The sequence below is a fragment of the Amphiura filiformis genome, chromosome 4, assembly GCF_039555335.1.
Source record: "Amphiura filiformis chromosome 4, Afil_fr2py, whole genome shotgun sequence".
In the NCBI taxonomy this organism is placed as follows: Eukaryota; Metazoa; Echinodermata; class Ophiuroidea; order Amphilepidida; family Amphiuridae; genus Amphiura; species Amphiura filiformis.
The window spans coordinates 10438407-11561542 of record NC_092631.1 but is presented as its reverse complement, the minus strand read 5'-3'; the positions used below and the strand labels follow the sequence as shown (position 1 = coordinate 11561542).

Here is a 1123136-nt window from a genome sequence, read left to right as displayed (position 1 = left end):
AATTGTTTCTTGCCAGTGTCTTCCACAAATCGTGTTCAAATTGCATTTTCCGTGATATCGCCATTTTGAGATCAATAATTGCCGAAATTTCAATATTTTTTTCTTGCCAGTGTCTTCCACGTGATCAGTTGACTGGGCAGACACAAAAGCCTCACTTTGTTTGCCCATTTTGGCGCAAAATTCAAGCATATCCTATTTCGCCTAAATCGTGTTGAAATTGCATTTTCCGTGATATCGCCATTTTGAGATCAATAATTGCCGAAATTTCAATCTTTTTTCTTGCCAGTGTCTTCCACATGATCAGTTGGACTGGGCAGACACAAAAAAGTCTCACTTTGTTTGCACATTTTGGCGCAAAATTTAAGCATATCGTATTTGGCCTAAATCGTGTTCAAATTGCATTTTCCGCGATATCGCCATTTTGAGATCAAGGATTGCCGAAATTTCGCATTTTTTTCTTGCCAGTGTCTTTCACGTGATCAGTTGACTGGGAAGACACAAAAGTCTCACTTTGTTTGCCCATTTTGGCGCAAAATTCAAGCATATCGTATTTGGCCTAAATCGTGTTCAAATTGCATTTTCCGTGATATCGCCATTTTGAGATCAAGGATTGCCGAAATTTCAATTTTTTTCTTGCCAATGTCTTCCACATGATCAGTTTGACTGGGCAGACACAAAAAGTCTGACTTTGTTTGCACATTTTGGCGCAAAATTCAAGCATATCCTATTTGGCCTAAATCGTGTTCAAATTGAATTTCCGTTTTATCGCCTATTTTGAGATCGAGTATTGCCGAAATTTCAATTTTTTTCTTGCCAGTGTCTTCCACGTGATCAGTTGGACTGGGCGGACACAAAAAAGTCTGACTTTGTTTGCACATTTTGGCGCAAAATTCAAGCATATCGTATTTGGCCTAAATCGTGTTCAAATTGCATTTTCCGTGATATCGCCATTTTGAGATCAAGGATTGCCGAAATTTCAAAATTGTTTCTTGCCAGTGTCTTCCACGTGATCAGTTGGACTGGGCAGACACAAAAAGTCTCACTTTGTTTGCCCATTTTGGCGCAAAATTTAAGCATATCGTATTTGGCCTAAATCGTGTTCAAATTGCATTTTCCGTGATATCGCCATTTTGAGATCAAGGATTGCCGAAATTTCAATTTTTTTTCTTGCCAGTGTCTTCCACATGATCAGTTGGACTGGGCAGACACAAAAAAGTCTGACTTTGTTTGCACATTTTGGCGCAAAATTTAAGCATATCGTATTTGGCCTAAATCGTGTTCAAATTGCATTTTCCGTGATAACGCCATTTTGAGATCAATAATTGCCGAAATTTCAAATTTTTTTGCCAGTGTCTTCCACGTGATCAGTTGGACTGGCAGACAGAAATAAAGTCTCACTTTGTTTGCCTATTTTGGCGCAAAATTTAAGCATATCGTATTTGGCCTAAATCGTGTTCAAATTGCATTTTCCGCAATATCGCCATTTTAAGATCAAGGATTGCCGAAGTTTCAAATTTTTTTTCATGCCAGTGTCTTCCACGTGATCAGTTGGACTGGGTAGACACAAAAAAGTCTCACTTTGTTTGCCCATTTTGGCGCAAAATTCAAGCATATCGTATTTGGCCTAAATCGTGTTCAAATAGCATTTTCCGCGATATCGTCATTTTGAGTTCAAGGATTGCCGAAATTTCATTTTTTTTGCCAGTGACTTCCACATGATCAGTTTGACTGGGCAGACAAAAAAAGTCTCACTTTGTTTGCCCATTTTGGCGCAAAATTCAAGCATATCGTATTTGGCCTAAACCGTGTTCAAATTGCATTTTCTGTGATATCGCCATTTTGAGATCAAGGATTGCCGAAATTTCCAAAAAAAAATTGCCAGTTTCTTCCACGTGATCAGTTGGACTGGGCAGACAGAAATAAAGTCTCACTTTGTTTGCCTATTTTGGCGTAAAATTTAAGCATATCGTATTTGGCCTAAATCGTGTTCAAATTGCATTTTCCGCAATATCGCCATTTTGAAGATCAAGGATTGCCGAAATTTCATTTTTTTCATGCCAGTGTCTTTCACGTGATCAGTTGGACTGGGAAGACACAAAAAGTCTCACTTTGTTTGCCCATTTTGGCGCAAAATTCAAGCATATCGTATTTGGCCTAAATCGTGTTCAAATTGCATTTTCCGTGATATCGCCATTTTGAGAAATAAAGTCTCACTTTGTTTGCCTATTTTGGCGTAAAATTTAAGCATATCGTATTTGGCCTAAATCGCGTTCAAATTGCATTTTCTGCAATATCGCCATTTTAAGATCAAGGATTGCCGAAGTTTCGCATTTTTTTCATGCCAGTGTCTTTCACGTGATCAGTTGGACTGGGAAGACACAAAAAGTCTCACTTTGTTTGCCCATTTTGGCGCAAAATTTAAGCATATCGTATTTGGCCTAAATCGTGTTCAAATTGCATTTTCCGTGATATCGCCATTTTGAGATCAAGGATTGCCGAAATTTCAAAAACATTTGCCAGTGTCTTCCACGTGATCAGTTGGACTGGGCAGACAGAAATAAAGTCTCACTTTGTTTGCCCATTTTGGCGTAAAATTTAAGCATATCGTATTTGGCCTAAATCGTGTTCAAATTGCATTTTCCGCAATATCGCCATTTTGAGATCAAGGATTGCCGAAATTTCAAAAAAAAATTTCCAGTGTCTTCCACGTGATCAGTTGAACTGGGTAGACACAAAAAAGTCTCACTTTGTTTGCCCATTTTGGCGCAAAATTCAAGCATATCGTATTTGGCCTAAATCGTGTTCAAATTGCATTTTCCGTGATATCGCCATTTTGAGATCAAGGATTGCCGAAATTTCAAATTTTTTTCATGCCAGTGTCTTCCACATGATCAGTTGACTGGGCAGACAAAAAGTCTCACTTTGTTTGCCCATTTTGGCGCAAAATTCAAGCATATCGTATTTGGCCTAAATCGTGTTCAAATTGCATTTTCCGTGATATCGCCATTTTAAGATCAAGGACTGCCGAAGTTTCGCATTTTTTTCATGCCAGTGTCTTCCACATGATCAGTTGGACTGGGCAGACACAAAAAGTCTCACTTTGTTTGCCCATTTTGGCGCAAAATTCAAGCATATCGTATTTGGCCTAAATCGTGTTCAAATTGCATTTTCCGTGATATCGCCATTTTGAGATAAAGTCACTTTGTTTGCCTATTTTGGCGTAAAATTGCATATCGTATTTGGCTTAAATCGCGTTCAAATTGCATTTTCTGCAATATCACCATTTTAAGATCAAGGATTGCCGAAGTTTCGCATTTTTTCATGCCAGTGTCTTCACGTGATCAGTTGGACTGGGAAGACACAAAAAGTCTCACTTTGTTTGCCCATTTTGGCGCAAAATTTAAGCATATCGTATTTGGCCTAAATCGTGTTCAAATTGCATTTTCCGTGATATCGCCATTTTGAGATCAAGGATTGCCGAAATTTCAAAAACATTTGCCAGTGTCTTCCACGTGATCAGTTGGACTGGGCAGACACAAAAAAGTCTCACTTTGTTTGCCTATTTTGGCGTAAAATTTAAGCATATCGTATTTGGCCTAAATCGTGTTCAAATTGCATTTTCCGTGATATCGCCATTTTGAGATCAAGGATTGCCGAAATTTCAAAATTGTTTCATGCCAGTGTCTTTCACGTGATCAGTTGGACTGGGAAGACACAAAAAGTCTCACTTTGTTTGCCCATTTTGGCGCAAAATTCAAGCATATCGTATTTGGCCTAAATCGTGTTCAAATTGCATTTTCCGTGATATCGCCATTTTGAGATCAAGGATTGCCGAAATTTCGCATTTTTTCATGCCAGTGTCTTTCACGTGATCAGTTTGACTGGGCAGACACAAAAAGTCTCACTTTGTTTGCCCATTTTGGCGCAAAATTCAAGCATATCGTATTTGGCCTAAATCGTGTTCAAATTGCATTTTCCGTGATATCGCCATTTTGAGAAATAAAGTCTCACTTTGTTTGCCTATTTTGGCGTAAAATTCAAGCATATCGTATTTGGCCTAAATCGTGTTCAAATTGCATTTTCCGTGATATCGCCATTTTGAGATCAAGGATTGCCGAAATTTCAAATTTTTTTGCCAGTGTCTTCCACGTGATCAGTTGGACTGGGCAGACAGAAATAAAGTCTCACTTTGTTTGCCTATTTTGGCGTAAAATTTAAGCATATCGTATTTGGCCTAAATCGTGTTCAAATTGCATTTTCCGCAATATCGCCATTTTAAGATCAAGGATTGCCGAAGTTTCGCATTTTTTTTCATGTCAGTGTCTTTCACGTTATCAGTTGGACTGGGAAGACACAAAAAAGTCTCACTTTGTTTGCCCATTTTGGCGCAAAATTCAAGCATATCGTATTTGGCCTAAATCGTGTTCAAATAGCATTTTCCGCGATATCGCCATTTTGAGTTCAAGGATTGCCGAAATTTCATTTTTTTTTCTTGCCAGTGTCTTCCACGTAATCAGATAGACTGGGCAGACACAAAAAAAGTCTCACTTTGTTTGCCCATTTTGGCGCAAAATTCAAGCATATCGTATTTGGCCTAAACCGTGTTCAACTTACATTTTCCGTGATATCGCCATTTTGAGATCAAGGATTGCCGAAATTTCAATTTTTTTCTTGCCAATGACTTCCACATGATCAGTTTGACTAGGCAGACACAAAAAGTCTCACTTTGTTTGCCCATTTTGGCGCAAAATTCAAGCATATCGTATTTGGCCTATATCGTGTTCAAATAGCATTTTCCGCGATATCGCCATTTTGAGTTCAAGGATTACCGAAGTTTCGCATTTTTTTCTTGCCAGTGTCTTTCACGTGATCAGTTGGACTGGGTAGACACAAAAAAGTCTCACTTTGTTTGCCCATTTTGGCGCAAAATTCAAGCATATCGTATTTGGCCTATATCGTGATCAAATAGCATTTTCCGCGATATCGCCATTTTGAGTTCAAGGATTACCGAAGTTTCGCACTTTTTTTCTTGCCAGTGTCTTTCACGTGATCAGATAGACTGGGCAGACACAAAAAAGTCTCACTTTGTTTGCCCATTTTGGCGCAAAATTCAAGCATATCGTATTTGGCCTAAATCGTGTTCAAATTGCATTTTCCGTGATATCGCCATTTTGAGATCAAGGATTGCCGAAATTTCAAAATTGTTTCTTGCCAGTGTCTTCCACGTGATCAGTTGGACTGGGCAGACACAAAAAAGTCTCACTTTGTTTGCCCATTTTGGCGCAAAATTTAAGCATATCGTATTTGGCCTAAATCGTGTTCAAATTGCATTTTCCGTGATATCGCCATTTTGAGATCAAGGATTGCCGAAATTTCAATTTTTTTTCTTGCCAGTGTCTTCCACGTGATCAGTTGGACTGGGCAGACACAAAAGTCACTTTGTTTGCCCATTTTGGCTCAAAATTTAAGCATATCGTATTTGGCCTAAATCGTGTTCAAATTGCATTTTCCGTGATATCGCCATTTTGAGATCAAGGATTGCCGAAATTTCAAATTTTTTTGCCAGTGTCTTCCACGTGATCAGTTGGACTGGGCAGACAGAAAAAAGTCTCACTTTGTTTGCACATTTTGGCGTAAAATTTAAGCATATCCTATTTCGCCTAAATCGTGTTGAAATTGCATTTTCCGTGATATCGCCATTTTAAGATCAAGGATTGCCGAAGTTTCAATTTTTTTTTTTCATGCCAGTGTCTTCCGTTATCAGTTGGACTGGGAAGACACAAAAAGTCTCACTTTGTTTGCCCATTTTGGCGCAAAATTCAAGCATATCGTATTTGGCCTAAATCGTGTTCAAATTGCATTTTCCGTGATATCGCCATTTTGAGATCAAGGATTGCCGAAATTTCAATTTTTTTCTTGCCAGTGTCTTTCACGTGATCAGTTGGACTGGGCAGACACAAAAAAGTCTCACTTTGTTTGCCCATTTTGGCGCAAAATTTCAAGCATATCGTATTTGGCCTAAATCGTGATCAAAATGCATTTTCCGTGATATCGCCATTTTGAGATCAATAATTGCCGAAATTTCAATATTTTTTCTTGCCAGTGTCTTTCACGTGATCAGTTGGACTGGGTAGACACAAAAAAGTCTCACTTTGTTTGCCCATTTTGGCGCAAAATTCAAGCATATCGTATTTGGCCTAAATCGTGTTCAAATTGCATTTTCCGTGATATCGCCATTTTGAGATCAAGGATTGCCGAAATTTCAAAATTGTTTCTTGCCAGTGTCTTCCACGTGATCAGTTGGACTGGGCAGACACAAAAAGTCTCACTTTGTTTGCCCATTTTGGCGCAAAATTTAAGCATATCGTATTTGGCCTAAATCGTGTTCAAATTGCATTTTCCGTGATATCGCCATTTTGAGATCAAGGATTGCCGAAATTTCAATTTTTTTTCTTGCCAGTGTCTTCCACGTGATCAGTTGGACTGGGCAGACACAAAAAGTCACTTTGTTTGCCCATTTTGGCTCAAAATTTAAGCATATCGTATTTGGCCTAAATCGTGTTCAAATTGCATTTTCCGTGATATCGCCATTTTGAGATCAAGGATTGCCGAAATTTCAAATTTTTTTGCCAGTGTCTTCCACGTGATCAGTTGGACTGGGCAGACAGAAAAAGTCTCACTTTGTTTGCCAATTTTGGCGCAAAATTTAAGCATATCGTATTTGGCCTAAATCGTGTTCAAATTGCATTTTCCGCAATATCGCCATTTTAAGATCAAGGATTGCCGAAGTTTCGCTTTTTTTTCATGCCAGTGTCTTCACGTTATCAGTTGGACTGGGAAGACACAAAAAGTCTCACTTTGTTTGCCCATTTTGGCGCAAAATTCAAGCATATCGTATTTGGCCTAAATCGTGTTCAAATAGCATTTTCCGCGATATCGTCATTTTGAGTTCAAGGATTGCCGAAATTTCATTTTTTTTTGCCAGTGACTTCCACATGATCAGTTTGACTGGGCAGACAAAAAAGTCTCACTTTGTTTGCCCATTTTGGCGCAAAATTCAAGCATATCGTATTTGGCCTTAACCGTGTTCAAATTGCATTTTCTGTGATATCGCCATTTTGAGATCAAGGATTGCCGAAATTTCAAAAAAAAAATTGCCAGTTTCTTCCACGTGATCAGTTGGACTGGGCAGACAGAAATAAAGTCTCACTTTGTTTGTCTATTTTGGCGTAAAATTTAAGCATATCGTATTTGGCCTATATCGTGTTCAAATTGCATTTTCCGCAATATCGCCATTTTAAGATCAAGGATTGCCGAAATTTCAATTTTTTTTCTTGCCATGCCAATGTCTTTCACGTGATCAGTTGGACTGGGAAGACACAAAAAAGTCTCACTTTGTTTGCCCATTTTGGCGCAAAATTCAAGCATATCGTATTTGGCCTAAATCGTGTTCAAATTGCATTTTCCACGATATCGCCATTTTGAGAAATAAAGTCTCACTTTGTTTGCCTATTTTGGCGTAAAATTTAAGCATATCGTATTTGGCTTAAATCGCGTTCAAATTGCATTTTCTGCAATATCACCATTTTAAGATCAAGGATTGCCGAAGTTTCGCATTTTTTTTCATGCCAGTGTCTTTCACGTGATCAGTTGGACTGGGAAGACACAAAAAAGTCTCACTTTGTTTGCCCATTTTGGCGCAAAATTTAAGCATATCGTATTTGGCCTAAATCGTGTTCAAATTGCATTTTCCGTGATATCGCCATTTTGAGATTAAGGATTGCCGAAATTTCAAAAACATTTGCCAGTGTCTTCCACGTGATCAGTTGGACTGGGCAGACAGAAATAAAGTCTCACTTTGTTTGCCTATTTTGGCGCAAAATTCAAGCATATCGTATTTGCCCTAAATCGTGTTCAAATTGCATTTTCCGTGATATCGCCATTTTGAGATCAAGGATTGCCGAAATTTCAAAATTGTTTCATGCCAGTGTCTTCAACGTGATCAGTTGGACTGGGCAGACACAAAAAGTCTCACTTTGTTTGCCCATTTTGGCGCAAAATTCAAGCATATCGTATTTGGCCTAAATCGTGTTCAAATTGCATTTTCCGTGATATCGCCATTTTGAGATCAAGGATTGCCGAAGTTTCGCATTTTTTTTCATGCCAGTGTCTTTCACGTGATCAGTTGGACTGGGCAGACACAAAAAAGTCTCACTTTGTTTGCCCATTTTGGCACAAAATTCAAGCATATCGTATTTGGCCTAAATCGTGTTCAAATTGCATTTTCCGTGATATCGCCATTTTGAGATCAATAATTGCCGAAATTTCAATATTTTTTCTTGCCAGTGTCTTCCACGTGATCAGTTGGACTGGGCAGACACAAAAAAGTCTCACTTTGTTTGCCCATTTTGGCGCAAAATTCAAGCATATCGTATTTGGCCTAAATCGTGTTCAAATTGCATTTTCCGTGATATCGCCATTTTGAGAAATAAAGTCTCACTTTGTTTGCCTATTTTGGCGTAAAATTCAAGCATATCGTATTTGGCCTAAATCGTGTTCAAATTGCATTTTCCGTGATATCGCCATTTTGAGATCAAGGATTGCCGAAATTTCAAATTTTTTTTGCCAGTGTCTTCCACGTGATCAGTTGGACTGGGCAGACACAAAAAAGTCTGACTTTGTTTGCACATTTTGGCGCAAAATTCAAGCATATCCTATTTGGCCTAAATCGTGTTGAAATTGCATTTTCCGTGATATCGCCATTTTAAGATCAATAATTGCCGAAATTTCAATCTTTTTTCTTGCCAGTGTCTTCCACATGATCAGTTGGACTGGGCGGACACAACAAAGTCTGACTTTGTTTGCAAATTTTGGCGCAAAATTCAAGCATATCCTATTTCGCCTAAATCGTGTTGAAATTGCATTTTCCGTGATATCGCCATTTTGAGATCAATAATTGCCGAAATTTCAATATTTTTTCTTGCCAGTGTCTTCCACGTGATCAGTTGGACTGGGCGGACACAAAAAAGTCTGACTTTGTTTGCCCATTTTGGCGCAAAATTCAAGCATATCGTATTTGGCCTAAATCGTGTTCAAATTGCATTTTCCGTGATATCGCCATTTTGAGATCAATAATTGCCGAAATTTCAATTTTTTTTCTTGCCAGTGTCTTCCACATGATCAGTTTGACTGGGCAGACACAAAAAGTCTCACTTTGTTTGCCCATTTTGGCGCAAAATTCAAGCATATCGTATTTGGCCTATATCGTGATCAAATTGCATTTTCCGTGATATCGCCATTTTGAGATCAAGGATTGCCGAAATTTCATTTTTTTTCTTGCCAGTGTCTTTCACGTGATCAGTTGGACTGGGTAGACACAAAAAAGTCTCACTTTGTTTGCCCATTTTGGCGCAAAATTCAAGCATATCGTATTTGGCCTATATCGTGATCAAATAGCATTTTCCGCGATATCGCCATTTTGAGATCAAGGATTGCCGAAATTTCAATTTTTTTTCTTGCCAGTGTCTTTCACGTGATCAGTTAGACTGGGCAGACACAAAAAAGTCTCACTTTGTTTGCCCATTTTGGCGCAAAATTCAAGCATATCGTATTTGCCCTAAATCGTGTTCAAATTGCATTTTCCGTGATATCGCCATTTTGAGATCAAGGATAAATGCAAATTTCAATTGTTTTTCTTGCCAGTGTCTTCCACGTGATCAGTTGGACTGGGCAGACACAAAAAGTCTCACTTTGTTTGCCCATTTTGGCGCAAAATTTAAGCATATCGTATTTGGCCTAAATCGTGTTCAAATTACATTTTCCGTGATATCACCATTTTGAGATCAATAATTGCCGAAATTTCAATCTTTTTTCTTGCCAGTGTCTTCCACGTGATCAGTTGGACTGGGCAGACACAAAAAAGTCTGACTTTGTTTGCACATTTTGGCGCAAAATTCAAGCATATCGTATTTCGCCTAAATCGTGTTCAAATTACATTTTCCGTGATATCGCCATTTTGAGATCAAGGATTGCCGAAATTTCAAATTTTTTTTGCCAGTGACTTCCACATGATCAGTGGGACTGTGCGGACACAAAAAAGTCTCACTTTGTTTGCTCATTTTGGCGCAAAATTCAAGCATATCGTATTTCGTCTAAATCGTGTTCAAATTGCATTTTCCGTGAAATCGCCATTTTGAGATCAAGGATTGCCGAAATTTCAAATTTTTTCTTACCAGTGTCTTCCACGTGATCAGTTGGACTGGGCGGACACAAAAAAGTCTGACTTTGTTTGCCTATTTTGGCGCAAAATTTAAGCATATCGTATTTGGCCTAAATCGTGTTCAAATTGCATTTTCCGTGATATCGCCATTTTGAGATCAAGGATTGCCGAAATTTCAAAATTTTTTCTTGCCAGTGTCTTCCACGTGATCAGTTGGACTGGGCAGACAGAAATAAAGTCTCACTTTGTTTGCCTATTTTGGCGTAAAATTTAAGCATATCGTATTTGGCCTAAATCGTGTTCAAATAGCATTTTCCGCGATATCGCCATTTTGAGTTCAAGGATTGCCGAAATTTCATTTTTTTTCTTGCCAGTGTCTTCCACGTAATCAGTTAGACTGGGCAGACACAAAAAAGTCTCACTTTGTTTGCCCATTTTGGCGCAAAATTCAAGCATATCGTATTTGGCCTAAATCGTGTTCAAATTGCATTTTCCGTGATATCGCCATTTTGAGATCAAGGATTGCCGAAATTTCAAAATTGTTTCTTGCCAGTGCCTTCCACGTGATCAGATGGACTGGGCAGACACAAAAAAGTCTCACTTTGTTTGCCCATTTTGGCGCAAAATTCAAGCATATCGTATTTGGCCTAAACCGTGTTCAAATTGCATTTTCCGTGATATCGCCATTTTGAGATCAAGGATTGCCGAAATTTCAATTTTTTTCTTGCCAGTGACTTCCACATGATCAGTTTGACTGGGCAGACAAAAAAAGTCTCACTTTGTTTGCCCATTTTGGCGCAAAATTCAAGCATATCGTATTTGGCCTAAATCGTGTTCAAATTGCATTTTCCGTGATATCGCCATTTTGAGATCAATAATTGCCGAAATTTCACTTTTTTTCTTGTTTGCCTGGATTTTGGCGTAAAATTTAAGCATATCGTATTTGACTAAATCGCGTTCAAATTGCATTTTCCGCAATATCGCCATTTTGAGATCAAGGATTGCCGAAATTTCAATTTTTTTTCTTGCCAGTGTCTTCCACGTGATCAGTTGGACTGGGCAGACACAAAAAAGTCTCACTTTGTTTGCCCATTTTGGCGCAAAATTCAAGCATATCGTATTTGGCCTAAATCGTGTTCAAATTGCATTTTCCGTGATATCGCCATTTTGAGATCAAGGATTGCCGAAATTTCAAATTTTTTTTGCCAGTGTCTTCCACGTGATCAGTTGGACTGGGCAGACAGAAATAAAGTCTCACTTTGTTTGCCTATTTTGGCGCAAAATTTAAGCATATCCTATTTGCCTAAATCGTGTTGAAATTGCATTTTCCGTGATATCGCCATTTTAAGATCAAGGATTGCCGAAGTTTCGCATTTTTTTTCATGTCAGTGTCTTTCACGTGATCAGTTGGACTGGGCGGACACAAAAAGTCTCACTTTGTTTGCCCATTTTGGCGCAAAATTCAAGCATATCGTATTTGGCCTAAATCGTGTTCAAATTGCATTTTCCGTGATATCGCCATTTTGAGTTCAAGGATTGCCGAAATTTCATTTTTTTCTTGCCAGTGTCTTCCACGTAATCAGATAGACTGGGCAGACACAAAAAAGTCTCACTTTGTTTGCCCATTTTGGCGCAAAATTCAAGCATATCCTAGTTTGGCCTAAACCGTGTTCAAATTACATTTTCCGTGATATCGCCATTTTGAGATCAAGGATTGCCGAAATTTCAATTTTTTTTTTTCTTGCCAATGACTTCCACATGATCAGTTTGACTGGGCAGACACAAAAAGTCTCACTTTGTTTGCCCATTTTGGCGCAAAATTCAAGCATATCGTATTTGGCCTAAATCGTGTTCAAATAGCATTTTCCGCGATATCGCCATTTTGAGTTCAAGGATTACCGAAGTTTCGCATTTTTTTCTTGCCAGTGTCTTTCACGTGATCAGTTGGACTGGGCGACACAAAAAGTCTCACTTTGTTTGCCCATTTTGGCGCAAAATTCAAGCATATCGTATTTGGCCTAAATCGTGTTCAAATTGCATTTTCCGTGATATCGCCATTTTGAGATCAAGGATTGCCGAAATTTCAAAATTGTTTCTTGCCAGTGTCTTCCACGTGATCAGTTGGACTGGGCAGACACAAAAGTCTCACTTTGTTTGCCCATTTTGGCGCAAAATTTAAGCATATCGTATTTGGCCTAAATCGTGTTCAAATTGCATTTTCCGTGATATCGCCATTTTGAGATCAAGGATTGCCGAAATTTCAATTTTTTTCTTGCCAGTGTCTTCCACGTGATCAGTTGGACTGGGCAGACACAAAAAAGTCACTTTGTTTGCCCATTTTGGCTCAAAATTTAAGCATATCGTATTTGGCCTAAATCGTGTTCAAATTGCATTTTCCGTGATATCGCCATTTTGAGATCAAGGATTGCCGAAATTTCAAATTTTTTTTGCCAGTGTCTTCCACGTGATCAGTTGGACTGGGCAGACAGAAAAAAGTCTCACTTTGTTTGCCTATTTTGGCGTAAAATTTAAGCATATCGTATTTGGCCTAAATCGTGTTCAAATTGCATTTTCCGCAATATCGCCATTTTAAGATCAAGGATTGCCGAAGTTTCGCTTTTTTTTTCATGCCAGTGTCTTCCACATGATCAGTTGGACTGGGCGGACACAAAAAAAGTCTGACTTTGTTTGCCCATTTTGGCGCAAAATTCAAGCATATCGTATTTGGCCTAAATCGTGTTCAAATAGCATTTTCCGCGATATCGCCATTTTGAGTTCAAGGATTGCCGAAATTTCATTTTTTTTTGCCAGTGACTTCCACATGATCAGTTTGACTGGGCAGACAAAAAAAGTCTCACTTTGTTTGCCCATTTTGGCGCAAAATTCAAGCATATCGTATTTGGCCTTAACCGTGTTCAAATTGCATTTTCCGTGATATCGCCATTTTGAGATCAATAATTGCCGAAATTTCAATCTTTTTTCTTGCCAGTGTCTTCCACATGATCAGTTGGACTGGGCAGACAGAAAAAAGTCTCACTTTGTTTGCACTATTTTGGCGTAAAATTTAAGCATATCGTATTTGGCCTAAATCGTGTTCAAATTGCATTTTCCGCAATATCGCCATTTTAAGATCAAGGATTGCCGAAGTTTCGCATTTTTTCATGCCAATGTCTTTCACGTGATCAGTTGGACTGGGAAGACACAAAAAGTCTCACTTTGTTTGCCCATTTTGGCGCAAAATTCAAGCATATCGTATTTGGCCTAAATCGTGTTCAAATTGCATTTTCCGTGATATCGCCATTTTGAGAAATAAAGTCTCACTTTGTTTGCCTATTTTGGCGTAAAATTTAAGCATATCGTATTTGGCCTAAATCGCGTTCAAATTGCATTTTCTGCAATATCACCATTTTAAGATCAAGGATTGCCGAAGTTTCGCATTTTTTTCATGCCAGTGTCTTTCACGTGATCAGTTGGACTGGGAAGACACAAAAAGTCTCACTTTGTTTGCCCATTTTGGCGCAAAATTTAAGCATATCGTATTTGGCCTAAATCGTGTTCAAATTGCATTTTCCGTGATATCGCCATTTTGAGATCAAGGATTGCCGAAATTTCAAAAATTTTTCTTGCCAGTGTCTTCCACGTGATCAGTTGGACTGGGCAGACAGAAATAAAGTCTCACTTTGTTTGCCTATTTTGGCGTAAAATTTAAGCATATCGTATTTGGCCTAAATCGTGTTCAAATTGCATTTTCCGTGATATCGCCATTTTGAGATCAAGGATTGCCGAAATTTCGCAATTTTTTTCATGCCAGTGTCTTTCACGATCAGTTGGACTGGGAAGACACAAAAAAGTCTCACTTTGTTTGCCCATTTTGGCGCAAAATTCAAGCATATCGTATTTGGCCTAAATCGTGTTCAAATTGCATTTTCCGTGATATCGCCATTTTGAGATCAAGGATTGCCGAAATTTCAATTTTTTTCTTGCCAGTGTCTTCCACGTGATCAGTTGAACTGGGTAGACACAAAAAGTCTCACTTTGTTTGCCCATTTTGGCGCAAAATTCAAGCATATCGTATTTGGCCTAAATCGTGTTCAAATTGCATTTTCCGTGATATCGCCATTTTGAGATCAAGGATTGCCGAAATTTCAATTTTTTTTCTTGCCAGTGTCTTCCACATGATCAGTTTTACTGGGCTGACACAAAAAGTCTCACTTTGTTTGCCCATTTTGGCGCAAAATTCAAGCATATCGTATTTGGCCTAAATCGTGTTCAAATTGCATTTTCCGTTATATCGCCATTTGGAGATCAAGGATTGCCGAAGTTTCATTTTTTTCTTGCCAGTGTCTTCACGTGATCAGTTGGACTGGGTAGACACAAAAAGTCTCACTTTGTTTGCCCATTTTGGCGCAAAATTCAAGCATATCGTATTTGGCCTAAATCGTGTTCAAATTGCATTTTCCGTGATATCGCCATTTTGAGATCAAGGATTGCCGAAATTTCAAAATTTTTTCTTGCCAGTGTCTTCCACGTGATCAGTTGGACTGGGCAGACACAAAAAAGTCTCACTTTGTTTGCCCATTTTGGCGCAAAATTTAAGCATATCGTATTTGGCCTAAATCGTGTTCAAATTGCATTTTCCGTGATATCGCCATTTTGAGATCAAGGATTGCCGAAATTTCAATTTTTTTCTTGCCAGTGTCTTCCACGTGATCAGTTGGACTGGGCAGACACAAAAAAGTCACTTTGTTTGCCCATTTTGGCTCAAAATTTAAGCATATCGTATTTGGCCTAAATCGTGTTCAAATTGCATTTTCCGTGATATCGCCATTTTGAGATCAAGGATTGCCGAAATTTCAAATTTTTTTCTTGCCAGTGTCTTCCACGTGATCAGTTGGACTGGGCAGACAGAAATAAAGTCTCACTTTGTTTGCCTATTTTGGCGTAAAATTTAAGCATATCGTATTTGGCCTAAATCGTGTTCAAATTGCATTTTCCGCAATATCGCCATTTTGAGATCAAGGATTGCCGAAATTTCGCTTTTTTTTCATGCCAGTGTCTTTCACGTTATCAGTTGGACTGGGAAGACACAAAAAAGTCTCACTTTGTTTGCCCATTTTGGCGCAAAATTCAAGCATATCGTATTTGGCCTAAATCGTGTTCAAATTGCATTTTCCGCGATATCGTCATTTTGAGTTCAAGGATTGCCGAAATTTCATTTTTTTTTTGCCAGTGTCTTCCACATGATCAGTTTGACTGGGCAGACACAAAAAAGTCTCACTTTGTTTGCCCATTTTGGCGCAAAATTCAAGCATATCGTATTTGGCCTTAATCGTGTTCAAATTGCATTTTCTGTGATATCGCCATTTTGAGATCAAGGATTGCCGAAATTTCCAAAAAAAAATTGCCAGTTTCTTCCACGTGATCAGTTGGACTGGGCAGACAGAAATAAAGTCTCACTTTGTTTGTCTATTTTGGCGCAAAATTTAAGCATATCGTATTTGGCCTAAATCGTATTCAAATTGCATTTTCTGTGATATCGCCTTTTTGAGATCAAGGATTGCCGAAATGTCTTTCACGTGATCAGTTGGACTGGGAAGACACAAAAAAGTCTCACTTTGTTTGCCCATTTTGGCGCAAAATTCAAGCATATCGTATTTGGCCTAAATCGTGTTCAAATTGCATTTTCCGTGATATCGCCATTTTGAGAAATAAAGTCTCACTTTGTTTGCCTATTTTGGCGTAAAATTTAAGCATATCGTATTTGGCCTAAATCGCGTTCAAATTGCATTTTCTGCAATATCACCATTTTAAGATCAAGGATTGCCGAAGTTTCGCATTTTTTTCATGCCAGTGTCTTTCACGTGATCAGTTGGACTGGGAAGACACAAAAAAGTCTCACTTTGTTTGCCCATTTTGGCGCAAAATTTAAGCATATCGTATTTGGCCTAAATCGTGTTCAAATTGCATTTTCCGTGATATCGCCATTTTGAGATTAAGGATTGCCGAAATTTCAAAAAACATTTGCCAGTGTCTTCCACGTGATCAGTTGGACTGGGCAGACAGAAATAAAGTCTCACTTTGTTTGCCTATTTTGGCGTAAAATTTAAGCATATCGTATTTGGCCTAAATCGTGTTCAAATTGCATTTTCCGCAATATCGCCATTTTAAGATCAAGGATTGCCGAAGTTTCGCATTTTTTTTTTCATGCCAGTGTCTTTCACGTGATCAGTTGGACTGGGAAGACACAAAAAGTCTCACTTTGTTTGCCCATTTTGGCGCAAAATTCAAGCATATCGTATTTGGCCTAAATCGTGTTCAAATTGCATTTTCCGTGATATCGCCATTTTGAGATCAAGGATTGCCGAAATTTCAAAATTGTTTCATGCCAGTGTCTTTCCACGTGATCAGTTGGACTGGGAAGACACAAAAAGTCTCACTTTGTTTGCCCATTTTGGCGCAAAATTCAAGCATATCGTATTTGGCCTAAATCGTGTTCAAATTGCATTTTCCGTGATATCGCCATTTTGAGATCAAGGATTGCCGAAGTTTCGCATTTTTTTCATGCCAGTGTCTTTCACGTGATCAGTTGGACTGGGAAGACACAAAAAAGTCTCACTTTGTTTGCCCATTTTGGCACAAAATTCAAGCATATCGTATTTGGCCTAAATCGTGTTCAAATTGCATTTTCCGTGATATCGCCATTTTGAGATCAAGGATTGCCGAAATTTAAATCTTTTTTCATGCCAGTGTCTTTCACGTGATCAGTTGGACTGGGAAGACACAAAAAGTCTCACTTTGTTTGCCCATTTTGGCGCAAAATTCAAGCATATCGTATTTGGCCTAAATCGTGTTCAAATTGCATTTTCCGTGATATCGCCATTTTGAGATCAAGGATTGCCGAAATTTCAAATTTTTTTGCCAGTGTCTTCCACGTGATCAGTTGGACTGGGCAGACAGAAATAAAGTCTCACTTTGTTTGCCTATTTTGGCGTAAAATTTAAGCATATCGTATTTGGCCTAAATCGTGTTCAAATTGCATTTTCCGCAATATCGCCATTTTAAGATCAAGGATTGCCGAAGTTTCGCATTTTTTTCATGCCAGTGTCTTTCACGTGATCAGTTGGACTGGGAGACACAAAAAAGTCTCACTTTGTTTGCCCATTTTGGCGCAAAATTCAAGCATATCGTATTTGGCCTAAATCGTGTTCAAATTGCATTTTCCGTGATATCGCCATTTTGAGATCAAGGATTGCCGAAATTTCAATTTTTTTTCTTGCCAGTGTCTTCCACGTGATCAGTTGAACTGGGTAGACACAAAAAAGTCTCACTTTGTTTGCCCATTTTGGCGCAAAATTCAAGCATATCGTATTTGGCCTAAATCGTGTTCAAATTGCATTTTCCGTGATATCGCCATTTTGAGATCAAGGATTGCCGAAATTTCAATTTTTTTTGCCAGTGTCTTCCACGTGATCAGTTGGACTGGGCAGACAGAAATAAAGTCTCACTTTGTTTGCCTATTTTGGCGTAAAATTTAAGCATATCGTATTTGGCCTAAATCGTGTTCAAATTGCATTTTCCGTGATATCGCCATTTTAGATCAAGGATTGCCGAAATTTCAACTTTTTTTTTTGCCAGTGTCTTCCACGTTATCAGTTGGACTGGGAAGACACAAAAAAGTCTCACTTTGTTTGCCCATTTTGGCGCAAAATTCAAGCATATCGTATTTGGCCTAAATCGTGTTCAAATAGCATTTTCCGCGATATCGTCATTTTGAGTTCAAGGATTGCCGAAATTTCATTTTTTTCTTGCCAGTGTCTTCCACGTGATCAGTTGGACTGGGCAGACAGAAATAAAGTCTCACTTTGTTTGCCTATTTTGGCGCAAAATTCAAGCATATCGTATTTGGCCTAAATCGTGTTCAAATTGCATTTTCCGCAATATCGCCATCGGAAGATCAAGGATTGCCGAAGTTCCGCATTTTTTTCATGCCAGTGTCTTTCACGTGATCAGTTGGACTGGGAAGACACAAAAAAGTCTCACTTTGTTTGCCCATTTTGGCGCAAAATTCAAGCATATCGTATTTGGCCTAAATCGTGTTCAAATTGCATTTTCCGTGATATCGCCATTTTGAGATCAAGGATTGCCGAAGTTTCATTTTTTCTTGCCAGTGTCTTTCACGTGATCAGTTGGACTGGGAGACACAAAAAGTCTCACTTTGTTTGCCCATTTTGGCGCAAAATTCAAGCATATCGTATTTGGCCTAAATCGTGTTCAAATTGCATTTTCCGTGATATCGCCATTTTGAGATCAAGGATTGCCGAAATTTCAAATTTTTTTTGCCAGTGTCTTCCACGTGATCAGTTGGACTGGGCAGACAGAAATAAAGTCTCACTTTGTTTGCCTATTTTGGCGTAAAATTTAAGCATATCGTATTTGGCCTAAATCGTGTTCAAATTGCATTTTCCGCAATATCGCCATTTTAAGATCAAGGATTGCCGAAGTTTCGCATTTTTTTTCATGTCAGTGTCTTTCACGTTATCAGTTGGACTGGGAAGACACAAAAAGTCTCACTTTGTTTGCCCATTTTGGCGCAAAATTCAAGCATATCGTATTTGGCCTAAATCGTGTTCAACTTACATTTTCCGTGATATCGCCATTTTGAGATCAAGGATTGCCGAAATTTCAATTTTTTTTCTTGCCAATGACTTCCACATGATCAGTTTGACTGGGCAGACACAAAAAGTCTCACTTTGTTTGCCCATTTTGGCGCAAAATTCAAGCATATCGTATTTGGCCTATATCGTGATCAAAAGATTTTCCGCGATATCGCCATTTTGAGATCAAGGATTGCCGAAATTTCAATTTTTTTTTGCCAGTGTCTTCCACGTGATCAGTTGGACTGGGCAGACAGAAATAAAGTCTCACTTTGTTTGCCTATTTTGGCGTAAAATTTAAGCATATCGTATTTGGCCTAAATCGTGTTCAAATTGCATTTTCCGCAATATCGCCATTTTAAGCTCAAGGATTGCCGAAGTTTCGCTTTTTTTTTTTCATGCCAGTGTCTTTCACGTTATCAGTTGGACTGGGAAGACACAAAAAGTCTCACTTTGTTTGCCCATTTTGGCGCAAAATTCAAGCATATCGTATTTGGCCTAAATCGTGTTCAAATAGCATTTTCCGCGATATCGTCATTTTGAGTTCAAGGATTGCCGAAATTTCATTTTTTTTTCTTGCCAGTGACTTCCACATGATTAGTTTGACTGGGCAGACAAAAAAAGTCTCACTTTGTTTGCCCATTTTGGCGCAAAATTCAAGCATATCGTATTTGGCCTTAACCGTGTTCAAATTGCATTTTCTGTGATATCGCCATTTTGAGATCAAGGATTGCCGAAATTTCCAAAAAAAAATTGCCAGTTTCTTCCACGTGATCAGTTGGACTGGGCAGACAGAAATAAAGTCTCACTTTGTTTGCCTATTTTGGCGTAAAATTTAAGCATATCGTATTTGGCCTAAATCGTGTTCAAATTGCATTTTCCGCAATATCGCCATTTTAGATCAAGGATTGCCGAAGTTTCAATTTTTTTCATGCCAATGTCTTTCACCATAACAATTTGACTTGGACAAAACAAAAAAGTCTCACTTTGTTTGCCCATTTTGGCGCAAAATTCAAGCATATCGTATTTGGCCTAAATCGTGTTCAAATTGCATTTTCCGTGATATCGCCATTTTGAGATCAAGGATTGCCGAAATTTCAATTTTTTTTTCTTGCCAGTGACTTCCACATGATCAGTTTGACTGGGCAGACACAAAAAGTCTCACTTTGTTTGCCCATTTTGGCGCAAAATTCAAGCATATCGTATTTGGCCTAAATCGTGTTCAAATTGCATTTTCCGCGATATCGCCATTTTGAGATCAAGGATTGCCGAAATTTCAAATTTTTTTTGCCAGTGTCTTCCACGTGATCAGTTGGACTGGGCAGACAGAAATAAAGTCTCACTTTGTTTGCCTATTTTGGCGTAAAATTTAAGCATATCGTATTTGGCCTAAATCGTGTTCAAATTGCATTTTCCGCAATATCGCCATTTTAAGATCAAGGATTGCCGAAGTTTCGCTTTTTTTTTCATGCCAGTGTCTTTCACGTGATCAGTTGGACTGGGAAGACACAAAAAGTCTCACTTTGTTTGCCCATTTTGGCGCAAAATTCAAGCATATCGTATTTGGCCTAAATCGTGTTCAAATTGCATTTTCCGCGATATCGTCATTTTGAGTTCAAGGATTGCCGAAATTTCAAAATTGTTTCTTGCCAGTGTCTTCCACGTGATCAGTTGGACTGGGCAGACAGAAATAAAGTCTCACTTTGTTTGCCTATTTTGGCGTAAAATTTAAGCATATCGTATTTGGCCTAAATCGTGTTCAAATTGCATTTTCCGCAATATCGCCATTTTAGATCAAGGATTGCCGAAGTTTCGCATTTTTTTTCATGCCAGTGTCTTTCACGTGATCAGTTGGACTGGGAAGACACAAAAAAGTCTCACTTTGTTTGCCCATTTTGGCGCAAAATTCAAGCATATCGTATTTGGCCTAAATCGTGTTCAAATTGCATTTTCCGTGATATCGCCATTTTGAGATCAAGGATTGCCGAAGTTTCGCATTTTTTTCATGCCAGTGTCTTTCACGTGATCAGTTGGACTGGGAAGACACAAAAAGTCTCACTTTGTTTGCCCATTTTGGCGCAAAATTCAAGCATATCGTATTTGGCCTAAATCGTGTTCAAATTGCATTTTCCGTGATATCGCCATTTTGAGATCAAGGATTGCCGAAATTTCAAATTTTTTGCCAGTGTCTTCCACGTGATCAGTTGGACTGGGCAGACAGAAATAAAGTCTCACTTTGTTTGCCTATTTTGGCGTAAAATTTAAGCATATCGTATTTGGCCTAAATCGTGTTCAAATTGCATTTTCCGTGATATCGCCATTTTGAGATCAAGGATTGCCGAAATTTCGCATTTTTTTCATGCCAGTGTCTTCCACATGATCAGTTGGACTGGGCAGACACAAAAAAGTCTCACTTTGTTTGCCCATTTTGGCGCAAAATTCAAGCATATCGTATTTGGCCTAAATCGTGTTCAAATTGCATTTTCCGTGATATCGCCATTTTGAGATCAAGGATTGCCGAAATTTCAAATTTTTTTCTTGCCAGTGACTTCCACGTGATCAGTTTGACTGGGCAGACACAAAAAAGTCTCACTTTGTTTGCCCATTTTGGCGCAAAATTCAAGCATATCGTATTTGGCCTAAATCGTGTTCAAATTGCATTTTCCGTGATATCGCCATTTTGAGATCAAGGATTGCCGAAATTTCAAATTTTTTTTGCCAGTGTCTTCCACGTGATCAGTTGGACTGGGCAGACAGAAATAAAGTCTCACTTTGTTTGCCTATTTTGGCGTAAAATTTAAGCATATCGTATTTGGCCTAAATCGTGTTCAAATTGCATTTTCCGCAATATCGCCATTTTAAGATCAAGGATTGCCGAAGTTTCGCTTTTTTTTTCATGCCAGTGTCTTTCACGTTATCAGTTGGACTGGGAAGACACAAAAAAGTCTCACTTTGTTTGCCCATTTTGGCGCAAAATTCAAGCATATCGTATTTGGCCTAAATCGTGTTCAAATAGCATTTTCCGCGATATCGTCATTTTGAGTTCAAGGATTGCCGAAATTTCATTTTTTTTTGCCAGTGACTTCCACATGATCAGTTTGACTGGGCAGACAAAAAAGTCTCACTTTGTTTGCCCATTTTGGCGCAAAATTCAAGCATATCGTATTTGGCCTTAACCGTGTTCAAATTGCATTTTCTGTGATATCGCCATTTTGAGATCAAGGATTGCCGAAATTTCCAAAAAAATTGCCAGTTTCTTCCACGTGATCAGTTGGACTGGGCAGACAGAAATAAAGTCTCACTTTGTTTGCCTATTTTGGCGTAAAATTTAAGCATATCGTATTTGGCCTAAATCGTGTTCAAATTGCATTTTCCGCAATATCGCCATTTTAAGATCAAGGATTGCCGAAGTTTCGCATTTTTTTCATGCCAATGTCTTTCACGTGATCAGTTGGACTGGGAAGACACAAAAAAGTCTCACTTTGTTTGCCCATTTTGGCGCAAAATTCAAGCATATCGTATTTGGCCTAAATCGTGTTCAAATTGCATTTTCCGTGATATCGCCATTTTGATAAATAAAGTCTCACTTTGTTTGCCTATTTTGGCGTAAAATTTAAGCATATCGTATTTGGCCTAAATCGCGTTCAAATTGCATTTTCTGCAATATCAATTTTTAAGATCAAGGATTGCCGAAGTTTCGCATTTTTTTCATGCCAGTGTCTTTCACGTGATCAGTTGGACTGGGAAGACACAAAAAGTCTCACTTTGTTTGCCCATTTTGGCGCAAAATTTAAGCATATCGTATTTGGCCTAAATCGTGTTCAAATTGCATTTTCCGTGATATCGCCATTTTGAGATTAAGGATTGCCGAAATTACAGGAAACATTTGCCAGTGTCTTCCACGTGATCAGTTGGACTGGGCAGACAGAAATAAAGTCTCACTTTGTTTGCCTATTTTGGCGTAAAATTTAAGCATATCGTATTTGGCCTAAATCGTGTTCAAATTGCATTTTCCGCAATATCGCCATTTTAAGATCAAGGATTGCCGAAGTTTCGCATTTTTTTCATGCCAGTGTCTTTCACGTGATCAGTTGGACTGGGAAGACACAAAAAGTCTCACTTTGTTTGCCCATTTTGGCGCAAAATTCAAGCATATCGTATTTGGCCTAAATCGTGTTCAAATTGCATTTTCCGTGATATCGCCATTTTGAGATCAAGGATTGCCGAAATTTCAAAATTGTTTCATGCCAGTGTCTTTCACGTGATCAGTTGGACTGGGAAGACACAAAAAAGTCTCACTTTGTTTGCCCATTTTGGCGCAAAATTCAAGCATATCGTATTTGGCCTAAATCGTGTTCAAATTGCATTTTCCGTGATATCGCCATTTTGAGATCAAGGATTGCCGAAATTTCAATTTTTTTCATGCCAGTGTCTTTCACGTGATCAGTTGGACTGGGAAGACACAAAAAAGTCTCACTTTGTTTGCCCATTTTGGCGCAAAATTCAAGCATATCGTATTTGGCCTAAATCGTGTTCAAATTGCATTTTCCGTGATATCGCCATTTTGAGATCAAGGATTGCCGAAATTTCAAAAAATTTTTGCCAGTGTCTTCCACGTGATCAGTTGGACTGGGCAGACACAAATAAAGTCTCACTTTGTTTGCCTATTTTGGCGTAAAATTTAAGCATATCGTATTTGGCCTAAATCGTGTTCAAATTGCATTTTCCGCAATATCGCCATTTTAAGATCAAGGATTGCCGAAGTTTCGCATTTTTTTCATGCCAGTGTCTTTCACGTGATCAGTTGGACTGGGAAGACACAAAAGAGTCTCACTTTGTTTGCCCATTTTGGCGCAAAATTCAAGCATATCGTATTTGGCCTAAATCGTGTTCAAATTGCATTTTCCGTGATATCGCCATTTTGAGATCAAGGATTGCCGAAATTTCAAAATTGTTTCTTGCCAGTGTCTTTCACGTGATCAGTTGGACTGGGCAGACACAAAAAGTCTCACTTTGTTTGCCCATTTTGGCGCAAAATTCAAGCATATCGTATTTGGCCTAAATCGTGTTCAAATTGCATTTTCCGTGATATCGCCATTTTGAGATCAAGGATTGCCGAAATTTCAATTTTTTTCTTGCCAGTGTCTTCCACGTGATCAGTTGGACTGGGCAGACAGAAATAAAGTCTCACTTTGTTTGCCTATTTTGGCGTAAAATTTAAGCATATCGTATTTGGCCTAAATCGTGTTCAAATTGCATTTTCCGCAATATCGCCATTTTAAGATCAAGGATTGCCGAAGTTTCGCATTTTTTTTCATGTCAGTGTCTTTCACGTTATCAGTTGGACTGGGAAGACACAAAAAAAGTCTCACTTTGTTTGCCCATTTTGGCGCAAAATTCAAGCATATCGTATTTGGCCTAAATCGTGTTCAAATAGCATTTTCCGCGATATCGTCATTTTGAGTTCAAGGATTGCCGAAATTTCAAAATTTTTCTTGCCAGTGTCTTCCACGTGATCAGTTGGACTGGGCAGACAGAAATAAAGTCTCACTTTGTTTGCCTATTTTGGCGTAAAATTTAAGCATATCGTATTTGGCCTAAATCGTGTTCAAATTGCATTTTCCGCAATATCGCCATTTTAAGATCAAGGATTGCCGAAGTTTCGCATTTTTTTCATGCCAGTGTCTTTCACGTGATCAGTTGGACTGGGAAGACACAAAAAGTCTCACTTTGTTTGCCCATTTTGGCGCAAAATTCAAGCATATCGTATTTGGCCTAAATCGTGTTCAAATTGCATTTTCCGTGATATCGCCATTTTGAGATCAAGGATTGCCGAAATTTCAAAATTGTTTCATGCCAGTGTCTTTCACGTGATCAGTTGGACTGGGAAGACACAAAAAGTCTCACTTTGTTTGCCCATTTTGGCGCAAAATTCAAGCATATCGTATTTGGCCTAAATCGTGTTCAAATTGCATTTTCCGTGATATCGCCATTTTGAGATCAAGGATTGCCGAAATTTCAATTTTTTTTTTTGCCAGTGTCTTCCACGTGATCAGTTGGACTGGGCAGACAGAAATAAAGTCTCACTTTGTTTGCCTATTTTGGCGTAAAATTTAAGCATATCGTATTTGGCCTAAATCGTGTTCAACTTGCATTTTCCGCGATATCGTCATTTTGAGTTCAAGGATTGCCGAAATTTCATTCTTTTTTCTTGCCAGTGTCTTCCACGTAATCAGATAGACTGGGCAGACACAAAAAAGTCTCACTTTGTTTGCCCATTTTGGTGCAAAATTCAAGCATATCGTATTTGGCCTAAACCGTGTTCAACTTACATTTTCCGTGATATCGCCATTTTGAGATCAAGGATTGCCGAAATTTCAATTTTTTTTCATGCCAATGACTTCCACATGATCAGTTTGACTGGGCAGACACAAAAAGTCTCACTTTGTTTGCCCATTTTGGCGCAAAATTCAAGCATATCGTATTTGGCCTAATCGTGATCAAAAAAGCATTTTCCGCGATATCGCCATTTTGGGTTCAAGGATTACCGAAGTTTCGCATTTTTTTCTTGCCAGTGTCTTTCACGTGATCAGTTGGACTGGGTAGACACAAAAAAGTCTGACTTTGTTTGCCCATTTTGGCGCAAAATTCAAGCATATCGTATTTGGCCTAAATCGTGTTCAAATTGCATTTTCCGTGATATCGCCATTTGAGATCAATAATTGCCGAAATTTCAAAATTTTTCTTGCCAGTGTCTTCCACGTGATCAGTTGGACTGGGCAGACACAAAAAAGTCTCACTTTGTTTGCCCATTTTGGCGCAAAATTTAAGCATATCGTATTTGGCCTAAATCGTGTTCAAATTGCATTTTCCGCAATATCGCCATTTTAAGATCAAGGATTGCCGAAGTTTCGCATTTTTTTCTGCCAGTGTCTTTCACGTGATCAGTTGGACTGGGAAGACACAAAAGAGTCTCACTTTGTTTGCCCATTTTGGCGCAAAATTCAAGCATATCGTATTTGGCCTAAATCGTGTTCAAATTGCATTTTCCGTGATATCGCCATTTTGAGATCAAGGATTGCCGAAATTTCAAATTTTTTTTGCCAGTGTCTTCCACGTGATCAGTTGGACTGGGCAGACAGAAATAAAGTCTCACTTTGTTTGCCTATTTTGGCGTAAAATTTAAGCATATCGTATTTGGCCTAAATCGTGTTCAAATTGCATTTTCCGCAATATCGCGATTTTAAGATCAACGATTGCCGAAGTTTCGCTTTTTTTTTCATGCCAGTGTCTTTCACGTTATCAGTTGGACTGGGAAGACACAAAAAGTCTCACTTTGTTTGCCCATTTTGGCGCAAAATTCAAGCATATCGTATTTGGCCTAAATCGTGTTCAAATAGCATTTTCCGTGATATCGTCATTTTGAGTTCAAGGATTGCCGAAATTTCATTTTTTTTTGCCAGTGACTTCCACATGATCAGTTTGACTGGGCAGACACAAAAAAGTCTCACTTTGTTTGCCCATTTTGGCGCAAAATTCAAGCATATCGTATTTGGCCTTAATCGTGTTCAAATTGCATTTTCTGTGATATCGCCATTTTGAGATCAAGGATTGCCGAAATCTTCAATTTTTTTTCTGGCCAGCCAGTGTCTTCCACGTGATCAGTTGGACTGGGCAGACAGAAATAAAGTCTCACTTTGTTTGCCTATTTTGGCGTAAAATTTAAGCATATCGTATTTGGCCTAAATCGTGTTCAAATTGCATTTTCCGCAATATCGCCATTTTGAGATCAAGGATTGCCGAAGTTTCGCATTTTTTTCATGCCAATGTCTTTTCACGTGATCAGTTGGACTGGGAAGACACAAAAAAAAGTCTCACTTTGCTTGCCCCTTTTGGCGCAAAATTCAAGCATATCGTATTTGGCCTAAATCGTGTTCAAATTGCATTTTCCGATATCGCATTTTGAGAAATAAAGTCTCACTTTGTTTGCCTATTTTGGCGCAAAATTTAAGCATATCGTATTTGGCCTAAATCGTGTTCAAATTGCATTTTCCGTGATATCACCATTTTGAGATCAAGGATTGCCGAAGTTTCGCATTTTTTTTCTTGCCAGTGTCTTCCACATGATCAGTTGGACTGGGCGGACACAAAAAAAGTCTCACTTTGTTTGCCCATTTTGGCGCAAAATTCAAGCATATCGTATTTGGCCTAAATCGTGTTCAAATTGCATTTTCCGTGATATCGCCATTTTGAGATTAAGGATTGCCGAGATCTCAAAATTGTTTCTTGCCAGTGTCTTCCACGTGATCAGTTGGACTGGGCAGACAGAAATAAAGTCTCACTTTGTTTGCCTATTTTGGCGTAAAATTTAAGCATATCGTATTTGGCCTAAATCGTGTTCAAATTGCATTTTCCGCAATATCGCCATTTTAAGATCAAGGATTGCCGAAGTTTCGCATTTTTTTCATGCCAGTGTCTTTCACGTGATCAGTTGGACTGGGAAGACACAAAAAGTCTCACTTTGTTTGCCCATTTTGGCGCAAAATTCAAGCATATCGTATTTGGCCTAAATCGTGTTCAAATTGCATTTTCCGTGATATCGCCATTTTGAGATCAAGGATTGCCGAAATTTCAAAATTGTTTCTTGCCAGTGTCTTCACGTGATCAGTTGGACTGGGCAGACACAAAAAAGTCTGACTTTGTTTGCCCATTTTGGCGCAAAATTCAAGCATAATATCGTATTTGGCCTAAATCGTGTTCAAATTGCATTTTCTGCGATATCGCCATTTTGAGATCAAGGATTGCCGAAATTTCGCTTTTTTTTTTCATGCCAGTGTCTTTCACGTGATCAGTTGGACTGGGAAGACACAAAAAGTCTTACTTTGTTTGCCCATTTTGGCGCAAAATTCAAGCATATCGTATTTGGCCTAAATCGTGTTCAAATTGCATTTTCCGTGATATCGCCATTTTGAGATCAAGGATTGCCGAAATTTCAAATTTGTTTCTTGCCAGTGTCTTCCACGTGATCAGTTGGACTGGGCAGACACAAAAAGTCTCACTTTGTTTGCCCATTTTGGCGCAAAATTTAAGCATATCGTATTTGGCCTAAATCGTGTTCAAATTGCATTTTCCGTGATATCGCCATTTTGAGATCAAGGATTGCCGAAATTTCAATTTTTTTTCTTGCCAGTGTCTTCCACGTGATCAGTTGGACTGGGCAGACACAAAAAAGTCACTTTGTTTGCCCATTTTGGCTCAAAATTTAAGCATATCGTATTTGGCCTAAATCGTGTTCAAATTGCATTTTCCGTGATATCGCCATTTTGAGATCAAGGATTGCCGAAATTTCAAATTTTTTTTGCCAGTGTCTTCCACGTGATCAGTTGGACTGGGCAGACAGAAATAAAGTCTCACTTTGTTTGCCTATTTTGGCGTAAAATTTAAGCATATCGTATTTGGCCTAAATCGTGTTCAAATTGCATTTTCCGCAATATCGCCATTTTAAGATCAAGGATTGCCGAAGTTTCAAAATTTTTTTTCATGCCAGTGTCTTTCACGTTATCAGTTGGACTGGGAAGACACAAAAAGTCTCACTTTGTTTGCCCATTTTGGCGCAAAATTCAAGCATATCGTATTTGGCCTAAATCGTGTTCAAATTGCATTTTCCGCGATATCGTCATTTTGAGATCAAGGATTGCCGAAATTTCATTTTTTTTTGCCAGTGACTTCCACATGATCAGTTTGATTGGCCAAAAACAAAAAGTCTCACTTTGTTTGCCCATTTTGGCGCAAAATTCAAGCATATCGTATTTGGCCTAAACCGTGTTCAAATTGCATTTTCCGTGATATCGCCATTTTGAGATCAAGGATTGCCGAAATTTCAAAAAAAAATTGCCAGTTTCTTCCACGTGATCAGTTGGACTGGGCAGACAGAAATAAAGTCTCACTTTGTTTGTCTATTTTGGCGTAAAATTTAAGCATATCGTATTTGGCCTATATCGTGTTCAAATTGCATTTTCCGCAATATCGCCATTTTAAGATCAAGGATTGCCGAAGTTTCGCATTTTTTTTTCATGCCAATGTCTTTCACGTGATCAGTTGACTGGGAAGACACAAAAAGTCTCACTTTGTTTGCCCATTTTGGCGCAAAATTCAAGCATATCGTATTTGGCCTAAATCGTGTTCAAATTGCATTTTCCACGATATCGCCATTTTGAGAAATAAAGTCTCACTTTGTTTGCCTATTTTTTGGCGTAAAATTTAAGCATATCGTATTTGGCTTAAATCGCGTTCAAATTGCATTTTCTGCAATATCACCATTTTAAGATCAAGGATTGCCGAAGTTTCGCATTTTTTTTCATGCCAGTGTCTTTCACGTGATCAGTTGGACTGGGAAGACACAAAAAGTCTCACTTTGTTTGCCCATTTTGGCGCAAAATTTAAGCATATCGTATTTGGCCTAAATCGTGTTCAAATTGCATTTTCCGTGATATCGCCATTTTGAGATCAAGGATTGCCGAAATTTCAAAAAACATTTGCCAGTGTCTTCCACGTGATCAGTTGGACTGGGCAGACAGAAATAAAGTCTCACTTTGTTTGCCTATTTTGGCGTAAAATTTAAGCATATCGTATTTGGCCTAAATCGTGTTCAAATTGCATTTTCCGCAATATCGCCATTTTAAGATCAAGGATTGCCGAAGTTTCGCATTTTTTTTCATGCCAGTGTCTTTCACGTGATCAGTTGGACTGGGAAGACACAAAAAGTCTCACTTTGTTTGCCCATTTTGGCGCAAAATTCAAGCATATCGTATTTGGCCTAAATCGTGTTCAAATTGCATTTTCCGTGATATCGCCATTTTGAGATCAAGGATTGCCGAAATTTCAAAATTATTTCTTGCCAGTGTCTTCCACGTGATCAGTTGGACTGGGCAGACACAAAAAGTCTCACTTTGTTTGCCCATTTTGGCGCAAAATTCAAGCATATCGTATTTGGCCTAAATCGTGTTCAAATTGCATTTTCCGTGATATCGCCATTTTGAGATCAAGGATTGCCGAAATTTCGCTTTTTTTTTTTCTTGCCAGTGTCTTTCACGTGATCAGTTGGACTGGGCAGACACAAAAAAGTCTCACTTTGTTTGCCCATTTTGGCGCAAAATTCAAGCATATCGTATTTGGCCTAAATCGTGTTCAAATTGCATTTTCCGTGATATCGCCATTTTGAGATCAAGGATTGCCGAAATTTCAAAATTGTTTCTTGCCAGTGTCTTCCACGTGATCAGTTGGACTGGGCAGACACAAAAAGTCTCACTTTGTTTGCCCATTTTGGCGCAAAATTTAAGCATATCGTATTTGGCCTAAATCGTGTTCAAATTGCATTTTCCGTGATATCGCCATTTTGAGATCAAGGATTGCCGAAATTTCAATTTTTTTCTTGCCAGTGTCTTCCACGTGATCAGTTGGACTGGGCAGACACAAAAAAGTCACTTTGTTTGCCCATTTTGGCTCAAAATTTAAGCATATCGTATTTGGCCTAAATCGTGTTCAAATTGCATTTTCCGTGATATCGCCATTTTGAGATCAAGGATTGCCGAAATTTCAAATTTTTTTTGCCAGTGTCTTCCACGTGATCAGTTGGACTGGGCAGACAGAAATAAAGTCTCACTTTGTTTGCCTATTTTGGCGTAAAATTTAAGCATATCGTATTTGGCCTAAATCGTGTTCAAATTGCATTTTCCGCAATATCGCCATTTTAAGATCAAGGATTGCCGAAGTTTCGCTTTTTTTTCATGCCAGTGTCTTTCACGTTATCAGTTGGACTGGGAAGACACAAAAAGTCTCACTTTGTTTGCCCATTTTGGCGCAAAATTCAAGCATATCGTATTTGGCCTAAATCGTGTTCAAATAGCATTTTCCGCGATATCGTCATTTTGAGTTCAAGGATTGCCGAAATTTCATTTTTTTTTGCCAGTGACTTCCACATGATCAGTTTGACTGGGCAGACAAAAAGTCTCACTTTGTTTGCCCATTTTGGCGCAAAATTCAAGCATATCGTATTTGGCCTTAACCGTGTTCAAATTGCATTTTCTGTGATATCGCCATTTTGAGATCAAGGATTGCCGAAATTTCCAAAAAAAAATTGCCAGTTTCTTCCACGTGATCAGTTGGACTGGGCAGACAGAAATAAAGTCTCACTTTGTTTGTCTATTTTGGCGTAAAATTTAAGCATATCGTATTTGGCCTATATCGTGTTCAAATTGCATTTTCCGCAATATCGCCATTTTAAGATCAAGGATTGCCGAAGTTTCGCATTTTTTTCATGCCAATGTCTTTCACGTGATCAGTTGGACTGGGAAGACACAAAAAAGTCTCACTTTGTTTGCCCATTTTGGCGCAAAATTCAAGCATATCGTATTTGGCCTAAATCGTGTTCAAATTGCATTTTCCACGATATCGCCATTTTGAGAAATAAAGTCTCACTTTGTTTGCCTATTTTGGCGTAAAATTTAAGCATATCGTATTTGGCTTAAATCGCGTTCAAATTGCATTTTCTGCAATATCACCATTTTAAGATCAAGGATTGCCGAAGTTTCGCATTTTTTTCATGCCAGTGTCTTTCACGTGATCAGTTGGACTGGGAAGACACAAAAAGTCTCACTTTGTTTGCCCATTTTGGCGCAAAATTTAAGCATATCGTATTTGGCCTAAATCGTGTTCAAATTGCATTTTCCGTGATATCGCCATTTTGAGATTAAGGATTGCCGAAATTTCAAAAACATTTGCCAGTGTCTTCCACGTGATCAGTTGGACTGGGCAGACAGAAATAAAGTCTCACTTTGTTTGCCTATTTTGGCGTAAAATTTAAGCATATCGTATTTGGCCTAAATCGTGTTCAAATTGCATTTTCCGCAATATCGCCATTTTAAGATCAAGGATTGCCGAAGTTTCGCATTTTTTTCATGCCAGTGTCTTTCACGTGATCAGTTGGACTGGGAAGACACAAAAAAAGTCTCACTTTGTTTGCCCATTTTGGCGCAAAATTCAAGCATATCGTATTTGGCCTAAATCGTGTTCAAATTGCATTTTCCGTGATATCGCCATTTTGAGATCAAGGATTGCCGAAATTTCAAAATTGTTTCATGCCAGTGTCTTTCACGTGATCAGTTGGACTGGGAAGACACAAAAAAGTCTCACTTTGTTTGCCCATTTTGGCGCAAAATTCAAGCATATCGTATTTGCCCTAAATCGTGTTCAAATTGCATTTTCCGTGATATCGCCATTTTGAGATCAAGGATAAATGTCAAAATTGTTTCTTGCCAGTGTCTTCCACGTGATCAGTTGGACTGGGCAGACACAAAAAGTCTCACTTTGTTTGCCCATTTTGGCGCAAAATTTAAGCATATCGTATTTGGCCTAAACCGTGTTCAACTTACATTTTCCGTGATATCACCATTGTGAGATCAAGGACTGCCGAAATTTTAAAATTGTTTCTTGCCAGTGCATTCCACGTGATCAGATGGACTGGGCAGACACACAAAAAGTCACACATTGTTTGCCCATTTTGGCGCAAAATTCAAGCATATCGTATTTGGCCTAAATCGTGTTCAACTTACATTTTCCGTGATATCGCCATTTTGAGATCAAGGATTGCCGAAATTTCAATTTTTTTCTTGCCAATGACTTCCACATGATCAGTTTGACTGGGCAGACACAAAAAGTCTCACTTTGTTTGCCCATTTTGGCGCAAAATTCAAGCATATCGTATTTGGCCTATATCGTGATCAAAAAGCATTTTCCGCGATATCGCCATTTTGGGTTCAAGGATTACCGAAGTTTCGCATTTTTTTTTCTTGCCAGTGTCTTCCACGTGATCAGTTGGACTGGGTAGACACAAAAAGTCTCACTTTGTTTGCCCATTTTGGCGCAAAATTCAAGCATATCGTATTTGGCCTATATCGTGATCAAATAGCATTTTCCGCGATATCGCCATTTTGAGTTCAAGGATTACCGAAGTTTCGCATTTTTTTCTTGCCAGTGTCTTTCACGTGATCAGTTGGACTGGGGAGACACAAAAAGTCTCACTTTGTTTGCCCATTTTGGCGCAAAATTCAAGCATATCGTATTTGCCCTAAATCGTGTTCAAATTGCATTTTCCGTGATATCGCCATTTTGAGATCAAGGATAAATGTCAAAATTGTTTCTTGCCAGTGTCTTCCACGTGATCAGTTGGACTGGGCAGACACAAAAAAGTCTCACTTTGTTTGCCCATTTTGGCGCAAAATTCAAGCATATCGTATTTGGCCTAAACCGTGTTCAACTTACATTTTCCGTGATATCACCATTGTGAGATCAAGGACTGCCGAAATTTCAAAATTGTTTCTTGCCAGTGCATTCCACGTGATCAGATGGACTGGGCAGACACACAAAAAAAGTCACACATTGTTTGCCCATTTTGGCGCAAAATTCAAGCATATCGTATTTGGCCTAAATCGTGTTCAAATTACATTTTCCGTGATATCGCCATTTTGAGATCAAGGATTGCCGAAATTTCAAATTTTTTTCTTGCCAGTGACTTCCACATGATCAGTTTGACTGGGCAGACAAAAAAAGTCTCACTTTGTTTGCTCATTTTGGCGCAAAATTCAAGCATATCGTATTTGGTCTAAATCGTGTTCAACTTACATTTTCCGTGAAATCGCCATTTTGAGATCAAGGATTGCCGAAATTTCAAATTTTGTTCTTACCAGTGTCTTCCACGTGATCAGTTGGACTGGGTAGACACAAAAAAGAATAACATTGTTTGACCATATTGGCGTAAAATTTAAGCATATCGTATTTGGCCTAAATCGTGTTCAAATTGCATTTTCCGTGATATCGCCATTTTGAGATCAAGGATTGCCGAAATTTCAAAATTGTTTCTTGCCAGTGTCTTCCACGTGATCAGTTGGACTGGGCAGACAGAAATAAAGTCTCACTTTTTTGTATGCCTATTTTGGCGTAAAATTTAAGCATATCGTATTTGGCCTAAATCGTGTTCAAATAGCATTTTCCGCGATATCGTCATTTTGAGTTCAAGGATTGCCGAAATTTCATTTTTTTTTCTTGCCAGTGTCTTCCACGTAATCAGATAGACTGGGCAGACACAAAAAGTCTCACTTTGTTTGCCCATTTTGGTGCAAAATTCAAGCATATCGTATTTGGCCTAAACCGTGTTCAACTTACATTTTCCGTGATATCACCATTGTGAGATCAAGGACTGCCAAAATTTCACAATTGTTTCTTGCCAGTGCCTTCCACGTGATCAGATGGACTGGGCAGACACACAAAAAGTCTCATATTGTTTGCCCATTTTGGCGCAAAATTCAAGCATATCGTATTTGGCCTAAACCGTGTTCAAATTGCATTTTCCGTGATATCGCCATTTTGAGATCAAGGATTGCCGAAATTTCAAATTTTTTTCTTGCCAGTGACTTCCACATGATCAGTTTGACTGGGCAGACACAAAAAGTCTCACTTTGTTTGCCCATTTTGGCGCAAAATTCAAGCATATCGTATTTGGCCTAAATCGTGTTCAAATTGCATTTTCCGTGATATCGCCATTTTGAGAAATAAAGTCTCACTTTGTTTGCCTATTTTGGCGTAAAATTTAAGCATATCGTATTTGACCTAAATCGCGTTCAAATTGCATTTTCCGCAATATCGCCATTTTAAGATCAAGGATTGCCGAAGTTTCGCATTTTTTCATGCCAGTGTCTTTCACGTGATCAGTTGGACTGGGAAGACACAAAAAGTCTCACTTTGTTTGCCCATTTTGGCGCAAAATTCAAGCATATCGTATTTGGCCTAAATCGTGTTCAAATTGCATTTTCCGTGATATCGCCATTTTGAGATCAAGGATTGCCGAAATTTCAAATTTTGTTTGCCAGTGTCTTCCACGTGATCAGTTGACTGGGCAGACAGAAATAAAGTCTCACTTTGTTTGCCTATTTTGGCGTAAAATTTAAGCATATCGTATTTGGCCTAAATCGTGTTCAAATTGCATTTTCCGCAATATCGCCATTTTAAGATCAAGGATTGCCGAAGTTTCGCATTTTTTTTCATGTCAGTGTCTTTCACGTTATCAGTTGGACTGGGAAGACACAAAAAGTCTCACTTTGTTTGCCCATTTTGGCGCAAAATTCAAGCATATCGTATTTGGCCTAAATCGTGTTCAAATAGCATTTTCCGCGATATCGTCATTTTGAGTTCAAGGATTGCCGAAATTTCATTTTTTTTCTTGCCAGTGTCTTCCACGTAATCAGATAGACTGGGCAGACACAAAAAAGTCTCACTTTGTTTGCCCATTTTGGTGCAAAATTCAAGCATATCGTATTTGGCCTAAACCGTGTTCAACTTACATTTTCCGTGATATCGCCATTTTGAGATCAAGGATTGCCGAAATTTCAATTTTTTTTCTTGCCAATGACTTCCACATGATCAGTTTGACTGGGCAGACACAAAAAGTCTCACTTTGTTTGCCCATTTTGGCGCAAAATTCAAGCATATCGTATTTGGCCTATATCGTGATCAAAAGCATTTTCCGCGATATCGCCATTTTGGGTTCAAGGATTACCGAAGTTTCGCATTTTTTTCTTGCCAGTGTCTTTCACGTGATCAGTTGGACTGGGTAGACACAAAAAAGTCTCACTTTGTTTGCCCATTTTGGCGCAAAATTCAAGCATATCGTATTTGGCCTAAATCGTGTTCAAATTGCATTTTCCGTGATATCGCCATTTTGAGATCAAGGATTGCCGAAATTTCAAAATTGTTTCTTGCCAGTGTCTTCCACGTGATCAGTTGGACTGGGCAGACACAAAAAGTCTCACTTTGTTTGCCCATTTTGGCGCAAAATTTAAGCATATCGTATTTGGCCTAAATCGTGTTCAAATTGCATTTTCCGTGATATCGCCATTTTGAGATCAAGGATTGCCGAAATTTCAATTTTTTTTTCTTGCCAGTGTCTTCCACGTGATCAGTTGGACTGGGCAGACACAAAAAGTCACTTTGTTTGCCCATTTTGGCTCAAAATTTAAGCATATCGTATTTGGCCTAAATCGTGTTCAAATTGCATTTTCCGTGATATCGCCATTTTGAGATCAAGGATTGCCGAAATTTCAAATTTTTTTGCCAGTGTCTTCCACGTGATCAGTTGGACTGGGCAGACAGAAATAAAGTCTCACTTTGTTTGCCTATTTTGGCGTAAAATTTAAGCATATCGTATTTGGCCTAAATCGTGTTCAAATTGCATTTTCCGCAATATCGCCATTTTAAGATCAAGGATTGCCGAAGTTTCGCTTTTTTTTTCATGCCAGTGTCTTTCACGTTATCAGTTGGACTGGGAAGACACAAAAAAGTCTCACTTTGTTTGCCCATTTTGGCGCAAAATTCAAGCATATCGTATTTGGCCTAAATCGTGTTCAAATAGCATTTTCCGCGATATCGTCATTTTGAGTTCAAGGATTGCCGAAATTTCATTTTTTTTTGCCAGTGACTTCCACATGATCAGTTTGACTGGGCAGACAAAAAAAGTCTCACTTTGTTTGCCCATTTTGGCGCAAAATTCAAGCATATCGTATTTGGCCTTAACCGTGTTCAAATTGCATTTTCTGTGATATCGCCATTTTGAGATCAAGGATTGCCGAAATTTCCAAAAAAAAATTGCCAGTTTCTTCCACGTGATCAGTTGGACTGGGCAGACAGAAATAAAGTCTCACTTTGTTTGTCTATTTTGGCGTAAAATTTAAGCATATCGTATTTGGCCTATATCGTGTTCAAATTGCATTTTCCGCAATATCGCCATTTTAAGATCAAGGATTGCCGAAGTTTCGCATTTTTTTCATGCCAATGTCTTTCACGTGATCAGTTGGACTGGGAAGACACAAAAAAGTCTCACTTTGTTTGCCCATTTTGGCGCAAAATTCAAGCATATCGTATTTGGCCTAAATCGTGTTCAAATTGCATTTTCCGTGATATCGCCATTTTGAGAAATAAAGTCTCACTTTGTTTGCCAATTTTGGCGTAAAATTTAAGCATATCGTATTTGGCCTAAATCGCGTTCAAATTGCATTTTCTGCAATATCACCATTTTAAGATCAAGGATTGCCAAGTTTCGCATTTTTTTCATGCCAGTGTCTTTCACGTGATCAGTTGGACTGGGAAGACACAAAAAAGTCTCACTTTGTTTGCCCATTTTGGCGCAAAATTTAAGCATATCGTATTTGGCCTAAATCGTGTTCAAATTGCATTTTCCGTGATATCGCCATTTTGAGATTAAGGATTGCCGAAATTTCAAAAAACATTTGCCAGTGTCTTCCACGTGATCAGTTGGACTGGGCAGACAGAAATAAAGTCTCACTTTGTTTGCCTATTTTGGCGTAAAATTTAAGCATATCGTATTTGGCCTAAATCGTGTTCAAATTGCATTTTCCGCAATATCGCCATTTTAAGATCAAGGATTGCCGAAGTTTCGCATTTTTTTCATGCCAGTGTCTTTCACGTGATCAGTTGGACTGGGAAGACACAAAAAGTCTCACTTTGTTTGCCCATTTTGGCGCAAAATTCAAGCATATCGTATTTGGCCTAAATCGTGTTCAAATTGCATTTTCCGTGATACCGCAATTTTGAGATCAAGGATTGCGGAAATTTCAAATTTCAAAATTGTTTCATGCCAGTGTCTTTCACGTGATCAGTTGGACTGGGAAGACACAAAAAGTCTCACTTTGTTTGCCCATTTTGGCGCAAAATTCAAGCATATCGTATTTGGCCTAAATCGTTCAAATTGCATTTTCCGTGATATCGCCATTTTGAGATCAAGGATTGCCGAAGTTTCGCATTTTTTTCATGCCAGTGTCTTTCACGTGATCAGTTGGACTGGGAAGACACAAAAAAGTCTCACTTTGTTTGCCCATTTTGGCACAAAATTCAAGCATATCGTATTTGGCCTAAATCGTGTTCAAATTGCATTTTCCGTGATATCGCCATTTTGAGATCAAGGATTGCCGAAGTTTCGCATTTTTTTCATGCCAGTGTCTTTCACGTGATCAGTTGGACTGGGAAGACACAAAAAGTCTCACTTTGTTTGCCCATTTTGGCGCAAAATTCAAGCATATCGTATTTGGCCTAAATCGTGTTCAAATTGCATTTTCCGTGATATCGCCATTTTGAGATCAAGGATTGCCGAAATTTCAAATTTTTTTGCCAGTGTCTTCCACGTTATCAGTTGGACTGGGCAGACAGAAATAAAGTCTCACTTTGTTTGCCTATTTTGGCGTAAAATTTAAGCATATCGTATTTGGCCTAAATCGTGTTCAAATTGCATTTTCCGCAATATCGCCATTTTAAGATCAAGGATTGCCGAAGTTTCGCATTTTTTTCATGTCAGTGTCTTTCACGTTATCAGTTGGACTGGGAAGACACAAAAAGTCTCACTTTGTTTGCCCATTTTGGTGCAAAATTCAAGCATATCGTATTTGGCCTAAACCGTGTTCAACTTACATTTTCCGTGATATCGCCATTTTGAGATCAAGGATTGCCGAAATTTCAATTTTTTTTCTTGCCAATGACTTCCACATGATCAGTTTGACTGGGCAGACACAAAAGTCTCACTTTGTTTGCCCATTTTGGCGCAAAATTCAAGCATATCGTATTTGGCCTATATCGTGATCAAAAAGCATTTTCCGCGATATCGCCATTTTGAGATCAAGGATTGCCGAAATTTCAATTTTTTTTGCCAGTGTCTTCCACGTGATCAGTTGGACTGGGCAGACAGAAATAAAGTCTCACTTTGTTTGCCTATTTTGGCGTAAAATTTAAGCATATCGTATTTGGCCTAAATCGTGTTCAAATTGCATTTTCCGCAATATCGCCATTTTAAGATCAAGGATTGCCGAAGTTTCGCTTTTTTTTTTCATGCCAGTGTCTTTCACGTTATCAGTTGGACTGGGAAGACACAAAAAGTCTCACTTTGTTTGCCCATTTTGGCGCAAAATTCAAGCATATCGTATTTGGCCTAAATCGTGTTCAAATAGCATTTTCCGCGATATCGTCATTTTGAGTTCAAGGATTGCCGAAATTTCATTTTTTTTTGCCAGTGACTTCCACATGATCAGTTTGACTGGGCAGACAAAAAAGTCTCACTTTGTTTGCCCATTTTGGCGCGAAATTCAAGCATATCGTATTTGGCCTTAACCGTGTTCAAATTGCATTTTCTGTGATATCGCCATTTTGAGATCAAGGATTGCCGAAATTTCCAAAAAAAAATTGCCAGTTTCTTCCACGTGATCAGTTGGACTGGGCAGACAGAAATAAAGTCTCACTTTGTTTGCCTATTTTGGCGTAAAATTTAAGCATATCGTATTTGGCCTAAATCGTGTTCAAATTGCATTTTCTGCAATATCAATATTTTAAGATCAAGGATTGCCGAAGTTTCGCATTTTTTTTCATGCCAGTGTCTTTCACGTGATCAGTTGGACTGGGAAGACACAAAAAGTCTCACTTTGTTTGCCCATTTTGGCGCAAAATTTAAGCATATCGTATTTGGCCTAAATCGTGTTCAAATTGCATTTTCCGTGATATCGCCATTTTGAGATTAAGGATTGCCGAAATTTCGAAAATCATTTGCCAGTGTCTTCCACGTGATCAGTTGGACTGGGCAGACAGAAATAAAGTCTCACTTTGTTTGCCTATTTTGGCGTAAAATTTAAGCATATCGTATTTGGCCTAAATCGTGTTCAAATTGCATTTTCCGCAATATCGCCATTTTAAGATCAAGGATTGCCGAATTTCGCATTTTTTCATGCCAGTGTCTTTCACGTGATCAGTTGGACTGGGAAGACACAAAAAAGTCTCACTTTGTTTGCCCATTTTGGCGCAAAATTCAAGCATATCGTATTTGGCCTAAATCGTGTTCAAATTGCATTTTCCGTGATATCGCCATTTTGAGATCAAGGATTGCCGAAATTTCAAAATTGTTTCATGCCAGTGTCTTTCACGTGATCAGTTGGACTGGGCAGACACAAAAAAGTCTCACTTTGTTTGCCCATTTTGGCGCAAAATTCAAGCATATCGTATTTGGCCTAAATCGTGTTCAAATTGCATTTTCCGTGATATCGCCATTTTGAGATCAAGGATTGCCGAAGTTTCGCAATTTTTTCATGCCAGTGTCTTTCACGTGATCAGTTGGACTGGGAAGACACAAAAAGTCTCACTTTGTTTGCCCATTTTGGCGCAAAATTCAAGCATATCGTATTTGGCCTAAATCGTGTTCAAATTGCATTTTCCGTGATATCGCCATTTTGAGATCAAGGATTGCCGAAATTTCAAAAAATTTTTTTTTTGCCAGTGTCTTCCACGTGATCAGTTGGACTGGGCAGACAGAAATAAAGTCTCACTTTGTTTGCCTATTTTGGCGTAAAATTTAAGCATATCGTATTTGGCCTAAATCGTGTTCAAATTGCATTTTCCGCAATATCGCCATTTTAAGATCAAGGATTGCCGAAATTTCGCAAATATTTCATGCCAATGTCTTTCACGTGATCAGTTGGACTGGGAAGACACAAAAAGTCTCACTTTGTTTGCCCATTTTGGCGCAAAATTCAAGCATATCGTATTTGGCCTAAATCGTGTTCAAATTGCATTTTCCGTGATATCGCCATTTTGAGATCAAGGATTGCCGAAATTTCAAAATTGTTTCATGCCAGTGTCTTTCACGTGATCAGTTGGACTGGGAAGACACAAAAAAGTCTCACTTTGTTTGCCCATTTTGGCGCAAAATTCAAGCATATCGTATTTGGCCTAAATCGTGTTCAAATTGCATTTTCCGTGATATCGCCATTTTGAGATCAAGGATTGCCGAAATTTCAAAATTTTTTTTTGCCAGTGTCTTCCACGTGATCAGTTGGACTGGGCAGACAGAAATAAAGTCTCACTTTGTTTGCCTATTTTGGCGTAAAATTTAAGCATATCGTATTTGGCCTAAATCGTGTTCAAATTGCATTTTCCGCAATATCGCCATTTTAAGATCAAGGATTGCCGAAGTTTCGCTTTTTTTTTCATGTCAGTGTCTTTCACGTTATCAGTTGGACTGGGAAGACACAAAAAAAGTCTCACTTTGTTTGCCCATTTTGGCGCAAAATTCAAGCATATCGTATTTGGCCTAAATCGTGTTCAAATAGCATTTTCCGCGATATCGTCATTTTGAGTTCAAGGATTGCCGAAATTTCATTCTTTTTTCTTGCCAGTGTCTTCCACGTGATCAGTTGGACTGGGCAGATACAAAAGTCTCACTTTGTTTGCCTATTTTGGCGTAAAATTTAAGCATATCGTATTTGGCCTAAATCGTGTTCAAATTGCATTTTCCGCAATATCGCCATTTTGATCAAGGATTGCCGAAGTTCCGCATTTTTTTCATGCCAGTGTCTTTCACGTGATCAGTTGGACTGGGAAGACACAAAAAGTCTCACTTTGTTTGCCCATTTTGGCGCAAAATTCAAGCATATCGTATTTGGCCTAAATCGTGTTCAAATTGCATTTTCCGTGATATCGCCATTTTGAGATCAAGGATTGCCGAAGTTTCGCATTTTTTTCATGCCAGTGTCTTTCACGTGATCAGTTGGACTGGGAAGACACAAAAAGTCTCACTTTGTTTGCCCATTTTGGCGCAAAATTCAAGCATATCGTATTTGGCCTAAATCGTGTTCAAATTGCATTTTCCGTGATATCGCCATTTTGAGATCAAGGATTGCCGAAATTTCAAATTTTTTTCTTGCCAGTGTCTTCCACGTGATCAGTTGGACTCGGCAGACGGAAATAAAGTCTCACTTTGTTTGCCTATTTTGGCGTAAAATTTAAGCATATCGTATTTGGCCTAAATCGTGTTCAAATTGCATTTTCCGCAATATCGCCATTTTAAGATCAAGGATTGCCGAAGTTTCGCATTTTTTTTCAAGTTAGTTTCTTTCACGTTATCAGTTGGACTGGGAAGACACAAAAAAGTCTCACTTTGTTTGCCCATTTTGGCGCAAAATTCAAGCATATCGTATTTGGCCTAAACCGTGTTCAACTTACATTTTCCGTGATATCGCCATTTTGAGATCAAGGATTGCCGAAATTTCAATTTTTTTCTTGCCAATGACTTCCACATGATCAGTTTGACTGGGCAGACACAAAAAGTCTCACTTTGTTTGCCCATTTTGGCGCAAAATTCAAGCATATCGTATTTGGCCTATATCGTGTTCATTTTGCATTTTCCGTGATATCGCCATTTTGAGATCAAGGATTGCCGAAATTTCAATTTTTTTTTTGCCAGTGTCTTCCACGTGATCAGTTGGACTGGGCAGACAGAAATAAAGTCTCACTTTGTTTGCCTATTATGGCGTAAAATTTAAGCATATCGTATTTGGCCTAAATCGTGTTCAAATTGCATTTTCCGCAATATCGCCATTTTAAGATCAAGGATTGCCGAAGTTTCGCTTTTTTTTTCATGCCAGTGTCTTTCACGTTATCAGTTGGACTGGGAAGACACAAAAAGTCTCACTTTGTTTGCCCATTTTGGCGCAAAATTCAAGCATATCGTATTTGGCCTAAATCGTGTTCAAATAGCATTTTCCGCGATATCGTCATTTTGAGTTCAAGGATTGCCGAAATTTCATTTTTTTTTGCCAGTGACTTCCACATGATCAGTTTGACTGGGCAGACAAAAAGTCTCACTTTGTTTGCCCATTTTGGCGCAAAATTCAAGCATATCGTATTTGGCCTTAACCGTGTTCAAATTGCATTTTCTGTGATATCGCCATTTTGAGATCAAGGATTGCCGAAATTTCCAAAAAAAATTGCCAGTTTCTTCCACGTGATCAGTTGGACTGGGCAGACAGAAATAAAGTCTCACTTTGTTTGCCTATTTTGGCGTAAAATTTAAGCATATCGTATTTGGCCTAAATCGTGTTCAAATTGCATTTTCCGCAATATCGCCATTTTAAGATCAAGGATTGCCGAAGTTTCGCATTTTTTCATGCCAATGTCTTTCACGTGATCAGTTGGACTGGGAAGACACAAAAAGTCTCACTTTGTTTGCCCATTTTGGCGCAAAATTCAAGCATATCGTATTTGGCCTAAATCGTGTTCAAATTGCATTTTCCGTGATATCGCCATTTTGATAAATATCTCACTTTGTTTGCCTATTTTGAAAATTTAAGCATATCGTATTTGGCCTAAATCGCGTTCAAATTTTTTCTGCAATATCAATATTTTAAGATCAAGGATTGCCGAAGTTTCGCATTTTTTTCATGCCAGTGTCTTTCACGTGATCAGTTGGACTGGGAAGACACAAAAAATTGTCACTTTGTTTGCCCATTTTGGCGCAAAATTCAAGCATATCGTATTTGGCCTAAATCGTGTTCAAATTGCATTTTCCGTGATATCGCCATTTTGAGATCAAGGATTGCCGAAATTTCAATTTTTTTTCTTGCCAGTGTCTTCCACGTGATCAGTTGGACTGGGCAGACAGAAATAAAGTCTCACTTTGTTTGCCTATTTTGGCGTAAAATTTAAGCATATCGTATTTGGCCTAAATCGTGTTCAAATTGCATTTTCCGCAATATCGCCATTTTAAGATCAAGGATTGCCGAAGTTTCGCATTTTTTTTTATGTCAGTGTCTTTCACGTTATCAGTTGGACTGGGAAGACACAAAAAGTCTCACTTTGTTTGCCCATTTTGGCGCAAAATTCAAGCATATCGTATTTGGCCTAAATCGTGTTCAAATTGCATTTTCCGTGATATCGCCATTTTGAGAAATAAAGTCTCACTTTGTTTGCCTATTTTGGCGTAAAATTTAAGCATATCGTATTTGGCCTAAATCGTGTTCAAATTGCATTTTCCGCAATATCGCCATTTTAAGATCAAGGATTGCCGAAGTTTCGCATTTTTTTCATGCCAGTGTCTTTCACGTGATCAGTTGGACTGGGAAGACACAAAAAAGTCTCACTTTGTTTGCCCATTTTGGCGCAAAATTCAAGCATATCGTATTTGGCCTAAATCGTGTTCAAATAGCATTTTCCGCGATATCGTCATTTTGAGTTCAAGGATTGCCGAAATTTCATTTTTTTTGCCAGTGACTTCCACATGATCAGTTTGACTGGGCAGACAAAAAAAGTCTCACTTTGTTTGCCCATTTTGGCGCAAAATTCAAGCATATCGTATTTGGCCTTAACCGTGTTCAAATTGCATTTTCCGTGATATCGCCATTTTGAGATCAAGGATTGCCGAAATTTCCACAAAAAAATGCCAGTTTCTTCCACGTGATCAGTTTGACTGGGCAGACAGAAATAAAGTCTCACTTTGTTTGCCTATTTTGGCGTAAAATTTAAGCATATCGTATTTGGCCTAAATCGTGTTCAAATTGCATTTTCCGCAATATCGCCATTTTAAGATCAAGGATTGCCGAAGTTTCGCATTTTTTTTCATGCCAGTGTCTTTCACGTGATCAGTTGGACTGGGAAGACACAAAAAAGTCTCACTTTGTTTGCCCATTTTGGCGCAAAATTCAAGCATATCGTATTTGGCCTAAATCGTGTTCAAATTGCATTTTCCGTGATATCGCCATTTTGAGAAATAAAGTCTCACTTTGTTTGCCTATTTTGGCGTAAAATTTAAGCATATCGTATTTGGCCTAAAGCGTGGTCAAATTGCATTTTCCGCAATATCGCCATTTTAAGATCAAGGATTGCCGAAGTTTCGCTTTTTTTTCATGCCAGTGTCTTTCACGTTATCAGTTGGACTGGGAAGACACAAAAAGTCTCACTTTGTTTGCCCATTTTGGCGCAAAATTCAAGCATATCGTATTTGGCCTAAATCGTGTTCAAATAGCATTTTCCGCGATATCGTCATTTTGAGTTCAAGGATTGCCGAAATTTCATTTTTTTTTGCCAGTGACTTCCACATGATCAGTTTGACTGGGCAGACAAAAAAGTCTCACTTTGTTTGCCCATTTTGGCGCAAAATTCAAGCATATCGTATTTGGCCTAAACCGTGTTCAAATTGCATTTTCCGTGATATCGCCATTTTGAGATCAAGGATTGCCGAAATTTCAAAAAAATTTCTTGCCAGTTTCTTCCACGTGATCAGTTGGACTGGGCAGACAGAAATAAAGTCTCACTTTGTTTGCCTATTTTGGCGTAAAATTTAAGCATATCGTATTTGGCCTAAATCGTGTTCAAATTGCATTTTCCACGATATCGCCATTTTGAGAAATAAAGTCTCACTTTGTTTGCCTATTTTGGCGTAAAATTTAAGCATATCGTATTTGGCTTAAATCGCGTTCAAATTGCATTTTCTGCAATATCACCATTTTAAGATCAAGGATTGCCGAAGTTTCGCATTTTTTCATGCCAGTGTCTTTCACGTGATCAGTTGGACTGGGAAGACACAAAAAGTCTCACTTTGTTTGCCCATTTTGGCGCAAAATTTAAGCATATCGTATTTGGCCTAAATCGTGTTCAAATTGCATTTTCCGTGATATCGCCATTTTGAGATTAAGGATTGCCGAAATTTCAAAAAACATTTGCCAGTGTCTTCCACGTGATCAGTTGGACTGGGCAGACAGAAAAAAGTCTCACTTTGTTTGCCCATTTTGGCGTAAAATTTAAGCATATCGTATTTGGCCTAAATCGTGTTCAAATTGCATTTTCCGTGATATCGCCATTTTGAGATCAAGGATTGCCGAAATTTCAAAATTGTTTCATGCCAGTGTCTTTCACGTGATCAGTTGGACTGGGCAGACACAAAAAAGTCTCACTTTGTTTGCCCATTTTGGCAAAATTCAAGCATATCGTATTTGGCCTAAATCGTGTTCAAATTGCATTTTCCGTGATATCGCCATTTTGAGATCAAGGATTGCCGAAGTTTCAATTTTTTTCATGCCAGTGTCTTTCACGTGATCAGTTTGACTGGGCAGACACAAAAAGTCTCACTTTGTTTGCCCATTTTGGCGCAAAATTCAAGCATATCGTATTTGGCCTAAATCGTGTTCAAATTGCATTTTCCGTGATATCGCCATTTTGAGAAATCAAGTCTCACTTTGTTTGCCTATTTTCAAAATTCAAGCATTTATTTGGCCAAATCGTCTTGCATTTTCCGTGATATCGCCATTTTGAGATCAAGGATTGCCGAAATTTCAAATTTTTTTGCCAGTGTCTTCCACGTGATCAGTTGGACTGGGCAGACAGAAATAAAGTCTCACTTTGTTTGCCTATTTTGGCGTAAAATTTAAGCATATCGTATTTGGCCTAAATCGTGTTCAAATTGCATTTTCCGCAATATCGCCATTTTAAGATCAAGGATTGCCGAAGTTTCGCATTTTTTTTCATGTCAGTGTCTTTCACGTTATCAGTTGGACTGGGAAGACACAAAAAGTCTCACTTTGTTTGCCCATTTTGGCGCAAAATTCAAGCATATCGTATTTGGCCTAAATCGTGTTCAAATAGCATTTTCCGCGATATCGTCATTTTGAGTTCAAGGATTGCCGAAATTTCATTTTTTTCTTCCAGTGTCTTCCACGTAATCAGATAGACTGGGCAGACACAAAAAAGTCTCACTTTGTTTGCCCATTTTGGTGCAAAATTCAAGCATATCGTATTTGGCCTAAACCGTGTTCAACTTACATTTTCCGTGATATCGCCATTTTGAGATCAAGGATTGCCGAAATTTCAATTTTTTTTCTTTCCAATGACTTCCACATGATCAGTTTGACTGGGCAGACACAAAAAGTCTCACTTTGTTTGCCCATTTTGGCGCAAAATTCAAGCATATCGTTTTTGGCCTGATATCGTGATCAAATGGCATTTTCACGATATCGCCATTTTGGGTTCAAGGATTACCGAAGTTTCGCATTTTTTTTTGCCAGTGTCTTTCACGTGATCAGTTGGACTGGGTAGACACAAAAAGTCTCACTTTGTTTGCCCATTTTGGCGCAAAATTCAAGCATATCGTATTTGGCCTATATCGTGATCAAATAGCATTTTCCGCGATATCGCCATTTTGAGTTCAAGGATTACCGAAGTTTCGCATTTTTTTCTTGCCAGTGTCTTTCACGTGATCAGATGGACTGGGCAGACACAAAAAAGTCTCACTTTGTTTGCCCATTTTGGCGCAAAATTCAAGCATATCGTATTTGGCCTAAATCGTGTTCAAATTGCATTTTCCGTGATATCGCCATTTTGAGATCAAGGATTGCCGAAATTTCAAAATTGTTTCTTGCCAGTGTCTTCCACGTGATCAGTTGGACTGGGCAGACACAAAAAGTCTCACTTTGTTTGCCCATTTTGGCGCAAAATTTAAGCATATCGTATTTGGCCTAAATCGTGTTCAAATTGCATTTTCCGTGATATCGCCATTTTGAGATCAAGGATTGCCGAAATTTCAATTTTTTTTCTTGCCAGTGTCTTCCACGTGATCAGTTGGACTGGGCAGACACAAAAAGTCACTTTGTTTGCCCATTTTGGCTCAAAATTTAAGCATATCGTATTTGGCCTAAATCGTGTTCAAATTGCATTTTCCGTGATATCGCCATTTTGAGATCAAGGATTGCCGAAATTTCAAATTTTTTTTGCCAGTGTCTTCCACGTGATCAGTTGGACTGGGCAGACAGAAATAAAGTCTCACTTTGTTTGCCTATTTTGGCGTAAAATTTAAGCATATCGTATTTGGCCTAAATCGTGTTCAAATTGCATTTTCCGCAATATCGCCATTTTAAGATCAAGGATTGCCGAAGTTTCGCTTTTTTTTCATGCCAGTGTCTTTCACGTAATCAGTTGGACTGGGAAGACACAAAAAGTCTCACTTTGTTTGCCCATTTTGGCGCAAAATTCAAGCATATCGTATTTGGCCTAAACCGTGTTCAACTTACATTTTCCGTGATATCGCCATTTTGAGATCAAGGATTGCCGAAATTTCAATTTTTTTTCTTGCCAATGACTTCCACATGATCAGTTTGACTGGGCAGACACAAAAGTCTCACTTTGTTTGCCCATTTTGGCGCAAAATTCAAGCATATCGTATTTGGCCTATATCGTGATCAAATAGCATTTTCCGCGATATCGCCATTTTGGGTTCAAGGATTACCGAAGTTTCGCATTTTTTTCTTGCCAGTGTCTTTCACGTGATCAGTTGGACTGGGTAGACACAAAAAGTCTCACTTTGTTTGCCCATTTTGGCGCAAAATTCAAGCATATCGTATTTGGCCTAAATCGTGTTCAAATTGCATTTTCCGTGATATCGCCATTTTGAGATCAAGGATTGCCGAAATTTCAAAATTGTTTCTTGCCAGTGTCTTCCACGTGATCAGTTGGACTGGGCAGACACAAAAAGTCTCACTTTGTTTGCCCATTTTGGCGCAAAATTTAAGCATATCGTATTTGGCCTAAATCGTGTTCAAATTGCATTTTCCGTGATATCGCCATTTTGAGATCAAGGATTGCCGAAATTTCAATTTTTTTTCTTGCCAGTGTCTTCCACGTGATCAGTTGGACTGGGCAGACACAAAAAGTCACTTTGTTTGCCCATTTTGGCTCAAAATTTAAGCATATCGTATTTGGCCTAAATCGTGTTCAAATTGCATTTTCCGTGATATCGCCATTTTGAGATCAAGGATTGCCGAAATTTCAAATTTTTTTTGCCAGTGTCTTCCACGTGATCAGTTGGACTGGGCAGACAGAAATAAAGTCTCACTTTGTTTGCCTATTTTGGCGTAAAATTTAAGCATATCGTATTTGGCCTAAATCGTGTTCAAATTGCATTTTCCGCAATATCGCCATTTTAAGATCAAGGATTGCCGAAGTTTCGCTTTTTTTTTCATGCCAGTGTCTTTCACGTTATCAGTTGGACTGGGAAGACACAAAAAAGTCTCACTTTGTTTGCCCATTTTGGCGCAAAATTCAAGCATATCGTATTTGGCCTAAATCGTGTTCAAATAGCATTTTCCGCGATATCGTCATTTTGAGTTCAAGGATTGCCGAAATTTCATTTTTTTTTTTGCCAGTGACTTCCACATGATCAGTTTGACTGGGCAGACAAAAAAAGTCTCACTTTGTTTGCCCATTTTGGCGCAAAATTCAAGCATATCGTATTTGGCCTTAACCGTGTTCAAATTGCATTTTCTGTGATATCGCCATTTTGAGATCAAGGATTGCCGAAATTTCCAAAAAAAAATTGCCAGTTTCTTCCACGTGATCAGTTGGACTGGGCAGACAGAAATAAAGTCTCACTTTGTTTGTCTATTTTGGCGTAAAATTTAAGCATATCGTATTTGGCCTATATCGTGTTCAAATTGCATTTTCCGCAATATCGCCATTTTAAGATCAAGGATTGCCGAAGTTTCGCATTTTTTTCATGCCAATGTCTTTCACGTGATCAGTTGGACTGGGAAGACACAAAAAGTCTCACTTTGTTTGCCCATTTTGGCGCAAAATTCAAGCATATCGTATTTGGCCTAAATCGTGTTCAAATTGCATTTTCCACGATATCGCCATTTTGAGAAATAAAGTCTCACTTTGTTTGCCTATTTTGGCGTAAAATTTAAGCATATCGTATTTGGCTTAAATCGCGTTCAAATTGCATTTTCTGCAATATCACCATTTTAAGATCAAGGATTGCCGAAGTTTCGCATTTTTTTCATGCCAGTGTCTTTCACGTGATCAGTTGGACTGGGAAGACACAAAAAGTCTCACTTTGTTTGCCCATTTTGGCGCAAAATTTAAGCATATCGTATTTGGCCTAAATCGTGTTCAAATTGCATTTTCCGTGATATCGCCATTTTGAGATTAAGGATTGCCGAAATTTCAAAAAACATTTGCCAGTGTCTTCCACGTGATCAGTTGGACTGGGCAGACAGAAATAAAGTCTCACTTTGTTTGCCTATTTTGGCGTAAAATTTAAGCATATCGTATTTGGCCTAAATCGTGTTCAAATTGCATTTTCCGTGATATCGCCATTTTGAGATCAAGGATTGCCGAAATTTCAAAATTTGTTTCATGCCAGTGTCTTTCACGTGATCAGTTGGACTGGGAAGACACAAAAAAGTCTCACTTTGTTTGCCCATTTTGGCGCAAAATTCAAGCATATCGTATTTGGCCTAAATCGTGTTCAAATTGCATTTTCCGTGATATCGCCATTTTGAGATCAAGGATTGCCGAAGTTTCGCATTTTTTTCATGCCAGTGTCTTTCACGTGATCAGTTGGACTGGGAAGACACAAAAAAGTCTCACTTTGTTTGCCCATTTTGGCACAAAATTCAAGCATATCGTATTTGGCCTAAATCGTGTTCAAATTGCATTTCCGTGATATCGCCATTTTGAGATCAAGGATTGCCGAAGTTTCGCATTTTTTTCATGCCAGTGTCTTTCACGTGATCAGTTTGACTGGGCAGACACAAAAAGTCTCACTTTGTTTGCCCATTTTGGCGCAAAATTCAAGCATATCGTATTTGGCCTAAATCGTGTTCAAATTGCATTTTCCGTGATATCGCCATTTTGAAATAAAGTCTCACTTTGTTTGCCTATTTTGGCGTAAAATTCAAGCATATCGTATTTGGCCTAAATCGTGTTCAAATTGCATTTTCCGTGATATCGCCATTTTGAGATCAAGGATTGCCGAAATTTCAAATTTTTTTTGCCAGTGTCTTCCACGTGATCAGTTGGACTGGGCAGACACAAAAAAGTCTCACTTTGTTTGCCCATTTTGGCGCAAAATTTAAGCATATCGTATTTGGCCTAAATCGTGTTCAAATTGCATTTTCCGCAATATCGCCATTTTAAGATCAAGGATTGCCGAAGTTTCGCTTTTTTTTTCATGTCAGTGTCTTTCACGTTATCAGTTGGACTGGGAAGACACAAAAAAGTCTCACTTTGTTTGCCCATTTTGGCGCAAAATTCAAGCATATCGTATTTGGCCTAAATCGTGTTCAAATAGCATTTTCCGCGATATCGTCATTTTGAGTTCAAGGATTGCCGAAATTTCATTTTTTTTCTTGCCAGTGTCTTCCACGTAATCAGATAGACTGGGCAGACACAAAAAAGTCTCACTTTGTTTGCCCATTTTGGCGCAAAATTCAAGCATATCGTATTTGGCCTAAATCGTGTTCAACTTACATTTTCCGTGATATCGCCATTTTGAGATCAAGGATTGCCGAAATTTCAATTTTTTTTCTTGCCAATGACTTCCACATGATCAGTTTGACTGGTCGACGCTTAAAGTCTCACTTTGTTTGCCCATTTTGGCGCAAAATTCAAGCATATCGTATTTGGCCTATATCGTGATCAAAAAGCATTTTCCGCGATATCGCCATTTTGGGTTCAAGGATTACCGAAGTTTCGCATTTTTTTCTTGCCAGTGTCTTTCACGTGATCAGTTGGACTGGGTAGACACAAAAAAGTCTCACTTTGTTTGCCCATTTTGGCGCAAAATTCAAGCATATCGTATTTGGCCTATATCGTGATCAAATAGCATTTTCCGCGATATCGCCATTTTGAGTTCAAGGATTACCGAAGTATCGCATTTTTTTCTTGCCAGTGTCTTTCACGTGATCAGTTGGACTGGGGAGACACAAAAAAGGCTCACTTTGTTGGCCCATTTTGGCGCAAAATTCAAGCATATCGTATTTGCCCTAAATCGTGTTCAAATTGCATTTTCCGTGATATCGCCATTTTGAGATCAAGGATAAATGTCAAAATTGTTTCTTGCCAGTGTCTTCCACGTGATCAGTTGGACTGGGCAGACACAAAAAGTCTCACTTTGTTTGCCCATTTTGGCGCAAAATTTAAGCATATCGTATTTGGCCTAAACCGTGTTCAACTTACATTTTCCGTGATATCACCATTGTGAGATCAAGGACTGCCGAAATTTCAAAATTGTTTCTTGCCAGTGCATTCCACGTGATCAGATGGACTGGGCAGACACACAAAAAGTCACACATTGTTTGCCCATTTTGGCGCAAAATTCAAGCATATCGTATTTGGCCTAAATCGTGTTCAAATTACATTTTCCGTGATATCGCCATTTTGAGATCAAGGATTGCCGAAATTTCAAATTTTTTTCTTGCCAGTGACTTCCACATGATCAGTTTGACTGGGCAGACAAAAAAAGTCTCACTTTGTTTGCTCATTTTGGCGCAAAATTCAAGCATATCGTATTTGGTCTAAATCGTGTTCAAATTACATTTTCCGTGAAATCGCCATTTTGAGATCAAGGATTGCCGAAATTTCAAATTTTGTTCTTACCAGTGTCTTCCACGTGATCAGTTGGACTGGGTAGACACAAAAAAGTCTCATTTTGGCGCAAAATTCAAGCATATCGTATTTGGCCTAAATCGTGTTCAAATTGCATTTTCCGTGATATCGCCATTTTGAGATCAAGGATTGCCGAAATTTCAAAATTGTTTCTTGCCAGTGTCTTCCACGTGATCAGTTGGACTGGGCAGACAGAAATAAAGTCTCACTTTGTATGCCTATTTTGGCGTAAAATTTAAGCATATCGTATTTGGCCTAAATCGTGTTCAAATAGCATTTTCCGCGATATCGTCATTTTGAGTTCAAGGATTGCCGAAATTTCATTTTTTTTCTTGCCAGTGTCTTCCACGTAATCAGATAGACTGGGCAGACACAAAAAAGTCTCACTTTGTTTGCCCATTTTGGTGCAAAATTCAAGCATATCGTATTTGGCCTAAACCGTGTTCAACTTACATTTTCCGTGATATCACCATTGTGAGATCAAGGACTGCCAAAATTTCACAATTGTTTCTTGCCAGTGCCTTCCACGTGATCAGATGGACTGGGCAAACACAAAAAAGTCTCATATTGTTTGCCCATTTTGGCGCAAAATTCAAGCATATCGTATTTGGCCTAAACCGTGTTCAAATTGCATTTTCCGTGATATCGCCATTTTGAGATCAAGGATTGCCGAAATTTCAATTTTTTTTTCTTGCCAGTGACTTCCACATGATCAGTTTGACTGGGCGGACACAAAAAAGTCTCACTTTGTTTGCCCATTTTGGCGCAAAATTCAAGCATATCGTATTTGGCCTAAATCGTGTTCAAATTGCATTTTCCGTGATATCGCCATTTTGAGAAATAAAGTCTCACTTTGTTTGCCTATTTTGGCGTAAAATTTAAGCATATCGTATTTGACCTAAATCGCGTTCAAATTGCATTTTCCGCAATATCGCCATTTTAAGATCAAGGATTGCCGAAATTTCAATTTTTTTTCTTGCCAGTGTCTTTCACGTGATCAGTTGGACTGGGAAGACACAAAAAAGTCTCACTTTGTTTGCCCATTTTGGCGCAAAATTCAAGCATATCGTATTTGGCCTAAATCGTGTTCAAATTGCATTTTCCGTGATATCGCCATTTTGAGATCAAGGATTGCCGAAATTTCAAATTTTTTTTGCCAGTGTCTTCCACGTGATCAGTTGGACTGGGCAGACAGAAATAAAGTCTCACTTTGTTTGCCTATTTTGGCGTAAAATTTAAGCATATCGTATTTGGCCTAAATCGTGTTCAAATTGCATTTTCCGCAATATCGCCATTTTAAGATCAAGGATTGCCGAAGTTTCGCATTTTTTTTCATGTCAGTGTCTTTCACGTTATCAGTTGGACTGGGAAGACACAAAAAGTCTCACTTTGTTTGCCCATTTTGGCGCAAAATTCAAGCATATCGTATTTGGCCTAAATCGTGTTCAAATAGCATTTTCCGCGATATCGTCATTTTGAGTTCAAGGATTGCCGAAATTTCATTTTTTTTCTTGCCAGTGTCTTCCACGTAATCAGATAGACTGGGCAGACACAAAAAAGTCTCACTTTGTTTGCCCATTTTGGTGCAAAATTCAAGCATATCCTATTTGGCCTAAACCGTGTTCAACTTACATTTTCCGTGATATCGCCATTTTGAGATCAAGGATTGCCGAAATTTCAATTTTTTTTTTCTTGCCAATGACTTCCACATGATCAGTTTGACTGGGCAGACACAAAAAGTCTCACTTTGTTTGCCCATTTTGGCGCAAAATTCAAGCATATCGTATTTGGCCTATATCGTGATCAAAAAGCATTTTCCGCGATATCGCCATTTTGGGTTCAAGGATTACCGAAGTTTCGCATTTTTTTCTTGCCAGTGTCTTTCACGTGATCAGTTGGACTGGGTAGACACAAAAAAGTCTCACTTTGTTTGCCCATTTTGGCGCAAAATTCAAGCATATCGTATTTGGCCTAAATCGTGTTCAAATTGCATTTTCCGTGATATCGCCATTTTGAGATCAAGGATTGCCGAAATTTCAATATTGTTTCTTGCCAGTGTCTTCCACGTGATCAGTTGGACTGGGCAGACACAAAAGTCTCACTTTGTTTGCCCATTTTGGCGCAAAATTTAAGCATATCGTATTTGGCCTAAATCGTGTTCAAATTGCATTTTCCGTGATATCGCCATTTTGAGATCAAGGATTGCCGAAATTTCAATTTTTTTTCTTGCCAGTGTCTTCCACGTGATCAGTTGGACTGGGCAGACACAAAAAAGTCACTTTGTTTGCCCATTTTGGCTCAAAATTTAAGCATATCGTATTTGGCCTAAATCGTGTTCAAATTGCATTTTCCGTGATATCGCCATTTTGAGATCAAGGATTGCCGAAATTTCAAATTTTTTTTGCCAGTGTCTTCCACGTGATCAGTTGGACTGGGCAGACAGAAATAAAGTCTCACTTTGTTTGCCTATTTTGGCGTAAAATTTAAGCATATCGTATTTGGCCTAAATCGTGTTCAAATTGCATTTTCCGCAATATCGCCATTTTAAGATCAAGGATTGCCGAAGTTTCGCTTTTTTTTTTTTCATGCCAGTGTCTTTCACGTAATCAGTTGGACTGGGAAGACACAAAAAGTCTCACTTTGTTTGCCCATTTTGGCGCAAAATTCAAGCATATCGTATTTGGCCTAAATCGTGTTCAAATAGCATTTTCCGCGATATCGTCATTTTGAGTTCAAGGATTGCCGAAATTTCATTTTTTTTTGCCAGTGACTTCCACATGATCAGTTTGACTGGGCAGACAAAAAAGTCTCACTTTGTTTGCCCATTTTGGCGCAAAATTCAAGCATATCGTATTTGGCCTTAACCGTGTTCAAATTGCATTTTCTGTGATATCGCCATTTTGAGATCAAGGATTGCCGAAATTTCCAAAAAAAAATTGCCAGTTTCTTCCACGTGATCAGTTGGACTGGGCAGACAGAAATAAAGTCTCACTTTGTTTGTCTATTTTGGCGTAAAATTTAAGCATATCGTATTTGGCCTATATCGTGTTCAAATTGCATTTTCCGCAATATCGCCATTTTAAGATCAAGGATTGCCGAAGTTTCGCATTTTTTTCATGCCAATGTCTTTCACGTGATCAGTTGGACTGGGAAGACACAAAAAAGTCTCACTTTGTTTGCCCATTTTGGCGCAAAATTCAAGCATATCGTATTTGGCCTAAATCGTGTTCAAATTGCATTTTCCGTGATATCGCCATTTTGAGAAATAAAGTCTCACTTTGTTTGCCTATTTTGGCGTAAAATTTAAGCATATCGTATTTGGCCTAAATCGCGTTCAAATTGCATTTTCTGCAATATCACCATTTTAAGATCAAGGATTGCCGAAGTTTCGCATTTTTTTCATGCCAGTGTCTTTCACGTGATCAGTTGGACTGGGAAGACAAAAAAAAGTCTCACTTTGTTTGCCCATTTTGGCGCAAAATTTAAGCATATCGTATTTGGCCTAAATCGTGTTCAAATTGCATTTTCCGTGATATCGCCATTTTGAGATTAAGGATTGCCGAAATTTCAAAAAACATTTGCCAGTGTCTTCCACGTGATCAGTTGGACTGGGCAGACAGAAATAAAGTCTCACTTTGTTTGCCTATTTTGGCGTAAAATTTAAGCATATCGTATTTGGCCTAAATCGTGTTCAAATTGCATTTTCCGCAATATCGCCATTTTAAGATCAAGGATTGCCGAAGTTTCGCATTTTTTTTCATGTCAGTGTCTTTCACGTTATCAGTTGGACTGGGAAGACACAAAAAGTCTCACTTTGTTTGCCCATTTTGGCGCAAAATTCAAGCATATCGTATTTGGCCTAAATCGTGTTCAAATAGCATTTTCCGCGATATCGTCATTTTGAGTTCAAGGATTGCCGAAATTTCATTTTTTTTTGCCAGTGTCTTCCACGTAATCAGATAGACTGGGCAGACACAAAAAAGTCTCACTTTGTTTGCCCATTTTGGCGCAAAATTCAAGCATATCCTATTTGGCCTAAACCGTGTTCAACTTACATTTTCCGTGATATCGCCATTTTGAGATCAAGGATTGCCGAAATTTCAATTTTTTTTCTTGCCAATGACTTCCACATGATCAGTTTGACTGGGCAGACACAAAAAGTCTCACTTTGTTTGCCCATTTTGGCGCAAAATTCAAGCATATCGTATTTGGCCTATATCGTGATCAAAAGCATTTTCCGCGATATCGTCATTTTGGGTTCAAGGATTACCGAAGTTTCGCATTTTTTTCTTGCCAGTGTCTTTCACGTGATCAGTTGGACTGGGTAGACACAAAAAGTCTCACTTTGTTTGCCCATTTTGGCGCAAAATTCAAGCATATCGTATTTGGCCTAAATCGTGTTCAAATTGCATTTTCCGTGATATCGCCATTTTGAGATCAAGGATTGCCGAAATTTCAAAATTGTTTCTTGCCAGTGTCTTCCACGTGATCAGTTGGACTGGGCAGACACAAAAAAGTCTCACTTTGTTTGCCCATTTTGGCGCAAAATTTAAGCATATCGTATTTGGCCTAAATCGTGTTCAAATTGCATTTTCCGTGATATCGCCATTTTGAGATCAAGGATTGCCGAAATTTCAATTTTTTTTTTCTTGCCAGTGTCTTCCACGTGATCAGTTGGACTGGGCAGACACAAAAAAGTCACTTTGTTTGCCCATTTTGGCTCAAAATTTAAGCATATCGTATTTGGCCTAAATCGTGTTCAAATTGCATTTTCCGTGATATCGCCATTTTGAGATCAAGGATTGCCGAAATTTCAAATTTTTTTTGCCAGTGTCTTCCACGTGATCAGTTGGACTGGGCAGACAGAAATAAAGTCTCACTTTGTTTGCCTATTTTGGCGTAAAATTTAAGCATATCGTATTTGGCCTAAATCGTGTTCAAATTGCATTTTCCGCAATATCGCCATTTTAAGATCAAGGATTGCCGAAGTTTCGCTTTTTTTTTTCATGCCAGTGTCTTTCACGTTATCAGTTGGACTGGGAAGACACAAAAAAGTCTCACTTTGTTTGCCCATTTTGGCGCAAAATTCAAGCATATCGTATTTGGCCTAAATCGTGTTCAAATAGCATTTTCCGCGATATCGTCATTTTGAGTTCAAGGATTGCCGAAATTTCATTTTTTTTTGCCAGTGACTTCCACATGATCAGTTTGACTGGGCAGACAAAAAAAGTCTCACTTTGTTTGCCCATTTTGGCGCAAAATTCAAGCATATCGTATTTGGCCTTAACCGTGTTCAAATTGCATTTTCTGTGATATCGCCATTTTGAGATCAAGGATTGCCGAAATTTCCAAAAAAAAATTGCCAGTTTCTTCCACGTGATCAGTTGGACTGGGCAGACAGAAATAAAGTCTCACTTTGTTTGTCTATTTTGGCGTAAAATTTAAGCATATCGTATTTGGCCTATATCGTGTTCAAATTGCATTTTCCGCAATATCGCCATTTTAAGATCAAGGATTGCCGAAGTTTCGCATTTTTTTCATGCCAATGTCTTTCACGTGATCAGTTGGACTGGGAAGACACAAAAAAAAGCTCACTTTGTTTGCCCATTTTGGCGCAAAATTCAAGCATATCGTATTTGGCCTAAATCGTGTTCAAATTGCATTTTCCGTGATATCGCCATTTTGAGAAATAAAGTCTCACTTTGTTTGCCTATTTTGGCGTAAAATTTAAGCATATCGTATTTGGCCTAAATCGCGTTCAAATTGCATTTTCTGCAATATCACCATTTTAAGATCAAGGATTGCCGAAGTTTCGCATTTTTTCATGCCAGTGTCTTTCACGTGATCAGTTGGACTGGGAAGACACAAAAAGTCTCACTTTGTTTGCCCATTTTGGCGCAAAATTTAAGCATATCGTATTTGGCCTAAATCGTGTTCAAATTGCATTTTCCGTGATATCGCCATTTTGAGATTAAGGATTGCCGAAATTTCAAAAAACATTTGCCAGTGTCTTCCACGTGATCAGTTGGACTGGGCAGACAGAAATAAAGTCTCACTTTGTTTGCCTATTTTGGCGTAAAATTTAAGCATATATCGTATTTGGCCTAAATCGTGTTCAAATTGCATTTTCCGCAATATCGCCATTTTAAGATCAAGGATTGCCGAAGTTTCGCATTTTTTTCATGCCAGTGTCTTTCACGTGATCAGTTGGACTGGGAAGACACAAAAAGTCTCACTTTGTTTGCCCATTTTGGCGCAAAATTCAAGCATATCGTATTTGGTCTAAATCGTGTTCAAATTGCATTTTCCGTGATATCGCCATTTTGAGATCAAGGATTGCCGAAATTTCAAAATAGTTTCATGCAAGTGTCTTTCACGTGATCAGTTGGACTGGGAAAAAAAAAAAAGTCTCACTTTGTTTGCCCATTTTGGCGCAAAATTCAAGCATATCGTATTTGGCCTAAATCGTGTTCAAATTGCATTTTCCGTGATATCGCCATTTTGAGATCAAGGATTGCCGAAGTTTCGCATTTTTTTCATGCCAGTGTCTTTCACGTGATCAGTTGGACTGGGAAGACACAAAAAAGTCTCACTTTGTTTGCCCATTTTGGCACAAAATTCAAGCATATCGTATTTGGCCTAAATCGTGTTCAAATTGCATTTTCCGTGATATCGCCATTTTGAGATCAAGGATTGCCGAAGTTTCGCATTTTTTTCATGCCAGTGTCTTTCACGTGATCAGTTGGACTGGGAAGACACAAAAAAGTCTCACTTTGTTTGCCCATTTTGGCGCAAAATTCAAGCATATCGTATTTGGCCTAAATCGTGTTCAAATTGCATTTTCCGTGATATCGCCATTTTGAGATCAAGGAGTGCCGAAATTTCAAATTTTTTTGCCAGTGTCTTCCACGTGATCAGTTGGACTGGGCAGACAGAAATAAAGTCTCACTTTGTTTGCCTATTTTGGCGTAAAATTTAAGCATATCGTATTTGGCCTAAATCGTGTTCAAATTGCATTTTCCGCAATATCGCCATTTTAAGATCAAGGATTGCCGAAGTTTCGCATTTTTTTTCATGTCAGTGTCTTTCACGTTATCAGTTGGACTGGGAAGACACAAAAAAGTCTCACTTTGTTTGCCCATTTTGGTGCAAAATTCAAGCATATCGTATTTGGCCTAAACCGTGTTCAACTTACATTTTCCGTGATATCGCCATTTTGAGATCAAGGATTGCCGAAATTTCAATTTTTTTTCTTGCCAATGACTTCCACATGATCAGTTTGACTGGGCAGACACAAAAGTCTCACTTTGTTTGCCCATTTTGGCGCAAAATTCAAGCATATCGTATTTGGCCTATATCGTGATCAAAAAGCATTTTCCGCGATATCGCCATTTTGAGATCAAGGATTGCCGAAATTTCAATTTTTTTTGCCAGTGTCTTCCACGTGTTCAGTTGGACTGGGCAGACAGAAATAAAGTCTCACTTTGTTTGCCTATTTTGGCGTAAAATTTAAGCATATCGTATTTGGCCTAAATCGTGTTCAAATTGCATTTTCCGCAATATCGCCATTTTAAGATCAAGGATTGCCGAAGTTTCGCTTTTTTTCATGCCAGTGTCTTTCACGTTATCAGTTGGACTGGGAAGACACAAAAAGTCTCACTTTGTTTGCCCATTTTGGCGCAAAATTCAAGCATATCGTATTTGGCCTAAATCGTGTTCAAATAGCATTTTCCGCGATATCGTCATTTTGAGTTCAAGGATTGCCGAAATTTCATTCTTTTTCTTGCCAGTGTCTTCCACGTGATCAGTTGGACTGGGCAGACAGAAATAAAGTCTCACTTTGTTTGCCTATTTTGGCGTAAAATTTAAGCATATCGTATTTGGCCTAAATCGTGTTCAAATTGCATTTTCCGCAATATCGCCATTTTAAGATCAAGGATTGCCGAAGTTCCGCATTTTTTTCATGCCAGTGTCTTTCACGTGATCAGTTGGACTGGGAAGACACAAAAAAAAATCTCACTTTGTTTGCCCATTTTGGCGCAAAATTCAAGCATATCGTATTTGGCCTAAATCGTGTTCAAATTGCATTTTCCGTGATATCGCCATTTTGAGATCAAGGATTGCCGAAGTTTCGCATTTTTTTCATGCCAGTGTCTTTCACGTGATCAGTTGGACTGGGAAGACAAAAAAAAGTCTCTCTTTGTTTGCCCATTTTGGCGCAAAATTCAAGCATATCGTATTTGGCCTAAATCGTGTTCAAATTGCATTTTCCGTGATATCGCCATTTTGAGATCAAGGATTGCCGAAATTTCATTTTTTTTTTTGCCAGTGTCTTCCACGTGATCAGTTGGACTGGGCAGACAGAAATAAAGTCTCACTTTGTTTGCCTATTTTGGCGTAAAATTTAAGCATATCGTATTTGGCCTAAATCGTGTTCAAATTGCATTTTCCGCAATATCGCCATTTTAAGATCAAGGATTGCCGAAGTTTCGCATTTTTTTTCATGTCAGTGTCTTTCACGTTATCAGTTGGACTGGGAAGACACAAAAAGTCTCACTTTGTTTGCCCATTTTGGTGCAAAATTCAAGCATATCGTATTTGGCCTAAACCGTGTTCAACTTACATTTTCCGTGATATCGCCATTTTGAGATCAAGGATTGCCGAAATTTCAATTTTTTTTCTTGCCAATGACTTCCACATGATCAGTTTGACTGGGCAGACACAAAAAGTCTCACTTTGTTTGCCCATTTTGGCGCAAAATTCAAGCATATCGTATTTGGCCTATATCGTGATCAAAAAGCATTTTCCGCGATATCGCCATTTTGAGATCAAGGATTGCCGAAATTTCAATTTTTTTTTGCCAGTGTCTTCCACGTGTTCAGTTGGACTGGGCAGACAGAAATAAAGTCTCACTTTGTTTGCCTATTTTGGCGTAAAATTTAAGCATATCGTATTTGGCCTAAATCGTGTTCAAATTGCATTTTCCGCAATATCGCCATTTTAAGATCAAGGATTGCCGAAGTTTCGCTTTTTTTTTTTTTTCATGCCAGTGTCTTTCACGTTATCAGTTGGACTGGGAAGACACAAAAAGTCTCACTTTGTTTGCCCATTTTGGCGCAAAATTCAAGCATATCGTATTTGGCCTAAATCGTGTTCAAATAGCATTTTCCGCGATATCGTCATTTTGAGTTCAAGGATTGCCGAAATTTCATTTTTTTTTGCCAGTGACTTCCACATGATCAGTTTGACTGGGCAGACAAAAAAGTCTCACTTTGTTTGCCCATTTTGGCGCAAAATTCAAGCATATCGTATTTGGCCTTAACCGTGTTCAAATTGCATTTTCTGTGATATCGCCATTTTGAGATCAAGGATTGCCGAAATTTCCAAAAAAAATTGCCAGTTTCTTCCACGTGATCAGTTGGACTGGGCAGACAGAAATAAAGTCTCACTTTGTTTGCCTATTTTGGCGTAAAATTTAAGCATATCGTATTTGGCCTAAATCGTGTTCAAATTGCATTTTCCGCAATATCGCCATTTTAAGATCAAGGATTGCCGAAGTTTCGCATTTTTTTCATGCCAATGTCTTTCACGTGATCAGTTGGACTGGGAAGACACAAAAAAGTCTCACTTTGTTTGCCCATTTTGGCGCAAAATTCAAGCATATCGTATTTGGCCTAAATCGTGTTCAAATTGCATTTTCCGTGATATCGCCATTTTGAGATCAAGGATTGCCGAAATTTCAATTTTTTTTCTTGCCAATGACTTCCACATGATCAGTTTGACTGGGCAGACACAAAAAGTCTCACTTTGTTTGCCCATTTTGGCGCAAAATTCAAGCATATCGTATTTGGCCTATATCGTGATCAAAAAGCATTTTCCGCGATATCGCCATTTTGAGATCAAGGATTGCCGAAATTTCAATTTTTTTTTGCCAGTGTCTTCCACGTGTTCAGTTGGACTGGGCAGACAGAAATAAAGTCTTACTTTGTTTGCCTATTTTGGCGTAAAATTTAAGCATATCGTATTTGGCCTAAATCGTGTTCAAATTGCATTTTCCGCAATATCGCCATTTTAAGATCAAGGATTGCCGAAGTTTCGCTTTTTTTTTTTCATGCCAGTGTCTTTCACGTTATCAGTTGGACTGGGAAGACACAAAAAAGTCTCACTTTGTTTGCCCATTTTGGCGCAAAATTCAAGCATATCGTATTTGGCCTAAATCGTGTTCAAATAGCATTTTCCGCGATATCGTCATTTTGAGTTCAAGGATTGCCGAAATTTCATTCTTTTTTTCTTGCCAGTGTCTTCCACGTGATCAGTTGGACTGGGCAGACAGAAATAAAGTCTCACTTTGTTTGCCTATTTTGGCGTAAAATTTAAGCATATCGTATTTGGCCTAAATCGTGTTCAAATTGCATTTTCCGCAATATCGCCATTTTAAGATCAAGGATTGCCGAAGTTCCGCATTTTTTTCATGCCAGTGTCTTTCACGTGATCAGTTGGACTGGGAAGACACAAAAAAGTCTCACTTTGTTTGCCCATTTTGGCGCAAAATTCAAGCATATCGTATTTGGCCTAAATCGTGTTCAAATTGCATTTTCCGTGATATCGCCATTTTGAGATCAAGGATTGCCGAAGTTTCGCATTTTTTTCATGCCAGTGTCTTTCACGTGATCAGTTGGACTGGGAAGACACAAAAAGTCTCACTTTGTTTGCCCATTTTGGCGCAAAATTCAAGCATATCGTATTTGGCCTAAATCGTGTTCAAATTGCATTTTCCGTGATATCGCCATTTTGAGATCAAGGATTGCCGAAATTTCAAATTTTTTTGCCAGTGTCTTCCACGTGATCAGTTGGACTGGGCAGACAGAAATAAAGTCTCACTTTGTTTGCCTATTTTGGCGTAAAATTTAAGCATATCGTATTTGGCCTAAATCGTGTTCAAATTGCATTTTCCGCAATATCGCCATTTTAAGATCAAGGATTGCCGAAGTTTCGCATTTTTTTCATGTCAGTGTCTTTCACGTTATCAGTTGGACTGGGAAGACACAAAAAGTCTCACTTTGTTTGCCCATTTTGGTGCAAAATTCAAGCATATCGTATTTGGCCTAAACCGTGTTCAACTTACATTTTCCGTGATATCGCCATTTTGAGATCAAGGATTGCCGAAATTTCAATTTTTTTCTTGCCAATGACTTCCACTTGATCAGTTTGACTGGGCAGACACAAAAAGTCTCACTTTGTTTGCCCATTTTGGCGCAAAATTCAAGCATATCGTATTTGGCCTATATCGTGTTCAAATTAGCATTTTCCGCGATATCGCCATTTTGAGATCAAGGATTGCCGAAATTTCAATTTTTTTTTGCCAGTGTCTTCCACGTGTTCAGTTGGACTGGGCAGACAGAAATAAAGTCTCACTTTGTTTGCCTATTTTGGCGTAAAATTTAAGCATATCGTATTTGGCCTAAATCGTGTTCAAATTGCATTTTCCGCAATATCGCCATTTTAAGATCAAGGATTGCCGAAGTTTCGCTTTTTTTTTCATGCCAGTGTCTTTCACGTTATCAGTTGGACTGGGAAGACACAAAAAGTCTCACTTTGTTTGCCCATTTTGGCGTAAAATTCAAGCATATCGTATTTGGCCTAAATCGTGTTCAAATAGCATTTTCCGCGATATCGTCATTTTGAGTTCAAGGATTGCCGAAATTTCATTTTTTTTTGCCAGTGACTTCCACATGATCAGTTTGACTGGGCAGACAAAAAAGTCTCACTTTGTTTGCCCATTTTGGCGCAAAATTCAAGCATATCGTATTTGGCCTTAACCGTGTTCAAATTGCATTTTCTGTGATATCGCCATTTTGAGATCAAGGATTGCCGAAATTTCCAAAAAAATTGCCAGTTTCTTCCACGTGATCAGTTGGACTGGGCAGACAGAAATAAAGTCTCACTTTGTTTGCCTATTTTGGCGTAAAATTTAAGCATATCGTATTTGGCCTAAATCGTGTTCAAATTGCATTTTCCGCAATATCGCCATTTTAAGATCAAGGATTGCCGAAGTTTCGCATTTTTTTCATGCCAATGTCTTTCACGTGATCAGTTGGACTGGGAAGACACAAAAAGTCTCACTTTGTTTGCCCATTTTGGCGCAAAATTCAAGCATATCGTATTTGGCCTAAATCGTGTTCAAATTGCATTTTCCGTGATATCGCCATTTTGATAAATAAAGTCTCACTTTGTTTGCCTATTTTGGCGTAAAATTTAAGCATATCGTATTTGGCCTAAATCGCGTTCAAATTGCATTTTCTGCAATATCAATATTTTAAGATCAAGGATTGCCGAAGTTTCGCATTTTTTCATGCCAGTGTCTTTCACGTGATCAGTTGGACTGGGAAGACACAAAAAGTCTCACTTTGTTTGCCCATTTTGGCGCAAAATTTAAGCATATCGTATTTGGCCTAAATAGTGTTCAAATTGCATTTTCCGTGATATCGCCATTTTGAGATTAAGGATTGCCGAAATTTCAAAAAACATTTGCCAGTGTCTTCCACGTGATCAGTTGGACTGGGCAGACAGAAATAAAGTCTCACTTTGTTTGCCTATTTTGGCGTAAAATTTAAGCATATCGTATTTGGCCTAAATCGTGTTCAAATTGCATTTTCCGCAATATCGCCATTTTAAGATCAAGGATTGCCGAAGTTTCGCATTTTTTTCATGCCAGTGTCTTTCACGTGATCAGTTGGACTGGGAAGACACAAAAGAGTCTCACTTTGTTTGCCCATTTTGGCGCAAAATTCAAGCATATCGTATTTGGCCTAAATCGTGTTCAAATTGCATTTTCCGTGATATCGCCATTTTGAGATCAAGGATTGCCGAAATTTCAATTTTTGTTTTGCCAGTGTCTTTCACGTGATCAGTTGGACTGGGAAGACACAAAAAAGTCTCACTTTGTTTGCCCATTTTGGCGCAAAATTCAAGCATATCGTATTTGGCCTAAATCGTGTTCAAATTGCATTTTCCGTGATATCGCCATTTTGAGATCAAGGATTGCCGAAGTTTCGCATTTTTTTCATGGCCAGTGTCTTTCACGTGATCAGTTGGACTGGGAAGACACAAAAAGTCTCACTTTGTTTGCCCATTTTGGCCAAGCATATCGTATTTGGCCTAAATCGAGTTCAAATTGCATTTTCCGTGATATCGCCATTTTGAGATCAAGGATTGCCGAAATTTCAAAAAATTTTTGCCAGTGTCTTCCACGTGATCAGTTGGACTGGGCAGACAGAAATAAAGTCTCACTTTGTTTGCCTATTTTGGCGTAAAATTTAAGCATATCGTATTTGGCCTAAATCGTGTTCAAATTGCATTTTCCGCAATATCGCCATTTTAAGATCAAGGATTGCCGAAGTTTCGCATTTTTTTTCATGCCAGTGTCTTTCACGTGATCAGTTGGACTGGGAAGACACAAAAAGTCTCACTTTGTTTGCCCATTTTGGCGCAAAATTCAAGCATATCGTATTTGGCCTAAATCGTGTTCAAATTGCATTTTCCGTGATATCGCCATTTTGAGATCAAGGATTGCCGAAATTTCAAAATTGTTTCATGCCAGTGTCTTTCACGTGATCAGTTGGACTGGGAAGACACAAAAAAGTCTCACTTTGTTTGCCCATTTTGGCGCAAAATTCAAGCATATCGTATTTGGCCTAAATCGTGTTCAAATTGCATTTTCCGTGATATCGCCATTTTGAGATCAAGGATTGCCGAAATTTCAATTTTTTTTGGCCAGTGTCTTCCACGTGATCAGTTGGACTGGGCAGACAGAAATAAAGTCTCACTTTGTTTGCCTATTTTGGCGTAAAATTTAAGCATATCGTATTTGGCCTAAATCGTGTTCAAATTGCATTTTCCGCAATATCGCCATTTTAAGATCAAGGATTGCCGAAGTTTCGCATTTTTTTCATGTCAGTGTCTTTCACGTTATCAGTTGGACTGGGAAGACACAAAAAAAGTCTCACTTTGTTTGCCCATTTTGGCGCAAAATTCAAGCATATCGTATTTGGCCTAAATCGTGTTCAAATAGCATTTTCCGCGATATCGTCATTTTGAGTTCAAGGATTGCCGAAATTTCATTCTTTTTTCTTGCCAGTGTCTTCCACGTGATCAGTTGGACTGGGCAGACAGAAATAAAGTCTCACTTTGTTTGCCTATTTTGGCGTAAAATTTAAGCATATCGTATTTGGCCTAAATCGTGTTCAAATTGCATTTTCCGCAATATCGCCATTTTAAGATCAAGGATTGCCGAAGTTCCGCATTTTTTTCATGCCAGTGTCTTTCACGTGATCAGTTGGACTGGGAAGACACAAAAAGTCTCACTTTGTTTGCCCATTTTGGCGCAAAATTCAAGCATATCGTATTTGGCCTAAATCGTGTTCAAATTGCATTTTCCGTGATATCGCCATTTTGAGATCAAGGATTGCCGAAATTTCAAAATTGTTTCATGCCAGTGTCTTTCACGTGATCAGTTGGACTGGGAAGACACAAAAAATTGTCACTTTGTTTGCCAATTTTGGCGCAAAATTCAAGCATATCGTATTTGGCCTAAATCGTTTTCAGATTGAATTTCCGTGATATCGCCATTTTGAGATCAAGGATTGCCGAAATTTCAATTTTTTTTGCCAGTGTCTTCCACGTGATCAGTTGGACTGGGCAGACAGAAATAAAGTCTCACTTTGTTTGCCTATTTTGGCGTAAAATTTAAGCATATCGTATTTGGCCTAAATCGTGTTCAACTTGCATTTTCCGCGATATCGTCATTTTGAGTTCAAGGATTGCCGAAATTTCATTCTTTTTTTTCTTGCCAGTGTCTTCCACGTAATCAGATAGACTGGGCAGACACAAAAAAGTCTCACTTTGTTTGCCCATTTTGGTGCAAAATTCAAGCATATCGTATTTGGCCTAAACCGTGTTCAACTTACATTTTCCGTGATATCGCCATTTTGAGATCAAGGATTGCCGAAATTTCAATTTTTTTTTCATGCCAATGACTTCCACATGATCAGTTTGACTGGGCAGACACAAAAAGTCTCACTTTGTTTGCCCATTTTGGCGCAAAATTCAAGCATATCGTATTTGGCCTATATCGTGATCAAAAAGCATTTTCCGCGATATCGCCATTTTGGGTTCAAGGATTACCGAAGTTTCGCATTTTTTTCTTGCCAGTGTCTTTCACGTGATCAGTTGGACTGGGTAGACACAAAAAAGTCTCACTTTGTTTGCCCATTTTGGCGCAAAATTCAAGCATATCGTATTTGGCCTAAATCGTGTTCAAATTGCATTTTCCGTGATATCGCCATTTTGAGATCAAGGATTGCCGAAATTTCAAAATTGTTTCTTGCCAGTGTCTTCCACGTGATCAGTTGGACTGGGCAGACACAAAAGTCTCACTTTGTTTGCCCATTTTGGCGCAAAATTTAAGCATATCGTATTTGGCCTAAATCGTGTTCAAATTGCATTTTCCGCAATATCGCCATTTTAAGATCAAGGATTGCCGAAGTTTCGCATTTTTTTCATGCCAGTGTCTTTCACGTGATCAGTTGGACTGGGAAGACACAAAAAAGTCTCACTTTGTTTGCCCATTTTGGCGCAAAATTCAAGCATATCGTATTTGGCCTAAATCGTGTTCAAATTGCATTTTCCGTGATATCGCCATTTTGAGATCAAGGATTGCCGAAATTTCAAATTTTTTTTTTGCCAGTGTCTTCCACGTGATCAGTTGGACTGGGCAGACAGAAATAAAGTCTCACTTTGTTTGCCTATTTTGGCGTAAAATTTAAGCATATCGTATTTGGCCTAAATCGTGTTCAAATTGCATTTTCCGCAATATCGCCATTTTAAGATCAACGATTGCCGAAGTTTCGCTTTTTTTTTCATGCCAGTGTCTTTCACGTTATCAGTTGGCCTGGGAAGACACAAAAAAGTCTCACTTTGTTTGCCCATTTTGGCGCAAAATTCAAGCATATCGTATTTGGCCTAAATCGTGTTCAAATAGCATTTTCCGCGATATCGTCATTTTGAGTTCAAGGATTGCCGAAATTTCATTATAAATTGCCAATGACTTCCACATGATCAGTTTGACTGGGCAGACAAAAAAGTCTCACTTGTTTGCCCATTTTGGCGCAAAATTCAAGCGTATCGTATTTGGCCTTAACCGTGTTCAAATTGCATTTTCTGTGATATCGCCATTTTGAGATCAAGGATTGCCGAAATTTCCAAAAAAAAATTGCCAGTTTCTTCCACGTGATCAGTTGGACTGGGCAGACAGAAATAAAGTCTCACTTTGTTTGCCTATTTTGGCGTAAAATTTAAGCATATCGTATTTGACCTAAATCGTGTTCAAATTGCATTTTCCGCAATATCGCCATTTTAAGATCAAGGATTGCCGAAGTTTCGCATTTTTTTCATGCCAATGTCTTTCACGTGATCAGTTGGACTGGGAAGACACAAAAAAGTCTCACTTTGTTTGCCCATTTTGGCGCAAAATTCAAGCATATCGTATTTGGCCTAAATCGTGTTCAAATTGCATTTTCCGTGATATCGCCATTTTGAGAAATAAAGTCTCACTTTGTTTGCCTATTTTGGCGTAAAATTTAAGCATATCGTATTTGGCCTAAATCGCGTTCAAATTGCATTTTCTGCAATATCACCATTTTAAGATCAAGGATTGCCGAAGTTTCGCATTTTTTTGCCAGTGTCTTTCACGTGATCAGTTGGACTGGGAAGACACAAAAAGTCTCACTTTGTTTGCCCATTTTGGCGCAAAATTTAAGCATATCGTATTTGGCCTAAATCGTGTTCAAATTGCATTTTCCGTGATATCGCCATTTTGAGATTAAGGATTGCCGAAATTTCAAAAACATTTGCCAGTGTCTTCCACGTGATCAGTTGGACTGGGCAGACAGAAATAAAGTCTCACTTTGTTTGCCTATTTTGGCGTAAAATTTAAGCATATCGTATTTGGCCTAAGTCGTGTTCAAATTGCATTTTCCGCAATATCGCCATTTTAAGATCAAGGATTGCCGAAGTTTCGCATTTTTTTCATGCCAGTGTCTTTCACGTGATCAGTTGGACTGGGAAGACACAAAAAAGTCTCACTTTGTTTGCCCATTTTGGCGCAAAATTTAAGCATATCGTATTTGGCCTAAATCGTGTTCAAATTGCATTTTCCGTGATATCGCCATTTTGAGATCAAGGATTGCCGAAATTTCAAAATTGTTTCATGCCAGTGTCTTTCACGTGATCAGTTGGACTGGGAAGACACAAAAAAGTCTCACTTTGTTTGCCCATTTTGGCGCAAAATTCAAGCATATCGTATTTGGCCTAAATCGTGTTCAAATTGCATTTTCCGTGATATCGCCATTTTGAGATCAAGGATTGCCGAAATTTCGCTTTTTTTTTTTTTTCATGCCAGTGTCTTTCACGTTATCAGTTGGACTGGGAAGACACAAAAAAGTCTTACTTTGTTTGCCCATTTTGGCGCAAAATTCAAGCATATCGTATTTGGCCTAAATCGTGTTCAAATTGCATTTTCCGTGATATCGCCATTTTGAGATCAAGGATTGCCGAAATTTCAAAATTGTTTCTTGCCAGTGTCTTCCACGTGATCAGTTGGACTGGGCAGACACAAAAGTCTCACTTTGTTTGCCCATTTTGGCGCAAAATTTAAGCATATCGTATTTGGCCTAAATCGTGTTCAAATTGCATTTTCCGTGATATCGCCATTTTGAGATCAAGGATTGCCGAAATTTCAATTTTTTTTCTTGCCAGTGTCTTCCACGTGATCAGTTGGACTGGGCAGACACAAAAAAGTCACTTTGTTTGCCCATTTTGGCTCAAAATTTAAGCATATCGTATTTGGCCTAAATCGTGTTCAAATTGCATTTTCCGTGATATCGCCATTTTGAGATCAAGGATTGCCGAAATTTCAAATTTTTTTTTTGCCAGTGTCTTCCACGTGATCAGTTGGACTGGGCAGACAGAAATAAAGTCTCACTTTGTTTGCCTATTTTGGCGTAAAATTTAAGCATATCGTATTTGGCCTAAATCGTGTTCAAATTGCATTTTCCGCAATATCGCCATTTTAAGATCAACGATTGCCGAAGTTTCGCTTTTTTTTTCATGCCAGTGTCTTTCACGTTATCAGTTGGCCTGGGAAGACACAAAAAAGTCTCACTTTGTTTGCCCATTTTGGCGCAAAATTCAAGCATATCGTATTTGGCCTAAATCGTGTTCAAATAGCATTTTCCGCGATATCGTCATTTTGAGTTCAAGGATTGCCGAAATTTCATTTTTTTTTGCCAGTGACTTCCACATGATCAGTTTGACTGGGCAGACAAAAAAGTCTCACTTTGTTTGCCCATTTTGGCGCAAAATTCAAGCATATCGTATTTGGCCTTAACCGTGTTCAAATTGCATTTTCTGTGATATCGCCATTTTGAGATCAAGGATTGCCGAAATTTCCAAAAAAAAAAATTGCCAGTTTCTTCCACGTGATCAGTTGGACTGGGCAGACAGAAATAAAGTCTCACTTTGTTTGTCTATTTTGGCGTAAAATTTAAGCATATCGTATTTGGCCTATATCGTGTTCAAATTGCATTTTCCGCAATATCGCCATTTTAAGATCAAGGATTGCCGAAGTTTCGCATTTTTTTCATGCCAATGTCTTTCACGTGATCAGTTGGACTGGGAAGACACAAAAAGTCTCACTTTGTTTGCCCATTTTGGCGCAAAATTCAAGCATATCGTATTTGGCCTAAATCGTGTTCAAATTGCATTTTCCACGATATCGCCATTTTGAGAAATAAAGTCTCACTTTGTTTGCCTATTTTGGCGTAAAATTTAAGCATATCGTATTTGGCTTAAATCGCGTTCAAATTGCATTTTCTGCAATATCACCATTTTAAGATCAAGGATTGCCGAAGTTTCGCATTTTTTTCATGCCAGTGTCTTTCACGTGATCAGTTGGACTGGGAAGACACAAAAAGTCTCACTTTGTTTGCCCATTTTGGCGCAAAATTTAAGCATATCGTATTTGGCCTAAATCGTGTTCAAATTGCATTTTCCGTGATATCGCCATTTTGAGATTAAGGATTGCCGAAATTTCAAAAACATTTGCCAGTGTCTTCCACGTGATCAGTTGGACTGGGCAGACAGAAATAAAGTCTCACTTTGTTTGCCTATTTTGGCGTAAAATTTAAGCATATCGTATTTGGCCTAAATCGTGTTCAAATTGCATTTTCCGCAATATCGCCATTTTAAGATCAAGGATTGCCGAAGTTTCGCATTTTTTTCATGCCAGTGTCTTTCACGTGATCAGTTGGACTGGGAAGACCCAAAAAGTCTCACTTTGTTTGCCCATTTTGGCGCAAAATTCAAGCATATCGTATTTGGCCTAAATCGTGTTCAAATTGCATTTTCCGTGATATCGCCATTTTGAGATCAAGGATTGCCGAAATTTCAAAATTGTTTCATGCCAGTGTCTTTCACGTGATCAGTTGGACTGGGAAGACACAAAAAAGTCTCACTTTGTTTGCCCATTTTGGCGCAAAATTCAAGCATATCGTATTTGGCCTAAATCGTGTTCAAATTGCATTTTCCGTGATATCGCCATTTTGAGATCAAGGATTGCCGAAATTTCGCTTTTTTTTTTTCATGCCAGTGTCTTTCACGTTATCAGTTGGACTGGGAAGACACAAAAAAGTCTTACTTTGTTTGCCCATTTTGGCGCAAAATTCAAGCATATCGTATTTGGCCTAAATCGTGTTCAAATTGCATTTTCCGTGATATCGCCATTTTGAGATCAAGGATTGCCGAAATTTCAAAATTGTTTCTTGCCAGTGTCTTCCACGTGATCAGTTGGACTGGGCAGACACAAAAAGTCTCACTTTGTTTGCCCATTTTGGCGCAAAATTTAAGCATATCGTATTTGGCCTAAATCGTGTTCAAATTGCATTTTCCGTGATATCGCCATTTTGAGATCAAGGATTGCCGAAATTTCAATTTTTTTCTTGCCAGTGTCTTCCACGTGATCAGTTGGACTGGGCAGACACAAAAAAGTCTGACTTTGTTTTCACATTTTGGCGCAAAATTCAAGCATATCCTATTTCGCCTAAATCGTGTTGAAATTGCTTTTTCCGTGATATCGCCATTTTGAGATCAAGGATTGCCGAAATTTCAAATTTTTTTTGCCAGTGTCTTCCACGTGATCAGTTGGACTGGGCAGACAGAAATAAAGTCTCACTTTGTTTGCCTATTTTGGCGTAAAATTTAAGCATATCGTATTTGGCCTAAATCGTGTTCAAATTGCATTTTCCGCAATATCGCCATTTTAAGATCAAGGATTGCCGAAGTTTCGCTTTTTTTTTTCATGCCAGTGTCTTTCACGTTATCAGTTGGACTGGGAAGACACAAAAAGTCTCACTTTGTTTGCCCATTTTGGCGCAAAATTCAAGCATATCGTATTTGGCCTAAATCGTGTTCAAATAGCATTTTCCGCGATATCGTCATTTTGAGTTCAAGGATTGCCGAAATTTCATTTTTTTTTGCCAGTGACTTCCACATGATCAGTTTGACTGGGCAGACAAAAAAAGTCTCACTTTGTTTGCCCATTTTGGCGCAAAATTCAAGCATATCGTATTTGGCCTTAACCGTGTTCAAATTGCATTTTCTGTGATATCGCCATTTTGAGATCAAGGATTGCCGAAATTTCCAAAAAAAAATTGCCAGTTTCTTCCACGTGATCAGTTGGACTGGGCAGACAGAAATAAAGTCTCACTTTGTTTGTCTATTTTGGCGTAAAATTTAAGCATATCGTATTTGGCCTATATCGTGTTCAAATTGCATTTTCCGCAATATCGCCATTTTAAGATCAAGGATTGCCGAAGTTTCGCATTTTTTTCATGCCAATGTCTTTCACGTGATCAGTTGGACTGGGAAGACACAAAAAAGTCTCACTTTGTTTGCCCATTTTGGCGCAAAATTCAAGCATATCGTATTTGGCCTAAATCGTGTTCAAATTGCATTTTCCACGATATCGCCATTTTGAGAAATAAAGTCTCACTTTGTTTGCCTATTTTGGCGTAAAATTTAAGCATATCGTATTTGGCTTAAATCGCGTTCAAATTGCATTTTCTGCAATATCACCATTTTAAGATCAAGGATTGCCGAAGTTTCGCATTTTTTTCATGCCAGTGTCTTTCACGTGATCAGTTGGACTGGGAAGACACAAAAAAGTCTCACTTTGTTTGCCCATTTTGGCGCAAAATTTAAGCATATCGTATTTGGCCTAAATCGTGTTCAAATTGCATTTTCCGTGATATCGCCATTTTGAGATTAAGGATTGCCGAAATTTCAAAAAACATTTGCCAGTGTCTTCCACGTGATCAGTTGGACTGGGCAGACAGAAATAAAGTCTCACTTTGTTTGCCTATTTTGGCGTAAAATTTAAGCATATCGTATTTGGCCTAAATCGTGTTCAAATTGCATTTTCCGCAATATCGCCATTTTAAGATCAAGGATTGCCGAAGTTTCGCATTTTTTTCATGCCAGTGTCTTTCACGTGATCAGTTGGACTGGGAAGACACAAAAAGTCTCACTTTGTTTGCCCATTTTGGCGCAAAATTCAAGCATATCGTATTTGGCCTAAATGTGTTCAAATTGCATTTTCCGTGATATCGCCATTTTGAGATCAAGGATTGCCGAAATTTCAAAATTGTTTCATGCCAGTGTCTTTCACGTGATCAGTTGGACTGGGAAGACACAAAAAAGGCTCACTTTGTTTGCCCATTTTGGCGCAAAATTCAAGCATATCGTATTTGCCCTAAATCGTGTTCAAATTGCATTTTCCGTGATATCGCCATTTTGAGATCAAGGATAAATGTCAAAATTGTTTCTTGCCAGTGTCTTCCACGTGATCAGTTGGACTGGGCAGACACAAAAAGTCTCACTTTGTTTGCCCATTTTGGCGCAAAATTTAAGCATATCGTATTTGGCCTAAACCGTGTTCAACTTACATTTTCCGTGATATCACCATTGTGAGATCAAGGACTGCCGAAATTTCAAAATTGTTTCTTGCCAGTGCATTCCACGTGATCAGATGGACTGGGCAGACACACAAAAAGTCACACATTGTTTGCCCATTTTGGCGCAAAATTCAAGCATATCGTATTTGGCCTAAATCGTGTTCAACTTACATTTTCCGTGATATCGCCATTTTGAGATCAAGGATTGCCGAAATTTCAATTTTTGTTCTTGCCAATGACTTCCACATGATCAGTTTGACTGGGCAGACACAAAAAGTCTCACTTTGTTTGCCCATTTTGGCGCAAAATTCAAGCATATCGTATTTGGCCTATATCGTGATCAAAAGGCATTTTCCGCGATATCGCCATTTTGGGTTCAAGGATTACCGAAGTTTCGCATTTTTTTCTTGCCAGTGTCTTTCACATGATCAGTTGGACTGGGTAGACACAAAAGTCTCACTTTGTTTGCCCATTTTGGCGCAAAATTCAAGCATATCGTATTTGGCCTATATCGTGATCAAATAGCATTTTCCGCGATATCGCCATTTTGAGTTCAAGGATTACCGAAGTTTCGCACTTTTTTCTTGCCAGTGTCTTTCACGTGATCAGATAGACTGGGCAGACACAAAAAAGTCTCACTTTGTTTGCCCATTTTGGCGCAAAATTCAAGCATATCGTATTTGCCCTAAATCGTGTTCAAATTGCATTTTCCGTGATATCGCCATTTTGAGATCAAGGATAAATGTCAAAATTGTTTCTTGCCAGTGTCTTCCACGTGATCAGTTGGACTGGGCAGACACAAAAAGTCTCACTTTGTTTGCCCATTTTGGCGCAAAATTTAAGCATATCGTATTTGGCCTAAACCGTGTTCAACTTACATTTTCCGTGATATCACCATTGTGAGATCAAGGACTGCCGAAATTTCAAAATTGTTTCTTGCCAGTGCATTCCACGTGATCAGATGGACTGGGCAGACACACAAAAAGTCACACATTGTTTGCCCATTTTGGCGCAAAATTCAAGCATATCGTATTTGGCCTAAATCGTGTTCAAATTACATTTTCCGTGATATCGCCATTTTGAGATCAAGGATTGCCGAAATTTCAAATTTTTTTCTTGCCAGTGACTTCCACATGATCAGTTTGACTGGGCAGACAAAAAAAGTCTCACTTTGTTTGCTCATTTTGGCGCAAAATTCAAGCATATCGTATTTGGTCTAAATCGTGTTCAACTTACATTTTCCGTGAAATCGCCATTTTGAGATCAAGGATTGCCGAAATTTCAAATTTTGTTCTTACCAGTGTCTTCCACGTGATCAGTTGGACTGGGTAGACACAAAAAAAGTCTCAATTTGTTTGCCTATTTTGGCGTAAAATTTAAGCATATCGTATTTGGCCTAAATCGTGTTCAAATTGCATTTTCCGTGATATCGCCATTTTGAGATCAAGGATTGCCGAAATTTCAAAATTGTTTCTTGCCAGTGTCTTCCACGTGATCAGTTGGACTGGGCAGACAGAAATAAAGTCTCACTTTGTATGCCTATTTTGGCGTAAAATTTAAGCATATCGTATTTGGCCTAAATCGTGTTCAAATAGCATTTTCCGCGATATCGTCATTTTGAGTTCAAGGATTGCCGAAATTTCATTTTTTTTTCTTGCCAGTGTCTTCCACGTAATCAGATAGACTGGGCAGACACAAAAAAGTCTCACTTTGTTTGCCCATTTTGGTGCAAAATTCAAGCATATCGTATTTGGCCTAAACCGTGTTCAACTTACATTTTCCGTGATATCACCATTGTGAGATCAAGGACTGCCAAAATTTCACAATTGTTTCTTGCCAGTGCCTTCCACGTGATCAGATGGACTGGGCAGACACACAAAAAGTCTCATATTGTTTGCCCATTTTGGCGCAAAATTCAAGCATATCGTATTTGGCCTAAACCGTGTTCAAATTGCATTTTCCGTGATATCGCCATTTTGAGATCAAGGACTGCCAAAATTTCACAATTGTTTCTTGCCAGTGCCTTCCACATGATCAGTTTGACTGGGCAGACACAAAAAGTCTCACTTTGTTTGCCCATTTTGGCGCAAAATTCAAGCATATCGTATTTGGCCTAAATCGTGTTCAAATTGCATTTTCCGTGATATCGCCATTTTGAGAAATAAAGTCTCACTTTGTTTGCCTATTTTGGCGTAAAATTTAAGCATATCGTATTTGACCTAAATCGCGTTCAAATTGCATTTTCCGCAATATCGCCATTTTAAGATCAAGGATTGCCGAAGTTTCGCATTTTTTTCATGCCAGTGTCTTTCACGTGATCAGTTGGACTGGGAAGACACAAAAAAGTCTCACTTTGTTTGCCCATTTTGGCGCAAAATTCAAGCATTTCGTATTTGGCCTAAATCGTGTTCAAATTGCATTTTCCGTGATATCGCCATTTTGAGATCAAGGATTGCCGAAATTTCAAATTTTTTTTGCCAGTGTCTTCCACGTGATCAGTTGGACTGGGCAGACAGAAATAAAGTCTCACTTTGTTTGCCTATTTTGGCGTAAAATTTAAGCATATCGTATTTGGCCTAAATCGTGTTCAAATTGCATTTTCCGCAATATCGCCATTTTAAGATCAAGGATTGCCGAAGTTTCGCATTTTTTTTCATGTCAGTGTCTTTCACGTTATCAGTTGGACTGGGAAGACACAAAAAGTCTCACTTTGTTTGCCCATTTTGGCGCAAAATTCAAGCATATCGTATTTGGCCTAAATCGTGTTCAAATAGCATTTTCCGCGATATCGTCATTTTGAGTTCAAGGATTGCCGAAATTTCATTTTTTTTCTTGCCAGTGTCTTCCACGTAATCAGATAGACTGGGCAGACACAAAAAAGTCTCACTTTGTTTGCCCATTTTGGTGCAAAATTCAAGCATATCGTATTTGGCCTAAACCGTGTTCAACTTACATTTTCCGTGATATCGCCATTTTGAGATCAAGGATTGCCGAAATTTCAATTTTTTTTCTTGCCAATGACTTCCACATGATCAGTTTGACTGGGCAGACACAAAAAGTCTCACTTTGTTTGCCCATTTTGGCGCAAAATTCAAGCATATCGTATTTGGCCTATATCGTGATCAAAAAGCATTTTCCGCGATATCGCCATTTTGGGTTCAAGGATTACCGAAGTTTCGCATTTTTTTCTTGCCAGTGTCTTTCACGTGATCAGTTGGACTGGGTAGACACAAAAAAGTCTCACTTTGTTTGCCCATTTTGGCGCAAAATTCAAGCATATCGTATTTGGCCTAAATCGTGTTCAAATTGCATTTTCCGTGATATCGCCATTTTGAGATCAAGGATTGCCGAAATTTCAAAATTGTTTCTTGCCAGTGTCTTCCACGTGATCAGTTGGACTGGGCAGACACAAAAGTCTCACTTTGTTTGCCCATTTTGGCGCAAAATTTAAGCATATCGTATTTGGCCTAAATCGTGTTCAAATTGCATTTTCCGTGATATCGCCATTTTGAGATCAAGGATTGCCGAAATTTCAATTTTTTTTCTTGCCAGTGTCTTCCACATGATCAGTTGGACTGGGCAGACACAAAAAGTCACTTTGTTTGCCCATTTTGGCTCAAAATTTAAGCATATCGTATTTGGCCTAAATCGTGTTCAAATTGCATTTTCCGTGATATCGCCATTTTGAGATCAAGGATTGCCGAAATTTCAAATTTTTTTTGCCAGTGTCTTCCACGTGATCAGTTGGACTGGGCAGACAGAAATAAAGTCTCACTTTGTTTGCCTATTTTGGCGTAAAATTTAAGCATATCGTATTTGGCCTAAATCGTGTTCAAATTGCATTTTCCGCAATATCGCCATTTTAAGATCAAGGATTGCCGAAGTTTCGCTTTTTTTTTCATGCCAGTGTCTTTCACGTTATCAGTTGGACTGGGAAGACACAAAAAAGTCTCACTTTGTTTGCCCATTTTGGCGCAAAATTCAAGCATATCGTATTTGGCCTAAATCGTGTTCAAATAGCATTTTCCGCGATATCGTCATTTTGAGTTCAAGGATTGCCGAAATTTCATTTTTTTTGCCAGTGACTTCCACATGATCAGTTTGACTGGGCAGACAAAAAAAGTCTCACTTTGTTTGCCCATTTTGGCGCAAAATTCAAGCATATCGTATTTGGCCTTAACCGTGTTCAAATTGCATTTTCTGTGATATCGCCATTTTGAGATCAAGGATTGCCGAAATTTCCAAAAAAAAAAATTGCCAGTTTCTTCCACGTGATCAGTTGGACTGGGCAGACAGAAATAAAGTCTCACTTTGTTTGTCTATTTTGGCGTAAAATTTAAGCATATCGTATTTGGCCTATATCGTGTTCAAATTGCATTTTCCGCAATATCGCCATTTTAAGATCAAGGATTGCCGAAGTTTCGCATTTTTTTCATGCCAATGTCTTTCACGTGATCAGTTGGACTGGGAAGACACAAAAAAGTCTCACTTTGTTTGCCCATTTTGGCGCAAAATTCAAGCATATCGTATTTGGCCTAAATCGTGTTCAAATTGCATTTTCCGTGATATCGCCATTTTGAGAAATAAAGTCTCACTTTGTTTGCCAATTTTGGCGTAAAATTTAAGCATATCGTATTTGGCCTAAATCGCGTTCAAATTGCATTTTCTGCAATATCACCATTTTAAGATCAAGGATTGCCGAAGTTTCGCATTTTTTTCATGCCAGTGTCTTTCACGTGATCAGTTGGACTGGGAAGACACAAAAAGTCTCACTTTGTTTGCCCATTTTGGCGCAAAATTTAAGCATATCGTATTTGGCCTAAATCGTGTTCAAATTGCATTTTCCGTGATATCGCCATTTTGAGATTAAGGATTGCCGAAATTTCAAAAACATTTGCCAGTGTCTTCCACGTGATCAGTTGGACTGGGCAGACAGAAATAAAGTCTCACTTTGTTTGCCTATTTTGGCGTAAAATTTAAGCATATCGTATTTGGCCTAAATCGTGTTCAAATTGCATTTTCCGCAATATCGCCATTTTAAGATCAAGGATTGCCGAAGTTTCGCATTTTTTTCATGCCAGTGTCTTTCACGTGATCAGTTGGACTGGGAAGACAAAAAAGAGTCTAACTTTGTTTGCTCATTTTGGCGCAAAATTCAAGCATATCGTATTTGGCCTAAATCGTGTTCAAATTGCATTTTCCGTGATATCGCCATTTTGAGATCAAGGATTGCGGAAATTTCAAAATTGTTTCATGCCAGTGTCTTTCACGTGATCAGTTGGACTGGGAAGACACAAAAAAGTCTCACTTTGTTTGCCCATTTTGGCACAAAATTCAAGCATATCGTATTTGGCCTAAATCGTGTTCAAATTGCATTTTCCGTGATATCGCCATTTTGAGATCAAGGATTGCCGAAGTTTCGCATTTTTTTCATGCCAGTGTCTTTCACGTGATCAGTTGGACTGGGAAGACACAAAAAAGTCTCACTTTGTTTGCCCATTTTGGCACAAAATTCAAGCATATCGTATTTGGCCTAAATCGTGTTCAAATTGCATTTTCCGTGATATCGCCATTTTGAGATCAAGGATTGCCGAAGTTTCGCATTTTTTTCATGCCAGTGTCTTTCACGTGATCAGTTGGACTGGGAAGACACAAAAAGTCTCACTTTGTTTGCCCATTTTGGCGCAAAATTTAAGCATATCGTATTTGGCCTAAATCGTGTTCAAATTGCATTTTCCGTGATATCGCCATTTTGAGATCAAGGATTGCCGAAATTTCAAATTTTTTTGCCAGTGTCTTCCACGTTATCAGTTGGACTGGGCAGACAGAAATAAAGTCTCACTTTGTTTGCCTATTTTGGCGTAAAATTTAAGCATATCGTATTTGGCCTAAATCGTGTTCAAATTGCATTTTCCGCAATATCGCCATTTTAAGATCAAGGATTGCCGAAGTTTCGCATTTTTTTCATGTCAGTGTCTTTCACGTTATCAGTTGGACTGGGAAGACACAAAAAGTCTCACTTTGTTTGCCCATTTTGGTGCAAAATTCAAGCATATCGTATTTGGCCTAAACCGTGTTCAACTTACATTTTCCGTGATATCGCCATTTTGAGATCAAGGATTGCCGAAATTTCAATTTTTTTCTTGCCAATGACTTCCACATGATCAGTTTGACTGGGCAGACACAAAAAGTCTCACTTTGTTTGCCCATTTTGGCGCAAAATTCAAGCATATCGTATTTGGCCTATATCGTGATCAAAAAGCATTTTCCGCGATATCGCCATTTTGAGATCAAGGATTGCCGAAATTTCAATTTTTTTTGCCAGTGTCTTCCACGTGTTCAGTTGGACTGGGCAGACAGAAATAAAGTCTCACTTTGTTTGCCTATTTTGGCGTAAAATTTAAGCATATCGTATTTGGCCTAAATCGTGTTCAAATTGCATTTTCCGCAATATCGCCATTTTAAGATCAAGGATTGCCGAAGTTTCGCTTTTTTTTTCATGCCAGTGTCTTTCACGTTATCAGTTGGACTGGGAAGACACAAAAAGTCTCACTTTGTTTGCCCATTTTGGCGCAAAATTCAAGCATATCGTATTTGGCCTAAATCGTGTTCAAATAGCATTTTCCGCGATATCGTCATTTTGAGTTCAAGGATTGCCGAAATTTCCTTTTTTTTTGCGAGTGACTTCCACATGATCAGTTTGACTGGGCAGACAAAAAAGTCTCACTTTGTTTGCCCATTTTGGCGCAAAATTCAAGCATATCGTATTTGGCCTTAACCGTGTTCAAATTGCATTTTCTGTGATATCGCCATTTTGAGATCAAGGATTGCCGAAATTTCCAAAAAAAATTGCCAGTTTCTTCCACGTGATCAGTTGGACTGGGCAGACAGAAATAAAGTCTCACTTTGTTTGCCTATTTTGGCGTAAAATTTAAGCATATCGTATTTGGCCTAAATCGCGTTCAAATTGCATTTTCTGCAATATCAATATTTTAAGATCAAGGATTGCCGAAGTTTCGCATTTTTTTCATGCCAGTGTCTTTCACGTGATCAGTTGGACTGGGAAGACACAAAAAAGTCTCACTTTGTTTGCCCATTTTGGCGCAAAATTTAAGCATATCGTATTTGGCCTAAATAGTGTTCAAATTGCATTTTCCGTGATATCGCCATTTTGAGATTAAGGATTGCCGAAATTTCAAAAAACATTTGCCAGTGTCTTCCACGTGATCAGTTGGACTGGGCAGACAGAAATAAAGTCTCACTTTGTTTGCCTATTTTGGCGTAAAATTTAAGCATATCGTATTTGGCCTAAATCGTGTTCAAATTGCATTTTCCGCAATATCGCCATTTTAAGATCAAGGATTGCCGAAGTTTCGCATTTTTTTGCCAGTGTCTTTCACGTGATCAGTTGGACTGGGAAGACACAAAAAGTCTCACTTTGTTTGCCCATTTTGGCGCAAAATTCAAGCATATCGTATTTGGCCTAAATCGTGTTCAAATTGCATTTTCCGTGATATCGCCATTTTGAGATCAAGGATTGCCGAAATTTCAAAATTGTTTCATGCCAGTGTCTTTCACGTGATCAGTTGGACTGGGAAGACACAAAAAGTCTCACTTTGTTTGCCCATTTTGGCGCAAAATTCAAGCATATCGTATTTGGCCTAAATCGTGTTCAAATTGCATTTTCCGTGATATCGCCATTTTGAGATCAAGGATTGCCGAAGTTTCGCATTTTTTTCATGCCAGTGTCTTTCACGTGATCAGTTGGACTGGGAAGACACAAAAAGTCTCACTTTGTTTGCCCATTTTGGCGCAAAATTCAAGCATATCGTATTTGGCCTAAATCGTGTTCAAATTGCATTTTCCGTGATATCGCCATTTTGAGATCAAGGATTGCCGAAATTTCAAAAATTTTTGCCAGTGTCTTCCACGTGATCAGTTGGACTGGGCAGACAGAAATAAAGTCTCACTTTGTTTGCCTATTTTGGCGTAAAATTTAAGCATATCGTATTTGGCCTAAATCGTGTTCAAATTGCATTTTCCGCAATATCGCCATTTTAAGATAAAGGATTGCCGAAGTTTCGCATTTTTTTCATGCCAGTGTCTTTCACGTGATCAGTTGGACTGGGAAGACACAAAAAAGTCTCACTTTGTTTGCCCATTTTGGCGCAAAATTCAAGCATATCGTATTTGGCCTAAATCGTGTTCAAATTGCATTTTCCGTGATATCGCCATTTTGAGATCAAGGATTGCCGAAATTTCAAAATTGTTTCATGCCAGTGTCTTTCACGTGATCAGTTGGACTGGGAAGACACAAAAAAGTCTCACTTTGTTTGCCCATTTTGGCGCAAAATTCAAGCATATCGTATTTGGCCTAAATCGTGTTCAAATTGCATTTTCCGTGATATCGCCATTTTGAGATCAAGGATTGCCGAAATTTCAATTTTTTTTGGCCAGTGTCTTCCACGTGATCAGTTGGACTGGGCAGACAGAAATAAAGTCTCACTTTGTTTGCCTATTTTGGCGTAAAATTTAAGCATATCGTATTTGGCCTAAATCGTGTTCAAATTGCATTTTCCGCAATATCGCCATTTTAAGATCAAGGATTGCCGAAGTTTCGCATTTTTTTTCATGTCAGTGTCTTTCACGTTATCAGTTGGACTGGGAAGACACAAAAAAGTCTCACTTTGTTTGCCCATTTTGGCGCAAAATTCAAGCATATCGTATTTGGCCTAAATCGTGTTCAAATAGCATTTTCCGCGATATCGTCATTTTGAGTTCAAGGATTGCTTTCATTCAGTGTCTTCCACGTGATCAGTTGGACTGGGCAGACAGAAATAAAGTCTCACTTTGTTTGCCTATTTTGGCGTAAAATTTAAGCATATCGTATTTGGCCTAAATCGTGTTCAAATTGCATTTTCCGCAATATCGCCATTTTAAGATCAAGGATTGCCGAAGTTCCGCATTTTTTTTCATGCCAGTGTCTTTCACGTGATCAGTTGGACTGGGAAGACACAAAAAGTCTCACTTTGTTTGCCCATTTTGGCGCAAAATTCAAGCATATCGTATTTGGCCTAAATCGTGTTCAAATTGCATTTTCCGTGATATCGCCATTTTGAGATCAAGGATTGCCGAAGTTTCGCATTTTTTTTGGCCAGGGTCTTGCACGTGATCAGTTGGACTGGGAAGACACAAAAAGTCTCACTTTGTTTGCCCATTTTGGCGCAAAATTCAAGCATATCGTATTTGGCCTAAATCGTGTTCAAATTGCATTTTCCGTGATATCGCCATTTTGAGATCAAGGATTGCCGAAATTTCAAATTTTTTTGCCAGTGTCTTCCACGTGATCAGTTGGACTGGGCAGACAGAAATAAAGTCTCACTTTGTTTGCCTATTTTGGCGTAAAATTTAAGCATATCGTATTTGGCCTAAATCGTGTTCAAATTGCATTTTCCGCAATATCGCCATTTTAAGATCAAGGATTGCCGAAGTTTCGCATTTTTTTTCATGTCAGTGTCTTTCACGTTATCAGTTGGACTGGGAAGACACAAAAAGTCTCACTTTGTTTGCCCATTTTGGTGCAAAATTCAAGCATATCGTATTTGGCCTAAACCGTGTTCAACTTACATTTTCCGTGATATCGCCATTTTGAGATCAAGGATTGCCGAAATTTCAATTTTTTTCTTGCCAATGACTTCCACATGATCAGTTTGACTGGGCAGACACAAAAGTCTCACTTTGTTTGCCCATTTTGGCGCAAAATTCAAGCATATCGTATTTGGCCTATATCGTGATATTTTCCGCGATATCGCCATTTTGAGATCAAGGATTGCCGAAATTTCAATTTTTTTTTGCCAGTGTCTTCCACGTGTTCAGTTGGACTGGGCAGACAGAAATAAAGTCTCACTTTGTTTGCCTATTTTGGCGTAAAATTTAAGCATATCGTATTTGGCCTAAATCGTGTTCAAATTGCATTTTCCGCAATATCGCCATTTTAAGATCAAGGATTGCCGAAGTTTCGCTTTTTTTTTCATGCCAGTGTCTTTCACGTTATCAGTTGGACTGGGAAGACACAAAAGTCTCACTTTGTTTGCCCATTTTGGCGCAAAATTCAAGCATATCGTATTTGGCCTAAATCGTGTTCAAATAGCATTTTCCGCGATATCGTCATTTTGAGTTCAAGGATTGCCGAAATTTCATTTTTTTTGCCAGTGACTTCCACATGATCAGTTTGACTGGGCAGACAAAAAAGTCTCACTTTGTTTGCCCATTTTGGCGCAAAATTCAAGCATATCGTATTGGCCTTAACCGTGTTCAAATTGCATTTTCTGTGATATCGCCATTTTGAGATCAAGGATTGCCGAAATTTCCCAAAAAAAATTGCCAGTTTCTTCCACGTGATCAGTTGGACTGGGCAGACAGAAATAAAGTCTCACTTTGTTTGCCTATTTTGGCGTAAAATTTAAGCATATCGTATTTGGCCTAAATCGTGTTCAAATTGCATTTTCCGCAATATCGCCATTTTAAGATCAAGGATTGCCGAAGTTTCGCATTTTTTTTCATGCCAATGTCTTTCACGTGATCAGTTGGACTGGGAAGACACAAAAAAAGTCTCACTTTGTTTGCCCATTTTGGCGCAAAATTCAAGCATATCGTATTTGGCCTAAATCGTGTTCAAATTGCATTTTCCGTGATATCGCCATTTTGATAAATAAAGTCTCACTTTGTTTGCCTATTTTGGCGTAAAATTTAAGCATATCGTATTTGGCCTAAATCGCGTTCAAATTGCATTTTCTGCAATATCAATATTTTAAGATCAAGGATTGCCGAAGTTTCGCATTTTTTTCATGCCAGTGTCTTTCACGTGATCAGTTGGACTGGGAAGACACAAAAAAGTCTCACTTTGTTTGCCCATTTTGGCGCAAAATTCAAGCATATCGTATTTGGCCTAAATCGTGTTCAAATTGCATTTTCCGTGATATCGCCATTTTGAGATCAAGGATTGCCGAAATTTCAATTTTTTTTTGCCAGTGTCTTCCACGTGATCAGTTGGACTGGGCAGACAGAAATAAAGTCTCACTTTGTTTGCCTATTTTGGCGTAAAATTTAAGCATATCGTATTTGGCCTAAATCGTGTTCAAATTGCATTTTCCGCAATATCGCCATTTTAAGATCAAGGATTGCCGAAGTTTCGCATTTTTTTTCATGTCAGTGTCTTTCACGTTATCAGTTGGACTGGGAAGACACAAAAAAGTCTCACTTTGTTTGCCCATTTTGGCGCAAAATTCAAGCATATCGTATTTGGCCTAAATCGTGTTCAAATTGCATTTTCCGTGATATCGCCATTTTGAGAAATAAAGTCTCACTTTGTTTGCCTATTTTGGCGTAAAATTTAAGCATATCGTATTTGGCCTAAGTCGTGTTCAAATTGCATTTTCCGCAATATCGCCATTTTAAGATCAAGGATTGCCGAAGTTTCGCATTTTTTTCATGCCAGTGTCTTTCACGTGATCAGTTGGACTGGGAAGACACAAAAAGTCTCACTTTGTTTGCCCATTTTGGCGCAAAATTCAAGCATATCGTATTTGGCCTAAATCGTGATCAAAAAGCATTTTCCGCGATATCGTCATTTTGAGTTCAAGGATTGCCGAAATTTCATTTTTTTTGCCAGTGACTTCCACATGATCAGTTTGACTGGGCAGACAAAAAAGTCTCACTTTGTTTGCCCATTTTGGCGCAAAATTCAAGCATATCGTATTTGGCCTTAACCGTGTTCAAATTGCATTTTCTGTGATATCGCCATTTTGAGATCAAGGATTGCCGAAATTTCCACAAAAAAAATGCCAGTTTCTTCCACGTGATCAGTTGGACTGGGCAGACAGAAATAAAGTCTCACTTTGTTTGCCTATTTTGGCGTAAAATTTAAGCATATCGTATTTGGCCTAAATCGTGTTCAAATTGCATTTTCCGCAATATCGCCATTTTAAGATCAAGGATTGCCGAAGTTTCGCATTATTTCAAGCCAATGTCTTTCACGTGATCAGTTGGACTGGGAAGACACAAAAAGTCTCACTTTGTTTGCCCATTTTGGCGCAAAATTCAAGCATATCGTATTTGGCCTAAATCGTGTTCAAATTGCATTTTCCGTGATATCGCCATTTTGAGAAATAAAGTCTCACTTTGTTTGCCTATTTTGGCGTAAAATTTAAGCATATCGTATTTGGCCTAAATCGTGTTCAAATTGCATTTTCCGCAATATCGCCATTTTAAGATCAAGGATTGCCGAAGTTTCGCTTTTTTTTTCATGCCAGGGTCTTTCACGTTATCAGTTGGACTGGGAAGACACAAAAAAGTCTCACTTTGTTTGCCCATTTTGGCGCAAAATTCAAGCATATCGTATTTGGCCTAAATCGTGTTCAAATAGCATTTTCCGCGATATCGTCATTTTGAGTTCAAGGATTGCCGAAATTTCATTTTTTTTTGCCAGTGACTTCCACATGATCAGTTTGACTGGGCAGACAAAAAAGTCTCACTTTGTTTGCCCATTTTGGCGCAAAATTCAAGCATATCGTATTTGGCCTTAACCGTGTTCAAATTGCATTTTCTGTGATATCGCCATTTTGAGATCAAGGATTGCCGAAATTTCCAAAAAAAATTGCCAGTTTCTTCCACGTGATCAGTTGGACTGGGCAGACAGAAATAAAGTCTCACTTTGTTTGCCTATTTTGGCGTAAAATTTAAGCATATCGTATTTGGCCTAAATCGTGTTCAAATTGCATTTTCCGCAATATCGCCATTTTAAGATCAAGGATTGCCGAAGTTTCGCATTTTTTTTTTTTTTGTGTTTTTCACGTGATCAGTTGGACTGGGAAGACACAAAAAGTCTCACTTTGTTTGCCCATTTTGGCGCAAAATTCAAGCATATCGTATTTGGCCTAAATCGTGTTCAAATTGCATTTTCCGTGATATCGCCATTTTGATAAATAAAGTCTCACTTTGTTTGCCTATTTTGGCGTAAAATTTAAGCATATCGTATTTGGCCTAAATCGCGTTCAAATTGCATTTTCTGCAATATCAATATTTTAAGATCAAGGATTGCCGAAGTTTCGCATTTTTTCATGCCAGTGTCTTTCACGTGATCAGTTGGACTGGGAAGACACAAAAAGTCTCACTTTGTTTGCCCATTTTGGCGCAAAATTCAAGCATATCGTATTTGGCCTAAATCGTGTTCAAATTGCATTTTCCGTGATATCGCCATTTTGAGATCAAGGATTGCCGAAATTTCAATTTTTTTTGGCCAGTGTCTTCCACGTGATCAGTTGGACTGGGCAGACAGAAATAAAGTCTCACTTTGTTTGCCTATTTTGGCGTAAAATTTAAGCATATCGTATTTGGCCTAAATCGTGTTCAAATTGCATTTTCCGCAATATCGCCATTTTAAGATCAAGGATTGCCGAAGTTTCGCATTTTTTTTCATGTCAGTGTCTTTCACGTTATCAGTTGGACTGGGAAGACACAAAAAAGTCTCACTTTGTTTGCCCATTTTGGCGCAAAATTCAAGCATATCGTATTTGGCCTAAATCGTGTTCAAATTGCATTTTCCGTGATATCGCCATTTTGAGAAATAAAGTCTCACTTTGTTTGCCTATTTTGGCGTAAAATTTAAGCATATCGTATTTGGCCTAAATCGCGTTCAAATTGCATTTTCTGCAATATCACCATTTTAAGATCAAGGATTGCCGAAGTTTCGCATTTTTTCATGCCAGTGTCTTTCACGTGATCAGTTGGACTGGGAAGACACAAAAAGTCTCACTTTGTTTGCCCATTTTGGCGCAAAATTTAAGCATATCGTATTTGGCCTAAATCGTGTTCAAATTGCATTTTCCGTGATATCGCCATTTTGAGATTAAGGATTGCCGAAATTTCAAAAAACATTTGCCAGTGTCTTCCACGTGATCAGTTGGACTGGGCAGACAGAAATAAAGTCTCACTTTGTTTGCCTATTTTGGCGTAAAATTTAAGCATATCGTATTTGGCCTAAGTCGTGTTCAAATTGCATTTTCCGCAATATCGCCATTTTAAGATCAAGGATTGCCGAAGTTTCGCATTTTTGTTTTGCCAGTGTCTTTCACGTGATCAGTTGGACTGGGAAGACACAAAAAGTCTCACTTTGTTTGCCCATTTTGGCGCAAAATTCAAGCATATCGTATTTGGCCTAAATCGTGTTCAAATAGCATTTTCCGCGATATCGTCATTTTGAGTTCAAGGATTGCCGAAATTTCATTTTTTTTTGCCAGTGACTTCCACATGATCAGTTTGACTGGGCAGACAAAAAAGTCTCACTTTGTTTGCCCATTTTGGCGCAAAATTCAAGCATATCGTATTTGGCCTTAACCGTGTTCAAATTGCATTTTCTGTGATATCGCCATTTTGAGATCAAGGATTGCCGAAATTTCCACAAAAAAAATGCCAGTTTCTTCCACGTGATCAGTTGGACTGGGCAGACAGAAATAAAGTCTCACTTTGTTTGCCTATTTTGGCGTAAAATTTAAGCATATCGTATTTGGCCTAAATCGTGTTCAAATTGCATTTTCCGCAATATCGCCATTTTAAGATCAAGGATTGCCGAAGTTTCGCATTTTTTTCAAGCCAATGTCTTTCACGTGATCAGTTGGACTGGGAAGACACAAAAAAGTCTCACTTTGTTTGCCCATTTTGGCGCAAAATTCAAGCATATCGTATTTGGCCTAAATCGTGTTCAAATTGCATTTTCCGTGATATCGCCATTTTGAGAAATAAAGTCTCACTTTGTTTGCCTATTTTGGCGTAAAATTTAAGCATATCGTATTTGGCCTAAATCGCGTTCAAATTGCATTTTCTGCAATATCACCATTTTAAGATCAAGGATTGCCGAAGTTTCGCATTTTTTTCATGCCAGTGTCTTTCACGTGATCAGTTGGACTGGGAAGACACAAAAAAGTCTCACTTTGTTTGCCCATTTTGGCGCAAAATTCAAGCATATCGTATTTGGCCTAAATCGTGTTCAAATTGCATTTTCCGTGATATCGCCATTTTGAGATCAAGGATTGCCGAAATTTCAATTTTTTTCCAGTCTCTTCCACGTGATCAGTTGGACTGGGCAGACAGAAATAAAGTCTCACTTTGTTTGCCTATTTTGGCGTAAAATTTAAGCATATCGTATTTGGCCTAAATCGTGTTCAAATTGCATTTTCCGCAATATCGCCATTTTAAGATCAAGGATTGCCGAAGTTTCGCATTTTTTTCATGCCAGTGTCTTTCACGTGATCAGTTGGACTGGGAAGACACAAAAAGTCTCACTTTGTTTGCCCATTTTGGCGCAAAATTCAAGCATATCGTATTTGGCCTAAATCGTGTTCAAATTGCATTTTCCGTGATATCGCCATTTTGAGATCAAGGATTGCCGAAATTTCAAAATTGTTTCATGCCAGTGTCTTTCACGTGATCAGTTGGACTGGGAAGACACAAAAAAGTCTCACTTTGTTTGCCCATTTTGGCGCAAAATTCAAGCATATCGTATTTGGCCTAAATCGTGTTCAAATTGCATTTTCCGTGATATCGCCATTTTGAGATCAAGGATTGCCGAAATTTCGCTTTTTTTTTTCATGCCAGTGTCTTTCACGTTATCAGTTGGACTGGGAAGACACAAAAAGTCTCACTTTGTTTGCCCATTTTGGCGCAAAATTCAAGCATATCGTATTTGGCCTAAATCGTGTTCAAATAGCATTTTCCGCGATATCGTCATTTTGAGTTCAAGGATTGCCGAAATTTCATTTTTTTTTGCCAGTGACTTCCACATGATCAGTTTGACTGGGCAGACAAAAAAAGTCTCACTTTGTTTGCCCATTTTGGCGCAAAATTCAAGCATATCGTATTTGGCCTTAACCGTGTTGAAATTGCATTTTCTGTGATATCGCCATTTTGAGATCAAGGATTGCCGAAATTTCCACAAAAAAAATGCCAGTTTCTTCCACGTGATCAGTTGGACTGGGCAGACAGAAATAAAGTCTCACTTTGTTTGCCTATTTTGGCGTAAAATTTAAGCATATCGTATTTGGCCTAAATCGTGTTCAAATTGCATTTTCCGCAATATCGCCATTTTAAGATCAAGGATTGCCGAAGTTTCGCATTTTTTTCAAGCCAATGTCTTTCACGTGATCAGTTGGACTGGGAAGACACAAAAAAGTCTCACTTTGTTTGCCCATTTTGGCGCAAAATTCAAGCATATCGTATTTGGCCTAAATCGTGTTCAAATTGCATTTTCCGTGATATCGCCATTTTGAGAAATAAAGTCTCACTTTGTTTGCCTATTTTGGCGTAAAATTTAAGCATATCGTATTTGGCCTAAATCGCGTTCAAATTGCATTTTCTGCAATATCACCATTTTAAGATCAAGGATTGCCGAAGTTTCGCATTTTTTCATGCCAGTGTCTTTCACGTGATCAGTTGGACTGGGAAGACACAAAAAGTCTCACTTTGTTTGCCCATTTTGGCGCAAAATTCAAGCATATCGTATTTGGCCTAAATCGTGTTCAAATTGCATTTTCCGTGATATCGCCATTTTGAGATCAAGGATTGCCGAAATTTCAATTTTTTTTGCCAGTGTCTTCCACGTGATCAGTTGGACTGGGCAGACAGAAATAAAGTCTCACTTTGTTTGCCTATTTTGGCGTAAAATTTAAGCATATCGTATTTGGCCTAAATCGTGTTCAAATTGCATTTTCCGCAATATCGCAATTTTAAGATCAAGGATTGCCGAAGTTTCGCATTTTTTTCATGCCAGTGTCTTTCACGTGATCAGTTGGACTGGGAAGACACAAAAAGTCTCACTTTGTTTGCCCATTTTGGCGCAAAATTCAAGCATATCGTATTTGGCCTAAATCGTGTTCAAATTGCATTTTCCGTGATATCGCCATTTTGAGATCAAGGATTGCCGAAATTTCAAAATTGTTTCATGCCAGTGTCTTTCACGTGATCAGTTGGACTGGGAAGACACAAAAAAGTCTTACTTTGTTTGCCCATTTTGGCGCAAAATTCAAGCATATCGTATTTGGCCTAAATCGTGTTCAAATTGCATTTTCCATGATATCGCCATTTTGAGATCAAGGATTGCCGAAATTTCACATTTTTTTCTTGCCAGTGACTTCCACATGATTAGTTTGACTGGGCAGACAAAAAAAGTCTCACTTTGTTTGCCCATTTTGGAGCAAAATTCAAGCATATCGTATTTGGCCTTAACCGTGTTCAAAATGCATTTTCCGTGATATCGCCATTTTGAGATCAAGGATTGCCGAAATTTCCAAAAAAAATTGCCAGTTTCTTCCACGTGATCAGTTGGACTGGGCAGACAGAAATAAAGTCTCACTTTGTTTGCCTATTTTGGCGTAAAATTTAAGCATATCGTATTTGGCCTAAATCGTGTTCAAATTGCATTTTCCGCAATATCGCCATTTTAAGATCAAGGATTGCCGAAGTTTCGCATTTTTTTCATGCCAATGTCTTTCACGTGATCAGTTGGACTGGGAAGACACAAAAAAGTCTCACTTTTTTTGCCCATTTTGGTGCAAAATTCAAGCATATCGTATTTGGCCTAAATCGTGTTCAAATTGCATTTTCCGTGATATCGCCATTTTGAGAAATAAAGTCTCACTTTGTTTGCCTATTTTGGCGTAAAATTTAAGCATATCGTATTTGGCCTAAATCGCGTTCAAATTGCATTTTCCGCAATATCACCATTTTAAGATCAAGGATTACCGAAGTTTCGCATTTTTTTCATGCCAGTGTCTTTCACGTGATCAGTTGGACTGGGAAGACACAAAAAAGTCTCACTTTGTTTGCCCATTTTGGCGCAAAATTTAAGCATATCGTATTTGGCCTAAATCGTGTTCAAATTGCATTTTCCGTGATATCGCCATTTTGAGATTAAGGATTGCCGAAATTTCAAAACAAATTTGCCAGTGTCTTCCACGTGATCAGTTGGACTGGGCAGACAGAAATAAAGTCTCACTTTGTTTGCCTATTTTGGCGTAAAATTTAAGCATATCGTATTTGGCCTAAATCGTGTTCAAATTGCATTTTCCGCAATATCGCCATTTTAAGATCAAGGATTGCTGAAGTTTCGCATTTTTTTCATGCCAGTGTCTTTCACGTGATCAGTTGGACTGGGAAGACACAAAAAAGTCTCACTTTGTTTGCCCATTTTGGCGCAAAATTCAAGCATATCGTATTTGGCCTAAATCGTGTTCAAATTGCATTTTCCGTGATATCACCATTGTGATATCAAGGACTGCCGAAATTTCACAATTGTTTCTTGCCAGTGCCTTCCACGTGATCAGATGGACTGGGCAGACACACAAAAAGTCTCACATTGTTTGCCCATTTTGGCGCAAAATTCAAGCATATCGTATTTGGCCTAAATCGTGTTCAAATTGCATTTTCCGTGATATCGCCATTTTGAGATCAAGGATTGCCGAAATTTCAAATTTTTTTCTTGCCAGAGACTTCCACATGATCAGTTTGACTGGGCAGACAAAAAAGTCTCACTTTGTTTGCCCATTTTGGCGCAAAATTCAAGCATATCGTATTTGGCCTATATCGTGATCAAAAGCATTTTCCGCGATATCGCCATTTTGAGTTCAAGGATTACCGAAGTTTCGCATTTTTTCTTGCCAGTGTCTTCCACATGATCAGTTGGACTGGGCAGGCACAAAAAAGTCTCACTTTGTTTGCCCATTTTGGCGCAAAATTCAAGCATATCGTATTTGGCCTAAATCGTGTTCAAATTGCATTTTCCGTGATATCGCCATTTTGAGATCAAGGATTGCCGAAATTTCAAAATTGTTTCTTGCCAATGTCTTCCACGTGATCAGTTGGACTGGGCAGACACAAAAAAGTCTCACTTTGTTTGCCCATTTTGGCGCAAAATTTAAGCATATCGTATTTGGCCTAAATCGTGTTCAAATTGCATTTTCCGTGATATCGCCATTTTGAGATCAAAGATTGCCGAAATTTCAAAATTGTTTCTTGCCAGTGTCTTCCACGTGATCAGTTGGACTGGGTAGACACAAAAAGTCTCACTTTGTTTGCCCATTTTGGCGCAAAATTCAAGCATATCGTATTTGGCCTAAATCGTGTTCAAATTGCATTTTCCGTGATATCGCCATTTTGAGATCAAGGATTGCCGAAATTTCAAAATTGTTTCTTGCCAATGTCTTCCACGTGATCAGTTGGACTGGGTAGACACAAAAAGTCTCACTTTGTTTGCCCATTTTGGCGCAAAATTTAAGCATATCGTATTTGGCCTAAATCGTGTTCAAATTGCATTTTCCGTGATATCGCCATTTTGAGATCAAAGATTGCCGAAATTTCAAAATTGTTTCTTGCCAGTGTCTTCCACGTGATCAGTTGGACTGGGTAGAAACAAAAAGTCTCACTTTGTTTGCCCATTTTGGCGCAAAATTCAAGCATATCGTATTTGGCCTAAATCGTGTTCAAATTGCATTTTCCGTGATATCGCCATTTTGAGATCAAGGATTGCCGAAATTTCAAAATTGTTTCTTGCCAGTGTCTTCCACGTGATCAGTTGGACTGGGTAGACACAAAAAAGTCTCACTTTGTTTGCCCATTTTGGCGCAAAATTCAAGCATATCGTATTTGGCCTAAATCGTGTTCAAATTGCATTTTCCGTGATATCGCCATTTTGAGATCAAGGATTGCCGAAATTTCAAAATTATTTCTTGCCAATGTCTTCCACGTGATCAGTTGGACTGGGCAGACACAAAAAAGTCTGACTTTGTTTGCCCATTTTGGCGCAAAATTCAAGCATATCCTATTTCGCCTAAATCGTGTTGAAATTGCATTTTCCGTGGTATCGCCATTTTGAGATCAAGGATTGCCGAAATTTCAAAATTGTTTCTTGCCAGTGTCTTCCACGTGATCAGTTGGACTGGGTAGACACAAAAAAGTCTCACTTTGTTTGCCCATTTTGGCGCAAAATTCAAGCATATCGTATTTGGCCTAAATCGTGTTCAAATTGCATTTTCCGTGATATCGCCATTTTGAGATCAAGGATTGCCAAAATTTCAAAATTGTTTCTTGCCAGTGTCTTCCACGTGATCAGTTGGACTGGGTAGACACAAAAAGTCTCACTTTGTTTGCCCATTTTGGCGCAAAATTCAAGCATATCGTATTTGGCCTAAATCGTGTTCAAATTGCATTTTCCGTGATATCGCCATTTTGAGATCAAGGATTGCCGAAATTTCAAAATTGTTTCTTGCCAGTGTCTTCCACGTGATCAGTTGGACTGGGCAGACACAAAAGTCTCACTTTGTTTGCCCATTTTGGCGCAAAATTCAAGCATATCGTATTTGGCCTAAATCGTGTTCAAATTGCATTTTCCGTGATATCACCATTGTGATATCAAGGACTGCCGAAATTTCACAATTGTTTCTTGCCAGTGCCTTCCACGTGATCAGATGGACTGGGCAGACACACAAAAAGTCTCACATTGTTTGCCCATTTTGGCGCAAAATTCAAGCATATCGTATTTGGCCTAAATCGTGTTCAAATTGCATTTTCCGTGGTATCGCCATTTTGAGATCAAGGATTGCCGAAATTTCAAAATTGTTTCTTTCCAGTGTCTTCCACGTGATCAGTTGGACTGGGTAGACACAAAAAAGTCTCACTTTGTTTGCCCATTTTGGCGCAAAATTCAAGCATATCGTATTTGGCCTAAATCGTGTTCAAATTGCATTTTCCGTGATATCGCCATTTTGAGATCAAGGATTGCCAAAATTTCAAAATTGTTTCTTGCCAGTGTCTTCCACGTGATCAGTTGGACTGGGTAGACACAAAAAAAGTCTCACTTTGTTTGCCCATTTTGGCGCAAAATTCAAGCATATCGTATTTGGCCTAAATCGTGTTCAAATTGCATTTTCCGTGATATCGCCATTTTGAGATCAAGGATTGCCGAAATTTCAAAATTGTTTCTTGCCAGTGTCTTCCACGTGATCAGTTGGACTGGGCAGACACAAAAAAGTCTCACTTTGTTTGCCCATTTTGGCGCAAAATTCAAGCATATCGTATTTGGCCTAAATCGTGTTCAAATTGCATTTTCCGTGATATCACCATTGTGATATCAAGGACTGCCGAAATTTCACAATTGTTTCTTGCCAGTGCCTTCCACGTGATCAGATGGACTGGGCAGACACACAAAAAGTCTCACATTGTTTGCCCATTTTGGCGCAAAATTCAAGCATATCGTATTTGGCCTAAACCGTGTTCAAATTGCATTTTCCGTGATATCGCCATTTTGAGATCAAGGATTGCCGAAATTTCAAATTTTTTTCTTGCCAGAGACTTCCACATGATCAGTTTGACTGGGCAGACAAAAAAAGTCTCACTTTGTTTGCCCATTTTGGCGCAAAATTCAAGCATATCGTATTTGGCCTATATCGTGATCAAATAGCATTTTCCGCGATATCGCCATTTTGAGTTCAAGGATTACCGAAGTTTCGCATTTTTTTCTTGCCAGTGTCTTTCACGTGATCAGTTGGACTGGGTAGGCACAAAAAAGTCTCACTTTGTTTGCCCATTTTGGCGCAAAATTCAAGCATATCGTATTTGGCCTAAATCGTGTTCAAATTGCATTTTCCGTGATATCGCCATTTTGAGATCAAGGATTGCCGAAATTTCAAAATTGTTTCTTGCCAATGTCTTCCACGTGATCAGTTGGACTGGGCAGACACAAAAAGTCTCACTTTGTTTGCCCATTTTGGCGCAATATTTAAGCATATCGTATTTGGCCTAAATCGTGTTCAAATTGCATTTTCCGTGATATCGCCATTTTGAGATCAAAGATTGCCGAAATTTCACAATTGTTTCTTGCCAGTGTCTTCCACGTGATCAGTTGGACTGGGTAGACACAAAAAAGTCTCACTTTGTTTGCCCATTTTGGCGCAAAATTCAAGCATATCGTATTTGGCCTAAATCGTGTTCAAATTGCATTTTCCGTGATATCGCCATTTTGAGATAAAGGATTGCCGAAATTTCAAAATTGTTTCTTGCCAGTGTCTTCCACGTGATCAGTTGGACTGGGTAGACACAAAAACGTCTCACTTTGTTTGCCCATTTTGGCGCAAAATTCAAGCATATCGTATTTGGCCTAAATCGTGTTCAAATTGCATTTTCCGTGATATCGCCATTTTGAGATCAAAGATTGCCGAAATTTCAAAATTGTTTCTTGCCAGTGTCTTCCACGTGATCAGTTGGACTGGGCAGACTCAAAAAAGTCTCACTTTGTTTGCCCATTTTGGCGCAAAATTCAAGCATATCGTATTTGGCCTAAATCGTGTTCAAATTGCATTTTCCGTGATATCACCATTGTGATATCAAGGACTGCCGAAATTTCACAATTACTTCTTGCCAGTGCCTTCCACGTGATCAGATGGACTGGGCAGACACACAAACAGTCTCACATTGTTTGCCCATTTTGGCGCAAAATTCAAGCATATCGTATTTGGCCTAAACCGTGTTCAAATTGCATTTTCCGTGATATCGCCATTTTGAGATCAAGGATTGCCGAAATTTCAAATTTTTTTCTTGCCAGTGACTTCCACATGATCAGTTTGACTGGGCAGACAAAAAAAGTCTCACTTTGTTTGCCCATTTTGGCGTAAAATTTAAGCATATCGTATTTGGCCTATATCGTGATCAAAAGCATTTTCCGCGATATCGCCATTTTGAGTTCAAGGATTACCGAAGTTTCGCATTTTTTTTTCTTGCCAGTGTCTTTCACGTGATCAGTTGGACTGGGTAGACACAAAAAAGTCTCACTTTGTTTGCCCATTTTGGCGCAAAATTCAAGCATATCGTATTTGGCCTAAATCGTGTTCAAATTGCATTTTCCGTGATATCGCCATTTTGAGATCAAGGATTGCCGAAATTTCAAAATTGTTTCTTGCCAATGTCTTCCACGTGATCAGTTGGACTGGGCAGACACAAAAAAGTCTCACTTTGTTTGCCCATTTTGGCGCAAAATTTAAGCATATCGTATTTGGCTTAAATCGTGTTCAAATTGCATTTTCCGTGATATCGCCATTTTGAGATCAAAGATTGCCGAAATTTCAAAATTGTTTCTTGCCAGTGTCTTCCACGTGATCAGTTGGACTGGGTAGACACAAAAAAGTCTCACTTTGTTTGCCCATTTTGGCGCAAAATTCAAGCATATCGTATTTGGCCTAAATCGTGTTCAAATTGCATTTTCCGTGATATCGCCATTTTGAGATCAAGGATTGCCGAAATTTCAAAATTGTTTCTTGCCAGTGTCTTCCACGTGATCAGTTGGACTGGGTAGACACAAAAAAGTCTCACTTTGTTTGCCTATTTTGGCGCAAAATTCAAGCATATCGTATTTGGCCTAAATCGTGTTCAAATTGCATTTTCCGTGATATCGCCATTTTGAGATCAAGGATTGCCGAAATTTCAAAATTGTTTCTTGCCAGTGTCTTCCACGTGATCAGTTGGACTGGGCAGACACAAAAAGTCTCACTTTGTTTGCCCATTTTGGCGCAAAATTCAAGCATATCGTATTTGGCCTAAATCGTGTTCAAATTGCATTTTCCGTGATATCACCATTGTGATATCAAGGACTGCCGAAATTTCACAATTGTTTCTTGCCAGTGCCTTCCACGTGATCAGATGGACTGGGCAGACACACAAAAAGTCTCACATTGTTTGCCCATTTTGGCGCAAAATTCAAGCATATCGTATTTGGCCTAAATCGTGTTCAAATTGCATTTTCCGTGGTATCGCCATTTTGAGATCAAGGATTGCCGAAATTTCAAAATTGTTTCTTGCCAGTGTCTTCCACGTGATCAGTTGGACTGGGTAGACACAAAAAGTCTCACTTTGTTTGCCCATTTTGGCGCAAAATTCAAGCATATCGTATTTGGCCTAAATCGTGTTCAAATTGCATTTTCCGTGATATCGCCATTTTGAGATCAAGGATTGCCAAAATTTCAAAATTGTTTCTTGCCAGTGTCTTCCACGTGATCAGTTGGACTGGGTAGACACAAAAAAGTCTCACTTTGTTTGCCCATTTTGGCGCAAAATTCAAGCATATCGTATTTGGCCTAAATCGTGTTCAAATTGCATTTTCCGTGATATCGCCATTTTGAGATCAAGGATTGCCGAAATTTCAAAATTGTTTCTTGCCAGTGTCTTCCACGTGATCAGTTGGACTGGGCAGACACAAAAAGTCTCACTTTGTTTGCCCATTTTGGCGCAAAATTCAAGCATATCGTATTTGGCCTAAATCGTGTTCAAATTGCATTTTCCGTGATATCACCATTGTGATATCAAGGACTGCCGAAATTTCACAATTGTTTCTTGCCAGTGCCTTCCACGTGATCAGATGGACTGGGCAGACACACAAAAAGTCTCACATTGTTTGCCCATTTTGGCGCAAAATTCAAGCATATCGTATTTGGCCTAAACCGTGTTCAAATTGCATTTTCCGTGATATCGCCATTTTGAGATCAAGGATTGCCGAAATTTCAAATTTTTTTCGTTTCTTGCCAGAGACTTCCACATGATCAGTTGGACTGGGCAGACACAAAAAGTCTCACTTTGTTTGCCCATTTTGGCGCAAAATTCAAGCATATCGTATTTGGCCTAAATCGTGTTCAAATTGCATTTTCCGTGATATCACCATTGTGATATCAAGGACTGCCGAAATTTCACAATTGTTTCTTGCCAGTGCCTTCCACGTGATCAGATGGACTGGGCAGACACACAAAAAGTCTCATATTGTTTGCCCATTTTGGCGCAAAATTCAAGCATATCGTATTTGGCCTAAACCGTGTTCAAATTGCATTTTCCGTGATATCGCCATTTTGAGATCAAGGATTGCCGAAATTTCAAATTTTTTTCTTGCCAGTGACTTCCACATGATCAGTTTGACTGGGCAGACAAAAAAAGTCTCACTTTGTTTGCCCATTTTGGCGCAAAATTCAAGCATATCGTATTTGGCCTATATCGTGTTCAAATAGCATTTTCCGCGATATCGCCATTTTGAGTTCAAGGATTACCGAAGTTTCGCATTTTTTTCTTGCCAGTGTCTTTCACGTGATCAGTTGGACTGGGTAGGCACAAAAAAGTCTCACTTTGTTTGCCCATTTTGGCGCAAAATTCAAGCATATCGTATTTGGCCTAAATCGTGTTCAAATTGCATTTTCCGTGATATCGCCATTTTGAGATCAAGGATTGCCGAAATTTCAAAATTGTTTCTTGCCAATGTCTTCCACGTGATCAGTTGGACTGGGCAGACACAAAAGTCTCACTTTGTTTGCCCATTTTGGCGCAATATTTAAGCATATCGTATTTGGCCTAAATCGTGTTCAAATTGCATTTTCCGTGATATCGCCATTTTGAGATCAAAGATTGCCGAAATTTCAAAATTGTTTCTTGCCAGTGTCTTCCACGTGATCAGTTGGACTGGGTAGACACAAAAAGTCTCACTTTGTTTGCCCATTTTGGCGCAAAATTCAAGCATATCGTATTTGGCCTAAATCGTGTTCAAATTGCATTTTCCGTGATATCGCCATTTTGAGATAAAGGATTGCCGAAATTTCAAAATTGTTTCTTGCCAGTGTCTTCCACGTGATCAGTTGGACTGGGTAGACACAAAAAAGTCTCACTTTGTTTGCCCATTTTGGCGCAAAATTCAAGCATATCGTATTTGGCCTAAATCGTGTTCAAATTGCATTTTCCGTGATATCGCCATTTTGAGATCAAGGATTGCCGAAATTTCAAAATTGTTTCTTGCCAATGTCTTCCACGTGATCAGTTGGACTGGGTAGACACAAAAGTCTCACTTTGTTTGCCCATTTTGGCGCAAAATTTAAGCATATCGTATTTGGCCTAAATCGTGTTCAAATTGCATTTTCCGTGATATCGCCATTTTGAGATCAAAGATTGCCGAAATTTCAAAATTGTTTCTTGCCAGTGTCTTCCACGTGATCAGTTGGACTGGGCAGACTCAAAAAAGTCTCACTTTGTTTGCCCATTTTGGCGCAAAATTCAAGCATATCGTATTTGGCCTAAATCGTGTTCAAATTGCATTTTCCGTGATATCACCATTGTGATATCAAGGACTGCCGAAATTTCACAATTACTTCTTGCCAGTGCCTTCCACGTGATCAGATGGACTGGGCAGACACACAAAAAGTCTCATATTGTTTGCCCATTTTGGCGCAAAATTCAAGCATATCGTATTTGGCCTAAACCGTGTTCAAATTGCATTTTCCGTGATATCGCCATTTTGAGATCAAGGATTGCCGAAATTTCAAATTTTTTTCTTGCCAGAGACTTCCACATGATCAGTTTGACTGGGCAGACAAAAAAAGTCTCACTTTGTTTGCCCATTTTGGCGCAAAATTCAAGCATATCGTATTTGGCCTATATCGTGATCAAATAGCATTTTCCGCGATATCGCCATTTTGAGTTCAAGGATTACCGAAGTTTCGCATTTTTTTCTTGCCAGTGTCTTTCACGTGATCAGTTGGACTGGGTAGGCACAAAAAAGTCTCACTTTGTTTGCCCATTTTGGCGCAAAATTCAAGCATATCGTATTTGGCCTAAATCGTGTTCAAATTGCATTTTCCGTGATATCGCCATTTTGAGATCAAGGATTGCCGAAATTTCAAAATTGTTTCTTGCCAATGTCTTCCATGTGATCAGTTGGACTGGGCAGACACAAAAAGTCTCACTTTGTTTGCCCATTTGGGCGCAAAATTTAAGCATATCGTATTTGGCCTAAATCGTGTTCAAATTGCATTTTCCGTGATATCGCCATTTTGAGATCAAAGATTGCCGAAATTTCAAAATTGTTTCTTGCCAGTGTCTTCCACGTGATCAGTTGGACTGGGTAGACACAAAAAGGTCTCACTTTGTTTGCCCATTTTGGCGCAAAATTCAAGCATATCGTATTTGGCCTAAATCGTGTTCAAATTGCATTTTCCGTGATATCGCCATTTTGAGATCAAGGATTGCCGAAATTTCAAAATTGTTTCTTGCCAGTGTCTTCCACGTGATCAGTTGGACTGGGTAGACACAAAAAGTCTCACTTTGTTTGCCTATTTTGGCGCAAAATTCAAGCATATCGTATTTGGCCTAAATCGTGTTCAAATTGCATTTTCCGTGATATCGCCATTTTGAGATCAAGGATTGCCGAAATTTCAAAATTGTTTCTTGCCAGTGTCTTCCACGTGATCAGTTGGACTGGGCAGACACAAAAAGTCTCACTTTGTTTGCCCATTTTGGCGCAAAATTCAAGCATATCGTATTTGGCCTAAATCGTGTTCAAATTGCATTTTCCGTGATATCACCATTGTGATATCAAGGACTGCCGAAATTTCACAATTGTTTCTTGCCAGTGCCTTCCACGTGATCAGATGGACTGGGCAGACACACAAAAGTCTCACATTGTTTGCCCATTTTGGCGCAAAATTCAAGCATATCGTATTTGGCCTAAATCGTGTTCAAATTGCATTTTCCGTGGTATCGCCATTTTGAGATCAAGGATTGCCGAAATTTCAAAATTGTTTCTTGCCAGTGTCTTCCACGTGATCAGTTGGACTGGGTAGACACAAAAAAGTCTGACTTTGTTTGCACATTTTGGCGCAAAATTCAAGCATATCGTATTTGGCCTAAATCGTGTTCAAATTGCATTTTCCGTGATATCGCCATTTTGAGATCAAGGATTGCCAAAATTTCAAAATTGTTTCTTGCCAGTGTCTTCCACGTGATCAGTTGGACTGGGTAGACACAAAAAGGTCTCACTTTGTTTGCCCATTTTGGCGCAAAATTCAAGCATATCGTATTTGGCCTAAATCGTGTTCAAATTGCATTTTCCGTGATATCGCCATTTTGAGATCAAGGATTGCCGAAATTTCAAAATTGTTTCTTGCCAGTGTCTTCCACGTGATCAGTTGGACTGGGCAGACACAAAAAGTCTCACTTTGTTTGCCCATTTTGGCGCAAAATTCAAGCATATCGTATTTGGCCTAAATCGTGTTCAAATTGCATTTTCCGTGATATCACCATTGTGATATCAAGGACTGCTGAAATTTCACAATTGTTTCTTGCCAGTGCCTTCCACGTGATCAGATGGACTGGGCAGACACACAAAAAGTCTCACATTGTTTGCCCATTTTGGCGCAAAATTCAAGCATATCGTATTTGGCCTAAACCGTGTTCAAATTGCATTTTCCGTGATATCGCCATTTTGAGATCAAGGATTGCCGAAATTTCAAATTTTTTTCTTGCCAGAGACTTCCACATGATCAGTTGGACTGGGCAGACACAAAAAAGTCTCACTTTGTTTGCCCATTTTGGCGCAAAATTCAAGCATATCGTATTTGGCCTAAATCGTGTTCAAATTGCATTTTCCGTGATATCACCATTGTGATATCAAGGACTGCCGAAATTTCACAATTGTTTCTTGCCAGTGCCTTCCACGTGATCAGATGGACTGGGCAGACACACAAAAAGTCTCACATTGTTTGCCCATTTTGGCGCAAAATTCAAGCATATCGTATTTGGCCTAAACCGTGTTCAAATTGCATTTTCCGTGATATCGCCATTTTGAGATCAAGGATTGCCGAAATTTCAAATTTTTTTCTTGCCAGAGACTTCCACATGATCAGTTTGACTGGGCAGACAAAAAAAGTCTCACTTTGTTTGCCCATTTTGGCGCAAAATTCAAGCATATCGTATTTGGCCTATATCGTGATCAAAAGCATTTTCCGCGATATCGCCATTTTGAGTTCAAGGATTACCGAAGTTTCGCATTTTTTTCTTGCCAGTGTCTTTCACGTGATCAGTTGGACTGGGTAGGCACAAAAAAGTCTCACTTTGTTTGCCCATTTTGGCGCAAAATTCAAGCATATCGTATTTGGCCTAAATCGTGTTCAAATTGCATTTTCCGTGATATCGCCATTTTGAGATCAAGGATTGCCGAAATTTCAAAATTGTTTTTTGCCAATGTCTTCCACGTGATCAGTTGGACTGGGCAGACACAAAAGTCTCACTTTGTTTGCCCATTTTGGCGCAATATTTAAGCATATCGTATTTGGCCTAAATCGTGTTCAAATTGCATTTTCCGTGATATCGCCATTTTGAGATCAAAGATTGCCGAAATTTCAAAATTGTTTCTTGCCAGTGTCTTCCACGTGATCAGTTGGACTGGGTAGACACAAAAAGTCTCACTTTGTTTGCCCATTTTGGCGCAAAATTCAAGCATATCGTATTTGGCCTAAATCGTGTTCAAATTGCATTTTCCGTGATATCGCCATTTTGAGATCAAGGATTGCCGAAATTTCAAAATTGTTTCTTGCCAGTGTCTTCCACGTGATCAGTTGGACTGGGTAGACACAAAAAGTCTCACTTTGTTTGCCCATTTTGGCGCAAAATTCAAGCATATCGTATTTGGCCTAAATCGTGTTCAAATTGCATTTTCCGTGATATCGCCATTTTGAGATCAAGGATTGCCGAAATTTCAAAATTGTTTCTTGCCAATGTCTTCCACGTGATCAGTTGGACTGGGTAGACACAAAAGTCTCACTTTGTTTGCCCATTTTGGCGCAAAATTTAAGCATATCGTATTTGGCCTAAATCGTGTTCAAATTGCATTTTCCGTGATATCGCCATTTTGAGATCAAAGATTGCCGAAATTTCAAAATTGTTTCTTGCCAGTGTCTTCCACGTGATCAGTTGGACTGGGCAGACTCAAAAAAGTCTCACTTTGTTTGCCCATTTTGGCGCAAAATTCAAGCATATCGTATTTGGCCTAAATCGTGTTCAAATTGCATTTTCCGTGATATCACCATTGTGATATCAAGGACTGCCGAAATTTCACAATTACTTCTTGCCAGTGCCTTCCACGTGATCAGATGGACTGGGCAGACACACAAAAAGTCTCACATTGTTTGCCCATTTTGGCGCAAAATTCAAGCATATCGTATTTGGCCTAAACCGTGTTCAAATTGCATTTTCCGTGATATCGCCATTTTGAGATCAAGGATTGCCGAAATTTCAAATTTTTTTCTTGCCAGAGACTTCCACATGATCAGTTTGACTGGGCAGACAAAAAAAGTCTCACTATGTTTGCCCATTTTGGCGCAAAATTCAAGCATATCGTATTTGGCCTATATCGTGATCAAAAAGCATTTTCCGCGATATCGCCATTTTGAGTTCAAGGATTACCGAAGTTTCGCATTTTTTTCTTGCCAGTGTCTTTCACGTGATCAGTTGGACTGGGTAGGCACAAAAAAGTCTCACTTTGTTTGCCCATTTTGGCGCAAAATTCAAGCATATCGTATTTGGCCTAAATCGTGTTCAAATTGCATTTTCCGTGATATCGCCATTTTGAGATCAAGGATTGCCGAAATTTCAAAATTGTTTCTTGCCAATGTCTTCCACGTGATCAGTTGGACTGGGCAGACACAAAAAGTCTCACTTTGTTTGCCCATTTTGGCGCAAAATTTAAGCATATCGTATTTGGCCTAAATCGTGTTCAAATTGCATTTTCCGTGATATCGCCATTTTGAGATCAAAGATTGCCGAAATTTCAAAATTGTTTCTTGCCAGTGTCTTCCACGTGATCAGTTGGACTGGGTAGACACAAAAAAAGTCTCACTTTGTTTGCCCATTTTGGCGCAAAATTCAAGCATATCGTATTTGGCCTAAATCGTGTTCAAATTGCATTTTCCGTGATATCGCCATTTTGAGATCAAGGATTGCCGAAATTTCAAAATTGTTTCTTGCCAGTGTCTTCCACGTGATCAGTTGGACTGGGTAGACACAAAAAAGTCTCACTTTGTTTGCCTATTTTGGCGCAAAATTCAAGCATATCGTATTTGGCCTAAATCGTGTTCAAATTGCATTTTCCGTGATATCGCCATTTTGAGATCAAGGATTGCCGAAATTTCAAAATTGTTTCTTGCCAATGTCTTCCACGTGATCAGTTGGACTGGGTAGACACAAAAGTCTCACTTTGTTTGCCCATTTTGGCGCAAAATTTAAGCATATCGTATTTGGCCTAAATCGTGTTCAAATTGCATTTTCCGTGATATCGCCATTTTGAGATCAAAGATTGCCGAAATTTCAAAATTGTTTCTTGCCAGTGTCTTCCACGTGATCAGTTGGACTGGGTAGACACAAAAAGTCTCACTTTGTTTGCCCATTTTGGCGCAAAATTCAAGCATATCGTATTTGGCCTAAATCGTGTTCAAATTGCATTTTCCGTGATATCGCCATTTTGAGATCAAGGATTGCCGAAATTTCAAAATTGTTTCTTGCCAGTGTCTTCCACGTGATCAGTTGGACTGGGTAGACACAAAAAGTCTCACTTTGTTTGCCCATTTTGGCGCAAAATTCAAGCATATCGTATTTGGCCTAAATCGTGTTCAAATTGCATTTTCCGTGATATCGCCATTTTGAGATGAAGGATTGCCGAAATTTCAAAATTGTTTCTTGCCAGTGTCTTCCACGTCATCAGTTGGACTGGGCAGACACAAAAGTCTCACTTTGTTTGCCCATTTTGGCGCAAAATTTAAGCATATCGTATTTGGCCTAAATCGTGTTCAAATTGCATTTTCCGTGATATCGCCATTTTGAGATCAAGGATTGCCGAAATTTCAAAATTGTTTCTTGCCAGTGTCTTCCACGTGATCAGTTGGACTGGGTAGACACAAAAAGTCTCACTTTGTTTGCCCATTTTGGCGCAAAATTCAAGCATATCGTATTTGGCCTAAATCGTGTTCAAATTGCATTTTCCGTGATATCGCCATTTTGAGATCAAGGATTGCCAAAATTTCAAAATTGTTTCTTGCCAGTGTCTTCCACGTGATCAGTTGGACTGGGTAGACACAAAAAGTCTCACTTTGTTTGCCCATTTTGGCGCAAAATTCAAGCATATCGTATTTGGCCTAAATCGTGTTCAAATTGCATTTTCCGTGATATCGCCATTTTGAGATCAAGGATTGCCGAAATTTCAAAATTGTTTCTTGCCAGTGTCTTCCACGTGATCAGTTGGACTGGGCAGACACAAAAAGTCTCACTTTGTTTGCCCATTTTGGCGCAAAATTTAAGCATATCGTATTTGGCCTAAATCGTGTTCAAATTGCATTTTCCGTGATAATCGCCATTTTGAGATCAAGGATTGCCGAAATTTCAATTTTTTTTTTCTTGCCAGTGTCTTCCACGTGATCAGATAGACTGGGCAGACACAAAAGTCTCACTTTGTTTGCCCAATTTGGCGCCAAATTGTGTCATCCACATGATTAGTTGGACTGGACGGACACAAAAAAGTCTGACTTTGTTTGCACATTTTGGCGCAAAATTCAAGCATATCGTATTTGGCCTTGCTTTTCTGTACAAATTCTTTTAATAAAAGGGTTGATTAGCTAAATCTCTACAATACATGAGTAATGAACAACTTAAACATGTCAATCAATACAAATACCTGGGAGTCATCCTCGACCAAAATCTAAAATGGGAAGCGCAAATTAACCAAACTTATTTATTTATTTATTTATTAAAACTTCTTTTGCCGGTGTTACAAAACACTGTTTTTCAGTTTTTCAGTTTGGCCCAGGGGTCAAACTTAAAACATCAAAAAATAAGCAATACATATTAAAATACATTACATTAAGTATGTAACTTGTTTAACATTTTCTAAATACATTGGCATGTTATACAGAATCAGGGAACAATTTACAAAGCTCTTATTCTTCCAAGATTGACTTATTGTGATACCGATACTGTATGGGGAAATTGTAATAACACACTTCTGAATAGGATTGAGCGTCTCCCGAACAGGGCTGGGAGGGGGCCATTGTTAAAGTTCCAGTCAGGACACCGTCTTCTTTAATCAGGGAAAAACCTTAGACAAGATCATCTGTCTTTAAATTCTAAATGTATTGCTGGGTTTGTTCCAAAGTATATGCAAACAATTTTTACTTCTGTAAAAACCAGTCGTCATCATAATACTGCATTGGATTTCAAACCCAGAACTGAAGCTGGTCGCTACTACATGCCCATTCTTATTCAGAAGGGCCATGTCCTGGAATTCAATTGATCTTAAACTGAAATCACCTCTTCCAAAACTCTTAATTTTTATGATATTTAAAAAGTGTAAGTTTTTAATTTGTCTTGACTTCATTAATTTATTTTTTTGTACAACAAGATCATTTTTTCTGTGCTATCATGCTTTATCATGGTACATGTATCATGCTTTATACTTTTTGTGCAATCAGTTTGACATTGAATTTATATATTTTTGATATTAAATTAATTTTTAATTTTGATATATTGATGTAATCACATTTTTTTAAATATTGATTATTAGGCTATGTGGGTATTTTTCAGTGTTTTATCTTTTTAAAAATGCTTTTGGGGGGCTCCCACATTTATTATTTATTCTTTATGTTTTATGAAGGCCTATGTAATATCAATAGTATTTATACATGCTGTTATAAAGTTATATTGTAATTTGAATTATTTTGTGTGTAAATTTGCGATTTTAATAAATAGTGTGTATTTGAATGTATGTAAAATTTAAAAAAAATTGTATTGATCCATGTGCCTCAATGATTAATTGTGTTTTAAATTGCGTTTACATTGCATTTACAAAAATATAACATGAGCAAAATATGTAAGCAATAACAACCAGAAAGTCAGAACAAGTGTGTTCTTAAGAGTTTCTTGAAAGTGATTGTAGATGAGGCTCCCCTGATGTGTTGTGGTAGACCAGTCCATGCTTTGGCAGCAACAACAGGAAACCTGTGTTCTCCAGCAACAGAGTTGAATCTGTCAATTGCAAGACGTAAAAGATCATTTGAAGATCTGAGCTGGCGAGCAGTTACATAAATAAGAGAACATTTGAGCAATATTAACAGGTGATTGATCATTAAGTGCCTTGTACACAAGAAGCAAGATCTTAAAAGTTACTCTATGTGCCACAGGGAGCCAGTGCAGTTTTGATATTAATGGCGCAGCTTCAGTTCGACGACCAACAGCATATGTGATGCGATCAAGCAAAATCAGTCGGAACTCGTAAATATTAAATTTTCAGTTTCTTATAGGATAGTAAAAGCATTTACAAATCTGGATTTTGCAGAAAATCCCGTTTAAATTGAACAACCAGTTCCAAAGATATGAGCAATTAATGAGTTTCAAAAACAACGGGAAACAAAAGGAAATATGTCCTTTGTTTGGCTATATCTCAAAATCAATATTTCCGAGTTCCGACTGATTTTGCTTGATCGCATCACATATATAACACAAGCTGCACTGTTCTGTAGGCGTTGCTAATGTTATAAAAGTAGAAGAATTTATATAATTGAATGAGCCTCATACTCAGGGTTTACGCGTTCAGGCACTTTGCGGACCCCTTCAAATCCAAAGTCCAACGCGTACGAAATCTTGAAAACGTACGCGTTCAAATATTGCAAGATTTGAATAGAGAAACACCCGATATTGTGCAATTATTCTCAGCTTTTGGCATTTAGGACCTACTCGATCCCCATATGCAGGGCTCATCACATTTTGTCAACATTGATCCATGCATGTTTTAATGATTGGAAGTCTGAAGACTCGTACAGTGTCAGTTTAAAATTTTGCACATTGAGTTTGGGTCCTTTTTTCTGTTTAAATTATTGACCAAATGGCTTCAATTGGACTTAACTTTGTAAAATTGTCCATTTCAGACAACCCCATGCGTAGTGGATGACCATTGTCGCTTCTGCTATCGACATTTGCCAATTTAGGCCCTATGTTTAACACAATTTATATGCCTACAATAACAGGGAAAACGTGACAACTAAAGGCTTCATCATGTTCATGTACCATCATTTTACAAATTTTCGGCTTTTTCAACTGTTCAAACTTAAATTTTACACAGTAATAGTGCCAAAATGGTCCACCAAATCGCTTCAATTAGGTCTTCATTTGCAAAATTTTCAAAGTTCTGAGGGGGGAACATCCCCCTGCGCCGTCCACGAAAGGCTCCATGGACTGCTCATTTCACAAATGTTCGGCTTTCAAATAATATTAAAAAATACCTCTGGGACAATGTTTTGGACCCCTTCAGAGGAATAAATCACAATTAAAAGGGTCCAAAAAAATTGAAAATACCCCTTCAGCAAAATGCTTAAAGAAAACCTTGCTCATACTACACTGCTTTCAACAGTTCCAAGGCTGAAACTTGTATGTTTTTGAAAAATGCAACACTTGAATTGTGATGAATTTAAAATGTTCTACAAGTGGGGTAAACCATTATATTTATTTTCAATGCTGATCAAATGTTTGTGGGTATCCATGGTGATCTACATGTATCATGTTTCTGGGAATAAGCCTGGAAACCAATACTGTCTTTCTTGTCTATCTTGATCATCAATCCAAACAAGACCTTCTTGGACAAGGCGATCCTGAAAAATACAAACAGAATTAAAAAGATTGACATGTATTTCGGGAACTGCAATTACCGTACAGTAATGTTGGCAATTTACATTTTCTGAAGCATTTTTACAAAAAGTTTAATTTTGATGACCCACTTGGCAACATATTTTGAGTTAGTGGGGACCTACAAATGTACCTTCAGATTTGATTTTACTTCAGTTGGTCCAACTTAAGCTCAATTAAGTGAAAACTGAAGAAGAACACACTGTTATATTCTTACCATGACTAGATTTGCTCTATCATCTTCCCATCCGAGATGATGCTTTAACTTGGAAATTGAAACCTGTCCTGTTCCCTATGAATTAAAAAAAGACATGTGCCAATTTAGAGAAGACCAGTTAACCCTTTCAATTTTCATGCATGAATTAAGTTTTAAATTCCCCCCAAATTTAAATTGTTGCACAGCCGTGACAAATGTCAGGGCTGTGCTTTATATCGTACAGGTTCTTTCTTTCTTACACAGCTGTGACAGTAGAGGAGCAAAACAACAATGGAAGTACAATCACAAATTAAATTATTAATAAAACACGAATTGTAACCATACAGAGACTGCCACTTTATACTGAAAGTCACTCTAAACAAATGGTCAAACGGTCTTTACACAGAAACAAATGTATGTGTTAACTCAACAAGCTCCAATTCATAAATGAAATTGCGCGGCGATTGACTGGCCCATGCTCCTCTCACATGCCAGTCGACCCAGAAACAAACCTACCAATCAGGGGTTGGCGACGTAAACGTGTGAGCTGCAACGTAAAATTGAGTTGTCATATGTCGCCGCATCTCTCCGTCCCTATTGCCAGAAATGCATCTACCTTCCACTGAATTATGCATACCACAAATGCAGACACATCCACAATAACGAGGTAGAGAAGTGATGGGACAATTATCATGCAATTAATTATCAAAAGGATAAATCTGGGTTTCATTATGGTGACCCTTTTAAATAAAATGTTGTTGCAGTGTTTTTTCATATAAAACAGTTTAGAAACATTTTCATGATTTTTATATAACCCGACATTAAAAGAATATTGAAACGTTTTGACTAAAACTGAAACACATTCATCATGTTTTAAAGACAATACACATGACAGAAGCATGACACATGTTTTGATGTCCTCATTTGTGATGTCCCATGTCAAAACCAGACACTTTTGGGCAGAAGAAATAGCCAAAAATCTGCCTGGGGGTGATTTTTTCACGGTTTGGGTTTGTTGCGAATTTGTGATGTTATTAATGTTTAAAATATAGTTTCAGATCGGAATATAACTAGCATCTTGTATTTTTTGAGACCTTTTTCAAGGAAATTCTTACTCTCAACATTGTCAATAATATTTTTAAAAGGCCGATATCTCAATTTCCAATTTTATAATACCATAGCATTCAATATCTTCGCTTAGTAATGTCCGATTTCATTGGGGAGCAAAATATCTCTATATTTAAGACATGGGCAGTTCTGGCGTTGCGGACGTACATTTCACAGACTTTGAGGACCCAGATCTTCTAACTTATGGAGGCATATGGATTTTGACCACTATCAGAAGTAACTTTGATAAAAGTATAAAACCTGACAATTTGATTCTAAGCCTATTCCGCAACGAGTTCCGGATGTTATTTCTAAATATTAGACATAGATCCATACAAGGAAACATTTCAAAACAAAGTATTTATACTAAATTTTGAAAATGTGCCAAATTAATTTGTTTCAAACAACAAAAAGAAATGGTACAGGGTGGTTGAAAGTGGCATTTTTGGTAATGTATGTCCGCAACATGCCATTTTTCATATTTGCCCATACCTTGAAAAAAAGGTAAAGTACATTCTATATCCTTCGATATGAGACATAAATCAAGTTATTTGGACGATTTTTGAAAAGTGTGACGTAATGGCGGAATTGCCTTTATGTAAAAACCTCAAAATTGATAAGCTGCCCAAAAGTGTCTGGTTTTGACATGGGATGTCACATTTACATGCAAAACCATGATGTGGTTACTCACCTCTGCTACACTGATTACATTTGTGTGATCCATGTTGAGTTCTGCTGGGACTGATTGAACAATAAATCGACCATCTTTTAGTCTATGCAATGCAAAACCATTTCCTAGTATCTTTAATTTCTTTATTGCACGCATCATATCATCTCTATGGAAGAAAAGAAAGACATAAATATTTGAATATTTGGACATTTGATATTCTGCATGATCATTTGACTGCTTCAAAAGAGCTAATGTTTACTTAAAGATACAACACAAGATTTAACGACAAGTGATTCATTTCGGAGTTTCCAAGGGCTTCGATGGGACTCAAACCAACGATTCCAGACTTGTTTGTTTACGAGTCCAGGTCTCTACCGCTCGGCCACAGAAGCAGTTGAACAGAGGAGTGTAATAATAAAACATAAATCTCATAATGCTATCTTTAGCCTTTTGTTTACATAAAAATGACGCATTTTGTACAGATAGATTGGCCGTTTTATAGATAGATAGATACTAGATAGATAGAAATCTTTCTTTATTGAGGGTAAAACAGCTTCAGTGACAAGCACTGCTTTCCAAGCAGGCCCTCATACAAAGTACATTATAATATATACAAACATCATAATTAAAATTTACACAAGATGTACACATTAAAAAACAAAATGGGATCAAGTAACTAGAAATACATGTACAGCAAAAAGTTATGCGATAATTAATGAAATTGAATGAAAATTACAATGTACACAAGGATAAACTTTTCAAACAGGAACTTGGTAAACTTTTGATTTGAATTGGCCTGTTGAAATATTCTCCAACTCTGCTCTAACTACCGGTGATAAATTATTCCATATAGGCTGCTCTCACATGAAATGTACATAGCCCTGAATTTGATTTAAATTTAAGTTCCTTAAGCATTTAAATATGAGCAGTAATAATATCCATATCATAAATGATGAAATTGAATACCTGAGTGGAAAAAAGGCCCAACTCCAATTTTTTACAAAAATGAGTTAGACCCAGCATTTTATTGCCAGCAGATTGTTCTTCCTTGTGTGTGAAAGATGAGCCAAAATCCACTCTCTAAATAGTCTTCCACGTACACTCAATCATGGTTTTCATGGAAGAAAGGCCCAACTCCATGGAGTTGGGCCCTTCTTCCACAAATATTAGGTTAAAGAGGAATTCTGCTCATCCATGAAATCTGCTTGTCACTACAATAAACATTCTTGCTAACATATTACACGCTTCTATTTGTGTAATTAACGGATAATTACCAAATTTCTGTTGCTATTTATGACACATCTGCTTACGGAACTGGTACTTGCAGTATATTAGTGGAAGAAGGGCCCAACTCCAGCTCGTATTAAGACCTGTACCGTTGCCATGGAAACATCATACATAATTTCGAATGTATGTAATATTGTATGTTCATGTATTAAAGGTCCCTTAAAGATGAAAACACTCTTGCCTATAAAACGTTTCCAAATATGAAGTTTTTTCTTAATATTTCGAAAACAGTTTTGATGGAGTTGGGCCCTTCTTCCACTCAGGTATTCAATTGTAAAAAAGTCGGGAAATATCTGCCTCGCAATATTTGGTGACATTATCATTCGAAATCAACAAAAGATATTGCAACAGTATATGTCCTCATTCTTTAGAGTTTTTTGAACATGTATGTGAAACAGCTTCAACTAGACTTAGCTGTGGTCTAAGACCACGAACACAGCCGTGTTGTGACCCCTTAATGACCTTTGACCCCAAAATATATGAAAAGACCATAGACATTGGCTAATGTCAATGCACATGTGCACGTGGCATCACTACACCATTATTTGTGGCAGAAGGCCCATTTTGAAGGTTTTTCGTCTCAGACCGAAAGTAACCCCTTAATGACCTTTGACCCGAAATTGAAAAATACCACATACACATCGGGTAAACACAATTCATATGTGAACATACCATCACTCTCCTATGTTTTTCTTAGCTAATATTTTTTTGAAGATATTTCGATTTATACCGGAAGTGACCCCTTAATGACCTTTGACCCCAAATCTGTGTACACCACCTTGACACTGGGTAATAACAATGCATATGTGCAAGTGGCGTCACTGTCCTACGTAATTTGTGGGAGTAGATGCATTTTAAAGGTATTTCGTTTTATACCGGAAGTGACCCCTTAATGACCTTTGACCCCAAATGAAAAAATACCACATATACACTGGGTAACTGTAACCCATGTGTGAACATACCGTTACTGTCCTATGTTTTGTTTAGCTAATAAAAAATTTGAAGGTATTTCGTTTTATACCGGAAGTGACCCCTTAATGACCTTTGACCCCAAATCTGTGTACACCACATAGACACTGGGTAATAACAATTCGTGTGTGCAAGTGACGTCACTGTCATACGTAAGTTGTGGGAGAAGATGCATTTTTAGTTGAAATCACGTTTTTGACCCCTATGACCCCTGCGTGACCTTTGACCCCACGAGTTTCATGTGACATGTAGGGGCACGCCGGCACGGTCAATGATCATTGTGACCAAGTTAGGTCAAAATCGATGTAAGCATGTGAGTGCTAGAGCAAATGTAATGGGTGACAGAAGAAAGAATAAAGAACGAGATCTGATTGCGTTCGCCTGCGACCGCGAGCATGCACAGCCAGCAGTGACAAATGAGTTATGACCCCGAATCTGTGAGAACCGGAAGTGATCCCTTAATTACCTTTAACCCCGCAAAAATATTACCTAGTGCTTAGGATGTCATAAGGTATATTCCTGGTGAATTTCAGCTTAATCGAACTTATACATGGATTTTGATTTTTTAAATTTATGATTGACCTTTTGACCCCTTAATGACCTTTGACCTCAATGAAAAAAAAAAACACATGTACACTGACAAAATGCATTGTTTTAATTTTAATTAAAAAATTCTACTTTGTTTATTTGTCGAGATAAAAATTCTTAAAGTTATTTAGCTAAAAACAGGAAGTGACCCCTTAATGACCTTTGACCCCCAAAATAAAAATACCATGCATACATCAGCAAACACTGATTCATGTATGATGATTATATTACTCTGGTCTGTTTACATTTTGAGATAAAAAACTTTTTTGATAATTTTGGTTTTTGACCGGAAGTAACCCCTTAATGACCTTTGACCCCAAAACTGTAGGCATCCTAAAGACCCTAACTAGTAGCGATGCATGTGTGCTAATGGCGGCTCTCTGCTATGTAATTTGTAAAGACAGTGATTTTTTGAATGTTTTTTACAAATTTTTCAGACTTTTACCGGAAGTGACCCTTTAATGACCTTTGATCCCAATTCTGTTAACAACTTTTAGACACTGGATATAGATGATGCATGTGTGTAAGTGACGTCACGATGCTATGTAATATGTGGGAGGAGCAGCATTTTTAGTGAAAATCCAAGTTTTGGCCATTGACCGGAAGTGGATGACATTTGACCGGAAGTTGATCATGTGACATCTGTGGCACCACCAAACGGTTCTACTGACCAAGTATGGTCAACATGCCTGAAAGCATGTGGCTACGATGGCTGATTATATATATTATGATGTTGAGAAGAAGGAAGAAAGAAAGCGGTAAAAACAATGCACAGCGCCAATGGCGGCTGTGCAAGAAAGAACCTGTAAGAAAAAAGACACAGCCGTGACGTTAGTCACGGCTGTGTAACTATGGCTCATTGCATAATGAAAAAGACAGCCTTGACCTGAAAAAGGGGCAAGAGGTGCCATTTACGGATTCAGGCTAAAATCAAAGTTGGTATAAAACGTTTGTTTTTTGATCGATTACAAAAATTAATTTTTGTCGTTAAAAGAAATTGTGTCTGACGTGAATTACACTACAATTTTTATTCCTAGGGCTCCCACTCTGTGAGGTTTTTTTGGGTGTAGAATTCATTTCTGAGGTCAAAGTCATTCTAAATCTTAACCAAACACCAGATTTTAATGAAAATTGATTAATTATGAGTTATGACCATATATGTGAAACCTGAAACTTGCAAAACTAGTGAAGTTACGGGATTTGAACCTTGTCGATGAGAAGACGGGATAGGTCATACAACAAAGCCAGATCATCCAAAAAACAGAGTGACTGGGTGAAGTACAAGGCTCAGCGAAATAAAGTTCAAAAACTCGTGGCAGAAGCGCATACAGACTACATCAATAACACTGTAGGGGACAGTTTAGCTTCTGATGGCAAAAAATTCTGGTCTTACATCAAGTCAAAAAGAAAGGAAACTTTGGATATTCCTATATTAAGAACCAGTAATGGAGTGCACTTTACCGGGAAATCCAAAGCTACCACACTTAATGAATGCTCAGTTTGCGTCAGTATTTAACAACTCTGATGATCTTCCTTTGCCTGATAAGGGACCTTCACCATACCCTCATATAAATGATCTTATCATTGAAGAAGAAGGAGTAGCTAAGCAACTTCACCAACTTAGCTCAAATAAAGCTAGTGGGCCGGATGACATTCCAGCCAGACTGTTACCCCGGGACTGTTACATGAGTATACTGATGATCTTGCACCAATGCTAACATCATCATGCAACAATCCTACAGATTTGGTAAACTTCCATCAGTCTGGACCAAAGCAAGAGTTACTGGGATATTTAAGAAAGGTGATAAAACCAACCCAGAAAACTATCGCCCAGTGAGTCTTACCTGCATTTGCTGCAAAGTGCAAGAGCATTGTGGTTAGTCATCTTGCCAAACATTTGAGCAAAAACAATATCATCATAAATAATCAACATGGGTTTAGAGAAAAACTCTCTTGTGATACCCAATTACTGCAAGCTGTAAATGATTGGTCTACCACACTCAACCAACGTGGGCAGTCAGATGTCTTGTTTTTAGATTTCAGCAAGGCATTCAACAAAGTGCCTCATCAACACTTGCTCCATAAGTTATCCTTTTATGGAATCAATGGTCCAACACAACAATGAATAGGAGCCTTTTTATCTGGTCGCACACAATGTGTAGCTGTTGATGGTGAAGAGTCGGAGTGGTGTCCTGTCACCTCTGGAGTGCCGCAGGGCTCAGTTATGGGTCCAGTATTATCTTCATCTTCATCTTCATCAACGATATCACAGATGGTATTACATCGAGTATGCGCCTTTTTGCGGATGATAGTGTAATCTACAGGAATATAACATCTCATGAGGACCAGAGGGCACTACATCAAGACCTGATTAAAGTGTTTGAGTGGGCTGAGAGATGGGGAATGCAATTTAATGTGCAAAAGTTTGTCCATGTAACGATCACCAAGAAGAAGCCACTTGATTACCAATACTCAGTAGGCACAGACACAATACCCAAGGAACTGTCTACCAAATACTTAGGTGTCACCATATCATCTGATTTAACTTGGAGTAAACACATAGCAAACATCAGAGCCAAGGCATCAAGAACACTGGGATTAACTGTCAAGGAGAAGGCCTACCAGTACCTACTTAGACCCCAAGTACAGTGATAAAAGCAAAATGTAGATTTTTCTTCTAGAAACAATTTTTATGTTGATAACAAATGCAAGATGTGATGTCCTATTAGACTATGCCATAGTCGAATTTTGATAAAAAATATATTATTATTATTTAATCATGATGAACGCACTCGGTTGAACTCAAAATTATACTGATGTTTATTAAACATGTTAAAATTAAAGTGTTCAATAGTAAAATGGTCATAAAGGGTTTATATAATTAGATGATTAGTGACAATAAAAGTTATTGAATGCAAAATATCTTGCATAATTATAATGGCTCACTTCAATACTAAACGATTTTGATATTGGAATCTACCAGTGTATTGATTGCGAAAGTCCAAGTAAAAAATTTGACTATGTACTTTGACTTCTAAGCAGAACTTTATCCCGGGACTTTGGTCAATCATACTTGTTTATCAATCCAATAAACCGCAAGTTCTAAGCATGGTAGTGTATGACGTGCTAAAATGTACGTCCATGCATTAATGAGAGTTCGCGCCCACCACAAATGGTGCTGCAACTTCCATAGATTGTTGTGTACGATGTAGTTAATGGTAATGACACGTGCACGGAGGATTTAAACAATAGCGTGATCTGGGCGACCAATCACAAGCCAGATCCATTTAAAGATGCATTACATCATGGACAATTTTAGTTAGGCCAGAAATTGGCCTAACTCTCCATAGAGTCCCATGTTAAGAATGTTAACCGCAAGTCAAAGTAGTCCACTTGGGAAGCTAACAAACAGAGGGAGTATGGTGACTGAAAATATCAGATGTGAAAATCTATCAATTGCACACAAATTAATACAAATCAGCATTTTATGCTTAAAGGAGTGTTTCGTGATCCTAGCATCCTCTTTTTATGACATTTTTCAGTACATATCCACGAAAAAAGCCTATTCCCAAAATTTCAGTTGATTCCGATTTTGTGTTTGCGAGTTATGCATGATTATGTGTATTACACTGCTCCATAGACAATGCGTTGTAATTTCGTTCTGGTACACCAGAACGAAATTCAAATTTCACGATATCTTTGCAAAACGAATTAATCTGCAAGAAATATTTTGTACATAAACATTATGTAGCCAGAGTTTTCCAGTGATATAAAAATCTCAACTTTTTTTTAGTAAAGTGGGGGGATGAGGCTGTGGATCACGAAATGCCCTTTAAATGTAATAGCCAGAGTATGCAAAATGGAGTGGACTACGGAGAAGTCTAATGTCCTACATAGGCTGAAAATGGAGTTGAAAACGTTTTTTTAAAACTAGAATTACGCGGTTCGTAACTAAGGTGGTAGTGTCGGTATCAACAAGGCTTTGTCGACAAAATTGTTGACAAAAGCACTTTTACCGATTGTCAACAAGAGCTTTGCATATCAACAAAAAGTAAACAAAAACTTCAGCTAAGAAAGCTTGAAAAGTTTAACATCCTAACAAAAATTTACCAAGGTATTTTTGGGATCTCTTATTCTTTACATCTTTGTTGATTTCCCAGACGTTCTCGTTGTGTTTTCTTTTTAAGCGTTTTCATTGTGACTTTTTCGATCTATCGCCCATGCTGGTAGTATCCAATTCGGCAGTCGCCATTTTCGCTGTCTCGCAACATTGGCAAAAAGGGAAAGTCCCTGATGATCAACTGATGACATCATTATATTTATTGAAACAAGCACACTGATTGGGTATTTAAGCGAAATGGGTAAAATATGAGCCAATCACAGACGCTGTTTATTTGCGATTTGACCTTTCACACCATTTTGTTTCATATCTGTATCTGATTCTGTACCCCCCAAAAAAAATGTTACACCAGATTCACATTGATCTTAGGGGGTAATATTTTAGGAAAAATCTCATACCTGTTCATTGCCAATACAGGCTGAGTCAAAAGAAGTAAACTCATGTTTGAGGGGCTGTAACTCAAGATCTGTATGGAATCTGATAAAAATAAAAATACCACTGGAAAGAGCAAATTCTACACGTCTAAATCAAAAAAAAAAATTGTTGCATTGCTCACAGCACACTCAAGTTATACTCATTTGAATACAACCACCCATTTTTGTAGCTGCACATGGTTTCACTTCCCAAGTAGGGATTATATTTGATTGGTAAGACGCGATATTCAAATGCAAATAAAGTTCTGTGGCAGGTGTGGTTTCGATCAATAATTTTTTTCAATATGAATTTTACCTCATTGCACTACATTATAATACAACGGGCCAAATGACAACATGGCACCACAATTTACCGCATGGGAGCGCAAGTTTCTGTCGACGAAGTATCATGGAAATAAGAGTTCCACTGAAGTACAGCGGGTTTTTTTTCGTCTCCAATTTCCTACAGCAAACATGTATAAACATTATGTAGCCAGAGGTTTCCAGTGATATAAAAATCTCAACTTTTTTTGAGAAAAGTGGGGGGATGAGGCTGTGGATCACGAAATGCCCCTTTAAATGTAATAGCCAGAGTATGCAAAATGGAGTGGACTACGGAGAAGTCTAATGTCCTACATAGGCTGAAAATGGAGTTGAAAACGTTTTTTTTAAACTAGAATTACGCGGTTCGTAACTAAGGTGGTAGTGTCGGTATCAACAAGGCTTTGTCGACAAAATTGTTGACAAAAGCACTTTTACCGATTGTCGACAAGAGCTTTGCATATCAACAAAAAGTAAACAAAAACTTCAGCTAAGAAAGCTTGAAAAGTTTAACATCCTAACAAAAATTTACCAAGGTATTTTTGGGATCTCTTATTCTTTACATCTTTGTTGATTTCCCAGACGTTCTCGTTGTGTTTCTTTAGCGTTTTCATTGTGACTTTTTCGATCTATCGCCCATGCTGGTAGTATCCAATTCGGCAGTCGCCATTTTCGCTGTCTCGCAACATTGGCAAAAAGGAAAGTCCCTGATGATCAACTGATGACATCATTATATTTATTGAAACAAGCACACTGATTGGGTATTTAAGCGAAATGGGTAAAATATGAGCCAATCACAGACGCTGTTTATTTGCGATGGGACCTTTCACACCATTTTGTTTCATATCTGTATCTGATTCTGTACCCCCAAAAAAAATGTTACACCAGATTCACATTGATCTTAGGGGGTAATATTTTAGGAAAAATCTCATACCTGTTCATTGCCAATACAGGCTGAGTCAAAAAGAAGTAAACTCATGTTTGAGGGGCTGTAACTCAAGATCTGTATGGAATCTGATAAAAATAAAAATACCACTGGAAAGAGCAAATTCTACACGTCTAAATCAAAAAAAAATTTGTTGCATTGCTCACAGCACACTCAAGTTATACTCATTTGAATACAACCACCCATTTTTGTAGCTGCACATGGTTTCACTTCCCAAGTAGGGATTATATTTGATTGGTAAGACGCGATATTCAAATGCAAATAAAGTTCTGTGGCAGGTGTGGTTTCGATCAATAATTTTTTTCAATATGAATTTTACCTCATTGCACTACATTATAATACAACGGGCCAAATGACAACATGGCACCACAATTTACCGCATGGGAGCGCAAGTTTCTGTCGACGAAGTATCATGAAAATAAGAGTTCCACTGAAGTACAGCGGGTTTTTTTTCGTCTCCAATTTCCTACAGCAAACATGTAAGGGAGCAGTATATAAGAATGTGAACAAGCTCAATGTGCACGGGACACTAAGGAACAGACAGCCGAAAGCTTCAGGCAGACCACGAACTGCTAGATCACAAGTGAACATTGCTAGAGTTAGACATGCGTTACAGCAAGACCAAAGATCAGCTCAATCCTATACCCAACATTCCCCAATCAAGCTTCTGCCGGATCGTTCGTAAAGACTTGAATTGGTATCCCTACAAACTATAGTACCGTCATGCACTTTGTTGAATATTAATTAAAAGCAAAAGTTGTCTTTTCAACAATAAATCCTGTTAGTACTTTGCTGATTCGTCAAAATTGAAATGGATGAAAATCAATCAACCGTGTGCAGCTACAAAAATGGGTGGTTGTATTCAAATGAGTATAACTTAAGTTTGCTGTGAGCAATTGCAACAATTCTTTTTTTTTATTTAGACGTGTAGAATATGCTCTTTCCAGTGGTATTTTTATTTTTAGCAGAGTCCTTGCAGATCTCGAGTTACAGCCCCTCAAACATGAGTTTACTTCTTTTTGACTCAGCCTGTATGTATCCCTTTCATGGTATTTCCGCAGCGTGTTGTGCCGTCATGTAGGTTGCCGAATTTTGCACCCGGATCGTCGCAAAATTTGCCAGGTTTGTGGGACGATTTTGGGGGTTATTAATTAGGCCCGATTGTCGACAGTTGTCGACGTCAGCTTTTTAATTTTGTCGATAACGAAAATGCTTGCCGATACCAGCACTACAAGGTGGCCCCACAAAAAGGTGTGTAAATAACAAAATAAATTGTTAATAAAAAGAATATGCCATGTGCAAATAAGCTCATTAATATTCATAAATATGCAAATAACATGCCACAAAACTAGACACAGCACATTAGGCCATTATACCAAAGAGCTTTTAATAGAAATAGAGTCGCAATAGATTATATAATGCTTTGTTCGTTTGATGCCGATTAGAAGTTGCGACAGGATATTCATAAAAGTGGTACCATTGTTTCGAACAAAGGGGTTCCGCCATTAAATTGGTCACTGATTCGGCATAATATTAACGCTCTACACAACAGGTGAGTATCAATAACTGACCACAATACAGTCATGTGTAAGGGCAGTCATGTGTAAAGTGGTACCATTGTTCCCACGTATCCCAAATGTGTGCTTGTGTGGGTCTTAAGTCTATAAAGGAGGCTTTAGCTGTCAATGCAATCATCTTTACCACCCACCTGACTTTAGGCGCTTCATTTAAATAAATTGAATGCTCTTGCTGATCGATTACGCATTAGAAGGTATGAAGGCTGCCATTTCCACATATCTATATTACACTATAATGGTAATCGCTATACGTATACATGTAAGCATAAGTATAGGCCTATAAAGGTTGTTTTTAAGAAATTTCCATTTAATTTTATTTTAAGAAGGAGATTGGTATAGAAATAGTGGCGTACCCAATGAGGGGAGGGGTTGGGAAGGGGCAGATTCACCCCTGTGAGAAGTTTTGGGAGGGGAGGAGGGAGGAAGAGGGGAGGAGGGGATATGGAGAATGAGAGAGGGCTGGAGAAAGGGAAAAATGAAAAGATATAAGAAAGACAAGTAGATAAATAGAAATATAAGGAAAATGAGGGGAATGAGAGAGAGACGGTAAAAGGGAACAAGGAGAGCGAGGGAGTGATAAAGTGTAGGTCTAGGAAAGAATAAGTACAGAGAAGGGAAAAGAAAGGAATGATGAATACATTTAATAATAATTATTAGGCCTATATATAATAACTAAACACATAACAGCACTGGGCAGCCATTCGATGATGTCAATGCCTTTATTCGTTACATAATTAAAACGCCCAGTCAGATGTATTTCACACCTGCCAAACACAAGTCACCCAATTTCGAAAACTGGACGTTGAATGTACTGTACACTCTCATGAATATTGATTGGCAACATTTTCCAATATGTCAGCGCTCTAATCGGAAACAATAAAACAATAGACCCTGCAGAGCGTTGATATATACTACCATAATACCAAGTTAGAAGTTGATCGGTTATTGCGTTTAAGCTGCAGAGTGGACTAATGAAAATGTAGGCAATGTATGGAAATAAGCTCATTAATACAAGCTCATTAATATTCATAAATATGCAAATAACATGACACAAAACTATACAGCACACCAGGCCACCATATCCATTATCCAATCACCAAACCAAGGTTGAAGTTGACTGATTATTACGTTTAAGCTGAGTGGATAAATGAAATGATTAGGCAAAATATACAAATAAGCTCATTAATATTCATAAATATGCAAATAACATGACACAAAACTATACTATACAGCACACCAGGCCACCATATCCAATCACCAAACCAAATTTGATATAATATTGGATGGCTGAGCATGATACCATAACATATCGGATGAGTCATAAAAATATCGGACGAGCCAATGGCGAGTTTGATATTTGTATGACGAATCCAATATGTTATGGTATCATGCGAAATAAGCCATCCAATATTATCATTATTAGGTTTTCTTAACTCCTAATAACCCTGAAAACATAATAATGAAGTTGATCGGTTATTGTGTTTAAGCTGCAGAGTGGATTAATGAAATTAAGGCAAAATATGAAAATAAGCTCATTAATATTCATAAATATGCAAATAACATGACACAAAACTATACAGCACATCAGGCTACCACATCCTATTGCCATACCGAGTTTGATATAATATTGGATGGCTGAGCATGATACCATAACATATCGGATGAGTCGTAAAAATATCGGACGAGCCAGCGGCGAGTTCGATATTTGTATGACTTAATCCGATATGTTATGGTATCATGCGAAATAAGCCATCCAATATTATCATTATTAGGCTTTCTTAACTCCTAATAACCCTGAAAACATAATAATGAAGTTGATCGGTTACAGCATTGGAGCTGCAGAGTGGATTAATGCATTTGCTTCCGCTCGGACAGCCAGCCAAACAGGCAGCCAAACAAAGAAACAAACAGGCAACCTTGATGATAACATAAGCCCCATATATCAGGCATGAGACTGCACTTTCCTAAAAAAAACTGAAAAAACTGAAAATGCGCGTGAAATTGGGCAAAAAGTACCAAAAACAGGCTGAAATTAAATAAAGTTGCGGAAATTTTGACTATAAAAAAAACTGAATTCAGTTTTAAACTGAAAATTCTCATGCCTGATATATGTGTGGGGGCCAAAAATAACATAACAAAGTGCATAACAGTGGTGTAGCATCATAGAGGCACTGGGGGGCATGTGCCCCCCTATCGAATGCAAAATTTAGAAAATCCCATACGAAAATTGCCAAAAAAACGGTGTGTGCTCCCCCCCAATCATGGTCGGTGCCCCCCAATATGCACTGGTATTCATGCAGTGTCCTGCAAGAAGGTAGTGTCCTGCTGCTGGTACTGCATGTGACCCCCCCCCCCCAAAAAAAAATTTTTTTATCAAATTATTTCTGCTTCAAATAGATAGAAACCTTCCTGACAATCATTATAACTGAAATCATTTTATCATTTTGTCAAAGAATAACAAGAAAGACAGAAATCATATGGCTATTAATATAAGCACAACAAGTGTGGTTTTTATTCAGTAACAGCTACTGCTATGAACCTACTTACAAACTAACATCCTGTGCTTGTCTACTTCTTCCTCTTGTTGTCCGTACTTTATTGAGTAATTCTTCTAAACTCAGCAACCCTCCATTTCTGTGCTGCGCTGCCAGACACACTTCAATAATCTGCACCCCAAGCTCATAGTAAAAGTCCCCTACGCCAAGCATCTCTGACCAAAAGCCCTTTCCAGCTGAAATCAAATATCAAATTTCAGCAATTGTATGACAAACATAATGTAACAAGCATATTAGGTACAATTACAGAAATCGCCGTCGTAGTCCTACGTCACTTCCTGCAGAGGTCACAACTACTTCCGTAGTGATGGATCAAGCGGTTGCATAACAACGCTATCTAAGCTGTACAGTGTACATGTCGATGCTCTGCTGTTTGAAAATCAAGTTTTAGCCATTTCTTATGGATTTCACTGCCTAGTATAAGCTTTTGCAAGATGTTTTCCTTCTGAAATCATGAGGTTTCAGGTCTTAAATATGACTGGTAATTTAAAGATTTGATAAATAAATTCCATACATTGATATCGCCATTGCGGTTGTCATGAAAGTGTGATCCAGTCGCTATGGTAACGCCCCCGGGTCACCAATATGACGTCATGTCTACGATAGCGAATAGGGTGCAACTTGCTAGACTTGAGTCCAGTCCTCGTTTACGGAGTTTAGGGTTAGGGTTTAGGGTTGGGGTAGGGCAGTCTTGTAATAAGACTAGTAGAGTTGCACCCTATTCGGCAATCGCTGCGCATATTATGACAATGATATGATGCTAGGGACTGTGGAAACAAGTTGATAAGTAAATTACATGGGGGCGTAAAATATGTCACTCCCTGCCGAATGACAAGATCAGACAAGTTATGAACAATGAACATTGTAAAATGACCTCAAATCATCCCTAAACAACATTTGACCTGACATCACATATGCCATTGTACCCATGGGTTGCTGTGTCCAAGACTTGGAGTCCTTCGTGTAAAATTACATGAAGGAATAACCGGAGTCCTATTCTAAATGTCAGAAATAAAATCCTGTCAATCTCCAGGGCTGTCAACTCTCATGCATTTGGTGTGAGTCTCACACATTTGGGCAGGCGCTCTCATGCCATGGTAGTCAAATCTCATATATTGTGAAATACAGTTTGAGATCATTTTTTTTTATTTACCACTACCTGGCAACAATTTAGTAGGCAAACAATATGTCTGTCCAAATACGCCCCTGTTCGATAATATATCACGCCAAGCAATTCCGAAAAGTTGATGACCTGTGATTGGTTAGTAGCACAATGTAAGTACATGTTGCTACCCTGCCAAAAGAAAGAGTCAATTTATAAATAAATTTATTTGGATGCCTGGATGGGCGACGAATGGTGTATCCACATTTTAAAGTTTTCCCTTCTGAACTTAAAACAAACAAAAATCACTTGTTTAAATTCAACAATCCTCTTTTAAATGGGTTTTTTAATCCGTTTTACTTACAAGCTAAAGGGTCTACTCAATAGTAGCACACATTTCTTGAAATTGTGCACGGAATTCCGGATTCTTTCGAATGTCTGTTTTGTGGTTGGTGGCAAATTCTTCCAGGTTGTTCCTGAAGACTTCAAGCTGCTTGGTCATCTGGTTGAATTGATCTTCTGCAATCTCAGAGCCTTTATCCTTGTATTTAGCCTGTAAAAATAACATTAAACTAGCATTTAACTTTGCATTTTGAAGCAATACAGAACACAAATAATTTTCATTAGTGCTGCATACCTGCCAACTACTCCCGATTTTTGTGGAGTCACTCCGATTTTCCGAGTTTTAAACCCCCGAAACTCGGAGTACTCCGATTTTCTGAAGAAAAAAAATTAATTAATTAATTAATTTATTTTTTTGGAATTTGATTTTCGGCAACTTTGGAGAACCACTGGACCTATTCTGAAGTGCTAGGATCATTCACAGCATGGAAATGTTCACAGTTAATTTGAAAAAAAAATGGTAAAAAATGGTAAAAAAATTACAGTTTGTTATCCTTAATATGCAAACCACACTAACTAAATGTTTACCTCTTCATCTAGCACATATTATAAATGCATGGAAAACCAATGCATTTATAATATGTGACAGATGAAGAGGTAAATTTTCTCCAAATTCCAAGATATATTAGATTATTAGGTGAGTAAACTTTTTGTATACTATCTATATAATAATACTGGTAGTCTGTCTGTGACTCTGTCTGTCTGTGACTCTGTCTGTCTGTGACTCTGGAGAAAATTTACAGTAAAATCACTCTTTTATACAAATAACCTGTAGATTTCACTTTAGCTAGCTGTGGACGAAAAATTATGGGTAGTTGAAAGCATAAACTTGGCTTTACCAGAGGGGGACTTCCTGTCAGCTGATTGGCCAAGTTATAGATATATTGATTGATATTTAAGGGTGCATATTGGGACTTAGTAATTATGCATATTGTACGCATTATCTTTAATGCAAGACATAAGCTTTAAATACAAGCTAGTGAAGCTACTTTACTAAATTTAAGACATCATGAATATTTTTAAGATTTTTACCTTTAGTCATTTTTTTCCACTATTACTAGAGATGACCAGCACAACAGCCCACTCATTTGGACATCTTTTATGTTTTCCATGCAGCACTGAACACACACACAATCTGAATGGGGTTGTCCATGCAGAGTCTATCTCACTGGACTGACCAATGGATCTAGGTTGAGTGCATACACAGTGAATCCAGTATTATTATTATCAGGCTGTTTGTCAGATAGGCAAAAACATGTTTTGAAAAAGTCCCAATATGCACCCTTAAATATCAATCAATATCTTACTATAATTCACCAGAATCTGTACATCTGTCCATCTGTTTGTCTGTCTATGGCTTCTTACGGGTAACTACTTCTTACAGATAAATTTCATCTTTTCAAGTTCAGAATGAAACTTGAAAAACAAAACAAAAACAAACAAAAAATTCACTATTATGTTCATATAAAAAAACCTATAATTTATACCACTATATCAGCACTTTTTTGGCGAAATTTAACGAGTAGGCCTACTGATTCTGGGACGGGGCCGGTGGTGGTCTGTCGGCCCACAGTTTCGCAATGCAATGGTGCAAGCTTTACCTACCTTGGAAGAGATCAGTACGATAAAATACGGCAGTGATCGCGATTGGCGACTCCAGCGCCTCAATCAGTAATCACCTCGCCCATCCAGTTTACCATGTGTGTGTGTCTTTGCTATAGCTGTATGCCGCAGTATGCGCGTTCACGAGAACGCCTTGATCTATTGCGGAAAACAATAATTTATTTGCTTTTGCATTTTGACGAATTTTTAATGAAAAAGGGTCTTTATTTAAAATAGCTTTTCTTATGGTTCAAATTTTAAGATTTCTTTAAAATCTATTAATGACAAGATAAAATACGGTTTGAAGATGACATTATGAAAACTCAATTTTGGCTATGTAACACTTCAGTGATCCTGTGTGCATCCTTAAAGGGACCATTGAAAGAAAAACGTATTTGGTATCAAAATAAAGCTAATAACATATAGAATCCATTTCTAAAATGATAAACGCACTTTTCCTTTATTTTACCCCCAAATCAGCAAATAAAGACAAAGCGCCCAATGTCGCGTGGCTCCGCCCAATTCATATGTGCAGAGACACGTGGCAACCCCTGTGACGTCAAAGTGGTTATCCCATCCTTTCCGCTGCATGGCAACACTGCATAGTCCAGACTTGGTCCTAAACCAACGCATGAACGTGTTTACAGCAATGAACTTTTCTGTGCCTTTTAGGCCTAACAAGTATATTAAAAAGGATATTCTAGTATAAATTACAAAGCTACAATGACTATGATAGGCCTATATATAAATTCTAGCTAGGTCTACAAAATTGGCCAACAACGGGGAAACATAAGTTAGGCCTAGGCCTTCATATTGACAAAGTCACAGCTGTCAGTGCTAGCTGCTCGGCTTTTGCAAGAGACTCAGAGTATCATTTGTTTTTACTCAGACGATGGTGGACTACATTATTCAATGTGGCAACAGCCAAAAGCGTAAACAAAACAGACAATATGACGGCAACACTGCCTGCACGATGGACGCAATTATTTTTTCCCGGAGCCAAAATCCGTTTTGAGCTCTATTGGCCGGGTGGCCCCATTACAGAAAAAAAATGCACAAAATATATTTCCCAGTGCAATGTATACATTTTCACATGAAAATAAATAATTTTAAATTCAAAGAAAAAAGAAGAAGAAAATTTTTTAATCATCTCCGGGGATGGGAATCGATCTCGGGACCCTTTGAGTGGGGGGCGAGATCAGTAACCACTACACCACGTAAACTCACTGATACACATAGTGGAAATTTTCAGTATATATCGTAACATATCGTACGTTATTCATAAAAAAAAATAAAAAAAACAGTACTTACAATGAGGTTCACTGGCGAACCTCAACGGATTTAGACTGATAAAATAGTGCTTAATAACATACGTACAGTTTTGGAATAATTTGAGACATTTTTGTGTTTACGTGTAAAACCAATGACGACGTCAAAATTCAGCCAATCTTGGCCGGCCCCCCCCTGTTTTTACTGAGGCAACTCTTTACTTATTTCCTCTGAAATATCTGGTGAGGATAGGAAAGAGAAAGCAATGATGTTTCGGGTTAATGACATGCGACTAATTTCTTCAGGCCTAAATTAGCCTACCTCCCGGGCGTGCGGCCTAGAACCGCCGGGCCTAAAACGCAAGCCGATCCTGACTCCAAAGTTTGGAAGCTGAATTGCGAGTGATTAAAGTGTGTTTGTTTGTTTCTAAACGGTCGCTCCGTGTTGAGACACACTTATGGGACGGGACCAGGTTCAAAAACTTCCTTCACCCAATGAAATTTGGGGAGCTGAAAAGATAATTGGTGGATGTTACAATCCAAGTGCGGCTAGATTTGCGACAGGTTCGGTAGCATCCAGCCTAGATGATGCGATCTGATTGTGGCAGTACCATCATGACCATGGCAGCGAAATTACAGCGCTTTGAACCCTCCGAGATCTGGAAAAAGGCGCTATTATTTAAAAGCCAAAATTTATTTTTATTTATTTCTAAAGGCCTATGAAAAGCGAGTAACAAATTCAAGATAAAGAACCACGAGAGGAACATATAAAGGCCACTCCAAACAATCATATGAACAATATTAACTGTCAGCCTGAGCCTTTAGTTTATGCTTTTTTGAAATGCTTATAGGCCTAATCCAATCTCAACTCCCACTGAAACTTGAAAGTGCAAAGTGTCCGAGCGTTTTATCAAAGGTAGGCCTACAGTTACAAAGTTTATGTTGACTGGGTAAATCTTGTAAAATACAGCGCGCCTGGCTGGATATTTCGTTTTTAGAAATGACTGACATCAATTTCAAGCATAGCCTAGGCCTACCCGGGCCTAACCATCCATGGATTAAAATAAGTGTAGGCCTATAATAATTTATTTCAAGAACAGCTTGCATGTCATGTTCTTCATCTGCCGTTCAGCTTCTGCCCCATTGCCAACGGCTCAAATAATATTGGCAAGTGTCCCGTATAACACATGGCATCTAGGGGAATAAATTTGCAAAATAAAAGGGCCTAGGCCTACTTGTGGCATGTTTGGGGTATGAAAATAAGCACTTTTGAAAGTTAGCTTATGGAAGAAAAGGCTTTTTTAACCAATTGTCATCTCTTGAATATTTTAAGGTAGGCCCTACGGAAAAAATACATAGGCCTATAATAATAATACTCATGGGAGGTGTTCGGGCCGGCACATCATCTGCAATTTATGTGTTGCGGCAAATCTTGGCGATATTCCCTTCGTCATCGTCACTATTATATCATAGGCCTAGGCCTACTCATAATTAGTTCTATGGTTTTATACATGCCATGTAGGGCCTACATAAAGTCATCGGAATCATATCTTGGTCATGTTGACCGATGGTTGAATTTATGAATAAGTAAAATAGGAAGCTGCATGCTTGATGATGATGAAAAAAAATGACAATTGATCGTCCCCGCCAGGCCCGCTTCCTTTCGCATGGCATTGCCATTGAGGGAGTCCGAAATGTTTAATGCTATTTTCTTTATTATAAGGGAAAACGTTTTTTTCAATGTTTCAAAAGTTAATAATATTGTCAATTATTTAGATTTGCTTCTGTCCAATAAGCATTTCAATTTAGAGGCTCTGTTTTAATCATCCTCTCAGAGAACCATCAAATATTAGGAGCCTCGATCCTATCATGCTCCTCTACAAGTTACACAACTAATAATGTCCGGGAATATTTGCATTGTAAAAAAATAATAAATGATAAATAAAAAGGCCCTCCACTTCCTCGTTTTGATAACATGTGGACAATCAACTGGTATTTTGTTTTTACTTGACCTTTAAAGGCCCTTTCAGTGATTTCACAGGAACATTAAAAAAAAATGGAAATTTGTCAGAGTTGCTTAGAAATAAAGAATAAGTCTACAGAATTTCATTAAGAATTACTACACCCCTGCCCAATTTTGTTTATTGCATTTTCTCAAAAATTATAGCGCATTAGGGACAAGTAAGATATGTATATTATAGGGGCAAGGACTACAACTACTGCACTGGAAATTTTATTTCAGCACAGACAACAGTTGTGGAGTTACAGTCAAAAATGAGGGAAACCCAATATTTGATCAATAAATCAATAACTACTTGCTTCAAGTTGCTGAATTTTCAGTGCAGTAGTTGTAGTCCTTGCCCCTATAATATACATATCTTACTTGTCAACAATGTGCTATAATTTTTGAGAAAATTGCAAAAATAGGCACAAAATTGGCCAGGGGTGTAGTACCCCCTTAAACCACTTTTCCCCTGAATGCATCGACAAATTAATCAAAAAACAGAAGCTTTAGAAAGGTTTTCTACTTCAACTCAGATCGACTCGAGAAAATCGAGATTTTTAGTACAGTCGCCACCAATCGACTGGAAAAACTTCCTAGTCCAGTGTTTCTAACACGGGGAAGTAGAGTCTAAATTGATTTAAAACAGGCGCTTAATTTTTGTAGTAGAAAACAAAATAAGCAATTAAAGGTCACCGAGGCAAACTAACGGTCAATTCAAATATGAAAAACAGTTAAAATTGTGTATTTTGTTTAAAATAGTAGCTACTGATGTAATAAGTAGTAGAAACAATACATAGCGCGCGTAGTGCGGTGGAGAGTGAGCTTCTTTTCGATCTCGAGTCGGACTTTTGTACTGTCAGTATCAAAAGTCCAGAATCAAGCAAATGCTTTATTTTGTCTAAAATACACGGCTTTCGACCGAACCACTAGCAGGCTATGTTAGCACATCTATGCCAATTACAAAGGTACCAAAATCTGAATTTTGATGATTTTTACGATCGTCCGGATGAGCAAATCACTGAATGGGCCTTTAAATAATCATATAAGTGGTTGTATTATCTTGATTATTGCATCTGATATTTAGATCGCGATCGCTGTTGTCAAATTATCCCGGCAAAAATGACAACGCAACTCGAAACGCGTAACCACAATGACGTCATCCGAAGCGCCCAATTTTCTACTTTTGATAAATGACGCGATGTAGCGTCGGAAGGGGGTAAATCGAGTACGTTGTTTTTATTGTATTTTTATTTCTAAAATAGTTAGTTCTTCAATTGTTTTAGATATTGATTCTATATTTTATGGGCTTTATTTTGATACCAAATAATATTTTCTTTCAATGGTCCCTTTAAAGGCTTTAAATTTAATTCATGTTTTGTAATTCGGGCAATTTTATATCATAATACTAATCATAGAGAGTTTGTCTGTCTGTCCGCACGCTACCGTTGGCACCCTTTCCTGCAATTTGTCTGTCGCTTCCGAAAATTATTTGGAGTTCTGGGCACGTCACACCGGAAGTGTGACGTGACCTCGCTGGGCATAATGTAGCAGGACACTCAGGGCTTGGAAGAGGCGAACGATGGGTTCCAGATTATGGATACTGAAGTAAGCGTCACAGCTACAAAACAGAGTTGTGTCAAGTTGGGTCTTGATCACTAAGAAACGCAGGCCTATATCGTAGTATACAGTTTAAAAGGCCAGGGCGGGTATATGGGTATTTATATGGTGTTTGGTAATTAGGTAATAATAGGTATTAGGCTAATGAAAGTCAATTCCCAGTTCCCGTTACATTATTTTTCATGACTGTGTAGGTGACCATTTCATTATTCATTATTCATTATTTTATACCATTTCATTATTGCATCTGTTACAAGTGTAAACCAATAACTACCCATGTATACATGTGATAAATCACAGTTTGTAGTTTACAGATGTAGTTTACAACCACATGTCAAAGGTGATTGTACAACTATTATCAAAAGTTTCACAATATTTTTTACGGGATGAGATCAGAGCAGATCAAAAAGTGCGGGACAGAGAATTGAGTAGGTATTCATTAATAATCCATTATTAACCATATATACCATGCTCCTACTGCAAAGAAAATCCCTGAAAATCAACAGAAAGAGATTTATGATATATTTAAAACCACAATTATTTATTTGTATGTTAAAGTTTGTTAGAAATCAACATTTTATTCAAAATAATGAAATATTTGGCCAGCAAATTGTTTTGAGCGGAGTAGGGTAACGGGAAACTGGGAATCAACTTTCATTAGCCTAAGGTTCGTTCATACTACCACCGCATTTGAGATACGTTGCTTTGCGATGCCGATATATCGATTACTTTCTTCTTCTTCTTCTTCCTTCTTCTTCCTTATAAGTGCCTCCCTCATATGTATGAGTATTATCGCACTGCGTACAGACAAGCTGTACTTATTTTTACTCTGGAACCTAGAGTAGATGAGTGTATTTTGAAGTACAGTCAACAGTACCGGGATGATCCCTGCTCTTTTCGAATAGCCTGTGACGTTCTTTAACGTGCACACTACATTAATGTGAGAAAATATGCATGTACACGGGACCGACAGCTTAAAGTGCCCTCCGAAGCACTAAGCAAGTAGAGTGAAGTGCCTTGCTCAAGGACACAAAGAGCCGGACCTGGGATTCGAACCCTTGACCCTTGGATTCACAGTCCTATGCCTTAACCGCTATGCCTTAACCGCTAGGCCACGCTCGTTTGTAGAACTTTTTACCGCAACTCAACGCAACTCGCATTTCCAAGTTAAAATGTATTTAACTTCATTGCGATATCGCAATGCAGTAGTTTGCAGTACAATGCAGTGCGTCAACGCACCGCATTGCAAAGCAACGCATCGCAAATGCGGTGGTAGTATGAACGAACCTTTGTCATTAGAACCACCTAGTACAAGGAACTTATACGATGTCCTTATTCACAAACTGATACTATCTGTCCATCGTATAAGCCTCTTACCGTACGAAAATGTGGTGAAGGAATATTACACAGTCAAGAATAGGCTCCATCATTTTTGGTTCTGATCCTCTCAGTCTCCCAAAACATCAAAACATCAAAATCATTGTACATTTACTTACTTAAGACTGTCCTTTTTCATATAGCGCAGACAAAGTAGGGCCAAGCTAAATGGAAAGGGTCAAATTTTGGCAAAATATCTCTCTGTGTAATCCTATGTAAATCCCATATCACATCGTTATCGGCGATCGAGGTTTTTTTTTTTTTTTTGAAGTTTGGTTGGTACCCACCAGCGTCATGCATGTGACGTGACACAGCGAAAATAAGCGACCGGGAATCAGGGATCGTGAAAACGTCAACAAATTTCAAAACACAGAAACCAGTAAACTTATTGGCGAGCAGTCCGAATTTTGAGCCATAAGTTTACGTGGTGAACTAAGAACCACCCAACCCGAGAACCACGAAATCTAGTTTTTCATAACTTTGTCTGTGTATTTTAATATGTAAAGAGGGCCCCAGTGGAAAGCAGTGCTTTGTTCACCGATCTGGGCTACCCTCTATAAAGATGCCGTTAATAAAATAATAAAAATTAAATATACAACTATCATGCATGCATGACTGCCGAATTTGACGCCCTGGCTCTGCTGAACATGATTCATGACATTAGAAGCTTAAACATCGCAGGCGAACCTGAACATCGATTCGTACGTGTATTGCATCTTATCGCATATTTAATTTCGTAATTATATAATACCTGAGCTAGCTTCTGTTTATTTATTTTCCCCAGTCCTGCTCGCCTCATTTTTGTTTAGTTTGTAGAACTAAAAGTAAACCGACGTAAAAATACTACTGACCCAGTCGGCAATGTCAAGGGGGCGCAACACTAAATAAGCGTCCCATAGGATAACGTGTGATTTTGGCCTACTTCGAGCGCCATTCCTGGCGTCCCTGCAATACTTGACAAAATAAATTTGGTATCAAATTAAAGCTCTGTTTCTGTAGATTCCAAAACTTTTGTCGGCATATATCGATGACCGTTGACTTTTCCGCTATTTCGCGGTGCAAAAAATATGGCCTAAAAATATACTAAATTCACCACTCACATTTCAAAATCGGAAGTTGTCTTCATCCGCCACAGAGAAATGCTTTTGAGATAAAATGTCCGGTTTTTTCTGCATCATTGAAGACACTTGTCGAATTCATATGAGCTGATATTGAGTGATTTAAAGTGAACATGTCGGTAGATATGATCGCTACAATCTCATACTCACTATGGACTATATTAGCCGAATTTCGTTCTTACATAAAATGCGTAGTGATTTAGTGTTGCGCCCCTTATAAGGATTTAAAAGTTGTCAAAATCCACATTTGTCACTTATTAATTAAATTAGAGACGATTTGTAGCTCAACACCGAAAATTTCATGTCTCTGCGACATTTCGTTCAAGAGAAATGTTGTTTTAAAGATCAGTGCCGAAACGCGGAAAATCGCATATTTCGACTTTTCCTCCAATATGCGAGAGTTTGCACAAAACTCACTAAAACTAGTGCCCGAACTAGTGACAGACAATTTAAGCACGTCTTTGAACCAAGTTTAATTTCTTTTCTAGATTATCTGTCTTGCCATTTTGTTTTGGAAAGCACTTGTTAATGAGTGTGAAGTACAAACACCCCCCGTTTCAGTAGTAACAATTATGGTCTTTTTGCATAGGCCTACTGAATATGCAGCAAAACGGCTTCATAATGCAGATTAACAATGTCTATTAACTTTAAAACCCATTTTTGAGCCTTTTTGAAGATTTTTGGATACAATTTCTAGACTTTGCAGGCGCATGCTCGGCCAATAAAGCATTTTTCCCAATAATAATTCATCAGGGTGACTTTTCGTAATCCTTGTTTATCATCATGATTGAAATAGAACACATGTCATGACGCGCATTTCTTATTTTACGCGAAGAATGTAAAAAGAACGCGTTCATATACCTGTATTTGTATTTCTACATCTTTGAGTAGTAGATAGAACATGTGTAATTCATCATCATCAAGTACTTCCTTTAAATCTTCCATGAGTAAGTCTCTTTTGATAGTGTCAAAGGCTTTACTCATATCGAGTAAAAGAATAGTTATTTCATAGTTTGATGATGTTATTGCTTTTTCAGCAAGAGTTTTGATGGTAAATAGGCCTACATGTTCTGTTGTACATAATACCTCTACCTGATCTGTATGCTGCTTGAGTTATAGGTATGCGGCTATTTAACTTTTCTGCCGTTCTTGTGATCATGATTATGGCAAGAATTTTTCTAATTAAAGACCGAATTAAAATAAAAATTCCTTTAAAAAAGGAACGTGGCGCCCAATGTGAACTTGGACGTGATATGGTGAATTCCATGGTGTGTAGATTTGGTATTATAATGATTTTTCTAGGGAAGAGTAGAAGATGATCAAATGCAAGAGAAATGTGTTTGATTGGGGAAGGTGTTCTGACAATCCAAATATAAAGTTAGTCCACCTCAAATGACCTGTAACAATTTGTGATTGACATTACTTAATTCACCTCGGATGACTTTGATCTGACATTCAACATTTTCGCGCTTACACCAATCATATCCATAACAATTTAACTCTTACAACTTCCTGTCAACTCTCTAATTTAAAACTCTAAATTTCTGTTTGTTTGCCTTTTCTGTCTTATTTAGTACACTACAGTTTGATAAGCAAACATTGCTGGGTAGATAACAGGATTTAGTTATTTACTTAATCCAATCATGGAGGTAGTAGCTAGATTCTATGGTAATTAGCAAACAAAAGCCATCAGTTTAAGATCTTATCACTATGGACCACAAGAGTCTCATCCCAATGGCATAGTCCAATAACCTCAATTACATAATCATAGTGCAAAATTTGACCTCAAGTTGCAGAGTATGAGTTTGTGGAGAAAGGATGAATGTACAAATGTATTAGGGTTTAAGAACTGTTCCCATGATAGATGAGCATGTTGTGGATCCTAGTGTATGGTCAAATGTCACCGTCTATCGGGTTCTAAGGCACACGGTAAACTGGTTGAACGCATACAAAGGTCAGGATTTATTTGGTGTTTTTATAAATCCTAATTTTGTATTTTAAACAAAGTATATACGCTCACCATTTTATCCCGTGTATATCAGAAAACAATAATAAAATAAAATCCAAGCAAATTGTGGTTTTATTTCTGAGCTGGGCATAATTTTAGCAAAACAATTGCGAAGTCAATCTAGCAAGAGTGAAATTAGAAGCTTTTCACAAAGTAATGCCTATATTGTGGCGCGCCTCCGTAGAGGGCGCCACAAAAAGACTAATGGCGCGCCGTGATTGGTTGCTGACCTGCGCAGTATGGCATTTTTGGTCTGGTTGACAGGACGGCATACGCAAGCTAGTCTTTTTAATTCGGTCTTCAATTATACAACATATCAGCATTAAAATTAATCTTATTCTACAGGGATTCTAGAAACACCTAGCACGTGGCGCCAATCCCAGACAAACAAGGTGGTATGTCTATGGCGCCAATGGCGTGGGTCTATCAAGTTCATGAATTATGCATTAGAATATTTTCAAGCTGATATGAGCTAATGCTAATTTATTGCACATGCTGAGGAAGCGTGATTACCTTTTTGAACATTTGGAAATGGCGATAGGCGAATTTATGTATGGCGCAGAGAGGTGGGATATATATTGGGCTCTCAATATTGGGCGGAAATTAGAGTACTTGTCAGAATATAAATTTGTACAATCGGCCTACATGCCGCGCAATGTGCGGCATTTTAGGTGTCAATTTCAAAGCAAACTACCTCCTGCGGAGGCAGAAAAAATTGCAACGAGTGTCAACTTGTAATGTAATAATTATTCTCTTCGAATGGAGTTACTAAAGTACACTTGTTTTTGCAATATAGGGGGCATGATACCACCCATATCAGTAGTAGGTTACCGAAGTCGTGGATTATCGGAATACACGCCAAATGCTGCCCTGTTCATGGACAATGTGCAGTCAGCAGCTTACAACAACCATGTGCAGTACCGCTATAAATTTATTTCTTTGTTCCTTTTATTGATGATTGATGAGTTTCGAGTACGAGTTCGAGTTTCGAGTCCCGTCATGAAAATAAGAAATAAAAATGATAATTATATCATGTTAATGTTTGATAGTACGTTAATGATTTTATTTTAAAAAATATGTCTTTTAAGGCTGTTTTAACCCACCTGATCTTCAGAATAAAGGTTGGATAAATCATTCTCAGTTTGGTCCAAGCAGCATCAGATATGATGAACCATCTTTCATGAAAGTGCTAATTCTCGGATCAACATCACAGTGTTTCTAGATGAAAATTGGTAATTTGGACAATTTGAACATCACTAGCAACAAAGCGATAACATCCGCTGATGACGCCGGTTGACCCGGTGAAAGCGCTCCACCTGCCCAGGCTCCGGTGAGAGTACCTAATTTGAGTAGCGTAGAGGTTTAAGGGTACAGATCACAAAAAAGGCTTCCATAGCATAGAGGTTCATAGATTTTACGTAGGGGTCGCGTTTTCGGCCATCAGTCGAGTTACCTTTATATCAAATATATATTTGATAGGCCTATCATCTTAATCAGAACAGAAATCTGCATGACATATCTGAAAATAAAATGACTCCATATTTTCCGTCTACTATATTTGTGAAAATTAACGCTATATAAAAAGACAAAATTTTCCCTTGTTTACATCCGACTGCTAACCGCGTTTTAACCTCGTGTGTTAAAGGCCGTCGCCGTGGGGGTGGGGGTGCGACACCCCCATGGCGATCCCTAAAGCAATTTTAAAAAGGGAGAAGAAAGAGAGAGAGAAAAAGGAAGAGAGAAGGGGAAGAGTGGGAGAGAGGGAGGGAGGGGATGGGGGAGAGGTTGAAGAGGGGTTAGACTAGAGTATGAGATGTGTCTCTCACATCACTTGAGAGAGAGGGGATAAAAACTACATTAAGTTCGTTATATAGGGCCTATTGGGCCGATATACTGTGGGCCTACAATGATGTTGGCCACGTGCGTTGAGGTGATGTGGACAAAGTAAAAATGATTTTGCAAAATCGACAAAATATATCCGCACCCTTCATCAGCACCTATGGAAATTAGCCAAGATGGGCCCAGATGGGCCCAGGGCCCCCAAAACTTGGGGCCCCCAAATTGCTCTGTGTTCCTTTTTAGCCCCTCCCCTGCTCATTCGACAGAAATGTTTTGACAATTACAAATTTTACGATTTACCCAAAATTAACCCAATTTTGTCCCATTTAGTGCCAAATTGCCGCGCGCATCACGCGCATTTATCTCAGTAAAGCAATTATTGTGTAAGTAGATATGCGAGGGGTCCCCTTGGAATTTTTTTTTTCATTTCGAACTTGAAAACGAATTTCAAAAATGAGAGTTATAATTCCATTCTTTCTATATAGGGCAGCTCCAGGGGCGTAGCCAGCTTTCTTGGTCATGGGGGGGCAAAATAAAATTTTTGGGGCACAGACGAAAAAAAATTGCAGTTGCATCATACAATACATAGAGACTGTATGTCTTCGAGCTTCCCGTAAAGGGCCTTATTGAGATGATATGCGCGCGTAGCGCGAAAAAAATTGTATTTTACACTATTTTCGCCCATTATCCGGCTACAAAGGGCTTTATTGTTACAATGTGCGCGCGTAGCGCGAAAAAATTGTATTTTACACTATTTTGGCCCTGAATTTTGCTAGAAAAGGGCTCCTTTGCCCTCCTGATTTTCTCTTTCATTTTTTGACAGAGGGCACTTTTTCTTTCATTTTTTTTGTCAGGGGGCACTCTGCCCCCTGCCCCCCCCCCCACCCCGCAGCTCCTCTGATTCATTGAAAAGGCTTAAAACTCGGCCTATACATCTTACTTTGGCACGATTTTACTTTTAGGATAGGCCCTACATTGTCCTCAATTTTGTCATTTTAGCATTGAAATTGCAATTTCTTCGCGCGCTTCGCTCACATTTGTCTCGGTAATGTGGGATGATTTGGAAATTGTGCCCACTGGCTCGGTGACTTCGGTACATTCCATTTTGAATTTTAGCATTGAAATGGCAAATTTTCTCGCGCCACTCGCGCACTTTACCGTGCGTTTCCCCGCGCTTTTCATGGTAAAGGAATTATGGGGACACCTTAAAAAAATTGGGTTACAGTTTTGGGGGAGCGGTGTCTTCTCTCCGATGAGCCAGGGGTGGCAATCATATTGCCGTGCTCAGGGGCCAGCTAAAGGTAAATCAGGCCATATAAACAGAATTTATTTCTCGACCCCCCCGAAAATGGTCTAGCGACGGCCCTGCGTGTGTTCGTGCGCACAAAATCGTAAATATCACTCAATTTTCCCCGTTTATTTTTCAAATTTGTACAGATCACATTCACAAGTTCTAGTAAAACACCATTTTCAAAACTAAAATTATTGTTAATATTGTACCAATATTGAATATGCAAAGTTGGGACAATTTATAGGTGTGATAAACTTTTCTCGGAAACCCTTGAAGAGGCAGTAACATTGTTTATGGGTCTTTAAAGGATTTGTTAATTTTTTTCACTAAAGTTTGAATCAATTTAAAGAAGTTTTGACTTATTTTCTTTTATACTTTAGACACGCTGGTGATTTCAAACACACGCATGATAGCCGACAATTGCCATTTTTCGTCATTTCGACGCACATTACGCGTGATATACGCATTAGGCCTATAGTTGCTATTTCAGATTTGCAATTTTCATGAATATATTAATTGATGTTAAGAACATTTGAACATCTTTTATGACTACATAACTTTAAACATTCTTAGTACGTGCAGAATATTTAACAAGACAAAAAATGACAAACAAATATGTCAAATAGTCCTACACTGTTAAAAATATTTCCGTAAATTTACGGAATTTTCTGGCAGCAAAATTTCCAGAATATTTCATTTGTTTCCGTTAAATAACATATTATTTCCATAATTATAAGATTTTTCTGTAATGTAACAGACACTTTGCGTATATTTTACGAAAATTCGTTTTGAATTACAGAAAATGTATGTATTTCTACGGAAAAAAATAAATACAGGGGAAAACGGAACTTCTGGAAATATTGCTGCCAGAAAATTTTAAAAATTCCCGTAAAATAAGGGAAATATTTCCGTCAAGAAAAGTCATTGAAGCACATGTATTTAACAAAATGTTTAACACTGTATGAAATGTATGTTGGAAAAGAAGAATATTTTAATCATAATCTGAGACGCGCGAATAACGATTCTGCAAAAAGATTTTTTTATCATTTCATACACCCGCCAGTCTTTCAAATACTACTTTGCTCAAGTCCAAGTCCTACACAATAAAACCTCAACCAATTATAGATCATAACTAAAGACGATGTAAAAATGTAAATCGAGCGAGCCGCTTTCCGGCAAAAATAATAACCATGGACTTCCAGTCAAATGTACGTAGGGCCTATTCAATTTTTTTTTCATAAATATTAATTTAAAACCCCGTCATCAGACGATTTTGTTTCATTTTTAGCCATTTTAACGACAAATTTCCGGGGGATACGCCAATGGGCTCGTGGAAAAACTTGCGAATGCTTAAGGACTCTTTTCTTTCTTCTTTTATTGTACCCAATATGACCCCCCGTCCATCTAAAGTAGATTACAACCCCGTATTTTGTACGTGTATTTGTATTTTTGTTTAAAACTCGAACTCGAAACTCGAACTCGAAACTCAAACTCGAAACTCGAACTCGAAACTCGAACTCGAAACTCGAACTCGAAACTCGAACTCGAAACTCGAAACTCGAACACTGCTCCATAGACAATGTGTTGTAATTTCGTTCTGGTGCACCAGAACGAAATTTAACGATATTTTTGCTAAACGAATTAATCTGCAAGAAATATTTGGTACATAAACATTATGTAGCCAGAGGTATCCAGTGGTGTAAAAATCTCAACTTTTTTTGGGAAAAGTGGGGGGATGAGGCTGTGGATCACGAAATGCCCCTTTAATTAAGAAATTTAAATTACATTTAAAATCATTAAGTGGCTTTTAAAGTTTTAATTCAGATCACAAAATCGGAATTTTACACATATCCGTCCTGTTTTTGACGTGATTTCTGCAAAAAGCCTACTTCGGGCCAATTAAGCATATATTATGCCTTATAAGGGCGCACACCGCTAATAGCGCGTCCCATTGAAATGTTTGAGTATGTTTGAACTTTATAAATACGTATAATAATAACAATTTAATAATAATAATAATAATTAATAAACAGTATGTTTGAACTATATAAATAGTCGTGCGTTTTAACGGTACGGGCAATTTTAAATCGAGTTGCGAAAAGTTTTTTGATACGTTCATTGATCTCAAAAAGTAAAAATCGCAGTTTAACAAATAACGGTTCAAATGAAAGCCAATATTGGGGGCTAATTGTTGTATCACTATGAAAGGCCTGACACCAATATAAACATTTATTTCGGTGACCCAAGTTCATGGTCATTTCAGCCCACGCACTTTTTTACAGATGGCCTGGAATTTCATATTTCGGTATCAGCGATTGCCCGAAAAAAGGTGGTATGTTTTTGAAAAGCGTTTCCGCTTGGAATGTAGATAGTTATTGTTACTATTACTCTTCGCGATTTTAATTTATGCACTCTTTAACCGGCAATTTTCAATGCATTTTACATATTAGAAATGTCGCTTGCATAGCCTAAATACCGATATTTTTAACAGTATCGTTTTTGTTAACCAATACCATCCACATTAGTTCCCAAGACTTTGATGAAACCATAGATACCAAATCGGACTGCAGTTGATGAACAGATTTTAAACTAGAATTAAACGAACCAGCGTAGGCCCCATGCGCGTATTTTGGGGGGGGCTTTGGGGCGCCAGCCCCGGGGTGAAAGTAGGGTCGGCAAAAAACGAAGGGGCGGCGGAAGAAGAAGGGGCGACAAAAACGAAAGGGGCGGCAAAACGAATTAGCAAAGAAAAAAGGGCGCCAAAAATTGAAAAAGCATATAATTGTGAAAAAAGGTTGCTTTTGGGACGCTAGCGCCTAAAATCCCTTTTTTTTTTTTTTTTTTTTTTTGCTCTTCACTTTTCAAACGACCGTGAAAAAATTGGGTCAACCTTTTCGGGCTGTTAAGGAAGGGGTTGGGGCGGCCACGGTACGCCACTGGGCCCTCTCAAAATGTACTTTTTTAATATATCGCGTTGTGATAAAAATGACTGTTTTTTCCTTGTTTTTTATAACAAGGAAAAGCTTTACTTACCTCAAACTTCACACGTAGTGTTGTCTGAATGTCCGTTGCTGGTTGGTATTATTCCGATTATGCGATTCTCATGATTTAGGGCTATTTAGCCTACATTTGACCAAATATTTGCCCACACAATGATCGAATATATTCCAAAAATGGCGCTGCATTCGGTGTCACATTAACGACAAGGTTATATGCTAAGATGTGTGAGACTTTTTGACACCATATTCACGTTTTTTCTACTAGCTATTCAAACCTATGACAAATTTGGCTGGTTTGCGATTTTCAATATTATTTGCACCCTGATGTGACAGTGACGTCACATCAGTACTGTACGAATTTTATTAGGTGCAGCCTCACTCGCTCGAGTTCGATCAAAGCGCTGGTGTACATACGCACGCGCTTAAGACGCCGCATAGATGCGCGAGCGAAACAGTCGTTTCAACGCGTTGACGTCACTGCCATATCGGGGTGAAAAATGGTATAGGTAATAGATGACTATAAAACCTCAAACTCCAAACTCGCCCCTCGATAAAGGTTGGCAATTGAAGCAGACCTCCGTTTAGCGAACTTTGCCTGTTTAATGCGATGCAAGTGCAAGCGTCGCCCGGACTGTGAAGGTTTCTGCATACCGAATATGGGTTTAAGTTAGGCCAATATCATGGCCTCTAGGCCCTATGATTTATTTTTCGAAAAGAAAGCCTAATCCCGGAGCCTAATCAATTGAGAAGGGACTGGATTTTGTCATAATAATATAAAAATTAATACTTGTCGTCCATAACAAGAAGGAATGCCTCGCGATTTTTTTGATATCCAGTCATAGTATTTTAATTGATTACACTGAACATGAAGCTATATCTCGTCTACATGTAGTGAGTACCACATTAGATTGTGTTTACAAGAAATAATAAGCGCTGCCTCCTCGAAATATGCCAGCAGCTTTGATGATCAAATATTATCTACAACCAGGCACCTGTGTTCAAGGCCTTTCTTTATTCTATTGACCTCAAAAGAAAGGATTAGGGATGCACCATTAGATACTCAGGGGGGTAGGAAGTTGGGGTCGGTGGAAGAAATTTTTTTTCGCCGGCGAAGTTTTTTTTTTTTTTAAATTTCATGCATTTATACACAGTTAGGTGGGGGAAGGTTTTTTTTTTTAGTGTTGGTGGGGAAAGTTTGTTTTTTTTGCTCATGTAGTGGGGGAAGTTTTTTTTTTTTTTAAACTTCCTACTCCCCCCTGAGTATCAAATGGTGCGTCCCTTAGAATGATCAGAATGCCGTCCTTGACCTGTTTCCACACATTATTAATGAGTCGATAAGGGACAGTGCTACCGTTTTACTTCAGCGAATACGTATGGCCACTAGGCCTACACAGTTCAATGGCCTTATTATATTGTGATCTGGCGGGCGTTTTAAAAGCACGGTCCCTGAACATAACATGACTGCGTGGGCATATTTCCGGGCAAGGAACAATAGAGACAAATTGCCTGGCAATGACAGAACATAGGCTGGTGGTCATTTATAGTACGATCAGTACAAAAAGTCCAATGCGATTTTTAATGTATTTTCTAAAATTAAAAGAACCACTTTTTAGCGGGATTTTTTGTAAGTTACACAGCTGAAGTTGTGAAAGGGTTGAAAGACTACAATATTACGGCGTAAGGCCAGAGTAATGGAAGACACATTCGTCCAGTCGTCCACGCCCGAATTTGAGATTTCTTGATATTCAAAAGTTACCTTCGAATAAACCAATTTGGACACAAATTACTCAGAAACCAGAAGGTCGTTAAATGTTTAAAATGAAACACACATGACAGCTGACAAATCCAAGTATTTATCCCTTCTAATCTTCTTGAATCTGATTTTTCTTTCAAATGAGCAGACCGTCGTCTATTTCAGTACATATTTTTCAACAATTAAGCCGTATTCAGTTTTGCATGGTGGGCATGTGTATGAATTCGCAACTTTCATGATTTGATAGCAAACATACAGGCCTTCGTTATGTACCAATATGGGCATTGGCATGAATGGCGGTGTTTCACAATACTGTCATGATGTCAAATTGTATTTGTAGGTAACATTCGGTTACCGAAATTTACCTATGAATACTTAGAGAATAAAACATAGATTTTGTCTTTTGCCTATCAATATCGTGTCATAATGGATGGGCTGGCCAATATTTTGAGTAGTGGATGCCGGCGCAACTACGATAAAAATATTGGCCAGCCCATCCATTATGACACGATATTGGATAGGCAAAAGATAAAATCCTATCTTTTATTCCGATTCTTAATCAGTTTTAATGTAATTTTTGTGAGCAAAAGTGCCTTTTTTCAGAAAAAATTAAATTACGTGAATTCTTTACAAGACGCACCCATTGAATAAGAATTGCTTTTATTGTTGACATCTCAGAAATATTTAAACGCAGGCTATTGAAACTTGGTAGAAATAAAGAGTATATTATCCTGCACTTATTGCTTAACTATTGTTTACTATTCTCTCAGTTTGTGGAAATGACACAGCTTTTATCATGTATTCGGAGGTAATGCATATTTTTTACCAAACCTACCTTTGTGCCATTTAGAATTTCTGGCAGCTAAACACAATAATAAAGATGTGCGAATGCAATGCATTTCAGTATTGGACGATTTATTAGTGATTTCCATTTTTAAAGATACATCTAGTGCTATGAAAAATTGTATTCAGTAGGTAATATAAAAAAATACCACTCAAAAAATTATCACAAAAAATTCATAATTATGTACAAATATGTGAAAAATTGAACAGGCAATCTTTGAATACACACCTTTTAGGAAATCAATTTAGATTCAATCCAATGACTTCTTTTCATAACTGATTTAGATGCTTTTAAAAATACTTTGAAAAAATGGGTAAAAAAAAACATGTTTTGGGGTCTCTGTGTCTAAGTTTTTCACAGAAGGGGTCTTATTATATATGCCGTGTACACTTTTCGTTGGATTCGACCATAATTATAGAGAGTGGATTTTGGCTCATCTTTCACACACAAGGAACAACAATCTGCTGGCAATAAAATGCTGGGTCTAACTCATTTTTGTAAAAAATTGGAGTTGGGCCCTTCTTCCACTCAGGTATTCAATTTTAGGACTACTTTTCACAATTGGCCAGATCTTTGCTTTTTAAAGTTATGTATATTATAGGGGTAAGGAATCCAGTTACTGCACTGGAATTTCAGTGACTCAAGACAAGCGGTATGTTATTTATAATAAGAAAAGAGGTACGCTATAATGTACTTCATTTCTTAAAGGGGCATTTCGTGATCCACAGCCTCATCCCCCCACTTTTCTCAAAAAAGTTGAGATTTTCATATCACTGGAAACCTCTGTCTACATAATGTTTATGTACAAAATATTTCTTGCATATTAATTCGTTTAGCAAAGATATCGTGAAATTTGAATTTCGTTCTGGTGCACCAGAACGAAATTACAATGTATTGTCTATGGAGCAGTGTAATACACATAATCATGCATAACTCGCAAACGCAAAATCGGAATCAACTGAAATTTTGGGAATATGCTTTTTTCGTAGATATGTACTAAAACATGTCATAAAAAGAGGCTGCTAGGATCACGAAATACTCCTTTAACATATATAATGAACCACTTGTCTTGAATCACTGAAATTTCAGTGAAGTAATTGGATTCCTTGCCCCTATAATATACATAACTTTTGTTACCAGTGTGTAGTTATTTTTGGAGAAAAATGTAAAATTAGTCATAAAATTTATCAGGGGTGTAGTACCAGCTTAAAGAAACTAAGCTTATGCGGTAGCTTAAGAAATTACTGTGATGACCAAGTAAACCTCTGTTGCAAAATTGAGAAATGATGACCCACACTACACCACTGACCTCAATACAATCAATTAGTGAGTAACATGTTTACCAACTACTATTTTCTTAATTGTTAATTTTTTGTTGCAACTTGTAAAAAAGTTTTTTGCATTTTTGGGGTATTCAGAATGTCAAAAAACTTTTCAAAAGGGGTGATGTTCTTCATGTCTTACAGGGGTGAGGACGAAATGGGAGTAAAAGTTGCCCCCTTACCAGTAGGCCTTCATTCGGTGCTGCCACCTACCTGCCATGGATGATTAGTACATTAGTACGAGTATAGTGTTTGCATTTCAGCCCATCTTCTTTTTCCACAAGAATAGTTTTAAAAGAAACACAACTGACACTGTATTAATTTTTATAAAAATCCATTTATTATCTCTTTTGAATTGTGTTAACAAATAACTAGTGTATAGCCCTAGACAAAATTGCCTCTGGTGCAACGATGTGTATTTGAGATACCATGGTTGCTAAATCATTTTCCACCCTGATGTGGCAATAACGTCAGTGCGCATTTCATTGGGCGCACAGCTACAAATCACTAGTGTTCGCTCAAAGTGCTGGCGTACACACACACGATGCAGCATAGATGCACGCGCGAAACAGCTGCCTCAACGCTTTGATGTCACTGCCACATCAGGGTGGAAAAAGCTCTAGATCTGTGTAAGTTAATTTACAAACATGATTTGTATTTTTATATATGAATTCAGATATTAGAAGATTCCATCACACAAAGAGAATGAAATGTGTGAACATTGAGGTTACTTTGTTTAAAAAGATATGATTTTTACATTTTTAATTTTCTTGCAACACCACACCTTGCATATCCCATATAGTGAATTTTGTGAAAGCCTTTATACAATAAAAATACATTGAAAGATTTAAATGTATAAATGAAATGATAGAGAACCAGTGTCAGAAATTCGCAACCCAAGTGCGAGAATCCTTTTGGATTCTCCTAGTGGAATTTTGCAAGAATCCATGGATTCTTTGTATGATAAACTGAAATATTTACAAGAATCCATTTAGATTCTTGCAATTTTGTTGACAAGAATCTTTGCGAGAATGGATTCTGAGATTCTTGCCAAATTTTCAACACTGGAGAACAGAGGGGGAGTTGTGAAAACTGGACTGCAATCTTGAAACATTGAAAGCTTCCATAATAATGAAAATACACTATGGACCACAAAGGCCTCATCCCAATGGCATCATCCAATAACCTTAATTAAACAATCATAGTGCAAAATTTGACCTCAAGTTGCAGAGTATAAGTTTTTGTACCCAAATTTTTATAGGTCATTCGGTGAATGTACAAATGTATTGTGGTTAATGAATTGTGTCATAAAAGATGATCATGTTGTGGATCCTAGTGATATTGGTTGTTTGTTTAAATTGTGTATGTTGGATTTTATGAGGATACAAATATTATGGACCTATACAGGGTTACTATAGGTACAATTGTTAATTAACCTGAAATTAACACAGGATGCATGCCCCCAGATCTTTTTTTTTCAAATTTTTTCAAAAATAATTTGTGGACAGTCATAAATCTTGTCTTGCATTCATTTTATTTATTAAAGGAATTGACATGAACATGGAGCTGCATTTCTGTATAGACCGATATTCAACTTCTAGTAACTAAAATTAATTAGTGGTAGGCCTTATTTGTCCAAAATTTTGTATACTCCGCACGCAATTGTTTCAAGAATTGGGGGGGGGGGGGCATTATGTATCCTTGGCCCTGGGCGCCACAACCCACTGCCCGCGTCTACGATATTCTTGGGTGGGGGTAGGGGCGCCAATTTTGTTTCTTGCCCCGGGCGCTACCCACCCTAGTTACGCCATTGCATCTGCAAGCGCAGGATATCCCACATGATACGGTTGTGTCATCATGCGAAGTGTTATTGAATGACCCTCTTTTATATGTCCAACATAATGCAAAAGTTTCCGGATTAATTTTTTCCCTTTAAATTGTAGCCTGCTCAATTTGGAAACTCAAAATCCACACATGCAGTCTACCCTCACACACACACACCCCACCCTCCCCCCACATACACCGTGCACACCACTCCCACCTACATGATTTCTCCTACAATTACAGTGCCTCTCACAAACCACATCATGAAGTCCAAGGCCTGGCACAAACTGTTGCAGACTGAAACTAAATACTGGCTGCTCAACACTGAGATGTTTCATTTGCCAAGAAGACACATTTTATGACCAGGAACAAATGATTTGCACGCAAAAAATAGCAAATAGTGCGGAGATTGTACTGAACTTTTACACATAAAACACAGGAAGAAAAAAAAACATTAAACGCCATGCCATGTGTATAGGATATTTTTTTAGCATTATGATATCTAAATCACACAATTTGTGGCAGGTTTTTGACAATTTTTAAGCATTTTGGCAGCCATTTTGAAAAGTGCCCTCAATTTTTAAGCATTTTGGCAGCCATTTTGAAAAGTGCCCTCTATCTGGAGTGTCCCAAGAAGGTTGCATACTTTTTAAATGATTCCCCATGCTTCAAAGTGTAAGATACCACTTTCAAATCTTATTCCCTGTGATTTGGTCACGGAATCACTATTTTTACCCCTACTATTCCAAACTAGTGAAATGCACCTGTGTGCTTTTTCAACATAAATATTACGCCTCTTCACACGTGTAAAGACAACATTTAGTATGATGATAAATATGCAAAACTAAGCAACACTGGTACAAGACAGATTAGCAAACGATCGACATGACTGTGATACTTCAAAAGGGCTGACATTTTAACAAAATTACTGTTTTGGTTTACATTTCAAATTTTGCGGAGCAAATGAAATTGCATGGGGAAAGGAAAATTTTGCTGGATTTTGCACCACAAAAATCGTTGGACCCTGGTTATGACATTTCCTAATACAAATCTGCTATTTCACTGCAAAATAAGGAACATTATAATGGACAAAATTAGGTCAGCTTGAATTTGGGTTAATGTTTATGGTTTCTATACAGACACACCTCAACCAGCCATGCATACAATACATGGACATACCCACCCCTATACCAGCATCCACATTACACTTGCACTCCTATATCGCTCATTCTACAAAATCCGGAGCCCATTCTTTGGTCCACAATACAAACACTTTGTCGAGCATTTAGGGCATCGAACATGTTGATTTTTCTAGTCAAACTCAACGACATCTACATGAAGATATATAGTTTTCCATACTTTGAATGCTTTCTTAACCCTAACCGCCTAAGGGCTTTTTGGCGACGGGAAGGGAAAGAAGGAAGGAATAAAGAGAGAAAAGAAGGAAAGAAGTTGTTTGCTCTGGGTGGGATTCAACCCGAGACCCTCGCATGCCAGGCACTGGGTCGGCGACACTTTGCCACGGGTCTTGGGCTTCGCTGGCCAGCGAAACCGTGCCTATATATCACTTAGGGCGATTGCGTCATCACACCACGTGGGATGCATGCACTGAACAGCGCATATATCAAGTAGTATTTTGTAGTATACCGTCCTGTTAGGGTTAAGGAAGCCTATATGAGTTTTGATAGTGGTAACCTAACCCTAACCGCCTAAGGGCTTTTTGGCGATGGGAAGGGAAAGAAGGAAGGAATAAAGAGAGAAAAGAAGGAAAGAAGTTGTTTGCTCTGGGTGGGATTCGAACCCGAGACCCCTCGCATGCCAGGCACTGGGTCGGCGACACTTTGCCACAGGTCTTGGGCTTCGCTGGCCAACGAAACCGTGCCTATATATCACTTAGGGCGATTATTGCGTCATCACACCACGTGGGATGCATGCACGAACAGCGCATATATCAAGTAGTATTTTGTAGTATACCGTCCTGTTAGGGTTAAGGAAGCCTATATTGAGTTTCGATAGTGGTAACCTAACCCTAACCGCCTAAGGGCTTTTTGGCGACGGGAAGGGAAAGAAGGAAGGAATAAAGAGAGAAAAGAAGGAAAGAAGTTGTTTGCTTTGGGTGGGATTCGAACCCGAGACCCCTCACATGCCAGGCACTGGGTCGGCGACACTTTGCCACGGGTCTTGGGCTTCGCTGGCCAGCGAAACCGTGCCTATATATCACTTAGGGCGATTGCGTCATCACACTACGTGGGATGCATGCACGAACAGCGCATATATCAAGTAGTATTTTGTAGTATACCGTCCTGTTAGGGTTAAGCCTGATTTAACCCTTGAAAAGGCTCAAAAATCGCTAAAAATGCGTTTCCACTGCTCTAGTGTCAAATCTGACCCTTAATATTTTCTTCACATAAATGAGATTTCTTTACATATTTGATGATTTTTAATTAGATAATTCACCATCATATTGTTTCTCAACATTATTTTTAGTGATTAAAATGTCTTTATGTAATTCTAAAAATAAATTGCACTTTCCACTAAAACGCTGTGAGCTACGTACCCCTTTTTAATACATGTTATTTGAAAGAAGTAAAACAGAAGTATCAATGTAGTTTGTGGTTTTTGAAAGGAAACACTCATAGGTTTTTTTAAATCACAGTAAATATCTTGATGTTGGCTGAATCTTGATTTTTGACATAGAAAATATTTTGAACATTCATTGATATTTTGACCGACCATGTTAAGACTGGTGAGCTACATTACCATAGTATGCACATGTGCTCCCTAATAATATGTGATAGGTACCAGTGATCGAACCCCATTTATATTGGAATTAATAGACATAATGTTCTAACATTTGCAAACACATCAGAACATTCAAAAATGTGAACTATGTTACCATGAACTATGTTACCGTGAGCTACTTTACGCACAAATTTACAAATTTTTAAAAACTTCTTTTAAAAAACAGGTGAAATCGGTTTTCGTTTGCTTTTTATGACCTTGCATGGACTTTTGACATGTATGGATTTAGTACAAACAGCCCATTTTGTATAAAGTATAGCCGGTAATGTAGCTCACATTAAATTGATTTTTAGTGTTAAAACATCATGACTTCCTGAAAGAAAATATGAAAGTGGTGTCATCCGAAAGTAGTAATATATTTACTCTTAAAAACACAAAAAGCAGGTCTTTTTGAACAACTTTTATTTTGTCAGTTTGAACATTGATTGGCACCAGATTTTGTAGAATGAGCGACATTTTAAAATCTGCAAACCTTTCCCTCCCTCTCATCACATTTCTCTCTCCTTCTCATCACATTTCTCTCTCCTTCTCATCACATTTCTCTCTCCTTCTCATCACATTTCTCTCTCCTCATTACACTCCCTCACTCATCACATTTTTTATCTTTCTTCACAGAAATATTTCTCACATCAAAATTCCCTCTCGCTCTTATCACATTCTCTTTCCTTCTCATCACATTTTCCTCTTCCTCTCATCACATTTCTCTCTCTGTCATCACATTTCTCTCTCCCTCTCATCACATTTATCTTTCCTTCTCATCACATTTCTCTCCCCTCTCACCATATTTCTCTTTCCCTCTCATCACATTTCTCCTCATCACATTTCTCTCTCCCTCTCATCATATTTCTCTTTCCCTCTCATTACATTTCTCCTTCTTCATCACATTTCTCTCTCCCTCTCATCACATTTCTCTTGCCTTCTCATCACATTTCTCTCTTCCTTTCATCACACTTCTCTCCCATCTCACCACATTTCTCTCCTTTTCAACACATTCTCTCTCCCTCCTCACATTTCTTTTTCCTTCTCATCACATTTCTCTTTCCCTCTCATCACATTTATCTTTCTTTCTCATCACATTTCTCTCCCCCTCATCACATGTCTTCTACTTTCTCTCATCACATTTCTTTTTCCTTCTCATCACATTTCTCTCCCTCTCATCACATCCCCATCATATTTCTCTCTCCCTCTCATCACGTTTCTCTCCCCTCATCACATTTCTTTTTCTTTCTCTCATCACATTTCTCTATCCTTCTCATCACATTTCTTTCTTTCTCTCATAACATTTCTCTTTCCTTTTCATCACATTTCACTCCCCCTCTCATCACATTTCTCTTTCTTTCCCTCATCACCTTTCTTTCCTTCTCATCATGTCTCTCCCTCTCTCATCACATTTCCTCTTTCATCATAACTTTCTCTTTCTCATCACATTTCTCTTCACATTGTACCCCCTCTCTGTATACTCAATTGTTCATTGTTATTGGCTTCCATTTAGAGGCTTGTTATATTTATCAGCATGTCTATCTTCATTTCATATCAGAAGGAAGGAGTCTGTTTCAATTAGTGGGTTTTAGCGGGTTTGCTGTCAGACAAGTTTAGAACTGTCAAGCTTTCGTCAGGAGTATAACTCTGACATCTTCAGGACAAAATACCTAAGAGTGAGACATGTAGGCCATCCCTTGCCTACTGATATGGCTCTAAAAAGAGCCATTCACTTTTAAAAGACTTAAAAGACTGTCCCTTGTCAACAGAGAACAAGCAGATTTCACCTATCTGCTAATTTTAAAGGTTTTTGAAAAGAGCCACCATCAAAAATGCAAAGTTTTGCATACATTTTTGTGCAATAAAATTAGTGGGTTAGCAGGAAAATTTGGAAATGTTGCCCCCCCCCCCGGCTCAGTGGCCCTGATACCTGAAATGAACTGAATACATAAGGTATTTTCATCTCATCCAATACGCTCCTGGTCTAGCTTTTGCTTGGGGGGGATACACCACTCCCACACCCATGCCACCAACATGGCATTAATGGCTGCATATCAGGTACTATCATTGATTGCATTGGTTACAGCCAATACCACAACCTCTCCTTGAGAAAACCTTAGATCCACCATTGCATCAAACACACTTCCTCTCATTACTCAATGTTGTGTGATGTGCAGTTTCAGCCAGTGCCTAATAACAAAATATATGCATAGGATATTTACATAACTACACTACTGTTTTTCAAGTTGGAAGGCAAATTTGGCACAAAATTAAATTACTGGCTTGTTTTTGAGTCGCAAGAAAGAGAAAAATTTATTATCAACTATTTGCCTGGTCCCTTTATCTAACAATTTCTTTATGAACATTCCCTTGAAAAGAAACCTAAAATAAATATCTCTTTAAAAAAGATTGTTAACATCAGCCATGTGCAAGAGTTGTTAAGAAATAATTGGTTTATCGGTCAAGTACAACAGAATGATGATTATGCAAATTATCTCATCTAACGCACACACACACCCCCCACAAGTTTCTGTGGCATGACATACTACACACAGCACATACACTCCAAACCTTCACTAGAACTCCTCAGTTTGTATACAGCCTATACTACTGCATGTAATGCCAAGGAGTAAATTCACCAACTTGCATTTATAGCATATCAGATCTTTCGTTTTTTATATGGATTTAAAAAGGCATCTTAAGATCAACTGTGTATCCTGCATACTCAAACATTGTCAATCACAGGGTTTAATAGTGTTATATGCATAGGATGTGGGTTCGATTCCCAATTGAACTTTTTGGATTTTTGTAAATAATAATTATATAAATATGACAATTAAAATGAAGTACTTTTCCTCATATCACCATTTGTGTTTGAACAATCTTATAAGTAACATAATGGAGGTCCTTTCACAAGTAATTGCTCTGTTGAACAGGCACAAATATTTTGACAAATATGAATTGTTTCAAGATTGTAGGTAGGTTGATATCACAGTTCACTATGGACTACAATAGCCTCATTCCAGTGGCAAACTTCAATAACCTCAATAAACAATCATAGTGCAAAATTTGACCTCAAGTTGCAGAGTATGAGTTTTTGTACCCAAATTATCAAAGGTCATTCAATGAATGTGCAAATGTATTTGGGTTAAAGAACTGTGCCCTGATGGATGGGCATGTTGTGGTCCATAGTGGTTTCATATCCCATTTGTCTTATTTTAACCCTGGCTTCTTTCTGACTGGCCTAAGTTACTTGTACTGTGTTGCATTCAAGTACAGTACAAAGTGTGAATTACCATGGCAATAAATAATACATGTATAGCAAATTAGTTATATACATATGAAACAGTACATGGAAAATGTCAATTGACCAATTTAAAACTAATATACAGTGCACAAAACAATATAATTTGTTATTACTTAATAAAGTTAAACCTTATATATATTAAAGTACATCTTTAAAAACCTTGAAAGAATGGTAGCTGACAACTTGTATACTAATGTCATCAAATTCTAACAACTCTACACTCACACTACATCTGTAAAATACCAACGCCTTTGGCAAGATCGCTAACCCTCTATTATCATCATTCTATTCAAAACAAAAAACTCAACATATTTTACAATTTATTATGGAATGAAGCTGCAAAATCCATGGTAAACTTACCTTGAACAAACAAAATTGCACGGTGCTTTTAAAACCAAATACACAAATAACATTTACAGCAATCAACTTGTTGAATTATTGCATTTTGTGTCACACATTTATAAAATGCTTTCAGCTCATGGCTGAAGTTTAAACTATTTATTTAAAAATAATACACTGTATGAAAGCTTACTGTAAATACAACACACCTCAAATACTAGCATGAAAGTTCATCTGTGTTGGTAGACTTCATAATTGGAAATTTAAACTTATGATCTCAACACAAAATTAAGACGTACCTCAAATTTTCGGTCACAACTTTGACCTTCATCTGGAGACTGGCTACCCAAGTTTGGGATCAGTGACCTTTTGGACACTTGACCCCAAAACCCGGTCGTACACTCTGGGTAACTTGTATCGGCCCCCGTCGCGGTTGAGAGATGGTTGGTTGACTCTGATGTAAATTGACTCCTTCACACCCCTTTCAAAGTATCTAGCGTCCGGTCGAGGATTTTGACCTCATCCAAATCAACTCATCCACTCAAACTCTGAGGCAGCTACTTGTCTCACCTAAAGACAAAACTGAGAAGAAAGACATTACCGGACCAATTTATTACATCCCCTGCCAGTGTTCAGAATCATACATTGGTGAGACTGAAAGATCTTTGAAAAACAGATTCTCAGAACACCGTCGTTCGAGTACTACCTCGTCGGAAATCTCCCAGCACATCCACATTGAATCCCCCGGCCACCAAGTAGATTTGGATGAGGTCAAAATCCTCGACCGGGACGCTAGATACTTTGAAAGGGATGTGAAGGAGTCAATTTATATCAGAGTCAACCAACCATCTCTCAACCGCGACGGGCCGATACAAGTTACCCAGAGTGTACGACCGGGTTTTGGGGTCAAGTGTCCAAAAGGTCACTGATTGCCAGTCTCCAGATGAAGGTCAAAGTTGTGACCAAAAATTTGAGGTACGTCTTAATTTTGTGTTGAGATCATAAGTTTAAATTTCCAATTATAAAAACACCTCAAATACTTGGTATTTTAAAACAATCACACCCATAATACACCCCCCCCCATTCACACCCACATCCACACAAACTTGCACCTTCACTACCTCAAACTTCACACAAAAGGTCACAAACTAGTGTGATACATCTGCTCCACATATAAATGCTGGTTGATATGGCACATACTATACTACTATATTGTAATGTACATTGTTGGTCTTAAACACATACATTATGTAGTGTAGACCTACATATTATGAATACCCATTCCATTATATTTACTGGTCAATGTAATACATGTAATTTTATCTTTTACAAATTTTTAAGAACAGCTTTATAAAGTTCAATGTTTTGTAAAAATTCTCCCCTTGCTTAAAAACTTTTGAATTTGATAACACATTTTCTATAAGATACATTCCTTCCAGTTGTTGCCTCTGTCATTTATTACAAGAGGTAGAAAGTTTTGTTTGGTGAGACATGTTTAACTAATCTGTACTAAATTTGAGATTAATGACTCAATCCATCACATTCATACAGCCTATGGTCTATGTCAGAGATGCCAAACTGGCAGAAATATACTGGCTTGAATATTTAAACATTAGGTTTCACTACCGGAAGAGAATTGATCAAAAATTGAATTCCCTCCTGAGGTTGGTATCTGTCAATGAGTTGACAAGATCACTAGACTGTATATAACACAAATGGGTCAATGAGTTACATAAAATGACCTTGTGTGGTATCAGTTCCCAGGAAGTGAGTTTTGCCTGAGGCAATTTGTGGTCAATTGTTGATCACTCACTATAAGAGTTATTACCGTCAATTTGGTTGAAAAAGGAGATGAGACATGATCAATTCTGTTCAGGCAGTGAAACCTAATGAATATTTGAAGATGATAAATGGTGAATCTCCAATTGTTTGTTGAATGGAGAAGACACTTGTTGTAAGAAATACTCCATATGGTTGCACAGTTCATATCACACTACTCCACATTCCAGAAAATACACCACTATTTTGTTTTGGATAAAAATATACTATCCTGTTTTGCCAAAATAAAATGAAACATACGCTGGCGAAGTGATGTCATAATCGGATTAACTACCATAGCAAAAGATGAATAGATGAATACAATTTTTGAATAGATCGCTCTGCACTACAGCAGGTTGCACTCATCACCTGTCTTCAATCATATAATAGATTGAATACAATACCTCTCTTTTCAAAGAGACTAATGTTACAGGACGTGCAAGTGATTAGCATTTCTTTGACATCTATGGTTCAATGCATTGGTACCGCATGAACGTTGTAGTGTGGGCCGATATAGTCAAAATTGTATCCATCTATTGCTATGGTAGTTAATCTGATTAACTACGTCACTTCGCCAGCATATAGCTAAATCCCAATCTTTTAATAAAAGTCAAATTTTAATATTCTTGGAATTTGTGGGGAAATGGACCAAAACATGTTCCCTGCAATTAAAGTCATAAAATTCAAAGACTTGGAATAAGTCTAAGCACTCCAAATTTTGAGTATAGGCTGAGAGTTTGCTCATAATTTTAAAAGCTTATGTTAATTTTGATAATTGATCATCAAAGAGATATGAAAATGTGTTTTCCCAGAATACATAACCTGAAAGACAGAGATAAAAAAGACTAGATCGCATCTGATGTCAGGGCAAAGGCGCGCTGTGACTGGTTGGCGCCCTGCGCAGTTTCAATACAGTCTTGGGCTTGGCTGTTACAGTATACAAATACACACTAAAAATGCTTGTTTTGGACCCTTATTTCCAAAAAATTGTTGACTTTCAGTTAGAACTAACGATAGGGTTATGATTTAGCTGTGTTTCATTTGTCAAAACGGGATAATAATTTTTAATTAGTGCTGCATTTTTATGGAATAGGGAGTAGTTTTTGATAATTGTCGTTGTAAACTTCTTTTGTTAGGCTCCACACTTGCTAGGCAGGGCCCATCCAAGTGATTGGATGTGTGCAACTTCTCAATTGTGAAAACCAGAACACACCCAGGTTTTTGTATAATCCTTTTGTTAAATTATTAATTTGATTGACGGCTCTCTTTTGTGGACTTGGCTTTGCTTGATAACACAGATTAAATTAGGGAACACTTTTATTTATTGAGGCAAAAAGACTTGTACCAAGGCACTGTATCAATGTAACTGTTCCAATTATTCTTGCGAGGATTTGAAGGTAGACATGCTTAGTTTTCCTTTACATGTTGAATATAAAGGGTAAATAGATTGAATTTGTTCAAATCAGGACGGTATGGCAGTATTATGCAAATGATTTTGAACTAAGGAATACGAATTGAAGCGTACAATACATGAACAGTGCAAAACTGTGCATCAACTCAAAATATTCAGCAAATGGCCAAAGTGTCATTTATAATATCATTTGATGGTTGCATAGGTGTACCAGGTGGGGGCCAATGATCAAGTGTGCATTGATCTTAATCTACAATCTGGAAAAAAGTCTTGGAATGCTTTCATGTCAAGAATGGAACTGACACCCCCTCTACTGTGTGCAATGTTGGGAAATGCCAATGTCTTTAGCAGTTTCCCAATGTGTTCCAACATTGATTGATGGGCAGAGGGGAATCATTGTTGAAGATGTCATATTTGTTCATAAACAAAATACACATTATTTCCATGATCACAGCAAATTCTGCACAGAATTTCCACAAAGTGTACCAAGTATTTTTCCCAAAATTGTAGGATAGTTAAATACTCACATGCATAGGAACCAAATTAATGTCACATACAAATGGTCAAGTCATTTTGAGAGAGTATATCAGCAAAATGCTTTGCAATTTTGCCTCTTCTCAAAAAAAATGTATGAAAATCTAAGGGCATCGCTGTCACCCAAAAGACCCATATTTTTACATGTTCTGTCATCAAAAGACCCCAAATTTTTCCATTTGATCCGTCACCCAAAGGTCCTTGTTCAATTTGAACAGCAACTTCTGTTTAACAAAGTATAATAACTTTAACAGCAACTATTGTTTCCTAAATTTAAGCCCAAAAAGTCCATCTCTCCCCCAATGACCGTACATTTTATTCTCACTGAATGCCCTTTACTGTGAAAGTGTCAGCCCTACACCTATATCCACTTCCTATTGAAGTACTCACTGCCCCACCAAGCATTTATATTTCCCTAGCTCACTAGGAGCCAAAATGCTGGATTAATCCAAGATGACATTGCTTAGTTCACCCACTTATTTGCGCATGATAATGAGATGTGTCACATATTGCTCCCGATATTGCGTCATTTGTTAGCAATATTGTTATATTGTGTTTTATTGTACCTGAATAACTATAATTATATGAGGCAGTCAATGGATATATGGCATTTTGCCTCTGAAGTCTCCGCGTCATAATTGTATGAAACTGACAAACAGTAGACAACCTTGGTTCACTTGTCTCGCCAACTATACACATGCACAAATGTCAGGTCAAACTCTACAATATATAATAATGCATAATATATTTTAGATAATACTGAAATTATTTGCTTTGCAAGTCTTGATGTCTGGGCCAACTCTTAGTTGGTGGGGTAGAGAAGCACTTCTAAGCAAATTAAAAGAAATAATGAGCTTATATAACTTCTGCCTGTCTGCTATATTGGATTGCCACACTTCTAGCATTTGTGGCTAATGTTGAAATTTCACACACCTGAATTGCAGTTAGATACTAACAGCTCTTACAGCTGGCCCATTTATTCTCTGACAGCAGGCAATCACTATGGACCATAATAGCATCATCCCAATGGCATAGTTCAACAACCTCAATTGAATAACCATTGTGCAAAATTTGACCTCAAGTTGCAGAGTATGAGTTTTTGTACCTAGAATTTCAAAGGTCATTCAATGAATGTGCATTGTATTGAGGTTAAAGGACTGCACCCTGATAGATGAGCATGTTGTGGCTCCTAGTGAATGTATGCATTCAATAATATACCCCAACCTGTCTGTAAGACTGTTCAGTTGGCCTTGTGAGCCAAGTAGACCATTTTTGTTTTACCAATAATAGAACTGTGTTTACACAAACTTTCAATAACTTACAAGCCTTATAGGCAAAAAACCTCTTATTTACTACATGATTTATATTGAAGTATATTGCAAAGGTGCAGTTACATTGAAAGAAAGGAACAAATTACAGTCATGTCAAAGACATCTCTTTTACTGGCAATAGCTAATATTACATAACAAATGACCATAATAGTGCCTCACTATAATTTGGATTTACAACATTATATTTTGCATGTCCTTCTAAAATGGTCCATCTGAATTTTCTATCTGTCTCTGAGGTGGGAGGGGCTTAATAGGGGAGAGGCAATTAGGTAGAATATGGTATACAATATTGAGTCTGGCACTATGGACCACAATGGCCTCATCTCAATGCCATAGTTCAATAACCTCAATCAAACAATCATAGTACAAAATTTGATCTCAAGTTGCACATTATGAGTTTTTGTACCCAAATTTTCAAAGGTCATGGCAATGAATGTATAAATGTATTGGAGTTGAAGAACTGTGACCTGATAGATGGGCATGTCGTGGATCCCAGTGATACAATTTTAGAAAGACTTAGCAAAAACTACCTCGATTCACCAGTTTATCACAAAGCCAAGGGCAGTATATAACCCAGGTGGGTAATGAGGTATGACCTTGGTTACCAGAAATTGACCTTACACTAGGGGCAATGTTTGTTTGTTGGAATGATTTATCATTATTTTGGTTTGAGTGGAAAAGGCAGCAAGAAATGATACATTTATATTGGTTGCAACTTGTTCCTTTCTTATATTGGTAGTACAATGGTGCATTGGATAACTATGGAATGTTAAGTTGTAATACAACGATAAGCATAATATTCTACTTGTTATTATTATTAAAAATCACAAAGTGAATATTCAAACAGATATAGACAGATCGACACAAACCTCTCAAAATACTTGTATGCAAACTGTAATATATCGTGTGCTGCCTTGTGGATTGTTTCATCAATATTCATAGTGTTATTTTAAAAGTACATGTTTCTTTTTCTGAATGGACATCCACTTCTTAATTAGTGCCCTCCCTAATTGTGAACGAAGGTTTCTCATTACAGATAATAATATTAATATGAAAATACACCAGGCAGCGAGGATATGTACATCACATATTGCATCACTTCACTTCTAACCATGGACATATCCACATTGTGAAGGTTTAAAAGATGTGTATAATAGAAGCAGCTATATATCAGCCTCATACCAATATGTTCAAAACTGTAACAGTTGACATCTGATGTTGCTCTGGTACAAAGTGGACACTCTCTGAGTTGCCTATCAGATCACCCTGTAGCCTATGTTGTCTTGTTTAGGGACCGTTCACAAACACTTGTTAGGAGGGGCCTGATGCAAAAACATTTCATCACAGAAATATTTCGGCCCTCCCCCTTTTTCAGATCTCGAAAATTTCAGGGCACTCCTTTTTGACATGAAAATTATGGGTCAACCCAAAAGCATATAAACTCAATTTATCTGGGAAAATTTGAGGTCAATTTTTTCAGGCCCCCCCCTAGGAGGGTCAAAACTTTTAAGGCCCCCCCCCCCCCCATTTTGCATCAGGCCCTGCTAAAAAGTGTTTGTGAATGCCGAATGGTCCCTTACACCTTTGGTAGATCAGAAATCAATGTGAGCATGATTGCTCAGTGACACACCTTATTCAGCTCTGCTTGAAGGGAATTCCCTGGTTATACTATAAAATGGGATAAGTGTTTACATGCATATATATATTTGGTACAGTTTGGTGAGTGCCAAGAAATTTGCTTTGTATGTGAATATCTTGATTATCTTGATTATTTTGTGTTAAACATGAGTCCATATGTGACATGATATGGTCCATGGAGGCCAAAGGCGACAAATTTGAAATTGAGACAAAGGCAAAAATATGGAGTGAAAAAACAACAAAATACATAAGAAAAACGACATCACAATACTTTATAAGTATGCTAGACCTTTGGTGTTTTCAGTATATGATAGCTTAATGTTTGTATAAGGTAATAATTATAGTAACTCACTTTTCAAAAATGCCTTCTTCCGCCCCCATGGACCAAATCGTGTCACATATTGTGAAAATATTATGCCATGAAAAACTTTTCTACAGTAATCCTTGCCTACTCTGACATTGCAATAGAATCCTGTGTCTGGTACTGTATACGCCAATATTTTCGCGTACAGATGTTCTGTAGGATTCGATGAGCGTCGTGTATGTAAAGAGGGTTGAACTTGGCGGTTGCCGTCAACTTATATAATAAAATACATAAGAAATGTCTTCATTTCAACATATTCGCGGGTTATTATTTTCGCGGGCATATATTAATCCGCAAAATTCGCGAAAATAAAACAACCGAAAATTTCAGCGTATACAGTAGTAGCGCCCCAATCACCATACCCAGAAGCAACTACTCAAATTCAATGTATACAGTATTTGGATATTTTCACCATAGATGTATTAGGGAGCCACATCATGAGTATTCCATGTCATGTGCTTCAGGTATAGCTATATCATATGACTTTGTTTTTTCAATTTGAAATTTGTTATTTCAATTGGTACCTCCCCTTAAAAGATACCAGCTGATATACCATAAGTCCTGGTTCCCAAAATGCATGCAAGTCTTAAAATCACTCTTGTAAAAGTGATAGTGTAAACTATACCAGTGGCATACCTGTGATACTTGTTGGGTAGGGTGTGGGATAAGTCCATGTTGGGGAGTGGGACAGGGCAAATTTAGTTCCCAAATCCGACAAGCAAAAAAAAAAAAGTTTACACATAGGTTTTGGATGCTAAAGTCACAGAAAACCAGCTCTACAAATGCAATGAGGGGCGGGGCTCAAATGCCAAATTCTCATCGGGGGATGTATGTGCCACTGGGATGTATGTAAACAAAAAGGATCATTTAATACTTCTTGACCAAAGGATTGTGATATAATTGTGTCTTGCAGCCATTCTCATATGAAGTATAGGACTAGTTAAATAAAGTAAATTTTAACTTCTTTATATATTTTCAACTATAGGCTGTTCTCAAACCTGCTTAGCGACCGCCTGCTTTCACAATTACTTTTGATAACAGAAGTAAAAAAATTAGAGATGGTGGTCTCAAATAGGTCTGAAGACAAGGAAAGTGAACAATACGCATAGTAAATATTCATTAGAAAAATTATTTTTCATTTTCAGCCTACATTACAAGTTGACCTCAAATGACCTTAGACTTTTGGTAACAGAAGTAAAAAACTGGGGATAGTGGTCCCAAATGCTAGGTCCAAAGACATGGAAGTGAACAATACGCATAGTTAATATTCATTAGACAATTTGTTCTTTCATTTTCAGCATTACAAGTTGGCCTTATATGAACTTTTGACCTTAGTGTGTGAACACACAATTATTGTTTGTAATAAACGCCCGGGGGCGTTGCATTTTTCCAAAAGGGCGTTTATTAGAAGTAAATTGTCTGTGAGAAAAACTTCAAAATCTGGTTTAAATTCCTGATGGTGCTCCCATAAGAAAGGAATTTTACCATAATTAGGCAATGAACTGGATGGAAGTTTGAGTCATAATAGGTTTTGTCCATGCAATTTAGTGATGACTGATGCATGTTTTAAGCTTACTCGCATGATATTGCATGGAAATTTTTGCATTTTTGTCCATTTTTCATTGAAAAAATGGGGAGGGGCGTTTATTAGAGAGGGTGCGTTTAATACAAACAATACGTACTGTACATACAGTCATCCAACCATACATGCTAAAAAAGTCCTTTCAGGTGAAAAAAAAATAGTCAAGTTGAAATGATTCAGATTGCGTATATTATCATTTCTGAATGTTTTATCAATCTAATTAAAACATTCCCATCCTTTGACAGTGTTGGCTGAAAAGAATGAAACATACCAAATTCAATGGGATTTTCAGTCCATTGTTTATGGTATATCTTATTCTCCTACAATCTATATGTTACTTGCATATATCTCTTTCCTCCATGCATAAACTAAATAGATACAGACCAATCACCCACAGGGACTTTCCCAAGCATCAGGCATTAATGAGAGCTAATCGTTATATAGAGTGCAATATTTTTATGGTCTTTTGTTTAATGTGAAGATACCAGGCCCATAACCAGAAGGCTGAGGGCAGACACCCCCAATCCCAAGTCCCCTTTTTTGACCGAAAAAGTGCCATTTGCGAGCATAGCGAGCAAAAAATCTGGGGTTTTGTTAATGCCTTTTTGGTCAAAAAAGGTCCAAATTTTGGAAAAAAATCCACTTTTTCATAATCCACCCCCAGTCCAAAAAGGTCCAATTTTTGAAAAAAAAGTCAACTTTTTCAAAATCAGCCCTCCAAAATAAATCCTGGTTATATGGGCCTGGAAGATATGTAATGTTATATTGCATAACGCGAAGGCATGTATACGCTGGCATGATCTGTTAGACATGCATGATCAAACGATCGGCTCACGTGACTTTGCAAGAATTTTCAGGCATAAAAAGCATCATTCCCTGTTGGTGAGTGGTCTATATTCTGTAAACAATATTTTCGTCTATGGCTACTTGTCAATGACATAACCCTACATTCTCACAGCTTCAGTTTAAAACATAATTATGTGGAATATTCTTATGCATGCAGCATTTTAGATTAGCTAAGTATATCATCCTCATAGCAGAAGACCAGTGGCATAACTATATAGACTTTCACAACCAAGCCCAAACTCATTTGGGAGGAGAGGGAAAGGGTTATATTCTCCTGCTGGTTATGCCACTACAGAAGACACAATACAGTATAGGTACATACTACTTAGTCTACATCCTGCAAATCTGTATACACACAACTCTGCCTTAATTTCATAAAGTCAAATTTTCAGCTTACACCATGAAATATTCACATTATTTCCAATTTGAGGCAATATTCTCACAACAAGTATAAATAACATGAGCATCCTGATTTCTGCATAAAAAGCCAATAATTAGAATTGTGCATCTGGGGAAATTCTTCTAACAGTTCAACTCCTCTGCATTGGGCATCGTTCACTGCCTGGATTTAGTTGTAAATGGGCTATTCCATTTAAAATCCACACTACCCCTGTGGAAGATTCTGGAAATATCTTTCACAGGGGGAGTATGTTTTTTTTATTATAATTGGTCAGGGTTAATCATTTTGAAACCATTACAAATATCTTCCACAACTGGAGTGAGTATTTGGAAGTTACCCAATTGTTTATTGTCTTCAAAACTCATACTCCCTCTGTGGAAGACTTTGGTGAAATCTTCCACAGGGGTAGTGTGGATTTTAACTGGAATAGCCTATTTACAACTAAATCCAGGTGGTGAATGGCATGATAAACACAGATGGCCGGCACAATTGCTTAGTTGCATGGCAAGTATTTTGCACAATAAGGCTAATGAAAGTTGATGTTAAGTTTCCAGTCACACATTTTTTTTGCTGAATGATGAGATGACTCTTTCATTATTATGGCATAGACCTATATTTTTAGAAAACTTTAACAAATTTGGCACATACACACCCTACACAAAGAAATATTGACTGCGCAGTCTCTTTCTGAACAAAGTTCAGGCCAGCCTGGTTTGTCAATCAAGGAACCAGGTTTTCTATCAACAAACCAGGTTTCTTGCTCGAAAAACCAGGCTTTTCAAAATATTGCCTTTCTCTCTTTTATGGTGCATAATACTTCCTGAAACACTTGGAACACGGAAGGGAATTTCACAGCTACTGTCATCACTGGTGATAACAAATATGCGCTGTTCAATTTGCACACTGAGTGATCTGAGCATAACCAACACAACGCATATAAAACCATTATGGCAACACTCGACCAGCAATAACTAAGTTACAACTGTATTGAATTAAAGGTAAGTTAGTGAGGTTCACTGTGGAACCTCAACGGTGTTAGATTAATTTTAAAGCAAGTTAGTGAGGTTCACTGTTGAACCTCAACAATTTTAGATTAACATACTTTACATTTTCTGATGTTCTGTCAAAGCGATAATCTTCTCATGTAAAGTTTTTACTTTGTTTTTGATAAATACCAGATATTTTTTGTGTTGTTTTTTGGTGGTAGCTGTTTTGAGTGTGGAAATTAATTTCCCACAAAAAATGTGTATCTTTACCGTACATAGAAAAGAAATGCATGAGCAAACTTCATATTTGGCTGTATGCAGAAACCGTGATGACATAGAGTAAGTAAATAGGAAAGGACATTGGAATAAACAAGCTACAACCTTTATAAACTGTGCATATTTTGGGAAAATACATAAAATTGAAATTGTTATTGATCATTTTAAGAAAATTTATGTTAGAAAACACCTTGTTTGATTGATTCTCCATCTCAGCACACAGTATGAGTATTTTCCCTGACAACTATCGGTGTTATTGACTATACAATTTTCTTTATTACTGATTGCACACAATATCCATTGCATATTTCTTATACTTGCCAAGGTACACAGCCAGATTCTATCACATGTACACAGTCAATCTCCTCTACCTGTAAGCACCTGGTACACCTTAGTGACCACTGGTAGGCCTAGCTAGCATCTATCCCATAAGCACTCCCTGTACGCACATATAATATTTTATGGAGCCACAGGTTCCCCGATTTTGTATGTTTTGTTTTCTGTGGTTTCAGACTAATATTTCTCTGTTCTAAAAAACCCTACATTTGCATATTCAAGAGAATTTTTCTCTTTTGTTATTTTCTTGAATATCCTCAAAATCTGATTTGCCATACCACAGAAAGACTTTTTTCAATGCCATGAATATCACACAATATAATCAAGTAATAACCGTAATTAAGACCCATTTATCCACCCTGAAGTTTGGGGCTTGAAGTTTTCTTAAATAAATATCTTCATTTTCTAATGCCCCCTCCCATTTTCAGTAACACAAAGACATTGACACTGTATAGTACATGGAAATAGTTCAGATTGAGCTACTCTCTGTCTTGTTGTTTTCTCCAAGTGCACTGATTTAGTGCACTACGCCTAGATGTTGATCCACAAGCCTCAGCACACTTTACAGCCTCTCCAACACATTGGTGCTAAGGCTTCCTGCCAGCATACATACTTGCTTCACATGTGAGTGTAAGATGGGCTATTCAGTTAAAATCCATAAACCCCCTATGGAAGACATGACCTTATACAAATATTAACTGTCTATGAGTGTGATGGTCGAAATATAATCACGAGGTGAAAGATGGATTGTTACATACGGCGAGTGGAATGGAACAATACATCTTTCACCGAGTGATTATATTTCGACCATTACACAAATTTAAGACAGTTAATATTTGTTTTATATCACTTATACATAAATTCTATTACTAAAATACTATTTAAGGTAGGAAATACATTTTTTCATCAACATAACACCATGTTTTGCCGTGATATACTTCACATTTTGGGATCCACCCCATAACTAAATCGGCGAGTCTAAGAGTAGGCGCACGGCTTGGCGCAGGCGCACTACGGCAGGCACTGTGATGGTAAAGACTATCACACGGAGAGGGTGATAGTAAAAATGATAAATGGTAATCAACCAATGAACTGTCTAGAATTTATGTATGAGTGATATAATACTCTCTAATACATACGGTGTAGATTTCAAATGAAGTCACCCATTAAGGTAACCACATTTGAAATTCACACTCCATGTGTGGGAGATTAAGGTCATGTCTTCCAAAGGCGATGTCATGCAGTAGTGTGGATCCAGGTACCCTTATTCCTATGAGAACCATCTGCCGATTGGCCAAAAAGAAGTTTACATTATCAATTGGACCAATCAGCAACATTGTTAGAATAATTTCACCACACACAAAAATTGGGGTGAATTATTTGCAAAGCTCCATTCTGATTGGTGATTAAAATGAAGATATCATGTAATTGACCAATTAGAGGCAATGTTAGATTGGCAGGTAGTGCTCAGAGGGTTAAGGAAATATTTTGGTAGGCCTAACAAAAATCACTCAGCCTCCTTAAGGGTGCTCCCTCATAGCATGGATCTGTCATTCATTGCTGGTATTACATTGCATGTACATGCAGCAGTGAAGGAAGAGACTGACTTTGTAAACTTGAGGCTATTATTGTCATATTTGTGCTTGAAAGCCATATGTATCTCATAGCTGCTTTTGTTTGATGTATGTCTGTCAAATGGACTATTCCAGTTAAAACCCACACTATCCCTGTGGAAGATTTAGGAAATATCTTCCACAGAGGGAGTATGTTTTTCAAATGTAATTGGTCAGAGTTAATAATTTTGAAACCCATACTCCCCCTGTATTATGGCTTTACCTGTATCTTCCACAACTGGAGTGAGTATTTTCAAATGGAAGTTACCCAATTGTCTATTCTATTCAAAATTGATACTCCCTCTGTGGCAGTCTTTAGCTTAATCTTCCACAGGGGTAGTGTGGATTTTAAATGGAATAGCCCAATACATGGGCTACAGGAATCTCATGATATTTACATCACCTTACAAGTAATCTCAAAGGCCACTTGACTCAGGGGTAAAATATCTCACAAAAGTTGTACATATACCCATGTCTTGTGCAATTTTAAAAAGCATGCATTGCTCATATGAATTTCTCGTCCTTACATGACAATTGTTACATCTCCAGAGTTTGGCCATTTGGTTGTCTACACTAATATCATGTAGATGGTTCATATTTTTGTGTTTGTGTGCCCCCCACAATTAGGACTAAAAAAGATAGCTCTTTATAGCATTATCCTCCACAAATATTTGACTAATACCTGTTTTTATAAAGGTAATGCTTTTTGATATTCTAAAGCATGTCACAAATCTTGTCCAATATACCGGGTACAACTATAGTCACATACGTAATATAATGTAGCAAACCCAGGCTCCATTTGACTATTCTAGTTGAAATCCATACACTCCCTGGAAGATCATGGCCATAATCTTCCACACAGCCATAATCTTCCACACAGGGAGTGTGTTCAAATGGGTTTAAATGAGTGACTGCATTTGAAGTCTACACCCTCTGTGCAGGAGATTAAGGTTGTGTCTTCAGTATCGGGTATGTGGATTTCAACTGGAATAACCCATTTCATTACTTAACTGGCTGCCCTTGGCAGTTACCATACATAATTGATTCATTTGTCTGTCTGTCTGTCTGCTGAGATGGCTGTCCTACTATTATTTTGCACATTTATATACCTATGTAATCAACTACATATTGATCCCATTTCACATGGCAATACCACTTTACACATCTGTGTTGCGTACTGTGCTAACAGGCAAGTCAGAGGCAGGAGATGAGTGTACTGCGGGAAATTCAGTTGTCTGTGCACCTGATGATTGCCATTGTGACTCCACCGGTGATGGAGATGGTTTGGGACTGGAAGTGCCCTTCTGAAGAAAGCGGAGGTGTCTCAGGATCATCAATATGAATGCTAGTCTGGCTATCAATTGACACATCGGACATGGAAGAAAGAAGAAGAGTTTCAGGATGGCTGTGTCTCCGTAACGGGGATGACCCTACATCCGTATGTCCGTCAACATCTGACGGGCTAGAAATGTCCTGCAGCATGGCTGCACTTCGCCTACTACTATTTACACCTACATCAACACTACTAAGGGACTCTGACCCAGTTCCAGAAGTAGTCCTTGTTAAAGGTGCTGGGTCATGTGACTCCTCCCTCTGTTGTTGTTGCTGAAAGTCCGGTGGCGAGGTTGGACTAGGTCCAGGCGCTGACCACATGCGCTGCATGTGAGGGCGTGGTTGGCGCATACGGTTTGCCAGCAGAGGAGGAGGGGGCGGGGCTGCATAGGGTATATACGGCTGCTTGCGCAGTAGCTCTAAAATGGTAGCCATATCTGCGCCCACTTTGACCTCGAGTTTATTCATTTGACGTTGAAGTTCATCGAGCCTCCTTGCTATATCGGGGCTACTTGGTTTAGCATGATGGTGATGATGTTGATGATGGAGTCCTAAGTCTTCCACTACAATTTGTGGTTGATGGGACTGTTCATGTTGCATATTGTTCGGCGGGATTACAGCTGTTGTGACTTTAGTGGTCGGTCTCATGGAATAATGCTGGGCCTTGCGCTTGAGAAGCGGGGCGACTCCGGCAGTATTGCGCTGTACCAGTCACAGCATGCACAATGCTATTGACTCCTGACAAGGCACCTGAAAAGTACAAAAGAGGTTAAAGGTTAACAGATTTAGTTACTTGTTTGTGGCAGTAAAAACAATTTAAAAACAGTTTTCTGAAACTCATATTTATTGACTAACAATGGGCCAAAAAAGGAATTTGTTTCTAGTAGCCTGTGCGCATTGCTTTCTGGAGGCCTTTTTTTTTGCACATTGTTTTTTTTACATCTGTGCTCAAAATCATTAAAATCAGAAAAAAAAGAAAAGAAACCAGGTTGAAAAAGGGCTAGAAATAATTACACATTCAGTGGAAGCAACCAGGCAGCAATGAACATGTTTATAATCAAGGGGTTAACTTACAAACATGGCAGCGATAAACCATTTGTAAAGTGGTTTCCGTTGCGCATTACAGTTTTTTGTATTTAAAATTTAAATTTAAAAACTGCATTGCTCTTTTTAAACCTGCTACTAAAAACAAACATTGGTTTTTTTGGCCTTATGTCACTTTCATCAACACCTTTCATAGTTTTCCAGTTTTAAGTTACAAACATGCTGTCACAAAAAGACCAGTATTTCTATACTATACAAATGTTGACTATATTGGTACTTGCTTTTCCTTCCACCAAGACAGACCTGTATAAGGTACTTTTTCAAATGAAAATTTATACAGGTGACTCTTTTTGTACAACTTAATTGAATAGACCAAATTTGCGCCCAAAAGAATTTTCAGCAAGGGAAATATTTTAAGTTGTGTTAAAACACATGTAGATACAATATTGTAAAAATGAAGTATACTGCATGTTTTATACTGACTAATTGTTTAATCAATATTGATGATATTTGCTTTTGTGGTGTATTTGAAAGTTGAGTTAAGGTTGGTCTTAACCTTGGAATTATTGAAACTTTTGGGCCTCATAACTGCTAAATTGTTGTTCTAAAGTATTTAAAAATAAGTTTTGGAGAAAATCCCCCTCCCCCTAAAAAACTTGTTTTTTACCCAAATGCTTTTGGGCTACATAATAATATTTACCAAAGCTTGAAATTTTGGTGAAATTTTTTTTTTTCAAAATTGAGCATTTTCATATCATTAGTGAGTCAATTTAGTGAATTACCTACGTTTTTGTTGTGCGAATATGTTAACCGATATCTGTATACAAGTTGAAGGTAAAATGAAGTAGTCTCATAATATTCTAAGTCTGTAGTTTTTAGGGATTTTATTGGATTTGGGCCGCCATCTTGGATTTAAGGAAAATTGCTCAAGGTGGTCGGTCCCTGGGTTTATTTTACTTCTTTCATCCAAAGTAGTATATATGCCGTAGAAAAAAGCAATAGTTTTTTCCTGGGATGAACTTGCCTAAATATTTTCATATTGGATTAATACAGTATTTTATATCCAATTTAAGCTTTTAGGAATTTCTCTTCTAGGATTCCAGGAAGCAATCTCCTTGGAAACTGTATCCATGCACAGTTATTGTTTCAGCCCAATATCCACTAATATATTTATTTGTTTGCTTATGACATGATCAGCTACCAGGTAGGTTGTTCACTGGGGAGGTACTATCCACTATAAAAATTATTTTGATTAGTTTTTAATTGTTATGATATTATCAGTGCCCAGTTAGGTGGTTCACTGGGGAGGCAACTTAAGTAGGTTTATCTAGGATCCGATTCATTGTCATTACATAAACTCCCTTAGGTAGTGTCCTGGAGAGGAGATGACTCAGGTAGGTTGTTCCCGGGGTTGTTCATCTGGGTTAAAATTCACTGGGGAGGTGACTTAGGTAGGTTCATCTGGGTCCTCTTTTAATACAAACTATATTTCTAAAGTACTGTGGAAGCTGTTTGCATGTGCATGCTATTTGATTGTAACACATTTGAAACAAATAAAATATGAATGTCTGTTTGAATGCCTGACAGACACGCAATTGGTGTTTAGGCGACAAAAAAATAAAAACCCTGTTCTACGGGCGGACAGACTTTTCAAATAGGGTCGGTCGGTCGGCATTTTTTTTTGGAAATGACCAAAAAAAATCACCAAAATCTGTAAATAATTTGCAATTTGAGAAAATACAAAAAAAAATTTTGTTCCTGAAATTTCCGAAATTTGGGTCAGCATTCATTTGTACAGGAAATTTTTTTTCCCAATTTGTTCAAAATCTGGGTCGGTCGGGCCCGTAGAACAGGGTTTTCTTTTTTTGTTGCCTTAAATTATTTCATCTGGGGTTAATAGGGAGTAGCTACATAATCTCCCACTATTGACAGAGCTACACAGGTAACTCATTCCAACTATGACCACATAATAATTGTTCAGAAATCTGATTAAATTCTGTTTATTATCAAAATAACAATTTGTTGCTTACACTGAACACTTTCTGACGTACCCAATTTCAACAAATATTGTGTCATTCCTTGAATACATTATTTGATTGAAAAATAGGTTATATCGTTTAGTCTACAGCTAAAAATAGTTTCATAACCTTCTCATTTTTATCTGTTAGGTAAAACTCTTTGTTGTCCTTAACTAACTGACACAATTTTTAACACTCAAATGAAACTGTTTTATGGTAGCATGATACTTACCCATTTTGTGGCAATTTGAGTTTTTATGTGTCAAATAATCTTTCAAAACACTTAATTCACACTAATTCGTTTTTATTAAATTTATTGCGAAAGAACAGTGTTTTTTTGCAATTCACTAATTACAATTGCAGATTAAAAAAAAGATGCAAAATCTTTTCAATAAATAGGTTTAAACTGATCAACAATATATAAACATAATAAATAGTACAAAATGATATACATATTGACAGATAGGATTTAGTTTACTTGTCAAAGATCAAAATTTAATGAACAGTATAGAGAAACATACAAATCAAGAGAGTGTAGCATTATGATAAAAAAATGTCAAAGGTCACATAATCAACCAGTTAATTTTGAGAGAAAACTGGTCCATGCAGCTGATGGCAATGGGCTAATCCATTTAAAATCCACACTCACCATGTGGAAGAATTTGGAAATATCTGTGAGAGGGAGTATGAATTTCAAATGGAATGAACACATTGGCAGCTCCATTTGAAACTCACCCTCCCTCTGTGGAAGATTCAGGTTGAATCTTTTTCAGAGGGGGTATGAAATACAAATAGAGCTGCCTAATGTGCTCATTCCATTTGAAATTCATACTCCCCCTGTGGAAGATATTTCCAAAATCTTCCACAGGGGTGTGGATTTTCAATGGAATAGCCCAATTAAGTGTCTTTAGTGCAATCACTATCATCTTTTGACAATTGTGTTAATGACATCATCAATGATGCATGTGACAGTCCCCAGGATGGGGTGGGTCAAATTATGAAACAATCCCTGGGGTAGGTAGGAAACACATTTTCAAAACAGTGTGACAATCCTGAAAACAGAAGTTAATTTTGGTTTGTCAAGTTCCAAAGACCTGCCAATTAAGGCATAGTAAAATCATTTAGAAACTACAAACAGATGGTCAAAGTAAAAATGTTCTTAAAAGTGTCAGTATGTATTCAATAAGATTAAATTCCTTGCTTTCAAAATTTATTACTTAATTATTGGGACACTATTTCACTTTCCAAATCTTTTCAAAAAGGGAGCCTACCCACTCAAATGTTAATCAATATAATTATGAGTGTTCTATTCTAGGTACACAATGTCAGCCATTGTCATATCATTTTCATAAGCAGTTCAAAATATGACAGTAATTACACAAAAGGTCACATAATTCCTTTCTTTTTTCCTTTACTTAAAAATTTAGAGTGCTATAAAGTAAAAAAAAACCAGTATGTATGATGAGTAGAATGGTATATGAGTGCATGCAAGTATGAAATGATGATTACACAATTATGTGGTCTGCACTAGTTGTGATTTGTGTGGTAAATTAAGTGCACTGTGGCAGTTGCGATGACTCATGCAATTTTAGTACGAAAGTTAATTTTCAAAGTTTTACAAAATGTAAACTTTTAAATAAATCAAAATTGGGTCTTAAGTTAGATGGGTTATTCCAGTTGAAATCCATACACCCACTATGGAAGATATTACCTGAACCTTAACCCAACCAGAGTTCAATAAAGCTCACTATTAAAACCATTGCTCGTGCATGCATTCTATGTAATGCGATAACGCAATCAGCCTAAGTCATACCCAAGGAATCGCTGGCTGGGCTTAACCCCCATGGCTAGAGGCCGGTGATCTTCTGTGTGGCATGCAAGGGGTTCAAGGTTCGAATCCCGGAGGTAGGCCTACCACCCGGGGGCACTCCCATGTATTGACATACGTCATGTGCCCATGAAAAGACCCCGTTATTCTTGGCAAATCCTACACCTAATGACCCGTTTTTTTTTCAGTAGCCTACACTGAATGACCCCCTTTTTGAACAATTAGTCCTCAAAAATAAAAAAAAAAGAGTTTTGTCTATTTTGTACTGTAAAATTGGGTACAAAGCTATTTTTGATTGTTAATGATGTGAAATTTTGGGCGCTCCCAATATATTCACTTTCATATTCGAAAGTGCCCTTCACCCCCGGGCCTACCAAGTGACTTCTTTGTTCATCTTCTCTCCTTTTTCATTTCTTCTTTCCCTTCTGATAGCAAAACACCATGGGGCACAGGTAGGGTTAATCTGTTTGTGTAGATTAAACCCTAAATCACTTATGGTTAATCTGTCTCACAGGAGCTGCAGATTTCAAATGGAGTCATCCATTTGAAAAACACCATCTGTGTGTGGTATTAAGGTCATGTCTTCCATACTGGATGTATGGATTTTAACTGGAATAGCCCAAAAGAGTCGGGTTAGTTTTGGTGGTTGGCGTTAGGGTTAGTTTAAGGACTCCCATCAGAGTTATAGTTCAAACTTCACATATATTTTCTTCATTGCTTTCATAAATTTACTCTTAGAAAAAAGAGTTTTATAAGGATTCTTTATTTTATCCTCTCAGGCCTGAACCATAAAAGGATCTTTGGTCACTCTGAGGAACATTGGTTGCTCTCTAAAGAGTTTGCAGAACCTGTAATGCTTCTCTCAAGGTTCTTGAATTTTAGGAACCATTTTGAAGGTTCTCTCAAGAGAACACCTAAGAACCTTTTGTCTAAGAGTGAATGGAAGACAAGATAAATAATCTGTTCATGCTTTGTTGAAATATTGTTTTACTTTTCATATTAAAAACAAAGCTTTAATCATCTTGATTTGCATGACAATGAAAATGGATAAGCAATGGAATCAGAACTGTTGTCATCAATGTCAAAGGTCATTATAGTGAGGAACATTGACATATTTTGCTTGATTTGGACTGGTCCCATCAGGACAAGTATATTTAACTTGGAAGGGCCAGTTCAACAAACAAACAAACATGCATATCTTCATAATTGCATATTCAAACACAACATCAATTATGCATATGAAACAGAGCAACAAACATGAATTTATAAATGGCTATTTGCAAAGTAAATTTAGCAGTACAAAGTGTTGTCTGGATTTGATTGCAATCTATACACAGATAAGTAGAAGATATATCCACAAAGCACACAATTACAAAAGTTATAACAGAACAATAAAATAATATATAATGAAGAAATGCAAATTGGTTTACAAATAGGTTTTAACAATTAAAAAATACCTAACGAAAATAAAAGTAATGAAATTGAAACCAATTTGACAGATATGAAAATGAATATTATAATATGTGTTGGTGAAGGTTTTATGCAAGCAATTACCTGTGTTGGTCTTGCCACTTGTGACGGCCCCATGGATTTTTATTCGAGGGGAGGGAATTTCAGGGGGGGCAAAATCAACCAATTTTGCCCAAAATTGCTGCAAAAAGTGGAAATTTTAGCAATTTTGGGTTTTTACTGGGGGGGAGCCAACAGGGGGGCAGAGTTCTGACTGGGGGCATTGACTGGGTACATACCTCTTAAGTCAGGTTTACAATGTACTACTAAAGCCTGCAAAAGACACTAAGGAATACCTAAAACCACTCAAATTTGTTGCGGGTAAAGTGGATGAGATGACCATATCAGTCATACCTGATGAAGTCCTCCGATGTGAAGGATGAAATATTGTAGTGAGTAAAAATTCACTTGGTTTTGTCACACACAAAAAAATCCAAAATGTTTATTTAATAAGTAGTCAAGATTTCAGCCTGCAAATGACAAAGAACTATGTAACATTATCGTAATTGCATGTACCAACTAGGAAATGTTACATTATATGAAGCAAAACAGTGTGGGTGATGCAGGCACCTGGACTGGGCTAGGCAGCAACATGACTTAATAGACCAACCCAGGCAAACAAAAATAAGACCAGCTAGTGAATGGCAATGCTGATGACATCACACATACCTGTTGTTATGGAAACACATACACTTCACAAGTCTTTTATTAAAGGAACATTGCAAGGAAGCTTATCTCAACAAAATGCTCTTCATTTTTCTCAAAATTTCTGATAATATATCCAGGGATATTATAATGTTATTATTATTGTCTGTATGCTAGCCATAGGCTTCAACATAAAAAGTCCCAAGTTTTCAGGTATTTTCTCTAAATATCAAAAGCTATCTTAAGAACCACTGAACCAATGCTAGGCTTGTATGTACTCATTTTAATGCATTTTTCATGCTGATTCCAAATATGGTCATGAAAATTGACAAATCTGAAATTTCTGAAAAAGTTAAACAAATTTGCAATTTGTCGTCTGCAGCCGACATCCGCGCGGAGAGAATTAATATGGTTGTTGTTGTTGTCATTATCATCTATTTTATTTTACAGCATGCAGCAGGTACATAGGTTTGGAGCACAGGGTTTTGTTAACCCCATGAGAACTACCTGCCGATTGGCCAAAAAGAAGTTTTCATAATCAATTGGCCCAATCAGCAACGTTGTTAGAATAATTTCACCACACAAAAAATTGGGGTGAATTATTTGCAAAGTTCCATTCTGATTGGTGATTAAAATGAAGATATCATGTAATTGACCAATCAGAGGCAATGTTAGATCGGCAGGTAGTACTCAGGGGGTTAACAAAACCCTGTGCTCCAAACCTATGTACCTGCTGCATGCTGTAAAATAAAATAGATGATAATGACAACAACAACAACCATATTAATTCTCTCCGCTGATGTCGGTGCAGACGCACAAATTGCAAATTTGTTTAACTTTTTCAGAAATTTCAGATTTGTCAATTTTCATGACCATATTTGGAATCAGCATGAAAATGCATTAAATGAGTACATACAAGCCTAGCATTGGTTCAGTGGTTCTTAAGATAGCTTTTGATATTTAGAGAAAATACCTGAAAACTTGGGACTTTTTATGTTGAAGCCTATGGCTAGCATACAGACAATAATAATAACATTATAATATCCCTGATATATTATCAGAAATTTTGAGAAAAATGAAGAGCATTTTGTTGAGATAAGCTTCCTTGCAATGTTCCTTTAATAAAAGACTTGTGAAGTGTATGTGTTTCCATAACAACAGGTATGTGTGATGTCAGGGGGTTAACATATACATAACAAAGAGCCATCTCAATTAAATACATTCACTGGAATATAACAGAGGCAAAACAATCTAAGGGGCTATTCCAGTTGAAATCCACACTACCCCTGTGGAAGATTTTGGAAATATCTTCCACAGGGGGAGTATGTTTTTCAAATGCAATTGGTCAGGATTTATCACTTTGATACCCATACTCCCTCTGTATTATGACTTTCTACCTATCTTCCACAACTGGAGTGAGTATTTAAATTTACCCAATTGTCTATTCTATTCAAAACTCATACTCCCTCTGTGGAAGACTAAGTCTTCCACAGGGGTAGTGTGAATTTTAAATGGAATAGCCCAATATGGGCACAATATAACAAGGTGTGAAACAGTCAATCAGCTAGTCACTACAGATCGTTACCAAAAATATTTGCAAGGTACATGAAAATTATCTTGCATTAGTTTCCATTGAAAGTTTCAAACTAATTTTGTTGACAACATAACTATGTGGGGTAAAAGAAAAGTGATGAAAGGTTCAAGTGAAAATGGATGAAGTATGGTAATTGGACCTTTTGGCAAATTAACCAATCAAATGTGGTCAGTGGACAAATGGGACTAAATAGAATATTAGACATATCTGTGGTCTAAGACCCATGAACACAGCCATGGTGTGACCCCTTAATGACCTTTAACCCCAAAATCTCTGAACACCCCATAGACATTGCATTGGCTAATGTCAATGCATGTGTGCACACAACATATCACTCTGCTATGCTATTTGTGCCAGACGAGGCATTTTGAAGGAATTTTGTTTCAGACTGGAAGTGACCCCTTAATGACATTTGACCCCAAATAAAATTACCACATATTCACTGAGTAACAACAATTCATGTGTGAATATACCGTCATTCTGCTATGATTTTCCTGGCAAAAAATTGTTGACGGTATTTGATTTTACACTGGAAGTGAACCCTTAATGACCTTTGATCTCAAAAAATGATTTATAGACACTGACTAATAGCAATGCATGTGTGCAAGTGGCATCGCTATCCTAATTTGTCCTACGCTTTTTTGCAAGACACAACATATTCAAAATGTCATAGTTAAATAAGCTCTATTGTGTCCTGCAGAACAAATTTTTCTAAATGAAATATTTATTGGCAGTGGGGAGTAACATAATTTGAAATACATCTTCCTTGCAATTTTTTCAATATTTCTATATGGAATTGTAGAATTTATATCAAATTAAGAATCGTTCTAACATAATATTGTTAATATTAAGGGGTCACCATGTAAAATGATTGGGTCTTTACAGTGACAGCAATGCATATCTTTGAAAACAAAATAGTGTTTAATGTTCTGTTTGTTTGGTTTTCTTTCCAAATTTAAATCCATACAACTCCTATTAAACTCCCAAATGGGGAAGGGGTAGATTGCAAATGTAGCCACCCATTCAGGTAATTCCATTTGGAATTCACACTCCCTGTGTCAGATTAAGGGTATGTCTCCCATCCATACAGGGTGTATGGATCTCAACTGGAATAGCCCATTAGATGTCATCTTCCCATGACCTCCATGCAGCACCAAACCCAACCCAGATACAAATTCCAGCTACATTCTTGGTATAGCTGTCTAATTGTCAGATTATAGCTACATTCTTGGTGTAGCTGTCTAATTGTCAGATTCTAGCTACATTCTTGGTGTGGCTGTCTAATTGTCAGATTCTAGCTACATTCTTGGTGTAGCTGTCTACTTGTCAGATTCTAGCTACATTCTTGGTATAGCTGTCTAATTGTCAGATTATAGCTACATTCTTGGTGTGACTGCCTAATTGTCAGATTTTAGCTACATTCTTGGTGTAGCTGTCTAATTGTCAGATTCTAGCTACATTCTTGGTGTAGCTGCCTAATTGTCAGATTCTAGCTACATTCTTTGGTACCTGTCTAATTGTCAGATTCTAGCTACATTCTTGGTCTAGCTGTCTAATTGTCAGATTCTAGCTACATTCTTGGTGTGGCTGCCTAATTGTCAGATTCTAGCTACATTCTTGGTGTGGCTGTCTAATTGTCAGATTCTAGCTACATTCTTGGTGTAGCTGCCTAATTGTCAGATTCTAGCTACATTCTTTGGTACCTGTCTAATTGTCAGATTCTAGCTACATTCTTGGTCTAGCTGTCTAATTGTCAGATTCTAGCTACATTCTTGGTGTAGCTGCCTAATTGTCAGATTCTAGCTACATTCTTGGTGTAGCTGCCTAATTGTCAGATTCTAGCTACATTCTTGGTGTAGCTGTCTAATTGTCAGATTCTAGCTACATTCTTGGTGTAGCTGTCTAATTGTCAGATTCTAGCTACATTCTTGGTGTGGCTGCCTAATTGTCAGATTCTAGCTACATTCTTGGTGTGGCTGTCTAATTGTCAGATTCTAGCTACATTCTTGGTGTAGCTGTCTAATTGTCAGATTATAGCTACATTCTTGGTGTAGCTGTCTACTTGTCAGATTATAGCTACATTCTTGGTGTGACTGCCTAATTGTCAGATTTTAGCTGCATTCTTGGTGTAGCTGTCTAATTGTCAGATTATAGCTACATTCTTGGTGTAGCTGTCTAATTGTCAGATTCTAGCTACATTCTTGGTGTAGCTGTCTAATTGTCAGATTCTAGCTACATTCTTGGTCTAGCTGTCTAATTGTCAGATTCTAGCTACATTCTTGGTGTAGCTGTCTAATTGTCAGATTCTAGCTACATTCTTGGTGTAGCTGCCTAATTGTCAGATTCTAGCTACATTCTTTGGTACCTGTCTAATTGTCAGATTCTAGCTACATTCTTGGTCTAGATGTCTAATTGTCAGATTCTAGCTACATTCTTGGTCTAGCTGTCTAATTGTCCGATTCTAGCTTCATTCTTGGTGTGGCTGCCTAATTGTCAGATTCTAGCTACATTCTTGGTGTAGCTGTCTAATTGTCAGATTCTAGCTACATTCTTGGTGTGGCTGTCTAATTGTCAGATTCTAGCTACATTCTTGGTGTAGCTGCCTAATTGTCAGATTCTAGCTACATTCTTGGTGTAGCTGTCTAATTGTCAGATTCTAGCTACATTCTTGGTGTAGCTGCCTAATTGTCAGATTCTAGCTACATTCTTGGTGTAGCTGCCTAATTGTCAGATTCTAGCTACATTCTTGGTGTAGCTGCCTAATTGTCAGATTCTAGCTACATTCTTGGTCTAGCTGTCTAATTGTCAGATTCTAGCTACATTCTTGGTGTAGCTGTCTAATTGTCAGATTCTAGCTACATTCTTTGGTACCTGTCTAATTGTCAGATTCTAGCTACATTCTTGGTGTAGCGGTCTAATTGTCAGATTATAGCTACATTCTTGGTGTAGCTGCCTAATTGTCAGATTCTAGCTACATTCTTGGTGTAGCTGTCTAATTGTCAGATTCTAGCTACATTCTTGGTGTAGCTGTCTAATTGTCAGATTCTAGCTACATTCTTGGTGTAGCTGTCTAATTGTCAGATTCTAGCTACATTCTTGGTGTAGCTGTCTAATTGTCAGATTCTAGCTACATTCTTGGTCTAGCTGTCTAATTGTCAGATTCTAGCTACATTCTTGGTGTAGCTGTCTAATTGTCAGATTCTAGCTACATTCTTGGTGTAGCTGCCTAATTGTCAGATTCTAGCTACATTCTTTGGTACCTGTCTAATTGTCAGATTCTAGCTACATTCTTGGTCTAGATGTCTAATTGTCAGATTCTAGCTACATTCTTGGTGTGACTGTCTAATTGTCAGATTCTAGCTACATTCTTGGTCTAGCTGTCTAATTGTCAGATTCTAGCTACATTCTTGGTGTAGCTGTCTAATTGTCAGATTCTAGCTACATTCTTGGTGTAGCTGCCTAATTGTCAGATTCTAGCTACATTCTTTGGTACCTGTCTAATTGTCAGATTCTAGCTACATTCTTGGTCTAGCTGTCTAATTGTCAGATTCTAGCTACATTCTTGGTGTGGCTGCCTAATTGTCAGATTCTAGCTACATTCTTGGTGTAGCTGTCTAATTGTCAGATTCTAGCTACATTCTTGGTGTAGCTGCCTAATTGTCAGATTCTAGCTACATTCTTTGGTACCTGTCTAATTGTCAGATTCTAGCTACATTCTTGGTGTAGCGGTCTAATTGTCAGATTATAGCTACATTCTTGGTGTAGCTGCCTAATTGTCAGATTCTAGCTACATTCTTGGTGTAGCTGTCTAATTGTCAGATTCTAGCTACATTCTTGGTGTAGCTGTCTAATTGTCAGATTCTAGCTACATTCTTGGTGTAGCGGTCTAATTGTCAGATTCTAGCTACATTCTTGGTGTAGCGGTCTAATTGTCAGATTCTAGCTACATTCTTGGTGCAGCTGTCTAATTGTCAGATTATAGCTACATTCTTGGTGTAGCTGTCTAATTGTCAGATTCTAGCTACATTCTTGGTCTAGCTGTCTAATTGTCAGATTCTAGCTACATTCTTGGTCTAGCTGTCTAATTGTCAGATTCTAGCTACATTCTTGGTCTAGCTGTCTAATTGTCAGATTCTAGCTACATTCTTGGTGTGGCTGTCTAATTGTCAGATTCTAGCTACATTCTTGGTGTAGCTGTCTAATTGTCAGACTCTAGCTACATTCTTGGTGTGGCTGTCTAATTGTCAGATTCTAGCTACATTCTTGGTGTAGCTGCCTAATTGTCAGATTCTAGCTACATTCTTGGTGTAGCTGCCTAATTGTCAGATTCTAGCTACATTCTTGGTGTAGCTGCCTAATTGTCAGATTATAGCTACATTCTTGGTGTAGCTGTCTAATTGTCAGATTCTAGCTACATTCTTGGTCTAGCTGTCTAATTGTCAGATTCTAGCTACATTCTTGGTCTAGCTGTCTAATTGACAGATTCTAGCTACATTCTTGGTGTAGCTGTCTAATTGTCAGATTCTAGCTACATTCTTGGTCTAGCTGTCTAATTGTCAGATTCTAGCTACATTCTTGGTGTGACTGTCTAATTGTCAGATTCTAGCTACATTCTTGGTGTAGCTGCCTAATTGTCAGATTCTAGCTACATTCTTGGTCTAGCTGTCTAATTGTCAGATTCTAGCTACATTCTTGGTCTAGCTGTCTAATTATCAGATTCTACTCCCCATTATAGACAAATACAGCACTATTTTTTTTTATTAAACAAATATTATCATATTGTTTTGCCACATGAAACATAGCTAAATCCTAATCCTTTAGTTAGTCCTAACTGGCAATGAAAGTAAAATTTTAATATTTGGTCAATCTTTGGAAACAAAGGCCAAAAACATGCATTTTAAGGCGTTTTCAACCGTTTTTTTTATTCTGTGACAATCAAGTTATGCATTCTAAATAGTTAAATATATGAAGGAATCTAGGTAATAAGTTGTTTGTCTTACAGTACCAATTATATTGGGGTCTAATGGTTAGGGTATTTGCCTTTAGTGCATGAGGTCCCGGGTTCAATTCCCGGCGGTGGAGATTTGCTGGGATATTGACTTGGAAAAAAAATGTCTGAAATTAATTGGCAACATCTGTAGATTAAATTCAGACATCCGCTCTCCCCGTGATTCATTTAGAATTGGGTAAATGAACCTTGAGAGTACTCCATCCTTCGGAGGGGACATTAAGCCGTCGGTCCTCATTAGTTCATTAGCTCATTAGTTCAAATAGCAACTTAATTGCAGCAAAAATAAAATAGGAGAAGTAGAAAAAGTCTTGATCCATTTTATTAATTTATGTTGAAGAAGTGATATGATTTGCAAATGGAGTAGCGTCTATCCACAAACAGACACAATTAATACAAAAATGCATGATTTTATGACACATACCATATTAGAGTGTGTCTTGTTCTGAATCTGCCACTGGAAAATCCAACATGGCGTTACTCGAGACACACTATAGTAATAGCATTGGTTACTTTCTGTCTCTTTCAGTCAAGCAATGAAACAACAAAACAGTGACACAATCTGATCCCACCAGACCAAAAGAAGAAATTTTGAAAATCAAGTTTTTATCATCATCATTATACCAAGCATACTATCACCATTCAATCTCTAGCATACTTGGTTGTTTCATAAAGTCAGTTCATTTTGGTGTCTAATGCATCCTCTATTTCAGTCAAATAATTGCTTCATTTTACTAGGTTGAATCAGATCATGTCACAACCCCCTGAGCACTACCTGCTGATCTAACATTGGCTCTGACTGATCAATTACATGATATCTTCACTTTAGTCACCAATCAGAATGGAGCTTTGCAAATAATTCACCCCAATTCTTTTGTGTGGTGAAATTATTCTAACAATGTTGCTGATTGGTCCAATTGATAATGAAAACTTCTTTTTCCAATCGGCAGGTAGTTCTCATGGGGTTAAGTGCGACGGTACAAAAGTGTATGATGAAATTTGACATGCAGACCACTTTATTTACATTGACTAATATGATTAAATGAATGTGATAATATAGTATGGGTTGAACCAACATACTTCCATCTTTCTTAACCCTTTCATTGTAAGGCAGTATGTTTCAAATCCTACCAAATTTTCCAAAAATTCCAGGTTTATTTTGCAACGTTGTCACTAGCCAAGACTGAATGTGGGTAGCAATTAAAAAAACACTACCAATGTTCGCATGATTACTAGCAATTATTAAATCACATGCTGCGACTGCTGGTATATGATATGGGCATTAGGGGCTTAGAATTGATAAGAAAAATGACACTTCTCACATGAACCAGAAATCAAGGGTGTAAATGTTGCCATTTTCTCCAAGTCCAAATTTGCTGTAAAAATGTAAAATTTACTCACCCTAATTGAAAATGGTACCAACATATTGTTCACCTACCCTTATCCCTAGAAATCTGCTGATGTTTTATGAGAATCTTTGTGAGAATCGATTCAAGTTGGAGTTCTAGGCCTACATGCATTTGGTACTCATAACAATGCAAGCCTGTTAATTATTGATTAACTCCATCCAAAAGGTTTGTCTTTTCTTGTATATCAAAGTCAGCAAAGCAGACATTCTATACAGAAATATGTTAGGGTTGTCTAAAAAATTGGTACATTTAGTGAGCTTAACCTACTTGCAATAAATGTTAAAACAATTGAAATGAATGCACTTTTGCGCAGTAATTATCCATCATAAACTTTTCGAGTGCATCAGATATAATAAAATTGTAATTGATATTAAATGTTAAAACAATTGAAACATGTTGTCTGCAGTGGACTTCTGTGTGGAGCATAATAATTTATTAGTCAAAATTAGCTTTCTATTTTAATTAATCTTACAACAAATAAAAACTGCATGGGGCAGAAAGATAAAAGTATGAGAAATAAACAACAAACAAACGTGCCATGATTTTATGTGCAAAAAAGTTATTGTCCGAAATGTACGTGATGTAGATATTGTGCAGGAGCCATCAACAGAAATGCCATAAATTTGCATCTTTTAATTTCCAAAAAAAACAACAACTGTATTTTAGGTTTCCAACTTCTCAATAAAAACAACCAAAATTTCATAATTATGTTGCTGAGGCTCTATTGTATTGGCTGCATGGTAACCTTGGTGACCATTTTCTTACCGTGCATGCTACCTTCACTCTCTGTAGAACTACCTGCAATAGCACTAAATGTGCCAACTCCTCCGGGTACAGCACCACCATGACCACTGCGCTGATTTTCTTCCCGTTGCCGGAGAATCTCGGGTGCGGGAGTCACGTCGCGCCCTGCGTTCTCTGGCGAGAATTCCAAAATGCCAATGCCGCACTCGTCTTCTTCTTCGCTAGAATCTAGCGTCGCAATGCTGCGACTTGCTGTGCTGTTACTACGGTGACGAGAGAATTTCTGTCGTCTTGTTGTAGGTGGTTCTTTATCTTTATTGTCACCTGATAGGGAAAAGAAAACATTACATTACGTGGACATGCTCTCAAAAACTTTTACCCCCGAATAGCCAGTATCAGGGGTAATAAATTTTCTTTTTTCGATCCCTGATCTTATTTTCAAATACCACTGTCAGAAGGGAAGAAGGGCAAGGGTTATTACACATGTCTTGGTTGGAGCTCTCCCCTGCCCTGCAGACCGTGTTATATGAAAATAAGAACATGGAAAGAAAATTTATTACCACAATTCTGGCTATTCTGTAATGGACGTTGAGTACATTACAACCATTGAAACCTTCCCCTGATAAATGTGGCAGTTGGGGTGTAATAACCATAAGGCCAAAAAAAAAATTGTTTGTTTGTCCACGTCCGACCGACCATGTACCCTGGTCCCGACTGTTTTTTTTTTTTTTTTTTTTTGGAAATATATTTTTGGGGGGGGGGAATTATTTTTTATTTTTTATTTTTTTATTTTTTGGCATCGATGGGACACCGTATAAAACAGTGGTTAGTATAAATTTAAAGAAAGAAAATGTAAAGAAAATGAACAGTATAACATGCAGAACCATCTCAAGAGTTAAACCAGTAAAGTGCTGTGTGTTTTGACTTATTTACCAGTCTTCAAATTGTCAGTTTCAAGTGCAATATCTGTCAAAAAAACAACCCAACTGTTTCATAAGCCTCTATGGACAAACAAACAATTTTTTTTTTTTTTTTTGGCCTAAGCTCCAGTCCGGTTTGAAATGGGGGGAGCAATCAAATTAAATTGTCAAAAAGTGGCTGAAAAGAACAAAAAATGCATAATTTTGCCGAAAGGTGGGGGATGCATCCTCCCTGGGATTGACACCCATGGTAATGACACATTATCAAAACACTATCCCAATATTAGCACTGTGTAACTTTTGCGGCACCGCACCGCAACGCAAAGCATTTGCATCATAGTATGAACGGACCTTAAGAAGGGTAGTTTGAAAATATAATGCACTGGAGGAGAATACATAATGGTGAATAGAAATGGGCACTATAAGTTTATTGTGAGTTGACGTGCTCACGGATTGCACACTACGCAATTGATTCTGTTACCTATTTCGGACAATAGTCTGGGTCCAATGCCCATTAACCTTTTGCCACCACGCCAATATATTATGGCATCTAGTATAGGTTTACAGGCTCCCATATAATGATGCATGGGGTGCACTATAGGGTTCTAATCCCAGGGTTCTAGTCATTCTTAAAAGTTGTCATGCAGAATTATTAGCATATGTCTGTTTTTAACCTACAAAGGAAATGGCAAAAAAACTCCAAAATTTTTTTTTCTGGCCTTTGGAATTGCATTGAGCTTCTAAGGGCAATAGTTCGTTTCCATGCCCAAGGCAGAGTTAATTTTCATGAAATTCTTTAAAATACAAGGCATAGTTAAAACAAATAAAGCACCCTGCACTTTTAACCAATCAAAAAATCTATACGAGATACATATGCTATGTACTGCTAAAGGAATTGCTTGCTGTTCAACTACTTGATTCACTAAGACACAAAGAACACCCACAATATATTTCTCACTTCACTTTCCATATAGGCTAGCATGCTTATATAGGCTTTTTAGCCTGGCTTGAGCATTTTGTTTGAGCCTGGTCCCACCAGGACCCAAGCATGTCTCAATACGGAAGCGACCGTTTAAACAAACAATTATTAACAAATAGAATCAACAACAATGATGACATCAAAGGGTTCCTCTGAAATATATGCAATGTGAGTGTTGAAAACTTACACATGTGACTTAGGAAATAAGTGCCTTCCTCTCTATTCATGGTCTTTTCCCTCCTCTTTCTGATCTCCATTGTTTCCCGTACTTCTCTGGACCTTCTGACATGTTCTTTGCCGAGTATCTTGGAGTCCTCCCAATTGACAACATGATTTGCTCTTGCAACATGATCAAATATGGCTGACTTTGTTTGTTCTTGCTCTGATGCCCTACGTTCTGACTGAGTAAACTTTTTCTTGTTTGCTTTCTTCACCTCCACTTGATCTTCCGCAAGGAGGACAAAGACCATGAATAGTGAGAAGGCACTTATTTCCTAAGTCACGTATATGACCCACTTTTGAAGACTGGAAATGAGACAAATCTCATTTTGTAGCAGACGCAGGAAAAGATCGTATTAGTTTCCTTATTTATTCACAGATTATTCACAGCTTACCTTTCTTTTGATATCTGCCTTTTTTATTGTGATCTGACCTGTCTAGAACTTCACTATCTGAACTGCTTTCTTTATTTTCAACAGTTTCCTACAGAGTAAAATAAATCCAATGTTAAATGATTTGTCAATATGAGTGGATATTTTCATGCCTTAGTCTTTGTAGTGTGTAGCTGTGTGCATTGGTATTGGCCTACAACTATGGACTTTGGCTAGGATACAATTCACATAAAGGTGGACACGATCCAACCAAAAGGCATATAAGCATGATGTAAAAAGCCATTTAAGACCATGACCCCATTTGTCAGTAGGGGGTACAGTCCTCACTTGGATAGTAAAAAATCTGCGATGTCCACAGTTATGTGGGAAATTTCAGTCTTTGTTTGATGTGTGTATCACATATATCCTTGTTTGCTGGTGAATACAAGTAGGGGTGGGTGTGTGTCTTTTGATGTGCTTTTCTAAACTTTATAAAATCAACAAAACAATTTTTCAGTTTTTATTGAACACCACTGGTATTGGGCTATTCCAGTTGAAATCCACACTACCCCTGTGGAAGATTTTGGAAATATCTTTCACAGGGGGAGTATGTTTTTCAAATGTAATTGGTCAGGGTTAATCATTTTGAAACCCATACTCCCCTGCATTGTGGCTTTACCTATATCTTCCACAACTGGAGTGGTGAGTATTTCAAGTGGAAGTTACCCAACTGTCTATTATATTTGAAACTCATACTCCCTCTGTGGAAGACTTCAGCTAAATCTTCCCCAGGGGTAATGTGGATTTCAACTGGAATAGCCCATTGAACACCACTATTACTCAACTATTTGGAAACATGTAGCTTTATTTTGATCAAACATACCTAAACCAAACCATAGCAATATGGATACTTACATCTCGGAGGTCAAAGGTTATTTCTAAATTTCTAGAAAACTGATCATAAAATTCTGGATACATGTCGAGGACTTCCAACAGATCTTCTCGCAGGATCTTATGTAAGTCGCAATATGTTAGTGCCCTCACATTGCTTTTGGACTTGCCCACAGTGTCGTGCTGACAAAAATTTTCCCCAAAAACATCATCTTTACCTATAAATGAAAAGGATATGAATTATAAGTTTGAATATAAATTCCTCAACAAAAATATGGAAAGTTTTTTCAAGCATCTTTATCTCAGAGTATTTGTGACATGTTCATATCGTGTAGCATATCAACGGATAGCTACTTCATTACCCTTTACAATGACACCACATTTGAAACAATCATCTTTTTCACGCCCGAGTACACATCTTGTGAATATAGTGGGGTCTCAAACATAATGTGCCAAATTGACCATTATTCTGTGCAGCAAGCTGCAATCCCATATCTTCACAATCCGGGACCTAATGCAATCCTACAAGATGACAAGGCTTTCACCCACAGAGCCAGGGTAATCAACGACTACGTACAGAATATGGGAGTAGAGGGAATGTAATGGCCTCCCATCAGCCCAGACCTCAACCCAATTGAACACTTGTGGGACAAGCTTGGTCATGCTGTGCGTGCCAGAGTAGCCATATGCAACTACATTGAATGACAGGCTGCGACATATCCTGGTTGAAGAATGCAATACCATCCCACAGCTGTCTGCAGTGTGACCAGGCTGGTGAGCAGCATGAGGAGGAGGTGCCCCCCGGGAAGGTGCCTGGCTGTTGTGGCTGCGTATGGTTTTTCCACCCGCTATTGAGGTTAGTGACTAGTGTTGTTGCACAGAACAATGGTCAATTTGGCACATTCTGTTTGAGACTTTACTACATTCACAAGACATGTACTCAGCCATAAAAAAGGTGATTGTTTCAAATGTGGTGTCACTGTAAAGGGGAATAAAGCTAATCCATTGATATACAACACTATATATCGTCGGATGCATTACATAGTGACGGATGTTGGACTCCACCAGAAAAAAAGTTTTTGAGTTAGACGCAAACAAAGAGTATGCCAATTTGTGATCAACCATAGCAGACCACTAACAAGTAAAATCCTCCAAAAGTTGCTGTATTGTGAAAAACTATAGTATCTAAAGTATCTTGAAACATCTATATCACATGAAGAATTATTTGCTATTAAATGAGTAAAATGATTGTAAAGTTATACGTCAGTATGTAAAAACGTTGCTCCCTAACATCCGTCACACATTCGTCACTATGTCGTGCACCGATATTGTGCATGTCAATCTGGTTTCTCGTGTTGATCTATGGGGATCTGTCACACATCCGTCAGTATGTCTTGCGCATGAAAATTTGATCAAGGAAGGACTTCAAAGCATCTGTTGGTTCTTTACGTTTACTCTAAAACGCTTTTATCATGATAAAACTGACTCGCCACGAGTGCCCACGACATATTGTATTTGATTATTTACTCCTGATCTTGCTAGTTCATTAATTGTATTCAGTTTTTACCAATTTACACTGTAAACCTACTCATTCATTTTTTATTACTTTACCATCCCTTTTATATTGGAAAGTTTTGAATTTCTGTCTCCAAGTAATTGTCAAAGCAACTCAAATCATTCAAAATTTATTACAATGATATTTTACTAAAATAATGATCCATTGAAATATCTCCTCTAAGTAAATGTTTTTGGTTTATACCCAGTTATCAACATCAGTCAAGAAATCCTGTAGGTTTCAATGAACAATATTGACTTTCGTACGTTCAGATTAAAAAATCATGTTTTTACATAGTGAGGGATGCTGGGGATACGCCAAACAATTTAGTTCTTTATCCGAGTAAACGACGTTTTACATAGTGACAGATCTTAGATACGTCACTTTGTAAAACGTCGGGTAATGTCATCAACATCCGTCAATTGCATATTTACTTAACTAATTAATTATGCAAACTTGACCTTCAAATCTTGGTAATATCAGACTACTCACTATTTAAAAAATGACAAAAATCAACATCCATCACTATGTAATGCACCCGACGATATGAACATTCCACAAATAATCTGAGGTATAGATGCATGAAAAAAACTTTCCAAACTTTTGTTTATTTATAACTTCATGATTTAACAAAAGTCAATCCAAGAAGATATTGAAAGTGGAATGTGGAAGAGATGGTGGACCCAGGCCCGTAACCAGGATTTATTTTTGGGGTGGCTGATTTTGAAAAAGTGGACCTTTTTTTTTTTTTTTTTTTTAAATTTGGACCTTTTTAGACCGGGGAGGTGGATTTGGACCTATTTTGACCAAAAAGGCATAAAAAACCTCTTTTTTTCCGCTTGCTACGCTCGCAAATGGGACTTATTGAGTTTTTAAAAAGCGGACTTTTTGGGACTTTGGCATGGGGCGGGCGCTACGGCTCTGGGTGGACCCCATATATAGTGGGTTTATGTTGTCAGCTTATAGGTATGCCTGTTTTGATCCTTGGTGAAATAATGAAAGCACCAATCCAGTATCATTATTTCAGAAATACAGGATAAATTGATTTCTTGGGAGCGGCCTTTCTTCATTCTGTTTCTTGCTAGTTTTCTCTTCATACTGGCCAGCATACTTATATATAAGCTTTTAAGCTTGGCTTGAGCTTTTTGCTTGAGCTTGGTCCCATCAGGACCCAAGGTGTCTCCATAGGACTGACTGGTTTAAATGGCAGTGAAAATGTAAGTAATGGATGAGGTGCAGCTACACACTATTTAAATGTTTTTACTGCCAAGGACACATTATTTGGGTGTAAAGGACAAAGCATTGACCTTTATTTCTATTCTTTTACCCCACAATAGTGCGATTTAAAGAGAAAATATCACTTTTTGGTCACAAATATTTGAAGTTGTTTGTGTACGAGTATCCACAGGACATGTATGAAATTGTCAGTGTAGCCTCGCGTAATGCTCTGTGTAGATCACTTTACCTGAGCACATTATTTTGACAAATCATGGTGGATGATTTTCAATAATGGGTCGTGAGGGTAATAGAATTTGATATAAGTGCCATACAATCCTGTTAATTAGGAAATAAATTGGATATGATAAGGGGGTCATTAGGTGACAATCAGGTTGACATAATGAGAAAGAAAAAGTGGGGTCTTTTGGTGAAATATGGAGTTGAATCCTTATGTTGATATCATCCAAAATATGGGAGTGCCCGCCCTTCTGACCCTAGAATGTTCTGTAAATTCTTACCTAAAATAGCTAGTACAACATCATCTTTTAGAATCTCTATAGAACCTCTAGAAATGAAATATATAGCTGTAAGTACATCCCCTCGATGAATTAATGTGTCACCCGGGGGCGCATGGGTGGTTTTAAATTTCATTGAAAGCGCCCTCAGACATCCTGGGGATGCACATTTGAAAGCAGGACAGTTATTAAGAAGATTGCGATTAAGATGAAGGCATATATCAGCCTGCAGGCACTCTGGGAAGCTCTTCAAGACCTGCATGCAAAAGAAAAGACATAAATATAGAATTAATACATATAGGCTTTTATAATATATAGTTAATCAAAACAGCTGAAGGCTTTTATATATACACAGTACAGTTACATGAAGATCACATACAGCAGTCAGCTGATGGAAGCAAAGTTTTGTTTGTGTTCAATGAGACAATCTGTGCTGATTAATACCCATCTATGGTGGCTTATTACTGCAGTTTCCCATCGGTTAAATGGGGGGAAAAGTCATGAATGATCCCAAAGTTTATATTATTTTCCAATTGGTTAACATTATAGGTCAAAGGGGTTGGCCTTCTACCAGAAGTAGAATGGACTGAGCACTGAGTAAAACTGATTGGTTGTTATGTGCTGGCCTTGTTATTAGAGAGTTTGCGAAATGAAGTTTGAAATTTTACTTTAACTTTAACGGCAACTGTACATATAACAATTGGATTTCTTGCTCAGTTTTACTTCAAACGAACGTCTGATTGTTACTGCACCAAAAGCATTTTGTCGCTTAAACTCGGAACATATGTATCAATGGGCGATCAAAAGAAGGGCATGTGTAAGCGACTGCTCCCTTTTGTTTGGTCAATTGGGTTATTGGTCACACTTCAAGACTAAAGATTCTACCTTAGGCGCTTCGTTTGAATAAACATGAATGGACTTGTAACAGGGATTATGTCAGGAGTTAATCTCTATATCATAACATTTTTAAACTTGATATTAAGTTTCAATTAAATATTCTTATGATAGTAGGCTTATATTATTTAATAAAGGCTCAATTATTAAAGTTAACATTAGCTTTGTCAATTTCATATTTAATACAAAGCGTAATGAAACACCAATTATTTTGTTCTTTCCCTTCCTTCTCTAACTCTCTCTCCCCTCCCATCTCCATATAATTCTCCCTCCTACCTCTCCCCTCCATTTATCCTTGCTCTCTCACTTTACCCCCTTCTATAATACTACAGTCCCACTCCTGGGCACTCCCATTTCCCCATCCCTAGTGGTATTGTCAGGGTTATCTTTTAGCAGGGCATTGGGGAGGCGAATTTCAATGGAAAACATTGTTGACAAAAATGGGCAAAAAAGGCTTAAAAACGTATTGTATTAAAATATCACTGTGGCCAGTATCCCACAGAGGAAGGGTCAAGCAGGAGGACAAGATGTCCCATATGGCAGCTGTCCCTCCCCCTTAGCTACCGCCACTGCAGCCTCCCTGTCCACTTCCAATGCCCTCCCTCTCCTCCTCTTTACCCCCTTTCTTAGGAGATGCAACATATGACAAGTTGTATTTAAAATTATATGCACCTGCTATACTCTCCCGGCCCAGAAGTATTCTACACAGCTCTACACTGCTACAACCTTGGCGGAAAATGTTGCCACACCTGAGCATTAATTGGCCAACATCCTTCCCCGCTCCCCTATTGCAATGTTGATTTGAACAAAATCGTCATCATTTCTACATTACAGTCTCCCAACATTGCAAAATGGGGGGTGGGGTGGGGAAGGGGCGAGTGTAATCTGAATGTGCATTTGCAACTATTATACAAAATAATACGGAACTATCACATATTTAGCTTCGATTGCGTGCTTTTAACACCAGAACGTGCTGGTGTGGCAACGAATTTCCGCCAAGGTTGTCTGAGTGACATGTAAAAAAATCATCTGAAGTTACGTTTTCGTTCATATCTTTAGAACGGAATATCGGATTCACATGCAATTTTCACAAAGTCTTAGCCAGTTTATGTACTCTATACTAAATATAATTATTTTCATGTAATTTTTATATGGCTTGGTCTATGTGTCCTATTATTTATAAAGATGCCAAAATAATGCAAAATATGTGAAAAAAATATCAATCGCCATTACATGCTGTCTACTGAAGATAGTAAATATTTTAAAACTATTTTAATGATGACGAAATAGCGTGAAGTTTAAGTATTAGCCCTAATAATAATAGCAAGGATCAGAAGAGGAAAATTATAATCATATCAAAGTCATCAGACGGATTCGAACCCCTGATTTCACTGATCTATAGATTATAAGGCGGCGACTTAACCGCTGAGCCACGAAGAAGTCGATGAACATGTGAGCATTTCTAATGTATTAATGTTAATTTAAAATTATGCAATGCTTATATGTACACTAAAACAGGTGATTTAATTCTCATTCACCTACAATTTCAATTGTTATGCCGTTCCGGTTGGTTTAACCTAATATGAGATGTTATAACCTCATAGTAGAATTAACATGTCATACAAATGCATTTAAGATCAGTAACCCATTGCACATATGGAGATGAGGTTGATGGTTTAACGGTGGACGGTCGACACAAACAAGTTAAAAGAAATTTAGATTATTTTCTTTATTTAAAATATGTCCAACGTGGGGAAAGTGTGTGAATCAAAATTCCAAGTTTATTTTTATAACCCTAAATACATTGCCAACATATATAATCATTGTAAATCGATGAAATTATGTGTATTTGACACATTTCAGGTCAATTTTCTACCATATGCATTGCATAATTTTAAACTAACATTAATATATTAGACATGGCTACGAACTCATTCACTTCTATGTGGCTCAGCGGTAAAGGCGCCGATTTGTAACCTATAGGCCACAGGTTTGAATCCCTTTGTTAGTTTTGTTAAAATTAATATTAAAATTAATTTGTATAGTTCATCTGTTGCTTGTAGCCTAAAATTGTTCACTACTCTTATTCACCCCATTTTGAATTATTGTTCTGAGGTTTGGATGCCCTATTTGCTTAAGAATTTAAATGATTCTAATATTACATCTATTTGTGATAAATTGCCTGGTGAATCTTTACATGTGTAGGTTGGTAAATTAATTCTTGGTGTTAATAAAAGAACCACTAACAATGCAGTAAGAAGTGAATTAGGTTGCTTTCCAATGTTACTTTTTATGATGAATTTATCTGTTAAATATTGGTGGTCTTTAAATAATCATTGTTTACATGGGAATAATTCCCTAGCCATTGATGCTCTTTTGGACAATAGAAAATTATGTGATACTGGTTTATTCTCATGGTCTTCTGGTATTAAGAAAATTCTTGCTAGTATAGATAGATTAGATATTTGGGATAAACCAAACATATTAACTAAGCACAATTTTCATGTTAATATTCTTTCCAATCTTCAATCCAATTATGAAGTTCAATGTTTAGATTTTATGTGTCAACATCAGCCTAAACTTCGTTCTTATTGTTTGTTCAAAACAAATTTTCATTGTGAGAATTATGTTCTTATGTTTCATCGCGCATTTAGATCAAATTTCAGTAGATTAAGACTCAGTGCTCACTCTTTGATGATTGAAAAGGGCGCCATTTAATACCTAAACTAGATCCTCATAAGAGAATTTGTCATCTATGTACTTTAAATATGATTGAGGATGAATTTCATGTTATTATTAAATGACAATTTTATGATACTTTTCGTAAAGATATGTTGAAAATTTTAACTGATATATATGATAACTTTGATAATCTGTCTGACGATGTTAAATTTATAAAAATAATGAGTGTCACAGATTTTGATAGTATAAAACCTGTTCTTACTTTTGTAAACTCTGCTTTTGAAGCACGTAGTAACCTAGATGTTTAATAGTTTAGTTTTATAATTTTACATATTCTCTTTTATATTTTCTATATGTGTATCTTTTGTATAACTTGACTGTACCTATTTGTTTGGTGATGTCAATAAAATAACTTGAACTTGAACTTGAACTATTTTCCTCTCTTAATCCTTCGTATTATTGTTGGCCTTAATAGTTAAACGTCACGCTATTTTGTCATCATTCAAAAATGATGAAATTTTCGGTGTACTATCTTCAGTAGACAGCATGTAATGGCGATTGAGAAGTTTTTTGACACATTTTGCATTATTTTGGCATCTTAATAATTAATAATATAAATAGGCCGATCCGTGTGAAAATGATATGAAAAAAGTTACCTACGCTTAATTGTAACATGGGAAAAACGGACAGTATCCACTAAAAACCTGTGTGTAGCAGCAACTTGATACGATTTCCCGTTACTGATACTTAACAGAAAATCATACAGTTTAGAGCCCTAATTACAAAATGTGTGTAATTTAGCATAAAAAAAAATAAATTTTTAAGCGCAGTGATTTATAGTGCGCTACGCACAGGCACAACGCCTAGACGTTGATCCACAAGCCTCAGCACACTTTACAGGTTGTCGCTGACCACTACGGCCCCACATCATTCCATAAACCATTTAACAACAAATCAGGGACTTTGCTGCTGCAAGAGCGCACACCCTAGACATTCCACAAATAACCATCGCAACCAGGATCAGCTCCCGAGTTTCGTCACGGGTTACAACGAGACAATTAGCAGTAAGTTCCTTGTCCAGGGAATTTCAAGCTAACTCAATTTTCCACGAGAGCATATTATAGGCACCGTCAGGGTTCGAACCCGCAACCTCTCGCACCATAGTCGAACGCTTTAACGATTGAGCTAACTTGACTGCTTGGGTGATTTCAGTGACCACTCCCTAAAAAAACCAAGTTCTTTGTCAATTTTTTTATTATGATTCAAAAGAATATTATCTACTCCCAAATCGTATGCAATATGAAGCTCATACGACATTCCGTTTTTGATTTATGAGAAAAAAACTAAATTTAGATGAAATAATTTGCATTCGGCTCAGACAACCTTGGCGGAAAATGTTGCCACACCTGAGCGTTAATTGGCCAACATCCTTCCCCGCTCCCCTATTGCAATGTTGATTTGGACAAAATCGTCATCATTTCTACATTACAGTCTCCAGTCCCAACATTGCAAAATGGGGGGTGGGGAAGGGGCGAGTGTAATCTGAATGTGCATTTGCAACTATTATACAAAATAATATGGAACTATCACATATTTAGCTTCGATTGCGTGCTTTTAACACCAGAACATGCTGGTGTGGCAACGAATTTCCGCCAAGGTTGTAGCTCCAGTAAAAACAAGCCATTTTACATGAACTACATGAACTTAATCCCCTTGCTGTTTAAGTTTTTATAAAGCACAACAACGCAAAGAATAGACTCCGCATTGCCCCCACGATCATGAGGACCATTTAATACACATAAGCTTATTTATAATAATTTCACAACCTCATAGAAATTAAGACTATATTGAGATCATAACAGATTTCATATCAATTAAACATATTATCAATAGCCCAATAAACCCATTCAATACCATAAAACGCAGTAGAAAGTGGAGACAATCTACTGACGAGATTCTTCAGGTTTTGAAGAAACTCCATACAAAGCAATCAATAGCCCAATAAAACCAACCAATACCATAAAACGCAGTAGAAAGTGGAGACAATCTATACTGACATGATTCTTCAGGTTTTGAAGAAACTCCATTCAAAGCAATCAATAGCCCAATAAAACCAACCAATACCATAAAACGCAGTGGAAAGTGGAGACAATCTACTGACGAGATTCTTCAGGATTTGAAGAAACTCCATACAAAGCATTCAATAGCCCAATAAAACCAATCAATACCATAAAACGCAGTAGAAAGTGGAGACAATCTACTAACGAGATTCTTCAGGTTTTGAAGAAACTCCACCACCCTCTATAAAAACGCAGTAGAAAGTGGAGACAATCTACTGACGAGATTCTTCAGGTTTTGAAGAAACTCCACCACCCTCTATAAAAACGCAGTAGAAAGTGGAGACAATCTACTGACGAGATTCTTCAGGTTTTGAAGAAACTCCACCACCCTCTATAAAAACGCAATAGAAAGTGGAGACAATCTACTGACGAGATTCTTCAGGTTTCGAAGAAACTCCACCACCCTCTATAAAAACACAGTAGAAAGTGGAGACAATCTACTGACGAGATTCTTCAGGTTTTGAAGAAACTCCACCACCCTCTATAAAACGCAGTAGAAAGTGGAGACAATCTACTGACGAGATTCTTCAGGTTTTGAAGAAACTCCATACAAAGCATTCTTTCCCCTTCTATAAAACGCAGTAGAAAGTGGAGACAATCTACTAATGATATTCTTCAAGATTTGAAGAAATTCCATACAAAGCCTCTATTTTTAAGCATAAAGCAGCATAATTGGACATACCGTTTTATTGGAGTAGGCCCTATCTTTAACCATATTTAGTTAACTGATTCACCCTTCCAGCTTTTGGGAGGGTGGGTGGGATTTTTGGTCCATCAAGATCGAAGGAACAATTGCAAGTGCATCACTAGGAGAACTATGGACATAACAAAGGAATGAAAAAATAAGGCGGAAACCTGAATGGCTGCACACCACTAAAGTGACAGCTGACTGGACAGAAAAACTGAGCTTGTTGCTATAACAACATAACAAGAACCCTAAATTAAAACTGAATTGACCAGGAGACCAAAAAACTTTAAGTGTACTTGAGAATGCTCAAGTGGGAATAAGAGGATAAGCCTCTACACCTAGATGCACATGACAGCCTAATGTCCCCTGCTGCTGAGACAATCTAGTTTTTAAAAGATTTGCAACTTTAAAAAACGGAATTACTCAACTATGGAATAAGTTATGGTCACAAATTTGGTGTCATTTTTGACTGACAGGAAAGAACATTGGGCTATTCCATTTAAAATCCACACTACCCCTGTGGAAGATTTAGCTAAAGTCTTCCACAGAGGGTGTATGAGTTTCAAATAGAATAGACAATTGGGTAACTTCCATTTGAAATACTCACTCCAGTTGTGGAAGATATAGGTAAAGCCATAATGCAGGGGGAGTATGGGTTTCAAAATGATTAACTCTGATGAATTACATTTGAAAAACCTACTCCCACTGTGGAAGATATTTCCAAAATCTTCCACAGGGCCAGTGTGGATTTCAACTGGAATAGCCCAATGTTTGTATTGATAGGAAACAATATGGAAATAGATTTCAAATATTTCTGATATATAGCCGTTTGGAAAGTTTCCAAACTTTTTTGAAGAGTTTATGTTATGCGCGCAGCGAGCAGGAAAATTATATTAAAGCATTTTATCAAAGCGTTTCTGTACTGTTTTCCTAAGCCTTTTTAGAGCATTTTTTAAAAGGCGTCCCATGCATGTGTGCCAAAAATCACTTGCCCCCTCAAATCAAGCTATGCATTCCAAGAGATAGAGTATCCAGAAGTACGTACATACTGACAAACAATGCAAAAACATGTGATGAAGCCTTGTGATGAAGATATAAGGGGGTCATTGGGTATAAACTTTTGAAAAAAAAGGTCACTTGGTATTCAACTTTGAAAAATGTGGTCATTGGGTAGCTGAACCTTAAAAATGGTGTTATCGGATATAAAAGAGAGTCATTGGGAATGTATATATATGTCTAGCCATCTTTGTTCCATTATCTATTGTATTTCTTTTGTTCAAAGTCCCAGAGGGTTCACTTGGGATATTATTTGGTATGCATGCTCGTCACAAAAAGCATCAAAAAGGGTCACTTATTTGCAGAGATGGTTCTGTAGATGGTTAGCCTACTCAGGTACACAAGTAATTCACCAAAACAAAGAAAATGTACCACTTTAATATGTGAGTGAACCCCCCGGGTGCAAAATCTGTTCAACTCAAAATGTTGATTATATCAAGTAACATGGACAGGGCAAGATAATCGGCATCAGGTCAAGATAATTCTGGACATGTCAAGATAATCTTAGACAATTTTGAACAAGAGATATACATGTTCGTAATTAAAAATACATTTTTTCCTACAGAAAGTGCTCAACAGCTTTTTTTTCAGAGCCACCATTGATCTTATGCCATGCACTTACTTACCATGTTCATATCTATACCATTGGTGTAGGACCAGGCATGCTGGAAGTACTCCTCCAGGCGTTGACGTAGAGGATTGGGAATCTGATGGAAGCGAATGAATTCCTTGACCCGTAACATCTGGGTGTGGTACCTAGCCGTGCCCGAGTATAATCTCTGAATGATGGCAGATACATTACCAAAGATGCTAGCATACATCAGGGCTGCAGATCAAAGTGGATTCATTGGTTAACACATAGCTTTCATTATCATCATTATATGTTTGGAGAAGAGCAGGTAGCACTACTTGATTATAAAGTCATTTCTACATGTTCATGCTACATATTCGGGAAATGTCAGAAAAATAGCATCAGTAATTTATTCTTAAATTGCATTTTTGTAACTAAAATGGAGGTTATAGCATCTTCATAAAACTACATGTAAAAACCAGTTATAGAAAAACCGGGAGAAAAACAACCCTAAAATAAAAATGCCTGATTCTTTCCCCAAAAAATTTTTACATAATATTATGTTGTAGATTTAGCATCTGGAATGTTATGTAAGTGGCAGTGGTGTAGCGTCATATAGAGGCATGGGGGATGTCCCCCCTAAATTCGATTTTAAAATCCCATAGGAAAATTGCCATTAAAATGGCTTGTGCGCCCCCAGACCTGCCCCCCACATAGGATGACTCACGCTACACCACTGCAGTAAAGTGGTGTCATTACTGCTCTTCTCAATTCATTAATAAAATGCCTGCCCCAGACCCAAAGGTGATAGTGGTCAGTTATTTTTTACTTATCATTTCACCACCAAGTTGGTCTTTGGGGCCTCATAACTGCTAAATTGTTGGTCTGAAGTATATAAAAGTATACATATTTAGAATGGCGAAGACTTGATAAATTTGTCTGTGAAGCCACAATCAAAAAAAAAAATCCCACTTCTTTTTCATTTAACGTAACAAAAAATTTCTTGAAATTGAAATCTCCAAATTTTTTAAATTAATTTTTAAAAACTAGATCAAAATATCTAGGAGCCGTTTCTTTGTTTTTTTTTAATTTTGAACAACATCACCAAAAATATTTGAAATTTGGGTGAGAATTGGGCTTCTTCATGATTTGTTTTTTAAATGCAGACCTGAAACTGACCATTTTGTGAAAACAGAGGAAAATGCTTTGAAAAAAGAGGAAAATAGCGCAAAATCATGCTAAAAAAGCTCATATTGGGCTGAAGATAACAAATAATGCATTAATTTCAGGAATAAAAAAAGAGGAAATCAGCATAAAAGAGGAAAAGTTTCAGGTCTGCAAATGTGTGCCCCTCCCCCTAAAAAACAATGCCAACTGATTGCTTTCTCCTTTTTTGCATTGTGCTACAAACGGATCAAAGAAATAATGTTGCCATTTATCAGAACCAAATGCAGTACCAATTAAATTTTAGAAGCCCATTTTTGGGGGAACATTTTGGAGAATCGTGCATGACAAAAAAATGTTTTGTTATATTATCGATATCTTGATTGTGGAATGTTAATTTAGACATCCAACTGCCTATATTATTGATATCATTCTTAATTGGCAGTGAGAATTATTTGCTGATCTTCAAAAGTGGATTACCATTGATACATAACACTGGATTTCATTTGCTTGTTATATATTTTATTCAAGACTTGCTGTCTGTGTTGAGTTAATATACTCAATGCAAGTCAGATGGAATACTCACAGCCAATCAGCATTATACATATTGCGAATATCTTTTCGGAGTTTGTATTTGGCGACACATTCCCAAAGCCCACGCTAGTCAAACTGCTAAATGTGAAGTAGAGTGCTGTTATATACTTAGATTTTAATGTTGGTCCACCTGACAATTTTTCATTGTTCGCCTCACAAACGGAGCATTTGTATCGCCAGCCAAGTCCCAAAGCCAGCCTATTCTTCTGGTTGTGGGATTTCTATACTCCGCATTTCCGATAGCGTACCAGATGCATGCCATCCAATGAGCTATGAGCGCAAATGTTGCCATTAGAAGTAATAACACGGCAGCACCGTATTCTGAATAACGGTCCAGTTTGCGGGCTACCCTGACCAATCGTAGTAGACGGGCTGTCTTGAGCAGACCAATCAGTGTTGTTGACTGCAATTGGTGATTAAAAGAGTTCAAAGATTATGCAGTTATATAATTACAGGTAACAAAGGTTAGTGCCTGTTATATGACACAAAAGGTTTTTGTTGCCAACAAATATGAAAATCAGATATATACTTTCTGTGCTATGAACAGCTCCAAGTGTGGCTATACATTCATCATCAATTTTCATCATTCTTTTATAGTAACATCATAGCAGGATAACATCTCAAGGCTCCAGTGTTAGGGTAGGTTCCCAGGGGTAAATTTATGATAAGGACTAGTGGTAGGCACTACTAGGCACTAGGCAGTGGTGACACAAGACTTGTTCCAGGGGGAAATGGGGAGGGGTGAATTTGGGATAGAGTGAACATTTTTGGTGGTAAAAAAATTGCCTTTTTTTGCCTCCAATTTCTTGTTTTGATCAGGGCAAAGTCCACCACAAGGGAGAATTCCCACATCCTGTGTTGTAACTTTCATCTAAATTGAATCAGCCAAATTTGTTTTGTTTTTAGAGCAATTTTGAAATAAGGTCTGAATATGACATAAAGTCCCCCATAAACCTCCATGTTTAACGGCCAAAATAGCCAGTGGTATTTCTTTCAATTTACCTTATTATTTGTAATATCACTGGCCATGATTGTAAAACCAAATTAAAATGGATGATGACTTCACATATTAAAATACACATATTAAAATGTACATATTAAAATAGGTACATTTGATATAGAATTCGGTTGCTTTAATAAAATGGCAAGGTCTATCTGGTTGTTATTTTATCTCACTCTAGATCCAACCAAACTGTTAACAGGTGTCAACCTGTTATCTGGTACACTACACACAAGTTTTACTGGCATAGCTGGCATAGGAGTGAGATGCTATATAGATGAGTTGACTTCTGACATCATTGCCAATTCCTTTGTAGATAAACATTGAGGTCAACTCATCTATAGCATTCCTGCCTGCACCAAATCACAAAACTCAGTCACTGCATAGCAGGTTAATGCTGTTCATAAGGTGGTTTGATAATCAGAGAAGAAAGAATCAAAGACAGTATATAATAGGAATAGAATATGAATAAAATTTAAAGTATGTGCCCCTATAGACGAATCCAACGAGCCAATTTGGTCGGCCATCTTTGGTTACCCGCTAGCACCAACCTGGTGTTTTGAGCGCCCAATTGTGCAAATGAAAGCTACCTAACACCTAGGATGCAAGGACGAGGAGGGTTAATAGAATAATACAATAGAGATAATTCCACAGGTAATCCCGTCGCATCTATTCATACATAGTCCTTTTTGTTCACAAGTACATCCATTTGCAGCGTTTGATATGGTGTATATAGTTAATCCGATTATTATGTCACCTCAACAGCGAATAGACCATGTAGAAGCTGTGTGTTTTGCCGAAGGGAACTGTAGGGCCTATTGTGTTGTAAACTTTAATCATTCTTTTGTCTACCTGTGTTTTCTTGGAAGGTGTAAAACGGGTGATGGAATGCAGTTCAAAATTTCTGCCAAGGCCGAATCATTTCACATTTTGGGTGCATTGTAGCCAACAGGTACCCAACTAAAGGCTGCTAGTCAGGTGTAGGAATGTGTGGATTTGGATTCGTCTATATTGCAACACGAGGGAAGTTACTTCTTGGCACTCCTCATGTAAAATAGATCACACTTTTGACTTATCTGATAGGGGTAGGATTTGACACCACTGGCAATTGGTACAATGTTAAAACCTGAGTGGGTATTTTGACCCAGTGTTGGACCAACTATGAACAATTTAAATCTTGGGTGAAAACATTCCATTGAAATTAATGAATAATCTTACCCAGCAGTTGTTTTGTTCATAATTGTCCCTTCAACGTTGGGTAAATATGACCCAACATTTTAACAGTGTATTAAACAATTGCGTCGGGTTAAAGGTCAGAAAAGTGACAAAGCAAGTGTAGCATTCAATGTGTGATATGTGCATTACTAAAAAATAACAGAAAAAACATAATTAAACATAAATACAATATCCATTATTGTGAAGAAAAAAAGTAAATTTGCAAATGACAATTTTGATAAAGTTTGAAAATTAAATGTACAATTTAAATACACAATGGTGGTTTGATATCATACTTTTAAAATACACCATGCAATTCAGGATTTTATCAATCTTCTCTAAATTAATTAAACCTGGTCATATTTTTACAGAACCAAGATTACCAAAATTAGTGTCCAAAATTAATAAATATTATTATTAATTAATATTTCCCAAAATTGATTGCTGAATGTGCATTTCAAATCAAAACCATTTCTTCCACTAAACCCCATTTTCAAACTTTCACACAAATGTAATCACAAATTTAACATTTTTATCCTGAAAATAATGAATAAAATTGAGCAAAATACACAAGAAAAGTGGGCCTTTTTGTGATGAACAAATCATGCATTTTTCTTCTCAAAGCTCCCCATTCTACCATTGTCACTGCATTCAGTCCTATAATACTCATACCAGCTACTATTGATACATTGCATAAGAATTGTGTTTGCTGGTAAGTCCTTATTATATCAGCCATTTTGATATTATTTTAATTCACTTCTAATGATTTATTATAATAATGAGAATAAAATTACAAATAATAATAATAATAATAATAATAATAATAATAATAATAATAATAATAATAATAATTGACATCCTCTTACAAAGTACATAATGAAAACTCAATTTCTGTATGTATTTTTTAATTATAAACATACATACATGTATGAGGAAAATACATAATTAAACATGCTGTGTTATAATTCATTGAATAATGTGTAGGCATTAAACATGATGTGTTATAATTTGCTGAATAGCGTGTAGGCATTAAACATGCTGTGTTATAATTTGCTGAATAGTGTGTAGGCATTAAACATGCTGTGTTATAATTCATTGAATAATGTGTAGGCATTAAACATGCTGTGTTATAATTCATTGAATAGCGTGTAGGCATTAAACATGATGTGTTATAATTTGCTGAATAGTGTGTAGCATTAAACATGCTGTGTTATAATTCATTGAATAATGTGTAGGCATTAAACATGATGTGTTATAATTTGCTGAATAGCGTGTAGGCATTGAACATGATGTGTTATAATTTGCTGAATAGCGTGTAGGCATTGAACATGATGTGTTATAATTTGCTGAATAGCGTGTAGGCATTAAACATGCTGTGTTATAATTTGCTGAATAGTGTGTAGGCATTAAACATGCTGTGTTATAATTTGCTGAATAGTGTGTAGGCATTAAACATGTTGTGTTATAATTTGCAGAATAGTGTGTAGGCATTAAACATGCTGTGTTATAATTTGCTGAATAGTGTGTAGGCATTAAACATGCTGTGTTATAATTCATTGAATGTGTAGGCATTAAACATGATGTGTTATAATTTGCTGAATAGCGTGTAGGCATTAAACATGTTGTGTTATAATTTGCTGAATAGCGTGTAGGCATTAAACATGCTGTGTTATAATTTGCTGAATAGTGTGTAGGCATTAAACATGATGTGTTATAATTTGCTGAATAGTGTGTAGGCATTAAACATGCTGTGTTATAATTTGCTGAATAGCGTGTAGGCATTAAACATGTGTTATAATTTGCTGAATAGCGTGTAGGCATTAAACATGCTGTGTTATAATTTGCTGAATAGTGTGTAGGCATTAAACATGTTGTGTTATAATTTGCTGAATAGTGTGTAGGCATTAAACATGTTGTGTTATAATTTGCTGAATAGCGTGTAGGCCTTAAACATGCTGTGTTATAATTTGCTGAATAGCGTGTAGGCATTAAACATGCTGTGTTATAATTTGCTGAATAGTGTGTAGGCATTAAACATGTGTCATAATTTGCTGAATAGTGTGTAGGCATTAAACATGTTGTGTTATAATTTGCTGAATAGTGTGTAGGCATTAAACATGTTGTGTTATAATTTGCTGAATAGTGTGTAGGCATTAAACATGCTGTGTTATAATTTGCTGAATAGTGTGTAAGCATTAAACATGCTGTGTTATAATTTGCTGAATAGTGTGTAGGTATTAAACATGCTGTGTTATAATTTGCTGAATAGTGTGTAGGCATTAAACATGTTGTGTTATAATTTGCTGAATAGTGTGTAGGCATTAAACATGCTGTGTTATAATTTGCTGAATAGTGTGTAGGCATTAAACATGCTGTGTTATAATTTGCTGAATAGTGTGTAGGTATTAAACATGCTGTGTTATAATTTGCTGAATAGTGTGTAGGCATTAAACATGTTGTGTTATAATTTGCTGAATAGTGTGTAGGCATTAAACATGTGTTATAATTTGCTGAATAGTGTGTAGGCATTAAACATGTTGTGTTATAATTTGCTGAATAGCGTGTAGGCCTTAAACATGCTGTGTTATAATTTGCTGAATAGTGTGTAGGCATTAAACATGCTGTGTTATAATTTGCTGAATAGTGTGTAGGTATTAAACATGCTGTGTTATAATTTGCTGAATAGTGTGTAGGCATTAAACATGTTGTGTTATAATTTGCTGAATAGTGTGTAGGCATTAAAGGAGTATTTCGTGATCCTAGCATCCTCTTTTTATGACATTTTTCAGTACATATCCACGAAAAAAGCATATTCCCAAAATTTCAGTTGATTCCGATTTTGCGTTTGCGAGTTATGCATGATTATGTGTATTACACTGCTCCATAGACAATACGTTGTAATTTCGTTCTGGTGCACCAGAACGAAATTCAAATTTCGCGATATCTTTGCTAAACGAATTAATCTGCAAGAAATATTTTGTACATAAACATTATGTAGCCAGAGTATTCCAGTGATATAAAAATCTCAACTTTTTTTGAGAAAAGTGGGGGATGAGGCTGTGGATCACGAAATGCCCCTTTAAACATGCTGTGTTATAATTTGCTGAATAGTGTGTAGGCATTAAACATGCTGTGTTATAATTTGCTGAATAGTGTGTAGGTATTAAACATGCTGTGTTATAATTTGCTGAATAGTGTGTAGGCATTAAACATGTTGTGTTATAATTTGCTGAATAGTGTGTAGGCATTAAACATGCTGTGTTATAATTTGCTGAATAGTGTGTAGGCATTAAACATGCTGTGTTATAATTTGCTGAATAGTGTGTAGGTATTAAACATGCTGTGTTATAATTTGCTGAATAGTGTGTAGGCATTAAACATGTTGTGTTATAATTTGCTGAATAGTGTGTAGGCATTAAACATGTTGTGTTATAATTTGCTGAATAGTGTGTAGGCATTAAACATGTTGTGTTATAATTTGCTGAATAGCGTGTAGGCCTTAAACATGCTGTGTTATAATTTGCTGAATAGTGTGTAGGCATTAAACATGCTGTGTTATAATTTGCTGAATAGTGTGTAGGTATTAAACATGCTGTGTTATAATTTGCTGAATAGTGTGTAGGCATTAAACATGTTGTGTTATAATTTGCTGAATAGTGTGTAGGCATTAAAGGAGTATTTCGTGATCCTAGCATCCTCTTTTTATGACATTTTCAGTACATATCCACGAAAAAAGCATATTCCCAAAATTCAGTTGATTCCGATATAGCGTATGCGAGTTATGCATGATTATGTGTATTACACTGCTCCATAGACAATACGTTGTAATTTCGTTCTGGTGCACCAGAACGAAATTCAAATTTCGCGATATCTTTGCTAAAACGCAATTAATCTGCAAGAAATATTTTGTACATAAACATTATGTAGCCAGAGTATTCCAGTGATATAAAAATCTCAACTTTTTTTGAGAAAAGTGGGGGATGAGGCTGTGGATCACGAAATGCCCCTTTAAACATGCTGTGTTATAATTTGCTGAATAGTGTGTAGGCATTAAACATGCTGTGTTATAATTTGCTGAATAGTGTGTAGGTATTAAACATGCTGTGTTATAATTTGCTGAATAGTGTGTAGGCATTAAACATGTTGTGTTATAATTTGCTGAATAGTGTGTAGGCATTAAACATGCTGTGTTATAATTTGCTGAATAGTGTGAAGGCATTAAACATGATGTGTTATAATTTGCTGAATAGCGTGTAGGCCTTAAACATGCTGTGTTATAATTTGCTGAATAGCGTGTAGGCATTAAACATGATGTGTTATAATTTGATTAATAGTGTGCAGGCATTAAAATAATACGATGTGTTATAATTTGGTGCTGCATGCTGAAAGAACTGGTTGTCAAAATGTAACTTTTAGGGAGTTTTTATGGTGTAGATCATTAGAGAACAATATATAGGCCTGCTTTGACATGTCCTGCCAGGTGGATGCCATGTTGGCAATCAGTATTTGGTGAGTGACATTGTAATAACATGTATTATACATATACATTGGTCTGTACTGTTAAGCCCAGACCTGCATACTACCATGCAAGGTTAAGGAGTCAGCTTGTCTTGTGTTGCAGTTGGTGATGTTGATTGTAGGGATTTGTGTGTTGATGTCCAGGATTGATTAATTATTGGGGATTAAAATTAAGTAAAGGAGGCTGATCCTAAAGAGTGTTTGTGTTGCGCATCTATCTGTTGTAGGGTTAATATCATTGTATGATTGCTTTCTCTCTATGTCATGTAATTGGACTACTTGAAGAGATTGCTTGCCATGCATGGCTAAGAAAACCACCTTGCTTAAAATGTGTCTCACTTTTGCATTTTGTCAAGGCTTGTTTGTATTTACCTATAATTGTGCTCTATTTGATCTACCTCCATGTTTTACAAAACATCAATGCTCCGGCCATCATTATCACAGCTCTGCCAGGCACATGCAAAGTTTCATGTACAACACACCATCAACGCAGTAATTATCATGATTCAAGATAAGAAAACATTGCTATGTACTGAAGATAAAACTTCCGCTGGACTAACCATAGTCTGAAATACATTGCTATGTACTGAAGATAAAACTTCCGCTGGACTAACCATAGTCTGAAATACATTGCTATGTACTGAAGATAAAACTTCCTCTGGACTAACTGTAGTCTGAAATACATTGCTATGTACTGAAGATAAAACTTCCTCTGGACTAACTGTAGTCTGAAATACATTGCTATGTACTGAAGATAAAACTTCCCCTGGACTAACTGTAGTCTGAAATACATTGCTATGTACTGAAGATAAAACTTCCTCTGGACTAACTGTAGTCTGAAATACATTGCTATGTACTGAAGATAAAACTTCCCCTGGACTAACCATAGTCTGAAATACATTGCTATGTACTGAAGATAAAACTTCCTCTGGACTAACTGTAGTCTGAAATACATTGCTATGTACTGAAGATAAAACTTCCTCTGGACTAACCATAGTCTGAAATACATTGCTATGTACTGAAGATAAAACTTCCTCTGGACTAACCATAGTCTGAAATACATTGCTATGTACTGAGGATAAGAATTCCTCTGGACTAACCATAGTCTGAAATACATTGCTATGTACTGAAGATAAAACTTCCCCTGGACTAACCATAGTCTGAAATACATTGCTATGTACTGAAGATAAAACTTCCTCTGGACTAACTGTAGTCTGAAATACATTGCTATGTACTGAAGATAAAACTTTCTCTGGACTAACTGTAGTCTGAAATACATTGCTATGTACTGAAGATAAAACTTCCTCTGGACTAACCATAGTCTGAAATACATTGCTATGTACTGAAGATAAAACTTCCCTGGACTAACCATAGTCTGAAATACATTGCTATGTACTGAAGATAAAACTTCCTCTGGACTAACTGTAGTCTGAAATACATTGCTATGTACTGAAGATAAAACTTCCCCTGGACTAACTGTAGTCTGAAATACATTGCTATGTACTGAAGATAAAACTTCCTCTGGACTAACCATAGTCTGAAATACATTGCTATGTACTGAAGATAAAACTTCCCCTGGACTAACCATAGTCTGAAATACATTGCTATGTACTGAAGATAAAACTTCCCTGGACTAACCATAGTCTGAAATACATTGCTATGTACTGAGGATAAGAATTCCTCTGGATTAACTATAGTCTGAAATACATTGCTATGTACTGAAGATAAAACTTCCCTGGACTAACCATAGTCTGAAATACATTGCTATGTACTGAAGATAAAACTTCCCTGGACTAACTGTAGTCTGAAATACATTGCTATGTACTGAAGATAATACTTCCCCTGGACTAACTGTAGTCTGAAATACATTGCTATGTACTGAAGATAAAACTTCCTCTGGACTAACCATAGTCTGAAATACATTGCTATGTACTGAAGATAAAACTTCCCCTGGACTAACCATAGTCTGAAATACATTGCTATGTACTGAAGATAAAACTTCCCCTGGACTAACCATAGTCTGAAATACATTGCTATGTACTGAGGATAAGAATTCCTCTGGATTAACTATAGTCTGAAATACATTGCTATGTACTGAAGATAAAACTTCCCCTGGACTAACCATAGTCTGAAATACATTGCTATGTACTGAAGATAAAACTTCCTCTGGACTAACCATAGTCTGAAATACATTGCTATGTACTGAAGATAAAACTTCCTCTGGACTAACTGTAGTCTGAAATACATTGCTATGTACTGAAGATAAAACTTCCCCTGGACTAACCATAGTCTGAAATACATTGCTATGTACTGAAGATAAAACTTCCCCTGGACTAACCATAGTCTGAAATACATTGCTATGTACTGAGGATAAGAATTCCTCTGGATTAACTATAGTCTGAAAGCATCACTATCATCTGATGATAGATTACATCATGTAGTCTTAAAACATTGCTATCTCCTGATGATAAGAATTCCTCTGGACTAACTGTAGTCTGAAAACATCGCTATCTCCTGATGACAATAATTCCTCTGGACTAACTGTAGTCTGAAAACATCGCTATCTCCTGATAATAAGAATTCCTCTGGACTAAGGCCAAAATAAAAGTGTTTGTTTGTCCTCGACCGCCCGCTCGTCTGATTACGCCCGCACCAATTTTTTTTTTATTCATATTTAAAAAAAAATTATTTCAACTTTTTCATACCAAATTCGCTCTCGATTGTGAATATTATGCTACCGGTTTCAAAGTAACACCATTCCTCAGTTCGCACGTCCATAGTATACAGCTTAGAGTGTGAGTATTTTGCACCCGTCGTACTATTTAAAAGTCTGTATTTCAATTTAACGTATAGTTTATGTATGTATTAAAAAAAAACGCGACGAAAAAAATTATAATCGTTAAATATTCGTTCTTTTTTTCAATAAAAATATATAATATTATTTTTAATAGTATTTACGAACTTCTTACTGCGATATTTACGTGAAAAGGGAATTTTTTTAATTTTAATATTTTCAGCGGCGAGATCTAAAATATTATGTACACGAAATCGCTGTTTTTTCCGCTTCATGACAACAATCAACAACATGGCGACGTACTCGGTGTCTGTGCACTGTCATCTCGGTACAAAGATTGTGTTTGATCGAGTCAGCAGTGTGGCGTTAGATTCCCAAATCCTGGATATTTTTAAACAAAATACTACAGAAGACTTCCACCTCAAGGATGTAAGCATGGGGGAATCGAAAAGTTCTCAGCATATAAGAAGTACAAATTGTAATATCGGAATTCGGATCAGTTATATACCATGCACGATACCTCGGTTTCTTTAAGATTAGATCCTGTTTTAAAGTCTTGTTTAAAAGGTGCTTATTTTTAACCAAAGAATCATCTGAAGGTTTGTAAAAAATGTAGTATTTGTGTTACATCTATTTTGAATATTAAACTAAGTATTTATAACATTTATGTATCTCCATGACTCTTTGTATGATTTTAATTTGTAGTCGGCTGAACTTCACTGGTTAAATGGATTTAAAAACAAAACAAAACATTGCTATCTCCTGATAATAAGAATTCCTGTGGACTAACTGTAGTCTGAAAACATTGCTATCTCCTGATGATAAAATAAATAGGCCCTAGTAGTCTGAAAACATTGTTATATACTTCATTAATATATTCTTGTTCATTGATTGGTTAAAAGTGGATCACATGACCAAAAATAGTTTTACCAACAGTACTCCTGTCTGTAAATAGTACCTCTAAGCCGTAAATAGTATTTACAATGTCCCGGATGAGCCATAAATAGTACCTCCAAGCCGTAAATAGTACTTTTGACCATGCCTTCCGCGTGCGCGCATTGGATGTGATGGAACAGTTCATGCACGCGAAACTGCCATAGCATGATTTCGCGCTGCTGTAATTGGTTAGCCCGATTTTAGCCTATTCGATTTTTTGCTGTTCACCCCGGATAGAAGCTGGAGAGTCAAAGCGTCAAATAATTTTCTTTTAACCAATCAATGAACAAAGAACATATTAATGAAGTATATAAAACAAATATATACTGCCTTTATTCGAAGTTCTGGTTAAAACTGTGGTCCTCGTTGAGATCAATTAATACTACTGATCTGACCTCAGGCCCATAGTTTTAACCAGAACCTCTCATGGCAGTATATATTTGTATACTATCTCCTGATAATAAGAATTCCTGTGGACTAACTGTAGTATGAAAACATTGCTATCTCCTGATGATAAAATAAATATATGTAGTCTGAAAACATCCTGATAATAAGAATTCCTCTGACTAACTGTAGTCTGAAAACATCTCTATCTCCTGATAATAAGAATTCCTCTGACTAACTGTAGTCTGAAAACATCTCTATCTCCTGATAATAAGAATTCCTCTGGACTAACTGTAGTCTGAAAACATTGCTATCTCCTGATAATAAGAATTCCTCTGACTAACTGTAGTCTGAAAACATCGCTATCACCTGATAATAAGAATTCCTCTGGACTAACTGTAGTCTGAAAACATTGCTATCTCCTGATAATAAGAATTCCTCTGACTAACTGTAGTCTGAAAACATCGCTATCACCTGATAATAAGAATTCCTCTGACTAACTGTAGTCTGAAAACATTGCTATCTCCTGATAATAAGAATTCCTCTGGGCTAGCTGTAGTCTGAAAACATTGTTATGTATACTCAAGATAACAACAGAAGGCTTTAAACTTTGAGTATGCCTTTCATATTGTGCTTTTCTTTAGAGAATAAAAGACAGCATTTTGTCTTTTGCCTTTTCAATATCGTGTCATAATGGATGGGCTTATATTCTCATTCTTATTCAGTTTAAGTATAATATTTGTAAGAAAAACTGCTTTTTTCCAGAAAAAAATAAAGTTACACTTGTTGGGACATCCCTGTTGTTTTAAATGAACGAACCCCTTACAAACATTTAAGCTGCATGGCGAACCGCGTTCTTAGTTCTTGCACATGTATTATGCGAAAGCATTATAGCACGATCATTGAGGGTCGACAAGCGTGCCGCTGTCCTATACGACTATCCGCTATTGTGGGATATTATATACATCCTGAAAACCAATCAAATTATGTGAATTCTTTACAAGCTACACCCACTGAATAAGAATCGTACATAAATCAACACACCTTGCTTTTTGTGACCATTAACCAATAGTTCATTTTTCTTGCAGAAAGAAACTATATTACAAATTGTATTGTTGTCAGAAATCTTATTATCTTGTATGCATTGCATATCTACATCTTTCTATGTCATAATGAAAATACCAGTGTGTATGTAGGGGTGTGTTTGTTGTAAATATCTACATATAAATAAAATAAAGGAGGTGATAAAGATCTATTTATACCATAGACTCACTGTGCCATAGACTGGAGGAAAATTGGTAATTACTCTGGTGTCTTTACTAATTTGGACCTGCTGAATCCAAAAAGGGGGTCATCAAGTGTTGTTTTGAGTATATGACCCTCAATATGACCCCATAGGGTTATATAGAGGTCAAAAATTATAGCATTCAAAATACATTCAAAAGCATACCAAATTATTTGTCTGATCATAAGGATAACAAAAATATAAATTTTGTTCATGTACGACCTGTGATTGCAAAGATATGTGCCAAAAAAGCTTGAAGGTCAATTTTCAAGTTGTATTGGGGTCAAAAATTAAAGGTGTTATGATTTTCAAATAAAGTGAGAAACAGATAGGTTTCCACTATCTGTAATGTGTAGTTACTAAGGTAGCACTGATAAACCAATTTTTAGCAGGACAATTTGACATGCTTTGAGTGAAATCAGAACATGTTTAATTTTTGACCCTTGTATAGGGTCATTTTATTGGTCATTTTTAGGGTCATAGATGAAAAATAATGATTGATAAACCCCTTTGTTTGATTTAGTTTGTCCAAATAAGTTAAAATACCTAGTTTACCAATGTTTACTAACAAATGTCTTAAGAAAACTGATTTATTGAAATCTTGTGCACACTGCATATTTAATTTAAAATGGCTGATAATAATGTACTGTAATAGCTAACACAATTCTTAAGCAAACCCTTCACAATTAATAGCTGGTAGATTATTAAATAAAATGAACAAAAATTATACAAAAAAAAATCATCAATTTCAAACAAATTATTTGTTCACTCTGATTGAATCTGAACATGCGTTTTCAAGTCAACACAGGCAATTGTAAAAGAAAAAGTTGAATTTGGTGTGATATTAGTTTATATGGTTTCATTCACTTAAACTGCGGTGCTGTGCAGAGCTTTCTTGCAAGCAGCACAGATATATATTATATATAAATATACAGCATATCAGCAAACACACAGTAATCTAGCCACAAGCAAACACATACAGATTTATATCATCATATTATACATATCAAACCATGATTCACTTAAATAACTTGGTATAAATAGGCAAAAGGATTCATTTATTACATTTTTAACAAAGGGTTTTAGCTACAGATTTGGAGGTGTTTTCCAAACCATTTTTTATGCATTTTGGCATCATTACAGGAATTTAAAGAGCAATATCGACTGATTTCATATCAAATGTTAACAAATTGTTATGAAAACTGTTCATTTTTTTTCATGAATACTTTTAATTTGTTTCTGTATTTCTGAAATTAAAAACTCCTAGCATAAGTCATAATTATCATAATATGCACTTTAAATACTACACAGTGATGTTGAATAAAATGTACATTAGGACAAAATCCTATCCTATCCTATCACTATGAACCACAATGGCCTCATCCCAATGGCATAGTTCAATAACCTTAATTAAATTTAATTGTTCAATGAATGTACAGATGTATTGGGGTTAAAGAATTGTGCCCTGATAGATGAGCATGTTGTGGATCCTGGTGTATTGTAATAATGGGACAGGCAAGGTTGACCTGACAAGTATATATAACTAAGGTAGGACCTCTATTGATAGCATCATCATCATGGCACGACATCACCGATAACATGCCCAGTCAAGCTATGCAATCAGTGTTCAGTGGCACAATTATGACCCATAGCTTCTTCAGTTATGATAAAAATCTCATATATTTGGGTCCCCTTTTCATATGTTTACTACAGCATTTTCATATCATGGTAAAACCTAGACTTGATGCGACACACTAGCCAGCTTAAGTCATTGTACCAGTTCTGCTACTGTATGGTGAATTATTGGGACAAAAGGCCCAAAAGGCCACTTGAATCTCTGAATATGGTCCCCAATATTTATATTATTTACCTGGTTTGATCTTGGTAGCACTGCAATAAAAACTTGATTTTTGCAGAAATACAGACATATTGTTGTTTAAAAATTATACCTTATATGCTTGAATCTAAAATAATTTGATACTTAAAAAAACACAATTTTTATGCAATGCTCGTTTAAGTCTAAGAATAAAAATTAAGCTGCAAAATGTCAGAATTGAAGCAACTTATTTTGATTTTGTAAAACCAAAAAACAGTGATACAGTAGGAAATGAAATTGAAAGCAGCAAATGCTATTAATTGTAAAGAAAATATAATAATTGATAAAAGCTAATATGACTCTTTGATAAAAAAGTAATTATGTTTTAATAGATTTTGTCGATCCTGATCTTCAAGTCTAGCTGTTGAATTTACATCATACTATGACCATGATTACAGAATTCAATTCAAAACTCACTGAAATATATTGCATCAATGCAATACCTTTATTACAATGGGGCTTGCTTTATCTACAGTGCAAATTACTCTGGACTCAATTAGGTAAGACTGCGTGACCTTATTTCTTGACATGGAATAATTCAGGATACATACTGTTGAAAACTGGACCTAACTTTACAATTCTACCTGGATATATATATATATATATATATATAAAGTTTAGACTGCGTCGGCAATTAAAATTACAATAAGTTAATTACAGTTTACAGGTGACAGAATTGCTGTAAATATATTTCAATTACACGACCGGTATTGGGTCTAGCCCTTCTTCAGGTGAAAAAAAGCAATGCAGGTTGGTTGGGTAAATATATATATATATATACTGGGCCAAAAATGTATCCTTACACTTGGAAGAAAAATCCTAATTTTAAAACCAAACCATATTTGGGTAAATTTATTTGTTTCATGGATGCACTCATCCGGCACATTATGACACCCCAATGAATCAAATGTGACTTCAAGAAGCAAAGTTACAAGCATTTGATTAGTTGATGGTCCCACGGACTAGACACCTGGTTTGAGAGTGGTGAATGGCTTATCTGTGGGTGCCTTTAATTTAAAACAAAAGGAACAAAAGAAAACTGAAATAAAATAGCTGACAAATAAAATGAAAGTTATGAAAAGTACAGACAAGTAAAAACTGAAATAAAAACTGCTTTAACATGGCTGTGTACTCTAGACATTGTTTCTTTCATGAAATTGAGCTTTTTTTAAATGTATTTACTTAGTTATGTTTTTTATAATACTTTATAATATACAAGGAAAGAAAATCCAGATTTGTTAACTCCAACTGCTCTATTTTATGGATTTTATTTCACTATTTCACTTCGTTCCGCAATTTAAAAGGAAAGAATCTTTGTTGTACCATCGGGGTACACGCGCGCAACAACGCATCGTGTTTTGTAGTCGCGCAATTTGTTAACGCACAGATATGCTACGCATACGCAACGCTTATCTGCATGCGCGGCACATCTTATGGAAGCACCACGGAAGCACTGATTTCATAAAAACCTAGCGGTCAAATGGCTCCGTTTTAGCCGATAAAATGTGAATTTTTTCAAGTTCTTTCCCCGATTTAAACATTAAGATATGAATAGATTTCGCCCAAACTTCTCAAGGGGCTGTAGATTTACCCGGTGTTCACGTAATGTAAGGTAGAGAAACAAGAACTGCCACATTCTCCTGTGAGCTTTGATCAAAGTGCAAAATGTGAACACTTTAAACTTCAACAGCCTTTATTTCAATGTTCATTTTCTCTGTAAATTAATGACGATTTTAGGTACACAATAACTCAATAAATACAGCATCTATAGGTAAGCAATTATGCTCATCATGAAAAGCATGATCGACTTAAGAAACAGTTTTCTCATTTTTTTATATTTTGGTCTATTTCCGATTTTAGGCATCATTTTGTGCAAATAGGCGTTTGTGAATTTTAAAAGTTCATTTTGATGCCTTATATGGTCAATATCTCAAAATTAAAGCCAATATCAAAAAACTAAAAAAAATATTTTTGGAATGGTGCCTCAAGATTAAGAAAAAAACAAAACAAAATTTTTGGAAATTGATTTTTTTTGTTATGATGTACCGAACAAAAATTGCCAAAAATTCACTTTTTTGTGATTTTCTTCATAATTGTTGTTTTTTTCACCAAATCTGTATTTATATTGAGATTCATTGATGTCTTGCCTTTATAAAAATGTGTACTTTTATATACCTTGCATGAATAATTACAAAGTTATGGCACTTTTACTACATGCATGTCTGAGAGTACACAGCTGCCTTAAATAAAGCTTCATTGAAGAAACTGTGTTGTCTCTTTGTTGCGCTTGTTGGAATCCTTTTGCACCTTGTATAGGCCAGATTGTCACTTTTAAAACTGGACCTTCATCTATTCAATTGCTTGTAACTTTACTTCTCAAGGTCGCATTGGATTCAATGTGATGTCATAATGTGCAGGATTAGATAGTGCATCTATTAAAAATAACAAATGTATTCCAATATGGTTCAGTTTTGGAATTGTAATTATTTTTCCAAGTGTAAGGATACTTTTTTGGCACAGTATATATCCACTCATATCACATAAATATTCTACATATCTGTACTAATATAACGCTAACCAGTTCTTGTTGCAGTGCTATATAATATGATGATGAAAATATGTAATGTTATGGCAACTTATGTGTTTGCTGATAGCATAAGATTATCAAAAATTCATGCTAATTAAAATGGAAAAACAGAATAGGACTTTGAGATATAAAAACACACAAATATTTGTTCATTAATGTGATCGACCTGGTTACTGGTACTGTGAAACAGGTATAAATTTACAGGCATAAATAGTTTTTGCACTGAATGTAATTGTGACCTATTGGATACACTTCCTTCCTTGATGGGGTATCCAATTGTGACCTATTGGATACACTTGATGAGGTATCCAATTGTGACAGCAGTTCGAAACTAGGAGCCTTTCAATGAAAGCCTAGACACCAAAAAAGGGTCTTTCAGTGAGAAGGCCCAAAAAGGGTTTTTTTTCTGTGAGACTGGGGAAAATCCTACCAAAAGAGGGGTTTGGGTCAAAATATGAAAATTGATATAAAATTTTCAAAAAGTCATCAAAATATTTTGACCAATTTGAATAAAAATAATGAAAAAAACCGGGTTATTCCATGAGAGATTATCAGAAATTTGTCAAAAATTCTTGGGAGGCATTGGGTGAGAGGGAATACACCAAAAGAAAAAGAGAGGTCATTGTATGAGATGGAGTTGAAAAATGGGGGTCAATGTGGCCGCACATCCCCATCATCCATTTGTAGTGAGTGCCAACCCCCAACCCCCCTGGTACCACAATGGAAAATGCCTTGATCAAAGTATGACAATATGTCATAGTCTTACTTCATTCAATGTCTATTTAATTTTCTTCTTTCAAACCTGTTTTATACCTGCTTTTGTAGCACCGATGAACAATTCAGCACTACTTTATATGCATGTCATGACAACATAAAATCAATTACGTATGAACACACAATTGATGTCATTCAAAATCAGGTTTAAATCAAAATTATAAACACCACCCCAATTTGATTTTTAACTTGTATGCATGCATCTACAATAGTGATGAATTCTGTCCTGATCCAAGTCACTCATTTTAACAAAAAGGCCTCACCTGGTTTTCATGCTCCCCTTCAGTATTTACCTGGTCACTCTCTGCCCCGAAAAGCAACAGGTCAAAAGGTATTGCTGCGACAACGTCAATTAAAAACCAGCCTTTGAAATAATGCACTGCGATTTTCCCAGGATGGGAAACAACCTCATCGTTCTTATTTACATAGGTTGTCCGGAAGTTTATAAGAATATCAATAATAAACATAACATCTACAATGAGGTCTATGATAGTTAGAGGTTCCTGGTAGCGTTCTCGGTTGGTTTGTGGCGCACTGTCGGCATCCTCATGAGTTTCTGCATCCAGCAAGAATGCTGCATTATATGGAGTAACTATAGCAGTGTACATCACCAATAAGAGAATTATCCAGTCCCATACGGCTTTGAAAGGAGAATAATGCAGTATAGTCCAGTTGTGTATCCGTGGTGACTGTAGCTTATATTCTGGAAGCACATCAGGTCCAAGTGATAGAACCTACATAAAAACAAAACCAAAGGCAGACAAAAACAGAATATCAGATCAAGGTACTTGCATAATCAGCATACATCTATGCAACTAAGAAAGATTTTTAAGATTAAAAAGCTTAAAATATGCGCCAATTTAACAAGTATCACATTCACAACACAAAATAAATTGTGTTTCAATTTGTTTCATCTATAAAATACAATAAATAACTAGAGCGGTTCTCGACTTGCGCGGTTCTCGACGCAAAGCGTCGGCCACGATGCCTCCACCTTGACGCGTATCATTTTAACCGGCCCATACGACAGTTTTTAATAATCTGACCTCAGATGACCCCTGTGTGAACCCGGATGACCCCAAAATGACCTTCCAAAAAATTTAACTTTATATGTTGACTGTACCAACCAAGTTTCATGCCCATATGACAGTTTTAAGTTATTTGACCTCAGATGACCCCAAAATGACCATCCAAAAATTTGACTCTAAATGTTGACTATACCACCCAGTTTCATGCCCATATGATAGCTTTAAGTTATTTGACCTCAGATGACCCCTGGGTGACCCCTGATGACCCAAAAAAGACCGCCAAAAATGTTGACTCTAAATGTTGACTGTACCCACCAAGTTTTATGCCCATACGACAGTTTTAAGTTATTTGACCTCAGATGACCCCTGGGTGACCCCGGATGACCCCAAAATGACCCTCAAAAATTTGGTTCTAAATGTTTACAGTACCCACCCAGTTTCATGCCCATATGATAGCTTTAAGTTATTTGACCTCAGATGACCCCTGGGTGACCCCTGATGACCCAAAAAAGACCGTCAAAAATTTTGACTCTAAATGTTGACTGTACCCACCAAGTTTCATGCCCATACGACAGTTTTAAGTTATTTGACCTCAGATGACCCCTGGGTGACCCAGGATGACCCCAAAATGACCCTCAACAAATTTGGTTCTAAATGTTTACAGTACCCACCAAGGTTCATGCCCATACGACATTTTTTGCTAATTTGACCTCAGATGACCCCTAGATGACCTTGGGTGACCTTGACCCACTAACCAAACCTACTGGAATTTGAAGACCGCCAATGACCATCCCCCAAATTGCATCACTGTACATCTTACCAGTTCCGAGATATTGCACCCGCAAGCTCGGACGGATGGATGGACAACCAGGAAACATAATACCTCCGGTGGAGGCATAAATATGTGCGACACATAGAAAGGCTTTGTAAGCTTCATTTCTGGTAAATATACTTTGTTTCCCAGCTTAAGATTTAATTTCATAATCCAGTTTTTCATTAAGTTTTTGTGTATGTGAGCAATCAAACCTACGATACTATTGGAATTTTACCACAGGTAACAGGTAAGTAACATTTGGGTTTTAGAAAATACTGACACTCAACATTCTGAAGACCAATAGATGGATTGTTCACCGTCTTTGGACCCAGAATCTGGAACAATCTTCCTTCATCCATTAGGTCATCTGCCACAGTTGTAAAATAGCTTGAAGACCCATCTTCTTAACCATTGTTGGTGGTGTTTTTTTTTGTTTTCTTGTAGTTTATAGTAGTAGCGTAAGTTTTTTGTTGTAAAGTGCAATGATCAGTATTGAAATTGTGCTATATAAAAGCTGTTATATGTACGTATGTATTATTTGAAATAATCATTTCATTTTACAGCTTGTGAATAATGTTATCCATGTTTCTCAGTAACTACATATTCTACCAACTACTTGCAATAATATGTCATATGTATTTGCATCCTTTCGTCATGGTAAATCCAGAATGGAAGCCTTGTTAGTATACTCAAAATTTAATGAGCAACATTATTGTGAGGTACATAATCTGGATACCGTATTTCGTCAAATAAACGCCCCTGGGGCGTTACATTTTCCCAAGGGGGCATTTATTCAAGGTCAATTTTAGAACAATAATTCCCATTAAAATCATTACGTAAACTTAAAACTCACGCTAAAACGAACTACGAACTAGAAACACTCACTTCCGGGTTTCCAATCCAGATTTTCGCCAATTATTAACGCTATTATCGACCATGTGGGCAACTTGGTAAGCTTACTACACAAGATAGCATGGAAATATCGGCATTTTGAAACATCTTGGTTGAAAAAAGTGGTGGGGCGTTTATTTGAGGGGGGGGCGACTATTTGATCGAAATACGGTACATGGTATTCACTTACATGTCAACCAATTCATCACACTTAATGTTGTTTAAAGTGTGCATATGACATACCAAGGATATTACACATTTCACTTTAAATCTCTCTCGTCTTGCCATATTTAATTACTTCTTTGGATAACATTGTTCACAAATGTCCATGTACATCAAAATCCTATTACATTTTATGTATTTTCCATGTAACATGATTTCTCATTTCCTTGAATATTCATAACGTACATTACCCATTAGGAATGGCTGGCCCCATTTGGCTGGCACACAAATTTAAATGTTGCGTTTTGAAGAGACATTTTATCCAATTAGTTTTTTCCAATTAGACCGGCTTTTTTTTTAATTACCCATGCTGAATAGATTAAAAGGAAGGAAGGAAACAACAATGGAATTATGATAAGAGTAAAGAAAAGAAGATGGGCTATTCCAGATGAAATCCATACATCACCTATGGAAGATATAATCTTAATCTTCCACAGGCGGAGTGAGAATTACACCCCAGTGTGAGAGATTAAGGTCATTGTCTTCCATCGGGAGTTTATGGATTTCAACTGGAATAGCACATGCACACCCAACCAATCAAGTGTGCAATTTTATTCTCAGCCTTTGGGTCCAGATGAGCAAAACTACATTCAATCTTTTATTTCCACTAGTACAATAATTACTGACTTGAATTACAACAAGACCCTGTTATTAATTTAGACAATTGCTATTAGGTTTTAGTTGGTCAAATTATACCACCACTATTATGATAGAAAGTCTTGCTCCCACACAAAATGTCCTTTATTCTTTTACTGAATTATACCCACTCATCTTGCTAGCTGAAAATAGCTTCATATAGCTTTTAATTAACTATTGAGCATTGTTGGTCACACAGTACAAGGATGTTTCCTATACATTTGTACAAAGATAATGGAATGCATGATATCAAACCTCCCAACTGCACTCAAAACAAGCTTTTAATATCACATTATCCACAAGTCATATGTGTTTGCAAAATAAAGAAACCTTTTCCCCATGCAACTAGCTTGGCAGAAGTAGAGTCTTGCCTACAGTTATAGCTGCATCAACCTGCATCCCTACCTCTCCCATAAGAAAGATATTAAAATTTTCTTCTTGTAATTTAATGACAAAAAAGTATGATACGTTTTGAGCGCAGTCGGCAACACTTGAGGTGGCATTCAGGTTGTGAATAGGGTCAACTTGCTGATCCAATCATAAAAATCAGATCCAGAAATCCAAGGTTGCTATGGCAACACTCATGTAATTTTTGAGTAGTAATTGCATTCCTCTGGGTTGCATATCACACAGTCAGTGGAAGGTGAATGGGGACAAAATGTCACCAGGGACAGCTAGGTATAAAAAGGTTCTTGCACTTATTGACTATTTAGACAATCTTCATATTGTAAAATAACACTTTCACAAATAAGTCTCCATGCACGGCACTGCTAAACAAGATTTACAGACTGTTTGTAATTAAGTTGACAGCGCTGACTCAAAATGATCAACTCGGTAAATATAGTTGTTGATTGAAAACTTGGGGTGCTATTAAAGATTGTTGACTACTTCACATAAGCTTACATTGAGCAATTATTAAGAAGCCTTTCAAAATGGTCCCCAGTGTAGAGGACTGTGGTCATATCCAAGCCCATCAATTTACAGAGAGTTGCTCAGGCGTACATGATGCCCAGTGACGCATCAGTCGCCATGCCCAGGTACATTTTGACGTCACCAAGCTCCGGTAATGAAAAATCTATTTATAGCACAAGTGTGTATTGCAAGTAACCCGACTCGTTGCATATCCGTGCCTGCTTAAAACATTTCCAACAGACACTGGGTGAAACAGTTAAAAGATAACGTGTCCGCCGCTCTTTTGAAGATTACTCTCTCAATAATGCTTCAAAGGTAATTCATGAAATCGGAACATACACAGCTATACAATTCTGACACCAAATACAGTAACTGTATCATCAACATTTACCTCCAACAAATCATAGCTATCCTATTCCAATTTCCTCAGTCACATTATTTATTTCAAAGAGCTGCAAAGCATAAAGTACTTATAGATTCCATGTGTGTATTCTGGGAAGTACCCCATGTCAGAATGGGTAGTATGGGTGCCTGCCATTCTATACTGGTCAATCATTAGGGACTGTTCACAAACACTTGTTAGGGGGGCCTGATGCAAAAAGGGGACCCTTAAAAGTTTTGACCCTCCTAGGGCGGGACTGAAAAAAATGACCACAAATTTTCCTGGGGAAACTGAGTTTATATGTTTTTCTATCAGGTTGACCCTTAAAATTTCATGTCAAAAAGGGGAACTGGAACTTCTGAGATCTGAAAATGGGGGGGGGCCCAAAATTTTTTGTGATGAAATATTTTGCATCAGCCCCCCAACAAGTGTTTGTGAATGGTCCCTTATACACTACACTCCATTAGTGCATCACATCTGTATTATTCTGATGGAGAACTGTATTACCATTGGACATTATACGCTGGTGAAGTTACGTAACATAGCTGGTGAAAAATGATGTCTATTCTGAGGAGATATCTTGCATTTCCTACAATGCATTTCTTCTCTGTATACTGATTTGCTATTCAGTACAACATCCATCCAGAGTGACAACCTCAATTAACACAACTCATCCAGATCTTGCAATTGAGCTATTTTTTCTCACTATCGACCCATATTGCACTGAAATACATCAGTCTAGGGAAGAAATGCATTATGGGAACTTGTAAGATGTTTTCTCTAGCACATAGCCTTTCCCCACCCATGAGTAAAAAAGTATAAAAATTACATGTAGCGTTTTAGCCAAACGATGAACTTTGCTAAATATGACCAATTCTCAATTTATGGGAAGTATTCCCTTAAGGGTAGACCTAAAAATCGATTTTCATTATCTAGATTAATATATTATTGAAAATTAACACCTTGATGTTTTGCAAAAGTTTATTCTACACATCGTATAATTTGCAAACTTGCTTAATTTATTGTTGTTAATGAGTTATGTACGTTTTACAATTTAAGTGTTGTTGTTTCAGCCCTCTTTACAACGTAACTCAAGAACCGCAGCACCTATAAAAGTATATCTGTGATATTTTAATTCTTCTACACACTCGCTATGAATTGAGCAATGCAGTTTTTGCCAAAGCTCACTACCATTCGTAAGATGCTGTGAACTACCAAATCACAACAGTTTAAAATAATTTATAACCTTAATATTGAAAAACATTTATTACTAAAATTGAGTTTCCTCGTGGCATGTCTCATTTCATTGGAATATGCTAGGTCATAGATCGAAGGAGTAGTTTTATATGTAACAATTTCTCTGTTTGCTTGTTTTTTTGTTAATAAAGCAAATTGATACGTTTCAACAATTTATGCATGTGTAGCGCCAATATCTGCACCAGAATATCAAATATAATAAGCAATGCAAATCTTTTTTTAATTTCAGTAGTGTTTGAGCTCTGCTTTCATTGAAGAGAAACTTGAGTTACAAATTATTTCACTTGAATTTCAAACTCCCACCACTTCGAGCTTCATCAACTTAAAAAGAAAAACTTGTGAAATCTGAATTGACTTATGAAAAATGATCACACATTTGCAGCAGTATAACATTTAGCAAGGTTTTCAATATGATTACTTCTATAGGGCAAATCCATTTAAAATCCACACTCCCCCTGTGGAAGATTTTGGAAACATCTTCCAAATGGAATAAGCACTATAAGCTCCATTTGAAACTCACCCTCCCTTTGTGGAAGATTCAGAGGGGGTATAAAATTTTAAAAAAGGAACTGCCTAATGGGCTAATTCCATTTGAAATTCATACTCCCCCTGTGGAAGATATTTCCAAAATCTTGCACAGGGGGAGAGTGGATTTCAAATGGAATAGCTGATTGATAACAAGTAGGTCATACAGTGTGACCAAGCCCTTTGCATCAAAATTTAGAATTAAGAGATAGCGATCTAGAAACGCTAGTTGGCAAGATTTGTGAGTTGAGGATAGTAATACTGTTACAAGGCTTGTGGCTAGATAAAGAGATAACCCTATTCCTATTTATGTTTTGATTTACTTTGATCACCTTCCAGCGCAAACCAGTGCCAAACTCATTATGTGAAACTGCTGCAGTGAGCATGGTCAGGGTCAACCAAAAGTATCAAGATTTTATTATTCATCAACTGAATTCAAACAATGTTATTTATAAAGTCACTGTCTAGTGTACAATTTCTTATGCTTTGAGTATTTGTTTGCATTTTGTGTTGAAATTAAGATTAAGTGATTTGTATTTGGGTATTTTTATATTCATATTTCATTTTATTTGTTTCTGTTGAAAACATTACAGAACTTGGGTTGATTACTATAGGTCTTGTGGCACATTTTGGTTCAATAGCAATACTTGAGAGGGAGAGAAAGTGAGTCGATGAATATTAAATAAAAAAAAGCACAGGAACAATGCCTAGACGTAGATCCACAAGGCTAAGCCTCAGCACACTTTACAGGTTGTCGCTGACCACTATGGCCCCACATCATTCCATAAACCATTTAACAACAATTCAGAGACTTTAATGCTTCAAGAGCGCACACCCTAGACATTCCACAATTAAACTTCGCAAACAGGATCAGCTCCCCGAGTTTCATATGGGTTGCAACGAGACAATTAGCAGTAAGTTCCTTGTCCAGGGGAATTTCAAGCTAACTCAATTTTTCCATGAGAGCGTATTAGGCACCGCCAGGGTTCGAACTCGCAATCTCTCGCACCATAGTCGAACGCCTTATCGATTGAGCTAACTTGACTGCTAACACTGATTTTAGAAATAGAAAGAAGAGAAGGAGTTTGTGTGACACAACAGAGAGGGAGAGGGGACAAATGGGAGTGAGAGAGTGGAATACCATTTATGTATGATCTTTAACATCATGATTTGACCTCTTTTACATGCACCTGTTTTTACATTAACAGGTCAGTATAAACCTTTGCACCAAATGAAAAAGTAACACTCATTGTTAAAAAATACCGCATAGACCTACATTTAATATACATAATGCTCCTGAGTCACTTTATTAAACTTTGATCTCAATATGTGCCATAATTAATGCATTTAATCATAAACATAAAAAAGCTATAAAAATCAGGACATGTGTACACTATATTGCAACAAAAACACATCCCATATTTACACAGAAACCTTTAGCATCTGCATGCATCTACTATACATGTGTATGTATCCCCGATCTCCCAAGTACAACAAAATGACCATCATTCCTGTATAAAGCATGTAAATTGAGCATTAGGCGGAGGCCCGGTGTTTAATGTTAGCTTTGGCCAATGCTCTCTTGAGACACTTTGATGCATGCCTGTAATTGACTGCTGACAGGCAAAGCATGTAGAGTATGAACAATTAATTCTAGACCCTGGACCCTGCCCAGGTTCCTGCACCTTGACATGAAACACGTGGCACACAGATTAAGTTTCAAAATGTGGTGTCACCGATCCCCACCGATCAAACTGCAGTGTGCAACAACACTGTGTGTATGTGCAATATGATATCTGTGATCAAACCAGGCAAGCTAGCTCCAAGGTTTTGCGCATGCACAACAGATGACCCCCAAATTTCCTCCGATGGAATATTCCTATAACGCATGATTTGTTTACCCACAGAGATGTACATGTACCTATACACGTGATACATCTACTGTGAATAAAATTCTGTGAACTTGAAAGAAACTTGAAACTTCATTATTCTATAATTTATAGGCCCTGCAGTAGGCCTATATCAAATGCGATATAAGCCTTAATAATAGTGTATTTTTTTGTTTTCTGTTTTTTTTAAAGGCACGAGGTAGCTTTAAATAATTATTAATTACTTTTTTTTTACTTTTAAGCGTATCAAATGTATTATTATATTGCAATTATGGTTGATTTCATACATTGATAATAATGCAGAGGGATTCTTTGTTTGTTCAGCATCATAGTTAATTTAGGATGATTTATATGAGTAGCAAATTAATGTAATTAAAATGTCATTTAATAGAGAAATGTCAAATAAATATCAAATAGGCCTAATTAAATATTTTGCAATTCTCAATTTTGGATGCGGCAGTAAACTCAAAACCAATATTGTGAAGGGCCTTAAGATTTTGTTCTAAAATCCGAGACCACGCCCTTTCATTTGCTCCAGGCCTATGAAACCATTGCAACTTTGCCGGTGCTAAGTGTCGTGTTCATGTCCCTTCATGGTAATAGAAAGGGAAGCAAGAAAGGGATGCGGACTTAACCGATAGTTATACCTGTACAGCAAAGGGACCAACTTGATGAATTGAACAATATGTCACCATATTATAAAGGGGAGCGGGTTTGTGCTAGACCTATTATAGCTTAACTATGAACTAGATTTTCCATTTTAAAATTTAACCGTGTCAGTTTAATTTGATGCAGGCCTATGTGCCTTACATTTCCCTGTATGTTAATACCATAATAAATTTGGACTTAACATACAAAGGGGAGCGAGATCGAGAAAGGAATGAGACTTTAAATTTGTGTCTTTGTATAGGTGTAGTGAAAATTAAGGTACAAACTGCAGTTAACAGAAAGTGGTGCGAGAAAGGGTGCGAGCTGTCGTATTTATATACATCATCATGATCATGACCAAACTAGAATTCCGGACTTCCGCGGTAAAATCCGCGACCACACCCGTTCATTTGCTCCATTTGCCGGTGCTAAGTGTCGTATTCATGTCCCTTCATATCATGGTAATAGAAAGGAGGGCGACAAAGGGATGCGGACTTACCCGATAGCTGTAGTTGTACAGAAAAGGGACCAATGAATTTAAGAGAAAGGGGTCTTCGTATTTATGAACATCATGACCGAACTAGAATTCCGCGGTAAAATCCGAGACCACACCCTTTCATTTGCTCCAGGCCTATGCAACCATTGCAACTTTTCCGGTGCTATGTGTCGTATTCATGTCCCTTCATGGAAATATATAGAAAGGGGAGCGAGAAAGGGATGCGGACTTACCCGATAGTTGTAGCTGTACAGAAAAGGGACTCCTTGATGAATTGAACAAGATGTCACCAGAACCATATTAGAAAGGGGAGCGGGTTTGTGCTAGACCTACCATAGCTTAACTATGAACTAGATTTTCCATGTTAAAATTTAACCGTGTCAGTTTTATTTGATGCAGGCCTATTTGCCTTACATTTCCCTGCAGCATATTAATACCATATTAGAAAGGATATGGACTTAATAATAATACAAAGCGGAGCGAGAAATGGATGCGACTTTAAATTTGTGTCTTTGTAGCTGTTGTGAAAATTAATGTACAGAAGAAACTGCAGTTCACAGAAAGTGGTGCGAGAAAGGGGTGCGAGCTATCGTATTTATGAACATCATAACCGAACTAGAATTCCGCGGTAAAATCCGAGACCACATCCTTTCATTTGCTCCAGGCCTATGCAGCCATTGCAACTTTTCCGGTGCTAAGTTGCGTATTCATGTCCCTTCATGGTAATAGAAAGGGGAGCGAGAAAGGGATGCGATAGTTGTAGCTGTACAGAAAAGGAACTCCTTAATGAATTGAACAAGATGTCACCAGAACCATTTAAGAAAGGGGAGCGGGTTCGCGCTAGCCCTATCATAGCTTAACTATGAACTAGATTTTCCATGTTAAAATTTAACCGTGTCAGTTTAATTTGATGTAGGCCTATAATGCCTTTCATTTCCATGTATGTTAATATCATAATAGAAAAGATATGGACTTAATATACAAAGGGGAGCGAGAAAGGATGCGACTTTAAATTTGTGTCTTTGTAGCTGTAGTGAAAATTAATGTACAGAAGAAACTGCAGTTAACAGAAAGTGGTGCGAGAAAGGGTGCGAGCTATCGTATTTATAAACATCATGACCGAACTAGAATTCTGCGGTAAAATCCGAGACCACGCCCTTTCATTTGCTCCAGGCCTATGCAACCATTGCCGGTGCTAAGTGTTGTATTCATGTCCAATAGAAAGGGGAGCGAGAAAGGGATGCGATAGTTGTAGCTGTACAGAAAAGGGAATCCTAAATGAATTGAACATGATGTCACCAGAACCATTTAAGAAAGGGGAGCGGGTTCGCGCTAGCCCTATCATAGCTTAACTATGAACTAGATTTTCCATGTTAAAATTTAACCGTGTCAGTTTAATTTGATGTAGGCCTATAATGCCTTTCATTTCCATGTATGTTAATATCATAATAGAAAGGATATGGACTTAATAGGGCCTATACAAAGGGGAGCGAAAAGGGGATGCGATTTTAAATTTGTTTCTTTGTAGCTGTAAAGAAAAGTCACCCATAATTTGTACTGAAAAACTGCAGCTTAGTAACAGAAAGTGGTGCGAGAAAGGGGTGCGAGCTATAACATAACATCTATCATGTCTATGAACATCATGACCGATCTAAAAAATTCGGCATAAAAATCCGAGACCGCACCCTTTTATTGTTGCAGGCATATAGGCAACTTATCCGCTGCTAAGTGTCGTATTCATGGTAATAGAAAGGGGAGCGAGAAAGGGATGCGGGCTTTATTTAAGCCGATACTTGTAGCTGTACAGAATGGGCACCAATGAATTGAACAAGTTATTATTACAACAATACCAGAAAGGGGAGCGGGATCGTGCTAGTCCTATCATAGTTAGAGCATCTAACTATGAACAAGAATTTCTATCTTAAAGGATTTGTCTTAATAAATATATACAAATGGATGGAAGCGAGAAAGGGATGCGACTTTAAATTTGTGTCTTTGTAGCTGTAGTGAAAATTGATGTACAGAAGAAACTGCAGTTAACAGAAAGTGGTGCGAGAAAGGGGTGCGAGCTATCGTATTTATAAACATCATGACCGAACTAGAAGTCCGCGGCAAAATCCGAGACCACATCCTTTCATTTGCTCCAGGCCTATGCAGCCATTGCAACTTTTCCGGTGCTAAGTTGCGTATTCATGTCCCTTCATGGTAATAGAAAGGGGAGCGAGAAAGGGATGCGATAGTTGTAGCTGTACAGAAAAGGGACTCCTTAATGAATTGAACAAGATGTCACCAGAACCATTTAAGAAAGGGGAGCGGTTCGCGCTAGCCCTATCATAGCTTAACTATGAACTAGATTTTCCATGTTAAAATTTAACCGTGTCAGTTTAATTTGATGTAGGCCTATAATGCCTTTCATTTCCATGTATGTTAATATCATAATAGAAAAGATATGGACTTAATATACAAAGGGGAGCGAGAAATGGATGCGACTTTAAATTTATGTCTTTGTAGCTGTAGTGAAAATTAATCAATGTACAGAAGAAACTGCAGTTCACAGAAAGTGGTGCGAGAAAGGGGTGCGAGCTATCGTATTTATGAACATCATAACCGAACTAGAATTCCGCGGTAAAATTCGAGACCACACCCGCTCATTTGCTCCGGCCTATGCAACCATGGCAACTTTTCCGGTGCCTTCATTGTAAAAGGTGAGCGAGAAAGGGATGCGATAGAACAAGACGAGAAAGGGGAGCGGGATCGTATAGCCCTATCATAGCTAAAGCATTTAACTACTGAACTAAGTTTATATGTTAAAATTTTAACCTTGTCAGTTTAATTTGATGTAGGCCTTAAAGTCTTTCATTTTCCTGTATGTTAATATCATAATAGAAATGATGCGAACTTAATATATATACAAAGGGGAGCGAGAAAGGGGTGCGACTTTAAATTTGTGTCTTTGTAGCTGTAGTGAACATTAATGTACAGAAGAAACTGCAGTTTACAGAAAGTGTTTCGAGAAAGGGTGCGAGCTATCGTATTTATAAACATCATGACCGAACTAGAATTCCGCGGTAAAATCCGAGACCACACCCTTTCATTTGCTCCAGTCCTATGCAAACATTGCAACTTTTCCGGTGCTAAGTGTCATATTCATGTTCCTTCATGGTAATAGAAAGGGGAGAGAGAAAGGGATGAGATAGTTGTAGCTGTACAGAAATGGGACTCCTTAATGAATTGAACAAGATGTCACCAGAACCATTTAAGAAAGGGGAGCGGGTTCAGACTAGCCCTATCATAGCTTAACTATGAACTAGATTTTCCATGTTAAAATTTAACCGTGTCAGTTTAATTTGATGTAGGCCTATAATGCCTTACATTTCCATGTATGTTAATATCATAATAGAAAAGATATGGACTTAATATACAAAGGGGAGCGAGAAATGGATGCGACTTTAAATTTATGTCTTTGTAGCTGTAGTGAAAATTAATTAATGTACAGAAGAAACTGCAGTTCACAGAAAGTGGTGCGAGAAAGGGGTGCGAGCTATCGTATTTATGAACATCATAACCGAACTAGAATTCCGCGGTAAAATTCGAGACCACACCCGTTCATTTGCTCCCGGCCTATGCAACCATGGCAACTTTTCCGGTGCCTACATTGTAAAAGGTGAGCGAGAAAGGGATGCGATAGAACAAGACGAGAAAGGGGGCGGGATCGTATAGCCCTATCATAGCTAAAGCATCTAACTACGAACTATAATTTATATGTTAAAATTTTAACCTTGTCAGTTTAATTTGATGTAGGCCTTAAAGTCTTTCAAGGGTGCGAGCTATCGTATTTATGAACATCATAACCGAACTAGAATTCCCGGTAAAATTCGAGACCACACCCGTTCATTTGCTCCCGGCCTATGCAACCATGGCAACTTTTCCGGTGCCTACATTGTAAAAGGTGAGCGAGAAAAGGATGCGATAGAACAAGACGAGAAAGGGGAGCGGGATCGTGCTAGCCCTATCATAGCTAAAGCATCGAACTACGAACTAAGTTTATATGTTAAAATGTTAACATTGTCAGTGTAATTTGATGTAGGCCTTAAAGTCTTTCATGTTCCTGTATGTTAATATCATAATAGAAATGATGCTAACTTAATATATATACAAAGGGGAGCGAGAAAGGGTGCGACTTTAAATTTGTGTCTTTGTAGCTGTAGTGAACATTAATGTACAGAAGAAACTGCAGTTTACAGAAAGTGTTTCGAGAAAGGGGTGCGAGCTATCGTATTTATAAACATCATGACCGAACTAGAATTTCGCGGTAAAATCCGAGACCACACCCTTTCATTTGCTCCAGTCCTATGCAAACATTGCAACTTTTCCGGTGCTAAGTGTCATATTCATGTTCCTTCATGGTAATAGAAAGGGAGCGAGAAAGGGATGAGATAGTTGTAGCTGTACAGAAATGGGACTCCTTAATGAATTGAACAAGATGTCACCAGAACCATTTAAGAAAGGGGAGCGGGTTCAAGACTAGCCCTATCATAGCTTAACTATGAACTAGATTTTCCATGTTAAAATTTAACCGTGTCAGTTTAATTTGATGTAGGCCTATAATGCCTTACATTTCCATGTATGTTAATATCATAATAGAAAAGATATGGACTTAATATACAAAGGGGCGAGAAATGGATGCGACTTTAAATTTATGTCTTTGTAGCTGTAGTGAAAATTAATTAATGTACAGAAGAAACTGCAGTTCACAGAAAGTGGTGCGAGAAAGGGTGCGAGCTATCGTATTTATGAACATCATAACCGAACTAGAATTCATGGTAAAATTCGAGACCACACCCGTTCATTTGCTCCCGGCCTATGCAACCATGGCAACTTTTCCGGTGCCTACATTGTAAAAGGTGAGCGAGAAAGGGATGCGATAGAACAAGACGAGAAAGGGGAGCGGGATCGTGCTAGCCCTATCATAGCTAAAGCATCTAACTACGAACTATAATTTATATGTTAAAATTTTAACCTTGTCAGTTTAATTTGATGTAGGCCTTAAAGTCTTTCAAGGGGTGCGAGCTATCGTATTTATGAACATCATAACCGAACTAGAATTCCGCGGTAAAATTCGAGACCACACCCGTTCATTTGCTCCCGGCCTATGCAACCATGGCAACTTTTCCGGTGCCTTCATTGTAAAAGGTGAGCGAGAAAAGGATGCGATAGAACAAGACGAGAAAGGGGAGCGGGATCGTGCTAGCCCTATCATAGCTAAAGCATCTAACTACGAACTAAGTTTATATGTTAAAATTTTAACCTTGTCAGTTTAATTTGATGTAGGCCTTAAAGTCTTTCATTTTCCTGTATGTTAATATCATAATAGAAATGATGCGAACTTAATATATATACAAAGGGGAGCGAGAAAGGGTGCGACTTTAAATTTGTGTCTTTGTAGCTGTAGTGAACATTAATGTACAGAAGAAACTGCAGTTTACAGAAAGTGTTTCGAGAAAGCGGTGCGAGCTATCGTATTTATAAACATCATGACCGAACTAGAATTTCGCTGTAAAATCCGAGACCACACCCTTTCATTTGCTCCAGTCCTATGCAAACATTGCAACTTTTCCGGTGCTAAGTGTCATATTCATGTTCCTTCATGGTAATAGAAAGGGGAGCGAGAAAGGGATGAGATAGTTGTAGCTGTACAGAAAAGGGACTCCTTAATGAATTGAACAAGATGTCACCAGAACCATTTAAGAAAGGGGAGCGGGTTCAAGCACTAGCCCTATCATAGCTTAACTATGAACTAGATTTTCCATGTTAAAATTTAACCGTGTCATTTAATTTGATGTAGGCCTATAATGCCTTTCATTTCCATGTATGTTAATATCATAATAGAAAGGATATGGACTTAATATACAAAGGGGGGCGAAAAGGGGATGCGACTTTAAATGTGTGTCTTTGTAGCTGTTAAGAAAAGTCACCCATAATTTGTACTGTACTGAAAAACAGAAAGTGGTGCGAGAAAGGGGTGCGAGCTATAGTATCGTATCTATGAACATCACGACCGATCTAGAAATTCCGCATTAAAACCCGCGACCGCACCCTTTTATTTGTTGCAGGCCTATATACATGATATACAACTTATCCGTGTCGTATTCATGGTATAGAAAGTGGAGAGAGAAACGGGTGCAGACTTAGCCGATAGTTGAAGCTGTAACAATGAATTGAACATCAGTTATTACAACAATACGATAAAGGGGAGCGGGATCGTGCTAGCCAGAGCATCTATGAACTATAATTTCCATGTTAAAATTTAACCGTGTCAGTTCAGTTAATTTGATGTAGGCCTAAGCCTTTCATTTTCCTGTATGTTAATACCATAATAGAAAGGATGTGGACTTAATATACAAAGGGGAGCGAGAAAGGGATGCGACTTTAAATTTGTGTCTTTGTAGCTGTAGTGAAAATTAATGTACAGAAGGAACTGTTAACATAACAGAAAGTGGATATGATGACGCATCGAAAATTTGAATTACCGTGCGTTTTAATGCAAATTTTATAAGAACCCCGAAAATATCCACTTCAAACACTAATGTTATATACTTTCCAAATTCGTGGAGGTTCGAACTTCTACCAGGGTTTTTTTTGTTGAAATATTGAACTTACCTTTCTACAAGAGTCTGCGTATAGAACCGGGAAGTTTAAAATGCAGAGCAGGGTTTTTGGAAACTTAGGCCTAAACATGACGAAAAGTGAAATCGCCTTGACAGAGATTTTCATTTCTTATTAATTTATCATGATAAAGTGAGCATGGTGAGATCAGTTTAAAATCCAAACCCAGCTACACGTTAGTACAATAATTTGTGAAGTAGGCCAACTCGATCAAAATCGATAAAATAAGCAAACGATTTTGCCTAGCAAATTTCAATGAAAACTCAGCCCGGAGAAAAAGGCCGTCATACTTTTGGCCCGAAATATTTCCATAAAAACTCCTTCATTGCAGCTTGAAGTTCTGCAATTTTTTGGAGCTCCGTTTTTGAATGAGAAATTATTCAAACATAGGCCTATTATAGGACATTGTAAATAAAGGTAATTTAATGTAAAAAACAAAAATATCTAGCACGGGTCACAATTTCACAAATTTCAAAATCATTGCTTACCATTTAAATTAAATAACCCGACTTCATAAGCACCATTGCCACTTGTATTTGTTCTCTAATTTCTTATTTAAATAAGTTTAATCTAGTCTCACTTTATAAATTCAGAAAAATTATAATTATGTTAAGGCATTTTCACTAGTTACGCAGGTTTGAAGAAATGATTAGCTGCATGTGTGATAAGATGTGTATTCTTCCTGGATAAAGTCATAATCGTATAATACTGAGGAATTTGAGAAGATTTATGAAGTTTCAAGTTGAATTTCATTCGACTATGGATAAGTTGTAACCCTGTATCACGTGTATAGCCATATCTTTGTGGGTAAACCAAGCATGCCTTGTAGGAATATTCCATCGTAGCGGTCATCTGTTGTGCAAGCGCAAAACCTTGGCCCTTTCATGTGTGGTTTGATCACCGTATCACATTGCATAGTGCGCAAATATATCCTTGGGCCTTGCTTGTGTGCTTTGATCACAGATATCATATTGCACAGCACCATGCATGGCATGCATGGTTGTGCACACTGCAGTTTGATGAGTGAAACCATATGGTGAAACTTAATCTGTGTGCCACAGGTTTCATGTCACGGATACTGACAGAACAGGGTCAGACTCATTAAAGGCCATTAATTCCTACCCGGGAAAGCCGGGTAGGCCAAAGCTAACATTAAACACGGCGCCTCCGCCTAATGGCTTTGATTTTTTTTTCAAAATTGCTGAAATCTTGTTAAAAAAGGTATTCCTAAGATTCAGAAAAAGTATAGGCCTAGTTTGACCTATGTGATGTTTGGTCTTGACATCCAGACACACCATCAAACCCATCACCCAGTTAATCAAAACAAACAAACTTATTTTTAGAACCACTAAACAAGAGGACACGTGGTACACAATGCAAATCTCTGATATGAAATCAAAACATTAGGCCTACATTGTCATGCATACCCTATAGATCTAGGTTGATTAGACATAAATAAGCGGGATTTTTTTTCTAAGCGTTTCAAAGAAGTTGAAACCTGACATTGTCTAACTTATCCCTAGTAGCTTGATTCATCATCAAGAAAAGAGTGTATTTATAAGCTTTATATGTGAAATGTTAATCATGCTTTTGATTGTTGTCCCTGAATATGCAAATTTGTCGTTATATTGGTTGGAATATACATTATTATGTATATATAGTAAGATGTTACATGTCTGCCACCTGGATATATGGGTCATACCTACTTCACTGTCACTTAGATTATTATGGAGAGACAGTGTGCACACACAGTATAAGTGTGTCAATCAATTTTGAGGTTAGTAGGAAAAAGAATGCTACAATTTTAGTGGGAGGCCTTCTCACCTGCTGAGGATGGTAGGAATCAATAGAGCCAAGCAGTGATATGGAGAGGCCTAGTAATGATGAGGATGGGGTACATGCAAGGGGGTAATGTTACCCTGTCACCAGGGCCATAAACAGGGTTTAACAAATTTATGAGGTAGTAAGATGTTTTTTCCTTGCTTTTATTTCTCTATTTACTCTTCAAGGGGGGGTCACTGACCATGATCGGGGGCACCGGGACTGATTGGAGGGGGCACAAGCCATTTTTGGCAACTTTCCTATGGGATTTTCTAAATTTTGCAACTGATTGGGGGGGCACATACCGAGAAATTAAAGTGTTATACAGTAATCATCTTTCATTGTATTTTCTGCATTCTATCTTTTTCTACATTTCCTTTTTTTCTAGTTTTTCCATATTTCTTGCTTCTCTTTTTTCCCTATTACATATAGATTTCCTCTCTCATGCCAAATTACAGAATTCCTCACCAATCCTTACAATACAAACTATTGGTCCACTTTTCCTATACCACTGCGTATTAAACCAGATGACCTCTACAAACCCCTGCGTGCTACGCTTTAGGACCAGCAACAGCCGTCGGCGGTTTAGTGCTAAAATCGGGAAAATTGTAATAGTCACAATTTATGCTAAGGTGTATAAGGATTTCATATACATTTGTACACTTTGTGTATTTTTTTTCGTGAATTTTGATGGCTGTTATACACACCGCCCGATTTTTTTGGTATAAAAATTCGACAAAATCACCCATACCACAAAACAGGCGACCTTGCATAGGACTGAGCTAGTCTCGCAATGCACAAGCAACTCTCTGCAGAAAAACTGCCCTGGAAAAGGACTGTGGCGTCGCAGCAAATATGCTAAGGTTTCTGAACCTAGTTAACGGTTTATATTAACTAAATTTACCCTTTTTTACTTCATCAAGTAAACTATAAGCTCCGACCATCACTTTCAAATTGATAAACGGTAAGATATTTCAGTAAGTTTTCAGGTCAAAATTTCTGTGCTTGTCAGGTCACGTTCACTCAAGGTTATTGAACGTTGCTCTGCACAGAGAATATTTTGGTTGGTTTCAGTTTTCAGCGGGTATGATTTTGTAAATTTTTTATCTAAGTGGCACGATTTTATATGCTGCTTTTTTGTTTACTTTAATAAATAATGATTACTCTTACTTATATTTGTCTTTGGATGAACTACAGAAAACATATCAGTTACTACACTTTACATTTCAGCGAATAAAAGCTATATATTTTTCTACTCTTTGTAATACCAACCACCTACTCGTGTGAATAATGGTACGGTCTGAACAGAGGTGGTAAATGGTAGCAAGGTCGTCCTTCGGTTAAGTTGCTGTTGAACCTGGTACATCATGGAAGGTCGCGGTTAACCCAAATTAATAGACGTTGGTGGGACAAAGGTCACGCCTATGCGCCGCACAGTAGAAAGATTGAATTGAATTTTTTTTTGGGTGTAAATTAGCTGCTTCCATGATTTGGAATGTTCTTTTTCCCAACACTACCAAAACAGAACATAAGGTAACAATAACCATGCTAATTGGGCTATTCCACTTGAAATCCACACTCCCCCTGTGCAAGATTTTGAAAATATCTTCCACAGGGGGAGTATGTTTTTCAAATGCAATTGGTCAGGATTAAGGGTAGACGAGGTATTGTTTTTTTAATTATTTTAGACGAGGTATTGTTGGTCGAAGCAACCTAAAAATCTATTTTCATTATCTAGATCAATATATTTTTAAAAATTAACACCTTGATGTTTTGCAAAAGTTAATTCTACAAATCGTATACTTTGCAAACTTGCTTAATTTATTGTTGTTAATGAGTTAGGTACGTTTTACAAAAGTGTTGTTGCTTCAGCCCTCTTTACAACGTAACTCAATAACCGCAGCACCTATATTAAAAGTATATCTGTGATATTTTAATTCTTCCACACGCTCGCTATGAATTGAGCAATGCAGTTTTTGCCAAAGCTCACTACCATTAGTAAGATGCTGTGAACTACCAAATCACAAACAGTTTAAAATAATTAATAACCTTAATCATTTTGATACCCATACTCCCTCTGTATTATGACTTTACACCTATCTTCCACAACAAGAGTGAGTGTTTCAAATGAAAGTTACCCAATTGTTTATTCTATTGAAAACTCATACTCCCTCTGTGGAAGACTTTGTCTAAATCTTAAATCTTAAATGAAATAGCCCATTGCTACTTCAAGTTGACCTTTGTTTTCTTATTTCTACATATTCCGCAACACAAAGTTAACATAGTGTTCTTTTGGTTTCCTATGCAAACATATGTTCTATCATAACCATGCCCTCAAGAACATGTTCACCTTTTTGTGCCTGAAATAGCGGCGTCGCTAGACCAATATGATTCAGGGATGTACAGCATGTTTTGCAGACTTGGAAATATTTTGTGATTTGTAGACCCAAATTTTTTTTAGCCAGGATGATGCTCAAAAATCTAAAGAGTGGGTGGGGGTAGCGGTCACATTTTTTTCAAAAAAAAAAAAAAAAAAAGGAACTACTATAACATTAAAAATATGCCTATTACGTAACAACAGCACAATTTCATGACACATTAATCTTTTACATGACTTTGCCGACAATCACATAGCTTTCACTACATTTGCGACAATCACATGGTTTTGACAACAACAGTCAATTTTTGCCGACAAAAATTGTGTATTGGGGGGTGTCACACCCCCATACCCCCCTCTAGCAATGGCCCTGGCCTGAAAAATACCCTGGAAAGGTTGAAAAGGTCTATCATTTGCAGTACTATATAGTTGCTGGCTACTTGTTTTTACCTAGTAAAAGGGATGTTTATATGGTCATGAAACGTTGGTTGTCTTTATGTTGTTGTACAGATTAAAAAGTTTTTAACAAGTATTCTTTAGCATTTTATACTAATATAGTTCCGTGCACCAAGGATGCATGTAACAAAAAGAGCTGTTAATATTAATAATTTTGCCAATGGAGATGCCAAAGCTGTAAATAGTGCAACTCAACTACACATAATATACGCTAAATTTTGTACCACTTTATAAATGACATTTGGGTCAAACAGCAGACAAAATGAACTAATATGTTCACTGCACTCTGCCATTTTGAGGTTAACTTGCAAACTTTGGAAATGCCAAACACACACATACATACACACACAAAAAATCCTGCAAACAACCAACCAAACAAAAAAAGTAATTCTAATTGCATGGATACAAAAAAATTACCCAATTTCCATGTCATTTAAGCAAGATGCATTAGCCTAGAAATATTTTCAACATGGGGGGCTGAAAATTGAAAAAAAAAAAATTGGTGGTGTAACCTGGGAGTGGCCGAGGGGGGAGGTTTCCCCTGCAGAGTCAGAAAATTTTACAAAAATATAGGTCACAAACACCCATTTTCCCTCTATTTTATCACAATTTCTTAACTTCACCTAGGATAATTGGGGGGGGGGGGGCTGAAAGGTATTCCAGCCCCTGCACCAAAATTATTGAGGGGCTGAGTCCCCCCAAGCCCCCCAGTTCCTAAGCGTATGAGATGTTGTACAGATGAAATGTAACTTGTACTGACCACTTAAACCCATAGGACATCCAAGAACCATTAGCACAGTCACTCTGTAAGAAGATTCCAATTATTGAAAAACAGATGAAGGCTAATGCAACCCAAGTATTATTTGGTTCAATACTAAGCATAGTATCAACAGCAATTATGTAAGTGATAGTACTGATGGCATCAACCATACTGTGGCTGGCTACACACAGGCCCGTAACCAGGATAATTTATTTTGGGGGCTGATTTTCAAAAAGTGGCCTTTTTTTCAAATTTTGGACCTTTTTGGACTATAGGGCAAATTTTGAAAAAGTGGACATTTTCCAAAATTTGGACCTTTTTTGACCAAAAAGGTGTAAAAAAACTCCTATTTTTTTGCTTGCTACGTTGCAAATGGGACTTTTTGGGTCAAAAAGTTGGACTTTTTGGTAGGGGGGGTTGCGGGCCTGGCTACACATTGAAATAGGGCATTATACAGTTAAAGACATTTCATAGTTTCACATCCATTTTACTATTTGAACAAACACAACACTAGCAATTTTGTAATGCCAAAATGAGCTTACTTCTGCAACCACTGGCTTAATTAAGATTACTTTGGCAATAGTGGCGGTGCTACGGGGAGGATACTTTTCTTGCCCCCCCGCGTAAAATTTCCACTTTTTATGCAATTTTGTGCAAAATTTGTCGATTTTGCCCCTCTGAAATTTCTGGTGCCGCCACTGTTTGGCAAGAAACTACTACTGGGCGAATTGGCGATTTTTGCACGGCATAGAGTGGTGTGGCCTCAACACAATATTTGGTTGCATAAATACTATACACAATGACATCTGTGTTTATACAAAAGACGATCAACTCCAAGCGAACCCCTGCTCATGTTCGCACGATGCAATTGACTATGACCATGCATTTACCAATGAAATGCATCGTTTTGTTGCTTTTATTGTTGCTTTTGAAAATGATTAGTCAAATATTTGTAGCTAGTCACTTATTTAGCGACTACAAAACCCAGCATTTAACCTGAATTCAGCAGGAAAAAAACACGCCCAAATTTATATCTTTACATAGTCAATGCATTGATGAGTTGCAAACAACTTACTTACTAAGTTTATTGTGTGACCTGGACGATAGTGCATTTGTCGCATTTGGGTGATTTTGTTTCCGATGATTTCTCTTTTTTGTAATTCAAAAAAGTAAACTGGCCGTTCTTTAGCATTCATACTCTATACCCTGACCGCACTCAAAGTGCCCTAGTAAAAGCTAAAGCGTGCGAACAACAAATAGGAATTCACCCTAACAGAAATTCTATACAGCAAGAAGTGTATTAAAAGTGTATCAAAGTATATTAAAACTATATCAAATAGCAATTTGATACAGTTTTGATATACGAAGGGTGTATTGAAAATGTATCAACTGAAAATATAGGGTATCAAAACTGTATCAAATACCACCTAACTGTATCAAAAATATATCAAAAGTGTATCAAATTTGAACTTAATTTTGGCACTGCTTGTGGTGTATCAAAAGTGTATCAAATTGGACTTTGCCACTTTTTTAGTGTATGTAAAGTGTATCAAATTGAACTTTGTTCATTTTTGGTTGCTAGTTGTATATCAAAAATGTATCAAATTGGACTTGGTCAAATTCTGGCTGCCTACAGTGTATCAAAAGTGTATTAAATTGGACTTAGTTCATTTTGGGTGGCTAGAGGTATATCAAAAGTGTATCAAATTGGACTTGCATAAACTGACTTTTTGTAGTGTATCAAAACTGTATCAATAACTGATCACATGATCATGACTCATCATGTTCAAATTTGCCCATGTGGCATGCATGCAGTTAACACCAGGATTTGCATTTGGAAATGTACTGTATTTTAGAGCAAATTATGGTGTTTTATTTATCAAGATGAAGATACATACATTGCTTGTATACTGCGCATTAGGTTACAATGTAGTTGTAATCAGGGACTGTGATTAAAGAGGATATTTTATTGACTTTGTTCTGATAAGGAAAGCTTACTATACATTATATATAGGGCCTCCATGTACACTAAGCCAAAAAAGAAACTTATAATTTTTCACAAGGTCATATCTTAAAATCCTCTCCATAAAAATGAACAAAAATTGCACACAGGATTACTTTAATACTCTACTCTAAACACTGGGCATTAACCAAACAGTTGCCCAACTGACACAACAGCAAAATGCACTGACATGCAACACCTTCCTGGACCACATTCACAGCGCAACAGATTTCTTTGGCTGGGTTCCAATTATTCGCCTGTACATGAACAAAAATTACACACAGGATTACTTCAATACTCTACTCTAAACACATGTCAGTAACTAAGCAGTTGTCCAACTGACACAACAGTAAAATGCACCGACACAGAACAGCTTCCGGGATCACATTCACAGGCGAATAATTGGAACCCAGCCAAAGAAATCTGTTGCGCTGTGAATGTGGTCCAGGAAGGTGTTGCATGTCAGTGCATTTTGCTGTTGTGTCAGTTGGACAACTGCATAGTTAGTGACATGTGTTTAGAGTAGAGTATTGAGGCAATCCTGTGTGTAATTTTGGTTATTTGGCTTTGTGGCCGCTAACATTACTTTTGAGCTTGATGCTACGTGGTGTTATATGCTCATGTAAACAACGTAAATTGAATCTCAAATGGTTGCGGTAATTTGCGATCTTTCTAGCCGCCTTCTCATAAGTTCTTACTTCTTGTAGGCAATCCTGCCCGAAATTATTCTTGACAAAATAGTGAATATTCTCAGTCATCCAGTCGTTAAAATCACAAAGTTTTGAATTAAATCAAATACTGGAACTTACATTTTTTTGCAACTTGCTACGTTGCGTCTGAAACCATCAGACTTCATCAGGCAACTGACCCGCTGGGCTGGTCATGTGACACTTTGAGACGGCTGCTCTACTCTCTCCCAGATGGCTTCCTTGATGCCGTCACTTAACAAGAAAGGGGGACTGAGACACAACTTATCTCACGCATGGGACCGGGCCATCAAGACGATCCCTAGCCGCCTCAAAGTGTCACATGACCAGCCCAACGGGTCAGTTGCCTGATGAAGTCTGATGGTTTCAGACGCAACGTAGCAAGTTGCAAAAAAAAATGTAAGTTCCAGTATTTGATTTAATTCAAAACTTTGTGATTTTAACGACTGGATGACTGAGAATATTCACTATTTTGTATGCAATGTTAATTTGATACAGTTTTGATACATAAAAGTGTATGAAATGAGGGTTCCAATTAAAATACTTTTTATTTCATACATTTTTCATACGTATCAAAAGTGGTGTATCAAAAGTGTATCAAATTTCAGCCAGGGCAGTTCCATAGTGTCTGGTCACTATCGTGCATACAGATGATACACAAAGATCAAACTACAACTTCTTATGAAGCAAACTATCCTTAAAAATCAATACAATTTTTAAAAAAACCCTTAGTTTTCCCTTTATCTTTTGTTTTTGCTTTATTCCTCTTTCTCTTTTTATGAATGACAATAAATCTCATCTCTGTATTTTAATGATTTTATTATTGTTTACCAAAAAGATGTGAGCTAATCAACTTTAATGTGTATATCAATCGTATCAGTTTGTGCCTATATAGAAGCTCCTAGCAACACACAATGGATAGTGCCTCAAATACTTCATAAATGTTTAATTCAATTGCATTTTACAATATTTACCGCGAAAAAAGATGCATAAATAGGCCTACACTTTTTTTGACAAGTAAATTACCTTGAAATTCTAGTTTTGGCCAGTCTCGAACATCATCTGCCCAAGCATCCATGACTATATGAAGCTTAAAAAAATGTGGATTTGATGATGGTGACAGTGAAGTGAACTTAGTGAAGCATATCAAAGGTAAACCCGTAAAATGTAAATATTATTGTTGTTGTTTGTTTTATATATCGCGCGCTGCTATGCTGCACAAATGGCCCCCCTTAATGGCTGGGATGTAAGAGGGCGTCCTTTCAAGAGTGCGCGGTCGGATTCGTGTATACGTAGGCTTACTGAATGCTACATATTATAATGGCACTTCAATACTGAACAGTTCTAATTTTAGAATCTATCAGTTTAATAATCGCGAAAAGCCCTAGTTAAAAACTGACTATGTACATTGAATCTTTAACAGGACTTTGACTGGGGACTTCGTCCCTAACACATCCAATTTAACTGAAAACGCAAAGCCTGTACGTACAAGATGCGCTCATGCTCCTAGTACACAAAGCGCTGCATAGTTGTGTACAGTGTAGTTATCAATGGTACGGCACATGCCCGGAGGATTTAAACCATAACAAGATCTGGGCGACCAATCACAAGCCAGATCCAATTTTAGTAAGCCAGAAATCCGACAATCTTATCCATAGACAACCGTGTTAAACTTGTTAACCGCAATCGAAAGTAAGTAGTCCACTTGGGAAGCCAACAAACAGAGGGAGTACGGTGACTAAAAAGATCAGATGTGAAAATCTATCAATTTTGCACAAATTAATTAAATCAGAGTTTTAAAAGTATGCACAATGGGCAAGTGGACTACGGAGAAGTCTAGCAGATAGTAGAAAATTGAAAACCTGGGGTTGAAAACTTGATGGGAAACTAAAATGAAAGTGTACTCATGGAGCTGGACATATAATATGTGAACCAGATTTTCCAGTGGAACAACAAAACTAGGATTTTCTGCTCTTTGCTTGGTTCAATTTTTACGGGTCATGCGGACCCGTACCGTAGTAATTTTGCGGGTCCCCGCTAACTTTCACGGGTATTTGACGCAAGGATGCGCCTTATTTCGAACGCTAATCATTATCCAGTGGTCAGACTCATTAGAATAATATGACAGAAATACCCTTTTAAAACATGGCTGTGCTCATGTATTGAAAATGTCACAATGTTATATGAACAAATAAAAGGAAGTGGACAGCATTATAAATACATACATCAACCAAGAAATTCAAAAGAACATTATTGTGGGTCTCAGCTTTCTTGCTTTGTAATTATTGTGACAATAAATTCATGGCACAATGTACAGATGGCTGCTTCAATAATTTAGCAAGCAATTAATGCTATTTAAAGGGACATTTTCTGTGCATTCTTTTGAAATTCAATACTAATATAATAACTAAACTAAATAAAATAAACTGAACTAAAATAAAATATGTAAGATAAATACATTTGTGAAACCTCTCCATAGAGCTTACCTATATCTCTCTTTGTTGCACTATTCAATGCATTGCTATCTTCAGTAGATAGCAGATGTATTCCAATATATATAAATCTTTTGCTTACAACATGCATGTGGTTCTTGGTTATTTTAGAGCATTCAACCCCCTTTTATAACACTCTCAATATGTATGTCTAGCTTAGTACCAAGAAATGCCTTGGGGTAAAAAGGAATAAAGAAGATAACGCTGATTGCTACAAGAAGACCTATAAAATGTACTGGCTGGCTGGGGAAACAGTTTGTAGTATAACAATATGTCCTCTAATGTTACCAACCTGACTCATGTTACATGCACAGTGCTACTGTTGCCTATATACAGGCAATGGAATTAGTATATTTTGATGTTCAATGATGAAGGGATTTGCTATAAATCCTGTAAGCTTCTTTAAGGGGTAGCATTCCCCCAAAGTCTTGGTGATCATCATTTACGTCATCTGACCCTGCCTGCATGGATAATGATTACTGTTGTTCAAAATGTCTGTTTGTACAGGGCGTCTCTGAAAAAATGTACTGTCAGGAAATTGATTTTTTTAGTATTTTAATTCCATAATGAAAGAAAATGGAATAGTGTATGTTATTTCATGATAAAAGTAACTTCCTCATATTTTAAGAATTTTAAAAATTGGAATTACATTAGGCCTGCTACTTGAAAATCACACCTCAGTCCCCGAATCATAAATAGGCCTAATGTGCTTTGAATCATTCATGCCTAATACCACTAAATGTACCCTTTGTCAGTTTTAAATGTTTACAAGAAAGGTTTTGAATTTATAGACACAGTTTTTGCAACACATTTCAATTTTTTGACAAATATCTACAATGACATCTTTTAAATAAAGTAAAATAAACCCAAGCAAGTGACTAGTAAAGAAAATGTAAAGGCCAGTCCCTGCCTGGTTAGACCATTCTGTAAAAAATTAATAGCACTCCTAGTACAGGGCTTGCCGAAGGCAAGCTACACTAACACTAGGCAAGCTACATAAAGTCACCAACCAGCACTTCCCTGGGACCACTATGCAGTATTACTGATACCCCACCCACCAACCGCTCAAGTCCACTAACCGACGCCCCAGCGGAGCTACAGCTGGTCTTTTACTATAGTGTCAGAGGGCATATGGCATGGTTTTTCATTTTTTTTCTTTCCATTGGATGGAAAATAGGTCGGCTTTGGAGCAAAGCTAGATATGACCCTGGTGTGGTTAAAGGGGGTGCAGCTTTTGCAGTAAAATACAGGTGGTGAATGCCACAAATTCTCTAAATTCAGTACATTTCTGTTGGCAACCAAGTAATTGAATGGGATTATTTTGAAATTTTAAAATGACTAAAATATCAAGTAGGCCAATGTTAATAAATAATATTAATACAAGCTAAAACCGTTGGGGTTCGATATTGAACCCCACAAAACTAACCGAGTGTATGGAAAATGCCATACGACTGAGCAATTTTGCCATCTCTCTCCGCCCATCATGCCGCTCGCCGCCTGGTAAAATATAGAAGTTCATTTAAATGCTGTCACTTTGGGTCAAATACACTCCGAGATACTTTCCCCCAGAAATTGTGTTGCCTCACAGACTGACAGAGGTATAGAAGCTTATATAGAATTCCAACAAGAATCAGTGAATCAAATTGTAAATTGTCCACATATTTACATATAGTAGATAATTTACAAGAATCGACTGATTCCTCTAAAATACTGTTGCAAGAAGCAACTTCAGAAGGCTATTAATAACATTATATAAAAACGTACGGTAGAACAGAGTTTCTTTTTATGCCTTCTATCACAAATAAAGTGTTAAGCATATGTTACCATTTGTATGGTATACCAGACTGTATAATTAATTTGCGGTACTTTTAAAATAAGATGGGAATACACAGATATCATTTGTAAGAATGAACCAATACAAACTATCGGTCCACTTTTCATATTCTACTCCGTATTAAACCAGATGACCTCTACAAACCCCTGCGTGCGCTAGGACCAGCAACAGCCGTCGGTGGTTTAGTGTTAAAATCGGGAAAATTGTAATAGTCACAATTTATGCTAAGGTGTATATGGATTTCATATACATTTGTACACTTCGTGTATTTTTTTCGTGAATTTTGATGGCTGTTATACACACCGCCCGATTTTTTTTGTATAAAAAATACGACAAAATCACCCATACCACAAAACATGCGACCTTGCATAGGACTGAGCTAGTCTCGCAATGCACCAGCAGGTCTCTGCAGAAAAACTGCCCTGGAAAAGTACTGCAGCGTCGCAGCAAATATGCTAAGGTGTCTGAACCTATAGTTAACGGTTTATATTAACTAAATTTACCCTAGTTTACTTCAACAAGTAAACTATAAGTTCCGACCATCAGTTTCAAATTGATAACGGTCAGATATTTCAGTAAGTTTTCGGGTCAAAATTTCTGTGCTTGTCAGGTCACGTTCACTCAAGGTTATTGAACGCTGTTCTCCACATAGGATATTTTGGTTGGTTGCAGTTTTCAGCGGTATGATTTTATATTTTTTTACTACGTGGCATGATTTTATATGCTGCTTTTTTTGTTTACTTTAATAAATAATGATTACTCTTACTTATATTTGTCTTTGGATGAACTACAGAAAACATATCAGTTACTACACTTTACATTTCAGCGCATAAAAACTATATACCGTATTTCGTCAAATAAACGCCCCCGGGGGAGTTACATTTTCCCAAGGGGGGTGTTTATTCAAGGTCAATTTTAGAACGATAATTCCCGTTAAAATCATTAGGTAAGCTAAAAACACACGCTAAAATGACGAACTATGAACTAGAAACACCGACTTCTGGCTCACTTTTTATTGACGCTATTATGGACCATGTGCGCATAAAGCTTACTACACAAGATAGCATGGAAATATCGGCATTTTTGAAACATCTTGGTTGAAAAAAGTGGTGGGGGCGTTTTTTTTTAGGGGGGGGCGACTATTTGACGAAATACGGTATCTGTCTACTCTTTGTAATACCAACCACCTACTCGTGTTAATAATGGTACAGTCTGAATGGATGGTAAATGGTAGCAAGGTCGTCCTTTGGTTAAGTTGCTGTTGAACCTGGTATATCATGGAAGGTCGCGATTAACCCAAATTAATAGACGTTCGTGGGACAAGGGTCGCGCCTATGCGCCGCACAGTAGAAAGATTGAATTGACTGATTCCTGCAAAATTCTGTTTGCAAGAATGTCTGTATAGAACAGGGTTGTGTTTGCAAGAACCAACAAATCTGGGTTGGTACAATTTGTGACCCTACTTCTCATACCCGACTTTTCATACCCCACTTGACCCAACTTTTTATCGTTATGATAAATCATTTTAGATATTTCAATGAATACTAAATAAAGTGTAAATGAAGTCTACCGAATTGAAAAGGCTAAATCAGTGTAATTGGTGAAAAATTATGATTTAGAAATTATTATTTATAAACATCGCCCTTCCTCGTACGCAGCCATAATCTCCAAACCAGCCGTTCATAAGTTACCTTTTCATGAGGAAGTATATCTGTCTGTCACATTAAGATCTACGCATGGTGACATTATAAACGTCAATATTGTCATTGCATGTTATTCAGCCCTTTCACTGCTACCAACATTTGAGATTGAGTATTGACTTCAGTGTACCGCTCAGTTGCTCCAAGCAAGTTCAATCAAGTTAGCATATCAAGGCTTAATTGGTCAATGTATCGTGATATAAGCAAACACTTATTGATTGGCTTGAGCAAACTTTATAACCAGGTTTAGGGAGTATTCAGAACATGGGGGGGCTGGGCACTTGGAAATTGGAGTCAAAAAGTTTTGACCCCCCCCTTTTCCTTCCTTCCATATACGTGCTTACCTCAACAGTTTGAGTATCAACGCACAGGCTTTACGTGACGTGCACAGTTTTCCAGAGAACCTGAAACTTTTTTGCCCCCCCCATCTTAGGACATACAAAACCTTTTAGATCAACCCTTTCCAAGAAAAAAAAAAACAACTTATGATTTGTGCAGTAACGAACTCAATCCCAATTTACATTATAACAAGTATGCACTAAGTTTTAATGGTTATACATTAATTTATAGGCCTTTAAGCCTATTTCCTACACTGAAACATGCAAGTTTTATAGGGTGACTTGTATGAAGTTTAATTTCATTGTATGCATTCTAATTTTTTCATGTTTCATTCTTAGAACCAATAATTAAATAAAAATAACAAATTGAGAGAAACATCTGGGCACATACTCAAGATTTTTAGTGCTTTAGACTTGTTTATCTGGGGCGTAATTTTTCTTGGTCAGTGGAAAAATATAAATTTCGGGGCAAAGACGAAAAAAATGTCGGTTGTATCATTTTGACCCGGTATTATCAGTGGAATATATACATATACTCTTTTCTTATAGAGACTGGATAAATGTAAAGTCTTCGAGCTTCCAAAAAGAAATGTTGTATATTCTTGTTCTTTTGGTATTTTCTTGTTAAAACTTTTTGACCCCCGCCTCTATCAGGAGCAAAAACTTTTTGACTCCCCTTTTGAAGACATAAAACTTTTTGACTCCCCTTTTAGAGACTAAAACTTTTTGACCCCTCCATTTTGCCCCCCCCCCCAAGTATTTCTGAACAATCCCTTAGTCCAGGCGATTAGAATTGCACAGGGCTCAAAACTCATGAATACTAATCACAATTTTGTATCTAAATATGGCTGAACAAGGCTTTGAAATTTGAGATGAGAAAATGCTTGAAAACGCTGTTCTTTATCAATAATATTAAGGAAATGTGTATGGTATTTGCTTAATATTTGATTACCAACGGAATAAACTGCGAATATCTAACAAAACTTTAAAAATAAGTCGGGTCAGGTGGGGTATGAAAAGTTGGGTATGAAAAGTAGGGTCACAAATTGTACCAACCCAACAAATCTGCCCATAGAACAGGGTTTCTTTAAAATTACATAGCCATATATCACAAACATAATATTATTAAAGCATAATGTTAAAATTGTATGGAATATACAGCACACTGTATTCAGTTGTAGTACTTTAAAATAAGATAATTGGAATATAAGCCAACTATTTATGGCCCCAGGATGATGAAGACAACTGAACCTGAGGCTGCATACAATCATTGCACAACTAGTTTCCTCGATTTTCTATATTATTATAAATTTTCAAGTCTAGGTGTTTTATTTCAGCGCACTGTCAAAGCTATTTTTGTTGTCCTGATTGCTCTGCAAAAAATTGATTGCTACATGTAGCTATGTTTTTTTACAATTTTATCCAGGTGGTGGTCGCATTGCATTCTCTAAATTCAGTAAATTTTCATCGTCAACCGTGTAATTGAATGGGATTATTTTGAAATTTTAAAATGCTTGAAATATCACAAACAAATAGGCCTATGTTAATAAATAATATAAATACAAGCTAAAACCGTTGGGGTTCGATAATGAACCCCACAAAACTCAATTCAATTTGGCCATTTAAAGGATGCTATATGAAACAGACAGATTAAGGATAGTGGACTGGCAGCAGTGGTGTAGCCAGGGGGCAGCTTCCCCCTTGTGAGAAGTCTTGCCCCCCCTTTGTGGGAGCCCTTTTGATAATTTCTAGCCCATTTTGTCAAAGTTTGGCCCCTGAAATTTGCCTTGCCCCCCCCCCTCATGTGAAAAAGTATATGGAAAATGCCATACAGCCGGGCGGTTTCACAAGTTGCTGGCTCGATCATGCCATTCGCCGCCTGATTTTATCTAAATAAAATACTGTACAAATGTCATTTTATAAATGGGGTGATTGGGAATGTTTTAGTAAGCAATGCAGCAAATATCAAAATGGTTGAATTTTTATCATAATTTTATAATATAATCAGACGTATAGTTTAAAATATTGTTTTGGTTTTAAAGCCTAAAGGTATGATTTCCATCAAATTTTTGTGTTGATATAATCTACAAAAAATAATGCAGGGTTGACACTTTTTGACCTTTACTCTTACAGTGATCTAATTTTGGTTACAATCAGTGGGGTTAGGGGATAATAGAATTGTTTGCTTGCCTCAAATGAATTTTAAAAATTGGGTCGGTTGGGATTTCTTTTTTTTAATTACTAGCAAACTCTACTGTTTGTATTAATTTTAAGGCTCAAAATAAGAAAAATCAGACAATTTTGGTGTCAAAATGAATCAACAAACATTACACATGTTGAACACAAGCTCTAGAAAAATTTTTTTTACATCTTCAGAATGCAAAAATTTGAAAAGAAAAAAAAACTTTTTCAGGAATTTCCAAAAATAGGGTCAGTATTCTTTTGTACAGTAATAGAAAAAAACAACTTTTTTCTGATTTCCAAAATTAGGGTCGATCAGTTGAGGGCAAGCAAACATCTTTTTTTTTTTTAACCTAAAGCAATAGCTACATAATAGAGGGTTGACATTATTGTCACACATGTACACGTTCACCCAGAGAGAGGGTGTTCAATTCATAGTCCTGTCTCCATCTTGTTCGCTGAGGACAATAATAGGCCTACATGTAACGTGGCTTGGTAATCACTTTCTCAAAAATTTAATTATTTGTATTGGGTTATATCAAAACAAATTTGTGCAAATTGATGAAAGTCAATGAATGTGAAATTATCTTCACATATTCCAATATCAAACTAAAACAGGTCATGACCAACTTCATATATTTTTCTCTTTCAATTCAACATCCAATTTTTCTAAAAACCGACATGTTTGAGAGCAATGCATAATTACATACACAGGATTAGGATGTGAAATGGTTAATGCAATGTCTGCACATACATACTAGCTCACTCTGCATGTATGTATAGGCAAATCACCTGGGGGTAAATGACCAATTTTTTTTTTTATTGCCTATCCACCTACTACTGATACATTGACAACGAGGCGTGTAATGTTGCTTGTAGTTTACATGCTTTATACATGTAGACTGGCATGCAGGGCTTCTTTTTATGATAGCTCAATTGAGATGAGTTCTATTTACGTGATGCAAAAGCAATGAATACAAATAGGTGATTACCTGAAGAAACTACACTACATAGAAACTATTATGATGGTTTCATGTTGAGAACTGCAAGAGGTCTTGGTTTGAACACACTGTGCATTTTGTGTGGTTTACTTCAGCTCTGTGGCAAAGGGCTTTGATATGATGTGCTTCTATTCTATACTGCACCAAAAAGTATCCTTACAGGAAAAATCCTAATTTTAAAACTAAACCATATTTGGGTAAAATTATTTGTTTAATAGATGAACTATCTCATCCGGCACATTATGCATAAAATAGCCATTCACCACTGTCAAACCAGATGTCTAGTCCTTTTATAACTTTCATTTTGGTTTTCAGTTCTTTTGTTTCAGTTGTCTTTTGTTCCTTTTGTTTTAAATTAGAGGTACACATAAATTAGCCATTCACCACTTTTAAACCAGATGTCTAGTCTGTGGAGTTTTGAATAGGCCAGTTTGTCACTTTTAAAACGGGACCTTTGTCTAGTCAAATGCTTGTAACTTTGCTTCTTGAAGTCGCGTTGGATTAAATGGGGTGTCATAATATGCCGGATAAGGTAGTGCATCTATTAAACAAATAAATTTACCCAAATATGGTTTAGTTTTAAAATTAGGATTTTTCTTCCAAGTGTAAGGATACTTTTTTGGCGCAGTATAGCATAAAACACTGTGTGTTAAAAACAGAGGTCGCTGTTATAACATGTATAAATCAATGTTTTAATATTAACAAGTACACTGTAGTTTTCTAGTTCAATTGCTAACACTGGACAAATATAGCTCCTGCCATCCAGTGGCGTAGCCACGACTTTTTCACATGGGGGGGGGCAAGGCAAATTTCAGGGGCCAAACTTTGATGAAAATGGTCAAAAATGGGCTAGAAATTATCAAAAAGGGCTCCAAGACTTCTCACAAGGGGGAAGCTGCCCCCTTGCTCCCCTGGCTACACCACTGCTGCCAGTCCACTATCCTTAATCTGTCTGTTTCATATAGCATCCTTTAAATGGCCAAATTGAAGCAATAGCTCTTTGAAAAAGGTTTGGGCTGAGAACTTGCCCCAAACAATGCACACAATTCCTGTCACAACCCATTTCACTTCATGGAGCCAACAAGTACATATCAGTGATGGTAACTAAATGGGTGACACAATGGTCAAGTCCAATATTGATGCATTTACCACAATATTGCATTGTAACATGCATACTTATTTGTATGCACTTTTGTCCCTGAAAGTCAACAAAAAAAAGACACAACAGAACTACAAGAATTAACATGTACTCATTTACTCATATAACGTAAAGATCTGGACATACACACTTTATCGGTAAGATATAGCAGCATAATAATACATTCTTTCTTTCAGTCAGTGTTCCAAGTAATGTATTCTTGACAAATTTGATTGGAATAAATTGGCCTTTTTCCTGTTCAACAATTCAATGCTCTTTGTGAATATAGCTCTGGGCTAAAATTTACCATCACTATTGTCCATAAAAGGAACATGATGTGCTAGTGCCCATTTGCATACCGTTGAATTTGCAACAATTTTTTGCAGCGCCAAAATTTTACGTGGAATGAACTTGAACCATAGCTGGGTTATAGGTATCAGCTGATATTTTGGTTCACACATTTGCTGCCATAGAAACATGATAGATGTGTTGTTTTAAGATTGAAAACCGACAGTGTGAGAAAGGGTGAAAGTTACCCGACAACGAATAAAGTGGTGTATACAAAGGATATCCTGATCTCGTGTGGATCTCTATTGTACCCCGTCGCAAACCAACCGCGACAGACATACTGTTACCCATTGGAAATAAGATCCAGTACCCGCGAGTATTTGTCTATATGTGCTTAGCTCGGTTTACAGAAAGCTAATATTCACTTGCCTCCAACCTGCCTTGGTGCACTACAGCACAAGCAGATAAATTTCAAGTCACTTTTTTTCCTTTCCGTTTCTTCCTTATTTTCCTGGGATCATCCCTGCCTTTGTTCCCTATGAGCTTATTCACCTATAATGAATCTGAATAGAAGGCGGCATGGCAACTGCCATTTATATGCATAGGTATTAGCTGGTACAGACTACTCTTGTGCACCTACTCTCACATTTTGCACAGGGTAAAGATTACTGCCACATTCGATGCAGGGCCAAAGCCATTTATGATTACTATTTTCAACCTTATTGGAAATATGTCAGTCGGGATGTCAGTTGAAATCCATACACCCCTATGGAAGACATGACCTTAATCTTCCACACAGGGAGTGTGAATTTCAAATGGGGCTACCTGAATGGATGACTCCTTTAATTGAAACCTACAGCCCCTGTGTGGGAGATTAAGGTCATGTCTTCCATAGAGGGTGTATGGATTTCAACTGACATAGCCCAATAAGGTTGAAAACAGTAATCATAAATGGCATAAATGGCAACTGGAATAGCCCATTATCAGCCCTCCTCCTGCATCTATCAAATATCTTATCCAGAATAGATTCCAATAAAAAAATAATTACAGGTCTATAGGAAAATGATGCCCTACTAGGGTGGTTCAGCTCAATTCCCAACAACTGGTCCAGCAACAGCATGCAAATGGGCACTAGCACAGCATGTTCATTTTATGGACAATAGTGATGGTAAATGTTAGCCCAGAGCTATATTCACAGTCAAGTAAGCAGTCAAGTTAGCTCAATCGATAAGGCGTTCAACTATGGTGCGAGAGGTTGCGTTTTTTAACCCTGCCGGTGGTTTAGTACACTCTTGTGGAAATATTGAGTTAGCTTGAAATGCCCCCAGACAAGGAACTTACTGCTAATTGTCTTGTTGGAACCCGCACAAAACTCAGGGAGTTGATCCTGGCTGCGGAGGTCAATTGTGGAATGTCTAGGGTGTGCACTTCTAAGCAGTCATTAATCTCTGAGTTGCTGTTAAATGGTTTATGGAATCAAGTGGACTGTAGTGGTCAGCTACAACCTTTTTTTTTTGCATGTGCTCAATTAAGATATGTCTCCTGGCAAGCTATGTCTAACCAGAGGACACAAAATAAAGGTGTGTCTCAAAACCAGTTTGAATTGACATGTCTTATATTTTAGATGTGTCTTGCATGGAGACATTGCTTTGCATCTTAAATTTGTAGATGTCTTGCATAGAGATGTAATGTTGTCTTATTGGGGAAACATCTCAAACCTGACTCCAAAGGAAATGTCTTACATTATATTTTTAGGCAAGATACATGATTAAATTGTTAAGTTTTCTATTTGAAAATAATGTTTTGAACCCCTCGGCTAAAGAACAGGTTTTAACCCCTGTGGAAATAATGGTTTGGTCCTGTTAGTTTATTGATATAAGATCAATATGGGTTGCTACGTGCGTTTTGTCTGTTTGTTTACCATGGGCACCATCACACCATCAGCGACTGTAGAGCCAATCAGCAATTGCATTTGGCAAGGCTTGATCCTGTTTGTGCATGTGTACCACCATTATTCTGTCAACAATCATGCAGACAAGTCATATAAAGAATTTTTCTCCCACCCACCACTCCCAAGTGCAAGGTGTGCATTTAAATCCATTAAGAAAGGTGTGGGAAATCACTTTTATATTAAAAGTTGATAGATTACGGTTAATTAAAAAATGTCTATGTATAAGAAAGATTAATTGTGTATAATTTATGACAAATTATTAAAACATAACATTATCTGCATAAGTTTAGTACCAGTAGCAATTATAGCAAAGATGTGTTAATAACAATAGAGTTAGGGGTGTGCAATTTGACATATTCAACAGTGTTTGGGGCTCTTTTATAACTTATGATTTGGATATCAGTAAAGTTCATTGTGGTAAATGCCAAAAGACACACCCTGTGCTTGTCTATCTATCAAATAGTGGGTTTTTTTCAGGTACTTCACCTTGTAGTAAAAGTATTTTGACAGAAACTCTTCTCTGAGCTAGTTAAATGAAATATTCTATTTGTGTGTGACTTAAATGTCGCTATATTGAGGATTACTCAATGTTAAAAAAGTCAAGGCATAATTTTCTAACGTGTATTAAAATATGTACATGATATTATATTTTCATATTGGATTAATATACTATTTTATATCCAACTTAACCTTTCAAGAATCTCTCTCTTAGGATTCCAGGAAGCAATCTCTTGGAAAAACAGTATGCATGCACAGTTATTGTAAAGGTTTCAGCCCACTATCTACTAATTATATATTCATTTGTTTTGATATGACATACTGGCCACACATACTGGCATTGAATCATATATCAGAACTACAGCTACCAGACCTAAGCCACACATACTGGCATTGAATCATATATCAGAACAACAGTTACCAGACTCAGCCACACATACTGGCATTGAATCATATATCAGAACTACAGTTACCAGACTCAGCCACACATACTGGCATTGAATCATATATCAGAACTACAGTTACCAGACTCAACCACACATACTAGCATTGAATCATATATCAGAACTACAGTTACCAGACTCAGCCACACATACTGGCATTGAATCATATATCAGAACAACAGTTACCAGACTCAGCCACATACTGGTATTGAATCATATATCAGAATACAGCTACCTGGCCTCAGCCTCACATACTGGCATTGAATCATATATCAGAACAACAGTTACCAGACTCAACCACACATACTGGCATTGAATCATATATCAGAACAACAGTTACCAGACTCAACCACACATACTAGCATTGAATCATATATCAGAACTACAGTTACCAGACTCAGCCACACATACTGGCATTGAATCATATATCAGAACTACAGTTACCAGACTCAGCCACACATACTGGCATTGAATCATATATCAGAACTACAGCTACCAGACTCAGCCACACATACTAGCATTGAATCATATATCAGAACTACAGTTACCAGACTCAGCCACACACACTGGCATTGAATCATATATCAGAACTACAGTTACCAGACTCAACCACACATACTGGCATTGAATCATATATCAGAACTACAGCTACCAGACCTAAGCCTCACACATACTGGCATTGAATCATATATCAGAACTACAGTTACCAGACTCAGCCACACATACTGGCATTTAATCATATATCAGAACTACAGTTACCAGACTCAGCCACACATACTGGCATTGAATCATATATCAGAACTACAGTTACCAGACTCAACCACACATACTGGAATTGAATCATATATCAGAACAACAGTTACCAGACTCAGCCACACATACTGGCATTGAATCATATTTCAACAACTCTTCCTATACCTTTGTACAGGAACCAACCGTTGTTAAACCGTGATGAACCCACACTTTTACTGTAGCGTATACGCGAACGTGAGCGAGACTACACGTTACGCGAGTGCGCGTAAAATTCGTCATGCCTGGAACCTTTGTGCATATGCCAGCTTACAAGTTGAATTCAGTATTTTTCAGGTAGCGGCTAAACATTGCCGTTTTATTCTGTAGTTTTATTGCTGATATCAAAAGAGAAATCATCGAAGTTTTGTAAGGCTGAGTGGCAATGATTAACTGACATTCCTCGTAAAATAATCGTGAATTATACGATATTTAGCTTCTTTTGTTGTTGAAAGGATTCAATCATGTTTCACCGTTGTTCATCACCGTTTAACAGCGATGCGGCGCGTCGTCTGCGTGGTTTACTTGCAGCGAGGGCAGCTTTAGCTGCCCGAGCGGCAAACCACGCAGACGACGCGTCGCATCGCTGTTAAACGGTGATGAACAACGGTGAAACATGATTGAATCCTAAATCAGAACTACTGGCCTCAGCCTCACATACTGGCATTGAATCCTATATCACTAGCAATGTTTTCAAATTAATTCATTCTTTTATTTCCATATAAAAATACACAACATCAAAAAATATATCAATTACAATAAAGTACAAAAGAAACGCAAACAAAAATATATATGGTGGAAAAGGCAGGATGGCCAATAAGGCCTGAGAATTGCCTTTCCTGGATGAAAAAACAAAACAAAGATTATGAAACCAACAAACATAAATAAAAAAGACATGACAAATTATGGTGCTCGATAATGACCCAATTGTACTTAGAGATAAGATTTTGTTTAAGCTGTTTGCGGAAAATGTTTTATGGACTTTGAGTTATTAATTTTTTTATCTTGAGAGTTCCAAAGAATGTGTCCGCTCGTTCTAATTGAATGGTCGGAAAAATTAACTGGCGATCATTATTTTGTCTTGTCTGGTAGTCATGGATGTCAGAACGTTTTATAAAATACTCATTAAATGAATTAGGTAGCTCATGTATGGAAAAAATTCTATTCCAATTGTTGTCAAAATATCATATGTATACAATGGATGTATTTGCAAATTACATTATAGAAAAAGAAATGTTATAAATAAACAAGAAAAGAATGTTATAAATATATCCAAAAGTGTGTCACGGCAGGTGTGATTGGGGGAAAATAAATTATGATGTGAACAGTGCGTAGCAATAACAGCCACTCATTTAATAATGTATGAAAGCCACAAAGGTAGCTTGTAGCTTTCACATCATTTGGCTCTATGCAAACTAGGACGTCACAATTGTCAGGTCATATTTTCTATCTTTTGCTCTATATACATAATATATTCCCAAAGGGCAAAACAGGGCAAAATACTATATTTCTACATCTCTTTACAGTATTTTGTTGTTACGGTATTAATTTAAATTTAGATTGTTATTTCAGACAAAGTTGATGCAATTTTGATCTAGAGTTACAAAAAACGATCGCATTTGGGTCAGACAAAATGTCATCACTACCGAGATACTATACACTGGCACTATAGATTATGATACATAGGATTTGACATGATAATTGAATATTGCATTCAAACACAATAAATATTCTTCACACAATATGGAATTGGATCAGGCAAAATGAGTCCATGTCAAGGATATTCAATTTTGTTCTTTCTACATTATTACTTGACATATTTTAAGCACTATGCTTTTTGTCTGTATGATCAAGTAGCTTAAGCCTAACTAGTGACAATTTAAATAACTTATTGACTTAAAAATAACTTATTAATCTAAAAATATAATGAAATGTATGTAATGTTATGCATGTATTATTTTGGCATGGAAATAAAATATCTATCTATCTATCTATATATCCATCCAAGCTTAGTAAAGTATGCTGTTATCTACTGAAGATACAATTTTGTCAAGTAGCTTAAAGGAGTATTTCTTGATCCTAGCATCCTCTTTTTATGACATTTGTCAGTAGATATCCACGAAAAAAGCTTATTCCCAAAATTTCAGTTGATTCTGATTTTGAGTTTGCAAGTGATGCATGATTATGTGTATTACACTGCTACATTACAATGTATTGTAATTTCGTTCTGGTGTACCAGAACGTAATTTAAATTTCACAATATTTTTGCTATACAAATTAATCTACAGAAACTTTGTGTACATTAAGATTATTTAGCCAGAGCTTTCCAGTGATATAAAAATCTCCACTTTAAAAAAAAAAAAGAAAAGTAGGGGTGGGGGTGATGCTGTGGATCACAAAATACCCATTTAAAGTGTAATATTTCTCTACTAAAGATAGCATTTCTATCAGGCAGCCATAAGTATAATATTTCTGCTATCTATTATCATAGCATTTGTGTCTGTGTGGTCAGGTAGATTAAAGTATAATATTTCTGCTATCTACTGAAGATAGCATTTGTGTCTGTGTGGCCAGGGAGCTGGAAGTATAATATTTCTGCTATCTACTGAAGATAGCATTTGTGTCTGTGTGGCCAGGGAGCTGGAAGTATAATATTTCTGCTATCTACTGAAGATAGCATTTGTGTCTGTGTGGTCAGGGAGCTGGAAGTATAATATTTCTGCTATCTACTGAAGATAGCATTTGTGTCTGTGTGGTCAGGGAGCTGGAAGTATAATATTTCTGCTATCTACTGAAGATAGCATTTGTGTCTGTGTGGTCAGGGAGCTGGAAGTATAATATTTCTGCTATCTACTGAAGATAGCATTTGTGTCTGTGTGGCCAGGGAGCTGGAAGTATAATATTTCTGCTATCTACTGAAGATAGCATTTGTGTCTGTGTGGCCAGGGAGCTGGAAGTATAATATTTCTGCTATCTACTGAAGATAGCATTTGTGTCTGTGTGGCCAGGAGCTGGAAGTATAATATTTCTGCTATCTACTGAAGATAGCATTTGTGTCTCTTGTGGTCAGGGAGCTGGAGTATAATATTTCTGCTATCTACTGAAGATAGCATTTGTGTCTGTGTGGTCAGGGGCTGGAAGTATAATATTTCTGCTATCTACTGAAGATAGCATTTGTGTCTGTGTGGCCAGGGAGCTGGAAGTATAATATTTCTGCTATCTACTGAAGATAGCATTTGTGTCAAGGTGGCCAGGGAGCTGGAAGTATAATATTTCTGCTATCTACTGAAGATAGCATTTGTGTCTGTGTGGTCAGGGAGCTGGAAGTATAATATTTCTGCTATCTACTGAAGATAGCATTTGTGTCTGTGTGGCCAGGGAGCTGGAAGTATAATATTTCTGCTATCTACTGAAGATAGCATTTGCGTCTGTGTGGTCAGGGAGCTGGAAGTATAATATTTCTGCTATCTACTGAAGATAGCATTTGTGTCTGTGTGGTCAGGGAGCTGGAAGTATAATATTTCTGCTATCTACTGAAGATAGCATTTGTGTCTGTGTGGCCAGGGGCTGGAAGTATAATATTTCTGCTATCTACTGAAGATAGCATTTGTGTCAAGGTGGCCAGGGGCTGGAAGTATAATATTTCTGCTATCTACTGAAGATAGCATTTGTGTCTGTGTGGTCAGGGAGCTGGAAGTATAATATTTCTGCTATCTACTGAAGATAGCATTTGTGTCTGTGTGGCCAGGGAGCTGTAAGTATAATATTTCTGCTATCTTCTGAAGATAGCATTTCTATCAGGCAGCCATAAGTATAATATTTCTGCTCTCTATTATCATAGCATTTGTGACTGTGTGGCCAGGGAGCTGTAAGAGTGTAAGTATAATATTTCTATCTGTGTGGTCAGGAAGCCATGAGTATAATATTTCTGCTATCTACTGAAGATAGCATTTCAGTTTGTGACCAAGTAAAATATTTGAGGGTAACTAATACTCTGTGTGCAATTATGCTGATAAGAAGTGTTATTTTCTAATGATTACATTATTTGCATGTTGCTCATGATTCAGAATATCGTAATGATTTGCTTGATTGTGTGTGTGTGTGTCACTGGAATGGACAAAGTATCTTCACTTTATCCGTTCCAATGACACAATCAAGCATAATGACTCATGTGTCAATCCAACTGATTGCAATGTTTTCAAGTAGCATCTTTGATAGGTTATGATAATGAACTTGCATCAACTGTGGAACTAGTGTCCCAAGATATCGCTATTTTGACTTTGCTGAAAACAACAAAACAAAAAAGACTGTGACTTCTTCTATGGTTTTTTGTTAACTCATTTGCTTGATCATGTTGGGTACATACATACTGTTGTCTGGCTGCTAGAAAATTAATATGAATTATTTACTCAATATAAAAACGTGTTTGTGTATATCTGCACTTTAGGATGTCTCTTGGCATTACTGCATAGCACTGGCAATTTGTGTACTTACTATATGAAATGCTAAACATATCATACAAAATGTTATTAGGTGTACTTCAGAAGAGGTTACTGAACCAGGGAAAGGTTAGTGAACCGAGGCCTACAAGAATAAGAGGTTTTCTACCATGGCCCCTATAATAGAACTCATTGCCTGAATTCATGAAGAAGGGAAGTTCTACGATACAGCCAATTTAAGAAATTCTGGCAAAATCATGATCAAAATACTTGATGTTTTTACCTTGGCAGCCCTATTTGTCATTTTTAGCCATGTATATTGTGCATGTGGTTTGAGTTTACATTTTGTATTTTTGTGGTAAGGATTGAATATGTTTTAGTTGCAGCGCAATTTGTGAAGTATACATTCATAACCTCCGCGTGTGCGTCCCAATCAAATTGCTCGCTAGATGATATACGCACACCGGCGCGGAGGTTAATGATATCCATCAATGACCTCCGTGTGTGCGTATGCGGTACAATGACTTTTGCGTGGGCGCATCTGTTGCGCCGGAACACTTCATGCGCACGCAACTACCATATTTGCACATGGCGTGTAATTGGTAAGTCCGTTTAGCCTGTTCGACTTTTTGAAGGGCAAAATATAAGTTGTTATAAAAATTGTTTATTTCAACAAATTTATGAGAATAAAATCTGGAGATTTATTTGAGTGATGAGTTAAAATGAAGGTTATGAATTGGTTAATAACTTTGCATCAGTTATATATCGGGCATTGTGAAAAATCTAAACATTTTGCTTTTGGACCTAGGAATATCCCTCGGTCAGGATATTCCTTGTTTAAATTTTTCACAATGACCTCCAAATAACTAATGCGTAGTTATTAACCTATAATTAAAATTCTTCATCTTCTTTGGTTCCACCTTGTTGCTGAATGTTCAGCTGCCTCAAAGTGTTCTTCAAGTTACTGTAAAAGGGAACACTTTTGTGGAACTTAATTTTTGTACTCAATACAGTTACCGCGAAAATACAAACATGCAAAAATGTTCTTTAATGACTACTCCTCATTCCAGAAAAATACAGAACTAATTTTTTTGGATTAAAAAATATTATCCTGTTTTGCCAAATGAAACATTGCATGTTTTTGGACCATTTCCCTCATATTGCAAAAATATTAGAATTTTACTTTCATTGCCAGTTAGGACTAACTAAAGGATTAGGATTTAGCTATGTTTCATTTGGCAAAACAGGATAATATTTTTTAATCTAAAAAACAGTGCTGTAATATGGGGAGTAGGTCTACGTCTACCTAACAAAACTTAAAATCATGATTTAAGTAATCCAAAATTGGCAAAGTACACAAATTTACACACATGGAAAGTTTTACTTTACAGTAGTTGGCCTGCCTGTCATTGGTTACTTGGTGGAGTTTTGCTGCTCTAAGTTTCAGTTGTGGGCCCAGATTCTTGAGATAGTATATCGTGGAGATGCAAGTAGTTGCTGTCATTTCTGGGTTCTTAGTGATTCAGATATGCCTTAATATGCTGCAGTATCTCCATGGAATATTCTTGGTGGCTTATTTCTAGTCCAGTATGCTGTGATTTCAAACAGTTTCAGATTGGTGATTGTGTATGGCAATTTTATGTTGATAATTATTCCTGACTGGGCAACTTTCTCTGCCAGGTGTTTGGTGAGCAAACTGTGTTTATTTATCAAACTAAACAGTTTATTTTTTAAAGGATTAGTTGGTACACAAAGATTATTAAACTACTAAACAACAAAATCTTAGTGTATATTTACATTAATTTTTTTAAAATAATGTTTGAGTTTTCCTTTTTCAATTCATATCTGTATGTTTTTTGAAGGAAGACAGGAATTGATAATGCACTTATCAAGTCTTTCCCCGGCCCTGGGGGACCCGGGACATAGCGGGGAACATGCCGGGACGTAGCCGGGGATGTACACAAAATCATTGCCCCACAGGCGGGAAGTTAGCCGGACTTGGCGGGGATGTACAGTAGATCGTCCCGCTATGCCGGGCTAATCATTCATGTTAGCGGGGGCTTTTGCAGGGGTGTACAATTTTTTTTCCCGCACTGCCGAGACATAGCTGGGACTTTCACGAAGAAGTCACACCATTAAAAAACATCAGTATACCAAGAACGGCCGATTTTGCATACTCATCTGTAATGCGCTATTTTCACGATTGTGGCGCTACAAAGCAAACTGAGGAGTGGGGTAATTACTTGTTTTAAGTACCGTAACCAATATTAAAACCAATTTCGTGCATCTATAAATGAAAGTCTACTTTTTTTAAACACTTTATTTTGTTTAAATCCTTATGCGTCTGCATGTAAATTAAGGCTCAAACATGTTGATGTCTTTAAAATTATCGGCATGCACTATTAAATCGGCCGTGTCGTGTACAATCACTGCTATCCAAATAATCCAATCGATCTTTTTTTTATTAGGCCTATATTATGTCGTTTGTTCAATAATCGACACAGGTATACCGCGCTGCAAACTTTAGCATGTGCTATTAAATCCGTTGACCCCTCTCCCACTACTGACGAAATGCAATATTATTGCCCTAAAAAGTTGAATTAACTTTGAACTTTTCTTCTTCTTCTTTTTATCTATGCCCGTATACCATATATTAAACTCTGCAAGATAGGCCAGGGCATAGCCGGGATTGTAAATTGTTTTAACGCAAGCCCGCCCATGGGGTCGGGATTGTGCCGGATTGTCACACTGTAGCCCGGCTAGCGGGGGCTGAGTCATAGCGGGGGATGTACAGAAAATTTATGCCCCGTAGGCTGGGACTTTAACGGGGTCAGTGCCGGGGATGTCACGCTGGCAAAATGTACTTCCCCTGCTAAGTCCCCGCTAGTCCCGGGTCCCCCAGGGCCGGGGAAAGACTTGATAAGTGCATAAATTCACTGCACTACTTAGACACGCAGCCTAATTATACGCTCATGTTTTGCCAAATTATCAGGAATAACATTTACCCCGCTTACAGCAAAGACGGTAACTCATTTCGTGTCATATTACCTGTGCTGAGGATTAAGCTATGATAAACAATCTGTGATCATCTCTGCTGATCTGATTATCACTTAAATGTCAATAAAACTGTAGCAGGCAAAGCTAGGTGTGCAGGTTTGCACAAAATTAACAGCATTGGATTAGGAGCATCTGTCTCGTTTAAGTTATGTAAGAAGATGAAATATATGTGTTCATGGTTATTATGATAACAGCATTAACATTATTACCAAAAATAAAACCCACCGCACTTGATAACATAAGAGTATGTGCGATTGAAATCCTTAAAATAACCTTGCTCTAGAGATGTATGGTGTGATGATGAAACTTGGATTTATCAGTGGGAAGCTTGTTAGGTTTGCAGAGAGCTCTGCTATATCGCATGAGGGGTTACAATCCTACCAGCTATGTTGAGCACTTATAATAAATTTCAAAGTACATTAACAAATTTAGTGACAGAATTTTTCTGTCTCTTTATTGTTGTACGTCATATACTACACTTTCATTCTAAACATTTTATTTCAGATTTATATTTGCTGGAGTATAAATAAGTAACTACTCCAATAAAAATCATATGGCCATGATTTAAAATGCTCATGGCTCAATCTATTATTTACACTACACAAATTGTATCTATAGGTTAGTGTCTAATCTATTATTACACACATTTTTGTCAATAGAAAACATAAACATATAACCATGCCGGGGGGGCACTCAACTTTGGAAGTGACGGTATGTGCCTGTCAATAGGCCCCCTCTTTTAAAGTCGACTATACCCGATGACCCCTTTTTTTAAAGTCATACCTGATGACCCCCTTTTTTTTAGTTGCGGCTACCCAATGACCTCCTTTTTTTGGTTCCGGCTACCCAATGACCCCCTTTTTTAGATTTTCTAGAAGAGCATCATCAAAATGCAACAAAATAATGCCGAAACTTTCAAATTTTGCTCCATTTTTCAAAATTATGCCGAAACTTTCAAAATTTTGATCCATTTTTTCAAAATGACCTCAAATGATGTAATACATGAAGGATCCCATAGTGCAGCTATGACCCAAGTTTTTTTTTTACTTAGGGATTCAATCATGTTTCACCGTTGTTCATCACCAATTAACAATGATGCGTCCATGTCGTCTGCATGGTTTACTTCGCTCGGGCAGCTACACGCAGATGCGCCGGACGCGAGTTGCATAAATCGGTGATGAACAACGGTGAAACATGATTGAATCCCTTTCAACAACGAAAACAAGCTAAAGATCGTCTAATTCACATGATTCTTTCATTTGGAATATCCGTTTGTCATTGCCACTCAACCTTACAAGAAGATCGATGATTTCTCTGTTGATATCAGCAATAAAACTAAAGAATACAGCGGCAATGTTTAGCTGTTACTTTAAGAACATAATTAAGAAAGTGTTTATGCATAAGTTCCAGGCATGACGAATTTTACGCGCACACGCTACTGGAAAAGTGTGGATTCATCACAGATTAACAACACTTGGCTCCTGTACAAAGGTATAGGAGGAGTTGTTGAAAATAGGATTTAACCTGTTCATATGAGACCAAATATTAACCAAAATCCTGACATAATTGCTGATGATGACCCCACCCCCACCTGGTGGACAGATGGACTTGTGATGCCATAAAGTATTTTCCTTTGGATGACCTAAAAACCAGGAAAGTCAGACAGTGCAGAATTACAACCACAACTAACAAGTTCAAAACAGCTTCACAGTGCCCCGGGGGGGGGGGGTACTCAAGTTTGGTTTTGGTAGGGACGTGCCGCTGAGATTTTGGAAGTGTACCCATAAATATACCAATTTGTCAAGAAATTTGGACCCATTGATATACCAAAAATCAAAATTTTTGGCCGAATTTAACCAAAATTGTATATTTTTTAAAAATTTTCTCAAAATTTTGGGAAAATTTTGAAAATTTTGGCTATATTAAGGAAAAATTGGGCTGTTTTCCGAAAAAATTGAGAAAATTTTGAAAAAAGGACCCATTAATATACCAAAATAGGCTTTGAAAAAGGGGTCATTGATATACCAGAAGGCTGAAAATGCTACCCATGTTTGGGGCACATCCCCGTATGGTCATTTGTACTGAGTACCCCCTCCCCCTGCCGCTTTTTTGTCAGTTTGATCTCCTTTCATTTTGTTGGTTGAAAAAATAAACTTTAAAACCTTTTTTTTTAAATTTCTTAATAACCAAATCAAAATCAAAATGAATGCTTGCTCATGTTGAACAAAGAACAGAAATCCATAAAAACTGGAATGTTACATCCCTGATATGTCAAATGTATATTGCATCTGATTAGTACATGTCTTGCACTGAGATTTGTTTTAGCATCCTCAGTCATCTCTTTGCTTCAGTTAGGTACATGACTTGAATGAAGAACTGGTTCATAACAGGACAGTGTCTTAGACTAATGAAAGTTGATTCCAAGTTTCCTGTCACCCGCCCGCATCACCTTTTCAATTTGACCAAAACTTTCATTATTTTCATTTAAAAAGTCAATTATCTGAAAATTGAGATGGAAATAATCAAAATTGAAACTCTCAAAATGTCTGACATCCCCTGCTGATACTTGTATACTTGTTGAGATGATGTTGCAACATTTTAGCTATACTGTAGTTTTGATTTGGACCCGATATGGAAGTAATATTATTCCTGTCTGTCTTCTTTTCACCATTTTACAAATTTCCCATTTCATAGTTGGTTATAGGTACTAAATATTTCACTGAAGATAAAATTACGCTATAAGGCTGTAATTTGATTTTGTTGGGAGTAGATAAAATTGAAAATGGTACCAACTCATCAATATCTATATTTACAGGTGTTGTGAATGGCAAGATATTATTTGGCTCTTATGCAAGTTTAACACACATATTCATTCCTAACATTACTCAAGTAAGATGTTGAGCACTTTCAATGTTGTTCAATTCCTTTGTGTTTTACTGTCTATACCATGTATTCATATCAGAAACAGTGAGCCTAATTCAATGGGATTTGAAGCATACAAAGCCTCTTGAATGGGCACAAATGTAAAGTTAACAAAAATTAATTGTGTGCCACAAACGACTCAACATGCTTGATTCAATATGTCACATTATAACATAATGGCACTGACATCATAAAAATATGCAGGGTTTGATTATAATGCGTACAGCAGAAAAAAATGCAAATTGTGCCAATTGCTTGGAATTAACTGATCAATAGCAAACTTTATAGAATTCAAATGTAAGATAGAAACTGTATGCATTGTGCAAAAGCCTGAAGAAAATTTCATGGAAGCTACATACTGCACAAGAAAATTAGAGTCAAGCGGTAGCATGACCAGCAAGTTTTAAAAAAAACCGACTGATATAGAAGAATAAACAGATGCACCGCGGACTATATTTACACGAAACAAAACGCTATTGTTCTGTGATATTTTTCGCTGGGTACAAAATATATCTAAAACCATGCTAAATCTTATTTACTGTCCAAAGTGTAATATTTTAATAACTCATTAATTCAAAAAGTTACACCAAACTTACAGTCAATCCGATTGTTTGATAATAAACAAACATTCTTGTATTATTTCACGCGTATTTCATAGCCAAAATTAGTGTAAAATCATAGCTAATCATACTGATATCCAGAATCTTTAAGTCACTGCTACAGCCATACATGGCTGTCACTGTCGCACTACTTTTTGAGACTCACTTTCAAAATATACCCTAGCATTTTCCTGGATACCCTACATACAAATTCTGGATTCCATTCGCCAAAAAAATCAAGTTTTTCACAATTCTTTTATTCTTTCCGGACCACAGCATACATTCATATTAATAAATACTCCACTTTCACACGTCGTTATATCGGGACGTCACCGTGGCGAAGTGGTTAAGGCCATGGACTTCTAATCCACTTATGAAGTTTTGCCCAAGTTCGAAACTTCCCACCACCTTTTTTTTAATGTTTTATTAACCAATTTATTGTCATAAATCAAGAATAACACCATTTCGAACATCCATTGCTATTGTGATATTATATTTTTTTCATCAAACAAACATGTTTGATTTTTTATTCACATTTAATAGGCCTAGGCCTAGGGCCTACTTTCACCATCCAGATGCTTTCACCATGCCTGACTATCATGATATCTTCGTCATTTAAAACACATTTATCAGTGGCTCTGTTCACAGCTCAGACTGAAATTATATTTGGAATAAATATTATAAATTGTCACAAATTAAAATCACAAACAGCGAAAGATCGCCAACAACTGCCGCTGAATATTGTTATCCAACTAGATTTCCCCACAGGGCTATAGCCTAAAGAACCACAAACCGCGAAATTTGGATATCCAACAAGCTTAAACTATAAATTAGCTCCCGATAGAGGGCAGGGCTTGATAAGGGAAATTAAAATCACAAACCGCGAAAGATCGCTGACAACCGCCGATTAATACGGATATCCAACTAGATTGCCCCGCAGGGCTACAAAGAATCACAAACCGCACAATTTGGATATCCAACCAGATTTCCCACAGGCCTATCGATTATAAAGAACCACAAACCGCGAAATATGGATATCCAACAAATTAAGACCACAAACCGCGAAAGATCAAACTGCCGCTCAATATTGATATCCAACTAGATTGCCCGCAGGGCTATAAAGAACCACAAACCGCGGAATTTCGATATGCAACTAGATTGCCCCACAGGGCTTCAAAGAACCACAAGCCACGAAATATGGATATCCAACAAGCCAGATTATAAAGAACCACAAACCGCGAAATATGGATATCCAACAAATTAAGACCACAAACCGCGAAAGATCAACAACAACTGCAGCTCAATATTGATATGCAACTAGATTGCCCAGCAGGGCTATAAAGAACCACAAACAGCGAAATTTGGATATGCAACTAGATTGCCCCACATGGCTACAAAGAACCAGAAACCACGAAATATGGATATCCAACAAGCTTAAACTATAAAATAGCTTCCGATAGAGGGCAGGGCTTGATGAAAACCACAAACCACGAAAGATCGCCGACAACCGCCGCTTAATAGGAATATCGAACTAGGTTGCCCGCAGGGCTACAAAGAACCACAAACATTAAAACACGATTATATTGCCTACTCGGGGCATTTAGACGCTTCCGTAGTATAGGCTTAAATATAAGGCGCATTTACCAGTTCCGACTTGAAGTAAGCCTAAATCGGACTTACTCTCTGTGTCTCTCTGGCATTGTCAACATTGGGTGTGTGTTGTTCATATTTACATTTTCTTTACATATTTACGTTGCCTTGAATAATTAAAATATATTAAAATGTATATTGATCATTTTGTACGCCTCTTAACATTACAGTCACGCAGACAAGCAAGTTTTAAAATAAACGACTGATAAAATTTGGTTTAATTATTTATTGTCATGAATCCAGAATTGCAACTTCAAACATCTATTTTTCGTTTTATTTGTTTTATGGAGCACATCCTAACCTGATGACTTTCCAAGCTTGGAGCTGCTTGGCTACATTCATAAAAAGAAAAGAAATCTACCAAAAAAACGTTGACAACGTAAAGAAATCAGCAAGTTTTAAAAAACCCACCTCGGCTCACTTTTTGAAACTTGGTCCCATTTTAAACACCAACAGCAACTCAGTGTTTTTATTTTATTTCAACAGAACACAGCGTTTCCAACAAGATTACAAGCCTACGTGTTATTTGTTTAATTCAATCATTAATCATGATTATTATAAAACAAAACACAATAGGATATTGGCTTACCGTGCAAGAACAAGATAATAACCTTTCAGGTCGTTCCAGAAAGCTTACAAATTAATATCGCATCTGCACATTAAAGATACATAACACTTGGGAAATGTTTTAAATTTATATAAATATGATAAAGTTTAAATCAGTACCTTTTACAAATGGGACCAAGTTTCAAAAAGTGAGCCGAGGTGGGTTTTTTAAACTTGCTGATTTCTTTACGTTGTCAACGCTTTTTGGTAGATAACATATTTACATGACCAAAGATATCAAAATATTTGTGGGATTACATGAAACTTAATATTTGAGCCATGACATTTTAAAATTCATGATGGTGAACAGTCATATAGGGGAGGCCAATTGAAAATGTATTATGGGGATGTAAAGACACATTGACCCCTAGCTCTGTCACCCCATGACCCATTTTTAAACATTCACAGTGACCCCATCTTCCATCTCATTTCCCTAGTTTTGAATTGCTTGCTGCATATCCCAAAGTTCAGTGACCTTTGTGGGTCTGTCATAAAAGGTAGCACACATGTGGGGGTGAGCTTACCAAATCAATGCTAATTATTTCATATAAATTATGATGGGAGAAGAACATTATAAAATGAACAGAAAACCCATGTTGCCGACATGAACAGTATGAATTATGCAGAAAATTATTGATGAGTGCATGCACACAGAAGGGCAAATTTGACAGTGGCTCACTGAATTTCGCATCATGAAAATTATTGGGCCCTGAAAAAGAATCCGGTTTCTCGGTCCCTTGAAGATGTTGTATTAACCCATTTTCCAATCACATGAACAGGGCTGTCAACTCACCCAGAAAAATATGGTACTTGGGTAAAAATATAGGACATACATTGATTAGAATTAACATGAAGAAATGCTTTGATGCAATAGTGCTGGGACTCTTTTGTCATCAATTGATTAACTAGAACATTTATGTAAAACAATGTCCTTCCATTTGCCACAGCAGTTTGATGTAATTCTTGTAATTACATTTGCGACAAAAATGTTTTAAAAATCTTTTAGAAATTAGAGTCAGTGGCGGCACCAGGAAATTTTTTCGACAAGTCCCGAAAACCAGTAAGGTTTGCGTATTGTAGTTTAGAGCAATAATTAAGAACATGATGAATATATGCAATTATTGCATAACTATTTTTTACAATTTTGCAAATGTGTTTTGAAAAATTACTTTTGAAAAACACCAACCCAACCACACCCGCACTCACAATCGCTCACTCACAGCACAGACGAGAACCAAAGACTTCAATTTTATATTCACACTGCTGTCACTCCAATGTTTCTCACTACATCTGTTTTTGAATTCCTCATAAAGCCGGCCTCCATACCTGAGAGAAACCTTACACCACACAAACATCTCATTCATGTCAGCATACATTTCACACTGCCTCATTCCATGATGATTTAGAAGGTGCCAACATTTGCCTAACACATTCACAGCTATAGCTTGGCTCACAACACCTCAACATTCAGTGACAACTGCCTCTATAATATAATGCATTCAACATTTTGTAACATTGTTAAACTAAAACATGTAATTTTGTAAGTGTACACACAACTTGTATTATATGTGATCAGGCAAGTCACATGCGTGTTTGGCAAAGTCAATTTGTACTTTTTCATATGAAACTATAGACAATTTGTTGGTTACAATCCCCACAAATCATAAATATTACACTGTTTATATTGTGTCTTAGCAATAGTGTCTTCAACAATAGAGAAATATAATCATGTGTCTATACAATCTACAATCTACAATGCATCATGTGATGGGTGAATTAGGTTTGAGATGCTTTCACAGTAACACAATCCTAAACACAAGACACATAGTAATGACCTGCTGTAAAAATATATAACCCTGCCAACAAACAATAGGCCTACAAATTTAGGCAATATTTATTTGTATTTGATGCACATACATGATTAGAGGTGCTATCTTCAGCAGATAGCAGAATCCTATGCTTTATGTCTGCATACTGACTTAGGAGCTCATACCAGATCCAAGTTCCTTGGCTGGACATTTATCAGGTTTGGAGTCCTGTGCAGACCAAATAGTGACCTTCAACCTTTCTGCTTATAATTTTTCCAGATCCTTTATATGACAGTAGGAATAATTTGGTGAACTTTTTAACACCATTCAAGCAATGTTGACCTCTGTATGAATTTTGATACTCCATATCTCAAAAGGCTCAATGCTGACAGAGGGCCAGTAAAATTATTCTTCAAATTGGTGTTATTCAGAAGCAAAATCTATCAAATACAAACTATAGAAACCTGTAGATCCTTATTTTAAGTGATCTGAAGTAATTGTGGTTTGACCATATTGAATCCCGATTCACCTTTTAACATCTTCCACCACCAAAGGGACATTGCTTCCTAAATGCCATTTCAATAAACATAGATCCAGCAAGGGCTTGTAATTTGTCAAATGTTTCTACGTTTGACTTATTTTTATCTGTAATGATTTTGGAGAAATGCACACCATACTGCATTTACAAATACTTTCCAGTCTAATTAATAATTGTTTAAAGTAATTGATAAACTTGTTGCAGACAAAATGTATATCTACAGATATCATCATGTATCACTGTTTGCTCTGCCCAATTCACTGACTTATGAAACAATTATATAGAATGCTTTATATTTACATGAATGCATTCATGAATATTCCTAAAATATGGTGATGAAATTTCAATGATGTATTCAAACTGTGCCCAAGGATTACACTTGCTGTGTGCATTCTAATTGATATGTCATACCATTGTATTGTAATAATGGTAGAGAGAACACTGTAAACTAGGAGGTTAATTCACAGTGTGCATCAAATGAATTGCTGCTAGTTAAAGGCATGATGTACAATCTCAACTGAGTTAGTCAATTTCTGCTAGTTAAAGGCATCATGTACAATCTTTTCAACTGAGTTAGTCAATTTTGGCATATTAATATTATGAATGTTTACACATGTCCCAGCATCCACCTATTGTCTGTCCAAATAACTTAGACACCCGGTTTTTATGATTTATTTCGAAAAGTTTTCACTTTGGCAAAAAGTCATGAAAGAAAAGTTACTAAATACTGTCAGACCTAACAGAATTTTTTCAGAAAAGCGATGAAAAAATATTTTTCCATGTCTACTTTTATTCAATTTTGACCGATTTACAGCAAGATATCTGGGTCCAGGCGAATATTCCTAATGACTTGAAACTTTTGATGGGATAATCTATTTAAAGTAAGGGGTGTTTGAACATTGTAATCATGCATATAGAGGTTGTGCATGAAATTATTGATTGGCTCCAAACAAAGGATTTGAACCGGTGTCCTTCACCGTAATCATGGCGCAGTGTAGTCCATTCAATCAAATGTTGTTTTCAACCTATTTGATCATAGTGCATTTGTTATAGGAACTGTCACGATATATTGCAATCATGCTTTTGTTGAATGCATTTTTTCTTGGTTCCTTATCATCGATGCAATATAAATAATAGATGCTTTTATTAATTCACAATAACTCAAAAGATGTCACAGTTGGTGCATTATAACAAATAATAGGACAAGTTGGGGTGCGTCTGGAGTGTATTGTGGATTATATTCCTCACCAATAACATCAGAGCATTCATAGGGCATAAAATTTGTATTTATTTTAGAATTGTGTCAAGCCACAAGCATGCACAGAAGAAGATTCAAATACCACGCTTGAATTGTTGTAATTGGCTGAGGGACAGCTGGGATCACTGATTTAGTACACTAAGAATAATATGCCAATAAGAAACGTCTGCAGTTTATGAACTGAATTATATTGAACAAATATTTTTGGTGAGGAGTATAATTAATGTACTATTCATTCATTCATTCACTATATGCAAAATCACCATACCTACAAATCCATATAATGAGACCTTCCAAAATAATGGTACCCAACTTCTACCGGATTATTTTTAAAGTGTTGAGAAAAACCTTCTAATTTCAATAGAATTTCAGGTAAACTGTCACTCAATGCTTTGGAAACAAAAAAATCCCGTTAGGTCTCAGCAAATGTTAACACATTTCTTTCATGACTTTCTTTGAAAGTGGATATTTTTTCCAATAAGTAATAAAAACTGGGTGTCTAAGTTAATTGGACAGACAATAATTCATTGTGTTTTTAGGACAACAGAACATGTTGTTATCACGCTGTTATTTTATTAGGAGTGTTGTATTATGGCACTCTAAGGCAGTTGATCCTACCTCCACTGCCCACCACTGTTATTTTATGAGGAGTATTGTGCTATTCACCCATTGCACGGTTCCGCCATATGCGAGGAGAGCCTCGATCTGGCAGCATGCATGAATGGGAATTGAACCCTTGATTGAACCAGTCATATAACATTGCGTAAAGTTACGCAATACTTCCTTTCATGTCTATTGCCAGTTCGAGGCTCTCCTCGCATATGGCGGAACCGTGCAATAGGCGAATGGCACTCTAAGGCAGCTATCTCCACTGCCCTCCACTGTTATTTTATTAGGAGTGTTGTACTATGGCACTCTAAAGCAGTTGATCCTTTCTCAAACTGCCCTCCGCTGTTATTTTATGAGAAGCGCAGTGATTTATAGTGTTTATAGATTTATATATTTAATTTACTATAGCACTCTAAGGCAGTTGATCCTACCTCACTGCCCTCCACTGTTATTTTATTTACTATAGCACTCTAAGGCAGTTGATCCTGCCTCCACTGCCCTCCACTGTTATTTTATGAGAAGTGTTGTACTATGGCACTCTAAGGCAGACGATGGTGGACTACATTATTCACTGTGGCAACAGCCAATATCGTAAACAAAACAGACAATATGACGGCAACATTGCCTGGACATTGGACGCCCCGTGCTGAGTTGTGTTTTTAGCTCTATTGGCCCGTTACAGAAAAAAAATGCACAAAATATATTTCTCAGTGAATGTATAAATTTTCACATAAAAATAAATATTTTTGGATTCAAAATAAATGTGAAGAAAAAAAAAAAAAATTATAGCCGGGAGTGAGCGGGACTCGATCTCGGGACCCTATGCACCGCAGGCGAGACCCGTTACCATTAGACCAAGCGAACCGTGATACACAATGGGGGAAATTTTAAGTATATATCATAAACATACCGTGCGTTATTCATACAAAACATTCAAAAAACAGTACTTACAATGAGGTTCACTGGCGAACCTCAACAGATTTAGACTGATAAAATAGTGCTTAATAACATACGTACAGTTTTGGAATAATTTGAGACATTTTTGTGTTTACGTGTAAAACCAATGACAACGTCAAAATTCAGCCAATCTTGGCCGGCCCCCCCTGCTCTAAGGCAGTTGATCCTACCTCCACTGCCCTCCTTTGTTATTTTATGAGGAGTATTGTGCTATGGCACTCTAAGGCAGTTGATCCTATCTCCACTGCCCTCCACTGTTATTTTATTAGGAGTGTTGTACTATGGCACTCTAAAGCAGTTGATCCTTTCTCCACTGCCCTCCGCTGTTATTTTATAAGAAGCACAGTGATTTATAGTGCGCTACATACGCACAGGTACAACGCCTAGACGTTGATCCACAAGCCTCAGCACACTTTACAGGTTGTCGCTGACCACTACGGCCCCACATCATTCCACAAACCATTAAACAACAAATCAGGGACTTTGCTGCTTCAAGAGCGCACACCCTTGACATTCCACAAATAACCTTCGCAACGAGATCATACTAGGCACCGCCAGGGTTCGAACCCGCAACCTCTTGCACCATAGTCGAACGCCTTATCGATTGAGCTAACATGACTGCTAAGGAGTGTTGAGGAGTGTTATACTATGCCATTCTAAGGCAGCTGGTCCTACCTCCACTGCCCTCCACTGTTATTTTATGAGGAGTGTTGTACTATGGCACTCTAAGGCAGTTGGTCCTACCTCCACTGCCCTCCACTGTTATTTTATGAGGAGTGTTGTACTATGGCACTCTAAGGCAGCTGGTCCTACCTCCACTGCCCTCCACTGTTATTTTATGAGGAGTGTTGTACTATGGCACTCTAATTTGGTCCTACCTCCACTGCCCACCACTGTTATTTTATTAGGAGTGTTGTACTATGGCACTCTAAGGCAGTTGGTCCTATCTCCACTGCCCTCCACTGTTATTTTATGAGGAGTGTTGTACTATGGCACTCTAAGGCAGTTGATCCTACCTCCACTGCCCACCACTGTTATTTTATTAGGAGTGTTGTACTATGGCACTCTAAGGCAGTTGGTCCTATCTCCACTGCCCTCCACTGTTATTTTATGAGGAGTGTTGTACTATGGCACTCTAAGGCAGTTGATCATACCTCCACTGCCCACCACTGTTATTTTATTAGGAGTGTTGTACTATGGCACTCTAAGGCAGTTGATCATACCTCCACTGCCCACCACTGTTATTTTATTAGGAGTGTTGTACTATGGCACTCTAAGGCAGTTGGTCCTATCTCCACTGCCCTCCACTGTTATTTTATGAGGAGTGTTGTACTATGGCACTCTAAGGCAGTTGGTCCTACCTCCACTGCCTTCCACTGTTATTTTATTAGGAGTGTTGTACTATGGCACTCTAAGGCAGTTGATCCTAGCTCCACTGCCCTCCACTGTTATTTTATTAGGAGTGTTGTACTATGGCACTCTAAGGCAGTTGATCCTACCTCCACTGCCCTCCACTGTTATTTTATGAGGAGTGTTGTACTATGGCACTCTAAGGCAGTTGATCCTACCTCCACTGCCCACCACTGTTATTTTATTAGGAGTGTTGTACTATGGCATTCTAAGGCAGTTGATCCTACCTCCACTGCCCTCCGCTGTTATTTTATGAGGAGTGTTGTACTATGGCACTCTAAGGCAGTTGGTCCTATCTCCACTGCCCTCCACTGTTATTTTATGAGGAGTGTTGTACTATGGCACTCTAAGGCAGTTGGTCCTATCTCCACTGCCCTACACTGTTATTTTATGAGGAGTGTTGTACTATGGCACTTTAAGGCAGTTGGTCCTACCTCCACTGCCTTCCACTGTTATTTTATTAGGAGTGTTGTACTATGGCACTCTAAGGCAGTTGACCCTATCTCCACTGCCCTCCACTGTTATTTTATTAGGAGTGTTGTACTATGGCACTCTAAGGCAGTTGATCCTACCTCCACTGCCCTCCACTGTTATTTTATGAGGAGTGTTGTACTATGGCACTCTAAGGCAGTTGATCCTATCTCCACTGCCCTCCACTGTTATTTTATGAGGAGTGTTGTACTATGGCACTCTAAGGCAGTTGATCCTACCTCCACTGCCCACCACTGTTATTTTATTAGGAGTGTTGTACTATGGCACTCTAAGGTAGTTGATCCTACCTCCACTGCCCTCCGCTGTTATTTTATGAGGAGTGTTGTACTATGGCACTCTAAGGCAGTTGATCCTATCTCCACTTCCTTCCACTGTTATTTTATTAGGAGTGTTGTACTATGGCACTCTAAGGCAGTTGATCCTACCTCCACTGCCTTCCACTGTTATTTTATTAGGAGTGTTGTACTATGGCACTCTAAGGCAGTTGATCCTACCTCCACTGCCCTCCACTGTTATTTTATTAGGAGTGTTGTACTATGGCACTCTAAGGCAGTTGATCCTACCTCCACTGCCCACCACTGTTATTTTATTAGGAGTGTTGTACTATGGCACTCTAAGGCAGTTGGTCCTACCTCCACTGCCCTCCACTGTTATTTTATGAGGAGTATTGTGCTATGGCACTCTAAGGCAATTGATCCTATCTCCACTGCCTTCCACTGTTATTTTATTAGGAGTGTTGTACTATGGCACTCTAAGGCAGTTGATCCTACCTCCACTGCCCTCCACTATTATTTTATTAGGAGTGTTGTACTATGGCACTCTAAGGCAGTTGATCCTACCTCCACTGCCCTCCACTGTTATTTTATGAGGAGTGTTGTACTATGGCACTCTAAGGCAGTTGGTCCTGTCTCCACTGCCCTCCGCTGTTATTTTATTAGGAGTGTTGTACTATGGCACTCTAAGGCAGTTGACCCTATCTCCACTGCCCTCCACTGTTATTTTATTAGGAGTGTTGTACTATGGCACTCTAAGGCAGTTGATCCTACCTCCACTGCCCTCCGCTGTTATTTTATGAGGAGTGTTGTACTATGGCACTCTAAGGTCTGGGTGCTTAATCTCGCCGATAAAGTGTGCGGCGTGCCCGCAACCCAAGACGCAAACCCAAGCCGATGCGCCTATGCTGAGAAATAAAATACTGTTGCGATATGCACTAACAAAATGTGTGCCTGCTCGATGAAAAGCCATGTTCAGTCACCCGTTCATCGGCTTGATCGGCCCAACTCCTACATTTCTCGCAACCGGCTTATAACACTTGACAACAATACCCTTACAAATTAGTGTCCTTGAGTGCGTTGATTCTTTGCCGGATTATATCGACTGATCCGCAAATTGCTCACGGTGAGTAAACTCAAGTACGTACTACAATAAACATTAATATAAAGGTTTTGAGTAATGAATGGCAAACCGCAGAGCAAGAAGATGGCAAGATGTTGCGAACTCGATGCCCATAACTGCTCGCGAATTCGCAACCAGGTATATGGCTACACTATATTAATTCATCGGCGTGCTGCGGCTTGAAACTGCAAGACGCAGTAGAGCCATCGAAATGCTGCGAGACGACGCAGAGGTAATCGGCGAGATTAAGCACCGGGTCCTAAGGCAGTTGATCCTATCTCCACTGCCCTCCACTGTTATTTTATGAGGAGTGTTGTACTATGGCACTCTAAGGCAGTTGATCCTACCTCCACTGCCCACCACTGTTATTTTATTAGGAGTGTTGTACTATGGCATTCTAAGGCAGTTGATCCTACCTCCACTGCCCTCCGCTGTTATTTTATTAGGAGTGTTGTACTATGGCACTCTAAGGCAGTTGATCCTATCTCCACTGCCCTCCACTGTTATTTTATGAGGAGTGTTGTACTATGGCACTCTAAGGCAGTTGATCCTACCTCCACTGCCCACCACTGTTATTTTATTAGGAGTGTTGTACTATGGCACTCTAAGGTAGTTGATCCTACCTCCACTGCCCTCCGCTGTTATTTTATGAGGAGTGTTGTACTATGGCACTCTAAGGCAGTTGATCCTATCTCCACTTCCTTCCACTGTTATTTTATTAGGAGTGTTGTACTATGGCACTCTAAGGCAGGTGATCCTACCTCCACTGCCTTCCACTGTTATTTTATTAGGAGTGTTGTACTATGGCACTCTAAGGCAGTTGATCCTACCTCCACTGCCCTCCACTGTTATTTTATTAGGAGTGTTGTACTATGGCACTCTAAGGCAGTTGATCCTACCTCCACTGCCCACCACTGTTATTTTATTAGGAGTGTTGTACTATGGCACTCTAAGGCAGTTGGTCCTACCTCCACTGCCCTCCACTGTTATTTTATGAGGAGTATTGTGCTATGGCACTCTAAGGCAATTGATCCTATCTCCACTGCCTTCCACTGTTATTTTATTAGGAGTGTTGTACTATGGCACTCTAAGGCAGTTGATCCTACCTCCACTGCCCTCCACTATTATTTTATTAGGAGTGTTGTACTATGGCACTCTAAGGCAGTTGATCCTACCTCCACTGCCCTCCACTGTTATTTTATGAGGAGTGTTGTACTATGGCACTCTAAGGCAGTTGGTCCTGTCTCCACTGCCCTCCGCTGTTATTTTATTAGGAGTGTTGTACTATGGCACTCTAAGGCAGTTGACCCTATCTCCACTGCCCTCCACTGTTATTTTATTAGGAGTGTTGTACTATGGCACTCTAAGGCAGTTGATCCTACCTCCACTGCCCTCCACTGTTATTTTATGAGGAGTGTTGTACTATGGCACTCTAAGGTCTGGGTGCTTAATCTCGCCGATAAAGTGTGCGGCGTGCCCGCAACCCAAGACGCAAACCCAAGCCGATGCGCCTATGCTGAGAAATAAAATACTGTTGCGATATGCACTAACAAAATGTGTGCCTGCTCGATGAAAAGCCATGTTCAGTCACCCGTTCATCGGCTTGATCGGCCCAACTCCTACATTTCTCGCAGAACCGCTTATAACACTTGACAACAATACCCTTACAAATTAGTGTCCTTGAGTGCGTTGATTCTTTGCGGATTATATCGACTGATCCGCAAATTGCTCACGGTGAGTAAACTCAAGTACGTACTACAATAAACATTAATATAAAGGTTTTGAGTAATGAATGGCAAACCGCAGAGCAAGAAGATGGCAAGATGTTGCGAACTCGATGCCCATAACTGCTCGCGAATTCGCAACCAGGTATATGGCTACACTATATTAATTCATCGGCGTGCGCGCTTGAAACTGCAAGACGCGTAGAGCCATCGAAATGCTGCGAGACGACGCAGAGGTAATCGGCGAGATTAAGCACCGGGTCCTAAGGCAGTTGATCCTATCTCCACTGCCCTCCACTGTTATTTTATGAGGAGTGTTGTACTATGGCACTCTAAGGCAGTTGATCCTACCTCCACTGCCCACCACTGTTATTTTATTAGGAGTGTTGTACTATGGCATTCTAAGGCAGTTGATCCTACCTCCACTGCCCTCCGCTGTTATTTTATGAGGAGTGTTGTACTATGGCACTCTAAGGCAGTTGGTCCTATCTCCACTGCCCTCCACTGTTATTTTATGAGGAGTGTTGTACTATGGCACTCTAAGGCAGTTGGTCCTATCTCCACTGCCCACCACTGTTATTTTATTAGGAGTGTTGTACTATGGCACTCTAAGGCAGTTGGTCCTATCTCCACTGCCCTACACTGTTATTTTATGAGGAGTGTTGTACTATGGCACTTTAAGGCAGTTGGTCCTACCTCCACTGCCTTCCACTGTTATTTTATTAGGAGTGTTGTACTATGGCACTCTAAGGCAGTTGACCCTATCTCCACTGCCCTCCACTGTTATTTTATTAGGAGTGTTGTACTATGGCACTCTAAGGCAGTTGATCCTACCTCCACTGCCCTCCACTGTTATTTTATGAGGAGTGTTGTACTATGGCACTCTAAGGCAGTTGATCCTATCTCCACTGCCCTCCACTGTTATTTTATGAGGAGTGTTGTACTATGGCATTCTAAGGCAGTTGATCCTACCTCCACTGCCCACCACTGTTATTTTATTAGGAGTGTTGTACTATGGCACTCTAAGGTAGTTGATCCTACCTCCACTGCCCTCCGCTGTTATTTTATGAGGAGTGTTGTACTATGGCACTCTAAGGCAGTTGATCCTATCTCCACTTCCTTCCACTGTTATTTTATTAGGAGTGTTGTACTATGGCACTCTAAGGCAGTTGATCCTACCTCCACTGCCCACCACTGTTATTTTATTAGGAGTGTTGTACTATGGCACTCTAAGGTAGTTGATCCTACCTCCACTGCCCTCCGCTGTTATTTTATGAGGAGTGTTGTACTATGGCACTCTAAGGCAGTTGATCCTATCTCCACTTCCTTCCACTGTTATTTTATTAGGAGTGTTGTACTATGGCACTCTAAGGCAGTTGATCCTACCTCCACTGCCTTCCACTGTTATTTTATTAGGAGTGTTGTACTATGGCACTCTAAGTCAGTTGATCCTACCTCCACTGCCCTCCACTGTTATTTTATTAGGAGTGTTGTACTATGGCACTCTAAGGCAGTTGATCCTACCTCCACTGCCCACCACTGTTATTTTATTAGGAGTGTTGTACTATGGCACTCTAAGGCAGTTGGTCCTACCTCCACTGCCCTCCACTGTTATTTTATGAGGAGTATTGTGCTATGGCACTCTAAGGCAATTGATCCTATCTCCACTGCCTTCCACTGTTATTTTATTAGGAGTGTTGTACTATGGCACTCTAAGGCAGTTGATCCTACCTCCACTGCCCTCCACTATTATTTTATTAGGAGTGTTGTACTATGGCACTCTAAGGCAGTTGATCCTACCTCCACTGCCCTCCACTGTTATTTTATGAGGAGTGTTGTACTATGGCACTCTAAGGCAGTTGGTCCTGTCTCCACTGCCCTCCGCTGTTATTTTATTAGGAGTGTTGTACTATGGCACTCTAAGGCAGTTGACCCTATCTCCACTGCCCTCCACTGTTATTTTATTAGGAGTGTTGTACTATGGCACTCTAAGGCAGTTGATCCTACCTCCACTGCCCTCCACTGTTATTTTATGAGGAGTGTTGTACTATGGCACTCTAAGGCAGTTGATCCTATCTCCACTGCCCTCCACTGTTATTTTATGAGGAGTGTTGTACTATGGCACTCTAAGGCAGTTGATCCTACCTCCACTGCCCACCACTGTTATTTTATTAGGAGTGTTGTACTATGGCATTCTAAGGCAGTTGATCCTACCTCCACTGCCCTCCGCTGTTATTTTATGAGGAGTGTTGTACTATGGCACTCTAAGGCAGTTGGTCCCATCTCCACTGCCCTCCACTGTTATTTTATGAGGAGTGTTGTACTATGGCACTCTAAGGCAGTTGGTCCTATCTCCACTGCCCACCACTGTTATTTTATTAGGAGTGTTGTACTATGGCACTCTAAGGCAGTTGGTCCTACCTCCACTGCCCTCCACTGTTATTTTATGAGGAGTGTTGTACTATGGCACTTTAAGGCAGTTGGTCCTACCTCCACTGCCTTCCACTGTTATTTTATTAGGAGTGTTGTACTATGGCACTCTAAGGCAGTTGACCCTATCTCCACTGCCCTCCACTGTTATTTTATTAGGAGTGTTGTACTATGGCACTCTAAGGCAGTTGATCCTACCTCCACTGCCCTCCACTGTTATTTTATGAGGAGTGTTGTACTATGGCACTCTAAGGCAGTTGATCCTATCTCCACTGCCCTCCACTGTTATTTTATGAGGAGTGTTGTACTATGGCATTCTAAGGCAGTTGATCCTACCTCCACTGCCTACCACTGTTATTTTATTAGGAGTGTTGTACTATGGCACTCTAAGGTAGTTGATCCTACCTCCACTGCCCTCCGCTGTTATTTTATGAGGAGTGTTGTACTATGGCACTCTAAGGCAGTTGATCCTATCTCCACTTCCTTCCACTGTTATTTTATTAGGAGTGTTGTACCATGGAGGTATATAAATAAATGGAGAATGATCGCCAGAATTCTAATCTCTTAAGTGGAGATTATCCCGTTACCTCTATTCAATGAGTCACCAAACTTGAATTGACCAGCCACTTCAGCCAAGCTATTGATATCCACGATGGTTATGAGCCTCTACCATGGTTCATTGATTGTCACTCCCAAAATTTCCTCATAGGAATTGACCCTACATTGACCCGTGCGGAAGCCTTGTAAAAGAGACTGTATAATGACGTCAGCTAGTCAATCAGCTAGTTCAAAGTCACCAGTTTTGATAGCTTATTGTTTCATGTATGATCGTGCGAAAACCGAAGAAATTCGGATGTTCTGTTCTCAAGTTATGAAACTGTTTTCTACACTAGTTGTGCTGTAACTTGACAAATATACTTAATTTTCATGTTCATATATCAAGCTTTTAAGGGGTCTGAGGGAGTTCAAATATAGTGCAAATGAAAGCAAAACGTTTTTACCTTCCGATTGTGAAACAATTATGTTGGGCCAATTTGGGCCATTTGAGTTCTGAAAGCGAGCAAAATTTACCGGAAGTACTTCGAATTCAAGCAAAAGTGATGATCAGACAATCTTTTTAGAGAGAAATTGATATATGGAATGTATAGGCCCTATATACTTTGTTTAAACAGTTTCTCATAGTTTAGTGTATGATAACCGTGATTTTGGTTGAAGCTTCGGGTCAAATTGATTGAGTGCCATGACGGATAAGTCATGTTATTGTTTTTAAACTTTTAATTCTGTATTGTCATGAAATCGTATAGGCCGCCTAAATCATCATCATTAAACTTCTCATTGTATAATAAATAATTATCAGTATTTAGGCCTAAATGATTATTAATATTATTAGGAGGCTATCATTTTCTTTGGAGGGAGGGGTTCCAAATATACAGGGGGGGGGGGTCATAACTTTTTTGGGAAAAAAAGTCATAATTCAATTTTTCATGACCAAAATGTAGGGAGTCACAAGATGACAACAGATAAGGTGTTTCTTTTTTCAAAAAGACTGATTTCTTGATGCAATTTAAGCACTCAATTTTTGGCTAAAATGAGATTTTGATATAAAAATTTTATGAAACATGAGCACTTAATTTCCAATAAGTATAAACTTCATTTTACCCCATTGAAAGCAATGGCCAGTGAAACAGACTTCACAATGTAATCAGCTTAGCATAATCAATATAAACCTGAAATTGCCTATTCAACAATAATTGGTCATAACCAACGTAGTACAAAAGAGGCTTGGCTGGATCATTCTCCATTTATTTATATACCTCCATGGTTGTACTATGGCACTCTAAGGCAGTTGATCCTACCTCCACTGCCTTCCACTGTTATTTTATTAGGAGTGTTGTACTATGGCACTCTAAGGCAGTTGATCCTACCTCCACTGCCCTCCACTGTTATTTTATTAGGAGTGTTGTACTATGGCACTCTAAGGCAGTTGATCCTACCTCCACTGCCCACCACTGTTATTTTATTAGGAGTGTTGTACTATGGCACTCTAAGGCAGTTGGTCCTACCTCCACTGCCCTCCACTGTTATTTTATGAGGAGTATTGTGCTATGGCACTCTAAGGCAATTGATCCTATCTCCACTGCCTTCCACTGTTATTTTATTAGGAGTGTTGTACTATGGCACTCTAAGGCAGTTGATCCTACCTCCACTGCCCTCCACTGTTATTTTATTAGGAGTGTTGTACTATGGCACTCTAAGGCAGTTGATCCTACCTCCACTGCCCTCCACTGTTATTTTATGAGGAGTGTTGTACTATGGCACTCTAAGGCAGTTGGTCCTGTCTCCACTGCCCTCCGCTGTTATTTTATTAGGAGTGTTGTACTATGGCACTCTAAGGCAGTTGATCCTACCTCCACTGCCCTCCACTGTTATTTTATGAGGAGTGTTGTACTATGGCACTCTAAGGCAGTTGATCCTATCTCCACTGCCCTCCACTGTTATTTTATGAGGAGTGTTGTACTATGGCACTCTAAGGCAGTTGATCCTACCTCCACTGCCCTCCGCTGTTATTTTATTAGGAGTGTTGTACTATGGCACTCTAAGGCAGTTGGTCCTATCTCCACTGCCCTCCACTGTTATTTTATGAGGAGTGTTGTACTATGGCACTCTTAGGCAGTTGATCCTACCTCCACTGCCCTCCGCTGTTATTTTATTAGGAGTGTTGTACTATGGCACTCTAAGGCAGTTGATCCTACCTCCACTGCCCTCCGCTGTTATTTTATTAGGAGTGTTGTACTATGGCACTCTAAGGCAGTTGATCCTATCTCCACTGCCCTCCACTGTTATTTTATGAGGAGTGTTGTACTATGGCACTCTAAGGCAGTTGATCCTACCTCCACTGCCCTCCGCTGTTATTTTATTAGGAGTGTTGTACTATGGCACTCTAAGGCAGTTGGTCCTATCTCCACTGCCCTCCACTGTTATTTTATGAGGAGTGTTGTACTATGGCACTCTAAGGCAGTTGATCCTACCTCCACTGCCCTCCGCTGTTATTTTATTAGGAGTGTTGTACTATGGCACTCTAAGGCAACTGATCCTATCTCCACTGCCCTACACTGTTATTTTATTAGGAGTGTTGTACTATGACACTCTAAGGCAGTTGGTCCTATCTTCACTACCTTCCATTGTTATTGTATGAGGAGTGTTGTACTATGGCACTCTAAGGCAGTTGATCCTACCTCCACTGCCCTCCACTGTTATTTTATGAGGAGTGTTGTACTATGGCACTCTAAGGCAGTTGATCCTACCTCCACTGCCCTCCGCTGTTATTTTATGAGGAGTGTTGTACTATGGCACTCTAAGGCAGTTGATCCTACCTCCACTGCCCTCCGCTGTTATTGTATGAGGAGTGTTGTACTATGGCACTCTAAGGCAGTTGGTCCTACCTCCACTGCCCTCCGCTGTTATTTTATTAGGAGTGTTGTACTATGGCACTCTAAGGCAACTGATCCTATCTCCACTGCCCTCCACTGTTATTTTATAATGATGAGTGTTGTACTATGACACTCTAAGGCAGTTGGTCCTATCTTCACTACCTTCCATTGTTATTGTATAATGAGGAGTGTGATATCGTCGGACGCATCACATACCATCGTCTATCTAGAAAAACACGCATTTTGAGAAAATCGCAATTGAAAATCTTCGTATTAAGTTTACCTTTCTATAATTTAATTAGACTATGGATTAAAAGTGGTTTTAAATTAAAGCATATACTTACAAGATTTATTTAAATGGAATCTTGAATTATATTTATGTATGCAATATTGCTTTAAACTACACTAAAGTTGTAGTTCTGAATGTGAATTTTCAATTGCGATTTTCTATAAATGTGTGTTTTTTCGAGATAGATCAGTATGTGAAATAAGTATTTTGTAAAAATCATAGATAGTTCAAATTTAATATTTTATAACTAATTATTAAGAAAAAATTGAAGTCTGTAATTTGTTGAATTAGAAGAGCTCCGTAAAAAAGAACTATATACCAATTTTCTCAGAAAAGTAAAAAATTCAAGATAGACCAGTATGTGATGCACCCGACGATATGTAATCTAAGGCAGTTTTTAAAAAATAAAATGCTACAGTTTTTTGGTTGCAGATTCCTGAGAAGCTTCCTAACATCTTTGACCTTGATGGCTATCTTTTCCATTGAGCATGTTGCTGAATGCTGAACTTCAGGAGCAGTGTAGGTCATGCTGTCCACTGTTATTTTATGAGGAGTGTTGTACTCTGGCACTCTAAGGCAGTTAGTCCTACATCCACTGCCCTCCACTGTTATTTTATGAGGAATGTTGCACTATGGAACTTTAAGGCAGTTGATCCTATCTCCACTGCCCTCCACTGTTATCAGTGGCTCCGGAACCAGGAGGCCTGGGGGGCCCTCAATAATTTTGGTGAGGGGGCCCAAGTACCCTAGAGCCCCCCCCCCCCAATAATCTGAGGTAAAATTCATAAATTTTAGGGTAAAATTCATAAATTTTAGGGTAAAATTCATAAATTTTAGGGTAAAATTCATAATTTTAGGGTAAAATTCATAATTTTAGGGTAAAATTCATAATGTTAGGGTCAGATTCATAATTTTAAGGTAAAATTCATAATTTTAGGGTATAATTCAAAGTGTAAGGTACAATTCATGTAAAAATGTATGCATTTCAAAAGCTTCAAGCTTGAGCAGGAGGGGATACCCACCCCTTCAGCGTTTAGCGCCTCGGAGGAGGCCAAAATTCTGGGCCCCCCATATTCAAAATCTTCCGGAGCCTCTGGTTATTTTATGAGGAGTGTTGTACTATGGCACTTTAAGGCAGTTGGTCCTATCTCTGCCATATATATTGTCTTGGTTTAGATTAGGGTTCTTTGTGTCAATCAGCATTCTGCATGGAACATGGCATATCTAGTCTACCCAATTTGCCAGATTCCCCCACATTTCCTCTCTTGTCAAAAAGTGTGAAATTTTGGTAAACAATTGACTAAATTTGGTCAAGTGTTGGAATCAGCCAGGGAGCCCCAATAAATTGTTGTGTTAGTTAACATATAATAGGTCTCTGGGCATTTGAAGTAGTTTGTGTACTGGCCATGAAGGTAACCTTTTGGAGCCTCTAACAGCTCTGACACGGCCTCTATTTCTTCAATATCATGATTTGTAATGTCCACTCTATACAAATACGCATTGATAGGTAAACTCTCCAGCATATCAATTGAGATGTGTCGTCAGCAATGCAAGCAATATAGCCAACCACTCTGTATAACAACCAACCAGTCAATATTTGTAGATGTGTGTGCTAGGAAAACAAACTTGCACTAATATCAAATTGAATTTTCAACACCATGTAAAATTAATGTTTTAATTTTCTTACATCATTTTCTAATAGACGGATAGAAAATAAATAATATGAATGTGAAAAAATTATGCTAAATCTTCATTAGAATTAATTAATATGTTCACCTTTAAAACAAAAATTCCTGTTAAAAAGGCATTGTTAGTACTTCATTAGAGATAAGGGTATTGTTTTTATTTTATTTTATTTTAAGTAAAACAACGAGGCAATGCTGAGTTGTTTCACCCCAAAAATAATGATATCACCCATGTCATTTGAGACAATAGATGCATGAAAGCGGCTAAAAACTACCTTTATTCTCATTCTTAAACACTTTCAAATAAATTTTAATCAAAGTACATCCTACATTTTACAAGGAATTACTTAGCGCTTAGAATCGATCAGTCCCGTTGTTGTGCAACTCCGATTGGTTCAAATAACGTGTACGAGTATCACATCAACTCAAATGCGCTGAACCATGTTATATTGTGTCATATCACTCGGTTAAGAACCAATGAGATGATCATTGCAGGAACTTTCACATATGTTTAAGAATAATAATTATGGTTGTTCATGGTCACGGTTGATTAATGGCATGTAAAACTGTAGTCATTTTTACTAATTTGACCTGAAGTAAAGTTGAACAATGTAAAGTTGAACAATGATGGGGCTATTTATCTTATATCTTGTTTGCATCTTTACAAGTGGTAGAAAAAAGACAAGTAGCATGGAAATTTTCAAAAAAACTTTTTATCATGAAATGTAAGAAATGACTCATATTATTTGGCTAATTTAGTTATCAAACAACTGTGGGTAATATGGAATTAAGTTCATTTTCACTAAAGTATGAATACATACACATTGAACATATGAATAATTAATAATAGTATGAGGCATCTCAGGTTGCTCAAGTACCTATACATTAGCCTAACCATTCAGCAGCAGTATGTCATCACTGTAGTCCCGTCTTTCACTGCTAAAACATCCAACATGTAATGATGCCAGATTTACCCCAAAGCCAATAGTAGTTATAAAAAATTGCTTGACAGCACAAAAAGTGCCAACAATTGAATTCATGCATAAATGGCAATGTGGTTAAACATCTAGACTATATAATATGTATTGGGTCATATTATACACACTGAATCTGGTTGTACATTTATGGAGAAAGGAAAGGCCAACTCAAGAGCAATTTTATTAATGAAGTTACAAATACTGCTGGGTAATTAGGAACATGAAAATATCACATACATTGCTAAGCTAGTGTTTGCATCCATGAATTTCAAATTATAGTGTTAATGTACATCCCTTGTCACCATATGTTCATCTGTAAATGTGTAATGGATATTCTGTGATTACATAATACTAGAGGCATAAACCACATATAGCATGTATTCGGCAACAAATGAAAAGCATTCCAAGGTCAATAAACTAAGATGACTTTTATGACCTCTGACCTCAAGTCCGGCGAATACTACATGGACATTGACTATATAACTTCTGTTAAATTACATACAAATCACTTTATGCGCTGTATGTATGAAGTTTGAGTAGTTATAATGAAATAGTTTGTTGATCAGAATTGACCCCCATGACCTCTGACCCTAAAAGTGTCTATAGACACTGAATGAATATAACATTTTCGAGACAAATTTGTCTCTGTGCTATGTAATTTGTAGCAGAAACAGATTTGGAAGGTTAATTCCCTATTGATATAAATCCAGTGTGTTATATAGAGGTTAATAACTGCGCATCGGTTATTTGGAGGGCATTGTGAAAAATCTAAACATTTTGCTTTTGGAACCAATGACCAATAACAAAAGTGCAAATATGGTAGCGCGCAATCCAAATACGGCAGCCAGCGCCCGCGCAGTTTGTTGGACACACAATAAAGCACATGTGGAGGCCAATTGTGTGCGACATTGGAACAATTACGCATTTTGCGGTCAATTGTGAGATATTAATGACCTCGATTTGCGTTCGCGTTTTCACAAATGATAAAATATGATTGGATCGCATGCATTAATGGGGTTATGAATTCATAATAGCAGTTTTAGGTTTTGCATATTGTGTATCTAATAAATATATTGTGACAGGTCACGATCCATACATATAGGCAGTGTCTATATTATGTATAGTATATGTAACACCTAATATTTTATTCTAGGTGTAAATAAACCCACATGAGTAAACAATTTGAACTTCGCAAGAAAAAATGGTGGATATGAAAGGTGTCTTGTTGTGAACAAAATGTGATAGGTTTCCTTCAGGCGCTCTAATAACTCGAAGAAAAGAATCTTTATTGATATTCCGAGACAAATTTTGGTGAAGCTTTTCTGCTCAATTGCATATTCAATACCATAATACTGCCTGTGGCTATCTCAAACTTCAGGTGCAAACTAGCAAGATATTTGGTTGTTCCAGTTGAAATCCATACACCCGCTATGGAAGACATGGCCTTAATCTTCTACACAGGGAATGTGAGTTTCAAATGGGGTTACCTGAATGGGTGACTCCATTTGAAATCTACACACCCTTGTGTGGGAGATTAAGGTCATGTCTACCATAGGAGGCTCATAGGGGGTATGGATTGCAACTGGAATAGCCCATTGAAGCTGTTGTAACCCCATGCATGCATTCCATATTGTCAGTTTGATTTATTATGGTAAGGTAACATATCAGGCAATGATGATAAGATAATGATAGATGAACATAATGATGAAGATGATGCCCGGGGGTACTCAGTACAAATGACCATACGGGACGTGCATAAACATGGGTAGCCTTTTTCGGCCTTCTGGTATATCAATGACCCCTTTTTCAAAGCCTATTTTGGTATATGAATGGGTCCTTTTTCAAAATTTTCTCAATTTTTTCAAAAACAGACCATTTTTCCTTAATCTTGCAAAAATTTTCAAAATTTTCCCAACATTTTGGGAAAATTTGTAAAAACTAAGACAATTTTGGTTAAATTCGGCCGAAAATTTTGACTTTTGGTATATCAATGGGTCCAAATTTCTTGAAAAATTGGTATATTTATGGGTCCACTTCCAAAATCTCAGCGGCACGTCCCTACCAAAACCAAACTTGAGTACCCCGGGAGATGATGCTCCTGCTGTGGATGATGATGATGATGGATGATGTGAATAGCCACATCAATGACATTGACATTACTTGATGATAGAAATAATTCTGCTGCCCTGCAAGTTCTGAAGGTTATATAATTTTATTCCTGAATACTACAAAATTCTGCAATTGAACTCATTTAGTTAAACAACTAACCTGCTTTCAACTGAAGGTAAAGGTTGTGAAGGCCGATGAGATGAACCTGTGTTCACTGTGAGGCCTGAGTACCCATTAATCTTTCAAAGCAATTGGGCTACACTCCTCCATGAAATGTTGCTGCAGGGAGGTCACTACACCTCCTCCACAGAGTCTGAATTGAATTGAATAAAACTGGTACCCATATGTACACATTGGGTTGGGAGAGGCAATAGGGGTGAAGAGCCTTGCCTAGTTAGCTGAAAAGAGACTCTAACCCACAATCTCGAGCTACCCTGTCATTATAAGTTGAAGTCTTACACTGCTCTACAGTGCCCCAACTGAAGATGTAGCACTTAAAATATCTACTCCTGATTATAACATGAATGATTATGTTTATGTAAGATGAAAATCCAATGCAAATTATCATTATTGACTAGGTATCAACAAGTTGGATCCTTATAAAGAGTACACCATTATAGATGGTATCAACAAGTTGGATTCTAGTTATAACAAAGAGTACATTTTGCGACATTTGCTTCATGTGCATAGATTTACTGCTTCATCTGTAAGTAATACATGCTTTACAACTATGCAATCAAGGTTTCACATCCTCATGTGACAAAACAACTTTATTTAATGCCAAATTATTTTCAAAATTTCTATCTAGTTGAAACAGTTATCAGATTTTGTATGTAATTATTGGTCACTAACATTGTATAATTTTACAAACCATTATTACGGTTCAAACAATTACATACTTTCATTTAGGTACAAGTTTTGTCAAATTTGAAACTAATTCAATTTAGAAATCCAATGAATTCAATTGTTATGGCAGAAACACACCGGTGTGGCATTTATTGCCTCTGCAGCCTAGCTTTGCAGCTTCATTTGTATTCATAACAGTTCATTCCATGTTAAGCTTATAGGTTTCACATATTTTCTACTTGATGCCCTTTTTTCTTTTATATATACAGCAAGCAATCTTTTCATAGGTCAATTATATTATTCATGCGGAGTGAATTTTTTCACTCTTTCTTGAGAGTGAGCTTCACTCTAAAAGAGTTGTCACTCAGATGGCTCTTTGAAAGAGTGAGATTTCACTCTTTTTGAGTGATTTTTCACTCTTTCACATTTAGAGAGTAGTATTATTTGAGCAGTAATTTTACATATAGTTGTACAACAATCAACATTGAATAATAGTTAGTGATCTTCAGAAAAAGTGTATAACAAACCATTTGGGCTGGTAAATTGGGAGGGAGCTAGCAGACCATGCATGAATGTGTCTATAATAATTGTTTCCATAAGTAATTTTGTCCAGTATCAGTTTAACAAAGGCTAATACTCTATTCATACATAAATCTCCAATACTAGAAGTTTTGCTGAATTTAGACGTTCTGGGTTTGCAGTGATAGCAGCTCCATAGACATTTGGGTAATTTCTGCATTCTATATTGTACACAGTTTACACCTGGCAGCTATTGCAGATAGGGTTTTCTTGCCCTAAACCCCTAATGTGTACTTTATCTCTTATATACAAAATTGTAAAAACACATCTAGGTAGGGTTTATGCATAGCTGTCAAGTGCTTTATTTTTAAGATTATGTATAGAGTAGCTATTGCAGATACGACCTTCTCGATATAATTACTTTCACAACATGTTTGCCTGATCTAATTAAGTGTATTTAATTAGCTCTCAGTTTATTTGCTCAGTATTTTATGACTGCTAAGCCTTTATAGTTGTTTACTGGTCCCCCAAAAACCTCCCAATTGGAAAAATTACACATTATTAGCACATAGTAGCACCATTGAGTTATTAGTTAGCCTTGGTGCAATATCTATGGACTTGCCGATTGTATGGCAAGCAACACTGAAAAGCAAACATTGAAGCTGCACTGAAGCAGTAAAGTTCAACATCTCTTTTACAAAATCGCCAGATCAAGGAGTTTGTACAGTGTTTGTAATATGAAAAGCACCACAAACAGTCTGCATAGGAGACTATTCCATGAAATTTGGTAAAAATGTTCGTAAAAAAATGCGACAAAATGACACTTTCCGTCCAAATTTTCCTAGCTAAATAAGTAACAATCATGAACGATCATGCAAAGATCGCCGCCTCAAATTACCAGATCCATTGCTCAAACGATGTAGCAAGAGAAAGAAAAAAACATACAGAAATCTGGACTATGCCTATAGTTCATTGCGTTACGCAATGAGCTAATAAAATCAGAAATTTCTCCCAATAGGACAATTAGAGTGTAACAGACCATGAGAGTGCACAGTCATTTGGAGAGATGTTAAAGCCATCTTATAGACAAATGGGAAATAAACAGTCTACATATATAATTGAATGACACTTAGGTAGAATTCTTAGTTATATTATATAGGAAGATGTGTAAATCTAGTTGCTGATCATAAGTTGACAAAGTCTGTTGGATGATTGGCAATGATGCACAATTAAGATTATGCATTCGCATTTCTATTAATCAAGAACAAACTACTACAAATGATTTTTTTGGAGCAAACAATGCAATTTTTAATTTTTTCTGAATAATTCTACATCAACAAGTATATGCAATTGCTGAAGTGTTTTTGAAAAATAATGAACAGAACAACAACATATGTGACCATCCACCACAACTGAGCCCGGATGTCGCCAGTGCCACTATTGAGATATGCTCCATTGAACTTAACAATATACAATAGGAAACAACGGATTTATAAAGGATTTATTGACTGTTTTATTGATTTTTCACTACTTAAATGTCAAGTACTATAGACATGATATACATCATTTTAAAGCTAATTTCAAGCAGAATATTTTGGTTGAATATCTCAAAAATGATGATTGGCGACTTCAGGGCTCAGTTATGCTGGATGGTCACATATTTCAACATTGCATTAGCAATGTGCAACAGGATAAACACCTTCCCCAATTTGCCAGTATCAGCATTTTTGAGTCATTCATACTGAAAAACTCTTTTTATTCTGCTCTTAAGATATCATATACCTAGCCTGGAAAACCGATACTGTGGCTTTGCAACATTCACATCCCTAAGGAAAGATTCAACTCTTATACCTTCCACTTTCCACTCAATATTTTGTAACTTAATTGTTCCAAAAAACCTGTTCTCCAGAGAGGGAGGGGGTTTCGTTAAAATAGCAGCATATTGCTATTAATAGTCGTGTGTGATTCCCTGTTGTTCACTGAGCACCTGCTTAAGATAGGGACATTGAACTATTGCATGTAACAATGTAAACATGTACAAGACAGGTGGCCTTATATGACTCAGGATATTGATAAAAGTAGTAGAATGAATGTAGAAATATATCCTAGATGTGTATGTCAGCTGAGATAAAAGCCAAGATTTAAAAGAAACTCAATTTGATTCAGTTCATGCCATGATGGAGCAGACCAATCATCATAATGGTCTTTTACAACTATATGGTTGCTAAACAAGATTTCTTTAGGTATCTTGAAGTGCATAGATGTTTCAAGAAGTACATCTTATATGTACAGGGTGAGTCAGAATGATGTGATACAACAGCATATTTCAGCTGTGAAAATTAATCAAAAGTTTATTTATTGCCGTATATCTTCAAATTGAACTTGTTTGCAATATACAGCTATTGATCACCTCTTGATATTACTTTTAAAAAGGGGGCTGTGTACTCTCAGACATGCATGCAGTAAAAGTACCATAACTTTGTAATTATTCATGCAAGACATATAAAAGTATACATTTTATAAAGGCAAGAAATCAATGAATCTCAATATACATACAGATTTGGTGTAAAAACAAGAATTATGAAGAAAATTACAAAAAAGTGAATTTTTGGCAATTTTTGTTCGGTACATCATAACAAAAAAACACTCTTTCCAAAAATGTTTGTTTTGTTTTTTTCTTAGTCTTGAGGCACCATTCCAAAAACGATTTTTTAAAGTTTTTTGATATTGGCCTTATTTTTTGAGATATTGACCATATAAGGCATCAAAATGAACTTTTTAAAATTCACAAACGCGCCTATTTGCACAAAATGATGCCTAAAATCGGTAATAAACCAATACATAAAAAAAATGAGAAACCGTTTCTTAAGTCGATCATGCTTTTTATGATGAGCATAATTGCTTACCTAATAGATGCTGTATTTATTGAGTTATCGTGTACCTAAATCGTCATTTTACCAAGAAAATGAACATTGAAATAAAGGCTGTTGAAGTTTAAAGTGGTCACATTTTGCACTTTGATCGAAGCTCACAGGAGAATGCGGCATTTCTCGTTTTTCTACCTTACATTACGTGAACTTCGGTAAATCCACAGCCCCTTGAGAAGTTTGGGCAAAATCTATTCATATCTTGATGTTTAAATCGGGGGAAAGAACTTGAAAACATTCACATTTTATCAGCTAAAACAGAGCCATTTGACCGCTAGGTTTTTGTGAAATCAGTGCTTCCGTGCTGCTTCCGGCGCGCGCATGCAGATAAGCGTTGCGTATCGTATCTGTGCGTTAACAAATTGCGCGACTACAAAACGCGATGCGCTGTTGCGCGCGTGTACCCGATGGTACAACAAAGATTTTCTTTCCTTTTGAATTGCGGAAACGAGTGAAATAGTGAAATAAAATCCATAAAATAGAGCAGTTGGAGTTAACAAATCTGGATTTTATTTCCTTGTATTTATAAAAAACATAACAAAGTAAATACATTTCAAAAAAGCTCAATTTCGCGAAAGAAGCAATGTCTAGAGTACACAGCCACATTAATGTACTGACATTACAATGATGTCATAATAAAAAATAAACCTCTACTTTATATATTTCTGTGATTATGTCATCACTGTCATATCACATAAACGGTTCTTCTAGTTATACACCACTGGGTGGTGCATGGGATCAGATTAAGGACTCTCTTGCAAGCCATGTCAAAATGGTGCTTTAAAATCACTGAAAAATACAAGCTAGATGGTAAAAACTGTGTAACTTTCAGATTAACATGCTGAAATGATGTCATTATTTCAGTTTTGATGAAATGTTCCCCAAAATTCATGTGATTGACATCAATTTTCCATGCACTCCTACTGGTCTGCAGCTCATGCGGTATCATGGGTGCACTGTCATTTTTGATATTCATGTTTGATGCTTAAAAACAAAGAAAAGGCTCGGATCATCAATATGTTCAGAATTTGGAAATTCAATCTTGTACTTCTTTCTAACTGGAATGATGTCTTTTCCTTCTGTGAGTTTTGAATACAAAAAAAATCCAGCTTAAAATGATCCATTTTGCAGTACAAATTGTGCAATAAGGAATTGGTGGTATTTAACCTATTTTATGTTCTAGCAATAGATTGATCGAGGCAGACATGAACAATAAATTGATATAATCAAAATATACCTTCATTGAATAATATATTAGATTAGCTAAAAATTTTAAATCATTGAAATCAGTTTAAGTCAGTAGTAAAAATCCAGGTTTTAAATATTTAGGGATGAGTGTCTTCAATTTAGTCTTAAAAAATCCCACAAATATTAGAGAGATGGACTAAGCAATATAATTATCTGACATCTAAGAAATGTTTTTTAATCTCTTAAAGGAGGATTTCGTGATCCTAGCATCCTGTTTTTATGACATTTTTCAGTAGATATCCACGCAAAAATCTTATTCCCATAATTTGAGTTGATTCCGATTTTGCGTTCATGAGTTATGTGTATTACACTGCTCCATAGGCCACTGTTGTAATTTCATTCTGGTATACCAGAACAAAATTCCAATTTGACGATATTTTTGCTAAACAAATTAATCTGTAAGAACATTTTGGTACATAAACATTATGTAGCCAGAGGTTTCCAGTGGTATAAAAATCTCAACTTTTTTGGAAAAAAGTGGGGGGATGAGGCTGTGGATCACGAAATACCTTTTTAAAATATATCAATATATTTTGCAAACTGGGTGCCAATTTTTGCAGTTCGCCCGATCACCCTGTATGATGCTAGCAAACACATTTTATCCCCAAGTAGACTAGCTCTCATAATTTCATTGGATTAACCTACATCAGTGAGTAAACCTATTTCCTTGTTACTATTATCTGTTCATTATCAGCCAATAACTTCATGCAGTTTTCACGTAAAAGTCAATGTAAAAAAAAACACTCGCACATACACACCCCCTATGTTTCTAAATATGTTCAAACGAGGACCTCGACTTAACAGGGATCAAACCGAGGACTCACACACCCGTTTTTAATTGACACACTGTGGACCTCACACAGACACACCAGACAACTTACTATCCAACTCTGACCCGTCCTATACCTCCTATGGGGGACCTATCTTATATGCTATCTTATATGCATATTTGCATCATTTACGTCATCCTGGTCATAGTTTCAAACTGAGGACGTCCTCGTTTGGAGGTGTGTCCTCGTTTGGAGGTGTGCATCCATATGTAGGTCCTCGTTCGGAGGCATTTACAAACGCCAATACACCCCCACCCATGTGTGTGTTTACTGCCATCCGAGGACAGTGTGTATTGCTATCTAATCACAGACGTGTGTATCGCCTAAACCGTGGACTAAAATGGCAGATTTTTTGTGTGTATAATACGAAACAGAACTTTATCCATCAACTGCTGACTGTAGTTTTTTTTGTCCAAGGTTTCGACCAAATATCACTATAATGCATTTAGCATGCATTTGAAGTCTTTTGCAGCAGTTTGAGACTGAGGACTGTCCTCGGTTGGAAGCAAGTCCGCAGTTTAGGGTGAAAAATCTTGTGTGTGTTCTTGATTGCCGGCAAACATGTACGCATCATGTCGGTGCAGACAAAGTTGGCAATTGACAGGTTTGTTCTTTGGGCGTGGACACAAGATTATATAAATGTTGTGTGGACGCAGTGTTGCCGGGGTAGTTGTCCCTGTTGGCGTTGAAGGAGTAAAAAACTGTTTTGTGTGTGATAGTGTTTATTTTGCTACACTATGTTCTTGGTGTGCCAACATGACTAAATAAGGCAATATTTGTCAGCAGGAATATGAATCACAGTATTTTTACATGGAGCAAGTAACATGCTGATACCAAACACAATGGACCACAATGGCCTCATCCCAATGCCATAGTTCAATAACCTCAATTATACAATCATAGAGCAAAATTTGACCTCAAGTTGCAGAGTATGCGTTTGTGTACCCAAATTTTCAAAGGTCATTCAATGAATGTGCAACTGTATTGGGGTTAAAGAAATGTGCCCTGATAGATGAGCATGTTGTGCATATTTAAGCGTTTCCGTATGGTTTTCCTAAGCCTTTTTAGAGCGTTTTATTTAAAAGGCACCCCAAGAATGTGTGCCAAAAATCCCTCCCCCCCTCTTGGCTTGCCAAAAATTGCTCCCCCCCCCCCCACTTTCAGCTCGCCAAAAATTTCTTGCCCTCCAGGCTCATAATTATTGCACAGCCCCTTACAGTTTTAAATTGACCAATTGTGGTAGATTTGTTTCCATAAATGACAATTGATATCCACACCCCATGCATGTAGCCAGCCTGATTTACTTGTGTGCCATCACATAGAGTGTGTTTTTCAAAGTGGAAGCCCCTATTAGTTGTGTGCTAAGTATAGAGTTAACCTGATCCTTGCCTTGCTGTAAACCATGCAGACTTGTCTCTACTAGATGGATGGACACTGGCTGCATGGCCAGACCAACACAATTGGATGCGTTGAATTGAGATTGGACAAAAAAAAATAACAGTGGACCCTTTGGGTTGATATGTGATATCCATACATCCTGCATTGTAATTGGAGGTAGGTATGGTAAGAACAGTGGAATAAAATCAGTCATGGCATTCTCGAACTATTTTCAAGCTATGGCTTTGCATTGCAATGGGTCATGGTTACACTTCGCAAGCCTGTCTGTAGCGGTTGGGGTCGCGAATTGTCGTTGCTGTGCTATGTCCGCGAGTCATGCGAGAGATTTTAATAAAATCCTGCAGGCGTGTTGCGCATACAGCGCGTATTATGCTCTGCCCCTGTGTTGTCCCAGGTTCACAGAGGAAGCCAGGCAAAAGCAAATCCTATGCGGTGTGTTGTCGGCTGGATTACATATGTATTTCACCATCAACCGACTTGTAATCACAACAAACAGTGCTCCTCTGCATACCGTTATTGTTGCCCCGAATAACCAACTTGTAATAATATAGTCTAAATGCAGCACATGCACACAACTTGGCTGCATGACGAATACGCACTTCGGTTGGATAGATGATTTATATAGCTGCATTGATCTTAATATAATAAGGATTTATAAAAAGACTATTAGAACCATTTAACAGGTCATTTAGACAGTGTGGTGTGACATATATGTATTTACATCTATTTCCACTATACATGTACAATATAGAGTTAAAAATACTTGGTTGAATGTAACATTGTAGCTATTGTTTGTTTCAGTTTAGTCCTGAAAGTTTTTTTTTTTTTTTTTCATTCAAACCTTTGAAGTACAATCAAAACAATGCTATTAATAAAATTTCAAAAAGAAAGATGTTACACACTGTCAAGTGTTTGCATTCCCATCTATGTAGTGAAATGATCGCATGTTACAGTGCCATTTTGAAAGTTAATGCACGCATGCCTACCAATGTACAGCCTTTGTGCACGCATGTCAAAGCTAATCCTGGCATAAGCAGCAGATATTAATAATGACAGATGACATCAAGATATAGCAATGGGCTATTCCAGTTGAAATCCATATACCCCTATGGAAGACCATGACCTAATCTTCCACACAGATGGGGAATACCTGTATGGGTGGCTCCATTTGAAGTATACACTCCCTGTGTTGAAGATTAAGATCGTGTCTTCCATAGAGGGTGTATGGATTTCAAATGGAATAGCCCAATTAACCACCACATGAAGTTATGAGAATCCTGAAATATCTTGTGAACTACATGTGCTGATAGGACCAGGTTGGGTCTTGCAATACTTGGTGTTTTTATGTGAGTCAATGTGTGCACATGCTGCCTAATCTGGAAAACATGCAGATATTTGAAAATTACAAGAAAAAAAAAAAGGTTTAGCAAACTACCCGTGTTCTTATCCAGGCAACATGTCAATAGACACATATGCCTAAGTACAATGGTAGCACATTATATAGTATCCTGCATTCAATCTCATCTCAAGTCCCTGTGTGGATTAACATATTTACTACAAAACAGATAACCAATGCAATGAGGAGCTTTCTCTTTTGAAAAACAAATCACCAATGATATGTACCTATCTCAATGTAGCTAAGACCCGGTCCACACCGACATCGCCCGGTTAATAATTACATTATACAACCAGAGACACTGAAATGAATACACAGGATCGATACACGTAAATGTGCTATGCACGATTGATATTCAGACGATAAATCTTTGGATACCGGGGTGGAAAATGATGAATATCTCCCGTAAATGATTTCGTATAAAGAAACCAGATGTGGTTCCTTGCACTTGAATATATATTTTGAACAGATATGATAGTCGTTAGTTTGCGCTTTGAGAGAGTAGCTTGCGTCTTGAGCTGAAAAAGTGACCAAAATTCAAGATTTTAAATAGCGCAGCGTAGACCCTCGTGGAGGTAGTCTTGGGCCAGACTGTATGTGGCTATCACGAATATACAGGATCGACGAGTGTCAGACCGACTGACACAAACTGGCTGTGTAGGAGACTATCGGAAGCAGATGACAATGGCAAATGTATGCTCGCTGACCGTACAGAGGTCAGTCGGATGTCCTTCAGCCCACTATGCATTTAAAAACTATTAAACAGGTGGGAATACAATGGCCATGCGTGGCTGTGGATTCAACCTACCATGGCATTTTCTGCCATGAAGATATTGGGGCGATGACACTGTGCGGTCCACACGAGTGGTTTTTTTCCCCGGCGATTACAATCGTGTCATAATTGTATCATGATATTACTACCTTGTGTCCGCTTAATGTCGTCGGCATACTACAATCGTGTCATCATTCATGAATGATGAAAATTTCCATCATTAATTGGGCCGGTTTCTAGCATGGTTGTGTCGTAATTGCTGATGACAATTACCCTTATGTATGCATTTTGTTGGTGTATTTATGTTTACTCAATGGGCTTCGTAATTACCGTAGCGTGAATTTATTACGACACGATGATGACGTGCTGACCGTGTGGACGCTCTCATCATTCATTTATCATAATAATCAGGTAATTATGACACGATGACAAAAATATACTAGTGTGGACTGGGTCTCTAAACAAGTGAATTTCATGAGCCATACAGTGGATCATTCCATCAGCATGGATGATTCTACTGCAATAATGAGATGAGATGTTTACAAAATAGCCATCTCTAAGCTAGCCACACAGGTAAAAGCTACTTTTTGTATATATTATCCTCTTTCTGCTGATAATCAGGCAAATGAAAAAATTGTACAATGCATTCAACATTTCAAACTGTTAACAAAACTGTTACAACAACATTATGATGAAAGAAGCAAAAACATGACTGGTCATTAGTTAAGTGGAATTGAATTAACCTAATGTAATTATGCAAAGAGGATTCTTCTTTTAACTATGATACCCATGCATCCCGTTAGGTAAAATCCAGTCAACCCAAATAGGATGTGATAATAACTTGTTTGTCAAAATAAGTATCCTGCACGATAAAATAATTTATATCTCGGGAATTTTTATTCAAATTTGGATCAAAGTGTCAACATATAGTAAGACTATTAATGGAAAAAAATAAATAAAACTTGGTTTAGCACGACAAACAACTGGTTTCACTTGATTGGCGCATGTAGGTTTGCAATTGCCATCTGCCACAGCACCTGTCATTCTAATCTCTTCCACCTTGTCACACACAATGAATACCACACTACCTATAGGTACCTCACTACCTACCTAAAATACTATTTGACTTTATCAACCATGCATGCATGGGTGCATCCTGCGTGTGTGGGTGGGAGTCACACACACATGCATTGATGATATCAAGCATACCTGTTTAATTGCTAAATTGTTCAATAAGCTATGTACTGTATATTTTTAATTACGATAAAGTAAATTGAAGTACATCAAGGATGTCTTCAAATTTGAAGCCAACTTCGACTGAAGAAAGAGTAAAGAGATGCATCATTGAAGATTTTTAAAACATATAATTCATAAATCCACACACTTACTGGCAGATGAGTTGCCAGATTTGTTTTATTGCACATATTCACACAAATCTCCTGAACTAACGACATGAGCCAAAATCAGCTTGGACCCAGTGCCTGCCAACATGGTTAAGTAAGTCTCATGTTGAAACTTTTCTACATGTTATAATATATCGTAAAACCTAATTTAAAAAAAAATTAAAAACAAGCATAAATATGCCAATACAATAGACTGGTCTTAAACTAATACTTGTTTGTATATGCTTGGATCCGTAATTTATTTGCTCAAACTCCATAATGGCACCTGGATTTATGTAACTTTCATCAGAAGCACTCTATATGCTTGTAGACGAGGTTTTACAGGATATTGCTTACGCATCACTACCAACTGTTTCTTTTCGCAAATAAAATATGCCATCATCACACTTATTCTGAAAAAAGCTTTCTTGGACGGTGATAATCTTAAGAACCATCATCCAGTGTTAAATTTAGCTTTTCTCTACAAAATTGAAGAAAAAATTGACTCATCTCTGTGATCAGAGGGTGTGTTTGTGTTGTTAGTTTTGCAATGTTGGATCATCAGTTCATCACACTCTGCTCCTGAGACCATATAATTGTATTGATTCAGATACTACCTAAGGAGCAGTCCTGTATTTATTGACAGATAACTTTGAGAGCTTAAACATTTTTGTGTACCTCAATGCCCTGTTATTGGACCTCAAATGTTTCTTCTGATAAATTGTTTCCAGTTACATCTGGCTATGTGAAGCCACACAAGTCTTTAAGAAATACCTTAAGACACATTTATTTCCCAATTAATGTACTTTTTGAAGTATTGTTTTAATTCTTATGTTACTTATGTTGTTATTTTTGCTACCAGTGCAGTGATACAATAGTGCTTTATAAAATCTCTTTTGTATGTACATATGTATTACTGACAGTACATTAATTAGCTACATGTATTTGAATGGGGCTTCAAGTTCGTCAATACTACAGTTTTCTTCGTTTTTTGTTTGTTTGTTTTTTGCCAATTTTTTTCCCTCAAAAATATCAATGATAATTTGAATGACTTATCCTTAACTTTTCAGCAATTTATAAACAATTTTAATTTTTTTACACTTTTTGGATCTACTAAGATTTCATAAAAGACAGGAATGCTACTGTGCTACCTACTGAAGATAACAGATGTTGTATTATCATGGTATGGCATGTAAAATGCCCTCTGCCAATATTTTGCTAAAAATCCATGCATAAATGTTCAGGGTACTTTTATTTTGCATACTTTTGCCTTGAAACTTGGTCTATGTTCTAATATATTATATAGTCTAGTTACCCTCTAATTTGCATATTTGCATAATTAATGAGAATTTGTGCAACTTAGCTCATTCATTATGAAGTTATGCAAATTAGAGGGCGGATAGACCATATAATACATATTATAAACACTTTGACCAAATTTCAAGTCAAAAGTATGCTAAATAAAATGCATGTTTAGCCAAATATTGGCAAAAATTACACAGTAATGAGCCTTTTTAGTCATTCTATCTCATTAACTACATTGATTAACAATATAAACAAATAAAATAGTTAGATGTAGTATATTAGTGTTGGTAGTGTTAGTGATAGGGTGTGGAATGTATTTTGGGGTTATTTTCAATGTATATAAATTGCTATCTACTGATGCATAAATTCTGTTGCTATAATGCTGACTCTAAAATGTTGGATTTTGAGGCTTATTTAAATTAGATAATCTCCCCCTTGCACCATGCAATATATTTGACTAAACATAGAGCACTATGAACTGAAATAAACTAAACATTTTACAAGGTAAATGCACTTACTAGATACAAGTACCTAAATGTCACATTTCAACATATGTACATGGTGTGCTGAATGCCAATGTTAAATCATGCTTGCTGCTAGCATTGCATATTCAATTCCATTCATTTTGATTCCGTTCACCAAATGACATTTGCTTAGCTAGTTCTTGATTTACAAAACAAAAACACCTCAGTCAAGGCCACATATAAACAGTAAGAAATTTACCATTATTTTATTCCAACTATATGCAATATTTGTGTTAGTTAGTGGTTGCAATGTTTGAACCCATTAGCCAGTTAGCAGGCAGGGTGATAATAATGCACTTTGATGCATTTATGAGGATTCCATGCCGCGCAATATAAATTTCTATGTCCTTGAATCATTAAGGCTAGACGATGTATTGTTGGTCAAAGCAGCCTAAAAATTGATTTTCATTATAAATCAATATATTATTGAACAATAACACTTTGATGTTTTGCAAAAGTTCATTCTACAAATCATATACTTTGAAAACTTGCTTGATTTTTTGCTGTTAATGAGTTATGTACGTTTTACAAAAGTGTTGTTGTTTCAGCCCTCTTTACAACATAACTCAAGAACCACAGGATTTGCACACAAATATCTGTGATATTTGAATTTTTTTGCACACTCCCTATGAAATGATCAATGCAATTTTTGCCAAACCTCACTCCCATTCACAAGATGCTGTGAACTACCAAATCGCAACAGTTTAAAATAGTTGCTAACATTATGCATTCAGCATAATAATGCACAAGAATTGCAGTTTGTTTGATATTAGCTGATATTGATGGATTACATGACATCCTGTGTTAGACCCATGGAGCTAGTGAGGTGTGGCTAAAGTCATTACTCACAAGTTGTGTTCACATTGTCGGACGCACGCCCGGCGGAACTTGGTCGGTGCAAGTTGCTAGAAGTAGTGGTAGGTGCTGCCAGGAGTAGTGGCAGTGTGAACAATGGGCAGCGTAAGTTCCGCCAGGTGTACTTCCGGTGACTTTCCTCACTCCTGAAAAAACCTCTGTCAGGCGTAAGTTGAACGCTGCTACTCGTGGCACCCGGTGTAAGACATTATACATATCGTGTGGTTGAAAAAGGTCACGGAAACCACCGCCAAACAGAAGTGTAATGCTTGGTGGAACTGATCGGCGTAGTTCTAGGAGTAGGTTAGGTGTGGACATGCGGTAGGAGTAGCGAAAATATTTGTTGAATTTTTATCAATGTTAGCGTAAGTTTACGCTGGGTGTAATTCAAAATGTGAACACGACCAGTCGCCATGGTTTACTGGGTTGATTAAGATGTATGAAGGTGTAACACAATCTGCTAATAAGATATTGGAGCTGAGATAGGTAACAGCAACTGTTTCAGTAAACTAGGTATGACCGTATATGTTTCTATATCTACATTGTATTAAGTGATCAAATTGGTAAAATGTATGAAAACTTTGACCGGCAACTAATTTGAAGGGTCTTGTGGTTCTTTTAACCCACCTGCCGATTGGCCAAAAAGAAGTTTTCATTATCAATTGCACCAATTGGCAACATTGTTAGAATAATTTCACCACACACAAAAAAAAAAAAAAATTGGGGTGAATTATTTGCAAAGCTCCATTCTTATTGGTGATTAAAGTGAAGATATCATGTAATTGACCAATCAGAGGTAATGATAGATCGGCAGGTAGTGCTCAGGGGGTTAAGAATTAGGTTGATCTTTATCTCAAATCATTCATGGTTATTATACATAATAAACAGCTCTTTTCAGAAGATCTACATGGACTAAAATCTACAAATTTATTAGGCAGGCAAACCCATCGCAAGCCTCCAATGGATTATCAATACCAATCACAAACATGCATCCAGCAAATTAAATTTTTATACTACAATTTTTTCTCAAAACCAGTACAATATTTTCAGTGAATTGTTGCACCTTACTTTTCCTCTCAAACAAATAGAAAATCTCAAATCAAAAATATCCATATTGACCCAAATGTTACCTTTTAAATAAATTGAACACATTATCCCTGCACAGATATATATCAACTTGAGTTACATTAACATCTTCATAATGTCACATATACAATAACATTATAGCTTACAGCTTTTATTGCGCAAAATAAACACTGAAAGAAAATAATTTAGTTCTGTCAACGAATCGATGTATTAGCCTGCGATATTGTTGTCACTTAGAATGGTAGATTTATTAGGTAGTGCACACCGTTGTATGCAAATGTTCTTAACGCCTAGCGCGATCACTCTGCACCATTTCTCTATTGTACCCTGCAGACAAACTCACTGCACTAATTTATCACAATTTATATATAAACCTCCTTTTTTGGTTAGGAGCTAAGTCTGATTTTTTTCCCAGGATGATAATAAATGAAACTATATTGTTAGCAATTGGTTGTATACATATTTCAGTTTGAACAGTAACATTGCAACAACAAAAAAAGTATTATTGTGACAAGATTGAGTGAGCAAAATAGGTCATTTGTGATTTCAATGGATTTTGAGTTAGGGTGCAGAAAAGTGCTGAAATTTGTTTTGTAACCTATTGCTTTTAAGAACATGAAAGTAATAATATCTTGGGAGCTGCACGTCCTAATTTGATGCGATTTTCAGCGAGTTGTGGTGGATGAAATGGGCTAGAATATACAATGAAAACATTGCACATTGCTTTGATTAACACATCACTCATTAGGCTTGATTACATCACATTTGTTCCCTCTCCCTGGGCTTTTTTGTACAACATGCAATAATGGCAGTGCATCTGCCATACCTATGCATATTCACGCAATCATTGAAGTGGTATGCATGAATGTGAGTGAGCTATAGGTATATCTTACAGGTGCATGCAAACCTTGCCATATTTAGCATTCAGGTAGAGTAAGTGCTTTAGGTAGGGGTCAGAGTTTATTCCATTCAAATTGGTATGAAAGGTTGCAGATGGAGAACAATTCAGAACAAACTTGTAAAACAATAGTTTTGTCTTCATGCTTCTATCCTTTTGAAAGTATAGGAACAGTTATGAATGGTAGTATTGTAGGCAGTGGTGGTGTTTGGGGGGTAGTCCCATGGCTCTTTACTACCAGCTCCATCTGCCAGGTAGAAATTGCAGTAAACACCTTGATTTGGGACTAAAATTGTGCAAAATTGCAATTTGGCCTGGTAAATACCAAATTTCGCCTTCATTTCTGGTCTAAAATAATGTAAAATCAAACATTTTCATAAGATTTGGATGTCCCAGTAAAACCAGGCCAAAATGATGCTCACCGGGAATTGTCTTTATTTGTCCTCTCTGACAACGGACTTTTGATATACCACTGATGCATGGTCTCACATTTAGTGCACCAAATTAAGTTTATTTTTGCAGCATGTACCATTATGTCATTGAAATTAGCAATTTCTTTGCATCTCATTTTCAATGTGCAAAATCATGATGAAAGACCTTATGAGTGAACACCAACCATACCAAACATAATTAGTAAATTTGTGCTGTTTTCTAATTGCATTTGTACTAAGGTGAGTGAACATAGAGTTGTTTGTTAGACAAGACAGACTCCGATGTAATTAACCAAATGTAGAATTGAATTGACTGTTTTCCTATTATCTTTCTTGCAATACTCTGCAATACTAATAACGAAAACAACATTCATTTGGATAGAATTTAAATTGTATACCTTTTAAAGTGATCAAGCTAATGAACATAAATTGAGTAATAATTAGATTTAGTGGTATGGGCTTCATTTCCATTGATTGCATTACAAATAAATGTTTAATTGCTAGACTGAATTATTATGGGTTCAATTCACTTAGCCAGCCCCACGCAAAGCTATAATTGCTAATTGAGAATGTCAACAGCCACAATATCAGCTCATAGACAGTAGACTCTACTGTCTATGATCAGCTATAGTAAGACACTGAATTTAAAATAGGTACATCCACCCATCATCAGTGTGTTCATGATCTCTACACAGGTACTGGGCAATTTCACCTGGAAGACATGGCTCTAATATTTCACACAGGGAGTGTGAATTTTAAATGGGTCACCTGAATGGGTGACTAGATTTGAAATCTACACTCCCTGTGTGGGGGTAATTTGTCTTCCATATAGGAGGTGTATGAATTTTCAACTGGAAACATTTTTATCTAAACCAAAACCCTAAATATAACCTGTTTAAAATGTTTTAAAAACGTTTTTGTGTTTCCTGGGCAGAAACATGATGCAAACAGTCTGCAGGGGGTTTAGGCATATTCTTGATCCACGGAACCAGGCGGCGGATGACATGATCGAGCCAGGAACTTGTGAAACCGCCCGGCCATATGGCATTTTCCAATATAGTCGGTTAGTTTTGTGGGGTTCATTATCGAACCCCAATGGTTTTAGCTTGTATTTATATTATTTATCAACATAGGCCTATTTGTTTGTGATATTTCAAGCGTTTTAAAATTTCAAAATAATCCCATTCAATTACACGGTTGACAATGAAAATTTACTGAATTTAGAGGATGCAATGCGGCCACCACCTGCACGGAACATACCAATCTAGTAGATCTAAATACGTTATAATTGATGAGTGGGCTTGATGGAAGGAAGGGTAAATGGAAATTACATCATATTTCTTACACTTGAAGTAAACAACCACTACGAGTATTAGAAATAGGACTTAAATACAGTCCCCATCCTCAAAAATGCAAAAACAGGGACAGTCCCTATTAAATAGAAACACTATTCTGTCAGGTGCAATGACATCCTTAGCTTAGCTGTCAATTACTGATGACTTTTAACTAGAATCACATGATTTAAGTAGAGGCATGTCAGTTATGTAGGCTATACTACATAGATAGTTAAGCAGGTCAGACAGCTGTGAGTCATTCCATAAAGGAGATAGATCTACAAGGCTTCCTGTACATCAATCTTTTTCTTATGTATATTCATACACCTATATAAGCTCATACATTAAGTCCGATTCTGACTCCACATCGCAGCGTGATGCGATGCATTTAAATCATTGTAGTATCGCGCGATGAAATTAAAATGTACATTTCAATTTCATTGCGCGATGCTGCAATGTTTTAAAAGCATGTGAGGTCTGCATCTTCTTTTATGGTCATCCTGCCGACCTTGATTTTCCAGCAGTCATCACAAGCCTGCACAGCTGTGATATCGCAGCAGGATGCTATGAAGTTTAACAAAATTTAACTCCATCGCGAACCAAAATTTCCACCGCACAATGAGAATTTGCACCGCCGAGCTTGTAAAAACCTGGCTCAGATTTCAGTTTTTATAGCATCGCATCACGCTGCAATGTGGTTGAGTCAGAATCAGACTTTAGGCTATCAAAACCTATGATTATTCCAACTCTAGCTGGCCGGCTGCATGGCCAGACAATCCAACAGACATGAATATTTGAGTGTAGTACCAGCAGACAGCCAGGAAATGCACAATAGATCAGGTGTATTTTAGTGGATTGAATGAGAACATATCAATCAAACTGCATGCATACCTTGATCAGAGCTAGCTCCCTGAATAACCAGCCAACATATCAATCAAACTGCATGTATACCTTGATCAGAGCTAGCTCCCTGAATAACCAGCCAACTTAACCATCAAACTGCATGCATACCTTGATCAGAGCTAGCTCCCTGAATAACCAGCCAACTTAACCATCAAACTGCATGCATACCTTGATCAGAGCTAGCTCCCTGAATAACCAGCCAACTTAACCATCAAACTGCATGCATACCTTGATCAGAGCTAGCTCCCTGAATAACCAGCCAACTTAACCATCAAACTGCATGCATACCTTGATCAGAGCTAGCTCCCTGAATAACCAGCCAACTTAACCATCAAACTGCATGTATACCTTGATCAGAGCTAGCTCCCTGAATAACCAGCCAACTTAACCATCAAACTGCATGCATACCTTGATCAGAGCTAGCTCCCTGAATAACCAGCCAACATATCAATCAAACTGCATGTATACCTTGATCAGAGCTAGCTCCCTGAATAACCAGCCAACTTAACCATCAAACTGCATGCATACCTTGATCAGAGCTAGCTCCCTGAATAACCAGCCAACTTAACCATCAAACTGCATGCATACCTTGATCAGAGCTAACTCCCTGAATAACCAGCCAACTTAACCATCAAACTGCATGCATACCTTGATCAGAGCTAGCTCCCTGAATAACCAGCCAACTTAACCATCAAACTGCATGCATACCTTGATCAGAGCTAGCTCCCTGAATAACCAGCCAACTTAACCATCAAACTGCATGCATACCTTGATCAGAGCTAGCTCCCTGAATAACCAGCCAACTTAACCATCAAACTGCATGCATACCTTGATCAGAGCTAGCTCCCTGAATAACCAGCCAACTTAACCATCAAACTGCATGCATACCTTGATCAGAGCTAGCTCCCTGAATAACCAGCCAACTTAACCATCAAACTGCATGCATACCTTGATCAGAGCTGTCTCTCCCTCAATAACCAGCCAACTTAACCATCAAACTGCATGTATACCTTGATCAGAGCTAGCTCCCTGAATAACCAGCCAACATATCAATCAAACTGCATGCATACCTTGATCAGAGCTAGCTCCCTGAATAACCAGCCAACATATCAATCAAACTGCATGCATACCTTGATCAGAGCTAGCTCCCTGAATAACCAGCCAACTTAACCATCAAACTGCATGCATACCTTGATCAGAGCTAGCTCCCTGAATAACCAGCCAACTTAACCATCAAACTGCATGCATACCTTGATCAGAGCTAACTCCCTGAATAACCAGCCAACATATCAATCAAACTGCATGCATACCTTGATCAGAGCTAGCTCCCTGAATAACCAGCCAACATATCAATCAAACTGCATGTATACCTTGATCAGAGCTAGCTCCCTGAATAACCAGCCAACTTAACCATCAAACTGCATGCATACCTTGATCAGAGCTAGCTCCCTGAATAACCAGCCAACTTAACCATCAAACTGCATGCATACCTTGATCAGAGCTAACTCCCTGAATAACCAGCCAACTTAACCATCAAACTGCATGCATACCTTGATCAGAGCTAGCTCCTGAATAACCAGCCAACTTAACCATCAAACTGCATGTATACCTTGATCAGAGCTAGCTCCCTGAATAACCAGCCAACTTAACCATCAAACTGCATGCATACCTTGATCAGAGCTAGCTCCCTGAATAACCAGCCAACTTAACCATCAAACTGCATGCATACCTTGATCAGAGCTAGCTCCCTGAATAACCAGCCAACTTAACCATCAAACTGCATGCATACCTTGATCAGAGCTAGCTCCCTGAATAACCAGCCAACTTAACCATCAAACTGCATGCATACCTTGATCAGAGCTAGCTCCCTGAATAACCAGCCAACTTAACCATCAAACTGCATGCATACCTTGATCAGAGCTAGCTCCCTGAATAACCAGCCAACTTAACCATCAAACTGCATGCATACCTTGATCAGAGCTAGCTCCCTGAATAACCAGCCAACTTAACCATCAAACTGCATGTATACCTTGATCAGAGCTAGCTCCCTGAATAACCAGCCAACATATCAATCAAACTGCATGCATACCTTGATCAGAGCTAGCTCCCTGAATAACCAGCCAACTTAACCATCAAACTGCATGCATACCTTGATCAGAGCTAGCTCCCTGAATAACCAGCCAACATATCAATCAAACTGCATGCATACCTTGATCAGAGCTAGCTCCCTGAATAACCAGCCAACTTAACCATCAAACTGCATGCATACCTTGATCAGAGCTAGCTCCCTGAATAACCAGCCAACTTAACCATCAAACTGCATGCATACCTTGATCAGAGCTAGCTCCCTGAATAACCAGCCAACATATCAATCAAACTGCATGCATACCTTGATCAGAGCTAGCTCCCTGAATAACCAGCCAACTTAACCATCAAACTGCATGTATACCTTAATCAGAGCTAACTCCCTGAATAACCAGCCAACTTAACCATCAAACTGCATGCATACCTTGATCAGAGCTAGCTCCCTGAATAACCAGCCAACATATCAATCAAACTGCATGCATACCTTGATCAGAGCTAGCTCCCTGAATAACCAGCCAACATATCAATCAAACTGCATGCATACCTTGATCAGAGCTAGCTCCCTGAATAACCAGCCAACATATCAATCAAACTGCATGCATACCTTGATCAGAGCTGCAATAACCAGCCAACTTAACCATCAAACTGCATGCATACCTTGATCAGAGCTAGCTCCCTGAATAACCAGCCAACTTAACCATCAAACTGCATGCATACCTTGATCAGAGCTAACTCCCTGAATAACCAGCCAACTTAACCATCAAACTGCATGTATACCTTGATCAGAGCTAACTCCCTGAATAACCAGCCAACTTAACCATCATTCGTTTTTGTCCCTAAATCATTTTACCTCGGCCCAAAACTGAAATCATTTTACCTCGACCCAAAACTGAAATATATGTGGAGCACAAATGTCAGCCAACACCTGCTATATGATAAATATTCAGTTAATGAAACAAATGCCGTAAAAGTGTGATTTGTTTGACTGTTTATCGTCCGTAGAGCGTATATTTATATACATGCATCTTGAATAGCATTATATTACAGTTTAAGCCTGTTAAAGTAATACAGCTCTGTGGTGCAATGGATACGGCATCTGCCACAGGCACAGTGGACACGGGTTCGAGCCCCTGAATTTATTTATATATCTTTTTCTTTTCTTTTTTGTAATTATTTTACAATATCCTTCATCATATCATATTCGTCGTTCTATTAATTTTTTGCCAATGTCCGTCCTTCTTTTTTTCTGTATTTTGTTGCTTCATTTGTGGTAGACTGCGGTAAATTGGGAAAACAAGTGTGCATGGGTTCGATTCCTTTATTTGTTTTTTGATCACGAGATGTTGTGATAACTTTTATTTTCTTCTATAGCTGTAATGTAACATTTTAATTGGTGGAAACAATAATTTTCCATTTTAAAACCCAAGTTTTTGACAGTTAAAGTGACGAATAGTGAACTTAGACAGGGCCAAAATATCGCTTTAAGACATTTTAAGTGACCAGTCCCTAAATTTCAAATGTAGCCATCCAAAATTTTATAAAAAATTCAAAATGATAAGATCTCTAACTGCTCCAAATTTGGTGTCAATATCATATTTACTTTTTGAGTTATAAGCAAAAAACTGAAATTAGATGATTTTTTTCAACTTTTCAAATACAACCATGGCCAAAATGTGTTGGGACACTTATGGAAAACGTACACTATATTATGACCTTATTTCCGTTATTATTAACGTGATAAAGTGGAGGTTTCTTTGGTGTCAAGCCTAAACACTTTCCTAACACCCCAACCCGCCCCCTTCCCCACCAATCAATGTTGGGTGCCACAAGGCTCGTGTGACCAAAAAAGTCGAATTCAACATTGATCGGGGGAGTGGGGGGCTTATTTACATTACCCTATCAAACCGTCCCAACACTTATGGCCAGCATTGTAGCTCCCTGAATAACCAGCCAACATATCAATCAAACTGCATGCATACCTTGATCAGAGCTAGCTCCCTGAATAACCAGCCAACATATCAATCAAACTGCATGCATACCTTGATCAGAGCTAGCTCCATGAATAACCAGCCAACTTAACCAGCCATTTTGGCATGATATTCATAAAGTAGCATAGTGGGTAATATTCAGGATTGTTAGATCAGGGATGCAAGTGGGTAATTGCTCTATTTCCTGAAAACTGAACTAGCCCTTAGCCAGATATCAGTGCTTGTGTGTGGCATCAAACCTTTACGGGAGCTTGTTCAGGTAATAGGCTATGGGGTATCACCCTTCCCTAAACAAAACGTTTTTGCTCTTTTTATAACGCAAAATCACTATCCAATTCCAAATGTAACAAAATAAATAAAAATATAAAAAATAAAAATTACCAGTAAACTTGCATTCCTATTAGATATAGGCCAAAGCAGCATGGGCCAGTGGTTCTATTCTTGGAGGCAAAGTCAATAACTTAATTATTTATTATCCACTCTCTGTCCATTGCTATATTTGCATTGTGGCCCAGATGCAGTGCATCACAAAGACCTCACCGCCAGTTCCAATCAGGGCAATGCCCGGCTGTCTGTACACACTAGCCTGGGCATAATGGGGAAATAGTGTCTGACATTCACCCAGGTTAAAATAAGAATTAAAAAACCAATCATGTCTGGACTATTTGCCCAGTGTGATACAGAAGATTTGGGCAGTATTGTGAGAGGGGCCAATCTGACAGGTTATCAATTTCATGACATTGATATAAGTCCTATCTGTAACACTTACTGTAACACAATTTTAATCTTTACAATTAATGAGTTAGAGTGATGTGGAAAAGAAAGGTATTATAGCATCAGAAGGGGAATTGTATACATGATCTTGTCAAGAATTTACTTCAAATAATAAAAACCATCTCTTTCCAATTTATACAATGCTTAACCCTAACTGAACCAAACATCAAAAAATCTCAATTGTTGATGCGATTGCATCATCATGTGAACAGCCATATGGGCATGAAAAGTTTGGCCCGCCAAGGTAGACCCCTGTGGCAAGGTATGGCTGTGTCTTCTTCCTTCCTTCCCTTCCTCTTGCCAAAATATGCCTGGGGCATTAGGGTTAAAGATATCCCTTTTTAATTGAATACGCACTCTATCACCCACATGTATCAAGAATGTTGAACAACATTGCCTAGTATTAAATACCAATAATGTATTTTCTGTCAGATTTTATTTCTAACATTACCATATTCTCTCTAATAAACACTCCCGGGGCATGACATTTTCAAATGGTGGATTTTGGACAAATAAATAGTGTTATGTATAAAAATTCAAAATCGATGCAATATAGGTCACTTCCTGTTATTTTTTTTCTATTTAGATTTTAAGCCTACCTACATGCTATGGCATGGCAATTACTGCATTTTGCTCACTTTTACTTAATATTAGAGAGAATATGGGATTTAGAATGAATCCATCATCATGGACAAGAGAGATACAAGTGATGTTAATGCAATAGATGGATAAAGTCCAAAATGAACACATCTTAGATTTACCAAGGATTCAACAAGAGACCCTACCTTCATTAACTACTCTCTACCATCAACAATGATAGAGTGACAAACTGACAGACACATAATATTACAATATTCTAATTTACTCCTCAATATTTAAGTTGAATTGACTTACCTGTATTGGGAGTCCAGTCCAAAAAGACATGAAAGAAACAAGAAAGAAAACATGAATTAGTTAAACAATTGGTGACAAAAGTGGGGCGCCAAAAGTTACGATCCCGGAAAGTGGAGTGAGTGAAGCTGCAAAAAAGTGGGGCTCCCGCTTGCGACACATGGTAGACAGTGAGTGATGGGTAGACTGCTGAGACTATATCATGAGATGATTTCTCTGTTAGCCTTGAATGCAGTCAACAATTGAATGCAGTCAAAATAGATGCCTATATTATATGCTCCTAACCATCTATATGAACCTAGACTTAGCCAATGAAACTTCACAACATTACAGCACATATCTTGGAATAGATTCATCAGGATTGTATAAAGTCATTAAAGTGCCACTGTAGGTTCAACTTTCAACACAATACTAATTATCTATTACATGGGTTTCAATGGGAAAATTGTTACTTTCAGGTGTAATTTTCTCATATTCAGAACTCTCACAGTTAAATGCCACTAATATCAGGTGAAAATATATGATTTAGATGCCAAATGATCAAAAACTCAACATAGGTTGACCTGAGACTTTTCTTGTTTTAACACACTGAACCGTAAACACCTTAAAATGGCAGTTCGTCCTCGAAGCTGAAAGTTACAATGTGGTAGGGCAAATATTTACTAAAAACCGATGCTGTGCGTATGAATTTTGGTAATATTACAACAAAAATGTCATACAATGAAAGAAAATATACCATTTTGAAGCATCAAACCCTAAAATGTACATTTTTGACTATATAACTTGGTCAATTTCAGCGATTTTAATGCAGTCTTTTCAGATGCCATGCAAACAAATAGTTACTCATCGTATTTCCATGCATCGCCCAAGCCTATTAGTGGTGTAAAACCTGTACAGGACGACTTTGTCAATTTTCAATGGAAGCAAGGACAAAGATCTAGAGACAACATAGGGTACCTATACTTGGTTACTTGATCCATACAGTCGAACCCATAATAGAATGGATAGTTGCAAGCAGGTGCATATATTTTATTGTTGTTGTTGTTTTTTATTCTGTTTTTTATACATTTCTTTACAATATTCATTGAATTGAGGGATGATTAATAAGTTCACCTTGAACATTTGCAGTTTGTTGGTGGCAATGAAATGCTCTTTGCTTTTCAACAAAATATTTTTCACAGGGCCTTTGCATTAGATTTACATGCCACTGGTAAAATATTTCAAAATTATTTGAATTAACTTGTTTCTTAACCAGATTTCAGACAAAGGCATGAAAAATGTGTGAAAAAATACATTAAACACACTCACTCAACATGCAAATCTTTGTAGGTATCAGATGAGATATGCCTCTAGATGTTACATTTGTAATTTTTACTACACTCAGAATTTTACAATTGGGATTTTGTCAAACTTTTAATTTCATTTTATTATACAAATTGTAAGAAATATGTTGCACTCATATCAATATAATGTTACCAATGCCATTTAAAATCTCTCAAATTTATGTTGGTTTTGAGTAGCGGTAACCTTATTCCCACAACCTGTCATTTAGTACATTCTATTGGTAAATCAAACAAACTCTCTCCGCCATCATGCAACCAAAACCAAGTAAACATAACAGGACTCCGATCATGATCACCCATACAAAATGGCTGGCCGCATCCACGGCAACATCACCACAAGTGCTAACAGCCGGCTGTAGGTAACATTATCTTTTGTTGGTGTGCATATAGCTTTTGCCATCAAGCAAAATGAGACAAAAGTCGGTAATATTGGTTTTCAGATAACCAACAGAAGCATTCAAATCCTTTTAGTGTTTTTACAATCAAAAAGACACCGTATCTCAAGAACTTGTTGTCCCATTTCAACATGGCATGCTAATCACACACAAATATTACATTACCAAAATCAATTTTGCCCACCCACCCAACTTGAGTCTCCTTTTGCTTGTTCTCATGACATGTGACTGTGTAATCCCTGGCTACTGGTGACAGGTTTTTTCCTTCAAGGGCAGACATGTTATTTTCTTTCTACTTTTGCTCCGATTTCCTGCACACCTTTTGCAGTAGACATGTCCAGTGTTCTCTTAGCTTAGATAGTATTACTAAGTATACACAATGACAGAAAAAGACAATCCTTGTAAAGCAAATCATTTACCTTATTTATTGCACTGCATCTGTAGGATTTTGTTACAAAAATGTCACTTTCCATGAACGACTAATAACTCTAACATTTCTTGGCAGTACATTTGAATTACTGGTTAGTGACTTCTGAAAATATTGGTTGCAATTATTAAATGTAAATACAGATTTTATTATACACAATGTTTCATGCAATGGCGATCTTCAGGTGAATGAATGAAAACATGATGAGAAACTTTCTAAATCAAAAACCATGTAACTAAAATACAATACGCACATGCAACGCACACCAGCGGTGCACATCGCGCAAAACACCCCCAGCGCAAGTTTTACACACAACGACTGGGGGTAAAATAGGATATGAATATATCAATATATATCAATATATTTTACAAAAATCATTAATATGTGATGTACGAAAAAATATCATGCCCCTGATGCCACAAAAGATAGCTATGCCCCTGGGCTTTGCTCCAAGATAATCGTCATATTGTGCGATTTGCGTACAGTGAATTTATGTTTAGGTCAGTCTAGAGAATGCATCATCTGGCCCCCACCCATTAAATCCTGTGTATGCCACTGTATATCATGCAACATCCAAGGAGAAACAGTTTTGTAGCATTTCTTTGGTAAAAGCAAACACTATAAAGCTAGAGCAGCTATAAGCTCAAGGCATATGGCCATATGAGTAGCACACACTTAACGTGGAATTGTTAAGTGCCATAAATATGCACATACATGTATACATAAATAAACGATTCCACAGAATTGCTAATTTACCTGGAGATGACAGGGGATAACAGCAGTCACTCACTTATTTTGTAATAGACTGCATGCAAGACATTTTTTACGTGCCATCTTCATTTTACAGATATATGAAATGTTGATTTCTTTACTATATAGTCACATCATTTTGTGTGTGCTTTTGTTACTTTGTGCGCCAGATAGCATTTGTCCTTTTTATACACATATTGTTTTCACTTAGTGTTATATGCTTAGGGTTAGGAACAGGGCTATGGATAAGAGGCAGTGTTTAGACTCAGGCTTCAAGATTAGCTCTATAAGATTAATGATAGGGATAGGGTCAGCCAGGGGTTACCTTAACACCTAAATAACACATATTTACGCGTTCACGCACTTTGCGTACCCCTTAAAATGCAAAATGCAAAGCCTAATAAGTATGTAATACCCATAAAAATGTTGTGTTACATAAATTAATGTTCTCTGTAAATTGTAAAATATTATTATGCAAGAGAAAACAGGCTTCAACAAAGTTCATCACACTAAGCGTTCATGGCCTCTGCTAATAGAATGGCAATTTGAATATCAAGCTCAAAAACATCTGCTTTCTTGATAATTTAGAATAATCCTCTCCTGAGTCAAAGCTATATTTAAATATGGTGATTTCACTAATGACTTATGGTACAGTACTATCTTCATATTAAAAAAGTACATCTATTATTCACTTTACAAAATAGTCAGTTATAAGCATGTATAAATCATGTGAATAAAAAACTGCTTTGCAGTGGCAGCACCAGCAATTTTTTCAGGGGGCATGGGGGGAAGTGAATTTCAGGGGGCAAATTTTGTGCAAAATTGCCGCAAAAAGTGAAAACTTAGGGGGACACTGGGGGCCAAGAAAAATATTGGGAAGGGGGATGCAAATGCCCCCCCCCCTCCTCCGGTAGTGCCGCCACTGCTGCTTTGTAACATTTGACTTTAATTAATGATATAAATTGATAAAATTAAGAACTGTTAATATCAGAAAGGCAAAAAATAAAAAATAAAATGTTTGTTTGCCCTCAAGAGACAAAAAATTGGAGGTTCGGTAGGTCCATCTCTTTATTATTTTTTATGTGCTCTTCCTCCATTTTGACACATGGAAAGTGAAACAACATTTTACAGTGTAACTTAAGCTATTGAACACCTCACTGCAAAAAAAAGTGTTCAACATTAGAACACCACCTGTGCAAAATTTGACATACTGTATTCAATTTCATAATGCTTGGTGTTCATAACCATAATGCTTAGTGTTATAACATAATGTCAGAGGAAACGTTTAACACATAGTGTTTGAAATGTTCAGCATTAGAACACCACCTGTTCAAATTCGACATATAGGCCTATTTGACATACTGCATTCAATTTTGTAATGCTTAGTGTTAGTAACATAACGTCAGAGGAAACTTTTAAACACATAGTGTTTGATCATTCACTAAATGTTCATAAAATGAACACTGTATGTTTAATCTACAATTTTCACAACACTATTATAGGCATATAGCATAAAATGCTCGCCTGATTGTAAAACCATTTTTATAATTGGTTACTATTATTTATGGAGATCATCAGTTGTTCTCATTTTATTTTACACAGGCCTGCAGCTTGCATGGAATGAAAGAACATTGAACATGTTGAACATTTTGAGGTTTATAGAAAAATACCTGACAATAGGCCTATTATAGGGGTAGGCTTACGTCGAACATTGAAATTTAGGCCTATACCGTACACTCCAAATAACTCTGGGTGCACGCCCATAAAATCGTGTTGTAGGCCTACAGGTGTTCACAACTTTTACACTGAATGAACATGTAATGTGTTCGTTTTGAACACTGTGTGTATGTAGGCTATATTTACCACATGCTGGGCCACGCATGCGTCGTTGCACCGTTAATAGAACAGACGATGTCATCGGAGTGAGAAACCGTGATTTGGACGGGGATTTGGAGGTGAGATTTTACCCACAAAATACCATTTTATTTAAAAACAAATATATCGAACATGTTCTCCACATATCATAGAACAATGAGACTAAAAATGTAAATTCATCGTTTTTGTATTGCGTGGTTTTAGTGCATTTTAATGAAATGCGCAGTAAGCTTATCAATCATGACCATGCAACCGTCACATGGTCAGACAGTGTGCAAATCTGCAATTTGATATAATGTGAATTATACTGTAGGCCTTAACCTCTGACGAGTGTGTCTTACAACTGGTCAGTAGGCGGGTCGATTTCATGCCATGGCATGCCTAATGGAATGGATGTAATTGCGATGTTGCACTCAGTCGTCAAACATGCATAGGCCTAGGTTTGCTGTAATTTACTATTGGGTCTGTTGTTACAATTAAATTTAGGACAAAGGTGTACATTTATACATTGACCCATTGTACCTTGCTTTGTGTAGCCGTATTGCATCCCTTTTTGTAACACTTATTGAACATATCTAGGCCTAAGTGTCATATGTTCCAGACTAGAACACTAAGTGTATGACATTTGTGAACACATCTCGTTGTTCAAAGATTAGAACACTTGTACATTTTAAGTATGCATATCAAGTGTTCTAAACATGAACACATTTGATTTTGAACATGTCCACGTGTTAGGATTTTGAACACTTTGTGTTCAAAGTTTTAACATTAGGTGTTCTAAAGATGAACACACCATGTTCACAAAATGACAATAATATAAAACATCAAGTGTTCAAAAGGTGAACACATAATGTTCACAAATTATACTGTTGTCTGGAACACTTGGTGTTCGCAATCAGTACACTAGTGTTCAATAAATGTTTTTAGTGTTCTAATTCAGAACACTTTTTTTTGCAGTGCTGATGTAGCTTCAAAACACTTAAAATATAAACTTAGAAATTATTACTATACTTTTGAAAGAAAAAATGTGCAAATATTATGAAATTGTATAAGTTTACAAAAAGATTTTTGTTAATTAAACTTGTTTTTTATATTCAACCCGAGATTTGTGTGTTTTTTGGGTCGGTCCCTTGTGGGCAAACAGATAATTCTTTTTTTGGTCTAATCTGTATTTATATCCCGGGTTTATATCTAGCTAGTCTATAAATAGAGATGTAGGGGCATGTCATATTCCTGGGGTCATATTATATTATACAAACAACCATTTTAACCACGGTCTGCATAGTCCATCACTTATGTCAACTATACTGTGAAAACTACCTGCCAATTGCTAAAAAAAGAAGTTTTCATTATCAATTGGACCAATCAGCAACATTGTTAGAATACTTTCACCACACAAAAAAATTGGGGTGACTTATTTGCAAAGCTCCATTCTGATTGGTGATTAAAGTAAAGATATCATGTAATTGACCGTTCAGAGGCAAGGTTAGATCGGCAGGTAGTGCTCAGGGGGTTAAACCTAAGAATATGCATATAATCAGTCAAAAAGTTGTGGTTACCCATTGGGCTATTCCAGTTGAAATCCATACCTTCCCTGTGGAAGACATGACTTCAATTTCCCACACAGGGTGTGTAGATTTCAAATGGAATTATCCATTCAGGTAAACTCATTTGAAATACACACTGCCTGTGTGGAAGATTAAGGTCATATCTTCCATAGGAAGCGTATGGATTTCAATAAGCCCAATCGCCATTCTAACTTCTGGTTTTTGAGAGCAGTTTTGGGACACTTTGACCTCTGACATATCGGGAAAATTTACATAATTATTATTAATTTTCTTATTATTGTCATAATGTTGATCATTAAAAATACTTAATAACTAATTTATATAATACTAATATTTTTTATATTTGTTTTAATTATTGTAAAACATTTTAGATGATATTTTGTACGTACAAAAACCTAATATTTCTGAATTTTCTGTAAGGTCAAAGGACAAAGTGTCCCAAAACTGCAAAAACTGTCCTACAATGCATTGCAAACTTCCAATGCCAATTTGGCTTATTGGAATAGCCCAATTGGTGCTGTCATTAACATCATTGATTGGCATCTATACATCCTGTGTATAAAGCAGTATACAGACTTTTTATTGTACGTAAAATATTGTATGTACAATATGTATGTTATTTAATCTATTGCCATTCTATTTCCAGTAATGTTTAAGTTCTAACGAATGTTTGATGACGTAAAATCGATAATATATTTCTGCTACATATTGTATGTAACATATTATCGATTTTTCGTCATCAAACATTCGTTAGAACTTAAACATTACTGGAAATAGAAAGGCAATAGATTAAATAACGTAGATATGTTGCATACAATATTGTACATACAATACTCGGAGTCTGTGGAGCGCTTTAGTCTCAACATTAGTACACATCATTTCTGTTCTCATATCTAATCAATAAGAAGCACTGTGTACAACTGTCAAATTAAGGTTGGTCTTAACTCTGGAATTATGGAAACTTTTGGGCCTCATAACTCCTAAATTGTTGGTCTAAAGTATATAAAAGTATACATATTTAGAATAGCAAGGACTTGATAAATTTATATGTGAAGTAAAATGCCAAAATGCTTACTTTTGGCCCAAAATCCTAAAAAAATAGGATTTTGGCCCACTTCTTTTTCGTTAAACGTAACAAAATTCTTGGACCAATTTTTTTTTATTATTAATTTTTAAAAACCAGATAAAAATATCTAGGAGCTGTTTTTTATTTTTTGAATTTTGACCAACTTCACCGAAATTTTGAAATTTGGCTGAAAATCTGGCTTTTTATGATTTTTTTGAAAATCAAGCATTTCTTGACCATTTATGGTGCCAATTTCTAAAAGTTGGTCAAAATTCAAAAAAATAAAAAAACGGTTCCTAGATATTTTTATCTAGTTTTTAAAAATTAATAAAAAAAACATTTTGGCCCAAGAACTTTTTTCATAACAATAATGATGAATGATGGTGATGATGACCATGATAATGTTGTTGTGGATGATGATGAAGATGATGATGATGATGATGATGATGATGATGATAATGTTGTTGTGGATGATGATGTTGATATTGTTGTTGTGGATGATGATGATGATGGTGATAATGTTGTTGTGGATGATGATGATGATATTGTTGTTGTGGATGATGATGATGATGATGATGATGATGATGATAATGTTGTTGTGGATGATGATGATGATGATGATAATGTTGTTGTGGATGATGATGATGATGATGATGATGATGATGATATTGTTGTTGTGGATGATGATGATGGTGATGCCAAGTGAAATGCCACCAAGGTACACATTTTCACCTTAAACTACTGTACAAGTGGTAATTTTTGCGTAGTTATTTTCGCGAATTGGGAGTGCGAGAGGCACTTTTGCGATTGTTATTTTCATGATTGCCTAGTCTTGCCTTGCAATACATTATATATATATTCACAAGGTGTTAACTTCACAGATGGCACTCCATTTGCAAAATCCGCAAAAATAAAACCCTCGCAAAAATGACCAGTTATACAGTAACACCACACACATAAAATGGTGGTATTTCCCTCTGTGTTGATTTACTTCTTAAATCATGAGTTGGAACAGATTAATTATGGGATTGACAAATACTAGCTGACAATTCAATGTGTTATGATTAGTTTAGAAAAGGAAAATTGCCAATATATTGGCCTTTCCATACCAACTAAGTGCTTCTACCCCACGGCTCAATTGCATGTGCAGAAATATGCAAAATGAACACTGTTGACAACACAGGTCTAATTCATACATACACATACCATGGAGCATGGATTTTTTCCTAATTGCAATAAAGGTATCAAGTTTAATCCACACAAAAATTATTATGAAGATTTGTCTAAAAAAACACATATACTTGTAAGGTTTATTGAAAATATTCTTCTTTGATGACCTGACCATAGCCAGATGGATCACTCTGAGTGCTCAAAATGGATCACATCAATATAGCCAAAACAAGGGATCATTTATACTGACATCATAACTGCACTTGATAATATAGGAAGGGGAATTTGAAGAGGTACTAAAAAGAAAGCAGGCAGTGACCCTAAACATCAGGCCTGTAACCAGGATTTATTTTTTTGGGGGGGGGGGGCGGATTTTGAAAAAGTGGACTTTTGGATCTATGCTCACAAATGGGACGTTTGAAGCATTTTGGGATGGGGGGTCCACCCCCTGGTTACCAGCCTGCTAAACATTGTACATTGTACTTCTTCAATTGGCCTCATGTCTTCTTTCTTCCTGAGAAACATAGATATTCTCATTTGATGTGAATGCACTCCAGTGAAAGTATTCTTGATTGTTAGTCTAAATAAATAGAATGATCAGAATATAAGGGCATTTAATAGTTTCCCATGTGTGCATGAACACACATGTATATTCAAGTGCATGTATTTTCCTTCCAAAGTCTCTAGTGACAAGTCAAGTTGTTGTCTATGAATGCAAGGCAAGCACTGCATTTTTATTTGGATTGTAGAGACCTTCACCGCCAAGCATGTGAAAAACATTTTTTTTTGTATATTAAATGAGTGAATTTGGTACTAAGGCAAAATTTTACAAGAACTTAAATAACATTTTACAAATTCAATAATACAACTAGAATTACACGGTTCGTAATTAAGGTGGCCCCACACAAAGGTGTTTTAAATAACAAAGGTTTGTAAATACAAATATTTTGCAATATGCAAATAAGCTCATGCAAATAACACAACACAAAACTATACAGCACATCTGGCCACCATGTACCAAGTTACAATATAATATTGGATGGTTGAGCATGATACCATAACATATCGGATGAGTCATAAAAATATCGGACGAGCCAATCGCGAGTTCGATATTTGTATGACGAATCCGATATGTTATGGTATCATGCGAAATAAGCCATCCAATATTATCATTATTAGGTTTTCTTAACTCCTAATAACCCTGAAAACATAATAATGAAGTTGATCGGTCTTCGCGATTAAGCTGCAGAGTGGATTAATGAAAATGTAACTAAAATGTGCAAATCAGCTCATTAATATTCATAAATATAATGCAACTAACACAACACAAAACTATACAGCACATCTGGTCACCATGCACCATATCCAATCAGTGTACCAAGTTTGATATAATATTGGATGGCTGAGCATGATACCATAACATATCGGATGAGTCATAAAAATATCGGACGAGCCAACTGCGAGTTCGATATTTGTATGACGAATCCGATATGTTATGGTATCATGGGAAATAAGCCATCCAATATTATCATTATTAGGCTTTCTTAACTCCTAATAACCCTGAAAACATAATAATGAAGTTGATCGGTTATTGCATTTAAGCTGCAGAGTGGATTAATGAAATCGTAAGCAAAATATGCAAATAAGATCATTAATATTCATAAATATGCAAATAACATGGCACAAAACTATACAGCACATCAGGCCACCATATCCTATCACCATACCAAGTTTGATATAATATTGGATGGCTGAGCATGATACCAAAACATATCGGATGAGTCATAAAAATATCGGACGAGCCAACGGCGAGTTCGATATTTGTATGACGAATCCGATATGTTATGGTATCATGCGAAATAAGCCATCCAATATTATCATTATTAGGCTTTCTTAACTCCTAATAACCCTGAAAACATAATAATGAAGTTGATCGGTTATTGCATTTAAGCTGCAGAGTGGATTAATGAAATCGTAAGCAAAATATGCAAATAAGATCATTAATATTCATAAATATGCAAATAACATGGCACAAAACTATACAGCACATCAGGCCACCATATCCTATCACCATACCAAGTTTGATATAATATTGGATGGCTGAGCATGATACCATAACATATCGGATGAGTCATAAAAATATCGGACAAGCCAACGGCGAGTTCGATATTTGTATGACGAATCCGATATGTTATGGTATCATGCAAAATAAGCCATCCAATATTATCATTATTAGGCTTTCTTAACTCCTGAAAACATGCTGCACAGTGGATTAATGAATTTGCTTCCGTCCGGACAACCAAACAAACCATGCAGATGGACAGGCAGGCAGATAACCATCTGGATGATAACATAAGCCCCACATATGTGTGGGGCCATAAAACATGGTATTTAAATAAAAGTTTAGCTTAATTTAGTTTAATTTCTATTTCCTCACCACCCCCCCCCCCCAAGTTGAGAGTTAATAATAGGTTTACAGACCCACCATCTTGGTATTTAAAAAACGAGCAAGTAGACAGTGGTGGCGCTACGGGGATTTGCCCCCCCATATATTTTTTTTTTCTCACCAGTTTGCCCCACCCCCACTTTTGAGGGAAAAAACCCAAATTACGTAAATTTCCACTTTTTGTGGCAATTTGCACAAAATTTGTTGATTTTGCCCCCCAAAAAAAAAAAATCCTGGTGCCGCCATTGCAAGCATAAATGGCTTGAGAGTGAGAGAGTATCTAGAAATCAATATCATATACAAGATGCTTCACTTGCTTGGCTAGCTAACACAGCCAAAAAATAATATATTTATAGTTACACCAAAAATAATCAAGTTGTACCATCTATGTAACTTAATTAAACAAATAGGTTTTGACATGTAATTTAATGTTATTAGTTCATGTACGCTTCCAGTTATCTAACAGTTTTCAAGGTCGTATCAAATTAGAACATTGATTATTATGAGCTTATTATTAATTAATGACAATTTAAAGGCAACAAAATCAATTTTTTTGTAAGACGCTTCCACTTAAAATAGATGTAATAATAAAACTTACATGTTGAATGAAACAGAGAGACGATAATATCAATTTATGATGAAATATAGCTCTGTTTGTATAGATTGAATAAGAATGTGTGATATAAATAACCTATAAAGAGCACAAAAGTAAGATGATGTAGAAGTAATTTCAATACATGAGGTGGTTAAAAACATTCCAGTCTATCAAACATCATATACACTGACATGACCTGGTTATGTTGGATTTTAAAATTGTAAAGCACACTCATAGGAAAAAGTGCATTTTTACTGAGAAAAACTTATCAGTACACTTCTATATACCACTTTCCCTGCAACATTGTTTTGTCTTTTTATAAACATATGAAAAGGCATGGGTTTCATGAGAAACTGTACCTTAGCAAATACTCTCAATGCATGAGTCACACATTAGTTACAAACATTGTCAAGTTGATGAAACTGACCAAATATGTTTGACAAGAGCTCGCAACAGTAAGGCATGACAAGACATATGTTGTATTTACTGTTGATAGCAATATTACAGTGTGCTATCTACTGCTGATACAATATTACAGAATGTGTTATCTACTGCTGATAGCAATATTACACATTGTGCTACCTACTGCTAATGTTATTTACTATTCTTATTCAATGGGTGCATCTTGTAAAGAATTCACATAATTTGATTGGTTTTCTGGTGTATAATATCTCACAATAGTTGATAGTGATATTAGTCAGGGCGCGTGTCGCCACGCAACGGCGGCACACTTGTTGCTCCTCAATGATCGTGTGATAATGCGTTCGCGTAATACATGTGCGAGAACTAAGAACGCGATTCGGCAGCTTAGATGTTCGAGATGGTTTCGCTCATTTAAAACAACGGGATGTCCTCACAAAAGTAACTTTATTTTTTTCTGAAAAAAGGCAGTTTTTCTCGCAAAATTACTACTCAAAATATTGGCCAGCCCATCCATTATGACACGATATTGGATAGGCAAAAGACAAAATCCTATCTTTTATTCTCTTAATGATAGCAATATTACACAATGTGTTATCTACTGCTGATAGCAATATTACACAATGTGTTATCTCCTGATGATAGCAATACATAATGTGCTATCTACTGCTGATAGCAACATTATGCAATGTGCTATCTACTGGTGATAGCAATATTACATGTTGTAATATCTACTGCTAATGTTATCACTTGATGATAGCAATATTACACAATGTGTTATCTACTGCTGATAGCATCACACAGTGTGCTATCTACTGCTGATAGCAATATTACACAATGTGCTCTCTACTGATGATAACAATATTACACAATGTGCTCTCTACTATGTGCTATCTACTGCTGATAGCAATATTATACACAATGTGCTATCTACTGATGATAGCAATATTACACATTGTGCTCTCTACTGATGATAACAATATTACAGAATGTGTTATTGACTGCTGATAGCATTACACAGTGTGCGATCCACTGCTGACAGCAATATTACACAAAATGCTATCTACTGCTGATAGCAATATTACACAATGTGTTATCTACTGATGACAGCAATATTACACAATGTACAGTGTGCGATCTACTGCTGATAGCAATATTACACAATGTGTTATCAACTGCTGACAGCAATATTACACAATGTGCTATCTACTGCTGATAGCATTACACAGTGTGCGATCTACTGCTGACAGCAATATTACACAAAATGCTATCTACTGCTGATAGCAATATTACACAATGTGTTATCTACTGCTGATAGCAATATTACACAATGTGTTATCTACTGATGACAGCAATATTACACAATGTACAGTGTGCTATCTACTGCTGATAGCAATATTACACAATGTGTTATCTACTGCTGATAGCATTACACAGTGTGCGATCTACTGCTGACAGCAATATTACACAAAATGATATCTACTGCTGATAGCAATATTACACATTTTCTTATCTACTGCTAATAGCATTACAATGTGTGCTATCTACTGCTGATAGCATTACAATGTGTGCTATCTACTGCTGATAGCAATATTACACAATGTGCTATCTACTGATGATAGCAATATTACATAATGTGCTATCTACTGATTATAGCAATATTACATAATGTGTTATCTACTGCTGATCATACATTGTGCTATCTACTGCTGATAGCAATATTACACAAAATGCTATCTACTGATGATAGCAATATTACAGAATGTGTTATCTACTGCTGATAGCATTACACAATGCTATCTAATGCTGATAGCAATATTACACATTATATCCTTCATTAATATATTCTCGTTCATTAATTGGTTAAACGAGTATCATGTGATCAAAAATAGTTTTGCTATTTTGCAAAGCAGTTAAAAAGCCGACTGAAAGTGCTATTTCCCCGGGATATATTTTTTGCTATACTCCTCTGAGCGCAGATGACCTCATAGCCGTCAGCAGTTCCTAGCGGTCGGTGCAACTCGCCACATACGCTGGATATCGCTACGGTTCTGGGGTAGTAATGTGTAGCAAGTCGTGTTGTCTTGCGAAGTACACAAGCAGCAGCACAGAAGTGCAGCTAAAATACGGCAGTTTAATGACATAATCTGAGTTACATCAGGAACAATATCTTAATATTGACGGCGAAATAACAGAGAACATGGTTACTCGTTTCACGGCGGTATTGTAGAGGTTAAAACATTGCAACGGTAAGCTTTATAGCCACTCAATTGTGTGCGTGCTTTGTGCATGTAGGCCTACGTGTATTCAATCAAAACAAAGCACGGCAAGCCTAGCCTAGCCTTGATTATGCTAGGGCTTAGCCTACATTTATGCCTAGGCCTATGTCTATGATAAAGGCCTTTCTATTATTTAACCAATTAATGAACACAGAATATATTAATGAAGGATATAAAACAAATATTTACTGTTTAATTGGATTCTAAATTGGGGATCTGGTGGAATCTATTGGTCCCCTGGCGGTCTGGAAATAGTAGGCCTCACGGTTCCAGTTCACCGAGGGGACCAATAGATTCCACCAGATCCCTCATGAGCAGTAAATATTTGTATAAAATGCTATCTAGTGCTTATAGCAATATTATACAAAATGCTATCTACTGCTGATAGCAATATTACACAACATGCTATCTACTGCTGATAGCAATATTACACAATGTGCTATCTACTGCTGATAGCAATATTACACAATGTGCTATCTACTGCTGATAGCAATATTACACAACATGCTATCTACTGCTGATAGCAATATTACACAATGTGCTATCTACTGCTGATAGCAATATTACACAATGTGCTATCTACTGATGATAGCAATATTACACTATGTGCTATCTACTGATGATAGCAATATTACACTATGTGCTATCTACTGCTGATAGCAACATTTCAGAATGTGTTATCTACTGCTGATAGCATTACACAGTGCTATCTACTACTGATAGCAATATTACACAAAATGCTATCTACTGCTTATAGCAATATTTTACTATACCTCATAAATATTTATTAGGTAATCCAGACATCTTCTTGATTAATAGCACCAGCGTAGAGTATGGTATTTTGACTACTTTCCCGCACCTGTGCAATTACGCCGCACACAGGAAGTAGTAAAACTTCCACACCCCTACTACCACATGGTGTCTCGACCCGTGCGTCACCGTTCCTTCAGACGTAGCATTATGCTACACAACAGCGATTCTGCAGATGCGTTTATCGTGAAATGGCGTCTGCTGGAGTTATTTTGCCGACTTAGCTTACCGATTATAGGTTAATGAATGCGTCTTACTTGTTGAGAGTGAAATTGTACAAAATAATGCATGTGTACTGAAATGTTGAGCAACATATCAGTACAAGTGCATTATTTTGTACAATTTCTCGAGCATAAAGTAATGCGCATTTATCAACCTATTTCATACACGACTAAATAATCCCGTGATTTTTGCAATATTTATAACAAAATTGTGACTAAAAATGTTGGAAAATGCAAACAAATATAAATGCATCCACCTGCAAGAAAAATGAACGCGTCCAAAAGCACTGCACGTATTATGCGGAGTTCGCACCCTAATGTGTGCTCTGATTGGTTCTCACTATCTAGGAGTGTATGAATGGATAATAACACACAAATTTGGTGTTTTATAAAACATGTTATTTATGGAGTGTTAAAAAGAAAATTAGTATATTATACATGTAAACTCAGGGGGGCCGGCCAAGATTGGCTGAATTTTGACGTCGTCATTGGTTTTACACATAAACACAAAAATGTCTCAAATTATTCCAAAACTGTACGCATGTTATTAAGCACTATTTTATCAGTCTAAATCCGTTGAGGTTTGACAGTGAACCTCATTGTAAGTACTGTTTTTTGAATGTATTGTATGAATAACGCACGGTATGTTTATGATATATAGCTAAAATTTTCCCACAATGTGTATCACGGTTAGCGTGGTGTAATGGTAAAGTTGTCGCCTGCGATGCAGAGGGTCCCGAGATCGAGTCCCGCTCACTCCCGGTTATAAAAAAAAAATTTCTTCACATTCATTTTGAATCCAAAAATATTTATTTTTATGTGAAAATGTATACATTCACTGAGAAATATATTTTGTGCATTTTTGTTCTGTAACGGGGCCAATAGAGCTAAAAACACAACTCGGCACAGGGCGTCCTATGTCCAGGCAGTGTTGCCGTCATATTGTCTGTTTTGTTTACGATATTGGCTGTTGCCACATTGAATAATGTCGTCCACCATCGTCTGTGTAAACTGATTGAACATGTTGAACAGAAGGAATAGAAGGAAATCCTCCAATAAAATCAGGTAAGCAAAATGTTAAGGTCATTTACCATGCCGGCGAGCACGATGACCGGTAACACAGTGTGTTTTGATTATTGCTTACGTTTTTACCATGATAGTAAAATTTTTTAAGAGGTATAGTAAAACAAATACAACATGTTCCATTTGGGGAAGTATTCAAATTACTGGTTACTAGGTGTTGGATGATTTGACTACTTCCCTCCGCTTATGCATTGCGAAGTAGTCAAATCATCCAACATCGAGGAACCAGTAGTTTTGACTAGGCCTACTTCCCCTCAAATATTTGTATAATATTAGCAATATTACACAAAATGCAATCTACTGCTGACAGCAATATTACACAATGTGTTATCTACTGCTAATAGCAATATTACACAATGTGTTATCTACTGCTGACAGCAATATTACACAATGTGTTATCTACTGATGACAGCAATAATACACAATGTGTTATCTACTGATGACAGCAATATTACAATGTATACTACACAGTGAGCGATCTACTGCTGATAGTATTATTACACAAAATGCTATATACTGCTTATAGCAATATTATACAAAATGCTATCTACTGCTGATAGCAATAATACACAATGTGTTATCTACTGATGACAGCAATAATACATAATGTGTTATCTACTGATGACAGCAATATTACACAATGTGTTATCTACTGATGACAGCAATATTACACAATGTATACTACACAGTGAGCGATCTACTGCTGATAGTATTATTACACAAAATGCTATATACTGCTTATAGCAATATTATACAAAATGCTATCTACTGCTGATAGCAATATTACACAAAATGCTATCTACTGCTGATAGCAATATTACACAATGTGTTATCTACTGCTGATAGCAATATTACACAATGTGCTATCTACTGCTGATAGTAAAGTTACTTAATGTGCTTTGTTTAAAACAAAACATGTGCAAACAATCTGAAATACGACAAAATTATTTCAAACTGGTTGTGGTATATTTAATTTAAATTATATTCATAGTTGTACAGTTTTTGATACATTTCAAATTTATTATATATATTCCCTGTGGATGCCAACTTATGCAGGCCTATTTCATACAATGCATGTGACAGTGATATGGTATGTAAATGTAGCAAATTAGACAAAATTAATTTTTAAATCTACCTGAGAGTCAGAGAGCTGAAAAGCAGAACTTGACAAAATTATGCATTTCTCTTGCAGCACAGTGAAATAATAATAATACATAGTGACAAGCACACAAGGTAATCCAAGACTTAATATGATACTATGAATAAAAATGATCTGTCCTAGTCAAAGCGCTCAAAAAGACGGCAACACTGTAACTTGGTAGGACAATCGTAGACACCTGTGTATTGAGGAGACGGAGCCGATTCAGCATTTGATTAGGGATTTAAGTGACCTCCAACAAATGACGTCAGCTCCCTCCAACTTGTGATTTCACAGGTGTAGGAGAGTAATCGATAGCCAGCTAAGTCTCCTCCTGTTTTGTATTAACAAGGCAACTCAATTGCTGCATTATCGCTTTGCTCAAGCTAACTATACTGCATCATTCATTTCATGAGGTACGTCGTCAGATGGTGAGTTGCAAATACTATGTGCTAAAGTCAAATGAGCCATATCCAGCCAAATCAATATCCATGTTGTATTTCATATTTTGGCTACTCAACAGACCAGAAGATGCTGAATAAACAATTGATGTGTGGTCTTCAAAATGAAAGTGTGTTCATGCTTATTTTGGTAAAATCATAACACATAGTAATTTGGCAATGAACTAGTTTTGCCTGATTTTATTCCAAAAAAACTTGTAAAGGTTAGTGGCCCATATAACAGCCCCATAGCCCACTTTAAACATCAAAATTGAGGCATCTGAAGATGGCTAACATTTTAAAGCTGAATTAATAAAAGCCCACTTTATTAATTTTACTAATGCCTGTTTAGGTAAAATCAGTCATTTAGTGATGGAATTCATTTAGCCTGATCTTATTGCAAACATTGATCTCTGAAACACATGTGTACTTGTGTACATTTGGCCACCTTGCTATATAATTAGATCACATTCAATTTATTTCCAATGTACATCGAGCCAATTCAGATTTCTCTGTATATAGGGTATTCAATACGACGTCACTCATGACAGAGTCATCCTCATTTTAAATAAAATTCTGTCCTCCATAAGGTACCACAGGAAAAATTTGCATGATAATATAATAAAACATGTGATAGATATGAATGGTTGTGGAATCGATCTAGAGACCTGTCTCTCTGTCATCTTAAGTTATCTTAGAACTGTCCTCCAGCATGGCTGCCATTTCAATTGTTATACCGTTCCAGTTGGTTTATTGCATACACTCTATTGATGATCTCATAAGCATCATTCTAATATATGCAGCACTTATGTAGAACACAATAAGAAACCAAAGCACCACCCCACAGTGTCGACACCCTATATTATAAATATAAACTTAATACTCCGTTGGTGAGCGACGGGCGATTGGTATTTCACCGAACGCAAGAAAAGGAGTCCCATCTGATTGGTTAGAGATCGATCGCTAGATCGCTCAGTGGTGGAGTACAAACTGGAGAGATGTATTCAATTTGATTGAAATCAATATTCTATTATTGACGCAGATAAAGAAAGTGGTATAGTGTGTTGATATAGTACATTGTATAGAATTGTGCTTTAATATTCTGTACACGTGTTCCTTTATATAATTGTAATTCTCAAACAGTTTAATATTTATCACAAATTTGAAGAACGATGTCAAAATCATTACGGATAAAATGCAGTAAAATATATCCACAGCAAACAGCAATCCCCGCTAATTAGTGTATTGCATTTCCAGTTAGTGTATTGGAAACAAAACCTGGGGTTTACCTGACAAAAATTGGATTTTCTTGTAATGACAATATCATATGGGGTACTTGATCATGCGCAAATCGTAAAAACATACAATAGAAACTCTGTCGCAGGCTATGTGGTATCTCATATCGTGTGCATATGGTGTGCTTAGCCTGAGTCGCTCGGTCTATCTCGAACAAAATCGCCATGCGTAGCTTTTGAAAAACGAGAGGATTCGCCGTACTATCACGGCAATTTTTGACACAAAGATATAGGGATGATGACGCTGTGCACCCTGGACACGCCACTGAATAGGTAGACTTCTCCGTAGTCCACTTGCCCATTTTGCATACTCTGGCTATTACATTTAAGCATAAAACGCTGTTTTGTATTAATGTGTGTGCAATTGATAGATTTTCACATCTGATATTTTCAGTCACCATACTCCCTCTGTTTGTTAGCTTCCCAAGTGGACTACTTACTTTGACTTGTGGTTAACATTTTTAACACGGGACTCTATGGAGAGTAATGATGTAATGCATCTTTAAATGGATCTGGCTTGTGATTGGTCGCCCAGATCTCGCTATTGTTTAAATCCTCCGGGCACGTGCTATTACCATTGACTACATCATACATAACAATCTATGGAATTTTGCGATGCGTTTGTGGTGACGCTGAAAGTTAATCTCTCAGTGGTGCATGGACGCACATTTAGCGCGTCTAATACTACCATGCTGAGTACTTGTGGTTACATTGGATTGATCGGAACATCATTGGAATCTATTAATGTATGCAACCATGTATGTACATATATATACAGACACAGAGAAGAGGGAATACAATCTCAATGACTTATTTTCTGAATAGTAAGAAATTCATGTCCGGTTCAATAACATTGGGCTATTACATTTGAAATCCATACACCCCCTGCGCAAGACATGACCTTAATCCCCTACACAGGGGGTGTATAGATTTTAAGTGGAGTCACCCATTTAGGTAACCCCATTTGAAATTCACACTCCCTGTGTGGAATATCAAATTCACGTCTTCTATAGGGGGTGTATGGATTCCAACTGGAATAGCTGATTCTATGTATGTAATTTTTAAGATAGTAGCGTCCATGATACATTACAGATCTAAACATCTGAATATATGTGACACAATCTGGTCCATGGGGCCAAAGGCTGCAAATTTGAAAATGAGATAAAGGCAAAAATATGGAGTAAAAACAATAAAATACATAAGAAAATAGACATCAAAAAACTTCATAACCAAATAAGCTAGACCTTTAGTATTTTCAGTAAATGATAGCCTATTATATGTATAATGTAATAATTACAGTAACTCTATTTTCAAAAATGCCTCCTTTGGCCCCCATGGACCAGATCGTGTCACATATAACTGGAGGTTTTATCAAGCATGACCATGGTAATACCAAATTCATATTAGTTCAAACACAGCAACATCAATCAAACTTGTCAACTTTACCAAGAAACAAACAAGATTTCAATTGAATTTATTTACTCATTTATATATTTCAGATACACAAAGAATATCAAACAGTTATTGATCAAAATTCTTCAAACCCTTTGAGCCCCAGCTTTGAGCACAGCATTTTGTCTGCATGGTGGATCACCAAATTGAGGACATTTGCAGCCATTTTGCAGTTAGCCTTTGATACATCCTCTGCTGCGATATAGTAAGCATAACATTTTAAGCCCATGATAACTACCTGCTGATTGGCCAAAAAGAAGTTTTCATTATCAATTGGACCAATCAGCAACATTGTTAGAATAATTTTACCACGCAAAAATAATTGGGGTGAATTATTTAAGCTCCATTCTGATTGGTGATTGAAGTAAAGATATCATGTAATTGACCAATCAGAGGTAATGTTAGATCAGCAGGTAGTGCTCAGGGGGTTCAATACTTGGCATGTGTGTCCTCTATTTTGGTGTTCTATATTCATGTCAAAATTTGTCATGGAAATGTAACATTCAGGATGTTAAATGATAAAATATGCACTAACACGCTTTAATATTAAATCTCTAAGGGGAAAAATCAATTATCAAAACAATACGGAAGACATTGTACTTAACGTTATGACAAAAACAGTACTCTTGAATGCATTAAATTGTCAATTTTGACTAACAGTCTTAAATTAGCCTTCAGCATTCTCAGATTTAATTATCAAACCACATACCACTTATGTACAATTACGTAATTACAGAATATTTATTCCATTTAGGAAATCAAAAATATGTATTTTGCATAACTTTGTCGCCAGAAAAAAATCTCTCGAAATATGAACCTAATCAACTAATAACTGATATTGTATTTTTAGAATAGAGCAGTTTGACTGAGAGCTACAGTTACTATTAATACACTTACAGAGATTCATTAGTATTCTCATATATTAAAATGCACATCTAATCACACGTTACTCCATGAATATGAATCCGAAAACCATTAAAGAGATATAGCCTGCATGCAGGTACTCCCATTTTCATAATTTCCCATGTTTGTCACCCATGTAGCTGCTTAAGTAATTGGATATTTAACCCCTCAAGTGATTTTGTTTGCTATGCAAAAGTAGTTTTATTTTTATATGGCCAGAAGCAATAGATAAGGCTATATATAAATGGCCAGCTCATATAGGTAGCCAAATTCAGAAACCATGATTTCAATAATAAGCATAGAATGTAGCTTGGTAAAACAACTCCAAGGTCCTAAATTTGTTCTTGAAGAGTTATACACAAAGGTCTGCTTTTAACTATTTTTCAACAACAAAAATACATAAGGGTTAATTTTTGGTGATAAGGCATTATAAAATCCAGAAAACAAAGGTAATTTTTAGGGGCTTAGCTCCACTTTTCACCAAAAATGTGTGCTTTTCATTTGAAAAAGGACCACTTTTTGGAAGTCCTGATTATACATGTGTGTAATTCAATCAAACCAAAGTTGGCAATAATGAAATTGAGATAGGCACAAATAAGGAGCAAAAAAGAGTGAAAAACATAACAAAACGGACATATAAAATGTTTGCAACCAAGTACTAGTATGCCAAAGATACTGAGCAAGTTAATAGTAATTTCAGCTTTAGTGTGAGTGGATCGCATCATGTCACATATCATGATCAGAATAGCTTTATGTTTGAATTATAATTCATGAAATTCCTTACAACAAACTCACTTTGTCACCAATTACTGCCACAAATTAAAGTTTGATGTAATAAAAGAGGAATGTCATCATTTTGTATTTTCTTGTATTTTTTCCTAGCTCTTTGTTTTTGTTCCCATCTACAAGAATTTGTTGATGCTCACTCTTTTCTACTATATATCTAAAGGTGAGCCTTCTAATTGTAGCAGGCTGCTACGACTCTTACGTGCCCTGTAAAAATGGCTTGCAGACGGCGTAATCAGCACCCTGTGGATTTTGGGCCAGGCTGTAATTCAATTGAGGTAGAAAATAGGCAGCATCACCCCAAGTTGAATTCAGTGTGTATGTAATGAGACATGTTTATGCTAAATATTGGATTGGCTGCAGTGTTGGCTAGTAACCATGAAATGATGTCATTTCTTACTGCAGAAAATTGTGTTGCAATGATTGTGCACAGAATTATCAGAGGAATATTTATTAGTTTGACGAACTCTTGAAAAGTCATACAAACATCACCTTTGACAAAAAATAAATAAGGGGGAAATTCAGTCTATGTGTTAGGTTCTTTAAAATAGATATTAGCCTATATATATTAACCATGCACAACTAACTTAGCCACAACTAACTTCTATATAATTTATGTATACTTAAATTGCTTGATTGATTTGAGTCACATAGAAGAAATGCAAGAAATAACCAAGTACATTATCTCTTGTGCAACTACCTACAGGACAAAAGCAGGCCCGTAACCAGGATTTATTTTGGGGGGGGGGGTTGATTTTGAAAAAGTGGACTATTTGTCCAAATTTTGGACCTTTTTGGACTGGGGGTCAGATTTTGAAAAAGGAGACTTTTTCCCCAAAAATGTTGACCTTTTTTAACCAAAAGGCATTAAAACCCCAAATTTTTTCACTCACTACGCTCGCAAATGGGACTTTTTGGGTCAAAGAAGGGGATTTTTTGGGCATTTTGGGATGGGGGAGGGGTGTCTTCCCCCAGTCCCCCTGGTTATGGGCCTGGACAAAAGGGCTTATCTTTTTGTTACATTGTACCTGCCTATCATAATTTGTCAACATCATCATTGTTATCGCAAATACTTCTTTGCATTCTGCAGTATACAAAGAAAATTTGTATTAAACTATTTTGGTGCCTTTAAAATTGTCTTAAGGGCAGAATAAGGGGAGACACATTCATCCATGCCCAAATTTGAGATTTCTTGCTACTTATCAACACTTATACGATGTATTCTTTCACTTGAAACTGATAAAATGCAATTTTTTAATATTTCCTCCCATTTTTTCTTGATGGTAAAAACAATCACATGGAGAGGTTGATGGTAAAAATGATAAATGGCAATCAACCAATGAGCTGTCTAGAATTTATGTATGAGAGATATAAAAATGAAAAGTGGGGTCAATATGTGATTGAATCATTTCACTCATTTCATTAAACACCTTTTCATATAATAACTAATAAAGTACTATTGTAACAGAAATTTCCAAAATATGTCTTCTTCAAAATTAAACCTTTGGCAAATTAAAATAAAGTATAGACTATGTTGTTCTTGGTACCAGGCAGTGCCAAAGTAGAACATTTGCATTAGGCTAAAAAAATAATGCTATGTCTCAAAGCTCATGGCAGCTTCAAAAACGAATGCGAGATGCAGGTTTTTTTTAAAGATATTTTTTATTTTTTTATTTTTTCAAAACTTTAATTTTGAATTGAGATGCCATTTTTGAGCATTCAGAAGTACACAACATAAAATTGTGGTTGATTTACACATTTGAAGTACAAATATCAATTGTTTTATACCTAAACAATGCTAGTATCGAATCAGGTAAATTATTGTCTCAGAATTTCATGATTTTATGGCAATTTTTTTTTTTTTAAAGGAAAAGAAATAAAAAAAGAATTTGTCATTTCAGCTGACATGGACACACTGAGAAAAACAAGTGCACGCAGCGGCTTTGAGACATAGCTTTTTTGGGGGCCTTATTAATGTTGCTTGTTTCCTAAAGATTAATTTTGTTCACATCTTTGCACTAGACTAGAATTGATATATATCATGAAAATGAAGGCACCACATAATATTAGCCCTTGTACTAAACCAGTCAGACAACATTTGTATGGCAAGTTGGAGGAAGTGAATAATTGAAGCATGCATTAAATGCAGCCTGGAGTACTTGATTTTATTTTAAGGTCTCAACACTTAACCCTACACATCTGCAGCACTGAATTCATTTGCAATGGTGATTACCCAACTCAAACCCCAACACTTGTTTGCAAAACATGGTATATTTGAGTCTTGATGAACTGAACTTTTGGGAAATAGGAGACTGAACAAATGAAGATGTAAACACAGATTAATTTTTCTTTTTATAAAATCTATATACTGTAGAAATATTGCAAGTGGATTTTTGTGTGAGTAGATATACTGTTATCTTCGGTAGAATATACTGTTACCTTCGGTAGATTAAAGATCTATGGTACCTGTCAACATGAGAGTGAATCTGCTATTGCTATCTACAGTAAACAGTCACCATAGGCCATTTAAAAAATTCACTAAATTTAATGTCCACGTGACCCATGGGCGCCGCCATAACAAGACCACACAGTTTTTACAGACAGAAAAAAAAGTCTTTATAATAATACTACAAAGTTGCTAAAAATGACAAATTTGCTAGAATATTTGGACATGCATCCCACGTTTCCAATTGAAATACACAGGAAGACCACCCGCTGTGCCAAAGGTCACTTTTCCAGACATCCTGTGTAGAAGTTGTAATGTCAGCACCCATCTGGTCATGTGGGCATTAAATTAAGTGCCTTTATTTAAATACCCTATAAGTCGACTGGTAGATATCAAATTGACACAAGCTGTCTACTGTAAGTGTATGAATATTATAATTGCTATGTCCCATTATATGTAAAGTGTGCTGAGGCTTGTGGATCAACGTCAAGGCGTTTCATTCATATGGTGTCATTGTATTGGTTTATCCCTAGTGTAAGAGAGCATGAAATACAAATAGGATTAGAGTTAGGGTTAGGAATTAGGGTAATGGTTAGTGTTAGGGTAGGATTAGGGTTAGGATTAGAGTTGGCATTTGTTTGGCATTCTCTTACATGAAGCAGGGCATCAGACGCCTTGAAAAGTGGGGTAGGCCCCCAGCAGGTGTCCAGGGGGCACGAAGCTGTCGCATTTCTTCATTTGCAAAGTGGATAGAACCCATTATTTGAAGTAGTTAGATGGTGAATTTTGATGTATAAATCAAGACGAATCTACAAGTTTTTTTTTTTTAATATATAGATTTAGCATTTTTATTTCTCTAACCTTATACGAAAGACTCTTCTTTTCGATCTCTCCCATCTTTTCTTTTAATACACACCCTTGTAAAGACTGAATGAAATGACAACTTGATAGCGTTTGCAGTTGTGTGGGGTTTTTTTTCTCCAGAAGTTTCATCACCTTTTCGTCATGATTCGCGACTGGAAGATCGGTACTGTACTACAGCACTGCTATGCATACTTATGCATTAGCGGTCAGTCTAATTCTACACAATGCATGTAGTACACAGTTTGGGGTGATAGGTAGAGAGGGAACAAGTTCTCTAGAGAGTATGTGTTTTCTATTTTGTTTCGTTTCTATTTTTGCCGCCCGAATTGCCCCTCCGTCAATTCCTATTTTTATATTTTCTTCACTTTTTTTTTTTTTTCTTTTTTCTTTTTTTTTTAAAGCCAAAAAGTGGGGCGGCCACGGCCACCCTTGCCGCCACTGTTCCGACGCCCATGACACGAAGGATACACCATTGTATTTTTGGTTTGTTCCCTTACACAAATTAGAAATCTAAGATACTGAAGTTATCTATACAGAAGATTTTGGAAATATCTTTATCAGATGGTATATGAACTTCAAATGGAACTGCCTTAATGTGTTCATTCCATTTGAAATTCATACTCCCTCTGTGAAAAATATTTCCAAAATCTTCCACAGGGGTAGTGTGGATTTGAAATGGAATAGCCCATTATTTGCATGGAGTGAATTCAGCCTTTTGTTTCATTACTGGTTGAATGCAGTGTAATTACAGTAGAATATTGATGGAGTGGCGGCTAGTCAAGATGTGACACATTGTATGTCATGTTAATTGGATTTTATTATTTAGCTCAATGGCAAAGAGATGACACACTTCATGTAATATATATAACAGATATGGAGGTCACACAATAAAAAAAAAAACAGAAAAACAAACAGCACTAGAGGCATTTCTTACAATTAAATGAATGGTTTACTTTTGATCCCCTCTTCCCACTCCACCTGTCTTTTCTTTTGCCCTATATTAAATCGGAATACATATTCTACATGTTTTATTCAAATGTTATTAATGATTAAAGTTTGCACTCCTCCAATACACAAAATACACATTTCTGTATGTTACAGCATTTGAATTTTTTTCCAGATATTTTACATTTTACTTGTGAATTGAGCGTGGCAATAACGGGATGAATGGTCAGCATTAGGCCAATCCAAAATACATTTATTGTTGCTGTCTACAGTAGATATATTATTGATATTATAAAATATATATCATCGTTATCAATAATATGTGACCAGCTCCTACAAAACCCGGAACAAGTTGCCAGACATATTTTTGAGTTATAGGCCTTTAAAAGATGACATTTCCATAAAAAAAGTCAAATTTTGGAATTCTTTATTTCATGGTATTTGACTGACTACGTGGCCTTTCAAATCCTTGAAAGTACCTATTAAAAAGAGGTTTATGTAATCAATAAATAACAGTTGAACTACGATAATCCCTATTCAATCCTGTGTAAGGCAGGAAACTAATTGGCCCATTACTCAGAATAGCAAGTTGGCAAAAATATCAAGGTATCATTTACAAAATTATCCATATCTTGAAAAGTATTGATGCTATTTATATAATTTTTGTATCATTTTAAACATATTGTCTAGTGCTTACATTTTTATTCAAATCATGAAATGCTTCTGGTTTTGTCAGAGCTGGTCAAATATTTGAAATAGCGATTCTACCATTCATTGAGAGGCCGGTGGAGGGCTCACTACAGTCTGTCTAGTCTGAAGTACAAAGTACCGACGCGGACGCACACATTGTGCTGACTTTGAAGGCACGCATACCTGCAGCAGAGACGCAGCACTGCGCACTGTTTACACGCGCATTGCTACTTTGTACTTCAGAGTGGACAAACTGTAGTATACATTTATTGTTGTTCTCTACAGTAGATGGTAAATCTATTATTGATATTAAAAATATATATGTATCATCATGTCTCAGACACATTTGGTCAAAAGGCTAAGTGCTATGCTTTTTTTTTTTTTTTTTTTTTGCTTTTTTAGAAAATGAGCTGTGCGATATGCAATTTTTTTTTATACAGTCAAGGCAATGTTTATGTACTTTGTGATATTCAAAAACAGAAACATAGTAATATACATACACAATGAATAGTTTTGTTTATCTCATTAACAATCATGGCAAAATGTGTACAAAAAATAACAACAACCAGACTGCAAAAAAAGACAAAATTGGAGCCAACATGTAGCGCTAAGCGTTAAGGTAGTATGAACGGCTAATCAAGCTTGCAGCAAAATAGCCACAATAGCAAATTGGAATTGTGTATTAATTTAAAACTTAGAACAAACTAAAGATAAGTCTTCACTCCACCTATTTTTAGAGTTTCATAAAAATTCTACCATTTCTTATGTATTTCTTTATTTTTTGAAAATTACCTAAATTTTTCCACATAAAAATTTTGTTTGCCTACATGGAGTATGCTATGGTTTCCAAACTTTCAGGGATGGTGTATAAGCTTAATATCTAAATTCTCTCGCCAGCTTTTTTGGATAAAGGGTTTAATTTTTTAGAAAATCAATTTTTAAATTTTTGATTTTAGGGAATTTTAGAAACACCTATAACTTAAAATAGAAACATTTAATTAAAGAAAGCTGGCGAGAGTATTTTCTAAATTTGATTACCTTTCATATGACACCTTGTTTGTTGAAATTGGACCTATAGTTAGCTCTAAAAAAATTCTAGAATTTAGGTAATTTAGTGTTTCTAGAAAAAGTCAAGAAAATTGAAAAAAGTACTAACATTACCATTTTATATCTCCTTTGTTAAGGCTAATATCTTGTAAAAAAATTGCTGTCCTTTATTAAGTAGCATTTTGCAATAAAATAAATTAAAAACAGATTTATGCATTGGGTATAAACGAGAGAAAATCACATTTAAACAAATTACTTGTTTTCAAAAATTAAGCTGATTTGAAGAACTTGGCAACATGCCAAAAACATGCCGTGTGCAAAGTCTATGGAGTTTTCCAATCACAAAAAATTACATAAGTCAAAAACGCTCTTTTGGAAAAAATTAAAAATTGGCAGGTGAGTTTTTCTCACCAATCTCCACATTCTGTATCATTTTCAAGCAAATCTGAGCATGACACCGTAGCCATTCATACTACCTTAATTGGGAGTTCACATAGCAATGCGCACGGGTGTCTGAGACAGACTTTTTTTTTTTTTTGCCTTAGAAAACAAATTTGATATCTACAGTATATAACATACTTGTATTGGTCAATCAGTATTAATATTCATTCATTTCATTTCATTGGACTGTGGAGCAGATTACTATAAAGTTTCTCCAAGCACCGCAAGCCATAGATTTATAGTATACAAGAAATATCAAGCAAATTTATATTCAGAGATATGAGATGCCACAGATCAAAAAAGAGGAAACTTACTAGAAATACTCTGAAAAACAGCGTAAAATCAGGGTAAAAATGCCAAATATTGCTCGAAAATAAAAGAAAATGCATACATTTTGGTAACAAAAAAAGAGGAAACCAGCTGAAATGAGGAACTCTCACACCCCTGTATAATACGGACATTTGCAAATTAACAAGGCTTTTATTTAGCTAAAAACCATGCATAGATTACAAATAATTGCCATAAAACATGATCAGATATAAGAATAGTAATCAAACAAACCATTTGAAACTCCAACTGCATTTGCTTGATAAAGACTGTTTCCAAAAACAACAGTAGCAAGACATGCATGTCATTTAAGCGAGGGATCATTTACTCAGACTGGAGAAAATGCCAAAACAAAACTTTATGAATTATACATGAATTCATTCTGACATGCGGACATAACTAAATCCCCTGTTATCCAGTTTTAAGTTTGATTTGCGAGATGACTTAATCCGCAGATTGCTCATCAGTGTGTCATGTCTAATACTGAAACATTAAGAGAGAGGAAGATCAAGTGACAATGAATTCTCTTTGTGAGGCAGAAAAAGGCCAATAGAGAGTGAGCAAAGACAACTGCATGCAGTAGACTAGCAGGTATGGAGCAAATTTTAGCCACTTAACTAAACCTAGCCAACAGCTATCTATATGTGGATTTTTACAATTCATACACTAGTACAAAAAAAAAGATTTGAAATGTTTTCTTTTAAAACCATTGTCTTTCATTAATACTATTTAAAACACTGACACATTTCATAGCTGTCATATCAATTCCTCATCATTTTATAAAGAAACTGTTATATCAAAAGTATCAATTTGAGTCATCATGATATCACTATGAACCACAAGAGCCTCATCCCAATGGCAAAGTCCAATAATCTCAATTACATAATCCTAGTGCAAAATTTGACCTCAAGTTGCAGAGTATGAGTTTTTGTACCCAAATCTTCAAAGGTCATTCAATGAATGTACAAATGTATTGGGGTTTAAGAACTGTTCCCCTGATAGATGAGCATGTTGTGGATCCTAGTGTAGACACAAATTGGCACAGCATACACTGGAAACACTGGAAATATTGAAACCATTTGCAGTTATATGTAAAGCTATATTGATTAGTACAATACTTGTGTTTCAAGGAACAAGCAATAAAATATTGTTCATTTTCTCTTCTCAATTACCAAATTCTCAAAGTGTGCAAATTAGATATAAATAATGGTATTCAGTTTCACAGTCATGATGTACAGGGTGTATCAAAATGATTGGTGCTCTAAAAAAAGGTAAAGGAGTCGAACCTGTATTTTACAGAATGCCCATCTCTCTTTCGTTAGCGATTAGGTCAGACTCCACCTTGAAATGTTGCTGTGGGGGATCACCACACCTCCTCCACAGGGAGTCTGTTACTTTCCCAGCATTTAAGATAGAGTCCGAAGTTTTTTGTTTTACGGAAAACGGAAGAAAATCACAGAATCGGAGGTACAACACGGAAAGTGATGACATTTTTGTATGATGTGACAAAAATTGTTAAAAAATAAGAGAAATAAATGTTAAAAACAATCATGAGTTGTGTATGTCAATATTTATGATAAAAATACTGTTTAATAATACTGAAATAAAGGTATATTACCAATACATGAACCCCCTATATCTCTCCAAACATCGTAATAGTCGGCCTATTATCGTGAGAATATTCTAATCGGAGCATATTGATCGTGATATTGAACACTTTATTGTGATATTAATATCGTTGCTTATACATTTTAAGCTTTATTCATGGCACGGATTTACAAATTTTACAACACGGATTACAACACGGAAAATGGATTTTAGAAAACGGTAAACTTCTGATTCTAATTTAAGAATGCCGGTACCCATTTATACACCTGGGTGAAGAAGAGTAATCGAGATAAAGTACTATACTCAAGGGCACAACACGATGGCGTCGCCAGGGCTCAAACCCGCAACCATTCGATTTTGAGTCGGAGACCGTTCAGCTCGGCCACTGTGCTTCCGATTTGGGATCAAAGGACATTTAAGGCTCAGAGTTGGGACTTTTCTAGTTGTGCTTGTATGTATCAATAATTGGTGTGACGTCAATTTGATGTCATTTTAGCAAGCCAATTGAGTAAGTGACATTGACGTCACATGTACAAAATCAGCATACATCCATGAAAATCTAATTCTGCCTAATAATTTGATATAGAGCGCAGAGCACAGTACACATATGCACTTCTACCTTATAGGCATGAACACATCCTAAACTGTGAATAACAATTTCATTGTCCACTTGCCTAATCAAAAACAAGGTATATAAGACACTAGGATCCACAACATTCTCATCTATCAAGGCACAGTTCTTTAAACCCAATACATTTACACATTCATTGAATGACCTTTGAAAATTTGGGTACAAAAACTCATACTCTGAAACTTGAGGTCAAATTTTGCACTGATTGTTTAATTGAGGTTATTGAATTATGCCATTGGGATGAGGCCATTGTGGCCAATAATGAGAAGGGCACATGTCATTGGGCTATTCCATTTAAAATCCATATACCACCTGTGGAAGACATGACATTAATCTCACACAGAGGGGTGTAGATTTCAAATGTAAGTAACCCCACTTGAAATACACACTCCCAGTGTAGGTGATTAAGGTTATGTCTTCTATAGGGGGTGTATGGATTTCAACTGTAATAGCCTACCCATTTTCTGCTTGATTACATTCATTCTATTCCAATCCAAATTATTTTGGGTATCTGTGTGCTGTTTAAAACAAGCATTCATTTTAAGAGTCATTTGAATTGTGATTCTACTGTATACACACTGTTTATTTCAAAGATGCGACTCATACATATTTCAGATATAACCCTAAAGCCTATGACAAACACACTCTCACAAAATATGTCCTTATTATGATTGAATTTCAAGAAACGCTGCAAATAATCGAGACGGTAAGAATATGCGACATACGAGACGCCCTCAAGGGCAAACACCTCAGCTTACGCTTTAGCTTAGAGCCATTGTGCACTGAATAAATGTTGTGTTGAAGTTTGCACTACCAAACCGAGAAAGACTATCTGTGTGACCTTTTTAGCTCTTCTCAACCTTGCACAGATCGGTATACAAGCAATGAATCAAGTGGAGTTTGAATGGCAACTCACCCAACGACTCCCTATTTTATAACAGGTTATTGATACAATTAGGCCAAAATTTGGATGGCCGCTACATTTAAAAGTTTTTACACCAAAGTTTGTACCAAACAAGTTAATTGCAAATGCATATTTTGAACGAATGAATGCTTTTTATTCATAAATGATCCTGAAGTCAAATGGACTGGAGTTTCCATGGTGGAAATTGGTGTTCAAAACACTTGACTCATTTTGACAATTAAATATATCATTATGGGAATTGTTGATGACACGACAAGACATTGCCTTAACCCTTACGGTAGTTCTTCAGCCAAGTTCATGGGGGAAATATACCATACTAGATCATCTTTGACCTTGGATGACCCTCTCTGAATCTGTTTGTTTGTTTTATATGTTTGTTACTAGTTGACCTTTAACCTTGGATGACCCTCCCTGAATTTTTGTGTGTTTGTTTGATTGCTTGATTGATTTAAACTTACTTTTACCTCTCTTGTATTCAAAAGGTTAATATATGCTCGTATAAGCAAGTTATTTATTTTCTGTATAGCTATGTCCAGTGTACTTACTGTATGCCAAATAATATAATAAGGCTATTCCATGTAATGTATTCGCCGTAAAAGTGACATAATAATCGGATTAACTACTATAGCCAATAGATGAATGGGGGTGCAGGGGGGACATACACCCCCACATTTTGGGACGTGGGCCACAATATCGAATTAAACTGTCATCATTCTTTTGTCTACATGTAACACGGGTGATAGAATGCAGTTTAAAATGCCCTCCAAGGCCGCATCATTTCACATTTTAGGTGAGATAGAGCCTACAGAGACCCAGCTTTGGCTGCCATTGAGATGTAGGAATGCGTGAAATTGGATTCGTCTATAAGGGGTGTCATTTTCGCCCCATGTGCATGATTTTTCTAGGGAGGGGGAAAATCTCCAAAACTTTCATCTTGACATATTATTGGTCTTAACTCAAGAACACCAATTCCTATGGAAAATATAAATGTGAGTATTGGCTTCCTTGACTCATTTCTTATATAAGATTAAATGGCTAAAACTACAGAAAAATATGGCTACTGCCTTCTGACCTGCCTTAAACGGGACAAGACACTACAATAAATAATAATAATACTAGGCCTATTGGTTGACAAAATGGCATTGTATTTGTTTGATTGCATGGCATTTTTGTATCATGACTTCATTTGGGCCATCAATTACATAATACTTGTTTTTTTGTTTGTACTTTTTTTCTGAATGTTCTCAATTTTTGGTTGCACCTGAGAAGCATGACTTTAAACTGCTCAACTCATGAATACAGAGTGTCTCAGAAAACAGGATACAACCAAATTTGGCAGAGCTCTACCATTTCACTTTTGGAATATTATATTGTAATGATTTTTAGACTAGACTTCCCATTTTAGCGGCATATTGTAAAGATTAAACATGCACTATTGAAGTTTGACAGAGAAGGGCATTTTGGGAATCAGTGCAAGCAATTTTTATCAAAATCTGATGAAACTGGTTACCAACATGATTATGCAGAACTTCAAATTATTTGGAAAACAAATATGATATTCAGAAGAAATAATTTTTAGATGTATCAGTATAGGCCTACATGATATGAAGCTAGCGCTCTCAAACATGTATGCTGGGACATCATGCATACAGTACCACTGCACCGCAGATTTAACTATAGAGACTGTATGCTACAGGGTATGAGTCAGTCTGAAGGTCTAGGATTCTTTTTCTATATTCAGTGCAATGAATTTAGAGGTCTTGGAGTTTAATAAGTTATAGTCCACATTTTTTCTTCTAATTTTAGATTTTAATCTTTATTTTAAACCTGAAGCTCAATCCGGTTAATCCATACCAGGAATTGGTATATGTAAACCCACTAGAAATGTTTTTAATCTAAACAAGAAATGTCTTTAAAAAAGACGGCGCAGTGAATGAAGAAAAAATTTTGGATTTCACATTCACTGAGAGGACCTTTGGCTTAAAAATGAGCTTTTAGAAACGACACTGTAAAAAGGAGAATGATGTTTGTTTCCTTTATTTTATTTTGTCTTAAAACCCACAATGAGGGCAAATTAATTTATATGCTGAGTACTTAGTTCATTTCTTGGTATACTTAATAACATATGATGACATTTACTTAAAATGAAGAACATATTCTCAAGTTTGTACTTAACATAAATGAGTTAAAAAGTTGTATGCATCTGAGCCTTTAATAAGGCCTAGGAATGATTATAAACATAATACTGTGGTATGGGGTAATAGCAATTCCTCATTGATAGCATGGATAGTGTCTAAGTCTGATGACGAGTCTTCAGGTTCATATTGTGGTTTGGATATACCATTGACTGACATCGGGTATGGCCATTGTTTTCAATTTTGCGATGAATAGTTATATCATTTTATGAACTTACAGGTAGGCCTATTTCTGGAAAGCATTAAGAACAGAGATTAAACTGACCAAAATTCGAAATCAATATTCAGGGTGTACTAGACGATATACAGTGTGTAAAAATGAACTTTTTAAGGAACATGTGGTATATTTTTCTTTTCAGGAATATTTTCTCAATCTGAGGACCACAAAATCAAACAGAGCTTGAATTGAAAAAGCCAACCAGAAATATACTTTATTTTGGGTGCGATGTTTGCTTCTATGTATACAGGGTGATCAAAATAAACAGACCTAATTATTTATTCAAAAGGTTTAATTAGTGCTAATTAGCTGCTTAAACTGCTTTCAGTCATAAATACTCATTCCAAACCAGAGAATACAATATCTCTTTGTCACTTTTAGACTACACTTGCAATTCTGATAATTGACTGTTTTACATAGACCCCTATGAGGGGTGTAAGTATTCATTTTGAAAATATCATTATCATTTCAGTTGTTCAAGAAAAATGTCACGCCGTCAGTCTTTTGGGAGTCTCAACTTATAACCGCATGGTCCTTTACACTGCGCCATTAGGCCTATCAATTTAATACCCAGACCGAATAGGCTATTTAGTAATAAATAAAGCAACTTGAAACAAAATGATGGAGAAATTACCACTTTCGTAAAAACAAAATAGTATGGTCCACAACACAGAAGTCCTAAACAAACTGTAGGCGAAACAACGGCCGAAAATTGCATAAAATAGCTGACATGTACCGCAATATCAAAAACTGCATTTGGTACATTTTACAGGTTCACTTTACCATGCTTTAATACAGCACGGTGTGTCAATTGCGGGAAAATCCGTCAAGGTGTCCCGAAGAATAATCATTTACAGTTGAGTCACGGTCACCGGCCATCTCGTTTGCATATCCATATTAAACTACAGCGCCTCTAATGACGTGCATGCACTGTTACTGTGCGACTGAACAACCTTTGTTTATTACTTCAGACAGATCAGCACGCTGTGATTGGATGTACTATGTAAATAAGTAAGTTGTTGTTGTAATGGTAACACACCATACTTTGGTAACACGAAACTTCACCCATCCCATCCACATGTAATGACACGTGATACAGTTTTTGAAAGCTAACTCCCCAGGCTAAATCCACATTCCTCCGCCGGCAAAAATATAGCCCATGATAAAATTAATCATAGTTATAATTATTTTCTTCAAATGTGGTTGTCGGGTTCAGTATAGGCCTACCACAATTAATACAACAATAAAACAATTCCCACCAGATAATTACTTGATATGTAGGCCTATACTTTCTCAATCTAAACCTGAGGTATAATATGGTTTCAGATCTAAACCAAAATCAGTACCACTGACGTCATCTCTGTCTACCAACCAAGTTATCAAAATTTGTCTATGGCATATGCAAGGTATTCTACCGGGGCAATACACTAGGATAAATTATTACTTGTGCTGTGATAGTTGCCATCTCATGACGTGATTGGAAATTATGCACATTTACAAAAACATAGGCCTACGTTTAAACTGTTAAAATACATCACGCATTTTGACTATAAACTCATCTATACCATTTTACTAGAAATGTACTATCTCCAAGGACGCTTCGACCAACTCAACGAACTCATGCATATGCAAACGAGCCCAATCCCTATGCTAAATCAGGGGTGTGAGAGTAGAAATTGACAGGACGCATGCTCAGCTAATGCTTGTAGCTAATATTCCTCATGCAAGGAGCCCAGGTTGAGTGTGTTGTTGAAAATCATTGCATTAAAAAACACTTCTTTCAATGAAATCGCATATAAAATCAATGGATACACAACCAAAATTCTACAAAAGTCAATCTTTATATTAATAAAGCTATCGATGTGTACGAAAAACTTCAGTGGTACAAAATGCCTTTCACATTCGAAAATTTCAGTATAGTAACACCCAGCCAATTCAGAATTAATGCAGCACTGCTGCAAAAATTAGATGCGCTTATGGAAAGCCTTCTGCTATACATGGCCAACATGCGGAATAAGAAAGGTTCCTACTCCCTATTCCAAAAAAATACAGCACTATTTTTTTTAATTAAAAAAATATTATTCTTTTTTACCAAATGAAACATAGCTTAATCCCAATCATTCAACTAGTTCATTTGAGGGTAAATGGGCCCAAAACATGCAATTTTGCATGTTTTCTTACAATTGTAGTCACAAAATTCTAAGATTTGGCACACATCTAAACATTCAATATCTTAAATCTTGAAAATGAGTGTGTGGATATAACTATGCAAATTGCTGTCCTCTTTTTAAATGATTTTGATGTACTTAAAAGTTGATTTTCCATTGGGGGTTTTCTTGATCCTAGTGTAGAAACTCATTAAAAATGTGAGATAATTGACAACTGAAAAAAGGCAACAGCATGCTGAAACGTACACAAAGTAAGTGCATTTTCTGGATCAGATACAACAAACTTTGTTAATTGAATTTAATCCACCCATCCTGATGAATTTGTTCAACCAGCATTATGTAACATATCTTGTTTAACAGTGTGAAATAACTGCAAGATAATTTTACCCATTTCCAATAAACTTAAGGAGTGATTGCAGATGAGACAGGCATATACTGTATAAGTGGTAATTTTCACGAGGGTTTTATTTTCACGGATTTAGTGATTGGAGTGCCATCCGCGAAATTAACACCTCGCAAATATATGTATAATGTATTGCAATTAAGTATAGGGCAAGGCTTGGTAATCGCAAAATTAACAATCACAAAAATGTCTCTCTCACTCCAATCGCGAAAATAACTTTACGCGGAAATTACCACTTAAATACAGTATAACATGCAAATGCCTTGAAGGTGCTTCAATAGACCTCTCAACAATATTCATATCTAAAATGTATCTTGAAAAATAAATGCTGTTTAAATAGTCTGTATTTTCATATACAATAGCTATATACTACATGGGTAACATATACAACAGTTTACTAGAAGACATGGTGCACAAACGAAAATGATTCGATCTGTTGGGCCCATCAAGGAACCCTGTACATGCCAACATAATGCTATTTGCCAGCAAAGTGGTTACATAACTCCCTGGTAACTGGATCACGCACATTTTGGAATCGATAGTACATGCCATAGACAGCGTTCGAAATAGGGCCGGTCAGCCGGCCATTGGCCTGTAACTTTTTGGCCTGGCCGGTAACTTTTCTGACTGGCATCTAGTTGTCGGCACGGCTGGCCGGTAACTTTTTAAGGTCAAGCCTGGCTGGCCTGTAACTTTTTGAGGCATATTTCGAACACTGGCCATAGACTTTGTCTTGCGATCATTTTGATTGTGGTGCAGAACTCAAAAGCGTGATCGAGTTAACATAGTGATAATCGAATTACATGTAACACTTCGCTGGCAAATATTCTGCTTAATTCATTATTCAACTTCACAATACAGCTAGAGTTTCTTGGCTTGGTTGGCTTTCATGGTTCTTGGCATATGTGCAGCTTTTGGTAAAGGTTGTAGGTGAGATGTGTAGGCGGTGTGTGAGTGAGAATCCTCTGTGGTTGATGTTTTTGAGTCTCGATCCTGTTTCTGTTCAGAACTCTACTCCACCAAAAATCAAATCTACAAGAATAAATCTTTCAAAACCCTTCTCATTGGACCCCACCATTCAAGTCAATTGCTCCTTCAATGAGCACAACACAACCACTATAACAGTTGATGCATTCATCTTCACTCTCTATTCCTTCCTTCTTCCCTTTCCAATAGCCAAAAGGCATGGTGGAAGTTAGGGTTATAGTAACCTCTATTTTTCTTCACATAGGCCCTATAGTATTAATGCATCAAGAATTTTATTGCGCTATATTGCATCAATAATATCAATAGTAGTAGACACGTGTACTATTTGAACTGCAGGCTAATTTAATGTTGAGGGAAGGTTCCACAATTTTTGGAAGGATCAATGTTGTTCCAAATTCACAGTGCAGTCTGAAAAGTAACACATAGATATTGACTGTGTATATAGTAGGATTTTATCAATCGTAGTGCACTGGACATGGTACAGGGGAAAGAACCCCTGAAATCATGATTTTGATCTGTTGAACACATTAAGAAAAAATTCTTTCAAAAAAGGGCTCTCGACCTGATCAGTATAAACAAAGGTCAGAGGTAATGTAAGCACTCTTCATATTATTTATCTCATTGAACCTCACTAAGTTTCAAGTATATCTATAATATTGAGATTAGTTCAAGTCCCTGCTGACCTCAACAAACCCTCTCTATATGAAGTAATCTAAACCATTTCTAATACATAGCAGATTATACAACGCCAACAAGGGATGCACAGGAACCATTCTATCACTTAGCTCTGATCAGACCAAGGCAAAATAGCCTCCAGGAGTTGATGCTTATTTAATCAAAATATAATTGCCACATATTTTGTGTAATTCTTTATCACACTAAACATTATTAAAAAATGAATATGCATTGCTCAGATGTACACAATTATGTTTGCCACATGCCTAAATAGAATTTATACTGATGGCAGATTTTAAATTAACCCTCGATAAAATCATGTGACACTTTTTATTGACTGGTAAAATCCTACCTACTATCGGTCATTCAGCAGCGTCTACCTGAAAATAGAGCAACTTGAACCATGTTAACGCCATAGTGAATTTAACCCAATTTTATCACACTCCAAGGGGTGGAAGTCCAAAGCAAACTCTAGTCGTTTGCTGATCAGACTTATACCAAATTATTTGAAATAGCCTGAGGGTGGTAAATGGTTATTGAATCAAAACTCAATTTCTGCAATGGCATACTCTTTATTGATTTCTGTATCAGAAACCAACAACACTTTGTCATCAACACTTTGTTTTATAGTCTGTTTGCAAAAAGTGGGTTTATAAATAATAAATGCATCCGAAATATGAGAAAAAGGTAGATAAGTATGTGTATATCATATCCCTGGTACATATAATCTCACATTGAGATGATCAATCAGTACAATTACATGACAAGGAATATTATAACACTAAACATATTGTTTATAGTTCACCTGCAAAAATGTTAACACTATAACAACATGGTTTTGTAGTCCATCTGCAAACATATTGACATTAAGGATATTGTTTTAAAGCCTGTTTGCTTTCTAGATCATCTAAATTTTACACCATCTGAAGATATTTTCTAAGTTATAGTATGTCTGCAATATGTTAACATTAAAAAATTTGTTTTTAATTTCGGACCTGAAACCATGTTATGACAACAATATCTGAAAATGAGGCCTGTGATCTTTGGACTGCGCACACATCTTGGTCGACAGGGCCGGATTTACCATTGGGCCAGATGAGCCTGGGCACAGGGCCTCCAAATGTTTGGGGCCCCCAAATTGCCCTGTGCATCTTCCTTTTTAGCCTTAAAAAACACCATGTTTTGGGTCAAAATAGGTAAAATTGCTTTACGTGCAAATATCATAGTGCCTAGATTTCGAGTCACCAGCACTAGCTTTGAAGATCAGTGTGTGCTGCGTTGTATCTTGCATGTATACGAGATCTGCCACTTTGATCGCACACGTAAAAGTATATACATGCACCAAGTAATGTAGAACATGCTGAACTTGAAAGCTAGTGCCGGTGACTCAAGGTAGATATGTAGACTTTAGTCAAATTTATGCTTGTTTAAGCCTAAATTGCAATACTCCCGCCATGCACCACTGTAGATCTTATACCTAAACCAAAACATGGTCACTTGAGAGTGCACATGCCTTCCTCATGGTGAGTTTGGGCCTCCATTTTTTTTCCTTTTGTGAAAAATCAGGGGGATGATATGCTATCGATCGGGTTACGGACCTTTCAGCTACTTCATCAATACTGGTAAGTGGTATCAGCAGAATGTATCTACTTCATTATTACCGATATCAGAAGTAGATAGCTACTTCATCAATACCGATATCAGCAGCAGATAGCTACTTCATCAATACCAATATCAGCAGTAGATAGCTACTTCATCAATACCGATATCAGCAGCAGATAGCTACTTCATCAATACCAATATCAGCAGTAGATAGCTACTTCATCAATACCGATATCAGCAGTAGATAGTTACTTGCAGGATGGTAATGAGAAAAATATGATCCATTATATGTGACATGATCAAGGGGAATGAGTCACATGTCGACCCTGGTCGAAAATGAGTTTTACATATGTTTCTAAAGAGGACATTTAGAGCTTTCTGAAACTCCATGTTGATACGACTTTTTTTCGCAAAGTTACATCAATATATCAATCGTTGAAAACAATATAAAACAAAAGAATTTTAACACTTTCTTTGGCAATATCTCAAAATCAATATCAGCGACATCCGACTCACTTCCCTTGATCGTGTCACATATGGTATCAAAAACTCATTAACAATGAGAAAAATTGGGGGGATGATGCTATCGATCGGGTTACAGACCTTTAAGCTACTTCATCAATACTGGTAAGTGGTATCAGCAGAATGTATCTACTTCATTATTACCGATATCAGAAGTAGATAGCTACTTCATCAATACCGATATCAGCAGTAGGTAGCTACTTCATCAATACCGATATCAGAAGTAGATAGCTACTTCATCAATACCGATATCAGCAGTAGGTAGCTACTTCATCAATACCGATATCAGCAGTAGATAGCTACTTCATCAATACCAATATCAGCAGTAGATAACCACTTCATCAATACCGATATCAGCAGTAGATAGCTACTTCATCAATACTGATATCAGAAGTTGATAGCTACTTCATCAATACCGATATCAGCAGCAGATAGCTACTTCATCAATACCGATATCAGAAGTAGATAGCTACTTCATTAATACCGATCTCAGCATTAGATAGCTAACTCATCAATACCGAAATCAGCAGTAGGTAGCTACTTCATCAATACCGATATCAGCAGTAGACTTCATCAATACCAATATCAGCAGTAGATAACCACTTCATCAATACTGATATCAGCAGTAGATAGCTACTTCATCAATACCGATATCAGCAGTATAGATAACTACTTCATCAATACTGATATCAGCAGTAGATAGCTACTTCATTAATACTGATATTATAGTTACTTCATCAATACTAGTATCAGCAGTAGATAGCTACTTCATCAACACTGATATCAGCAGTAGATACCTACTTCATTAATACTGTTAACAGCATTGACAGCGCTAATTAACAGCACTACTTCATTAATGCTGTTAAAAGCAGTAGGTAGCCTCCAAATTTTGGCCTGGCCCAGGGCCTCAAAAAAGGTAAATCCAGCCCTGTTGGTCGAGGTCTGAATGGAGATATGATGATAACAACAAAACAACACTAACAACAACGTCAACAAGGATTAATGTTTTCTCATTCTTAATTACAGTTGTGTGCAATTCATATTTCTTTATTCTACACTTATGCTGGAACATTAAAATGTTTAACAGATAGCACTTGAGTATTGTTCCTTCAAATGTGAGCTCCTTATAGGCCAAATATCATGGGCCCCAAAGTTTAAAACAAAGGGTCCACTGTTTCTCAGTAAATAAAGCAGCTCAGGACTCTGGTTTGATACACTGATAGCCCTTATTATACACAGGCATTGCAGAGCTGCCAACATTGGAATATGTAAATGCAGAAGATTTCTGCAAAGTGTAAAAAAAGCTGAAGGATGATTGTCAGCAAATGAGGAAGGCATTGGTACACGGAACCCCATATGTTAAATATTATGCCCTGTAACTCCTAGATGTGCTCTTTTTTGTATACTGATGAATACAGTGATAGCTCCTGAACATTTTATTTTGGGAGGGGTACCCATATGTCGAATAGTATTTTAAGACCTTAAGTCCCTCTAGACTATATTTACCTTCTTTCAATTTAAAATGAAACCAAAATCCTTATAATATACATTGTTGTTGTTGTTGTTTTTTGCATGTGTGTGTTTGTTTTCTTTTGGAGGTGTATAGATTCAATAAAAACTTCTATAGCTGTTATTTTGACCACTTTTTTTAAAAAGCTTTCCATGTGTTTGACATCATCTAAAATGTTAATATACCTTATTTTGCTTAGGAAAATATAATTAAAAATTAAAGCTGCCATCATCAAGTTTCATGTTTGTAATCATCATAGTACTTTTTGTTCATTTGTCAGGTCACAAAAAAGTACAGAATATTTGCATCATGTGAACATGCTATAGTCCTTGAACTTGCAATATTATTGCAATGTTTTGATTAAGTAGTCTGGAATCTCTTCAATACATCACAGCAATATTATTGGAGCAATAAATAGATGAAATATGAACACTGACCATAAGCATATATCCCTCCAGCCGGCTGGCCAGCCATCCATTACTAGGCCAACCTCGGTAGATGTATAGACTGGCCAAAGCTGTACATTGTAAGCAGTAAATGCAATTACATGTGATTTGCACAACACTTCTTCCGTTATTATGTTGGCTCAATGGGACTCAGCTGACCATAGACAGACCAACAAGGGATTCCTCCCCAGTTCCTTGGAGCAAATGCATGAAAGTTTAGTTCAATGAGATATCAGGCCACAGCTGGGTGTTTGTACACCTGTGTGGCTATGCATGTTAATGTTTTGAAAATAAGGTGAGCTGAAACAAATGTTGTTGCTGCCACCAACATTTTAATAAATGGGTTATTTGCAAATATTTATCATCCTTTCCTTTGCCTTTTATGATAAACAATAAAGAGCAATTGTACCACATGGCCATGATATCAAAATATATCAAGGAGATGTAGTAAACACCCCCAGAAAATGTACAAATGCTCAAGGCCAGAATTCTTTCCTCCTTAGCCATTCACACAAAACAGTGCAAAATGCACCATATACAAGCTGTTCTTCATACATTAGGCTGCGATCACATAGAAGTATACTATTCGGGTACACGGTGCACATTTTGCAGGTGCACGTGTATACCTTAAATCAAGCAAGGTAATTTCATAGTACCGGGTCACATAAGAGGGTTTCGAAAGGCCATACACCTGCATATTAGTATAGTGGGAATCGTGCGTGTTCGATTTTAGTGCAGCGTATACCGTCCTAATTTTAAAACTAAACCATATGTGGGTAATTTTATTTTTTTATTCTATTACCCCCATGACCCATTATTCAAAATCGCGCACTGTGATTTGTTGAAACGCGTCCACGTGACAGACCATTAATTAGCGATAAAGTGTCAAGGGCAACGAACTTTACATTCTTCTATCATCACAGCGCACAGCACACCTGCTTATGTAGGGGAGAATGGAATGTCAGGGGTGTGTTATTGTATGTGCATACCTGCTTATAGGGGAGAATGGAATGTTAGGTTGTGTTATTGGAATGTGCACGCTTTGGCTACTGCGTATGCGCCCACCTTGAGGTAAACAACTTGAAATATTTGGGCAAAAAATTTGATATTTTCTCTTTAAATCACACTATTTTGTGGTAATAGAATAGAAATAAAGGGTGCAGCATTATCCTTTACATAAATAATGTGTCTCGGCAGTAAAAGCGTTTAAATAATGGGTTCGACTGCGCCTCACCCATTATTTACGTTTTACTGCCTCGACACATTATTTTTTCGTAAAGAATCATGCATTACCCTTTATTTCTTAAATAGATGCACTATCTAATTCTGCACATTATGACACCTCATTGAATGCAATGTGACCTCAAGAAGTAAAGTTACAAGCATTTGAATAGACAAAAGTTCAGTTTTAAAATGGGCAAATTGACCTATACTGGCCAGCTCGAATTCCGTATATCGTATAGCAAATACCGTATACCGTATAGAGTATACTTCTATGTGATCGCAGCCTTACACATACATATATATATGGAGAGCTTCATTGATTCTGTATAGTTTTGCTTAATTCCCAACATGGCATATCTCAATTACATTGTATGAAGGCATCCTGATATGTTTATCTTACTTAAATGTCTGGCTGCCAAGCCACTGAGCACTTGGTATACTACACATAATCATCGTAAGCTCTACGGATACTATCGAGTGAGCAACGCTGATTATTCTATATGCGCTGCTATGGGTTACTTACCAAAGATGATCGGTCAGCTTATATAAATAAATGTGGGGTGAGCGGCCAAAATTCTATTTGGGACTAAAAGTGATTAGCGATAAAATTTGGAACACACAATTTGCTCTGCTGGTCAAGTTGAACAATCAGGATGCCTGCAATACATTCTATTTATTTTGATTGGTCATTATATTCATTTATACATGCCTTATTTCACAGTTGAGAATCTGTGTTAATTTCCATCATACTTTATAGCTGGGTCAGTACATCTATACAGCAAATTATGAAATCAACCATATATCAATTGACATACACTAGGATCCACAACATGCTCATCTATCAGGGCACATTTCTTTAACCCCAATACATTTGTATAACCATTGCACGACCTCTGAAAATTTGGGTACAAAAACTCATACCCTGCAAGTTGAGGTCAAATTTTGCACTATGATTGTTTAATTGAAGTTATTGAACTATGGCATTGGGATGAGGCCATTGTGGTCCACAGTGATAACACCAGGCTGATTAACATCAAACATGCCAAGCAGGGTGCACATATCCAAACAGGTTCTATTATTCACTCATCTTCTTAGTATGCATGTTGAAGCTTTCATGTCAACTTATAGAGGTTATCCACTTCACTCATGTGCGACTTCTAACAAAAGGCACTGGTTCCCGTAGTATTCCTCATTCAAACTAATTCAATGCACGACCTCGGAGTTACCTGCATGACTTTGGCGGGCTATTTTGAAACAGTCATGGTTGCACATGCAGGTACTTCTTTAGAATGCCCTAAACAAGGTATAGCAGTCGTTGATAGGATATGCAGCTTATAGAACATGGATAACCTCTATTGAAAAAGAAAGGTCATTTGGGCGTATATTCCATCATCTGTATAGGAGGTTGAAGTCTGATTAAGGCCACCCACGGGCAATGGATTCTTAGCTTCATATTGACAGACTGGCAAAGAAGAGGAAGGTACTTTTCATTATTCATTATATTGATGCAAACACCTTATATCACCATGGACCACAATCCGGGGGCACTCAGCTATATTGGTGTACACATGCGTGAACAACGGTTTTAAAACACCCCCTAAACAGGTTCTACCCTGTTTTTCAAAATCACCCCTTAACCGGTTTTTAGCGAAATAAAAAAAAAAAAAGTACCCTGTAAACAGGTTCTGGTCAAAATTGGACCCCTTAGCAGGTTTTTTTTTATTAATATCAACAATACACTTTAATGGAGAGAGTCACAATGGCTAAAACAGGAATTACAATGTACACATTCTTTTAAAATTCATCAGGTAAGAATTTAATTCAAATAAAGTAATATATCAAACTATGAACTTCCAAATGGCTTTTGTCATACACAGTAATCATCAATCCTCCTTTTGACATCGAAGTTTACAAGAGATGTTATATCAGAGATGTTTGTTTAAATAAAACAATAAATAACATAAATGTTGTTTACTCTTATTTTTTCCAAACAAAATATATTCATCTCGTTTCATGCAGAAATGAACGCTATAGCTAGTATGGGGGATGGTCATCAATACACTGTATTGGGTATAGCATACACGGAGGGCCGGGCACAGCGCCCCATCTCGGTGGGATGGGGCGCTGTATTATCATAACGATTGGTACGATGCTAATTCTTAATTGGGAAAATTTGTGTTCAAATCTGGTACTACTTATTTCCTAGAATTTCCGAAAATTTACCCCCTTAAAGCGTTTTGCTGGTTACCAAAAAAACACCCCTTTTTGTTGAAAAACAGCGTTTTAGACCCCTAAACACGAACGCGTGTTATCGTTAGTCGAAAAAAACCCCCTTTTACACGCTTTTTTGTTCACGCATGTACACCAATGTAGCTGAGTGACCTTTGACCTTTGAAAATTTGGGTACAAAAACTCATACTCTGCAACGGTGCAATCTGAGGTCAAATTTTGCACAATGAATGTTTAATTAAGTGTATTGAACTATGCCATTGGGATGAGGCCATTGTGGTCCATAGTGTATGACTCAGTAACAGAGAGTAAAATATTCATTTGATTTGTTGATTTTTGTGTTCAATTCTATTCCTTAATTGTTTGTTCTATATAGTAAGAAGTATAAATGTTGTTCAACCTTATAGAAAAAATTAGACACAATTACACTTAATTAAGGGAGGATTTTGTGATCCTAACATCATCTTTTTATGACATTTTTCAGTAGATATCCACGAAAAAGCGTATTCCCAAAATTTCAGTTGATTCTGATTTTGCGTTTGCGAGTTATGCATGATTATGTGTATACACTGCTCCATAGGCCACTGTTGTAATTTTGTTCTGGTATACCAGAACAAAATTCAAATTTGACGATATTTTTGCTAAACGGATTAATCTGCAAGAAATTTTTGGTATATAAACATTATGCAGCCAGAGGTTTCCAGTGGTATAAAAATCTCAACTTTTTTTGAAAAAAGTGGGGGGATGAGGCTGTGGATCACAAAATGCCCTTTTAAGTTACCACTAATAAAATGATCAGTTTGGAAAAGGTAATTGATTTGATTTGATTTATTGATAATCCAGGCAAGCAAATATATCAAAAGCAGAAAAAAGCAAAAAAATATAGTCAATGGGGTCCCTGGCAGATTCCCTAAATCACTTTAAAGTGGGTCTCTGACAACCCCGTTGACAAAAAGAAAAATATTTTATAAAAATGACACAAATCCCATACACAACAAATTACTGATAAATGTACCCAATTTGCACCGAAAAAGAAAAACTAATTCTTCTTCTTTCTTTCACAAGTTGTTCCTCTGGTCCCAAGAAATAAACAAGTAAATGGCCATGTACCTTGAGGATGCCTAATAAATGAGGTATATGTCAAAGTAGGTCAAAGGGTATTTTAATCAAATAACAATGAACATGGGTCAAATTATCAGAATGCTTCTCAAATATTCTCAAATTAATTTATCTTTACAGATTAATACAAAAAAGTAGTTTGTTATATCTGAGAAGTCGAAAATCATAGGCTTAAATTTTGTAAATGTTACCCCTGCACAATTTTGTTTGTACCCTTTGACCTACTTAGACCGATAAGCCATTAATTATGCATCCTGCAGATACATGACTTATTTGATTGCTTAGGACCAGAGGAATAGCTTGTGATATAACTTGATTGAAGCATTTGGCACCTGGCGGAGTCTGAATCTACACACCCTTGGCTCTAACTTAAAGTAAAAACAATACATTAGTATGCAACTTCACAGCCATACGGCTATTTTCCTGTGTTGATATAAACTCCTAGTCACATCAGCATACACCACGTATGAGGCTTATATTAAATGTTTACATCACATTAGTAACACTTTCAAGATATCTTTTCTATGGCACCTATTGTTTAAATTAAAGCGTTTCACAGCTTTTTAAGTAATATTCAGATTTGACTAAGTATTTACGCTTTGAGCCACTTGTCACTGCCTTCTTAATTCCCTGGGCTCTATTTAGAGTGACAGTTTAGCGATTTTTGAAAATGGGAATGAATAAGTAAGCTTAAAACCCTATATGTTACCACATAAATGACATTTTCAAGATATATTTCCAGATATTTTATTTTTATATTCATAATATGCTTCATAGTTGTCTATGTATTCTTCAGTTCAGGTCATACATGTGCCTATTAAAACTGTCTATGTTCTAGCCAAATGTTTCTGCATGATCCACCAGTCATAATAAGACCAGGAGTTTGGCAATTTTTTAACAATACAATTAACTGTATGTTTGACATGGCTTAAAGCCTTAATGTTGACCACATAAATACAATTTCAAGGCATCTCCCCAAACATTTTGTTTATACATTCATGGGCCTCATAGTTTTCTAAGTATTCATAAGATGTGACCAAGTATTTCTGGTTGATAGAGCGGTCATTGCCTGGTCAATTGAGACTGTCAGTTTGGCTGTAAGCCTTCCCATTGCTGTCCAGTGTAAGCCATATTGGACATCTTGGCAGGCAGCAACCTACTCCAGCTACTCAATATCAGACTTGCAGTGCTTGCAGGCCAAATGAGTGCATTGTTACAGTAAACTTGTAATGTTTTATGCCAGGTTTACCAACCTGTACAATACTTATGGTTAGGTAGGCAATGAAACAAACGCAACAACAAAAATGAATAATACAAGGTTGTATCAAAATGATTAGTATCCATCAATTATTGATAAGCCTGCTTCTCTTTAACTGATAGGAATTTTGTGACCTTTTATAACACATTCATAACCTCATGAATATACATGATTAACAGAACACAATCAAACTTATTTGCCCATATGCAACGATCACTAATACGCGAATGTATTTGTATATCGCTAAATGTTTAGATTTTCACAATATGCTCAAAACAACTGATACACAGTCATTAACCTCTGATTAAACTACAAATTAATCCATCTTATCATGTAATTTTATGTGGCTTCCTTGCCCGGGGGGATCACTCCCATTGTGGCCTGTACACCATCGGTGATATCAACTTTTGAAAAGCACCCTAAACAAGGATTTAACCCTTGGCTAAAACGATACCCTAAACAGGGATTTTATTCCTTGCATCAAATTTCATACCCTAAATTTCATTTCCGCGTATTAGCAATTGCAATTTTGGTACCCTGTTTTCCAATTTTTCATGTTTTTGACACCCTAAACACGATACGCGTGTATCGTGCATATCCACGAAAAACTACCCTTTTTACGCATTTCTCATTATCGCGGATGGTGTACAGGCCACAATGGGAGTGACCCCCGGGCTTTCTTGACCATAATCAATGGAATATTCATTTTTGGTTTCTATTCAATAGATCATTGTATATCCTGCATGATACTTGTTAATAAGCATGCTTATAGGTTCAATTCACCTATTTTGAGCATGTATTTGTATGTTTCATACCTGGGGGGTACTCAAGTTTGGTTTTGGTAGGGGTGTGCCACTGAGAATTTGAAAGTGGACCCATCAATATACCAATTTTTCAAGAAATTTGGACCCATCAATATACCAAAAGTCAAAATTTCTTAGTTTTTACAAATTTTCCAAAAAAAATTGGGATTTTTTTAAAACATTTTGGCTAGATTGAGGGAAAATTGGGTTATTTTCCAAAAAAAAAGAAAGAAAATTTTGAAAAAAGGACCCATCCATATACCAAAATTGGCTTAGAATAAAAATTCCCTTTAAAAGGGAAGGCCAGCGTCAATGCAGAAGAGGTCTTGTAAATAGTTTGGGTCACCGTGAAAGGCATTTTTAGGATCACGCTTACATCCATGTTACATGACAGTTCACCAAACCATCAATGGTGAGAACATGCACACTGAAACAGCAAAACACATTAACTCCTATAACTCCTGTCAACTCTTTAATTCATTACTCCAAATTGTTCTGTATTTTTGTCTTTACTGCTTTTTACCCATGCTTATTATAAAAATCAAGAAATACACTGCAGTTGTTAGTTAATTAGCTATGTTAACTCAACTTACATGCACATTTTATTTTAAAATAATTTTATATTATTTCACAATGTATAGTTTACTATAAAGTAGATAGTGGCAAGCACATGATAAAGGACTGATCATTCACTACAATCTTCCCTTTTAAACTGTATTTTTTGAATGTGTTGATTGTTAGTCCGAAACTCCTGCAAAGCTATGGACATGGCATCTTACCTACTCCATTCTGTAGTCTGCATTGTGTGTTTTCTCAGTCTTCAATCATTTTGTTGAATGTAATTTTATGAATCAAATAAAAAAGATAGAAATTGGCCTCACTTTAGTTATGTGTCATTTTACAGTATTTATCATTTATAAAGTAAGACAATAATTTATTTATTTTCTATAAGTGCATGTCAAAATATGGGATATATTGTTCAAAATTATAGCTAGCCCCTAAAAACTTTATTTTCAATCGGATTTTTCCCGTTGAAAAGACAAAACTGATGTTAAAGATAGCAATAATATCATCAATAACATTTTGAGTCAATTTTATCCATAAAACGATACAGGATAGGATAGATAATTACTTTGACTTCAAGATTTTGATTCCACAACATTATTAGATCTGTTATCAACATATCAATTATGCACTCACAGGCAACCAAACATCATGCTATCAGTAGTCCACTGATATGACCTCGTGATCATTCCCCGCTTTGACCATGTCATTTTTTTTGATATGCTGATTGCTGAACAAGTTTATGTTTATATGTGTAGGCCTAACCTATGATAACTTTTTAAGTCATAATTAATTCAAACATAACTTTGGCAATACTCAATCGTTTTCGTTCGTTGAAACGGCAAAACATACATTCTTTTCCTTGCAAATCGAATTAGCAGACATCAAAAACATTTCCACCACGAGAAGTAAAAAAATAATTCATACCAATAGAAGAAGGCTATAATCTTAGCTAATCTTTAGTGTACACAAACCCCATCTCAGAATTAGGTACCAGCGCCCTATGCGCTGGCGAAAAGGGGTCATTGATATACCACAAGGCCAAAAATGCTACCTGGGGTTTCATATTGCATTATAGTTATAAGCAGGGGTCGCATTTAAGGAGTCTACCTGTCCAGGGACTCCTTATTTTTATTTTGGCCATTTTGGACTCCTTAAATCTCAAGTTGAAAGTGACCAAAGGGTCCGATAAAAACTGTATGGACTCCTTAATTTAACAATGCATGGAGGCATAAATCAGTATAAGAATCGTCGCTTAAAAATAAAATATAAAAAGATCAGTAAATCTTTTGAATCACCATAGGCCAACGACACTAATAATTTCACTGGAATATTTGACAAGTTCCAAAGTTTAGAATTTCGGGCAGGTCGACTCCTTAAATTCTCATTAGACCCCTTAAATGTTGGTTTTGCAGGAACCAAAGGGTCCAGAAAAATTAAATTGGACCCCTTGATTTTTTGTGCTGGCGCTACCCCTGGTTATAAGATCATGGGCAGATCCCATCTTCAAACAGGTCAATACTTTGGAAAAACCCTTTGGCAAAATGGATACTGTTCCTTTTAAATTTGTGTTAAGGGTACTACACCCCTGGCCAATTTTGTGCCCATTTTTGCATTTTGCTCAAAACCTATAGCACATTGGTGACAAGTAAGATATGTATATTATAGGGGCAAGGACTACAACTACTGTACTGTAATTTCAGCAACTCAAGGCAAGTTGTTATTGATTTATTGATCAAATAATGGGTTTCCCTCATTTTTGACTGTAACTCCACAACTGTTGTCTGTGCTGAAATAAAATTTCCAATACAGTAGTTGTAGTCCTTGCCCCTAAAATATACATATGTTACTTGTCCCCAATGCGCTATAATTTTTGAGAAAAATGCAAAAAATAGGCACAAAATTGGGCAGGGGTGTAGTACCCCCTTAATCTTTCATTTTCTTCAAGTATGTAAAATTCCTCAGCAATGCCTGCACAAGGATGGAAACCTGCACACTAAAATATATATTTGTCCATTGTGAAATGTGAAAGGAGTCAATTTGAACGGAAAACTCTCCCTATTATATAACAATTGCACCTATTTCTGTCACACAAGTAAGTCCAATCAAGTGAATGCAAAAAGGTCAAGATTTTATTAGAAAATAAAATCCAACTGTGAATCATGTCTATATAGCGTTGTGTGGCAGGCATGACAGCAGTTTGACATCACAAATTGGGCTATTCCATTTAAAATCCACACTACCCCTGTGGAAGATTTGGCCAAAGTCTTCCACAGAGGGAGTATAAGTTTTGAATAGAATAGACAATTGGGTAACTTCCATTTGAAATACTCACTCCAGTTGTAGAAGATATAGGTAAAGCCATAATACAGGGGGAGTATAGGTTTCAAAAGATTAACTCTGACCAATTACATTTGAAAAACATACTCCCCCTGTGGAAGGTATTTTCAAAATCTTCCACAGGGGTAGTGTTGATTTCAATTGGAATAGCCCATTACACACTGATGGTCAGTCAGTCAACAAGGAATGGAATAGAAATGTTAAGATAAGGTTAATAATATTAGAGGACAAACGTGTGTGCTATAAAGTAGTGTCTTATATGACCACTGCAAAGAAAGCCTGCTCATAATTGAATCATATGCTTGCTATCTTGAATCTAACATGTACATACAAGGTGTCTTCAACAAGCACTCTACCTGACTCACATTCATTTGCTTGATTTCATTATTTACAACTGTTTTTGTCAGAGTGATGAATCTTCCTTGTTTATAACACTTATGTCCTGAAATACACAATACACAGAAAGCTCAGGTGGATAATCAGGTTGCCAATGGGAGGCCTATATTAATGGGTGGGTTGAGGAAATCCTAAAATCCCCACATGATAAACATGGTAAACACAGGGCCGGATTTTTTTTTTTTTTTGGAAGCCCCCAAACTCACCATGAGGAAGGTGTGTGCACTCAAGTGGCCAAGTTTTTAGATTTTACTAGGATATTTGCGCGCGAAGCACTGGAAAAAATTCAATTTTAGACTATTTTATTCCAAATTGAAGCTGAATTTTGAACAGGCCAGCGCGCAAAATTTTGCAATTTTGTAACCTATTTTGTCCCAAAACGTGTTTTTCGACTAAAATTGAAGATGCACACTGCACAGGGTAATTTTGGGGGCCCCCAAAATTTGGGCGCCCTGGGCCCGGGCCCATCTGGCCCTATGGTAAATCCAGCCCTGGGTAAACACAAACTTAATCGATTAAATTCTTTTTTGCAATGAACTGCATTTGCATATTTCTTTCCATCACGCTCGATCCTATTATTCGGCATTGAAAACTCTTTCTGGTCATACGTGTGCATAGTATACAAATATTACATGCCTATGAGTGTGATAGTACAAAATATATCATTTGGTCAAATTTTGACTTTTCTATTTCACGAGGCATAGCCGAGTGAAATAGATCAATCAAAATTTGACCGAATGATATATTTTTACTATTACACGAATATTGGAATGTAATATTTGTTTTATATCATGATATCACATGGTTTCTTTTCATGTCATGTGATAGTATACAAATATTACATGCCTGATTGGTTGTCCGGGTGGAAGCCAATTCATTAATCCACTCTGCAGCTCCAAACAGATTGTTTGGGGAAAAATGTATATCTTCAAAAGTTAAGCCCAATTTCCTTTCCTATTTGCACCATGTTATACATATGCATAAATAAGGCACAGGTCATGGGAATCATGTGTGTGATGATGTCTTGCAACAAAATGTGTGTTAAAGGAAAGCAGAAGAACTGATATGCGGCTGCAAAATTTACCCGCTAACTCACAAGCTCCCTTGAATCATACTTGGCCACCTTAATGACTACTTGTCGCTTGCACAACATACTGTCATATCCCTCATCTTAGGAAAAAGTCTTTTTCCCAAAAATATTTGGCATATGTATTTGTATTGTTATGTACTACAACTACACCAAATTGCAAAACTAAATATAGTCTTATTAATGAGATATTGATTTGGTAATTATGTTATATGGGGGATTTTTTAAAATTTTGTTTTACACATACTGATGTATCTCTAACATTATTTGATTCAATGACCGTATTTTCACAAAAGCATTTTCACATACTGTCGTATCTGCATCATATTCGCAAAATCAGGACAAGATCACTCACAACTTATTTCACATATTGTCGTATCTCTGATGCAAAATTTCACATGTTATATCTCCAATCGCAATAGCCATACTCCCGTGAAAAATTGAGACAGATATGGATATAAGGTGTTTCACATACCGATCTTTGACTTTGATGACATATTTCAAATGGAAAATGTGATATAATTTAACAGAAAATTTGTATGTCTTTTCTTAACGTTAGTTAAAACAAAATATGTAAACACGTACAAAGCAACATACATGAACCAAACATATTCCGAAAGAGTTTCAATCAAAACAAAGAATTGTACACACACAGCTCTCCTGAGTCTGAAAGTATTTTACAAGGAAAATAGAACTTTGCAGTCAGTGAATCTCTCCTTCTCTCTTCATACACATGTATATAATGCAGTCCAAAACTTCAACTGTGGTGATGGGTTGACTTGTTAAACAATGTCATTGTCTTGGTTGTTATTGTCGTTGTCATTTGGTTGTTGTTCACGTAACTGGAGCAAATAGCTTTAAGGTGGTTACTCTCTTAGCTTGCTTACAGATACGGAATATATAACATGACAGGATATAAGCATGCCTGTATCACATGTATTCATATTACATACTATGCACACGTATGACCAGTTCTGTATAAATCTGAACAAAATTATCAAAATGAGATGTCAATGAAATAAACATGGTGAATTTTTAGGAAGAGTTTTCAATGCCAAATTTTAAATTTAAATCATGTTATTTTGTTTATTATATTTTAGTCATTATAATACAAGGTTTTGCACAAATCTCAAAATGGATCACTGCAAAACATAATGGTTGGTATGATTTCCAAACTCATCATGAGCACACTCTATCTGGGGGCTCAATTTGTGCCCCCGTTCATGGGGTTTTACAAGTTCAAACACAGATATACATGCACACCATTTCAAGAAATAGTACTGCAATATATGTATGATGGTTGAGAGCAGGGGAAATAGCCTCTAAATACAAGGAAACTGCATTATCTGGTTGCAATTCTCCCTGCAGAACAAACTCTTCCAAATGATATTCTTAGTTATTTTAAAAATTCATTTTTTATTCTTATATTGTGACTGTATACAGTTTGGTATTTATACCACATAGATATGAAAAATGCTAAATAATGACAAATATAAATTGTCAATATTTAATTTCATAATTGCATGGTGTATACACAGACATGTCGTCAAATATTAATGACATTTAAAATATAACATTAAGTCACATACTTCAATGTTAGTTAGCTTGCAACATATTCCATGAAACTGCAGATAATGGGCCATGTAATGCACACAATGAAAAGAGCACAAACAAATGTCTTGACTTTCCATCTGAGTAAAATGATAGAAAACTGTTCAATTTTGGGACAATAAACAAAATCATGCAGTTTTTTAACACCGGTGCCCCAAAATCACTTCACAATAATTTGATGCATAATATTTGATATTTTTGACAAATGTTCTATTTAGTTAGTTATAACTAGAATTACACAGTTCATAAATAAGGTGGCCCCATACACAGGTGTGTAAATAACATAAAGGTTTGTAAAAATATGCAAATAACATGACACACACCTATACAGCACATCAGGCAACCATACACTATCACCATACCAAGTTTGAAGTTGATTGGTTATTGTTTTTAAGTTGCAGAGTGGATTAACAAAAATATAGGCAAAATATGCAAATAAGCCTATCAATATTCATAAATAAGCAAATAACATGACACAAAACTGTACAGCACATCAGGCTACCATATGTTATCATCATACCAAGTTTGAAGTTGATCAGTTATTGCGTTGGAGTTGCAGAGTGGATTAATGAATTGGCTTCCACCGGACAACCAATCAGGCACTTTCTTTCATTTCCATCAAAACACTCACTTAACCCCATGAGAACTACCTGCCTATTGGTCAAACAGGAGTTTTCATTATCAATTGGACCAATCAGCAACATTGTTAGAATAATTTCACTACACAAAAAAATGGGGTGAATTATTTGCAAAACTCCATTGTGATTTGTGATTAAAATGACGATATCATGTAATCGGCCAATCAGAGGCAATGTTAGATTGACAGATAGTGCTCAGGGGGGGTTAAAAATGAGAGTAATAAACATGTTAATTTCAATATGCAATAGTTAGCAAAGGAGCACCAACTGACCAAGGTAAATATGAGTGGTAATGAACACAGCAGTATGTTTCTTTTAACAACACCTCTGTATAAATCCATCCAGTGAGTGACATGTCATAGCTTTCAGCAGACATGGAAATATCAATTATATCTTTTAATGTATAAAACTATTCAATTGCATAGACTGGATTCCAAGATTTGTTGATGAGAGGAGAGCCGGGTCCACATGATGCCTCTCTGCTAAATGTCACTCTATACGCTAGTTGATCAGTTATTGCGTTGGAGCTGCAGAGTGGATTAATGAATTGGCTTCCACCCGGACAACCAATCAGGCACTGATCAATTGGTTTGAATAATAGCAGTTTATGAAGCTAATACAGTGCACGAAAGAATTAAGGTTCCATAACTGCAGTTGTGTTTACCCCTGTATATTCTATCTTTTAGCTTGGATTAAAGACCTCATTCGTTGAAATTTTCAAAAATAAAGACACACTGATCCAAAAACCCAAGGAAGATGCAAATTTGAAAGTTGCAGTTTGCTCCATTGCATGCTCTATTGATTTGTGCATAAAGTGTTCTTAAACAAGAGAATTAGCACTGTGCTTTCCATTGATTAGCACATCACAACAGGGGTCATGCTTTCATTGATTAGCACATCACAACAAGGGTCATGCTTTCATTGATTAGCACATCACAACAAGGGTCATGCTTTCATTGATTAGCACATCACAACAAGGGTCATGCTTTCATTGATTAGCACATCACAACAGGGGTCATGCTTTCATTGATTAGCACATCACAACAAGGGTCATGCTTTCATTGATTAGCACATCACAACAAGGGTCATGCTTTCATTGATTACACACTAAAAACTACGGGGTTATATTTTCCGTGGTCATTTTGAATTGACCGCGTTTGGGGTTGTTTTGACCCTTCAAGGGGGTTGTACTGTTTTAATTTGACCACATTCACGAGGTCATTTTAGCCACGACGAACGTGGTCAAAAACTTAGTGGTCATTTTGCCGATACCGTCGCGCATTGATATCAGTTTCAATCTTCCGCTTTGAAAATCTCAATTCATTAATGAGTTTAAACATAAGCTGCAATTAATGTTTGTTGATTAATAAATAAAACTAATTTTTTGACCGAAGTTACCCAATTTGTCAACTTTATAATGACTTGCATTTGAACTATTTGCACACACGGTGTGCATCGGCTCACATGGTCACATCAGCGCCATATTTGTTCTGATTGTGCAGCTCAGCGGATTGTCGTGTGTGCTTGTCTGCATGATGGAATATGAAAAGTTAGTTGAACAGTGAGACTGCAAGGATGCATAGACCCTTGTCTATGCACGCAGATTCATTCCAATTTCATGCTGTCGTGGCTGGTGTCTTGGCTGCAGTTGTTATAAGCTTATATCATGTAAGCTTATAATACGTGAACTGTCATAGGCGATGACTGACTGTGTGTGAGTGTGATACACAGATGCATTTTGCAGTTTGCTGTTTATGTAATGCTTTCTCTGTGCAGAAACACACTTATGTCCTGGTGGGACCAGCATGACCATAGGCCTACTAAAAAATCCAAACAACCCCTAAATGTGGTTATTGAGTAACCATATAAAACAACCCTTTCAAATGGGTCATTTCATTTGACCCCGAAATGAGGTCATTAAGTAACCCAATAAGGCAACCCTTTTGAAGGGGTCATTTCATTTGACCCCGAAATGTGGTAATATTTTGACCCCAATGGGGTTACTATTTGACCCAAATATGTAGTCATTGCAATGACCCCGACCAATGGGGTCAAAATGACCCCGTTAGTGGTATGGTGTTTAGTTGATAACTATGTTGGGGTCAAAAATGACCCCGTTTGGGTCATTTTTTGACCCCGTAGTTTTAAGTGTGTAGCACATCACAACAGGGGTCATGCTTTCATTGATTAGCACATCACAACAGGGGTCATGCTTTCATTGATTAGCACATCACAACAAGGGTCATGCTTTCATTGATTAGCACATCACAACAGGGGTCATGCTTTCATTGATTAGCACATCACAACAAGGGTCATGCTTTCATTGATTAGAACATCACAACAAGGGTCATGCTTTCATTGATTAGAACATCACAACAAGGGTCATGCTTTCATTGATTAGAACATCACAACAGGGGTCATGCTTTCATTGATTAGAACATCACAACAAGGGTCATGCTTTCATTGATTAGAACATCACAACAGGGGTCATGCTTTCATTGATTAGCACATCACAACAAGGGTCATGCTTTCATTGATTAGAACATCACAACAGGGGTCATGCTTTCATTGATTAGAACATCACAACAAGGGTCATGCTTTCATTGATTAGCACATCACAACAAGGGTCATGCTTTCATTGATTAGAACATCACAACAAGGGTCATGCTTTCATTGATTAGAACATACTTTTGATTTTATTCCTTCCTTAGGTTTACCGTTATAGGATCACTGCTTTATTAATTCTCAAACAATTTCACCAAATGATACATTGGCATTGGTTGCTTGTTTTAATTTTGACATATTTGTCTTTGTTTATAGGATATACATGGATGAACGTAACTGGTACCTTAATTCTTTTGTGCACTGTATTTGTACTCAAATAATCATAAAAATGCTGTATATATCATTTACAATTTTCATAAATGTATATTGCACTTGATATGTGAGTTACCATGGTTACACAGAGATTTACCTAGATTAAGATTTGACCATTTACTTCAAAAGGTAATACATTAATGACATCCCTTGAATTTGAATAGCCTCTGAGCACTATTGGGCTTAGCCTGGCTTCGGCTGAATGTTATGAAGAAAAATTAAGACCAGCTTAGAATTGTACCACTTTCTTTTACATCAGAGTGTTTGTCAGTAATATATGAAGAAAAAAATGTGTTACTTATCAAAATTTCTTGAGAATTTGTCAATTTCAATCTAATCATGTTTACAGATACCTTGATCTTACAGGTCATACATATATATGCTTCAATTGGCAGCCTGGAATGCAGTCTGCAGTATCATTCATTTTAGTTGATTCAAAACACTCATATATATAAAACAAATAAAAGCAAAACCTAGGACTTAAAGAAAGACTAGATTTTGCTGCCTCTAAGTAACCCTATCTAGTCAAGCTGTGCACGATCAATAGAAAGGGTCGTATCATAGCGCGTAATGTTTGCCTAGTGTCCGCATCTTTTAATAATGCACGGTGTAACAGTAGATTAAACCCCATAGATAGAGTAATCTTAGATGTAATGAAACTGGTTCCCAACTTTATTACATGTGTCCTCTTTATGACGTATGTATATATTCTCCCCAGTCATTTTCTTGACAATGGCAATGAAATGCTTAGTTGCAGTATGTATGTATGCGATTATGAACATGTCAATCTCAGATTTCCCATTTTGTATCCTGTTGTTTGACAAAGCTACTACAAGTGCCTTGATGTGTTGATGAATACGATATAGGAATGTTTACGCTTGGCTTGGACTATTTGCCTACAACTTATATCATACTGTGGCCTGCTCTATGGATATTTAGTAACAGCGCTTTTACATACAGGTTGTCTCTGAAAGAACCGTACCATCAGAAAATTTAATTTTTGATTATGTTAATGCCACAACAAAACAATGGAGCAGTGTATGTTATTGTGTGATTAAGCAGCAGCTACCACTTTTTTTTATTAGATGGTAAACTATAATTATTGGTTCAACACTTTACATACATAAAAACCTGAATATTTTCATTTTCATTTAGCAAGGGTCTAACATATGAACATATAACAGATTTCAATTTAGGTCAGAGTCCTGATGAAAGCCTAACTGTGGTCCAGGGGAATCTTGTCTAATATACCGGTAATTAGTCATTCAAATCTGGTTATGAAGGTTCTATATTTGACTCTTAGCTGTCTAATGGACTATATATCAGTGATGACATGACATGCTTGGCACAATAACAATCTTTTGTCATCTAACATTCTGGAAGAGGTTCAATTGGATAGCAATGTTCAATTTGTAGCTAAAGTTCAATAAAACATATCCATGTACAAAGTACTCACATTTTATGGAGACTCAATGTTTCGAAACTTATTTGTCTGGTTTCCTAGTCATGAGTGATGACTTGATCCAGCAACACTGGTGGTGTTTCTAGAAGATGTAGTGTTTCTAGAATTGTTCAGGATCAAATGGTCATAACTGTGACTGAGGTTGAATGCTGCGCCCCCTTGGTTGTTCATTGCCTTGTCTCCCCTGCGACGAATCCATATCCATAAAGAAACACCACCAGTGTTGCTGGATCAAGTCATCACTCATGACCAAGAAACCAGACAAATAGGTTTCGAAACATTGAGTCTCCATAAAATGTGAGTACTTTGTACATGGATATGTTTTATAGAACTTTAGCTACAAATTTAAAAAAAAATCTTTTGTGATATCATGTTTTTGTTGGTACATTCACAAGTTTGTACCCCCATTCTATACCTGGATATGCTACTAAAAGGAACCATACCATAAATATTCAGCTATAGGTACCAATGGAACACATATTATCATTAAACTGCATATTATGAGCCAGTGCACAACAATATGTGACATGACTTCCATGCACAATCTCAAATCCTACCTGCCTGCCTGCCTCTAGAGACATGGTCCTGAAAGGTATGCAGTAAGCCTACATATGTGATATGAGCAAGTCAAATGAGTCAATTGTCGCTTAAATCAAATCACATATATTGCTTAAAGAAGCATCCAATTCTTTTTGCATTTGATTGTTTTCTGCTATACAAAAATATCCACATTTAATGAATTTACATTCAATATTTTACATTATATACTGTATAATGCATAAGAATAGTGATTGAAAACAAGTTTTTTGACAAAATGACTTACTTTGTTTAAATTGCACCATCATATAAAAATATGCAAAATAATGCACTACTTCCAACCACCCAATCTTTTCTAATGCTTCTTCATGCCATGAATTATACGACTTCCGCCATTTTAAAAAGTTATCAAGTTGCAAAAGCTGACATTTTAGGGACTAGATATTTGCATGTCATACCCAGGAAGCTTACTCCTTGCATGCATAAATTGACAAAACATAACTCTTACAAGTAGAGATTATTCAACAGTTTGATTTTGCAAGCAGGGTTATAAGTCAGGGTTTTCTCCCTTCTATACTTCACATAGGAGTGCAAAAATCATGCTAAAATATCATTCATGTCTGTTATCACTTGTAGATAGCATTCCTGTGTTATCTTCAGTGCATAACATTCATGTGCTATCTTCAGTAGATAATATGCATATGTGTTATCGTCAGTAAGTAGCATTCATGTATGTTATCTTCAGTAGATAGTATTTATGTGTTATCTTCAGTAGATAGCATGCATGTGTTATCATCAGTAGGTAGCATTCATGTGTGTTATCTTCAGTAGATAACATTCATGTGTGTCATCTTCAGTAGGTAGTATTTATGTGTGTTATCTTTAGTAGATATTAATGTGTTATCATCAGTAGGTAGCATTCATGTATGTTATCTTCAGTAGATAGCATTCCTGTATGTCATCTTCAGTAGATAGCATTTATGTGTGTTATCTTCAGTAGATAGTATTCATGTGTTATCTTCAGTAGATAGTATGCATGTGTTATCATCAGTAGGTAGCATTCATGTATGTTATCATCAGTAGGCAGCATTCATGTATGTTATCTTCAGTAGATAGCATTCATGTGTGTCATCTTCAGTAGGTAGTATTTATGTGTGTTATCTTTAGTAGATATTAATGTGTTATCATCAGTAGGTAGCATTCATGTATGTTATCTTCAGTAGATAGCATTCCTGTATGTCATCTTCAGTAGATAGCATTTATGTGTGTTATCTTCAGTAGATAGCATTCATGTGTTATCTTCAGTAGATAGTATGCATGTGTTATCATCAGTAGGTAGCATTCATGTATGTTATCATCAGTAGGCAGCATTCATGTATGTTATCTTCAGTAGATAGCATTCATGTGTGTTATCTTCAGTAGATAGTATTTATGTGTTATCTTCAGTAGATAGTATGCATGTGTTATCATCAGTAGGTAGCATTCATGTATGTTATCATCAGTAGGCAGCATTCATGTATGTTATCTTCAGTAGATAACATTCATGTGTGTTATCTTCAGTAGATAGTATTTATGTGTTATCTTCAATAGACAGTATTCATGTGTTATCATCAGTAGGTAGCATTCATGTATGTTATCTTCAGTAGATACTATCCATGTGTGTTATCTTCAGTAGATAGCATTTGTGTGTGTTATCTTCAGTAGCTAGTATTTATGTGTGTTATCATCGGTAGATAGTATGCATGTGTTATCGTCAGTAGGCAGCATTCATGTATGTTATCTTCAGTAGATAGCATTCCTGTATGTCATCTTCAGTAGATAGCATTTATGTGTGTTATCTTCAGTAGATAGCATTCATGTGTTATCTTCAGTAGATAGTATGCATGTGTTATCATCAGTAGGCAGCATTCATGTATGTTATCTTCAGTAGATAGCATTCATGTGTGTTATCTTCAGTAGATAGCATTCATGTGTTATCTTCAGTAGATAGAATGTATGTATGTTATCTTCAGTAGATATCATTCATGTGTGTTATCTTCAGTAGATAGCATTCATGTGTTATCTTCAGTAGATAGCATTCATGTGTGTTATCTTCAGTAGATAGCATTCATGTGTGTCATCTTCAGTAGATAGCATTCATGTGTGTCATCTTCAATAGATAGCATTCATGTGTGTTATCTTCAGTAGATAGCATTCAGGTATTATCTTTAGTAGATCGCATTCAAACTAGTAGTGCAGTTGTAGGAGCATTGCTCCAGTATGACTTTTACCACCACAAACAACCACAAACAAATATACAGGGTTCTCGGCAAACATAGCTCATTTTTAAGGTCCTATCTGCTTATTAAGTTCCACCAATTACATTTGGTCAAGTTTTATATATGATGTCATGAATCAAAGCCATTTACTTTATATACTAGTTTGAAGCCTTACAAATACAAATACACTTTGATGCCTCAATCTCCTGGGACTCACTAACAGTCTAGCCCTCTTCATGTCTGAGGTACTCAAAAATATCTTACAAATTTCCTGGCATTGGAACAGGGTGCACTTTTCACAATGTATGCTAAGTTGCTGCCTAAACAAGTGCAAATGTAATGTGCTATAGGTAGATAGACCCAATCTTGCAGAGCCAGAGAGTGAGCGAGTGGGTGGGTGTATATATAAAGTGCTACTTAAAAACCCAATTGCCACCTGCACCATTAATGATCTGCATGCAGCTACAAGTCTCATAATGTGATGCCCTAAATCACAAGAATTTCCCTGAAACTCAACACCAATCTTTCCAAAAAATATGATTAAAATTGTCAATAAAAAAAACACTTCCATAGCAATCCAAATTCATATTTTGCATATTTTGTTTTCATATTTTGCAGCTACAATATTCTAGTATAAATGAAGATTTAAAATCTATATTATTTATGCTGAAAATGTTGGTAAAATGAATGTACTAAAATCACTAAGGCATTTCCTTGATGATTATTATTATTATTTACAACAGATGGGTCAAATTTGTTCTGCTCCTTTTGATACCTTACTTAATTCTTCAATATACAAGCTATGGTAATTTTAATACATAAATAAATAGAGGTAAAATTGAACTAAATATTCAAATTGACTTTCTAAAACATTGCAACATGCTCATTTTTGGCATGACACTTCCAGGGACTCTGTTCACTATTGGTGTGTTGGTCAATGAAATGTGAATAGAAAGTTTGTCATTTTGGAATTCTACATTTTATTATTCAAATAAGACATTAATTAAGGAATTGTATATAAGTTACATTGTGACAAGTATGAAATCCAAATACAGAACCTTTTAATTTTCATATTAATTGTTGGTTTCTTTGCTTTGTTGCAATGTAAATACAAAGGTGTTTATATGGGGAAGACTTCTCTTTCTCTTCTTGTATTAAATATTTGCTGACATTACAGTGTGTCCCAATACAAATTACTGGATATTTTTATTTCATAATAACTCCCAAAGGTACAATCAGTTTTCTACATATCAGTGCATTTTGTACCCAATGATTATGGAACACAATGCAGGTCATTGGTGCTCATTATGAGCCATTCCTTGTGATCACCTTATGATTTATGATGTTGACTTATTGGTAAACATATTCAATAAATTGGTGCCTCTTGTTCAATAATACATCAAAACTATACAAAATACTTTTCAGCAGTCAATTTGTCAAAATTATTCATGCATTTGTTAAGCATTTCTCAGTGTTCAGCCTACTCACTAACCCCTCTTCCATAAAAATAAAGCAACCTTCATGAACGTAAGTAGAGCATTGTATAAAAAGGAAATATAACATGTCTAGATGCATACAGTCTTGTTCATTTGAAACTATACTATTCCAATGCAAATGATCATGATGATATATTACAGTTAGAATACTGCATTGTATCCTTCATTAATAGATTCTTGTTCATTGATTGGTTAAAAGTGTGTCACGTGATCAAAAATAAACACACTATTCTGTAAAGAAGTGGAAAAAGTACTATTTACGTCCGTAAATAGTACCTCCAAGCTGTAAATAGTACTTCTGGATATTTACTATTTACGGATAGCAGCATATCCACGTCGCAGTCCATAAAGCATAAAAATAACATTGAACATTGACATTGACTATGAGAATATTTTGTCACTGCCGTGAAACGACAACACAAACATGGCGAAAAAATCAAATCAAGCTGGAGTGGCTGCTACTGCTGAAGAAGATTCACGATTTCAGCAGTTTAATTTAAACTTTTTTACCAGTTCTAGCGCAGGAATATTTACTGTATTCAGACCAACACAGAGTCAGATTCAGAGCGGCACTGGCATGGTAAGCTTAAAAACAAACACTGACAGTGCGAGACAAGTCTCGGACCGCCTAGGCCATGAAGTACTGTGCGTACGGAGGCCAATCCCGATGCATGATGGCCTTCGAGTTTACATGTAAATCTTTTTACATGTAAATCTTCTAAATCTATGAATGGAGGCACAGTGGTATGAAGATACAACTTGAACAAATACACACTGACAATGAGCAGTCAATGAGTAAACTTATAAAACCGCTAACACATGAACATGACAGTCACATGACAGTGCGAGTCCTTGGACCGCCTAAACCAGCCTACCGTGTATAGGCCTGCTAGGCCTATCTCAAAGCATGGTGGAGTTTTCATGTAATCTTTTAACCAATCAATGAACAAAAAATCAATGAATGAAGGATATAAAACAAATATATCGCTCATTCTACAAAATCCGGTGCCAATAGCCTTTTTTCCATTCTTTGGTCCACAAAAACTTTGTCGAGCATTTAGGGCATCAAATATGTTGTTTTTCTGGTAGAACTCAACGAGATCTACACGGACATATATAGTTTTCCATACTTTAAATGCTTTCTTCAGCCTGATTAACCCTTGCAAAGGCTCAAAAATCGCTAAAAATGCGTTTCCACAGCTCAAGTGTCACATCTAACCCTGAATATTTTCTTTGAATAAATGCGATTTCTTTACATATTTGTTGTTTTTAATTAGATAACGCACCATCATATTGTTTATCAACATTATTTTTAGTGATTAAAATGTCTTTGTGTAATTCTAAAATAAATTGCACTTTCCACCAAAACGCTGTGAGCTACGTTACCCCTTTTTAACACACATTATTGGAAAGAAGTAAAACAGAGGTATCAATGTAATTTGCGGTTTTTGAAAAGGAAACACTCATAGGTTTTTTAAAATCACAGTAAAAATCGTGATGCTGTAGCATTTTTGCCATAGAAATGTTGTAAACATTGAAATTTCGACCGACCATGTTAAGATTGGTGAGCTACGTTACCAGGATTCTATACTATGCACTTGTATTACATGTACTTCCTAATAATATGTGAAAGCTACCAGTGGTCGAACCCCATTTATATTAGAATTAACCGACATAACGTTCTAACGTTACGCAAAATCACATTAAAAACATTAAAAACCAGTGAACTACGTTACTGTGAGCTACGTTACACACTCATTTAAGCATCTTCAAAACTTCTATGAAATGGTGAAATCTGTTCTACATTTCACTCAAGTGATCTTTAATTTGCTTTTTATGACCTTGGATTGAGTAAAACCAGCCCATTTTATAGTCAGTAACGTAGCTCACATTACATTGAGTTTTAGTGTTAAAAAACATCATGACTTCCTGAAAGAAAAATATGCAAGTGGTGTTGGCAATCTTTTACATCTGAAAGTAGTGATACATTTACTTTTAAAAAACACAAAAAGCAGGTCTTTTTGAACAACTTTTATTTTTTCTATTTTTTTAGTGGATTGGCACCGGATTTTGTAGAATGAGCGATATACTGCCTTCATTAGAGGTTCTGGTTAAAACTATGGTCCCTCGCTGAGAGCAATAGTACTATTTTCCTGAGGGGCGCAAATAGTACTATTGATCTCACCTCGGGCCCATAGTTTTAACCAGAACCTCTCATGGCAGTATATATTTGTATAATATATATGTCTTTTAAGGCGAGAATAAAAGAAGACACATTCATCCAAGCCCGAATTTGAGATTTCTTAATATTTATGAATGCCAAGAATTATTTCACTCTTTCCAACTCAAAAATTCACTTGGCTCAAGACAGCTGAAGTAAATTGGCGGGAAATATCAGTAAGAAATGTGTGAATGCAAAATATTGTGATTACGCACATGATTCGCGTCACGTGATGCGGTGCAAACCTGTGTGTATGTCGACCGCGGCAGAGTTGCACTCGGTATGTTGTTAACGCCAGCAAACGTGTGTAAACAAAACAAAGAGTTACATTCAAAATGCCCATTTTGGAGCACTAAAAACAGACATATTGGATTCATTGGTGCAAAACAATGCAAATTAAGACCATGTACCAGATACAACTTTTGCAAGTGTGAAAGTCTTTCCGTTTTAAAATATAAGAATGTTTTGTGCATGAATTTGAAAATTGTTTACTAAAATGTTGATTTCTCAGGGTTAACTTTTGTCAAAATTGCACAATTATTGTGACAAGATACCATAGCAATGGGGTAAAACAATTTTTGAATATACTGTGCTACACTGGTACGTTCACGCCGTATTGAATCTATGATTGCAGACATACACAGGTGATGAGTACAACCTGCTGTAGTGCAGGGTGATATATTCAAAAATATCCTATAATCCGATTATTATGCCACTTCGACAGCGAATAAAAGTCAAGATGAGATACTCAAACCAACGGATGTAAGGAGACATGGTAAAATGCCTGAAATGTTTTATTCACACTAGGTCTCATATGTGACCCAGGTACAATGCCTCAAAATATGGCAGAATACACAAATTATTTTGCACTTGTCAACATCACTTGTTAACATCACATTGACAAAATGGAGGCAGTTAAGTATGCTTTCAAGAACTGAAGATATACAGCAAATAACAAAGAGAAGAGAAGATGCAATGTAGATGGACAAATGTATCATAAATATTGCACTTACCTGTCAAGTGAATTCAATCCGACACAAAGACCACACATGAAAGAAAAATAACACGAATGCAAGATAAGTTTCAGTGTGATTATTCTGCATGGTAATGATTGACCATTGAGTGAATTGTATAACTCATTTTGGTTTGTGCTAAGGAATGCATCTGTGACCCTTTTGCTTCATAATCCCATCACATGTTCAATTTGAATCAAAACAAAAGCAATGCAAGTACACAAAAATGGATCAAGTTAAAATACAATGAAGAAACCATGCTTTTCTTGTAGCAGCACACACATAACCAGTTCTGGCATTTCTTACGGTCTTATTTTATGACACATCTCCACTCTTCTTCGATATCTTCTTATAACTACATATTAATGAATTATCTGCATAATTATCTAAAATATGTGATTTAATGACTCAACCATCTAATCATAATAGACAAATAAGTTTCACAGGTAGTGGATGATAATGCTTCAAGTGTGCTGATACTTAAAGGAAGGTGACCCGATATATTTGGAAAATCAAATTCTTTAAAACTTACGTATAACATAAATTGTCGTCCCTTTCAAGCATTCACGCAAAAAGAATGCATAAATGTTTCTTGTAAGTGTGACTAATTCTTTATGGAATTACTGACATTTATACAACGCGATACTGGTAGCCTATGGTGTTTTTACTGATGATAATCATCATGATCATGTAACACATTGATATCAGATGAAAGACCCAATTTTTCTCATTAACATATTAAAATTTGGAGTCCCAAATCGGTGTATTTAAGAAGATAACATTATCGAATTAGTCTCAACCGTGGTATACCACCGTTAAGACTAATTTGACAGTTTTTTGATAATTTCTTAGGAAATGTACCAATTTGGAACATCTAATTTCAATATGTCAATGAGAAAAACATGAGCTAGCTTTCAACTGATACCAAAATCTGCATTTTGATGAGGTAAAGTGGGGCATCGTTTTTATCAAGTCATCTTATTAGTAACAAGCATTTTGTGCACTTTTGTCAAACAATGCTTCTCTCACTATCATCTAAACACAAAACTTAATTAATTGCAAATTTAGCAGCTGATGGGATCTGGTATTGCAGGTTACCTGCACATTAATGAATATTAATGAACTCATTTGGATATTTTGTCAGAAATATCATGGGGGTTCAGAGTAGGCCTATGCATCATATAATTTGTTATTATTTTCTGAATGTGATTGCATAAACTTCCTGAATGTGTTGACCCAAACATTGCATTGTTCTCACTTACACTCACTTCAAATATCATACATTGATTTGATGTAAATAGGATGTTCCATATACATTAATGTCATGTGTAATGAAGCATTAAATTGACTTTTCCAACAACATCTGTGTCATTAGCAGCATGTCAGGTGTGGAAGCATGTTTCTAAATGACTTGACTGCAGATTCACTTAAGCGCTCCACAGACTCCGAGTATTGTATTACAATATTGTATGTACAATATATGCGTTATTTAATCTATTGCCATTCTATTTCCAGTAATGTTTAAGTTCTAACGAATGTTTGATGACGAAAAATCGATAATATGTTACATATAATATCTAGCAGAAATATATTATCGATTTTTCATCATCAAACATTCGTTAGAACTTAAACATTACTGGAAATAGAATGGCAATAGATTAAATAACGTATATATGTTACATACAATATTTTACGTACAATCAAAAATCTGAATACTCATTTATACATGCCAGCTACCTCACATCAATACTTTGTTTCCTAAATATTAGGAGCATAATTAAGAGTCGGTACCGTATGTAACTTGTAAGCCATGATTATAGTTTACAGAACATTTTCATTTGACATGGAAAGTGTAAGAACTGATCATTTCACAAGATCAGTGTTTGTGACCTGCAATTCAATACTATTATTCAGTTTCTCCTGCAATATCATTCTTGTTATCAGGTTACCTGCACATTAATGAATATTAATTAGCTCATTTGCATATTTTGACAGAAATATCATTGGGGTTGTATTCAGAGTATGAATACCTGTAAAGTGTGCTGAGGCTTGTGTATCAACGTCTAGGCATTGTGCCTGTGCGTAGCGCACTATAAATCACTGCGCTTCTTTTTCTCCATCATTTACAAATTTTCATAAAACAACAATCAACATAGACACTTCAGCATTGCCAACCACTAAAATGCAGAATAGAATGCACGTTTCCTAATTATGAACATAGCTTTAACAAATCTCCTATTTTGTACACATTTTGGATCAATGTATCTTGTATAACCCTGATCATTTGATGAGGGCCGGCCATTCAGGCAGGATGCTTTGATGCCATCAGGCCTTGATGCCAGTGAAATCCCTAGTCAACTCAACGGCTGAGATAACACCATTGACCTATATTATGTTGGCTGCCTTTATGGTTGGCTAGCTGCGGTTAGCATGCAGTATATTATCATGCATGCAGGCCATCCATAGTAAGCAAGCTAACTGCAAACTAGCCTGATTTGAGAACACAAAGTCAGCACTGATGATGTACAAACCACGGCTGACATGCAGGCACTTATTTTGTTGATGTCACAAAGTCTGAAATATATAAATACAACCTATTATGTTATGTATGTTTGTGTCACTTACAAGGGCTTTTGGAGGATTTAGTGATATAGAGTGACAACAACACATGACAAGGACGGCTTATACAACATGACAGCTGCCATCTAAAAACAAGAAAACAATTCAGTTTTGTTTTCTACAGTAAAAGGGAATATTAAATAAAAACAAAAGGTAAAATGGAAATCAAATTCACTCATATAGCTACACTTGAGATATTGACTTGTCTACAGGCTCATGTATCAAAATCAAGTCATGATTTCAACTTGATTTCAAGTCAATGCAGGGGTCACATAATAAGGAGTCTGCGCGTCCAGGGACTCCTTATTTTTTTATTTTGGACTCCTTAATCGCAAGTTGAAAGTGACCAAAGGGTCCGATAAAAACTGTATGGACTCCTTAATTTTACGATGATATTACGCACGCGTTTATGTTTTCGCGCGCTATAATTGCATGGAAATCACAGATTGTAATCTGTGCTGTTCGCCTGAAACTATTAATTTCTCTTCCCAAAATCGATGCTTTTAACCAAACAGATGACAAGAATCTTAAGATTTGATATATAAAACAAATATTGACTGCTTTTATTCGGGACATGGTTAAAATTATAGGTCCGCAGTGATCTCAAAACCATGACTATGTCCCGAGGTGTAGGGTTTTGAGATCACCTTGGGCCTATAACTTTTAAACATGCCCCTCATACCAGTCAATATTTGTATACTAATTATCAATTTCAAAAATTGGGCTATTCCAAAAATTAATGGCACCCCCCTAAAGAAGACATGGGAGTTCCCATTTTGACAATAAAATGATGAAAAAAATTGGGAATTTCCATTGTCCCTAAAGAAGACAGGCAAATCTTTGCCAAAAATTTTAAACACCCCAAAAACGCATGTTTTTGGCCCTTATTTCTAAAAATTGGCCAAATATTAAAATTTGACTTCTATTGCTTGTTAGTAGGATTTAGCTATGTTTCATTTGGCAAAACAGGATAATATTTTTTTAATCCCAAAAACTGAGTGCTGTATTTTTCTGGAATAGGAGTAGATATCATCAGATGAGTGGAATCAATTTGGGCTCAAGTCTCTGCTAAAACTCTTGCTTTTTATGTATAATTCAAACACTATCACATTGCTAAAATATTAATTGCTCATAGACAGATAATGGGACAAAGAGACATCCACCTGCCACACCGAAAGTGCTTTATTGCCATTACTCACTTCAATATAATAATCTTAGCTCAAGAATGTATATATAACTAAGCATCAACAAATATCAGATTTAAATTCTTACTATCAAAGAAAGTTTTTCAGCATTATACTTTTTATAAACCAAACAAAGCTATTAAGCATTACTAACAAAGCTATTAAATTAGACTTGTTATCAATTCCAATTTTTGTTAATGATTCAATCAAATGGCAGAAAACTGATCAAAATAATCAAATCATCCTACCAAGATCCTTACTATTTCTTGCTGCCACTTATGTTTTCGTTTTAAAATATTTACAACACAATGTACTACCCCAAAACAATGATCTCATTAATCATCATTATCAATATCAGTATCTTCCTTTTATACTATACTCCACAATTTCGAATAGACGATTTGCTATAACAAAAAGTTTATGCAAACAAATTTGTCATCCCGGGTAGAAAAGGGGACCTCAATTCTACCAAAGAGTTCCCTCAGGATATAAAGGAACTCTGCTTTCAAACTAAATATATACACCAAGGGTAGAAAAGGGGACCTCAATTCTACCAAAGAGCTCCCTCAGGATAAAAAGGAACTCTGCTTATAAACTAAATATACATACACCACAGGTAGAAAAGGGGACCTCAATTCTGCCAAAGGGCTCCCTCAGGATATAAAGGAACTCTGCTTATAAACTAAATATACATACACCACAGGTAGAAAAGGGGACCTCAATTCTGCCAAAGAACTCCCTCAGGATATAAAGGAACTCTCCTTATAAACTAAATATACACCAAGGGTAGAAAAGAGGACCTCAATTCTGCCATAGAGCTCCCTCAGGATATAAAGGAACTCTGCTTTTAAACTAAACCATGGGTAGAAAAGGGGACCTCAATTCTACCAAAGAGTTCCCTCAAGCATTTTACTAACCCTTTTTACTTCACTTCACCTATCGAAACATATCCCCAAAAGGAAGATTATTTCATGATACAACTGAGTATACAATTAACAAATAATTCCAAACAAATTACCAATAAAATTGAAATCAACACAATATTATTTTGTTCACCTGACAATAAAATTTATATAGTCCCACTACTTCACCCCCATATTTGGGTGGGTGGGTGGGTGGGACAAAAAACCATCCTTCCGGTGTGACAGACAAAAACCAAATGATTCCATACTAAGCAAAGAGAGCATAGTCAATGAAGATGCTGGAAAGCTGATAGAAATGCTGTTTCTAAGCAACCAGCACCCAAGAAGCATTGTGACTGACAAGGAACTTTCACTTTGCTAGGAAGATTTGGCTGCATGCTCTTAAGGACCCTTAAAGATGCATGCATGGCTAACCAAACCCTTGACCAAACAAGTCCCATTATCTACTTAAGCAATTGAATTTTTTAAAAGATTCATAAATTCACTTTTTCAAACCTGATCTTCACCAATGTGGCTACTTAAGGTTATGTAATGTTTGGATGAAATCTGTTCTCAAATTGGATGCCGGTAGCCACATTCAAAATCATTTTTCTCTGAAATCGAATATCGTATGAAGAAATTCACAGTGCATCTTAAAGGTAAATGTCTAAGGATTCTTATTTTAAAGGTAAATGTATAAGGATTCTTGTTTTTTTGTTCTGAACCAAAGAGAAACCTTAGTTACTAGTGTTTAATTTTTTTACTACATTCAAGCACCATGTCTTTTTTTAAATTAAAATGGGAATAAGTTGCTACTGATTTCTTCATGAACTAGGTGATTTTTAGTGCTCCCCACCTATCATTTAACAAATTAGTTAAAATGCTTATATTCAATGTTGAGCTACATTTTGTATTTTTAACTACCGACATTATTTCACTGAAATTATTTAAGCAATAGGTATTAAGTTTCCACAATCAAACTCCAGCAATGTTGTACAAATAGCCTTTCTTGTCGCATACCACCAGATTAGATAGTTTTTCATAAGCTTCACTTTTGTGATTTTGTGTGATGCCCATTTGACCTTTATTTATCAAGGCAATCTAAATATTGTACTCTGTCCCAAGGTATGATATTTTATCCACCATATGCCTTTTGAATATGTATCCAATAAAAGACAAACTAGACAAAATATCAAAGTTGATGCCTCATTATGATACAACATGTTGTTCAAAATGGATGCCTAAATATGACCTCAACTATTATAGGTGACATATAACCTGATATACGATGACCTTAAAAGTCTCTTTTCCTAACAACACATGATAGAAACTACAGAGTATTGAATTTGCCAGCATCCATTGTGAAAGAGATTATTTTAGCATGCACAACTAATCACCATTTGTAAAGCTATAACAGTTTTTGACTTGAATTTGTTTTTGTACAGCATAGTTTTATATTTTGTTGTCTGTCCCTGAAGAAGAGCTGTGTATCTGCTCAAAACGTTGGTTGTTTTTTTGTCTGTTTGGTTTTGTTTGTCTGCTACGTGCACAGTGATTTTCATCAATTCCAGTGTACTTTTGTTCTGTCTTCCTGACACTTATGTGGGCTCTGGAATTGGCCATTTTTGGCTATCGAACTTTACCTACTTCTAATGCATTTGCTGCTTTTGTCCCCCCCCCTCTGCGTACTGTCCAGTCTGTATTTTACTTGTTGCCCGTGTGAAGTTGGTGTACCTTGCTCTTTTTCTTTCTAGTTGTTCATATTCAAGGTATCCTCTTGTATCATTTATTGATCCTTGATGTGGTTTGTGTCCTCGTCCCTTGGATTCACCATTACCCACTTTTAAAACTATAACTATATTTGATTCAAATACTCTACTTGAATAGAATAAATTATACTTAGTTACATAGTTGAGTTACTATAATTCCTTAGTACCAGTAAACAAAAAATAAATATTTGCTTAAAAAGTTACCTTTTTCAGAGTCTTCATTGAGCAGCGACGTAGCTTGCGACACCATCACGGCGTCTTCATTCAGCGTAGTGATGTTTTGTTTACAATCCTCCGGTCACATGACCACCCGATGGGTGGTCAAGTGTCAGCAGATCATTGTAGATGGCGGGCAGGTCGTATCCGGCGTCCCTGTTGAGCGTGGGTCTTTGTGTCTTGATCTCTATGGCTTCCCTGATCTTTCTGTTCCAAAAATGGTCTTCTCTACCGATGACTTCCACATCTTCAATACTAATATCATGTTTATGATCAGCTTTGTGATCACCGACTGCTGTTCGGGGGGCAGTGGTTCTAGTATGTTCTTTGAAACGGGTGCCGAGAGATCTGCTTGTCTCACCAACATAAGTGTTCTCACAGTCGGGGCAACTGATTTTGTAGATTACACCACATTTGTTGGGTTTTGGGGTTTGTAAACAAAACATCACTACGCTGAATGAAGACGCCGTGATGGTGTCGCAAGCTACGTCGCTGCTCAATGAAGACTCTGAAAAAGGTAACTTTTTAAGCAAATGTCAAACATGACAGAGTCCAATATCAGTATACACGCTGCTAAAAAATAAATATATAAATAGGGCAAAAATGATATACTATAAGCACTTTGTAAGTGGAGATATTTTATCATTTCAGGCTGTGAGGTGATGAACATATTGTTCATTCCGTGATCAGTGTATAAAGTTTGTTCCATCAATTTTACATTACAAAAGATAATAAGAATCATAATCAAAATAATAAATCCATCATCAAAATGCATAGACTGGCAAGATACAAAGGGGCACTGTACACAGGAATGGTGATCCACAACAATATGTATTAAACTGGTTATCAGCAATACTGGGCTGCATCATTAATGCGTATATGTGCTCTTGGCACAAATTGTACAAATATATATGAATGCTTTTGTTACGCATTAATGCTTTGATATACTGTGTAGATAGTCTTTGTTGATTTGGATTTAGCAAGTTCACTTCAATTCAGATTCAGTATCCTGTATAGACCACCCCAGCATCTCACACTACAATATACACCAGATCAGTTGAATATGAAAAACTAATCTGATGACTACTGCATAGGATCAGCATTAGTGTATGAGATGACAGACACATGGGGATTCAACTGACCTTGCGCTGTTGACGTGCTTACTATCGGCAGGTCAGTCACACATGTGGTGTGATCAAGCAAAATCAGCTTGAAGTTGGTCATTATCAATTTTCAGTTTCTAATAGGATAGTAAAAAGCATTTATAAACCTGCATTTTTCAGAAGACCCCATTGAAATTGAACAACCAGTTCAAAAGATATGAGCAATTAAAGAATTTCCAAAACAAGAGGAAACAAAAGGAAATATTTCCTTTGATTGGCTATATCTCAAAATTAATATTTCCAACTTCTGACTGATTTTGCTTGATCACATCACATATATGCACTATATGGTTTTTTTTTATTCCATTTTTGTTAGGCCTATATCTGATTTCTTTTTTTTTTTCAAATGACAAAGGCACTGACCTCATGGAGCACCAAACCAATACAAAATATGCTGTCTTATATCTAGAGTATCTTCTACAATATTATACAATCATGATATGTGACACGATTATGGGAAATGAGTCGGATGTCGCTAATATTCATTTTGAGATATTGGCAAAGAAACTATTAAAATTCTTTTGTTTTATATTGTTTTCAGCGATTGATAAATTGATGTAACTTCACAAAGAAAAGTCGTATCAACATGGGGTTTTCAGTTTCTGAAAGCTCTAAATGTCCTCTTTAGAAACATGTGTAAAACTACATGTGTAGTTTTGGACCTTATACTGAGCACCTGCGTAGAGGGACAATAGAAAACATGTCAATTTGCACCACAGTTTAAATAGTAGAAACAAAATATGTATCAACTATAAAACATGTCCGTGCATTTTTTGTGATGCCACAAAATACTGCACATGTGAAACCCTGGTGAGTTTGCAGGTAGCCAGCCAGCTAGCTAGCATTTCTAATCTGCATATGGGTTAAGTCCATCCCTTGTTTATGAGATTACTAACCAGCTTGCCAAAGAGGAGACAGTGAATTTAATCAACAAAGTAAACTGTCAAGATAAATCCAAAGCAAATATTTTAACAGTCTATGCTGGAGAATTGTATCATATTGAAAACACATGCAAAGGACTTTGTCCTATCATCACTGTAAAGTGGATTTTTTTATATTGGGTTTTGAGCATGAGACAAATGCAAAAGGGAAACCTTTGCAAAAGTTTATTACTCATGCCGTTTTTGTAAGATAGCAATTTCAATAGTTTAGCAATAATTTAATTTTTGCAGATGCTGGTCAATTATGTCATCTTCTGTAGATAACACTGTTGGTAGTTTATTAATGATGTCATCTTCAGTAGATAGCACTGCTGGTAGTTTATTAATGATGTTATCTTCAGTAGATAGCACTGCCAGTAGTTTATCAATGATGTCATCTTCAATAGATATCACTGCTGATCAATGGTAGTATCTTTAATAGATAACACTGCTGGTAGGTTATCAATGATGTCATCTTCAGTAGAAAGCACTGCTGGTAGTTTATCAATGTCATCTTCTGTAGATAGCACTAGTGGTAGTTTACCAATGATGTTATCTTCAGTCAATAGCACTGCTGGTAGTTTATCAATGATGTCATCTTCAGTAGATAGCACTGCTGGTAGTTTATTAATGATGCCATCTTCAGTAGATAGCACTGCTGGTAGTTTATTAATGATGTTATCTTTAGTAGATAGCACTGCCAGTAGTTTATCAATGATGTCATCTTCAGTAGATAGCACTGCTGGTAGGTTATCAATGATGTCATCTTCAGTAGATAGCACTGCTGGTAGTTTATCAATGATGTCATCTTCAGTAGATAGCACTGCTGGTAGTTTATTAATGATGTTATCTTCAGTAGATAGCACTGCCAGTAGTTTATCAATGATGTCATCTTCAGTAGATAGCACTGCTGGTAGTTTATCAATGATGTCATCTTCAGTAGATAGCACTGCTGGTAGTTTATTAATGATGTTATCTTCAGTAGATAGCACTGCCAGTAGTTTATCAATGATGTCATCTTCAGTAGATAGCACTGCTGGTAGGTTATCAATGATGTCATCTTCAGTAGATAATACTGCTGGTAGTTTATCAATGATGTCATCTTCAGTAGATAGCACTGCTGGTAGGTTATCAATGATGTCATCTTCAGTAGATAGCACTGCTGGTAGTTTATCAATGATGTCATCTTCAGTAGATAGCACTGCTGGTAGGTTATCAATGATGTCATCTTCAGTAGATAGCACTGCTGGTAGTTTATTAATGATGTTATCTTCAGTAGATAGCACTGCTGGTAGGTTATCAATGATGTCCTCTTCAGTAGATAGTACTGCTGGTAGTTTATCAATGATGTCATCTTCAGTAGATAGCACTGCTGGTAGTTTATCAATGATGCTATCTTCAGTAGATAACACTGCTGGTAGTTTATCAATATTGTCATCTTCAGTAGATAGCACTGTTGGTAGGTTATCAATGATGTCATCTTTAGAAGATAACACTGCTGGTAGTTTAGATAGCACTGATAATAGTTTATCAATGATGTCATCTTCAGTAGATAGCACTGCTGGTAGTTTATCAATGATGCTATCTTCAGTAGATAGCACTGCTGGTAGTTTATCAATGATGCTATCTTCAGTAGATAGCACTGCTGGTTATCAATGATGTTATCTTCAGTAGATAGCACTGCTGGTAGTTTATCAATATTGTCATCTTCAGTAGATAGCACTGTTGGTAGTGTATCAATGATGCTATCTTCAGTAGATAGCACTGCTGGTAGTTTATCAATGATGTTATCTTCAGTAGATAGCACTGCTGGTAGGTTATCAATGATGTTATCTTCAGTAGATAGCACTGCTGGTAGTTTATCAATATTGTCATCTTCAGTAGATAGCACTGCTGGTAGGTTATCAATATTGTCATCTTCAGTAGATAGCACTGTTGGTAGTTTATCAATGATGCTATCTTCAGTAGATAGCACTGCTGGTAGTTTATCAATGATGTTATCTTCAGTAGATAGCACTGCCAGTAGTTTATCAATGATGTCATCTTCAGTAGATAGCACTGCTGGTAGTTTATCAATGATGCTATCTTCAGTAGATAGTACTGCTGGTAGTGTATCAATGTCATCTTCCGTAGATAGCACTACTGGTAGTTTATCAATGATGTTATATTAAGTAGATAGCACTGCTGGTAGTTTATCAATGATGTTATTTTTAGTAGATAGCACTGCTGATAGTTTATCAATGTCATCTTCTGTAGATAGCACTGCTGGTAGTTTATCAATGATGTTTGTCTTCAGTAGATAGCACTGCTGGTAGTTTATCCATGTCATCTTCTGTAGATAGCACTGCTGGTAGTTTATCAATGATGTTTGTCTTCAGTAGATAGCACTACTGGTAGTTTATCAATGATGGTATCTTATCTTCAATAGATAGCACTGCTGGTAGTTTATCAATGATGTTTGTCTTCAGTAGATAGTACTGCTGGTAGGTTATCAATGATGTCATCTTGAGTAGATAGCACTGCTGATAGTTTATCAATGGTGTTATCTTCTGTTCATCTATGATGTTGTGTGCTTTAGTCAGATAAAAGCTAATAAATGTAATCCTCTGTAGATATCATTGCCAATAATTTATAAAGTCGTTTTCAGTATTCCTGCAAGTTCAAATAAAAGTATTTGTATACCTGTGATACAAGTGCATTTTTTCAGATTGATCAAAATACACACACTAAATGATCAAATCCCTCCAGATGGCCTACCTAACCTTCCTCCTCTGATAACAATATTTCTAGCATTGTTTGGACAGGATCAAGTTTTATTACTAAACCTCATAAAAGCTTGAATTACAAAGCAAACATTTTTTGCCAACACAGTTTCACACTTTGCATGCTTTACATCCAGTCGTGCCCCCAACTCAATCAAGTCATATTATCTGACATGTGTGATGCAAACAAGCAGGCTCATTCATTGATCACACACATTTTCATATCTAATATTCTTTCTCATTTAGAAGGTGAAAAAACAAAATAATTCTATAACAATTAAGTATTGGTCCTGATATAATTATTTTCATATGACTGAAACAATGAAACACAAATACTTGGACAATTCTTCTAGCCATACCTCAGATTTATTAACTCATCTTGCTTGTGTCACATCTATTTATCAAGTTTGTCACATAACAGCAGACCATTGCCTATTCATAAAAAGGTTGCCGTGAAAATACTTGAATTTGAGAAGTGTAAGAAACCGGATTATGTGCCCTATTTTTGGAATTAGAAATCGTCTAGACAAGCAGCAATTAAGTGGCTATTATTGTGCTGTGCAGTGAATATTTCAGATCTATTTCTGATAATATACAAGCCTTTCCCAAAAACAAACATATTTGTAACAAAAAATAATACTTTTATTTTAAATGATCACATATATTGAATCAATTAAGATATCAGAATCAAAATTACTGATCTGTTTTTTATGAGATTAAAATGCAGGTGGTACCATGTACTCCCCTTGAGATATAGTAATGCATCATCACAAAATACATTGCCATATGCAGGTTGTAATTTCGTTACATCTTCATTGATGTATCCCTGCCTCCCTCCCTGCCTGCCTGCCTGCCTGCCTATCCCAGCCTCTCTGCCTGCCACTGGGTTATATGGGGTACATGCACTTTTAGCAAGGTGATGAATACAAAAAATGATTGCATATTCCCACTTAATGCAATATAACATCAGCAAATTAGATTATGTACAATTATGAAAATGTGCTAGTCAATAAATTTCTCAAGGATTTTATTCCCACATTTTCACTTAGTTTTCTTTATTGCATGTAAAATATTAATTAAAATTATCCAGGAAAGTATTAAGTCTATTTTGTTGATATTATCTGTAAATTTAACACCGACTGCCAATGAAGTTTCAGATTTGTGATTAAACTTCCATCTAGGAGCACCTTATTCTATGATAATTCACATTAAAAGACAGTTCATTAAGCTTAAATCATTTAGGAAATTAAATTACACATTCTTTCATCTGGAATCATTCAATTCAGAATGTTAAGTATTTCATCCCTTGCAAAGATTTGACACTAACAAAAACTGAAGCACAGACAATAAGGATGAATACAGTCACAACAGAAAGAACACTAGAACCCATTCAATGTGTTCAAACAAAACTAACAGGTGCTGGAGTGTTTGTACCAGCATTAATTTGTTAACCCTATGAGAACTACCTGCCGATTGGCCAAAACAAAGTTTTCACTATCAAGTGGCCAATCAGCAACATTGTTAGAATAATTTTACCATGCAAAAAATTGGGGTGAATTATTTTGCAAAGCTCCATTCTGATTGGTGATTAAACGAAAATATTGTGTAATTGACCAATCAGAGGCAATGTTAGATTGACAGGTAGTGCTCAGGGGGTTAATTGTGTTTGTCTCCATTTTAATTGTAACACTGCTTTTTTATGTTGCTTATGATTATATTTCTTTTGTATCATCAAATTGATTCCATAAATTTCCATAAATCTTTCTGGTATCACATTATGATATTTCTGTGCAAATAACAAAATTGTTTTGGATATCCCCTCATTTATTGATAACAAACAAGTGTATGTAGTTGTACTACATCATGTCTTGTTATCACTCAGCAGCAAGGGTCCTAGACACCATTAGCAACATACGCATTCGGGTTACATTACTCTCAGCATGGCCAAGATAAAATTTTTCTATCGCTTTGATTTTTTCCACCGCTGTCTGTCTCTATAAAGTGTCAATTTAAGCACCCAAGTTTAATTCACAAATTTTTAATAAATCTACGTCACGATCTGAGTGAAATTACGAGAGCAATCCACTTTTAATGTCTCAATGCTGCGGGTGTTATTTACCCCGGAGAAGGTAGGCAAAAAGCAATTTCCAACAACACTTTGTTGCTTCAAGGGGGAATATAAATGCAGAAAACAGATGATTGAAGAAATATGTTCAAATTTAAACAACTGCAAAATTTGGCTGCTGTCTTGGCATAGCGTTGGCAATTTAGCCTGTACTGTTTCACAGTGCTGTGTAGCAATTTCAAGCCAGCCATGGACTTTGTTACTATAAATAATTTTTGGGGAAATTGAATTGTGGTAAATAGGATTGGTTTGTCATCTACAGATATAGGTTTGATGTTGCCAGATGCCACCACAATGTAGCAAACCCAAACAAAATGGCTTATCACATTATTTATTATACAACTTCTACAATGAATGTAAGATGTATTAGTATAGATTGATAAGAAATAATTACAACAAATTAAGAGTCACACAAGCAGAGAGCGTTATTGCGTTATTAAATAATTTCACCTCACTGTAACCATCATTTTCAGAATTTTCCAACTAGTTTTTGGAAATTTGATTACAAACTGTGCCAACCCAGCAAACACACAACGTTTTACAGAAAATGTCGGGATAAAGGGTATAAGCACATTTTAATAACATATATAAAAATCCTGTTAATCCCTGTGTTAATCTGGCTGGTGAACGCTTCTTTCAATTCACTGCTCCGGCTGTTTGCAATTTGCTTCCAAACAAGCTGCCTACGTAACACACATTCGATGACTCAGTTCAAAAAGCAACTTAAAACTCATCTTTTTCGGCATGCTTTTCTGGATTCACAGCTGTAACTTGTTTGTCTTTATTGTTTGTGCGCCTTGAGTTCTTTTGAAGATTGTGCGCCAAATAAGAACCCTCTTTTATTGTTATTATTAAAACATTTTTGAAAATGTGATGCAAAAGATTCTAACAAAATATTATTAACAAAATATTTTTCACAAATATTTGCCCAAAATATTTGTCAAAACGTATTCGTAACTTTTGTATAACCCGCCATTTAAATTTCAGAGAAACCATCCTCCATCACCAGTAGTATAATGATGTTGGTAAACTGACTAATGATTCTCTAGTGTTTCTAGATGTTGACAATGGGCTATTCCATTTAAAATCCACACTACCCCTGTGGAAGATTTTGGAAATATCTTCCACAGGGGGAGTATGTTTTTCAAATTTAATTGGTCAGAGTTAATCATTTTGAAACCCATACTCCCCCTGTATTATGGCTTTACTTCTATATCTTCCACAGCTGGAGTGAGTATTTCAAATGGAAGTTATCCAACTGTCTATTCTATTCAAAACTCATACTCCCTCTATGGAAGACTTTAGCTAAATCTTCCACAGGGGTAGTGTGAATTTCAATTGGAATAGCCCAATGTCCTTAAAAAGCTTTTGGTGGGGTTTAAATACAGCCAATAAACCGCAACTGCCAAAGATTCTTTTATCTTTTCTGATAGGCCCTGGACGTACAGGACTACAACATGTCTTATTTTTGGAGAAGGATTCCGAGTTGCAAAAGGACATGTCAACATCTAGAAACACTGGAGAATCATCAGTCAGTTTACCAATAGCATTACACCGCTGATGATGGAGAATGGTTTCTTTGAAATATCTGGTTCCAAAAGTGATTGTTATTGACTAGTTTGAAAAACTGCTTTTGTTGTCCATTGCCAACACATATAAATCTCTTCATTTGATCTTGAAATGAGTGAGTGTATATGCCAGCACTTGGAGCAATACCAGGCACCATGGGTAATGGGCTATTCCAGTTGAAATCCACACTACCCCTGTGGAAAATTTTGGAAATATCTTCCACAGGGGGAGTATGTTTTTTTAATGTAATTGGTCAGCATTAATCATTTTGAAACCCATACTCCTCATGTATTATGGCTTTACATATATCTTCCACAACTGGAGTGAGTATTTCAAATGGAAGTTACCTATTGTCTATTCTATTCAAAATTGATACTCCCTCTGTGGCAGACTTTAGCTAAATCTTCCACAGGGGTAGTATGGATTTTAAATGGAATAGCCCAATGCAGGCACATTTAATCAAGTTTTGATCCACCTGATAATATCACAAATATAGAACGTAAAGCTGGATTTGAAATTGGGCTAAGGATTTGATCTGCAAAATTGGTACACTTATACTGACGTGGCAACTCTGAACAGACTTTAATGAACTAGGTGCAATTCATATAGATAATATGACATTATGAATAATATCTTGCAGCATAGAATATGTAGCTGATGATAGGATTCATCTACATGTACACTGATAATGGGATTGAGCCGTACATAAATGTGTCCTGTTTAGAGAGTCATGTCGCATCCCAAGCTAAATACGTAGACAGAGAGAGAGAAGAGAGAGGGTGTGTTGCTCATCCAGCCCAACCTTATTTATTGGGGAATCAGGTTTATTGATGTAACCCTTGCAAACTTAAGTTACTATATGCGTTTCCTTGAAATTCAGTACAAATTAAAGCCATATTATAGCATTTGCTGAGGAGAAGGCCCTCAAAATTTTTGTGGTTGTTACACGATTGTAATGTACTTTAGTAAAGAAAGATGCTCTGCAAAAATCGGGACTTTAGGTGCAGTAGTTTTGTAAAACGCAGGAATGGTTGTTTTATTATTACGATGGAAATATTAGTCTAACATGTAAGCGATGTTCATAACATGCATAACACAGTACATACACACGGCGTGCAGGACGCACATGGGCGCAGACCTATCCGCACTTTATAGATTGTAACATCCACCAATTATCTGTGCAGCTCCCCAAATTCCATTGGGTGAAGGAAGTTTTGATAACCAAACAACTAATCACCGATTTTTTTTAAAGCAGGAGGAAACCGGAGATCCCGGAGAAAACCTGCTAGAGCGAGCATGGAATCGGGATAAACCAAGTGCACATGAGTCCTTGGGCCGCGCCGGGGCTTGAACCCGGGACCTCAGTGGTGCAAAGCGAGGGAACTACCGCTGCGCTAACTCGCCCTCCCACATCATAGGGTCGTACCATATTATAGGGTCGTACTATATTACAACCGCTGGAGTAATATGCATTGCCGCTAGTAGTAAATTCCAATTTTCTTTGCTTTACCTCACTTGTTCGGCTTAAAATTAAAAGGGGACATGTCTGACAGTAAAAGTTAACATTTTATGAAAAATAAATACTAATCTGTTTTTACAGAAATGTTATAATATGTTTTTTGCGGGGGGGGAGCTTTGGGGACGCGAGCCCCCCAAGGTAAAAGCAGGGGGCGGCCAAAACGAAGGGGCGGCCAAAAGAATTAGTAAAAAGAAAATGGGCATAAAAATTTGAAAAAGTATAAAAATTGTGAAAAAATGGTACTATACATCAAAATGTGTTTCTTTCAGGGTACCAGCGCCTATAATCCTTTTTTTTTTTCTCTTCACTTTTTCAAACCACCGAAAAAAAAACTGGGTCAACCTTTTCGGGCTGTTGAGGAAGGGATGGCAACATTGAATTTTCCAGGTGGTGGTCGCCGTGCATTCTCTAAATTCAGCAAATTTCCATCGTCAACCGTGTAATTGAATGGGATAATTTTGAAATTTTAAAACGCTTGAAATATCACAAACAAATAGGCTTATGTTAATAAATAATATACATACAAGCTAAAACCGTTGGGGTTCGATAATGAACCCCACAAAACTAAACGAGTATATGGAAAATGCCATACGACCGGGCGGTTTCACAAGTTGCCGGCTCTATCATGCCACTCGCCGCCTGGAATTTTCTTCAGCCTCCCGGGTAGGAGCGGTCACGGTATGCCACTGAGGACCATAGTTAAACATTGTAAAACAACTCAATTTCACTGTCATATGTTTTGTGTGCGACTTGCTGATATGAACCACAGTTGTGTCAACTTGTTTTCACAAGTGCAGAATTTCATAAAAATACTTTTTGTTTTTCTAAATGCAAAGCTGTCAAACTGATCAATTTACTGGACTTATTTCTTTAATCTGAACTCCAGATGCAAAATGAAGTTGTTGTTTGACAGTACTTAAGATTGCCTCTGATTGGTCAATTGCAGGATATCTTCACTTTAATCACCAATCAGAATTGAGCTTTGCAAATAATTCACCTCAATTTTTTTACGAGGTGAAATTATTCTAACAATGTTGCTGATTGGGCCAATTGATATTGGAAACTTTCCTTTGTAGCCAATCAGCAGGTAGTTCTCATGTGGTTAACAGAAATGTCCATACAAATTTTGGAAGAGACAACACATTTTGAAATGTAACACTCTCAGTATTTGCACTTCCTATTAAGCATGTAATAAAGGTGATGTTCCTAAACATTTGAGTTAAAAAACGGTTTGTTCAAACTCATGAAAATATCATGCCATGAAAATGTTGTGCATGGCTTTCAGCATACAACAAACCTTCCACTTAAACTGCAGCAATTTGAAAATTGCATTAGTGTTGCTATATGCAACATGCATTATCTAAAACAATAATTTGTTATAGTTCTCATTATCATTGTACATTAATCAATTTTGTGAGAGTAGAAGAGCAAATAATGTATTTTTGGAGCAAAATAAATGCAAGAGAGAATAATAAAGAAAGAGCACCGGCAAATATGTGAGCTAGCTGTTCATTTCAACACACTGCTACTGTTTTAATCACACTTCAGACCCATCCATGTGTACAAAATTAGGATATAATACAGTGCCATATTGATCACTGGGTTCTAGCATATTGATCAATAGGTAATTACATGAGACCCAATGAAGGCCAGCAGCCATGATACAGGGTTGCCAAACCCACAATTTGGTAGCCCAATTGGGTGACTTTTGAAGATTTTCCCCGCAACTTTTGACAAATTCCTGTGCCATAGAAACAAATGGTTAAGAAAAAAATTAGGTGACTTTTCAACATTGGCTCCCACAACTTCCGATAGTTTCCTGCCTCATAGAAACTAATGGTAAAGAGATAAATTGGGCGACTTTTCGATGATTTGACCCGTGATTCAGGCTGAAATTTGTTGGCAACCCTGCCATGATACACACTACTGCATCAGTGATGCCAACGCCGCGCCTTAGGCGCACAATTGGGCTACTTGACGATCACTTGCCGCTACTCAAAAAAGCATGCCGCTACTTGTCTAAAATTGGGCTACTTTTGCCAGTCTCAGGCCGCGGCAGTAATTTGATGTATTTTCCTTTCAATTTAGCCGATTTATAAAGGTTTTGAGTCTTTGAAGCTCCAAATTGAAATTACAATGGGTTTTGTGACCATTTATTGATCGGTCAGTAACTTCCCAGTAAGTACCGGAAGTTTGAAAGTCAAGTGCTTTTCCGCCCAATTGGGTGTTTTGCGCTCTAAATGCGGGTAAATCCACCCAAATATCCGGTATTGGGCGCTTTTTTGGAAGCTTAAAAATTGGGCTACTTGAGAATCCTTTACCGCGGCCTGGCGAGTCAAGGCGCCGTGCCTTGACGCTGAAAAGTTTTGGCAACACTGTACTGCATGCCAGATTAACATCACATACAATTTTGCACTATCCCTTTTAGTTTTATCATATTTATGTTAATTAAAGACCAATACTAGTAATAATTGAGATATAAATATATTTGATAATTTTCTGTTTCTGTCATTGTGCTAATTAGATGGAGTTTTTTCTATTTGTATTGTTTTTGATGCACTGTTGTTTCACAGACGTCACAAAATGTCAAGGCTTTGTATGTGGTGATGGTAATTGTGACTAATAATAATTTGCTTAACCCCATGAGAACTACCTGCCGATTGGCCAAAAAAGAAGTTTTCATTATCAATTGGCCCAATCAGCAACATTGTTAGAATACTTCAGCACACACAAAAAAAATTGGGGTGAATTATTTGAAATTCTCCATTCTGATTGGCGATTAAAGTGAAGATATCACATAATTGACCAATCAGAGGCAATGTTAGATCGGCAGGTAGCGCTCAGGGGGTTAATTAATAATACTCTATATATGCTGTTATTATTGCATACAAAAAATTGTTGCAAGTTTAGAATGTTGGGGAATTGTGCGAGTTGTTTATTCCGTGAAATTTATGTAGGTGTAGAGTAACTTTATATAATAAAAATCCCTTTAAAAAGGGATGTGCTGGGACAAGATTGTTCACAATGAGTAATATCATATATAAAAACTATATTTTTGTGTGTTTTTACCCTTCACATCCACACTGCAAAAACAAGTGTTTATATTTAAACACCATATTGTGTTTTTCAGAGCAACACTTAATAAACACATAATTCATGTTAATGGTCTAACACTAATGTTAATTTTTGTTAATGTTCATAAATTAACACTTGGTGTTATATTACAAACATTAGTGTTTGTAAGATAACACCAAGTGTTAATTTATGAACATTAGTGTTAGACCATTAACATGAATTATGTGTTTATTAAGTGTTGCTCTGATAAACACAATATGGTGTTTAAATATAAACACTTGTTTTTGCAGTGCACTCATGAAAATAAAACCCTCACAAAAATAAGAGTGTATACAGTATTCACCTTCACGTCAGTACACATAAAAAGGTGTGCCTTGTGTGGGAGTATGTTTGTTTTGGTGCATGTATTTATTCATGTACACAGCGCATGGGCATTTGAAATAAATGAAACTGCCAGTACTACCCCTACACATAAATATAGTTTTAGATCAACAAATGTAACAATAAGCCTCAAACAAAATAATAGCTACAAAAACTGTCTTCATCCCAGCAAACACAAAAGGTTTTTCAGCAAACGATTAAATGTTGGGTTATATACAGGGTGTCCCAGAAAAAATTACCGGGCAAATGAATTTGGACGTAAGTCGAGAAAGAGACATCAGAATCCAAAAATCTAAACATTAACGTATAGCCCATCTTATTCTGCATCCTATAGACCAATTTTACTGGAATCGGTGGACTTATCGCGAAGAAATGAGCGATTACATAACGCATGCGTCAATTCACTTTGTTCCAAGTTTGAAAGAAAGATCATTCAACACAATCAGCGGCACCAGTGGTTAACTATCAATGGGCTTCATATTTTGTTCTGTGAAATCCTTTTCGTTCTTTTTAAACAATCTGCTTCTTGCAAAACATTTAATTAGGTTTTGTTCAAATTTGAAAACCTGCACGATATTGAAAATGAAAGCTTGCTTGTAAGATAATGCTCGGTACTTGTAAATATATTTTTTCGTTAATGTTGATATAAATGTTGCATAAAGAATAATTATTGCATAAAGAATTCCAGCTGGCTTAAAAAGTTCCTCACACACATTAATGTTTTTGGAATATTTCCAAGAAATTGTAATGCAAAGTTTAAATCTTTTAAAACTTCAACAATAATGTTGCATGGTATCAAAAATTACACGTAAAGCTGTAAGCACTTGATCATTGTCATTCGTAGCTCAAATGTTCTTTGGAAAGTAAAAATATAACATGTTTGCACAACATAAAGAAGTAATGTTGGAAAGCTGCCAATTGCAGAAATCAAAGTTTTCTCGGACAAACTATTATTCATCTTCAGGTGAAAGCATGAATGACATAACACCGTCGGATTATAAAACAGATAATGTGGACTAAATTTAATGAGATACACAAACTTTAGGAAGCGATGAGCGAGTATGAAAAAAGCGCCTGTTGATCAAACTTGGAATGAACTGCACTGATGCACGCATTATGTAATTGTTTATTTCTTCGCAACCAGTCAACCGAATCAAATAAAATTTCCATCTTTGATGCACAACAAAATAGGCTATGCGCTACATTTTAAATTTTTTGATTCTGATGTCTATTTCTCGACTTACATTCAATTTTATTCGCTCGGTAATTTTTTCTGGGACACCCTGTAAAGGGTATACAAAGGGCATAAAACATTTCTATAATATTCAAAAACATTTCTGAAAACTTGTTGTGAAACATTCTATCATAATGATGTTTAGATGTTGCTAACATATTGTGCAAAAACGTTTGTCAACAAATATTTTATGTTAACATTTTGACAACATTTTTCAAATGTTGTTGTGATGGTCTTTTATATAAAACGTTTTCATGACCTTTATATAACCCCTCATTTAAATGTTATTAAAATATGTTTTGTCCAACTTTATAAACTGCTTCATTGACAATGTACTAAATTTTGACCAGCAGTCTGGGCATGCACACTTTGAAATGTACATAGCTATTAAAAGATTCGCTCATGTACAGCTTGGTTCTGACAACATGTTTTACCATTGAATTATTGTATCACAACAACAATTTGGCACTTGCATATCACCGTTAGCACACATTAAAACATTGTGGAACATGAAGAATTTGGTATCAATGCAAGGTTCAAAGCTTCTATTTTGCAATAACACTATCCCCATTAAATAACAAAATATCTCGCTGACACACGACTGGGCCATTTACTCACCACTTATTTGTCATAATTCATTGAATCTGCACCAAAAAGTTGTACAAAATTGTAAGTTACTATACCGCAGAAAATTTGCCGCAACTTTTTCATTCGGTTTTCACTCTGGTAAAAAGAATTGAATAGAGCTGGGCTTGGAGATTCTTTAAAAAAATGAACCAAATGAACCCTGCAGAGGTATCGCTATTTATTTTCCGCTGATCAGTCAATGTTAAATACTCAATGAATGATCAATTTGCCAGTGCGGGGGATTCCCTCACTTTTAATGACATTCTTGACATCATATAATGAGCAGTGCTGTTCATGATGCAGCTTATATTTGCATATTTTATCAACAAACATCATGGGGATCAGATCCTGGACAGGAATGACCACATACACTGCAATACAATCCTCACAAGACAGATGCAAATGGAGGCACAAGACTGGCTGCAACCCACCCCCCATGATCAGGATTATACCCGATTGAGTGAGTGAGTGAGTGAGCCCGCTTTTACGCAAACTTGCCAAATGGAACTTGATTTGTCTAAAATACAACCATGTCTACCATGTCTACATGCAAAAATCTAATCCTGTCTATATTAATCACACATATATAACCACACACTCACACCCTTTGCCACTTGTTATGAAGAAATACTACTCCATACTACCAATGATGACGTCATATCCATGTAGCATTAAGACTCATGGATACTCAAGGCTTCATCTGAAATGCCACTGACCTGGGTTGAAAAACCCACAAGGCATAGTGTTTACGAAATCTGATACTTGAAGCATCCCATAAGCACCCTGCCACCAAAGGTTTTTATGCAAGATATGGTTCAATACCATCTAATAGTATGCTAATAGCTTAAAGGCCCATATAAAAATAACAGATGTGGAAATAGGAGTATAAACTGACCAGTAGATACCAGTTGTAGTCCAACTAATTCATGGCATATTAGATGGCCTAGGGGAAAGTTAACCCATATTTGCAAGACTATCCTTGCCTTCAAGGTGAAACAAACCTACTCATGTTACCCTCTGGCTATGGGCTGGCCTGGTGTCAGATCTTACCCAGGGAAAGATGACATTCCAATATTGGCCTTTAAACTGTAAAATATGTAATTCAGGCTGTCGTATAAGATTTCATAATAGGTAAAGTACTACACTATTGGTTTTCATTTAGGGATTCAATCATGTTCCACCGTTGTTCATCACCGCTTAACAACGATGCGGCGCGCGTCGTCTGCGTGGTTTACTTCCACGCAGACGCGGCGGACGCGAGTTGTTAAACGGTGATGAACAACGGTGAAACATGACTGAATCCCTTTCAACAACGAAAATAAGCTAAATATCGTATAATTCACGATTATTTTACGAGGAATGTCAATTAATCATTGCCACTCAGCCTTACAAAAACTTCGATGATTTCTCTTTTGTTATCAGCAATAAAACTACAGAATAAAACGGCAATGTTTAGCCGCTACCTGAAAAATACTGAATTCAACTTGTAAGCTGGCATACGCACAAAGGTTCCAGGCATGATTTAATTTTACGCGATCTCGCGTAAAGCGTAGTCTCGCTCGCGTTCGCGTATACGCTACAGTAAAAGTGTGGGTTCATCACGGTTTAACAACGGTTGGCTCCTGTACAAAGGTATAGGAAGAGTTGTTGAAATATAAATCATATAGGCCCTATGCAATGAGAAAATTCACTGCAACTTTGGTGACCCTTAGGGATTAAGTAACATTTTAATGCTTCCAATTCACTATGACCTGATCCAGCAAAATGAAAACATTCAGATTTTTGCATTGTGATCAAGAAGTTTTAATTTATAGCTTTAATTTGAAATTTGATGCAAATGCCATCAAATTGTGAAATAAGAAAAGCCTTGTGAAATAAGAAAAGCCTAATTATAGTTGACAACATTGAGTATAAATTAACCATCAAATACCATCCTGGCAAGCAATATGTCACGCTCTCAAGGTCCAATTGTCTTTCTTCAAGCCTGAAGCTTGTAGATCACTCAATTCCTTCAAATAATTTTTAAAAAAACCCTGTAACTTTTTTCTCATCATTTTACAGTTGTCCCTATCTTTGTCTTATTATTTACCTCATCCTATATCCTTTTCTTTTCTTCCTTCCTGTCTAACTTGTCTTTGTCTTGTCTTGTACTGTCCCATGTAGGAGGGCACTGCAACCACACGCTTGTACCCTCGGTCAGTGTACAGAAGTTGGATAAAAATATGGTTGAAACTGTCAGTTTAGTAATTAACTTTTGATTTTGACAAGATGAAAAGTCTAATGTAGAGTGGCAAGTTTTCTGTGATTTAAAACACCGAATTCCACAATTTTCCGTGCATGGTTTTAAATACTAAATTCCGTGATTTTTCGTGATGTAATTTCAATTCCGTTTTCACATTCCGTGATTAAAAATCACATTTCGCAAATCAAAATTAAATATAAGCATATGTCTACTCTATGTCTAGTTGTTTTAAGGTTGATATCTTTGAAGACAGAATTCATTTTCATTATTTTTACCTCACATTCTCATTAATTTTTCTTCACTTTTATTTTTTTTCAAGGAAAAACATGTTTTCCGGTTTTTTTTCCTTAAATTCTGTGGATTTGTCCATTTTTCCGTAACACGGAAATCTTGCACTTTAGTCTGATGAGTATCTACAAAGTTAATGAACCTCTTCAAGAATAAAAAAGAAAGCACCATCATTCCAAGGCAGCAACTAGCCTGGTCATTGCACACTCTTGGTCCCAGTTGAAACAGGATACAAAAACAGCTCATTTCCAAATTTCACCTGGGAAAAATCAATTGTCAGATTTTTAAAACTTATATTCTTTTCACTCTATGGGCTACAATATACAGAACACCCATCACAATTCTCGCTAGTCGCAATAAGGGCGCCGCCAGCGGTTTGCGATGTAATCGTGATGTATCATGGGAAAATTGTGATGTATCATGGGAAAAGGTCGACATCCAAGTCCGCGCAATACGAATATTACCATGCTATTACATAGGAACATGTGACAATATTTTTTAGTTTGTCAATATAACGGTATTACACGCAAATCGATAGAGAAAAATTAATTGTGCACATTTCAAATCACATTATTAAGTATTATTGAGTATCGATTCGTGTGTAACACCTTTATTTTGACAAACTAAAAAAATATTGTCACGTGTTCCTATGTAATAGCATGGTAATATTCGTATTGCGCGGACTTGGATGTCGACCTTTTCCCATGATACATCACGATTACATCGCAAACCGCTGGCGACGCCCTTATTGCGAATAGCGAGAATTAGACTTCTGGTCTCCTGAGTAATGATAAATATCATGCTCTTGGCAAAATTAAAATTGACTTTTTCTTTAGGCAAGATTTCAAAATCAATTTCACCTTTTCATGTACTTCCAGTTATTTACTTTTTTGATCATGCATATTCTTTTTTTTTTACTTCATAACATATATTTTACAACTATAAATTATAGAGCAATGGCTTGCATTATACACTATAAGTTGTTAGCGGTGGCCTTTCTTTTCCTTCAATTCTGTTTCTTTCTATTTTGTTATTGCAGGCCAGTATTACAGGCTTTTCAGTTTGGCTTTGGTTTGGTTGACTCATTAGAACCCAAGAGTGTGTTTGCTTGGATCAACTGGTTACACAAACATCATCCGGCAGTACCACACTACTCCTGATTCCAGAATAATATACTCATTTGTTACAATTCAAAAATATTTATTACCTTGTTATGCCTGATGAAACAGTTTAATTCTAATCCTGTGTTTTGACCCAACTGGGAATAAAATTAAAATTAGGCCAACATATTCAATTTTTAGAGAAAAAAAAGAGCAAAAAAACCTATATTTTTCATGTTTTCTGACCATGGGTCTATTTGTCACTAACAGAATTGGCACAAATCTGAAACATGAGTATAGCCTAAAATATCGCTCTTTTTTAAATCAATAATTGGTTATAAAGGAGTATATGAAGCACATTTGCAAAACAATCCAAATGCATTGGCCATTTGATCTAAAAACTAGCCACATATGAAAATTGAACTGTTATTGGCAGTTAGGTCCAATAGATTATGATTGAGTTTTATTTGGCAAAACAGGATCATTCTTTTTTATCCCAAAAAATGAGTACTATATTTTACGGGGGTAGGTGCATCATCAAGTATAAAAAAAACACCCTATCTAGAACAATATTATGAAAACATATGTGTATGGATTGGTTATTTTCAGACCATTTTGTTTCAATATTTGAATATGTCATGTTTTGTCCTGAAATTGGTTACGTTAACAATTGTTCCACCAAGGTCAATATTTAGTGCATTTTATTCAAATTATATAAAAATTCATAACCACCTTTCAGTTATATAAATCAAATATTTCAAAATGTTAATTTTCATTGCAGTCAATTGCTCTAAAATTGTTTTTCTTGTTGTAGCTGGTTTTCTTACTATACTATACGCAGAGTAATTGAATGGTAGTGACAATTGGCTGCCAAAGCTTTAAAAAGGTCAGTCTGCAGGTATGCATGCTGCCATGTGATGTTGGTTAGTCAGCAGGTACGCATGCAGACATGTAATGTTGGTTAGTCAGCAGGTACGCATGCAGACATGTAATGTTGGTTAGTCAGCAGGTATGCATGCAGACATGTAATGTTGGTTAGTTAGCAGGTACACACAGACATGCAATTTTGGTCAGTCAGTAGATATGCATGCAGCCATGTAATGTTGGTCTATCTCATGTTGACGTGCAACTAATCATCTTAGGCTGTCAGTTGCCATGTAATGTATACTGGTTTTAAGGCAAGCCGGAGTGGTGCCTGAGATAGCAATGTTTGTGAAACTGTTGGTGTGAAAAGCTCTTAGGGTTTGGTTTTCATTTATGGATGTCAAAATAAAATCTATTTTGCTGGCAAAATGCCTGTATACTCAAAATCTCCAAACTAAACATACACAAGTTACGTAATAAAGTAAAATATACTTGTTGGTCAATATATTTGATTTTAAAATATGGCAAAATGTATTCTTTTTCTTTTGCACTTTAGCTTGTTTATTAACATAAAACTTTTCTTATATATCAAGTGCTTAAAGCTTGATAATGCATGATGTATTAGATTTTCAGAATAGTAAGCAAGAATCAAAATGAAAAATCAAAATTTGTTTTCCTTGAAAAGCCGTTTTCCTCTCAAATTTCATTGAAAATCACCAAAACCAAAATTCCTACTGATCCACTAAGTCCCCAGGTTAAGACCCTCCCCTACTCCAGGATCTTCAAAAAATAAAGTTATAATGTGGCACTTTAAGTAAGTAAACTTTAAGAACTGGCTATTATTAGAATCATAAGTATCTGATAGGAACCTAAGATATTCTGCCAGACATAGCAGACGAGGAGAGGTGTCTGTCCAAGTTGATGTGGTACATCTCCTAGCACTTATATCATGTATTTATTTCAGTATGTAAAGTACACATTTAAAATAGACAATATTTTTATTCACATTTCATCTTAACAGGGGCTCACTCCTAGGTGCAACCATATCCTATATGTTTTGGCATTTACATGGCTACATCCATGAGGCAAATCAAGTTGTAGCATGCTAAACAAGGTGTCAAATTGCATGCACCATTAAAGCCATCTACGGCATAATTTCATTTCATGTTATATATAACATGATCATATAAAAGGAACCCTGTTTTTATTTATTTATTTATTTTTATAAGTTAATCTAATACTGGAATTCAAATGTGTAACTTGTTTTCTCTGCTGTGTCTGCTATTATCAGACGTCATCAAGCTTCTGATTGATGACTCAATATAGCAATGGGAATTGAAAATTTTACTTCCAATATTAGATTAATTAAATAAATAATGTTTTAAACTACTGGATGAATAATCTACACCAAGATGTAACTCTGTTTTTTGTTAAATATGTTCTTAATAATAAAGTCATTATCAAGAAGTATAGGGTTTATAGATTACAAATAAAATTGAGGACATGATCAATTGTTTATGCTGGAGGCAGAGCCAAGGGCATAAACAATGATCATGCCCTCAGTTCTTTTAATGAACCCTATTTACCAAACATTTGCTGATTATATTTCAAAATAATAACACTTAGAAATTCCACAGTTCTCCAGAAGAATTGATTAAGCCACAATGTACAATTTCAGTCAGATTTTGTTATTCTTTGCCTAATATTGTCAGTAAAATTTGAGGTGAAATGAAAGACAACCCACACACTATCTTGGCTGCTTAGCTGTGGTGTGCTATGGGGATTTAATATCTTAATTAACACATTAAGGGTACCGATACATGATTTACCGACAAGTGACTCATTTCGGCATGCAATCATGTCTTATCAAAAGTTTCTGAGGTTTCAATGGGACTTAAACCAACGATCTGTTACTTTGTTGTTTATGAATCCATAATCAAAGAAAAATATAGTTGGCACACTTTGACAATATGTTGGAACTCTTCATTGCTGCTCTGACAGTTCAGTGAAATTGGTAATATATGCTTGATGAGAAGTACAAACCTTTCTCTTTCTCCTTCCCTCCCCCCATTCCCCCTCAATCAATGTTGGGGAGACTGGAGAGCCTAATGTCAAAATTGCTTTCATCAACATTGAATTGGGGGAGAGGGGCGGATGATTTACAGTTATTATGCCAGAGTGTGCCAACATTAAATTCCTTGATTGCAGGTCATTAGCGCTAGGCCATGGAGAAGTATAATACAAAACATAAATCTCATTATGCTGTGTTTAGCCTTTTGCTAACATAACACATTTGGTAAAGATGGAATGGTTGTTTTACGTATAAATAGAACGAACATTTGGAGACGATCTCAAACAAACAACGGAGACACTGATACGATGATAAAATTGCATAAGTCGGGAAACATCTGCATGACTGCGTCGCAATGTTTTGTTTTGGTTTTTGGAATTTGACCTTAAAATTTATGACTTTATGACATTACCATTCGAAATCAACAAAAGATATTTCAACAATATATAGCCTCATCTTTGCTCTGGAGTTTCTGAACATGTATGTGAAATAGCTTTAACAATGGTTCCCTGGTTAAGAGTAAAACAGCCTTGACCTAAAAAAGGGCGAGAGTGGCCATTGATTGAAATTGTGTCTGTCAATCATTACACTACAAAGGGCTCTTTGATTTCTACAAATAATTTTTTGTAATGATAGAGACAGAGTGAATCCCCTGGCCCTCCATAATTATGCAGAAATGGTCCAAGAAAGGGGCCTCTGGGGTAGGAGGCCCATGTGCTTTGTTCTACTGGGTTCTGCTACCATACACTTTACCATGTACCCTTTCACTGTTGTGTCAATGCGCCATGAATGCGCTATAATTTGCCTAATGTTGTATGCGTGTATGTGTGTGGGTATGTGTGTGTGTAAAAGGCTCCGTCAGTTTTGATCCCAGCCTCGCCAAATTCGCACGGGGGATGCAGAAAAATACGGGGAGTGTCGTAAGCTACCTTCGGTCGAAGGTCTAAGGTCAAATTCTGTACAAGAACAAATCAACACAATGGAAAATGATTACTCGCTGGAGGTATGATTGCTTGCTACAAGAGGTAAGGGGCTGTGCAATAATTATTTTCCCCGGGGTAAAATTTCCAAACGGCCCGCCAAAAATCGCCCCCCCCCATCTCGGCCTGCCAAAAATCGCTTGCCCCCCCTCTCGGCCCGCCAAAAAATCTTTGCCCCCCCCTTACACATGCCAAATTTTTGGGATCCCAATTTTCAAACCTTAAATGGTCTAGATATATGTTGCGAGCGCAGCGAGCAGGAAAATTTGCATATTAAAGCGTTTCCGCACTGTTTTCCTAAGCCTTTTTAGAGCGTTTAATTTAAAAGGCGCCCATGAATGTGTGCCAAAAATCGCTTGCCCCCCCCCTCTCGGCTGGCCAAAAATTGCTTGCCCCCCCCCTTTCGGCTCGCCAAAAATTTCTTGCCCCCCCCCTAATTTTACCCTCCCCCAGGGCTCATAATTATTGCACAGCCCTAACTGAATAATTATATTGTCCTTTTATAATTATTATTACCAGATCTGACAAATTGTGCTCACATGTTTTCAATTATGCAAATGAGCTACCTAATTAGCATATTTTGTGATGAGCATCCAATGTAATTTGAATTCTTTGAATTGTTTTACACCAAGCTGCTGGACATTATTTGTTTGTTTGTTTAAACGGTCGCTCCATGTGGAGACACCGTTTAAACAGTGTTTATGACTGGCTCTAATTCAATCATGTGCACTAGCTGTTAGATATTAAAATAATTGTTTCAACATTTTGTATCACAATACAATGACAGTATTTCCTGGTCTATTTACTGCCCATCATCTTGCCAGCAAGCCATGCAGACATGTCATTACTGATTTCAAGGAAAACTTGTTTATCCATGCAATAATGGTCACCTTGTCAGTCCATTAACGCATGGTCGCATATTACTTCTGTCATTTGGGGGTTGTGAATTCATTTCTGCATTAACCACTTTCCCAACACTATATCACCGAGAGAATTCCAGCCATGTTTTTGTGCGCTGCATCCCATGCATCAAGGCATTCTACTCCTGCTATTCACCCCTATATCTTGCACATTTCCCTTGCTTCTCCAATTCAACTCCTAACACTAACTGTCCCACAAAGTAGACCTAATTGCCAATTACCCTCCACAATAGCCTCATCCCAATGGCATAGTTCAACAACCTCAATTGAACAACCATAGTGCAAAATTTGACCTCAAGTTGCAAAGTATGAGTTTTTGTACCCAGATTTTCAAAGGTCATTCAATGAATGTGCAATTGTATTGAGGTTAAATGACTGCAGCCTGATAGATGAGCATGTTGTGGCTCCTAGTGACTGTCACACAAAGTAGACCTAATTGCCAATTACCCTCCTTATCAGGTCACTTACTCACATCAAATAGCCTCATACTAATGCCATGGTTCAACAATTAATACCCACTGTGCTTTTTCATATTTGACCCAACGATTCATGGTATAAGTTTGGAATTTCTAATATACATAAGGACTTGTACATATGTACACAGGTTTATAACTGTGCCTGTTGTTATTGTAATGTCTGAGACGCTGAGGATTTACAAACAAATCATGTATAGAGGAATTAATGTAAAGACAACATACATGTGGTGAAATCATTTCCATACAAATCACATACACCACTCTCAAAATTTTTGAATGAATTCACTTCTATTTTATTTTGAAAGTTAAAAAAAATATTCTGAAGTATTTTGAATATGGTATTTTTGAAAGCACTACACATTTTGAATTTGATTATTAATCCACTGAATATTTATCATGAAAAATTGTATTTTTGTGGCATATTTTGATCATATCACCAAAATAAAATTGCACACAATTGTTTTCAGATTGTTGCTGGTGAACCTAATGGCTAGGGTACTAGCCTTTAGTGCATGAGGTCCCGGGTTCAATCCCCGCTGGTGGGGATTTGCTGGGATATTGACTTGGGGAAAATAGAATTGGGTAAATGAATCATGAAGGTACTCCATTCTTCGGAGGGGACGTTAAGCCTTCGATCCCGTGTACAGAAAGCCATACCTGTACATGTACCTCGCAGCCAGTTTAGAAGAGTAGGGTGTTAACCCCTGACTGTTCCCAACCCGTCCTGGTGTTCAAATGGACCCCAATGGAAATAAGATTCAATAGAGGCTTTTATCCAGGGTTGTCAAAACCCTAACAAATCAAATCAAAAAGCCCATTGCAAATCCTCCTTATCTGCATGGCTTCAGTCCATTTCTTTCAACTTTAGCTAACTTTAAAAGCATAAGTGAAGACTCATTTATGGTATACATTAACTTGAATTTTTATTTTGTACTAAAAGGTATATTTTTCCAAATCAATGGTTGTGGCGTGTGAGATGCTGAGATTGGTGTTTCTAGGAGTTTGACTACAGTGAGCAGTTGCAGGCATGAGAATATAGCTTTTTTGAAAACTGCCTGACAAAAGTGTGTGAATTCAGCCATTAAAGACCCAAAACAGGCTGAATAAAAATGCATAAATTTGGACAACAAAACTGCCTGAATTCAGGCAAAATTCTCATGCCTGCAATTGGTTTCTTTGATTCAGCAAAGTTTGGTGAAAATTTGTATCCCAGATTTGTGTCCTTCCTCATGACGAGGACCTATCAATCTTGAGATACTGTAGATTCCTCATTAGGTGAATCACTTCCCTCATTGTCCTTGTATCAATCCTGTCCTCTACAATAACTAGCATTTTTTCTTTTTTTTTAAATAAATATATTGACTGAATTTTAAAATAAACTTTGACACTCAGTGAAGGGTTACTATGGCTATTCTTTCATATCTTTTTTTATGTTGAAAAAAATATAGTACTGTATAATTTAGGAATACAATGCAATGGTTAATGCAAAGACCATGGTGAGATCATCTGTTGTATCTGCTGTCGGTACTTGGAAGAATACAGCTTCAAATTCAAGTCCTAAGATACAATCTGCACACCACACCCATAAACTCACATGTTTATACAATGTTCACCTCATTACATAAATCATCATACATGACACAGTCATATATTCAGTCTTATATAGCATTCCCTTATTAATAAACTTGACATTATTAGAGCCTTATTAGAAGTGAAAACATGCCGAGGAAACAATAATATTGCCATTAGATACATTTACAGATGCACCAACATTCACTTTTGGCAATTTTGTGCACAATGTTTTCAGAGATGATATGTGCTTAATATTTGGGTAATCCTGCCACCCTATTGCCACACACTCTTGTTTCTGCCAATACATTTAATAAGAGGTTAATAACTGCATAGCAGTTGTTTGCAGGATATTCTGACAAATTTAAACATTTTGCCTCTGGAACTACATCTCAAGGGGGCGCAGAAAAACGTCACAATTTTTTCACAATATCCGAAAAATAACTGATGCGAATTTATTCACCTAATTGATATTTGTCAGCTTATCAAGTCCTCATGTTACAACATGTTACAGGGGTGGAGCCAGTGAGGATTTAAAGATGGGAGGGGGGACATGACATTCACTGTGATCCTCAAACAAGGACCCTGAAAGCTTAAATTTAGGCTTGTTACTGCTGGTATGTACCCCCTTACAATTTAATGAGGCCAAATGAAGCCATTTGGTACAGCATTTTTACTCTATTATTGATTATTTTCCGACTGTAAATTATTGTTTCCAATTAATTAGGCTTGACTTTTAGGCATGGAACTCCTCAATTTTTACCTTCTCTCTTTTCTTTTTTCCCTTTTCTCACCTTTTTTTTTTTTTTTTTTTTTTTGTTAATTTCTGTGTCACAGTTCTATAGCCCTAGATATTTTGTTCATGTGCAAGTAGTTTTGCCTCAAATTATCACAAATCATATTTTTAATTCCCAAAAGACAGTTGTCCAGACCAAATACCAAGATTTCTAAAATGCATTTGCTTATATTTTAAACAACCATAACATTTACTTCCATATATAGATGTCTGAAATGTTTGATATTACAAACACATTGGTTTGTCATGGATCAATCATATTTAAGTTAGGCAGAATCATGAAAACCTCTTGAGTTTCAGGCTACAAGGAATGTTAATACACAATGGACAAAAATAAAATAAAGACGTGAATACAAGCCAGTTGAAGGATGGATGTCTCTGTTTGTTCAATTAATGCAGACACAAAGTTTTAATTGTTTATTTGAAAACATGATTATGTTTTTCAGACCTCATGAAAGAAAAGTCTTTTCATTTTTCTTGAACAGGTTTGAAATTTGAATATAATATAATATCAAAATCAATTCAATATTCAAAATAATCTCCAGAATGTCACACACCAGATGCTGTTGGGTTTAAATGCCACATTTACTCATTAACGCCCCCAGATTGTAGCATTTTTCAAAATGGGGTGTTTATTGGAGACAAATTTTGCGATATAAGCTTAATCATCCATGGGTGATACAAAAATTATTTCCATGTCCACCATTTTGAAAATTGGCTGATCGTTCATGGTGATTTTATCACTCCAATTACATTTGTAGTGTATTTTCGAGCAAAAATAGTTCTTTAAATTAAAATTCTACTGGTTTGGCAATGAACTGGATGGAAGTTGAAGTTTACAATAGGATTTCTCCATGAATTCTAGTGATTCGGACATCCAGCAAATAGACAAATGCCAGTTTCAGCTTACTTACATGAATTTTAGCATGCTCCACCAGGGTCCAGCAAATCACTGATAAATCTTATTAACTGACTGGATCAAACATAAAACCATGACACTTTAAACATGGCTCTACACAACATATATATTTTCTCTGTTTTACCTACATTTTCAAAGATATAGAAAAAACATTATGATTTCTAAAGAACAAAATGTACAATATTTTACGAATGAATCCAAGTTTTCAGGTTAACTATTTTTTCAAAGTTGCCTCCCTAATTTTCTTATACAACATTCAAAATGTGGCAAAAAGGTCACAGGTCAATTATAGATTTCATATATGTTCATGATGCTATGTGAATAAAGCAGTATTTTTTAATGATGATTTTATACAATTGAGACCAAAATTGACAAGAGACTGATGATTTCTTTGGCAAGTTACTTGTTTACCAAGAAGCATTCAAGGTCATGTTATTTTAATAATTTAATTTATTATTTTAATTTATGATTATTATTATTAGAATAATTGAAAGTGTAGAATAAACTGTTTAAAACTGCTCATTTCTTATCACAATGTAGGAGTATCCAGTGAGGTAGCCAAATTTTAATATATATATATGGTTTCCACATTGCAACTGAAGAGTGTGGATGGGTCAAACCATCTAACGAAACAGATTTGTATTGCTATGTGCTAAATTCACTAGTATAATAATAATATATTTTGCTCCTATATTTTATAGTTGAGCACTGTATCTAGTGATGGTTTCATTGTAATGTCTTACTATATATATATGTTGTAAGACATATATATATATATATAATATAGGCCTATATGACAAATTATGAAGATATGTTTAAATTCATTCAAGCATTGAATGTTATTAACACCTAAAGAGAAATAACAAAACTGTTTAGCTAAAACAAACACAATTAATCACTTTTTGCCATTTAACTCTTTCTATTTCCATATAGCCTATTCTAATATTACTTCACCCTTCTCATTCTACATTTTAATTTGTTTACATTACACCTCTAATTTATTGAAAATATCTACCGAAAATTAATAATTTCACTGCACCATCGTCACCTATTTAATTAACAATGTTGTAATTGCTGCCAAATTATTTCCAGTACATGTGCATAACCCAAAACTAATTTGAAACCCGCACTAGCATAAAATGATCAATTAAGATCAATTCTGTACTAATTATGTCATCATTGTCACCTGAGTCTCTGAGAACTTACTATTCCCTGCACACATGGAACACATGCATGCAACATTTCTTATTGCCAGGCTAGTTCTTATTTGCTTTTTTCATATGCTTCCTCTCAATCTTAACATTTGACCCAATCCCAACACTGAAATTGAACATAAGATGCGACATAGCATTCATAGTCCTGTGTATACTATTATTTAATACAGTCTCCGCATATTATATTCTGTATATGTATTATATGTGTGTGGTAAAGAAAATCAAGATGCAAGCATGTACATGTAATATATACTTGCTTGAATCTTAAAGCTAGGAGACTTTGACAAGGGGAAAATACGGCAGGCAGGGAATGGCCATTAAGCGAGTGATGTATGTCTCTGCATTACTCATTCAACATCACTATCTGTCGGTGTCAGTGCTAGTATACATGCGCTTGCCTGCTTCCTTTTACATCAACACAACTACTTACATTTTCTTTACTCTGTCTTGGTGAAGTGTCTTTCTTCTTTGTTTTACACGAAGCCCAGCTTTTTCTTCATAAAATCCATTTTTGGAGTAGTTTTTCAGTACAGCGCAACAGCAGCAGCAGTAACAGTGTATGCAGGTTTTTATTTCAACATCTACAAATCAGGGATCTTGAATTCCTTCTGATCAATAAATGTATTTAAATTAAGATGCCTATGTCCTTGTTAATGTACAAAATACCCCACTTGATTAGCTAGCTTAATCGTGCGAAATGTTAAGACATGAGCCTGTAGTAGATAGTAGCAGCGTCCATATAATCCAGAATGAGAGAGAGTAAGCAAAATGAGATAGCTGGTGAATTATCAGCAATTCTATGTCAGGGATTGCTGTAGCAGTAGTAGAAACATAAATTTGGCACCTCTGCTAGGTGACAAATAAGGTCGCCAGCCACTCTCATGCCGTACCGGGTATGTATATACACACCGTTGCTCTGATGTAAAAAATCACAGAGACATGAAGATAGAGAGAAGATGAGATATGCAGTAAGTCTTATTCACTGTACACCCAGTCCAGCAGTGACTCGCATGACTCAAACGTTAGCCATCAACTAGATTGATACAAAAGCAGATTGGCTGGCTATAGTCCTTCTACCATGACATGTGTAAGTATGTATGCAGTGAATTAATAGTGACACGGCAGTAAGACGACCTATGGTACGACCATCATCCAAGACAGAGTGGGGCCGTTTATCACTCACACCCACCAGGAGTAAGACAATGCACTAGCCTCTCTCTACATGCAGCATTCCAATATGGAAAAAAATCAATCATTTAATTGAAATGTTGTCGTTGCAGCAGAGACCGTGGGGTTCTACCATTATACTCTACAGGGGGGTATGGTAGCGATTACTAGCTACTGGTATTATGGTATTGCATAGCAGGTGTGGAGTGTGTAATACGGGAGTTATATTTACAAATACACATACTGTGGTAAGGATGAGAGCTATGCATACCATAAGACTGAGCAGCTAGCTACCTTAAGTAATTAGTGCTATGGTTAATTAGTCCCGGATGCCCTTGAGTTTGTTAATTGAATGTATGTGATCAACCATGCTACATGCCTATGGATTAATATGATTCTCTCCCAGCCGCTAAACATCAATTTTTACTATTATGTTCAATGTAATTAATGATATTAGGCAGTCAATATACTTAGACATAATTATTTGTGTCTATGTCAATCAATGTGTGGCTATTTCTCATTCATTGAATCATGATGACTGGTTTGTTGTTTTAGTGGGGAAGAGGTTAATACAGGAATGAAAAAAATGGGGATCCTTCCGATGAAATTTTGGCATTTGCAGATTAAAAAATACATAAAATTTATTGAAATGCATTCTTGCAGGTCTGCTTTGTAATATAATGTAATCATTTTGCACAATGAAAATAAATGTTCCTGTTTTTCTTAGCCTTTTGCAGTTTATAAATTGAAGTATTTTTCATAGCTCTTTATACAATTTTTACACAGGGAAACAAAATTTCCCTCTAAATCCCAACAATTCATAAAAAGGATCCCATATTTGTTTGTCCTAGTAATCCTAAAAAAACAAGCTGGATTTAATCTTTATTATTCAACAAATTCAATTACTGTCTTTGTGATAATTTTGTGTGCATGACAATATTTGGCACTTTGCTGATTTACATCAATTATTCTCAATTTGTGATTTGTTCAGTGTACATAGACCTATGCATCATTGCCTATTTTCATGGTAGCAGTGTTTATGCCATTATTATGTTGGGGTGGGTCGGTTCAAGTGTGTGAAAATATTGGATCCAACACATAATAATATGATAATGATAAATTGGATTCTTTATGCCCAATATTTATTGGTCTCCCCATATGAGTTCTAAAATATTGGACTCGACCAATATTTAAAAACTCATAGCTCGACCAATAAATATGGGCTCAACCGATCCAATTTTTGCAGTAATGTCAATGTAGATATTTATGATGTATTCCTTGTTATTCTTTTTTATGTTCTGTAACAATTTAAAACCATACAAAAAAGCTAGCAATTATTGTGAAGCCAAGTCAAATATCAATCATGAAAAATATTAATATAATATTTATATCTTTGAAGTGTTCAATCAGGCATGTAGCAAGGTGACAAAAAGTGGGGTGCCCAAAGTTACACAAAGCTGTAAAAAAGTTGAGGTGCGCATGGACACCCGCTTGATACACGCCTGGGCAATGCCACCCATGACTACACATCAACAATTTTTTTTTCTCAAAATATTGTGTCACTAGTATTTTAATGAAAAAAAAACAGCATTTTTGGACACTTGGTGGAACCAAATTAGGAAAATATTAATACTCGAACTAAACTAGATGAAATGAAATTTCATGTAAATTATATTACATAACAGCTAAAATACTCTTTGCGAATGTACGAGGGTCATTCAAAAAGTTCTACCTCCATCATCACATCTCTGTTATCTTACGTGCCATGATATTGAAATTATCCATGATTATATCCTCAAATCTGAGTTTCAAAATAAAAGTTATATAATGAAAATGTGATTTTTGGTTGTTTAGATATCTTGGTTAAAGCAAATAGAAATATGGTACGTCGGAAACGGTTAAAAACTGTAGCATTGGATAATCGTCATAAAAATGTTTTTAAGATGCGGTTGTCCAACTGCTTACACAGAATAAATATTTTGCTCCTATTTGAGCTCCATGACTTGCCTTGGGACTTCAAAACAAAATAAAACATGTTTTATATGAGAAGAAAACATTGGAAGGGTTCAACAGACACACAAATGTTTGTGAAATTGGCCAGCTTTCGACTGACCACGTTTAAGGGTAATTCATAATTACGCCCTTATTTTAAGCAATGGATGCATCTTGATGTGGAAATAGAATGAACAAATTGATTTTAACTTATGAACCAACAAATACAACTTGAACCAACAAGTGCTCACCCGATCAAAGTCAACAACCTATAGAAAAGGGTAAATATGAAAGCTATTCTGTATTGGTTTTGTTGTGCAAAAGGCACGATACCCAGTAAAACTGTACTAGATGCAAGCATTAGATATTGATTAAATTATTTGAACTGAAATAAAGCAATTTAATCATTTTCAGAAATAATTCTGTTATGATTTCCACAAAGACGTGGGAAACCCATATCAAAACCTTTAGTAACATTTCAGAATCAGTGAATCCACGACAGACTTGGCCATTCAAAACGCAACAGAAAACTGGCTAAAATGGCCAAATTTTTCTTTAAATCGCCACAATTTCGAACTAGTGAACTCAGAATTCTATTCCCACGTTTATATTACCTTGAGATATTCCTTAACCCTAAAATTATTTTTTTGAAGCTGTAGGTGCTTCCATGAACCCGTCTGAATTTTTATTTATTCCATGTTTTCACTAAATTGTGTTCCTTTCTCTGTGTGGAATCAAGTTTATCTGGTTTTTCCTGTCAAACCTGCCCTGTTCCAACAGTCACTGTGCGAAATAGCGCTACGCTATTAAAAATGTCCTCGACTTAATCGACTGTATAGACATTTTCCCTAATGGTCATCTAAAAATGGTTATGATAGACTTTAATTTAGTCTCGCCGCATACAAAAAACTATGGGTACCCCCCTAATCAGAAGTCAATTCTAGTCCCTTCGATAACTCGCTGGGTCTGCTAGTCTTAGTCACAGTCTATATGGCACAGCATAATTCGCATTACAGTGAAATGCGAACAAGCGTAGACTTTGCATAGACTATGCGATCTATTTTTAGCATGACTCCACAGAGCTACCGTTTGTTCAAGGTCACTATCGCATTTCATTGCGCAGTGAATATTATTTTGGGTAAATAACATGTTACTTTTCACATAGAAAGGTTTTGATATGCTTTAAATCAAAATTAGCCTTTATTTTCAGACCGTTTCCGACGTACCAAATCTGTATTCACTTTAACCATCACATCTTAACAACCAATGATCACATTTTAATCAAATATCTTGTAGCCAAGACATAAACATGGGTAATTTCCTGGCACGTAAGATAACAGAGATGTGACGATGAAGGTAGAACTTTTTGATTGACCCTTGTATATGCTGAATATCATATTAGCTGGAAAATGCATGGCCTTTAATCAAGTTTTCTCATTAAATCTTTATTGTGTTACTGCATTCTAATTTAAAGCAAAGCCTCCATCCATGACATTAATTTTTTTTATTTTGACAAGTACGGACAGATCCAGGATTTGAGAAATGGTAATATTAATGGACGCTGAGAGGTATTAACTGGTGGTCAGCACCCAACACAGTCCTGGCAGATACACAATATGGTGATGGGAATTAAGGAATGATTGAAAACACTCTTGTTTCAAGATATTCCTATTGTTAAACTGTCCATTCATTCAAATACTGTTATTGTTTTAATAATAGTGCACCTAAGTTCAAGCAATTCACTGTATGACAACCCAGCAAACACAAACATGTTCTTAAAACGTTTATTTTAATAACATTTAAATATCAGGTTATATAAATATCATGAATATATTTTTAATATGTTATTGCAAAATATTTTAGGCAAACATTTTTGCAAAATATTGTGTCAACGGATAAATACCATTCTGTAAGAATGCTTTGCATCACATTTATACAAATGTTTCATGAATGTTGTTAAACCCGTTTATATAACTCAACATTTAAACCTTTTCTGTAAAACGTGTTGGCTGGGATAGTACACAGTAATATTTAAAAAATAATAACGTGTTTCATAACACCCAAATTCTCATTATTATCAAGGTTATCTAATATTTACTCATTATTGTGGTTATATAATTACACAAGTAGTGTGATGTAAATTACTTAGTTGCTGGAAAATAATTATATCCCAAGACAATTTTCTAGCAAAATTAAAATGTGAGTACACAAAGGTTACCAGAAGACATTTAAATGTCAGTTTTATTAAAGGATATTGGGCTATTCCATTTAAAATCCACACTACCCCTGTGGAAGATTTTGGAAATAGGTTCCACAGGGAGAGTATGAATTTCAAATGGAATTAGCACATTAGGCAGCTCCATTTGATTTCAATACACCCTCTGAGAAAGATTCAACATGAATCTTCCCCAGAGGGAGGATGAATTTCAAATAGAGTTAGTTAATGTGCTAATTCCATTATAAATTCATAATCAAAAAAAGGCAGATATTTCCAAAATCTTCCACAGGGGTAGTGTGGATTTTAAATGGAATAGCCCAATGAACATTTTCATGACATTTTCAAAACATACAATTTTTTTCAAAATGTTTGTAACATAATGTTATTCAACTACTGACAACACATCTATTTTTCAAACTGTTTTGCAAACATTATGCACACATATTTTATGCAGTAGTTATTGACACAAAATATATGTATCTATATATTTTTTTTTTACAACCTCACATTTGAATGTTAGCCTATTACACATTCATTCTGAAAAACGTAATTGTGTTTGTTGGGATGCTTCCTAAACTTACTGATTGATCAATCATTTTTACCACTGTGATCAGGTGCATACATAGTCTCCTTCACAGCCAGTTCTGATGTATTTATGTATTATTTACTTAAAGGGCAGGTCTATTGCAAAAACAAGTTTATCTCTATTCAAAGAGAATAATTATTACATTACAAGTTGACACTTGTTGCAATTTTTTATGCGTATTTCTCCTGAAAAAGGAAAAATTGTGTGGGTAAAGTTCAGCCTCGTCGTGTTCTTCCCCGTTTGAAGCGTCGTGTTCTCCCCCGTTTGGCTGATGACGTAGGTAGATGAAGCGGACACTATATCATGCTCTCATCATACAATCACTTTGACAAGTTTGACATTAGCAACAATGAGTTATACTATCATTTAATAACAATGCTGCATAACAATATGCAGACTATTGTTCTCATTTCGGGAACAAAGCCCACCAGTATTGTTACTATGCGTTTGCTTTGTAATATTTCATCCAACTGAAACTATAATAACTATAGCAGTGCAATATACAGGGAAATCAGATACATGAGTTTGTGAACTTAACACGGTTTATATGCTAGTCTCAGATGAAATTCTAAGCTTAAATTATGTATTTATTTTTTAGGCCTAATATTTCTCATGATATTGATATACATATGAATTGTAATATCACAATTTACTAATATATAAAAAAAGAAGCGGCTGATTTTATCCATATGTTTATTTCTGTGAACAACAACAGTATATGTTCTGTCCATTGAGAGCGTTTATAGTCCCTTTTCTTTTTTTTTTTTTTTTTTTTTGCTGATTGGTCCAATTGATAATGAAAACTCCTTTTTGACAAATAGGCAGGTAGTTCTCATGGAGTTAAAAATAGTGTTCAACTACCATGCACCATCACTGTCACCAACAACCTTTTGTTGGAAAGGGGTTAAGGGATTTATACCACTCCCATAAAATATTCCAAACTCCAGCACTATAAACATCACCACATATATTCTATTTGAATATCAACTACAATGCCTCAATAACAGAATGCAATAGGAAATGAGACACCAATGGAACTGCACCTTGAGCATGATGATAGAGGAAACCAAGGTGAGTATGATGATGATAATGATGTACAGAGATAATCGTCTTATCAGATATAGACCATCTTGGTACAAGGCCTGAGGCATGCCACACAGTCATATCATATCACTGATAATAAAATAGTAACCATGTGCACGTTATAGGATGCAAATTACAAGTTATGGTTTTGTTTATTCAAAATGTCAGATTTTGGTGTATAAATGAAACTTACAATTACAGGAAAATGGTATCATTTCTGACATAATTTCCAGGGGGCTGGCCAAGATTGACTGAATTTTGACGTCGTCATTGGTTTTACACGTAAACACAAAAATGTCTCAAATAAATGTGTATGCATGTTATCAAGCACTATTTTATCAGTCTAAATCCGTTGAGGTTCGACAATAAACCTCATTGTAAGTACTGTTTTTTTAAATTTTTTGAATGAATAACGCACGATATGTTACGATATATACTGAAAATTCCCCCAACGTATACCAATACGACCTCATGGTGTAATGGTTAAGAGTCTCGCCTCCCACACAGAGGGTCCCGAGATCGATTCCCACCCCCGGCAATTTAATATTTTTCTTCTTCTTTTTTCTTTGAATCTAAAATTATTTATTTTCATGTGAAAATGTATACATTGCACTGGGAAATATATTTTGTGCATTTTTTTTCTGTAATTGGGCCAATAGAGCTAAAAACGCATCTTGGCTCGGGAAAAAATAATTGCGTCCAATGTGCAGGCAGTGTTGCTGTCATATTGTCTGTTTTGTTTACGCTTTTGGCTGTTGCCACATTGAATAATGTCGTAAACCGTCGTCTGATAATTTCTAAATAATGAGTGAAAATGATATGTCGCTGCAAAAAACTATCCTAGCTCAATTGGTAATAAAATGTATTACGACTGGCTGATTTGACACAATTGTGATGCAGGCCAGTAATTGTATTCAGTTGCATAAAAGAACAAACACATTTTAACATATTAGGCTAACAAAATTACTAGTATGTCCTCCATCAACAGACCCTTATCAAACAAAGAAATAAATTCCAATCAGGAGTGGACAACAATGTTTTCCTAATTGAATAGTTTAGAATAAAAATGTTTACAAAATTCAACAATTTTTGTTGATTTATTTTAAGATGTTCTTTGTACAGCTACAAATCAGATATTCCATTTTAAATCCAAACTCCCCCTGTGTAAGATTTTGAATGGAAATCTCCCACAGGGGGAATATGAATTTCAAATAAAATTAACACTTTAAGCAGCTCCATTTGAATTTCATACACCCTCTGAGAAAGATTCAACCTGAATCTTCCACAGAGGAAGGATGATTATTTAAATACACTTGGTTATTGTGCAAATTCCATTTGAAATTCATACTCCCCCTGTAGAATATATTTCCAAATTCTTACACAGGGGGAGTTTGGATTTAAAATGTATTAACCCAATCTAGACGCCATTAAGTTCCATTACAGAAACTAAGAGAAGTGATGTTCCCATTAAATACAAGTGGCATACATATCAATATATTTCAATTCATTGGCATTCAAATTAATAAGGAACCTTGCTCCTCATCTCATTCAACTTACATGAAGATGCAATACTTGTATTAAAAACTGACAATCCATTCTACCCTGCTAGCCAAGCTAATAAAAGTGAAGTCATACGTTTTCCCTAGAATTCTACACCGCCACTTGGCAAGATAAATATAACTTAGGGTAAATCAGCTCTGTAGGGAAAACTAACAATCCCTATCACTTTCAAAGTATAAAGGTGTCAACTGCATCATATATGCTGGCAATGAAGCACTCTCACATCTACATATTAACATGCAGGAATAATGCAATCTTAGGGAAAGCTTTTAACATGTTGCAGGCTTTCATCTTGCAGGCAATAAATCTGGGAAAAGAGGTATTATAAAAGTAATAAAGCTAAACATAAAATATTCTACTTTTCATGTCAGTAAATATAAGAGTCAAAGTGTTTCTTTTCTTGTTATTGTTCCTCTTCTTCTTTTTGAAGTTTTAGTCCAATTTGAACAGTTACTAAATAGCCTCAAAATCACTAAATAAATGTTGTGTTCTCGTCCCCTAGCACAATATTCTCACAAAGTACAAATCAGTTGTGAATAATAAGTATAGTATATGTTTGATTTTTCTCCTACTTGTTTTCTTTTTTTTCATCCATCTTCTTTTTTCTTTCATTCAGTTTAGTTTTCTCCCATTTGTTTTCATTTTTTTCTTCATCTTCTTTTTTCTTCCATTTAATTTCAGTTTTGTTTTTGGCACAACATGACAAGAATGGTTGTGAAAACCAAGCAAAGTGCAACAGCATGACTTAAAATAGTATGGGAATTGAAACGATGAGAGGCATCAAGTATAATCACAAGGTTGGTCCAGTCTTCTCCAATATCCAGTCAATAGTATGGCTGGGTGGTTACCCATCACATATGTATACAAAATTACACCTGCATTGATCTATGAGGCCAAATAGACAGGCTGACTACACTCTCAAAATGTCAGCTGCAATGTTTCTCAAACTGTTATCAATCACTCTACAAAAGTGTGTACACAATTTAACCCAACATGGGTAAACATGAAATATGAATGTACAGCTGTTATATATCAAATGGCTTGATCAAGAATTGATCAATGATCATGAAACTTTAAGGTAGGCTGAAGAGCAGCATGACCTACTGGTGTTTGCATTCAAATATTAAGACAAATAAAGATGACACACAAGAGGACTGGTATTGGTTATCAAAATAAGATCCCAATGCATGTGTGTGGTGTTTTTGAAAGGGGGAGAATGCCTAAAAATTTTGTGTTGATATATTATTAGCTATAACTCAAGAACTGCAGGACAGATGGAAATATAGATGCTATTTTTGGCTTTCTTGACTCATTTCCTATAAGACCAATATATTAATATTCAGGAGTATTAAGAAGTACACTGCAGTCTTTTAGTTAAATGTCTATAACTACAAAAAATATGGCTTCTGCCCCCCCCACTTGCCCTAAGGTGACTGTACAATCTCGGATATGTATTAATTAAATGTGATGTAACTTCTTAATTATTCATGCAACATACATGTATATATATAAAAAAAAAAGTATTCCAGGACCATTTTAGCCACAATCATGCACATTTCTGCTCATTTGAATCTTGCATACCCATTTTTCTTAAAAGCAAAACTGGCAATAATAGCGACTGTGCTACACCAGATTTTAATTTGCAACATATCATAATAGCAGAGGTTGCTATCTACTGAGGATAATAATAACACACAATGTTAAGAATATTTCCATGAGGTGAAAAATATGGACTGATCTATTCAACAAGGCTTTGCCAGGTTGAATGGAACAGTTTTTATTTCACTAAATGAAAATATTCTTTCCACTTAATGAATAAAATATTCCATATTTGTTTTATATAACTCATAAATGAATCCTTTTTCTTCCACTTAATTTTATAAATCACCAGGAAAATGAAATAAATTACACAAATATCTAAAATATATTTATTTTAGCAACACCCACACCTATAATTGGCGAGTCAACACTATACACTCACATTTGTCAGTATTGCCATGGTAGCTCCATGTGAGTGCAATGGACAATTGACTATTGCACTCACACGGAATGCAATAGTCTTTTTGCAACTGACACAAAAATAGCAAAAATAATCAATAGTAATTGACCAATCAAATGACAAGAATCTTTGATCAAGTTATATAGGGTCTAAATCATAATAACAGTGGTTGCTATCTACTGAAAATAGCAATATACATCATAAAAATAGAAGTTGCTATCTACTGAAGATAGCAATATATCATAATAACAGCGGTTATTTTCTACTAAAGATAGCAATATATCACAATAACAGCGGTTACTATCTACTGAAGATATCAATATGTGACACGATCAAGGGAAATGAGTCGGATGTTGCCTATATTGATTTTGAGATATTGGCAAAGAAAGTGTTAAAATTCTTGTTTTATATTGTTTTCAGCGATTGATAAATTGATGTAACTTCACACAAAAAAGTCATATCAACATGGGGTTTTCAGTTTCTAAAAGCTCTAAATGTCCTCTTTAAAAACATTATGTAAAACACATTTTCGACCAGGGTCGACATGTGACTCATTCCCCTTGATCATGTCACATATATCATAATAACAGAGGTTGCTATCTACTAAAGATAGCAATATATCAAAATAACAGAGGTTGCTATCTACTGAAGATAGCAATATATCATAATAACAGAGGTTGTTATATCCTTCATTAATAGATTCTTGTTCGATGATTGGTTAAAAGTGTGTCATGTGATCAAAAATAGACACACTATTCTGTGAGGATGTGGCAAAAAGTACAAGCCGTAAATAGTACTTCTGGATATTTACTATTTACGGATAGCAGCATACCCACGTCGCAGTCCATAAAGCATAAGAATAACATTGAACGTCTACATTGACCATGAGAATATTTTGTCACTGCCGAGAAATGACAACACAAAAATCGCGAAATATTAAATCAAGCTGAAGTGGGCTGCTACTGCTAAAGAAGATTCACAATTTCAGCTGTTTAATTTGAATTTGTTACCAGTTCTAGCGCAGGAATATCGTACTGTTTTCAGACCAAAACAGAGTCAGATTCAGACCGATACTGACGTGGCAAGCTTAAAAACAAACACTGACAGGGCGAGCCTAGTCTTGGACCGCCTAGCCTAGGCATAGTGCCGTGCATACGGAGGCCTATCCCGATGCATGATGGCCTTCGCGTTTACATGGAGGCCTAAATCTTTTTACGTGTAAATCTTTTCACTAACCTTTGTACAAAAAATCTATGAATGACGGCAGAGTGGAATGAAGATACAATGGTGAACAAATAGGGCCTACACTGACAACGAGTAAGCTTTAAAAACCACTACCAGTGCATAGGCCCTACACATACTGACATAGGCCTATAAATTCGTAGCATGGTGGTGGAGTTTTCTTGTAATCTTTTAACTAATCAATGAACAAAAAATCTATGAATGAAGGATATAAAACAAATATATACTGCCTTCATTCGAGGGTCTGGTTTAAAACTATGGTCCCTCGCTGAGATCAATAGTACTATTTTTCTTCGGGGCTGCGCCCCTCAGGAAAATAGTACTATTGATCTCACCTTGGGCCCATAGTTTTAACCAGAACCTCTCATGGCAGTATATATTTGTATACTATCTACTGAAGATAGCAATATATCATGATAACAGGTTGCTATCTACTGAAGATAGCAATATATCATAATAACAGCAGTTGCTATCTACTGAATATAGCAATATATCATAATAATTAAAAGGTTGCCATCTACTAAAATTATTAGTAGGTGAAGCAGAGGTATAGTACGGTACCCGTACTATACCAACGCTGAACCTAATAACGAATTTATCATTATCACTCAGTCATTCTAAATAATTATGTTTCTATACATTTTAATTGTTGCAAAATAGGAAAAACATTACACAAATTTACGGTTTATGCGAATTGCTCATGCACGTACCTAGCCATATACGTGTATCATGCTTGTGCAATACGCTCTCACTGACTAGATATAAAGTGTAAATACGCACTCACTGACTAGATACAAAAATATATCGGGTGAGTGGTATTCTTTGATGTTTCCCTTAGTGGTATAATAAAGTAATATGTCTTAGTAATAAAGACTAAAATCTGCTGAAGATAAGAATGTCATAATACCAGATTAATTGTTAAAAATCCATATTTCAAAATTGTCTTATTTTTTCTTACACTTGTTATCAATTATATTACCAAACCCCTGAGTTGATCACTTGCCATATTTGGAAGATATTACTCAATTTCATATCAATCTTTTCAAATAAAGACACAATAAAATCTTTTCAATACAGGCAAGAATCTTTTTTAAAGCATTTACTATTGAATCCCATTCTTTAAAGATATCTTTCTGCCTACAAAATGTACAATTTTAACTTATTACAAAATGTTTCAGAGAAAGTGTTAAAATGGTTATACTAGTTAAGCCCACAACAATTGACCTTTAATTTAATCATTACTCTACTCCATGCAAACTTCACTTCATCACTTATGGCAGATTCTGGCAGTCTCATTGTTTTTTGTCTCTGTAAGTTGACCGGGCATAAATGTCATTGGTCAAGTTACAAGTGAATAAAGTATATTTTACCATCTAGGTTTAACACCTGTCTGAGTTGCACCTTTTTGCCTGTCGACCTGCATTCCTCCATCCCAGATGAATGACTTCAGAAACATCTGATCATGCTTCTAGACCATAGACCTAACTACTCCTCATTCCACTAATTTTTTGGAATTAAAAAAATATTACAAAGTTCTGCCAAATGAAACATAGCTAAATCCTTTAGTTAGTCCTAACTGGCAATAAAAGTTAAATTTTAATATTTGGCCAAATTTATGCATTCTAATTTTTGGAAAAGACATGTTTCATTCTTATAACCAATCATTTGATTAAAGTAACACAAAAAAGTGAAAATTAGAGCAATATTTTAGCATATACTCAAGATTTTGTATGCTTAGACTTGTTCCAAGTCTTTGAATTTTGTGACTCGATTGTCAGAAAATGTGCCGAAAGTGCATATTTTTGGCTCTTTTTGCAAGAAATTAGTAAAATAGTGAACTTTTTCTTTTATCCCCAGTTAGTACTAAATGAATGATTAGGATAGAGCTATGTTTCATTTGGCAGAACTTGATAATATTTCTACTCCCCAAAATTTAGTGCTGTATTTTTCTGGAATGGGGAGTACTACAAAAGGCAGCTATTCATTATTATAATGGATTCATACACACTTTAACCAATCAGAGCTAATGTTAACAAGGAGTCTATTAATTGTGTATAATGCATGGGACATGTCAGCTTTCTAGTGGGTGTATGTATTTACATTTGCTCCCATTTCCCAACATTCTTAGTGACAATTTTGCTATAAAGAAAGCAAAAATTACAGGATTTTTTTCTCATGTATAAAATAGGTTAATAAATGCATATCACTTGTTGCTCAAGAAGAGGTATGCATTTATTATCCTATTAATACAAATATACATAGCAACCACCAGTGATCAGTGTGTGTTTACCTTATTCTTCAAAATAAGATTCTGATGATAGTTGGACAAGTTGTGTTGCTAAAATGGGTAGAGGTTCTATTTGAGAGAAGGGACGGTGTTTCAGCTTGCGGGAAAGGGTGTCAGTGGGATGGGAGGAATGAATAGGGGGTCTTATTATCCAGGATTATGAAAGGTGTGTTACATGTGTGCCATTATGTTTTTTGAAATTGTTTTGCTTTGCAAGGAGAGGTGGGTGGAGGAGTCAACAGAGTTAGGGTGTTTGTGGGGTGAGAAAGGGTAGAGTTGAGGAATGGGTTTGACAAGACTAGTGTTATTTATGTGTAATATGGTACTTTTATTTTAATATTTTTCAATGTTTTGAATTACGAGGGGCGGTCAAAAAGTTCGTAGAACTCGGTATGCTACTTTGTCGCACTGTATTGAATTTGTTCTCATTTGAAAGCTTGTTTCTTTAAAACATTACCGCAAAAATATTAGATTTTTGCCTAATTGTATGTGGGCAGGACACTCTTCAGAGGAAGCCTACCTCCATGAATTCACAGGTACTACCAGAAGTGAATACAGGGTCATTATGGAAATTTCTCCGAACGGCGGTGAAAACTCAAATGAAATTTAACAATGTACAGTTGCTGTAAATGGTAATGAAGTCCTTGATATTCAACAGCAACGAAATGGTTCTTAGAGTTCAAGAATGGAATGAGCGTCCTTGAAGATCATACAAGGTCCAAAAGACTTGCTGACGTCACCACTAACGATATACGTGCTGGTACAGTGGCATTGATAATGAATAAAGAGCCAAAAAGAAAGATGAGATAGCCACAAAATATGACAACTCTGATGAATGTGTTTTCGACATTAATCCATTAACATTGGGTATTCCAGGGTGTCTTCTAGATGGGGTCCCAGAATCTTAATGTACAAATTTGATACCAATTGACATATTCAGGTCCACACCTTCAATACACTTAGAATGAGGACCGAGGCAAGTTTAATCTATATGTGGCTAAAAGTGATAAAATATACATTAATCACTGGAATTACAAGAGCAGTTAGTGGAAGCACCTGGATCTCACACACCTAAGAAGATCATCACTCGGTCACCATAGTGCAAGGTCTTCATCGCTGTTTCTGAGATCCAGGGAGAGTCTTGATGACAGATCATTTGCCAAATGAAAGTACAATCATAGGCATATATCATACAATTTTGATAGCAAAATTGAGGCAAGCCTTCATGTGAAGAAGGTTGATGGTAGGAATGGGACTGTTCTCGGATTGTGTCCTGTACGCTATTCTTAGTTTGTCAAGCTGCCATTCACGACAGAGGGGTCCGTTAACTAAAGTAACCACATTGTGGTTCAGGCATGGCCTCCAGTTAGTGAAACTTATTTTAGAATTTTAAGTCCTAGCTTCATAATATCAGGTTTGCTGGTGATCAATGCTGGTGAGCCTTCACTTAAGAGTGGCTCAAGGAGCTATCGGAAGACTTACATTTTGTTGACATAGAAGGTTTCAAGAAAAATTGCGACGGGTGCATTAAGGTTTGTAGTGACCATGCTCAAGAGTGAGATAGAAAGAACTTGGCTAGTACTCTTTCAAGTACCTTGTTCTACGAACTTATTGACCGCCCCTCGTATTACACATTTTAAATGTATGCAATAACCTGTTTCTCAGTCATTTTAATGTTTTATATTTAAATATCTTCATTATATTGTAAATTTGTTGATGTGCATCTGAATGTTTTTTATAATGTAACTTCCATGTAATTCAACATTTTGCTGCAAAATGGTATGAATAATTAAATCCTAAGCTACTGAGTGTGATGTCATCACCATTGCCAAATAGGCCTATATATGATACAAGTCATCCTAAGCTACTGAGTGTCATGTCATCACCATTGCCAAATAGGCCTATATATGATACAAGTCATCCATTGCAGCCGTATTTACCAATTTGATAACTTTGGAGGATCAATATTCCATACAACATAATGTGCAAGATAATACAAATATGATACAGTCCTTGATTTATGGTTCTTTTATTATTTCCCCCAAATGTTAACAAGTATCATAACCCCAAACCCTAACTAAACCCTAAACATAACTCCTCAAATATGCTAAATATATAAGAAACCCTAAAACTGAGAATTGCCCAAAAGATATATAAAATCAGAATTGAAACATATGATAAGGAAAGTATATCTACCAAAAAAACGTTTCAAAACATAAAAAGGGGCCAAAGTTTAAAAAATCTTTCCTGTGTGGCTTTTCACCCTTTTTAATCTTGGTCCCATTCAGTAAAGTAGTAATAACATGAAGAACGAGTCCTAATTTCTACATGTTTTATTATATTGCGTGTTCATAAAGAGTAGTAGGGTATTATATATACTTAGCAAATTGACTGTCTGTCAACCTGCTACATATAGGCCCTACATCTGTACATGAGGCGCAGAATCGCACAAGATGATGAAGAATTTAACAAAGTGAGTATTTGCTACTTTGCCTAAATCAAAATACATTATAACGGAAAAACTTCAATCACACACGAACATTAATTCATTTACTCTACAAAATGATCACTGACAACTAAGAAAACAAACAAGTAGCCTAAAGATGACTTCGTATGGGTCTTTAGAAACTTTCATAAATGGGACCAAGTTTAAAAAGGGTGAAAAGCCACACAGGAAAGATTTTTTAACTTTGACCCTTTTTCATTTTGAAACGTTTTTTGGTAGATATTAATTTTTTTTTGAGGTAAAAAAATATTGCGCGATAAGTGGTTCATTGTAGCCATGTGAGGCGAACTAGTTGGATATCCATATTTCGCGGTTAATGGTTCTTTGTAGCCCTGCGGGGCAAACTAGTTGGATATCCATATTTCGCGATGAGTGGTTTTTGAAGCTTGAGGGCAAACTAGTTGGATATCCATATTTCGGGAGGAGGGGTCGTCTTGAGCCCTGCAGGGCAAACTAGATGGATATCCATATTTCGCGGTTTGTGGTTCTTTTAAGCCCTGCGGGGCAAACTAGTTGGATATCCTCATTTCGCGGTTAGTGGTTTTAACGACCCGTAACCACCCCAATCAGCTGCATGGGGTAAAAGAATTATTTAAAAAATTAATAGCTGAACCCAATAGTTCAGCCAGGGACTGGAAACGACATATTGATGACTATATATAGAGTGTATTCAATAAACCCAAGCGGAACAAGAGCTGCTAAGTAACCGCTATCCGAACCATAAACACATGCATGATCAGACAAAGAGTGTTCAATTTCCTCATAGCTTCCCACGTTGTACACATAACACGTCAGTCGAATTTGGCGGTGTTGGTTTGTTAGCCCATAAAGTTATAACATCGTTCACTTTGTGTTGAACATTATATGTGGGCCTCACTGTAATAACATAAAGATCAGTCTGATCAGTGTGATATCATTTCAAGAGGTCACTTCCCGATTAACATGATTAAGCTAAACAGCCTATGTGGAGGAATTTTATGCATGAGCAACCACATCAATGATGTAGTAATGAATACCCTCTATTGTTATCGGATTAATTTTTACGACCTTCAATTACATGGGAGTAGCACCGACGACACGGTGTTTGATTTCACTCACGTAATAGATCAATATGACCTTCATCCAGCAAGAATCAGCCAAGCACGAAAGGTTTCTTGTTATCTCTTCCAAGTATTTTTACCTTAGGTCTATAATCATAATGCAGGCCTAAATCCCGGGCCTTAATTAAGTGTACTGTTCGAGTAGGAGTATTTGTTTGATATTACTCTTGATTTTGATTAATATTATAGTACCTGTTTGTTTCCTCAGCATATATCGGTTATTAAAATTACAATTCACCACATACACTTTCCAGTTTGCAAGAGGTTTATAATGAATAAATGAATAGGTGTTATTATTTTGAATTCACATAATGGTGTTTGATACAGGCCCGCATTTGTGATACTTACATCGGGGAGTAACATAATATTCTGTGTGCATGGCCTAAAAAAGGTCTGTAGTACAAAGCAGACGATGGTGGACTATATTATTCACTGTGGCAACAGCCAATATCGTAAACAAAACAGACAATATGACGGCAACACTGCCTGGACATTGGACGCCCCGTGCTGAGTTGTGTTTTTAGCTCTATTGGCCCGTTACAGAAAAAAAATGCACAAAATATATTTCTCAGTGAATGTATAAATTTTCACATAAAATAAATATTTTGGATTCAAAATAAATGTGAAGAAAAAAAAAAAAAAAATTATAGCCGGGAGTGAGCGGGACTCGATCTTGGGACCCTATGCGCCGCAGGCGAGACCCGTTACCATTAGACCAAGTGAACCGTGATACACAATGGCGGAAATTTTAGGTATATATCATAAACATACCGTGCGTTATTCATACAAAACATTCAAAAAACAGTACTTACAATGAGGTTCACTGGCGAACCTCAACGGATTTAGACTGATAAAATAGTGCTTAATAACATACGTACAGTTTTGGAATAATTTGAGAAATTTTTGTGTTTACGTGTAAAACCAATGACAACGTCAAAATTCAGCCAATCTTGGCCGGCCCCCCCTGGTACAAAGCTGTCTTTTTATCTAGTGTTTAGACAATGTTTACTCAACCATTGCTATCAAAAGACTGTGGATTCTGGATTCTAATCCAAATATTTTAATGGCATTGTATCATGATATGCCTACTGCGGATGAAGTTACATACCATTCTCCACTGACGCAGAGAACATCATTCACAAACTTTCACACTTCTTGGACCTAAAGATTAGAAGGGATTAAGCACTTGAATGATGTTGCATTCATACTTTGTAAAGCAGCAAGTCATACATGGTTTGGTAATGGTGAGGATGTTGCCATTTTTGACAACTTTCTAACTTTTGGTAAGCCCAAAATGAATCAATAAAATCGTGTATAAGATATTTGCGGGGATATTTGGGCGCAATTACAAAAATTTAGAAAATAAATGGGCACTTCTGGGTTGGGTATCTATAGATTCTATAGAATTTAAGTATGATATATTTTCGATGGTAATATATTTTCACTTTCAAAGTTTGTAGTTTTCATAATTGCAATTTCTGAATATTATATAAAAAGCATGAATAAGTAAGAGTATCGGATCATTTTGAATGTTAATAAATGCGAAACGCCAGCGGTAGACACCAGCAATATTAGGGATTACCGCGATTCTTGCAGTAGTTTTTATGAATAGACTACAATAGCGGATACAATAGCGGATACAATAGAACTCTATTACGGGCAAATAAACCTTGTCGCGTTGCTAAATTTCACTTCTTCTTTTTCATTAACTAACCGTTATTTCATTAACTAACCGTTATTTTTTAAACTTGACAAAACCTTGACCGAGGTTTTTAATTGCCTTTATTTGGGGGGGGGTAAATATTCCATGCAACTTTGCAACTTTATGTGAAATATATGCAAAAAGACATGTTTCAATGAATTCTACGTTTTCTGGCAACCTTTTCTAACCTTTTGCGAATGATGTCAAAATGTGTTTGCTGGGCTATTCATCATTGGAGCCTGTGTCGCGGCAAATACTCCTTGCCCTATATAGTGATTTTGTTACCTTAAGCTCAGCCTTAAGCCTCCTAACAACACTTTTAGTAATTGAGTCGTTGTGGTTCTTCTCCTGTCCAAATTCTGATAGTTTTAAGACAGTTGCGGAAATTTGCTGAGGGTAGTAATTTTCCCAATATCTTGAAAGTGACAGAGTATAAGTGATTGTTATTCACTGCTACCTACAGAGATCACTTTTAACCATTTAATTATTCAAATCTGCAAGTATTGAGGCCCTCAAGGAATGCCACTCAAAGTAAATCACTGCCAAGCTCACTTGGTCTAACCTATGTTCCAGCATTGATGTCATGTACACAAGTGTGCTGCAGATAATTGACACAATTTGAAATTTACAAAGTAAAATGCATTCAAGTGAGAAGGATTTTATTTTGCATTGCTTCAGTAAGTCTTGAGATAATTATGTCTTGGTCTTGAGGAGTAGATGTTAACTGCGTAATATAGTGCACATGCTAGTCTATACTTAAGTCTTTGTTAAGGCAGCTGTGTACTCTGAGACATGCATGTAGTAAAAGTTCCATAACTTTGTAATTATTCACGCAAGATGTATAAAAGTACTTTTTTTTCAAGGCAAGACATCAAGGCATCTTAATATAAAAACAGATTTGCTGTAAAAATACACAAAAGTGAATTTATGGCAATTTTTGTTTGGTACATCATTACAAAAAAGACTCTTACCAAAATGTTTTTGTATTGATCTTGAGGCGCCATTCCAAAAACAGGTTTTTTATTTTTTTATATTGGCCTTATTTTTTGAGATATTGACAAGGCATAAAAATGAATTTTTTAAAATCCACAAACGTTTATCTGCACAAAACGATGCCTAAAATCTGAAATGGATCAAAATATAAAAAAATGAGAAAAAGTTTCTTGATTCAATCTTGCTTTTTAGGATGAGCATAATTGCTTACCTATAGATACTGTATTTATTGAGTTATCGTGTACCTAAATCATCATTTCCATTTATAACTTGATATTAAAATTAAACTTGAAAAAACCTCATATTTTATCAGCTAAAACGGAGCTATTTGACCAGTAGGTTTTTGTGAAATCAGTGCTTCCATAAGTTGTGTCACGCATGCATATAGCGTTGCGTAGGCGTAGTGTATCTGTGTGTTAACAAATTGTGTGACTATGCAATGCAATGTATTATCGCGCACGTGTACCCCACTGGTTCAACAAAAATTTTCTTTCCTTTCAAATTGCGAACATGAGCGTAATAGTAAAATAAAATTCCTAAAAAAATGCAGGATTTTCTTTGCTTGTATTTATAAAAAACATTACAAAGTATACATTCATATCACAAAAGCTCAAATTTCTTGACAGAAACAGCGTCTGGAGTACACAGCCGCGTTGAAGTAGGGTTAAGGTTAAATGTAGTCTTGATATGAGTCTACTTATCACTAGCCCAAAAAGGTATGCTGAAATATATATCTATATAATAATAACATACATAGCTGGATGCAGTAAGGTGTTAAAAAGCATGTATATTTTTAACACCACTGGAGTGTGAATGTACATTAGTAGATTGAGCAACACCCATTTCTTACTTAAATTGAATTATATCCTATACTAAATAAATTATTATAAGTTACTGAGCACAGCAAAGCTGCTTCAGACTTGTAAAATTAACATTACCTGACCCTTGTTGTGTTTATTCTTTCTTTACATTCTTATTTGTTGACTGTCTGTTTCTTTTTACAAGTTCTTGTTATAGTTTGATCAGCTCGAAATTGGCAGGAATTGTTTGGCTTTTACCACTACGCTGAAAAATAGACCCATATTAAGAATGATATTGTTGATATGTCTGGTCTATATTGTGCTCATTTGCATTGTGAGTAGATGTAGGAATTTGACTTTGACGAAATCAGAACTGCACGAGAATTCTTATACTACTAGTAACAGCTTACTGATACTCCTTTAAGATCTATATATAAAATCACATTTCACTGCTTCTTCTCAAAATAATCTCTAAAATGAAGTATAATAATAGGCATGTCCACTAAAAATTGAAGTACTTTTAAATTGATTCACACCTGACTTATTGGCTGGAAATTGATGAAAGAAACATTTTGGTGTTTAAATAATTTTAATCGGACGTTTCATTCCAGAGATATGGCCTTTTGAGTGTCACAGTTTTATATAGGGCTGCTAGAACGTGTTAAAAAGTCCAAAATGGAATACTAACAGAAAGTGCAATTTTAAGGTGCTTTTTCTTAATATATTTATTAACTAGCATTATCTGGAACATTATATTTGCTTATAACCACATGAAATAAGATCAGCCTGAAAAATTAAACGATTTTGTTGACATACAACAAAAAATATAAGACCTCAAAACCCATGGTTTGTTTGGCGGAACCTCAAGTATGATCACAGATGGCTGCCATGGAAAATATCTCCATAGAGGAGCTGAACAATAAGTGCCTTATTTCAAATGAATAGTGGCAGTCTTAAATATTGTTCAATCTTTTAAGGTCAGCACATTTTATCTTCAAAAATGATTATATTTCATCATGATATAATATAATGATGTATATTCATACGTAGCGGTAAACGTAAATAGGAAGCAATTTTAGACTTCTACGCTACTCAAATTTCACTCACCGGAGCACTTTCACCGGGTCAACCGGCGTCTTCAGTGGATGTTATTGTAGAGCAATAACATCCGCTGAAGACGCCGGTTGACTTGGTGAAAGCGTAGCTACTTGAGTAGCGTAGAAGTCTAAAATTGCTTCCTATCATGATATAAGTTTGGTAACATTAATCACTACCAATTTTGAGAAATTTGCTCCAACTCAAAGGTTATCTTTACTACATTGAGCAATATATACTGTGTGTGCATGGAAGCCATGATGTAGCATATCTAAAATGGACATGGTGGTCAGAAGTGCATAATTTGAGATGGGTTTCGGCAGGCTTAAACATTCTTTAATTTCTTAACATCCTGTACATTTTGTCTTCAAAAATAGTTAAATTTTATGGGTATGTAGGTTTGCTTGTCTGAATCAATCCAAATTCGGAGATAATTGCGTTTCAACACCTGATGCACATAATGCATACCTGCCAACCTCTGGAACCCAGAAATAGGAGTCATTGCGAACGAAGGGAGCGAAGCGACCGGAGTCTCGCCCTCACGGGAAACAGCATTTAAGAGGGGAAATTACATATAAATTTAGTAAAAAGTAATTGAAATAAAAGAGAAAAAACAAATAACTTGCACTAGAGACTTGTATGTTTGTTTTTATATGCCCTGCTTATCAGATGGTTTCTGCACATTTAGCACCACAGGAAAGGCCATATCAGAGGGTAAAAAGAACATTTCAAAGCTCCTGGCTTGTTCTACACTTTTTACAGTGAAGGACACTGGTTCAAATCATTTATTTGGAGCCAATCAATAATTTCACGCATAACCTCTATTGACAGTGGGCATCCCTAATAATAAGGCATACCTTTGCATTGCTGTGTACAATGATCGAACAACAATGTTATGGACCCCATTGGAATTAAGTTGGCATATTTAGCCAACTTTATGGGCTATCCTGGCTCATTGACTTGGTTGTGTAATTCTTGTGTCATGATGCTTGGTTGCTTATTTGTTCTTGCATATTTTTGTACTGTTGTCAATTCTGCTGAATAAAAAATAAATAAATGAACAATGCAATTTGCACGTACCAATGGCTTGCTAATTGTGCAAATTATTATGCTGAAAATGTTCTTGTTTTTTTTACATGGATGCATAGAGGGGACAATATTTGAAATTGTATAAAAGTTTGAAGAAAATCCATATCCTAAACAAATAGGGTTACCCCCATTCTTGGTCTTCCACAAATACAAGAAACTCAGTATTCGTTTGCAGAGTAACTCAAACATGTTACAATCTTCAGTTGCTTAAGGGATCCATAACCTACCTTTGCACAGTATTTTTTGTGGGACATGAGAGCAAATCAGACCAGACACACCAATTTACATTCTGAATACGAGGAATATCCTTCTGATATCAAATAATTTTATTACAAATAATTTTATTGCCAATTTATAACAAATTTAAATTTTTGACATTTAAACATCCTCAAAGTAAACTTTATAAATGTAATGATAGGTACTTAAAGTGCATGTAGCTGGGAGGAAAAGCTGACCATCATATGAAAATGTTGACATTTTGTATTGAAGATATATGATATGATGCTCGGATTTTTATCCCGGCTACATACACACTAAGTACATAGCATGAGATTGATAAAGTCTACCCTAGTTTACTTCAAGGACTGTTAAATGTCAATTTGTTATAATTTGCCATAAAAACGTATCCATATGCCATTTGGTGTGTGTAATATATGGTCTTTGGTCCCACAAAAAATACTGTGCAAAGGTGGGAGACTGGACCCTTCAAATTGCTGTTATGCTGACTATCTTCAGTGGGTTACACCATCCATTACACCAGCCTATTACTCTTTCCAATAAACAGCATGATGCCATGACATATTCCTATCTTTAGTAGATAGCAACATTTATTATACCTCATACATATTCATGACAGAATGACACCAATTCAATGTTCAAGCACAACTTCACACAACCCAAGTAAATTGACCTATCCCCTACCTTACCGGATGATAGATTTTCCCCCTTAATAACGATATCATCATCCTAATTTGTACTCCCTTTTGTAAAAAAATGGCAGTGTCACTGTCCACTGCAGATAAAGCTGTTCAAGACATAGGAATATTGCGAGGAGAAAGCTGAACTTAAACTTAAACTTAAACTTGGAACACCGTAGGCATACATTGGCCTAGCCGGTTGGCCTAGCATATATTTTCTTATTATCTTTAGTAGATAGCAACCTCTGTTATTATGATATATTGCTATCTTCAGTAGATAGCCACCTCTGTTATTATGTTATATTGCTATCTTCAGTAAAAAGCAACCTCTGTATGATATATTGCTATCTTCATTAGATAGCACTGTTATTATGTTATATTGCTATCTTCAGTAGATAGCAACCTCTGTTATTATGATTTATAGCCATCTTCAGTAAAAAGATGTTATTATGTTATTATGATACAATGCACTTGTCGGCTACTACATGTGTCTCATTTCACCTAATAGCTATGAATAAATACCAGACTCATCTCCGTAGTGATGGTCCCTTCAAATCATCCTAAGTCACATGGTTTAGGAATACAGAGAACATTCCTTAACTATGTGACTTGGGGATGATTTGAAGTGACCTCCACTTTGGAGATGAGTCTGGTATTTATTCCTAGCTATTATGTGAAATGAGACACATGTAGCAGGCGACAAGTGCATCATTTTGATATGGTTGTATACATATTACTATCTTCAGTAGATAGCAACCTCTGTTATTGTGTTATATTGCTATCTTCAGTAGATAGCAACCTCTGTTATTATGTTATATTACTATCTTCAGTAGATAGCAACCTCTGTTATTATGTTATATTACTATCTTCAGTAGATAGCAACCTCTGTTATTATGATATATTGATACTGAAGATAGCAATATATCATATTAACAGAGGTTGCTATCTACTGAAGATCAATTTTCACCAAAATGCAGAGTCAATAATGAAATTGGGCCAACAATTTGAGACATTTTTGAAAAAGATGACCCATATATTATATGCACATTTTTGCACCAGAAAAAGGGCCATATTTACACCAGAAGGCCAAAATTAAGCAGCACATCCCTGTGTAGTCATTTGTACTGAGATGCCCCCCCCCTGGAAAATAACTCACCACAGTAACTTTTCACTGAATATTTACCTCTTCAATTTCCTCAGATTACACAAACATGTGTAAGTATGATTAAAGAGTTTAACTTCAATCATATGAATATCCACTCGTATATGTGTAAGTATGTGTGTCAAAATGCAGCAATTATCTTCTTTCATCTCAACAAGACATGACAAGATCTCCCACTCACCATTTTCTTTGGTAAAATATTGAATCAAAAATTTATCCAGCTATTAGTAGCTAAGCTTAGCCCGGGGTGATCAGAGCATGTAAGAAATAGAAAACACCTTTCCAATGTCTTACAGATATGCATAGATAGCAAGGTGACGGGTGAAGGCTGGTTAAAAATCAAACTGTTATGCAACCCTTTACGATTCACAACTACACAAATATGATACTTTAGAATATTTAGAATTTCAAATTGGCATGGCATGTGAAACTATACAAAGTGTCTCAATAAAAATAGGCCCTGTGGATTAGGGGACGTAACTTAAAATTTCGGCAGTAAAATCAAAACTTTTTTATAGATTCAAGAACCATGACGTTTCGTCTTTAAGATGGTGCGCAAATCAGCAAAATCTGTTGACGCGTCACTGAGATAATTGGGATTGTACAAATCTCTGTGATGCATGAACGGATTTTGATGATTTGTGCACCATTTTAAAGCAGAAACGTCATGGTTTTTGAATCTTAAAAAAGTTTTGATTTTACTGCCGACATTCTAAGTTACATCCCCAATCCACAGGGCCTATTTTAATTGAGACACCCTGTATACAAATATATTCAAGTATTACATGGATCACGTGTAGGGCCTGCATTATAGGGCCTGCAATCAAGAAAATGGCTAGAGTATTCATTTTAAAGTTTGACTTTTCTGTGAAATGGGCTATTACATTTGAAATCCACACTACCCCTGTGGAAGATTTGGGAAATATCTGCCACAGGGGAGTATGAATTCTAAATAGATTGAACACTTTGGCAGCTCTATTTGAAACTCACCATCCCTCAGTGGAAGATTCAGGTTGAATCTTTCTCAGAGGGTGCATGAAATTCAAATGGAGCTGCCTAATGTGTGCATTCCATTTGAAATTCATACTCCTCTTGTGGCAGATATTTCCAAAATCTTCCACAGGGGTAGTGTGGATTTCAAATGGAATAGCCCAATTAATTTAAATTATATTTACTATAACTGATTCAAAATAAATTTGGTAGTTTCTGAAACATGCATAGTAATGTCAAACAAATAAAGGAGCCTAGATGCTGCATCTCATAATTGATTTTTACGACATCCGATTCGTTTTGCTCATTCGCATCAAACATATGCCCCACATTTGAATCCACACATTTTAACAGACAGGTAATTTCTATGAATATATAATGAGTAACAGACCAGAGAGACAAGGATGATTTCACACATACTCGTGTGAGAGCATGGTTCACACTTCATGATACCTGATGCCATCATTCCTAACTCTAATTGTACTACAGCATGTCATCAACCCAATACAGTACTTAAATCTATCAGGAAAATTGACAACAAAACCATAATGAAATCTACCTTCACTTCAGTGTGTATATAGATTAAAACAAGTATCTCATCAATAGTTAATCATGGATACAATAGGTACAGAGTATTTGTATTGCTTCAACATGACTTAAAGGTCAAATATCAACCTACATTATCCCATACATGCACACAGGTGAGTTGGCGAACTCCATACAAGAAACAGAGCTAAACATGTTTTCAATATCTTAAAGCAATCATTATGCATACCGGTAGATAGCAATGTGAAGGATGGCTTATTATGCAAGCCTCTGCATTTCACATTGTCATCAAATTCAGACATGTTCAAATATCCACTTGTATCAAAAGGATCAAGTGTGTTATGATATGTGACGTCCCATGTCAAAACCAGACACTTTTGGGCAGGATTGTAAATGGAGAAATAGCCAAAAATCTGCCCGGGGGTGAGTTTTTCAAAATTTGGGTTTGTTGCGAATTTGTGATGTTATTGATGTGTAAAATATTGTCTGATAGTTTCAGTTCGGAATATAACTGGCATCTTGTAGTTTTTGAGACATTTTTCAAGGTAATTCCTAGTCTCAACATTGTCAATAATATTTTTTAAAGGCCGATATCTCAATTTCCAATTTTATAATACCATAACTTACGAACTCAATATCTTCGCTTAGGAATGTCCGATTTTATTGGGGAAAACGGCGTTGTGGAGCAAAATATCTCTATATTTGTAAAAACCTCCAAATTGATAACCTGCAACAAAGTGTCTGGTTTTGACATGGGACGTCACATATACTTCACTCTTAGATAGCATGAACCGATCAAAGCAAATGCTAAAAAAATGCAAACCATGCGCACTCCACGTACTACTCGCAGTGCTTTTGAACAAGTTCATTTTTCTTTGGGTTGATGCATTTTTATTTGCTTGTATTTTCCAACATTTTTAGTGACAATTTTGTTATAAAAATAGCAAAAATCATGGCATTTTTTTCTTGTGTATGAAATAGGATAATAAATGCATATCACTTGTTGGTCTGGTTTGTGCATTAGACGCATTAACATTTCAGTATGTTTGCATTATTTTGTACAATTTCACTCCCAACAAGTGATATGTATTTATTAGCATGTAAATGTGATCATGAAATGGGTAGAGTATTCATCATATTCAATTTGGAATCATGTTCAATTTCATGAACTTTAAAATGTGTACATCATAAACATTACATTTTGCTTGTGATTCATAAAAGACTCTGTAGTTTAACAGTGACATATAAATAGCAAAGTGTACCTTCAACTACTGAAAATAAGGGAACCTACATACTTCTTTTGGCTGCAATCAAAATGGATTTTTATGACACCCCGACTTTTTTTGCTCATTCACATCAAACATATGCCCCACATTTGAATCCACACATGTTAACAGACAGGTAATTCCTATGAAAATATAATGAGTAACAGACCAGAGAGACAAGGATGATTTCACACATACTCGTGTGAGACCATGGTTTACACTTCATGATACCTGATGCCAGTGGCGTAGCTGGGATTTTTTTCCGGGGGGGTAGCCTGTATAGGGCTGGGGCCTAAATCAACCAAATTTCCCTGCACTTGGGGGGCCCAAATAGACAATTTTTGTCAGGCTTTTTTATATTGATAATAATCGTATGGTATTACATATCGTATGGATTCCCCATCTCTCTGCCCCTCCTCTCCCTTTCGCAATTGCCCCCTGCCCCCCGGCAGCTACGCCACTGCCTGATGCCATCATTCCTAACTCTAATTGTACTACAGCATGTCATCAACCCAATACAGTACTTAAATCTATCAGGAAAATTGACAACAAAACCATAATGAAATCCACCTTCAGTGTGTATAAGATTAAAACAAGTAACTCATCAATATTAATCATCGATACAATAGGCAGGAAGTAAAAAGATTAAAACTTTCAACTGCACTCACCAGGTTATTTTCCCAAATATTTCAGAACCAACTGGTTCCTTCCTCAGTGGGTGATGGTGTGTGAGATGTTGCTGAAATCAGTGTTTCTAGAAGATCTTCTACTAGAGTTGCCAGTTGGTTTCACTGATTTCAGCAAGCTGTTGTAAACTGTAGGCAGGGCTGTCAACTTTTTGGAATTGCTTGGCGTGAGACAGAGACTTTACTCATTTTCCAGCTTTTTGCGTGAGATTTACTACCTAGGCGTGAGATTATACTACCTTGGCGTGAGACCGTGAGAAAGTGACCCAATGCGTGAGACTCACAGCCAATGCGTGAGAGTTGACAGCCCTGCAATAGGTATGTAGTATTTGTAGTCAAATTTCAACCTACATTGCTCTACAGATATGCACACACATAGGCTTACTGCCTTGGTCATGTTGGTAGCAAGGATATTACAAGTGGCCACCACACACCGACATCGGCAACCAGTCACGGCGCGCCTTTGCTCTAACGTCAGACGCGAATCAGATTTTAAAAAATGTGACCCTACTTCTTTTTGACAACAACAAACTAATTCTTCAGCAAATTTTTTTAACAATTTTGACATGAGAAATATCCACCAAAAATAGTTGAAAAATGCTAAATTTTGAAGTTGGTCAAGATTAAAAAAATATCAAAAACATTTCCTGGACATTTATAACTTATTTTTGAAAATTAATTTAAAAAAATAATTTACAGAATTTTTTTGTTATATTGTCCAAAGAAATTGGGTCAAAAATATATATTTTTTTTGGGGGGCTGTCTTCAAAACTGAGTATTTTTATCAAAATTTGATGTCATAGATGGATTCATCAAGTGTTTGCCAATATAAATATCTACTAGTATATGTTTATATACTTTAGACCAACAATTTTGAGTTCAGGCAGGCAACATCTATATTCATCAGGCAGGCGACACTGAGCCTGTTCATGCAACATTAACCATGAGCAATTGTGTCAAATTTGGCAACCTATCACTACATTGTTAAATAGTGACTTGACTACTGATTGTATCATATTTACCTTTTAAATACTACATTTTACTTTATTTTTAAATTACTGGGCAAAATCCGCTAGGAAAATCAAATAATAATACATTTGACTAAAGATCCTAATTACTTTCTAAGGTAAAGTTTATTCTGTTTCTTAAATTATTTGGAAACTATCTCTCAGTACAAACAGGTGCAAAATCAATAATATTTAAAATAGTAAATAATTTGAATCAGGAAAAATAGTACATTGTGGCATAAAGCAGTATTCAGACTTTTTATTGTACGTACAATATTGTATGCAACATATCTACGTTGTTTAATCTATTGCCATTCTATTTCCAGTAATGTTTAAGTTCTAACGAATGTTTGATGATGTAAAATCGATAATATATTTCTACTAGATATTACATGTAACATATTATCGATTTTTCGTCATCAAACATTCGTTAGAACTTAAACATTACTGGAAATAGAATGGCAATAGATTAAATAACGTAGATATGTTGCATACAATATTGTACGTACAATACTCGGAGTCTGTGGAGCGCTTAAGTGTTCTTCAACATCGCTGTTGGATCAGAAGTGATTTGATTGTTCAATACTGCCCTGTTCATTTTCATGTATCATTGATTTGACACATTTCAATTACTTCATAATTTGCTATTAAGTTCTGATTTTTTACCTCAAGATTTATTTCTTGGCACTAGCTGCATGTTATTACTCCCCATTCCAGAAAAATACAGCACTAATTTTTGGGGATTAAAACATATGATCAAGTTCTGCCAAATGAAACATATCTCGATCCTATAATTATTCATTTAGTCCTAACTGGAGATAAAAGAAAAAGTTCACTATTTTACTGATTTCTTGGGAAAAATAGCCAAAAACATGTATTTTTGGTATGTTTTCTGACAATCGAGTCACAAAAATCACAGACATGGAACAAGTCTAACTGTCTAAGCATTCAAAGTCGAAAGTTTGCTCTAATTTCCACTTTTTTATGTTACTTTAAGTAAATGGTTGGTTATAAGAATGAAACATATCTTTTCCACAATTTAGAATGCATAAACTGAAATTAGTCTAGTACAAGTCTTTTGGGCTTGATTGTCACAGCATACGAAAAACACCCTAAAAACGCATGTTTTTGGCCCTTATTTCCAAAAATTGGCTAATTATTAAAATTTGACTTTTATTGCTAGTTATGACTAACTAAAGGATTAGGATTTAGCTATGTTTCTTTTGGCAAAACTGGATAATATTTTTTTACTTAAAAAACAATTAGTTCTGTATTTTTCTGGAATAGGGAGTAGTGCAGTCTTCGGACCTTGCAAAAATGCTAGCAGTCCAATGTTTTTAGATCAACAGATGCAGACAGTTCCACAGATAACATATCCTCTTTGGGGACATTTTTTATGTACATTTACACTAGAACTCTTTCAGCTTTCGTAGTGAAACGTTTTATTGTAAACTTTGATCACTGATGCAGTTACTAAACTATGCAAAGCTATGTACGCTAAATGTTTACGCATAAAAACACATTACCTTTATATGACACACACTGTAAAGTGTGCTGAGGCTTGTGGATCAACATCTAGGCATTGTGCCTGTGCGTAGCGCACTATAAATCACTGCGCTTTTTTTTCTTTTCTTTTTTATATTGTATACAGTGAGATATATTTTCATACAGTTTGAGTAAGTTCTATTCTGCTTTCCAGTTTGAGTAAGTTCTATTCTGCTTTCCATTTACAAAGTTCTATTCTTTTGAACCTTTTACCAGGTTTTTAGTTTGATAGAATCTCAATCGTTTTTGTGAGGTTTTTATATTTATGCCGTCCTTTCACTTACAAAACAAGCAACAACAACCCCCATAATTATAAAATCCCTTTCTTATATGTAGCAGTGGTATCCAAATCATGCAATTACATCTGAGCTGAAAACCCCTCTTTTTTCCTAAAAGATTCAAAAATTGATTTTAATATGCAAATATATGTGTCTTGCAAGCAATATGATATTTTTTCTGTTCCAGTGCTTACAATTATATGAGCATTTTATATAAAATTTAAATAGTTTTTGTTTTTACCTCAAAAACTATTTTTTTTAAACCAAAAAAGTATACAGTTCTTAAAAATGACACATATATATGTGTCCACAGGTTATTTACCCACTCAACCAAACAAACTGTCCTTTGGAAATGCATCAGGCTGCTAAATTTTAAATAGGTATGACATGTGTCCTTGGGCACCAAGAGTGCAAAAGAAATCAGAAAAACAAAATCAATCCAATTTGTATTTGTCATTGACTGAAACATGAAACTATCAATATGTAATCCAATCAGTTGGCAATGTATTACATTTCACATTAGTTTCTCAATTTACATGTTGCCAAAATGTTTCATACATCATTTTACGTAATATGCTTTTGTTTATTCATCCCATTTCAACAGTTATCAAATCTTAATTTTTATGTTAACTAGAAAATACCACAGAAGCTAATTATTGAATGGAAATGGCAACTTATAAAAAACTTAAACTTACATTTGTTTATGTGTTTGTTTGCTTGTTTTTAACAAAACATGTTCATTATTCATAACACTTTCAGCCAAATAATAATAATTGCTCTAACTATAGAGGTTGTGCATATGACGTATCATACCGTAAATATGGCGGACTACTCAAATGCATTCAACAAAAACATTATTTCAATCTACCTCGACAGTTTGTCTAACACACATAAAAATTGCACTACGATCAAATAGGTTGATGTCAACATTTGATTTAATGGGCTGTACTGCGCCATGATTACTGTGAAGGACACTGGTTCAAATCGTTTGTTTGGTGCCAATCGATAAAAGCATGCAGGGCCTCTATTGGTAAAACACCAAATTTGACAGAACCTACAAATTGCATTATTAATTAATGTCTGATTTGGCTCACAATTGCTATATTATTAAGAAATATGTCTAATTGGTTCACAAATTACCGTATTATTAGGCAATGTCTAATCTGGCTCAAAATTGCTGTATTATTAGGCAATATATCTAATCTGGCTCAAAAATTACTGTATTATTAGGCAATGTCTAATCTGTGTCACAAATTGCTGTATTATTAGGTAATATATCTAATCTGGCTCAAAAATTACTGTATTATTAGGCAATGTCTAATCTGTGTCACAAATTGCTGTATTATTAGGTAATATGTCTAATCTGGCTCAAAAATTACTGTATTATTAGGCAATGTCTAATCTGTGTCACAAATTGCTGTATTATTAGGTAATATATCTAATCTGGCTCAAAAATTACTGTATTATTATTAGGCAATGTCTAATCTGTGTCACAAATTGCTGTATTAGTAGGTAATATGTCTAATCTGGCTCAAAAATTACTGTATTATTATTAGGCAATGTCTAATCTGTGTCACAAATTGCTGTATTAGTAGGTAATATGTCTAATCTGGCTCAAAAATTACTGTATTATTAGGCAATGTCTAATCTGTGTCACAAATTAGTAGGTAATATATCTAATCTGGCTCAAAAATTACTGTATTAATTATTAGGCAATGTCTAATCTGTGTCACAAATTGCTGTATTAGTAGGTAATATGTCTAATCTGGCTCAAAAATTACTGTATTATTAGGCAATGTCTAATCTGTGTCACAAATTGCTGTATTATTAGGCAATATGTCTAATCTGGGTTGCTGTATGTCTAATTTTGCCCACACATATTGATCCGTGCACTTTGCCCCATATGACCAATCTATTTAAAACATGCCTAGAGAGAATTAGCTGATTTCAAGAAACATTCTTTACAAACCCCCTTATAAATGGCATGCTTGTTACAAATAAGAGCTGTTGGGTGAGTATAGCAAAGGCGTCCATCAGTCACTCAGTAACAAGATTCAAGATCAATTTCTCTACCTTAAAGGTGCATGAATGAACTATGCAGACTTGGAACTAGAACTGGTTATGTCCAAAATTGGTGATCTAGAACTTGTGAGTATACAAATTTAAATCATTCTAAAGAAAATCCATAAGCCATGATCTTTATTTTTAGGATAATTTGCATATAACTAGAACACTTGTAATAGTATGCACCATAATTATTATGTCATATATCGCTCATTCTACAAAATCCGGTGCCAATCCACTAAAAAAATAGAAAAAATAAAAGTTGTTCAAAAAGACCTGCTTTTTGTGTTTTTAAAAGTAAATGTATCACTACTTTCAGATGTAAAAAATTGCCAACACCACTTGCATATTTTTCTTTCAGGAAGTCATGATGTTTTTTAACACTAAAACTCAATGTAATGTGAGCTACGTTACCGACTATAAAATGGGCTGTTTTACTCAATCCAAGGTCATAAAAAGCAAATTAAAGATCACTTGAGTGAAATGTAAAACAGATTTCACCATTTCATAGAAGTTTTGAAGATGCGTAAATGAGTGTGTAACGTAGCTCACAGTAACGTAGTTCACTGGTTTTTAATGTTTATAATGTGATTTGCGAACATTAGAACGTTATGTCGGTTAATTCTAATATAAATGGGGTTCGACCATTGGTAGCTTTCACATATTATTAGGAAGTACATGTAATACAAGTGCATACTATAGAATCGTGGTAACGTAGCTCACCAATCTTAACATGGTCGGTCGAAATGTCAATGTTTACAACATTTCTATGCCAAAATGCTACAGCATCACGATTTTTACTGTGATTTTTAAAAACTTATGAGTGTTTCCTTTCAAAAACCGCAAATTACATTGATACCTCTGTTTTACTTCTTTCCAATAACGTGTGTTAAAAAGGGGTAACGTAGCTCACAGCGTTTTGGTGGAAAGTGCAATTTATTTTAGAATTACACAAAGACATTTTAATCACTAAAAAATAATGTTGATAAACAATATGATGGTGCCTTATCTAATTAAAAAACAACAAATATGTAAAGAAATCGCATTTATTCAAAGAAAATATTTAGGGTTAGATGTGACACTTGAGCTGTGGAAACGCATTTTTAGCGATTTTTGAGCCTTTGCAAGGGTTAATCAGGCTGAAGAAAGCATTTAAAGTATGGAAAACTATATATGTCCGTGTAGATCTCATTGAGTTCTACCAGAAAAACAACATATTTGACGCCCTAAATGCTCGACAAAGTTTTTGTGGACCAAAGAATGGAAAAAAGGCTATTGGCACCGGATTTTGTAGAATGAGCGATATCATTATTGTGTTGCTGCCATCATTTCCTCCTGCTCCTCATTATCAACATCACTACCATCATCATCAGATCAATGGCTAGTATTTTGAGTAGTGGATGCTGGCGCATACAATAAAAATATAGTTTAAGTATCAATTTTATAACTAAAAGTGCTTTTTTCCCGAACAAATACGGTTACTTTTGTAAGGACATCCCCGTTGTTTTAAATGAGAGAAACCATCACGATTATCTAAGCCGCCGATCCTTGTTCTTAATTTGCGTACATGTATATTACGTGAACGTATTATCGCGCGATCATTGAGGATCTACATGCAAGCATGCCACCGTTGCGTGTCGGTGTGTGCGCTGTCTTATATGACTATCCACTATCATGTCATAATGTATAGGTGAAAACCAATCAAATTGTGTGTATTCTTGACAAGACACACCAACTGAATTAGAATGACTATTTCAATCACTATATTAATATATTGTCACTATTGCACTGACCATCACCTCATCAGTAAACAAAAGCCCACTACTCCAATCCTATATCATAAATTCTTCACCATGCAAAATATCAATATTGCAAATTATAACTTCACCTTAAATACCCTCTACAGAATATATGGTTAATTTTAATATCAAATCACTCTATCTCTCACACACTTAACCACAGTGTCAAATTCAAGACTGCAGCGGAGTATAGTTCATCATGAGACCCATACCTTTTACCCAGCATGCCATATTGATTTTTTCGAAATTTGAGCTCAAGATTCTCGCAGGGTAAAATCGTAACTACCTGTAGCCTGTGACACAACTTCTTAAAGGTACACTGATATGCTAAATATATGGTATGTATTATGTCATATGAAGCAATTGTGTGAAGGGGTTGTAGAGTAAACAGCAAAAGAGCCTGGGTGTTATCAAAATCAATTTTGATCATGAGGAATTGGGTTATTACAGTTGAAATCCATACACCCATATGGAAAAATGACCTTAACCTCCCACACACAGAGTGTGCATTTCAAGTTGGGTTACCTGGATATGTGACTCCATTTGAAGTCTACACCCCCTGTGCGAGAGATCAAGGTCATGTGTTCCATAGGCAGTTATGGATTTTAACTGCAACAGCCCAATACTATACAAAATAGAATGCCAACATCTTGTGAAATCTTCTTGTAGAGTTTTTCTTTTGCCAGGAAAAAAACATGATGAAGGAAATAATGCTTAGTGATAACTTGGTTGAGTAATTAGGCATTCAATGTTAGGAAATAATGCTAAGTGATGACTTGGTAGAGCAATTAGGCATTCAATGTTGGGAAATAATGCTTAGTGATGACTTGGTGGAGTAATTGGGCATTCAATGTTAGGAAATAAGGCTTAGTGATGACTTGGTGGAGCAATTAGGCATTCTATGTTAAGAAATAATGCTTAGTGATGACTTGGTAGAGCAATTAGGCATTCAATGTTAAGAAATAATGCTTAGTGATGACTTGGTGGAGCAATTAGGCATTCTATGTTAAGAAATAATGCTTAGTGATGACTTGGTGGAGTAATTAGGCATTCAATGTTAGGAAATAATGCTTAGTGATGACTTGGTGGAGCAATTAGGCATTCCATGTTAGGAAATAATGCTAAGTGATGGCTTGGAGAAGCAATTAGGCATTCAATGTTAGGAAATAATGCTTAGTGATGACTTGGTGGAGCAATTAAGCATTCAATGTTAAGAAATAATGCTTAGTGATGACTTGGTGGAGCAATTAGGCATTCTATGTTAAGAAATAATGCTTAGTGATGACTTGGTGGAGTAATTAGGCATTCAATGTTAGAAATAATGCTTAGTGATGACTTGGTGGAGCAATTAGGCATTCAATGTTAGGAAATAATGCTTAGTGATGACTTGGTGGAGCAATTAGGCATTCCATGTTAGGAAATAATGCTTAGTGATGACTTGGTGGAGCAATTAAGCATTCAATGTTAAGGAATAGTGCTTAGTGATGGCTTGGTGAAGCAATTAGGCATTCAATGTTAGGAAATAATGCTTAGTGATGACTTGGTGGAGCAATTAGGCATTCAATGTTAAGAAATAATGCTTAGTGATGACTTGGGTGAGTAATTAGGCATTCAATGTTAGGAAATAATGCTTAGTGATGACTTGGTTGAGTAATTAGGCATTCAATGTTGGGAAATAATGCTAAGTGATGACTTGGTAGAGCAATTAGGCATTCAATGTTAAGAAATAATGCTTAGTGATGACTTGGTTGAGTAATTAGGCATTCAATGTTAGGAAATAATGCTAAGTGATGACTTGGTAGAGCAATTAGGCATTCAATGTTAAGAAATAATGCTTAGTGATGACTTGGTGGAGCAATTGGGCATTCAATGTTAGGAAATAAGGCTTAGTGATGACTTGGTGGAGCAATTAGGCATTCTATGTTAAGAAATAATGCTTAGTGATGACTTGGTGGAGTAATTAGGCATTCAATGTTAGGAAATAATGCTAAGTGATGACTTGGTGGAGCAATTAAGCATTCAATGTTAAGAAATAATGCTTAGTGATGACTTGGTGGAGCAATTAGGCATTCAATGTTAGGAAATAATGTTTAGTGATGACTTGGTTGAGTAATTAGGCATTCAATGTTAGGAAATAATGCTTGGTGATGACTTGGTTGAGTAATTAGGCATTCAATGTTGGGAAATAATGCTAAGTGATGACTTGGTAGAGCAATTAGGCATTCAATGTTAAGAAATAATGCTTAGTGATGACTTGGTTGAGTAATTAGGCATTCAATGTTAGGAAATAATGCTAAGTGATGACTTGGTAGAGCAATTAGGCATTCAATGTTAAGAAATAATGCTTAGTGATGACTTGGTGGAGCAATTGGGCATTCAATGTTAGGAAATAAGGCTTAGTGATGACTTGGTGGAGCAATTAGGCATTCTATGTTAAGAAATAATGCTTAATGATGACTTGGTGGAGTAATTAGGCATTCAATGTTAGGAAATAATGCTAAGTGATGACTTGGTGGAGCAATTAAGCATTCAATGTTAAGAAATAATGCTAAGTGATGACTTGGTGGGGCAATTAAGCATTCAATGTTAAGAAATAATGCTAAGTGATGACTTGGTGGAGCAATTAGGCATTCAATTTTTTACAGAATGTTGTCTGTGTCCCTTATGGATCCTTCTGCAATTTCTTTCTTTTTTCAATAAACAAACAAATAAAGGAATACATATATTAATTGATATCCATTCTGTATATGTGATGCGATCAAGCAAAATCAGTCGGAACTCGGAAATATTGATTTTGAGATATAGCCATACAAAGGTCTTGTTTCCTGCTGTTTTGGAAACTCTTTAATTGCTCATATCTTTGGAACTAGTTGCTCAATTTCAATGGGGTTTTCTGCAAAATCCAGATTTGTAAATGCTTTTTACTATCCTATAAAAAACTGAAAATATAATATTTCCGAGTTCCGACTGATTTTGCTTGATCGCATCACATTTATTGTAAAAGCATGACAAATAAAGAAACCGACAATGTTATATGTGTCAAATTTATTGAATAACTACTTCAAGTCACTATTTTTTAATAACCTGAACATATAAATCTATAATGATAGTAGTATATGTTTTGACTTTAATACTTAATATTAGTAATAATGATCTAGCAGTGCTAATATGATAAACCCCAATGCACTATCTCTCTTGAGTCAGATTTTCATCTTAGGCTACTTGACCCATTTAGCACTATGTATGTTGACTTAGTTTCAGTCAGCATATATTGGGGCAAACAACATGACACATTAAATCTGTATCAATCCAAATCAATCCAGACTTGCACAGCTGTGCTTTCCCACTGCTAACATGGCAACAATTCAATTCAATCCAAATCAATCCAGACTTGCACAGCTGTGCTTTCCCACTGCTAACATGGCAACAATTCAATTCAATCCAAATCAATCCAGACTTGCAGAGCTGTGCTTTCCCACTGCTAACATGGCAACAATTCAAGTAATAACAGTGTGAGTGCATTATGACTTTTTAAAACAAATGTAGTGCATAAATGCACATCACACAACATGTAGAAGTTTGTCTTAAGCTTGTGTTATAAGATGCAGTAAAAGCTGCGCTGCGAGAGTGAAGCGTTTACGCAGTCAGCGCGTTTTGTAGATGATACAAGCCAGAGAAGTAGCCCACTGATGCGCTGTAATATGGATCTTCTCTGCCATGTAGATTACCTCCATTATGTCCACCCATCCAGTAACATTACATAATGCACAACCCAGCATAGGCAGTATATGCTTCAAGTCATGAAATCTGATCCGTGCACAAGTGATAACTTCATTACATCAAAAATCAATAGTCAACCCGTTATGACGTATCTTTTTTCCCAAGAAAGAGGAACATTTCAGGTTGAAACAAGAAGATGTGATATGATCAACCAAAACGAGTCATTCATCACCCAAAATCAATTGTCATTTTTCTACATACGCCTCTTGTCCAAATAATGGGATACTCTGTGCTCAAAGTCCATCTCAAATATGCTGACAGTTCCTGAGATATGAACCATTTTCACATTTCAGAGAACAATAAAATGCAAAGGAAATTGAACATTTCTTTTGATCATATTTCAAAATAAATATTAGCAACAAGCAACTGATCTCACTTGATTGTGTCACACATTTGACATCAATATTCAATTGCATTGCAACATATATGTTCATATCAGGTGGCTCAGAATTGTTATGAAATCAAATATCGGCATTCATATTCAAGTATGGGAAGAACTTTAGATATTTAGATATTCATATCATCAAATTACCATATAGTTCTACTACGTTGTTTGGTTCATGATTATTTAACGGATACCAGTTTCACAAAAATTGCTTAAAATTTACATCACTTGTTTTTATGTCAAGCAATTTTTGTTAACATTGATGTTAAAATTGTGTACGAGAGTCATTCAAAAAGTTGTACCTCCATCATCACATCTCTGTTATCTTACGTGCTAGCCAATTGAAATTTCCCATCAAAATACTCTTAAATCTAGGCTACAACATAAAAGTTACTTGATGAAAATGTTATTTAGGGTTGTTAAGATATGTTGGTTAAAGTGAACACAGATTTGATATATCGGAAATGGTTAAAAACTGAAGCCAAATGTTTAGTAAGCATCATATTGTAGCTTTGGATAATGTCCATAAAAATGTTTTCAAGATGGAGCGTGTATGGCCGAGTGGATAAGGCGCTCGACTCATAATCCATAGGTTGCGAGTTCCAACCCCACCTGTGTCAAAGTGTTGTGTCCTTGGGTAAGGCACTTTATCCTCATTGCCTACGGAGGTGGGGTATGGTGGGGATGGATGTTTGTATAGTTGCTTGTTTCAATGTTGCAATATTGGCGCTGAATAAGCTGCTGCCTTCAAATTGCATTGTTTCTGTTTAAGTGTGTTTAATGTAAATTCTAACAATTTGACCTGCGGGTCACCATTAGAGTTTGAAATTTTAAAAAAACCTAACCTAAACCTAAATTTGACCAACTGCATACTAAATATTTTGGTCCTATTTTAGACTTCTCCGTAGTCCACTTGCCCATTTTGCATACTTTGGCTATTACATTTAAGCATAAAACTCTGATTTAAATTGATTTCTGTGCAACTGATAGATTTTCACATCTGTATCTGATCTTTTCAGTCACCGCACTCCCTCTGTTTGTTAGCTTCCCAAGTGGACTACTGACTTTGCCTTGCGTTAAGATTTTTAACACGGGACTCTATGGAGAGTTAGGCCAATTTCTGGCCTAACTAAAATTGGCCATGATGTAATGCATCTTTAAATGGATCTGCTTTGTGATTGGTCGCCCATATCTCGCTATGGTTTAAATCTTCCGGGCCATACCATTACCATTAACTACACCGTGCACAACTATCTGTGGTATTTATGGCGCTTTTGTGTTGACGCCAAAGTTAATCTCTCATCAAACATCTAGCGCCTTGTACTATACCATGCTTAGTACTTGTGGTTAATGGACTGATAAACAAGTATGCTTGACAGTGTGTTTTTAGACAGCAAAGTCCCGGGGCAAAGTTCTGCTTAAAATTCAAAGTCCATAGTCGGATTTTCGTGGTTCGCTATCAATAAACTGGTAGATTCCAAAATCAGAATTGTGCAGTATTAAAGTGAGCCATTATAATTATGCAAGATAATGTTGCATTCAATTACTTTTATTGTCACTAATCATTTGATATTCTTAATTCTTTATGACCATTTTACTAATGAATACTTTAATTTTAATAAACATCAGTATACTTTTGAGTTCAACGAAATGGGTTCATCATGACTAATAATAACATATGTTTAATAAAATTCGACTATGGCATAGTCTAGTCCTATTTGAGCTCCCTGACATACTTTGGGACTTCAAAACAAAATTAAACATGTTTTATATGAGAAGAAAACATCAAAGGGTTCAACATACACACAAATGTTAGTGATATTTGCCAGATTTTGACTAGACCACGTTTAAGGCTAATTCATAATTACATCATATTTTAAGCAATGGATGCATTTTAACATGGAAAAAAGATGAGCAGCTTGTTAATAACCTTGTATATGATTACAAAATACAAAAACTGTGCTGACCTGATCAAAGTCAACAACCTACGGAAACTGGGTCAATACGAGGGCTATTCTGAATATGTATCGATTTTGTTGTGCAAAATTCATGATACCCAGTAAAACTGTACTATCTGCAAGTATTTGATATTGATTAAATTATTTTAACAAAAATAAAGCAATTTAATCATTTTAATCTGTAATGATTTCCACGTAGATGTTGGTGACCTTTTTAATCAAAATTAGCTTTTCTTTTCAGACCGTTTCCGATGTACCAAATCTGTATTTACTTAAACCAACACATCTTAACAACCAAAAATTTATTTTGTAGCCAACATATATAAGTATAACCATGTGTAATTTCAATATCCTGGCACATAAGATAACAGAGATGTGATGATGGAGGTAGAACTTTTTGTTTGTTTGTTTGTTTGTTTACCCAGGTTGGTCCGTGAGGGACACATGCTAACCCATGGGAAATCCATGGACCGTTCCAAGCTCATACTATAAAAACAGCACAAGCCTGGATAGCCAGTGTAGGCTAATAAAATGCATGCTGGCCTAGATAGCTTTGATAAACAAAACAAGAAATGGAAGAAAATAGCAAGGAAAAGAAGAAAGAGAGAAGGCTACTCCCAAACACAATTGTACAATTTTACTCTTAGCCCTTACTTTGTGAGAAAGGAAACTGGAATTCCAATATCAAGAATGACGCTTATATAATTATGATGATGCCATCCTTTTAAAAAGAGGGACAGTGGTCCCAGATAGATCGCACAAAGATATGGATAGTGAACACCATATATGGTAAATATACAGTATTTTAAAACCTTATAGCAAGATCAATAATTATTGGGTGTAAAGCATGTTTCCAACATGTTCACACAATAGGATTTAAACTGTGCATATGAAACCATATATATTTTTGCCAAAAGTCTTTGATTATGGTATTTTACAAGTTGATCTCAAGTGACATTTGACCTCTGTACATATGACCTTGAACACCACCAATGAATGAATGTTCCCATGTTCCAATATCTGTGACTGAACCCATATTTATTGGTTTTAAAATATTGGACATTCGAGTCTTAAAACTCACAGCGAGACCCGAAAATATTGGGCATAAAGCAGCCAATTTTATCGTTATTATGGATACATCAAAACATAATAATGGTTAAAATAGGATTTGAACTGTGCATATGAGACCAGAAGCCTTACATAATCATGTAATTGTTGACTGACACACGTGACTGTGAGACTTATGTCTTTATTTGTGTCTTTTTAAGTTCAATGAATGTATGACAGACATCTTGTGGCTTTTTTATCTTTTGTGTCACTTTTTGTTTTTGCTTGTGTGCCCTTTTCAACACCTTTAAAAATTACATCTATACCGCTCTATACCCACCCTAAAAGAACCTGCTTCTGTGCCTAGACACACAGCACATATTTAAGTTATATTTAATGTATAAAATACATTGTTGTCATTCCCCAATTAATTTTAATTAAACAAACTTATACGTCAGTATGTCAAATATTTTGAAAATTGGTTCACATATTTATGACATAGTGGCGTATGTCACAGATACACCACTATGTCATTCGAAGCATGGGGAATTTGTCAAAATGAAAAGCTTAATACATAGATTATGAAACTTAACTTATCTCATTTTTTTCAAAAATGGCTGATATGCCGGTATGTCATCCGAGCGACGATATATAGCCTTGTGAGAACTGACTGACTGACACACACATGCACTCACTACAAAAACAGCAGAGCAACACTTAATAAATACTTTAACACAGACACTTGTGATGCCACAGGTCTTTTACTTTAGACAACATAAAAATGAAATACCAATCCACAACAAACAATAACTAATATAATAACAATGTTACAACTACAACAACAACAACACAGTAGAACGACAACAACAAACAGATAAACAGAGCACAAAAGGTCTTCCATTTTCTTTTAAGGACCATACTTAAGAAGTTAAACTCTATATTTGTCTGTACATTAATAAGCTGTGCCCCAAATAGAAACTTCCAAAAGCATCTTGCTTGTAGTTTTTGGAAGCTAAATATGGGTTGGACAAAATAGAGCCAAGAAAAAACCTAACATATTTGTAACAGGTGCACCCCCTTGTGCAAGATGCACTTTAACACATTTTTGTAAAGGACTGTTCATGATTGGAGAATGTTGGAGCTCTATGACAGCAAAGTTGCATATAAATCGGTATGGCCACAGGGTAATGATCTATTTATAGGAGAGGAACATTACTATGTTAGAGAGAAAATCTGGGTTTTTATGCACTGTTAAAAATGGTACTTTTCGCAGAATTAATTTTTGTTACTCCCACAATTGCAAACAATTTGCTTATTTTCAATTTATACCCACAAAATGAACCGTTTGTGTAGTTTTGAATTTTGCACAAGCTTAGAAAAATACAAAAAATGCACAATTTAATATGGCATAAAAATATCTTTTTACAATAGTCATATTCACATAAGATCATTTTATTACACATTAATATCCTATAGAATACAAGGGAAAGCTCCAAATGCTTTGACTGTATGACACACCACACAGATGCACCCTTCAGCACCATGAACACAATAAGATAGCCTGGTAATAATAGGACCTGGTTATATCATGAGGCGCAACATATTCAAGATGCACGAGTTATAAATACTGGAGGGCCTGCAGGAAATCAGTGAGTATGGATCCCAACATACAGTACCAGTGTACATGGATGTAGCAATTGATTCTGAGCTCCAACCAACCTATCCTCAAGTCAGTAACATACAAACAATATGTCACATGCAAATATTAAGGTAATAATTCTATAATATAGATAAAAAGAAAGCTTTTTTAAAATACAACATTTGGTGTTGTATACTACATTAAAATGTACATACAACACCAAATGTTGCAATCTTAAATTTCTTAAAGGTCCGTAACCCGATCGACAGCATCATCCCCCCGATTTTTTTCATTGTTGATGAGGTTTTGGTATCACATAATAGATACTATTTTTCTCATTACTATCCTGAAATTTGACGGAGAAATCATGAAACACAGCGGCTTTTACAGGCTACCAGTTTGTAAACAATGGTAAATACTTTGGATTTCTGGGCCGGGAATTATGAACGAAATAGCTCGAAATATCAGTCTCCTCAACAGCTACTTTGGTTTCGCGTCATACACATTCTGTGAAAAAGCGAACCACACTAACTGCTGAGGAGACGCGTCTAGACGGTGTGCCGTGTTTAATTATAAAATTTCCACGATGGAGGCAGCGGGCGATTAGCTCAGTCGGTTAGCCTTGCTTCATGTTTCTACCGAGAGGTACCGGTTCAAAATCCGATGCGGAATGTTTTTTTCCTCTCCATTTTTAACCCAAACTTTTTTATATTCATTTGAAATGTACATATTGCAAGGGGAAATATATTTTGTTTCCTTTTTTTCTGAAACGGTACTAAAAAAACAAATATTTTTCGTTCAATACGGGCCGGGCATTGATTGTACAGCATGTCAGCATTAAATTTGTCATACGAACGGAAATGGTTGTTGTTGCTTGCCTACCCAGAATGCAATTCACGTATACCAAGGTATTGGATTGCAAATTTTGCTATTTATTCACATTTACGCTGAAAATGCTCTCGTTTTTTCACAAAGCAGCATAAAGGGGGCGATATTTGATATTATTATGTAATTTTAAAGACAATCCATATCCAAAACCAATAGGGTTACCCCCCTTTAATCTCCGCAATCTGATGAAATCCAAAACTTTGACATACAAAAATCGCAACAGACCATTTTTGATAATTGCCCAAATCCTATGTGCTTGAACCCAGAATATGTTTTGCACAGTTTAACATGCACATTGAACATGTGTGGACATTGATGAAAACATACATTGCAAAGGATTCTGGGAATTAACAAAACAGTGAATTTTGAAAAAATGTTGACATATTCTAGCACATGTATATACGTCTTCACAAAACAGTTATACATAGCGTGTTCTGTGTCACATTGATACTGCAACTATTTTGGGTTCCTTTGCTTACATATATTTATGATAAATATGCAAATTAAAATTCAGAAACACAAAGTATGGGGATTTACCAATAGTGTCTTTTTGGAATTATCTAATTTACTTTGGATATTTATCCTTGAAAGTAAGGCAAAGGATCCAAACTAGCTCCGGCACCAATCTGTCAGAAACAGCCTGTTAACATGGATGTTAAGGGAAGGGGTATGAACATTTGGACAGTATTTATTGTGGGACATTAGAGCACATCAGACCTATCGAATTGCATTCTGAGTACGAAGAATGTCCTTCTGATATCAAATAATTTTGATTTTTTTTGAAATTCGCAATGTAATACACATTTTATGGCAAATCATTAAAATTGATATTTTTGATATTTAACAGTACTTGAAGTAAACTTTATAAATCTGATGATTTATACTTAAAGTGTATGTAGGTGGGATGAAAAGCCGACGATCAATTGAAAATGTTGATCTTTCATATTGGAGATATGGATTTTTTTTCCAAAACACCAAAAAATAATAGGTCTTTTTGGGAAAAAATCCATATCTTCAATATAAAAGGTCAAAATTTTCAATTGATCGTCGGCTTTTCCTCCCAGCTACATACACTTTAAGAATATATCATTAGATTTATAAAATTTATTTCGAGGACTGTTATATATCAAAAATGTGAAAAATATCAAATTTTAATAATTTGTCATAAAATTTGTATTATATCGTGAATTTCGAAAATGAAAATTATTTGATATCAGAAAGACATGCTTCAGTATTCAGAATGCAATTCGATATGTCTGAGGTGCTCTCATGTCCCACAAAAAATACTGTCGAAACGCCATAAACGCTCATTCTAGATCCCTTAAGAAGTCAAGTCCTAAACTTAAAAGTTTTGTTGTGGTTTTTTTAAGAACAAGAAGAAACAAAACAAGAAGAAACATTTCAAAGTTTAGGACCAGCCAGAAATGTTTCTTCTTGTAACATTTCTTCATGAATTGTGATACCTGCTGAGCTGATATTCCTTGCAAAATCGCTACAAAATACATTGGTCAAGTTACATTCCTTCTTTAACTTTGACTTGAAAAATGATGCAGAAATCTTTTAAAATGATTGGACACCTGGCCATTACCTTCACTATAGGGTTGAACCAAGTCTGCCAGGACTATTGCAAGTAATATACCGTACTGACTCGAGTATAGTCCCACTCCGTTTTTGGGTGAACATTTTTCAAAATTGGAGGGTGGGACTATACTTGAATTTTAAAAAAAAAGTTATTTATTTTTTCGGCTTTGGAGTGTCCCTGGACCTAGACCTAAATGCTAGGATCATTCATGGTTGACCTAAAAAAAAAAATTGAATTTGAATGCATTTTGAAACCATTAATAGAGTATGACATGAATACAAATGATCAATTTTCATATTAAAAATACAAAACATCTTGAAATTTTTTTTTTTTTAATTTTTTTTTTAGGTTAACCATGAATGATCCTAGCATTTAGGTCCAGGTCCTGGGACACTCCAAAGCCGAAAAAATAAATAACTTAAAAAAAAAAATTGTTGGGGGTGGGACTTTACTCGAAGGTGGGACTATACTCGTGTCAGTACGGTAATCATAACTCTATACTACGATCCAGCAATAAAATTAGCACTATTTGCATTAGTGTTGAAATGCCGTTGATTTGTGTAAGTCTTGCTGTAGCTAAATGAATTTAACAAAAAAGCATCATGGAAAAACATGAAAGAAATGATAGATGATTGGTGGTATCATACTAGAGTTTCACATCAACCTCCTCGTATGCATTGATCGCTCCTTCGCCAACAGCGCCATATCATATGGGTGCCCCCAGGTTCAATATGCTTGTGTGAATGTATGGCCACCGTCAATATAAAATCAGGTTTCTCTTTGTGTCACATATGTTACATATTTCCAACACTGGCAAACACTTTTACCCCTCAAACCAATATGTTGAAGTTGGTTTTGAAATTTTGTGATTGCATAAACTCACCTCTAATGTCTGTTTGCTGACATTTTTTACACTTAACAACAAATGTTTTTACCTTCTCAAATGTTGCTACCTACTGCACTGTAAATATAAGATTCTAGGGTTTCTTTAACACTTTTTAAACACTGCAAGGTGTTTAATTTTTCATTTACACAGTAAAGGTATAGGATACCTAAACACCTAAACACAATGTAAACACATAGTAAACACATAAACACAAAGAGTAAACACATACTGTTCGGAAAGTAAATGCACATGTGTTTACTTTGTAAACATTTGGTGTGTTTACTTTCTAAACAATTTTGAAAGTAAACATGTTGAATGTTTAGAATCTAAATACTCTCATATGTTTACACTTTGTGTTTGTGTTTACTTTGTGTTTACTTTGGTGTTTAGGTTTCCTATACCTTTACTGTGTAAATGATAAATTAAACACCTTGCAGTGTTTAAAAAGTGTTACAGAAACCCTAAACACTTGGATTTACAGTGTATACATTGCCTTACATATGTGCATGTTGGTTATGCATACGCAATATACATGCAGCATATATTGAGACACATTTGTTGTGATTAAAGTACCTAACAAGACTTATTCCTCACTCATGAAAGGGCCATGGACCTCACTCACTGACTGTCTCAATGACATCTTAACTAATACCACAATACATCAACTCGCTTTTTGATCAGAGTTGCCTGCCACAAGGTGTCATGCCCACACAATTGGGCTCCTCACAAATAGCCTACCATCAGAAGTCACTCACAGCACTGTGGACAAATAGCCTACCATCAGAAGTCACTCACAGCACTACGGACAAATGGCCTACCACCAGAAGTCACTCACAGCACTACGGACAAATGGCCTACCACCTGAAGTCACTCACAGCACTATGGACAAATGGCCTACCACCAGAAGTCACTCACAGCACTACGGACAAATGGCCTACCATCAGAAGTCACTCACAGCACTACGGACAAATGGCCTACCACCAGAAGTCACTCACAGCACTACGGACAAATGGCCTACCACCTGAAGTCACTCACAGCACTATGGACAAATGGCCTACCACCAGAAGTCACTCACAGCACTACGGACAAATGGCCTACCACCTGAAGTCACTCACAGCACTATGGACAAATGGCTTACCACCAGAAGTCACTCACAGCACTACGGACAAATGGCCTACCACCAGAAGTCACTCACAGCACTACGGACAAATGGCCTACCACCAGAAGTCACTCACAGCATTACGGACAAATAGCCTACCACCTGAAGTCACTCACAGCACTATGGACAAATGGCCTACCACCTGAAGTCACTCACAGCACTATGGACAAATGGCCTACCACCTGAAGTCACTCACAGCACTATGGACAAATGGCCTACCACCTGAAGTCACTCACAGCACTACGGACAAATGGCCTACCACCTGAAGTCACTCACAGCACTATGGACAAATGGCCTACCACCTGAAGTCACTCACAGCACTACGGACAAATGGCCTACCACCTGAAGTCACTCACAGCACTATGGACAAATGGCCTACCACCTGAAGTCACTCACAGCACTATGGACAAATGGCCTACCACCTGAAGTCACTCACAGCACTATGGACAAATGGCCTACCACCAGAAGTCACTCACAGCACTACGGACAAATGGCCTACCACCTGAAGTCACTCACAGCACTATGGACAAATGGCCTACCATCAGAAGTCACTCACAGCACTACGGACAAATGGCCTACCACCAGAAGTCACTCACAGCACTATGGACAAATGGCCTACCATCAGAAGTCACTTTAAGCATGTTGGCAACATATTGGTTATTAATTACTTGATTGTAAGAACACCCTAAAAAATTTAAAAAAATGAATTATTTTATCCTTATTTCCCCCAAAAATTGGGCAAATATTACAAGTTGACTTTTATTGCCAGTTAATGCTAACTAAAGGATTAGGATTTAGCTGCTGTATTTTGTTGGATTGGAAGTTGAAGCAAACATGGCACAAGATGTTTCAGGGTATAAACCCATTTCTTAAGGCATCACAATCTCTTATGTCATACCCCTGCCTGTATACACACCAGTACTAATTATCCCATATGTGACCCATTTTCACAAAACCCAAAACATGATGGCACACTTCATTTTCAGATAAAGGCCCATAAAAGATAATAATTATAAAAGTTGGTCCAAATTTTTTAATGAAGTTTTTATTACCTAGCTGTGGTACCAAAAGTATGTTATTAAAGTACACACATATTAAAGAGGATCATTTACTCAATGATTGTCTCTTGACTGGTAGTTAATTCACATTCAATCGCAAAAATTAATTGATGTATATACACTATTAATTTCTGGGCTAATTTCCAAAGAACCACAGTATAGGCAAATTCTACACATATCTTTCGTTGTACAAAAGCCAAATTGATGTCAGATTAAAAAGCTCACAAGTTACTCTTTAAATGATATCAAAATGTTGATATGTTCCCGGCTTAGTTGGATCAGGTCATATATTATGACTAATGCCAAGAGGGAGGGAGGAGGGAGGGAGATAGGATGAATGGGGAGTTCATTACAGGTTAATGGTATACTCTATGAGGAAGGGGAAACAAAGGTATCCTTGACATTGCATTGATGGGCTCATTTATGGCAGTCAGTTTCATGTCATTATCTCGCTCTTAGTCTTGTCTTGGTTTAAATTATACTGATGGAAAAAATGAAGGCTTTATTTATTATGTTTCTATAGCTTAGGGTGACGTGCTAGCAACCTCTCCCCTCAGCAGGGTGCTGTGCCTCCATCATATTGCTGTAATTCCAAGCTGAAATATTTCTTGCTTCTGTCTGATTTGATCTTATTTACCATTTAATAATTATTATGTATTTATATTGACAGGGGTGGAATTTCGCGGGAGTCTGAGAGTCGACTCTCGCAGAGACTCCCGTAAAATCCTATTGCGAGAGTCCATGTGGACTCTCGCTGGAAATGATCGGATCAGCGAACTTACGTTTAAGTTCAACACGCCTTAAAACTCAAAGCCTGCAAAATATAAAGGAAAAGTCGCCAAAGATGCAATGACATATATGGAAGTGAGAGTATGATGACACATATATTAAAAACTTAACTTTGTTAGTTTATTTGTTAGTTTGTTTGTTTGAATGCATTTTACGTAGGCCTACATATAATACCTTTTGGACTCCCGCAAGATTGTACAACGAGAATCCATTTACGGGAATCCATGGACTCTCGCAAAACTCTCTTGCGAGAATCCACTTGGACTCCTGTGGCACTTTACGAAATTCCACCCCTGTATTGATCATGTTGAACTTGGTTTTTGCAATAATGGACTGTAAATATAATAAGGTCTTTGTTTATATTGCTTTACTGTATGCATTATGTTGTGCTACCATGCACCTTTCACTTGGTTGGTCCCTTTGCTTATTCTTTATATTCTCCATTCCTTGTGAGGGATGCTTGGTGTAGCCTAATTAATGTAGTTTGTATTTTAAGGTGTATTCTTTAAAGATTTTTGTACACTTATTTAGTTTTACTTTTACGTATATGTGCTCTGTAAAGTGAATGTATGATGCTATATAAATCTCTTTTATTATTATTAATCAATATAAATCATCTCTACTCTGTTCAGCTAAAATAGGCAGGAATAACTGAGTGAATGGGATCATCATCAATCATTGACAAAGCATTGTGTTCCATATATAGGCTCTCTTCAATGCAACCTGAAAGGATTAGGACAGTCAGTGGTTGCAACCTACTCTTTTAGAAACTGACTGTGATATATATGTACAGGCATAGATTAATAACACATAGACTAGAATGTTCCATACCTGTGCCATCTAAGCGTAATTGATTCCGGAATTGAGCTGATGCCGGTACAACGTTCGGATCTGGTGACATCGCTTAACTGAGCGTACAAGGAGCGCCCAACTTGTTGGCACTTACGTGTGATTTCTCTTTTGTGTAGGCTGGCACTATTTTTGAGTTTGCTAATGCCCCCCTTACTTATCGTTGACCCCCAGTGGCAATGCTTACCTTCTGCGGTATGTGTACAGGTATAATATTTTTTTAAATATCAGCTCTGAAAAAGAATGAAGCACTCTCATAATTCATTTACTCATGTCAAGCATATCTAACAGCTGACAACAGGAAGATAATGATGACCAAACCTCAAAAGTTACCTGCTGAAGGGCCAGCCACAATAGATAGCGTATTGGGTATTTTTACAGGACAGGCAAATCTAGCCGACAATCTGGCATTATCCTGATTACAACCAACTGTAATAACTTCTTTATCATTGGTGGGAGAGTAGATTTTATTTGACTGTTTTCTTCTTTTTATTTGGTCCTGCGAAGGTTTTGAACGCCTGACATCTCGTACAAAGGTAAAGACCTTAACCAGTGTGCGTGCCATGCTGCTCCCTTCTCTAAATCTATAGGCCTAGGACCTCATACACCAGAGGTTGGCCATATGCTAACCACTGTGCCATGCTTCCCTTAACTCCACTTATTACATACATTTCCCTACATCATTTCAATTTGATGAGGCAAACCTATTTTTTACTGAATGAAGTATATATGCATATATATTGGGGAAAAAATTGATGTCATTTTGTAAATCACACAAATTTTCAGCTGGCTTATAGCAGCTGTTAGGAAGTTTGACTTATTAATTATTCAAATTTGTATCATTTTTATCTTGAAACAATTGCAATATTGTAATATGTGCCAAACTTTAGTTGAGCATTATTGGATTGAAGAGAGATGCCTGTTCTGAACATTCAGATTTTAAGAATTATAAGAAGACAAAACATTCAACACAAATAACAGAAAACATTATTATCTCAAAATTGCAGGGTGAAAAAATATTTCTGAAAAGCAATTATGTTAAAATTGCAAACCACTCAAGGCTCTCAAAGGTAGACATGCCTTTAAGATAAAAAATAGTGTGCATTAATGATGCAAATGTCTTGGTCTGAATTCATGATCATGCTTTATGCAAACCATATCACACACTAATACTGAAGCTATCAATATTACAGTATTCTATGTATCAAATAACATTCTGCAGGTCTATAATACCCAGGATTGGGGGGGGGGGAGGGTACAGGATTATCAAAATATGCACCTGTCTTGAACACAAGACATAAAATTTATGTGTAAAATATTTAAACATGCTAATTTTACACACAAGGTGTTAACATTGATTTTTTTAGGTATAGGCTTGAGCATTCTAACCAAAAAAATGGACCTGAATAATTTTCTTTCAAACTTTTTAGATACATTTTAGCCCAGGTTCACAACAAAGTAAGTGGATGTTGCAGTGGATTTGGACACCTACGAGCCTGGCATTATTTTACCAGACCAGAGGCAACTAGTTTCAATTGTAACTTACAAATATTTTAAACTCCTGTAACCCTAAAATTAATGTTGTTCCTCCAGAGATATTTCCTACACGTTTAAAGCATTTGCAGTCCAGTTTTGCCATTTGTCGACTACTGTTTCAATGAAACATCAATAGAAAATTTGCCATTTTTTTAAATTAAAACAATAATGTGCAATTTCCATAAAGAATAGATTCTTATTTTTCCCCAAAATGTTAATTTATGTCACCTTTTAATTTTGAGCCAAACAAATGAGGAAAAACAAAGAAAATTTCATTCCAGCACCTATAATTAGACAATAATAACTGCATACCATTTTGAAGTCATTGTGGGAAATTGGAGGGTTTTGTTTTGGGCCGAGGTATTATTCTCAGGGCGCAGTAGCACAAATACGGAGGCCTAAAACAACCCAACAATTTCACACAATGAACTCAAAATAGATGGTGCTAAGTTTACATTGTCATTCATTACCGTCGTATCTGATATTTTTAACAAGTCAAAATGGCATTTAAGTTATTTTATGTCATAAAACGCTGTTAAATATAAACAGTTTTAATTATTTCTTTGAACAAGTTCATTTGGATTGTTAGATTTCACTGTTGACATATTTCTTTTTGTACAAATCCAATAAAAATGAAGATGTTAAACTCACATTTTAGTGACGTTTCACCACTACATTAGTGGTTTCCTCAGACTGGCAACTCATCACATCTGACTGCTTCCTTTTATAGGTAACAGGAACCGCTATAGAGGGCGTGATGAGTCTATATAAAATATGTCACAGCCACTGGAACTCAATGCCCACGCATTGTTATAAATATTTTTACCCAGTTTCATGCTAAAAGTGCACTGAAAGAGGGCCATTTCAATATGCATACATAGACCATGTGAGATGTTAATTAGAGAAGAGGTTAATTAGGTTGAATACAATAAATACTTTTTAATATAAAGTGCATATGGTAGAACATTGTTTGGTCATACCAAGAATAAGGAGATGCATACAGTGGCGGCGCTACAAAAGGCAAGGGTGGCATTTCCCCCCCCCCCCCAATTTTTTCTTGCCCCCACTTTTGAGCCAAACCCCCTAAAAGTACGTAAATTTCCACTTTTTGCAGCAATTTTGCACAAAATTTGTCGATTTTGATTTTGCCCCCCCTCAATGCCCCCCAAAAAAAAAAAAAAAAATCCTGGTGCCGCCAATGGATGCATACTGATGACTAGTCAATGTGGGTGTACATGTTATACAATATTTACAAGAGGTGATATTTTGTCCGTATCAGACAAGGAAAAACTGGGAGGAATTGCACATGTTACTATGTAATTCAAAAAGCCGATATTTTGGTTCAATATGAATGTATGAAACATTGATTATCTGCATTGTTGATATGTAGACAGGGAATTGAATCCACATACATATACCAACCATGCATAAACAATATGCAGCTGGAATAGTGTTGGTTGGTTGGTTGGTTGGTTGGTGGAGTAGCCCATGGTTTCTGCTACTTGGCTAGGTTTGAGGAGCTATTATGACATTTGTAAAAGTTGATAATGTCAAAAATGAAGAAATACATGAGAAAATGTACCGGTATTTTAAAGGATTTGGAGGAATATTTCAATTTACAAAAATGGAGGCGATTCAGCAAAAGTGCAAATTGCCTAAAAGTGAAGGATAAGTCATTGAAATTGACAAATTTGGCAAAAACATGGAAAACAGCAGTATTTACAAAGTTGAAGACGCATTCAAGCACATAATAGTCAATTTAATCAGCTCGAAATTGGCAGGAATTGTTAGGCTTTTACTATTACGCCGAAACGTAGAACCACAGTAAGAGTGCTATAGTTGACCTGTCTGGTCCATATTGTGCATATTAGGGGATACTACACCCCTCGATAAATTTGTGTCTATTTTTGCATTTTCTCAAAACTAAAAACACACTGGTAACAAAAGTTATGTATATTATAGGGGCAAGGAATCCAGTTACTACACTGGAATTTCATTGTCCCACGACAAGCGGTTTGTTATTTATGATAAGAAATAAGGTACCGCTAGGATGTACCTCATTTCCTGTCATATATACTGAACCACTTGTCTTGAATCACTGAAATTTCAGTGTAGTAATTGGATTCCTTGCCCCAATAATATACATAACTTTTGTTACCAGTGTATTATTATTATTTGAGAAAAATGCAAAAATAGTCACAAATTTACCACAGGGGTGTAGTACCCCCTTAAAGGAAGTAGACAAAAGTATTGGACTTTAATTAGTAATTTGTGATGCTTCTAGGGAGATGTCACAAGAAAATTCTTGAAATAAAATATATTGACAATAATCCACTATGTTATAAGGTCTGTCAACTATGAGCTGATCAAACTACAGCTAATTTCTGTACATAAGGAGTGAAATTACAGATTCACATAAATGTCTTATTTGTGTCTTTAATACATAACCACAGGCTATGCTGCACATCTATGCTAACCGAGTTACCAAAATCTTTTCTTCTTTTTTTTGTGATGATTTATATGATCCTCCAGATGAACAAATCACCAAATAGGCCTTTAATACTGACTCGGGTATTTGATTCTAGAGCATATATTATGGTAATATAAATTAATAACTTGTAATGCAGCTCACTATTAATCACTTATGTATCGCTATATTAGGACAAGGACACTGCTAATAGATCAATACTGCACCAACCACTGTTTTTAATGGGAAAATGGGAATACCGTAAATGGCAATATTTTAGCTGCATCAATTTGTCAAATTTTGCTCCTCTTGAATTAAATATCTTTTTGCAGTTTTTTGCGGTTCTTGAAACACAAAAATAAAAGCCTGACAAAAATTGTCCACTATGCAGTAGCATCTAAAGGTGCAGTAAAAATGATTTTTGTTTGTTATTATTAATTATTAATTAAATTTTCATTTTGCATGCCATGTTTTCCTTATTTTGCACATTTCATCTATTGCACTTTGAGCACACAGTTGAAAAAAACTTTTTTATGTACACACATACGCGCTTTATACTATTTTGTTTTTTGTTTTACAGTTTCTGTCCTTGTACCATATTGGTGTGCTAGCTATGTATAGGCCTATGCTTTGCTCGCTTGCTTGCGTGACGCTTATGATGCTTTTACCCATGCATTCATGCTCATGTTTTATTTATATTTTTAAATGTTTCCATCGTGTTAAACCTCACAACACCATACTTTCACCTGATGAAGGGAGAGGCCCTGAAAGTTTGTGAATTAAATATCCTTTACAGCATTACGTTATTATTATATTGTGCATGTTTCTTTAATTTCTACACTATTAAAATGCTGACACAGTTTATTCTCTGTCCCTCCCCTTCTCTTTCCCTCTACATATACACATATATTAGTTAAGGAGCACTTCTAGAATTAAATTGTGATATTATAGGAGTATCTCAAATCTTGATTTGTGCTCTCAAAACTAGTAAAATACTATCAATATCAAGTTTCTGTATTCAGATACTGACATCATTCATCATTATGTCCATGACTTCATGAATGCAGCAATAATGACACTCTCAAGCCAATCCAATGACATAGAATGCAAAGACCATGCACAGAGATATCTCTCAATGTTGCTGTAAGTTGTAACATCAGGCCAAAAAAAAAATTGTTTGTTTGTCCATGTCCGACCGACCGTGTACCCTGGTCCCGACCGTGTCTTTTTTTTTTTTTTTTTTTTTTTTTTTTTTTTTTTTTTTTTTTTTTTTTTTTTTTTTTTTGGCATCGATGGGTAAAGTGCTGTGTGTTTTGACTTATTTACCAGTCTTCAAATTGTCAGTTTCAAGTGCAATATCTGTAAAAAAAAAAAAAAAAAATCCGACCTACCGACCCAACTTTTTCATAAGCCTCTATGGACAAACAAACAATTTTTTTTTTTTCTAGACATTGCAAGGATATATCCAAGGGACAACTGATAAGAAATCTGGAACATGACCATGAATGTGCAACTGCAGTGTTCACTGTGACAGGGCATTTTGATAAGGTGAACTGGTGATCCAAATACTAATCTGGAGAAAAGATGCTGCTAATTAAATGGGTACGTAGCAGTGGTGTAGTGCCAAAAAGTCTCCAATGTAACTATGATAGCGGCCAGCATCCCACAGTGGGGACAGTTACACCACTGTGTCAGAGAGATAGAGAGAGCGAGTGTGTGTGGTGCACAAGGTATGTCTACCATGGACACAATTGTTCTTCTAAATATGAAGATGTATAGGCTATAGATAATTGAGGTAATAGACTCAAGTAATATTTCCCTCCTGCTTGACTACACTCAGTTCCAATAATCCCAATTCATTTGTTCTATTTCATAATAAGTGATATGTTTTTGGATTTTGTGATCAGGTTTTCAGCCGGCCATGAGTTATCTCTTTTGCCAAATGTAGCTCACCTGACTTTTACATGGCCATTGTGATTCACTTTCCTTACATTCTGGTTCACAATGTAATGGGCGGCCATGACTTGGGATACTAAGATACATGTGTTTCTTGTTGTAATATCATGTAGGTGATTACTGGCAGCCAGGCCCATATGCAGGTGGGAGGGCAATTTGGTAAAAATTGTACTTCTTTCCCAAATTTGGACCTTTTTTTATTTAAAAAAGCATAAAAACCTGATTTCTTTTGCTTGCTACGCTTGCCAATTGTGATATTTTGGGACTTTTGTATACTTTTGCAAATTTGGGGAGGGGTGTGCATAAGGGCCTGCTGACAGCACACCTAGCCCTGTTTCATAAGATGTTGGAGTCATATCGTTGGCATAGTGCAAGACTATCGTAAGTGCAGTAGAATGTAATAGCTGCCTTTACAATATTTCAATACATGTACTTATTAACAAATGTACTTTTAAAAAAACAAATGAAGAACCACAACAACATGTACAGGTGATATCTTGGGTTGGTTAAAGGCCATCAGGAAAGTAATGCAGAACATCAACAATTTACGATGAGGGCGATTGTGCTGCAAACAATAGATATTTCACATATGGCAGCAAGTATATTCTACTGCACTTACGAGTACAATAGTCTTGCACCCTGCTGATGATATGCTCATTTAGAAAAACCACAAACTCTTATACATGAGATATCCAAATGAAACAACCCTATATACATGATTATACATCTATGCCAGTTCACAAGGTGTGATTGGGCTATTCTATTTAAAATCCACACTACCCCTGTAGAAGATTGTGGAAATATCTGCCACAGGGGGAGTATCAATTTCAAATGGAATGAGCACATTAACAGCTCCATTTAAAACTCATCCTCCCTCTGTGGAAGATTCAGGTTGAATCTTTCTCAGAGTGTGTATGAAATTCAAATGGAGCTGCCTATGTGCTCATTCCATTTGAATTTCATACTCCCTCTGTGGCAGATATTTCCAAAATCTTCCACAGGGATAGTGTGAATTTCAATTAGAATAGCCCATTCTATGAGAAATTGGCAGGAGACTTTGCCATTTTGCCCCTCAGTGTTGCTGGTTTATTGATAGGTAGGCTATATGGTATTGGCTTATTAGTAATAACCATTAATCCTCTGTATCACTGCTTCTGTTTTTCTTTCTGTCTACCACCCTGAAGAAAAATAGAATATATTTGCAATTTGAACTCCTATGAGGATGTCCAATTGAGAGTATCGCAAATTGTATTTTTTAACATGTGAAATGCTTTACGAAAAGAGGTGCAAATTGAACATACAATTTGGATAGGGGTTTGGAATGATGGAAAACCTTTGGATATACATACCAACTATATGTCTAGTTCTACTGGTGTGTTGCCTCCAGAACATCACACCACTAGCATCTTGTAGCGTGTGATATGGCACACCTATATTAGACATGCATGCATATAGAACTCTCTAAGAGATCTTACCACCTCACAATATACTGCATTAACCCTTTAGGTACAGGTAATATATAGGTACATTTGTCAGTTGAATGTAAGAAGCATGCAAGTGTTTAATAATAACAAAGTGCTTAATAATAACAAAGTGCTTAAGTATTGCCTGTAATAAATGCCCTAGGGTGTGTAATGTTTCAAAAGGGTTTGTTTATTAGAGGTAATTAAATTTATTTTCAGTGAAAAAAACTTCAAAATTGGGGCAAAAATAGACAGTTATTGCTCACTTCCAATTTGTTTCCGGGTTTCAAATCCAATATGGCGGCACCCATGTGACAGGATATTATGAATGTGAATATACTAAAAATTACAAATCTGTAAGTGCATTTCAGGCAAGAATGTGATTTTTGCCATAATTTGACAATGAACTGGATGGAAGATCAAGTTGGAATAGAATAGGTTCCACATAACGCACACATGGGTGTTCACAGTGTATACCAAACAAATCATTTTTAGTTAAATTAGTCAAATGTGTCTGCAAAGTGATCTTGGACCATTTTAGAAAAACCACAAATTGTACTACTTTACATGTAATAAATGTAACCACTACTTGTATAACATTAAGGCAAAAAATGTTATACAGGTGTTTTAAAATATCACACATAAAGATAGCATTTACAACACTGTGACATCCAACTGACTGGCCTCTAATTTTCCATGCACAGATATATTTTTTTGTCTTGATACAGAAACCAGCCCTACGAACCTCACGCATATACAACCAACTTAAAACAAGCATGAATATTAATATATGCAGTCGGCCATCCAGGTAGCTGCTAGGATGATACACTGAAGCCTAGGCACCCTCAGGGTATGATTGTTGAAGCTTTATTTCTTGTGTATGTTTCACTAATTTTTGGTCAATTCTAACAAGGTTGAGAAAAACCTTGACATGTATAGTATTGGTAGGTTACAAGGGAAGGGAACATCACATCATATCAGATTTTAAAATAAGTAAATAAATAAATAGGTAAGACCAAAAAATAACAGGTTTGTTTTTTATTTTCTTATCAGCAATTATTTACTGTGGTATTGACATGGGTGTTATCACTGATACAGAGTTTGCCAACTCGAGCATGGAGCTAGCTCAATTCCTGTAGCTTCAGTTACCGCAGCATTGTATAGAAAAAAAGTTTAATATCTTGCTAACTATGATATATACTCAACTGTTTTTGGTATGCATCAATTCAATAAATTTCTGATAGCTGCCCCTGATAGCACAATATGCGTATTGCTATCTGCCCCTGATAGCACAATATGCGTATTGCTATCTACCCCTGATAGCACAATATGCGTATTGCTATCTACCCTACTGAGAGCACAATATGCATATTGTTATCTACCCCTGATAGCACAATATGCATATTGTTATCTACCCCTGATAGCATTATGCGTATTGCTATCTGCCCCTGATAGCACAATATGCATATTGTTATCTACCCTGATAGCACAATATGCGTGTTGCTATCTACCCCTGATAGCATTATGCGTATTTCTATCTGCCCCTGATAGCACAATATGCGTATTGTTATCTACCCCTGATAGCACAATATGCGTATTGCTATCTACCCCTGATAGCCCAATATGCGTGCTATAGATGTATGCATATTGCTATCTACCCCTGATAGCACAATATGCGTGCATTGCTATCTACCCTTGATAGCACAATATGCGTATTGCTATCTATCTACCCTACTGAGAGCACAATATGCATATTGTTATCTACCCCTGATAGCACAATATGCATATTGTTATCTACCCCTGATAGCATTATGCGTATTGCTATCTACCCCTGATAGCACAATATGCGTATTGCTATCTACCCTGATAGCACAATATGCGTATTGCTATCTACCCTTGATAGCACAATATGCGTATTGCTATCTACCCTACTGAGAGCACAATATGCATATTGTTATCTACCCCTGATAGCATTATGCGTATTGCTATTGCTATCACAATATGCATATTGTTATCTACCCCTGATAGCACAATATGCATATTGTTATCTACCCCTGATAGCATTATGCGTATTGCTATCTACCCCTAATAGCACAATATGCGTATTGTTATCTACCCCTGATAGCACAATATGCGTATTGCTATCTACCCCTGATAGCCCAATATGCGTATTGCTATTGCTATCTACTACCCCTGATAGCACAATATGCGTATTGCTATCTACCCTACTGAGAGCACAATATGCATATTGTTATCTGCTCCTGATAGCACAATATGCATATTGTTATCTACCCCTGATAGCATTATGCGTATTGCTATCTACCCCACAATATGCGTATTGCTATCTACCCCTGATAGCACAATATGCGTATTGCTATCTACCCCTGATAGCACAATATGCGTATTGCTATCTACCCCTGATAGCACAATATGCGTATTGCTATCTACCCTACTGAGAGCACAATATGCATATTGTTATCTGCCCCTGATAGCACAATATGCATATTGCTACCCCGATAGTACAATATGCGTATTGCTATCTACCCCTGATCTACCCCTGATAGCACAATATGCGTATTGCTATCTACCCCTGATAGCACAATTTGCATATTGCTATCTACCCCTGATAACACAATATGCGTATTGCTATCTACCCCTGATAGCACAATATACCTATTGCTATCTACCCCTGATAGCACAATATGCGTATTACTATCTGCCCCTGATAGTATAATATGCATATTACTATCTGCCCCTGATATATCGATAGCACTATATGCGTATTGCTATCTGCCCCTGATAGCACAATATGTGTATTGCTATCTGCCCCTGGTAGCAGAGTATACAGTGGAGTGTGTGTTGCCATCTACTGCTGACAACACTTTATACGGGCTATGCATGATAAAGTGTGTAGTGATACTCTTAATAACATATATTATGTATAGGCCTATTAGTGTGTGTTACTCTCTATACCTGATAGCACGTTATGAATTATACAAAATGTCAATAACAACAGAAGAGAAAATGTGTGTATTTCATGTTCCAAGACTTGCATGATACATGTATGAAAACTAAAAGTTCCTACCTAGTTGGATTACCATGTTTGGGACTCAAGTTAGTCACATTTTGTGAATACTGACCATCATTACAATGTTAAGTGTTTTATTTTTTCCTGTATGTGGTTTCCCTTTGTATGTTTCTGTGTTTTCAGCACTTACTAAAATAAGCAGGTCCAAAATTGCTTTGTGTATGAGAAAGATGCACCACTTACATATCAATATGCATTATTTCATATAATACTTCAATAATATTTTAAATTCACAATTTCATTTTGAACAATACAAATATTATATAACAACAACCACAACAATAACAAACACAATTACTGCACAAGCACACACAATACACAAAAAGCCACATGAATGACTAGTATGTAAAAAAAAGCAAGCAAAATATACAGCAATGTAATGATTATGATGATAAAAATCTATGATTCTATAAACATACTTGTATACTCTATTACTCTATATATGATACGTTTCCTACTATATACATGGTAAGCCTTTCTACACATTATGGAACTCTCTTCTGCCCAGAATTCCAAGAAATTATTAAGTAACATCATACAGAGCTAAATCAGTGGCATAGCCAAGGGTTGGGTAGGCCTGGTGGGCAAATTGTCTGCCTGTCAATATGTGCTTAGTAATAAAATACTAAACAAATTAGGGGAAAACTCATAAAATGATTAGAAAGGGTAAATAATGCAAAACGAAATGGGAACGTAGAGAGAAAATTGTGAAAATGAAAGAAATGAAATGTTGATATGTTGACCCACCAAGGATTGCAATTGCCTACACCTCTGACACAAAGCAATAAATGTGATATGAAACTGAGAGGATAAAATCCCGCTTATTATAAATGCATTTTACACTCCCTATAGGCAGTAATGGAAGAGTGTTGACTCTGATGTGTCACTGCCTCAAGGAAGGTAAATGCAATATTTAAGGTGGTACTACACCCCTTGATAAATTCATGACTATTTTTGCATTTTTCTCAAAAAATATTATAACACACTGGTAACAAAAGTTATGTATATGATATAGGCACAGAATCCAGTTACTACACTGGAATTTCAGTGACTCAAGACAAGGGATACATTATTTATGATAAGAAAAGAGGTACTGCTAGAACGTACCTCATTTCTTAACATACATAATTGGATTCCTTGCCCCTATAATTTACATAACTTTTGCTACCAGTGTGTAGTTATTTTGTGAGAAAAATGCAAAATTAGTCACAAAATTTATCAGGGGGGTGTAGTACCACCTTAAATCATTTTCATCAGCAATGCAAGGATGTACAAGATGTACTGGTGATGACATGGTTGGGTTTTCTAGTTTTGATACTGACATCAGTTAATATCACATTTAAGAAGCAAGAGAAAAATATTGATATACTTGTAGAACATTGAGATAAGAATGTTGCAAACAAGTACTAAAGGAATGTTGCGATGTATCCATACTATATATAGCTCAATAGTTGTTACACAGCCCAACCTCCGTCATACAGATGTCTGTGGCCAGCCAATAATAGAGGTTTGACTATAAGCATATTTACACTTCTAAACTTTAAAGGAAGCAGTTTGAACATCTATGCATTCTGAGATCAGTTTCACCATGCACAGAATCTCTCATGAGAGCCTCATTCCCAGTGTCCACTGTCCACCATGCTGCATGTGAACAGTGTGAAATGTACTATAAAATCATACCAAGCATGGGTCATGTTATAAACATGCAAGTGTCTCGGGAATGAGAGCATTCTAAAACTATAAACTTACCACAGGAAGTTTCAATGCCTGGAAAATGTGTTTATACAAATATAGTGATGTTTAGAAGAGAGTTGGAAAAATATTTTAGATTAAGGCTAATAAAATGATTAGTTTCCCGTCACATTTTTTCCAATGAAATATGAGGTCATGATTTCATTATTCATTATTTTGGAAAATTTCATTATTGTCAAAACTTTCATTTATAGGCCTATGGCTATTACCTATATTGTTGATGAAAGACCATCTCAAAACAGGTATTAATTCTGAGATCATCCTTACAGACATTTTGCAACAGATTGAGAAAAGATTTGAATTGGTTTTTATTAAAATGAAAAGAAATTTGCAATTTTTGTAATTACTAGAAACATGATGAGGTAATCCTTAAATTTCCATTATTTACTACATCCCCTACAACTAAGAAAAATGGCTGATCAGCAGGGGATGTCAGACATTCTAATTCTAATTGACTTTTTTATGAAAATAATGAAAGTTATAGTCAAATTGAAAAGGTGATGCGGGCAGGTGACGGAAACTAAAATCAACTTTCATTACCCTAGTATAAAACTCAAAAATATTTTAGTTTTATACCTATATATATATAAATATATTTATTTTCAAATGTACTTAATTTACTACATTTACTTTATTTAAGAAATTTAAGGCAGCATTAACATATGTACATTGACACCAAACATACATTTCACAAATGAATAGTGCCCTCTGATATGATTTCCAATAAAAATCATCATTTGGATACTAGAGCACCCTCTCCCTCCAACACTACAATATTACTATCAATACTTTTATCTGTAGATCATAGAGGGCTCTTCTAGCATTTAATTCTAACCTGTGAATGCATTCTAGGATATGCGCTAGGTGCCTTGTCTTTGTACTGATTTCCACACGTGCATGATATCATTATATGAAGCATCCGCATGAAAGAAAACACAGATTTAGGGTGGTTTTGAAAAGCAAAACAAGGATCCGCACGGATCTGCGATTAGGCTCTCAAACACACATATTTTACTAGACGAAGGGGTTTTTTGTTAAAGAATGATTCTCACTTAGGGTAGAATTTTAAAATTACCCAATTAACGGCCATTGTGGTTACATATTTATCAAGTTATTCAGCACAAAAGAGTGGTTTCCGAGTGATTTTCAAGCCAGATTAAAAAAGATTTGAAGCCGACTTCAACAGCGCCAGGAATAGCATATCATCATCATTGAATGACACTCATACCGACACACGCAATGTCTATCCTTGTTTAGGGGCAGATTTCAAGCCAATTCCTCACTTAGGGTGTTTTTAAAATGTCTCTCCTTATTTAGGGGCACATTTCAAACCAAAAGTCCTCGCTTAGGGTGTTTTTATTTGAGAAAAATCCTCGTTTAGGATTAGTTTGACAAAATGTTGACATCCTCGCCTCGGGTCATTTTTGAAAGTCTGTTCACGCGGATGCTTACAACTTTTATACATGAGTGGCCTCCCGGACCATGCGCCTCTGAAACTCCCTTGAATTCTGGATCGCAGCATTTAATTGATGTTTTAAGAAGTACAATTGAAAGCTATTATGTCAGTACATTTAGGCACTGAATATCAACCCTAACCTACCACCTTGGCCAATTTTATGAATAATTCCTCTTTATTCAAACTTTAATAACAATTAGAAGTAGAAATGGTTACATTGAATATTGTCAAATCTATTTTATATTCAGCAGCTTGATAGTTAAAGCCATAATGTACGATTTCCATCAAATTTTAGTGTTTATCAAGCTGATAAATAACTTTAGTAATAACTGTCAGGAAGGATTTCTGTCCATTTTAAGCAAAAATGCCAAAAAGTCAGGTTTGATAAAAAAAGAAAAACCCATTTTAACAGATTGTACATCATGGTTTTAAACACAGCTTTTTATATAAAAAATTCTATACTGTAAAGTGTAAACTATAATAATGTTTAATGTGCAAGGCAGAGAGATAAAGAAGAAACTGAGTACAAAATTGTAGTTTTATGTTTCCAACCAGTGCATGTAAATGAGATGTAAATGTACACTACATTTTACTGGACTGCACAATGTAGAATTATGAAAAATGTAGGATGCATTCTAGAATTTTACATACACCAGTGACGACATCAAATTATATTCGGAAAGAGGGGAACTTGTATCTCAAGTTGTATACCACCTGCATACACAGACTTTCAAAAAATACCCATGGCAAGTATTGTTCCTTAAAAATGGATCCAAAGCAAGTATTACATGTTTTTTTTTTGTCCTTAGCAAGTATTTTACTGTTAATATGAATTGAAATGAAGACACCGAAAACCTCCGGTGCCCATAATGATAAGAGGCCTGTAGCAATCAATCAAGATGCCTGAAGAAAAAGCAATGAAAAAAAAACACATTTTACCTACATTTCAACAGATTTTTAAAGTATCTGGGTGCCAAGTTTAGCTCCCCTTTTGAGTAGCATCTGTGTGAATAAGGTACCCTTTTCCCCAGGTTTTGCCGTTATACCCTACTCGCGTATTTCACCCTGCCATGAAAAAAATCTATTAAAACTCTGGGTGAAATTCTACTCAAACCATCCTCAAAATGTTTTTTTTGTTGACTTTCCTTCAGACATCTTGATTGGTGATATACAACTTGAAAAACAAGTGCCAAACCCCCTCCCCGGAACCTGAGATGAATATAACTACAGCCGGAACTATATAGACGAGGTGACAACAATGTTGATATACAAAGTTAAGCAACTGATATGCTTAAGGTAATGAAAACTTCACTTATAGCCTTATTTATTTTGGCCCCAGCAAAACATGATGTACCTACCCACAAAATTGTTTTGAATAAATTTGTACTCATGTCATACTCTATTAATGATTTCAAAATGCATACAAATTCAATGCATTTTGAAATCATTAATAGAGTATGACATGAGTACAAATTTATTCAAAACACATAGGCCTACAATTTTTTTTAATCAACCATGAATGATCCTAGCATTTAGCTCTAGGTCCAGGGACACTCCAAAGCCGAAAAAAAAAAAACTTTTGTTTTAAATTCGAGTATAGTCCCATATGGGAGCACGTGTGGCCGAGTGGATAAGGCGCCCGACTCATAATACATAGGTTGTGAGTTTGAGCCCCGCTCGTGCCAACGTGTTGTGTCCTTGGGCAAGGCACTTTATCCTCATTGCCTACTGGGGGATTGGGTTGGGTTGGATGTTTGTATAGTTGTTTGTTTCAATGTTGCAATATTGGCGCTGATTATGCTGCTGCCTGCAAATTGCATTGTGTCTGTTTAGTTGTGTTAAAAAATGTACAATTCTAGCAATTTGACCTGCGGGTCACCATTACAGTTTGAAATAAAAAAACCTTCCCCCCCCCCCCCCCCCCCACCCCCAATTTTGAACAATGTTCACCCAAAACGGGGTGGAACTATATTCATAACTTAATAACTTTTTTTTAATTTCTGAAATTTTTTTGAAAATTTGGGGGTGGGACTTTACTCGAAGGTGGGACTATACTCGCATCAGTACGATAATAATAAAATGGAAATAGATTGAATAACAAACACTTGTTCCATTGAATATTTGACATCAAATAGAAAGTATGAACCAGGGCTACGTCCAAGCACCAATCATATTTGACCTTGAAATGAACTAAGTTGGTCAAATGCTACAGTTGTCAACCAGGCCAGAGACAGAACAAAATATATCATGTGTGAGCAATAGTATAACACAATATCATTAATTGTATTATCCTAGGTTCATATAATTATATATAGCTTTTAGTTACGATTGTCTCTCGAATATATCTAATATTTTTAAACAACGATTTAAAAAACTGCTCAATGACACTCACATTTTTGGTCTGAATAGGCCTACATGTCATTTGTGACAAACAAAAATGTTGATTTTGAAATCTGATTAAATTGACACTGCAATGTACAGCATCAGTTGGCAATCAATCATTGCATCATTTTTCTACAAGCTACCACTGCAAAGTTGTGTAAGAAATGTTAATTGCTACAATTGTAATTATTAGTTCTTATCAACTGTTGCTTATCATTGCAACTATCATGAACCTCTCATTGCATTTATCAGTGTCTGCATTTTTATACGAGGGTTGGTCAATAATATCCCGCAACTACCATTTATCTCCGCTCATGCATGACTTAGATGATTGTTAGTTACGATCATAAAGTTTGTACCTTTGTCTTTCAAAACACATAGGCCTAACAATTAATATTAGAGTATACCTTTAATTACGTAATCTCATTTGCATAAAGTCATTGATATATGTACACTGAAAAGTTGTCAACATTGGCGGAAAATTTGAATTGTAGTTGAGGAAGGTGTAATAAAAAGAAGCAGAAGTAAGGACCAAAGCAGTTTACAAGCCTTATTTTTGGTATGAGATAGTCTAAGTATATTCAATTGATTATTGTGAAAGACGAGATGTATCCGTCAACAGATGAAGAAAGGGATCGTCTTTGAACTTCACCAAAAAATAGGCCTTAACGACAAACAAAAATAGTGTGAAAATCGTGAGAAAAGAGCCCAAACGGTTGAAGCGAGAATCAAAATTATCTCCAAAATGAAACAAAAACAAATATGATTATTGGTATGGTATGAGAGATCATAGTCAGGACAATAGAAATTGTTGCAATAAAAATAGAAATATGCGCATGCGTTGATGGTATGCATGATTAAAAGTACCAAAAATGTATGAAAAAAAGTAAATTTCATCAAAAAAGCGCTAAAAATATGACTATAATACAATGTTTGCGGAACAGTAGCTGTGTGAGTGAATTGATATACTACGTCTTATGCTAAAATTAGACATACCTTTTGAAATTCAAATTTCTTATTCAATCCAGAGCCTCTCTATTGTGTGCTACTTTGATTACAAAAACATGACCTTTTGAAAACAAAGGGTTCATTAAGAAAGAAATGTTTGTGATTTCACCACTGTGACCTCCCTTTTTAATAATCAGTAGATACCCAATCGAACCCGGTATCATTTGTTAAATTTTGTCATCGATTAATCTTTCTATCTCTTATTATGTAAAGAACAATAGGTGATAAAGCCTACCCAAAATTGGAGATATTCAACATGATCCCTTATCTTTAATAAAAGTGGTATAGGTCTAAAAAGAGTACGGCATCATTTCTATGTTATCGGTTTACAAAGTCGCAAAAACCGCGAAAGATTCCATACTTTTATTCTCGAGATATTTGGAATTATGTAACAATACCTCAATTTGGCGCGAGATTTTCTTGACTACTTTTCACCATAAATCAGGCAGTGTCCATACGCTATTGTGTTTATGCTAATGTCATTACATAATCAAGTATTCAACATCGCTAATACTTTTTTTTTTTTGAAAGACAAAAGTACAAACTTGTATTTAGTGTAAGTAACAGTCATCCAAGTTATGCATGAGCGGAGACATACCATAGTTGCGGGAACATATTGACCAGCCCTCGTAGTCCCTTTTCAATTTGTTCAAAGCGCTTTACATTTATTCTACTGCCACTAGGATATGTGGCTGCCAACAATGACACACCAATATGACTACTCCCAACAGCTCCCCATCATACACCTGGGTTGAGTGAAACAAGTTTTGCCCAAGGACACTATACATTGGCCCTGACAGGCATCAAACCCACAACCTTGTGATCTACTAAGCTCTGTGTATTCCTGAAGAAAAACAAAACCACTCAGTGGTTTGAACGCTACTTAATCATGTACACTATTAAATGCTTATTTGAACTGTTACACAACAATGCTTACTACATAAATCTGACAACTACGCCACCTTGTGTAAAACAACTTGTGTAAAACAAACCTATAGTTGCTAGGTTGTATAGTAACAGCAAGGCTACACAACTCTTGCCCAATACGTGGTGGTAAACAACTAAATAGAAAGTAATTTAAACTTCAAGGCTACTCAATTTTTGTACACTCCCAGAGCACTTTAACAGGCTCAACCAGTATCTTCAGCAGATACTCTGAAAGCCCTCTGGTGAGTGTACAAGTTTAAATCACTATCTAGTATTAAAAGTAACATGTTGAAGTACTTGAAAGTGCAGATCTAGTGCATCAAACAAATAGAAAATAATAGAATGGTAGAATTTTTTCACACATGTAAACACGTGCCTTTAGACTTGCCAGTTCCATTGTAAATGCTTTGTGTGTAAACTTGTGGAATAAATGAACATGGTAGCATGCATTAAAATCAAGCATGGAATGAATCAAGCAAGGAATCAAGTATACTATTCATGATGATGATGATGGACAATGATGCCAATATGATCTTGTTATTATGAGCAGCCCAGCTTACATGCAATACATGTATGCAGCACCAAAGGATATCATCAGATGATTTGATTGCTAACTGCAAGCTGTGCCACTTTTTTATCTGGTCATTTTTGCAGTAGTTAATTTTTGTAAATCAGACAATAACTATAATATTAATGACATGAAATTATCACAACTTGGAAAAATAATACTAAATATTAGTGTAGTATTTGCACAGCACTCTTTAATATGTCACAACCTTGATAATGGATGCAATATCATTAATCAATATCAAAACAACAGATGAATGCATTGAAAACAATGGGTTATTCCATTTCAAATCCACACTACCCCTGTGTGGAAATATCTTCCACAGGGGGAGTTTGAATTTCAGATGGAATTAACACATAGGCAGCTCCATTTGAATTTCATACACCTTCTGAGAAAGATTCAACCCCGGTCCCCGCACTCCTTGCATCTGCAGGTATTCATGCTCGTCGAAAATTTTGCGAAATAAGGGGTGTTTTCAGATGAAGAAACGCGATTCGCCAAACACACAAAAAAAGGGGTGTTTTTTCAAACCACGTGTTCGCAAAATTGAAAAAAAAAGGGTATTTTCATCAAGTAGCCTACGCGTTTCTGCCAGAAAAGGGTATATTAGAAATATCGTTCGCGTTTTAGCGAAAATAGGGTATTGTCGAAGGGCAAATAATTGCGAAATCGCTAAAAAAGGGGTGTTTTTCCCATAAAAATTCCGCGAAATTAGATGCAAAAGGGGGTGTTTTTAAAGTTCACCGACAAGCATGAATACCCGCAGATGCACGGAGTGCGGGGACCGGGGATTCAACCTGAATCTTCCACAGAGGGAGGGAGAGTTTCAATTGGAACTGCTAATGTGTTTATTCCATCTAAAAATTCATACTCTCCGAAATTTCCAAAATCTTCCACAGGGGTAGTGTGGCTTTTAAATGGAATAGCCCAGTGTGTCCCAAACAACAAGAATGAGGAAATCAGTGGGAAATGTGAAATTTTTGTTATGTAAGCAATTTATTGGTGACACTCTTAGTTTAACTTAAAAGGGACATGCAGAGATATTTATTTGCGTAACTGATCTCAGAGTCAACCAATGAGCACTGATCATAATAACACATGCTTTTTCATAAAATAACTTGTGTATAATGTGTCCCTTAATATATCATTGCATCACTCACTTAATTATGTTTAGAGCCAAAAAGGTTTGTCTCGTGTACGTGGGCTTAAAATTCACATTTTAACACATTTCTTTATTTAGGTCTTGGAAGGGTGTTTTTTCAGTCATCAGAAAAGAAAATTACAAAATTTGGTCCTTGCAAACTAAAAATGCAATAACAAATAGCCCTAGAACTGCACCAACAAAAATAACAAACCATTTTCTATTTGCTTCTCAGAGAAATCTTATTTTTTGGGGGTTTTTGGTTTTGTTTTGTTTTTTGGCCAAAGCATAGTTTCTGAATTTTGACTGCCTTGCATGGATTTTATTGTTCCAGGGAACACAAATTCAAGTAGCTCTAAGCTCTTACTTAAACACAAAAACACATATTCACAGAACCAGTATGGGTTTAACCAATATAAGCTTAACATTCAGCAACTTAAGTAAAATAACAACAATAAAAATAACACAACCAACTGAACAAACAAACAAAAACAATAAAACATTTGAAATTGTGAAACAAACAATGCAATGGCAATACATTTGATTTATATTAACGGCTTTGTCACAATTTGCATACCATTTATTTAATTAAATAACTTTGACCCCAACTCCCATTTGTACAATTACATGTTGGTTTTACTTCAGTTGATTTGAAGTATACGAGGGGGTATCAAAAAGTTTTAGAAATCGCCCAGAAGTGAAAGAGCTATATCAATGAAATTTTGTCAGTGCAATCACTGGTCCTTATGTACACTATGGTGCAAAAATGGTCTCATAAGTATGTTTACTTTTTTTACAGGCAACGCTAGATGCCAATAACCTGCTGCCCCAGTTACTGCGCATAAACTGCAAGATTGAGAAATTGAGGCAAGCAGCGTTATTAAGATCCTGCATTTGAAGGGTTGCAGTGCCTAGAAAATCGATGATGAAATGAAAGTTATCTTCGGTGGTGATTGTGATATTGTCACTGTTGCTTTTTGGAAAATGAATTTTTATTTCATCACAGATTTTTTGGGCACTAGTATAACCCTTAAAATGGAACTTAATCATGCTACATTTACATGCCTCAATTTTCTCCATTTTGCTGGTTATGCGGTTACATAGGCAGGTACTGACATCTAGCGCCTGTAAAAAAGTAAACGTTTTATGAGACCATTTTTGCATCATAGTGTACATAAGGACCAGTGATTGCACTGACAAAATTTCATTGATATAGCTCTTTCACTTCTGGGCAATTTCTAAAACTTTTTGATACCCCCTCATATTAGCCAAGATTGTTTGATAATTCCAAAAACAAACCTAAATATTTTGGGCCTATATCCTACCATTTATTTTGTGTGGTACTGAAATCTCCATATTGATTTGCTCTTACTTTGTTGTCTGTTTCCCTGTATACATTTTCTATTGTTTTCTTTTGTTTTTTCCTTCATTATCTTCCCCTTTCATTCTAATGTTTAGAATATGGCTGCATGTTATATTCTTATTCTCTGTTTCCCATCCATGTGTACAAATCAAAATGTGTGGTAGTAAATGCCACTGTGCACATGCAAGTGACAAGACAAGGCATCCAGCACAAGAATCCAGTAGTGATAATATGTTAGCTTACTCAGTTTCATTATCAGCTAGGGTTATAATGATTTAAATGGAATACCGTAAAAAGTTGATAATTAGCATATGTGCTTACTATCAAGCGCTTTTAAAACATGCAAACATGAAGAGCCCCATTCACAAAAGTGTAAAAAGTTTTGAGCAAATTATTGATACACATTGTTATATGTATACGAACAAGTAAACCTGCAAATGTGTGTCTCAACCCCATTAGCTCAGTTGGTAAAGCGCCGGACTTTGGTACAATTTCATCTTTCCAAAAGCGCTCGATAGTAAGCACATATGCTAACTATCAAGTTTTTACGTTACATTATTTGATATGCAATAGTTGACCTCCACTGCCAAAAAAATTCATTACTTATTTAATGACTGCAGATGGTGTGTAACAAGCTTGATCATTCTCAGGGGGCTAAACCCTGTTAAATGAGAAATGTATCTTGGATGGTGAAGAAACAGTGTTCAAAGGGAGCTGATTTGACTGACATACAAGTTAATTGTTCAGGAGCATGGAGGCCGAGCGGAACGGGCTCCGACTCATAATAGGAAGGTTGCGGGTTCAAGCCCCAGTGACGACATCCTGTTGTGCCCTTGAGTAAGGCACTAGATCTCTATTACTCTTCTCCATCTCGATTACTCTTCTCCATCCAGGTGTATAAATGGGTATTGGCATTCTTAAATGCTGGGAAGGTAACATACTCGCTGTAGAGGAGGTGTGGCGATCCCCCACAGCAACATTTCACGGTGGAGTCTGGCCTAATCGCTAACGAAAGAGAGATGGGCACTGCGTCCTGTAAAATACAGGTTTGACTCCTTTACCTTACAAGTTAATTCTATCCATCCTCATTTCACCCAATATATTTTTGAGGGGCAATCTGCCAACCCTGGCCACTGCTGGTTCCCTCAAGTATTGCATCCTATTCATTTTATTTTTAAAGGATAGATGACAGTTTGGCTGTTCTTATTATGTTTGCTGCCCACATATAGGCCTACACCTCATACGATTGTCAAAAGATCAAACATAACAGTGACCACTTCACTTGTTTTATTAACCTAAATACGGTTTGCTCAAAATTCTCTGTAGATCAGTAAAAAGTTAAAGATATTATTACAGCATCAGTTTCCTCAGAATACGGCTATATATTTTTCATGTAACACTACCCTATTAAAACCCTAACCCCATAACTGCAAAACTTTCCTTAACACTTAACCTTCATCCTTGCCTAACCTAAAACCAAATTGACTGTACATAGACAAATGTATACTAGGCATACAACTATTTGCAATCTTTACATAATCACAATGATGTTTTGTGTGTTGAAAACAGGCCTACAAAAAAGAAGCACCACACACTTTTGATCATTTTTGTCTCAGTATTTTTGAGCCAATAATTGTCCTTTCTCCCTGCTCTGCCACTGCCTAAGATGACGTAGCAATACAATTCATGACAAAACACTAGCTGTCATCCTTAAATATAATGGGTTTTGTTTTTTGATTATTTTGATGTTTGTCCCTGGAGAGCCATTTCAAAACATTGGTTGTTTTTATCTGTTTTTGTCTGTTTAGTTTATTGTTATTTAGCTTGTCTTCTCATGTACAGTGATTTTCATCCCTATACTGTGGTTCACCTCAAGTTCAGTACTGCATGATGTCAATGCTTTTTTGTGGTTGCGCCGCTAGCATGACAACCAGCCGTCCTTGTGCGTGTACGCTCTGCACAATTAACTTTACGCACACAATTTGATACTGCGACCAGTGAAACACGCACCTTTGTCACTACCAAATATGGAGCCAAGCACAGTATAGTTCCAATGTAGGTCCCCTGGATATATTTTTTACAAATCTCTGCATGCTTTGGAATAATAGGTAATAATTTTTGAACATGGAACATTACAGCTTACCTACTTCTGTGCCTACATTTGTTGTTGCTTATCCTCCTGCATACTGACTGAGTTTTACTTGTTTCCCCACCTCCAAGTTGGTATACCTTGGCTAATTTTTTCCAGATGTTCACATATGCAAGGTATCCTCTTGTACCATTCATTGATCCTTGATGTGTTTTATGTCCTCATCCATTGAACTCACCATTATTCACTTTTTACCGTCACCCTGAAGAGAAAAATTGAGTGCTTACCTGTGTGACTCTTGTGCTAATATTAGTTGCCACATCAGACACTGGAGGAGGTACCACCCTGGTGTTAAAAGTTGATCCTCGTAACTCCTCATTCAGAAGGAAATCCATGTTATCCCTGGGATCCACATCGGGAATACTGTGTAAGCTGCTTTGCCTCCTACCCCTGTACTTAGAGAGGTCCGAGTCGGATATGGCTAGGTGCAGTTTTGGATTAGAACCTGTCATTCAAAATGGATGGGTGAGGAAATAAAGGTATAATAGCTTAATTGTGAAAAAAAAAAGTATTTGAATAATGTGAGATTTGCTTTAAACATAGATTTTCCCCAAATATTGTTCTTTTTTACTATCAGATATGTCCTCTTTTAATTTTGGGATCACAAAGAAAATCATATTTCATTCCAGCACTTATATTGACCAATGTGTGTATCAATCTGTTGTCGATCTGCCGAACATCCACAGCTTCATGCATTGGGACATATAAATAAGATGTACCCTAATGTCCCATATTAAATTATGCACACATAGTTGATATGTTAATGATTCCGTTCAACTGAGTTTAACATTACCATTATCACATATTATTCTGATGGTTTGAAAATAATATAGGATCCCGAGTTTATTATAAAAACTCGTTCATTTTAGTGTAATTAATGCACTTCAGGCTTAGTCTTTACTCTTCAAAGGCAGTGGCGTATAAAAAACAAATTGGGTTAACAATAGACTATTTTCTACCCAGGGTGACTGAAAAAAGTGGAGAATTGTAAAATAATGATGAGATATTGTGAATTACATTGAATTATACGTACTCTCTAAATGTAAAAGAGTGAAAAACCACTCTGAATTTCAGAGTGAATTTAAGTTAGCTCTAAAAGAGTGGGTTTTAGCTCTAAAAGAGTGAAAACATACACATAATTTCACTCGCGATTTCGAGTGAGCCTCACTCGCTCAAAAGTGGCGCAAAATCTCACTCTTTCTTGGAGTGAACTGTCAGCCAATCAGAAGCGCCGAAAATCGGCCGATGTTTGTTGAACTTGTGTAACAAAATGGCGAACAGTGTGTGAATGAATGGCGAAAAGAAAGCGGATTTGATGAAGAAATAGACAGCATACTCAATAGTGATTACATTTATGTGTAGGTCATAACTTGTAGCAAGTATACACTTGGTCTGGAGACAACGGCGGCAGTAAGCTTAAGTCATATGTGAGCAGTTTGTTACCGGCCCAGTGCCGGTTTACATGTACGCATATGTAAGCTTATGTAGGTTAGGCCTACGCCGCATCACGCTTCTCCAGACTGTGACCGTAAACATGGTATTTGCCAAGTGTTATGTCCTACACCTAAGTGTACTCACCATTGAACAGTTTGACTATTAGCTTCACTAAATCCATAGTTTTTCATCATTCATCCCACACTGAAGTTCGACACATTGTGTATGTGCTTAAGCTTTAGACCAGTTCAATATTCCTAGACCGGGCCCTACCCTAACCTGGGGCCTAGCCTCACAACAATTTAAAGCACATAGTAGCTGTTATGAACTGCTGTGATATTCTTGTATATAAAATAGGCCTAAATGAATAAATAAATAAATAAATAAATGCTCTTTCTGATTCACTCTTTTCCGGAGTGAATTTTTTCACTCTTTCTTGAGAGTGAGCTTCACACTAAAAGAGTTGTCACTCAGATGGCTCTTTGAAAGAGTGAGATTTCACTCTTTTTGAGTGATTTTTCACTCTTTCACATTTAGAGAGTAAAAATTATGTGTTTTTATGTTTGTACCACCTATTATCCTTTCTTTTTTTTTTTTTTCTTCACTTTTTCAAACCATGCAAAAAAAAAATTTGGGTCAACAAATCACAACTTTCGTCGGCAAAAAATATTTCTGTCGGTACATTTACAAGTTATGCCCCCTCGGTTCCAAAATCCTGGCTACGCCACTGTTCAAAGGGTATTTAAGTATATCATTGGGTACCGTAACTCAATAATTAGCATAATGTGCTTACTATCAAGCACTTTTGAAACATGAAATTGTACCATAGTCTGGCCAAACCCGGAGTCTGAGGTTACTAGGTACAAAATGATAAATTAATATTGATCAAAACTTGGTATAATTTGAAAAATTATAAAAGAATGTTGTCATTTGAAATAAGCATTACAAATCAATTTTGAACATCACAAATTATTTTCTTGAATGCAGGGTTCCCGCACCTTGAAGCCTTTAAAATTCAAGGACTTTTCAAGGACTTTTAAAGTCCAAAAGCTTGATTTTCAAGGACTCACAACACAAAAATCATGATGCAGCTCTCTATGTGGCACATATTATTAACGAAAGTGACAGCTCCTCTTTCCACATTTTGTCAAAATTATACTTTAGGTAAAATTCCAATTTTCAAGGACTTTGTGCAAATTTCCAGGACTTTCAAGGCCTTGGAAAGGTGTTTTCAAATTCAAGGACTTTCAAGGACCTCAGGAACCCTGTGAATGATAAATCTTCCATTTGCAATGACAAATTAAACCATGTTTTCAACAAATTAATATTTTCTGTGAGGGGAAAACATTTATATAGAAATTACTAACCAGCTTGTGATGAGTATTTCCTTTGTTGCACTTTGTATTCACTCTCAAGGCATTCAAGTGAAGAAGCCCTCCTTACACTACCACTCCTTTGAGGCACACTCTGATCTGACCATCCTGATGTGTTGGAAACAGACCGTGCTACCCGACTTCCAGTAGAATGTGTCCTTCCCCCAAGCCTTGGACTGTCCATTACATCTAGTCCTGGTGTGGTCAGTGATCTTAAACTTGCTTTACATAGACCTGATTCAGAAGACATCTTTCTATTGATGGAGGATGACGGAGCACTTTCTTGATCCTCCCCCTCCACAACTACTGTAGGCATTGACTCTGTGTGCATAGAAGGCATAGAACTGGTGGGAGATTGGGGGGCAATGCTCCCTGATTGCATACTCAAGTCCAATAGAGGCACAGAGCTGTGTGGTTCTGTAGAAGCTGCCGATTCTACATCACGATCACTCTCCTGCCCTTCACTGTCAGCAGTAGAGTTTAAGTTTCGGTGACGATATAAAGAAGGCAGTTTAAGTCGGAATGTCCGGTGGTTATCTGAAAATAGTATAGCAACAAATATGGTCACTACTTATTATGCAAGAAAATTTAGAGCATAAATGATACAAATATTTATTTTTAATATCCTCTCCTATATAAAGGAAAGACAGGTCAATATTTTGAGTAGTGGATTCCAGTGCAATTCTTATTTAGTTTTTTTTTTCATGAAAATATAGATTTTTAGGGAAATTTGAGCATATGCAATATTTTTAGTACCACCATTTCAAACTAACATACCCCAATCAAAATAATTGGTACATCCACAATGATGTAGGGTCATCTACAGACTGATAGACCACACCCAAAATCATATGTGATTGTCCAATCAACTGGACCACACCCACTGAATAAGAATGCAATACAGCCCGGGGGGGTACTCAAGTTTGGTTTTGGTAGGGACGTGCTGCTGAGAATTTGAAAGTGGACCCATAAATATACCAATTTTTCAAGAAATTTGGACCCATTGATATACCAAAAGTCAAAATTTTTGGCCGAATTTAACCCAAATTGTGTTAGTTTTTACAAATTTTCCCAAAATTTTGGGAAAATTTTGGCTAGATTAAGAAAAATTGGGCTATTTTCCTAAAAAATTGAGAAAATTTTGAAAAAGGACCCATATACCAAAATAGGCTTTGAAAAAGGGGTCATTGATATACCAAAAGGCTGAAAATGCTACCCATGTTTGCAGCACGTCCCCATATGGTCATTTGTACTGAGTACCCCGGCAAATACAGATTATATATGCATGGGTTAGAAATTAAGAGTGTGCAACAAACACAATAAATTAATAATGCTGTTATTTAACTTATTGATGTGGCATCCTCATACTGAAGAACCCCCAAAGAGTATCGACTCAATATGGCCCTGTGTGTGGTATTTTAGTTTATTGCTAAGGCTGCGTTCACATAGAAGTATACTATTCGGGTATACGGTGCACGTTTTGCAGGTGCACGCGTATAGCTTAAATCGAGCAAGACAATTTCATAGTACCGGGTAAGGCTACGATCACATAGAAGTATACTATTCGGGTATACGGTGCACGTTTTGCAGGTGTACGCGTATAGCCTAAATCGAGCAAGGTAATTTCATAGTGCCGGGTCACATAAGAGGGCACTATTCGAAAAGGCCGTATACCTACGTATAGTAGTATAGTGGGAATAAGTGAGAATCGTGCGTGTTTGATTTTAGTGCAGCGTATACCGTCCTAATTTTAAAACTAAACCATATGTGGGTAAATTCATTTTTTTAAATAGATGCACTATCTAATTCTACACATTATGACACCTAATTGAATGCAAAGTGACCTCAAGAAGTAAACTTACAAGCATTTGATTAGACGAAGAAAATTGGTAAACTGACCTATCATGCCTAGACTCGCTAATCTCTATACGAAATACGCTCATTCGATCAGGCTGAGTTCACATAGTATACTCCTATATGAACTCAGCCTGATTGAATGAGCGTATTTCGTATAGCGAATACCGTACACCGTATACTTCTATGTGAACTCAGCCTAATGGAGGGCAAAGAGTGTACCTGCTGCGCTCATCAGCTGAAGCCCAAAATGGAACAATAATTGACATCCACTATGGACCACAATGGCCTCATCCCAATGGCATAGTTCAATAACCTTAATTAAATAATCATATTGCAAAATTTGACCTCAAGTTTCAGAGTATGAGTTTTTGTACCCAAATTTTCAAAGGTCATTCTGTGCCTGCCCTTGATAGATGAGCATGTTGTGGATCCTAATGATCTTTAAGCTTGAGTGTTAATGTGTGCACAATCAACTCTTAACACAACCACACACTTCAAATGAAAGATTGCAGGGCTCATACTGGGGGCACATAGCCAGGCCTGTAACCAGGGGGCTGGGGGAAGCTATCCCCCAATCCCAAAATGCTCCAAAGGTCCCCTCTTTTTTTTACCCAAAAAGTCCCATTTGCGAGCATAGCGAGTGAAAAAAACCTTACACATTTTTGGGACGCAAAGCAGTTTTTGCCATGGTCACTACGCGTGCTGAGCTAAATTATAAGGTGCTTAATCTGGAATTTGTCGGTATATGTTGGAAATCTTAATTAGTGTACACACTAATACTCACTATGAAGGCAATATATATCTGGTAAATTAAACACTATACCATAATTGTGTTAGTATATGTACCCATACATTACAGTATCCAAGGTTGACAAAACTGATATAATAGTGCATTAATATAGTAATAAGATACAATCATAATTATATTAGTTGGTGCATATTATATAAGCCTATACACTCATAGATTAATTAAATATTCCAAGCTTGTTCCATGTGCTCAATCACAACATGAATCTTGTCATCTGATATAACATTTCATTATCAGTTACTCTCCAATATCAATCCAAAAGTTTTAGTTATCCCTATACATGAAAAAATCCTCATAGTATACTATTTCATACAAAGCTAGGTTCCCTCATTTTACCATGGGGTGTTTATATTTTGTAAATGAAAATCTATTCACAACTTGCTATACAACCAGAGCCATAGCCAAAAGTATACAAAAAGTCCCAAAATTGTTAAATTCTTAAAAGAATTTGAAATCAGGTTTTTAAAGCTTTTTTGGTCAAAAAAGGTCCAAAATTGGGGAAGAAAGTCAACTTTTCACAAAATTGCCCCTCCCACCTTGGAAAAAAGTCCACTTTTTCAAAATCAGCACCCCCCCACAAAAAAAAAAAATCCTAGCTACAGGCCTGTATACAACATAGACAAAATTGTCTTTTCCGTTCATATCAAGCTATAAAAAACAATTTTTAAAATGATTTGTTAAAACCAGATGACCAGCTTCATTGGAATCCAAACAAAGTACTAAAAGTGAAAGCTTTTGCAGTACCGTGAAAACACGCAAATATGTTCTTTTAATGTATAGAATTATGTAAGAAAATTCAAAATCGCAAAATTAAAAACAAGCAATGTAGTTCAAAGTTGGCAAAGCACGTAAAACTGCACGGAAATTACCACTTTTACAGTTATAGAAATGTTATAAAAACTGATCTAGTTGACAAACATTTTAACATTTTAATGTCCCATTACAATTGCTTTGTTGCACACATGACAGCACATACGAGCGTATACGTATATCAATCAACAAATTGCGATGTTCTAGGAACTCTACTTAGTGTTTTCATTCTACAAAATTGAATATGTAGTGAACATAATACTTTGTTACACACATGACAGCACATATTATAATATAAACTACACATTCTGAAATGAAATATTAAAAATATTAAAAATATACATTAATAAATATTGTAATATAATTATTACATTCCGTACCAAAACAAGACACACATTTTCTCCAGATTCAAATCTTATTCCAAAGTAAATTTGACATTTGGGGCACCCACCCTTCCATAATACTCTGGCACAACTGATACTGCAACCAGCAAAATTCGACTTGAGGTGAACTCAAATTTGTTTCCTCCCTCACAACAAAAATCTCTCTAAATTTCGGGGAGTCAATAATGGAATTTGGTCTGGAATCGGTTTCCAAAAATCCCCTCCCAAAGTTCCACCTAACCTATCCACAAGATGTTATATTTAATATTAACCATAACAGCAAGGTTTTTACAGTTGCTACACATAATGAAATCACCCCAGGGAAATCACACTGCACTGATTATGTAGAAAGGTATTTTTTGCAAATTTGAAGTTTTGATGCAGTTCAAAAACCTAACTGAAATTTTAAAATAAAATGAGATTTCACACACTGCAAAAATGAAATGCTGTATTTAATTTAAATATCATCTTTCTACTTAAGAAATAAAGGGTAATGCATTATCCTTTACACGAAAATAATGTGTCCGAGGCAGTAAAAATGTAAATAATGGGTGAGGCGCTCATTTTTACTGCCGAGGTAAATATTGCCCAAATATTTCAAGTTGTTTAACTCAAGGTGCCGAGGTAAATATTGCCCAAATATTTCAAGTTGTTTACCTCAATGGGTCGTGGGGGTAACAGAATTGTAAATAAAAGAGTAACTAGACTTAGCTGTGGTCTAAGACCACGAACACAGCCGTGTTGTGACCCCTAATGACCCCAAAATCTATGAAAACCCCACAGGCATTGCCTTATGTTAATACATGTGTGCACATAGTATCACTCTGCCATGTTATTTGTGACAGAAGAGACATTTTGAATGTTTTTGTCTTGGACCGGAAGTGATCCCTTAATGACCTTTGACCCCAAATAAAAAAATACCACATATACATTAGGTAAACATAATTCATGTGTGCACATACCGTCACTCTCCTATGTTTTTCTTAGCTAATAAAATGTTTTGAAAGAATTTGGTTTTATACCGGAAGTGACCCCTTAATGACCTTTGACCTCAAACAAAAAAATACCACATATACATTAGGTAAACATAATTCATATGTGCACATACCGTCACTCTCCTATGTTTTTCTTAGCTAATAAAAATTGTTGAAGGAATTTGGTTTTATACCGGAAGTGACCCCTTAATGACCTTTGACCTCAAATCTGTGTATGATTCATAGACACTGTGTAATAGCAATGCATATGCGCAAGTTGCTTCACCATCCTACGTAATTTGTAGGAGAAGTAGCATTTTGAAGCTATTTCGTTTTATACCGGAAGTGACCCCTTAATGACCTTTGACCCCAAATAAAAAAATACCACATATACATTAGGTAAACATAATTCATGTGTGCACATACCGTCATTCTCCTATGTTTTTCTTAGCTAAGAAAAAATTGTGAAGGAATTTCGTTTTTTACCGGAAGTGACCCCTTAATGACCTTTGACCTCAAATCTGTGTATGATTAATAGACACTGGGTAATAACAATGCATGTGTGCAAGTGGCGATACTGTCCTGAGAAATTTGTGGGAGAAGTAGCATTTTGAGTTGAAATCACGTTTTTGACCCCTGTGACCCCTACGTGACCTTTGACCCCACGAATTTCATATGACATGTAGGGGCATGGTCAGTGATGTTAGTGACCAAGTTAGGTCAAAATCGATGCATGCATGTAAATGCTAGAGCAAATGTAATGGTCGGCAGAAGAAGAAAGAAGAAAGAAAGAAAGAAGAAGATCCTGTAAGAAAAAAGACACAGCCGTGACTAACGTCAACGGCTGTGTAATGACATTGATTGAGTAATAAATATTACCGTACAAATCAAGTAATCACAAAATAATACGTTGATAAAGCTTGATTTAATAAACAAAGCTCTGTACTATACTTTGTATGACTTATACATGGCAGAGACTCATAACATTGTGCATTGATATAGAATCATTAAAATGACACACAGTTTGGAGCAGCATATAATTATGCTACATTCATTTTGCGTAATATGTGACTGACATTGCAGTAACAGGAAACAAATAATTTCTGCCATTTATAACTCAAAACTAAGTTTACAGAAGAAGCAACCTGTTTACATAGTCTTTTCAGATTTCAAACTTCAAATAAAGTGTAGAGCATTCTAATGAATGTGCTTATAAATATTATCTGCATGTGTGGGTAATATACATTGGTTATGTTTGAGAACCCATGGAACAAAATAAACAAGTCACATGAATTGAAATCATTATTAAAGCAAGTTAATATAGGAGAACTTAATTTGTGATTTTGTTACATCTAACTACTAATATACATTGATAAACTTGATAATGAAGCTGAAACTCACTCAGAATGGCTAATAATGTGAATGGAACTAGGAAAACAAAAAGTGATGTTATAACAATAATTAGTAAATCTGCACAGCAAATGGTATTTTACTAAGAAACATATGTTGACAATGAAATTAGTGGTAACCCAATATCAAACTCAGGCGGCCGATGACATGAACGAGCCGGCAACTTATGAAACCGCCCGGCCGTATGGCATTTTCCAATATACTGGTTAGTTTTGTGGGGTTCATTATCGAACCCCAACGGTTTTAGCTTGTATTTATATTATTTATCAACATAGGCCTATTTGTTTGTGATATTTCAAGCGTTTTAAAATTTCAAAATAATCCCATTCAATTACACGGTTGACGATGAAAATTGACTGAATTTAGAGACTGCAATGCAGCCACCACCTGATCAAACTCCCATTATACCATTGGTTAGGCCAAAAAAATAAAATGTTCTTCTCAAAGCTTGCGCGCGCATTTGTAAAATCACATGATTTGAAAAAAAAAAATTGGCGAAAATCAGATTTTTTTCCTCAAAATACCATAATACAAGTCGGGAATTTAAAAAAAAAAAAAAAAATGTGCATTTCGCATTTGTTTTCAAACCACTTGTGGGCTTTGAGACGAACCTTTTATTTATCTTTTGCCTTATATAATATTAGGGATGTCACAGTGGCTGGCTGGCTAGGCAGATTCAGGGGGGTGCTCCCCCCTAATTTTTGCAGTGCAGCGCCTGACTTTGTGTAGGCACAGAGCCGCCGCCAGGTGGCTTGGCACCCCCCTTTTCATGGTTTTTTTTTTTCCACGCATACACATATGAGTCCAAAAAAAAAAACCATGAAAAGTTATGAGCATTTGTAATGCCATTTTTTGCCTGTAATTAATTTCACAAAATGTTTTCTTTGATCTAGTTGTATCAAATTGTCACAAATGAAACAACCAAAGATACTGTTGTATGATGTTGGTTAGGTAAGCTACTCTTTGCTGTAATACAAGCTGTAGTTAGCAACTAGAGTCAACAGACTCTGAGTACAAGCCGCCGCAGTTGACCTTTGACCCCTAAACTTTGACCTTTGGGGTCATAAATATTATTATACTTTTAACATGTTTAGAATGTCGTAAGAATAATTCCTGTTGAATTTGAGCTCGATTGGACCAATTTTGACCTTTGACCCCTATAACTTGACCCTTGGGTCACGGATGGGGTCAACTGCTCTTACATTGTGCTTAGGATGTCATAAGAAAGATTCCTGGTGAATTTCAGCTTAATCGGAACTTATACATGGATTTTGATTTTTAAAAGTTTTGATTGACCTTTTGACCCCCTTAATGACCTTTGACCTCAATGAAAAAAAACCCTTATGTACATCGACAAAATGCATTGTTCCAGTTTTAATAAACAAATTCTAACATGTTTAGTTCTTGAGATAAAAATTCTTAAAGTTATTCAGCTAAAAACAGGAAGTGACCCCTTAATGACCTTTGACCCCCAAAATAAAAATACCATGCATACATCAGGGAACACTAATTCATGTGTGATGGTTATATTATTCTGGTCTGTTTATCTTTTGAGATAAAAATTTTTTGAACATTTTTGATAATTTTGGTTTTTGACCGGAAGTAACCCCTTAATGACATTTGACCCCAAAACTGTAGACATCCTAAGGACCCTGGCTAATAGCAATGCATGTGTGTTAATGGCGACTCTCTGCTATGTAATTTGTACAGACAGTGATTTTTTGAATATTTTTTACAAATTTTTCAGTTTTTGACCGGAAATGACCCCTTAATGACCTTTGACCTCAATTCTTTTTGATAGGTTTTAAGCACTGCCACATGTTGATTCATATGCATGAGTCACATGATCATTGCATGTAATTTGTGAAAGGAGTAGCATTTTTTGTGAAATCAACATTTTGGGTCATAAGGTCAAGGTCAAAGGTCACAGCCAGGTCAAAGTCAAATGCAAGGTTTTGCCTAACCCATTGGTCATTTGGGTCAAATATGGTTGAAATCTGTCAATGCCTGGCGGAGCTAGAGCATTTTGATTGGTTGCCAGAAGAAAGAAAGAAAGAAGAAGAAAGAACTAGAGTCAACAGACGCTGAATACAAGCCGCAATTTGACCCCTATAACTTGACCCCTGGGTTACGGATGGGGTCAACTGCTCTTACATTGTGCTTAGGATGTCATAAGAAATATTCCTGGTGAATTTCAGCTTAATCGAACTTATACATGGATTTTGATTTTTTAAATTTTTGATTGACCTTTTGACCCCCTTAATGACCTTTGAAAAAAAAAAAAAAAAAAGCCTTATGTACACCGACAAAATGCATTGTTCCAATTTTAATTAAAAAATTCTAACATGTTCAGTTCTTGAGATAAAAATTCTTGAAGTTATTCAGCTAAAAAACAGGAAGTGACCCCTTAATGACCTTTGACCCCCAAAATAAAAATACCATGCATACATCAGGGAACACTAATTCATGTATGTTGGTTATATTATTCTGGTCTGTTTACATTTTCAGCTTAATCGAACTTATACATGGATTTTGATTTTTTAAATTTTGATTGACCTTTTGACCCCCTTAATGACCTTTGACCTCAATAAAAAAAAAAACCTTATGTACACCGACAAAATGCATTGTTCCAATTTTAATAAAAAAATTCTAACATGTTCAGTTCTTGAGATAAAAATTCTTGAAGTTATTCATCTAAAAAAAGGACGTGACCCCTTAATGACCTTTGACCCCCAAAATAAAAATACCCTTCATACATCAGGGAACACTAATTCATGTATGTTGGTTATATTATTCTGGTCTGTTTACATTTTGAGATAAAAATGTTTTGAACATTTTTGATAATTTTGGTTTTTGACCGGAAGTAACCCCTTAATGACCTTTGACCCCGAAACTGTAGGCATCCTAAAGACCCTGGCTAGTAGCAATGCATGTGTGCTAATGGCGACTCTCTGCTATGTAATTTGTAAAGACAGTGAATTTTTGAATATTTTTAGACTTTGACCAGAAATGACCCCTTAATGACCTTTGACCCCTTATCTGAGCACACCCTATAGACACCGACTAAAGTCGAGTCACATGATATAACCATGTCCTCATCGCATAAAATTTGTGGAAGGAGTAGCATTTTTGTGAAATCACATTTTGACCATTATAGCTAGGTCAAAGGTCACGGCGAGGTCAAAGTCAAATGGAAGGTTTGGCCTAGCCCAATGGTCATTTGGGTCAACTTTGGTTGAAATCTGTCAATCCGTTATGGAGCTACATGCAGTTGATTGCGGTTGCCAGAAGAAGAAAGAAAGAAAGAAAGAATTGGGAAGAGACAGAACAAGCCGACATTCGTCGTCGGCTTGTAAGTACAGGGATATACCGCCAATATGAAAGGATTGCTACATTTATTTGGGTATTCTGAAGTCTTTGAATGAATGTTGATTGATAAATTATAAATTTGAAAAATATTTGCCTGAAAAAATTAATGTATGAATGAACTGTTGAATGTAAATCAAAATTTTTGTAGGAATGAATGGTTGATTACTAAAGAAATTATAGTATGAGTGAATGGTTGATTGCCAAGCATCAATGAATAAATGAATTACCAAACAAAACTATATCTATGAATGAATGCTTATTTGCCCAGCAAATCCAATGTATGTATGAAATGGTTGATTGCTAAAACAAACTGAACCAATGAATGAAATTTTAATTGTCCAACAAAATAATGAATGAATAGCTGGTCATTTGGTATATTCTGCCTAGTAAAATAGCTGACTGAATACACAGCATTTGTCATTTACTGCCATTGGTAGTATATCAGGTAATTATTTGTGCATTTTGTACAAATGATATGATAGTCTACCTCAAGTGCCAGTACACACTAGATTTCAAATATGATCCTGAAAATTTTAAATATCTGACATTTTTAATACTGGTCAGAAAATGACAACTTTTGACCTGGCACAGCGTCATCATCCCTATATCTTCGTGTCAAAAATTGCCGTGATAGTACGGCAAATCCTCTCGTTTTTCAACAGCTACGCATGGCGATTTTGTTCGAGATCGGCTGAGCGACTCAGGCGCGCTAAGCATACCATTTACACGATATGAGATACCACAGAGTTTCTATTCTACTTGTTTTTACGATTTGCGCATGCTCAATACCCCATTTGATTTGTTGTCAGGTAAAACCCAGATTTTGTTTTCAATACACTAACTGGAAATTCAATACACTAATCAGCGGAGATTGCTGTGAATATATTTTACTGCATTTTATACATAACGATTTTTAAATCGTACATTAAAAATGTGATATATTCAACTGTTTGAGAATTGAAATCAGATCCACATGCTGTATAGAATATTAAATCACAAGTCATGCACATATCGAGACACTATGCAACTTTCTTTATCTGCGTCAATAATAGAATATTGATTTAAATAGAATTTGAGTTTGCACTTCACCACTGAGCGATCTAGCGATCGATTTCTAGCCAATCATATACATGTAGGACTCCTTTTCTTGTGTTCGGTGAAATACTAATCGCCAGTCGCTCACCAACGGAGTATAAGTTGCAGGGAAAAAATATTTATAATACAGGGTGTCGACACTGTGCCTGGTTATCTCATACCAGATCCTCACATTTTACCAACTTCATTGTAAATCCTTTATAATGCAATTGTTTATCAAGCAGTCACTCTTATTTCTTCGGAAAACAAGATGCATCTAGCATCCAGCAAACACCTTCCAAGGTTGAAAATGTGCTTGCTTTGCAACAAATAAGCCAACTGTTCAACACCTTTATGTCTCCCACCTATCCAAGATGTGTGCAAGACAATTTGAATTATGTTAAGTCCGGTCACACCTCATGTCGTATGGATGGATCCTTCATTGAAGTCTATTTTGATTGTTCACTGTGAGAGCGGCAGATTTAGCATAAGTCATCTAACAATTTATAAGTTTTTTAGTTGTCAAAAAATGTATTAATTGTCAGAAAATTGCCTAAACCATTTTAATGTTTGTGAGCATGAAAATGTTGCAAATTTCATGAGTCTATTGGATTCACAAAATGTTCACTTTTTTCTAAAGCCCTTCCATGCCACAAAAATTATGCATCTTTTTTAAATCACTCAAATTTTTGTGCTGCAAAATAAAATAGTGTGTTTTACAGTAATTCCATTCATTATTCATCTAACACATTATGATCGTCAATGTTAGCAGTACAAAAACACTTTTCTAAGTAACTTGTTCAATTCAACTGACCACATACAGTCATTTCATTATTTCTGATATGGTATGAAAACAGGTGATATTAGTCAATTCCTTTTGTTATGCTAAAATCTCACAAAGAACCATCAATGTCACAACTTACCACTGCTTGCTCTCTGTGATGACATTTTTTTCTCCTCTAAGTGTTTTTTAACCAGCACTTGTGATTGAGATAGATAAAATATTTCAAAAGCAAACAACAAAAGCATTTAGTGCATAACTATACTACCAATAAGCAACAAGTAAAGATGATAATAACATAATAGTTAATATCATCGCTTCATATTGACAAAACATCAATAATAGAGATCATTAATTGAATTTATGAAAAAAGCAATATAGATGTTCTGACTTTTCATATCAATAATCATCAAAAGAAATTTCTAATACTATTAAATTTTAATTCTAGTGAAATAAAGTCGTAATGTACAATCTTATATGAAAGTGTTTGGGTTTTTTATCCAATTTTTGGCATATTTGTATTGTTTACACAAGTCATATGGAATCAGCCAAATTTGTTGTATTTGTCAGGTCAACAAAGCAATTTTGACATGTCATATTCATACACAAGTCCCTCATTATAGAACTCCATCTTAAATGGCCAAAATAACCAGAGGGGTTTATTTCACTTTACCTTGTTAGTTTGGCTTAAAATGGACAGAAACATTTCCCGACATTTATTAGTAATATTATTTCAGCATTTTGAGTAATAAAATTAAAATTGGATGGAAATTGTACATTATGGCTTTATTGCTTTTTGCAATACAGATCAACATCAAAGACAATGTAGCCAATTCAATGATGTTTTGATTTGCAACTTTTTTTCCCTATCTCAAAGGCTAACACAACAACCTATATATATAAAATATAAAAGATGACAGACAATAACGATGCATAAATCACCAAGTATATAATGATCTTGCAATGGACATTAAAGGTGTCTGACCACATTGTGTTGAGGCATATCAAACAACAATTCTTCTTCCAAGTTTGAGGTCAATATTGCTTCACTGATTTGGATTCTAGAAGTACATGCTTTGGGGACAAGCATTTTGTGCAAAAAGTATCCACTGTTTGTTGCAAATGTTAGAATAGTAGACAAGCAAAGTCACTGCTACAAAAACTTAAAAAACATGTTGAAAACTTGAAATCAAATAGGAATTTTGAGTTTTGTTTTCACTTTTTTGTTTGAAAAAAAGACCAAAAAAATCTTGATTTTCACAAACGATTTTACCAACACGGACAACACTTTGAGACTCGATTTAATTAAGGTGGCCTAACCAACAAACTCTTTTATGTTTTTGTTCATACAGCGTAAATAGTACATATTCCAGACCTGAAAGTTCACTGCAGTTATGAGACAAATATAAGCTGTCATGCCAAAATCTGTTATTTGATAGTGTAATGTGGGAGGATGAGGCTGTCAATCTGGTCAAGCACCTTTAAGCAAACAATTGCCATGCATTCTATGAGGAAAGTCTAATTCAAGTGCTCATTTGTTGATTCATTCTTCAACAATATCAAACTTTTACTTTATTTTTAATATTTTATTTTAGACTGGGTTCCCTTGGGGAAAGTCCTAAAATTGTGAAAAAAATGTAACAAAAATGTAACAATCTGTTACACATATTTTTAGTTTGATTTTGCAAGTGTAACTTCTCCTAATAAGTTTGAAAAAAAATCACATTTTTCAAACCATTAAAAATATTATGTGGGGATTAATCTATTGAACGCTACACAACCAATTACTTAAAAAAATAATTCTATACGTAGGATACATTACTGGTATTACTGGTATTGACCTGGTAATGGGGTAAGGGAATGCAAGGTAGAAATTGTAAGGTACACAAATTATGTTATGCATCTTTTAAAGGCCCTGATTGGCTCTGTATATACCAACAACTGACAAAGAGGTGCGCATGGAGAAAGGGATGTAAAGGCCTACACATTTTTTATTTGATGCAATATTTATTCGTTATTCAACCATTTCCATGCTACATGTATCTCCATTCTTATTTAACATATCTAACGAACGACTGGTGACATAAAAAAGATATTGCCGCCAAAAATGTCACATCAAATATATGGGTTTTTTTTCTTCAACAAACATTTGTTAGAAGATAAAATAAATTGAAACATATTTTATGCCAACTATTTGGAGTAGACATCAGCCTAAAGCCATGAGTGTGTACTAAACAATGCTGAACCTACATGTAGTTGCATCTCTCCAAGGATTATGTAGTGCCAAGAAATAATCTATGACAAAACAAGTTAAAATCAGTCTGATAGTGCAATTATTACAACAATAATTCATAACAACTGGAAAGAATCAGAAATAGACATGATAAAGGACAATTAAGAAAGAATAAAGCTTGCTCCAAGTCAAAATTTACATATCAACTTGATATTGAAAAAATGTAAAATAATGGGAACATTTTTGAAATTGCAGCAGTAACCATTTGGCTATTCCAGTTGAAATACACATTACCCCTGTGCAAGATTTTGGAAATACCTTCTACAGGGGGGGAGTATGTTTTTCAAATGTAACTGGTCAGGGTTAATCATTTTGAAACCCATACTCCCCTTGTATTATGGCTTTACCTATATCTTCCACATGGAGTGAGTATTTGAAATGGAAGTTACCCAATTGTCTATTGTATTCAAAAGTCGCACTCCCTCTGTGGAATACTTCAACTAAATCTTCCACAGGGGTAGTGTGGGTTTTAAATAGAACAGCCCATTATGACTTACTTCTTCCTCTTTTCCATCTGTAGCTGCTGGCCCCCACACTGGTAGCTTGTTCAGTGGGTGTAGGCCCTGCTGATGCTGACAGAGTGTCCTCATAGCTTGGACTCCTTGGAGATGCCCCCACTTGGTCGCTAACTTTGGGAGCCTCTGTGATATCCTCAAAATTGAGGATAAACATGATGATGTCTTCATTTTCATTTTTTACTGGGGCTACAAGTACACTACACAGGAAACTGGCACCTGGAAATGGAAAGAATCAAGAAAAAAAATTGATTGAGAATTTTTTTTAATTGGCATTGATTCATTCAGTACTCCAATGCATTACTGGGTAGAGAGTATATGCTGGTTTTTTTTTTGTTTTTTTATGAACAAGATTCCATTTGTGCACATAAAGTATATATTTTTCAAGCAAGAGGCAGGTCTTCATTTTGAGTAAAAATATATTTATAACAAATGGCCGAAACCTGACAAAGCCCAATATAGGCTACTAAATTAAGGCGATGCCAAATGAATATGACGGGACAGGTATATGGGAGAAGGTCCAATTTTAGAAGCAGAAGAAATACCAGAGCACCCGGAGAAAATATCTTCTTAACATGTTCCCATGTTGAAAGTTGTTAATCTACTTATACTTGATTTGAAGAGAACACAAGTATGGACACAGTAGATTATTGAATCAAGACGATTTATTTGCACTTTGATCATATTTAATATATCTAGTATAATCTCATACCATATCAAGAACATAAGAAAATAGTGTAACGGCCATAAATATACGCACTTGTGCATAAGGGAGACAAACATGATATAGTCAATCTGTTCTTTTCATTCTCGATTGTTAACTTTTGGAACATTTCGGACCTTCTCGGACCATATAGTAATTTAAATCGTGAAGCCATAGAACGATCTGTCAGTCAGCCTAGATATGGAATAAAATTGAATCCCATCACATCAATTCAAAGCTACATCTTTTTTTGAAATACTGGTTACCAGTGGCTTAGAGGCGGATTTTGTGATCCTAGCATCCTCTTTTTATGACATTTTTCAGTAGATATCCATGAAAAAAGCTTATTCCCAAAATTTTAGTTGATTCCGATTTTGCGTTTGTGAGTTATGCATGATTATGTGTATTACAGTGCTCCATAGACCACTGTTGTAATCAAATTTGATGATATTTTTGCTAAACGAATTAATCTGCAAGAAATTTTTGGTACATAAACATTATGTAGCCAGAGGTTTCCAGTGGTATAAAAGTGGGGGATGAGGCTGTGGATCACAAAATGCCCTTTTAAAATGTATGTACTATAACCTGTTAAAATGCAATACCAGCTGATGAACAGATGATTCAAGCTACAATTCACTAATATTTATATCTGATGACTGCCCTCTGCAGATATCACTGACCAACTGCATTCTATATTTGGTGGCAGTTTACAAATTCACAGACATGTATCTCGTAATCCTGACCAGGGTATATATTAGTAAAAAAGTATAGCATAGAATTTCAGGATTCCCAACTTGGCATTTTAACTTGTATAAAGTATATTAGAAACCACGCCATTGCAATTAAAATATAAAAAATAGTGAGTATGGGTTTAGAGGTTTTTTGCTTTTACATTACATTACATTACATTACATTACATTACATTACATTACATAACATTACATAACATTACATTACATTACATTACACTACACTACACAACATTACATTACACTACACTACACTACACTACACTACACTACATTTCATTACATCACACTACACTACACTATACTACACTACACTACACTACACTACACTACACTACACTACATTACATTACATTACATTACATTACATTACATAACATTACATAACATTACATTACATTACATATTTCCCCTAAATTCTGATTGATGTTCCCTCCCACCTCTTTGAAAAAAAATCTCTAGACAATATTGCTATATTACAAACAAGCTGGATGGGTTTTTTCTGAACAAGATTCCATTTGTGTACATAAAGTGGAGGAATTAGTTTTCAAGCAAAGAGGCAGGTCTTCATTTTGAGCAAAAATATATTTAATAATTTCTTACTTTAGTCTGAGTGGATCAGACCACGTCAGTCTTGTTAACCTGTTAAAATGCAATACCAGCCTAATGGCACACCTGGGCTCCTTTGCTTTGGGGTAAATTTCATGTGCAAATAGAGATAGAAATGCTAAAAATCCCAACAAAAATTAAGGGTATGTGCCCTTATTTGCTGGTGGGATTTTAATGGGAGGGCACTTTTAGTTTGTGTCTAAAATTCCAGCTATGTCAACGGAACCCATAGCGCCATTAGGCAAACGTTTACGGTAAAACACCTGATTCAAGCTACAATTCACTAATAGTAATTGCTGATGACTGCCCTCTGCAGACATCACTGACCAACTACCTTCTATATTTGGTGGCAGTTTACTAAATCACAGACATGTATCTCGTAATCCTGACCAGGGTATATGGTCGAATCCAACGAAAAGTGTACACGGCATGTTCAGGGCCATAACTTAAAAGTATTAATCAATTGGCATTCGTTTTTGTATTGTGTTTATTAGCCTTGATCATACGCTTGCGCCATATATAATAAGACCCCTTCTGTGAAAAACTTAGACACAGAGACCCCAAAACATGCTATTTTTACTTATTTTTTCAAAATATTTCTTAAAGTATTTTTAAAAACATCTAAATCAGTTATGAAAAGAAGTCATTGGATTGAATCTAAATTGATTTCCTGAAAGGTGTGTATTCAAAGATTGCCTGTTCAATTTTTCACATATTTGTACATAATTATGAATTTTTTGTGATAATTTTTTGAGTGGTATTTTTTTACATTACCTACGAATCCAATTTTTCATAGCACTAGATATATCTTTAAAAAATGGAAATCACTAATAAATGCGCAATTGATACAAGCTTTGATATGTCCAATTGTGTCTTTTCCTTTTCGGCGTATCCAGATGGCGTCTTTCAGCCACCTAGTGACCAACTCATCACGCCCTCTATAGAGGTTCCTGTTGCCTATAAAAGGAAGCAGTCAGATGTGATGGGTTGCCAGTCTGAAGAAACCACTAGTGTAGTGGTGAAACGTCACTAAAAATGTGAGTTTAACGAACTATGTTAACAGTGAAATCTAACAATCCAAATGAACTTGTTCAAAGATTCTAAATAGAATGTTATTTTTAAATAAAAGTGTTGACAAAATATTGTGCAAAAACATTTCCCGAAATATTTTACAATAACGTTTTTAAAATGTTTTCATGCCCTTTATATAATACGACATTTAAATATTATTTAAAAAAACGTTTTGAATAAACGTTTTAAGAACATTTTTGTGTTTACTAGGTTTAGATCTCAATACAGCTTTAATTATTATGGTATTACCATGATTACTCACATAATTAGCCAGTTAGGCAGCTTAGGCTTCATGGCCTAAATAAGATAACCTTGAGACTGAACAACATTATGACAACCAAAATGAATGCAAGGACACTAAATGGCACACACTTAATTGAATCTAATGTATTCAAAGTGCAGCCGTCCTATCTATGTGGACAACAGATGGGCTGGATATGGATTATGTAATTAGTCAAAATTGATGATTACTTTAAATGCCAACATCATAAAATAACATACCATTACAAATTACCAACTGTTATGTGTTATTGACGTAACATATTGGCACCAGCTTTTTTTTTTTTTGCTGAAATAAGTTGGATAAATATCAAAGTTGAAAAACAAGCCCAATACGTGTGTATAACCAATAAGAAATTGTCTATATACGTGATTAGAGGACTTGAATGACTTCATCATAAATAAGCCTAATTTCCATTTCACAAACTGAAACCTTTGCAAAATAAATTTTATTTACCTTTTTGCCTTTTTCCCATACCATTTAGGCATAGTGCATCGTAAAATTCAAGGGGTCCATGTCATTTTGATCAGACCCGTTGGTCAATTTCAAAGAGTAACTTAAGGGGTCTAAAACATCCTAAACAAGAAAGTATGGGGTCTCAGGCCATGCAAGAATGAGACCCCTGGGGCCGGATGTGATATTATTGACATTTTTGACATCACCATTGGATTAACATGTAATCATACAATCTTCATAAACAACTCTAAATGTGTTGTGTGTTGTCAAGACAAAAAATTATCATACCATTGGAGTTTGACAATGAGTTCCACTGTAAGTATGTTGTTTTTCAATTTGCAATTGATAATCATCTATTTTTAATGCCTTTCAGCATTGTACGTCAAATTGTCCTGTAACGCTTCATTAAAATGTATCTTCTATGTTTCTACTAAAAATAACATTTCTTTATATTTACTGGCGTGATGCCTGTCCTCTGCACGCCTCCGCTAACTAAGTAATTGGGAGCGATCACTGAAATGGGAAACGACATATTAATATAGCGATTGATACCATATGATATTGCTATTTTGTCGTCACCTCCACCCCCCCCCCCACACACACACACCAAGATAAAAGTGATTTAAGACCAAAAAGTATAGACAAGTCGAAAATAAACATACAACTGAAAGCATAAGGCAAAAAAGTGCTTGTTTGTCCTCGACCGCCTGCTCATCATATCTAGACACCACCACCATTTTTTTCAAAACTTGGATTTTTTTTTTTGGATTTAGAGTATCCCTGCACCTAGAGCTAAATGCTAGGATCATTCATGTTTTAAATAAATGTGTCTTAAATATGTAAAGTTATAATTTGTGTTCATGTCATAATCTACTGTATTTTAAATGCATTGGATTTGCATTGATTTTGAAATCATTAATAGACTATGACATGAACACAGATTATATTTTTACAATTTTTTTTTGCAAATAAGTTCATCAGGATTGTCAATAAAACAGATAATTCAGAGATTCTTGTGTACAAATCATTAACACCACCTTTAAACTGCACCAAACGCTGAGAAACATCTTAGTGCACCCCAAAGATAAGCGAAACGCCACACAAACATCTGATTGTGTATACGAGATTCCCTGCCTCAACTGCGACAAAACATACATTGGAGAAACAGCCAGAATTTTTGAAAGAACATAAAACTGAAGCAGAAAAAGCTTCAAAGAAAGCTTTTACCAGATCACAAAGACAGGCCTCCATCACAGGGGAGGATAATAAATCCGCGATAACAGATCACGTCGCAGAAGATAATCATGTAATTGGATGTCGAATCACAAATCAGAGACAGAGAACAGAACAGAAAGAGAAGACATACATGTATAAAGGAAGCCATCTGGATAAGAAAGAGGGGGCCAAAACACTCAACAGAGACGAAGGAACTACTTTCTTCCGACATCTACGACCAACTCCTAACAGCGCCACCTCGTCAGCTCCAACTGGTAGCAGCCGTCGAGGTGCAGGAATTGGTCAGTCAATTTGAGAAGGTGCTAAGTCTTAGCACGAAACTGTCATTGAGGTACGTAACATCAACCCAAATTTTGGATTTGTACACAAGAATATCTGAATTATCTTTTTTGGGTTTCTTTTTAAAAAGTCAGCCATGAATGATCCAGCATTTAGCTCTAGGCCCAAGGACACTCAAACTCAAAATCCAAAAAAAAAATATATAATTCGCATGTCCATGATATACGATGTAGAATATTTATGTTTATTTCGCACCTGTTCATGTACTATTAAAAGTCCGTGTTTCAGTTTTAATGTATGGTTTATGTATGTATTGAAAATATATGGCAAAAAAAACATATAATTTAATCATTTTAATGATTAAAAATATTCTTATTTTTTTCAATTGCAATGTGTATTAGTATTATCAAATAATTTTAAACTCTATTATGGTGATATATGTACAACTGCAATTGATGCCATACCAAATGATTACTATTTTATCGTTTTTATTTTATCAATGGTGCACTATGTGTATTGCATCGTTATGCAGGCAGCATCAGCAACTCCGATTCGTAGGTGCTCATTGGCTCCTAAAATGGCCAAAACAGGTGTTTCTTCCATTTTTAAAGCTAATTCTTGACCAATTTCAACCAAATACAGGTTATGTTATTCCCAATAATCTAAGCTTTTTTTGTGCGTATGTTTCATTATATTTAGATCAAAATAGAAAAGCCTTTTGATGGACAAACACCCCACACACTCGCACACAACATTTCCCTAATTACTGTACAAAAATGTGCATCTACTGAAGATAGCAACATGTTCATATTTGAAAGGCATTATTCTATTTCTAGAAATTCTTGCCACCTACAGTGATTGATTTTTGAGATGGTTCCCATTTTTGTTCTGATTATGTGGTTCGGCGATATCTGAAAACCAAAAAGTCATTAAAATAAGAATATGATTGAATATTGAATAGCAACTATCGTGCCTAGGAAACACATCAGTCATTTGATCAATTGAAGTATTGCTTGACTTCATAATTATATTGCAAAACTTCTCTGTGTACAAGCATGTTTTTATATGGTTCTCTTGAATAATATATGAAAAGTTTCACCCAAAGTACACCTACACAATTCTCATATGGATATTGATTTGAATTAATTCCAACACATAATTGTTCCATTTTTAAGTTGACATGCAATGGATAGTTAACCATGTGTCTTTTAACTGCTGCTAATCTGAACAACTTGCTAGATCATTAAAGTACCGGTAGAGTCCCAAGTTTTACGGAAAACAGAAAAAAATCACGGAATCGGAGGTACAACACAGAAAATGACATTTTTGTATGATGTGACAAAAATTGTTAAAAGATAAGAGAAATAAATGTTAAAAATAATCATGAAATGTGTGTGTCAATTTTTATGATAAAAATACTGTTTAATAATACTGAAATAAAGGTATACTTATTACCAAGGCATGAACCCCACCCCCCATATCCCTCCAAACATCGTAACAGTTGGTCTATTATCGTAAGAATAGTCCAATCCGAGTATATTGATCGTGATATTGAACACTTTATTGTTATATTAATATCATTGTTTATACATTTTAAGCTTTATTCATAAGACACAGATTTACCAATTTTACAACACAGATTACAACACGGAAAATGGATTTTAGAAAATGGTAAACTTCGGACTCTACATTAAAGTAAATGGATGGTCATCGACAATAATGTTCCATTACAGGCTGTGACTACTAACTATCTCAATGACATTTGAGTTTATATCTACAGACATATCTCAGACATAAAGTTTTCCAAATGAATATGAAAGTAGATTCTAAGCACTGAAAAAATCTGAGCCTACATAAATGTTTGTTAAAGGACCGAAAAAGGCGTATGAAGCTTGGCAAAAGTTGTTTCATTCTTTGGAAAGCCATGCATCACAACATTTAATATGCCTTAATATATGTTAGAAAAACAATTATCAAGCATGAATCACATTGTTTTATTTAAAACAAACTCATATTGACCATAAAAACAAATCAAAACAGCCGGCTCTCAATATGCGATATTCATGGTTATTTGTGCTCAATTGTCCTCAGCCTTCATTATGTTACTGGGACGTCATTGCCACAGACAATTTTAGTGCCCCGGAAATTTGAATATCGGGTGGTGAGAGAGGCTGTTTTTAAAATAAAACTATATCAAAATAGTGCAAAAATCGGTTTGATATGCCTATAATACATGTAAATGTTTGCGGCTCTCCCCAATTTAATCAATGCAGCTACACTGAAGATTGAGCAACTTACACACAATTAGCCTATTAGGCATGTATGTACATGATCCACCAGTGGAGCTTCTGCGACCCCTACGCAGAACTTCCGATAGTGGATTATCTGCGCACGGTGGACGCAAGGAATCCATGCACAGTCGGATTTTCTGCGCACGTGCACAGAAAATCCCCTCCGTTTATTACAATTCATAAGATAAGATGATTAAACCGTGCGCCCGAAAATCCGTCAGTGGATTCCCTGCGACCGTCGCAGAATTACTCCACGGAGCTATATACGGAGGGAGTTTCTGCGCACGCGTCGCCAAAAATCCGACTGTGGATTCCCTGCGACAGTGCGCAGAATTACTCCACCGTTCTGACTCTAAATATATATATAATATTTCTTACTCCACTGTGGACCGTTCTGACTGTAAATATATATATAATATTTCTTACTTTCTAAGTTATTTTAAACATGAAACTTGATGCTGACTCTAGTTCCCTGCGACCGTGCGCAGAATTACTCCACCGGAGCTATATACGGAGGGAAGTTTCTGCGCGCGTCGCGCCGAAAAATCCGTCCGTGGGTTCCCTGCGACCGTCGCGCAGAATTACTCCACGGACCTATTCAGCGACGCGTCGTCGAAAATCCGACTGTGGATTCCCTGCGACCGTCGCAGAAATACTCCACCGTTCTGACTCTAAATATATATATAATATTTCTTACTTTCAAAGTTATTTTTTAAACATGTTTTTAAACATGATACTTGATGCATAGAACTGACTCTAAACATTATAGGCCTACATAATATTTCTTATTTCTACCATTTAATAATATTAAATCATAACAATTCATGAGATGATTAAAGCGTGCGCGAAAATCCGTCCGTGGATTCCCTGCGACCGTCATGCGCAGAATTACTCCACCGAGCTATATACGGAGGGGAGTTTCTGCGCACGTCTTGCCAAAAATCGACTGTGGATTCCCTGCGACCGTCAAGCGCAGAATTAATCCACGGGAACTATATACGGAGGGGAGTTTCAGCGCACGTCGCCAAAAATCCGTCAGTGGATTTCCTGCGACCGTCATGCAGAATTACTCCACGGAACTATATATACGGAGGGATTTTCAGTGCACGTCGCAGAAAATCCGACTGTGGATTCCTTGCGTCCATCGTGCGCAGCTAATCCACTATCGGAAGTTCTGCGTAGGGGTCGCAGAAGCTCCACTGGTGGATAGCTTACATAACTCTATTAGGACATGGTAGCAATACTTAGCTCAGTAATCACTCACACAAGAGCTCTGTGCCTGTTTGTACTTAGCAGTAAACCAACACACAAAGTGACATGCTAGGTTTTACTCCCCATTCCAGAAAAATACAGCACTATTTTTTTTTTTGATTAAAAAATATAATCCTGCTTTGCCAAATGAAATATAGCTAAATCCTAATCATTTAGTTAGTTCTATAAACTGGTAATAAATGTAAAATTTTTATATTTTTGCAATTTGAGGGGATATGGTACAAAAACATGCAATTTTGCATGTTTTCTTACAATTGTAGTCACAAAATTGTAAGACTTGACACAAGTCTAAGCATTCAAAATCTTAAGTATAGGGTAAGAGTTAGCTCATAATTTTAATATTATTTTTGCTAATTGGTTATGAAAAAGATTGGAAAATGTATTTTGCAAAAATTAGAATGCATAACTTGAAATTAGTCTTTGTTCAAGTCGTTGGGCTTGATTGTCACAGAATACAAAAAAAGTTGAAAAAGGCCCTAAAAATGCATGTTTTTGGCTCTTATTTCCAAAAATTGACCAAATATTAAAATTTTACTTCCAGTTAGGACAACTAAAGGATTAGAATTTAGCAAAACAGGATAATGTTTTTTAATCCCAAAAAATTAGTGCTGTATTTTTCTAGAATGGGGAGTAATTTTTAAAAACATATATACATGTATTATATGTCAACTTTAAATGATAAACCTGTTATGTTGAAACTTTATATCCGGTTATCAGCGGAGACTGGGTTAATGTATATACTAATTAGTTCTTAATGGCAATGACTGTTAGGCTTAAATACAAACAATCCTTGTGTCATACGCACATCTATATGATACCTGGAATGCAAGTCATCATTAGGAAGGCTTCTCCCTCCCAGAATTGAGCTATTCCAGTTCAGATCCATACCTCCCTATGGAAGACATGTCCTTAATCCCCCACACAGGGGGCAGTGTTGTAGGTCTTGGTCTTGAGACAGTCTCGAGATCTGATTTTGCAGGTCTCAGTCTCAGTCTTGGATATTAAGGTCTCGGTCTCAGACCTCAAAAGTTTTGGTCTCAAACATTTTAAAGTTCAAAACCTGCAGAGACCTGAAGAAAAAATGTATGATTTTTAGTTGTTCATTACTTTTTTCTTACCCTAAATTTCATTTAATGTTAAAAATTTATTGATTCAAATGAATTTCATAATCATAACAGTAAAACTTAATTGCTAAGAATAAAGATACACACAGCACAAAAAAGAAAGTCCTCACTCCAATGACCTGTCATAAATGTAAACCTAGTCATGTTACGGCAATTTGATTGATAAACTGATTAGCTACCTCCAATGAGATATCACATTGCTACCAAAAGCTCTAAATTTACAAAGATTTAAATCAATAAATGAAATTTGGTGCATTTTAAAAAGTTGCACATTTACAGGCGCATGCAGAGATAACTTGCAGAGTGTGACCATGTCATAGCGGGAAATGATTGCTTGGTAATACCGATAACACCAGCCAATCTATCCCTTCTGCTTCCAAGAAATGTTGGGATAATCCCAGGGGGAATCCCGGGGGGATAATCATGCATCTCATATAAACAATTGAATAAACCGCACTCTGTACAGGCAATTGGGACCTTCGGCAGGGGTTCATAACGGGCAAGCAAACTTGACCACGCAGTTTAGAGTGATTGTTTTGATTTGCAACTTTTGAAAATGCACCAAATGTCAAACACTGGTATCAATCTTAATTAATTTAGAGCTTTTGGTAGCAAATGTGGTATCATGTAAAATCTCAATCTGGGTAGGGTGAAGTGGGGGATGAGGCTATCAATCAAGTCACTCAATCTGGGTAGGGTGAAGTGGGGGATGAGGCTATCAATCAAGTCACTCAATCTGGGTAGGGTGAAGTGGAGGATGAGGCTATCAATCAAGTCACTCAATCTGGGTAGGGTGAAGTGGGGGATGAGGCTATCCATCAAATCACTCAACTTTAACTGTTTCCAGGTTAGACTGGTCAGTCACATAAATATCAACTCACAAACATGAGAGCCGTGTCATGAATCACTAATAGCATCTTGGAAGATTATAAGATTTAATTTGTCTGCATATAAGACAATATATATGCAATGACAACTCTAATATACAAAAAAAATAATGGAGAAAAGCTCATGATCGCCCAGATGTCTCCAATGTCTCAATTACAAAGATACAAAGAATAAATCACTATTGGATGATGTAATATAATCTATCTCAAAGCTCTAAGCATGTATGTGTCTAACACTCAAGTTGTATTAAGGTAAGATGAAGACTTTGTCTTAAACCTCTTAGCACACAATTTGCTTCAAGTTGCAATTAAAGCCATATTGTAACATCAACTGAGGAGGACACCATCAATATTTTTTTATTCTGTTTTTACATGATTTTAATGTACTTTAGTAAACTAAGATACCCTGCAAGAATCAAGACTTTAGGTGATGTAGTTTTGTCAAAATCCAAGAATTTGAATAAACTGCCTGAACAAGACGATTTATTATTACGATGGAAATATTAGTTGAATGCATACATGATGTTCATAACACAGTACATACAAGGCGAGCAGGATGGTCAGACACACACATCAAAGGCACAAAGGTAGTACGACCGTCAGAGTAACACACATTGGCACTGGTAATTAATTCCCATTTGCTCTGCTTTGCCTCATTTGATCGCTCAAAATTAAAAGGGGACATTTCTGATAGTAAAAGCTAACATTTTATGGAAAAGAAATACTAACCTATTTTTATAGAAATGTTACAACATGGCTTTAAGGTAATACAATGGGCTTCTTTGGTTTCAGTTTCAGCTTTCTGTCTAGCTTACCTATAAAAGCAGACATTTAATACGGAGTACCTGAAAAGTAACAAAGTTCACAGCTTGTTTATTTCCGCACATACTTTGATCCGCATTAACTGTGCTAGTGAATACTTCAACTGTCAATGAATAAGGAAACTAACAGCAGCTATGATCAGGAGTATTTCAACAGTAACTGTGATCAGGGACAGTTCAACAGTAACCATGATCAGAGGTAGTTCAACAGTAACTGTGATCAGGGTGGTTCAACAGTTACTGTGGTCAGAGGTAGTTCAAGAGTAACTGTGATCAGGGTCAGTTCAATAGTAACTATGATCAGGGTCAGTTCAACAGTAACTGTGATCAGAGGTAGTTCAACAGTAACCAAGGTCAGAGGTAGTTCAACAGTAACTGTGATCAGAGGTAGTTCAACAGTAACTGTGATCAGGGGTAGGTCAACAATAACTGTGATCAGAGGTAGTTTAACAGTAACCGTGGTCAGGTGCAGTAACTGTGATCAGAGGTAGTTCAACAGTAACCAAGGACAGAGGTAGTTCAACAGTAACTGTGATCAGGGGTAGTTCAACTGTAACTGTGATCAGGGGTAGGTCAACAGTAACTGTGATCAGAGGTAGTTCAACAGTAACCGATCAGAGGTAGTTCAACAGCAACTGTGATCAGAGGTATTTCAACAGTTACTGTGGTCAGAGGTAGTTCAAGAGTAACTGTGATCAGGGTCATTTCAATAGTAACTATGATCAGGGTCAGTTCAACAGTAACTGTGATCAGAGGTAGTTCAACACTAACTGTGATCAGGGGTGGTTCAACAGTAACTGTGATCAGGGGTGGTTTAACAGTAACTGTGATCAGGGGTAGTTCAACAGTAATTGTGATCAGAGGTAGTTCAACACTAACCATGATCAGAGGTATTTCAACAGTTACTGTGGTCAGAGGTAGTTCAACAGTAACTGTGATCAGAGGTAGGTCAACAGTAACTGTGATCAGAGGTAGTTCAACAGTAACCGTGATCAGGGTGGTTCAACAGTAACTGTGATCAGAGGTAGGTCAACAGTAACCGTGATCAGGGTGGTTCAACAGTAACTGTGATCAGAGATAGGTCAACAGTAACCGTGATCAGGGTGGTTCAATAGTAACTGTGATCAGAGGTAGGTCAACAGTAACCATGATCAGAGGTGGTTCAACAGTAACCGTGATCAGGGTGGTTCAACAGTAACTATGAACAGAGATAGGTCAACAGTAACCGTGATCAGGGTGGTTCAACAGTAACTGTGATCAGAGATAGGTCAACAGTAACCGTGATCAGGGTAGTTCAACAGTAACTGTGATCAGGGTGGTTCAATAGTAACTGCAATCAGAGGTAGGTCAACAGTAACCGTGATCAGAGGTGGTTCAACAGTAACTGTGAACAGAGATAGGTCAACAGTAACCGTGATCAGGGTGGTTCAACAGTAACTGTGATCAGAGATAGGTCAACAGTAACCGTGATCAGGGTGGTTCAACAGTAACTGTGATCAGAGGTATTTCAACAGTAACTGTGATCAGGGTGGTTCAATAGTAACTGCGATCAGAGGTAGGTCAACAGTAACCATGATAAGAGGTAGTTCAACAGTAACTGTGATCAGAGGAAAGTCAACAGTAACTGTAATCAGGGGTGGTTCAATAATAACAGTGGTCAGAGGTAGTTCAACAGTGAGTGACAAATAGTAATTCATCTGTGTCTATAATATGATGAAAATCAGTACCGAAGTACCTGTAAATGTAATCACTACAAATATCATACAGCCAATATAACAAATATGTACATCTTTAAAATAAATCTATGAATTTTTCATCTAGCTTAACCAATATTTAGGCAAACATTTTCATAAAGTTATCTTTTTCATACTTTTGCCATATTTGGTCATAATTTCTGATAAAGGAGGCTAAATTATGTTGTTTGTGCCCAAGGCAATTGTGTGGGATGTAATTCAGTCATGAATCCAGGGTAGTGGCAGATATGATGGGCAAACTTTGTCAGTCTCAATTGCCTAGGTTTTCTAGTTTATGAGAACATTTACCATTTTGTGAACATGTAAATATGAAGCATTGTACTTCAGATGAGGAAAACAACCTTGAACTATTAGTGAGTTTCTAATCCAATGCATGACTCCTTGTTTAAAATGAATATACTAATACATGGCGGTATGTGGTGATATTTAGGGTAGCATTTTGACATCCTTACACCTCAAATGATAAAACTGGAATTGCTCCGTTTTTCCCATGAGGGGTCGAAGGTCATAATGGAGCCAAAATGTAAAATTTGTAAAATGTAAATTTGTTGATTTTGGCCCCCCAAAATTCATTTTGCCCCCCCCAAAAAAAAATTCCTGGCACCACCACTGGCCTTGTCTCAAATTACATGGGTCAAATGTTATGCATGTACATATTTCTATTGCACTTTGGCTGCATTAACTCTGACAAGAAGAGAGACATGACAATACAAATTGCAAAAAAATTGTGACTTGAGATTTCTTATGTTAAGGGGGATAATTTAAGACCATTTTCCATCGGACCATTTTAAAATTTTGACCACTGTGTATCAATTGTTTGACATTTGACCTATTTGACCTTATAACTCCTGAACTAAGCACTGTAGAAAAATATGACAATTGACTTTTTTATTCCCTGGGATAAGAGGAGCAATTTGAGATACATACATGATGGGACTAATTTTAGGCTTTGGCCCACTGTGACCTTTGACCCCTCGTGGGAACCACTGGGGCATAGAAAACTAAAAACATTGCGGTTTTCGACTCAAGGCGTCGATTGGGATGCCTTGTGGCATTTTAAATTTGGAAATATATTATAACAGCTATTAAATGTCACGTATGAGTGGTAAACAAACAAATAAACATAACCTCAAATGACCTTTGACCTTCGTATGTGACTTTAAATACCACAATACATATAGGTGCCCATAATACAGCTATGCCATAAGTTTGATATAAAATTGGATCGGTTGAGCACATATTTATTGGTCGAGCTATGAGTTTTAAAATATTGGACGAGAAGTAGTCGAGTCCAATATTTTACAACTCATAGCGAGACCAATAAATATTGGACGTAAAGCATCCAATTTTATCATTATTATGTTTTGGATCCAATATTTTCACAACTTGGATCCATCAAAAAAAAATTTTATTATTATTTTTGATTGCATTAGGATTTAAACTGTTCATATGAGACCAAATTTTAAACAAAAGTTGTAAATAATGGTTTCTCCACTATACTCCCAAAGAACGACACCAATGCCCACCAATAAAACACTTTTAATACATAAGCTTGCGTTATGTTGGTATTTATTTGCACCGGCCACAGCGAATCGTGAGCTCAATGAGAGCAGGCACAATTAAATAATTGTGAATCTTTTTTCTTACTCTACTTGTACAAAAATGCGGTGGGATCCTAGACTAATACAATGGGGAAGCCTAAAGCCTAAATGAAAACAATCGCGGTAGGGAGCGGGCTACGAAAACTCTGAAAAACTCCACGAATATTACTTTTTGGAGAAAATTGGAGAACGTACGATGACCCCTGGCTTTCTACCTTATGTCAACCTGATGATTGAATTCTTTCCTCCCCGTACAATCAGTCAAAAACCCACCCTGGATAACCGACAGAGGCATAACATTTTAACATACACATTAAAAAAAATGTTGGATTTAACAAAAAAAATTGAAAAAAGTGTGCGGTGCTACCAACCTGAAGTGACTACCAAACACTAACACGCCCCAGCGCACACCCAAGTCATTCATTACATGACGTAATATGAAGAAAATAAATATATGCTAATTCGCCGAGGGCACTCAAACGCACATATTTTCATATTTATGACTTGAACACCACCAAGGGTTCAAAGAGTGCAACTATGACCCAAGTTTGTTTGCATTAGAATTTAAATTGTTTATAAGAAACCAAATTTAACCAAAAGTCTTACATAATGGTCATTTATCAGTTGACCTCAAATAACCTTTGACCTCATTATATAACCTTGAACACCATCAATAGCTGAGGGTTCCAATAGTGCAGCTATGGCCCAAGTTTGGTTGCAATAGGGTTTAAATTGTTCATATCGTCAGATGCATTACATAGTGACGGAAGTTGAACTCTGACAGAAAAAAGTTTCTGAGTTAGACACAATCAAAGAGTATACCAATTTGTGATAACCATAGCAGAACACTGGTTCTGCTATGAAGGCTGAACCAGTAAACTAAGGAATGATGTATTCACTGACGACCAATACTTTTTTTTACCTCCATTTATGGCTTTGCAAGCCAACAACATGAACAATACTGAAAATAATCCACATGCCATCTCATCTCTGTACTCATGAATGCTTATTGTCTAAAATATCATTTTGTTTTCATTTCACAGATATAAAGTTGATTTGCTCTCTGAAATGTCAAACATAAATTTAATATTTTTCTGATACACATTGGGCTATTCCAGTTGAAATCCACACTCCCCATGTGGAAGATTTTGGAAATATCTTCCACAGTGGGAGTATGTTTTTCAAATGTAATTGGTCAGGGTTACTCATTTTGAAACTCACACTCCCCCTGTATTATGGCTTTACCTATATCTTCCACAACTGGAGTGAGTATTTCAAATGGAAGCTACCCAATTGTTTATTCTATTCAAAACTCATACTCCCTCTGTGGAAGACTTAAGCTAAATCTTCCACTGGGGTAGTGTGGATTTTAAATGGAATAGCCCATTATGAGGTTTGACTGATTTCAATTTATTCTCAAGGATGTCAATTTACTGTACCAATTTGTTTGGAAATTGACAATTCTGTTCACGATAGAATTGTGTTGATGATTGTGCGTCTTTGGGTCTTTAAGTAGCTACCTGTGATTCCCAGCAAACACAAAACGTTTTCAAAACGTTTCAAATTGGTTTTAGTTTGGTTCCGTTTTTGTAAAACGTTTTAAAAACGTTTTAAAAACGCTACCGTGTAACCGTGGTTTCTTGATTGCTGATTGTTTGCACAAAAACGTATTAATAACGTATAACTTAGACATTATTTATTTTGTCATTATTAAATTAATCGTACGTTGCCATTCATCATCAGATTCAGATTCATCATCATCATCATCATCACCATCATCATCATCATCATTATTATCATCAACACCATCATCATCAACATCATCATTAAGTCAATTGTCAAAATATAGAATTGAAAGTTATTCCTCAAAAAAGTATCTATTAAATGTTGTGCAAATATTTCGATGAAATGTATCTTGAACAGACTTTTCTGATAGGAAAACATGGGCCTTCTACATTCATTGTACTGACCTGCAAAAATAGAGATCAATGAACTTCTAAACCGTTGTCTTGCCGTTTGTAATTATGAAAGATCGTAAATTTATTGTTTTTGCAAGCGTTTCAAATGACTTTGCAACCTCGTAGCTCTGCTTTGGCTGAAAAGTGGATAACACGTATGCTGGCAATTTGCGTAGGCCTACTGGGAATGAGACTATACGAACTTGACCTTGAGAGGGTCTGCGATTTGAAAGTGGTATTTGAACTCCGGGTTTGAACTCAAGTATAGCAACCGGTATAGCGGTGTACAAACATGTACATATCACACTGGACAGTCTAGTCTGGCAGTTAGTTATATTATTGCATGTATATTTATATTTCAAATCAACTCGTCGCTCTGCTGCAGGATTATTATTGAGAAATGACTTAAATATCTGTGTATAGGCCTATACACAAGTTTTGACCAAGTTCGGGGACCAAATGTTCTTTTGGAATATATCGTTGCAGGTTTTTTGTTTTGTTTCTGCATTGCATTACACTCTCATGACTCAGAACTGACTTATAACTGTTGCAATCGGATGCTGTAATATTTTCCAAAAGAGTGACATTTTCGGGTAAGTTAAAGTATATTTTAGACTTTTATCATAATCCAAACAGGTAGACACCCGGGGTAGACATGTACATGTTTGATGTTGCAGCCTGCAGCCAGTAAGAAGAAACTTATCAATAGCCTATAGGAACATGGAGCTGTTGGGGTCATACGTTAGCTAATGGTGTAAATTTATCAGCCATGGCTGATGTATAACAACACACGGCTTCATGTTTTACTACAGAGTTTGCGTCTGGACTCCAGTCACAAAACATTATACATGTACGGATGTAACCATAACGTCGCATCGTTTGCTGCAGAAGTACGGTAAAGAATTATTGTTAAACTGTTTTTCGATACTTAACAAAAATTAAAATGTATTTAAACAAACTTCCATGTTCGTTACATTGTTGTTCCCCAAAGGTAACACAAACCCTCCCAGGAACGGTTTTTTACCAATTTTTTAACGTTATAATGGCGTTTTAAAAACGTTACTAAAACGCTTGCAAAACGCCACATTTTACGTTTTTAAAACGTAATATTGAAACGCATTCGTAACCAAACTGACATGTTTTTTTAACGTTACAATGGCGTTTTAAAAACGTTACATTAAAACGTTAATAAAGCGTATTCAAAACTCCACACTTTTGCGTTTTTAAAACGCAATATTGAAACGTTTTCCAAACCAAAGTGAAACGGTTTTTTAACGTTATAAAAACGTATTTTGGCTAGCTGGGTTGTTAGGTGTCATTGACCATATGAGTAGCTGCATCTCTGCTGTCTAGTCATATGCAATGACACCACATATAGAATTACTATCTCAATTCACCTACTATCATTTGCATACTGATTTATCTGCACATATGATTCTTATTTTCTCTACAAATATTGTGCAATTTGTAATTAAATCCATATCATGTAAGCTGAATATATTTTGGCAAAGCCTTTGTGGCAGTTGAAATTGAATTAACAAACTCCCTTTTTCTTGATTGGTGATAAATAGTTCACTTGATTAGTGGGAGTGGTCCTTTATTTCTGTCATCCATTTTGTTTCTTAATTTCTTTACTTTCCACATAGGCCAGCATGCTTATAGACTTAGGCCAAAGAAAAAAGATTGTTTGCTTGTCCTCCACGACTCCATGCCTTTAATTAGCTCAATATATAGCCCTAATAGTTGCGAACTGGGATATTTCTCTACTGTATACCACTTCATTCATCTTTATTAAAACAGTTTAGAAGTGTGTAGAAACTGTAAAAAAACTTTTCAAGATGTCAAAAATGTTGAAAGAAAAAAAAACTTTTTCTGAAATTTCCAAAATTAGGGTCGGTATTCATTTGCCTTATCCACTGACTTGATGAGCAATATGCTTGTGCTTTGTCCTGTCCAGACATCAGGGCCCAAGTGTGTCTTCAAGAAATAAACAACAACAACAACAACAACAACAACAACAACAACAAAAAGCAAGTCCTTGGATAACAAAGTCCTTAGTTGTAATGATTTTTTTAAATTAATATATCTAATACAGTATTTTCACTAGTGACACGTCATAATTAAAATCAGTGATTGTTTTAAATAAAGTCAGCAGATTAGCATAATTTAAATAGCCTTGATTCAAGCCATAGTGCATTTTAGGATAGTGGTAGCTAGTGGTATTTATCTTCATTTGACTTCTACTATAATACCACATGTCATGTTTAGAGATATCAAGTGAAGGCATGTCACTATTAAACAGCAAACAGGGGAGGACTTTAAAAATATCACACCAATTAATCTTCAAGGGATTAGATTAATTAGTAAAGATTATTTTGACACAGGACTAGGGTATAGGCCTACAGCATGAGTCAGAGTTTCTGTGGTATATCAGTGGTTTGAATACTTTGGTATAGACCTACATGTATATATTAGTATGTTAGTTCTTTTAGCATGTTTAAGGGGAGGGGGACATGTTTAAGAACCGGGGCTTGGTCATAGAGTGACCAGGGCCAAAGCTGAAAAAAGAATATTAAGATATAATATCACAGAGACATCAGGTCCGAAAGGGCTTGAGCAAGTCTAAATTTAAAAGGCATGCACTCTCAGTGATTCGCTAGACATAAGAACCTTACTTTTAATTACTACTGTTTTCTTCATTCTTCTATGGACCACAATGGCCTCATCCCAATGGCATAGTTCAATAACCTCAATTAAACAATCATAGTGACAAATTTGACCTCAAGTTGGGAGTATGAGTTTTTGTACCCAAATTTTCAAAGGTCATTCAATGAATGTATACAGATGTATTGGGAATAAAGAATTGTGCCCTGATAGATGAGCATGTTGTGGATCCTAGTGATAGACCTATTCTCCACTTTGCAACCACTATCAACATATCTGCTAATCATGATATAACAGCTGTCCCAAAGCAGGGATGGTAAAAGTCACACAATTTCAAATGATCATCGTGAAATACCCAAGGCCTATCTAAACCAATATTATTGCATGGGTCTCAATAATACATGCATACAACAATAACAAATTCATTATTTTTGTTGTTAGATATCATCACCTCCCTAGCCAAGTACTAGCTTCCCAAGAGGCAAAGTTACACTGTGTTTATTCCTCCTCCACATAAAGTGCTCTTAGAACAGCATGCTTTTATGCAGTCATGCATTAATCTCACTTTCTGCTTCATGTGTAATGTAATATTGCTGGGCTAGCTCATTCAATACATTGCCTTAAACATAGTTGACACTTTCCACTCCTGATGCGTTATCAGGAGTAAATGTTACCATGGATCATATACCCGCAGGTAATGTGGCGGACAAGTTCTTTGATGTGACTGCATACTGGCTATTTATCCTACTACTGCCTACCAAACACTGTGATATTTTCACACCTGCACTACAGCAAAGAGGCCCCAACCACAAGTCTATTCCTGAGTGTCAAGGTGTCATTATCCATGCATTGACCTTGATATTCAAGCTAATTTGAGCATTAATTCAAGTATTGATTTTGTTTAAAAAAATCTGCATTCAATTGGTTTGACATTTCATATATAGCAATGACATTTATAAACAAGTACAAATTTAATCAATTAAAAGACATGCTATCTACTCATATAAATATCAGATCACAAATGTAGTGATTTTTGAGTAATCCATATATATTGTGGATAATTTAAATACAGAGAGAGTGGAAGAGAGGGATAGAGAGAAGTTTATCAATGACAAATAAAAAAGAATAGAGGAGGAGAGGGAGGCCGGGAAATGAGATTGGTGAACAAAAAGTGCAGTGATTTATAGTGCGTTACACACAGGCACAATGCCTAGATGTTAATCCACAAGCCTCAGCACACTTAACAGATTGTTGTTGGCCCCCATATCATTCCACAAACCATTAACAACAACACAGGGACTTGCAGCTAAGAAGCGCACACCCTATACATTCCACAATGGTCCTTCGCAACCAGGATCAGCTCAACAAATTTTGTACGGATTACAACAAGATTATTAGCAATAAGATCCTTGTCCAGGGGAATTTCAAGCTAAATTTTACACAAGAGCATAGTAACCACTGCAGTCTAAAGTCGTATTGAGGGGCTGTTTCATTATCTGGGGGCAAATAGAGCATGGAGCCTGCTTATCTTTTTTTAACTGTTCCCTGACCCCATAATATCATGTATAAAATTTAAAATGTTACAAACTAATGATATACGGTATATTTTTCTATTTCACACTTCCCCTGGGACAAATTTACACCTCCTTAATGGTCAAAGCTTCAAACTTCCGGGCAGACCACATCAGGGTCCTAAGGTCAACACCACATCAGGGTCCTAAGGTCAACACCACCACCAAAATAAGCCCCAAACAAATAAAATATTGTCTGTCCCCCACCTGCACCTCCCCTCTTAGCAATCTCATCATCACTAGCGATGGAGAGAAAGATGTCTAATTCAACAAACCTGATTTAATTGAAAGTGCATTTTGAATAAGGCTAATTCCTAGTGATGGGTGATAATCCCAGGGAATTACTCCAGATATTTGCACTTATTTTTGTTTTCATTACATCTTAATGTATGTACAGCAATACCTTCATTCATTCATTAATGATTCCAAATGTCATATTTGACCTACTAACGACAGTAATATGGTTATCTCACTGCATGGGTACATTTTGTGACATTACTATGAAAAGTGCAGCCCCAGCAAACACAAAACGTTTTGAAAACATTTTTAACAGGTCATATTTTGGACTGGGTTTTGGTAAAAATGTTTTAATAACATTAAATGTCGGGTTATATAAAGGTCATGAAACGTTTTAAAACGTTTCGTATGAAAACACACTACAAAAATATTTTTTTAATGTTTTCAAAATGTTATTGTAAAATATTTTTTTTTTACATTTTTGTCAAATATTTTGTCAACACTTAAATAACATTATGTTATATTTACAGTAAGTAATCAAAAACTGGTTTTTAATATTATGAAAACATTTTAAACCCTTAATATACCCTTCATATTACCCGACATTTAAACATTTTCTGGCAAATTTTCTAACCTTTTGCGAATGATGTTGAAAATATTGTGTGTTTGCTGGGCCTTTCATCTCGTAGTTAGGATTCCACAATACTTTTTAGGTGTTTTGGAGCCAGTTAAGTTTGCACCATGCCATGTGCATAGTGGGAATGGGCTTTCAAACTTGAAACAAAGTCTAATATATTATCCATATTTGACATATTTGTAACTCTGAATATTCCTCCTAGTCTCAGGATGGAACCTATTGTATGAAATTAGACTTCTTTATCATTTACTAGCTTGTACTTGAAAAATAAAGTTTAGTGGTTGAAACCACATAAGTTTAGTGTTTTAATAACTTAATTCCACAGTTAGTGAATTTTCAGGGGACCATATTTTTAACATATCCTTTTCTTTTCTATTTTTTTTCCTATAAATCACATTTCTTTTTGCATCTTAATTTCCCACATTACACTAATGGGTTCTGATACTAGTAGCACTCCTAAAGATGATAATGCTTTACCATATGAACTTGGGAAATCACAAATCAAACCTTTGTTTAAAAAATTGAAATATTAAAATGATAATTCCCAGTTACAATAAATTAAATCATTTCGGAAATCCCTGTTTCTCTAAGGATACCAATATTTTCTGAAAGCGCTCATTGTAAAGATGCTTGTTAAAATCTAGCAATCGTAACTAATGATGCATAGTATATTGTCATCTGTGTTGATTCAGGGTTACCAAGCCGGAGATATGTGACCCACTCTGACAAAACCAGGAATCGTAACTAATGATGCATAGTATCTTGTCATCTGTGTTGATTCAGGGTTACCAAGCCGGAGATATGTGACCCACTCTGACAAAACCAGGAATCGTAACTAATGATGCATAGTATCTTGTCATCTGTGTTGATTCAGGGTTACCAAGCCGGAGATATGTGACCCACTCTGACAAAACCAGGAATCGTAACTAATGATGCATAGTATCTTGTCATCTGTGTTGATTCAGGGTTACCAAGCCGGAGATATGTGACCCACTCTGACAAAACCAGGAATCGTAACTAATGATGCATAGTATCTTGTCATCTGTGTTGATTCAGGGTTACCAAGCCGGAGATATGTGACCCACTCTGACAAAACCAGGAATCGTAACTAATGATGCATAGTATCTTGTCATCTGTGTTGATTCAGGGTTACCAAGCCGCAGATATGTGACCCACTCTGACAAAACCAGGAATCGTAACTAATGATGCATAGTATCTTGTCATCTGTGTTGATTCAGGGTTACCAAGCCGCAGATATGTGACCCACTCTGACAAAACCAGGAATCGTAACTAATGATGCATAGTATCTTGTCATCTGTGTTGATTCAGGGTTACCAAGCCGCAGATATGTGACCCACTCTGACAAAACCAGGAATCGTAACTAATGATGCATAGTATCTTGTCATCTGTGTTGATTCAGGGTTACCAAGCCGCAGATATGTGACCCACTCTGACAAAACCAGCAATCGTAACTAATGATGCATAGTATCTTGTCATCTGTGTTGATTCAGGGTTACCAAGCCGCAGATATGTGACCCACTCTGACAAAACCAGGAATCGTAACTAATGATGCATAGTATCTTGTCATCTGTGTTGATTCAGGGTTACCAAGCCGGAGATATGTGACCCACTCTGACAAAACCAGGAATCGTAACTAATGATGCATAGTATCTTGTCATCTGTGTTGATTCAGGGTTACCAAGCCGGAGATATGTGACCCACTCTGACAAAACCAGCAATCGTAACTAATGATGCATAGTATCTTGTCATCTGTGTTGATTCAGGGTTACCAAGCCGCAGATATGTGACCCACTCTGACAAAACCAGGAACAACTCCCATTTTTGACATTTCATGATTTGAAATGTAAGCACTAGACAATAGAGGTTGTGCATGACATATCAAACCGCAAATATGGCGGACTTCTCAAATGCATTCAACAAAAGCATGATTGCAATATACCGCGACAGTTCATCTCACACACATAACAAATGCACTATGATCAAATAGGTTGATGCCATGATTACAGTGAAGGACACCGGTTCAAATCCTTTATTTGGAGCCAATTGATAAATGCATGCAGGGCATCTATAGGCCTAAGCTTTCAAATGATACCCAAATTATATAAATAGCATCAATACTTTTCAAGATATGGATCACTTTGTAAATGATACCTTTAAATTTTCACCAAATTACTATTCTGACTAATGGGCTAATTAGTTTCCTGCCTTACACAGGATTGAATAGGGATTATTATAGTTCAACTGTTATTCATTGATTAAATAAACTTCTTTTTAATAAGCACTTTCAAGGATTTGAAAGTCCACTTAGGCCCACAGTCAAATACTATGAAATTAAGAATTCCAAAATGTAATTCTTTTATGGGAATGTCATCTTTAACTTGCATGTTCACAATTTTGATTGTAACACACAAATGTTTGTCTTAGCAGTAATAATATGTTGCATTTGAGGTGTATTTGTATCTCCAGAATTGTATCTTGTAATAAGGAAGGATAATGTAACATGGATGGTATCAAAACTGCATGAGTTTGCTCTTTTCAAATATGTTTTTATTTTGCCAGTTGAATAACATTTGCAAGAGTTATGAGCATTCAAAAATATGGTGGCATGACTTTTGGGACACCCTTAATGGACCCATAAAAAGCAAAGAATAGAGACCTCAGCCTGTAAAAAGAATAGAAACGATGCCTTAATGGGTCCCTTTATAAGGTATCTTTGCTCTTTATGCACCCATTAACATAGGCCTCAATCTAGGAAAATACACATTAACTAAGGTACCCTTTCTTTGATTCTTTATGGTCGTCTGTAAAACCGCAATGAACAGGCCTGTAAAAATGCAAGAAAAGAGACCTTAGCAGGTCCATAAAAGTGCAAAGAAATGAGATACGTATTAACAATATGAGATAGCATTTGACCAGCAACTTTCATACAATTCCTGGTGATATAATGTGTGCATTATGGGAGCTCTCTAGATGTATTGCAGACATACAGACTTGGAGGATTGAAAACAAGCTCAAACTAAATCAAGAAAAGACTGAGTTTTTTTCTGGCAGCATCTCCCCACCATTTTCAAAATATTGCCAATGTTAGCCTTATTCTTGACGGTGTGGAGATTTTCCCATCCACTTCTGTTTGTAACCTTGGGGTTGTTTTTGATCGTCAAATGTGTTTGTCTGCTCACATCACCCAACTATGTAAATCAGTCAATGGGCTCATTAGAAACATCACCAGAACTTGTCCATATTTGGATTTCAATACTTGTTACAATATTGTCAGAATACTCATCATGCTGGGGGGGGCTTTGGGACGCCAGCCCCGGGTAAAAGCAGGGGCGCGAAAATGAAGGGACGGCGGAAGAAGAAGGGCGGCAAAAACAGGGCGGCAAAAACGAAGGGCGACAAAAAGAATTAGTAAATAAAAGAGGGCGGACAAATTTGATAAAACATAAAAATTCTTGAAAAAATGGTACTATATACACCAAAATGTGCTGCTTTTAGGGCGCTAGCGCCTGAAACCCTTTTTTTTTTTTTTTTTTTTTTGCTCTTCACTTTTCCAAAAGATCGAGAAAAAAATTGGGTCAACCTTTTCGGGCTGTTGAGGAAGGGGCGGCAAAATTGAATTTTCTTCAGCCCCCCGGGGTTGGAATAACTCAGAAAGATCTCTCCAGACTACAGAAATTACAGAAGAAAATGTGCCAAGCTGATATATCGTAAGCCCAAATCTGATCATGTGAGCTTACTCTTAAGAGAGCTTCATTGGCTACCAGTTCATGAAAAAATCAAGTTCAAGACACTAACGCTTGTGTACAAGTTCCTGAATGGGCTCTTATCTCTCCTCAGTACATTTCCAACTGTCTCACAATCAAGAGCTCCATATATGCTATGAGTACTAGGTCCAGTGAAAATGTTAATTTTACCATTCCTTGCACCAGGAAATAGCCTTTTAAGTGAGTGCTCCAAAGTTCTGGAATGGCTTACCATCTACATTGTCATGGGGGGGGGGGGCGTGCAATAGAGGTTATCCACGTTACTCATGTGCGACTTCTAACAAAAGGAGCTGGCTCCCATAGTATTCCTCATTCAGACCTATTCAATGCATGACCTCGGAGTTGCTTGCATGATTTTGGCGGGCTATTTTGAAAAAGTCATGGTTGCACATGCAGGTACTTCTTTTGAAAATCCTAAACAAAATCCTAAAGTCGCTGATAGGATAATACAGCTTATAGAACACGGATAACCTCTATAGTACTACAATGTTATGTAAATATGCTTATATTTCTGACCAATTTGAAGCTCATATTTGACCATTTTAGCCAAAACATTCCAACAAGTTGTCATAATTATACCATCTGCAACACGGTTATCATTTTAGGGGCACATGCTTTCATTATACCCCTGGGTCTATGATGGCTCTCGGCAACTAGCCCTACTATATAGGGCCTATTAAACATACTATATCCCAAGAACCGCTAAAACCCAGTGACCTCTCTTCCCGGAGCAGGTCACTGGGTTTAGCAGTTATCTGGATATAAGGTCTATGATTATGGCACAGTTTTTGGATTGCCACAGCTATCGACAGCCCTGAAGATTTATCATCACCATATAAAAAAAAATAATAAATATTATCCATTTCTGATAGTAAACAAGAAGAAACCATTCTAACTGAGGTGAGAGACCTTTCTTTTCCTTTATGTATGATAAAATGCTCTATACTTATCACATGACATAGTACAGTGCCTATGGCTAGACACAGATGGTTGTTGCTTTGTTATGCATAATGACCACTCAAAGATGTAATTAATAACTATTTCAATCTAATTATTATTTGGTATTGATTGGTCAATCAAATGAATCAAAATTCAAACAAAATACTACTCTAGAAGTGGCTCAGGTGCACTATAATAGTGCAAAGTGCAAGTGGCCTTGAAGCCTGCAAGCATGAAATGACTATGGTGCATGACGCTGGAACAAATGATGGAAGATTGTTCTTTTCATTTCTTGAAAGAGTCCAAATCCAAAAATAAATTAGTATACTGGAACATTGCAAGAACTATTTGTGAATAAATGACTCTTTGAAAAGAATCCTACGAATAAACCTTAAGAATATCCATGAAATGAAAGAGCCCTATTTAAGATGTTGGATTGTTAATTTCATATCTTCACGTATATTGCCATCTTAATAATAAACACATCAAAAGAAATAAGTCCCCCTCTGAACATGTCGTCATAACATTGTAAGGTTTCATTTTGTACCAAAAAAACTAAATTCGAAATAATTATATGACTGTTTACTAAGTGCTGTGTGAAAATGAGAGATTTCCATGACTTCAGGGCTGAATGAGCCTAAATTGAAGGCAAAAACTGCCCTTTTCAAAAGTCACAAAGTAGGCCTATGCTTGTCACAAAAGTTGATTCATTGCTTGTTACTAATGGAAAACCCCATGTGTTTGAGTGCAGTTTAAAATCCTCACCAAGTAAACATTTACTGTAACGTGTATGATTCTTGATCATTCAGCCATACAAATCCCCTTGGTGCAGAGTTCAGCACAATGAGTTGTAAGATGGCCAGTTCCATTCCTTGTCCCAATACGCATTGCAGTTAACAAGCATAGGCCTACTTTGTGACTTTTGGAAAGGGCAGTTTTTGTCTTCAATTTGGGTCCATTCAGAAGTCATGGATATCTTTCATTTTCACAAAACACTTAATAAACAATCATATAATTATTTCTATGTAAGTTTTATTGGTACAAAGTTTTACTTTACAATGTTATGACGAAATTTTCAGAGGGGGACTTATTTCTTTTGATGTGTTTAGTTTGTCTCAAAGCCCCATGTGCTCACGTGCATTAGCAAAATTGCTTGATTTTTGTACATTACTCCAACTGGATTGAGTACATTTCAATTTTTTGCCATTGCGTTTTTTTTTTTTTTTTAATTTTAAAACCAAATCCAGCACACAAAAGTCTTGATGCCTGAAATTGTCATGAAAACAAAAAGTCGTAAATCTCAATAAAATTCTTCACCTTGACCACAGTGAATTTATTTATTTATTTTATTTATTTATTATACTTTATCACTGGCACCGAATTACAAAAAATATATAATATTGCACATAAGTTACATCAAAAATTACACAATATCATGAAAGGAACAATATTTGTTTTAAAAAGTCTAGTGAATGGCTGGAGCGAACAGGTGCCAGGCACTTCTAAGACCGCCCACCAAATCCAAAAAAGAAGGGAAGGGAAATATAAATTAGAGGGGGAAAATGCAGGTTAAGTTACGTTTGCCTGCAATTTGAACAATTACAAATAGAGGTCCAAGTGCAAACAGAAGTTGCATCAAAGGTGCGAGCAAATTTGGACTGGTAAAACTCCAAAACTTGTTGCTTAAATGAAGCAACAGAATTTGTAGATCTGATAATACTAGGGAGCTGGTTCCAAATGGGCACCATACGCTGAAAAAAGCCCATCTTGTGGCACTCAGTTTTAGAAAGCTGATTTACCAGCAACAAAGGATCAGAGGAAAATCTGGTGGTGGGACGGTCTTTGTTAATACCATTAAAAACTACATAACCATCAAGATTGATGTCATATAATCCCAGATTGCACTTGAAAATATATTGAGATCAACATATTCTCTTCTAAAACTTAATGGAAGAAGAGTTAGCTCGGTTAACCTTTCTTTGTACTCAGCCACAGGATAATCTAAAATGAATTTAGTTGCCCTTCAACTTTCTGGATGTTGCGCTTTGAGGTACCACTCCAGAGGGGACTGCAATATTCCAAATCACTGCAGACCAAGGCTGAGTACAAAGTCCTGGATACATTATGAGGGGCATTGAAGCCAATGGTGCGTTTATTCATACCAAGTTTTTTGTTACACTTTTTAACAACCCTGTTAATGTGATCATCCCAAGTGAAAGATGAGGAAATATCAAGACCAAGATCTTTGATGGAACTAACACGGTTCTAGAACGGCACCATTCATTTTATAATCATGATGAATTGCATTCCTACACCTGGTGATTGATATGATCTGGCATTTAGAGGGGGAAAATGGAGATCCCAAGTTTTGCTCCTATTAAAAAATGCATTAATATCACTTTGGAGCATGTGACAATCAGAGACATCAGAGATGTTTTTATAACATTTAGAGTCATCTGCCCCAATATTGAACCTTGGGGCACCCCTGAAACAACGGGAAGCCAGTCGGAATTAACCCCATCAATAACAACCCTCTGCTTCCACCCTGTTAAATAAGCGTGAAACCAGTTGAGGAGGTCAGAATGAAAACCAAAAGATTGCAATTTGTGAAGCAATAAATTATGACAAACACTGTCAAAAGCTTTTGAGAAATCAAGATAAATCCCAGAGTAGTGCTGACTTCATGAAAAACAGATAATAGCTGTGTCACAGTTGATAAAACCGTGTTGCAGATGGTATAATTGGTCTTTAACTGCGGGAAACGCTTGATCAAAAATAGCTCTCTCCATCACTTTCCCACATATACACAATAATGACACAGGTCTATAATTTTCAGCATGTTGCCTGTCAGATTTTTTTAAAAACAGGAACAGCATTGGCTTTTAACCAGGCCTCAGGCATAATACCAGAACTCAAAGACAAGTTAAAAATGTGGCACAAAGGAAAAACAATTTCATGAGCGCATTCTTTCAAGACCCTGGGAGATATCCCATCAGGGCCAATAGCTTTGGAAACATTTAAATTGCACAAGATCTTGAGGACATCACATTCTTTGATCTGAATATTACCCAGTGAAGGATGTTGAAACCCATGTATTTTTGGCAACTGAGTGTTGGAAGTTGGTTGAGTAAAACAGAATAAATATAGTTGTTAAAAAGAAAAGCTTTTTCTCTAGCTGTTGTAGCTGTGATGTTATCCCAGCTAATAACTTTTGGAAGAGATTTGGATTTTGTTTTTGATCTAAAAAATAACCAGAATCTCTTGGTGTTATCAACAACACTTTCACCAAGACTATCAATATACTCATTAAACTTGATAGAGAGCAAATTTTTCAAACGATTACGTAACTTCCGAAAATTGGCCCAGTGGCTAGAGAGATTTGATTTTTAGCACGCCTCCACGCAGTTTCCTTTTTGTTTCCTAACTTCTGCGTCAATCCACGCTGGGGCCGAAGAGTCTTTGATCTTAATTTTTGGTTTGAAATCGTCTAAAACCTTGGTGAATATTTCAGAGAATAAATTCCAAGATGAAATAAACATCTACTGCACAATATACTTCACTAAAATCAGTGTTTTGCAGCTCACAACATATGTCATTAAAATTATCTTTCATGTGAAACCTCCTTGAGAGATGAAAGGTGGTCTATTCTGGTAAAAAGCTCCACCCACAGTTTGATAAAAAAATAAAGTAAAAATAAATGCATTGCGCATTTGGTTTTCAACTTGCGAAGGGCTTTGAGACAAACTATTATATCAAGATAGCCAAAGAACTATAATATTCTATTTCAGAATACATATCAATTTATAAAGTACAATTACAATTTTAAAGTACTATAGTTGCAATATGAACTAGAATTTCGCGGTTCTCGACCTGCGCGGTTCTCGACGCAAAGCGTCGGCTGCAATGCCTCCACCTTGACGCCCATCATTTTAACCGGTGCAATTTCACTTGACCCCAAACTGACCTTCACATTATTTGCCTCACTATGGTGGCCGTTCCCATCAAATTTCATGAACCTGCAGCAGTCTATGGCGATTTGACCCCAGATGACCCCGAATCACCCCAAAATGACCTTGACATTTTTGCCTTGTTTTAGTGGTCGTCTCCACAAAATTTCATGAACCTGCGACAATATATGGCGATTTGACCTCGGATGACCCCAAAATGACCTAGACATTTTTTTCTTCCTATAGTAGTCGTTCTCACCAAATTTCATGAACCTGCAACAATATATATGGCGATTTGACCCCGGATGACCCCAAATGACCTTGCGATTACGCAAATTTTGCGCTGAGAAGCAAATAAGGTCAAGAATCTCTGGCTGTGCTACTCTCTGCCAAGTTTCATCATCGTAACTTGTACAGATCTCCAGATAATCTGTGCACAAGGTTATTTTGCTTGATATGCATAAATTATGCAAATTAGGTACTTAATTACCATATTTTGCGACAAAAACCTACTAAAATTTGGAGACTACCAATTGCCACGACTCCACCAAATTGCATCACTATACGCCTTACCAGTTCTGAGAAATTGCACTCGCAAGCTCGGACGGACAGATGGACGGACGGACGGACAACCAGGAAACATATTTATACCTCCGGTGGAGGCATAAAAAATGCAATGCACTTCACATTAGTTATCAGTACCACCCTCATCCTGACCTTTCAACAATACACATCTCTAAATGTTTTCAGCAAATATCAAGTTTGATTACATTATGAGCAGAACACGCTTAGATATTAGTTAATGTAATCCATAATGGATGTCTGTCAGCAATAACGCAACAAATTGTGATCATGCCAATAGAAACTAGAACAAATGTCACACTATACGTCACTTGTCAATCACAACTATGTGCCTAAAATCCAGTCCTAGCTCCTGGGGGCTCTCCATTACTATCTTGTCATTAGGTGCAGTGTGACTGTCATGTGTGTGCCGGCTAAGTGAAAGCACTACACATTACACAGTTATTACAAGCCGACGACGGATGTCGGCTTGTTCTGTCTCTTCTCAATTCTTTCTTCTTTCTTTCTTCTGGCAACTCGTGACATTTTGCGTGACTTGCCACGTTTCGCCCTAGCTCTCTTATGCTTCGACAGATTTCAACCATACTTGAGCCAAATGACCACTGGACTAGGCCAAACCTTACATTTGACTTTGACCTGACTGTGACCTTTGACCTTGACCTTATGGTCAAAAATGTTGATTTCACAAAAATGCTACTCCTTCCACAAATTACATGCAATGATCATGTGACTTATGCATATGACTCAACATGTGGCAGTACTTATACCTTGCTAAAAAGAGTTGAGGTCAAAGGTCATTAAGGGGGTCATTTCCGGTCTGAAAGCTAAAAATATTCAAAAAATCACTGTCTTTACAAATTATATAGCAGAGAGTCGCCTTTAGCACACATGCATCGCTACTAGCCAGGGTCTTTAGGATGCCTACAGTTTTGGTGTCAAAGGTCATTAAGGGGTTACTTCCGGTCAAAAACCAAAAATGTTAAAAAAAATTTTATCTCAAAATGTAAACAGACCAGAGTAATATAACCATCATACATGAATAAGTGTTCCCTGATGTATGCATGGTATTTTTTTTTTTTTTTGGGGGTCAAAGGTCATTAAGGGGTCACTTCCTGTTTTTAGCTGAATAACTTTAAGAATTTTTATCTCAAGAACTAAACATGTTAGAATTTTTTAATTAAAATTGGAACAATGCATTTTGTCGGTGTACACAAGGTTTTTTTTTCATTGAGGTCAAAGGTCATTAAGGGGTCAAAAGGTCAATCAAAATTTTCAAAAATCAAAATCCATGTATAAGTTCCGATTAAGCTGAAATTCACCAGGAATATTTCTTATGACCTCCTAAGCACAATGCAAGAGCAGTTGACCCCATCCGTAACCCAGGGGTCAAGTTATAGGGGTCAAATTGCGGCTTGTATCAGCGTCTGTTGACTCTAGTTTCATCTTATTTAGTTTAAACACTGTTTACACCCTTCAAGAAAACCCAACATCTCTTAGAGTATTTTACCATTCAACTTGTTTTACTTCAACCTGCGTTTTTTGTTTTTGTTCTGTTTTGCTTCTGGGTGCAACCTTTAGTGTAACATTGTTTGTTTTTCAAATAATGAATGAGAGTAGTGAATTTGTTAAGAACTAATCATCATAAAAACTAGGGCTAATGGTTGCCTATATCAGTCTTTTAAGACTGATATAGGCAACCATTAGTCTGTCTTGAGACATGCAGTAAGGGACTAGGCTTTTGTAACTACTAGGTGTCGTCACTCAGTTGCACTTTTAAAACCTGAAAGTGGAGAGAAAAACCTGAAAAAGCATGTGAATGCAGGCCAAGAAGCCCCAGAACGGACTAAAAATTTAAAAAATGTGGGAATTTGAACTCACAAAAAACCAGAATTCAGACTTAAACCTGAAAAGTGTCATCTCTGTAACTAAGAAACAACTGAATGACTCTTACACTATGTTTGCAATGAATACAAAGTTATTAATTCTAGGGCAGCATGGCAAAATTGCTCTCTTACTTTCAAGCCTCAATGTATGATGGTTTATCAAATCTTACATCATGATAAGAATTCATCATAATTAGGGATGACACTGCTGGAATAAGATTTAATTTGAAATGGACGCCTAGATGAATAGAAACAATGAAAGGTCACAGGTGTCTAGTTCATTCAGCTTTTAATTATTCATTATAATGTCAAAGCTCACTTGAAAATAGTAACACCAAAACACATTTTATATATTCATGTCAAAGTTATTAACTCATTTACATTTTTGTTTGTTTGTTCTTTGTTTATTATGGCTCAAAACTAAGAATCCCCCAATCTAAGAAGAACATCAATTAGAAACTCATGAATTCATTTTTGAAATAATAAACATCAGAAAAGACAATGTTATTTAAACAGAAATTCTGGTCTAAAACTCATCTAACTGCACCACACGGAACTAAAGCCAGTGCCCCCCTCCCCCAACTCATCATGGCCCATCAGTACATCTTAGGTTGTCAGTATAGTGAGTACACAACGGACCCGCTGAAACATTGGGGTCAACAATGGTTATCCAAAGGGCAAACTATACCATACTGCCAAAATCTGTGATGTGTTTCTTTTCTTTTGCCCGAATATGGTTAAAATTTACAAAATGTTGACACATTGAAAAACTAATATTGCTATTGGAAAAATTTAAAACTTTTTGCCAAAATTATGTTTCTAACACACCACTTTTTTAAAAAGATTTTTGAGCACCCAGGAAAACAATTTAGGGTCATCATTTCACAATTTCAGTGACAAAAAGTATTTTGATGGCATATTCTAGAGTTAGTGCTACCCCATTTCGAAATCCTGGTTACGTCACTGACTAGAGCAGATGATGGTGAATATTTACCAGTCATGATCACTTTAGTTGCCAATCCTCACATAACGTTGGTGTGTTTTCCATTGGCTTACCTGCTTGCTAGGGTGCAGCAGTTCTAAAGGTTGTCCTCTTAATATGAATTAGTCAGCAATTAACAAAGCAGATGCTATGCTATCACAAGATCAAGGATGTGATGTGAAATATCCTGAAACTAATAGAAAATCCTGAAAAACGGTGTGAAATTAGGCTAAAATAACCCAAAACGGGCTGAAAATCAATAAGAAAATTTTGGCCACAAAAAATCCTGAAATCACAAATCTTGAAGAATCACACCCCTGCAAGATACAATTGCATCGTATATTAGATTGGCACAATCCGGTTTGGCACTTCAGTATCATTCCCTTTTCTGGAGGATACCGTACTTGCTAATCGAACTAATCTTTCATACTAAAGGATTGTTTACAAACAAATATGTATGACACAAGACTGTATTGACATGGAAGGACACAAAATGGGGCGGCGACTTTTTGTCACTGGAAAAATAACTATTTTCCTTGTTTTCCTAGAAATCAAGTTCAAGTTCTTATGCAATGCATCATGGGTAAAATCCCCGGAAATAGAGATCATCCTGAAAAGAAATCTTACCAAATTGCTTGTACATTTGTTGGTTTTCCTTACCTAACACTAATGTGTCTGGCATATGATTGTTCTCATTTATGTAACCAAGTCAGTTACTAGGCTGGTTGATGATGGTAGGGTTACAAGGGCCAGCAATGTTTATCCGGTGCTGTCAAGTCATTATGTACCACTCACTGTTGTAATGGCATCTATTAGAATGCTGGTGGCAAGCAGTTAGGTACATATGAACATTAAAAACAAGTAGTGGTGCTACCAGTAACTTCCTAAAGCAAAATACTCAAAAATGGTTTTAAGAAGAGCATTTTAGGATATCTGTATTATTATCTGGGATCCAGCATCATTGTTTATATTTTAATATGCTTTAAAAAGCCATGATTTCTCTGTGATACGGAAAAATTCACGGAATTCAGGGTTTGCTCACGGAAATTTGAAAATGCCACAAAATAGTGAAAAACTGTGTAAAAATGTCTAACTTTTGTGTTGATTTGCAAAATAAAACAAAGATAATTTATTATTTAGCAGTAATTAACCATTAAACAATCCATTCTAGCATTAATTTTTTTTTTTGATTTGTTCGGGTTTTTGACAACCCTGGATAACCCAAGAAAGCCTCTATTGAAGCTTATTTCCATTGGGGTCCATTTGAACACCGGGACTAAGAGTCAGGGGTTAACACCCTACTCTTTTCGAAACTGGCTGCGAAATACATGTACAGGTATGGCTCTCTGCACAAGGGACCGACGGCTTAACGTCCCCTCCGGAGGACGGAGTACTTTCATGATTCGTTTACCCAATTCTAAATGAACCATATGGAGAGCGGAAGTCTGAATTTAATCTACAGAAGTTGCCCCGAGTCAATATCCCAACAAATCACCACCGCCGGGAATTGAACCCGGGACCTCATGCACTAAAGGCAAGTACTCTAACCATTGCGCCACGCTCTCCCCATTCTAGGCCTACGATACAAGATTCTGGCCATACTACAGGGTAAGTAAAGGGTAAGACAAAATACACTTTTAAAACATGTTTGTTTTAACTTTTCAGTGCTTTATAGTGGAAAACGGAAAATCATGGAAATCGTCCAAACATTTTAAATTTTGTAACACAGAGATATCGTGGTTTTAGTTTATGTATATAAAATGGCTTACTTTTAGAGCTTTCTGCTGTCTACAGAAGATTGCATTTTGTCTCTGTGTTTACAGTGTTTAATGAATATATTTGCTATCTACACATGATAGCCCTGTACGCGTAATGTGTCTAGGTGTATCTACACATGATAGCCCTGTGATTTTATGCGTAATGTGTCCAGGTGTATAAACTCTATTTATATGTACTAAAGATAGCATTTCTGCACTTGGGCATAAAAGTTATTATATGCATATGTCTTTGTTATGAGATTTGTAATGTGTCAATAAAGTGGAATATATTGTCACAGAGGTATAAGTGCAATAGTGTTATAGACCTGACGGGGAAGTCCTCTTTTGGTCTATACACTAGCGCGCTCGCCTTTTAATCCCAGGGTTTGGGGTCCCGGCAGGACTGGAAGTGGCTCGAGGAGGCGCAGGATATTTCCGTGAGGGGTTTGTGACAAAAATGGTGGCAGCGGTGGTCCCTGGTGTTTCTTAACACCAGGCGGATCCACCCATCGGAAAGGGTTAGGCGTTCATATATGTGGCTGGCAGTGAGTCCAGGAAGTAAGGCGCAAGAACGCGCCTTACGAGGAGGGGGAGCATTGTCACGGATGTATAAGTGCGCTAGTGTTATAGACCTGACGGAGAAGTCCTCTTTTGGTCTATACACTAGCGTGCTCGCCTTTTAATCCCAGGGTCGTAGGTTCAAGTCCCGGCAAGGCCGGAAGTGGCTCGAGGAGGTGCAGGATATTTCCATGAGGGGTTTGTGACAATATTGCATGCAAGTCTATTTATTGTAGACCATTAATTCGTCCACTGACTTAGTATAATTCTCTACCATCCACTAAAGACAGCATCAATGTAGTATATACTAATTCTAGAATAACACATGAAAAAGCTGACACATCTACACCTGCATAGCATTGTGCAATTCTGACATGACTTTTTATTCTTTCTACATAATAAATGGCACAAGCATTGGCCAGTGTATTTGCTATCTACTGAAGATAGCATTTAAATCTGTGGGTATTATGTGATTGGGTATGTCTGCTATCTACTGCATATAGTATTGTGGTGTGTATACAATTGCTTAGTCTCTGCTACCTACTATGACAGGTTGCATTTACGTTTAGGCACTAGAAACAAATTTGTTCGATCTCTGGATCAACCATCGATGCTGCTTCCGATGCTTGTTGCTTATTAATGAACTAATGTACTAATTAATCAGAATGCTAAATTTATACTTTTCAATATCTATACAGGCAAAGATTTATATGTTATCACAATTCATAATGGTTAATTAATTGATTTCATAAATAATAAGGAGCAACCAAGCATGATCAACAGATCAAACGAAATTATTTCTATTGCCTTAGTGGCGTAGTATAGAAATTATGACTAAAAGCATATTTGCCTTCACTTTTAAATTGCACATTGCAAACCTTTGTAGCAAGCAACACTTGGTATCAACCCACTGCCAAATTGAAGACTGCAAGTCACCCCATTACCAAAATATTAACAACTGCATTTTAGAAAGGTTTGACAAGAGAAACATGACTTGCCATAAAAGAGCCCATTTAAATTAGGCATATAGTTAAGTACACATGTAATGAGTTTCCTTCCTGCTGACCATGTGACTAGCTAGCGTGAAGGTAATTAACCAAAAGTAATATTTATACCAGGCCCTTTAGTTGCTGCTACGCCCAATTAATTCTACGCAAAAGGCGTATCCCTGTATAATTTGAAATCGGAGACACTGCACATAAAGGTTTTTTTTTTTTTATGTATGTACTCATAACTGGTATCAAGGATCACATTGAACCTTACAGCCTTTTTCACAGTTTAATATATTCTGTGGAAAGTAAATATCTTCTGAATGAAAAAAAAAGTGCATTTTGGTGATTTATAGTGCACTTTGGAAGAAGGGGTATCCTGCACCCTCTGAAATCAACTTAGAATAGTCAACATATCTAGAACAGGAACAGAAAAAGTGTGGAAAAAATGTACAAGAAGTCAACAGGGATCAAATTTCATACAGCAGAGCTTAAATTGCAAAATTGTTCAAATTTGGTTAAAAACATGCTTAATATATTCCTCTGGTCATAACAATTTTAAAAAAAGTATAGTTTGACCTATCTGTCATGTATGGTTCTGAGTTATAAACAAAAAGACTATTTTTACATTTTGGGGCTCCATGCACTGGGATGGGATTAAAACCTAAACCTACTCAAAGATATAGGCCTAAATGTTTCATTAAGATCTAAAAAAGTTTACATCAAATTAGGACTGTCAAAATGTCAAAAAATGTACATTTTTAATAATTTGCCATAAAATTTGTATTATATCACAAATTTAAAAAAATCATAATATTATTTGATATCAAAAGGACATTTCTCGTATTCAGAATGCAATTTAGTGTGTCTGATGTGCTCTTATGTTCCACAAAATATACTGCACAAAGTTGGGTGACTGAGCCCTTAAGCTTATTAAGAAATATGTCTAGCATATGAATACATGAATACAAAAGCCACCTAAGTCCATAGGAAGTGATTTTGAGAGAAAAACCTGTGTATCATTTTAATTCCTTCAGTTAGATTTACCTGGTCAATATGGTAAGTTTTACGTGCAAATGAGTGGATTAACCTGTATCAGGTATGACGATTAGCATTTCAGGGACTTTGTGGGGTTCATTTTAAATTTTGGACTTAGGTGGTTTTTTGAATCATATACAAAGACAACAATGTTAGAATGAGATTACCACTAGTAAGATAATACAAAATAAAGCACACAGGTATGTATAATGTTGATAAGCATTCTGCCATGTAATATAAACCACACACTTTCCTTTATTAAACCCATTTTTTTGTTCAAAAGTCACTCTCTAGCAATGAATGTGTTACAAGTGGACTTTTATACATACTGGATTTCAATCAATGTGTTACAAGACTCAAATCATGGAATTGGGTGATTCTTTCATACATGCTATTTTTCACATGCTTAATAGACACAGAGAATGAATTTGAGTTGTTCTTTCATACATATGACAGGCCTATGTATAGCAACAATTTCCCATGCTTAACTCAATTTGGCGAAGTATGGACTTAGGTGGCTTTTGTATTCATATATTCATATATTCATTTGTGTTAAACATTAAAAAGTAAAATGGAAATGAAATATTGTTTTTCATCAGAAATTATATAGTGCACTATCAGATTTTATGTTTGCTTTTTTAGAACAACTTGAAAATGAAGACTTTTAGGAGAGAAAATGGATGGAAAAGTTGAATAAAAAACACTGTTCTTCCACAGTGTTTATCTTATATGTATATAGTTGAAGAAACAGAAGATCAACACAAGCAATTCTAAAATCTTTTAATCATTCACCAATTGTGTTTTAACTATATATGCATTGATAATTTAAAAGTGTTTGAGGTAGCAAAATGAAAAATACACAAGCTGAGAACAGTTTATGACATGTAAATAAAAGAGTATACACTTTAGATCAGAGATGATGACATGTGTGTAATGATATGCTGCTGCACGTTTTTGATCCGTCATGCACTTGTACTCTTTCAGCAATGAAGTGTGAAATATCATAAGAAAACTATAAATTGAAGCTCTTCCCACAGGGAATATACAAAGTATATTGGCATACTAAGACTCTCTACTGCTTCTTATTATCATTTAAAGATTTATGCAATGTGCATTTAGTTCTTTACTTTGTGACAAACTGCAGAGCTTTGTATTTTCATGTTGTTATTTCTTGGTAATTTTTGTGCTTCTGAACATGTTGCGCTGAATTCCTCTAATCCAAACACTGATATATGGGCCAAATATATTAATTTCATACGTTTTTAAATTTGTGCTTACTCCTTCACCTATGGAAATTGCATAAATATATTTGTCATAAAAATTCCTGCTATGCGCAATCCTGTGTACAATATACATGAATTGGGCGCTTCCTACTGATATTTGACTATAAAATTAATAATGATATTATATTTATTTCATTATGATATAAGCTAAAATTACACCAACAACCCTTGTTGTTCCTGAAACAGCTCCCAGATGAGAATATGTTATTTCTCAATTTTACAAATATATTGAAAGAACCCGCAAACTTTTTAAAACAGCTGGACCTCTGAAATGTGATAAAACCTGGAAATGAAAGGCAGCCACTTCTAAGCTATTGAATATGCCTTTTTACACTTCCCCAAAGAGGCCATACAAACTAGGCATCAAAGTCACATGCATTACTGCTAATGATGCCTGCTCTATGTCTGATAGAGTGTGCTGTAATATGGCTAGTAATTATCATCATTTCTCAGAATGTCATCGTCACCCATTTTCTAACTAAAATATTAATGTAAATGATACCTGCTACTTAGTAGTATAGCACTTGTTTTGCTTGGTACTTGCTATTTTCTCAAACTTGCTATTTTGTCTATATTTTCCTTGTCCTTGCTTGACATTGTGTTAGTCTCTTAGTTACGTTCTTGACAGATGTCCATTTTTAAGATGAGTTCTGTCCAAAAGATGCATGTCAGAAAAAATTGCTTGTAATAATTTTGGTATCTTGTTTGATGGTTGTGTGTAAACTTGTATTTATAAAGATAACTGAAGTACACTGCTAAGTGAGAGCTGTAGCATTTCTTTCCATTTTTCCATAGCCATTTGGGCTGCTACGTTAATTAAAATTAATATTTCTGTTCCATATACTTTGTTGTTGTCTCTGTTCCATAGGTCATGGGTGTTCAGTTTGATGACATTGGTATGGTCTATGCAGCTTTTACTCTGATTAGGATTTCCTCAGTTGTGTTGGTATTCAATGTCTGACCAAGATATTTATGGAGTAATCTATTATTATTCATAAACTATATTTTTCCAGTTGGCTAGTGAGCTTAGCAAAGAAATAGGTAAACATACGCTGATGGATCAAGTAACATTTACACTGCAGCCATGTAAATTTCACATCAGTTTGACTACACATATATATTCCTTCATACTAGGAAATACTGTCAACTATCAACCATGTGCAGTCTTTACATTGCCCTATCAGTCATATTTGCATTCCTTTCAATGTTTCATGCTACATTTATTTTCATATTTTCTGAGCACAAGATAACCTTGCACAAAATTATCAAATAAGGCTGGCAAAAAAGCTGTTATACCACAGATCACATGCATTTCATTTTGGGGAGCAATTTCATTGGGGGTGTTTTTGAGAAATTGAGAAATATAGAAATAAAGGATTACATTTTATGCACAACACATAAAAGTTGCTCACCTGAAATAAATATATAATTTTCAAGCAAAAATTTGGATCACAAAATTTTTCAAAAATGTAATTCTCACAGGAATTTTCAATAGGGGGCCCACAAAGTCAGGCGCCGCTCTGCAAAAATTACGGGCGCGGCGCCGCTCTGCGAAAATTAGGAGGGTGCACCCCCCTCTAAATCCGCCTCTATCTCATACATTTTAATTTTGTTTTACATGCAATATGAAATAAGTCTAGATGAAAATCGATCTATATCTATATAAATAAAAGGAAGGTGTGCAAAATTTTGGCTCCCTCTCTAAGCCAGACCATGTTATTGTTCAACTCCAAAAGTGGGGCACTTGGTCTTCTTAATATGACTTAAAATATAGGCTACTTTATTGGTCATGACTTGAGAGATAAATAGTAGTTTATTTGATTTGGTCAATTTTGGAATAAATTTACAGACAACACTGGCAGTCTTATTATCACTATAGAAATACACCTTGGCAGCGGGCCAATGCTTACTGGAAGTAGAGGTATACTAGAGCTAAATTGCGCATACACATATACGCGACCTTAGCAATAGCTAATTAACTAGGCCCATGGCTAATTAGCCCAGTTAGCTATCTAGCATGCATGGATGTATTAAGGCATAAACAGCCAGCAGTAGTATAATATGCTGATTTTACTGAGAGGTCTTTTTTTTTTGCACTGTAATTTGAAATTGACCATAGGGACAATGGGAGCAAGGTTAATTTGTTAGCTCACCTATAGCATATGTGAGTTCAAAAGGTCCAGCAGTTTGGTGTAATTCATTGGAATATACATGTATAACTACAACAGAAGTTTATAGTATCATATAGCCAAGTAAAATAAAAACCATGTTTCAAGTCCGGGTCTTTGTAAAAAGGAGGAAGAGGGGGCTTTTTATTTTATATTTTCATGGCAAAATCGGTGTGAATACCCATAATTTGAGCTGGCCTCTTTTTATTTTTGTTCTGAGGATATAGGCCGGCTCCTCTAATTTTCATAAAACCTTCCAAAGTGTTTCTTGTATATTAGCAAGGCTATAGAAATATTTCTGCTTCCTAGATATATTTGTTGAAAAGTTATAACTGAATAAATATATAATTGAAGAAACCTCAAAAAAGGAAGCGGGAGGGTACATGAAACATGTTTATTTTTTTATTTGGCCTTATAATTATTAATTATATTACATAATTATTTTCCAGTTGTGAAATCATTTTGTTAACCAAAATTATTCAATATTCATGTAAATATTTCTGTGCAACTTTGGTCATGCGCTATTAGAGTGCGACTTCCTAAGGTATTTTTCTACATACGGGAAGTAATATCTGCATGACCTTTGACCCCAATGACCTTTGACCCCAATGGATGAATACAATGTGTAATGTTATCATGCTATATTATAATTTGTGGAATGACTTAGCATTTTTAGTAACAGAACAGAAAATCACATCAGCCATAATAATCTTCGTATGACCTTTGACCTCAAGGCTAATGCATGTGTCAAGCAGTGTTTACTCTCTCTGGAAATTGGGTGTGCCAAATGAAACATTTTCTTCCCAAATTGGCCCAATTTTGGCACAGTCATTCCACAAATTGACTAATTGTAATACAGCATTACAAATTTGTGTGGGCCAAAAATAATTTTCACTGGGCCAAAATTGAGACATACGGCCTCTGAGTAAACACTGGTGTCAAGTGACATCATCTTGCTGTGTAATTCGTGTAAGAAGTAGCAGTTTTAGTAAAAATAACAGGAAATAACTTTTTCGGCCATAATGGCCTTTCCATAACCTTTGACCTTGAGTTGGTCACGTGACATTTGTGCCACCAGCTATTGGTCCTGATGACCAAGTAACATTGTTGTACCATATATATTTGCGACAGCAACAACATTTTAGGGTATTTGGTCATATACCGGGAGTATCCCCTTAATGACCTTTGACCCCAATTCTGGACAATAACTTTTAGACAGTGGGTATAGCTGATGCATGTACCCAAGTGCCATCATCGTGCTGTATAATTTGTGGAAGAAGTAGCATTTTTAGTGAAATCACGTTTTGGCCATTGACCGGAAGTGGATGACCTTTGACCTGAAGTTGACCATGTTTCATTTGTCCCCCCACCTAATGGTCCTAATGACCAACTATGGTCAACATGGCTCAAAGCATATGGCTACAGTGGCTCATTATAAGATTGACAGAAAGAAAGAAAGAAAGAAAGAAAGAACTAGAGCAACTGTGCCCTTTGCAAGGGCACGAGGTAAGTTAGGCGTATGACTGTGATGACATCATCACGCAGCAATACTGTGCAACGTTGACCTTTTCGGCTTCATATTCTGAGCAACGTTAAATTTGACCTCGGATGACCTTTTCGGTTTTACACTCCCCAAGTGTTAGGGATCATTTGCCGCAAGTTGCAGCCTGATCGGAGCAACTTTCAATTTGACCTGACCTTTGAACTTGGATGACCTTTCCAGTTTCATACTTCTCAAGTGTCAGGGATTATTTCCCCAATTGCAGCCCAATCAGAGCAACTTTAAATGTTACCTGACCTTTGACCTCGGATGACCTTTGCGGTTTAATACTTCCCAAGTGTGAGGATCATTTCCCCGACTTACAGCCCAATTGGACCAACTTCAAATTTGACCTGACCTTTGACCTCACATGACCTTTGTGGTTTTATACTCCCCAAGTGTCAGGGATCATTTTCCCCGACTTACAGCCTAATTGGAGCAATTTCAAATTTGACCTGACCTTTGACCTCACTTGACCTTTGTGGTTTTATACTCCCCAAGTGTTAGGGATCATTTTCCCCGAGTTACAGCCAAATCGGAGCAACTTGTAATTTGACCTGACCTTTGACCTCACATGACCTTTGCGGTTTCATACTCCCCATGTCAGGGATCATTTTCCCCGAATTGCAGCCCAATCAGAGCAACTTTAAATTTGACCTGACCTTTGACCTCGAATGACCTTTGCGGTTTAATACTTCCCAGGGATCATTTCTCCCGACTTACAGCCCAATTGGAGCAACTTCAAATTTGCCCTGACCTTTGACCTCACATGACCGTTGTGGTTTTATACTCCCCAAGTGTCAGGGATCATTTCCCCCGACTTACAGCCCAATTGGAGCAACTTTAAATTTGACCTGACCTTTGACCTCACATGACCTTTGTGGTTTTATACTCCCCAAGTGTCAGGGATCATTTTCCCCGACTTACAGCCTAATTGGAGCAATTTCAAATTTGACCTGACCTTTGACCTCACTTGACCTTTGTGGTTTTATACTCCCCAAGTGTTAGGGATCATTTTCCCCGAGTTACAGCCAAATCGGAGCAACTTGTAATTTGACCTGACCTTTGACCTCACATGACCTTTGTGGTTTTATACTCCCAAAGTGTCAGGGATCATTTTCCCCGACTTACAGCCTCATTGGAGCAACTTCAAATTTGACCTGACCTTTGACCTCACATGACCTTTGTGGTTTTATACTCCCAAAGTGTCAGGGATCATTTTCCCCGACTTACAGCCTCATTGGAGCAACTTCAAATTTGACCTGACCTTTGACCTCACATGACCTTTGTGGTTTTATACTCCCAAAGTGTCAGGGATCATTTTCCCCGACTTACAGCCTCATTGGAGCAACTTCAAATTTGACCTGACCTTTGACCTCACATGACCTTTGTGGTTTTATACTCCCAAAGTGTCAGGGATCATTTTCCCCGACTTACAGCCTCATTGGAGCAACTTCAAATTTGACCTGACCTTTGACCTCACATGACCTTTGCGGTTTTATACTCCCTAAGTGTCAGGGATCATTTTCCCCGAGTTACAGCCCAATCGAGCAACTTGTAATTTGACCTGACCTTTGACCTCCACATGACCTTTGCGGTTTCATACTCCCCAAGTGTCAGGGATCATTTTCCCCGAGTTACAGCCCAATCGAGCAACTTTAAATTTGACCTGACCTTTGACCTCACATGACCTTTGTGGTTTAATGCGGTCATATTTCAACATTTTACTTACCCCTCACCCCTTATTCACCATTATTAAGTCATCTGTAGAAACTATATAGTGGGATTATTGATTTTCATAAATGCATCATGGGAAGGCGTGATGCAGTTTTAGCCAAGATATCACCCCACACACACCCCCCACACCCTATAGCCATCAGTGGAAATGATGTAGCTGTTTATATCTAGCATACAGGCATCACATCACAAGTTACACTCAAGATATGTAACAAAATTGGCATCTGAACATACCTCAGTTTGTTTTGTGTGAATCGCCCACTTGGGGTTTCATACACCCCAACTGGGCTGTTCAGTTGAAATTCATACAACCTCTCCGAAGACATTATCTTAATCTCCCACACAGGGCGTGTGAATTTGAATGGGCCTACCTCAATGGGTGACTCCGTTTGTAATATTCACTCCCTGTGTGGACGATTCCAGTCATGTCTTGCATGAAGGGTGTATGGATTGCAGTTGGAATAGCCAAAATTTACACGTTTTGATATATGGATTGCAGCTGCAATAGCCAGGCAGCGACTGGTATGATAGAGCCGGCAACTTGTGAAACCGCCCGGCCGTATGACATTTTCCACACGGTTGACGATGGAAATTTACTGAATTTAGAGAATGCACGCCACTCACCACCTAGCACTAGACGAATCCAGACGAAATTTTACACGTTTTGAAGCACAGACAGCAGAACCATTGCCTGTGGTTATCTCTTGTTTATCAAAACACTAGACTAGATGTCTCCATGTTTTGCCCCTAATTATAATGGGGGGTGCGGCACATATGAAGCAAAAATGACCATTTTTGACCCTGTGACCCCTGGATGACCTCCGATATTAAAACTTTTAAGACTTTTGTAGCCACTTACCCAATACGGCTTGGCTATGCGTTTGGTCCACATCCGATCACGGATGTAGCACTAGTAGTCAATTGTGAGAAAGAAAGAAAGAAAGAAAGAAAGAAAGAAACAAACAGCAAGAAAAAAAATAAGTTAGGCTGCACGCCTAACTTAACTAGAGCAACTGTGCCCTTTGCAAGGGCACGAGGTAAGTTAGGCGGATGATTGTGATGATCTGATGAAGGAGCAATACTGTGCTGGATAAGATAAGGATCATTGCATTTAAATTTCAGCTCAATTGAAGCATTTTGAAAACTTGACCTTTGACCCCTTTGTTGCCCCCTAATGACCTTAAATGAATCTTAAACTATTTTAAACATGTTTAGAATGTCATAAGGATCATTGCATTTAAATTTCAGCTCAATTGGAGCATTTTGAAAATCTTGACCTTTGACCCCTTTGTCCCTTAATGACCTTAAATGAATTAAAAATATGTTTAAATTGTTTAGAATGTCATAAGGATCATAGCATTTAAATTCCAGCTCAATTGGAGCATTTTCAAAAACTTGACCTTTGACCCTTTATGACCCTTAATGACATTAAATGAATATTAAAATATTTTAAGCATGTTTAGAATGTCATAAGGATCATTGCATATAAATTTCAGCTCAATTGGAGTATTTTCGGTTAACATGACCTTTTTGACCCCTGTGACCCCTTGGATGACCTCCGACATTAAACAACCCATAACTTTTGTAGCCAGCTACCCAATACTGCTTGTGACTGAGTTTAGTCGAAATCCGATCAAGGATGTGGAAGTAGTAGCAAATTGTGAGAAGAAAGAAAGAAAGAACTAGAGCAACTGTGCCCTTTGCAAGGGCACGAGGTAAGTTAGGCGTATGACTGTGATGACATCATCACGCAGCAATACTGTGCAACGTTGACCTTTTCGGCTTCATATTCTGAGGAACGTTAACTTTGACCTCGGATGACCTTTTCGGTTTCACTCCCCAAGTGTTAGGGATCATTTGCCGCAAGTTGCAGCCTGATCGAGCAACTTTAAATTTGACCTGACCTTTGAACTTGGATGACCTTTCCAGTTTCATACTTCTCAAGTGTCAGGGATTATTTTCCCAATTGCAGCCCAATCAGAGCAACTTTAAATTTTACCTGACCTTTGACCTCGGATGACCTTTGCGGTTTAATACTTCCCAAGTGTGAGGGATCATTTCCCCCGACTTACAGCCCAATTGGACCAACTTCAAATTTGACCTGACCTTTGACCTGACATGACCTTTGCGGTTTCATACTCCCCAAGTGTCAGGGATCATTTTCCCCGTCTTACAGCCTAATTGGACCAACTTCAAAATTGACCTGACCTTTGACCTCACTAGACCTTTGTGGTTTTATACTCCCAAAGTGTCAGGGATCATTTTCCCCGAATTGCAGCCCAATCAGAGCAACTTTAAATTTGACCTGACCTTTGACCTCGAATGACCATTGCGGTTTAATACTTCCCAGGGATCATTTCCCCGACTTACAGCCCAATTGGAGCAACTTCAAATTTGCCCTGACCTTTGACCTCACATGACCATTGTGGTTTTATACTCCCCAAGTGTCAGGGATCATTTCCCCGACTTACCGCCCAATTGGAGCAACTTTAAATTTGACCTGACCTTTGACCTCACATGACCTTTGTGGTTTCATACTCCCCAAGTGTCAGGGATCATTTTCCCGAGTTACAGCCCAATCAGAGCAACTTGCAATTTCACCTGACCTTTGACCTCACTTGACCTTTGTGGTTTTATACTCCCAAAGTGTCAGGGATCATTTTCCCCGACTTACAGCCTCATTGGAGCAACTTCAAGTTTGGCCTGCCCTTCGACCTCTCCTTGACCTTTGTGGTTTTATACTCCCAAAGTGTCAGGGATCATTTTCCCGACTTACAGCCTAATTGGAGCAACTGCAAAATTGACCTGACCTTTGACCTCACTTGACCTTTGTGGTTTTATACTCCTAAAGTGTCAGGGATCATTTTCCCCAACTTACAGCCTCATTGGAGCAACTTCAAATTTGACCTGACCTTTGACCTCACATGACCTTTGTGGTTTTATACTCCCAAAGTGTCAGGTATCATTTTCCCCGACTTACAGCCTCATTGGAGCAACTTCAAATTTGACCTGACCTTTGACCTCACTTGACCTTTGTGGTTTTATACTCCCCGGTGTCAGGGATCATTTCCCCGACTTACAGCCCAATTGGAGCAACTTTAAATTTGACCTGACCTTTGAACTCACATGACCTTTGTGGTTTTATACTCCCAAAGTGTCAGGGATCATTTTCCCCGACTTACAGCCTAATTAGAGCAACTTCAAATTTGACCTGACCTTTGACCTCACTTGACCTTTGCGGTTTTATACTCCCTAAGTGTCAGGGATCATTTTCCCCGAGTTACAGCCCAATCGGAGCACCTTGTAATTTGACATGACCTTTGACCTCACATGACCTTTGCGGTTTCATACTCCCCAAGTGTCAGGGATCATTTTCCCGAGTTACAGCCCAATCAGAGCAACTTTAAATTTGACCTGACCTTTGACCTCACATGACCTTTGTGGTTTAATGCGGTCATATTTCAACATTTTACTTACCCCTCACCCCTTATTCACCATTATTACGTCATCTGTAGAAACTATATAGTGGGATTATTGATTTTCATAAATGCATCATGGGAAGGCGTGATGCAGTTTTAGCCAAGATATCACCCCACACACACCCCCACCCCCCACACCCTATAGCCATCAGTGGAAATGATGTAGCTGTTTATATGTAGCATACAGGCATCACATCACAAGTTACACTCAAGATATGTAACAAAATTGGCATCTGAACATACCTCAGTTTGTTTCGTGTGAATCGCCCACTTGGGGTTTCATACACCCCAACTGGGCTGTTCCAGTTGAAATTCATACAACCTCTCCGGAAGACATTATCTTAATCTCCCACACAGGGCGTGTGAATTTCGAATGGGCCTACCTCAATGGGTGACTCCGTTTGTAATATTCACTCCCTGTGTGGACGATTCCAGTCATGTCTTGCATGAAGGGTGTATGGATTGCAGTTGGAATAGCCAAAATTTACACGTTTTGATGTATGGATTGCAGCTGCAATAGCCAGGCAGTGACTGGTATGATAGAGCCGGCAACTTGTGAAACCGCCCGGCCGTATGACATTTTCCACACGGTTGACGATGGAAATTTACTGAATTTAGAGAATGCACGGCACTCACCACCTGGCACTAGACGAATCCAGACGAAATTTTACACGTTTTGAAGAACAGACAGCAGAACCATTGCCTGTGGTTATCTCTTGTTTATCAAAACACTAGACTAGATGTCTCCATGTTTTGCCCCTAATTATAATGGGGGTGCAGCACATATGAGGCAAAAATGACCATTTTTGACCCCTGTGACCCCCTGGATGACCTCCGATATTAAAACTTTTAAGACTTTTGTAGCCACTTACCCAATACGGCTTGGCTATCCGTTTGGTCCACATCCGATCACGGATGTAGCACTAGTAGTCAATTGTGAGAAAGAAAGAAACAAACAGCAAGAAAAAAATAAGTTAGGCTGCACGCCTAACTTAAAGAAGAAAGCAACTGTGCCCTTTGCAAGGGCACGAGGTAAGTTAGGCGGATGATTGTGACGATCTGATAAAGCAGCAATAGGCCTACGTGCTGGATAGTATTCATTTTAATAAGACTGTTTCATTAATTGCCATTTTAATATACCTTGATCGTGGAAAGCTGGTATTTTGAAAACTTGACCTTTGACCCCTTAATGACCTTAAATGAATTTCAAAATATTTAAAACATGTTAAGAATGTCATAAGGATCATTGCATTTAAATTTCAGCTCAATTGAAGCATTTTGAAAACTTGACCTTTGACCCCTTTATTGCCCCTGAGAGGGTCAACTTGTGCAAAAACTTATGAGCCTGGGGAGGGTACATTGAAGGGAGGGGGGGGAGAAAATTTGGCAAAGCAAAAGGGAGGGGGCAAGCATTAATTGGCAAATCGATCAATATTAAAAATGGGTGGTGCAATAATATGTGTAGGCCTACACCCCCCCCCGGTCTGGGGAATTAGGGGGGGGGCTGGCATTTGCTTCGGGAGGGGGGTCCCAAATATGTTGGTGACGGAGTCATTTTATGACCCCCCTATCGCATGGGCAATCTTTTTACGCCCCCTATCTTGGGTCGAAAATTTTCATGACCCCCCCCTTTTCCACCTACAAGACAAATTATTAATTGCTGGAACTAAGGTGCTGAGCGCGCCAAAACATCAGAGTGAAGAAAGTGCGCATACCCCATTGAAATTTGTACCGTAGGCCCCTAAGTGTAAAGAAGGCGTGCGGAACACATAAAAATTTTGCATAGATTGTACATAAATTTTGATTGTGAAGAAAGTCACGAGGAACGTGTTGAAATTTTCACTGTAGGCCTAATTGTCAAGAATGCGCGTGCAGCAATTTTGAGTCACCAGCCCTTAATAATTTTATAGGCCTAACCCCCCTATTTTGGGTGCTAAAAAAATTATACGCCTACCTCCCATTTTTTGTCTGAAAATTCCCTGTATTTTTGGGACCCCCCTTTCAAAGAAAATGCCAGCCCCCTGGGGGGGGGGGAGTTTTTTTGGCAGGCCAAAAGGGGGGCAAGCAGTTTTGGATAAGATTAATTTTAATAAGAGTGTTTCATTAATTGCCATTTTAATATAGGCCTACATTGATCGGGGCAAGCTGGTATTTTGAAAACGTAACCTTTACCCTCTGTATGGCCCCTTAAATGAATTTCAAAATATTTAAAATATGTTAAGAATGTCATAAGGATCATTGCATCCAAATATCAGCTCAATTGAAGCATTTTGAAAACTTGAGCTTTGACACCTTTATGGTCCCTTAATGACCTTAAATGAATTTAAAAATATTTTTAACATGTTTCGAATGCCATAAGGATAATTGCATTCAAATTTCACCTCACTTGGAGCATTTTCAAAAACGTGACCTTTGACCCCTTCATGACTATAAATGAATTTTGCAATATTTTTCAAATGTTTGTCATAAGGATCATTGTGTTTAAATTTCAGCTCAATTGAATCATTTTGAAAACTTGACCTTTGACCCCTTTATGACCCCTTCATGACCTTAAATGAATTTTAAAATATTTTTTAAATGTTTAGAATGTCTTAAGGATCATTGCATTTAAATTTCAGCTGGATTGAAGCATTTTGGAAACTTGACCTTTGACCCTTTATGACCCCTTATTAATGACCTTAAATGAATTTTAAAATATTTAAAACACGTTAAGAATGTCTTAAGGATCATTGCATTTAAATTTCAGCTCAATTGGAGCATTTTTTTAAACTTGACCTTTGACCCCCTTTATGACCTCTTAATGACCTTAAATGAATTTTAAAATGTTTTTTAAATGTTTAGAATGTCTTAAGGATCATTGCATTTAAATCTCAGCTCAATTGGAGCATTTTGAAAAACTTGACCTTTGACCCCCTTAATGACCTTCAATAAATTCTAAAATGTTATAAACATGTTTAGAATGTCATAAGGATCATTGCATTTAAATTTCAGCTCAATCAGAGCATTTTCTGTTAAAATGACCTTTTTTGACCCCTGTGACCTCTTGGAAGACCTGTGACGTTATACAACCACAGAATTAAAACCAGAGAACCAGGACTCGACCGCCATCTTGATACAGGCAAGGATGGCGGTATAGGGAGTCCCGCTTCTCCTTCTCTAATTCTGTGTATACAACACATAACTTTTGTAGCCAGCTACCCAATACTGCTTGTGACTGAGTTTGGTCGAAATCCGATCAAGAATGTGGCAGTAGTAGCAAATTGTCAGAAAGAAGAATACTGTGCTGGATAGTTTTAATTTTAATAAGACTGTTTCATTAATTGCGGTTTTAATATACCTTGATTGTGGAAAGCTTGCATTTTGAAAACTTGACCTTTGACCTCTGTATGACCCCTTTAATGACCTTAAATGCATTTTAAAATGTTTTCAACATGTTTAGAATGTGTAAAGGATCATTGCATTTAAATTTCAACTCAATTGGAGCATTTTGAAAAACTTGACCTTTGACCCCTTTATGACCCCTTAATGACCTTAAATGAATTTTAAAATATTTTTTAAATGTTTAGAATGTCTTAAGGATCATTGCATTTAAATTTCAGCTCAATTGGAGCATTTTGAAGAACTTGACCTTTGACCCCCTTTATGACCCCTTATGACCTTCAATAAATTCTAAAATGTTTTAAACATGTTTAGAATGTCATAAGGATCATTGCATTCAAATTTCAGCTCAATCGGGCATTTTCGGTTGAAATGACCTTTTTGACCCCTGTGACCTCTCGCATGACCTCTGACGTTAAACAACCCATAACTTTTGTAGCCAGCTACCCTATACTGCTTGTGACTGAGTTTGGTCGAAATCCGATCAAGAATGTGGCAGTAGTAGCAAATTGTGAGAAAGAAGAAAGAAGAAAGAAGAAAGAACTAGAGCAACTGTGCCCTTTGCAAGGGCACGAGGTAAGTTAGGCGGATGATTGTGACGATCTGATCAAGCAGCAATACTGTGCTGGATAGTATTAATTTTAATAAGACTGTTTCATTAATTGCCGTTTTAATATACCTTGATCGTGGAAAGCTGGCATTTTGAAAACTTGACCTTTGACCCCCTTAATGACCTTAAATGAATTTCATAAGGATCATTGCATTTACATTTCAGCTCAATTGAAGCATTTTGAAAACTTGACCTTTGACCCCTTTATTGCCCCTTAATGACCTGAAATGAATTTCAAAATATTTTCAACATGTTTAGAATGTCATAAGGCTAATTGCATTTAAATTTCAGCTCAATCGCAGCATTTTGGAAAACTTGACCTTTGACCCCTTTATGACCCTTAATGACCTTAAATAAATCTTAAAATATTTTTAAAATGTATAAAATGTCATAAGGATCATTGCATATAAATATCAGCTCAATCGAAGCATTGTGAACAACTTGACCTTTGACCCCTTTATGGCCCCTTAATGACCTTAAATAAATTATAAATGTTTTAAACATGGTTAGAATGTCATAAGGATCATTGCATTTAAATTTCAGCTCAATCGAGACATTTTCGGTTAAAATGACCTTTTTGACCCCTGTGACCCCTGGATGACCTCGGACGTTAAACAAATCCATAACTGTTGTAGCCAGCTACCCAATACTGCTTATGACTGAGTTTGGTCGAAATCCGATCAAGGATGTGGGAGTAGTAGCAAATTGTGAGAAAGAAGAAGAAGAAGAAACAAAGAAATGGCAAGAAAGAAATAAGTTAGGCTGCACGCCTAACTTAAGAAAGAGGAAAGAAAGAAATGGCAAGAAAGAAATAAGTTAGGCTGCCCGCCTAACTTAAAGAAAGAAACAAAGAAAGAACTTGACAGAAACAGACCTTAGCAATTTTGCAAATTGCTAAGGAATTATGCATTGAACAACTACAGAACCAGTAATGTTAGTAACAGAGCTTCATGTAGGTTATAAGCAATTAATATTTCCCTCTATTGCCCAACAAGTTGAAACAGTAGAGGAATTTTGTGTTAGAGCAGGGATGCAAGTCACAGCAGTTGCCTGTTTCCATATTCATGTGTTGAGGTTTATAATATATCCCGGGTATTACCTAAAATGTTAATTCAATAATTTAAAATTAGGGCAATCATTTTAACCCCAACACAGTGATGTAGACATGATCATAGTGTTTCACAGGGGGTTCAAGGGGGGGGGCATTTGTTTAAGAGGTGGCCTGGGCAGGGGGGGGGGGGCAGGGATATATTTTTATTGGTACATTCCATACCCCGGTATAAAATCAGGGCAATCTTTTAGCCCCAATAGTGGTGTAGACATGACCATAGTGTTCAGAGGGGCCCCACAATGGGGGGGGGGGGGGGTAAGGGATATATAAATTTGTTTCAGAGGTGGCCCAGGGAGGGAGGGGGAAAGGGAATATTTTTATTATTAGGCTTACATTACATAACCCGCATTATTTTACATTTCGAATGTTGCTCATGTACACAATATAAAACATGATAAAAATGACTTTTTGCACATAACGGGAGGGGGGCATATGATGTGCGGTCGCAACTTTCAACGTGGGGGGTCTGGGAATTGAGGGAATATCCTGAAAAAAGTTCGTCGGGGCAAATTCTCAATTCTAAAAATTTCCAGGTAACATATTTATGACACTATCACTATCATCACCGTAATACCACAAACCACTCCCGTTTACTAACCGCTCCCTTTCACTCAACTAGCGGGGACCCGCGCGAAGCGCGGGTCTCCCGCTAGTTATAAATAAAAACTTTAAATTTTCATATCATACTACTAATTATGCTATATCTGTATTGTGTGCTGTGTGTATCAGTGTGTATCCAGCTATTGGCAGCAGACCAAGAGCTTCCAAGTAACCAGCAGGGCCAAGAAATAATCATGTTTGGACCTGTCCACTGAGTTGACCGTCTATAAATAGCTCTGATAACATTGAATACTGGGCTGGCAGTATTGCACAATCAAGTGCATAAAGTGGCTAAAGTAAAAAGTGGCTAGAGTTAATTATTTGAAAGAAACATTGGTATACCCCAAGCACCAACATAAAAATCTATCTATCTACTAATTCATTTAAAGTTTTCAGTGTTTAATGAATTGGTGCATCATGGTATGATATACACATGTACATGCAAATCCAGAGCATGTTTACGTTTGCTAGGTCATCCAAGGTCAAAGGTCAGGTCAAATTGGAAGTTGCTCCGATCGGGCTGTAACTCAGGTACAACGATCCCTAGCACTTGGGGAGTATGAAACCGCAAAGGTCATCTGAGGTCAAAGGTCAGGTCAAATTTAAAGTTGCTCCGATTGGGTTGTAACTTGGGGGAAATGATCCCCGACACTTGGGGAGTATAAAACCGCAAAGGTCATCCAAGGTCAAATTTAAAGTTGCTCTAATCGGGCTGTAACTTGCAGAAAATGATCCCTAACACGTGGGGAGTATGAAACCGTACAGGTCATCTGAGGTCAAAGGTCAGGTCAAATGTCAAGTTGCTCCAATTGAGCTGTAACTTGGGAAAATTGATTCTCAACACTTTGGGAGTATGAAACCACAAAGGTCATCTGAAGTCAAAGGTCAGGTCAAATTTAAAGGTGAATGCAACAACAAATGCTGTCGTTCTCTAGTCTAATATATCTACCAAAAAAACGTTGACAACGTAAATAAATCAGCAAGTTTAAAAAAACCCACCTCGGCTCACTTTTTGAAACTTGGTCCCATTTGTAAAAGGTACTGATTTAAACTTTATCATATTTACATCAATTTAAAACATTTCCAGAAGTGGTATGTATCTTTAATGTGCAGATGCGATATTAATTTGTAAGCTTTCTGGAACGACCTGAACGGTTATTATCTTGTTCTTGCATGATAAGCCAATATCTTTTTGTGTTTTGTTTTATAATATCATGATTAATGATTGAATTAAACGAATAACAAGTAGGCTTGTTTGTAATCTTGTTGGAAACGCTGTATTCTGTTGAAATAAAATAAAAACACTGATTTGCTGTTGGTGTTCAAATGGGACCAAGTTTCAAAAAGTGAGCCGAGGTGGGTTTTTTAAACTTGCTGATTTATTTACGTTGTCAACGTTTTTTGGTAGATTTCTTTTCTTTTTATGAATGTAGCCAAGCAGCTCCAAGCTTGGAAAGTCAGGTTATGAAGTGTACCATAAAACGAATAAAACGAAAAATGGATGTTTGAAGTTGCCATTCTTGATTCATGACAATAAATAATTAAACAAAACTTAATCAGTCGTTTATTTTTAAAACTTGCTCGTCACAGCGTGACTGTAAATGTTCAGAGGCGTACACAATGATCAATAAACATTTTAATATACTTTAATTATTCAAGGCTACGTAAATATGTAAATAAAATGTAAATATGAACAACACACACCCAATGTTGACAATGCCAGAGAGAAACACATAGAGTAAATCCGATTTAGGCCTACTTCATGTCGGAACTGGTAAATGCGCATATTTAAGCCTATACTACGGAAGCGTCTAAATGCCCCAGATAATCGTGTTTTAATGTTGGTGGTTCTTTGTAGCCCTCTTGGGCAATCTACTTGGCTATCCGAATTTCGCGGTTTGTGGTTCTTTGTAGCCCTTCGGGGCAACCTAGTTGAATATTCCTATTAAGCGGCGGTTGTCGGCGATCTTTCATGGTTTGTGGTTTTCATGAAGCCCTGCACTCTATCAGGAGCTAATTTATAGTTTAAGCTTGTTGAATATCCACATTTCGTGGTTTGTGGATCTTTGTAGCCCTGTGGGGCAATCTAGTTGCATATCCATATTTCGCGGTTTGTGGTTCTTTATAGCCCTGCGGGGCACTCTAGTTGGTCTCAATTTTAAGCGGCAGTTGTTGTTGATCTTTCGCGGTTTGTGGTTCTTTATAATCGAATAATCGATAGGCCTGCGGGCAATCTAATTGGATAACCCAATTTCGGGTTTGTGGTTCTTTGTAGCCAGCGGGCAATAGAGTTGAATATCGTGGTTTGTGGTTTTAATTTCCCTCATCAAGCCCTGCCCTCTATCGGGAGCTAGTTTATAGTCTAAGCTTGTTGGATATCCGTGATTTCGTGGTTTGTGATTCTTTATAATCGATAGGCCTCATGCGGGCAATCTAGTCTTCGCGGTTTGTGGTTCTTTGTAATCTTTCGTGTTTTGTGGTTTTAATTTCCCTCATCAAGTCCTGCTCTCTATCGGGAGCTAATTTGTAGTTTAAGCTTGTTGGGTATCCATATTTCGTGGTTTGTGGTTCTTTGAAGCCCTGTGGGGCAATAGTTCCATATCCAAATTTCGCGGTTTGTAGGTCTTTATAGCCCTGCGGGGCAATCTACTTGGATATCAATATTGAGCGGCAGTTGTTGGCGATCTTTCGCGGTTTGTGGTCTTAATTTGTTGGATATCCATATAATCGATATGCCTGCGGGCAATCTGGTTGGATATCCAAATTTCGCGATTTGTAGTTCTTTGTAGCCCTGCGGGGCAATCTAGTTTGATACCCCTATTAAGCGGCGGTTGTCGGCGATCTTTCGCGGTTTGTGATTTTAATTCCCTAATTAAGTCCTGCCCTTTAGCCCTGTGGGGAAATCTAGTTGGATTCAGCGGCAGTTGTTGGCGATCTTTCGCGGTTTGTGATTTTCATTTATAATATTTATATCAAATATAATTTCAGTCTGAGCTGTGAACAGAGCCACTGATAAATAAATAATAAATAATAAATAAATTTCGTGTTTTAAATGACGAAGATGCCATGATAGTCAGGCATGGTGATAGCATCTGGATGGTGAAAGTAGGCCCAAGGCCTAGGCCTAAATCAAAACAAAACATGTTTGTTTGATGAAAAAAATAATAATATCACAATAGCAATGGATGTTCGAAATGGTGTTATTCTTGATTTACGACAATAAATTGATTAATAAAACATTAAAAAAAAAGTGGTGGGAAGTTTCGCACTTGAGCAAAAATTCATAAATGGATTAGAAGTCCATGGCCTTAACCACTTCGCCACGGGACGCCCCGTTATTACGATGTGTGAAAGTGGAGTATTTATTAATATGAATATATGCTGTGGTCCGGAAAGAATAAAAGAATTGTGAAAAACTTGATTTTTTGGCGAATGGGGTCCAGAATTTGTATGTAGGGTATCCAGGAAAATGCCTGGGTATATTTGAAAGTGAATCTGAAAAATTAGTGCGACAGTGACAGCCATGTATGGCTGTAGCAGTGTCGAAAGATTGTGGATCAGCTATGATTTGCCACTAATTTTGGCTATGAAATACCGCGTGAAATAAAGCAAGAATGTTTGTTTATTATCAAACAATCGGATTGACTGTAAGATTCGTGTAACTTTTTGAAATAAAGAGTTATTAAAATATGACACTTTGGACAGTAAATACGATTTAGCATGGTTTTAGATATATTTTGTACCCAGCGAAAAATATCATAGAACAATAGCGTTTTGTTCCGTGTAAATATAGTCTCGAGGTGCATCTGTTTATTCTTCTTTATCAGTCGTTTTTTTTTAAAACTTGCTGGTCAAGCTACCGCGTGACTCTAATTTGTGATTTGAGCCATATATTACCATGCATCACAACTCTACAGGGTTTTTTAAGCACAATGGTTTAGTTTTACAGTAGTAAGCTCTACAGCCCAAATTGAGCAAGGTAAATTAAAAACTGTATAGATATTTTTGTACCTAGTAGTTCTAGTGCAAAGCTGACCATGCATTCACCGTTATTTGCCATGTAAAAACCACACAAGTGCAAATAATCACTCCCATATTGGTCTCGGTTGCTAGGATGTAGTGTCAACAGTATATCTGGCAGATTCATAATTACTAGAATTCTATTCAAAAGCTTTTGGCAACAGAAATATTTAAATAAACAATGATATGTTTATCTGACATATCGCCAGAGAATTAGAAGATTTCTCAACTTTAAGTAGTTGATTGTTGTGAATTGTACAAATCGTTGTACCCTGTAAAACTGTTATGGTTATTTTGAAGTGGGCTTGACGAAGAATTCAAATATCAGTTACACTTTTGTAGGTCTTGTGGTTCTTGAGTTATGATGCAACGAGCATCAAAACAAAACATCTTCATAAAACAACACATTTAATCATAAAACATTAAGCAATTAAGCAAAGTGCCTATTTTGTATTCAAATCAAGGTGTAACTTTTCCTCAATCCCCTAGTCTAGACAATGAAAATTGCTATTACAAACCATGAGTGCTGTGTTGAAGGAGGGCATGAACAATCCCCTACTATTGTTCAACAGTCAGGGAAGGGTGGTCAGGGTAATTTGAGTTGTCAAATCCTACATACATATCTGTTCCTTGAAAAGATTAAAGAAAAACATACATATCTGTTCCATTGTTTTATCAGATTGAAAAATATGAACAATTAACATTAATTGCAACAGAAATGATCAATTAAGTGATACTAAGAAAACAGCTATCACACCATTACCACAAACTAAATATTGTCTCCTGGTTAACAATCAAGGATGCATTACCCACACTAAATAACTATCTGTTGCATAGCATTAACCCTATCATGAATGTTTCTATTGCAGAATGATGGAAGGAAACAACTCCCATCAAAATGAATCCTATTATGACTGTTTCTACTGTACAATGATGGAAAGACAAAATGAAACCTATGACTGTTTCTACTGTAGAATGGTGGAAGGACAAAATAAATCCTATACTGACTGTAGAATGATGGAAGAACAAAATGAATCCAACTGTTTCTACTGTATAATGATGGAAGGACAAAATGAAACCTATGACTGTTTCTACTGTAGAATGATGGAAGGACAAAATGAAACCTATGACTGTTTCTACTGTAGAATGATGGAAGGACAAAATGAAACCTATGACTGTTTCTACTGTAGAATGATGGAAGGACAAAATAAATCCTAAACTGACTGTAGAATGATGGAAGAACAAAATGAATCCAACTGTTTCTACTGTAGAATGATGGAAGGACAAAATGAAACCTATGACTGTTTCTACTGTAGAATGATGGAAGGACAAAATAAATCCTATACTGACTGTAGAATGATGGAAGGACAAAATGAATCCAACTGTTTCTACTGTACAATGATGGAAGGACAAAATGAAACCTATGACTGTTTCTACTGTAGAATGATGGAAGGACAAAATAAATCCTATACTGACTGTAGAATGATGGAAGGACAAAATGAATCCAACTGTTTCTACTGTACAATGATGGAAGGACAAAATGAAACCTATGACTGTTTCTACTGTAGAATGATGGAAGGACAAAATAAATCCTATACTGACTGTAGAATGATGGAAGGACAAAATGAATCCAACTGTTTCTACTGTACAATGATGGAAGGACAAAATGAAACATATGACTGTTTCTACTGTAGAATGATGGAAGGACAAAATAAATCCTATACTGACTGTAGAATGATGGAAGGACAAAATGAATCCAACTGTTTCTACTGTATAATGATGGAAGGACAAAATAAATCCTATACTGACTGTAGAATGATGGAAGAACAAAATTAATCCTATGACTGTTTCTACTGTAGAATGATGGAAGGAAAAGGGATAATATTGGATACTACTTCTGCCTGCAACTAAAAAGCAACTTAAGTTAAACAGGGGCAGGAGTAAAAAAAACAACAACAAAGCAAAACAAAACACAAAATGTCATCCCTTTCAAGCATTCATGCAAAGAACACATAAATGTGCCTTGTAAATGTGACTAATTCCTTATGGAATTACTGACATTTATACAGTGTGATACTGGTAGTCTACATTATTTCATGATAACCATCATGATCATGTAATAAACTGATATCAAATGAAAGATCCTATTTTTCTCATTTAACATATTGAAATTAGAAGTTCCAAATCGGTGTATTTTTGAAGATATCATCAAAATACTGTTAAATTAGTCTCAAATGTGGTATTACCACAATAAATTGAGACTAATTTGACAGTTTTTTGGTGATTTCTGGGGAAATATACAGATTTGGAATGCCTAATTTCAATATGTTAATGGGAAAATTATGAGCTTTCACCTGATACCAAAATCTGCATTTTGATGGGGTAAAGTGGGGGGATGAAGCTGTCAATCAGGTTACCCACCTTTAATTCATGATAATGGTAACAGGTTGTTACCAAAATATACATAAGCGAATTAACAGTTTCCTGTAATATTTACATTGACAGCATTGAAATCAATCTTGATTTACTAAAAAGCATTTTAGGTGACATTGCTCTTTATATTGAAATCACAGTGTCATATAATGTTATATAGGAGTTAAGTTTACTGAAAGCCATCTAATGTAGCCATCAAATGTAAATGGTAATGTAAAGGACTCATAAACTATAAAGGTCACTGGTAAAGAGAACACTGCAGCAACAGGAAGCCATGTAATGGATGCCAACATTTGCATAATGGGTAGCGTGGTGTAAATCTGTCTATTACAATATGTGACACAATCAAGAAGCTGGAATCATTTGATGCTGTGTTTGAGATACACACAATTCAGGAGTTTGCTTTGTGGAAAGCTGATATCTACTGAAGACAGCTCATACTTTTTTGTGTGACTATCACTATCTACTGCAGATAGCTCATACTATAATTATTGTGTAAATACTGCTGTCTGTTGAAGATAACTTATACTAGATTGTATGAATGCTATCTACTGAAGACAGCTCACACTAAATCGTATGAATATTGCTATCTACTGTAGATAGCTCATACTAGATTATCTACTGAAGATAACACATTGATAGCATGTGAATGCTTACATCTACTGAAGATAGCTCATACTAAATTATGTGCATAATAAATGCTACTTATACTAGATTGTGTGAATCAGCTGATAATAGCACACACTATATCATATAAATGCTGCTATCTACTGAAAATAGTTCATTCTAGATTGTATGAATGCTGCTATCTACTGAAGATAGCTTATACTAGATTGTTTGAATGCTGTTATCTACTGAAGATAGCTCGTACTAGATTGTATAAATGCTGCTATCTACTGAAGATAGCTTGTACTAGATTGTATAAATGCTGCTATCTACTGAAGATAACTCGTACTAGATTGTGTAAATGCTGCTATCTACTGAAGATAGCTTGTACTAGATTGTTTGAATGCTGCTATCTACTGAAGATAGCTTGTACTAGATTGTGTAAATGCTGCTATCTACTGAAGATAGCTCATACTAGATTAAATAAATGATTCTACCTACTAGAGATAGGTCATATTAGATCATCTGAATGCTGCTATCTACTGAAGATAGCTTTTTTGCCATTTCCCCCATTTTTGACAAAATGAGTGAAGTTGCATATCATAGCTTATCATGATCTAAGAATGAAACTTTATTCTGCAACAAATTTAAGACAGAAGGTAATTAGTTGATGAGATATAGCACTAATTAGTGTGATATATCATGCTTTTTACATACTACCTGCATGAAAACCTCATTTTGTGTTCTGGCATACCGGCTGTCATAGGCCACCGTGTAACTGCAGTTGCCTATTATACCGGCACATCACTGGTATATCACTGCAGAAAGGATAGAAATTATATTTTGTTCCGGCACATGACTTTTAATTAGAATTACTCCTATATATGATTGAAATTTGTTGTTGCAGCATATTCATTAAGCCTCCAGATAAGCAGATCTGGACCAGGAGCCACACATTTGGAAAAAGCAGCTCCTGGTCCTGTGATTATCTAGTGAACCAGGAGCCATTTTCAAAGAGCCAAGAGTCATTTAAATTTCAACTGTACACATTAAATACAAAACTTGCTTTAACTATCAGGTTCTATTTAAACAAGGCGGTTCTCGAACCACGAGTCTCGCCTGCTTTTGTGACCGCCTGCTTTTGTGACCGCCTGCTTTTGCGATAACTGTTGGTAGAGAGGTAAATGAATTTGGCTGTTATCGGCTGGGCACGATTATCTGGCTGATGGTAACTGTACTGTACCCACCAAGTTTCATGCCCATGCAACAGTTTTTCTGCCTCCGCAGGAGGTAGTTTGCTTTGAAATTGACACCCAAAATGCCGCACATTGCGCGGCATGTAGGCCGATTGTACAAATTTATATTCTGACAAGTACTCTAATTTCCGCCCACTATTGAGAGCCCAATATATATCCCCACCTCTCTGCGCCATACATAAATTCGCCTATCGCCATTTCCGAATGTTCAAAAAGGTAATCACGCTTCCTCAGCATGTGCAATAAATTAGCATTAAAATTAATCTTATTCTATAGGGATTCTAGAAACACCTAGCACGTGGCGCCAATGGCGTGGGTCTATCAAGCTCATGAATTATGCATTAGAATATTTTCAATCTCATATGTTGTATAATTGAAGACCGAATTAAAAAAGACTAGCTTGCGTATGCTGTCCTGCAGGACAGCAACCAATCACGGCGCGCCTTTGTCATGACGTCAGACGCAAACTAGTCTTTTTTAATTCGGTCTGTAATTATTAGGTTGTAGCCTCAGCGCTCATCAGCAGCTTTATCGTTGAAAACAAGTCGGAAAACCGTTATGCTGTGACAATGGGAATACACATCAAACAAGGTTTAATTTCATGATTACATGAAATCTGATTATCAATGGAAAAACTTTGGCTGGAGAAGTTGAAGCTGACGTTCATGGCGACACTTTGGATGTGATAATTTGACATCATGGATTGTTTTGTGCAAAATTGGAGGTATTTTTGTGCCATTTAATACGCGGTGAGTCAGCAGGCCGACTGGCATGCAGGCTAGGCTCGACTAGGCCGCAATCATCGTGCATGTGTCTACATCATAATAATAGGTTGAAATGATGGGATTGAAAAGACCGGCTAGCTATTTGATTTCTCTGCATACGAGATGTATGTGCTGTGCCGTGTTCAACGTACACACGGCATGTCATGATCATGATGATGATGATTATGACACGCCTAGCCACGCCTATGGCCGGCTTCATTGCTGTTCAAATAGGCCTACATGTACTAAAGTATTGCAATTTTATTGCGTTGATATAATTCGGAATAATTCGTTTTAAAGTATTTGCTTCCCCAATTCCCATGCGTGGTTGGTCATGTTGGTGGTATGTATGTCAGTTTGTTACATTCTACTGAGTACTGTTGCAATATTTTTGCATGCATACCCATGACCGTTTCAAGACTATGACTGAGAAATTTGCTTTTTGTTTGTTAAGATAAAATAAAAATAAAATGCAAGAATCATCTTTCCCCACACAATACTTCTTACAAACAAGGTGTTGATATTGGCCCTTTCAATGCAAAACAAAGCACAAATGAAGGAAAGAAAACAAAACAATAATGTTTTTGATTTTTTATTCAATTACACATACAAAAAAGTAATGGCATATGAAAAGACCCCCCTAAATATAATAATATTAATATTATTTTAGTCCTGAATACAAAATATAATAAACAAGCATAAAAGAATCTGATACGAAAATTTGTTACTCTGAAACGTTACAATCGTAATTTTCATTCAAAAAATCCACAAGAAATGACTCTTGATACAACTTAGGCCTATATTTAAAAAACAGAAACGGCTGCCTGCATCTGGAACTCTTCATATCTGAAAGTTTGAAGGTCTTATTTCATACATCAGAATTATCTGCAAGATTGCAAGATGGCTTTAGGTGACCATGGCCCTATTGGCTAATGCACAAATTTAGATTTTCTTTCTATTTAAATAATACTATAGTATGTTAAAGCTTATGCCCTGTAGATTACATTCGGTTCTTGAGATATGGCCTGTCAAAATGGCGCTTGAAACCAAAACAAAAAAATTGGCAACAACTTTCTTTTTATTTTCTATATTTTGACAAGTCCAGTTGCCAGATGATTTTCTAATTACATGCATGAATTATGCAAAGTAAAGATTTCAGATAATCAGATACAATTAAAAGAGCTATGGCACTGAGGCATGGTACATGGGTAGAACACACACTATACTACAAAATTACGGTTGCGTTTTGGCAAATTTCAATTTGCATAATTAATTAGGGCCACTTATTAGAAACGTTGATTAGGGCCCTAATTAATTATGCAAATGGAAATTTGCCAAAGGCATCCATGGGTTTTATATCTTATTTTGTAGCCGATCTGAACATTTTACTTTGTATAATTCTTGCATATATAATTAGAAAATAAGGCTTACCTGACAACATTGCATAACAAAAATAAAAGAAAGTTGTTGCCAACTTCTTGGTTACGTGCCATTTTGACAGGCCATATTTTGGTAACCGAATATCCGATTAAAATAAAATGTTCAGTCTTGTAATCAGGAGAGAATGGGCTCACATATTTCAATCAGCCAAAAATCTATATCCAATAGCGTTACCTTAAAGCTAGCATTATAAGTGTCTCCTTAACTAATAACAAAAGGTGCCCATTGGTATCTTGGAGGCATTGTCTTTTTTAAAGACATTTCTTGTTACTAATATGACCTCAGATGACCCCAGGTGGCCCTGAAATGACCTTCTAAAATTTGGCTTTAAATGTTGACTGTACCCACCAAGTTTCATGCCCATACGACAGTTTTCACTAATTTGACCTCAGATGACCCTGGTGACCCCAAAATGACCTTCCAAAAATTTGGCTTTAAATGTTGACTGTACCCACCAAGTTTCATGCCCATATGACAGTTTCTACTAATTTGACCTCAGATGACCCCTGGTGACCCCAAAATGAACTTCCAAAAATTTGGCTTGAAATGTTGACTGTACCCATCAAGTTTCATGCCCATACGACAGTTTTTAATAACTTGACCTCAGATGACCCCTGAGTGACCTCGGATGACCCCGTAATGACCTTCCAAAAATTTGGCAAAACCAAAGAACTATTTCATCAAAGTAATAAATCAAAACAGAAAGATGCTTCCTTTACGAGTTATCACTCATTGAAAGTGCTACTTTGCTATAGTTTACATGGAAAGTGACTATCTTAAAGTCCTCATATTTCCTTAATTACATGACCGATCAAGCTGTTAATTGGATATGTGATGCACAGTTGAAAATTAATTATTAAGATTTGGTGACCTCAGTTGACCTTTGACCTTGTATGTGACCTTTGACCTTGTATGTGACCTTTGACCTCACGAAATTGGATAAAGTATGTTCCGCTGAAAAATCAAATTTGGCAATACCAAAGAACTATTTCATGAAATAAATCAAAACAGAAAGATGCTTCCTTTACGAGTTATCACTCATTGAAAGCGCTACTTTGCTATACTTTATATGGAAAGCGACTATCTTAAAGTCGTCATATTTCCTTAATTACATGATCGATCAAGCTGTTATTTGGATATGTGATGCACAATTCAAAATTAATTATTAAAAGATTTGGTGACCTCAGTTGACCTTTGACCTTGTATGTGACCTTTGACCTCGCAAAATTGGATAAAGTATGTTGCGCTGAAAAATCAAATTTGGCAATACCAAAGAACTATTTCATGAAATAAATCAAAACAGAAAGATGCTTCCTTTACGAGTTATCACTCATTGAAAGTGCTACTTTGCTATACTTTACATTACATGGAAAGCGACTATCTTAAAGTCGTCATATTTCCTTAATTACATGATCGATCAAGCTGTTAGTTGGATATGTGATGCACAGTTGAAAATTAGTTCTTAAAAGATTTGGTGACCTCAGTTGACCTTTGACCTTGTATGTGACCTTTGACCTCACGAAATTGGATAAAGTATGTTGCGCTGAAAATCTAATTAGGTCGAGTACCACTGGCCACGCAACTCCCCGCCAAGTTACGTCACTGTACCCCATACGGATCTCCAGATAATCTGTTCACAAGGTATTTTGCTTATTACGCATATATTATGCAAATTAGGTACTTAATACCATAATTTACGCTCAAAATCTAATCAGGTCAAGAACCTCTGGCCCCACTCCTCCTCACCAAGTTACGTCACTGTACCCCATACGGATCTCCAGATAAGCTGTTCACAAGGTTTTTTTGCTTGATACGCATCAAATACGCATAAATTATGCAACTTAGGTACTTAATTACCATAGTTTGCGTGAAAATCAAATCGGGTTGAGATCCTCTGGTCATACTACCCCCTACCACGTTATGTTGACCGTACCCACCAAGTTTCGTGCCGCTTCGAGAGGGGTTAGTCAGTTGACCTCGGAGGACGCCGGGATGACCTCGGGTGACCTTGACGCACTAACTAATACAAACTTGTTCTGTCTGGGGTGAAGATGCACCCACCCACCAATTTTGAAGAACGTGCGACCCCTAGTCTCCGAGAAAATAGGTTTTTGCATTTTATGCATAAATTATGCAAATTAGGTACTTAATTACCATATTTTGCGCTGAAAATCGAATCGGGTTGAGATCCTCTGGTCATACTACCCCCTACCACGTTTCATCATCATAGGGCTTATGGATCTTACGGATCCCCAGATACAGCTCCATAAGGCAGATTTCTTCAGATTTCCAACCATATTTGTAGAATCGTTCCGCATAAATTATGCAAATTAACAACTAAATGCGCATACTTTTCGCCGAAAAACTAATCAGGTGATCAGCAGGTGCAGGTATGTATCATTCCTGTCACCAGGTTTCGTTACCATGCGCCCGACGGATCTTGAGATAATCTGTCCACAAACTCCGCTATCAATTTGCGCTGATTTTTGCATAAATTATGCAAATTAGCTATGTTAATTTGCATATTTTTCACCGAAAACATACGGTTACGGAGCAAACTTGGATACCCTTCCTCCCACCAAGTAGCGTCGCCATAAGTCTTACGGTTCCCCAGATACAGCTCCGGACGGACACACATACATACATCCACACACACATCCATCCACACACACGGACAGACAGAAATAGTGATTACTAAGTCCCATCCTGAACAAAGTTCAGGCGAGACAAAAACTGTAGATGTGGGTTTACATGATTTTGTTGTGGACCATGAGCCAATATGGTATGACCATTGGGTAAATGACTCCAGGGTGCCTGCTTATTTTGAAGCTTGATACTCATCATCACAAACATAAATATATATTTATTAATATTCTTAAACAATGATAGTAACATTTGAGTTTATAGTGCTCTCCAGTGAGTCTTCAAACAATTGGAAAATTTTCAAATGTGATTTTCTCAAAATGCTGCTTTTTGTGATGATCAAATCTTAAACTAATTTGTCACATATCCATACATACATCCAAAGAGCCATCAAAAATGATTACATAGTCTCCTACCTTCAGCGAGACAAAACCTGAAGTGACTCCTTCATGCTGTGTTGTGATAGGCCTAAATATTAAACTGTCATAATACAAATTAACTTTTAAATTGTATTAAAAGTTGTTCATGCACTCTTAGATAGCGAGAACCAATCTAAGCAAACATTAGAAAAATGCAAACCATGCATTGATTGTGTATAATGCACTTGTGCACACTCCCTGTACTACATGCAGTGCTTTTGGATGCATTCATTTTGAAATAAGGAAAGGTTTTAGCATATAACAAAGAGCAAGTCACAAAATCATGGTCTAAAAGCTATGTCTCATTTGCATAACAATCCAGCGCCCTTTATATCAATTTAGCTGATACCGGGTTTCTCATGATATCAGGACACATACATTATTTGTACAATTTGACTCCAGCAAGTGATACATATTAATCGTCGCTCAGACGACATACCAGTGTATCAGCCATTTTTGACAAAATAAGATAAGATAAGTTTCATAATCTATGTATAAAGCTCTACATTCTGACAAACTTTCAAGACATGCATGTCATTCATTAATTAAGTATTCATCACTAATTAGGTTTGGTGTATCTCACTCAATGGAATAATTGTATACAACATTCCCTGTGTTTTGGACAACATAGTGGCGTATCAGTGACATACACCACTATGTTGTAAATATGTGACATACACCACTATTTTGGTATATCGTGGCTGTGTGGCCAATATGGATATGAATTCAACTATTGACATACTGGCATATCACATGTCCTATGTCAATTTTGAATGGAGAATAATTTGACATACTGATGGAAAAGTTTACTGACTAATTAATACAATTAATTGGTGAATGACAACAATGTATTTTATACATTAAATGTAACTTTAATATTTATATTTTCATATCCATTCAAGAAAGAGGACATTTTAATTGAGGCAATGTATGGCAAACGGTCAAAAGTTGCAAAAACTTCAGATGCAATTATCTCAAAATGACCATTTTCGTGATACACTACTATGTCATCCCAACGACAATTTATTAACCTATAATGGTATTCTTTCTAATTTGATGTGATAGACACAAAATGGTCCCTAGTATATTTGGCTGCAAAGTTACAAGCTTTTATACCCATTTTGTGATGTACTTGTTTTTTTGCTGCCTGCCTATTTCTGCCTGGTTGGATCTGATTATATCATATGATGTTGAGCTGTTATTCACGATACCCAAGCAAACTAATCTATTAATACACAACAGATATTTCCTGCAATTTTGTATACCACTACCAATGTCATTGTCCACCCACACTTGATTTGGTCAAATTGGCGCATCTTATTCATGGTATATTTCCTCTTGTTGATGTCCTTGTTTTAGATGAACTCAGTATTTTATTTATTTATTACTCATTCAGCAAATGCATTAAAATAACAACAGGATAAGGAATGAGAGCTGCTGAGCTGCCAGGGAACACTGAAAGCACCAATCAGCACTGTCTATCACCACAGCAGTGAAAAGGAGTATCCCATCATGCATTGCAGAGTATCTACATGCTGCATAGCAAATGAATAAATAAGCAGGAGCTGCTTAAATATCCAGGCTTAAATATTGATAGCTGTGGATATAGATTCACAATACATTAGAGGTGATCTTTTTTTAAACAAAAGTCTAAGTACTAAGCACTGATTTAAATGAGTAATTAAAAGTTAAAGTTAGCATTTTTGTGTACATTTGCTATGACAATTGCAGTTCTATTATGATACCGCAAATTATAATGGGATACTCCCTGCAACTGCTGTGGTCTCTAACATAGTGGTGGAATTAAATCAATTTTCACACTGGATTTAAACTTACATTTGTGTACAAACTTTACAGTGTAAACAAAATCAGTGGCGGATCCTGGCATTTGCTGTCCCATTTGAAATGACTGAATCTTGGGGCCATTGCTTTGGAATGGAGGGGATGTGACCCTGAGAATTTGGATATTTGTCAAAATAAAGCCCAATTGAAGCCATTTTGTGGACATTTTTACACTATTATCATCATTGCTTAAACAAAAAGTTTATGAATGCCCAAAACTGAAGCCACAACATACACTTTTTTTATTCATATGCAGAGGGTGTCTCAGTGGTTGGAAATATTTAAAAGATGAATGCCAGATTGAAGCCATTTTATGGTCCTTTTTTTTACCATGACTATGTAAATAAGTTCATGCCCAGCCAAGTTCTTTTTCCTTTTTTTTCACTTTGTACAGCAGAGTTTTTTAACATGAAAGAGGGGGGGGGCACAGGCTGAGTCTGCCCCTCCCTGGATCTGTCACTGAGCAGAATAGTGAGTCAGAAAATGTTTTTTAATTTTTTAGAAAAATATTGCCACTTTTACAAAAAAAACCAAATATTTCAAACTTACCTGTTTTTTATCAAGCACATGGAGATGCACACCGAGACATGGAAAGGAAAAAGAAAACATGGGTTTAGTTAGATGTCAGTGATACAATATTACATGGTAACCAGCAGGCCCGTAGCCAGGATTTATTTTGGGGGTGGCTGGTTTGAAAAAGTGGACTCTTTGGCGGATTTGGACCTTTTTTGACCAAAATGGCATAGGGCATGGCATGGGGGTCTGTCGCACCCCCGCACCCCTGGCTACGGCTCTGTCAAAATCATTACTGAACGTGTTCATCAGGACTGTTCTCAAAATCTAAGACCAGGTTCACACAAGTATGTACGATCATGTCGTGTCGATTACAATCATGTCTTATGGTATTACAAAATTAGTGGCGGTGCCACGGGGGGGGGCATGGGAGGCAAATGCTCCCTCAGTCAGAACTCTTTCCCCCAGTCAAAACCCCAAATTATAAAATGTTCCACTTTTTGCGGCAATTTTGCACACAATTTTGCACCTCCTGAAATTCACTCCCCGAAATTCACTTTGCCCCCTATGCCCCCCCCCCTGCCGCCGCCACTGCCACCAATACATCCTCCATACACTCTACTTTCTACTTTTTGTGGCACCCTCTACGGAGGGGCCACATATAGGCATGTACTTTGTGAATAGCTTCTAATTTCACTCTTGCTAGATTTACTGCTTAATTGTTTTGCTAAAATTATGCCCAGCTCAGAAATAAAACCACAATATGCTAGGATTTTATTTTATTATTGTTTTCTGATATGCACGGATAAAATGATGTGTGTATATTCTTTGTTTAAAATACAAAATTAATGGACTTATAAAAACACCAAATAACCCGTGACCTTTGTATGGTTTAAACTAGTTTACCGTCTCTTAGAACCCGATAGACGGTGACATTTGACCATTCTAATTATGTATGTTTTGAACATGTTTGCACATGAACTAGTTGTTTACAGTGTGAAGAATCTACAACATGCTCATCTATCAGGGCACAGTTCTTTAACCCCAATACATGTGTGCATTCATTGAATGACCTTTGAAAATGTGAGTACAAAAACTCATACTTTGCAACTTAAGGTCAAATTTTGCACTATGATTGTTTAATTGAGGTTATTGATAATATGCCACTGGATGAGGCCATTGTGGTCCATAGTGATTGCACGCGGTGCACCACAACCACTGACCAATCATGAAATCACTAATTGGTTTATGACTTTATGTGCTTGAATCGACTGCTAACTGATTGTGACCAAAGATATTAGAAGCTCAGTATCTTTGTGGTGACTATCTCTGATAAAAAACATTAATTAACGAAAATCAGTTCTGGTCAGCAGAGAAAGGAATAAATTCGGAAGACATGACTGTGTTGAAGGTCAGAAGTGTATTTGCAAAAATAATATTCATTGTAATGCCTAACTGCTGGGAAGGGTTCCTAGTAAGGTTAAGTGAAAGAAACCCCACTGGCTATTTTGTCTGTTTAAAATAGAGTTCTATGACGTAATTTTGTTATTTATTAATTAATTTTAGCAGAATTAATAACATAAAAATGGGCTGTGCCCGTTTCATGAAGAATAACGATCGATCTTACCCTTGATTTAACAGGCCTGTCAATTTCTTGGTATTGTTTGATATGAAAGGAGGGTATGATTGTTTTGTATTAGTTTAAGTATTTCCTAGCCTCTCTTAGCCACATGGTTGGCTACAAAAGACACAGAGTATACCTTAGGATAAACTGGCATGAGTGCGCCGACCCCAAGTTTTCAACATTTCAGGATTGTTTCTGGACGGAGGTCGGGTGAAAAACAAAATCACGTTTACATGACTTTGTCGAAATTTGTCGTGTGACAAGAATGAGTGTATAGATGACTAGGGGGAAGCTTACTTATTTGTGTCTTCTAGTTATCCATCATATACCCTAGGCCCTGCATAACGAAATTCAACAATATTCAATATCCAAAGCAATATCCTCACTACAATAGGCTCCCAAAACAGAACTCCGACCCCACATAATCGCAAATTGACACAAAAGCTTCATTCCATGAAGCAATACTCTCGTATTTGATCAACTTCTACTCTTCCCTAAAAAAATCATTATAATACCAAATCTAATCACCATGGAATTCACCATATCCCGTCCAGCTCACATTGGGCGCCACATTCCTTTTTTAAAGGAATTTTTATTTCTTGTGGTGTCATTTTTCTCACCCTATTTACTAATTCACAACAAAAAAGTCAAGGTGATTCTCTTTGAGGTGGTGCAATTATTTTAGGGCTGGTGCAAGGGAAGTGACACACAATATTATCACACTCTATATAATACAGAGAAATATGACACTAAATTTTTAATTCCAATCATTTTAACAAATACCCTTCAGGAAAACAAATTTGGTAGGACTAAGCTTTATTTTGAACAGGACTAGGATAGGGTCATCTCCGAAAATGGACAAAATTCAGCCATGTACAACTAAATGCTAGCAATTGTACAGTCCAGACAATAAATTCATAAGCAGTCCATTGGATTTTCACATATGAATCTAAGCAATTAATATTTCTAATAGGACTTTAACAGGCTCACAATAGCTGTCCACCTGCCATTTAATTAGAAGCTTATAAGTTGGTACATCCTCACTATAGCTCAAATAGCAAGCATGATGAATCATACTCCACTGGTTTAATGACAGTTTACACATTATCTGTTGCCTAGGTAAAATGATTCCTACTGCTATGGTTTCATTATTATACTCCCTGGAGTCTTGATTTGATAAACAGAGGATTGGGAGATAATCAGTGATGAAACAGAATTAGGATAAAAACAGGAGAGGCTTATTTGTATATTTAACCAGGCATACAAAGTCCAACTGTCCTATTTCTGTCATGGTATTGTCCTCTCCTTACTCCCTGAACACTACTTGCCAATCTAACATTGCCTGATTGGTAAATTACATGATATCTTCACTTAAATCACCAATCAGAATGGAGCTTTGCAAATAATTCACCCATTTTTGCGTAATGAAATTATTCTAATAATGTTGCTGATTGGTCCAATTGATAATGAAAACTTCTTTTTGACCAATAGGCAGGTAGTTCTCATGGGGCACCTCTCCATAACATGTGGTAGTATTCAATTTACATTTTTAAATGTAATTTTCAATTTAAAAATATATACTGATAGGTAATCATTTTGTTTTATTTACTTTTATTCCAGCCATAATGTACGATCTTATGATATGACATTGTTAATACGGTAATATTCAAACCTGATTTTTTTTTGGCTTATTTGTAATTTTTACACTTGTCCCAACTTATACCTGGATGGAATTAGCCAAATTATGTTTGTCAAATCAACACAAGCAATTTTGACATAATATCGTCTTCATACATTTAAATTTATTATTGCTTTAATATCGCAGCATAATCCTATGACATCACCTACTTCTTATTTGAATGCTGAAGACAACATCATATTTCTATTTGAATGTCTACAGGAGGCAGCATTAAATGTGTTTGCTGAGTACTGAAGATAGCACTGTATTCCAATTCAAGCGCTGATTTAATACTGATGATACCATTATATATGTGTACATCGATATCAAAATAATGCATTTGTCAGCTGCTACATTAAGAATTGCTTTTTACATAATAGCTCTTTTCAAGTGATGGTCACTTCAAACCATCCACAAGTCACATGGTTTAGGAATGTATTCCTGTATTCCTAAACCATGTAACTTTGGGAAGATTTGAAGTGACTTCCACCTCCTAGCTATTATGTAAAAAGAGACAGATGTAGTAGCCGACAAGTGCATCCTTTTGATATGGATGTACACATATTCTTATTTGATAAAGATAGCAATATATTCCTATTTGAATGCTATCTACTCAAGAGAGCAATATATTCCTATTTGAATGCTATCTACTGAAGATAGCAATATATTCCTATTTGAATGCTATCTACTGAAGATAGTAATATATTCCTATTTGAATGCTATCTACTCAAGATAGCTTTATATACCTATTTGAATGCTATCTACTGAAGATAGTAATATATTCCTATTTGAATGCTATCTACTGAAGATAGCAATATATTCCTATTTGAATGCTATCTACTGAAGATAGCAATATATTCCTATTTGAATGCTATCTACTCAAGATAGCAATATATTCCTATTTGGATGCTATCTACTGAAGATAGTAATATATTCCTATTTGAATGCTATCTACTGAAGATAGCAATATTCCTATTTGAATGCTATCTGCTCAAGATAGCAATATATTCCTATTTGAATGCTATCTACTGAAGATAGCAATATATTCCTATTTGAATGCTATCTACTGAAGATAGCAATATATTCCTATTTGAATGCTATCTACTGAAGATAGCAATATGTTCCTATTTGAATGCTATCTACTCAAGATAGCAATATATTCCTATTTGAATGCTATCTTCTGAAGATGACAATATATCTCAATTGCTCTATCTACTAGCATATATAGACGATATCATTTAATTCCTTTTTTAAATGCTTTCTACTGAAGATAGCTTTAAGGTTGGTCTGAACCCTGGAATTATGGAAACTTTCGGGCCTCATAACTTCTAAATTGTTGGTCTAAAGTATATAAAAGTATACATATTTAGAATGGCAAAGACTTGATAAGTTCATCTGTGAGGTCAAATTTCGTGCATCCTAACAAAAAAATTCTTGGGCCAAAAAATTGACCAATTTCACCAAAAATATTTGGTGAAATTGGTCAAAATTCAAAAAAATGAAAAAAAGGGTCCTAGATATTTTGATCTAGTTTTTAAAAATTAATTTTAAAAAAACACCGTTATTTTTGGGATTTTGGGCCAAAAATGGCATTTTGGCCCAAATTTGACCTCACTGATGAACTTATCAAGTCTTTGCCATTCTAAATATGTATACTTTTATATACTTTAGACCAACAATTTAGAAGTTATGAGGCCCGAAAGTTTCCATAATTCCTTAACAATTGCCAAAGAGGTAAAATGATGGAAGAGTCTCACTCACAGATTACTAAAATAAGCATACAGAGTGAGTCCACAAGTAAATCCCCAATGGAAACATTACCCTATAAATTGAACAATCCAATATGTCCTTTTAACCTTTCCAAAGCCAATCCTATAATTGGTTATGTCAAATGGATTGATGGTCTTTTTGCCCCTTGGCTAGTTTTCTTTAATGGGATAAAAGTGTGATTTTTGCTGTACTAAGACCCTCAAGGCTTCTATAGTAGAATTGGCCTTGATTGCTAAGACAGCTACACTGCAAATTAGCATTGGTTCAATAGCAATGATCTAAATTATTGGGACAAATGTAACAACTTTAGTTAAAATATGCCCAACATTGCTGGGATAAATTTTGCCCACTGGTATTTGAACCAACATTGGGTAATATATTTGTCCAATATTTTTGTAATGATTAATGGTTGAATTAAACGAATAACTAGTAGGCATGTAAATGGCAGTGATGCTATTGTTAAACCGTTATATCTTGTTTCAAAAAGTGAGCCGAGGGGGCTTTTAAAACTTGCTGCTTTCTTTACGTTGTCAACATTTTTTGATAAATATCTTTTCTTTTTATGGATGTAGCCAAGCAGTTTCAATTCTGCAACCTTGCACTTCAAATCTTAAAGGTCCACCACCACATCTGGAATAATGAACTACATATTATGAGTTATGTGGCCCAGGGCATGTCAGTCCAGACACCACCTAAGTCCAGACAAGTATACAGGAGTGTGATCTATAAGGACAAGGTCGCCTACCAACTGGCCAGTTGACCAGGCCAACGATTGTGGACCTTTAAAGGTACAGGGGGGTTAGACCTCCCAAATTTTCTTAAAGAGGCAGTTTTTTTTTCAGAGTGACCATCTCCATATTTTAGGGGGGTCCTTGCAACAAAAAAAATTTGATTATCACCTCCCCCTACCAAAACCCTACAGCTTAGTACAGTGGGGACGGGCAGCACAAACAGCACCTCTGACCATATTATTGGCAATGTTGTGGTTAGAATCTGCAACCTTGTGATTTTAAAGCATTGTCCAATTTATAGCTTCTGTTTGTAAACATAACAAGTCAATGTCTCAAAAAGTCGATCTTTCTCTCCAGTAATTATCATCTGTGATCCAAACAATGGAATGACTACATGATGTGATTAGAACAGTTCATCTGCTCCAGTTTGTTCCAATTCCAACCAAAATGCCAGCAATAAGAAGAAGACAAATATAAATATAATTTGATTCAAAACAATCACTTTTCATTTTCTTAATCAGTACACATTATTTGATTTGACCTAAAACTAGGTCAACTTTGTCACATGACCATTCAGATTATAGCGCTACAAGTGGCCCCAGGCAGGAATGACACACATACTTGACATACATTCATGCTACACTGTTATTTGGCAAGCATTTTAATTTGCTGGTTTGTGGGTGATAGCTTTCACTGTGCTGATGCTGATGTTTTTTAAATAAGGCCAAGAAAAATGTGTTTGCTTGTCCATAGATCACTTTCAGAAATATTCGATATTTGTGAAAGACACTTGGTGCAAAGATTTAGTTTTATAAAGTACAATCCCCTTAGCCCAAGTTCTAGAGCAACTAATAAATATTAAATTAGTATGTGACCTTTGTTGTATATGAATTACTGAAACAAGTCACATTAATGTGTGAGTTCATTTATAGTGGTATATGATATATGCATATTGGTATTTGATCATCATATCAGTATGTAGATCATTCTTGTGATTGATAAGGTTGTCTGCTACTACATATCTGGGGTACATTTTATCAGTTGCCTGGAAAACATTGGAAAAGATTTCTTACTCTTGACAATACAATGTGTTACTTTATACGATAATAAAAATAAAGAGATTCATAAATTAAGAGAGATCATAACTTAATACTTTTGTTAGCCAAATCCAAAAAATACTACTCACGAATCTGAGCTTTCACCATCTTGGCTGATGGCTTGATCACTGATGAAAGACAAAAAGGACATTGATCACACCAGCGTGTATGACATCCTGTGCAAAGGTTGTAATAAATCCTATATAGGAGAGACTGGTACACCATTTGGGGTACGAAAGAAGCAGCATCAGAAAGACGTGGAAAAGATTGCAACTAAAAACTTAGTACATAGCACAAGATAATCATGTCATTGACTGGGAGGGGCCAAATTACTCAAGGAGAGTCAAGTTAGTTAGTTAAGTTAAATCCTTCCCAAGCCTTTCGGCCCATTGAGCGGTGCCTATCTCCGTTTATAACCCGGCCTAGGCCACATGTCTGCAAGCAGAAAAGCTACAGCAGGGGGCTAGTCCAATGGTAGCCATGTATTTAACTTTCCCTCAGGGGTCGCATTTTTGATCGAGTTTGCGCGTCCAGGGACTCCTTATTTTTTAATTTTGCCCATTTTGGACTCCTTAAATCTCAAGTTGAATGTGACCAAAGGGTCCGATAAAAACTGTATGGACTCCTTAATTTCATGATGCACGGAGGCATAAATCATCAATTAAAACAAGAAATGTCTTTAAAAAAGACAATGCCTCAAGAGATTCCAGCGGGCACCATTTGTTATTAGCTTATAAGAGATACTTGAAATGCTAGCTTTAAGCCATCTTGCAATGGTAATAATTCTGTTGTATTTAATGCAGGAATACCTGCATGCCGGTGGTAGTCCGAATAATCAGTCCCAAAACAAAATAAGGCCCTATTCATTTACTGACATGATCGATGGACCCTGCATTTCCAATACATTGATGCTGTAGCCTTCGTACTGAGTGAAGAAGGCTACACACAAGGAAACTAGGCTATAATCACGTATCATGAGCCTAGGCCTAGACAGGCCTAGGCAAAAAAAAACTTTTTTTTTCTAATAATTTCTCCATAGCGTCATTTATGTCGACAAATTGTTCGCAAATCCACAGTAGGGTTGCAAATATACCATATGTCACTTTCGGAGTGTGACAATTTGTACAGATAAAGGCTACTTGGAAATTTGATGATCATACCTAGCATAGGCCTAGGCAAAAAACCCTTTTTTCTAATAATTTCTCCATAAGCGTCATTTATGTCGACAAATTGTTCGCAAATCCACAGCAGGGTTGCAAATTTTCTATATGTCACTTGGAGTGTGACAATTTGTACAGATAAATTTATCACAACAGGTATTTTTCTATTAATTTGGCCATTCGTCTGCATATTACCAAAAATAACGTCATTTATGTCGACAAATTGTTCGCAAATCCACCGGTTAGTTTTAAGGATATAATACATGGCATAAAATATGACAATTTAGGCTAATGAAAGTTAATTCCGAGTTTATCGTCCCTTTTTTTTCCCAGGTTGGTGAGGTGACTTTTTCATTTTTCATTTTTCATTATTTCATCAGATTTCATTATTGACCTAAAATGCGTGTTGATTTAAAGCCACACTCATACATGTTATTTATAAACATGTTTTTATATGGGTAGGGACTAGAAAAGTTAGAAAAGAGCCTGGTTTTGCTTCCAAGTTATGAATTTATATGTTTTACAAACACAAATATATGTTTCCAATTGCTAAAACTGGTGAAAACACTGATACTTTGAAAATAATGAATTATTTTGGCATTTTTTAATTTTTGACGCGGGTGTTTTTGGTTTCCAAAAAGTGACGCGGGCAGGGGACGATAAACTCGGAATCGACTTTCACTAGCCTTATCAAAATAAATTTATAATGAACGCTTGTGTGGATATTTGCCAATACAATATACATCTGACATGTGTATATGATTTATGTCTTCAGTAGGATTCGGCGGAGGGAATTCCAATTGAATGAACGCAACTTTCAATAGCGTGAAATTTTTTGCGTACATTGCGCGATATACGCCAGCGTGTGCGATTGTGCGTGAGTATCGCGAAAGTGAATCCAACCATGCCAACGCACTCATAGACATACCACCTAGACCTAACACGCACCGCCAATTTAGGCGTGTGCCGCTGATTCAAAAGCGTCTGTTCAAATAAATAAATAAATAAATAAAATAAATATGAGTGCCCATCCCTAACCATGGCAGTAGGTGAAGCCACGTATCCACGTATTTTGGTCGGTTGGTCGGACGCGGAGAAAAAAGCGTTCATATCTGGAGAGAAAGACGCGCTTTGCATGATTGCTACGCCATTATCGCTCGCGTCAAATGCAACATGTTCCGTAGACGCGACTGGAGAGAAAGACGCGCTGGTTTGTGCGATTCCTGCGCCATTATCGCCGCGATCAAATACAACATGTTCCGTGAGACGCGAACATATCTGCTTGCTTGCGCCCAGGTATTCGTCCTTGTCAAAGTCGTTTGCTAAGCAGTGTCAGCTTCACTACGCGAGTCAAAGTCACTGGTCTAGGTGCTCGTTTGTCTGGGAACACACTTGTGATTGGTTAGCATTGTATCCAAGGTCGTATGCGTTCACGCTGTAGTTTGAAATATGCGATATACGATCGCGGTTGGATCGAGTGCAGCTGTTGAAACCTGCGTTCATTCAATAGTCTCAGCTTGTACAGTAAGTAGGTATGCCAGGTGAATTCAAATTTGCCATCAAACTGCATCATTTTATATATCAAATTGATTAAAGCCCTTGAGTAAAGAAAGCCAAAACTGAAAACCTTTTTTTCATAGCACTTTCCATAGCTAAGTTACATCTTGTCAAAGATTGACTTTCATCAAAAAGATTCAGCTAGCAAAATTCCCCCAAAACAGCATTTCGGTGGTGTTTCTAGGTCTTAGACCTCATGTTGATAGCAGCTTTTTTAATGGAACTGCTATCAACCAGGAGAATTCCATGTGCGAGTAACTTATCACCATAAAAAATCATATATTTGGGTTAAGTGAGGTATAGACAACATATTTATGTAGGTTCAAATTGATTAAAGCCCTTGAGTAAAGAAAGCCAAAACTGAAAACCTTTTTTCATAGCACTTTCCATAGCTAAGTTACATCTTGTAACAGATAGACTTTCATCACAAAGATTCAGCTAGCAAAATTCCTCCAAAACAGCATTTCGGTGGTGTTTCTAGGTCTTAGACCTCATGTTGATAGCAGCTTTTTTAATGGAACTGCTATCAAAATCCTCTAAAATTCCATGTGCGAGTAACTTATCACCATAAAAATCATATATTTGGGTTAAGTGAGGTATAGACAACATATTTATGTAGGTTTCCTTGACCGGCCAGTTCTTTTATATTTCCATGTAAATATATGTATTGTGTTCAAGGCGCGAATTTGGCTGACTAGCAAATGTGTTAACTAAGGTTTGCCTGGCATACCTATAGTAAGAAGCAACAAATTTCAAATGTTTGAGGACTTGTTCTCATTGCTTACCCCGAGTTGCTTACCTGTATTTTCACATCATATTTTGTGGTCAAAATGATTACAAATGTGTAAATTTGCAATCATTTCGTCAGTGTAATATCGGCGTGAACGTTGTCAGTGCTACTACTTCAATCATGTCAATAGTGAAACAGTTGACGCGGTTTCTCCAACATCATCGAATGCTAATTTACGCACCCTTATCGGCAAAAATACAGCTGATTTAGCAAAAGTGAACATGAAGTCATCGGTTATAATATTTTCCTAGCATATTGAGCTAACACCATAGCTACTTGGTTTTTCACAATATACTAGTAATAAAATAAGAAAATCAGTAAGCTTACCCATCGAGCGATGCTTAAACTGAGCAGTACTCGAGAATCCTTGACCTGAGACGAATATACCTAGGCTAGGAGAGACCTGGGCAAAGTGGGACACATTTTTTTATCCAGCCCAATCAGGATTACGAAGGAAGGCAAGGCAAAACTTAAGGTTTACAAGATACATATTTAGTGCATACGCACCAATATGAACCTCGCGCCAATCGGGCCGTCTTCACGTACCAGAGGTAAAGTTCGACATATCGCACGACTCTGTGGGATATTTGGTTTAAAAGATAGAGGGTTAAGTACAGAAAGTAGAAAAAAGTGACTATATCTCATTAACCAATGATCCTACAGAGATGTGACCACTGACTTTTTGTTCCTTATGACCAGAGGAAAAGGTTGACATATGGCACGACTCTGTGGGATATTTGGTTAAAAAGATAGAGGGTTAAGTACAGAAAGTAGAAAAAAGTGACTATATCTCATTAACCAATAATCCTACAGAGATGTGACCACTGACCTTTTTGTTCCTTATGACCAGAGGAAAAGTTTGACATATCGCACGACTCTGTGGGATATTTGGTTAAAAAGATAGAGGGTTAAGTACACAAAGTACAAAAAAGTGACTATATCTCATTAACCAATGATCCTACAGAGATGTGACCACTGACTTTTTGTTCCTTATGACCAGAGGAAAAGTTTGACATATCGCATGCGACTCTGTGGGATATTTGTTAAAAAGATAGAGCGTTAAGTACACAAAGTACAAAAAGTGACTATATCTCATTAACCAATGATCCTACAGAGATGTGACCACTGACTTTTTGTTCCTTATGACCAGAGGAAAAGTTTGACATATCGCACGACTCTGTGGGATATTTGGTTAAAAGATAGAGGGTTAAGTACACAAAGTACAAAAAAGTGACTATATCTCATTAACCAATGATCCTACAGAGATGTGACCACTGACTTTTTTGTTCCTTATGACCAGAGGAAAAGTTTGACATATCGCACGACTCTGTGGGATATTTGGTTAAAAAGATAGAGCGTTAAGTACACAAAGTACAAAAAAGTGACTATATCTCATTAACCAATGATCCTACAGAGATGTGACCACTGACTTTTTGTTCCTTATGACCAGAGGAAAAGTTTGACATATCGCACGCACTCTGTGGGATATTTGGTTAAAAAGATAGAGCGTTAAGTACACAAAGTACAAAAAAAGTGACTATATCTCATTAACCAATGATCCTACAGAGATGTGACCACTGACTTTTTTGTTCCTTATGACCAGAGGAAAAGGTTGACATATCGCACGACTCTGTGGGATATTTGGTTAAAAAGATAGAGAGTTAAGTACAGAAAGTAGAAAAAGTGACTATATTTGCGGGAGTCCTGATCCTACAGAGATGTGACCACTGACATTTTTGTTCCTTATGACCAGAGGAAAAGTTTGACATATCGCACGACTCTGTGGGATATTTGGTTAAAAGATAGAGGGTTAAGTACACAAAGTACAAAAAAGGATGCAGCCAAAGAGAGTAGCTTGTAGTCACTGCTCCATGCAGCCGACTGATGATTCCGCTTTGCCCGTGTTCCACTTTTGCCCTGGTCTCCCTAAATATTCGTATCAGGCTGAACTATTTAGGTGCCGGTCACAAAATAATTCGACATTTTTGTAAGACGGGGTGCAGGCCCTCTAAATATCCGTAAAATCCTTCACAGATACCTTATTTCAGATTAACTTCTTTAAAACAATACAAACTTCACACATTCAAAGCTTTATATTCTTTTCAAATTCCAGAATCAAGTCAAATATTTTATAATCACTCTTCAAGGCAAACATTTTACTACAACCCCATATAAAGAATTTATGACCGTCCCTGCCATTTTTTTTTTTCTAATGCATAATTCATTAGCCCGAAATGCAGACTTATTGAGCATTTTGTACTGTAAGAACTTCGTGGCAACATGGAAAACGTAGCCCAAATGTACTTGACAGAATGATTTGTCATGGCAATCCGGCCATTATTTCGCCTAATAGTCGTGTTTCATGTTCCAATTCGAATACATACTGCTTTCGGCAGAAAAAAAAAAAAAAGATCAGTAAATCTTTTGAAACACCATAGGCCAACAACACTAATAATTTCACTGGAATATTTGACAAGTTCTGAAGTTTAGAATTTCGGACAGATGGACTTCTTAAATTCTCATCGGACCCCTTAAATGTTGGTTTTGCAGGTACCAAAGGGTCCAGAAAAATTAAATTGGACCCCTTGATTTTTTTGTGCTCGTGCTACCCCTGCTTTCCCTACTCCATTCTTTCAATGCCGAACGCCTGGCAAGAAGGCAGTTTGGTATGGCCCGGCCGGGATTCGAACCCGCGACCTCCCGATCGTGAGGCGGACGCTCTAACCACTAGGCCACCACGCAGGAGAGTCAAGGAGGCCATCCAAATCAGAAAGAAAGGCAAGAACTCACTCAACCATGACGAGGGTCAGTGGCGTAACTAGACATTTTCATTTGGGGGGACAAGCGGGGGCAAACATAATAAATGAGGGGGCAGGAATCCAGCACCTTTGGGCGACAAAAGAAGTTTATGGTACAAATGCGCGCGGAATGCGCGACAATTTTTGGCATATTGAAGCTAAACTGGTGACATATGGTAAAAAAGTGGAATAAATGCGCGAGAAGCGCGCAAAAATTTGTGTTTTTTTAGGTTAAAATGACAAGATATCAGGTTAATTAATAACTCTCAAAAGTAGGCCTACTTTGACTTTTTTCATTTGGGGGGGCAAACAGGGTGCAAGGGTTCAAAATGGGGGGCTCCAGCCCCCCCCCCCCAAAAAAAACTTCATGTGTAAACTCATCTATTCAATCAAACAGCAATTGATATTAACTATTAACAACTATATTTAATTTTTTCTTCAAAATGTCCATGTCTGCCATTTTCATTTCCATTTCCAATGGTTCCTTTGTTTTGATGAACAAAATTACACCCGTAAGTGCATCATCAAGCAAGAATCTGGTGAAATTCTACAATAATTAGGCAATGGAATGGATGGAAGTTTGAGTCATAATAGGTTTGATCCATGCAATTTAGCAATCGTCACTGACAAAACTGACACATGTGACTTATGCAAGTTTTAAGCTTACTCACAAGATATAGCATGGAAATGTTTGCATTTTTGTCAATTTTTTCACAGAAAAATTAGAGGGGGTGTTTATTAGAGGGGGAGCGTTTATTACAGATAATACGGTAATATAAGATAGATTCTCCAAGTGAATTTTGATAATATATTAAGAAGGTACGTGAAGTCTAGCTATAGATGTGAGCTGTAACAGTGTAAAGAACATTAATTTTATATTGAAATTAAATACAAATATGATATGACAGGTCGGTCTACATACAAGGGCTCACTTGTATACCACAATAGATGATAGATGATCAAAATGTCCAGAGATGAATTTACCAGAATGAAGTACATAGATCGCTATGATTGTTGACATTTTGTATATTGTGTTTATGAGTGGGTACAATACTAAACAATGTCAGCCTTATAAGCTGAAGTCATCATTCAAATTAACCTCTTTTGATCAATATCAACATGCAAAAAAGTTATGAGTCCAGTGGTAGCACCAGAATATTTTTGGAGGGGGAGGGGCATTGGGGGTAAAAGTGAATTTCAAGGTGGGTTTGACTGGGGGAATTTGTTCCCATACCCCATCTACTCTCACATCCCTGCTTACACAAAAAATAACAAAAATGTTTCAAGAGAATTCACCCTTATTATGATCAATTGATAATGACAGCAATTAGAGGACCCATGACCTAAGTATTCAAAATATCACACATGATTGACAAGTCACAAGCCATATGGCTAGTCAGTGACATTAATACTATGACCCCAGACAGCAAGTCATTCATAGTGCTATGGGCCTCAACATATTTCACCTGTCAATATATTCTTTAGATTACATTTTGGTCATTCATAATGAAAAATAATATTGCTGATTGTATGCAATACACTAATCTATAAGCCAAGCAAGAACAATGTTGTTTACAAAAGAAAATCCCAATAATATGTAAAAATATGTGTCTAATAATTAAACAATGGTTAATTGGGCTATTCCAGTTGAAATCCATACACCCTGTGGAAGACAGGACCTTAATCTCCCACACAGGGAGTATGAATTTCAAATGGGGTTACCTGAATGGGTGATTCCATTTGAAATATACACCCCCTGCATGTGTGGGAGATTAAGGTCATGTCTTCAATACAGTATTGAGGCCATGCAGCCAAAAAGTGCTCTATTTAATGATTTCGTAGGACAGATGTTTTAAATGGACAAATCATATATCAATTTTATTGGGAAATTTGCTTCAAAATTAGTATATGTGACCATTACCATGGAAACTGCCTTTTCTTGGAATATTAATAATAGCTTATAGTTAAAGAAGCCATTTATATTGATAATATAAAGTGTAATACAAACTTTTGTAGTGCAAGAAATTGTTCAAAATTATGAAACAGGGCCCAGTTTTTGGCCAAAATGCCGACTTGTGAATTTCAAGAGGTCATAGGTAGTTAAAATATGACAAATTTGACAACATAGCAGAAAAGATTCAGACTCTTCTGAACATTTTGATATATGATTTGTCCATTTGAAAGATCTATCCAACAAATATTGGGCTAGCCTCTACTGATTGGTATAGGACTTTCTTGATTGGTCTCTTTCAATTATAAAAAAAATAGTGTGATAGAGAGAATATTTTTGTAGTAAAAGAGGTTGCAAAAGTTTTAAGGTAATGTGATTCTTTCTTGAAATGTTTTTTTGTCTCCTTGAGCTTCATTGAACTGCTCTAAAAACACTTAATGTGTGTCAACCATATTCAATATTAATTATAGTCAATCAATCAATCAATCAATCAATCAATCAATCAATCAATCAATCAATCAATCAATCAATCTTGACTTTTGCCAAGCAAATGAAAGAATTCTGGCACAGGGCCATCAATTGCTGTGCACTACATGTAATTAATCACTGACTCCACTGACATACTGCAACTAACAGAGTACCAAGTTTCAAGCAATGGTTGTTCACCATTTGTATGATATATTTATCTATTCATAGTTTGGACACAATTGCAGGCACAATGACTGAAGAACAAAAGTACTGTTTTAATTCACTCACTTATAATTTTACACTGCATTGTATGTTATTCTTGATTAGTGTGATTTGTTTTAAGGTGGCATGCAGGATCACTCAAAGTAGGAAATTTTAGATATTGTTTTGTATTGTATGTATGCAAGGAATCCAACTAGCAATCCATCTAGACTTTCCATGCCAATTTTTTTCGGTCAGCCATAACAACTTACCCTAAATATCAAAATTGACAAAAATGGCATATCTGTGTTCTAAAGACACAAATCTAGAAAGCGTTTTCTCAAATTTTTGAATTTTTTCTTCATTTTGAAAATATACCTTAAATTATCTCAAATTTTGGTCAAAATTGAAAAAAGGTCAAATTTTGATCTTTTCTGACCCATATTTTTAAAACAAAGATAAAAATCAAAAATTTAAGAAAACCCTTTCTAGATGCGTGTCTTTAGAAAGTGTCAAAAAGAAAATTGGCATGGAAAATTTTTTGCGCTTTTCTCAAAAACTCCTCATTTTTGAAGAAATCTGCCATGCTAGTTGGATTCCTTGTGTCATTCCCTTTCTGAAAATGTATACTTTTATGTACTTATCATCATTACTTTTAAAGATACAATACAAAATAATCTTTAAAATTTCCGATTTTGAGTGATCCTGTGTGCCCCCTTAAAAAGCTCCCTTAGAAGTTAAAGATAGTCAAATGGCAAATGGCACTACACATAGGGATGATGACATGAATGTTTGCTATGTCTGCCATATGTTTTAATAGGTCTGTTTTAATCTAGAGTAGATGACACACTGTTTCCAATAGGCAACTTGCTATCTTCAGTAGATAGCACATTATTCATGACATACATGCATAACCTGCTACCTTCTATGTCTTTCCCTTTCTCTGTCTCTCTGTCAGGTGGCACTATGAAGTGCTGCAGTAATCTTCACAAAAGTACGCCATCTTGCTTGATCTGATGCCAAGTTGTCGCACCATGCATTCCTTCGTTAGCCCATTCCCTGGTTACATGTAGAAACCAGCTTCACGTCATTAGTCCAAGATGTTGATGGATGGCCCCTACCACATCAGCCTTCCATAGCTCCTTGCAAAATCTATTTTGTCTATACTCCTCCATGTTTCCTGACAAAGTGACAATATGGCTAAAGTACTTCATCTTTCTCTCCATTCTGCCATTTCTGATGAATAAACTTATACCTATCCTGTCTTTGATCCAGGAATTTGTTTTCTTGTCTTTCCAGGCTACCTTCAGCAGATGGTTTACGATACACTGCTTGCTATCCAGATAACACACTTATCATTAAAAATCTATGTCTCCATTAGATAGCACATATTCACCAACACATTGCCCTGTTATCACCAATAGATAGGTGTTTACAAGCATTACATTAATTGTTATCTTTAATACATAGTGTGTTGTTTATAAACAAATAGCTATCTTCATTAGACAGCATTGCTTACAATACTCAAAAATCTTATCATCAATAGACAGAACATTGTTAATAAGAACACATTTCGTTCACAGATTAATAAATCTGTATTTCATTTCTTACAATACATGAACTGCTAATTAGCAGATAGCACATTGCTTACAATACAGCCTTGAACACAGCCTGCTATCTTCAGCAGATAGCACATTGCTTACAATACAGCCTTGAACACAGCCTGTTATCTTCAGCTGATAGCGCATTGCTTACAATACAGCCTTGAAAACAGCCTGCTATCTTCAGCTGATAGTGCATTGCTTACAATACAGCCTTGAAAACAGCCTGCTATCATCAGCAGATAGCACATTGCTTACAATACAGCCTCGAACACAGCCTGCTATCTTCAGCAGATAGCATATTGCTTACAATACAGCCTCAAACACAGCTGATAGCACATTGCTTACAATACAGCCTGAGACACATCGAGCTGTTTTTAGAAGATAGTGTATTGTTAAAAATACAGCCTGAGACACAGCCAGCTAATTTCAGCTGATAGCGCATTGCTTACAATACAGCCTGAGACACAGCCAGCTTTTTTTAGAAGATAGTGTATTGTTAAAAATACAGCCTGAGACACAGCCACCTAATTTCAGCTGATAGCGCATTGTTTACAATACAGCCTGGGACACATCGAGCTGTTTTCAGATGATAGTGTATTGTTAACAATACAGCCTAAGACACAGCCAGCTACCTTCAGCTGATAGTGCATTGCTTACAATACAGCCTTGAACACAGCCTGCTATCTTCAGCAGATAGCACATTGCTTACAATACAGCCTTGAACACAGCCTGCTATCTTCAGCTGATAGCGCATTGCTTACAATACAGCCTTGAACACATCCTGCTATCTTCAGCTGATAGTGCATTGTTTACAATACAGCCTTGAACACAGCCTGCTATCTTCAGCTGATAACACATTGTTTACAATACAGCCTTGAACACAGCCTGCTATCTTCAGCTGATAACACATTGTTTACAATACAGCCTTGAAAACAGCTTGCTATCTTCAGCAGATAGCACATTGCTTACAATACAGCCTCAAACACAGCTGATAGCACATTGCTTACAATACAGCCTGAGACACATCGAGCTGTTTTTAGAAGATAGTGTATTGTTAAAAATACAGCCTGAGACACCGCCAGCTAATTTCAGCTGATAGCGCATTGCTTACAATACAGCCTGAGACACAGCCAGCTGTTTTTAGAAGATAGTGTATTGTTAAAAATACAGCCTGAGACACAGCCACCTAATTTCAGCTGATAGCGCATTGTTTACAATACAGCCTGGGACACATCGAGCTGTTTTCAGATGATAGTGTATTGTTAACAATACAGCCTAAGACACAGCCAGCTACCTTCAGCTGATAGTGCATTGCTTACAATACAGCCTTGAACACAGCCTGCTATCTTCAGCAGATAGCACATTGCTTACAATACAGCCTTGACCACAGCCTGCTATCTTCAGCTGATAGTGCATTGTTTACAATACAGCCTTGAACACAGCCTGCTATCTCTAGCAGATAGCACATTGCTTACAATACAGCCTTGAACACAGCCTGCTATCTTCAGCAGATAGCACATTGCTTACAATACAGCCTTGAACACAGCCTGTTATCTTCAGCTGATAGTGCATTGTTTACAATACAATCTGAGACACAGTCTGCTATCTTCAGAAGATAGCACATTGCTATATGATACATAATCTGGCTGTAGCAGACATCAGGCTGTGTATGATAGTCAATACCAAGTATAGCCACTGCATTGTTAATGAATAAGAAATATAATGATTTCATTTAGATCACTTTTTTAGAGTTAGAGAATAAATGATAGGATTTTGTCTTTTGCCTATCAATATCGTGTCATAATGGATGGGCTGGCCAATATTTTGAGTAGTGGATGCCGGCGCAGCGGTATCCACTACGATAAAAATATTGGCCAGCCCATCCATTATGACACGATATTGATAGGCAAAAGACAAAATCCTATCATTTATTCTCATTCTTATTCAGTTTTAATGTAATTTTTGCGAGAAAAACTGCCCTTTTTCAGAAAAAAATAAAGTTACTTTTGTGAGGACATCCCGTTGTTTTAAATGAACGAAACCATCACGAACATCTAGCCGTCGAATCGCGTTCCTAGTTCTCGCCCGTGTATTACGCGAACGCATTATCACACGATCATTGAGGAGCAACAAGTGTGCCGCCGTTGCGTGGCGACACGCGCCCCGACTCATATCACTATCAACTATTGTGAGATATTATACACCAGAAAACCAATCAAATTACGTGAATTCTTTACAAGACGCACCCATTGAATAAGAATAGCTAATAAATGTCAGTGCATCACTTCTTTCACATTTGCTAATATAAAATAACAGTCATTTGATCCTATCTGCTCAATATTTTTACAAAGCTACAAGGATTATGAAGTATTGTGCCCATACAGACCACCATGCATCATAAGTCATTAACCAAACCTTTTCAGCAGACATTTGATAACATTAATAAATGTAGATATTAATATTCCTAATATTTCCTTCTGATCTATAGCCTCACATCACACACGATCCTCTCATTTGGTTCAGTGCTCAGGAATAGCCATGAATTTTGTTTATGGTTAATGTTTCTGATTCATAGCGGCTAACTAATAATGTCTCACATCAGAAGCTACTTCTGTGTCTCTTTTAAAGATGACATGAAAAAGCAAAGCTGTACTTTTCACATTATTTTCTTTATTTTGCAGTCCTGTATTTTAATTCAAGCTTTGAAAACATGAAGTACCTCTAATGTAGAGTGTCAAGTTTTCTGTGATTTAAAACACAGAATTCCGCAATTTTCTCTGTGTGGTTTTAAATACTAAATTATGTGACTTTCTGTGATGTAATTTCAATTCTGTGTTCACATTCCATGTTTAAAAATCATATTTCACAAATCAAATTAAATATAAGCATATATCTACTCTATGTCTAGTTGTTTTAAGGTTGTCTTGGAAGATTTCATTTTCATTATTTTTACCTCACATTCTCATTATTTTTTCTTCATTTTTCTTTTTTTCAAAGAAAAACATGTTTTCCGTGATTTTCCCGATTTTTTCTTAAATTCTGTGGATTTGTTTGTTTTTCCGTGACACGGAAAACTTGCCACTTTACTCTAATGTATCACAACTTTGATAACAGGATCCATCTTTAACTCAAAGTAAACATTAGCATGATGTCTAGGTTGATTAAATTAATCAATTACATGATGCACGGTCTGCATCCTGCAACTAATAAAACAGAAATACTTTCCTAATTTCACAAACTGACCAAAAGTTTTACAGCGTTTTGTGGACTTTTAGCGAACCCAGCAAACACAAAACATTTTACAGAAAACGTTTACATTTTGGGTTATATAAACAGTGAAAAAGGGTAAAAAATGTTAAATAACATTCAAAAGACATTTTTGAAAACTTGATGCAAAACATTCTAGCATAATGTTATTTAACTGTTGACAAAATATTTGACAACAATGTTTGACCACAAATATTTTACAATAAAATTTCGACAACATTTTGAAAATGTTGTTTTAGTGCCTTTTCATATAAACCCTTTAAAAAAATGTCATGCCCTTTATAGAGGTTGTGCATATGACGACGTATCATACCATAAATATGGCAGACTACTCAAATGCATTCAACAAAAGCATGATCTACCACGACAGTTCGTCTCACACACATAACAAATGCACTATACAATAAAATAGGTTGATGACAACATTTGATTGAATGGACTGCACTGCGACATGATACGGGACACTGGTTCAAGTCCTTTGTTTGGAGCCAATCAATAATTTCACGCACAACCTCTATATAACCCAACATTTAAATGTAATCAATACATTTTGAATAAAACCAAAATGTGTTTATAACACATTTATAATTTTGTTTATCAAAACTCCTTTTAAATAGCTACATGCATCATTGTTTTACAAAACATGATACATAATAAGTGCCCCTTTGAAATGATTTGGTTAAGGGGGTACTACACCCTCGATAAATTTGTTCCTATTTTTGCATTTTTTCAAAAACTAATAACACAATGGGAACAAAAGTTATATATATTATAGGGGCAAGGAATCCAATTACTACACTGGAATTTCAGTGACCCAGGACAAGCGATTCATTATTTATGATAAGAAAAGAGGTACCGCTAGAATGTACCTCATTTCCTATATATACTGAACCGCTTGTCTTGAGTCACTGAAATTTCAGTGTGTAATTGATTCCCCCAATAATATACATAACTTTTGTTACCAGTGTGTTATTATTTTTGAGAAAATGCAAAATAGTCACAAATTTACCACAGGGTGTAGTACCCCTAAGTGCCTGTGATGCTAATTAGGTTGAATATGATACTCATTCCAATGCACAAAGTTAGCAAGGTGTCTGGCAATGATCATTAGTAGCACAGAGTGTCAGGTAATGATAACAACTTGATATAAATATCCTAGTCTCCAGCAGGGAGTTAATAGGGACCTTCAGCTATCTAAACCTAAAATACCTAAGTTGTGTTCACATTGTCGGATGTACGCCCGGCGGAACTTGGTTGGCGTAAGTTGCTAGGAGTAGCGGTAGGCGCTGCCAGGAGTAGTGGCAGTGTGAACGATGGTCAGCGTAAGTTCCGCTAGGCGTACGTCCAACAATTTACTCTTGACAAAAGTCAGGAGTAGCGAGCTGGATGTATAACCTCCACCAGGCGTAAGTTGCAATGTGAACACTGTTACTCCTGGCACCCGGTGTAAGTTTGACCTTTTATTGGTCAGAACTAAGACATTCAGGCGCAGATTCAGGGGGGCGGTGGGCCCAGGCCCCCTCCCCCCAACAAAAAAAAAAGAGGAAAGGAGAGAAGAGAAGAGAAAGGGGAAAAAAGGAGAAAAGAGAAGAGAAAAGGGAGGAAACGAGGAGAGAAAAGGTTAAATTGTGCGTGATTGAGTAGGCCCATGCCTAAAAACAGCACAGTTTGGTCGATCGGATGTAGGTCCTATATAATATATAGGCCTGCGATTATTTTAGGCATTGCTTGAAGGCAGGTCCTCGTCCTAAAAGCAGTGTTCGAAATAAGCACTTATCCTCTTGTCCAAAAATCACTGGGGACAACCATATTGAGCTATGTACTTATCCCCTGGACAACCACTATATTTTACCTCCAAAATAGGGTTGTAAAATTCCCGGGAATTTTCGGAGTGGAAAATTTCCACCGGCAATTTTTGGAATTAACAGGAATTAACAGGAATTTTCAGGAATTTTCGGGAATTTTCATTCAAATCTAAAAATCAAAGTTTAAACAGGGGAATCACTGTGTAGATTAGGGTATTGGAGTAATTTATAAGAGCATACAATCATAATAAAGAACTTCAAGAATGATCAATAACCATTTTTATCAAAGAAAACAACAAGCATGACCAGATCTTACTGCGTTATGTTTTTGTTCTGTAAAACATCTTACACTAGCTAGTACAATGAGTTTTTGAACAATAACCACAAACTCTGAAGGGATAATCATTATCTTAAATCTTATTACATAAAGACTTGAACTATTATTTTAGTAATAGAATACTTTAGCACTATCAACATTTTTGTTACCAGCTACCAGCTAATTGATCTTGAATATTAAATTTAAACTCTCATTAAGTGCTACATGTAGCTCATAAGATGTGAACTACAAAGATCTTGCATGAGATAATGCACAGGAGTTAACATCGTCTGTTCAGTACCAAAATGCACATGTACCATGATAAAGGCCTACATACACATTTTTTGCGTTTGGTTGGACTTTTGAAAATGAAAATACAAATAATCACCAATTGTTTTTCATAATCACCAATTATGTTTCGATGCCAAAACACAAATTTTACAGCATTCATATTCAACAGGGTTGGTGCGATTTAAATCAAATGATTTTCTTTTAATCACCAATTTAAGGTGGAATCCCCCGGTTTGGGTGATCTGGAATCTAAAGCTTGTATGGGTAAACTTAGTGAATGAAACTTCCCAAAACTAGGTGGCATGTATACCTTAAACAATTTTTATTCAAATCCAATACTCTGATTGTTGGTCATATCACCCGTTGCCATGGATTTGGTGAATTTCAAAGGTAGAGACCTTTGGAACATGATATCTCAAAAAGTATTTTATCAATAGAAATGGAATTTTGAAAATGTGTTCTTCATAGGTAGGACTCGAATCTGAACTAGAATTATGAATATGATAATCATGTGATGTCTTGAGGATCTACCGGGAGGTCAAAGGTCAAATTCAAAATTTAATAATTATTGCTGTATGCTATTTTGATGCTGCCATAGCAACAACATAGTTCCCAAGATTGGAATTAAAAACTTCTAGTCTAATTTATAGCCCTGCATATCAGCAACACTCAGTTCAAATTTGAAGTCCATACCTCAAATACTTTTTAAGATATTGCGCACCGTGTGGACATATGTTCGAGATATCAGCAATTTAGTGAATTTTAGTCTAGAAACACTGTTTTTAGGATTTTTTATATTTTAGAAAGACTGTTTTACTTTTATTTTGATTTAGAAAAGACACAATTGAATTATCACAAATGATAGTGAAGATTAGAGGTCAAAATCTTGATTATTATTTGAGATATGAATTTTTAAATGGAAAAACTTTAAATATCGCAGCTTGAGAAAACAATAAAATACATAAGAATTAATTTTTAAAAAATTGCCTCACTAAGTTACATTTTTTAATATAACTTTTGAATGGAAGCTGTTGTCAAACAAAGAGCAAAAGAAAGGTATTTTTTTCCTTAATTCCAATTTTTAAGTTAATTTTTTTGACCACAACCGGGGGGATTCCACCTTAAATCAAGTCTTTCATATTTTACCATTTTTGATGTAAGTTAATTTCTTTCTTAAATTGACTGTTTTTCTCCATTCCTAATGCTTCTTAAACTTTTGGATGCAATTAAATACCTCTATGATGTCAGCTCTATTGCTACAAATTCATCATCTTCAAGGTGCAGAATTCAACAGGTTTATTCCCATGATTTTACCAATTTTTTTCTTTGAAATTTTCATACGGTATGTTAAAACATGTTTTGATTTTTTTGTAAATACCTAATAGGATTGTACATGTCTATCATTCCACTGAACTCTTTTGGTTTTATCATTGGGTATAGCAGTTCTTGGAATTAAAAAAGATTAAAAAAATCGATGAAAAGAAAAATCTGATTTAAATCAAATAAATCGAATTTTTTTTATATTAAAAAATCGCCAACCCTGATGATTCAAGAAGTATAGTATCACTTGTGCTGTTAAATTATTTAACAAATGATTTCTGAAAATGATAAGAATATTGTCCATTTTCATAGCAATTTAAAGTTTGATTGAGGAAGTCCATTATATGACATGGCAAGTTACATCGTCAATCAAAATGACTACCATATTCTAAAGGCAAAATAAATAGGAATGTTTGTCTCAGTGACTCAAAGCTATTGAATAAATCCCAACTGCATACATTTTTGGTTAAGAAATATAGCAATTGGCTATTTATAATGGTAATTGGGAATGCCCAAAATATGCAACATTTAAGGATGAAAGTATGCAAGATGCTGGACTTAGAAAATCCCACGTGAAAAAATCTTTTTAATACTGAAAATCTGTGGTAAAAGAACATATAAACAAGGCCTATTCTTCATTGGTAGCACTTATCTGATTGTAAACATCATATATAATGTTGTGAAAAGATTAAATTTGCTTTCAATTTGCTTTCTGAATGATTAGATATTAAAATACAAGTTAAAAACATAATAAAAGCCAATAATTGAAAATTCCCAAAATTCCCAATATTCCCGGGCCCTTCAAAATTCCCGGAAACTTTCCGGGAATTTGCTCAAAATGCTTGGTGGAACTGCATGGTCGGCGTAGAGTAGTCTAGGTATGAACATGTGGTAGAGTAACAAAAATATTTGTGGAATTTTATCAATGTTAGTGTAGGTTTACGCCAGGTGTAACTCAAAATGTGAACACGACTCTAGTCTCACATACTTTATAGGTGTTGTATTACACACTGAATATTAAGCCTCTCCACACAACTTCTAGGTGCATGGTATCTTTTGAATCATTAATTCTTTGCATAGCTGACCATTCAAACTTATTTGCTTTGTTTTTATTTTACCAATTTTCATTTTCTGTTATGAAATTACATGTTATAAATAAACATTAATGTAGTTTGAATAATTACGCAAAAATATCTTGATGTGTTTCAAAGTGTTGCTTTCTTGCTCAAACATGAAGGTTCTATTTAGAAGTTAATCAACTAAATTCTGTGAAGTGCCACTTTAAAATGTAAAGAATTATGAATGAGAGCAGATTGACTAACGGGTGGTGCATGGTGGGGTCTGGGGGCAACTTATTTTTGGAATGGGGCTTACAGGGGAAACGCCCTCATAAGCTCCTGGATTTAAGGATTTTCTAATTGTAAATGGTTTCTTGTTTAATCCAAGTACAAAAACCTGTTTTCCCCTTACTAGCTGCCGTACACCATTTGGAATGCAGACTCGCACACCCATGCATAAGCCACCAGTTTAAGATCCTCATCATACATTGTCTTTAAAGGTGGATAAACACCCAATTTACTCCAAAGTTGAGATTCTGGCATCTGACAAAAGCTCATATTTGATCATAGCCCCAATATAGTTTTAGGCCTGACTGTGATATTGGTAAAAAATGGTTATCTCATCCCCATCTCATCATAGTGCTTATGCATTGTGATACACATTGTTCTTGTAAAATCCAAACAATTATAGGTTAATGAACGCGTATTACTTGTTGGGAGAGAAATTATACAAAATAATGCATGTGCGCTGATGTTGATTCGTCTAATGCACTCCCCCCGAAACCTATGCATGAGAAGGAAAAAAACATGTGATTTTTGCTGTTTTTATAACAAAATTATCACTAAAAAGGTTGGAAAATAGAACCAAATATCATGCATCAACCCGCCCGAAAATCAAGTCTACATGACGTGTACGCATGCGAAAGCACTGCGCGTAGTACGCAGAGTGCACAATAGACACAATCAATGCATGGTTTGGATTTTTCTAATGCTTGCTCTGATTGGTTCTCGCTATCTAAGAGTGTATGAATATTGGATCACCACCTTTAATACGCTGTAATAACTTAGTTTTCATGAAATCAATGTGTTTTACCAATTTTCCTAGAATATTTTTATATGTGCTGACATGTCTAAAGTACATCATATATGGCTAATACAGTTTAGCCATGCACTTAAATTCAAATAGTAGAACATGTTCATTTTCAGCAAAATCCAAAATGATTTTAACTTGTAACCACTGTACCTAGCCTATCTTTGTGAATAATTGCACAGACATTGAAAGACATCTCATCCCACGCTTACCACAAATGTAACGGGAAAACAAGAACTGGTCTGTAACTCTTGGGCATCAGTCAGTCAACTATGCCAGTCCAATGACAGATTGTGGTATTTATAATTTGAGGCAGTGCATGTGAGTCACAAGCATTAACCTCGGTGATGGCTTTTTAAAATCTAGTTCATGGTTCTGTTGTTTTACTACATGCATTGCCTAGAAAGCTGATGGAAAATACAAATAATGTGCAATGATTATTTGAATTATTGTCTTTTCAAATAAAAAACAAGCAAGCAAGCAAATAAATTAAAAAAACATAAAACAGCCAACAAACAATAAAAAACATAAAGAGTTATCACAAATCTTTCCCAAAGTCGGATGAAGAAATTTACAAGTGCACCCAAACAAAAAAGTTTTATTCAGCTCTAAGTTGAAAACCCACAAATTGTGACGAAGAAAAAATGAAGAAAAACAAAAATAAAAGCAAAAAGGAAGAAATTCCTTTTTCAGTCGTAGGTTGTTAAAAAACATAAATTGCAACAAATGTAGAAAAAAACAACAGACACAAAACATCCATTCCAGGAATCGATGCAAAGCAAAGTGGGTGAAATCAAGAATCCTAAACACTAGCCCACACAAAAATCTTGCGTAACTACATACCAATGTAAGTCTACAATGAAGGTTAAACACATACGACAACATCCATTCATAGGGAGCACAGTGGCCAAGCGGAATGGACTGATCACAAACATAATTTTATTATAAACACATGAAACCATATAGAAAACTCTACTCTTATACTATAGAAATATTTCATGCAAGATTCTTCAACGGAATGTGTCCAAAACATACAAATTAATAATTATCATGAGATAAAAAGAGACATTTGAATAATATACACTGTGTATAGATTACCAAGTTACCACTATTGTACATGTTTTAGAATTTATGGATGACATACAGCAGCTTATTAGTGTAATCATGGATAACCTGCGAATCATGAGTTTCCACCAACTCACAACTTGGCATGTTCAAATTTGGTCAATTTTGTACTTTGCATTAGGCTACCATTTATTTTCAATAACTGTGCCTAAAATGCAGGCACAACAATCTGTACACCACAAAATGCCTGCTAGTGTGCAAATATCGCTAATCACAACACATCCACATGCATTAATAACCTGATTCATTTTGACATTGTTACTTAGCCTCTGGCATATTTCAACAAAAAAATTATCTCTATCTATTCCAAATTCATTCAAAGAGCCAATGAATTCATATTATTCACATTTTATAATTAGTGCTTTTGTCATGCTAATTTCAATTATGTGTAATGAAGTTAAAGCCATATTATAACATTTCTGTAAAAATAGATTAGTATTTATTTTCCATAAAATGTTAGCTTTTACTGTCAGATATGTCCCCTTTTAATTTTGAGCCGAACAAGTGAGGTAAAGCATAGAAAATTGGAATTTACTACTAGCGCCCATGCATGTTACTCCCGCGGTTGTAATACGGTACGATCCTCTGGGTGTGTGTGTATGTGTATCCCGCAAGCCGTGTACGTACTGTGCATACGTGTTCGACTAATATTTCCATCGTAATAATAAAACGATGGTTCCATCGTTTTATTCAAAATCTCGGATTTTGACCAAACTACAGCACCTGAAGTCTTGATTTTTGCAGAGTATTATTGACTAAAGTACATTACATTCGTGTAAAAAGCAGAATTTAAATTTTTGTGGGCGTTCTCCTCAGCAAATGTTATAATATGGCTTTAAAATGGCAATTTCTGCACAAACATTGTCGCTGACATTTATCAGTTATAAAGCAGTCCCGCTGAGATTATCTATCGTCTCTTTATGTCAATTTTCTAAGCTACAATCATTTTTATCCTGGTAACATGAATCAGAATGCAATAACGCAAACTCAGAAATGCACAAAAATAGAAAATTCATTAGCTTAATTAGCAATTATAGCACTAATTTTAGATCAAGTGAAGTGCTAAAGCTTAATCATGTCTAAATTACCTGGAATTTTTTCCGCTTCTTGGTTTGCATGGAGTTTGTGCAATGCATCAATCATAATGCCTCCACATTGACACATACTGTTGTAAAAATTTGTAAACAAATATTTAAAAAAAAACATTTGAAAGAAATTATTTTTGAAAAATTATTTGTAAAAAAAGTGAAAAAAATAAGTATGCAAATTATTATTATAATAACAAATATGCAAAAAATATTTTCGAAAAAATTTGTTTCGAAAAAACAAATTGAAAATAGGAAAAAAAAATCAAATTAGCTCCTTATCATAATAATAAACATTATAAAAGTATCATTACAATTGAATATTAAACTGCTCAATAGGAAAATCAGAAGGTTCTACAGATTATCAACAAGACTTGATTTCAACAAGCTACCATGATTTGCATGAATAAGGGTTAAATTTCAAAAATGACAAATTAATCTGTAAATTATGCGTTTGAAGCAGAATTTATTTCTGCACATTTTGACACCTCATTTGATATGATGATAGCCCAGAAAACAATAAAACACCAGTCAATTTAATGTAATGAGGTCCAGATTTAAAAGTTGCACTTACAACAATACAAAAACACTCAGATATCATTACACACATTTCCATCCATTATACTGAATACAAATCAATAGAGTTTACTGCAACTTTCAAATCTTGGGTTACATTGATTTAAATGTACGCTGTGACATCAATATTTATTCAATTGCTACAAATGAGGTGTCAAAATGTGCAGAAATAAATTCTGCTTCTAACACATTTTCCAGATTTGTAAATATACAATCGGCCATTTTTGAATAACGGCCATTATTTAAGGGGGGTTAGTTACTTTTTTTTAGATGTTTATGCAGAGAACAAATGTATCCATCTTTGGAGTCTTTTGACTTTCTTATTGTCGATTCCTTCAATAATTTGCCTCTCTGTGTAGTTCATATCTCATTTGTGCCTTGATGCTATAATATTCCTTGATTGCTCGGTTTGTAAGAGTGCTAATCTACAAAACCAGATGTCTAATGTTTAAATCTCAGTAGAGGATGATTGCCAAACTCTCTCAAGGGAACCAATAAATTGCAATCATACTATTTTACCATAAGTAAATCTTAATCAATAAGCTGGGTTATAAATAAGTCATGTACTGTTCATAATTATTATTATGGAATCTTATTCTAATGGAAATGAGAATGAGAATGAACTACCTTTCATAGGAAAACGTGAATATGGTGGAAAACCTGAAAAAGTGTTTGAAATTGAGCAATAACACACCAAAACTGAAAATAAATAAGAAATGTGTGCAATTTAGTATTTATTTTCAGTCTGTTTTGGTGTGTTATTGCTCAATTTCAAACACTTTTTCAGAACAGAACCCGAATCCCTGTTTAAACCTGAAATTGTCGTGCCTGAGAGAAAACACAATTTGTGCTGTCAACATTTGTTTTACTATAAGGCAGCTTTATCTTTGTTACACCTACATAACAATATTTATTCACACAGGATCACACATCAGGATTTGCCTATAGACTTCAACTCATGAAATGGAAATGACATATATGATACCACTCTGTATTAAGTTGGATATCAGCAACAGCCCACATATATCAGTGTTATAGGTGTGTCACACTACGACGGACTGGATCAACGTACATCACCGAATACAAAAATATTTTATTCGGTGGAAAAATCACCAGTCCGGCAGAAGATTCGGTGGGATTTTGGGTCTGATTCCCGTTCGTCTCTCTATGTGTTGTGGCCGCTAATAATCCTGCAGGCGTCTTATATCTGATCGTTCAACGTCCGACAAATGACCGGATTTGGGGTCCGATTCCGTTCGTTTCTCTATGCGTTGTGGCCGCTAATAATCCTGCAGGCGTCTTATATTCGATCGTTCAACGTCCGACAAATGACCGGATTTGGGGTCAACGTCCGACAAATGACCGGATTTAGGGTCCGATTCCGTTCGTCTCTCTATGCGTTGTGGCCGCTAATAATCCTGCAGGCGTCTTATATTCAATCGTTCAACGTCCGACTAATGACCAGCGAATCCGTCGCATGTGGCACTAACAGGGACGTCCACTCTATCAGAAAAGTGGGGGAGGAGAGGGTGTTTGAGAGGGTTTTTGACCCCTTAGAGGCAGTGACGTAGCAAGCACTTTTTCAGAGGGTGAACAAAGTGGGGAAAGACAACTTTTAAGGGGGAAAACTTTGACGAAAATGGTCAAATATTGGCTAATAAGTACAAAAGGGCTACAAATCTTATATATCAGGACAACCAGCGTCCAGGGCAATAGAGGTGAGAAACCTTTGGACAATGAAGGCCCAATTGAAGCCATTTGTCTTTTTTTGGGATCAATTTTAGCACTTATTATTGGGTACTATTTTAGTTTGAAACAGCCGCAAATTGGTGAAACGAAAGCCTAATTGAAGCCATTGAAAATTTTTCACCATTATTGTATAAGATAAACAATATTGTTTTAAAAATAACACGTGGATGTCCATAGCAGAAGCAAAAAGGAAGACTTGTCCATTTTTCAAAATGAAGGTCCAATTGAAGCCATTTGCATGGGGACTGTAGGGCCTATTTACATTATTAGGCCTATATAGGCCTATTGTGTAAAAATTTAGTTTTAAAAATGGAAAATTTGGAAAATTGTTTTTGGTGCATCATTTTTACACTATTATTGCCTTAAACATGTTAAACAAAAAACAAAGAAGGCCCGAACTGAATTTGCAAAATTTAAAATGTAACACTGGTCCACTGACACTTAGATATAAGACTTCAGACTCGTAATTTCAGGTAAAGCATGCATGGATTGATATGTTAAAGTCAGTAATAGACCTAAGTCCGTCTTAAATACTGACTTTGGTGACAAAATGTCACGGGCCCTACATATCGACGGGCCGGCAGTAATTTTCACAGGCTTTTGGGCCAAGGACCCACCTTTAAGCACTGCCTATAATAATCACAGGCCTATACTTAGGCTTACTGCTATCCTGGGCCTACTCAATAACGTACAATTTAACCTTTTCTCTTCTTTTTTCTTTCTTGTCAATCACTAAAACTGGTAGGAATTTGATATCGCGTCCTCTACCCTTCAGAAAGTGCCCCTCCCCCAATACTACTTACATGCATGGACCTACTTATTACGTGCAATTTAACTTTTTCTCTTCTCTGTTCAATTTTTCTCACTTTCTATTCTTTTTTTTCTCACCTTTCCCCCTTTTTTCTACTTGTCAGTCACTACTAAAACTACTGGGGAAAATATGATATTTCGTTACACACCCTTCAGAAAGCCCCCTATGCTCAATGCACATGTTCTCCATAGGCCTACATCCGGCACAAAAACCTGCGAAACCTCCCAAACACCTGCGGTATATAAACGAAAGAATAACGAACAAACCAATTGAATATATACAGGATCGTACGAACACACATCAGACAACTTCCGAACATGTGTATCCGGCACACTCCGTTTCAAGTTTTGTGCATGCACAAAACTTGAAACGGAGTGTCGACGACTAAAAAACATCACCTAACACGAAACGCATTTGGCGGATAATAGCAGGACATATGAAGAACATAAAACGAACATTGACGAACACTAACGGATTTGCTAAAATACCGTCCGTTTCTTGTACGGAAGACCGATCCGGTGTAGTGTGACACTAAGATGGACTGGGTCCACGTACATCACACCGAATATTTGGGGGGGTGAAGGCCTCACAGGAACGTGTTTGCAACGAACACGGGCCGAGTGCAACGAACAAAGAACGAACATGAACGAAAGGAGAGCGAACAAACTCCGGCAATATGCAGCACCATTCGAACACACATCGGATAAATACCGAACATGTGTATTCGGTACACTCCGTTCAAGTTTTGTGCATGCACAAACTTGCCGACGGATTCTAACGAACATCACCTAACACGAAACGCATTTGGCGGATGATAGCAGGACATAAAAAGAACATAAAACGATCATTGACGAATAACAACGGATTTACTAAAATACCATCCGTTTCTTGTACGGAAGACCTATTCGTGTAGTGTGACAGACCTATTAGGTACATGTAAGACTGCATATTGCATGTAAAGACATAAGATTATCATATTATGTCGGATTCAGTTATTTACATTAAGGTGTTGTCACTCTATTTTACCTGTTTATAGTTAACACAATATGCAACAAAGTCCCCTTGGTTTGCGCGCTGTTTATCATTGCCTATTTTACACGTTGAGGACAGGAAAAGTGTGAAACTGTTGCATCTACAAAATGTATCTGCAGATGTTTGCATTGCTGTTATTGAATCATACAGACTTAATCATTGTCTTATTAGAGTGGTTTTTATCCCCATAAATAACAGGCTACATGCAACAGCGGCACAAAAATGTCTACTTTTTGCAGCAATTTTGCACAAAATATTTTGATTTCCCCCCCTACCCTACTTTGCCTCCCCAATGCCCCCCAAAAAGAATTCCTGGAGCAGCCACTGGGTACAGATTAAAGGTAAAAAATATCAGAAATGAGAAAGTAAAGACTTGTTCTGATAAATTAAAATTGTTCTTTATCCACAATTAGTCTGGACGATGTGAGAGGTATGAGGTACGTGTAAGGTATTTTATAGTTTTCGAAATAAAAATTCCATTGAAAGCATTTTCACAATACTGGCTCGCTACCTAATGACCCAACAAAAAAAATAAGTAACATGGGGTAGACTGCGTAAGTTTTGGAAAAGCCAGAGATGTAATCAGAGGATGGTCCCTATAAAAATATTTTGAGGTAAAATTGGATGAAAGGAATGAACATTTAATGTTAAAATCAGCCTTTTTTTGGATCATGTTTGCCTTCCAACCAGAACAAAGACCTCAGTGACAGGGATTTCCTTCACTCGGAATGACCAAGCTGGTTATTTTCATGGAAAAAGCACCTGTGTTCTTTCCAAGAACAAGTTGTAAGGTAGGTTGGATGTCTAAAATTGGAAATAACATAAACCTAAATAATGGTTGAATTTCCCTAGAATCTTCAAGTTTTAGATATTGGAAAAAACATGGGATTTGACATTCAGAAATGGAAAACTTGCCACTCTATCCTAGTTTATCATGGCCTTTAAAGTTCATTGTACTATATAATGTCATCATAATAACTGATGTGTGTACTAATGGCTTTATAATTTGACCATTAAAACAAATAGCTGTTGTAAAACACAATGACCACATAATGATGAAGGGTTTTTACACTGTATTTATGAGAACAGGCAAGATGCTATTTACTGCAGCTTGTGTTCAATATGCTAAATGACATCTACTGAAGACAGCAAATAGCCTTGATGCTATTTACTGAAGAAAGCAAATAGGCTTGATGCTATCTACTGAAGAAAGCAAATAGGCTTGATGCTATCTACTGAAGACAGCAAATTGTCTTAAATTGTTACATGCTATCTACTGAAGAAATCAAATAGTCTTGATGCTATATGCTATCTACTGAAGGCAACACATTATATTGATGTTATAAATGCTATCTACTGAAGACAGCAAATTGTCTTGATGTTACATGTTATCTACTGAAGACAGCAAATTGTATTGATGTTACATGCTATCTACTGAAGACAGCAAATTGTTTTTGATTTTACTTGTTATCTACTGAAGACAGCAAATTACAAATTATGCAAGATTTTTGAGCAGGTTGTTTGCTTAAACTTATTGTCCAAGAAACCCTTTGTACCGGCAATGAAAGGTTGTCACTTCTGTCATAAAAAGCCTGTCACTTTTGCAATAGAATTGTAAAGACACAACTGCTTACTGTATGCTGATATTTTTGCAAGGGTTATTGTTCACACAGTTCAGAACATTACAACAAATTTTAATTCTCAGGTTCATGACACAAATTATATTTTCACATGTTTCTATATTGGTATGATTGATACTTAACCGTTCTCTTGTAAAACGCATGCGCAAACTGTACATGATTCATTCAAGGGAACAGGTTCATCATCAGACAAGTAGACAACTTTCATCTTTGTATTTCTACATCATCAGGTTCTTCTTTCAAGAGGAAAGAACACTTTTATTCATAAATCATCTTATAACATATAAATACAAGTGATTCTGTCAGCTTTTCTGACATGTTCAAACATTTCTGTGAAAATCTACTAAATTCGCTTAAAATAAACAATGTTTTTACCTTAATGTGGCTAATGTAAAAAGCATTTCATCATTGGAGTAACTACTGTTTTAAGGGCCCACTTTTGTCAATGAATTAAGCAATCAAATAATGCACAATGCTTATAACTTATTATCACGTCTTGCTATCACTGTTTTTTAAATGCAGGGGAAATCAAGCTTTAAATATTAATGCACAGCTTAGCATCTTTAATAAAGTGCCCTTGTAATGCAAATTTATTCAATTGAAAATCCAGAGCAGAATAATTGTTTAGAGTAAATTACAGATTAAAATCAGTTGTGCGAGTTGCATGGTTCAGGGTGCAATAGACCAAATTATAATGCTGGTTTTAATTGGTAGGTGCTGGAGCCATAGGCATCACAAATGTTTTTCATTCAGTTTTTGAAATCTTTACTAGTAACAAAAATATTATGATTCAAAATTATGAAAACATTGATTTTTACTTTACATTAATTATTTTACTTTGCCATTACAGTTTCATTTATTTGCTTCAAGCAACAAACTACTTCTCAGGGTAGTACTAAAAGCCTAACAATTAGACAGAAGTTAGTATATATTTGAACGAGTGATGATGGAATCAACTGGCTCTTAACGAAATAAAGACTGCACAAAAAGTAACACAGCTGTTATAAACACACCTATAGCGTCAAAACTAATTATTGTGTTCACAATACTGTAAAACACTTTAATTTCAAGGGTACTTTATTTCAAAATCGCCGATATTTGCCATTTTCGCTGGGTACTTAATTTCGCGAATCCAGGATTTTGTATTTCACGTCAAAGCTTTCAAATTCTTATCATGGCCAGAAGCTTAAGTGAACATTAGCCTTACTTTGCTGGGTATTTCCACCTTACCTTCCCTAAATTGACTGTTGGGATATCTCTAAAATGAAATATGGCCATTGTAGGAAATAACATGCAAACTATGATAAAATTACGAAATACTTTTTCCTAATCAACCCACGCCATTATCATAGCCCATCATGGGGGCGGCCATTTTGTTTCACAAACTTTAATTTCTGTCTCATAATATGTTATCAAATATTTTGGAGCTTTGTTTAGAGTGTTATAACGTGAGAAAACAAACTTCAAAACAAAAATAAAATGTTCTGATTGAACGAGGACGGGCATAATTGGTCATTAATTTCTATGCAGCAAATGGATAAATAAAAATAGATATCAATTTCACGATTTTCTAGCAAGTTTTATGTGGAGGTTCAATGCTTTGTGGAATTTATATGATCTTTATAATGATATATGAAGCTATTTTGATGATGTTTCAAGGTAAATAAATAATCTACTAATGAAAATTATGTCACATAGACAGTCACAAAATAACTTTTGAGGTGAATTCTGTAATGGAAGTTGCTAGAGTTGGGTTGTCAAATTCGGAACCAGTGTGCAAATTGTCTGTGATAAAATTTGCGAGTATTTAATTTCGCGAATCAAAAGCCCTCGCAAAATTCGCGAAATTAAATACCTCGCGAAATTAAAAGGTTTTACAGTATTTCAACATTTTGATACCCCATTTGTCTAATTTCGTTCAATATTAACAACACAGTAGTGTTTTAAAAGAAAAATACCAGAATTTAAAAGTTGCAGCTATTTGTATTGATTTGAAGTCACCGCAAAGATAAATGGAGGGTTTAACGTGCCATAATTGATCGCTGTGAACTACAACTTTTAAATTCAGGTATTTTTCTTTAAAAGCACTATTGTGTTGTTAATATTGAACAACATTTGACAAATAGGTATCAAAATGCGCTTAAATAAATCATCCTTCTTTCTATGTAGAAATATTGTGGAAACAATTATTAGTTCTGAAGTATAGGTGTATTTAAAACAGCTGCATTACTTTTTGTGCAGACTTTAGTTTAAAAACATTTCACTTAATTCCAATATAGCAGCATGTAAATTAGACTCTTGTCATTTCTGACATTAGCTTAAAAAGTTACCCTTTTCTGAGTCTTTGTTTAGCAGCCATGTAGTTTACGTCACCATCCCTGAGGATTGTAAACACTATGCTGAATGAAGATGGTGTTGTAAGCTACGTCGCTTTTAAACCGAAACTTTGAAAAAGGTAACTTTTAAAGCTATTTTCAATGTAGATTATAAATCTTTATAATCATATTTGTACCTCAGTGGCCTTGTTTTGTATTATGTCAGTGGCGTAGTGTCATAGGGGAGGTGGGGAGCACATGCCCCAAATTGATTGGAAAAATTTAGAAAATACCACATGCAAAATTGTGGAGGATCTATAGAGCCCTCATTCTGTCTGGATAACTATGGAGCTGAATATTGCATATAGAGACAAAGCAAGCTCCTAGTGTTTGAGATGAGATGTCTTCAGTCTATCCTTGGTGTCCGGCTAATGGACAAGATAAGGAATGAGGAGATCAGGCTGGACATAACAAGACAATACTTGAAGAAGTATCCCATCAATGGATAAAATGGATTGGCCACATTGTCCAGATGCCCAACCACCATCTCCCCTCCTAGGTCACCAAGTACAACATGACATATGGATGCCACTAAAGGAAGCTGAACATCAGGCTCAAGGAAGACCACAGTGGAGGATGTGGACTCGTCTGAGATCAAAGGGCCACACTTAATCATCGCTCAGTCACCATAGTGTAAGGTCTTCATCACTGGTTTCTGAGATTCATGGAGAGTCTTGATGACAGATCATTAATTTTGCCAAATGAAAGTACAAACGTAGGCATATATCATACAATTTTAGTAGCAAAATTGAGGCACGCCTTCAAGTGAAGAAGGTTGGTGACAGGAGTGGGACTGTTCTATGATTGTGTTCTGTACCCTATTCTCAGTTTGTCAAACTGCCATTGACAGCAGAGGTAGCAAACATATTGTGGTCCAGGCATGCATGGCCTCCAGTTAGTGAAACCTATTTTAGAATTTTGAGTCCTACCTTCATGATATCAGGTTTGCTGGTGACCAATGCTGGTGAGCCTTCCCTGAAAAGTGGCCCATGGAGAAATCAGAAAACTTCCATTTTGTTGACATAGAAGTTTTAAAGAAAAAATTGAGACTTCTAATTAAGATATTGCGCCACAAACTAGAGACTGAATGGACCTGACACCGGTGTAGCACACCTGTTCAATTCTTTTGTTCTGAGTCAATTGATAGATAAAATGCAGGTTAAAAAACAATTAACATACTGTATACACTGAAATTTTCGCGGTGGTTTTATTTTCACGAATTTCGCGTATTAATATGTGCCCGTGAAAATAATAAACAACGAATACGTTAAAATGAAGAAATTTCTTATGTTTTTTATTATATAAGTTGCCAACAACCACCAATTTTCTAACAACTCGTGAAATTTTCAGTGATACTTGAAACCGCAAAATTATCTGTGGGAGCATGTGTGGCCGAGTGGATAAGGCGCCCGACTCATAATCCATAGGTTGTCGAGTTCGAGCCCCGCTCGTGCCAACGTGTTGTGTCCTTGGGCAAGGCACTTTATCCTCATTGCCTACTGGGGGATGGGGTTGGGTTGGATTGGATGTTTGTATAGTTGTTTGTTTCAATGTTGCAATATTGGCGCTGATTAAGCTGCTGCCTGCAAATTGCATTGTGTCTGTTTAGTTGTGTTTAATGTACAATTCTAGCAATTTGACCTGCGGGCCACCATTAGAGTTTGAAATAAAAACCTTCCTTTTATCTGTATGCAAAAATATTGGTGTATACAGTATTCTTTCACTGAAGCATCAAACACCTGAAAAAGCAGGTCATTCGTATCAGGAAACACCAACCCTATTGATAATAATGATTACATTAAACATACTTACCTAATATGATGCAAGTCAAGTCAGATAATGGTTTCACATACAAAAGAAAGAAAACAAAAAAGATTTAATTAATTTCTACAAACTATATTCAACAACTGAGTTTTGGAATTAAATCTAGTAATTACTGGAACTTACTTTTTTGCAACTTTTGCTACGTTGTGTCTGGAATATTCAACAACTCTTCCTATTCCTTTATACAGGCGTCAAGAATTGTTAATCCATGATAAATCCACACTTTTCCAGTAGCGTATACGTGAACGCAGGATTACACGTACGCATTACGCATTACCCGTGAGCGTGTAAAATTCGTCATGACTGGAACTTATGTGTAAACACTTTCTTAATGTTATTTTCAAGTAGCAGCTAAACATTACCGCTTCATTCTTTTGTTAATTGCTGATAGGCTATCAACATAGAAATCACCGATGTTAGGGTTGAGTGGCAATAACAAACGGATATTCCGAATGGAGGCATCATGAGAATATAGATATTTAGCTTGTTTTCGTTGTTGAAAGGGATTCAATCATGTTTCACCGTTGTTCATCACCGATTAACAACTCGCGTCCGGGCGTCTGCGTGGTTAAACTATGCAGACGACGCAGATGCATCGTTGTTAATCGATGATGAACAACGGTGAAACATGATTGAATCCCTAATTACACACACATACTGAATATTAAATATACAATTTATGGGTGATCCAATTTTGTAACACAATCTTTTTAGCAAACACAAGGCAGTGGCAAATTGTCTTCCTCTATGTCGACATGTTGTCGACATCAGAAAAAGTTGCAGATGTCAACATAAAATTTGGATTACAACATTTATCAACATTGTTTATGACAAATGGTACTTACAAAATTACAAAAAAATTAACTAAAAATCTTTCAAATAACCATGATATCTTACGTTTAGTAAGTAGCTTCACTAACTTGTACTTAAGCTTATGTCGTGCATAGGACATACTATGATGTCGACATGTTATCAACATGTCAATAAAAAAAATTTGACATATCAAAAAGAAAAAAGTATTTCAATGACATTACTAGTAAACTTGTGATTTCTCCCATTTCCCCTGGCATTAAAATATTGATCAGTCCATAAATACCCCATCTAAAGAGGTTATCAAGCCAGCAAACATGAATTTTGGATATGGGGTGTTTCTGCAAGATTTGTACCAGAGCTACAATGTAGTTGGGTTTGTTCCTTTGCTTACATGCAAGAATAAATATTCAAACTGACACCCAAACACCCAGAAAGTAAAATCATAATAAACATTTATTTGTTTAGGAATACAGTGATTTCCGCAAAATTCATGGAAAAGATTTTTTTCAAAGATGATACAACTGGTACACACAAATGATACACCACTAACTAACATCATGGGGTACACCTGTGTTGTAACAGTTAATAAAAAAAGAGAAGTGGACATATGAAAAATCATCTTAATTTCATGTTTGGATTACAAAGTTTTTTAGTTACTTTGATGAGGTAAAGTGTTAAAACAAAATACGAATTCAGGATTTAGAGCATAACAAATATGCCACATATCAGAGTGAAAAATTTAACCTTATAAATTATGTAGACCAAATTTAGCTTGCAAAATGCTATGAAATCAGTCAATATATTCTTGTTTGTTTTCTTAAGAGCTGTAACTTATATAGTCAAACAAACAAGAGTGTTGTTTTAACCTTTGTTTTGTATTCTTTCTGTCATTTCCATAATTGCTTTATACATGAACACAACTTGATCCAATTATTAATTCAACTGCTTGCTTGTACATAAAGTAAACAATCGGTCAATCACTCACTTAAACATGTTAATTTCATAATTTCACTAGTAACTTTCAAGGAGTCCCTGCCACTAGCTATTAAAGTCCATAATACCGCTTCATTTCATAGCATATCACGGGCGTGCCCAGAAACCGGGATCCCCAGGGGGCTAAAGTCTGAACGAAAAATGTTGAAAGGTTTAACATCGGCGCGTCAGCGCCAAGTCGCACTTGCCCGACAGGGGGGTGTCTGAGGAGATGTGCCCCCCTCATAGAATTAGAAAGTTTTTGAAAGTGAAAGCCCTAATGGGGCCATTTGGTGTAACATTTTTACACAGCATGCATTTTATTAGCCTACACTGGCTATCCAGGCTTGTGCTGTTTTATAGTATGAGCTTGGAACGGTCCATGGATTTCACATGGATTAGCATGTGTCCCTCACGGACCAACCTGGGTAAACAAACAAACAAACAATAATATTTGTTATTTTCAGAGCATATATTTTAACAGATTTCCAACTGAGCCGTGAATTTTTAGTTTTATATGAACACGCATGCTCAATAACTCGCAATCAAAGCCTCAATGTACGCATTTGGTACAACATTTTTACATTATTATTGGTTATTTTGGAGCATATGCCTATCAGCATCTATTTATAGAAATATTTTCCATTCAGCTCCATTCTTGGGAAATTTGACCAAAAGAGTGGCTATAAAATGCATTCAAGTTCCTTCAAAATGTGTGAAATAGGCCTATAGATCCACTTTTGGAGCGCTTTTTTCTCCCTATTTTGATTTTAGGGGGTACTATACCCCCTGCCTATGCCACTCTCACTCTCTCACTCTCTCTCTCTTCCTTCTCCCTTCTCTGTCTCTCTCTCTTTCTCCCTCTTCTTTTTTAAATTTTTCTTTATAAGACCCGGCGGCTGGCAGCCCCCAAAGCTCCCCCATGGGCACATGCCTGCATATCACAAATCAGTTTGATACATTATGCATTATGCTGATACTCAGCCAATACTGTGCTCTTTAAGATTAAGATCTAAGATTTAAGACCTCATTTGTTGAAATTAGTTGAGAATTAAAGAAATGGAGATCTAAAATCTAAGGAAGGAACAAAATCAAAAGTTGCACTTTTATGTTCTAATCAGTGATAATGGCTTGTGTACAAATCAATAGGGCATGCAATGGAGCAAACTTCAACTTCCTTGGGTTTTTGGATCATTGTGTCTTTATTTCTTAAACAATTTCAAAGAATGGCGTTTTAAATCCGAGTTAAAAGATGCAGCTAAAGAGGCCATCAGTGATGTCACAATAGCCACCTTGTGGGTACTAGTAAACTGTTCAAAGTTTCAGAACATGAACAACCGGTGAATTAGGTATAGAGCAATAGTAGCAGTTATTCAATCTATAGAGGTCAATCAAGTGAATGAGGAGCTTGTGGGTACGAATCATGTATACAAACACTATTGTCATGATGAGTCACCATTAAAAAGCCGCTGATGGCCTCTATTGGCTGCTGGTTCCAATTATGACATATCTGTCCTTATTTAGAATATACAGGGCTGAACATAACTGGTACCTTCATTCTTTTGTGCACTGTATCTCTTGTTGCTATAGAAAAATTATTTAATTCATGTACATTGTGTTACATTTAAGTACGCTTGTTACGCTGCGACTAACATGCTAATATCAAAGGAGCGTACAATGCTACTCTACGCGTCCATGTTGGTGAGGTTATCTGCATACAACAGCTTACTATGCACAGCCACGCAAAGAGTATGTTCCACGATGTACAAGTATTAAATAATTTTGCTATAGTATAGTAATTCACTTAATGCAATCAAGCGCACACCATCAAGACTAATTAACCATATTATCATTATATGACCTATATCTTCTTAATGCTATAGCTATGGTATTAAAGGAATATTCATTTTGGCAGATTTTGGCACTGTGTTAGTGTCATAGATGCCCGGGGGGATCACTCATATATGAAGAAAACACGGATTTAGGGTGGTTTTGAAAAGCAAAACGAGGATCCACACGGATCCGCGATTAGGGTCTCAAAACACTCATTTGACTAAAAGAAGGGGTGGTTTTTTTAAGGACGATCCTCGCTTAGGGCAGGTTTTTAAAATTACCCAATTAACGGGCATTCAGTGATGACATATTTATCAAGTTATTCGGCACAAAAGAGTGGTTTCTGAGCAATTTTGCTAACCAGATTTTTAACAAATCGGAGCCGACTTCAACAGCGCCAATTTTAAGCTTACAGATATCATCACTGTCACTGAATGGCACTCTACCGACACACGCAATGAATGGGGGGAAATTTCAAACCAATTCCTCACTTATGGTGTTTTTATATTGTCTGTCCTTGTTTAGGGGTAAATTTCAAACAAATTCATCACTTAGGGTGTTTTTATTTGAGTAAAATCCTTGTTTAGGGTTAGTTTGACATATTTTCGACATCCTAGCTTGGGGTCATTTTTTAAAGTCAATTCATGCGGATGCTTACAACTTTTATATATGAGTGCCACCCCCCCCCCTCCCCCGGGCATAGATGTGCAAACATAGCCTGATTGGTAAAGCCAAAAGTCCTGTATTACGACAAAATAAAAAATTTTACATGAATCTGTAATTTCTCTATTTCAGTAGAGAAATTAGCCATACATGTATTTGAATGGGAATTCAGCTTTGTCAGTACTGCTGTTTTTTCTTGTGTTTTGCCAAAAAAATTTTTTTTTTTTTACACTTTCACTAGGATCACTGAGCCTTTAACATACAGGGTGTCCCAGAAAAAATTACCGGCCAAATGAATTTGGACGTAAGTCGAAAAAGAAACATCAGAATCCAAATATCTAAACATCAATGTGTAGCCCATCTTATTCTACATCTTATACGCCAATTTTACTGGAATCGGTTGACTGATTGCGAAGAAATCAGCGATTCCATAACGCATGCGTCAATCCACTTCATTCCAAGTTAGATCATTCAACACAATACGCACTAGAGGTTAACTATCAATGGGCTTTTGTTCTGTGGAATCCCTTTCGTTCATTTTTAAGAATCTGTTTCTTGCAAAACATTTAATTAGGTTTTGTTCAATTGGAAATCCTGCATAATATTAAAAATGAAAGCTTGCACATAAGATGATGCTCGGTACTTGTAAATATCTTTTTTCGTTAATGTTGATATAAATGTTGCACAAAGAATTCCAGTTGGCTTAAAAAAGTTTCTCACACACATTAATGTTTTTCGAATGTTTCCAAGAAATTGTAATGCAAAGTTTAAATCTTTTTAAAAAACTTCAACATTAATGTTGCATGGTATCAAAATATCACACGTAAAGCTGTAAGCACTTTATCATTGTCATTCTCGGCTCAAATGTTCTTTGAAAAGTTAAAATATAACATATTTGCACAACCTAAAGAATTAAAGTTGTAAAGCTTCCAATTGCAGAACTCAAAGTTTTCTCGGACAAATTGTTATTCATCTTCAGTGAAAGCATGAATAACATAACACCGTTGGATTGTAAAATAGATAATGTGCACTAAATTTAATGAGATACACAACCTTTAGGAGTGGTGAGTGAGTATGAAAAAAGCGCCTGTTGATCAAACTTGGAATGAACTGCATTGGTGCGCGATTTATGTAATCGGTTATTTCTTCGCAACCAGTCAACTGAATCAAATAAAATTTTAGTATGTGATGCATAATAAAATAGGCTATGCGCTACATTTTAAATTTTTTGATTCTGATATGTCTATTTCTTGACTTACGTTCAACTGTATTTACTCGGTATTTTTTTCTGGGACACCCTGTACTGGGTGCACTGCAGTGGGACATGATTATACTAAATCACTCCCACTAAGAATGACTCACCATATCTCTTTATTCAAGAACCAGTTTTCAGCCACATTGAATGCATTTCACTAATTGTAAAAACTGGGAATTCAAAATGTTACAAAATTGGTAGAACCACACAAATCAGTAACCTGTTAAGGTACTACACCTCTTTATAAATTTGTGACTATTTTTCTCAAAAAATAATAACACACAGGTTACAAAAGTTATGTATATTATAGGGGCAAGGAATCCAGTTATAAGTACACTGGAATTTCAGTGACCCAAGACAAGCGGTACGTTATTGATGATAAGAAAAGAGGTACCGCTAAAATGTACCTCATTTCCTCGTATATTATAATGAACCACTTGTCTTGAATCACTGAAATTTCAGTGAAGTAATTAATTGGATTACTTGTCCCTATATACATAACTTTTGTTACAAGTGTATAATTATTTTTTGAGTTATCAGGGGGTGTAGTACAACCTTAAAACCTTAATGTATATACCCTCTAATTAATTAAGTATTGAGAAGTGTATCATCACTATCATGAGATGACAATGATTTTAATTAAAATTCCTCTCATTTCTGAGTTTTCTTTCCTATTCTGTCATCTCACTACTTCCCAAACATGATAAATTTCAGTCATTACTGTCACATATTGCACTAATTCTTTTCTCAGATCTACAATTAACACTAACATACATACATACATATACAATTTATACCGTGCATAATCTTATGAAAGGTCTAAGCGCCTTTACAAACTACAGCCAAGGCTGGATTAGAAACAAACAAAAAATACAAAAGGAAAGGAACAATTACATAAAAAGCTGTGTTTTTAACGGTTTTTTGAAAACAATAAGAGAAACGGCTTCTCTGATGGAGAGAGTGAGCATGTCCTGCAGCAGAGGTCCAATAACAGTTCTTGCTCATACCGTAACCATGCAGGTATAATAAGCCCACCTTCTACTATAAGCCCACCCACTAAAGCAACCCTAACCCCCAAAAATCTTACAAAATCTTACGATGAAAAAATCTGCGCATGCATGAATCCCAGGGTCTGCGATGACGCAATCACCCCAAGTGTTATATGCGGACGGAATTGCTGGCCGGGCAGCAATAACCCGTGTAGCTACCGGTCCGTGATCGTGTGCTTGGCATGCGAGGGTCAAAGGTTCAATCCCGGGGTGCCAAGTCAAAATTCTTCTTCTCCTTGACTTTTTCGGATCTTCTTTGACTTCCGATCCCAAAAGCAGGGTCCAGTGTTAGGGTTAACTAAGATGAATTTTTCCAGATTAGAGCCTACACTAACCCTAACCCCAAAAATCTTACAAAATCTTACGATGAAAAAATCTGCGCATGCATGAATCCCAGGGTCTCGATGACGCAATCACCCCAAGTGTTATATGCGGACGGAATTGCTGGCGGGCAGCAATAACCCGTGTAGCTACCGGTCCGTGATCGTGTGCTTGGCATGCGAGGGGTCAAAGGTTCAATCCGGGGTGCCAAGTCAAAATTCTTCTTCTCCTTGACTTTTTCGGATCTTCTTTGACTTCCGATCCCAAAAAGCAGGGTCCAGTGTTAGGGTTAACTAAGATGAATTTTTCAAGATTAGAGCCTACACTAAGGAAACAAGCCCAGTAGTAATTTTGGCCAAGTTCTTTAAATCAATGCTTTGCTCACACAATTTAAAAGCAAATATAAACAAATTCAGTTAAAATTGAAATTCTATACTTGAAACATGTATAAATTTCCTCCCCCTTTGGCCCGCCAAAAATTCCCCCCCCCCCCCCCCGGCCTGCCAAAAATCTTTTTCCCCAATTTTACCCCTGGCTCATAATTATTGCACAGTCCCTTGTTGTTGTGCTGCTGCTATTAAGTGCTGTACTGCTGTTGTTTGCTGTAACATTCATGCATAATATTTGTCATTCATATTTAAAATTTACAGCAAAGCTGAAAAGCTGATCACATTTTGTTTCATTTTTTTTCACTTTTTTCCTTTCCCCAGTGTCATTTTTCAGTAATATATTGATTTAGATAATGAAAATCAATTTATTGGCTGCTTCGACCAACAATACCTTGTCTATACATTAATGAAGGCTGGATAAGACAAGATTAAGGAACACCCCTGCACACTGTGCACAGTGTGTGGAAAACTGGTGTTTTTAGTGGTCTAGCACCCCTCTTGCTTATGTCCTCTAATACCTACATGTATAGGCCTTTGATGTTGTTAAACTGGTTCACATTAATGTGACAAAATGGCAATCCGAATGAAAAGGTCCACTTTTTTCTGTAAAAGCATTGAAAATCAGCCCATAAATCACAAAAGGTCCACTTTTGAGCCGATCGCACCCCGATCACACCCCAATAAATCCTTACTTTAACAAGCCTGTGCAGGGCCACAGTGTCACCATTCCCTCTACTTCCATATTTTTCATATCAATGTAGCTCTTCCTATTTCGCTCCCGTCATCCGCCCTCTGAATAAGTCTCCCATCTCCCTCCCCCGCCCCTTATTTCTCTTGTGTTCTTCTCTTTCTAGTCTCTCCATCTCTCTCTCTCTCTCTCCCTCACCCCTCACACTCTCACTTGTTCAGTCTGTCAGTCTCAAGTATCAAATTTATCAGTATGATCAGCTCTGTAAAAATTAAAAATTTAAATAAACTCAGGTCTTGCATATACATGTAGGGCCAATTATCAGATTAGCAATTGCTATTGTGAAAATTGAATAGAATAAATTACCCTTGCTCTAATGCAATTCTTTTGTGTTGTATATCAAGATAATGTTAATATCAAATCGCCACTTGCACGCCCCAATTGGGAGATATTTTGTCGCCAATTGGACCGACTTTTGCGTACTTCTTGGCAACATGGTTGGTATATATTTCGATACTAGTCTATTTGTACGAGCCACTCACACATAGGCATAAGTGCCTATACACCAAACGCAAGTCAATTGAAGCCGTACAACTTATCGCAAATTTAAGACCGTAAAATTTAGACGCTTCCTTTGTCTAGATTAGCACCAACCCTCTCATCTCAAGTTTTCATGTCAGAAATTAACATAACTCACCAAACTGAAAACAAATCTTTCTAGTGAGCATCAAAAGACTAGAATAAAAGGAATGTTCACACCTACTATGCTAACACTTCAAAATATCAATGAGATCTAGAACCGAGAACGAAAACAGAAACAAAAACTGCAAAGATAAAAAAAACCTAGGCAGCAGTATCAAAATACGCAGCACAAACTTCAGTTTTGAAAGTATGAAACCTTTAGTACACATGACAGGCTCATTATTGGTAATAATATAAATGATACTTAAGCATGGTCTGTTTTCGTAGTATAATAACAACTTACACCTATCAATAAACCCCCACACACCGCGGTGACTTCTTTTTTAGGACTAGTGACATTTACTGAGATGCCAACAATGTAAACACTGCAAATCCCTGGATTTTTTCAATTTCAATTTGCTCCATATAATGTTGTTGATTTTAACGCATCAAGTTTTATGGAGTGTCACATACGCGCATCATATTACATATGATCCTGGAAAAATGCATTAAAAGTGTGGGCACTATATTGCTTGGTTTCTACTAAGCTGACAAATTGTCAAATTTGGAGATTGCATTGAATATTTTGCCCCAAATCGGGTTTGCATATATCCATCAGTTACAGGCTTATGGTTGATCATTGAAGTGATATTCATACTTGCAAAGATTTACTAACAGGTGGCTCATAATAGGGGGGTCATAAAAAAATTCATCCAGTGATAGTGGGGGTCATAACAGAATTGATTCCGGTCACCATCATATTTATGACCCCCCTTCCGAATAAAATGACATCCCCCTGTAAATAGTATGTGTTAGTCTATAGTTGAAATTCTCATGTCATCAAGGTGATTGCAAAATTTTGTATAAATCACCAAAAAATATTCAACCATATAAATGAGTTGAATGTTGCAGTGACAAATGATTTAACCCAAAAACATCAAAGGTAACAAATAAACAACACCTACCAATTCTATGGACAAATGAACTTGCCAAATTGGGTCGTCAGTTGGGATTAAAAAAATTAGGGAAGAGGCTCACCCCGGGGCTCTCACCCTGAAAAATTACAAAAAGGTTGAAAAACCTGAACAAAAACAGATATTGTTTTGCAAACACATTTTGAAAATTTCTGAATTAAAAAACAGAAAATTTCAGTCAATATTAATCCACTTTTTTTAAGTTTTAAAAAAATCCCATAAACAAACAATATGGGTCGGTTGGGCCCATAGATCAGGTTGGATTTTTTAGATCACACAAAAACTACATTTCAGAGCAATAAAAATCCCATTTTCTATTCCTTATTTTCAAATAGCCATATCATGTTGCGTTACTGTTTGGACTCCACTAATTACGGTACTGAAGTGTTATTAGTCTGAAAGGATATTATCTAATGTCTTTATAACATTGCTTGTCATACATTGAGTGCAATGCACTATGTGCACAGAGATGTACCTAATTTGCTATTACTATGATAATAAATTTAAATTAACTTGACCATTAAATGACTCACCTGTTTACTAAATAGCTGAGACTAATCTGTGGACTAATATAAAGTGGCAAGTTTTCTGTGATTTAAAACACCAAATTCTGCAATTTTATGTGGGTGGATTTAAAAAAATACTAAATTCCGTGATTTTCTGTGATGTAATTTTAATTCAGTGTTCACATTTCTGTGTTTTCTGTTTTTTCTTAAATTCTGTGGATTTGTCCGTTTTTCGACGACATGGAAAACTTGCCATTTTAGACTAATAGGCCTATACCTAGGTATATTAGTCTCAGAAAATAGGTGTGAAATGTCATTTGGTATTGAGAAAAAAGAACTGAAGCCCAAAATGTAGGCTAATGTTATATCTACTCCCGATTCCAGAATAATTCAGCACTAAATCTTTTGGATTAAAAAAATGTACCAGGTTTTGCCAAATGAAACATCAATCCTAATCCTTTTAGTTAGTTCTAACTGGCAATAAAAGTCAAATTTTAATTTTTGGTCATTTTTTGGAGGGGGAAATAAGGGCCAAAAAGATGCATTTTAAGGGTATTTTTGTTCATATGATATGACAATCAAGCCTAAAGACTTGTGCAAAGACTTATTTCAAATTTACCGTAGAAGTGATGATGTAACAGGATAAACTATGATAGCAATAGATGAATACAATTTTTTAATATATCGCCCTGCACTACTAGCAGGTTGCACTCATCACCTGTGTATGTCTGCAATCATAGATTGAATACAATACCGCTCTTTTCAAAGATACTAATTTTACAGTTGCGAGTGATCAGCATGATATGAATATTCTATAGACTTACGATCCAGGTCTTTATCCCTGTTCTTTGACATCTATGTACCGTGTGAAAATTGTAATGCAGGGCAATATATTCAAAAATTTTATCCATCTATTGCTATGGTAGTTAATCCTGTTACATCATTCACTTATATGGCAAACTATGAATTTTAATATTTTAAAACACATTTTCTAATCTTTTTCACACCTAATTATCAAAAATAACATAAAATATTAAAATTATTAGCTAACTCTTAGCCTATTCTCAAGATTTTGAGTATCCATTTAAATATGCATAGGAAGTTAATCTATTAATATTTTAATATCAAGCTAACTATTCTGATTGCCAAATGGGCTCTGCATTGATAGCTACTAACTGGCTCCCATTAAGTGTTTAACTTTCTGTAAGTAATGACTAAATATCCTAATGAATCAATTATCAGGTCAATTGTCTGAGCAAACTGCTTTATTATAGCCATGTCATGCCAGCGGTATGTGCATACTCATCCAAACATAGTGTTGCCCTTTATGCAGCCCAATCCAGGTTGTAGGTTAACAGCCACTAACCTGCCAGTGGCTTGCACATGTTTGCTACCAGGTAGATAACTTTCAAAAGTACCCACCCACATGTCTGTAAAAGTAATCATAATGTCTGGCCAGTTAGTATATAAAAAAAAGGACACTAAGATTCTTGAATGTTCTCTCCTGTGTTTTGGAAAGGCATATAAACTTTTTCTTTAAAAAGTTATCATGGAATAAGCAAGTAAAGGCACAATCAAGGCCCATGGTAATGGTTACCTCTCTATACTAATGTTGCTGTGCTCAGTTCAATGCCAAAATACCCCAGAAAACACATACAGTACAATCCATCATAGTAACCCAGGAAAGACTGCTAAATGTATTCATTCATTCCACAAACCCACATAGACTAGAACAACCTACCACAAGAGATTAAGCTAATGCTGGTTTCATACTTTCCTACCGCTTGCCGCTTTGCCGCTCTGAAGATGATTTTACTTCACTGCGCAATCTCGCCAAAAACGCTAGCGGTGACCAGCGGCAAGCCGATATATCGATCACTTCACTGCTTTGCCGCCGCGGCAGCACCACTGGGAGTTGAATTCAAGTCAACTCGGAGCGGTGCCGCTCTGACGTATGAGAACAAAATACGATTTTGGAGCAGTGCTGAGCAGCAAGGGTGGCTTTCAGAGTCATGCCGCTGCCGCTCAGCGGTGTGCCGCTCTGCTTGCAGAAAAGTACAAGCGGCATGATGAAGTGTCATGCCGCTCAGCGGCAAGCGGCAGAAAGTATGAAACCAACATAAAGCTTCAAGAACCAGCAACAAGGCCACTTCACCATCAAATACAGAATTTGCACATGAACACCAAACATGACTCGTCTTCCCCACTAGGGGAGTTGAGATGTGAACATAACAAGAACATCTAAGTGGTCTTTCGTCAAGCATACCCATGGAACACACTGAAAGACATGTTGTCAGTGCTCAGACAAAGAAAAACAGTCATCATTCATTGATCATTGCATTGCATTAGTTTTGACAGTAAAATCCACCAAAGTGGGTACCTAAATGGGGCCCTGCTTGATGCATCCGTTTATCAGAACTACCAGCATTTAAGCTTAGTTGTATTGTATATTATGCCATATACAATAAATTGTGACCAGATCTGATCCAATCAGGCTAAAGTCGGCAATAATGAAACTGAGATATAAGCAAAAAGTGAGGAGAATATAAACAATAAAAACCATAAGAAAATGAACATATAAAAGGTTCATAACTTTGCAACAAAGTATTCAAGAGACCTGAGGATTCCACATCAGTAATTGTAGGCAATATACTGAGCAAGTTAGTAAAAGCTAGTAACTCAATTGTCAACATTTCTGACTTTAAGAGTGGATCAGATGGTAGACCTACACACATCCACCAGTGAAAAATATATCTGGCAACTTTTAAATTCAAACCTGACTGAGTCCAAATCTATCAAAACAAATTATCCAACAGAACCCAAGTGTTGGGGTTTTTTTCACCTGACAATTAACAAGAAATTAAACTGTAGCAGGTGCTTGCCAATGTGAGCTAGCCACCCAATTGTGCTTCTTGAGGCACTGTGTAGCAACTCAGTTCCAAATGGAGCAAAGAGCCAATTAGTAAACATTACTGTTTAGTCGCTCACCCTATCAAGCCAAATGGCATAATTGATTTTATAATAATGGTAGAAAATACATACATACTGCCTGTAGCATAGGAGTCTATAACTGTTAACGGATCTGAAAGTGTGTTTATCAAAGCAATCAATAACCTGACACTGAATTGAGGCGGGATTTTGCGATGCACCATGGACAAAGAACTTATTAATATGTTATGGGCATGACAATTGGCATATGATTTATGAGTGTTCATCAATTGTTAAGATGCATATTCCATAGGGAGTTCTTCAATGGAAAATGTGTGACATCTCATAAGACTCTGGGAAGACTCCATACTGGTTCTATAACATTAAGAAGCTCTGGAAGCTATGTACCCCAAAAAATCGCATGCTAGATATTATTCAAGAACACTTAACTTCAAATTCAACACAATTGTTACGCATTTGAGGCTAGAGTCTATTGTTTTTTGATAGATCAGCATTGTTATTATTTGCAATGTATGTTAAATATTCTATTGATGTTTAAATTTGGACGATAGTGTTTTGATGAATCAACTGTATCTTAATAGAGCAAAAAATTGCCTATTTTAAAGAGTCTAAAATTGAGTTTAAGTGCCATTTTTACAACATTTGATGTGATCGCCTATCCTGATCGGTAGTGTTAAATACTTCCAAACTTCCATTGCATTACATGCATGGTATCATGCTTCATCAATTTCTACTAGACTTTGATAGCATTGGACTCTAGCCTTGAATGTGAAGCTATCGGTGAGCAAATTCAAAGCTTGATTTCTGAGATGTAAATGGCTTGTGTTTATCATAAAACAAATTATACATTTAAAAAAATATTTTCTCTTTCATAACAAACAATAATCAGTTTGGAATGAAAGTTTTCCTTGTCACTGTTATACACTATCTTACTACATGATTGACTACTTATTCAAATTTCAGTCACTCTTGATAACAAAATATTTGGAAAAAGTAATTTTCGGCAACTGCTAGTACTAGTTAAGATTTTTTTAAATTCCAAGAGCATCAGTGGCAGGACTTACCAAACATTGACCTTACCCATATCACTTGTCCAGTCAACCCACCATAGTAATAACTCAGAGTCAACCGCTAACTGGTATCCGAGTAAAGCTAACCAGTGTCACGACTCACTTCATTCTTTCTGGAGCTTAATTAACTCAAAATGACAGTTTAATATAAAAAATGCATGCATCCATTAATTCATTAACGCTTCATATATGGATTAACATGCTCAAGTCAGTTGCCCTTTACCCAACACACCCCACAAAAAACACACACACCCTCCCAATTTCAATCTCCTCTCGCTCTCTCTTGATGTGCTGATTATTGCTATCAAATGCTATGTTCTTTTTTGTTACATTACTCCTTTGATAAAGTACTACAACACTTCTGTGTAAAAGCATTTTACAAGCAAAGCTTGCTGTTTTTTGCTGTAGTTGCTACTATTGTTGCCTATAAAACAAATGATGAACATTTATCAATATTTTCACACTTTTCATATATAATTTGATTGCTGCTCAAATGCAAGACTCAATGAGTTCAGTTTGCATTGTATTTTTCTCCTTTCTAGATTTAATGCAAGTACTTCTTCCTTGCCATCAACAGCCATTCTCAAGGCATAGTCAAGGGTACCATCTTGTAGAACACCAGCTTGGATGTCAAACAAATATGGCTGGTTTTCTTCAATGACCTTCCAATAACATCCACAATTTGCTTTGGTATCCCATCGGTTATAAGGATCTGTAGCATCTTGCCTTGGTGAATAGTGTCAAAGGCTTTTCTGAAGTCAATGAATGTGAAGATGTTGTCATAGTTTGACATGTTACTATGCATCAGCATATTTAAGAATTATAGTGGAATCCTTTAAAGCTTAACCCCATGGGCACTACCAGCCAAATTATTGCGCTCTAAGAACTATTTTGATTTGATACAAAGAGGCCTATATTATGTATTTAGCCAATCAGAAATACAGTAAGAATAGTTAGTAGGAGGACTGATCAGGATTAAACTTCAAGAGATCTAAAAGCTCCATTTTGATTGGTTACTCAGATGATTATATCATGTAAATGACCAATCAGAAGTTGTGTAAGAAAGGCAATAGTGCATATATATGGGGTTAATATTGATGTAGAATGATGCATGGGAGATTCATAGAGAGCCAAAAATACATGACTATTTCTAGATAGATTACACCAATGTAAGTATGTAGTGTAATTCATCCAGACAACCTATTATACAAAGAGCATGGTTGGGATAGCAAGGAAAGATGGGCAAAATAAGAACACTTTCAGGTATATGGTAGTCAATTTTATACTATTTTCTACTTCATTTCAACAAAACATTGTAATAAAAAGTCTTAAAAGTAAAGCAGTTGTTACATTATGTCAATAGCTTCAAAACTATAAATCATATTCCCAATATTTTCATATAGAAAGAATGGCAGTTTATGTACGCACATATTTTAATAAAATACCCTATTCACCCAATTTTGTTCAATATTAATAACACAGCAGTATTTTTAAAGAAAAAAACTTGAATTTAAAAGTTGCACTTACAGCAATCAATGGTTATTTGATGCAAGCATTGTGGCATGTAAAAGCCACCATTATCTTCACGCTGAATTCAAAATCAATACAATCTTTGCAACATTTAAATTCAGGGTGTTTGCTTTAAAAAATACTGCTATGTTGTTAATATTGAATGAAATTGGTCAAATGGGGTATTAAAATGTGTGTATATAAACCACCTGTCTTACTATGTTAAAATATTGGTAATACAATTAAATAGTTCTGAAGCTATTGACGTATTTGTAATGGTAAAGTCTTTGCACCATTCATTCATGTTTTACATTGGAAAATTATGAATAGTATTATAGATGTAGGTATTGTAATGATTATCAAGTATATTAACAATCTTGACAGCATTCAAATAGAAATATAATGTTATCTTGAGTAGATACCATTCAAATAGAAATATAATGTTATCTTGATATAAATTTGATAGCATTCAAATCGGAATATATTACTATCTTGAGTAGATAGCATCCAAATCGGAATATATTACTATCTTCAGTAGATAGCATTCAAATCGGAATATATTACTATCTTGAGTAGATAGCATCCAAATAGGAATATATTACTATCTTCAGTAGATAGCATTCAAATAGGAATATATTACTATCTTCAGTAGAATGCATCCAAATAGGAATATATTATTATATCCTTCATTAATATATTCTTGTTCATTAATTGGTTAAAAAGAATCATGTGACTAAACAATAGTTTTAACTATTTTGCAAAGCAGTCAAAAAGCCGACTGATGAGGGAACGGGGTACTATTCAAGTACTATTTCCCCGCATCACAGTTCCTAGTGGTTGATGCAACTCACCACATACGCAGGATTTCAGTACTGGTTTCAGGGTATTAAATAATTAATGTGTAGTTGTCTTGTGAAGCACACAAGCAGACGCACAGTATCTTAATATTGACAGTGAAATAACAAAGAACATGGTCAGTATCTTCAGTAGATAGCATTAAAATAGGAATATATTACTATCTTCAGTAGATAGCATTAAAATATGAATATATTGCTATCTTCAGTAGATAGCATCCAAATAGGAATATATTGCTATCTGCATCCAAATATAAATATATTGCTATCTTCAGTAGATAGCATTCAACTAGGAATATATTGCTATCTTCAGTAGATAGCATTCAAATAATAATATATTGCTATCTTGAGTAGATAGCATTCAAAAAGGAACATATTGCTATCTTCAGTAGATAGCATTCAAATAATAATATATTACTATCTTGAGTAGATAGCATTCAAATAGGAATATATTGCTATCTTCAGTAGATAGCATTCAAATAATAATATATTGCTGTCTTCAGTAGATAGCATCCAAATATAAATATATTGCTATCTTCAGTAGATAGCATTCAAATAGGAATATATTGCTATCTTCAGTAGATAGCATTCAAATAGGAATATATTGCTATCTTCAGTAGATAGCATCCAAATAGGAATATATTGCTATCTGCACCCACATATGAATATATTGCTATCTTCAGTAGATAGCATTCAAATAGGAATATATTGCTATCTTCAGTAGATAGCATTCAAATAATAATATATTGCTATCTTCAGTAGATAGCATCCAAATATAAATATATTGCTATCTTCAGTAGATAGCATTCAAAAAGGAACATATTGCTATCTTCAGTAGATAGCATTCAAATAATAATATATTACTATCTTGAGTAGATAGCATTCAAATAGGAATATATTGCTATCTTCAGTAGATAGCATTCAAATAATAATATATTGCTGTCTTCAGTAGATAGCATCCAAATATAAATATATTGCTATCTTCAGTAGATAGCATTCAAATAGGAATATATTGCTATCTTCAGTAGATAGCATTCAAATAGGAATATATTGCTATCTTCAGTAGATAGCATCCAAATAGGAATATATTGCTATCTGCACCCACATATGAATATATTGCTATCTTCAGTAGATAGCATTCAAATAGGAATATATTGCTATCTTCAGTAGATAGCATTCAAATAATAATATATTGCTATCTTCAGTAGATAGCATCCAAATATAAATATATTGCTATCTTCAGTAGATAGCATTCAAATAGGAATATATTGCTATCTTCAGTAGATAGCATTAAAATATGAATATATTGCTATCTTCAGTAGATAGCATCCAAATAGGAATATATTGCTATCTGCACCCACATATGAATATATTGCTATCTTCAGTAGATATCATTCAAATAGGAATATATTGCTATCTTCAGTAGATAGCATTCAAATAATAATATATTGCTGTCTTCAGTAGATAGCATCCAAATAGGAATATATTGCTATCTGCACCCACATATGAATATATTGCTATCTTCAGTAGATAGCATTCAAATAGGAATATATTGCTATCTTCAGTAGATAGCATCCAAATAGGAATATATTGCTATCTGCACCCACATATGAATATATTGCTATCTTTAGTAGATAGCATTCAAATAGGAATATATTGCTATCTTCAGTAGATAGCATTCAAATAATAATATATTGCTATCTTCAGTAGATAGCATCCAAATATAAATATATTGCTATCTTCAGTAGATAGCATTCAAATAGGAATATATTGCTATATCTTCAGTAGATAGCATTAAAATATGAATATATTGCTATCTTCAGTAGATAGCATCCAAATAGGAATATATTGCTATCTGCACCCACATATGAATATATTGCTATCTTCAGTAGATATCATTCAAATAGGAATATATTGCTATCTTCAGTAGATAGCATTCAAATAATAATATATTGCTGTCTTCAGTAGATAGCATCCAAATATAAATATATTGCTATCTTCAGTAGATAGCATTCAAATAGGAATATATTGCTATCTTCAGTAGATAGCATTCAAATAGGAATATATTGCTATCTTCAGTAGATAGCATTCAAATAGGAATATATTGCTATCTTCAGTAGATAGCATCCAAATAGGAATATATTGCTATCTGCACCCACATATGAATAATGCTATCTTCAGTAGATAGCATTCAAATAGGAATATATTGCTATCTTCAGTAGATAGCATTCAAATAATAATATATTGCTATCTTCAGTAGATAGCATCCAAATATAAATATATTGCTATCTTCAGTAGATAGCATTCAAATAGGAATATATTGCTATCTTCAGTAGATAGCATTCAAATAGGAATATATTGCTATCTTCAGTAGATAGCATTAAAATATGAATATATTGCTATCTTCAGTAGATAGCATCCAAATAGGAATATATTGCTATCTGCACCCACATATGAATATATTGCTATCTTCAGTAGATAGCATTCAAATAGGAATATATTGCTCTCTTCAGTAGATAGCATTCAAATAATAATATATTGTTATCTTCAGTAGATAGCATCCAAATATAAGTATATTGCTATCTTCAGTAGATAGCATTCAAATAGGAATATATTGCTATCTTCAGTAGATAGCATTCAAATAGGAATATATTGCTATCTTCAGTAGATAGCATTCAAATAGGAATATATTGCTATCTTCAGTAGATAGCATTCAAATAATAATATATTGCTATCTTCAGTAGATAGCATCCAAATATAAATATATTGCTATCTTCAGTAGAGAGCATTCAAATAATAATATATTACTATCTTGAGTAGATAGCATTCAAATAGGAACATATTGCTATAAATGTTTCTTGAATTGAATTGAATATTAAATTGAATATTTATTACTATCTTCAGTAGATAGCATTCAAATAGGAATATTGCTATCTTCAGTAGATAGCATTCAAATAGGAATATATTACTATCTTCAGTAGATAGCATTAATATAGGAATATATTGCTATCTTCAGTAGATAGCATCCAAATAGGAATATATTGCTATCTTCAGTAGATAGCATTCAAATAGGAATATTACTATCTTGAGTAGAAAGCATTCAAATAGGAATATATTGCTATCTTCAGTAGATAGCATTCAAAAAGGAACATATGCTATCTTCAGTAGATAGCATTCAAATAGGAATATATTGCTATAAATGTTTTTTGAATTGAATTGAATAATTTATTACCATCTTGAGTAGATAGCATTCAAATAGGAATATTGCTATCTTGAGTAGATAGCATTCAAATCGGAATACCATTAGTTACCTTCTGTTTGTTCACAAAATACGGGGAAATGTCTATATAATGTATTAAAGTTTCAATTGTCAATTTAAATTTCACAAAAAAAAATAAAGATTTGTTTTGAATATAGCACATAAATGGCAAAGCCACACATAAAGTAGGTAGACTTTAAATTCTAGTAAATTGTACATAGATCACAACGATTCCCAGATGCATACCATGTTCCTCACATGGCCATGTCAACAGAAGCCAGATAACAAGTTTGACGGATGAGAACCATTTATATCATTCTTTTTCCTGATCTGACCATGCCAATGAAAGCAATTTTGAACATTGAATTATTATCATCAAAAGCTTATACTACCCAGTAACAACACATACAAATGCTAAAATCCTTATATCCATAGCATACTTGATTGCCAAGTTATGAGTCTTTATAATACATCATTTTCTTCTGCATTTTGTTGTTTTCTTCTTGATGTTTGCTTGTATTTCAGTTTCACAATCACCACGCTTGGCCTGGTTTTCACTCTTTCAAAGTTTGCCCCAAGATGAAATGAGATGAGATCAGCTGAGCTGAGATGAAATGACTAGATGAAACGAGGTGAAATGATGAGATCCCAGGGGGAGGGCATGGGGGGGGGACAAGGTGACTTTAGTGTACAATTTGACAAAAATGATAACAAGAAGGCCTAAAATCTAAAATAAATATAATGACAGCCAGCATCCCAGAGGGGAAAAAGAGGGGGGGGGGAGATGTTCCAGGAGGGGGCCAACTGACCCCTTGGCTATGCCCATGGATGCTATAAGATGATATGAGGTGAGATGTGATGAGATGGAATGGACTGAGCATGATGAAATTAAACAAGTAATTGTTACCATTTTTGTCACAAAATTAGCAATTCCTGTCCAGGTTCCTATCTGGGGTTTCCATTAGCCTACTTTTACTTATGCATTCTGCTATTTAATGAATACAATGAGACTAATTATAACCAGCGGATGTCATTATTTATTAATTGATATATTATAGCTATTATCACTATGACATGCTTGCACCTGTGTCCCTTGCCAATCTGTATCTCATCTTATGCCAAAGTTCACATTTTCACCACACAAAGGATACACTGAACCAGTGCCATATTTCCCCTGTATGGACAGGTGCAAATCCAGAATTGGGGGAAAAACAGGAACCTCATTTTTACCCTTAATTAATTCTAAAAGCTGAACTCCAAACTGTAGTGCTTTTTGGCTTCATGCAGACAGTGACATTATTTCAATGTCTAAATGTAATAAAATACAAATTATATAAACCTCCCTCCCAACCTACATATACCTTATATATTCAGCCTAGTGGTTCTATCAAAAAAGCATTTTACAAAAGCCATTACAAAATCAGACAAAATGACAAATGGTCATCTATACATAAACACAAATACTAAACCATGGAGCGAAACCATTAAAAGAACAAAACTAAACTGGGTAGGTCATCTATACAGACTATAGAAGAAACTCCAGCATGTCAGGCCCTAGCTGAATTTAAACGAAAAACTAAATACCCAGTCGGGTGATCAAAACCTACGTGGGTGGCGCAGACACAGACCCAAGAGAGAAAAGCCTGGAGAGCAGTATAGTAGCATGCTTAATGGCAACATAGCCGGAAAGCGTAGACAATGTAGGCAGAGCCACAAAATAAAATGCCAAAGGGCCAAAAAGTCCCCTTTTCTTGACCCAAAAAGTCCCATTTGCGAGCGCAGCGAGCTAATTATAGAAATTTGTATGCATTTTTGGTCAAGAAAGAATCAAATCCGCCTCCCCCAGTCCAAAAAGGTCCACATTTTGAAAAATGTCCACTTTTTCAAAATCAGCCACCCCAAAAACGGGGTTTTCAAAATCAGCCACCCCCTGTGTACGGGCCTGAACGTATGCCTTGCTTGTAATGACAGTGAACATAAGCATGGTCACTGAATTACTTAAATTATTTCCATATACAACTTGAACTAGTACATCTTTTTTATATAGAAATATTGGAAATAGCAAATATAAAAACGTCATGCTAAAAATAAAAGTGTCCTGTAAAATGAGATGCAACTAATTAAACACTCACACAAGGACATATCCGTTACACAAGTGAGGGTTTCAACAAACTACCATCAGAGATATAAAACTGCCCAGATTGTCTACAAGGACCTGATTTGGAACAATAATATGTGATGCATTCCCAGTCAGTGTGATCATGCCGCTGGGATCATGCACTAATTAATTTTCATCAAAAAAGCATTGTTCTCATTTTCACTATGACGTCATTCTTTATTATGTGTAGCCATGTCTAGACCATGTATTATGCTTCACCTTCTTTGCAGTCATTTTATGCATCATAAGCCTCGTTCGGGTGAGGAAAGTGCATGTCCACACTACTAGAAATCCTCAAATTTTGCCCAAGTCAGCTTCGGAATTGCGACCAGAAGCTAAAAGAGGGTGTAAACATACCATAAACAAATGAAAGTGTTTGAAATTGAAACTCAAACACTGTTCATAAATGTGTTTTCATTTTTGTAACCACAAAAGCTTGTAAAGAATTTGTAATTACAGTGGTTCCTGGCCTTGAAGCAACATGCACATAGACATGATGCTCATTGTGGTCTGCTCAAAACAATGCTTTTATACAAAGTGACAACAGATCTGATTGATCAAAAGTTCAGGTATAATCCATGGGAAAAATCAAGCGTTTATTTTTTGAATAAAGTAATTTGAATAAAAGTGTAAAAGAATGACAATAGGTATTGTTTTGGCCTTTGTTATATTTGAATGGAACTTTATATTAATTAACACTACTGTTTTCTTTTGTTTTTGTCAAAATGTTTGTAAGAAAACAAATGCTAATGACAATTTTATTGAATTTTCAATCGCTTTTAATTCCTACATATTTTATTTTTTTACTCTTTCACTGGAATCACTGATAGTACCTTTAAATAGCACCTGTATTCCAACATCATACACAAACATATAAACAGCATACAAAATGCAACAAATAACTGCCATTAGGCTTGAATGTTGTGATCAACACTTAGTTCATCACCTAGTAAATAACACTTGCCAATAGAAAAGTCAAACACATCTGCTGTACTTTTGTAAAGGTCAGACCTCTGCCATAATTGTGGTGGCATTTTCTCTACAACAAATTTGTTGAAAGCAGACCTTGAAATACTGTTTCTAACTTATGTCATAAACCTACATGCATTAAACTTATCTATAGTCTGTCTCATCTCAAGTTGAGAGTAACGCCATGTTGAATTTCGCAGTGGCAGATTCAAATCGCGCCCTCTAACCTACTCCACAAGGTGTATACACATTCAGTGAAATTTGTACACGCTGGCGGACGCAACTATGTAAATACACTGATTCGAATCTGGCACACTACAGAATCCAACATGGCGTTACTCTCAACTTGAGAAGAAACACACTATAACAATGCCAGGAATAATGAAGTTGAACAGCATTGCTAAAAACTTTGTAGTCGCCTGCTCCACAGTAGAATGTAATGAAATGGATGATGAATATTGTGAACATAATTGAGAAGTTGGACATTTCTATTATTTTTATATGACCTTGTATGTTTCATATATGTTAATCACAGATGCAAAATGAATGTCAGTTTCCAAAAGTATGACAATGTGGTAAACTTACTGCTCACAAAAGTATCATTATACTTGTAAGGTGTGGTCCAATTTTTCATTTCTATTTTGTACATGTATCTTACAGGGAGGCCTACCTTCAAAATAACATGTTTCCACAGTTTGAGTTGTATTGCTCCAGCGGTTTTGAAATATGAAAAGCAAAAATGTGTATAACAGTGCCCATATATAGTAAAGTACATACCTCCAGTTGTGGTTACCACAATTCACCATGTTTTGGTTCACACCAACCAATATTGGGCAAAATATATCCAGGGTTCTAACAGTGTACAAAGACATTTTTGGTATTAATATATTGTCCCAAATGTAACAAACATCACTTAACATTCTAGCAATTATTCTCACACATTCATATCTTGCCCTCAGGCTGGAAGTCAAGAAAATGTTCTCTTCTTAAAATACTACATCAGTGATTGTCACAGCTCTCTCACCAGGCTTAATATAAACCAGAGCACTGACAAGCTAAGTACAATGATGATAATGAAGATGCATGATGACATTTGTAAGAATACTCTGTAACATGAATGTTTTGGAAGGATTTATAATATAAGCAGTATCTGTTAATAAAGTAATATCGCTGATAATGTCTGAGGGGAGGGGGAGGAGAGAGGAGGGGGAGGCAGGCAGGGAAGGAGGAGGGAGGCAGGGAGGAGGGTGGCAGGGAAGCAGATGAACCAATCAGCTTCTCAAAGTAAAATGCATTGGTCTATCTACAAGTACATAGCTGAATGCTATTTGATTTGGAATGCATAATATACAATGTATGTTCGATTGTTTTGAATCAGTCCAAAAGTAAAACACATCAACTGCTTTGAAATTCAATAAGAGAAGATGATGAAATAACCAAGCAAGGACAAAATCAACCCTTTTAGGGAGCAATGTCTCCCACCTCGCTTTTATTAGTTTTTGACCACCACTTATGGTCCTGAACCATAGAAATCCAATCGCCTATGGACATGCTATCTATTTATATACTTCTAGTGCCCGTTTTTATTCATCATTATGTATTCTTCTCCCGTGCATTATTTTCGCAAACTACCCTTCATAGCCCAAATTATATAAACCTGCACGCTAAACAATACATTATCTAAAACCTGCACGCTAAACAATAGATTTTAGATAATACATGCACGCTCAAATACTAGAAATACTACTTTCACATAACTATATAACTTGTCTGTACGATATATATACCATCAAAAAGTATGAATATACATTCTGTGGTGTTAAAATAGTTATAGGTTATGGTATTTTTTCATGCCCACGATGTAAATCATAGGTTACAAACTGTGTTCTATTTTGCAACTATCATTGCCATGATAAATTATCATTAATGAACTCAAATAAATCAAACATCAAATGAGAATAATCCAGCTTCTATTAATTAAAAAGGGCTTAAAACAGGTGGACCATAATTATACAAGATGACACCATTACAAAATATTCAGCATTTTACGAATGAAATACATATAGGCCTATATTTAAAATAACATAAACACGCCCGGGAAACACACACTAGCGCATAATATCATGATCATGCTTTATAATACTGAACAAATTGTAAAATTCCACTGTCGTGTGTTTTAATAATAAGTAGATTTTAAAGTTCAAATTATAGAACTAAGTCCAGTTGATATTGATATATAAGTTTATTCTCTCATCTCCATTCACCGTAGTACTAGTGGGACGTCAAAATCGATCGTTTCCAGGTCAACTGGTTCAGTGCTCTCTGTGTTCGGAACCACGATATTAAATGATCACAAACCATGCGTGAATAAGTTACTAAAGTATGACGTATGGCATAATCGATACCATTGATAGCTAACTTATATAGTGATTGATTTTCTTGACCAGTTAAATACTACCTGGTCAATGGCCTGAGGGTGTTTTTAAAATTTAAGATATTTTCCCTAATATTCAAACTAATATAATGAATGCAGCAATTAATATTGCCTATTGTTTTAATACACTCAAAGTATATGACGGATAATGTACTCGTGCAAATGCATTCAAGATAATCGCACTTGCCATGGAGTTATTGCATATTTAGCTCTCGAGCCTATCGGCTCTCGAGCTAAATGCAATAACTCCACGGCGCATGCGATTATCTTGACTAATGCATTGCACTCAGTTCATTATCCTTAACATTGAGCTTTATTACAATGTACTGTATAGCTTGTGTACCTTATAGTGGTGTTATTTATTCATTTCAATATAGTAAAAGAATAAGCTTCTGCAGAATCCAACTACATGGTGTAGTGGTATATGAGTTGGTCTCCAAATATGTATATGTCAGTAGTTCGAGTATCGGTGTAATTTTCTGATTTTTACTGGTATTTATTTTCTAAGACAGAATGACAGATAGGGTTAGGTTAGAGAGATGAAACCAACTCAATTTAGTGTCATGTGTGAAAAGAGTTAACTAGATCATCCAGATTTTATTGATTTTGGTATGATTGAAAAAGTTGCAATATGTATTATTGCAGTGAGCAGGCGGAAATCATTTTTCCCAGGAGTTTATTAATAATATATCACGGTTGTTTGATGTGATCATTTATCAATGTTTCTAACAAAACATTACACAATTTTCAATTCTAGATCTTTACAATACCAACAGTTATCACACTAATATACAGATATATTTTTAGCTATTTTTAAATTAGATCATTAGAAAAATTAGCCTTTTTGGGGTCATTTTTATCTATAAATGTATATATGTGCGAAATTTTTTTCATATCTAGCCTAATTCCAGGAATTAAAGTATTTTTCTGAAGTCATGCAGTTACAGAATATCAAGAAAATTGACCAAAATACAACAAATGCCAAATTCATACCCTAATGAATGGTGTTTAAATGTACGAACAGTACTCACAGATAAAAATATCATGCCTGGTCAACATACTTGCCAAGTTTCATTACTATACCTCACTTTTAACCCTCTATTAGTATGGAGAGAAAATGAGTTGTTGAAAAAGGACTGTAAAAAGAGTTAAAATAAATACCAAACTTGTGTCTCCTTGTGCATTAATTCTGTATAAATGTATAACTTTGCAACAAAATCAGCTATAAGCATGGGGTTTGACTGATAAAGGGAATTTTTTATATTATGTAAACCTGATCATAACTCAATTTTGAAAAAATGTGACTTTAGCATAAGTGGACTGAATTGGGTCACATTGACATCAGTCTTACATGCATCATCATTTCAAAGTAGATGGCAATCTTTGCTATCTACAGTAGATACAGCAACAGGTGACAAAAATTATATGTTATTTTATGACCCAAGTCAAATTTCTTATCAACTAGTCATACTATTTCACACTTTTAACTGTGATGCATGAAGGATTATCAATTGTCATTTTTGACACAGACCTTGTTACTAAGTGATGTTACACAGTGTCAACGCCCCCATATCTTCATGGCAGAAATCGCCATGGTAGGTTGAATCCACCGCCATGCATGGCCATTTTGTTCCGACCGGTGACCATGGGTGACTGACCTCGCTGGTGTGTGAGTGACCAACTGACCATGATACGCCATATGTCATCTGCTTTTAGACTACCTCCACGATTGGCCTATACACTGCGCTACATAGTCGGCACATATAAAATCAGAATTATTGTCAGTTTTTGAGTTCAAGACACAAGCTTCTTTCTCAAGACGACTATCATATCTATTCAAAAACATATATTCAAGTGCAAGGAACCACATCTGGTTTCTTTATACGAAATCATTTACGGAAGATATTCATCATTTTCTACCCCGGTATCCAAAGATTTTCGTCTCATATCAAACTCGTGTATAGCACATTCACGTATATCGATCCCGGGTATTTATTTTAGTATCTCTGATGCACCAAGTAATTATTAGCCAGGCGATGTCGGTGTGTGTTATGGGATGATGCATAAAATTATGAATATTTTATAACAAACTGTTCAATATTAAGGAAAATATTTGGGTCAGTTTCCGTGTTTTCCCAATGCGGCATAGTTTATGACTAAAGTATTTTACACTGATTATGATTATGCAGATGTCTGATTATGCAGATGAAGAAATCCAAGAGAAACATATCTACTGGTTTATTTGTCAAAGCAGTGGCGTAACTAGGGTTGGTAGCGCCCGGGGCAAGAAACAAAATTGGCACTCCTACCCCCCTCCCAAGAATATCTTAGACATGAAACAATTGTGCACAAAATTTTGGACAAATAAGACCTACAACTAATTAATTTTGTTTACTAGATTAAATTCGGTCTTAAAATGTTCTGTCAATCGCGCACAAAAATTTTGACTTTCATCGCTTGGAGGGGTGCAGAATCGATGCTGAATTGGTCAATTTGGGGCCCCCTTCAGGGTGGCGCCCGGGGCATGCTGCCCCCGCCCCTTAGTTACACCACTGTGTCAAAGGACCAAAAGTTATTTCAAACAAACAAGCAAATTGGGAGGAAAATTACATAATATGAAGATAGACTTTTTTCCAGAATATTTTTAACAAAGTCACTCCAAAAGACCTCTTATTTTGGTACTATTTTATTTGCTTGGTGCCATCCAAAGACTTTATATGTGTCATAAGAACAATTGGTTCAAGGTTTGTGGGTTTTACGTCCATACCCATTCTTAATTTCTGATGGTGACATCTATTGGTATACTTACAAATCACACTGGATGTGTTTTTGAGCATTCCCACATTGCTCCTGAAGGCTTTTAGATTAATAATCCATCCCTTTTACATCTCACACCATAAATAATGGTATACATGATACACAAGCATGTAATAACAACCAGCACAGTCCATACTTTGATTGATGAGGTCTTTATTAGTTTATTCATCCCATCCCATTGGACCTTATGAATTGGATGAAAATGTTCAAAATGGAACTCCCTTACTAAACAATTTATGAGCCCTGCCTCAGGAGTGTGAGAAAAGCAACGACCATCCAGGGAATGAACGTAAAGTGACCATACAGAGTGTATACAGACTCTGAAGATGAGACATAGAATATTTGATGCAACATGTCCTCATTATTTTTTAAAAGGCCCATTCAGTGATCATCACAGCGAAAGTGTACACAAATTAAAACTGTGTATAAATTGCCTAAAAGTGAAGGATACTTCATTAACATTGGGAATTTTTAAATCAGGAGAACAGCAGTATTGACAAAGTTGAAGCCCCATTCAAATACATCTAATTAATTTCTGTAGAGAAATTGCAGATTCATAACACATGTGCCAAAATCTGAATTTTGATGATTTTTATGATTCTCCTGCGAAGATCAAATCACTGAATGAGCCTAAATGTACATCCCATGCACAAGTGAGACAAAGCACCGCAAATTCCACAGATTGTTGTGTATGATGTAGCGAATGGTAATGGCACGTACCAGGAGGATTAAAACCATAGCGAGATCTGGGCGACCAATCACGAGCCAGATCCATTTAGTAGGCCAGAAATTGGCCTATCTTTACATAGAGCCCTGTGTTAAGAATCTTAAGTTACAAGTACTAAGTAGTCCAATTGGGAAGCTAACAAACAGAGGAAGTACAATGTATGGTGACTGAAAAGATCAGATGTAAAAATATATCAAATGCAGACCTGAAACAGGGTCTTTATAAAAAAAAGAGGAAAAAACCTGAAAATCTTCAAAAAACGCTGAAAAACTTTTTTCAGCTGAAAATAAAAGAAAATGCGTAAATTTCAGGAATAAAAAAAGAGGAAATCAGTTGAAAAGAGGAAAAGTTTCAGGTCTGCAATTGCACACAAATTAATACAAATCAGAGTTTTATGCTTTTAAAATGTAATAGCCGGCGTATTGTCTTTAATTTGTTTACAACAATTTATGGCTATTCTATCATTGATTCAAATGTGTTACAACAATGTTGATTGGCAGGTAACTCTCTTGTATAATAGCTTGTGCTATACTATTCAGCAAATTACTTCAGCAGTATCCATCTGCTCTGTCTGATTATTGCGTAAAAAGAACTAGGTCACACGTTGCTACGCTGTTTGACTAGCGAATGAGGTACCGAAGTGATGATGACGTGATTCAATTAGCCAATCAGAACCCCGCTTCCATATACGCCATAAACTGTGCCATATTCATTCATTTTCATTCATTTCCACATTTACAATTCACATAAAAATACAAATACACATTAAAATATCATTACATCAAAATACCATCAAAGAATCATGGAGGAGATGGCCGAAAGGCCAGTAAGGCCAGAGGTAGCCATCCCCTTTAACAGAAGAGTTACCAAACACAAAACACAAATAACAGCAAAAAATTAAAATTAAAAACAACAAACAAACAAACAAGAACCAAAAAATCTACAATGCTCGGCAATTAATCATATTTTGATATTAAGTGTCTTTTGTACACGTTCCGGAAATGTTTCACTGAATAAGATGCTCTTAAAGATTTTTGCAATGAGTTCCATAATATAGGACCAGCTGTACGGACAGCGTGTTCGGTGAATACCCTGCTATTTTTAGTTAAGTTATAGTTATTAGCGTTTCTTGTTTGGTAATCATGAATATTAGATCATAGGGTAAATAAACTGTTAAATAAGCTCAGTAATTCATTAATACTGTACTTATACATAAAAATTCTCAATTCTAATTTATAGGTGTCATTGTTTGCTAAAATGTTATACATGTATTGGCAGACCGCTGAAGTACTGTGCTGAAAACTGTAGTTCCTATCCTTGCTACACTTAATTCTCATATTGGCTTATTATTTCTATGTTGTACTTAATACTGTCATCCTGTTTTTCTGTTTAAAACAAGCTCAAATGACCTGTAATTGTCCAAATATCATGTCAATATATACAAAGTCTTAAGGTAGTATTGGAGGCATTATGCAAGTGCTCAAAGCATGTTTCAAACAGATTAATTCGTCGGACGCATCACATACTGGTCTATCTCGAAAAACACGTATTTCGAGAAAATCGCAATTGAAAATCTTTGTATTAAGTTAACCTTTCTATAATTTAATTAGACTATGGATTGTAATGAAAGTAGTTTTAAATTAAAGCATATACTTAACAGATTTATTTAAGTGGAATCTTGAATTATATTTACGTATGCAATATTGCTTAAAACTACACTAAAGTTGTAGTTCAGTATGTGAAATAGTTAATTTCCCGATATCATATTTAAAGTGCGTTTCATACTGGTCTATCTTGGGGGCTATCTCGATTTCGCGAACAATGGCGTGACTTTAGATTTATCACATACTGGTCTATCTCGAGATAGACCAGTATGTGATGCACTTTCAATACGATATCGGGAAATTAACGATTTCACATACAGAACTACAACTTAAGTGTAGTTTTAAGCAATATTACATACGTAAATATAATTAAAGATTCCACTTAAATAAATCTGTTAAGTATATGCTTTAATTTAAAACCACTTTTATGAAAATCCATAGTCTAATTAAATTATAGAAATGTAAACTTAAAACAAAGATTTTCAATTGCAATTTTCTAGAAATACGTGTTTTTTCGAGATAGTTCAGTATGTGAAATTCGTATTTTGAAAAAATCATAGATAGTTTAAATTTAACATTTTATAACTAATTATCTAGGAAAAATTGAGGTCTGTAATTTGTTGTATTGGAAGAGCTCCGTAAAAAAGAACTATATACCAATTTTCTCAAACAAGAGCACCAATGGCGCTGTGGCTCTGTGCTTTATGGTGACAGTGAAAGTCGAATGTGCAACAGGTGAAATCATTTGAGTATATGTGACATATATTACATTCAATGGGTACATCTGGTCGGTTGGTAGCTATCTCATGTGCAGAGCATACAATGATACATCAATCAATTTTGGGAATTACTATTTAGCCACATGAATCGAAACGGGTGGAATTGGATGGAAAAGGGTCCAAATGGGTCTAAACTAATGAAAATGTATCAAAATAGGCCTATATGTCAAGAATAGTGTTAGTCTGAATAAGGATTTGGCTCTAATTGGTGACTACCCACCAAGTTTCAGACTAAATACAACAGTCAGAGATGTCACAAGCTGACCCAAAAAAATCCTGAACTTGCTAAGCATAGCGAAGCGGAACTCTTGCCCAGCACGGCCGGGGGTCCCCTTAAGGGTCACCGGTGGGGTCCAGATGGTTTTGCACATTTAGCACCACAGGAAAGGCCATTTCAGAGGGTAACAAGGCGGTTCTCGAACCACGAGTCTCGTTTGCTTTTGTGACCGCCTGCTTTTGCGATAACTTTGGTAGAGAGGTAAATGAATTTGGCGGTTATCGGCTGGGCACGATTATCTGGCTGATGGTAACTGTACCCACCAAGTTTCATGCCCATGCAACAGTTTTTACTAATATGACCTCAGATGACCCCTGGTGGCCCTGAAATGACCTTCTAAAAATGTGGCTCTAAATGTTGACTGTACCCCCTGTGCTAAGTTTCATGCCCATATGACAGTTTTTACTAATTTGACCTCAGATGACCCCAGGTGGCCTCAAAAATGACTTTCCAAAATGTGGCTTGAAATGTTGACTGTACCCACCAAGTTTCATGCCCATACGACAGTTGACCTCAGATGACCCCTGGTGACTCCGAAATGACCTTCCAAATATTTGGTTTTAAATGTTGACTGTACCCACCAAGTTTCACGCATATACGGCAGTTTTTACTAATTTGACCTCAGATGACCCCTGGTGACCTCGACATGACCTTCCAAAAATTTGGCTTTAAATGTTGACTATACCCACCAAGTTTCATGCCCATCCGACAGCTTTTACTAATTTGACCTCAGATGACCCCTGGTAACCTCAAAATGACCTTCCAAAAATTTGGCTTTAAATGTTGACTGTACCCACCAAGTTTCATGCCCATCCGACAGTTTTTACTAATTTGACCTCAGATGACCCCGAAATGACCTTCCAAAAATTTGGCTTGAAATGTTGACTGTACCCACCAAGTTTCATGCCCATACGACAGTTTTTACTAATTTGACCTCAGATGACCCCTGGTGACCCCAAAATGACCTTCGAAAAATTTGGCTTTAAATAGCCGAGGTTCAGGGGCCCACCTTACAAATTTGCAATCAAATTTGGCAATACCAAAGAACTATTTCATCAAAGTAATAAATCAAAACAAAAAGATGCTTCCTTTACGAGTTATCACTCATTGAAAGTGCTACTTTGCTATACTTTACATGGAAAGCGACTATCTTAAAGTCGTCATATTTCCTTAATTACATGACCGATCAAGCTGTTATTTGGATATGTGATGCACAGTTGAAAAGTAATTATTAAAAGATTTGGTGATCTCAGTTGACCTTTGACCTTTTATGTCCAGATGGTTTTTGCACATTTAGCACCACAGGAAAGGCCATTTCAGAGGGTAACAAGGCGGTTCTCGAACCACAAGTCTCGTTTGCTTTTGTGACCGCCCTGCTTTTGCGATAACTTTTGGTAGAGAGGTAAATGAATTTGGCGGTTATCGGCTGGGCACGATTATCTGGCTGATGGTAACTGTACCCACCAAGTTTCATGCCCATGCAACAGTTTTTACTAATATGACCTCAGATGACCCTGGTGGCCCTGAAATGACCTTCTAAAAATTTGGCTCTAAATGTTGACTGTACCCCCGTGCTAAGTTTCATGCCCATATGACAGTTTTTACTAATTTGACCTCAGATGACCCCTGGTGGCCTCAAAATGACCTTCCAAAAATGTGGCTTGAAATGTTGACTGTACCCACCAAGTTTCATGCCCATACGACAGTTTTTACTAATTTGACCTCAGATGACCCTGGTGACCCCAAAATGACCTTCCAAAATTTGGCTTTAAATAGCCAGCCGGGTTCAGGGCCCACCTTACAAATTTGCAATCAAATTTGGCAATACCAAAGAACTTTCATCAAAGTAATAAATCAAAACAAAAAGATGCTTCCTTTACGAGTTATCACTCATTGAAAGTGCTACTTTGCTATACTTTACATGGAAAGCGACTATCTTAAAGTCATCATATTTCCTTATTTTCATTACCGATCAAGCTGTTATTTGGATATGTGATGCACAGTTGAAAATTAATTATTAAAAGATTTGGTGACCTCAGTTGACCTTTGACCTTTTATGTGACCTTTGACCTCACGAAATTGGATAAAGAATGTTGCGCTGAAAATCTAATCAGGTCAAGAACCTCTGGCCCCGCTACTCCTCACCAAGTTACGTCACTGTACCCCATACGGATCTCCAGATAAGGTGTTCACAAGGGTTTTCTGCTTGATATGCATCAAATACGCATTTAAAATTATGCAAATTAGGTACTTAATTAGCATATTTTGCGCTGAAAATCTAATCAGGTCGAGAACATCTGGCCACGCTACTCCCCACCAAGTTACGTCACTGTAGCCCATAAGGATCTCCAGATAAGCTGTTCACAAGGGTTTTTTGCTTGATACGCATCAAATACGCAAAATTATGCAAATTAGGTACTTAATTAGCATATTTTGCGCTGAAAATCTAATCAGGTCGAGAACATCTGGCCACGCTTCTCCGCACCAAGTTACGTCACTGTACCCCATACGGATCTCCAGATAAGCTGTTCACAAGGGTTTTTTGCTTGATACGCATCAAATACGCATAAATTATGCAAATTAGGAACTTAATTAGCATATTTTGCGCTGATAATCTAATCAGGTCGAGAACATCTGGCCACGCTACTCCCCAAGTTACGTCACTGTACCCCATACGGATCTCCAGATAATCTGTTCACAAGGTATTTTGCTTATTACGCATAAATTATGCAAATTAGGTACTTAATTACCATATTTTGCGCCGACTGAACCTACCAAGTTTCATGCCCATATGACAGTTTTTACTAATTTGACCGCAGATGACCCCGAAATGACCTTCCAAAAATTTGACTCCAATGTCGACTGTATCCAGCCTATTTTTGAGCCTAAAAGATGAAACTTTGCAACTTGCAATCAATGATTTCTGAAACCACTAATTTCAGTCACATTTGATTTCAATTATTATTATTATTATGTACATTATTATGTTCATTATCCAACATTATTTTGACCTTTTCTATTACTGCCCCCCCCCTAATGACCTTGTGAATTATTCATTCATAACTGTGACGACCTTGAGACCATCCAATCAGAACAGATCAGAATCGATCAATACGCCATAGGTCATGACCTCCTGATTGTAAACAAGCAAGCTGCTGCAGTCCAAAATCATGGCGAGATCGGGGACCATCTACGTAACATCGATCAAATAAACCTTGGTCTTGAATTTCTTAAGAAGTCCTGGCCTAAAAAACATGTTGTTTTTCAAGAGAAAACATATCAATCTTTAATATTCTGAATTATAAAATTGTTGTGCAAAGTGGAACATCATTTATTTAGACTGTTTTTGCTATGGAAAAATACGGAAATTGTTCAATATTGCGAAGTGGGGTAAAGTAAAATCTCATTGAAAATATATTATAATTTTCCCTCAGAATCATGTCCACAATGATTAAATTGACTTTTTAAAACTATATTCTAACAAAACTACAATGAGTGTGATGAAATACGAACATTTTTCATGACTTTCGGTCCGTGTTTTGCACAAAAATTGAGGTCACAAAAATATGTGCACTTGCGCAAGGAAAAATAGTCCACTAGGAAATTCATTTACCCGATTCATTAGTTCAGATTTATTCAAGATTCAGACATGTTCTTGACCATTTTTTGACATTCCTCAACTATTTCTTTATTTAAATTGTAAAGAAATAGTTTTAAAAAGTTATGAAATAGTAAATAACTTCCGAATCTGAACTGAATCTTAAGAAATTTATACCCTCCGTTGGTTTCCGTCACTTTTACGCAACTTAAATTATACAGACCAAAATAATCTCTAGCACACACGGGTACCACAAAACAACTTTCGCTTCATCGTGGCTTTTTTACCAAAAAATCACATTTTATCGACAGTATTTGAAATCTACCTGGAGTGCAATCGATTAAATAATAAATAAGCAAAATTTAGAAACAAATTTCAAGACCAAATATCAAACAGACAAACATCCTTAGCATAAAAACCAACACCCGAATTGGCTATCTAATTCTTGCGATCAGTTAGGCCCTTTTAGCTTCGCTCAGAGCCAAAAAGTCAAAAATTCAAGATAGACCAGTATGTGATGCACCCGACGAATTGAGTAGAGCACACTTATCAATATGCCTTTTGTTTGAAGCAAATTGGACATACGGTTTTCAAACTATATCAATTTATATTTTTTGTATCTTATTGTTTTTATAAATAATCAATAAAGTTAATGAGCTAAAATGACTGGAGAAGCTCATTAACTTAGTTTTTGCCAATATTTTGCTAAAAATCCATGCATAAATGTTCAGGGTACTTTTATTTTGCATATACTTTTGCCTTGAAACTTGGTTGAAGTGTTTCTAATATGTTCGAATGTATTATATAGTGAAGTCGCCCCCTAATTTGTATATTTGTATATTTGCATAATTAATTAGCATTTATGCAAATTAGCTCATTAATTATGCAAATATGCAAATTAGAGGGCTGCTTCACTATATAATACATTGGAACATATTAGAAACACTTTGACCAAGTTTCAGGGCAAAAGTATGCAAAATAAAAATACCCTGAACATTTATGAATTGAATTTTAGCAAAATATTAGCAAAAATTACATATTAATGAGCCTTTCCAGTCCTTTTAGCTCATTAATTATATTGATTATTGACCAAACAATAGGATACAAAGAAAATAGAAATTGATGTATTATGGAAACCGTATGTCCGATTTGCTCCAAACAAAAGGCGTATTGATCAGTGTACTTTACCCTACTCAAAACATGCTCAAAGCATTCCCTAATTTCTAGAAAATGCCTCCAATACCACCTTAAAAGGGACTGAGAGCTTGTATGTGAAATGGTGCTTGAATGCAACACGTACCAAGCATGCATGATTGGTTGACAGGCGTGCGATACAGATATGGAAGATCATGTCAGCTAGTCTCAGGTGTCAAACACACGTGATGGTTCATCATAAATTCTTAAGTGCCCTTTCTTCATTATATACACACCTTTTAAAGTATATAAGAAGAATGAAACAGTGCATTAAGCCTTGACAAGTTGAAGGTGTCATAAATTTGAAACAAAATAGTAATTTAGTAGCTTGTTTGAAGGAGATTGACATTCGCTAATCAACTAACCCAGTCAAATTATGCAAAATAAGGGATTAACCCACAAATAATTGCAACAAAATCCATTCATTCCCCATTCATTTCAGAAAAGCATATTATTAAATGACATCAAAAGTCCCCCAAAATCCAAGTATGGAATAGTGCAAATTTGCATGAACCCAAAATGGCTGCTTTTGCAAGTGTTAAATTTCAAAGTTGGTTAAAATGGAAAAGTATTCCTCTCATCATAAGGATTCACAAAAAGTATAGCTTGAACTATCTCTCACATACAGTTTTCAAGTAATGGGCAAAAGGTCAAAAGTCACATTTTGGGATCTGCATGCATCTGCACTTGAAATATGCTGATTTTAATCAAACTGGTCTCAAATTGTTTCTTTGATAAAAATAGATCAAAGTGAGACAACAATTAGTGGGTTTTTAGCGGGTTCGCTGTCGGACAAGTTTAGAACTTGTCCGACAGAGAACTCGCTAAAAACCCACTAATTGTTATGAATTCCCGTCGTAAAAGCCTATTCCACAAAATGAGACAAGTTGCTTTGTTTGGATGTTTTGTTACATATTTAACATCACAAAATAGATCATGGCCAACACTTGAGGGCTCAATGGATGGGCCAGGTAACAAAGCACATGAGATACAGCAAACCATTCTTTGTTTAAATATTTTAAAACCAATTTTGATCAAAATCAGACAGTTGACCTTTTCCTATTCAGCACATCAGGCCAGTCACCATAACATGACACAAAAGTATACATCACATGAGGCCACAATATACTATCACCATACCAAGTTTGAGGTTAATCAAAATGTTATTTCTTGATTGTTGCAAATTAATAAAACTTTGGAAATAGATTGGTTGATAAAGCAAAAAAGTTCTCTTTATCACAAAGTTGTGTCTATGGCCCAAGTAATTTTGTATTTGTTTCTTCTTGCCCACAGAGCAAAAAAGGTTGCCAACCCCTTATAAGCCATATATAGGATAGCTTGTATTATTTTTATATATGATAGACTGATTTGTCATATGGATATTATTATGAATTAGTAGAGGCAAGGGTATCTCTATACTGTTTGGCTTATAAAAAATTATGCACATTCTGAATGTCATAATATAAAATGCAATAATAGAACACACATAAATGGTTTGTTCAGTATTTACGATGTATAGTGATTAAAACATAATAATTGTTATTAGTTATAGCATAATGTTTGCAATGATTTAAAGGTTGCATCTTGTGAACGTGATTGGTTAATTGCACCAGAAAATTTCATTGAGAACTACATACATGTAAATAATTCAAGTAAACAAAAAATATGAAAGTAATTAAAATTACATTTCAACACTACTTGTTTATTTCGCTTACTGGAGTGCTTTTGAGGAACTTCCTCGTCATCAGCCGATGTTGTTAGCTTGGAAATGGCTAGATACCAACATGACCAACCTGATTTTCCAAGAAAGACATGAGCTAATAACATCGTCTGACGATTAGGAAGTTTGTTGAAAGCGCTCCCGGTAGCGAAATAAACAAGTAAAGTTTAATTTCTACTTTCATTTTATTCCCACTACGTATGATTATGAATCTGCAATTTTATTTTTAAAAATGTGTGTTGTTGTTTATTGCATTTTTTGTTGTTGTTGCATTTCATGCCCCAAACTGGGCTTTTATTTTGTTGCAAATCATAACAATAATAGTAGCATGCACATGTCATACAAAACTGTGCAGAAAACATAAAAATACACACTACAGAATTGTTTTTTGGACATTTTGATGATTTTGATAGATGTTATTGAAGCATGATTATGAGAGATCCTAGATGTGATTGGGAGAGATCCTAGAGATGCGTAGGCACCCATCTTACTATCAATTCAGCAATGATGATGTCATCAAGTTATTGAATACTTAGATAACTACCTTGGACATTTCACTTAAATACTAATTACTAAAGCAAATTCCAATATAGTTTAAATGCCAAATTTTACTAGTGGGCTCTGCAGCCTATACTACATGTATAAAAGTGTCATGGTGTAAATCTGATGTAAACATTTATTAAACACCATGTTACAACAGGCCAGTAGGACATACCACATTTGCCCTGTCTGAATTTTAAATTGAATTAATTAAAAAATTGGTGATATTATATTTTTCTTGAAAAAACAATAATTTTTTAATAATTTGAAAAGACATTATTATGGTATGTACACAGTGAGACAGTAAGCACATACATGTATTTACTCCCTATTGCGTGTGTATGGTCAAAATATATTCATAACCTCGTGCGATGTTTTTAATCCAATCACACATAATAAATGTTAAATACGCGGACGCAAATGCAGGTTGATGAAAAAGTATAATGACTGCGTCTTGTGACGTAGTCCATATTAAAGTATGTGTTACAATGAATGACCATGTTGTGTGACGTATTTAATGTGTTCGAACAATTTATGTGGGCACTGACCGCCATATTTGGACATCGCATGATTGCAATGTGATTGGTTGCTAGCGGTAATTATCGGTTACAGGCCCATAGCCAGGATTTATTTTGGGGGGGGGGGGGCTGATTTTGAAAAAATGGACCTTTTTTTTAACTTTGGACCTTTTTGGACTGGGGGCAGATTTGGACATTTTTGGACCAAAGAGGCATTAAAAACCTCTATTTTTTCACTCGCAATGCTCGCAAATGGGACTTTTTGGGCCTTTAACACCCCCCCCCCGGCTATGGGCCTGATCGATTATTCAATTCTTTTACAGGTAAAATGAAATAGAAAGTTAAGATTGTGGTTTGTTTTCAAATTTAAAGGAAGAAAATGTGACTTAGATGGAATTAAAATAAAAAGATGAAAAGTGATGGTTATGAATGAGGTTAATGACTTTTTTTTGGTATTGTGAAAAATCTAAACATTATGTTTGGACCTCGGAATATCCTTTGGGGCTCCGCCCCTCAGGATATTCCTTTGTTCCAAAGCAAAATGTTCAGATTTTCCCAATACCCTAAAAAAAACTGATGTGCAGTCATTAACCTCTACATGTATATCATGTAGAATGGAACAAAATGCATCTTTCACCAAGTAATTATATTTTGACCATTGTACAAATTTAATTCAGTATAATGATATATTATCATTGAACTAACCATCACCATTGGCCCTACAATTGGCCCTGGTTGGGATCACGCTGTTGGATTCACATCATACTTCTTCCCCCTTCCACCAAAATCTCCAACACTGTATGACAAGTTAAATTTGGTTTCAATAGTTTAAATTGATACTTTTACTATAAGCAGTTTATTTTCACATGAAAAGATGCTTGTTTTTCATGAGCAATATTGTGGCACCTATTAAACTTTAAACGTTTAAACGTTTGAATTTGCTACAAATAGATAACTAAAATCTATCATGGAAATTAAGATTGCGTAAAAATGTTGTATTTTACAAAATAGGTTTGGTTGGTGTATTGGGAACAGCTTGAATCATGCAAGGTTCTCATTGATTGATTGACTGCTTGATTGATTGTGCGTTCATTCAATGAAGCGAGCAAATTAACCTGTCCTCTTTATTACATCTTGTGTAGATTGGTGAATGCGTACTGCTTGGCTGCACTGACGGCATTACAATATCCCAATATTACGCTTTATACCAGATATATAGAGATGGATCCAAGCTCAACATACTGTATGCCATGTTCATGTATTTTCTAAGTACACATTATTAAAATGGTTTCCAAATGTTTTCTATTAACATTCAATATACAGGCTGCCGAGGCAAGCTGCATCTAATACCGTTTCAAGTCTGAATATATGCATATTTAAACAAATATTTTTTTGCCATGTTTAGTACATTTTCTAGGGCCAAAGTTTTATTGAAATGGTTTCCACATGTTTTATACAAATACTTCTATTAATATTCAATACGCATCATGGTGTGAATTAGTCATACATTTGTGTCAGTAGGGTATTGCAGTTCCAAGTAAAGTATAGGAGATATGACATAACATAAGACATAATCCTTCAGTACCACCCATGTTAGAGTGAAACTATTTTGTATTATTCAGTGACATATATTGGCAGCAAAATGAAACAAAACTCACTTCTATCCAATGGCTACAAAGGAGACAAACATTTTAATCCTCACTAGGTTCTTGTTCACAGACTTTCAGCCCAATCAGAACAATTTAAAAATTTGACCCCTGTATGATCTTTGACCACTGGTTGATGTCCACTACCTAAAGATTATTATCACCATGCAGGTATGGTTGGCAAAAGTATGTTAGAAAATCTATCAGAATTTGTGGACAAATAAAGGAGCATTTTGAACAATTTTTGGAAAAAGACATTAGATGGACCTCAGATCTGTTGCCTTTGACCTAGAAAATAACTTACACGATAGCTTGCTACACCCATGTCCAAGTTACATTGATAAATGGATTATACTCAGGAAAAGGGGGCCAGATTAGAAACCATAACCGAAAAATTAACACACACACGCATGCACACCCCACCCCTACACCTGTTTTGTACAAAATATTAAAATTGGCAGATAAGTTTTTCTGATCAATATACACATGTCTTCATCCGATATAATTTTACAATTATGTGCAGGATGTCAGAACCACATAGCATGCCCTTCACCCTAAAATTTCCTAAAAAGAGGGGAAATGACAGAAGAAACATGGAGAAAATGAAAAGAAAGGAATGAAGAAGGGAGAGAAAAAGGAGAAAGAAACACTTTACGTCCCCAGTGGTGGCGCTAAGGGGAGGGGCATTTGTCCCCCAAATATTTTTCTTGCCCCCTCAGTTTTCCTCCCTCCACTTTTGAGGTAAACCCCAAAATTACGTACATTTCCACTTTGCCCCCGAAAAATTCCTGGTGCTGTCACTGTACTTCCCTAAACATCAATCCTCTTGTCAATTTTTTGTGTGAGACTTTAGTAGGCTATAGAGATGAGAGTTCTATAAAAGCATTTGGACACCACTGTGAAAGTGTCAAGGAATAAACACTGTGGGCCTACTTGACACCTTCCAAATAACACTACTGCTGGATATATTCAAAGGGCAATGTTACATCAACTATTACAATCAAATATGAAAGGTGTTTTATCTAGGCAACAAAAGTAATTTATTTTTCCATTTTTTGTCACCAACCACCAAAATGCAATATTAGTCATTTTAAATATGCATGAGAATTTATATTCTGCTGGCCAGCATGAAATTAAAGAAGCCACACCTTAGCAAGTCATCAGTTGATGATATCATTAATATCTCTGATGGAAGGAATCCTAGGGCTTCCAATGTACCATGACCAACCACCATTATTTATCCTATGTCTGTATCAATTATAGGTTCATCTATCAAAATTCACATCTATTTAGAAGTGAGTTAAGTTAACTGGGTTGTTGTGGGAGTCACCTTATCAAACCAATCGGATGTATTCGCAGCTCCAAACAATGGGCTCCTGCTCTGTCAGGTGTGTGTAAACTTTATAATATTGGTGTAAGCCAATGGCATACTTATTTGTAAAAGTGCAGGGCCGATATTCATAAAGCCTTGCTAAATTAGCAACCAACTAGTGCTTAGCAAGATGCTAAATCCACTAGTTGATAGCTACGTAGCAATCAACTAATTTCTTATTCATAAAACCTTGCTAAACACTTTGCTAACTAGCTATCAACTAGAAATATTTAGCTGATAACTTATTTGGGTGTTTTGGGTGATATGGCCTTCAACAGTTGTGTAACATCTAATACATCTTATATAATACATGTCTATTATACTTGAGCTCTGAACCACAGTCAAAATGATCAAAATGTAATGACTCATTGCTGATGGTCTTTATTGAGATTTCGTTAATAAAATTACATGTGTATTTTGTAAGCTATATAGGCCTACAAGGTTGTTACGGCAAATTAAATTAAAAAAGATACTCTGAACAAGTAAAGTTCATATACATGTTAAGTCCTTGGTTTGTTGTAAAAACATACTATACATACTATATTGCTTCATCAAATAGAAAACAACATGCATCCACTTAACGCTGCTCATTTAGCTTCATGAGCAACACTGTGTAAATAATATTAGATAATTTAATAGCATATGATATATCTTGCTTGTTGTCCTGACAAAAGCCAAGCATGATTTATCTTTATCAAATTGACATATAATTTGTTATTGAAAAATTTATAATATTGGTGTAAGCCAATGGCATACTTATTTGTAAAAGTGCAGGGCCGATATTCATAAAGCCTTGCTAAATTAGCAACCAACTAGTGCTTAGCAAGATGCTAAATCCACTAGTTGATAGCTACGTAGCAATCAACTAATTTCTTATTCATAAAACCTTGCTAAACACTTTGCTAACTAGCTATCAACTAGAAATATTTAGCTGATAACTTATTTGGGTGTTTTGGGTGATATGGCCTTCAACAGTTGTGTAACATCTAATACATCTTATATAATACATGTCTATTATACTTGAGCTCTGAACCACAGTCAAAATGATCAAAATGTAATGACTCATTGCTGATGGTCTTTATTGAGATTTCGTTAATAAAATTACATGTGTATTTTGTAAGCTATATAGGCCTACAAGGTTGTTACGGCAAATTAAATTAAAAAAGATACTCTGAACAAGTAAAGTTCATATACATGTTAAGTCCTTGGTTTGTTGTAAAAACATACTATACATACTATATTGCTTCATCAAATAGAAAACAACATGCATCCACTTAACGCTGCTCATTTAGCTTCATGAGCAACACTGTGTAAATAATATTAGATAATTTAATAGCATATGATATATCTTGCTTGTTGTCCTGACAAAAGCCAAGCATGATTTATCTTTATCAAATTGACATATAATTTGTTATTGAAAATAAGTCATGCATCTTTACCAAAGAGAACATTGGTAACATGTCTCCAAAATATATATTTTACGTATCAAACAATTGAACAGAATTGCTTCGATTGAACATATCTGCTTAACTAAAGATTACTTGCTATATCATAATCATTTTTCTTGTGCAAATTTGGTTAAACAATACTGGCTTAGTTCAATGTTTATTCATTCACCCTAAATTTGTTGTGTGTTTTAAGACAGTTTCTTATGTGTAAAACACACTGAAGACCTCAGAAACAGAATATTCTGAGAACATTATTTTTCATAATTGACAACAGTTAATATGAAATTAAAACAATAAATCATGTCAAACTTAGTTCAAAATCATTAAGACTAGTTGTCAACTAGTGACTTAGCGCTGCCCCAGATCAACTCTAAGTTTTGGCAAAATTTTAGAATGTTGCTAACTCTAACTGGGTTTTATGAATAAGAATTAGCAATCAGCTAGGCTTAGCAGCTTGCTAAAGTCAATTTTAGCTGTCAACTAGGCCTAGCGTGGTTTTATGAATATCAGCTGGTCTTTACATCTAGTTTTTACATGCGAGTGGTCAATCCGTAAAACATATTCAATGCAAGACACTGATACCGTTGAAACTGCATTTCATCCAGTGTAAAATAAACCTGCTTTAGTCATTCAAATGACAATGCCCTTCCCGGTACTGAGATAATAAATTGGCATAATATTTTTTTTCCTTATACAATTGAGATAAACTATCTATTTTATCTCGATGGTGTAACACCATATTCCTATAAGTTAGATTTAAGTAAATGCACCTTTTTTATATAACATTCTCTTTTGTGGAATTCCCAGCAAGCACAAATTGACTAGATTGACATCAATTTGCAATGTGCATCTCTTCCTTTAGGCTGGTTTAAGATCAAAATCAGGTTCAGTAGTAATGACAAGCTTAATTGCAATTTCTCACATGTTGTGTATGCATTTGTCTCAATACATTCATTTTGAGAGCAGGCCAGGAAGCCAACTTTTCACATTTGACAGGTACACCACTGCTTGCATCACCAAGCAAAGCTATAAGTGCAGAGTATTATAGTGTTGCCCTTGATTGATTTATAGCATTGTAATCAATAGACAATATTATCCATATATGTAACAACAGACATATTGGACTTCTGGCTCACAATAATTATAGCTAATCTCAATGGCATTGAAACTTTGAAGGATTAGTTAATCTGACAAAATCACCTGCAAGGCCACAACCTTATCACTAAGAGATGGTAACCTGCAGATTACAGAACAAGATGGTTATGTTTCATCACAGTAACTCATACTCATGCTCAATCCTAGCCTTTGGGTGTTACTGGCCCGGGTCTATCACAGCCATTACAGACAGACCCGGGTCTATCAGTCATTACAGACTCGGGACTATCTAAGCCATTACAGACCCCAGGTCAATCACGGCCATTACAGACCTGGGTCTGTTATGGCCATTACAGACCCGGATCTATCAGTCATAACAGACCCGGGTCTATCACAGCCAATACAGATCTGAGTCTATCACAGCCATAACAGTACCGGGTCTATCAAGGCCATTACAGATCTGGGTCTATCACAGACATTACAGACCTGGGTCTATGACACCCATTACAGACCCAGGTCAATCACAGTCATTACAGACCTGGGTCTGTTATGGCCATTACAGACCTGGATCTATCAGTCATTACAGACCTAGGTCTATCACAGCCAATACAGATCTGAGTCTATCACAGCCATAACAGTACCGGGTCTATCAAGGCCATTACAGATCTGGGTCTATCACAGACATTACAGACCTGGGTCTATGACACCCATTACAGACCCAGGTCAATCACGGCCATTACAGACCTGGGTCTGTTATGGCCATTACAGACCCGGATCTATCAGTCATTACAGACCTAGGTCTATCACAGCCAATACAGATCTGAGTCTATCACAGCCATAACAGTACTGGGTCTATCAAGGCCATTACAGATCTGGGTCTATCACAGACATTACAGACCTGGGTCTATGACACCCATTACAGACCCAGGTCAATCACGGCCATTACAGACCTGGGTCTGTTACGGCCATTACAGACCTGGGTCTGTTACGGCCATTACAGACCCGGATCTATCAGTCATTACAGACCTAGGTCTATCACAGCCAATACAGATCTGAGTCTATCACAGCCATAACAGTACTGGGTCTATCAAGGCCATTACAGATCTGGGTCTATCACAGACATTACAGACCTGGGTCTATGACACCCATTACAGACCCAGGTCAATCGGTCAATCACGGCCATTACAGACCTGGGTCTGTTACGGCCATTACAGACCCGGATCTATCAGTCATTACAGACTCGGGTCTATATATCACAGCCATTACAGATCCGAGTCTATCACAGCCATATCAGACCCGGGTCTATCAAGGCCATTACAGACCCAGATCAAGCACAGCCATTACAGATCTGGGTCAGTCACAGTCATTACAGACCCTGGTCTATCAAGGCCATTACAGACCTGGGTCTATTAGTATTACAGCCATTACAGACCCAGGTCTAAGGCCATTACAGACCCGGATCTGTCATGGACATTACAGACCTGGGTCTTTCACAGCCAATTTACAATGAATAAAAGCCTACATGTACTTTGAACTGGTTGTGTGTTTTGCAACTCATACAGGGTGTACCTGAAAGAACTGTGTCATCAGAAACTTAAATTTTCGGGTATTTGAATGCCTGAACTAAATAATTGATGCGCTTGAGAATTAAAATAGATAACATACTTTATGAATTTTGACAATTGACCACCAGTTCTTGAAATATAAGAATTTTATGAAAATATCTCATTTTCATTTTCAAAATTTTCAAATAGTGACTATTTGAATCAGTAAAATAGTTTTGTGAAATTCTTATATTTTTCTTATAGCTTTTTATTTCCCAACCACATCAGCTATTTAGTTTTGTTTTGTTCAGGCATTAAAATACCCAAAAAGTTTCTGACAATACAGTTCTTTCAGGGACACCCTGGGACACAAAAAATTGATGCTTGTTGGTTGTTTTTCTCTGGGATTTTGACCTATCAAAAATTAATAGGACCTCTTATGGGGACATTAGAGATTGTTATTGTTGGGTTGTAGAGTACATGTATTGTAGCTTGACACTTTATTTTGCCTTCCATTGCCTCCCCCTGCATAAAGTCATACTATAATAAGTAAATCAATACAGGTATAAGTGATGTTTGATTCATAAGATGGGCAATGACAATATAGCAGGACACTTTAATTTATAGCTTGGCCACACTGATTTGACACGCTATTATTATTACTGATGGCAAGTGCTATCGCTTACATGTGAATTTGATATAGCATGCTCTTAACACTGGACATATTAAACCTATCTAAATATATGTTGCAAGTGATCATCATTCACTACAGGCATAGATGAGCAATTTATACATCAAAGCTCATCACCTGAATTCCCCTTGGACAAAGTAATTACATCATCATAATAAATTATGTTGAAATTCTTTTATGGTGGAAGTCTTTGGTGAATGTTTGGATATTTTATGGGCATGGCTCAGTAAATGATTTTGGTATACACAAAATAGTACACATGGTGTTTAGCAGCTACACTCTTTTAAAAAGCAATTTAAAGAATGGAAATCAGGAATGTCATATTTTGATTTTTGACTAGCATACATACCCCAGATCGCATACTATGCATGGTGCAGTGTGTGTTGCTATCTACCCCCTGATGGTACAGTATGTGATGCTATCTACCCATGATAGCACAATATGCATGATAAGTCTGTGTTGCTATCTACCCCTGATAGCACAGTATGTATGGTACAGCGTGTGTTGCTATCTACCCCTGATAGCACAGTATGTATGGTACAGCGTGTGTTGCTATCTACCCCTGATAGCACAGTATGTATGGTACATGTACAGCGTGTGTTGCTATCTACCCCTGATAGCACAGTATGTATGGTACAGCATGTGTTGCTATCTACCCCTGATAGCACATTATGCATAAGTGTGTGTTGTTATCTACCCCTGATAGCAAAGTATGCATGATAAGCATGTGTTGCTATCTACCCCTGATAACACAATATGTATGGTACAGTGTGTGTTGCTATCTACCTCTGCGATAGCAGAGTACGCATGATAAGTGTATGTTGCTATCTACCCCTGGTAGCACAGTATGTATGGTACAGTTTATGTTGCTAGCTACCTCTGATAGCACACTATGCATGATAAGTGTGTGTTGACCTCTGATAGCACAGTATGTATGGTACAGTGTATGTTGCTATCTACCTCTGATAGCACAGTATGCATGATAAGTGTCTGTTGCTATCTACCCCTGATAGCACAGTATGTATGGTACAGTGTATGTTGCTATCTACCTCTGATAGCACAGTATGCATGATAAGTGTCTGTTGCTATCTACCCCGATAGCACAGTATATATGGTACAGTGAGCACTGCTAACTACCCCTGAAAGCAGAGTATTCATGGTAAAGAGAGTTTTGCTATCTACCACTGATGTGCATTGCTATCTATCCCCCTGCTGATAGCACACCATGTATGGTACAGTATACATTGCTATCTACCTCTGATGATAACACAGTATGTACATGTATGATACAGTGTATGTTGCTATCTACCCTGATAGCACAGTATGTATGGTACAGTGTGTGTTGCTATATACCCCTGATAGCACAATATGTATCGTATAGTGTACATTGCTTAATTAACACGGCTGTGTACTCTAGACATTGTTTCTTTCGCAAAAATTGAGTTTTTTTGATATGTTTGTACTTTGTTGTGTTTTTTATTAATCCAAGGAATGAAAATCCAGATTTGTAAACTCCAACTGCAATATTTTAAAGATTTGATTTCACTATTCCACTCGTGTTTGAAATTGAAAAGGAAAGAAAATCTTTGTTGTACCAGCAGGGTACACGCGCGTAACAACGCACAAATACGCTACGCATACGCGATGCTTATCTGCATGCGCGACGCATCTTATGGAAACACCACGGAAGCACTGATTTCACAAAAACCTAGTGGTCAAATGGATCCGTTTTAGCTGATAAAATGTGGGTTTTTTCAAGTTCTTTCCCCCGATTTAAATATCAAGTTGTGAATGGATTTCGCTCAAACTTCTCAAGGGGCCGTGGATTTACCCGATGTTCATGTAATGTAAGGTAGAAAAACGAAAACTGCCACATTCTCTTGTGAGATTCGATGAAAGTACAAAATGTGACCACTTTAAACTTTAACGGCCATTATTTCAATGTTCATTTTCTCGGTAAAATGACGATTTAGGTACACGATAACTCAATAAATACAGCATCTATAGGTAAGCGAATATGATCATCGTAAGAAGCATGATCGACTCAAGAAAAGGTTTTCCCATTTTTTTATATTTTGGCCTATTTCCGATTTTAGGCATCATTTTGTGCAAATAAGCGTTTGTGAATTTTAAAAAGTTCATTTTGATGCCTTATATGGTCAATATCTCAAAAAATAAGGCCAATATCAAAAAACTATAAAAAAAATGTTTTTGGAATGGAGCCTCAAGATTGAGATAAAAACAAAATAAAATATTTTGGAAAGATGTTTTTGTTATGATGTACCGAACAAATATTGCCAAAAACTCACTTTTTTGTGATTTTCTTCATAACTGTTGTTTTTACACCAAATCTATATTTATATTAAGATTCATTGATGTCTTGCCTTTATAAAAATGTATACTCATATATGTGACATGATCAAGAGGAATGAGTCGGATGTCGCTAATATTGTTTTTTAGATATTGGTAAAAACAGTGTTCAAATTCTTTTGTTTTATATTGTTGTCAGCCTTTGATAAATTGCTCAAAACTCGGTAACCAGATGTCTGATTTTGGTGGGGTTTGCATCAAAATGTAGCATTCATAAACTGACAGAAATTGATGTAAAATCTTCTAATTGAAAATTGCCGACATGTGACTCATTCTCCTTGATCATGTCACATATGTCTTGCGCGAATAATTACAAAGTTATTGCACTTTTACTACATGCATGTCTGAGAGTACACAGCTACCTTAAGGTTGGTCTGAACCCTGGAATTATGGAAACTTTTGGGCCTCATAACTGCTAAATTGTTGGTCTAAATTTTTTTTTTTATTAATTTTTAAAAACTAGATAAAAATATCTAGGAGCCGTTTTTTTCATTTTTTTAAATTTCGACCAACTTCGAGAAATTCACACCAAAAATGGTAAAAAAATGCTGAATTTTCAAAAAAATCATAAAGAAGTCTGATTTTCACCCAAATTTCTAATATTTTTGGGGAAGTTGGTCAAAATTCAAAAAAATTCAAAAAATGGCTCCTAGATATTTTTATCTAGTTCTTAAAAATTAATAAAAAAAAAAAATTTGGCCCAAGAATTTTTTTTTTATTATTGCACGAAAAGAACTGGGCCAAAAACCGTTTTTTGGGACTTTGGGCCAACAATGAGCATTTTGGGCAAAATTTGACCTCACAGATGAACTTATCAAGTTGTTGTCATTCTAAATATGTATACTTTAGACCAACAATTTAGCAGTTATGAGGCCTGTAAGTTTCCATAATTCCAGGGTTCAGACCAACCTTTTAAGGTTTTAAAAATTAATTTAAAAAAATACAGTACACATGGTTTGGTGCATTTGCAATTTACCACTGACAGAAGAGATTTTTTTTCCTTCCTTCCTTCCTTCCTTCCTTTCTTTCTTTCTTTCTTTCTTTCTTTCTTTCTTTCTTTCTTTCTTTCTTTCTTTCTTTCTTTCTTTCTTTCTTTCTTTCTTTCTTTCTTTCTTTCTTTCTTTCTTTCTTTCTTTCTTTCTTTCTTTCTTTCTTTCTTTCTTTCTTTCTTTCTTTCTTTCTTTCTTTCTTTCTTTCTTTCTTTCTTTCTTTCTTTCTTTCTTTCTTTCTTTCTTTCTTTCTTTCTTTCTTTCTTTCTTTCTTTCTTTCTTTCTTTCTTTCTTTCTTTCTTTCTTTCTTTCTTTCTTTCTTCCTTTCTTTCTTTCTTTCTTTCTTAATATTTAGGACCATTGATATCCATTCAATAAGTTTACAGAAAATAATGGGTTTTTTAACATCCTTACATTTGAGCATAAGTACTATTCCTTACTGTTCCATACAGTATGCTAATACAAATACAGTGCCTATATATATCCCCTCATGGTGCAGATATATTCCCCTTGTGGTATAGCTTCATTTATAATATTTAGGTCCACTGATAACAGGTGAGTAGAGACACATAATGAAACCACCATATTTGAGCTAGTTTTTTAAATTTCTTTCTGTGCCTGGCTCAGGGGGATAACACTAAATAAAAAAAGTAGCATTTATTCAGTGTCTTACCAAAAAGTGGAAGTGTTTAACAGCAAAAACATACATCATACAGTACAGACTTAAAAAGTATACCTTAAAATCGGCACATTAAACATGATAAAAATCATGATATTGATAAGCAGCCTTCAATTTTATTTCCAAGAAAAGCAATGACCTGCCAGCAATGAGCACTTTACCTAATTGGATTTTCAAATGATACATTAACACACTTTAACTAATATCTTGAAGAGCTCTTATCAGTGTCTTATAAACACTAACCTGCTATTTAATTATTTATACCATTGGGAAGGTTTTGAAAGCTTTACATAATTTACATATATTCCTGAAATACCTGATGCAACAATGGCTGCAAACAATATGAAAACAACATGTTGTTTCAAGAACTATATTCTTTCTGTTTTAGGGGGGTATAAACAGTTTTAGCTTCTTTCATATTTCAAATCAAATTAAAAAATTTAGACAGGTTTTATTAAAACAAATTTTCTTCTCCAGTTACAAATTCGAGACACACATGCAAGCCATATTGGTGTGCCATCATCAGGCCTCAAAATACTTTTTTGATTACGAGGGCTATTTTTGACAGATTCAATGAAAAATAGCCCTCATGTGTGTATTTTGCAATTGACAATACTAGTAGAGCTGCACCCTATTCGGCAATCACTCCCAATTTTTTTCCATGGGGGCTATTTTGGGAAAATTGGAGGCGAATCGCCCTTTCCCCCCGTGTTTTTTGATCCCTGGCCATCATGCTACCAAAAAGTCATGACAAATGCATCACAAAATCCCTTAGGGAATGACCATATGGGCCTACTCTGCAACGATTACATGATATTGAATTAAGTGTGCAACCTTGTTGATTCATACCCTACCCATCAATGATCAATATAATCAATAGTTACCAAAATGCTGTAATTGATGTAGCCTACGTCATACACCATAGTCTGGCCGGCTGCTCATGGTTATAAAAATTATGCCTAAAAATATATAGATTGATTGATTATCAATTCAACAGTTATATAATCTATAAATGGGGCAACATGTCCACAATGAATGAATGAATGAATGAACAACAAGACAAAGCAAATAAGTTGAACAAATATAATTTTTTTAATGTTATGGTCACATTTTATATCTGTAAGCAAGCTTTTTATTTTTATAGTTCAATAACATTGGTCATCAGTTCTCATCATTTGTTACAACTCTATTGCTTCTCATGCATTTCATTATGTGTAAAACCAATTGTTGACGAACAACTGGACACAAGATACACACATTTCAGATGCCGGTTATTAATAATTCAAATATTTTAAGTTTATTATGGATTATGTATTCTTATATCAATCTTGGATGTTTACCGCATTGGTGAACAAAAGAATACATAACAGCAGGACATTTTTGTTAGGTTTTTCTTTTTGCCATTTTCACTGTAATTTTTCACAACTGAAAGCCTACTACACAAATATTTTTGAACAATAGGGCTCAGTTTTTTATTTAGGTATATTCGTCTCAGATTTCATCCAATAACAGACATTTTACAACAAAATGAGATAGTGAGAAACATGATATATAAAATTTGACAAAGTATATGGATCATGGATAATAATGCCATTTTGTGTCAGGTTTATTACATGGATACAATGTGTAGGTCAATGAAACCACACACTAATAAACTGTAATTCATAAAAATTATACCGCTAAATATCACTCCATGCAGTATGCTGTCATGAGCTGTGATGATCTCCATAATATGCATGCCTAACATGAATTGACTCCTAAATAAATTATATTTTATATTTACGATACAATGTATGTTAATGTAAAGCATCAGGTTGACATTAAATGGAGTTCTGATAGCAATTAACATAATATACATCCCTTGACACCAAATGTCCTATTAATTTTTTTAAGTTTCCACTTCACTTCATCAAATATAGCTTTCTCGGTCGATAGCATCACACACTGCTCAAATACACAGCCTAGCAATTTGCCATTTGCGGTGCATCCTGTCGGTACATCTGTCCGAGTTCAAACAATACTAGTTCTGATCCAACAATTCGTGACTTTAAATCAAACATGATGCGCTGTTAAAGGTTTATATATATATTAATTTATTAAAAATAACAATGGCTGAATTGCATGACATTTACATTAAAAATTGCAATAAGGGCAGAATAAAGGGAGACACATTCATCTGCACCAGAATTTGAGACTTCTTGCTACTTATCAACACTAGGATGCATTCTTTCAAACTGATCAAATACAACTTTTTAATATTTCCTCCCATTTCTTCTTGATTTAAAAATCATTACAAGACATGGCTCAAGACAACTGAAATAAATTGGCGGGAAATATGAGTCAGGAATGCACAAATGCGAAATATTGTGATTATGCACAAGATTTGCATCAGCAAACCTACATGTATGTTTGCTTTTATGGAAGGGGAGTATTTTGAGGATGGATCACTATCGCCATTAGGTACTGGGGTATTCTATGAAAGGGGCCAAGTATAACTCCTCAACAACACAGTTTTGGATGCAATAGAAACACAACAGTACATGTACAACAGTTTTTGGGTTTTTTAAGTATAAAATAAAGCATGCAATGTTTCAAAGCTTACACAGATTTTAAAATCCATCAAGGAATACTTGTACCTCTTTTCCCCCCGACATAACAAATATTTTCACTAATTAAAAGTGTAAAATCACACAATTCTTTCAAAAAATTATTTGACTTTACAATGTAATATCTTGATTAATATTTTTCCTATATACCTTTGTGAGGTGAGTCCATCTCTAATCCTAAAGAGAACACATTACTGCCCTGCATCATGAAGTGGTATGCAGGTGGTCCATTCATGGATCAAATGCCCTGTACCGAACTCATCCTTATATTAAACTGAATTCAGTTAACGTTTGTATATTTACCATATGAAAAACATTAACTTTCCAGAACTCTTTTGCAAAATGCAAGACAGCAACCACATAACGTATTAGACATGTTTGTATCATATTTTCACCTTTCAAAATGATATAAACTTTAAACACATCCAGTCATTTGGTGATTGATAAAATTATAATATCATGTTTGTTGTGTAATCAGATGCTTTTTTTACATCATATCAATCACTATTGAAGTTCTTACTATATGTGACCTTACAAAATTGATAACTTTTGTATTGCATGAACAAACAATTGATTAACTGATATTAGCATCTATGGAATCCAATCTTTGAAGGTCAGAATTCAAGATGGGTTACCCTCAAGTGAGTCCCATCTGTTCTATCCTGTCCCAGTACTTCTCAACACTTCACACGAAGACAGGCGACATGTGGTCATCATTTGATTGAATTTCAAACCCTGATATTTTTAACACCAATCCAGGAAAGCTGTGATAAAGTAATATTTTATGCATCCAATTTTGTTTAACTTGATGACAATGTTTAATACAACACCACTGTATGATTGGTATTAGGCTAGCAATATCCCACTAACAAAGTGGACAATGCCAATGTTGTTTTTAATGGATAAAAATTTATTTAAATCTTCCTGTGTCAAAATACAGTCTGGTGCAATACAGTATACAATACCCTATCAAAATTTGACACATTGGGCTTGTGCCTCACACTTTGCCAGTGTTGATATGGGGGCATTCCCTCAATCTTACGCCTTGACCCCCCCCACTTTCCCCAAGTTAAAATAAGAAATCAGAAAAATGTCCACTTATTGGACAAAACCACCATATTTCACCACCATTTCCCGGATGAATCCTAGTACATTTCCTCATGCAGCAACTTCAGCTTTTTGACGCACCAACATTTCACACAGTCTCATGTATGCCCTTAATTTATTACAATTTATGCAAAATCAAATTCTTGTGTAAAAATATCTCAGTTTTTCAAGCCAGTCAAACTCAATACTCTTTTGACAAACACCCTGAATAAGTACAATCTAATCAAATTTTAAATATACTTTGCTGCCCAACAGTTGACTACTCTGAGCATGGTTCCATCAACAATCATGATCAATATCATTTTGGAAAATCTCATCATAAAAAGTGTACAAACCTTCTAAAATGTCTGTAGATAGATTTATAACCAATTGCAAATGATTAATCTGATTTGATGCATTTTCAGATGGCAATTATTACTATCAGAAGTATCACATCTGGTTAATGGATATCAAAAGAGCACTGGCCAACGATTGTTAAAGCAATGGTATATTGAAGAAGTTTCATGGAATTGGGGAAAGAGAGCGAGCGAGCAAGTAAGCAAGCAAGCAAGCAAGCAAGCAAGCAAGCAAGCAAGCAAGCAAGCAAGCAAGCAAGCAAGAAAGAAAGCAAGCAAGAAAGCAAAAAAGCAAGAAAGCAGGAAAGTAAGAAAGAAGGAAGAAAGAAAAAAAGAAAGAAAGAAAGAAAGAAGAAAGGAAGGAAGGAAAGAAAAAGAGAACAAATCAAGAGGAGGAGAGATAGGGAGAGAGATAGGGAAAGAGAGAGCGAGTAATATGAGATGAGGTGGTGTATGTTATCTTGGCATTCCTGTTGAGGATAAAGCTTTTCCTGTTCATGTTAATGATATTTAGGCAGTCCCATTTGGGGAAAGGTCAGAGTGGAAGTGGAACCAAATAAAATGTCATCAAATTTACCAAATGGACCTTGAATCAATATTTCAACTGTCTGGGTGAAATCAAATAGTACATAATTATCTATTAATTTATCGTATATGTATTGCATGACATTCTGAACTTTTATGCTTTGAAACTTGAAGAAAGGTCAACTGGGAAATAAACATTATTAATTTCAGTATGTGTACATTTCATTTGTTTAAATACTTTCCCTACTTTTAGTAGACCCAAACTAGATACAGAAGGATTGTACATTATAAATGGGTTTAGTTTGTGTTATACATGTCAAGCATAATGTTTGGTACATGCATCAGTACTTCCACATCTGTTTACAGTGCAATAAAACTGCTGTTGACAACACACTAACAAATTGCACAAACACCTGATAAACCATTAACACCAACTGATGATGTAAATGCCTACATTAAGTCCCTTTGCGTTATTGCCTACATGTACATGTATGGAGGCGGTTGCAGAGTAATGAACCAGAATGTGCATGTGAAAACCATACCCTGGAGTCTGGCCTAAGCCATACTAAGCCATATTTCACATCATATAGAGGTTTTTTGTGATGGCAAGAACAGAGCAGAAGATTTTAAGATACGAAATTGATTCTTTGAGATAATTAGAATAAAATAACCTGCTACATATATGTCCCTCCCAAAAGTGTAGGCTAACTCCAGGAGGGGGGTAAATCCATAATACAGGAGTCAAAAATTAAAAAAATTTGGATTACTATGAAATGCATGTCAAACTATCCGACTTGTCACAAGGATTAAAAAATGTATAGTTTCTACTATCTACGACTTATAGTTACGGAGATATAAGACAAAAGGTATAGCAAATATCACAGATCAATCACACATAGGGTCAATTTTTTAGAATGTGACCCATATATTAAAGGCCTTCTTAAAGTTAGTATATTAGGCCTAAAAATGATTTGTATTGCACCTTTTGACCGACCCTAAAATCTGAAAAAATAGTGTCACTTTTTTTCATATTTGAATTTTCATATTTGGTGTAAAATACACAAAAATGTTGTGAAAATGTTTTGCCTGTTTGTAATTCGTACTGCACAACTCTGATATTAAAAACAAGCCTAAGAAACCCTATAATATAAATCATTAGTATTTTGTGGTTAACTTGCATTTCTTGCTATTGTATGTGGCAAAAAACAAAAACAAAAAAAGTAAAGCAACTGACTTTGGAGCTCTAAGGGCAATACAATTTTTTAGGCCTTACGCGTAGTTCCTTTGATTTTCAGTTTAGATCATAAAGTTTACAATTTACACAATTTGTAGTCATTAAGGTGGTACTACACCAATTTTGTGACTAATGTTGCATTTTACTCAAAAACTAACTACACACTGCTAACAAAAGTTATATGTGATGCGATCAAGCAAAATCAGTCGGAACTCGGAAATAAAAAAAATTCAGATTCTTATAAAATAGTAAAAAGCATTTACAAAGCTGCATTTTGCAGAAAACCCCATTGAAATTGAACAGCCAGATCCAAAGATATAAGCAATTAAAGAGTGTCCAAAACAAAAGGAAACAAAAGGAAATATTTCCTTTTTTTGGCTGTATCTCAAAATCAATATTACCGAGTTCCGACTGATTTAGCTTGATCGCATCACACATAGGCACAAGGAATCCAATTACTTCACTGAAATTTCAGTGATTCAAGACAAGTGGTTCATTATATATGTTAAGAAATGAGGTACATTCTAGCGGTACCTCTTTTCTTATCATAAATAACGTACCGCTTGTCCTAGAGTCACTGAAATTCCTGTGAAGTATCTGGATTCCTTGCCCCTATAATATACATTACTTTTGTTACCAGTGTGTTATTATTTTTTGAAAAAAATGCAAAAATAGTCACAAATATATCAAGGGGTGTGGTACCACCTTAACCATGTACTGAACTGTGAGAAAACCCAGATTTTTCAATGTGTATCAAATCTGACATGATGTGCTCCATTCAGGCTACTGCCTCAAAGTTTGAGATATAGGCAAAACTACCCGTACTACTGTGCAAAAAAACAATAGAAAACATATTGAAAAACTTTATGACTGATTCTCATCTTACATAGTTCAGGAAAGTTGAGATAGACAACTTTCCTGCATAGTTATAACAAAACACACCTTGCTAAATTGCATAACTTCCCAACTGAGTAAGCTACAGAATAGATACATGATTTTTGGCATTACAAAGCTAAAGTACTAGTTAAAAAACTTAAAATTGCAGACATTGGTGTGGTCAGATCACATGAACTTACCATCTTTCTTGTAGTATGTAATCTCCACCTGACTCTCTTCTCCCTTCGTTAGTGCCTCCTTAATCTTGCTAACAGCATCAGCACTTGTATCGTCCCCATGTAAAAAATCACATGAGCAAGGCTTTTGCATCAGTTCAGCTCTGGAGAAGCCACATAATTCACAGAAGCCATCATTGCAGAAAATTATGGCATTTCCACCTAACTGGGCATTGGCAATAATAAAATTCCGGTCTGTGGACAAGAGAGAAAGGGCAAACAAAAAATGCAGGTGAGGCATTGAAGATATTGGCCCGGATATTGGGCTAATTATTCAATTTCACATGTGATTTTGGGCTATTCTATTTGAAATCCATACCCCCATGGAATGTCCTTAATCTTTCATACAGGGTGTGTACATTTAAAACAGGGTTACCTGAATGAGTAACTCCATTTCAAATCCACACTCCCTGTATGGGCGATTAAGGTCATGTCGGCCGAAGGCAATGCATGGATTTTAACTGCAATATCCCATTTTTGTAGGACAACCAAAATAAAGAGGAACTCAATGTGGCTATATAGGTATTCAACATGGTCAACATACCCCCATCTGATACCTAATGACCCTTTTTAACATGTCACCTAATGTATAGAGGGTATGGATCTTGTATACATGTAGGAGAATATATCAGAGGGTATGGATCTTGACTGATAAGGGATTATTCCTTCTGAACTTTACCTCTTAATATAGTGCAGCCTTGATTGGAAAAACATTTTAAAATCCTTAGCAATGGGAAAAACTTTAAATTTTGTTACTTAAAATGCAGGAATAATATTAGTAATAACTACCCCAAAAGGTTTATGTAAATTTTAAGCTGAAATTGCAAGGTAAGGTGCAAAAAAGAAAGTCCATTTCAGCGACAAAAAACAACAACTCTGTTCTACAGCAGACGGACCTTTCAAGTAGGGTCAGTCGGTCTGATGTTTTTTTTGTTTGTTTGTTTCTGGAAGCCAAAATCTGAAAAATTAGAAAAAAAAGATTTTTTGTAAACATTTTTTTTTTAATGTTCAGCCAAAATTTATAAATTTTGGCCCTAAAACAGCTGATTTTAAATGATTTTAGCCAAAAAAATTCTCCAAAACGCAAATTCTAGGTAGGTGGGGCCCGTAAAACAGGTGTAAATGAGATGTAAATTAGCACAGGTTTTAAAATATTCACCAATTTCATATTATAAGGTTACTATCACAAATTAGCTGTAGTTTATTACGATATTTGAAAGCAAATCAGAACTGCTGGGAAACCAATGATCAATCTCCCACTAATATGGACCTCCCGGGATGGACCTATGCTATTTCTAATCAAATGTGTGTATGTATACTAATTCAAAGTCAAATATCCTGTGTGAGCCGAGTAATATTACTAATATCAGTGCTTAAAGTACTGGGTGGGTTTTGGTGAACAGGATTACAAGCAAGTTGAAATCATTAATATTATAATATGATTATATTAATGACTGAGCTGTGACGAGCTCTGGTATACAAGATGGTCATGCAAAAGTAAGGGAGTGTTCATAAATACTTTGGTGGTGTGGGGGTTGGAAAAGTTGGAACCTTGGATATCAACATTTTTTTGATCCCCCCTAAAAAGGGTAGATTGTTTTTATACCCCTTTTTATGGTCTAAAATTTTTGGATCCTCCCTTCATGTCCTAAAAAAGAAACCAAAAATATATGTTATTCACTCATTAGCCAAAAATGACTGTTTGGAGTTATTACTCATTGGAGTCATAGTGTTATACACCCAAATTGTAAAGTGTGCAAATTTGGTTGATTTGAAGCTTGAGAATACATGATTGAATACTTAACGTTCATGAAAAAATTCGAAATGTGTATGCCTTGTTGTACATAATTACCCCGGACTTTTACCCTCAAATCCCCCCTATGAAGGACTGAATTTTTTTTTATCCCCCTAATTTTTTTTTATCCCCCATGTTTTCCAACCCCCACCAAAGTATTTATGAACACTCTCTAATCAATTTGTTCTGGTTTATTTCTCTACATAATCTGATAAATAGGTCTTAAATCATCATTGATCCTCATGATCAATATTACTAATGGCAAGGTATATATAATGCCATCAACAATTAGTCGACAAACAAAAATCTGGGACAAAAATATCATGATTTATATGAACACAAAACATTTCAGCAAACAGTACTGAAAGAGGAATATAATACCACTCTGATATACCATACATACCCCTAGATGTACAATTACAATAAGTCAATACCCCTGGTCATACCCCTGGTCATACCCCAGGGTCATACCTATAGAATTTTTTCTCAATCTAGTATGTGGTACAAAAATCATTGTAGGCCCTGTAGCCCTTTATGTTCCATGTAAGCCTACTATATTTAATAGCTACCATGAAATATGATCAAGTCCAATGCAATGATAAGTGTTTCACGATCTTCAATATTTTCATAAGAGTCACCTTTGAACCACTAGGTGGTATCCCCAGGGCTGTATCTTTTATTGATCCATCACAGGACTCCCTTCTTCCCCAGGGCTGTCAACTCTCACGCATTGGCCGTGAGTCTCACGCATTGGGGCACTTTCTCACGCCAAGGTAGTATAATCTCACGCCTAGGTAGTAAATCTCACACAAAATGAGTAAAATCTCACGCATCGTCATGAATAATTTGTTACTCCTACCCCCCCCGCTTTTCACTGTCTCGAAAGCGCCGTGGCTCAAATAATCATGGTACAAAATGAACATTGGAGTCGGCAAATCCCGGTACGCCTCTGTCTCACGCCAAGCATTCCAAAAGTTGACAGCCCTGTTCTTCCCCCCTATTTTCAGTAAAGTAAACAAACCCGGGTAAACAACTGATGCAAAATCTATAATATTCGCGGATTATAGTTTTTAAGCACAGAAGTTGGGTGTAAAAATGTATGTGCAATATCATTGTGCAACAGAACATGTATATTGTCACACCCTCACAGTTTCCTATACGAAACTTTACAACTACCACTTCAACTTCCTAAGTAGCAAATGAAATTGTGCATGTAATTGTATAATACCCGCTACTGTACACAATCATTCATCGAATTAAAACGTGTGTATAAACATAATGAATAGCGTTGGTATACTCAGTACTTACTTTGCCCATCAAACTTTCTTATGATGGTATCAATGAAAGTATTTTGCGGAGCAACATGGCCCCTCCGAACCGGCATGACGCTGATAAGATAAAGATTTCCACTTGAAAATCCAGCACTACATGTTATAAATCCAAGAACGCCTCCTAAAATAACAGTTCATATACACCAACAAGTTATTTCCATTATACTGAAACTGGTAACTGTTCTGTTATCAATCGAAGATGATGCATTGATGATGATGAGGACTCCCGCTTGCGTCCTCTCATAGCAACCTGGCTGGTTTTCATTATTTATCTACTATATATATTTAACCGTGCTTAGACGGCGTGAAATAAAGTCCTTGTTGGACGCCGAGTACTGCCAGAAAAACGAAGCAGCCGATGTTTCAGTGTTGATTGTATTTCTAGACTAAATTCTGCTGATGCTGGACAAGTGGACTGCTGTCGATTGCTGCACTGAACAGAAATAAAATGTGAAGTAGAGAAACAAGAAATTTTTGGGGACAAATGATGTCAATCTAATCGTGCACGGTTAATTATTATTCATTATTATTTTACATTAACGTAATGTTAAAGATTTACTTGTGTAAAGCAGTTTATATGGAAATACATTTATTTATTTATTTATTAAATTTGGTGAAAAGCACAGGCAATACCAATAGTGCTCAAAGAGCACTAAATTAAAGGGAAGCCCTACATTCAAAGCCGAAAAAAGCAAAAAAAAGATAGAACTTTTTAAAAGGACACACATACAGGGAATAATACTTTTAAATAATAACAACATTAAAGCCATGTGTGATTTGCAGTGATTTGCTTCACAGCGACGCCCTCAATTTTACTCGGATTTCTACTTTTTGCATAATCATAATGCCCAACGGTGTACTAAAATACCATGTAAAATACTAAGCCTGAAGTGCTTTAATAACAGTAAAATTTAACTTTTTATATTAAAACCGGGTCGACCCGGTTTTATTCAGAGTTCATCGATCGACTGCTTGCCAACATCTCCCGTGGATGTCAGCTTATATGTGTACACACGTCGAGCGCGATGCTCAGTGTAGTATAACATGTTACGATCGGCGAGCGTAGTAGGCTATACGCATAATTTGTAGGTGCTGGAATGAAATCGTAATTTTCTTCGTTATACCTCATTTGTTTGGCTCGAAATTAAAAGGGGATACTGTGATCAATGAAAAAAAACCATTTTAACAGGAATCTATTCTTTATGCAAATCACACATCGTATTGCTGTTGTACAACATTTATGTCATCTATCCCCTTAAAGCCATGTTATAACATTTCCATAAAAAATAGATTAGTATTTCTTTTCCATAAAATGTTAGCTTTTATTGTCAAATGTGTCTCCTTTTAATTTTAAGCTGAACAACTGAGGTAAAGCAAAGAAAATACTACCAGCGCTGAAGTCGTCATTGCGTGTCACTCAGCACCTAGAGTCTGATAAAGCATATTATAATTATGTAAAAACAGCCTTGAAAAATATTGAGGGCGTCTTCTTCAGCAAATGTTATAGTATGGCTTTAAGGAATCGGATAGCAACGTTTGCACACTATTTTTCTGGGACATGAGAGCACACCAGACATATCGAATTACATTCTGAATAAAAATCGAGGAATGTCTTTCTGATATCAAATAATTAAGATTTTTTTGAAATTCGCAATATGATACAAATTTAGTTAGAAGACAATCAAATAATAAAATGATCAAGCTGTTAAATAGTCCAATTTTGTGCCCGGATTTTGTGAGATATTTTTTTTGCTTTGGTTAGATGATGGTTGAATGTTAAAACTTTGATTTTAAATAACTTTGAATTTAATTACTGAAAATCTTCTGCAAACCCATTGATATACTTCAGAGTTAGGAGACAACAGTGAGACCACCAAAACTTTTTTCAACGCAGCTCTGGAAGCCATCATAAAAAAGCTTGACTGGGAAAAGAAAGGGGTCAACATCAATGGGGAAAGGATACGCCACCTGAGATTTGCAGATGATATTGTAATATTTTGCAGAAAACCCTGATGATCTGAAGTCTATGTTGCAAGCTCTCAACATACAGACAGTGGAAGTAACAAAGTGGGGCTGATGATCAACATGTTCAACAGATTCGTCATCAATTGAAGCAAATCTACATTCACCAAACAGCTAACTTGATCATTTTTTTAATACCAAAAAATTAGTGCTGTATTTTTCTGGAATGGGGAGTAGAGCTGTTTGGTGAATGTAGATTTGCTTCTTGATGACGAATCTGTTGAACATGTTGATCTTCGGTGTCGGTTCACTATCTCTAAGGACCGCTATCTCTAAGGTTCGCTATCTCTAAGGTTCGCTATCACTAATTACAAAAAAGTTCCACTATACCTAAGGTTCGATATCGCTTAAATTTGGAATAAGGGTCGGTATTTCTAAGGTTCAATATCACTAATTTCATATAAGGTTCGCTATCACTAATTTTAAATAAGGCCCGCTATCACTAATTTATTGAAGGTTCGCTATATCTATAAGGTTCGCTATTACTTATATTATTTTTATTATTTGTACTTCTTATTTATGTCGTGTATAAATGTTGCATCTCTAAATGTCCGTATATCCCGCTAGTACTTCTAAGTTACAAAAATATAATTTTGGGACTGGAAGGACATTCAAGGTTCAAAGTGCTAAACTATATTATTCTGAGTGCTAAGTATTATTTATTTAGGAACAGGTTTTCAAATGAGAAACCATACATCGCCACATTTTCACATTTTCTAAGTAAAAAAATTGAAGAAGAAAAAGCTTGTTTTCAGAGAATAAATAAATTGAATATCTTTCGTATGAAATGGGAAGGTTTTGTGTAAAGAAAATAATGTAACAACAAAGTAATTATATATAAATATAACGTATTATAACGTATTATTGTCTTATGTGCACAAGCAAAGTATTTGAACGAATTTAAAAATATGCATAATATTGTATTGTTCTAGTCATATAAGAGATGCTTTTGTATTTGTGTTGTGTGTGTTGTTTTTTATTTTTTCTATCTTTTTTTTTTTTTCTCAAGTTATTTGTCTTTTGTCCTGTTTAATATTAAAGCAAAATGAATATAAAAAAATTAAAAAAAAAGGTTCGCTATTACTAATTTGAAATAAGGCCCGCTATTTCTACGGTTCGCTATCTCTAAGGTTCGTTATCACTAATTTTAAATAAGGTTCGCTATCTCTAATTATAAATAAGGCCCACTAACTCTAATTTTAAATAAAGTTCGCTATCTCTAACTTTAAATAAGGCACACTATCTCTAATTAAAAATAATGTTCGCTATCTCTAATTTAAAATAAAGCCCGCTATCTCTAATTTAAAATAAGCCCCGCTATATCTAATTAAAAACAAAACAAAAACAAAAAAACTTTTCAACAATTTAAAATTAGAGATAGCGGGCCTTATTTAATAATAGAAATAGTGAACCTTATTTAAAATTAGAGATAACGGGCCTTATATAATATTAGAGATAGTGGGCCTTATTTAAAATTAGAGATAGTGGGCCTTATATAAAATTAGTGATAACGAACCTTAGGAATAGCAAACCTTAATCAACATTAGTGACAGCGATCCTTATAGAGATAGCGAACCTCATTTAATTAGTGATATAGCCAACCTTAATTAAAATTAGTGATAGCGAACCTTAGGTATAGCAAACCTTAATTGCAATTAGTGATAGCGAACCTTCAATAAATTAGTGATAGCGGGCCTTATTCAAAATTAGTGATAGTGGACCTTATTTGAAATTAGTGATAGCGAGCCTTATTCAAAATTAGTGATATAAAAACTAAGAACGATCGAACCTTATTTTGAATTAGTGATATCGAACCGTAGAAGTAGCGGACCCTGTTTTAGGCATAGCGAACCTTTTTCTCTATTAGAGATAACGGGAGTCTCATCTCCATAGACTTTACATATTAGTGATAGCGAACCTTAGAGATAGCGAACCTTAGAGATAGCGGTCCTTAGACATAGAGGGATGTTGCGAATGAGACATAGCTCAATCCTAATCATTAATTTTGTACTATCTGGAGATAAAGCAATTTTGTGAAAATTTTGAGAAAATGTTAATCAATTTTGTGAAACTTTAAGTAACTTTATACTATTTTGAAAAATTTTGACAACTTTGGGCAATTTCCCCTGTGACAAAAGATATAAGAAAATAAAATTTGAATGCATAACCTGGAATTAGTCTTAGTACAAGTCGTTGGATTTGATTGTACAGTATGCAAAAAACACTCTACAATACGCATATTTTTGGCTCTTATTTCCAAAAATTGGCCAAATATTAAAATTGGACTTTTATTGCCATTAAAATTAACTAACAAAAATAGGATTTAGCAATGTTTCATTTTTGAATCCCAAAAAAGTATAGTACTGTATTTTTCCGGAATAGAAAGTACACCTACACAAGACATGTATTTTAAAAGGGCAAGGTCTTATTATTGCATGACATTTGTTTTATAGTACCCCTATCTATGAAGCACATTTGTGCAAATTTTAATACAAGCTAGCCTAAAATGGAGTGAATAGTAAGGGCGAATCCGGGCAGACCCTCCTCTAAAAAAAAAAAAAGGGGGGAAAGGGTGAAAATGTTTGACGACAGTGCCGTAACATGCATGGTAGCTGCCAGGCAAAAATTGCGGATTTGGGCCCGGCCCTACCGGTGCTGGGAAAGAGAGAGAGAGAGAGAGAGAGAGAGAGGGGGGGGGGGGGAGAGAGAGAGAGAGAGAGAGAGAGAGGAAGGAAGGAGAGGAAAAGAGGAGGGATGAGGGAGAGATAAGGGGTGGGATGGAGAGAAGGCCAATAGATGCAATTTCATGCGAAATGTATTATCATAATACCCGTCCAAAGATGGTGATCGTTGTTGACGATTTTAAGGACCAAGGGACTTCTCGAAGGCAAATAAGTATAGATATGCCCTGAAATCGTAAGCACCCAAAGTAAAAATAAACCCACTATAATACGTAAAAGGGCCAACCCAAAAAGAAGAGTTGAAGAGGGAGTTTCCATAACCTGACCACCTTTTCTGACTACCTTTTCTGACCACCTTTTCTGACCATCTTTTTTGACCATCTTATTTGACATTATTTTGATGTTTGCTTCATTTTTATTATCTTTACACTTTGCACAATAATGTTGTACCATTCTGGATGTTAAAAGTGACATAAAATTGAAATTACTAGTATCAAGTGAAATTTGTTTTGTTTTTCACAGGGCAGTTTAGAGAGGAGAGTCAGGAGACAATTATCATTTCAGGTGCTGGGTCAATAATCAATAAAGTAAATTAACACAATTACCACTTCACAAGGTCATATTCATGGTATTTGTCATACATGCCCTGATATATTAAAGGGTGCAGCATGAATGTGAATATGGATTTAAGGGAATACGAGGTATTGTTGGTCGAAGCAGATTTTCATTATCTGAATCAATATATTATTGAAAAATAACACTTTGGTGTTTTGCAGAAGTTCATCATACAAATCATATACTTTGGAAAACTTGCTTAATTTATTGTTAATGAGTTATGTACGTTTTACAAAAGTGTTGTTTTTTCAGCCCTCTTTACAGTACAACATAACTCAAGAACCGCAGCACCTACAAAAGTATATCTGTGATATTTGAATTATTCTACACGCTTGCTATGAATAAGCCCAATCGCCATTGTAACTTTCGGGTTTTTTGGGACACTTTGACCTCTGACATATCTGGAAAATTGCTGTAATCATTAATAATTAATTTATCATTGTAATAATGTTATCATTATAAATAATAAAATAATTAATTTATACAATAATCAAATTTTTGGGTTTGTTTTTATTCTAGTATAAACACGTTTTAAATTATATTTTGTACGCACAAAACCCCCAATTTTTCTGAATTTTCCCGATAGGTCAAAGGACAAAGTGTCCCAAAACTGCAAAATGTGTCCCACAATGCATTGCAAACTTCCAATGCCGATTGGGCTTATTGAGCAATGCAATTTTTGCTAAAGCTCACTACCATTTGCAAGGTGATGTGAACTACTTTGTTTTCTGCTGCTTCGACCAACAATACATCGTATACCCTTAATTGTCCATCAGACAGACAAAGTCTGAACAGGGAAGTGCTGAGGGTAACACTAGGGAGCACTCGTTCGAATGAAGTCAGGAAAATTTGATGTGTGTGCAAAATTTTATTTTATTTGTTTTAAATAATTTCATTTACCATGAAAGTGTTGTAGTTTTTAAGCTTCAAGTTTTTATTTGGAAATTGCTTTTACATCAGTGGCACTCGATCCGATGGTGCATCCAAGACATTAAATATACAAACAAAACTGTATTAAACAAAACAAAATCAAAGGGTACTCGACAAGCAAAAGGTACAAATAAATAATCTAAAGTGAGAAAGAAATAACAACCATGTACCCTTAAAAATGTTGTTTATCTATTAACAAGTCCTTGAGAGAAAAGCTTGCAAATTATCACCCAGCATGGTGTGAAAAACACTACTAGGATCCAAAACATTCTCATCTATTAGTGCACAGTTCTTTAACTCCAATACATTTTGTACATTCATTGAATGACCTTTGAAAATTGGGGTACAAAAACTCATACTCTGCAACTTGAGGTCAAATTTTGCACTATGATTGTTTAGTTAATGTTATTGGACTATGGCATTGGGATAAGGCCATTGTGGTCTATAGTGTAAGAATCAAATATCACAGGGCTCACTGTAAAAGCTGGTCAGAAAAGGTGGTCAGAAAAGGTAGTCAGAAAAGGTGGTCAGGTTATGGAAACACCCAGTTGAAGAGTCATGTGGTTAAATATAACGTGCGTACCACCCCCAGTTTCTGATGTAAAGGATGGTGTGACTGGTAGTTGAGGTATTGGTCGGTATGTGTAGACTTGCGATAGACCAACAATTTCACTGTTCCATCGTCTTTCTTCACAATTAGGGTGTCCAGAAATGGAAGCTGACCTTGCGATTCTTGTTCAAAGGTAAATTTGATGGAGCCTGATTTGTCTACTTGGTTGATGTGGTCTGTGAGCTGCTGAACACTATCTCTTTGAATAACTTCAAGAATGTCGTCGACATATCGGAGCCATAGCTTCGGTCTACAATTAAGCGGAGCACTGGTAGCGATAGCCTGTTGTTCTAAGGCTTCCATGAAAATGTTGGCCGCTATCGGGCTTACGGGACTGCCCATCGCCGTACCAAAGAGCTGACGATATATTTTGCCTTTGAAAGTAAAATAGGTGGTGGTCAGTATGAACTCCAGTAGATGTACGACGTCCTCACTTGTTAATTTGAAACCTGTATCTTTGTTGTACTCTCTAAGCAAATTTTCCTTCTCCAGTCTATTTCTCACAATCTCTAATACTTGGTCAATTGGCGTGTTGGTAAATAAACTAACCACGTCATGTGAATTTAGAATATCTTCCTCCTCAATGACCACTTTAGCCAGATCTTCAGCTATAGCTGCTTGGAGTTCTTCACATAATGTTGTGTATTGCCGACTAAACCACCTAGTACTAGTATTTTAGAAGAAGAAGAAGAAGAAGACGAAAAAAAAAGAACTTCAAGAAGGAAAAAAGACAGATAAAACATCGATTTCCACAAATGGCTTCAATTTGGGCCTTCATTTAACCCATTTTTGGATTTTTCAAACTAAAATTGTACACAATAATAGTACAAATATTGGGCCTTCAGTTTGCAAAAGTTTCTCACTTCTAAACATGCTCAAGGAGGAACACCCCCTCACCACCCCCCCTACGTATGCATAAACAAATCGCCCTGTTCTTTTCTGGTTTGGACACCCGACATTTAGTTTAGAGCAATAATAAACATCTCAAAAAAAGTAACGCTGTGACGTCAATATTTAGTCAATTGCTACAAATTAGGTGTCAAAATGTGCAGAAATAAATTCTGCTTCCAACGCATTTGACAGATTTGTAATGCAATTGCCTGTTTTTGAATAATGGTCATTATTTAAGGTGGTTAGTTACTTTTTTTGAGATGTTTATATATAATTAATAACAGTGAGAACTTGTTCACAAATGACTTTAATTCGGCCTTCATTTCACCAATTTCGGCTTTGTACACAACATTACCAAAATGGTACATCAAAATTCATTTTGCAAAAGTTTCTCACTTTATCTCACTCAGATACCCCTCCTGCAAATTTAAGTCATAATATGACTTACGTCAAAATTGTTCTGCTGACCTACAAACACTACAAAGTTGGGACATGTGTAAACATTACGAATGCCAAAAATTAGGTTTGAAAAAAATAACCAATTTCACATTATAAGATCGTACAGTATGGCTTTATTGCGGATATAATTATTTGAAATTTGTTGCCTTGTGTTGCTATGGCAACCAATTATTGATAAAATTGAAAATTTTTATCTGGATTTGATTTCAATAGCTCATAAATCAACAAGTAAACCACTTGTTTGGGAAAATGTGATTCTAAAATGTTGATGTGTTGGTTTCCAAATTTCCTGAATTACGAGGGGCGGTCAATAAGTTCGAAGAACAAGGTACTTGAAAGAGTAGGGCCTACTAGGCAAATTCTTTCTATCTCTCTCTTGAGCATGGTCACTACATACCTTAATGTATCCGTCGCAATTTTTCTTGAAACCTTCTATGTCAACAAAATGGAAGTTTTCCGATAGCTCCTTGAGCCACTCTTCAGTGAAGGCTCACCAGCATTGATCACCAGCAAACCTGATATTATGAAGGTAGGACTTAAAATTCTAAAATAGGTTTCACTATCTGGAGGCCATGCCTGAACCACAATATGGTTACTTTAATTAACTGACCCCTCTGTTGTGAATGGCAGCTTGACAAACTAAGAATAGCGTACAGGACAAAATCCGAGAACAGCCACATTCCTACCATCAACCTTCTTCACATGATGGCTTGCCTCAATTTTGCTATCAAAATTGTATGATATATGCCTATGATTGTACTTTCATTTGGCAAATGATCTGTCATCAAGACTATCCCTGGATCTCAGAAACAGCGATGAAGACCTTGCACTACGGTGACCAAGTGATGATCTTCTTAGGGGCGTGCATGAGATACAGGCGCTTCCACTAAATTCGCTCATAATTCCAGTGATTAATGTATGCCTTATCACCTTTAACCACATATAGATTAAACTTCCTCAACCTAAGTGTATAGAAGGTGTGGACCTGAATATGTCAACTGGTATCAATTGTGTACATGAAGATTCCGGGACCCCATCTACAATGTAGAAGACACTCTGGAATACCCAAATGTTAATGGATTAATATTGAAAACACATTCATCAGAGTTGTCATATTTTGTGGCTATCTCATCTTTCTTATTTGGCTCTTTATTCATTATCAATGCCACTGTATACCAGCGCGTATATCATTAGTGCACTCATAGAAATTACTTGTTCGCCTTGTTGGCGCAATTCAAAAGGAGTAAGTTTGGACAACTCAAAAATAGTGTAAAAGTTGCCAAAACAAAATTCATTTTAGTTATCCGAACTTAAAAATGCTGAAAAAGCTCAAAAAGTTCCGTCAACTAATCAACTTTGTTGGCATTACTTAAAAAGTTGATGTAAGTCGTTGCGTCAACTTTTTAATGCCAACTTCTGAATTCAAGTTCAGGGAACTTAGAAAAATAAACAAGGTTCAAAGAACCAATTAGTTGAGTTATTGTAACTCAACATGTAAGTTGATGTAACTCGTTCATATTAAGTTACTGGTACTTATTGTTTTGAGTTATTCCAATTTGGTACTTTGTTACTTAATTCACGTAATTGGATCATTTACTGCACAATTAGCAGTATTCAAATATTTATTTTTGTAATCAGTGCAAAATTTTGTATACTATAGCACACCTCTAGAAAATTATGCTAACCTAGTTTCATTTTCTGAGTTGTAACAACTCAATAAAGTAAGTGCAAATGAGTGCGACCAACATAAAGATATCGAGTCAGCGTTACTCAAAATTGGGCGACGGTTCGCTATCTCTAAGGACCGCTATCTCTAAGGTTCGCTATCCATAAGGTTCGTTATCACTAATTACGAAAAAGGTCCACTATACCTAAGGTTCGATATCACTAATTTTAATAAGGTTCGGTATTTCTAAGGTTCGATATCACTAATTTTAAATAAGGTTCGCTATCTCTAATTTTAAATAAGGTCCGCTATCACTAATTTATTCAAGGTTCGCTATCTCTAAGGTTCGCTATCACTAATTTAAAATAAGGTCCGCTATCTCTAATTTTAACAATCCCGGTATCCCTAAGGTTCGCTATCTCTAATTTCAAATAAGGTCCGCTATCTCTAAGGTTCGCTATCTCTAAGGTTCGCTATCACTAATTTCAAATAAGGTTCGCTATCTCTAATTTTAAATAAGGTTCGCTATCTCTAATTTCAAATAAGGTTCGCTATAGCGGTCCTTATTTAAAATTAGAGATAGCGGACCTTATTTGAAATTAGAGATAGCGGACCTTATTTAAAATTAGAGATAGTGGACCTTATTTAAGATTAGTGATAACGAACCTTAGGTATAGTGAACCTTAATCGAAATTAGTGATAGCGAACCTTAGAGATAGCGAACCTTAATTAATTAGGGATAGCGAACCTTAAACAAAATTAGTGATATCGAACCTTAGGTATAGGGGACCTTTATTGCAATTAGTGATAGCGAACATTAGAGATAGCGAACCTTCAATAAATTAGTGATAGCGGACCTTATTCAAAATTAGTGATAGCGAACCTTATTTTAAATTAGTGATAGCGAACCTTATTTAAAATTAGTGATATCGAACCTTAGAACTAGCGAACCTTATTCCAAATTAGCGATATCGAACCTTAGAAGTAGCGGACCTTTTTTAGGTATAGCGAACCCTTTTCTCTATTAGAGATAGCGGATTCTGATCTCCATAGACTTTACACGTTAGTGATAGCGAACCTTAGAGATAGCGAACCTTAGAGATAGCGAACCTTAGAGATAGCGGTCCTTAGAGATAGCGGGATGTCACGTCAAAATTGTACGCATTGGCATTACTCTGAAAGTTGACGCAACGACTTACATCAACTTACTGAGTAATGCCAACGAACAATTTCTATGAGTGTGGTGACGTCAGCTTTTTTTTTAAACCTTGGATGATCTTCAAGGACGCTCATTCCATTCTTGAACTCTAAGAGCCATTTCGTTGCTGTTGAATACCAAGGACTTCATTACCATTTACAGCAACTGTACACTGTTAAAGTTTATTTGAGTTTTCACCACCGTCGAGAGAAATTTCCATGATGACCCCGTATTCACTTCAGGCAGTACCTGTGAATTCATGGAGGTAGGCTTCCTCTGAAGAGTGTCCTGTCCATATACAGTGATGCAAAAATATAATATCTTTGCAGTAATGTTTTGAAGGAACAAGCTTTCAAATGAGACCAAATTCAATACCGTGCGACAAAGTAGCATACCAAGTTCTATGAACCTTTTGCCCGGCCCCCGTACTAACATATTTTACAGCATGTACTGTTAAATATGCCTTAAATGTTTTTTATGTAATTTCTTAATATCACAGCTTGAAAAACTATAAAATACAAAAGAAATAATTTTACATAATTGTAATAACATAGCAACGACCTGCTATTTCTAGTATTTGTCCGTAATCTGTCATCTTGTATCAGCAATAACTTTGGATAGGAAGGTCCGATTATAACTAAACAAAAGCAAATTAAAGCTCAAAAATAGTACATTACATATCTGTTAATCTCTATTTTCATAAATGTTTCCGAAGTTGATAATAAGGCCCCTTAACCTTGTAACAGTATGTAACCTTGTAGGAGTATTTAGAAACTTGGCTAATAGGTCCTGGCTATGGGTGGTAGGGGTGTGTTCGCCGAGGCATTCAAAGCGAGGACAAGAATATAATTTTTTTACATTCAAAGTGAGGATATTTTTGAGTCCTCGCTTTGTGACTTTGTTCATTGAATAACACTCTTCCTATAGGGGGTAGGGGGGTATAGACTATTTCCACACTTCGTATGCGCGTTTACCAACAAGTGAGGTGACCTCACTTTGAATGCTGGGACAGACACATAATACACACTTGTATAGGTTAAATATACACAAAGACCACAGATGGAAATTGTCTTGTGCTTTCACCAGCGGGATCATCAGTTGATTGCCACCTGTCTTGGGGACTCCCTCGAGGTGGGGGGGGGTTGGCAGTGAAGAAACACCACCTCCCGCTGGTGAGCTACTAATAAACTAAAACTATGCTTCTAGCATCTGCTGCTAAATAAATAATCTGCTTCTCAGAAAATGTATCGGGCACAGGCCAGCCAACCTAAGAAGAGATCAAGCACCAGTTAGCACCCATACTATGTCCGCTTGACAAAGCAAGACGCTTTGCCCATATGGGGATATGCCATAACCGTCAAAAGGGGGATCTGTTAAGTCCTCGCTTTGAATGCCCATGCACGTAGGGGTGTTTTTGTATGTGTAAAATCCTCGTTTAGGGTCAATTTGACACATTTTTGGAATCCGTGCCTAGGGTCATTTTTGAAATTGAATTCACGCGGATGCTTATAACATTTATACATGAGTGCCCCCCATTCTGTCCTGGTTGTGTAGATAGAGACTACTTGCACATCAAGAGTCAGTTCAGGCCATTTCATCATTAAACATATTTTATTCAATAACCATATGTAGTGAAAGCTACAAGAGAACTTAATGTTCCAAAAACTCTTTAAATGCCAGTGAAAGCCCTTAATTAAGTACAAAATATAATTATTACTGATGAAACCATTATATGCACAGATACAAAAGGGTTTTGCTTCTGTGTTTGAAGGGTGCAAAAACGTCGCTTCTTTGTTATCGGTTTGAAGATATTGGATGGTCTGTGGCTCTAGTGAGAGCTACGAGACAGATTCAATAACGATACAATGTCAAGGATCACTCATGAAAGATACAAACATTTGTCACAAAACATTGTAGGATAGACATACATCATAAGATAGCCTATATGCACACAGTTTTCTTAATACTACACATGTTAGAATATTGCAGTACTATATTGTCAATATATTACATGCAGACATGGAATCCTTAACATCACCTCAAGTGACATCAGAGTAAAGGTTAGGGTTAGAGTTAAGCTAGCCCTGACACTGTTATCATTTGAGGTGATGTGTTAGATGAACAATAATTCTGCATTTGTATATATGTGACATGATCAAGGAGAATGAGTCACATGTCGGCAATTTTCAATTAGAAGTTTTTACATCATTTTCTGGCAGTTTATGAATGCTACATTTTGATGCAAACCCCATCAAAATCAGACATCTGGTTACCGAGTTTTGAGCAATTTATCAAAGGCTAAAAACAATATAAAACACAAGAATTTGAACACTGTTTTTACCAATATCTCAAAAACAATATTAGTGACATCCCGACTCATTCCTCTTGATCATGTCACATATAGTTAATTTAGTGACAGAATTCACAAAATGGGAAAAAACCCAATTATTATAATTTAATGAGACAACTGAGATGGTTACATTTTCAGGTATGATTAAATTGTTGCGAAAAAGGTTCAAGAAGTTTGAATTACACGGTTCATAGTTAAGGTGGCCCCCACGACAAAGGTTTGTAAATATGAAAGATTTGTAAATAAAAAGGATAATGCAAATAACGTCATTAATATTTAAAAAATGTACAAATAACATGACAGAAACTACACAACTCAAGAGGTGATTATTATTCTATCATCATACCAAGTGAATTGATTATTGCATGTAGGCTGCAGTGAATGGAATTTTAGGTAACATATGCAAATAAGCTCATTAATATTCATAAATATGCCAATAACATGACACAAAAAGTACAGCACATTAGGCCACCATACCCTATGAACTCTCTAAGTTTGAAGTTGATTGGTTATTGCGTTTAAGCTGCAGAGTGGATTAATGGATTTTCAGGCAAAATATGCAAATAAGCCAAATATCTGTACCACCATGTAGACTGTTTTGTAGTCCCTTTTTGATTAACATTCATCTAGCCTAAACTTCGACTTGTAATTGGGAAGACTGATTCGGATTTTGTTACTGCATATGTCAATAAAGTCCCAACTTACGCTCGCGTATATCTGCATAAGTCATGCATTATGCACCCAACTGCGTGCACATCATTCTATATCAATACTCAATGTTATGTTTTTTGCCAATCATAAGCCGAACAAAGTATATGCCCTTCCACAAAACACATCCCCAGTGACCACTCTGCATTGAATTTTTTTTCCAGTATCAGTTTTCCTCTTGAAATTGTAATCATTGCCAAGTTGATTTAGACAAAGTGAAGATCCTTGCCTTGGAATAAAAGTATTTTGAAAGGCGTGTTCAGGAGGCCATTTACATGTAAACCAACCACCACTCATCCTTGACAGGGGCCAATAGTAGTCACCAAGAGTGTATGACAAAAGGTTATTGATCCCGAACTTGCGTTGCCAGTCTCCCAATGAAGTTTGAAGTTATGACCAAAAATTTGAGATACATCAAATCTTGTGTTGAGGTAAAAAGTTTAAAATCCTAAATTATTATGTCTACCAACACAGTTGAACTTTCAATCTAGTAGAAAACTATGAGCTTTCTAGCTTAGAATGTCCAAATTCTAAGGGGGAGATATTACTCAATGGGGCTACGAACCTTAAAGTTCTTATATTGGGAATTTAGGTGTATTAAATATGGAACTGGATATCATAGAGATTCAAGTGAGGTTACACACGAATATAAGCAGCAGCTAAAAACAGGGACAGCAGTCCAAGATAGGTCATACAATGAAATGGGCAGTGAACACCATGCACAGTAAATATTCATGTGAAAAAAGTTTTTCCGTTTTTGTGAAACACTTTTTATTCATTTTCAGCCAATTTTACAAGTTGACCTCAAATGACCTTCGGCTTAAATTTGGTTGCTATTGGATTTGACCTGTTCATGTGAGACCAGATTTTGTATTTACAATTAGACCTCAAATGACCTTTGACCTCAGTATCACCTTGAACACCGCCAATTCGCTGTCGTAGTGCACGTTAGTAACCATTGGTTACTGCTGCAAGCCTGGGATCACACACTTGTTACAATTTTGATATGCCATAGGCTTTGTGTTGTGATCATTTCGATCAGTGGTTCGTAACAAAGAAAGCGTGATCCAGTTGACCTAGCAACGGTCATATTGTAACGTGCACTATGACAGCGAATAGATAAGGGTTTGCATAGTGCAGCTATATATGACCCAAATTTGGGTGCAATAGGATTTGAATTGTTAATGAGACCATTATGTTAACCAACATTAATGAAAGCCTTACATAATTGTTGACAGACACCTAGACTGACGGACGGACACACGACTAATGATGCCCTAAAGGTCTTTTCCTTTGGACGACCTAAAAAAATGTACCCATATCAGTTTTCTCAGTGTCATAATGTATCACAAACACTGTGCTACAAAAATATAGCATGCTAGCTCAACTGATTACATGTGACATGACCACCTCATGATGATTTTAGAAGGTGCAGCTTGGCTACAAGGAAGTTAGAATACTGCATATCTCACAGGTTTGTTGGTTGTGGATTAAAATAATAAATGAAATGTTTTTGCCCTTTATCATATTTATCAAAGATTTGCAGGACTGAAGTTGAAATTGTAATTTTGATATTAATCAGTGCAGCACACCAATGTGCTAGTACCAGAATCACCTAACCTTGACATTATGACGCATATCTTTACTATCACAAAGGTAATTTGGTGCTGAAAGTCAATTTAAATAAATAACAACTCAATCACAGTGGCGTCGCTAAGGGAGGCATTTGCCCCCCCCCCCCCCAATATTTTTCTTGCCCCCTAACTTTTGAACCAAAAACCCAAAAGTACATAAATTTCCACTTTTGGCAGCAATTTTTTGCCAAATTTGTCGATTTTGCCCCCCTGAAATTCACTTTCCCCCCTCCAAATTCCTGCTGCCGCCACTGCTCAATTATGTTGTTACCAGAACAATGGGATATTCCAGTTAAAATACATGCACCCTTTCTGGAAGACATGGCCGTAATCTCCCACACAGGGGGTGTAGATTTCAAACGTAGCCACCCATTCAGGTAATCCTATTTGAAATTCACACTCAGTGTGTGGGATATTAAGGTCATGTCTTCCATAGGAGACTATGGATTTCAACTGAAATAGCCCATTATGCCCTTTCAAGTTATTTCACAAAATTTAACATGTGAGGTGCCTCATGTACCCAAACACCTGCTAATTATTTAGTAAAAAGTATAACTACTTATGATATTGAAAGCTGGTGATCCCTTCAACATGAAAGACTGAGACTTAACTTCACCAGAACAAAATGCCAATTTCCAAAGTGCCTTCTATTATCATTATGCTCTTCTTCATTACCAATGTTGTTGTGAAAACTTTCAGACATTTTCAATGCTTCTACAAATAGGGCACTAAACACTGCCTTGTGTATTTGTGAATTAATATTGTTACTCTATGCAATGATTATAGGTTAACAAATATGTATCATTTGTTGGGAGAGAAACAGTGGCGTAGCTGCCGGGGGGGCAGGGGGGGCAATTGCCGCCCCTGGCAAAATTTGCCTATTTGGGCCCCCGCCCCCTAGTGCAAGGAAAAAAGAGGAAAAGGAGGGAGAAAGAGGAAAAAAGAGAGGAGAGAGAGGGGAGAGAGGGAGAAGAGGGGCAGAGAGATGGAGAATCCATACAATATGCAATACCATACGATTATTATCAATAAGTCTGGCAAAATTGTCTATTTGGGCCCCGCCCCTCCCCCAAGTGCAGGGAAATTTGGTGGATTTGGGCCCCACCCCATACAGGCTTGCCCCCCCCTGGAAAAAATCCCAGCTACGCCGCTGGAGAGAATTGTACAAAATAATGCATGTTTACCGAGATATTGATGCGTTAATGACGCATCAATATCTCACTCAGCAACGCATGCATTATTTTGTAAAATTTCTCGAACAACAAGTGATATGCATAAAATTTTCCTATGTCATCACAAAATTCTATGATTTTGCTATTTTTATAACAAAATTGTCACTAAAAATGTTGGAAAATACAAGCAAATGTAAATGCATCAACTCACAAGAAAAATGAATGCGTCAAACAGCACTGCGCATAAGTAGTATGCGCCCGTGCAATGATACACAATTAATGCATGGTTCGCATTTTTCTTACATTTGCTCTGATTGGTTCTTGTTATGAAGATACTGTGTAAATTGCTAATTAGACAGTACTAATTAGTGTGAGTATGGTATTGCATGTGTCTGACCATTATAAAGAAACAAACACACTAAATATAAAATAACATGCACACCATCAATTACAATATTGATAACCAAATAACACAAGGCAGGCAGGAAACAACTCTTCATTATGTTCCTACATATTTGACAAAACATGGGCAAACCATTTACAAGTGTTGTAACTCATTTAACAAATCATTTGACAAAATATATACCGTAGAATTCAATCTACAAGCACATAAATATATATATATATACCGTAAACGTTCGCCTAATGGCGCTATGTGATCCCTTGACATAACTGGAATTTTTTTTAAGTGCCCTCCCATAAAAATCCCACCAGCAAATAAGGGCACATACCTTTAATTCTGGTTGGGATTTTTAGAGGAGGGAGTTCTCTATTCACGCATGAAATTTACTCCAAGGCCAAGGACCCAGGTGCGCCCATTAGGCGACCGTTTACGGTATGCCTCTAAATTAGGCTTTTTTTAAATGAAACGCAGACACACTCTATAAAAACATTACAATAGGTTGGTCTTAGAATAATACACATTTTACAGCCGCATGTATCATCAGTAATATAGTTGCTCAAACTCCAAATAATGTGGTGGGTGTCTGCCTTTTTTGTAATAAAAAACTCATTTAGAGGCATATATGCTTGTAGATGAAATTCTACTCTATATATTTTTGTCAAATGATTTGCTTAGTTATAGTCTAGCTTAATGGCAAGGATTACCTTGCATGTTTATTATTTTAAGAGTTTTGGATAATTGATTTAAGGCACTTCATAGATCATCATCATCATCACCAATTGTGGTAGAATTTTGAGCCTTTTTTTGACATGTCACTAAATGCATTACTAATCAGATCCAATTCTTGCTGACAATATCAAATAACAATAAAGTACATATATTAATACTGAACCACAAGATACCGTTTATGCAAAGTAATAATTTGTATCAAGTGAGTTTTGGAACAAATCTGATTACAGATTTGCCCCATGATGATTATAGACACAATGTGACAGGGAGGCATATGATTTACCTTAATGACCTAATTTGCATATTACAATTTGCATTCAACTAATCCTGTGACAGAGCTCACTGTAACTTTTATTACACACATTCACAATATTATAATATTATAGCAATTGTCTTTCACATTATCATTAATAATACAGAATGCTAAAAATTGCTTCTCCATCTATTCATACAATAAAATATAGCAAGTTTTAAAAATATCAAATAAGAAATAAAAATATAACAATACTTTTGTCTTGTTACTGTATGTATTACATGATCATGATTTATGTCACACTGAAGTTGCATTATTAGGTAGATGAAAATATGGTGTGGAAAGGATGGTGAGACCAATGGGATGTGAGCACACACATGGGCCATTGAGATATTGTCACTGGGTGGGAAAAACCTCATGTGTACTTTTTGCCCTTGAACATGAATGAAGCAATGCATTCAATATAAAGTCTACACCTACAAGGCTTTATCCATTTTCAAGAGCCAAAAGTAAAATTATGAGGAGTTTCCTGCATGTACTTTTGGCCTTGAACATGGATGATGAAGCAACCTCTTCAATATAAAGTCTATAGCTACAAGGCTTTATCCAGGTTCATGGGCCAAAAGTACATATGAGGTTTCTGCCGCCCATTGAGATATGCACATATTAATTTGAATTCAACTGAACAAGTGGATACCACCATGTTTGCATGTCCCTCTGCATTTACTCTGCCATGCATCTGGCAAACTATATTTGAAGTATTTGCTTCTATGTGAAACACTGCTGATAACACACTATATGTGTACTATCTACAACTCTTGGTATCTCTCATGTATACTCTAAGATATATAAGATATCTAAGAAACTGCCACAGGTACACTATTTGATCACCATTTGTGACAATCCAAAATAACAAATTAGTTACATGGAGTGCACATTCTCTTATCAAATTATTTGGCGCATACAGTATACAAATATTAAATGTTTATGAGTACAACGGTAAGAATATTTTCATGAGGTGAAAACAATCATGTTTCACTGAATGAAAATATTCTTTCCTCTGTATAGATACAAAAATTGAATACTTGTTTTATATCACTCATTCAAATGAACTTTTCCTCCACTTAATTGTGTAATTCAACATGACAATAGGTAAATTCAAATATCTCAGAGTCCAGGTGGTAAAGTTTATGATCAGTGCGTAGTCTCAATCTTGCCCTAATGTGCTAAAGGCTAACTTAAGCATTGAGCACTCTGGGATCACAGGGTAAATTGGAAAATAAAAAAATGCACCCACATGGAGTGCAATAGTCATTTTGCAGCTGATGCAAAAAGTAGCAAAATCAATGTTAATTAACCAATCAAATGACAAGAATATTTGTATGAGTTATATAACAACTAATCATGGACACCATTTTGAGTGAAGTAATCCAAGATCTAGGTGGGTCATGAAAAGAGACCTGAGGAGAAAGTGATTACAAAACCTATGGTGATAGAGCATACTTAGTTCTATATCTAGGTTTAGAAGACAGTGTCACACACCATATGTCATTCTTGAATGCTCATCACACACTCTCAAGATTTATCACATAGTTCACCATGATGGCCTAAATAATTGCAACAAGAGGACACATTTCAAACCTTGGGTTTATCATTCATTACTTGTTCTATACTGATCACATGGTAAGAGACAAAATCGGGATACAACAAACCTCATTGCATATATCATCACATCTTCTTGTAAAACACATGTAAATATCACATGTCTTTAGCTATTGTTATTTGCAATAACCACCTCTGACTTCACTGTCCCTAGGCCACCAGGCTGCCTGCCTACCAGATGGAAAGCCCAAAGGCAAGAAAACATCAGGATGCCGCTGCAGGATGCTCAACATCAGGCCCAAGACAGACAGAAGAGGAGGGGGTTGATTGAGAGGTCGAAGGACCACAGATGCTTGTGGAATTAAGCCATGTCAAGTTACAGAGAAGCCAGTAAAACAAATCAATAATTACATATATAAGTAATCTCCCATATCCAAATGATGCGAAACTTTTTTTGTGACCAGCAATTTTGGTTTGTCCTGCCCAATTTTTAAAGAGGTCAAAGCCCAAAATATATAAATATATATAGTTTAATGTTTTGCATGCATTTTGCAGTTGCTACAAACATCGAGAAGACGAACAGAGCCCCAAACAAAGCTACAGGTAAATTAGTTAATTCTTGGAAAAGCTCGAACACTCGGAACGTTAGTGGCTCAGCGATAAACACACACACATAGCGTGGTACAGAAGAAAGCATACATGCGCCTTGCATTGCATACATGCTTAGTACGCTACATGGACACAACAGGTATGTTAGAGTATTTACCTGTAATCACTTGATCAGAAAATCAGAACCCAGAATCAAAAACTGTTCTAGAGACCCATCATGCATGTGTTCAGATACAGATGTGCGCCCATTTACTTGTTACATTATTGGTTAACCCTCTGAGCACTACCTGCTGATCTAACATTACCTCTGATTGGTCAATTACGTGATATCTTCATTTTAATCACCAATCGGAATGGAGCTTTGCAAATGATTCACCCCAATTTTTTTGCATGGTGAAATCATTCTAATAATGTTGCTGATTGGTCCAATTGATAATGAAAACTTCTTTTTGACCAATAGGCAGGTAGTTCTCATGGGGTTAACACAAATATGCATGGAAAATCTCATAATCTATAAACTCAACAAAACCTCAAACATTTGATAAGCGTGCTTGCGGCTGAATTTATCCAATGCATAAAACAACATTCATTCAGGTTCCGGGTTTATAACTAATAAAATAGCATCATATCAATAAGAATAATATATGGACAGCAGAAAAGAAATACAACATGGTGGGATATAATAATTAGAGGGAGTAACATGCTTTGTTTACATACACATAATTACAATAGTAATCCGGTATATACATCATAAAGTTTTTTAACAAAAATTACAGAAGGTAATTCTATTTACAAATGAAATATGACTGTCACTCTACAAGGAGCACCTGCCAAGTCTTACTGCAGGCAGCACATCAACATTTAACACACAAAAAACAGAAAATCAAATGGCTGCCTCGTGCTTTTCTTTTATTATTCTCTAGTTACAACACCACAAGGGTATTATAGGTTGTTCGGCTTATAATTGGAAAAATGTTTTTTGTTGTAATGTTTTTATTACTGTGTGTGTGTCAATATAGACTCAACTTATGCTTGATTGAACAGATTCATCAGGATCCGTATGAAATAACCTGAATAAAGATTGTTATCTATCTATCTATCTATCTAAACTGGTTAAAAAAGTTCTTTGTATCTGATCCAGAATGTTCACATACTTGTGTACGTTTCAACAACACCTGTTGTCTTTATCAGCACTTGATGGGTAGTGACTGCGAAGGGCAGTACCAACTATATCTCACATATTTGATGAGTTCCTGAAAACAGACTGGCAACTCCAAGATCAACACTGGAACTACTTCTAGCGTCAGTTGCCAATAGCAGTCACTACCCATCAAGTGTTGAAAAAGACAACAGGTCTTGTTGAAACATACACAAACAAGTGAACATTCTGGATCAGATACAAAGAACTTTGTTAACCAGTCAGCTTATGCTTGCGGAAATATGCATAAGCGTGCGCCAGGCACACATTACGCAAATTGCGAATAGCGTAAGTGCTGCGCCCAACTGTGTAATGAGTCACATTTTTTTGCCAATTAGAAGCTGAACAAACTGTAACACTGCTTAGTGGAACCCGCATAGACTAATAAATAGAAATGGATAGCGACCCAACAAACAAAATCCCAATACTTTGTATATGCAATGAGAATATTCATGAGGGCTATAACAGGTGTAGAATGAACAGATGATGCTGGACTTTGCCTGTTGGAGCACAATCTTATGTTATTAATCTATGGGTATATAAAATTCCAACAATAAAATCTTCCCTCTTTTCTAGAAATCTTGCTTTAAAGTACAAACACAACACTTTGGATGTAACCGAGGCTGCACATGGTTATGAAAGAACATAAGAAGCAGATAGAAACCTCTCTCATGCTTCAAAACACCAATACACAATTTGGTTTTTGAAAAGAAGTTCATAAAAACAATAAAATATAGTTTGCTTGCATCATACCTTAAGAAAAATAGCAATAAAAATTAACTGTTTAAAAACATTGGCTTCTGCAAATGCAACCATTGATTACACTTCATTTAAGGCCTTAAAAATGTTTGATGATACTTGATTGCTCCCTCCCTCCCTCTCTCCTTGTGCCTCAATGTCACAGTGGGCTAGTCCATTTGAATCCACACTACCCCTGTGCAAGATTAAGATTTGTCTTAAATCTTCCACAAGGGTATGGCAGATTTAAAATGTAATTGCACAATTGGTGCATTTGCTCTGGTTGGATCAGACAGTGCCACATTTCAATTCTCTCTAAAACGCTATCAACTTCTGGACACATATATTCAGCAGCTTTGCGGTTTTTAGCGTTACAAGTCACACCCCCCCAAAAAAAAACCCAAAAAACAAACAAACATACTGGTTGCATCTATACTTGCTTTCTAATCTCTCTTATTTGCATCATGATTCTATTCGGTACCAGCTGGCTTGTGCTCCTTCGTCACTAATCACTTCAAAAGAGAGATACGCACTTCAACCTATTAAAACAGGTACATCCCTATACCATATACCCATGGATTATTCTCATTTCAGCTTTATACTGAATTCCAGAAAGCACTGGCGATTGAAATTGAAGTCAGTGACAATGTGTGCATTGATAAACACATACTTGGCAAAGCATTCTGAAAAGTACCAAAGAGTCAACTAAAATCTATTAGGCCAAAAAAAAGCGCGTTTGTAAAATCCCACGATTTGACAAAAAACAAATGCGGACATTTTTTTTATTTAACAAAAATTTTTTATATTTTTTTCCAGAAAAAAATCTGCAAAAATCGGACTTCGCATTTGTTTTTAAATTTCTCGTGAGCTTTGAGACAAACTTCTTTTCTTTTTTTTTTTTTTTAATCTTGAGTATAAGTGACCTCATGGTGTAGGTTGAAGGTCAAAGGTCAACTTCCAATAGAGAACAAACTTGCTGCATAGATTTAATCATTAAAATTTCAATGTGAACTATGCACTTTGTTCCAAGCATCTCATATAATAAATTACTGTAAATAACATATACATATCAACTTACACCAAAATAGTTTTTTTTGATAAAAATATATATGTTGCAAACACAACAAACAATTAATAGATCTCTGTTAAATTCAATTAAGAGCAAAGTGTGTATGTGGGGGTTGTACTCCTTTTGAGGAAATCAATATATCACACAGGGTTCCTGCACCTTGAAGCCTTTACAATTCAAGGACTTTTCAAGGACTTTCAAGGTCCAAAAGCATGATTTTCAAGGACTTACTACAACACAAAAAGCTGTGTATTAACGAAAGTGACAGCTCCTCTCCACTCCCTAAATTTTGTGAAAATTATAAAATTCCAATTATCAAGGACTTTCAAGGACCTTGTGCAAATTTTCAGGACTTTCAAGGCCTTGAAAAGGTATTTTCAAATTTAAGGACTTTCAAGGACCATAGGAACCCTGTTATTATTAGTGATTTTCTTTGTAACTGATGTGATCACAATTACACTGTCTCTCATGCAAAGTATTATTTGTGGCTGTAAGCCCAAACACAGAATCCAACACAAGACTACCCAGAAATGTGGTGGCACATGGTGCCATGTTCTAACAAAATTCAAATGGATTTGGCTAACAAAATTAACTAAACTGCTCCAAAAAAGAAACTTACCAGGTAAGAAATTTGTCTGTCAAATTCAAACGACAAATTGTGTTACACTAAATGGGATATGAGTGGAAGCAGTGTTAATTGACGCCAATTTTACACCTCATTTGTTGCAAACGGATGAGTATTTTTGAAGTTATGCTTATTTAACCGAACCTATCCACTGGAATGAAAGTTGCACTCATACCACTTGAGATGGTTGGCAGTATACAGGTGTAATCAGTGCTCTCCTCTTCTTCTTTGCATGGCTAACTTTCCTATTGCTTCTTGTGAGGATGAAGAATAAAAGTTCTGAACATCCTTTCATGTGTCTGTTTATTGTGTGAATTCATTGGGGCGGACCTGCAACTTTCAAATTTGATAGTAGGCTTGTTCAAATGAGCATAACTTCAAAAGTTTTGATCTGTTTGCGACAAATGAGGTGTCAAACTCCGCATAAATGTACACCGCTTCCACTCATATGCTATTCAGTATAATACGATTTGTCGTTTGAACTTGACAGACGAATTTCTTACCTGGTAAGTTACTTTTTGGGACCAGTTTATTTATTATCTACAACAATCCTACTCATAATGGGCTATTCCATTTAAAATCCACACTACCCCTGTGGAAGATTTAGCTTAAGTCTTCCACAGAGGGAGTATAAGTTTCAAATAGAATAGACAGTTGGGTAACTTCCATTTAAAATACTCACTCCAGATGTGGAAGATATAGATAAAGCCATACTACAGGGGAAGTATGTCCAATTAATAATGAAAACTTCTTTTTGACCAATCGGCAGGTAGTTTTCATGGGGTTAAGAAGCTAGAGCAGGTGCTGACACCAATATATGGTATAAATAAATAGACACAATACTCCAAATCCTAGTTCTCAGCTTCTCTTGTGATAAGCAATGAGAAACAATCACTGATCTTGGAATTTCTTGTTTCACATTCTTCTACCAGATGGAAGGGAAGAGTAATTGTGATCAAACCTTAACAAAATATTCAAGCCTGAACCAACCGATCCTGAATCCATCTATCTAAGATGTCGGGGCTATACCATTTTTCACCCCGATGTTATAGTGACGTCAACATGTTGAGACAGCCGAATCGTGCACGCATCTATTGCAGTGTCTTTAGGTGTGCCAGCGCTTTGAGTGACCGCTAGTGATTTGAAGCTGTGCCCAATGAAATGTGCCCAGATGTCACTGCCACATCAGGGTGAAAATGGTATAGACAAGGAGAATCTGTACTCATGCAGGGCACAACAGTGGCGTAGCTAGGGGTTGTGGCGCCCGGGGCTAAGGATATATAGTGGCGCCCCTCCACCCCCCCCCCTCCCAAAAAAATCTTGAAAACTATTGAGCGTGGAGCACAAGAAAATTTGCACAAATACCACTAATTAATTTTGGTTATAATGAAGTTGATCAGTCATAAATTGATCAAAATGAATATTTGTGTTGAAATGCAAAAATTTTGACTTTCACCGCTTGAAGGGGTGCAGAATTGATGATGAATTGGTCAATTCGGCACCCTCCTAAAGTGGTGCCCGGGGCACGTTGCCCCCCTTGCCCCCTAGTTACGCCACTGGGGCACAATAATGTACATGCAGATTGTTTCCCCCATTTGCCCAGCACAATTGGCTTCCTAGTGTACATTGGTTTGCTATCTACTTGTAAAGCACTGTGCACATTATATTTGCTATGAAGCAATAATTGGGTAAACCTTTGTATATAATGCCTCTGTGTTAAAGACGCCAATTTTGAGCCTTTTAGACTACAAATAACAGATGTACTTTATGTTGAGCCTTATGTGTGACAATCCAAGCTGGCCAGTGGATTTCTCATGATATTACACAGAGGGCTATTTGGAGCAGACTCACACAGTCTAACTTCTTTGATCATTATAACTTATAGCACTTGGTAAAATCATTCAACTACAGGAAATCAAATGCTTACAATGCCAACTAACTATTCAAATCATCCAGTAGCGTGAATTGTATGACTGTTAATACATCAATGCTTCCTCATACATATATCACAAAAGTTTGTATGTTTCTTAGACCTGATTGAATGATTATAAACCTGTAAGGCACACGGTTAAGTTAAAACAGCAACCTTATGACATGCATAACGCCACCCACCGCACAATAAAATGCTTTGGGCAACTTGAAGATTTCTGATCACTTTTTGATGTTTGTGATTTGCTACGTGTGGTATACTCGTCCGTCTCAAATTCTGCACCGATGTAAGGCAATGTTGTCTGGTTCAAGTAGCCATACCACACCCATCTGCAGCATCCATGCTCTAGTGTCCAAGTTGCAAAATTCCGCAGCCATGTCAAAATATGTTTTTGTACTCTGTCAATAAGAATTCTATGCACTGGTTCTGCTGGACCATATTCATTGCAATATTAAAGGACTCTTTTTGTGACCACATCAGCGTTGGACCAAACACTATGGCTACACTCTGAGCCGTCATACGGTTATGCTGAGAATTGGCTACGATGCTGTCAAAATGAAATTGGAGAAAGTAAACAAACATTTCTGTAATTAGCAGTAATATTTTTTTAATTTTGTTTTTAACAGTCAACATGTTTTCACACAAATAGATTTTTATTTTACTCTGCAGTGTCAGAAATCACAAAATATGATATAAATTTCTTCATGTAAATGTACCCAGCAAACACAACAGTTTCCTGGTTGTCAAAAAACATTTTATAATTCTAAAATGAGCAAACAGGGACATATATATTTACACATCGTATATCCTCAAATAGTTGCCCCCTTCAATTAAACGCCCCCCACCATTTTTTTTCCAACCAAGATGTTTCAAAAATGCTAATATTTCCATGCTATCTTGTGTAGTAACTTTACCAAGGTGCACACACGATCACTATTGTCCGTAAACCCGGAAGCAAACCGGAAGTCATCGTTCCTAAGTTCATAGTTCATCATGAGTTTTAAGCTTACCTAATGATTTTAACGGGAATTATTGTTCTATAAATGACCTCTAATAAACGCCCTCTTTTGGAAAATGCAACGCCCCCCAAGGGCGACTATTCAAGGATATAAGGTATTATACTCAAAGCAATATCTCATTATGTATTATCCCAATAATCAATAATAACATACAGAGATGAAATTGTTGTCTTTGTTTGAATTTGAGGAGCAATTGAGATTACAGAATGTTTCTATACTATTTAATCTATTTATTCTATGATTGACTGACTTACCGTGAGAGATGTTCTAGTAGCACTTTAAGTGACTCTAAATTGACCCTGGGTAATGTCCGCATCACTTCTTTAAATATATTCAACTTAACATTGTTGTCTGGTAAACCTGTAATACACATCAAATGAAGAAAGATATTTGTCCAAATCAGATGTTTCATTGTGAAGTTTGTTTAAAATCCCACCCACATTCCATTATTTACCCCATTAAGGGATCTAAAATGAGCGTTTATTGCGTTTCGACAGCATTTTTTGTAGGACATAAGAGCACCTCAGACCTATCGAATTGCATTCTGAATACGAAGCATGTCTTTCTGATATCAAATAATTTTCATTTTTTGAAAATCACAATATAATACAAATTTTATGACAAATTATAAAAATTTGATATTTTTCAAATTTTGATATATAACAGTCCTCGGTAAATTATATAAATCTAATGATATATTCTTAAAGTGTATGTATACGGGAGGAAAAGCCGACGGTCAATTGAAAATTTTGACCTTTCATATTGAAGATATGGATTTTTTCCCAAAAAGACCTATTTTTTTTTGGTGTTTTGGGAAAAAAAATCCATATCTTCAATAATGAAAGGTCAAAATTTTCAATTGATCGTCGGCTTTTCATCCCACCTACATACACTTTAAGTATAAATCATCAGATTTATAAAGTTTACTTCAAGTACTGTTAAATATCAAAAATATCAATTTTTCATGATTTGCCATAAAATGTGTATTAAATTGCGAATTTCAAAAATGAAAATTATTTGATATCAGAATGACATTCTTCGTATTCAGAATGCAATTCGATATGTCTGATGTGCTCTGATGTCCCAAAATAAATACTGTCCAAACGTTCATACCCCAGCCCTTAACAAGATTAAAGTAAAAAAGCAGGTTAACTGCCACATATAAAAAAAACAACTCTGTGATTTATAGTGTATAATGCACAGGAATAAACCCACAAGCCTCAGGAACAAATAATGCAGTAAGTGCCCAGCATTAGTACAACAAGGTGTATATGATTATCACTTGATTTATGACATAATTATACAATGTCTTGTGACCTGAAGTTGGTTTCTTGAATCATCTCTGGGCAGGAAATATCAAAACTGCCAATGTGAAAGGAGGGGTGAAGTTTGAAAACTGTCTGCACCTAAATTCTTAATGCATGGTAGAATGACAATCTGATGTGGTTTTGCTTTCAGCAAGGTCTCTTCTATAACATAAATGCTCATGTTTCCCATGAAATAATCACGCGAGTTATATATTTAGACCTCAACCAAGACAAGGGAGACATGTGCTATCTGGCATCTACAAACCGATCATCAAGTCATAGGTTACCCTGTGGGTCACACAACTAGGTGTTTACCGCTCTACCTCACTTTCTGATGAAATTGATGTGGGATGAAATATCAAGTAAGTCAAATATTTGATGAGAGATTTGTTTAAAATCTCTGTTTATCATAATTATATTTAGCTTGTTTTTGTTGTTGAAAGGGATTCAATTATTTTTTGCTGTTGTTCATCACTGTTTAACAATGATGCGTTCGCATCATCTGTGTGGTTTACTTTGCAAAGCAAAGCAAACCATGCAGATGCCCCGGATGCATTTCTTCAATTCTGTTTGTTTTTCCTCTTCATTAATTGCTTATAGCAACTTCAGCTTGGCCTCGAGCCTGGTCCCAGCAGAACCCAAGTGTGAATCTGCCCGGACCGACTGGTTAAACAAACAAACAAACAAACAAAGAAGCATAACAGATCACAAACTGCTGTACATCATTTGGAGTAATTTTAAAAATAACTTACGAATTGCTGCAATGAGTGGATCATAGGCACCAAAGGTGAGCACTGGTTCTGGTAATTCCCTGAAGTAAAGCTTAAGGGCACCTGTGAGCACATGGATGTCTTCTTTGTACGGGGATGAATCAAAGTCAACTGGAATTTCTACAAAATAATAAAAATACAGAAATAAATTTATGCAGGCTTTATTTCAAATGCTTTACAAAATAAAACACTTAATCTGCAATTTTATTGGTTCTTCCCGGTGTGATATGACATGATATAACATGGTTCAGCGCCTGTGCATTGACGCTATACGCGTACTCGATATTTGAACCAATTGGAGGCCCATAGCAACAACAGGACTGATCGATTTTAAGCCCTAGGTAATTCCTTGTAAAATGCAGGATTTAATTTGATTAAAATTTGGTATACATATGATATTTTTATTTGAATTGAAGTGTTTAAGAATGAGGATAAAATTCTCCTCATTGTTTTACGCTAAAAATAATGATGTCGCCCGTGTTACATGACACAACAGATGCTTGACCAGGATTTGAGCCTGGACCCCTGGTATATTATATCTTCCTTGGCCAGTACAGGTATAAATAAGCATATAACATTGATGAGAACAAAAACTATGTGTGATTTTATAACTTCATTTTAATATGGGGTCTTCAACTTATTCAAAACAATGCATTTATTCATGTTTATATTATATGCCCTTAACTAATGTACCAACTTCACATATACATCGACTGCTCAGTGCCAGAAGTGGGTAAGTGCATTGTACTCATCTACACATGGCACCTACCCACTTCTGGCACTGAGCAGTCGGCATATGTTAACCTTTATTTTGATGGTAACCTTTAAGCGATTACCTTTATTTGGGCTTTGTTCTTCTTCTCAATGTTTTTTGCACATATTTCACCTGCAGTGGAAAACTGTCATTGTGCTTGTGTCAACCGCAAAATGCTACATACTGGCTCTTAAAAACCCTTTCTCTTTTTATTGAATAATACAAGGACAATAACTGCATATGAAAAGTTAGTAATACCAAGAAACCTTACCTTGATCAATTTGAAATCTAAGTTTCTGTATAAGTGAGAGATTGCCACTGACTCTGTAGATACCATCTACTTGTAGGCCTCTCTTATCAATGGCTGATATACACTTAGTCACAAAAGTAGGCACCATTGTTCTCTCTTTCTCACACAGATGAGCAAGCTGTTTACCAAACACATTTTCCTCTGAAATGGAAAAGAAAATAATAGTCAAATTGTAAGGCATAATTAATTTGATACCCATTATTGCAGCAGTTTCCACAAACCTGGGGCTATACTATTTGCCACAGGTATTACATGCCAATACTTCTGTAGAGATGCCAGCAATATCAACTGCCTAAATGTAATGCACCCTTTTCCATGTAGTAATGCACCCTATCGCTCTACTTTTATTGGTGTAACTAATCAGGCTTCGTTACGGTGGCAATTTATACTTAACAGGGTAATCGCAACAAAAAATGCAACATATAATAAAACGCATCACTTGGTTCACTATAATGAAAGATTTATCGCATCTGACGTCACTGTCAATCAAGTTCCCTACGATTCTTGATTGATTAATAGCACGTAAAAGGAAGGCCGATTTATCTGGTGCCGATCAGAGAAAAGGAATAGCAGAAAATGGCGAAAAAGTACATACTTTACAAGGCAAAAAGCAACTTTTCTAGGCATTGGTGCCTTCAGGAAAGAAAGTTTCCTACTATAAAGACATAACTTGTGAGATGGTTTGTATGTTTGAAGGTGCAAAATTAACAATAAGGCACCCAGTTATACCAACACGTTCAGCAAGTCATCATCACGACACTTGAAAACAAACCCTGCTCGAGTTTGATGACGTCAGACGCGATCAAGTCTTTTTATCTCTGTCTTTCATTATATTCCACATGGAGATATGAGAACCCAACATTTCCTGTCTATTTGGTACTGATTGTATACCTACGTACAGCAAACCCTTTGATTATGAGTCAAAGATTCTATATGAATTTGCATATGAACACAGCTGTAAAATATGCTAAGAAAAATGAATCCTGTTAAGTTCATAAGTATTCTTGAGTCCATGAGTCCACTAAGGTAATATGGTTTGTGAATGATTTTAAGCAGCACACACATATTTCAATGATGATGTCAGTAATAATGTATGTACATGTACAACAAGCAATTTGTGTGTGCCTTACTTAGACTGGCCTACATGATCTAAGCAAGGAATTATAGCATTCCATGGCAAGGAATATTTGGACATTATATGTAGTGAAGTATAATATACAGATACTTTACCATGCATGATTCTTCAGTGTCCTGTTAGTGTGTCATATAAGTATTGTAGGACTGCTAAACGCTAGACCATTTTGTTTGTGATGGGCATGCAGCTTCTATCAATCATGATGCTATCATACTAACCAGTCACTAGAGTAGGATCACTATTTTCAGTTAGGTCACTCCATCATCCCACTCATTGTTTATTGATACGATGTTAATTTGCTGGCATATTTTTATACCAGCGGCTTCTGAACTTGATTCATCACCTCAAATTTGGTAGTCAAGTCAACACTGTTATACCACAAGAAAGTCAACAAACCGCCCTTGTATGTGTGTGTATACGCTCTGCAAGAATAGGCTATCGCGCACGATAAGATATTGTAAACCATGGAATCATGCAGTTATGTCACTACCTAACTCCAAATAAAGTAGAGCAACTCCTGATCGCTGCTGGTGTATGGCCGCATTCAGCAACCCCTGATCAGGGAAACAATCCCTGGTGCATGGCTGCTTTCAGCATTTTATCACTCGGCATTTACTCTCGATTGTAGGATGCAACATTCCTTCCCTTCTGGCTGTCAAATATCCATCAAATCACGGTGGTGATGCATCATGGGTAATTTGAAGCCAAATTCGCCTATATACTGTAAGCATGTATTTGGTGTGAACACTGAAATTGTTTTCAATCACACTTAAAAGAACCTTAAAACCAACTAATCTTGCTTCACTTTTCAGAGAGATTTCAAATCAATGTGGACACTATTGTTCACAAATACCAATCAATGAACTCACTCACCCCGCATGATGCCTTGTTTCTGAAGGCTTTCTATTGTCGGCCTGCGTGTAATGAAGCTCTTTAACTTGTTTTTGATCTTGTTCTTTTCCTTATCATTACTCTCTGTTGGAGGTGAAAAGGTAGCAAGAAATGAAATGAATTGTTAATTTACATGTATATGCAGAGTGGCATAATCTACAGTACACAGCATTTAAGTCATACTGGTTCCCTGCACCTTACTGCTCCATTGATTGCTCAGATTGCCTGAAGTCAGCAGAAGTGATGAAATAGAAAGTTGCAGGAAATCAGCAAACATAAAGTGAGCATAATAGCTTTGCAGATGATTTTAAATAATTCTTGAAAACTGCTGGCAAAATGAAATGACAAGTCATTTACTATCTGTTCCACAGAGTCATCTGAGACATAACAAAATTGATTCAAGTCTGCTTTATGCATGTACAGATAGTCACCAACTGGAACAGTTAAATGTGATTAAAATTAAAATTAAACTTCATGATAAAAAAGATCTGATATATACACGTATAAGCAACATAAGTAAAAGAAATATGGACAAATAAAAATATTAATCTTTTTGCTTTTTTCTAAATGATAAATTACTCCAAATTGAGAGCAAAATATGCTAAAACCCAAATTTTATTGTGTTTATTTTAGTGGATCTTGTTCAGTATAGAGCTCATACATGTATGTGACACGATCTGGCCCATGGGGGCCAAAGGCGGCAAATTTGAAACTGAGATAAAGGTAAAAATATGGAGTAAAAAACAATGAAATACATAAGAAAATAGACATCAAAAAACTTCATAACTTTAGAACCACGTATGCTAGACCTTTTCAGTAAATGATAGCCTATTGTATGTATAATGTAATAATTACAGAAACTCAATTTTCAAAAATGCCTCCTTTGGCTCCCATGGACCAGATCGTGTCACATATGCAAATTTTGAGATATATCTGGAGAACTACAGGCTTTGAGTACATTTGAATTTGTTTGGTAGTTATTTAGCATATGTAAAACTGTCACCATTCCATTAAATTTGAGTAATGACTATAACATAAGAAATTTGACTAATTGGTCTGTACCACATATTTTCAGAAACCTAAAATATGTTTCAGTTAAAAAATGAAATCTTAGGGAAATAAATCAACTTTGCTTCACAATTATCTACTAACTATATAAGCTGTCAATTTTAATAGCAATACATGCAAATTGAAAATCAAAAGTATTTAAAAAGCAATGAAATGATTAAAATAAATATATAAATATTGCAATGTGAGTACTGAATGTGAACATAATATATACTTGCAAATGAGAAGCATGATTAAATATAATTAGCAGGAAGTGTCCGTTAAATGAATTAAATATTTTATAGTTATATTTGGTAAATAAAACAATACAAGCTGTATCACAAATCGTGGTACCTGTCAGTGTTGATGTTTAATGCACAAGCCTGCTTTTTACTCCCGATATGTAATTGATAGTTTTATCACCTTTTCTAATATAACTTGATCTTATGTTGAATTTTATGTGTAAATCTTGTCCATAATCACTGTAAACTGATGGGTACCAGTCATTTTGACACAGCTTGTAAATACTCCTTCATCAACAACATGAATATTATGAAATAAGTTGCTTTGTTTTCTGATATGAAGTGTTTCACTTAATTCTCTTATTGAGTAGGCAAGGAGTCTGCACACACAATGTAATGCTTTCTGGAGTATTTGATATCCTAGGTCGTGTTTAAGCAAATGTTCATAAAAATTGGGTTATCTGTTTTTAATTATTTGCATTTATTAATAAAAAAACATTGGATACAGAATTCAAGATATGATGGTCAGGCGATCCTTTTAATCTCTTATCTGATTTCACAAATCAATTATGTAGGAACCAAATCCATGTAATCATCGTTTTGGAAAGCATTGTAAATGTTATTTGCAACAACAATATACCTTAAAATGATTGCCCTTCTTTCTCACACTTTTTAATATTGTATGCTCAACATATTGCTTTCAATGCTTCAAAAAATCAGATCACTATTATCCAACTTGAATTTGATACAAGTTTTTGAAACCGAGACATTTCTAAAGAGTTTTTGCAACAATTGAAGATATATTGTTTCTTGCATGTGTGTAATGAGAATTAATTGGACTCTTCATATCATAACATCCCCATAAATAAGTAAATGCATACACTATACCTACCAGTAAGTTGGGTAGACAGGAGTTAGGTAATAATGAATGGGATATGGGGGTAATATATATAAAGAGAGAGGATATGTAACCAACATGGTGAATATATGTGAGAATACACTGGATGACAAACAGCTTCCTTAATTCCAAACATGACAGCTTCCTTGTCTTCAGGTTCAACCACAGAGAGTCCAACAAGATCAAATCACACATCACCCACAAATCAGGCACATGAGACATGGGACACGGTGAATATCTATCTATCTGGATCACTGAGACAGACCCAATGTTAAATGATATAGACATAATACCTACAACTTACTGTACATGCCCCCCGCACACCGACATCGCCTGGCTAATAATTATTTGGTGCAGCAGAGACATTAAAATGAATACACGGGATCCATACACGTGAATTGCTATGCACGATTTTGATATCAGACGAAAATCTTCGGATACTGGGTTACAAAATGATGAATATCTCCGTAAATGAATTTTTCTCAAGAAACCAGATGTGGTCTCATACACTTGAAAATACGTGTTGAACAGATATTATAGTCGTTAGCGTGCGCTTTGAAAATTGGCCGTGCGCTTTGAAGTCAAAATTTGACCAAAACTCTCAATTTTATATTGCGTTGGTCCTATATGGACTACAGCGCGCAGCAGGCTATAGCGGCACTCACTCAAGTGGAGAGAGTATAACCATTGACCGCAATGTCGTATACAAGCTTGCTCACAGAGCGAGAAATCAATTACCCGGATTGTCAGTAGCCTTAGTCAAGTCACTTCGCTAATAATATGCATCTCATAAGGTCCTAATAAAATGGTCATAGGTGGCTGTGGATTCAACCTACCATGGCGATTTCTACTATGAAGATATCGGGGCGATGTCACTGTGCCCCGTACACATGTATAATTGCTTTATTCACTTTTTGACAATTCAAGTTTACAGATCTACATAGCACAGGTGAAGGTTTCAACTGGAAAATACACTACTAGTTTTATCAACTCGTAATCAGCCGGCCTATAACAGTGCGGTTTAATATCAATATTTTTTTATATTGAGAATTGTCTTGTGACATCTCGCCAGAAGCATCACGTCAGCGTATCGGTAAAAGCCTAACAATTCCTGCCAATTATGAGCTTATCAAACTATAAGTTAATCCATATGATGGGCATAGAAGTTGGATCCAGAACATGAAATGGCTATTCCATGCAGTTGTAAACCACATCCCCCTTACAAAAGATTTTGAAATTCAAATTTGATTCAACAGATTTAGTCATTACAGGGCCCGTTTTACACAGCCTTACGATTGATTTACAACATGTAATCCCCTATTATATATCAAGTGTAAGATTGATCGTAAGTCTTCATGAAATGGGCAATTTTCATCCAAACCAGTGTAAAAGGTATGGACAATTTTGGAATTCCAAATAAAATGGGCAAAATCCTAATCTGAAACTGAATCTTACGATAAATTGAGCAAAACATTCCAGTTTTAGTTCACATGAAAGTGGAATAGTAAACTCATCTTCATCTGGGGGGGGGGGGGGGGATCTCAAATAAGATAGCCCAAAATATTGTGTACCAGACAGAAAAGTCACTCATTTGTTCATATAATTCAGACTAACCTCTTGAGTAACATGAATCTCTACATCCGTTTGCCACATTTGTACCTTTTCTCCTCATTATGACTATTGTATCTGAGACATAACACAGGAATCAACCACAATGGGCATTTCTGGACCAAGTAATTAAACAATATGATGCCCTGAAATTACAAAGTTGATCCATCACAGGGAAGCAGTAAAATCTGATCTTGTGCACAAGAGGAATGCAGCTGCAAACAGTCCTATCATTAGGTCAATCTGGTACAATCAAGCTCACATCCAGTATAACTTATATATAATAAACCTTAGGTAACCTCCTAATGATAGTACACAACTAACAACAGACTAAATACAACTAACACAAACCATCGGAGTACACAATGTACAACTGTTATCAGGGAATATGACATGGACCATGAAGACTAACACTGACTATGGGATGATGGATTAATCACACATGACACAACACTGGTATGTGAAATACATAGCAAAGCCAGGCAAGGTGCTACAACTACATTTCCAATAACTATATTGAGTGAATGGTTATGACTATCAGCTGGGTGTTATGTGTGAAGGCAACAAAAGTTAACCACTTTTCGTTTCAGGTCTCTTATAACCAAATCTGAAATCTAAATAGAAAATAACAATTGCATGCATATCAGTGTTCACTCTGAAGCCTTATGTTGTGATTTTTGCTTAAGAAAAGTACCCCTCTCAATCAATGAAATTTGCAAATTCTTGCAAATGGGCTGTTTTGCATAAGGATACTTTGGTGTACCAAAATGCTAAAGCGGGAAAGAAAGTGTGTCGTCACCCTTATAACCAAACTGCCTAAGTCATTATTACATGTTTCTCATTTGCAATTTTGATTTTCTGAGTAATAAACACATAATTAATCAAATTTCCAGCTGCATCCTTCATTAACTTGTGGAATACATCAAAAGAGATGTAGTTATGGTTATGAGGGTGACGGTGTGATGTTTGATTGAGCTACTATACAACAGGTGCCTGTCAACTTGCAACCTGTAAATGGGGCGGGTGCTAAATATAAGCTAAGCAAAATATATGAGAGCTGGTGTATTCTCAATTATCATACACTATTCCATTCTTTTTCCCAAGGTACAGTTCTTTCAGTGACACCCAGCACAATCAAGAATAAAAATGGTTGGCATATTTGGGGAATTTTTGTTCAAATGAGTACATATCACAACTTTGCAGTTGAGTTGCACAAGTGTGCCATGTATTTGAAACAGATCATCCTATCAATCATCAATGTTGAGGGGTCTTGCAGATCTGATGAAGAAAATCAAGTATTCACTTGTAAATCTCAATCTTCTTTCACAATTAAATTGTTTTCATTTCAATCCACTTTTGGATCCACTATAAAGCATGAAATGTTTGTATGCATTAAAATGTCATCAATTTCATGAGTGACATGGATTTGTAACAAATTTTCCTGCTCCCAAATATTTTTCCCTGAAGACCTTTAAGAAAATGTATCAATTTTTAAGACAATTATATGCTGCTAAAATGAATGTTTTATTAAAATCAAGGAAATTTCATGCCCAAAAATATTGTGACTTTATATAAAACCATTTATATTTTTTATTTGTGATCAAAATTTCTTCCTTCTTTATGCTAAAGTTAAATCAACATTATCTCCCTTTGCATCTGCTTAATAGTTTCGTCCACATACATTTGACCTTTGACATAAACACATACAGAGTTGTCATTTCAACATTCATAATTGATCTTTAATTGACCATTGTTAAACATGACTAAAGTGCAAAAGTTTCAGAAAGAAATTGTTTTAAAATCACATCCAAAAATGCCCATTATTTTACTTTTCATACACTCTTAGATAGTGCGAACCAATCAAAATAATCATTAGAAAAATCCAAACCATGCATTGATTGTGTATATTGCGTACTTACACGTGCAGTGCTTGCACACGTGTTCGCGTTGCGTAGGCTTGATTCATATTTGGGCGGGTTGATGCATTTATATTTGGTTCTTTTTTCCAATATTTTTAGTGATAATTTTGTTATAAAAACGGCAAAAATCACATGTTTTTTCCTTCTCGTGTATGAAATAGGTTAATGAACGTGTATTACTTGTTGCTCGAGAAATTCGACAAAATAATGCACTTGCGCTGATGTTGATGCGTCTAATGAACTCCCCCCTTCGGGCTCGTGCATTATTTTGTCTAATTTCACTCCCAACAAGTAATACTCGTTCATTAACCTATAATCAATAGCAAGATATAGTTAAATGCGGAAAGTTTCCATTCATACAAGCTAAGCAGTGTGTGCTTGTAGCAGTGCATGTGGTTAGTGAACTATGTGTATCCTATGTGTTACAAGAAGCATCATGTATGTGATGTGTAACAGTTACAAAAGCACCCAAAGCACAACAATTAGCAGTATATGGTGTAACCTTTGAAAAACATGTATGAAATTGTTACTTTTCGTATTGGAACAGATATGAAATTACTCCATGTTCCAGAAAAATACAGCACTAATTTTTTTGGATTAAACAAATATTATCATGTTTTACCAAATGAAACATAGCTAAATCCTAATCCTTTAGTTAGTCCTAACTAATAAAAGTCAAAATTTAATATTTGACCAATTTTTGGAAATAAGGGCCAAAAACATGTGTTTTTTGTATGATGTGACAATCAAGCCCAAAGACTTGTACTAAGACTAATTTCAGTTTATGCATTCTAATTTTTGGAAAAGACATGCTTCATTTTTATAACCAACTACCGGTATTTAATTAAAGTAACACAAAAAAGTGAAAATCAGAGCAAAATTTAGGCATATACTCAAGATTTTGAATGCTTAGACTTGTTCCAAGTCTTTAATTTTTGTGACTCGATTGTCAGAAACCATGCCGAAAATGGGGTTAATTCCTTTACAGGATTTGAACCTGGGATCCCTGTTCAATGTTGTAAAGAAAATTAGCCAAATTCATTTGCAAGTAATGAAAAAAAAATACATCACCAAAAGCTAAATTCTCTCATTGAGAAACATTTGAATGAGGAATGTCAGAGGATTAGTTTGAGTCCCGGGAGTGTCATCGTGTTGTGCACTTGGGCAAGGCGCTTTACCTCACTTGCCTCTCTCTACCCAGGGGTGAAATGGGGAGCTGTTATGACTATTGTCCAATGAGCGCCATGCAGAGAAATGATCATACATATTCTAACGCTTTGATACATGTGAAAGGTGCTGTATAAATGCCATCATTTTTAATGTTTCAGGAAAAGAGTAGCTGTTTTATATGGGGTGGTCATAGTTCTTTGGAGCTTTGCTCTATTATGGCCATCCTTCCATTTATATTATACATACTATAGTAATTGAGTGTGTACTAAGTGAGTAACTTTATGAGTGAGTTATTTGTAATTAATTGCAGATAGCTAGTGGAAAGTAGTGTGCATACACCTGCCATGCTCGCCAGCCCACCACCATAACTACACCATCAAATACATAAGAAGCAATCCACAACGACAAAAAACCCAAATCCTCAAAATCAAGACACATCAGGCCTATATCACCTGACACAATATCCTTACCAAGTTTCTTGAACACAGGGGGTGATCCTTCTTGGACATAGACTTGGATACAGGGGGAAGATCCTTCTGGCGCAAATCATACGCCGATCTAGGCCTCTCCCGTCGATACAAACCACCCTTGTTGCCAATCAGATTGCGGTTTACTGTATCCCTTAAGTTAACCTCACCAAGTTTCACCGGCGCAAGGACCGCCGAGCTACCGCTACCAGGGCCCGAGTGGGAAAACATAAACTCTCCTTCTTCTGGACTGAACTGGGCATGATACCTGCTCTGGCCTGGTCCCTGTAATATAAAACAAATCAAACATAAGGACATGACAGCATTGTAGCAGGCTTCTTCATCTACAAAGAGTCACTAGCTCAAAATAACAACTTATATCATGAGATTCTAAATCAACAAAATATAAATCAAATCAAATAACAACAACTTAAACTTAACCCCCATTATTTCATCTTCTTTCCGCAGGATAGCTACTCCTCAATACTATGGCCCTAAATTACTTACTCACAAAGAGGTTGAAATAGACACTTTTCCACTTTCAATTGTTAACCCCATGAGAACTACCTGCCGATTGGCCAAAAAAAATTTGCCTTATCAATTGGCCCAATCAGCAACATTGTAAGAATAATTTCACCACGCAAAAAATTTGGGTGCATTATTTGCAAAGCTCCATTCTGGTTGGTGATTAAAGTGAAAATGTCATGTAACTGACCAATCAGCGGCAATGTTAAATCGGCAGGTAATGCTCAGGGGGTTAAATTAAATGGCAGATCTTTTTCAGAATAAATTCAATGTCTCCTTGATGACTCATATTGCAATTTTTTTTTGCATATAAAATATTTTCTTTTTCGTCAACATCGGAGTTATCAGAGACCCACTTAAAAGTGATTTAGTTCGCTATTAGGGAATCCACCAGGGACCCCGTTGACTATTTGTATTTATTTATTTTTTTGGCTTTTTTTCTGCTTTTGTATGTATGTTTGCCTGGATTATCAATAAATCAAATCAAATCAAATTAAAATCCCAAACCTCTTTTCTTGTAATTTTAAAAACCACATTACTACTGATGCCCAATGGGCTATTCCAGTTGAAAATCATACATCTCCCATGGAAGACATGATCTTAATCTTCTACACAGGGAGTGTGAATTTCAAATGGGGTTACCTAAATGAGTGACTCCATTTGAAAATTACACCCCCTGTGTGGGAGATTAAGGTCATGTCTTCTGAAGATTTCACATCACCAAATAATGTCTCTTGTGGGATTCCGTCCTGATCTGCGGTGTTTTTACATTTCGGTAAAAGTTACCCACCTATAAATCAATATTAAAAACCAAAAAAATTGTGCAGATTTTGGTAAAAATTTGTGCCAGGTAATAAATGTAGGCTTGAATCTAAGCATCAGCCAAGATTGGAAAAGATTCTGGTCTTTTATTCAGATTTTTCATGTATTTCTCAAACCAGCTGCTTCTAGGTAAAATCACAAGTGCTTCTATTTTGAAAATTGGGTGAAAAAAGTGTATTGCATTCGTGGTCCGGTAGGTCGAAAATTCAATGGCCACCAATATATTTAATTTAGTTTGTTTACTTGCTTGTTTGTTTGTCAGTCAGGAAAACATCACTTTGAAAAATTGAGTCGCTTCGTAAGGTAGGTAGAGCCATTTGAATAGAGGCCATTTTGTACACAAAGTATAGGGAAATTTATTACTATTGTGCACCCTATAGGGGATGTATGGATTTCAACAGGAATAACCCAATTCCCTAATGACACATTAACAAATCAGCACACATTTTGGACTACAAGCATTAACATGTAGCCCATAAGAACCCTTTAAATAATGAGCACCCTAGAATGATTGGTTTCATAAAACCTAATGGATCCTTGAGAAAGTACCCTGCACATTAAAGTGCTACATTACTGTTCCATTGATGCCACCTCAAATGTTACAGACTCAGTTCCCATAGAAAGCTATAGTACATTTACATTACACTACTATACAGCTATAAGCAGATGGCTCAAATTATATCAAGGTGTGGCTGCTAATTTGTCAACACCCATTTAAAATCAACTAGGGCCGAAATATTGTGAATAAATCTGTGGATTAAATTCCCAGAAAATAAATATGGTTTGTTCCAGAACTCTAATTTAATGGATCTACTAAATTTAATAGAATGTTAGAGGATTCAGGCTGACCACTGAAGACATCGAATTTCGGGGGTTTAAAACTCGGAAAATCGGAGTGACTCCGCGAAAATCGGAGTAGTTGGCAGGTATGAAGTTGGAACATTCCTGATGTGTGCAGTAACCAAGGAGATTAAACCCAAAAAGGACAGACTCAGAATAGCCCTGTGTAATGCTATGGTAAATCTGTCATATTGGTTTATTACGCATGGAGACCAACACAGGGCACCTTCAGCATTTATTGGCACAAGCCTGATATCGATAGCCAACGATAATTTGCTTCTTTAAGCTTTAGAGTGTTACAAAGGTTTTGCAAGCAGCAATTAGCACGTGTTATCGGCACAACACAAACAAGAACCACATACAAACATGGCGAAGCCCAGATTCTTTAAATCCTCTATGATGTTAAAGATTTCCTGACTTCAGATTGATCTTACAGTTGATTTAATATGTGTGATAAATTAATTGTAAGATGGATTCTCAGACTTACCAAAGCTTCAATTGCTCCTGTGATAGCCTCGTACCAATCATATGTCTGCCTGTCATTTTCAGCTTGCAGTAGTAATGTCTGCCCTGATAATTCACGAAGCTTGGAACAAAAATAAATTGAAGTACATATAAATTATGGATGCTCATTATAAATTACCTTTGGGCCAAGAATTTAAGTACACAGTATCATCAAGATTAGGAATTTCAATACTATATATACCCCTCCTCTCTCTCTCTCATTTATAGTACATGTATCTTAAATATTTACCATACCTACTGACCTGAGTATAGTCCCACCCCTTTTTAGGTGAAAAATTACAAAAATTAGGGGGTGGGATTATACTCGAATTTAAAAACAAAACAAAAAACAGTGTCTTCAATATGTTAAGTTATAATTTGTGTTCATGTCATAGTATATTAATGATTTCAAAATGGATACAAATCCAATGCATTTTGAAATTATTAATAGACTTTTTTTTATATATAATTTTTTTTACAATTTGTGGCATTTTTTGAAATATTGGGGTGGGACTTTACTCAAAGGTGGGACTTACTTGTGTCAGTACGGTATATATAAACAGTATACAAAAAGGAAAGCCTACAACAACAAAATGGATATCAAAGTGTGGAGATTTGGAGTTTTCTTACTACATGGCACAACCATGAACTGAGATGAAGGGCATAACAACAGAAGTCATATTTTTGACGACTTGATAACTGACGGAAAATCAGCTGGCAACTCTGTTGCTAAGCAGTAGAAAACATCAACTGTATGCAGATCAGCACTGCAACAATAGCATCGATAATGAAAACTGGTAGTTTTCGAAACGGTTGTATGTAAGAGGAATTTACAAATAACAATCTATCTATGCAGTCCTGATGAATATCTTCAAGAAGAGGACTTCCAACTGAAGTTGAGGTTTATCTTTTCTTACCTCAAATTGTAATGTCCCTGATTTCTTGCCATGTTTTTTATTAGGCATTTCTACCTCAGCTCCCCACAATGCTGTACTGTACTCTGGTGTGCCGATGGGAGAACCAGCTCTCTGTTGAAGAGATGGAAATAGGAAAAAATACCAGCATAAATGCAGGACTGAGCAAAAAGAGGTGGTTGGAGTAGCCATGGACATTTTGTTTATAGGTTTTGTTATGCATTTTCCCCCAAATGCAATACAAATTCTAATGCATAACTATATCGGGGCTAATTAGCAATCAAAATGAGCACTTCATCATATGTTTCAAGTTTCCTCCAGCCTTTATTAATGATAGTTTGCTTTACAAAAGTGATTTTTTTACAGAGAATACAAGTATGAACAATATAGCCACATCAGTTAGGAGCTACAGACGTTCATAAGCTGACTAAGTCAGTAAGCTTACAAAGAGAAACTTTGTATTAAAATAAAATGGTTCACTGCTGCTTATAAATGAAACAGAATATGTACAATTAAAAGGCAGTAAATAACGGACAGTGGAACTGGAATCATGAAAGGCGAAACAGAAGCATTCAAAACAAAATTATCCCCCATGATCACTGTATTTTTGAATTTGACTTTCAAACCAGAACCAATATTATACAGGTTTCTTCTGAATGAAATGTCCCTGTGATACTTCTTGTAACCCAACTATTGTACTATAATAAATGACATACCTATCAATACTGACAAATCAGAAACCTGGAGACCAGTCCCAGTCTAGTCAAGGGACATCATTCCAGCAGTGATTTGTGTGAGACTAGTCTTCTAAACACTCTAAAACAACTCTCTTGTTTACAACTTTGTAAAATCTACTTACAGTGGCATAGCATCATAAGGCACAGGGGGGCATGAGCCCCCCAATCAATTTGAAAATGTAGTAAATCGCATAGGATAATTGCTGAAAAACGGCTTGTGCCCCCAATCAGGGCCAGTGCTCCCAAGATCACCACGTAAACATAATATGGCTCAAAATTTCTGACCGCTCGTCATTTAACAGATAGTATCAGATTATGAATGAGGACAACATTCCTTGTATTAGTAGCCAGAATCATTAGAATCATGGCTGGTCCCCTCCAAATAGGATGACTCACGCTATGTGACTGATGATATAACTATCACTGCTATCACTCACCTCAGCTATTTTTTGGTCTTTGTAGAAAGTTAATGTTGACCCTGTGAGGACTGCATATGAGTTGACAAATTTCACTTTGGTTGACTTTCTTCCATCATCTAGCTTGGCACGATTTAAGATACCTTCCTTTTCTCTGGCCATAGCTTCTGGAGACAACTCGTTCCCGTCTAAATCCGAGTATCGCCTCCTCACATTCTAACAAATTACAAATAGAAACAACAAAATTGTTTAAGTACTCTTGATTCAAGTCTAAAACAGCACTACATTTATCTCCCATGATGCTCAGGGTAAGGCAAGGTGTATTAACAGCCAGGCATATTACAATGATCGGAACTGACTGCAAGGTCTTTGTCAGCCACTGTATACATATTCAAACACAGTAATGCAGAGAGTGCATAATTGTTAATGATATTTGCCTCCACCAGGATCAAACACAGGACCTTAACCACTGGGACACATAGCCATAATCTATTAATATTAACACCCTATTTATTTGCATAAAAGTGTTTAAGACTGAGAATAAAGGTATTGTTTGTAATCATTGTTGTACATGTATCATCTTGTATAACACATGACACCATTCATTTTGGTGAAGAACAACTCACCTGGTATCTCATGTAACAAAAACTCCTGTGTTATATGAGAGGATGGATGCACAACAGATTCTTGAAACAATACCTTTATTCTCTTAAGGCAGCTGTGTACTCTAGACATTGTTTCTTTCGCAAAATTGAGTTTTTTTTGATATGTTTGTACTTAGTTATGTTTTTTATAAATACAAGGAATGAAAATCCAGATTTGTAAACTCCAACTGCAATATTTTTAGGATTTTACTTCACTATTCCACTCGTGTTTGAAATTGAAAAGGAAAGAAAATCTTTGTTGTACCAGCAGGGTACACCAGCAAGAACAACGCATCGCGTTGCATGCAGCATAAATTTGTTAACGCACAAATCACGCTGACGCTTATCTGCATGCGTGGCGCATCTTATGGAAACACCATGGAAGCACAAAACCTAGTGGTCAAATGGCTCCGCTTTTAGCTGATAAAATGTGGGTTTTCAAGTTCTTTCCCGATTTAAATATCAAGTTATGAATGGATTTCGCTCAAACTTCTCAAGGGCCGTGGATTTACCCAATGTTTATGTAATGTAAAGTAGAAAAATAAAAACTGCTGCATTCTCCTGCGAGATTCGATGAAAGTGCAAAATGTGACCACTTTAAACTTCAACGGCCATTATTTCAATGTTCATTTTCTCGGTAAAATGACGATTTAGGTAAACGATAACTCAAGAAATACTGCATCTATAGGTAAGCAAATATGATCATCGTAAAAAGCATGATCGACTCAAGAAACAGTTTTCTCATTTTTGTATATTTTGGTTAAATTCCGATTTTAGGCATCATTTTGTGCAATAGGCGCTTGTGAATTTTAAAAGTTCAATTTGATGCCTTATATGGTCAATATCTCAAAAAATAAGGCCAATATCAAAAAAAAAAAAAAACGTTTTTGGAATGGAGCCTCAAGATTGAGCTAAAAACAAAATAAAATATTTTGGAAAGAGTGTTTTTTTGTTATGATGTACCTAACAAATATTGCCAAAAACTCACTTTTGTGATTTTCTTCATAATTGTTGTTTTTACCCCAAATCTGTATTTATATTAAGATTTATTGATGTCTTGCCTTCATAAAATGTATACTTTTATATCTTGCGCTAATAATTACAAAGTTATTGCACTTTTACTACATGCATGTCTGAGAGTACACAGCCTCCTTAATAGCCCCAAATCAAGATGATACCTTGAATTAAGGCTAGGGAGAATCTAAACTGAGCTAATCCATTTAAAGTCCACACTCTCCCTGTGCAAGATTTTTTAATATCTTCCGCTGGGGGAGTATTTCCGCTGGGGGAGTACAAATTTTAAATGGAATTCACACAGTAACTTACTCTATTTGAAAATCACCCTCCCTCTGTGGAAGAATCAGGTTGGATCGAATGGATTGCTCATTTTGCTTCCACAAATTCTGTTTTCCATGTTTCCATGGTAAAATGTGCAGGATTCTGTGATATTCCATGATCAAATGAACCTGTCCAGCTGATTTTCTTGAAGTGAAAATGGCTTGTTTGTGGAAATTAAAAAAATTCTGCACTTTTGGGACAATTCTGATTCAAAAGCCCAATTCTGCAAATAACATAATTTTGCGCGAATACAGATTCTCCCTGTCATTACCTGTAATTAATTGTATTTGTTGAGATAAGAATGTAACCTGAAGGAGATGAACCTATAGATGAGATGAATGCAGTAGCTTGCAGTGTTTAATACACACATAACTGGTCTATCTACTGACATGCTTCAAGTAATGTCAGCATAAGACAACTTCACAGGTCAATAAACTTATAGACCATTTCAAATCAAGATCAGATAAGTTTGAAAACCAGTTGCAGTGAGCGGTATTTATTCAATAACCTAGGGGGTCAAATTGGCGGACAGGAAATGTCACAAATCACGGTACCCTTTTGAGTGAAAATACAGCTATTTAGTTAATGTCAACATGGGGTCATCAGGTCAAATATTTTGCTACATATAACAAGAATAGAAAGAAAAATGCAAATTGTCTTCATTTTTCGGCACTTAAAGATTTGGACAAATTGACATAAACATCAACCTCTTCCACAAAACAGACCCCACGCTTAATCGTGTCTTTCATGTAGATTTGTGTTCAGGCTAAATAGTTGCATTTGTGTTAGAGTTGATGACCCAAATTATATATTGGGGTCATCCAAAACATACGGCAGCTGTCTTCGGAAAACTTAAGATTTGAAAAGGTCTATTGCTTTGTATCTGGTTTGAGGCACGTTTTCAAAGCAAAGGTCCACAACAATATATGATGCACTGCATATTAAGCAGCATGGAGTGCTCATTGCCAACCAGCTGTCACATGTCACCTCAGCTATAGGAAGGTGTCGTTAACGGTACAATCTTGGGTTAAATAAATTATATGATAAGAATAAATAAGAGAAATTGCTTAAATTATGAATATTGTTACATACTTTTACACACACTAAATATACCGTCCTCTATCCTAATTTTTTATCTAGGTATCTAGTACAAGTATACAGAGAAGGGATAAACATGCTGCAAATTCCTGTGCAAAATACTGAGTGCCCCAAAAAGTACAAATGATCGAGCACAAATACATCAATTTAACAGTGGTTATCCCCAGTTATCACCTTTGTACCTTTGTTATAGTTTCCAATTTGACAGATTCAATTGTGCGCCATAAGTATGTGCATACTTTTAACCCACCTTGATGGTAAATATCAGGTTTGCTTACACATATCGCCACTTAAACAGTTTATAAGGACATTTTTTCTTTTTGAAAAAATAACAAAATCAAGATTATTTTTGGTTAGCAAATCACTGAATGGATTGTCCCTTTAAGAGCATATTGATTGGTAAGTATAATTGGTAAAACAATAGTTAGAATATACCACCCAGACAATGCATGAATGTGGCACTTGCTTGATGTCAATTGAAGAGATGTAACCCAAGCTGTAAACAGCCATTAGTTCCCCTGGTCATTAGCATTTTCCATTGGGCTTGCAATATCAAAAAGAATTGGAGTCTGGCAAGAACTGGGTCAGTTGAACTGCTGATGGGCCAGTTGTGAAACAACTCAACTGATCCAAGCTTAATGGGCAAAGTGCAGCATGTTCCCAGCAGTCCCCAGAATGTAGACCTCAACATTGTTTCCCCCATCTTTGATACAACATTGAACTCTGCAATTGAAGTCAGGTTGTCAATCCATTTCAAGAGGGAACATGAAATCCATTATAATGTTAATCTTCACGAAAGCACCCCACTTTGAAACTTGTATTACACCATGTTAAAGTAGGGCCCGTAATTCTCCACCGCATATCAGTTAGCCCACACCTGAGGACAGCATGGGAATTCCTTGCTGGCATCTATCTGCCTGTGTGTGTGTAAACAATGGATTGAATTAAAATGACAAGGGATTTACCCACAATATGAATGACAGAGTTCCCCATCCAGGAGCAACTGCTCCTGGCATCTACACCACCAATAAGAAAATTCCCTACACAGGAGGGAGGAGCAACTGTTCATGGCACCTACACCATCAATAAAAGAATTCCCCACAGGAGGGAGGAGCAACTGTTCCTGGCACCCACACCATCAATGAAAGAATTCCCCACACAGGAGGGACGAGCAACTGCTCCTGGCACCTTCCTGTGTGTTGACATTTCAGTAAGAGCCGCAACTTTGACATGCAAATTGCAATGCTAAATGGATTCACTTGAGGTCTGATACTATGGAAATTAAAAAGTCTGTGATTGCAGAAAGCAAGAGAACACACAAACAGTCAATAAGCACATTAACCCTAAAACGGACCAAGGGAAAGAAGAAACAGAATAGGATAGAAGATGAACAAAGTGGACCCCCACACATGTGAAGCATAAGATCACCGACCGCTAGCCACAGGGGCTCAGCCGGTAATTCTGTGCATATGACTTTGGGTGATTGTATCATGACAACACATGGGATAGATGCATGCATGTGCAGTGGCTTTCCTTTTAAGATTTTTGGGTGATAGGGTTACGATGCATTTTTATCCACAGATTTACATCTTCACATGCATGATGTCTTCAAATTATGTCCCTTCACAATTTTAGTATGATGTTTTAATTTCATAATGTAGAAAGATGCATGTACATTAGAACAAATAGAGTAATATAATGTGATAGTAATAAGAAATAATGTGATGAGGGTACAGATATAATAAATGGATAACATAAAACCACCACCACTACTACCACCAATAAACAAATATCAATAAATTACCTGAGTATTAAGTGACGACTGAAACCAAAAATCAAATAACCATGATAACATTTAACAATTTCACTCAGTTTAAATACGATGGATGTAAAGGAGGAGCAAAATTCCTTTTATCCAAGAGAAATATTTAGGACTCAAGGAGATAAGATTTAAAGAACTCTTTGGTTAATATGCCATATTGGATTGTCATGTTAAGGGACCAAAAGTACCTCCAACATTTATCAGCAATATGCCCTTTATTGAACAATAATTGGTGTCTGTAAGCTTATTTGCTTTGGGCACATTATCTGCACAACAAATTAAATGTTGGATGCAAACTTGCAAACTTTTCAAATCAGGGTTTGTCAGGCATGACAATGGCAAAACAATCCAAAGGTACTTCCTCAATGAGCTACACACAAATATGGCAAAGTCCAAATTGTTGATGTCTAATCTCTTTGCTAAAGTCTGTCTTCTCTTAAGTTAAGAATAATGCCATGTTGGATGTCACACACATAGAAGTTAGTTTGTCCATATGCTGGTGACACAACCGCGTAAATGCGACATCCAACATGGTATTACTCTCAACTTGAGACGAGCCATACTACAGAACTCTAACTTTAGAGATGAGAAACAATGTTCTTAGTTGGACAAATGTATAGGCATCACACTTCAACAAAGGGGGGAGGATGCAGTTTTTTGCATATCTTTTTAATTCACTATATACTTTTCATGTAGCACATACTTCATATGGGGTAATTAAAAAGAGCTTTAAAAACAGCATTTTGTGACTTTAATTTAAAAAAATCAATCAATTAAAAGTGACCTAGAATTAATATGATACAATGTCATCTTATAATCCAACTGATATGCAACTCATTGATTAATTTCTACAGATAGGGGTATACATTTATATTTATAGTAGGACTTATTTTCCCTTACCTGAATTTTTAATTATTGCAATGGGTTGTGATGCTATAGGTATTATAATTTCAGATTCATGCACCATTACAAAGCAAACAGTGGATGGATGCACAGTAACAATACTGTGTAATGCCTTTGGTTCCCAAATGAGAACAATAGACTGCATATTGTTATGCAGCATTATTATGGTAAATAATGGCTTGTTGATGGTACAACTCATTGTTGCTAATGTCAAACTTGTCAAAGTAATTGTGATTGTATCACACAAGTAAATGAGAAACATGTGGTCGTGGACATGGTTTGGAAATAAGCTCTTCATATATGTCCCACACAAAAATCACTAGATGTACATGCAAGACATTATGAGGTGAACATACGATATAGTTAGGGTAAACACTTTCATAGACTTACCAGTACTAAATTACTATCTGTAGGAAATGCAGGTCTTTGACCTGACAGCAATACAGGACCACCAAAGGTACCTGTACCATATATGGTATTAGGCCGTACTTGACCCTCCCCACGACTGTTCCTGATTCCAGCTCTTAGTTGTGATGACTGCTGTTGATTTTCGTCTTCAGAGTGTTGCCGTCTTAGTGCATTAGGAATCTATTGAGAAATTGATATTGAAATGAGGCAAATTGAAAACAGGGTGCTTGGTACCTCTAAGTCTACCAACACATTACAGCATACAATTGAAAATGTATTACATCTCTCTCTCTCTTTTTCTCTCTCTCTTTCTCGTCTATCCCTCACTTCATGAATTCATGTACATGAATCCTGGGTGTCTGTTTGATTGAAATTTCTTCCCAAAATACAACATGCAGGCTCTAAAAGTGTGTCCGTTCGCACATCACCATGTGATCAGCAGAGCGAACAGTATGCGTTCCCATGCGACATACATTACAGTTTGTTCCAGGATATACAATGATAGGGTAATTTCATTCAAACTGACTTCCGGTACAGAAACCCTGGATCCATGTATTCATTTCAATCTAGAAGCTTATTTTTCTGCGGTTAGACAGGCCTTTGCATCTAATTTTGCATCTAAGCGTTCTTTTCAGTTACAAAAGTAAACTGTAACATGGCCCAAGGAAAAAAGGTAACCTGAACACAAAATTGGATCACGCTTATATTTAACACATACACACTGCGCTTAACAAAGTCATTTTGGGTGGGTGCTTATTTTTTACCTGGTTTACCTAATTTTTTTTTAAGGGGCATTTATTAGAGACAAATTATTTACATACGTTATAAAAGGGTCCTGCAAGACGTTTTGTAGCTTTTATGCAGAAAAATGTTTACACAGCACTTCTACTCCTCCAGCTATTCACTGTATCATCACTGTCACTTCAACGTACCCTTTAGTAAATTGAAAATTTGGGCGCTTATTGGGGTATGGGCGCTTATTGGAATGGCTATGGTACTTACTGTATATCAATATATACTGTAAAAGTGGAAATATTTGTGTAAGATTAATATTTGCGCTTTTTGCAAGAACAAAATGCACAAAATCACAAATTTAAAAACAAGCTAAGTCAGGGCTGTCAACTTTTTGGAATTGCTTGGCGTGAGACAGAGGCGTACCGGGATTTGCAGACTCCAATGTTCATTTTGTACCATGATTATATGAGCCACGGCGCTCGGGAATGTGAAAATGTGTGAGAGTTGACAGCCCTGGCTAAGTAACTCAAAATCGGCAAAGTGCAAACAATTATGTGCGCAAAAATGACCATATTTATAGTAATTTCAATGATTATGCCTATGGAACGCTGGAGCATCTTCCACAACCCCAGGATATACCAATGGACATTACCTGCATAGATATATGTGGTGTGATCAAGCAAAATCAGTCATTTTCAATGTTCAGTTACAGTAAAAAGCTTATGCAAAATTAAGTTACATTTTGCAGAAAACTCCATTGAAATTGGACAACCAGTTCAAAAGATGAGCAACTAAAGAGTTTCTAAAACAAATGGAAACTAGAGATAATTTGGAATCGCAAGGCATGTAACCCTTTAATGACCTTTTGACCTGATCTTTGACCTTAATGTTTCCCGGGTCACCGAAATTGAGCCCCTATACCTCTTACAGAAAATGAAATTACGGTATAAGATTTGACCCCAGATAGCCTTTAATCTGACCCCTGCAAAGTGTTCCAACATATTCCCCCTGGTCATTAAGTTTGTTGTCACCGAGTTTGAGCCTTGTACCCCTTACAGATATCCAAAAAATGCATTTCTAAAATTTGACCTCTGCATGACCTTTGACCTGACCCCTGCCAAATGTTCCCCTGGTCATGAGATTTGTTGTCACTGAAATTAAGCCCCATAAATACCCCTTACAGATGTTCAGAAAAAGAAATGATAAGATTTGACCCCAGATAACCTTTGACCTGACCCCTGCAAAGTGTTCCAAAATATTCCCCTGGTCATTAAGTTTGTTGTCACAGAGTTTGAGTCTCGCACCCCTTACAAATGTACAGAAAATTCATTTCTAAAATTTGACCTCTGCATGACCTTTGATCTGACCCCTGTGAAATTTGCGTTTGTAACAAAAGCAAATATTTCCTTTGTTTGGCTACATCTCAAAATCAATATTTTCGATTTCTGACTGATTTTGCTTGATCACATCACATTTTGCCGACTACCCCTGGCCAGTGGCTGCAATCATATTTACCAATCAAAGGTAATATTATACGAGGGGGTATCCAAAAGTTTTTGACATCACCTAGAAGTGAGAGAGCTATATCGATGAAATTTTGTCAGTGTAATCACTGGCGCTAGATGGGTAGTAGGCGCATAACCTGCAAGATGGTGAAAATTGAGGCACGCAGCGTGATTAAGTTCCTGCATTTGAAGGGTTAGGCCTACAATGCTCAGAAAATCTATGATGAAATGAAAGCAATCTACGGTGATGATTGCACATCATATGGCACTATTGCTTTTTGAAATAGGAATTTCCAAACTGGCCACATGTCCCTCACAGATGAGCCAAGAAGTGGACGTCCATCACTTACGGATGATGCGGCCACAAGTGAAAAAACTAAAGAAATTGGAGGATCTTATCATGAAAAGGTTATGCGCCTACTTCCCATCTAGCGTCACCTGTGAAGAAAGTAAACATACTTATGAGACCATTTTTGGACCATAATGTACATAAGGACCAGTGATTACACTGACAAAATTTCATTGGTATAGCTCTTTCACTTCTGGGTGATGTCAAAAACTTTTGGATACCCCCTCGTATATACGCATTTTCTTATGATGCCAGGATGACTTACCACTGCTGGAAGTTCCCATGTAGTATGCTCTCTATTTGCACTGTAGTAATACACTTCTCCTTTTGAATTTTTTGATGAATACCACTGAAAAAAATTAATAATTAAAGATATATATAAAATTGTCAACAAAAATTCTTTTCTTTAGTAGCGTTTAAAAAAATATACAGTAAGCAAAAAATTAAGGTACCAGTTACGTTCACCAGTGTATAACCTAACCAAAGACAGATATGTCATAATTGGAACCAGCAGTCAATAGCTGAATCTTTTAGCTCAAATTTAAGACCTCGTTCGTTGAAATTGTTCAAGAAATAAAGGCACAACGATCCAAAAACCCAAGAAGATGGCAATTTAAACGTTGCAGTTTGCTCCATTGCATGCCGTATTGATTGTACAGAAAGTGTTTGCGAACAAGTGAACTAGCGTCGTGCTTCCATTGATTAGCACGTTAAAACTAGCGCCGGGCTCGCATTGATTAGAACACAAAAGTGCAACTTTTAATTAGGTTTTAAATCACCGTTTCTTTAATTCTCAACCAATTTCAACGAATAAGGTCTTAAATCAGAGCTAAAGAGTACAGGTATTGGCTGTTTGTTGTAATTTGGACATATTTGTCTTTATTTAGGATATTCAGGGGTAAACACAACTGGTACCTTAATTCTTTGGCTTAAATCAGAGCTAAAGAGTACAGGTATTGGCTGTTTGTTGTAATTTGGACATATTTGTCTTTATTTAGGATATTCAGGGGTGAACACAACTGGTACCTTAATTCTTTGGCTTACTGTAGTAATTGTCAACGTGTGAGCATGAGTGGCATAGCAGTAGAACATACAACTTGTAATTAGTTTGAGCACAGGCATACCTGTGCAGTTGTGATTTGCCCCTCCCTTGGTGTATAAATGGGTCCCAAGTTACACTAGCGACTCCCTGACTGAACAGTGAGTAATATCAAATTAAAAATATTAATTAATTTGTCAATTGGACATGGGCACCGCCATTAGATATGTTAGTACAGGAAGATCACCCACAACATGAGAGTCACCGTTTCACACTTACTGTCTACAAGCAGTCATGGCAGTCATTGGGTGTCCCAATGTGCACTCCAACTCACTTTGTTTTTGATTCCCTAAACTGGGAAACTTTTTCTGATCGTCGCAGATATCAAATCTGTCTCAATGTTTTTTAATGTCTAGGGGGCTGGTACCCCCAACCTGTGCAATATTTTCACTAAGTGTATTGATGCATATATATAGTAATTACACTCTCAGATCATCAACCTCTGGGAATTTGGTTATTCATAAGATGTGCACTGGCAAGAGAACTTTCCTGTTCAGGGTGGCTAAAGCCTGGAATGATCTTCCCCGAAACATTAAAAATCCCCTACCTGCCAACACAAATGTTTTCAAGAACATGTAGTAACATGTAATTTTATTGCTTCATTTTCCTGTTACACCTAGTGGTGCATATGGACTTCCTTGCCATTCAGGATTTTGGTGGGGGGGGGGGGCTTTCTGTCTGTGCATGATTTCCTCTTCTTGGCGAGGGAGCCTATGTTCACCACTGGGTGAGTCGATGCGTTTTTTTGGGCAAATGTCGTTTCATAATTATGTGGGGTAAATTTAAACATTTTCTTATTCTTTTATGCATCATTTTGTAAATGTAATTATCATATGTATTTTTATTTTCTTGTAGCTAGTATGTGTATAATTTTTATGGTAATAATTGCATGCCTTCTATGTGTATTTTAATATATGTTTGTGTTGTATCCTGGGCAGCAAGGGAGAACAGTGCTGGTCACTGATTGCTTGTCTCAGGTTAAAGAAGAAATAGATAAATAAATGGCTGCCACCAGTACTGACATCAATGAATTGCTTGATAGGATTTATCAATTTGGTATTACTGACTGCTGACAGCAACATTATGTGAAGTCTGATCCAATCCCTATACAATTAAAGTAGAAATGGCTGGCACTCCAGGAAGTACTAAAAAGATATTGTTTACTTGCTTAGTTTTTCCAAGTTTTTTCTTTTCTTCTTAAAGGTGATTGACAGTCTCATCCCCAACTTTACCCTATCAAAATGCAGATTTTTGTATCAGGCGAAAGCGCATATTTTTCTCATTAACATATTGAAATTAGGCGTTCCAAATCGGTATATTTCCGAAGAAATCGTCAAAAACTGCCCAATAAAGTCTCAAATATGGTATACCACATTTTTTACTAATTCAGCAGTTTTTTGATGATATCTTCGGAAATGCACCGATTTGGAACTCCTAATTTCAGTATGTTAATTAGAAAAATATGATCTCTTATTTGATATCAATTTATTACATGATCATGACGAGTATCATTAATAAAAACACTGTAGACTACCAGTTTTATGCTGTATTAAATGTCAGTAATTCCATGAAGAATTAGTCGAATTTACAATGAACATTTACATGATCTTTTTGCATGAATGCTTGAAAGGGACTACAGTTTATGTTATACATAAGTTTTAAAGAATTTGATTTTCCAAATATATCAGGTCACCTTCCTTTAAAAGGACAAAAATATATGTGACCTGATCCCACAAAACTAGACATAAGGCACTAATTTTGAAAATTGAGTTTTTGATGTCATCATTTAGTATAGGTTTTCAGCTTTCATTTGATACCAAAATTATGTTTCTGGGACACATGGTCCTCATTCTACTGTCTTTCAACGGGAAGGGGGGAAGCAACACATAAAGAAAAGGCAAATGCTAGAAAAATGGATTTAAAGTTGTAAAATGACATGTTAAAGGACTTGGTTTGGCACAGAAAATGCTAGATTTGGGTGCTTTAGACGTAAAAGAATATTTTATTTCAATGGTAGGTTAAAGCAAACATATTAAGGAATCAAAAAATATTAAAAACTGAAAAACAAAATCTGCAAGGTTTTTCACCCCTCCCTCAAATTTGACTCGCCATATCTCCAAATGGCTGAGTGCAACTTATGGCGGGTTTCGTCAGAGTGGGTCACATATTCCCCTTGGTTAATTAAGACAACATTGATTACTCTGCCATTTTTGCCAATTCGTGCTTGCCGACCTATGTACAATGATCATAGCCCTGATTTGATAGAAGCACTGACATGCAAATTTGCCCAATAAGCTAATGCAATTCCAACATTTCAACCAAACAAGACCTCGATCACATCTACATTTGCACACCCACCTGCTATATATCAGTAAAAATAGTTGTGAGTTCAGGTCAATTGTACCAATGTTTATTCCTACCTATATTACCCAGAAAGTGTACCACTTCTATAACAGGATGACATCGGTGCTGTTCGGTGTGACCATTTTAGTCGCATTAGCGACTAAATTTTTTCTGATGCGACTAAAACTTCAATCCCTGGCGCCAATATGGTGGTGACCAACTGTTGAAGCTTTTAATCTCCAGCAAATAGGATAGGATAGGTCAAAAGTTTTGATTGTTTTTAAGAACTCAAGATGGTAAAACAGAACTTTGAATTTGATGAACTTTGGGAACAAGGAGAAGGAGGATGAAACAATAAAATCAGGGAATCCAACAGCTACTGATGCTTTTAATGATGCCAGTAGTACTAGCGGTGTTATGTAAGGTCATGGAACTGGAAATGGAAGTAAGCCTAAAAAACTTAAAATTGAACATAGATTTAAACCACTGTGGCAGAATGACTTCAAGCAGTTGGAATACGATGAGTTGGTGCCTCAAGTGTTTTTACTTGGGAGCAAAATGTGGCCGCCTAAATTTATAAAGTTAGGAGCCATTGGCTCCTCAATCAGTTTTTTGCCCCCGTACAGCACTGGATGACATTAAGCATTTTAGGGAATTCTGTCACATTCATCCATTCATTTCATTTCATTAGGTTGCAAAGCAAGTGACTACAATATTTCTCCATAACTCGATTTGAAGCCAAAGCAGTTATGATATCAGGCAGTAAAAAAAATCCCAACACTGTTTGGACATAAGATAAGTAGGATGTTCTTTGCCTTCCAGGTCTTCTTTTACCATGCAATGGGGTGTAGAGAGCATAATCTTCTGCATGGTTCATCTTCCTGCATCCTCAGGATATGTCCAAGGAATTCTGCCCCAACATGCATAATATTATAATCTTATCAACTATCATGCAGTCACACACAATATTTTCTTACCGTAACTTTGTTTTTTGATGTCTAATGATGCAAATTGTCATCATCATTCATAGATGCCAACCCAAACATACCGCTTTAATAATGGCAAATACATGGTGGTCCCAACATAAGAATGTAACAGGATCATAATACCTGCCTGGCAAAATCACATGTGCAACCTATGTAATCTATTTATACTACTAGCCTCTCTCAAAGTGGATATTTTCAAACTTTTCACTTTAAGCATCTTCTGTGAAAACACAAGGTGAATATATTCTTTTTTTTGTGTGTGTATAGGTCTATCCTAACTGCATACTGAAGCAAACACAAATTTGAACTAAAAAACAAGTGCAACAGTTCAAATTACTAAGCGTGAAAAACTAATGGCATCAAATTGTCACCTCTGACTAACCTTTTCTGTACTGTTGTCATGTGTATACACTGTCTCCCCATTGGTAGTTGTTTCTTCTTTCCATCCGGCTGGAAGTTTATTGGAAGTTAAAGTGATCGATGTTGGCTGCAAAAACAAAAATGGAAACAGAGAGCAAATATAACTAACGGTTATCAAATGACAAATGATCAGCCTCATCATTATGCACATAGACACATGTGCATTCTAAAATAGATCCTTCTATAGTTCACACATACATTCTAAAAGTAAAAGAGATCCTTCTGGAGTTTTGAAATGGCATGGATGAAGTCTTGAGTCTCTAGTGCACATATGGTATAGTTACAGAAGTATAGCTAATATTATGATCATGTAGTACACATAAACAAAAACAGTATTGCAACAACATGATTTTATTGATCTCTCTGATTAGTTTCACAAAACTATTATGGTCTTGAATCAGAGTGACAACTTAGTATTTACAAGTGAAGAAATAACATTACTGCATGTCACATTAGGCCATCTTAATTTAATAGTTTGTCTCAAAGTTCAAAACCTAATGCGGAATGCGTTTCTTTTTTAGAGGTTTTTTTTTACTTCAATTTGTTTTAATCTGTGGCACGAGTTACTTGACAAGAATAGACCACCTTTTCATCTCTCAATGTTTCACTGCTGGTCAGGATGAAGAAATTGAGATTTACGAATATTTTGACGTCTGGCGATGTCAGATGTGAGATCTTGTGTGGAAAAAAAATAAATAAAACAGCGAAAAAAATTATTTTTTTCTTGGTTATTTATGCCTTTTTGTTTTATTATGTTTCTTACTTTCTTACATTGTTGTTTCTTGCTTTCTTTTTATTTACAACATACCATTTTTCTTTTTGGGATAAAAGGTAGCCTGAAAAGGGCTGTTTGGTATGACCTTGTTCTTCTGAAGTGAATTTACTGTGCTGCTTTGAGCTGGTTGCCTCCTTGACGAATACAGGTTTCAGCCCTGGTCTTTATTGCATCAATTGCATTGCGTACCCTCCTTGTGTGCCATATCGCTCATTCTACAAAATCCCGTGCCAATAGCCTTTTTTCCATTCTTTGGTCCACAAAAACTTTGTCGAGCATTTAGGGCATCAAATATGTTGTTTTTCTGGTAGAACTCAACGAGATCTACACGGACATATATAGTTTTCCATACTTTCAATGCTTTCTTCAGCCTGATTAAACCTTGCAAAGGCTCAAAAATCGCTAAAAAAGCGTTTCCACAGCTCAAGTGTCACATCTAACCCTAAATATTTTCTTTGAATAAATGCGATTTCATTATATATTTGTTGTTTTTTAATTAGATAACGCACCGTCATATTGTTTATCAATATTATTTTTTAGTGATTAAAATGTCTTTGTGTAATTCTAAAATAAATTGCACTTTCCACCAAAACGCTGTGAGCTACGTTACCCCTTTTTAACACATGTTATTGGAAAGAAGTAAAACAGAGGTATCAATGTAAATTTGCGGTTTTTGAAAGGAAACACTCATAGGTTTTTAAAAATCACAGTAAAAATCGTGATGCTGTAGCATTTTTGGCATAGAAATGTTGTAAACATTGAAATTTCGACCGACCATGTTAAGATTGGTGAGCTACGTTACCAGGATTCTATAGTATGCACTTGTATTACATGTACTTCCTTATAATATGTGAAAGCTACCAGTGGTCGAACCCCATTTATATTAGAATTAACCGACATAACGTTCTGACGTTCGAAATCACATTAAAACATTAAAACCAGTGAACTACGTTACTGTGAGCTACGTTACACACTCATTTACGCATCTTCAAAACTTCTATGAAATGGTGAAATCTGTTTTACATTTCACTCAAGTGATCTTTAATTTGCTTTTTATGACCTTGGATTGAGTAAAAACAGCCCATTTTATAGTCGGTAACGTAGCTCACATTACATTGAGGTTTAGTGTTAAAAAACATCATGACTTCCTGAAAGAAAAATATGCAAGTGGTGTTGGCAATTTTTTACATCTGAAAGTAGTGATACATTTACTTTTAAAAAACACAAAAAGCAGGTCTTTTTGAACAACTTTTATTTTTTCTATTTTTTTAGTGGATTGGCACCGGATTTTGTAGAATGAGCGATATACTTGCGAATGCAGCAGTAATACGGTTGCGAAGATGTTGGAGGCTAGCTGGTGATCCTCGCTCATAGTGAATGCGTTCAAAACCTAATTATGTTATTATCTTTCGATGTCACTAACCATGTGTTTCATTTTAATCGTTGATGTAGTTAAACCTCATCCGTGGACAAAAAAACATGGTTTATAAAAGCTAACAATTTAAGGTGTCTTTACATTTACATACTCAAAATATTTCATCAACTTTTCAGAAATAGGAGAAAAAGAGGGCGCAATGAGGGTTCTGTTTTTATTGGAACACCCTGTACTTATTAAAAAGAGGTTTATTTAATCAATAAATAACAGTTGAACTATTATAATCTCTATTCAATCTTGTGTATGGCAGGAAACTAATTGGCCCATTACTCAGAATAGCAATTTGGCAAAAATATAATATACAAAATTATCCATATCTTACATAGTATTGATGCTATTTATATAATTTTGGTATCATTTTAAAGCTTATTTGTCTAGTGCTTACATATTTATTCAAATTATGAAGTGTCAAAAAATGTAACTTGATCCTGGTTTTGTCGGAGCGGGTCACATGTTGTATTTAATAAGACAGTTTCCAGGAAAAACTTTTCCTTGCAATACATGTATTAGGTACAACTAGAATTTTGCGGTTCTCGACCTGCGCGGTTCTCGACACAAAACGTCGGCCGCAATGCTTCCACCTTGACGCCCATCATTTTAACCGGTGCAATTTCACTTGACCCCAAAATGACCTTCACATTATTTGCCTCACTAAGGTGGCCATTCCCACCAAATTTCATGAACCTGCAGCAGTCTATGGCGATTTGACCCCAGATGTCCCAGAATAACCCCAAAATGACCTTGTCATTTTTGCCTTGTTTCAGTGGTCATCCCCACAAAATTTCATGAACCTGCGACAATCTATGGCAATTTGACCTCGGATGACCCCAAAATGACCTTGACATTTTTTTTTCCTACAATAGTCGTTCCCACCAAATTTCATGAACCTGCAACAATATATGGCGATTTGACCCCGGATGACCCCAAATGACCTCACAATGACCTTCCGATTACGCAAATTTTGCGCTGAAAAGCAAATCAGATCAAGAACCTCTGGCTGTGCTACTCTCTGGCCAAGTTTCATCACTGTAACTCATACAGATCTCCAGATAACCTGTGCACAAGGTTATTTTGCTTGATATGCATATTAGGTACTTAATTACCATATTTTGAGACGAAAACCTGCTAAAATTTGGAGACCACCAATTGCCACCCCTCCACCAAATTGCATCACTATACGCCTTACCAGTTTCGAGAAATTTCAATCGCAAGCTCGGACGGACAACCAGGAAAGATAATACCTCCGGTGGTCCGGTGGAGGCATAAAAATCACTCAACCTTGCATTTGTTTTTACAAATTTTATTTGAACTAAACAAACTGTATATGTATAATTAGTTTGGCTATCATATCTCAAACAGATCTATATTTCAAAGCTTATCTCCTTGAATAAGTTCATCAGGACTTGCAAAATATAATTTACCAATTTATTTCAGTTTAGTTTTCATTCAGGAAACTGCCTCACTGCGATATTGCAGATAGGAAACAGGTTTTGTATCAACATGTACTTTCACTATGCTTTCAATGGTAATACACAAGAAACAAAAACATCAACCTACACTGCATGGTCTAAAAAAAGGGTTGTTTGCCCTTTCAAGGCAAAAAGAAAGCGGGTCGATCAGTCAATTTGTTTAGATATATATATCAGACAATGCTAATCATGGTTTATTTGGAAATAATAAGTGTGCACGTCTCTGATTTGAACTATAATCCGCTCACCCATTTCGCCTTCGAAGTGACGTCATAATGGGAGTAACTACCATAGCAATAGATGAATACAATTTTTGAATGTACCGCACTGCACTTCAAGCAGATTGCACCAAGCCAAATAAGCAGACTGGAACCAGGAGCAATTTGTTTTTGAACATTGCTCCTGGTTCAATGGGATTTTACAAGAACCAGGAGCAATTTCTGCAGAAACAGGAGCAATTTTCAAATATAATACCAGCACTATTGCATCAAGTGCAAAACTGGAACCAGGAGCAATTTGTTCTAGAAAATTGCTCCTGGTTCATGTGAATTTTACAAGGACCAGGAGCAATTGGTGGCTTTACGAGAGCAAATTTGCTCCCCGCGCCCGCTTATTTCAAGGCTTGGATTGCACTAATCACCTGTGTATGTCAGCAAACATAGATTGAATACAATACCGCTCTTTTCTATACTAACCTTACAGGTGCGAGTAAATCAGCCTTTCCTTGACATCTATGGTTTAATGCATTGGTACTATGTGAACGTTGTAGTGCAGGGCGATATAGTCAAAATTACATTCATCTATTGCTATGGTAGTCAATCTGATTGACTACACCACTTTGCCGGCGAATAGGGGGGTTACATCATAAATGTAGGCATAAATGAAGGCTAAGAGTAGTTTTGACACTTCATTTCGTTTATTTAAAGGTAAATACAAATACTATATTTTTTCAAAAAAAATCTATACCCCTAAAACCTAAAAAGAAATAAAATGGTGATATCTGGATTTTTTGAGTCGATCGGGAAATGGCAAACAAACCCTTTTTCTTTAGTCTAATTATGTTCTATGAATTCTGCTATAGGCAATTATGTCGGATGAGTACAAGTACTTTCACTATGCTTTCACTGATAATGCAAAACATGTATATATTACATTTTGTCAAATATATGATCTGCAAATAGATTAAAAATTTTTGTGTTAGCATGTTAATAAAATAATTTTCTGAGCACAAAGAGGAGACAGACATTTGCCCACCCAGTAAATTAAACCTGTCCATTGCCCCCCAAAATGCCCACTTAGTAAATTATTTTGCCCACCAAAAATTGGACACCATATAATTACCATAAAACTTGTACCATAATGATATCTATTGAAATCAACTGTTGCTATTTGAAAGTGATGTATCTATTCAAAACATTTATACATTGTACTTTGATCAGCTCCTAATAGGCGGGAAATGTTAGGCTTTTACCACTACTGGGAAAAGTAGACCCATGGTTAAGAGTGCTATTAGTTGCCCTGTCCGGTCTTTATTTTGTGTGTTAAAGAAAGTATAGGATTTGCATGAATAATTTTTTATGCTTCTGGAGAGATGTGACATGAGAAAATTCTCAAAATAACATATTTTGATATTAAACCGCGATGTTATCAGGCCCGCCGATTACGAGCTGATCAAAGTATACCAATATTATTCAGTGACAACTTCAGAGCAGGAACAATACCACAGAACACTATGACATAGGATGCTGAAATTAATCAAAAATCTTTGGCCCAATTTCCACACAAAACATGAATGAATTTATTGAGCCCATAAAATAAAAATCTTGAATGTGGTGTTTTTTGATAGATTTGAAACGTGATTTGAAAAATCCAGATATATATTTGGCTCATTTCAAGTCTTTGAGTATGTAAAAATAGCTAATAGTATTAATTTTGAAAATAATTTCCGGAATTCAATTTACACTATATATGTTGAAAGAATCCATCATCTATCTTCTGGGTCTTTGCGCAACATTGGAGTCTACATATTTACTTTAACATATATGTAAGAATGGGTAAAATAAACATTTTAATATAGCTGGGAAATAGGTCAACACAATTCAGGCTTGACCATTTACTGTGCCATATACTTAGTACCACTCAAAAAGCCTAAAAATTTTGAAAAAAATCACAAAATACTTATGAATAGTAGATATGTAAAACACTCAAAATTGATAATCTGCCCAAAAGTGTCTCCTTTTTATATGGCACGTCACATATGAGTGCTTTAGGTTAATCATAGGATTTTTATAATAGCTAAAACTAAATCAATCCGATTCATTGTGTGAACCATGCACTTCCACACTGTTATTTTTCTTAAAAGAAAAATGAGAAACTACCTGACAAAATTCTTACTTTGGGAAAAATTAGAAAAGGTCTATTTTCTTGAGATATGATAAAAAGAACGAACCACCAAAGGTTCATTTCAGGTGTAAAGTCCACTTTTCTCATCGAAGCTGACTTTGTCGCAAAAACATGTACATTTGGGAAAATCTAAATGACTGGATGCCATTATACAGCTGCCCACCATTAAATTATATTCCCTGATGCAAGGTAAAAAAAATAAAAATATGTAAATAAATAAATTGCACACCCAGTATTATTATTATTTACCTCCCTTTCATGACTTCAAATCCTATATTTGTTATCAATATCATATCATGAATGTATAAGTGCAGCTGTGTGGGCCTCTAATCGGAAACAATCAATTGGTTCTCATTAACTTAACCTTATCCCCAATTGTAATTGCGAATAGCCTGAAAAGCTGTCTCTTGGCAGAGCATAATCATTTCTGTATCAATGTCAAAATTGGACAATGTTTCAACTGGTAAATCCTACATCCACAGTCCCAGAATTCAGCAAACTGAATGACTCATACGATATGTCCCTATTCCAACATTCAAAAAAAAAAAAACCCAAATAAAGATGAAATGCTTTTGAGTCGTATACTGACTTTAATTAGAGCAATATGGACGTGGCAGACAAGCACATACAACAAATGGAGCTGTTCTCACTGTCTGTTGATTAATGACTCTCGCCTTCCAATATATATGATTCATGATAACAAACGTTCACAATTATGACGCCAATTTTCCAAGAATTTGAAGACTTTCAAATTGGTCATAACATACATCGGTTCACACTTTCCAAGTACCTCCACAAATGTGAATGTGAAAAAGTATGTACAAGCATGGTACACGGCACTAGGGGAATGAAAATGTTGGGATACTTGATGCATTTCATACATCCATTAACTCCCCTTCAACTATGTTGAGCAGGCCTGAAGCCATAATTTTTTCGAAAGGGGGGGGGTGCAGATTTTCCAAATGCAGACCTTTTCAAAAGACATCCTCACCCCCAGTACTACAAAGTATAAATACTCAGAGACTTGCTTCTGATGACAAAATATTAGCACAAACATAGTCGTAATGGCTCGCAGCCGCCACTTTACGGAAACAACTTTTATCTTTTACTTTGTGTGCCGACTGTGTCTTCTATCTAGATGCTACTGTTTGTGTTTTAAATTGAAAAGGCATTTCTCCCTAAATACTCACACTTGGCAAATCCAAGAAATTTGTAGAATGTCTAGGGTGTGCGTTCTTGAAGCTGCAAAGTTGTTGTTAAATAGTTTATGGAATGATGTGGGGCCGTAGTGGTCAGCGACAACCTTAAGTGTGCTGAGGCTTGTGGATCAAAGTCTATCTTTTCTTTTAAGCAATTTATAAACAATTTTAATTTTTTTACTCTTGCGCTGGGATCACTGAATGGGTCTTTAAGAAATGTGGCGTATCATGTCAAAAACAGACATCTTTTGGACAGCTTATAAATTTGGAGGCTTTCACATAAAGAGCTATTTTGCTCCACAACGCCGTTTTCCCCAATAAAATCGGACATTCCTAAGCGAAGAAATTGAGTTAAGTAAGTTATGGTATTAAAAATTGGAAATTGAAATATCGTGGGTAAAAAGCTGAAAAGACAAATAAAACCAGAACAGAACAATTTAGAGAACAATAATGAATTAATAATGAATTAAAGAGTTGGCAGGAGATTAGGAGTTAATGTTTTCTGCAGTTTCAGTGTACATCTTCTCACCGTTGATGGTTTGGTGGACTGTCATGTAACATGGATGTAGTAAGTCGTGATCCTAAAAATGCCTTTCACATTGACCAAAACTAATTACAAGACCTCTTCTACATTGAGGCTGGCTTTCCTTTTAAAGGGAATTTTATTATTATTTTTTTTTTTTTACATGTAGCTGGTAGTATTAAACCAATTTCCAGATATTGACTGTTTCAGTTTTTAATTTTTTAGTTGAAATATGGTAAAAGTGAAATTTACGCTATATTTGGCGCCTAATTATATATTCGACACCCCGTAGACCAGAAATGATGATGAAAATTAAAAATCTATCCAGTCAATACCTGACAAACATTAGAAACTAGAGCGGTTCTCGACTTGCGCGGTTCTCGACGCAAAGCGTCGGCCGCAATGCCTCCACCTTGAGGCGTATCATTTTAACCGGTGCAATTTCACTAGGAGCTGGCCATCCCTAAATGTTGACTGTACCCACCAAGTTTCATGCCCATACAACAGTTTAGTAACTTGACCTTAGATGACCCCTGGGTGACCTTGGATGACCCTGGAATGACCTTCCAAAAATTTGACTCTAAATGTTGACTGTACCCACCAAGTTTCATGCCCATACGACAGTTTGTAGTAACTTGACCTCAGATGACCCCGGATGACCCCAAAATGACCTTCCAAAATTTTGGCTCTAAATGTTGACTGTACCCACCAAATTTTATGCCCATATGACAATTTTTAGTAATTTGACCTCAGATGACCCCTGGGTGACCTTGGCTGACCCCGAAATGACCTTCAAAAAATTGGCTCTAAATGTTGACTGTACTCACCCAGTTTCATGCCCATAAGGCAGTTTTTGCTAATTTGACCTCAGATGACCCCTGGATGACCTTGACCCACTGACCAATACAAACTTGTTCTTTCTAGGGTCAAGATGCACCCACCCACCAAGTTTGAGGAACGTGCGACCCCTAGTCTCCGAGAAAATGGTATTTTGCTTGTTACGCATAAATTATGCAAATTAGGTACTTAATTACCATATTTTGTGCTGAAAATCTAATCAGGTCAAGAACCTCTGGCCCCGCTTACTCCCCACCAAGTTACGCCACTGTAACCCATACGGATCTCCAGATAATCTGTTCACAAGGTTTTTTGCTTGATACGCATCAAATACGCATAAATTATGCAAATTAGGTACTTAATTAGCATATTTTATGCGCTGAAAATCTAATCAGGTCGAGAACATCTGGCCACGCTACTTCCCACCAAGTTACGTCACTGTACCCCATACGGATCTCCAGATAATCTGTTCACAAGGTATTTTTGCTTATTACGCATATTACGCATAAATTATGCAAATTAGGTACTTAATTACCATATTTTGCGAAGAAAACCTCCTATAATTTGAAGACCCCCAATGACCATCCCTCCACCAACTTGCATCACTGTACGCTTACCAGTTCTGAGAAATTGCACTGCAAGCTCGGACGGACAGAGAGACAGAGAGACAGACAGACGGACAACCAGGAAACATAATACCTCCGGTGGAGGCATAAAAATGTGGAGCAAATCTAAGCAATTGAATGTGGCAATCTTGAGTTATCATGTTTCAAAATTTGAAAAATCACGAAAAACCACATTTCGAGAAAAAGTAAAATATGGCCCCCGATATTGGATTATTTTTGAAACATGATATCTCATGATCCGAACATCCCCTGCACTTCTAGTTTTCACAGAAATGCTTAGTTTTGCAATTTCCATGTATTTACTGTTTCAGTTTTTTATTTTTTTTAGTTGAAATATGATAACTAAGGCCTAAAGTCATTGCTAAGGACTTATTTTTGTCGTAAATATGCTAATTAGGCACTAATTAATTAATTCAAATTAATTAATTTTCCAGGGGGTTTGGTGATAAAGTAGTGTGATTTTTGGATTTCTCATACTTCAAAGTACCTATATATATGCAAAAAAACAAAAATCCTTATTTTTTCAGAAAATTGAGATAATTTGTTTGGGTACCATCTACCTTAAACCAAAATTTGTCAAATCAATAGGATGATAGAGTGTATGCTAATATGTCTGTGTGTGGTGTTTTAACTAATATCATGCATTGCAAATATAGATAAAATTTATATATTGCAATCATTCATGTTGTTTATGAACCCCTGAACTGCTATAATATCTATAGGGAGAGAAACTACTGGGTATTACAAACTCAAAGAAACCAAAGTGGTTCTCACCAAAGCTTTGCTGCTCTAAAGCCTGATCCTGACTCCACATCACAGCGCGATGCGATACTGCAATGCTATAAAACTGTAATCTGAGCCATGTTCAACTTTTTCGCGTCGCCCTGCGATATCGCAGCTGTGCACGCTTGTGATTGGCTGCTGGAAAATCAAGGTCGGTAGAATGACCTTAAAAGGAGATGCAGAACCCCACATGTTTTTAAAACATTGCACGATGAAATTAAAATGTACATTTTAATTTCATCGCGCAATGCTGCGATGTTTGAAAAGCATCTCAGCATCGCATCGCGATGCGAAGTGGAGTCAGGATCGGACTTAATGCACCTTTGGTGCACCGTTTGCAGCTTGTCCAAACAATAAGACTTCACAGACTCCCCAAGAAATCAGTACAAAAAGAAGTTATACAATTGCATATCACTGAATGCAGCATGGCGCCTGCAGTATACAGTTGTACATGATATAGCAATGAAATAAATGTGCTGTAAATCTTTCACGCTACAAAAATTTTAAGTCTGCCTCAAAACTTGTCCATGATTGAAACATTAAAAAAAAAAATTATATACTAGTAGCTTTTATGCACAAGCGGACAAATTAATAATCAGTGAAAATTTAAGCGAGAGGTTTATGCAGACAGTATGAAAATTAAAGTGCAAATAATTTGACTTTCCCAGTACAATTTCAATTTCGCTACCCCTTGTACAATATCGCATAAGAATAACACGCTATATAAAAAACGGATCAGTATGATAAGGCAAGCAAGGGCTCTTTTAATTAAAACCCTCTCTTTCCCTATGGCTGATGATGATCCCTACATCCCACCCCATATATAACGCTAAAGACCAAGAGGCAATTGGCTCATTAACAGGCACAAGATATTCTCATTTCTAATGCCTCAAGTCATCATCTCTCATCAAGAATAAGTAAAACAGATTGGAAATTTGCACTCTGAATATCATGGTATAGTACATGTACCTTTACCAGAGAGCAATTTGGGTATATGTCTATGCCATTTTCATGTCCCGGACATAGGAATTGGATTGGTCTTATAATATAAAACCAACAACGATACTGATTCCCGAAAAATACAACACACATTTTTTTGGATAAATATTATTCTGTTTTGCCAAAGGAGCTAAATCCTAATTAGCTGGCAATGAAAGTCAGATTTTAATGTTTGGTCAATTTTTGGAAATAAGGGCCAAAAAAAATGTGGTATTTTAGAGCATTTTTCGTATGCTGTGACAATCAAGCCTAAAGACTTGTACAAAGAATAATTTCAAGTTAATCATTATAATTTGTGGACAACACATTTTCCAATGTTTTTTCTTAACCAATTATCAAAAATAACACAAGAATGAGCTAAGTCTTAGTCTATACTCAAGATTTTGAATGCTTAGACTTGTGCCAAGTTGTGACAAGTTAAGGTGGTTCGAAAGGCAAGGTTTAGGGAAATCATGAATTCCAACATTTTTGCAAATATCTCCAAAACCTTTCATGATACAATCTCAAGTGAGTTTGCGCTTATGTAGGGATATGTTGGCCATGTTATGAAGGTAATAAAACCGTTGCCATGGTAACCAAGCAGTCGCTATTGGCTTCTGACCAATCACATTCAAAGTTGGTTTTTCCTGTTTTTTCATAAATCACTTCATTTTTCCCAATAGAAGTATACTCACATGTTGAGTCATGTTCCTGCACACCTCCACTGATTTTCCCGTAAAAAGTTTGTAAGTAATATGGAATTTTTGGCCAAAAAACGAAAATTTCACTTTGACCCCCCCTCCACTGGGATTTTTTTTACAGGAAAATTAGTGGAGGTGTGCAGGAACATGACTCAACATGTGAGTATACTTCTATTGGGAAAATGAAGTGATTTAAGTAAAAAACAGGAAAAACCAACTTTGAATGTGATTGGTCAGAAGCCAATAGCGACTGCTTGGTTACCATGGCAACGGTTTTATTACCTTTTATAACATGGCCAACATATCCCTACATAAGCACAAACTCACTTGAGATTGTATCATGAAAGGTTTTTGAGATATTTGCAAAAATGTTGGAATTCATGATTTCCCTAAACCTTTCCTTTCGAACCACATTAACATGCAAGTCCAGTTTGATATATGGTGAAATCAATGTTGTATAATTATACTTCATCGCTGTCATTTATACTTACATCTGTTTGTATAGTCAATGGGAAAGCTGCCATCCTAAACCCAACATCTTTCATGAGGTTCAACATTTTCGTTTGGCCTCTTTCCAATATATTTTATTTCCTGGTCAAGATATCCACCCACAAGGCCTGTAAGACTGCTCATAAGGTAATGGCTGTAATACAAATTCCTTGTCACCAAATATTTTTGTTTGGCCTATGACCAATATATTTTATTTCCTCATCAACCCCTTACTGATAATATCCGTGTACAGTCCAAGGCCTAATGCACAGTGCAATTCTTTGCCACCAACTATCTTCTCGTTCATCAAGCTTGCTCGTGTGGACCTGTAGCTTAACACATCTCAGGAATATGAGTGATGCAACAATAGGATGTTTTTTTACAAATCCTATTTATGGGTAAGTTTATTGCATAAGTTATGATAGGCCTACATGTATGGAGTTCCTACATCAAAATTTGCTGTAGAAGTGACGTAAGGCTACCATAGCAATAGAGGGATACAATTTTTGAATAGATCAATCTGCACTACAACGTTCATGCAGTACCTATATGCATTGAACTATCTATGTCAAAGAAATGCTAATCACTCACACCTGTAAGATTAGTATCTTTGAAAAGAGCGGTATTGTATTCGATCTATGATTGCAGATACACAGGTGATGAGTGCAACCTGCCTGTAGTGCAGGGCGATCTATAGCTATGGTAGTTAATTCCATTATTATGTCACTTTTACAGCAAATTGCAAGTGCCTAGCAGGCATAAACCCGCAGCATATTCCCATCATATTTAGCTCATTCTGGTTGGCACTCAGTATCAATGGTAGTTGTTGTGATTAGTACATTTATTCATTCCCTTCTATATCATTATTGACCTAAATATAGGTATATGTATATGGCACGTACATGTGTATGCACATTAGCTACCTGTTATACCAAATATATACCATAAAATAGTAAAATATACATACATACGTACTTATGTGCAGATTTTCTGTATTCTTTTCTTCTGTTCTGTTGAGCTGCTCTCACACACACATACCCTACAACACTTCCAACTGATGTCTTCAAATGAGTCGATATGTTGATAATAATAGTGGAATGAAAGTGCTCTTGACAATTAACATATATTTGTTAGTTTTTATTGGATTTCCTGGTTGTTTTAAATAACATTGCCATGTAGTGAAACCCACCATTATAAGCAAACATTATTTTTTATAATTATAACTTCCTCATTTTGGTCATCTTCTTCAGCATCACAACCATACCTCAAAAGCAACAGTGATATATTTTCAAGGTGTTTATTTATTTCTATGATTCTTAGATAACATTTTTGGGTCTTAATTTAAGTAATGATGGTTTGGACTTTGTCGATCCATCCCAAAGCGCTTGATATGCAACAAAATAGTTCTGGAGGTTTAACCTATACTCAACATTTTCAATGAAATATTTTGAGTAGGATTGTCAAGATAAAATGGTTAATTTTTTTGTCCAATAAAAAAATTACGAATCCAAACTTTCGGGTAATGAGGATGCATCATCAGCAACCAAGTTTCGCGGGAGAAGCAGGGGACCATATCATCGGGGATCAAGCCATCAGCCAATTCCAGGTGGTGAAAGCTCAGATTTGTGCGTAATTTTTTATTGGATTTGGATAACAGTTGAACATGTTCAAGCACAAAAAGAACAACAAGAACAACAATTCCTTATTTTCAACAACTCTTCCTATACCTTTGTACAGGAGCCAACCGTTGTTAAACCGTGATGAACCAGTACTCTCAGGATGAACCCACACTTTTACTGTAGCGTATACGCCAACGCGAAGCGAGACTACGCGTTCTGAGAGCGCCGTAAAATTCGTCATGCCTGGAACGCTTTGTGCGTATGCCAGCTTACAAGTTGAATTCAGTATTTTTCAGGTAGCGGCTAAACATTGCCGTTTTATTCTGTAGTTTTATTGCTGATATCAAAAGAGAAATCATCGAAGTTTTTGTAAGGCTGAGTGGCAATGATTAACTGACATTCCTCGTAAAATAATCGTGAATTATACGATATTTAGCTTACTTTTCGTTGTTGAAAGGGATTCAATCATGTTTCACCGTTGTTCATCACCGTTTAACAACTTCGCGTCCGGCGCGTCTGCGTGGTTTACCCGCTCGGGCAGCTAAAGCTGCCCTCGCTGAGTAAACCATGCAGACGACGCGGCCGCATCGTTGTTAAACGGTGATGAACAACGGTGAAACATCATTGAATCCCTAATTTAAACATAATTAACATTACTGTCCACTCCAGAAAGACAACAAATCCAAAATGGATAGTTTTGGAGGTTTTATCAGAGATACTCAACTTGTTCAAGCTTATATCTTCATAACTTTTTAAGTTAAGAGTGTAAATAAAGTTCAAAATTCCCCACCAAACAGGATCGATCTTGCCTACATCTGTAGACCACTATAGTGGTGTATTTCCCGTGGTATTAATATAGCCTCCATTCAACTGTCACAGCTCAAATATTGTGGTGTCCCCGTTGGTGTCATTGCATTCAAAGGCCATTCAGTGAGCTGGATATTAGAGATGTGCCTGCCCCGTAGACTGGCTTATGGGAATGTGATTAGAAAGTGTCCCTTTAAAAGGGCATGCATGTAGCAAATTAGGCTTACACAAACACTGATGGTTCCAAGTAAGTTGTTCATTTGCAGCCTGCTGACAGGCATGTATGACCTGATTTCCAGCAAGTAAACCCATTAGCCAATTACACAGGTCTATGGATTCTTAACAAGAATGCCACACTCAATTGATGACAAACTTTTGTGTACTATGTTTTATGAATTCTGGAACACAGTGCATAGAAATGTAAAAGTGTGTTACTTTGACATAACATTATATCACCAACCCTTAAATATATGGATGCATATTTACTGGAAGAGTTCTGAGAGAATTCAATGTTTACATGTATGAAGAGAATTTAGGGGCACTTGAAAGATGAAAATGGTATAAATAATTACACAAATTAATTTGAAAATGTGACCAGATCTGATCCAATCAGGCTAAAGTTGGCAATAATGAAACGGGGCAAAAAGCGAGGAGAAAATGGATATATAGTACACTGTTATATAAGTAAAAGATTCATAACTTTGCAACCAGGTATTCAAGAGACCTGGGGATTCAACATCAGTAAGTGTAGCTACTGATCAGGTTAGTAGGTATAATGGCAGTTAACTCAATTGAACTCAAAACTCAATCAAAATTTCTAACTTTGGCCTGAGTAGATCAGATTAGGCTGAGATTGGATCACAAATGACATGGAGATTGAGACAAACTGAAAATAAGGGAATAAGGCAAAATATTTAAAATCAGCAACAATTTTCCTTGATTCAATGTTGATTTTGTGAGCCAGTCCACAATATCCTAAAAAATATATTGACAAGAGCAAGAAATGATGTGAAAAAGCCTCTGTATTAAACATACATTGTGACAGTCTTACATCTGACACACACTTGCATTAAACTTGAGAGATGTGCATTATCTTCCTTTTTGGTATGCTTTAGACCACATGATAAATTAACCCTAAAAGCATTTAGCTAATGCTCACACACACTCACATTCAGTGAGCAGGTCAGTATGGGGGATGATTTGTGATTTTGTCTCCCTTCTGGCATGCCACTGGATAAGTGGATATTATCTATTTATAATACATAAAACTTTGATTTTCCAGAAACTATCCACAGCTTGTTTGGTGTCACATTCCCTGAAAAGAAATGAACTTGGGCTTGGTGTTGATTGCTAGTTTTACACTCTTGTGGAAATCCCTTGGCTTAGGGTTTAATACTCCTGGGTTAATACTACCCTTTAGATGGACATATGGAAATAGCATAAACCCTATAGGTATGACCTTTGATGGGGTCATGATAGGACCCAGGGAAATAATGAAGATGAAGCAACAAATTAACATAAATGATTGGAGAATATGGAATTTTTTCTTTCTGGATAGTATTGATGCAAAGATTTTTTTACTAGTAATTTAATACAATTTTAAAGTGTTCCAGATACATTTTCTTTCTAGGGCCTGTGGTTCATCCCTGAACCCCTCCATGTTTGCCATAATCATAAAAAGAGGTCTACTGTATATAATTTGTAGTCCTAGGGGAGGTAGCTTATAACCCTTGCTAATATTAATTGAAAGAGTCAAGCTCAACCAAGGATTCTCGAGTAATAATATACAGGGTGTCCCAAAAAAAAGAGGCCCCACATTGCGCCCTCTTTTTCTCCTATTTCCGAAAAGTTGATCAAATATATTTTGGTATGTAAAGAAACCTTCAATCGTTAGCTTTAATAAACCGAAACAATTATTTCAATCGGCTCATAACTTTTGAAGATATGTCCTTTTAAAGAAATGTATCCGTTTTTCACTCTGTCCACGGAGGAGGTTATACTTCAAAGATTGAAAAGTGCATATACCATGCATGAATATAAAAAATTCCTCGATGATAACTTTATAAAATAACAACTTTATTTAAGGGAATTGGCTTTACCGGTGGGCTTATGGGTTATGGATTTTGTTAAGTGTCATTAATTTGGGCGAAATTGATGTGGGATGGGACTTCTTTTGCTATACTTGCAATTACTTATGTTTTTCTTGTTTCTTGCTTTCTTTTTATTGACAACATAAGTCATTTCTCTTTTTGGAATAAAAGGTAGCCCTGAAAAGGGCTGTTTAGTTTGTCTTTGGTTCTTTTGAAGTATGTTTACTGTGCTGCTCTGCTCTCTACCTGGTTGCCTCCGTGACGAATGTCTGGTTTCAGCCCTAGTTCTCATTGCATTAATTTCGTTGCGTTCCATCCTTAAGGCCTTGTGCGCCGGATACTTGCATGTAATGCAGCAGTAATACTGAGGTTGCGAAGATGTTTGAAGCTAGCTGGTGATCCTCGCTTATAGTGAATGCTTTCCCAAGACTAATGCTATTATCTATCCATGTCATTAACCGTGTGTTTCGTTTAAATCTTTGATGTAGCCAAATCTCATCCGTGGACAGAGTGAAAATCGGGTACATTTCTTAAAGAGGGCATATCTTCAAAAATTGTGAGCCGATTGAAAGAATTGTTTTGGTTTATTAAAGCTAACGATTTAGGGTTTCTTCACATACCAAAATATATTTGATCAAGGTTTCAGAAATAGGAGAAAAAGAGGGCGCAATGTGGGGCCTCTTTTTTTTGGGACACCCTGTACTACAGGATAAGCCACACGTTTACGCAAATGAAGTCAGTCACACACTCAATGCGCAATCATACAATTACATGTGATGGCATGCGCTGTGTAAGAGATTGACCTGTGGAAGAGGTGATGCATGTTTACGTCGTTGTTTAAAAAAAATTAAATGGCAAAAAACAATAAACAATTGGTTGTTTCTTTCCATTCCTATCATATTATGAAAAACTAAATAGCTCAGAAGTTAGCTCAATATGCTAGGAAAATATTCAAACCGAATGTTGACTTTGGCTGAATAAGCTGTACTTCCGGAATGGGTCAGAATTAATGGCAATCGATGTGCGCCATCATGGAAAAATAGCTCTAAATAGACTTCCTCGACAGTCATTCAAGATTGAGGAGAATTTAGCCTGATGATGTTAGACTTGATCGAGACAGAGTGTCGTTTGCACTCTATCAGGCTAAATGTACATTTCATACAAAAAATTAGCTTGAAGTTCAATAAAACAAGTAGAATATGGATCTAATATTCTCTCTACTAACATAAAATTTGATGAAAATGATATTTCTTTCTTAAAACATACGTTCAAATTGCGTTACAATCGTACCTGTACTTGCAGGTCTGGAACTAAGACTAATTTACGCATTGAAATGCCCTAACAACTGTCAATCAAATACAGGATTTAGTCCTTTCGACCGATAAAGCAGTAACGCGAATCATAGCCATGCACAAGTACGTAAGTTTTAGGCTACGCACTGAATTGCATAGCAACCAGTCTAGCAACTGTCAATCAAACTGCTGGCGAAGTGACTTCACTTTTTATACAGGGATTGAATACGAGTGTCGCAGCATATTCAAAGAATACATGCGAGAAAACAAACTTGTCCATCTTTAAACCAATATATTCCATGCAAGTCTATGTTTTAACATAAAACTCGTGACCATTTTTCCGGCTGCACAATGCCTAGTCGATGCGATCTGATTGTGATGATTCACCATGGCAGCAAAATTACAGCGCTTTGAACACTCCGTGATCTGTGGTAAGGCGCTATATAAATACCGAAATTTATTTATTTATTTCTTTATGGTCATGTTTTTTATGTTGGGCACCAGTTGCGTTGCATGTGTATTTTTCAAACAAATCACATGCTTTTACAGATTTGGTAATATAACTTCAAAAGTTTACATTAGAACCCAATAAAAGTATATATTCTGAGAGCATATACTCAGACGATTTCAGAAACAATACAATGGGAGTCATTATGGGTTGTTTTACAATCAGGGTACATTTGGGCTGAGCACCATATTGTGCCCTGTTTCAAATATTAGATTAACTTATGATTAAAAGTTGCCATGCCTAATTATTGGCCCCTATTAGTTCCACCTACAGCCACAAAGAAACTGTTTGAAATGCTTAGAAAATGATGAAAATATACATTTCTGTATGATTTTGGGACAAAATAGCCGTCTCATTTGACCTTTGTGAACATTGCAAATGATATATCACTGCCAGCAATAACATAAAAACATATTTTGACAGTTCAGAAGTAATGTTTGAAACATGATTGTTCAAAATTGAGAACCCTGTAAGATTGCGACTGTTTTATTAATTGTACCATTTCTTCAAATTTATGTTGAAAATTCCGTCAAAAAATGTCCTCTCCGAATATAAGCTCGTAATACATAGTTAAAATTGACCCAAGACTAAAATTATATTTTCTTGAAAAACACTTATATATATCCTACAAACTCTACAAACCACTTAGTCCATTTACAATTAGTTTCCATGTATCACATGTTTGAAAGTTGGACGTCAGGTTTCCGTCAAAATGTGTCCTCTCCGAAAAATTGGGTATACAGAAACATGTGCATCAAAAACATGTTTCTGGCATAACTTGAAACTCTGAACACTTGACGCCTAAAATTTTACAGATTTCCTATTTGACCCATCTACAACACAAAAACAAATAAATTGAGGAAAAACTAGACACTTCATTTTTCACCCCCAGTGAGACAATCTGTGTACCCTGATTGTAAAACAACCCTTATACAGGGTGACCCATATAATATACAGGGTGTAACAAGCAAAATAAGGATGAAAATATCAATTCAGTTAGGGGTGTCACCCCTGGATGTACATTAATAATGTAAAGTTTTGACACATGTTTAATATAGGTAACTTAATTGCCCACCCAGCCATATGGAACTTTTAGGGGTCAAGTACTTCAATTATGTAGATACAGGGTGGTCAAAAACCTATCAATATTTATATGAATTTCTTTCAAACACCCCTTATCTGGCAGTGGAGATGCAAATTTTCATGATTGAGGCATCTAACTCTAGAGATGTAAAATAAGCTCAACAATCCAGTTTTGAAAGTTAAAAGACAATTCGACAAATCTCGTAAAAATTGACTTTTTGGATCAAAATTGAGCATGAGGGCGCTCTTTCAGATTTGTCGCAAACTTTCTATATGTTTTACTAGTTTTTAGTTTAATGAAGTAAAGAGGATCACAACCAAGGTCTGCTTAAGAAATTTGAGCCATTTATCATGTTTCGTTTGTCCATGGCACCCTTTTGAATGTTGCCTACATTAAATCCCTATTCAAATACAGCTAGGTCAACGAACTTTATTAATGAAGAAACAAGTAATTAGTAATTTTTAATTGTCTAATTAACAAATACTGAGGCAATGAATACTAAACATGATATCACTTGGCTGAGATCAAGTACAGAAACAAGTAGAAATCCATTGTACAGTATTGTGATCCTCCGCCACATGATCCTCCACCACATGAGCCACCCCTGACTAATTAGACTTAACGAGTTACAGTAATTAGTACAAATGAAAATCATTAATTTTTGTTTCAGAAATTGAAAGACCAATGTCTAAGGAAAAAATAGTACTAAACAAGCTCATAATAAATATCAAATAAACAAGCTACATGCATGTAAACACGTTTTGATGAGTAAGAATGCTACAAAGCCACCCTTTTTAGGTGCCCAGTATAAAAAACATGGCCTTATTATAAAAATGTTTATGTTTTAACATTGAAATCTTGCTTTCTAAACAGGATGCTTTATTTAAGGGGTGTGTACACTTTAGACATTTTATCCCACTTCCATATAGTTATACACAACCCAAACAATCAGCCAGGATTACACGGTAGCAAAGAATTCCAGCCCAAATGGTGGGCTAAATCAATAAAAAAGTCACCCAATATTTTTCTTAACCATCTGATTCTATGAGACACACTTTTGATGTACATGTAGCAGCTTGTACATTGTAGCAATGGTTGCAAAGAAGACAAAAGTCATTAAGTATTGGTTTCAATAGGATAGAAAATGGCCCCAAATTTTGTTGACAAAATCTTCTAAATCCATGTAATTGGGCTATGAAATCACAGGTTTGGCAATTATGGAGCACATCAAGCAACTTAATGTAGACACATAGCATTTAATACAGTCAGTCAATTCTTACCTGCAATTGAACCGTTAAACATGTCACCTTTACTGACAATTAATACAACTTCACCAAACAGCTATATAGCTAGCTCTCTGCAATACATACAGTAACCTTTGAAATTAAGCAACTCAGAACATTGACTTGGACAACACAGTATTCATTGCTTGTTTTAACAATGTTCAATGGTATACATGTAGAATGTATAGGCCCACATCATAATATTTTATGATATTATGCATGCATTGATATTACATAAATCCAACAAAAAATTTCAATTTTTTTTTTAATAATAAAATTTCTTATTAAATTTTTTTTTTAATCTATAAAAATTTGGAAATCCGAATAAATTCGGAAAATTGGCATCTCTGGTGGGAACTCAAATTGCAATGGGCTAAATATGCAATGCAAGTAAAGTGTCAGAGCAGAAAAGTTTACTGTTTTCCAAAACCTTTTTTAGAGCATTGTATTTTAAAGTACCGTACCTATATGAATGTGTGCCAAAAATCTCTTGCTCCCTTTTAACTTACCAAAAATCTTCCACCCCCTATGAAATTTCTTACCCCCCTCTTTTTTTCCACACATTTTTCAGGAAAGTTTTACCTGTACAGTATGTCCACAATTATGTCTCTGATTTAAGAAATGCAATAATCATGATAATGCATAACTACTAATATCTATGGGTGATTCATTCTCAGTAGAAAATCAGCATGATGTGATGAAAATGAAGCTGTCACCTTTAACTTGCATGCCTATCCTTATAACCCCATCACCCAATTGAAGCTACTACAACTCATACTCCATTCTCCTTGGCAAGGAAATGCATTTTACCCATAACTAAATTATCTAAATTAAAATCCAACCAATTTGGAGGAGCTACTTGGCCGGGCGGTGATGTTGGCTGTGCCTGTTTAATTGAGACATCAAGTTACCAGTGCTTGGCACCAGTCTTAAAGCATCTTTCTAGGGTCTGTGCTTAAAGTGGCTCACATTAGAGGAATTATTGAATGCATCTTTGAAAGCTAAAAGAGAAAAAAAAAGAAGAGCTTCATGTACAAATGTGCGATGTGCAAAAAGCACAGAAATTTGTGCATTTTGGGTATAATTGCACATTATAGATCCGACCGCAAATTTTAAGATTTTCCAAAATAACCATTTTTCAAGTACTCTTTTTCCAAAAACTTTTCACTGATATCAAAGAATTCATAGTGACCTGGAACACAATCCATGTTGGAAAAAAAGATAGAAACTAGACTTAGCTGTAGTCTAAGACCACGAACACAGCCGTGTTGTGATCCCTTAATGACCTTTGACCCCAATATATATGAAAACCCCAATGAAAACATCAATTCATGTGTGAATGTACCGTCTCTGTGCTATATTTTTCTTGGCTGATAAAGTTTTTGAAGTTATTTCGTTTTATACCGGAAGTGACCCCTTAATGACCTTTGACCCCAAATCTGTGTACACCCCATAGACACTGGGTAATTACAATGCATGTGTGCAAGTGGCATCACTGTCCTACGTAATTTGTGGGAGAAGATGCTTTTAAAGGTATTTCGTTTTATACCGGAAATGACCCCTTAATGACCTTTGACCCCAAATAAAAAATACCATATACATAAACACAATTCATATGTGAACATACCATCACTCTCCTATGTTTTTCTTAGCTAATAAAAAAATTGAAGGTATTCCGTTTTATACCGGAAGTGACCCCTTAATGACCTTTGACCCCAAATCTGTGTACACCACATTGACACTGGGTAATAACAATGCATGTGTGCAAGTGGTGTCACTGTCCTACGCAATTTGTGGGAGAAGATGCATTTTAAACGTATTTCGTTTTATACCGGAAGTGACCCCTTAATGACCTTTGACCCCAAATCTGTGTACACCATATAGACACTGGGTAATTACAATGCATGTGTGCAAGTGGCGTTTAAATTTGTAAGAGAAGATGCATTTTGAGTTGAAATCATGTTTTGACCCCTAAGACCCCTGCATGACCTTTGACCCCACGAGTTTCATGTGACATGTAGGGGCATGGTCAATGATCATTGTGACCAAGTTAGGTCAAAATCGATGTAAGCATGTGAGTGCTAGAGTAAATGTAATGGTTGACAGAAGAAAGAAGAAGAAGAAAGAAAGACTAGATGGCACTGTTGTGTTTGAGCAAACACGAATATATATGCCTGTGATTCCCACCCTAACCACCAATGACCTTGACATGACCTTGACCATTATTGGCACTCGATGGTGATATCATCCACCAAGTTTAGTTACAATCCAACAATCTTTACTCTGATGACCTTGACATGACCTTATCCATTTTTGGCATTGGATGGTGATCCCATGCACCAAACTTGGTGACAATCCAACAATCTATACTAGGATGACCTTGATATGACCTTGACAATATTGGCGCTCGATGGTGATCTCATTCACCAAGTTTGGTTACAATCTAATAATCTTTACTCTGATGACCTTGACATGACCTTGACCATTTTCAGCATTAGATGATGATCCCATGCACCAAGTTTGGTGGCAATCCAATAATCTATACTCGTATGACCTTGATATGACCTTGACCATTTTCGGCACTCGATGGTGATCTCATCAACCAAGTTTGATGACAATCCAACAATTTTTGCTCTGATGACCTTGACATGACCTTGACAATAATTGGCACTCGATGGTGATATCATCCACCAAGTTTGATGATAATCCAACAAACTATACTCGGATGACCTTGACATGACCTTGACCCTTTTCGGCATTCGATTGTGATCACATCCACCAAATATAATGACAATCCAACAATATATACTTAGATGACCTTGACATGACCTTGCCCCCTAAAAGGCACATCTTTGGGGTGGGGGCATTAAGTGTGCCAAGTATGAGCCCTGGGGCCCTTGTAGTTTTGGAGCTAGCCCTGTTAATATGAAGCGTGAGGAGGAGAAGGAGAAGAACTAGATGGCACTGTTGTGTTTGAGCAAACACGAATATATATGCCTGTGATTCCCACCCTAACCCCCAATGACCTTGACATGACCTTGACCATTATTAGCACTCAATGGTGATATCATCCACCAAGTTTGGTTACAATCCAACAATCTTAACTCTGATGACCTTGACATGACCTTATCCATTTTTGGCATTCGATGGTGATGCCATGCACTAAGTTTGGTGACAATCCAACAATCTAACTCGGATGACCTTGACATGACCTTGACCAATATTGGCGCTCGATTGTGATCTCATTCACCAAGTTTGGTTACAATCTAACAATCTTTACTCTGATGACCTTGACATGACCTTGACCATTTTTTGCATTCGATTATGATCCCATGTACCAAGATTGGTGGCAATCCAATAATCTTTGCTCTGATGACCTTGACATGGCCGTGTCCATTTTTGGCATTCGATGGTGATCCCATGTACCAAGTTTGGTGGCAATTCAATAATCTATACTGGATGACCTTGATATGACCTTGACCATTTTCGCACTCGATGGTGATCTCATCAACCAAGTTTGATGACAATCCAACAATTTTGCTCTGATGACCTTGACATGACCTTGACCATAATTGGCACTCAATGGAGATCTCATCCACAAAGTTTGATGATAATCCAAGAAACTATACTCGGATGACCTTGACATGACCTTGACCCTTTTGGCATTCGATTGTGATCACATTCACCAAATATGATGACAATCCAACAATATATACTTAGACGACCTTGACATGACCTTGACCTCTAAAAGGCACATCTTTGGGGTGGGGCCATTAAGTGTGCCAAGTATGAGCCCTGGGGCCCTTGTAGTTTTGGAGCTAGCCCTGTTAATATGAAGCGTGAGAAGGAGAAGAAGAAGGAGAAGAAGAACTAGATGGCACTGTTGTGTTTGAGCAAACACGAATATATATGCCTGTGATTCCCACCCTAACCCCCAATGACCTTGACATAACCTTGACCATTATTAGCACTCAATGGTGATATCATCCACCAAGTTTGGTTACAATCCAACAATCTTAACTCTGATGACCTTGACATGACCTTATCCATTTTGGCATTCGATGGTGATGCCATGCACTAAGTTTGGTGACAATCCAACAATCTAACTCGGATGACCTTGACATGACCTTGACCAATATTGGCGCTCGATTGTGATCTCATTCACCAAGTTTGGTTACAATCTAACAATCTTTACTCTGATGACCTTGACATGACCTTGACCATTTTTCGCATTCATTTATGATCCCATGTACCAAGATTGGTGGCAATCCAATAATCTTTGCTCTGATGACCTTGACATGACCTTGACCATTTTTGGCATTCGATGGTGATCCCATGTACCAAGTTTGGTGGCAATCCAATAATCTATACTGGATGACCTTGATATGACCTTGACCATTTTCGCACTCGATGGTGATCTCATCAACCAAGTTTGATGACAATCCAACAATTTTTGCTCTGATGACCTTGACATGACCTTGACCATAATTGGCACTCGATGGAGATCTCATCCACCAAGTTTGATGATAATTCAACAAACTATACTCGGATGACCTTGACATGACCTTGACCCTTTTCGGCATTCGATTGTGATCACAATCACCAAATATGATGACAATCCAACAATATATACTTAGACGACCTTGACATGACCTTGACCTCTAAAAGGCACATCTTTGGGGTGGGGCCATTAAGTGCCAAGTATGAGCCCTGGGGCCCTTGTAGTTTTGGAGCTAGCCCTGTTAATATGAAGCGTGAGAAGGAGAAGAAGAAGGAGAAGAACTAGATGGCACTGTTGTGTTTGAGCAAACACGAATATATATGCCTGTGATTCCCACCCTAACCCCCAATGACCTTGACATGACCTTGACCATTATTGGCACTCGATGGTTATATCATCCACCAAGTTTGGTTACAATCCAACAGTCTTTACTCTGATGACCTTGACATGACCTTATCCATTTTTGGCATTCGATGGTGATCCCATGCACCAAGTTTGGTGACAATCGAACAATATATACTCGGATGACCTTGACATGACCTTGACCATTACTGGCGCTCGATGGTGATCTCATTCACCAAGTTTGGTTACAATCTAACAATCTTTACTCTGATGACCTTGACATGACCTTGACCATTTTTGGCATTCGATTATGATCCCATGCACCAAGTTTGGTGGCAATCCAATAATCTTTACTCTGATGACCTTGACATGACCTTGACCATTTTTGTCATTCGATGGTGATCCCATGCACCAAGTCTTGTGGCAATTCAATACTCTATACTCGGATGACCTTGATATGACCTTGACCATTTTCGCACTCGATGGTGATCTCATCAACCAAGTTTGATGACAACCCAACAATTTTTGCTCTGATGACCTTGACATGACCTTGACAATAATTGCCACTCGATGGTGAGCTCATCCACCAAGTTTGATGATAATCCAACAAACTATACTCGGATGACCTTGACATGACCTTGACCCCTTTCGGCATTCGATTGTGATCACATCCACCAAATATGATGACAATCCAACAATATATACTTAGACGACCTTGACATGACCTTGACCCATAACAGGCACATCTTTGGGGTGGGGCCATTCAGTATGCCAAGTATGAGCCCTGGGGCCCTTTGTAGTTTTGGAGCTAGCCCTGTCAATATGAAGCGTGAGAAGGAGGAGAAGAAGAAGGAGAAGAAGGAGAAGACTAAAGAGCATAAGGAGAATATATATGCCCTGCTACACAGGCATATATAAGAAGAAGAAGGAGAAGACTAAAGAGCATAAGGAGAATATATATGCCCTGCTACACAGGCATATATAACTAGATGGCACTGTTGTGTTTGAGCAAACACGAATATATATGCCTGTGATTCCCACCCTAACCCCCCAATGACCTTGACATGACCTTGACCATTATTGGCACTCGATGGTTATATCATCCACCAAGTTTGGTTACAATCCAACAGTCTTTACTCTGATGACCTTGACATGACCTTATCCATTTTTGGCATTCGATGGTGATCCCATGCACCAAGTTTGGTGACAATCGAACAATATATACTGGATGACCTTGACATGACCTTGACCATTACTGGCGCTCGATGGTGATCTCATTCACCAAGTTTGGTTACAATCTAACAATCTTTACTCTGATGACCTTGACATGACCTTGACCATTTTTGGCATTCGATTATGATCCCATGCACCAAGTTTGGTGGCAATCCAATAATCTTTACTCTGATGACCTTGACATGACCTTGACCATTTTTGTCATTCGATGGTGATCCCATGCACCAAGTCTTGTGGCAATTCAATACTCTATACTCGGATGACCTTGACCATTTTCGGCACTCGATGGTGATCTCATCAACCAAGTTTGATGACAACCCAACAATTTTTGCTCTGATGACCTTGACATGACCTTGACAATAATTGCCACTCGATGGTGAGCTCATCCACCAAGTTTGATGATAATCCAACAAACTATACTCGGATGACCTTGACATGACCTTGACCCCTTTCGGCATTCGATTGTGATCACATCCACCAAATATGATGACAATCCAACAATATATACTTAGACGACCTTGACATGACCTTGACCCCTAAATGGCACATCTTTGGGGTGGGGCCATTAAGTGTGCCAAGTATGAGCCCTGGGGCCCTTGTAGTTTTGGAGCTAGCCCTGTCAATATGAAGCGTGAGAAGGAGGAGAAGAAGAAGGAGAAGACTAAAGAGCATAAGGAGAATATATATGCCCTGCTACACAGGCATATATAAGAAGAAGGAGAAGACTAACTAGATGGCACTGTTGTGTTTGAGCAAACACGAATATATATGCCTGTGATTCCCACCCTAACCCCCAATGACCTTGACATGACCTTGACCATTATTAGCACTCAATGGTGATATCATCCACCAAGTTTGGTTACAATCCAACAATCTTAACTCTGATGACCTTGACATGACCTTATCCATTTTTGGCATTCGATGGTGATGCCATGCACTAAGTTTGGTGACAATCCAACAATCTAACTCGGATGACCTTGACATGACCTTGACCAATATTGGCGCTCGATTGTGATCTCATTCACCAAGTTTGGTTACAATCTAACAATCTTTACTCTGATGACCTTGACATGACCTTGACCATTTTTCGCATTCGATTATGATCCCATGTACCAAGATTGGTGGCAATCCAATAATCTTTGCTCTGATGACCTTGACATGACCTTGACCATTTTGGTCATTCGATGGTGATCCCATGTACCAAGTTGGTGGCAATTCAATAATCTATACTCGGATGACCTTGATATGACCTTGACCATTTTTGGCACTCGATGGTGATCTCATCAACCAAGTTTGATGACAATCCAACAATTTTGCTCTGATGACCTTGACATGACCTTGACCATAATTGGCACTCAATGGAGATCTCATCCACAAAGTTTGATGATAATCCAAGAAACTATACTCGGATGACCTTGACATGACCTTGACCCTTTTTGGCATTCGATTGTGATCACATTCACCAAATATGATGACAATCCAACAATATATACTTAGACGACCTTGACATGACCTTGACCTCTAAAAGGCACATCTTTGGGGTGGGGCCATTAAGTGTGCCAAGTATGAGCCCTGGGGCCCTTGTAGTTTTGGAGCTAGCCCTGTTAATATGAAGCGTGAGAAGGAGAAGACCTTATCCATTTTTGGCATTCGATGGTGATGCCATGCACTAAGTTTGGTGACAATCCAACAATCTAACTCGGATGACCTTGACATGACCTTGACCAATATTGGCGCTCGATTGTGATCTCATTCACCAAGTTTGGTTACAATCTAACAATCTTTACTCTGATGACCTTGACATGACCTTGACCATTTTTCGCATTCGATTATGATCCCATGTACCAAGATTGGTGGCAATCCAAGAATCTTTGCTCTGATGACCTTGACATGACCTTCACCATTTTTGGCATTCGATGGTGATCCTATGTACCAAGTTTGGTGGCAATCCAATAATCTATACCCGGATGACCTTGATATGACCTTGACCATTTTTGGCACTCGATGGTGATCTCATCAACCAAGTTTGATGACAATCCAACAATTTTTGCTCTGATGACCTTGACATGACCTTGACCTTGATTGGCACTCGATGGAGATCTCATCCACTAAGTTTGATGATAATCCAACAAACTATACTCGGATGACCTTGACATGACCTTGACCCTTTTCGGCATTCGATTGTGATCACATCCACCAAATATGATGACAATCCAACAATTTATACTTAGACGACCTTGACATGACCTTGACCCCTAAATGGCACATCTTTGGGGTGGGGCCATTAAGGTGCCAAGTATGAGCCCTGGGGCCCTTGTAGTTTTGGAGCTAGCCCTGTCAATATGAAGCGTGAGAAGGAGGAGAAGAAGAACTAGAAGGCTATATATTTGTACACAAATACGGCTATACCCGCATGTTATCGGTGTACCCAAACTTACAGTCCTTTTTTGCTGAGGACTTAAAATAAAGAAATTGTATGTGTAAAAAGTGAAAGTCCAAGTCACAAGCTTTAATTGAATGTAGGTTGCACTGTCGTAGCACTTAAAATAAAGAAATTGTAAAAAGTCCCCCGGGAGTCGTCTCTCTTATTCTCCATAGGTTGCTGTTGTCAGTCTCTCTTACTCAGGTAGTATGTAAATTAAACGGAACAGCCTTTTTGGGGGCCATTTCAGAGGGAGTATGTAAATTAAAAGGAACAGCCAATGGATATGTAATTTAACTGGAACAGCCTTAACGCTTCACGCTGGTATTTCCAATTATGATATAATACGGTCTGTTTAGTCCTACGTGTGTGGGGTGGAGGGGTGCGTGCGTGGGTGTTAGTAACAATATAATTCTCAGGTGCTATCTGTGTACAAATTGCTGAGGACTTAAAATATAGAAATTGTAAAAAGTCGCCCAATTGGGTGGAACATGTGTAAAAATTGAAAGTCCAAGTCACAAGCTTTAATTTAATGCAGGTTGCACTCTCGTAGCACTTAAAGAACTTGTATTTCCAATTATGATATAATACGATCTGTCTGTTTAGTCCTACGTGTGTGGGGTGGAGGGGTGCGTGCGTGGGTGTTAGTAACAATATAATTCTCAGGTGCTATCTGTGTACAAATTGCTGAGGACTTAAAATATAGAAATTGTAAAAAGTCGCCCAATTGGGTGGAACATGTGTAAAAATTGAAAGTCCAAGTCACAAGCTTTAATTTAATGCAGGTTGCACTCTCGTAGCACTTAAAGAACTTGTAAAAAGTCTGCTGCCAGGGGAGTTGTCTCTCCATAGATTGCTGTTGTCAGTCTCTCTTATTCACAGTGAGGCTATGCAATATGATTAGGGGAAAACTATTCCAGAGGGAGTATGTAAATTAAATGGAACAGCCATTTTAGAGGGAATATGTAAATTAAACGGAACAGCCTATTTTGGGACCATTTCAGAGGGAGTATGTAAATTAAATAGAACAGCCAATGGGTATGTAATTTAACTGGAACAGCCTTAACGCTTCACGCTGGTATTTCCAATTATTACATTAATAATTATAATACGGATATGTCTGTTTAGTCCTACATGTGTACGGTGGGGAGGGGGTATGTGGGTGTTAATAACAATATAATTCTCAGTTGCTACTGTGTACAAATTCTGAGCCCGGAAGCTGCTTTACCTGATGAGAAACGGCCGGCCCTTTGTTTTAACATTTGGGGCCATGGGGCCCATAATATTTGACTTATGAAGCCCATGGACATATGTTGAAGTTTAATTCTCTAGTGCTATCAGCAGACTCAAGCTGGGCACTGTAGCTGCTTTATTTACTGAGTAATGGCCGGCCCTATGTTTTAGCGTTTGGGCCCTGGGGCCCATATAATGTAATATATGGGGCTCATATGTACATATATCAATGTGATTTTCAGGTGCAATCTGTGTACTAACTCTGAGCCCTAAAGCTGCTTTATTTACAGAGTAACGGCCGGCCCTATGTTTTAGCGTTTGGGGCCCTGGGGCCCATATAATGTAATATATGGGGCTCACATGTACATATATCAATGTGATTTTCAGGTGCAATCTGTGTACTAACTCTGAGCCCTAAAGCTGCTTTATTTACAGAGTAACGGCCGGCCCTATGTTTTAGCGTTTGGGGCCCTGGGGCCCATATAATGTAATATATGGGGCTCACATGTACATATAACAATGTGATTTTCAGGTGCAATCTGTGTACTAACTCTAAGCCCTAAAGCTGCTTTATTTACAGAGTAACGACCGGCCCTATGTTTTAGCGTTTGGGGCCCAGGGGCCCATATTATGTGACATATGGGGTACATATATACATATGACAATATAATACTGAAAACCTATCTGTGTACCAAATTTGAGCCCTGTAGCTACTTTATTTGCTGAGAAACGGCCGGCCCATTGTTTTAACATTTGGGCCCCTGGGGCCTCTGACATCTGGGGCCAAAATGGGCAAAAGGCACATCTACAATTTAGGGCTTACACATGTGCAACATATGAGCCCTAGTGCCCTTGTAGCTTTAGAGCTAGGCTTGTCAATCTGTTGCCCCATATTTTTAACATTTGGGGCCCTGGGGCCCATAATATATAACATATGGGGCTCATGTATACTTGTATTTATTGAGTACCCCTGGGGCTATCAGTGTACCAACTCAGGTCTCTGAGGCTGCTTCATCTGATGAGAAACGACATGGTTTGTGTTTTTACATTTGGGCCCCTGGGGCCCGTGACCTTTGACCTCTGGGGCCGAGATGGGCAAAAGGCACATCTGCGTGGTAGGGCCCATAAGTGTACCACATATGGGCCCTGGGGCCCTTGTAGTTTTAGCGCTAGCCTTGACAGAATGATGTGTTTGATGAAGGAGGAGGAGGAGGAGGAGGAGGAGAAGGAGGAGAAGAAACCACAGGATGGGAAGATACCCTGCATGCGCTGCATGCGGGTATAAGGAGAAGAAGGAGAAGACTAGATGGCACTGTTGTGTTTGAGCAAACACGAATATATATGCCTGTGATTCCCACCCTAACCCCCAATGACCTTGACATGACCTTGACCATTATTGGCACTCGATGGTGATATCATCCACCAAGTTTGGTTACAATCCAACAGTCTTTACTCTGATGACCTTGACATGAACTTATCCATTTTTGGCATTCGATGGTGATCCCATGCACCAAGTTTGGTGACAATAAAACAATATATACTCGGATGACCTTGACATGACCTTGACCATTACTGGCGCTCGATGGTGATCTCATTCACCAAGTTTGGTTACAATCTAACAATCTTTACTCTGATGACCTTGACATGACCTTGACCATTTTTCGCATTCGATTATGATCCCATGCACCAAGTTTGGTGGCAATCCAATAATCTTTACTCTGATGACCTTCACATGACCTTGACTATTTTTGTCATTCGATGGTGATCCCATGCACCAAGTCTGGTGGCAATTCAATAATCTATACTCGGATGACCTTGATATGACCTTGACCATTTTCGGCACTCGATGGTGATCTCATCAACCAAGTTTGATGACAATCCAACAATTTTTGCTCTGATGACCTTGACATGACCTTGACCATAATTGGCACTCGATGGAGATCTCATCCACCAAGTTTGATGATAATCCAACAAACTTTACTCGGATGACCTTGACATGACCTTGACCCTTTTCGGCATTCGATTGTGATCACATTCACCAAATATGATGACAATCCAGCAATATATACTTAGACGACCTTGACATGACCTTGACCCCTAAATGGCACATCTTTGGGGTGGGGCCATTAAGTGTGCCAAGTATGAGCCCTGGGGCCCTTGTAGTTTTGGAGCTAGCCCTGTCAATATGAAGCGTGAGAAGGAGGAGAAGAAGAAGGAGAAGAAGGAGAAGACTAACTAGATGGCACTGTTGTGTTTGAGCAAACACGAATATATATGCCTGTGATTCCCACCCTAATCCCCAATGACCTTGACATGACCTTGACCATTATTGGCACTCGATGGTGATATCATCCACCAAGTTTGGTTACAATCCAACAGTCTTTACTCTGATGACCTTGACATGACCTTATCCATTTTTGGCATTCGATGGTGATCCCATGCACCAAGTTTGGTGACAATCCAACAATATATACTCGGATGACCTTGACATGACCTTGACCATAACTGGCGCTCGATGGTGATCTCATTCACCAAGTTTGGTTACAATCTAACAATCTTTTCTCTGATGACCTTGACATGACTTTGACCATTTTTGGCATTCGATTATGATCCCATGCACCAAGTTTGGTGGCAATCCAATAATCTTTACTCTGATGACCTTGACATGACCTTGACCATTTTTGTCATTCGATGGTGATCCCATGCACCAAGTCTGGTGGCAATTCAATAATCTATACTCGGATGACCTTGATATGACCTTGACCATTTTCGGCACTCGATGGTGATCTCATGAACCAAGTTTGATGATAATCCAACAATATTTGCTCTGATGACCTTGACATGACCTTGACCATAACTGGCGCTCGATGGTGATCTCATTCACCAAGTTTGGTTACAATCTAACAATCTTTTCTCTGATGACCTTGACATGACTTTGACCATTTTTGGCATTCGATTATGATCCCATGCACCAAGTTTGGTGGCAATCCAATAATCTTTACTCTGATGACCTTGACATGACCTTGACCATTTTTGTCATTCGATGGTGATCCCATGCACCAAGTCTGGTGGCAATTCAATAATCTATACTCGGATGACCTTGATATGACCTTGACCATTTTCGGCACTCGATGGTGATCTCATGAACCAAGTTTGATGATAATCCAACAATATTTGCTCTGATGACCTTGACATGACCTTGACCATAATTGGCACTCGATGGTGATCTCATCCACCAAGTTTGATGATAATCCAACAAACTATACTCTGATGACCTTGACATGACCTTGACCCTTTTCGGCATTCGATTGTGATCACATCCACCAAATATGATGACAATCCAACAATATATACTTAGATGACCTTGACATGACCTTGACCCCTAAAAGGCACATCTTTGGGGTGGGGCCATTAAGTGTGCTAAGTATGAGCCCCAGGGCCCTTGTAGTTTTGGAGATAGCCCTGTCATTATGAAGTGTGAGAAGGAGAAGGAGAAGAAGAAGGAGAAGAAGAACTAGATGGCACTGTTGTGTTTGAGCAAACACGAATATATATGCCTGTGATTCCCACCCTAACCCCCAATGATCTTGACATGACCTTGACCATTATTGGCACTCGATGGTGATATCATCCACCAAGTTTGGTGACAATCCAACAATCTATACTCGGATGACCTTGACATGACCTTGACCAATATTGGCGGTCGACGGTGATCTCATTCACCAAGTTTGGTTACAATCTAACAATCTTTACTCTGATGACCTTGACATGACCTTGACCATTTTGGCATTCGATTATGATCCCATGCACCAAGTTTGGTGGGAGTCCAATAATCTTTACTCTGATGACCTTGACATGACCTTGACCATTTTTGGCATTCGATGGTGATCCCATGCACCAAGTTTGGTGCCAATCCAATAATCTATACTCGGATGACCTTGATATGACCTTGACCATTTTCGGCACTCGATGGTGATCTCATGAACCAAGTTTGATGACAATCCAACAATATTTGCTCTGATGACCTTGACATGACCTTGGCCATAATTGGCACTCGATGGTGATCTCATCCACCAAGTTTGATGATAATCCAACAAACTATACTCCGATGACCTTGACATGACCTTGACCCTTTTCGGCATTCGATTGTGGTCACATCCACCAAATATGATGACAATCCAACAATATATACTTAGATGACCTTGACATGACCTTGACCCCTAAAAGGCACATCTTTGGGGTGGGGCCATTAAGTGTGCCAAGTATGAGCCCTGGGGCCCTTGTAGTTTTGGAGCTAGCCCTGTTAATATGAAGCGTGAGAAGGAGAAGAAGAAGGAGAAGAAGAAGAACTAGATGGCACTGTTGTGTTTGAGCAAACACGAATATATATGCCTGTTATTCTCACCCTAACCCCCAATGACCTTGGCATGACCTTGACCATTATTGTCACTCGATGGTGATATCATCCACCAAGTTTGGTTACAATCCAACAGTCTTTACTCTGATGACCTTGACATGACCATATCCATTTTTGGCATTCGATGGTGATCCCATGCACCAAGTTTGGTGACAATCCAACAATATATACTCGGATGACCTTGACATGACCTTGACCATTACTGGCGCTTGATGGTGATCTCATTCACCAAGTTTGGTTACAATCTAACAATCTTTACTCTGATGACCTTGACACGACCTTGACCATTTTCGGCATTCGATTATGATCCCATGCACCAGGTTTGGTGGCAATCCAATAATCTTTACTCTGATGACCTTGACATGACCTTGACCATTTTTGTCATTCGATGGTGATCCCATGCACCAAGTCTGGTGGCAATTCAATAATCTATACTCGGATGACCTTGATATGACCTTGACCATTTTCGGCACTCGATGGTGATCTCATCAACCAAGTTTGATGACAATCCGACAATTTTTGCTCTGATGACCTTGACATGACCTTGACAATAATTGGCACTCGATGGTGAGCTCATCCACCAAGTTTGATGATAATCCAACAAACTATACTCTGATGACCTTGACATGACCTTGACCCCTTTCGGCATTCGATTGTGATCACATCCACCAAATATGATGACAATCCAGCAATATATACATAGACGACCTTGACATGACCTTGACCCCTAAATGGCACATCTTTGGGGTGGGGCCATTAAGTGTGCCAAGTATGAGCCCTGGGGCCCTTGTAGTTTTGGAGCTAGCCCTGTCAATATGAAGCGTGAGAAGGAGGAGAAGAAGAAGGAGAAGAACTAGATGGCACTGTTGTGTTTGAGCAAACACGAATATATATGCCTGTGATTCCCACCCTAACCCCCAATGACCTTGACATAACCTTGACCATTATTAGCACTCAATGGTTTGGTTACAATCCAACAATCTTAACTCTGATGACCTTGACATGACCTTATCCATTTTTGGCATTCGATGGTGATGCCATGCACTAAGTTTGGTGACAATCCAACAATCTAACTCGGATGACCTTGACATGACCTTGACCAATATTGGCGCTCGATTGTGATCTCATTCACCAAGTTTGGTTACAATCTAACAATCTTTACTCTGATGACCTTGACATGACCTTGACCATTTTTCGCATTCATTTATGATCCCATGTACCAAGATTGGTGGCAATCCAATAATCTTTGCTCTGATGACCTTGACATGACCTTGACCATTTTGGCATTCGATGGTGATCCCATGTACCAAGTTTGGTGGCAATCCAATAATCTATACTCGGATGACCTTGATATGACCTTGACCATTTTCGGCACTCGATGGTGATCTCATCAACCAAGTTTGATGACAATCCAACAATTTTTGCTCTGATGACCTTGACATGACCTTGACCATAGTTGGCACTCGATGGAGATCTCATCCACCAAGTTTGATGATAATTCAACAAACTATACTCGGATGACCTTGACATGACCTTGACCCTTTTCGGCATTCGATTGTGATCACAATCACCAAATATGATGACAATCCAACAATATATACTTAGACGACCTTGACATGACCTTGACCTCTAAAAGGCACATCTTTGGGGTGGGGCCATTAAGTGTGCCAAGTATGAGCCCTGGGGCCCTTGTAGTTTTGGAGCTAGCCCTGTTAATATGAAGCGTGAGAAGGAGAAGAAGAAGGAGAAGAAGAAGAAGAAGAAGAAGAAGGAGAAGACTAAAGAGCATAAGGAGAATATATATGCCCTGCTACACAGGCATATATAAGGAGAAGACTAAAGAGCATAAGGAGAATATATATGCCCTGTTACACAGGCATATATAAGAAGGAGAAGACTAAAGAGCATAAGGAGAACTAGATGGCACAGTTGTGTTTGACCAAACACGAATATCTATGCCTGTGTTTCCCACCATAACCCCCTTAACCCACCATGACACTCTTAATCCATCATGACACCCCATATTCTAAAAGGGCTATCAGTATACCAACGAAAAAAATTGAAATAAATAAATAAATTAAAAATCAAATAATACCCCTTTAATTGCATTTGCTGTGTAAACGCTTGAGGGCGCTCCTCCTTAAATAATGCAACGAACATGTTCCATACAAAAAAAAAATCAAAAAAAAAAAATCAAAAAATCTGAATACCCTTTAATCCCAAAACGGAGTGTCCCTTTAATGGCTGTTCCATCACCCTAACACCCACTGACACCCCATATTCTAAAAAGGGCTATCAGTATACCAACAAAAAAAATTAAAATTAATTAATTAAAAATCAAATAATAGCCCTTTAATTGCATTTGCTGTGTAAACGCTTGAGGGCGCTCCTCCTTAAATAATGCAACAAACACGCTCCATAGAAAAAAATCAACAAAAAATCAAAAATCCGAATACCCCTTTAATCCCAAAACGGAGTGTCCCTTTAATGGCTGTTCCATCACCCTAACACCCACTGACACCCCATATTCTAAAAGGGCTATCAGTATAACAAAAAAAAAATTAAAATTAATTAATTAAAAATCAAATAATAGCCCTTTAATTGCATTTGCTGTGTAAAACGCTTGAGGGCGCTCCTCCTTAAATAATGCAACAAACATGTTCCATACAAAAAAAAAAATCAAAAAAAAAAAAATCAAAAAATCTGAATACCCCTTTAATCCCAAAACGGAGTGTCCCTTTAATGGCTGTTCCATCACCCTATACTGAAAACCTATCTGTGTACCAAATCTGAGCCCTGTAGCTACTTTATTTGCTGAGAAACGGCCGGCCCTTTGTTTTAACATTTGGGCCTCTGGGCCCTAGCCTTAAAAATCTGGGGCCATAATTGGTAAAATGCATATCTACAAGTTCGGGCCCATACGTGTGCCACATATGAGCCCTTGTGCCCTTGTAGTTTCACAGCTAACCTTGTCAAACTGTTGCTCCTTTTTTAACATTTGGGGCCCTGGGGCCCATAATATATGACATATGGGGCTCATGTATACATGTAAATATAGAGTACTCCTGGGGCTATCAGTGCACCAACTCAGGGCCCTGAGGCTGCTTTATTTGATGACAAACGGCATGCTTTGTAATTTTACATTTGGGCCCCTGGGGCCCGTGACCTTTGACCTATGGGGCCAAAATGGGCAAAAGGCACATCTATGGGGTAGGGCCATTAAGTGTGCCAAATATGAGCCCTGGGGCCCTTGTACTTTTGGAGATAGCCCTGTTAATATGAAGGGTGAGAAGGAGGAGAAGGAAAAGGAGAAGGAGAAGGAGAAGAAGGAAAAGGAGAAGACTAAAGAGCATAAGCAGAATATCTATGCCCTGTTTCACAGGCATAGATAATATATATGCCCTGCTACACAGGCATATATAACTAGATGGCACTGTTGTGTTTGAGCAAACACGAATATATATGCCTGTGATTCCCAACCTAACCTCAAATGACCTTGACATGACCTTGAACATTATCGGCATTCGATGGTGATATCATCCACCAAGTTTGGTGATAATCCAACAATCTATACTCGGATGACCTTGACATGACCTTGACCATTTTTGGCTTTCGATTATGATCCCATGCACCAAGTTTGGTGGCAATTCAATAATCTTTACTCTGATGACCTTGACATGACCTTGACCATTTTTGCATGCAATTGTGATCCCATGCACCAAGTTTGGTGACAATCCAATAATCTCTACTCTGATGACCTTGACATGACCTTGACCATTTTCGGCACTCAATGGTGACCCCATGCACCAAGTTTGGTGGCAATCCAATAATCTATACTCGGATGACCTTGACATGACCTTGACCCTTTTCCGCATTCGATTGTGATCACATCCGCCAAATATGATGACAATCCAACAATATATACTTAGACGACCTTGACATGACCTTGACCCCTAAAAGGCACATCTTTGGGGTGGGGCCATTAAGTGTGCCAAGTATGAGCCCTGGGGCCCTTGTAGTTTTGGAGCTAGCCCTGTTAATATGAAGCGTGAGGAGGAGAAGGAGAAGAAGAAGGAGAAGACTAGATGGCACTGTTGTGTTTGAGCAAACACGAATATATATGCCTGTGATTCCCACCCTAACCACCAATGACCTTGACATGACCTTGACCATTATTGGCACTCGATGGTGATATCATCCACCTAGTTTAGTTACAATCCAACAATCTTTACTCTGATGACCTTGACATGACCTTGACCATTTATGGCATTCGATGGTGATCCCATGCACCAAACTTGGTGACAATCCAACAATCTATACTCGGATGACCTTGATATGACCTTGACCAATATTGGCGCTCGATGGTGATCTCATTCACCAAGTTTGGTTACAATCTAGTAATCTTTACTCTGATGACCTTGACATGACCTTGACAATTTTTAGCATTCGATGATGATCCCATGCACCAAGTTTGGTGGTAATCCAATAATCTATACTCGTATGACCTTGATATGACCTTGACCATTTTCGGCACTCGATAGTGATCTCATCAACCAAGTTTGATGACAATCCAACAATTTTTGCTCTGATGACCTTGACATGACCTTGACAATAATTGGCACTCGATGGTGATCTCATCCACCAAGTTTGATGATAATCCAACAAACTATACTCGGATGACCTTGACATGACCTTGACCCTTTTCGGCATTCGATTGTGATCACATCCACCAAATATGATGACAATCCAACAATATATACTTAGACGACCTTGACATGACCTTGACCCCTAAAAGGCACATCTTTGGGGTGGGGGCATTAAGTGTACCAAGTATGAACCCTGGGGCCCTTGTAGTTTTGGAGCTAGCCCTGTTAATGTGAAGGGTGAGGAGGAAAAGGAGAAGAAGGAGAAGAAGGAGAACTAGATGGCACAGTTGTGTTTGACCAAACACGAATATCTATGCCTGTGTTTCCCACCCCAACCCCCTTAACCCATCATGACACCCCGTAATATGTTTAATGCTAAAATGCTATTAGTATACCGACTAAAAAAATGTAATTAAAAATCACGGAATACCCCTTGAAGCCCAAAACGGAGTGTTCCTTTAAGCGGTTAACCCCCTTGCTTTAGCTTCTTGGGGCCCTCAAGATGTCTATGGGGCAGTTATTGCATTCTGGTTCTAAATCCTTGAAGTGAAAACTCATCATTTTATGGCAGTCAACTTTTAATTAATGGCATTAAGGTTTTAGCAACTATTTGAAATTGCGAATAGTAGTGAGCTTTGGGAAATATTGCATTGCTCAATTCATAGCAAGCGTGTAGAAGAATTCAAATCAGAGATATACTGTTGTAGGTCCTGTGGTTCTTGAGTTATGTTGTAAAAAGGGCTGAAACAATAACACTATTGTGAAACGTACATAACTCATTAGCAATAATAAATTAAGCAAGTTTTCAAGTATATAATTTGTAGAATGCACTTGTGCAAAATATCAAGGTGTTATTTTTCAATAATATATTGATTTAGATAATGACAATAGATTTTTTTGGTTGCTACAACCAACAATACCTCATCTACCCTTAAGGTACACCTTACACTATGGATCAGCCGGTAAACATTTTGGTCTACAATTACTCTACATCATACATCAGCTAATCCCAAGGTGTGGTAGTTATAAGTGTCACTAATCTGAGAAAAAAGTGTGGGTCGTTAGTCCTAAGACTTGCTAGTCCGAATAAAAAATAGGGTTCTCTAAGCAAATATATTTTGGACTAAAATGAACCATAACCCGGAAAAACAGTGACATGATCGATGGGAATTATATAAATAAACATTATTTTTCATCAGGTTCGCTGTCGCAAATAATAAAGGAGACAAGTAGATAAAGTGATCCCGCCGAAATCGAACCCAGGACCTTAACCACTTGGCCACGGAGCTTCATGATTAGGCTGGTTGGAATTCAACCCATAAGCGGTCACTTAAACTTATCTGAACCATGTTATTATTTTTATGGCTAGCGAACCATATGTTGGACTAGTAATCTTCAGTACACATTGGTTTGCCTCAAGTTTGGTAGTGATGTAGTGCGATTTTGGTGGGCTCAGTATTGAATCGTGTGTGTTAAGTTAATTGCACAGAACGCATTACGCATAAGGGTGGTTAGCGTGGCACAATTGCTAAAAGACATTAACGCTACTACCTAACTTGATGTGAACCAAAGAATAGTGCCTTAATTCTACTTTTATAGATTGTAAGGTATGCTTAGTAGTGCATTGCACTTGTATGCATCAAATGTCAGTGTCACTTGTTGAGGTCCTTATTGTATTTATAATTGGAGCACACATTTACTAGTGCACTATGCATGTAGTTAGTTGATGCACCACAGAAATTACTATGCAAGTATTTAAGTTCTCATAAAATGTTCACCATCAACATAAAGATTTTTCTTCAAAGTTGAATTGTTGCCATTTCAGTCTGGCAACATGTTGGGAAAGTTTTGAATGAATGTGACAGATAATAGATGGCAGCTTTTGATTTCCAAATCATCATCCTCTGTCGTTTAAGAATTGTGCCATAAAGCCAGTATCCTCCGTAGTGCTGCTACACCTGGACATTGAAATAAAATGATTAATTACACGTTATTATCAGGAGCAATACTAATATCCTAAAATTGTAAGTATACTGTTTGTTGTGGTTTGGTTTGGTATTGAGACTGAAGACGAAGTGAAATTCATGTGCCATTTAAATGTGTCGTTTTGCTGGGTTTTTGGCCGAAAAAATGTAATGGTTATATAAAAGAAAGCACCTTGCGGTCTGCGGAGGCGTGTACGTATACAAACAGCATGCCACAACATACTGAGGTAGCTGTACACACAGATATAGGTATACTGAATGACTATTATGGACATAATAACTGTTAATGTCGGTGAGCAGGGCCCATACCTAATTACCAGTGGGCAGTTTGGCTGGGGATCCTTCATTCAATACATTGTAGCTGCAGCTGGGCTGGAGAAGGCTGTACACTAGTAAATAAGCATGGGCCTTAAGGCTGAAGCGAAAGGCATACAAATATGGTAACCAGATACTTACTTACCTTGTGAACAAGAAGAGTAGATTTGAAACTGGTTGAAAAGTTGTAGAGATGCTCTGATGTAATTGAGTTGTCATGAAGTTGGTACTGTCTGCGATTGATAGAGATGTAGTTTATACTGGCTACAGATGTAATTGGGGAGACATGGTACTGCAAGTAGTGCTTCTGCAATGCTCTTGTCCACCTTAGTGTGTACTGACAATGAGGAGTTAGGATTGATGCTTTCTTAGCATACTAATGACAGCTGTGTCATCGTGAATTAACTTTTTTTTATTGTTTATGGTGATACTTCTTAATGGTCTTGAATAATATAGTTAGCTTCCAATTTTGCAGTGAAATTTTAAGATGATTTCCCTTGCAGGACTACCTGTAGAAAAAAAACACCCAAAAACAGGGATATAGGAAAATGGAGACATTAGAAATTTAGTCCCATCAATATTGATATCCTACATATAGCAGGATTGAAATAGTTTTGGTGAGCAAATCCAATGTATTTTGTCTGACCGTTTTAAATATAAAAACAGGGAAACGCCACTTTAACATGGAACCATGGATGGATCCAAAAGGATACAACTCGGTCACATTAGCAATGGACAAAGTAAAAACAGGAAAAATGTGAAACAACATCCAATTGGGGTAATACATGTATGTAAAATGCAAATGGTATAAATAAAGTTAAAAACGTTTTGAAAAGACAAGAGTAATGACCTTTCTTTTTCAAGAGATTAAAAACAGAACCAGCTCTCAGTATACAACTTGTAGAGTCCAGCTGTAATTATTAAATGAGAAAATTCATGTACATGGGGTGAAGCCTTGGGATTTCTTTTTATAGAACTCATACCATCCCTCTTGTGTGTCAACTTTATTTGTCTCAATATTTGAGTGTAAACTGCCAAGTCACGATTCCCTCCGACATACCTTTAGCTAAAGCGAAAGGCATACAAATATGATAACCAGATGCTTACTTACCTTGTGAACAAGAAGAGTAGATTTGAAACTGGTTGAGAAGTTGTGAAGATGGTACTAGAAAGTTTAATTTGGTCAGTCGGAGATTTGTAGAGATGTAGTTGATACTGGTCAGATGTAACTGGGTTGGCATGAAGTTGGCACTGCAAGAACATGCAGTGCACCTGCAATGCTGTAGTTCATCTTAATGTATAGTGACATTGAAGATTCAGGATCAATGCTGTGACACTGTGTATTTTCTTGAGTTTGGACATTTTGACTGCTGATGGTGACATTGTGTTGTGTGCAACATATTAGTTGCAATTTTGTTGATAAAATACTAAATATAGAAATAGGCTTGGCATTCTGTTCACATTCTGTCATCTGTTCACATTCTGTCATCTGTTCACATTCTGCCATCTGTTCACATTCTGTCATCTGTCCGCTCACATTCTGTCATCTGTTCACATCATCTGTTCACATTCTGTCGTCTGTTCACATTCTGTCATCTGTTCACATTCTGTCATCTGTTCACATTCTGTCATCTGTTCACATTCTGCCAACTGTTCACATTCTGTCATCTGTTCACATTTTGTCATCTGTCCGTTCACATGTCATCTGTTCACATTCTGTCATCTGTTCACATTCTGTCATCTGTTCACATTCTGTCATCTGTTCACATTCTGTCACCTGTTCACATTCTGTCATCTGTTCACATACTGTCATCTGTTCACATACTGTCATCTGTTCACATTCTGTCATCTGTTCACATTCTGTCATCTGTTCACATTCTGTCATCTGTTCACACTCTGTCATCTGTTCACATTCTGTCATCTGTTCACATTCTGCCATCTGTGCACATTCTGTTATCTGTCCGTTCACATTCTGTCATCTGTTCACATTCTGTCATCTGTCCGTTCACATTTTGTCATCTGTTCACATTCTGTCATCTGTTCACAGTCTGTCTTCTGTTCACATTGTCATCTGTTCACATTCTGTCTTCTGTTCACATTCTGTCATCTGTTCACATTCTGTCATCTGTCCGTTCACATTCTGTCATCTGTTCACATTCTGTCATCTGTTCACATTCTGTCATCTGTTCACATTCTGTCATCTGTTCACATTCTGTCATCTGTTCACATTCTGACATCTGTTCACATTCTGTGGTCTGTTCACATTCTGTCATCTGTTCACATTCTGTAAAGGAATTAAGTTTGATCTTGTCAACATTCAACATTATATATGGAGAAATATGCTGAACATTCTGCTATCATTCTGTTGATGTACTGTAAATAAATGAGCTTGACATTCAGTTAAAATTCTATTCACATTGTGTATCAACAGGATTGACATTCTGTAGGTATAAAGGCAATTACAATATGTTAATAGTTTGGATAAAATATGCTTGCCATTCTGTAATAATCGTCCACATTCTGTACAGATAGGTTTGACATTATGCACAGTAATAAGAATTGGCATTCGAGATTCTGCATAGAAATATGTTTGACATTCTGTTAACATTTTAGAAATATGTTTAACAGTCGGCATAGAAATGGGGTTTACATTCTATAAAACATTTTACAGAAAATTAGGCTTAACATTCTGCTGACATTCTGAGGACAATAAACATAGAAGTAGGTCTGATATTTTGTCAACATTGTGTTCACATTTTGCAGAGAAAAATGCTGACATTCTGTGTACAAAAATCCACTTCATCTTTCTTTATGAAACTGATTGGGCATGTGATTTAGCATGTTACTAACTGTAATTTAGTTCAGTCAGCTTGTAATTTCTGGTCAGAACTGAGGATGACATACAACTCAGAAGACTGTATGTTAGGTATGTTTGCCATAAACACTTGTTTCACTGTTACATTGATTGTGGAAGAGGTTCCTATGATTTCATACAAAGAGCAACTGGTTCATGGTAGCTGAAATGTGATGCTAACACTGATGCATTATATTCTACAGGCATTGGCTTAATGTACACATGATCCAGCAGAGTTCCTTTAGCAGTGGTAGGAGAGGTTATCAATTGGTGATATGTCTGTAATGCATTAATTGGTGGTTTCTTCAGTAGATCATGATTGAAATCGCCCAAAATAACAACATAATCAACATCTAGCATCTCTATCTGGGTGCACAAGTTGTTTAGCACATCGGAAAGAACTGTAATGCTGGTACTGACTGGCTTGTAGACTGTCATGATAACAATAGATGGGTTGGCATTGGTTCTTATAGCAAGAATATCACATTCATCTACTTCAAGTGGTAGTGCAGTAAATGAAACACTCTCATGAATATACATTGCAGTACCTCTGCCTTTAGCATGTTCAGGTTGTTTTCTCATGGCAACAAGTTGATATGCAGGTATTTCATAGTTACTCATTTTATGATCAGTACTCAACCATGTTTCTGATAGGGCTATGATATGAGCTTTCCTGATTTCAAAGTCACATTTGATATCATCAATGTGTTTGGGAAGACTTTGTACATTGTGATGAACTATTATAAATTGTTCTCTGTGATTGGTGTGCAGAATCGGGTTAGCAACTGAAAGGTCACATGGTAACATATTTGATAAGTGCTGTTGAAGTGTTTCATTACAGAAAATTCTCTTTGGATCATAGTCTGAGAGATATAGACCAGTGAGGTGTGTGACACGACTAATTGCAACATAGGCCATGCATGCTTTTATTCCTTTCAACGAAATAACTGCTTGATCTGTTGACTGTCCTTGTACCTTGTGCATAGTGATTGCCCAGGCTAGTTTCAGTGGATATTGCTTCCGTATTCTAGTTTGATGGCCATATTCATCATGTATTTCAATGCTTTCTTTATGCGGTTTTATGACAACACAGCTAGCATATTCATTTGGTAGAGGGCTTTTTGTCTTGCATTTGCACCACACTTTGCATTATCAAATTGTACATAGATAGCACTTGGTTGATTGTTTGCATCATCAGGTAGGATCGATTTGACTGTGCCAGTGACTCCATTGCAAAGACCGTCAGGTACATCTAGATTTGTTGTAAGCATTACTCTAGCTTCCACTGCTAAGCATAGTTGAGATTGCAGCACTGTTTTACCAATTTCTTCAGACTTGTATGGTATTTTCCTGGTTTGACTTTGTCCTGCACGTTCTTTGATATCAAGAGCAAGGATGGTGGTTTTTGACTTGGAAGAGATTCTAGCATTGTTTGGTTATGTTTGTCAACATCTTTATTGAATGCATAGATATGAAGTGCTTCCTTTGGTGGAGTCAAATTTGTTTCAGATTCAAGTGTTCGTGACAAAAGCTTCCTATTATCATCTGGATTTATAGCATCACCTTTTTTTTTCTTTTTTTAAGCGATTAAGAAGTTGTGCAAATTCAAGATCATCTTGTTGACGCATGATTTGTGTGAGTTCACAGACTTGGAAATTGTCAGTCCACATGTCATTCAATGGATTATCATCAGGTACACATAATGAAGTGGAATTGATGGGTGGTATTTGATAGAAATCTCCGACAGCTAATACTGAAATATTGCTAAAGAATGCACGATCTGAAGCTCGCTTAATTTGCTGTAGTCTACCGTGAATGTATTGTAACTGCTTTTTGCTAACCATTGAGATCTCATCTATGATCAGTAACTGCAAGTGTTGCAACTGTGTACGCATAGTATTGAGTGACTCTTCTCTAAGTGGTTTGTAATCTTTAGTAGCATGGATACTGATATTCAGAGCAGAACAAATTGTTTGTCCTTCAACATTGAAAGCAGCTGTGCCAAGGTGTGCAACAACCAGTACTGTCTTTTCTTGTTGTGTTTCACGTAAGGTGTCAAAGATTTTCTCTGCATGATATCTGATACATCTTGTTACATGAGATTTGCCTGTGCCAGCTCCACCAGTGAGAAATATTCTGAAAGGTTCTGGGTTTTCACCATTCATTTTTTTCATACACCATTGGTGGACATACTTGAAAAGCTGTAACTGTTTATCATTGAGAGCTCTGATCATTGATGCAACTTGGTCATCTGAGGGAACTGATCTTATTGTTTCAACTGGTGATCGATATAGGTTATCATTGCATTTGTTGGATGGATTTGCTTGCAATTCAGGAATTTCAATTTCATTGAAATCATCATCAGATTCATTGTTTAACATGATTTTGTCTTCAAGATCATCAAGACGTTGCTGTTCAGCTTGTGGTGCTAATGCAGCCCATGCATCTTCAAGATTATCATTTGCATTTTGCAATTCATTCCATGCAGTATCTATTTTGTCATTGATAGGTTCATATTTCTTCATGTTGTCTTTGATGACTTGTTTGACAGATTTCACACCTTCAGGTGTTCTAACACAACCAGTGTGATAGTACAATGCAAAGCTTTCAAAATCTTCTGGCTTGAGCTCAATGTTACGATGTGGCAAGTACATGCGTATGATGTTCATATAGTACTTTTCAGGATCTTTTTCAAGCTTTATCTTTGGATAGCGTACAATTGCAGGTTTGCCTACACGTTCTATTGCAATTCCAAGATCTCTGCCTAGATACTCAAGATCATACTTTCTGCTTGTATTTCTTGAACTTTCTTCCTCTTCATCCGATTCATCATTACTAGCTCTGTTTCCAGTTTTTGATGATGCAAAGCTTAAACTTGATGCAAATGTTGCCAAGCACATGTCATTGAAATTGGGCATGTCAGGTCTGCCATAATACTTTTCAAGCAAATTTGTCATCCATACTGGCTCTGTGGGGTCTTTATTTTGCATCAGAGATAGTGGCAGTGATATTCTTTGACCATCTGGATCTGTCTGTACAAAAATGACTTCTCTTGTACAATCTTTCAAGTGCATGCTACATACTCTGTATATACTTTCCATAACACTTAACTCTCGACTGTGTAGATATACATTTCCAATTTTTCTCAGCTCTGTAATAGCATCACTATTGTCTTGTCTGGCTTCTTTCTGTGCATTTTTCAACAGATCACCTACTTGACGTTCAGATTTGGATAAATCTGACATGATATATTTGATACAACTATAAGCATCAAGTACAAGTTGAATGTCCATATTGCCATTCCAAGCACGTATCAGGTGAGGATTGTAGTTATTGATCAAAACTGCTGCAGGTTTTCTTTTCAGATAGATGGTAGATCGTGATGCGAGTGTTACAAGTGCCATTTCTAGTTCTGCTTGAGAAACATTTGCAGCATCAAAGATTTCAGTAACAGATGTCTTTTCTGTGATTTGTATATCTGGGTCAGTCAGAGTATCATGTATTTTCTGGATCAATTCTTTAGCTTCAATTGTTGCATCTGCCTCTCCTTGATCATCAAGTACATGTAATTCATCAGGAGTGTCATCATTACTTTCATCTTTATCATCATCTGAATCATCATATGTATCTAGGTTTCTAGCTATGAAAGTTTGTTCTGAAGGTGGTTTTGGAAAGTTGAATCTACATGTTTTGCCTGTTTTGCGACAAGACTTGGTATGATTCTTGCTATGCATTTGGCATGATTTGACAATTTCATGGAGTTCTGGATCATCATCTTCAGATGGTAGTTCACATGATACATATTTGTCAACAAATTCAACAATGTCACAATCTGATACATCATATACATCAGGAGCATCTTCTACCCAAACTAGCATATGAATGTGTGGCCAACCTCTCTGCTGGAATTCTGTACGATAAAAATAGTCAACAACTTTGCCAATAGGTTCAGCAGGTGATTTAAGGATATCTTTGATGTACTTTTTTACTCTGTGCTCAAACATTCTAGCAGGGGTTACTGTGTTTGAATAGATGTGTTCACAATGTGTATTCCAATCCATATCTTTGTGCTCTTCTGGTGTAAGAGGTTGTTTGCCTTGCTGTTCAAGAATTGCATTGTCAATTTCAATCCATCTACGGTCAGCAGCACTAAAGGTTAGAAACCATGTGGGAATGCCAATTTGTCGAATCATTGCAAATAAATCTTTGAGAGTTGCATCCCAATAAGATGGTGTTCCTCTTATTTGTCTCAAATATCGAAATGCTGAATCTCTTTCAATCATTTGTTTGACTTGATCTTTGTCTGCAAGCATGTCAGGTGTGATCGCTTTCCATCAGGAGTTTTGGTATGGCCTTGTCTCATAGCAATTGAAATCTGAGATGTTATCATGTTCAATTCTGTGGCATATTGAGCAAAGAAAATATACTGTGGATCACTAGCAAAGCGAGTATCTGACGAAAAAGATGTGCATTGAAATATCTGCTTGGAGAAACCTTTGGATTTCTTTGTTCTTTGTATGTATTCTTGCCATCAGGAAATTGAACTGGGAATGCTTCTGCTTCTACATTGAGAACACTGATAGGTCTGTTGCCTTCTGCAGGTGCAAGACTAAGTATGGAATCATCAAGGTGATCTGCCACATATTGTGTAAAGTCAACTGGCTGCAAACATGATATGAGTGGAACCGATGTGTGAGTGATATCATCATCATTGTCACTGTCATTCTGATTTGTTTCACTGTTTTCCTCATTGACATTGGCATCATCATTTTCACTGTCATTATGATCTGTTTCACAGTTTTCCTCATTGACATCGTCATCATTGTGATCATCATTGTCACTATCATTATGATCTGTTTCACAGTTTTCCTCATTGACATCGTCATCATTGTGATCATCACTTTCACTGTCATTCTCATTAGTTTCACAGTTTTCTTCATTGACATTATCATTATCACTGGCATGATTTGTTTCACACTTTTCCTCATTGACATCTTCATGATCATTTTCACTGTTATTCTGATTAGTTTCACAGACTTCCTCATTTGCATTTTCAGATTGATCTTGATGTCTTGTATTATCAATCTCGGTTCATGGGTTTCTGTGGATGCAGTTTCGTTAAATCTTCATCTTTGTTTTCATCATTTCTATTATGCACTGATTCAGAAATGTCATCTTCAAGTTCAGAGTCACTTATATCCATATCAAAAGGTTCTTCAATTTCAGAGTCACTGATTTCCATATCAACAGGTTCTTCAAGTTCATTTGTTATGATAGATGCAGTCGTACTAATAGTATCATTGATCTCATCATGGATATTTTCTGTTGCTATTTCTGAAGGTTCTTGTTGATCTGTGAGGTCTGCAATCTGATTTGGTTCCACGTTAATAATATTGTCATTTTCTGATTCCAAGCTTTCAGTATGTTCAGTAGCTATGATTGGATCATTGTCAATTGCATCCAATTGATTAGCATCTATATCAATGTCTTCAAACACTGGATTTATTTGCTTCAGTACATTGAGAGCTGTTCTGATCTTACTGGGACAAACTTGCTTGTACATAACGTGACCTTTGTATTGCAATTTACGTTTCAGTTTGACTCGAACGATACTGTCATCATTGGGAAGACGTGGCAATGCTTTTGCTGTACTATCTACATCAGATTTCACACAAACAACCTGACCATGGATACCTTTCTGACAACCTTTGTATAAAGGAACTAATTTCATGAAAGGAATCACAGGTGCAATCAAGTGTCTTTCAAGGATGTTAAGTTCTGACAATTCTGCAGGTTGTGGACACAGTTCTAGGTTATTGGCTTGTGATAAACGTGGCACTACATTCTGTTTGATGTTATTGTGACATGTTTTACAAATCCATGCAACAGTTGGGAGTGTTTCATAATTAGCATTGGATGGCAGTGCTGATAACAAGGTGGTTTTGTTATACTTTGCTTTGTTGAATGATACAACTTGATTTCTGAATAATGAACGATTGCATATAAGACATGCGTAGATTGGCTTTTCATTTTTGATTTCAGTCTTAAATTTCAGAACAACCTTTGCAATCTCACTTCTAGAAGATTCGTGAGAGGTTTTAGTTTGTTGGATTTGTCTAGCTCTTCTTTCAGGTTCTTGATAGGCTTCTCTCCTTTGGTTCAAAATTGCATCTCTATTTCTCAAGTAGTATATGCTCCTTTTAATCAACATCAAAGCTTTGTTTCTAATGTAATTCATCCTTTTCTTTTCCAGTATTGTATCATTGTTTTTTGTGTAGTTCTCTTTTCTGGTTTTCAATATGGATGATCTGTTTGATTTGTAATAGCCTTTTTTGCTGTTCAGTATCAATGACTTGTTTGTTTTGTACCTGTCTTTTCTATTTTTCAGTACAGATGGTCTGTTTGAGCTATAGTGGTCTTTTTTATTTTTCAGTACAGATGGTCTGTTTGAGGTATAGTGGTCTTTTCTATTTTTCAGTACAGATGGTCTGTTTGATTTGTAATAGCCTTTTTTGCTCTTCAGTATCAATGACTTGTTTGTTTTGTACCTGTCTTTTCTATTTTTCAGTACAGATGGTCTGTTTGAGCTATAGTGGTCTTTTTTGTTTTTCAGTACAGATGGTCTGTTTGAAGTATGGTGGTCTTTTCTATTTTTCAGTAAGGATGACCTGTTTGCCATGTAATGCGCTCTTCTCTTTTCTAGTATTCTCTCTTTGTGTTTGGCATAATATCTTTTACTCCTGGCTTGACATTTTGCTTTCTTAGTATCATATTCTGTCCAAAACGAACAACCTGGCTGATCATTATCACTGGAATTATTTAATTTATTTGTAAACTTGCACTGCATGCCTGTAGTAAGGCCCATAATTTCTGATACATTTTGACCGGACTTGTCTTGATCTATACATGGATTAGAAATAACACTTGGTACTGACCTTTCAATACTAGCTATAGTATGTACTGAACTTGTCTCATCTCTGTGTGCATCTGTGATAGCATGTGTAGAAGGTTGATCTGTCGATTCAATTACAGAAAGAACATTCATTGACGTTTGATTTGCAGATTCATTGCATTTATTGTTTGATTGGCATTCTGTATCACTTTCCTGACCCAAGGGGACAGGAAGAACCACTTCACGTTCATTCTTTGCTTGCGATTCAGTAAGGCATTCTGTAGGAATTTCTGTATCACGCACCTCACCCGAAGGTACAGGAGGTATCACTTCACATTCATTCTTTGCTTGAGATTCTGTATGAGATTCTGTATGCAATTCTGTATCACCCTCCTGAACCGAGGTTACAGGAGGTTATAGAGGAAAGTGGTGAAGAACACCAAGCAAGTTAGAAAAAGGAAAGTGGTGAAAGAACACCATGTAAGTTATGAATAGAAAGTGGTAAAAGAAAACCAGGCAAGTTAGGAAAAGAAAGTGGTGAAATACCACCAGATAAGTTGAAAAGAAAGTGGTGAAATAACACCAGATAAGTTGGGAATAGAAAGTGGTGAAATAACACCAGATAAGTTGGGAAAAGAAAGTGGTGAAATAACACCAGATAAGTTGGGAAAAGAAAGTGGTGAAATAACACCAAATAAGTTGGGAAAAGAAAGTGGTGAAATAACACCAGATAAGTTGGGAAAAGAAAGTGGTGAAATAACACCAGATAAGTTGGGAAAAGAAAGTGGAGAAAAATTCCATGTAAGTTAAGAAATTAAAAATGGTGTAAGAATGCCAGGTAAGTTAGGAAAAGAAAGTGGTGAAAGAACATTGGGTAAGTTAAGAGTGGATCAATGAATATATTATGTATGGGGAGGAAGAGTATAACACAGTGATGGTACATTATTAAGATGACAAATAAGTGGATTAGTCATAAGAAATGGGATTCAAACACAGATAGAACAATGAGAACAAAATAGAGTACATGGGTAGTTGGATGTGAAATGGATTGGTTGGTTAACAGGTGCATCATTAAGGCAGTGTGAAATGTTTATTTGACATTGTCAAATGTTTGAGCACATGTGGATAGGCGAGTGAATTAACGGATTACAAGTGGAAGAAGGTTAACCAGTGGGTAAAATGGAATATTATGGTGGTAAGATAGTGTTAGATGGGTGGATGATATACGTACCATTAATGTTGGTTTACAATAAGCAAAGTATAATTCATAATGTCCCGATTTCATCAACAATGAAGGATGTATTCGTCAGATATTGTTTGGTAAGTAGCGATGATAACCGGATTACCATAAACCAGGGTTGATCACATACAAAACATCAGATTGATATGAAAAAAACACAGAAATAAACAAGTATATTAGTACCTTACGTTAACCACATCTTTTAGTATATATATTGTTCCAAATCCGAACCATCATGGATTGGTCCACCACTGTTTAAACTATAATGTCTTTTAACATTTGTGTTTTTTTTTTAAATATTTTATCTTGCCGGAGACTCGCTGGTCGGGTATCTCCGTGTCCTAGATTTTACACTGCCAGTTTGTATTTCTATATGTATTTTATTGTTGCTATATTTATTTTATTCATGTATTATTATTTGTCTTTATATATGTAATTAATGAGAATAAACTGGCTGATTTAATAAAAATTAATAAAAAGGATTACTGCAGATTACCTTTTGTTTAAAATATATTCATATAGTGCAGGGTAGGCCTACACCAGAATTTTACACAACACACATGTACAATTGGTCTAGCATAGTTTGCCGTGATCAATGGTTTGTAGAAAAGCCGAAACAAGACACAATACTTAAATAGAACCATAGCCCATTGTGTATAAACTTTAGAAACAATTTTTTTTCGAGAAGAGAGTGAGATAGAAAATCAGTCTGATGCCTTGAACCAAGGCTAATAAAAGCGAAGAGGATTGGTGCATTTACAAATTTACTCTGTACTGGACTAAAAGTGATACTTACCTTGCGTTTTTCTCCTCTCGCTTCTTCTTCTTTCATCTCTTTTCTTTCTGTCTTTCGAAGGCATACTGAAAACTTGAGAAATGATACAATATAAATTTGAAATGTGTTGTATTTGTAACAGGTCATGGTCAATACCCTCAGTGCACCAGTGACCATCCTCTATTGTTTTGTATTGTCATGCTAAAGGTCGATTGATAGATGTACATGTTTAAAGCAGCATAATTTAGGAATACACTTTTTGCTTTTTTTTTACAAATGTCGGATAAAAACATGGCACTTGGATATATACCTTATTTACAAAAACCCAGTGTTAAAATTAGGCATGAATTTCTGATTTGTATCTAGGCCAAAAATTCGCCCGTGACCTTTTTTGGAATTAACTTTTTAGCGTTTCAAACTAATATAGTTTGCTAAAGAAAGATTTGCCCACCTCCAAGGCACATCGTGTGGATTACAGTTTTGTCAAAATATCTGTTTCGATTTTCAACTTTTTTCACTTGCTGAGCACTGCCAAAGTGTCCACCTCAGTACATGTACTTGATTTGTAATATAAATCCAGGGGAAATAATCGATATTTCTACTGTGGCTTGAAATATCCTCCATCCATGGGTACATTTGTGAGTTGATTGTAACAAAATGTAATCGGAATTGAAAAATGGTGCAATCAAAACTATGATATATAGCCCTTTAATTATGATACATGTGTTTAAGAAAGTTGAGAAATATTTTTCATTAGCGAATTATTTGAAGTCTGGAAATCAAAAATCAACTAGAAATGTTAATGCCTCCACCATGGGGCGAATTAAATGTGTACATATCTTATAGCGCTAAAAGTCAGAGTGGTAAACAAACAAAAATATGGGCAAAAAATTATTATAATAGTCACATAAATAAGATTCAAATAGTGTATAGGGAATTCCATAAACATGTAGAAAAGTTGCAACTTTCGCAAAAGGCAGTCCCTGCAGATGACCCCAAAATGACCTTCTAAAAATTTGACTCTAAATGTTGACTGTTCCTACCAAGTTTCAAGCACATACGACCAATTTTTATTAATTTGATCTCAGATGACCCCTTGGTGACCCCAGATGACCCCAAAATGACCTTCCAAAATCTTGGCTCTAAATGTTGACTGTCTCTAGGTTCCAGAGTCCTTCTCGCTTGGCCCTTATAGGTGTTGAGAAGTATTCAACTAGAACTAGAACTACCCACCAAGTTTCAAGCCCATATGACTTATTAATTTATCCTCAGGTGACCCCGGATGACCCCAAAATGACCTTCCAAAAATTTGGCTCTACATGTTGACTGTACCCACCAAGTTTCAAGCCCATACGACCAATTTTATTAACTTGACCTCAGATGACCCCGAAAATGACCTTCCAAAAATTTGGCTCTAAATGTTGACTGCACCCACCAAGTTTCAACCCCATACAATTGCTAGCAATTTGACCTCAGATGACCCTGGATGACCTCAAAATGACCTTCCAAATATTTGGCTCTAAATGTTGACTGTACCCACAAAGTTTCAAACCCATACGACTTATGTTATTAATTTGACCTCAGATGACCCCTTGGTGAACCCGGATGACACCAAAATGATCTTCCAAAAATTTGGCTCTACATGTTGACTGTACCCACCAAGTTTCAAACCCATATGACTTATGTTATTAATTTGACCTCAGATGACCCCTTGGTGAACCTGGATGACCCCAAAATGATCTTCCAAAAATTTGGCTCTACATGTTGACTGTACCCACCAAGTTTCAAGCCCATATGACCAATTTTATTAACTTGACCTCAGATGACCCCGAAATGACCTTCCAAACATTTGGCTCTAAATATTGACTGCACCCACGAAGTTTCAAGCCCATACGACAATTGCTAGCAATTTGACCTCAGATGACCCTGGATGACCTCAAAATGACCTTCCAAATATTTGGCTCTAAATGTTGACTGTACCCACAAAGTTTCAAACCCATACAACTTATGTTATTAATTTGACCTCAGATGACCCCTTGGTGAACCCGGATGACCCAAAAATGATCTTCCAAAAATTTGGCTCTATATGTTGACTGTACCCACCAAGTTTCAAGCCCATACGACCAATTTTATTAACTTGACCTCAGATGGCCCCGAAATGACCTTCCAAACATTTGGCTCTAAATGTTGACTGCACCCACTAAGTTTCAAGCCCATACGACAATTGCTAGCAATTTGACCTCAGATGACCCTGGATGACCTCAAAATGACCTTCCAAATATTTGGCTCTAAATGTTGACTGTACCAAGATTTTCAACTTCTTATGCTAAGCGTGCCTTCTCAGTTGCCGCTCCCACACTATGGAATAAGTTACCAATTCATATTCGTCAAGCACATTCTCTGAACTCATTCAAATCGCAACTCAAAACTCACTTATTTATTTCAAATGTCATTTAATATGTATTTATTGTTTGTAGTGTAAGTTTGTAGTTTAAGATAGCATTTATTTTCTTGTTTGTAAAGGGCATAGAGACATGTTTTGTTTATGCACTTAAAAGCGCCTCCATATTATTATTATTATTATTATTACCCACAAAGTTTCAAACCCATACGACTTATGTTATTAATTTGACCTCAGATGACCCCTTGGTGAACCCGGATGACCCCAAAATAACCTCCCAAAAATTTGGCTCTACTTTTATTAACTTGACCTCAGATGACCCCGAAATGACCTTCCAAAAATTTGACTTTAAATGTTGACTGCACCCACCAAGTTTCAAGGCCATACGACAATTGTTAGCAATTTGACCTCAGATGACCCCGGATGACCTGAAAATGACCTTCCAAAAATTTGGCTCTAAATATTGACTGTACCCACCAAGTTTCAAACCCATACGACCAATCTTATTAATACGACCTCAGATGACCCCTTGGTGACCCAGGATGACCCAAAAATGACCTTCCAAAAATTTGGCTCTACATGTTGACTATACCCACCAAGTTTCAAGCCCATACAACCAATTTTATTAACTTGCCCTCAGATGACCCCGAATGACCTTCCAAAAATTTGGCTCTAAATGTTGACTGCACCCACCAAGTTTCAAGCCCATACAATTTTTAGCAATTTGACCTCAAATGACCCCTTGGTGACCCTGGATGACCTCAAAATGACCTTCCAAAAATTTGGCGCTAAATGTTGACTGTACCCACCAAGTTTCATGCCCATACGAGTTTTTGTAATTTGACCTCAGATTGACCTTTGACCTCAGTATATGACCTTGAACCCCACTCAAAAAATTGCCAGAGTTTTTGACCATGACCAATGGACCTTGTTTTAAAAGTGATGAAAATGACCATCAGAAATAAGGCCAAGTAAAATAAAAAACATGTTTCACGTCCGGTTTTTGAAAAAAGGAGGAGGGGCCTTTTTATTTTTTATCGCAGAATCGATGTAAATACCCAGTGGCCATGGCAGAAATTTTTTCGGGGGGGCATTGGGGGCAAAGTGAATTTCAGGGGGGCAAAATTGGAAAATTTTGCCCAAAATTGCCGCAAAAAGTGGAAATTTACGTGATTTGGGGGTTTGGCCATAAACTTGTCAAATATTCCAGTGAAATTATTAATCCATGTTCATAAACATATTCTAAACACACTAGCAGTGCAGTGGTGGTGAGTTGTGAGAGGTCAGGGTTAGTCAAAGGGTATTAAATCATAATCATGATTACTGGCACTTTTACTGCACTCGTGGGAAATTTTGCAAGGACCAGAAGAAACAACCCATTCAGTGATTTGCTCATCAAAATTCAGATTTTGGTACATTTGTCATTGTCATAAATGTAAACATAGCCTGCTAGTTGTTCAGCCGAAAGCCGTGTATTTAAGAAAAAAATAAGGAATTTAAATGAACCTGTAATTTAGATACTGACAGTATCTAAATCAGCAACATGTATTCGAATGAGGCTTTAACTTCGTTAAAATGCAAAAAATTGGCACAAAATTGACCAGGGGTGTACATGTAGTACCCCCTAAAATGAAAGAATTTAACAGCAAAAATGAAGGAAATGGCATTATTGACAAATTGGAAGTCCTATTCAAATACATGTAGGCCTAGATAATTTCTCTACTTTAACATAAGTACAGAAATTACAGATTTGTGCAAAATGTCTTAGTTTTTTGCTTTTAAAATACGTGTACCTACATTGTATGTTAGTAGCCTATACATATGATGACAGCATAAACAACTTGATGAATATGATCTTCCAAATCAGATGAGCAAAATAGCTATGCAACATTAGATTCAGGAAGGGGCATCTGGGAGCGTGGGTCAGCTGGATCTTTTTATTTTATTTTAATGTTGGCCTATACCTAAAAATTTTATTTTGTCTCACTAGTGGGCAAAGTTTGTATTTTCAAAAATTCCCACCCCGCCTCGATATCACATGGTGTGCTGTGCCCTAACTCTTTGTACTGTAGTTGCGGCTACCCCAATGACCCCCCATTTTTTCCTAGAATAGTATCATCAAAATGCCACAAAATAATGCCGAAACTTTCAAATTCTCTTATTTCAACAAATTTCTACTGAAAATTTGAAACAAGAAAATAGAATTTTGCTCCAGTTTTTCAATTCAAAATTCTCTACCCGATGGCCCCTGCTTAAAAATGTTTATACCCACTGACCCCTTTTTTTTAAATATTATATCCATTGAACCTATTTTACATTTTTATTTGTACCCAATGACCCCCTGTTTTGTTAAATAACATTTTGCACCGCTACAGTACCTGCTTCGCGAGGCCGGTAGGCACATAAAGTTGAGGCCCCTCGGATGTCATGTCTGAATGAGCAAATCACAGAGGGGGCCCACCCCCAGAAATAAAATGGGGCAGCAATGCAAAGAGTAAAGTGTCTTTAAAATGACTTACAAATGGGACAAAAAATGGACACTATGGGGATGAAAATTTGGCTTTGCCCCATCACACCAAAATCCTAGTACAGGGAGCTATTATGGTGATTTCTTTTTGGTATTTATCATCTAGGCCTACTACTAGAAAGTATAAAATTCAAATTGAGAAAATATTCTAGGTTGTAGGCCTACTACCAAGATCCAGCTTCTGTTAAAGTACTACAATGTATTGTAGTCAAACCGCTACGTGAACGAGCTAAATGCCACAAGACACGTCCATTTTCCGAGCAAAAATCCCCCCAAAATCATCAATTTCATTCATTTTGCAATCTAATTCTGGCCGATCTGTCGTTATCAAATAAACTAAAAACTTAACGCCGAAACGTTTGGTAACATTCTTCGTTGCAAAAACATATTTACGGCAAAATAAATACAATTTAAAGAAAAGAATTTCAATGTATACTCACTCTGTTACTCGTGTCTATGTGGAACAACTTCATCCACCGTTTTACTCGGTATCATCAGCCGCGAGCCGGCCGGCTACCAGCAGATCAATCAGACAACTTCAGTTTTGAAATCCGTTGCTCTGGGCTGAATGTGAAGCAGGACCCAACTCCAAAAATAGACTTCTCAATCAGGCTAAAGTGTATTTTCCAACAAACAAACAAATAAATATCCAAGATCCGAGATGATGATGCAGATGATGAGATTTATATACGATCCCGAATACGATCCGCGTGTCGTTGATTTTTAATCGCTTTCCCACGCCACGTTCAATGTTTTTGTTTACGCTGCAAATCTGGTCGGAACTGGTCAGAACCCGGCGTCCAGAGCCGCGTGACCTGTATTATACTCAATCGCTAAGCGACGAACGATTGGTATTGAGACGAGTAAGATAGCGCGTTATTCTCAACACAACAAAAAACCTCTCAACAAAAAAAAAAAAAAGTAATCGCTATCGTTCAGCGATGTAGTATAAAATTCAACTTTATGTTCAGTATTTTAATACCATACAACCATGCAAGGGACGCACCATTAGATATTATCGGGGGGCTAGGGAGTTTTTTGAAAAAAAAGTTTTGCCTCTCTGATGAGTAAAAAAAAATTACCTCACTGATGAATAAAAAAAAAAAAATTGCCTCACTGATGAGCAAAAAAAAAAAAATTTCCCCTACCCAGCTCTGTATAAAGGTATACATTAAAATTGAAAAAGACAACTTAAAAAGACAACAACAAAATTTTGCCTCCTAAGGCAGGGGAAAAAAATTTCGCTGCCTTCGGCGGCCGAAAAAAAAATTCTGCCTGACTCAAACTCCCTAGCCCCGCCCCCCCATAATATCAAATGGTGCGTCCCTAAGGGGCTGTAATAATTACTGAGCCCTGGGGAGGGTAAAATTGGGGTCGGGGCAAACCTTTTGGCGAGCCGAAGGGGAGGGGCAAGCAATTTTGGCCAGCCGAGGGGGGGGGGCAAGTGATTTTTGGCACACATTCATGGAGCGCCTTTTAAATATAAAAAGGCTTAGAAAAACCGTACGGAAATGCTTTAATATGCAAATTTTCCTGCTTGCTGCGCTCGCAACATATACCTAGACCATTTAAGGTTTACAAATTGGGATCCCCAAAATTTGGCATGTGTAAGGGGGGGGCAAAGAATTTTTGGCGGGCCGAGAGAGGGGGCAAGCGATTTTTGGCAGGCGGGGGGGGCAAGTGATTTTGGCGAGCCGTTAGAAAAATTTCCCCCCCCGGGCTCATATGAATTATTGCACAGCCCCTAAACGGGTATTAGCGCTCTGGAATATCAACTTCAGAAAAAATGCATTAGTATACGAACGCAGGGCATTGTAGCTGACTAGCTGCTTTATTTACCGAGTAACGGCCGGCCCTATGTTTTAGCGTTTGGGGCCCTGGGGCCCATATTATGTGATATATGGGGCTCATATGTAGGCCTACATATAACAATGCAGTTCTCAGGAGCAATCTGTGTACAAACTCTGAGCCCTAAGCTGCTTTATATGATGAGAAACGGCTGGCCCTTTGTTTTAACATTTGGGGCCCTGGGGCCCATTGTATTTGACTTATGAGGCTCATGTACATATGTTCAAGTATAATTCTCTAGTTCTATCAGTAGACTAAAGCTGGCCATTGCAGCTCCTATATATTTTACTGAGTAACGGCCGGCCCTATGTTTTAGCGCTTGGGGCCCTGGGGCCCATATTGTGTGATACATGGGACTCATATATACAAATAACAATATAATACTGAAGACCATTTAGTGTACCAAATCTGAAACATGTAGCTACTTTATTTGCTGAGAAACGGCCGGCCCTTTGTTTTAACATTTGGGGCCATGGGCCCATAATATTTGACTTATGAGGCTCATGTACATATGTTGAAATATAATTCTCAAGTGCTATCAGTAGACTCAAGCTGGGCATTGCAGCTGCTTTATTTACTGAGTAATGGCCGGCCCTATGTTTTAGCGTTTGGGGCCCTGGGGCCCATATAATGTTACATATGGGGGTCATATATACATATGACAATGTAATACTGAAGACATATCTGTGTACCAAATCTGAAACCTGTAGCTGCTTTATTTGCTGAGAAACAGCCAGCCCTTTGTTTTAACATTTGGGCCCATGGGGGCCCTAGCCTTGTACATCTGGGACCAAAACGGGCAAAAGGCACATCTACAACTTAGGGCTCATACATATGCCACATATGAGCCCTAGTGATCTTGTACTTTTAGAGCTAGGCTTGTAAATCTGTTGCACCATATTTTAACATTTGGGCCCCTGGGGTCCATCATATGGGGCCCTTGTATATTTGTAAATATAGAGTACCCCTAGGGCTATCAGTGTACCAACTCAGGGCCACGAGGCTGTTTTATTTGATGAGAAATGGCACGATTGGTATTTTTACATTTGGGCCCCTGGGGCCCGTGACCTTTGACCTATGGGGCCAAAATGGGCAAAAGGCACATCTATGGGGTAGGGCCATTAAGTGTGCCAAATATGAGCCATGGGGCCCTTGTAGTTTTGGAGATAGTCCTGTTAATATGAAGCGTGAGAAGAAGGAGAAGGAGAAGGAGAAGGACTAGAAGGCTATATATTTGTACACAAATACGGCTATACCCGCATGTTATCGGTCTACCCAAACTTACAGTCCTTATTTGCTGAGGACTTAAAATAAAGAAATTGTAAAAAGTCGCCCAATTGGGCAGAAAATGTGTAAAAAGTGAAAATCCAAGTCACAAGCTTTAATTGAATGTAGGTTGCACTATCGTAGCACTTAAAATAAAGAAATTGTAAAAAGTCCCTTTTCCAGAGGGAGTATGTAAATTAGATGGAACAGCCATTTCAGAGGGAGTATATAAATTAAACGGAACAGCCTTTTTTGGGGACATTTCAGAGGGAGTATGTAAATTAAATGGAACAGCCAATTGGTAATAGTCTCTCTTACTCACAGTGAGGCTATGCAATTTGATTCAGGGAAACTATTCCAGAGGGAGTATGTAAATTAAATGGAACAGCCATTTCAGAGGGAGTATGTAAATTATACGGAACAGCCTTTTGGGGGCCATTTCAGAGGGAGTATGTAAATCAAATGGAACAGCCAATGGGTATGTAATTTAACTGGAACAGCCTTAACGCTTCACGCTGGTATTTCCAATTATGATAATACGATCTGTCTGTTTAGTCCCTACGTGTGTGAGGTGGATGGGTGTGTGGGTGTTAGTAACAATATACTTCTCAGGTGCTATCTGTGTACATATTCTGAGCACGGAAGCTGCTTTCTTTGATGAGAAACGGCCGGCCCTTTGTTTTAACATTTGGGGCCCTGGGGCCCAATATATATGACTTATGGGGCTCATGTACATATGTTAAAGTATGATTCTCAAGTGCTATCAGTAGACTCAAGCTGGGCATTGTAGCTGCTTTATTTACTGAGTAACGGCCGGCCCTATGTTTTAGCGTTTGGGGCCCTGGGGCCCATATTATGTGACATATGGGGATTATATGTACATATAACGTTATAATACTAAAGACCTATCTGTGTACCAAATCTGAACCATGTAGCTGCTTTATTTACTGAGTAATGGCTGGCCCTATGTTTTAGCATTTGGGGCCCTGGGGCCCATATTATGTGGTATATGGGGCTCATATGTACATATAACAATGTAATTCTCAGGTGCAATCTGTGTACAAACTCTGAGCCCTAAAGCTGCTTTAATTGATGAGAAACGGCCGGCCCTTTGTTTTAACATGTGGGGCCCTGGGGCCCATATTTTTTTACTTATGAGGCTCATGTACATAATGTTGAAGTATAATTCTCAAGTGCTATCAGTAAACTCAAGCTGAGCATTGTAGCTGCTTTATTTACTGAGTAACGGCCGACCATATGTTTTAGCGTTTGGGGCCTTGGGGCCCATATTATGTGACGATGGGGTTATACATACATTTGACAATATAATACTAAAGACCTACCTGTGTACTAAATCTGAACCCTGTAGCTACTTTATTTGCTGAGAAATGGCCGGCCCTTTGTTTTAACATTTTGGCCCCTGGGGCCCCTAGCCTTGTAAATCTGGGGCCAAAACGGGCAAAAGGCACATCTACAACTTAGGGCCCATACATATGCCATGTATGAGCCCTAGTGATCTTGTACTTTTAGAGCTAGGCTTGTCAATCTGTTGCACCATATTGTAACATTTGGGCCCCTGGGGCCCATAATATATAACATATGGGGCTCTTGTATATTTGTAAATATAGCGTGCCCCTAGGGCTATCAGTGTACCAACTGAGGGCCATGAGGCTGCTTCATTTGATGAGAAACGGTGTGCTTTGTATTTTCACATTTGGGCCCCTGGGGCCCGTGACCTTTGACCCCTGGGGCCAAGATGGGCAAAAGGCACTTCTACGGGATAGGGCCCATAAGTGTACCACATATGGGCCCCAGGGCCTTTGTAGTTTTAGCGCTAGCCTTGACAGAATGATGTGTTTGATGGAGAAGGAGGAGGAGAAGAAGAAGGAGAAGAAACCAAACTAGAAGGCTATATATTTGTACACAAATACGGCTATACCCGCATGTTATCGGTCTACCCAAACTTACAGTCCTTATTTGCTGAGGACTTAAAATAAAGAAATTGTAAAAAGTCGCCCAATTGGGCAGAAAATGTGTAAAAAGTGAAAATCCAAGTCACAAGCTTTAATTGAATGTAGGTTGCACTATCGTAGCACTTAAAATAAAGAAATTGTAAAAAGTCCCCTTTTCCAGAGGGAGTATGTAAATTAGATGGAACAGCCATTTCAGAGGGAGTATGTAAATTAAACGGAACAGCCTTTTTTGGGGACATTTCAGAGGGAGTATGTAAATTAAATGGAACAGCCAATTGGTAATAGTCTCTCTTACTCACAGTGAGGCTATGCAATTTGATTCAGGGAAACTATTCCAGAGGGAGTATGTAAATTAAATGGAACAGCCATTTCAGAGGGAGTATGTAAATTATACGGAACAGCCTTTTGGGGGCCATTTCAGAGGGAGTATGTAAATCAAATGGAACAGCCAATGGGTATGTAATTTAACTGGAACAGCCTTAACGCTTCACGCTGGTATTTCCAATTATGATAATACGATCTGTCTGTTTAGTCCTACGTGTGTGAGGTGGATGGGTGTGTGGGTGTTAGTAACAATATACTTCTCAGGTGCTATCTGTGTACATATTCTGAGCACGGAAGCTGCTTTCTTTGATGAGAAACGGCCGGCCCTTTGTTTTAACATTTGGGGCCCTGGGGCCCAATATATATGACTTATGGGGCTCATGTACATATGTTAAAGTATGATTCTCAAGTGCTATCAGTAGACTCAAGCTGGGCAATGTAGCTGCCTTATTTACTGAGTAACGGCCGGCCCTATGTTTTAGCGCTTGGGGCCCTGGGGCCCATATTATGTGACATATGGGGATTATATGTACATATAACGTTATAATACTAAAGACCTATCTGTGTACCAAATCTGAACCATGTAGCTGCTTTATTTACTGAGTAATGGCTGGCCCTATGTTTTAGCATTTGGGGCCCTGGGGCCCATATTATGTGGTATATGGGGCTCATATGTACATATAACAATGTAATTCTCAGGTGCAATCTGTGTACAAACTCTGAGCCCTAAAGCTGCTTTAATTGATGAGAAACGGCCGGCCCTTTGTTTTAACATGAGGGGCCCTGGGGCCCATATTTTTTTTTTACTTATGAGGCTCATGTACATAATGTTGAAGTATAATTCTCAAGTGCTAACAGTAAACTCAAGCTGAGCATTGTAGCTGCTTTATTTACTGAGTAACGGCCGGCCCTATGTTTTAGCGTTTGGGGCCTTGGGGCCCATATTATGTGACGTATGGGGTTATACATACATTTGACAATATAATACTAAAGACCTACCTGTGTACTAAATCTGAACCCTGTAGCTACTTTATTTGCTGAGAAATGGCCGGCCCTTTGTTTTAACATTTTGGCCCCTGAGGCCCCTAGCCTTGTAAATCTGGGGCCAAAACGGGCAAAAGGCACATCTACAACTTAGGGCCCATACATATGCCATGTATGAGCCCTAGTGATCTTGTACTTTTAGAGCTAGGCTTGTCAATCTGTTGCACCATATTGTAACATTTGGGCCCCTGGGGCCCATAATATATAACATATGGGGCTCTTGTATATTTGTAAATATAGCGTGCCCCTAGGGCTATCAGTGTACCAACTCAGGGCCCTGAGGCTGCTTCATTTGATGAGAAACGGCGTGCTTTGTATTTTCACATTTGGGCCCCTGGGGCCGTGACCTTGACCCCTGGGGCCAAGATGGGCAAAAGGCACTTCTCGGGGTAGGGCCCATAAGTGTACCACATATGGGCCCCAGGGCCTTTGTAGTTTTAGCGCTAGCCTTGACAGAATGATGTGTTTGATGGAGAAGGAGGAGGAGAAGAAGAAGGAGAAGAAACCAAACTAGAAGGCTATATATTTGTACACAAATACGGCTATACCCGCATGTTATCGGTGTACCCAAACTTACAGTCCTTATTTTGCTGAGGACTTAAAATAAAGAAATTAAAAAGTCGCCCAATTGGGCGGAAAATGTGTAAAAAGTGAAAGTCCAAGTCACAAGCTTTAATTGAATGTAGGTTGCACTGTCGTAGCACTTAAAATAAAGAAATTGTAAAAAGTCCCCTCCCAGGGGAGGCGTCTCTCTTACTCTCCATATGTTGCTGTTGTCAGTCTCTCTTATTCACAGTGAGGCTATGCAATATGATTAGGGAAAACTATTCCAGAGGGAGTATGTAAATTAAACGGAACAGCCTATTTTGGGGCCATTTCAGAGGGAGTATGTAAATTGAATGGAACAGCCAATGGATATGTAATTTAACTGGAACAGCCTTAACGCTTCACGCTGGTATTTCCAATTATTATATTATAATACGGATCTGTCTGTTTAGTCCTATGTGTGTGTGGTGGCGGTGTGGGTGTTAGTAACAATATATATATAATTCTCAGGTGCTATCTGTGTACAAATTCTGAGCCCGGAAGCTACTTTATTTGATGAGAAACGGCCGGCCCTTTGTTTTAACATTTGAGGCCCTAGGGCTCATTATATTTGAGTTATGAGGTCCATGTACATATGTTAAGTATAATTCTCTAGTGCTATCAAGCAACTCAAGCTGGGCACTGTAGCTGCTTTATTTACCGAGTAATGGCCGGCCCTGTGTTTTAGCGCTTGGGGCCCTGGGGCCCATATTATGTGATATATGGGGCTCAGATGTACATATAACAATGTAATTTTCAGGTGCAATCTGTGTACAAACTCTGAGCCCTAAAGCTGCTTTACATGATGAGAAACGGCTGGCCCTTTGTTTTAACATTTGGGGCCCTGGGGCCCATTCGCATTGTATTTGACTTATGAGGCTCATGTACATATGTTGAAGTATAATTCTATAGTTCTATCAGTAGGCTAAAGCTGGGCATTGTAGCTTCTTTATTTACTGAGTAACGGCCGGCCCTATGTTTTAGGGTTTGGGGCCCTGAGGCCCATATTGTGTTACACATGGGGCTCATATACACATATAACAATATAATGCTGAAGACCGTTTAGTGTATCAAATATGAACCCTGTAGCTGCTTTATTTACTGAGTAACGGCCGGCCCTATGATTTAGCGTTTGGGGCCCTGGGGCCCATATAATGTGATATATGGGGCTCACATGTACATATAACAATATAATTTTCAGGTGCAATCTGTGTACAAACACTGAGCCCTAAAGCTGCTATATTTGATGAGAAACGGTCGGCCCTTTGTTTTAACATTTTGGGCCCTGGGGCCCATAATATTTGACTTATGAAACTCATGTACATATGTTGAAGTATGATTCTCTAGTTCTATCAGTAGACTCAAGCTGGGCATTGTAGCTGCTTTATTTACAGAGTAACGACCGGCCCTATGTTTTAGCGTTTGGGGCCCTGGGGCCCATATTATGTGACACATGGGGCTCATATATACATATAGTAGTATAATGCTTAAGACCTTTTTAGTGTACCAAATCTGAACCCTGTAACTATTTTATTTGCTGAGAAATGGCCGGCCCTTTGTTTTAACATTTGGGCCTCTGGGGCCCCTAACCTTTAACATCTGGGCCCAAAATGGGCGAAAGGCACATTGAAAACTTAGGGCTCATACATGTACCACATATGAGCCCTAGTGCCTTTATAGTTTTAGAGCTAGCCTTGTCAATCTGTTGCCCCTTATTTTAACATTTGGGGCCCTGGGGCCCATAATATATGACATATGCGTTTCATGTAAACTTGTATATATAGAGTACCCCTGGGGCTATCAGTGTACCAACTCAGGGCCCTGAGGCTGCTTCATCTGATGAGAAACGGCATGGTTTGTGTTTTTACATTTGAGCCCCTGGGGCCCGTGACCTTTGACCTCTGGGGCCGAGATGGGCAAAAGGCACATCTGCGGGGTAGGGCCCATAAGTGTACTACATATGGGCCCTGGGGCCCTTGTAGTTTTAGCGCTAGCCTTGACAGAATGATGTGTTTGATAGAAGAAGGAGGAGAAGGAGATGGAGATGAAACCCAAGGATGGCAATATACCCGTCCATGCTTAGCATGCGGGTATAAGGATAACAATATACCCGTTCATGCTTCGCATGCGGGTATAAGGATAACAATATACCCGTTCATGCTTCGCATGCGGGTATAAAAAGGAGAAGACTAAAGAGCATAAGGAGAATATCTATGCCCTGTTCCACAGGCATAGATAACTAGATGGCACTGTTGTGTTTGAGCAAACACGAATATATATGCCTGTGATTCCCACCCTAACCTCCAATGACCTTGACATCACCTTGACCATTATTGGCACTTTCGATGGTGATATCATCCACCAAGTTTGGTGGCAATTCAACAATCTATGCTCAGATGACCTTGACACGACCTTGACCATTATCGGCACTCGATTGTGATCACCTTCACCAGGTTTGGATACAATCTAACAATCTTTACTTTGATGACCTTGACATGACCTTGACCATTTTTCGCATTCGATTATGATCCCATGTACCAAGTTTGGTGGCAATCCAATAATCTTTACTCTGATGACCTTGATATGACCTTGACCATTTTTGGCATTCAATGGTGATCCCATGCACCAAGTTTGGTGGCAATCCAATAATCTATACTCGGATGACCTTGATATGACCTTGACCATTTTCGCACTCGATGGTGATCTCATCAACCAAGTTTGATGACAATCCAACAATTTTGCCCTGATGACCTTGACATGACCTTGAACATAATTGGCACTCGATGGTGATCTCATCCACCAAGTTTGATGATAATCCAACAAACTATACTGGATGACCTTGACATGACCTTGACCCTTTTTCGGCATTCGATTGTGATCACATCCACCAAATATGATGACAATCCAACAATATATACTTAGATGACCTTGACATGACCTTGACCCCTAAAAGGCACATCTTTGGGGTGGGGCCATTAAGTGTGCCAAGTATGAACCCCAGGGCCCTTGTAGTTTTGGAGATAGCCCTGTCATTATGAAGTGTGAGAAGGAGAAGAAGAAGAAGGACAACTAGATGGCACTGTTGTGTTTGAGCAAACACGAATATATATGCCTGTGATTCCCACCCTAACCTCCAATGACCTTGACATGACCTTGACCATTATTGGCACTTTCGATGGTGATATCATCAACCAAGTTTGGTGGCAATTCAACAATCTATGCTCAGATGACCTTGACACGACCTTGACCATTTTCGGCACTCGATAGTGATCTCCTTCACCAAGTTTGGATACAATCTAACAATCTCTACTTTGATGACCTTGACATGACCTTGACCATTTTTCGCATTCGATTATGATCCCATGTACCAAGTTTGGTGGCAATCTAATAATCTTTACTCTGATGACCTTGATATGACCTTGACCATTTTTGGCATTCGATGGTGATCCCATGCACCAAGTTTGGTGGCAATCCAATAATCTATACTCGGATGACCTTGATATGACCTTGACCATTTTCGCACTCGATGGTGATCTCATCAACCAAGTTTGATAACAATCCAACAATTTTTGCCATGATGACCTTGACATGACCTTGACCATAATTGGCACTCGATGGTGATTTCATCCACCAAGTTTGATGATAATCTAACCAACTATACTCGGATGACCTTGACATGACCTTGACCCTTTCCGGCATTCGATTGTGATCACATCCACCAAATATGATGACAATCCAACAATATATACTTAGCACGACCTTGACATGACCTTGACCCCTAAAAGGCACATCTTTGGGGTGGGGCCATTAAGTGTACCAAGTATGAGCCCTGGGGCCCTTGTAGTTTTGGAGCTAGCCCTGTTAATATAAAGAGTGAGAAGGAGAAGAAGAAGGAGAAGAAGAAGAAGGAGAAGACTAAAGAGCATAAGGAGAATATATATGCCCTGCTACACAGGCATATATAAGAAGGACTAGATGGCACTGTTGTGTTTGAGCAAACACGAATATATATGCCTGTGATTCCCACCCTAACCACCAATGACCTTGATATGACCTTGACCATTATTGGCACTCGATGGTGATATCATCCACCAAGTTTAGTTACAATCCAACAATCTTTACTCTGATGACCTTGACATGACCTTATCCATTTTTGGCATTCGATGGTGATCCCATGCACCAAACTTGGTGACAATCCAACAATCTATACTCGGATGACCTTGATATGACCTTGACCAATATTGGCGCTTCGATGGTGATCTCATTCACCAAGTTTGGTTACAATCTAGTAATCTTTACTCTGATGACCTTGACATGACCTTGACCATTTTGGCATTCGATGATGATCCCATGCACCAAGTTTGGAGGTAATCCAATAATCTATACTCAGTATGACCTTGATATGACCTTGACCATTTTTGGCACTCGATGGTGATCTCATCAACCAAGTTTGATGATAATCCAACAAACTATACTCGGATGACCTTGACATGACCTTGACCCTTTTCGGCATTCGATTGTGATCACATCCACCAAATATGATGACAATCCAACAATATAAACTTAGACGACCTTGACATGACCTTGACCCTAAAAGGCACATCTTTGGGGTGGGGGCATTAAGTGTACCAAGTATGAGCCCTGGGGCCCTTGTAGTTTTGGAGCTAGCCCTGTTAATGTGAAGCGTGAGGAGGAAAAGGAGAAGAAGAAGGAGAAGACTAAAGGGCATAAGGAGAATATATATGCCCTGTTACACAGGCATATATAAGAAGACTAAAGAGCATAAGGAGAATATATATGCCCTGTTACACAGGCATATATAACTAAAGAGCATAAGGAGAATATATATGCCCTGTTACACAGGCATATATAAAGAGCATAAGGAGAATATATATGCCCTGCTACACAGGCATATATAACTAAAAGCATAAGGAGAATATATATGCCCTGCTACACAGGCATATATAAAGAGCATAAGGAGAATATATATGCCCTGCTACACAGGCATATATAAGAAGGAGAAGACTAAAGAGCATAAGGAGAATATATATGCCCTGTTACACAGGCATATATAAACATACAGCCGTGACTAACGTCAACGGCTGTGTAAATAGGCCATCGCAAAATATTGCAAGAATTATAGACTTCAGAAAAAAAGTAAAATTAAGACAATTTTGTGCATTTTGGAAAAAAAAGGTGCATTTTCGAAACTGGCATGCGCATTTGCTCTCAAAAATCGCCCATTTTCCTATACTTATTACACATCGGTTCACCTAAAGCTTGGTAATGACGTCAGTGCCTTTACGCGGCAGTGCTCTGCAAGTGTGCTAACAAAAGGTCATTAGGGGTCACAACAGGGCTGTGTTCGTGGGTTAGACCACAGCTAAGTCTAGCATGTATACACAGGGGTGGTTTCAGGAATTTTCAATAGGGCGACATGGGCGCCGAGCAACCGCCGGCAGCTCGGTGCCCACACAAAGCCAGGCGCCGCTCTGCTAAAATTAGGGGGTGTGGCGCCACCCCGGTCCCCGCACTCCGTGCATCCGCGGGTATTCATGCTCGTCGAAAATTTCGCGAAATAAGGGGTGTTTTCAGATGAAAAAACGCGATTCGCGAAACACACAAAAAAGGGGGGTTTTTCAAACCACGAGTTCGCGAAATTGAAAAAAAAAAGGTATTTTGATCGAGCAGCCTACGCGTTTTTGCCAGAAAAGGGCATATTAGAAATATCGTTCGCGTTTTAGCGAAAAAAGGGGTATTGTCGAAGGGCAAATAATTCGCGAAATCGCTAAAAAAAGGGGTGTTTTTAAAGTTCACCGACAAGCATGAATACCCGCGGATGCACGGAGTGCGGGGACCGGGGGCGCCACTCTGCAAAAATTACTGCCACCCCTCTAAATCCACCACTGATACATTCTGCGGGACTAGGTTAGTGTGCAATTTGATACTGTGAGAAGCGAAATATGCACCTACACCAAACTCAAGGTGATTAATTTAAGCTATAAAGTGCAGTTTTCAACAAGATAATGTACAAAATAGAGAGCCACGTACGATTCAGGTGCATTCTCTAGGGTTGCTTTGGAAGCTCTAGTCCACAAATCATAAACAATAAGACTACGCTATTCAGTGTACAAAGTGCAACATCTTGTACTAGGCGAGACCAAATGACGAATGGCGGATCGATTTACAGAACACCTTAGATGATTAGATCAATCCGCCTCAGGATGCCAGGTTTGCCAGTAACTCAACATTTCTCCGGCAGTGGACACAAAACCACACACATCAAGATTTCCGGAGTCTACAAATGCCACGGTGACGACCAAGCCAGAAGAGACATGGAACAGAAATTAATCTTCAGACTCAGCACCCTTCAACCCAATGGACTCAATGCTAGTTTCAACAGTTTTAAATTTTAATCATAATTTTCTTCAGCGCTCCCTTTTTCTCTCACTTTTTCGCACGGTTTTTCCCCTTTTTCACTCCACGCGTTTCAACCTTTAGGCCTCGCTTGTAACGCTTGCTTGCGCCTCGTTTTAATATATTTTTTGTATTCTCCGTTTTGCGTGCATTTTTTTAATTAAACATGTTTAACGCTCTTTATTTGTATACGCTCTACGCGTTTTTACCCTTAGGCCTACGCTTGTGCTTGCGCGGTGCCTATAATATTTTTGTACTCGCACACGCATTTGCGCATTTTATAATTATATTTTATTTTCCGTCTTGCGCGTTATGTTTTCCAACTTAAATATGTTTAACGCGCTGGATTTGTATATGCTCTGCCCGCTTGCTCGCTTGTCGCTCATGTGTCGCTTGCGTGTCGCTCCCACCATTCACCTGCACTCATGTTTTAATCATGTTTTAAATGTTTCTCTCGTGTAGGCCTCACAACACCATTATTGTCATCTGACGAAGGGCGAGGCCTGAAAATTTGTGTAATAAATATTCTTTTACGACATTATAATTATTCTTCTACGTGTTTGCTTTCTTCATTAAATGTCGACGCAGTTAATTTTCTATTATGGAATATATACAAGTGGATTTTGAACAAGATACATTTGTAGAATTCTGTTTTCTTTTCTTCTAAAGTTTTCTTCTTCTCCAATTTAAATCTATAAACCAATCTTATGAATCTTTGCATCTAGTCTTCTTCACAGTGAATAATGTATACTTTGATCAGCTCATAATTAGCGGGCCTTATAACATCGCAGATTAATATCAATATATTTTATTTTGAGAATTGTCTTGTGACATCTCGCCAGAAGCATCACAAATTATTAATTCAAGTCCTATAATTTGTTTACATGTCATATACCACTCTTAACGTGGGTCTACTTTTTTGCGTAGTGGTAAAAGCCTAACATTTCCCGGCGATTAGCAAACTAGGTACATTTTGCATGATGTGTACTTGATGATGTCTAGGGTATCACCAAGCAGTTTCAATGTGTGACTCACATCTTTCAAATCAATATACAATAGGTATTCACCAGATTGGCAATTGAAGAGATGGTTTGGGTGAAATGACACATCTATGTATAAAACAAAAGAGCTCTACAACAGGTTGTAATAGCCTCCTGTTTGCTACATTTACATAAATGTACATTGATTCACTTTGTGCTAATTCCCATAAATTGATTGAAAGACACTATTATTTAAACACTGACATAACATTATAAATTGAAGTCATCTTTCAAATGTAATGTAATTTGGCCCTTATATTTAAAATTGTAGTATTTTCATTCCATACCCACATACACCACAATGTTGGTTTGCAAGAAAAATGTCCAGTGTGACATTATGGTAATTATTATTTATTATTTATTAAGATTACATGCCCTCATTGCGAGGGCACGGTGGCTCAGTGGTTACGGCCTTGGACTCATAATTTGAGAGCTTGCTCGACGTGCGTGGGTTCGAGTCCCGTCCCACCACCGTGTTGCGCCTTGGGAAAGGCGCTTTACCTCGCTTGCCTCACCCCACCCAGGTGCAATGGGAAGCTGTTAGGGTTAGTCACAGTCGTTGTACTGATGAACCCTGCGCCATTTGTAGGCTGCAAACGTGGTTCCGGCATAATCTAATGACGGCGGAATAAATGTAAAGCGATTTGAGGCTGTTTACGGCATAAAGCGCTATATAAATATCTACATTTATTTATTATTTTTTTATTTATTGCTAATTAGGTTGGTTGAATATGTCAATATGGTTCTTAAACTAAGTTAAATGCATGATTTAATTTTAAATTATGAATGACATTATGTTAGAGAGATCGCGATTTCCAAACATATGTATCGAAAATCCCATCACAGGAGAGTGATTTTGAATAGATTGCACGGGAATTTGATACGAATGTTCAGAAATCACAATCTCTCTATCATATCGCACAATATGCATGACCTGCATTGTAGATTATAATCAAAATAAAAAGTCTCATTTTGTCTTAAAGGATTTCGTGATCCTAGCATCCTCTTTTCAGTAGATACATTTTGTATCCACAAAAAAATATTATTCTCAAAATTTCAGTTGATTCCGATTTTGAGTTTGCAAGTTATGTGTATTACACTGCTCCGTAGACAATGTGTTGTAATTTCGTTCTAGTATACCAGAACAAAATTCAAATTTGACGATATTTTTGCTAAACGAATTAATCTGCAAGAAATATTTGGTTCATAAACATTATGTAGCCAGTGGTATAAAAATCTCAACTTTTTTGAGAAAAGTGGGGGGGATGAGGCGGTGGATCACGAAATGCCCCTTTAAATACACAGCTTTGGCTTAAGGCATAGACATTAACAAAGGTGCAAAACCTGAATTTTGATGATTTTTACGATCCTCCGGATAAGCAAATCACTGAATAAGCCTTTAATGTTCAATGATGATGAAAATAGGAGGTATATGCATGACTTTGAATGCATCAATGACACATATTTTCAACACAAAATACAGTATAACAGGCAAGGAGATATCAACAAGATAAAATTGATCGCTTTGAATTGTTTGGCAATAAGTTGAAAAAAGAATGTCACAAGTACTGTCCCACTGTAGTAGTTTAATGCAGAGAATATTATAATCATATAATTTTAGTTTATATTTCAGGACAATAGAGCTTGTGGGAGTTCAAGTAAACATGACCAAGGAAACTTTCTTTACCTAGCCATGGCTTATGATTTTATTGTGTGCACTGCACACACAAAAATACACCAGTTTTCCCTTCAAAATCTTTGTGTCTTGGATATATATATATGTAACTAAGCAAAAGAGCCAAATGTTACTTCACATACAATATCATCATCTGCTCTATTGAATTTTAAATTACATTTTGGTACCATACCCTGAACTAATTCTAGTTGCCCGAGGGGGGTGCGCACGAAGCGAGCATGGCCGCGAAGTGGCCAACGAGGGGCGTAACTGGATTTTGTAATGTCAGAGAGGGCCTGTCATATTGTCGCTATGCACTGAAGAAGTGCCATTACATGTACATGTATATACCACAGGCCTAGAGACAGGGAGGGGATTAAACAGCGGTGCAAAGGAGGAGGTATTTTTGCAGGCTGATGGGCAGGGTGTGCAAGAAACTTGAGAGGTCTTGAGAGGACTCCAATTATCTGACATGCAATCAAAGGCACAGAAAGGTGGTATGAATTTACATTTTACTATGCTCATTGTATTTTGCTAGTCCATTACATATGGGTACATTGTAGGCTTAGAGAAAAACTGCAATTTTTGACCAAAAATGCGAGATGGTAAGTGACACCTAGTTATCAGTTAGAATAGATACATGTACTGAAAAACGTCATTGGATGTGCTTGGTACAATGATGAACAGAGACACTGACTGGAAGTGACCTATGTATAGGAAACTTCACTAACTGGTGTAAATATCCCATTATTTCCTTATGGCCACGGAAATACAAGATATCCACGGACAATGTTGACAAATTAATACATGTACATGTATCAGATATATATATATCAAACCACACATGTCAAGCGAGGTTTAAATTATGACATGATCAATATTTCTTAAATAAGAGAAAAAGAGGGCGCAATGAGGGTTCTGTTTTTTTTTTTACACATTGTGACAAAAAGTACTGATAAAATAATCTCTCACTTTCCATGAGTTGAAAACTACATCCAACTCAATCACACCTTTATCAACAGCATCAAAACTAAAGCTGCACTGAAATGAATGCGCCATCAAAATGTCATACAGTGCAAAGAATTAATCTTGGATCTGTAAATCTGAGGCTCAATGTTGACATTATAATTTTTTATATTCAAAATATCTGTTCTCCTTATGTGAATTCTTCTGAAATCAACTACATTTGGTTCAGGTTTTTCATTTAGTCCCTAAAAATAGTCCTTGAACTGTTCAATAGCATATAATGACATACATTTAGTATAAATAGGTGGTGGGTTTGATTCTGGAAAGATAGTTGCCTTGGAACTGAAGTGTTTTACAATATGCATGGTAGTGAATAGACAACCCTGACATCATGTGTAATCATGTGTAGAATAGGGACTATCAAAGTTCACTCTCTGTCCTCAATGTATGAACATGTACATGCTAGCCGATATTCCCATTAATTACACAGGCAGACCTCACTAGTAATAGTAGTACATGTTTGTGTGTGTGTCTGTGCATTACCCGAAGATATTTATACTGAAAGATTACCAATCAAAAATGCACCATACATGTACATTAGACCGAATTATAAAGACTAGTTTGGGTACACATACCACATCTCCATACTTACGCAGTGGGTGGGAGTTTGATTTGCGCCTATAATTTTAGGCCTATGTCAAACTCGTATTTTGTACAAATTGTACAGCTATCGAATCTACCCTATCACGTACAAACATACCTGTATGTCAAAAGTGTCCATAAACACTGGACATCGCCAATATATTTATGACAAAAAGTGTCCAGAACACGAAAAGTGTCCAACTCTCACGCTTGCTCTCTCGGCTACGACAATGAGGTTTGTTATGACGCGGATATGACCTGACCTTGTCAGACCGATTCGCAATTAACCGAGTTACATTGGGTGACAAAGATTTGTAGCGTTGCACAAACAGCTTGTATAGCAACACCTTGATAGGTCTTCTAGTCCAGTCGTTTTAAAAATGATACAGAAAATGAATGTGTATTGTATATAATTATTAATTATCTTGTATCTAATCCTGATTCCAGACAAATCCTGTCATAATTTCTTGAGATTAACAAAACAACATCCCCTTTTGCGAAATAAAACAACTTAATGGCTGGCAAACACACTCCTTGGATGACGACTAACGAGTGCAGCGGTCTCGCAGGGGCAATTTTTTTTCGTACATCATTTTTATCTGGCAACACTGACAAAATTGCGCACAACGTGTACAGATCTGGCAATTTCCCACAATGCCTTGCGCATTTCCGGCAGAAGGCCTGTCAATTTCCCACAATACCTTGCACATTTCCGGCAAAATGGTTAATAACACATGACATTTTGACAAAATGGAGATATGGCAGTGGCATTTTACATCAAACAGGCGCAAGAGTGAAATGTTCTGAAGGATCGGTAATGATTAACAGCTGGTCTGGTTTATTTGAAGTGCATGTTGAAGTTTGTAAGTTTGTGATTTCGTATGTTATGTGCAATAACATATTATAGGAAGCTTAAATTGGCCGTCCGTCCTGGAATTTATCGGTAACTTAACAATTTTATTGATATGCTGGGCATGCCACACCGGAAGTGTGACGTGACCACGCTGGGCATAATTCTAGTGGTACCTCTTTTCTTATCATAAATAATGTACCGCTTGTCTTGAGTCACTGAAATTCCAGTGTAGTGGACTCCTTGCCCCTATATTAGGCCTACATGTTACTTTTGTTACCAGTGTGTTATTATTTTTTGAGAAAAATGCAAAAATAGTCAAAAATTTATCAAAGGGTGAAGTACCCCCTTTACCCCAAATTAATGGGCATTCTAAGAATGTCACACTTTCCCTTTACAAGAAACATAAAATTAATAAAAATAGTGCCATGATTTGCATAATTACTTCTGTAGACTTAAAGTTCTAGATGCAATGAATCCTGGCTATCAAAAAAACTACATGTAAATGTGAATCAATTTTCTGCATATTTTATTGAAGTAATATTTTTGTTAATACACCTTCCTCTATAAATAAAGAATTGATTATTCTATTCATCGGTCACCTAGTGGTGATCAATAAAATATCAATACACCTTGCTGTGTTGCCCAAATTTGTTATATTTCTTTGAATACCATTAAAAATCAGGGGTGAAAATAAGCTGGAGCCATTTGACTCCTGTGAAACCTAAAATAGCTCCTGGTTTCTGTCAACAAACCTGAACTGCATGTAGGAGACACTTTTGGACAGAAAAGTGGCTCCTAATGGTTCCATAATTTGCACCCATAATTTCAACACCTTGAAATTACGACACATAAAACTGGCCATTTGGAACTAAGAAATTTCCCTTTGATAAATTTTAAGTACATCATTTTATCAGTTTTCTTTTGGTTTGGTTTGGTTGGCATATATACATGTATGTTAGAAGTAGAGATATGACCTGACCAATAACCTCTTTAGGGTTACATACACATAGTCAAGCTTAGATGATGATTAAAAAGAGTCAAAACATTATTTAACTAAATACCGTATTGTTTGTAATAAACGCTCCCCCTCTAATAAACGCCCCCCTTCCAATTTTTCTGTAAAAAATTGACAAAAATGCAAACATTTCCATGCCATATCGTGTAGGTAAGCTTAAAACTTGCATCAGTCATGTCAGTCACGATCGCTAAATTGCATGGAAAAAACCTATTTTGACTCAACTCCCATCCATTTCATTGCCTAATTATGGTAAAAATTCACTAATTCCATGCACTTTACAGCCTTACAGGTGTAATTTTGTTGTATTTCCCACAAAATTGTAATTTTCAGTGGGCGTCGCCATCTTGTATGGTTGTAAATCCCTCCTTTTAACAGAAGCACCATCGGGAAATTGAACCCGATTTTTAAGTTTTTTTCACCGACAATTCACTTCCAATAACCCCCCCCCTTTTGGAAAAATGCAACGCCCCCGGGGCGTTTATTACAAACAATACGGTATGTGGTGTAGCCTGTTTTAAAATAATGGAAAATATGAAGTAAATAAGTAGGCCTACAAAATGAAACAATATATATGATACATAAAAATGATTTGAAATCGATACAAACACATTCTTCTCATTGCATAACAGGCTGGACTCTGATGCCTTCATGCCTGTATTACTATTAACACATTCTTCTCATTGCATAACAGGCTGGACTCTGATGCCTTCATGCCTGTATTACTATTAACCATACATGTAACGAGCTTAAATTAAAATTAAACCCCACATCACCAAACCTTGTGATAAATTCAGATAGCTTGATATTCCCCTGAACAAGAAATGAATATGATTATTTTGCCTTGGTTTACCTGTGCAAAAACTTTGGGTTGCGATTGCTATTTCAAAGCATCTAAACTGCACCTATATAGATGCGTACCTGTATGATACTAAATAGTTTATTATGGTGTGTCTTGGGCATGTAGTGATGATTTCCTGTAACAACAGTGTGATCATGCTAGTGGGTTTAGTGTAGTACATTATTTAAACCATCTCTCTCTCCCTTGCTCTGTCTCTTTGATATCGATAAATCTTGGCAAACTGTTGATGAGTTTTAAATTTAATCAAAACAGTTCATTCATTATATTTTTATATTTTACACTCCATTAAAAGGATCCCCTTTTGTGTACTGTATTGGTCTAATAGAGTCAACATAGCAGGCCAAGTCTATATACAGTGACAGCAGATGTGTATATGCAATCATCAATGGTTCAGTGCCCACTGTGAAATCCAAGCCTGGTACTACAAATTAAAGGTTCACACTGCTTTGTGCAGTCATTTGTGAAATCTTGCACTATCTTGCAGCATTTTTGCATCTTCATAAACCTTTATTAATTTCTTGTGATCTAATTTTAATATGGTATTTTGGGCACCTGAATTGGTTAACTAACTTGAGTTAATTTCATGATATAAATTGAGATACATTGTATATGAAAGTTGTTCGGTAAAACACTTGTGTGTACTACTAGCTATATATAGAGAGAGCTAGTCTGTGCTACAGACTGTGTACCTATATTATCCATAGGGATATAAACTACTGGGAACCACACACTCTTGGAAATGCTCACTCCGCTCGCTATTCATGGGGCATCGCGGTTTGTGACTCGCGGCTTGTGTCCCCCTAAATCGCAAGTAGTCTTTGACAAAGACTAAGAGAGAGCCAGAGAGGTCTGCAAGACAAGATGAGTCAAGACTAATGAGAACCCAACTATAAAGTAATATTTATCCTAATTTACTGGATGGATTTTTAACAAAATATTGGCAAAAATTATATGTTAATGAGCTTCTCCAGTCATTTTAACTCATTAACTTTATTGATTATTGATAAAAACAATAAGATATTAAGAAAATATAAATTGATATATTTTGAAAACCGTATGTCCGATTTGCTTCAAACAAAAGGCACATTGGTCAGTGTGATTTGCTCTTTAATCTGTTTAAAACATGCTTAGAGCACTTCCATAATGCCTCCATAACCACCTAAAGCCCTGTTCTAGTTCAAATTTAATTGCGAATTCATTATAAATCACTCTGCTCCAAAATACATTAGAGAAAACACATTTGTTACTTGTCCTGCAAGTTGATTACATAACGTATATTACATAGCACACAGATATTGGATTTGCCACTTAGCGAGAAATTACACTGACATGAACGTAAGCAGATTCCATAATAATTGACAATGACATTTGAAAGTAGAAATATTATTTTGTTACTTTGTACATATTGATAACAACCAGTTCCTCCTATTGACCCATAAGCGTAACAAATAATTGAACAAATTAGTATTTAATTAATGCATAGAAAGCTATTATGAACTCTACTACAATTTGTAGTTCTTCTGACATTTAAAAGGTACAATACATTTGAGTTACAAATTCATTTAAAAATTAATTTACTTTAACAATGACCCTGTTCACATTGGAAAATTTTCTTCTTTCGGTGAACCTCAAACGAAGATTAAAAAATTGTATTTTCCTATTGTGTACGCACTTTTCTTCCTTTGACGAAAATTAAATTTGCTTTGTTCAATCAAGCTAAAAAGGTCGTTTCGACAAAGGAATACTTCGTTCGACGAAGCTAATTTTGTAATGTGTACGCTCGCTTCGTTCGATGAAGGAAAGTGATCATGTGACAAGTGACCCTCACCGGCTTTAATAGCCGGGCAGTTTCAGATACACAGAACAAATTGGAAACTGCCTAAATTTACTGCTGACTTTTTGAATGTGTAAACGGGGTCTCCCTGTCAGTCCGAAACACCATCAGTCCGAAACACAGCTAGTCCCTAATTTTTAGGGTTAGGGTCAGGGTGAGGGTTAGGTTTAGGGTTAGGTAAGCTTAAAATTTGGACTAGCAGTGGTTCAGACTGACAGGGTTTCGGACTGACGGCGGGGTGTACCCGTGTAAACATGGTATAGCACTCACCTGTGGACTGTTAGGGGTTAGAGGTCTGGGTTTTGTCCATGTAGTTTCATTAGTGCTGGGATTATAAAAATATTGCCTGCCTTTGTCATCTTTGTGTGCTTCCCATAAGCCTGGAGGTGTGTCATCTCTTGTTGCAGGGCCAGTTGATGGCTGTGATGATGGGAAGCTCGGTGATAGTAACGATGAAGTGCTGGATGTCTGTCACAATGCAAAATTGACAAATAAATACTCAGAAATAAGACATTGAATATTTCAACATTTCAAAGCCATGATCACTGAAGTGGCTGATTTTTAGAATTTGGGTTTTTTTTACATTTTTTATGTCATGTGTACATGTCTTTGTGTAAGAAAATAAAGAGCATGTAGTATTTATAAAAGAAACTTATCCCTCAGAGGGTCTTAGGCTACATGCACAGAGAGAAAATAACTCATCACACAGCCAATTTTTAATACCACCCAATTAACTTTTATTTTTTGCGGAAATAGCTGAAACGGTCAGAGCACCACACTGATGCACGAACAAGTAGGACTATCTACAGAGATTTCCCATTGATGGGGAACAAAAAGGTGGGAACAGATTCTGGACATATTATTTGATGATTTGGATGGTGGATCCCACTTGGGGCAACACACCTCCAAATATTTTCCAGACACGACCATTGAAACTACCAAAAAAGAAACGGTCCAGACCCTGATCCCCCTGAAATACATGCCATACCTGGCTGAGCACACGACTGCAAGATATCTTGCCAGCCCACCCCCGCACCCGGAACGGGGACTGCGCATAGACCTGGCCAGCTACCCCCAAACACCACTGGTCTGGGAACAACCCACCGAACCCTCCCCAGCTACAAAACTGGGCGGGTTGGGCGGGATTTTCAAACGAACCTGACCGCTTCAGCCGAAAAAGTGAATGAGGAGGAAAGGGAAAAAACCGCGAAGTACCAGACACTCACTAACAAGAGATCTGATTGGTCCGAGCCTGGCAAGGTCGTAAGGCAGCCAATCAAGAAAGGGAACAGCCCGCCACAGTTACTACCTCACAAGGGTGACATTACTGATATGGCTTGAGCTGGGGCAATTAATACAACCTGACTTACTCCCCCCGAACAGCAAGAAAAACCCAGCCAAAACCAAACCAAACAGGGAGACCCCATGGAGACAAAAACGCTTTTGAATAGACAAGCTATTAAAAACCGCACATGTATGTGAAAGTGAATTTAGTAAAATATACAACAATTTGCTAGCAAAAGGGTAAACATCTGCTTGGAAAGGTGACATAGATGATGTAAATTTTGAAGGTTCAATAACTTTTTGGCCATTTCAAACACTATCTAGCCATTGAAGTATAGGGGTTATATTTGAACTTTTAATGCAGGGGATCTTAACAGATATCCTGTGGGGCCAAATCCAGCCACTGATTGTATTTGGCTCTCAATCATGCACAAGGGTCATTCAGAAAGTTCTACCTCCATCCTCCATCATCACTATCTCTGTTATCTTAGGCCAAAAAAAAAAAAAAAGTTTGTCTCAAAGCTTGCGCGGGGATTTGTAAAATCGCATGATTTGACAAAAAAGAAATGCGGAAATTTTATTTTTTAAAATTTTTTTCCAGAAAAAATCGGCGAAAATCATAGACTTTTTCTCAAAATACCATGAAAAAAGTCGGGAATAAAAAAAAAAAAAAAAATCGCATTTCGCATTTCTTTTTAAATTTCTCGTGAGCTTTGAGACAAACCTTTTTTTTTTTTTTTTACATGCCAAAATATTGAAATTACCCATGCTTATACTCTTAAATCTTGATTACAATATAAAAGTTATTTGATACAAACGGTAATTTTTGGTTGTTAAGATGTGTTGGTTAGAGTGAATACCGATTTGGTACGTCTGAAACGGTCTGAAAAGAAAGGCTAATTTTGAAGAAAAAAAAGTTGTCCACATCTATGTGGAAATCATTACAGCTTTATTTCTGAAAATGGTTAAATTGCTTTATTTTTGTTCAAATAATTCAATCAATATCTAATGTTTGCAATTAGTACAGTTTTACTGGGTCTTTTGCGCAACAAAACCGATACCATGTCAGAATATCCTTCATATTGACCCTTTTCCATAGGTTGTTGACTTCGATCGGGTGAACACTAGTTGGTTCAAGTCGTCTTAATTGGTTCATGTTAAAATCCAATAAGTTGTATGCAAAGTTTTTGTATTTTGTAAGTATACAAGGTTATTTACAAACTTACCCCAGGAGTATTTGATGTTGGAGAATAAGGCCTATCATTGTTCCTTATATTCAAACGTGATGGTCGATTACTTTGTACATTCTCATAATCCGGATCTGGAAAATCTGGCACATTTGGTTCAGACACTACAACATTATTTCTCATCCTTTCATCCAACTGTCTTGCAAGGGCGCTAAACCCATCTTGTCGATATTGCGGAACAGCCTCCCTATCATGGTTCATATGTGCATGTGGTAATATATGCCCTGGCACTTTTGCGATTGAGCTGTCTTTCTTTTTTTTCTTCCAGGCGTACGTAGCTGGAAGATAGACGCCTTTCTGGTCACCGTCTTTTCGCACATACCACCAGTCACTGTTTGATTTTTTGATGAGAGTAAAGATGTCGCCCGGGACCATCTTGGACGGTACCCGTCACCTGAGACATACTCGTACTCATACTTTGCCGACACTAATTCCACTGGTCGTTGTGACATTACGGCAGTCATTTCAAACATTCATGTGTAGATACTACACAGGTTGATTAGCAGGATGGTGTTCAGCACATCATGTGCCTTTGATTCAGCTCATGATGTCATTATTTCATCAATAATGTATCCAGACACAAGAAAAAGGCCACAGTATATCCAAAATCTGTAAAGATAATCACAAAATTGGGTTCAAATCATGTTGGTATCATTCATTAGCCTTTTTGAAGTATGGCATACACAAAAGGAGGGCAGTCTTCAATCTGGGCAAAATCTGGCATATTCAAAAGACTTAGCCCACTTCGTGCAGTACCATCTTATTGTGTCCACCATATAATGAAAAAGGCTAATTGCTTTGAAATAAAACACAAACAATTCGTGAAAGTAATTCAAATTTAATTTCAACGCTACTTGCTTATTTTGCTTACCTGGAGTGCTTTCGAGGAACTTCCTCGTCATCAGCCGATGTTAAAACTTTGATGTTTAGCTTAATGCTTTTCAGCATATTTTGAAAATTTTAAGACATTAAGGCCTTGAAGCCATTTGGTGCACCCATATATTACACTGATCAACAAAAAGTGTATAGTTTAGTTGATGGTACCCAGGGAGCGTGTGCCCATTCAAAAGAGGCTGCTTAACATGCCTGAATTTGCATGATATACATATATATGTATCAAGATCACATAAAACTGCATGAACAAAACAGTGTGATTTACAGCAATAATGAAGTTACAATGTAGATCCAACAGAAGAACTACTGACATGGTGTTTTCTCTTCGCCAGCTCTAGGAAAAATGTTGTGAACAAAGTCAAAACAAAGGACTTTTTGTCACTTTTCCAGCTTCATGAAAACCAGCTTGGTCAGGTTAGACTGAATAACGACCTCACAGAGCCCTTCCCCATTACCAATGGGGTGAAGCAGGGCTGTGTTCTTACACCAACTCTATTCAGCATCTTCTTCAGCATGATGCTCTATCAGGCCACTGTCGATCTTGATGATGATGATGATGACGGTATCTACATTCGTTACCGAACTGATGGTAGCCTGTTTAATCTGAGGCACCTACAGGCCCGTACCAAGACAATGGATCTGCTAGTTCGGGAGTTGTTGTTTGCTGATGATACCGCTCTTGTTGCCCACACAGAGAGTTCCATGCAGCGCATCACATCCTGTTTTGCAGAGGCCACACAACTCTGGAAAATCCATGGTCCTGACCTACAGATGAGTTGACTTCATATTTTGTTCAGGGCTCGTGTTTTAGAAAATCCTGCCACATCACAATAAGGCCATTGAACAGTGTACAAATGTAATGGTTGTATGCTGTTCGCTCAAGCGAATCAGTATACCAGTCCCTTGTCTTTGTTGATAAACATTGAGGTCAACTTATTTATAGCAAAATGCACCTATATTGTTTATGATGGGAAAATATAGCAAAATACTTATTTTTGGTATACATGCTTTTCACAAAGTGAGTGTCCAAGAGCATGTTGAAATGCACATGGCCCTCAAATAGCAATAGCAGATTGTTTGCTAGGTTGCTAATATGTAGGCCTAATGTCAAGACAACCAGTCTGGACTATGACATCTTTATCCAAACAATTTGAAAATAATTTTCAAAACATATCACTTCAATCAACCTTGATTAAATCTGTACAGGAATATGAATCATTGCCTTTGTAAACACCTTAAAATGGCAGTGCGCCCTCAAAGCTGAAAGTTACAATATGGTAGGGCGAATATTTGGTGCGGTGTTGTGTCATCTGTTCTACATGACCATACAGATATATAACAAATTTTGATTTCATATTTTTGTGTTGATGAATTATAACCTCTATTTGTGAAATTTGCGACATTAAATAAAACCCTCGTGAAAATCACCACATACAGTAGAATGAGTATATAATATACTACATTGTATAATAAATTGCAGGCTTTCTGGCCTTGCTAATTTCAGAAACACATTAATTTGGCAAAGTGAGTGACAACATTGCATAGTGATCTCCTCAAAGTGTATTAAAACCCATATTCGTATTAGTGTGCAAACCATGCAATTATCATGAATATAACAACCAAAATGATAACCATATTATTATTAATTTGTCTAAAAATTAACAGTAGTCGAGCTGGTAGTTATACAATATATTTACTCAAGTGAGATGTGCATGTACATTGTACAATGTGCATATATGTATCTGTACCGATTCTCCTACTCCCATGTCTTGTTGTACATGTTGATCTAGAACAAACAGTACATGTTCCCTCTCCTGTACATTCACACGTTTTCTGTTCTATTGTTCTTGTCTGGTCAAAGTTCTAGCACTTACTGCAAATCATAAAATGAAGATCTTGCCCGACAATTACATTTGCACACATCCCGAGTTTGTTGGTCAGTAAAAGCAACTTCAACAACATACAATGTATTCCAGAATACATCACTCCAGCAACCGGGGAGCACAAATTTATTTGGTGGCCAGATAAATTATGATTAGTAAAGACCGTCGCGAAGTGACCATCGCGTCACATAAGGAGTTTGAAAATTTTAAGATAAGGCCTTGAAGCCATTTGGTGACCCATATTACACTGATCAACAAGAAGTGTATGATTTCATTTGATGGTACCTAGGGAGTGTGCGCCCATTCAAAAGAGGTTGCTTACGTGCTTGAATTCGCTTGATATATGTATCACAACATCACATAAAACTACATGAGGTCATGTTTTTGGAGGTGGGACCCAATTGCGTCACATCTTTTTGTCAAAAATAAACTCCTTTTTCGTATTTCTGATTATATTTCAAAAAGTTTTCACCCAAACTATGTAAAAGTATACATTTTTAGAAAGCATATATTGTCAGGATTGCAAATCTGTAAAGTTTGAGTGGATATACAGGGCGTGCCAAAAATATATAGGGTGATTCCACTAAAAAATACCTAAAAATAACATTTCTTTACCACTCCAATATTTCTACATAGTATATAATTGGAAAATGAACTTGATATTTGGAATATTAGTCCTTTCATAAAATATATAGTTTGCACTATATTTGTTAAGGGGGTAATACACCCTGGTCAATTTTGTGCATATTTTGCATTTTTCTCAAAAATTATAGCACATTGGTGACAAGTAAGATATGTATATTATAGGGCAATGACTACAACTACTGCACTGAAAATTAAGCAACTCAAGGCGAGTAGTTATTGATTTATTGATCAAATATTGGTTTTCCCTCATTTTTTACTGTAACTCCACAACTGTTGTCTGTGCTGAAATAAATCTCCAGTGTAGTAGTTGTAGTATGTGTGTGGACATTCTGAAGAAGAAATAAAAGAAGAAAAAAAAAGTGCAGTGATTTATAGTGCGCTACGCACAGGCACAACGCCTAGACGTTGATCCACAAGCCTCAGCACACTTTACAGGTTGTCGCTGACCACTATGGCCCCACATCATTCCATAAACCATTAAACAACAATTCAGGGACTTTGCTGCTTCAAGAGCGCACACCCTAGACATATCACAAATAACCATCGCAACCCGGATCAGCTCCCCGGGTTACAACGAGACAAATTAGCAGTGAGTTCCTTGTCCAGGGGAATTTCAAGCTAACTCAATTTTTCCACGAGAGCATACTAGGCACCAAGAGGGTTCGAACCCGCAACCTCTCGCACCATAGTCGAATGCCTTGTCGATTGAGCTAACTTGACTTGAAGAGTGTCCAAGACACTCGAAACTGTCAGGTCAGTAAAATAACAGTATTTAATTGGTTTTGAAAAACGAACTTTGTATTCTGAATTTCTGCAAACCTGATGAATTTATTTACGGACTTAAGAAATGCTCCATTTAATATAAAACAAATTTGACATTGATTGAGCAGTGTATGCTCCAATATGCAAGGTTTAAAATTGCACCACTCTACTACAATAAAATATAATATTAGATGTATTATTGTAGTGGTGTAAACACATGTATGTACAAAGTTTCTGAACTTGAACACAAGATATATGTAGGACAAATATTTTAATTGAAAATGACTGTACTGCACATTTGTTTCTCCTCAGGGGGGGCCACTTGTATTCAGAGAACCACCCGCATACAAAAAAAATAAGGAAAAGGGGCCCTTTTTCACAGCCAGGCTGCCAGGGGCGATACCTGCGAATCTCTAAAAGGGTAGCAAAAACAACAAAAATTGGAAAGGGGCACCTTAATCACACAGTCAATACTCGAAAAGGGTAGCCTACTTCAAGTTCACCTGCATGCAAAAAAAAAATTAAAAATCAGTTAATAATATTCTGTAAAATTTCAAGTGAAATTCCACTCAAAAAATGAAAACTAGCTTTTTTTGTCCGGCTCTTGTTGATTTCATGCCGATGTAGAACTAGCCCTGTCACAAACCATGACGCCTCTCGAATAGCGAGCGAAGCATTATTTAATGCGGCAACTCTACCCAGTAGAAAAGTGGAAGGTTAATACATTTAGGCCTAGTCATTTACAAATGTACACATAAATATTAATACTTGTTTAGGGTATTTAAAAAAACCATTCTTTTTTTGGGTATAAAAGTTAGGAAAATACTTGCTTAGGGTTAGAAAACACCCGCAAAATACTTGCTTTGGGTACTTCCTGAAAGTTCTTGTATGTGGGTGATATATACAACTATGAATACAAGTGCCACCCCCAGTGTTTTTCAAGCAATACTCTCATTGTATGAGATTGTGTGTTAAAAAAAAAAGCCACACATAACCTCAAAATGGTGTAATCATTTCAATGAAAAATATATTGAAAAAACAAACTGTTTCATTTCACTTTCACAAGTGCAAATAATTAATATCGTTGTGTTACCAAAAGTACTGAACGTAGTACCACAGGTTCTTACTTCCAAATGATATTGCCTTATTTGTAGCACCATGGCAGCACGTACATGTAGATTAATGCCACAGTGAAGTCACTCATGCATGAAATAAAGGAGGTGGTCTAGTCAATGGTGTCACCTGTCCTGCATGACTAATCTACCATTAGTCACATGTAAACAAGAGTCACCCTCCCCTCTCATTCTTTGTTCATTACTGGATTTATGATCTTTGTGTGTTTGTGTATTTTTGTCACCTGTGATTAACAATTGGTGTTCTCTTTTCACCAAGATCTCACACATTCGGCTATTCCAGTTGAAATCCATACCCATGACTTTACTCTCCCTCACACAGGGGGGTATGCATTTCAAATGGGGTTACTTGAATGGGTGACTCCATTTGAAATAAACACCCCCTGTATGGGAAATTTTAGGCCACATCCTCCACAGGGGGTGTATGGATTTCAACTGGAATAACCCATTGTCATCAAAAGATGAGGATAGTCACTAGGATCCACAACATGCTCATCTATCAGGGTGCAGTTCTTTAACCCCAATACATTTGCACATTCATTGAATGACCTTTGAAAATTTGAGTACAAAAACTCATACTCTGCAACATGAGGTCAAATTTGCACTATGATTGTTTAATTGAGGTTATTGAACTATGCCATTACGATGAAGCTATTGTGGTCCATAGTGAATGAGCAGGGGTAGCATTAAGGCCCGAAAGTCGGGGGTTGTTTTCCCGTGTTTTTCACTCTCAAGCTTGCAGAAAATCCAAATACATGGGGTGAAAATTAAATCTCAGGGGTGAAAAATATTTTGCAGTGTAGTCAGGGGTAGGAGTAAGGTCCAAAAGTAGAGGGTCAGAGTTCACCCCCGAGCTTGCACATTCCCAATATATGGAGGGTGAAAAATTAATATTTTTTTAATTTAGGGGGTCATTCACCCCTGATCGGGGGTTAACGCTACCCCTGTGAGTGAGTAAAAGTATTGCATTTACCTATCAGAATATCACTAACTAATAACCAACACAGAAATGCAAGCAAATGGCCAAGTATCAAACATTTTTTAGAATCACACTTTAATGAGCCACACATGAAAGACGTGGTTATGTTGGCGGAGAACATGCACCGCACATACTCAACATGACTAATCCACTCAGATATTGACGGGCAATGTCGTCATATGAATGTTATTTGAAGTGACAAGTGCATTTGCCTATATTCACAGCTCATTGCCAGTGTTGAAAGCCACTGTGATCATACAAAATCTGATTAAGACTAGTTCAATTATATTAGCTAAATACAGGCTGTATCAAAATGATTGGTACCCATCAATTTTGATATTATAAAAAGCCTGCCTCTTATAGTTACGACTTGTTATAAAATTAAAATCTATAAAATTATTTGGATCTTGTGTTGAATTCAGATGTGTCTGACGCATCCATTATCAATTAAAAAATGGGTAACAATCATTTTGATACAGCTTGTACATGTATGCCGACTTAAATTTTGAGCAGTATACAACAGTACATGTTGCTGTATGTGGGGGTGTATGTTAAGGGGTGGCATGCACAAGATTACATACTTTTGTTGATATTTTCCACTAAACATTTACCTTTAAGTCTATAGATTGTAAGCAGGATTACCGAGGATTTATAAGCTAGGTTTTCAGTTCACCATTAAATACTCCTACACATGTTGGCAGCTCACAGGTAGTAATCAGTTTTGCAGGCTGTGACACGCGTGAAATTGGGACAGAAAGAATGAGTTTTTCTTTGTTCATTCAGTCCTTTTTGAATACTGGTTATGCAACAATTATCTCCCCCCCCCCCCATCAAAAAAAGAGGGGCTGGTAACCAATTTGTGGCAGTCTGGCAGGGCAGAAGGGTGAAAGCAATCTTTTGGCAGGTCATGGGGGAAAACAGATTTCTGGCCAATCAAGAGGGGAGGGGGAAAGCGATTTTTGGCACAAAAGGCTCATACAGTATGGAAATGTTTTAATATATATATGCAAAATTGCAAAATTTCCTGCTTGTATTTAATATTTGCAAATTGGGTTCCCTAAATTTTGGCATATGTGCAAAAGAGGTTGCATTGGGAGGGGGTAAAGATTTTTTGACAAGATGTAAGGGGAGTAAGTAATTTTTGGCAGATGGGGGGGAGGTATTTTGGCATGTCATGTGGGAGGACACAGCACACAGGCATATTTTGGCAGACCATTTTGAAATTTGCTCACCTGGGGGGGCAGATAATTATTGCACAACTCTTAAATCAACCTATAACTTCTCCATAGCTTTTGCCCTTCAAACTACATGTTTCATTTTACATGGCAGGACAATACTTTGACAGACTTTTGTAAGAATTGTTTCTATTTAGCTATATTTGGCAAACGATGAATGCCATGCACATATCATTGTCAATATTTACGCGAATCTACACAGTCGCGGATCCAGGATTTTTGAAAAGGGAGGCACAAAAGGAGGATCATCTGCACGGTAGGCCGGTATCTGATGAGGGGATACATGTATGCAGGGACAGCCATTTGAGGAGAGGGAGAGCAATCGCGCTCTACTGCTCTCCTTAAATCCTGATATAGGAGAGTGATTTTTATCTCTCCTTAGTATGACCATTCTCTCCTAACATTCTATTGTAAATGCTCTAAACAGCTTCCTTGAAGGCTTCAGAAGAGTTATTTAATGCTCTCCAGCAGATTCCAAAAGTCAGTCACAAGGGACAACAAATTATTTTGACGATGCGTGAGATTTTAATCATTTTCCAGCATTTTGCGTGAGATTTACTACATAGGAGTGAGATTATAGTACCAATTTGTGGCAGTCTGGCAGGGCAGAAGGGGGAAAGCAATCTTTTGGCAGGTCATGGGGGAAAACAGATTTCTGGCCAATCAAGAGGGGAGGGGGAAAGCGATTTTTGGCACAAAAGGCTCATACAGTATGGAAATGTTTTAATATAAAATTGCAATATTTCCTGCTTGTATTTAATATTTGCAAATTGGGTTCCCAAAAGAGGTTGCATTGGGAGGGGGTAAAGATTTTTTGACAAGATGTAAGGGGAGTAAGTCATTTTTGGCAGATGGGGGGGGGGGAGTATTTTGGCATGTCATGTGGGAGGACACAGGCATATTTTGGCAGACCATTTAGACGATGCGTGAGATTTTAATCATTTTCCAGCATTTTGCGTGAGATTTACTACATAGGAGTGAGATTATACTACTTTGGCGTGAGACCGTGAGAAAGTGACCCAATGCGTGAGACTCACGGCCAATGCGTGAGAGTTGACAGCCCTGCCCAATTGAAGCCATTCGTGGACAAGTTTTCACTATTAATATTATTGCATAAATTATTGCTTTAAACATTTATGGAATGCCCAAACCAGGAGCGAAAAGGGCAACTGCTTTATGCATACATTTTCTACGCAGGGGGTGTCTGAGGGGTACGCCCCTGACAAGTGAGAAATTTTTGCAAAATGAAGACCTAATTGAAGCCATTTGCTGGTCCATTTTGCTTTGGGTCAACCATGAATGATCCTAGCATTTAGGTCTAGGTCAAGGGACACAACAAAACCGAAAAAATAAATAACTTTAAAAAAAAACAAACAAAAAAAACCTTTTTTTTTTTTGTGCAATTTAACTTTTTCCATCTTCTTCTCCCTTTTTTCTTCCCGGCTGTAGCCCCTTTGATCTACGTCTGGTCCAAAACAGAAGCGGAGGGAGCCAGAGGGTGTCTGAGGGAGGATGCATTCCTCAGTATCAGGGTCACATTTTGGTGGGAGTTTTGGTGAAAATGATGGACACTTGTCAAATTCTACCTTTGCTCGAGAGGTCTAGCTTCCAATTTGCTCACCGATAGCTTTACATTCGAGGGTAGAGTGCACTGCTATAAAAATCTAGTCTGATCTACCGAAAAGCTAAGGCTACATAGTACAATGTAGTACAAGCATCGAAAGCATAACAAGTACAAATGTAATACTAATGTGCAAATTCAAAGCTAGAGTTCTCAAGTACTCCTACATTGTACCTAAATAAGACCCTGATCATATATAATGTATATATATAATGTCTTTTGTATTTGTTCGAATACTGGCCAACACTCCTGGAGTCAGACGGTCAGAAAGAATCAGATCATACAGAACCAGATCTATGGCTATGCATGATCAGAAGAACTTCAAACACATGTAGACCTGCATCATCACATTTATCAAGTGCATGTTTATAGTCCTAGTTCCAATAATAGAGGCCGACAGTCTTTCACCATTTTGTGGGTACAAATGATCTGTGTGTTCATGCGTCGGACACTACGCGCAGGGCGCAGCTTGCCACGCAGCTGTCATCTCGCATCAACGCGGTGATTTTGCTGTTCATGCATGAAGATCGAACGACCATCACAGCGTGTACCCACAAGATGGCGGCATATGACGTCACGCTGACGGCCTCTATTGGAACTCACGGCTCCGACCGTGAGTTCCAAGGAGCTATGTGTATGTGTCGCCTCGATTTAGCATGCATTCATCACCATCACCATATTCACATGTACATCGTGGAGTGGACTTTTCGCTGCTCATAAAAATCACTCAAAAATCATCTTTTTAAATATTTCTTTGGACAAAAGCTGATGCGTAGAATAAGTTGAGCAATCACAGATGACATACATCAGTGACACAGTTTCTAAAGTGAGTATTTTACTAGATATACTAATGCAAACTTTCCAAAATAAAACCCTGGAGGCACCCTATGACTATGTGAGTACCTACAACCTGAAAACAAGTCCTCAAATGTTCGAAATTTGTAGTTACTACAACTATGTTTAGTCCATGCATCTTGTGAATTATTGTTTTTCTCAGAGAAGAACGGCAACCCGGAAGTGGGGTTCTGATTGGCAGATTCAATGCCATGGTCTGACAATCATAACAACAGACCGATAATTTGATTGGCCGATTACGAGTCAAAACGTTGGTCGGCGTAGTTTGGCGCTCTTGAAGCAAACACAAACTCATTAAGGGGGTACTACACCCCTGTGGTAAATTTGTGACTATTTTTGCATTTTTCTCAAAAAATAATAACACACTGGTAACAAAATTTATGTATATTATTGGGGCAAGGGATCCAATTACTACACTGAAATTTCAGTAACTCAAATTTCAGTAACTTGGCGTGAGAAAGTGACCCAATGCGTGAGACTCACGGCCAATGCGTGAGAGTTGACAGCCCTGAAAAAATTGTTTATATTACGTTGCTATACGTATTGCATTGTTCGAATTGTCTATAGATATTTCAATGGAAAACAAGAAATAGCAAGATATCAGTAACATCCCATTTTGCCGCAACCCCCGCCATGGTTGACTTAGGGGTTCTTTTCACGCTGAACACGATGGCGCTATTCACGACATGCGATACTCAATCGTTTAGCCCGAAGAGCATGTTAATGCGTGAGAGTTGACAGCCCTGAAAAAATTGTTTATATTACGTTGCTATACGTATTGCATTGTTCGAATTGTCTATAGATATTTCAATGGAAAACAAGAAATAGCAAGATATCAGTAACATCCCATTTTGCCGTAACCCCCGCCATGGTTGACTTAGGGGTTCTTTTCACGCTGAACACGATGGCGCTATTCACGACATGCGATACTCAATCGTTTAGCCCGAAGAGCATGTTAAAAACATAATGTCTCATTATGACAGGATTACCCGATATTGCAGGACAGCAAAGTCCGGTTGGTAAAGGAATTCCCGTTATTGCGGGACAAGTAAGTATGTCTCGTAAAAACTCTGTGATGCGCCCGTACTGCTCAAGGACATTTTGGGCATGCACTGATGATTTTAATCCCATTGTACCAGGGTTTGGGCGTGCACTGATGATTTTAATCTCACTGTACTAGTCTATACTCACAAAGTTGAGGTAATTGATCTACATTGATCTCATCTTTTGGGTGGGTTCAAAATTCCCTGAGTTGGCAAAACCTGCAATCTGCATGGGAGTAATTTACTTAGTGCAAAAGTGGTCAAAATATATATTGCTCTGCAAATTGTCTTAATTTTCATGATTAGGATTTATCATATTGAGCAGCATTCTACTTGTGATGTTTCTACACTGTGTAGAGAGGGTCTACAGCATCTCTGAGGTAAAACTGACAAATACAAGGTATATTTCTTGATGCTTGAAGTTTGGATTTCTTAAATGTACAGTGCATCCCTATGTACCGCTGCATGACTTCAGGTCCATAGATGTCATTATATACCTCATCTAAAGATTCCCGTCATCTGATTGGTTAAAAGAGCGGGCATAGTTTTGACTATGCCCGCTAAAGTAACTATTCCCCGGGCATAGTTCTGCGTGTGCTTTGTTCCTAGCGTAAAATGCTATTACGCACGCGTTAATGTTTTCGCGCGCTATAATTACGCGGAAATCGCAGATTGTAATCTGTGCCGTTCGCATTGAAACTTTTAATGTCTCTTCCCAAAACCGATACTTTTAACCAAACAGATGACAAGAATCTTAAGATTCGGTATATAAAACAAATATTGACTGCTTAATATTCGGGACACAGTTTAAAATTATATGCCTCGGTGATGTCAAAACCATGACTATGCCTCAGCTTCGCTTCGGGCATAGTCATGGTTTTGACATCACCTCGGGCCTATAATTTTAACTGTGCCCCTCATAGCAGTCAATATTTGTATATTATGATAAAGACTGAAGTCTTGCTGGCAGGACTAACTAGTTCACCACGTAAACTTGTATGGCTCAAAATTCGGACCGCTCGCCATTAAGTTTACTACTTTCTGTGTTTTGAAATTTGTTGACGTTTTAATGATCCTCGATTTCCGGTCGATTATTTTAGCTGTGCCATGTCACGTGCATGACGCTAGTGGGTACCAGCCAAACTTCAGAAGAAAAAAAATCACGATCGCCGATAACGATGTGATATGGGACTTACATAGGATTACACAGAGATATTTCTTGCCAAAATTTGACCATTTCTAGGTAGCTTGGCCCTACTTTGTCTGCGTTATATGAAAAAGGACAGTCTTAAGTAAGTATAAGTGCAACGCTTTTGATGTGTTGATATTTTGGGAGACTGGGAGGGATCAAAAAAAAAAAAAAAAAATGATGGAGCCTATTCTTGACTGTGTAATATTCCTTCAACCAGCTACCGTGCGGTAACAGTCTTATACGATGGACAGATAGTATCAGTTTGTGAATGAGGACATCGTATAAGTTCCTTGTACTAAGGTAACACTCATCATGCACTGTACTGTCACTGACACTAGGCCTACAGTCACAGAACACTGCTGACTGGAAAATAATTATCATCATAAAAAATTCATACCCCAAAATGCGACCAAGTACAGTGTAGTCTTCATCTAGAAGAACTTCAATGTCCCACACAAAGTTACAAAACATGAATAGTGCTTAGAATCATGTAGACTTTGCAACACCACATTTGACATTGCATTGTACACATTATTATCTCACCTTGCGTTTCCGAGTGAGCTTCTTTACTTCCGCAAACCTGCCCACTTTTCCGAATTCACTGCCAAACTTGATCGAAACCCAAGCTCAATTTGCAGTATATCGGAGAACCTATTTATATCGTCAGATCTTACATCTGCTAATTGCATGTATTATTTACTATGAAATGCATCAAAAACTATGTAATATTATGAGTGATGAGTGAATTTGATTACCTTTTTCTTCTTGCCCAGTGTCCGTGTTTACGACAGATCGACAGCTGCTTTTGATGACATCGTCACCTCACGTGTTGCCAGATCGTTATCATTCACGGCGTGATTGACAAACCAACACACAGATAGTGAAGCTTCAACTCACTTGTCAAAATCCCTAGTACCCATGGTACATGAGCTTACATGGTACCCGGCCCAAAGCCCGGGCCCAAACCAGCCCCAAAGGCAAGATTCTTATTTTCCCGGGTTATTTTCCCGGCACCCGGGGGGGGGGGGCGACGATCGCTTATTGGAGGGTAACAAATTGTGACACAATGACACATGTAGGCATCCCGGGGGATAGGCATAGGCCTATGCCTAATTTTATAAAACCTAGCCTATTTTATGAGTTTTATGCCCGGTTTTATGAACTGAAGGGACTGAACAGCTCTGAACCATGAAACATATTTTTGAATGTGACATCCTACTTGTTTAGCTTTGTTTTATCAAGTTAGATACGATGTAGTTTGCCAGACATGATGCAGTCATGTCTACAGTAGAATTCACCACGACTTTGCAGGACTTAAACCCATAACACTCATTGAAAACAGCTCAACTGATTAGATCTTCTCTGGTTGTGCACATGTGTCTGTTTTATATGTGCGGTATCGCAATGAGCTGGTAGGCCTTATTATAGCTTCAGTTGGGTAACCGATTATAAAGGAAACGCAAGGAAACAATGGTTTGTTCACGAAATGAGACAATGGTCTGCTTTTTGTTAACCAGCATTCTTGAAAATGAGCAACATAATGATTGTGACTTAACACGGTTTGGAAATAATTTCTTCATATTTTTTGGTGCTATCCCTCGTTTACATATCCCTCCTAAAACACCAAAGCACGCATATTTCCAAACATCTAAATTAGCTAAAAATTTAGGACATGTTACAAAACTATATTTTCTAGAATTTTAGAAGAGTACTTTTAATATTGGCCGGTTATTTTTCACACAGCGACGTTAATAGGCAAATCCCCATACTTCTAACGTACGCTATTTCTAGAGGTCACGCGTCAATGGTAAGAGCACTGTGTATTGTGTATAGGAAAACGGACAATAACTGCAGTATGATAAAACCAAAGGCATAATTGTACGATTTCTGTCATATTTTAATTTTATGGCTTTACCCAAAATGCTGAAAGAGCGGGCCGGTATTTGTAGGCCTAAGCTCTACTAGTAGTGAGGCTTATTAAGGTCTGACGGTCCATTTTAAACTGAAATCACAAGGTAAAGTGAAAGATAAGCCAATTGCACTGGCTATTTGTTTATCATGGAGTTCTATGGGATAAAAGTCCAATTTGCTGTGTTGACCTATACAAATGCCACACTTGGCTGATTCCATTTAGGTATACTATTAGGCCTATTAAGCGGGGCGTGTAGGCCTAAGTGACATGTGTATAGACCACCGGCATAGACTGATTTTCCTATGTGAGTTTTGCAATCGATTGGGTGGGGGTGGGGGTGGGCGTGCGCGTGTGTCACTATATGCCACTGCTGGTGACAAATAGGCTCTATGCCGAAAAAATGTAACCAATTTCATATTATAAGATCACCATTATTCTATAGGTGGGAGGAGGAAGGAGCAAAAAAGCAGCCCTGAGAAATTCCAGGTGGTGGTCGCCGTGCATCCTCTCAATTCAGCTATCAGTAAATTTTCATCGTCAACCGTGTAATTGAATGGGATTATTTTGAAATTTTAAAATGCTTGAAATATTTATTTTTTATTTATTTATTGGAACATACACTTTTGTATCAGTGGAGGCACACGCCTAACCAGCGGTGCGTTCAAAAACAACAAATATACATTATATATAAATAAGAAACAGAATTATAATACAATGGAATATAGGCCTACATGCAAAATTATGGCCTTAGTACAAAAATTAAAGGAAAAGAAACCCAAGTTGGCTTGAAATGGGTCCTTAGCAGGAAAAATAAAACATAATATAGAATAATGAAAAAAAAAATACAATTATATTATATACTGGTATGACATGACAATTAAAGGCCCATTCAGTGATTTGCTCATCCGGACGATCGTAAAAATCATCAAAATTCAGATTTTGGTACCTTTGTAATTGGCATAGATGTGCTAACATAGCCTGCTAGTGGTTCGGTCGAAAGCCGTGTATTTTAGACAAAATAAAGCATTTGCATGATTCTGGACTTTTGATACTGACAGTACAAAAGTCCGACTCGAGATCGAAAGAAGCTCACTCTCCACGTACCAACACGCGTTGCGTATTGTTTCTACTACTTAGGCCTATTACCAGTAGCTACTATTTTAAACAAAATACACAATTTTAACTGTTTTTCATATTTGAATTGACCGTTAGTTTGCCTCGGTGACCTTTAATTGCTTATTTTGTTTTCTACTACAAAAATTAAGCGTCTGTTTTAAATCAATTTAGCATGTATGTACGTCATCCACCAGTGGAGCTCCTGCGCCCCTCCGCAGAACTTCCGGTAGTGGATGTTCTGCGCTCGGGAGCGCAGAGAATCCACTGTTGGAGTAACTGCGCTCAGAAGTAAAATAATAGATTTTCGTATTATAATAACGGTGGATCATTGCTGCGCTCGGGCGCAGAACATGCACTGTCGGAGTTCATGCGCCCGGGCGCAGTCCCTTATATGTAACGGTGGATCATTGCTGCGCTCGGGCGCAGGAATCCACTGTCGGAGTTGCTGCGCTAGGAAGTAAAATAATAGATTTTCGTATTATAATAACGGTGGATCATTGCTGCGCTCGGGCGCAGAACATCCACTGTCGGAGTTCATGCGCCCGGGCGCAGTCCCTTATATGTAACGGTGGATCATTGGTGCGCTCGGGCGCAGAGAATCCACTGTGGGAGTTGCTGCGCTAGGAAGTAAAATAATAGATTTTCGTATTATAATAACGGTGGATCATTGCTGCGCTCGGGCGCAGAACATCCACTGTCGGAGTTCATGCGCCCGGGCGCAGTCCCTTATAGGGCCTATGTAACGGTGGATCATTGCTGCGCTCGGGCGCAGAGAATCCACTGTTGGAGTAATTCCGCTCGGAAGCAATATAATACATTTTCTTATTAGGCCTATATTAATAAATAAACATGCGTATAATAACTAGGCCTAGTATTAGGCCTATTATAATAACTATAACTCCAAATTGACAGCAAAATAATGCATTTTCTTATTGAAATTACGGCGGATCATTGCTGCGGTCGGGCGCAGAAAATCCACTGTCGGAGCTTCTGCGCTCGGAAGTCAAATAAATTATTTTCTTATTTTATTAATAAAATACAATATGCATGCGTATAATAACTAATATTTTCTTATTATATTATTAATAAAAAATAATCAAAATAATAGATTTTCTTATTATAATAACGGTGGATCATTGCTGCGCTCGGGCGCAGAACATCCACTGTTGGAGTAATTGCGCTCAGAAGTAAAAAAAAAAGAGTCTAGAGTCTAATATAATATAATATGTTTTTTCTCATTTTACATTTATTTTCTGTTTTCTTTCATCTACATTCTTTTCTTCTCGGAAAAACAGTGGCATGATCGACGGGAATTATATAAATAAACATTAATTTTCATCAGGTTCGCCGTCGCAAATAATAAAGGAGACAAGGAGAAAAAGTGATCCCGCCTGGGAATCGAACCCAGGACCTCAGGTTTACGAGACCTATGCCTTAACCACTTGGCCACGGGAGCTTCATGATTAGGCCGGTTGAAATTCGAACCCATAAGCGGTCACTTAAACTTATCTCCTCACCTTCTTTTCTTCTTTTGTCTTTTTTTTCTTTCCTTTTTTTTCCCGTTCACGTTTCCTTGTCGGTACTTTTCATGTAACCGCAATTGCTCTCTCAGATAATTCCTATTCAGATATAATTCTGATTGACACATGACCACTTGCAATTCGGCCTTTGTTAGTCAACAGATAAGTAGGTGTAATCCATTGGATTCCCAAACAAGCGGAGGGGGTCCAAAAATTAGCATAAGCGAAGATCAATGTCAATTTTAAATCCACGGCAGAGGATAATTATGCGCCGTCCTTTTGTGGTTAGAGATTAAAGGAACCGATAAACGTGGTTTCATGTCGCCGGCATCTAGGCTACACCAAGGCCTACGATATATAGACGAATAAGGAAATCATAAACGCTATTTTCTTATTATGTTAATAAAATATAATATGCATGCGTATAATAACTAGGCGCAGCAACTCCGGCAGTTGATTCTCTGCGCTCGAGCGCAAAAATGATCCACTGATATTATAATATTAAGAAAATATGTAATTTTGTTTCCGAGCGCAGTTATTTTGGTTATTTCCAAAAAAAAATTTTTTTTTAAATGGGTGACCCTACTTGAAAGGTACGTCCGCCCGTAGAACAGGGTTTCTTTTTTCGTCGCGGCCTTATCGGTTCCTTTTATCTATTAACCACAAAATGACACCTACTTATCTGGTGACTAACAAAGGCCGAATTGCAAGTGGTCATGTGTCAATCAGAATTATATTTGAATAGGAATTATTTGCGGTTACATGAGAAGTACCGACAAGGAAACGTGAACGAAAAAAAAAGATGAAGAAAAAAGAATGAAGAAGAAAGAAAACAGTAAAGAAATGAAACTTGTAATAAACTTCTCCGTAGCGCTAATATAATAAGTTTTATTATAATCCGAGCGCATCAACTCCGACAGTGGATGTTCTGCGCCCGAGCGCAGCAATGATCCACCGTTATTATAATAAGAAAATCTATTATTTTGCTGTCAATTCGGTTATACTAATAGCAATAAACTTCTCGGAGTTTAGTTATTATACGCATGCATATTATTTTTTATTAATATAATAAGAAAATATTAGTTATTATACGCATGCATGTTGTATTTTATTAATAAAATAAGAAAATAATTTATTTGACTTCCGAGCGCAGAAGCTCCGACAGTGGATTTTCTGCGCCCGAGCGCAGCAATGAAAAATACGCATGCATATTTATTAATATAGGCCTGATAAGAAAATGTATTATTTTGCTTCCGAGCGCATCAACTCCGACAGTGGATTCTCTGCGCCCCGAGCGCAGCAATGACCCACCGTTATTATAATAAGAAAATCTATTATTTTGCTGTCAATTCGGTTATACTAATAGCAATAAACTTCTCGGAGTTTAGTTATTATACGCATGCATAATTATATTTTATTAATAAAATAAGAAAATAATTTATTTGACTTCCGAGCGTAGAAGCTCCGACAGTGGATTTTCTGCGCCCGAGCGCAGCAATGATCCGCCGTAATTTCAATAAGAAAATGTATTATTTTGCTTTCAATTTGGAGTTATAATAGGCCTAATACTAGTTATTATACGCATGTATATTTATTAATATAGGCCTAATAAGAAAATGTATTATTTTGCTTCCGAGCGCATCAACTCCGACAGTGGATGTTCTGCGCCCCCTGAGCGCAGAAATGATCCACCAGTATTATAATAAGAAAATGTATTATATTGCTTCCGAGCGCAGTTACTCCAACAGTGGATGTTCTGCGCCCGAGCGCAGCAATGATCCACCCGCGTTACATATAAGGGACTGCGCCCGGGCGCAGCAACTCCAACAGTGGATGTTCTGCGCCCGAGCGCAGAAATGATCCACCGTTATTATAATACGAAAATCTATTATTTTATTTCCGAGCGCAGCAACTCCAACAGTGGATATTCTGCGCCCGAGCGCAGCAATGATCCACCGTTACATATAAGGGACTGCGCCCGGGCGCACGAACTCCGACAGTGGATGTTCTGCGCCCGAGCGCAGAAATGATCCACCGTTATTATAATACGAAAATCTATTATTTTACTTCCGATACCGAGCGCATCAACTCCGACAGTGGATGTTCTGCGCCCGAGCGCAGCAATGATCCACCGTTACATATAAGGGACTGCGCCCGGGCGCATCATACTCCGATAGTGGATGTTCTGCGCCCGAGCGCAGAAATGATCCACCGTTATTATAATACGAAAATCTATTATTTTGCTTCCGAGCGCACAAACTCCGACAGTGGATGTTCTGCGCCCGAGCGCAGAAATGATCCACCGTTATTATAATACGAAAATCTATTATTTTACTTCCGAGCGCATGAACTCCGATAGTGGATGTTCTGCGCCCGAGCGCAGAAATGATCCACCGTTATTATAATACGAAAATCTATTATTTTGCTTCCGAGCGCAGCAACTCCGACAGTGGATTCTCTGCGCCCCGAGCGCAGAACATCCACTACCGGAAGTTCTGCGGAGGGGCGCAGGAGCTCCACTGGTGGATGACGTACATAACTCACTTCCCCGTGTTAGAAACACTGGACTAGGAAGTTTTCCAGTCGATTGGTGGCGCACTGTACGAAAATCTCGATTTTCTCGAGTCGATCTGAGTTGAAGTAGAAAACCTTTCTAAAACTTCTGTTTTTGACTAATTTGTCGATGTATTCAGGGAAAAGTGGTTTAATGAAATTCTGTAGACTTATTCTTTATTTCTAAGCAACTCTGACAAATTTCCATTTTTTTAATGTTCCTGTGAAATCACTGAAAGGGCCTTTAATGGACATTAAATATCTTTCAAGACAGAGGATCTCAAGGACCATGCACGTTTTAAGTAACTTTTACAAAACATATCAACACAATAATTTGTTGACTTGTACATTCTAACGGTCCCATGCCCGGGGTCCCATGAGGTTCCCAACATAAGGCACAAACAAATATCACAAACAAATAGGCCTATGTTACCGGGCTATGATAAATAATATAAATACAAGCTAAAACGATAACGAACCCCACAAAACTAACTGAGTGTATGGAAAATGCCATACGGCCGGGCGGTTTCACAAGTTGTCGGCTCTATCACCGCCTGGGAAATTCAGGATTTCCAAGGTTGAAAGTTAAACAGGGCCCATTTGAATTTGGATTTGGAAGATACCTTCTCTTAAATAACAGTATTGCGAACCACCAGCATACATAACTCGATGTAGAGAGTCTTTCCTATTCAGAGGAAATATTGCAATTACACACCTTATTGCCTTTTAACAATAACCATTGACACTAGCACATATCAGAGAAGATGTAAGAAAAGGATGGAGAACAGAATTATATCCTTGAGATAATCCCGTAGGTAATCCTGTTGCACCTATCATAGTCCTTTATTCTCAAGTGGTGGGTTAACCAACAGTTAACAATGAGAGGAAATTCCTGAACCTAGTTCAGTTGGGGATGATTTGAAGTGACCGCCAATTATGACCATTTGATATTTAATACCAGCAATGTGAAAAATAAAAAATAAATAATGTAGTGCCAAAATAATGTACCCTTTTACGGAAGGAGCAAAGTTTAACAAGTTATAACTCCGCTTCTGAAGTACGAATGTCAGCGGCGAATGTCAGGTTATTATTTCCCAGTCTTTAAAAAAATTGCAGGCAGAGGTGGGAATCGATCTCGGTACCTCCCGGTTAAACAGCACTGTGCAAGACCACTAGACCAACTAAATATCTGTTGTGAGATGTGTGACATTAATCTTTGATATTGCTTAAAGGGCATTTCGTGATCCACAGCCTCATCCCCCACTTTTCTCAAAAAAAGTTGAGATTTTTATATCACTGGAAACCTCTGGCTACATAATGTTTATGTACAAAATATTTCTTGCAGATTAATTCGTTTTGCAAAGATATCGTGAAATTTGAATTTCGTTCTGGTGCACCAGAACGAAATTACAACACATTGTCTATGGAGCAGTGTAATACACATAATCATGCATAACTCGCAAACGCAAAATCGGAATCAACTGAAATTTTGGGAATAGGATTTTTTCGTGGATATGTACTGAAAAATGCCATAAAAAGAGGATGCTAGGATCACGAAATACTCCTTTAATGGAACAAATCGCGGAATTAAATCAGTAATAAAAGAAATAGATTCTTATATAGCGGTCAAATTAGATAAAAGGGGAAATATTTGTCCCTGCTCGAAAGAAAATATAGGTTAGAAAATTATCAAATAAATTTAAATTACAAATTGAGATTTTATATTTTTTTCTTTCACGAGGCGACATTATCACAGACAAACACTGTATAAGCTAAAAACTCGACTCTCATCACTAGATGCTGTCATTTAGCTCAATGGTAGAGCATCAGACTGCTGATATCAATATCGTTGGTTCGAGTCCTCCTGCCAGCAATGGTTATATTTATGATTTTAATGCTACGCTAAAATGTGTTCAATTTTTTTCGTTTATTTATTTATTTTTTTTTATTTATTTATTTATTTATTTATTTATTTATTTATTTATTTATTTATTTATTTATTTATTCATTCATTCATTCATTCATTCATTCATTCATTCATTTATTTATTTATTTATTTATTTATTTATTTATTTTTGTTTATTTATGTAAATAATTTGATATATTTGAAAGAGGTATTTGAGCAATTTTATAATCCTATGGGGTCATTTTGAACCCCCACCCCTCCCAACTTGCCAAACGCACAACACATTAGTCACGATTATGCACTTTCAGTTTCCCACGCGTTTGAACGGGAATTGGATTGCGTACTTTTTCGATGTCTAGTGAGCAAATTTTTTCATTATTTTGAGAAAATGATGTCAAATTTTCTATTCTATATTGTTTGGTAATAATGTCTTTTGCCAATAGTATGCTTAAAGTTGTAATTTTGTGTTTTTGATCGCAAAGATCGGATATTTTCGTTCCCGATTCGAATTCTGAACCCTTCGCAAGGGTGCCGATTTCAACAGAACTTTGACGATAATTTTGCCTTTTGGACACTTAAATGCTTTCGATCCTTAATTTTGTTTCAACCGAGTCTTAAATTATCAAGCACAATACAGTTGGTACCACATTTATATACATTGATGAAATTTAAAAGATTTTTTTTCAAGTTTCTAACCGGCGCAAATCGTTAAGTGTGTATTTCCCATTGACATCCAAAATGGCGTAAGCCAGTCCTCAATATACACCAGGCACAAAAAGAAACTCGTCAGTTATATTCATCCTTACTGTTCAATAACTTGATAATTTTGGATTATTCTGAAATATACATTTTGTTAATTGGACTTTGCTTTCTCATTTGACACCCAGTTCGTGAAAAACGAACAAGAATTGACCAAGATATGCGCCTCCAATGCCTCAAACCCCAAAATCAAAAGTTGCATTTTCAACGATTTTCAATGGGAACGCATCGTAATCGTTGTATTGCACACAAGCACCACGGGCCAATCAATAAAGCACACAGTGTAACATGCACAATTGAATCGTTAAAATTGCAACTTTCCATTTTGGGGTTTGAGAGTTTGGAGGCGCATATCTTGGTCAATTCTTGCTCAATGTTCACGAACAGGGTGTCAAATGAGAAAAAAAAGTCCAATTAACAAAATGTATATTTCAGAATAATAAAAATTATCAAGTTATTGAACCGCAAGGATGAATATAACTGACGAGTTTCTTTTTGTGCCTGGTGTACATAGGTACGGCGTATGGCAAGCGAGTCTATGTCATCATCAGGGGGATGACACTCACCTCATTTGCATGGCAAAATTACCCGTCTCCTCTGCAGCCAATTTGTTTTCGCTCCATCGAAATCAAGCTGGTCACGGAGGAGACTACCTTCCTTTGTGTTTGTTCATTTGTGTATGGAGAGCCTTTCTTGGAGTCCATGACTTAGGCTACTACGCTCTCAGCTAGAGTCCGACGCTGCATTGTACTAGAAATACCTTTTCTGTGAAATCGCTATAGAGCCAATCAGGAACACGTATTCAATTTATAAATATAGCATTAAATTAGTATCACATAGTGGCCTCCGTGCAGTGGAAAACCTTAATTCTTTCATCAAAAAGAAATGAAAAAAACAAAAAAACCGGATCCACCTGTACGCCTATAAAATGGGCACAGAAATTTGTCTCAAATATGAATGAATTTTAAGAAACATACGGGATATGATGAACCAATGACCTGACGCCATGATAGCAGGATCTATTAGTTGTTTTATATACAATGCATATACCGTGTTGTCATAATACCAATATTTGGCATAATATATAACGACTAATATTTAGTATTGTAAATATGCAGTTCATATGCACAAACGAACACTGATCTTTATGATATTCAGGTTGTTGTACATCTCATATAACATGTCATATAGGAGGTCATTATGTGTTGACCTTCTCCTATTGTATTTGTTCATCTGTGTATGGAGAGGATTAGCGCCATTAAACGCCATTAAAACTCCATCAGTATTAGGGCGTAGTTCAGTGAACTCACCAGATTGCTATTCCAAGTACTTTGATAAATACAGATAATATGTATTGATGGGTCGAGGCGATTGCATTGAAAACCTAATACATTATTCATAACAGTTACGTAATCAATCGATAGTGCGGACACTTTTCATTTGCAAACCACCAAAATTCGTGATCTTTTAGCGTTGGAAAAGAAACCACGTGAATAGAGTGCCCTCTCAAGAATATCAACTCTCTGGTCATCATCATAAAAATTTAAAATTCAGGTCCCACAAAAATACAGTAATTGTGCAAAAGAGGACATAAATAATTTCTTTCTGCAACCATAATGGGCCGCAATATATCACTAACCGCATAGTCCGAGGCAAGGTTCATTATTGTCAGGGTTAGGGTCTTAGGGTTAGGGTCTTATGGTTAGGGTTAGGGGTTAGGGGTTAGGGTTAGGGTTAGGGTTATAGGGTTAGGGTTAGGGTTAGGGTTAGGGTTAGGGTTGGGTTAGGGTTAGTGGTTAGGGTTAGGGTTAGGGTAAGGGTTAGGGTTAGGGGTTAGGGTTAGGATTATATTCGTATTTATTATACTAGTAATAGTATATTGTGTGTATGCAGTTTATTCCGTAATCAATAAGTATCATAAACAAACACCTTTCTTGCACAACGAATCATAGCACAGTCGTGTAGGCATTAGACTATGGATACAAAGGTTGTGGGTTCGAACCCCAGGTAAACCGTTATAGAATTTTAATTCTATCGATTTCTTTTTATTTTATTAAGTAAGAGGAAATAATAATGGTAACAAACTCGTGTTATATCTAGCCTCATAGGCCTATTAATTACATGTATGTACTATGTGTTATCGCATTGTGGCCCATTATGGTTGCAGAAAGAAATAACGCACGCCGGCAACTAGACTACTATACAAAAAAATCAAATCTTTCCTGCTCAATCAATATAATACTTGCAAATAGATCATAGTTTACTAATCTAATCCTGTAATATAGACCTGTTATATCACCTGTATTTGCATGTAGAGTCTATACATGGTTTGTTATGGTAGGGATTAGTGTCCGATCTCTGTAATGTAATGTAAATGAAGCATATTGATATGCAGGAAGAATCGATCAGGGCGCTATCTATTAGGGAAAGATAAACACTATTCAAAATATCAATAGATAAGAAGAAAGGGATGTAGAGATTTGTAATTGAGTCATGCATGATTCAACAGAAGGTTCTTTCCAATTCCCAAACGTAATGCGGCCCATGGATCAAAATTCAAAACCGAATTGCTCCAAATTTGCCACAGCGGCTAAAACAGATAAACTTATGCTCCAATAAGTTGACGAAAATGGTCTCAAGTTGTTGTACTGAAGTTATCATAAATCTACGGTACTAAAGAGTAGCTATAATTGGGTTTAACTCACCTGTAACCAATAGGGAAAATGCGCTATTTTGAGAGTAAAATGCGTGCGCCAGTTTATTGAAAATGCGCAAAAATGTGCAATTTGTGCATTTTTTACCAAAATGTGTGATTTTTCTCCCCAAAAAGTTCAATAGGCCTAGCCTATTATAAAAACTGTACTGTTTTTGTTCTATGTTATCTTGCAAATTTTGCAACAGCTATTTTCTATACTTGTTTTTAAACATGAATTGTGTTGCAGATCAATCATCATTATGGATTCTTTGATTTTAGTGAAAACTTCAGGTTTTTGGAAAATGAGTAGGCCTACTTGAAAAATGGTTATTTTTGGCAAATAAATTCGCAGTCTGACCTAAAATGAGCGATTGTACCCAAATGTGCAATTTTCGGCGTTTTTTGTGCATCACACATTTTCCCTGTCCTTACCTGTAAAGTTCAGGGAAGTATCAGTAGGCCTAGGTCAACATAAAGGTCAACATCATGTCAATATGTAGGCCTATAGGACTGAATTGCTAATGACCCAACAAGTTTCGACGTTGTTCAAACTAGTCATTGTCACAGAAAGAATCATTTGAACTATTTTAAGCAAAATTGGAGAATTTTTCTATTTTGCTATTTTGAAGCTAAACTGATGAAATATGGTGCAAAAGCGGAACTTAGTTTAATGCTCGCGAAGCGCGCTAAAATTTGCACTTTTGGGGCTAAAATGGGCAAATTTGAGGTTAATTTGATCAGAAACCCATAGGCCTATTCAGGCGTCAACATCATATCAAAACGTTTTAGCTGTGAGAGACCCATTACAAACTGCGACTTATAACTTCTTTCCAACACTGCTTATAGGGATCACAAGGTCAAACGCAATCTCTGTGTGTAGTTCAATGCAGTCTCAGATTACCATCTTTAACCTTTGTGAAACCTCAACATACGAACCGGCTCACTGCACGGACTGTGTACAGAATGCGGCAAAGACCAATATACCTAGTTCAAGCAGAGGTGATTTGGGTTTTTGCTCGTACCAATTTTTTTCAGATTTTTCGCTGTACGCGATCCGGCGAGTGAGATACTTGACAATGAATCAGATTCTTTCTTAGATGATAAGCTTGGAAACATCCCAAGCTTCAATTGGATACCTCGACCAGGTATACAATGGTTCCATGTCATTATACCGCTTTGAGATCAATGGTCAAAATACGTAGAAAATCATAGAAAAGTTGAAAAACGTGGATTTCAGGCAGAAAACGAAACATTTTTAATACAAAGGTGGAGGTGAATAAAAATTATTTGCGAGTAAACAATATCATCTACATTATTTTCGATGCGATCATAAATTGCAGGACATTCTCATGTTTGTTTTGGTATATCGACTGTGATATATGACTAATAATTTCAAAGTTGTGATTTTAGTAATACAAATGTTTTGAGAAAATGTTTGATTTTTGTTGATGTCAGTGGACAGTACGCGCGGTTGTTGGAATGAAATTGAAGAAAATGAGTAATGATGCTTAGGGTACCCTAACGTTTTGATATGTGGGGGGATTGGGGGGATGATTGTATGGAGCACCCCCCTGGTAAAATATTGGGGGGGGGGGGATAAATCCCCCATCCCCCCGGGATCTATGCTCTTTTCAACAGTGGATGAGAATTTCCCTTGACAAATTGGGTTTTCAAAATATGTACAGGTAACAAAATCCTTTTACAGCTTGTTTTACCATATATTGGTTCCGTCTGTGATTTTTAATATTTTGATATTATCATATATTTATTTAATATTTATAGCATTTTATACAGCTATGAAAATAATTAATCAGCTACGTTCCCCATTCCCATGTATCTCCTTTTAAAGACAGTTTTTTTAAAAATGTCAACCCTGTGCGAATTGGGATGTAGCAATGTCAGGTTTTTGTATACAAAATAGATCATGCATTTGGTGTTCATTAGTTTTAAATAAAATAGCCACAAATAAACGTTTTAATGTTATATAATACCACATTTTGTAAATTATTTCTTCAATACAAACTAAAATAATATTTTACTATATATTAATAGGAAATTAAATTAAATATTAAATTGATTTACTAAAGAAAATAAATATCACAATCAGTAATATCTTAAATTTTAGAGCGTCAAGTGATAGTTATAAGTTCAAAACAATCAGGGTTGGGCTTTGGAGATTTTTTTTATCATCGATACATACAAATTCTGCAAGGCATAGAAATCGAAACAGGAATTGGGTTTCAAGAAGGAAGTACTAGGTTCATATTAATTTTAAAAGACTTGTTTTAAACTTTAATTCGTTATCAAAGAAAAGAAGAATGGCTTATCCTCAAGGCGCAGTGGTGAGTAAAACTCTGGGGATATCATACATGTCATACATGTATGCATCATGTGCATTGACATTGTTTGTATGCATAAGATAATATATATTATAGCATACATTATTTATATCACTCATGCATAAATTCTAGACAGTTCATTGGTTGATTACCATTTATCATTTTTACTATCACCCTCTCCGTGTGATAGTCTTTACCATCATGTGCTCTGCCGTGAGTGCGCCTGCGCCAAGCCGCCCGCATGCGCTGACTCTTGACTCGCCGATTTATAGTTATGGGGTGGACCCCAAAATGTGAAGTATATCACGGCAAAACATGGTGTTATGTTGATGAAAAAATGTATTTCTTACCTTAAATAGTATTTTAGTAATAGAATTTATGCATGAGTGATATAAAACAAATATTAACTGTCTTAAATTCGTGTAATGGTCGAAATATAATCACTCGGTGAAAGATGTATTGTTCCATTCCTCTTCTTCTTCTTTCCGTTACTGTGCATAAACCTCCTAGGAGTATACTCGCACAAATGGTGGCACGCTCTCACACATAACAGGCATGAGACTCAAAGGCATAAAAAGATACTATATACAGGTTAAAAAACAGGCTGGAAGGTACTGGCTTAGCTGAAGACGACGTCCTTGACCCTGGTCTTGAAGACGTCGACAGATGGTGAATCAACAACTTGTTGAGATAAGGCGTTCCAAAGGCGGATGGTGTCTGGGAAGAACGTCCCCTTCAGTAAAGTTGTACGAGTGTTTGGTATGGTGAATCTCTTGTTGTTCCCTCTGGTTGGTGTTTTGACAGGTATGAGCTGAGTGTCTGGAATGTCAATGAGCTGGTTTGTGATGCGATACATCATGGTGACCTTGGCAGTGGCTCTGCGATGTTGTAGGGAGTCCCACTTTAACTTCCCAAGCATGGTGGTGACACTACTTTCTCTGGAGTAGTCGCCCATGACATACCGGGCAGCACTGCGCTGGATGGATTCGACCTTGGCTGAATTCCTCTGTGTGTGGGGGTCCCAAACGCAACTGGCATACTCTGCTGTGGGACGAACAATAGTGTTGTAGCAGGTGGTCTTGATGTCTCGAGGGCACTTGCTCAGGTTGCGACGGAGGAAGCCAAGGGATCTCATTCCTTCTTGGTGATGTTGTCGACATGTTTGTTCCAAGACAACTTGTTGGTGAGCTCGACACCTAGATACTTGGCTGATGGGACTGCCTCTAGTGGATGGCCATGAATGGAGTATGTTGAGATGATGGGATTGCGGCGTTTAGTGATGTGGAGTACCTGGCATTTACCTGGGTGAAATTCCATCAACCATTTCCGTTCCCAGTCCTGCAGTGCGTTCAGGTCCCGTTGGAGTTGGGAGGAATCATCGATGTTATTGATGACCCTGTATACTACACTGTCGTCGGCAAACAATCTGACCTGGGAGTCTTCAGAAATGCAGTCCGGCAGGTCATTAATGTAGGCCAGGAATAGTAATGGCCCAAGCACTGATCCCTGGGGAACTCCGGATGATACAGGAGCTTGATCTGAGGATTCCCCATCCAGGACTACACGCTGAATTCTACCATGAAGAAAGTTTCCGATCCAGGTGAGAAGGCTACCATGAATGCCGTAATATTTGAGCTTGTGGAGCAGATTTAAGGTGAGGAACTTTGTCAAATGCTTTTGAAAAGTCGAGAAGTATGAGGTCTGTTTGCAATCCACTGTCCAAATTGTGTGCAATGTCGCCCACAGTGATGATTAACTGGGATTCACAGGAGCGTGCTTTTATGCGAAATCCATGCTGGAAATCAGTCAAGATATTACATGACTCAAGATGACGCATCACTGAGCTGTGGATGATGTGTTCAAGTAATTTGCAGCAGATGACAGTGAGTGATATGGGGCGGTAGTTTGAAGGTTTGTTCCTATCCCCCTTCTTAAAGATAGGTGCGACTGTGGCTGACTTCCAAATGTCTGGTACGGTGCCCGAGTCAACAGAGGCTTGGTAGAGGATGGTGAGTATAGGTCCAAGACTGTCTGCGAGTTCTTTGAGAAGGCGAGCAGGGATGTTGTCCGCCCAGAAGCTTTGTATGGGTTGAGCTTCTTAAGGAGCTTAATCACCCGTTGACTGAAACCTGAATGTGCGGTATTTGGGGAACGGACTGGGACCGAGATCAGGTAAGCTGTCGGGATCTTCATCCTTGTTGAACACTGAGCAGAACTGGTTGTTCAGGATATTAGCTTTGTCAATGCTACCAGTGTAGGTGGCACCTAGTGGACCTCGAAGAGGAGCAACGCCGGTGGTGTCACAGCGTTTGCTAGAGATATGACTCCAGAACCGCTTAGGGTTGGACTTGAGGTCAGGACATATGATGTTATTGACATATGAGTCATATGCCTCCTTACATGCTTTCTGCATGCGTTTCTTGAGTTTGCTGTACTTGGCCCACATGCGCTTTTTCTTCTGGCGTCGACAGGAACGGGCTTTATTGTAGGCTCGTTGTTTCTGCCTACTCAGTTGCTTGATTTTACGATTAGCCCAGGGCTGGTTGAAGCGGGAGGAAGTCATTTTAGATGGAACTAAGTCAAGTATTTGCAGAAGGCGAGACTCGATGGTAGACCACATCTCGCTGACAGGGGAAGTTGAGTCATACTTGTCGACAAATTCTTCCATCATGTCGTTACCTGCACTGTGAATGACGTCCATGTCGGCTTTGTCACAGAGAAATATACTCAGGTTCAATAGCTTGCGAAGTTTAGGTTTGATGTCAGTATTAACAAACACAATTTCATGATCGCTTATGCCTGGAATTGGTTGGCATTTATTGACGCACGATGGACGGTTTGTGAGGAACAAATCAAGTGTATTGTCTAGTCTAGTAGGGAAGGTGACAACTTGATCAAGCCCAGTTTCAGTCATGGTGGTGATGAAGTTGTTGCTGATGCTCTGTGGGTATTGATGGCCTACAACAGTGAAGCTGTTCCAATCAATATCTGGTAAGTTAAAGTCACCACCCAGCCACATGACTGATTTCTTGTGTTGATTGGCAATGTTACGTATGGTGTTACATAGGCAGTCCATGTATTCGTGGATGTCATTTGTCTTTGGCGGGCGATAAGCGGCACCGACTATGAGAGACTCTCCAATACATGTCTTTTGCCGTTCGTTGTTCAAGATGATTTTGACAAACAAGGCCTCACAATCCGTGGCTGAGAGGAGAAGTTTTGCGTCCAAGCTTGAGGCCACAGCAATAATGATACCACCACGGCCACAGCTATCAGGTCTGTCCTTCCGGAAGACTTCATAACCCAAGCCAGTAGGGAATATCTCATGGTTTGATACATTAGAATTTAACCATGTTTCGGTAAGGATGACAATGCCGGGTTTGGCAGTATCTAAAATGTTCCAAAATTCAACTACCTTGCCTTTGATACTTTGGCAATTGATGATAAGAACTCCCAAGTTCACAGGATGTGCACTTCTGAGCACATGGGGCCGGGGGTTTGGCTCATTTGGTGAAGAGCAAGCTAGGGGTTGACCAATAGGGCTTGTTAAGCCAGAACTGTCAGAGTGCTTGCTCGATTCATTACAAGAGGAATCGCGTCGATGTAAGTTGATTCAAAGAAGCTTGATGTGAAATGTGGTATACCACAGGCAGGACAATGCCATGACACATTTGGGTTGTACAAGGTGTTAAATACAGGAGTAGTGATGTGTACACAGTTTTTATGAAACCATACGTCACAGTCATCGCATGCCACAGCAGGTGTTTTTCCATTTGACTCTTGCGATTACAAATACCACATGGATATTTGGGCTTATATGGCATACTGGATCAGACTGTTTATTGATGAAGCTCATAAAATGACAAAGGGCGGATGCTAGTAAAATGTTTGGTGGAAAAACAAGATGGCCGCCGCAGTAAACAATTTCCATAGTTACAATACACATACATGGCAAAGGTGAGTATTACCCATAATAATGCCAATATAACAGAAAAAGATGTATAATCAGTCAATATATGTAACAAGGAACAATTCAGGATTGAGATTGAACATGGATGGCTACAGGAAAGTTTGATACTACTTGCGTGATTTCGACCATTCACCAAGTGTTGTTGTGCATGAAGGCTGCTGAATTCAACTCCAGTCAGTGCTGATATGCAATGGCCAATGTGGAGGTAGAAACCAAGTCCCAAAATGAAGCGAAATTCTTGCAGAAAGGTGAAACGGGCTTCCATAGAGGGTAACAATAGTGAGGAAGGCGTGATCCAGATAAAAAGAGAGCAACAATTTAGTAAAAAGCCAAGAAAATGGACAGAAAATGCAGAGCTCCAAGAGAGACACGTCTGCACTGCATGAGAGCAAACCACCAATTCCACCATTCCACTCGCCGTTCCGGCTCGTGGAATGGAACAATCCATCTTTCACCTTGTGATTATATTTCGACCATCACACTCATAGACAGTTAATATTTGTATACTATCATGTATTCACTCGGTCGGTCATCCGGGAACATTGTCCCCTTCGTCCCCTTTGCACAAGCGCTCGCATAGCAACCAGCTCGAGAAAGGGGAACTGCACATGCGCTGCACATGCGCACACTGGTTTTACAAGGCTATTTCCCCTTTGTGACGTCAGCCCGACCAAGAGATATAGGTGAATTCAAATTTGCCATCAAACTGCATCATTTATATATCAAATTAAAGCCCTTGAGTAAACAAAGCCAAAACTGAAAACCTTTTTTCATAGCACTTTCCGTAGCAAAGTTACATCTTGTCAAAGATTGACTTTCATCAAAAAGATTCAGCTAGCAAAATTCCCCAAAACGGCATTTCGGGGTGTTTCTAGATCTTAGTCTCATTATGATAGCAGCTTTTTTAATGGAACTGCTATCAAAATCCTCTAAAATTCCATGTGCGATTGTCTTATCACCATAAAAAATCATATATTTGGGTCAAGTATAGAAAACATATTTATGTAGGTTTCCTTCTTGACCAGTTGTTTTAAATTTCTATGTAAATATGCATTGACATTGTCGGCTGAATTTGGCTGACTAGCAAATGTGTTAACTAAGGTTTGCCTGGCATACCTACTATGTAGCTTAGTTTTAGGTATACATATGATGTATACCGCCGTTCTTCCCTTCTGGATTGAAGTGAGGCCCATTGTAGGTTCTGGAGTAATGCTGTTACACTCTCAGTACGCTGGTACACATTCTGTACAAATCTATACTGGCAGCTCTCCTCTGGATGGCTGATGGTAGTTTGATGATGGGGATTCCACACAGTGGAGCAATATTTCAGATGGGGCCTGACAAGGGAGATGTATGCCTTTTCTTTTAATTTTGGGTGGCAGTGTTTCAGATTCCTCTTGATGAGTCCTAGCATCCGGTTGGCTTTGAGGGTGATGTTTGAGATGTGAGTCTTCCAGGATAGCTTAGATGTGATGGAATCACCAATGTTGTGGCCAAAACCTTTGGCCTTCAGCTGGGTGGATGATCTAGGGTCATGATCCGAGGTCAATCGATGAGGAAGTTGCTTGATGACCTAATCTCAACCATCTGACAGATTCATGCCCCTGCTCCTATTGAGAGACGGTTGTTTGGCTCATACCCACACTGCTTCTTTGACCCCCTGTTTAAACCAACGGGGTTTATGATCCAAGATAACAATGTCTTCAATGTCAAAACTGTGACCGCTGCTCTCAAGATATTTGTAGACCGTTGAATCGTTGCCAGTTGAACTGGCGTGTCACTGTCTACTCTATGTTGGGACATGCAACTCTGCAGGAGTTGGCCGGTTTCTCCAATGTAAAGTTCTTGACACTCCTGATCTTCAGCGCACCTGACAATGTAAACTATACCACTAATATTTAATGCGGCCCTTTGGCTGCTTGTCCTCTGGGTGCACTAGCAAATCTTGCCGCATGGTATTGGCTGGCTTAAAGTGTGTTGTGATGCCGTTATCTTGGATTGTGAACCAAGCAGTGTGGGTACGAGTGAATCTGTCTCATGGTTGGGATCGGTTCATCAAGCAACTTCCTCATTGATTGACCTCGGATGGCCAGAGATCATCCACCCACTCTGAAGGCCAAAGGTTTTGGCTGCAACGTCGATGATGTGATTCCACCTAACCAAAGTGATTTTTTTTCTGGTTGACAAGATTCAATTTTATACAATTTGAAGTTAAGACTACCATATTGATTTATGATATAGTATGGTATAGTCCTGACCTAGCTGTTCCCAGCAACTCAAGGAAATCAGGGAAAATGAAAATCCATTTTCAAAACAGGAAAACCGTTTGTTTACCATTCATTCAGTTTGATATTTAATAGCTGTTATTAGTGTTAATATCTTTTGGAATTTGAATTGCCCTGGCATCCCAATCGATACTTGTGCTGAAATGCATGTGAAGCACACAACAATTTTCACTTTTACTGCTTGGAGGGGGCACAGAATCGATACTGAATTGACCAATTCCACACTCGGGGGCATGTACCCTCCCCAAGCTACACATCCGTACAGCCTTCTTCTTATCTCCTCCATTAGAGTTGACTTAATTGATTAAATGATTGCATCATTTTATTTTGACACGTACAGGACCCTCTCTGGCCATGGTTTTCTGCTGTTGCAGGTCAGGTAAGTGTGCCAGTATATTTGTTGTATCATGTTGTACAGTAAATTGAATGGTGATACTAAACAACTTAAGACCTCACAAAAAAGTAGCACTGTTATATAGGCACATAACTATATTGTATTGATTTTATTTGGTCTTTGAAAACATGATGAGAAAGACAATAAAATTACAGTAATTTTGACACCTCATTTGTTACAACTGACTGTCTGACAGAGTTTAGTGTGGTCTCAGTGTAAGTTTGAAGGTAATAAGTGCCCAGTTTTATTTTTGCAGTTACTTGTATTGATTTGAGATAATGAAAAGTTTGTACATAACAATTAATGCTTGTGTTTAATAACCACTGATTACTGTATTTTGCATCTTCTGAATTTGGGATTTTTTCCTTTAAAGACTGCTGTCTTGTTAATATTGAATGAAATTGGGCAAATGGGATATAAAAACTGGCATCAACAAACCAGTTTTGCATTTTTCTTTCCTTCTTTTAAGATCTTTGGGTTAATAGTTCTGTAACTTCAAATTTACAATGGCTGAGTTACGTTTTATGAGATCTTTAGAACATTTTTTCCTATTCATCCTGTTAACTAGTATCCTTCTCCTAGTTTGAGCCCTGACTTACTAATTTACAGAATCTATTGAAATGCTCCCATTTAGCAAACTCTCTCTCTCTCTGTTCACGTACCGGTAGTAAACACGTAGGTGTGATCTGCATGAGAACATGATCAGCAGCAAATCCTTGTTGTATTTATGTACATCAAAAAGATGCACTTGCCACATTTGTCTCTGTTTACATAGTTGCTAGGAATAAACACCAGACGCATCTCAAGTTGTGGTTACTTTAAATCATCCCCCAAGCCATGTGGTTAGGAATGTTCTCTCATTGTTAATGCTGGTTGACTGATGATACATACCTATATACATGTAGATCTAAGTAGCATGTCTTTGTAAGCAACCATCAACAAAGGACTCAGTCTTTGTAAGCAACCATCAACAAAAGTAAACAAAGACTAGTTCTGAGGAACTCTTTTTTCCCTCCTGAGGGTATGTGCTGGGAGTGAGATAAAACATGTACAAAAAATAGCACACAGACAAACAAATGCTTTATGTACCATATTATCACTTTCTTTTACAGGACCAGCAGATTGAAGCATCTGAACTACAAACGGCTCTTACACAGTCTGGCATCAATGGAAATTATCAACGTGAGTAACTGCCAGTGCCCTGGCCTGGTACAAGTATTGAATACCTGAATACAACAATGACCCAAGTCCATATTATGGCAAATTGAGTTTGTCATGGAAAAATGTTGCTTTCAATCTGGATGTACTTCAGAGTGGGAAAGCTCAAGTCCATGTGTTTGTATGGGGTGAACCATGTGATTGAACCGATAACCCAAGTTCATGTGCATGTATATATGGGTGTCGGCACTTGGTTTGGTGGTGAGTGAGGGTGTGCATAGGTGCTGGGTATGTGTGTGAGATTAGGCCTGTACTGGGGAAATAGAATGTGATTCAAGAAATTACCAAGTTCATGTAATTCAATTAACAGCGACACAAGTCCATCAAATAAAATGACCCCCACACAATAATGTGAATGTACTCTTATTCGCATGCAAGTCTTACCCTTGTGACCAAAGTTATGTAACTGAAAAAACCCAAAGAATGAAGTTTTTTGAGTTAAATTCTCAATATCACCTGTCATAGACTTAGGGTCATTTTTGTATTCATGCATTCAATATTATATAGGCCACGAAAATTAAATTGTTTGTTTGCCCTTTCATGAAAAAAATCAGAAAGGTTGGTAGGTCGATTTAAAAAAACAAAAAATTTTTTGATATGATGTAAACAACAGATGTTTAAGTCCCACATTTGTTTCAAAAACAAAACACAAACAAAGAAAAATGAGAACAGTCATGGAAACATAGTCATGAGGTATCATTTGCCAAAGTTTGGGTTTCAAAACGCTCAAAAATATCTTAGAAAAGTATAAATTATCTTTTTAATGATTTTTAAGGTTATAAAAGGAAAAAAAAAAATAAAAACGTGACCCAAGATTTTAGTGATTTTTCCGTCGGTCGGTCGGGAAAGGGCAAACAAACCATTTTTTTTTTCTTGGCCTTATGAATCAGTATTTCTTTACAAATTATCAAATTATTCAATCATGTTTCCCTTAAAAAACAGAAAAATCATGGGTTTGTAAAAACCCAGCTGACAATGTAATTCTGGATGCATCCGTTTTCACAAGTATGTGCAACAACTCATTTCAGGACAAAATAAAATGTTTTGCCAAGCCCTTTATAAGCATTAGTCCTCACATATACATGCGCAACATCTAGCATGTGCGTATACATGTAGTACATTGTGCAAAATGATACATGCTGGACAGTTAGCAAGAATTTGGTAAAACATTGTATAAAATTGTATATTCATACGTAGTGGTATAAATTAAATTAGAAGAATTGACTGGACTGGATTTAGATCCAGTTTGGGACAACCTACTCATACCCAAGACCACCAGGGGGACGAGGACAACACCTTTGACGTCATCTTGTTCTAGTGTGACGTCATCGAAGGTTGTCAACAAGCCATAAATCATCAGAGCCATAACATCCGGCTGAGGACGCAGTTGGTACTGTGAAAGCGCTCCCGGTAAGCGATCAAATTTTAAGTAGTGTTGAAGTCAAAAAATTCTTCTAATTTTAATTGTAATTTGTTATCTTAAAATCTAACAGTACCCATTAATGACATCCCTTTTGTTTTTATGATTTCAGCTTTCAGTTTGGAGACATGTCGTATTATGATAGCTATGCTGGATGTATCCTTGATTTGTGTGTTAAAGCACCATTTACTTATCTAGTGAACTTACCAAATGTTGTCCTATCAAGACTGCAAGCAAGCCTGCACTAGCAGGTGGGCTGGCTGTACTCACTCACTGATATGTTGCCTTAATTGATAACCATCTCTTTCATTTTATTGCGACCTTTCATACTAGCCACTTTACAGAATTCACTGTCGTAGTGCATATTAGAATATGACCGTTGCTAGGTCAACTGGATCACGCTTTTTGTTACGAACCACAGATGAAAATGATCACAACACAAAGCCTATGGCATATCAACATTTGGAACAGGTGTATGAGCCCAGGCTTGGAGCAGTAACCAGTGGTTATTAACGTGCACTATGACAGCCAATACACCACTCTCAATCAATCACTCTCTGAGTTCAAAGTTCTCAATGGTGCCCTCCCACAAGGGACTAAACACGGCCCAATTGGCTTCCAGGTTATCATTAATGATGCAGTACAGACCAAAAATGCAAGCATCAACTGTTGGAAGTACGTGGATGACCTGACACTTGTTGAAAATCATCCGTATTCCCAACCAAGCAAGCTTCAAGATACACTGGACGAGTTCACTGAGTATGTTAAAAGAAATCCTCTATTCTTGAGAATCAATACCACAGGTTAGTTTGTAATGAGTATTGTAGAGAATGCCTGCATTATCGTTGCACATAGCAGAATTTCCTTAACATGATGCAATAACAGAGGGATCGTTCAGGCTCGATGGGTTTCCCCGAGTTTAAAGAATTATGGGCTGCGTTGAATTCATGGAAGCAGACTTTCATGAGATTCGATGCAGATCACTCGGGGACAGTAGAACCACATGAATTGCATCAAGCCGTTGCAAGCTTTGGTAAGTCTTTGTTTTATACCAAAGAGATTGAACCTGAAGAGTACTAACTCAGAATTGCACTACACTCGTAATGCTGTGGTAAATTTACCATGATGGTGTGTCAGGCACAGAGACCAAAATAGTATATCTCCAGCATTGATGGGTGAAAAAACGATATCAAATGATAATTTGTGTCTTCAAGCTTGGTGTGTGACTGTGCATGTGTAGAGGGGCGTAGCAAGGTTAACGTTGATGACGTCCACGGGCCCTGAGGGTTCAGGGGCCCCCGAGCAAGAGCAAAAATGAAATGAGAGCTGCTAAAGGAGATTTTAAAAGGGCCCTGCACTGCTCCTTGTCCATGGGCCCCCGAGGCTCTTGCACGTGTAGTACTTAGAATTCCTTGCACGATGCAAACAAGCATTAACTTTAAATCAAAGAATCTGGAGGTACACTATTTCACCTTCATGAGCAACACACAAACATGACAGAGTCAATACTCCTTGGGTCTAATCTCTTTAGTAGATACCAGGGTTTACTTTAACGCACAAAACATGTGTATTTACGTGTTCAGACACTTTGCGGACCCCTTCAAATCCAAAGTCAAACGCGTACAAAATCTTGAAAATGTATGTGTTCAAATATTGCAAGATTTGAATAGGGAAATACCCGATATTGTGCATTTATATATGGCTTTTGGCATTTATTTAGGACCTACTCCCAATGTGCAGGGCCCATCACATTTTGTCAGCATCGATCCATGCATGTTTTAGTAATTGCGAGTTTCAAGACTTATATAGTGTCAGTGGACCTGTGTAGCATTTGAAATTTTGCAAATTGAGTTCAGGTCCTTTTTTCTGTTTAAAGCAATGATTTCAATAGTGCAAAAAATGATACACCAAATGGCTTCAATTGGACCTTCATTCTCTCTCAGGGGGGAACATCCTCCTCAGACACCCTCCTGCATAGTGGATAAACAAGTGGTCATTTTCGCTTCTGTTTTCGACATTTACCAATTTAGGCCCTATGTTCATGATGTTTAACACAATTTATAGGCCTACAATAATAGGGAAAACATGCCTAACGAAAGGCTTCATGGACCGTCATTTCACAAATTTTCGGCTTTTTCAACTGTTCAATCTTACATTTTACACAGTAATAGTGCCAAAATAGTCCACCAATCACTTCAATTAGGTCTTCATTTTGCACAATTTTCCAAGTTCTGAGGGGGGACATCCCCCTGCGTAGTGGATAAACAAATGGCCACTTTCACTTCTGCTTTTGACATTTGCCAATTTATGTTTAACACAATTTATAGGCCTACCATAATGGAGAAAACTTGCCGACTGTCCACGAGAGGCTTTGTGGACTGCTCATTTGACAATTTTTTGGATTTTTTAGACTAAAAAATTGTACACATTAATAGTGCCAAAATGGTCCACCAAATCGCTTAAATTAGGTCTTCATTTTGCAAAAGTTTCTTACTTCTCAGTGGAAATTTTTTACATTATATTATTTTCTTCTAAAATTGGACCCCCCTTCTGACTGGTCTAGATCCGCCACTGCTCCAAAACAAACACATTGTTAAAAATGTCTTCAAAATAATATTATAAAAATACCTTTTGGGCAATGTTTTGGACCCCTTCAGAAGAAAAATTCACAATTGAAAGGGTCCAAAAAATTTGAAAATACTCCTTCAACAAAATGCTTAAAGAAAACCCTGGTAGATACCTTATTTTGACTAGACATAATTTGACTTGTTCTGTTGTTTATATGAAACATGCATCAAAATTCATGCATTAACCCTAACCCCCTGTTAGGGTTAATTGAGCCTATACTGAGTTTCGATAGTGGTAACCTAACCCTAACCCCCTCAGGGCTTTTTCGCGATGGGAAGGGAAAGAAGGAAGGAATAAAGAGAGAAAAGAAAGAAAGAACTTGTTTGCTCTGGGTGGGATTCGAACCCGAGACCCCTCGCATGCCAAGCACTGGGTCGGCGACACCTTGCCACAGGTCTTGGGCTTCGCTGGCCAGCGAAACCGTGCCTATATATCACTTATAACGAGCTTTGCTCTCTTTTGGTTTTCCTACCAATGAACTGTTTTGTATATTTATCATGTTATGTATTTTCGGTGAAATAAATTGAAAAATTGAAAATTAGGCACCAGAAACAAATATGTTCGATCTTTGGATCGACCGTCGATGCTGCTTCGATGTGATGCGATCAAGCAAAATCAGTCGGAACTCGGAAATATTGATTTTGAGCCAAACAAAGGAAATATTTCCTTTTGTTTCCTCTTGTTTTGGAAACTCTTTAATTGCTCATATCTTTGGATGGGTTGTTCAATTTCAGTTGAGTTTTCTACAAAATGTAGCTTCGTAAATGTATTTTACTATCCTATAAGAAATTGAAAATTCAATATTTCCGAGTTTCGACTGATTTTGCTTGATCGCATCACACATTGGTTAAGACAGGACAAATTATTATTTATAGAGTCCTGGTGATTCATACATGTAGGCCTACGAGTTAAAATGTTTTACAATTATTATAAAGTTAGTATAGAAAACACAAAATATGGCTTGATCTACTAGTACACATAAAATATGGCAGGATCTAAGAAGTTTTGCTAGACAGCATACATATCAGCACTGACATGCATGACTAATAATACTGTTCAAACATGACTTGACATATTGGGTCCAGATGTGCATTTATACTGATACTATGTATTATAGCAAGAAGAAAAGTTTAATTTACCATCTCAGAATATGGTAGCTTCAAGCAGTGAAAATATTGGAAGTTATTGTTGTAGAAATGTATTTTTGAAACTAATTAGAATTGTCTTTTTTTCTAGCTCCAAACATACATGTAGATTAGGTCAGTAAGCTTATGCAGTTTGTCAAACTGTTTTGTCCAATTAACGTCTGGTTCAACCATTTTGTGATTTTCTGTTTAGGGTACAACCTTTCACCTGGTGCCCTGACTGTTCTTGTCAAGCGATATGAGAAAGGAGGCAGGATTGCCTTTGATGATTTTGTTGCTTGTGTGGTGCGCCTGAGAGCATTAACATGTAAGTTGTCAAGTCACCAACATATCAGTGTGAATTCTTATGGATTAATCTAACACTACAAGATTCCTATTGGGCCTGTCTGCACATGTACACCATCGCCAAGGTATTTGCTGGTACTGTGCAGTACCAGTGTAGTACCAGTGCAGTACCACTGCTGGTGGGTCCTGTGCAGTAACAGCATTGGTACTATGTAGGTACTTCTTGTGCACCAAGAATAAGAATCTTGTAGTGTAATGACAATGACCTTTGTGTCTGAGATCAGTAACAAGTAAATCAAGGTAGTCAAGTCATAAACATATCAATGTGACTTCATGTGGATCAATCTTACTGGCATTGACTGCTGCATCTGAGCTAGAGTATCATTAAGGAAGTAGTCAAGTCAGTGTGACTTCATATGGACTAACAACCAACAAATTTGAAATAACACAGACCGACAGCAGATCCAGTTTGATAAATGTTCAAAATCTGTGGTCGGGACGGATCAAGGAATATGTATCGACGGGTCGGGTTGTGTTGGGATGAGTTATAGCCAAGTTTTAACGGGCCGGGGTTCTTTCGGTTCCTGTTCAGATCAGCAAAAAATAATATTCTAAGTATTAAATAAACAATACAAAAGTGCAGATGTTTCTTCATCAGCCCTCCAATCAGCTAACATTTAGAATAATTTTCTCACCCAGTATTGGCTTTCAGACTCAGTGGTTTGCACAAGTAAACTGGGACAGTTAGCAGTGACTTCTTTTATAGAATATAATATTACTCATGAAGTTGACAACATCAGTGGCCTGTTCACTGTTATTCAAATTAATGTTTCTTTTATTTTTGTGCTTTCTTCTTTCAGCTGTTTTTCAAGGTAGAGATACACAGAGGAATGGGTTTGCAAATTTCCAATATGATGATGTAAGTAGGCATTATATATGTGACATTATGTGACCCACTCAGACCAAAATTGGGGCGATCCTGACTTTTAGACCACCCGAGCTCTAAAAGGTTAAAATGACTAATTTATCAAATTAAACTTTTGCAAGTTTCTTAAACTGTACAAGCATACCTTTTATTCCATTGGACAAGCTTTATTTTGTTCCAAAATTCATGTTTTTGTGTCTATTTTTGACGTGAAAGAGTTTGATGCAAAACCGGTGATACCATCTCCGAAGCTTTCGCGTAGCACGAGCGCATGATGTACACACGTTTTGCCGGTAATATACGCCAGCGAATCATGCATTTTCAAGCGCGTTTGACATCTTTTTACTGCGTGACACAGTTCTGCATTTATTCAAGATGGCGCATTTCTCAAAAAATGTGATGTATTTTTCTTAGAAAATGCTTATATTTCTCAAACTTTCTGCAACTTTTCACTCATTTGATCATCTTTTAATGTGTTGGAAGTGATGCTAATTTGATAAGTACGTTCCATGCTATTTTGATTATTTTAAAACTATTTTTCAAGACAAAAACTCCCTAGAAAAATGGCCATTTTCACTTGTTTTCAAAATCTTGTTTTGACCTTGTTTTTTACCCCATAATTTTCCTCATTATCGAAGCCCTGCTCTCCTTCCAATACATTAAACCTCCAGTCCAAAGTGTTTGGCAACTTTTTAACCATGATGCAAAGTAAAGTAGGTGAAGGGGAAACGCATCCTGCACAAGAACAAATAAACACAATGGGGAACGATTGCTCGCTACAAGAGGAAACTGAATATATTTAATAAGAAAGAATGAACAGTTTACCAACCCAATTAAACATGACAACAAATAAACACAAATCCCGACCGGCACACAACCCAACAAAAGCAAGGGAATGTGCCGGCATGGGAATCAAACCCACGACCTTCTGATCTCTAGACGGACGCCTTATCCATTAGGCTACCAGCTCCCACTGATAAATGGTGGTTAAAGCTGGGTCTAATGTTCTAGCAGTCGTGGTATACAATACACACAAACAAATATTACGCAAGTACACAAGTGAAGGAGATCATTACATGATGCAAAACTAAACCTTGATGCAAAAGTAAAAATTTAGTCCTTAATTAGCGAGGGTGGTCTAAAAGTCAGGATCACCAAAATTGGGAATGGGAAAATTTAGTTATTACCAATTTTAACTTTCTCAGTAATTATGCCGCTGCTGTTGAAATCCCACATCCTTGGTATACTTGAATGCAAAGTTAAGAACTTCTATACCATTATTAACCCTGATGTGGCTGTGTCGTCAGTGAGCATATCATTGGGCGCAGCTTCAAATCGCTAGAGTTCGCTCTAAGCACTGGCATACACATACATGTGCTTGAAGATGCCGCATAGATGTGCAGGCGAAACAGCTGCATCAATGAGTTGACGTCACTGGCAAATCGGGGTGAAAATGGTATAATATGTTAATTTTGTATGTTTTTATTGTATTTTTGCCTTTATTATTGCTTATGTCTCAATTGTTGCTGACTTAAATCTGATTGGTTTAGATCATGTCACCATATGGTCAAAATATTCATGGTTATATCAGAAAGATAGGAGCAGAGAACAGCTTCTCTACCAGGAGATCAAAAACTTCTTTTTTTTTTAACGAACAAATTTCACGAAAACTTTCTTTGCCTTAAAAGCAATTCATAAAACTTTTCATCTGAATAATGCTTATTTGAACTTAATGCAAAATGGAGCATTGCAGCAAGGGATCAAAATGGTGCTGAACTAAACTGCTATAACTATTATAAAAAAAATCCATGGGCTTCGGAAAGAGTGGTCACTCTAGCAACATCATTATTTGTGATTTTAATAAAATGTTGACATTTACAATGCTTTTCACATGTATCAAAGCGCTTTAAATTGATTCTGCTGTTGTTAATATGTCAGCTGCCATACAATGCCCAAGGCATGCTCATACCTTTGGGCAGTGCTGAATGGACAATATTCATTACAGTTCCCCATTTCACCCCTGGGGAAAGAGGCAAGTGCGGTAAAATGCCTAATTGAAGTGCACAACACAATGGCGCCACCGGGGCTCAAACTTGCAATTTGAGCCGTACCGCCACAATTTTGATGATAAGTGATTTTGTTTTTCAGAGTGAACTTATATATAGATATATTTTAAGTTGTAGTTCTTTCATCTTTTTGTTTGTGCAAGGCAGATAATCTCAAGTGACACAATCTCATACTTGATATTTTCTATTTGTTTTATTCCTCTCATCTTACAGTTTATCCGTTGTGTGATGTCCATATAGCACCCACCTGCCGACCCATATTATACAACATGTATGTCTGTCAGTTATAAATTTTTGAAGAGACATTTTTATACACAACTTGCACATTTCTCTGCGGCTGTAAAGGAACATCAAATCTGTAGTATTAGTTTGGGAGTAACTTAAGAATAGTGATTATAAACCCAACCATAACCTGTTAAATTAAACCTAACCTCGTAAACCTAACCTTACAGGTGGCACAGGTATTCTAGAAACTTAATTGTCCAATTTTAAGAGAAATCTGGGCATTAAGCCTTTCTCCCTCCCACAGGCATTTCCCATCAGTATCCCCTGATCATGTAGTAAAAAGGAAATACGTACACAAAATATATATTTTTGAAATCAAATTCACTTTTCCCTAGGATAAAAAACCCTTCGTACTTGTGCCTTTACTGATATTAGCAACAAGTCTAAACAACAAATACTGTATAGTGTCATGAGTGTGTAATATCCCCCCTTTACATGCACACACACCCCTACACACCCCCCCACACCCCTAGTGGCACAGTGCAACACTAGTTTTATCATGTTATTTTGACAAAGAAGAATACACAAAGGGATGTGCAAGATGTCTATTGCCTGTCCAAAACGTCTTTCTTTTTTTTTGTTTTTGATATTCATTATTTTTATTTTTATCTTCTCTTTTCGTCACCTAGTCATCCAGTGTTGAAACATGCTGCTTTAATTGTATCACATTCAGACAAGCAATCTTTGATAAGGGAAATTTGTATAATGTGCTTTGATTAACACAGTAGATGAGAACATTCAAACCATTGTCATAATCTTGATGTGGCCTTTACAACATGCATCACAGTCAGGCTCTTAACTAGCCACCCGACCACTTGTCATTTTGGAAGAGCAGTTTGCTCCTTTGGACAGGCAGACGTAATACCTGTGACATAAGCTAAATTCTAAAAATAATGTTTGAATAAATTCTGTAAAATTCAAAACAAGACTAATAAGTCAATAGCTCTTTGAACTGACTGAGCCCCAAAAGGTGCAGAGGTCTCCTGGTTTATGTTTTCAGGGTCATTTAGACAGGCAGATGGGCACTTAAAACAACCTCTGGGACAAACAACATAAATATATGATATCTGCTCAAAGTGTTGGGTTGTTTTTTGTTTAACTTTGTATATATATTTTTGTTGTTTGTCCCTGAGGAAGGGCAGTTTATCTGCTCAAAATGTTGGTTGTTTTTTTGTTGTTTAATTTTATCTACTATCCCTGTGGTTTTGGATTTTTACTAGTGCAGCAACAGTGTACACCATCATGGTTTACACACTGCATTAGTTTTTATTTTGTCTTTGTCTTATGCCCCACACCAAGTTGGTATACCTGGCTCGAAATCTATCTACTTTTATTGTGTTTGCACTTTGTTTGCAAATTTTTACCACCAGCGTAAAGCACTGGAGCCCTGTCCACCTGCTTGAGCACTGCGCATACCCATTAACCTATAGATGAGTTGACTTCTGACGTCAATGCCTGGCAGTATGCGCACGAATCATCACAATTTCCATTGTTTTTTGCCTGACAGTATGTGCGTGCATCATATTTTGTACAGGGCTCATGTTTTTAAAACTCTCACCACATCACAATAAGACTATTGAACAGTATAGTGGTTGCATGGGGTTCACTCAAGCATACAGATATACCAGTCCCTTGCCTTTGTTGTCAACTCATCTATACTAAATCCTTTAGCATCTACTCCCCCATTCCAGAAAAATACAGCACTATTTTTTGGGGATTAAAAAAATATTATCAAGTTCTGTCAAATGAAACATAGCTCAATCCTAATAATTCATTTAGTCCTAACTGGAGATAAAAGAAAAAGTTCAATATTTTACTAATTTCTTGAAAAAAGAGCCAAAAACATGCAGTTTCAACATGTTTTCTGACAATCGAGTCACAAAAATCAAAGACTTGGAACAAGTCTGAGCATTCAACATCTTGAGTATATGCCAAAATTTTGCTCTAATTTGTGACACAATCTGGTCCATGGGGGCCAAAGGCGGCAAACTGAGATAAAGGCAAAAATATGGAGTAAAAAACAATTTTTCATGTATTTCATTGTTCAGAACTTAATAACCAAGTATGTTAGACCTGAAGGTGTTTTCATTATATTCTAGTGTAATGTTTGTATAAGGTAATAATTATAGTAAATCAATTTTCAAAAATGCCTCCTTTGGCCCCCATGGAACAGATTGTGTCACATTTTCACTTTTTTGTGTTACTTTAATTAAATGGTTGCTTATAAGAAAGAAACATGTCTTTTCCAAAAATTAGAATGCATAAACTGAAATAAGTCTTTTGGCTTGATTGTTACAGCATACGAAAAACTCCCTAAAATGCATGTTTTTGGCCCTTATCTTCAAAAATTGGCCAAATATTAAAATTTGACTTTTATTGCTAGTTAGAACCAACTAAAGGATTAGGATTTAGCTATGTTTCATTTAGCAAAACAGGATAATATTTTTTAATCCCAAAAAATTAGTTCTGTATTTTTCTGGAATAGGTAGTACATCTGTTCATGTATTTGAATTATGCTTGAAGTGATGACTGAAAAACTTACTGTTCATATTGTGTCGTACTCATGAAAATATTCGCGAGTGACTTTGGTCGACTTCCTATTGGTGTGCATGTTTAAGGCATGCTGTTATGCAGGGTCACGCTTTGATGTTCTAAAAATTTGTGATCAACAATACATGTGGTCAAAAGTTTGGAAAAGACTGGGCAGTCGCCATTCCACAGAGTCTCGGAAAATTCTGACACTCTTTTAACACATAAGTTTCCCAGTAATCAATCTGGACATTGGCCGACTACATTAACCACACCAAAGGCTATTTAAATGCTCCTGGAGGCACTTGTCTCCCTTTTCCGTTTGTGTCACATATATTTTTAAGTTACAGAATGTTACTGAGAATACCTGCTGTTGCCTACTCACTAACCCTTATCAAACACTAATACTAACCTAACACACACCATAACCTGATGCTATGATCAGCACCAATCTAGTAGGCCTTGTTACATTACAGATTGATATCAATGTTCAGGCCTATTCAGTGATTTGCTCCTTCAGAAAATTGTAAAAATTAAAATTCAGGTTGTTGCACCTTTGTTAGTACCATAGATGTGCTAACATAGCCTGCTAGTTATTAAGCTGAAAGCTGTGTATTGAAGACAACATAGGACATTTGACATGAAACTGTAAAACTGTAAGCAGATAAATTAGCTTTGTGTATTTGAACAGGCTTATGCTGTTTTTCTCTTCTTTCTGGATAAATGTCTCATTTCAAAAATACCTAATGACAATTACAATGACTAATCCTTCACTTCCAATTTATATAAAATTTTATTTTTTTTACAATTTCACTGGGATCACTGAATGGGCTTGCTTGGTGATATATCAGCTATAAAGTAGGCAATTGTGGATTCATGCATATTTTTGCTTCATTCTACACTCACAAACAAAGAGGACAATTGTTGCACCAAAAAGGTCTATATTTGAAGCATAGTAACAAAAGCCTCATAATTCCTGCCTATTTGTTGTTGATCAATCTATAGAACATTAGACAGCAGTAATCCTGAGATACAGGCTGAACTTGATAAATGTGACCATCCTCCACAACTGAGCCTGCATGTCGCCAGTGCCACTATTGAGATATGCTCCATTGAACTTAACAATAAACAATAGGAAACAAAGAATTTATTGACTGTTTTATTGATTTTTCACTACTTAAATGTCAAGTACTATAGACATGATATACATCATTTTAAAGCTAATTTCAAGCAGAATATTTTAGTTGAATATCTCAAAAATGATGATTGGCGACTTCAGGGCTCAGTTGTGCTGGATGGTCACAAATGTGATGCGATCAAGCAAAATGAGTCGGACGTCGGGAATATTGATTTTGAGATATAACCAATAATAGTATTAAATTTTCTTTATATCTTATTATTCTGAGCATATTATGATGCAGTTTTCAGCAAAATATAGCTCTGAAAATGGCTCATCTAATGAGATTGAAAACTGAATTTAAATTTTGATCGACATCAGACTCATTTTGCTTGATCGCATCACAAGTATGCTTTGATCAGTACCATGTAGGTGGGAATTGTTAGGTTTTTAGTCCTACGCTGAAAGGTAACCCACTTGAAAAGTGATATACTGTAAAAACTCGATAGTTAGCATATGTATTGAGCGTTTTTAAAACATGCAAACATGAAGAGCCCCATTCACAAAAGTGTAAAGGGTTTTGAGCAAATCATCGATACACATAGTTATATACGAACAAGTAAACCTGCAAATTTGTGTCTCAACCCCATTAGCTCAGTTGGAAAAGCACCAGGCTTTGGTACAATTTCATGTTTTCTATTGCGCTCGATAGTAAGCACATATGCTAACTATCAAGTTTTTACAGTAGTTGATCAATGTATTCTATATATAATTTTGTGTGTAACATAAATCAGATGGCACATGGGATATGAATTAATTATTCTTGTTACTTTTGGTGAGAAGTTACAAGAATATCTCCAAATAAAAAAAAATATAGATGATAATCTGCAATGTTATAATTTTATATATTTTATACTGATCAAGTTATAACATTGCTAATATGCTTGGTCTAATGTATGCTGACACATGTTTGCAGCAGTATTGTTGCCGTGTCTAATTTACATGTATGCTGATACATATTTGCAGTGTCATTGTTGCATTTCATTGCTTGCAGTACCATTACATTGTATTCTACAAAACCACTTAAACCATCAATAATTTACATGAGCACTGATATAACAGATAACAGTGGGGTAACTTGGAATTTGTTCAGCAGTGCCAAGACTAAGTCCATAGTAAAACTAACTGTTGGGGGTTCAACTTCAGAGACATTAGTTTAGGCAGCAAACTTGATCTTGAAGGTTTATGAATTATGATGGCATGCGCTGTGTGTCATGCCACAAGTCCCTTAAAGTTGACCAAATACAGAGTGAATTGTAAATCTTCAAAGATTGCCATGTAATATATTCCTGCGGCAAAAACTAAGAAAAAAAGTATGCATAAGTACATTATACAAACTTATCACTTGTATTATACCTGCTGCATAGATACCACTATGAAAGATCCACAGGGAAAGCTTAAGGAGAGGAGAACATTTTAATCAGGGGTAACTTCTGTCCTTTCTCTGATGAATCTGAGAATATAAACAGTTGGCTTTTGTATTTCAGGAGCAATCTACTGATCACCAGATCTTTTCACAATGCTCTTTACAGTGACACCATATAGGGGTAATTTATTATGTAGATTGTCAAATTATCCAACTCTTTTCAGAAGCACGATTTCTTCATTACCAAGCGGCAGCCTCTTATTGATCATATATATCTTCAAATTGCACATCTCAAAATATAAAAATTTTCATGTTACATCTTTTGTTGTTCTTATCTCCACCCACCACATATCTCTGGAAACTTCTGCTTTAGACAAATAAAATGTATTTGAATACTTCACTTACTTACTGATGATATTGTGTTTGCTTTTTAATTTCAGTTCATCAAGTGTGTCATGTGCCTGTAGGTGCCATTAACCACCTGACTTGACCATATATGCATTCAGGGGATGGATGGCTGGGCAGCATGCTGTGGCATCATATTGGTAGCAAACTCATTTGCAATTCTTTTTGTACTGCTTCACATTAAACCAATTAAAACTTCATTTCATAGAATCTATGGTATAGGGGTATTGGTTTAGGTGCATTAGAGATGATAGTTTTGTAATATTGTGTCAAAACAGGGGTTCAATTTCATTGTGGTTTGCAGAACCAGATCTGGGTGAATATAAAGTTAAAATGTCTTGTTATTTGCAACATGTCCCATATACCAAAAAACCTGAAGTTTCACGGTCATAAATTTGTTAGGTTATAATAATAATAATATTTATTTCAATTGCCATAAATTACAAACATGAAAAAACATTAAAAGCAATTTAAATGACAATCCAGGAAAGAAGAAATAGACTAAACAGTCCAAGCACAGTGTGTTCTTCTTTCCTGATTATATTAAAGTACAAACATATAATAATAATAATATAGATACAAGATACGCATTAATTAAACCAGACACATTTGTAGAAAAAAAAAAAAAAAAAAAAAAAAAAATGAGTGAAACACTCTATGACATAACTTATGCACACAGGATGTATCAACAGTGCACAAGATAGGCAGCAAAAAAAAATTAAACACGCGTGAACAAAGTTATTGCCTTAGAGTGGGCCTACATGTAACTCAAATTATACAGCTAAATTTCCTAAATTTAAACAAAATGATAACTGGCAAAAAGATTTCAAAAAAAAAAAAAGAGTAAACATGCATATGAAAAACAATTAAATGAAGAGTACTGTTTACTAAAACACAGTGGCAGATGTAGGAGCTTCATGCCTTGTACTGCATCAATGCCTGTAATGGATATTCAACACAGTTTAAAAGTTGCAATCCCAGGATAATAATTTCCTGCAGCTGCACTTTTGCTGAGATAAGTGATGGCGATTGTTGGCTAAGAGCTTTGGCCCAGGGGGGACCCACCCTCTCCAGCTGCAGTACTATTTATACATCTGGTCTGTTTGCCACATTGTCTACCTTACAGTAAGGGCTCATATTGAAATACCCTACCATGCTTTCACACAGAAAGAAGGCAGGATTCCCCTCGCTAAGCGCGTGCCTCAGGAAAGCTCGGTCATAAAACGGATGGATATGCATCAGTGATACGCCCTGCCTTTTGAAGTGGTCTGGTGACAAGGATTATAATAAAAGTTTAATCAAAGACTGGCAATTTTATTGATTGTTGAACTAATTGAACTAATCGGCTCATCGCACAACCCAGGAAAGCGCCCTCCTATTTTAAGTGGCTAATTGCAGTGTTATAATCACACAGGATTTTAACAAAAGAAGGCTAGCACAGGAAAGCTGCAGGATGGCGCACACCTTCCTGTGTAAGGAATTGCAATATGAGCCCTAAAGTTGCCTGATGAGAATCTTTGCAAGAATCTATTTACGGCATAGCACACACTGAATTTGAGCCCTTGTTTCATATGTCACAATATTTTATACTCAGAAGTTACCAGGAAAAAAAGTTGAATTCTTAAATAAAATCATACAAAAGGTGGCATTCCTGTTACAACAAGCAGTGTTGCAGCATGATACTGGGAATCAAAATGTTATTCTTTTGTCTGCAAGATTTTTTTCTTCTATTTTTGGCCTCATTTGTTGGGATAGTTAGTACTTTATCCAGAATTTACTCAATTAGATACTACTGTAATTAATTCTCTGGACAGGTAGCTTTCATCAACATGTTTTAGGAATAACTTTGTTTATAATTTGTAATTCCAAATGTTTCCAAAGTAAAATGTTGAAATATTTGTTATTTTTTTCAATATGTTCTGTAAATATTATTTTCATATAATTTCCCTTATGTGAAAGGGTTAAAGTAGAAGTATTTCTTTATTATTCAATTTTTGTTTGTGTTTCCAATTTGATCAATTTCATAAATAGTTTTGAGAACATAAAAATCTAGTGCAATTAATTTCATACTAAGTAATAGTGTGGATAATTTTTACAAATTATTTTATGATTCCGCAGCTGGAAGGTCTGAAAGTCTCAGTTTAATTCAAATATACCATATACCTGATGATAATGGCATGCATGATTTATCAAGGGTAGTTACATTACAAATCAAAAACGTCAAAAACCATATAATTCACTGCTAGTTCACCGAGTTGGCGAAAATGGAAATCTTGTTTTAATAGATATCACATGGTTTGGGAGAACAAAGTTGATGAGCATTACCCTTAGGTATGCCCTCAGCCATCATGTCCTTCATTCTATTATTGAACCTCTCATTTACTCTCTTGCTTAGTAGTGTGTTTATTGCCCATATATACAAGAGTACTTAGATTGCAATTGAAGCAAATGTTAAGAACAAGTCATAGTAGATTATAACAAAACCAACTCATGTGAATGGTAAATTTTATAAAACCTACTCTGTAAATTAAAGTTAGTATTAAACTGTTGATGTGGAATTACTATTTATGATGGCTACAGTATCACATTTCACCTGAGATGCATCATCAGGCCGGATGGTCTGGTGCTGAACTGTTGACCCTTGACACAGTTGGAGGACAAGGATGTTTTAAGTGCTCAACTAAGAACATCAGGCAAGAGGAAACTTCTCTCAAGCGAGGAGGGGACTTGCCAAAACCTGTCCATGGCCTACGACGAAGCCATCAAAAATTTCCCCAGTGACTCTCCTGTAATGTCACTCGAACTGTGTCATAGGTCAACAGTTCAGCGCCAGATCATTTGGCCCGATAATGCGTCTCAGATGTAGCCATCGTAAATCGTATGTCCAGATGAACGGTTTTAATTTGTCTATCTACCTGTATGATTCAGAATAATCACAGATCTACGCTGTAATTATCTTAATATTGTAAGTCATAGTCTGTATTTTATTTTTGATGATACTTGAAATTTGTGAATTTTAATAACTAATATAAAACATTTTAAGATATGTAGAGAAATTTGGAAATTGAAACAAAACTGGAAATGTGTCTAATAACTTGGAAATGTTGAACATTGGTTCTGCCAGAGCGCCATTGGTCCACCTGTGGTCCATAATTTACATCAAATTCCATCAAAATATGTCCAACATGGATAGCTTATAGGGGTACAACCTGTTAGATGGGCAATGCATAAGTCTGACATGCTGCTTGTCAGAACATACACATGTCCTTTACCAATTTAATAAGGGGGATATCGGTCTGCATTTTGCTTTTGTTTGGAGCACTTGTCAGAGAAAAAGATGGACATATTATATGAATAAAGCACCTCTACCCTACCTTGAATCTATACCTAGTCCATATGCTTCATCGAGGCAGTAAAGAAAAGTCAAATTTTGTGATTTTCTCAAAAGCTACACATTTTTGCAGGTATCTATTATGCTAATTGAATTTCTTGCATCATTACCTTTCTGAAAATGTATACTTTTATATACTTATCATTATTACATTTAGAGGTACAATAAAAAATCTAAATTACTGACTCGAGGAAGGTATATGGAGTATAGGGGCATCTATGACTAGCAGCATGTTGGACATCGGTTTACAGTACTGTTAAATGTATGACAATTTTTTTTATAACAAACTGGTTGATCATGTTCTTAATGTTATCATGGAATCACGCTGCAGAGCAACACCAACTTTATCATCATAATGTTTGTCAATTGAGTGACTACATGTAGATGTATATTTATAATCATGAAATTAATTGAATTATACACGATTAAAATCAATTGAAATTAAAAAAAGTTTGTGTAAGAGAAATGTCTTTGTTATAATACCTTATAATGGAAAGAGACAGACAATTGCTAGTGCTATTTTCCCCTCATATTTTCAACTTTTTCCCTTAATCTTTTACATGTGTAACAAGAAACAATGCATTGAGTAATGGTCTCTTAGTTTTAAAAGCAGCTATTTTAACTATTTGGCAGCTTTTAGAATGTGTGATTCGTCATTCGATATGAGCCCAGTCATGCATGAAAGCACTTGTTGCAGTAGCGTAGCCAGCGGGAGGGGGGGGGGACATATAATGACAGAATAAAGTGCCCCTCTGACCAAAAATGAAAGAGGAACTCTGGAGGGCAAAGGAAAAGAAAAAGGACAATGAGCACCTTTTTTTTATTTATCAAAATGCACCCTGATCATGGGCCAAAATAGTGTGAAATACAGAATTTTTGCGCGCACGCGCACATCATCCCAATAAAGCCTTTTTTGGAAACTCGAAAACATGTAGTCTATCTAAAAAACAAAAATTGCAGGATACAAATGCAATTATTATACCCGCATGCGAAGCATGAACGGGTATATTGCCATTCTATGGTTTCTTCTCCTTCTTCTCCTTTTCCTCCTCCATCAAACACATCATTCTGTCAAGGCTAGCGCTAAAACTACAAGGGCCACAGGGCCCATATGTGGCACACTTATGGGCCCTACCCCGTAGATTTATCCTTTGCTCATCTTGGCCCCAGAGGTCAAAGGTCACGGGCCACAGGGGACCAAATGTAAAAATACAAAGCATGCCGTCTCTCATCAAATGAAGCAGCCTCATGGCCCTGAGTTGGTACAATAATAGCCCCAGGGGTACTCTATACAAGTATACATGCGCCCCACATGTCATATATTATGGGCCCCAGGGCCCCAAATGTTAAAATAAGTGGCAACAGATTGACAGGGATAGCGCTAAAACTACAAGGGCACCAAGGCCCATATGTGGTACACTTATGGGCCCTACCCGTAGATTTATCATTTGCACATCTTGGCCCCAGAGGTCAAAGGTCACGGGCCCCAGGGGCCCAAATGTAAAAATAAAAAGCATGCTGTTTCTCATTAAATGAAGCAGCCCCAGGGCCCTGAGTTGGTTCACTGATAGATCCAGTGGTACTCTATATATACAAGTAGGCCTATACATAAGCCCCACATGTTATATATTATGGGCCCCAGGGCCCCAAATGTTAAAATAAGGGGCAACAGATTGACAAGGCTAGCTATAAAACTACAAGGGCACTAGAGCTCATATGTGGCACATGTATGGGCCCTAAGTTGAAAATTGCCTTTTGCCCATTTTGGCCGGTCGTTTCTCAGCAAATAAAGGAGCTACAGGGTTCAGATTTGGTACACTAATAGGTCTTTAGCATTATATTGTTATATGTATATATGAGACCCCATGTATCACATAATATGGGCCCCAGGGCCCCAAAAGCTAAAACATAGGGCCGGTCGTTATTCAATAAAGAAAGCAGCTACAATGTCCATCTTGAGTCTGCTGATAGCACTTGAGAATTATATTTCAACATACGCACATGAGCCCCATAAGTCAAATATTATGGGCCCCGGCCCCAAATGTTAAAGTAAAGGCCCGCCGTTTTTCATCAAATAAAGCAACTTTAGAACTCAGAGTTTGTACACAGATTACACCTGAGAATTATATTGTTATATGTACATATGAGCCCCATATGTCACACCATTGGCCCCCAGGGCCCAAAACGCTAGAACATAGGGCCAGCCGTTACTCAGTAAATAAAGCAGCTACAGTGCCCAGCTTGAGTCTACTGATAGCACTTGAGAATTATACTTCAACATATGTACATGAGCCTCATAAGTCAAATATTATGGGACCCAGGGCCCCAAATCTTAAAAAAGGGCCGTCCGTTTATCATCAAATAAAGCAGAGTTTGTACACAGATTGCACCTGAGAATTATATTGTTAATAACACCCATCCCATCCCACCCCATACACGTAGGACTAAACAGATTCACAGACAATAGCGTAATTATAATATAGATAACATAAACGTTACGGCTGTTCCAGTTAAATTACATACCCATTGGCTGTTCTATTTAATTTACATACTCCCTCTGGAACGGCCACAAAATAGGCTGTTCCGTTTAATTTTCATACTCCCTCTGAAATGGCGGTTCCATTTAATTTACATACTCCCTCTGGAATAGCTTTCCCCTAATCAAATTGCATATTGTGAATTTCAATAGTGTAAATAATAATTATAGATGGTGATTGGAAATACTATGTGTGAAGCGTTAAGACTGTTCCCTTTAAATTACATACCTTTGGCTGTTCCATTTAATTTACATACTCTCTCTGAAATGGTCCCAAAATAGCTGTTCCATTTAATTTACATACTCTCTCTGAAATGGTCCCAAAATAGCTGTTCCATTTGATTTACATACTCCCTCTGAAATGGCTGTTCCATTTAATTTACACACTCCCTCTGGAATAGCTTTCCCTAATCAAATTGCGTATTGTGAATTTCAATCCATCAAATTGCATAGCTTCACTGTGAATTTGAGAGACTGACAACAGCAACCTAAGTCCTCAGCAAATAAGGACTGTAAGTTTGTGTAAACCGATAACATGCGGGTATAGCCGTATTTGTGTACAAATATATAGCCTTCTAGTTTTCAACTGTGCCCTTGAAATTTTATTTGCCCCCCCCAGAAAGCTGGCTACGGCCCTGACTTGATGGGTTCAATTTCTTGGTCAGTGTTGGTATGATAGGCCTGATAAAGTGTGCAAAGACCCATTTCAATCGCAGAAGTATTTTTGGTTAAAATAAGGTCAAATGTAAGGAGAACTTAATTTTTGTTGAAGTGTTTATCCAGCATGCTCCTCTAAAGGAAAGGGGCGAAAGAGATAAAAAAAAATAAAGAAAAGCCGGTACCGGCATCCTGTGAGTGGAAGGGATGAGTATGCATGGAATTGTTTTGTTTAATATAAAAACCTTGAAAAGATTGTGTCCACCAATTTTGCGAGCGATGCCAAATTTTTTGAGCGCCACTCTTCAAAAACATAGATCTGTGTCTGATCCTATTAATTTCATGAATTTTATTAATGTGTCCAGATAAATGCGTGAAATAACAAACACACTCTTTCCCCCGCTCTCTTCGCTCTCATATAACTTTCTATCTCTCCTCCTGCATGCCATATGCACAAGAAGTAGTGTGTAATAGTGTATATATCACTCGAGTGTCTATTCTTTTGTAATCTTGGTGGAAATATTTCGATGGTCTATATTTTTTCACAGGGAAATAAGCCTAGGATTATTTCGAAAACTAAATCACGCTTAATGTAAATTGACTTATTCGACTTCTTTGTATAGGCCTACTTTGATCTACTTCAAACCTGATTGCCTGCATTCACACGATTATGTAACAAACTGAAATGAAAACCGAACGGTTTTCTGCCAGTTTTAAGTTTCTAACAAAGGGTACAGACAAATATATATTGGTAATGATGTCAGTCAAGAGATAATAGGAAACCACGTGATCAAAACCACAGCCAATACCAAAACATTATTTGAAACGACCGACTGTCACCATCGAGGCCTATTTTCACAGTATGGTGCGCATTGAGGTGTCTGGACTCGGGAAATCGGTTTTTATGGGCGCTCAACCGCCCCTCCCCCGGTGAAGTCTTTATGTTAACTTTTATATCTGGTACACGTAGGCTATACGTAAGAGCTCACAACCTAATGTTTGTCATCCAACAAGTGACAAATTGTAGCGTACGGAAATTCTGTTACACATTGATTTTTATTGAATGTAAACTTTGGTATCAACCACAATACACTGGAAGAGTGACTTGAACGAAATGCGAATCTAATCTACTTATTCGTGGGAATAACTGCCAACCATGATACAGGGTGAGTTAAAAAAGTGCAATAGAGAAAATAATCCATTTTTTATTTTAGAACCTGGTTGAACATTTTAAGTAGAATATCATGCTCTTCAAAGATAACTAATTGTTCAAGGTCATCTAAAATATGAACGTATTAGGCTTATTAATATTAGTTTACATAGCAACACATTCAGGGCCGGAGTTACCTTATTGGGGCCCTGGGACAGGCCAAAATTTGGAGGCCCCACTGTGAGGAAGGTGCACTCAAGTGGCCAAGTTTTAGATTTTAGTAGGACATCATGTGCCAACAGGTGTTTCGACAATGCGATATTCAATCAACTTGGAGGTTTATTAATTTCCAGTTCAGTGTTTGGATAAGGCCCCATGTCACATGGGGGGAAATGGGAGATACACAAAAACAGCCAGATTTCCTAAAATAACGACAAAATCTGTTAAAACAGGCTGCTGAATTCTGCAAAATTGTGATAAATGAGGAGAAATAATGCTAAATATGTGTGATTTACCATTTTCCCCCATGTGACATGGCCTTGGATAATTTGCTTCGGTTGCATCAACTGTGCAAGATCATTGCGTATAATATCTTTTGTTGCTCATTTAGTACTCATGCCCGCTGGAAATCTAATCTTGCGCACCCCGGTGTTCATTACAATTTTAATTACAATTTCAAATGCGACCCTAGTGTCTCATTGGATACGTCATACAGGCTAGAATTTATTTATTAGAGTTTGAAACATTGCATCGATTGTTTGGAGCCCGTACATTTATCTGTAAATCATGAAAAGTGAAAAGTAACTTTAGCATGTTTAAATTATGATGCAGAGCGATATGACAGGGCAAACTATAGTCAATTTAATGATTACTTCATGAATACGTAAGTAACATTTCATGGACGTAGACGCATCTCATACATCTTTTGGTAAACAGGCATAACCCTATCAATACATCGCATCACATCTTCAGGTAATTGATGTCCAGCACGTGGAGGCTTGATAGGATGGAAGCATGTACTGTTCAAAGCTTCGTCATAATATCCGCCGGTATCGAGCTTATTGCCGCGTAAAATTCCGATGCGGCGATCCAATCTCGCGTAATCTCGTCTCCTTTTTCCCAAGTGAGCATGCTTTCTTGAAATGATATCCCTATAGCTTCACAATATTGGCGCATAATGGACGATGGATTGCTTTGTAGATCATCAGCATCAATGACAATAGGCTTGGGATCTATGTTTTCTGTAACATACTGCAGAAGATCGTAAAGCTCTCCCAAACCCAACTTTGGAGGCATCACCCCTTCTGGAAGCTGATCCATCTGGATAAGTGGTATGACATCAGGTGGCATCATGTTGAGGGTCACGTTCCTCCAGGAAGGGTAAATCTTATATGGAGATCTTATAAGGAATGTATGGCGATATCCTTCAGGAAGCATGTTGAATCTGCCGTGAATTCCGAATGCCTGGTCCTTGCAGAACACTAACTTCTTCTCGGGGTAAGGGGCTTCCAGTGTATCTTTTACCCATTGAAAGGTACAATCATCATTACTGAAAGCTTTTGGTAGATCCATTTTAACAGTAGCAAGTTGTGCCTGATATTGCGCGTAGAACCCCTCCATAGCAGCCAGCTCCTCGGGATCGGATGGAATCGGTTTCTCTGGACCAGCTACGCGGGCAACTGCGTAAGGCTCATTAATGCATTGTGTTCCTTCCACAAAACTCATACATTTGAGGAAGACCGTTGATAATGTACGAGGATTGGACCATAACATAACCTTCAAAGGACTGGATTCCTTACCATTGGTAGCCATCGTTTCCTGTGGAAATAAAGCACATAATTACAGTGAAATATTAAGGGATCTAGAATGAGCGTTTATGGCGTTTCGACAGTATTTTTTGTGGGACATGAGAGCACATCAGACGTATCGAATTGCATTTTGAATACGAAGCATGTCTTTCTGATATCAAATAATTTTCATTTTTTGAAATTCACGATATAATACAAATTTTATGACAAATTATTAAAATTTGATATTTTTCAAATTTTTGAAATATAACAGTCCTCGAAATAAATTTTATAAATCTAATGATATATTCTTAAAGTGTATGTGGGAGGAAAAAGCCGACGATCAATTGAAAATTTTGACCTTTTATATTGAAGATATGGATTTTTTCCCAAAAGACCTATTTTATTTTGGTGTTTTGGGAAAAAAAATCCATATCTTCAATACGAAAGGTCAAAATTTTCAATTGATCGTCGGCTTTTCACCCCACCTACATACACTTTAAGTATAAATCATCAGATTTATAAAGTTTACTTCAAGTACTGTTAAATATCAAAAATATCAATTTTTAATGATTTGCCATAAAATGTGTATTTCATTGCGAATTTCAAAAAATCAAAATTATTTGATATCAGAAGGACATTCTTCGTATTCAGAATGCAATTCGATATGTCTGATGTGCTCTAATGTCCCACAATAAATACTCTCTTCAGCTGCTTCTTTAGTATATTTTTCCAAGGACGCCATGATTATAAAGACATTTCTACACTGGATTTTCAATCAACTTACCTAAATCAGATACCTAAGATGAGATACCTTAAACAGTGGAAAATGGGGACGGCAAAGAATAAAAGGTCATTCAAATGACTAAAAATGGGACAAACTATCACAGTGGAAGTTGCCCAAAGTTGGCAAAATTCTCCAAAAACGCCTGAAATTTTGCAACATTTTATAATGTTACGTAAAGTTCCCCAAGCTGCACAACATTGTCATGACGGCATTGTGCTGCAGCAATTTTGAGTAATTTTGAAAACCTTTTGAAAAATGTTAAGCAATTTTGTGAAGCTTTGAATAACTTTACGCGATTTTGAGAAACTTTAAAGCAAGTTTGTGAAACTTATCGCGATTTCGAGGAAGTTTTAAGCAAGTTTGTGAAACTTTGAGTAACTTTATACTATTTTGACAATTTCTGACCACTTTGGGCAATATACCCTGTGACATGGGGCCTTTGACAAACGGGACAAAAAAAATTGGCTCCCCCTCCCACACACACTAAAATAATAGCACATGCATGTAAAAAAAACGCGAAAAAAGACACTTATTACAAAGGCCTACTATAAACAAGTACTATATAGATACTTTAGTAATAGTTCATACCTAGCAGTAGCTGTTTATGTAGACTCAGATTCACACAGATATGCAATATATAGCGACGATGGTCACAGCATACAGGATTTTGCTGCGTTTTCACTATTACCAGGTGTGTCAAATGAATGTTCTTCGCTTTGACGACAGCAGTCATTTACTTTAATATTTATTCTATGAGTATGCATGATCTCATGACAATATGTACTTAAAGGCATCAGATTGTTTCTTCACGTAACTGACCTTTCATTCTGATATCACTCTGATAACGACGGATTTGATACTATTCTGATCTCTCCGATAGCCAAAACAAACACGTCAGCTATTTTAATATAATCAGGGTAGTACCTGAAAGCTCTGAACAAGTTTTTCGTTTTGATTATTCCGAATTCTTATTTTCTAATTCTAATTCTACTTATCATTGCTGCTAGAGGGCCTCGAACCCACGATCTTCGCTCCGGATCTTCGTTGTTCATGAAGCGATATATAAACGTAGGCGGACTAACATGTTATAAGAAATGACTAAAGGAGCTGCCACGAGGGTCATTCAATAAGTTCTACCTCCTCTCTTATAACTTCAGTTCTTTGAATGGTAACTTCTTCAAACCCATCATGAATAATCACCTACAATGTGGGCAAATGTATTTTGATACCATTTCCAGATTTTTGTAGGTGTCCTCAAAACCAAAATGACATTTGATACACCGGAAACGGTAAAAGATCATAAAACATTTACATGGAATTATGTGTGTATCCCTCCTACGAGATTAACTCGATATGCAAGTGTTCCGATTATGTTTACCCCTTGGATACTCATCATCATCATCAGTCGGCTGCGGAGCAGGCGACTGCAAGCTTTCTCCAACTATTGCGATCTTGGGCAAGCGAAACAATTTTGTTTGGCTACAGCATCCCTTCAGTATCCCCCAGGAGGTGCTGGACATACTGTAAGTACAGTGTGCGTGGCCGTCCTGGTTTCCTCTTTCCATGCGGTGGAATATAAAGGGAGTATTCTTTCACAGGCTCGTAGTCTTCAAGACGCAGTATATGGCCGAGAAATTTGAGTTGATGAATCTTGACGCTGGCTACCAGTGGAGTGGTGTTGGTCAGATTGTAGATGGTTTTATTTGGAATCCGATCCACACGCTTGATGTTTAACATGACTCTGTAGCAAGATGTTGCAAAGGCATTGATCTTGTTTTCCATGTCCTTGGTGATTACCCATGACTCACACTCATACATAAAGACAGTAACACAAGTTGTCTCAAACAACCTGAATTTTGTTTCGATTAGCAGGGATGGGCTTCTCCAAAGGCGTTCCAGTTTCCAGAAAGCTGCCCAGGCTAGTGTTCTTCTTTTCAGGTCTCCAGCACTAGAACCCATTTTGGAACCCAAGTACTTGAAGTCTGTGACATGGTTGATGGTTCTACCATAGACTTCAAGTGCTGGTTGGGCATTACAGTTTGCAGTCATATATTCTGTCGTGGGTGCGCTGATGACAAGGCCTAGATCTGCTGCTGCAGTTGCAGTCCTAGTAAGCTGCGACTAGGCCCGGGCTGTGGAAGATTCCAACAGGGCAATATCATCCGCAAAATCCAGGTCACTCAGCATCCTAGCAGGATACCTGCTTGACCGACGTGGGTAGGTAACAATACCAGCGTCAATTCCAGAAGTTGATTTCTTCAGAAGGTAATCTACTAGGATAATGAACAGGAATGGTGCTAACACATCACCCTGAAGCACTCCAGTTGTTACTTAGAAATGCTCTGAGATACTTCCATCTACCATAACGGCACTATTAGAGTCCTTGTAGAGCACCTGGATGGCATTTGCCACAACCTTTGGTATTCCATAATGCCGCAGCACTGAAAACATGACGGATCTGTTGATGGAGTCGAAGGTGACTGTCAAGGGAATTTGGTACTCCTTGAAGCCTTACATGATCCTCCTCAAAATGTGTATTTGCTGAGCACAGCTGCTACCTGATCTAAAGCCAGCCTGGCTGCTTCTCAGTAAAGGATCAATGTGAGGTCGGATCCTGTTCAATCATATCCTGTTGTACACTTTTGCGGCAATGGATAAGCGAAATACCACGGTAGTTTGTCATGAGAGAGAGAGGTCGCCTTTCTTTGGTAGAGGAATGATTACATTTGTGACCCATTGACGTGGCGGTGTCAGCGTTGAGAATACTTCCATGCAGAATTCAAGAATCATTATCAATTATGCTATCCCCTCCTCCCTAAAGTGCTTCAGCAGTTATAGCACAGTCCAATGCTGCTGTCTTGTTGGTCTTCATGGCTGCTATTGCTTCAACTACTTCTTCACGAGTTGGGGGGCTCAGTGATGATAGGAAGATCTTCTACAGCTGGTGCCTGAAGCTGCTGTGCCACTGTCGTTGTTAAGGAGTGAGCTAAAATATTCCTTCCATTCCTCAAGAGTTCGTGATCACTGGTTGGGGCTGTGCCATCCCTCTTTTTGACTTTTACTCCTTTGCTTGAGTTCTTCCCAGAAAGCGAGTGTATGATTTTTCAGGTGGTGGTGTAATTCCCCATCTCGTCGGCAAGCTTCAGGTCATCCATCTGCTTAATATTGAGGGTAGCAAGCTCGTCAGATTTATAGGAGTTGTTAAAGCTGGTGTTCAAGTTCCTCCATCTTTCTCTAGCTTGACAAGACTTTGAAATGGAGTACCGCTTTTTGGATTCATCCCTTTCCAGTTTAAGTCTGGTTGAATCTGATACCCAACTTGGCAGTCCGCATGGCTCTTGCTTTTCAATAACTTTCTCAGCAACTTCACGAACTGGATTTGTGAGGAGAAATCTCCATTCTTGCCCACGTGACCTTAGAGCCACAGCTTTCAAGACTTTGGTACGCCCACACGTGGAGTATTGCTCCACGGTGTGGGATCCCTACACTAAGGATCTGGTAGACCAAATTGAATCCATCCAACGAAGAGGGGCACGCTTTGTTTTCAAAGATTACAGGTGGACAAGCAGCATGACAGAAATGCTGACCAAACTGGAATGGGTACCACTCAATGAGAGACGGGAAACATCTAGGCTCACCATGCTGCATAAAATCAACAGCAGTCAGGTGGCCATTCCAGCGCGAACATTCTTGCAGCCGGTCCAGACGCGCAGCTCATCCCGGCTCAACCATAATAAATCATTCAAGAAACTAAGTGGCAGAACCAACTACTACAACTTTTCATTCTTCCCAAACACCATAAACAATTGGAACAGTCTACCAGAGCACATAGTAAACATAGAGGACACAAATATATTCAAGGAAACCCTGGCTAGCTACATCAGCCAGCGAAAAGACGTGGACTAATTATTTCCTTGCACACACCATATCTTCTCGGTTGGCTTCGAATGAGAAGCGTTGAGAATATTCTTCAGATTCAGCTGCTGTTTCAAAGGTCTCATACCTATCAGAGATGGCTATGGCGTCATTCATGCTCAAGACCTGGAATCTCCTTTGTATCAACTTCTTCCAGTTGAATGTTGGTCTCTTGCAAGGTTTTCCTTTGCTTGTTCGCAGACTGGCAGCTAGACGGACGCTCACAATACGATGATCGGAGTCCACTTCTACTGAGTTGTATGCTCGACAGTCGCGGAGAGAATTTACCCACTTACTGTTTATTAGAATGTGATCTAACTGTGCATGGGTTGATCCAGCTGGATGGGTCCAAGTCCAGAGACGGTTCCTGGGTTGGGTGAATCTCATCTGGGCCGGTCTGTACTCCTGGCAACTGTTAACCAGACGCTCACCATTGTCATTGGTTGAATCATGGTAGCAGTATGGACCAATGACCCAAGGATGGGAAAGATGACTATCTGTTCCTATTCTGGCATTAAAATCGCCGAGGATAAGATGTATGTTGTGCCTTTTCATACCATCCAGGTGGTCAGATAGAGATGAATATAATTCCTCCTTGTCAACGTCAGAAGATGTTGAGCACTCAGTGGGAGCATATAATAATAATAATAATAATAATAATAATAATAATAATAATAATAATAATAATAATAATAATAATATCTTAAACTACAACAAAATATAAAGCACCAACTTAATTAAGCATACGCATCACAATCAATAACAAAATTGCACAAAATAGGTACTAAAAAGTCTACAAACCTCCAAAGAACACACAAACGAGAGCCCAAAACCAATCTTAAATTACAGCATATTATAAAACAACATTCTAGCAAAACATCATAAGTCCAAGACGAGAAAGTCAGAAACACACGAACAAAAGATGATTAGATTTTCCAGCCGTGAATATTGAGTTTGAAGAGATGAGTTTTGAGGACACGTTTGAATAGGTCAACAGAGCTACATTTCTTGATATGGTCGGGAAGATTGTTCCACAGTGAAGGAGCAGCATGGCAGAATGCTCTTGAGCCATATGATATCGTAGATCAGTTCTTAGTTGGTGGTTGCAGAAGATTCTGCGTACTTGATCTGAGTCCACGGTGACCAGGAGAGTATGTTGACAGAAGCTCGGTGAGATAAGCAGGTGCCAGACCGTTCAGCGCTTTAAATGTCAACAGCAGTATCTTGAAGATGACGCGTTTCTTAACTGTCAGCCAGTGCAACTCGTCAAGAACAAGTGATATACTATCATATCTTCTGACCTTGGCAACGAGTCTGGCAGCTGTGTTTTGCACCCGCTACAATTTCATTATTTGCGAATCAGGAAGGCCGTAGAGCAACGAATTGCAACTGTCCAAACGAGACGTAATAAACGCGTGAACGAGACGCTCGGTCGTATGTTGGTCAAGGCATGGACGGATCTGACCAATCTTCCTGATGGCGATGGTAGCAGATTTACAGATGTTGTTCACGTGGGTGCACATAGACAGGTGACCGTCCATAGCAACACCGAGGTTGCGGGCAATGTCAGTAATCTCGACCGACGTAGCACCAACAGCTAGAGGAGGCATTGCAGGAATCTTAGCAAAACGCGACCTGATATGAATGACTTCGGTTTTGCTATCGTTCATCATCAGTTTATTAGCGACAGCCCATTGCTTTAATAGCATCACAGATACACTCCTCTAGAAGCGGCAGGGCATGTGATCTATCAGATGGCTTGAGAGACAAGAATAGTTGAGTGTCGGTCGTCGGCGTAGATCATTGAGTGTATTCCGTGAGCAGAGATGATGTCCTCAAGGGGTGCCGTGTACATAATGAAAGATAGCGGTCCCACCACTGAGCCTTGGGGGACGCCAAAGTCCAACGGTTGTGATACGGAAACACTGTCACCAATGATTGCTGGCTGCGATTGTCCATGTACGAAGTAAACCAGTGAAGTGCTTTATCTTCAATTCCATAGCGAGAGTTAAGGCGATTCAAGAAAATGCGATGGTCAATCGTATCGAAGGCGCTAGAGAGGTCTAACAACACGAGAACTGCCACCTTCTGACTATCCACAGCGGAAAGCACAGCGGAAATTTTGAATCCGGAATAGTGCTGATTCCGTGCTATGGCAGCTGCGGTAAGCAGACTGGACATGCGCATAAAGATTGTTTCCAGAAAGATAGTCTTAGATCTGAGAAGCGGCGATTCTTTCTTCGAGTTTGGACAAGAAGCTGAGGTTGGATATGGGCCGATAGTTTTTAATACTTCGCGACCCATTTTGGCTTCTTTAAGGATGGTACAACACGAGTACGTTTGAACGATGTAGGGAATCGTCCATAGGAGAACGATCTGTTGACTAACTTCGTGATGATAGGTGCGTTTGGGCGAAGAGTGATTTCACGCCTTACTTCAGGAGCATGTTTGTCAACAAGATCACGGAGTGTGGTGTCATATTGTTCAGCAAGATAGTCAGGATCATCTCATATGTCAGAGAACAGAGAAGATTCACGCAGCTCAGCTCTAAACCGATCAAAGTCAACTTCACGGTAGTTACACACTTTAAAGACATGCTTTGAAGTTAACGGTCGAGTGATGTCCAAATGGCAAGAAACAGCATAATGGTCAGATGGCAGGCCCTTGTGAACAACCACATATTAGATACAACGTTATCAGATCCACACGAGATCACAAGATCTAATATGTGACCTCCGATATGTGTGACTTCCTTGACGTGTTGGACAAGATCAGCAGAGGCTAGCAAATCTCGAAATCCTTCAGCTTCGCGACCAGTCAAGTCAACCAGGTGGAAGTTAAAATCATCCATGAAGGTAACATGCGTTCTTCCAGTAGAATTCATCTCAAGAAGGGTGAAGAATTCTGAGAAGAATGTCGAAGCAGTAGCTTTGTTCTTTTTGGATTTAAAATTTTAAACTTTTCATTGAGGCAGAAAGTGGCTTATATGGTTGAAAATCACTTTCACTTGATCGGGCAGTGACGCGACCAGGGATTTATCGCTGTTTATTTCGCCCCGCGCGACAACCCCGTTATGTTTTGCTCGCAATGTTCAATGCGCATAATTATAAAGTTCTTCCATGTTGATCGATCAAGTTGATATTGATTGTTTATCACACCTTGACGTATCGTAGATAAGGTAGGTCTTGCGTACATAAGTGGATTTATGATCGAAGGGACGAAAACACAAGTTTTGTGTATTGAAACAGTTATAAAATAGCAAATACATAGAAATCAGTACAGTAGCTTACAATAGCGATGGTTCATCGAAAACGAAAAACACAGTTCAAGTCCATATATCTGATCTGAGTGTGCAGTTTTGCAATTTTCCAGACGCAGACAAGTCCTGATACAGTTACAAAAGCGTAGTACAAGCTTAATTAGATGAATCAATCACAAAATAGGATAAAATCTCTGAAAATCAAGAGACACGATCTGAATCCGGTACGCAGCCAAACAAGGGCGCCACAGGGTTGGGTTTACGTTTACGTTTACGTTTACGTCGATACTCAGCAGGATCCTTTCCGGACGTCATGCCAAGGGTGCAGAAATGTTGATCACGTGCAGACTAGACATACAGGTGCAGCCAACAAAAAACTTGAAAATTGAGGGTGCTGGAGTTGAAGACAACTGGAACTCAAATGGTGCGATGAACTGGATGAAGTGCGAGTAAAAACCAAGCAGCATGATTACAGGCTGGATGAAACTCCTCCCCTGAAGACTTCCAGGGTTGGTGCAGTTAGTACCACAACTGGGAGGGAGTTCCATAGGCAAACTGTCCTCGGGAAGAATGAGTTCCCATAGAGCTGAGTGCGGCTGGTGATTTTCTTTAGCTTGCTTGGGTGGTAGTTTCTGGTGCTGCTGGTGATCATTGGTGCGAGGTAGTCGGATGCATTGATGGCAACCATGTTGTGTTGAATTTTGTACAGCATGGCCAAGCTGGCAGCATGTCTCCTCCATTCCAGGGATTTCCACTGAAGTTCTTGTAACATGGAGGTCACGCTGTCTCTACGCTGGTATCTTTGCAGGACGAACCTGGCAGCTTGGCGTTGGATGCTTTCCACTTTGGTGATATCTTTTTTACTGTGAGGGCTCCAGATTGTGCTGCAGTATTCCAAATGGGGTCTGACAAGACTGATGTATGCCTGCTCACGGATCCTCACAGGACAGCTCCTTAGGTTTCGCCGCAAGAGGCCTAACATCCTGTTGGCTTTGGTGGTGATTTTACCAATGTGTTTCTGCCAGGACATATCGGTGGAAAATGATAGACCAAGATAGGGATATTCGTTGACAGAGGAGAGTTGGCTGCCTCCAAGATGGTAGTGGGCATCAATAACCTTCTGTCTGCGTGTAAACCTTATCAGGTGGCATTTATCTGTATTAAACTGCATTTGCCAGTTAGCTGACCATTGATGGAGGGTGGGTGATGCTAAGCTGAGGTTACCATGCAATGTCTTTATGTTACAAATAGTATCCCCTCGGAGACAGCTTCAACACTCTTGAGACATTGTGTGAATCTTGTGAATGTGCTTGGACATGACCAGACCCACTCCTCCATGCATTTGCTTGGTAGCAGAACTGAATAATAAAACCCAATACATCTAGAATTTCTTCTCTATCAGTTGTGATGTTGCCATCCTTTTGTCTCATTTTGCTTATTCTGGTTTTCTTGCTGTTCAGTTTTGAAATCTGTTTTAGTCCTTTTCCGCTCATCAGGATGGTTTCAATTTCTTTATTTCTTCTCTTTCTGCTTCTCTCTCGTCTCTTCTTTCTCACTGTTTTGACAAGCTCAGCGTATTCAGTTTTTTGTTGGGGTGTTTTGTCTTCCACTTCACGAAGTTTCTTTCTTTTCGTATCCATATCCTCTATCACTTTGTCCTCCTCAGATGTTTGTTTAGTCTTTCTTTCTCTTGGTGCTATTTCATCGGCTACCTCTATAACTGTGCTGGATATGAGGTCATACATGGTATCCATATCTGCACTCTCTATACAAGCAACACGATTTTTCAATTCAAGTTGGTACTCGTGTCTCCTCTCCCGTAGTCTGTGGATGTTCAATTTATTTTTCTTTCTGTTTCTTATGATAGCCTTGCTAGTTTCCTATCTTTGCTCTGACCATCCTATGATCACTTCCAATGTCTACACTTGTGATGACTCCACAGTCTTCTACAATTCCTCTCTGGCTGCTAAGTATGAAGTCAATTTGGTTTTTTAACTTCCCTCCTGGGCTTTCCCATGTCCAGTATCTATTTTTTTTGTTCTTTTTGAAGTAGGCGTTTGCGATGACTAGTCCTTGTTGTGCAGCAAACTCCAGCAGCATGTCCCCTCTATCGTTTCTCTCTCCTATCCCAAACTTTCCCATGATGGACTCATCTCCGGGTTGGTAACGTCCTATTTTGGCATTGAAGTCTCCCATTACTATAATGTACTCGGCTTCACTTTCTTCTATCGCCTTCGCAATTTCCTCATAAACCTCTGCCACTGCCTCATCATCATACTCGCTGGTGTGTGCATACACCTGAACTATGCGTAGTTGTTTGTTTCCTGTGAGTTGCGCTGTGATAGAAATGACTCGGTTTGAGTGACATTTCATTCCTTTCACAAAGTCTTTGAATTTTGGGTGTATAAGAAACCCAATTCCTTTTGCATCCTTGTTGTCCTCTGTGTTTCCTTGGTTGTATAACCATGCTCCTCCTTGAAGTTCCACTACACCCTCTCCTTCCCTCTTGGTTTCACATAATCAAATTAAGTTCCACTTGAAGTTTTGTAGTTCATCCAATAAGGACTCTAGAGATTCATCTGTTTTCAAGGTCCTAGTATTATACGTACAAACGTTGAGTGTTGTTTGTCCATCCTTGTGACCCTTATCGGTCACACAGTTTCCTTTTGGCTTTGGCTGTGTGACGTCATCCGCAGATGTCACTCTTGGGTCACGATTCATAGGCAATCTGCAGTCACCAGGTCTTTGATGATTGCGCCCATTGTGGCCTTGGGCTTTACGGCCTCTTTTAGCATTCTCTTCCATTTACTTGAGGGATTTTAGCCATATACCGACGCGCTGGCTGGACGTATTGTCAGTAGAGGTTTATGTCAGGGTTACCTCACCCTTAGTCTGATGTTGATGATGAAGATTAAGCAACCATATATGGCCATTTGGGGCTACTCCAATAACCCCTGTGGCCATATAGTGTTGCCCCCATTGCCCCATCTCTGTTTTACTCTGCCGCAAAGCTAAGTACATCCAGGTAGTACGCGATTGACATGCACTAATTTTAATGCATGTCAGTCTTCGAGGACGTGGGGGTTGGGTAACTGCAGATAGGCGATTAGGGACAGAGGGGCTGATGGAATTGCCACCTGTACCTACAACCATGGTTGAAGTTGCGCTTCATGCAGTCAATTTACTAGTTTTCTTCAAATGATATACCATTTTAAAGCTATATTTTCTTAACACGAAATAAAACAAAATTGACCGGGCCGACTTTACGGCTGATTCGTAGTGTCCGGTCACATTATGTGACCTGCTTCCATGAAATGAGTGTAAAGTCGCAAGTTGGTATTTTAGAGACATCCTGACCGACTGAGTTGATGTTCTTGGTTTGCTCTGCACCTGTACAGGGTGTATCAAAATGATTGGTACCGGGCTATGTGACATTTTCAAAAATTAGTCAAAAATATAAAATTGCTAATTAATATGGTTTTTGTACTATAAATAGGAAGGGGGCATATGTTAACTTATTGATCTAATAATCTGAAGTTGATAGGTTGATGCAACTGGGACCTATTGTCATTTAAACGAAGATCGACGTAATCATGGTTTTACTTTCACAACACAAGATGAATAGGTTCACTGCTTGAACCATTTATTGCATACATGCTCTTCAATATCTCACCTCAGTCTACATAGCATAGAATTGCTTTACACATGCTTTTAGAACGATAGTTCCTGAAATCCCTTTCTTACGACTCTGGCAGTGTGAGGTGAAGCCCTATCTTGAAAGAACTTAACACCTGGGATGGATCCATTCTGTAACTGCAAGCCCATATCAAATTTTAAAACATTGCAAGTTATAGCATGTTTGCATGGGATACTCCTTGCGCTTGGGTATTGTCTTCTAAATCTTCTCTGCACTTCTCCATAGCTTCGTGTCAACCAGTCATTCTCAACTATGAATGCACACTGAAGGGTGGGTGGGGCCATTCCAATAACTTAACTAAAATACAGTCTATAGTCATTCTGCCACACCATCTACTTAGTAATCTCAATACTACAATTTAAATTACCGCCCTGGAAGGTGTTGATACACAAACTTCTTTCACCCTACCTAAATTATTCAAGTCAATAATATTACTCTCAACCAATAAATATTGATTATAACATTTATATATATTATGAATGAAGAAATAGGCAAGGAAAATATTAAACATTTCCATGATTTTTAACATATGATTCTCACAAGGTATTTGCAGTAAAATAGAGCTTTGAAATAGTGCGCTACTGATCCAGCGTTACGATGAAAAGTGTAAAAACACCTACTTTCCTTTTGAATCATGTAACTTCTGAACAGAATGTGCTATCGTTATGATATAAAATTCTTAGAGAAGATAAAACAACTATAATTACAAATATTTAAACAATTAATCCTAAACGGACACAAAAACTAGTAAAACAATTAGGCAAAAAATGAGAAGTCTTCGGTACCAATCATTTTGATACACCCTGTACAAGCCAGTAGTATGTCCTTCGTAAATGGCCCCATTGTGCCCCCATTCACAATGGACATACAGGCATACTTCTAGCTTGAACAGGTGCGTAAGAAACAAAGAACACCATCGCAGTAGCCAGGGGGCGTCTCGAAACTACTAACTTTATGCTCATATTCACATATTATACACATTTTGGCCTACTTTTAGATTTACTATATAAAACATAGTTTTTAAACGGTCTATCATTTCTACCTGCGGTGAAAATCGTGTTTGTAGGAGCATAATCAATTTATAGTGCACAAGAAAATAATACCATCAAAATCGAAACAATCTTATTTAAAAAATAACAAATTACTCGTCTATATTTTTTTCTATTTCTAGTAATATCCCAAACACAAAATACAACGTCATAAGGTATAACATCGACACCAAATTATTGGCTTCACACTGTTCTCTACGGACTTTCACCCTATAACTCTCTCATGGATTGACATGTGGGTTCCAAAAGGAGGAGGATTCCTAAAATGGCGAAATAGAGCTCCTAAGCCAGAGCCAACAGCTATGTTGAAAGTTGGTATGTATTACTGCCCCCCCCAAAAAAAACAACATTTCGTAGAAAGAATGCGAGAAATTGTAATGGGCCATGAAATACAAGTCACTTACGACATTCCTGCATTCTGCTTACGATTTGTCTTGCGCTATGGAAGAGTAAAGAAACATACCTATCCCTTCTTCTGAAAGGGTCAGTTTATGTGTACGCATTTTTGAACTTTGACGAGAAACCTGCTTGTCTGGTTCAGTGATGACTTGTTCCAGGTACACTACAATGTGACCCAATATAACTCCAAAAGTACACATTGGAATTCCAAAATAAACTCCTCAAAAAAGTTTGGAAACTTTCAAAACGGCTGTTTATCAGAAATGTTTTGAAATCTCCATATTGTTTCATATCAGTGAAAACGTTGTTGTTTCCTGTCAACAATGACACCTGATTTGTGACGATAACCCATTCCATGGCTGAGTAACTTTCTTTGAAAGACAGAGAGGTCTCAAAGAAAATGTGCCAAACTGACCATTGTCTGTGCTCATCTCATTGATTTGAATGAATGAATGAATGTATGGGTTAATGCATGAATAAAAGAATGAATGAAAAGTTGTTTGCAGTATATCATATGAATGAAAAGTACTAGGATGGGATTTAACAGTTCTACAGGAGCATCAAAATTTATCAACGCAAGTCAATCTCTCTTGCTGGTCACTTCTTCGTGGTTCGATTATCAGATCTGGATAAGGCTCGAGCTATTGGTCAGCTTGAGGTTGGCATACCTCAGAATCAAGTTGCGGCAACTTTTGGAGTTTCCTGCAGTATGATCTCCAAGCTAAAAGCCAAGTTTCGTCAGACCGGAGATGTCAAAGACAGACCCAGAAGTGGCCGCCCAAGAAAAACAACGGCTGCAGAAGACCGGTACATCAGGCTGGCAGCACTTCGAAACCGTATACTTAGTGCCAAGACTTTGCAAGCAAGGCACGCAAGACTTTATGGCAATAGAGTATCTGACCAGACTATTTGCAATAGGCTTCATGAATCTGCTCTCCGAGCTCGCAAGCCTGCCAGGAAGCCGAAAATGACTACACTTCATCATCTTGTCCGTGTTCGCTGGTGCCGTCAACACCGCGGTTGGAACTTACATATGTGGCGCAATGTCATGTATAGAGATGAAGCAAGATTTGTCTGAGGAAGCTGGATAGCCGAGTGAGAGTGTGGAGAAGACGTGGCGAACGTTTTGCAGATTGCTGCATTGACAAAGTAACAGCCTATGGTGGTGGAAGCGAGATGATATTTGGCAGGAATAACGATGACAGGAGAGACCAGACTGGTAGTAGTCAACGGAAATCTCAATGCAATCAACTATCGAGATGACATCCTTAAGCCAGTCGCAGTCCCATTTCTGCAAAAACGCTGTTCTACAGGAGGATAATGCTCGACCACACAGGGCAAGAGTTGTAAATTACTTCCTGCAAGGAGAAGGAATTCAACGAATGGAGGGGCCAGCCAATAGCCCGGACTTAAATCCTATAGAACATCTCTGCGACCAACTTGGTCGGGCTGTGCGCACTAGAGTGACAGATCAAATCACCTTGGCTGGTAAGACAGATCTTGCTTGAAGAGTGGAATGCTATCCCTCAGGAGCGTGTGGCCAGGTTGATAAGAAGATACGGGTTCTCTACTCGTTACTGATTTTAGGTAAGTAGCGACTGTTTTGATGAAATAGTGTGATATTCCTTATGATTACTGACGCAAATGGCGCAGACAATGGCATTTTTTTGAGACCTCCTTGTCTTTCAGAGACTCAACTATGGTAATTTTGGTGTCATTTTTGACAGGAAGAACGATGTTCGTATTGATTTGAAACAATACAGAAATAGATTTCAAATGTTTCTGATATATATAGCCGTTTTGGAAAGTTTCCAAGCATTTTTTGAGGAGTTTATAAAGAGGAACACGTTGCAGACTCTGTTTCCTAAATATCAGTGCAACTTGCGTCACAACACAATGTAGGTTATTCCAAGTGTTAATTGACCATTTCATGTACATAGTTATTCTATCTATCTAGGCTATGTCAATCCACTGTTGGATGTACCCTCCTCATAATCACTCCATACCAATATTTGATGTTATATCATCTCCCCACCTCCTCTTCTGTCTATCTCTTCTTCTTTTTTCCCATTCTTGGTTACCATTCTAACAATCTCTTTGTCCATCTGTTATCATTTCTTCTGGCAACATGTCCAGCCCATCTCCATTTTAATTGTTTGATTTTTCTCAAAATGTCTGCAACACCGGTCAGCTGTCTGATGGTTGAGCACCTTACTTTGTCTCGCAGTGAGATGTTTAACATTTGCCGTTCTATTGCTCTTTGAGCGGATTGTAGTTTAGTTTCTAAGTATTTAGTTAATGACCATGTTTCAGAGCCATGCATCATCGTTGGAAGGACACATTGATTATATACTTTCCTTCTGAGTGACATGGTATATTTTTGTTGCATAAGATTTCTTTATGTCTTCCAAAGGCAACTCCATCCTGCTTTTATCCTGCTCAAAACTTCTTCCTTCGAACAATCCTTTAACCTCAGTGTTTGGCCCAGATATTTATACTCCTCAATTTCCTGATCTTGAGTGATGATCTTTTCATCTGTTGCTATATTTGTCATATATTTTGTTTTTCATTTGTGCATTTTCAATCCCACCTTCTTGCTTTCTTTATTCAAGTAATTAAGTTGTATTTCCATGTCCTTCACTGTTGAGGTAGTAAGGGCAATTTCATCTGCAAATCGGAGGTCTGTTAATTTTTCTCCATCAACATTGATTCCTCTTTCCTCTTTAATAACAGTTTCAGAAACGTCACTATCCAGATGGATTCGAGATGTTGCATCTGTGTATATATCCTCTAGAATACAAACATACCCTTCATTTATACCTATTTCTCTTAGTGCTTGTTCTACGGAATCAAATGCTTTCTCGTAATCAATGAATCCAATACATAAGTCAAGTTGGTATTCGTTTGACTTTTCTATGAGTTGGTTTATTGCAAGCAGGTGGTCCATGGTAGAGAAACCTTCTCTAAAACCCGCCTGCTCTCGTGGTCGATGTTCATCCAGTTCTTTCTTTAGTCTATTTTGAAGAATTTTTGTGAAAATTTTGTACAGATGTGAGAGAAGACTAATGAGTCTGTAATTCTTAATGTCTGTTTTGTCTCCCTTCTTGTGAAGAAGAATGATTTTTGCTTCTTTCCAAGATTGTGGGATGCATATTTTGATGATGATTTGGTTAAACAGTTTTGCTAGATGGGTTATTACTTCACTTCCTCCCTTCTCGAGAATATCCTTTGTTATCTCATCTAATCCTGGTGCCTTGTTTTTCTTCATCTCCTTGATTGCTGTTTCTACTTCACGAAATGTGATGTCTGATAATTTTGAGTTTTCTGGTGATGTTATTTTGGCTTCTTGGCTCTTGTCCTCTGTGTGTGAATTGTATAGGTCTTGATAGAAGTCTCAACATATTTTGAGGATTTCCTCCCTATTTGAAGTTGGTGAACCATCTTTTTTGCGCAGTTTTTGGATTCTGACCTTCTTTCGACTTTTTTTTAATTAATTTCTTTGAGACCTTTTTTCATTTCCAAAGGGGAGGCACTGTCCCAGTGTTGAGGAGCTGAAAATAACCCTTTGCCAGCACCTGCACCAGTAGGTGCAGAAGCTGGATTTTTCCCCTCGTGGAATTATCTATGAGGGTGCTCCCCAACCTACTCATCTCTACCTTTCTCCTTTCACTCTTTCTGTAATCTTTTCTTGCTATAATTTTTTTTCATTTCGCAATCCAGTTAGCAAGGATAGGTGAGTCAAACTAGTTGGTTTGGTAGGATGGTTAACATTAGATTTTGTCTAGGACAATGGGCCTCCTCCCCTAACCTTGGATCCATTTTTTTCAGGGCAAAATACAGGGGAAAATTTAACAAAAAAAATTACACAGGATTACACAGAACAATAATTTACACAGGATTACACAGAAAAACAATTTACACAGGATTACACAGAAAAAACAACAACACAGGATTATACAGAAAAACAATTTACACAGGATTACACAGAAAAACAATTTACACAGGATTACACAGAAAAACAATTTACACAGAATTACACAAAAAAAACAACAACACAGGATTACACAAAAAAAACAATTTACACAGGATTACACAGAAAAACAACAACACAGGATTACACAGAACAAACAACAACACAGGATTACACAGAAAAACATCCTTGCATTTTTAATTCACCCCAATCCAAATTACACGGAAAAATTTCCCCTGCATTTTAACTCATCCAAAAAAAAATGCAGGGGAAAAATTTCCCCTGCATTTTTTTTAACCTCTTCATCAAAATCAAAAATTTTTGATTTTAAAATAAAATCCTGATTAATAAAAACAAGATGGATCTACCGATTTTACCATTTTCAACGCTTCCAGAATTGAAGCGAATCGCCAAAGAACATGGCTACCGAGGATACTCAAAAATGAACACGGGTCAAATTCACGATCTCCTTTCGGAACCACCTCTCTCTTTGCTCAAAGATTTGAAACGTCAAGCGAAAGAAAGGGGTTACAAAGGATATACCAAATTGAACAAATCCCAGCTCGTAGAATTGCTGGCTAACCCTTATGCTTTCGAGAACATGACGAAAACTAGGCTGAAAACATTGGCGAGAGAAAAGGGTGTGAACGGCTACCGGTATCTGAATAGAAACGAGCTCATTCGTTCGCTAAATTCTTCTCAATTTTACACGATAGAACTAAAGGTCACGCTCCACCAAAACTCCAGGGCCTTTGTGGAGCTGAAACGAGTACGCGTTAAACTCAGCCGGTCGACCGCGGGAAAATACAAAAACAACTTACGAGTTCCGAAGGACAGCACCGCCGATATTGTTCAGGATCTTTTTCAAAAACTAAACATGATGGAATGGTTGGAAAATAGGGAATCGCTGACCCCCTACGTAAAAATTGTTTCAATCGAGCCCGGTAGCAACCCCGTCAACTTCGATCATAATGTCGTAGAAGTTGCGGACAAATCCGCTCCTCAAGTTTTTTTCTCATTGGACGGACTCCACAGAATGGGACAGTCCTGAATTTCGACCAGGCAGATGCATGGCAACTGTGTTTCTTCTAAAGTTTAAACCTATTTTGAATGCGCGTAGAATAAAGCCCAATCCGTTGCTTACTTACGAAGGTCTTTGGAAACTAGCCAGACCCGACGATCCTGTACCCGATGAAAATTTAGAATGGCCCCTGTCATGGACGCATGCCAAAGTTTGGTTGGAAAAATTTTGTATTCCGGGTCTAGTGATTGACATTAGAGGTAAAGTTCGATGCAGGTACGATCCACCTCGGGTAAATACGCATATCAATCACGCTAGATTTAATATTCTCCTTCATAATAAGCACGTCTGGCTCGTGAATAAAAACGTTCAGGAGTTTGGACAAAAATACTCGGGAAAGCAACCCGAACCCCAACTCCCTCGTCCGCAAAATTCGATGAAACTTTCTGATAAATGGCCCCGACCCAACGAGAATAAAGAAAAACTTTACTTCGTTGATTCTGTGGATGAAATTTTGAACATCGAGCTTGAAGGTACCAGCCAAGTTGTTGCCATTACCGGAGAAGAGCCCGAAGACCTCATCAGAGAATTGGTTCAAGACCACAATATCCAGCCAGGCAGTTTGACTTGCAGAGATGGTGTTGTGGATGGGTTCTCTATCAACCATCCCAAAGATTCCAAGGTTACCGTTCGAGTGAAACGGGCGCTTCCCGGTGACATAGTTGGCGATCAGCCGAACGATAGAAAATCCTGGTCCGAGGCTCGTCACGCCGCTGTTATGAATTGGATCAAGAAGCTGTCGAATGAGGTGGCTCCCAAATTTGGACTCTCGCGTTACAATGAACAAACCTTAGCGTTGTTTAACCGGTTCAGAAGAGGTCCGAGATGCGGATTAATCAAGCGTCGGTTGAAGGAGTTGTGTGTATTTGGGATAGACGTAGTCCGAGCCTACACCCACTTCATTCGAAACATTAAGACAATTCCGGTGTTCTCCGCGTTTGATCGCCTCGACCTTCAGCCATCCGAGGACATTCGCGATGAGATGTTTTACCTGGTGCGTGTTGACGAGCCTGACTTGATCCTCTTCCCGCAGAATGAAGACCTTGTGCCTGGATCAGTCCTGCGATACGCCGATTCTTGCGGTATTCAGTATACGGTCCTAGGACGCCTAGTACCTCACGGGGTTATTGAGGTTGATCCCGCTAGCGTAATTGACGAAATGTACCAGAGTGATCTTCAAGACGAAGATAAAAAGTACGTAGCCAATCTCGTGTACGGTCTGACGGCTAAGAGAAACAACAAGGCGGCATTTGGTCAGTTGTTCCAAGATGAAGAAGAAGCGAAAGCGTACGGAGAAGATCGTTTAAATATTGAGATTGCTCCGGATCTTCATCTTGTTGTCGACCAATCCATTCGCGAACTTTCGGAAGGATATCGACCGGTTGCCGCTCTCATTCTAAATGGCATGAGGGTTCTCCTTCACAAGATCGTGTCTGCATTGGGAGACTCCGTCGTTGGTGTGAGAACGGACTGTGTGTTTACGACTCTGACGAAAGAAGAGGTAAGACAAAGGTTAACCTCGTTGTTCACCTTTGGCAGCCGGATTGGTGACCTGAGATTTGTCGAAGACCCGCTTCTACCGGAAGGAAAACTCGAGATCGTCGAAGTCTCTGAGTTCTTGCTTGAAAAATCTAAACCTCAAACTCGGATTCTTATGAAGGATGAATATGACGACGACGAAGCCAAAAGAATAATTGAACAGCGGACCGAAACCATTTTTGACGAGGACGAGGAGTGTGAATACGAACGCCCTCGCGAAGGAACTCCAGAGCCCCTACTGGTTACTGGCAAATACCCGGGATGTGGCAAAAGCAGACTAGCCCTGCATTGGGGGAACGAGAGAGACGACATGCTGGTTGTATGTCCCACGAATGTTTTGTGTGACTCCGTTTTGCGACAAGGTTACACCGCCATAACCATGCAAAAACTATTGGGTCGTAGACCGAGGATTCTGAGGAAGAAAACTACACCAAGTTCGATGCGTCAAAATACAACGTTGTCCTGTTTGAAGAGATCTACTTTTACCCTGTCTTTCAGCTTGAGTGGATTCGCAATTTTATGATTTCCAATCCGGACAAAATCTTCATCGCTAACGGTGACCCAGCTCAGAACGAACCAGTGGGTCAAACACTCAATGTTGGCTTTGATGCTTACTATGATCAAATAATGCGGCAGATGTTTTCTCGAAGACTCGATCTTCAAATTCCAAAACGGTACGCTCCGAAAGATCGTAAAAGAATGACGAGGCTTTACGACGAACTGCTTCGGGAGCGAGATGATTCGTTTGCTATTGCTAAGAAATACCTCCCAGTTGTCCCATGGACCACGTTGCCATCGCTCGCTGCGAAGTACCCTCACGTTGCCTTTACCAACGAATCGGTCGACCGAGTGAACCGTTGGGCTCAGACCAAATTGAACAACACCCTCGAATGGCGAGTTGGAGATCTAGCCATTGGAAAAACCTGGAAGAAGATTGGCAAGCATAAGATCAACTCCAATTCGGAATACAAAGTCACGGCAATTACTCAAAGTCAGTAGACCGTGAAGGGACGTGACGGAGTCCTTAGAACTGTGAAAAAAGATCAAGCGTCCAAACTCTTCAAGAGACCCTGGTGCAGAACTGGTCACTCCGTTCAAGGTCAGTCTGTTGGTGACAAACTTTACATTCACGATTCTGACAGCCATTTTGCTACTGCGAGATGGATGCGAACGGCCATTACTAGATGCAAAACTTTGAATATTGTCTTGGTCGTGTTTCAGAATCCGTGCCATATGGCATCGAAGACAATTCGGCAGAGGATATCCAATCATAAGATAGTGGACAAAAGGAAGGGCAGAGCGTTTAATGCGAAAGATTACGTTACCGAATGCTGGGCTCGGGGAAAAGTTAAGGCGCAGGGCTACAGCTGCGCCGTGTGTCTCGAGCCGCTAGACCTCGACTGGAGCATCGACAGAATTGACAATTCCCGAGCTCATTTCAAAGACAACTGCCAGATCTCGTGTCGCAGTTGTCAAAACGCATCGGGTCATCGCTAAAGATAAAGAAAATGGAGTCGATACTTTTTGCTACCAAAAAGAAAACCACAGCCTCGCAGCAGATGACCAAGCGTGCGATTAAACCAAAAGAATACGCTCCCACCGGCGGACCTCCAGGCACCTACCAAGGCGACCTAGTATTCTTCGAGGACATATCCAGAGTGAACCGCGGCCACAAGAGTATCCTGACCGTGATTAGCGCAAACTCTAGGTTCGTGTACGCCGAGCCTCTCAAGAAAAAATCCGACACACCCGATGCCATGCGGCGTATCATTAATAACGCCAAGTCCAGAGAGTCGATCAAAACCCTATGGACCGATCCGGGAACGGAATTTACCTCGAAAAAATTTCAGGATCTGATGAAGGCCTCCAACATTCAACATCAATTCTCTGGCGCTAAAAATCACGCCCCTCTTGGCCGAATCGATCGTTTCCATCTCACGCTTCGCACAATATTTGAACGCTGGTTTCTCCACACCGGAAAAAACAATTGGGTCGACTCTTTACCCCAAATCATCGAATCTTACAACAAGCGTGTGAACAGCGCCATAGGAATAGCCCCAGCCAACACAACCCCCGATCACATTGAGCAAGTTCGTCTAGAAGACAAGGCAAGAGCGATGAGAGTTGCCAATCGCGTGGATAAACTTAATCTAACTCCCGGCACCGACGTTAGACACATCGTTAACAGAGTAGGTTTCACGAAAGGCAGTGCGCCAAAATGGTCTTCGACCGTGCACGAAATTCAAGAGAGAGTGGGTGTTGATAGGTTCAAAATCAAAGGTCTGCAAGGAACGTACAAGGATTACGAACTTCAGGCCATTTCACCGTTGACCGGGTCGGACCAGGCGAAGCGAAGCATGCAGAGCACGCGGAGTCGAGAAAAAGAAAGACAAACCCAACGAGTGGAACGAAGGATCCACCGCGAAGGCATTGAACCGCGTGCTCCGTCACCAAGACGGCTCAGACCCCGTAAAAAATAAATCGGATAAAAAATTTGATTTAAGAAAAAATCCCGGCTAATAAAAAAAAAAGAGTTTAAGAAAATCCTAATTAATAAAAAAGCGAACAAAATGGTGAAACAATCAAGCATAACGAAGCAAAAATTTGAAAAATTGTATGAAGAGCAAAAAGTGCCAGATATTTTGAAATGGGTTGAACTAGAAGAAGGTGGAATTTATGAAGTTACCAAGTTTGAGTTTATAGAGACTAGAATCGGAAAATCCGGTGTCATCACCCTTAGTGATAACAACCGGGTTTGGAGTCCTTCATCCCTAACCAAAACACTAGAAAACTTGGACATAAGTAAATTCTCCACTCTTCATGTTAAACCTACGGGTCTAAAATGAGTAAATCGTCGGAGAACATGTACCACAGTTTTGAACATGTGGTAGAGCCTGTCATTCATGACGAAGACTCAGACTAGTCGTACCGTCTACCGTAACCAACAAAAAAAAATCCCTTTTAGACATTCCGTCTAAAGGGGATTTTTTTATTGTTACAAAAATGAAGTGTACGTGTAAATATAAGCGTTGTTTTTGCAAATTGTGTAAAAAGAAAACCCGCCTTCGAAAACAAGACAAAAAACCGATTTGTCTATACGGTATCGAATTTAATCGGTTGTTTAAAGAACCCGCGCGAGTGCGAAGCCTGCCAAAATGTGAAAATTGCAACTCAAAATACATGGTGGGTGACGTGTGTTATGATTGTGGTTTCGAAAATGACGCGTCTCTTACCGTAAACTCAGCCCGAGTTAACATCGACCAAATTCAACAACCGATAAAGTACTGTGAAACCAAAGTCTACCAGTTTGAAGAATACATCGAAGTTTACCGTGGAAATGTTACGAGTACTTCTCATATTTTGATCGACGAATTTGTTAAAAAAAATAAAAAAATGTTCGAGTCCCTGAGTAAAAAAGACTTGTTAAAAGTCTTGAGATCAGACCCGTCTTTTCAAACGCCGTTCACAAGATTTACTACAAAATTACGGGCAATTCTCCCGTCGATTTTTGGCACGATCAGGCTAATTTGTTATGTGATCTTGATAATATACTGAAAATTTATTTACAAAATAAACCCAAGAGAAATAATTTCAATATCCACTATGTTCTCTTCTACTTACTCAAGCGAAGAAATTATTCCGTAACTCTCGATGATTTTCCAGAGATTAGAGGCTCAGCTCCCACTCAAATACTTTTATCCAAAGTATTTGAGAGCGACCACACCGGTTCCGAGCAATCCCAGTCCGAGCAAAGCTAACACAAAATTGTCAAAATATCGCAGAATATTAAATAACACTGATCAACATTTGAACAGTTTTATGTATCATGTCTTTTCTCTGCACATGATACATAACACAGACCCACTTGCCAGTACCAATGGTGCAACACAAACAACCAGCCTTAGACAAAAGGTTACAGAGGTTAATCTAATCGGCATTTGCTTACAAGCTACTCATTTTCATAAAAAAAATCCCTCCATGGTGTGTTACCATGGAAGGATTTTTTTGGGGTTAAAAACTGCTATGTACAAAGCATAGTACTAGTCTATTTACATGGTAGAGAGTGAATTTAGTTCCTTATTAGTCCTCCTCACCATCTGAACCATTGTTTACATTCTCTTCTATTTGTCGAATATCCGATTCAGCCAACTGTATTTCAGCTTCAGTTGTTGTAAGCTCTTTTATTAACTTTTTTATCCTTTGTTTTTGAAGTTTTCGCTTTTGAATTAGCTTACTTCGCTGATTCATCTTCCGTGCTAACTCTATTCACGCTTTGCACTTTGACACCTTTGATTCGGCAGCCATATTTGATAAAAACTGGGTAACCTTTTCCATAGTTGATTATATTTTATCCGCCTCTAACCCCTTTCAATATTCAATACAATATACACTCAGAGAAATGAGAAAAAAATCAATTTTATGCTGGAAACAATTTTTTTTCAAATCAGTACAATAAAAGTACAACAGACTTTTTATTCAATACTGTGACTGGGAACACTTGTTAACTTGATATACACAATAAACCCTCAAAAAAACAGTAAAAAAATCAATTTTATGCTGGAAACAATTTTTTTCAATCAGTTAATTTTTACAATCAAGTACAATACATGACACAAAAATTATTACACTTCAAAAATTTCACACACAGTTACTAGCTGGAGGCCAGACAGGGTTAAGCTCAGCAGGAGACATAACCCGCAAATCCATTGTCTGTTACCCACACACTTACACACAATAACATGCAGTGAGAAAGCAGTTGCGGGAAGAATTAATTTGATATGTCTAACCAGGCGGAAACCTAGCCCGAGGCATTGTGGAGTTGAAACTTAATAACACACATTCCTTTGTTAGCATGTTGCCTGATCAACCCTATTTACGTATATTAGGATAGTTTTGCAGGGAATTTTTTGTTGTTGATTTTTTCCAGTTGCCAGATTTTTTGATACAAATTGGGCGACATACCTAAAGGTATCACACATTCCGATCCGACACACACATTCCGATCCGACACAATTTTTTTGAAAAAATTTTCAATTTTTTTTGATACTGTTTGGAATGTGTGTGTCGGATCGGAATGCGGAAATGCTAAACAGTGATGGCGCTGTTATTTTTTACTAGTTAATACCAGCTAGGAGAGGGTATCAATAGCATATGATTACTTACATGGTGTTGATGAGATATATAATTATCTTAATAAATGTAAAAAAACTTAAAAAAATTGTGTGTAAAAATTGTAAAAGTACAGAAATAATTGAAGAAAACCCTAGTTGGAGAAAGAGTGAATTTCCAAGTATCAAAGATGCCATTCGAGAGATTCTTAAGTGCAAAAAGATGAGTAATTGCGAGGTTCCAAAAGACTTTCTCTTGACAGAATTTGTTTATCATTGTCTAGACGAAGAATATCATGGATTTCAAAACCTATCGCAAACGCGAGAGTTTCTATCGAACCCTGACTCCGATGACACCTCCTTACAAGCAAAAGAAACGCTCAACCTACACGAAGCCTGCCAAAATTTAATGAGTTTGAAAAATGATAGCAATTTTGGGTTTCTAGAAGAAAACTTGATTAGACAGACCAACAAAATTGTGAGGAAAAATCTTCCGTTAGAATTTGGCAGAAACAAAGCCCGGAGAGTATAGTCAGGCTCGGAGGTTTACAACGTTTATGGGTCAGAGACACGAGTATCGCATGCCTGAAGATATGGAAATGGCGGCAATCAACATTGTTGATAGATTCAATAGTTTGTTTATTCAAAGCAGGGAAGATCCTGACGAGGAAAAAAGATTGTTGAATACCTTCAAAGCTTGCGCATATTTTGTAGCCGAAATGCTCGAACTGCATCCTTTTTCGGATGGAAACGGAAGAACCGTAAGGCTGATGGCAAGCTACATACTTTCTTCATTTTCACCATTTCCGACTCCGCTTTACAACATTTTTAGCGAATCCAGCAAGGATGATTTTACAAGGGCCGTGATTTTAGGAAGAAGCGAATCACCAGCTCTGTTGACTACCATGATGATTGAATGCAATCTTTTCTTCTGGAGACAACTCGTAAAGCAACAAAAACCCGCCTAGTATGGAAAGGGTTAACGGGGATGAGTATAATATTCAAAGTCGAGTATGTCCACGATCCACAAAGGTCTCTAAAAAAGAAAAAATCACATACTGGGATTGGTCCTACAATAAAAAACCAAACTGTAACTTTATACAGTTTGGTTTTTTTCATTACAAGTAATTGTACGCAAGAACCCCTGTTACGATCATTCCTAGACCCACGAGAGTAAGTTCTCCATTTTGAATCTTTTCGGCTTGGTCTTCGTCGAGATAATCATACAATTGAGGCTCTGGTGGAAGAGGATCCAATATCACACCCGTTAAATTATAATACTGATGCATTGCATCATCAACATTTTGAAAGGTTTTTTCCGCGTGATCCTGCTTCTTCAATTGCTCATTGATATAGTCAATTCTCTGAAGACGTGCTTGATTCCAAGAGTCACGATCGTGCTGAAGTTTTTCTAAGGCCAAATTGTGTCTTTTTCTCTCAGCTGAACTTGATAAAGAGCTGAAAAGAAAGTTTGATCCAGAGAAGGCGAGAGCGTTTACTACTGCTCCACTCACAAGCATTGCAATTGACACCATATTTTCTTTTTATTTTGATAAAAAATAATCTCAGTGAAACCAAAAAGTCACTGAGATTATTTTTTTTTACTTGCTTTTGTGTATTCTATTCATCAGGCATGATCTTATCAGGGATCCATCCTTGCTTGACGAGCCAATCACGGAACATTGTGGACATCCACAAACTTCCAGTAAGCTTCATAAAATCTTCTACATCGAGCTGATTTAGATTGGCTGGTTTCCACTTGAGGAATTTTGTCATTGCCCATGCGTTGGCAAATGTTAGACCGCTAATTATTCCAGCGTTGTAAGCGCCATTTACTATCATCTTTGCGTTATCTTCCGACATCTTATCTTTTATTATTAGAAATCATCAAAGGGATCAATTTTTTTTTTCGGTTCCGGATTTTCATTTTTTTCTGATTTTGGCTGATCGCTTGGTCGCCTTACTGACACCGGTTGTTCTGTTATTTTTTGATAACCAAGGTATCTGCATACCAAAAGTAAACCTAGACCACCAGCAATTATCCACAATGAGTTCGGTGAGTTCTCAGGTTCTCTATGAGGTTGTGATTGTGTTTTTTCAAACTCCTTTATTTTTTCTTCTATGTTCTCTTCTTCCTGAGACTGACTTTTTGCCTCTTCTAATGCCTTTATTTTTGCTTCCATTTCTTTATTTCTTTCTTCTATTTCCTTGCTTTTTTTTGCTTTTTCTTTGTTTCGCTCTGATAATCTTTTTCCCGCAGCAACTCTATTTGGATTCTTAACCTTTTGTGATGGAGGAGCAGTCATTTTTTCTTGACGCAACTCGCTTGCTTCCTTCGGTTCGCTTTTATCACTCATCTTTTATTATTACATCAACCTGGGCAAATTGCTCAAGTTTTATCCAGTTATCTGGGTAACACCTGGGTAACACCTGGGTAATTTTATCCAGTTATCTGGGTAACACCTGGGTAACACCTGGGTAACACCTGGGTAATTTTATCCAGTTATCTGGGTAACACCTGGGTAATATCTGCCAAAATAAAAAAAATTCCCAATAAAAATTAAGTTTATTGGAAATTTTTTATTTAATCGATTTTTCTAGTTCTGATTTTTTGATATTGGGTGGACCTTCCGTCCAAGGTGGAGATTCTGATTGATTTCCAGCCAAGGGTTGGGGTTCCTGAGGGTTTTTCTGAATGTGATTGCCTGTCAACAGTACAGCCTCAAGTGGGCCTATCATGTGACCAAATTTGTGATATAACCCACACGTCCATTTTGATAGAGCTAGGTCTATGAATGGTCCTTCGTTGAGTGATTCTTCCAGGACATCACGGTTGGCAATTACCAAGTTTTTTGGAAGGAATAATCCTACTATTTTTGTGTAGGCGGTAATAATGTGAGATTTCATTGATTTTGTGACAAGACCTCCCATACAAATTTCATACCTTGCGTAAAGTTTTCTTAACTCTTTCTGATCAAGACGCTCGATTTCATCCGACGATATATTTTTTCCGAGGTACTCTTTGCTTTTTCCCGCCATGGCTATTCCGACCAAATGTTCTCTCAGATTTTCCGATTGTGAACCAACCTCCTTCGGTTCGCTAGCTTCCGGAGGTTGAATCTCCGATACCGCATTATTGACTATTTCATCGATAGAAGACATTGCTTTCTTTATTCTAAGATATTTCGTTATTATCCAAGCAGCTGATGAAATTATTATCACATTTGCAATAACACCCGTAATATTGTTAAGATAATGCCACATATTTATTTCTGCCAAAAGTATGAAGTAGGTTGTTCAGTGATTAAAATCAGTTTGGAATGTTTGTGCTTAGCTAGCTTTTTTTGGATTTCTTTTTTCTCTTCCGCGCTTGAAATTACGTTGTTTTCTCTCAAGGTTTCGATGAAACTGTCTTGATCCTTTGTGTAAAACAACGCGGTCCATTTGGTCTGCTCTCGGAGGTCAGTCAGAATGGAATTATATTTTGAGTGAGAACCCACACGGAACAGTTCCTGTGCCTACCAGAAAATGCTAATTCTGAGAGCATCTGTTTCTTTTTGGTCATGGACCTGTCAGCGCTGCAGTCGTCAATGATGAAAAGAGTGTGTCCGTCTTGAATTCCGAAAGTGTCGTAGGCGTATTTTAAGCATTCGTTTAACCAATCTTTATCATTTTCCGGACACCAGCTAGGGTCCATCGGAATGATACAATTATCCTTGAAAAACCAAGGTCTGTTTAGATAAGCTTTGTTGTGGATCCAAGTGGGACAGATAATAATGATGTATTCGAAAAATCCTCTGTATTCTTTTTCGAGCAAGTCCAGGATGAACTCTGTTTTTCCGCAGCCTGTGGCCCCACAGATTATCGCTGAATGAGCTTCTTTAGGAAACATCTTTTTTTTATTTTATCCAGTTTAGAATACCGCGTTAACCAATTTTCCGTTTTCGATATTCAGCTGTGCGTCTTGAATGTAGTACAAATAAGCGGTCAAGTCTCCCGCGTTTTCGGCTTCTTTCTCGATCTCGACCTGAATGCTTTGACTGGCTCCTTCTAGTTTTCTTCCTGATCCGTGAAGCTCGGGGTCGTCGGTGCTACGCATGTCCAACCAAAGACCGTACTTTGTGGTGAGAAAATCGTCTAGCTCTACATCAGCAAGCTCTAGTTCCTTGGTCACATGGGGAATGGTTCTGTGCTTTCCCTCGGCAAAATATTTCTGGATCTCCTCAAAATGTTGATGAGGAAGCAGGCCACTGCTGTACAGTTGATTCGGAACTCCATCCAGAGTAACCGACACCTTCTTGATCTTTGGATTGTAAAATTTCTCGGTGTCTCTGGCGTAACTCGCACCACCTCCGTCTGCTGCTGGATCCACGAATAGAATTAGGATACCTTTCATGCTCTTGGCTGCTGGTGCTAGAGCGAAGTTCCAGATGGTGTTCGACTTGTTCAAAGATTCCTTGGTGTGTCTGATAATTCTGTCGTACATGACTACACTTTTTCCATTGTACTGATTTCTGATCATCGTTGCTATTTCGGGAGAGTTTACAACTTCAAACTCGAAGTGAATCTCAGAGATACTGTAACTGGCTGATGTATCGGTGGACACCACGACTTTTCCGTGGCTGTTGAAAGTCAGCTCATAACTCAACCTATCCTTTAGCTCGTGTTGGAAGAACGGATTGTGTGAACTCAGCATTTCAAAGTCCAATGGTATACAGAACATATTGCCAAAGGCAGTGTCGATTGCTACGTCCTTTGCCGCTGATCCTTTGTCTCCAGCATCTATTCTGATTTTTCTGACGGCTTCGGATTGAATGCCCTGATAGGCGGCATTTTTTCTTTCCTTGGTGGTCTTCCAGAGATCTTGATAACACATAAATACGTCAGCGTCATTCAAAGTGAAGACACTCTGACCTTCGAGTTTGACCTCGACCTTCGATACGATTGCCCTCCCGAGATTATTCACGATTGTTCTGTTAACGTCCTGATTTCCACCTGCTGCGGATGTAAGTGCTACCTTGAATGAGAGCCTGCTGCTCCCAGGGACGATTACGTCGTTTCTTCCCAGATTCGGAAATCGCGCCGTTAGGATTTCATTTTGATCTACGTGACTCGGAGTATGTGAGTTTCGAACGGTTCGTCTCACTCCCTTGATTCCTCGCGCTTTGCGAAGTTGACGGTATGGATCCAATTTATTTCCGTATTCAGTTGCCATCTTTTATTTATACGTAAAATAAAACCAAAAGATGTCAGATTTTAATCCTCAAGAAGACCTTCAGATGGAAGAGGTCTACCGCGATGAATTCGAAGATACGATCGGAGATACCACAGGAGCAGTTGGTGGTACACCGGCTGAGACTGATTTTGGTGGTGGGCAAATACAAACGGAGGGTCAGAGACGACGAGGAAGCGTCGGTTGGGAAAATCCTGATGTGAGTTTCGTTTCTGATAAGAGTCGAAATTCCATCGAAGATCTCAACGATCGACTCGATCTATTAAAACTTCGTGAAGACAGTCCTTCCCTGAGGAGAACCGTCAAAACATTGAATCGACAAAAAGCGGAACTGGCTAGGGATGAGTTTCGGGATTACGTAAAACGCTTAGGATACACGCAACAAGGAACGACCTTTGCTACTGAAGCGGTTTTTGCGGTAGATGAAACCGGAAGAATCAAAGTTAGTTACAGAAAAAAACAAGTTTGGTTAACCAAACAAAATTCGAGCGAATTTTACCCCCTCGAATCGATAGCTAAACAAGTCAAAGGCAAAGATCCAGGAGGTACCCAATTTGTCAAAATAGGCCTCGGAATCAAGGATTTCAAACGAGGATCAACGCCGCAAGTGCAGGAAAGTGCCGAAAAAGCGTCAACTAGCGCGAGAGATGTATCACCCCTAACCACTACACCCGCTGGTAGACCAAACAACACTAAAAGAGTTTTGGAGGGTCTTCAAAAAACAAACCAAGACATGGAAGGTTTAGCCAATGAATTGCCAAATAATCCTCTTGTAGATCATGAAGAAATCCGAAATTTTTTAACCGAACGAGGACAACTCAAGAAGCTGTCTGATGTCTATGAGCACCTTGTCCGAAGAAGGAATGAAAAGGAAACTGAACTGAAAGAATTAAAGTCTAAAGGACGCAGTTCGGTCAGTTTTACTAACCCAACTTACGAAGGTGATGAAGGAGAGCCTCTGCTACCTGTCAGCGAAGAAGATGCTGAAAGAGCTAGGGAGCTTGAAAGTGATATCAAAGAGTTTGACAATGCCATCACAGATCAAGATGCCAAGGTCAGAAATTTGCTTCAGCGTCTGCGAAGATCGATCGAAAGTTTCATAGACAGCGATGCTACCACAGGAAGTCGGATTCGAGAACTCTTTAGACGAGAGGGAGTCACCATAGCTTCGTTGGTCACAGCCATCGGCATGACGATCGCCACTATCGTCGAGGGTATTTTGTTAGCCACCAAATCCGCAGTCTCAGCAGTTACTCCTAAGCCTAGTCCAACACCTCCGGGGCCGGAACCTGACCCAGGTCCGGGTCCGAGTCCATCACCAGAGCCTCCAAAGCCAAAAACGTGGACAGATTGGTTCAAGGATCAACTGCAAAAGATTGCAAATCTTCTTCTTAAACTTGGAGACAAAGCCTTGATAGCTCTTCCAGGGATTATCGGAGCCGTAGTAAACTTCGTTTTGAAATCTATTTCATCAGTGGTTGGATTTCTAGCAGAACACCTATGGGTCTTTGCTCTTGCGATCGGAGGAATTTTGTACACGACTGTAACAGAGGCATACGAAAATAAGAAAAAGAAAAAGTAATACGGTGTACTTTGAGCAAAAAAAAATAACCCTTAGCATTTGTTTTTGCTAAGGGTTATTTTATTACTTAAGCCACCAAAGTTTTGCCGCGAGACAAGTCATCCACATACACGTGAATGCTAGTTCAACTCTCGCATTGTGAGTGGCTTTTTCTCTCTTCTATCAGTTTCTCCCTTTCACTTTCGGTCTTTGGTTTCACTTGCTCTTCGGCTGGTGGGACATCCATCTTTTTATTTTAACGAAAATATACGATGGCTGATCCAATAACGGCTGCTCCCAAAATTAAAGAAAGTTTTTTCTCATCGTGTATTAGTGCTGTATCATCACTCTCTGGTTGCACCTCGGTTGATTTTTGATCGCTAGTCGTTGGTTCCAAGCGATCCTGATCGCTTGATTGCTTTTTAGATACATCACTGGTGATTTGGGGTAGAAGGTCATCCATGGCTCCAAGCGATCCTGATCGCTTGGTTGGTTCCTTCGGTTCGCTGGTCAACCCTTGGCTGAAAGTCAAATTATGATCTTCATTTACCTCAGAATTGTATCCAAGAGGCATATCATCCGTCGCGATTTGAATTAGATTGTTATATCCATTAAGGATTCCAATTTGAACCTCCATATTGCTCGGAAGCATGTACAATCCGTGACCCACAACAAAGTCCAGTTTACTCCGAGCGTATTGCAAAGTTCTCTGATACCTGTCGATTGAATCGGGAAGATCTACAGCTGAATTAATCGCGTCTTCGACATTCGCTAAAAATTGCTTCTGGGTGTCGAATGCCTTTCCCGTACCGAGAATGCCGCTTCTGGCCTGAGCTTGAGATCCAAGAATAGCCCAGACTAAAGTTCGAATGCTGTCGTTGATCCTCGACACACCAGCCCTGGTGAATCCTTTCGATGAGTCTAGGATGAAGGATCCAATCGCCGCTATGGAGTCACCCTTGCGAATTGATCTATCTGTTATATCCGGATCATGGTTGAATAACTGATCCATCCAAATTTTATATGTTGCATCCTTACTATCACCGAGAAAATTTACATGACCCGGTATAAAGACGGTAAAGTCACTGAAATTTGGATTTTCTGCAATTTCTACCTTGTCGGTAGTTTTCAAGCTGAAATCATGGTGGTATGTTCTTGTGAATTTAGCCGTACCCATTCCATTCCACAGATCAAACTTTTGCCTCCAATTGGCTCTGGTACTAACTCCGAATTCATTGCATATTCTTTCGAAAGCATTTTTGTCTACGCCGTTGTTCAACGGATCCCAAGCATCTTCGGTGGGTATTGGGCAGCTCATCTCCGACAGGATCCTTCTGATTTGATAGTAAGCGTGAAACCTAAAACGGATCTAACAAAAGGATCCCGGTGGGTAAGATGCTCCTTCGAAATTCCACATCCGCTGGTAGCACACCACACGGCAAAGTTCAGTTGCATCTGCCAAAAGATCATTTGATCAGCCAGCCAGTTGTCATACGTCGTTTTGTCCGTGATTCTCGGAAGTTTGTAGTCGCTCCAGACGTTCGGAAATCTCGCGACGAAGCTCGATTTTTTATTGACCCTGATTTCTTGGTTTACTAGACTCCATCCGTGGGTAGGCTCGAACACTCCCCCCGTTCGTGGTTGAAAATCTTGATTGTAATCCATTTATTGTAAAATAAAGAAAATGAGTTTTGTGACAATTACCGACACCGGCAAAGGAAAACCTCTCCGCCTGTCGCAAAGCATAGGCAACAACGGCGAGAACTTGAAAATTGGAATCAAAAGGATCTCAGGTCGAGTAGGGTGGTTCAACGTCGAAGAGGAACTAGAGTGGAGGTACGCTCAAGAAGGGCAGGGGCCTTCGGGGCGTTTAAAATAAGCCCGGGGCTGTATAATTTTGACCTGCTCGCGAAAGAATTCACGAGCCAGATCGACGGTTTCGAATTCGAAGTCGACAAACGCGATGGGAAACTCAACATGACAATCCCCGAGCAGTATCAGATTTGGTTTCCGGGCCGCGTTCGAGAAATGTTCGGATTGGACGACGAAGGGTGGCTAGCGACCGGTGAATACACGGGAGATCGAGCGATCGAATTTTTACCTCGAAGAATTCTCGTGTACCTGAATCAGCTGTCAACCACGGACAATCTCGTAGACAACGACGACGTTCTGCAGGGAGGTCGAGTTCTTGGGTCCATCGATCTCTCAAACGCCGCGTTCGGAGAATACTTCGTTTCGACCTACGAAAAGCCGAGTTTCAAAAAACTGCAAAACGGAACCATCCACGAGCTCGACTTCGACTTCAAAGTAGAATGGAAAAATTCTTCGAGAAAGCTCGATAATCACGATCAACCGCTGGATTTGGAATTTGAAATCCGATAAAATAAAAGAAAGAATGTCTATCTGGGGACCAACGATCGAAACAAAATCGACGTCAATAGATGGCGAAGATGTGGTTGTTTCCGCGTACTTCAAAAAAACTGGAGCGCGAATGACCGGAAGGATTAACATGGGAGGAAAAAATAACGGGGTTGATGGATCCAACCGAGCCGCAAGATGCAGCTACTATGGGTTCCGTGACCAGCCTAACCTCATGGTTAAACGACAGAAAAGTTTCGAAGGATGGCGACTCGATGACCGGCGAACTCGCTATGAGCGGCAAAAGAGTCACGGGTCTCGGAACTCCCACGGACAACGAGGACGCTGTGACGAAAGAGTACGTAGACCAGCAAATTGGACACGAGCACGATACCAGCTTGCATGTTTTGGGGAGATTCATGGTATGGATGAACGAAGACGGAACGCACTATGTTTCCATCCGAGCCAAAAAAAACATCGACTTGAGAGAGACAAGTTGATCGAAATTAAAAACGGAATGAACAACACTTTCAACGCTAGGCCTATGCAAATTGGCATCACTGCTGGGTTTACGAATTTGCCGAATCCCGGAAAAGATTTGACCCCCATGCGACTCACTAAACCTTTAGAAATTTTCTTCAACAACCCACATTTTATTGCTCAGCCTTGGAACCTCTCTTTTTCGGTAAAATCGGGAGTGAACCCGCCGAACGCCCCAGCGAACGCTTGTTCTTTGACGTTTCAGTCTAATCGGAATTTCTTCATGTACCTAAATATTACTTGGACCGACGACTCGATATCGTTCAAAGTGCTAGATAACGCGCGGCAAACCCTCTTTTCCACATCCGTTCAAACGGACACTACGATTATGCATCATGTCTCGATCGAGTACGTTGAAAATAAGCTTTGCTTTTGGATCAACGGGGTTTCAGCAGATGTCTACAGAACTCAAGCCCTGGTAAGTCTCCTTGGAATCAACATGAATTTTGAGCAACTGGGAATACTTAGCTTCTACGAAAAAAATTTAACCAAGCAAGAAATCATACAGCATTTCGTTGAAAACCACATCTCGAATTTTACGGAGCACGAAGTTTTGCTGGACTAACAATTTTACTAACGTGATATAAATAAAATAAGCATGAAGAAACCTAACGCACCGCCACTTTATCCCGATCTTCCTCAGGAAAGCGAAGATCGAGGAGTCGAATTCCGACTAAAAAATATCGAAGAGATTAGGAATTTCTTGGACAACGAGGTTAACGAGAGGGAGAAATTGAGGAGAAAATACAAGGCAGCGTGGAACATGTTCTACAACACGGCTCAAGTTTCCGGGCTCATCGCGGTCGGATCTGGAACAGGGGCTGTGGGGACGCTGGCCAGTGGAATTGGCGCGATCGTGAGCATTCCACTCGGTGGAATCGCCATCGCTGGTGGTCTAGTTAGCGCGGCATGCGTAGCTCTTGGAAAGGCTACCATGAAAAAATTGGAAAAGCACGAAAGCGTAAAACGAACGGCTGAGTCCAGTTTGAATACGGTAAATGATCTGGTGTCCAAAGCCCTCGAAGACGGACGGGTCAGCAACGAAGACTTCCACCACATTCGGCGAGAGTTGGAAAACTACAGAGGTCACAAGGCTGGAATCAAGCACAGAACCAGAGCGGATCTAATTGAACTTACGGCTGATAGAGAACGTAAAATTCGCACAGAGGCAGAACAGGCTGGATTGGAAAGGGGAAAAAAAAAGAAGCCCTGGAGAGCCTCCGAGATACTCTGAAGCCATAAACAACATTCTGCCTAAGATAGAATTTAAGTTCGTTTTGTACAAATAACCAAAAAAAAAAAAAAAAAGTTTTATTAATCTAATATTGCTCAGTTTTTCTAATAAAAAGATGAGTGATCAAGAAACCAAATCAGTAGACATTCCAAGCCTAGTCCAACGCCTCCAGGACCTGAACCTGGGCCAGGTCCAAGTCCATTACCTTTACCCAGTCTGCCAAAACCAAAAAATTGATACAACGGATGAGAATTGGGTTGAGAACCTGAAAGCGTATGGAGAGTATCGGAAAGAAATGTGGGATGATGAAGGAAAACCACACGGCGTTTGGAGATGGTACTACGACGAGGAAAAAACAGATATAAAAGCCGAGCTGGTTTTTGACGGTAATGATCCCGGGGAAATGGTTACGTTTTACAAAGACGGAGACGGATTAGGATTAGTAAAAGCTGAAGGTATATACGAAGACGACGCACCTAGAGAACCGCAGGAATTTTGGACTGAGTGTGACCCCTTGATTGTTGTATTAACTGCATTTGTAATACCCTACTGGACTGCAACCATTTTGAAATGGGTGTGGTAAACTATGACAAAAAAACCTCTTGTGATTATTAATCACAAGAGGTTTTTTTATTTCTGTACTCATTCCGTCTTTTTAGCATCGTTGTAGGCTTTCAAAATTTCTGTCATGCGTCTGGCTTCCATCCTGATTCTCCTCTCGGGAGAATCCAAAAGAGCGCTCGTGAGAATCCAAAATGCTACGATCATCTTTATTTAAATAAAAAATGGCAGATTCGATTTATTTTGAGCTCGCTGATGATAAAATATTCCAACAACTGGAAGACTCTTCCAAAGGAGATTTTTATATGTGGAATGGTACTAGTCTCGGAAACCTGTTTGTTGCTGCTAGCGGTTACAACGGAAACAAAGTAAGAATCCAGGCAATCAACCTTTTGATGTGTTACATTGGGTGGTATAAGGATAGATACAGGATGAGATTGTGTTTAAGACCACCTTGGATTTTTCCTGAAAGGACAGAGGAGTTCGAGGTTTTGAAAAAGACTCTTGAGTTTGTTACGAATGAACCACCGATTGAAAAAAAGATATGACTATGTTAAAAATTATCAAGACAAATTTGGTCTTGTGAATAACTTTTGTGAAATAATATATTAAAAGTAAAAATCAAAAATTTTTTGATTTTGATGAAGAGGTTAAAAAAAAATGCAGGGGAAAAATTTTTCCCCTGCATTTTTTTTTTTTTTGGATGAGTTAAAATGCAGGGGAAATTTTTCCGTGTAATTTGGATTGGGGTGAATTAAAAATGCAAGGATGTTTTTCTGTGTAATCCTGTGTTGTTGTTTGTTCTGTGTAATCCTGTGTTGTTGTTTTTCTGTGTAATCCTGTGTAAATTGTTTTTTGTGTAATCCTGTGTTGTTGTTTTTTGTGTAATTCTGTGTAAATTGTTTTTCTGTGTAATCCTGTGTAAATTGTTTTTCTGTGTAATCCTGTGTAAATTGTTTTTCTGTATAATCCTGTGTTGTTGTTTTTTCTGTGTAATCCTGTGTAAATTGTTTTTCTGTGTAATCCTGTGTAAATTATTGTTCTGTGTAATCCTGTGTAATTTTTTTTGTTAAATTTTCCCCTGTATTTTGCCCTGAAAAAAATGGATCCAAGGTTAGGGGAGGAGGAATGGGTTTTGTCCTTAGTATAGGGTATAGCTCCTGATCCCAGGGGCGATTATCGACTGTAATATCATTCTGGGGTACAGAATATAGATCCCCAGTTTGATGGTGAAGGCGAGCGCCACATGGGCACCTTCTTGTGTGCCATCCCCTGTATACCGTGTTCAGTTATACTGTTTATAGTTGCAGGAAGTGTGGACGCTAACTGGTATTGTGTCTTTCGCTTTCATCTTTTCTCTCTTTCTCCCCAATCATAGATTAAAGTAGGTTGTATTAACATCTTGGGATGCAAATAACATCTTGCAATCAGGGTGAGGTAACTGACAACACGCATCCTGCCAGCGCGTCAGTATTTGGCAGAAACACAGTTATTATGATTGAGTTATTTTGTCAATGTCCGTTTCTAATGGTATTTTGCATTTATTTAAATGTGTCTAATGGGAAAATTTGAATGAACAATCTCTTTTAAAGGCCTTTAATATTATATATTGCATCATACTAATAGAAACATATCAGGATCATTGGAGTTATTATATTAACAAGAACTGATCAGTATCTGTATGCAACCATAAATGTCGTCTCGCCTATTCATACACTATGCATCGTCATTTATGTGGTCCTTGGTAGGCTGAACACTGAGAAAATTGTGATGTGCCCTGAGTAATTTAATTTAATTTAATTTAATTTAATTTAATTATTCAGTTTACAAGCTGAAAGTATTTCATGAGATGGGAAACCCCTTGCACAAGAGTGTGTGTGTTATGGCATGTTCTAGGGGAATTCCCTTTCATGCATCAGGTGATCAAAACAAACTGAATCAGAGTTATTAATATCATAGGAGATTTTCCATATTGCTCAATGTTCAGTGCATGGTTGCACCATCAGGGGAACCCCTGATAACAGATTGTGAAATGGACATTTGGAAACCCCCCAGGAAGTGATGTAATGACAAAGGTTAATGTGTAGGCTATAATTAATCTTGGGAAATCCCAAGCTTGCATCATCTGTGAAGATGTGAATGAAGTGATGGTTTATTAATAGATGATGGGTTTTGCATGAGTACTGGTATAAAAGCTGGAGACTTGAGTTTGGACTTGACAGAATGTCATGGGAGATTGTGAAACTCCACATGAATTTCAAATGAAGTTACCTGAATAGGCGATTCCATTTGATATCTACACCCCTGTGTGCGCGATTGAGGTCATGACCTCCATCTAGGTGGTGTATGCATGTCAAATGGAATAGCCCATTGGCTGCAAGAGTGTGGCAGTCAAATTTCACTGTATCAGCTACACATTGAGTATGTACAGTACACAGGCTGTGGAGCAAAATTTCGATTTGAATTTTTTGCCGCTTTTTTTCTTCTCCAAACTCAAAAGTAATGTGGGGTTTCTCGAATAGAAACTTGAATCGAAAGTCAAATTTATTTTTTTTCGCCAGAGGAAAAAAGCACTTGAAATTCCGGAAAAAATCATTTAAAGTTTGAATTCTCCCATTGAACCCTGTGTAAAGCCACATTTTGGAACTCAAATTGGGCAATATCCTATATATTGACTGCCTTCAAATTGCAGGGGTTGAAAGTATGGGCAATTTCAAACATTTTATTTTTTTTGACCTCCCCCCCCAAACACCCCCCCCCACCCACAATGCATTTTTTCCCCTTCCAAAAATTTGGTGTAAGGCGGGTGATATAGCCCCCATGTCACAAGGGAAAACGCAGTAAAATGAGCAAAATCGCTCAAAAAAGCTAAAATCGCCAAAATTTCCCACAAATTCTGCTAAGTAAGCTTAAAATCTGGAAAAAGAGGAGAGATTCTGCAAATAATGTGCGATTTACCGCGTTTTCCCTTGTGACATGGGGGCTCCTGGATTAATAACGTTTTCATCAGAAGCACGCTATATGCTTGTAGACGAGGTTTTATGGTATACCTGTTCCGATTTTGATATGACCCGACATGTCCTGTTATTAAATTTGAGGACGATAGTGCCATGATTGGGCTAATTGCCGATGATGATGATACTGTATACCAACAACAGCTTGTTCGGTTTGTCAACTACTGTGATGCCAACTACTTAGAGCTAAATGTCTCCAAAACAAAGGAAATGGTTATTGACCTCTAAAAGTCGTTCCCCAGGTACGTTGTCTTAAAGGGAGGTAACGTAGAGCGTGTGTCATCATACAGGGTGTCCCAAAAAAAACCAGAGGCCCCTCATTGCGCCCTCTTTTTTTCCTATTTCTGAAAAGTTGATCAAATATATTTTGGTATGAAAAGAAACCTTTAATCGTTAGCTTTAATAAACCAAAACAATTATTTCAATCGGCTTTTGAAGATATGCCCTTTTGAATAAAAGTACCACGGATAGCAAACAGAGTGGTTGGGATGGCTCATGCTGTGGAGTGGCCTGTACGATCACCAGACCTCACACCACTTGATTCTTGAAACGTATTACTGAATGCATTCACAAGTATCCGGCGCACAAGGATGGTACGCAACGCAATTGATGCAATGAGGACCAGGGCTGAAACCTGTATTCGCCAAGGAGGCAACCAGGTAGACGGCAGAGCAGCATAGTAAACTCACTTCAGAAGAACCAAAGGCAAACCAAACAGCATTTTAGGGTTACCTTTTATCCTAAAAAGAGAAATGACTTATGTTGTAAATAAAAAAAAGAAAGCAAGAAACAGCAAAGTAAGAAAGTAAGAAACATAATAAAACAAAAAGGCATAAATAACCAAGAAAAAATAAGTAATTGCAAGTAAAACAAAAGAAGTCCCATTCGGCATCCATTTTACCCACAAATTAATGACATTAACAAAATCCATTGCCCATAAACCCACCGGTAAAGCCCATTCCATAAATAAAGTTATTTTATAAAGTTATCATTGAGGAATGTTTGATATACATGCATGGTATGTGTACTCCTTTTCATGGACAGAGTGGACAGAGTGAAAAACGGTTACATTTCGTCGTCTGTATTCCATAGTGGCGTATAGTGGGGCGCCGCGAATAAACAACTTTTCGAGAAAATCGGGTTTGAAGAAATGCCAATTTAAAATCGAGTTGTGTAAATCAGACATTCATTATATTTTGTAAATGATGTGAAATTTCTGTAGTAAACTAAATAGATTTTATTGTTATATATTTTTCAAAAGAAATAAATACATACTATTGCTGGCAAACTGAAAATAAAACTATACGTCACTATGGAAAACAAACAAAACGCAATACCCTAACCTAACGTTAACCGTACGCCACCTCGGTCGCCGTGTAATCCCTATGGCGTTACTTTTCGTCGTTCGTATTCCATAGTGGCGTATAGGTCCGATACGTGTACGCCACTATGACATACTATGTTTTTCATTTTAGCCGATATTTCATAATAATTATAAAATGTGTATAAAAAGTGGCGTATGGTCGATACGCCACTATGGAATTAAAAAAATGTCACTTTGTAACTATACGCCACATTTAATTAAATAATTACTAATTAATTAGCTAATTATGACTGATGAGACTTAGAAAAAATGAAAGAGAACATCATTAAAAACATATGTGCCAATTTTCAAAAAAATGACCAAAAATCACTATACGCCACTATGGAATACAGCCGACGATTTCTTTAAAAGAGCATATCTTCCAAAGTTGTGAGCCGATTGATATAATTGTTTTGGTTTATTAAAGCTAACGACTCAAGGTTTCTTTACATACCAAAATATATTTGATCAACTTTTCAGAAATAGGAGAAAAAGGGGACGCAATGAGGGGCCTCTTTTTTGGGACACCTTGTACAAGTACCTTGGCATCATGATAGATGACAAACTGAACTGGCATATATATGTTGATCACATGGTTAAGAAACTCAACTCTCGCATGTATTGTTTCAGGAAACTGAAATTTTTTATGTCAATTCTCGTATCCTCGCTTGGTTTTATGATTCAGTCGTAGCATGTGTTTATGTCAATTCTCGTATCCTCGCTTGGTTTTATGATTCAGTCGTAGCATGTGTTTGGCGATATTGTTTACTTTGTTATTGTTTATTAAAATAGAATTATGTCAAACTCTTCGACTTATGGATACATAGTCCATGGCTGTTGAAGTTGGATATTTTAGTCAATATCTGATAAAAACGCACTAGAGTTAAACAAAAATCACAGAATCTACAAATCAAGGTTTGGCAATATTACGAACAAAATCATTTAACATTTAGAAAAACAAACCAAAAAACCATCCATTTTTATTTCAGGCTGGTTGCCATTTCGTCATTCAGTGACTTAGCCGCAACTGCTTATGCAATAGCGCCCCCTCTATTGCTGCCTCTTTTGTTACTCGGTGGAATCTTCGTCAATCTTGAGGAACTATATATTCGTAAACATGGCAACAATGTAAGTGGGACAAGGAAATCATTGAAGTATGTAAGCAAGACCTTTTTTTTTTAACTGCGGAAAATCAGTTTATTGAATTGCGTAAACATTAATTTTGTGCGACTATGCCAACTCTCCATATGCCCATTTGTGCTACTAATTGATCATCGGACACTAGGATTTGACGCCTTTGACAAAAGTTAATGGCAAAAGTCATAAAACAAATCTTGATTTTTTTTCCCATAGCAGACGACACCACAGGACGACAGTCAGCATGATTAGCATGCGTCCTTGAAATTTACAAATGGCGGACCTAACTAATTCAATACACTTCTAATTATTGAAAACACTATCTATCGTAATTTCTATTTAATTCTCATTAGCGATAGAGAAGAATGTGTCTTGAAAAGGCTTATAATACATACGTTCAATGTGAGATTCTGCGTGTGCGTGTACTGATGTCAATGGACTTATCTGTTTATTTGATTTTTCCAAAAATAAAAAGCATAATCTTGATTTTTAAAATGTGAAAAACTGGAACCTTTTATGTGGTGATTAGACAGTATAGCTTATAAGGGTGCAGTTTGTGATTGATATTGTTCATTTTTTAATATATATATATATATATATATATAATATAAGAAAATCTTTGCAGTATCGCCCCTTTCTACGCTTGGTACTTTGGCGCATGTCAAGTTAAATCCGAAATATTTGCTTCCACTAATTTGGTCATGCACAACTCTAAAGGTTTACCGCTTTTGATCAATGGATCAATCACTGAAGCATATGAAAAGCAATTATATATTTATTTTATTAATTTTTCGCCAAATTTGACAGAAATCACTAGACCGGTTCTTGGTACATCTTCCTTAGAAGCGGATTTATTTTTATGATGAACGTGTCTCCTAAAAAGCAAATCGCTAAAAAGGGCAAAACATGTGCAGGAGCGTGTTGTTAATGCGATTACCATGTATTTGCCTACAATGCCTATGGGGAAGCATATAAAACTGATGAGTGTTTTCTTAACTAGTATAGCTTAAAATCAAAATCTACTTTGCATGCATACATGAGAGAATATGGATCTACTTTGAGACTTGTTAAATAAATAACGAAGCGATGTATTTTGGCTGTTAAAAGCGAGGCAAATATACTCGGTGGCTTCATGTGATTAATGGTTAAATACATTAAATGGCAAAACCATTCTCCTGCCCTTTTCCCAATGTGTATCTTGGGAGGGGAATAAGTAGGAAATGTTTCGAATTATGTGCACAGAATGTAATATAATGTGATAGGAAGAAAATACAGCTGCAACTCTGTAATTTCAGGCGTATATTCAGAATTGAACTCTGGGGCTTTTCCATGTACGTGTACAAAATACAAAGGTTAATATCAATAAAACATTGTGTGTGTTTCTATTGGTTGGACATATCAATTATTTTGACTGGAGATAAAATAATACATTTGTCACGCTTTTGACCATGCTGCAAAACTTTTGATCAAAGTCGAATAAAATGTGTAATTGTCAGCTGTATTTGCATTTAAAATCATAACTAGGAACATGGTTGCACCCATGCTATTCATTTGAATAATTATTGCTCAAAAGCCATACATCCTTGATTATGCGGGAAGAAATAATTTGAAGATAAATATAAAATTATGATGTGATCAAGCAAAATCAGTCGGAACTCGAAAATATGTAATTTTTATAGGAGAGTAAAAGCATTTACAAAGCTGCATTCTGAAGTTCCCCATTGAAATTGAGATATGAGCAATTACAACAGGAAACCAAAGGAAAAAGCGCCTTTGTTTGGCTATATCTCAAAATCAATATTTCCGAGTTCCGACTGATTTTGCTTGATCGCAACACATATGATAAAAAGAAGACACTAAACAAATCAAGTGAACAATGTTATTGTCAGCCTTGAGTCAATAGAAAAGAACTTGATATCGAATCTCAATTTGCCACAGCGCGTACCTCAGAAAACTATAACCCGTCCTTTAGTCAACTGTAGAGTACCCCAGCAAACACAAAAACGTTTTTAAATAAGTTATATTTTGGCTTTTGGTTTAGGTAAAAACGTTTTAATAACATTAAAATGTCGGGTTATATAAAGGTCATGATAACGTTTTAAAACGTTTTGTATGAAAACACACTACAACAATATTTTTTAATGTTTTCAAAAAATGTTATTGTAAACTATTTTTGTAAACATTTTTGCCAAATAATTAAATAACATTATGTTAAAATATTTGAACCCAGCAAACACAGAAATGTTCTTAAAATGTTTTTTTCAAAACCTTTTAATAACATTTAAATGTTGGGTTATATAAAGGTCATGAAAACGTTTTTAAAACGTTATTGAAAATATTTTGGGCAAACATTTTTCGCAAAATATTTTTTCAACCCCAAAATTTTTGTATCAAGTTTTCAAGAATGTTTTTGGAATGTTATTAAAACGTTTTTATACCCTTTATATAACCCGACATTTAAACGTTTTCTGTAAAACATTTTTGTTTGCTGGCAGTAGATTATCAAAAATGTTTTTAAGGTTATGAAAACGTTTTATACTCTTAATATACCCTTTATATAACCCGACATTTAAACGTTTTCTGACAACCTTTTATAACCTTTTGCGAATGATGTCGAAAACGTTTTGTGTTTGCTGGGACGTTGTTATGTTATATTATCTGTGCATGTGCGAATGACGTAATGGATTACCTTTAATAGTAACATTCTGGCGAATGGCAAGAGCCATTGTTTCAATAACCATCAGGAATAAATAAGGAGAAATAGGACAGCCCTGAAAAATTCCTTTATCCACTGTGATTGGTTTTGTGAAAAACCCATTATTGACCACATAACTTGTCCTTTGAGAATAAAGTGTTTTTTATCCAGTGAATAAAATTTTCAACTTGAAGCAAACATTCATGACTGACACTGTCAAAGGCCTTTTTTAATGTCTAAAAGAAGGATTGCCCCTGGAATTTCATTGATATCAGTATATTCAATTATATCCATAATTAAGCGAATATTATTACCAATATTTCTTCCTTTAAGAAAGCCAGATTGATCAGGATTTAATAAGCTGGCTCAAGTACTTTTTTAACCGATTTGCCAAAGTCTTCGCAAAGATTTTATAATCAACTGTCAACAGTGAAATGGGCCTATTGTTTTTAATATAAAGGTTTTTTTTATCTTTCTTGGATTTCTGGGTAAATATGAGTTCGTAATGTCAAAGTAATGTCAAATTTGAAATCCTTGTGATCGACTTGTCCAAAAAAGTGTCTTTGTACACGGTTTTAGGTCCTCTTGTTCAAAACTAAATTTTTCAAGATGGTGCCGGCCACCATCTTGGATTTCTGGGTGAAAATTATGCCGTAATGTCAAACTAATGTCAGAATCGGAATCCTTGTACTCGACATATCCGAAAAAGTGTCTTTGTGCATGATTATAGGGGCTCTGGTTCAAAACTTAAATTTTCAAAATGGTGGCGGCGGCCATTTTGGATTTTGGCCTCTAGCAAAAAATGCCGGGATTTTCGCGAGGGACATGGTGGCTAATTTTTTTCTAAATGGTCCATAGAAGACGAATCAATCGTCAAACCTTACTAGCCAGAGAGTGGTCACCAAAGTGAACTTTTTCCCCTAACTATACTGGCTTGCGCGGCAAACAAAGAACATCAACTCAGTCATCCGGGATGTTTCGAAACTACCTACTTGCGACTCTACGTTCATTTCGTGGTTCACATATATTGGATTGGACTACATTAGGGTATGGGATCAAGGTCATTCAACCAAGGTGAAAACGTAACGTTTGTAATTTGGAACATCTAATTCTAAATGTCTGCCAATTCCTTGTGAATATATACATTATTCTTCGAGTGATATTATACCCAACAAATATTACAGCCGAATGTAATTAAATATGAATGACATGGAAAATGTCTTCCGGAAAGCGGACCACAAAGATAAATGCATTGTACACATAATTGCTGTACAATTATGATCTGTCCGGGGGGAGGGCAAATTTAACAATAACCTGGCAAAAATGCTTGCTCCCCTTTCTTGGCCTACCAAATTTGTGTGAAAACAATTTGCGAGCGTAGCGAACAGGACATTTTGCGCAATAGATTGTTTTCGTACCTTTTTGCTAAGGTTTCTTAGGCCGTTTTATTTAAAAGGTACCACATGAATGTGTGCATCCTCTTTGATTTGCCAAAACTCTAACCCTCTGCCAAAAAGTAAATTTTGCACACACTAATATGTGATGCGATCAAGCCAAATCAGTCGGAACTCGGAAATATTGATTTTGAGATATAGCCAAAGAAAGGAAATATTTCCTTTTGTTTTCTTTTGTTTTGGAAAGTCTTAAGTTGCTCATATCGTTGGAACTGGTTGTTCAATTCCAATTGGGTTTTCTGCAAAATGTAGCTTTGTAAATACTTTTTATTATCCTATAAGAAACTGAAAATTTAATATTTCCGAGTTCCGACTGATTTTGCTTGATCGCATCACATATACGTAATTATGTTTAATCTTAAGTTTGAGCATTAGTTGTAATGACAGTTGGACCGGTGCAAATATTTAATCCATTAATCCCCAAATAAGAACAGGAATTTGTTTGTAGTACTTATCTCTACAAATGTTTAACAATGTTATTCACTATTAAAGGAGGATTTCGTGATCCTAGCATTCTCTTTTTATGACATTTTTCAGTAGATATCCACGAAAAAGCTTATTTCCAAAATTTCAGTTGATTCCGATTTTGCGTTTGCGAGTTATGCATGATTATGTGTATTACACTGCTCCATAGACAATGTGTTGTAATTTCGTTCTGGTGCACCAGAACGAAATTCAAATTTGGCGATATTTTTGCTAAACGAATTAATCTGCAAGAAATATTTGGTACATAAACATTATGTAGCCAGAGGTATCCAGTGGTGTAAAAATCTCAACTTTTTTGGGAAAAGTGGGGGATGAGGCTGTGGATCACGAAATGCCCCTTTAAGGATTATTTTCAAAACAAAAGTCAAATGAAAATAATGGTACGTTTAATCTGACACTCTAACTAATTTGACAAGTTAACAGATACATGATACGTAATCGGTGTAAATAATTTAAGACATGAATTGGCTTTCCCCATATGAATACTAAATGAAAAGTTAAAGGTACTAATTGTAAAGGTGAGGGTTTATGTCTTAATTGGATACAATTGGTATAATGAACTCTGTTCACAGTGTAATTCCATCACATGATAATTGCCTGTGCTACAATTAGCTACAATTGAACCCTTTCTGTGAATGTGTTTAAACTGCAGATGGCTTATTAGACACATTATGCAAGTCTTGTGTTTTCATTCGTCTACAGTATTTTACATTGAAATAAGACGTTTCAGATTAAACGTATTCCCCAGTTATGGGCCAAATAGTCGAGTCGTTTTCAATATTCATGGACCCTATAATAAGTATAATAAATCAAATTTGAGATTAATGTGTTTTCAGAATTGAATTAATTCATTGCCACGTTTAATATTTTGCTTTAAAACGGCACCTATAATATCTCCAAATATCCAAATATAAGCAAATACAATTAATACATATTCAAGAGGTTATGCTTGCTTCTAACCTATGAACAAAATTCACCACGTCCATACATTAATAAAAATTCCTTTAAAAGGAATAGGGCGAGCAAATGAATTGTCAAGATAAAGGTGTAGTTCCATATTGATATTGCAGTATTACTTCGATTTTCACTTGTCATCATTAGCAGAGGAGTGAAATTTTGATTGAAAGAATTAAACTAGGAAGGTTGGTGTTGGAAGTTATCTAAATGACGAAGAGACCAAGGAGAGCAATCAAATTAGGACAACAAAATAAAAAAATAAAAAACCCTACACCATAGGACTGTACGGTAAAACATGTACCAGCAGGCTACTTTTTAGTCACCCCACCTTTGTAGGACTACACAACAAAAAAAGCCCTCCATCATAGGACTTTATGGTAAAATATTTAGAGGAGTACATGTAGGCCAATTAAATATTGAATCACCACTCATGACTTGAGGTCAAAAGCATTATGTAAATAAGATAATGGCCATTAAAATGGGCTCACAGACATGAGTTCATTATTATGTAAATGAGATGTTCAATGTTTGCATGCAATCTCAAAAAAGGACATGTTGACATAAATTAATTGACTGTGAGGTTGACAAATAAATCCGGTGTGTGAATAGTTGATTCGGTGACCGGCTATCAGTGGGCACGGTAAATTAATCTGTTTACGCCCTAGTGGTACCTTGCGCCCAACGTTACGTAAAAACTGGCAATCATGCTTAACAAACAAAGAAATGAAAATAATCTGTTGCAACTTTCGGATTTGCATACAAGTAATTCTAGTTCTACAACAATAGGTTTTAGTATTTCCTTTAATACAAACACGTTGCTGCCTAAAATGACTTTATAGCACTGATTAGATATCAAAATGAAGTAATAATTACAAATTTTCATGAGTATATAGACAGCACGAATATTTTCTGCAACGCTGTGACTAATATGTATGTCAAAACCCAGCGCAAAGGGCGAGAAATGCAGAGCATTTCTCGCCCAAAAGAGCCAATCAGCTCTGTGGTCACACCCACTTTGGTGCAGGTCCATACATAAATCATTTAGTTCCGGTTTTCACTCGGTAGAATGATCTCAGCGCGGGCGCAACGTAAGCGATCAAATGCAGTGACAGGCATTAGAAAATTTTGTTGTACAAAATTATACCACGTTTGTAAGAGTCTTCAATTAAAATTGTTTACAGGTATATTCCTCGTGATTATACATTATTTTTCGAGTGATATTATACCCAACAAATATTACAGCCCAAAATCCACTTTGACTTGCCAAAAACCTCTTGCCCCTTTTGACCTCAGCCAAAAATGGCTTGGACTCCTCTTTTGCTCTGCAAAAAATTGCTTGCCCCTCTTTTATCCTCAGATAGATCTTCTAATGTTACTTTCACTGGACCTAATTTGACAAGCTAACAGATACATGATACGTAATCGGTGTGAATGATTTCCCCATATGAATACTAAATGAAAGGTTTAAGGGATGGGGGTATGGACGTTTGGACAGTATTTTTTGTGGGACATGAGAGCACATCAGGCATATCGAATTGCATTCTGAATACGAAGAATGTCCTTCTGATATCAAATAATTTAGATTTTTTTTTTAAATTTGCGATATAATACGCATTCTATGGCAAATGATTACAAAATGATATTTTTGATATTTAACAGTCCTCGAAGTAAACTTTACAAATCTAATGATATGTACTTAAAGTGTATGTAGCTGTGAAGAAAAGCCGACGATCAATTGAAAAATTTGACCTCTCGTATTGAAGATATGGAATTTTGTCCCCAAAACACCAAAAAAAAATGTGGGAAAAAAGTGTTTATAAATAATATGAAAGGTCAAAATTTTCAATTGATCGTCGGCTTTTCATCCCAGCTATACACTTTCAGTACATATCATTAGATTTATAAAGTTTACTTCGAGGACTGTTAAATATCACAAATTTAAAAAAATAAAATTTGTATTATATCGCGAATTTCAAAAAATCAAAATTATTTGATATCAGAAGGACATTCCTCGTATTCAGAATGCAATTCGGTAGGTCTGGTGTACTCTCAGCTCCCACAAAAATACGTGAAAACGTCGCTAAACGTTAATATCCCATTCCTTAAGATGCCGATTGTGAAGGTGAGGGTTTATATCACAATTGGATAAAATTGGTATAATAAACTCTGTTCACAGTGTAATTCCATCAGATGATAATTGCCTCTGTTACAATTGAACCCTTTCTGAGATGTAAATAAACTGCAGATGACTTATTAGACATATTATGCAAGGCTTGTGTTTTCATTCGTCTACACATCATGCAGTTATTGTTAACTACATTTATGCACACAACACAGGGGCACTCACAATAGGCAATTGACCCGTACTGGTAGCGCTGTGTTGTAGATATAGGGGATGAACTAGTTAGCGTCATATATCAAAAAGTATAAAAGCTATGATTTTAGTACTTGCTCTATGTTTCAATTACTTATTCTTTTCCAAATATCTGAATTTTTAACCAGGTACAAGCTTTAATAACGGAGGACCATACATTTGTATGAGAAAGGAAATCTACATCTTATCCAAACTCCCGTGTTAATCCAATGCACATTTTGCTTCACCGGGCCGCCCTGACTTGGTCGCATTTGGAAGATGGGTGCCACGAAACCGTAATAGGTACAAATTTAGTACTTTCTGTCAATCCAGTATGGTTTATTCTCTACATGTCGATCTTTAAATCATTAGCATAGTCCTTATGATAACGGGGGACCGCCTTGATAAGTAAATTATAGCAAACCAGTGAAAAATACCCCAAAACTCAGTCAGTGGAGCTCCGCCCGTACATGTCAATAGCATCATTATCGATTGGATTAGTCGACCGTAGCGGACAATTCTATCGCTCATTGGATTAATATTATCACGTGGTAAGGAATTCGCATTGGAAAATCGATTACTATAATGGTTTAGTACTGCATATTTCGGTTTAATCTTCACTAAGCGGGTTTATGGCTGAAAAGGTCACGGTGAATTTGCCGTGGACAAAACTGCACTATGAGTATTTTACATTCAAATAAGGCGTTTCAGATTAAACGCATTTCCTTGTTATAGACCAATAGTCGAGTCGTGTTCAATATCCATGAACCCTATAATAAGCATAGTAAATCAAATTTGATTTTAATGTGTTTTCAGAATTGAATTAATTTATTGCCACGTGTATTAAACCTATAATATCGTTTCTTTCAGAAAATGATATTTTATAATTTGTTATCCATGCTTTCGATTGACATCTATTGCATTCTGATTGGTACCAACATGCATAGTTCCGATTGAAATAGTCTTTGCCGTAATTTATGTGAAGATTTTGAACTTACAGTCGAAAACAGGGTATCAACATGATCTTGAACATGTTGAAACGGATGAGGCGCTTACCGCCTGCTTGTTTCGATCCACGTGTCTGCATATATAACTGGGTCATTCCATATGAAATCAAGGAGGCGTCCCACCTGACCCCTTCAGATTTGCTTTATATTGTAGTCATATGTTGTACCTGTAAAAATATTAAAAACCTGCAAATTTGAGGTCTGTAGCTCTTGCGGATTTTCTGTGGCAGCCATTTAAAGTTGGAGTAGGGGGTCTAAATTTGGACCCAAAAGTTGCCCTTTAAATAAATTTCATCTTTGGGAGTCTGTGCCTTCTTTATAAAAAGAAAGAGAGGTCTGAAACTTTGTATACACACTAACTGCATGCCCAATTTGTCAAAAATAAAAAATAAAAAATTCTGTAATTGCGCGTTGTGTCACGGGGTCATTAAATATGCAAGAAAAAATGTAATATTTTGTAAACTGGCAAGTTTAGCCCCCCTAAATTCACACTGTTTGTCAGATTAATTATTTTTTGTTAACACTGATGCTATGTATAGGATAAATACAATGCATATCCAAAAAATTGAGGTCACAACTCATTTACATTTCGAACAGCGCTCTCACGAAGATGAAATTTATTGCAAATTCAACATTTTCAGGGGGCCCAAAGTCGATGTGGTCCACCTTCAAAATTTATAAAACATCACTTTTATATAACTACTAGTCTTAAATTACAACTTTGGTAAGTCCCAGTAATTGTATAGGTTGACTTCATATAAAATGACAAGCCCAAAGTTGACCATTTTCTTATGATTGCATGTAGTGCAAATGTGCCGAATTCGGAAGGCTTGAAAGTCAAATTGGCCCCAATATTGAAAATAAAATGGAAATAAAAGTAAATAGCGCCAATATTGGCCACAATATTAAAAATAAATGACTAGATGAGTAGTTATTGGTCCTATTTACTTTTATTTCCATTTCATTTTCAATATATACAGATTTTCTACGGTAGCCATTTCAGGGGGCCCAAAGTCGATGTGGTCAACCTACAAAATTTATAAAACATCACTTTTATATGACTACTAGTCTTAAATTACAACTTTCCTCAAACCCAATAATTTTATAGATTGACTTCATATAAAAGACAAGCCCAAAGTTGACCATTTTCTTATGATATTGCATGTACTGCAAATGTGCCGAATTCGGAAGGTTTAAAAGTCAAAATGGCAACAATATTGAAAATAAATGACTAGATGCATAGTTATTGGCCCTATTTACTTTTATTTCCATTTTATTTTCAATATTGGGGCCAATTTGACTTTCAAGCCTTCCGAATTCGGCACATTTGCACTACATGCAATCATAAGAAAATGGTCAACTTTGGGCTTGTCATTTTATATGAAGTCAACCTGTACAATTACTGGGACTTTGCAAAGTTGTAATTTAAGACTAGTAGTTATATAAAAGTGATGTTTTATAAATTTTGAAAGTGGACCACATCGACTTTGGGCCCCTGAAAATGTTGAATTTACAATAAATGTCATCTTCGTGAGGGCGCTGTTCGAAATGTAAATGAGTTGTGACCTCAATTTTTTGGATATGCATTGTATTTATCCTATATATAGCATCAGTGATAACAAAAAATAATTAATCTGACAAAAAATGTGAATTTAGGGGGGCTAAACTTGCCAGTTTACAAAACATTACATTTTTTCTTGCATATTTAATGACCCCGTGACACAACGCGAAATTACAGAATTTTTTTGTTTTTTATTTTTTGACAAATTGGGCATGCAGTTAGTGTGTATACAAAGTTTCAGACCTCTCTTTCTTTTTATAAAGAAGGCACAGACTCCCAAAGATGAAATTTATTTAAAGGCCAACTTTTGGGTCCAAATTTAGACCCCCCTACTCCAACTTTAAATGGCTGCCACCGAAAATCCGTAAGAGCTACAAGCCTCAAATTTGCAGGTTTTTAATATTTTTACAGGTACAACATACGACTAAAATATAAAGCAAATCTGAAGGGGTCAGGTGGGGCGACTCCTTGATTTCATATGGAGTAACCCAACTGCATCATTACTACCAAGGAAAGCAATATTTACAGGCGTGTTTACAGGGTGATGTGGATAAATTGCCCCCTAATTAGATTGAGAGTTTTGCCGAAGTTGGAAACACATCCAGCTTATTTTGATACGGTTCCCTAAGATAGCATATACCCAGACAAGGATAATATTACAACATCATAGGCATGTATCTTCGCTGGAAGTAATCAAAATTCGACAGCTTCCGACGTGGCGGAAAATAACGCTAAAAGCAATGTGCAAATAATGTTTTTAAATAACAGAAACGCCATCTTTATTTTGATTCTAGCGGAGATTTACGCAAAGAAAAATATTATCTTTGAGATTGCTTAGAGAATAGTACGATTGCGTGTATACCAGATGGTGAAGCAGTGTTGAAAACATACTCTTTTCAATCAGTAAGTGATGAAATTGATACAATGAACGAGGTGATGAAAAGAATGAAAAGAATAACAATGTCAAAATCTCTCAGCAATTTATATTTTTTTGTTAACTCATAGGGCCTATTGCAAACTGAAATTTCGACCTTAAACATATTCAAGGTTGCATTGTTGATATTGTCGATAAGTTGTTTCCTTTTTTTTATTCTTCTTATCTTCCCGGTTTTAGCCAATGTGGAAGCAGGTTAGAGTCAGTGTTCGTGCATTCTTTCAGGATTGCAGGTTACTCATAGGGCCTATTGCAAACAAAACTGAAACTGAAATTTCGACCTTAAACATATTCAAGGTTGCATTGTTGATATTGTCGATAAGTTGTTTCCTTTTTTTTATTCTTCTTATCTTCCCGGTTTTAGCCAATGTGGAAGCAGGTTAGAGTCAGTGTTCGTGCATTCTATATGATCAATCCCGTTTCAAAGCCCTTTTGAAACGGAAGAAGAACAGAATGGCAGAGAAAGGAACAAATAAAATGCTATCAGCTCTGTCGGGCATGAAACGAGCATTACAATGCCAAAGACCTGCGGTTCCGTTTCATTTATATAACGTATATAGCTCTAAATTCAGTGCAGCCTTTTTACACCTTTGTAGAAACAAATCCACCCTTTAACCTAGGTTGCTATTTGTGAACTGTTAAAAGAGATCTCAGTATTGTATTTCGTTAAGTACGGTGTGTCATTTTGCATTATATCACTTTCTGCCATGCCAATTAATTCAGATGCAGGATTGCAGGTTACGAGTCTAGATTTCAATTGACAGTATATGTCCTAACTACTATATACTACAACGAAATTTATATCGGGGCAAAATTCATTTTTATGTTTTGTGGCTGAAACACATGACTGGTATCCGATGCCCGTCAGCACGTCCAAACTTTGTTACGTTAATAACATCTAAAATGTTCAAAACAGAAGCAAATAATGAACCAGTGTTAACGTTTGAAATGTTCATATTTTGCCATTTCATTCATTGAAAGCAATAATAATGATAGTTCCTGGCATACATAATACTACCATTGTCCACATTTTTCTTACATATTAGCTGTTGCTCTAATTTCTAAAAAATATACTAAAGTTATTCTTGGTGTGTGTAAATGTCAGTTGTCAATCTGAATGTGTTTCATCTACACTCATAGCAGATGTTCTGACCTTGAATGTTTGTCACCATTTTAAAAACGATTATAAACATAGCGAAAGAAAATGACTTGAATGAGTTCGAAAAAAACTGTAAGCAAAAAAACCAAACAAAAAAACCAAACAAACCATTCACAGAGTCACCTTTAAGATGGCGATAATGGTCTCTTAACTGTCTTGCCGTCAGATACGATGAAGTAGCCACTCCAGTCCAATATAGCACAGGTGCTCTACCCAAAGGAAATGTTATCCTCTAACGTGTGAGGTGAGAAACTAGAGCATTCAAACAGTGAGGTTTCTGGTAACAAACAGACACACTTAGATGTGTTTATCAATAAGAAGAACTCTCTACACGTCTCATAGATAGTATACGAAATGTTCATTATAATTGATTACGTATGCATGCAATATCTTTACCCATGTTCACGAGATTCTTGCACGCCTTTTGGAAGCGTAGCTTTTGTACATTGTGTATGACCTTTCTAGCATTAAAAGCCTCCTGAATGTTGACAATAAACAAAACAGCATTTGCAACTAGCTTCAAAGGAAACGACTGGATATTTTCTATTATTAAAAAAAAAATTGTTTGTTTTTTACAGCAACATCTAGAGCGAGATATCGGGATACTAGTTGCGCTTATGGTTGGCTACCGGGTTTTAGCATTCTTGGTTTTACTATACAAATGCAGACGTAAAATTTAAAGATCACATTAATATACAATCCCAGCAAACACAAAACGTTTTCGACATTGTTCGCAAAAGGTAATAAAGGTTAGAAAAGGTTACGAGAAAACGTATAAATGTCGGGTTATATAAAGGGTATAATTATAAAGGGTATAAAACGTTTTCATAACATTCAAAAACGTTTTTTAAAAACTTACTGCAAAATAATTTACCAAAATGTTATTTAAATGTTGACGAAATATTTGGCAAAAAATATTTGCAAAAACATTTTACAATAACATTTTAAAAATGTTGTTGCTGTGTGTTTTCATACAAAACATTTTAAAACGCGTCCATGACCTTTATAAAACCCGATATTTAATGTTATTAAAATGTTTTAACCAAAACCAAAACCCAAAATAAAATCTGATTAAAACGTTTCAAAAGCGTTTTGTGTTTAATGGGGTCATATATAAGATAATAATGTCAGTTTGACTTACTGCTTTTTGTAAAATAACATTGTATTTACAGTGGCAGATAAACCTTCAGTTTTTAAAATTTGCTATGAAGAAGATCCAAATTTCACGGATACTATCCACTCTGCTGTAGCCTAACAAATTGCCATATTGAAGCTAATCTGATTGAATATGCTACAAAAGTGGAATAAATTGGCACTTTTTAGCATAAAACCCGGGGCATAAAATGACCCAATATGAGGTTAATTTGGCAGAAACCCACATACAGGCGTTAAAATGGGGGTGGGGTGGGGGTGGGGGGGGGGGGGGATTGTATGGATCATCCGGCCTATTAAAATATTGGGGGGTCCCCGGGATTTACGCCTATGTAATAGAAGAGGCTACAGGGTGGGTAAATGTAGTATCCAAGGGACAAAATACAGAAACAAGGATCTTGTCTGCACACATCTGTTAATTAGAAGAAAATGGCGTAGCTGCCAATAGACATAATAAACGGATAGTCTATAAAATCAGAATCCTAAATGGCAATCTCCTGCTGGAAAGCCCAAGTCAAAGCTCTGCGCAACACCATGTCATGGTAGATTTTGTATTTAAATTTTCTTGGACAATATTGTTTATCATTTTTCAAACACATCCACTATTTGTTTATTGTATTTAAATATCATATTTGTCGACTATATTTCTTTCCATTTATGTCCTTAAACTTATTCCATAATGCAAATATTGAATATTATATATAATATTCCACTTTTTACCTGCATCGTTAATTGATTTGAAATGATTAAAGTGTGGAAAATTCAATGAGAGATCGGGCAAAAGTAAGTCCTATTAAATATCATTACGATGCTCAGAATATTGTTTTTGACGTCTCATTTAATAAATATAGGAGTCACATCTAACTTAACATCAGTATATTATTTCATACTGCATTGGTCGACGTAATACCCCCAGTTCAAGTTTTCCTTCTTCTAATAAATAAGATGTAAACAAATGATGTATGTTGCTTGGTATTAATCTTTAATTTACACCAGTTGGGAATGTAATGTAGAGTTTATTAGAGATTATGGACAAGAAAGATGTTATAGATTTCCCTATTTATAATCACAAAATAATAACAAAGACCCTATAGAAGACTTTCAACAACTACGCACGGTAATCGGCAACGTGAAGGATTGTGGGTAAAAAAAGGCACCGACATTAGAGGCCAGAAGATTCAGGCTATAGAAGACTTAAGATTATAACCTACCAAGAGAATCAATGCTTTGATCTTATCAGGAATCTGATCAGATTAGATGGTATCTGACTAAAGATATATACCGGTAATTCGGAGGTTAAAATACATGTAATGTAATGTAATGTAATGTAATGTAATGTAATGTAATGTAATGTAATGTAATGTAATGTAATGTTGAAGCTGTTGAGGGGGTTGCGGGTCGCAACGACCCATGGCCACAACATCTTTTACTAAAGAACACTTAAGAATGCACAACAAAATAATATTGTTTGAAACTGTTCTTGCATATAAACATGAATGCATACTCCAATCGATGAATTACAATGACTTACAATGTTTACTTATCCAACAGTATCCTTCTTGTTGTTTATCGTAAATTTCTGTTATACTCAATGTTCCGGACGACTGATATATACCCTGATTCAAACGTGTCCAGCGAAGTCACTGTTTACTTGAACATAATATATCCTTTGCGTACAAATCATTGCACAGATGACAATTTCCAAAATAGTGCTGCTTTCACCATTCACTCCCTTTCTTCAGGCATTAACCCCCCAGTTCCGTTTACATTGACAGATGTGTCCTTGAATCCATTCGAAAACCAGATTTCAGCAAGTTGAGGGAATATGCAAATTCCCTTTTTAGGAAAGATGCGCCCTATTGGCATACTCCAAATATCCGTCATTCTGGCCGGATAGTAGCGTTTTAGTTACACAAGAATTGACTGGTTTACAAGTGTTTTTTATTTGAGAACACATATGTGATGCGATCAAGCAAAATCAGTCGGAACTCGGAAATATTGATTTTGAGATATAGCCAAATAAAGGAATTATTTCCTTTTGTTTCCTCTTGTTTTGGCAACTCTTTAATTGCTCATATCTTTGGACCTGGTTGTTCAATTTGAATAGGGTTTTCTGCAAAATGCAGCTTTGTAAATGCTTTATACTCTCACATAAGAAACTGAAAATTTATTATTTCCGAGTTCCGACTGATTTTGCTTGATCGCATCACATATAGAGCTGCAATCCTGTGCAACTGACACTTGGAACATTAACACTCTCATGAGTCATGTTTATATTTTGTTAATAGTAAAGAAACCGGAAAGTCACCATTGTGTTATTAGTAGCACATTCCCTCACATCCACATAAAAGCAACATAAAAGCAACATGGTTTTGCACATGATGCAATGGAATGACTTTGTCATAATTTCCTAATCCATAAATAGTTCTGAATGACTTTATTATTATTATGATTACATGAAAGGGAATTCCCTTCTCTCAGCTTAGGCTACACTGCAAAAACGTCGGTGTTAAAAGTAACACCGAGTGTGTTAATTTTAACACCGGGGTGGTGTTCTGAGTTAATGAAACACTGCCAAGTGTTATTTTGACACTACGAAGTGTTATTTTGATACTGTATTCTGGTGTTAATTTGATCCTTTTTCCTGTGTTAATTTCCTATATTCAACACCGCTGGGTGTTGATTTGATCCTTTTATCTGAATTTCCTATATTCAATACCACTGTGGTGTAAATTTAACACCACTGGGTGTTGATGGAACATATTTAACACTGCGGCGGTGTTCTGAGAGGTTCGCACTTTTTGGTGTAGAAGTGACACTGGTACGGGTGTTGAAATTATCATTTGTAATCATTGTTAACATCTTTTAAGATCAATTAAAATCAATGAGCGTGAATTGTTTCTGTTGCTTCTGTTGGTTTCCACCCAAATAATAGATCCCTTAGATCTACATAAAAGTCCATGCAGTGCACATTTAAGATTTTGTATTGACACCACCGTGGTGTTAATCTAACAATCTAACACCGTAAATTAACACAAGAAGCTTCAACACCAGCTCGGTGTTGCATATTCAACACCGGAGTTTTTGCAGTGTACCAGCAGTTATTTTACGGACGTTTTTTCTCCGTTATTAATTGTTTCTCTGTTTTGTAACAGGAAGAATGCTGCGAAAAATAGAAAAAAACTAAAATATTTTGTAAAACACCAAACATTCTGTAAAAATCTCTGACAATTCTACAAAAATATAAAAAAAACCGATTCTGTAATAAAATATTTTTGAATACGGAACCGTAGCCGCGATAACGTTCTCACATAAAGACCAACAGACAATGATAGCGGATCAAATTATGTTATACTACTGGGTAGTGTGACCGGATAGGCTCCAAGGAATTGACTGGCTTGTAATAACTCTCGATTCCGCCTAGATGGCCTATTCGCATTCGAAAACTGAGATTGATGTTACACGTAACAACGTTATCCTATCCTACATTTGCTATAAAAGAAAGAAAGTAGAAGTGGATGCTCGGTAAAGTATATATCCTTTTACAAGTGGGAATTAATTGATCTTGCAGTGTACCATTTCACACACAACAGTGGTACAAAGTTAGCGTGCAAAAACAGGCCACATTATGACCTTTTGGTCAAACCAAGCAACTGATTTTTGTTCGATTTTATTTTGAAAGCACATACTGGAAGTTCAAAGTACAGACAGGAGCTTACCATATTCTTTCAACACATTCAACTGCAAGTCTTACAATATGTTTTTACAAAAACCAAAAATTAACGGGATATATTCAAGGATTTGGCTAACTACATTGAATATCAATAGTAAATACACCACCATACTGTTACTAAGTTTTTCATTATAGTTAGGAATAAATACCAGAATCATTTCGAGTGGCAGTCACTCAATTCATCTCAATGCAACTATGTGCTTGAGGAATGTGCTCTTATTGTCATTTTTTCAATTCTATATAGACAGTGAGACAATATTATAAATACAAGCTTTATTGTCCGACGTTCAACAATAGGATTTTGAAAGACAACTCATAGTTGAATTTATTACATCGCTGAGCTATAGCGATTGGTTTTTAGCCAATGAACTTGGGGAAAAGCGAGCTACCTTATTGGTCAAATACCAATCGCTCACCGAGCGGCGGAGTATAACTTTAGCTTATTTTGTAACTTAGCAGCCACTCTCAGCAAAATAATTATTCACCTAGTGTAGACGATGTACGGTACTACCTTATTCAATGTGCTGACTCCGTATGCTGAAATAGTGTTCAAAAAACGTTTAAAATAGCTCATAATATTGTTGACTAAATCGATTGGTTTCTAGTTATGTGCAGAGAGGAAAGAGAGCATATATATAAATCAAGTTAAAGAATTCTACATCTCTTAAACATGTTCATGTTGCCTTACATAATACAAAAATTGCATAGCAGCAATCAGACGTGAAGGAAGAACATGGATAAATAGCCACCGGGCATAGTATGCATAAGAGAAACTCTCATTAATTCATGTTCTAACTTCCTGCGTCAAAGCTGTGTTTGTCACGTCCAGTATTAAATGTTCTTGAACGCAACACAGAAATGCTATGATATACCTGAGGCGTCACCACCTTTGTACTATTCGAACACATTCTGTATTTTAGGGCAGAGTACTCTATTATTTTTTATTCACGGTAGGCATATTAATTATTGTTATTTCACTCCAGAAAATTTATTTCAATTCTATTCAAATTCAATTCTTTCTACACGTGGAGTCTTGCTATTCAATTCCAATTCAATCCACCTTGCTTTAGAATTAATTCAATTCGATTCCAATTCAATTTTTCAATTTCAAAATCGTTTCATTTCAATTCCAATCCAATGCAGTGAAATTAACAGCTAATCAATTTCAATTCAATTCTGAGCATTCATTTCAATTTCAATTCAATTCCAATTCCAATACAGTTGCAGTTTGTGTTAATTGACCAAAGGCACACTGCAAAAACTGTGTTTAGAGATTGAACACTTTTTTGCCCGCGATTTGTAAACACATGTAAAATCTAAACACAAATGTCAAACTTCAAAACATCAAGTGTTTAATATCTAAAACACAAGGCATCAAATTACAAAACATGTTTAGCATTTAGACATGTTTACAAATCAAGGACAAGATGGTGTCTAGAATGGTGTTTAATATCTAGACACTGTTTTTGCACTGCATGTTTTAAATTTTACTACCAATTTTATAACACTTGAGTCAGCAACATAAAGTCAAAATCAAGTGCACCACTTGTCACAAAAGCATTTCAACAGAAGATACTTCATTGTTATGTTAACTCACTTTTCACATTCAAACAATGCGAGTGATCCTTGACCTCTGGGTCCTATTTTATGAAACTTTGGAACTTCTTAGTTCTTAGGTGACTGATTTCCTAATATTTAACTTCTTGTCCACCATATACACATTATTTTCTAAACTTAAGGTGCGTGGTAACGTTCAATATTAAATGGGACCCTGTCCCCACACTGACCTCAAAGATATCATAAAACAAGGTTTTGATACTAGATATTAGATAGCCCCTACTTATCTCCTGCTCCTCCTAAAAGTTTACACCCAAAATCCTTGTACTTTTGAAAAAGTGTGAAAAAAGCTGTCAAAGATATAAGCATTTTCATTAATGGTTTTCTCACAATTTGTTCAAATGTACAATGACTTTTGAGCATAAAAATTAGGAGCTTGAGACATATAGGGGCTTTATGATTAGTGCCAAAAGTTTGCGATCTTCCCTGAAAATGCATGTTGTGTGCTAGACAGGGATGGTCATTATATGGCACCATCTATTGATGCTAAATTTTTAATGTGTGTGTCTCTTGTGTGTATAGACCTACATGTAGTGTATCAGAATTCAGAACGGGGGAAGAGCACTTTTTACAGGTGGAATAATCTGGAATCACAGACATCTGCTTGTGAATTGAAATGCTGAATTGAAATCAAAGCTGAATTTCATTTCAATTCCACTTCATTCTTCATCACTCAATATGATTTCAATTCCAATCCAATTCAATTCTTCATTGCTCACGATGATTTCAATTCCAATCCAATTCAATTCATGTCCAAGCCCACTCATTTCGATTCCAATTCAATTCCAATGCATTGAAATGAAAATCGCCCAAAATTCATTTCAATTCAATTTGATTTCAATGCACTGAATTAACATTAATATTAATGCGATGTTTTTAAAAACGCAGCAATGTCGACGGCGTTTTCGTCTTTTACAATCTCTCTTTCTCACAACAACCCACCCCATTACCCCCAATATACATCATCGTCTGTTATAAACACACACACCCCTGCACGTACATGTGAATATTGAGCTAAATGCATATACTCGGTTCATTTCAAACCCATTAATTTTCAAAACCATTTATTAATGGTGATAAAAGTGAATGTTTTTGAAACATTTAATAATAAAAATCTTTGATAATAATCCACAACTTTTTACAATTTCAGAAAGTAGGTCAAAACTCTTTTTATATCTACGAAACAGGTGATCGACATCCAGGCAAAAAATTATATAGATTTATTTTTCATTTAGGTTTATGTCAATAAAGCTTTAGAAATGTTGTTGCTTGTGGGCTTGATGACTTACAAAGTAAATTTTATGGATTTCTTGTAGACGACTTTGGTATTGAAGTAAATGTTGCTATCATTATCATTATTCTTTCTAGACAAATGGGTTAATCACTGTCATTTACCTAAAATAAACTTTGCTTCTTTGTGCTTTCTTAACATCGATTTTTTGTCTTAGAAATAAATCATTTCAAAATGTTGTAATGAAATCCAAAACGTCACATCGATTTATTAAGCTTTTATGTTCTTTTTTTTTTAGAGATTCATTATATCCTTGGTCTGAGTCTGAAAGTATCGAATTCTTTTAAGACGCGTCTTAAAAGACAGGTAAAAAAAGAACTAAACTATACCAAAGAGAAAGCTGCTATAATGAGCACTATTATACATTCGGTTGTTTCAAATTATGAGTTTTAGGATTCGTTTTGGTTTTGGCCACGTGGTTTCCTATTATCCTGCCTAAGCTCTTGACTAACGTCATTACTGATACATTTGTCTTTACCCATTGTTAGAAACTTAAAACATGTAGCTTCAGTTTTCATTTCAGTTTGTTACATAATCGTGTGACCGCAGAATATTTTGGTTTGAAGTTACATTGATCAAAGTATACAAAAGAAGTTTTTAAATTTCGCAGTGCAATAGTCATGAGCAGAGAAGTCGAACAAGTCAATCTACATTTGAAAGCGTGGTTTAGATAGTCAAATAATCCTAGGATTAATTCCATGTGAAAAAATATAGACCATCGAAATATTTCCACATAATACACATCTATTCATATGAAGGACATTAGTTTAAATTTTCTTCCAGAAGACATACAAATGCTTGGAGTACAAAAGAATTACTTCAATAAGGGAACTTTTATGAATTAGTGAAAGAAATTACGTCACGAAATTATCAGAACATGTATCTTAGGTTTAGACAAACGTTATAGTAGATTAGGCCACCCAGGCACTATTTCTAATTATTATTTCAACGTTTCTGAGCTGACCACAGTTTACGTTGGTTACATACGTCCCCTTTTAGAATACTCTGATGCCATTGGCATTCATTGCTCACTGTTAAGCAATCCAGTACACTTGAGCGTGTCCAAAAAGGGTCTGCAGGATCATTTTGGCTGCTAAATATATTTCTTATGATAATGCAGTTAGTGTATGTAAGCTAGACTCTCTCTATGCCAGGGGGGGGAACAACACTCGCTAAAGTTCGCGCGATCGCTTGCTAGTAGAAGTGAAGTCCACGGAAGACAGCTGAAAAATACAGCGCATATCTTTAAATTGCGTGCGCGCACAAGCAGATTTGCCGAAAGCCCCATTCCCTATAGTCTCCTTCGCAGCCAGTTTGGTTACGCTCCCTCCACACAAACAGTCTGCCAATGATGACGAACTGGTCCTTTTGATTGGCTAACGGTTATCTGACGACGTCATCCAGCTTGACGTCAAACAAAGTTTTCAATTGGTCTATCGGATAGACGGCTACTTAATTATTCATGAGCAATTTTGACCCGCCATCTCGCCAGCTGACTGAGGTCAATCAAGTTCCCGTATGTACAGCTCTACAGCTACATACGTGTAGCCAATCAGAAACGGCGTTATAAGTGGCCATTGGCAGACTGTTTGTGTGGAGGGGGCGGAACCAAACTGGCTGCCGTGGAGACTACATTCCCTACTACAGGGTGTCCCCCAAAAAAGAGGCCCCTCATTGCGCCCTCTTTTTCTCCTATTTCTGAAAAATTGATTAAATATATTTTGGTATGTAAAGAAACCTTAAATCGTTAGCCTTAATAAACCAAAACAATTTTTTCAATCGGCTCACAACTTTTGAAGATATGCCCTTTTGAATAAAAGTACCCGTTTTTCACTCTGTCCACGGATAGCAAACAGAGTGGTTGGGAGGGCTCATGCTGTGGAGTGGCATGCACGATCACCAGACCTCACACCACTTTTTTCCTTTGTGGCAAAATCTAAGATCTTCGTAGATGTATTACTGAAAGGATTCGCAAATATCCGGCGCAAAAGGATGGTACGCAACGCAATTGATGCAATGAGGACCGGAGCTGAAACCTGTATTCGCCAAGGAGGCAACCAGGTAGAGGGCAGAGCAGCACAGTAAACTCAGTTCAGAAGAACCAAAGACAAACCAAACAGCCTTTAAGGGCTACCTTTTATCCTAAAAGGAGAAATGACTTATGTTGTAAATAAAAAAAGAAATCAAGAAACAACAAAGTAAGAAAGTAAGAAACATAATAAAACAAAAAGGCATAAATAACCAAGAAAAAATAAGTAATTGCAAGTAAAGCAAAAGAAGTCCCATTCGGCATCCATTTTACCCACAAATTAATGACACTATATTAACAAAATCCATTGCCCATAAACCCACCGGTAAAGCCCATTCCATAAATAAAGTTATTTTATAAAGTTATCATTGAGGAATGTTTGATATTCATGCATGGTATGTGTACTCCTTTTCAATCTTTGAAGTAGCCAAACCTTCTCCGTGGACAGAGTGAAAAACGGGTACATTTCTTTAAAAGAGCATATCTTCAAAAGTTGTGAACCGATTGATAAAATTGTTTTGGTTTATTAAAGCTAACGACTCAAGATTTTTTTACATACCAAAATATATTTGATTATGTTTTCAGAAATAGGAGAATAAGAGGGCGCAATGAGGGGTCTCTTTTTTTTGGGACACCCTGTATATTAATCTGCTGAATAAGCAGCAGTAGCTTGCGTGCTGGTGGCTTCCCTTTGTGCCACTTTGCATCTCTCTGCTGTCCTCCATGCCTATTTGCCTTTTTTCATATTTTTGCTTTATATGTGTAATTGGTTTCCTTATATGATAATGCAATTCGGCCGTTTGGCCGCGATGTTGTGCAGGTTAAGGGTACTTGCCCACCAATTTCATTCAGGGGCGTGTTTGAAAAAAGGCACAGCGCATTAGTAAAAAGAATAAAAAATACTAAAATTTTCACCAGGGTTCGAACCACTGCCAATTGCACTATGAATGCTAAAGATGGCTACTGTGCCACGGTGACTGTGGTTAACATTCGGCGATTTTCAAAGATGTACTTATCAACACGTTTCTAGTGTATTGAAAATCAGATTTTGGTAGGAATACAGTCATAGAAAGACATATGACTCTACTTGTCCGTTTGTTTTTCATTTAATACAAATTAATTTTGATGAATTGAACTGGTACGACTCTTAGGACTCGTGATAAACGACGATTAATTTTGTAATAATAAAATGAAAACGCTGGGTCATTCACGACGTCATTTGTAATTCATGTCAAAACCTGGGGAGGACCACACACATCCGTGTATACGTGCGCAATCGATACTCAATGATCCAGACAATACCGTTTGAATATACCGCCCTTATGTATGCCTCTGCTTGACACATCTTGTCACTTGCGGGAAGATATACTATAGGCCTACCCTAACAGCTTACAATAGATACCCCACCGTAAATAGCTCTCTTCATTACCTCACTTGGGCAGTATATACGCGTAGTGTACGTACTTTTGAACCATATTTTGTTCAAAAATGATAGGAAGGGACTGTTTTCAGCTAAAATGTTGGTTATCAGCAGATGCTTAATGATACCGGGAAGCGTTGCAGAAAGGTAAGCGTACTCTTTATTTATTCAAAATATCACATATCAATGAATTTAAATTGGAAATCCAAAAAGGAAATGCCAGGTCAAAATTATCACCTTAGAATTATTGTGAAATAAAATCAAACCAAATTTAGGCTCCGCAAACAACGTCCAATTATTCCCATTGGTGTTTGCTACACGTGCATATAATAAATTATGATTTGGAGCTAATTTGAGAAGAGTTAATGCCTCGAGTTTCAAAATACACCGAGTGATGTTTTTTGATCAAAAAATTCGACAATTCAAGACTCTGTAAAAACAAATCAAGAATTATCTGGGATAATTGCAATTAAGTATAATGAAAGTTATGACTATGATATTTAGTTGTGGGAAAAGATTACTTTAATGTTTTGGCGGGATTATTTCCCGCCAAAAATTTCAACCAAAAAGAGCATGTAGCCTTAATAAAATCATATCATATCTTATCATATCATATCATTGGGAGCACGGTGGCCGAGCGGAACGGGCTACGACTCATAATCGTAAGGTTGCGGGTTCGAGCCCCGGCGACGCCATCGTGTTGTGCCCTTGAGTAAGGCACTTTATCTCGATTACTCCTCTCCACCCAGGTGTGAAATGGGGAGCTGTTATGAATACTGTCCATTGAGCGCCGCCCAAAGGTATGAGCATGCCTTGGGCATTGTATGGCAGCTGACATATTCTAACGACGGCGGAATAAATGTAAAGCGCTTTGGTACATGTTCACATGTGAAAGGCGCTGTATAAATACCAACATTTATTTATTATTTATCATATCATATTATTGTTGTTATGACAGTAGGTAAAACATTGATTTGTTGTAATTATCCCGATTCCCAATTACTAAATATAAGTATAGCACTTTACAACTATTCTTTGGTAAATACGATATCCAATATGACGGTGACTATGAGATATATGCGCATCACATTTAAACATCTTCCTGATTTATCTTTGCGCGTGGTCAAAGGTGACTCCTGGGCTAACCACAGACTATCCGAGCTTATCCGGTGGAAACCTTAACAAACAAGGACCACGCGTTGATAGTTACAAAATGGCGAAATATATATCGTAGGTCAAACAATGGCGTGATTTTGGGGCTTGACATTGCCCTTATGAACTCTCACACTCCTGCTTCAATATCAAAACAAATTTAACAGATTTATTGGTATTGTACTATTACACGGCCGGGTTAACACTCTGCAACGAAATTCCTTTTAATTTCCGCCAAATTACCAAATTCAGATACCTACTTTTCATTGATAAATTGATTTTTCCCAGCTTTATGATAATTATGTTCAAGTACGAGTCACACTTAGATGTAAAGGACTATGGATCCTTGATCTTTCTCATTTGCGCTAAACATTAAGGCAAATTTTGGCTGGACTGATTTGCCAGTGTAAATAAATAAATTCCGATTTACCAGTATGAAATCTATACTCAAAACCACATAGCAATTTGTGTTTTTTTAAACATAGTTTCCCGATTCTAAAAAAAGCAGTTGTTTTTGCTTTGTCTCAAGAATAACAAAACCTGCAATAACAAAATAATAACACTTTCAGATATTTCCTTATATACTTTGCGATGAGCTTTTCAAAACATCTAGGAGTATAATGAATTCCCTTAAACCACATATTTATCTGACACCCATTTTGATGTTTTCACTATATGGCATTGATTATAGTTATATTGTTATTAATATTAGCGAGCAGGTGTTTGGGAAATGAAATATTAAGCTTTGTACAATGGCATTAAACCTGAATGTAACATTTCGCTTGAGTCTAATTCTTTCAAATTCATTTGGGATACAAAATTCCGTTGAATTGTATTTCCTGTGTTATGTAGTCATGTGATATGAATGTCAAGAATCCTTATAACATCTCATTTGAATATCATATTAATGATAATCATTGCTTTAGACAGCATTAATAGTTGCATTCAAGTGCGGATTTTTGTTCTTTCTTTGAGCCTGTTTGCAAAAGGAGTATTATTTTGTAATGGGAAAATATTTTAAAATTATGCAAAGTGCATGCAAAATCACTAAATGCAGTCATTGTAAAGCGGAAGTATTGAAACATGGTGTTTTGCTTTCTCATTTTCGACTGTAGTATAAAAACATAATAATCAATCAAATTTTACTTTCAACCGTTTCAGGTTTGCACATTAATACAATAGATGAAAGGTGACAACCTCTTAGACGTTGTCAAATTTGTACAAACATCTTCCTGATATACCTACAGGAAGAGATCATATAAATCTAAAACACACAATGTCAGATCAAGGCTGGTAAAACCTTTATGAAAACTGACACAGCTTGGTACTGCTTCTTAGTTCTCGGATTCTTGGCTTTCGCGTTTGTTATTTTCACGCAGTTCTGCTAATTGTCTTACTATTGAGAAAGTTAAAGGTTAATTGGTGTGTGTTGCGCGTGATAGCGATTAAGGAGGGCGTGGCGTAAATGTGATATGCAGTAGAATCAGTAATATCTTGGCTAACAGAAAAACTTTACTTGGTGTCGTTCCCAGTTCAGGCTCAAACGCTATGCCCTATTTTACTTAATCGCCCAAATTGGGCCACTTTTTGCCAATTTCGCACATCAAGACGTTTGAGCCGCGTAAAATGAACTCTCATGCTTATCGTCAAAGATCTAAGAGCAAAGGTTTTTACTGTACTTCTTTCAATTAATTGACATTAGTAAATAAATAATATGATATTTATTTCGAAATCATAAATTAAAATACCACTTCAAAAGGCCCATTGTTTAAAACTGTCCTTCTTAAGAGCACCAACAAGATGCTTGTAGACCACCGATTTTATTGAAACGAAGATTATGTAGAGGCTTAAGACATTACCTTTACGACCAAGTAAAATTCAATACAATCAATAAGTGACATGTTTACCCAATACTGCCTGCTCATCAAGAAATATCTGATGAGCAGGCAGGATTTCGTGAAGGAAGGGGGACTAGGGACCAAATCGTCAATATCAGGAATGTGATTGAGAAATGCAGAGAGCATAGACTTCCTCTTTACATGTGCTTCATAGATTACAGTAAAGCTTTTGACTGTGTTAGCCACCCTCAGATGTGGGAAACTATGAAAAAGATGGGTTTCCTAAGTCATCTTGTGGATCTGATCAGCTGCTTATATGAAGACCAAGAATCGGCAGTCAGAACAAGTAGTGGGGACACAGATTGGTTCAAGATTGGAAGAGGCTTACGACAGGGCTGTGTGCTATCACCAAACCTATCTCTGAAGACATAATGAGAACAGCTTTGGAGAGGTTTGAAGGTGGAGTGAAGTTTGGCGGTACAAGAATTACTAACATGAGGTACGCCGATGATACCACTTTAATTTGTAGCAGCAGAGTAGAACTGATTGATCTTTTGAAGCGCATCAAAGAGGCCAGCGAAGATAAACATCTTCTCCTGAACACAAAGAAGACAAAAATAATGGTTGTAGACAGAGAGCGGAAAAGCGATGAGTTTGTGATAGATGGACAGCAGATTGAGGAGGTGAAGCAATTTGAATATCTGGATTCAATGATTAACAACAGTGGTGACAGCACAACTGAAATTAAGAGAAGACTGGCTATTGCAAGGACAACTGTGCAGGGCATGTCAAGCATATGGAAAAGCAGAGGCCTATCCATTGACCTCAAGGTACGCCTACTTCGTGCAACTGTGTTTTCCATTGTCACTTATGGATGCGAGTCTTGGGCTATGACCAAGAATGATAGAAAAAGAGTAGATGCTTTTGAGATGTGGTGTTACAGGAGGCTTCTACGAGTGACATGGAAAGACAGAAGAATAAATTCTTGGATCCTCGACAAGATTGGTACAAGTCTAACCATCAGAAGCGGCATAATGGAGAGAAAGCTGAAGTACTTTGGCCATATTGTCAGGAAACATGGAGGTGTAGAAAAACAGATTTTGCAAGGAGCTATGGAAGGCAAACGAGGAAGAGGACGTCCACCAACATCTTGGACTAATGACGTGAAGCTGGTTTCTAACCAAGGAATGCAAGGTGCAACGCACTTGGCATCAGATCGAGTGAGATGGCGTACTCTTGTGAAGACCACAGCAGCGCTACACATCGCCACCTGACAGAGGGAGAGAGAGAGAGAGAGAGAGAGAGAGAGAGAGAGAGAGAGAGAGAGAGAGAGAGAGAGAGAGAGAGAGAGAGAGAGAGAGAGAGAGAGAGAGAAATAAATAAATAAATAAATAAATAAATAAATACGGCCCTAGCTACATGTACTATGGGCTATCAGCGGGAGGAGATAAGTTTAAGTGACCGCTTATGGAGATAAGTTTAAGTGACCGCTTATGGGTTCGAATTTCAACCAGCCTAATCATGAAGCTCCCGTGGCCCAGTGGTTAAGGCACATGTCTCGTAAACCTGAGGTCCTGGGTTCGATTCCCAGGCGGGGTCACTTTTTCTTATGCTTAAATTTACTAGCAAGATCGTGCGTGGTCCGTTTCAGACAACAATCTATGGCTATAGCAAACTGTGACAGAGTTCACCAAAATCGACGATATAGAGAACTCTAAAATTCACATCTCTTGAAAGTGTGTCATTTAAATAGCAGGGGAAATCCGCGTTCGGTAAGATTCGTTTGTCGTTATTTTTGTATGGTAATAGCATACTCGTCGCATTATTCTCTGCGCTATTTGATTGACAGCACGTTGAATAACTAACAGCGCGGAATCTTGCAATATTAGCGATATGATTCTTCCTAGTCATTTGCCACTGTACATACCACAAGAAGAAATAGCGCCATCTTATCATGATCAGGTATATATATACAAAGGAAAAGTATTGAGATCTACACCCTGGGATCTACGTTGCTATTACGATCATTAGAAATAAAGAATAAAAACAAAAGATGCCAATACGAGAGTGTAGGTATAAAAGAACACATGAAATGAACAAAATGCTCGAGACCATAAAACATAAGCGCTATTTATAAGCATATTGAAGTGCTTATTTCCAAACCGTGTTAAGTCCACAAAGACACGTGGGTGTGATGCTATAGGTATTATAATTTCAGTTGGATGCACCATAACAAAGCAAACTGTGGTTGGATGCACTGTAACAATACTGTGTGAGGCCTTTGTTCCCAAATGAGAACAAAAGTCTGCATATTGTTAAAGCAGCATTGTTGTGGTATATAATGGCTTGTTGATGGTACAACTCATTGTTGCTAATATCAAACTTGTCAAAGTAATTGTGATTGTATCACACAAGTAAATGAGAAACATGTGGTTGTGGACTTAACATGGTTTGGAAATAAGCTCTTCATATAAGGACCACTGCATCACTGTACTTACCTATGGGTTTATAATGCGAGCCCATCGATTGACTTCGATTGTATCCCTTACCTTAGTTGTGCACATGTTATGATGTAAGATGTTATTTTATGTGCTTTCTCAAGAGCCCTTGTGTCACTGAGTGTTGGCAATGTTCACTAAAACGCTAACCGATTCACTCAACTTAATGCCATGAATGTTAACAAGTTTATTCTGTATTAAAGTAGGTGAGAGGAATACAAATAGAACGATAAAATCAAACTCAGCTTAAGAGTTATCGGCTGTAAATTTGCTGCAACTACCTTGGGCTACCAGCGAGCTTCCATAGATACACGAGGGATCGCCTTTTCTTCTTGGCTCTAGCGTGAGGCTTTATTTGAAATGCAGTATTTGGGTAGTCAGTACGTTTCTTTGCTCAAATGCTAGACATGCTCATAAGTAGGACAGGTGAATGTTCGACAAAGTTTACGTTTCACACTTGGCAATCCTAACGTTCTAGTACGACTTTAAGTCTTAGACTATGCAGAGAACCACCAATATCTCAAATAATGTTGTCAAACAAAAATATGAAATATTATGACCTACGACCCTAATAATGCATCGGTTTCCGGTACTCATCTACTTACTTGTTTACTGATAGTCCAGTGTTGTTATGCTTTTGCACCTTTTGGTCATAGGTGAGTATCTGAATAGAGTTTCAATGTTGACTTAAATGCAGAATACCTATTAAGATTTCGATGGTTAGCAAGATGGTTTGCCTTTGGTGACCATTCAATTTTTAGTGGACATGCCTAATATTACGATCATTAGAAATAAAGAATAAAAACAAAAGATGCCAATACGAGAGTGTAGGTATAAAAGAACACATGAAATGAACAAAATGCTCGAGACCATAAAACATAAGCGCTATTTATAAGCATATTGAAGTGCTTATTTCCAAACCGTGTTAAGTCCACAAAGACACGTGGGTGTGATGCTATAGGTATTATAATTTCAGTTGGATGCACCATAACAAAGCAAACTGTGGTTGGATGCACTGTAACAATACTGTGTGAGGCCTTTGTTCCCAAATGAGAACAAAAGTCTGCATATTGTTAAAGCAGCATTGTTGTGGTATATAATGGCTTGTTGATGGTACAACTCATTGTTGCTAATATCAAACTTGTCAAAGTAATTGTGATTGTATCACACAAGTAAATGAGAAACATGTGGTTGTGGACTTAACATGGTTTGGAAATAAGCTCTTCATATAAGGACCACTGCATCACTGTACTTACCTATGGGTTTATAATGCGAGCCCATCGATTGACTTCGATTGTATCCCTTACCTTAGTTGTGCACATGTTATGATGTAAGATGTTATTTTATGTGCTTTCTCAAGAGCCCTTGTGTCACTGAGTGTTGGCAATGTTCACTAAAAGGCTAACCGATTCACTCAACTTAATGCCATGAATGTTAACAAGTTTATTCTGTATTAAAGTAGGTGAGAGGAATACAAATAGAACGATAAAATCAAACTCAGCTTAAGAGTTATCGGCTGTAAATTTGCCGCAACTACCTTGGGCTACCAGCGAGCTTCCATAGATACACGAGGGATCGCCTTTTCTTCTTGGCTCTAGCGTGAGGCTTTATTTGAAATGCAGTATTTGGGTAGTCAGTACGTTTCTTTGCTCAAATGCTAGACTTAATCGAATATTTGATGCTCATAAGTAGGACAGGTGAATGTTCGACAAAGTTTACGTTTCACACTTGGCAATCCTAACGTTCTAGTACGACTTTAAGTCTTAGACTATGCAGAGAACCACCAATATCTCAAATAATGTTGTCAAACAAAAATATGAAATATTATGACCTACGACCCTAATAATGCATCGGTTTCCGGTACTAATCTACTTACTTGTTTACTGATAGTCCAGTGTTGTTATGCTTTTGCACCTTTTGGTCATAGGTGAGTATCTGAATAGAGTTTCAATGTTGACTTAAATGCAGAATACCTATTAAGATTTCGATGGTTAGCAAGATGGTTTGCCTTTGGTGACCATTCGCCATATGAATCAATACTGGATATCAGAATTCGCAGGGACCGAATGGCCAATAATTGTGAGCAGGTGTAGTGAACTATTATGAAATATCGACTTTTTCTATGATATGTCATGCCATTTCTTCTTGACTCTGCCAATTTATTTCATGTTCTTTCAACATGTTCTGTTGTTGGTGTGAAGGATCACATTCCACTCTTTGTGTGATCAAGTAAGAAGCATTTGTTTCAATGGGAATAGTTTGTCTAAGGGGTTTACACATACACTTTTAATACTCGTATATAATATAGGGTCCACAACTTATAAATTCCCCCTAAATACTTTTGGGTAACCTTACTTGTTTTACACATATGGACCAAATTATAGCGTCATATGTCATTACGTTCAATGGTTCATTATGCAAAAAAAAGACTGTTTAAGTTGCATCTGAGTCTATAGGAGTCAACTCTCAAACAATACAGTAGGTCTATTCATGTGTTTATTATAGAAAAGTGAATTGCTATGGACTTAAGTGCAACCTTTAAAGTGGCCTTTTTTCTTACACAATTAAGGGATCTGGAATGAGCGTTTTGAGCTTTTCGACAGTATTTTTTGTGGGACATGAGAGCACATCAGACATATCTAATTGCATTCTGAATACGAAGAATGTCTTTCTGATATCAAATAATTTTCATTTTTTGAAATTCACGATATAATAGAAATTTTATGACAAATTTGTGATATATAACAGTCCTCGAAGTAAATTTTATAAATCTAATGATATATTCTTAAAGTGTATGTAGCTGGGAGGAAAAGACCAAAAGACCAACTCTTTTTTGGAGTTTTGGGAAAAAAATCCATATCTTCAATACGAAAGGTCAAAATGTTCAATTGATCGTCGGCTTTTCATCCCACCTACATACACTTTAAGTATAAATCATCAGATTTATAAAGTTTACTTCGAGTACTGTTAAATATCAAAAATATCAATTTTTAATCATTTGCCATAAAATGTACATTTCGAATTTCAAAAAATCAAAATTATTTGATATCAGAAGGACATTCTTCGTATTCAGAATGCAATTCGATATGTCTGATGTGCTCTAATGGCCCACAATAAATACTGTCCAAACGTTCATACCCCATCCCTTAACCATTGTGACTGAATGCAAGATGTGTGACGCTATTATTGGTCCACATGTTTAACACAAATAGGGCTATACATACCTTTTTACATTTTTTCATTTCGTAAAATATGTTTTGACTTATTTAAAAAAGTATTAGGGGGAACTTATAAGTTGTGGACCCTATGTTGTCAAGCTTTCATGTGCCAATAATGATGAATGATAAAAATAATTTAAAACCCTAAAACTTAAAACGAAGGCTTTCATCCTGATCAATCCTGATGTCATCCTGAGAAACACGTGGATAGGCTTTAAAAGCATAGAAAAGCATTGCGGATATCGGATGTAGTCGATGAAATGAGTTTTTAACCTTTACCGAAATCACTTCAGAATACACAACAAAGCAAAATATTTGTTTGAGTTAACTTAAATTAGAATTTATAATGAAAGTAGAGGATGATTAGACACAATTCTTATAAAATAAACATACAACCAACAAAATATACTGATTTAAGAATTTTACTTATCCGGCAGTGTTCTTCTTTTTTTGTTGATAACAAAGTTCTGTTGCACTCAATGTTCCGGACGACTCTTTGAAATAATGTCCAGTTCCAACTTTGTATTAATTCCACTGCAATATGAATCCTTTGGCAATGACGACACTCACAATGATGTTATTTCCACTATTCACTATTCAGGAATGGCTCGCCATTCTGTTCCATTTGACAAACTTTAGAAGCTAATTGAATCAGTTATCAACATGACGACGGAAACCAAAACAAATTCCTCATTTCGGGAAGACTCCACAACATATCATTCGTTCAGAGGCCGAATATATAGCACCTTTACTGTAACTCTAAATTGACTGATTCCAAGTATTCAACTTTGTGAACGCATTGCTGCACTAAACATACACAGATCACAGCTTCTTCCAATTGATAAAAATCTTCTTTTCTGTTATACCAAACTTGTAAATCTGGAAAGTTCCATTCTATTAATATCTCATATTGACACATTCACCTTATTATAGCCACAGGGATTTTCCATACACGATGCAATTTAATGAATATTCTGGATAAATCTGAGTATTTCCAAAATTTTTAAATAGACGTTATGTAATGTTTTATTCTGATCAATGGGGATTTCCATCTTTCATGATATTTCGTTTTAAATGCAATATTTCGAACAACAATTTTATAAAATGAAATGATTCGCTGATGGTACCACTCAGATATATATATATATATATATATAAATTAAGTATTATTTTTCAGGTGACTAACTTTGGAATTAAAAGTGCTCAAACCCATTACAGGTGAGCGTAGAAACAAATTCAAAGTATAGACCTCTGGAAAAGGCAACCGTTACTACTAGTTTCACAGCATACCCTCACTTACGATCATTGGGTATACCGATCATCAGACGGATAATTTGTCATGATTTCAAGTTAACACAAATGCATATACAGGTATATACATTCTGTGGTGTCAAAACCAGGACAAACCGAGCCATTCCAGCACAGTCTCTACTCCAAAAGTAGTCGAAAGTGCTCAACCACTATAAATAGTGGGGCGTAATATAAGTATTATTTTTCAGGTGACTAACTTTGGAATTAAAAGTGCTCAAACCCATTACAGGTGAGCGTAGAAACAAATTCAAAGTATAGACCTCTGGAAAAGGCAACCGTTACTACTAGTTTCACAGCATACCCTCACTTACGATCATTGGGTATACCGATCATCAGACGGATAATTTGTCATGATTTCAAGTTAACACAAATGCATATACAGGTATATACATTCTGTGGTGTCAAAACCAGGACAAACCGAGCCATTCCAGCACAGTCTCTACTCCAAAAGTAGTCGAAAGTGCTCAACCACTATAAATAGTGGGGGCGTAATATAAGTATTATTTTTCAGGTGACTAACTTTGGAATTAAAAGTGCTCAAACCCATTACAGGTGAGCGTAGAAACAAATTCAAAGTATAGACCTCTGGAAAAGGCAACCGTTACTACTAGTTTCACAGCATACCCTCACTTACGATCATTGGGTATACCGATCATCAGACGGATAATTTGTCATGATTTCAAGTTAACACAAATGCATATACAGGTATATACATTCTGTGGTGTCAAAACCAGGACAAACCGAGCCATTCCAGCACAGTCTCTTTACATTCGGAACAAGCATGAAATAACAGCAACAGGTTAAATATCACCAATTGCCTATTATATAGTTTTCAATGGACACTTTGCTAATTTAGTTAAGTACAGACTTGACATTTAATATGGAATATTTCTTCACGAAGTGCCAAGACTAATCTGAAAGGGGTCTGCATAAACCGCACGGCTTAAATATTTATTGGGTGTGTCGGGAGATGGTGTCAAGTAATTTTTGATAGAAAATGTGCTTTCCATGATGAGTTTACATCATGGTGCTCATAATGAAGTGCATTTGTCCAAAATGGCGGATTTAAGGAGGTTGAATTTGAGCTTCGTGGGGGATACAATTTCGGACTTTATGCAACATTCTTCAGTTATTGTCAAATTTATTTGGGTTTGAGGTGTTTTTTCCTAAACTTTGTCAGCAATTGGCATTTGTCACAGCTGGTGCACTTGTTATGTACCATTTTTTGAAAATGGGCGAAACTTAAAAATATAGGTCTTCAAAGTGGTACGAACTCAGAAAGTTTGAATGTCCCCACTGGGGTCAAATGTTATAAATTTACGGTACAAAAACAACTGCGCGGATTCCTGGTCGTCCAATGAACTCACGCTGTTTATTTATGTACAGTAAGTTTATAACCATGATAACACTTGGCCCGAGGGGGAATTAATATTTTCTGAGTACATACCACTTTGAAGAGCCATTTTTTCAAAAGCTCCTCCCACATTCAAAACTGGTACATTACTAATGCATTCAGCTTTGACAAAATGCCAATTGCTGACAAAGATCAGGAAATATCACCTCAAACCCAAATAAATTTGACAATAACTGAAGAATGTTGCATAAAGTCCGAAATTGTGTCCCCCACAAAGCTCAAATCCAGCCTCCCTAAATCCGCCATTTTAGGCAAATACACTACATTACTAGCACCATAATGTAAACTCACGGAAAGCACATTTTCTATCAAATATTATTAGACACCATCTACCGACACACCCCAATAAGTATTTAACCCGCGCGGTTTATGCAGACCCCTTTCAGATTAGTCTTGGCACTTCGTGAAGAAATATTTCATACTAAATTTCAAGTCTGTAATTTGCCATGTTAGAACTTAACTCTCACGGTTAAAGGCAAACAATGCCAGATGAAGTAGATGATTTGCATAGGAAATTACCCAAAAGACAACTTAGTTGACCTGAGACTTTAATTTCATAAAACGCACTGAAGCACTAATTCCCTAAAATAACAGTGTGACCTCAAGGCTGTGAGATATCCTTGTCCAGAGAGGAGCTCAAAGTTACGCAAAAAAAAAAAATTATATTTCAAGTTTGAGAGAAAACGTTTAATTTCAAAGCCTCCATCCAATTTGCAAATTTCTTGTTACCTACAATGCTGGCCATAAGTGTTGGGACGGTTTGATAGGGTAATGTAAATAAGCCCCCCACTCCCCCGATCAATGTTGAATTCGACTTTTTTGGTCACACGAGCCTTGTGGCACCCAACATTGATTGGTGGGGAAGGGGGAGGGTTGGGGTGTTAGGAAAGTGTTTAGGCTTGACACCAAAGATACCTCCACTTTATCACGTTAATAATAACGGAAATAAGGTCATACTATAGTGTACGTTTTCCATAAGTGTCCCAACACATTTTGGCCATGGTTGTATTTGAAAAGTTGAAAAAAAATCATCTAATTTCAGTTTTTTGCTTATAACTCAAAAAGTAAATATGATATTGACACCAAATGTGGAGCAGTTAGAGATCTTATCATGTGGCTTTACCAAAAAATTTTTGGATGGCTACATTTGAAATTTAGGGACTGGTCACTTAAAATGTCTTAAAACGATATTTTGGCCCTGTCTAAGTTCACTATTCGTCACTTTAACTGTCAAAAACTTGGGTTTTAAAATGGAAAATTATTGTTTCCACCAATTAAAATGTTACATTACAGCTATAGAAGAAAATAAAAGTTATCACAACATCTCGTGATCAAAAAACAAATAAAGGAATCGAACCCATGCACACTTGTTTTCCCAATTTACCGCAGTCTACCACAAATGAAGCAACAAAATACAGAAAAAAAGAAGGACGGACATTGGCAAAAATTAATAGAACGACGAATATGATATGATGAAGGATATTGTAAAATAATAACAAAAAAGAAAAGAAAAAGATATATAAATAAATACAGGGGCTCGAACCCGTGTCCACTGTGCCTGTGGCAGATGCCGTATCCATTGCACCACAGAGCTGTATTACTTTAACAGGCTTAAACTGTAATATAATGCTATTCAAGATGCATGTATATAAATATACGCTCTACGGACGATAAACAGTCAAACAAATCACACTTTTACGGCATTTGTTTCATTAACTGAATATTTATCATATAGCAGGTGTTGGCTGACATTTGTGCTCCACATATATTTCAGTTTTGGGCCGGGGTAAAATGATTTTGGGACAAAAACGAACGATATACACGTTTGTAAAAAAAAAAGAAAGTAATATTATATTAAAATTCTTTACTCTTTAAAGACGTGTATACCGTCCGATTTTGTCCCGTAGTCATTTACCCCGGACAAAAACTGAACTAAATGTGGAGCACAATGTCAGCCAACACCTGCTATATGATAAATATTCAGTTAATGAAACAAATGCCGTAAAAATGTATTTTTTTGGATTGTATATCGTGTGTAGAGCGTATATTTATATACATGCATGTTGAATAGCATTATATTATAGTTTAAGCCTGTTGAAGTTACACAGCTCTGTGGCGCAATGGATACGGCATCTGCCACAGGCGCAGTGGACACGGGTTCGAGCCCTGAATTTATTTAGATTTCTTTTTTTTCTTTTTTGTTATTATTTTACAATATCCTTCATATTATATTCGTCGTTCTATTAATTTTTTTTTTTTTTTGTCCTTCTTTTTTTCTGTATGTCTACCTATATTTTACTTTCTATACTTACTATAAGTTTCTTTGAAAGCGCTTTAATAAATTTCAGTCATGAAATGTAATTTAAGCCTACTCCTGCCGACTATGATTATATTTACACGATATACTCGTTGCAAATACCACATACGTTTTTGATGCAAACGATGAAAATGATTAAAGTTTTGGTTTTTTTTTCTCCTAAAAATTAGCTTTTTTTTAATTTTAAGTATTTTTTCCCAAAATCACTCTTTTAAAAGACTTCAATCAATTCCTGTCAACAAATATCATGTATTTCTGGCGATTAAATCACTACTCTTTCAAAATAAAACGTCATTTTACGCAAAATACGTAGTTGGCATAGGCTAATAATGTTCAGAACGCACTGTAAAATACATGATATTGCGTATAAAACGTGACCGTATCCCTAAATCACATGAGGAAAATGCAATAATTTTTATATAAGTGAAAAGATAAATAGTTTCTCCATTTTCATGTAAAATTTGATGAAAATCCAAGCTATGGTTGAGGAGATATGGGCCAAAACACACATTTTAAAATTAGATTTTTTGTACCTTAGAGACAATGCTGGCCATAAGTGTTGGGACGGTTTGATAGGGTAATGTAAATAAGCCCCCCACTCCCCCGATCAATGTTGAATTCGACTTTTTTGGTCACACGAGCCTTGTGGCACCCAACATTGATTGGTGGGGAAGGGGGAGGGATGGGGTGTTAGGAAAGTGTTTAGGCTTGACACCAAAGAAACCTCCACTTTATCACGTTAATAATAACGGAAATAAGGTCATACTATAGTGTACGTTTTCCATAAGTGTCCCAACACATTTTGGCCATGGTTGTAGCTTGGTATAGTTCAGTTATTTTAAAGTAGCTGTTTCAGATGGCATACAAACCAAATTAACAGTCCTTCATCTGATTATCATGCATCGCCCAAGCCTATTAGTGTTAAATAACTTACATAAGCAGCTGTACATTGCAAATGTTGAACAATGCTTATATTTGCATTTTAAATAGCGTTTTAACAGTGTAGGTATAAAAGTAGGTGATACTATTGGCCTTCATAACAAAAGCAGTCAACCTTTTTCCATTTCAAAGCAACAACACATTAGTCCCTATTTTAAGATTAACTATAGCACATTCAAAAGTAGTCTTAATATACCACGTGGTACGTACACACCATGTGTTACCTCAATGACACAACCTATATAAATGATTGCAACCTACTTCTTGTCTATACTTTGATTTATTGCACGCAAAATATGCCGAATAAAACGTAATTGTCACTACTATAACAATAATAACAATAAAATGTAACACAGACATGATAAAGGCACTTACGCCTGTAGGTCCTTATTCTGAATCAAGAATTTTTGCTATAATATCAAGACCAGCGGGCTTAACACCCTATATTTCTAACACCTCTTTGACAAACGCGAGGTGCTGATTTATTGCCACCACCATCCCATATATTAATTTCTTACTTACTTTTATTTCCCGAGTAAATAGTCATTTCTCAAATCATCGTATGAGGTTAAATTACTTATATACATGAAAATAGTTTCTATTAAGGGATCGGATAGCATGAGAGTACATCTGATACATCAAATTGCATATCGCGAATTTCACAAAATCAAAATTATTTTATAGCAGAACGACATTCCTTGTATTCAGAATGTAATTTGATGTGTCTGATGTGTTCTCAGGCCCTACAAAAATACTGTGCAAACGTTGCTATTCGATTCCTCAGGCAAAATAATGCATTCACAAATCTAACATCAAAGAGCAACTTAAATTATTTAATAATTGTCGTCGAAGGGTGTCAAAGAGTGTGACAATTAATGCAGGCCATCTATCGCACCGTCTTGAATCATACACTCTTGTGTAAGAGAGTGTCAATTTAACTTCTTCTGACACATCCTGATGAAGCTAGTGTAGGGGAAGAATGATGTAGAAGATAAGCTAAGATATGCTCTTTATGTTCTATCAAAAAGGAAAAAGGGCGTCAAAGGACAAGCGACTTATATACAGAAGCTGTTAGGGGATACCAACAACGATCAAGACGACCTTGACATCCTGGCCCAGTGGCAGTTTGATTGGCAAATGCATTTCAACACCAAAAAGTGCTTTGTCATGCGGATTACACATGTTCGAAATCCCAAGGTCTATAATTATACCCTAGATCAATGCCTAAAGGAATCCACAACGTGCCACGGTTATCTTGGAGTTGATAAAAATAAAAAACATAACCTGGAACAAGCACATCAACCGTATTACATCTTCAGCAAACAGATCACTTGGCTTAGTTCGCCCACTCTTAGAGTACTCATCTACAGTTTGGGACCCCTATACACAGGATCTCACCAATAAATTAGAAAAAGTTCAACGCAGAGCCGCAAGGTTTGTCGTCAATGACTACTCCAGATACAGCAGTGTTACTGACATACTCACCAACCTTCAATGGACCTCACTTAAAAATAGAAGGACATTAAGCAGATTAACAGCGCCCAGAAATCAAAACAAAACCTCCTCGCCCTGCCGGTGAATGACCTCCTACTGCCGCGGCATGCCGGGCCGACGTCAGTCACGGCACCAACATTCCAACTGCTACCAACTCATAGCTTCAAACAAGAACTGCCATAAACACAGCTACTTCCCCCAAACAGTCAAAGACTGGAACTCGTTACCTCACTCAATAACTACCATAGAAGACATCAAGCAATTCAAAGCCGTCGCAAACCACTTCAACCAACAAGACTAGTTGTGTAAGCTCATGCGCAAACCACATCCTGCGTGTATGACTCCACCAGGAGTGTTATGGCAGTATCACTTCAAATTCAGATTCTACAATCAGATGCTATTATACTAACTATAGATCATGGTGCCTAGGAAAACTTTGTAGTGGCTTGTTTCGCAGTCGAATGAAGTGAAAGCTTTCGATACGGGTGGGCTAAGGATATTATGAATCCCTTAAACAGTAAGAAGATAAAAGTCTGCGGTTATCATATGAATAGCTTATTTCCAAAAATGAGACACAGGGAGTTGTGGAGTTCATATCATGTAGAGTAAACCGGCATGACATTTTTATTACGATATTTTGAATCGGACAGGTCTAGTTTCTTTGATGTCAAATCAGTTTTAAGGAATCAACACTATATAAAATGCAAATTTTATATGACAGTGGTTAACCCATTTGCCTAGCGAGGATAATAATACTGATAGCAGTACTTTACTTACCATATTCTCTACATTCAATGTATAAATGTCAAAAGAAATCCATAAAATTTACTTTATAAGTCATCAAGCCCACAAGCAGTAACATTTCTAAAGCTTTATTGACATAAACCTAAATGAAATATAAATCTGTATATTTGATGCCTGGATCTCGATCACCTGTTTCTCAGATATAAGTAGAGTAGTGGACCTACTTTCTGAAATTGTAAAAAGTAGATGTGGATTACGCTCTAAGATTTGTATTAAATATTTCCGAAATATTAACTTATATATAACTTGTAGGCCTATAGGTAAATGCTGTTATAAAGTCTCTGTAATCTAATTGCATGTCCGAGGATAATATTCAACTTAAACATCCATAGTGCCCAGAAATACCCAATGTTTTTGTTGGCATGTAAAAATAATAATTGTATTCTCTAAAATTAACAACATTTTTTCCCTCAATAAAGCATGCTATTACTGTCGATTTGTGTAGGTGTGGGTGCTATGGGTTTTAATATTATGGTTGTGGTGGAAGGTTAGGTGTGGATGTGGAAGGTGGATGTGGAAGGGAGAGAGACCATGGTAGAATCGTACATCTGTCGACATTTGATATAATTTTGCTGTAGCTCCTTCATTATTTGGCCGATTATGCCCAAGTTTGGACAAAAGCTCCACAATCCCAGTTGTTACTCTTTCAAAATTCACGCATGGGTAATTTTGGTTAAAATGTGATTTTTACCAAAACTGCATACAGATTACATGCGACTGACACAGTTACCTCAGCTGGTGTCTATGGGATCCTCACAGATTTTAAGTTCAAGGTCATATAGGGTGATTACTGAAAATCACTTTCAAATTTACCATTTGCTACATAATTACATAAGTTCTGTGATCATCAGAATAATACCAAAAGGACTCTAGCATTGTGTGCATAAGATTTGGATTAAACATAAACCCACCCACCCTAAATCAAATGGTGATGTTTTTATTTAAAAAAAAAACCTGTGTACTTACCAGAAAATATAAATTACAACAACAGTACAGTACAGAAATTACGTGATCAACATAGTTGCTTTAATAAAATACAGAATAGAGCCCACGCTGCGGGCAGATGGGTTACAAGCTTGAATCAGATTGCTAATCTCTAAATCTAGCTTGCCGGTTCCCATTGCAAGTATGTACACAGTAGGACGAGAGTGCAAAAAGGAAATGTCGTGAACCAGGTCACAGTGTGTGGGAAGGCGATGGTATACTACCAGTGGCTTAGCCACGACTTTTTGAGAAGGAGGGCAAAGGGGGAACAGGCAAGAAAACTTTCAAGGGGGGTAAAATTTGACTAGAATTGTCAAAAATGGATTAAAAGGTACAAAATAGGCATATAAATATTTTAAATATCCGGGCGGCCCGCATCCCACCGGAGGAGGCGGGGGGGAGGTTCCATCCTCGCGGGGACAGCTGTCCCCTTTCCCCCTGTATACCACCATCACCCATTGCATTGTGGACGTTCTCCTTCTGCCGATACTGTACATAAACTCAAAATGCAAAATTGTCTTTGAAAGACAAGGAGGTCTCAAACCAAATGTGCCAAATCTGCCATTGTCTGCGCCATTTGCATCAGTAAACATGAATAAGGAATATCACACTGTTTCATTAAAAACGGTTTCAAAGTGCTGCTAGTCTGATGTACCGATCTTCTGCAGCCGTTGTTTTTCTTGGGCGGCCACTTCTGGGTCTGTCTTTGACATCTCCGGTCTGACGAAACTTGACTTTTAGCTTGGAGATCATGCTGCGGGAAACTCCAAAAGTTGCCGCACTTTAATTCTGAGGTATGCCAGCCTCATGCTGACCAATAGCTCGAGCCTTATCCAGATCTGATAATCGAACCATGGTTAATTAGAATTTTCTTGCAAATGACAACTATGAAGAGGTGACCAGCAAGAGAGATTGACTTGCGTTGATCCATTTGAATCCACATTGTAGAACCATCCTAGCACTTTTTTCATTCAACATTATGTACGGCAAACATCTTTTCATTCATTCTTTTATTCATGCATTAAACCACTCGTTCATTCATTCAAAGCAATAAGATAAGCGCAGACAATGGTCAGTTTGGCACATTTTCTTTGAGACCTCTTTGTCTTTCAAGAAGAGTTACTCAGTCGTGGAATAAGTTATCGTCACAAATGAGGTGTCATTGTTGACAGGAAAGAACAATGGTTTCACTGATATGAAACAATGTGGAGATAGATTTCAAAAATTTCTGATATACAGCCGTTTTTGAAAGTTTCCAAACTTTTTTTGAGGAGTTTAGAAGGAGATGAAATAGCGCCGTCCCTTTGTTGCCGATTTGATTTGCCAATGCCGATAGTCTATTCATAAACATGGCACCATTGTTTCGAGCAAAGGGGTTCCGCCATTTAATTGGTCACTGATTACTCTGATGGGTCTCCTCTATTAGGCAGGTATATACATCCCAGGAAAAAAATACTGATATTTCCCACCAAAACCTTGGCATGTTTGTTGCTTTGAATAAAAGAATTAAAATAAGTGCAGGGGCCACCTCATTTTTTTCCAAAATGGCGGCTAAAATCCCCCCAAACCACTAAAATCCCTAAAAACTCATGTTTACAGTGTTAACAAGACGCAGCGCAACCCCTTTCCAACATTTCCCAAGCAAGTTTCAGTCGGACCGTGCGGGAAACCATGAATTACACAAGTTATATAAGAGTTATTATGATTAAACCAGGAGGTATCCATACAAACTGCAACACTTGCATTTGAATATAGCGCCCTACAAATCAATACACTATACAAACATGGTAAGTGAAACCGCGTGCAGCAACAAAAATGGGTGGTTTTATTCAAATGAGTATAACTCGGGTTTGCAGAAAACAAATACAGCAATTCTTTTTTTAATTTTGCCGGTCAGAATCTACTCTATTCAATGATCTTTTCACTTACCGCGGATTTCTTCTAGACTTAAAAGCGACACAAACAACACGAGTTTACTTCATTTTGACTCACCCTATATATAGAGTTCGAAGCGCGTAGGACGATAGTCGCAGCGCGAAAAGCCTGGTGTTCAGGGGCCCGCTTAATGGCTTCTGGTGGGGTGTGGTATTTACTGATGTAGAATGGTGTCAAAATTTGACCCATACAAGTTATTTATAACTAAGAATTTCAATATTAACAATGAAATGAAAAAGGAGATTTCATTTTTGGTTGAAAATGTGGGGATACTTAAATCATGTTTCGACAGGGGAGTACGGCTTATCCATTTCTAAGGGTAACTTTACCAAAAAATTCCATATATAAGGATTTTGGTTAATATACCGTATTCACTCGATAGTTAGCACATGTGCTTCCTATCGAGGGCTTTTGAAAACGTACAAAAACGAAAAAAAATGAACAGCGCCATCCACAAAAGTGACAAAAGTGTAAAGGGTTTTGAGCAAATCATCGATACACATAGCTATATACGAACAATTAAACCTACAAATTTGTGTGTTAACTACATTAGCTCAGTTGGTAAAGCGAGAGAATTTGAATCATCTTAAGAAGAGCGAACTGAGCAGGAGTTCGAGGCTCGTTATAAACTTTTCCGTTGATTAATTTTTATTTTGGGGTTTGAGCTTTTCTTGATAAATTTAATATTTTTTTGCTTTGTTTTTTTTTTTTTTTCTTTATTGTTTCTTATTTGCTTTATTTTGTTTTGTTTTTCTTTCCTTTTTTTTTCTTCTTTCTATTCATACTGGGGTCATGGGCTGTTTATTCAACAATGTAGTTGGGTATGCCCTCAATGTTAAAATGAGGTGGTCTTGGTCCTCTTTTCCATTTTACGCTACAGAAATTCCATATTTTTCAAAGGCTCTGATGATGGTTCCTTCTATCAAATGACTATCATTGAAGACTGAGTTCCGCAGTCTATTTCAAAATACTGACTTCGTTTTACATCAAGAAGGACACAATAACTGCGACTTAAACGTGATATGGACATGCTTTTTAACCGCAAAGAAATCTTTTGCATTTTATAATTTTAACCTTATCCATTATACTTTTATGATTTTGTGCAATAAGAAAAATAAAAAAACAAAGAGCGTGTTTATTCAGTATCGAAGTTACGTAATGTTACTATGTCAACGGGATCACGCGCTAGAGTAATGAACCACGATCGAAATGATCACCACATAAAGTATATGGCACTCGAAGGCATACCAAAGTAGCGTGATCCGGTAACCAAGAGAATTACGTAACCACTTCGATGCTGAATAGTGAGCCAGATTATGCGGTATTTAGCTGGACTGCCACGCAGTCTATATTTGTTTATGTTTTACTAACCATTGCAAATCTAGACTGCGCGGTAGTTTAGCTAAATAACGGAAAGATCGTCTCAATATAAACACGCTCATTGTGTGTAAAATCCGGCTCCGATTCAATTGTGCCTGTTACATTGTGCGCTTTATTGAATCAGGGACCTTGTATAGAGGCCCTGCATGAAATTATCGATTGGCTCCAGACAAAGGATTTGAACCGGTGTCCTTCACCGTAGTTATAGCGGAGTGCAGTCCATTCAATCAAATGTTGTCATCAACCTATTTGATCGTAGTGCAGGGTTATGTGTGTGAGACGAACTGTCACGGTAGATTGCAATCATGCTTTTATTGAATGCATTTGAGTAGTCCGCCATATTTACGGGATGATACGTCACATGCAAGGCCTCTATGGAGGGACTGTAAACGGCTTCCACCCATTGTACCATGCGAGTTGCAGGTTTACAAATTATCCTCAGTTGAGCAAGCATGAATAATACGTTGATCAATAGACCCTACGAATCCAAGCACAGTTACAACACAGCGCGTGGCTTGTCTTGTACATTGCGAAATGAGCCTACATGTTTGCCTATAATGACAGACTCTAGAAATGCCAACATAAATCTTCAAAGAACATCATCTTAAGAATTATTTCAGTATCGAAATCAGTAGGAATACCAAGCGTACGGTGTACACATTCCAGAAAAAATATAATTTAGTTTGTTCTAGCATTCTGTATCTCCACAAAATTATCACATTTTGTCTTCAAAATCCTATGTAAATGATTTTCCATGCTACACAGAAATTGTGTTCGACAAAGGATAGACATTTTACACAATTTTACATAACTTAAAAAAGATATTGGAATTTTTTTTAAATTTTTATATTTAGTAGGGCAACATGAGTAAATAATAAAATTCAAACATAGCGCACTCGGCGCAACTCGCATACAATCGAAGGTCGAAAAGATAATCTGATAACAATAGCTTGACAATAATCTGTTTCCAGTCCCTGATTAAATGGCCAAAAATACGCCAACAATGACATAACAGCAAGCCAAAGACGAATTCTGATCACCAAGTGGGTTGGAGAAGTATATGGAAGGACATTACATACAATGAGCGTGTTTATAGTGGTGTACGGTATTTATACGGTATCCTTATACGCATATGGGATTAGGATGGAATGTGACTTATCCGTTATCTCTGCTGTTTATAGTGGCAACCAATAGCGCTATTCTGAATCCGAGGTGGTTGAACTCAGCGTGTTCGAGGTCACCGCAATGCAATGTGGGAGACACGGATATGGTGCCAATTTCAAACAGTTTGCCGTCGAAACGATACCGGCCTATTTTTTTACATTTTTGCCACAGTACCGTGCCATATTTTATAGGTGGTATGTTATTACAGTGACAAATTTGAGCTCGGAGAGTTTTATAACCCTGCTCCACTTCCTTGAATAACGGTATCGTTAATCCCTGTCTGTTTATAGTGGCCGTATACGGAATAAATATACTGCAATATCCATCGATATCGAAGGATATCAGTTCCGTATAATATGTGCGGCAAATAGCGCTATTGGTCTGTTTATAGTGGCGACCAATACCGTATAAGATGTACTTATACGCTAAATACCGGATAATCTGGCTCACTATAAACACGCTCTATGAAGGGAACCAGACATAGACCTACTGTACATATTTCGATGAGCATAACAAACACCAATTGGTGTCGTATGACCTTTGACATGCATGCATTCTTTTGTCGAGAGTGACATGGTCTTTCAATTCGTGCCGAGTGTCCTTGTCAGACTTGACTATGCATCAGTGGTCATGAAAGGATTCAATTAACCTCTGCCCCAGTAATCCCAAGCAATTGTCTGAAATTGCTCCTCGGAGATGATGATAATCATATCATGATAGAGCGTGTTTATAGTGAGCCAGATTATGCGGTATTTAGCTGGACTGCCACGCAGTCTATATTTGTTTATGTTTTACTAACCATTGCAAATCTAGACTACGCGGTAGTTTAGCTAAATAACGGAAAGATTGTCTCACTATAAACACGCTCATAGTCATATAACGACCAAAAGATAAATGACTGACTATCATTGAGGACTAAGTTCCGCAGTCTAGGTGAAGCTGAGTCCTATCAAAATCAAACAGGAAACAATTTCGTGCCTAATTTTAACACCGGGATTTTTCAAATGCATATCCAAGAACTATGTTTTTATTCAACATTTTTATTCAACATTACTGAAAAAAAAAAGTTTTTTATTTGACCGAGAATTTTCAAAGCAAAAACGCGTATTTCTGAATTGTGCTGAGTTCAACATGTATCGACCGACTTTTAGCACGACTATGCGTAACAATTCGCAAGGAAATGTTACGTGTAATCCGATTATCACTGTCAGCTGGATCACGCTTTTGAGTTCTGCACCACGATCGATATGATCGCAACACAAAGTCTATGGCATTCAACGCCATTTATTGTTCTATTGTGTCCCAGCAGCTATGTCTGCCATTGAGGTATAGCATGCATGTGTGTAGAAATGCATGAAATTGGATGTAGGGGTGAAATTTTAAAGTTGATCCAATTATTCGCCAGCGAAGTGTTACGTGTAATCCGATTATCACTTTGTCTATTAGAACGAAATGAGCGTATTTATTTGCCTTCAAAAAGGTGCGTGATCCAGTTACCAAGGAGTTATGTAACCACTCCACTTTTAATCCAACTGATCTCTAATTGTTCCTTTGGTAAAATAAATAAATAAATAAAAAGCCCACAAAAAAACCTTCAAGAATTGTCAAATGTAGGCCTATATTCGTAGTTAAAAAAATACCTGTAAAACAAACATGGCAGAGGAAAAAAATCTAAATAGTGAAATACTGAACAGATTTGAACTTCATCGAGTCTCGAAGTCCGGCGTTTTCCAAACTGAGCTAATGGGGTTCAGACATACATTTGCAGGTTGAATTGTTCGTATATAGGTATGTTTTGAATAAATAACCCATGACCCCAGTATGAATAGAACAAAAAAGAAAGAAAGGAGAAAAAGAAAAGAAAAAACAAAACAAAATAAAGCAAATAAAAAACAATAACGAAACAAAATGAAAAACAAAGATTAAATTTATGAAGAAAAGCTCAAACCCAAAAAAAAATAAAGCAACGGAAAAGTTTATAACGAGCCTCGAACTCCTGCTCAGTTCGCTCTTCTTAAGATGATTCAAAGTCTGTCGCTTTACCAACTGAGCTAATGTAGTTAACACACAAATTCGTAGGTTTAATTGTTTGTATATAGCTATGTGTATCGATGATTTGCTCAAAACCCTTTACACTTTTATCACTTTTGTGGATGGCGCTGTTCATTTTTTTTCGTTTTTGCACGTTTTCAAAAGCCCTCGATAGGAAGCACATGTGCTAACTATCGAGTGAATACGGTAGGTCAATATTTTTGATTGATTGGGAAAATTTCCTTGGTTCTAATGATATGAAATAGGGGGTGGGGAGATTACATTATAGTCATCCCAAAGTTGGATATATATTCCCACATCCCTCAGGATCTACTGCCATTGAGAAGATGGTCGAATAAAATTAATTTAAAACAACAATAAAGTTTTAAATTCTGCAAATGACCAATTATTTGACCAAAAAATTAATTTGACATTCCTACCGATAAATCTGTCTAAAATATCCTGATTGTAATAAAAGAATCACACGTGAAGAGAAGTAGTAACACTTCATATAAAACACAACAGAAAATCACTACGTTGAAACAAATTTTATTGCTCATACTTTACATTTTCCGCAGACATGTATATAGAATTATTTCTATTATGGTAAAGAAGTATGTCGCCTGAAGCGTTAAATATCAGGTTTGTTCTTCACGGATTTCAATCAATCAAACAATTCTTAACTTGAGTTTTATATTATCCATGTTTTATTAGAGTTTATTCTTCGATTAATTTGAAGATAAATTTCCCAGACGTTTTTTATGCTTAGATTGTAAGTCCCACGTACTTCAACGGTATTATGTTCTTTGCTTGGCAATGTTCTTTAATGTTTTATGATAAAATAGGCAGATCTTCCTTTATCAGTCCCGGGAGCAGCCGTAATAGCTCTAGAACTAAACGAAGCGTCTTCAAATTTAACTTTATCCTGATGTACATCTTATACAACACACGATGTTCAGGAATGTCTGTATTTGTCAAATTTTAAGAAACCTATTGATGATGATGACGATCAGTGGCGTAGCCAGTGGGGGGGCAGGGGCCGGTGCCCCCGCTCGTCATGGCCGTCGGTTCATGTAAGGCCGTCGGTAGACGGAAGGCGTTTTCGACAAAAAATGGGTTAACAATAGACTAATTTTTACCCATGGTGACAGAAAAAAAGAAAGAATAAAAAAAAAATTATGAAAAATTGTTAATTATACATAAAATTTGTGTGTTTTTAAGCTGGTACCGCCTAAAATCCTTTTTTTTTTTTGCTCTTCACTTTTTCAAACCATTCAAAAAAATTGGGTCAACAAATCACAACTTTCGTCGGCAAAAAATATTTCCGTCGGTACATTTACAAGTTGTGCCCCATCGGTTCCAAAATCCTGGCTACGCCACTGATGATGATGATGATGATGATGATGATAATGATGATGATGATAGATGTTGCTGTTGTCATGGTTGCAGAGTTGTATTGGTGGTTATATCATTGGCTCAGTTGTGATCAAATGTAGCAGTAGTACATCTATATTAAAGCCATAATGTACGATTGTAATTTTATTATTTTTTACTCAAAATGCTGAGTTTCTGGTTTCTGTCCATTTTAAGCCGAAATCGGAAATAAGAAGGTAAAGTGAAAGAAACTACATTGGTTATTTTGGCCATTTAGCGAGGGGTTTTATGGGACAATAAATTTTGTATATAAGCATTACAAAATATGATATAAAAATCAGGTTTAAAACCAAATGAACTAATTTCATATTTTAAGGTCGTACATTATGGCTTTAAGCTGTTTTCTAGACATTTTCTTTATCTACTATTCGAATCTTGGCCAGGGCATAAGGGATACACATTTGGTGAGTACAACGAACACCCATACCGTGTGCCTAGTACAGTTGAATATCCTTCATTCATTGCTGCTCATAATTCCTGGTGTAATGATGCATTATGTGCAGACACATTATATGGATCAGTTGCAGCAGACGTTCAGCTGATCCATATCATAATCAGTAAAGTGAGTACAACTGATAAACGCGGTAAAAGTATAATTTGCTGTCTGCTTAAATCAGTCGCTTGAACATAACTTAATAAAAATGTTGTTATAATCTTATTATATTACTTTATTGAGTTAAATAGTACGCATGTTTAGAAGCTTGAAATTCTTGATGATATGAAAGCTTTATTAACCGCCAGCACGAGTTCAGGTTGTATGGCTATATGATTGCCATAGGATCTTGCGAAATAGATTTTAGATATCTGCAATCTGATTCAAGCTTCAATTCCATCTGCGCACATTGTGGGCTCTACTATTCTACTTTTTATCAAGTACTATGTTGGTCTCGTTCTGCACTGTTCTTGTATTTAGAGTAATATAATTTCTGTCGATATATATGTTCTCGTAAGATTTATGATTACCTTAAAGATATCTATGCAGCTAGTTATATTTATTTGAATTTGAAAATGCACCAATTCCGATAATATAAGGAGTTGCTTTCATTCAGCTGATAACAGTTTTTTACCCTTAAAAGTAATATCGCTTTAACATAATTCCCTTACAAAATGATAGAGAAACTTATTACTCCAAAACAATCATACAAAGTTATGTTGCCTACTTACTTAGTACATCAACATTTAAAGGCAATCGTGTTTCTATATAATAGTCAAATTATTTTTCTCATGCTTCCCATGCTTTCTCTTTGTGGTGTTTTTTCTGAACGGGTCCTATCTCTCGTGTGTACACAAATTTATCCAGTTCAACGTAGTACTTCGACTGTATTATTGTGAGCTTGATGACTTATAAACAGTTTTGATTTCTTTAGACATATGCATTGAATGTATAAGATTATGGTATCATCCTTATTATTCTCTCAACACAAATTGTACTTCTTGTGTAGTGTTGCTTCCTTCACATTGAGTTTGCATTAAGGGGGTACTACACCCCTGCCAAATTTTGTGCCTATTTTTGCATTTTTCTCAAAAATTATAGAGTATTGGTGACAAGTAAGATATGTATATTATAGGGGCAAGGGCTACAACTACTGCACTGGAAATTTTTATTTCAGCACAGACAACAGTTGTGGAGTTACAGTCAAAAATGAAGGAAAACCAATATTTGATCAATAAATCAATAACTACTTGCCTTGAGTTGCTGAATTTTCAGTGCAGTAGTTGTAGTCCTTGCCCCTATAATATACATATCTTACTTGTCACCAATGCGCTATAATTTTTGAGAAAAATACAAAATAGGCACAAAATTGGCCAGGGTGTAGTACCCCTTAAAGAAACAAGACATTATTATTAATTCAGTCACTTTTGCTGCACAAAGACACGAAAGTGGCCCAGGCTGTTTCAGGACTACTTAACACAATTAGTAAAAGTTTCGCTTGTCGACTACCGAATTTATTGAAACAAGGCTTATATAGTAGCCTTGACGAGCAAGTGAACACCAATACAATAAATAAGTGACATAATTGGCTGGTAATAAATTCTAAATTGTATACTTTTTTGGTTACAACCTGTATTATTATTTTTGTTTACCTGTTTACCGACTGCCTGATCAGGAAGTACTGCCGAATCAGGCAGCATGTTGCCGAGTTAGGAAACACAGGCTTTGGTAACCCTTCCGAATTCGACAGACTAAGAACTAAATTGTTCATGGTGATTTTATAAAAGATCGGGGGAAATTTTATTTGGACACACATGAGCTACATGTAAGTTGACAATTTTTCACCGGGCGAAAAAAAAATTCCACCGGGAGAAAAATAATTTAAATAACAAAACAATTTCTAACGGTTTTTAAAAAATTTGATTTAAATATGCAAATTAACTTTATTTTAACTAAAAAACTACTAATTGTACATTCATTGATAATTTTATATATTTTACCTACTTCTTTACTCTAAACCAAGAAATAACGGTATATTAAATGATGCTCTATTTGAAATAGAGCATTGCATTGTGGGATACCATACTGCCTGACTTGGCAACATACTGCCTGATTCGGCAGTACTTCCTGATCAGGCAGTCGGACCGGACTGTTTACCTGTATTGTTACTAATACTAGTGAGCAGGTGCTTGTGAAATGACATATTAAGCTACATTTTTGTAAAATAGCTTTAAACCTGTTACCTGAATGTAACATAATCGGTTGAGTCTAATTCATTGCAAATGTTATCTCTGAAAATATTTTCGGAATAATACATGAATTACTATATAAATGCAGTCATTGTAAAGTGAAAATGTTGCTCACAGTACACAGTACACAGTCAAATTTGACTTTCCACCGCACAGAGACGACGCTAAATAATTATTTTGTACAGGCAGGAAAACTAAATCAATACCCGGGGTCAATACAGATAATTTGATATTCAGACCGTAATTTTTGATTTCAGAAGCCAATTGAATACATGAATACAAAAGCCACCTAAGTCCATGCGAAGTTATTTTGAGAGAAAAACCCGTGTATCATTTTAATTCCTTCAGTTAGATTTACCTGGTCAATATGGTAAGTTTTACGTGCAAATGAGTGGATTAACCTGTATTAGGTATGACGATTAGCATTTCAGGGACTTCGTGGGGTTCATTTTAAATTTTGGACTTAGGTGGTTTTCTGAATCATATACAAAGACAACAATGTTAGAATGAGATTACCACTAGTAAGATAATACAAAATAAAGCACACAGGTATGTATAATGTTGATAAGCATTCTGCCATGTAATATAAACCACACACTTTCCTTTATTAAACCCATTTTTTGTTCAAAAGTCATTCTCTAGCAATGAATGTGTTACAAGTGGACTTTTATACATACTGGATTTCAATCAATGTGTTACAAGACTCAAATCATGGAATTGGGTGATTCTTTCATACATGCTATTTTTCACATGCCCAATAGACACAGAGAATGAATTTCAGTTGTTCTTTCATGCATATGACAGGCCTATGTATAGCAACAATTTCCCATGCTTAACTCAATTTGGCCAAAGTATGGACTTAGGTGGCTTTTGTATTCATATATTCAATTGTAAGGCTTGCACTTGAATGTATGTGTTGAAAAAATATGATAGTCGTTAGCTTGCGTATTGACAAAGAACTGTGAATTTTGAAATAAAAAACTGACAAAAATTATGATTATATTAATCAATTATCTGGTTTATGAATGACCTTTTCATTCTTCAGTGATTCAAGGGGACGATGATGTAAAGACCACGGCCCGATTATGTATTAGTCTACCTTGATCGTCCGACCCGGAAAATTCTGCGGGTCAATAACGCAACAGTCCCTTACTTAGTACATGTACATCAACATTTAAAGGCAATCGTGTTTCTATATAATAGTCAAATTATTTTTCTCATGCTTCCTATGCTTTCTCTTTGTGGTGTTTTTTCTGAACGGGTCCTATCTCTCGTGTGTACAAAAATTTATCCAGTTCAACGTAGTACTTCGACTGTATTATTGTGAGCTTGATGACTTATAAACAGTTTTGATTTCTTTAGACATATGCATTGAATGTATAAGATTATGGTATCATCCTTATTATTCTCTCAACACAAATTGTACTTCTTGTGTAGTGTTGCTTCCTTCACATTGAGTTTGCATTAAGGGTACTACACCCTGCCAAATTTTATGCCTATTTTTGCATTTTTCTCAAAAATTATAGAGTATTGGTGACAAGTAAGATATGTATATTATAGGGGCAAGGGCTACAACTACTGCACTGGAAATTTTTATTTCAGCACAGACAACAGTTGTGGAGTTACAGTCAAAAATGAAGGAAAACCAATATTTGATCAATAAATCAATAACTACTTGCCTTGAGTTGCTGAATTTTCAGTGCAGTAGTTGTAGTCCTTGCCCCTATAATATACATATCTTACTTGTCACCAATGCGCTATAATTTTTGAGAAAAATACAAAAATAGGCACAAAATTGGCCAGGGGTGTAGTACCCCCTTAAAGAAACAAGACATTATTATTAATTCAGTCACTTTTGCTGCACAAAGACACGAAAGTGGCCCAGGCTGTTTCAGGACTACTTAACACAATTAGTAAAAGTTTCGCTTGTCGACTACCGAATTTATTGAAACAAGGCTTATATAGTAGCCTTGACGAGCAAGTGAACACCAATACAATAAATAAGTGACATAATTGGCTGGTAATAAATTCTAAATTGTATACTTTTTGGTTACAACCTGTATTATTATTTTGTTTACCTGTTTACCGACTGCCTGATCAGGAAGTACTGCCGAATCAGGCAGCATGTTGCCGAGTTAGGAAACACAGGCTTTGGTAACCCTTCCGAATTCGACAGACTAAGAACTAAATTGTTCATGGTGATTTTATAAAAGATCGGGGGAAATTTTACTTTGACACACATGAGCTACATGTAAGTTGACAATTTTTCACCGGGCGAAAAAAAATTCCACCGGGAGAAAATAATTTAAATAACAAAACAATTTCTAACGGTTTTTTTAAAAATTTGATTTAAATATGCAAATTAACTTTATTTTAACTAAAAAACTACTAATTGTACATTCATTGATAATTTTATATATTTTACCTACTTCTTTACTCTAAACCAAGAAATAACGGTATATTAAATGATGCTCTATTTGAAATAGAGCATTGCATTGTGGGATACCATACTGCCTGACTTGGCAACATACTGCCTGATTCGGCAGTACTTCCTGATCAGGCAGTCGGACCGGACTGTTTACCTGTATTGTTACTAATACTAGTGAGCAGGTGCTTGTGAAATGACATATTAAGCTACATTTTTGTAAAATAGCTTTAAACCTGTTACCTGAATGTAACATAATCGGTTGAGTCTAATTCATTGCAAATGTTATCTCTGAAAATATTTTCGGAATAATACATGAATTACTATATAAATGCAGTCATTGTAAAGTGAAAATGTTGCTCACAGTACACAGTACACAGTCAAATTTGACTTTCCACCGCACAGAGACGACGCTAAATAATTATTTTGTACAGGCAGGAAAACTAAATCAATACCCGGGGTCAATACAGATAATTTGATATTCAGACCGTAATTTTTGATTTCAGAAGCCAATTGAATACATGAATACAAAAGCCACCTAAGTCCATGCGAAGTTATTTTGAGAGAAAAACCCGTGTATCATTTTAATTCCTTCAGTTAGATTTACCTGGTCAATATGGTAAGTTTTACGTGCAAATGAGTGGATTAACCTGTATTAGGTATGACGATTAGCATTTCAGGGACTTCGTGGGGTTCATTTTAAATTTTGGACTTAGGTGGTTTTCTGAATCATATACAAAGACAACAATGTTAGAATGAGATTACCACTAGTAAGATAATACAAAATAAAGCACACAGGTATGTATAATGTTGATAAGCATTCTGCCATGTAATATAAACCACACACTTTCCTTTATTAAACCCATTTTTTGTTCAAAAGTCATTCTCTAGCAATGAATGTGTTACAAGTGGACTTTTATACATACTGGATTTCAATCAATGTGTTACAAGACTCAAATCATGGAATTGGGTGATTCTTTCATACATGCTATTTTTCACATGCCCAATAGACACAGAGAATGAATTTCAGTTGTTCTTTCATGCATATGACAGGCCTATGTATAGCAACAATTTCCCATGCTTAACTCAATTTGGCCAAAGTATGGACTTAGGTGGCTTTTGTATTCATATATTCAATTGTAAGGCTTGCACTTGAATGTATGTGTTGAAAAAATATGATAGTCGTTAGCTTGCGTATTGACAAAGAACTGTGAATTTTGAAATAAAAAACTGACAAAAATTATGATTTTTTAATTATGTGCAGAACAAGAAATAAATGACAGCTGCACTCATTCGTAAACACTCGGTTCACGTAAGATACGCGTTACTATAGCGCAGCGTAGGCCACTGGTGGAGGCAGTCAAAAGCAGATGACGTACTATGCTCACTGACATCTACAGAGGTGAGTCACCAGGCTATTGTCAATAGCCTTAGTCGGATGTCTCCGCCCATTATGCGTCTCAAAACTATTAAACAGGTCGGAACAAAATTGCCATGTATGGCTGTTGAAGAAAAAGTGGGTTCGGTCTACTATCATGGCGATTTCTGCCATGAAGATATCGGGGCGATGTGCACCGTTTTTACTGCCTGATTTAAACATAGCACATAAATGCGACTGATGGAAGGTGACAAGCTCTTAGAAGTTTCCAAATTTGTACAAACATCTTCCTGATATACCTACAGGAAGAGCATATAAACCTAAAACACAGACTATTTTCAGTCACATCAAGGGTGTCAAATGCCTCCAGTGTATCGTACCATTTCTATGTAACAATCAGGAACATTTATCATTGGACGTGATGAAAACGAAGGATGTCAAACATGAATTAGAATTTCTTCTATGCGCACTTTACCCGACGGTTATTTATCCAAGTTTGTACTGCAAGTCTGGGTGTTGCGATATGGCATAAAGGCAGGGTAAGGGCGCCAACCTATTAATATTCAAACATTCGTCGTCGTAAATCAATCACAAAACCTTTATGAACACTGAAACAGTTTTGCGTTCGTGCCTCTCAGTTTGCGGATTGTTAGCTTTCGCGTTTGATATATTTTGATGCATTTCTGCTAATTGTTTGCAAGAGAGCGCCTTACTATTAACATTAAAGGCTGCAATTATGTTTGTTAAAGGGGGGTAACCCTATCGGTTTAGGATATGGATTCTCTTCAAACTTACATACAATGTCAAATATTGTCCCCTTTATCCATCTATGTGAGAAAACGGGAACAACTTCAGCATAAATGTGAATAATTAGCATATTAGCAAGCCAATAGACTGGTACGCGTGAATTGCGTTCTGGTCAGGCATCCCGAAACAACGGCCGAGCGCATGTCCCGGTGGAAACAGGAAGTGTTCGCCTTGGCACTGAAAACCGGCTCGCCCCTGTACACTTTTATACCCTCTATTCATACTGATTAATCTTAAAAAACATTACATATCACTGTGCTCATTATCATTCTTGACAAGATAGCCCATGCTGTATTTACTTCGCTTAATTATTTCTTTATTTTTAGCTATATGATGCACATTTTTACATATTTATGATTTTCTTTGTTTTATTTTTTAACTAATTTTTTAATGGGGGGGAGGTGCTCTCATATTTTTTTTCATATTCCTCGTATCATACTTGACAATATAGGTCATGTTTCTGTATTTATTTCGCCTCTTATGTATTTCTTTATTTTTGTTTTTTTGTTTTATATCATTATAGCGCCATTTATAGTTTGACATTAGGGGGCCTATTTGATGTATTTTTGCGGACGAATTGGTACTGGGGTGAAGTCTTCCGAATCTATTCCGATTTCATTCTATGACTACCCAAAACTCCCGTGTCGTGTAAAATGCGAACAACTGGTAACCTGTAAAAACCGCTGTGTTTCATGATTTCTCCGGAAATACATCGACTTGGAGCGTCAAATTTCAGGATAGTAATGAGAAAAATAGTATCTATTATGTGATACCAAAACCTCATGAACAATGAAAAAAATCGGGGGGGATGATGCTGTCGATCGGGTTACGGACCTTTAAAGCACTTGATAATGTCTTGGAAGATGTATGTAAACTGGATTGTAATGTAACAATTTTTTTCCATTAAATTGCTCGTTTAATCAGGTACTTAACATTAAGTTAAAATACGTCGGCTCACTTCACGTCTTTGGTAATACGCCTCAATAAATAAACTGTGTTCCGTAATTGATTCTGATACGATTTGGATATATTTAATACATACATTTGCCAGAAAAACACAGAAAAACAACAATCGACTGCGTCTCTAGCAAAGAAAAAAATGTTTGTCATAGCTTTGATAAAATCTATGACAAACTGTGACAAAGTTCACCAAAATAATCGACGAGATAAAGAAATCTAAAATACACATTCGGGCAGTGTTTCTTTTAAATCACAGTGGAAATCCGTGGTCTGTAGGGTTTGATGACAATATTATGGTTAAATAAGAGGAACTTGTTCGTGTTGCTACTGCGTGAGTTACACAACGTTGAATAAGGAATCTTGAAATCATAGACGTAAGTTTGTCTCAGTCATTTGTAACTCTAGACAGAGCAAAGAGAAATTGCCCCATATTATCACGACCAGTTAGGTATGACAGAACACTGTTGAGATCTAAATAGCTTACATTAGCATCATTAGAAATGAAGAATTAAAAAAAGATATTCGTATGTGTAGCTGATATTTGAGTGCATCGAATATATCCCTTGTCTATATGTTATAACTATGGATCTAAGAGGTTTCCACGAGCCCTATTAGTGCTGCAGATTGGGTAATGTTCACCAAAAGCCTAACCGAGTCACTCAAATCAATACTATTGTATTGATGCTTAAACGTTTATTTGGTACTAAAGTAGGTGAGATGAGTACAAAATGAACATAAAATCAAATTCAGCTTAAGGCATATCGGCTGTGAATTTACTCCCACTACTTTAGGCTACCAGCCAGCGAGCTCCAATGGGCATACGGGTAACTGCCTTTCTTATCTGCTTTATAATAGCATGAGTCTTTTATTTCAGAAGTAGGGTAGGTTAGTGTTAGCCAACTTTATGGTTTACACTGGCAATCTTAACGTATTCCAAATCACAATTTGCTAACTATGTCAAGAACCATAAGAGCAATATCTATCTTGTGTTAAAGTTAAACGTTGACAGGCTCTTGCATTGTGGAATAACACACTTTGATATTGTTAAAAATAATATCGAAATAAAGATGCAAGAATCCGAAATAACATTTAATGAATTTCTTCTTTCTAAATCCATGAATTCTTAATAACGCACAAATCAACAAACAATATGATGCAAGAGACGGCCAGTGTCTGCTTCATAACTTCTCATTTCAGAATTCTGACCATAACGTCTTTGATTTCACATCCAAATACTAACCCAAACTCCAACCTAACCTAAATATTAACGCAAACCCCTTAATCATAACCTTTATACACCCTAAATGATAACAAATGGCTAAAGGCTGAAGCCCATGTCAAGATGACAAATACGAATTGGCAACTTAATGTACCACATCCAATAGATAGTGATCAATCTAAGTAAATGCGTGTAAATCCACGAGCTTGTGGGCTACCACCTTTAACACGACAAAAAGCAGGTCGAAGCAGATTTACTACAAGTTTGCACATTTTCAACTGGTTTGACCCATATTTTGCTGTTTGCAATTGTAATGTTCTTTGTTCTTTTCAACTCTCATGCAAGTTTGTGGACAAATCAAGTGATATAAGACATAGTATCTTTATAGTAAGTATATCTTTATTTCCACGTCATCAACATCAAACAACAACAAAAAATATGATTATATAAAAATACACGAAAAAAACAAACACAAAGAAACAACAACGTGTGTAAAATGACAAGGAGGAAATTAAGGTCCGATTTCTCGAAGCTTGGCTAGTGATCAGGTTTTAGAAGCCAGTAGCCTAGCCCTACCAATGTGGATCCATTTTATTGATTTTTCTTTCGAGGTGATAATGATGTGAAATTGTAAGCACTAGTATATAGGACTAATTGGGCTTAAGCCAGATGGGTTAGGAAGCCTGACCACCACTAGCCATGAAATCGGCCCTAAAAGACCAAGGAGGCCAGCAGTGGTCATCCCCAAAAACAATTATCACAAACATGGTAATTTGAATGTTTATGTCACCTCGTATGTATTAAAATCAAAGGAATGATCTAAACATTAGCAATATAAGCAGAATATAAGCATAAAATCACTAAACAAACATCTGTATAATATATACATATATAAAAAATTGCTCGACAGAAGCATGTAAATGAAATTGCAGCTATGTCTGATTCATTACGTAGAGAGATTGCTGTGTTCCATACGTGCTGCGTAGACCGTGCATTTATAAAGCGTTCAAAACGTGCGTACATACGAGTCGGTTCCAAGCTGGATTGTGCTTCTTGTCACGAAGGAGAACAAGGCGGCTGGAACAAAGACTAACATCTGATCTGGTCACAAGAGGGGAAACACTTAAAATTTAGTGGTGTCCGGGTCTTATATCTACTTCAATACAGCGTACTTTTGATGTTGACTAAAAAATGTAATGTGTTGTTTGTACTGCTCACCCTTGACTGCTCATATCCATAAGTACCAGACTTGAGTCCTGTTTATCAGGGGCAGTCTGTGTAGCTCAGTGGCAGAGCGGTCGCCCGACAAGCGAGAGGTCTGGGGTTCAAGTCCCCGCACAGGCAGGTATGTCCGGAGTTTTTACTCTGGTATATCTGCCTATGCATGTTATGTTTCCATTTGTAAATTCATGTTTAAATGTGCTAGTGGGCGATGCGTAATTTTTCCTCTCTTTCTCCTGTATATAATAAACCAAGGTTAACATGCTGCTTTAAATTAATTGTATTTCAGTGCTTTCTTAATATTATGCCAAAAACAAATATTTGGGTAGATAAGAACCGCTACATCTATGACTTTACTTTCAAAATGAGACTTTTTTGTGTTGAAAATTATACGCGTTGCATATGTCTATTATCTTTGATATTGTTAAATGGGCACATTTTGTGCATTTTCAACGTTGTCTCCCCGTTCATTTCGTACGTGTAAAATCTTCATAATTGGCTAAATACGCGACCTCGCTTCGATACAGGAGAGTGATTTTGAATAGATAGACGGGAAATCGCAAGCTCTCTAATATATCTTAAATTGCTTTCTGAAAGTTTTAGCGTTATTTTTTTTTAATTCAAGAGAAATCATAGTTCCTGTATTTCAGGTTTCAATTGTCGCTTTAACTTCTTATCTAGCAGTTTAAATTTCAGCGTTGACCCCCCCGGGGGTTCTCCGAAAAGAAAATTGTACGGGGATATGCCACGCAGACTTTCGGATGCCGAGTTTCTCTATACCTACTCCTTGCTGTTTTTGCCACCCATCAGCATACCAGTTTTTCACAAAAAACACTCTAATTTGCCCTAATTGGGCGCTTTTAGTTGCACTTTTGCCCAAATACGCCCAATTGGGTGGGTGCATTGGTCTCCACTGAAAACCCACCCATCGATAAACCAAAATCGCTGAAGGTACCCCAAAATATCCTGCGGCATATCCCCGTATTCCTTCAAGTAGGGAGAACCCCCTCAGGGTTCCTGGCCTTTCGCCATGCGAGTCAAATTGCTAAGGCCGCCAAAGCTAATGATTGTGCCGAGGCATAGCGAACTACCACTATCAAAATAGCACAGAATCTTAATGCGTTAAAATGATTTTTCAGGGATGCATTTTGTTTAGGCATGCCGACTCTATGGTTTCCTTTTCTAATTGTATTGTCTCTGCAGAGTTAAGTTATGAGTAGAAGTTTTTCCCAAAAAGAATAAATAATTGAATGAATGAATGAATGAATGAATGAATGAAAAAGTCTATATGAACTTCTCTAAGTCAAAAACAAAAACAACAACAACATCATTCTGTGGCCTTTGATTCATTATTCTCCTAGAAACAATAGAAGAAATGTAGAGTAATTAGCATTTCATATTTATATGATCAAATTACGATAAAACTTGAAAAGGTGTTAAATAGGTTTTGATATAATTCTGAAAAGCTTCAAACGCTTAAATTGTTCTATTGAAGTGCATGATGCAGTCATGTCTACAGTAGAATTCATCTCGACCTTTGCATGACTTAACCCCATTAAAAGCTATTAAACCAAGATAACACTCATTGAAACAGCTCAACTGATTAAATCGGATCTTCTCTGGTTGTGCACAAGTGTCTGTTTTCATGTGCGATATCGCAATAAAGCTGGTATTATAGCTTCAGTTGGGTAACCGATTATAAAGGAAACGAAAGGAAACAATGGTATGTGTACCTTTGTTCACGAAATGAGACAATTGCCTGCTTTTGTAAACCAGCATTCTTGAAAATGAGCAACATAATGATTGTTGACTTAACACGGTTTGGAAATAATTTCTTCATATTTTTGGTGTTATCTGTCGTTTACATATCCTTCCTAAAACACAAAAGTGCGACCCTCTCCAAACACCTAAATTAGCTAAAAATTTAGGACATGTTACAAAACTATATTGTCTAGAATTTTAGACGAGTACTTTTAATATTGGCCGGTTATTTTTCACACAGCGACGTTAACTAGGCAATGTACTATTACCTATAACATTAACTAAAACACCAAAGTACGAATATTTCCAAAAATCTAAATTAGCTAAAAATTTAGGACATGTTAAAAACTATATTTTCTAGAACTTTAGAAGAGTACTTTTAATATTGGCCGGTTATTTTTCACACAGCGACGTTAACTAGTCATATCCCCATACTTTTAACGTAGGGCTATTTGTAGAGGTCACGCGTCAATGGGAAAGAGCACTGTGTATTGTGTATAGGAAAATGGACAGTAACTGCAGTATGGTCTATGTTGTGTATTGGGTTGAAAGCTGATTTAATTTCGGCAACGAGCTAAAGACTGTTGACTTCATTGACATTGCACGGTATGGCTCATATAATATAAGCCACGACGATGTCTAAGCTCACAGCCTGAAAAAGGCTGTTTGGTTTGTCTTTGGTTCTTTTAAGGGGACTCGATCTTTTGTGCGTAATTATAGAGGGCCAGGGGATTCACTCTATTATTAAAAAAATTATTTGAAGAGGTTAAAGAGCCCTAAGAATAAAAAACTGTAGTGTAATTCACGCCAGACACAATTTCTTTATATGACAAAATTAATTTTTGTAATCGATCAAAAACAAACGTTTTATATCAATTTTAAATTTAGCCTGAATCGGTAAATATGGTACCTCTCGCCCTTTTTTAGGTCAAGGCTGTTTTTACCATTATGCAGCGAACCATTGTTGAAGCTATTTCACATACATGTACAAAACATTCTAGTGAAAGAATGAGGCCATATACTGTTTAAATATCTTTTGTTGATTTCGAATGATAATGTCATGAAGTCGTATATTTTAAGGTCACATTCCTAAAACCAAAACAAAACATTGCGACGCAGATATTTCCCGACTTATGCAATTTCATCATCACATCAGTGTCTTTATTATTTGTTTGAAACCTTTCCCAAACGTTCGTGCTCTTTATGCATAAAACGGCTAATCTATCTTTACAAAATGCGTCTTTTTTTTAGTAAACAAAAGGCTAAAGATGGCATTATGAGATTTATCATTTATCATTACACTACTCCACTCAACTGCCACCGTGGACGAGCGGTAAAGCGCTAGACGCGTAATCAAAGGAAGTTCCGAATCGCTGGTTCGAATCCCAACGAAGCCTGTGGAAACTTTTTTTTTTTTCAAAATTCATGATCGCATTCCGAAATGAGTCACTTGTCGGTAAATCATGTATCGTATCCTTTTTTAAGTGGGTTTACTGCGTTGCTCTGCACTCTACCTGGTTGCCTCATTGGCGAATACAGATTTCAGCCCTAATCCTCATTGCATCAATATTACGTTGCGTACCATCCTTGTGCGCCGGATACTTGCGAATACAGATGTAATAAGTTTGCGAAGATCTTGGAGGCTAACTGGTGGTCCTTGCTCATAGGTCGTTGTTTTGGATTTTTCCCAAAGGAAGAAATCAAGTGGTCTGAGGTCTGGTGCTATTGCAGGCCACTCCAAAGCATGACCCATCCCAACCCGTCTGTTTGCTATCCGTGGACAGAGTGAAATATGGGTACATTTCTTTAAAAGGGCATATCTTCAAAAGTTATGAGTCGATTGAAATAATTGTTTTGGTTTATTAAAGCTAACGATTAAAGGTTTCTTTACATATCAAACTACATTTGATCAACTTTTCAGAAATAGGAGAAAAAGAGGGTGCAATGAGGGTTCTGTTTTTATTGTGACACCCTGTATTAGTTCTCATGGCTTAAAGTTCTCGACACTGTGATCGAACACCCCCAACCCACCCCACCTTCCCCTAGACACAAAAGTTTCGGGCGGTGGACATGATTTATTGTATAGGATGGTATGTCATTAAATAGCTGATCATTGTATATTAGATTCCTAAAAATCCCCATATTCCGGTTCCAGCTTTTTTTTAACAGTATAGGCAAAGAGTAGGAAGTGTTTGATGATTACAAATGTTACATTTCAATCTGATATAAAGTATACTGTACATAAACATTGCTGTGATATTGTTTTTTTATGATATTTGTTTCACATAAATATGACAAGACATATTTTGTAATGAATTTTAACCCGTACAGTGCAAATGAAAGCCATTTTGAAAAATAATGAGCCATTACCTTTGTATAAATTATTTCGCTTATATCTGGATACATTTTAGGGGAAAACGGTGGCATTTACTTCACATAAAGATTTCAAAGCATTACATTTCCAAAGCTAAGCCATTGATATCAAGTGATGAGACATTGACTGAAGTTAATCTGTTTGTATATTTTGCTTATACATTTTTGGCGAAAATGGTGGCATTTACTTCACATAAACATATCAAAACACTATTTTTCAATGAATTTTAACCGGAACAGTGCAAATGGCAGCCATTTGTGACCCGGCAGCACAAATGAGCCGTAATTTCCCTAAATTGTATTCTGAGCTACGGTGTAAAATGTGTACGAAGGTCATATTCATCGGTAACTTAAGCTGGCCCGACATCCGTCTCATTTTGATAGTCAAGAAGTAATCAATAATCCTATTGTTGAAGTGGATAATAAGCTTCTACCTTAGATGGCTATAGAACTTTTAATAGCTCCGGTCTTTGTTTGCTTTTGCTAAATCCTGTTCAAGTGGTGGGTTACCAGGCATTGTATTTTGTACAGGTATGCATAACCAACAATTAACAATGAGAGAACTTTCTTAAACCTCGTTGACTTGGGGATGATTTGAAATGACCGCCAATTATGACTGTTTGATATTTATTGCCAGCAATGTGGAAAAAGACACATGTAAAAATGTAAAAAGCTATAATTTTGTTGAAGGAGCAAAGTTTATCAAACCATAACCCCGCTTCTGGATATCGTTTGAAGTCAAATGATATACCATTTTTAAGTTTATGATGTTTATGTTTTAAACACGAAATAAAACAAAATTGACCGGGGGAGGAATTTACGGCTCATTCGCCGTGGACGGTCACATTTTAAATATTTTCAAGGTCAAGTGATGAGACATTGATAATTGACTGAAGTTAATCTGTTTGTATAATTATTTTGCTTATTCATTTTAGGCGAGTGGCATTTATTTCACATAAACATGTCAAAACCTTGTTTTTTCAACGATTTTTAACCTGTACAGTGCAAATGTCAGCCATTTTGAATATTTCAAGGTCAAATGATGAGACATTGACTGAATTAATCTGTTTGTATATTTTGCTTATACATTTTAGACGAAAATGGTGGCAGTTGCTTCACATAAAGATGTCAAAACATTTTTAAAAATTTTTTTACCTGTACAGTGCAAATGGCAGCCATTTTGAATATTTCAAGGTCAAGTGATGAGAAATTAATCTGTTTGTATATTTTGCTTATATCTGGATACATTTATGTGCCAAGTGTGGTTTTGGTAAGGAAAAGTGTAATTTTTTTTCCTGGGATAGACCTGCCTAATAGCAACACAAATGAACAAATTCAATGAAGGCTCTCCATACACAAATGAACAAATACAATGGAGGAGTCCATATGCCCGGTGCATATGCCATGAAAATTAGATTGCGCCCTCTCAAGATACTGATTTGTGGTACATGGTATGACGTATTCACTACGATGGCAAATATAAGTTAATGTTGCGGAAATAGTTGCAATGCAAATCTATAGGCATAATCCACATCCCGTCAGCAAAATTATAGATTTGTTTTCATTTGGGTTTTTGTCAATAAAGGTTTAGACAAGACTTTGAGCTTCATGAAGTCAATGGCGTGGATTTCTTTTGACATTAGGTATTGAATATGGATGATGGTTCGTCATCATCATTATTCTCGCTAGACCCGCTTTACAAATAGGCTAATAGCTCATATTTATCAAAATAAACTTTCTTGTTGTTTTGAAAAATATCTTTGGCCTTTAGGCCAGTGGCGTAACTCCTATGGGCTCTGGGGGGCGTGCCCCCGGGCACCCGGGCTAAGGGGCACCCAAGCCTGGATAGCCTTTGACACGATAGTACTTTATTATAGGAAATAAGTGGAAAATTTTACCCACCATGCATTGAATTACTCTTCATTTGGGTGCCCCTTCAACACAAAATTTTTCGCGCGCTTCGCGCGCATTGCAACATATAAATTGTCATTTTAAAGACCTGAATTCAATTTGATTAAATACCAAATTAGTGGTATTTATGCACATTTTCGCGCGCCCGCACGCAATTGTTTTAGGAAGAGGGGGGTATTTTGTATTCTTGGCCCTGGGCGCCATATGCTACGTCACTGCAGCTAGTGACGAGTCTCCAAAGTAAAGACATTAGAGAATATGAAAACATTTTGTTTTATTAACATGAACTGCATTGAAACATGATATAAATTTAATCTGAAACACTTCGTAAGTTATTCGGTAGGTCTATGGCTTTCAATACTAAAATTGATTAGCTCTGCACCATGTTGGTCAGGGGCACCCGAACTACTTTCGCCCCCGGGCACCCTGACCCAAAGTTACGCCACTGCTTTAGGCAGACATTGGTTTTTCATCTTAGAAATAAATCGACATGTCCAATTCAAATGTCGTAATAAAGTTCAAAACGTCACGTTTGCTCATTCTTTAGGATATTATAACCGCGGGCTTTTATGTTCTTTCCGTTTTAGAGGGATTCATAATATCCTTAGCCCGCCAGTATCGAAACTTACATGTCAAAACATTAAAAACATAATAATCAGGAATCGGTTAAAGCTACGTGGTAATATTGAGTATTGATACATTTCCATTGAAAAAATGTATATAATTGAATATATGAATACAAAAGCCACCTAAGTCCATACTTTGGCCAAATTGAGTTAAGCATGGGAAATTGTTGCTATACATAGGCCTGTTATATGCATGAAAGAACAACTCAAATTCATCCTCTGTGACTATTGGGCATGTGAAAAATAGCATGTATGAAAGAATCACCCAATTCCATGATTTGAGTCTTGTAACACATTGATTGAAATCCAGTATGTATAAAAGTCCACTTGTAACACATTCATTGCTGGAGAATGACTTTTGAACAAAAAATGGGTTTAATAAAGGAAAGTGTGTGGTTTATATTACATGGCAGAATGCTTATCAACATTATACATACCTGTGTGCTTTATTTTGTATTATCTTACTGGTGGTAATCTCATTCTAACATTGTTGTCTTTGTATATGATTCAAAAAACCACCTAAGTCCAAAATTTAAAATGAACCTCACGAAGTCCCTGAAATGCTAATCGTCATACCTAATACAGGTTAATCCACTCATTTGCACGTAAAACTTACCATATTGACCAGGTAAATCTAACTGAAGGAATTAAAATGATACACAGGTTTTTCTTTCAAAATAACTTCGCATGGACTTAGGTGGCTTTTGTATTCATGTATTCAATTACTCTTAATTAGTCTTAATTTAAGAATTACTATAATTAAGAAAATAATATCAAGAATCAATTAATATAATAACCATGTTAATCTGCGGTCGTACAGAAAGAATATGCTATATTCTTGCAGCCGTTTGCAAGTTATATCCGGTGTAAACGGAAGGGTAAAAAAATTATGAAGATTGTTATGACCTATTGACACTCAGCAACACAAACCAATCGTTTTAATTTCCGATGAAATTATGATACTCATTTCTTATTGATTGATAAATGAGTTTTTTCCAAGCCTTTATGATACGTAAAAGCATTCAAATTAATATTGTGTAACAAATAGATATTATAAATAATAGGCCCGTTCACATTTAAAAAATTAATATTAATATTATAAAACTAAACACTTAAAAGCATAATAAAATTTGTGATTTCAACATTGTCAGCGTTTCCTGACTCTAGAGAAGTTCTATAAGCTTTATATCAAGGAAAACAAGTTTACAAACCTCTGATAATATATTTATGTACGTTAATCTTGAATCATTCATTGCATTTCCTGTTTTAGTAATGTAATATGAATGTTAAGAATCCTTACAAAAATATACATCTTATTTGAATACTGTCAAGCAATAGACAGCATTATAGTTGCCTTCGAGTGAGGATTCTGTTTTTTCTTGTTTGCTTCTGTTTGTTTAAGGCCAGTGTAATGGGCGAGAACATGGACCTTTTCGAGCATCATTATTTCTGAATTGTATGTCAAAAGTATATAAAAATCTCGAGTTTTTGAAAAAATCACAAACATTCACTTTTTTACCCCAATTTTTTTGTGACAACTTAGAAAAAAAATCCGTTCGGATTTAAAAAAATTCAGTTAGCTTTTCATGAAGAAGAGACATTAACTTAGGGAAGGTTTTTTTAATTTTTTTGAAATTCGTCTCTTTTTTCGAAATATTGAAAAAAAAACATGTGAAAAAAGCAATTTTGTCACTCTATTAAGCTAAAAATTGAACATAATGGTATATATTTTTGTTTAAAACAAATATTTTGAAAAAATGAGAAAACCTTTCCTAGACTTTGATGTACTCTAAACGATAGTGCAAAAAGTTTACCTTTTGCTTGCATATTTTTCGAGTTATCTTGTCACAAAAATCGTGCAATATTGTTAAAAGTGAACTCTGAGAAATCGACGTTTTAGTAAAAAAATGTCAAAATTATGCACAAAACGTCCTTATATTTTAAAAGGGTAAGACCTTCACGCTTGTAAAAGCTGTATCTGGTGCATGGTCTAAATATGCATCTTTTTGCACCAATAAATCTATAATGTCTGCTTTCAGTGCGCCAAAATTCAAAATAATTAAAAAATCCAAGTGGCATTTTGACTGCAAATTTTTGTTTTGTTTACACCACATTTGCTGGCGTGAACAACAAACCGAATGCGCCTAGACTGCGTTGGACATACGCGCAGAGTTGCGCCGCGTCACGCTAAGCGAATCGCGCGCGTAATCAAAATATTTCGCATTCGCGCATTTCTGACTCATTATTTCCCGCCAATTTACTAAGCTGTCTTGAGCCATGTGACTTTTTAGAGTTGAAAAGAGTGAAACAAATCAAGCAAAAATACGAGTAAATATTAGCAAGTTGCATTTTATCAGTTTCAAGTGAAAGAATACATCTTAGTGTTGATAAATATCAAGAAATCTCAAATTCGGGCGTGAACGAAAGTGTCTTCCATTACTCTGGCCTTAAAGAAACGAATATTTGATTTCGGAAAATATTTCAGGAATATGCAAATACCTGTATTGTTAAATAAAGTAGTCAGTGTAAAGCGAAAATGTTGTAAACCGGTTTCTTTCTTTTCCATTTTATTGCAGAAAATGTTTGAGTTAAATTTCCCTAATCACACAAAAAATAATCTTCAGTCACATACTTTCAAGCGTTTTGGTTGCCTGATTTAATCATAATATACAAATATTGACTGCTATGAGGGACATGGTTAAAATTATAGGCCCAAGGTCAAGGTGATCTCAAAACCATGCTATGACCCATAATTATAAACATGCCCCGAATATAAAGCAGTCAATATTTGTTTTATATACGTGGATGTACGTTGCGATTGCGCATGCGTAGACTCAAACCGGTCCATAGTTCGTTTCCATGACTGGTCCATAATTCATTTTGAGGGCATAGCTAATTCAATGACCGCACTTTTAACCAATCAGATGACAGGAATCTTAAGAGGTATATAATATACAAATATTGACTGCTATGAGGGGCATGGTTAAAATTATAGGCCCGCGGTGATCTCAAAACCATGACTATGCCCCTCGGCTACGCCTCGGGGCATAGTCATGGTTTTGAGATCACCTTGGGCCTATAATTTTAACCATGCCCCGAATAAAAAGCAGTCAATATTTGTTTTATATACCAAATCTTAAGATTCTTGTCATCTGTTTGGTTAAAATAGCATCGATTTTGGGAAGAGAAATTAATAGTTTCAATGCGAACGGCACACAGATTACAATCTGCGATTTCTGCGTAATTATAGCGCGTAAAAACATTAACGCGTGCGTAATATCATTTTACGCTGGGAAAAACGCGCAGTTTGATCGTGACGCACGTGACCGGTCCATAGTTCATTTCCATGGACCGGTCCAAAGTTCATTTTGCGGGCATAGTTAATTCAATGACTGCACTTTCAACCAATCAGATGAGGTACCGGGTGTCCCAAAAAAAGGTTACATGTAGATTTTTGAAAATAACCTAAGTTAATGTTAACAAATATAAATATCCTTTTCATGACATAATCTATGTACCCTCTATTAGCACCCCTGTGAATGTCAAGTTCACAACCTACGTACCTGTCCGCATTCCACGCATTCCTGAGCAAGCTCTTATGTGACATAAATGCAACACGAGGTTCATTATACCACCGTCACAGCCACCGTGCTTTTGGCGGGCCACTTGAGTAGGCCCAGCCATAGCATGGCAGATGCAGTATTTTATTCTGATAAACAAAGAATAAAACTTGTTCAGTTTTATCAGAAGAGTTTAGTCAGAAATTGAAAAACAAATAGCAGTGCTTTCAAGTCAACAAAATCCAAACAAGACCTAACTGCAAAAGATTGTTATTCATTTCACTATGTTGATGACAGGAGATACAGCGTGCAGAACTGCTTTCACTAAAAACATGTTCTTTGCTAATGACCATCGTCTTTTATTTGTTACCACCAAGAGTCAAAAAGCTCTAAAACTGATTTATTTTCAGTGTACAGTATCTAATTTTTCTTTTGTGCAATAAATTCAACAATGTAAAAGAAGAGAAACATAAAAAGTAATAAAGAAAAAAATCTGAAAACAAAGGTGTGCGTGAGTTCAACTTTCGTTGTGCGATATTTTGATAGTTAGCCACTCTTTACACCCCTGTCATCTTGCGCTCATAAATTAAGTTGCTTTTAAGATGCGAAATTGAAACTTAGCAAACAGTTACAAGAAGGATCAATAAATAATATCTGAAAAAATGACATTGTTTTGTTATACCATCACAAAATGCGGCTCATTTTCTACATGTAACCTTTTTATGGGACACCTTGTATATAACACACACTATACAATAGGTAAATGTGCCAACGTCTGAGATGTTGCCACATTTGTACAAACATCTTCCTAATATACCTACAGGAAGAGTTAATTTCCTCCTAAAACATATGTTTTCAGTTTTAACAAAGGTAGTAAATGCCTCCAGTATTCATACTATATTAATTTATCATTGAACGTGATGAAGATGAAGATGTTGAGCATGAATAATTGAGAGTTTCGTGGCTGTACTTTAACCAATGGGTATGTCCAAGTTTGTTCTGAAGTCTGGATAATGTTCTGCAAGGGATCACTTATGAAAACGGAAACAGTTTGGTGGGTTGGCCTTTCTCCGTTTTCGGAAACTCGGCTTTTGGCATTTGATATATTTTCAGGCAGTTGTATTAAGTTGTACTAAGAAAAGCTGCCTTACTATTTTAACAACATATTAAGGTTAATTGTGTTACTGCACTTGATATCTGTTAATGTTTTTATGGAAATGTTGAAAGTTGTATGTAAACTAGATTGTAATGTAACAATAATTTTCATTAAATTGCTCGTTAATCTGACTCTTAACATCAAGTTCTTCTTTATTTTCAATGTTAATAAATAAATAAATAAATAAATAAATAAATAAATAAATAAATAATGGATACGCACTTAAGACGCGTATTGTGTTGCGCAACTTTAAGATACGCGGTTGCGTTAATTCCTCTTGCGCGCGCATCAAAACTCAAGACATATTCTTTGTCATTTTACACATTGCAACTGACGAGTGTGGATGGGTGAAACCATCCATACGAAACAAATTTGTATTACGATGTGGTAATTTCACTAATAATAATATAAATAAATAAATAAATAAATAAATAAATAAATACATGAATAAATAAATGTCAAGTAAAGGCTGAAATACGTTGGCTCGCCTCAAGTCTTTGGTAATTTGCATCAATAAATAACAAAGTGTTCAGCATTCAAACACTTCAATGGACCATGCTCAGAAAGTATGAAAGATAACAATAAGAATGACAAAATCCGTTACAAAGATTATTTGTTTGAAATACGAAGGATTCGAAGCGAGTCAACAGCGTGTTCACGACGACGACGACGACAACGACCTGTACGACTTTGGGGTATTACTTAAATGTCCGTGTCGAATAGCATCAGCACCCGTGTCTGACAAAGACAATTCACTATTTGCCATAGTTGTGATGAAATCTATGGCAAACTAGGACAAAGTTCACACAAAATCGACAAGATTAAGAAGTCCGCGGTCTGTACTTGTTCTCGTTATCCTTTACTGCATTAGCGACAAAACGTTAAATAACCGACAATGAGGAATCTTGAAATTACAGAGATATGGAAAGTTATGTTCGAAGGAAGATTGTTGAGATTGGCATAGCTCATATATTGGCATCATTAGAAAAATAAAGAGTTAAAAATGCCCATGCGCGCGCGTGTAAGTCAAAAACAGATCGTACAAGAACGTACACTACATCACTGTATTTACCTACGCGTATGGAGTTATCGATTGTATTCCCTAGTTGTGATATATGTTTACTTTGAGAATTTAAAGAGATCATTTTATGTGCTTTCTCAACAGCCCTAGTGTTACTGTGTGTGGGCAGTGTTTGGCAAAAGGCCAACCGATTCACTCAATTCAGTGCTGTGAATGTTTATATGCTTATTCTATAGTATAAAGTAAAGGTATAAAGTAGGTGAGAGGAGTACGATATAATCAAACTCAACTTAAGGGTTTAAGCTGTAAATTTACTCCAACTACCTTGGGCTACCAGCGAGCTCCCATAGGTACACGGGTGACCGCTTTTCTCACTGAATCTTGCATGAGGCATTCATTTGAAATACAGTATTTGGGTAGTCAGTACGTTTATTTGCTCAAATGCTAGACTTAATCGAACATTTGATGTTCAGAAGTAGGGCAGGTGAGTTTCCGAGAAAAAGTTTATGTTTCACACTTGGCAATCTTAACGTTCTAATGTAACATAAGTCTTATCATGTACTATGTCGAAAACAATATCTAGGAAGGAATAACTATCAAATCACTTTTGATATTCTTAGAAATGCTTACTTACTTGTTTAAGTCGAGTTGTGTCCTCGAGCTACGATGGCTTTCCACTAATTTCTGTTTTGCGTTGTTGTCCAGATGTTAGATCTAGATCAGTATCTTGCTTGAGAACATCAGCGTAGGTTAGAGCAGATCTTCTGAGGTTCCCTTTACCAAATTTTGGAGTCCAGTAGCGTAGTTTGGATACTAGTTCTTTCTGATCCTTCTCACTTCGGGGGAAATCAAGTAATTTGAGGCATTTCAACTGTCGCTTAAAGACTACTCATCTAGCGGTTTAATTACTGGTGTGTGTAAGTCTTTGTAAATTTTGCTCATAGATGAGTATCTGAATTGGGTTTCAAATATGCTTGACTTATGCGCATTGGTTATTCAGCTATCTACGCAAGCGAGCCTTCTATAGTTAGCTATTATTTCGCTATCCTAGTCAATGCTGGATGTCAGAATTCGTCGTGACCACAAATGTGCAGAGCTGTAGCTGTACCACTATCGAATATCACATACTCTTTTAAAATGTGTTACAACGATTCTTAACAGTCACCTTTGTTAATTTTCTTGAGGAAAATTCTTTTATCCTTTGAGCATTATTGTTCCAGAAAAATGAAATAGATATCTTAAAATAGTATCTTTATGCTGTTGGCTGTAACACAAAAATACAATAAGGATACAAATATTAAAAATATATATCACGTGTTTGTTGTTTAGTACTTCTCATATCTGTGTAATCCTGACAATGGATATCTAAAATTACCCAAGTTAAAGTCCTTATCTACACGCCTGAAACTATCAAAGCAAAATTATGCTATTCATACGCAAGTTTACACTTTACCAGACTAAAAAAGAACAAGGGGTAAACCCAAACCCACACGGGTATCAGAAAACCAAACAAAGATATCCAGAAAGCGAATAAACTAACAAAAGAGAGACAAATTTGAAGACAAATACTGATGGCGCTATGTCAAACCACTAACAAGAAGGCGTGCATAATGATGATAATGGGGATAGGGTAAAATACTACATGCACATCTACAACAATACTTAGTGTTCCCAGAAAGGCAATAGAGAGATTGCGAAATACGTGAAACGCGATACGGGAACGCCAACCCGATGCTACATTAGTCGAAAACTAAACATCTCAAAAAAAAGTAACTAACCCCCCTTAAACAATGGCCATTATTAAAAAACGGGCTATTGTATTACAAATCTGTAAAATGTGTTGGAAGCAGAATTTATTTCTGCGCATTTTGACATCTCATTTGATACGATAGTCCAGAAAACAATAAAACACCGGTCAATTTAATGTAGTGAGGTCCAGATTTGAAAGTTGCACTTACAACAATACAAAAACACTCAGATATCATTACACACATTGTCATTTTCAGTTTTAAACTCATGTGATTTAATAGTTTTTACAAATGTCTCTTGTAACTGTTGTTGTAATGTTCACTTTCATATCGGGTGTGGCGTCCTTCTGCCTGAATAACTGCCAAGCACCTCCGCCTCATACTGTTTACAAGACGTCTGATGCGTCCCTGGTCTATTGCTGCACATTCCTGTCTCAGAATTTGTTCCAAGCCAATCAAAGTTGTTGTTGGCTTGATCCTCTTGTCTACCCGGTACTTTAAATGTCCCCACAAATGCTCCAACGGGTTCAGGTCTGGAGATTTGGCAGGCCATAACATACGACTGATGCCTTCTTGTTCCAGAATTTGGTTGGTTATCCTAGCCTTATGTGGAGTTGCATTATCGTCCATCAAGATGAAGTCTCTTGTAACCTTGGCATGTTCAAAAGGTGAGATGTTACGAATATGACCAGCCTAACCTGCTCTAACTTAACCGTTGAAATGACAACTTGGCGGCGCATTTAAAAATGTGTTAACTCTTGTTTTAACTAGGGATTATTGACCAACGATAAGAATAATGACAATTGATATTGATTTTCTCGACATTTTGCCCCCCAAATGCATGAAACAAAACGAACATTCCCATGAGAGCCGAGCAGATTTTCTTCCATTATACTGAATACATATCAATTGAATTTACTGCAACTTTCAAATCTTGGGCTACATTGATTTTTACGTACGCGGCGGCGTCGATATTTAGACAATAGAGAGATTGCGAAGAGGCGTTCACTGCAAGCTCCATACGGGTTACGTATTACGACATTGTGCGGTAGAACGTCATAGTGCCGTTCACATCCAAACTAGTCTCTTACACAGCCAGTTTGTGTCGGTCCTAACGCTCGTCGTTCCTAGTATGTTCGTGATAGCCTCATAGGGCGAATTTCTCGACGGGTGGCTTAGCAGTTGGCTAGTCTAGCCTCAAGTCTTAAGAGGTCGTAAGACCAGGCTTAACTAAAAACACGTTCCCCGAAGCACGGCTACCGTATCCTCGAGGCTTCGTTAGCCTGTGGGTCAGGCTTGTAGGATTAGCCCCAGGCTTCGGTAAAATTTGCATTTCTCGAAATCAGTCTTCTGTAGCCGTAGTCTACGCAATCCTGTTAGGCTAGGCTTACAGCGGCTTTTCTTGTCCCTGCCTCAGAGCAGGTCTTAGGTCGTAAGCCGTGGTCTATTTCAATTGACAAATTGCTGAAATTGTAATGCAAAGTTTTTCTTTCATATTTTTGAGAAATCGAAACAGATGCTAGCTTTCATTCAACATAGAGTAGGCTCAAAGTAATAATTATTGTTCGATTTAGTTGAACATTTCACCATTTTATTTTAGTGTTCATTCGAGTCAGTTAAACCTGCAGTTGCTAAGGCCTATTCATAAGTCGCCCTATAAGGCCTACTCATTTTGAATGATGAACTTTCTTTTGGAGCAACGGTGCCAAAGGGGTGCAATTAAAGCGAGACGCAATTTTCGACGTCAACTTGCTGTCATGAGCGTCTTCAGGAGAGGAAGGATCCTTTTCTGAAGTATTCGGATACCAAATTTAAATCGCGCTGCCGATTCAGTAAAGGCATACTGATCTGCTTGAACCTTACTTGTAACGGTCAAAAAATAGAAACAACCCTCTCCTTCCTGTTTAAAAAATATTGCTAACAAGAAGTGCCCCCCTCCCATATTTGACATGTCCAAAAACCTTGATGTTCCACATGAACTTGCTCCCATGCTTTCTTCTTTTTTGCCTGAGATTTTTTATCGGACGCCTTGCTTTCAATGACATGAAGCAGTGGCTGCAAAATATGCAGTAATTGTTGCCTGAGTGCGACTTTTCGGAGGCATGCTGATGGTAATAATGATTATATTAATGTGAACGGAGTCATCATCATCATCATCATCATCATCATCATCATCATCATCATCATCATCATCATCATCATCATCATCATCATAAACTATGCACTCATATCATGCTAAATTCGCAAACATGAAAATGTCAGCACTATAGTAGATAGCACGCACGATAGTTGTCAAATGCTTGGTTATGTTTTTGTTTTTGCACCAAGTGAATTATCCTTAAATAATGTTTTACTTTTGACAAACATCCGTATGATTTGTTTGAAGTGTGAAACAATTTTGCTTTAGGCCTACTTTTAGGGGAATCAAAGTTTCCTTTTTTGTAGTCTTGCAGTTGGACCCTTTTTGAAATGCAAAGAAAAATTAACGAGTCGAGTAAAAAAGTATAGAAGAAATCATTCATGAAAGCAGGACTCATAATAAAGTAAAGTGGAAATAAAATAATACATAAAAGACACAAAAACAGAAGAAATACCATAGTCTTGCACCAAGTTGTGTACGGTGTAAGCCCAAGCACAAGACCGCCGGTCTAGGCTAGTCTTTGCGCTGGTAACCTTGTTAGTACGGTAAACCGTGAAGGACAACAGCTTATGCACATCTACCTCCAACTGCCTATATACAATTAAGTCGGTGGTAGAAAGGGACGCGGTTGTCAAGCGTTAAGCCTGCAAGGCCACTAAGACCAGGATGAATTTGCGTTCAAGAAATCCGGCTACAGTTAAGACTCGGGCTTCGAGAGCGGGCTAGGCTTAGTAGCCCCATGGCCACCTTAAGCCTAAGGCTTACTAAGACTCCTATCGAGAAGTTCACCCATAAAGTCTGACCGGAGACTATATCTAAACGCAATTGCAATAAGCTCATGGTGGCGTTATGCTGAGACAAATATATCTAAAGATATTTGAAGCACCCATTGATTCACCTTGGGTGCATCGAACCAGAGAAGATGAGAATAGATTCTCTTCTACTCTCTTCGAACCCACTTTCCTTGGTATTGATATGCAAATACGACTGGCTGTATCTATTGCTCTAAGCATGGAGCTATTAAAGATGGAGAAGCAATAGATTATGTAACGCATTGTTCACTTGTGCCGATTTGAAATCTGACAAGCTATTCATCGAAAGGTACCTTTTGTTTGGGACAAAGGGCTACTGTCAATAAGTGATCAAACGAAAGTCACGTGAAAGCGCCTACTGGAACGAAAAGTACCTTTTGTTATCATAAAACCCAAGGGTGTGATTGAGTAGCCGTAAGCACAAAAGGCACACATTAGCCGCTGATGTACAGTTCGTTGTCACCCCACTGACTTTAGGTGCTTCATTTAAATAAATTGAATGTATTTTACACCTGCCAAGCACAAGTCACCCAATTTGAATGTACACTCTCATGAATATTGATTGGCAACATTTTCCAATATGTCAGCGCTCAAATCGGACACAATAGAACAATAGACCATTCAGTGCGTTGGCTCTAAGCATTCAGTCCAGATTAGCGATATTTGAGTTTTGCGGGCTCATTGGAAAATTAATAGGCCTATTGTTCACACGTGTATGCTATTTGTCTAAATAAACTAAACAGAGTTTGGTGTTGGATGTGTTGGATGCCTCGGAAGTCGCCATGGTGTATATTATTCGAACAACAAGAAATAAACCCCATTATCATATAAATAGTACCCTGTTTACTTATTAAAGCCATATTATAACATTTTCAAACAAAATAGATTAGCATTTGTTTGCCATAAAATGTTAGCTTTTACTGTCAGATATATCCCTTTTATTTTTGAGCCGAACAACTACGGCAAAGCAAAGAAAATTGCAATTTACTACCAGCGCACATGTCGCCAATACGTACCACTCCTTCGGTCATGTTGTGGTACGACCCTTTGTTGTGTATATCACCGTCCCGCACGCCGTGTCGTACTGTGTGTTATGAACATCGTGTATGCGTTCGACTAATAATTCCATCGTAATAATAAAGCGCCGGTTCCGGCGTTTTATTCAAAATCTCGGATTTTGACAAAACTACAGCACCTAGAGTCTTGATTTTTGCAGGGTATATTGGTTTAATAAAGTACAATTTAATCGTGTAAAAAAGAATTTTTAAAAATTCAGTGAGGGCGTCTTCCTCAGCAAATGTTATAATATGGCTTTAAAGCAAAATGAAAATAGATAATTTAACATGCCTAGCTCGATTACTACCCACCAAACACACATTTATTACAGAAAACGGAAAATGTCGGGTTAAAGGGTATATGAGGGTCAAGGGTATATAAAAGGTTTTAATAACATTCAAAAAACATTTTGTTCAAAACTTGCTGCAAAACATTCTAACATAATAGACTTCAGTACACACAATGTTTGGCAAATGATATTTTACTCTAGCATTTCGAATTTTGGTTTAAAATGTTGTATTATTTTTTTGCAGCATAACACGTTTTAAAAAAGAGTTTTCATGATTTTTATAAAAACCGATATTGACATGTTATCAAAATGTTTAAACTAAAACCAAAAACATATGCATTATCATGTTTTAAAAACATTTTGGTGTTTGCTGAATAGTATCCATAAGCAAACACTTTGACAGCTGTTTCATGCAACGAAATAGCAATGGCGAAAAATGACGTTGCACGAACTGCTGTCACCCGTCCAAAACAGACAATTCTACCGCATTATGTCGTAAGACGTCACGATCTTGCCTAAAACGCCTCTTCGCAAGCTGATTTTTGGACGGCATTCTCGAAACACAAATGAATAGGCAATCTGCCCGTTCGAATTCGCGTCGAAATTTATTCACTTCTTCTTGTCTATACTATGTCAAATTGTAACCCCCAAAATGGATTATATTACATGTCGGACTCTACTTGTTCTATTTGGATACTTTGATTCGTTTCATAACACGACAAACATAACATTTTTCTGCATTTTATAATGCGTTTTTTTGTCATTTTGGAACGTCATTTTTTGCTACCAACCGCAACGTAATCGCCTTACGGTAATTCCACGATTGACCAATTCACAATTGATTTCGTCCTCTAGAGGGCATACTAACTGACTTTCGACTAATGTAGCTTGCCGTTGGCGTTCCCGTATCACGTTTCACGTAAATTTTGCAATCTCTCTAATTGCTACAAATGAGGTGTCAAAATGCGCAGAAATAAATTCTGCTTCCAACGCATTTTACAGATTTGTAATATAATCGCCCGTTTTTGAATAATGGCCATTATTTAGACTTCATTAGGCAACTGAGCCGTTGGACTGGTCATGTGATAGTGACCAGTCTGGTCTGATGGTTCCAGACGCAACGTAGTAAAAGTTGTAAAAAGTAAGTTCCAGTATTTGATTTAATTCCAAAACTCTGTTTGAAACTACTGGATGACTAAGAACATTCACTCATAAGTACGAAGAGAGCTTTGTCACCCTTAACTGTAGTGTTATTGATGTGTTTAGGCCATGGAAGATATGGAAGATATGGGTGGTGTTTCACGGTTTCAAGGTAATTTGCAGCCATCGAGTATGTAGGAATTACCGGGTTCCTTGTGGTGGTGACGCGAAGCGTTTTGCACTTGCTAGTGTTGAATGCCATTTGCCAGTTTGATGTCCAGTCTACAATAAGGGATGAAAGACCTTTTTGCAGAATGTCTGTATCTCTTGATGCATCGATGGCACTGTATAGCAAACAGTAATATGCGAAGAGCCTGATGTTTGTTCCGCTGTCCATTTTTTACTAAATAATCCTGGTTTCAATCTAATTGGTGGTAACGATATGGTCCTTGCAGATTTGTACATAATGAAAGCAATTTAATTTAACTTCAACACTACTTGTTTATTTCGCTTACCGAGAGCGCTTTCGAGGAACTTCCTCGTCATCAGCCGATGTTGTTAGCTCTGATGTTTTCTTGGAAACGGCTAGAGACCAACCTGATCAGGTGACATCACACTCGATCACGATCCTGAAGATCCTACGTGGGACAACCTGATCAAACCCAGCGGCACCAGTGGCAGGAAAATTCCGCATTTCACTCTTCGTGTGATCCAGTAAAGCTCTTAATGAATATAATCCCGAATATCTTTTTTCTTACCGATACAGCTACCTAAAATGTTGGTGAAAGAAATACCAGTGAAGAGGAGTAATAACACTTGATATAAGAGAGAAATCACTTCAGAAAATCGTGATGTTGAATATAATCTTATTGTTCATACTTTACATGTTTAGCAGACAGACACATATAATTATTTCCATGGAGTTAAAAATATATATCGCCTGAAGCGTTAAATATTGAGTTTGCTTTTCCTGGATTTCATTCAATCGAAACAATTCTTAGGTTGAATTGTATTTTATCTATGGATAATTCAGAGATTCCTGTATATTATCTATGCTTTAGTAGAGTAATTTTATTCTTTGATTAATTTTAGGATAAATACCCCAGACATTTTAATGCTTAGATTAGTCCCGCGAATTTCAACGGTATTATGTCCTGTGCTTCGCAATGTTCTTTAATATTGGTGCCATGCTTTTTAACAGTTTGAATGATAAGCTTGATAAAGCTTTCATCATTTCGTAATAGCTGTTGAACCAAACAAAAGTGTCTCGAAATGTCAAGTTGACTTTTAACAATAGAATATAATGTATGTGTTATTCGACACACCATGTTGTGACACGTCTTCATTTGTCAACTTTTAATAAACTGGTAATGAGGCCCAAATAAGGAGAGAAGTCTTTGTGGGCGATAACAGTGACACATCACCTCTGTGTTAATTGTCACTAAGTAACTTAATGTTGCTCCTGTTGTGGTCTGCTAATGTTGCTTATGTTGTAGTATGTTAATGTTGCTTCTGTTGTGATCTGTTAATGTTGCTTCTGTTGTTTTCTGTTAATATTGCTTCTGTTGCGGTCTGTTAATGTTGCTCCTATTGTTGTATGTTAATGTTACTTCAGTTGTGGTCTGTTAATGTTGCTTCTCTTGTGGTCTGCTAATGTTGCTTCTGTTGTAGTATGTTAATGTTGCTTCTGTTGTGATCTGTTAATGTTGCTTCTGTTGTGATCTGTTAATGTTGCTTCTGTTGCTGTCTGTTAATGTTGCTCCTGTTGTGGTCGGTTAATGTTGCTTCTATTGTGGTCTGTTAATGTTGCTTCTGTTGTGATCTGTTAATGTTGCTTCTGTTGTAGTATGTTAATGTTGCTCCTGTTGTGGTCGGTTAATGTTGCTTCTATTGTGGTCTGTTAATGTTGCTTCTGTTGTGGTCTGCTAATGTTGCTTATGTTGTAGTATGTTAATGTTGCTTCTGTTGTGGTCTGTTAATGTTGCTTCTATTGTTGTCTGTTAATGTTGCTTCTGTTGTGATCTGTTAATGTTGCTTCTGTTGTAGTATGTTAATGTTGCTCCTGTTGTGGCCGGTTGATGTTGCTTCTATTGTGGTCTGCTAATGTTGCTTCTGTTGTAGTATGTTAATGTTGCTTCTGTTGTGATCTGTTAATGTTGCTTCTGTTGTGATCTGTTAATGTTGCTTCTGTTGCTGTCTGTTAATGTTGCTCCTGTTGTGGTCGGTTAATGTTGCTTCTATTGTGGTCTGTTAATGTTGCTTCTGTTGTGATCTGTTAATGTTGCTTCTGTTGTAGTATGTCAATGTTGCTCCTGCTGTGGTCGGTTAATGTTGCTTCTATTGTGGTCTGTTAATGTTGCTTCTGTTGTGGTCTGCTAATGTTGCTTATGTTGTAGTATGTTAATGTTGCTTCTGTTGTGATCTGTTAATGTTGCTTCTGTTGTGGTCTGTTAATGTTGCTTCTGTTGTGATCTGTTAATGTTGCTTCTGTTGCGGTCTGTTAATGTTGCTCCTATTGTTGTCTGTTAATGTTGCTTCTGTTGTGATCTGTTAATGTTGCTTCTGTTGTTGTCTGTTAATGTAGCTTCTATTGTGGTCTGTTAACAACAATAGGAGCAACATTAACAGACCTTTGCTTAGAGACCCTCACTGGCTGCCAGTTGCCGAAAGGATCATCTTCAAAGTGCTGCTGCTAGTGTTTAAAGCTCTGCATGATGTAGCTCCGGCCTACTTGTCGGATCACCTCGTCCTCTACGTTCCTGGTAGAGATAACATGCGATCCAGCAATAACTATTTGCTCCATGTTCCGCGCACTTCACGATCCATTGGTGACAACGCCTTCTGTTCGGCTGGCCCACGCCACTGGAACGCACTTCCAGGTCATCTTCGTTTCGCACCTTCTGTCAACGTGTTTAAGAAGCACCTAAAAACGTACCTCTTCCCACCTGAATAGGGATTTGCTTCTTAAACACGTTGACAGAAGGGGTTTGCCTCATTTTCCCCAGGTTTCATGATTATTTTGATTTTCTTGCCACACTCATTGTTCTTTGGTTTTACTTAAATTTTTAATGTGTATTTTTCATGTGATTTTAATATGTATATCATGTATAGTTCTTAATAATTATGTACTTTTTAAGATATAGTTTGATGTATATTCTTGTATCTGCATTTTAATGTTTTTTATTGTAAAGCGCTTTGACAATTTTAATTTAGCGCTCTATAAGTGTCGTTTAATAACAATAATAATAATTAATGTTGCTTCTGTTGTGGTTAGTTTTAGCATATGGGTTTGGGTTGAAGGTATTGGTGTTGGAGTATTGTGCAGAGGGTATTGATGCTGACAGTTATGTGTTGATAACAATGTGGTAATGGTAATCAGTATGCCTCGATTATATTTATAAATACGCATTTATAAATACGCACGTGACCACCTCCTCGCTGCCATAACAGCTTGCAGACAATACGTCTCGAAGTAACCCTCAGCTCTAATTATTATCATAAACTTCAAAAAATAGGGAAAACTTTGGTGGCCAAAATGAACCTTGTTCAGAAAAAAGTTCGAGGTCTTAGAGAGGACAAATTTCAAAATGGCTCATATCTTATTAAATCATAACAATTCAGAAAAAGTATGCTTTCACCAATATGAGAAGTATGGTTCTTGAGTTACAAGCAAAAAGGTCAAAAGATCGACTTTTCGGCTCCACAGGGGTCAAAACCTAAAAAAACCACCCCAGTTTTCATACAAATGGTCTTTAATTGTAGAATTTTTGATACCAATTCAAATTAAGAATAGTTTACATCATCTAGGATGTCTCGTTACATAGGTAACCAGGTGAAATTGTATGCACTTTGACCTTTCCACGACACAGATAGGCCGAACTTTACTTTTATGAATCGTTATTTCCAGAGGAATTCTTTTGTGTGGTTTGGGCAAAATTTGACCAAAATACCCATTGAACCGTAACGACCATGATCTATTTAGCGATGTTAGATATGTAACGATACATTCTAGATAGTGCAAACTATTATTAATTAACAAGACGAACCTGTTAGCTTATAATTCGAGAACCAAACGTCACAGGTAGACTAAACTATACTTTTCTGAGTCGTTTAGACCAGTTGAATACTTTGATGTATTTTTTATCAAAATCTGATCAATCTTGTAATTTGACCCCTGTATGAATCTTTTTGGAAGCAAGGTCCATCTCTTTTTGCTACCAAAGTTAATACCTTTGAAAACATACACTTTGCATGTGGACTATAAATTTAAAAAAATTTGGCAGGTACATAAGGTGATAAATATATGATAATGATGACTGACACCCACACCTTGTGTCTAGTACGGTTGAGCATCCTTTACTCATTGCTGCTCATAACATTATATGGATCAGTTGCAGCAGACGTTCAGCTGATCCATATCATAATCAGTAAAGTGAGTACAACTGATAAACGCGGCCAAATATAGTTTGCCGTCTGCTTTAAAAGTCAGTCGATTTAATGAACTGGGTAGATTGCCAAAACAAAATAATATTGTGTATCTATATTGACAATTCTTTAACACTTAAGAAAATTCCTGCAATCGGATACGGATAGGATAGGAGTACTGATGGTAGAACTATTTTTGGTCATGTGATCCACTTTTAACCAATCAATGAATAAGAATATATTAATGAAGTATATAATACGCGCTATTTGAACCAATCGGAGGTGCATAGCATCAACGGGACTGATCGATTCTAAACCCTAGGTAATTCCTTGTAAAATGTAGGATTTAATTTGATTAAAATATAGTATATATGTATTTGAATTGAAGTGTTGAAGAATGATAATCAAGGAATAGTACCCCCTTAAGTTTACTTTTTGCAAAATACGCTATCGCTTTACAGTGCAAATTAGAGAATAAAGAAATTGTTTTTAGCCGCTGTCGTGCACATATAACACACATAATTATTTTTGGCGTAAAACAACTCGGATTTCGCCTCGTTGATTTACTATAAATAATGATGTCACCCGTGTTATATGAGACGATATATGCACGACAGCGACTAAAAGCAATACCTTTATTCTCTAATTTGCACTCTAAAGCGATAGCGTATTTTGCAAAAAGTAAACTTAAGGGGGTACTACACCCCTGGTCAATTTTGTGTCTATTTTTGCATTTTTCTCAAAAATTATAGCACATTGGTGACAAGTAAGATATGTATATTATAGGGCAAGGGCTACAACCACTGTACTGAAAATTCAGCAACTCAAAGCAAGTAGTTATTGATTTATTGATCAAATATTGGTTATCCCTCATTTTTAACTGTAACTCCACAACTTTTGTATGTGCTGAAATAAAATTTCAAGTGCAGTAGTTGTAGTCCTTGCCCCTATAATATACATATCTTACTTGTTCCCAATGCCCTATAATTTTTGAGAAAAATGCAAAAATAAGCACACAATTGGGCATGGGTGTAATACCCCCTTAACAGCCTAAATAATGTGATCCATTAAAAAGACTACCAATCAAGGCTATATCAGGAAAAGTGTTTTATGGTGTGCTTTAAAGATATTCCTTAATCATACTATATAGCAACAAGAAATTAAACAAAAACAAAACAACTCAACTCGTATATAGCTAGTGATTCGACCTTTATTTGCCGTACTGCATTAGAAACTTTTGTTAATGAAGATTGACGTATCTTAAGGGACCTGTATAGTGTGATATACTCTCGTCTCACACGTTCTCATTAGTTGCCACTTATTGCTTCATTTAATGCATCACTCAACTTAATGGTAAAATAATAAGTGCCATTATATATTAAAGGAAGTATATTTCGAAGAAGGGTAGGAAGAAAAAAGGGATTTTGCGTCAAGGTTTTATGAGCATGAGTAAATTTACAATTATGGTTTTTTCTATTATCATGATGAAGATTCCTGATCTGATACTTCAGTTTACTTATCTTCCAAATGAAAGAAGTACGGCATGGCAAATATATATAATGAATTCACCAGTTCTTATAAACCTGTTTAAGTATTATTTACCACAAGTGAACATATAATATAATAAATATAATTTAGAAGTTTAAGGTATCAGCAAAAGGTAATTCTCCTGCAGTCGTGTTGTTTTAAACTAGCAATCCTTGTATCCGTTTCGTTTCTGGGATCTCTTCAAGACGAAATTGGCTAATAAACAGAGCTATTCTGAAACGTGGTATAGCGCCATCAATAGTTGTATGTTTTCCACAAGGTTGATCAGTTCTTCTATTAAAGATCAAAATGAAGAGTATACTTGCTTTTCGAGAAAACCTAATATACTACTTTGACAACATTTGGTAAATATTAACCTGTATAATCTGATTGAAGATATGATACCTTTTCAACATGAAAAAGCAGGTCAATCGATGACCGTACCTCTGATGACATATAACTTGGCACCTTGATGAGACACTCGTTTTATACAAGCTTCACAAAATCTCTTTTTCTCGTCTGTCTTTGGCTTGAGGATAAATTCGTGTTGAAGTCTATAAGTCAACCTTGTTTGTATATTACCTGGATGAATGTAACACTTCAGCAACAAATCCAATTGTATATAATTGCATGCCATACTCACAAGAATACCGTATATCTTGGATTGTAATTATCGTATAATTTTGTCACGTTATCAGGTTGCACTTTACAAGCATGACAGTCTTGGAAGTGAAATATAAACCCCCTAAGTAACATTAGTGATTACGAAAATCCTACGCAAACTGGTGGAAGGAAATTTGTCCTTGAAAACGCATTTGTCAACCACCAAATACCATAGTGTTGCCGATTTTTTTGGATGCCATCTAACGTGTCTAACTTTCTCAGTTGAAATGCATTGAATGTAATTGATTTCAAAGCAGAAAATTTAAAATGTGTAATCTGACAAGATACAGCCATGAATATCCTTAAACTACGTAAATTCCGATTCTGCTACTAGCTAAATGACAAGGATTGATTTTAAGGTTAGTAAAGGTTTACTGTTTTAAGGTTAGTAAATTTTCGTTCTTTTCAGGTGCTTGATTAGGGGCGTTGATTATAATAGAAACAGCATGTAGAATAGGATGAACTCAGATCGCGCCAGGATACAAAATAATAATGAGACGGAACTGGGAATCACACCCGGACCTTTGGCCTTGAAGCGTACCACTAGACCACGCACCTATAATCTGGCAAATGTGCGATTTTAATCCTCGATTACCGTAATTACTATAACAACAACAACAACAACAACAACAACAACAACAACAACAACAACAACAACAACAACAACAACAAAAACAACAAAAATATATATTTATAAATCGTATTTAGGAAAATATTATGTACAAGTATTCCAAACATAGATTCAAAATTATGAACTACCATATAATGAGAAAAAACAATCAATCAGTCAGCTAATAAATCAAACGAAAGAAAGATAGAAATGAAGAAAAAAAGAAAGGAAGTATAAATAAATAAATAAAGAAAGAAAGAAAGAAAGAAAGAAAGAAAGAAAGAAAGACAGAAAGAAACTAGAAACCACAGTTGTGTTTGACCAAACACGAATATCTATGCCCGTGATGACCACACCTAACCCCCTTCCCCTATTCACAAACGAAAACTTGGTGAGCACCATGTGAAACCCCTTGTTTTAAACTTTCATTTGATATACATGTAATGCTCATAACACTAGACTGGTCCACACTCTCTCTAATACCCTACCAAGCCTTCACTCTCATTTATACCCCACCAGACCCTCACTCTCTCTAAAACACCACCAAACTGGACCACACTCTCTCTGATACCCCACCAGACCCTCACTCTCTCTTATACTCCACCAGAAACTCACTCACTCTAAAACACCACCAGGATGACCCATACTCTCTCTAATACCCCACCAAGCCTTCACTCTCTCTTATACTCCATTATACACTCTCTCTCTCTCTCTAAAACACCACCAGACTGGCCTTCACTCTCTCTTATATCCCATCAGACCATCAATCTCTCTAAAACACCACCAGACTGGACCACACTCTCTCTAATACCCCACCAGACCCTCACTGTCTCTTATACTCCACCAGACCATCACTCTCTCTAAAACACCACCAGACTGGACCACACTCTCTCTAATACCCCACCAGACCCTCACTCTCTCTTATACTCCACCAGACCATCACTCTCTCTAAAACACGTACACCAGACTGGACCACACTCTAATACCCCACCAGACCCTCACTCTCTCTTATACTCCACCAGACACTCACTCGCTCTAAAACACCACCAGGCTGACCCATACTCTCTCTAATACCCCACCAAGCCTTAACTCTCTCTTATACTCCACTATAACGCACTCTCTCTAAAACACCACCAGACTGGCCCACACTCTCTCAACGATATTTTTATCAATACATGCATGCATGCCATATCAGAAGTTCAAAAAGTATAGGCCTACGGGTGCAAAACGGCCCGGCAAACACTGAAGCATCAAGTATACAAATAAACAAGTACAAAACATACTTCAATCCACTGCCATCGTTCAAAACAGCTTCTTTATATCCGAAACGTTATTAAAAACAGTATGAATTCAACCATTTGCCGCTATTTTGCATTGCATGAACATTGAACATTTCGTTGGTCGATCGTGGCCTCCTGAGTGGATGGGAGACCACTGCTGCCCTCATACACATTGAACATTTCGTTGGTCATGGCCTGCTGAGTGGATGGGAGACCACTGCTGCCCTCATACACATTGAACATTTCGTTGGTCCTGGCCTCCTGAGTGGATGGGAGACCAATTACACATATTGCCCCCTGTAGCCCATGACCTTTGACCTCTGGGGTCGGGGATACCCTAGGATGTTTCTAGGGGTCATGGGCTATCATTGTACCAAGTATGGGGCCCGAGGCTACTTTAGTTCTTGAGCTAGAGGAGTGCAAAGGACTGGTCTTAAGAAGGAGGAGGAGGAGAACCTGAAGACTAAACACAACAAATACAATATCTATGCCACCGTTCCACGGGCATAGATAAGAAAGAAAGAAAGACAGAAAGAAAGAAAGAAAGAAAGAAAGAAAGAAAGAAAGGGAAGAAAAAAAGAAGGGTCAGGGACTCGAACCCATCGGGTTTGAATATAATAAATGATTCAACGTCAGGCGTTCTAACGAATAGATCTTACAAAATAGGTTGATTTCAAGCGATAATATTTTAAGTAATAAAGTGACATCAACAACGTCCGCAATTAAATTATTATAATAAATTAACTTGTCGGTCTGAAATTGAAGACGCATTGATGGCGCCATGAACGCCAAAAACCTCATTTTTTGCAACAGTAGCTTCAATTTGGAAGGATTATTTTGATATATTTATATATGAACAGATTAGTTTTCAGTCAAAAACATGGCCAGCTTAATATATCAACGAAATATATTTGTGTATATTCTCAGTCATTCAGGTACATAAAATATCAAGGATGATAATTAAAATCTAGTCAACTGGACTTTTCACATCCAGGATAGGATGTGGAACGTCGCCAGTCAAAAATAGTAACTCCAGTTGACTAGATTTTAATTATCAACCTTGATATCAACGAAATAACACAAACCAAAAATAAGATTTAAAATAACGTCAACTTAAAGCAAATAAACTCGAAAATTATAGTGAACCATACACTGGATCAGCACTCTGGTAATATAATGGCGCTGTACAAAAATTACAAACCCACGACCCAGTCAATTGATTATTTACAAATGACACCGGCATCTTGATGATGTCCACAAGTATGGTTTTTACCCCAAGAATTTCGCCCACATTCACTCAAACCGCCTTCTGAACCATCACAATGAACATTATCCATCCATATTTCGCCTATTCCTTCACCAAATGTAGCGTTGACGGGAGCCTCTGCAGCCTCGAATGGTAGTCCAAGTTGTCGGCATACGACTACTGCGTCATTGAGATCCCAATTGTTGCTACATATGGAACCCCATTCTCCGTTGTGCATTATCTCGACTCGGCCATCCGATCCATTGCTGCCATTGACCAAACGGATGTAATTTGTACCTGTTATAAAATTATGATATGTATTACGTTACTAGAAAGATATTTGAACAACTTCTTTCTTTCACACACCATATAGTTTTCCCTTCTTATTACTTCTATCATTTTCTCATCCTATCTATTTGAAGGCTGCAGTGGTAAAAGTTGCCAAATGGAAAATGATATAGGCCATGTATTTTTAACTAAATGCTGTGGATCAGAATTTTCAATCTTTTTGTATCAATCAACGTTATATGCGTTGTGGTATTACCAGTTATTACAAACACCTGAATACTTCTACTGCATACTTCATTTGTATTAGTATTACGTATTTTATGTGCAACGATTGTCATACCATCTTTACAAATGACTCCTACATCCTGGCTATGATCATTGCATTGCGTAGACGTTATTCCCCAGTCTGCGTGAGTACAATTATTTAAGTAACTCTCCCATCCTGCACAACTAATCTGATCCAGCCACACCTGTCCTGATCCCTGTCCAAATTGAGAGCTTCCGCGAGCTTCAACAGCACCGTACGGTAACCCTAGCTGGCGGCACACTACTATTGCGTCTTCAGTAGTCCAATACGCGTCGCATACGCTGCCCCAAACCTGGTCGTGGTAAATTTCAACTCGACCCTCATAAGAATTACTGCCGTCGACCAAACGAACTGGTTCTACGGTGTCTGGTTAAGAATGATATCAATTATCCATGAGAAGGGGTTTATTGACAAAATTATGATATTTAAGAGTGCTTATAAAGTTGCAACACTCATATTTTACCCAAATGAAATGCTTCCCATCGGGAAGCTGCATCCACGGTTAGAATTTGTTAAGCCCGCTATAGATTAAATGTTGAACAGCTATTTTTAATAATAAATTTGAGGAACCATGGACTTAAAGGAGGATTTCGTGATCCTAGCATCCTCTTTTTATGACATTTTCCAGTAGATATCCACGAAAAAGCTTATTCTCAAATTTTGAGTTGATACCGATTTTGCGTTTGCGAGTTATATAAGTCCTGATTGTTATGTTATGTTATGGATTAAACTTTTCAGGGGAGGAAATAGACCAGGAAATCATCATACCTTCACCAATGCAAATGACACCTGCATCTTCTTGATGGCTACAGCCTACACTTCCCCATCCGTTGTGACTGCAGCTGCCTAGTCGACTTTCTTGCCCGGAACACGCAACGCTAGTTAACCACATCTGTCCAGAGCCCTGCCCAAAGTAAGCTAGAGATTTACTTTCAGCAGCTTCATGTGGTAGTCCCAGCTGACGACAAACTACGGCTGCATCCTGTGCACCCCACCCGTCATCACATATTGTACCCCAAACTCCATCATGATAAATCTCTACACGTCCTTGGTATCGATTCAATCCATTCACTAACATCAGGGAACCTGTTGGAAATTGAGGCCATCAGGCTATATTTATATGGTGCTCATATATCTGACTCGTTAACCCCAGTGCTAATAATCTAAAAATTTACCATTCTATTGTACCCATCCACTGTTCTAACTCCTATACAAATACCCTACCATGCACGTCAACATTGCAAAAACAAAATGCTTTTATAGCTTACGAAAAGTACGGATTATAATTATGTTTACATGACCAACAAGAAAGCAACAAATGCTTCCAACCATCGTGAAGCATTATTTCCTATCATGTATTTATTCCACAAATTCGCGGCTTTTAATGAGTTTTTAATAAATTTAAACTTTGAAATACATGTATATAGTTACCCTCAAGGCCTGTTACAGATACAATAAAAGTACAAACAGCCCCATAACCTAATTCACCAGCAACCGAAAGTGTTATATTGGTTGGTTTTCCTCTTGGAATTTCGATGAGGTGGTGTTTTTCAGTTGGTGCAATTATGCGAATCAGTTCCCCATTTATTGAATAGTAGTATGGACTTATCACCATGAAATTTGCTTCTGGGCGTAAAAAGGTTAATGATGCTGATGTCATGGATGAGGAACTTATCGTCTCCGGGCATTGCACTCCTGAAATGGTAATAAATAAAACTGTCATATAATAAGGAATTTCTATCAGCTGCAGATGCATGTGACTTAGCCAGTTTATGTCCGGTATAATCATAAAGCGAAAGAGGCACATTTCACATAACTGCTTCTGTTAAATGGTGTTGTTGTTTGCCTATTTTCCGTGCATCAATTTTAAATAATTTATTTTGCCATTATTTATACTCCTGCTCACCAAATCGGTAAAGTTTGCTACAAATTTCTATTGACATTGCGATTAAAATTGAAACGTCTAGCCTTTACAGTACCTGGAACACGGTAGTATTTGAAATCACAAGAAGCAACAACTCCACTATAACTATCATTGGCCAGTGTCGTCACCAGCGTGGTTCCACCGTCAAACCCCTCCAAATCATGATGTTGTGTTGTTGCTGCAAATGAAGCTATTGCAAGACCATTCTTGAAGTAGGTGATGTGTACCAACTCATCATGAGGAAAATTTTTGAGAACTGGTCTTTCAAACTGAATGGTGCTACTCTCAGTTTTAGGAACAGATGGACAAACTACTGCCGGAGCTTTGACGAATAGGTAAATGAGAAAGCATCTTGTTATTGGGTACAAATATTCTACTTCATGCATTTGATGTGTTTCACATGAGTCTCTAATACATCCCTTTTTAACCCATATAATTTAATACAGTATAATATTAGTATAATTTAAGCACGATTTATCTTACTGTATTTTTTACAATGTGTAAAGGAATGCACTCTTTGGTTCGATTTTGGTAAATCGTTGGCAAGAACCATACGGCGGTCGACAATGATTTTTTTTTCATATCACTACTATTTTTCAAGACTCACATCATTTTGTTTTCAAGATCTCATATTTTAGCAAATTGAAACAATTTCAGTGGCGTAAGCGGACATGAAAGAATAAGTTTATGACCACTGCCTGAGCAATTTAGGTGAAACATACAGAGGTGACACACCTGGTTTACGGGTATAGTTAAAGCTACAGGTCGCTATGTTGCCAGCCGAATCCATAGCTGTAAGATTCACAACAGTCAACCCCTCTCTGAAGTTTCTTATGGTGTGTTCACTCGTTGACAAAGGAATGGTTACTGTGTCTTGATTATACCTCAGATATGATACGATCACATCACCAGTGTTAGGAAAGCTGTAAACGACTGGGCTCCCCAAAACAATGGTGCTGTTATACCCACCTGTTTCCAAACAGGGGCAAATAACCACTGGGTCTGTATCACAAATAATGACGATCATATCATTAGTAGACAAGAACAAATAAACAAGAACAAAGACCATTGAAGCTGTACTTTTACTATCAATGCGAGTTTCGTCAATGCTTATATTTTTTCGTTAAAGCCATATTATAACATTTGCTGAGGAGGACGCCCTCACTGAATTTTTCAAATTCTTTTTTTCACACGATTATATTGTACTTTATTAAACCAATATACCTTGCAAAAATCAAGACTCTAGATGGTGTAGTTTTGTCAAAATCCGATATTTTGAATAAAACGCCTGAATCAGCGTTTTATTATTACGATGGAATTATTACTCGAACGCATACACGATGTTCATAACACACAGTACGTACACGGCGTGCCGGACGGTGATATACACAACAAAGGGTCGTACCATAACATGGCCGAAGGAGTGGTACGTATTGGCGACATGTGCGCTGGTAGTAAATTCCAATTTTCTTTGCTTTGCCGTAATTGTTCGGCTCAAAAATAAAAGGGGATATATCTGACAGTAAAAGCTAACATTTTATGGCAAAGAAATGCTAATCTATTTTGTTTGAAAATGTTATAATATGGCTTTAATCTGTTCATTTAGCAGTCGTATGACGAGTTTAACATGGCGCTCGGGTCACTTTTTTCTGGTAGAGGTTCTGGGTAGTCAGGGTTAGCACTATAGGATTTAAAACAAGGTTCAAAAGCGTACGTCCTATTTCAAAGTTAAGGATCCTAAAGGCATTAATGGTATTCGTGGTTCTTCGTCAAAGTTCTGCGTATGTGGGCGAGTGCACAAGATCTGTTTAAATCTCCGCGCTTCCATAGTAGTTTTTATTTATCAGGGACTGTATAAGTTTGCGTATTGCGTGGTAAGTTAATTAAAGGGCACACAAGGTATATACTTAGATATAATTATTACCTTTCCCAGGACATGCATGTTGACGCCAGACAAACACTCCAATGCCAGTCATACCGTTGCTCACAACAATCACTATGAGTCCGACTACGATACTCCAGCACAATGTCTTCGACGAGCAAGAGATACCCTTTGAATTGGTTCTGCTAGTATCTGTATAGAATCAATAAAACTACCACCTGAAATTTATATTAGGCTATGTATTTAAAGGTGGATATTCTGGTCTCTGGACTGCAATTCGCCAGCGAAGTGGTTACATAACTCCCTGGTTACTGGATCACGAACCTTTTGGAATTGATAATACATGCCATAGACTTTGTGTTGCGATCATTTCGATCGTGGTGCAGAACTCAAACGCGTGATCCAGTTAACATGGTGATAATCGGATTACACGTTTACATGTTTACTGCGTAGATAGTAGTAAAGGAGAACTAACAAGGTCATGATATTAACATGACATACTTGGTCAATCCCTGTAGTACTCTTAGAATCACATGAAACAGTCAAGGGTTAAGGATTTTCTTATAAACATCCACGTATGCGTTTCACACGGAACTGGATGCGACATGTTTGTCTAGTTTTGCTCTGCAACTTCACCATAAATAATATGAATGGAATTGATAATTTCACGGTTCATTCAATTATAACTAGTACCGTAGCCTATTATCATACATACCATTACTTTTCTTCCATTCAATGGCGTCGGAGCAAGCTGGTTTACTTTCGTTACCACTTAGTACATGAGGAATATCATAGACATCGTCTGCTTGCTCCGTATTCTGTTTTAAGTACAGGTAGTCGTCCACGTCTTTGCTTACATCAGTTGCCATATTATTCATGTATATATCATCGGAAGCCATGAGAAAGTACAGGTAGATCTGTCACACAAATATGGATAAATTGAGACTCATACAAAACATTAGATATAACAATGAAGACATCATACTAAGATGGAAAAGAAACACTCACCTTCAAACCATCCCACATACATGCCATACAAACCAAACGCCACATCCAACCCATCCACATACATGCCATACAAACCAAACACCTACATCCAATCCATCCACATACATGCCATACAAACCAAACACCTACATCCAATCCATCCGCATACATGCCATACAAACCAAACGCCACATCCAATCCATCCACATACATGCAATACAAACCAAACACCTACATCCAAACCATCCCACATACATGCCATACATGCCATACAAACCAAACACATACATCCAACCCATCCACATACATGCCATACAAACCAAACACCTACATCCAATCCATCCACATACATGCCATACAAACCAAACATCCACATCCAACCCATCCCCCATACATGTCATACAAATCAAAGAACCATATCCAAACCATCCCCATACATGCCATACAAACCAAACACCCACATCCAACCCATCCCCCATACCTGCCATATAAACCAAACACTCCAACACATCCATCTTACACACCCCTACACCAACAACCCCCAAACATCACACATCCACAAGAACACCCCACACCACCGACATGTTTAAGCTTACAGAATATTAAACGTAACATATCCATGCAATATGCATAGGAACTAATCTCATACTGAAACAAAGCAAGCACTTGCTCACATAATGTGAAACTACTACGAAACTGAAAAAACAGTGATGAAGGACATTAAAAGTAATTTGGTACCATACAAAAGAGGTTACATCGAGATTTAAATGACAATAAACTTTGAGAATAAATTGAGTTCAAACTTTATATTTGCTGTGGAGAATACTTACGTGACCCGGTTTTAATATAAAAAGTTAAATTGTACTGTTATTAAGGGGGTACTACACCCCTGTGGTAAATTTGCAACTATTTTTCTCAAAAAATAATAACACACTGGTAACAAAAGTTATGTATATTATTGGGGCAAGGAATCCAATTACTATACTGAAATTTCAGTGACTCAAGACAAGCGGTTCAGTATATATGATAGGAAACGAGGTACATCATAGCGGTACCTTATTTCTTATTATAAATAACAAATCGCTTGTCTTGGGTCACTGAAATTCCAGTGTAGTAATTGGATTCCTTGCCCCTATAATATACATAACTTTGGGTACCACTGTTTTATTAGTTTTTGAGAAAAATGCAAAAATAGACACAAATTTATCGAGGGGTGTAGTACCCCCTTAAAGCACTTCAGGCTTAGTCTTTTAAGTGGTATTTTAGTACACCACTGGGCATTATAATTATGCAAATAGTAGAAATCCGAGTAAAATTGAGGGCGTCGCTGTGAAGCAAATCACACATTATGGCTTTAACTTATGAGCGCAAGATGACAGGGTGTCAAAAGTGGCTAACCATCCAAATATCGCACAACAGAAGTTGAACACAGCACATCTTAGTTTTCCTAGTTTTCCTTATGGTTGATCTTATTGCACCAAAGAAACATCTTGAATCTTGAGTGTTGGTGATACTTGAAAGATGGTCGAAACACGTTGAAGGCATTCCTGCACCCTCTGTCTTCTGTCATCAACATAGTGAAATTAATAACAATCTTTTGCATCTGTGCTTTGTTTGTTTTTTTGTTGAGTTGAAATCGGCTGTGTTATATACTGTAAAAATATTGTACATTTCTGAGTGAACTATTGAAATAAAACTGAACAAGTTTTATTCTCTATTAATAATTCTCTATTAATAATAAATAATGCATATGCCATGCTATGGCTGGGCCAATTCAATTGTCCCGCCAAATGTACGGTGGCTGTAATGGTGGTAATCGTGGTAATGAACTTCGTGTTGCATTATGTCACTTAAACAGCTTGCGCAGGATGGTGGCCTAAGTACGCAATCTGTGAACTTAAAAAGGACACTTTATATTTGTTAACATTATTAACGTAGATTTTTTCATAAATCTACACGTAATCTTTTTTGGGACACCAGGTATTTGGACACAACATTAATTGATTAAATTAAAATCAAGCAAAAAGAAATGAGGACCAATTCATTGCTTTTTTTATTGCAAAATTAAATTCGCCATTAAAGAAATAAAACATACAATTTCCTCTTTCTCTAAAGTTTCAAATAACGGTTGAAAGTAATAGAAAAGTTGCTAATGATGGGTTAGAAGTATAATTTTTCGAAATGGTGGCGAAGTTCCTGTTTCGATTTCGTAAAACGCTGGTGCTATTTCAAGCTTTACCAAATTGAATGGATAATTTGCTGTTGGATCTTCAAATCAAAATGAAGAAGTAAATAAGATATTGACTTAAATTGCATAAAAAACAATTATCATAGTATAAGTTATGTTTGAAAATGGTATTATCTGAGGAAGCTCCGTGAATAAAACAATATATAAGCTTCATTGTATTGACAATCAACATTATTACTAATGAATATGTATTCTTCAATTTACCATGCGCAGCAAAATAATAGTTTCGTTATTTGTTTCCCATGTTCTCAAATTGTAGCAGCCACCAAAAATCAGATATATAAACTTTACTCTGTCAGAAATAATTTGGGTTACCTAAAACAATTATTTGCCATGTTATCGATGTTTGATTTCTAATTATATGAATTTAAAACTTAAATTTGATAAACGTTTACAGAGATTAAAACCGAAAAATAATACATTTTACATTCCACGAAGCTAGCAATAAAACCAAAACTGGGTTAGTTTCCCCTGACATGACTACATAATCCAGCAATATTTCCTTTATAGACTAGCTGTTGCGTTATATCAACAACATGAATATACATTCCGTATGATTAACATACGTACCTCAGCTAATCCAATTATTATGAATTCAGCATTTATATAAATACCATATATTTTTTAAATGTTCTACATTTAAAAACATAACTGTGCATAGTGTAAGTCTAATTGAATACAAATACAAATTTATAAAACAAATAAGAATGTATATAAATGTAGATTGTGAAAATATGTAGCCCAAAAAAATCTGATATTAAAATAGCTCTATTTCCTCTGGGTTCCATTATCAGGCATAGCCGGTAGCCTGTGACAAGTAAGAGTCGAGCAGATTTTATCTACAGAAATCTAGCCGTTAACGAGATGAGATCAAAAGCTTCTGCTTATGCATATTTATTGAAATTAGACCACTCCCACGTTCACAGAAGAAAGAAATCAAAATACATATTCATATGACAAAACAGGTGTATGGTGCCGCCCACATCTGACTCATGCATGCATAATTCATAAACATCAATAGCCTCCGAACCGGACCTCAATAAAGATCAGGGACGCCACCCCCTACCAGCCGCCTACAAGAGGCTACTCGGGTCAAGTGGTTTGGGTTCATTGCCCAGATCACGTGTCCCGAGTAGCGGTACGTCTTCCAGTACTACGCCAACTCAGTGCTGTAGAAGTGACCTCGGATGAGGCACGAAAATTCCACTCGTAAGTGAAATTTTACTTTTGCTCGTGTGAATCAGTTTTAAATTGTTCTACATTATGTCTACGCCACAGCAGTTAAAATTACATTCCCGTCTCGAAAGCGAACATGGCCGGATGGCGACAAAACTAGTCAGACGTATGGAATTTCTGGAAAGAAAATCGGCCAGATTTAGGAACCACCTTCATTTTACTTTACATTGCAAACACCACGGTGTGACCCCGGCGAGTCTTAATTTGAAATCGTCAGTGAAAGGTGTAACAGCGGAAAGGATTTTACAAAGGGCTCAACATCAATTAGTAGGGGAACGGATCAGACAGATCTATGCTACGCTAAATAACATCAAACAACAAATCGCGGACACAGATGAACAGTTGTTTACTGAGTTGCCTATGGAGACGTACTCGGAAGTCAAAGAGTGGGTCGCACATGCGCACAAAGCCGAATGGGACAAGTGCAGATCACGTCAACAAACCAAATTTGCTCGCTTGTCATCGAGTGATAAACAAACTAAAACACGGGATAAAAACCGCCCGATTGTTCCAGTTAACCAGCAGGAGCATAAGGAAGTAACAGATAGATGGGTGATTAACAAGTCAGACAAAGAACTAACGGAATCGGGTTGTCAGTGCTTCAAAGGGACTCAACTACGCGGTAAGTCCATCAAAATCCCGGTAGTCGAATTCATCACCGGTGTTGAATCAGCGACCAAATTGATAGGGCACGATTCGGACGAGGCGTCGCGCTTGAGACTCGATTGTGTGGACATTTTAGAACATGCGAAGGTCCCTGACAGTAATATTTCCAAAGAGGAAAGAGCAGCGCTTCGTGATCTGAAATCTGACAATAATATCATGATCCTCCCTGCTGACAAGGGAGGGCCACTGTGGTAATGAACAAAACCTCGTACCAAGACAAAGCCAATGAACTTTTAGCTGATAAGAACACGTATGAACTCATTAAGAAAGACCCCACTGCCAAGAATAAAAATCTCTTGGTGGATCAACTCAAAGTCCTCAAAGACGAGGAGTGGATTGACTTTAAGTTGTACAGACAGCTATACCCCACCATGGCTGTTGTACCAAAGTTCTATGGCCTTCCAAAGGTCCATAAACCTTCGTGCCCACTTAGACCGATAGTGGCGAGTCGCGGTTCCATTACGTATGACACAGCTAAATTTGTGGCCAACATCCTGTCCCCCCTAGTTGGCAAATCTGAAAGACATCTGCAGAACAGTGAGGACTTAGTCAATAAGATGTCTAAATTCACTCTCGGTCCCGATGAATGCCTTGTGTCCTTTGATGTCACAGCCCTCTTCACGTGCGTTCCGGTGGATGAAAGTTTAGTGATTGTTAAGGACTTGTTAACAGCGGACACCACCTTAGAGTCCAGAACTGATCTTAGCCCACAGCAAGTTACTGACCTTCTGAGCACCTGTCTTAAAACCACTTACTTCGTTTACAATGACAAGTTTTATGTTCAACGCGAGGGTGCGGCGATGGGCTCCCCCGTGAGCCCGATCATTGCGAATCTCTTCATGGAGAACTTTGAAGAGAAGGCTCTTCAATCGTGTGCTAATCCCCCCAAATACTGGGGGCGCTATGTCGATGACATTATGGTGATTATGGACAAAGCTGAGGTAGATTCGTTCACTCAACATCTGAACTCTGTACACCCATCCATCAAATTCACGGTTGAACTTGAAAGTAACAATGCACTCGCGATGCTGGACACCCTCATCACTCGTGCTCCTGACGGTAAGCTGGTCTTCAGTGTCTATCGCAAAAGTACCCACACCGACCAGTACTTAAATTTCTCCAGTCATCAGCCATTGGAACACAAGCTAGGAGTGATTAGAACTCTGACTCACCGCCCAAAAACTTTGTCATCTGACAGCACTCTTCTTGAAAAAGAATTAGATCATGTCAAGAAGTCACTGTCCATATGCGGATACACCAAATGGACCTGGACTGCGCCGAGTAGTAGGAAACGGGACCCCAAACCTCGCAGGCATGACACCCCCTCCAAAGGTCACGTCTCGTTACCCTACGTTCAAGGCGTGACGGAAGCGATTAATAGGAAAATCAGGAGTGCTGGTGTAACTGTTCATGTCAAACCCTCGAACACCATCAGGAGCATGGTGGTGTCGCCCAAGGACAAAGTAAAGACACTGGACCGTACGGGGTCCATCTATCAAATCAATGTAAAGACTGTCCATCACAATATATAGGTGAGACTGAAAGAGCTCTCGGAAAAAGGGTTTCCGAACATAAAAGAGAGCCCTCGCCGGTTGGAGGACATATGAGATCTGCTAGACACTCCTTTGACCCTGGAGAGGTCAAGGTGTTGGACAGCGATTCCAGGTGGTTTCAGCGAGGGGTTAAGGAAGCGGTGTACATCGCAGCCTCCGAACCGGACCTCAATAAAGATCAGGGACGCCACCCCCTACCAGCCGCCTACAAGAGGCTACTCGGGTCAAGTGGTTTGGGTTCATTGCCCAGATCACGTGTCCCGAGTAGCGGTACGTCTTCCAGTACTACGCCAACTCAGTGCTGAAGAAGTGACCTCGGATGAGGCACGAAAATTCCACTCGTAAGTGAAATTTTACTTTTGCTCGTGTGAATCAGTTTTAAATTGTTCTACATTATATCAATTGCCAATTGCACATATATTACTACTTTTAAATGACGTGTTTGGGGCTCGAGCAAACTGACATATGAAAATTTTGAGAGAGGAAAAATCAGGACTCAGCGGGGATTGAACTCCGGTCGCTGGATTAACGATCCAGAGTCTTACCACTGTACTACCTGAGTTCACAGTCGGTACTCGGGCAATCTCAACTTAAGTCTCCATGATAACTCTCTCATTATGTCTCAGCGGCCAACAAAACTAGCTAGGGACCACATTAATTTTATTTTGAAGAAAAAAAAGTCGACAAACAATTTTGCGTTCCCCCTCGCGTCCACTAAAAATGTTCGGATTCCCCCTTGTCTTCGCACCTTTTCTTTATTTAAGCTTAACATTCCACCCTTATGGTTCAAGTAAACAATTCCTAGAATTTGCAAGTACTTCTTTACACCATAAAAGACGCCATGCAAATAGCATTCCAGCATAGCAAATGATGGTAACTGTAATATGCGATGACTTTTTCAAGTGTCTCTGATCTGTATGAAAGCAATTATTCCAATCACGTACAGATGTATTGGAAGCAGCAATTCATTGACACTTTAACCAATAATATAAGCATCATAAATGTTTCATACAGATGTTATTTTTAGTGACAGGTATAAGGCACAACTTATTTGGAGTAGCAATTACGTGGTTCAAGTATTGGTTGTAGGCATTTAATGACAACGAATTTTTAATGACGGTAGGTGTCCTGAATTTTAAAATATGATTCCTGTACATACGTTAGTTATGGTTATGCTTATGCTGTAACAACTGTTTTATGGAACAAAATTGATATTTTATAAGTAGGATAACTCATATAACCAGTATGAAAGATAGCAATGTAACTAAAACATGCATATAGTAGTGATCAACCAGAGGCTACCAGGAGAGGATTGGTCAAGCAGGTCAGATGATGTGCCACCCATTCTACCATACGAAGTACTAGTAGTAGTACCTAGTAGTTCCAGCGTTGATCTTGGAGATCAACGTCTAGCATGCAAGATCAACTTCCATGCGCGTATTTTTTTGGGGGGGGGGGGTGGCTTTGGGGGCGCCAGCCCCCCGGGGTAAAAGCAGGGGCGGCCAAAATGAAGGGGCGGCGGAAGAAGAAGGGGCGGCAAAAACAGGGGCGGCAAAAAACGAAAGGGCGGCAAAAAGAAATGGTACTGTTTTATTCACTACTCATCATATGTTGATAAAGACAACAGGTGTTGTTGAAACGTACACAAGTAAGTGAACTTTATGGATCAGATACTAAGAACTTTATCTACTGAGTTTACTCTACCGATCCTGATGAATTTGTTCAATCACGAGCCTAACCTTCAAAGAGTCAACATGAATACCTTCGGTACGAAACCTTACGCTTGTTCCCTGTGCGGCAAGATGTTATTATCTTGAGAGACACGAGCGACACGTACACCCTGAAGATGAAGAAGATGAAGAGGATGATTCCGACGATAACGACTCAGAGGTTGAAGACCAGGTCTCTGACCAAGAGTCTTCTAGCGACGAACTGGAAGACAATGAGGCTTATCGTGATTGGTACGAGAGGTAAAGAAGCTACGGAAGTCATGAGGAGAAGTATGTAGAGGGTGGGTATGGACCCGGAGATGGCGAGGGAAAAGGCCTACTTGAAGACCGTATACAACTCATTTTGCGTTACACATCTCGTTACGCAATCAACGCATTTTGTCGATACAGTTTAACGCATTTTGTTACACATTTCCCTGGGCAATCGACGCATTTCACGTGCGTGTGGTGAGGGTGTGTGGCGTGTTACTTAATCGGTCTTATCATGTTCTATATTGCATGTTTCAAAACGAAGATCTTCCAACTGAGCTACACGGGGATATACAAATCTCAGTTATTATTCATTATTATTCGTGCGAAAAATATGAATAATACTTTTCCAAGATTTTCTATTTAACGACAACGCGATTGTAGACTACACGAAAAAGACTACACGAAGAAATATTTCAAACTTCATTAATATTATGCCATATTTGCCAATTAATCACGCCCACCTCATGAATATGTAAATCTAGCCACGCCCATCTCATTAGTATGCAAACAGGAAGTGACCTCTGACCGCATTAATATTCATGAGCTCATGAATATTTATAACACGAAAAAAGTCTATATTACTACTGGCGGCTTCAAAACTAGACCCCCGGTTAACCGGTGGTTAACGGCGGTTGAACCAACTGCCATTATGTTTAGAACAACCGGCGGTTGAGTTTTGAAGCCGTCTCTTATTTGATATTTGTTCACGATACTTGCTCTTTCTTATAAAACATTCATCTCGTGTGTTATAAACTTATACTTATTAGAATTGAAAGTATTGAGTGAATAATATTCTCACGACAAAACAACTCATAAATCAAGTTATGATAAAATGAATGTGTTTTGAGTGATTCATTATTTACGTCCCCAGGGCACAGCGTATAAATGTTACATTAACCGTCGTAGGTCTGTATCTCACACACTCTCAACGAACTTACAACCTTGAAGAACATAATTTTTCATTATTTCTTACCACAAGCATAATATCATTATTGCTCGCCTAAGGCCAACAATTTATTGGCAGTACGTATAACACTGTGTGTAATAGTATTCATCATGTTTACACACACACAATTCCATTCTGGTTGCTTTTGTCGTCTACGTCATACTAGTCACATTTTGAGGAGACCTTTTTGAGATAAGCGTTGGCAGTTTTCTCTTATTAATTCGACAAAGCAGGTATTACAAGTGTGTAAGTCTTCCCTTTCGGTCATCGAACAACAGTTTCACAACAACGATACAAGGTTATATAATATAAATAAAGGAGCACCATGAAGTGTAAAATCGACTTGACTGTCAAGGTATCATGAAATCAATATTGAGACCAGGACATTAACAGAAAAGTGGCTTGAGTTTTTATTATTCAACAGTCCTGAAAGTAGATACTGAAGAGGCTGTTGAGTGTTGTTTAGTTTGTGTACTAGATATAAGCGATTTGTATATTGAGCTGTCAGAAGCTCTTGTTGCACAAAATTATTGAATAGAAGTTTGTAGTAACTCAAGAAACTTTTACCCTGCCTCTCTGACATTTACATTGAATAGGCTGTCATATAAGCATAAAGAATACATCTGGCCGACCATATAATATTTCCTTTATCATGTTTTCACCATATTTTTCTACACAAAAACTATTGGGTACAAACTAAATAGAACAACTCTTAACCAAAACTATTATCAACAAACATTACAGTGTTCAATTAATTGCTTTGTCAGTTTAACACCAACTATTATAACGAAGCTTGTATTGGTCGTAACAGTAAGTTTTCTTTTGCTTGTTTTTTGCTTGAACACTAAGTTTTGCTTGGGGACGGTTTACCAGTTTTTGCAATAAGTTATCAAACATTAAGTAAGTTGTGTGTTGATAAAGAATTATTATTTCTTTCTGCTGGCGTTTGAAAATGCATGTATAATTATGTTCGTTAACGGCCAATTGAGGTCAAGTTCACAAGAAATATCATTAGGCAAAAGGTTATCTCATCACGAAAATCACTGAAGGGCACAGGAATTGAAATACATGAAATCCTCACAAAAACAAACCAATCAATATACAATGAGGCCAGAGACATGGCAAAACACGTTGAAAAGGCTAAATCAGTGTGGACATGGAATGGGGTATGCACAATTCTGGTGGAAGACGGGGGCAAGATCATCAAATACAAAGTATCAACTGTCGAGGAGATCAAGAAGATTGCTGACAAGCACTTATAATTATGTCTGAATTAGAAATGAAACTTTAACAGTACAATAATTATCTTATGTATATATATATACTCTTGTTGATGTATTAAATTGTTTAGTAAAAAAATCCATTAGTGATTTATGAGGTCTTAATTGACTCATAGTATACGTATATACAGAGGTTTCATGTAAAAACTTAAACTATGCTTATGTTATTGTATTTATTTTTTTCAAATGAACTCTGTACATCATATTATTTTCATCAAGTAGTAATTTGTGCTTGGCAAAACCAGTAAGTTTTTACTTACTAATATTTCGTCCATCTCGTCGGAGGACTTCATCAGATGTGAGCATCTGATCCACTTTCCCGGAAACTGGCTTTCGGTTTTGAGTAGTCTTACTTCCAGTCTTCAAAAGTGGGTCAAATATGTGACTTAGGAAATAAATGCCTTCCTCTCTATTCGTGGTCTTGGTCCCCCTCTTTTTGATCTCCATCGGTTCTCGTACTTCTCTAGACTTTCTGACATGCTCCTTGCCCAGTATCTTGGAGTCCTCCCAATTGACTACATGATTTGCCCTTGCGACATGATCCGATATGGCTGACTTTGTTTGTTCTTGCTCGGATGCCCTACGTTCTGACCGAGTAAACTTTTTCTCGTTGGCTTTCTTTACTTCCGCTTTGTGCTCCGCAAGTCTTATCCCAAACAAACGTAAGGTTTCGCCAACATAAGTGAGATCGCAATTTTGGCAGCCAATCTCATAAATCCAATTGCCTGTTTTTAGCTTGTCTCTTTTGTCTTTGGGGTGGACCAGGATTTTTTTGAGGGTTTGATGAGGTTTCATAGCGGTGTCAACTTTATGCTTTTTGAAAATTCTTTGAACTCGCTCGGAAATTCCATTGACATAAGGGAGCACTACCATACCCTTGCTTTTGTCCTCATTCTTTTGGTCTTGGTTTTGTTTTAAGTTGCATTTTTGATTTCACTTGGTCTACTGCCCATTTTGGATAGCCACAGTTTTTTAGGGCTCCTCGCACATGTTTCTCTTCATTTGCTCTATCCGCTTCGTCCGTAACCACGCTGTAAATGCGATCAAACAAGGTACGGACTACACCCATTTTCTGATGGAGAGGGTGTTCTGACTTAAAACTGAGATATTGGTCAGTGTGGAGAGACATGGAATGGGTATGCACAATTTGGTCAGTGTTATAGAGAGGAAGGTACTTATTTCCTAAGTCACGTATTTGACCCACTTTTGAAGACTGGAAGTAGGACTACTCAAAACCGGAAGCCAGATTCCCGGGAAAGTGGATCAGATGCTCACATCTGATGAAGTCCTCCGACAAGATGGACGAAATATTAGTAAGTAAAAACTTACTGGTTTTGACAAGCACAAATTACTACTTGATTTGATATACAAACCTGATGAATCTATTCACTGATATTATTTTCAGATTGGAAAAGCAATACAAGCATCATGCATGTAGAACTGTATACTAAAATATGTCTCACAAATGTAATTGTTAAGTTGATTATATATCGACACATGTTCGATTCGTTAATAATTTGTTGACAAGCTTTGCACTTATTTCTATATAAAGTGATCTACAACTTCGTGAAGCAAAATCGATAGTAGAATAAGCTCCAGTAACCCGTTAAAAACTTCATACAATTTACTACTTGAATACGTAAAATATAATGGCTGCGGTGGCAACGCCTCAAAATCGGCTTAACCTTGTCCGCACACTAGCAATGGCGATTCCGTGCGATGAGAGAATAGTGGTCAATGCATGAGGATTTGCTCACGCTTGCTGGTCTTGGTATGTCGTGCCCATGAGTCACTTGCGTATTTATAAAAGCGTATTTATAAATATAACCGAAGTACACTGGTTAACATGGCAGTATAATAGCTGCATTCTCCCAAAAGAACAACGTTAGGCAACTTTTGCCAGTTAATATTCATCTTTCTGTAAACCAAAATAAGCAAAATATGAGACTTCATTGCTAAAGGTGTTTATTTTAACTAATAAAATATAATATTTAAATATAATGCATATTATTGCCAATAATTATAGCCTGATATTCTGTCAATATTTACTGTCTATTTACCGCATATGTTTGATACATTTCAGATTTTGAATGACCTTGGTATTCTGTCACCGATGACAAAATGCGCACTCATAGCAGATATTGACTTTTAAAACAGGAAACCTTTCTGTCAATATGAGTTTCACGAAATGTCGGTACACGCGTTGCAATCAGGATGAAACTGTTGTAAAGTTGAGTGACGTCGGAAGCTTGAACAGGATGGTATATGCCATACACACAATGACGATGAATCCTGTTGATCAACTGTTATACCGCTGCATTCTGATGTCCTTGACAATCAAAGACACGGGAAAATATTCGAGGTTGTTAACACAACCGACCAGATCATACGAAAATGTGCACATTCATATCCAGTATTAAGACGGGCTCGCTACTTTGATCGGCTTAGTTTAATCCACAAAATATAAATGTACTCGGAATGGTCATACAGTTTTAAGTGAAAACATGGGCGTACGTCAATCCTGGGGGACAGGGGGACGTGTCCCCCCCACCTTTTGCCAAAATGACACATTTGTTGTTCTTTATAGCCACTTTTTGACAATTCAGGCCGATTGCCACCCCCCTCACACACATTTCAAGTCGGATTGGTGCTAATGGGTGAAAACACAATATTTGGCAGAGATTTGTACAGTTGTGCAAATTCATACAATTTAAGTAACCAAGGGTTGGGAATCGCATTTCAGGGGTTTTGTTTGGTGTAAGCCTATATATCACGATTTGAGTAGACACAAGTTTAACACCTTAAAGTGTTGTGCAGCCGAAGCAGTGCGTCGCCTACACAGAATTGGGTATACCTCAGTATATAGGCCTAGTTATTATACCTCAAAAATATTCATATGCAAATTATGCAACTTTTTTGATCAATGATAGTTTTCCATGTCTTCCATGTCTTCCATATCTACATGACAACCTCATCACCATATAGCCAAAATTACTTGCATGGTATCAGGTTTGAATTGTATCAGAAACACCCTCTGAACATGAATGGTAGGGTTGCCCGGCTAGTATTCCAGTAGTATCAGAAAACAGGTTAAATGTGTTTGAAACGCTAAATTGAACAAGTTCTTGCTTACTCTTCCCATCACCACGCAATATAATGGGATACCTCTGTTGAGATGTATTTCTGGTGTATTTGCTTACCAAGTTAAATTATAACACCGTAAGTCATGCCGTTGACAACAATATCACAATACAAAGAAAATATAGAAATGTAAAACGTCTAATTTGTGCGATGTAACCCAATGTAGTTTTTCCTGATTAGAGCCAAATTTTAGAAGGATCAAATGCAGCTGTCTACATCACCTGGAGAAACAAAACGTCGTGGTTGTTGTTATTGTTATTTTGTATGCCATTATTATCATCCAAGTGGTGCTATATTTTATAATATTTATGACATGATGACGCTATATATAAAAGTCTAATGCATGTATGATTAACTTTCTATTTGCATTTTTGAATAGAACATCATGTTACGGTATTCTAAATAAAATAACGTTTTCTTGTGCAAGTATGCACAGTATTACGTTTAATTACACCTAGATCCTCAACTTAGTATTTTAAAACAAATTTGAAATTTCAGGAAATGATTTGATTGTTTTATCCACTTTATCTGTCCCACATTTGTTTATCAGGACGCTTTCCACAACTCCATTTTGTAATCTGGTCCACCTTTCCGAATAATGTGTCCACCCAAATTGTTTTCAGTATTACTTCACATTGTTTGCGTATGTTTATTAGTATTAATATTTCTATAATGTGTTCATTTCCCTTTCCATTCGTGTTTTGGTTCAGTTGGATTACAGAGGAGATCCACTTGAAAATGATTTGTTTCGCTAAGGAATCAGACAGGGAAAAAGTATTTTCTTTTGTATTGGCGTTTGATGTTGTTTTTATTCTAATTTGTATATGGTGTTTCTTTTTGTATTAGTAAAGTTCGGGTTCAGGTGGAGTGCCTATTGATTGCAGTGATAATGCTATCATGTAGCGTGTCATGACAAGTCAGTTAATCATGAAGACGCTTGCCTGCAAATGTTTCGTGACACAGGATTACGATTAAGATGTCTAGAAGCGATAGGTAATGCTTCGGTGAAATGACCACAACCTACTCAATAAAGGCACTTTTTCTCATACACTCTAATTCTGGAAGTTGAAATTACACTGTTTAAGGGTTCTGGTATGGTATGAGCGTTTGGACAGTAGTTTTGGTAGGACATGAGATCACATCATACATATATCAAATTGCATTCTGAATACGAAGAATGTCCTTCTGATATCAAATAATTTTGATTTCAGTCGTCAGGTGTGAGAACCCATTTGATTTTTTCATATTGCAATAAAGCAGATCACGATATAAAAGTATATCGCATCTGGGATACATAACGGTGTAATTGTGTGACGCTAACTCAGGAACATTGGTCATTCGTCTGCTCAGTGCCAGAAGTGGGTAAGTGTAATAGCTCTCCTGTAAATATTTGGTAATTTACACACAATATATTGTACTCATCTACTCATGGTAGCTATTGCACATACCCACTTCTGGCACTGAGCAGCCGTATTATTTAGCACAACACTTTGGTTTAATAGTGTACTTACGCAATACACAAAATTACCATGCACCTAACATTCTAAAAACTCGATTATTATTTAGGTCACAAGCGAGAGCTTCTGGGGTTCAAGTCCCTGTACCGGTAGGTATGTCCCGAGTTCTTAATTTTTTTATCTGTGTTATCTGCCTTTGCATGTTATGTTTCCATTGTAATTTCATGTTTAACTGTGCTGTGCTAGTGAGCGATGCGTTTCAGTGATGATATCACTTATGATGTGAACGAGCAATCTGAGGAACCCAAAATAACATTCCCCACTTCATCAATTCCCCATTTCATCCTTCCAAACTGAACTCATCATCCTAGCTTTTTCGATGACTCTAATTATTGTTGTTTTTGGTATTGTTGCTTCCCTAGACTAGACGCTAAACTAATCCCCGTCTTTTTTTTTTAATAGTATAAGCTCTCAGAATATTTCAGGATTTCTGTTGCATTGATAGCATTTTCTCAATAGTTATTCGCCACTACAAGCAGGTTGCGCATCACCTGTGCATGTCTGGAACCGCTCTTTTCAAAGATATTTTATCTAACAGGTGCGAGTAATCAGCATGCTATGAATATTCTATAGAATTACGATCCAGGTCTTTATCCCTGTTCTTTGACATCTGTGGTTCATGAACGTACTAAACACAGCACAAAAAATAAATGCCCCTCTCAAAATTTCGTCATAACATTGTAAGGTTTCGTTTTGTACCAATAAAAGTAACTTTGAAATAATTATATATATCGTCAACCTGCTACGCTAATTGCCTAAGTCATTTTTACATGTTTCTCATTTGCAATTTTGATTTTATTAGCATAGCAGGCTGACGATATATGACTGTTTACTAAGTGTTGTGTGAAAATGAAAGTTGGCCATGACTTCAGGGCTGAATGAGCCTAAATTGAAGGCAAAAACCTGCCCTTTTCAAATGTCACAAAGTAGGCCTATGCTTGTCACAAAAGTTGATTCACGGCTTGTTACTAATGGAAAAATCCAAGGAGGTTAGGAAAAACTCATGTGCTTGAGTGCAGTTTAAAATCCTCACCAAATTAATATTTACTGTAATGTGTATCGATTCTTGATCATTCAGCCATGCAAATCCCCTTCTTAGTGCAGAGTTCAGCTCAGTGAGTTGTAAGATGGCCAGCCCCATTCCTTGTCCCAATACGCCTGGCAGTTAACAAGCATAGGCCTACTTTGTGACTTTTGGAAAGGGCAGTTTTTGTCTTCAATTTGGGTTCATTCAGCCATGAAGTCATGGACATCTTTTATTTTCACACAACATTTAGTAAACAGTTATATAATTATTTCTAAGTAAAAAAAGTTTTACTTTACGATGCTATGACGAAATTTTTGGAGGGGGACTTATTTCTTGTGATGCTTTTAGTACAGTGCGATATATTCAAAAATTTTATTCAACTATTGGTATGGTAGTTAATCCTGCTACATCGTCACTTCTACGGCGAGTTTCTATTGGAATATGTTTCTTTCTTCTTTATTCATTCTCCCAAAAATCTACCCTTTTCCTTATAAACAAAAACAAACGAGCATGATAACCACCTCGAAATACTAGAGGCCCCGGGATCTTCCGTTCCAATAGACCCTTCCCCTATATCCCACCATAAGCTATTGGAGTTACTTTTTCCGCTTTCTGCCGGGAAAGTGTCGCAAAGTACAGTACATAATTCGCGGGAAAGTCCTTGAGAAAGCCAGGACTCTTCAACTGAAATTTGTAGGGCATATACTCCGCTTGCCGGACGATGAGCCAGTAAAAGAGTGCGCATTGTATGTCCCAACTCATGCCAAGAGGAAACCTGGACGGCAACGAACCTTGTTCTGGAAATACATCCAATGTCTTTTGGGGATACGGACAGCATGCTGAGTCAAGGTCAACAGCAGAAATGGCTCAAGACCGATGTGTAGCTGGAGGAAACTTGTAGTCGCCTGCTCCGCAGCCGAAGAATGATGATGATGATGAATTCTCGGGGTATATACATGTAGTTAGCGGATAATGCGGAATAAAGGAATTTTATTTGCGATGCAATTCACCATATTTTTAAAATTTGAACGAGACAAAAACAACTAAATACGCTTTTTAGGTTCAAATCTTACAACGATGGAACTCGTTTTAAAAAAGTAAAAAAACTTAATAAACAACAATCTTGGTTTTAATAATAACATTATTTGTGCCATCGATGGACTTTACGCACTACCCCATAAAACAGTGCAATGCGACTCTTATTCTTTTCTTAATGTGATTCCTTTGCTTGATCCTTTCCCTATATTACTAGTAATTCTTTAAGGTGTTTCTTGACAACTCTTTCTATACAGTAATCGATTTATCCCCAATTTTAGACAAATCTTACAAAAGCTCGTTACCTCTAATCAAGGAGATTTGTTTGGTGACATTGTTTTACGCTTCTAAGACATCTAAAAGGCAGACAATGTTAATGAATAAAACAGATTGATAATTCCACGTTCATATTGCCTATGGCTTTCAATCTGCACTGGTTGTATTTTGTCAACACGTTTAAAGTGGTGATAGATAAGCATTACAGGTGTTTGCCCACAAGGTAACAAAGGTTACTATAATATTTCATTTAGTTTATATCATAAACTCACACAGAATATCTCAGCTGCAGTTTGACTTACTTTATGCCTGTGACATATTAAGTAACATTTGAAGTACTAAGAGTATATGAGCGCGGATGCATTTAGTGGTTCAAGTGTTTTGAAGGAATACATTGCTTGTGTCACAAAAGTAAACTGTAAGTAATATTTTGCTTCATTTTCACACATTACTTCGATTGTACATTACTAGTATGTGTAGTTTCCTGTTGAAATGCGTGTAAACTGAAAAGATTCATCTTTCAGGTTAACATACACTGAATGACTAATATCCTGATACGAAACTCGTTAAAAGCAGAGCTCTCCAAATGTACTTAAGATGAGTCATAATGTTCAATTTTGAAGTGAATAAAATATGAAACCCTTATCATATAATATACACTATTGTTATTACTAGGCTGCGATTGGACAACAACTTCTCAAGGTCTCTCTAAAATGGAACAGGTTTAACTAAATTGACATTTCTGTCATAGAACTAGTTTTCATCATATGATATGTTTGTAGAGTACTTTAATTGTTGCGACGGAGTGTTTGCTGTAAAAAGTGAATAAATATCAAGCAGATATGCAAATAAAAATAAGATGATCAGGAGCCATCCCGGTGTCTCTTGTTGAGGCTTGACACAGTAAATTGTCAAGTAAGTTTTACGCCAGTTATAAAGTTACTCATACAACTCAAACAATAAACATTGGACCTGTTCAAATTCATGGGTTTGGCGCAAGATTGAGTCCCGTTGTCGTCGCTAAGCCCTTAATTTCCAGCTGTTAACATCTTTGTCCCATATCTCTTAAGTAAACTGTCTGGTTTAGAATATACTATTTTATGTAATCTTCTGAGTTAAAAAGTTATAAAAGCAGACAAAATACGATTGTCTTCTGTTTTAGGAATGAGTGAAATTGGATTCGTAAAAATGCGAATTTCAATCTTCTCTTTTTTAACCAATGTGGCTCGTCTTGTTCTATCTCTTTTATCAGCGTCTCCTTAATGTAATTCCTTTGCTTGATCCTTTTCCTATTATTCTGTAAATTCTCTAAGATGTGTCTTAAAATTGATTGATTTATCTCCAAATTTAGACTGTGACAAAAGCTCTTTACCTCTAATCAGGGAGATTGTTTGGTGACATTGTTTTACGCTTCTAACATCTAAAGCAGACAATGTTAATGAATAAAACAGATTGATAATTCCACGTTCATATTGCCCATGGCTTTAAATCTGGTTGTATTTTGTCAACACGTTTAAAGTGGTGATAGATAAGCATTACAGGTGTTTTACCCACAAGGTAACAAAAGTTACTATAATATTTCATTTAGTTTATATCATAAACTCCCACAGAATGCCTCAGCTGCAGTTTGACTTACTTTATGCCTTTGACATAAGTACATGTAACATTATTTTGAAGTACTATATGAGCGCGGATGCATTTAGTGGTTCAAATGGTTTGAAGTAACACATTGCTTGTGTCATAAAAGCAAACTGTAAGTAATATTTTGCTTCATTTTCGCACATTACTTCGATTGCACATTACTAGTACGTAGTTTCCTGTTGAAGTGCATGTAAACTGAAAAGATTCATCTTTCAGGTTAACGTACACTGAATGACTAATATTCTGATATGAAACTCATTAAAAACAGAGCTCTCCAAATGTACTTAAGATGAGTCATAATGTTCAATTTTGAAGTGAATAAAATATATGAAACCCTTATCATATAATATACACTTTTGTTATTACTAGGCTGTGATTGGACAACAACTTCAAATAAAAATAAGATGATCAGGAGCCATCCCTGCATTTCTTGTTGAGGCTTGTCACTGTAAATATTTACGCCAGTTATAAAGTTACTCATATATATAACTCGAAAAATAAGATATTGGACCTTTTCAAATTCATGGGTTTGGTTCAGGATTTTAGGCTCGTTGTCGTCACCAAGCCCCCTCCAGCAGATGTTGTTTGTCCCTAATATCTTTGTCTCTTAAGTAAAAAGTACATCTGGTTTAGAACATACTTTTTTTAAAATATCTAATCTTAAAAAGCTATAATGGATAACGGGTAATGGATGCCATATTTGCCTTATACTTCAAAAATCTCGCATTTGACGCTATACCATTGTGCACATCATTTAGCAAAAAACGTTACTGCGCATTGCATGTTGGCGTGACCTCAAATGACGACCACTCGGATTTACCGAAAAGGTCAATTAAGGATTCAATCACCGGGGCAATTTTTTCAAGGGTGGCAAGGGGGTCGAAAATCATGAAACATGTGCAAATAGTTGCCGTTGACGATACACCCACGCGTCCGCGTATTTTCTATCGCGAGGGGAAGGGGAAAAAGTGAGTAATGAAAAACATTTCATCCCATATCCTTACTTAAAGGAGTATAATTATGTGACTATCCTAGAAATAATATTCAAGCTGTATGTACTCTCCTTCAAAACCAATTGATTTGTTCAAGCCTCTTTCCTGTGGACCCTTCCTTAGGCGTGCCTTTTTAAGAGACATCTACTGATGCGTCTGGTGGCTAAAGGGCATATGTCTAATATGTTCACGCCTGAAAAGAAATTCCCAATGTAGTAACACACTTTAAGTACATATTTAAGAGAAAAAAGTTGAATGAAGCTTGGGCTGAAAGGTTGAATGCAAAATGCATACGTCAGTTAACCAGAGTTTTGCCTAACGCAAGACGCACAGCATAAGAATTTGGTAAACAGGACGTGAAGAAAAGAAATATAATAACAATCAATACCAAAGTATTGAATTGAGTTTTTTAAGTTGACCATACGAGCCTGAGCTGAAAACACATTATTTGGTGGGTAATCTGAAGAGATCAATACCTTGTTTCAAATTAAAAGTTTTAGGATTGGTTTCGGTTTTGTCAATGGTCACGTGGTTTCCTATTGTTCTACCTACACTCTTGACTTGTTATTACCGATGTCTTTGTCTGTGCCCTTTGTTACAAACTTAAGACCTTGTAGAAAGCAGTTTCAGTTTTGATTTCAGGTTCCTACGTAATCTTGTGATCGCAGACATTGTTGGTTTGAAGTCATTTAATCAAAGTAGACAAAAGGAGACTTTATTTACAAAGTTCTTAACAAATCCAATATAAAAATAGGTGATATTGACATACCTCAATGACGTTTCCTTCCTTCCTTCCTTCCATATACGTGCTTACCTCAAATGGTTGAGTATCAACGCACGGGCTTTACGTGCACAGTTTACCTATGCACGATCCTGGAACCTAGGATTGATTGCAGATACCAGAACCGGGGATGGTCCCCCTTCTCTTTTCGAATAGCTCTGACACTTAACGTACACAGGGTTTGACTCTTCCTGTACACGGGACCAACGGCTTTACGTGACTTTCGAATCACGGACGAAGCACATACACTACCTATATCTGCACGTGATAAGCAGCTAGTGTATGGGGGCGAGAAGAAATTCTTCAATTAAATTCTGAAATTAAATTTCTGAACTGAATTGAAGGATTCCTGACCATATAGGAACTTTTTGGGAGGGAAGAGAATGTTCACATAAGGCAAGCCCAAGGCTCGAACCCTCGTCGATCGTATCTCCCGGCCGGCAACGCAACGCCTTAACCACTCGGCCATCTCGCCCTCATGTAACACAGCACTTTCTCAAATTGAATGACCAGCTTTGCCCTCAGACGTCTGTTGCTTCCTGTTGGTAGAAACGTAGGTGGCGCTGTTAGTAACTGGTCATAAATGTGCGGAAGGAAGGGTCTATTGCCATTTGGTCTAATACCATTTCGTGTAATTCCCGTTTAGTCTATATTCAATTGGTCTATTACCAGAAAGGCTAATTGCCAGTTAGTCTAATAATCATATAGTCTAATGTCCATTTAGTCTAATATTGTTTGGTCTATTAACCGGTATGTCTACTAACCATATAGTCTAATAACCATTTGGTCTAATATTTCATTAATAACCATTTGGTCTAATAACCGTTTGGTCTAATAACCGTTAGGTCTAATACTCGTATGGTCTAATAACCAGATAGTCTAATACCATTTCGTCTATTTATTAATAAACTAAATGCATGTAAGACTAACTGGTGTGTAGACCAAATGGGTATTAGACCAAATAGCTAATAGACCTACTGGTCATAGACCAAATGAGTATTAGACTAAATGGTTGTTAGACTAAATGGTTTTAGACTTATTGGTTATTAGACTACATGGTTATCGGACCAAATGGTTATCGGACCAAATGAATAAAGGACTAAATGATTATTGGACGTAGTGGATATAGACCTAATGGGTTTAGAAGAAATGGATGTAGTCGATATGGATATTAGACCAAATGGTATTAGACCAAATGGCAAATCCCCGAAGGAAGTAGTTACCACAATCCCTGTTGAGTGTATTAGCCTGCCCCCTCTTTCTTATCCAACTTCAATTTGAGAAAGTGCTGTGTTACAGCACGAAACGTCATTGAGGTATGTCAACATCACCTATTTTTTATATTAAATTTGTTTTAAAACTTTGTAAATAATTTCAACGGACAATCCTGATGAATCTATTTGCGGATTTGGGACAAAAGAAGACATTTCGCAGTGTAATATTCACAAGCAAAGAAATCCAACATGTCCATCTACATTGAAAGCGTAGTTGATTATTTCATTGTGAAAGAATCTGACCACCAAAAAATGTGCTTACCAGTAACACAAAGAGGATATATCGATTACTGAATGATACCCGTCTATTAGTCCAATAAATTCCAGTAACCATCGTGTAAATTGTGTCAAGTTGCCTCATACAGTACTCACAGCGCTGATCACTATAGACCATGGAAGCATTTAAACAGTACCCTTATTTGATGGGGTCAAGTTCGGAATCGTTTAAAAATACACACAATGTGTTCCTCTAGTCATATAGGACTTTCGGTTATAGAGTTATTGCTAAAAAGGTAACATTGTGGGTCTAATTTTGCCACCACAAGGGCAAACATAACAAAAATGCTCCAATTTGGTTGCAGATGGTCTCAAATTATTTGTCTTTCCAGTATCAATCATAAAAAAAGTTTGTGCTATGTTGGCTGTTTCGTTACTTTAGTACGACATTTACCACCCACGATGATAGATATCCGATAATATGCTAAATTTTTGAAAAAGCATTGCGATGTCACGAATGTTAAAAGGAATGAAGCATTGCGTATGTATTCGCGTATTCTGCAATGAGATGAAAAGTTTTTCCTGGCTGTGAATATATATTATATGACCCTGCTAGAGGGCAGTACTAAATTGACGATGCAATTTATGTGCCCTGCTCGCCCCCATTTAGAACTAAAACATGATTTATACATTCCTGGCGAGTAAAGTCAAACGGCACGATACCTTCCAACTAGTTGTCTTATCTTGACTCAGATTTTATGTCGTTTCAAGGCTTTGGCTTTTTGGCTCGATGTTGCCGCGATCTGGTTCTGAATAACATTAAAAGTCAACGCTCTACGCTCTACGCTCTGCCGATAGCTCTTTCAATATTGCACAGTGCTGTTGTTTTTTAATCAAACTAGCGGTCACCCGTCTTTCGCGGTCAGGGTCTTTCGCGGTTGGTAAATTTTGTACATTTTGTGTACATGTATAAATGTTTATTTAATGTGATTAATGGTATGAGAGGAGATGATCATTTAGAACTTAGAAGTATAATATTTAGTATCTTTTCCATATAAATCAATGGCTTGAAATTGCAATTAGATCATGTCTTGCCCCTGTGGGATGCTGGTCGCTCTGATATTTAAGATTTTTATGCATTTGTTTCTGCAGTACTTTTTAGGTTAAATACCACTAATAGGCCTGGGCGATACATTGAAATACGATGAGGAACTATTTGTTTTCATGGCATTCGAAAAGACTGCATTAAAATCGCTGAAATTGATCAAGTTATATAGCCAAAAAAGTACTTTTTAGAGTTTGGTGCTTCAAAATGGTACATTTTCTCTCATATTATGACATTTGTGATGTAATAGTACCAAAATTCATACGCACAGCTTCGGTTTTTAGTAAATAGTCGCCTTATCATATTGTAACTTTCAGCTTCGAGGGCGCACTGTCATTTTAAGGTGCTTACGGTTCAGTGCGTTAAAACAAGAAAAGTCTCAGGTCAGCCTATGTTGAATTTTTGATCATTTGGCATCTAAATCATATAGTTTCACCTGATATTGGTGGCATTGAACTGTGAGAGTTCTGAATATGAGAAAATTCCACCCGAAATTAGGCATTTTTCCATTGAAACACGTGTAATACATAATTAGTGGTATTTAACCTTTAGCCCATTTTGGACAAATTTGTTGTACCTTTTAGCTCATTTTTTATCATTTTCATCCAAGTTTGTCCCCCACCTTGAAATGTACCTTCTGCCCCCGCCTCCTGCAAAAGTCCTGGCTACATCACTGAGCAGATGAACACAATTTTATTCACATCCCTCTTGGCCCCCTGTGGCCTGCTGGCTGATCTGATATTTTAGATTTCTATGCATTTGTGGTACTTTTTTTGTTAGCCCATTTTGGATAAATTTGTCGTAATCTTTAGCCCATTTGTGACAATCCCCCCATGAAATTTGCCTTGCCCCCCCTCTCTCTCTCTCTGAAAAGTCCTGGCTACACCACTGTGCAGCTGAAACAATTTTATTCACATTTCCTTACACTCTATTTCATATAAAGTTATGATCATACTTGATCATACATTATGCTGATAACATTAAACATAGCACTACCACAAAGCAGAGTAGGCCCATTCATGGTGTGGTTTGGCAACCCTGATTAATTTGTCCTTCAAAAGTTTTACTTTAACTATAGGTTCTCCATAAGCACAGAATACATGCTAATGTTGATCAATTAGTTGAATAAACAATAGATGTTAATTGAGTTTCTACTGTGTCATGTAATAGTTGCTTCTACTGTGTCATGTAATAGTTGAGACTACAGGCATAATATCCTCACACCGATGACAGGATAAAAGGCCTAATTCAGGCTATGTCAACATTAGTGTATTGTGTTGGCGTGAAAAGTTGTAGCATGCAGGTGTGCTGCCACTGCCTTTGCCCTGCCTTTGAAACTAATTAACATAATTTGACACCCTTAACGTAAACAAAAACAAAATTGGACGTTTTATTGGGGTGCGGACAACTTTACTCTACGCAACGCAAAAATCCGTTTTCCGAAATAATGTAAAACGTAGAAGTTTTTAGCCTTACCAATTCGCCAAACTCAGTAATTTATTATAGATGATAACATTATTCAAAAGTTAATTATTATGCTTGATACAATTTATTACATGACCAGTGTACGATAGAAACCGGGTACCAATGGCGCTATAGGACCAAATTCGACGTGGGGCCTTAGTGTAAAGTTGCACATGACTAACATTTTCTTGCTTAAATTTGATGCCTAACATGTTGAAATGTCAAAAAAGACAGGTGCCCAGTTGGCACCCTTGAGTAATTAAAGAAATATGAGATCATAGGTTACACACTGGCAAAACTCGTTCCGATTTGGTTAAAAGCATTACCAAAATATTCCTCCAGTGATCAGAAAATATATAATTTTATATTATTGAGGTCAAATGTTGAAATTTGGGCTCAGCATGGGTAAAATACAGTAATTTAATCCAATCTTGATAAAAATGGTCTCAAAATGTTTGTCTTGTTATAATATTTCTGAAAACGAATATGGAGCTAAAAACGTTTTAATATATAGACCATATCCGTTCCATCAATGGGCTATAAGAAAATCTTTGCAAAAATGCCCGATTTTTGCGTATAAAATGGTGACTTTGTTTGCCGGTTAATTCAAACATATACACTGAAAGATGATTGTTTTACTTTAAAATATATCGCAATCAGGCCTAGAAATAAGAAGTAAAATCCAAGGGTCCTCTGGACCCCTGCCTTTGAAATATCAAGGGTGCTTACCAATTTTCAAGGGTCCGACGCCGGACCCATGCCTTTGAAATTTCAAGAGAGAGAATTAGCTACGGTCCGCCGCGGCGATCAAGGTATGTAGATTGTAAAAAAATGAAAACCCGGGTTGAGAACTTGATGGGAAACTCAAAAGGGAGCTGGACCTATTATGTGAACCAGATTTTCCAGTGGAACAACAAAACTAGGATTTTCTGATCTTTGCTTGGTTCAATATTTACGGGTCACGCGGACCCGTACTGTAGGAAATTTGCGGGTCCGCGCCTACTTTGACGGGTCTTTGACGCAAGGACGCGCCTTATTTCGAGCGCTGATCGCAATAATCTTTTTTCAAGGAGTACTTAAAACCATTTGAATTATTTGTACTGAAATCTTTGTTAATTTGTTTTCCAGTCATTATGCTTTAAGGGAAAATCAACAATAAACATTGATATTGGTCAAGATTAATTATGTATCAATTAGATCAACAAAAATACAAAATATATAGATTTTTTTAAATTACCTTCTTTTAAGGGCTGGGGTATGAACGTTTGGACAGTATTTATTTTGGGACATCAGAGCACATCAGAGCACATCAGACATATCGAATTGCATTCTGAATACGAAGAATGTCATTCTGATATCAAATAATTTTGATTTTTGAAATTCGCAATTTAATACACATTTTATGGCAAATCATTAAAATTGATATTTTGATATTTAACAGTACTTGAAGTAAACTTTATAAATCTGATGATTTATACTTAAAGTGTATGTAGGTGGGATGAAAAGCCGACGATCAATTGAAAATTTTGACCTTTCGTATTGAAGATATGGATTTTTTTCCCAAAACACCAAAAAAAAAATTAGGTCTTTTTGGAAAAAAATCCATATCTTCAATATGAAAGGTCAAAATTTTCAATTGACCGTCGGCTTTTCCTCCCTGCTACATACACTTTAAGAATATATCATTAGATTTATATAATTTACTTCGAGGACTGTTATATATCAAAATTTGAAAAATATCAAATTTTTATAATTTGTCATAAAATTTGTATTATATTGTGATTTTCAAAAATGAAAATTATTTGATATCAGAAAGACATGCTTCGCATTCAGAATGCAATTCGATACGTCTGAGGTGCTCTCATGTCCCATAAAAAATACTGTCGAAACGCAATAAACGCTCATTTTAGATCCCTTAAGGCTATCAGGTAAAATGTTGCTGTTGGTAGTAGTGATTTAATGCAATTTCCTAGTCATGTGCCCTTAGGCGGAGATTTATTGATTTGAAATATTTTAGTATTTTCCCAAAATAACGACTCATAATTTTGATTAAAACAGCTGAAAAATAGACCTTGAGCAAAAGAATAGACACCATTAGCAGGTAATGTCTAAGAACAATTTTATGTTTATGGTACCAGCGTTTCAGTTGCAAAGACTTGAATTTCAGAATTTCATTGAATTTCTTAATGCCATTAAAATCAACGCTCTACGCTCTACGCTCTACCGATAGCTCTTTCTACATTGTACAGTGCTTTGTTTTTTAATCAAATGACAACATTATGCAAAAGTTAATCATTATGCTTGATACAATTTACTACATGACCAGTGTATGGTAGAAACGGCCATTGGTACCTAACCGGGCACCGATGGCGCTATAGGGCCAAATTTGACGTAGGGCCTTAGTGTAAAGTTGCGTATGACAGTGGGCACCCTTGAGTAATTAAAGAAATATGAGGTCATAGGTAATAGGTTACACATCAGTGGCAAAAATTGTTCCGATTTGGTTAAAAGCATTACCAAAATATTCCTCCAGTCACAATAAACAAGGGAAGAGGCTTACGCATCATACACTGGAACATAGAAACATTCAAACATTACAAACTAGCGCACGAGATCAAAATCATGATGCTTAATGGTTATTCTTAATATATCAATATACAGGGAAAGAAGCTAATTACGCATCGCACACTAGTACAATTAAACATGAAATTACAAATGGAAACACGACATGCATAGGCAGATATACCAGAGTAAAAACTCCGAACATACCTGCCTGTGCGGGGACTTCAACCCCAGACCTCTCGCTTGCGGGACGAGCGCTCTAACCTCTAACCTCTGAGCTACACAGACTGTCCCTGATAAACAGGGCTCAAATATGGTACTTATGTATATGAGCAGTCAGTGTAAACAGTACATGTTTAAAGTGTTGTTTCCAACAACTTTTCTGTGATTGACCCCCATGGAGCACAAAGTTTGACCTTAAAGCTAAAAAACGTTTTAATATATAGACCATATCCGTTCCAGCAATGGGCTATAAGAAAACCATTGTAAAAACGCCCGAGTTTTGCGTATAAAATGGTGACTTTGTTTGCCGATTAATTTAAACATATACAATGAAAGATGATTGTTTTACTTTAAAACATATCGCAATAATCTTATCTCAAGAAGTACTTAAAACCACTGTTTGTGCTGAAATCTTCGTTAATTTGTTTTTCCAGTCATTATGCTTTAAGGGAAAATCAACAATAAAACATTGATATTGGTCAAGATTAATTATGTATCAATTAGATCAACAAAAATACAAAATGTTGCTGTTGGTAGTAGTGATTTAATGCCATTTATTAGTAATCATGTGTCCTTAGGGGGAGTTATATTGATTTGAAATATTCTAGTATTTTCCCAAAATAACGACTCATAATTTTGATTAAAACAGCTGAAAAATAGACCTCGAGCAAAAGAAGAGACACCATTAGGAGGTAATGGGGAGAACAATTTAATGTGCATAGTTCATCATACCAGCGTTTCAGTTGCAAAAATTTGAATCACAGAATTTCATACCACTAGATTTCACCCGAGTTCGGCACTTCAGATGCAGATAAATATATTAATGGAACTTCATACATTCTTAGATAGCGAGAACCAATCACAGAAAGTTGCATTAGCTTTCCTCAACATGGCATCCACACCACGTCTCATGAGAGTTCTGTCCTGCCTGGATGTCAACTTGTGCAATGATTATGTATCTATGGAGTACATCAAGACCTACAGGAAGACCTTATATTTCAGATAGCCCACAAGAAGAAATCCAAATTGCCAAACAATTCTGAAAGGCGTTCTGTCAATTACTGTAAAGAAAGTGGTGAAACTGTCATTTTTACACGGCTCACCAAAAATAGCCACTGAGTCCTTATTAGTGGTCACACGCCAGTGATTTTATAGTTGCTGGAGGACAAGATGTTTTAAATTCAACATTGTGATCAAAAACCTCATACTTTTCAATCTAGTTGCATTTTTCCAACTGTATACTTTATTATATTACACCTTCACTGAAAACGAAAATTAGTAATTTTCCGAAAATAGTTAGTCAAGTGGGTCGAAATAATTAGTCTTCTATTAAAAACGGCACAGGACTAATTTCATGATATTGTCGAGTCGAATGTCGACTAATGATGGACTAATTAAAGTTTGGTCATTACGAATGCAGGACAAATGATAATTCTTGACTAATTCGTTCAGTGTTGATTGACTAATGGCGCTTCGTCAATACGAACAGGTTTGACTGATATCACGCACTCGACTAATTGCAAGACTAATTAATTGTCGAAATACTAACTTCGTCCAGACAAAACGGGTTTCCAACTCAACACAGCGGGGCCAGCGGGAAAGTTCTGTGCCAGGCAAAATTTGGAGGTAAGCTTTCGTGATTTTTTTCTCCAGAATTACACGTAAAGAATCGTTTTAACAAGTACACATGGAACATAAATTAAAGGTGTACATTTTATTATATATTACACTCGCGGTCGTGGCTTTAACTCAGATTTTAGTCCCATTGTTGGAGGTAATTCGAGTCGTCGTGGCTCATGCTGCATATTGTCATGATTATGGGGCTTAAGCTTATGTCACTTATCAGCAGACGACTCGTTCCACGACGGTCGTCTCTTTGACATTGTGAATGTAAGTTTTTTGCAAGTTATCTGCCATTGTCTGTGTTGCCAGGGAATATTCCCTGGCAACACAGACAATGGCAGATGACTTGCATAAAAACTTGTAGTTAAAATCTTAAAATTAAATCTGTGGCCATTTTTATAGAAAATAGAAAGCATTGGCATTGCATGATTATGTACATGTTCATGTCAATCATGACATGAATAGTACTGTTTTTGGATTTTAATTCCTGAACGCGTACTCGAGAGTCTTGAGTTGACGCGCACACCACGACCTTGAAAATGTACGCTCGCGTCAGAGACCATTGCGTATACGCTGCAGGCACTCGTTCACGAATTAAGACTAATTATAATGCCTTTGACTAGTTGATAATTAGTCAAGAGACTAAAAAAGACTAACCAAGAGACTAAAACAAGACTAATCGATTTTAGTGTATGACTAATTACGGATTAATTAATTTTGTGCTAGGCTAATCATTTTCTGGATTAGTCAAATAAGACATAAGCTGAAGGACTAATTAATATTAGTCAATTCAAGAACTAATGACTAGTTATTTCTTAGTCAAATAAGACATAGCAAATGACTATTTTTTTAAAGTCAATTGACCAACTTTCGTTTTCAGTGTTGTATATGTAAGATAAACGGTTAAAAAATAGACCAAGATGGTGACTTGTTGAGGTATGGTTGGCATGTTAGTCGCTGGGAAGGCTTGACCCTTTCGGGGTCTCCATTCCGAGTGGCTAACTTCTGGGAATGGTCTGTTTCTCACCTAATACATATACATGTAGATTCTGCGATATCACAGCAGCCGGCCAGCGCGTATTTCTGAAATTTTGCCTCTGGCCCGTTGTGGGCGCACACTTACTTTACAGTCTATGCCCTAACTCACTTTCGGGGTTTGGTCAGATTGCTCGCGCCGCCCGCTGAAGGGGAGCCAATCAGTCTGTAGGATTCAGGACATACGTGCTTCAAAATCTATGTATAAAGCAAACTACAAAAATAGGTCACTAAAAGTGTCTATAAGCGTGAAGCTGACCAAATTTGTCAAAGGAAGCCACGGTTTCATATTGTTTTCTTTTCCCATTTTGTTGACCTGATAACAAAGCTACAACAAAACCTGAATGGCCATTATATTGCACATCAAATGAGCTTCAAATTTTGGTCTTTGATAGCCAGATTTATCTCAAAAACGGAATAAATATTCATTCACCTCCACCCAATTTGCACCTCATAAAGCCTATTAGGAAAATATATTAATTTTCTGTCAATTGAACTCAGCTCATTCATCACACCTGCAGGTAAACTCATTCCTGATTAGTCAATTTTCAATCAATGATGCAGCAATTTATGACTAAACTATCCTTTACATGAAACTGATTGCATAAAAGTTTGATAATAAAAGGCTATACCTTTTCCTATGAAGTTCGCAATCAAGATCTAAAAAAACCTTCAATCCTATTATCCAGCGGGAATCTGTATATGTTCTATCATTTATGCACGTTTTACGTTAGTAGTTCCTACGGCACTGCTGCAATGATTTATAGTCTTCTTTTCGGTACCTTTTTACCCTATGGAATGATGAGACAGTCACGGAGCTGCAATTCTCTCTGTTTCTGTCATCTTTACTTTCCGGTATCGCATTCTCGCAGCTGTAAAGTGCACGCAAAATTCAATTATCTCTGTGCTCTTTCTTTAATTTTAAGATGTTTCAAATTGGGATGGAAGCGTTTCATACATTATTTCAACGCGTTCAAATGAGTAATTTAAACTGTTGAAGTTATTTTGTTCTTGCAAAGTCAAAAAGCGCAAAGATTTATTTATTTCCTCGTCTTAATATACAAAGGAAAAGGTACACTATACAGGCATAAACACAAAACGAAAGGAAGACTTGTTATTACCGATGTCTTTGTCTGTGCCCTTTGTTACAAACTTAAGACCTTGTAGAAAGCAGTTTCAGTTTTGATTTCAGGTTCCTACGTAATCTTGTGATCGCAGACATTGTTGGTTTGAAGTCATTTAATCAAAGTAGACAAAAGGAGACTTTATTTACAAAGTTCTTAACAAATCCAATATAAAAATAGGTGATATTGACATACCTCAATGACGTTTCCTTCCTTCCTTCCTTCCTTCCTTCCATATATGTGCTTACCTCAAATGGTTGAGTATCAACGCACGGGCTTTACGTGCACAGTTTACCTATGCACGACCCTGGAACCTAGGATTGATTGCAGATACAAGAACCGGGGATGGTCCCCCTTCTCTTTTCGAATAGCTTCAATAGTTTCAAATTGGGATGGAAGCGTTTCATACATTATTTCAACACGTTCATATGAGTAATTTAAACTGTTGAAGTTATTTTGTTCTTGCAAAGTCAAAAAGCGCAAAGATTTATTTATTTCCTCGTCTTAATATACAAAGGAAAAGGTACACTATACAGGCATAAACACAAAACGAAAGGAAGACCAAATTGGCATTTTTGCTTGTCAAAACCAAGTGAATTTTTATTCACTTCCAATGATCATGGGCAGTGGCCGTTGATAAGAAGATTCATAGGGCCATTGCAGTTTCCTTAAAAGAAGTAAATTGAGTGTCACATGGTCAAGTGGACTACGAATTTGTTGCCTTTACTGAAGGGTCGCCACTTACACGTATTTTGATAGCCAGACATTCGCCCTATGGGTAGAATTGTTATTGATAGTAGCAGCTATCTAAAGCTGTCATTCAAAACTAGCCTTTGTTTTGTCGTCATACAAATGTATGTAATTGATTCACAATTAAATTGAAAGACGGACGCAGATGGCTTGCAATTTTATTGTTTTAATAACTCCATAGCGACTGAAACTAACAGATGTAACGACGAGGAAAATCATCAAATCGATGGTGATATTTTTTCTTTGATATGGAATAATTTGAAAAATAGGAAAGCTTGAATTCGTAAGTAATTCATCTCATGTGAAACTTGTTACTAGTCTTTTATTTAAGCTGAATCTTAAAGATTGAAACAATTTGTCTACGTTATGGTATAAACAGTATCGCAATAACCCTTCATGGCATCACTCAGCTTACGATACAAGTTTCAAAGCGTCCTCCCAAAGGCTATGTCCTTATTTGCTTCTTTACATTGTCAAGGAGGTCAGTATAACTCAAGCGCACATTCACAGCCACAGAGTAACGACTGGCCAAGTGGACATACAGTATTCATGTGGTAAAATTAGAGAAAATGATACAAGTCACTGATTGCCCAATATTTTAAACAGTAGTAAGCATTAGTAGGTTTGAAGTGTCCTAATATATGGTTATTTTGAAATTACCCAGACGGTAACCCTATACAATTTTTTTACCGTACGTGGAAATAAAAGTCTCCATAAAATGCCCTTTCTAAAAGCTAAAAGTAAAACCTTTTGACCCCTTTCAACTATGAACTTGGGAAATCACAACAAATATTGAAATATGGATCAAACCTGTTATAATGATATAACAATTATTCCGCCCAAATGACGTTCATTGTAACCCTTATTTGTTAAGTTGCGATACTTACTCTTTAAGAAATAAATTACCTCATCAAGTGACAGATCCCCTAGTAATACCTTTAAAAATGAACGTGGCGCCTAATGGGAGCTTTGATGTTATGTGCTGAAACAGCTTGAAATGTAACCATTTGGATAACATTTACTCTTGAAAACAATTGTAACATTAGCATAGTAAACAAAGAATATGCAAGGAATATATTGCAGTGGGAGAGGTGTAAAATGGAACTGCATGGGATGCAAGAGGATTGGTTTGAAATAAACTGAATCAAGCTCAGGTTAACATTTCAGTTACTATTGTTAGGCAATCATGGTTTATCAAGGGGGGAGTTATAATAGCAATATGCCCAGGGCCGTCGCTAGAGGGGGGTATGGGGTGTGTGACACCCCCCATACACAATTTTGTCGGCAAAATTTGACTGCTGTCGGCAAAACCATGTGACTGTCGGCAAATGTAGTCAAAGGTATGTGTGATTGTAGGCAAATTGTGAGAGCCATATAACAGATTAATGTGTTACGAAATTGTGTTGTTGTAACGTAATAGACATACTGTGAATGGTATAGTAGTTATTAGTTAAAAAAAACAATTTTGAGAAAAATTTTGACTCCCCCCCCCACTTTTTAGATTTCTGAGCGCCGTCCTGGCTAAAAAAAAATTTGGGTCAACAAATTACAAAAAATTTCCGTCGGCAAACCATACTGTACACCCCCCGAATCATATTGGTCTAGCGACGCCCCTGAATATGCCTATGTTTAAACAATTTTTGAATATATCGCACTGCACAAGTAATATGTTAAAACAATTTTTGAATCTATCGCACTGCACTAGTATGTTCACGTGGTACCATTGCATTGAACCATAGATGTCAAAGAACAGAGATAAAGATATGGATCGTAATTCTATAGAATAGTCATATCATGCTGATTACTTGCACTTGCTGTTAGATTAGTATTTTGAAAAAATATTTTAAAGATAGTTTGTAGAATGAACTTTTGCAAAACATCAAAATGTTAAACTTGGTTAAATTTTATGATTGCCAAATCCATAAATACTCACGAGTTTTAGACTTTCGCCATCTCGGCTGATGGCTTCTTCAGAAATGACCATTGGGATCCACTTTTCCCACGAGTTTGGCCGCTGCTTCCAGTGATTTTCTCATTACAACATAACTCAAGAACCACAGGATTTACACACGAATATCTGTGATATTTGAATATTTGAATAAAATATAGCTAAACAGACGGATTCTTTCATTTAAATTTGTTCTTTTCACAGAATTATATTTGAATATTTGGAATTTTAATCATGTATGAAGGTTTTGGCTACAGTATCTATAAGTATAGGTAAAGCACTCAATGCTCACATTGCTCGCATTACATAATTTAGTTTATGCATTACCTTTACCATTGATTATATTAATAACTGTCAAATAATTAACAGAGGGAGGTTCAGCGCCAAAATGTCTTGAAACCTAGTCAGCTGTGTTTGTTTTGTAGCTTGTATAACTTTGTATCGGCGCTTTTAAATAAAGTGAAAGAAAAAAATCGTCATTAAAATTGGTTTTGCTTGAAACAGAGGCTGCGTTTGAATTGAAATGTCGCCAATCCACGTAAAATCTTTTCAAGATATAGCTTCAGAACTGACATTGATATTTCTTCCTATATCTCTTCCAAGAGCCTACAATTTAATATTCATTTGACCCATAAAAAATTTAGGAAATATCTTACGTTATTTATTAACATTGAATGGCTTTGAGGTTTGGAAAAGAGTATAATACTCGATGTATAATAAAAATATAAGTATACTTCTAATAATATAGTATTTCCTGAATATGTGTGAACAACTGAAGTATGCAAATTATGCGTCTCGAATTTGTTAACATCAAGTCTTCACACACATTTGAGGACATCATACACATACCTATTCTACAAGAGCTACGTTGTGGTGCCAAATGATATTAGAGAGTTTGCGAAATGCGGTTGAAAAGCACAAACTTTAACGTCTGGAGGATTATAGAGGATTATCTATTGAAAACCACTCTGTCATGAAAGCCTCTAGAAATCAAAATGAACGCGAAAATATATAGTGAGCAGTCCATTCATGTTTATTCAAATGAAGCGCTTTTTGTCTTGAAGTGTGTCCAACAACCCACTCGACCAAACAAAAGGAAGACATGATAAACAAAGATTTTAAACAGGTCTCTCAACAAATATTTGACTTATACTTGATATTTCATCCCACATCCATGGGATTTCATCAGAAAGTGAGGTAGAGCGGTAAACACCTAGTCATGTGACCCACGGGGTAACCCGCGGTCACATGACTTGATGATCGGTGTGTAGACGCCAGATAGCACGCGTATCCTTTTGTCTTGGTTGAGGTCGGGGTCCAAGGCCGCTATGTAATACGCTTCCTTGATGCCCCTCTGAAGCCATCTTGAGTCGGAGTCGAGCACTTTGACATTTTGGAAGACATTTTCGCTAACACATGTCCTTCTTTTGATTGCCCATTGATACACGTGTCCCGAGCTTAAGCGACATGACGCTGTTGGTGCAGTGACCAATCAAACCTTTGCATTCAAGTAAATCTGAGCAAAGGTCCAAATGATATAAACTTCATTTTGCAAACTCTCTATTGTACATGCAAGTCCATGTTTTGATCAATCAGTGCAGTGTTTGGCTTATTGCGCTGTCCAGGTTTTGCAATCCATTCAATTGCAAGAAATCTTGTGTTTTCTAGTTTGTATCCTGGTTACAAAGACCCAAAAGAGGATCAACGAGGTGCCTTGTAAGTTGTCACCTATTTGGACCAACGTTTTGGTATTTTAATAATATGATGGTAAATTGTCTTCATATTATGACGTCATCAGTGAGAGATATCCCGATTGTAGACAAGATATCATCACCATCTGCTGAAGACGCTAGTCGGACTAGTGAAAACGGTCCAGGTGAGCGAAAAATAGTGTAGTGTTGAAGTTAAAACTTTATTTCAATTTACCAACAGTTTAATTGTTTATTGGTACATTGTACGATAGACAAAATTATAGTATTCGGTAAGGTCCTTCAGCGGTGTGCGACTACTCTTCCTGATTATCACGTAAAACGAATTAGATCACGCGTTGGTTGCTACGCAGTTTAATCGGCGAATGAGGTGCGGATGTGATGGTGACATGTTTCAACTAGCCAATCAGAACCCCTCCGTGTTTACGATATAAACAGCGCCAAATCGGCAGACTATCTGAAGAACTTTGCCGAAAGCATCGGTAAATATTATTCATACGATTTCAATGGTGGGCGTTTCTATTCATACAATTCTGATGGTGCTTCAATCACGACTGAAGAGTTTTTAGTTAACGTCATTTGCAATTTCCCAACAAATAATCTGGGTCGCACGTAAATAAGCAACAAAAAATCGGTCACGTTTATTGGCAAAAGAGAATTTCGCGAATTTTCGTGGCACCAATTGATTAAACCTGGTTATGTTTTCTCTTTCATATCAAAGTAGTGATTGAAAATCGGGTGAAGATCATGAAGTATTTATTGATGCACTTTAAAAATAGCAATTATAAAAAACGTGTTATAAGATGGCCAAAATGAGGTGTCAAAATGCTTTGTTTGTACATGATAACTTCTTTCAAACAATGTTAGAATTAAAAGTGTACTAGCGGCTCTGTATGCGTTTACAATAAAATAGTCCTTTTGGCAAAACAGGAATGCAGAAACTGTTTCAAATCAATGGTGATGGTGCCTCCTTCATAGATTTATCCATGTATTTGAATGCAATTAGCATGCGTATATTATAGCTCAATAACTTAGTAGGCAAGTTGATATTTGTGACACGGTTATTCTGACAGCTGGACCGCCCAAAGCTAACTTAGATTGCGGGGCAAAAAAAGACTTTAAGAAGAAAAGAAAGAAAGGACAAAAGATCGAACGTAAAGACGAAAAAAAGGGCAAATGAAAAAAAAAAAACGAAAAAAGAAAGAAAGAAAAGAAAGTATGAAAGAAAGAATGGACGAAAGAAAGGACAAAAGAAAGGAAGGACGAAATAAAGAAAGGAAGAAAGAAATGACGAAATAAGGAAACGAAGAAAGAAATGACTAAACAAAGAAAGGACAAAAGAAAGAAAGAACGGAAGAAAGACAGGACGAAAAAAGGACGAAAGAAAGGACGAAATAAAGAAAGGACGAATGAACGAAAGGACGAAAGAAAGGGAGGACCAATGAAAAAAGCGCGAAACAAAGAAAGGGCGAAAGAAAGGACGACAGAAAGAAAGAAATAAGAGAAAGAAGGGAAACGTGCAATCGTGATGACAATGTTACCAGTTGCGTAGTAAGGATTTTATTGTGAGGGGGCAAAGCCAAATTTTCTTCCGCATTTAGGGGGAAAAGCCAAATTGTTCTGTCCCATATTTAGTAATTTTAAAGACACTTTACTCTTAGCCGTCCACATTTTATTACAGAAAATTTTCTAGGGGGGGCACTCTGCTTCCGGCTACTCCACTAAATGTTACACTACCCGCGTACGATATAACACTGTATAATGCATAATGCTTTTATATGTAGGAAAGGTATAACAGAAAAATACGGCACCCAGCTGCAGGAAGTAAGACTATTATAATACTAAGTAGTTAACATCTTAATAAGAATTCCATGACTACGTAATTAATGGCTCATGAATTTTTGTTGCAAATAATGTTGCAACTTAAGGGATCTAGAATGAGCGTTTATGGCGTTTCGACAGTATTTTTTGTGGGACATGAGATCACCTCAGACGTATCGAATTGCATTCTGAATACGAAGCATGTCTTTCTGATATCAACTAATTTTCAATTTTTGAAATTCACGATATAATACAATTTTTATGACAAATTATTAAAATTTGATATTTTTCAAATTTTTGATATATAACAGTCCTCGAAATAAATTTTATAAATCTAATGATATATTCTTAAAGTGTATGTAGCTGGGAGGAAAAGCCGACGATCAATTGAAAATTTTGACCTTTTATATTGAAAATATCGATTTTTTCCCCAAAGACCTTTTTTTTTTTTGTGTTTTGGGAAAAAAATCCATATCTTCAATACGAAATGTCAAAATTTTCAATTGATCGTCGGCTTTTCATCCCACCTACATACACTTTAAGTATAAATCATCAGATTTATAAAGTTTACTTCAAGTACTGTTAAATATCAAAATATCAATTTTAATGATTTGCCATAAAATGTGTATTACATTGCGAATTTCAAAAATCAAAATTATTTGATATCAGAAGGACATTCTTCGTATTCAGAATGCAATTCGATATGGCTGATGTGCTCTAATGTCCCACAATAAATACTGTCCAAACGTTCATACCCCACCCCTTAATGCGGGTTCTTCAAATAACTTGCTACATACCTGGGGTAATGCTAATCTAATGAATTTTTCATTGCTTTTATTTTTTCAATGCATGAAACCACGTGAATAGGTTGTAAGACGTTAACTTTGCAATATACTATCTATAAATTAAATACTATTCAAATTTTGAATAATCATCTCTTTTATTGTTTTGACTGCAAAAGAAAAATCCATGCACTTTTTTCAACACAAGAACATCATTGACGCTGTGACTCCTGATAACACAAACGAGTCATTTAAATTAAATAATAACTAATTGGTGATTATGTTACACCTTTATTTTTGGTTCAGTTATATATTGTTATTTCGTTATAGGATACTTTAGCACATTTATTTTTTTAACGAATCTGAAATAATACTATTTATTAATTAATACTATTAAAATTGAAATTTATTGTTCCTCACAGTTTAATTTTGAATAATCATCTCAATCATTATTGTTTTGACTACATTTATTTTCATTATTGTATGTAGTGAATGAAGAGAAATGAAATTATGCAGTCACTTCCGATCAGGCAAATTTCAGTCAGAATTTGTAACTAAATTCAAAGCTTAGAATCAAATTAATTAAAAAATAATACATATTTGTATAAGAAACAGTGTTTCCAATACCTCGAAGTGATGTTTTATTTAACAGTATGCCAAATAACGTATCCCTACAAGACAAAACTGCCAAAACCCAGTCACTGGGTTTTTAAGGGATCGGATATCAACGTGTGCACAGTATTTTTTGTGGGACATGAGAGCACATCACACACATCAGCCCAAGCTAAGAAGATTGATCCAGCCATCAACTTTACCTGCCGTCTCAGGTCTCATCAATAGATGTCTTAGACCAACATCAACAGACAGCATACACATACTATGTGGCATAGCGCCGCCAGAGATCCATTGTAGCGCAGCATGTAGAAGGGAGCGTCACCGCCAGACCACAGATGAGCAACACCCTCTATTCGGCCATGAACCTGTAAAGAATCGGCTGCAGTCTAGGAAAGCTTCCTCGACGAAGTTGAACCAAGTGCACAAGCTGAAGGTATCAGAGCTGCCTTATGAAAAGAGAGGCTTGCCAATCTTCCACAAACAACATCCGTGCCCATAAGTGCCAAAGACCTTCCCCGTTGTGCCGACTCAAACTGGGCTGAATGGAAATGCCTCAACAGACTGAAACTGAAAGCTGATACTGGCCGATATTAAGTGACTCTCAAAAAGTGGGGTTAACTTAACAACAAAGATGTGACCTGCGTATGTGGAACTGAACCACAAACAATTTGTCACATATTGTGATGTCCTCTATTAGAGCAAGAATGCAAAGCCGAGGACCTTGCAGAGAAAAATGATATTACCAAGAGTTGTGCTGAAACACAATATCTAGATTGGGGACACGACAAGAAGGAGAACACGGTAAATAAACCTGCCCAATTCTAGAAACCTGATGAAGTTATCAGTATGTTACATTTAGAAGATCACCAATAATTTGTTCAATTAAGTATTTCAAACATGTTTAACCTACAGCCTATTGAAATACTAGGCGAGCAACCTGAACCATCATGTTCCTTGGTACCATTTGCTGGCTTTAGGCAAACACCTGATAACTGAGCAATTATTGCTAATAAGTCGATATCCATGCCATGGTTACGTTTCATTTCAATTCAATGTGATGGTTATATTATAGTTGTGTAACAGTATGGAGTTGAATCGTTAGAAAGTGCATTCTCTGCCAATCAGTCATACCTGTTACGCAATTGGACAATTTGAAAGATGAATGTAAACTTTTTATGTGTTCCTTTATTCTTTGCACATTACCATAATTTGTCCATGTTTGCTATGGTTTAAGGGGTGCCTAAAAGTTTAATATCTAAAATCTCTCGCCAGATTTGTTAGATACAGTGTTTATTTTTTGAGATTTTTTTTATTTGTTTGATTTTTGAACACAATATTCTGAAATAGAAACACTATCTAAAAGCGAAGGAAGTGAATAACGTTTGTTGCATATCAATTTGTAAGCGCTCTTTTTTAAAAGTCATAGTTCATTGAATTTACAACCGTATGACAAAACAGGCGAAAATAGTAAATTTTTGCACAAGATTTTCAATTTAAAGATAATTGACCATTGCTCATTGCTCTTTTAAAACCTACATTTTGGTCAAAAGGTGTAGTTTTCAACAGATTTTCCACATTCGCCTTGCTATAACATTGAATTGTGTTATCTGTTGACCTAGTGACTAAAAGTGTTTTTAGGGGGAAGTGTTAGATTTCGTTGGATATAAAAAAATTCTGATTGATGAAGGGAACACTTGAGGTTTCGACAAAAACCAATAAGAGTCCCATTTTTTAGCTAGAAGCTTCACAGCTCCTACATTGTTATGCACTCAACCGTGTTGTGTAATCAAAGACTGTGGTGGAGACATTCACTGTTTGTTACTTGGATGGAAGCTCTTGGGACGAAAATGGGTGCTCAGGTGTATCGAGGTGGAAACTGTGCGCATGATGGTTTATAAGAGAATCGTTTTTGTATAGAAACCTTTCCATATGTTAAAATTAAACGGAGGGGCAAAATATAAGAACATTTGTAAGCAGAGAAAACAAAATACATAACACCCAAAATGTTTGGTAAAATGAGTTATGCACTAATAAAGTAACAATTAGTGGGGTTTTTTAGCTTTTTTTCTAGCAGATCTCGCCTATCTGCTAATATAAAGGTTTTGGTGGCTCTGAAAAGAGCCGTTTGCTGAAGACTGCCCCTTGTCTACAGAAACAAGCAGATCTCGCTTATCTGCTGAATTTGTAAGTTTTGGTGGCTCTGAAAAGAGCCGTTTGCTGAAGACTGCCCCTTGTCAACAGAAACAAGCAGATCTCGCCTATCTGCTGATTTTGTAAGTTTGGGTGGCTCTGAAAAGAGCCGTTCACTGAAGACTGCCCCTTGTCAACAGAAAACAAGCAGACCTCGCCTATCTGCTAAATTAAAGGTTTGTTCGCTCTGAGGAAGAGCTGTTCAATGAAGACTGCCCCTTGTCAACAGAGAACATGTAGAATGCATATACTGTAATAGAAGTATACGGCTTACCAGGAACCGTTTGGCCACTCATGGACCGAATGATTGATTGTATGCACGATGAGCGTTTATATCACTTAATTGCGGACGTGGTACAGATTAGCGGCTCTGTGATTGGTTGTTTGAAAATAGAGAGCGCCGCATACGACTGATGTCTTTGCCGTCATTTCTATTTATAGTAGAAGTTTCATTAACTCTGATTTCCAACGCTTCACGGGTCAACCTCATCCCCAAGTGAGAAACTTGTGCCAGTTTTGTTGTTTCGTCCCACAGAGGTTCATGGCCTTCTTTGCAAGCATGTTCAGCTAATGCCGAGCCTTCTTCTTTCTTTTGTCTTGTGGCTCTTCGGTGTTCAGATATTCTGACCGTTAGTGGTCGTTTGGTTTGGCCTATGTATTGCTCACCACAACTGCAAGGTATAGAGTACACACATGGTGCACGATCCTTGGGCAGAGGATCTTTTGGGTGGCTTAGGATGTCTCTTAATTTGGCCGACCTAGAGTAGAATGTTTTGACCCCTGATCGGTTTAGAAACCGACAGATTTTGTCTGATACACCTTTGATATATGGCATGAAGGTAACGCCTTTGTGTTCATCGTCCACCAATTCTTCTCATTCTTAGGTACTATGTCTCATTCTTAGGTACTTTGTCCTGAAGAAGTCAGAGCTACTCCTGACGAAAGCTTGACAGTTCTAAACTTGTCCGACGGCGAACCCGCTAAAAACCCACTAATTGTTATGAATTCCCGTCGTAAAAGCCTATCCCACAACTAATAAAGTACTTCACCCCACTCACCCCTCAGGAATTATATTGCGTATATATTTAGAATAGGCAGTACGGGAGTGCACCCTTGAGACTGTAAGTTAGACTGAAGGGGGGGCAACTACTACTATTACTACAACCCGATGCCGTGCGGATGAATTTTTGCTAATGTTTCAAGAAAATTGTCAAATAATAAGAAAATATATTATTTCAAAGTATCAAACTCCAAATTACATTTTTTTTGCTAAAGCTACCTAACACGGTTTTCTTTGTAAACACAACATAAAAAGAAAGTCCGCACTTATGTATCCTGTCCTACACCAAAATCTAGTTATGACAATTTGATTGATAAAGTCGTGTGCAGAATCTTGTTAGCTACAGTTTGATACCAAACATGCTACCAAACACTCTAAATTGACAAAGATTTATACCAATATTTATGGAATTTGGGGCATTTTCAAAAGTTGCAAATCAAAACGATGCACGCGTTCGAAATTGCTAATCGTGGTCAAGCTTACATGTCCGCGATGGGGCATGATGCGATCGACATAACCTAGCGGTTGTTTCGGGCTATGGCAATGGTCGCGCTCTGTTAAATATACTGGTATCAACCTTAACTAATTTAGAGTGTTTGGTAGCAAATTTTATATCAAATTGAAGCTTACAAGATTCGACATACGACCTTATCAATCAAATTGTCATAACTAGATCAAGTCTTGGTGTAGGACAGGATACATTAGTGCAAACGTTCGTTTTGTGTTGCGTTTATTCGTGGTATATAACCTTTACCAATAGAGGCCCTGCATGCTTTTATCGATTGGCTCCAAACAAAGGATTTGAACCGGTGTCCTTCACCGTAATCATGGCGCAGTGCAGTCATGCTTTTGTTGAGTGCCTTTGAGTAGTCCGCATAATTACGGTATGATACGTCATATGCACAACTTCTATAATCCTGTTGGTATGACCGAAGTTATCACCAGGCTCATATAATCAGTTGATTTTCCACACCATTGTGCTCCTTTGTTTATTTGATATCCCGTTGTTTTGAAACAATTGCAAAGTGGCTATGTGTGCTTTGTGAAATGAATAATAATAAAGTGTAAACTGCCAACGATCACCAAAGGTCTTACACAAGTAACGAAGGTGGTAAAACGAACGGATGCTTAATAACATTACTGTATCCACTATATGTTACGCACTGCCAATACATTGTTGGCCTTGGGCGATCAATGATATTTTGGGGGTAAAGAATAATAGGAAATTATGTTCTTCAAGATTGCAAGTTCGTTGAGAGTGTTTGACATACAGACTTACGATGGTAATATAACGTTCAATTTATTAGAAATGCAGGGTGCCCCGGGGGACGTAAAATAATGAATGTCTCAAAACACATTCATTTGATTTATGAGTAGGAGAATGTTTTGTAAGAGAGCAATTTACATGCAAACATAATACACTACTCAAGAGTAAAAGTAAATATAGCGAAGTAAAGAATGTTCGTGAGAGAAATCAGAATAACATTTAATGTTAATATTACATTATTTTATGATTCTACCTAACGAATCCGTGACGACCATGGCATATAATATCTAAAAAAACCAAAAAAACACCACAGTAACCGTTAAGTTTGATCTCTTGATCAAAAAATTTATCATCGCCGCTTATTAATCACCCATAAAAACGCCGATTTATTTGGTCATGTGAAAAAATTGAGCCCAGCATATATAATTCTGTTGTCTTTGAAACTTTATGATGCTTTTATTAAAAGCTAAAATGAATTGCTGCTTTGAACAATAGATACAGTAGATCCCATCAAAAAAGCAGCACATACTTATATGTTGCATCAATATACTTATAGATATTAAAAATCATTGCTTCGAATACCGTAAAACCCCGTCTACAAGCATATATGGGTTTTTTTTATGAAAGCTTAACTAATACTAATTAGGCGTATATATACCAATACAATAGATTGGTCTTACAATAATACTTGTTTTTATATGCTTGAATCTGTAATTTATTTGTTCAAACTCCATAATGGCGCCTATAATAATTTAGTTTTCATCAGAAGTACTTTATATGCTTGTAGACGGGGTTTTACGGTATATCTCTACGTCATGTGAAAGTAATGTCATAAAAAGGTTCTGCCACCACCTTCATACGAGGCGTATCTCAGCTTCTGCTAAAAGTATATAGCCATTTCTTATCTTTCATGAGTATATCCTAGGGTCTTATCTAGTTTGTGAAAAAATGTGTGATTCAAAATATCTTTTCATTTGTTGAAGGTGATTAAATCACGACTCAGTGCCGAAGAATCTGTACATATACAGGGTGATTCAAAATGAAGTAAACTCATGTTTGTGGCGCTTTTGTACGGAATATAGAAAGAGTCTGATGAAAATATCATTGAAAAGAGCAGACTCTGAACGTCTTAATTAAAAAAGAACCCGAGTTATACTCATTTGAATAAAACCAGCCATTTTCACGGTTTCAATTACCATGCGTGTAGTGTATTGATTGGCATGGCGCTATATTCAAATGCAATATCCACGACGGCACTGTATTTTCCATGGGTACCTCCTCGAATAACCATGATAACTCTTATAATATAACTCGTGTAATTCATCGTCCGGATGGTTCGACTGAAACTTGCTTGGGATATATTGCGAAGGGGGTTGCGTCTTGAGCTACTGACCTTTGGAGTTCTCTTTGGAACTATTTGAAACGCATGCTTAACTGTAGCAATGTTTACTTGTGATCTAGCAGTTCGCGGTCTTCCGAACCCTAAAGGGTTGGATCATTAGAGTCACATGATTCGAAGCTTGCCTACATTCTCATATTGCTTACTTACATCTACTTGATATCCGATCAGCTGCGGGATACTGAAGACGAAAGAGAGGATGGACTTCTAGTTATATGAAACGTTGTTGCCATAATTGAAGTCATTGTACTTGGCTCGTTTCTTTGTGTGCAGTGCAATATGATGAAATGGAAAAATTAAAAAAGAAATCTTGAGGCTCGTCTTCAGGCCATAATGAAGTCCGCGAGGCATTATTGATGGAATTCGCTCCTGCCACCCAACTTTATTTTAGCATTTGAATATAGCGCTATGCCAATCATGACTACATGCTTGGGAAGAGTGCTTGTAGTGCTTGAAAACTGTTTGTCATTCACTTTAACATACATTGAATGACCAAGGATCTGATATTAAAATCCTTTTAAAACATCTTTGCGAGCAGAGCTCATCAATTGTTTTTCAAGATGTATTGAACGCAACAGAAAAATATCGCCCGATCAATTTTTCCCAATATTTTTCCAATTTAGTAATATTAAACTTATATACATTTCTCCTTTTTTGATTAGGTAGGTGATGACTTGCCGTGTGGCCCGCAGGTCGCCAATTGAGAAACTCTAATCGCAATACTGGTAGTTGATGTACAACATAAGATCCATTGGATTTAAAAGGTGTCAATGTGACTATCATAAAAACTCTATCTATCCTTTAAACGCAACTGGATATGTCTTTTTGTTGTGGACCTTTCCTTAGGCTTGCCTTTTTAAGAGGCGCACACTGACGCGTCTGGTGGCTAAAGGGCATATCTCTAATATGCTCACGTCTTAAAAGAAGTTCCCGACGCTATGGCACAATATAAGTATAACACAACTGCGAGAAAAAGTTGAATGTGGCTGAGCTTAGGACATGGTATGATCAAATGTTAACTGAAAGGTTAAATGCAAACTGCATGTCGGTTAACAAGAGGCAGACTGCCGGACTTGGTATAACCAGAGTTTTGACTAACGCAAGACAAGTAGTATAAGAAGTTGGTAAATAGAACGAGAAGAAAAGAAGTAAAATAAAAATCAATATTACGGTATTGAATTGAGATCGAACTTGAAAACAATTTTTAGAAACTCTAAAAAGAAATGTATGATTTTAAGTCTAGCGGGCAGTTATAGAATAAGAACACATTTGTGACCGTACACGACGGTGAGCCGTAAATTCTGCCCTGTTCAATTTTGTTTTATGTCGTGTTTAGAAAATATATAATCATTGATGCATGCACATATTTTCCTGGTTGGTATTGTAATATTACTTTGAACCTCATTCTGCACACAGTTTCCGAGGAGTGAGGGCTACGGCCCTTATGAAACAGTTCTGTAAAACGTAAGCGGGGTTATGGTTTGTTGAACTTTGCTTCTTCAACAAAATGGTATACCTTTTTCGGTTCTACATGTGTCTCTTTTCCCACATTGCTGGTAATAAATATCAAACAGTCATAATTGGCGGTCATTTCAAATCATCCCGAAGTCAACGAGATTCATGAATGTCCTCTCATTGTTAATTGTTGGTTATACATACCTAGAAAAAATACAATGCTTTGTAACCACCACTTGAACAGGATTTAGCCAAAGCAAACAAAGACTAGAGATATTTACTATTTTATTGAGATAGGTAGAAGCTTATAATCCTCTTCAACAATAGGATTATTGATTGGTTAAAAGGTGTTTGATTAGTGCTGTCAAAATGAGATATATGTATAGCACAAACTTGAGGTACCTATAATTCGACCTTCATGCCCATTTTACACTGTAACTCTGTACACATTTGTAGTCAAGTCAATGATTTTTAAAATATATCTGACGGCCTTTCGATTAACCTCATTAAGTCAGTAACTGGTTGTCAAATCTACTTTCCATGTTAGTGTTGTGATGTGCCCTGAGTAATTTAATTTGATTATTTATATTTGTTTACAACATAAAGCTACACTCTAAATTACAAGGATTTAAAATAAATCCTTAAGACTGTAGTTAGGGACCAATCAATTTTAGATTTAAAATTAATCTTATAGATTTGAATTTTAAATCTTAAAGATTTATTTTTAAATCTAACACCTGATTGGTCCCTAATCACAGTCCCTTGGGATTTATTTTAAATCCTTGAAATTTAGAGTGTACGTCATGAGAAATAATAGAAAGGGGAAACTAAGAGTTTGTGTGTTATGACTTGTTTTGGGGGATACCCCTTTGGTTACAGTAAACAAACTCAATCAGAGTTATTAATAATCTTGGAAAATCCCTACTATTCCAGAACATTCTCTGTATTGCATCATTGGGAAAATCCTTTAGATTGTAAAATGAATATGATGACATCATTATAAAACATAACATCTGTCAATAAAGTGGCGCAGTGCAGAAATAAACCTGTTTCATGGAGAAAGAGAGTGATTCGTGAAAGAAACATCATTTTTGGAGATTTTCATCTGCGCAAGGAGTTTTAACTCCTTACGCAGATGACAATCTCCAAAAAAAATGGTGTTTGGAGAATTGCGCAAGGAGTTAAATGTTTAGAGAACGGCGCAAGGAGTTGAGTGTTTGGAGAACGCAGCACCATTTTTGTGCGAGGATTGTGTACACAAAGGATTATAAATGCAAGTGTACAGTGCACTTCGCTGAACGGTGATTTTCGCAGGACAAGTGATTAAGGATACATACATCAACCGTCCAGAACATTGCAATAGAACTCTATGATTACTAAGAAGAAGACTGCTGGTTAAGTACTGATTAGTTAAAACTGTGATTGTGTGATTATAAATGTTTTTAAAACGTTTTGACGAAAACGCGTTTAAAGACATTAGTAACAAGCAGTGCCTTCAACAGGAATCACAGTAACATGTGCTTGCGAACTTTGTATGATAACTTAGAATCTTGTGATTCTTGTCATTAGTTTTCATTATTTTTTTTCATTTAGTTGGTTAGGTTTTATTATAGTGCCTGATACGGTTCTCCGTACTTTATACAACACAATGGCAGTTGAATACATTTAATGTACAAATAGAGAACGACATTTCTCGAGGGGGTACAGTTGTCCTATCTTGACACCGATTTTCTGTCGTTCTAAGGCAACAACTATTTGGCCCGATGTTGCCTCAATCTGATTCTAAATGCCCTCAAGAATCAACGCTCTACGTGTTTGGAAATTGTGATGTAATCACTTTAATGTTTCTACTCACTCGGCTCTCTCTCTCTCTCTCATTTACTTTTCATCGCTCTCTAACTCACTTTCTCAATCTGTATCTCTATTTTCTCATTCTCTTGTCGTTTCCTGATTTTAGCTCTCACATTGTTAGTAATTCTTTCAACATAAAACTTATTTTACAATAACAGAAAGGGTCAAGTGGAGGTCTCTTACTGCCTTTGTAGTCTTCGTCGATATCGAATTCATGCAGTATCGTATATTCCGCGCTGTATTTAGTTTAAAACACAGTTCTTGTCGCTGGGTTCGTCTCGTTATTTTTATCTCCAATATTATAATAGCAATAATATCAATTTTCATCTGCGCGTTGAAATCACAACCTTGAAGTAAAAGGTTGCCTTACTATATCGCGTTATATTAAAGAAACACGACTACTTGGCGTTATAACCCTATGTTATAATCACAAAAGAAAGCTCATATTTCAATTAATACGTACAAATACCACAACGATATCGCTAACGATCGATGCACCCAGGTGTTGAATGCTTTCTTAATTTACGCAATCAGATACTTAACTCTTCAAATGGCAGAAAATCAAATTTACGCTTATATTTTCCATGCAAACTATATATGCTAAAGGAGCGAAAAAAAAGAATGGCAAGCATGGAAAAGAACAGCAAACTATAAGAAAATCGTCGGAAAAATTAACGACTTGTTTTTCTCATATATTTTACAGACCTACGTGACTTGGTATTCTGCCGATTGACTGTGACTTATTTCAAAATACAAATAATGCAATCATAGGCGATCATCATATTGGGGACGAAGTTTTTCTTCGGGATCTCTTCCCATTTCCCTGTCCAGTCATATTCGCTTGGCATCCCTTTAATTTTGTAGCCTATTGCGCTTTGCCTGGCTTCGGCCAATTTAATTGTTATAAATAAATACTACTTTGACACATTTCGCAATCAAGAAGTTGTTTACCTTATTTTGTTTAAAACACAGCTATTGAAGATTAATTAGACATTAATTAGATCAACAATTAGGAGTTAATGCTGTCAAGTTTGAAAGCTTATGTTCAGAGTACTAGTGGTTTTAAACACAGCACTTAATAATAACGATGACCACGACGACGAAAATAATGATGATGATGATGATGATGATGATGATGATGATGATGATGATTATGACGACGACGACGACCGAGCTGTTAATCTCCAACTATAGTTATGATATCAATGGAAACTACCAAGAGTGACACTATTGCATTGAAAGTAGAGTTCCAGGTGTGCGAGTAGCGGCCAACCTTGATTATGAAAAACTGTTCAAAAACATTATCCCCTCATGTTCCCCTATAGCCAAAGCTTCCACTTTTATATGTTTCATTCATTGTTCAGTGTGAATTTCCACTACAGAATCTCATTTTACATCGTATGCTTTTTCTAAAGTGCTGAAATACTAGTAAAAACATCAATTAGAGCAGTAAAGGGATATGGATATAGAACGGAAGCTATACGAGCAGAGGTTCGGAATAAATCGAAGTTTAATACATCCTCAAGAACAAACTGTGCTATGTTAAGATCATCAACGGAAGTCTCTTGCTGACGAGGAAAAGGTTGAACAGAAAGATAAAAAATCTTTTCCTTTCCCTATTCAATGACTTCCACATTATGATGGATGACTATTGACTTGTGTTGAGCAATTGTTATGTTAGGTTTGGACTTAAGACAACTTCTCCAAGAAATTGGTAAAATTACATTTACTAACGTAATACTTACGTATATACAGTCGATGTAAGGTACATAGAAAGCGGGTCTCGTTTAACATTGGACATTTGGATGTCAACTAAACCAGCATCATCAATGCGTTTAACAAAAGTTCTCTAAGTTACATAAGTTGTTTTTCAGCTTCTTCTGGCTCTGAGCAGATTCTGTGGGTGCGCAAAGTTTGGCTGTAGACTATGCTCTTGAATGTATGAGGTGGATGACAAGATTCTGGAGCTAAGAACTGAAAACTATCGCACCATACAGTGCCTTTTACAAAATAGCCTAAACTGCGCTTATCACCCTTTCTGGACAAAGCGCTAAATAAAGTTAACATGCTTCGTTGTACTTGCATCAAAATGCGCAAAGTTTGTATTCAAGTTCTGAAATGCCCTGGATGATCTAGCTGCTTATTTAATTACATTATACATTCTACAAACTTAAAAGAAGTACCTAATCGTCCGTACGGACATTAATGATGTATGTATTATACAGTGAGCTACAAATCAAGGTCACTAAAAGCGTTACAGGGATCGTTATACTATGAAGCTAAAATATTGATATCGTTTTCGAATCCCCTTCTGTTGACATGATATTTATTTTTAACAATTTCATTCCACAAAAGGGGGTTTTATTATACACTAGTATGAACAGGCCTCCGCCCCAAAAATACATCATAATAAAAGGAAATAATTTATTACAACATACTGCAGTTACTGTCCGTTTTCCTATACACAATACACAGTGCTCTCACCATTGACGCGCGACCTTTACAAATAGTCTATGTTAGAAGTATATTGCATTTGCCTAGTTAACATCACTGTGTGAAAAATAACCGGCCAATATTTTAACTATTCTCCAAACTTCTAGCAAATATATTTCTCTAACATGACCTAAAATTACAGCTAGGTTAGATGTTCAGAGGGGGTCGCACTTTCGTAGAATATGAGTGAGGGCAAAGCATAGCTAGCTCATAGCTAGCCAACTCCCCGTGTTAATTGAATGGAGATTTGACCGAAAATATTGAGCTATATTGGTAACGGACCGCTCCGTTCTGAAGGATGCCACAAAAAAACGGTACAAGCTACATTTAAACTATTCTATGAAATTCTAGAAAATATAGTTTTGTAACATGTCCTAAATTTTTAGCTAATTTAGGTGTTTGGAGAGGGTCGCACTTTTGTGTTTTAGGAAGGATATGTAAACGACAGATAACACCAAAAATATGAAGAAATTATTTCCAAACCGTGTTAAGTCAACAATCATTATGTTGCTCATTTTCAAGAATGCTGGTTAACAAAAAGCAGGCCATTGTTTCATTTCGTGAACAAAGGTCCACATACCATTGTGTCCTTTCGTTTCCTTTATAATCGGTTACCCAACTGAAGCTATAATACCAGCTTTATTGCGATATCGCACATGTAAAACAAGCTTAAAACAGACACAGTCATGTGCACAACCAGAGAAGATCCGATTTAATCAGTTGAGCTGTTTCAATGAGTGTTATCTTGGTTTAATAGCTTTTAATGGGGTTTAAGTCCTGCAAAGGTCGAGATGAATTCTACTGTAGACATGACTGCACCATGACTCATTCAAATAGTTATCTCTTTTCTTGCAGGCAGTAACAGACATTTTCCCAGATTATTTAAGATATACTATGAATGAATGATATGAATTTTTGACTGATTCTCACAACAAAAATGTTCACTTCCGTGAGCTTTCGGCTTATAGTGGTCGCTAAGCCTTTTTCAAACTGATGTTAGTGATTTTGATGAGTGTCAAGTGTCATGACAAGTTGTTGTCAACAAAGTCATGTGACAAGATTTTATGGTAGACTGGTGCCAGGTCGTGTTGTAGTTGTTCCAGTATACAGTAGGTTTGGTAGCTTTGACATGTTGTGCCACAGGGGGAGGTACTACTGGGTCTCAGTTATTCGCGCTCCGATTCACCGACATAGGCAGCGTCACAATCGTCAAAAGTTATGTGATAAACTGTCCCAGATTTTTGATCTGTTTTGTCTTGTCCTTAGGTGCTACCACGTATTGCCGGATGGGGTTCACGGGTTTATCGTGAGTTCGGATGCATTTTGCTTGGAATGGGCATGCCATTGTGTCTGACACCCCCTGGATATAGGGAGGACTGTATATGGTGGTCTATTTCTGCTGTTCATTGCTAATATGAAGATCTCGCTCCTTATTATCGCTCACATTAAACACCCATTGTTCATACTTTTGGAGACTGTCATGATTGTTGCTGTTTGACTTCTTCTCGCGTGGTGATAGCATTGGCCATGTGGAGGGGGTGATGGGATCCAAAGTTTAAACATTGGTCCGTGTGGGTTGGTTTCCTGTACACCGCACACGGCAATAAACCACCAGGATGTCTAGAGTAGGGCCCAGCATAGGTGAGGAATTGTTCTCTTCTCTTCGATGGTGATCTTGATAGCGTTATTTTGATAAACACTTTTGATATGCTCTGTTAACTAATTCACGTGATCTTTGTGCATTATAGTTAGGGTATCGTCAACATAACGATGCTATATCTTAGGATTGTGCAGAACGGTATTAATGACCCGTTGCTCAAAGTCCAACATAAACGGAATGGCCACAATAGGAGAATGGGTGAGCCCACCGCCGCCCATCCAACTGTTGGTAAAAAACTCGTTGAACTAAAAGTAAGTTGTTTTCAAACAAAAAAGTAAACATTTCGATGATCTGTCATTCTTCACCCTGTTATAAATGATGGTTATGGATTCGTCTACCAAGGTACTAGTAAACAACGCCGAAGCATCGTACGAGACTAACATTTCATCGTCATATGAACTATATAACTCCACTGAGCTTTCCTACTAATTCCTGTGAGATCTTTAATAAGGTTAAACACCACTTATTATGTATTACACGGGTTTCAATGGGAAAATGGCTAACTTCGGGTGGAATTTTCTCCTATTCAGAACTCTTACAGTTAAATGCCACTAATATTAGGTGAAACTATATGATTTAGATGCCAAATGATCAAAAACGCAACATAGGTTGACCTGAGACTTTTCTTGTTTTAACGCACTGAACCGTAAACACCTTAAAATGGCAGTGCGCCCTCGAAGCTGAAAGCCGTGCGTATGAATTTTGGCACTATTACAACAAAAATGTCATATAATGAGAGAAAATATACCATTTTGAAGCACCAAACCCTAAAAAGTACTTTTTTGGCTATACATGTATAACTTGATCAATTTCAGCGATTTTAATACAGTCTTTTCAGATGCCATGCAAACAAATAGTTACTCGTCGTATGTCCATGTATCGCCCAGGCCTATTAGTGGTATGTGACCTTAAGATGTACTAGTAGTTTCGTCTTCCCAGCTAAAGGACCAATGATGTCTGCCACCAGTCTGGCTACATTATATGATATTGAACCAAAACAAGACACAATAGGACGAAGAGGTACATTCGCGCAGTGGATTTTTGGAAGTTCATAGAACTTCCGTAGAATACCAACGAAGTTCTTTTTGTATTGGGTGGTAGGATCCTTCTCCAATTTCCTTTCACCATATTCACTAATTTAAGATATACTTAAGATATACAGCTAAGAATTCAAGCTTGCATTAGTATGCAAATTTTTTAATTGATACTAGGGTGTTGGGGGAAAATATGGTGGAATAAAGCGTTGTCGCTCAACAACAAAAAGGCTACATACGAGTACAACATGATACTTATCTTCAACTAAACAAGTTGCAAAATTAGATTGATAAAGGTACATTTTAACACTTTACCATACATTTTAGGTTCATACTATACATTACATCCGCATTATCGTCACCTAAATGACTATTTGACATTATGTTTCCAAAAACGAGTGTTCAACCACCACAATTTTTTGATAGCCCTATTTTTACCTACAACATGTTCAACACCCATTTTTACCTTTTTTAATTGAACTCATTTTTATTAATTGTACCTGAGGTATTAAACTATCCCGAGGATGATTGAAACTGATTGCATTAAATTTGGCAATAATCACGATCAATCTCAAAATGTTTAATTTTTCTATCTATCGGGAATATGTGTAATGTTCCATCATTTATGCTCGTTTTATGCACTAGTGGTTCCTGCGGCATTACTGGAAAGAATTGGATTCTTCTCTTTGGTGCATTTTAGCCGATAGAATGATGTGACAGTTACAGAGATGCAACCCTGTCTGTTCCTGTCACCATTACATTCCGGTATCTCATTCTCGCAGCTGCAATGTGTACTCAAAAATATGAATACCCTTTGCTCCTAATTTAACAGTAAAATGTTTGTAATTTGTATGAATGCGCTTCACACCTTCTTTCTAAAGGACAATACACTCATTAGAAGCAAGTTAATTGGTTTTTAAAAGTTCAGTTGCATATTGCTTTAATTTAATTACTTTTTAAAAAGACAATCCCAGCAAACACAAAACGTTTTCAACATCATTCGCAAAAGGTTATAAAAGGTTGTCAGAAAACGTTTAAATGTCGGGTTATATAAAGGGTATATTAAGAGTATAAAACGTTTTCATAACCTTAAAAACATTTTTGATAATCTACTGCTCAGCAAACAAAAATGTTTTACAGAAAATGTATAAAGGGTATAAAAACGTTTTAATAACATTCGAAAAACATTCTTCAAAACTTGATACAAAACATTCTAAACAGAATGTTATTTTGGGAGTTGAAAAATATTTTGCGAAAAATGTTTGCCCAAAATATTTTCAATAACGTTTTAAAAACGTTTTCATGACCTTTATATAACCCGACATTTAAATGTTATTAAAAGGTTTTGAAAATAACATTTTAAGAACATTTCTTTGTTTGCTGGGTTAAAATATTTTAACATAATGTTATTTAAGTATTGACACAATATTTGGCAAAAATTTTTGCCAAAATAGTTTACAATAACATTTTTTGAAAACATTTAAAAATATTGTTGTAGTGTTTTTTCATACAAAACGTTTTAAAACGTTATCATGACCTTTATATAACCCGACATTTTAATGTTATTAAAACGTTTTTACCTAAACCAAAAGCCAAAATATAACGTATTTAAAACGTTTTTAAAACGTTTTTGTGTTTGCTGGGATGCCATGCTATGATAAAATGTTTCGTGTTATATTAAAGAAAATAGATAAACTTTTTAATACTTGCACCAGAAGCTTACCATTCGATTAATGCATGTTTTAAATTGAATTCTCAAATTTTCACTCCGATTTAAACAAAATACAAACAAGAATTTGTCTTTAAAAAGACAAAGTTCACGGAACAGCTGGTGTATAGTACTTTGAGCTACATTGGTCTAACTTTCAATATTCATATACTAACCTACTCTGCACTGATTTGACAATAAATAAGTGATTTGAGGTATAAATGATACTTGCATCTTGACTCTGGAAAATAATGTTCAGAAAACCTCATTTTACATTTAGGTTTTAAGCTACCTGCAGGAAACAAATTTGGCTATTATTAGGTATATCACCTCAAAAATAAGCGCAGCAGAAAAACGTTATTTAATGTTTCTACATGAATAAGCTTTCTTAAAGCAAAAAAAAATCAAAAACGGAATTGAAATCGGTCAATGCATTGTGATGTAGTGTCAATTTTAAGATGCTCGTAAATGGAATTAAAACCTGCCACAAATGGCTATAATGACAAAATTGGCACATTTCGAGATTTTGAAGGTTTATTTGGACACTTGCTTGAAAAAGCAGCGTTAATTTAAGTACCACAGGTTAAATGCCTATCTTTCCTAACTTCGTTAAAGAAAACAAAATTAAAAAATCTATCATTGAATAATTATAATAAATTAACCAAATATACTATTTTAGCAAATTCAGCCAATCTGCAGATAAATTAAAGGTGAAAAAATGACTAATAGTATGGTCGTTGAAGATGAAAAACAGGTGCAACCCGGAAAAAATGGGTAAAAAGCTAATTTTTGCACCGAAGAAGCAGAAGGTATCATAGAATGTCATATCCAAAGTCCACCAAAATCCACTTTGGGGAATTCTTTTTATCCAAGATGGCCGCCAAAATCTCAGCTTCTGAAGCAGATATGATGATGATTTTAGTGTCTTTGAATAGGTTTAAGAGGTCAGGGAATTCAAATTTGAACAAGTCTAACACACTGATGTCTTCATTCACACTGTAATCCAAGATGGCCCCCAAAATGGCCGCCGTCACATATGATTAGATATATCTCCGCTTCTGAAGCAGATATGATGATGATTTTAGTGTCCTTGAATATATTTCATAGGTCAAAGAATTCAAATTGGTACTATTCTAAAACACTGATGTCTTCGTTCACACAGAAATCCAAGATGGCCGCCAAAATGGCCACACCACATGGTATATAGTTAGGTATAATTTGGCTTCTGAAGCAGATATGACAATGATTTTAGAGTCTTTGAAGCACCAAGTCTTCACTCACACTGTAACCCAAGATATCCCTCACCCCACCCAGGTGCAATGGAAAGCTGTTAGGGGTAGTCACAGTCGTTGTACTGATGAACCCTGCGCCATTTGTAGGCTGCAACCTGGTTTCGACATATTCTAATGGCAATGGAATAAATGTCAAGCTCTTTGAGGTTGTTTACAGCATAAAGCACTATATAAATATCAACATTTATTTATTATATATCAGCTTCTGAAGCAAAGTAGCTAGCTGTCTTTTGGACTCATCTGCAAGTATAATCGCCTTAGCATTTCGGAAATTTTCTCCTCTGCAATCTCCAAAAGCTGTGACACTTCAATTTTGCGACAGGAACATCCATTATTTCCACAAGGATTCCTGGAGGGTAGTTTACATTTGCATCGTACAAACTTAAGCAAGCTTTGTGGTGCTGCATCTTCCAGTGCTAGTACAGTGGCAGAGCGATTCCAACCCCATTGCTTTGGATCCAAGTCATTGTTTAAGAGCTTTCTCCGTAGTATGACCTGCAAAAGAAATCGCAGACTGAAAATATGCTGCTCTTTTAGTAGGTGGAAGCTTCTGTGGATCAAGTGATGTTTTATTTGGTGATACCATCGGCATGAATTTAGCGAACCGTAAACCTTTTAAAGGATCTTTTTCTCTGCCACCATATAAGACAACAAGCTGTACCAATTTGTTTTACTGCCGCCTCAGGATGATATCGGCTATAATTCTTCCGGTTGTTTTTTTCTTCTTCAACAAACTTGTCTTTCCATGTTCAAATGTTGCAGAAGTGGAGTCACAACCACAAAGCTTGCTTAAGTTTGTACAACTTAAATGTAAAATCCTCCAGGAATACTTGTGGAAATAAAGGATGTTCCTGCTGCAAAAATGGACTTAAATGTGTCACAGCTGGTGAAGATTGCAGAGGAGAAAATTGCCCAAACACTGAGGAGATTCCGGGGGGTGGGGGCACTTCAATTTGAAATGGATATAGGTGTAGGGCTGGCACTTTCGCACTAAAGGGCATTCGGTGAGAGCAAAATGTAAAAAATATGGGGTCATCGGGTGAGAGCATGAATTTTGGCATTCGGTGAGAGCAAAATGTAAAAAATATGGGGTCATTGTGTGAGAACATGACCTTTTTTTAAATGGAATCTTTGGGTGAGAACCAAACAGCGCAACAGAAACCTCGAAAATCGAATTTCTAGTTCTAAATGGCTTCAAATTTCTTTGTTTTTTCAAAATAAGTGACAAAATCAGTGTTAAATGAAAGTTGCTGTTAAAATTGAACATGTAAGGGTCTTTGGGTGACAGATCAAATGAAAAAATAGGAGGTCTTCGGGTGACAGAACATGTGTTCGTAAAAAAAACATGCGGTCTTTGGGCGACAGCGACGCTGAAAAAGGGGGTCTTAACAGCCCTACATACGCGTCACCTCCAAAGTTGGAGTGCCCCCCCGGGGAGGAGATTATACATGTACTTGCAGAAAGGGGTCATCCCAAAATATCTAAATTATTCCCTCACGCTATCGGGCTGTGGCTACATCCTTCCCTAACCTGAATCCCACAAAAAGTGGACCCAAAAAGGAACTTTTATGTCTGTTGCTACAATGTACATGTGCCATACCTTTCCTTCTTGTTTCTTGTTCCCTCCCTTCTGTAAATGTAGGTATTTGTCAGATCCAGAAACTATTCTTTTCGTTGCCTTATTTTTGCTAATTGTGAGTTATTCGATTCTGTCTTCCCTACAAATATCAAATTCTTGGTATACAGCCTGAACACGGAAATATTACATCTAAGGACTAACGGTTTAAAGGGCTCAAGGAAGTCAAGTCAAGTCAACTCGGACTGTCAAACACCTCAAGGCTCTCTATTATTTAACAGAGGTATACATAAAGAGTTCAGCTTTTTTGGTTTTGATTTCCAGCTTTTTTAACACTTGTTCTATACAAAAGCTTAGTATATTCCCAAATTATATAGCTTTCTGCTAGCTGTTTTCATGCTTTTTCTATTTTTCATCTCTTTTTATGTCTGGTGACTCACACCCCTAGTTTTAAAAAGCTGACAAGTCAGCCTTATAATTAAAATTCTTCTGTAGATGGTAATCGCATGGCACAGTTTGGACATTGCATAGAAGATAATCAAGGATTTTGATTTGAAGCTGAGGTTAGACAAACTATTTTATTTCATAGAGCTAATGGGGGTTCTGTCTTCTCTTAGAACCCCAAAATGCTGCCTTGGGTGTCCTTAAGGGCTGGGGTATGAACGTTTGGACAGTATTTATTGTGGGACATTAGAGCACATCAGACATATCGAATTGCATTCTGAATACGAAGAATGTCATTCTGATATCAAATAATTTTGATTTTTGAAATTCGCAATTCAATACACATTTTATGGCAAATCATTAAAAATTGATATTTTTGATATTTAACAGTCCTTGAAGTAAACTTTATAAATCTGATGATTTATACTTAAAGTGTATGTAGGTGGGATGAAAAGCCGACGATCAATTGAAAATTTTGACCTTTCGTATTGAAGATATGGATTTTTTTCCAAAACACCAAAAAAAATTAGGTCTTTTGGGAAAAAAATCCATATCTTCAATATGAAAGGTCACAATTTTCAATTGACCGTCGGCTTTTCCTCCCTGCACGGTTGTTTGATGGGATCATTTATTAGTTTTTCAAACAAAACATCATGTACAACCACGTTTTAGGCTTTAACAGCTAAACATGATATCATGCTAATGTATACAGATGCTTTTGAGTCATTCTCAACTTTGATTTCCCCTCTTTTACAAAATTATTCACTTTTATAGCATTTTTATAGCTTTTTCGGATATAAAATGTATCTATTAAAGACAAAATTGGTGGCGCTATTTAGTTACTGGAAATTACTCTTTCAAGCTTTTTAATACAGATAATTCTTTTTATTGCTTGATGGAATATGTTTATAAAATTTCCCTGTTGCTTGTTTTGCCTATTCCAGCTGTTTTAATGGCAGTATTAATCACCTACCCCTTGCAAATAAAGAAATATAATTTAGGATAAATAGCGCCATCTATAGTTTGCATTTAGTTAATAATGAAGCCAATTCTATATACATCAAACAACCGTGCCTGCTACATACACTTTAAGAATATGTCATTAGATTTATATAATTTACTTCGAGGACTGTTATATATCAAAATCATTGAAAATATCAAATTTTATAATTTGTCATAAAATTTGTATTATATTGTGATTTTCAAAAATGAAAATTATTTGATATCAGAAAGACATGCTTCGTATTCAGAATGCAATTTGATAGGTCTGAGGTGCTCTCATGTCCCACAAAATGTCCAACGACCATACTATAAGTTCAGCTAATTAATATGCAAAATTGATGCCAATAGAAAACCGTACATGATATCAGGGTGCGGTTTTTTGCACACATATGTATACAAAGTTATTTCAATTGATAACAAAAAATACACAAAAAGTAATTAATTATGCAAATTAGCTAATTACAGGTAATTATGTATTCATGTTATTTTTTTGTAAATTAGGCATGAGTAATTTTGGGTTTTTTCAATATTTAATGAAAGTCTCTTCATTCACCATAAATATGTCAAGTATGAACCTCTTATGATGTTGAATAAAGAAACTGCAGTTAATTACTTAAATATAATACAAAACATACAAAGTTTGACATTTTGACGATGTCAGGAATAGAATTATCATTTTTTTCTGTAAACATGGTATGTGTCACCATTGCTCAAAGCCAAATCCGAAAAGTAAAAATCATAATTCATTTGCAATGATACTTTAAATGAACATTTTGTTATCTGGATTAACATGGGATGACAAATGGTAAACGGAAAAGCCATTCTCACTGTACCGCGTATACAAAAATAGTATGGCCTTGGACACACACAATGGCTTAGAGCTATTGAGGTTTGGAAAATTACTCCCTAGAAATATCTATGATATAATGTTTTGTTTCAACTAGTTTTCTCGAAGTGTTTAATTCGTTGTCGACGGAAATAATTTACATGCTAAAACAGATTAGTATTTCAGCTAAATGGTGGTAGGTCCCTTTATTTCAATAGGCCTATATTTACTGATTTATGAGCGATCTTCAAAAATCCATAAAAACAGGCAGTAGTTCTTAAACAAAACAATTTTTAATTTTGGGGGACCCGATGGTAGCCTCGGGCAGGCTTCACAAACCATATACTAAAAATTCAAACAATTTGGATAAATGAAGCATATGAAGAAATTCATTTATCGACATGGATGTTTTCTAAAATTGGCCAACTTTGAAGCGCGCGCTTTTCAATTCACTGTTATGCTTGCATGCACAGTGTAGCAGAATTATTGTGCAGCCACTGTGACATACCTACTATTATACGAAGAAAATGACATGAAAATGTCTACTGTATCAGCCCATCATGCATCAGATGCTATTTCCCGTTGGATGCCCCATCCTTTTTAAAAGAAGTTTTATTTGGAAGCAAATCGCCTAATGTGTTTCAGGAACACTGCATGTCAAATTATTTTGTTGAATAGTTTTCTATACAGATGCTAGATGCCTTATCACTAAAGTAAACAAATTACAATACATTGTGGTCTTGCTAGATTTTGTCACAGATATTTGTCTCATATCCTAGCTTTATGAACACCAATTTAATTAGTTTTAAAAGATAATATACATTGGATATGTTTATACACACATTGCTTGAATGCTTGGTTATTACAAGAGTCAATAAACATTCAATTAACTATATAACTATAGAGAATGGACTTAATTTTGTGCAGCGTAGTTATTTTCTGAAGTAAATCGCCTATGAATAGGTTTCTATACAGATATGCCTAATCACTAAGTAAATAAATTATAGCTAATTATACTGACCAATCAGTTATGTGTATTATCAGCATGTGATGACTGTAAGCCAATTGCAAACATGTTTAATAAAAAGGCTAACAAATTCCTACACTGAGCAGTCTCACTCAGGATTAAATGTGCTAAATAGTAATTGACATGGGTAGTTTTAGAAAATACATTAATAATCGCATTGGACTTTTCGTACTGATCGTACTATAAGTGACCACCAGCCTATAATGTTCTAATCACACTATAGACTGGGATTACATGTGACGTCATTGCCAGGCAATTGGTCTCTATTGTTCCTTGTCCGGAAATATGCCCACGCAGTCAGGGACCGTGCTTTTAAAACGCCCGCCAGATCACAATAAGGCCATTGAACTGCGTAGTAGCCATACGTACTCACTGAAGTATAACGGTAGCACGTTCCCTTACCGATTCATTATTAATGTGTGGAAAGGGGTCAGGGACGGCATTCTGATCATTCTAATCCTTTCTTTTGAGGTCAATAGATAAAAGAAAGGCCTTGAACACAGGTGTGGAGTTGTAGATAATATTTAATCATCAAAGCTGATGGCATAAGAAATTTCGAGGAGGCAGCGCTTATTATTTCTTGTAAACACAATCTAATGTGGTACTCACTACATGTAGAAGTCCGGACGGGTCTGCAAATTAGTGCATGAAGCTAGTAAAGATATAGCTTCATGTTCAGTTTAATCATTCAAAAATACTATGGCTGGATATCAAAAAAATCGCGAGGCATTATTTCTTGTTATGGACGACAAGTATTAATTTTTATATTATTATGACAAAATCCAGTCCCTTCTCAATTGAATAGGCTCCGAGATTAGACTTTCCTTTCCAAAAATTAATTATATGGCCTAGAGGACATGATATAGGCCTAATCTAAACCCATATTCGGTATCCAGAAACCTTCACAGTCCGAGCGGCGCTTGCACTCGCATCGCATTAAACTAGACAAAGTTCGCTAAACTGAGGCCTGCTTCAATTGCCAACCTTTATCGAGGGGCGAGTTTGAGGTTTCATAGTCATCTACTACCTATACCATTTTTCACCCCGATTTGGCAGTGATGTCAACGCGTTGTGAACAGCTGTTTCGCTCGCGCATCTATGCGGTGTCTTTAAGCGCGTGCGTATGTACACCAGCGCCATCGAACTCCAGCGAGTGATGCTGCGCCTAATAAAATTCGTACTGAGACCTTTTTCCCTCTTTCCCACCATGCACTATTCCAGGGGGGTATGAGTGTCGCAAAATACATCATCTCCCCGGGGGAGTACAGAGTTATGTTCATTGCATTCTGGAAAACGGACATTTCGGCTGGTGCCTTCATCACAAAAAAGGAATCCCCGATCATCACGATAATGGCGCGCGATCACGAACATCCGGCAAGCGGCAGAGCGTTTCAACCAATGACAAGCCTTGATTGTGTCCGTTTGTCTGCAATGCGCGTGCGCCACGCCGCTCATTGCAACCGGCAGGGTAGTATGAAACCAGCTTTATACTGACGTGACCCCGGATGTGACGTCACTGTCACATCAGGGTGAAATGGTATTGAACAACGCAAACCAGCCAAATTTGTCATAAGTTTGAATAGCCATTAGAACAACCGTGAATATAGTGTCAGAAAGTCTTACACATCTTAGTATAACCTTGTCGTTAGTGTGATACTGAATGCAGCGCCATATTTGGAATATATTCGTACACGGTGTTGTCAAATAGTTGGTCAAATGTAGGCTAAGTAGGCCTAAATCATGAAAATCGCTTAATCTGAATAATACCAACCAGTAACGGACACTGAGACAGCACTACGTTTGAAGTTTGAGGTAAGTAAAGCTTTTCCTTGTTATAAAAATCAAGGAAAAGGCAGTCATTTTTATCACAACGCGATATTTAAAAAAAGTACATTTTGAGAGGGCCTACGCTGGTTCTTTTGATTCTAGTGTAAAATCTGTTCATCACATGCAGTCCGATTTGGTATCTATGGTTTCATCAAAGTCTTGAGAACTCTTTTTGATGGTATGTTGGTTAACAAAAACGATACTGTTAAAAATAGCGGTATTTATGCAAGCGACGTATCTATTGTGTAAAATGCATTGAAAATTGTCGGCTAAAGAGGGCATAAATTAAAATCGCGAAGAGTAATAGCAACAATAACTATCTACATTCCAAGCGGAAACGCTTTTAAAAAACATACCACCTTTTTCGGGCAATCGCTGAAACCGAAATATGAAATTCCAGGCCATCTGTAAAAAAGTGCGTGAGCAGAAATGACCAAGAACTTGGGTCACCGAAACAAGTGTTTATATTGGTGTCAGGCCTATCATAGTGATGGCTTTCATTTGAACCGTTATTTGTTAAACTGCGATTTTTACTTTTTGAGAAATCAATGAATGTATCAAAAAACTTTTCGAAAGTCGATATAAAATGGCATAACCCGTTAAATCATTGTATCACGCTAAAAGCTATTTGACATTAAATAATTGCTACCAACACTCCTCAAATATAAACTCCTCGAATTTTACTATTGAACTCCAAGAAGTGATTTATGAAGGAATACCAATGTAAGTTCTGTGCTACGTGGAAGCTAAATCAGGATTCAGACTATTACATTATTTGTTAGAAGTGAAATGAAATAAAATGAAATTCATTATTAGCCCTGAAACAAGATCACGTTTAATAACGCCTTTTTCTGTCTTTTGCATTACTCTTGAATTCATGCAAATAATATGGAATAAATGCGCCGATATATAAGCGACAGAACAAAACCAGCTGAATATGCTTGAAGACATTTTGGCGCTGAATCGCTGCCAATTGCCTAACATTAATAATCAACGGTAAACGTACGGTTTCAACTAAATCATGCAATTAGAGCATTGAGTGCTTTACAATACGTCAGACAAAAACTTGATCCAAATATTAAAAAAAAAGTATGTGACATATTCAAATAATATATAGAAGTACGTCTGGTGACTGAAAATGGGAAAGAAGCGCACTGCCTATTTTTATGCAAGTTATACCGGCAATTGAAATATGGTTGTTCAAACACCCAAAATTCACTTAGAAGTAACTTTGTGACGCCATACGCTGTAAAGGTATATTTAAAATAGACATAAAAGTAACAAAGTTAGATATTTTTGGTCTAAGCCAAAACATTATGTTTTTAGTTGCCCAGTGTTTTCATCAAATCAAGATAACATCCCAATTATTACTCTGTAATATAACCCAAGTGCGATTTCGTGTTCTACTTCATTGCGAAAAAAAGTATAAAGGATTCTCGCACCTGACGACTGACTTCTCCCCAGCAAACATGTTTGCTTTACTAAAAGCTGACATTTCACCGTTCCCGTAGAATCAGAAAACCGTAAATAGCAAGACGAAACATGCACAAAATGCGCTATTGGGACTTCGGAGAAAACAAAATGGGTTTTAAGGGCAAATCAATCGATCGAGTGGCAGAGGGAGAAGTTGAACCTTGTACAAAATTAGTAAAAACTTGAAGAAACTGAAGATATGCTTGAACAGGATATTTGCAAGCAATTATGAACATTAATAATGCATGTACACGACCCGCTGGGAATTTGAGTTTGAAAGTTTGCGGAGAATCGTGAATAACGGATCGTGACGACAATAAAATTGTATCAAAGTTATGACAGATATTGACAGAATATCTGCGATGACACTTTGGAAAATGGAACAAAAAGGTGACACAAACATACAAAATCTCTCGTCTTACTAAGGGGATGTTGGTACACGCTGGGGCACCCGTGCACTAAAACGCCATACAAACCACCAAACGACTTGAACTAATCTTGGGACCCTCCAATGGGCTATTCCACTTGAAATTCACACTACCCCTGTGGAAGATTTTGGAAATATCGTTGGATATATTTGTTTGTTTACCTACAATCCCGGCCATAAGTCGTTCGAACACTTGTGTAAAAGTTTGATTGTTTTGACCGGTATTTTAGTTATACTTAACATACTGAAATTTAGCTTTCTTTGGTGTAAAGTTTGAACCCGTTCCTACTACTACAACCCTCCCCCTTCCCCACCAATCAATGTTGGATGTCTCTAAGGGTGCATGGCCAAATAAACAACTACCAACATTGATCGGGGGGAATGGGGGCATATTTGCAGCACTCATGTTAAAGTATTCGAACAATTTTGACCGGGATTGTAGGTTAGTCCGTAAGGGAGGCGCGCTTGAGGTCCATGGGAAAATCAACGGTCCAGACCTAAGCAAAATTAGCGTGGGGATTTTCATTTTCTGACCCTCCTACATGTATATCTCCAGGTGAATTTTGTAGACTTGGTACTTGTGTACGATTTCAATGGTGGATAGTTTATTCATACAAGTCTGAGCTTCTGGAAATTCGGTTATTACAATCCTGTGATTTCCTAACCTATAATCTGGGTCGTACGTAAAAGGGCAAGAGAAAATGAATCCTGAATTGAAAGTAGGTACTTCATTGTTTAAAAAATCGATATCAAACTCTATAACATATAATTTGAATCCCGTGTTAAGTGGTGATTTTCTTAAATGTTTTGAAAAAAGATCAATAGGGCTCTGACTGCTTGTTTTTTACATGATTAGTGTTTTGAAGCATACTTGTTTTATTGCCTGTTAAATCTATTTACAATAAAACCAGTACTTGCGTTTAAACAATAATACTGAAACTGTAAAAGCTATTGATGGGGTCGTCATGGTCCTTCGCATATATTTATCCATGCAGTTACCATGTATATAACTTATAAACGTAGTAGGAAAGTCGATAATAGTAGGCATGTCACAGTGGCTGCACAATACTTCTGCCACACTGTGCATGCAAGCATAACAGTAAATTGAAAAGCGCGCGCATAAAAGTTGTTCAATTTTGGCAAACATCCATGCCGAAAAATTAATTTCCTCATATGTGCTATTTATCACAATTGTTTGAATTTTGATATATGGTGTGTGAAACCTTTCTGTGACTACCATCGTTTTTTTTTAAAATAAATATTGCTTCGTTTAAGAGCTACTACCTATTTTTATGGATTGTTGAAGATCCCTCATAAATCAATAAATATAGGCCTTTTGAAAAATCAAGATCTACCACCATTTAGCTGAAATACTAATCTTTCTAAGCATGTAAATTATTTCCGTCGACAACGAATGGCACACTTGAGGAAAACGATTTGAAACAAAACATTTTTTCAGTGAGTTTAAAGGGAGTAATATTCCAAACCACAATAGCTCTAAGCCATTGTGTGTGTCCAAGGCCACACCATTTTTGTATACGCGGTATAATAGAGGGGCTGTTCCGTTTACCGTTTCTCTTCCCATGTTAATCCAGATAACAAAATGTTAATTTAAAGTCTCATTGCAAATGAATTTTTATTTTTACTTTTCGGATTTGGCTTTGAGCAATGGTGACACATATACCATATTTACAGAAAAAAAATGAAAATTTTGTTCCAGACACCGTCAAAATGTCAATTTTTTTTTGTATTATATTAAAGTAATTAACTGCAGATTCTTTACTCAACATCATAACAGGTTCATACTTGACAAATTCATGATGAATGAAAAGACTTTCATTAAACATTAAAAAAAAATTACTCATGCCTAATTTACATAATAATATCATGAATACATAATTAACTGTAATAAGCTAATTTGCATAATTAATTACTTTTTGTGTATTTTTTTTGTTATCAATTGAAAGAACTTTGTATACATATGTTTGTGAAAAAACCGCACCCTGATATCATGTACGGTTTTCTTTTGGTATCAATTTTGCATATTAATTAGCTGAACTTAGTCATTTTTTCAACTTTTATTTGTCTGCAGATTGGCCGGAATTGCTAAAATAGTATATTTGGTTAATTTATTATAATTATTCAATGATAGATTTTTTAATTTTGTTTTCTTTGACGAAGTTAAAAAAGATAGGCAATTAACCTGTGATACTTAAATTAAAGTTGCTTTTTCCAGCAAGTGTCCAAATAAACCTTCAAAATCTCGAAATGTGCCAATTTTGTCATTATAGCAATTTGTGGCAGATTTGCATTCCATTTATGAGCATCTTAAAATTGACACTACGTCACAATGCATTGACCGATTTCAATTCGGTTTTTTGATTTTGATGCTTTAATAACCGTCATTCATGTAGAAACATTAAATAACGTGTTTCTGCTGCCCTTATTTTTGAGGTGATATACCTAATAATAGTGGCAAATTTAAAAGTAAATCCAAAGTAAACTTGAATTGAGAGGTTCTAAAAGTTCAAATAAGGTATGTTGGGGAGCATTTGTTTGGAGCATGCTGAATAAATAAGTTAAATAAATTAGGAAAGAAAAAACTAAAAGAAAGAAAGAAAGAAAGAATGAACGAAAGGAAGAAATGAAAAAAATAGAAACAGAAAGAAAGAGAAAAAAGAAAGAGAAAATAAAAAACCTACATGATTATATTAGGAGAGAAACATAAAATTGTCTAACCTTCAATAAGTTATACTTACGTATATAACACCTCAGGGTTCAAAAGGTAGGAGGAACGGTATATAAATAAATTACGTTACACAGCTGCTTGAAGTAAACATATCATATGCAGTTATCAATCTAAATAAGGTTTGTATGACTAAGTAAGACTATGATGACACAATGATTAATTTAGGAAAGGAATATTGTAACTTAAATGCGAGTTCTTCAAATGACTTAGTAAACACTTGGGGCAATGTTAAATCTAATGATTTTTTCATTGCTTTCAGGTATTCTTTTTATGCCTGAAACTTAATCGCTAAATTTGATACTAGTTAGATGTTAATAATATTTTGCAATGATTATTATACTGTTTTTATACTGAAATTAAAATATTTGTACTTTCCCTAGAATGTAATCAACATGCTAGTTTTAAGCTATTAGATATATTTAATTTAGCTACCAAAGTAAAAATCAATGTCTGTTCTTACACTCTTTATTTGGTCCACGATATTTTGTTATTTTATTAGAAGATACTCTTGGACAATGGCCAGCTTCGAATCTGGTGCAAAAGGCCCGAGTTCAGGTATTATCATTGCGTTTGAAATACGGGAGTGTAGTGGATGAAAAACTGTGATTGTTTTGTAATAAATTCTAAACTAGGGATCATAAGGTATTCATTAATGACGAAATATGGTCTGAAACACCGCGATATGATGTTTGTACGGCATAAGGAGAATCCTCTTTTACATAAAAGTGGCACCGAGTGTATAAAACTTTTTATAAAACTCATATAAAGATTATTAACATTTGATTGGTCAATTAGGGCCTACTATTGATTATTATAGAAAAAGACTATTGTACTCGGCGCCCGTGCAATAGTCCTTTTTCCATTGCACTCACTCGCAGCTACCATGGCAACGCTGACAGACGCGAGCGTATTTCTCTCACAGAGACTACCTCGACTCGCCAATTATAGGTATGAGTGTCGTTTCTAGAATAAAGTTTGTAATATTTTTTTTTATTTGTGATTTTGATTTAACCTTTTGATCCAAACACAAAGAATTAATTCCTACCTCGGAATTTTCAGATGGTACTCCATCTTTCATCAGCGAGTGAGTGACTGTATCAGGTCGTGATTTTCTTGACTTTTGACCTGATAACAGACTCGTAGACTCCTGAGAGTTTGAACCGGCCCCGTCTTTGTTGAGAGATGGTTGGTTGGCTTTGATGTGAACTGCTTCTTTGACTCCACGTTGGAACCACCCGCTGTCTCTGTCGAGTATGCGGACTTTATCCAAGTCCACAAAATGTCCCGGAGACTCGATGTGAATGTGGTTTGAGACCTCTGATGCTGTACTACTGGGTCTCTTGTGTTCATTAAAACGTGTTTTCAGAGAGCGTTCAGTTTCGCCAATATAGGCTTCTTTGCACTGTCCGGTACCGGTAACGGTTTGGCCCTGGCACGGGATGTAGTATACCGGACCTGTAATATCCTTCTTATCTGTCTTGTCCTTGGGTGACACAAGGATTTGTCTTAGTGTGCGGGTTGGTTTAAAGAACACGCTAACACCGCCGTAATTGCAAGTCCTTCTAATGGCTTCAGATGTGCCTTTGATGTAGGGGAGAACTACGTGACATTTATTGGGGCATTATTCGCCCACATCGCTGGTTTTGTGAGTTTTTGGTCGTGTAGCTTTATCGAGGGCCCATTTGGGGTATCCACATTTCGCTAAAGTATTGTTCACATATGATTTCTCGTTCTCGCGATCCTGATGGTTAGTGACCACGGTGTCAGCCCTATGGTACAAAGTTTGGATGATCAATGGGGTGATTGGATGCGAACTTGAGATATTGATCGGTGTGCGTGCTTTTGCGGTAAATGTCTGGTTGGATTACGGCGAGGGTATCCAGAAAGGCAAACGAGTTGTTTTCCTCTCCTTCGGTGGTGAATTTGATGTCCTTGTCCATCGCATTTAGATGGTCAGTAAATTCTTGCGAGTGACACTTCTTAAGTTTGCAATGGGTGTCATCTACATAGCGAAACCACCACAGAGGGGGGGGGGGGGGGGTTCTGTCGCAATAGCTCTCTCTTCAAGATCTTCCATGCACAGTATCGGAGAAAGCGGAAGGCCAATGACCGCACCGTGTTACTGTTCATAATAGTCTCCATTAAATAAAATACTGTTTCAGTCAGGTTTCACAGAATCTAACTATCTGGTCAAGTGATAATTCAGTTCTATCACCGAGGGCGCTATCCTGTTCTAGGCGAGAACGTACAATACCAAGTGCTTTGTCCACAGGAACAGATGTGACGTCATACGATCTTAACTCCTCATCCTCCTCTACTCTTTGATCTTGGATAAGTTCAGCAAATTGCTGCGTTGGAAACTTTTTGTTTTTCCGACAAGAGGAGATAAAATGTCCGCGACTAATGTGGAACAGTTACAATTGATGGGACCAATGCAACTGACTATTGGGCACAATGGAGTGTTCAATTTGTGCACCTTGGGTAGTCCATAAAACTTAGGGGATTGGGTTGGGTACAACTTCCGATACTCGACCATGTTTATGGCACCTTCATTTTTAATGTCCTGCAGTACCTACACAAGATTTTTCTTGTATCTGGAGGTAGGATCACGTTTTCCTAACTTTTTGTATGTGTTGGTATCCACAAGCAAAGCTTCACACTTTTGGTGATATTCAGTGGTGTCCAAAATTACACATAAACGGCCTTTATCAGCAGGTAAAATGTGAATGGATTGATCTTTCCTTAGGTCCTGAAGCGCTTTTCTTTCATCTATTCTAATGTTCGAATCAATTTTCTTAGATTTACTTACGAGATTCACAACTTTGGAACGCAATTCATTCGCTTGAGTCTCGGGTAAATTCTGATTCGAAGTCTACGAGTCTGTTATCAGGTCAAAGGTCAAGAAAATCACGACCTGATACAGTCACTCACTCGCTGATGAAAGATGGAGTACCATCTGAAAATTCCGAGGTAGGAATTAATTTTTTGTGTTTGGATCAAAAGTTTAAATCAAAATCATTATTTATACCAACACAGATGAACTTTCATGAACATTATTTTTTATTTATTTTGTTTTTCTGGTGATTTATAAAATTGAGTGGAAGAAATATAATTTTCATACGAGTTATATAAAGCAAATATTTAATTCAAAGGAAAGAATATTTTCTTACCATTGTACTCACAAACATTCAATATTTGTATACCATGTGATGCAGACAGATATTTGATCCACTCAAATGTGGAGCTAAAACAGACTGCATTTGTTTACATGTACGAAATAAGACGTCTTCCATTTTTACTTGGTCATTGTATTATGATATTGTTGTCATCGGCATGACTTAAGGTCATATGATATAACTTAAGTAAATAATCCAGAATTACATATTCATAGGTGTCCAATTCTATCACGTGACGCTGGGAAGAGTAAGCAAGAAGTTGTTCAATTAAGTATTTCAAACATGTTTAACCTATTGCAATACTAGCTGGGCAACCTGACCCATCATGTTCAGAGGGCGTTTATGATACAATTTAAACTTAATACTTGGTACCATATGCTAGCTTTAGGCAAACACCTGATAGATTAATTATTGCTAGTAGCTCGATATAGATGCCATGTTTTTGTTTCATGGTATGATGGTAAAGTAGATTTGGTGCTGTAGGATTGAATGAAGCTGGATAACAATCTAGGTCGGAAACTCGTATCCAAACACTAACAAGTACATTGTTTGCCAATCAATCACAATTCATATTTACTGGGTGTGGTTCAGCTCTAAATGCTAAATTTAATTGGTTCCTGGGTATCGTCTACGAGTAATCTCGGTCCCAGCCGGTTTGTGCTCCTTCGTCATTTAAGCAAACAGTCTCACGACACCCTTTAAATATGTCCTATGTGATTGGCTGAACATCAACTCGGTAAAAACCGAAGTAAACTTAAATTGGCTGTCAATCAAGCACTGGGTTTCAGCGCATGAATGTAGCGGTTGTTGGACAACCAGTGTTTGAAATAGGGCCGGTCAGCCGGCCATTGGCATGTAACTTTTTGGCTTGATCGGTATTTCTTGACTAGCAGTCTAGTTGCCGGCCCGGCTGGCCGGTAACTTTTTAAAGCTCAAAGTAAACACATGATTCATGAATGTATCGTCAATCTGTTATTAGACTCTGCAACTTCTCAGTTAGTTTAACTTGGTTATAAACTTTCAGCTGGGAAAAATTCCCGGGAACTGGGATGAACTACCCATAGAGCCGTAATAAGAATTCAAGAGCCACAAAATAATTGTCATACTCACTCAGCTCTGGGTATTTATTTCAATTCTGAAAAGGTACCTTTGGGTGAAGGACGTCACTAATTGTCTAAATTAAACTAAAGTGGTAACTGCTGCCTGTATGTCGACTCCATCGTAACTTCTTCCAAGTTCCATATCATCATCATAATCCACATCATAGTCCGAGTCCGACTCGTATACACAGGCAGATTCTAATCCTATTGACTCTTGAATGTCATCATCTGGTTTTAGTTTTTTTATTTTATACCGTGCTTCGTAAGAAATTTAATAAATACCGTAATAACAGATAGACGATGCATTCATGAACCATGTGTTTGAATATTTAAAAACTATACTTTGAGCTTTAAAAAGTTACCGCCAGCCGGGCCAGCAACTAGACTGCTAGTCAGGAAAGTTACCGGCCAAGCCATAAAGTTACATGCCAATGGCCGGCTGACCGGCCCTATTTCGAACTGCTGCTGCTGATGTCATTCAGTAAAGCTTCAATTGATTTCATTCAGTAAAGATTCAATCGATTTAGTTAGAATCCAATCATTTTTGTACGTGGTCAGGTAAGGTGTATTCTTAATGCTCTCGTATATGACAACCTGATCAATGTCAAAAGACAGTTAGCAAAGGTTTTTTGAATTGATACATTCTTGCATTTCATGCAGCAAAGAGAAGCAGCTACATACAAAATAATACAAACGCGATCTAGTAAAAAGTAGGAAGACAAACTCTACAGCTTCCACAATATCAACTTTCAAGACTGTTGAATACAGAAAGAACCCACTTTTCCTTTAATATCTTATACTTATATGACAACCTGATCAATGCAAAAGGGCAGTTAGAACCACAAGGTTTCTTGAATCGATACATTCTTGCATTCCGTTAAGCAAAGGCTCCTGAGTGGCAGCTGTATGCAAAATGTACAAAGCACAATATCTAGTAAATGGTTGGTATAAAAACTCTACAGCCGCGTTATCAATTTTCAAGACTGTTGAATGCGGAAAGAACTCGAGCCACTTCCCTTTAATATCCTGTTGATTTTGATTCAATAGATTTTTGACAGTTAAGTCGATTTTCCACTTCATGGTTCTCGTCAGCTTATCTTACATTATATCTCGTTGTTGTGAAACTTAAGTCGTTTGAGTGTTTGAGATACAGGTCTACGTTAAATGTAACAGTGAAGTTATTTGAAACCAACGATGCCATGGGGGACGTAACATAACGAGTCACTCAAAACACATTCATTTCATCGCAACTTAATTTATGAGTAGGATCATGTTTTGGTTTGAGAGTAACCGACAAAATTCACCCTTGCATTGAATCCATTTCCATTGCATATGCAAGAGTAAAAAAATGACAGACAGACCAAAAATCATGTACCGCGCAGGTAAGCAACCAATCACGTCGCGCCTTTGCCCTGACATCAGACGAAAACTAGTCTTTTTAATTTGGTCTTCAATTATACCTTTAGATGTTGTATTTTTGAGTTATTATAAGTAAGTATGCTCATCTTAAAAAAGCACGATCGGCTCCAGGAACGGTTTTCTCATTTATTTGTTGGTCTCTTTCCAATTTAAGGTATCATTTCAACTTGGTTTCTCTAATATTCAGTCTATAATCTCACTGAATCACATTCAATATTCAGTCTATATTGCGTCTATTCATAAATAGCGCCCTCTGTTGACAAGAGCGGTTCCCGCACAATAGCTGAACGATGGGGTTAGCTATTAAAGGTTAATGAAAAGTTACTATTTGACAACATAGAATAAAGAAATTTGTATTTTGGTAAGTAAAATAGCGGGATGAGGTATGGCACTGACTGGGGTGGTATCGGGGCGTTAAAACGAGAACCACTAAGCGCGAAATATGGATATCCAACCAATTTGTCCCACAAGGCTACAAAGAACCACTAACCGCAAATATGGATCCACCAAAAAACGTTGACAACGTAAAGAAAGCAGCAAGTTTAAAAAGCCCCACCTCGGCTCACTTTTTTGAAACTTGGTCCCATTTGTAAAAGATACTGATTTAATTTTGTCATAATTATCAACTTAAATTATTTCCAGAAGTGTTATGTATCTTTAATGTGCCGATGCGATATTAAGTTGTTAGCATAATTCTGGAACGATCAGAAAGGTTATTGTGTTGTTCTTGGCCAATATCCTATATATGTTTTGTTTTATAATAATTATTAAGTTCATGACCAATGATTGAATTAAACGAATAACAAGTAGGCATGTTAATGGCAATGATGCTATTGTTTAAACGTTAAAACCACCGATTTGCTGTTGATATTCAAAATGGGACCAAGTTTCAAAAAGTGAGCCGAGGTGGGGGCTTTTTAAACTTGCTGCTTTCTTTACGTTGTCAACGCGTTTTTTGGTGGATTTTCTTTCTTTTTATGAATGTAGCCAAGCAGCTCTAAGCTTGGAAAGTCATCGGGTTACGAAGTACTCCATAAAACGAATAAAACGAAAAATAGATGTTTGAAATTATGTTATCCTTGATTTATGACAGTAAATAATTTAATAAAACTTTATCAGCCGTTTATTTTTAAAACTTGCTGGTCACAGCTACCGCGTGACTGTAATGTTAATATACATATACATTTTAATATACTTTAATTATTCAAGGCAACTAAGAAATGTAAATATGAACAACACATAACCAATGTTGACGATGCCAGCGAGACACAGAGTCAGTCCGATTTCAAATTGAAACTATGTAGCAAGGCTTGTACTACGGAAGCGTCTAAGTGTCACGACTTAGCAAGATAATTATGTTTTAATGATTGTGATTTTTGTAACCCTGCGGGGCAATCTAGTTGGATATCCAAATTTCGCGGTTGATAGTTCTTTTTAGCCCTGCGGGGCAATCTAGTTGGATTTCCTTATTAAGCGGCGGTTGTTGGCGGTCTTTCGCGGTTTGTAGTTTTAATTTCCCTCATTCTTCATGCCCTACCTTCTATCGGGGTTAATTTATAGTTAAAGCTCGTTGGATAACTATACTTCGCGGTGTGTGTGGTTCTTTGTAGCCCTGCGGGGCAATCTAGATGGATATCCAAATTTCGCGGTTGATAGTTCTTCGTAGCCCTAGTTGGATTTCCCTATTAAGCGGCGGTTGTTGGCGGTCTTTCGCGGTTTGTAGTTTTAATTTCCCTCATTCTTCATGCCCTACCCTCTATCGGGATGACTATACTTCGCGGTGTGCGGTTCTTTGTAGCCCTGCGGGGAAATCTAGTTGGATATCCAAATTTCGCGGTTGATAGTTATTTAGATTTATAGATCTAGTTGGATTTCCTATTAAGCGGCGGTTGTTGGCGGTCTTTCGCGGTTTGTGGTTTTGATTTCCCTCATTCTTTATGCCCTACCATTTATCGGGGGTTAATTTATAGTTTAAGCTTGTTGGATAACTATACTTCGCGGTATGTGGTTTTTGAAGCCCTGCGGGGCAATCTAGCTGGATGTCTCTATTGAGCGGCGGTTGTTGGTTGTCTTTCGCAGTTTGTGGTTTTAATTTGTATGATATCCAAATTGCGCGGTTTGTGGTTCTTTGTAGCCCTGCGGGCCAATATAGTTGGATATCCCTAGTGAGCGGCGGTTTTGGCATTCTTTCGCGGTTTGTGGTTTTAATTTCTCTACTTGTTCAGGCCCTGGCCTCTATCGGTGGCTAATTTGTCTTTTAAACTGGTTGGATATCCATATTTCGCGGTTTGTGGTTCTTTGTTGCCCTGCGGGGCAATCTGGTTTGACATCCCTATTGAGCGGCGGTTGTTGGCGGTCTTTCGCGATTTGTGGTTTTTAATTTCCCTCATTCTTCAAGCCCTGCAGTCTCGGGGGGGGGGGTTAATAAACAATTTCCCTGAGAATAAAACATCTTGCTTTGATAAAAAAAAATATCACAATAGCACCAGATGTTTAAAATTATGTTATTCTTGATGAACGAAAATTAATTGTTTAATAAAAGGTTGTAAAAAAAATAAATTTGGTCATCGGATTTCGAACTCCAGTCCCCAGATTAGGAGTCCAAGTCATTTACCATTAGACCACGGGAGTCGGCTGTGAAATAGCGTGTCGATGTACAATATTTATTATATGAATTGATGTGTCGTCCGAAAAGAACAAAAGAATTGTGAAAAACTTGATTTTTTGGCGAATGGGGTTCGGAATTTGTATGTAAGGTATTTCAGAACTTGCTAGGGTATAATTGGAAGTGAATCTGAAAAAGTGGTGTGAAGGTGATAACCAGGTAGACCTGTAGCAGTGTCCAAAAATTCTGGATCAGTATGATTTGCAACTAATATTCGCTATGAAATACCGCGTGAAATGGAAGCAAAAACATTTGTTTATTACGAACAATAATTGACTGTAGGATTGGTGGCCCTTTTTGAATTAATGAGTTGTCAAGATATTACACCTGGGACTGTAAATAACATTTAGCATGGTTTTAGCCACATTTTGTACCCAGCGAAAAATAACATCGAACAATAGAAGTCAAGTGTTTTAATGTTAGCTGTAAATATAGTCTCGCGGGAGCATCTGTTATTAGTCTTCTTTATCAGTCTTTTTTTTTAAAAACTTGCTGGTCACGGCTACCGCGTGACTCTAATATCCAACAAGCTTAAACTATAATTTAACCTCCGATAGAGGGCAGGGCCTGAAGAATGAGGGAAATTATAGGGTAAAAAGTATGACATGATTCATTCATGTGACATGAATGACGGATGTTGTGATATATTGTTGTTCTATGCCATGCTGTGTATTTTTGATGTATTTTTATTTTCTTTGTACAGCGCATTGGTCTATGGGAAATGCGCTTTATAAGTTCTTTGAAATAATAAGTTCTTTGAAATAATGTCGATAACGGAAGGTTATTTTCGTTATCGACAACCTGTCTCCCAGTAGAGACAACACGTGACCCTTAAGATTACTCTTGCTTTCTGGACCCCAGTGTCAATTTTGCAAAAAGTAACTTTATGTAACATTGACCAATAGTAACCTTAATGGAATATTGCACCAACAGAGGGCGCTATTTATGCCGTATACTAGTATGCATTACGATATAGACTGACTATCGAATGTGATTCAGTGCAATATAGACTGAATATTAGAGAGACCAGGTCGCATTATTTTGTACAGATGTGTGTGTGTACATTTTAGAAATTAGTTTTGTTGTCCCATGGCTAACATCTCAAATAATAAGGTCATTATCAAAAATTTAAATAAAAAAGTCGTTCCTGGAATGGAATCTCAAGATTAAGAAGTTTTTTTTAAGTGTTATCAAAATTGTTGTTTTTACACCAAATCTACATTTATATTATATTTTTTGCTTCTTATCTTAAACGTTTATACTTTTAAGTGCTATATGTCTTACATGCATGTCTGCGAGTGAACAGCTACCTAGCCTGCCTTAACATACATAAATATAGCGAATTTGTCCTGTGCCCAATATAACTTGTACCACATAATTGCCACTCAAAATAAAATGTGCCTAATTCATATTATTTAAAATAACAAATTTGTGTACAAATATTATGCCTTTTTAAAAGTTAAAATATCAATGAATTACTGCTTTCAATACATCTGTACGTGATTTGAATAATAGCAATCATACAGTGAGATCTAAGAAACAGGATATACTTACATATTTGCACCAATATTATACAAATATTTACTGCTCATGAGGTACGTGGTGCAAAAATACCTTCCCGAGGTGACTGAGAATATGATATATACGATGCAGAGGAAAAGGTATGACGTCATCGCCAGTCCTGACTAGTACATTTTTATGGAAACTTTTTTTCATGCCGGCAAATAGTATACATATTTCATGTCACGTGATGTAGTATCCAAATGACAAAAATATCTTTATGTGTTACGATACTGTGTATTACAATCATCGAATTTTTTTGTTACCATCTTGCCATGACCTTGCTAAAGTACGTGTTACGTAATAGTAATTACAAAATGCATGTAGTCATTCTTTGGAGAAAGCAGAGATATACGCCGTCGAGGTGAAGATGTAACAGGATTAATTACCATAGCAATAGAGGAATACAATTTTTGAATAGATCGCCCAGCACTACAACGTTCACGCGGTACCTATGCATTGAACCATAAATGTCAAAGAAAATCTGATCTGTTTTGGGAACTTTTCCTTTCCAAAAACAAACTGCCTCATCCACATAAATTTTTCATGGATAAAATGGGGACGGGGAAATGACTAAAAATGGGACAAAAATTGACCAATGTGGACGAAAATTGGGCTTTGCTCCCTCACACTAAAATATTTCAAATTTCGGTCAAATTTTATATTTCCAATTACCATTTTGTACGTAAAGATTGATAGAATCATGGCCGAAAGAGATAGCAGACCGTGTATCAACAGTCAAAGTTCCTGTGTTTTGTATGCTGTGAATTTTCGCATAGAGGGCCGATTGTTCGATCGCGGTACATGCGTAGCAGTGTCCAGTGGCGTACCGTGGCCGCCCCTTCCCCGGGGGGCTGAAGAAAATCCAATTTTGCCGCCCCTTCCTCAACAGCCCGAAAAGGTTGCCCCAATTTTTTTACGGTCGTTTGAAAAAAAAAAAAAAAAAAAAAAGGATTTATAGGCGCTACCGCCCCAAAAGCAACAAATTTTGATGTATAGTACAATTTTGTCACATTTTCCGCCCTTTTTTCTTTACTAATTCTTTTTGCCGCCCCTTCTTCTTCCGCCGTCCCTCTTTTTGCCACACTTCTTCTTCCCGCCGCCACTTCGTTTTGGCGCCCCCTGCTTTGATCCCGGGGGGCTGGCGCCCCAAAGCCCCCCCCCAAATACTCGCATGGTGTCGCCTGTCGCATTTCATGGAACAATCGGCTCTCATTAACGGGTGATGCTGAGACTTTGACTGCTTAAAACGCGGTCTGTTATCTCTTTCGTCCATAGATAGAACATTGACATCTAACGTTCTGATTGTTCACTTTAATACTTTGTATAGTCCAATCGCTCCGTGAAATACTGCGAATCATGAATATAATAGAATTCACAGTATACATACCGCATAGCATATCAGTTCTTTAAGTGTATACATGCAACACGGTGACCAGTAAATCAATGTGTCCAAAAGTATACATGTCACAAATATAATTTAACACCAGGACTTAACTTTAAAGAAATAAGCTGGGAATCGTCTTTGTCCCGGTACATCCCCTTTTCAAGGGGATTCTTATTGGAGATTGTAGAAACCGTATGCTAAACATGTTTCTTTCGGTGGCCCCAATATGCACGTCCACTTGTAGATTCCAGATTCTAGTTAAGATATAGACCTAAATTAGAACAGGAAAGGGACATGGATGCACTGCGGAAGTTACGAGCAGAAGTCAGGAATAAATCCAAGTTTAATGCCTCATCAAGAACAAACTGGGCTATGTTAAGATTATCAACGGAAGCCTCATGTTGACGTGAGGAGCACGTTTGAACAAAGAGAGAAAACCTTCCCCATTCTCTATTTATAGTTATTGACTTTTACAATGATTATGATGGATGACTATTGACTGTATTGAGCGATTGTTATTTTTTTGGACTTATGACAACTTCTTTAAAAGGTTTGTAAAATGACCCTTACTGACATAATACTTTCTCTATTTTACATAGATATACAGTCGATGTAATCTGCATACGAAAAGAGCATGGCGCAATGGTTAGTAGTCTATGAAATTTCAATGGCAAGATCAAAATTCTATTCTTCCGTGGTGCATACATTTATATATTTAACGCTTCACCTTGAAATCCCTTACTGTATAATTAGAAAAGAACCATAAGCGATCAGCCATATCGTCAAGTGGTTCTCTTTCAGATATTGCTCAAAAATTGCTATCTGAAAATGCTGCTTGCCTAGGAAGGGGTGTTTGTCTTGTGTTAAGAGAGCCACACCTATAATAGGCCTACATTTAATGTAATGATGAAAAAACGGTTCTTCATTTTCCTTCTCGCTATGTTAACCACGACGAGCATTTCCCTCTTAAGCAAAGGCGTAGCAAGAGCATCGGGAGCCCCTTTAACGTCCCCTTTATCACCCTTATATCATTTTTGCTTTCGTTGGGTGGATCACCGTATAGGCATTTTACATTGAAAATACATGTCACCCATGCACCACGCAATTGAATAGCAGACCGGCACTGGACAATGCCGTTGGTTACCAGTTGCTCTCGTCTATGTAATCGGCAATCGGAGCCTACAAAACGTGGCGCACATATCATGATATCGGGAATTGACACAATTTTACGGTAAAAGCTGTCATACCTAGAAAGGATAAATTCAAAATGAGAACATATTCTAGGTATGACTTATTGTACTAGGTCCTGTGTCACAACTTGGGGTACCTTTGTGTTACATAGTAAAAAAATGAAATGTTTCAAACATTTTACCTACACGTCTCATTTGAAGTGGTTCATCCTCCTGAGCATTTTGACACCTTTTTTTTTATGGAAATCGGTTAAAAAATGAGAGAGTGCGGGCAAAAACAATCACAAAGTAGGTGGGATTTAACCCCACCTCTTTTTTTCATTTTTATAATCATTCTGAGCAAGTATTAGTCTTTTAAATGACCTTCTGTATTTATTTATTTAGACATTTTTTACTAGATTCAAATTTTTAATGGGGGTTTTAGATCAAAATTACGATACGAATTCCTCCCCCTAATCCTCCTCCTCCTAATCCTCAACCACCCTTGGCACATTTACAAATTATTTTAAAACAGGATAAAACATGAGTAATATAGAATAAATTAGCCTCAATTTAAGACCTAATTGAATCTTCTAAGTGAAGGAATACTCAAGCGACACTGTTTTGAAGTCCAAGCTGCACATCAAATGTAACAAAACCACCTTATTGGGTACCCCAGTATATGACACAGGATCACTAGTAAACAGTCTACTCTTCGGACTTTTTGACTGTGGTATCAATAGACTCCAGCATCTTCAAAACGCCTCGACACTTCTTTGCCTGACAAAGCACCAAGAAAGCAATGATCTTACAACAGCTTCGTTGCTACCCGTGTCTCAAAGGATTATCCACAAGACGTGTAATATACAGGAATGTCCTCTGACTTGTTCCAATGTACCTACAGGATTTCATCACATTGTTTTCACCATCACCGTCTCAGTTCCATGACACACCACGTCTTCCCTCCGGCACGCGTATTTGGTCAATTCCAGCGAAAGCGGGACAAAATTCTCTCTATGTTATCTTTCCACTTTAAAATGTCATTAATAAAGGAAATCACGTTATTGGTGGAGCATATCATGTCACGGCCAATGTGCTCTCTTTGAGCATATAGGCCTTTAGTAGCAAGTCATACCAGGGGACAAGTTATGATGGGTTAAATGAATTGGCGTTACCCACGAATTCAAAGATAAAGCAACATAATATATCATTGAATGTCCTTCAATCAAAATGAAATTATTACCATTAGAAAGAAGTTTACATGATCGCTCATCATATGTAAAACGATTGAATTCCACCAAAGTTTGTTCATAATCCAATTCCAATCATGACCTTTGTCAATGACTCTGGCGCAATAAGTTGGTCAATTGAGAGAGCGTACGAATAGAATTGAGATTTTTTGATCTTGCAGAAAGCAATGATCTGATTTTGATAACCATGATAACCACAAACATCAAAGCACTATGCAAATTATGGGAAATAATGTTAACATGCCTCATACTTGCCTATCGAAATGTGTAATGTTTGTTGTAAAGTTCAATCTTATCAAGTGACTTGGGTGAGTTGACTACTTATTTAATTACATTATACATGGTGTCCCAGAAAAAATTACCGAGTGAATAAAATTGAACGTAAGTCGAGAAATAGACATCAAAATCAAAATATTTAACGATTACATAATGCGCGCATCAATGCAGTTCATTCCAAGTTTGATAAACAGGCGCTTTTTTCATAGTCCACATTATTTACTTTATAATTCGACAGTGTTATGTTATTCATGCTTTCACTGAAGATGAATAACAGTTTGTCCGAGAAAACTTTGATTTCTGCAATTTTAAGCTTTCCAACTTTAATTCTTTAGGTTGTGCAAATGTTATATTTTAACTTTTCAAAGAACATTTGAGCCAAGAATGACAATGATCAAGTGCTTACAGCTTAATATGTGATTTTTGATACCATGCAACATTAATGTTGAAGTTTTAAAAGATTGAAACTTTGCATTACAAAAACAATAAATAATATTAGCTGGATTCATTGTAAGAACAGAAAAACCATAAATCAGCAATTTTCACTTCATAACGCTTCATAAATAAAGTTTTTCTTTCAAATCTTTTAAATTTAAACCTTGGTCCTAAGATGGAAATAATTCTTGGTTAGAACTTTAACAAGTAACATACACTTCTATAGTGTGTGTTGCAGTAACACACGTATATTACTGAAACTTATTGCCCGCTGATTGCATACAATTTGGCAATAAAAGGCTAACGATTTTGCTTTAAGTTCACAATAAAGATCTCAACATGTGAAGTTCTTTTATCCAACGGGAATCTGCATATGTTTCATCAGTAATGCACATTTTACGCTTGCGGTTCCTACGGCACTGCGGTAATGAGTTGGATTCTTTTTTTGTGATGTCTTTTAGCCGATGAAATGATGAGACAGTCACGTGTCCCCGTCTGTTCCTGTTATCATTACTTTTCGGTATTTCATTTTTCTTGCAGCTGCAAAGTGCACGCACAAGTCGATTACTCTTGTGTTTCATCTTTAAGTTTAATTTTTTGAAATTGGTATGGATGCGTTTTACACCTTCATTTCAAAAGTTTAATGCACAAATTTGAAGTTGCTTGGTTTTGCAAGGTCTCAAAGCGATATTGCATATTGATTTATGTGAATTACTGAAGACGCCTAACGATAAAGAAGTTGTGGGTTACTGGGTTATGGTAAATAAAAGAAGAACTTTTGAATACTTGCACCAGAAACGTAGCCTTTGCTATCCAATATAGGAGTAGATGCACTGAACCTGATTAATGGTACATTGTTCATTTTTTCTGTCTGTGTTCAATGCAATTTGTCACAAATAAAAAGTGCCAATTATTCATAAAGCATAGTATCACGCTAAAAGCCATTTTATATTTACAATTGGTACCAACACTCCTCACAGATACTTCAGGAGTTCTAACTATTAAGATCCAGAAAGTGATTTATGAAGGAATACCAATATGAGTTGTTGAAGTTCTGCGGGCTATATCTATTGGGTTTTTATTCACAGAAGCTACGTGAAACTTTCTTTACCTTCAATTAACATTAAAATATTATATTCTTTAAATTAATATGAAATTCATTCCGAGCTTTGAAACAAGATCAATCAATAACGGAGTAATATCCAAATAAGTTGGTATAAATATGCCGATGTAAGCTGTAAATCAAAACCAACTAAATAGGCTTCAAGACATTTTCAAATCGATTAAATACTCACATTAATTGATTTAAGAACACTTGGAGCAACGTTAACCCTAATCCTACAAAGGAAGGGGAGGGTTGTACCAACATGAAAGTCACTATACCTACCCTCCTTGTCCCTAACATTTTAAAACTTTGTAAAATTAATTGGTTACAACAGTCAAAGCCACTGTTTTAACATAAGCTGATACTAGTAAAACTGCTAATGATGCTGTGAATCTTGATTGTCTAACGTTGCAGGATACAAATAATACGTTCAAAATTGAAATAATAATTTATACACTCATTATTTTGTTTGGGCATATTTTCTTATTTCATTCGAGGACACCGTGTCATATTGGTTTCGAAGTTTGACTCTGATGTAATGATTCACAGCTAGGGATCTTGGCGCCAGTAAAAGAAATTCATAATAGCATAGGAAAATGTTACATATAGCTGGAACAGCACGACATGGTTTTTATTTAAATGTACAGCAAAGTATTTAGCATACTTCTTGTAAAAGGAGAACCTTCTTTTACGTAAAAGTGCCACCTCATGGCAGATACATTATCACGTCCTGCTTCTCTAGTTGATGTAGACAACTATATTTAGTTACATTGACTAAACTACAAACATTTCATTTCTACATCTTTTTTGTATTCCGACACTGTTATCATCAGCATGACTTAAGGGGGTGTGGTTTACAATATATAAACCAAAATTACATGTCCATTATGAGAGGTGTCCTATTCTAGAAATCTTGTGCAGTTATCTGCTCTCTGATGCAATTGTAATACAAACCGAGCAACCTGACCCATCATTTTTGGATGGCGTTATGATACAAGTTAAACGTGATACTTGCTACCTTGCGACAGCTTTAGGCAAACACTGAGTACAACAGTTAGCTAATTGCTAAATATCAGTGACATGGATATTAATTAGTTCTCAGTTATGCTATTCACTCACTTAGACAGTTTCGTCAGCCAGGTCGGGTGACTTCTTCAGTAATGCAATGATCCGCCGGTTTTCCGCGAGACTTCTCATTCCTAGGGTGCACAGGTCTTAACAGGGGATCATATTTGGGATTTAGAGAATATACCCTTGCATCAAGACTTTTAAAATTAAAATGAACACTGAAAAGACACTGAAAAAGCAATGACGTAAAAAATACCAGAGCAAAAAGAAAATAATCCGTCACAGAAGAGTACAAGTCCAAGTCGGCCATCGCTGACCATATGTGGCATAGGAGAATCATGTCATTGACTGAAAGTGGCAAAGATTCTGGAAAAGGACTCAAATTAACACACAAGATGGATACGTGAGGCAATCTGGATCAGAAAGAAGGGGCAGGAGACGCTAAATCGCAATGAAGGGGTATATTCTCTAAATCACAAATATGATAACTGAAAGCTTCGATTTACTTCACACGATGAATCTGTTTCAGGAGACATGGATATTGTTTCAATGGGTCGGAAATGGAGTATTGTATCACTACTATTCACTAGGTATTGCATTTATTCCGACCAATCATATGACGCAACTGGTCAACCATCTTATTTATTAGATACCAATGTGAGTTCTTAAGGGTAGACTAGGTATTGCTGGTCGAATTTCATTATCTAGATCAATAATTGAAAAATAACACTTTGATGTTTTACAAAAGTGTATTCTACAAATCATATACTTTGAAAACTTACTTGATTTATTGTTGTTAATGAGTTTTGTGCGTTTTACAAAAGTGTTGTTGTTTGAGCCCTCTTTAGAATATAACTCAGGAACCTACAAAAGTATATATGTGATATTTGAATTCTTCTACACTGAAATGATCAATGCAATTTTTGCCAAAGCTCACTACCATTCGCAAGATGCTGTGAATGACCAAATCGCAACAGTTTAAAATAGTTGCTAACCTCAAAGTTTTCTATTCATCTATAAGCTGCGTGGATTCGCAACAAGTCTTATATGTGACCCGACACGGCGAATGAGCCGTAAATTCCTCCACCGGTCAATTTTGTTTTATTTCGTGTTTAGAAAATATACATCATAAGCTTTAAAATGATATATCATTTAACTTCAAACAATATCCAGAAGCGGGGTTATGGTTTGTTAAACTTTGCTGCTTCAACACAATGCCCAGCAAACACAAAACGTTTTCGACATCATTCGCAAAAGGTTATAAAAGGTTGTCAGAAAACGTTTACATGTCGGGTTATATAAAGGGTATATTAAGAGTATAAAACGTTTTCATAACCTTAAAAAACATTTTTTGATAATCTACTGCTCAGCAAACAAAATGTTTTACAGAAAACGTTTAAATGTCGGGTTATATAAAGGGTATAAAAACGTTTTAATAACATTCTAAAAACATTCTTGAAAACTTCGATACAAAACATTCTAAACAGAATGTTATTTTGGGGTTGAAAAAACATTTTGCGAAAATGTTTGCCCAAAACATTTTCAATAACGTTTTAAAAACGTTTTCATGACCTTTATATAACCCGACATTTAAATGTTATTAAAAGGTTTTGAAAAAACATTTTAAGAACATTTCTGTGTTTGCTGGGTTCAAACATTTTAACATAATGTTATTTAAGTATTGACACAATATTTGGCAAAAATGTTTGTAAATATAGTTTACAATAACATTTTTTGAAAACATTTAAAAATATTGTTGTAGTGTGTTTTCATACAAAACGTTTTAAAACGTTATTATGACCTTTATATAACCCGACATTTTAATGTTATTAAAACGTTTTTACCTAAACCAAAAGCCAAAATATGACTTATTTAAAACGTTTTTAAAACGTTTTTGTGTTTGCTGGGTGGTAGCTTCTTTCGTTTCTACACGTGTCTCTTTTTCCACATTGCTGGCAATAAATATCAAACAGTCATAATTGGCGGTCATTTCAAATCATCCCCAAGTCAACGAGGTTTAAGAAAGTTCTCTCATTGTTAATTGTTGGTTAAAAAATACATTGCCTGGTAACCCACCACTTGAACAGGATTTAGCCAAAACAAACAAAGATCAGCGGTATTAAAAATTCTATAGCCATCTAAGGTAGAAGCTTTTTATCCACTTCAACAATAGGATTATTGATTGGTGTTTGACTTTCAAAATGAGATAGATGTCGCGCCAGCTTAAGTTACCGATGAATACGACCTTCATACACGTTTTACGCTGTAACTCAGAATACAATTTAGGGAATTTACGGCTCATTCATGCTGTACGGTCACATATTTCCAAGTGACATTAGACTATTAGATTCCTTGTTAGAAATTAAATGAAATTCATTCTAAGCTCTGAATTAAGATTAATTTGAATAACAAAGTCTCTTTGCAAATGCAAAATGGAATAAAACGATATAAGCTCCAAAACAAAACCAGCAACAAAAAAAAGGAAGACATTTTGGCGCTGAACCTCTGCCAATAATAAGCTTACATTCATTAATCTATAAAATCATGCAATAAGAGCATTGAGTTCTTTACCTATAAATAAAATAGATACTTCAGACAAATACTTGATTAAAATACAAATATGATTCTGTGAGTAATTTAAATATGAGGAGTGTGTCTACTGAATGTAAAGGGGAAATAATAAGCTTACATTCCTTAACCTATAAAATCATGCAATAAGAGCATTGAGTTTTTTACCCATAAATATAACAGTCTCTACGCAGGACAACCAATTCTTTTGTTATGCAAGGCGCACTCAGTCATTTAATGAGGCAATACAAACGATCGAATTTGGTGTTGAAATGAGCAAACTTTTGAGTTACACCTTTTCAATGTAAAATTAATTTTCTCGGCCAAATCAGTAAATGTCAGGAAAAACTGTAATGCTTGATACTGTATTTTTTTTTCAAATCCTAGTGTTAAACTTAGGCGTGAAATTCAGTCATTTAGTGTAAGATTTTCGATTTTGATAGGCTTCAACTCTGCCCGCGAGCCTTTTTTTTTGGATAAACCTTTTAGCTTTTCAAAGTAATATTGTTCGCTAAAGAAGGATTTTTCCCAACTTTCTAACGCACATCACCGTGAGCGATATATCATAGTTTTGTCAGAATTTCCGTTTTGATTCCACAATTTTTTACTGCCAGCTGAAATTTTTTCAAAATCCACGCGTGAAATCTTAGGCTTATACTAGCATTGTGGATCGATATCTCTGGGTGCCCGGCCTGGCTACAGTGTTGCCAGAACTTCAATATAGCAAAAAATTCCCAGGCCTAGCGCTCCTATGAAACTGATCATGTTATAAGCACGATGAGGATCTTTCATCACGTGAGTGATTAATTATTTGATTTCATCATCACCGTGATCATCGGACCAATGTGTTGAAATTTGCTTCTCTTCAAAACAACTTTGCCCAACATTTGGTTACAAAAAATCAACAATCTTACATGCAATTGGGCAATATTTTAAACAAAACTTTCATTTACAAAACATAAATATTACGCTGTATGTTTTATCAAGCAAACTGTTTCGAACACACTTCCAAAAAACCTTCGTAACATCCCCAGACTTTCGTTATTTAAACGCCAGCTTAAAACCAATCTTTGTAAATTGATTGTTTTTATGTTTGTTTGTCAATTTCGTGTTTTAAGCGCTTTGAGTTCCTCACCGGAAGAGATTGTGCCTCATAAGAATCATTCATTATTATTGTTAATTTAAACAGGTTTTTGTTTTTAAACAAAAACCTGTTCAAGCAATTAATTAAAAATTGCTTGCCTAAACCAGAATATTACTTGGATGTTAATACTTGACCTAGTGTTTCAATTGTCATGAAGGTGACTGGGTAAAGTGCCTTTTGTTTGTGTTTGTTTGAAATTGCTTTTGGAAACCCACCGAAAGTCATAAACGAAGCAGCCAAAACAATACAAGGTTAAACATGGAAGTTTATAACAATCTATTAAATGACCTAAAGGAAAAAACATTTATGGCAACAATGAGCCTTGCATTGTAAGTCATGGTTAAAATTTGTTGAGTACCACCCCTACCATCCCTACATACCACCTCACACACCTCTGCACCCACCCCACCCCACCCCCATAGGCCTACATAATATTACATACCGGTACATAATAATACGGTATTTATATAGCACGGCTATAGCTATACATTTAGAAAGTAGGTCCTATAGCGCTAAATTATGACAAATAGGCCTACATGTCAAATTAAAAACAAACCCGAACACAAGTCTGAAGGGTGTAATGAAAATGGCAACCCGCGATGGGGGGGGTCATTCAAAATTCACCTGGAGATAGGAGGGACAGAAAATTAAAATCCCCTATAATAACACGCGAATTTGTCTACTAGGTTTGGACAGTGGATTTTCCCATGGACCTCATCCTAGGTAAATAAACAAACAAACAAACAGACAAAATGGAATCCATAGCCCCTATAAATTGAAATTGCAGGCTATCACGGGAGCAAATTTCCAAAATTCACATCATTTACCAGAACACCCAATTGGGGATTTGGGCTACCAAATCGCTGGTCAGGCAATCCTTGCTTTCAATGGAAAAGGGACCTGGTTGACAACAATGGAAATATCGATTATTTCTGCTGGTTGCTCTCGAGATAAAGTACTGAGTTTGACATTTTCGGAGCATGAAGGGAAAAAGGGTAAAATAAAAGGGTGTCTAATGAATGTAAAGGGGAAATAAGTACTTTGCCTATATTTTATGAAAATTTATACCCACAATTAAAACATTATGTGCAGTTCAGTTGTTCAAAGAGCCAAAGCTCACGCAGAAGAAACATCGTGACGCCATACACTCTAAAATTTTAAATGCTTAAAATACACAACCAGATTTCGAATTTCTACCAACCCAGTTACACTGTGGCTACTCTAGATTACCAGTGCAGTATCAATCCAGTACCATTGTGTGTACTGTACATGTGATTATGATGTGGGTAATCATAATCAAGAGTACCCACACAGGTACTCTTAAAGTAGCTGGGCAGCACCTGACGACTGGCTTCTTCCAAACAAACATATTTTATTTTCTAACAGCTGACGTTTCACCGTTCCCGTAGAATCAGAAAACCGTAAATAGCAAGACGAAACATGCACAAAATGCGCTATTGGGACTGCGGAGGCAGGAAAATGGGTTTTAAGGGCAAATCAATCGATCGAGTGGCAGAGGGAGAAGTTAACTTAAGGTAGTAAAATGTAGTAAAAACTTGGTGAAGCTGATGATAAGCTGGAGTTTGAAACATAAATGAAAATATGCGGCGAATTGAGAAATAACTAATCAAAATTATGTCGGCTGCGATTTCCCAACTAGTAATCTTTCAATACACATGGGCAAGAAAATACGATTACGTTTAGAGAAAAAACACAAGGATTTGTTACGTTTTGGTAGAGGAAATTAATTAAGAAATAACCTCAAGTGATTTCATTGTTTATAATTATGGCTAAGATTTCTAAGAAAGGTCAAAACGTGGACTAATAAAGTCAAGAGTCGCTCTCCATAGATATCCATGTGTTTGAATGCAATTAACATGCATATAACTCTTGCAGTGGATACATCGACATTGGTAACTATATCTTATCCTGAAAGAAAGAAAGAAAGAAAGAAAGAAAGATAGAAAGAAAGAAAGAAAGAAAGAAAGAAAGAAAGAATGAAAGAAAGAAAGAAAGAAAGAAAGAAAGAAAGAAAGAAAGAAAGAAAGAAAAAAAAAAGAAAGAAAAAGGAAGGAAGAAAGAAAGAAAGAATAGAAATTATCATGCTCTAATATACAACGCATATATAACACTTTACGCTCCAATGTTCACAGAAAAGGCATATAAATGAAGTACTGAAAAAATATGGAACTCAGCTGCTTGAAGTAAAACTATCATAGAAGGTTATCAATCTAAATAAGGTTTGTATGACTAAGTAAAGATACAATAATCAATGATAGGAAAGGATATTGTAACTTTAATGTGAATTCTTCAAAACACTTGGGGCAATGTTAATCTAATAAATCTTTCATTGCTTTCAGGTATTTTTTACGCCTGAAACTTAATCGCTAAATTTGAAACCACGCTATAGGAAGTTAGACGTTAACTTTACAATTACACTGTATTAGAAATTATTAGAAATTAAAATATTTCTACTTTCCTTATTATGTATTCAAGACGTAAGGCATTAGATATACTAAATTTGGCCAACAAAGTCAACGCCACTGTTTCAACACAAGATAATACTAGTAAAAATGCCAACGGCGCTGTGAATCTTGATATTTAACGTTGCATGACACAAATGATGCGTTTAAAATTGAAATAATTTTGTTACACCCTTTATTTAATGCAGGAATATGTTCTTATTTTAGTAATAAAAAATGTAACATATTGGTTTAAAGATTGGACACTGGTGGAAAAGTATCATCAAAATACGGTTGTGTAGTGGATCATCAGGGTAATCTTATAAAAACAGGGAAATTCTGTCCCATTCTTCATGTCTCTGACCGCTGCAAGAAAGCCATCCCAGAGCCACCCATGGTAGCTTTCCGTAGACCGATAAATATCAAGGACTTGTTTGTTAGATCATCTCTCAAGATCCACTCTACGGAAGCTCCTGAAGTAGGATTCTCTCCATGCAACAAATGTGCTGCATGCAAGCACCAACATGACCGACGCAACAGAGAGCAGACCAAGCACACGACTGCTGGTGAGGATTCCCTAGCACCATCACTGGAGAAAGATATTATATTCAACACCCTCTCAACTGCCAGTCTACAAATGTCATTTACCTCATCACTGCAAACTACCACACCGCAACTTGGCATCAACATCAAGGGTCATCAATAATCTCCCCCTCCCTTCTTATGGTTTGGTCATGCAGGTCACTGCCCCATACCTTTTTCTCATCACTTTTTTGTTCAATATCGGACCACTTCTTCACTCCTGGCATGCCGTCTCCATGGGAGCTGAAGCCAACGCACATAGACGTTGGTACCTTATGCGGGCTATGTTGTTCCGTGTGCCTGGTTGTGGGGTCAGTGGTCCCCCTTTTCATTAGATTTTGGTCATTTTTAATTTTCCCTTCCCTTGTCGATTTCCCCTCTTTGTGACCTGCTTGGCCTACCATTTCCCATTTGGCTCTCCATACTTTGCATGCTGTTATGGTTTTTCACACTTGTCCCAACCCACTCAAGCCTCCACTGTTACTCAGATTTCTTTTATTTTCGGCTGCGTAATCAATCCAGTCAATGCAGCTATTTATCTTCTTTTTTTGATCAAAGCTGGTCTCCACTATATTGAGAGCAGGTCTCTTATGTTATCCCTTGAGAAAGAAAAGTTAAATTGTCTTTTCGAAACGTCGGTTTTTTAACTTTGTTTATTGGATAATGTGTCATATTTTCCCTGTTTTTAATTTTGAATCTTGTATTAAATTTACAGCTAGTGATCTATTCTATATAGACGCAATTGGGAGAGCGAGTTGGCGCAGCGATTGTTCCCTCGCCTTGCACTACTGAGTTCCCGGGTTCAAGCCCTGGGCGTGCCCAAGGACTGTTTATCCCGGTTTCCTCCTGCTTTCAAAATCGGCGACTAGGTGTTTGGTTATCAAAAACTTCCTTCACCCAATGGAATTAGGGGATTTGTACAGATAATTGGTGGATGTTACAATCTAAGTGCAGATAGTTTTGTGCCGGGTTCCGCTGAAAATGCGATCTGATTGTGATGATTCACCAGATGCAGCGAAATTACGGCGCTTTAGAATCCTCTGGAAAGATGCGCTATATAATTTCAAAATTTTATTTTATTTTATCTTATTCAATTGAATTCATTATTGAAGTAGAATATTGTACATGCATTTCGAGTAGCACGACATGATGTTTGGTTTTAAAATGTACAGCAAAGTAGTTAGCATACTTATTGTAAAAGGAGAAACCCCTTTTACGTGAAAGTGCGACCGAATGGTATGATAAATCTTCTCTAGTTGATGTACACAACTATATTGGGCTACACGTGGTTACATTGACTAAACTTACAGTCTTACGGGCCAAAACACTCCACAAAGACGAAAGGAACTACTTTCTTCCCCACACCTACGACCAACTCCTAACAGCTCCACCTACGTCAGCTCCAACCGGAAGCAGCCGTCAAGGTGCAAGAAGTGGCAGTCACGAAGTCTTAGCACGAAACTGTTATTGAGGTACGTAACATCAACCCAAATTTCGGATCTGCTTACAAGAATCTCTGAATTATCTGTTTTATTGACAATCCCGATGAACTTATTTGCGGGGTTACAGTCATCTATTTTACATCTTCTTTTTATTCCTATACATAAACATTGTCAGGTGTATAATTCTAGAAAACGTATCACTACGTTACATTGAGTAGAGTAAGACAGAACATGTTCATTTCAAACAAACATGTGTAACCTGCTCTCTGATACAATTGTAATACACACCGAGCAACATGACCCATCATTTTTGGAGGGCATTATAATAACAGTTAAACTTGATACTTGCTACCTTGCAACAGCTTTAGGCAAACACTGATAATAGAGCAGTTATGCTAATTGCTCAATATTAATGACATAGATATTGTTTCAATGTGATAGTTATTTAGTTGGTGCTTTGGGGTTGAATGAGGAAGAGTAACAATATGGGTCGGAAATGACTTATTGCATCACTATGAAGTGCATTTTGTGCCAATCAGAAAACATAAGTCATATAACGCCACTGGTCATCCGTCTTATTTACATACTTACTGATCAACCTAATTGTTTTTTATATGATGAAATTCATACTAGTCCATTTTTGGTAACATACCTTGTTTTATGTTGCTACTTAGCACTTCGTCAAACTGACTTCTTCTTCTTCTTCTTCTTCTTCTTCTTCTTCTTCTTCTTCTTCTTCTTCTTCTTCTTCTTCTTCTTCTTCTTCTTCTTCTTCTTCTTCTTCTTCTTCTTCTTCTTCTTCTTCTTCTTCTTCTTCTTCTTCTTCTTCTTCTTCTTCTTCTTCTTCTTCTTCTTCTTCTTCTTCTTCTTCTTCTTCTTCTTCTTCTTCTTCTTCTTCTTCTTCTTCTTCTTCTTCTTCTTCTTCTTCTTCTTCTTCTTCTTCTTCTTCTTCTTCTTCTTCTTCTTCTTCTTCTTCTTCTTCTTCTTCTTCTTCTTCTTCTTCTTCTTCTTCTTCTTCTTCTTCTTCTTCTTCTTCTTCTTCTTCTTCTTCTTCTTCTTCTTCTTCTTCTTCTTCTTCTTCTTCTTCTTCTTCTTCTTCTTCTTCTTCTTCTTCTTCTTCTTCTTCTTCGTCTCTTCTTCGTCTTCTTCTTCTTCTTCGTCGTCTTCTTCGTCTTCGTCTTCTTCTTCTTCTTCTTCTTCTTCTTCTTCTTCTTCTTCTTCTTCTTCTTCTTCTTCTTCTTCTTCTTCTTCTTCTTCTTCTTCTTCTTCTTCTTCTTCTTCTTCTTCTTCTTCTTCTTCTTCTTCTTCTTCGTCGTCTTCTTCGTCTTCTTCTTCTTCTTCGTCGTCTTCTTCGTCTTCTTCTTCTTCTTCTTCTTCTTCTTCTTCTTCTTCTTCTTCTTCTTCTTCTTCTTCGTCTTCTTCTTCTTCTTCTTCTTCTTCTTCTTCTTCTTCTTCTTCTAAATTGCTACCGTTGACAGAAATAGTTCCCCTCATCTCTATTCATGGTCTCAATCTGGGTGTTTTGTCATTGTTTCCGGCATTGTTTCCCTCTCATTGTCTGAACTAAATTACCTCCCTAATCTGTCCTTAGTTCCTGTTTAGTCTCCCTTGATCTGATATTAGCGTTCTTCGAGCTTATGACATAACATCATGCCATTAACTCTTAGGTCCGTATGCACAAAAGAGTTAGACCTGGTCTAAGTGGAATTTAGTCCCAGGAGAAAGGACATTTTCCTTTACATTTGCTTAAGTTATTTTGTATTATTTTTTAACTTTGCATTTAAATCTTTAGAATTTGCTAGCTATTTTAGGAAGGGAGTAAGCGTAAAGGACAATTCCTGATGGAACTAAATTCCACTTACACCAGGTCTAAATTTAGACCCGGTCTAACTCTAACTCTTTTGCGCATACGGACCTAAGGATTTAGCAGATGATCTTACAGGAGTATTGTTCAAAGAGGAGAAGGATATTTACACCGAACGAAAGCTAATACTTCCCCCTAAAAACACATTTTGAAATGGCCAATTCTCTTTAAATTGCAAATCTTGTGCAAAACGTTACTATTTTTGCCTGTTTTGTCATACGGTTGTAAATTCAATGAACTATGACTTTGCTAAAGAGCGCTTACAAATTGATATGAGCTTCTAGCGCCGCCAACGGTAGCAACTTCAGGAAAGAAGAATCATCAAGGCTACAAGTCTAATATAGTGTCGCGTATCAGCTTGATACTGTAACAAGTTATGTTATCAAAATGGATTCGATGGGATAAATACCAATCAAACAGTTTTAATTGACTATCCAGATGAATCTTTCTAATTATAAGACACCCAACTTTGACGCAAGAATTCGCATATGTTGCAATGCGAATTACATTTAATAATTATTCAAATTATTCATATCTGCTAGTTTACGCGCACTTATAGTCAGGTTGAAGCAATTGACACAATTAGTTGAACCCGCCTTATGCACCATTTAAATAAACTGTTAATACTATGGTACCCTGCAGCTGATCCGTTATGCTCTTGCTCTTCTGTTTTGTAAAAAATTCATATTCTATTATAATAAATAAACAAAATAAATAAATAAATGTCGGTGATTGGATATATTATCCATATTACAACGTGTGTACCGTTATTTTGTGAAGTTCATATTGACTGGAAGGTATTTTAAACATCAATATCTACTTTGAGTGCGGTAGCGGACAATGTGAATACATTTCAATATAATGTAGACATGTGAAAATGAATTTAATGCATTTGGGAAAAGGTATAGTTATTGAACTATTATAAACTCCTCAACGAAAGTTTGGAAAGTTTTTTCAAGCATCTGTATCTCCAATTATTTGTGACATATTCATATCGTGTTGCATATCACTGGATAGCTACAATACTCCCCTTTACAATGACACCCCATTTGAAACACGGCTGAGTACACGCCATGTGAATGTAGTGGGGTCTCAAAATGAATTTGCCAAATTGACCATTATTCTGTGCTCAAACAAAGCTAGCCACTAACCTCAATAGCGGGTGGAAAAACCACAGGCAGCCACAATAGTCAGGCACCTTCTCCTCATGCTGCTCACCGACCTGGTTACACGTTACTGTGGGATGGAATTCCATTCTTCCACAAGGATTCGTCGCAAGTCATTCAATGTGGTTGCCTATGGGCTTCTTTGGCACGCACAGCACGATCAAGCTGGTCCCACAAGTGTTCAATCGGGATGAGGTCTGGCCCCCGGGTCTGGCCTGATGGCAGGCCATTTTGACTCTACTCCCATATTCTGTAGGTAGTCGTTGACTACCGTGGCTATGTGGGGCGAGCGGTGTCATCTTGGAGGATTGCATTAGGTCCCAGATTGTGAAGTTATGGGATTGCAGCTTGCTGCACAGAATAATGGTCAATTTGGCAAATTCATTTTGAGACACCACTACAATCACAAGGCATGTACTCAGCCGTGAAAAATGTTGTTGTTTCAAATGGGGTGTCATTGTAAAGGGGAGTATTGTAGCTATCCAGTGATATGCAACACGATATGAATATGTCACAAATAATTGGAGATACATATGCTTGAAAAAACTTTCCAAACTTTCGTTGAGGAGTTTATAAAAGTATTGACTGTTTGCAACATCGGAACTAAGTAAATGCATTATTTAACCGCTTTCAAATATAAAGCTAACTCAATGTTATCAAAAGCAAAAGCTGATATAATTAGTTGTTAACACGGTCAAAAAATGAAAGAAAACATTGCTCTTGTTCTGGTCGGCTAGGTATATGTCTTGATGCTTATCATGTCAACATGAGCCATGAATCAATGCAGCCTTGCATTTAATGTAGCAAGGGAACCTGACATACACAAACTATATCTAAGATATCTAGTGAAAGTAGGGAGAACAACTCTACAGCATCCTACATATCAACTTTCAAGACTGATGAATACGGGAAGAACATAAGTTACTTTTCCTTTAATATCCTGTTGATTTTGTTTCAATAGATCTGCGACAGTAAAGTCAATTTTCCACATCATGGTTATCGTCAGGTCAACTTATAATATGTTATATCGGTGTTGTGTAACTTTGTTCCGTGACCTTAAAGACCCATATACTATTTTCAACACACATTTTGTCAAATTAATAAGCGTAAACTGTCAAAAAATACAGCAAAAAGAGTATGTCAATATCATTACTGAATTCAATAGATCATATGACGTGGTAGCGAATAAAGGAAATTATGTTCTTTAAGGAACGTTGAGAGTGTTTGAGATACAAACGAACGATGGTAATGTAACACCTTCATTTTGTCGTAACTGGATTTATGAGTACGCTTCGTAAGGGGTAAATGACATACAAGCATACCTTATTCTATTATTTTATATGTAGTTAAAGCCGCAGGTGATGATTTAACAAAATATCATGTGCACAAGAATATTTATAAGCAAATTCAAATGAATACACCATAACACATCATTATCATGATTATTCAACTCGCAATGCTTTGCAAATCATATAATAATATTCAAACGTTCAAGGAAAGACAACCAGCCTACAAAAGTAAGTTTGACTTCTTAATGAAAAAAGGTCATCATTGACATTTATATAAGAATATCATACCTAATCTATCTTTACCGACATGTGAAAGTATCGACACTGTCCCGTGAAAATTGGGAAGGACATAAATATAATCATAACAGCAATTATTTTACCGCATAGTTTGAAATTCAGGGCGCAATTCTGTTGTGATTAAATGCCTACAGCCAATACTTGAACCACATAATTGCTACTCCAAATAAGTTGTGCCTTATACATGTACATGTCACTAAAAATAACATTTGTATGAAACATTTATGATGCTTATATTATTGGTTAAAATGTCAATGAATTGCTGCTTACAATTCATCTGTACGTGACTTGCATGATTAACATACACCCCGAAGACACTTACAAAAGTCAGGGCATACTTTGCATCAATATGCGAAATTATATAAAACATTATAATGATAACTGATGTATAAGCATACACCCGTGTAAAAAGACAATAACAACAAGAAAAATCTTGCTACTAATCGTAAAATAACAAAGATTGTTTATGTGCATGTAGAATTCTAATTCAATATGCATATCAGTGTATTGCATGAGTATACGTGTTGTTATATCAACGTAAAAGCTAGGATATTATAGAAATATTGCTGGATTATTATAGCCTTATCAAACATTTCTACGTTTTCGCAGGGCATGATTACGTAGGTTTGGTTGCATCGCTCTAATTTCTAAAGTTGTATGTGAATTATTTGTTGGATTATAATGTATCTCTGTAAATGTTGATATCATTAAGTTGCACCAAATATTAATAATTATAATGATTTTCTTATATTACAATTCAAAACGCTGATAACCATTTAATCTGTAACTATTTTCTAAATTTACTTACGTTAACCTGTCTTATTGAAGACGATGTAGGCCAACTCGGCAACCTTTTAACTTAAAAGTTAGTTGTAGAAAAAAAATAAAAAAGAGTTCTTAAAATGAAGTTTCTCCCACTCCAGCGGAATGGTTTACATTGTGAAAAATTGTTAACATATCATGAATTACGAACAATCATAAACGTTGTGTATGGTTTGAACAACATTTGACCAAAATACCCATTGAACAAAATCTGATCCATTTTGGAATTTGACTCCAGTATGACCTTAAGGGACCATTACTCTTTTTGGAGCAAGGTGCATTTTTGCCAGAAAGTTTTTCTGGTAATTCATGGTCTCCAGCAGAAAAAATACCTGCACGATACATGAAAACCATACACTTTGCAACTGGACTAGTTCTTTGATAATTAATATACTTCTAGGTACACAAATAATATGTGTACACTATTCCTTTATTTATTCATTAATATTAATTCATTTCCATCAAAATACATGTATCCAAACAACTATTTATTATAAATGTTGAGAAGAACATAACAAACAACAACAACAACAACATCATCAACAAGAAGAAACGGCATGTTATTAGATTTTCAGAATCCTGTCTAAGAATTATTCGCTTATTCAATAGGTAATTTGATAACAATAATAAGCAAACATTCGATGTCTTTTGTAACTTTAACAACAGAATTTGCCCCTTCGGCAAATTTGTCACTAAAATCGCCTAAGTTGATTCAGTTGAGTGCCAATTTTTGGAAACAGAATGAGAAATTCTTTTTCCACTTGTCTTCGACAATTTCTCACGCAAGGGGGCTGCCAGTACATATAAAACACAAACACGTTGCTCTTCATCTGTTTTATGCATGTACACTGCAACACCTGTTTCCCTAGCCCAAACCTCTCAAGTTAAAGTGAAAGGTATACTTCAGGGAGCATAGCCATATTCACTTTTTATACTTCTCTGTTTCCCGATTGTTATCACGGTTTGTCATGAAAGGAACCATTTTAAGTCAAGGCTGATGATTGCGAGTATAAACTATGAAAAATAACCGGTAATAATGCATGCATAAAGACGGCTAATGTGCGAGTGACACCAAATTTTCAAATATTACAGTGAATCGTTGCAAAATACTGCTGATGAAAATTTACAGCTCGGTATTCGATAGTCTACTTTATCATCAGTCACACCTGTTACCCGTTTCGGATGAATTTGCGTGCACAGCAAGGTGTGTTTAAAGATGCTCATGGGGCGTTTATAATGCAAGTCTTAACTTGGTACTCTCAATACTATATATTTGCTTCCTTGTAGGCACACACCTGAAAGTGAATCCACGATCACCTCTGCGATGTCTTTTCTATTATAACTAGTTTCCATCTACGTGGCCTTAGGTGACATAAAACTAGTTGCACAAAACAACCTGTGCCACTATTATGTCATCGATTCAACATAAACAGCACCCTGCATCCAATTTACGTATTTGTGTACCTGTCGTACTATTGTGTGTGTGGGTAATGTATGGCTTACGCTCAGATGTGAGGAGTAGTAGTGTGACAAAAATACCATGAATACGTAAGTAGATGAAACACTGGTTAATATTGACTGTCCAAAAATACTAGGCCATGATGACTTACGACAAGATGGAGTTAAAATGATAGAGGAATTATCCACTGTTTGATAGCAAATATTTCTTCAAATTGGCTGTTGTTGAATGACAGTTTAGGAAGCAGATATTTAACCATCACTAGTAAGATATTTAACACGCGCATCTGTAAGGACACAGTTCTTTAACCTTCTGCACTATGAATGTGTTAATTACAAACTTCTATTATTTGAGGTCAACATTTGAGCTATCACATTGAATAGGTTATTGAACTATGCTATTGGAATTTCCTTATTGTGTAGTTGTGACGTTCCTTTCATTCTTTTTGATCTTTTGAGAATTTCACAGGCTTGGGACTGTCAGTGGATATAATCCCATAAAACATCGCCTCTTATATAAATTACATTGCAACACTTTCCCCTTAGCCCAAACCCACAAGTTGACGAATTATTTTGAGAATCAATTGATTCTTGTAGTAAAAAGGTATGCTTCGGGGAACCGTAATCAAATTTGTTATTTTGACGTGTCCCAATTTTTAGCTGAGACGTGCGATATGAATTCTTTTTATAATGCCTATTTATAATTTCATGCATGTGTTACAAAAGAGTCCACATGGACGTTGCTCCTAATTTAAACTTCACGGAATAAGGTCAATTTATGATACGACGCGTTTTTAAATTTATTTTCTAGGATGACATGAACGGATAATATCAATCGCTCATGAAATGAAATGTACAGAATACAATGTGGTAAAAATACAATGAGATTTAGCAGCATTTAGACTGTAAAAGTTACATACCATACACTTAAGACAAGGTTTAAATAATGGTTGTGTTATATATCATGCCAGATAAACCAATTTTTAAGGCCTCATTATGTAACCAAACCTGCAAGGTTTCACTTGAATTTTTTACGACAGCGTAATAGTTTATGTGTTCTCATTCTTCTTTTACCACACGTGGGGAATAGTTTATAAAAAAAACCACAAACGAAGTTATGAAGCTGATATCCAGGCTGCAAATTAAATTCGATCTTATAATGACAACGTAGGCTTTGCTAAACTATGCTCAAGAAAAGAGCAGAATGTACACTCAGGAATATAGTTGCCTATATTTCAAATGGGATTGTAGACCCAATAATCAGACATTACACAAGGAAATGTCAAGAACTTGATAACATGTTTTGATATTTAGAGCGCTAAGGTTTAAAGACCTTTGTGGAGCCATCAAACCAGTTTCTTTTTGTCAACGAACAAATAAAAGCCAAACAAGGCAAAGTACCATTTTCTTTAAGATGGTGATTTAAGATTTCAGTGGTACATAATAGAATGCCATATATGTCTGTCACTTTATTTGTCATGGGATTTTCCCGTACTGCAATGCAGTAACCATGTAACAATATATGTGAAAAGAAGAAAGCATGTGTTCGGGTAAAAGGTTGTCTTCACGTAACCTAAGTGGAACAACCTGTGTAACCATTTTGTCATCGATTCGACATAAACAGTACTTTGCAGCCAAATTATTCTTTAACCCCTAATAAGGTCTTCTGAAATGAAAAAACCTAGGCAACTATATTCCTGTGTGTACAAAAAATGCAGAGGACATTCCATTCCACTCTACCTCTGTTTCATCGATTACAGCAAGGCATTTGACTGTGTCAGCCATCAACATCATGGGGGATATGGGATTCCCCGGTCACGTGGTGAAGCTCACTAGTACGCTATACTAGGATCAGGAATCTTCAGTCAGGACGAGTAGAGGTGACTCAGAGTGGTTCAAAATTGGCAGAGGTGTCAGGCAAGGGTGCATTTTGTCTCCTCAGCTCTTCAACATCTATGCTGAGAGCAACATGCGAGGTGTTTCGGAAGACTTTGGAGGAGGTGTTACCATAGGTGGTCAGCGGATCACAAATCTCAGATATGCAGACGACACAACCTTGATTTGCAGTAGAAAAGAGGAATTGATAGATCTATTGGAAGCAATAAAATCAGCAAGTGATCAGTGGAAACTGATCTTGACCACAAAGAAGACGCAGGACGAAATAATACAGATGCAAACTTTTCCTTAGAGAGTGATCTCATTAAAGAGGTGGAAAGCTTTGAATTTCTGGGATCCATGATCAACAACAAAAGTGACTACACCAGGAGATAAAGCGAAGATTGACAATAGCTCGGAGTGTAGTTTCAAAGCTGACCAAATTGTGTAAAAGTAAACGTCCTCCTTCCCTCAAGGTTCAACAGCATTTGCTGTGGCATCATACGGATCTTAATCCTGGACGATGAAATTATCTGACAGGAAAAGACTGGATTTTTTTGAGTTGTGATGCTATCGATGAATCCTGAGGATTCCATGGACTGAGAGGAAAAGAAATGCGTGGGTTCTTCAAGAGGTTGGAGTTTGGATGACCTTGCGAGCCGATATCATTGCTAGAAAGTTATCATACTTTGGCCACATCACCAGACATCACTGCCTTCAGAAAACAACTGCTCAAGGAATGGTTGAGTGAAAACGCAAGGAGGCAGACCTGCAGCGAGCTGGCTTGACGACATCAAGATTATTACAGGCCTGAGCATCACAGAGGCTACTAGGGCTTCCGCTGACCGCATTCGATGGCATACTCCCATACGAACCACGCCTGCATACGTGTATGCAATGTGACCTTAGAGAGAGAGAGAGAGAAGGTCTTCTATCCGACATAAAAATTCCAAACGACTTTTAAAATCTAATCGAGCATCCATCAATTACGTTATTTTTTAGTGAAATTATTCTATGATATATCGTCTTTTTGACTATCGTCATCATCGACTATTTGATGAAGATGGCTACAGAGGGGACTGACAGTGGTGTTGAAGCAGGCGATATCTTGCCAAGGTTTTGGACGGCTTGGATTTCGCTGACGATACTGCCTTCCATCCCGCGGGCACAGGCACAGCTGACCAGAACAGCGTCTGCAGCAGAAAGCCTGAGTCTCATCATCAGTGTTCGTAAAACCGAGTACATGACCATCAACTGCAACCCACAGCCACCACTCCAAGTATACGGAGAACCCACCAAGTATGTCACCGATTTTAAATAACTTGGTTCCATGATGGGATCTAGCACCAGTGACCTCACCCGACGGAAAGCGCTATATAGCATGGTATGCATTTTGGAAACTGGAGCATCTGTGAAAAAGTCCAACAATCACTATGTTGCAACAAAAGTCAAGCTTTTTCACATCACTTGTGTTACAGTATGGCTGTGACTTCTGGTTGATGTCTACTGACAAGGAAAATAAGATCAACGCTTTTGGTACATCATGTTACAGG

At 36.9% G+C, this 1123136-nt stretch overlaps 10 protein-coding genes and 1 long non-coding RNA gene across 16 annotated transcripts; 4 read left to right on the top strand and 7 right to left on the bottom strand.

The window, feature by feature from the left end:
- Positions 1 to 106997: 106997 nt before the first annotated feature.
- On the bottom strand, positions 106998 to 134821 carry LOC140150543 (vacuolar-sorting protein SNF8-like). Its single transcript, XM_072172575.1, is given in 7 exon segments — positions 106998 to 109777; positions 110029 to 110103; positions 111806 to 111950; positions 124553 to 124736; positions 126027 to 126044; positions 126047 to 126215; positions 134685 to 134821. Coding segments are annotated over 7 exon segments (732 nt in total). The 5' UTR covers positions 134733 to 134821; the 3' UTR covers positions 106998 to 109684.
- A 34291-nt stretch (positions 134822 to 169112) lies between these two features.
- Positions 169113 to 683608, bottom strand: LOC140150542 (voltage-gated inwardly rectifying potassium channel KCNH6-like). The gene is given in 16 exon segments (XM_072172573.1): positions 169113 to 169806; positions 169808 to 170501; positions 170503 to 170575; positions 185646 to 185948; positions 188138 to 188225; positions 189029 to 189222; positions 192296 to 192548; positions 200359 to 200558; positions 202054 to 202204; positions 202207 to 202464; positions 219694 to 220164; positions 496279 to 496496; positions 498853 to 499395; positions 513115 to 513351; positions 680265 to 680495; positions 683404 to 683608. Coding segments are annotated over 16 exon segments (4146 nt in total). The 5' UTR covers positions 683480 to 683608; the 3' UTR covers positions 169113 to 169650.
- A 6622-nt stretch (positions 683609 to 690230) lies between these two features.
- Positions 690231 to 691553, bottom strand: LOC140149970 (uncharacterized). Its single transcript, XM_072171972.1, has 2 exons — positions 691531 to 691553; positions 690231 to 690951 (listed from the first exon to the last, which is right to left on the bottom strand). The coding sequence occupies exons 1-2, from the start codon at positions 691551 to 691553 to the stop codon at positions 690231 to 690233; spliced, it is 744 nt and encodes a 247-aa protein (XP_072028073.1).
- A 16571-nt stretch (positions 691554 to 708124) lies between these two features.
- LOC140150539 (rho GTPase-activating protein 15-like) lies at positions 708125 to 838118 on the bottom strand. 3 transcript variants are annotated; one of them, XM_072172569.1, is made up of 16 exons: positions 838020 to 838118; positions 825002 to 825631; positions 822762 to 822959; positions 741426 to 741530; positions 736881 to 736964; positions 734009 to 734206; positions 732698 to 732715; positions 727835 to 728029; positions 726664 to 726774; positions 725730 to 725828; positions 723226 to 723340; positions 715687 to 715788; positions 713640 to 713819; positions 712597 to 712734; positions 710792 to 710897; positions 708125 to 710065 (listed from the first exon to the last, which is right to left on the bottom strand). In XM_072172569.1, the coding sequence occupies exons 2-16, from the start codon at positions 825395 to 825397 to the stop codon at positions 709897 to 709899; spliced, it is 2214 nt and encodes a 737-aa protein (XP_072028670.1). In that variant the 5' UTR covers positions 825398 to 825631; positions 838020 to 838118; the 3' UTR covers positions 708125 to 709896. The 3 variants fall into 3 exon arrangements, with proteins under 3 accessions (XP_072028670.1, XP_072028671.1, XP_072028673.1); XM_072172570.1 differs by lacking the exon at positions 838020 to 838118 and adding an exon at positions 837808 to 837973; XM_072172572.1 differs by lacking the exon at positions 732698 to 732715.
- On the bottom strand, positions 782711 to 794592 carry LOC140150541 (uncharacterized). Of its 3 annotated transcripts, none has more exons than XR_011858809.1 (5): positions 794436 to 794592; positions 793248 to 793326; positions 784570 to 785742; positions 783604 to 783967; positions 782711 to 783116 (listed from the first exon to the last, which is right to left on the bottom strand). It is a non-coding gene; the product is annotated as an uncharacterized lncRNA (long non-coding RNA). The 3 variants fall into 3 exon arrangements; XR_011858810.1 differs by having other exon boundaries at positions 784570 to 785731; XR_011858808.1 differs by lacking the exon at positions 794436 to 794592 and adding an exon at positions 793513 to 793743.
- Positions 838119 to 851907: 13789 nt separating the features above from the next.
- On the top strand, positions 851908 to 877831 carry LOC140150538 (sorcin-like). 2 transcript variants are annotated; one of them, XM_072172567.1, is made up of 9 exons: positions 851908 to 852067; positions 858660 to 858698; positions 859826 to 859895; positions 861464 to 861507; positions 862237 to 862384; positions 865318 to 865431; positions 866270 to 866328; positions 868614 to 868671; positions 874198 to 877831. In XM_072172567.1, the coding sequence occupies exons 1-8, from the start codon at positions 852044 to 852046 to the stop codon at positions 868638 to 868640; spliced, it is 525 nt and encodes a 174-aa protein (XP_072028668.1). In that variant the 5' UTR covers positions 851908 to 852043; the 3' UTR covers positions 868641 to 868671; positions 874198 to 877831. The 2 variants fall into 2 exon arrangements, with proteins under 2 accessions (XP_072028668.1, XP_072028669.1); XM_072172568.1 differs by lacking the exon at positions 868614 to 868671.
- A 4972-nt stretch (positions 877832 to 882803) lies between these two features.
- On the bottom strand, positions 882804 to 883708 carry LOC140149969 (uncharacterized). Its single transcript, XM_072171971.1, has one exon. The coding sequence runs from the start codon at positions 883706 to 883708 to the stop codon at positions 882920 to 882922; it is 789 nt and encodes a 262-aa protein (XP_072028072.1). The 3' UTR covers positions 882804 to 882919.
- A 21179-nt stretch (positions 883709 to 904887) lies between these two features.
- On the top strand, positions 904888 to 905859 carry LOC140149968 (uncharacterized). The gene has a single exon (XM_072171970.1). The coding sequence runs from the start codon at positions 904888 to 904890 to the stop codon at positions 905857 to 905859; it is 972 nt and encodes a 323-aa protein (XP_072028071.1).
- Positions 905860 to 1015216: 109357 nt separating this feature from the next.
- Positions 1015217 to 1021311, bottom strand: LOC140149966 (uncharacterized). Its single transcript, XM_072171969.1, has 9 exons — positions 1021270 to 1021311; positions 1020402 to 1020603; positions 1019729 to 1019878; positions 1018540 to 1018806; positions 1017860 to 1018126; positions 1017312 to 1017575; positions 1016649 to 1016966; positions 1015914 to 1016246; positions 1015217 to 1015582 (listed from the first exon to the last, which is right to left on the bottom strand). The coding sequence occupies exons 2-9, from the start codon at positions 1020583 to 1020585 to the stop codon at positions 1015260 to 1015262; spliced, it is 2106 nt and encodes a 701-aa protein (XP_072028070.1). The 5' UTR covers positions 1020586 to 1020603; positions 1021270 to 1021311; the 3' UTR covers positions 1015217 to 1015259.
- A 2873-nt stretch (positions 1021312 to 1024184) lies between these two features.
- LOC140149965 (uncharacterized) lies at positions 1024185 to 1025018 on the top strand. The gene has a single exon (XM_072171968.1). The coding sequence runs from the start codon at positions 1024185 to 1024187 to the stop codon at positions 1025016 to 1025018; it is 834 nt and encodes a 277-aa protein (XP_072028069.1).
- On the top strand, positions 1025018 to 1026355 carry LOC140149964 (uncharacterized). Its single transcript, XM_072171967.1, has one exon. It carries the CDS (start codon positions 1025018 to 1025020, stop codon positions 1026353 to 1026355), a length of 1338 nt encoding a protein of 445 aa, XP_072028068.1.
- The last annotated feature ends 96781 nt before the right edge of the window (positions 1026356 to 1123136 follow it).

Bases quoted from the DNA above. Each gene is read 5' to 3' on its own strand.
- LOC140149970 (XM_072171972.1), bottom strand. From the start codon at position 691,553: ATGAATTTTGATGTACCATTTTG. The intron at 690,952-691,530 runs GTAATGTTGTGT...CTAAAATACTAG, and splicing joins AATTTTGATGTACCATTTTG to TACTAGGTGGTTTAGTCGGC.
- LOC140150539 (XM_072172569.1), bottom strand. From the start codon at position 825,397: ATGGTCCCGGGCGACATCTTTACTCTCATCAAAAAATCAAACAGTGAC. The intron at 725,829-726,663 runs GTAAGAAAAGAT...TTTTGTTCCAAG, and splicing joins CAGGGACATTACAATTTGAG to CTTCGTGAATTATCAGGGCA. The intron at 713,820-715,686 runs GTGAGTGAGTTC...TTTCCATTTCAG, and splicing joins GAAACAAGGCATCATGCGGG to AGGAAAATGTGTTTGGTAAA.
- LOC140150538 (XM_072172568.1), top strand. From the start codon at position 852,044: ATGGCTTATCCTCAAGGCGCAGTG. The intron at 859,896-861,463 runs GTGAGTAACTGC...TTATGATTTCAG, and splicing joins CATCAATGGAAATTATCAAC to CTTTCAGTTTGGAGACATGT. The intron at 866,329-874,197 runs GTAAGTAGGCAT...TTTTAATTTCAG, and splicing joins CAAATTTCCAATATGATGAT to TTCATCAAGTGTGTCATGTG.
- LOC140149969 (XM_072171971.1), bottom strand. From the start codon at position 883,708: ATGGCTACCAATGGTAAGGAATCCAGTCCTTTGAAGGTTATGTTATGG.
- LOC140149968 (XM_072171970.1), top strand. From the start codon at position 904,888: ATGGAGTCGATACTTTTTGCTACCAAAAAGAAAACCACAGCCTCGCAG.
- LOC140149966 (XM_072171969.1), bottom strand. From the start codon at position 1,020,585: ATGGCTTCCGATGATATATACATGAATAATATGGCAACTGATGTAAGC. The intron at 1,019,879-1,020,401 runs GTATGTATGATA...GATTCTATACAG, and splicing joins TGAATGGAAGAAAAGTAATG to ATACTAGCAGAACCAATTCA. The intron at 1,015,583-1,015,913 runs GTATGACAATCG...ATTTTATAACAG, and splicing joins AGGAGTCATTTGTAAAGATG to GTACAAATTACATCCGTTTG.
- LOC140149965 (XM_072171968.1), top strand. From the start codon at position 1,024,185: ATGTCTACGCCACAGCAGTTAAAATTACATTCCCGTCTCGAAAGCGAA.
- LOC140149964 (XM_072171967.1), top strand. From the start codon at position 1,025,018: ATGAACAAAACCTCGTACCAAGACAAAGCCAATGAACTTTTAGCTGAT.